This window comes from Oncorhynchus mykiss, chromosome 7 (genome assembly GCF_057628025.1).
Source record: "Oncorhynchus mykiss isolate SJ-2025 chromosome 7, ASM5762802v1, whole genome shotgun sequence".
NCBI classification, from domain to species: Eukaryota; Metazoa; Chordata; class Actinopteri; order Salmoniformes; family Salmonidae; genus Oncorhynchus; species Oncorhynchus mykiss.
Genome location: NC_143028.1, coordinates 33,423,426 through 34,462,767, shown reverse-complemented (window position 1 = coordinate 34,462,767; position 1,039,342 = coordinate 33,423,426). Strand labels below are relative to the sequence as shown.

The window sequence follows — 1,039,342 nt, the reverse complement described above, 5'->3', positions numbered from 1 at the left end:
ACAACACGCCCCTCAGGGAGAATCCCCTCGGGGTCAGTGGAGGCTACCGAAGAACTGAAGAGACGAGATAAAGCATCAGGCTTGGTGTTCTTAGAGCCCGGACGATAAGAAATCACGAACTCGAAACGAGCGAAAAACAGCGCCCAGCGCGCCTGACGCGCATTAAGTCGTTTGGCAGAACGGATGTACTCAAGGTTCCTATGGTCAGTCCAAACGACAAAAGGAACGGTCGCCCCCTCCAACCACTGTCGCCATTCGCCTAGGGCTAAGCGGATGGCGAGCAGTTCGCGGTTTCCCACATCATAGTTACGTTCCGACGGCGACAGGCGATGAGAAAAATACGCGCAAGGGTGGACCTTGTCGTCAGAGAAGGAGCGCTGAGAAAGAATGGCTCCCACGCCCACCTCTGACGCGTCAACCTCGACAATGAACTGTCTAGAGACGTCAGGTGTAACAAGGATAGGTGCGGATGTAAAACGATTCTTGAGGAGATCAAAAGCTCCCTGGGCGGAAACGGACCACTTAAAGCACGTCTTGACAGAAGTAAGGGCTGTGAGAGGGGCTGCCACCTGACCGAAATTACGGATGAAACGACGATAGAAGTTCGCGAAGCCGAGAAAGCGCTGCAACTCGACGCGTGACTTAGGGACGGGCCAATCAATGACAGCTTGGACCTTAGCGGGATCCATCTTAATGCCTTCAGCGGAAATAACAGAACCGAGAAATGTGACGGAGGAGGCATGAAAAGAGCACTTCTCAGCCTTCACAAAAAGACAATTCTCTAAAAGGCGCTGGAGGACACGTCGAACGTGCTGAACATGAATCTGGAGTGACGGTGAAAAAATCAGGATATCGTCAAGGTAAACGAAAACAAAGATGTTCAGCATGTCTCTCAGGACATCATTGACTAATGCCTGAAAGACAGCTGGAGCGTTAGCGAGGCCGAAAGGAAGAACCCGGTATTCAAAGTGCCCTAACGGAGTGTTAAACGCCGTCTTCCACTCGTCCCCCTCCCTGATGCGCACGAGATGGTAAGCGTTACGAAGGTCCAACTTAGTGAAAAACCTGGCTCCCTGCAGGATCTCGAAGGCTGAAGACATAAGAGGAAGCGGATAACGATTCTTCACTGTTATGTCATTCAGCCCTCGATAATCTATGCAGGGGCGCAGGGACCCGTCCTTCTTCTTAACAAAAAAAACCCCCGCTCCGGCGGGAGATGAGGAGGGGACTATGGTACCGGCGGCAAGAGCTACAGACAAATAATCTTCGAGAGCCTTACGTTCGGGAGCCGACAGAGAGTATAGTCTACCCCGGGGGGGAGTGGTTCCCGGAAGGAGATCAATACTACAATCATACGACCGGTGTGGAGGAAGAGAGGTGGCCCTGGACCGACTGAACACCGTGCGCAGATCGTGATATTCCTCCGGCACCCCTGTCAAATCACCAGGCTCCTCCTGTGAAGAAGAGACAGAGGAAACAGGAGGGATAGCAGACATTAAACATTTCACATGACAAGAGACGTTCCAGGAGAGGATAGAATTACTAGACCAATTAATGGAAGGATTATGACAAACTAGCCAGGGATGGCCCAAAACAACAGGTGTAAAAGGTGAACGAAAAATTAAAAAAGAAATGGTTTCGCTATGATTACCAGAAACAGTGAGGGTTAAAGGTAGCGTCTCACGCTGAATCCTGGGGAGAGGACTACCATCCAGGGCGAACAAGGCCGTGGACTCCCTTAACTGTCTGAGAGGAATGTCATGTTCCCGAGCCCAGGTCTCGTCCATAAAACAGCCCTCCGCCCCAGAGTCTATTAAGGCACTGCAGGAAGATGACGAACCGGTCCAGCGTAGATGGACCGACAAGGTAGTGCAGGATCTTGAAGGAGAGACAGGAGTAGTAGCGCTCACCAGTAGCCCTCCGCTTACTGATGAGCTCTGGCTTTTACTGGACATGAAGTGACAAAATGACCAGCAGAACCGCAATAGAGACAGAGGCGGTTGGTGATTCTCCGTTCCCTCTCCTTAGTCGAGATGCGGATACCTCCCAGCTGCATAGGCTCAGCACCCGAGCCGGCAGAGGAAGATGGTAGTGATGCGGAGAGGGGGGCAACGGAGAACGCGAGCTCCTTTCCACGAGCTCGGTGACGAAGATCAACCCGTCGCTCAATGCGAATAGCGAGTTCAATCAAGGAATCCACGCTGGAAGGAACCTCCCGGGAGAGAATCTCATCCTTTACCTCTGCGCGGAGACCCTCCAGAAAACGAGCGAGCAAAGCCGGCTCGTTCCAGCCACTGGAGGCAGCAAGAGTGCGAAACTCAATAGAGTAGTCTGTTATGGATCGATTACCCTGACATAGGGAAGACAGGGCCCTGGAAGCCTCCTCCCCAAAAACAGATCGATCAAAAACCCGTATCATCTCCTCCTTAAAGTCCTGATACTGGTTAGTACACTCAGCCCTTGCCTCCCAGATTGCCGTGCCCCACTCACGAGCCCGTCCAGTAAGGAGAGATATGACGTAGGCGACACGAGCAGTGCTCCTGGAGTAAGTGTTGGGCTGGAGAGAAAACACAATATCACACTGGGTGAGGAACGAGCGGCATTCAGTGGGCTCCCCAGAGTAACACGGCGGGTTATTGATTCTGGGCTCCGGAGATTCGAAAGCCCTGGAAGTGGCCGGTGGATCGAGGCGGAGATGGTGAACCTGTTCTGTGAGGTTGGAGACTTGGGTGGCCAGGGTCTCAACGGCATGTCGAGCAGCAGACAATTCCTGCTTGTGTCTGCCTAGCATCGCTCCCTGGATCTCGACGGCTGAGTGGAGAGGATCCGAAGTCGCTGGGTCCATTCTTGGTCGGATTCTTCTGTTACGGTGCGTGAATGAGGACCCAAAAGCGAATTAACGTAAACAGAGCTTCTTTAATAACAAAACAAAACGTAGGCTCAGATGGACCGGCAGGTTCCGACAGGACAAGGTTGCAGCAAACATGACGATAGTCTGGTTCAGGCATGAACAACACAAACAAGAATCCGACAAAGACAGGAGCAGAAACAGAGAGAGATATAGAGGACTAATCAGAGGGAAAAAGGGAACAGGTGGGAAAAGGGGTGACGAGGTAGTTAGGAGGAGACAAGGCACAGCTGGGGGAAAGAGGGGGAGAAAAGGTAACCTAACAACGACCAGCAGAGGGAGACAGGGTGAAGGGAAAGGACAGAAACAAGACACAACATGACAGTACATGACAGTATATTTTTCATGAGTTATCTTGTTTTTAGTATTTTTTTCCCACCCTTCAGCTCCACACCAACCACTCCCATTCATCTCTGAACACCATCCAGTTTCGATTCCTATTTCCCATATATCTTGCAACTGTGATGTTTCACAAAAGTTCTGAACCTTTCTATTCTCATAGTTTCTAAAGATTGTAAATTACAGATAAACATTTATCATATTATTGATCGATTGACAATTCATTTTCTAATCAAGCCTGCAGTGCTCTTTGCAGAGTTAGCTTGAGGTAAATGTTGCATTTCTTCAGCCATTCCTGAACCTGCCACCAAAAACAAACTACATATGCGCAGTACCAAAACATGATTAATTCTGTCTCTTTGCAGCAAAATCTGTAGAGCTGGGATGGTTGTATCCCCAATATACAGTACCAGTCAAAGTTTGGACACTCCTAGTCAAGGGCTTTTCTTTATTTTTACTATTTCTACATTGTAGAATAATAGTGAAGACATCAAAACTATGAATCAAAACTATGAATATGGAATCATGTAGTAAAAAAAATATATACATACAGTATATATTTTAGATTCTTCAAAGTAGCCACCCATTGCCTTGATGACAGCTTTGCCCACTCTTGGCATTCTCTCAACCAGCTTCATGGGGAATGCTTTTCCAACAGTCTTGAGAGTTCCCACATATGCTGAGCACTTGTTGGCTGCTTCTCCTCTGTGGTCCAACTCATCCCAAACCATCTCAATTGGGTTGAGGTCGGGTGATTGTGGAGGCCAGGCCATCTGATGCAGCACTCCATAACTCTCCTTCTTGGTCAAATAGCCCTTACACAGCCTGGAGGTGTGTTGAGTCATTGTCCTGTTGAAAAACAAATGATAGTTGCACTAAGCGCAAACCAGATGGGATGGCGTGTCGCTGCAGAACATTGTGGTAGCCATGCTGGTTAAGTGTGCCTTGAATTCTAAATAAATCACTGACAGTGACTCCAGCAAAGCACCCCCACACCATCACACCTCCTCCTCCATGCTTCATGGTGGGAACCACAGATGCGGAGATCATCCATCTACCTACTGAGCGTCTCACAAAGACATGACTGTTGAAACCAAAAATCTCAAATTTGGACTCATCAGACCAAAGGACAGATTTCCACCGGTCCAATGTCCAATCCCCTTTTTTTTGGCCCAAGCAATTCTCTTCTTATTGGTGTCCTTTTGTAATGATTTCTTTGTAGCAATTCGACCATTAAGTCCTGATTCACACAGTCTCCTCTGAACAGTTGATGTTGAGATGTGTCTGTTACTTGAACTCTGTGAAGCATTTATTTGGGCTGCAATCTGAGGTGCAGTTAACTCTAATGAACTTATCCTCTGCAGCAGAGGTAACTCTGGGTGTTCCTTTCCTGTGGCGGTCCTCATGAGAACCAGTTTCATCATAGTGCTTGATGCTTTTTGCAACCGCACTTGAAGAAACTTTCAAAGTTCTTGACATTTTCCGCATTGATTGACTTCATGTTTTAAAGTAAAGGACTGCCATTTCTCTTTTCTTATTTGAGTTGTTCTTGCCATAATATGGAGTTGTGTTATTTCATAGTTTTGATGTCTTCAATATTATTCTACAGTGATAGTAAAAATAAAGAAAAATCCTGGAATTTGAAAGGGGGGGAGAGAGAGTCTTAGCTGTTGACTTTAGGCTTACAGTGGCACTGTCTGTCCTTCTGATACACCTGTTGGTTTGTTTGTCAAAGCTTTGCAACAATGTTGCTACTAATCTATGCGATCATTGACAGGAGCGGTCCCAAACGATTACAACCACAACCTAGAGAGGTATATCTGGTGATTGACATAAACACTTTACAAACTGAACACGCTGAAAATCAACAAGACTTCTGCAAAGAGTTGCACACACTGTCAGACTGCCGCGCCAAAACGAGAGCTTCCACACAGAGCCAGAAAAGCGATCTTTATTTTCTCCTCTTGACTGCTGATGCGCTCTTAAACTGGCAGCGCACGGTGAAGGCTCCGTGCAGTTTTTTGCCAAAATATTCATTCTCTTTTTAGCAATGTAAATACTGATCGTCATTTCTTATTATCTGCTAAGCCATTACAATTATAACTGGCTATGCTTATTTACCATAATGAGTTACAAGTTTCAATTCTGTTTTTCATAATATAAACTTTTCAGGACCCTGTCTTTCAAAGATAATTGGCAAAAATTCAAATAACTTCACAGATCTTCATTGTAAAGGGTTTACACACTGTTTCCCATGCTTGTTCAATGAACCATAAACAATTAATGAACATGCACCTGTGGAACGGTCGTTAAGACACTAACAGCTTACAGACGTAGGCAATTAAGGTCACAGTTATTAAAACTTAAGACACTAAAGGGGCTTAAGTTGACAGACTCTGAAAAACACCAAAGGAAAGATGTCCAGGGTCCCTGCTCATCTTCATGAACATGCCTTATGCTGCAAGGAGGCATGAGGACTGCAGATGTGGCCAGGGAAATAAATGTCAATGTCCATACTGTGAGACGCCTAAGACAGCGCTACAGGGAGACAGGATGGACAGCTTATCGTCTTCGCAGTGGCAGACCACGTGTAACAACACTTGCACAGGATCGGTACATCCAAACATTTTTTTATTTATTTTACCTTTATTTAACTAGGCAAGCCAGTTAAGAACAAATTCTCATTTTTAATGACGGCCTAGGAACAGTGGGTTAACTGCCTGTTCAGGGGCAGAACGACAGATTTGTACCTTGTCAGCTCGGGGGTTTGAATTTGCAACCTTCCGGTTACTAGTCCAACGCTCTAACCACTAGGCTACCCTGCCGCCCCATCACACCTGCAGGACAGTTACCGGATGGCAACAGCAACTTCCCGAGTTACACCAGGAATGCACAATCCCTCCATCAGTCCTCAGATTGTCTGCAATAGGCTGGACTGAGGGCTTGTAGGGCTGTTGTAAGGCAGGTCCTCACCAGACATCACCGGCAACATCGTTGACTGTGGGCGCAAACCCACCATCGCTCGACCAGACAGGCCTGTCAAAAAGTTCTCCTCACAGACGAGTCGCGGTTTTGTCTCAGTCGGGGTGATGGTCGGATTCGTGTTTATCGTCGAAGGAATGAACGTAACACTGAGACCTGTGCTCTGGAGCGGGATCCATTTGGAGGTGGAGGGTCCGTCATGGTCTGGGGCGTTGTGTTACCCCATCATCGGACTGAGCTTGTTGTCATTGCAGGCATTCTCAACACTGTGCGTTACGGCAAAGACATCCTCCTCCCTCATGTGGTACCCTTCCTGCAGGCTCATCCTGACATGACCCTGCAGCATGACAATGACACCTGCCACACTGCTCGTTCTGTGTGTGATTTCCTGCAAGACAGGAATGTCATTGTTCTGCCATTGCCAGCGAAGAGCCCGGATCTCAATCCCATTGAGCACCTCTGGGACCTGTTGGAGGGTGAGGGATCTCAGTTGTTGAATCTTGTTATGTTCATACAAATATTTACACATGTTAAGTTTGCTGAAAATAAATGCAGTTGACAGTGAGAAGACGTTTCTTTTTTTGCAGCGTTTGTTTGTAAACTTACAGTACAATTAAAAAGTACCCTTACGATTGAGTGTCCATATAGCTGTACCATGATATTTACACTGCTACTGAGTAAACCTCCAATTGTTCTCTACTACTCGCTAAAACTTCCCCCCATCCCAAGTTGGGTTGTCCTCCTAGTGACTGGCAGACCTCCCCTGCCCACCCGGATCCCAGAGCCCCACCAGAGACTGGTACCCATCCTTTGAAAAGAGCACACTAGATCACCTACAGAACAGAAGCAGATCAACAGCCAAAAGCATTTCCAACACACTCACTTCAATTAAACTTTATTTAGTTATAGAAAATATATTTATACACTGTATATAAACAATTGTTACGTATCTTATTTTATTTCCACAATTAATGAACAATATGCATAATAATTGTATATAAACAATTGTTACGTATCTTATTTTATTTCCACAATTAATGAACAATATGCATAATAATGTAGGGCCCTTCTAACTTGATTGTTACATGACATGACAAAAATTGCATTTTCACCAAACAATTATTATTTTGGCAAATAATTGCGATTCATCCATTAACATCATTGCCCTATAAGAACAGATACACACAAACACACACTCTCCCCACCCACCCCTTCCTCACAAACATACACAAGCTCAGATGTTCAACAGTTTTTCCAACCCCGAGCCCAATGGAGCTAGGACTAGACATTTCACCCCTTTCATTTTTACATTTTTTTTTTACCCCTTTTTCTCTCCAATTTCGTGGTATCCAATTGTTGTGGTAGCTACTATCTTGTCTCATCGCTACAACTCCCGTACGGGCTCGGGAGACACGAAGGTTGAAAGTCATGCGTCCTCCGATACACAACCCAACCAGCCGCACTGCTTCTTCCCCGAGCCCGGCCCGCCACAGGAGTCGCTGGTGCGGGATGAGACAAGGACATCCCTACCGGCCAAGCCCTCCCTAACCCGAACGACGCTAGGCCAAGTGTGCGTCGCCACACAGACCTCCCGGTCGCGGCCGGTAACGACAGAGCCTGGGCGCGAACCCAGGGACTCTGATGGCACAGCTGGTGCTGCAGTACAGCACCCTTAACCAATGCGCCATCCGGGAGGCCCTCCTTTCACCCCTTTCACCCGAAACACACACACACGCTTTGTCTCCCGTTGTGACCATTTTCCCAAGCACCTCTGAGCAGTCAGACCATTCTGTTTTTTTGTCCCACCAGGGCCACAATAATTTCCCCCCTCGATTGTCCCCTCCCCGTGAGTTATTGCAGCTAGTGTTGCCAGCACGGCCACTACCTGGGTGGGGGTACTCCACCAGAATTCCCACCAGCTAGGTAAAAGGTTGTCAAGGTTCTTATTAGCAGCTTTGAGAGATTCCTTGTATATTATGCTCACCCATCAAGGTGCTTTGGCTTTGTTGGACCAACCCTGGCAGACAGGCTTAGGCTCTTGAGGGGGCGGTGCTGCTTTAGTGTGTCTCTGACCATGTTTGTCTTTCTGTCTTGGCTACATATAGGCTACTTGCAGTAGGCCCAGAAAACAGATAAGGACTCCTCCTTAGTGTGTGGGTCACTCGGGTGGGTGTCTAGGATATAGGGTTGGAGACTGTTCCATCATGATAAGACAATACATAAATAAATAAACTGTATTTGTAATTTATTTTAAAATGTATATCCCATATCTGCACAAAGTTGAAAACTCTCTGTCACAACTCCTGCTCACAGACACACATGGGCTCTGGCTTTTGCAATGATTTTCACAACCACGCTCTCCCCACATATTTACACACATACATACCCACATGCTGTGCCTTCTATGTCCTCTGTTTGCTGTGTTGTTGTTTTTTATCTCTACCATGTTAATTCCTGCCTTATTTCAGGCTTTTGAGTACTTTTGTCTTCCATTTCCAGTTTATTTCTTTATCGATTGTTGTATTTTATTATTTCCTGTTTGTCACGCCCTGACATTAGAGCTTTTTATGTCTCTATTTTGGTTTGGTCAGGGTGTGATTTGGGTGGGCATTCTATGTTCATTTTCTATGTTTTGTATTTCTTTGTGTTTGACCGGGTGTCGTTCTCAATCAGAGACAGCTGTCTATCATTGTCTCTGATTGAGAATCATACTTAAGGCAGCTTTTTTACACCTGTGTTTTGTGGGTAGTTGTTTTCTGTTTCGTGTCTGCACCAGACAGAACTGTTTCGTTTTGTGTCATTTTGTTACTTTGTCTCAGTGTTCAGTTGAAATAAATTATCATGAACACATACCACGCTGCGCTTTGGTTCAACTCCTTCTTCATACAACGACGAGCGTTACACTGTTATTCATTGCAACCAGTATTTGCCAAGTGCATACTACTCACATCCCCTCTCCTCGCCTCCTTCTCAAAACCCATTGGATGAGAAAGCCAGAGATCCTGACCTTCTCCAATGGGTTTTGAGAATGGAGGCAAGGAGAGAGGACACAAGGAATATGCAATTGAGACTCCCCCTTTCTCTCTCTCGCTCTCTCACTATCCTATGTGAACAGAAACCATAAACGAAAGGTTTGGTACACAAATGGTTTTATCTATCAAACTTCAGTGACAATCTTAATGCTGATCGATTGCAGTCCATCCAGTATCTTAAAGGCAGGGCTACATGATTAATTAGTCATTAGTGAAGCACTCACTAAATTGGTGTGCACTAGTGCTCCTTCTTCACTAAACTATGAGATCACCTCACTGTACCTTAAAAAACAAGCTAGTTCAAGACTCACAGTGCAGTGAATGAGGTAGGCCTATGACCATAGTTGTGGAATGGGAACTTAATTTTGGTTTAGCTGTAGCTCTGTAATACTGGGTTGCATTGTTTTAATCACTGGTAATGCAGTGGGCCAGGGCTGATGGCTCCTGCGTCAAGGGTATCGCTAAAGGAAATTAAATGGCCTGTTACATCCTGGACATGGAAGGCTGCCTGCCTGTCTGTCTGGCTGCTATTCATTTAAGGTTCTGGCACTGTGCCCAGATGGTGCAATAAGTCTAATGGTGAAACTGGCGGTCACACCAATGTCTCTATATTCATCTTCCATAAAAGCACACCACAGCTGGGGCACTGGCTACTATATCAAGTGCAGAAGAACATGTAGGGCCTCTCAACCAATTATTATATGGAGGCAATATATTTTAGTTATTATCCATGTGCTATTATCAATACATTGACAAAGATCAATATGCAGTCTGTGAGTTCCTTTATGATGATTTGGTAGATGACATGACACCCCCTATTTTTGTCCATAACCCTAACCCTAACACAAATAAAACTTCATTTAAATTGGTTAAGTCTGAGCCAAATTACAAAAAACTGTCTTTAAATTGAATCAAATTCATACATCAAAACTATGAAATAACACATATGGAATCATGTAGTAACCAAAAAAGTGTAAAACAAATCAAAAAATATGTTATATTTGACATTCTTCAAAGTAGCCACCCTTTGCCATGATGGCAGCTTTGCACACGGTCGGCATTCCCTCAACCAGCTTCATGAGGTAGTCAGCTGGAATGCATTTCAATGAATAGATGTGCCTTGTTAAAAGTGAATTTATGGAATCTATTTCCTTCTTAATGCGTTTGAGCCAATCAGTGGTGTTGTGACAAGGTAGGGGTGGTATACAGAAGATAGCCCTATTTGGTAAAACACCAAGTCCATATTATCTCAAGAAAAGCTCAAATAAGCTAAGAGAAACGACAGTCCGTCATTACTTTAAACAGCATGGCTACCATAGCATTCTGCAGAGATACACCATTGCATCTGGTTTGCGCTTGTTGGGACTATCATTTGTTTTTCAACACGACAATGACCCTACACACCTCCAAGCTATGTAAGGGCTATTTGACCAAGAAGGAGAGTAATGGAGTGCTGCATTGGCTGACCTGGCCTCCACAATCACCCGACGTCAACCCAATTGGGATGGTTTTGGATGAGTTGGACCGCAGAGTGAAGGAAAAGCAGCCAACAAGTGCTCTGCATATGGGAGAACTCCTTCAGGACTGTTGGAAAAGCATTCCAGGTGAAGCTGGTTCAGAGAATATCAAAAGTGTGCAAAGCTGTCATCCATGTAGCTTACCCCACCCTCCCTCTGGCATCTTAAATAATTCACTAGGTGCATATTACCTGCATGAAAGAAAGAAAGAGAGAGACAGTATAGCTTTTTTTCCTCTAGCAGAGTTTGCTGTAGCGTCATGGCCGCTGCCTGGACAAACTTCCTGACTGCTCTGCTGCAACAGAGCCAACCCTGGGAGATTGGCACCCCCTTTTCCCGCTTCACACACCTCACTGCACTCTGGTCCTGTATAGAGGCAGCGTTGTCGGGAGGAGAGAGCAGCACATACGGCCAGATTCTCTGAGCCCCTGCATTGTACCAGGCTCAGCGTCTGCACGGCACGTCGCTCCTCCCTGCCTATCGATTCTCCCAGCTTTTACGCCTCCCTCGCTCCCTTACTCTCTCTCCCTCTCCATTCCAACCCTCCAACCTCCATTTCACCCTTCATATAATTTTCAAAGCTCAGCATTCCCCTCTGTATGTACTGGAGAGAGAAAAAAATGACAGAGAGGAGGAGGAGGAGCAGAGTACAGAGTGCGCCATAAAAAAGCCCCACCACCCAATTGATGACGAGTAGGATTTTTATTGAGTAGCTCTTCAGCCAATGAGGCTGCAGTGCCGGGAAATACAGCAGGGAAACAGCACATAGCTCTGATGCTGGTGCTGATTTGCAGTGTGAGAGAATGTTAATGTGCGTGTGTGTTTCTTTTCATTTCCCCCACTGATTAACTCAGCAGCACAGGCCCTACCACAACTCTTTTGTGTGTGTGTGTGTGTGTGTGTGTGTATGTGTGAGAGAGTGTGTGTGAAGAGGGCTTTTGGGAAGAGATCCCCAGGGGTGACTGCAGGGACTGAGCAGTTACAATAGGCTTATCTTTTTCATAGGGGGTAAACCAAAAGCGATTCATCTTCAAGATAATACTTTTTCCCCCTTCTTCCAAGACCATATCTCAAGTGTCCTGCAGGTGCAACAGAGAGAAGTCCCTCTGTCTCTCGTTTTCAGGAGACGGCAGCTCTCTCCGATACAGGTAATGTGCACTTTCTTACTGTATGTGCATGTTTGATGATCAGTGATGAATGCAGTGGTCTTGTATAATTTAGTCACGGCCATACCATGCCTCATTACAGTGCCTATCTAGAGGACTGCGGTGGGAGAAGGAAAGGCTCAGAGTAATTATAGCAGACGATAATATCTTCCCCAGTTGTAAATTCCTACGGTTTTAATGCACAGAGAGACACTTCAGGGAAAGGGAAGCTGCCAGAGAGGAACTTTCTCTCTCAGCATTGTGCCAAGTCCTCGTGCGTAGCTTCACACAGTGCTGCAGTATCATCTTACATAATAGTGGAAAATGTGTGTGAAAGAGTCAAACTTGGGATGGGGATATTCACGTTAGAAAACATTGAAACAACATATTTCACACCTTATGGATTCAATCCACTTCAGGTATGCTGATTAAACTGTAACCAGAGTGTTCGGTGGAGTGTCTTTTAGTCACAACTCAATGTTTTTCAAATGTCTTTTCAACATTGTTGCAATAAAACTGCTTAACCCGAGAGAAAATGACAAACAACCATTTCAGGTTCTATTAATCCATTGATATCAAGTTGATATAAGATTGACATAATGTTGATACAATTCTGTTAGATTGCTATCCTAACAGTTGGAGAACATGGAAGGTAGATAGTTGATCAAATGAGATTATGGCAGCAGTTTATTTATTCATCCTGAAAGGAACAGCCCTGTTCCAGTATACGTACAATACAATGCTTGGAGAGGCGCATGCAAGGTCAATTCTGCTGAACAAGCTATTCTGGAAGGGCTCATGCACTGAACAGCTGCTACACTGTACCATCATGGTTTAAAAGTTATCGTAACTGTCAAAGCTAGGTTTCTCATACCAAATCAACCACATTGGCCCATTCCACCATGTGTAGCTTGTACCTGTAGGCGTTGCAGCATCACTGCCTATGTTGACTGCGTATTCCACAAAAGCGTTAATTTTCTTGGGCTGATTTCAAAGTCTTCCGCATCAGCATCACTCTGAAGGGCGTTGTTTGTAAGGTGAAGTGGAACTCAGTGAAAATGCAGCAGTTTATAGATCTCATACCTGATAATAATATACAGTATAATATATGTCATTGAGCAGTCACTTTTGTCCAAAGCGACTATGTCATGCATGCATACATTTTATGTACAGGTGGTCCCGGGAATTGAACCCACTATCCTGGCATTGAAAGCGCCATGGTCTACCAACTGAGCTGAGCAATTCCATATTCCTTATAAGCATACCTTGGTCATGAGTCATAAGCATAAGGATAGAACATCTATATTACAAATCAAGACTAAGATGATTGTATTGAAAGGCATCAACATCCACAGTGAGAAGTGAATATTTCCAAGATGTTTCCAAGATGCTATGGTGCTGTTGTGTTATCAGGTGATGTTCAGGCCTGTCGGTCCTCAGGGGCACTATGTGTACAGGACTGCCTGGACAGAGACTATCCTGGTTTAGATGCAGAGGAGTCCACCTCCTCTTGGCACAGCAGAGGTGATTCAGAGGAGCCACAGCCACACGCACACATAGTGGAATAGTGCTGAGTTGGCCACGTCATGAGGGAGGATACTGAGATACGTACCAGTGCCGATGGTGATAAGACCACTCGTTTATAAATCAATGAGATGGAGTCAGGGTTATTTTGGGTTGGTGGGGTAAGAGGGAGAGAAAAGTTTGGGGTTTAACTGTATTAAAATGGATGAACTTCAAAAGTGAAGATGCAACATTATAGTAAGGCCTGTAATTCAACTATATTTTTTGCAAGTTGAGGTCAATTGTTGTTTTCTTTCCTACTCAACATAAAAATATACGTTAATAAATATTCCTGTATCTCCACAGACCTCTATATAGTAGAACCTAAAAGGGCTATTCCGCTGTCCCCATAGGATAAACCTTTGAAAAACACTTTTTGATACCAGGTAGAACCCTTATGGGTTCCATGCAGATGGAACCCAAAAAGGTTATGGAACCCAAAAGGGTTAAACCTGGAAGCAAAAAGGGTAAAATTACTTCAAATAAAATAAAATGACGTCAAATCACGTTATATCTACCATAGCTTTGATTGGACCGATCATGTCAACATCATACCGCTAGACAAGTGGTCATCGTCATTAATCACGTCGACAATCTACAGGCAAATCCTTTTCAAATGAGACATTATTGATCAAACTTATCGGTGCTCATCGGCCATTTAACATAAACATTACACAAAAAGTTGGAAATCGCAAATTCAACAATGAGTGGTTTTGAAGAAATCAGTGGCTAACTGCAAGCTTTGCAAAGCAATCCGTATTTTGCTTCCCTGCCTGCTATTCTGTGGAGATGGTGTGTGGTCCAAGCCTGGGTTTAAGGTCCTCTTTTCCAAGCTTAAAATAATAAACATTCACATGCAACACCATGAGACAGAAAAGGTTGAATACATTCTCCCGCACTCAAAACAACTGGAAACTCGGAATTTGGAAATCTCAGACTTCAGTGAGCTCCACTGGGAAAATAAGTTTTGAACGGTCATCCAGCTAGGAAGTCGGGAACTCGGGGACCTTTCTAGAGCTCCAACCTGAAGATCACTGACGTCATGATTCAACCTTGTTTTTTTCAGTTCCCAGTTGTCTTGAAAGCACCATAAATCCAGAGAATGCTAGACACTGATGACAAAGTTTGATGACAAAATATACCCACAAGAAGGACCGCCACGCCACCTTCCTGTTCAAGTGAGCGCAGCACAACTGAGAGTCCAATAATGTATTGTATGCTGTTGCATAAATTATGTAATATGCTAAGGAGACATGTATACTGTAGCTAAGAAAGTGTATGTTGTGTAGTAAGCTGTTAGTAGCCCATGTGCCCCACCCTAATAATTTGGTCCCTTTCCCCCTCATAACTTAGCCTACTGTCCTGACTTGGTGGTGAAATGTCACCTTCGAACTTTGTAAGAGCTTTCGTTGTCTGCTTATATGTCCCCTTTATTTATCCTACGGTTCTGACTTGGTGGTGTACAGGGAGAATACTGTAAGAATGGCCCATGTTCCGAATTCTGTCACTGTATATTTCAAAAGTGCTCAACAAATAGTTATACTGTATTGACTACGTCCGTCCTAGCGCTATGTCTTAATCAAAATTACTATTATCGTTCCCTTATGCCATTGTTTGTCCATCTCAATTGTCAGTAGAAACCATATTTGTTTAAGCAAGTCAGCCATGTCAGCTATGTTTTTTTAAAAGGCAGTAAATGAGGCTGAATGAACTATTTCACTGCCAGACAAGGCTCCGCTAATAGCCAGGTGTAGTGGTGGTAAGGATTCACTCCATGGTGCTGAAAAGAAAGCTCTGCTGTTGGGACAGCTTTATGTATGCCCTAACAGTTTGTTGTACACCGATTGTCACTGTCATAGTGCAATTCAGGTATTGTTAAGTACTGTGTTGTGGATTTGAGTCACATGCTAAAAGATTTACATGCTAAAATCAACACTGAAAAGCCTTGACACATGTTTCTGAGCTCCTCTCTCTCTCTCCAGGAGAGATGTTTTGTATGTTTTAGAGGAGTCTGCTTGATGGCTCATGAAATGGAATTGTGTAGTGCCCTATAATCCTTTTTGGGTGGAATTAGGATCCTCTCAAACAGTGACAGGTGCATCCATGTGTGTCTGTATGACTCTGATAGGCAATATAATGGTAAATCGGTGTTTATGTGTTGTGGTTTTGGAGGACAGTGATACAGTAGGATGTTCAGTCTCATTGGGGTGTCTCATCAGATTGCCTTGCTTAATAAGTGGGAACAAAACGAAATTCTAAAATTATATTTCCCAGAAGACGCTACATCCTTAATGAGACATCTGGTGCACAGTGGGATGAGACTGATGATGTTTTCAATTGTGAGTCTGAAAACTATATTTTAGCCTGTGAAGTCTTCATGTGCCCATGGTAGACATTTCTGAAGCACTTTCTAGAAAGTACATACGTACTGTATAATGTTTTATAATGTGCTCAAATTCTTGAAAGAACATGACCCCATGGCTCTCTTACACATGATAAACCAATTTAAGGCAACAATGTTTTTGTAAACCTGAAGCAGGTTTTGGACATATGCATTGGCCTATTCTCAGTGGTGTAAAGTACTTAAGTAGTACGTTAAATTATTTTTACTTAAGTCGTTTCTTGGGGTATCAGTACTTTACTTTACTATTTATATTTTTGACTACTTTTACTTCACTACATTCCTAAATAAAATAATGTACTTTTTACTCCATATATTTTCCCTGACACCCAAAAGTACTTGTTACATTTTGAATTATTAGCAGGACTGGAAAATGGTCCAATGCACTCACTTATTACACATCCCTGGTCATCCCTATTGCCTCCCTCTGATCTGACTCATTAAGCGCAATGCTTCATTTGTAAATTATGTCTGAGGGTTCATCCGATAACATTGAGGAGCTTACCAAATCATTAATAAGTATATATTACCTCGTACCCCGAGTATATAGCCAAGTTATTGTTACTCATTGTATATGTATTCCTTGTGTTTTCATCTTTCTAAATTTTTTAAAAAGTATTTCTGCATTGTTGAGAAGGGCCCATAAGTAAGCATTTCATTGTTAGTATACACCTGTTTTTTTATGAAGCATGTGACAAATACAGTTTGACTGATTGATTGATCACAATGAATTTTGTGGTTCAATTGACGTGGAAACAACGTTGATTCAGCTCATTTTTGCCCAATGGATGTACTTCCCTCTGAAAGTTGCTGTGTCGCTGTCTTTGTATCATGTGATACTCTCACGAACACATCTGTTGTACATGTTTGCTCTAGGACGGCCATAAGCATCACAAGACTTGTCTGAAGGTAGCCCGGTACCAGTTTTAAAAAAAATCTATGGAAGTCTACTGTATATGGAAGTGGTTTAAATACAGTACCAGTCAAAATTCTGGACACACCTACCCATTCAAGGGTTTTTCTTTATTTTTACTATTTTATATGATAATAGTGAAGACATCAAATAACACATATGGGATCATGGAGTAACCTACAAATTCTTAAAACAAATCAATATAAATATATTTTAGATTCTTCAAAGTAGCTACCCTTTGCCAGCTTTCAAACAATTGGCATTCTCTTAACCAGCTTAACCTGGAATGCTTTTCCAACAGTCTTGAAGGAGTTCCCAAACATGCTGAGCACTTGTTGGCTGCTTTTCCTTCACTCTGCAGTCCAACTGTCATGACTTCTGCCGAAGTCGGTCCCTCTCCTTGTTCGGGCGGCGTTCGACGTCACCGGCCTTATAGCCACCGCTGATCCATTTTTCATTATCCATTTGTTTTGTCTTTGTTTTACACACCTGATTTTCAATCCCACAATTACTTGTTCATTATTTAACCCTCTGTTCCCATGTTTTTTTGTGAGTGATTGTTTATTGTATTGTCGGTCTGTCATGGTGTGCGTGTATTTGTTACTTTGTATATTTGATATTTTGAGTAAAAGTACGTTGATTACTCATATCTACTGTCCTGCGCCTGACTCTCTACACCAGCTACACATAGGATCCATTACACCAACTCATCCCAAACCATCTCCATTGGGTTGAGGTCGGGTGATTGTGGAGGCCAGGTCATCCGATGCAGCACTCCATCACTCTCATTCATGGTCAAATAGCCCTTACACAGCCTGGTGGTGTGTTGTCCTGTTGAAAAAACAAATGATAGTCCCATTAAGCGCAAACCAGATAAGATGGCGTATCTCTGCAGAATGCTGTGGTAGCCATGCTGGTTAAGTGTGCCTAAAATTCTAAATAAATCACAGACAGCACCCACCACCAAAGGACCAAACAGTGTGGTAAAGGGCAGCAGCAGCGATCTCAGGACTCCTGGACATGGGAGGAGATTCTGGACGGCAAGGGACCCTGGGCACAGGCTGGAGAGCATCGCCGCCCCAAGGCAGAGCTGGAGGCAGCGAAAGCCGAGAGGCGGTGGTATGAGGAGGCAGCACGGCAGCGCGGTTGGAAGCCCGAGAGGCAGCCCCAAATATTTCTTGGGGGGAGGCACTCGGGGAGTGTGGCTAAGTCAGGTAGGAGACCTGAGCCAACTCCCCGTGCTTACTGTGGAGAGAGAGGGACCGAGCAGGCACCGTGTTATGCCGTGAGGCACACGGTGTCCCCGGTGCGCAGGCATAGCCCGGTGCGGTACATAGCAGCGCCTCGTATCGGCCGGGCTAGAGTGGGCATCGAGCCAGGTACCATGAAGCCGGCTCAGCGCATCTGGTCTCCAGTGCGTCTCCTCGGGCCGGGGTGCATGGCACCAGCCCTACGTATGGTGTCCCCGGTTCGCCAGCACAGCCCAGTGTGGGCTATTCCACCTCGCCACACTGGCCTGGCTACGGGGAGCATTCAGCCAGGTAGGGTTGGGTAGGCTCGTAGCTCAAGGCCTCCAGTGCACCTTCACGGTCCGGTCTATCCGGTGCCACCTCCACGCACCAGCCTTCTGGTGGAAGCCCCTCGCACCAGTCTGTCTCTCCATCTCCTCCCTACAGGTGCGCCCACCTGTCCAGTGCTGCCAGAGTCTTCCTCCTGCCCAGCGCTGTCAGAGTCTCCCGTCTGTCCTGAGCTGCCAGAGTCTCCCGTCTGTCCTGAGCTGCCAGAGTCTCCCGTCTGTCCTGAGCTGCCAGAGTCTCCCGTGTGTCCTGAGCTGCCAGAGTCTCCCGTCTGTCCTGAGCTGCCAGAGTCTCCCGTCTGTCCTGAGCTGCCAGAGCCGCCCGTCTGTCAGGAGCTGCCAGAGTCCAAAATGGACATGTTGTTTTTTTCAAAAAAATTAAATACAAATTAAAAGCTGAAATGTCTTGAGTCAATAGGTATTCAACTGCTTTGCTATGGCAAGCAAATAAGTTCAGGAGTAAAAATGTGCTTAACAAGTCACATAAAAAAGTTGTTTAGCATATTAATTATGACTACCTCATGTCTGTACTCAATTATCTGTAAGGTCCCTCAGTCGATGACAAAATTTACCCAAATTTACCCACTGGATTTTTGTTTTAGATTCCGTCTCTCACAGTTGAAGTGTACCTATGATAAAAAGTACAGACCTCTACATGCTTTGTAAGTAGGAAAACCTGTAAAATCGGAAGTGTATCAAATACTTTTTCTCCCCACTGTATAGTGTAATTTGGGTCAAATTAATATGTTTGATGAGAGCCTGGACAGTAACTGTGTAGGCCTGCGTCTCTTATCCTCTCTGTGTTTATTTTCCTAACTGTTAGAGTCATACACTGCATATGTTGTTGTTGCTCTGTTTTTTGCTCTGTTTTAATTCCCAATTAAAATTAAACACTGTCAATTCATAAGAATTTGTATGACCCTTATTTTATAGAAATGGACAGAGTCCGGTCTTAAAGTCAAATAGCAGCCTTTATTCATGAGAGTACTGAATACGATACAGTTTACCACAGGTTATAAACTGAAAATGACGTCATTAGTTTCAGCACCAACCCGTGCCATCTCCGTTCCAGTACAAAGGCTGTATCTCAAGCCTTCCCACATCCGTCTCCCTACCAATTTAATATAATTTACGAGCCAAGGTCTTCTAGTGTAGATAAGCATTCTAGCCAGTCTGAAGATATCGTTCATTCATTCCTACCAAGGAACAGACAGTCATTGTTCTAACTCTTGACCACATTCACACACATTATATTCAGTACTGGGATCAAGAAAGAAAACTCATACATATACAGCAACATAATAGTATTCTGATTAGTACATATACTGTAACATAATAGTATTCTGATTAGTCAGTCCTGATTGAAATGTATACATAATTAGTCATCATTGATAAACATTCCCTTAACAGTTGTATGTTATATGATAGCAGAGTTAGAAGCTAAATAGATGAGAGAGGAGGATGTATACCTGAGTATTCTCATAGCTGAGTTAAGTCCACATCAGCACGAACTCTGCTGATTTAGGTGGGCTACTATTGCAGAAAGGGTTTCCCCCTCCATGTCCTTTACTACATCTGATTTGGTGCATGAGGGGGAGGGGGGGGTAATATCTCATTAAAGTTTCATCAATGATGTGTGAAACGATGATTAAATGATTGAACAATGCATGCAGCCGTGTAAAAGGACAAAGTGCAATCGAAAACGGTATCATATAACATTGACCCTCTTCTGATACATAAAGGACAGTTCAACACTACCGTTCCCTACGGCTCAGAAACCAGACCTTCTCTTCCAGACTGGTGCATCACTACAATGTGAGTACAAAGCAGTAGCAATGCGTGTGTAAAATCACTGGGAAGCCAGACAGAAAAGCCATATTACAACCCGTGTTGTGATAATTGCGTTGTTTGCTCTATAACCTGTTAGTTCATATGCCCTGTAACCGTGATGTATAGGCAGACAGTCTGAGACAATAAAAAGACACAGTAGCAGAATAAATTCAACCACACCTTTGTTTCAGCACAAAACCGGAGAGCAGCCTCTGTCCAGTGAAGTCCACAAAACATACTGCGTATGACAAACAGTTACATGACCTAGAGCATGGCCAAGCAAGTTAATGTTTCAGACATTTTTGAACCACTGAACAACTATTGATTTAGAACCACAGAGTTACCGCAAGTCACAAAGAAAACAGGAACGGCCTCCATTTCAACGTCAACATTTCAACATCAAATCATCTCTGCTTAGTCTAATACAGTGACAACTAAATTATACCAAACACAATTTAGTCCAATCAACGTTAGCAAAATATGTGGCAGTCCATGGTTTTGATTTCTGTGTGTGTGTGTGTGTGTGTGAGTGCGTGCACGTTCGTGCAAGTAGAAAAAACTGAAATACTTCCCCTACTTTCATCCACTCTTTCATGTTGATGAAACGGTCTATCACTCTGTCACACAGTAGGGCTACTCGCTTTTATTTTTTGTTGCCCTAGAATTCCTGTCTAAAATGCTTGCTCGCTAGCCTAACTTCATTTCATGGGCAACGTTAGATAGTTAACATTAGCCTTCTACGTCTAGCTACATAATTGAACTTCCATCCTCTCAGGCCAGGAGCACAATAATGTATGAATTAATGGTTAGATCAGAATCGCCGTTATAACCATTGGCCAGTATGGAGAATTAAGTAAAACCACGAAGTCCAAATCCATATCTCCATCCATGTCTAATTTAGGGAAGGGACCATTTTTGTTAGCTAGCTAGCCACCGGAGGACAACAACACAACTAGATGCCACAATTCAAGTTGTTTGTCAATGACAAATGCGTTCATTGCGATTTGATTTGACGCCAAATCCAAAATGGCTTTCCTTTTTTTGGTGCGCCAGGACCATTCACAGTTTAGCCCAACCAGTTAAGCTCAATGCTGATTGGCTATTATTTTATACTTTTTTTATCAAAAGGAGGCCAATTGCTCACTGGCTTCCCTTGCACTGAATGCTACGGGCGGCAACAATGTCATTCTCTTTTGGACCTGACAGCATCAGATAGATGGCCTACACATACAAGGACAGAGTGGAGTTGTTTCGCTCGCTCGCATGCTTTCTCCGGTGAGATACATTCAACCTCTTGTAAATTTAAGGAAAATTATGAAACAGAGACAAAAGATACATTATTATTTTTTTGTTGGTTATTTTTTTGGGGTGGGGAAACCTGGCATAGCAGATCTCAGAATAGCACAATCATACATCATCTCTTCAAATTATTTAGTGAGATTGAGAATGTATCCATTCTATATTGAATGTTAAGAAAATTGACAATGTCCTGAACAGGGACAGCTTGAAGAGACAGTGAGAATATTCTGCTTCCGTGAGGGAATGCTGAGAATCAGCCTTCCTTAATGATGCCAATGTCTCTTCCACTCTCGTCCTACTGGTGAGCCTTGGGGATCTGTAGAAAATAAAATATGCCTTTTTTTATTGACACATCTCAGGTTCTAGAACATGATCATCACATTTCCTTTTTGGTCCTAAATTTTGTTTGGTTTATATAAGTTCCTAAGACATGATTCAGGCCCCCTGCTGATGATGTAACTGCTGATGCAGGTGCCTTGTTTTGCAACATTAGAGGATTCAGTCTAATGGTTCTCCAGTAACCTTAGAAATACCAACAAATCACATTAAAACACTTACATTTTCAAATATATTAAAATCTGCACTGAAATTGTTGAGAGGGCAGAGAAAATGGGGTGCAACAAGATCGGTTAATTTGTCAGTGAACTTGTGTCCCTTATGGATGGCCTATCCCTCAGTGCTCAGTCAAGCTGCCCCAGATCCGTTGAATGGGGCAACACGCTCTGCTCTCTGTGTAGGTTGATGAATTAAGACTGAGCTCTCTCTCTCCTCTATCTTCTCCCCTAGTCGGTCTCTAACTGCTTCAACAAACCAGCACTATTCGGTCAAGCTATTTTAGGTACCAGCAGGACGCAAAAAAAAAATATATATAGCTGTGAGCAGCAATGAACGGGGTTCACAGGATGAAAGAAAGGGACACAAGATCAGTTGGATAACTAAGCAAGCAATCTATCATGTAGGAACTATCTTTATTTATGTGCAATCAGTGAAAGCATCTTTCCATACCACAAGGATTATGCAAGTGAAGTTTAGTCGAGTGCTGTAATTGTAATTTTGTCCTATGGTTCATGAGAAGATTGTTGAAGTATTTCTCACGTATTTGAGCATATTAGCACATTTGCTCATATGAATCTACTGCAGTGTTTCCCCAACTCGGTCCTCGGACCCAAGGTTTAGTCGTTTAGCCTATCACTACACAGGTTATTCAATTAAGCAAAGCTTGATGATTAGTTGATTATTTGAATAAGCAGAATCAAATGTGCACCCTAGGACCGAGTTTGGGAAAGACTGATCTACTTGTATAATGTGGCCATCTTTGAATGCATCAACATTATTTTCTCAAACTCTTTAAAGACTTTTGTGAAGAGTCCAAATATCAGTCCATGAGAATAATATTTTTTAAGGATTATTTTAAGCATTGGCATTGCATAGTCAAAAAAGTGAATTGGTAATAGTGTCCTTATTTTTTAAGACATCAATGCCAAACTTACGTGGTTCATCATGGTAAGGTTTTGGATGACCCTAAACAGATTCAAGTTGATAGGCAATTTTGGAGTGATTTTTAAGTATTTAAAATGGACACTTACAGATTTCCTGATTTATAAATAACTCAGCCTTCTCTTAACCAATCCCTTAGCGTTTCTTAAACTTAGTTAAGAGATGTACCATGAGCCTACATACTGGATTTATGGTTCATGAGAAGGTTTTCTAGAATGTTCTTGGAGGAAAATCTATCCTGAGACCTTATGGGTCCTTGAGACAACTTTTTTCAGCATGAGGAAATACACCTACATACAAAGTTTCAACTCTTTAGGTCAAACGGGGTGAAGGATATGAGGATTTAAGTGAGACCGCTTCAAACAGTGCCCACTATAGGCCAATCGGTAGCATTCATTTTGAACCCCTAATGAGCTTCGCTGTGAACCCCTAATGAGTGTGTATGTGTGTATGTGTGTGTTTAAAAGAGAGAGAGTGAGAGAGCGGCTGTGTAAGAGAGTGTGCATGAGAGAGGGCATGTGCGCAAGAGAGAGAGACAGAGAGACAGAGAGAAAGAAAGAAAGAAAGTGGAGTGTGTTTGTGCATGTGAGAGAGAGACAGAGTATCTGTAAGAGAGAAAGGGGGGGGGGGGGGGGGTAAGAGCAGCCAAGAGGGTAAGAAATGAGAAAGACTTCAAAACGTCTGACTGGCCTAATTTGAGTAACCTTCAGCGGTGTTGGAAAGACACTGTAGAGGAGACAGAGGCTCTGCAGTGGTGATGGGACATAAGGACTGTGAGACTGTGTCCAGGGGGAAGCCATGTACTTAGGTTACAGTCATCCTCTCACAGTGACAGATCCTGTCCCGAGACATTAACAATCTATAATAATAGTCCTGAATATGAATCATGCTCATAATCATTTCCCATCTTTAATCCTTGACCCAACTGATTTATTTACTGGAGGCAACTATTTTTTTAAATCTGAAATGTGACTTCTTCCAATGGTTTTGGTTAGTTTGTTTTGATATCATTAGTGTCCAGTTTTTTGAGTAACTATTTTGACTAGCTTTATCCAACCTGGATAGTAAATGTAAGGCTGCTATATCCGGTTTGAAATACAGTAACTATAATGTTAACACTTCTAAATAACATTGGAGTGGGTGGTAAGGCACATTATACACAATCTAGATTAATATCATAAAGAGGTAGAAGATAATGGTGTATTTTGCAAGCTCAAATAACTTATTGTAAATTGTTGTGGCATCCATTATTTAAAATGTCTGGTCTGGCACAACATATTTGATTGAATCCACAGGAAAGTCCACTTTTAGATCAGTGACATTACTGTTGGCTTTGTTCCCTGTCTTTCAATGTATCTTGAAGATCGCAACTGCAGACAAGCACAGGAACATATTTTATACTCAGCCCCGGGTCCTTGTCATGTAATAAAGTGTGTCACTCACATTTTGCTGTCCTTGCCTTTGTACGTCTGGATGTCAGGCTGCTGAAATGACATTTTTGATCTAACACTTTCTGATTTTCCTCTGTGCTTGCGCTAGCATTTTTTACTACAAAAAATAAATAATTTGCATAGCTGCCAACATGCCACAGAAAGACTTGCGATTGGACATAATCTGTATAGGCATTGTAGTTGGCACAACCACAGTCTCAGCGGACAAACAAACGTTCCCACAACATAAGATAACATTCCCTTAAGAGTCTCATTAGGTCATTAACTAAATGTTTTCATATGAATATTCCTGTGATTTTCAAGGAATGCTTCCAAGAGACTGTTCCATTAATGTCTAATAGAAATTACCCAGAATGTGGTTACCATGTTCTCAGAATTTAAGATATCATGGGAACGTTGCGAGAACATTCATGTGTCCAGTTCTCTGGCGGTTAGGAGAATATTCCAATCAACTTTACACCAAACATAAACAGAACATAGTTGCCATATTCTCAGAGTACAGTATTAGTGTCCTAGACACGTTAAATGAGAACATTCCTGTGTCCAGTTTTCTGTGGGTTAGGAGAATATTCCATCAACGTCCCACCAAACATACTCAGAACAGAACATATAAAATGTTCTCGACCCATTTCATTGGAATGTTCCAAGAACATTTGTGTCATGTTTCATTACACATCACATCTAGTTACTGAATAAATGAACGCCCTGATTGATTAACCACTGATCCATGCATAGCTCTTTGTCTGTCAGCAAGGTTAGGAATACTCATAAACACTGTTAACAACTTACATATTTTACACACATGATTACATTGTGAATATTTATTTAGACAGTAACTATTACACAAAATGTCCTCAACTGGGATTAGAACTCAGAACCTCTTGGTTCACGGTATTCCGAGCTTCCTGCTACACCACCATGTCGATGTCAGGTATGAGTTAATCTGCCTGTTCTCTCATCATTGATTCTAATGACGTATTTCAGCAAATTAAGGACTTTTGGAAAGGTTGTCTAATGTTGTTGGGGCATATGAAACTTCCTGATTCACTGACCAATAAAATACAGTTGAAGTCAGAAGTTTACATAAACAAGTTTTAATGACTCCAACCTAAGTGTTTCAACCAATCCACAAATTTCTTGTTAACAAACTATAGTTTTGGCAAGTCGGTTAGGACATCTACTTCGTGCATGACACAAGTAATATTTTCCAACAATTGTTTACAGACAGATTATTTCACTGTATCACAATTCCAGTGGGTCAGAAGTTTACATAGACAAATTTGACTGTGCCTTTAAACAGCTTGGAAAATTCCAGACAATTATGTCATGGCTTTAGAAGCTTCTGAATGGCTAATTCCCATCATTTGAGTCAATTGTAGGTGTAGCTGTGGATGTATTTCAAGGCCTACCTTTAAACTCAGTGCCTCTTTGCTTGATATCATGGGAAAATCAGAAGAAATCAACCAAGACCTCAGAAAGAAAAATTGTAGACTGGTTCATCCTTGGGAGCAATTTCAAAACGCCTGAAGGTACCACGTTCATCTGTGCAACTCGCTTAACCCGGAAGCCAGCCGCACCAATGTGTCAGAGGAAACACCACCCAACTGGCGACCATGCATGCGTCCGCCCCGCTACAGGAGTCGGTAGAGAGAGATGGGACAAGGACATCCCGGCCGACCAAACCCTCTCCTAACCCGGATGACGCTGGGCCAATTGTGCACCGCCTCATGGGTCTCATGGTCACGGCCGACACTGTGTCCTGGTGTTGTTGCTCTCCCCATTGAGTAGATTGTATCACAGTGACATCTAGATGGCTACCAATATTAGTTATTTATTATGTAGACTGCTATCCTACTTGAAATATAATCCTGGGAGGGATGTTTTTTTGCAACGTTGGCGACACGGTGTTACAGCTGGGCAGTGGCAAGCACCCTATAGCCGGGAGGCACCTGATACAACACCGGACCACTGGTCATTCACAATGGCTTTAGTGGTTCGCAAGTAGTTTAATCGCCCACAACGTGGTTTATGTGTAATATGCGGCCCGTCAATCCAAGGAAAAAAAAAAATTATGCCTTTGAACTGCCAGAAAAAAGTTGTTTTCTCTGTAGTAACGGTGAAAACATAACCGCCACAAATAAGCGCTCAATTTATTTTCTATGGCAATTTGCGTTGTAGCCTACCTTAATTTAGGGATAGGCATTCCGCTAGCAACCCACTTCGACAACATCCGGTGAAATTGCAGAGCGACAAATTCAAAATACAGAAATACACATAATAAACATTCATAAAAGATACAAGTGTTATACATCGGCTTAAAGATTAACTTCTTGTTAATCCAGCCGCTGTGTCAAATTTCAAAAGGGCTTTACGGTGAAAGCATACCATGCGATTATCTGAGGACAGCGCCCCACATACAAAAGCATACAAATATTTCCAAGCCAAGTAGAGGAGTCACGAAAGTCAGAAATAGCGATAAAATGAATCACTTACCTTTGATGATCTTCATCTAGTTGCAGTCACAAGAGTCCTTGTTAGACAATAAATGTTCGCTTTGTTCGATAACGTCCCTCTTTATATCCCAAAAACTCTGTTTTGTTGGCAAGTTTTGTTCAGTAATCCAATGGCTCAAAGGGGGTCACAACATGCAAAAGAATGCATCCTAATAGTACCGGTAAAGTTTGTTGAAACATGTCAAACGATGTTTATAATTAATCCTTAGGTTTTCTATTGTCTAAATAATCTATAATATTTCAACCGGACAATAGCTGAATTCGATAGAAAGGAAAAACAACGAGGGGCGTGCAAACCAGCTTTGCTTCATTCTACAGTTCACTTACAAAATAGTCTCATTCTTCTTCATTTTTCAGAAAAAAATCCTGAAACATTGTCTAAAGACTGCTGACACCTAGTGGAAGCCATAGGAACTGCAATCTGGGTCCTAACCCATTACATACTGTATAGGCATTCAATTGAAAAGGATTTTCCTCAGGTTTTCGCCTGCCATATCAGTTCTGTTAAACTCAGACATTATTATATTATAGTGTTTTCTATACAAATCTTACTTTGGGCACCTATGTCATCCAAACTTCCGAATACTGCCCCCTATCCCAAAAAAGTTAAAACGCCTAATGTCACAATAATTATTATTAGCAAAAGTTTGCCAGCTAGCTAGCTAGGTTAGCTAAGAAAACATGCAGTAATTCAACGTTGGCTAGCAATAAAGATACTTATAAACAAGTCATGGTACCTACGCAGCAGCTGCTGAAAATACTATTCCAGTTCACAGCTGCTTCAAGAAGACCTTACAGCATGAGGTTAGCACCTGAAACTGATCATTTGAATCTACAGTAGGCTTAAGAAATACAGTATGTTAGAGTAATTTTTACAGGAGGCTTCCAATGACAGTTAATAAAAAAATAAAAAATGTAAATCAGCATTTTACCTACAATGCAGTGCTATCTACAAAACACATGTACAATATTTTACTGTGCATCCTACAGTGTTTTAGTGCTGCGATTACAGAAAAGTCTTAGTGTTTTTATATTAAAACATTAATTTATGTTACCCAAATATAGCCCTATTTATGTCACCAGGCGGTGGCTAGCATAGTATTCTGTTGATGATGTGAAAGAAATTCAGGAATGCAAGGACCCATGCTGTAGAATTCACATAAATACACCTTTTACTTTAAATGATCAGAGTATGTTCTATTTCACATAATTGTATCTTAATTTAGTCTTCCCAGTGGTTAGATGTTTCGGAGGTCAGTTTATATATAAAATATGTTTTACTGAAAGAGTAATTAAAAACGACTCCTCTTTTTTTCACAATTGATCTCACTGTTAATTATAACAGAGCTGTAAGGTCAATACATGTAACCACAGTTGGGAAATGGAGCATGTATAGAGGTAACTGCCAAAATGAGGGGTACAAAGTATATTGAATGCAGGTGCTTCCACACAGGTGTGGTTCCTGAGTTAATTAAGCAATTAACATCCTATCATGCTTAGGTTCATGTATAAAAATTCTAATCAGGCCATTACTTTGGCCCATATAGGATGACAATGCCCATCCACATGGCACGAGTGGTCCCTGAATGGTTTGATGAGCATGAAAACGATGTAAGCCATATGCCATGGCCGTCTCAGTCACCAGATCTCGACCCAATTGAACACTTTTGGGTGTTTACATTTTATAAAATGTTCATAATTATTATTATAATTATAATTACAATAATAATTATTATTATTATTATAATTATAATTATTCTTCTTCTTCTTCTTATAATTCTTCTTCTTCTTATAATTCTTCTTCTTCTTCTTCTTCTTATTATTATTATTATTATTATTATTATTATTCGCCTTCCGCTACCACCTGCAGCACCAAAACGGGGACAGCTCCCAACACCAGTTATTTCTCTCACTCAAACCCTTGTAACTACCCCACATTTTTCAGGAATACTCTTATCATGTTACTGAATGTATTTTCAGATTTTGTTACCAATAAATACAGGAAAAAGTACAGTAAATGTAAAATGCACATAAAATCAACAGTGTAATGTTTGACCCTCAACTCCAAATCCTTTCAATTGATGCCATGCTTATGCATTTCATATTTCTTCTGTAAGAATTATTTCAATTTAGGACTTTCCATATAGACCAATTCCCACACGCATATATTAATTCATATATATTCTATTAATTATGTATGCATTGGGTTGCCACTCAAAAGAAGATGAAAAAAATGAGAGAAAATAAAATACAAATGTTTATCATATTTGAAAGAACTAATACATTCAGTATAAACCAAAAAAAGAAGTGGGCCTCCACTGCCAACCCATCCCATTCCCCCAACCCAACCTCATCCAGCCAACATGTCTCCATCCAAAACCCCACACGCCCCACTCTCGGAAATCATCTTTTCCACCCCTTCCCACCCCCCCTGGCCACTACACGCTTAGAAAGAAAGGTGTTAGCTGGAACCTAAAAGGGTTCTTCAGCTTTCCCCATAGGACAACCTTTTGAAGATCCCTTTCCACAGATGGTTCTGATATGGGGCTGCTGGAACCCTTTTTTTCTAAGAGTGTAGAGTTGCTTGTCAGTCAATCCCCAGAAGAAGAAACATGGTGCACACATAAGACAGAACGCGAAGGAAGAGAGCAGATAACTTCAAACCTCTTCCTCTACGACACACCAGAAAACAAACACTGTAGGCAGTCAACAACACAGACAACACTAGGATGATGAAAAATAACACACTGATTGCCTGTTTGTAAAAAAAAAAAACATCCAACATTCAGGACCATCTTTCACCATGTGGAGACAATTAATTGATTGTTTTAATTAACTGTCACTGGTGCATGGGGCCCTCTTAATGATATCAGACCCATTCAGCCTGGAATTAAGCAGGAACACTTTTCACAATCCTACCCGTTTATTCTGCTCTGTCTGAGATGTGGCTCCTCGGGTCCACAGGCACCATATCCATTATCCTTAAGCATTGAGACCAGCTTACCCAACAGATGTCGTCTTAACTTGATCACCATGTTTACAATGCTTACGTATTTTGCATTACTCTTCTCATATGTATATACTGTATCTTAGTCTATGCCGCTCTGACATTGCTCGTCCATATTTTTATATATTCTCCATTCCTTTACTTAGATTTGCGTGTATTGTTGTGAAAGTGTTAGATATTACAGTTTTTCTCAATTGCTAAATTTCTGAAACCTTGCTCCATTTCCTGAAAACATTAAACACAAAACGTCATCTTCAAGCACAATTTACATAACCTCTGACGCCTCTTGCAAAATGAAACATTCGCCTCAAAACAGTTTTACCTGTGTTCAAACTCAAACACTGCTCTCAAATCATAAACAAAGTGATCAAAATGATATACACTCTCAAGCAGTCAGTAAACAATACACCAAAAAATAGTAAACACATTGTTCAAAACATACAATTCTCAGGGAGAAGTACATTTTTAATCTAAAAAAATATTATTTTCCCGTCATTGTCTTTTGATGAACGAAAACATGTTCTATCATAGTAGCTCAAAATTGATCAGAAATTACTACTCTGCTTTGCTCTTTGCAATTTAGTTTTTTGTTCTTCCTCCTCCTTGTACCCCTATTTTTACAGTACTGTACCCTGCATCTCACAAACTTGTCCTTTGTCTCTGTGATACTGTAATTCTTGTTCTTTGTTGATGTGAACCTGCAACCAGTCAAAATCTATTGAGCAGTCAGTACTGTTAATAAATGGAAAGCACAATGTTCAGGGCCATACAATTCATCCATGGTACAGTATACAGCCTACAATGCACTGTACTACAGTATCCATTCTCAGACTTTCTCCTTCCCACCTTAAACAACCTGTTTGCTCTCTGAACTGGCTTATATTGGTTGTGTCGCATCATTTGAAACAGGTTAAATCAATTTTGAGTGGTTGTGTTCAATCAAAGACGCATGTTCTCTATTTGTATTTGATTGTTGCCACTTGTGTTTACCAGTATGGATGACATGTGCATGAGAGTGCAGAATGTGTTTTGAGAATGAGAATGTGTTTGGAGTTTTGCTGAAAAGTCTAAGTGAGATCTGCAAATTGTGTTTTATCATGTGAAATGGTTTAAGGTATTGACAACAGACTGCATAATTAGCTAAATGAGTCCAGGCAACTGAGAACTTTGTTCAGCCAATGGGTTTTAGTGTTTTAGCAATTGAGAAAAACTGTATTGCACTGTTGGAGCTTGAAACACAAGCATTTCACTACACCCACAATAACATCTGCTAAACACGTGTATGTGACCAATACAATTTCATTTGATGTTACAGGAGAAATTGTGTTTAACTTGTAATGTATTTGAGGTTTAAAAAGGCTTCTGAAGGTTGTTTTTTCCACTTTGAAATTTCAGACTATATTTTCCTTACGAAAAATGCATTAACCCCTACAAAAAATGTCCATACATTATAATCCACATAATAATTCACATTTCCTGTTGCAGATATGTTTGAGCGGCACCGGAGAAATGTCTGCCGTTTTATAGGCTCTTAACCAACCGTGCTATTTTGTTTGCTTGTTCACATTTTTCAACTTATTTTGTACATAATGTTGCTGCTACCATCTCTTTGTAATGAGTATGATGGGAGAAAGAGTGCTTGTTTCAAGCGCAGGGCTCAGCAGGTGTTTATTAGTAAACAACCACAGGAGGAGGCAGGTAGCTGGGTCCAGGGGCAGGCAGAAGGTCACACACCGGGACTCCAAAAAGGTAACAGTACAGGCAGGGAAAAGGCTAATAACGTAGTCCGGGAGATCGGCAAGAGGTTGATGACAGGAAATCTGATAGGCAAAAGTACAGGCAGGGAATAGGCAAAAAGATGTCGTTAGTGAGGACACCCCCGGACAGGGCCAAACAGGAAGGATATAACCCCACCCACTTTGCCAAAGCACAGCCCCCACACCACTAGAGGGATATCTTCAACCACCAACTTACCATCCTGAGACAAGGCTGAGTATAGCCCACAAAGATCTCCGCCACGGCACAACCCAAGACAGGATGATCACATCAGTGACTCAACCCACTCAGGTGACGCACCCCTCCCAGGGACGGTATGAGAGAGCCCCAGTAAGCCAGTGACTCAGCCCCTGTAATAGGGTTAGAGGCAGAGAATCCCAGTGGAAAGAGGGGAACCGGCCAGGCAGAGACAGCAAGGGCGGTTCGTTGCTCCAGAGCCTTTCCGTTCACCTTCCCACTCCTGGGCCAGACTACACTCAATCATATGACCCACTGAAGAGATGAGTCTTCAGTAAAGTCTTAAAGGTTGAGACCGAGTTTGCGTCTCTAACATGGGTAAGCAGACCGTTCCATAAAAATGGAGCTCTATAGGTGAAAGCCCTGCCTCCAGCTGTTTGCTTAGAAATTCTAGGGACAATTAGGAGGCCTGCGTCTTGTGACCGTAACGTACGTGTAGGTATGTACGGCAGGACCAAATCAGAGAGATAGGTAGGCGCAAGCCCATGTAATGCTTTGTAGGTTAGCAGTAAAACCTTGAAATCAGCCCTTGCTTTGACAGGAAGCCAGTGTAGGGAGGCTAGCACTGGAGTAATATGATCACATTTTTTGGTTCTAGTCAGGATTCTAACAGCCGTATTTAGCACTAACTGAAGTTTATTTAGTGCTTTATCCGGGTAGCCGGAAAGTAGAGCATTGCAGTAGTCTAACCTAGAAGTGACAAAAGCATGGATACATTTTTCTGCATCATTTTTTGACATAAATTTTCTGAATTTTGCAATGTTACGAAGATGGAAAAAAGCTGTCCTTGAAACAGTCTTGATATGTTCTTCAAAAGAGAGATCAGGGTCCAGAGTAACGCCGAGGTCCTTCACAGTTTTATTTGAGACGACTGTACAACCATTAAGATTAATTGTCAGATTCAACAGAAGATCTCTTTGTTTCTTGGGACCTAGAACAAGTATCTCTGTTTTGTCCGAGTTTAAAAGTAGAAAGTTTGCAGCCATCCACTTCCTTATGTCTGAGACACATGCTTCTAGCGAGGGCAATTTTGGGGCTTCACCATGTTTCATTGAAATGTACAGCTGTGTGTCATCCGCATAGCAGTGAAAGTTAACATTATGTTTTTGAAATACAGGTAAAATATATAGTGAAAACAATAGTGGTCCTAAAACGGAACCTTGAGGAACACCGAAATGTACAGTTGATTTGTCAGAGGACAAACCATTCACAGAGACAAACTGATATCTTTCCGACAGATAAGATCTAAACCAGGCCAGAACTTGTCCGTGTAGACCAATTTGGGTTTCCAATCTCTCCAAAAGAATGTGGTGATCGATGGTATCAAAAGCAGCACTAAGGTCTAGGAGCACGAGGACAGATGCAGAGCCTCGGTCTGATGCCATTAAAAGGTCATTTACCACCTTCACAAGTGCAGTCTCAGTGCTATGATGGGGTCTAAAACCAGACTGAAGCATTTCGTATACATTGTTTGTCTTCAGGAAGGCAGTGAGCCTTTTCTAAAATTTGAGAGGAATGGAAGATTCGATAAAGGCCGATATAAAAAACTATTTTCTGGGTCAAGGTTTGGCTTTTTCAAGAGAGGCTTTATTACTGTCACTTTTAGTGAGTTTGGTACACATCCGGTGGATAGAGAGCCGTTTATTATGTTCAACATAGGAGGGCCAAGCACAGGAAGCAGCTCTTTCAGTAGTTTAGTTGGAATAGGGTCCAGTATGCAGCTTGAAGGTTTAGAGGCCATGATTATTTTCATCATTATGTCAAGAGATATAGTACTAAAACACTTGAGCGTCTCTCTTGATCCTAGGTCCTGGCAGAGTTGTGCAGACTCAGGACAACTGAGCTTTGAAGGAATACGCAGATTTAAAGAGGAGTCCGTAATTTGCTTTCTAATAATCATGATCTTTTCCTCAACGAAGTTCATGAATTTATCACTGCTAAAGTGAAAGCCATCCTCTCTTGCGGAATGCTGCTTTTTAGTTAGCATTGCGACAGTATCAAAAAGGAATTTCGTATTGTTCTTATTTTTCTCAATTAAGTTAGAAAAATAGGATGATCGAGCAGCAGTAAGGGCTCTTCGGTACTGCACGGTACTGTCTTTCCAAGCTAGTCGGAAGACTTCCAGTTTGGTGTGGCGCCATTTCCGTTCCAATTTTCTGCAAGCTTGCTTCAGAGCTCGGGTATTTTCTGTGTACCAGGGAGCTAGTTTCTTAGTAGAAATGTTTTTAGTTTTTAGGGATGCAACTGCATCTAGGGTATTGCGCAAGGTTAAATTGAGTTCCTCAGTTAGGTGGTTAACTGATTTTTGTCCTCTGGCGTCCATGGGTAGACAGAGGGAATCTGGAAGGACATCAAGGAATCTTTGTGTTGTCTGTGAATTTATAGCCCGACTTTTGATGTTCCTTGGTTGGGGTCTGAGCAGATTATTTGTTGCAATTGCAAACGTAATAAAATGGTGGTCCGATAGTCCAGGATTATGAGGAAAAACATTAAGATCCACAACATTTATTCCATGGGACAAGACTAGGTCCAGAGTATGACTGTGACAGTGAGTGGGTCCAGAGACATGTTGGACAAAACCCACTGAGTTGATGATGGCTCCGAAAGCCTTTTGGAGTGGGTCTGTGGACTTTTCCATGTGAATATTAAAGTCACCAAAGATTAGAATATTATCTGCTATGACTACAAGGTCCGATAGGAATTCAGGGAACTCAATGAGGAACGCTGTATATGGCCCAGGAGGCCTGTAAACAGTAGCTATAAAAAGTGATTGAGTAGGCTGCATAGATTTCATGACTAGAAGCTCAAAAGACGAAAACTGCATTTCTTTTTTGTAAATTGAAATTTGCTATCGTAAATGTTAGCAACACCTCTGCCTTTGCGGGATGCACGGGGGATATGGTCACTAGTGTAGCCAGGAGGTGAGGCCTCATTTAACACAGTAAATTCATCAGGCTTAAGCCATGTTTCAGTCAGGCCAATCACATCAAGATTATGATCAGTGATTAGTTCATTGACTATAATTGCCTTTGAAGTAAGGGATCTAACATTAAATAGCCCTATTTTGAGATGTGAAGTATCATGATCTCTTTCAATAATGACAGGAATGGAGGAGGTCTTTATCCTAGTGAGATTGCTAAGGCGAACACCGCCATGTTTAGTTTTGCCCAACCTAGGTAGAGGCACAGACACGGTCTCATTGGTGATAGCTGAGCTGACTACACTGACTGCTAGTGGCAGACTCCACTATGCTGGCAGGCTGGCTAACAGCCTGCTGCCTGGCCTGCACCCTATTTCATTGTGGAGCTAGAGGAGTTAGAGCCCTGTCTATGTTGTTAGATAAGATGAGAGCACCCCTCCAGCTAGGATGGAGTCCGTCACTCCTCAGCAGGTCAGGCTTGGTCCTGTTTGTGGGTGAGTCCCAGAAAGAAGGCCAATTATCTACAAATTCTATCTTTTGGGAGGGGCAGAAAACAGTTTTCAGCGATTGAGTTGTGAGACTCTGCTGTAGAGCTCATCACTCCCCCTAACAGCTTGTTAAATGTGCAACCAGAGGGAAAAAAACTCTAGACCATCTTTACTCCACACACAGAGAAGAGTACAAAGCTCTCCCTCGCCCTCCATTTGGCAAATCTGACCATAATTCTATCCTCCTGATTCCTGCTGACATGCAAAAAAGCACCAGTGACTGTCAATAAGAAAGTGGTCAGATGAAGCAGATGCTAAGCTACGGGACTGTTTTGCTAGCACAGACTGGAAAATGTTCCGGGATTCCTCCGGTGCATTGAGGAGTACACCACATCAGTCAATGGCTTCATCAATAAGTGCATCGATCACTTCTTACCCACAGTGACTGTACGTACATACCCCAACCAGAAGCCATGGATTACAGGCAACATCTGCACTGAGCTAAAGGGTAGAACTGCCGCTTTCAAGGAGCGGGACTATAACCCGGAAGCTTATAAGAAATCCCGTTGTGCCCTCTGACGAACCATTAAACAGGCGAGGTGTACATACAAGACTAAGATCGAATCATTCTACACCGGCTCCGATGCTCATCGGATGTGTCAGAGATTGTGACAGACTACCAAAGGAAGCACAGCCAAGAGCTGCCCAGTGATACAAGCCTACCAGACGAGCTAAATTACTTCTATGCTCGCATGGAGGCAAATAACACTGAAATATGCATGAGAACATCAGCTGTTCCGGACGACTGTGTGATCACGCTCTCCGCTGTCAATGACCTTTAAACAGGTCAACCTTTAAACAGGTCAACATTCACAAGGCGGCATACTCTGAGAATGCGCTGACCAACTGACAAGTGTCTTCACTGCCATTTTCAAACTCTTCCCGTCTGTAATACCAACATGTTTCATGCAGACCAACATGTTTCATGCAGACCAACATGTTTCATGCAGACCAACATGTTTCATGCAGACCAACATGTTTCATGCAGACCAACATGTTTCATGCAGACCAACATAGTCCCTGTGCCCAAGAACACCAAGGTAACCTGCCTAAATTACGTCTGTAGCCATGAGGTGCTTTGAAAACACTAGACCCACTCCATTTTGCATACCGCCCCAACAGATCCACAGATGATGCAATCTCTATTGAACTCCACACCGCCCTTTCACAACTATACAAAAGGAACACCTATGTGAGAATGCTATTCATTGACTACAGCTTAGCATGCAACACCATATTGCCCTCAAAGCTCATCAATAAGCTAAGGATCCTGGGACTAAACACCTCCCTCTGCAACTGGATCCTGGACATCATGAAGGGCTGCCCCCAGGTGGTAAGGTTAGGTAACAACACGTCCGTCACGCTGATCCTCAACACTGGGTCCCCTCGCGGGTGCATGCTCAGTCCCCTCCTGTACTCCCTGTTCATTCATGACTGCATGGCCAGACACGACTCCAACACCATCATTAAGTTTGTCAATGACACAACAGTGGTTGGCCTGATCACCAACAATGACGAGACAGCATATAGGTGTGGAGGTCAGAGACCTGGCCGTGTGGTGCCAGGACAACAACCTCTCCCTCAACGGGATCAAGACTAAGGAGATGATTGTGGACTACAGGAAAAGTAGGAACGAGCACACTCACATTTTCATCGACGGGGCTGTAGTGAGCAGGTTGAGAGCTTCAAGTTCCTTGGTGTCCACATCACCAACAAACTATCATGGTCTAAGCACACCAAGACAGTCGTGAAGAGGGCACGACAAAACCTATTCCCCCTCAGGAGACTGAAAAGATCTGGCATGGGTCCTCAGATCCTCAAAAGGTTCTGCAGCTGCACTATTGAGAGCATCCTGACTAGTTGCATCACTGCCTGGTAATGCAACTGCTCGGCCACCGACCGCAAGGTTACTACAGAGGGTAGTGCTTACGGCCCAGTACATCACTGGGGCCAAGCTTCCTGCCATCCAGGACCTCTATACCAGGCTTCCTTAGAGGAAGGCCCTAAACATTTTCAATACTCCAGCCACCCTAGTCATAGACTGTTCTCTCTGCTACCGCACAGAAAGCGGTAAAAGAACGCCAACTCTAGGTCCAAGAGGCTTCAAAACGTCAAATGGCTAGCCAGACTATTTGCATTGCCCCCCCCTCTTTTATGCTGCTGCTTCTCTCTGTTATTATCTATGCAGAAGTCATTTTAATAACTCTACCCCCATGTTTATATTACCTCAATTACCTTGACTAATCGGTGCCCCCGCACGACTCTGTTCCAGTACCCCCTGTATATAGCCTCGCTGTTGTTATTTTACTGCTGCTCTTTAGTTATTTGTCACTTTTATTTCTTATTTTTTAGGTATTTTTCATAAAACATCATTTTTGTTAAGGGCTTGTAAGTAAGCATTTCACTGTAAGGTGAAATACCTGTTCTATTTGGCACGTGAAAAATAAAATGTTTGATTTGCTGCAGGATTATTTTCCTGCTGTAGCAAACTAGCTCAAATTAAGATCCTACATCTGTTGCAGTCATCCTCTAATTGGAATGCCACAAATGATGGGGCTCCATTACTTTCTCTACCCATTACCCACTGCATGCCTAGTCCCTTCCCCATAACAAAGTGTATTTCAATGTATGTCACAATGAAGTGGGGTAGAATGGGGTAAATTGCACTCAACTTCTTTGGTCGACCATGGCGAGGCCTGTTCTGAGTGGAACCTGTCCAGTTAAACCGCTGTATGGTCTTCGCCACCGTGCTGCAACTCAGTTTCAGGGTCTTGGCAATCTTCTTATAGCCCAGGCCATATTTATGTAGAGCAACAATTCTTTTTTTTTTTTTAGATCCTCAGAGAGTTCTTTGCCATGAGGTGCCATGTTGATCTTCCAGTGACCAGTCAGTATGAGGGAGTGTGAGAGCGATGACACCAAATTTAACACCTGCTCCCCATTCACCCCTGAGACCTTGTAACACTAACGAGTCACATGACACCGGGGAGGGAAAATGGCTAATTGGGCCCAATTTGGACATTTTCACTTAGGGGTGTACTCACTTTTGTTGCCAGCGGTTTAGACATTAATGGCTGTGTGTTGAGTTATTTTGAGGGGACAGCAAATTTACACTGTTATACAAGCTGTACACTCACTACTTTACATTGTAGCAAAGTGTCATTTCTCCAGTGTTGTCACATGAAAAGATATGCTCAAATATTTACAAAAATGTGAGGGGTGTACTCACTTTTGTGATATACTGTATATATATATATATATATATATATATATATATATATATATATATATATATATATATTCCCAAATGTTTAAAATGGGAAACGATTGGGATTCCATAAGTAGAGATGGAGTCCTCCTTCAGGGTCTTGAGAGACAGTAGGGCTGATTTGGTTAGATACATTTGAGATTTGAGATTAAGCTGAATTTAACTATGATCTTCAATGCGTTTTGGAGCAATTGAGATACATTTTCTCGATACAGTAAAATATTTTCGGAGTATAATGAGATTAAGTGATCAGTGGAGTTTAGGGAAGTTGGTGTTATTTCCTTCGATTGACAAATTGCCTGGGCCAGGGGGTTCCATAGATAATAAAATTAGAAAGGCCTTGTCTGCTGCTTCTAGTGATTGTTAACGGAGCGGAGCAATATTGCCTGTTATAACTATGACTGAGGGATTGACAGATAGCATTTTAATCATATTATAGAAATTGGAGCCTATTCCCATATATTCCAAGACATGGTCATATCTCTGATCTATCAAAAGCTTTTTCTACATCGTGAGATAAATACGCAAAAAAATATGATTTTGGGAGGATATGGTGGAGAGCCTTGGTTGCATGTGGATGGTAGTTGGTCGTATTAGATTTGGCCCATATGTTCAAAATGGCATTCATGTCTGTCATAATAACCAGATGGAATTCAGTTAATTCTAAGAATATGCTGTTCAGAGAATCAAAAAATGTAATAGAACATTATGAATTTGGAGCGTTTGGGCAACCCAACCAAATTGGGTTATGTGTTATGTGTTATGTGTTATGGATCTGTAGTTATCATTGAAAGCAAGTCTATGAAGCAGTAGATATGTTCTATGTGCACTATTTCTATGCTTGCAGTGCTTCATTTTGCATCTTATACTTTTGATTTTGTACACCAGCTTCAAACAGCTGAAAGTACAATATCTTTGGTTATGGAAAATATATGTCACAGCGGTTTAGATGATATAATGATTCTCTGCACTTTACTGCTTGTTTTGTGACATAAACTAAAATTAGGCAAACTATTTGAATTTTAGCAACCAGGAAATGGTGGAGTGATTTCTGCTTAGTGTATCTTTAATAAAGGCAGTATTTTTTCCATTATGGATACATTTAAGGAAAGTGATTCTGCCTTCTGTGTCTTCATCTTTACTCAAGATGGTGATTTTGAGTTTCTTATGTATCATAATGGTTACACCTTTTTGGGTGGCTGATATAAAAGCAGCCAGTTTATAGAAATAGTTCTCTATTCTATGTGCGTCCTTTTGGAACAGGTGTGTTTCTTGGAGCACTGCTATATCAATATGGTTTCTTGTTCTTATCAAGACAGCCTGAACGTTTGATGGGACTATGGCTTTTCAAATTCGAAGAGAGAATAGGTAGCGTTGCCATTGTTTAAAAAAAAGAAGAAGAATGTATTACTAACAATGTTTAATAAGCCCATGAATGCGAAACAAGACCCTCCCAGGGTTAATTTGATCCAGTTTGCTACAGCAGGAAAACAATAATGCTGCAACATTAAATGCAAATTATTATTTGGATTATAATTGGTCATTTTTGTAGGGGTCTGAAATTTCAAAATGGAACTTACAAACTTCAGAAGCCTTTTTAAGCCTCAAATACACTACAAGTTTTACATTTCCTGCAAATGGAGCAAAAGTTCTGCTGCTACAGCGTGGTCAAAATAAGAGCCTACATCTGCATTTGCATAATTTTAATGTCTTTCAGGTGTCATAGACTTGAAGGGGAAAAATTCTGGTCATTAGCAGTGTTCAGCTGTTTAAGCTAGAAACGCCATTCAAACTTTAAATTGAGCAGACTGGTCTGAAAGAGTGTATTTGATAACATTTTGAACACTAACCATGTACAATTTGCATAAAAGCTCCATAGACTTCAAATGGAAAATGGGGATAAACCACTGCTCTTCATCTGTTTCAGCTGCAAACACCACCCCAATGCTGACATGTACAGACTGACTCAACTTAAGTAGCTTCAACAGCTTTAAGCTACCATTCCTACTTTATAAATGGTGTCCCTATTCATTTCAATGGTGGAATGTAGGCTTGAACATTCTAAACTAAAATCACTGCCACAAAACCTTCAGAATGTTCAAACTAAAATATTTGAGAGCTTAAAAACACATGTATATGGCTTATGATGATACTCACCTTAGCCTACTAAACTAGCCCACTATAACCCACTATAATAACTCCACACCTACAAGCCAGTCCAAAATAGGTCCCTATAACTAACACACAGCCTATGAAAATCCTATTACTACCATTGATAATGCTGCAATTACCACTTCCAGCACTACCCCTACCACAATACTATTATTTCACAGCCATAGATACTTCAAGACTAACAAGCCCACCACATTTACTTCTGTAAATGTATTTTTCTAGTTTTACTTTATTATCAGATATTGGTGTAAACCTGGTGAGGTCGGGATATCGATTTGATGTGAGCTTGCTCATTTGCCATCTATCAGAGATCTAGACTTAGTAACTGTGTTTGTGTGTTGATGTTTGCATTGGTCCAATTGATCCATGCTCTGTCTGTTTATGAATGCAACGATCATAAGCATCGTATAATCTCTCTGAGAGTAACTGTTGTTAATTAGACCTACGGCACTGCCACATGTTTGTCTGTTCAGGATAGTCTACTGTATCAGCTTTAGGCCAAACTGTAACAATGATATCATCAGTCAAACACAGTCATTCCAGAGCTAGCTACAATGCTACTGTATATTACTACGGAGACAACTGCTACGGGTTCGCTGTGGAACTATCTGTTCATTACTACCATTTGTAGACCACACCCCCCTAGTTTTGCTCTTGGCTGTCTTGCAGTTTCACTGTCAGCATTATGAGGGGCCCAGCTGGAGAGAAGTGTGTTTGCGTGCGTGCGTGCGTGTGCGCTCATCCATGTGTGTACTCCATCTTTATATATCTCAGCATTAGTTGATTTTGGAACTTTATTGTGGAGCTTTATTTGCCTAATATACAGTATATTGTATACTTTGAATAAGAATGAACCAGAGTGGTTCTTGCCAGCCAGGAATTACGTTCTGGAAATGAGCAGCATCATTTATGCTTCAGCTCTTTTTTCTCTCTCTGTTTTGCTAGCAGCCCCTGCTGACATAATGTGGCCATTTTAGGACTCGTGCACAATACAAAATGCTTGCCCTGCATGCTCTTATCACAGAGATAGAAACACTCTTGCTTGTCAAGTACATCAGCAAGGAACATAATCAGAGGGGCTGAACTTAACAATCTCATTTGTAAGTGTGTGTGTGTGTGTGTGTGTGTGTGTGTGTGTGTGTGTGTGTGTGTGTGTGTGTGTGTGTGTGTGTGTGTGTGTGTGTGTGTGTGTGTGTGCGTGCGTGCGTGCGTGCGTGCGTGCGTGCGTGCGTGATTGCATCCATTCCTGCATGTGTGTGTGTTTGTGCAATATGTGTGAGAGAAAGAGAGAGAGAGAGAGAGAGAGACAGAAGGAGACAGAGTGGAGTGGAGAGAAGCAATCGGCAGACTCCTTTTGCCCGTGTGCTCTCTAGCTTCATATTTCTATGTTAAACCCCTGCATTGCAGTGCTGCCTGCAGGTGCTGGAGAGGATGCCGTCTTTTCCCTGTCCTCTTTGCAGTCACAGCGGAGGGGAGTGAAACGTGGCCCAAATAACATTGACAACTACAAGCACCCTGTACTACGCACGCAACTCAGCACCACCACACATTGCCACTACGGACTGGGTTTATTATTTGTCCCTTTGATTTTGGTTGGTTGTTATCTTGTCTTAGCTCAGCAGTCCCCAGGGCATAACCAAACCGCTCATGCGGAGATGAAACATTGGTTTCGGGTCCAGGTTGACTGAGTTTCTCTTACAGATATATGCAGGGCATTTGGTTTGGTTTGGAGGAGCAGGAGAGAAGGGGGGCTGGGGCCAAGGGAGGGGAGGCGGGCGGCATCCCGTACTGCAGAGGGGGGAGGGGAAACCTTGGGGATAAATAATTCACGAGCTCCAGACCACTGTTATGCTTCCTGGGTTGCCGCGGCAGCTGCACTTTGACCTTGCAGAATTTAATGTCAAATGGCACCATCATACTAGAGCTGCTGAGTCGATAATGATGACTGGTTGAATCTGGTTGGTTGCCGTTATCTGTATGTACTGTAGTACAATCTTACACCGTATTCACAACATCACTCTGACTTCATCTTACAGGCATACTGTATTTGTTGTTTGATGTTGATTGGTAACATCAGGTAATCTAAATTAGGTTAATTACTATAATGGGGTTAGTGTATTCTTTGAGCAGCCCATGAACAATCTGCTCCAAAATATTGCATTCTTCAATAAAGCTTATGTGCCTTCATTAGCAACGCTGTTGTTTGCAACAATCTGAAGAACATACTAACTCACCCACTACCATGTAAACTCTTAGAAAAGAAGGTACTAGCTAGAACCTAAAAGTGTTATTCGGCTGTCCCAACAGGAGAACCCTTTAAATAACCCTTATTGGTTCCAGGCTATAACACTTTTGGGTTCCATGTAGAACCCTTTCTTCAGAGGGTTCTACATGGAACCCAAAAGGGTTCTACCTAAAACCAAATAGGGTTTTCCAAGGGGACAGCCGAAGAACCCTTGTGCAAACCTTTTTTCTAAGAGTGTACTGGATCATGGTTGACGCATGTCTGCTGTAAAATCTTCAGTCATGACTCATGATTGAACTGCCCTCTTCTTTATGAGCAAGGTCCTTTATATTGATCCAGTTTTGATTTATGTAACATACAGGCTATATACCCCCATTCTCTCTCTAGAACAGATTTGAACAGAGGATCATAATCCATCCACCACAAACTTTAGACAAGTGACATCTAAAAAGCCTCCTCTGGTCAGCCATTTCTCTGCATTTGGGTTGGTGTTGTTCTGTAGTCTGTCGGCTTCAGATTTTAAGCATGGCCCTGTTCAATAGGCACAAAATAAAAAACAACTTTTAAACAGATCATGAAAATGGCCTCTTCACATGGGGCCTGATTCAGATTTAAGAAGTGTATGCCTTTCCTGCGCACTGAGTAAATTGAATTCAACCGCTGAAAACACTCCTACTTGCTGCCAACAGGTTTCCTCATGGAGTTTTCATTCAATGGGGTTTTCAGTACATGTACAGTGCCTTGCGAAAGTATGCGGCCCCCTTGAACTTTGCGACCTTTTGCCACATTTCAGGCTTCAAACATAAAGATATAAAACTGTATTTTTTTGTGAAGAATCAACAACAAGTGGGACACAATCATGAAGTGGAACGACATTTATTGGATATTTCAAACTTTTTTAACAAATCAAAAACTGAAAAATTGGGCGTGCAAAATTATTCAGCCCCCTTAAGTTAATACTTTGTAGCGCCACCTTTTGCTGTGATTACAGCTGTAAGTCGCTTGGGGTATGTCTCTATCAGTTTTGCACATCCAGAGACTGAAATCTTTCCCCATTCCTCCTTGCAAAACAGCTCGAGCTCAGTGAGGTTGGATGGAGAGCATTTGTGAACAGCAGTTTTCAGTTCTTTCCACAGATTCTCGATTGGATTCATATCTGGACTTTGACTTGGCCATTCTAACACCTGGATATGTTTATTTTTGAACCATTCCATTGTAGATTTTGCTTTATGTTTTGGATCATTGTCTTGTTGGAAGACAAATCTCCGTCCCAGTCTCAGGTCTTTTGCAGAGTCCATCAGGTTTTCTTCCAGAATTGTCCTGTATTTGGCTCCATCCATCTTCCCATCAATTTTAACCATCTTCCCTGTCCCTGCTGAAGAAAAGCAGGCCCAAACCATGATGCTGCCACCACCATGTTTGACAGTGGGGATGGTGTGTTCAGCTGTGTTGCTTTTACGCCAAACATAACGTTTTGCATTGTTGCCAAAAAGTTCAATTTTGGTTTCATCTGACCAGAGCACCTTCTTCCACATGTTTGGTGTGTCTCCCAGGTGGCTTGTGGCAAACTTTAAACGACACTTTTTATGGATATCTTTAAGAAATGGCTTTCTTCTTGCCACTCTTCCATAAAGGCCAGATTTGTGCAATATACGACTGATTGTTGTCCTATGGACAGAGTCTCCCACCTCAGCTGTAGATCTCTGCAGTTCATCCAGAGTGATCATGGGCCTCTTGGCTGCATCTCTGATCAGTCTTCTCCTTGTATGAGCTGAAAGTTTAGAGGGACGGCCAGGTCTTGGTAGATTTGCAGTGGTCTGAAACTCCTTCCATTTCAATATTATCGCTTGCACAGTGCTCCTTGGGATGTTTAAAGCTTGGGAAATCTTTTTGTATCCAAATCCGGCTTTAAACTTCTTCACAACAGTATCTCGGACCTGCCTGGTGTGTTCCTTGTTCTTCATGATGCTCTCTGCGCTTTTAACGGACCTCTGAGACTATCACAGTGCAGGTGCATTTATACGGAGACTTGATTACACACAGGTGGATTGTATTTATCATCATTAGTCATTTAGGTCAACATTGGATCATTCAGAGATCCTCACTGAACTTCTGGAGAGAGTTTGCTGCACTGAAAGTAAAGGGGCTGAATAATTTTGCATGCCCAATTTTTCAGTTTTTGATTTGTTAAAAAAGTTTGAAATATCCAATAAATGTCGTTCCACTTCATGATTGTGTCCCACTTGTTGTTGATTCTTCACAAAAAAATACAGTTTTATATCTTTATGTTTGAAGCCTGAAATGTGGCAAAAGGTCGCAAAGTTCAAGGGGGCCGAATACTTTCGCAAGGCACTGTATCTAAAGCCATCCCTTTAAATATTGTGTACCTTTAGTTAGAATTTTCTTGACAGACTATAACATATAGAGAGAACAGGTTCAGAATTTAAAGGGTTGGGATCAATTAAGGAAAGCCATCAAAATATAGGCCTATGCACATCTCAGTTTCAGCACCAATTGGTAGATAAAAAAACGTATCTTATCTTGTAGATTATTTAGGGTTAGCAATGTATTTATTTAGCAACGTAACTTACTTCATAAAAAACAGGTTTAGAGAGTCTTTACACACAAAATATTTGGGTGAATCAAAAAATACAGTGGCATGATTCATCTTGAAAGTTGCCATGCAGTTGTTCAATTACAGTTATACGTTAATTTGAGCCTGTTTACTACAGCAGGAAATTAATCCTGCAGAAACAGGAAATGTGAATTATTATGTGGATTATAATGAATGGACATTTGTGACTGACCGGCTTGATTCGGTCTTATGTAGCTAAATTTGTAATGGTGTTTTTTACATTGGAGAAAAGTAGAGACTCAAGAGCTAGAAAATGGTATATCATACACTACTACAGTTGAGGAATAATGGGAAAGTAATTCTGCTTTGAAAGTTTTTGTAAACCTTCTGGAGAGCTCTTCTTTGTTTACACCCATTAAGCATTGTTCACACCTTCTTAAGCCTTAGCCCCACTTATCTCTTTAAGGAGTCACATGTGAGGCCATGTACTAAAGCAAAGACTTCCATACTTAAGGCTAGGTTATACTACGAGGCTGGGTTATACTACGTCTATCGACATTTGTCCCAGTGACGTCATGAACATTCTATTGCCGTCCGACATCAACCTTGTCATTGTTGTTATGAAAAAGGATAAACACAAAAACTACAGGCTGTATGACATCAGCAGCCTGGTGGTCCAAAATAGCACAACTAGTGTATTTTAACACCAATAATCCCATCTGTCAAAAATTCTGAATTTAAATCACACCAAATGTGATTTGTAACATGTGCCGAATACAACAGGTAGACCTTACTGTGAAATGCTTACTTATCAACAATGCAGTTAAGAAAAACAAGTGAAAAATAGATTTATAAAAATGTGTTAAAGAGCAGTAGTAAAATAACAGTAGCGAGGCTATATACAGGGGGTACAAGTACAGAGTCAATGTGTGAGAGCACAGGTTAGTCGAGGTAATTGAGGTAATATGTACATAGGTAGAGTTAAAGTGACCATGCATAGAAAATAAACAGAGAATAGCAGCAGTGTAAAAGGTGGGGGGAGCAATGCAAATAGTCCGGGTAGCCATTTGATTAGCTGTTCAGGAGTCTTATGACTTGGGGGTAGAAGCTGTTAAAGAAGCCTCTCTGACCTAGACTTGGCCGTGCAGTAGTAGAGAGAACAGTCTATGACTGGAGTCTGGAGTCTTTGACCATTTTTAGGGCCTTCCTCTGACACCGCCTGGTATAGAGGTCCTGGATGGCAGGAAGCTTGGCTCCAGTGATGTACTGGGCCGTACGGACTACCCTCTGTAGTGCCTTGCGGTCAGAGGCCGAGCAGTTGCCATACCAGGCAGTGATGCAACCAGTTGCTCTCAGTGGTGCAGCTGTAGAACTTTTTGAGGATCTGAGGACCCATGCCAAATCTTTCCAGTCTCCTGAGGTGGAATATGTTTTGTCGTGCCCTCTTCACCATTGTCCAGGTGTGTTTGGACCATGATAGTTTGTTGGTGGTGTGAACAAGAACCTCTCAACCTGCACCACTACAGCCCCGTCGATGAGAATGGGAGTGTGCTCGGTCCTCCTTTTCCTATAGTCCACTATCATCTCCTTTTTCTTGATCATGTTGAGGGAGAGGTTGCACCACATGGCCAGGTCTCTGACCTTCTCCCTATATGCTGTCTCATTGTTGTCGGTGATCAGGCCTACCACTGTTGTGTCATCGGCAAACTCAATTATGGTGTTGGAGTCATGCCTAGTCATGCAGTCATGGGTGAACAGGGAGAACAGGAGGGGACTGATCCCACACCCACGAGGGGTCCATTTGTGGATCTGTTGGGGTGGTATGCAAATTGTGTGGGTCTAGGGTTTCTGGGACAATGATGTTGATGTGAGCCATGACCAGCCTTTCAAAGCACTTCCTGTCTATAGACGTGAGTGCTATGTGTCGGTAGTCATTTAGGCAGGTTACCTTACTGTTCTTAGGCACTATAATGGTCTGCTTGAAACATGTTGGTGATACAGTCTCGGTCAGGGGCAGGTTGAAATGTCAGTGAAGACACCTGCCAGTTGGTCATCACATGCTCGGAGTACACGTCCTGGTAATCCGTCTGGCCTTGTGAATGTTGACCTGTTTTCAGGTCTTACTCAAATTGGCTACGGAGAGAGTGATCACACAGTTGTACGGGCAATTGATTCTCTCAAGCATGTTTCAGTGCTGCTACTAGCCTCGAAGCGAGCATAGAAGTAATTTAGCTCATCTGGTAGACTCGTGTCACTGGGCAGTTTGCGGCTATGCTTCCCTTTGTAGTTTGTAATAGTTTGCAAGCCGTTCCACATCCAACGAGCATCGGAGCCGGTGTAGTATGATTTAATCTTAGTCCTGTATTGACGCTTTGCCTGTTTGATGATTCATCTGAGGTCGTAGCGCGGATTTCTTATCAGCGTCAGGGTTAGAGTCCCACTCCTTGAAAGAGGCAGCTCTACCCTTTAGTTCAGTGCAGATGTTGCCTGTAATCCATGGCTTCTGGTTGGGGTATGTACCTATGGTCATTGTGGGGATGATGTCATTGATGCACTTATTGTATATGTAAATTGGGCAAATCAGGTAACTAAAAGCATCTTTCTAACCAATGTTTTGGTTTGTTTCTAGCTTGATAGCTAGCTACCTAACGTTAAGTTAGCTGGCTAGCCAGTTAAAATAATGATCACATCATAAAGACCATACTTCAGCTCACTTGTCTTCATTATTACAGGAAAATAAACTCACAACAAGATCATTATTTACAAGTTAATGGCGAGCCAATTACAGAAAATAGATTACGGTTGTGAGTGTGACTAAGTAAAATCAGGACATTCTACTGGATAATTTTTTTACTTGAACACTGTCTGGCTGGCCTAACGTTATATCCTAATTTGACTTTGGTTTAGGTCATGTTCTTCACATTACCATCTTTGGTAAACACAATCTATATCTGATAAAATCAAACTTTATTTGTCACATGCACAGGATACATAAGGTGTAGTGAAATGGTTACTTGCATAGTGGAGTCTTTTGTTTAGACATGCAACTAGCTAGCTAACTAAACAACGAACCATAATCCCAACTCATAACGTTAGTACCCTACATGAATCCGCAGGTTGCTAACCAACCAGGTTCAATGTTAGCTAGCTAGATAACATTAGGCTACAACTAGCAATGCAAAAGGCTCTGAGATAAAAAAAAATAATATTACCACACAGATCATACACATAACGTTAGCTAGCGAGCAAGCCATTTAACGTTAGCTAGCTAGCAAACAGTACGCTTTAACTTGAAATCAAATCAAATCAAATCAAATCAGATTTTATTGGTCACATACACATGGTTAGCAGATGTTAATGCAAGTGTAGCGAAATGCTTGTGCTTCTAGTTCTGACAGTGCAGCAATATCTAACAAGTAATATCTAACATTTCCACAACAAGTACCTAATACAAACACATCTAAGTAAAGGAATGGAATAAGAATGTATAACTATATGGATGAGCAATGTCAGAGCAGCATAGGCTAAGATGCAATAGATAGTATAGAATACATTATTTACATATGAGATGAGTAATACAAGATATGTAAACATTGTTAAAGTGGCATTATTAAAGTGACTAGTGTTCCATTTATTAAAGTGGCCAATGATTTCAAGTCTGCATATAGGCATCAGCTTCTCTGTGCTAGTGATGGCTGTTCAACAATCTGATGGCCTTGAGATAGAAGCTGTTTTTCAGTCTCTCAGTCCCAGCTTTGATGCACCTGTGCTGACCTTGCCTTTCTGGATGATTGATTGGGGTGAACAGGCAGTGGCTCGGTGATTGTGACATCGGGTGCTGTAGGTGTCCTGGAGGACAGGTAGTTTGACCCCGATGATGCATTGGCCAGACCGCACCACCCTCTGGAGAGCCCTGCCGTTGTGGGTGGTGCAATTGCCGTACCAGGCGGTGATACAGCCCGGCAGGATGTTCTCAATTGTGCATCAGTAAAAGTTTGTAAGGGTTTTAGGTGACAAGCCAAATTTCTTTAGCCTCCTGAGTCCACCATCATCTCCTTTGTTTTGTTGACGTTGAGTGAGAGGTTATTTTCCTGACACCACACTCCGAGAGCCCACACCTGAAAACAACTTTCGGACAAAATTAGAAACATATAATATCAGATTTTTTTTCTAGCTAGACTTAGATGTACGCTTCTCACTCTCTGTCACAGATGCCATGGTTGCCCTTAGTTTGAAGATGCAATCTGGAGACAGGTGTTTTATTAACAGTCTTCTGTGTGTTCTCTTTTCTACTCCCTCTGCATATTTGCAATCAAACGCCAGAATTTTCTCCATCTCCATAGCTACCATAGTCTAATTCCACCGGCCATTCCACTGATTTCAAAACTCGGTCCTCCAGAAAGTGGAGAGCAACACCTTTTCAGTTCTACTACATGTCTTTTGGGCTCCCGAGTGGCGTAGTGGTCTAAGGCACTGCATCTCAGTGAAAGAGGTGTCACTGCGGTCTCTGGTTCAAATCCAGGCTGCATCACATCAGGCGTCACACAATTGGCCCAGCATTGTCCGGGGTAGGCCGTCATTGTAAATAAGAATCTGTTCTTTACTGACTTGCCTAATTAAATAAATAAAATGCATTAGAAAGGATTGCCTACACATACTGACCAGCTCATGTTATAGACAGAAGCATGCTTCATGGCATACCAATCCAAACTCATGTCTCGGCATGTCCAGCCCATCCATTACCTCAGCCAATCATGGCTAGCGGGAAGGTTCCTGGCTTTTTCCGTGGCATAAAGGCTCAAAATTGAACAATTTTATTCGTATTTACAGATGGCATACATACATTCTATTAAGGCACATGAACATTCTAATGTTCCAGAAGGCATTTCTGCCAAACAACTGATTTATATATGTTTATTTTAAGTTTACGTTCAATTGCCTCATGTGGAGTAGTAACACATGAACATACACCTAGTTTCCTGAAACAAGTCACATTTGTGTTAGGGTTGTTAGATTTTTCACAAGGGAAAATCAAGTCTGAAATGTCTAATTGGAAATTAAGCCTCAAATACATTACAAGTTAAACATCTGATCAAATTACGATCCGACATCTCTAAATATTGGAAGGGGAGAAAACTCTAACAGTAAAATGTGATCCACTATTGCTAGTGACCCTCAGGATCAACCACACGGACATGACAGAGGAAAGGAAGGGAAACTAACGATGTAATGGAATGATGCCTAATATAGGCCTAACATTTAAGGGAACTAACACTTAAGTGACAGGTAAGAATGTGTGTGAGTATTACCGACGATAGCTACCGATAGTGCCAAATATTTAACATGATACAAATTATTTTAAAGAAGGCTGAAATTAAAAACATTCTTGAACGCACAAAAGGTACGTTTGGCCCGACTGTCACTGCACAGATATGGCTTGTCATCTCATTTGGCTCGTGTCTCCACGATTCATCCCTGCAAAATATAAGGCCATGCAATTTAAATTCTGCATAACAGCACTTCATTGTGGGAATGAGGCACACACAGCCTACCTGTCATGTTGATATGCTTCAGTTTGCTGCCATGTGACTGGGTTCACATTTGTCTCCAACCACCATGAGGTAAAATAGATCTAAAACAGTGTTACTATATATATTTACAATCCCCTTATCCAAACTGATTACTAATTGACCTACCGTAGCTCTTATCAATAGCCCTTATCAATTTGTAAATGACAGTGAATGGAGAATGGGAAAAAAAATCTATTAAATGTTTTTCCACTTGAACCGACAGGTTGCTCGACCTTATTCATCACTTCCTCAAGTGTAAAGTTGACGAAATTATGAGGAAATTAAATCAAGGTCAGAATACGCCGTGTCTGTAGATACACCTCCTTCTCACGTCCATTTATTTGATCTCCGTCCCAAATGCGTACCTTGCTGGCGCTGGCTCAGAATACGAGTACAGAAGAAGGGCACAAAAAGGTAATAAAGTTCCATTTACACTTTCCTAACTCTGGTCTGAATTCCCCCCATGGCAATTCAATGTGTGCAGGACTGGAACAAGGTGATAGAGATAAAACAGGTTCTTAGATAAAACTATCCCGAGTGGACACTATGTTCTAATTAGCTTCTAAAAAAAAATGCTTGCATTTAATATGATATTTTCCTGCTGTTATCACAAAGACAATACTTTTTGCCTTTCCCAACGGACTAGTTTATGGAACACCATTATCCCAGAAACTGTAGACCCACTCCAATTTGCATACCACCCCAACAGGTCCACATATGATGCAATCTTTTTTGCAGTCAACACTGCTCTTTCTCACCTGGAAAAAAGGAAAATCTATGTGAGAATGCTATTCATTGACTGCAGCTCAGCTTTCAACAACATAGTTCCCTCAATGCTTTTCACTAAGCTACGGACCCTGGAACTGAACACCTCCCTCTGGATCCTGAATTTCATGAGGGGCCGCCCCCAGGTGGTAAGTGTAGGGAACAACATATCTGCCACGCTGATCCTCAACACAGGGGCCCCTCAGGGATGCGTGCTCAGTCCCCTCCTGTACTCCCTGTTCACTCATGACTGCCAGGCACGACTCCAACAGAAGGCCTGCATCCCGGATTCGCCTCTTCACTGTTGATGTTGAGACTGGTGTTTTGTGGGTACTGTTTAATGAAGCTGCCTCCCAATCCTCTTTCTATTCTGGTTAGGGCCAGTTTGCACTGTTCTGTAAAAGGAGTAATACACATCGTTGTACGAGATATTCTGTTTCTTGGCAATTTCTCGCATGGAATAGCCTTCATTTCTCAGAACAAGAATAGACTGACAAGTTTCAGAAGAAAAATCTTTGTTTCTGGTCATTTTGAGCCTGTAATTGAACCCACAAATGCTGATGCTCTAGATACTCAACTAGTTTAAAGAAGGCCAGTTTTATTGCAAGGGTTTTCTAATGATCAATTAGCCTTTTAAAATGATAAACTTGGATTAGCTAACACAACGTGCCATTGGAACACAGGAGATGGTTGCTGATAACGGGCCTCTGTTCGCCTATGTACTATAGATATTCCATAAAAAAAACAGCCGTTTCCAGCTACAATAGTCATTTACAACATTAACAATGTCTATACTGTATTTCTGATTAATTTGATGTTATTTTAATGGACAAAAAAAATGTGCTTTTCTTTCAAAAACAATGACATGTCTAAGTGACCCCAAACTTTTGAACAGTAGTGTACATATTATTTCAATTACCTTGACTAACCTTTTCCACCGCACATTGACTCTGTACCGGTACCCCCTGTATATAGCCTCAATGGTTATTTTACTGCTGCTGTTTAATTATTTGTTACTTTTATTTTCTATTTTCTATTTTTTACTTATCTTTTTTTTTTAACTCATAAAGCATTGCTGGTTAAGGGATTGTAAGTAAGCATTTCACTGTAAGGTCTACAGCTGTTGTATTCGGCACATGTGACAAATATAATTTGATTTGATTTGACAGCATTCAGGTCCCTGAGGACTGGAGTTGCTCATCCCTTGTCTATACTTTCGGCTATTTGAAGGCAATACATTCTTGACAAGGGTCTAAATGAAACTGTTCATAGTAAGGAGAAAATCCTGTAATTTGCTTCACATTTCAAATGATGTGCCCCAATCGGTGTTAAATGATTCCTGCTCTAATGGATTGGGATTAAGATAGGACAGTAAACTGATCCTATATCTGTGTTAAATGTTTCCCCCTCTAATGCATTGGTATTAAGATAGGAGACTGAACTGATCCCAGATCTGTGTTAAACATTTCGCCCTCTAATGGATTGGGTTTAAGATTGGAGAGTAAACTGATCCTAGAACTGTGACTATGGCCAACTTCTACCCAGAGCCTGGCTGAGGCCTGATTTCCTCCCCTCCTCCCCAAAGTGTGCACTCCATCTCATCGATTTAAAAGGAATAGACTAGTGTTAAGGGAACTCCCTCGAAATAGGGTTTACCAAACTCGGTCCTGGGGCCCTCCCTGGGTGCATACTTCTTTTTTTTTCTTCTACCCCTACACAGCTGATTCAAATAACCAACTCATCATCAAGCTTTGATTATTTGAATCAGCTGTGCAGTGCTAGGGCAAAAACACAATCCAATGCTTCTAAATACATGAGGGGGGGAGGGGGGGGGGTGAGTAAGTGGGTAGGGAGTGAGGGTAGGGAGGTGAAGAGGAGTAAGGAAGGTTTAGTGAACCGGAACGCAGCACAACAACAACTCATTACTTCCTCCAGCCAAGGCCATAACCAACCATGCACAGTGCATATTAACATAAAGTGATGCAGTGAGTTAACTACTGCCCCCATCTGGTGAAAAGGAGTCATAACACGCTGAAACATAGCAGCGACATGGCAGTGCCCGCTAAGTGGCCTGGCTTTCACCAGCTGTTCAATTCCAAACTAACGCGGATGGAGCCAAGGTATTCTTTCAGGAGGCGCCTTGTGAGAGTTCTGGAAATGAGCAGAAATAGGATTCTTCCACCAAGAAGACCTCACTGGAATGCTGATGGAGGATTTGACTCAAACTAGAGGGGATGAGAGTGCAAGGAAATGGCAACATCTGTTAGAACATGAATATTGCTGTTATGTTGCCACTTTGTTGTACAAATGAAAGGACACAATATGTTGGAATGGTTATTTCAGCTGGAGTTAAATGGATGAGTGGATGAGGTATGCAAAACTGCCTTGTGTTACAAAACAAAACAACATGTAATTCACCATCAGTTTAAGCACAATCTTGACTCACATACTGTAGGGCAGACTTACTTACTCCTATTCTTGTCATGTACTGTGGGGACAATAACCTCAAGGCGCATTTAAATAACTTGAGAGTTCAAAGTTAAGGTGACATGTTTACAATATCATTACCTTTACAGCCACAGAAACATAAAACAAGAAAAGGGTTGCTACTTTGAAGAATCTGAAATATAAAATATACTTTGATTTGTTTAATCACTTTTTTGGTTACTACATGATTACATATGTGTTATTTCATAATGTTGATGTCTTTACTATTATTCTACAATGTAGAAAATAGTAAAAAATAAAGAAAACCCTGGAATGAGTAGGTGTACCCAAACCTTTGACTGGTACTTTAAAGGTACTGTAAAAGGGGTTTCTTGGCCTATAATGAGTGATTTTATACTCCTAGTCTGGCATATCAAACACTACATATGGAGGACTGAATATTTATTCATGGTCGTATGCTGAAGATGAAATATTGGTATACACAGTACAGTGCATGGTATTACCCTTTTAACTTCAGTGTAACTTTAAATAGTTTAGAAACAGCACCCTTTTCAAATAAACGCAGTAACCACATCCCTCATCTCCCCATTCTCTCTCTCTTTCCCTATATCCTCACCCCTATCTCCCTCCCTCTCCCCTCTCTCTTCTTTTTCCTCTTCTCCTCTCGTCTCTGTCGCTCTCCTTCCATGCCGCTCTTTTCTTCCCTCTTCGATCCCTTTCTCCTATCAGTAAATCATTGAGCCATTCCGCAACCCCTAAGAACAGAGACAAGTGGATTTGCATATTGATCCTTTACGATGGCCATTCCATCAGATGCTAGACCGATGCGTAGCATACTGTGTGAGCAGCATCACAAATGAGGAGAGAGAAAGAGAGAGCGAGAGAGGGAGAGAGAAATAGAGAGACATTTGGAGAGATTGTGTATGTTGAGAGAGAGACAGTGAGGGAGGAGAGAATTGACAGAGGGGGGTATTTGATTGAGAGTGGGAAAAGGGGGAGACGGTGTGTACAGGAGAGAGAGGGCTAGAAAGAGAGGGAGAGTACTGCCCTGCTCTGCTGCAGTGGAGAGAAGTGAGAGGAGAGACTGCAGTCTCTGCTTATGGGAGAATTCAGGGGATGTTACCACGACACTGAAACATTAGCCCTACGAGCCTGATTATTGGATGGGTCACCCAGCCAGTGCGAATATCACATTAGACTGGTAAGACTTTCTACCTCACTCTCATTTCCTCCCTGTTAAGGATAACCAGCAGATGATATAGAAATTCAGGTCATTTTGGGACAACTTTCATAATGAACATTCTTTATTATAAATGAATCAGAATGACAATGGTTCTTCTGTCATTTGAAGATTTGTCCTAGGAATCTGAAAATCGGTGTGTATCTGGGGCTTCAGGTTTGCGACTAACTAAGTGGAGCTGTCCAGTGCTGAGCTGCAGAGATGCAGAAATTGGAATGTAAGTGTACCTGCAGTACCTGCAGGCTTGAGGTAGATACTACTGACCTAGATAGAATGGATAGCTTTCTCTTCTTGTCTCTTTCTTGTCTCTTTTGCCTTACAGCCACTGAACAAGATGAGAGTGAGACAAGGACAGTAAGCTATTATACAGTTTTGGAATATAGCCTGTGGGAATTACTGTTAGGACTGTTATGATCAGTTGTGATGTATTATGTCCATTTGTTTGCAGGAATAATTTAATGTAATAATTTTTAATTTGTTATATAATTCTCCTTTTCTGTTCAGATTGTCATATATCGATAAAAGAGAGGGCATGGTGGAAGCAGCTATGTCTATATTAGCCATTTTCCTTCTATCTGTAAAGTAAAACAATTAGTCATTTGATTGGTCAGATCCCAAACTCCATTGGCTACCATGGCCTCAGGCCGGCTGTAAAGTGACTGGATATCAGACAGAGGCAATTCAGCTGGATTTGATTTGCTCAGCAACAACTATAGTTTGTCTCCTGTAATGTTTCACAAGTAGCCTTGAATGGAACACGTCTTGCGGAGTGGGGTATCGTATAGCCTCGAGCTATTTTAAGCTTTTTAGAACACTACACTGCACCCTTTGAAGATGCACAGTCTATTGATTTGTGGACTATAGGTCAATGAAGACACAGTCCTGAATTCAATCCAAGGTGCATTATAGAGCAGCACACTATACAGCCGACAATGCGGCTTTCAGAGGCATTTTCTGGGCCGTTTGCATTCGTGTAAATATGTCGGCTCAAACGTGAATTACCTATAGCCGTGTGTTATAAGGCACCTTGCATTGAATCCCAGCCACAGACTTGACACAATACTGTTTTGCTGTTGCTGCTGACCCATGTTTCGATCATTTCACTGTCTGTTGCCACTCTAGACAATGCATTTCCTACAGATACCATTGCCTTTATCCTTGGTGTCTCAGGTAAAGAACTGTACAGTTCAACACAACACAACAATTCTGAATCATATATGTTGTAATATGTCAGCTGCATTGAAGCATCTCTTTACATCCAAACAATACTACACAAAGCTGTTGGTTTGACAATGTAATATTCTTCTTGATGGTAAAATGTATACAAAATGGGGTGCACATGGTTATCTTGGGCTGTCTGGATCTAGCGTCAGTGAATAACTGTTGTAGGCCTGTGTGTGTCTGTTTGTCCCCAGTGAGGACACATGTAATCAGGGTTAAGCTCTGTGTTTGCCAGCCATGTATGCCAAATCTGCCCAATTGCCTTGCCTCTGGGAAGCTTGCTGCATTGGAGTGCCTCTCACACACAGACAACAAGATACATACAGGCACATAACGTTGTTCCCACAGTGACTGTACGTAGATATCCCAACCAGACACCATGGATAACAGGCAAAATCCGCACTGAGCTAAAGGCTAGAGCTGCCGCTTTCAAGGAGTGAGTCACTAATCCTGATGTTTATAAGAAATCCCGCTATGCCCTCCGAAGAACCATCAAATAGGCAAAGAGTCAATACAGGACTAAGATCGAAACCTACTACACTGGGTCTGATGCTCGTCGGAAGTGGCAGGGCTTGCAAACTACCACGGATTACAAAGGCAAACCCAGCAGCTGTCCAGTGACGCAAGCCTACAAAACGAGATAAATACCTTATGTACACGCTTCGAGGCTAGCAACATTGAACTATGCATGAGAGCACCAGCTGTTCCGGACAACTGTGTGATCACACTCTCCGTAGCTGATGTGAGTAAGACCTTTAAACAGGTTAACATTCAGACAGATTACTAGGAGGCGTACTTAGAGCATGCGCTGATCAGCTGGCAAGTGTCTTCATTAACATTTTCAACCACTCCCTGACCCAGTCTGTAAAATCTAGATGCATAGTCCCTGTCCCCAAAAAATGTCAAAGTAACCTGTCTAAATGCCAAACCCCCCATAGCACTCACATTTGTAGTCATGAAATGCTTTGAAAGGCTGGTCATGGCTCACATCAACATTATCTTTACTATTATTTGGGGTGGCTGGGAGGTCACCAGGTAAGTAGGATGAATATTTAATGTTTGTAGAGTTAGGGTTTCAGTTCTTTTCAGAAGATAATTCCTAGGTTCAGGGGGAAGATGGTTCCGCCATTGGGGTGCCAGGACAGAGAAGAGCTTGAACTGGGTGGAGCAGGAGCTGCCCTCCTATAGGGGTCAAGAGACCTGCGGTGGCAGAGTGCTCGGGTTGGGGTGTAGGGTTTGAGCATAGCCAGAAGGTAGGGAGGGGCAATTCCTCTTGCTTTTTTTTTTAGATAAGCACCATGTTCTTGTAGTGGATGCGAGCTTTGACTGGAAGCCAGTGAAGTGTGCAGAGGAGCGGGGTGACATGGGAGAACTTGGGAAGGTTGAAAACCAGGTGGGCTGCAGCATTCTGGATAAGTTGAAGTGGTTTGATGGCACAAGCGGGGTGCGCAGCCAACAGCGAGTTGCAGTAGTCCAGATGGGAGAGGACAAGTGCCTGAACCTGCAGGAGCGAATCACTGCTTTCATGTTTGCAGAGAAAAACAGTGTGTTTTCCAGGGTCACACCCTGGTTCTTTGCACTCCGGGAGGGCGACACTGTGGTGTAAACCGTGATGAAGAGGTCTTTGAGCGAGCAGGCCTTCCCGGTAGGAAGAGCAGCTCTGTCTTGTCAAGGTTGAGCTTGAGGTGGTTGGCTGACATCCAAGTTGAAATATCTGCCAGGCACACAGAGATGCGTATCGCCACCTGGGTGTCGGAAGGGGGTAAGGATGGCAATGATAGGAGTGACTATGTAAGGATATGACTGAGCTGACACCCTGGACGCACTCCAATTCCCAAATTGCCCCAACAGATCCACAGATTAAGCAATCTCTATTCCACTCCACACTGGCCTTTCAAGAGGAACAACTATGTGAGAATGCTGTTTGTTGACTACAGCTCAGTGTTCAACACCATTGTTCCATCCAAGCTCATCACTAAGCTAATTACATGGGATTAAACACTTCCTTCTGCAACTGGATCCTAGACTTCCTGACAGGTGGTGAGGGTAGGCAATAACACATCCGTCATGCTGACCCTCAAAACGGGGGCCCCTCAGGGGTGTGTAGTTAGTCCCCTCCTGTACTGTCTGTTCACCCACGACTGCGTGGCCGCGCACAACCCCAACACCGTCAATAAGTTTGCAGATGACACAACGGTGGTAGGCCCGATCACCGAAGATGATGAGACAGCCTACAGGAAGGAGGTCAGATACCTGGCCGTGTGGTGCCTGGACAAGAATCTCTCCCTCAATGTCAGCATGACAAAGGAGCTGATCGTGGACTACAGAAAATGAGCACACCCCCATCCACATCGACGGGGCAGTTGAGTGACTATGTCGTGAGCAGGTCGTGAGCTTCAAGTTCCTCATGTCCACATCACTAAGGAACTGTCATGGTCCACACAAATCAACACAGTCATGAAAAAGGCACAACAACGCCACTTCCCCTTCAAGAGGCTGAACAGATTTGGTATGGTCCCTCGGATCTTCAAAAAGTTCTACAGCTGCACCATTGAGAGCATCTTGACTGGCATCACCACTTGGTATGACAACTGCTTGGCATCTGACCTCAAAGGGCGACAGAGGGTAGTGCGTACAGTGGGGCAAAAAAGTATTTAGTCAGCCACCAATTGTGCAAGTTCTCCCACTTAAAAAGATGAGAGGCCTGTAATTTTCATCACTTCAACTATGACAGACAAAATGAGGAAAAAAATCCAGAAAATCACATTGTAGGATTTTTTATGAATTTATTTGCAAATTATGGTGGAAAATACGTATTTGGTCACCTACAAACAAGCAAGATTTCTGGCTCTCACAGACCTGTAACTTCTTCTTTAAGAGGCTCCTCTGTCATCCACTCGTTACCTGTATCAATGGCACCTGTTTGAACTTGTTATCAGTATAAAAGACACCTGTCCACAACCTCAAACAGTCACACTCCAAACTCCACTATGGCCAAGACCAAAGAGCTGTCAAAGGACACCAGAAACAAAATTGTAGACCTGCACCAGGCTGGGAAGACTGAATCTGCAATAGGTAAGCAGCTTGGTTTGAAGAAATCAACTGTGGGAGCAATGATTAGGAAATGGAAGACATACAAGACCACTGATAATCTCCCTCGATCTGGGGCTCCATGCAAGATCTCACCCCGTGAGGTCAAAATGATCACAAGAACGGTGAGCAAAAATCCCAGAACCACACGGGGGCCCTAGTGAATGACCTGCAGAGAGCTGGGACCAAAGTAACAAAGCCTACCATCAGTAACTCACTACGCCGCCAGGGACTCAAATCCTGCAGTGCCAGACGTGTCCCCCTGCTTAATCCAGTACATGTCCAGGCCCGTCTGAAGTTTTTACCAATCTTTTGTCAGAGATAGGCCCTAAAAATGATCAAATACCAGCCACCCAAGTCAGACTGTTCTCTCTGCTACCGCATGGCAAGCGTTAACAATGTAACAAGTCTGGAACCAACAGGACCCTGAACAGCTTCTACCCCAAGCTGTAAGACTGCTAACTAGTTAGCTAAATATTTCACCAATAGCTACACAAAATATCTGCATTGAACCTTTTTGCACTAACTTTTTAAAATGTACATACACTGCTGTTACTGTTTATTATCTATCCTTGTGCTTAGTCACTGTCACGGTCATCCTCCTCTTCATCTGAGGAGGAGGCGAGAAGGATCGGAGGACCAAAACGCGGCGTGGTATGTGTTCATGATGAATATTTAATTAAAGAAAGTACTGAACACTGAATACAAAAACAATAAACAAATAACGACCGTGAAGCTATAAATGAGACCTGTGCTGACACAAGCAACTAACATAGATAATCACCCACAAACAAACAGTGCAACCCAGGCTACCTAAGTAGGATTCTCAATCAGAGACAACTAATGACACCTGCCTCTGATTGAGAACCAAACATAGAAATCCCAAAATCATAGAAAAACAAACATAGACTGCCCACCCCAACTCACGCCCTGACCATACTAAATAATGACAAAAACAACAGAAATGAAGGTCAGAACGTGACAGTCACTTTATCCCTACCTACTGTATATGTGTATATTTACCTCAATTACCTCATACTCCTGCACATCGATTCAGTACTGGTACCCCGTGTATATAGCCACGTTATTCATTGTGCTATTATTTTATTTATTTATTCCTTGTGTTATTAAAAAAAAAGATATCTCCATTGTGGAGGACCCATATGTACTCATTTCACTGTCAGTCTACACCTGTTGTTTATGAAGTGTTGTGGGAATTGTTTTACACAGGGACACTCAAAGTCAATCTTAAACAAATCATTGTTTGTTGTCAGCGCACTGGTGAGGTTCCAAACAACTCAAAGCATCATGGTACACGTCAATCAGGAGCTCTTCCTGGGCAGACCCAGCAGTTGTCTTATATACAGCTATACACAGACAAGTTATATTTACCCAGACCCGTGTTGTTTCATTCATGTGACCGACCAATATTGTTTCAAAACATGTGACAGACCAACCTTGAAACTGAGATGTCTTTCGTTCGTTCTCGGTCATTCGTTCTCAAAACACGGTCTGGGCGTACTGCCAAATTGCAGCTACTGATAGGTGTGATTTGTACAGTCAGCCACTTACATGAACAAAGCAATTGGTTATTGGAACAGCACTTGAAAAAAACAACATTTTATTTGACACATGAAAGCACACACATACACATGCACACACGCACGCACTCACAAACACCCCCATACACACCACTACCATTACAACCCCATTGTATATATATACTATAAGCAGATAATCTTCATTTATATCCAGTTTCTATCCATTTTCAATAGTTTACAAACCAACACTCCTTCACTGTTGTATGAAAATATTGTAAACCATCATTCTCCAATGATGGTATTTTGCATCAGCTAATTCTCCAGAGAGTGTTTGTAGATGTCAGGAGAGATGGATCGGGGTAATCTATTACCAGACGAATAGGATTTAAGAGATGCCTCTGTCTTGTGAGTTGCAAATCTACTCTCTTCTCGTCATCTGCCATTGTTGATTTTGTGAGTAATGGATCTACAACCAATTCCATATGTGCAGAATAGAGGATTATGCCTGTGTCATTTTTCACCTTAGATATCCTTTCCTGGGAGAACAACAGAATAGGGACAATAGGGAGGCAGAGCCGAACAATGCCCATGTGGGAACAAATAGCTCTTTATTCTACACATTGTTGAGTGGCCGGCTCTAGGTTAGAGGCACCCTTTTCATACTATTGTGCCATTGCTCAGCCCTACCCAATCAAAGATGAGCATGACTCACAAAGAGTATCAACGCGATCTGTAAATGTTAATCATATGCTGGTATCACCCCTGAGAGTGACCAGGGTGTAGCTCTGAATTCTGGGACATAATTTGTCAGACTCTAATGTACATTCCCTATTCTTCCCTCCTGTCGCTGCCCATGAGAGCAACACAGAACTGGCACAGAATTATATGAAGCTTGCTAAGGCCTGAGAGGAGAATTGATTTTGTCAGTATGTTTGTAGTGTATAGAAATCCCTAAAGAAGACAGATGCTGTACGTGTAAGTGAAAGTCACCCAGTTAAATACTACTTGATTAAAAGTCTAAAAGTATTTGGTTTTAAATATACTTAATTATCAAAAGTTAAAGTAAACGCTATAATTCATTTCAAATTCCTTATAGTATGCAAACCAGATGGCACAATTGTAAACAAATGTTAACAAAGCCAGGGGCATATTCCAACATTCAGACATCATTTACAAATGAAACATTTGTGTTTAGCGAGTCTGGGATGACCATGTGTTCTTGTAACGGCTTTCATCGGAAGAGGAAACATCAGAGCAAAATGCAGCAGGGTACGTGTTCATCTTTAATAATTGCACTGAACACTGAATGAACAAAACAACAAAAAAAGGAAAACCGAAACAGTCCTGCAAGGTGAATAACACTGAACAGAAATTAACTACCCACAACCTAAGGTGGCAAAACAGGCGACCTAAGTATGATTCCCAATCAGAGACAACGAAAGGCAGACATACAAACATAGAATGCCCACCCAAATCACACCCTGACCAAACAAAAATAGAAACATACAGAGCAATCTACAGTTCTCGTGAATTGGACAGTATTTTTGGGTGTCAAGGATAATGAATGGGAGTAAGAAGAACATGTAATGGAGTAAATGTAAAAGTTATAAATAGTATATAATAATTAAAATACATATACCCCAAAAAACTACTTAAGTCATACTTAAAAGTTTCTTTACTTAGTTACTTTACACCACTGTATATCTTTGTATTTGCACAGTGATCTCATCCGTCACATTTTTGATACTTGTACTGAGAATGTCCCTTACTAGACTTGAGAAGTTACTGTTATACATTTTGTAAATATGAATCATTACACGATAATGGCAACTACTGAGAACTTTTGGGAGAGCATTTGGCAATAACCGGAGGCTATAACCGTTGGTCTAATGCGCATTCAAAGGTGATAATTCCCAATCAGCCTCTCCATCTCACCTACTCACAGTGTAAATTGTTTCAGTACAGTATCCATGCTAATCCTATTAGGATTTGCGAGAAAGAAGGAGGTTTCAGTCACAAGTGCCTCATTTCAATTTTGTGGAGATCATTGTTTCAGAAGACACTTATAATCACCTAAGTCTTCACCATTCCTTCAGAGGTAACAGATCATTCATTATAACTGGAAGATAGCCCTCTTTGGAACTAATTTTGGATAGGGAGCCATATTCATCTAGCGCATTTTCCACTTCAAGTAGAATTTGTATTAACTCCCACCATTCATTTTGGTTTAATCCCTAACTGACTGTGATGTAATGCTGTAATGTTTGATATTGACTTTCACAAGGGACTGAGCGTCTTCTTGATAGAATTTGATTCCATTGACCTTCATGTAATCTATTTTCCATTTATTTATATATTTTTTATTTCACCTTTATTTAGCCAGGTAGGCCAGTTGAAGTTTTCATTTACAACTGCCACCTTGGCCAAAATAAAGCAAAGCAGTGCAACAAAAACAACAACACAGAGTTACATATGGGATAAACAAACGTACAGTCAATAACACAATAGAAAAATCTATGTACCGTGTGTGCAAATGTAGTAAGATTATGGAGGTAAGGCAATAAATAGTCCATGGAGGCGAAATAATTACAATTTGGCATCAACACTGGAGTGATAGATGTACAGATGAAGATGGGCAAGTAGAGATACTGGGGTGCAAAAGAGAAAAAAATAAAATAAAAATAACTATGGGGATGAGGGATTTGGGTGGGCTATTTACAGATGGACTGTGTACAGGTACAGTGATCTGTAAGCTGCTCTGACAGCTGATGCTTAAAGTTAGAGTGGGAGATATCTCCAGTCTCCAGCTTCAGTGATTTTTGCAATTCGTTCCAGTCATTGGCAGCAGAGAATTGGAAGGAAAGGCGGCCAAAGTAAGTGTTGGCTTTGGGGATGACCAGTGAAGGTAGGATAGTCAGTTTTACGAGGGTATGTTTGGCAGCATGAGTGAAGGAGGCTTTGTTGCGAAATAGGAAGCTGATTCTAGACTTAATTTTGGATTGGATATGTTTATGTGAGTCTGGAAGGAGAGTTTACAGTCTAACCAGAAACCTAGGTATTTGTAGTTGTCCACATATTCTAAGTCAGAACTGTCCAGAGTAGTGATGCTAGTCGGGCGGGTGTGGGCAGTATTTGGTTGAAGAGCATGCATGGAGTTTTACTAGCATTTAAAAGCAGTTGGAGGCCACGGAAGGAGTGTTGTATGGCATTGAAGCTTGTTTGGATGTTTGTTAACACAGTGTCCAAAGAAGGGCTAGATGTATACAGAATGGTGTCGTCTGCGTAGAGGTGGATCAGAGAATCACCAGCAGCAGGAGCGACATCATAGATACAGTGAGGGAAAGAGTATTTGATCCCCTGCTGATTTTGTACGTTTGCCCAATGAGAAAGAAATTATCAGTCTATAATTTTAATGGTAGGTTTATTTGAACAGTGAGAGACAGAATAACAACAAAAAAATCCAGAAAAACGCATGTCAAAAATGTTATAAATTGACTTGCATTTTAATGAGGGAAATAAGTATTTCACCCCCTCTCAATCAGAAAGATTTCTGGCTCCCATGTGTCTTTTATACAGGTAACGAGCTGAGATTAGGAGCACACTCTTAAAGGGAAAGGAATCCCTCCTGAGATGTGTGCAAACCTGGTGGCCAACTACAAGAAACGTCTGACCTCTGTGATTTCCAACAAGCGTTTTGCCACCAAGTCATGTTTTGCAGAGGGGTCAAATACTTATTTCCCTCATTAAAATGCAAATCAATTTATAACATTTTTTACATGCATTTTTCTGGATTTTTGTTGTTGTTATTCTGTCTCTCACTGTATATACAGAGAAAAGAGTCGGCCCAAGAATTGAACGCTGTGGCATTCCCATAGAGATTGCCAGAGGCCCAGACAACAGGCCATCCGATTTGACACACTGAACTCTATCTGAGAAGTAGTTGGTGAACCAGGCGAGGCAGTCATTTGAGAAACCAAGGCTATTAAGTCTGCCGATAAGAATGCAGTGATTGACAGAGTCGAAAGCCTTGGCCAGGTCGATGAAGACGGCTGCACAGTACTGTATTTTATCAATGGCGGTTATGATATCGTTTAGGACCCTGAGCGTGGCTGAGGTGTACCCATGAACAGCTCTGAAACCAGATTGCATAGTGGAGAAGGTAAGGTGGGATTTGAAATGGTCAGTGATCTGTTTGTTAATTTGACTTTTGAAGATTTTAGAAAGGCAGGGCAGGATGGATATAGGTCTATAACAGTTTGAGTCTAGAGTGTCTCCCCCTTTGAATTGTGGGATGACCGCGGCAGCTTTCCAATATTTGGGGATCTCAGACGATACGAAAGAGAGGTTATTAAAGGCCTATTGCCATGAAAAACATGATTTCCTGTTTTTTATATATTTCTGAGGTTGGAATAATACTGTGAAATTCAAAAAAATCTTATAATGCCATTTTAGTGTAAAAGCTGTTTGAAAATACCATCTGAAATGTCAGCCTGTTTGGGTGGGATGGAGTTTTGGCCTACCTGGTAACATCACCATGCAGTCAATTAGTTAATAGACCAATAAGAAAGAGAGTTCCAAACCTCTCTGCCAATAAAAGCTATTTTTCTTCTTCAGTTTTCCCCTCCCCCTCAAACCACTCACAGACAGTCCCAGAAAAAGTATTGCTTGAGAAATTTCTATTTGCAAAAAAAAAACTATTTTTGTTTATTTGTGACCAATCACAGTCAGATACTTAACTGTTACCCAGAAATGATTTTTATCTTTAAGATACTGTGTCTCATTTCTAAAAAAAAATGAGATTTTTCGTCCCTGAGTTAATTTTATTCAGGAGTTCATAGCACATTAAGGATGCAGGCCTACTGGCTGGCATATTATACACAATTATTTTTATCCTCAGAGTCTGAGATGGGAACTAAGTCCTTTTCCCTATGGACCTCTTCAGCCTTGTCATTTTATGTGCTGTTCTAATCTCTGACACAGCGATAAGGCATTGCATTTGGTCACAATGAGTCACCTGGGATATCATCCATTTTGTTACTTTTATGCATGTGTGTGTGTGTGTGTGTGTATGTTATATTAAAGGTTACGCACTTCATTGCCTGGGCTGCTGGTGATGACAACTGACTGTCCCTCTCTGTGTGTCTGTGCCTTGCCCCAGGGACTGTGTGCGTGGCCTAGTCATTGACGATGAAGTGGAACTTGTTCAAGAATAAGCCTGAGGCCATGGTGGGTCCAGAGCCCACGGGCACCGGTGCCACCATGACCGCGGCCCCAGCCGTAGCAATCGCCACCACAGTGGCTGAACCCCCAGGCAACGGTACAGAGTCCAAGAATGACATGTTCGAAGAGATCAAGAGCAAATTCTTGAACGAGATTGATAAGATCCCACGTAAGTCCTCCCTGTTTTTTCCCCCACCTCTGACTCATATTCATATACCATGCATGGTATAATGCTGGAACAGAAAAGCCCAAGGTGAAAAGGAGCTCAAAGGAGCTTAATCTAACCCATACTGTGTGTTTGTGTTGCAGTCCCTTCCTGGGCTATCATAGCCATTGCTGTGGTGGCCGCCCTCCTCATCCTCACCTGCTGCTTTTGCATTATAAAGAAGTGCTGCTGCAAGAAGAAGAAGAACAAGAAGGGCAAGAAGGGAAAGGATGGCTTCAACATGAAGAACATGAAAGGGGATGAGGTATGGTGCTTCAGGCTCCGCTTATAAACTCAGCTGAGTTCACTAAGAACAGGCAACTCCCAAAGACATAACTTATATCACACTCAGGGTTCTTATTTCATCTGAATACAAAAGTCTAGTAAAAAGCAACAAGTTACTTATTTTTTGATGATGAGAGTAGACAAACATGACCAGAAATGACTTTGGTATAGCTGACAGACAAACGCTATATGTAAAAAAAAGTATGTGGACACCACTTCAAATTTGTGGATTTGGCTATTGCAGCCACACCCGTTGCTGACAGGTGTATAAAATCGAGCCCTCAACCATGCAATCTCCATAGACAAACATAGGATGCCATCTTTACAACAACTCAGTTCGTCAAATTTCTGCCCTGCTAGAGCTGACCCGGTCAACTGTGACTGCTGTTATTGTGAAGTGGGAACGTCTAGAAGAAACAACTGCTCAGCTGCGAAGTGGCTCACAAGCTCACAGAACAAGTCGCCGAGTGCTGAAGCGCGTAGCGCCTCTGTCCTCGGTTGCAACACTCACTGCCAAGTTCCAAACTGCCTCTGGAAGCAATGTCAGCACAATAACTGTTTGTCGGGATCTTCATAAAATGTGTTTCCATAGCAGCCGCACACAAGCCTAAGATCACCATGCGCAATGCCAAGTGTCGGTTGGAGTGGTGTAAAGCTCGCCGCCTTCGGACTCTGGAGCAGTGGAAACGCGTTCTCTGGAGTGATGAAGCATGCTTCACCATCTGGCAGTCCGACGGAAGAATCTGGGTTTGGTGGATGCCAGGAGAACACTACCTGCCCCAATGCATAGTGCTGGCTGTAAAGTTTGGTGGATGAGGAATAGTGTTCTGGGGCTGTTGTTCATGGTACGGGCTAGGTTCGGACTCCTTAGTTCCAGTGCAGGGAAATCTTAACGCTATAGCATACAATGACGTTCTAGACGATTCTGTGCTTTCAACTTTGTGGCAACCGTTTGGGGAAGGCCCTTTCCTGTTTCAGAATGATAATGCCCCCATGTACAAAGCGAGGTCCATACAGAAATATTTTGTCTTGATCGGTGTGGAAGAACTTGACTGTCTGGCCCGCACAGAGCCCTGACCTCAACCCCTTCGAACACCTTTGGGATGAATTGGAACGCCGGCTGCGAGTCAGGCCTAATTGCCCAACATCAGTGCCCGACCTCACTAATGCTCTTGTGTCTGAATGGAAGCAAGTCCCCGCAGCAATGTTCCAACATCTAGTGGAAAGCCTTCCCAGAAGAGTGGAGAATGTTGTAGCAGCAAAGGAGGGACCAACTCCATATTAATGAGATGTTCGACGAGCAAGTGTCCACATACTCTTGATCAGGTAGTGTATCTCCAAAGAGTTATTAGCCTACTAAACTACACACTACATACCAGTAAAGTTTTCTGTTTTATTTACTATGTAACTGTTTCTTTTGTTGGAGGGACTCAGGAACGTTTCTGTCAATATCTATGTCGATTGGACCAACAACAAATGGTCATTAAGCATTCCTTGGTGTATCAGTAAAAACCTTTGACCTTTCATCAACAGCACTTTACAAAAATTTTCAGGAGACATGTCGATAATCCCCTATCCTACCTGTACTCTTGATATTGTCGTTGCCATCATTTTAAAATGTGTGCTGTAGGGGAGAGTGGGGTATGTTGAGCCATGTTTTACACTCAGCATTACTAGGGAAATGTAGTATTATTTCTATCAAATATATAGATATATTTCAGGATGTTGTGTATCCCTGGAAATAATCAGAATTCATGTAAACATAACAGTTTTGAAAGCATTCCTGGTCCCGAAAAAAATGTGGTCTCTTGGTAAGTTGAGCTGCCTTAGGGTGAGTGGGGTGATGGTGTTTTCCGTGTCAATGGGTGATGGTGCTGGTATGTCGAAGTTTAATTAATGGAATGTCAGTGTGGTATATTGTAAATTCTAAATGTACATATAATCTCTCTGTTCAATGTCACTTATCCTTCCATTTCTTGACCAGTTGTCGAGGACATGGATGTTTTTCAATGTGCCAATTCATAGGCAAGTTCTCTGCATTTGAGGATTCTAACCCCAATGAAACTGATCCGCGAGATTCTTGATATGTTTAGCAAGCTCAGACTCTGATACTATATCATTGCCTCTCTTTTGCACAGGTACTGTACATGTTAGTTCTCTTTTGTGTTAATGTACCTCTTCGATGTACCTCTTCGAACACACAAATGTGTGTTCTCTTGCTACTGCTCGAATGGGTTTCTCAATAACCTTTAAGGGGGCTAATACCTCTGCTTGTTTTACATTTGCATACATGGGACATGATGATGTCTGCTCTGACTGTAACCACAAAAATTCACTATCTTGAGTTCATATGCATGACACATTGCAAAAATACTATGCATACAACTGGCAAAATGCAATCATAATTTGTATGGGGTATGGTGGTCATTGGCTCAACTTAGGCCTACCCCATGGCCATTGGCTAAACTTACCACAAGGCAAACATTTTGACTATTGCCCACACAGCTACCAGGATGCAATTTCATGCTAGAATTAGGACCTCATATTGTAGCTTATAGAGACCCCAACCGATGTGCAAACCAATCTTAATAACATCTACTTTGGTTTAGATACAAGAATCAAGAAAACAACAAAGTAATTTGACTTTTTTTTTTAACCTAAATTGATAACAATCTTTTCCATGTGGTTTCTTCCTTCACAGACTCCATGGAATTATGATCTCTTCCTAAAAATGTGGTCATGTGATTCATTTTGTGTGTGGTTTCCTAGAAACAAGGGGTGGCTCAACTAACCCTTTGGCTCAACTTACCCCACTCTTCCCCACTTCATTGTGACATACATTGAAAAATTACACACTTTGTTATGGGGAAGGGACTAGGTAATCAGTGGGTAATGGGTAGAGAAAGTAATGGAGCCGTGCCATAGGTGGCATTCCAATAAGCGGATGACTGCTACAGAATCAAATTAAGACCCTATTTCTGTAGGGTAAGCTGGCCTCAATGCTTAAGGATAATGGATATGGTGCCTATGGACCCGAGGAGCCACATCTCAGACAGAGAAGAATAAACAGGGGGAGGAAAAGGGCTCCTGCTTAATTCCAGGCTGAATGTGTCTGATATCGTTGAGGTGGCCCTAATGCACCAGTTAATTAAAACAATCACTTAATTGTCTCCACATGGTGAAAGATGGTCCTGGAAGTAGGACTTTTTCTTTACAAACAGACAATCAGTGTGTCATTTTGTCCATCATCCTAGTGTCGTCTGTGTTGTTGACTGCCTACAGTGTTTGTTTTCTGGTGTGTCGTAACTTCAAACCTCTTCCTCTCTCTGCTCTCCTCCTTCTCGCTCGGTGTCTTATGTGTGCACCGTGTTTCTTGACTGTGATGGACCCCTGATTTACGGTAGGTGGAAGGATCGCGGTGATGCTCTCTGGCCCATGGGCAGATGATGATGGTGATGATGATGATGAGGGGGGGGGGGGTTCATGGAATGAAAGTCGTAGCTTCTTTGCTTTTCTAACATGTTTTGTAATGGTGGCTTGAGAATGTAACTGAGAAAGCTATGGTCTGCTAAATAGACCCCGGAGAGAGAGAACTGAAAGGACTGAAATAACGCATCGCTTATGATGACAAACTCAACCACACTATGGAAAGTTTTGAACATAGTTTAAACGCAACCCACGATTAACACTAATAATATACTGTATGCATGTGACAAAGGGCATGGTAGGCTGTTTGTGGACATGAGGACGACAGTAATAAATGAATGACCAATCAATCTTCAATCTTAGTATGTTTCATCTGCACCCCAATTACTTTGTCACTCAATGAAGAGTGAGAACAACAAATAAAAAAAACACAGTTTTGCAGATGAAACAGTCATGCAAACTTGAACATGTCAGAAACAGGGTTACCATAACTGAAATCTAACTGAAATACTGTTTCTACATTATCCACATAGCCAGCCATGCCCTTACCTAATCCTGTAGCTACCATTTGCCTGGAATAATGGTGACCTGACTTGAGAGGAACATTCCTTGGTGACACATAAATGGAATAACAAGGAAGCAATTAAGATTATGCAGGCTCTGCTTTTGGGATTCTCTGTTAGCTATTTCCTTGGGATATTTTGGGAAAGACGTCAAGGTCAGGGTAAGCGTCTTTTTGAGAAGTAAAATACAGGGTAAACCAATTGTGTCACCAAAGGACATTTTGAATTCAAGCTAGCAAATATAATTCCTGAGTCCCCGAGGCATTAGAGACAGGATGGTATATTCCACTTTGCCACCAGGTGAGGAGCAGGTAAGAGGGAGCAAAAAAACAAGCAGGTCCCGGTGCTACGCAATGCAAGTCAATGCAACAAACCCTGGTGCTATGCAGCGCAAAGCAACGCAACACAAGGCCTCCTGGAGGTCCACTTGTCTGTCTGTGGCATGCTGTCTGTGGTGGGTGGGCTGGGGGTGCCCTCCTTCTGGCTGCTACAACTTAACCCTGGCCCCTCATCTCTTGATCCCTGTGTCCTGTGTTCCACCACTGCAGAAACAGGACGACGACGATGACGAAGGTGAGACAGGGCTGACGGAGGAAGAGAAAGAGGAAGAAGAGAAAGAGGAGGAGAAGCTCGGCAAACTGCAGTACTCACTTGACTATGATTTCCAAGACAATAAGGTCAGTCAGTGGCCGACATGTTCCCCTTTTAATCGTCGCTGGCACTGCTCAGATTAACCTGCATTAGACTGTTTTATCACATTACAATATTTGTAGCATTGTCAGTCTATCAGTAAGACTCCATCAATTCTAGAGGTTGAAGGCGTAGTTCGTCTAAATTACAGATTTATGGCTATCCATAGAATAGACTGGTAGTCTTGGTGGTGAATGAGTTAAAGCAAGTCACACTAGATGACTCAGCTTAGTACAAGTCACACTTGTATTTTCTCTGTTGATCTTGGAGAGTGACTTTGATACAGTGTCCATTCTGAGAACTAAAGTGTCTATAGAGTTGCCAATTAATTCAGGGCTGATTCTTATATAAGCTTAGCAAAAAAACTGCTGCTATGTAAAAACATCAGCAGAATTGCACAGCGACACTTTTGAGGAGTGACAGCTGGCAATTGTTGGAATTATGGTTGATTAAACTAAATATTCAAGAGAGTAGTGTAAAACGGGATCAGGGTTCTGGGAATGAGAGGGTATCTAGTATATTCAGCATTTTTGGGAATTAATGGCTAGAGTCAGTATGACAGTGAGTATGTCTGCTATGCAGGACGTTGGCACTGTGACATACGTCCAAGAGGAAAGAAAATGCTGAGTCATTCTGAAACAAGGAAGTCCCTTATGAGTCACTGACACAGGATCAGGGCTTGAGATGAGAATGTACATTAAAGCAAGTCCTTTCTTTCTAACTGAATCAATCAACTGAAACATAATCAATGACACTTATCACCGGCACCCCTTTTTTCAAACATGCAAAACTACTGTAACATTATATTCTGTGACTTTCTTATGACATTGCAGCAAATACATTTGGCAGCTCTCGTGTGGGTAGCTTGTATCTAGTCTTGGTCATCTTAGAGAGCTGTGGTGATTATTGCTGGAGTTTTAGGTTGTCAGCTTGCAGACCACAAGCTTATGTAACAAGACTGCAGCATTTCTCTGCAGCAGTGACAGGAAGCGTGCATTGCCACAAATTAATAGATGAACGCATTTAGGTTTTTCACCTGACTTGACATTGTTGGCTTGTCTCAGCACATCGGCACACATAAATACATGAATACATGTTGAAATTGCCACCGAATACTGTTGGTTTGTCTCAGTGCTGTCTCTGACACCTGATCACTGTGCCCCTCCCCTCAAAGCTCACAGTGGGAATACTCCAAGCTGCAGATCTTATATCCATGGACAGCGGAGGCACCTCTGACCCGTACGTTAAGGTCTATGTCCTCCCAGACAAGAAGAAGAAGTTTGACACCAAGGTTCAAAAGAAAAACCTGAACCCTGTCTTCAATGAATCATTTGTTTTCAAGGTAAGTCCATAGCACAGTTTCTGTACCAGAACTGTACAGTAGTTAGTTGGAATGGAAAAGGCATCAATCATCCTGCCAAACTATAATGCTGATAAGATATTGTCAGGCTAGGACAGCGGAGTCTCAAACTAAATGTAATGTAACAGTTTTAGTGTTGTAAACATACATGGTATCCATTTTCCAAAATGAAGACTGTGGTTGAAGCCTACATTTATTTTTCATTGTGAAGTCTTGCTGTGTTCACATGATATTGTAGAGCAGTGCTGGTCTGCCATGTCTGCCTGCCTGCTATGTACCCTCGAGCCTGTGTACAAACTTCAGCTTTCTGTACTACTTAATGAGGTCCACGGAGACTCCACATGACTCTCAGGGTCAGTGCGAAAGCACTGTTTGCAATCTTACCACCACTGTCTATTCTTTTAGCATAACCGTCATGTAGAGACCTAGATACAAAAGATACAAATTGGTAATATTGGACCTAGGTTGACTAGAGACCATGAAGAGTTAAGAGAATTTACAATATATGACGTCCTATGCATGCATATAGAATCAGGGTTGGGGTTTATTTGGAATTTCGGGAATATAATTCAATTCAAACAATGAATATAAATTGAATTTATATTGACCACACCCCACAGGAAGGAGAATTTGAGTTACATTTGATTTAAAGGAAGTACACTGAGTGTACAAAACACTAGAAATCAAATCAAATTGTATTTGCCACATGCGCCAAATACAACAGACCTTACAGTGAAATGCTTACAAGCCCTTAACCAACAATGCAGTTAAGACAATTAGGTGTGAAGTATTTACTAAAATGAATTGAAGTAATAAATAAAAAATAAAAAATAATTAAATAGCAACAATAAAATAACAGTAACAAGGCTATATACAGGGGGTACCGGTACAGAGTCAATGTGCGGGGGCACAGGTTAGTATAGGTAATTGAGGTAATATGTACATGTAGATAGAGGTTAAGTGACTATGCATAGATAATAAACAGAGAGTAGCAGTAGCGTAAAAATGGGGGGAGTGTCAATGCAAATAGTCTGGGTAGCCATTTGATTAGCTGTTCAGGAGTCTTATGGCTTGGGGGTGGAAGCTGTTAAGAAGCCTTTTGGACATGGACTTGGTACTCCGGTACTGCTTTTCATGAGTTAGCAGTGAGAATAGTCTATGACTTGGCTGGCTGGAGTTTTTAGGGCCTTCCATTGACACCGCCTGGTACAGAGGTCCTGGATGGCAGTGATGTACTGGGCTGTATGCACTTCCCTCTGTAGTGGGTTGCGGTCAGAAGCCAAGCAGTTGCCATACCAGGCGGTAATGCAACCATGCGCTCGATGGTGCAGCTGTAGAGATTTTTGAGGGTCTGAAGACCCATGCCAAATCTTTTCAGTCTCCAGAGATGGGAGCATGCTCGTCCCTCCTTTTCCTGTAGTCCATGTACATCTCCTTTGTCGTGATGACGTTGAGGGAGAGGTTGTTATCCTGGCACCACACTGCCAGGTCTCTGACCTCCTCCCTAGGCTGTCTCATGGTTGTCGGTGATCAGGCCTACCACGGTTGTGTTGTCGGCAAACTTAATGATGGTGTTGGAGTCGTGCTTGGCCATGCAGTCATGGGTGAAAAGGGAGTACAGGAGGAGATTGAGCATGAAACCCTGAGGTGCCCCCATGTTGAGGATCAGCATGGCAGATGTGTTGTTACCTACCCTTACCACCTGGGGGCGACCCGTCAGGATCCAGTTGCAGAGGGAGGTGTTTAGTCCCAGGGTCCTTGGCTTAGTGATGAGCCATTGAGGGCACTATGGTGAATACCTTTATAGTCCGTAATAGTTTGCAAGCCCTGCCACATCCGACGAGCGTCGGAGCCGGTGTAGTATGATTCAATCTTAGTTAGTCTGTATTGACCCTTTGCCTGTTTGATGGTTCGTCGGAGGGCATATCGGGATTTCTTATAAGCTTCTGGGTTAGGATCCCACTCCTTGAAAGCGGCAGCTCTACCCTTTAGCTCATTGCGGATGTTGCCTGTAATCTATGGCTTCTGGTTGGGTATGTACGTACGGTCATTGTGGGGACGACGTCGTCAATGCACTTATTGATGAAGCCAGTGGCTGATGTGGTATACTCCTGAATGTCATCAGAAGAATCCCAGAACATATTCCAGTCTGTGCTATCAAAACAGTCCTGTAGCTTAGCATCTGCGTCATCTGACCACTTCTGTATTGAGCGAGTCACTGGTACTTCCTGCTTTTGTTTTTACTTGTAAGCAGGAATCAGGAGGATAGAGTTAGATTTGACAAATGGAGGGCGAGGGAGAGCTTTGTTCACGTCTCTGTGTGTGGAGTAAAGGTGTTCTAGAGTTATTTTTTTCCTCTGGTTGCACCGATTTAAGTTTCCCTGCGTTAAAGTCCCCAGCCACTCGGAGCGCCGCATCTGGATGAGAATTAAATTTTTTGCTTATGGCCTTATACAGCTGTTTGAGTGCGGTCTTAGTGCCAGCATCGGTTTGTGGTGGTAAATAGACAGCTACGAAAAAAATAGATGAAAACTCTCTTGGTATATAGTGTGGTCTACAGCTTATCTTGAGATATTCCACCTCAGACGAGCAAAACGTCGAGACTTCCTTAATATTAGATTTCGTGCACCAGTTGTTATTTACATATCGACACGGACCGCCACCCATTGTCTTACCGGAGGTAGCTGTTCTATCATGCCGATGCATGGAAAACCCAGCCATGTCGTGTTATCCATGTCGTCTTATAGCCACAACTTGTTGAAATATAAGATACTACGGTCTCGTTGGTATGTCAGTCTTGATCGGAGCTCATCCATTTTATTATCCAATGATTGCACATTGGCTAATAGGACTGATGGTAGAGGCGGATTACCCATTCGCTGTCGGATCCTTACAAGGCACCCGAACCTACGTCCCCGATATCTCCGTCTCTTTCTCCTGCGAATGACGGGGATTTGGGCCTTGTCCGGTGTCTGAAGTAAATCCTGTGCATCCGACTCGTTAAAAAAATATTTGTTCACTACGAGGTGAGTAATCACTGTCCTGATATCCAGAAGCTCTTTTTTGGTCGTAAGAGACGGTGGCAGTAACATTATGTACAAAATAAGTTACAAATAATGCGAAAAAAACACGCACAATACACAATATGATAGGAGCCTGTAAAACGGCAGCCATCTCCTCTGGTGCCATTAGTGATAGACATGACAGACTGACCAGGTCAATCGAGGTGAAAGCTATGATCCCTTATTCCTTTCACCTGTTAACCCCACTTCAATCAGTGTCGATGAAGGTGAGCAGACAGGTTAAAGAAGGATTTTTAAGCCTTGAGCCAATGGAGACAGATTGTGTATGTGTGCCATTCAGAGGGTGAATGGGCGAGGCAAAATATTGAAGTGTCTTTGAACAGGGCATGGTAGTAGGTGCAAGGCACACCAGCTTCAGTGTGTCAAGAACTGCAACGCTGCTGGGTTTTCACGCTCATCAGTTTCCATTGTGTATTAAGAATAGTCCAACACCCAAAGGCCAGCCAGCCAAATTGATACAACTGTGGGAAGCATTGGTGTCAACATGGGCAAGCATCCCTGTGGAATGCTTTCAACACCTTGTAGTCCATGCCCAGAGGAATTGAGGCTGTTTTAAGGGCAAAATGGGGTGCAACTCAATATTAGGAAGGAGTTTGTAATGTTTTGTACACTGAGTGTATAATTTCCTCATTCTCAGGATTTCACTGGCAGTATTTCATGTGATTCATTTATGTCTGTCTCTCATTTTAGAGCCACGATAGGTGAAAAAGTGCCACTGACCGTCCTAGGCGCAACTGTTATTCTTTTGTTTTGAGGAAATGATCATCCAGCATCGTGGTAGAAAAAATCCTAGTAGATACTCCGCATGGGCAATGATTCCAGCTTCAAAGAGCGAATGATTCCGCATGTGTTTTAGTCTGTTGCTCATTAAACACTGTTTTGGATGAGGCTGACTTTATGAACAAAACGATCCTATTTACACTTTGTAGTCAATTTGGACACTCAAATAAATGTTTCTTACTTATATTGATGACACACAGGCCGTTTTCTATCAGAGAAGTTGTTCATTGCCTTCAGTTGCGCTTTACGGTCAACCCTGTAACGAGAACTGAATTCTCGTTTTAACATGGTAGTAGTTTTTTTTCTACAGAAACACTGAACGTCTAATAGTAAAATCATAGTGTAAAAGCAGGTGAGCTGGTTCTACTCTTTTTAGTCCTTTTCTAATGTTTTGTGCTGGAAAAATGAGCGGGTCGAGCATAACACGTCAAACCTGTTACCCATAGATAGACAGGCTAGAAATGTTTTAACAATAAATAAATACAAATATAAGCTTGCATCAAATTGCCCCTCCCCGTTGCACACAACAAGCTCCCATTCCCCGTCACAAGGGGATTTATGGCCTATTTAAGATGAAATCGTCAACACTGTTACAGTCAACCCTGTCACAGTCAACCCTGTTACTTTATTTGTCACTTACTATTCTCTTACTGTAGCATATTTGTATTAAGTTGAATCTGTGCTCTTTATGCTCTTTATGATAGAATGTTAAATAAAATAAAATGTTTTTGGGGACCAAATTACACTTCTCAAAAGGCGCCAAATTGGTGGAATGACCAAATGACCCAGATGTTAGATTGTTCTCTTCTATACTGCAGTGTTTGATGCATTAGCATTCTGGGAAATGCATATCTTTTTTCTGCTATTTAAAGACATTAGGGAAATTATGAATCATTATAGACAACCCACAACATGATCTTAGAATATTTCCAGACCACTGTTTATTTTAAATTGTTTTAGGAGATTTGAAACCTTATGCTATATGGTATTGGTAACCAGACATGATGTCAAAATAAACATTTCTATGGCTATGTGTAAAATAAATATGCCACATGAGTTTCATTGAATAAAGCTCTACTTCCTTTACTTCGATTGCAATTCAAATGCTGTGTGGTGTGGCCAATTGTAATTGAATTCAAATTGAATAATTTAATTGGAATGAAAGAGCAATTCGCAACTCAAATAAGACTTGACCCCAAAAACCTCTTTAGAATGTATTTTTATTTATATTTGTCAGTGAGCCAATTTACCACAGGAAAGGGAATGTCTAAACATGCTATAATGTATTATACTCCAGGTCTGCAAGGGCTGGATAGAATCGACAGATACCATATGGTATACTATAATTATGCTTTAATGCTTTAGAGCTGAATAAATGATCTCTCCTCAGATGTTTTCCAAGTAAAAACAAAGCTACACATTATAATCCAGCCTAACCCATTTTCTGCCTGTCCTATTCTGTGTTGTACAACTCTGTGTATGTTGGCTGTTCTGTATTACTAATGTATCGGCAATCAATGTCTTGCCAGCAGCCCATGGCACCAAATAATATATGTTTATGTTTACTTAAAAATTAAATCATAATAATAATGTTTTATTGACAGCACATACTGTGAGTGTGGACATAGTGAGACATAAAGTGTGGACATTTACAAAGAGGGACATGTGGTGTTACATTCAGACTTAATAATTAAGCTGTGTTGTTGTTGTGTTGTGGTGTTGTTGTCGTTGATGTGTTCCTTCATCAGTTACCGTATGATGAGCTCGGTGGGAAAACCCTGGTGATGTCAGTCTTTGACTACGACCGATTCTCCAAGCATGACATCATTGGAGAGGTGAAGATCCCGATGAACACCATTGACCTGGGACAGCCCATCGAAGAATGGAAGGATTTGGAGAGTGCAGACAAAGAGGAGGTATGAGCTGAAAAGAAACAATCTATTTACGCTATTTATAATTTATGAGTTGATTTATCTTTTAATTGATTGAACTAAGGTAATCGTTGGACGGGAGTGTTGCCCCATCAGAAGTAACAACAGCCAAACTCGGACAATTGTTTCATATATTTTTGTCTGTCTTTCCCTCTCTGTGTCGTTGTTCTCTCTGTGCTTGCCCTCTCTCTGTCCTTAATCTCCATGCAGCCTGAGAAGCTGGGAGACATCTGTATCTCTCTCCGTTACGTGCCCACCGCTGGCAAACTCACTGTCTGTATCCTGGAGGCAAAGAACCTCAAGAAGATGGACGTGGGTGGACTGTCTGGTACGTTAAGACTTCCACTGGACGTACAGTTTACTCTTGAGATTCTTAAAGGGTTCTTGAGAGGTTCTTTGCAGTGAGTGATGGTTCTCTGTAGAACCATGTCTTCTCAAAGAACCTTTCTCTGTGTCGAACCCTTCCCTTCCAAATTGACCTTTACAATGTTGAAGCTGTCCTTCGCTAGATGGTTCTGGGTAATTATGAATTCCTGTTCTTTATGTTGCATTATTTCACTTACTGTGTGGTACCTATTATTTTGTTGTTTTATTCTACCTGTATTGTGTCTGTGTGTTTATGTTCATGGGTTCTGTTGAGGTGGCTAGTCCGATACCGTCAGTGAGAAGGGTCTGCAAGTATATTCGAGTTTATATTTTTGGACTAACTTCATCATTTGACATGGTTGAGTCAGGTTGATACAACTCCCAGGTGAGAGTAACTCAGCATGATCAACCCCATACTACAACACGGTAGCATAACAATGTTTAAAACAGATCATCATCATGCATATCATATACTAATTACCTGTAGATAACTGTTACAGAGGTGAAATGTTTATTATGCTATTCGAAACCGTCTCATGATAGAACTGATTCTTCATAGAACCTTTAATAGGCGGTTCTACATAGCACCTTCAAGAAAATAGTCTACAAAGCCCCAAAAAGGGTCACCATTCAAATAACCCTATTTTGGTACTATTTGGGGAACAAAAAATGTCTAGTGTGTCTGCTGTTAAAAACAAGCTTGTGGGTGGACTGTCTGGTAGGGCAAACCACTGGACATAACAATAGATCATTTCCAATCGAGCAGGCATGCCAATCTGCCATTAATTAAACATCTCAGTGATGCAGGGCCTCTGATTTATTTGCAGACATTGCATTACTGTGTGTTACATTAATGAGCTCTCTGAGTTATTTTTCTAATCAGCAAGCAACTCATATCACCTCACAATTTTGCTCTACCGAAGCAATGCAATGAAACATGAAATGAGTGATTAAATATCTGTTGGTCTTTCTTTGCAGATCCCTACGTGAAGATCGCGTTGCTGCAGGGCGGCAAGAAACTGAAGAAGAAGAAGACCACGGTGAAGAAGAACACTCTGAATCCGTACTACAACGAGTCCTTCAGCTTTGAGATCCCAATGGACATGATGCAGGTATAGAACGCTTTACATATTTGACGGGCAAAGGATTTATATTTTTTCATACAGTTTGTTGAAGTGGTGTTATTTTTTTTACTGTAGGCCTACAACCACATTTACAGCAACTCAATTTTGAAAGAAAATCTTAAGCCCTATTTTAAGACCTAGTGGTTTAATACCTACTGTATGAAGCTTGCATATGAATGGTTACTTGATTATGTGAGTGCACAATCTACTATAAACATTTTTTTTCTCTCTTTCCTCTCTCTTTCCTCAGAAAATCTTGGTGGTGGTGACAGTGTTTGATTATGACAAGATTGGCAAGAATGACGCCATTGGGAAGATATTTGTGGGAAGCAAGGCGACGGGCCCTGGTCTGAAGCATTGGTCTGACATGCTCTCTAACCCCAGGCGTCCCATTGCCCAGTGGCATCCACTACAACAGGAGGAGGATATAGATGCGGCGCTGGCAGGTTTAAATGCAAAAAAGTAACTTAATTTGGCCGATTTGATTACCAACTAACCAACTCAGAAACCCTCCCTCCCCAACCCTCCTGCACTGCATGAAACTCATGACTTGCACATGATTCTGTCATGTCTACTTGAAACACTGAACAAAAAAAGAAACATCTAGAATATCAGCTTATTCATAGTTAAATTGAAGAACATAAACAACACTTTTTCAACATCATAGCATTTCACATATTTAGTGTATTGTGAGAAGAGGGAGATTGAACGATTGATTGATTGATTGGTAAATGGATCTGTGTTTCATTTCAGCATGCTTTTTAGCACCAGATGCTTAGATGCTGATAATGAACGCTTAGAGAATGGCTCAATGAAAGGGATGGTTATAGCTTCTTCATTTAGTTGCTAGAACATTATGCATGCTTTACTTATGCACTCACTGCTCTGCATAAACCATGCCAAACCGATTCCTAATAGCATATATCTTGTTCTCAAACCATAAGTGTGCCATATCTTGCAGTAGAATAAGTAAATGTCTCATACTGAACCGTTTGAAATCTTCTTATGTAAAGGGTTTAGGTGAGATGGTATAACGTTAATACAATGGCAGCAATTCATTCCAGAATGTCTTTTTAACAGAACATCACAATGCAATGTTTTTTTTGTTATTCCAATTTTATTATTATTATTATTATTATTATTTTTATTATTATTATTATTATTATTATTATTATTATTATATGTATTCCCATACATATGAGAGAGCCATATTGTGGCAAAAATTTTGACTTTGCAGTTAATGATTATTAATCAAACATCATTTCTATGCAGTTATGGCTTTCAGAGTGATACACAGTCTGGGAGGAGTTCGTGGGTGCCTTTTTTTTTATTAAACAGTTTGGTGAAGTACACTAGGCTCTCAACTTAATGTGCACTGAGGTAAACTGTATACCTGGCAAAAGTCATGATGACACAGTCCAAGGAAACTGCCAATGTGTTGCAGACCTTTTTTTTGACCACTTGGATGTAAATGTGTTTACTTATCCATGGCCAAGGTAAAAATGAAGAAATCATTTATCTCTGTCGTTGAAAACACATTTGACCCTTTACTAATTTAAGTCCAAGATACAGATTGTTGAGGATTTATGTTCAAGAAAATAAAGAAAAAAACGATGAATCATATTCTACTAAAACAACATTACACCCTGTACACTGTTGTGAATTCATTTTTGGCATTAGTGCTATCAAGATGAAAGGGGCATATGTTATAAAATGGGACCATCTGCTTGTTACAGCCGCTGCCTGTGAATTGTAAATCACGGTGCATCTCTGAAATGACTGATACAAACATACTGGAGGGGATGTTTTCTCAGTTGAAATGTGTGTTTGCATGAAGGCCCGGCGTCCATTTCTCTCAGCGGAGGATGACTCTAGCGGCGTGGGTATTCATTACATTTTTTGGATGCTCAATTTGTAATGATGAAAAGGTACTCGTCAAGCAACCGGTACACACAAATGCAGCTTTTGCATGAAACAAACGAGAGTAAAGTAAGCATGATTTATGCCTTGTGCAAATCTTCATGTCAATTGGCCTTTGGCTTTTGCACCACACACTCATCAGCAACCTGCTTAGTATGTAACCCTTACTGTTTGATGCCAAACTACTGAAACATTGTGCATTGTCTGCTGTTTATTCAAACCTGTTTTTCCCAAGGGCGTTGTTCGTTCAGACATCCTATGATTTTGATGTCCAAGAGGCCACTGTATATAAGCTGATCAAACTGAAAGGAGGGTGAACGTTAGGATGCTAATTAGTCCATTGTAGTTTTGCCTCCCCCCCCTCCCTCTCTCTCTTCCTTCTGTAAACATTATGCATTGAGCAAATGTGTTAATACAGCGTGCATCTTATACAATGTTGTAAATATCAGCATGTTTTAAAGAGGAATCATAACTATATTGTGTTTGTGTGTTTGTGTCCAATGTCATTTTGATAATAAAACGGAGAGAAAATATGCATTGACTGCACATTTGATGTATTTTCCCGAAAGGCTATGGGACTCAACGTATGTCTGCATAGTATATGGGTTTTAGAGGCTATTTTCTTGCCTGGAATTCAAGTGTTGATTTTTACTGTGTGGGTATTCATTTAGCAGAGCAAAAAATATAGCATGCTTGTTTTTAGTATGTGTTAATTGTATAATCCTTTCAATCTGTCGACTGTGGTCAACCCTAAATATTTGACTATATACTACAAGTACAAATGCAATATTACTAACATGTCCTGCATTCACTTGTATGTATGCATGGTCTTTGATGGCCATGATTCATTGTGTATTTATTGCAAAAGGACAACATTCACTAGCTCTCTTGCTTTGTAATTATATGTACCATAAGTGTTTCCTTCATTTATCCTGCCAGAGGTTGTAGTAACTGCCTTATCAAACATAATTTGTATCTGTTGTGTTGGGTTGGCCAGTATTGGCCCATTACTAAGTCAGATGACAGTACTACACAAATGTAAGTCCAAGTACTAGACCTTCCTTAGACTGTTTAGTGACAGGTTCATAACTCACCGCATAGAAGTCAAAGCATGGACTTGTAGCCCTCTTTCAATACCTCTTATATATTTGTACCCTGAGTAGACCTCTGCTTGCTGTCATTCAATGCTTAATATAACAGTTAAATGTGTCTTTTTTTTAGTATGTTGATCAAAATAAGAAGAAAAGCCATACAACTTGAGCACTGAAACATTAGAGCTCATCTGTGAGGTTAGTAACCAAGCCTAAAACACCTCTTAGGTATCTATACTCTGAGCAAAGGTATATTGCTACTCATATAAAAAAACCTTATAGAGATATCAACAGAGTGGCTGGTTCAGACATTATCACTTTCCTATGACAGAATAGCTTAAAAATGATCTACCGAATAAGTATATTTATATGTGAATTATATTATATGTGTTCCCATCACCTGTGCCAGCTCTGTTGGATTTTCACCTCACATTATATAATATGTGTTTTGCTTATATATAGGTACTTAACATGATAATAGTGGTTATGTTTACCGACATTATTGGCATGACTTTGAGTTAATATTGTAAGATATACATGCCTCTGCATGTATTAAATCCAATGACTGCTTGGCTTTTTGGGATGATCAAATACATACCTATGTTCGGAAAAAGTTGAAATGAACCTTCAGTCAGTCGTATAATTTGCACATGGAATGCAAAACAATGTTTTATGTTAGCATAAAGAGCCAATAGCAGAAAAATAGTGAAATGTTACTCGATTGCAAAATTACGTACATTTCTCCATGCTCTTAATACACCGATTGCAAGTATACATCTGATTTATTTAACCCATATAACCCATACAGTATAACCTTCATTCCAGTTATGCAGTTATTACTCAAATTATGAGTTTAATTGTGGTGATGAATGAATACTGTTACTTCCTCACATGTTTTCCGGATCCCTCCTATTGAGTATGCTTGGGTTGATTATGATTGTTTTATAGACCATTATTCTGTCCATTTTTAAAAGTTGTATTTGCAATAGGACCAATAGCGCCTGTGTTCTTCTAACATTTTCTCAGTGAACAACAGAAACTGAGTGGGTTTTTTCAAATTACTGCAATGCAGGCAACAAAATCCCTGTCTTCCTGGGTCTATGGAACTCTTTTGAGTATGAGGCGGACCCAAACAGTGCAGAGCTACATTCGCAATGCAATACTGCCAACCTTGCTGCTTAAAAAAAAAAGAAATAGGGTTCCTCTTTATGCATAGCGTTTTGATCCTCCATGGCCACCATACTTCACGACTTCCAAAGAACTGTTCCCCTTTGCCTCTCCTCACTCCCTCCTCTCCTTCTATACTATTCAACAACATGGACAAGGGAAATGCTTGAACGTGATTGGTTTTTTTTGTCTCGTTGTAGAGGTGTGCGTATGTGTGTGTGTGTGTCAGTAGTTGTGCCTTTTGTGGATTGCATGATTTATTTCCCTACCAACAAACATGTTGTTGTCCAGCAAAAAGACTACATATCCTCCAGCACTTGTATCAATATATCAGTCAATGTGATATTATTAAGAACCTCAAGGGAACCAAAACATGGAATGTCTCCACAGACGTATCTATATGTTATCATAGGAAATAAAGGTCTTTTAAGTATGCTCGTCTTGCGTCGTTTGTAAACAACATAGTCTTTGTATTACATTTTCAAATTCACCTCTCCATATAATCTTTACCTGCTTTATTAGTGCTTACAAATGTGTACCAACCCTGGTTGTCGATCATGTCATACATACTGTAGGCCTCTGCGGTAAGATGCATTACCACACATGACCATTTGGTGACAGTGCATACAAGAGATTGCATTGGATTGCAGCGTCGAAAAGGATTATAAATCATTTATACAAGGCTCAGGAGACTTTTCAGCTGGTGCAGTTTAAAAATAAACATGAAATGTAATTTAGTTACTTGGAACATCATAATATACCAACTGTTACACCAGTTCATAGATTAAACCTTCGTAGACATTCGTACAGTATAATGTGCTGTGACGATATGAGTATGCATCATAACAATCCATAAATACATTTAAAAAAAAAATGCTAATATGCTAACTGTGTGTGAACTATCTGTGTACAATACAACCATCAACAGAGGAGAAAGGTGAAAGGGGCATCAAAAAAGGATTTAAAGTTGGCGCCCATCTGTCATTCCTGTCATGATTTGAATGTAGCGGTGGTTGGTGGTTGGTGATGGTGTAGTTGGGGTAAAAATTGGAAATAATTATTGGATCATCCTCTTCCTCTCACTTGGACAGTTTACTGATGACCCGGATTAAGGCTCCGTTCTCGTCCTTCAGTCTCTGGTTCTCATTCTGCAGCTCTGTCTGGATCTGTGGAGGACAGCAGACAACAAGCAAACAGAGCAAACAGAGGAGGGTTAGGGCAGGGGTTACTGAAACATAACATCTAGGTGCTGTACTGTTTGTTAAAGGGAAAGCTAAAAGTTTAAAGTATACCAAATCAAGCTGATTTACAAAAAAAAAAAAACTCTAGTCCAAGTGTGATATACAGAACAAATGACAATGACTGACACATTCATCACCCCTCTCTCCTCCGAGTGAACTGGGGCCATACTTGAAAACATAAGCAACCATTTAGTTAAATGGGTTCTCCAGCTCAAAATGTGTATTAGCCAATTAAAATCGTTGACTTTGACCACTACCTACATGTACAAATTTCCTCAACTAACCTGTACCCCTGCACACTGACTCGGTACTGCTACTCCCTGTATGTTGGCCAGGTCGCAATTGTAAATGAGAACTTGTTCTCAACTTGCCTACCTGGTTAAATAAAGGTGAAATAAATATAGCCTCGTTATTATGTTACTTTTTATTATTTTTTGCTTTAGTTTATTTGGTAAATCATTTCTTAACTCTTTTTGAACTGCACTGTTGTTTAAGGGCTTTTAAAGTAAGCATTTCACAGTAAGGTCTACACTTGTTGTATTCGGCGCATGTGACAAATAAAGTTTGATTTGATTTATTGTGACAAATTCTCAATTGTAGCTTGTCCCACACATAAGCCCTATGCTAACTTCAACAGGTGGCACTGATTTATATCCTGGCACAAGTGCATCAGCCAATTAAAATAATTGAAGTAGTTGGACATGTTCCTTAACATACCTACGTCCAAAATAATGTTCTGATAATCAAAGCAACTATCATGTATTTGACCCACTGGTCAAATTACTCTCTGTGTAAAGTGCCTAGTCCACGTAATTGTCGCAGATGGTGGAAGGGTTCGAATCTCGGATGAGTCCACTCGCCCCTCTGAAATGTTTATTTCCATTTATTATGTTAGTGTGGAGTTCTTGACTCGGACTAAAATAAGTGCCGGTATTTATTTTGTGTGCCGGTATTTATTTTGTGTGCCGGTACTCTTTATATTTAGGTGCAGGAACTGCACAAATTTGTGGTGCCGGTACTCAGTTCCGGTGTCTAATAATCACATTGAATAGGCTATATTACATGGATGTGTACACCTAAATTAAGGCATTTTTAATCATCTACTTCAGCATATATGCGATATTTTACGCAAAAAAAACATGAGCATTACAAAGTGTACATCAGGTAATGTGCACTCTCGTTATCATCCTACAGATGGCAGTATTGTAGTTATTTTAAAGAAGTTTGCAGGACTCAAAATCAACAGTCAATGTTGGAAGACAGTTGGCTGTCATTATGACATTGTTTTGTAGGGTACACTTACATGCAGGCTAAACGCTATGCATTGTTATAATCATCCACTTCGTCACATGCGTTTTGAATTGAGCATAAGGACTGGCAGTGAACAGTGTTTTCCTCAACCAAAAAGCGAGGGGGAATCAAACCCACGGTTAAAGTGCACTATCGATTCCAAGTCAACCGCTTTAGCAGTATGTACCACAGAGAAGCGATGATTTAATGATGTACAATAAACTTACACATTGTAAGGACCTCATTTATGTGTGAAATTGATCAACAAAAATTTGGGAATTTGTCGTGTGTGAAAATGTTGTCTATCACTTGTAGCCTAGTCAAGGATGCATCAGTTCAATATTGACACATGACATTTTGTTACAGACCAATGTAACAAGTACACCTTGAATTTGTAGGTTTAAATTCTCTCTAGTGGCCAGGGTTGACCTATTTTAAGAAATGCCATTGGTTGGTGGATATAAAGTTTAAGATCTTTCATAGGCTAATGAAAAAGTTAGCATAGAGCTAACGTGTGCCATGTTATGTGCTAACGTGTGCCATGTTATCTGATAGGACCAGCTACAATTATGCGTTCTATCACATGCAAGTAAATCAATGCCTTTCATTGGCTGATACGCATTTTGAGCTGGAGAACACATTTAAATGTAAATGGTTGCTTATGTTCGCAAGTATGGCCCCACAGTGTTTGCCCACAGAGATATTATATATTCAGTTCAGTGTTCCATCTTTATTGAGAGCTCTCATTCAGAGATAATAAGAGGTTGTTGTCTGTACCCTCGTGTATGGAACACTGCAGATACTTGTGTTTGTAGTGAATGCAGGCAAATACTAATGGCTTGCTCACTCGATGAATATCAAATCAAAGCACTCTTACAAGCCACAGCCAACAGGGCATAATGGTTGACAAACGATGTCATCTTAGAATATCACAAAGGAGTGCATTATAGGGAATTGGGTGCCATTTGATAGACAGTAACACTATAGTACCAAGTCACATCCCAGAGCATCTCCTGATAGTTCTTGTTCTCCATTTGTCTGCAGGGCAGCTTTGTGATAACTGGACCTCTGTGGAGAGTGTGTTTTGGGAATATGTTCTGTCTCTGCTGTGGCTCAGTTTAGTCTATTGGAAATATTCTCAAGAGAGACAAGAGCTGGCAATAAGCTGCAAGAAAAGGGCCCTGAATTGGTCAAACAATGAACAACTCTCGGTATCAATTCGGTAAATTCAAGCAGGTTGGTATTTACCAAGTTTAATCACATTTTATTGGTCACATACATTTGGTTAGCAGACGTTAATTCTTGATGCACCCATCCCGTTACCGGGATCATTTTTGTCAATATCCGCTGAATTGTAAAACGGCAAATTCAAATTAAATTACAAAAAATATTTAATTTTCATGAAATCACAAGTGCAATATATCAAAACGCAGATTAGCTTGTTGTTAATCCACCTGGCATGTCAGATTTCAAAAAAGCTTTTCGGCGAAAGCATACCAAGCGTTTATGTAAGGACATCTCTCTCAGCAGACAAAACGTTAAACAGCTTGCAGCCAAGTAGATTGGTCACGAAAGTCAGAAAAGCAATAAAATGAATCGCTTACCTTTGATAATCTTCAGGTGTTTGCACTCACGAGACTTCCAGTTACACAATAAATGTTCCTTTTGTTCCATAAAGATTATTTTTATATCCAAAATACCTCCATTTGGTTGGCACGTTATGTTCAGAAATCCACAGGCTCGAGCGGTCACGACCGAGCAGACGAAAATTCCAAATAGAATCCGTAAAGTTCGTAGAGACAGGTCAAACGTTTTTTTATAATCAATCCTCAGGTTGTTTTTACAGTATATAATCAATAATGTTTCAACCGGGACTGTAGCTTCTTCAATAGGAGAGAGAGAGAAAATGCCTGCTCCACGCTGTTGCGCATGCAAAACGCTGCTGGCACCCAGCCATCCAATGACGCGATGTGATCTTTCTCGCTCATTTTTCAAAATAAAAGCCTGAAACTATGTCTAAAGACTGTTCACACCATGGGGAAGCCATAGGAAAAGGAATCTGGTTGATATCCCTTTAAACGGAGCGAAGGCAGGCAATGGAACAGAGAGCTTTAAGGAAAAACAGCACTTCCGGGTTGGATTTTCCTCAGGTTCTCGCCTGCAATATCAGTTATGTTATACTCATAGACAATATTTTGACAGTTTTGGAAACTGTAGAGTGTTTTCTATACTAATCTGACAATTATATGCGTATTCTAGATTCTGACCTGAGAAATAGGCAGTTTCATTTGGGTACGTATTTCTTCCAAACATCAAAATACTGCCCCCTACATTCAACAGGTTAATGCGAGTGTAGTGAAATGCTTGTGCTTCAAGATCCGACAGTGCAGTAATATTAAACAAGTAATCTAACAATTCCACAACTACCTAATACACACAAATCTAAGTAAAGGGATGGAATAAGAATATGTACATATAAATATATGGATGAGAGATGACAGAGCGGCATTGACAAGATGCAATAGATGGTATAAAATACACTATCTAGATATGAGTAATGCAAGATATGTACACATTATTAAAGTGACTAGTGATCCAGTTATTAAAGTGGCCAATGATTTTGAGGCTGTATGTAGGCTGCAGCGTCTCTGTGTCAGCTGTTGAACAGTTTGATGGCCTTAAGATAGAATCTGTTTTTCAGTCTCTCTGTCCCAGCTTTGATGCACTTGTACTGACCTTGCCTTCTGGATGGTAGCGGGGTAAATAGGCAGTGGCTCAGGTGGTTGCTGTCCTTGATGATCTTTTAGGCCTTCCTGTGACATCAGGTGCTGTATGTATCCTGGGGTGCAGGTAGTTTACCCCTGGTGATGCGTTGTGCAGACCACACCACCCTCTGGAGATCCTTGCGGTTGCCATACCAGGAAGTGATACAGCCCGATAAGATGCTCTCAATTGTGCATCTGTAAAAGTTTGTGAGGGTTTTAGGTGACAAGCTACATTTCTTCAGCCTCCTTCACCCAAAATGTCTGTGTGGGTGGACCATTTCAGTTTGTCCGTGATGTGTACGATAAGGAACTTAAAATTGCCACCTTCGCCACTGCTGTCCCGTTAATGTGGATGGGGGGTGTGCTCCCTCTGCTGTTTATTGAAGTCCACGATCAACTCCTTTGTTTTGTTTTGTTGACGTTGAGTGAGATTGATTTCCTTACACCACACTCCCTGTAGGCTGTTTCTTCATTGTTGGAAATCAAGCCTACTACTGTTGTGTCATCTGCAAACTTAATGACTGAGTTGGAATTGTACATGGTCACGCAGTCATGGGTGAACAGGGAGTACAGGAGGGGGATGAGCATGCACCCTTGTGGGGCCCCAGTGTTGAGGATCACAGAAGTGGAGATGATGTTTCCTACAATTGCACAGGGCGGGGTTGAGACCCATGCTCTCAAGCTTAATGACAAGCTTGGAGGGTACTATGGTGTTGAAAGCTGAGCTGCAGCCAATGAACAGCATTACATAGGTATTCCTCTTGTCCAGATGGGATAGGGCAGTGTGCAGTGTGAAGGCGATTGCATCGTCTGTGGACCTATTGGGGCGGTGTGCAAATTGAAGTGGGTCTAGGGTGGCAGGTAAGGTTGAAGTGATATGATCCTTGACTAGTCTCCCAAAGCACTTCATAATGACAGAAGTGAGTGCTACTGGGTGATAATCATTTAGTTCAGTTATGTTTGCCTTCTTGGGTACAGGAACAATGGTAGCCATCTTGAAGCATGTGGGGACAGCAGACTGGGATAGGGAGAGATTGAATATGTATTTAAACACACCAGCCAGCTGGTCTGTGCATGCTCTGAGGACGCGGCTAGGGATTCTGTCTGGGCCGGCAGCCTTGTGAGGGTTAACACGTTTAAATGTCATACTCACATCGGCCACAGAGAAGGGGGGAGGCCACAGTCCTTGATAGCGGGTTGCTTCGGTGACACTGTATTATCCTCAAATAGAGCAAAGAAGGTGTTTACTTTGTCTGGAAGCAAGACGTCGGTGTCCGTGACATGGCTGGCTCTCTTTTTTTAGTCCATAATTTCCTGTAGACCCTGCCACATATGTCTCGTGCCTGAGCCTTTGAATTGCGACTCCACTTTGTCCCTATACCAATATGTTGCTTGTTTGATTGCCTTGGAGGGTATAACTACACGGTTTATATTCTGCCATATTCCCAGTCATCTTTCCATGGTTAAAATGCGGTAGTTCGCGTTTTCAGTTTTGCGCGAATGCCACCATCTATCCACAGTTTCTGGTTAGGATAGGTTTTAATAGTCACAATGGGTACAACATTATCTAATGCACTTCCTTATAAACTCACTCACTGAATCAGAGTATAAATCAATGTTATTCTCTGAGGCTGCCCGGAACAATTCCCAGTCTGTGTGATCAAAACAATCTTGAGGGGTGGATTTCGATTGGTCAGACCAGCATTGCATAGTCACGAGTACATCCTGTTTGAGTTTCTGCCTATAGGATGGTAGGAGCAAAATGGAGTCATGGTCATATTTGCAGAAGGGTGGGGGAGGGCCTTGTATGCATCGCGGAAGTTAGAATAGCAGTGATCCAGTGTATTGCCCGCACGAGTGTTACAATCAATATGTTGATTGGATTTAGGTAGTCTTGTTCTCAAATTTGCTTTGTTAAAATTCCCAGCTACAATAAATGCAACCTCAGGACATATGGTTTCCAGTCCAGTGAAGTTCCTTGAGGGCGGTTGTGGTATCAGCTTGTGGGGGGATATACACAGCTGTGACAATAACCAACAAGAATTCTCTTGGGAGATAATATGGTCGGCATTTGATAAAGGAATTCTAGGTCAGGTGAAAAAAAAGGACTTGAGTTCCTGTATGTTGTTATAATTACACCATGAGTCGTTAATTATGAAGCATACACCCCCGCCCTTTTTCCCAGAAAGATTCCGTCGACGCAACGCATAAAGAATCCCGGTGGCTGTACCGACTCCGACAACATATTCCGAGAGAGCCATGTTTCTGTGAAACAGAGAATGTTACAATCCCAGATGTCTCTTTGGAAAGCAACCCTTGCCCTAATCTCGTCTATCTTGTTATCTAGAGACTGGACATTGGCAAGAAATATACTCGTAATCGGTGAGTGGTGTGCTCGCCTTCAAAGTCTGACCAGGAGGCAGCTCCGTCTACATCTTCTGCGGCGTCGTTGTTTTGGGTCGGCCTCTGGAATCAGATCCAATGTCCTGTGTGGTGGTGCGAACAAAGGATCCACTTTGGGAAAGTTGTATTCCTGGTCATAATGTTGGTAAGTTGACGTCGCTTTGATATCCAATAGTTCTTCCCGGCTGTATGTAACAACACTTAAGATTTTCTGCTCTAACAACGTAAGAAATAATAAATTTTAACAATTTAAAATACTGCATGATTTCCTAAGGACTAGAAGTGAGACGACCATCTCTGTCGGCCCCATATTGCGCCATCTTGGGATGACTCGTACTGGAGGCAGCTCTGTAGGGTAGTCACTAGCTGGCACAGCCACAAAGTTATGAAATTTTACACCTAACCCTCTCAACCGTATGCCTAACCCTTACCTTCAATTAAGACCAAAAAGCACATTTTTGTTTTCATGAATTTGTACAATATATAACAAATTGGGATTTTGCAGCTGGTCCATATCTAGAGGAAATTGATGAATTCTGGACAGATACCTTCACTTCATCTTCCATGTCTGATATCTTCTTCTGAAGGACACGTGTTTCCTACAGAGAAGAGATGACACAAGCCACAATGAGACTAAACATGACAGGGCTATCAGCCTGACCATGACATGAACTAATAAAACAAAATATAATCAAATAGACATGTTGTACCAGAACAAGAGAGAAATAAACAGAAACTGCATAGGCAAACATCTTGTGAAATGAGGATCTCACCCGTTTTTCTTTCTCAAGCATGGACCTCTCATTGGACCTCTCAGTCATTGTGATCTTTCTCTGCAATACAAAAGTCCAAGGTTAAAATAGTGACAATGAGAACAATCCCTGAAACAGCAAACATTTCTCATATGAAGAGTTTAAATCCAAAACGCTATATATCCATTTTCAGATGGAGTTTATTGACTCACCTGTGAGTCAATCTAAGTAACATAAGAAAACCCCCATCAAAATCTGTCAGTTTAAGCTAGAGATATCAAACACAGCTGTAGCTTGGCCACCTTCCACCGCATCTGCCTATGGCGGCCTTCCGAATCTGAAGTGGAAGGTGGCCGAGCTACAGTGGTGTTTGTTAGTTAATGAGAACCTGAAAATCGGTCTTCTCACAGAAAAATGAAATGTCTGTAGTGTCCGAATGGTTTGGCCTGGTTCAACTTTGTTTAATTTGGAAATTAGAGCTCTACCTAGCGGTTGAGAAGCCTAGAGATGATCGTATTAGCAATGGCACATTAGAAGGGCAATTTGCCTAACAGAAATTACTTTAGTTCTGCTTTCATGGGTAGGTAGGCAATGTTAAATGAGGGCTGATGTCAAATTTGGACACATTATGGTAATTTTGTGTGACCAAAAGTGTACAGTTAATTACATTTAACATTTTCACGTGGTTTGTAGTGCAATATCACCCAAAGTGTTTTTCTTGAATTTCAAATTAGCTACTGTACACGTTTCCATCATGGTTCCCAAATAACGGAACAAAGAGTAGTTTTCTATTATAGCATTTTTTGTATTACTATTTACCATATTCTTATTCCTAACAGGAATTATGCAATATTCATTCCTCAACAACTGAATTCCTACCTTTTATCCCATGTCTTTGGTGACTGATTGAGTTTTCTTACAGTCCTCTTATTGGCCAAAGTTAGAGTGCCACAACACTGAACTGCAGCAACCCAAAAGGTTACAAATTATGTTAATTGGTGCAGGAGGGCTGGGGAGACGAACATCCAAGTTCAAATGAAGATTTTTTTCATATCTAGTTCTATATCCATTGTCAAAAAACATGCTCAACCAACCGGTTGAGAATAGGGTTAAAGAACTTATTAAAGTGATTTGTGTTTGTTCATGACAGAAATGTATTTGCTTGAAATCTACAGTATCACTTGAAAGTTTCATTTCAGGGAGACAAATAATCATGTTTTGTTGCAAAACACTAAATATCCACCTGAGCCTCACTCAGACAAATAAGTATTACTTGTAGGTTTTACACAGTCAAATGTGACAAGTAATTTTAAGGAGAAATTTACAAATTATACATTTCTGACATTAATATAAAATATATATATATATATTTTTAAATGTATCAATAAAGTAATATGAGGTATGTATATAAAATATTTACATTTGCCATTTTTAGCAGATGCTCTTATCCAGAGTGATTCATTCATCTTAAGATTGCTTGGTGAGAGACAACCACATATCACAGGATACGAACATTCCATTCCAGCTAAACAATGGATAATTAGAGTTTTGCAACAAAAGCCATTTTAATACACAATTAAAATCTATGAATAAAAAAAAATCTGAGAACAGTAATATTTTACCCACACATGACGGTAAGTCATAAGCAATCATTTATTTTTTTTAAAAAACACAATTGTGAAAGATTTGTGGACATAACGTTTTTTGGAACAAAACTCTTCAATATTTACCTTTGAAAAAAAACATGGTACTGTACTTCAAAAATACCAATTCCCAAGCATTTCTCTGGGAATAATCCAATGCCTTTTACTTGCATAATCTGTCATGGTTCTCACTCCTGCATCTTTCCTGATTTTATTGTGCAGTGGTCCATGTAATAGGATTTGGAAGAGTTACTCCACATTGTATTTGACAAGAACTGTAAGTTGGGAATCACAATGATAAGTCATGATATGGCACAACCGCCCAGGGTAGCCTAGTGGTTAGAGCGTTGGACTAGTAACCGGAAGGTTGCAAGTTCAAACCCCCGAGCTGACAAGGTACAAATCTGTCGTTCTGCCCCTGAACAGGCAGTTAACCCACTGTTCCTAGGCCGTCATTGAAAATAAGAATTTGTTCTTAACTGACTTGCCTAGTTAAATAAAGGTCAAATAAAAATAAATAAATAAATACACTACAAGTATGTGGGCACCCCTTCAAATTAGTGGATTAAGCTATTTCAGTCACACCTGTTGCTGACAGATATAAAATTGAGCACACAGTCATGCAGTCTCGAAAGACAAACATTGACAGTAGAATGGCCCCTACTGAAGACCTCCGTGACTTTCAACGTGGCACCGTCATAGGATGCCACCTTTCCAACAAGTCAGTTGGTCAAATTTCTGCCCTGCTGGAGTTGCCCCGGTCAACTGTAAGTACTGTTCGTGTGGAAACGTCTAGGAGCAACAACGGCTCTGCCTTGAAGAGGTAGGCCACACAAGCTCACAGAACGGGATCGCCGAGTGCTGAAGCGTGTAACTCGTAACATTCGTCTGTCCTCGTTTGCAACACTCACCACCGAGTACCAAACGTCAGCACAGAAACTATTTGTCGGGAGCTTCATGAAATTAGTTTCCGTGGCCGAGCAGCCGCATATAAGCCTAAGATCACCATGTGCAATGCAAAGCTTTGGCTGAAGTTGTGTAAACCTCGCCGCCATTGGCGGAAACGGGTTCTCTGGAGTGATGAATCACGCTTCACCATCTGGCAGTATGGCGGACGAATCTGGGTTTGGCGGATGCCAGGAGAACTCTACCTGCCCCAATGCATAGTGCTAAATGTAAAGTTTGATGGAAGAAGAATAATGTAATGTTCTGGGGCTGTTTTTCATGGTTCGTGCTACAGTGGGCGCATTTGTTCCAGTGAAGGTATATCTTAATGCAACAGCATACAATGACATTCTAGACAATTCTGCGCTTCCAACTTTGTGGCAACAGTTTGGGGAAGGCGCTTTCCTGTTTCATCATGATAATAGAAATGGTTTGTCGAGATCGGTGTGGAAGAAATTGACTGGCCCGCACAGAGCCCTGACCTCAACCCCGTCAAACACCTTTGGAACGCTGACTGTGAGCCAGGCCTAATCACCCAACATTAGTGCCAGACGTCACTAATGTTCGTTGCTGAATGGAAGCAAGTCCCCGCAGCAATGTTCCAACGTCGAGTGGAAACCTTTCCCAGAAGAGTGGAGGCTGTTATAGCAGCAAAGGGGGACCAATTCCATATTAATGCCCATGATTTCGGAATGAGATGTTCGACGAGCAGGTGTCCACATACCATGTAGTGTACGTATTCATTGGACTCTTCTGCAATCTGGTCATTTTCATCCGTGTTATTTGATTTTGAGATGGTTTGAACTACTTTGTGTGGCGGATGAATACCAGTTAGGGATAATCACCTGTGTGACTTTCTCCAGCTGAGTCTGCACCAACACCAGCTCCTGTTTGCTGCCCTGAAGCCGGGACTTGAGTCTCTCATTTGTAGACATGGCCTCCTCGTACATCTGCAATATAAAAGATGCAACAGCAAACAGACACAGAATATCATAACATGCCACAGTATTTTACTACTACACTTTACTTGAACCCTCTGTCATAAAGGCTACATAATACTTTCATTATCATGACATAACAGATGTCACAACAGATCATTAGCTACCTACGCCAGTTTGCTAGCTTTAACTGTTAGAGAATTTTACATTACAGGTTACCTTCTTATAGTCAGTGCATCCTGCCTCTTCCTCAGCCTTTTTCCGAGCTGCCATTCTGTTTTCCCTGCGAGCGTCATACGCTTCTCGGTCGTAAGCACCAGACGAGTCCAGTCTGAGGTAAAGATAACAAATGACTGAAACTACTTCACTGTGCCAGAGCTTGATCAACAATATACTTTATATTTCACCTCTATTTAACCAGGTAGGCTAGTTGAGAACAAGTTCTCATTTACAACTGCGACCTTTTGAGCCGAATTGTAATAAAAAGGTCAGTTGCAAAGGAGGCCTGAGTAATAAAGTTGACCAATGGCTGTTAGGATATGCATGAACGCCTGGTAGTGAAAATCTTTGAGAAAGTGAGCTGAGATGAAAGCAGCTTACCTGGACACTCTTTCATGCTGAAAACAAACAAAAAAGATATGTCACTTACAAAATGCATAAAACATGAGTAGTTTGAATGATCTTCAACACTGAGGTGTAATGGCTTCTTCCTGGTTAATATTGCACACTCAGACCGTAACTTTTGCCTGGGACTGTATTTTAAATCAACCTATGCTTATTATTGGGCTTTAATGAACAGGAATAAAATAGGCACTTGTTAGGACAGATGACACTTGTAAATGACCCCTATGTTCAGAACCTTTGATTGTGCATTCTTTGGGGTTTCACACATATTTCACCCCAGCGCCATTCATTTAAAATCAAAGTTTTCAGTGAAATACCATGAGAACATTTAGTTTTGATAGCAATATATCAAATAATGATAAAATGACAAAATGGACAGTCTAAGTAAATTCCATACAGTATTTGACATGCAATTTATAAAAAATATATACAGTGGGGAGAACAAGTATTTGATACACTGCCGATATTGCAGGTTTTCCTACTTACAAAGCATGTAGAGGTCTGTAATTGTTATCATAGGTACATTCCAACTGTGAGAGACGGAATCTATCACAAAAATCCAGAAAATCACATTGTATGATTTTAAGTAATTAATTTGCATTTTATTGCATGACATAAGTATTTGATACATCAGAAAAGCAGAACTTAATATTTGGTACAGAAACCTTTGTTTGCAATTAGAGATCATACGTTTCCTGTAGTTCTTGACCAGGTTTGCACACACTGCAGCAAGGATTTTGGCCCACTCCTCCATACAGACCTTCTCCAGATCCTTCAGGTTTCGGGGCTGTCGCTGGGCAATACCGACTTTCAGCTCCCTCCAAAGATTTTCTATTGGGTTCAGGTCTGGAGACTGGCTAGGCCACTCCAGGAACTTGAGATGCTTCTTACGGAGCCACTCCTTAGTTGCCCTGGCTGTGTGTTTCGGGTCGTTGTCATGCTGGAAGACACAACCAGCCACAACCCATCTTCAATGCTCTTACTGAGGGAAGGAGGTTGTTGGCCAAGATCTTGTGATACATGGCCCCATCCATCCTCCCCTCAACACGGTGCAGTCGTCCTGTCCCCTTTGCAGAAAAGCATCCCCAAAGAATGATGTTTCCACCACCATGCTTCACGGTTGGGATGGTGTTCTTGGGGTTGTACTCATCCTTCTTCCTCCAAACACGGCGAGTGGAGTTTAATCCAAAAAGCTACATTTTTGTCTCATCAGACCACATGACCTTCTCCCAATCCTCCTCTGGATCATCCAGATGGTCATTGGCAAACTTCAGACGGGCCTGGACATGCGCTGGCTTGAGCAGGATGACCTTGCGTGCGCTGCAGGATTTTAATCCATGACGGCATAGTGTGTTACTAATGGTTTTCTTTGAGACTGTGGTTCCAGCTCTCTTCAGGTCATTGACCAGGTCCTGCCATGTAGTTCTGGGCTGATCCCTCACCTTCCTCATGATCATTGATGCCCCACGAGGTGAGATCTTGCATGGAGCCCCTACCGAGCGGGATTGATCGTCATCTTGAACTTCTTCCATTTTCTAATAATTGCACCAACAGTAGTTGCCTTCTTACCAAGCTGCTTGCCTATTGTCCTGTAGCCCATCCCAGCCTTGTATAGGTCTACAATTTTTTTCCCTGATGTCCTTACACAGCTCTCTGGTCTTGGCCATTGTGGAGAGGTTGGTGTCTGTTTGATTGAGTGTGTGGACAGGTGCCTTTTATACAGGTAACAATTTCAAACTGGTGCAGTTAATACAGGTAATGAGTGGAGAACAGGAGGGCTTCTTAAAGAAAAACTAACAGGTCTGTGAGAGCCGGAATTCTTACTGGTTGGTAGGTGATCAAATACTTATGTCATGCAATAAAATGCAAATTAATTACTTAAAAATCATACAATGTGATTTTCTGGATTTTTGTTTTAGATTCGGTCTCTCACAGTTGAAGTGTACCTATGATAAAAATGGCAGACCTCTACATGCTTTGTAAGTAGGAAAACCTGCAGTGTATCAAATACTTGTTCTCTCCACTGTATTTGTATCCAAAAGCAGGTTGTGCGCATGTAGAGTAATATGTCAGTCTTAGAGATTAATTTTCCTTTTATAGTACCACTCTAAAGTTGACACACCTACTCATTCATGGGTTCTTTTTTTACATTTTTTGTTTTTACTATTTTCAGCATTGTAGAATAAGAGTGAAGACATCAAAACTATGAAATAACACATGAAATCATGTAGTAACCAAAAAACGTGTTAAACAAATAGCAGTCACCATTTGCCTTGATGACAGTTTTGCGCACTCTTGGCATTCTCTCAACCAGCTTCACCTGGAATGCTTTTCCAACAGTCTTGAAGGAGTTCCCACATATGCTGAGCACTTGTTGGCCTCTTTTCCTTCACTCTGCGTTCCAAGTCTTCCCAAACAATCTCAATTAGGTTCAGGTCGGGTGATTGTGGAGGCCAGGTCATCTGATGCAGCATGCCATCGTCATCTTTGGTCAAATAACCCTTACACAGCCTGGAGGAGTGTTGGGTCGTTGTCCTGTTGAAAAACAAATGATAGTGGGACTAAGCGCAAACCAGATGGGATGGCATATTGCTGCAGAATGCTGTGGTAGCCATGCTGGTTAAGTGTTCCTTGAATGCTAAATAAATCACCAGTAAAGCACAACCACACCATAACACCTCCTCCTCCATGCTTCACGGTGGGAACCACACATGCGTAGATCATCCGTTCACTACTCTTCGTCTCACAAATGCACGGCGGTTGGAACCAAAAATCTCAAATTTGGACTCATCAGACCAAAGGACAGAATTCCACCTGTCTAATGTCCATTGGTCGTGTTTCTTGGCTCAAGTAAGTCTCTTCTTATTATTGGTGTCCTTTAGTAGTGGTTTCTTTGCAGCAATTCAACCATGAAGCCCTGATTCACGCAGTCTCCACTGAATAGATCATGTTGAGATGTGTCTTTTACTTGAAGCATTTATTTGGGCTGTAATCAGAGGTGCAGTTAACTCTAATGAAATTATCCTCTGCAGCAGATGTAACTCTGGATCTTCTTTTCCTGTGGCGGTCCTCATGAGAGACAGTTTCATTATAGCTCTTGATGGTTTTTACGACTGCACTTGAAGAAACTTTCAAAGTAGTTTACATTTTCCAGATTGACTGACTATCATGTCTTAAAGTAACCGTGGACTGTCAATTCTCTTTGCTTATTTGAGAATTTTTTGCCATAATATGGACTTGGTCTTTTACAAAATAGGTCCGTCTTCTGTGTATCATCCCTACCTTGCCACAACACAACACATTGGCAGAAACACATTAATTAAAAAGGAAAGAAATGCCACAAATGAACTTTTAACAATGCACACCTGTTAATTGAAATGCATTCCAGGTAGGAAGCTGGTTGAGAGAATGCCAAGAGTGTACAAAGCTGTCATCAAGGCAAAGGGTGGTTACTTTGAAGAATCTCAAATATAAAATATATTTTGATTTGTTTAACACTGTTTTGGGTACTACATGATTCCATATGTGTTATTTCATAGTTTTGATGTCTTCACAATTATTCTACAAAGTAGAAAATAGTACAAATAAGGAAAAACCCTGGAATGAGTAGGTGTGTCCAAACCAATTAGGGGTATTGTAAAGTAGTTGGCTACTGTGAAAACGTACTGTGGTGTTATATGGCATTTCTGCCCCACACAACATTGTGCATTTCTATGTTACTTGTCAACTGGTACAGTATAGCTTGTGTCTCTGCTTGAAGTTCATCAGTTTACAGTTTATCAATGAAATTCAGATAATGAGTGGAATATATTGTTATATACAACCCAGGTATTTCGTCAGTGTCTTGTACAATACATTATAATTCCAATTGGTAGCACAGAGTGTATCTTTCCACTTTGTCCAATTACTGGCTGATGGAGAATGTTTATGTAGTATTTACAGCCACATTCATGTATGTTTTGGTTTTACCTGCCAATAGGAATTGATGTAAAATTGATACATGTATGAGGAAAAATGTAGAATTTTACATTGTTCAGCACTTTATAAAACTATATATACACACTATATAGCCAAAAGTATGTGGACACCTGCTCGTCAAACATCTCATTCCAAAGTCACGGGCATTAATATGGAGTTGGTCCCTCCTTTGCTGTTGTAACAGCCTCAACTCTTTTGGGAAGGCTTTCTGCTAGATGTTGGAACACTGTTGTGGGGAATTACTTCCATTCAGTCACTGATGTTGCGCTATTAGTCTGGCTCACAGTTGGCATTCTAATTCATCCCAAAGGTGTTCGATGGGGTTGAGGTCAAGGCTCTGTGTGGGCCAGTCAATTTCTTCCACACCGAACTCGACAAACCGTTTCTGTATGGACCTTGCTTTGCGCACTGGGCATTGTCATGCTGAAACAGGAAAGGGCTTCCCCAAACTGTTGCCACAAAGTTGGATGCACAGAATCATTATATGCTGTTGCGTTAAGATGTCCCTTCACTGGAACTAAGGGGCCGAGCCAGAACGGTGAAAAACAGCCCCAGACCATTATTCCTACTCCATCAAACTTTACAGTTGGCACTATGCATTTGGGGCAGGTAGCATTCTCCTGGCATCTGCCAAACCCAAATTCGTCAGTCGGACTGCCAGAGACATTGTTTGCTGATTATAATAATAATAAATTAAATTGCTATTGCGCTTTTCATAGAATCTCAAAGCGCTTCAAGAGCAAAAAACAAACAAGCAATATGAAAGTTGCATCCTCCGAAGATGGAGAGGCTCAGTCATGGCTTGAGCGGAGAGAGCTGGTCAGAGGATGGTAAATTATTGTGATGGAGTCTGCTGATGATCTTGTAGAGGGCAAGTCTGGGAACCAGACTCAATTGTATAACAACTTCTCTTCCAGTCTGTGTAGCACCCACTTGGGTGATGCCTCAGCAGCTCTGGGTGCCAGAAAGCTCTTCAACACAAAATTCAGAATAGTACCCAGTTGTCCTCGCTACGAGCCCTCTGTCTCAGCACTGCTGTATTCCTCCATCTGCCATTCTTCTCCCGTTTCAGGCAACTCCTCAAATGATGTTCTCAGAATAGCTGGTACTGTGTCCAGATGTTTTTGCAAACAAAAACATTAGCCATTTAGCTAGCTAGCTAGCCAAGCCTAAAACCTGTTAGTCAATCTGCAAATCCAACCTAGACCCACTACAATTCGCATACCGCCCGAGTGGCGCAGAGGTCTAAGGCACTGCATCTCAGTGCTAGAGGCGTCACTACAGACACCCTGGTTTGATTCCAGGCTGTATCACAAACAGACGGATTGGGAATCCAATAGGGCGGAGCACAATTGGCCCAGCGTCATCCGGGTTTGGCTGGTGTAGGGAGTCATTGTAAATAAGAACTTGTTCATAACTGACTTGGCTAGTTACATAAAGGATTTAAAAAATAAACAGATCTGCAGACGACTCAATCGCCATTGCACTGCACACTGCCCTATCCCACCTGGACAAGGGAAACCCCTATCCAAGAACCCTGTTAATCGACTGTAGCTCAGCCTTCAACACTATAGTGGCTTCCAAGCTCATCACTAAAGTCAGGGCCCTGGATCTGGGTCCTGGACTTCCTGACGGGCTGACCCCAAGTGGTGAAGGTAGGCAACAACACCTGCACCACACTAATCCTCTGTCACACCCTGATCTGTTCCACCTGTCTTTGTGTTCGTCTCCAACCCCCACCAGGTGTCTCCCATTTCCCCTAATTATCCCTTGTGTATTTATACCTGCATTTTTTTATTTATCTGTTTCCAATCGTCTTGTCAAGTCCTACCAACATTTTCCAGTGTTTCCTGTGCTCTAGTTTTTGTTTTTCCTAGTTCTGACCTCTTTGCCTGTCCTGACCCTGATCCAGCTCCCTCATTTTCGAGCTGCAGCCTTTGTTCCTCTCGGACCGCTTGAAGACAGTATACCTCATAACGCTGATGTCCAGGAGGGCACTCGCCTGGGCTACGGCGGTGTGGGACCAACAGTCCACCGTTTGCCTCAGTCTGGAGGAGTTTATGGTGGAGGTACGAAAAGTGTTCGATTTTCCATTGTCTGGGAGAGAGCCTGCTCGTAAGCTGCTCCGACTACTTCAAGACTCCTTTAGTGTGGCAGCCTGGAACCTGGAGGCCCTTTTTGACACGTTCCTTAATGGATTACCGGAAGAGATTACAGACGAGCTTGCAGCCCGGGAGCCCGTTCTGATATGCGCAGTGTCTTAAGTCAGCACAGCCTGCCCCAGGACGATTTTCTGCAAGCTTGGGAGAAGTCTTTGATCTCTCCGCCATTCCCGCGTAGTACCTTGACCTCTTGGAGGTCTTCAACCAGGCCCGAGCTACGTCTCTCCCTCTGCATCGACCCTATGACTGCACCATTGATCTTCTCCCGGGCACTACACCCACTCTGGGGTGGTTTATTCCCTGCCAGGTCCGGAAACCAAGGCTATGGAGGAGTACATTGAGGACTCTCTCGCTGCAGGGATTGTTTGTCCATCTGCCTTTCCCGCCGGTGCAGGGTTCTTCTTTGTGGAGAAGGACAATACCCTGCGCCCGTAGATTGACTACCGAGGCCTTAATGACATCACGGTCAAAAAACGTTACCGTCTACTACTCATCTCATCGGCTTCAGGGAGCGACAATCTTCTCAAAGTTGGACCTTCGGAACACTTACCATTTGGTTCGGATACAGGAAGGAGACGAGTAGAAGACAGCCTTTAACACGGCTATTGGGCACTATGAGTACTTGGTTAAGCCATTCGGACTGACCAACGCTCCCGCTGTCTTCCAAGTCCTGGTCAACGATATGCTCTGGGACATGCTGAACCAGTTCGTGTTTGTCTATGTCGACGACATCCTTGTCTTTTCCCATTCAGCTCAAGAGCAGGTCCTCCAAGTCCGACAGGTCCTTCAGCTCCTCCTGGAAACCAATTTTTCGTTGAAGCGGAGAAGTGTGAATTTCATCACACCACCATCTCCTTCCTAGGATATGTTGTCACTGCCGAACATATACTGTACAGATGGATCCAGACAAGGTGAAAGCGGTGGTGGAGTGGCCTCAACCCACATCCAGAATGAAGCTGCAACGTTTCCTGGGATTTGATAACTTATACCACCACTTCATCCAGGGTTACAGCACCCTTTCTCCCCCCCCTCTCAGCACTCACCTCTCCCAATGTTCATTCACGTGGTCTCCAGCAGCTTACCGGGAGTTCTCTAAACTTAAACATCGATTCACTATAGTCCCCATCTGAATCCATCCGGATCCGTCCTGTCAGTTTGTGGTGGAGGTCGATGCCTCGGATGTCGGCGTGTGGGCCGTCCTGTCCCAGCGTTCTGCCCAGGACCAATAGCCGCGCCCGGGCGCTTTTCTCTCCCATCGTCTTACCCCTACCGATAGGAACTATGATGTGGGAAATAGAGAACTCCTTGCCGTCAATATTGTATTGGAGGAGTGGAGGCACTGGTTAGAGGGAGGGGGGGCAGAACACCCTTTCTTAGTGTGGACTGACCTTTCTGCCTGTCCTGACCCTGATCCTGCCTGCCGTCCTGTACCTGCCTGACTCTGGTTTGGGTTACAACTATTTTCCTGCCTTGAATTACCTTTCACCTGCCCCTTGTACGATAATAAACTGAGACTCGTACTCTCCGCCTTCTGTGTCTGCATTTGGGTCTTAGCCTGAGCCATGATATCCTCAGAATGGGGGCCTCACTGGGGTGCATGCTCAGCCCCCTCCTGTACTCCCGGTTCACCCATATCGGTGTGGCCAAGCATTTCTACCAACTCAATCATCAAGTTTGCTGACAACACAACAGTGGTAGGCCTGATTACCAACAATGATGAGACAGCCTACAGGGAGGTGAGAACGGTGGTGGAGTGGTGCCAAGAAAATAACCTCTCCCTCAACGTCAACAAAAAGAAAGAGCTGGGGCCTCCCGAGTGGCACAGCTGTCTAAGGTACTGCATTGCAGTGCTAAAGGCGTTACTACAGACCCGGGTTCATTCCCGGCTGTGCCACAACTGGCCGAGGCTGGGAGTCCCATAGGACGACGCACAATTGGCCCAGCATCGTCCAGGTTAGGTGAGGGTTTGGCCAGTGGGGCTTTACTTGGCTCATCGCACTCTAGCAACTCCGCCACAAGTGACCCCTGTCACCAGTTGAAAGGTGTTTCCTCTGACACATTGGTGCGGCTGTCTTCCTCCGGGTTAAGCTGGCGGGTGTTAAGGAACGCAGTTAGCAGGGCCATGTTTCGGATTACGCATGACTCCACCATCACCTCTCCTGAGGCCGTTAAGGAGTTGCAGCAATGAGACAAGATTTAAAAAAATAGGGGAGAAAAAGGGGGATATAAAAAAAAGGAGCTGATGGTGGACTACAGAAGACGACAAAGAGAGCACGCCCCTATCCACACCGAGACCTGAAATTATCCCTTTACAGACAGTGTGGTGAAGGCACAACAACGCCTCTAACTTCAGGAGGCTGAATAAATTTGGCTTGGCCCCTAATACCCTCACGAATGCACCATTGAGAGCATCCTGTCAGGCTGTATCACTGCCTGGTATGGCAATTGCACCGTCCGTAACCGCAGAGCTCTCCAGAGGGTGGTGCGGTAAGCCCAATGCATCATCGAGGGCACACTTCCCTCCAGGACATCGACAGCACCCGGTGTCACAGGAAGGCCAAGAAAATCATCAAGGACCTCAGCCTCCCGAGCCACAACCTGTTCACCCGCCTACCATCTAGAAGGAGGAGACAGTACAGGTGCATCAAAGCTGACTGATTTAAACAGTAACCACTAATGCTACTGGCCTCCGCCTAGTAGCCTGCCCTAAATCTGGTAGCCGGCTACCACCCGGTGAGCTACCATGCACCTCAGACTGCTTTTCCACTGAACACTGGTCACTTTACTAATGTTTACATACTGACTTGCCCACTTTCATTTACATACTGTATTCTAGCCATGGCTCATCCTAAATAGCTACTGCTGTACTCTTTGTACTGTTCTAATTCTCAGAGCAAAGAAATGCAAGGAACTCTATGAAAGCTCAAACCAAGTTTATTCTTCCCAGAGGATCAATACAGCTGCATTAGACAATGACATTTCACACAAGCACTGATATTTAACCCTTTCTCCTAGGAGGAGCCTCCTCCTACTCATCTGAACAAACATTTTATCTTTATTACTAGGCAGGAAACAAAGTGATATGGGCCATAAACCTTTGTTTCTCCCTTAACGTGACCTGACCTCGATCCCTTTCATCACTAATCCACGACTATCTCTCCTTATCAATGCCTGCCATATGTGATCACTTTCCCTACACTCAGTACATTCCAAGCTTAATTGCCCCCACTATATTCTTCCCCCCTACAGATAACCATTAACTTCTGGTGTAGACCCTCTACACCTAAACACTCAATATTTCAATAGGATACCTGAAAATTAGCCCTATACCAAGTTTAGGAGTTAGTACCCGGAATCCATTAGTACATTCTGTCTACACACACACCCCTTCAAATGAATTAGATTTGGCTATTTCAACCACACCCGTTGCTGACAGGTGTATAAAATCGAGCACACAGCCATGCAATCTCCATAGACAAACATTGGAGGTAGAATGGTTCGTACTGAAGAGCTCATTGACTATCAACGTGGCACCATCATAGGATGTCACCTTTCCAACAAGTCAGTCAGTCAAATTTCTGCCCTGCTAGAGCTGCCCTGGTCAACTGTAAGTGCTGTTTTTGTGAAGTTGAAACTTCTAGGAGCAACAACGAAGTGTTAGGCCACACAAGAACGGCAACGGGACAAGAACTGGACCGCCAAGTGCTGAAGCGCATATCGTGTAAAAATTGTATGTCCTCGGTTGCAACACTCACTACCGAGTTCCAAAATGCCTCTGGAAGCAATCAGCACAATAACGGTTCGTTGGGAGATTCATGAAATGGGTTTCCATTGCCGAGTAGCCGGACACAAGCCTAAGATCACCATGCACAATACCAAGTGTCAGCTGAGGGGCATAAAGCTCGTCACCATTGGACTCTGGAGCAGTGGAAAAGGGTTCTCTGGAGTAATAAATAACGCTTCACCATCTGGCAGTCCGACGGACTAATCTGGGTTTTGCTGATGCCAGGAGAACACAACCTGCCTAATGCATAGTGTCAACTGTAATGTTTGATGGAGGAGGAATGTTTGGGCCTGTGTGTCATGGATCAAGCTAGGCCCCTTAGTTTCAGTGAATGGAAATGTTAACGCTACAGCATACAATGAGATTCTAGATGAATCTGTGCTTCCAAATTTGTGGCAACAATTTGGGGAAGGCCCTTTCCTGTTTCAGCATGACAATGCCCCTGTGCACAAAGCAAGGTCCATACAGAAATGGTTTGTTGAGATCGGTGTGGAATAACTTGACTGGCCTGCACAGAGCCCTGACCTCAACCCATCGAACACCTTTGGAATGAATTGGAATGCTGACCAGGCCTCATTGGCCAACATCAGTGCCCGACGTCACGAATGCTCTTGTGGCTGACCGGAAGCAAGTCCCTGCAGCAATGTTCCAACATCTGGTGAAGAGCCTTCCCAGAGGAGTAGAGGCTGTTATAGCAGCAAGGGGGGGGGGGGGGGGAGAAGTACCTCATTTACATACGTTTTCACACCCCTGAGGCAATACTTTGTAGAAGCAGAGATTACATTTAGTATTTTTGGATAACTAAGAGCTTTGCACATCTGGATTGTACAATATTTGCCCATTTTAATTGATTTTATGTTATTTCAAGCTCTGTCAAATTGGTAGACAATCATTTGGTAGACAACCAGCATTGCTAGACAACCACTTCCAGATCTTGCCATAGATTTTCAAGTAGATGTAAGTCAAAACTGTATCTCGGACCCTCAGGAACATTCACTGTTTTCTTGGTAAACAACTCCAGTGTAGATTTGGCATTGTGTTTTAGGTTATTGTCCTGCTGAAAGGTGAATTCATCTCCCAGTGTCTGGTGGAAAGCAGATTGACCCAGGTTTTCCTCTCGGATTTTGCCCGTGCTTAGCTCCATTCTGTTCATTTATTTTCCTGAAAACTGCCCAGTCCTTTAACAATTGCAAGCATACCCATAGCAGATGCGTCCACCATTATGCTTGAAAATATGGAGAGTTGTACTCAGTAACGTGTTGTGTTGGATTTCCCCCAAACATAGCACTTTGTATTCAGGGGGAAAAGTGAACTGCTTTGCCACATTTTTAGCAGCATTAATTTAGCCATTGTTGCAAACAGGATGCATGTTTTGTAATATTTAAATTCTGTACATGATTCTTTCTTTTCACTCAATCGTTTTAGATTAGTATTGTGTAACTACAATGTTGTTGATTCATTCTCAGTTCTCTCATATCACAGCCATTAAAAGGTGCACTATGCAGAAATCGCTCTGCCATTTCCTGGTCGCTAAAATTCTTATAGTTAGCCTAATTTCAGATTATGTGACAAAACAAGCATAGTATAGAGTATCTCAATCTATTTTCCATAATCAAAAATATTGTATTTTCAGCTGTTTGAAGCTGGTGTCTAAAACCGAAAGTGTGAGACACAAAAACAAAACTTATGAATGGGAAGCATAGAAATAGCACACATAGAACAGATTTACCACTTCTTAGACATGCTTTCAATGAAAATGACAAATCTATAACTAACTTTCTATGTGAATTTGATCAGGTCGCCCAAAAAGTTGCATATTTCAGTTTTAAACTCTGTTTTAAAGTCATCATTGGCCACATGGTGAAATCCCAGAGCATTTTTCTTCCTCTCCAGCAACTGAGTGAGGAAGGATGCCTGCATCTTTGTAGTGACTGTGTGTATTGATACACCCTCCAAAGTGTACTTATTAACTTCACCATGCTGAAAGGGATAATCAATGCCTTCTTTTTCAGTTTTTTACCAATAGGTTTTCAATGTAATCCTTTGGAAAACCTGCCTGGTCCATGTGGTTGAATCTGTTTTAAATATACTGCTCAACTTCAGTACCTTACAGATAATTACATGTGTTGGGTACATAGATTAGGTAGTCATTCAACAGTCCTGTTAAACAGTATTTTATCACACAGTGTCCATGCAACTTATTATGTGACTTGTTAAGCAAATGTTTACTCCTGAACATGTTTAGGCTTGCCATAACAAAGGGCAATACTTATTGACTCAAGACAGTTTTAATTAAATTGTAAACACTTTGGAAAACATAATTCCACTTTGATATTATTGGGTATTGTGTGTAGGCCAGTGACAAAAAAATCTAAATTTAATACATTTAAATTCAGGCTGTCACAACTAGGGCTGTTGCGGTCATGAAGGCAGTCAAATTCCATGTGTCCGTTTAATGTGTCCGCTCGAACAAGGAGACGACGTCGTCGGAAATCTTGAGAGTACCCCCCCACTTGAGGCGCGGCTCCAGCAGTGCGCCAACACCGGCCTCGAGGAGGACCCGGAGGACGAGGCGCAGGGCGATCCGGCCAGTGACGGTGAAACTCTCGCAGCAGTTCAATATCCAAAACATCTGTAACCGGAACCCAGCAGCTCTCCTCCGGCCCGTACCCCTCCCACTCCACGAGGTACTGAAGGCCCCCCATCTGATGCCTGGAATGAACAATGTACGCCGGGGCCCCCTCAATGCCCAAAGGGGGCGGCGGGACCTCCTGCACCTCAGATTCCTGGAGCGGACCAGCCACCACCGGCCTGAGGAGAGACACATGGAACGAGGGGTTAATGCGATAATAAGAGGGAAGTTGTAATCTTTAACATACCTCGTTCACCCTCCTCAGGACTTTAAATAGCCCCACAAACCACGGACCCGGCTGCCGGGAGGGCAGGCGGAGGGGCAGGTTACGGGTGTGAACACCGGGGTCTCACTGCGGTGACGGTCCACGCTGGTTTTCTGGCGACGCGCGGCTCGCTGGAGATGGACACATCCTGGTTGACTCTCTCTACCTGCCCGTTAATCTCGGGGTGAAAAAACCTGAGCTAAGGCTGATCGAGACCCCCAGACGTTCCATGAACGCCTTCCGAACTCTTGTCGTGAACTGGGGACCCCGATCCGACACTAAATCCACCGGAAGACGTGCCGGAAGACGTGTGTAAACAGGGCCTCCGCAGTCTATAGGGTCGTAGGGAGACCAGGCAGAGGGAGGAGATGACAGGACTTAGAAAAACGATCCACAACGACCAGGATTGTGGTATTTCCCTGTGAGGGAAGAAGATCTGTTAAGAAATTCACTGACAGATGTGACCAAGGTTGTTGTGGAACGGGTAAGGGATGTAACTTACCTCTGGTCAGGTGACTCGGAGCCTTACATTGGGCACACACCGAGCAGGAGGAAACAAACCCTCACGTCCTTAGCCAAAGTGGGCCACCAGTACTTCCCAGTCAGACAGCGCACCGTCCTACCGATCCCTGGATGACCAGAGGGAGACGTTGCCTCAGAGGTTGCGGTGGTCAGTCCAGATGAGGAATGGGTGTTTAGCCCCCTCAAGCCAATGTCTCCACGCTTTCAACGCTTCAACCACAGCCAACAACAGCCACAGCCCGGTACCCCACATCATAGTTACGCTCCGCTGGGCTGAGCTTTTTCGAGAAGAAAGCACAGGGGAGCGCTGTGAGAGCACGGCTCCTATCCCAGCCTCGGACGTGTCCACCTCCACTATGAATGCCAAAGAGGGATCGGGATTGATCAGCCGACCACTGCAACCTTACAGGACCCCCCATTCAGCAATGAGGTAATGGGTGCAGCAACCTGGCCAAAACCCCGGATAAATATACAGTAGTAATTGGCAAACCCTAAAAATCGCTGCACCTCCTTTACCATGGTGGGAGTCGGCCAATTAAGCACGGCTGCAATGCGGTCACTCTCCATCTCCACCCTTGATGTGGAAATGCGATAACCTAGGAAGGAGACGGCCTGCTGAAAGAACAGGCAATTCTCAGCCTTGACACAGGTCATGCTCCAACAGTCGTGCAAGTACCTTGCGCCCAAGGACACATTCTTGGCGCGTGTAGCGGAGTAAGTCAGAATGTCATAAATATACACCACTAAACCCTGCCTGTGCATTGGAAAACTGATGGAGCATTTATCAACCCGTACGGCATGACAAGGTACTCATAATGCCCTTTGGTGGTACTGAATGCTGTCTTCCCCTCGACTCCCTCCTGGATACGCACCAGGTTATACGCACTCCTGAGATCCAGTTTCGTGAAGAGGCGCGCCCCATGCAATGACTCAATCACCGTGGCGATAAGAGGTAGCAGGTAACTGTACCTCACCGTGATTTGATACCTCTATAGTCAATGCACGAGCATAAACCTCCATCCTTCTTCTTCACAAAAAAGAAAAACTTGAGGAGGCGGGTGAAATAGAGTGCCGAATGTACCCGACAAAGGGATTCAGAGACATTTGTATCCATAACCACCATCTCTGCCTGCGACAGGGGATACAGGTGACTCCTAGGAAGCACAGCGTCTGCCAAATCGGCATATTCTGGGGGGGATGTGCATGGTGGAGACCTGGTCTGGACTTTCCACTGTGGTAGCACCAACGGAAACCCCTACACACCTCCCTGAGCACTCTCGCGACCACCCCGTGAGAGCCCTCTGTTGCCAGGAAATAGTGGGGTTATGCAGAGCCAACCAGGGAAGGCCTAGTACCACAGGAAACGCAGGAGAGTCAATGAGAAAGAAACTGATTCTCTCCTCATGATCCCCCTGCATAACCATGGCCAAGGAGATGGTGGCCTCCCTGATTAGCCCAGACAAATCCACCAGTTGGGCGAAGGAAATGTTGGCATCCCTGCAGGCCAGCTCATGTCGGATGTCCTCTCGTAGGCTGCATCGATAGTGGTCAATGAGGGCCCTGTCGTTCCAGCCTGCTCCAGCGACCAAGGTCCGGAATTCCAGGGCGAAGTCCTGGGCGCTCCTCGTCCCCTGCCTCAAATGGAAGAGCCTTCCCCCACCGCTCTGCCCTCAGGTGGATGGTTGAAGATGGCCCTGAAGGTGAAATCCTCCAAGTGGTCTGGCACCATGTCTCCTTCTCTCCACATGGCATTTTCCCACTCCAGCGCTTTTCCTGTGAGGCAGGAGACGAGGGCAGCCACTCTCTCCCCTCCCGAGGAAGCTGTGTGCACAGTGGCCAGGTAGAGGTCCAGTTGCAACAAGAATCCCTGGCACTGTGCTGCCGTTCCATCATACTCCATGGGAAGGGAGAGACGCATCCCCCCGGAATTCTCTCCGGATGGAACGGGTGGAGACAACCCCGGTTGTGCTGGTCGAGGCACTGGAGGGACTTCCTGTCTCTCCCAGCAGTCCATGGTCTGGACAACGCGATCCATCATGGCACCACCATTTCTGACCCAAGCAACATTGCATAAGATCAACTTCTATGTGACGTGCACTGTAACCGCTACTGTATCATTGGCTAAAATCATAGGCTTTCAGCAGTGGATTGTTACTACACCACATTTTTAAAATTGTAGCACTAGCATTTAGCATTTAGAGATAATTTCCATGTTGCCCTACAGTATTGAAGCACACTGGCTGACAAAGGATGATGATGTAGTTACAGCCACATATGATGTGGTTTTACCAGATAACCTAAAATGAGTTCAACAGGAAAGTGGGCCTGTCAGGTAGCCAGAAGCTTTTTTTGCACAGATTCCACCTGACATCCATTGATTTATTTAGTCACCCTCATTCTGGCCATCCTACAGGGTTAAAAACTCTGATAACTGTTGAATCGATTATGATAGAAAGCCAATATTCCAACCCCCATGGCTCTAAGAGGACCACACACACACAGGTTTCTCAAACGACTGCCTTGCCTGGTTCACCAACTACTTCTCAGACAGAGTTCAGCGTGTCAAATCGGAGGGCCTGTTGTCCGGACCTCTTGCAATCTCTATGGGGGTGCCACAGGGTTCAATCCTCGGGTCGACTCTTTTCTCTATATACATCAATGATGTCGCTCTTGCTGAAGGTGACTCTCTGATCAACCTCTATGCAGACGACACCATTCTGTATAATTCTGGCCCTTCTTTGGACACTGTGTTAACTAACCTCCAAACGAGCTTCAATGCCATACAACACTCTTTCCGTGGCCTCCAACTGCTCTTAAACACTAGTAAAACTCAATGCATGCTTTTCAACCGTTCGCTGCTGGCACCCGCCCGCCCGACTAGCATCACTCACATCAAGCTGTTTTTTCCAAGCACAGTCTTGATAAACAATAGTTTTGGAAAGTTTGTTAGGACATTTACTTTGTGCATGACAAGCAATTTTTCTTTACCTTGTAAAGAAACTGGAGAAAACAGATACACAAGTATCTATATCCACAGTAAACGAGTCCTATATCAAAATAACATGAAAGGCTGCTCAACAAGGAAGAAGCCACTGCTCCAAAACCGCCATAAAAAAGTCAGACTACGTTTTGCAACTGCACATGGGGATAAAGATTGTACTTTTTGGAGAAATGTCCTCTGGCCTGATGAAACAAAAATAGAACTGTTTGGCCATAATGTCCATCGTTGTGTGGCGGAAAAAGGGGGAGGCTTGTAAGCCGAAGAACACCATCCCAAACGTGAAGCACGAGGGTGGCAGGATCATGTTGTGAGGGTGCTTTGCTGCAGGAGGTACTGGAGCACTTCACAAAATACATGGCTTCATGAAAAGGAAAATGTGGATATATTGAAGCAACATCACAAATGGGTCTTCCAAATGGACAATGACACAAAGCATACTTCCAAAGTTGTGGCAAAATGGCTTAATGGACAACAAAGTCAAAGTATTGGAGTGGCCATCACCAAGCTCTAACCTCAAACCTATAGAAAATGGGAGGGCAGAACTGAAAAAGCGTCTGCGAGCAAGGAGGCCTACAAACCTGACTCCGTTACACCAGCTCTGTCAGGAGGAATGGGGCAAAATTCACCCAACTTATTGTGGGAAGCTTGTGGAAGGCTTCCCGAAATATTTGAGCCAAGTTAACCTTTCTGATCTCCCCATCCCGGATCCGGGTTCGTGAATACAGACTCAAGCTCATTACCATAACGCAACGTTAACTATTCATGAAAATCGCAAATCAAATGAAATAAATATGCTAGCTCTCAAGCTTAGCCTTTTGTTAACAACACTGTCATCTCAGATTTTCAAAATATGCTTCTCAACCATTGCAAAACAATCATTTGTGTAACAGTATTGATGGCTAACGTAGCATTTAGCATTAGCATTCAGCTGGCAACATTTACACAAAAAAACAGAAAAGCATTCAAAAAAATCATTTACCTTTGAAGAACTTCAGATGTTTTCATTGAGGAGACTCTCAGATAGCAAATGTTCAGTTTTTCCTGAAAGATTATTTGTTTAGGACAAATCGCTCCGTTTTCTGCGTCACGTTTAGCTATGAAAAAACCCTTGTATCCAGGATTGTGTAAATCTATCAGCAAGCTCATTAGCATAACACAACGTTAACTATTTATGAAAATCGCAAATGAAATGAAATAAATATGCCATCTCTCAAGCTTAGCCTTTTGTAAACAACACTGTCATCTCAGATTTTCAAAATATGCTTCTCAACCATAGGAAAACAATCATTTGTGTAAAAGTAGCTAGCTAGAGTTAGCATTTCGCGTTAGCATTTAGCGTTAGCATTAGCGTTAGCATCCAGCACGCAACATTAACAAAAACATAAAAGCCTTCAAATAAAATCATTTACCTTTGAAGAACTTCTGATGTTTTCAATGAGGATACTCTCAGTTAGATAGCAGATGCTCAGTTTTTCCAAAAAGATTCCTTGTGTATTAGAAATAGCTCCGTTTTATACATCACATTTGGCTACCAAAAAAAATCCATAAATTCAGTCCTCAAAACGCAAACTTTTTTCCAAATTAACTCCATAATATCGACTGAAAACATGGCAGACGTTGTTTAGAATCAATCCTCAAGGTGTTTTTCACATATCTCTTCATTGATACATCGTTCTTGGAAACATGGTTTCTCTCCTGAATCCCAGGAGAAAATGCCTGCACCTGAAGATTACGCACAAATTTAGACAAAGGACACCGGGCGGACCTCTGGAAAATGTAGTCTCTTATGGCCAATCTTCCAATGATATGCCTACAAATACGTCACAATGCTGCTAAGACCTTGGGCGAACGACAGAAAGTGTAGGCTCATTCGTTGCGCAATCACAGCCATATAAGGAGAGAATGGAAAACAGAGCTTCAGAAATTCTGCTAATTCCTGGGTGATGCATCATCTTGGTTTCGCCTGTAGAATGAGTTCTGGGGCACTTACAGACAAAATCTTTGCAGATTCTGAAACTTCAGAGTGTTTTCTTTCCAAAACTGTCAAGAATATGCATAGTCGAGCATCTTTTCGTGACAAAATATCGCGCTTAAAACGGGAACGTTTTTTATCCAAAAATGAAATAGCGCCCCTAGAGCTCTAACTGGTTAAACAATTTAAAGGCATTGCTACCAAATACTAATTCAGTGTATGCAATCTTCTGACCCAGTGGGAATGTGATAAAAGAAATAAAAGCTGAAATATTTCGCTCTCATTTCACATTCTTAAAATAAAGTGGTGATCCTAACTCTTCTAAGACAGGGAATATTTACTAGGAGTGAATGTCAGGAATTGTGAAAAACTGAGTTTAAATGTATTTGGCCGAGGTGTATGCAATCTTCTGACTTCAACTATAGCGGGGCAACATTTTTTTTAGTCAGCCACCAATTGTGCAAGTTCTCCCACTTAAAAAGATGAGAGAGGGCCCTTAATTTTCATCATAGGTACACTTCAACTATGACTGACAAAATGAGAAAAAGAAATCCAGAAAATCACATTGTAGGATTTTTTATGAATTTATTTGCAAATTATGGTGGAAAATAAGTATTTGGTCAATAACAAAAGTTTCTCAATACTTTATATACCCTTTGTTGGCAATGACAGAGGTCAAACGTTTTCTGTAAGTCTTCACAAGGTTTTCACACACTGTTGCTGGTATTTTGCTCCATTCCTACATGCAGATCTCCTCTAGAGCAGTGATGTTTTGGGGCTGTTGCTGGGCAACACGGACTTTCAACTCCCTCCAAAAATGTTCTATGGGGTTGAGATCTGGCTAGGCCACTCCAGGACCTTGAAATGCTTCTTACGAAGCCACTCCTTCGTTGCCAGGGCGGTATGTTTAGGATCATTGTCATGCTGAAAGACCCAGCAACGTTTCATCGTCAATGCCCTTGCTGATGGAAGGAGGTTTTCACTCAAAATCTCACGATACATGGCCCCATTCATTCTTTCCTTTACACGGATCAGTCGTCCTGGTCCCGTTGCAGAAAAACAGCCCCAAAGCATGATGTTTCCTCCACCATGCTTCACAGTAAGTATGGTGTTCTTTGGATGCAACTCAGCATTCTTTGTCCTCCAAACACGACCAGTTGAGTTTTTACCAAAAAGATTGGTAAAAACTTCAGACGGCCCTGGACAGGTACTGGATTAAGCAGGGGGACACGTCTGGTTACAGGCATTACAGGCCTCTCATCTTTTTAAGTGGGAGAACTTGCACAATTGGTGGCTGACTAAATGCTTTTTTGCCCCACTGTATATGTATATCACACACGCACACACATTTTTTTTTTTGATTGGACACGCTACCCATTGAAGCACAGTGGCTGATGGAGAATGATGATGTAGTTAGTTACAGCCCCATCCATATATTATTTAGTTTCACCATTCAACGTGAATTGATATCAATTGATACATTTATGATGTAAAAAATAGAATGTTGCCAGTGATCAGCAATTAATGAGTATGTATGCAACTTGCAAGAGTGATTTGGTGCAGTGAACAAATGACTGAATTTGTTTGTGGTATTCAGTCAATTGAGAATGTGCTTAGGGTTTTAAAACAGGAGGCATTTTGATTATCTCTTTTTTTTGTGTGTGTTTAGAGTTGTGATGTACCACATACTTGTGCATATTGTACCAAAGTGATTGGTACAAAGTAACTTCAAAGTGAATGTGTTTGAGTTTCCACTTTCCATTATTTGCAGTCCAAGTCATGACCCAAAGACAACATTCTGAACACTCACAGAACTGCCTGGGTCATACTTATTGTATTGTAACGAACCTTGCCAAGGTTGTTACAATTCCTCCTTAAAAAGTTAACCCATATTGGAGCTTTGGTTAGCAGTCCTGCCTATGGGCTTGGAGACCTGGGTATGAGACCCATAACAGGCATTTCTCTATTACCGTTTGCAATAAACTCCACTATACGTCTGCATTTGTTTGAATGTTGCCAGTGGAATCTCCCTCAGTCCTGCTCTGGACCTTACTTGAGTGACCTCAATAAGTATTACCAGCCTCTAAAATGACAGAGTGGAGCTGTCAAGATGAGACTTTGTTAAGGACTTTGTGACCCGTTTGCGTAAGGATTCTGGTGTTTTTAATTTTCATTTCAAGTGGTCAGGAAAAATCCCCTGGCCCTAGTTATGATCTCGCATGGAAGACTTAGACCTTCACACTGCCCTGCAGCCAAGCATGAGCTTATCAGCAGAGGGCATCTTGGGATGAAACTTGAAGCTCACACCAAGTTAAAGAAGGACTGAGGAAACAGCCACATGCATTTAACTGAGAGCCAGAGATAAAAACTAAACATATCCAAAAAAGGTCATAACTTTGGCAGTGGCTTAGCTTGGGAATCTTGACGGATATTGCCTGCTGAAGGGTTGGAGGCAGGGTGTACGAGTGTGTTCTTAAAGAGACACTCCTGCAAAAATGGCATTGTTTGAGCTTCTTTTAATAGTGTCCGATGGGGTTCAGGTCACTGACCATGTGGATTGTTTTCAGCAGAGCTGAGAAGTGTACTACTGATAGAATAGGAGATGTGTTCCACTGCAGACCGAATCATTCATTCTGTGATATATCCTCAGTCACTCTCCTACAGTCTCTGGACCAGGCCCTGACCTCTGTGTTCTCAGGCTGCAGTGGACAGCCTACTTCCATTTTGAAGCCCATGCTGCTTTTCGATGTGACTAGGGAACCATGACGGACCAGCACTTTGTCAGGCAATTACAAGAGGTCAACCGACAAAGCCAAATATGTATGCTTTTACGCCATGCCATGCAAGAGTGAAGGCATTCAACATCGATTACTATTGTGCCATCTAGAAATCACGTCAATGGATAAAGTCAACAAAGTAAGATCATATGTATTTTCTCTTGTTTTTGTGCACTTGCCTATTATTGCTCTCAAGAATAAGAGAGACTTAAATGGACGAGAGCCCAAAGGTCATGCACAGATGTAAGGGCTCACTGCATGGGTTTAGACAGCTTTATTTTTTACTACAGACCAGGCTACCTGTCAGCATTTCTTCCAGCTGGGGACAAACCATTACACATCAAGTAAAGCCTATCACATGCTTCCCAGTCAAAACAGTTTGCGCATATATTATGATTACATTTTTGTTTGTTTTGTACTTCGGCAGGTTACATTAGTTCTGCTGTTTGCGCACATTTTTTTCTTGAGGCACGCTAAAGTTTGGTAGTCAAAGTCTACGTACCGTCGTAGATGACCCCTTCGTAGGTGACCCCTTCGTAGGTGATTGATCAACAGCCTACTACTCCTAGTAGGAGTGAGAACTATGGACGGGATTCTTAAATTCTTCAATTTTGCCATTCAATGGGAGACGACTAGTTTTCCTGCATTTTGTTCCCCCACTTGGAAAATACTGCAACTAACGTCTTAGTTAGATTAAAAATGTGTCACTAAGACCTCGTCGGCAAAAACATCCAAATAAATTTACAGATTTATTGATTTCATTCTATTTTGAGGAACTGTATACCGGCTATGTTTTAGCTAGAGGCCAAAACAGTAACTTTGCCGCTTTTCTAATTTTTCAGGTGAAAGTCTTTTAAGGGTCAACACGAGTCACAGACATTCGCTTCACCTAGCCGAGTTCTGCTAGGAGCAAACCAAACCTAGTATGCGGGCGCCTTTAGGCTCTATAGAGTGTCAGCCAGTCTCTCCACAGATATATATTAAACTGAATTGTTCAAGGTGGTCTATGAGGAGGGGATCAGTCCATTGCTTTAGTCTTGGGCCTCATGTAAAAACACAAAGGAATGGTTCCCATCAGACATCAACAAGCTCTCAGTCTGTGTCAACACTGTCAGCTCCCTTTTATTAAAGAGTCTGTGTGTGTTTGGAGCCATGGTAAGCTCTCATTAAAATAAGGCTTGCTGTTGACCCCCTGAAGCTCTGCTTTGGATCATGGATCCAGCACTGGGAGATGCTGGTGTGATGGAGAGGGCCTGCTCGGAGTCTATCAAGCCTTCCAACACTGACCAACCCAGTCAAGAATAACCCCTATAATATCTAACTCATAGACACTTCATGTAGATTTGGGTATAAACAATATGCTTGTAGCTCCACCTGGTTCTCTAGTAGGCTAGGTGAAAGTACTGCCATATTGATTACACCAATCAAATCCTTCCCTCTGCACACCTGCGCCCAGAGTGTAAGGGCTAGTGGTTGTTTGTGGACCAGGCCAGTCTTCTTCTGTGCTCCCCTCCTGCTCTGTTAGATGCCATGGGGGACTGTCTGCTGACCAGCTCTTCCCAATAGGAAAATGTGAGCTTCTCCCACTGGACCAGCGGAGGGATAGACACTGTGTCTGCGTTCCAATACATCTCTCTCTCTCTCTCTCTCTCTCTCTCTCTCTCTCTCTCTCTCTCTCTCTCTCTCTCTCTCTCTCTCTCTCTCTCTCTCTCTCTCTCTCTCTCTCTCTCTCTCTCTCTCTCTCTCTCTCTCTCTCTCTCTCTCTCTCTCTCTCTCTCTCTCTCTCTCTCTCTCTCTCTCGTTTGCTGTCTCGCTCTTTTGCTCTCGCTGTCTTGGTCTATTTTGCTCTCTCGCTCTCTCAAAGTACCAGTGTCACTGCTTGAGTAAACATTTGAGATGAACTTCTTATTACAATTTCTTCTTTATTTTACTGTTTATTTTTCGCTGCCTGGCTCATTGTGCAAAAAGGTGCTGCCAGAGTCTTGTCCAGAGTGATATCAGGAGGACCCACTTGAAAGTATGCTTCTCAAAGGGTTTGATATTATTGACCTTGTCAGATATCTATCTTCAATGCCAATCTGAGTTTTATATGTAATTTGCCTCTTGTTATTTCGAGTTACACAGGACCCCTCTCAGGAAAAATTCCGAGGCAACTTTCTGCCTGATGAAAAAAATAGCATAGAGCTGATGATGTCATGGAAACTCCAAACTTATCCAGGACTTATATGACCCATCGTGGGAAGTAAATGTTGAGGCTGTATTGGACATCTCTCTCACAAAGAGAGAGAGCATCTTCACAAAGAGAGAGAGCATATTTGTGAATGCAGCCAATGCTGAAAATTATTTTTCCTTTAGTCAAATTTACTCCCACATAAGCCACCTGGCCCAAGAGGGCTCATCACCATCTGCCATTACAATCTGATGATGTCTGCACATCAAACATTTACATTGGTTTCAATGTGGAGTGAAACATTTATGGTTAAACAAAGAAAGATATTCAAAATAACTCGTTTTTCCTGGATATCTTAAAAGCATAACACCTGTGGCAGTGGTTTACAGCCTTTTTTTGATTACTGTACCAAATGAGTTTGCTGTTCCTGGAGTACCCATGAAGTATCCCCTCCCGCATTTTACCAGTAAGCCTATGGTCTCATGAGTCTTCACAAGTACCCCCTGTGGATAGGCCAAGGTTGTAGTACCTCTGGTTGGGAACCACTAACCTATAGTATTAGACCTACACACAGTGCACTGTGCTCCAAACAAATGATGGTAGTCAAAAGTCAAGCACTGCATTTTATCTGAGCTTCTGCACATAGCAATGTTTACAAACAGCAGCCTAACAGCATCCTAGGCATTTCCTTGTTATTGCCCATTGAAAAGATAAGTAATCTGCTCTTACTTTGATGCCTCTGGAAGACAGCGAGGGTGTAGTGGGAGACGAGTCAGAGAGTGACTTGGTCGTGCGTGGCTGATCCTTTGCGTTGCGGGGGGAGAGAAGAGATGACATCGCCCCAGGCTACTATACACTGCATGGGGTTCAAGTCTGGTCCAGCAGTCTTGTCCACCAGTCCTGTCCAGCGGTCCAGTCCAGCAGTCCAACCAATGGGATTCCAAAAGACTACTGCATAAACAGTCCAGTGACACACAGTTAAAATCTCTGTGATGTGAATGGTGGTGAAGGGACAGAACCAGAGTTGTGATCCAAATTGAAGAGTTCTAATGATAGAAAAACAGCGCTGTGATCTCTCTTCAAGTGATGTTGTGTTATGGTGCGATGAGTTGAGGGTGAGTGAGTGAGTAGCAGAAGTGTGATCCACAGATGAGGGCGCTGTGGAGGAAGTAGAGGGTGGGCGGTGCTCTAGAGTGGGTTTCCTCGGGCTCCCCCAGACGTTTCACATTTTTGTTTTAACCCTAAACTGGCACACCTGCTTGATGATTCGTTGACTAATTGATTCAGGTCTGCCAGTTTAGGGTGGAAACAAAAATATGAAACGTCTGGCGGGTCCCGAGGAGAGGGTTGGGGAAACCCTGCTGTAGAATATATGTGGAGGGACACTGCCTGGAACTTGACAGCAGTGCCGCTCATGAGAGCACTCTCTCACTGGACTGGGGTCATTCAACAAAAATGAAAACATCAAAGCAAAGAACTCTGCTCTCATTCTGCCTGACACTCTCTCTCTCTTTCTTTCTGTCTCACAGTTTCTCCTTCTGTCTCTCCCTCTTTCCTTCTCTAATCACCATTTTGCCTGAGCTGTGGACTAATATGGATTTGTTTGACTTTAGAATTTGTTATGACGATTATCTTTTTTAAAAAATTTTAATGACAGCCTCACGCAAATTTGATACTAGTTTCCCTTTAGTGTGAAAGTACAACCACATATTTAATGTGTATATTTATAAAACATGATATCACACAGTGGCCAGCAGAGGTCCTCTCAGTACCGTACAGTAAACTGCAAATGAGGAGGATCCTTTAGCCTCACAGGGATTATTTGGCTGCTGGAGAGAAGGGGGCAGGAGGGAATGATGACAACAACAGGAAGTATTTTGGCTGGGGCTCATGATCCCTACATCCTTTGCTTACTGCTCCCCTAATGGGTCAGTAGCCAGTGCCTGACTAAGAACAACTTCTGCCTTCAGCATATACAAATACAGTACACAGACTATACACATACCTTATGGAAAAATAATCATTATCTTCACTTTACAGAGATGGGATATGAGCATAACATTAAATGTGACAGTACCATCAATTATATTTCTGCCCTGAAAAAATGATAGCTTGTCATATCTCTCTACCTCATTTCTTTGCTCAGACCAATTGAAAAGTGATATATCGGTAACAGCAATACCACTCCACATGATTAATCAGAAAAACTGTGTTCATCAACATGTGGATATATATGTTAAATGCTGTACCTCCACACAGTTTAAACAAATAATTTTATTTCACCTCCTTCCTATAAGCCAAATTTCACTGTTATACAAGGACACTGTCCATATTAGATTTTGCACATTGTTTATGAGTTGTCCCCACATATTTATCAACGGCTGTGCCTGATGTCCTTTGTGTTGGGGAGTCTCATGAATTGATATGAGGTGAGCGGACACCTGGGGCGGATGATTTGTGAGTTGCCCTTCGTGCCAGCTCCCATACCCTATAATTCTGTATTTCTTTGTGACTCATTTGTATACAGGCATACCAGAAAAGCCACATCCCTGATTGGTAGATGAGTGGCAACCCTGATTAGTAGCACCTGCTGCTCATCGGTTGTTATTTACAAATGCTGTATTAAAAGGAAACTGTACCGACACGCTGAAGAAGGGTGTTAAGCCGAATCGTCTGTGTACGCGATCCCCGTTGCAGTGAAAATAATTAAAATAAGAGACTAATGAGGAAAGGTTTATGCAACACCTTTTAGTTTGTATTGAATTTGCAGGTTTTACGCACCAGCCAAGCTTCTGGGAGAGCGCAATGGTTCTATTTTGATTGGTTTATTTATATTTTCTAAATAGTATATGAAAATCAATGACCGTGTTGTAACCATTTCCTGGTAAGACCAAACAAACTACAATGCTTGGGAATTGACCTGTATGAACTTTTCTGGGCAGAGATCATGACAGTATGTTCACTACTTTGTGTCGATTTTATACTACCAGACCTGCTAACCCAATACTCACAAGATCACATTATCTTCACAACACTCACAAGATCATACATCAGTGCTATATGAACAATTCTCTTTTACATTTTGACACACGTTGACAATGAGACACTGATCTGTGGATACTGGCACCGCCTGGTGGCATAAAACATTTCCAAAAGGCTTAGAAAAGTTTGGCGGTACAATAACAGCAAATGGATGGCATCAAACCACGTAGTTGATGTATTTGATACAATTCAACTTATTCTATTCCAACCATTACCACAAGCCTGTCCTCCCCAACCTCCTGTGATGTGAATGTTTTCTCCGAATAAATCAAACAGGATTGTAAAAGTAGGGAGCTAGAAACTGCTAGATACAGTGGGGCAAAAAAGTATTTAGTCAGCCACCAATTGTGCAAGTTATCCCACTTAAAAAGATGAGAGGCCTGTAATTTTCATCATAGGTACACTTCAACTATGACAAACAAAATGAGAAAAAAAATCCAGAAAATCACATTGTAGGATTTTTTATGAATTTATTTGCAAATTATGGTGGAAAATAAATATTTGGTCACCTAAAAACAAGCAAGATTGCTGTCTCTCACAGACCCGTAACTTCTTCGTTAAGAGGCTCCTCTGTCCTCCACTCATTACCTGTATTAATGGCACCTGTTTGAACTTGTTATCAGTATAAAAGACACCTGTCCATAACCTCAAACAGTCACACTCCAAACTCCGCTATGGCCAAGCCTGGTGCAGGATAGACCTGCACCAGGCTGGGAAGACTGAATCTGCAATAGGTAAGCAGCTTGGTTTGAAGAAATCAACTGTGGGAGCAAATATTAGGAAATGGAAGACATACAAGACCACTGATAATCTCCCTCGATTTGGGGCTCCACGCAAGATCTCACCTCGTGGGGTCAAAATGATCACAAGAACGGTGAGCAAAAATCCCAGAACCACACGGGGGGACCTAGTGAATGACCTGCAGAGAGCTGGGACCAAAGTAACAAAGCCTACCATCAGTAACACACTACGCCGCCAGGGACTCAAATCCTGCAGTGCCAGACGTGTCCCCCTGCTTAAGCCAGTACATGTCCAGGCCCGTCTGAAGTTTGCTAGAGAGCATTTGGATGATCCAGAAGAAGATTGGTTGAATGTCATATGGTCAGATGAAACCAAAATATAACTTTTTGGTAAAAACTCAACTCGTCGTGTTTGGAGGACAAAGAATGCTGAGTTGCATCCAAAGAACACCATACCTACTGTGAAGCATGGGAGTGGAAACATCATGCTTTGGGGCTGTTTTTCTGCAAAGAGACCAGGACGACTGATCCTTGTAAAGGAAAGAATGAATGGGGCCATGTATCATGAGATTTTGAGTGAATGCCATGCCTCAGCTGGCTCGATGGGCTCCCATTCCTCAGCTGGCTCGACGGGCTCCCATGCCTCAGCTGGCTCGACGGGCTCCCATGCCTCAGCTGGCTCGACGGGCTCCCATACCTCAGCTGGCTCGACGGGCTCCCATGACTCAGCTGGCTCGACGTCCCTTGCCTCAGCTGGCTCGACGGGCTCCCATGCCTCAGCTGGCTCCCATGCCTCAGCTGGCTCGACAGGCTCCCGTGCCTCGACCGAGGAAACCGGGGAGGTCTCAGCCGGCTCAGCACCTCAGCGGAGGCGACTGGTCCGCTCCGGATCCCCGGGATCATCCCTTTGTTTGGTGTCCTGCAGCTGGAGCCGAACACACCGGGGAGGGGGTACTGTCACGTATGCTCTCTCTCCGGTGCTCTAGGTCGTCATGCTCCCGGGCCTCAGCCGGATCGACAGGTTCTGGCGCCTTAGCAGAGGTGACAGGTCTGGTCCTGATCCCCGGGATAGTCTCTTTTTTATATATATATTTTTTTATTTTACCCCTTTTTCTCCCCAATTTCATGGTATCCAATTGTTTTTAGTAGCTACTATCTTGTCTCATCGCTACAATTCCCGTACAGGCTCAGGAGAGACGAAGGTTGAAAGTCATGCGTCCTCCGATACACAACCCAACCAAGCCGCACTGCTTCTTAACACAGCGCTATCCAACCCAGAAGCCAGCCGCACCAATGTGTCGGAGGAAACACCGTGCACCTGGCAACCTTGGTTAGCGCGCACTGCGCCCGGCTTGACACAGGAGTCGCTGGTGCATGATGAGACAAGGATTTCCCTACCGGCCAAACCCTCCCTAACCCTGACGACGCTAGGCCAATTGTGCGTCGCCCCACGGACCTCCCGGTCTCGGCCGGTTATGACAGAGCCTGGGCGCGAACCCAGAGTCTCCGGTGGCAGAGCTGGCGCTGCAGTACAGCGCCCTTAACCACTGTGCCACCCAGGAGGCCGATCCCCGGGATAGTCATCTTGGTCGGCGTCCTGCGGCTGGAGCCGGTACTGTCACATGTGCTCCCTCTCCGGCCTCTAGGTCACCTGGCTGCTCGTTATGGCGCACACCTGTCACCAGCGTTACACGCATAATGACACTCACCTGGACTCCATCACCTCCTTGATTATCTGCCCTATAAATGTCACTCCCTTTTGTTTCTTCCCCAGTCGTCATTGTTCCTGTTTCATGTCGGTGCGCTGGTTCGTGTTTCTTGTTTTGTTAATAGGAATAACACACATTTTGTCTTCCATTGTGTAAAGACACTCACTATCAAAAAAAAACTTAAAAAACTAAAGTACAATATATTATACGTATCAATATTATTTACATATAAATATTGCAAAAATTATCCAAAATGTGACCAGAGGACAACATTCAGAAAGTATTTCAAGACAAACACAAAGTAGGCTATTTGATTGACAACCATTATTACTGTAACAATGTAAAAATAGCAAACAACTTTTCAGAGACCATCTCAAAATCTAGATAACCTCTCTCGATTTAGTACAGATCAGGCCTGACAAAAAATGTAGAAATAGTAGCCTTCTTTGGCAACAATTCAGTGGATGGCACAAGTATTAGATAGAGAAACTCAAAATATTCCAAGTAATAGACAGAGAGAAGGTACAAAACACAACTGTTCAGAGACCATTAAAAAGTACACAAATTCATATTTCACACTGTCACTTTAGTGTTTACATTTAGCTGACAACATGTCATGGAACTTCTGGAAGCACAGCCCATCCTGCAAAGTGGCAGAGAACACATCTCCCACTCCACTTCAGATGCACACCACAAACCCTCTCTTGCGCCCTTCAAACTTCACCAGGGAGTGGTCTGCTTTCAAAGTATGAGTAACAACTCAGTTCACACCCCCTGATGCCACACTTTTGGCTCCTCGCTTCCTGCCACTGTAGCCATTACAAAGTGAATGCACAAACTGCATTTTGAATGCCTTCAGGGACAGCATCTGCTGTTTCTGGGAAGGGGACCTTTGCACCGTCCCACACACACACACAACTCATAATTCCATAATTTTCTGCCTGTGTGTCCAATCTTGCAATAGCGCCTAGATTGGTCAAGATGGTTAACCCCGCCCTTTTTCTTGTTGTAATCCATTACAAGCTCTTGAAGAAGTTTGACGATGTCCTTCCTGAGCTGTTTGTGGACAGAAAATACACATCTCTTTTGACATGCCATTACATTATCTGCAGACCATTTCATACTCTGACTTCTCTGGAGCTTGGGGGAGTTCTTATGATTGGGCCTTACTGCGCCACAATAATAGGTGTCGGTGTCAATCAAGTCTCTTACCAGAGGAATGGATGGAAAAAAAAGTTGTCTGCGTAACGGCGGTGTGACAATAGGTAGGCTTCTCTTTACCCTACACGATTGCATGGTTGGCATGGCGGTGCATCTGTGGTTCATTACAGAAAATGGAGAGCAGGCATCACTGAGGGCCACGAAGGAAGACTGCTGCACATGTCATCAGTATGAGCTAGGCATGTGGTATGGCAGGCGGCACAGGACAGCTATTAGTAACAGTAAGGACCGTCTGTCTCCCACACAACTCATTTCCCCACAGATAGTTCCACCAAGTCAGCACCGGTTGTCAGTTACCCATTGCTCTAACCGCTGGATTTAGGCAATATGTCTGTCCTAAGAATCTGATGCTGACTCATTTTGAGTAAGCGTTGCTCTTTTTGAGGTCTCTATTAAAAAGGGCAATGGGAGGGAGATTGATTGTAGGATGTCGAATTGATGTCGCTGTTTTTAACATTTTATCAAACAGGACACTGGAAAAGCAATCCTGGGAAAGTCTTGGCAGCCCATTATTTTATTGGGGTTGAACGCAGTCATACTGGCATCCTCGGTTCTCTACTTGAATTCCTAGTGCAAATGTTTACATTTCAATATCCAATAAAACTCTTAACTAAAACACAAACCCACATTGTTTATGCTATATTTGATCAAAATAAAGAGAAAAGCATTTGTTTCAATCATTTTTGTGTGTATTCAGCAACTTGCATAGTTTTTAAATATTGCACAGAAATCTTAATGATCTGAATTTCTTATTTGAAAGACACTGCAGCCACTTGACAGTGCAGTCAGAGTACTTTTCTATTTTATATCTCAACTTTTACTGTAGCATTTACTAGAGCTGGTGATTGGATCATGATATGCTGCAAGAGGTGGTAACTGAAGATGGACAGTAATGGAAATAATACCTGTAATCACAGAGTACTTAGCATGACCTAAGTAGGCTGTGGTAAGTGACCTGCCTCATTTTGCATGCAATAGGTCACATAGCTCATAGACCAAGATGTGACGCACATCACTCGCTGAAAATGGAACAGGCTACTTGTAGACTACATCCCTCATTTCATTTTAGTAAAATATATTCAATTTTCAATCAATAGCAGCAAAAGGTCATTCTCAGAAAGATCAGGTCATGAGCCGATATATGTCTTGGGTTTGTCCACTTTGACAGAATGCATTGGAGCTTGAAATGATGCTCAATTAATGCAAATGTTTACGTGAAATTAATATAAATATTTATACCATGGCATTGTTGAAAACTAATTTCTGATTTGCTTGAAGGATATTCTAAAGCATGCATTATTTCCCTATAATGCATGGCATAATTCAATGGCTATGAAGTTTATTGTTACATGTATTATTTTAAAGTTGAATTGAAAACATTATTGGCATTGTTGATAATATTGGGATTTTCATAATAGCAACCTTGGATGATAGTTTGGTTAGCCAAGCTAGCAAGTCTGTTTGTTTGGTTACCAAGACAACTACAGTAGCTTTCTAGCCAGCTAGTAAACTTGTTAGCTACTTCAGTGGATGTTGTCACACTTCTACAGTCAAATTAACACATTTCTAGTGGAAAATAAATTAAATTATAGCCATGTGGAACTTACCTTCCATGTCATGATTATTTTCCCCAGAGAATGCATAGCCCCTCGTGGATTATCCCTTACGTGTTCAATATTTGTAAATGATTGTTAGTAGCTACAAGACATGGCCCATTCTCCTGGCTATGTTACATTGATAAAGGCTAAACCCAGGGGGTGCAATTAACTAAGTAAGAACCTTCTCTCACTGCTCACCATGTTGATACGAACTTGTTCACCTCTTCCTTACTCTGGTCCCATCAAATTCTGAATTGTGTTTTTTTTCTCATTTCTACGAGGTTAGCAGAGGAATTACATTTTTTTCACATAAGCTGTACTTCACTTTTTCATGATTGCTAAGAGACCTGATAAGAGACATATCATTTACTCTTCTTTCTCTAGCTGAACGGTTTTACAGTTTTAAAAGTTCAAATGCACCTATTTTAGGAATTATTTCAATAACTTTTTCTTGCTTTTGGATTGCTATGGAGACAACCAAAGTAATGTAATCCAGAAGGTGGATTTTTGTTAGCATGTTGTGCAAGTATAAAGTATTTCTTCTACTCTGTGCTGTACTTAACTAAACTAATAACTAAATACAACTGAGATTTCACACATAGAGATACATCCTATATTTTTTTTAAATAGCTAAATAATTGAACAGTGCACCAAGGAGTACTTGCTACTGTGATTCCTGAAACGCAGAGCCTGTTGGTAGACTATTTAAAAAATTCAAAATTATACAAAATCATGGTTAGCTATCTCTCAGTCTCTTGGTTTATCACAACCACAAAGTCCAAATTGGCTATCGTCAAAATTCATGAGAAAAAAAAAGGAATATTTTGGTCTTAATTTAGGGTATGGCATAAGGTTAGCAGTGTGGTTAAGGTTAGGGTTAAAGTTTGGCTTTGGTTTGGTTTTAAATCACATTTTAAGAAGATACATTTTAGAAATAGGCGGGGTTTATGACTTTGACTGTGGTAACATGTGATGACCCAGTCTCGTTGACCACCAAACGTTGCTAACGCTAGATAGTTAGCCAATTAATATGCAGCTGAAGTCAGAAAGTTACATACAGTTAGGTTGGAGACATTAAAACTCGTTTTTCAACCACTCCACAAATTTCTTGTTAACAAAATATAGTTTTGGCAAGTTGGTTAGGACATCTACTTTGTGCATGACAAAAAAAATATATATATATAATGGCTTTATAAGCTTCTGATAGGCTAATTGACATCATTTGAGACAATTGGAGGTGTACCTGTGGATGTATTTCAAGACCTACCTTCAAACTCAGTGCCAGTACCACAGAAAAAATATTGTAGACCGCTATAAGTCTGGTTCATCCTTGGGAGAAATTTCCAAACACCTGAAGGTACCACGTTCATCTGTACAAACAATAGTACGCAAGTATAAACACCATGGGACCACGCAGCCGTCTTAATGCTCAGGCAGGAGACGCATTCTGTCTCCTAGAGATTAACATACCTTGGTTACGAAAAGTCCAAATCAATCCCAGAACAACGTTGTGAAGATGCTGGAGGAAACCGGTACAAAAGTATCTATATCCATATTAAAACAAGTCCTATATCTACATAACCTGAAAGGCCGCTCAGCAAGGAAGAAGATACTGCTCCAAAACCGCCATAAAAAAGCCAGACTACGGTTTGCAACTGCACATGGGGACAGAGATTGTACGTTTTGGAGAAATGTCCTCTGGTCTGATTAAACAAATATAGAACGGTTTGGCCATAATGACCATCGTTATGTTTGGAGGAAAAAGGGTGAGGCTTGTAAGCCGAAGAACACCATCCCAACCGTGAAGTGTCATGTTGTGGGGGTGCTTTGCTGCAGGAGGGACTGGTGCACTTCACAAAATAGATGGCGTCATGAGGAGGAGCATTATGTGGATATATTGAAGCAACATCTCAAGACATCAGTCAGGAAGTTAAAGCCTGGTCACAAATGGGTCTTCCAAATGGACAATGACCCCAAGCATACTTCCAAAATTGTGGCAAAATGGCTGAAGGACAACAAAGTCAAGGTATTGGAGTGGCCATCATAAAGCCCTGACTTTAATCCTATAGAACATTTGTGGGCAGAACTGAAAAAGTGTGTGCGAGCAAGGAGGCCTACAAACTTGATTCAGTTACACCAGCTCTGTCAGGAGGAATGGGCCAAAATTCAACTTATTGTGGGATGCTTGTGGAAGGCTACCTGAAACGATTGACCCAAGTTAAACAATTTAAAGGCAATGCTACCAAAAACAAATTGAGTGTATGTAAACTTCTGACCAAATGGGAATGTGATGAAAGAAATAAAAGCTGAAATAAATCATTCTCTCTACTGTTATTCTGACATTTCACATTAAAATAAAGTGGTGATCCTAACTGACCTAAGACAGGGAATTTTTACTAGGATTAAATGTCAGGAAATGAGAAACTAAGTTTAACTGTGTTTGGCTAAGGTGTATGTTAACTTCCGACTTCAACTGTAACTTGTTTTCTCAAAATATATGTTAGCTAGTTATTGTTTTTGATTAGCAAGGCATAGTCTGTGTTTCATTTAATTGTGTATTAGAAACACAGTTTGAGATGAGGGGAGTTCGCCAGTGGTTGAATGGAGAAATGGGCTTCCCGTGAAAATGTTGTCTGAGGTTGCAATGGTGAATTTGTTCCAGATAATATAAGGCGCACAAATCCCTTTAGCGGGATCATTTTCGTCAACATCCAGTGAATTGCAGAGCGCCAAATTAAATTACTACAAATATTTAATTTTCATGAAATCACAAGTGCAATATACCAAAACACAGCTTAGTTTGTTGTTAGTCCATCTGGCGTGTCAGATTTCAAAAAGGCTTTACATTGAAAGCAAACCATGCGAATATGTGAGGACAGCTCTCAGCAGACAAAACATTGCAAACAGCTAGCAGCAAAGTAGATTGGTCACGAAAGTCAGAAAAGCAACAAAATTAAGGGCTTATCTTTGATCTTCTTATGTTTGCACTCACGAGACTCCCAGTTACACAATAAATGTTTGTTTTGTTCAATAAAGATTCTCTTTATATCCAAAAACCTACATTTGGTTGGCGTGTTTTGTTCAGAAATCCACGGGCCCGTGCGGTCATGACGGGCAGACGAAAATTCCAAATAGTATGCATAATGTTCGTAGAAACATGTCAAACATTTTTTGTAATCAATCATCAGGTTGTTTTTACAATAAATAATTTATAATATTTCAACCGGACGGTAGCCTTTTTAATAGAAGAGAGAAAGAAAAGATCTCACTCCAGGCACGCGCGCATGCACAAATCTGAGGACATCTGGCTATCCACTGATGCGATGTGATCATTCTCGCTCATTTTTCAGAATAAAAGCCTGAAACTATGTCTAGAACTCCCCTCATCTCAAACTGTGTTTCTAATACACAATTAAATGTTCACACCTTGTGGGAGCCATAGGGAAAGGAATCTGGTTGATATCCCTTTAAATGGAGGATAGGCTTGCAATGGAAAAGAGTTGTTTCAGATAAACAGCACTTCCTGGATGGATTTTCCTCAGGTTTTCGCCTGCAATATCAGTTTTGTTATACTCACAGACAATATATTTACAGTTTTTGGAAACTTTAAGAGTGTTTTCTATCCTAGTCTGCCAATTATATGCATATTCTATCTTCTGGGCCTGAGAAATAGGCAGTTTACTTTGGGCACGTTTTTCATCCAAACATCAAAATACTGCCCCCTAGCCTCAAGAGGATAAACACCATGTAAGCATATCATTTTCTAATTTATGCATGCATGCAATTTTCCTACATAATCACTGTTGAACTATTAGTTAACCTTTCTGATCTCCCCATCCCGGATCCGGGTTCGTGAATACAGACTCAAGCTCATTACCATAACGCAACGTTAACTATTCATGAAAATCGCAAATGAAATGAAATAAATATGCTAGCTCTCAAGCCTAGCCTTTTGTTAACAACACTGTCATCTCAGATTTTCAAAATATGCTTCTCAACCATTGCAAAACAAGCATTTGTGTAACAGTATTGATGGCTAACGTAGCATTTAGCATTAGCATTCAGCTGGCAACATTTACACAAAAAAACAGAAAAGCATTCAAAAAAATCATTTACCTTTGAAGAACTTCAGATGTTTTCAATGAGGAGACTCTCAGATAGCAAATGTTCAGTTTTTCCTGAAAGATTATTTGTTTAGGACAAATCGCTCCATTTTCTGCGTCACGTTTAGCTATGAAAAAACCCTTGTATCCAGGATTGTGTAAATCTATCAGCAAGCTCTTTAGCATAACACAACGTTAACTATTTATGAAAATCGCAAATGAAATGAAATAAATATGCCATCTCTCAAGCTTAGCCTTTTGTAAACAACACTGTCATCTCAGATTTTCAAAATATGCTTCTCAACCATAGGAAAACAATAATTTGTGTAAAAGTAGCTAGCTAGAGTTAGCATTTCGCGTTAGCATTTAGCGTTAGCATTAGCGTTAGCATCCAGCACGCAACATTAACAAAAACATAAAAGCCTTCAAATAAAATCATTTACCTTTGAAGAACTTCTGATGTTTTCAATGAGGATACTCTCAGTTAGATAGCAGATGCTCAGTTTTTCCAAAAAGATTCCTTGTGTATTAGAAATAGCTCCGTTTTATACATCACATTTGGCTACCAAAAAAAATCCATAAATTCAGTCCTCAAAACGCAAACTTTTTTCCAAATTAACTCCATAATATCGACTGAAAACATGGCAAACGTTGTTTAGAATCAATCATCAAGGTGTTTTTCACATATCTCTTCATTGATACATCGTTCTTGGACACATGCTTTCTCCCCTGAATCAAATGGTAAAGTACAAGCAGCTGGCAATTGCGCACCGAATTCGACGCAGGACACCAGGCGGACACTTGGAAAATGTAGTCTCTTATGGTCAATCTTCCAATGATATGCCTACAAATACGTCACAATGCTGCTAAGACCTTGGGCGAACGACAGAAAGTGTAGGCTCATTCGTTGCGCAATCACAGCCATATAAGGAGAGAATGGAAAACAGAGCTTCAGAAATTCTGCTAATTCCTGGGTGATGCATCATCTTGGTTTCGCCTGTAGAATGAGTTCTGGGGCACTTACAGACAAAATCTTTGCAGATTCTGAAACTTCAGAGTGTTTTCTTTCCAAAACTGTCAAGAATATGCATAGTCTAGCATCTTTTCGTGACAAAATATCGCGCTTAAAACGGGAACGTTTTTTATCCAAAAATGAAATAGCGCCCCTAGAGCTCTAACAGGTTAAGCAAAACATAGATCTTGAAATGTACTTAATTTCGATATTCAATAGACATCTTGATCAGGGTTTTTCATTGCTAGGTAATGGATGTTTAATTTGGGAATTGGATGTTGTTTCTCCCCTACCATCAACATTCACATACATGTATGTACTTATGCCCTCCCTTGCATCCTCTAATGACTTTGCATCATCTTAACATCCTTAAATTAAATGATTTACTGGGCACATGACATACCATTAGCTTGTATAACAGTTTAGGATAATTTTACAATTGGCTTATGATCAAGTAGGGATGTGCAGAGTCACCTAACAGTACATGTACTGTATGTGACTATATGTACACATGGCATGGGCAGATGACATCAATAATGATGTCAATATGTAATGCATTATCATACCCAGATGTTGCCTTTTAGCCCCTCGCCCTGTGACCAGGGAATGGACTTACTTGATCTCTCTCAGAGTCCTCCTCTCTTTCCTTCAAGTGTGGTTCTTCTTTTTGAAAAGCAATACACCCTTTACTGGCCTGCCCCTACTTCTCCACCGTGACTGCTGGGGATAGGCTTACTGACATACACAGTACTTATTTGGCACAAGTGCTGCAGGTCTTGAAAAGGAGGTACCAAAGTCAACCAAGAGTTGATGGATAGCTAACTCCTCCCTCGAAACAAAGGTACCTGCTTGACATGGGACCGGGCTCATTCTTACAGAGTACACTTTTAAAAAGAAGTTATAGATGTGACAAACATGAGATTAACTTTCTCAGCAGCAAACATTGAACACTGTCCGGGCATCTCCACATCCTGCATTTTAAAGGTAAGATTCCACTTCTGTTGATGGACCTAGACTGGTTAGTATGCTACTTAAGATAACGTTGGATGTTAAACGGCATGCCAAGGAAAGAGTAAGCATGTAATGATGACCAATTATCATTAATCTGATTTCCCTTGTTTGAGGATGTAGTATCACTCTATTGGAGTTTGTCACTATATGACTAATGAAAAGCTACTTGAAAGACTCTCTTCTTTGAGCAGGATATTTAAATATACAATTTACTAAGTACCTTTGAAGTTAATGAACCACAGCCACACATTTGCAGTTCTCATATGAATGTTTATGCCAGTAAACCATGCAAAGGATTAAACTGTGATCTCTCACTCTGCTTGTTTATACAGTTTTTTTCTAGTTCAAATGTACTCAAAAGCCACTGTAAACAAGAACAGCCTTGCACATGCATAATTTAAATTACCAATCATAACGCTTTCCAATACCAGTATTGCACTTTGATGTGAAAAAAACTACAAACACAACACTGTTCTTGACATGCTTTCAGGCTGCTTTTGATTACTGAAGACCATGGTGTTACATTCCTTAATTGTCTCTCCTTAATCCATAGAGTGATGCATTGTGTTTTACTGAGTTTCGAACATGTGCAGCACCCAGAATGTAGAATATTATCAAATTAAATGTGAAACAGGGAACACTTAACTTGAAAATATACGAATATGTAATTTCTGCACAGAACTACAAAACTGAACAGAAAACAACAGGATTTGTGTTGAGCTATTGAAAAAAAACAAAGGCATGGTTGTCATCTTTTTCATGCTGATCTACTCTGAAAATCAAGAACACAGTAAGGGACTGTTAATAATTCACATTGTGTTAAATGTTTTGGTTTCCATTTCAAATGCATTATTGGCTCTTAAAACACTAGAAGAAATGAGTTGTCTCTCAGATTAGCATTTCAATGTAGTAGAGCAAAACCATTTTCTTTTTATATACCATTGACATTTCGCTTAGTGGAGCACTCTGCCCTGCCAAGGAGGTTCTCTGCAATGATGTTTTACACTCCAGAGTCCTTGGCTCCAACCCTCAGTATGAGCATGGAGCAAACACCATAGGTGTTGGAGATGAGGTCGTTGGTGTTGGTGTTGAGGCTGATATTATTGCGGAACCATGTGACATGGGGTGCTGGGTCCCCTCTCACGGCACAGCTCATAACCTTGTGGAGTAGTGTGCATTTTCAAAGGGACAAGAAACTTGGGAGGTCTAGGTTGCAGGTCTTAGACTGGCATTTCCAGCACAAACTTCTCTGAAAACACAAACACAGAGACGACGTGTACTTTATTAAAGATTAGAAATTTCACACATCTGAATTTGGCACACAGGCTGGACAGAAATTATAGCAGTAGAAAATGTAAATGTCTGCTCACCGTTTGCTGGTCCCAAAAAAGTATCTTTTGATAAAGCTTTAACACGATACAATAATTGTATATTGTTAAAAGTATTTTAAAAGATCACTTTTGTGAGCAGCAAACTGTAGAGAGAATAAAATAGACGGCGAACGTCAAACGTCTGATTTTATGACCCTATGTCCGGATGACGCGTACATGCCCAAATATGGGCATCCGGCCAGGACATCCTTGTGGGAAGGTGTCACGTGGTTATGGCCATATAAGTGCTTTCCCTCCCCACGTGTTAGAGGGTGTGTTATTTTATATCTATATTACATCTATTCCTTTTAAGTTGTCATGATGATTGATGTGTAGGGACCTGGTTGAACTGGGGGGGGGGGGGGGGGGGTGTTTGAACATTTCAAAAAGGATTGCCCCACACCACACCTAGTTTTTTGCCCTTAGGGCTGTTGTCTATGAAGCAGGAATGTCCGGGGATTGTGTTGGCGGCAGATGCATTATAAATAATACCCAGAACAACACATGCGGCCCCAGAACACTAAATAAGATTTTTAAAATAAACACAGATTTTGTGGTCAGCAGTGACCACAAAGCACTGATGACCCTAACAACGGAAGCAGGACTGCGGCTGAAACATTGAGAAAGGGCCAAGTATAAAACAACAATATACGATGCGCCAAAAAAGTGGTTTCTAAGTGTGTATAGAACCCAAATACTGCCCGCAACTGCGCTGAAAGATCAAGTGATGATGTCTAATGGACAGCAATGGGGGTATCAGATTGATTACCTAGCCTGTAGAGTGAAACTCTATACTGTAGCCAAAGGAGAAGAATATACAGACCAGACTTTAGGAGTGGACTACCGGCTTGAAGACTGGCCGTTTTTTCGCAAGGTTGTGTGTCCCGAACAGAGAGTTATCACAAAGGGGTATAACATGTTCACGGGCTACGAGACCCATTGGGAAGGTACCCCTGACTCCTCAGGAAGAGTATTTCACAGGGTGAAAATACAAAGAAAGAATGGACTTCCATGTGGATGCATGGAGTTCTATATCAGCAACGAGGAAACCCGCAACCAAAACATTCGTGATGGTGGCCTGACTGGGGATTTTAGGTTGCGCATGCTTATTCTTTTTAAAAGTTGGGATATAATGGAATTTAAAATGTTAGAGTTGTTGGATGCTCTTTTTGTACAGAGCCAACAGCGGCAGAGCATTGTTCGGCTAAGGAAGTGCATAATATATACGATTCCTGAGGATTATGATTCAAAGGAACCCCAAGAAGGTACATCCTCAGATGTGAGGAGGAGCAAAGGGAAAAGACTGTGGTCCTGCAGGTTTATACCTTCGCTGGTCAGAGCACTGGAGTCTATGGGTCTTGTGCCGTCTATTCCCAGAGTTTACGGGGTAACCGAGGCTTTCCTACATGAACTGAAGGAGGCGATCTACATCCACAAGGAACTCAAAGAAATCCGACACACCCTGGTGGACGACAACAAATACAGGGAAGCTGTGGTGGCTGATGTGATGACTTTCTGACTCAATAAACCACAAGAGACCGAGTGACAATACATATTTGTTATTTAGATGTAAAGCAATGGGTATGTATATGTATACGATGCTAGAGAATAAATACATTTTTTATTTTGAGAGAACTTACAAATGTTATGCATCAAATTATTGAAAATAAAGTGAACAATGTATTGTTCTACGCAACACACAATACCTGGGCTAATGTGGAGCAAATCATGAATTATGTACGACATACGGGCGAGAGTCTACAATGGACACAACTGGTATCCCATCTTGTGGATGATTCTGAAGAACTAGAAACAACTTTGTCTAAGATTTTACTTTATTTGTTTGAAACACCGTTTAATTGTAACATGTATCATATTTGTTGTTTATATACTTACATAGCGGATGTGTGTGTTTTAAAAATTCAGCGAAACAAGCCTATAAATTTAAACCAAATATACAAGGTGTTGCATGCTTGGATCCTTGAGAAAATGGGGACAAGTATCCTGCAACGAATCCTGAATTGTCTGTATACGTAATACTTGAGGTTTGCAAAAAAAAAAATCTAAATTCTAAATGAAATGTTGTCATTATTTGAAAGTGGCTCATTAACGTTATTGTACCTCAGAGGCAAGAAGGATGGCGGAGCAGATGTTGAAAAACATGTATTATACCCCCTCTAACCCTGGGTCTTATGGGGGTAAGGAGCGTTTACAGAGAGCTATAGCCCGAAGAAACAGGTAGCCGGTTAAGCGCTGCTCAAGTGAATGAGTGGTTAGCAGAGCAGGATGCTTATACTCTACATAAACCTGTACGAAAACAATTTCCAAGAAATATAGTTTTTTCTACTCATCCCTTGTCCCAATTTCAGGCGGATCTATGTGACATGCAGGCTCTTGCAGATAAAAATGATGGAAATCGCTACATGCTAACGGTTATAGATATTTTCTCTAAAATAGCATTTGTAAGGGTCTTACAAAATAAGAGCGGGGCAGAGGTGGCCCAGGCCTTTGACTCTATCTTGAAAGAAGAATGAGCTCTCAAGAAAGTGCAGACTGATGGAGGAAAATATTTTTTTAATAATACTTTTCAGAAACTCTTGAAGAAGCACAATATAGTACATTTTGCTACAGGCTCGGATTTGAAAGCTTCAGTTGTTGAACACTTTAACAGAACTCTGAAGGAGCGGGTGTAGCGATATTTTACAGCTCACAACACGCATAGATATATTGATATAGTTCAAGATTTAGTAAAGGGGTACAACAACAAGAGTATACGGATGAAGCCCTCCAAGGTCTCTTCTGAAAACTCTTTTCAAGTCTTTAAAAATCTGTATAATTTATTCCCCCTTCGCCGTAAAGAAAAAAATAGATTTTAAATTCATAGTGGGGGACTTGGTACGTATATCCAAGTTGAGGGGTGTTTTCGACAAAAAATATGAGCAAGGTTACAGCGATGAGGTGTTCACCATTACCAAATGTCTACCGCGCATACCCCCTGTCTACAAGTTAAAAGATTATGACGGGGAGCTTATAGAGGGATCTTTTTATGAGAAGGAATTACAGAAGGTACAGTTGGGTAAAGATAAAGTCTTTCACGTGGGGGAGATTCTAGATCAAAAGAGAGAGAAGGGTAAAAAATGGGTGCTGGTTCGCTGGAGAAACTGTCCCCAAAAGTTAAACAGTTGGGTATTAGAGCACAATGTGTTGGGGGTTAACTTAAACCCTCATGCATGATAAAAATAACATAATTCGCGTGTACACAGGAGTGCATCATGGAACACAACCGCTTCTACCTGACTCTCCTAAGTAATGCGTCTGCACATATACAGTATATTGTAATAATCAGAGTTCGAATTATACAACCAATTTTCCAAAGCCTACACAGTTATCAGAGGCCTGGGAAGTAGGTCTCAGCGAGATTACATACCCCCATAGTTGGTATAATATCAAGGATAAGGACTGTGATTTTTATTGCAAAAGGATATCGGAACCTGCGAAACTTATGAAGCTTAAAAAAGGGTTCTATAGAACCGTCGACAGGATCGTCTCAGAGTTGAATGAACTCCTAACCCTGAACAATATGGAAATACACTTGATCTACAACCCTATACATAAACGTGTACAAATCTCAGGGGATGCTGATGGGGGTATAAATACCCGCGGTAATTTAGTCTACATGTTGGGGATGGATCCCAATAAATGGACGTTTGTGAAAAATAAATTATTCCCATTCCCTGCGGATATACATGCATGATTTTACAAAATATTTGTGTATACCGACATCATATCCTATCAAAGGGTAGGAGACAGTTGTGTGCCCCTCCTGAGAACAGTTCACATAGATGGAAAGGATGGCAAAATGGTCACTGTTAACTACGACAAGCCACACTACGTACCTGTAAGCAAGAAATATATTGAAAACCATTCTGGTTGAGCTTAAAACGGATCAGAACGAAAACATTGAATTTACTTATGGTAAAACGATTGTAAAACTCCACTTTAGACCCACCAAAACCTCTCTACATATATATATTATAAGTATTATATATTTTTATAAACATAATACAAATAAATTAAAAGGGTTATGGACCACAACCAACATCTCGACCCTAACTGCTATTGTCTCACACTATGTTGCTCAAGTGGTAATGGGTTACCCGGCTATTATGGATCCACGACCATGTACGGTTCGGGGATAGGCTGTATATTTCGTAACCTCTTTAGGATGGTTTTACTGTTTATGAAGAGAGGCCTGGCGTGTCAGATTTCAAAAAAAGCTTTACAGTAAAAGCTATCCAAGCGTTTATGTTAGGACATCTCTCTCAGCAGACAAAACATTACAAACAGCTAGCAGCAAAGTAGATTGGTCACGAAAATCAGAAAAGCAATACAATGAATCGCTTATCTTTGATGATCTTCAGATGTTTGCACTCACGAGACTCCCAGTTACACAATAAATGTTCCTTTTGTTCGATAAAGATTATTTTTATATCCAAAAACCTCCATTTGGTTTGTGCGTTTTGTTCAGAAATCCACAGATTCATGCAGGTCATGACGGGCAGACGAAAATTCCAAATAGTATCCGTAAAGTTCGTGGAAACATGTAAAACGTTTTTTATAATCAATCCTCGGGTTGTTTTTACAATAAATAATCGATAATATTTCACCAGACCGTTTTCAATAGTAGAGAGAGAGAAAATGCTTGCTCCAAGCTGTTGTGCATGCAAAACACTGCTGGCACCCAGCCATCGACTGACGCGATGTGATCGTTCTCGCTCATTTTTCAGAATAAAAGCCTGAAACTATGTCTAAAGACTGTTCACACATGTGGAAGCCATAGGGAAAGGAATCTGGTTGATATCCCTTTAAATGGAAGGAAGGCATGCAATGGAACAGGGAGATTTGTTTTTCTTTGGCACTTCCTTGTTGGCTTTCCCTCAGGTTTTCAACTGCAATATCTGTTCTGTTATAGTCACAGACAATATTTTGACATTTTTGGAAACTGTAGAGTGTTTTCTATTCTAATCTTACAATTACAGTGCCTTGCGAAAGTATTCGGCCCCCTTGAACTTTGCGACCTTTTGCCACATTTCAGGCTTCAAACATAAAGATATAAAACTGTATTTTTTTGTAAAGAATCAACAACAAGTGGGACACAATCATGAAGTGGAACGACATTTATTGGATATTTCAAACTTTTTTAACAAATCAAAAACTGAAAAATTGGGCGTGCAAAATTATTCAGCCCCTTTACTTTCAGTGCAGCAAACTCTCCAGAAGTTCAGTGTGGATCTCTGAATGATCCAATGTTGACCTAAATGACTAATGATGATAAATACAATCCACCTGTGTGTAATCAAGTGTCCGTATAAATGCACCTGCACTGTGATAGTCTCAGAGGTCCGTTAAACGCGCAGAGAGCATCATGAAGAACAAGGAACACACCAGGCAGGCAGATACTGTTGTGAAGAAGTTTAAAGCCGGATTTGGATACAAAAAGATTTCCCAAGCTTTAAACATCCCAAGGAGCACTGTGCAAGCGATAATATTGAAATGGAAGGAGTATCAGACCACTGCAAATCTACCAAGACCTGGCCGTCCCTCTAAACTTTCAGCTCATACAAGGAGAAGACTGATCAGAGATGCAGCAAAGAGGCCCATGATCACTCTGGATGAACTGCAGAGATCTACAGCTGAGGTGGGAGACTCTGTCCATAGGACAACAATCAGTCGTATATTGCACAAATCTGGCCTTTATGGAAGAGTGGCAAGAAGAAAGCAATTTCTTAAAGATATCCATAAAAACTGTCGTTTAAAGTTTGCCACAAGCCACCTGGGAGACACACCAAACATGTGGAAGAAGGTGCTCTTGTCAGATGAAACCAAAATTGAACTTTTGGCAACAATGCAAAACATTATGTTTGGCGTAAAAGCAACACAGCTGAACACACCATCCCCACTGTCAAACAGGGTGGTGGCAGCATCATGGTTTGGGCCTGCTTTTCTTCAGCAGGGACAGGGAAGATGGTTAAAATTGATGGGAAGATGGATGGAGCCAAATACAGGACAATTCTGGAAGAAAACCTGATGGAGTCTGCAAAAGACCTGAGACTGGGACGGAGATTTGTCTTCCAACAAGACAATGATCCAAAACATAAAGCAAAATCTACAATGGAATGGTTCAAAAATAAACATATCCAGGTGTTAGAATGGCCAAGTCAAAGTCCAGACCTGAATCCAATTGAGAATCTGTGGAAAGAACTGAAAACTGCTGTTAACAAATGCTCTCCATCCAACCTCACTGAGCTCGAGCTGTTTTGCAAGGAGGAATGGGAAAAAATTTCAGTCTCTCGATGTGCAAAACTGATAGAGACATACCCCAAGCGACTTACAGCTGTAATCGCAGCAAAGGTGGCGCTACAAAGTATTAACTTAAGGGGGCTGAAAAACTTTGCACGCCCAATTTTTCAGTTTTTGATTTGTTAAAAAAGTTTGAAATATCCAATAAATGTCATTCCACTTCATGATTGTGTCCCACTTGTTGTTGATTCTTCACAAAATAAGTTTTATATCTTTATGTTTGAAGCCTGAAATGTGGCAAAAGGTCACAAAGTTCAAGGGGGCCGAATACTTTCGCAAGGCACTGTATATGCATATTCTAGATTCTGGGCCTGAGAAATAGGCAGTTTCATTTGGGTATGTTTTTCATCCTAACATCAAAATACTACCCCCTACACTCAGCAGGTTAATATAGGGTGCACACTTTTTGTTTTTAATGTATAAATATTCTTATGGATTTCATTATTGGACTTACGTCGACAATAGTGTGATGGGGACTGGCTGCATGCATTTTGCTCCGCGGAATCCCCATCTAACGAAGGCTGTTCTAAATAATTTATTCCCTGAAGCAACTGCGTAAAGGACGGATACCCTACAAACATTAGATGATGTAAACATATATTTATCCGATATATATATATATACATTTTAAATTATAAGAATACGTGAATTTGACATATTACCTAAAAAAATTGTTGTCCCCGGTTTAAAAAAACATATAACTCCTGTTTAATATTACAATGATATCCATACAATACCTAACGCCGTCAAATCTAATACATTATTTTCAATAACTCACCGTCAGAAAGCTCCATTAGGACGGATTCACACATGTTCTTTTAGCTGTTCTGGGCTGCTGGCCTTGTCTGGACTTGTGCTTTTACCGTTCTCCGTTCATACAGAGGGGATAGTATCTGTTGTCACTCGCTCCGCGGTCGTGGCTCAAGGGAGAGATATTCTGTAATGATCTTACAGAGCGGGGGTGCCTTTTTTCGGGCGGCATCCCGTATGCAAAAAATGGCCATAGAGTACCTCTGAATGTTTAGAGACCCCAAAACCACAGGTGGTTGTCTCGACATATTCTGTCTGCCGGTATTTCCTTTTGATTTGCTACACCCTCATGGGTAGCAGTTTGGGGGGTGTCCGATATAAATTTATAGACCTGGGTGGGGGGCCGTTTTGTATATGCGCTGATTATAAATACACATATGTTTTAAACCGTAGGAGGTTGTCTCGACAAGATATATTCTGCCGGGGTTGTTTGACTTTTTAGCCTCCCACGTCCGTGGGGGTGAGATAAATACGCATTTGAAAGGCATGTGTGTTAATCAATCGAAAGTGCCAAGCCCTTTTGAAGAAACGCACACACAATCCTAAACAGCCTCACACAGCTTTTTGGTTTCAAATGCCCCATGCAGAGACAAACACCCCCACCCCCTTTTTGTTTTGAAACACACACACATACGCACACACACACACCCCCGTGCACACACAAAATCCTTTTTCTCCAGGACTTGCATGATGATAGAGCTAAAAGACAGAGCCCCTTCGTTAAAGGTGAGATACCTCTTTAAAATAATGTATTTAATTCATAATATTTAGTACAGACCTTTTTAAACATGCTATAATTATTTAAACATTTTTACTATTCCTTTATTAGAGATAAAGGGGCAGTCTACAGGTTTATACACCCGTCAGTTTCCAATTCACCATCGTCAAGACTGACTCTCTTGCTCGCAGGATATCCCACACACGCTCCGTCAAGGCTCCGTAAGTTTTCACTCCAGGGATAGATCAAACGTCAGGCATGTAAACCTTAGGTTTGTCTTAAAGATAGAAGTGGCCAGCGCTGTAATTGTTCACGATTTTAGAAAAGACTGTCCAGCTTATTTATCAGGGTTATGAATACAGGGTAATCAATCCATTTAAAGCTAAACACTGGCATTAAAAAGTGTACATCCTTGCAGGCTTTGGAAAATACATATGAACTGACAGACTTCGTCGCATTGGTACTATCATATTGTTCACATGCTAAAATTGTCACTTTGGAGTTGGGGCTATACACCATTGAAGAGATCCTTATGGCTTTCAAATCACTGTGCCCGCACACAAGCTCTTCCAATGCATAGCCAGGCAGGTTTGAACCACTCAGGGCCTGTTCAATTTGACAGAGCGCTAGCCGTATCTTAAGCCATTCTCTCATACGCAGGAGAAAAACTTTCGGGTTTTGCATGATAAAGGGGTTTGAGACCACTGTCTGTGAAAATCTTCACAGTTGAATCCTCAGGTTGGAACATGTAAGTCCATCACTCGTATCCAAAACTCCCTTAAAACATCCAGTGGCCCCATAAAACTTCCTCAGTGCCTTTTATCATTGGGTTCGTGACAAGAGACGCGTAGCACCCTGATAATTGGCCTTTGAGACATCATTTTCTGTTTAATGTTCTGGGTTTTATTTTTAAAATCTTGTTTAGTGTTCTGGGGCCACATGTGTTGTTCTGGGTCTTGTTTATAATGCATCTGCCGCCAACACAATCCCAACCCCGGACATTCCTTTTTCATAGACAACAACCCCAAGGGCAATAAAATAGGTGGGGTGTGGGGCCATCCTCTTTGAAATGTTCAAACACATCCCCCCCAGTTCAACCAGGTCCCTACACATCAATCATCATGACAACTTCAAAGGAATAGATGCAATATAGATATCAAATAACACACCCTCTAATACGTGACAACAGGATGCACTTATATGGCCATAACTACGTGACACCTTCCCACAAGGATGTCGTGGCCGGATGCCCATATTTGGGCATATACGTGTCATCCGGACATAGGGTCATAAAATCAGACTTTATTCTCTCTAACTGTGAACTGAGCAGAAAACTGTGAATTTACACCAGTCTCATGCCTTTCATAGCACATGGACACTGCAAGGACTGGCTCAGAATTCACAATGAAGAGTGACACAAACAGACCTCTTTTGCCTGTGATTTCCCATTTTAGTGATTCAGAGGGTTTAGAAGAGCCCATGTCAATTTTAGCACACAGAACTGGTACTCTCTGCCAGGCATGATGTTACAGGCTGTGAACTTGTTGTTAAATATGCGGTCTGCCACTGTGTGCCATGTTCTCTTGCTTGAGTCTCGTTTAGACACCAGGTAATGCAGCCTGTCGTCCCTCTTCTCATCAGGAGATGGCGTCCAGGAGACGGTCACTGTGCCCTGTATGTTCTCATCTACCTCCACAGGACCGCTAGGCTTGGGCTCATCTAGATCGTACCACAAATACTTGTGTGATTAATGATCAACACTGGATCGCAACTGCTTTAAACTTGGTTGTTTACAGAACCACTGTCAGCCGTTTTATCAGCATCTCACCTGTGACTCTGGTCTCAATGCAGAATGTCTCTTGGCCAACGATATTATTGATGAGAATGGTGTCGATTCCTGTATCTGATCGCTCTGAAGATCGAAAGTTGGGATCCCCCTTCAGCATTGCTGATGGTAACCCATTTGGACACAGGTACAGTGGTTCCTCCTTTAAAAGTTGTGAGCTTGCACCGTGGAACTTAGAGGTACCCAGCGCCATGGCTTCATTGCTCCAGACAACCACAAGGGGGAGATAGAGCACTCATTAAGCATTTGGGTCTCAAGGTTTTTATATGACCAATCATATTGAGTGGTTCCAATGACGAATTAGCTAGCTAACTATTTATTTGCTTATTGTGTAGTGGAGGATAAAAATAACTGTATGCCTATAGATGTGTAACTACCTACAGTATGTAGCCGATCTGTGTATGGACCCTAAAACATTAGGTTCTGAACTAATATTCATACCAATCTATGAACCTCAGCTATCATATTTGTTGTAACAACTGTATGTCTGAATGGCATTAATGAAGACTATGGATAGAGTAGAGTATAATAACTTTATTGTGCCAAGGATGCAAGTCCTATATTCATGTACTGCAGTTATTACCACGCATGAGATTCCCACATTGTAAACTGTACATTGAATATATTCACTGATCATGTATTCTTCCTTGGCAAATAAAGGTGTGGTTCAGGTATGAATATCTGAGACATTCTTTTTCAGTCATTTCAAACTCCATTGATTGAATGAGGCTGTGTATGCATGTATGTATTACAATTATACACTTCAACAGTGTTTACCACTCCTGCTCCTGGGACATCAATGATTACACATAGTAACTATGCAATAGACAAAAAACATGTTTAAGTAAAGGCTGATTTGTATTTTATATATACAGAAAACAAAACTATGCATATCTAACTCCCTACATCTGCATTAATCTGAGGACACAGTTTAGTATTTCAATGAGATACTTAATTTCAACCAGTGGAGAATGTGAAACACTTTATTGAAAGAAGCTCATTATCCAGGTGTTATAAATACATAATACATGCATTATAATTATGATAATTATATTATTATATTATAAATACAATCTGTACTTCAATGCACATATGGTGTGCATTAGAAATCGAGGAAGAAAGACGAGGTGGGGAGAGAGGTGTAGAACACAGAAAGGGAAAGCGGTAAGAACAGCGGAAGAAAGCATATGATTAATGAATTACAGTGCTACCCTAATATTCTCTCAGTTTATCACAATTGCGGTGTCTCCTAACCAGCCTTGGGCCCCCAGTTGGCCCGAAGGTTACCTTAAGAGCGGGTGAGGTGGCGATGACGGGATGGCTTCCTCTCTCACATCAAAACATACCTGCAGATGAGACGCAAATGGGTAGAGAGAGAGCATGATTAAGCCTTGTTTTTTTTATTCTAACACATTGTCATCATAATCATCAGGAGGGGAAATGCAAAACTGACCTTGGATTATTAACTCTGGGACTACTACATCTCTGTCTGTATTTCAATGTAAAGCATCTCTTTAATAATGCTTCCTGTTGACCCGAACAAGTGACATCACACCTATGATCATGCTGTGCCCTCTGTGTCAGCCAGTTCAGATGCGGGAGGGGTTCACCAAAACAGCTGATATAACCTAGAGGATTTAGGGAGAAGGGGGAGAGGGAAGAAGTGAAGAAGAGAGACTATTGTGTGTGTGTGTGTGTGTGTGTGGTCTCACTGTGGCTCCAAAGTAATTTATGCTGAAAAACAGACACGAGGACAAACAATAGAAGATAATGTCAATAGAAGATACTGTATGTGACGCAGACACCTATCGGAGTGTACCTGAAACATTAAAATATAGAGGGTTATGTGTCTCACCACTTGGTTATTGCAAGGCTATGACTTGGCAGCAACAGAGAGCAACAGATGGTCCAGTGAAAATGGCTGTGTTTATGTGGTGTAAATCTGAAAATTAGCAGCTGACATCTTAAGTTCTTTTTTATTAATCCATGTGAGACAGGTTCTATGTACAACAAGACAGGCAGAGATGAAGAGAGAAAAATAACACATAACAGTTTAATTACCTCTGGTTATGGACACCTTTGCCAGCAATAAAGCTTGCACGGCCTGTTCCTTAGACAGTGAACATCTGGCAATAACTACATTTTTGACCCCTTGATCAGCTCGCTCTCTGAAAGTAAAAAAATAGCTTATGTTTGTAGATATGAAAACAATAACTGAGATGTGACCATTCAATCTAAAGCAGCAGATGTCATTTTCAGGATACGTCAACAGAGCATGTCCGTTGGATGGAAGAACGCCCAGTGTGTCACGCACTGACCTTAGAGAGCTTTTTATGTCTCTATTTTTGTTTGGTCAGGGTGTGATTTGGGTGGGCATTCTATGTTCAGTTTTCTATGATTTGGTATTTCTTTGTTTTGGCCGAGTATGGTTCTCAATCAGGGACAGCTGTCTATCGTTGTCTCTGATTGGGAACCATACTTAAGTAGCCTTTTCCCACCTGTGTTTTGTGGGTAGTTTTCTGTTTAGTGTTCAGCACCTGACAGGACTGTTTCGTTTCTCACTTTGTTACTTTGTTCTAGTGTTCAGTGTTAATAAAAATCATGAACGCTTACCACGCTGTGCTTTGGTCCGATCCTTCTTCATCAGACATCCGTTACAGAACTACCCACCACAAGCGGACCAAGTAGCATGGTATGGAGGAGCAGATAGTTCAGGACTCCTGGACATGGGAGGAGATAGTGGACGGAAAGGGACCCTGGAGCCAGGCTGGGGAATATCGCCGTCCAAAAGAGGAACTGGAGGCAGCTAAAGCTGAGAAGCGGCGATATGAGGCAAGTCAGCGAAGCATGCACGAGAGCCAGCCCCCCAAAAACATTTTTTGGGGGGACACACGGGGAGATTGGCGGAGTCAGGCTATAGACCTGAGCCAACTCCCCGTGATTACCAGAAACAGCGTGGTACTGGTCATGCACCGTGTTATACGGTGAAGCGCAGTGTCTCAAGTGCGCACTCATAACCCGGTGCGCTATATGCCAGCCCTCAGTGCCATATGAGAGTGGGCATCCAGCCAGGGCAGATTGTGGCAGCTCAGCGCGCCGGTGCGCTGTTTCGGCCCAGGGTATCCTGCGCCGGCTCTGCGCACTGTGTCACCAGTGCGCTGGGACTGTTCCGTGCGTCCTATGCCTGCGCTCCACCCGTGCTGGGCTAAAGTGGGTATTCAGCCAAGTGGAGAGGTGCAATTGTCAAGCATTAGATCTCCAGTGCTCCCCCACAGCCCGGTTCATCCTGTGCCTCTAAGGACCAGGCTTCGTGTAGGTCTCCCCAGCCTTGTGGCAGCCCCATGCACCAGGCTGTCTCTGAGTCTCCTCCCTCCAGTGACGGTGTCCAGTCTGGAGCCTCCAGCGACGCCCTCCAGTCCGGAGCCTCCAGAGTCGTCCTACAGTCCGGAGCCTCCAGAGTCGCCCTCCAGTCCAGAGCCTCCAGCGACGCCCTCCAGGCCCTCCAACAAGGGTGCCCAGTCCGGGGCCCGCAGCGAGGGTGCCCAGTCCGGGGCCCGCAGCGAGGGTGCCCAGTCCGGAGTCCGCAGCGAGGGTGCCCAGTCCGGGGCCCGCAGCGAGGGTGCCCAGTCCGGGGCCCGCAGCGAGGGTGCCCAGTCCATGGTCCGCAGCGAGGGTGCCCAGTCCGGGGACCGCAGCGAGGGTCCCCAGTCCAGGGCCCGCAGCGAGGGTCCCCGCACTCAATGTAATAAAATAATGACTTTTCAAATAAGTTACCTTACACGTTATGTTGACTGACAATTTGTTAACTATGCTGTCCTTACGAACCCCATAGCATATCATTACAGCAGTATGTACTGTGTTAGCTAGCTACCTAACGTTAGTAGTTATACATCAAAATTGCCAGTATATTAACCATAGGCTATGTAACTACCCAACATTTATTGACTTGATTAGTCCCGTCATTCTTAGCTTAGCTAAATGGTATAATCATTGTGTGTTCTCAATGGACATTCGGGTGCTTTCGTAAATCTACACCGATTTCAGAGCACTCTCGTCTGAGTGTACCAGAGTGCAGAATAATGAATTTACGAGCGCTCAACACCGGTTGAATAAGGCCTGTGTCAGTAAACGTCGCAAAAAAAATAGTATTTAAATTGTTTCCAGCAGCACAGTCACCAACGCTCTGGTTAACACAACAACTCCCTAACCAGCTCTGCTTGGGCGAGTAAAATGGTCAGAGTGGTCTCATTTGTGTCTGAAAGTTGCTAGAAAGCTGGCCAACAATAGCTTGGGTGCTTGACTGCCTTTGTAAGGCCAGAACGCTCAAATCAACTTTACTCCTCGGCCCGAACGTCCAGTGTGCACTCCGAGAGCGAAACGGTCTGAATTTAATAACTGACAATCTGACAACGCTCTGAATTTATGACTTGTACAGCATTTGGTAGCATTGCCCTACAATTGTTTAACTTGCGTCAAACATTTCGCGTAGCCTTCCACAAGCTTGCCACAGTAAATTTGGCGAATTTTGGCCCATTCCTCCTGACAGAGCTGGTGTAGCTGAGTCAGGTTTAAAGGCATCCTTGCTCGCACACGCTTTTTCAGTTCTGCCCACAAATGTTCTTCAGGATTGAGGTCAGGGATTTGTGATGGCCACTCCAATACCTTGACTTTGTTGTCTTTAAGGCATTTTGCCACAACTTTGGAAGTTTTCTTGGGGTCATTGTCCATTTGGAAGACCCATTTGCGACCAAGCTTTGACTTCCTGACTGATGTCTTGAGATGTTGCTTCAATATATCCACATAATGTTCCGCCATCTATTTTGAGATCTTGGCTGATTTTTTAAAATGTTCCCATGAAGTCAAGCAAACAGGCACTAAGTTTGAAGGTAGGCCTTGAAATACATCCACAGTTACACCTCCAATTGACTCAAATGATGTCAATTAGCCTATCAGAAACTTCTAAAGCAATGCCACCATTTTCTGGAATTCTCAAAGCTGTTTAAAGGCACAGTCAACTTAATGTATGTAAACTTCTGACCCAGTGATACAGTGAATTATAAGTGAAATATTTTGTCTGTAAACAATTGTTGGAAAAAGTATTTGTGTCATGCACAAAGTAGATGTCCAAACCGACTTGCCAAAACTATAATTTATTAACAAGACATTTGTGGAGTAGTTGACAAATGAGTTTTAATGATTCCAACCTAAGTGTATGTAAACTTCTGACTTAAACTTAAACTTCCGACAACTGTTGCTCAATATTTGAATTATTTATTTTAAACAGTCAGTGTAGCTCATCTTCATCAAGGGTGTCAATAACTGTGGACCCCACTGTACCTGGATAAAGTTTCTTACTGTAAGTGGATGCTGTTGTCTTCGCTGATTTTTTTTATAATGTTTTATAAGAAGCATAAAAGTAACCACAATTCTGGTAACAAAAATAGCCATAACATGATTATGAAAATAACAATGAACAATTAATCTAACAATTAAATTATGGCAGCCAGCGGCAGAAAATAAAGCCCTCGAGGCTTAAGAATAACAAAAATTACGTAATGAACACACAAAAACAGGTATCTCAGTTTGTGTATCTCCTTCTAATTGCATTCACTGTACTCATAATATGCAGGAGAACGATCGCCTTATGGTGGGGATAGCTGTGCTGCAAGCCCAACTTCAGACGCAATCATTAGGCAAGGGTAATTTAAGTGTAGGAAAGGATGAAACAGCATCTGTGCCACCAATAAGTACAGAGATAGTATAAATCCCCTCGAAGTACCCTCAGCCGGACAATTTTCTCATGGCTTCTGGAAGGAAATGCTGTAGGAATGTTGAACCGGTATCGCTCATTCAGCAGACAGAAACTTTCAAACAGTTTCCCCCATTAAGTAATGAGTCTGAGTCAGAGGCCGAGTCTTCTCTGGTTTCTCCTCCACCCGTTACGGGGTCTGAGACGCCGAAGCCTCCCACCATTAGCTCTGACAATTTGAAAACCCTGGTCATTGGCGACTCCATTACCCTCAGTATTAGACTTAAAAAGTATCATCCAGCTATCATACACATGCTGGCTAAGGCTAAAGCTGGAGAGTGTAGAGAGTATAGGGATATTGTTATCTATGTCGGCACCAACGATGTTAGGATGAAACAGTCAGAGGTCACCAAACGCAACATAGCTTCAGTGTGTAAATTAGCTAGAAAGATGCGCCAGCATCGAGTGTAATTGTCTCTGGCCCCCTCCCAATTAGTGGGAGTGATGAGCTCTACAGCAGTCTCACAACTCAATCGCTGGTTGAAAACTGTTTTCTGCCACTCCCAAAAGAAAGAATTTGTAGATAATTGGCCCTTTTTCTGGGACCCACAAACAGGACCAAGCCTGGCCTGCTGAGGAGTGACGGACTCCATCCTAGCTGGAGGGGTGCTCGCATCTTATCTATGAACATAGACAAGGCTCTAACTCCTCTAGCTCCACAATGCGATAGGGTACAGGCCAGGCAGCAGGCTGTTAGCCAGCCTGACAGCTTAGTGGAGTCTGCCACTGGCACAGTCAGTGTTGTCAGCTCAGTTATCCCCATTGAGACCGTGTCTGAGCCTCGATCTAGGTTGGGCAAAACTCAACATGACGGTGTTTGCTTTAACAATCTCACTGGAATAAAGATCTCCCTCATTCCTGTCATTATTGAAAGAGATTGCGATATCTCACATCTCAAAATAGGGCTACTTAATGTTAGATCTCTCACTTCCAAGGCAGTTATAGTCAATGAACTAATCACTGATTGTAATCTTGATGTGATTGGCCTGACTGAAACATGGCTTAAGCCTGAAGAATTTACTGTGTTAATAATTGAGGCCTCTCCTCCTGGTTACACTAGTGACCATATCCCTCACACATCCTGCAAAGGCAGAGGTGTTGCTAACATTTACAATAGCAAATTGCAATCTTTTTTTAAGGTCCAGGAGCGCGAGGACAGATGCAGTGCCTTGGTCTGATGCCATTAAAAGGTCATTTACAACTTTCCCGAGTGCAGTCTCAGTGTTATGATGGGGTCTAAAACCAGACTTAGTAATTTTGTATACATTGTTTGTCTTCAGGAAGGCAGTGAGTTGCTGTGCAACAGCTTTTTCCTTTTTTGGGGTCAAGGTATGGCTTTTTCAAGAGAGGCTTTATTACTGTCACTTTTATTATGTTCAATTTAGGAGGGCCAAGCACAGGAAGTAGCTCTTTCAGTAGTTTAGTTGGAATAGGGTCCAGTATGCAGCTTGAAGGTTTAGAGGCCATGACTAGAAATACAGTATATTTAAAAAAAACTTGAGTATCTCCCTTGATCATAGGTCCTGCAATTGTTGTGCAGACTCAGGACAACTGAGCTTTGGAGAAATCGCAGATTTAAAGAGGAGTCCGTAATTTGCTTTCTAATGATCATGATCTTTTCCTCAAAGAAGTTCATGAATTTATCACTGCTGAAGTGAAAGCCATCCTCCCTTGGGGAATGCTGCTTTTTAGTTAGCTTTGCGACAGTATCAAACTACATTTTGGGTTGTTCTTAGTCTCCTCAATTAAGTTGGAAAAATAGGATGATCGAGCAGCAGTGAGGGCTCTTCAATACTGCACGGTGCTGTCTTTCGGTGCTAATCAGAAGACTTTTCCGTTCCAATTTTCTGGAAACTTGCTTCAGGGCTCAGGTATTTTCTGTATACCAGGGAGCTAGTGTCTTATGATATACAGTGGGGCAAAAAAGTATTTAGTCAGCCACCAATTGTGCAAGTTCTCCCACTTAAAAAGATGAGAGGCCTGTAATTTTCATCATAGGTACACTTCAACTATGACAGACAAAATGAGAAGAAAAAAAATCCAGAAAATCACATTGTAGGAATTTTAATGAATTCATTTGCAAATTATGGTGGAAAATAAGTATTTGGTCAATAACAAAAGTTTATCTCAATACTTTGTTATATACCCTTTGTTGGCAATGACAGGTCAAACGTTTTCTGTAAGTCTTCACAAGGTTTTCACACACTGTTGCTGGTATTTTGGCCCATTCCTCCATGCAGATCTCCTCTAGAGCAGTGATGTTTTGGGGCTGTTGCTGGGCAACACGGACTTTCAACTCCCTCCAAATATTTCCTATGGAGTTGAGATCTGGAGACTGGCTAGGCCACTCCAGGACCTTGAAATGCTTCTTACGAAGCCACTCCTTCGTTGCCCGGGCGGTGTGTTTGGGGTCATTGTCATGTTGAAAGACCCAGCCACGTTTCATCTTCAATGCTCTTGCTGATGGAAGGAGGTTTTCACTCAAAATCTCACGATACATGGCCCCATTCATTCTTTCCTTTACACGGATCAGTCGTCCTGGTCCCTTTGCAGAAAAACAGCCCCACAGCATGTATCCACCCCCATGCTTCACAGTAGGTATGGTGTTCTTTGGATGCAACTCAGCATTCTTTGTCCTCCAAACACGACGAGTTGAGTTTTTACCAAAAAGTTATATTTTGGTTTCATCTGACCATATGCCATTCTCCCAATCTTCTTCTGGATCATCCAAATGCTCTCTAGCAAACTTCAGATGGCCCTGGACATGTACTGGCTTAACTTCTTCGATATAGGGGGGCTCTTTTAATTTTTGGATGAAAAACGTTCCCGTTTTAAACAAGATATTTCACGAAAAGATGCTCGACTATGCATATAATTGACAGCTTTGGAAAGAAAACACTCTGACGTTTCCAAAACTGCAAAGATATTGTCTGTGAGTGCCACAGAACTGATGTTACAGGCGAAACCCAGATAAAAATCTAACCAGGAAGTGCCCCATTTTTTGAAAGCCCTGCATGCCAATGACTCCTTATATGGCTGTGGATGAGCTAGGAGTCAGCTTACATTTTCCACGTTTTCCCCAAGGTGTCTGCAGCATTGTGACGTATTTGTATGCATATCATTGGAAGATTGACCATAAGAGACTACATCTACCATGTGGTCGCTTGGTGTCCTCCATCGCAATTATTGCGTAATCTCCAGCTGCCGTATTTTTCCGTTTGCCTTTGATGAGAAACCGACTGCCAGGAATGATTTTTCATCGAGTAGAATTGTGAAAAACACCTTGAGGATTGATTCTAAACAACGTTTGCCATGTTTCTGTCGATATTATGGAGCTAATTTTGAAAAAAGTTTGGCGTTGTGTTGACTGCATTTTCGTTTTTTTTTCTTAGCCAAACGTGATGAACAAAACTGAGCTATTTCTCTTACACAAATAATATTTTTGGAAAAAATGAACATTTGCTATCTAACTGAGAGTCTCGTCATTGAAAACATCCGAAGTTCTTCAAAGGTAAATTATTTTATTTGAATGCTTTTCTTGTTTTTGTGAAAATGTTGCCTGCTGAATGCTAGGCTTAATGTTATGCTAGGCTATCAATACTCTTACACAAATGCTTGTGTAGCTTTGGTTAAAGCATATTTTGAAAATCTGAGATGACAGTGTTAACAAAAGGCTAAGCTTGTGTTTCAATATATTTATTTCATTTAATTTGCGATTTTCATGAATAGGAAACGTTGCATTATGGTAATGAGCTTGAGGCTATGATTACGCTCCCGGATACGGGATTGCTCGACGCTAGAGGTTAAGCAGGGGGACACGTCTAGCACGCAGGATTTGAGTCCCTGGCGGCGTAGTGTGTTACTGATGGTAGGCTTTGTTACTTTGGTCCCAGCTCTCTGCAGGTCATTCACTAGGTCCCCCCGTGTGGTTCTGGGATTTTTGCTCACCGTTCTTGTGATCATTTTGACCCCACGGGGTGAGATCTTGCGTGGAGCCCCAGATCGAGGGAGATTATCAGTGGTCTTGTATGTCTTCCATTTCCTAATAATTGCTACCACAGTTGATTTCTTCAAACTAAGCTGCTTACCTATTGCAGATTCAGTCTTCCCAGCCTGGTGCAGGTCTACAATTTTGTTTCTGGTGTCCTTTGACAGCTCTTTGGTCTTGGCCATAGTGGAGTTTGGAGTGTGGGCTGTGACAATAACCGACTAGAATTCTCTTGGAGATAATATGGTCGGCATTTGATTGTAAGGAATTCTAGGACAGGTGAACAAAAATACTTGAGTTCCTGTATGTTGTTACGAATACAACATGAGTCATTAATCATGAAGCATACACCCCGCCGTTCTTTTTCCCAGAGAGTTGTTTATTTCGGTCGTGGCTACGCATGAAGAATTCCAGTGGTTGTACTGACTCTGACAACATATCCCGAGAGAGCCATGTTTCCTTGAAATAGAGAACGTTACAATCTCTGATGTCTCGCTGGAAGGTAACCCTTGCTCTAATATGATAAACTCAATGCAGTGACCGGGCCGCCTTCATGACACTTGCTGGCTGAGCCGTCCCCCACTATAAGTAGGGAGACTGACTAATAGACTCACAGGATCAGATCTTGGTGAGGTGTGGCCACAGCCTGAGAGATTCATAATTCATTCCAACTCTAACTGTTACCATCTGACTCCAAGAGAAACAATCATCCGAGAAAAACTTTGCTGACTGTTGATATAAGTATTAATGGTATAACGGTTAATGATAATGACAGTAGAGTTCATGAAAGGTATCGCTATAGCTGTCAAATCAGATTGTATTGGCGATGTTATTGCGGGTGTAGCGAAATGCTTGTGTTTCCAGCTTTGACAGTGTAGTAATATTTAACTAGTAATATCTAATAGTTATACAACATACTTAATACATACAAATTTAATTAAAGGTATGGAATTAAGAATATACAAATATATGGACGAGCAATGTCAGAGCGGCAGAGACTAAGATAGAATAGAATACAGTATATACATGTGAGATGACTAATGCAAAATATGTAAACATGATTAAAGTGACTAGTGTTCCTTTTAGTGGCCAGTGATTTCAAGTCTATGTATTAAGGCAGCAGCCTCTAACGTGCTAGTGATGGCTATTTAACAGTCTGATGGCCTTGAGATAGAAGCTCTTTTTTGGTCTCTCGGGTCCCAGCTTTGATGTGACCCGTTCCAAGAAGCTAGGCGTATGTCGCATGTCACTCACTCAGGCATTTGAAATTAAAAAACATATATATATTATCTAAATATGCATTCTGGAACATGTGAGCATTCAAATTCTTCAGTTGCGCAAACCCACAGCTGTCCACGTGGCTGGTCTCATAAATTCCTGCAGGTGAAGAAACCTGATGTGGAGGTCGTGGTCTGCAGTTGTGAGGCCAATTAGACGTACTGCCAAGTTCTCTAAAACGATGTTGGTAGAGAAATTAACATCAAATACTGCAGTCAGCATGCCAATTGCACACTCGCTCAAAACTTGAGACATCTGTGGCATTGTGTTGTGTGACAAAATTGCACATTTTAGAGTGGCCTTTTATTATCCCCTGCACAAGGTGCACCTGTGCAATGATCATGCTGTTTAATCAGCTTCTTGATATGCCACAGGTGTAAGGTGGATGGAATATCTTGGCAAAGGATAAATGCTCACTAACAGGGATGTGAACAAAATTCGTGAGAAATAAGCTTTTTGTGCATGTATAACATTTCTGGGATATTATATTCAGCTCATGAAACATGGGAGCAACACTTTACATGTTGTGTTTATACACTACCGGTCAAAAGTTTATATATTGTAAAAACAACCGGAGGATGGATTATAAAAAACGTTTGACATGTTTCTACGAACTGTACGGATACTATTTGGAATTTTTGTCTGCCTAGTCTTGACCGCTCGAGCCTGTGGATTTCTGAACATGACGCGCCAACCAGGTATTTTGGATATAAAATAATCTTTATGGAACAAAAGGAACATTTATTGTGTAACTGGGAGTCTCGTGAGTGCAAACATCCAAAGATCATCAAAGGTAAGCGATTCATTTTCTTGCTTTTCTGTTTTGTCTACTGAGAGAGATGTCCTTACATAAACGCTTGGTATGCTTTCGCCGAAAAGCTTTTTTTGAAATCTGACACGCGAGGTGGCTTAACAAGCTAAGCTGTGTTTTGCTATATTGCACTTTATATTTATATTTTTAGTAATTTAATTTGAATTGGGCGCTTTGCAATTCAGTGGATGTTGTTGAAAATTATCCAAGTAACGGGATGGGTGCATCAAGAAGTTAAACAAATCAAAATATATTTTATATTTGAGATTCTTCAAATAGCCACCCTTTACCTTGATGACAGCTTTGTACACTCCTGGCATTACGATATCTCGACACATCCCATCAGCAAACTTGACTGACCATTATTTTCATGATTTTGAGCCAGCAGTCTCTTTGATTGAGCAACTTCCCACTACCTTGAAGTCGTGCAATACTGTAGTTGAGATGAACTTCTCTTGCCCTTCGGACACTTACGCAAGCGCTGCGGCTGTCTCAGATATAAAATCGTCGAAGCGCAGAGTGCACTCTGTTTCCAATGACACATTTTCCACTCTGTGGAGGACTGTGACCCCTTACAATGACACTAATGTTGTCAGTCCCGCAACTGGCCACATGACTCCCACTGGTGAAACACTTTGCGATATCACAGACAGATGTCCTTGTCTCAGTTCGCAGGTACTGAAGAGGTTGCCACATGCGGACGCTGTGGTGACTGACAAGCCTCGACAGCCACTGAGCATTTTGAAGTACAAACACCAGGAGGTTTGGTTGAAAGTTTACAGCCATTCTCATAACAACGCGACCTCTGACAACTCGTACATAGGGTACAACCTTTTCGTTTGTGCCTCAGATACCAACACCAACCACTGGTGGGGAGTCCCAAGATTCAGGGGGGGATACTAGCCCAGACCCATGATGAGCCTCATCGAGGCTGGTGGGGGAGCTCGAGACTACGTGCAACACCATACGAGGCCTCCAGAGCATTAAACAAAACTAGTTGTAAACTCCCCTATGAGAACAGTGAGGAGCAGACAGGCCCCTAGACAGGGGTAATCTTAGAACACATCTAAGATATTACTGAGGTGTACCACACTGGTCGTAAAAGAAGTCCAGTGGACTTCCACCCCCAAAACAAATGGCGAAAATATTAATTCTTTGCCATGTGTAGGTTCAACTACAATACAACTAGTAAAATGTTCTAATCATGTTTCGCGGTAGGATAATATTTCCGAATGAATCGGTAGGATAACTGGTCCCCTTGAGTACCAGCACCAATGCCAGCACAGTCAGTACAGCAACAATCAGTAAGAAGGTTAGAGACCTCACAAGTCAAAATGCTATTGGTAACAGCGACAGAGGAGTTAGTAGTCACTCAGATTGCAACACGTGTAAGAGAATCTACAAAACACTCTTCTAATGGTCAACACACATAAAACCCTCCATTCAGGAGGAAAGTTATTAGAAGTCATATGATCCATGATCCACCATGATCACACTGCGTACGACTGGTTCAGTGCTTAGAGAGTACTTCCATAGTAAGGTTAGCTCCTCCGTGGATAAAATAGCTATGAAATAGACTCCTTCACCACTACAATGGTGTAAGACACATTGATGTTTAGTAAAACTACTACAAGTCCCCTTAACATAGGTCATGAGGTTGGCATCAATTCTTACTGACCTCCAGGCATTGACCTGGAAATCATATGATGACATCAGACTCATTTGGAACAGGTTGCAGCCTACCCGGATACTTGGTTTCTTTCCCTTGGTATGTATGTGCGCTTGTGAAAGCACAAACACACACGCACAACGGAACATTTAATGAGCATTTATGCTCGGATCACTTAATGGGCCGAACAAAATACCAGCCTTAGTAAAGTTGAGAAGTTACTCTTAGGCCTTTTGACTCTACAGCTACAGTACTCACCAGTTTCTCCCAGAGGTCCGTAGGTCATCCCTGTAGACTGCCCGAAGCTGGTGCCTTACAGCTGTAGACTTATCATGTAGTTATCAATTTAGGATAGTGCCCTAAGCAACACACCGCAAATTAGGAACGCCCTAGATATGACATGAGACAATGCCATGATAGGGTCATTTTGCCAAGACCTTGAACGGAGTGGTTGCTCCTTTAAAAGTTGCATAATACTGCATCACACCTTGCGGGCTGCTGCAGCATTCTGTGGCACATTATCTAATTGTCAGCCATTTTTTCTGTTAATGCAAGTTATTGCTGGTTTGACCACCAGAGGGCATCTTTGAGAAGCATTCCATGTTGGCATTACCAGAGAATTTAAAACCTTTTTTGTAATAACATAGTATATGGGATTGATTTTAAGAAATTTGCCTTAATTACTTTGATTAATATTATGTTTCTATTCTGAGAAAAATAAAAAACGAAACCATGTGTGTTATTTCATAGTTATTCTACAATGTAGAAAATAGTAAAAATAAAGAAAAATCCTGGAATGAGTAGGTCTGTCCAACTTTTGACTGGTACATGCTTGATTAATATTATGGTGTTTCTATTCCATGAAAAACAAAAACCAATCTGGGTTTCTGTTAGGATGGAACGGAAAATATGACGCTGTACAACGTGATGGTCGGCAGTATGAACTGAGAGAATATTAGTGTAGGACTAATTCATTAATCATATGCTGTCTTCCCTGCTTCTTTGTTTGACCTCTTTCCTTTTCTGTCTTCTACACCCCACTCCCCACCTCTTTCTTCCTATTTTTTTATAATGCACACGATCTGTGCATTGAAGTACAGATTGAACTTGTATTTATAATATAATATTACAGTTATAAAATGTATAATGCATGTATTATTTGTTTATAACACCTGGATAATGAACTTTCAATTAAGCGTTTCACATTAAGCGTTTCACTGGTTGAAATTAGGTATCTCATTGGAATACTACACCTATCCTGTGTCCTCAGATTAATGCAGATGAAGGGAGTTAGATATGCATAGGTGTACAGTAGTGTACTGTGTTTTCTGTATATATGAATTACAAATCAGCCTTTACTTAAATCATGTTTCTAGCCTATTGCATAGTTACAATGTGTAATCATTGATGTCCCAGGTGCAGGAGTGGTAAACACTGTTGAAGTGTATAATTGTAATAAATACATACATGCAGACACTGCCTCATTTAAAAAAAAAATATATTTTACCTTTTATTTAACTAGGCATGTCAGTTAAGAACAAATTCGTATTTTCAATGATAGCCTAGGAACAGTGGGTTAACTCTTGTTCAGGGGCAGAACAACAGATTTGTACCTTGTCAGCTCGGGGATTCAATCTTGCAACCTTTCGGTTACTAGTCCAACTCTCTAACAACTAGGCTATGCTGCCGCCCCAAATTCAATGAATGGAGTTTGAAATGACTGAAAAAGAACGTCTCAGCGATTCATACGTGAACCACACCTTTATTTGCCAAGGAAGAGTACATGATCAGTGAATATATTCAATGTACAGGCTACAATGTGTGGATCTCATGCGTGGTAATAACAACAGTATATGTATATAGGACTTGCATCCTTTGCACAAAAAGTTATTACATTCTACTCAATCCATAGTCTTCATTATTGCCATTCAGACCTGCAGTCGATTCAACAACTGTGATAGTTGAGTTTCGTAGATAGTTCAGAACCTAATGTTCATACCAAAAGTTTTAGGGTCCATACACAGATCGGCTACACATCCATAGGCATACAGTTGTTGTCGACCTCCACTACACAATAAGCAAATAAATAGTTAGCTATGTTACTTCAGCTGCATTGCATGGCAAATATAAGCACAGTACATTCAATTTGCAGTAAATGCTTAAGCTAGCTGGATTCTTTACATCCACTGTTTCACAAGATGACAGCCTGGTTTGCTGGTTTTCTCAGGAGTCCCAAAAACATTGAACAACAAACGCATACTCATGTCATAAAACTAGCTAGCTGGATAATGTTAGCTAGTCAGCTAGTCAGGTAACTTGTTAACTTTGTGAAGGGGCAGTATTTTCATGTCCGGATGAAATGTATGCCCAAATTCAACTGCCTGCTACTCATCCCCAAAATATAAGATATGCATGTTAGTAGTAAATTTGGATAGAAAACACTCTGAAGTTTCTAAAACTGTTTTAATCACATCTGTGAGTATAACAGAACTTATTTAGCAGGCGAAACCCCTTCGTTTCCCAATAATGGGCTTTCATTGGGAATCCAGATTTCTAAGGGACATTCTTGCAGTTCCCACCGCTTCCACTGGATGTCACCAGTCTTTAGAAATTTGTTGAGGTTTTTCCTTTGTGTAATGAAGAAGTACGGCCATCTTGAACGAGGGTAACTTGAAGTGTACTGTTAGATAGAGGCGCGTGACCAGAAAGCATGCTACAGTTTGTTTTCCTCCTGTATTGAACAGAGATCATCACGTCTTCAATTTTATCGAATATTTATGTTAAAAAATACCTAAAGTTGTATTACAAAAGTAGTTTGAAATGTTTTGGCAAAGTTTACAGGTAACTTTTGAGATATTTTGTAGTCACGTTGCGCAAGTTGGAACCGGTGTTTTTCTGGATCAAACGCGCCAAATAAATGGACATTTTGGATATATATCGACGGAATTAATCGAACAAAAGGACAATTTGTGATGTTTATGGGACATATTGGAGTGCCAACAAAAGAAGCTCGTCAAAGGTAAGGCATGAATTACATTTTTATTTCTGCGTTTTGCGTCGCGCCTGCAGGGTTGAAATATGCTTTTCTCTCTTTGTTTACTATGGTGCAATCCTCAGATAATAGCATCATTTGCTTTCGCCGAAAAGCCTTTTTGAAATCTGACATGTTGGCTGGATTCACAACAAGTGTAGCTTTAATTTGCCATCTTGCATGTGTGATTTAATGAAAGTTGGATTTTTATAGTAATTTATTTGAATTTGGCGCTCTGCATTTCCCCTGGCTTTTGGCCAGGTGGGACGCTATCATCCCACATATCCCAGAGAGGTTAAAACCTCTTAAGGCTATTTTTGGAAAAATAACGTTCCCAAAGTAAACATGCTATTTCTCAGGACCAGATGCTAGAATATGCATATAATTGACAGCTTAGGATAGAAAATTCTCTAAAGTTTCCAAAACTGTCAAAATATTGTCTGAGTATAACATAACTGATATTGCAGGCGAAAGCCTGAGAAAAATCCAATCAGGAAGTGAGTCTTATTTTGAAACCCCTGTGTTCCAATGCATCCCTATTGCCCATTGAAAGGGATATCAACCAGATTCCTTTTTCTATGGCTTCCATAATGTGTCTAAAGCCACTAGACATAGTTTCAGGCTTTCTTTTGAAAAATGAGTGTGAATGACAACATTGCGTCAGTGGTCAGGTGGTGGCTCTCAGAGTGATTTGTGCGTAATAGACAAAGGCGGCCATTGTTCCTCTCGCTCCTACTGAAAAGCCAATTGTCCCGGTTGATATATTATCGAATAGATATTTGAAAAACAACCTTGAGGATTGATTATAAAAAACGTTTGCCATGTTTCTGTCAATATTATGGATCTAATTTGGAGTTTTTTTCAGGGTTGTCGTGACCGCAATTTCCGGTGGATTTCTCAACAAAACGTGGACAAGAAACGGAGGTATTTTGGCTATAAAAATAATCTTTATGGAACGAAAGGAACATTTGCTGTCTAACTGGGAGTCTCGTGAGTGAAAACATCCGAAGCTCATCAAAGGTAAACAATTTAATTTGATTGCTTTTCTGATTTTCGTGACCAAGCTTCCTGCTGCTAGCTGGACATAATGCTATGCTAGGCTATCGATAAACTTACAGAATTGCTTGTCTTGCTTTGGCTAAACTGTGTTTCACTATATTTCACTTGTGATTTCATAAATATTGTCTAGTAAGATGTTTTGTCCGTTGCGTTATGCTAATTAGTGTAGTTGATGACAATTCTCCCGGATCCGGGAGGGGTAGTTTCAAGAGGTTTAATATAGAGAAAAACGATTGTGCATATTTGTTTGTCAGTAGGTTCATTTACAAAAATCGCTATTTAACTAACATATTCCTCTCAATTGTATATTTTTAGCTTGACTCGTTTTGACGTTATAAGTACTTACTTTTGCTTCCACCGTATTGGTTTGTCAACTATCTTTGCTGAAGAAAACCACCAGGGATGGGTGGCTTGCGTCAAATTTGTCATTGGAACCACTCGATATGATTGGTCATATAAAAACCTTGGGACCTAAATGCATAATGAGTGCTCTAACTCCCCCTTGCGGTGGTCTGGAGCAATGAAGCAGTGATGCTGGGTACTTCTAAGTCCCACGGTGTAAGCTCGCAACTTTTAAAGGAAGAACCACTGTAGAGTATAATCCATTTAGATGATTATGGTGTGATAACTATACTTTTTATATCTTTTGTTTATGCTTTTATTGATAAACATTTCATTTTCATTTGACACTTAGGAGGTGATAGAGCCATAATCAAGTTCCCCATACAACCATCATTTAGTGCCACAACGCCGCGCATTTGGGAAGAAATGTAATTGTATATTTCGTAAGTATGTATGTGCGTTGTTAACATCTGCCTAAGTTACTGCCCAGATCTTCCAGTCTGGACGACCAGACGACGTGGGGGCTGAAGGGGGGGGTTCGCCAAGGGAGCCATACAAGCTACAACCGCCGCTGGCAAACAGGATACATGCTTTGTAATATTTGTATTCTGTACAGGCTTCCTTCTGTTCACTCTGTCAATTAGGTTACTATTGTGGAGTAACTACAATGTTGTTTATCCATCCTCATATTTCTTTTATCACAGACATTAAACTAACTGTTTTTAAATGACCATTGACCTTATGATGAAATCACTGAGTGGGATCTTTCCTCTCCAGCAACTGAGTTAGGAAGGACACCTGTATATTTGTAGTAACTGGGTGTATTGATACACCATCCAAAGTGTAATTAATAACTTCACCATGCTCAAAGGGATATTCAATGATATTCTACTGATAGGTGCCCTTCTTTGCGAGGCATTAGAAAACCTCCCTGAGTACAAACCTCCCTCACTGCTCAAAACACTTGAGATGTACATTAATGGATGACCAAGTGTAGCATACTTATAATCAGATACAATTATTATTACATCCATCAATATCATTCAATATTGTACATTTCCAATGTAAGTGATTGAAGGCCATATTCAGACTCAATATTAGTGTAGAAGTAGTTGTAGTAGAACTTCACTAATCCCAGGAAGGTCTTGTTAAAGCAATGGCTGATACACCAGTATGTCTATCAGGTCGGAATACAGCCCTAAATCACATGCCAGATCTACCAAGAGATCGCACCTATAGTATATGCAAAGCTTACATGTGTTATTTTCAGAGCAACTTTAAGCAAACAACATGACATTATCATTATTATCACTTTAAACCAATGTATCATCAATCTCTGAACATTTATGTTACTGTAAGTTCTTCCATTTTTTGAGCTGAAATCTGTAGTTGGTGAAACTAACAAGTCCGTTTGAGATATGATATCAACAAACAATGAACATAGTTTTTTTGTCCCTCAGACATCATTGCACACGTGATATAACAGCAGAATATGTACTGCAACTTTTTTTTACCACACTGCTGGACGCTCCTCTCCTCCATTTCAGCAACAAAACAAAAACAATACCAAAGGTGCTCGGGCAAACAGTGGCACTGTTTCCCCCTTAGCGGATTTCAGCTTTATTGGTTATCTCTTCTTCATTATAACCACTGCAAACTTAGTACCCCTGCAGATGCTTAGTCAATCTGACACCAGCTTTTTTTAAATTGTATATTGTATCAATCCATATTTCTACATATAACTTGACAACTGTAACTGAATATAAATGATTCAAAACACTGAGTAATCATCAGCAAAAAGTTTATAAGGAACATTTTTGGAAGCCCATAATCGAAAACCCTGGTCATGAAGGGCCCAATCTGTCCTCCCACCAGTGGCAATTTTAGCATGTAAATGTTGGTGGGGAAAACTTCCCCCATTTTTTTTAGATGCATGCCAGCAAAGCCACTACACAAAACAAAACAACACAACACTAAACAATACATTAATTACACTATAACGGTGAAAAACTGTTAGGGCCTACATAAAGATGTCCCAACTGCAGAGCTTTCTTTTCCTTACTGCCGGTTCATCAATGCTAGGCCTCATGGTGAAATCCCTGAGTGGTTTCCTTCCTCTGTGGCAACAGAGTTAAAAAGGAAGACTGTATCTTTGCAGTGACTTGATTTACCATCCAAACTATAATTAATAACTTCACCATGCTAAAAGAGATTTTCAATGTCTGCTTTTTTATTTTTACTCATCGACCAATAGGTGCTCTTCTTTGTGAGGCATTGGAAAACATACCTGTTCTTTGTGGTTGAATCTGTTTGAAATTCACTTCTCGACTGAGGGTTCTTACAGATAGTTGTATGTGTGGGGTACAGAGATAAAAATATGTTAAACACTGTTATTGCACACAGACTGAGTCCACGTAACTTATTATATGACTTGTTAAGCACCTTTTTCTCTTGAACCTATTTAGGCTTACCATAACAAAGGGGTTGAATAAGATGTGCTGTCATGTTGTGTCTTGTCTCTGTCCTTTCCCTTCACCCTGTCTCCCTCTGCTGGTTGTTGTTAGGTTACCTTTTCTCCCCCGCTTTCTCCCAGCTGTTCCTTGTCTCCTCTAACTACCCATTCACCCCGTTTCCCACCTGTTCCCTTTTTCCCTCTGATTAGGTCCCTATATCTCTCTCTGTTTCTGTTCCTGTCCTTGTCGGATTCTTGTTTGTGTTTCATGCCTGAGCCAGACTATCGTCATGTTTGCTGTAACCTTGTCCTGTCCTGTCGGAATCTGCCGGTCTATCTGAGCCTACCTATGTTTGGTCATTAAAGAAGCTCTGTTTAAGTTAGTTCGCTTTTGGGTCCTCATTCACTCACCATAACAGAAGAATCCGACCAAGAATGGACCCAGCGACTTCGGATCCTCTCCACTCAGCCGTCGGGATCCAGGGAGCGATGCTAGGCAGACACGAGCAGGAAGTGTCTGCTGCTCGACATGCCGTTGAGACCCTGGCCACCCAAGTCTCCAACCTCACAGAACAGGTTCACCATCTCCGCCTCGATCCACCGGCCACTTCCAGGGCTTTCGAATCTCCGGAGCCCAGAATCAATAACCCGCCGTGTTACTCTGGGGAGCCCACTGAATGCCGCTCGTTCCTCACCCAGTGTGATATTGTGTTTTCTCTCCAGCCCAACACTTACTCCAGGAGCACTGCTCGTGTCGCCTACGTCATATCTCTCCTTATTGGACGGGCTCGTGAGTGGGGCACGGCAGTCTGGGAGGCAAGGGCTGAGTGTACTAACCAGTATCAGGACTTTAAGGAGGAGATGATACGGGTTTTTGATCGATCTGTTTTTGGGGAGGAGGCTTCCAGGGCCCTGTCTTCCCTATGTCAAGGTAATCGATCCATAACAGACTACTCTATTGAGTTTCGCACTCTTGCTGCCTCCAGTGGCTGGAACGAGCCGGCTTTGCTCGCTCGTTTTCTGGAGGGTCTCCGCGCAGAGGTAAAGGATGAGATTCTCTCCCGGGAGGTCCCTTCCAGCGTGGATTCCCTGATTGAACTCGCTATTCGCATTGAGCGACGGGTTGATCTGCGTCACCGAGCTCGTGGAAAGGAGCTCGCGTTCTCCGTTGCCCCCCTCTCCGCATCACTACCATCTTCCTCTGCCGGCTCGGGAGCTGAGCCTATGCAGCTGGGAGGTATCCGCATCTCGACTAAGGAGAGGGAACGGAGAATCACCAACCGCCTCTGTCTCTATTGCGGTTCTGCTGGTCATTTTGTCACTTCATGTCCAGTAAAAGCCAGAGCTCATCAGTAAGCGGAGGGCTACTGGTGAGCGCTACTACTCCTGTCTCTCCTTCAAGATCCTGCACTACCTTGTCGGTCCATCTACGCTGGACCGGTTCGTCAGCTTCCTGCAGTGCCTTAATAGACTCTGGGGCGGAGGGCTGTTTTATGGACGAGACCTGGGCTCGGGAACATGACATTCCTCTCAGACAGTTAAGGGAGTCCACGGCCTTGTTCGCCCTGGATGGTAGTCCTCTCCCCAGGATTCAGCGTGAGACGCTACCTTTAACCCTCACTGTTTCTGGTAATCATAGCGAAACCATTTCTTTTTTGATTTTTCGTTCACCTTTTACACCTGTTGTTTTGGGCCATCCCTGGCTAGTTTGTCATAATCCTTCCATTAATTGGTCTAGTAATTCTATCCTCTCCTGGAACGTCTCTTGTCATGTGAAATGTTTAATGTCTGCTATCCCTCCTGTTTCCTCTGTCTCTTCTTCACAGGAGGAGCCTGGTGATTTGACAGGGGTGCCGGAGGAATATCACGATCTGCGCACGGTGTTCAGTCGGTCCAGGGCCACCTCTCTTCCTCCACACCGGTCGTATGATTGTAGTATTGATCTCCTTCCGGGAACCACTCCCCCCCGGGGTAGACTATACTCTCTGTCGGCTCCCGAACGTAAGGCTCTCGAGGATTATTTGTCTGTAGCTCTTGACGCCGGTACCATAGTCCCCTCCTCCTCTCCCGCCGGAGCGGGGTTTTTTTTTGTCAAGAAGAAGGACGGGTCTCTGCGCCCCTGCATAGATTATCGAGGGCTGAATGACATAACAGTTAAGAATCGTTATCCGCTTCCTCTTATGTCTTCAGCCTTCGAGATCCTGCAGGGAGCCAGGTTTTTCACTAAGTTGGACCTTCGTAACGCTTACCATCTCGTGCGCATCAGGGAGGGGGACGAGTGGAAGACGGCGTTTAACACTCCGTTAGGGCACTTTGAATACCGGGTTCTTCCTTTCGGCCTCGCTAACGCTCCAGCTGTCTTTCAGGCATTAGTCAATGATGTCCTGAGAGACATGCTGAACATCTTTGTTTTCGTTTACCTTGACGATATCCTGATTTTTTCACCGTCACTCCAGATTCATGTTCAGCACGTTCGACGTGTCCTCCAGCGCCTTTTAGAGAATTGTCTTTTTGTGAAGGCTGAGAAGTGCACTTTTCATGCCTCCTCCGTCACATTTCTCGGTTCTGTTATTTCCGCTGAAGGCATTAAGATGGATCCCGCTAAAGTCCAAGCTGTCATTGATTGGCCCGTCCCTAAGTCACGCGTCGAGCTGCAGCGCTTTCTCGGCTTCGCGAACTTCTATCGTCGTTTCATCCGTAATTTCGGTCAGGTGGCCGCTCCTCTCACAGCCCTTACTTCTGTCAAGACGTGCTTTAAGTGGTCCGTTTCCGCCCAGGGAGCTTTTGATCTCCTCAAGAATCGTTTTACATCCGCTCCTATCCTTGTTACACCTGACGTCTCTAGACAGTTCGTTGTCGAGGTTGACGCGTCAGAGGTGGGCGTGGGAGCCATTCTTTCTCAGCGCTCCCTCTCTGACGACAAGGTCCACCCATGCGCGTATTTTTCTCATCGCCTGTCGCCGTCGGAACGTAACTATGATGTGGGTAACCGCGAACTGCTCGCCATCCGGTTAGCCCTAGGCGAATGGCGACAGTGGTTGGAGGGGGCGACCGTTCCTTTTGTCGTTTGGACTGACCATAGGAACCTTGAGTACATCCGTTCTGCCAAACGACTTAATGCGCGTCAGGCGCGTTGGGCGCTGTTTTTCGCTCGTTTCGAGTTCGTGATTTCTTATCGTCCGGGCTCTAAGAACACCAAGCCTGATGCTTTGTCTCGTCTCTTCAGTTCTTCAGTAGCCTCCACTGACCCCGAGGGGATTCTCCCTGAGGGGCGTGTTGTCGGGTTGACTGTCTGGGGAATTGAGAGGCAGGTAAAACAAGCGCTCACTCACACTCCGTCGCCGCGCGCTTGTCCTAGGAACCTTCTTTTCGTTCCCGTTCCTACTCGTCTGGCCGTTCTTCAGTGGGCTCACTCTGCCAAGTTAGCCGGCCACCCTGGTGTTCGGGGTACGCTTGCTTCCATTCGCCAGCGTTTTTGGTGGCCCACCCGGGAGCATGACACGCGTCGTTTCGTGGCTGCTTGTTCGGTCTGCGCGCAGACTAAGTCCGGTAACTCTCCTCCTGCCGGCCGTCTCAGGCCGCTTCCTATTCCCTCTCGACCGTGGTCTCACATCGCCTTAGATTTTGTCACCGGACTGCCTTCGTCAGCGGGGAAGACTGTTATTCTTACGGTTGTCGATAGGTTCTCTAAGGCGGCTCATTTCATTCCCCTTGCTAAGCTTCCTTCTGCTAAAGAGACGGCACAAATCATCATCGAGAATGTTTTCAGAATTCATGGCCTTCCGTCAGACGTCGTTTCGGACAGAGGTCCGCAATTCACGTCTCAATTTTGGAGGGAGTTTTGCCGTTTGATTGGGGCTTCCGTCAGTCTCTCTTCCGGCTTTCACCCCCAGTCTAACGGTCAAGCAGAACGGGCCAATCAGACTATTGGTCGCATCTTACGCAGTCTTTCTTTTCGCAACCCTGCGTCTTGGTCAGAACAGCTCCCCTGGGCAGAATACGCCCACAACTCGCTTCCTTCGTCTGCGACCGGGCTATCTCCTTTTCAGAGTAGCCTCGGGTACCAGCCTCCGCTGTTCTCATCTCAGTTCGCCGAGTCCAGCGTCCCCTCCGCTCAGGCTTTTGTCCAACGTTGCGAGCGCACCTGGAAGAGGGTCAGGTCTGCACTTTGCCGTTATAGGGCGCAGACTGTGAGGGCTGCTAATAAGCGTAGAACTAAGAGTCCTAGATATTGTCGCGGTCAGAGAGTTTGGCTCTCCACTCAGAACCTTCCCCTTAAGACGGCTTCTCGCAAGTTGACCCCGCGGTTCATTGGTCCGTTCCGTATTTCTCGGGTCATCAATCCTGTCGCAGTTCGACTTCTTCTTCCGCGATACCTTCGTCGCGTCCACCCGGTCTTCCATGTCTCCTGTATTAAGCCCGTTCTTCGCGCCCCCGCTCGTCTTCCCCCCCCCCCCCCCCATCCTTGTCGAGGGCGCACCCATCTACAGGGTCCGCAGGATTTTGGACATGCGTCCTCGGGGCCGTGGTCACCAGTACCTTGTCGATTGGGAGGGGTACGGTCCTGAGGAGAGGAGTTGGGTTCCCTCTCGGGACGTGCTGGACCGTGCGCTGATCGAGGATTTCCTCCGTTGCCGCCAGGTTTCCTCCTCGAGTGCGCCAGGAGGCGCTCGGTGAGTGGGGGGGTACTGTCATGTTGTGTCTTGTCTCTGTCCTTTCCCTTCACCCTGTCTCCCTCTGCTGGTTGTTGTTAGGTTACCTTTTCTCCCCCGCTTTCTCCCAGCTGTTCCTTGTCTCCTCTAACTACCCATTCACCCCGTTTCCCACCTGTTCCCTTTTTCCCTCTGATTAGGTCCCTATATCTCTCTCTGTTTCTGTTCCTGTCCTTGTCGGATTCTTGTTTGTGTTTCATGCCTGAGCCAGACTATCGTCATGTTTGCTGTAACCTTGTCCTGTCCTGTCGGAATCTGCCGGTCTATCTGAGCCTACCTATGTTTGGTCATTAAAGAAGCTCTGTTTAAGTTAGTTCGCTTTTGGGTCCTCATTCACTCACCATAACATGTGCTTGAACATTAGGCATAATGGTGAGAGGTTAGCATGTCTTGAATTTGTTGGCATCTGTAACTTTCTCAATCATCATTATTCACGATTAATTCAGTTTTATCCATAATCGTGGTAGCATCCACATTAATGTAAAATTATTTAGAAACATATTCTATTCTTATTTACAATAAAAGTGACTCCAAAATGACACAATATTGTAACATTATTTACCATTCATTTATATTGGGCATAAAATAATCTGAAACACAACCAAAACAAACAGCAAATGCATCCAACAAATTTGGCACATAAGCTAGCATTTCAAGGTAAAGTTAAATAAAAATGTTGTATTTTAACAATGAAAATGTGATTTGACATTCTCTCCTCTTCAGCAAATGTCCAGCAGGTGACACTGGAAACCTGGGTTTAGTGTTAGTTTGCACTATTTCTAATCTCATATAAAAATAGTAAAAAATGTAAGGTTGTCTAAGATTTCATCATCAGGTACATTCCTGCCCCTATCAGATAAGACAGTACCAAGCAGTGGCTAACAACGGGAGGAGAAACCTTCATTCCATGGTGCCGTTATTCTACCCAGTCAGTAAGAGGCAGCATGCAACACGTGTCTGTTGGCCTGGATGGATGTCTATCCCAGGAATATGATGCTGACATGTTTTGATTGAGCCCTCTACTGAACCAAACCGTGGGAGGATATTGTGAGGGGGTGGGTAGCAACAGAGGCACAGAGGACACTATACTGTAGATATGAAGGTATTTGTAGATGGTTTATTGGGCACATACCTAAATAAGATCAGGCTCTCTGCTGATTATATTTATAACTTGTCAACAAGAGTCTACAGGATTAAAGGGAGAGTTCAACCCAGGGTCGCGGTTGATAATGGCAGACCCTGGCTGTGACCCCACTCTGGGGCGGGACTAGAGGTTAGAGCGTTGGACTAGTAATCAAAAGGTTGCAAGATTGAATTCCTGAGCTGACAAGGTACAAAATATGTCGTTCTGCCCCTGAACAAGGCAGTTAACCCACTGTTCCAAGGTCATCATTGAAAATAAGAATTTGTTCTTAACTGACTTGCCTGGTTAAATAAAGATACAAAATAAAATAAAACAACTCTCCTAGGGTGTTTAAGGGAGAGTTGGGGAATACAAAAAACACATTTCCAATTTACACATGTAAAACAGTATAGCTTCCATCCCTCTCCTTGCCCCTACCTGGGCTCAAACCAGGGACCCTCAGCACACATTGACAACAGCCACCCTTGAAGCATCATTACCCATCGCTCCACAAAAGCCGGAACAACTACTTCAAGGTCTCAGACCAAGTGATGTCACCGATTGAAACGCTATTAGCGCGCACCCCACTAGCTAGTCGTTTCACATTGGTTACACATGCGTATTAATATTAGTATATGCAACCTTCTGCAGAGCAAAGTAATTGTCAATAGATCCAGGCTATGCCATGCTGTGTGCTCTCCCACTGATCTTCACCTGTTTCTCTGATAAGGCTGCATATATTTATAAAAGGAACAATTTCTGTCTCAGTGAGAAATAGGAACCATGCTTTATAACAAAATTATAGCCCACCAGTATGTGGGCCAACTGCCACCACTGGAAGCATAAGTAGTTTACCACCATTGCACAATGGAGGCAGGCTGTCTTGAAATGTGCTGCTACTGTTGATGGAAAAAAAGACTCCTCTTTGTCATTATACCAATTTCTTGATAATTTATTCTATTTTAGTCTATTTTTTTAGTCTATTTTTCTGTGTATACTTACAGTATTATTCATGTGGCATTTGTTTTGTACTATGTTATATAATTGTCACACCAGTGCTTGGACCAGCCACTCGTTCATAGAACATCAGATAGCAAATAACTGTTTCATTTTTCTTCGACAACAACTGTAAAGTTTAGTCATGGTGTGGTGTTCAGTACCTGGATGTGCGAACTACAAGCAGGCACAGGCTGCTGAGGTAACGTTTCATCGGTTACCTGCCAGAGATATTCCTCAAGGCCAACAGTGGCTGGCAGCAATAAAGAACGCTGCCAAAGATGAGAATACTGCCTAAGATGAGAAATATCCAAATGTCCGTGTTTGTAGCGAGCACTTTCATCCAGACGATTTCTAAACGGATCTGAAGTGTCAAGTGATGAGGTTGCCTGGTCGTTGAATGTTGACAAGTGAAGCAAGGCGTGTTAACTTATCACCACTACAATAACAAGGGAGGTTAGGAATTTTTTTTATGGGGGGGGGGGGGGGGGGTATAATATTTATGCCTCTGTAACTTTCATGCACATCTGTGACACACACAGCTGGAAAGAGGAGGGGGAGGAAGTCCACTGTCAACACCCTGACCTATCCGATGATGACCTTGTCAAGAAGAAGTGGCTTTCCATGGACTCAGTTGTGTTTCTAGACCCCTGGGCAAATGTGTTGGACAAATGCTTGACAACGGATCTCTCACGAATGGGGAGAGGGGCTGTTAATATGCTCTTCTAGCCTATTCACTCTGTTGTTGGCAGTGCTTGTCTACTCAACAGCGCTGTCGGTGCTCATACAAAACAATACAGGACTAGACTGTCCACAAGTCAAGCGCCCCTTAACCTTTTCACACATTTGCTAACAGCCCATCTTAATGCCACATTATTGACTAAGAGCGTAGCAAAACACATACCAGTTTACAGTACCTTTTTTTTGTTTACAGATTTATATAGTTTCTTGTATGGTTCATGTCTTCATGTCTTTCCTGGAGACTTGCCGTACAAACAAATCTTCTGCATGAGGTCAAAGCAGTGGGTGGTGAAGAAAGTGTACCAGCCCAGAACCGACCGCTTTAGGGAGAGGCTTGTCCATCTGGCTGTGGAGCACAGCTTCCCAAACCCAACATCCCTGCCAACATCGCCACAGTGCCAATGCCTGCTAAACCAGCTGCCATTGCCCAACACAAGATGAGATTCACCACCTGAAGAATATCCAGGACCCTGCCAACACAACATCCATATTCAGTTAAACGGATGTTGTAGTGGAATATAGAATGACTAGTGTATTCACAACCAATGTTCCCTCTAAGCTGTGCATCTAAGCTGTGCACGGTGCAGGTCCCCCAGGACTGCCACACAGAAGAAATATCACGAGATTGAACTTCACTCAACTTTTTAGTTTTCCCCTTTAGTTAACACTGTCGGCCTTTCTCTCTATTGTGGCAATTGCCAACCAATATTAGCCACTTTCAATGCAACATACCGAAACAAAATGAACTATGCAAGACTTAGAATGCTAAACCAGCTATGCAAGATATTTTCTTGTAGGCAGAACGCAATGGAGTAGGATTCTATTGCATTGACAGGCATGACTCAGTCCCTACTCTACAGACCATAACCAATCAGACTGTGTTTACAGCATGAGTGGTAGTGAGTAGATGCGCTTGTTTTGAGATCAAAGCGAGAGCTGCATGTAGACACGTGCACATTTGTTCATATTCTTTGCTAGTAAGTGGGTTATTAGCCCAGTTATAGCTCATTTCTAGTCAGCAGTGGGGGAGTGGTTGCATCCTAAAAGAGCACAAAACGTTTGCATTTCATCTTTGAAAGGCGAGTCAGGTAAAGAGCATTTTTTTCTACCTTACAGGGGCAGTGTTGTTTTTTGTGTTGTAGCCAATAGGCAGAGGGTAGCATAATTTGTCTGATTCTCTGTAATAATGGTATGGGAATAATGGAAAGTGGTTTCATATTTTCAGCCACCTCCTTGTCTGAAGGACAAGTGGATAAACAGGTTCATGTGAAGCCCTTGTCACAGATTCCCCCGTACTCCTGCCAGTTCCAGAGGTCTACGTCACCGGCCACTAGGCGTCACTGAAGTGTCTTATTACGCACACCTGATTCCAATTCCCCTGATTAGTAATTGTATATATGTGCCCTCTGTTCACCATTGTCATGTCCGTTGGTCTTGTGAATACCTGTGCTTTGTTGTTTCGGCATTCATGCTGCGTGTATTGTGTACTGGTTATTATGGGTCTCGTCCTGTGCATTGCTGTGCACTTGTTATTACGGGTCTTCTCCCGTGTAGTGTACTGCGGGTCTCGTACCGTGTATTTATTACAGGTTTTACCTCGCTCTTTTGTTTGGGTTACATCCCTGTGTTTTTGTATAGGTGTTTGTTTTGGGAGTATTTGGGTGGAGTATTAACCCCCCCCCCCCCCCCCCCCCCCCCCATTACAAATTCCTGCGTCTGTCTCCAATCATTTACGCAACGTGACAGAATAACCAACCCTAAATGGAGAAAGCGGGAATGGCCTGACCCTAAATGGAGAAAGCGGGAATGGCCTGACCCTAAATGGAGACAGCGGGAATGGCCTGACCCTAAATGGAGACAGCGGGAATGGCCTGACCCTAAATGGAGACAGCGGGAATGGCCTGTCCAACGCCGCCGCAATTTCGGCAGCTGCAACTGGCCAGTCTAATGCCTCCGCAACTTCGGCAGCTACAACTGGACCGTCTGACGCCGCTGCAACTGGCCTTGCCCGACCCACACCGCATTCCTGTGGTCGTCCTCGAGGCTGCTGGTGAAGTGTGTCAGGGGATGGGTACGGCCCAGAGGAGCAGTGCTGTGTTCCTGCGGTGGACATCCTGGATGCTTCGCTGACCGGGGATTTTCACCATCGGTGCCCTGACTGACATGATAGAGCAGCTATATCCATGTTAAAATGTTATGGGATGCATTTTCTCCATTGTTTTTGATGGTAGGCCACTCTGGTAGGCCTACATTATGATCAAATAGCCACAGTAGCCTACTTGGCCACTTTTATAACTAACTTAAAACGGGTACAGCCCCAGTGTTCACAGTAAATGTGGCAGAAGTTACACAGAATTTTCACAACATTCAAGTTTGCACCTGACATTTTTTCAGGGCTGAATTTTTGGGGGAGGGAACATTGCTCACAACTGCATTGTGGTATAGATATTGGTAGTGGTGTTTTATATTATATTTTTATAAGGGTACTGACAAGTGACTAAATGATTCCAGCTGCATCAGAAACCAATAGTGTTGACCTTAACTTCTGGATCAATTCATTGTGATATTCATGTTATGTATTTGGAAGTATCTAGCTACAAGGTTACTGCTTAAACAAATTATTTAGGGTGTTGGTGTATCATTTTAACTTTAATTTGTTGACAAGTAAACATGTTTCAATTAAACAGTAGATTAGTCTGTCAATATAGCAAATAAGTACACATGGCTTGTATTCAAGACAATGTTTATTTGCTCTTGTCACGTTCTGACATAAGTTATTTTATGTCTTTGTTTTAGTATGGTCAGGGCGTGAGTTGGGTGGGTTGTCGATGTTCTTTTTTTCTATGATTTGGGATTTCTGTGTTTGGCCTGGTATGGTTCTCAATTAGAGGCAGCTGTCAATCGTTGTCCCTGATTGAGAACCATACTTAGGTAGCCTGGTTTCACTTTTGAGTTGTGGGTGCTTATTTTCCGTGTCAGTGTTTGTGCCACACGGGACTGTTTCGTTTGTGTCGTTCTTTCACTTTGTTATTTTGTAGTGTTCAGTTTTACATATTAAAATGGACCGAGATGCGTTTGTACAGCACAACAGGAACAGTTATGGCAATATCTGACATATATACAGCATTAGAAAAATATACTACTAAAGCCTATAATAAATACTACAGTTCTGCAAAATTAGTACTTGCATATGGTGAATTTGGGGGGTGCAGCAAAGTGTTCGGTGTCACTTTGATACGGGACCTGGTTTAGTATTATGGGACCTTTCACATATCTTGAGAGTTTTTTTTTTTAACTAGGCAAGTCAGTTAAGAACAAATTCTTATTTTACAATGACGGCCTACTCAGACCAAACCCTCCCGACGCTGGGCCAATTGTGCGCCGCCCTATGGGACTCCCGATCACGGCCGGTTGGGATACAACCCAGGATTGAACCAGGGTCTGTAGTGACACCTCTAGCACTGAGATGCAGTGCCTTAGACCGCTGTGCCACTCGAGAGTCATCAATTTTCTTTGTATCCAACACATTGTTGATCGTGTGAGAGAGAAATTGCTCTAACGTGCCCTACACACCCAGGCAAGGGGGATTCTGCATCCTCTGCCTAGCTTCTCCCCATGTAGAAGAAACTCCAAAAATAATATGCATGCCAGCAAGCGGTATTGTCTGTGAGAGAATGACAAAACGGTATTAGTGGTGGTAGTACAAGTTTCTTGTTATGATGACCAAATTATACTGTACTGAACAACACTGCCTCATGTAAAAAGAGAGCTTATAGTGATAGCTACCGACAGCAAAATAACTTTTTGTAATTTGCTCTCCTGGTCCAGCTGATCTCCAGGCTGCCTCCACCAGTTGATCTTGGAGGTTCTGAAGAACATCCCCAGCACCCTTGTATCCATAGGTGCATCGGAACTTTGGTCTGTCACGCACACACAATACATGGACCCTCAGTGACCTTCTCCAGTAAGAACTGTCCGCAATCAAATCTGTTGCAGCACAGACATTCCTCTTCTGTCGGCATGGCTGGACAGCACCTGCATAGTCACCACCAGTCAGAGTCTGACCGTGGCTCCCCAGGATTAGGAGGGCGGCTTCAGTGGCCACTGCTTGCTTGTCTCACAATTGTTGTTCTCGCAATTGTTGTTCTCGCAATTGTTGTTCTCGCTGTCTCAACTCTTCTTCAGTGTATTCTAGCTCATATTAATAGGGTTGTATGTCCCTATGTAAAAGTAAAAGTCATCCAGCTCTTCTTGGAAAGAGGAATCATTAGAATATCCTTGTCTCATCCCGCACCAGCGACTCCTGTGGTGGGCCGGGCGCAGTGTGCGCTAACCAATGTTGCCAGGTGCACGGTGTTTCCTCCGACACATTGGTGTGGCTGGCTTCCGGGTTGGATGCGCGCTGTGTTAAGAAGCAGTGCGGCTTGGTTGGGTTGTGTTTCGGAGGACGCATGGCTTTCGACCTTCGTCTCTCCCGAGCATGTACGGGAGTTGTAGCGATGAGACAAGATAGTAATTACTAACAATTGGATACCACGAAATTGGGGGGATAAAGGGGGTAAAATAAAAAAATAAAAAAATAACGTTATTTTGATAATTGAATCATACTATTTCATCCTTTCGCAAGATATAGTCCCGACACAAATCTGGAGTTGCTACCCAAGCCGACTGGTCGTTCGTTCTATCGGTTCGGTTGCCAGAGACCCTGTTATTAAGTATTTTTGTTCATTGTCTATGGATGCGATCCAGTTGTTTGTTCTAAATGTTCTATTGCCATACTTGCTAGCAACGTTTTTATCACTTGCTTGCTAGCTAGCCAACTACGGCTAATTTACAGTCACGTCAAACAGTGCATCCAGAATTCAACTATTTTCTAGTGAGGGGTTGGAATATCCATTGCAGTGTGTAATGCAGCCTAGATTAATTTACACCATCTCAGCAGCTATCTTAGAAATGTAGCTTTGTTCTGTTCTTCTCCGAGCATGCACTTTATAGGCTATGGATCATTTGATTGAGACTACACTAAATAGCCTATAGGCGCATTTGATATTGCGCGCCCAGCGGAGAATCAGAGATGAGGGGCTGCATCAGGCACACATCGATATATATAGCCTAATAAGCAACTAATTCTAAAACACTGAGAAATATTGACATTTCATCAATTAAAAATGACATGATCCTCCCCTGGACTAGATTTTAAAAAGCACTAAACCCTCCCCCTTAATTAAGGGCCAACTAAACATACTTTTTGGGATATAAAGAAGAATTTTATAAAATTTTATAACTATAATATTTTATACGGAAAGAAGTATGTTCAATAGGAAATCAATATTAGCAGGTGTGCATTGTCTTCATGTCGCGCACACACATGAATTTACAAGCAGATGTCTTTGCACTAAAACTCATAATTCTTACTCATTTTGGAAGAAACAAGCCTGAAACCTTGAACAAATACTACTGACATCCAGTGGGAGCCATAGGAATTGCATACTGGGAGCTAGATTTAATTATTTCCCTACACGTTCCATGGTAAGAGCAAGGGCTCTCAAAAAAATAATAATTCCAGTTGGTTTTTCTTTGGATTTTCTCCTACCATATCTATTGTGTAATAGTATCCCACTTTACTTTAACATCTAAATTATATGCATACCCTGGCTTCAGGGCCTGAGCAACAGACAGTTTGCTTTGGGCACGTCAGTCAGGCGGAAATTGAGAAAAAAGGACCCTAGCCTGAAGTTTTAAATGAAATTGAAAAAGCATGACCCTCCCCCATTTTCCTCCAGGTACCCATTATGTAAATGTTGATCTATCTCTAAGTATAGTATTTGAACTGCCAAGTGGAGGGCTGCCAAGTTCATACATAAATTACACAACAGAGGTACATTTGGCAAAGCTTCACCAATATAAGAAATATGGCATTTTGACAGTGTATTATGTTCCTTTTGTTACACTGCATTGTATCCAAACAGCAGTACAATCATTTATCTTGCCTTTTGTTTCTGTTTCTATTAAATAACATAAACAACACAAGTCATTGTTATTTTCTTAACAGTTTGCCCTCCATAGAAAGAGTTTAATTTCGGAACACACACACACATTTTATATACATACAAATATACAGTGGCATGTGAAAGTATTCACCCCCCTTGGCATTTTTTATTGCCTTACAACCTGGAATTAAAATTGATTTTTTGGGAGGTTTGTATTATTTGATTTACACAACATGCCTACCACTTTGAAGATGCAAAATCTTTTTTATTGTGAAACAAACAAGAAATAAGACAAAAAAAATAACTTGAGCGTGCCTAACTATTCATCACAGCAATTACAGCTGCAAGTCTCTTGGAGTATGTCTCTACAATCTTGGCACATCTAGCCACTGGGACTTTTGCCCATTCTTCAAGCAATACTTCTCAAGTTCCCCAAAGTTGGATGGGTTCTGCTGGTGTACAGCATTCTTTGTCATACCACAGATTCTCAATTGGTCTGAGCTTTGACTAGGCCTTTCCAAGACATTTAAATGTTTCCCATTAAACCACTCGAGTGCTGCTTTAACAGTATGCTAAGGGTCATTGTCCTGCTGGAAGGTGAACCTCCATCCAGTCTCAAATCTCTGGAAGACTGAAACAGGTTTCCCTCAAGGATTTCCCTGTATTTAGCGCCATCCATCATTCCTTCAATTCTGACCAGTTTCCCAGTACCTGCTGATGAGAAACATCCCCACACCTTGATGCTGCCACCACCATGCTTAACTGTGGGGATAGGGTTCTCGGGGTGATGAGAGGTGTTGGGTTTGCGCCAGACATAGTGTTTTCCTTGATGGCCAAAAAGCGCAATTTTAGTCTCATCTGACCAGAGTACCTTCATCCATATGTTTGGGGAGCCTCCCACATACCTTTTGGTGAACACCAAACGTGCTTTCTTATTTTCTTCTTTAAGCAATGGATTTTTTGGACACTCTTTCGTAAAGCTCTTTCGTAAAGCCCAGCTCTGTGGAGTGTACAGCTTAAAGTGGTCTTATGGACAGATACTCCAATCTCCACTGTGGAGCTTTGCAACTCCTTCAGGGTTGTCTTTGGTCTCTTTGTTGTCTCTCTGATTAATGACCTCCTTGAATGGTCTGTGAGTTTTGGTTGGTGACTATTTCTTGGCAGGTTTGTTGTGGTGCAATTTTCTTTACATTTTTGAATTATGGATTTAATGGTGCTCCGTGGGATGTTCAGGGTTGGGTTATAAAAAAATATCAAAAACTTTGATCTGTACTTCTCCACAACTTTGTCCCTGACCTGTTTGGTGAGCTCCTTTTGTCTTCATGGTGCCGATAGCTTGGTTTTGCCCGTTGCTTAGTGGTGTTGCAGAATCTGGGTCCTTTCAGAACAGGTGTATGTATATATACTGAGATCATGTGACAGATCATGTGACACTTAGATTGCACACAGATGGACTTTATTTAACTAATTATGTGACTTATGAAGGTAGCTGGTTGCACCAGATCTTATTTAGGGGCTTTTTATTTATTTTTAATTTTTATTTCACCTTTATTTAACCAGGTAGACTAGTTGAGAACAAGTTCTCATTTGCAACTGCGACCTGGCCAAGATTAAGCTTACCAATTCGACACATACAACAACACAGAGTTACACATGGAATTAACAAAACATACAGTAGAACAAAATAAAACAAAAAGTCTATATACAGTGAGTGCAAATGAGGTAGGTTAAGGTGGCGAAGTAATTACATTATAGCAATTAAACACTGGAATGGTAGATCGGCAGAAGATGAATGTGCAGGTAGAGATACTGGGGTGCAAAGGAGCAAAAGGTAGGCAGATAGATGGGCTGTTTACAGATAGGCTAAGTACAGGTGCAGGGATCTGCAAAATGCTCTGACAGCTGGTGCTTAAAGCTAGTGAGGGAGATGTGAGTCTCTAGCTTCAGAGATTTTTGCAATTCGTTCCAGTCATGGGCAGCAGAGAACTGGAAGGAAAGACGACCAATGGAGGAATTGGCTTTGGGGGTGACCAGTGAGATATACCTGCTGGAGCGCGTGCTACGAGTGGGTGCTGCTATGGTGACCAGTGAGCTGAGATAAGACGAGGCTTTACCTAGCAGAGACTTGTAGATAACCTGTAGCCAGTGGGTTTGGCGACGAGTATGAAGCGAGGGCCAACCAATGAGAGCGTACAGGTCGCAATGGTGGGTAGTGTATGGGGCTTTGGGGACAAAACGGATGGCACTGTGATAGACTGCATCCAGTTTGTTGAGTAGAGTGTTGGAGGCTATTTTATAGATGACATCACCGAAGTCGAGGATCGGTAGGATGGTCAATTTTACGAGGGTATGTTTGGCAGCATGAGTGAAGGATGCTTTGTTGCGATATAGGAAGCCAATTATAGATTTCATTTTGGATTGGAGATGCTTAATGTGAGTCTGGAAGGAGAGTTTACAGTCTAACCAGACACCCAGGTATTTGTAGTTCTCCACGTATTCTAAGTCAGAGCCGTCCAGAGTAGTGATGCTGGACGGGCAAGCAGGTGTGGGCAGCGATCGATTGAAAAGCATGCATTTAGTTTAAGAGCAGTTGGAGGCCACGGAAGGAGAGTTGTATGGCATTGAAGCTCGTCTGGAGGTTAGTTAACACAGTGTCCAAGGAGGGGCCAGAAGTATACAGAATGGTGTCGTCTGCGTAGAGGTGGATCAGAGAATCACCAGCAGCAAGAGCAACATCATTGATGTGTACAGAAAAGAGAGTCGGCCTGAACCCTGTGGCACACCCATAGAGACTGTCAGAGGTTCAGACAACAGGCCCTCCGATTTGACACACTGAACTCTATCAGAGAAGTAGTTGGTAAACCAGGCGAGGCAATCATTTGAGAAACCAAGGCTGTCGAGTCTGCCAATAAGAATGCTGTGATTGACAGAGTCGAAAGCCTTGGCCAGGTCGATGAATACGGCTGCACAGTAATGTCTCTCATCGATGGCGGTTATGATGTCGTTTAGAGCCTTGAGCGTGGCTGAGGTGCACCCATGACCAGCTCTGAAACCAGATTGCATAGCGGAGAAGGTATGGTGGGATTCGACATGGTCAGTAATCTGTTTGTTAACTAGGCTTTCAAAGTCCTTAGAAAGACAGGGTAGGATAGATATACAGTGGGGCAAAAAAAGTATTTAGTCAGCCACCAATTGTGCAAGTTCTCCCACTTAAAAAGATGAGAGAGGCCTGTACTTTTCATGTAGGAGAATATAACACAATATATCTGGTAAAAGTTAATACAAAGAAAAGAACAACCATTCTTTTGTATTTTTTTTGGTACCATCATCTTTGAAATACAAGAGAAAGGCCATAATGTATTATTCCAGCAGAGGTGCAATTTAGATTTTGGCTACTAGATGGCAGCGTATGTGAAACATTTTAGACTGATCTAATGCACCATTGCATTTCTGTTCAAAATGTTGAACCAATACTGCCCAAATATGTCTAATGTGTTTATTAATAACTTTTCATGTTCAACATTGTGCACCCTCCTCAAACAATAGCAGGGCATTCATTCACTGTAATAACTGATCCCGAATAAGTTTTAAACACTAAAACTTCTACTTTAGTAGTAATATTCTGCCAGAGAGGAGGTAATAACGACCTAACTGCTCAAAGTCCTCAGTGCTCTCAGCTATGCTCCTTTCAAGCAGCAATGTGACTACTCTGATATTTGAGTGCCTACTCCAAGTTGTTCTAGGTAGACGTTTGGTTGGGTGGACAGTGAAGAGGGGTACCCATGAGGCACTGGCTTACCACACACTACCACAGCCCCGAGAGGTGTGGGGGACCACAGGCTCTAGAGCAACAAAAAAAAAAATGAATTACAGGAAATTAGCTGTAAAACGGCAACATTTTCTCTCAACCTCATGGCAAAATGTATAGAAAAGCATGAGATTAGCTATAAAACTGCACATGTTTTATCTTTGCCCAATGCCAAAATGTGTAGAATTGTAGGCAGATAGCTGTTTTCACAAAAAATTATCGCATAGCAAAATGTGTAGAATTGTAGGACGTTAGCTTGCTCAGATCTTGCGGGAGGCCCTGCGAAAACTATGGTACTCCACTGCACTGAGGATGCGTCAGTAGAAAGAGGGTTTAACTAACATTTCCTTGTGATACCCTCATAATGCTTAATAACTCATTCCCACAACCACACCTTCACTTAGAATCATTAAAGATAGATTACAAATAATATGGTGATATGCGCTAATGATGTATATACAGTGACCATAACACTGTAGGTCTGTCTGGATCTATAGTATAGTTGTTATTTTTTACTAGAAGTAAGAATATCTGTGTGTATTTCAATGGATTTGGCTAATAAATGTAATGTTTTGTGTGTGAATAAATTGTAGTAAGATGTAAATTGTTGATTTCAATAAAGCAGTCAACACAATTATAATTGTAATATATAATTACAATCCGGTGTTTGATGTTTCATCATTTTAAAGATGAAGCAATGTGTTGCAATATTTCACATTAACATGTCACAAATAGCGATACAATAGAATGCCTAAACTTTATTTACATTCTTAGTTACAGCTCACAATCCTGGGATTAAGACACAAAAATATTGAAGGTACTAACATGGATTATGGTATAATTTTGACCATCACTCATTACACATATACAGTGCCTTGCGAAAGTATTCGGCCGCCTTGAACTTTGCGACCTTTTGCCACGTTTCAGGCTTCAAACATAAAGATATAAAACTGTATTTTTTTGTGAAGAATCAACAACAAGTGGGACACAATCATGAAGTGGAACGACATTTATTGGATATTTCAAACTTTTTTTTAAAATCAAAAACTGAAAAATTGGGCGTGCAAAATTATTCAGCCCCTTTACTTTCAGTGCAGCAAACTCTCTCCAGAAGTTCAGTGAGGATCTCTGAATGATCCAATGTTGACCTAAATGACTAATGATGATAAATACAATCCACCTGTGTGTAATCAAGTCTCCGTATAAATGCACCTGCACTGTGATAGTCTCAGAGGTCCGTTAAAAGCGCAGAGACCATCATGAAGAACAAGGAACACACCAGGCAGGTCCGAGATACTGTTGTGAAGAAGTTTAAAGCCGGATTTGGATACAAAAATATTTCCCAAGCTTTAAACGTCCCAAGGAGCACTATGCAAGCGATAATATTGAAATGGAAGGAGTATCAGACCACTGCAAATCTACTAAGACCTGGCAGTCCCTCTAAACTTTCAGCTCATACAAGGAGAAGACTGATCAGAGATGCAGCCAAAAGGCCCATGATCACTCTGGATGAACTGCAGAGATCTACAGCTGAGGTGGGAGACTCTGTCCATAGGACAACAATCAGTCGTATATTGCACAAATCTGGCCTTTATGGAAGAGTGGCAAGAAGAAAGCCATTTCTTAAAGATATCCATAAAAAGTGTCGTTTAAAGTTTGCCACAAGCCACCTGGGAGACACACCAAACATGTGGAAGAAGGTGCTCTGGTCAGATGAAACCAAAATTGAACTTTTTTTTTTGCAACAATGCAAAACGTTATGTTTGGCGTAAAAGCAACACAGCTGAACACACCATCCCCACTGTCAAACATGGTGGTGGCAGCATCATGGTTTGGGCCTGCTTTTCTTCAGCAGGGACAGGGAAGATGGTTAAAATTGATGGGAAGATGGATGGAGCCAAATACAGGACAATTCTGGAAGAAAACCTGATGGAGTCTGCAAAAGACCTGAGACTGGGACGGAGATTTGTCTTCCAACAAGACAATGATCCAAAACATAAAGCAAAATCTACAATGGAATGGTTCAAAAATAAACATATCCAGGTGTTAGAATGGCCAAGTCAAAGTCCAGACCTGAATCCAATCGAGAATCTGTGGAAAGAACTGAAAACTGCTGTTCACAAATGCTCTCCATCCAACCTCAGAGCTTCCATATCACCTGTTTTGCAAGGAGGAATGGGAAAAAATGTCAGTCTCTTGATGTGCAAAACTGATAGAGACATACCCCAAGCGACTTACAGCTGTAATCGCAGCAAAAGGTGGCGCTACAAAGTATTAACTTAAGGGGGCTGAATAATTTTGCACGCCCAATTTTTCAGTTTTTGATTTGTTAAAAATGTTTGAAATATCCAATAAATGTCGTTCCACTTCATGATTGTGTCCCACTTGTTGATTCTTCACAAAAAAATACAGTTTTATGTCTTTATGTTTGAAGCCTGAAATGTGGCAAAAGGTCGCAAAGTTCAAGGGGGTCGAATACTTTCGCAAGGCACTGTATATATATATATATATATATATATATATATATATATATATATGTCAAGAGTTGGCTAATTTGCAAAAAATATGTAGCTTGAGAAGGGTATTCTAACAGTTTCTTAGTAAAATATGTTCATTCACTCTACATGCTCATGGTGCAATTTTAGATTTACATTACTGTAAGCCTCAGTAAACTTTCCTTCCATTTTATGTCACAGTGATATATCATTCCGAGGTAGAATGTTAAATGCAGTTGTTACAATTATTTACAGCAATATTATCTTATGATTAAAGTTAAATGTAGGTATGTGCGTACTGTATAACGGGTATACGGTATAAGGAACATATTGGTGTCAAAAGTGTTTAGTTTTACAGTACAATTTATTTTGGTGCTGGTGGACATTTGGCATAGTACTGATAGCCGTGCCAACTGTGAGTAGTTTATGTTAATAGGGTAGATATTTGTTGTTACCTGAAGTGCTTTGAGAGTCAAGGACCATATCACCTCTACCTTACCCGACACCCTAGACCCTTGCAATTTGCCTACCATTCCAACATTGCACTACACACTGCCCTATCCCACCTGGACAAGAGGAATACCTATGTGAGAATGCTGTTCATCGAAAAAAGCTCAGCTTTGGTATTTGGTCTTTTATTAGCTATTGCGAAAGCAGCAGATACTCTCCCTGGGGTCAACACAGAACATGACAAAATTCAGAACATTTATAAACAAGAACAGCTCAAGGACAGAACTACATAAGTTTAAAATAATGCACACGTAGCCTACATATCTATACATACACACAAACTATCTAGGTCGAATAGGGTCGAGGTACTGTGCCGTGAGGTGTTGCTTTATCTGTTTTTTGAAACCAGGTTTGCTGTTAATTTGAGCAATATGAGATGGAATGGAGTTCCATGCAATAATGGCTCTATATAATACTGTATGCTTTCTTGAACTTGTTCTGGATTTGGGGACTGTGAAAAGACTCCTGGTGGCGTGCCTGGTGGGATACGTGTGTGTGTCAGATTGGTGTGTAAGTTGACTATGCAAACAATGTGGAATTTAACAAGTTAATGTTTCTTATAAAAAGAAGAAGGGATGCCGTCAGTCTCTCCTCAACTCTTAGGCAAGAGAGACTGGCATGCATAGTATGTATTTTAGCCCTCTGATTACAACGAAGAGCAAGACACACTGCTCTGATCTGGGCCAGCTGCAGCTTAACTACAGTGGGTCTTTCTTTTCAGCACTCAACCACATGACTGGACAATAATCAAGATTAGACAAAACTAGAGCCTGCAGGACTTGCTTTTTGGAGTGTGGTGTCAAAAAAGCAGACCATCTCTTTATTACAGACAGACCTCTCCACATTTTTTACAACCATTGAATCTATATGTTTTTACCATGACAGTTTACAATCTAAGGTAACACCAAGTAATTGAGTGTCCTTAACTTGTTCGACGGCCACACCATTCATTACCAGTCAAAAACTTAGGGAATGATTTGTACCAAATACAAAGCTCTTCGTTTTAAAGTTGCTCAGGACCAGTTTATTACTGGCCACCCATTCCAAAACAGACGACAACACTTTAGCTGTGGATGCTGATGCATATATGGTTGAATCATCAGCATACATGGACACACATGCTTTGTTGAATGCCAGTGGCAGGTCATTGGTAAAAATATAACATAGTAGATGTGGTACACCACACTTTACATTTTTGACATTAGAGAAGCTTCCATTAAAGAAAACTTTCTGAGTTCTATTCGATAGATATCTCTGAATCCACAATATGGCAGAGGTCGAAAAGCCATAACACATACTTTTTCTCAACAACAGGTTATTGTCAATAATGTCAAAGGCTGCATTGAGATCTGACACTACAGCTCCCACAATCTCCTTATTATCAATTTCGTTCAACCAATCATCAGTCATTTGTGTCAGTGCAGTACACGTTGAGTGCCCTTCTCTATAAGAATTACTGAAAGTCTGTTAGTTTGTTTACAGAGAAATAGCATTGTATTTGGTCAAACTTCTTCCCCCCAACAGTTTGCTAAGAGCTGGCAGCAAGCTGATAGGTTTACTGTTAGAACCAGTAAAGGCCGCTTTTCCACTCTTGGGTAGTGGAATGACTTTGGCTTCCCTCCAGGCCTGAGGACAAAGACTTTCCTCTAGGCTCAGATTAAATATTTGACAGATAGGAGTGGCTATTGAGCCAGCTACCATCCTCAGTAGTTTTCCATTTAGATTGCCAATGCCATGAGGTTTGTCCATTATTGATCAATGACAATTATTTTTCCACCTGTCCTGGACTAACTTAACAAAATTCAAACTTGCAATGGTTTTCTTTCATTATCAGATTTTTTATGCATGAATACGATGGCTCACTGTTGTTGGCATTTCCTACCTAAGTTTGCCCACTTTGCCAACGAAGTAATCATTAAAAGAATTGGCAACATCAAATGGTTTTGTGAAGAATAACTAATCTGATTTGATGAAAGATGGAGTTGAATTAGTCTTTCTGCACATAATTTCTGGAAGGGAGCGAATGGAATGTCATCAAATATGCCATTCCCCCCGCGAGACAGTTGAGCTAACATAGGCTAATGTGATTAGTATGAGGTTGTAAGCAACAAAAACAAATCCCAGGACATAGCCTTATCTTACATGGGCAGAAGGCTTAAATTCTTGTTAGTCTAACTGCATTGTCTAATTTACAGTAGCTATTACCTTGAAAGAATACCATGTTACTGTTTGAGGAGAGTGCACAATTATGAACTTGAAAATGTATCAATAAAATATTGGGGATTGCCAAAAGGCACCTAAACTCTCAGACCATGAGAAACAAGATTCTCTGATCTGATGAAACCAAGATTGAACTCTTTGGCCTGAATGCCAAGCCTCACATCTGGAGGAAACCTGGCACCATCCCTACGGTGAAGCATGGTGGTGGCAGCATCCGTCAGCATCGAGGGAAAGATGAACTGAGAAAAGTACAGAGAGATCGGGACCTCAGACTAGGGGGAAGGTTCACCTTCCAACAAAACAATGACCCTAAGCACCAAGACAACGCAGGAGAGACCTGAAAATATCTATGCAGCGATGCTCCCCATTCAACCTAACAGAGCTTAAGAGGATCTGCAGAGAAGAATGGGAGAAACTCCCCAAATACAGGTGTGCCAAGCTTGCATACCCAAGAAGACTCAAGACTGTAAACGCTACCAAAGGTGCTTTAACAAAGTACTGAGTAAGGGTTTCGAATACTTGTGTAAATGTGATTGTTCAGTCGTTGCTTTTTTTTTTACATACACAAACATTTCTTACATTGTTTTGCTTTGTCATTATGGAGTATTGTGTGTAACTTGAAGATTTTTATTTCATCAATTTTAGAAAAAAGGCTGTAACGTAACATGTGGACAAGGGGAAGGGGTCTGAATACTTTCCGAATGTACTGTAAATGACTGTATGGTCAAATTCAAAGTCTTGCCCCATAATGGTTGGTAGCACTGTCCAATGTCCTGGACTTGTGAGTTTGGATTGATAACTGTCTCCTTGCAGAGAAAAGCACCTAGCACATTGGCTGTAAATATTAAATAACCCCATACACTGTTAAAACAAAGCACTTTTAACACCTAAACTAGTGGCAACTGAGCTGCCATCAAGTTGAAGAACACAACCTCAACTTCACTATAGTTTTGTTTTATGTATTTAATAATTTGCACTGTCAAACAGTGTTCAAACCACCAGCAGTAACGGGATAGTGAACAGCTAGAACTGAAGTTTCAGCACTTGTTTCTTCCATTGACAGTTTTAGAGTCGGGAATGTGTAACGGTTTTCTTCTGGGGAAAGAGGCGGACCAAAATGCAGCGTGGTTAGTTTTGTACATCTTTAATAAAGATGAAAGTACAACAATCTACAAAACAAGAAACGTGAAAAAAAAAAAAAACAGTCCTATCTTGTGCCACAAACACAAAGACAGGAACAATCACCCACAAGAGACCTAAAGAATATGGCTGCCTAAATATGGTTCCCAATCAGAGGCAACGATCAACTCCTGCCTCTGATTGAGAACCACTCTAGGCAACCATAGACTTACCTAGAGTACCACAATCCCATACCTACAAACAACCCCAGACAAAACAAACCACATAAATCCCCAAGTCACACCCTGGCCTAACCAAAATAATAACGAAACACAGAATACTAAGGCCAGGGCGTGACAGAATGGGTGCTGTCCTCATTGAACGTAAATTTGACTGACAGTTTTCATATCCATTCATCTTGATCCATGGCACAGCAAGCTTAATACTAATTTCAAAAATATACTTTGCTTTCTTCAAACATGTATACAACATTGTGTGAAAGAATCATGAAGTCCAAATATGTTGAGTTACCCACAATCCTGGCTCTAAAAACAAATATGTTGACTTACCTACAATCCTGGATCTAAAAACAAAGTTACTCTATTGTCTCTCTAATTAGTTACTGTCGTGAAAGATACTTAGAATTTAATGTAGCTCAAAAATGTACTTATTATTTTGATTAAATTAAATTAATAAATCTTTGAAACGACTTGAAGAAATGTTTTATATATATATTTTGGATATTTTGACACTTTGAGACATTTATGAAATCACAAAGGGGATACAGATAGGTGGGAAAAACAGATTGAAGGGTTGGAGTTGGGAAACTAACTCAGGTCTTCAGTGGCGATATTGGTGACCTGTCTAAATCAGGTGCGTTACCGCTAGACCATTGGCTCTGCACGACTTGGATTCATTTTGATTAAGTATGTGTTATTTTTCTTATTTCTATTCACCCCAGAATAATTTATTGCAGTGTGGCTGTGTGGTTGAGTGGGTAATGTTTCCATCTTACTGCCCCTTCCTGTTTATAATCTGTCAAAATAAAGCCTTAAAAAATAAAGGTGAAATTCCACACAAAATATCCCCCATAAGCCCTTATCATCAATCAATATGTAGGCTATAAACCATTTGCATTTGTAAACCATTGATTGTACGAAAAACACAGTTTTTGTGTTTACAATGCACTGAAACCCCAACAAGTGTTTTCACAACTCACTGTTAAAAACACCAATATTCAGGTTGACGTACTACATTTTTGTTTTTAAAACACCCTCCCAAGGCCAGATCTCAGCTAAGGTACACTACCTATCATGGTTTCATTACACAATCATGGTGTTTTGAGATTTTATAGTGTACTTCTATTTTATAGTGTATTTTCTGACCATTGCTGAAACCTACCAACACACTTAGCAATAGAGTCGGATCAGATCATGCCATTGCAGAGCAAAATGATACCCCGAGGAGCAGACCTTGAAAATGCCCAAGCTCGTTTCCCCGACTGAGATGTTCGTTTCAAGTGATCTGTTACATTGACACAAAAAAATGTTTTCCCCTGGGAAACTTTGTTTTGTCTCCTGAAAATATACGGCTGAATATATTTCAGGTAATTAGGTAAGTGTGTGGTAACAATAATTACTCTTTGGTTATTCAATTGGTTACTACCTGCAGGTTTGGGTAGGTTACTTTCCAAATGTAATCTGTACTGGTACCCCCAATAAATAGCCCAGCTATTGTTATTTACTGCTGCTATTTAATTATTTGTTATTCTTGTCTCTTTGTTGGTTAAGGACTTGTAAGTAAGCATTTCACTGTAAGGTCTACACCCGTTGTATTCGCTGTAAATGACAAATAAAATGTGATTTGATTTGATAGAAGAAAAATACAAAAAGGATCCTTTCAACACATTTAGCGTGTCTTTATAGCAGACTCTGGCATGTGGTCAGACTCAATCGGGTGGAGCAAACAAACATTTTTAAACGCTGAATTGAATGTCATTGAGAAAATGGAAAGGTGTCTTAATGTAGTTTTTTTCCGCAAACATCCTTCCAGAATTTAAAAGTAATCCGACAGGTAATAATTACATTTTTCTAAAGTGTCAGTAATCCGATTTCAATATTGTTGCTGGTAATATAATTGATTACAGTTGCAGTTTTTTTGTAATAAGATGTAATTAAAGACATGTAATCAGGTACTCCCCAACCCTGACTACATGCTCCAAATTGTTTTAATGAATGCCAAGCAATCTGGAAGGAACCAAAAAGCAATTATTATGACATTTCTTTGTAAAAAAAAATCTACTTTATTAATAAAGTGGAATCAAAAAGTAATTCCACAGAATTCCCTAACTGGCTCAAAGGTTGATTGTGATTGCAATGCAGAGGTGAAAAATGTATAGTATACTCAATGTGAGAAACAGCTCTCTTACCTCTTGAGACATTTGTTTTGCTAATGTACTCCAAAACAATTGATCATTAGGCATAAGCAAATACTCTGGAAGTTCAATTTAATCTCCTTTGATGGGTGCTCTCAACATATTCTCACCGTAGAATCAGATGTCAGCTCTTATGTTTGATTCTGGATTCAGGGCCAAAATACAGCATGTCTTTATCAAGATGTTCATGAGAGTATCCCCATCATCATCATCTCCATCGAGTCCATCGACCTTTACCTTGACCTGTAAGATGCTCTTGAAGTTTCTGTTTTGCGTTTGGTTCCCTGACGACTTTCACGTAGTGGAAAGACACTTCTGTTTTCTTAACCGTTTTGTTTCCACAGTCTTATTAAATCTCTCAGGCACAGACAATGATGTCTCAGTTTTCCTCAAATTCCATAACCACATTTCCCACAACTGGCTTCTTATAACTGCCTCTGTTTCAAATGCTCTGCCTCATAATGCACACTCCTCCTCTTCTGTGTAGTATCTGTGATCAACATCTGTTTCTATAAGTTACTATGCTGTTACCAAGTTGTAATGCATTACGGCAGTGTTACGTTAATGACACCTACTAGACAGTGCACATGCGCACTGTGGTACTAAGTTGTTATGGCACAAGATGTTTTACAAACGGACACACTAATCTGTAATCCTGTCTCCTGCCTTGTGATATTCTGGATCCATGTCTGCACCCTGTCACTTTGTTTGCCCTCTGTGTCTGTCATTTTTTTTTATACCCCACCCTTCCTCTTTTATTGCAACAGTATCCGAGGTTGTATATATTCTGAAGGTAAGACTCATCATTAAAAAATCTTCTGGGGGGGGGATCTAGCTCAGGCTTCCAACCTTACAGTGCCAATTTCCACCTGTGTGACGTAGGATGTGAAATCTAACAAGCTGGGATGTCCCTCCTACCATTTTTAATTTGCTCTTCCAACTGTCCATCAACTCCTGGCTGAAGCCTACGTTCCAGCCACTGACAAAGCACATGCCTGAAATCCCTACATCGTTGCGCTGCAGAAGACAGTGGTTTCGCTGCTGTAGCACATATGGAGATCGATTTAAAGCCAACTTTATCAAAGTAATCTAAAATAATGAATAGAATTTAAACACAATAACACTTTCTGTCTGTCATATTCAAATGAGACGAAAGGCGAGTTCCTAACGAGTTCAGGAAGCCAAGCTAGAGCTGTGTGTGACATTCACAGTGGTTTTGATCAAGAGAGAATTTTACAAAACATGCACATTTTCTCTAACACCAAACATACAAATACAGTACCAGTCAAAAGTTTGAACACACCTACTCATTCAAGGGTTTTTCTTTATTTTTACTCTTTTATACATTGTAGAATAATAGTGAAGACATCAAAACTATGAAATAACACATATTGAATCATGTAGTAACCAAAAAAGGTGTTAAACAAATCAAAATATATTTCATATTTGAAATTCTTCAAGGTAGCCTTAGTGTTACTGTAGTTGTTAGACCATTCGGTAAGACCAACCATCCACTGAGAGGTGATTGTGGTGTTTTGAGTTGTTTGCACCAAATACTGTTCAAGTCACAAACTGTACAGATGCAGTATATTCAATTCCAAATAAGAAGATGTGGATTTTAAGGTGTCGCTCATGTCTATAAATACGCATGCAGTATCTCGCTCTGGCATGTAGCAGCAGAGGGAGTGGGATAATACCAACTACAAACATATTAATTAAGAATTTAGCGCAAAATGTTCCACTGTTTGGCAGTCTGCCATCATCTGTGGGAGTTGATGTCAAGCACTTATTATTGCACAAGATGCTGAAAGAGGTTGAACACAGCTTTTGACCTAGTTTTCAAATCCAGTACTAGAGAGAGAAAATCCATAATTCGATACTTGGGATAATTATATGTTTCAAATTGTGATCAAAGGTGAATGTATAATTGTTTCTAATAAAGATCCCTACACTGAACAATGGGCCAAAATTACAATATATAAAAAACTATGTGCCTCAAAGTGCAAGCAGAAATATTTCCTCTAGATCATTCTGTGATGTTTACACTACATCGTTAATGAGTGTTATTCTATCATTTATCAAACTGTTTTCAAAACGTACTAGAGTAACTTTTTCTGCCCTGTACATGGTGTTTTCATGTTGAATGATCCTTGTGTTTCTGTGTATTAATGAGATGGAAACATGAGGCACTGCTAAGCACAGCACGGAGCATTAAGGCTGTAGCTCGTTCGGAGTGTTTTGTGGAAGAGTCAGAGGCTATATTTGCCACGCCCTGATCTGTTTCACCTGTCTTTGTGCTTTCTCCACCCCCCTCCAGGTATTGCCCATCTTCCCCATTATTCTTTGAGTATTTATACCTGTGTTCTTTGTTTGTCTGTTGGCAGTTCGTTTTGTTTCGTCAAGCCTACCAGCGGTTTTCCCTCTGTTCCTGCCTCTTGATTGTTCCTGTTTTCTAGTTTCCCAGTCTGACCGTTCTGCCTACCCTGACCCTGAGCCTGCCTGTCATCCTGTACCTTGGCCCCAATACTCTGGATCACCGACCTCTGCCTGACCTGACCCTAAGCCCACCTGCTATTACGGTGCCTTACACCCTCTCTGGATTATTGACCGCTGTCTGCCTTGACCTGTCGTTTGCCTGCCCCTGTTATAATAAACATTGTTACTTCAACAGTCTGCCTCTGGGTCTTACCTGAAACGTGATAATATTACTGATTTAGTTACAGATCCGTTTATAGCAAGCCTCATGCTCTTGAACCATGATTGAGTCTAGAACCTTAGGGGTCCTCTCCCCAGCTGGAATCATGAGCAGAACAGAAACCTTTGGTTTAGTCAGGGGAGGTGGTCTCCCTAGTATTTTCTCTGCATCGTGTGGTCAGGGTGTGGATGGAGTGCAGGGGATAACTGAGATCTCTCATTTCCAGTCGTCAGAGAAGGCAATACCTAATAGTCCCACTCCCCATCTGGGTGCGATTGTGTTTTTTTCCCCTCAAAGCTCTTCGCTTCTCACTATTACCTACACCTATAGGTTAACCTTTCTAGCGAACCCCTAGACAACATTCCGCTGAAAAGGCAGCGCGCGAAATTCCAAAAATATGTTTTAGAAATATGTAACTTTCACACATTAACAAGTCCAATACAGCTAATGAAAGATAAACATCTTGTTAATCTACCCATTGTGTCCAATTTCAAAAATGCTTTACAGCTAAAGCACAACATATGATTATGTTAGATCACCGTCAAGTAAAAAAAACACAGCCATTTTTCCAGCCAAAGATAGGAGTCACAAAAAGCAGAAATATAGATAAAATGAATCACTAACAGTTAAAGGAATTTGATTCATATATGTTTCTCAACCAATTCAATTTAAACACTGCCCATTTCTAAGGATTGGTAAGATACTTATTTGCATAAAACAGAGACCAGTCTCAAAATCAATCAATAGCGTTTATTCTCGAGAGTACTGATCATGGTACAATTTACAACAGGTTATAAACTAAAAATGACGTCATAGGTTTTAAACTGTCCCTCCACTCCGATACAATGACAGTATAGTTCACAAGCCTTCTCACATCATCCACCACCTGTTAAATAATTTACTACTAGCACAAGGTCTCTCCTCTCCCTGTGTAGAGATAAGATGTCCCGTAAGGAACATAGCATTCCAGCCAGTCTGACGATAGAAACGAATGAATTTAACAAGGAACAGACAGTCTTTGTTCTAATCCTTGATTATAATTACACACATTATATTCAGTACTACGATTATAATAAGATTCATACAGTAACATAGTAGTATTCTGTTTAGTTGTAGTTTTAAGTTAAATAATGTATACCTAATTTAGTCATTATTCATCAAAATCTCATAACACTAACCTTTGATGATCTTCATCAGATGACACTCATAGGACATCATGTTACACAATACATGTATGTTTTGTTCGATAATGTGCATATTTATATCCAAAAATCGCAGTTTACATTGGCGCCTTACGTGCAGTAATGTGCAGTAACGTGCAATAATTATGTACACATAATAAACATTGATAAAAGATACTAGTGTTATTCACAGAATTAAAGATAGACTTCTCCTTAATGCAACTGCTGTGTCAGATTTTTTTTTTTTTTAACTTGATGGAAAAAGCATAATCTGAGAACGGCGCTCAGAGCCCAAAACAGCCAGAGGAATATCCGCCATTTTGGAATCAACAAAGTTAGGAATAATACCATAAATATTCACTTACCTTTGATGATCTTCATCAGAAGGCACTCCCAGGAATCGCAGTTCGACAATACATGACTGATTTGTTCCATAAAGTTCCATCATTTATGTCCAAATAGCCACTTGTTGTTAACAACATCTCCACCCCGCTGATCCTCAACACTGGTGCCCCACAAGGGTGCATTCTTAGCCCTCTCCTATACTCCCTGTTCACTCATGACTGCGTGGCCATGCACGCCTCCAACTCAATCATCAAGTTTGCAGACGACACTACTGTGGTAAGCTTGATTACCAACAATGACGACACGGCCTACAGGGAGGAGGTGAGGGCCCTCGGAGTGTGGTGTCAGGAAAATAACCTCACACTCAACGTCAACAAAACAAAGGACATGATCGTGGACTTCAGGAAACGGCAGAGGGAGAGGAAAGGTGGAAAGTTCCTCGGCGTATACATCACGGAAAAACTGAAATGGCGCTTCTTCAACCTCAGGTGGCTGAAGAAATGTGGCTTGTCACCAAAAACACTCAAACTTTTACAGATGCACAATCGAGAGCATCCTGTCGGGCTGTATCACCGCCTGGTACGGAAACTGCTCCCCCACAACCGTAAAAGGCTCTCCAGAGGGTAGTGAGGTCTGCACACCACATGACCGGGGGCAAACTACCTGCCCTCCAGGACACCTACACCACCCGATGTCACAGGAAGACCAAAAAGATAATCAAGGACAACAACCACCCCAGCCACTGCCTGTTCATCCTGCTATCATCCAGAGGGCGAGGTCAGTACAGGTGCATCAAAGCTGGGACCGAGAGACTGAAAAACAGCTTCTATCTCAAGGCCATCAGACTATTAAACAGCCATCACTAACATTGAGTGGCTGCTGCCAACATACTGACTCAATCTCTAGCCACATAATAATACAAAATTGGAATAAATGTATCACTACTCTCTTTAAACAATGCCACTTTATATAATGTTTACATACCCTACATTACTCGTCTCATCTTGCCTATGCCATTTGGCCATCGCTCACCCATATATTTATATGTACATATTCTTATTCATTCCTTTACACTGGTGTGTATAAGGTAGTTGTTGTGAAATTGTTCGATGACTTGTTAGATATTACTGCATGGTTGGAACTAGAAGCACAAGCATTTCACTTCACTCATATTAACATCTGCTAACCATGTGTATGTGACCAAAACATTTGATTTGATTTGAAAAGGATCATAAAAAGACATTCCCTTGTTCTTGCATCAACTCTCTAAAAAGGATACATGCGCACGCATTCATCTGTCAGTGAGCAGTGTTACGGGGGCCCAGAGATGGGGATAGCCATTGTCGGTAAGCTCAATGGGTGGGTTGTTTCACTATGACGATCTGGGTCATGCTGAGGGCTTTTGTGATTGTTGACAAGAGAGAACGTAATAACGACAGTATGAAATCTGACATTCTCAAAGAAAAACACACAATATGGCTTTCCACCTTCCACGGCCAACACATTTTTCCATCCCATCCCACATTCTGTTGCTACAATCATGTCTATGTTCCATTTAATTGTTTGTTAAAATAAGTTGCATATGAACTTAGCATTGTCACGGCTGGCTGAAGGACTGGACCAAAGTGCAGCATGGTAAGTGTACATTTTCTCTTTATTAAAAAATGACACAGACAAAACGAAGAACAAAAACCAAACCGCAAAGCTTTGGGCTATGTGCCCTGAACAAAGACAAAGTTAACTTCCCACAAAACAGGTGGGGGAAAAAGGGTACCTAAGTATGGTTCTCAATCAGAGACAACGATAGACGCCTGCCTCTGATTGAAAACCACATCTGGCCAAACACATAGAAATAGAAAATCATAGAACATAGAACATAGACTGCCCACCCAAATCACACCCTTACCAAACCAAAATAGAGACATAAAACGCTCTTTACGGGCAGGGCGTGACAAGCATAGACAACTTTTTTCAAAAGTTCAGCGGGGGAGTGGACCTGATTGGACCTAGAATGTTATGGTTAAAGAACGACTGCCCCTAAATAAAAAGCCTTTTGAAAAAAGCCTATGTGGCATTGATATAAGAAGGAAACATGTATTATAATTTGACTGCAAGGTATAAATATGATCATTTTGGTCATAAAGTCAGTCTCGTCAAAACTCTGAGTTTGGAACCTCAGTTTGATAATAATTAACACTATCATCGATTGTGTCACGGCTGCGCCTCCTCTCCCTCTCTGGTGCCCTTCATTACACACACCTGTCACCATCATTACGTGCATCAGCACTCACTAGAGTCACCTGGACTCCTTCACTTGTTGATTGCCCCATCTATATCTGTCTGTTCCTCTGTTGGTTCCCTGTGTCAGCATTAATAATGTCATTATGTTTTCATGTCCAGACACTGTTCCATGTCCGTTAATTAAATGTTCACCCCATGTACTTGCTTCTCGTCTACCAGCGTCGATCCTTACAGAATGCTGACAAAACTAAAGGATGCATCAAGGAGTTTTTGTTTTTTGTTTTGGTTGGTGACGTTGGGTCCGGGTGCCGTCGCCGATGGAACCGGAGGTTCCTCAGCTAGCTCTTTGGGCTTCCACGCCTTCTCTGAATTGAGAGGTCTTTTTGCCTCGGATGGCTCGGCAGGCACCCCACGTCATGCTTCAGCTGGTTCGTCAGGCTCCCACACCTAAGCCGGCTCGTGGGGCATCTACGTCTGAGCCAGCTTGACCAGCGCCCATGCCTCGCCCGGCTCGTCAGTCTCGCCCAGGTGGGACGCTGGGTGGCGCCCCTAGAGGTGGGGTACTGTCATGCCTGCACCTGCTCTCCCTCTCTGGCGATCATGGGCGCCATGCTGCCCTTCATTACGCACACCTGTCACCATCATTACGCATAAATTCAAATCAATCTATTTATATAGCCCTTCGTACATCAGCTGATATCTCAAAGTGCTGTACAGAAACTCAGCCTAAAACCCCAACTAGCAAACAATGCAGGTGTAGAAGCATGGTGGCTACGAAAAACTCCCTAGAAAGGCCAAAACCTAGGAAGAAACCTAGAGAGGAACCAGGCTATGAGGGGTGGCCAGTCCTCTTCTGGCTGTGCCGTTGGAGATTATAACAGAATATGGCCAAGATGTTCAAATGTTCATAAATGACCAGCATGGTCAAATGATAAGAATCACAGTAGTTGTCGAGGGTGCAGCAAGTCAGCACCTCAGGAGTAAATGTCAGTTGGCTTTTCATAGCCGATCATTAAGAGTATCTCTACCACTCCTGCTGTCTCTAGAGAGTTGAAAACAGCAGGTCTGGGACAGGTAGCACGTCCGGTGAACAGGTCAGGATTCCATAGCCGCAGGCAGAACAGTTGAAACTGGAGCAGCAGCACGGCCAGGTGGACTGGGGACAGCAAGGAGTCATCATTCCAGGTAGTCCTCAGCACTCAATGGACTCACTTGGACTCCTTCACTTTGTTGATTGCCCCATCTATATCTGTCTGTTCCTCCGTTGGTTCCCCGTGTCAGAATTAATGTTGTTGTGTTTTCATGTACAGAATCTGTCCTTTCCTGTTCCATGTCCTTTGGTAATTGAATTAATTCTTAGCTATTTAAATACTTGTTCTGTGTGTTTTTTTAATTATTAGGCCAAATCCATTACTTCTAATGGAAGCACTTGAAAGTATTTTCAAATAACTTCCTAAAAATAACCACAGCTATTTTCAAATACTTATTTCAAATACATTATCTCAAATACGCTTGGACCAAACAGACCTGGGTTCAAATGTATGATACTATTTTAATATTTGTATTTGAAAATACACTTGTCAGTGTATATGATTATTTTCAAATACATGCCAATACATTAAGTGCATTTCCAAAAACATTTCCATATTAAACAAGAAAATATCCAAATACTTACTTTGAAATCTCTTTGAAAGTAATTGAAATACCCTAAATAGTATATGAACCCAGGTATATTTGGGTGATCTCTCTCTTTACGGTTAAGGTTGCTTTCCTTATTGAAGATCTCAGTGACTTTCAACGTGGTACTGTCATAGGATGCTACCTTTCCAACTAGTCAGTTTGCAAAATTCCTGCCCTGCTAGAGCTACCAACTGTAAGTGCTGTTATTGTGAAGTTCTCTGGAGAAACAAATTACACTTCCTCATCTATCAGTCAGACAGACAAATCTGGGTTTCGCAGATGCCAGGAGAATGCTACCTGCCCGAATGCATAGTGCCAACTTTAAAGTTTGGTGGAAGAGAAATAATGGTCTGGGGCTGTTTTTCATGGTTCGGGCTAGGCCCCTTAGTTCCAGCGAAGGGAAATCTTAACGCTATAGCATACAATGATATTCTAGACAATTCTGTGCTTCCAACTTTGTGGCAATAGTTTTGTGGAAGACACTTTCCTGTTTCAACACGACAATGCCCCCGTGCACAAAGCGATGTCCATACATAAATAATATGTTGAGATCGGTGTGAAAGAACTTGACATTTCTGCATAGAGCCCTGACCTCAAACCCATCAAACACCTTTGGAATGAATTTTTTGTTCCTTGCTTAGACCGTCATACAGTTACAGCTACATGCTATCATCTACTGTAAAGACCTTGAAACAAGGCTTAATTGTGGGTTAAGTTGCTGGATATGTTGATAAATGTATTGATTTACACACTGGGAATCTGCACTCACTCGCACCCAGCTGTGTATTAATTAACCTCTACTGGATCGGTGGGTCCCCGGAAGGATGGTTGAGCTAACGTAGGCTAATGTTATTAGCATGAGGTTGTAAGTAACAATAACCTTTCCCAGGATATAGACATATCTGATATGGGAAAGCTTAAATTCTCATTAATCTAACTGCACTGTCCAATTTACAGTAGCTATTACAGTGAAATAATACCATGCTATTTGTTTGAGAGTGCACAGTTATGAACTTGAAAATGTATTATTAAACTAATTAGGCACATTTGGACTGTTTTGAACAGAAATGTAATGGTTCATTGAATCAGTCTAAAACTTTGCACATACACTGCTGCCATCTACTGGCCAAAATCTAAATTGCACCTAGATTCCTAAGCATGGTGCTTATACTTGCATACTATTGGTTGTACAGATGAACGTGGTACCTTCGGGCATTTTGAAATTGCTCCCAAGGATGAACCAGACTTGTGGAGGACTCCAATTTTCTTTCTGATGTCTTGGCTGATTTCTTTTGATTTTCCCATGATGTCAAGCAAAGAGGCACTGAGTTTGAAGGTAGGCCTTGAAATACATCCACATTTACACCTCCAATTGACTAAAATTATGTCAATTAGCCTATCAGTATCTTCTAAAGCCATGACATTCTTTTTCTGGAATTTTCCAAGCTGTTTAAAGGAACAGTCAAATCCATGTATGTAAACTTCTGATCCACTGGAATTGTGATGCAGTGATTTATAACTGAAATAATCTGTCTGTAAACAATTGTTGGAAAAATTACTTGTGTCATGCACAAAGTAGATGTCCGAACCGACTTGCCAAAACTATAGTTTGTTAACAAGAAATTTGTGGAGTGGTTGAAAAATTTGTTTTAATGACTCCAACCTAAATGTATGTAAACTTCCAACTTCAACTGTACGTCTGAACATTGCATCTGAAAATGAACTGCTCACATTGAGGACATAAAGACAATGTTTGTGGAAAATGTTTCTGTGAAAAAACAGTGTCCAGCTCAAACACTGACGTTCCAATTACAGTGCCTTGCGAAAGTATTCGGCCCCCTTGAACTTTGCGACCTTTTGCCACATTTCAGGCTTCAAACATAAAGATATAAAACTGTATTTTTTTGTGATGAATCAACAACAAGTGGGACACAATCATGAAGTGGAACGACATTTATTGGATATTTTAAACTTTTTTAACAAATCAAAAACAGAAAAATTGGGCGTGCAAAATTATTCAGCCCCCTTAAGTTAATACTTTGTAGCGCCACCTTTTGCTGCGATTACATCTGTAAGTCGCTTGGGGTATGTCTCTATCAGTTTTGCACATCGAGAGACTGAAATGTTTTCCCATTCTTCCTTGCAAAACAGCTCGAGCTCAGTGAGGTTGGATGGAGAGCATTTGTGAACAGCAGTTTTCAGTTCTTTCCACAGATTCTCGATTGGATTCAGGTCTGGACTTTGACTTGGCCATTCTAACACCTGGATATGTTTATTTTTGAACCATTCCATTGTAGATTTTACTTTATGTTTTGGATCATTGTCTTGTTGGAAGACAAATCTCCGTCCCAGTCTCAGGTCTTTTGCAGACTCCATCAGGTTTTCTTCCAGAATGGTCCTGTATTTGGCTCCATCCATCTTCCCATCAATTTTAACCATCTTCCCTGTCCCTGCTGAAGAAAAGCAGGCCCAAACCATGATGCTGCCACCACCATGTTTGACAGTGGGGATGGTGTGTTCAGCTGTGTTGCTTTTACGCCAAACATAACGTTTTGCATTGTTGCCAAAAAGTTCAATTTTGGTTTCATCTGACCAGAGCACCTTCTTCCACATGTTTGATGTGTCTCCCAGGTGGCTTGTGGCAAACTTTAAACGGCACTTTTTATGGATATCTTTAAGAAATGGCTTTCTTCTTGCCACTCTTCCATAAAGGCCAGATTTGTGCAATATGCGACTGATTGTTGTCCTATGGACAGAGTCTCCCACCTCAGCTGTAGCTCTGCAGTTCATCCAGAGTGATCATGGGCCTCTTGGCTGCATCTCTGATCAGTCTTCTCCTTGTATGAGCTGAAAGTTTAGAGGGACGGCCAGGTCTTGGTAGATTTGCAGTGGTCTGATACTCCTTCCATTTCAATATTATCGTTTGCACAGTGCTCCTTGGGATGTTTAAAGCTTGGGAAATCTTTTTGTATCCAAATCCAGCTTTAAACTTCTTCACAACAGTATCTTTGACCTGCCTGGTGTGTTCCTTGTTCTTCATGATGCTCTCTGCGCTTTTAACGGACCTCTGAGACTATCACAGTGCAGGTGCATTTATACGGAGACTTGATTACACACAGGTGGATTGTATTTATCATCATTAGTCATTCAGGTCAACATTGGATCATTCAGAGATCCTCACTGAACTTCTGGAGAGAGTTTGCTGCACTGAAAGTAAAGGGGTTGAATAATTTTGCACACCCAATTTTTCAGTTTTTGATTTGTTAAAAAAGTTTGAAATATCCAATAAATGTCGTTCCACTTCATGATTGTGTCCCACTTGTTGTTGATTCTTCACAAAAAAATACATTTTTATATCTTTATGTTTGAAGCCTGAAATGTGGCAAAAGTTCGCAAAGTTCAAAGGGGCCGAATACTTTCGCAAGGCACTGTAAGTGTTATAATCACACCGGTTTGAGCATACGCTGCAGGGACACTCGTGTTCTCATACATCTCAAAGGGTTAACCCTACACATAATTCTAACCCTAATCCAATTAACAATTCATTAATTCACCTTTCCCCCACTAGATAGCAGAAAGTAGGCCCACTCAAATCCTGACCTAGCGGTATTGTGCTTTTGAGTGACATTGGCAAAACGGTTGAGGCTAGAAACCCAATACACTCCCAATAAATGCAAACCTACACCTGACCATGTGAAAATAACTATTCACAGTAAAAATGTTGTTCTACAGTGAATAAGGTCTTTCTTCCTTAGAAAAGCTTTACCTATAATACTTACATAACCGATTGGGATAGCTAACTGTCCTTCCACGTAACTCGTCATGGACTTATAGAGATGCCTTGTGTTGATTTTCAGTTTCCTGTGGCATCAACATGGTCCTTCATTCTCTCCCTGAAGTTACACAAAAACAATGTCTTCCATCCTCTTCCATCCTCTGTAGTCAATTCAATTTGAAGACTTGAAACTCAGGGCAGTGTTAAAGAGTGTCTCCGGGAGGCTTTAAGTTCCTGCAATTGCAGGAAGTTATTTAATTTGGGGTCATAGGGGCAGTTTTGAATGTTTAAAAACGTTGTTCTATGAAATTTGACATCAAATCGGCCCAAAATAATTTTTGAACTCCATTGAATACAATGGTCTTGCAGTTCAAGAATCTAAGAGCCTTATTAGAATGAATTCTGAAGAGGATATATTTTACATGTTTTTTTAGATTGACTTGAAACTGCCTGTTTGTCTGAGTCTTTCACCAATGTACCCCATTGCAGCTTATCACCACCTTTTTGGTAATGTATTGACCTATGTGTCAATCTCCTGTTTGCAGAGGTGGGAGACAGGAGAGGGAGATGGAGGAGGGAGAGAGATGAGAAGAGGGGGAGAGAGGGAGGGAAAGAAGGAGAGGAGAGAATGGAGGGGTGAAGGGGAACGTAAGGGAGTGGTAGAGAGAGAGGGGAGAGAGAGGGTTAAGAAGGGAGGGGGAGAGAGAGGAGGGGGAAAGGGGGACCAAGAGCGAGGGGGGAGAGGGGGGAGGTGTTGAAAGAAGGGAATTGGAAGAGGTAGAGATACAGAGGGAGGTAGAGAGGGAGAGAGAGCGAGAAGATAGATTGGGAGAGGGCGGATTAGAGATTGGGAGAGGGCGGATTAGAGAATAGAGAGAGAGAACAGCTATAAAAATCTACAGACATGTATACATGTCTGTCTGTTTGTTAATTTACATGTCTGTATTTCTGTCTGTCTGCCTTTCTCTAGGCATCCATAGTGTGAAGCTTACAGTATATCCCCCCCATTAAATGCAATGTATTCATAAAAGCCTCATGTCCGTGATGTCTTTCTCTAGGTGTCCATAGCTCGATGCTTATCTCCCCCCTATTGAATGCAAAGAATTCACTTAGGAATCATATCTGTGATGCCTTTCTCTAGGCGTCCATACCGTGACAGTAATCTGCCCCCAATGAATACTTGTATTTAACTACACAAGAGGTATTTGGCTGTCCCCATAGGAGAACCCTTTGAAGAACTCAATATCCCAGGACAAATTAGCTAGCAACAGCAAGCTAGCTAAATAGGATAAATTAGCTAGCCAGTGCAAGCTAGCTAGCTAAATTGCCATACATTTTTTATGTTTTTCGACCTGTCCCCAAAATAATATAATTAGTTGAGAGTTTGTTTTGATATTTTAACCTGCGTGTCATGATCATGTTTGGTTTGGGGGGACAAAATACATTTATGCACGATGGCGCACGCGTGCAGCCGGTTTGGGTTCCGTGTAAGCATCTTGAGACGTATATTTTAGCAAATTCGTACCAGATGGAAACATATTGATAATGCACATTCCTCGTGTTTGCTGTTTAACGTATGGGCTCACTCTTTGCAATTGTGACCTTTCTCTCTCAAGCAATGGGCGTAAATCTTGGGATGTATTTATATGTTAACTTTCCCTTGTGTAACGAATCTCTTCGTCGTCTGACGACGAGTATGAAATAGCGGACCAATGCGCAGCGTGGTAAGTGTCCATGTTAATTTATTAACTGAACACACAAAACAAAATAACGAAGTGAATGGAAGAAACGAAACAGTTCTGCAAGGTGACATACACTAAACAGAAAACCACCACCCACAAACAAGAGTGGGAAAACAGGCTACCTAAGTATGGTTCTTAATCAGAGACAACGATTGACATCTGCCTCTGATTGGGAACCATACCAGGCCAAACACATAGAAATACCAAACATAGAACAAAAACATTGAATACCCACCCCAACTCGCATCTTGACCAACCCAAAATAGAAACACACAAAAGGAACTAAGGTCAGGACGTGACACATTGTTCTCTCACTTGTTGTTTTTCAGCAAACATTCCGTCTTTGTTGTTCATTCAGTTAAGCCTGTACTTTTTGAAACAAAAACCACTGAATCCTGTTCCTTGACGAGTCTCTGCTTTTATGTAGTTCTGCGTGAAGATCTTGTCTCTCAATAAGAAGGTGATAATCCAGTGATGTCAATAGAGCCAGAGGTCAATGTCTCTGATTGCAAGTCTTATTGACCCAGACTTTATCTTACACATTGTCAGTCATAACTTCAAGTTCAAAACCATTTGTCCTGTTCAGTTATACCAACATTTCAAACCGCCCATTTTAGTATTGGATATACTGTACGCAGTACTAAAACATGTATGCAGAAGATGTAATAGGCACAAGAACAAGGACCATCTCTTCCCCCCAAAAAATGAGGATAGAAGATTATGCAGCATTTAAAATAGAGAATTAATCATTGATTAGGGAAAATCCATTGATCATTTCAATGTCCTCTAGGTTCCTGTAGTCATGGAAACAGCCTCAAAAATGTTAATTATATAGTAGAGGAGGACAAGACTTAGCGTATGGCATTCAAATCTCAAAATATGGGTTACATCAGGATAACTGTAATTTAAGGATTGGTATATGCATGTATTGGAAAAGGACAACGTGGTACATTCTGTAGAATGATATTATGCAGTAGATCCACTTAATCTTTTATTATCGTAATTGCATTTCCTCACATTCCTTACCATTGAAAAGTACCGTATGACCTAGCTCTAGACAAACACCACCTGACCCCTGATTTTCTCAGAGTGGCATCCATCCGCTCCCACAAACTGAGAATCAAAGAATCCTGGAGCAGATCATCACTCTGAGAAAGAGATCACCATGGGAAGTGGAGAAAACAACATTTTATTTACAGTAACTTAACTTTAACTTGGTAGTGAAGGACTGCAAGTCACTTCGAGAGGTCTCAAAACAAAGAAATGGAGGAGGGTAGCTGTGCGTGTGACAAGGCGCTGGCATATCCAATGTCAAAAGAAACCTCTGTTTACGCTTACGGGGGGGTTTGGGTTGTCGAGGCGTCAAACGTTTCACTCCAGGATGCCATCCATCTTGCTGGCAGCTCATGAGAGGGAGTGTCTGGTGACAAGGGGCCTATTCCCATTTATAAGAAAAACATTTTAATCAGGGGGCATTCCATTTTAATCAATGTGTAATTTAATATAGAACACTGAGGGTACAGTACCACCAATATGTTCTTATAGCAATACAGTTGAAGTCGGAAGTTTACATACATTTAGGTTGGAGTCATTAAAACTTGTTTTCAACCACTCCACAAATATCTTGTTAACAAACTATAGTTTTGGCAAGTCGGTTAGGACATCTACTTTGTGCATGACACAAGTAATTTGTCCAACAATTGTTTACAGACAGATTATTTCAGTTATAATTCACTGTATCACAATTCCAGTGGGTCAGAAGTTTACATACACTAAGTTGACTGTGCCTTTAAACAGCTTGGAAAATTACAGAAAAGTATGTCATGGCTTTAAAAGCTTCTGATAAATGATGTCAATTAGCCTGAGTCAATTGGAGGTGTACCTGTGGATGTATTTCAAGGCCTACCTTCAAACTCAGTGCCTCTTTGCTTGACATCATGGGAAAATCTAAATAAATCAGCCAAGACCTCAGAAATAAAATGGAGTCCTCCACAAGTCTGGTTCATCTTGAGAGCAATTTCCAAATGCCCGAAGGTACCAATATTACGCAAGTATAAACACCATGAGACCACGCAGCAGTCATACCGCTCAGGAAGGAGATGCGTTCTGTCTCCTAGAGATGAACGTGCTTTGGTGCAAAAAGGGCAAATAAATCCCAGAACAACAGCAAAGGACTTTGTGAAGATGCTGGAGGAAACAGGTACAAAAGTATCTATATCCACAGTAAATCAATTCCTTTATTGACATAACCTGAAAGGCCACTCAGCAAGGAAGAAGCCACTGCTCCAACACCGCCATAAAAAAGCCAGACTACGGTTTGCAACTGCACATGGAGAAATGTTCTGTGTTCTGATGAAACAAAAATAGAAAATGGCTTAAGGACAACAAAGTTAAAGTACTGGAGTCACAAAGCCCTGACCTTAATCTTATGGAACATTTGTAGCAGAACTGAAAAAGTGTGAGCGAGCAAGGAGGCCTACAAACCTGACTCAGTTACACCAGCTCTGTCAGGAGGAATGGGCCAAAATTCACCTAACTTATTGTGAAAGGCTTATGGAAGGCTATTTAAAGGCAATGCTACCAAATACTTATTGTGTGTACAGTATGTAAACATCTGACCCACTGAGAATGTAATGAAATAAACAAAAGCTGAAATAAATAATTCTCTCTACTCTTATTCTGACATTTCACATTCTAAAAATAAAGTGGTGATCCTAACTGAACTAAAACAGGGAATTTTTACTGGGATTAAATGTCAGGAATTGTGGAGAAACTGAGTATAAACGTTTTTGGCTGTGGTGTATGTAAACATCTGACTTCAACTGTATATTAATTTGAACAACTTTTTCCCCTGCAGGCAACAATTTTATATACTGAACAAAAATATAAACACGACACGCAACAATTAACAATTTCACTGAGTTACATTCATATGAGGAAGTCAAACAATCAAAATACATTAATTAGTCCCTAATACATGGATTTCACATAACAGGGAACGCAATATGCATCTGTCGGTTACAGATACCTTAAGACAATGTTTTTCCTCACAATAGGCCTCAAATTGCCAATGGATAAAATTACATTGTGTTCGTTGTTCATAGTTTATGCCTGCCCATACCATAACCACACCGCCGTCATGGGGCACTCTGATCACAATCAGCAAACCGCTCTCCCAGACGATGCTGTACACATGGTCTGCTGTGTTAGGGCCGGTTGGATGTACTAACAAATTCTCTAAAACTACATTGGAGGCGGCTTATGGTAGATAAATTAACATTTGGTTTTCTAGCAACAGCTCTGGTGGACATTCCTGCAGTCAGCATGCCAATTGCACTCTCCTTCAAACTTAAGACATTTGTGGCATTGTTTTGTGTGACAAAACTGCACATTTTAGTGGTCTTTTATTGTCCCCAGCACAAGTTGCACCTGTGTAATGATCAAGCTCTTGAATCAGTTTCTTGATATGCCACACTTGTCAAGTGGATGGATTATGTTGGCAAATGAGAAATGCTCACTAACAGGGATGTAAACAAATATGTGCACAACATTTTAGAGAAATAACCTTTTTGTCCATATGGAACATTTCTATGATCTTTTATTTCACCGAACGTTCTATTCCCAGTTTATTGTTCAACGTCACACTGCCTGCTTCCCTATTGTTGGCAATGAGACCTGCTCATGTTGTTTCATAGTTAAAATGTTAACAACAAAATGTAAACAACAAAAATAATATAGTAACTCTGCGGTCTTCCCATTGTTTCCTATGGGGGAAATATAGGCATGTCTGTCTATTTCGCCAAATATCTCGCAATATGTACACTTAGATTTAGATTTTTTGAAGTCAGGTGTAACCAGTGTGAAATGGCTAGCTTTGTTAGCAGGGTGCACGCTAATAGCGTTTTTATCGATGATGTCACTCGCTCTGAGACATTGAAGTAGTTGTTCCCCTTGCTCTGCAAGGACCGTGGATTTTGTGGATCCATGGGTAATCATGCTTTGAGGGCAGAGGGTCCCTGGTTCAAGCCCAGGTAGGGGCAAGGAGAGGGAAAGAAGAAAAACTGTTACATGGGTACCATTTTAATCAGGAGATTCTCCTCTTGGTAATTATGCAAGTCTGAGCAGCGAGCTCGTTTGTCATCGATCTCTAGACCAGAAATAGTCAGAAGTTTTAATTTTTTCCCTACTTTTTCATTACGCAGACATAAGGACAGTTGACACCATCGAGGTGCGAATGCTTACTTATTTTTTCAGTTCTGGCCGACAAATAGATTTTAGTGGTAAAATAAAAATATACATTTTTAATGGAATTCTAAGCATCAGTCCTGTCAAAACAGGCTCTGCGAATGTTCGATTCCATTAATTTGTGTTCCAGTTTAGCTAACGTTCTTAAGCTGTTTTTCAGCCTTGGGTGAATTTTAAATTGTTCTATTGTCCAGAGCGATAGCCAGAGCGGATTTCCGAAAGTACCCGAATGTACGAACGTACCCGAATGTCCATTGAGAAAGCACAACGACTATACCATTTAGCTAAGCTAAGAATGATGAGAATAATCAAGTCAATAAACTAGACAGCCTATAGTTAATATACTTGGAAGTTTGATGTATAACTACTAACGTTAGGTAGCTAGCTAACTGCAGTACATACCGCTGTAATGATGTGCTATGTGGTTCGTAAGGACAGCATAGCTAACAAATTGTCAGCCAACATAACCTGTAAGGTAACTTATTTGAAAAGTCATTACTTTATTACACTGAGTAGCAAGCTAACCCTTGGTCGTTAGGGCAAATCTGGTCTGTGATAGGAGGGTGTTTTTTCACACCTAGCTCGGCTATTAGACTATTTTTTAGTAAAGGTTGAATAGTCTATTGTTCAGCTATTAGCCCTCCTCCCCAACTTGAAACAAATTGCTGTTCCCAACACTTTCCTTTCCTTCATCATTCTGCTCCTGAGTGGCTTGCTTGTGGGTGTGCTGGCAGGATATGGCAGCATCTTCGGTCGTGCGGCAAGAATTTTGCATGCATTAGCAGGTTTGTGTGAAGGTGTGATTATTCACAGGCACATTTTTATATGCTAAGGAGGTACATTTGTGTCGTTTTGTCAAGTATAAAACCTTTTTTAATTTCAATCAAAAAGAATTGTTCTGAAAACAACTTTTTTCCGACAAAGGAAGTCAATCAAAGCGGACACCTACGAAGATGGCATCTCAGGGAAGCAGCACTGGGCTGTATTGACGTATCCTAAAAATGACATCTGCTGCTACAGTCATATCTCAGTTATTGTTTTCCTATCTATAAAAAATAAGCTGTTTTCTTTACTTTCAGAGAGCGAGCTGACCAAGGGGTCGAAAACGGTAGACATTGCCAGATGTTCAATGTCCGAGGAACAGGCCGTGGAAGCTTTATTGCTGGCAAAAGTGTCCACAACCAGAGGTATTTAAACTGTTCTGTGTGATTTTTCTCCATCTCTGCCTGTCTTGTTGTACATGGAACCTGTCTCACATGCATTAATTAAAAAACCCTTAAGATGTCAAATGCTAATTTTCAGATTTACACCACATAAACACAGCCATTTTCACTGGACAATCTGTTGCTGCCAAGTCATGATTTCCCTTGGGGTTAGCCTTGCAATAACCAAGTGGTGAGACACATAGCCCTCTATATTTTAATGTTTTAGGTACACTCCGATAGGTGTCTGCGTCACATACAGTATTTTCCATTGATATTATCTTCTATTGTTTGTCCTCATGTGTCTGTTTTTCAGCATAAAGTACTCTGTAGCCACTTAACCACCAGGTGAGACCACACACACACAACAGTCTCTCTTCTTCACTTCATCCCTCTCCCCCTTCTCCCTAAATCCTCTAGGTTATATCAGCTGTTTTGGTGAACCCCTCCCGCATCTGAACTGGCTGACACAGAGGGCACAGCATGATCATAGGTGAGATGTCACTTGGTCTGGTCAACAGGAAGTATTATTAAAGACATGCTTCACATTGAAATACAGACAGAGATGTAATAGTCCCAGAGTTAATAATCCATGGTCGGTTTTGCATTTCACCTCCTGATTTAAGATGACTGACCGTGTTAGAATAAAAAAAAACAAGGCTTAATCATGCTCTCTCTCTATCCATTTGCCACTCATCTGCAGGTATGTTTTGATGTGAGAGAGGAAGCCAGTCCCGTCATCACCACCTCACCCGCTCCTAAGATAACCTTCAGGCCAACTGGGGGCCCAAGACTGGTTAGGAGACACCGCATTTGTGATGAACTGAGAGAATGTTAGGGTAGCAATGTAATTCATGAATCATATGCTATCTGCTGCTGTTCTTACCTCTTTCCCGTTTTGTGTTCTACACCTCTCTCCCCACCTCGTCTTTCTTCCTCGTTTTATAATGCACACCATATGTGCATTGAAGTACATCTTATCTTATTTATAATGTATGTATTTATAACACCTGGATAATGAGCTTCTTTCAATAAAGCGTTTCACATTCTCCACTGGTTGAAATTAAGTATCTCATTGAAATACTATCCTGTGTCCTCAGATTAAATGCAGATGAAGGGAGTTTGATATGCATTGTTTTTTCTTCTTCTGTATATATAAATTACAAATCAATCATGTTTCTGGTCTATTGCATAGTTACTATGTGTAATCATTGATGTCCCAGGAGCAGGAGTGCTAAACATTGTTGAAGTGTATTATTGTAATACATACATGCAGACACAGCATCATTCAAATAATGGGAGTTGATATGACTGAAAAATAATGTCTCAGTGATTCATAGCTGAACCTCACATTTACAGTGGGGCAAAAAAGTATTTAGTCAGCCACCAATTGTGCAAGTTCTCCCACTTAAAAAGAAGAGAGAGGCCTGTAATTTTCATCATAGGTACACTTCAACTATGACAGACAAAATTAGAAGAAAAAAATCCAGAAAATCACATTGTAAGGATTTTTTATGAATTTATTTGCAAATTATGGTGGAAAATTAGTATTTGGTCACCTACAAACAAGCAAGATTTCTGGCTCTCACAGACCTGGAACTTCTTCTTTTATTTTCAAATATTTTTTATTAAACACACACAAGAATGGTGTATACATGTAGGTATACAAGACAGGTATACAATTCTTATCTAAACATAAAAGAGCATACAGGAACAACAAGACCCAAGAGTTCTGGGTGCAGAACAAATAATACAAAACACGACATAGAAAACAAGGACACGTAGAAAGAAAGAGGGAAGATGTCCCCCCTATCCCCACCCCCTTATTCCCCCAACCCCCCAACTGCTCGGGTGGCAGGGCCAGCACATGCTGCCCAAAGGTAGATTCAAATATTACAATTGAGAGTGAGTTAATAAGTATAAATTCACAGCGCCGACTCGTCCAGGTAGGAGAGGAAAGGCTGCCAGATTTGATCAAATGTTGATAATTTATTGTTCAGAATATATCTAATTCTTTCTAAGTGTACAGTGTTTGCCAATTCACTGAGCCATAATTTGGTAGAGGGCGCTTCCCTCCTTTTCCAAAACAACAAGATTAGTTTTTTTGCCGAGATGAGACCGTACGAGATTAGTTGTTTTGGGGGGTTGGTTAATCCGTTTAGGGACTCAGATACTCCCAGGATTATCAGAAGCGGGTCTGGATCGATTGAAGTCTCCAAAACTTCAGAGAGGATCCCAAAAATTCCACACCAATAACCATGCAAGCTAGAGCATAGGGCAAAGCAGTGGAGTAGTGTACCCTGCGTAGCCTGACATTTATCACATGTGGGGGATGTGTCAGGAAATATCCTATGCAGTTTAGTTTTGGAATAGTGTAATCTGTGTAATACCTTGAATTGTATGAGACGATGTCTGGAATTAATGGAGCATGTGTGGATATACTACAAGCTCTCTTCCCAGTCTGCCACCGAGATGTAAGTCCCTAGTTCTTCCTCCCATTTTGCCTTGATGGCATCAGTAGAAGGTGTGCTAACAGATTGAAAAGCATCATATAGACGCGATATCAGTTTATCTGAGGTGGGGCATATTTTTATGCATCCGTCAAACATGGAAGGTTTAGCATTCCCAAATGTTGGGAGGTGTTTTCTAACGTAGTCTCTAATTTGTAGGTATCTGAAAAAATTACTTCTGGGAAGATTATAAATTTCCCTCAGCAACTCAAAGGAAGCAAAGGTCCCTTCTATGTATAAATCCCCTATGGTACTTATCCCCAACTCTCCCCATCGCTCAAAGGTGTTATCAAGGTTAGAAGGGGCAAAGGAGGGATTCCTGGCGACAGGGAGCATGAATGACATTGGTCTAAGCTCAAAGTGGACTTTAATTTGCATCCAGATTCGGACTGTGCTATGTATAATAGGATTGTTACAATAAAGTGACATCTCCAGATTGACAGGCGACAAAATCACAGAGCCAATAGAGAAGGGGTGACACTCCTCACGCTCCATACTAAGCCAGCTGGATGCCGGAAGTACGTCATCCAACAGAAACGTAACAACGCGGAGGTTATATAAAAAATATAAAATTTGGGAGAGACAATCCTCCTTCCATCTTGGATTTACAAAGGTGTTTTTTACCTATCCTGTGTGTTTTATAATACCAGATGAAAGGATTGATAATTGAGTCCAGTTGTTTATGAAAGGATTTAGGTATGAATACTGGGATGTTCTGATATAGGTAGAGCAGTTGTGGGAGGAAGACCATTTTAATGGCATTAATTCTTCCGAGCAGAGAAATTGGGAGAGTTCTCCAAAATAGTATGTTTGCTTTGAGTTTTTGTATCAGAGAGGGGAAATTCTCTTTAAATAGTAAGGATTATTGTTTGGTAACTACAATTCCTAGGTAGGTACATTTTTCTGAAGTTAAAACCTGTTATGGATGATGCGAATTTTCGCAGCTTTTTGTTAAAAATCGCGCAACATTTCAAAGTCCTGCTACTCATGCCAGGAATATAGTATATGCATATGATAAGTATGTGTGGATAGAAAACACTCTGAAGTTTCTAAAACTGGTTCAATCGGGTCTGTGGCTATAACAGAACGTGTTTAGGAGTAAAAATCCCTGGTAAAACTGTTTACCAAAAAAAATATATATATATTCGTCCGCCATTCAATGTATTGTTTAAGACGAGAGAAAATATATGCGAATCCGCTGTAAACGCCTACAGCTTCCACACGATGTCGCCATTGCTATCAATATCTGAATAATTTATCCTTGGTTACAACACGAATAGACCCCTCCTTTCTTGAGGCGCACCACAGTATGTTGTGAAACTGAAAAAAAAGGGACGATGATTTCCAGACTTGCTGCTATCGAATACAGATCGCCCCGTGATCAATTTGATACATCATTAACGTTTATTAATACCTAAAGTTGGTTTAGAAAAGTCGTTTGAAGTGATTTGTAAAAGTTTATAGGCGACTTTTGTAATTTTAAAAAGTGACGTTGCGTCTTGTAAATTGACTTTTTGCAGTATCAGACTGGCCTTCAGCAAATGACATTTTGGGTATACAATGACGGATTTAATCGGATTTAACCCAATTGTGATGTTTATGGGACATATAGGAGTGCCAACAAAGAAGCTCGTCCAAGGTAATGAATGTTTTATATTTTATTTCTGCGTTTTGGGTAGCGCCGGCTACCGCAAAATCTGTTGTTTACGTGTCGTGCTGGTATTTTGGGGGGTGCATGCTATCAGATAATAGCTTCTCATGCTTTCGCCGAAAAGCATTTTACAAATCTGACTTGGTGGCTAGATTCACAACGAGTGTAGCTTTAATTCAGTACCTTGCATGTGTATTTTTATGAAAGTTTGAGATTTATCGAGTACTAAGTAAAGTACTATAGGTGGCGCTCTGAAATTTCCGCTGAGCGGTCCCTGTACAGGGACCACCTCCATAAGAAGATAACTTAAATGGGAGATGTTCTAGCCAGGAGGTATTTTGCGACCGTATGGGCATTAATTCACTCTTGTTCCAATTTATTCTGTATCCCGAAGGTACCAAACAAATTGATCACATCAAGAATAGCTGGGATACTAGCCTGGGGTTCTGTTACATAGAGGAGGATGTCATCTGCGTATAGGGAGATCTTATTTAGAGTATCTTTAGTATTATAGCCGTGTATTGCTGCATGAGATCTAATCGTCTGAGCGAGCGGTTCGATAATTAGGGCGAAGAGCATAGGCGACAGCGCACAACCCTGCCTTGTCCCCCTGTTGAGGTTAAATCGGGACGACAATGATTGGTTAGTGAGTATTCTGGCACAGGGGTTCCTATATAAAAGCTGGATCCAATTTATGAACCTATCTCCAATATTACATTTCTGTAGGACCTTGAATAGATAGGGCCACTCAACTTGGTCAAAGGCCTTTTCGGCGTCAAGAGATATGACGGCAAGGTCCACGTTGGGTAACCTCTGAGAATACATAATATTGAAGAGGCGCCTGAGATTGAAGAATGAGTTTCTGTTAGGGATAAAGCCGGCCTGATCCGAATGGACCAATTTGCCAATTAAAGTGCTGAGCCTGTTAGCCAGAGTTTTTGCTAAAATCTTTTGGTCTGTATTAAGGAGAGATATTGGTCTGTATGACCCTACCTCTTCTGGATCTTTACCCTTCTTATGTATAACTGTAATGAACGCTTCGTCCAAAGTAGAAGGGAGAGCTCCATCCTCATTGGCCTGAACCAACATTTTGTGCAGATAGGGAGAGAGCATGTTGCTGAATGTTTTATAGAATTCACCAGGGTATCCATCTGGGCCCGGGGTCTTGCCAGTCTTTAGAGATTTAACTTGTTAAAGATGGCAAACGTTGTTTAGAATCAATCATCAAGGTGTTTTTCACATATCTCTTCATTGATACATTGTTCTTGGACACATGCTTTCTCCCCTGAATCAAATGGTAAAGTAGAAGCAGCTGGCAATTGCGCACCGAATTCGACGCAGGACACCAGGCGGACACTTGGAAAATGTAGTCTCTTATGGTCAATCTTCCAATGATATGCCTACAAATACGTCACAATGCTGCTAAGACCTTGGGCGAACGACAGAAAGTGTAGGCTCATTCGTTGCGCAATCACAGCCATATAAGGAGAGAATGGAAAACAGAGCTTCAGAAATTCTGCTAATTCCTGGGTGATGCATCATCTTGGTTTCGCCTGTAGAATGAGTTCTAGGCACTTACAGACAAAATCTTTGCAGATTCTGAAACTTCAGAGTGTTTTCTTTCCAAAACTGTCAAGAAAGTGCACCAAACCATCACGATCAGCATATGTAGCACCTACACCCGAGCAGTATCCAACCCACCCCTCCTCCCCTGCAAGCACCTTTACTTCCCACCCTGTTCCCTTAATTTCCCCAACACTTACCCCCACCATCAACCCACATTTAACAGGCATGTACAAACAGGAAAAAAAGGAAAAAAAATAATGCAAAAAAAAAGCACGGCGCGACCTCGAACAAGAGGTAAAACAAAAATAAAATCCCAACTATACGTTCACCTCTCACTATCCTAGAACTTCTACTAACATATGAACTGAGGAGGCTCCCGCGAGTTAAGTGTTCAGTTAGCATCTAATAAACCTAAACCGAATAAGTTGCAACTTAAACATATTGCGCATTCAAGCGTCATCCTGGGTCAATCCAAGAGATAAGCAAGATATAGCCTCAAGATTATATTGCTAAGCACTGCCGGTCAAAAAATAAACCATCCGCAACCGACATAGTCAGCCGTACCTTTACATACTGTGGGTCAGGAGATCGGAACAACGATTTGTTAAATTAAACGTTCCCCTCATAAAAAAAACATGTTTAATAAAAAATAAATAAAAACATATACATATATATATATATATATATATATACACACATACATATACATACATACATACATACATACATACATATATACACACATACATACACACACACATATACATACATACATACATACATATATATACACACATACATACACACACACATATACATACATACACACACACATACATACATACATATATACACACATACATACACACACACACACACACATATATACATACCTATATATACATACACACATACACACATATACATACATATACATGTATGTATACATACCCACACAAAAAAATCATATATAAAAATATATATTTAAAGAATATGTATATACATCCATATGCACATATACACATACAAACATTCATACCCCAGAATAACAATCTACACTGATTTAAAATATACACATACATAATACTAAAATGCTAAGAGTAATAGTAGTAATAGTAATAGTAATAGTACTAATAGTAATAAAGTACAAATAGTATAGTATTATATGTACGCACACCTACACAGACATAAGCACTACAGAGGGCTGGTGGGACTCTAGTCGGGAGAGAGGCCCACGGCCAGACAAAGGCAGAACGGCACAAAACATCAACTTGCTAACCAGGTGTCTGCCCCCTCCCAACCATCACCCCCAGTCCCCTGCAAGCAATAAATAAATGGTATGGTAGTAAGAATAATGTAAGGATTGTAAAATAAATAACGAAACAAAACAAAAGTGGGGGAATATAAGTATATCCGTCCGAAGGTGTCAGTGATCAAACCTGGAAGTAAAAAATATTCATCGCTGAGCACAGCCGGGATGAAAGTGAATTTAACGTTAAATGAGAGCTCTGACCGCCATCCATTGGTCTGCTCAGCGTCTTACATGTTCGGTAGCCCTTGTTGAGCCTGTTTAATATGGTTTCACCCAATATGGTATAGTATGGATTCGAGTCCATGAGCAGACCCTAACACGCAATAACAAGGCACTCTAACCTGTACGGGGGATTGGTGTATATCCCCGGATAAACTTCTCTGCGTCCAGAACCGAGGAGAGCCAAATCTTCTCACCGAAAGGCGGGGTAATTCTTAGTCTTGCAGGGAAGAGCAAGGCTGGGCGAAGATGGAGTTTGTAGAGTTTGGTCATGACATCTCTGTAGTCGGCGCGATGCTTTGCCACATCGGGCGCATAATCCTCATAGACATGGAATGGATGCCCTTTATGTGACAGGTTGCCCCTCATTCGAGCTTCACGCAGGATAAGATCCTTGGTCTTGAAACTGTGACAACAGATGATTACTCGGCGAGGACGTTGGCCCGGTCCAGGCACTGGGACAAGGGAGCGATGTGCGCGGTCCAGCTGGGGATCCGAATCCAAAACATCCGATCCCATTGCATCCTTCAATAGCTTGGCGAAGAAGTCGGTGGGGCGAGAGCCCGCCTCTACCCCCTCTGCCAGACCAACAACGCGAAGGTTATTACGTGTGGATCGGCCCTCCAGGTCCACCACTTTCACAGAAAGCCTCTGCACACTATCCTGCAATGACGTGCATAGCTTCTCTAACTCGTCGATCCTACCAGCGTTGAATTCAGAAGCTTTCTCAAGGTCCACAATACTCTGGCCATGCGAAGCGACCGTTCGAATGATGCCAGTTCAGCAATAGTGGTCTTAAGATCCTCAGCTATAGCAACACGTAGCTCCCCCAAAGCCCGGGTAAGTTCTGTAAGTGTCACGTTGTTGCATGTGCCTCCCGCCATGTCTGTCTCGTTGTTTAGTGGGGAGTAGGCCTCCGCTATGGATTTATTGTCCTTTGGTTGCTTATTACTCGGCATTTTCATATAAAAAGTTACAATCTTGTATTAGAAAGAAACGTTTCTTGTAAAAAGTGCCATAGAGTAGGTTAAATTAGATTATTTCGCAAAAAAGTTGCAGGAGCCTCTCACGCACAGCCGTTCACTCCAACATGCTAGCTCCGCCCATGTAACTTCTTCTTTAAGAGGCTCCTCTGTCCTCCACTCGTTACCTGTATTAATGGCACCTGTTTGAACTTGTTATCAGTATAAAAGACACCTGTCCACAACCTCAAACAGTCACACTCCAAACTCCACCATGGCCAAGACCAAAGAGCTGTCAAAGGACACCAGAAACAAAATTGTAGACCTACACCAGGCTGGGAAGACTGAATCTGCAGTAGGTAAGCAGCTTGGTTTGAAGAAATCAACTGTGGGAGCAATTATTAGGAAATGGAAGACATACAAGACCATTGATAATCTCCCTCGATCTGGGGCTCCACACAAGATCTCACCCCGTGGGGTCAAAATGATCACAAGAACGGTGAGCAAAAATCCCAGAACCACAAGGGGGGATCTAGTGAATGACCTGCAGAGAGCTGGGACCAAAGTAACAAATCCTACCATTAGTAACACACTACTCCGCCAGGGACTCAAATCCTGCAGTGCCAGACGTGTCCCCCTGCGTAAGCCAGTACATGTCCAGGCCCGTCTGAAGTTTGCTAGAGAGCATTTGGGTGATCCAGAAGAAGATTGGGAGAATGTCATATGGTCAGATGAAACCAAAATAGAAGTTTTTGGTAAAAACTCAACTCGTCGTGTTTGGAGGACAAAGAATGCTGAGTTGCATCCAAAGAACACCATACCTACTGTGAAGCATGGGGGTGGAAACATCATGCTTTGGGGCTGTTTTTCTGCAAAAGGACCAGGACGACTGATCCGTGTAAAGGAAAGAATGAATGGGGCCATGTATCGTGAGATTTTGAGTGAAAACCTCCTGCCGTCAGCAATCGCATTGAAGATGAAACGTGGCTGGGTCTTTCAGCGTGACAATGATCCCAAACACACCGCCCGGGCAACGAAGGAGTGGTCCTGGAGTGGCCTAGCCAGTCTCCAGATCTGAACCCCATAGAAAATCTTTGGAGGGGGTTGAAAGTCCGTGTTGCCCAGCAACAGCCCCAAAACATCACTGCTCTAGAGGAGATCTGCATGGAGGAATGGGCCAAAATACCAGAAACAGTGTGTGAAAACCTTGTGGAAAACCTTACTTTGGAAAACCTTGTAAAGACTTACAGAAAACGTTTGACCTCTGTCATTGCCAACAAAGGGTATATAACAAAGTATTGAGATTTTTTTTATTGAGAAACTTTTGTTATTGACCAAATACTTATTTTCCACCATAATTTGCAATTAAATTCATTAAAATCCTACAATGTGATTTTCTGGATTTTTTCTTCTTCTAATTTTGTCTGTCATAGTTGAAGTGTACCTATGATGAAAATTACAGGCCTCTCATCTTTTTAAGTGGGAAAACTTGCACAATTGGTGGCTGACTAAATACTTTTTTGCCCCACTGTATTTGCCAAGGACGAGTACATGATCAGTGAGTATATTCAATGTACAGGCTACAATGTGGGAATCTGATGAGTGGTAATAACTACAGTACATGTGTATATAACTTGCATCCTTGGCACAATAAAGTTATTATATTCTACTCTATCCATAAGCTTCATTAATGCCATTCAGAATTGAAATTGATACAACAACTATGTTAGTTGAGGTTCCTAGATTGGTATGAATATTAGTTCAGAACCTAACGTTTTAGGATCCAAACACAGATCGGCTACATTCTGTAGCTAGCTACACATCCATAGGCATATATTATTTTTATCCTCCACAAGCAAGTAAATAGTTAGCTCGCTATGTTACTTCAGCTGCATTGCAAGGCAAGCTTACACAATTTAGCTAGCAAGATTCCTTACATCCAATTTTTCACAAGACAGCCTGGTTTGCTGGTTTTCTCATGAGTCCCTAAAACATTAAACAACACGAATTACAAATTCATTCTCCTAACACTAGCTAGCTGGCTAAAGTTATCTAGTCAGATAACTTGCTAAATGGCGATTTTTGTAAATGATCTTTATGACAAAAAAAATGCATGTTTGTCTCTGCGTTATAACGACACATATTCTTCTTAATTTTGAATTATTTGCTTGACTCATTATTGAATTATTTGCTTGACTCATTATGACATAATGTTTTGTCAGCCATGTTTGTTGAAGAACGACACAAGGCAAGTCTGGCTCGCTTGAAAATGTGTCATTGGATCCACTCATTATGATTGGTCATGTAAAATCCTTGGGACACAAATGCATAATGATTGCTCTAACTCCACCTAGTGGTGGTCTGGTGCAATGAAGACATGACGCTGGGTACCTCTAAGTCCTGTGGTGCAAACTCGCAACTTTTAAATGAGGAAGCACTGTACTTGAAAAGGCTACACAATTGTAAAAAGGATTGTCTCAACTAAATTGACATGGCATGATAAAGATCATCTTACTGTAATGTCCAAGCTTTGAATCAGTATTTAAGGTGTGTCCTTATTAACATCCACTAATGCGCCAATTTCAAGTAGTACTACTTGTGATATTTAAGACTCAGTAAAGCATGTGGTTGTGGCATCGATTTTACTAGCAGAGGCGCACAGTAGCTTAAAAGGCTCTTCATGGTCAATCTGACATCTGAAGTGGAAATACAGCGTTTACTGCCATGCATCCTCCGCATACGTCAGGGCTTTCATTCTTCTTGCACTTAGCAGAGGAGAGCTGTTGAGAAGGAGGTTGTCAAGAAAGTGAGTGTGGTTATAAAGGAGGTACCTCCCCCACCTACCTTCAACCAGCCCTTCGCATTTTTACAAAATTTGGGAGGCGCAAGCTAATGCGGAACGGAGCTTAATTTGGCCAATGCATGCCTCAGGAGGCTCCGCAATTGAGTCACACCCTCCATACGAAGCCGCCGACCAGGGACGTCACAAGACATTCAGAACATCTCGGGCTCAGCCCTGAAGACCTGGGGCTGACTCCCGGGGGAGATTTGATCCCTGCGCAACCAAAATGAAGAGCTCAGCCTCACACGCTTGCAGTGAACATTTTGCAGTAACATAATGCTATGTTGCATGTCTCACTGCTTTCTTCCATGCTCTGTGCTCTCCTGACACCAAATAATTAACACTTCTTAATATTAATTCATTGGATTTTGGTCAGTACCCCAACGGAGTATGGTGTCAATGATGTAAAAAATATATACATAAGCAAGTAAAAGTTACAAGTGCATAACTATATCGTAATTTTCCATTAAGAAAAATTGTTGGAAAAAGTATTTATCATTTTGTTACAATGTTTTTCTAATTTTGTCTGTCATAGTTGAAGTGTACCTATGATGAAAATTACAGGCCTCTCATCTTTTTAAGTGGGAAAACTTGCACAATTGGTGGCTGACTAAATACTTTTTTGCCCCACTGTATTTGCCAAGGACGAGTACATGATCAGTGAGTATATTCAATGTACAGGCTACAATGTGGGAATCTGATGAGTGGTAATAACTACAGTACATGTGTATATAACTTGCATCCTTGGCACAATAAAGTTATTATATTCTACTCTATCCATAAGCTTCATTAATGCCATTCAGAATTGAAATTGATACAACAACTATGTTAGTTGAGGTTCCTAGATTGGTATGAATATTAGTTCAGAACCTAACGTTTTAGGATCCAAACACAGATCGGCTACATTCTGTAGCTAGCTACACATCCATAGGCATATATTATTTTTATCCTCCACAAGCAAGTAAATAGTTAGCTCGCTATGTTACTTCAGCTGCATTGCAAGGCAAGCTTACACAATTTAGCTAGCAAGATTCCTTACATCCAATTTTTCACAAGACAGCCTGGTTTGCTGGTTTTCTCATGAGTCCCTAAAACATTAAACAACACGAATTACAAATTCATTCTCCTAACACTAGCTAGCTGGCTAAAGTTATCTAGTCAGATAACTTGCTAAATGGCGATTTTTGTAAATGATCTTTATGACAAAAAAAATGCATGTTTGTCTCTGCGTTATAACGACACATATTCTTCTTAATTTTGAATTATTTGCTTGACTCATTATTGAATTATTTGCTTGACTCATTATGACATAATGTTTTGTCAGCCATGTTTGTTGAAGAACGACACAAGGCAAGTCTGGCTCGCTTGAAAATGTGTCATTGGATCCACTCATTATGATTGGTCATGTAAAATCCTTGGGACACAAATGCATAATGATTGCTCTAACTCCACCTAGTGGTGGTCTGGTGCAATGAAGACATGACGCTGGGTACCTCTAAGTCCTGTGGTGCAAACTCGCAACTTTTAAATGAGGAAGCACTGTACTTGAAAAGGCTACACAATTGTAAAAAGGATTGTCTCAACTAAATTGACATGGCATGATAAAGATCATCTTACTGTAATGTCCAAGCTTTGAATCAGTATTTAAGGTGTGTCCTTATTAACATCCACTAATGCGCCAATTTCAAGTAGTACTACTTGTGATATTTAAGACTCAGTAAAGCATTTGGTTGTGGCATCGATTTTACTAGCAGAGGCGCACAGTAGCTTAAAAGGCTCTTCATGGTCAATCTGACATCTGAAGTGGAAATACAGCGTTTACTGCCATGCATCCTCCGCATACGTCAGGGCTTTCATTCTTCTTGCACTTAGCAGAGGAGAGCTGTTGAGAAGGAGGTTGTCAAGAAAGTGAGTGTGGTTATAAAGGAGGTACCTCCCCCACCTACCTTCAACCAGCCCTTCGCATTTTTACAAAATTTGGGAGGCGCAAGCTAATGCGGAACGGAGCTTAATTTGGCCAATGCATGCCTCAGGAGGCTCCGCAATTGAGTCACACCCTCCATACGAAGCCGCCGACCAGGGACGTCACAAGACATTCAGAACATCTCGGGCTCAGCCCTGAAGACCTGGGGCTGACTCCCGGGGGAGATTTGATCCCTGCGCAACCAAAATGAAGAGCTCAGCCTCACACGCTTGCAGTGAACATTTTGCAGTAACATAATGCTATGTTGCATGTCTCACTGCTTTCTTCCATGCTCTGTGCTCTCCTGACACCAAATAATTAACACTTCTTAATATTAATTCATTGGATTTTGGTCAGTACCCCAACGGAGTATGGTGTCAATGATGTAAAAAATATATACATAAGCAAGTAAAAGTTACAAGTGCATAACTATATCGTAATTTTCCATTAAGAAAAATTGTTGGAAAAAGTATTTATCATTTTGTTACAATGTTTTCATAAACCATGTCCAATATTTGATTGTCAATAAAAAAAAGCATCATGTTGATGTTGGTCACATTACTGCTAACTAACGTGAACTAGTCATGCTGCGCGCACTGTACAGTTCCAAAATAATCCTAATGGTGGCAGTCTAAACCAAAAATTAATGTTTTGCATGGAAGAAAACTAGTTACGTGCAATATTACAGCAGGATTGGGATTTTAGGCTGCCATCCTTTGGATTATTTTGGAACAGCATAAACTCACATTAGCAGTAGGCATGTATTATAACTGTGTGGGACACACACACACACACACACACACACACACACACACACAACCTTTGCAGATAATATGTACAAATGCAGGCACCAAACACGCTTGAAAATCATGATTTTATCATATTTGTGGTAATAAATCACAGATTCCAAGGTCAGTTAGCTACAGGACAATATTTTTACCTACTGAATTACACAAAACACCCCTGTAGTAACAACACTTCCCAATTTTACACACATGTACGTACATACAAGCATACAATCTTTTCTCCAACTAAATAGTCACAATGTTTGAGAGTTATATTACACAGTACTAAGATGTTAGTCCAACAATAAGGATTGTAAATTAAACTAAATTAAACTGTAGGTGCAAATCTGTCTGACTTCACACTTTCCCAAGCGTGTTAGTATGTATATCTTTGTCAATTGTCATGATGAATTCTATCTTGGGTCACTGGGCTCTTAAACCAGGTATATAGACGTCTTAATGCACTGAAATATCTCTCACAGCTGCTAACTGGGATGGTTAGCGCGGCCTGTATGATTGCCTTCAGTGATGGGAACATATTAGGGTCTAACAATTTACACACAGGTCATGTCAGAAGTGGCATCTTTCTTTTTTTGAGAGATAATGTTTAGCAAGGAGTACTTCCTCTGGCTTGAGAGGAATATGCCATGTTTGTCTTGTGTGGGCCTCCCCTCTCTCTACGTTCTCCTGTGTTCTCGCTCTGTCCTGTCTGCTCCCCTCTCTTCCTTTCTGTCTGAAGTTCTGCTTTCTTGGACCTCCTATATTATTACAGAGACGGCATAGTAACAGTGCCGTAGAAATATATGCTCATCCACAAGCGGCACTCCTAGTGGCCGGGGACTTTAATGCAGGCAAACTTAAATTCGTTTTACATAATTTCCCCCAGCATGTCACATGAGTAACCAGAGGGGAAAAAACTCTAGACCACCTTTACTCCACACACAGAGATGCATACAAAGCTCTCCCCGTCCTCCATTTGGAAAATCTGAACATAATTCTATCCTCCTGATTCCTGCTGACTAACAAAAACCAAAGCAGGAAGTACCAGTGACTCGCTCAATACGGAAGTGGTCCGATGACGCGGATACTACGCTACTGGACTGTTTTGCTAGCACAGACTGGAATTCATCCAATGGCATTGAGGAGTATACCACCTCAGTCATCGGCTTCATCAATAAGTGCAAAAACAATGTCGTCTCACGGTGACCGTACGTACATATCCCAACCAGAAGCCATGGATTACAGGCATCCACATCGAGCTAAAGGCTAGAGTGCCGCTTTCAAGGAGCGGGAAACTAATCCGGATGCTTATAAGAAATCCTGCTATGCCCTCAGACGAACCATCAAACAAGCAAAGCGTCAATACAGGATTAAGATTGAATCCTACTACACTGGCTCTGACACTCGACGGATGAGGCAGGGCTTGAAATCTATTACGGACTACAAAGGAAAACCCGGACGCGAGCTGTCCAGAGACGCATGCGGTCCAGTGACGCATGCCTACCAGATGTGCTAAATTCCTTTTATGCTCGCTTTGAGGCAAGCAACACTGAAGCATGCACTAGAGCACCAGCTGTTCTGGACAACTTTGTTGTTAACAAACTATTGGCAAGTCGGTTATGACATCTACTTTGTGCATGACACAAGTAATTTTTACAACAATTGTTTACAGACAGATTATTTCACTTATAATTCACTATATCACAATTCCAGTGGGTCAGAAGTTTACATACCCTAAGTTGACTGTGCCTTTAAACAGCTTGGCTTTAGAAGCTTCTGATAGGCTAATTGGCAGCAGGTAGCGTAGTGGTTTGAACGTTGGACTAGTAACTTCACAAAATAGATAGCATCATGAGGACGGAACATTATGTGGATATATTGAAGCAACATCTCAAGACATCAGTCAGAAAGTTAAAGCTTGGTCGCAAATGGGTCTTCCAAATGGACAATGACCCCAAGCATACTTCCAAAGTTGTGGCAAAATGTCTTAAGGACAACAAAGTCAAGGTATTGGAGTGGCCATCACAAAGCCCTGACCTCAATCCTATAGAACATTTGTGGGCAGAACTGAAAAAGTGTGTGCGAGCAAGGAGGCCAACGACCCTGACTCAGTTACACAAGCTCTGTCAGGAGGAATGGGTCAAAATTCACCCAACTTACTGTGGGAAGCTTGTGGAAGGCTAGCCGAAACATTTGACCCAAGTTAACAACTTAAAGGCAATGCTACCAAATACTAATTGAGTGTATGTAAACTTCTCACCCACTGGGAATGTGATGAAATAAATAAAAGCTCAAATAAATTATTATTCTGACATTTCACATTCTTAAAATAAAGTGGTGATCCTAAATTGACCTAAGACAGGGAGTTTTTACTAGAATTGAATGTCAGGAATTGTGAAAAACTGAGTTTAAATGTATTTGGCTAAGGTGTATGTAAACTTCCGACTTCAACTGTATATATACAATACAATTATATTGGTGGCAATAATTATGTATAATAATTTAAATAGCACAATTGTAAATGTTGAATCCGGTGTCATTTTGAGTATCAGTTTAAAAACCATGTGTCATGGAATTGGTACATCTTCCCAACTATTTTGCAACCTGTATGGCACAGCTGTCAATTTTTTGGTCCTGATATTTAACTGGTATACATTTTTATTTATCATATTTTGGGAATTTAGTTTTTGTTCTTCAATCACCACATGAATTTTGAAATATGGGTTATGCATATTTATAATGAAATGACAGTTGTCAGTCTTTTCTTGCAGTTTTTGTCCTGTGCAAATGCAAATTAAGTACTTAAAAATCATACAATGTGATTTTCTGGATTTTTGTTTTAGATTCCGTCTCTCACAGTTGAAGTGTACCTATGATAAAAATGACAGACCTCTACATGCTTTGTAAGTATGAAAACCTGCACAATCGGCAGTGTATCAAATACTTGTTCTCCCCACTGTATATATAGGGAGAAAGACAGGATCCTTCCTGGCTAGCCATGATTGGCTGAGATAATGGAGGGGTTGGACATGTATTAACATGTGAATTCTTTAACAGTTTGGTGGGTCTATGGCTTAAGGGGGTGTGAACAATGCTGAATGGGCATAAACAAAAGTTCACATTGGGCCATCACATATTAGCTTCATTATAATTACAAGATGTCAAACAGCATTTTGATCTAATGCATTCTGAGAAATGTATTTCTTCCCTACTATTTAATAACACGTAAGTGATTTATTAATTATTACTGACAAACTATAACATTTTCTTACAGTATTTCCAGACCACTGTAATTATTTCCAACTGTTTTAGGAGGAATTTTCAAGAATATGTTAAACATAGTATTGGTAATCATATGTTATTTAAAAAATAAACATGAGCACAACGATCTATGGAATAAATTAACAATTTGAATTTCGATACATTTCATTTAATTAAATGTTGCTTCCTGTGGAGTGTTGGTAATTCAAATTCTATTTATATTGAATAATTGAATTTAAATTTAAAACACATTTTCAACTCAGAATTGACCCAACCCCTTTGGTCAGTAGCAGTTTAATGTAATGTATTGACTTAGATGCATATCCCCCCCCCCCCCCCCCCCCCCCCCCATTCAATGCAATGCACTTAAGCATCATGTCAGTGATGACTTTCTCCAGGCATCCCTAGTGTGAGGCTAATCCCCCCCCCCCCCCCCCCCCCCATATTTAATTCAATGTATTCACATAAGCAACATCTTTGTTGATCCATGTAGATACCAGGCTGGCATTATTGTGCTGTGCTTATAGGCTATAAGGTAAATAGGTGAATGACATTCTGAACATGGCTTAAAGTAAAGAGGAGAAGAAACACGATGCTATGCTTATGATGATACATTTGTATTCATTCCCACTGCGCCTGTAGAATAGGAAACAATGTGAATTATGTTATGCTTACTGGATGAAGTTAAACAAGCATTCAGACCAGCCTTACTGATTGAGTCTCCAGGCGTGGACCAGGCATTTCCTTGTGTGTGTCTGCTTTCAGTTCAAAATAGGCACAGTGAAACTGATCATCAGTGCTGAGCATAATTGAAAATCACCTGGATCAGGTTTCTGCAGAGGGCTGATATTGGACCACAACATCAATAATCTCTGTGTGCGTCGTATGAAATCATTCAGTGTTTGAAATGCTGTCCTAGTTTGGTTGAATACAGCCAGTCTTTGCATCTGCAGTTGAAAATGCGGGAGGTGAACGTTCCAGTTTAGCTATTATTGTATTCTTTCCTAATTTATCAAATCTAAATGAATTCCACTAGGTGGCATTGTTATGCTTTAGGTTTTCTGTATATGAGGTACTGTATAAGTTCAACACAGGCTGTCCATCTCATTCATCTTGGTTTGAGAATAATATTTACTGTGAAGTATTAAGCAATAGAGAATGCACAATCATAATGTTAGTATAATAATACATTTGATGTATTTATCCAGGACTGACTTGAGCTGGAATAGGCTTTTATATGGCAATCCTTTTTTTACAGAACAATTTAGCTCAGAAAACTAAATTAGGTTGGCCTTAAAACTATATTTCCACATTGTGAAGTCACATAACACAGTGCATTGTGGAGATGATTCTTCCTCCTCTAACCCAAGATCAATCAGATTAAATGAAAATAACTTTGACATTTCCTTGAGTACAAAATGTGTGGGGCCTCACACACTGAAGATACATACACTGAGTGTACAAAACATTATGAATATCTGCTCTTTCCATGACATGGACTATCCAGGTGAAAACTATGATCCCTTGTTGATGTCACTTCTTAAATCCACTTCAATCAATGTAGATGGGGAGAAGAAAGGTTAAAGAAGGATTTCTAAGCCTTGAGACATTTGTGATGTGAATTGTGTATGTGCATTTCAGAGGGTGGATGGGCAATACAAAAGATTTAAGTGCCTTTGATCGGGGTATGGTAATAGATGCCAGGCACACCGGTTTGTGTCAAGAACTGCAACGCTGCTGGGTTTCTCACGAGCAACATTTTTCCATGTGTATCAAGAATGGTCGACCACCCAAACGACACCCAGCCAACTTGACAAAACTGTGGAAAGCATTGGAGTGAACATGGGCCAGCATCCCTTGTAGAGTCCATCTGCTGATGAATTGAGGATGTTCTGAGGGAAGGGGGGGGGGGGGTGTTCCTAAAGTTTGGTATACTCAGTGTATGTGTTTATGATAAATATATATCCACTGATCTAATGCATCAATCTTTTATACCTATAAATTGAAGGATTGTTGGAATCTGTTTTTATCATGAAGAGGAGAACAATAAAGTAATGTCATGCTTCTGGAAGAGGACAAGGGATACACTGTACCAAAGCACCCAACTAGCTTTGAAAAGAGTACACCATCTATTCTCAACTGGTGGACTGTGGTCTGGACATGGACCCAGAATGGGGTCAATACAGACCGCAGGTCCGAACTAAAAAATGATATACACCGTATATATGCAGGTAACTGCCAAAATTAAAGAAATACCAACATAAAGAAAGTATAGGTACCTTTTGACGTGCACAATCAAACAAATGTGATAATTCTACAGTGGTTCGTGACGTGTATGCTCAAACTGGTGTGATCAGAGCACCTCATTAGAAAGTCTAGTTACGATTGACGCAACAGTCAGCATTCGAGCTGGCCTCACTGCTCTTTCACAGAAACATTGTGCACAAGCACAGTCTTTACAACTGTATGTGCTCAATGTGAGCAGTTTATTTCAGATGCAGATGTTCAGTCATTCACAGAAATGCTGTAGCAACAACATAACACAGTTCTCTGACAAACAGAGAGTCCTAACGATGACTGGGGAAAGAGTGAGCTAACACAAGCGGTCATACTTAGCTAACTCTTGGATAACAGAAACCATCATATGAATAAGCTAATAGCAATTACTATTTACAATTCATCACATCACTGGTGAGCTCAACAGTGATTGAAATAATTGAGTAAGACACTTTCTAAAAGACTAAAGTAACCCGACGGTGGCTAGAGTTTGTGTGCGCCGCCATGTTTGTTTTTCCATGTCAACCAAAGGTAAGTCAAGGTGACAAGAAAAGTTGGGTCTGTTTACAATATAGATGTTGAAGGGGGTCTGTCATGTGGGGAGTTGCATAGGACAAGATAGGTCACTCCCATCATTCACTTCCCATCATTCACATCTGGAGGTTTACCCAAAAGACAAGTGAACCATTCCTTTCACCTCGTTTTGTTATAACATAATTGGTCTGACAAATGTTTACGTGACACCCAGAATGCATCGAATGACGGCAATAACAACAAACATGGCGTCACACATAGACGTCAATTAGCTTAGCATTAGTTCATCATAATATGTACAACCTTCAAAAAAGTGTTGTACACAAGTCATATGAGTCCATTACAATGTATGCAAGAATCGGAATGCATGATATGTCACCAGTACTTGAAAATGTGAATAAAACAGTAAATAAAAAAATGTATAACCACACAAACCATTTTTCTGATAGTGATTTATTAATACAAGTGTGGTGCCGGCAGCCAATCACGTCACCCCTGACACTCACTATGTGTTGTTGTTTATGTATGTAGCTAGTGGGCTAAGCTGTAGCATTAGACATTTATTTCAAAAGGAGACAACTCACCAATTAGATTTTTATAAATTCGGACAATGAGTCTGAAAATGAAAGTGAGCAATCAGATTTTGACAGTGACATTGAGGAGCTGCCCCCCAATCTTTTGGCTATTGAGAACATTGAATTTGAGGACCCCTTTCCCACCGACGAAGTCCCAAGTCCCTCTGAAGATGCTGAATGGAGCCAGACCAACAGTGGGTGAAGTACATGGAGTCTGCGGTAGCTGGAAGGCCGCCAGCTATTTCACCTCTCCTGACCCTGCTGTTTGCTTTGATGAGCCCCACACTGGAGTGAAAAGCCCCTTGCCATCTCCCTATGAGGCAGAGTGCTTCAAGCAGTTTCTGACAGAGGAGCTGGTGGGAGACATAGTGGAGGAGACCAATCGCTGTGCCTTGGAGCTACAGGAGAAGAGAGAGCCACAGGGAAGGCTGACTACCTGACGGGAGAGAGAAAGATCAAACCAGACTTTGTGCTTGACAACAATAGCAAAAAGAGGGCAGTGGATAAGGCAGATATAATACACAGCTTTGTGACATGCGCTCAGAAAACAATCACATGGTATAAGAAGATATTTTTCTAATTTGATCGGCACTGCTGTCAATGGCCACATAGTTCACCGCCAGCTTACAAGTGAGATGATTACATAACAAAGTTTTCTGTAATTGGACATACAATTGGACACACACATCACATACAGTTCCATGATGCTATTATGTTGACAAAATCTCATCAACCTACCCACTCCCTCATCATCCTTCTAACTCCCTCTCCTTCACCCCATAGGTGAGGTGATTACCTACCAAAAGTACAGAGAGAACCTCATGAGAGAGCTGCTGAAGGAGAACCACAACCTTCTGTGTCCATCTCCTGGGTGCCGTCCTGCTTCAGACAATCCTCTGCAAAGCATTTTCTCTCTGAAGTCCCTCAAAGTGCTTCCCATGGCAGTTGCACACGGAGGCACTGGAAATTCTGCCTGTCCAGCACCAGGGGCCTAATTTATAACCGTTGTGTATATTTCACACTACATTTCTGAGTACACATTTTCTGAAAGGTACACGCCATATATACGCATGTTTTCAGACACATTGTAGAAACTGTGAACTAGCATTAAAAAGGTGAACTAGCATTAAAACTCAATTCACTTATTATAGTGACAATAACGCCCTTTATTTGCTTTATGGAATTAGGCCACGACGGTTTCTAAAAGAACGAGCAATTTAATCAAACCAACATTGGTTCAGTGAAAGTTCCCAGAACATTCACTCTCAGAACACAAAAATGGTCCAGTCATTCCGATGATTATGGAATGTTTGAATAAAACATTCCGCTGATGTGTCACGCTTTTTATGTCTATTTTGGTTTGGTCAGGGTGTGATTTGGGTGGGCATTCTATGCTCATTTGTCTATGTTTTGTATTTCTTTGTTTTGGCCGGGTATGGTTCTCAATCAGGGACAGCTGTCCCTAGCTGTCTATCGTTGTCTCTGATTGGGAACCATACTTAGGTAGCCTTTTCCCACCTGTGTTTTGTGGTTAGTTGTTTTCTGTTTAGTGTTCTGCACCTTGTTTTTTGGGTAGTTGTTTTCTGTTTAGTGTTCTGCACCTAACAGGACTGTTTCGGTTTCGTTTCTCACTTTGTTATTTTGTTCTAGTGTTCAGTGTTAATAAACCATGAACACTTACCACGCTGCGCTTTGGTCCGATCCTTCTTCATCAGATGACCTTTACAGAACTACCCACCACCAGCGGACCAAGCAGCGTGGTATGGAGGAGCAGAGGGTTCAGGATTGGACTTGTGAGGAGATACTGGACGGAAAGGGACCCTGGAGACAGGCTGGGGAATATCGCCGTCCAAGAGAGGAACTGGAGGCAGCGAAAGCTGAGAGGTGGCGATATGAGGCAAGTCAGCGAAGCAGGCACGAGTCAGCAAGGCAGGCACAATTTTTTGAGAGGGGGCACACGGGGAGATTGGCGGAGTCAGGCTATAGACCTGAGCCAACTCCCCGTGCTTACCGGAAGCAGTGTGGTACTGGTCAGGCACCGTGTTATGCGGTAAAGCGCACGGTGTCTCCAGCCCGCGCTCATAGCCCGGTGCGCTATATGCCAGCCCTCCGCAACTGCCATGCGAGAGTGGGCATTCAGCCAGGGCAGAATGTGGCAGCTCAGCGCACTTGGTCTCAGGTGTGCCATTTCAGCCCAGGGTATCCTGCGCCGGCTCTGCGCACTGTGTCTCCAGTGCGCTGGGACTGTTCAGTGCGTCCTATGCCTGCGCTCCGCCCGTGCCGGGCTAAAGTGGGCATACAGCCAAGTGGAGAGGTGCAAGTGGTAAGCACTATATCTCCAGTGCTCCCCCACTGCCCGATTCGACCTGTGCCTGCACTCTGGAGGGGCCTGGCTAAAGTGGGCATTCAGCCTGGAGGAGTGGTGCCAAGGCTGCGCACCAGAGCTCCAGTGCTCCTCCACAGCCTGGTTCATCCTGTGCCTCTAAGGACCTCCCTCCAGCGACGGTCTCCAGTCCGGAGCCTCCAGCGGCACCCTCCAGTCCGGAGCCCCCAACGAGGGTGCCCAGTCCGGGGCCCGCAACGAGGGTGCCCAGCCAGGGACCCGCAACGAGGGTGCCCAGTCTGGGTCCCGAAACGAGGGTGCCCAGTCCGGGGCCCACTACGAGGGTGCACAGTCCAGGGCCCGCTGCGAAGGTCCCCAGTCCGGGGTCGGCGGCGAGGGTCCCCAGTCCGGGGTCGGCGGCGAGGGTCCCCAGTCCGGGTCCCCGCAGTAAAGGCGCCACCAAAGTGGGCCAAGCCAGAGGTGGAGCGGGGTCTATGTCCCGCACCAGAGCCGCCACCGTGGAAAAATGCCCACCCAGACCCTCCCCTATAGGTTCAGGTTTTGTGGCCAGAGTCCACACCTTTGGGGGGGGGGGGGGGGGGGGGGGTGCTGTCACAACCTGACCTTAGAGAGCTTATATGTCTTTGTTCTGGTTTGGTCAGGGTGTGATTTGGGTGGGCATTCTATGTTCATTTGTCTAAGTTTTGTATTTCTTTGTTTTGGCTGGGTATGGTTCTCAATCAGGGACAGCTCTGATTGGGAACCATACTTAGGTAGCCTTTTCCCACATGTGTTTTGTGGGTAGTTGTTTTCTGTTTAGTGTTCTGCACCTGACAGGACTGTTTCGGTTTCGTTTCTCACTTTGTTATTTTGTTCTAGTGTTCAGTGTTAGTAAATCACGAAGACTTACCACGCTGTGCTTTGGTCTGATCCTTCTTCATCAGACGACCGTTACATGATGTTTCAAGAATGTTCCCAGAACACATTTAGTTGGTTCTTTAAAGGTTCCCAGAATGTTTCATTCGGTTGAGGGAACATTGTGGGGATATGACAAGAGATTCACCAAAACACTAAAGCTGTCCATTTGTGCTGACATTCAGATAATGTTTGTCTCAGGGTGCACAACACATTATTTTGACGTTGCAAGAATGTTGACAGAACACCCTTTCTGAGTTCTTTAAAGGTTTCCAGAACATTTACTTAGGTTGTGAGAAGAGTGTGGGTACAGTATAAGAGATAGGTTCCCAAAACATTAAATATGCTCAGTTGTGATGACATTCATGCAATGTTTAAGTTACGTTGCACAGAAAATGTCAATAATGTTGTAAGATTATTTGTTTTAGGTTTAACATAATACTCCATTGATATTCAACCAATATACATTTACCTTGTCTTGGAGGTCCTCAGAACATTTCAAGAACATTTGGAAAATGTTATATATAAGTTTTACCTAATATTACCTCAACATTAGAAATTGTAGCTCCTGAAAATATATTGGAATACATCCCCATATGTTTCCTCTCCAGATTTAACAGCAATTTTTATTTGAAGGTGATATAGAGACACATGGCATTTTCATTTCGTTCATTGGACATTTAAATTCATCTTACGGACAACCACATATTTTCCACTTCATACATTGACAAGCTGTACATTATTTAAATCATGGGAGACTTAAACATTTTTTACACTTAACATGTTGATATTCTTCACATGTGATTTGAACCAGCAGTATTTTGACCCAAAGCCAGGTCTTTTATCCTCTGCTCCAGCAGGGAAGCTCACTTTCACCTTATTTATTCAGTACATAGCCATGGCAGTATGGTCAATCAGGGATTCCATGCCTCCTTTTTAGCCTTCATAGGAATAACTAACCCAAGGAAATACTTCTGGGCATCCAAGAAAATGAGTGCTGATCTAAGATTACTTTTCCTTTTCAGATCATAAAAAATAAGACAGGAGGGACTATATCAAGTGTCTTCTTATACATGTACCACCTAATAGGATTTTGTTTTATTTTGTGTATGTGTGAGTTAAGTTTTGTTTTGTCCTCTAAATTGGCTGTCCCATTCAACAGTACAATGAATGTCATTGTTAGTGTTGCTGTCTTTTTTATTCGATTTTTTATTGTAAAAGAGTCTCGAAGTAGGGATTTTATCGGGTGCGTTTTTTAAGTTTAATTTTTTACAGGTTGTCTAAATTATGCATTTCTGGCTTGATTTATAAATAAAGACATCCTTCCTTTTAGTAGATTATATCTGACTCTCAATTTCACTTTTTTTTTTTTTTATGTTTAAAGAAAAAAAATCAACCTCGCTGTCAATACTTTGTAGTAGCACCTTTGGCAGCAAATACAGCTTTATATCTTTCTCGGTAAGTCTCTAAGAGTTTTCCACACCTGGATTTTTACTCATTATTATTTTCAAAATTCTTCAAGCTCTGTAAAATTGGTTGTTTAACATTACTGGACAACCATTTTAAAACGTATTAAATATATTTAAAATGTTATGGATAAAATAGTAGCAAGAGTAAAAGCACTTTTAAAGTGGATCAAATCAAAGTCTATTGGTCACAAACACATATTTAGCAAATGTGATTGGAGGTGTAGTGAAATGCTTGTGTTCCTAGCTCTAACAGTGCAGTTGTATCTAACAGTTCATTAGTATCTAAAAACGATTTTACAACAATACACACAAATCTAAAAGTAAAAGTATCCCTAAAATGTTAAGGTCTTGCCATAGATTTAAATAGATTTAAGTCAAAACTGTTACTCGGACACTCAGGAACATTCACTGTCTTCTTGGTAAGCAACTCCAGCGTAGATTTGGCCTTGTGTTTTAGGTGATTTTTATGCTTAAAGGTGAATTTATCTTTAAGTGTCTGGTGGAAAGCAGACTGAACCAAGTTTTCTTCCAGGATTTTGCCTGTGTTTAGCTCCATTCCATTTCTTTTTTTATCTTCAAAAACTCCCCAGTCCTTAACAATAAAAGCATACCAATAACATGATAAAGCCACCACTATTCTTGAAAATATGGAGCGTGATACTCAGTAATGTGTTGCATTGGATTTGCCCCAAACATAACACTTTGTATTCAGGACAAAATGTTAATTTCTTTGCTACATCTTTTGCAAAATTAATTTAATGCCTTGTTGGAAACAGGATGCATGTTTATATGCAATTTTATCAGCATATCGAATGAGCTCCCCGAGCGGAAAAAATCCTGGACCATTGTTACTCGAACTTCCGCGGCGCATACAAAGCCCTGCCCCGCCCTCCTTTCGGAAAATCTGACCACGACTCCATTTTGTTGCTCCCAGCCTATAGACAGAAGCTAAAACTGGAAATGCACATGCTCAGGTCTGTTCAACGCTGGTCTGACCAATCTGATTCCAGGCTTCAAGATTGCTTCGATCACGTGGACTGGGATATGTTCCGCATAGCATTGGACAATAACATTGATGAATACGCTGATTATGTGAGCGAGTTTATTCGCAAGTGCATCGGTGATGTTGTACCCACAGCAACTATTAAAACCTTCCCCAACCAGAAACCGTTGATTGATGGCAGCATTCGTGCAAAACTTAAAGCGCAAACCATTGCTTTTAATCAGGGCAAGGCGACCGGAAACATGACTGAATACAAACAGTGTAGCTATTCCCTCCGCAGTGCAATCAAACAAGCTAAGCGTCAGTATAGAGACAAAGTAGAGTCGCAATTCAACGGCTCAGACACGAGAGGTATGAAGAAAACCAGCCCCGTCGCGGACTTCGACGTCTTGCTCCCAGACAAATTAAAACAACTTATTTGCTCGCTTTGAGGACAATACAGTGCCAACGACATGGCCCGCTACCAAAACATGTGGTCTCTCCTTAACCGTAGCCAACGTGAGTAAAGCATTTAAACATGTTAAACCTCGCAAGGCTGCCGGCCCAGATGGCATCCCTAGCCATGTCCTCAGAGCATGCGCAGACTTGCTGGCTGGTGTGTTTACGGACATATTCAATCAATCCTTATCCCAGTCTGCTGTTCCCACATGCTTCAAGAGGGCCACCATTGTTCCAGTTCCCAAGAAAGCTAAGGTAACTGAGCTAAATTACTATCGCCCCATGACACTCACCTCCGTCATCATGAAGTTCTTTGAGAGACTAGTCAAGGATAATATCAACTCCACCTTACCTGATACCCTAGACCCACTCCAATTTGCTTACCGCCCCAATAGATCCACAGACGACACAATTGCAATCAAACTGCACACTGCCCTAACCTATCTGGACAAGAGGAATACCTATGCAAGAATGCTGTTCATCGACTACAGCTCAGCATTTAAACACCATAGTAACCTCCAAACTCATCATTAAGCTTGAGACCTTGGGTCTCGACCCCGCCCTGTGCAACTGGGTGCTGGACTTCCTGACGGGCCGCCCCCAGGTGGTGAGGGAAACAAAATCTCCACCCCGCTGATCCTCAACACTGAGGCCCCACAAGGGTGCATTCTTAGCCCTCTCCTGTACTCCCTGTTCACCCATGACTGTGTGGCCATGCACGCCTCCAACTCAATCATCAAGTTTGCAGATGACATTACCAACAATGACGAGACGGCCTACAGGGAGGAGCTGAGGGCCCTCGGAGTGTAGTGTCAGGAAGATAACCTCACACTCAATGTCGACAAAACAAAGGAGATGATCGTGAACTTCAGGAAACAGCAGAGGGAGCACCCCCCCTATCCACATTGATGGGACAGTAGTGGAGAAGGTGGAAAGTTTTAAGTTCCTCGGCGTACACATCATGGACAAACTGAAATGGTCCACCCACACAGACAGCGTGGTGAAGAAGGCGCAACAGCGCCTCTTCAACCTCAGGAGGCTGAAGAAATTTGGGTTGTCACCAAAAACACTCACAAACTTCTACAGATGCACAATCGAGAGTATCCTGTCGGCTGTATCACCGCCTGGTACGTCAACTGCTCCGCCCACAACCGTAAGGCTCTCCAGAGGGTAGTGAGGCCTGCACAACGCATCACCGGGGACAAACTACCTGCCCTCCAGGACACCTACACCACCCGATGTCACAGGAAGGCCAAAAAGATCATCAAGGACAACAACCACCCTAGCCACTGCCTGTTCACCACACTATCATCCAGAAGGCGAGGTCAGTACAGGTGCATCAAAGCTGGGACCGAGAGACTGAAAAACAGCTTCTATCTCAAAGCCATCAGACTGTTAAACAGCCATCACTAACATTGAGTGGCTGCTGCCAACCTACTGACTCAATCTATAGCCATTATCATAATAAAAAATTGGATGTAATAAATGTATCACTAGTCACTTTAAACCATGCCACTTGATATAATGTTTACATACCCTACATTACTCATCTCATATGTATATACTGTACTCTATACCATCTACTGCATCCTGCCTATGCCATTCGGCCATCGCTCATCCATAATATTTGTATGTACATATTATTATTCATTCCTTTACACTTGTGTGTATAAGGTAGTTGTTGTGAAATTGTTAGATTACTTGTTAGATATTACTGCATGGTTGGATCTAGAAGCACAAGCATTTCACTACACTCGCATTAACATCTGCTAACCATGTGTATGTGACAAATAATATTTGACTTGATTTGTAATCTGTACAGACTTTTCACTTTGTCAATTAGGTTAGTACTGTGGAGTAACTACAATGTTGTTGATCCATCCTCAGTTTTCTCCTATCACAACCATTTTAAACTCTGTAACTGTTTTAACGTCACCATTGTCCTCATGATGAAATCCCTGAGCGGTTTCCTTGCTTTCCGGCAACTGAGTTAGGAAGGATGCTTGTATCTTTGTAGTGACTGTATATATTGATACACCGTCCAAAGTATAATTCATGTCTTCTCCATGCTCAAAGGGATATCAAATGTCGGCTTACATTTTTTTACCCATCTACTAATAGATGTCCTTCTTTGCGAAGCATTGGAAAGCCTCCCGGTTCTTTCTGGAAGAATCTGTGTTTGAAATACACTGCTTGACTGACCTTACAGAGAATTGTTTGTTTGGGGTACAGAGATGATGTCACGATTTCTGCCGAAGTTGGCTCCCCTGCCTGTTCGGGCGGTGCTCGGCGGTCGTCGTCACCGTCCTACTAGCCGCCACCGATCCCTTTTTCGTTTGTCTGTTTGTTTTGTCTTATTAGTTTCACCTGTGTTTCTGTTGTTTGGTTTAATTAGCTCCCCTATATTTAGTAGGTAGACCCGCCCTTGTTTTGTGAGGGATTGTCTTTATGTTACGTGTGTGCATTTTAGGTAGTGGTGGATTTTCTTTTCTTTAACTTGGCACCCTGGGGTTTTTGGGTTGTCTCGTTGTGTGTCCCGCGCCCTGTATTTTGTTGGGCTTATTATTTTGTTGTGCCTGAGTAAAGCACTTAACCTCAGTGGAGCTCTCTCTGCGTCTGATTCCTGCACCCACCTAGTCCCGCGTTACAGATGGGGTAGTCATTCAAAATGAATACTTAACACTATTATTGCACAACGAGTGAGTCCATGCAACTTTTTTAAGAAAAGTTTTACTCCAGAACTTATTTAGGGTTGCCATACCAAAGGAGTTGAAATCAAACTCACTCAAGACATTTCAACTTTTAATTTTCTATTCATTTTCAAACATTAGAAAAACATAATTCCACTTTGACATTATGGGGTATTGTGTTTAAGCCAGTGACAAAACAGCTCAATTTAATGCACTATCTACCATAAGTGTTCAACTCGGTTCAGACACACACACAAGACACAAAACGCACACACACACAAAACAGACACATGCGCACACAAACACTCTTTAAACCCCCTACGCTCCTTTGAGACCCCTCTTTCAAAGTCACTGAGAGTTCATTGTTTAGCCATTGTAGCCAAATGAATGGGCAACTGGGCATTTTTTACATGACCCTAAGCTTGATGGGATGTTAATTGCTTAATTAATTAACTTAAACCTGTTTGGGATAGGGGGCAGCATTTTCAAGTTCGGATGAAAAGGCCAGCATCCCGGAGTCGCCTCTTCACTGTTGACGTTGAGACTGGTGTTTTGCAGATATAATTTAATGAAGCTGCCAGTTGAGGACTTGTGAGGAGTCTGTTTCTCAAACTAGACACTCTAATATACTTGTTCTCTTGCTCAGTTGTGCACCGGGGCCTCCCACTCCTCTATTCTGGTTAGAGCTAGTTTGCACTGTTCTGTGAAGGGAGTAGTACATAGCGCTGTACGAGATCTTCAGTTTCTTGGCAACTTCTCACATGGAATAGCCTTCATTTCTCTGAACAAGAATAGACTGACGAGTTTCAGAAGAAAGTGCTTTGTTTCTGGCCATTTTGAGCTTGTAATCGAACCCACAAATGCTGACGCTCCAGTTACTCAACTAGTCTAAAGAAGGCCAGTTTTATCGCTTCTATAATCAGCACAACAGTTTTCAGCTGTGCTAAAATAATTTTAAAGGGTTTTCTAATGATCAATTAGCCTTCTAAAATTAGAAGCGTGTATAAGCTAAAATATATATTTTTTAATTTAACTAGGCAAGTCAGTTATGAACAAATTCTTATTTATAATGATGGCCTAGGAACAGTGGATTAATTGCCTTGGTCAGGGGAAGAGCGACAGATTATTAATTTGGCAGCTCAGGGATTTGATCTAGCAACCTTTTGATTACTGGTCCAATGCACAAAGCACTAGGCTACCTGCCACCCCTAACACAATGTGTCATTGGAAAACGAGTGATGGTTGCTGATAATGGGGGGCTGTACACCTATGTAGATATTCCAATAAAAAATCTGCCGTTTAAAGCTACAATAGTCATTTACAACATTAACAATATCTAAACTGTATTTTTTATGTTATTTTAATAGGCACAATCTTTTGCTTTTCTGATTGTTATTATTTGACCCTGCTGGTCATCCATGAGCATTTGAACATCTTGGCCATGTTCTGTTATAATCTCCACCCGGCACAGCCAGAAGAGGACTGGCCACCCCTCAGCGCCTGGTTCCTCTCCAGGTTTCTTCATAGGTTCTGGCTGTGATTTGATTTGAATCACAAGGACAGGTGAAACAGATCAGGGCGTGACAAGTACAGTGCCTTGCGAAAGTATTCGTCCCCCTTGAACTTTGTGGACAACATTTATTGGATATTTCAAACTTTTTAACAAATCAAAAACTGAAGAAAAAAAAAATTGGGCGTGCAAAATTATTCAGCCCCTTTACTTTCAGTGCAGCAAACTCTCTCCAGAAGTTCAGTGAGGATCTCTGAATGATCCAATGTTGACCTAAATGACTAATGATGATAAATACAATCCACCTGTGTGTAATCAAGTCTCCGTATAAATGCACCTGCACTGTGATAGTCTCAGAGGTCCGTTAAAAGCGCAGAGAGCATCATGAAGAACAAGGAACACACCATGCAGGTCCGAGATACTGTTGTGAAGAAGTTTAAAGCCGGATTTGGATACAAAAAGATTTCCCAAGCTTTAAACATCCCAAGGAGCACTGTGCAAGCGATAATATTGAAATGGAAGGAGTATCAGACCACTGCAAATCTACCAAGACCTGGCCGTCCCTCTAAACTTTCAGCTCATACAAGGAGAAGACTGATGAGAGATGCAGCCAAGAGGCCCATGATCACTCTGGATGAACTGCAGAGATCTACAGCTGAGGTTGGAGACTCTGTCCATAGGACAACAATCAGTCGTATATTGCACAAATCTGGCCTTTATGGAAGAGTGGCAAGAAGAAAGCCATTTCTTAAAGATATCCATAAAAAGTGTTGTTTAAAGTTTGCCACAAGCCACCTGGGAGACACACCAAACATGTGGAAGAAGGTGCTCCGGTCATATGAAACCAAAATTGAACTTTTTGGCAACAATGCAAAACGTTATGTTTGGCGTAAAAGCAACACAGCTCATCACCCTGAACACAACATCCCCACTGTCAAACATGGTGGTGGCAGCATCATGGTTTGGGCCTGCTTTTCTTCAGCAGGGACAGGGAAGATGGTTATTGATGAGAAGATGGATGGAGCCAAATACTTCCATTCTGGAAGAAAACCTGATGGAGTCTGCAAAAGACCTGAGACTGGGAAGGAGATTTGTCTTCCAACAAGACAATGATCCAAAACATAAAGCAAAATCTACAATGGAATGGTTCAAAAATAAACATATCCAGGTGTTAGAATGGCCAAGTCAAAGTCCAGACCTGAATCCAATCGAGAATCTGTGGAAAGAACTGAAAACTGCTGTTCACAAATGCTCTCCATCCAACCTCACTGAGCTCGAGCTGTTTTGCAAGGAGGAATGGGAAAACATTTCAGTCTCTCGATGTGCAAAACTGATAGAGACATACCCCAAGCGACTTACAGCTGTAATCGCAGCAAAAGGTGGCGCTACAAAGTATTAACTTAAGGGGGCTGAATAATTTTGCACGCCCAATTTTTCAGTTTTTGATTTGTTAAAAAAGTTTGAAATATCCAATAAATGTCGTTCCACTTCATGATCGTGTCCCACTTGTTGTTGATTCTTCACAAAAAAATACAGTTTTATCTCTTTATGTTTGAAGTCTGAAATGTGGCAAAAGGTCGCAAAGTTCAAGGGGGACGAATACTTTCGCAAGGCACTGTATATTGTTTTACCTTTATTTAACCAGGCAAGTCAGTTAAGAACAAATTCTTATTTTCAATGACAGCCTAAGAACAGTGGGTTAACTGCTTTGTTCAGGGGCAGAACGACAGTTTTGTACCTTGTCAGCTTGGGGGTTTGAACTTGCAACCTTCCGGTTACTAGTCCAACGCTCTAACCACTAGGCTACCCTGCCGCCCCATATGTATGTATACAGTTGAAGTCGGAAGTTTACATACATCTTAGCCAAATACATTTATACTCGGTTTTTCACAATTCCTGACATTTAACCCTAGTAAAAAATCCATGTCTCAGGTCAGTCACCACTTTATTTTAAGAATGTGAATTGTCAGAATAATAGTAGAGAGAAGGATTTATTTCAGCTTTTATTTCTTTTATCACCTTCCCAGTGGGTCAGAAGTTTGCATACACTCAATTAGTATTGCCTTCAATTTGTTTAACTTGGGTCAAATGTTTCGGGTAGCCTTCCACAAGCTTCCCACAATAAGTTGGGTGAATTTTGGCCCATTCCTACTGACAGAGCTGGTGTAACTGAATCAGGTTTGTAGGCCTCCTTGCTCGAAAACACTTTTTCAGTTCTGCCCACAAATGTTCTATAGGATTGAGGTCAGGGCTTTGTGATGGCCACTCCAATACTTTGACTTTGCTGTCCTTAAACCATTTTGCCACAACGTTGGAAGTGTGCTTGGGGTCATTGTCCCTTTGGAAGACCCATTTGCGACCAAGCTTTAACTTTCTGACTGATGTCTTGAGATGTTGCTTCAATATATCCACATAATGTTCCTTCCACATGCAGCCATCTATTTTGTGAAGTGCACCAATCCCTCCTACAGCAAACCACCCCCAGAACATGATGCTACCACCCTCGTGCTTCATGGTTGGGATGTTGTTCTTCGACTTGCAAGCCTCCCCCTTTTTCCTCCAAACAGAACGATGGTCATTATGGCCAAACAGTTCTATTTTTATTTCATCAGACCAGAGGACATTTCTCCAAAAAGTACGATCTTTGTCCCCATGTGCAGTTGCAAACCGTAGTCTGGCTTTTTTATGGCGGTTTTGGAGAAGTGGCTTCTTCCTTGCTGAGCGGCCTTTCAGGTTATGTTGATATAGGACTCGTTTTACTGTGGATATAGATACTTTTGTAACTGTTTCCTCCATCATCTTCACAAGGTTGATTTGCACTTTCCGCACCAAAGTACGATCATCTCTAGGAGACAGAACGCGTCTCCTTCCTGACCAGTATGACTGCTGCGTGGTCCCATGGTGTTTATAGTTGCGTGCTATTGTTTGTACAGATGAACGTTGTACTTTCAAGCATTTGGAAATTGCTCCCAAGGATGAAACAGACTTGTGGAGGTCTACAATTTTTGGGCTGATTTCTTTTGATTTTCCCATGAAGTCAAGCAAAGAGGCACTGAGTTTGAAGGTGGGCCTTGAAATACATCCACAGGTACACCTCCAGTTGACTCAAATTATGTCAATTTTCCTTTCAGAAGCTTCAAAAGCCATGACATAATTTTCTAGAATTTCCCAAGCTGTTTCAAGGCACAGTCAACTTAGTGTATGTAAACTTCTGACGCTGTATGGAGCTTCCTTTTCTGATAAATGGCCAGTGTCTGAGCATTTGCAATAATGTAGTGATTAAAGTAGCATCCAGATGTTTCCGTTTAGCTCATTGTGCTGTCATTTGCAAATATAACAACACAGCATCATGTCACTGTATATACTGCATATATAACTGTATATACACAGTGCCTATAATAAGTATTCATTCCCCTTGTTTCTTTTTCAACATTTGGCTGCGTTGCAAACTGGGATTGAAATGAATCTAATTGTGATTTTTCTGTTCACTGATCTAAATGAAATTCTACATAATGTCTAAGTGAAAAAAACATCTTTAAACGTTAACAAAACTTGTAAAAAAAATATTCACCACCTTAGTTATGGCAAGCCTAAGTAAGGAGTAAACATTTTTTCAACAAATCACAAAACAAGTTGCATTGTGCAACAATAGCAGTTATTTTTGAATGACGACCCTCTATACCCAACACCCAATTATCTGTAAGGTCCCTCAGTCGAGCAGTGGATTTCAAGCACAGATTCAACCAATCAATCAAATGTATTTATAAAGTCCTTTTTACATCAGCCGATGTCACAAAGTGCTATACCGAAACCCAGCCTAAAACCCCAAACAGCAAGCAATGCAGATGAAGAACCAAAAGGACAAGGGGGCTTTTCCAATGCTTCCAAATAAGAGCACTGATTAGTAGATGGGTACACATATAAAAAGCAGACACTGAATATCCCTTTGATCATTGTAAAGTTATCGACTTATTCGACTTTGGATGGTGTATCAATACACTCAGGCGAGTACCACAGTATGTGTCATAAAAACCCGGAAAGTGATCCGATCATTTTTCCACCATTCATTTTTCCCGAATGGGATTTTAAAACTACTTCATATAAGGTCTATGTTTCATGTAGGCTTACCCTGGAGTGACATTTTGATATATGTGCAAATCTCTCTCGGACAAGGTAACTTTTATCAATATATCGCCTGTAATGACCCCCCACAAATGTAATGATAATTAGCCATTAATGTGGCTATCATATAGGTCTACACATCCTGTCGCAAGCTTTGACGTAATCAAGCCCCATGGTGGGAAAAACCTCCACATTTCTTCAAGCAAAGTCTCATCGACAAGTAGCAAGTAACCTAGCCTTCTTATTTTGTGTAAATAAGTGATATTGTGTTTTTTTCATGTGTATTCTTGTTTATCATTTTTCAAATGACATAGCTAGCTACCTTGCCATTTTTTAAATTACCCTGGCCTTTGTAGCCAACTAGCTAATCTTAGATCACTAGATGCTTTTGAATGCTTTTGCTTTTGAAAATTTGATGGATAGCCACGGACTGTAGTTACGTGTACAATGAACATTACCTTCCTTACAAGTAAAAAAAAACAGTATAGGCTAGCATAATAACTGTTGCGACCTTTTCATTTTGACAAGTCCTTTGTGAGCTAGCCAGCTAGTTAACATTAGCTCATGGTTTGTGTAGTCATCCTATTTTACGTGGTGACATGCTAGTTAATGTTATCCCACCAGGGTTGGGATTTTGCTCGCTAAAAATGTACTGGTGGGTTAGCTAGGTTGGCACCTTGGTTGGCTAGTTGGCTACATTAGCTAATGTTAGCTAGCTAACATTGCACGATAATCTCACGTGTTGTTGTTGGACTTTACCGACATGCTAGCGAATATGCCTAACAATAGCAATTAGTGCTAACTAGCTAACATTGAATATCCCTGCCCTGGTGGACTAGGGGCAGGGATGTTACCACCCGTGGGGTCAGGGGGAAAGTCTGACTACACAAATAATGAGCTAACGTAACTACCTAGATAAACGTTAGCTAAATATCCTTGCCCTGGTAGGCTTACATTAGCTAGCATGTCACCGCATGGAAAGGTATGACTGTACGGACGGTGAGCTAACATTAACTAGTTGGCTAGCTAGGTTAGAAAGGACTTGTGTGTTTTCCCATTAGAAAACACAAATTGTGTCAGAAGTACAGTAGTATAGTTCATCGCAATACCTTACCTCTTCAGGCAAATAGTACCCTAGACTGTCCTGATCTTCTAATTGAGCATTCCAGATAATTCCTCCGTCCCAGCAGAAATGTTCCATCCACATGGGAGGATTTTAGGATGTGCAGATAGACCAAAGCCCAGTCTATTTTATCGTTACTATAGTCAAATCTGGGTTATGGTATTTTAATACTTATTAAAAATTTCGTAATCAACTTAGCAAGCTAGTAAAAGTCACTTTTTAAAAATCTTTCAGATGGGCAGACCAGAAACCCAGTGACAGCACTTGGGTCTGCAGCTGCCATTTTCCGGTGGGAAAGTGAAATGGCCCTGTATTTACCATAAAAGGTAACTCATCCACAATGGTAAAAGCGAAAGAGCCAGACTGTGGATTGGGATAGAAGAACAAACAATGAAGCAGGATTGGGTGTTGAGGGACCACTTGTCACATTGTCAAAGGTGGGTTTGTGTTAAGATAAACAATGGATTTTCTGTCCAGATAAAGATATTCATACAGCATTGAAAAAGACCCACCACTGACCAAATGTCTCTTTGTTTTTCAGTCCAACATGAGTGCATCCCTCAGACCATCTGATGCATGGACATCCTGTGCCAGTGTGATCCGGTTGAGCACATCGAGTCTGTGGGCGAATAGGTCAGTAACTCATCAAATATGATACAGTATTGTGTACAACATTGAATTTCTAGATGCATCAACATGTAGACTTTATGTCTCCTTTCCCCCATGTTTTAGACATGAGGCGTGACATGCAGAACATGTCTCACCCCACGAGAAGCAGTGATCAATGCTACCTTTAGCAAGGAGATCTGCTGGAAGTGATGTCTCTCCCATCCTTAGAATTAGATGTGCTCTCCGATCTCTCTCTCTCTCTCTCTCAATTGCAACATTGAAGTTGCAGACACGAGGGATGATGCCAGATGTCGAGATAGCAGGTAGCCCTTTGTTTTGATGTTGCTTTGACGTTGGCAGTTCATTTGAAATAATGTCAGTTAAATTTAAATATTATCAGTTAATCATTCCATTTAAATTGTCTGGCTAGTTAGTTGACAAACAAACACTGTGCAGATATCTCTGCAAATGCACCTGTCTAATTGATCGTTTGAGGAGGAGTGACATGATGCTGTGCTGTTATATTTGTAAATGGCAGCAAAATGAGCTAAACGGAAAACATCTGCGTGCTACTTTAATCATTGCATTATTGCAAATGCTCAGACACCTGCCATTTACCAGCAAAGGAAGCTCCACACAACGAAGGGGGTAGGAAATCATTTAAACATCACAGATATAAATTCCCACTGTGCCCATGATAAAATGTAATGTGAATTGTGTTATACTACTGAATGAAACTGCGAGGAGATGCACAAACCAGCCTTTTTGATTGAACTTACATTAACCACATTACTTTAGCTCACTGTTTTGAACAAAACTTGTATGTAATATAATCAATTCTGGTAACCTAGTGTGTGTGTATGAACTACAGTTGAAGTCGGAAGTTTACATAAACTTAGGTTGGAGTCATTAAAACTCGTTTTTCAACCAGTCCACACATTTCTTCGGTCGGTTAGGACATCTACTTTGTGCATGACACAAGTCATTTTTCCAACAATTGTTTACAGACAGATTATTTCACTTATAATTCACTGTATCACAATTCCAGAAGTTCAGATGTTTACATACACTAAATTGACTGTGCCTTGATGTCATGGCTTTTGAAGCTTCTGATAGGCTAATTGACATAATTTGAGTCAATTGGAGGTGTACCTGTGGATGCATTTCAAGGCCTACCTTCAAACTCAGTGCCTCTTTGCTTGACATCATGGGAAAATCAAAAGAAATCAGCCAAGACCTCAGAAAAATTTTTGTAGAGCTCCACAAGTCTGGTTCATCCCTGGGAGCAATTTCCAAACGCCTGAAGGTACCATGATCATCTGCACAAACAATAGTACGCAATAATAAACACAGTGGGACAACGCAGCCGTCATACTGCTCAGGAAGGAGACACGTTCTGTCTTCTAGAGATGATCGAACTTTGATGCAAAAAGTGCAAATCAACCTTGTGAAGATGCTGGAGGGAAACAGGTACAAAAGTATCTATATCCACAGTAAAACGAGTCCTTTATTGACATAACCTGGTAGGCCGCTCAGCAAGGAAGAAGACACTGCTCCAAAACCGCCATTAAAAAGCCAGCCTACGGTTTGCAACTGCACATGGGGACAAAGATTGTACCTGTGGTCTGATGAAACAAAAATAGAACTGTTTGGCCATAATGACCATCGTTATGTTTGGAGAAAGCCGAAGAACACCATCCCAACCGTGAAGCACGGGGGTGGCAGCATCATGTTGTGGGGGTGTTTTAATGCAGGAGGGACTGGTGCACTTCACAAAATAGAAGGCATCATGAGAAGGAAAATTACGTGGATATATTTAAGCAACATCTCAAGACATCAGTCAGGAAGTTAAAGCATGGTCGCAAATGGGTCTTCCAAAGGGACAATGACCCCAAGCATACTTCCAAAGTTGAGGCAAAATGGATTAAGGACAACAAAGTCAAGGTATTGGAGTGGCCATCACAAAGCCCTGACCTCAATCTTAAAGAACATTTGTGGGCAGAACTGAAAAAGCATGTGCGAGCAATGAGGCCTACAAATCTGACTCCATTACACCAGCTCTGTCAGGAGGAATGGGCCAAAATTCACCCAACTTATTGTGGGAAGCTTGTGGAAGGCTACATTTGACTAAAGTTAAGCAATTGAAAGGCAATGCTACCAAATACTATTTGAGTGTATGTAAACTTCTGTCCCACTGGGAAGGTGATGAAAGAAATAAAAGCTGAAATAATTCCTTCTCTCTACTATTAATCTGACAATTCACATTCTTAAAATAAAGTGGTGATCCTAACTGACCTAAAACAGGGAATTTTTACTGGGATTAAATGTCAGGAATTGTGAAAAACTGTTTTTGGCTAAGGTGTATGTGAACTTCAATCTTCAACTGTATGTGGAATATTTCAGTAACTGAAAACAGGTACTGACAGGAGGCATGACAAGAACGCTGATTTGTGTGCAGAAACGATTTACAAGAACTTTATACAGGTTCGCTGTTGCAGTGCCATCTTTGGGAGCATGTGGTCCTTGAAAAACTTCTCTAGTCCAGCAATATGAATCTGCCAGAGGTTGTCACACTGGATGGGGATGGTGATGGAGGCTTTGGTGGTCCAAACAATGAAGATACAAGTGTCTCTTCAAGTGATGTGGAGCTTCCCTTGGACCTAGTGACAGTTAGGAGGATCTTCATGGAGGAGGTAAGACCCTCCATCTTCCTAGATATCAAAATCCTTCTTCAATACAGATACTTGACCTCCACCACTGCTTTGGTGCCCACCAGACCATCCAGTGAGGCACCCAAGATCCAGACCACACTATTTTGAATGCCTTGATGCCCTCCTCTTTGTTTTCTGTGCCCAACATTACAGAGAACACCCCATACAATGACTGTGATCTGAGGACCCTTTTTTAGCAGTGACAAAGTAACGCACTTGGCCCTAACCACTGCTCCAAAATTGCTGTCCATCAACCACCCTCTCCTCATGGTGTGCCAGTTGGGGTTGGTGCGCTGTCCAACTGTTGCCTGCCATATACTGTAGCCTCCTGCTGCTCCCCCGGATGAATCCTGGAACATTTTCCAGTCTGTGCTAGCAAATCAGTCCTGTACCGTAGCATCTACATTATCTGACCACTTTCGTATTGAGGCAGTCACTGGTACTTTGTGGTTTATCTTTTGCTTGTAAGCAGGAATCAGGAGGATAGTATTATGGTCAGATTTGCCAATTGGAGGGCGAGGGAGAGCTTTGTATGCGTCTCTGTGTGTGGAGGAAAGGTGGTTTAGAGTTTTTTCCCCTCTGGTTGCACATGTGACATGCTGGTAGAAATGAGGTAAAACAGATTTCATTTTGCCTAGGAGCGCCACTTCTGGATGAGAATTTTCTTGTTTGCTTATGGCCTTTTACAGCTCGTTGAGTGCGATCTTAGTGCCAGCATTGGTTTGTGGTGGTAAAGAGACAGCTACAAGTAATGTAGACGAAAACTCTCTTTGTAGATAGTATTGTCTACAGCTTATTATGATGTACTCTACCTCAGGCGAGCCATACTTCGAGACTTCTTTAAAATCAGACATTGCGTCCCAGATGTTGTTGACAAATGGACACACACCCCCACCCCTCATCTTAACAGACATATCTGTCTGTCCTGCTGATGCATGGAAACCCAGCCACCTCTATATATCTGTGTCGTCGTTCAGCCACAACTCGATGAAACATAAGATATTACAGTTTTTAATGTCTCGTTTGTAGGATATTTTCCAATGATTGCACATTAGCCAATAGAACAGATGGTAGAGGCTGGTTAACCACTCGCCGACAAATTCTCACAAGACACCCCGATAGCCACCCCCTGTATTTCCGTCTTTTCTTCACACGAATGACGGGGATTTGGGCCTGGTCCCGGGAAAGCAGTATAACCTTTGTGTTGGACTCATTAAGGAAAAAACAAACGATGTGGGAAAAAAATGGGAGAGTTGATTAGGAGCCCATAAAACGGCAGCTATCCCCTCCGGCGCCATTATGTTACACGGGATTTACAATGATTAAGAAAAATTATGTGTTACCTGGATTTCTGCACAATTGGTCATCAAATTTGATCTGATCTTCATCTAAGTCACAACAATAGACAAACAGTGTGTTCAAACTAATAACACACAAATTGTTGTATTTTTCTTATCTATATTGAATACATCATTTAAACATTCACAGTGTAGGTTAGAAAAAGTATTTGAACCCCTAGGCGAATGACTTCTACAAAAGCTCATTTGAGTCAGGACTCAGCTAACCTGGAGTCCAATCAATGAGACGAGATTGGAGATGTTGGTTAGAGCTGCCTTGCCCTATAAAAAATGCTATTCACAAGATGTCTTGCCCGATGTGAACCATGCCTTGAACAAAAGAGATCACAGAAGACCTAAGATTAACGATTGTTGACTTGCATAAAGCTGGAAAAGGTTATAAAAGTATCTCTAAAAGCCTTGATGTTCATCAGTCCACAGTAAGACAAATTGCCTATAAATGGCGAAAGTACAGCACTGTTGCTACTCTCCATAGCAGTGGCCGTTCTGCAAAGATGACTGCAAGAGCACAGCACAGAATGCTCAGTGAGGTTAAGAAGAATCCTGGAGTCTCAGCTAAAGACTTACAGAAATCTCTGAAACATGCTAACATCTCTGTTGATGAGTCTACGATATGTAAAACACTAAACAAGAATGGTGTTAATGGTAGAACACCACGGAAGAAGCCACTGCTGTCCAAAAAAAACATTGCTGCATGTCTGAAGTTTGCAAAAGTGCACCTGGATGTTACACAGCGCTACTGGCAAAATATTCTGTGGACAAATGAAACTACAGTTGAGTTGTTTGGAAGGAACACACAACACTATGTGTTGACAAAAATAGGCACAGCACACCGACATCAAAACCTCATCCCAGCTGTAAAGTATGGTGGAGGGAGCATCATGGTTTGGGGCTGCTTTGCTGCCTCAGGGCCTGGACTGCTTGTTATCATCAACAGAAAAATAAATTCCCATGTTGATCAAGACATTTTGCAGGATAATGTTAGGCTATCTGCCCGCCAATTGAAGCTCAACAGAAGTTGGGTGATATAACTGGACAACAACCCAGAACACAGAAGTAAATCCATAACAGAATGGCTTCAACAGAAGAAAATACTCCTTCTGGAGTGGCCCAGTCGGAATCCTGACCTCAACCCGATTGAGATGCTGTGGCATGACCTCAAGAGAGTAGTTCACACCAGACATCCCAAGAATATTGCTGAACTGAAACAGTTTTGTAAAGAGGAATGTTCCAAATTTCCTCCTGACCGTTGTGAAGGTCTGATCCGCAGCAACAGAAAATGTTTGGTTGAGGTTATTGCTGCCAAGAAGGGTCAACCAGTTATTAAATCCAAGGGTTCACATACTTTTTCCACCATGCACTGTGAATGTTTACACGGTGTGTTCAATAAAGACATGAAAATGTTTAATGGTTTGTGTTTAATAGTTTAAGCAGCCTGTGTTTGTCTATTGTTGTGATCTAGATGAAGTCAGATCAAAATTGTATGACCAATTTATGCAGAAATCCTGGTATTTCCAAAGGGTTCACATACTTTTTCTTGCCACTGTAATTAAAGTTTCATTTGACTGATGGCATTACAGCTGTAGAAAATTAAATTAACTGTAATTTACATTTTTTGATAACTAGGGATTTTATCACTTGACATATCAATCATACAGTGGGAAGGATTCTATAAATACAGACCTTTGAATCCATGTACCACTATGAAAAAATAAATACTGTGCCTTTGAAGATTTGTCTCTGGTCATGCAACTACAATACAGACTGGATGTCTAAACAAAGACAATTCTGAATGTCAATATATTTTTTGATTCATTCTCATCAATTAGAACTAGAGTTATAGCACTCATCTAAGTCTGGTATCCAGGATCATCTGGTTAATGGTTATAACATTGATTAAGTGGCTCTTTCCTCGTAGAATGTTGACAGTTGTATAGAACACATCGTATTGCTAAGACGCTCAAACTTAACTTAATAGCTACACTCACCACCACAGGATAATCTTTATTCCTCATGCTTGCTCTGACCAAGCCGGTAAATTGCCCCTCACTATAGCTGCACTTCTCCACATGGCCAGACTTAGTGGTCTTCTCCCCTTTTAATAAACTTATGCACATCCTTAAAAAAATGCAATAACATCTGAAACAGTAAAAGTATGTCGACATAAAAAGTCGACATACTGTACAAACAATTATCTAGGCTAAATAATACAAACATATTTGTTTAGCTACTGCTCTGCTAACCAGCTAGCTAAAATGTAGTCAGTGGCTAGCTAAGACAGAGAAAGGGGACAGCTCCAACACAGTTATATCACTGACGTTGTCTAAATAATAGAAATATGCTATGAAGTTGTCGTTTATCTTGGATTAACGCTGGAACTGAATGAATCTCGGCCTAAATCTTGTAGTTATTATGGCCATATTACGTGCACATGGGCCTCGACCCCAAGGGCCTCGACACCCAGCGGGCCCAAATTTGATATAGTTAGATGACTTTGGTATCATAATATGATACCAAGCTGTAGCAAGCTCTGCCAAAAAGAGAGGTGTGAACAGATTGAACAGTTTGGGGTTGCTTGAGTCATGAGGTGGGGGCGTTTGTTACTACCCTGATAAATTACCATATACATCCAGACCTTCTCAAATAGTAGTTGAGTACCCTAGAGTGCACTTTGAAAAGAGTAGGCTATTGCACTTATAAAACTACATGGAGGAAGAGCAGCCATCACTTTACAACCCAAATGTAATTCCGTATAAAACAAAAATCATGAGAGCAAATGATGGAAAAACCAACAGATAAATTGTTTGTTTGAAATGGCAGTGGAAACGCCTTTATGCGCGTTTAACCATGCAGTTTATTAGGCTACAAATAAAATAAGTTAGGATGAACTTCACAGGGTGGTGAAAGTGTATGGTGATGAGCTTGATACACCTTTCCAATAAATATCGAGGGTCTTATTCTGGTGACATGATGATAGATGCTTGACTGCCGTTTGACAAATCAAAATATTCTCACTCACCCGTAATAATGTTGGGTAAAGCACACATACCAAGACCAGATTTTGAACATTAGCTATATAATGCTTTTTTGTGTGACAAAACCATCAGTAGAGTTGAAATTAAGATGGAAACACATTTCATTAAGTATTTGGGAATTTAACCATAACAGTAATTTTTATGTGCACTACATCACGCACATCCTTTTATCTGCAACAAGTCAATTTGATGGAAACACATCTCTGAAGGGGAAATGCCATATTGTTTTTATGCAGATTTTATAATATTTGCATGAAAATCTGTCAACAATTGAATGGAAACGCCAGGATTTACTTCAAGATGTTACTGTACAATTGTTGGAAAGAGATATGAACACATTCTGAGGGGGTGTGTAGAATTTGAAGACCCATTGTTACCACGGGCTTTATACAGTATTCTAATATTAACACCTAAAGAAAGAGGCCCATGCTGTATAGTTGGTTCTGGATGTCACGGCTGTTAAAAGAAGAGGACCAAGGTGCAGCATGGTGAGCGTACATTTTCACTTTGTTTGGAAAATGCGCCGAACAAAACAACAAACACTACAAAACAAACCGTGAAGCGACAGGCTGTGTGCCATCAACAATAGTCAACTTCCCACCAAAAAGGGCTACCTAAGTATGGTTCTCAATCAGAGACAACGATAGACAGCTGTCCCTGATTGAGAACCCTACCCGGCCAAAACATAGATATACAAATAATAGAGTATAGAATACTCACCCCAACTCACACCCTGACCAAACCAAAATAGAGACATAAACAGGTTCTCTAAGGTCAGGGCGTGACACTGAAGAGCTGGACTTGGGGGCTTGGGTACTGCACATTTGTACTGATAAAAGGGAAAAATTATGTTGATCTATTGATTTGAAAAAAATCTATGTTTTTATTGTCCCATACACTGGATTGTGTTCCCTAATAATGAAAACAGCCTTGAAGTTATCTTTGCTGCTATCTTTATTTGCCAATTGGATATGCAGACAAATAGTCAGGTCGGCCAATTCTCTCTTCAGGAAAATCTGAGCCGGATACCCTGGTGAAATATTAACTGAAAACATTCCATTTCTGCTGAAGCGGGTTATTTTGGAGTTCCTCATTTCTTTTGTATACTTCAGTAATGTAAAACTAGAACTGACCTTGAGAAGCTTGAAATTATTTTGTGCAGATGAAAAGACATTAGTACTCCCTAGCTGTTTAAAGTTTTTCTAACTGAAAACATTATTGTAGGGTTTCTTTGTCCCCGAAAGAAACTTCTTCATAATCACTGACTTTCTGGATTCTCCTTGCTGTGTTTTTTCTGCACCATGCTTTTTAAACCAGCTCAACCACTCAGACTCTTGTTAGGACATTAAATATGAAGGATAGTGTCACATTTTAATTGCTCTGAAATGAGACTTGAGAAAAGACTATAATGGCAAGTCAGTTAAGAACAAATTATTATTTTCAATGACAGCCTAGGAACAGTGGGTTAACTGCCTATTCAAGGACAGAACAACAGATTTGTACCTTTACAGGTCCGGGGTTTGAACTTGCAACCTTCCGGTTACAAGTCCAACACTCTAACCACTAGGCTACCCTGCCGCCCCATATGTGACGCAGGGTGACTGCCTGTGGATACAATTACTGTTATGCTAATACTATTATGTGCCATATTTAAATCATGTCTGGTGAGGAGAGAACTGCAATCGTTTTGGACAATGGCAGAAAAAGTAACTTCATCAAAGGCCACCTTCTGGGATTGTCTTTCACACCACCCTCCTCTCTCGCTGTCTACCTAGGACAGACTGTCTGATAGCCTGCTCTCTTGACAGACTGACTCAAGTGACCTCCCAATCAAACTGCGGCTATTTGGTGTATATCACTGGCAACCCTAAGTACCAGCGAATAAACTCAGCCAAAGCAGTAATTCATCATGAGCTGTCTGGGCTGTTATATATCTTCCTGTCTTTGGCCCAATAGCTCTGCCAGTCTGAGTGGTGCACTGTTACCACAGACGCGAACGGAAACTTTACTCTAATAATAACGGTACCATAGAAGTCATGATGGATTAGACCCTCTTGTAGAAATACATTCTTAATAAAACACATCTTTAATAACAAGTATTTAATAACAACCCTGGCCAAACAAATGTCATTTCAATTGAATGCACGTTATTAACACTCACTTTGCATTATACTCATGGTGATACACATAATATATAAATGACGACGCATCACATAGCTTGTGATAATTATATCCCATGCATAACACTATTGCTGTCAGGGCCTGACCTTAGTTCCTTTTTTATGTCTCTATTTTAGTTTGGTCAGGGCGTGAGTTGGGGTGGGCATTCTATGTTTTTGTTCTATGTTTTGTATTTCTGGTTTTGGCCTGGTATGGTTCCCAATCAGAGGCAGCTGTCAATCATTGTCTCTGATTGAGAACCATACTTAGGCAGCCTGTTTTCCCACTATGGGTTGTGGGTAGTTGTTTTCTGTTTTGTGTTGCTGCACCTTACAGGACTGTTTCGTTTTCGGTTCAATCTCATTGTTTAGTGTTTCTGTTCCAATAAATAACATGAACACTTACCACGCTGCGCATTGGTCCGATTCTTCATACTCCTCCTCAGAAGAGGAAGAAAACCGTTACAATTGCAGCAATTCATGATTACAAATCATGTCAAATTTGTTTCTTTATGTTGAGTGCACGCTTTTGGTGACAGTCACGAGTATAATTTAATTCTATCATCCAACTTTATTATTATTTAACCATTATTATTCTCAAATACACAATCAATGTTCAAGCTATATAATGTCTTCTGTTGTAACGGCTCTCGTTGGTGACCAAAGACCAATACTTAAAATGTTCTCTGGGATGAGTTTCTTAATGGTAAGTAATGGCTTTTTTTCTTGAAAATAATTTAACTAAAACTTACCCCACTTATAGATTACAACCGTATAAATGTTTTCTTTCTTTCCTGCCCTATATTCTTTCAGCGTGGAAAGTGTTCATGATTATTTTATTCAAAAAACACTCAAACAAAATAACGAAAACGAAAGTGCACAGTTCTGTCAGGCTAAGACACTAAACAGAAAACAAGATCCCACAACCTAATGGTGGGAAAAAGGGCTGCCTAAGTATGATCCCCAATCAGAGACAACGATAGACAGCTGCCTCTGATTGGCAACCACACTCGGCCAAAAACAAAGAAACAGAAGACATAGAATTTCCCACCCGAGTCACACCCTGACCTAACCAAACATAGAGAATAGTAAGGATCTCTAAGGTCAGGGCGTGACATCTGTTTACCTCCTTGTCTCAGCAGTTACCGGCACCATGTCTGCAGCAGGTAAGCCAGCTGTGTTCTGGTAAAGGAGGTCCATGGGAAATGCCACCTCTCTGGTCAACGCAGGCGAACTCTGTTTCCAGGGACGATATTAAAATGGCAAAGTACCGTTCTCTATTGATGTTATGTACTGCTAATGCTAAAATAAAGGTTGTATTTAAAATCTGATCATTATGTTAAAACTTTATCATTATAGTCTGTAATTGCAGACGGATGTTTTGCAGAATTGCCTTCATGTTGAGAATGGAACTGGCCACTCCCTATATATTCTCTGTGTCATCCCCTTTCTTGTGAGTTGAGTTATGATTTTTGTACGTTCTGTTCCTGCACCGTAGCTCTCAGTTCTTTTTTAAGTTGCTACTTTATAGGACAGTCAGTTTTTTTTCTCCATCTCAATTAAGTTTGAAAACACTTTTCGGTTTATTTTCTCTAGTAAAAATTTATATTTTTGAAAATGTGGGGGAAAAAAACCCTACTTGGTGGCCACCCTATCTCAGTGTTTCTCGTTGCCTCCTTCGTCATTGCTAACACTCCGTGGAGTCCACTCTGACAGAGGAGAGACCCCAAATCATGAGCAACCTCACCTGTGCCTAAGAAAGTTGAGGTTCATAGAATCTAATATCAGCTGTGAATGAGTTGGCATCCAGAAGCACTCCATCCCCACAATGCAATTCATTCACTAGAGGAACGCATACAGTACTTCACTATGGCATGGCCTGGAAGTAACTTTTGGTCCTCTCTCCAAAGAGGCCTAAAACAATGTGTGACCACTTTTCAAAAACCTTCCCATATAACCACAACCTTTCAAAACAGTGAAACTATCCCAGCTCCTGCAGTGGCAGTGCCACTACTATTGTCTGCTGTTCCTGAAGAGATAGCTAGTCCCAGTTCCTTGGAAGGTCTTGACTGCTTATCACGCCCTGCCCACCTGCCCATGGAACATATTTCTTCCTCTTATCTTCAGAAACAATTTGATAAAGATGTAAATGAAATTTGGGATCCCAGGCCTCAGTAAATCATGTTCCTTTTATAATGACTTTATGACCATACTTTTGGCTTTATGACCGTCACTTAGCTCCAGCCATATTGAGAGACCTTACCCTTTGACTGAAGGAAATTATTGTCATTCTTTAGGCTAACATGCTTAAGTGCCCATCTTAGGCTTTGCTTGAGCTTCCCAGAATGCCATCCATCCAGTGCAGGCTGATGAGCTGTCTGATATACCACACGGTAATGGCCTCTTGAGATCCTCCTGTTCTCTGGCAGTGGCTTGGATCAGCATGAATAAAAGGGCAATAGGAAGGTGGATGGGGAAGGATCTTTTGATGTTTGTCAAGTCCATAAGTCAAACGTGTAAGCAGTGATGGAGGAGCCATGGATCTCATGGTGCAGATAAGAGTACTGCTGGAAATAAAAGGCTCTCATTTTCAGCCCGAACAAAGCAATAGTCTTCTTGAGTGGTGTCCAAAGGCCTTTGGAAATACAGTAGGAGGGTTTCCTGCATTGTCCCTGCCTTTTCTGTGGTCTGTTGCCATTATCACAAAATAAATGCTTCAGGATTCAATGCATACTGCCCTATTGTATAATGCAGGAGTGTGTATGATATGATGCACAGCCCATTAAGACATAATGTACTGTAGAGTGAAACACTTGAAAATATATTTTGATATTGAATGAAAGTATCGATGATTTGTCTGAGTGTTTTTCCTTGTGAATGTTCTCAGAGTTGTCCTTAAGAGTCCATTGCGTCAATCTAAGTAATATAAAAATACATCTCTATCAACATCCGTCAGTTTAAGCTGGAGATATGTCGATACATCGCATTCGCGTATGTCGGCCTTCCGCATCTGCGGTGGAAGGTGGCCGAGCTAATGCAATGTTTGTCAGACCATTAGACATCCCGAAAATCTGTCTTCTAATGAAAACGCCTGTAGCATCTGAATAAACTAATATGACCACTCTATGGAAAGATGAGACTCTCACGAAGTGTCACAGGACTTGTCTGAAGGTAACCCATACAAACAAATGGATTTATGGAGGTAATTTGTAGCAACAAAATATAAAGTGCTAAATATGTGTAAAAAAAAAATATATATATATAAATGCACAAAATAAAGTTCAAATGTTTGGGGTCACTTAGACATTCCTTATTTTTGAAAGAAAAGCACATTTTCTGTCCATTAAAATAACATAAAATTGATCAGAAATACACTGTAGACATTGTTGATGTTGAAAGTGACTATTGTAGCTGGAAACGGCAGATATTTTATGGAATAGCTACATAGGCATACGTAGGCCCATTATCAGCAACCATCACTTCTGTGTTCAAATGGCACGTTGTGTTAGCTTATCCAAGTTTATCATTTTTAAAGGCTAATTGATCATTAGAAAAGCCTTTTGCAATTATGTTAGCACAGCTGAAAACAGTTGTTCTGATTAAATAAGCAATAAAACGGGCCTTCTAAAGACTAGTTGAGTATCTGAAGCGTCAGCATTTGTGGGTTCGATTACAGGCTCAAAATGGCCAGAAACAATGTACTTTCTTCTGAAACTTGTCAGTTTAGACTTGTTCTGAAAAATGAAGGCTATTCCATGCGAGAAATTGCCAAGAAACTGAAGATCTCGTACAATGCTGTGTACTGCTCCCTTTACAGAACAGAGCAAACTAGCTCTAACCAGAATAGAAAGAGGAGTGGGAGGCCCTGGTGCACAACTGCGCAAGAGGACAAGTACATAAGTGTCTCTAGTTTGAGAAACAGACAAGTCCTCAACTGGCAGCTTCATTAAATAGTACCTGCAAAACACCAATCTCAACGTCAACAGTGAAGATGTGACTCCAGGATTCTTGCCTTCAGGCCTAAGGGAAGCATCAGGGAGTGTTATTTTTTTTTAAAATGGAGTCAGGTGGAATGACGTCGGGTCCGGGAGCCGCTACATGCTCCTGCGTCTCAACCGGATTGACAGGTTCCCCTGCCTCTGCAGAGATGTCCGGTCCGCACACCTGTCACCATCGTTACACGCACCTGCACATCATCAGCCTCAGCTGGACTCCGTCACTTCCCTGATTACCTTCCCTATATCTGTCACTCCCTTTGGTTCCTTCCCCAGGCATTATTGTTTCAGTTTCATGTCTGTGCGTTGTTCGTGTTTCTTGTTTTGTATTTTGTTGCGTTTATTTATTAAAACACTCACTCCCTGAACTTGCTTCCCGACTCTCAGCACACATCGTTACCCATAAAGGCTTAATGATGTAAATGTATTAACACTTAGGGAATTATTACTAACAGCTAAAACAAATAAACATGAAAGACATATTTAAACCATACATTTCCTTTTATTTGTTAAAAAAAAATGTAAACAATAAAAATACATTAAGTTAAAAGTCAGCAATGCAATTACATTGACCATTACACTGTGAATAGTGTAGCTGAGCTGGTGGATGAAGGGTTATTGCCTCTCTTCCTGCTGGAGGTACTGTATGTTTGTTCCAACCTTAAAAGTAACAACAAAGAAAGTTTGCAGGTCTGATCGCAAATGCCTTTGTCACATCATCTGGATAAGAGCATTTACGTTCTGTGCCAGAAACTCTAAATGGGAAGATGGGAAACTGTCATGCCTGCTCTCGCTCTCCCTCCCTGGCACTCGAGGGCGCCAGACTGCCCTGCATTACGCACTCCCGCCACCATCATTACGCACACCTGCTTCCCTCGTCACGCACATCAGCGATTCATTGCACTCACCTGAACTCAATCACCTGTGTTATTTTCTCCCCTATATCTGTCTGTTCCCCAGTTCTGTTCCCCGCTTCAGCATTGATTGTCATATGTTGTTCTGCTACCCTGTTCTGACGCAGTTCCTGTCCTGTTCCATGTCTGTGGTATTTTAAATGTTCGCTCTCCGTACCTGCTTCTCATCTCCAGCGTCGGTTCTTACAGGAAACTCGATTCAATTCATATAATTATATTCTTCTTTAATTTACAAACCTGATAACTTGACTATGAGAAGTGCCTGTATCTAGGGGGATTTGTATTTTGCTGTGTAGAATGAATATATGTGACTGACCTGCTCGATTCGTTCTTATGTAGCAAAATATGAAATTATGTGAAAATATTGAAAGTATTGAAAGTTGATAAACTTGTAACCTCACTTTTGAGAAAATGGCCTTTGAATGTTTTGGTACACATACTGGAAAGCTCTTCTTTGTCTATACAAATTCAGCATTGTTCACACCCTCTTAAGCTTTATCCCCACTCATATCTTTAAAGATTCACATGTGATGCCATGTACTAAACAAACAAAGAATTCAAGACTAAAGACTGGTTTATACTACGGATGTGTTCATAAATTTAATCTGGAGTGCCAGAGTGTGCTCTGGGTGTTCGTAAACTCAAGAGTGTTGTTAGAATGTCCGTTCGTAAATTTAGAGTGTTTCGCTCTCAGAGCGCACACTGGATGCTCTGGCCGAAGAATAGGGTTGATCGAAGCGTTCTGCCCTAACAACAATTGTATTTTATTTTACCTTTATTTAACTAGGCAAGTCAGTTAAGAACAAATTCTTATTTTCAATGACGGCCTAGGAACAGTGGGTTAACTGCCTGTTCAGGGGCAGAACGACAGATTTATACCTTGTCAGCCCGGGGATACAGTATGAACTTGCAACGGTTGAACTTGCAACCGTTACTAGTCCAACGCTCTAACCACTAGGCTGCTGTCACGTTCTGACCTTTATTTCCGTTGTTTTGTATTTATTTAGTATGGTCAGGGCGTGAGTTGGGTGGGCAGTCTATGTTTGTTTTTCTATGTTTTGGGGCATTTCTATGTTTTCGGCCTAGTATGGTTCTCAATCAGAGGCAGGTGTCATTAGTTGTCTCTGATTGAGAATCATACTTAGGTAGCCTGGGTTGCACTGTTTGTTTGTGGGTGATTGTCTATGTTGATGGCTTGTTTCAGCACAGTCCATATGATTAGCTTCACGGTTGTTATTTTGTTTACTGGTTTTGTATAGTTTTCAGTGTTCACTACTTTCTTTATTAAATATTGACCATGGACACCACGCCGCGTATTGGTCCTCAGATCCATCTCGCCTCTCCTCTTCAGATGAAGAGGAGGACGGTCGTGACAGAATCACCCACCAACCAAGGACCAAGCGGCGTGGTAGAAAACAGCGACGGCAGCAGCAGCAGCAGCAACAACAGCGGCTTGTATCACAGGACTCCTGGACATGGGAGGAGATACTGAACGGAGAGGGACCCTGGGCACAGGCTGGGGAATATCGCCGCCCCAAAGCAGAGCTGGAGGCAGCGAAAGCTGAGCGGCGGCGATATGAGGAGGCAGCACGGCAGTGCGACAGGAACGAGAGACAGCCCCAAAAATGTTTTGGGGGGGTGGCACACGAGGGGTGGAGCTAAGCCAGGTAGCAGACCTGCGCTCACTCCTCGTGCTTATTATAAGCAGCGCGATACTGGGCAGGCACCGTGTTATGCGGTTAAGCGCACGGTGTCGCCAGTACGTGGCCATAGCCCGGTGCGCTATAGGACAGCCCCCCGAGAGTGTCATGCGAGTGCGGGCATCGAGCCAGGGCGTATGGTGCCTGCTCAGCGGGTCTGGTCGCCGGTACGCAGTTTTGGTCCAGGGTATCCTGCGCCGGCTCTGCGTGCTGTGTCTCCGGGGCGCTGGGAGGGTGCAGTGCGTCCTCTGCCTGCGCTCCGCTCGTGCCGGGCGAATGTGGGAGTGGAGCCTAAGGGAGAGGTGCGTGTAGTAAGCACTAGATCTCCCGTGCTTACCCACAGCCCGGTTCAACCTGTGCCTGCACTCTGGAGGGTCCGGGCTAGAGTGGTTATCCAGCCTGGGGAGGTGGTGCCAAGGTTGCGCACCAGAGCTCCAGTGCTCCCCCACAGCCCGGTCCTTCAGGTGCCTCCTCCTAACCCCAAGCCTCCTGAAGGGCTCCCCAGCCTGGTGGTTCCTGTGGCAGCCCCACGCACCAGGCTGTCTCTCTGTCTCCTCCCTGCAGGTGGTCCTGTCTGTCCGGCGCCGCTGCCGGAGTCTCCCGCCTGTCCGGCGCCGCTGCCGGAGTCTCCCGCCTGTCCGGCGCCGCTGCCGGAGTCTCCCGCCTGTCCGGCGCCGCTGCCGGAGTCTCCCGCCTGTCCGGCGCCGCTGCCGGAGTCTCCCGCCTGTCCGGCGCCTCTGCCGGAGTCTCCCGCCTGTCCGGCGCCTCTGCCGGACTCTCCCGCCTGTCCGGCGCCGCTGCCGGAGCCTCCCGCCTGTCCGGCGCCGCTGCCGGAGCCTCCCGCCTGTCCGGCGCCGCTGCCGGAGCCTCCCGCCTGTCCGGCGCCGCTGCCGGAGCCTCCCGCCTGTCCGGCGCCGCTGCCGGAGCCCCTCTGCCCCGAGCAGCTGCCCCTCTGTCCCAAACAGCCCCTCTGTCCAGTGGGGTCATTGAGAAGGGTGGCCATGGTGAGAAAGCCACGGAGGCGGACAATAAGGCGGACTAAGACAATGGTGAAGTGGGGTCCGCGTCCCGCGCCAGAGCCGCCACCGCGGACAGACGCCCACCCAGACCCTCCCCTATAGGTCAAGGTTTTGCGGCCGGATTCCGCACCTTTGGGGGGGGGTACTGTCACGTTCTGACCTTTATTTCCGTTGTTTTGTATTTATTTAGTATGGTCAGGGCGTGAGTTGGGTGGGCAGTCTATGTTTGTTTTTCTATGTTTTGGGGCATTTCTATGTTTTCGGCCTAGTATGGTTCTCAATAAGAGGCAGGTGTCATTAGTTGTCTCTGATTGAGAATCATACTTAGGTAGCCTGGGTTGCACTGTTTGTTTGTGGGTGATTGTCTATGTTGATGGCTTGTTCCAGCACAGTCCATATGATTAGCTTCACGGTTGTTATTTTGTTTACTGGTTTTGTATAGTTTTCAGTGTTCACTACTTTCTTTATTAAAGATTGACCGTGGACACTTACCACGCCGCGTATTGGTCCTCAGATCCATCTCGCCTCTCCTCTTCAGATGAAGAGGAGGACGGCCGTGACAGCTGCCCTCTAACCACTAGGCTACCCTAATAGTCGAGCACCCAAGCTAACTGGCTAACGTTGGCTAGCTTGCTAGTTACTTCCAGACACAAATGAGAGAACAGCTTACTCTGACCATTATACTCGCCCTAGCAGAGCTGATTATTAGGCTGTTTTTATATTACCCAGAATGTTGGGTACTGCAATTGTGCTGCTGGCAACTATTTAATTACTCTTTTTGACCAACGTTTACTCACACCGGCCATATTCAACGGGTGTTGAGCATTCATAAATTTGTCAGTTATTCTGCACTCTGGCATGCTCAGATAAGAGTGATCTGAAATCGGAGTAGGTAGCCAGTGCAAAATTTACCAGCTACTGTACTTCTATCGACAGGTGTCGCAGTGACATCATGAACATTCTATTGAAATGGTTACTTAGTGGAGTATTTTGTTTAGACATGTAGCTGGCTAGCTAAATAATGAACAAAAATCCCAACTCATAACGTTACTACCCTGCATGAATCTACAGTTGGATGTCACGTTCGTCATAAGGAGTAGACCAAGATGCAGCGTGGTATGTTTCCATCCTTTATTTTGGAAATGTAAACAACAAAACAAACAACGGAAACATGAAGCTAATAATAATGCTCACTGACAAATATATCTAGACAAGATCCCACAAAGCACAATGGGAAAATGGCTACCTAAATATAATCCCCAATTAGAGACCACGATAAACAGCTGCCATATTGGGAACCATATCAGGCCACCATAGAAATACAATTCCCCTAGAAAACCAACCATAAATCACACCCCGACCCAACTAACATAGAGAATAAACAGCTCTATATGGTCAGGGCGTGACAGTAGCTAACCAACCAGGTTCAACGTTAGCTAGCCAACATCAGGCTATAACTAGCAATGCAAATGGCTCTGAGATATGAGTAATATTACTACACAGATCATACATGTAACATTAGCTAGCGAGCCAGCCAGCTAACGTTACCTAGTTAGCTAACAGTACCATTTAACTTTAAATGAAAGTGACTTTCTGACTAAATAATATCTGAAAATATCTGAAAATGTAGCTAGCTAGACTATCTTACATGGATGGACACTTCATCCTCTCTGTCATGGATGACATATTTGCCCTTAGTTTGAAGATGTAATCCGGAGACAGGTATTTTATACAGCAGTGTGTTCACTTTTCGACTGCATCTGCATATTTGCAATCAAACAACAGAATTTTCTTCACCTCCTAGGTATCATACTCTCCTTCCACTGATTTTAAAACTCGATCCTCCATAAAGTGGAGGGCAACACTTATGCAGTTCAACTACATCATATCTTTCAAAAAAGCAGTGTTAGAAAGGATTACCTACACATACTGACCAACTCATGTTATAGACAGAAGTGTACTACATTGTAGACCAATCTGAACTCATCTCTCTGCGTGTCCAGCCCACTCAAAATCTCAGCCAATCATGGCTAGGGGGAAGGTTGCTGACTTTCTCCGTGGCTAAACCAACTAGGCTTGTAATGTAACAATGTTATTAATATTTACAGATGGCATACAAGTTTGTTATTAAGGCACATGAAAGTTCACATGTTCCAGAAGGCATTTCTGACAAAAAACACATTTTGATTAAAAAAAGTTTTACATTCAAATGGCTCAGAGGCAGCTGTCAATAGTTTTCCCTGATTGAGAACCATACTTAGGTAGTCTGGGTTCACCTTTGAGTTGTGGGTGATTATTTCCTGTTTAGTGTTTTTGTCTTTCACCTTACGGGACTGTTTGTTTGTTATTTATTGTTTTGTTCAGTGTTCTAGTACGTCATTAAAAGCTATGAACACTTACCACGCTGCGCATTGGTCCTCCTCGCTTTCTCCCAACAATGAACGTTACAGGGGCTCTGAATAATATGGAGTGCTACTGGCTTTTTACACCAACCATTTCATTGGAGGCCGAATTGCACTACAGAAAACGCGGTAAACTAAAAACAGTACCAGGTATGCTCAATGATTAAAAGGGCAACTACAATCAAAAAATGAACTTAAAAAAAAAATCCCTGACCTCAAAAATCATACTCTGATGTTGTTCAAATGAACAGAGAAAATCCAATGTGTGAAAAAAATGGGGTATAGCCGAAAAAATGGGGGAAATCTGAAACCTAGAAAAACCAAAGCAAGAACATTTTATTTGGGGAAAAAAACAGAAGTAGGCAAAGAAATAAAATAATGCAAAGGCACTAACAAAGTATTTTGCTGTGCATGACTGCACTTTAGAGTTTGTGTCATCCTGCAACACAACATTTTGGGGGAAGTTGAGATCAGAATCAATAAATGCCCCCAAGAGGGAAAGACGTTGTGCGATCCAAGAAATGCTTAAGTGAAATATAATTTATACAATTTTGCAGATGATTTTATCCAAAGTGACTTACAGTCATGTGTGGACATATTTTTACGGAATCAAACCCAATATCCTGGCATTGCAATGCTCTACCAAGATGCATAACAGGGTTATAAATACGTTTAGTTGAATATGCTTTATAAGGCCTTTTTAAGTGGCACTTATTCCACCCTTTATAAAGAACAGGTTTATTTCATATTTGACCTGGTGGGTTATGTCACAATTTACATTTGTGGTTACGTTATACAGTTATGGCACATTTATGAACCCTTTATAAATTATGAAATATGGTTATAGATGGTTTGTAATACATTTATGTAGTGTTTATGAAGGCTTTATGAAGCCTTTTCTAAGCTGCACATTTTTATATATGCCTAACGGGTTCCTAAAATTTAAATCAAATAGATAAATGATCCATGGTATGACCATTTTCAAACAATTCCACATGCCCCCCCCCCCCTTTTACAGCCCCCCCCCCCTTTTTTATTAGACTTGAAGTTCCCATTTATAAGTTGTATGTTTCTCTCAAAGTCTACAGTAGGAAACAAATTGAAAGTCTGTTTGAAATCTTCTGTCCAAATCCTCTCAAAACATTACTACACATTTTGTGGAAAGTAATCCCTAAAACTTTGAAGGTTTGTTCCAGTGTCTGTATTGCCTTTGTCTGGATCGTGGGTGGGCTGTTTATTTATTTATTTTATTTTACCCTTATTTTTACCAGGTAAGTTGGTGTTTCACAGGCACTTGCCAGCTCCTAAAAGATGACGGATTGCCAGTTTTAGAGATGAATTGTAGTTTTGGAAGCAATGTGTGGGAAAAAAATGCTTGTTCATATTAAGGCTTGTTTGGAATGGGATTGTGTACTCATATAATGTTTTTGCTGCTGCCTGGGCAGTTTCCGAACTTGGACAAGGCAATATGGAGTGAAAACTAAATGTGTGTGTGCAATCCATCACATCCCATCATAACAATCATTCATCCTGTTGCTGCTATGCTGGACTTCTCTCAGTATATTACAGCACAAAGTCAAACCGCAATACAACGAAAAAGGTATTTAGCACATTGCAATGACGTGGTTTATAGATTGCGCTCTCCGGAATTTTTTAAAATCATTTAAAGGCCCACTGCAGTCAAAAACGTGATTTCCCCATGTTTAATATACACTGAGTGTACAAAACATTAGAAACATCTATTTCCATGACCGTCTGACCGGGTGAATTAATCTGAAAACTATAATCTCTTACTGATGTCACTTAAATCCACTTCAATCAGTGTATATAAAGGAGACTGGTTAAAGAAGGATTTTTTAAGCCTTGAGACAATTGAGACATGGATTGTGTATGTGTGCTATTCTAAGGGTGAATGGGCAAGACACAAGATTTAAGTGGCTTTGAACGGATGATTGTTGACATATCAACCAGGATTAAGGGGCAAGGCAATTTGTGACTTGTTTTGGTAATCAGTGCTGTATTGGAGGGGGAGTGGTTTCTCCTCTCCTAGGCAATCAGCAATTAGTACAGGGAGGTGTTTCTCGGCAACAACTGTAAGTGGTGGTTGTGTCAGTTGAGGGCTCATCGATCTCATTTTGCTCTTTTGTAGCTTTTGCAACTGTGTTTTCTATACCTGTTCACTCCTCTCCCTGTAGGCTTTACAGACGCTCCCCACCCCTTGGCTGCAACACTAATCATTTTGTGTACCCTGCGTTCCCACCCATGTGGAATTCCAGATCTCTGGCAGCATTTGGAACTTCCAATCTGCGATCAACAATGCAGAGTTCATCTCAGTTTATGCAGCCCTTCAGTCCCTTGGCTTTTTGGCCCTGAACACCCCATATTAATTTCTCCTAACTGGAGCTTTTCTCTTTTCCATCTCACACGTGTCTTTCTCCTCATCTGAATTCCATGCTGACACTGTCACTTGTCCACTCAAGCTTAACATTGTTGTCGTCTTATCGCCCACGAGGTGCCCTTGTAGAGTTTCTCATGAGTTTGACACCTTGATAAGCTCATTTCCTGATGATCGCTGACCACTTCGTTCCTACTCTCCCCCTGCCTCTTTTGACCTCACCCTTTCCCAATCCTTTCCAACTCTCAAAGCAGGCGATACGCATCTTTACTAGAAGTCCATGCTCTCTCCTTTCTGCTAAATCCTTCTCCCTCCTGATTCTGCCGCTTCAACCCTACTCCTCCCTTCCCACATCCTATGACTCGCACTGTCCCCTTTCCTGCTGGCCGGCTCGGCCCTCCCCTCTTGCTGAGTGTCTCATTACAAGCTTACAGAACAGGGGTGTCTTCCTTTCACTCCCTCCTCTCTACCTTTTCTTCCTCTGTATCTGCTGCTAAAGCCACTTTCCTTAGTTGCTCCCCTCAAGAAACCAACAACTCATCTGATGTCAAACTATGGACCTGTTTCCCTTTCTTTACCTTCCAAAACAACTGAGTGTGCTGGTTCTGATCAACTCTCTCAGAACGATCTTCTTGACCCACTACCAAAGCTGACTATCTCCTCTGTTCTCATTCTCCTTGATCTATCCACTGCCTTCACCACTGAACAATCAAATATCCTCCTCTCCAACCTAAAGGCTGAGCGTCTCAGGCTCTGCACACTCTTGGATTGCATCCTACCTGTCAGGTAGCTCCTACCAAGTGACTTATTTAATTTTTTATTTAACTAAGCAAGCCAGTTGAGAACAAATGTGTATTTACAATGAGGGCATACCCTGGCCAAACCCTAACGACACTGTGCCAATTGTGCGCCGCCCTATGGGACGTGGAGACGATCTGTCTGCACTACTTACTCTCATTACTGGTGTCCCCCAGGGCTTGGATCTAGGCCCTCTCCACTTCACTCTATACACCAAGTCACTCAGCTCTGTCATATCTTCACATGGTCTCCTTTCATTGCTATGCGGATGACACTCAACTACTTTTCCCCCCCTGAGACACAGGTGGCAACATGCATCTCTGCGTACCTGGCAGATATCTGAGATTGTATGTTGGTCCACAACCTCAAGCTCAACAAGATTGAGCTGCTCTACTCCCAAAAGACCTCTCATCGCGGTTGACAACTCCAGTGTCGCCATTCCGAGTGCAAAGCATTTCAGCGTGACCCTGGACAACACCCTGTTCTCTGCAAACATCAAAGCAGTGACTTGTTCCCGCTCTACAACATCCGTAGAATACAATCCTACCTCACACAGGAAACGACACAGGTCCTAATCCAGGCCCTTGTTATCTCCTGTCTAGACTACGGCAACTCACTGTTGGCTGTGCTGCCCGCTTGTCATAAGAACACTGCAGCTCTCTTGGTTTTCAACCTTCATACAGTAAATTCTCTCATGTTACCCGGCTCCTACTCACACTAAACTGGCTTCCAGTCGAAGCTTGCATCAACTAAAAGACCAAGGTGCTTGCCAATTGAGCAGCAAGTGGAACTGCCCTTCTCTACCTTCAGGCTATGCTCAAACACTACACCCCAATCGGAGCACTTTGTTCTGCCACCTCTGGTCTCTTGTCCCTCCCACCTCTACAGGAAGTCAGCTCCTGCTCAGCCCAGTCCAAGTTCTTATCTGTCCTGGCACCCCAATGGTTGCACCCCTTGAAGCTAAGGCTGCAGAGTCCGTCCCAATCTTCCAAAAGCACCTGGAATCCTACCTCTTCAAAAAGTATGTTTGTTCTATCTTTGACTTTATGTTGAAGAAAAGTGAATTTACTATGCTTGTGATATGTGGTTGTCCCACCTAGCTATCTTAAGATGATCAGTTATGGCAAGCTAGCAAGAGCCAGGGTCTGGAATCTGTTTCATTAAAAACATGTTCGAAAATGCATTGCTACGACAGTAGACTGCAACTTAGTTTCAACTTTTCATCACGTTACTGTGAAATCAACTACTGCTAGTTGAATGCCTGTCTTCAGTCAGCTCAGCTGTCCTACAACATTCTATAAATAGCTTGTTTTATCTATCCTTATGTCTGCTGTTAGATCTTTGCCGGGAGACAAATCCCAGAACTAATATCCCTACAGGGGTAGTCTACAGTTGAAGTCAGAAGTTTACATACACTAAGGTTGGAGTCATTAAAACTCATATTTCAACCACCCCACAAATGTATTGTTAACAAACTATAGTTTTGACTATTTGGTTAGGACATCTACTTTGTGCATGACACAATAAATTTTTCCAACAATTGTTTACAAACAGATTATTTCACTTATAATTCACTGTATCGCAATTCCAGTGGGTCAGAAGTTTACATGCACTAAATTGACTGTGGCTTTAAACAGCATTGAAAATTCCAGAAAATTATGTCAAGGCTTTAGTACCTTCTGATAGGCTAATTGATGTCAATTTGAGTCAATTGGAGGTGTACCTGTGGATGTATTTCAAGGCCTACCTATAAACTCAGTGCTTCTTTGCTTGACATCATGGGAAAATCAAAAGAAATCAGACAGGGTTCAGAAAATAAATTGTAGACCTCCACAAGTCTGGTTCATCCGTGGGAGCAATTTCCAAACACTTGAAGGTACCACATTCACGTGTACAAACAATAGTACGCAATAATAAACACCATGGGACCACACAGCCATCATACCACTCAGGAAGGAGACACGTTCTGTCTGCCAGAGATGAACAATCCCAGAACAACAGCAAAGGACTTTGGGAAGATGCTGGAGGAAACAGGTACAAATTATCTGTATCCACAGTAAAACGAGTCCTATATCAACACAACCTGAAAGGCCGCTCAGCAAGAAAGAAGCCACTGCTCCAAAACCGCCATAAAACAGCAAGACTACGTTTTGCAACTGCACATGTGGAGAAAGATCACACTTTTTGGAGAAATTTAATCAGGTCTGATGGAACAAAAATAGCACTGTTTGGCCATAATGACCATCGTTATGTTTGGAGGAAAAAGGGGGACCTTGCAAGCCGAAGAACACCATCCCAACCGTGAAGCACGGGGGTGGAAGCATCATGTTGTGGGGGTGCTTTGCTGCAGGAGGGATGATCTTTGTCCCCATGTGCAGTTGCAGAATGTAGTCTGGCTTTTTTATGGACTGGTGCACTTCACAAAATAGATGGCATCATGAGAAGGAAAATTATGTGGATATATTGAAGCAACATCTCAAGACACCAGTCAGGAAGTTTAAAAGCTTGGTCGCAAATGGGTCTTCCAAATGGACAATGACCCCAAGCATACTTCCAAAGTTGTGGTAAAATGGCTTTAAGACAACAAGGTCAAGGTATTGGAGTGGCCATCACAAATCCCTGACCCCGAACCTATAGAAAGTTTGTGGGTGGAACTGAAAAAGTGTGTGCGAGCCGGGAGGCCTTACAAACCTGACTACAGCACTGTCAGGAGGAATGGGCCAAAATTCACCCAACTTATTGTGGGAAGCTTGTGGAAGGCTACCTGAAACATTTGACTATGTCACGTACGTGAGGAGAGACGGACCAAGGCGCAGCGGATGTTGAGTTCGTGGTGCACATGCACAAAAAAATGCTACCTAAATATGATCCCCAATTAGACACAACGATTACCAGCTGCCTCTAATTGGGAATCATACAAATCACCAAATTAGAAAAATAAACTAGAACACCACATAGAAATAATAAACTAGAATACCCCCAGTCACGCCCTGACCTACTACACCATAGAGAAACAAGGGCTCTCTATGGTCAGGGCATGACAGACCAGAGTCTGCTACTAAATACTAATTGAGTGTATGTAAACTTATGACCCACAGGGAATGTGATGAAAGAAATTAAAGCAGAAATAATTCATTCTCTCTTCTATTATTCTGACATTTCACATTCTTAAAATAAAGTGGTGATCCTAACTGACCTAAGATAGGGAATGTTTTACTGGGATTAAATGTCAGGAATTGTGAAAACTGAGTTAAAATGTATTTGGCTAAGGTGTATGTAAACTTCAGACTTCAACTGTACATGTGGACATTACACAAACATCTCCAGCTTGAGTATAGATGCATCAACAAAAAAATTGATGGATGTGTTAAAGACCAACCATTTTCTGCTGTAAATATCATATTGAGATGCTTATAAAGACAGTATGCCTACACTAACAAATCAAACTGTGTGTGTGTGTGTGTGTGTGTGTGTGTGTGTGTGTGTGTATGTGTGTGTGTGTGTGTGTGTGTGTGTGTATGACATTTCTATGGTCTATTTTCCCAAATCTAAGGATTTGGTTGTCTAATAATGAAAGGCAAAGCTCTCTGACTGAGGTTCTGTCTTCATGTCTCCAGTGGGTGATGAAGTCACTTTCATCTATGTAATGTGTTACAGGTTACGGACATGTTCAGTCAGGTAGCAGGGTGCTGGGACTCCCTTACCAAACACGTCAGTCGTCATACCTTCCCTTATAAAAAGTAATAGATGTGTATTGTATAATTTTATTGCTGAGTGCAAGGTTTCTCTCCTTTCAGAGACATCAGCATCAAGCCAGTCTGGGCTCCATCACATCATCTTGCAAGTCTCCCAAGTGCTGGTATCTGTGAACAAATAGTCACTGTTCTATTGCCAATGGCAGTTAGGATTCTGTTCTCCCCATCGACCGTTGGTGAGCAAGCAAGAGGTGAGGCTGGAGTTGCAGGTCTTTGCCAGAGCCCCATTGATTGGCATTGCAGTGTAAATCAGCTACTGGCCCCTCATCAAAGATACTGGTCGGTCACCCACACCGAGCACTGACTACATTGTCAATGGTGGTTATGATTAGTCTGGTGGAACCATCCTGTTCGCTGCGTTCAGTTTTCTACTTCACTTCAGACGTGAAATAGAATATTGAACACTTGTTCCACCAGGCCAGGTTATGCCCTGGACATTTTTTGCATCTAAGTAGAAAATAAGCAACAAATTGTCAGTTGACATAAATTGCTTCACAATTGGGTTAAAGCAATGAAGTGGGTTACTGTCTGTATATGTGCAAATGATGAGCATGTGAAAGCTGTTGCCGATGACAGGTGAAGGTTGCTTGCCAGATACTTGACGACATGTGGCTGACTGTTCCATTCATAGGAATGCTCACAGCAAGGGTATGTCTGCACAATGCTGATCAGAGCTCCCTTGCTGGTCTTCTCTATGATGCATGTACGGCTGCAAACTGGACATCTCTCGAACAACCGCAGCTGGCGATCTTATAAAATAGTGTTGACCGGGAAGGCCGTTGACAGGGTGATATAATAGACAGCCAAGTGTTAAATTGCATTTTGTTCAGAAGAGGACAAATCTTTTTGCTAATGCACTTCACAAACAAAATTACTTGAATAGTTGTATCTGCTGCTTGGCTTGGGAATTAGCCTACAGGTTTATCAAGCCAGGTATTTATTTACACAACTTTTCACATAACACTCATTTCCTGAGATTGAAGCAATCTGTCATCAGGGCAGTAACTCGAGTCTGTTACGTCCGTTGTTGGAATGAGACCAAGGCGCAGCGTGGTAAGCGTACATCTTTCTTCATTTTGAAAAAAAGATAAACGAACGTAACATTCTGCAGACTACACAGTAACTGTACTGTAGACTACACAGTAAACAGATCCCATGACTGAAGGTGGGAAAAAGGGCTGCCTAAGTATGAACCCCAATCAGAGACAACAATAAACAGCTGCCTCTGATTGGGAACCATACTAGGCCAACAAAGAAATAGAAACATACATTTGCCCACCCAAGTCACACCCTGACCTAACCAAATAGAGAATAAAAAAAGGCTCTCTAAGGTTAGGGCATGACAGGGTCACTATCAGAGGCCTCTTGGGTGTGTCCTTTTCATAGGAGTCGAGTGAGACTTTGGCAACAACAGAAGTGGTGTCACAAGCTGTGAAAAAAGCAAGTGAACAGTCAATGAAATTGTTTTTGGAGGTTGCTAAAACATTACAATCACATTGTTGGACATGTTATAATACCCACCTGCTCCTTCTTGTAGGTGCCGGTTCATGACCGGGAGATCAGTCTGGCACCCAATGGTGCACTATGAATAAAAGAAAAACAGGGTCAATGCTTGTAATCATCCCTCAATTATAAACATACTGTAGCTTGAGAAATAATCGAATCTCGTTTGAAAGGTTATGGGTACTGTCTGGTGTAGCACTGTCAATTTTCTACAAACCTTGGCGCCACTGTCTTCATCATCAATTCGTGAAAACAGGAAACTTAATGACTGTGTCCTGTTGCAGGGGGTCAGTTTTGAATTTGGAAAATGCTCAGGTATTTAAAAAACGATTTTTCTCTGGAGTAATCCAACGGTGTATCCTGCAAACTTATCTATTTTAAGTCTTATCTCATTCAAACGGACCCCTGCAACTGGACACAGACATGTTACGAGACTCCTGTTTCCACAAATCTAGGACGAAGTTGATGGTGGTAGAAAATTCTGTGCTACACCATATAGTAGCCATCCTGTAACTCCCAGAAATCTTTGGTTAAATCACATATGGTGTAACAAACCATTTACCTCCTCTTGAGCCATCTTCTGCTTGAAATCCAGCATAATGTCCAATCCATCGAGAGGGATACAGTTTACGGAATACAGTTCTGCTACAAAGACACATGTAGGCAGAGGAATTCTGTTTCTCTCCAAGAATCCACCCCAAGAAGAAGTTCAGGCATCACACGATATTGTCCGTAAGGAAAAAATTATCATACATTATACTCCATTGCACAGTTTGAACGACAGTTGAACTGTGCCAGAATAACAACATTAGGGTAGACTATGTGAACATGCATGCATGTGTACAGACACAGAGATTATCTTTGGAACAATATCTAGCCTAATAGAAAGGAAGCTAGCTAGCATTTCCCCATCATTCACAAATGTACAGTTGAAGTCTGAAGTTTACATACACCTTAGCCAAATACATTTTAACTCAGTTTTCACAATTCCTGACATTTAATCCTATTAACAATTCCCTATCTTAGGTCAGTTAGGATCACCACTTTATTTAAAGAATGTGAAATGTCAGAATAATAGAAGAGAGAATGATTTATTTCAGCTTTTATATATTTCATCACATTTCCAGTGGGTCATAAGTTTACATACACTCAATGAGTATTTGGTAGCATTGCCTTTCAATTGTTTAACTTGGGTCAAACGTTTCGAGTAGCCTTCCACAAGCTTCCCACAATAAGTTGGGTGAATTTTGGCCCATTCCTCCTGACAGAGCTGGTGTAACTCAGTCAGGTTTGAAGGCCTCCTTGCTCGCACACGCTTTTTCAGTTCTGCCCACAAATCTTCTATAGGATTGAGGTCAGGGCTTTGTGGTGGCCACTCCAATACTTTGACTTTGTTGTCCTAAAGCCATTTTGCCAACTTTGGAAGTATGCTTGGGGTCATTGTCCACTTGGAAAACCTATTTGCGACCAAGCTTTAACTTCCTGACTGATGTCTTGAGAAATTGTTTCAATATATCCACATAATTTTCTTTCCTCATGATGTCATCTAGTTTGTGAAGTGCACCAGTCCCTCCTGCAGCAAAGCACCCCCACAACATGATGCTGCCACCCCCGTGCTTCACGGTTGGGATGGTGTTCTTCGGCTTGCAAGCCTCCCCCTTTTTCCTCCAAACATAACGATGGTCATTATGGCCAAACAGTTCTGTTTTTGTTTCATCAGACCAGAGGACATTTCTCCAAAAAGTACGATCTTTGTCCCCATGTGCAGTTGCAAACCGTAGTCTGGCTTTTTTATGGCGGTTTTGGAGCAGTGGCTTCTTCCTTGCTGCACGGCCTTTCAGGTTGTGTCGATTTAGAACTTGCTTTACTGTGGATATAGATACTTTTGTACCTGCTTCCTCCAGCATCTTCACAACGTCCTTTGCTGTTGTTTTGGGATTGATTTGCACTTTTCGCACCAAAGTACGTTAATCTCTAGCAGACGGAACGTGTCTCCTTACTGAGCGGTATGACGGCTGTGTGGTTCCATGGTGTTTAAACTTGCATATGATTGTTTGTACAGATGAACGTGGTACCGTCAGGCATTTGGAAATTGCTCCCAAGGATGAACAAGACTTGTGGAGGTCTACAATGTTTTTTCTGAGGTCTTGGCTTATTTCTTTTGATTTTTCCATGATGTCAAGCAAAGAGACACTGAGTTTAAAGGTAGGCCATGAAATACATCCACAGGTACACCTCCAAATGACTCAAATTATGTCAGTCAGCCTATCAGATGCTTCTAAAGCCTTGACATAATTTTCTGGAATTTTCCAATCTGTTTAAAGGCACAGTCAACCTAGTGTATGTAAACTTCTGACCTACTGGAATTGTGATACAGTGAATTATAAGTTAAATAATATGTATGTAAACAATTGTTGGAAATATTACTTATGTCATGCACAAAGCAGATGTCCTAACCGACTTGCCAAAACTATAGTTTGTTAACAGTAAATTTGTGTAGTGTATGTAAACTTCCGACTTCAACTGTAGACAGCACTGTCACAATGTCAACTTTTTTTCCAACTCTGTCAATAAACGTTACAAAATTGTCAATGTATGAAATCTTTAGTTAACCCTTTGATGCGTACAATCACATATTTGTGATCATTGGTTTGTGCTGATGGGATATAAAGGTCTTCACAACTTTATTCCCCAATTTCACCTTTTATTGTAAAAGATAAATGCGAACTTCAGCATCCAAGCATCCAAGCATCACACAACACACATCCATAGCCAAATTCATTCAATAAACCAGTCTAAGTAACGAGTTGCGCTGACAAACTATATATAAGTTAGCGACCTAACAGCTAGACTTGTTTACGATGTACCACATCTCTGGTAAGCAAAAGGGAGAAATGTAATATTGCTTAGAAAAGAGATGTGTGTCAGCTAAGCTAGCAGCAGCTAAATTCTTTATGATGGAAGCCATGTTTGTTTGTTTTACTACTGAAAAGTCCTAATCCCAGAATTCTATTCACTATAAATGCAAATAAACAAAGTCAAAGATGGCTGCGCCCATTACCAGAAAAATATTTACTTAGTTTGGCCACTCTTCAAATCTTTGATGTTCTTGTTACAGTGTATACAAGAACCAGAACACATGAGTAACAAGTCGATTACAGTTTGACAAATCACAAATCAAATAAAATGTTATCACCTCACAGACCAAATACAAGCCTACTGCCTAGACTAACTTTAGCACAAAGGCTAAACAGGGATACAAAAAAAAAACATTTTCAAGTCCATGGGGGGTAGAAATGGGGGAAGGAAGGTATCGTCGGGGGATATGTTGCAGGAAATATTACTCTGATCAGGGATTTATCAATAGATGTGTGGCAAACACAGGGGAAGTTTAAGATACATTAAAAAATGTAATCACTGGAAAGGGGGGTCTGAGCTGAAAACCCTGATGTATCATAGTTACAGTCTGATGCCGTGTTCAAAATAACTGGGAACACAGACATCTTTGACTTCATGAGTTCAAAACAACTGTGAAAAAAGAGCTCAGACTGTGAACTGTCATCCAACTCGAAATTCCAACTTGGGAACTCTGGCCTCTTTCTGGAGCTCCGACTTCCCGACTTGAAGATCAGATGTCATGATTTGATCTCAAGTTTCCAGTTGTCTTGAAATCACCATAAGTCAGTAAAGTGAACTATCCCTTCACCTCGTTTTGTTATAACATCTTTGGTCTGGCAAGACGCTTACGTGACATCCAGAATGCATTGTATGATGTCAACAAACATGGCGCCACACATAGCTGGCAAAAATCTTAGCATTAGCACATCATAATCAACTTTGAAAAAGGTATTTTACACATGATATATAACGGAATGATTTGTCACCAGTACTTGGAAACCTGAATAAAACAGTAAATACATTATGCGCCATACATACAACTCTGGAAAAAATTAAGAGACCACTGCAAAATTATTGGTTTCTCTGGTAATACTATTTATAGGTATGTGTTTGGGTAAAATGAACATTTTTGTTTTATTCTATAAACTACTGACAACATTTCTCCCAAATTCCAAATAAAAATATTGTCATTTAGAGCATTTATTTGCAGAAAATGACAACTTGTCAAAATAACAAAAAAAATGCATTGTTGTCAAAACTCGAATAATGCATCCATCTTCCTCTTGATCACATTCCATAGGTTTTCAATGGGGTTCAGGTCTGGAGATTGGGCTGGCCATAACAGGGTCTTGATCGGCTGGTCCTCCATCAACACCTTAATTGACCTGGCTGTGTGACGTGTAGCATTGTGTTTGAAAAAACAATCCTCAGAGTTGGGGAACATTGTCAGAGCAGAAGGAACCAAGTTTTCTTCCAGAACAACCTTGTACGTGGCTTGATTCATGCATCCTTCACAAATACAAATCTGCCTGATTCCAGCCTTGCTGAAGCACCCCCAGTTCATCACCGATCCTCCACCAAATTTCACCTGGAGAGGCCTACAAGAGGCCTACAAGCCACAGTGTCTCGCACCCACTGTGAAATTTGGTGGAGGATCGGTGATGATCTTTTGGGGTTGCATCCTAATATTACACTTTATTTACATGACAGAAGACTAAAATCTAACAAACCGTTTGACAAAGAAACGCTGGATTTTTGGCGGGTTTAAAAAAAAAATGCTATTACATTTGAACTTGTGAAAAATATTAATATTATTCTTCCCACTAGAGGGCAATTTGGTATTTTGACTGCAGGAAAAGGCTACAGGATTGGAATATGCATAAGTGCAAAGATAAGTCTCAAAGATTGTGAATTAACATTGTAAGCTAAATGTTTCATGAGTTTTATGACGATTTATTAACGTTTATTAACCGAGTTGGAAAACATGTTGACATGTGCCTAGCTAGCCATTTAGCTAGCTAACTACATTAGTGAATGCTAGGAAAATGCAAGGGAGCAAGCTTTTAGAACCATGTTTTTACTAACTAAAATTGTAAAATAATTAAAATGTCACTTCACTACATTAAGTTGCTTGTTACTTTTATTTCTTATTCTTACTCGTATTTTGTAAACTGCATTGTTGGTTAGGGGCTTGTAAGTAAGCATTTCACTGTAAGGTTGTATTTGGTGCATGTGACAAATAACATTTGATTTGATTTGTTCCTGGGGGAGTACATTGTAAAAACATGTATATCCTATAACACCATTGTAATAACAGAGTTGTTAAATATAATTACATTGTAAGTACAATAATCTAATGTTCTGCAACCTCCTAATTTCTCCTGGTTAGCCTATTGTCAGCAAAGGCTGAGTTGATGCTCTCCCCATATCGTAACGACATCCAGCCTGAGGTGTAGAGGAAAAGGTAGATGGACATGGTTTCCCCAGCAAATTGTGCAACACAGATTTGCTTGCTTAGGGTAGACAGCTAGGTCCTATAGTCCTCCGCAACTAGGCAGCTGTTATATCAAAAATCCAGAAAAGAGCATAGTGAACACAACTCCTACATAGCAGGAAGCGTTCGCCTCTTCCCATAAATCGGAAGGCCTCAATGAGAAGAGACATTCCAAGATAGCGAAAATCCTCTCAGCTATCTTCAATAGCTTGATGGCTAGCAGTTTAGATAGCTACGGTTAGCGGCTATGTCAAGCAGGCTTGAAACTGTCTTCTAAGCCCTGTCTAAGCTTGGGGTTTCTACACTTTATATACAAATGTATGTGGACACCCCTTCGAATTAGTGGATTTATCTATTTCAGCCACACCCATTGCTGACAGGTGTATAAATCGAGCACACAGCCATGCAATCTCCATAGCCACATTTTGGCAGTAGAATGGCCTTACTGAATAGCTCAGTGACTATCAACGTGGCACCGACATAGGATGCCACCTTTCCAATAAGTCAGTTTGTCAAATTTCTTCCCTGCTAGAGCTGTCCCGGTCAACTGTAAGCGCAATGCCATGCTTTGGATGCAGTGGTGTAAAGTTCGCCGCCATTGGACTCTGGAGCAGTGGAAACACGTTCTCTGTAGTGAGGAATCAGTCAGAGGGACAAATGTGGGTGCTACCTGCCCGAATGCATAGTGCCCACTGTAATGCATAGTGCCAACTGTCTAGATAAAGTGTATTTTTACTACTATTTTCACTACTTTTACTCTTGAAATCTTTGCAGTGGCTTCCAGTAAGTGTAACAAAATATTCAAGGGCCATTTTCTCAAAAGTGGGGTCACAAGTTTATGAACTTTCAAAGCAGAATTACTATTCCATTGTTCCTCAACTGCAGTGAGTGATATATAATTTTGTAGCTCTGAGTCTCTACTTTTATCCATTGTAAAAAAACACAATTTAAAATGTTGCTACATAAGACCAAATTGAGGTGCTGGGTCACAAATGTTCTCCTGATTGTACATTATTACTGTGGAAGCATGCACTGCCTGGAAAACAGTGAAAATTAACCCTGTGTGAGCAATAGTTTATAGTCACACATGCTCAGAATAAAATGAACAGTCTGTGTTGTATTCTTCTTTTGATTCTTGCTGCATTTGACTTCCCTCTGTTTATTAACTTATTAATACTGTCGAAACATGAAATACTTATTTTCGAAATACTTATTTTCCACCATAATTTGCAAGTAAATTCATAAAAAATCCTACAATGTGATTTTCTGGATTTTTTTTCTCATTTTGTCTGTCATAGTTGAAGTGTACCTATGATGAAAAAGACAGGCCTCTCTCATCTTTTTAAGTGGGAGAACTTGCACAATTGGTGGCTGACTAAATACTTTTTTGCCCCACTGTAAGTATTATAGAGCTAATAAATATCTGGTCGCTATGCAGATATCATGGGAACATTATAAAAGGTTCTAGATATAATGATATTTTGGAAATATCCTAGGAACATTTCATTACGTTAGATTTAGAGCTATGGTTTGTCTTCATATAATGTTACAATCGTAATGATATAAATACATTTTGGAACGTTGTCTGTAAGTCAAGTGGTGGTACACTTGTAGCGTTGTCTTTCTAAGTGTGTAGGAACATTTGTTATGTTCTAAACAAGTTCTTCAGACGTTCTGAATGTCAGGACACTTCGGTGACATTGTAGTAGTACAGTATTTGTAACGTTCACAGAAGGTTTCTGAAATGTACTGAATGTCTGGTCACTTTGGCAATATGTTACATAACGTTCCAATGAGTCTAGTAGATGTTGTGAATGTCTTATCCCTAAATGTCAGGTCAATTTCGGGATATTGTAGTAACCCAGCTACAAAAATTATATTTGAGTGACCACAAAGTTATTTTAGTAGGTAATGATAAGTAATGATAATGTTATTGTGACACGTGCCTTGTACGTAGCTGTGGTGTTAGCTGACAAAAGTTACGTCACAAGACTTTTCATGATGTTGAAATGTCATGGATCTTAAGTAGCTAAATTACGTTACTTAGTAAGGTCATAAGAGATGTCCGTGAATCTTCCCTGAACGTGCAAACTGTTACGTACCTTATTGCTACTGCAGGTACCCACTGACGAAAGTTACGTTCCCAGTGGTTACCAGAAACTGCATTTTGTGGGGCTCTCAATGTACTTTTTGACTTTTAGCAACATTTGGAGGTTGACCTAAAAATAATGTTTTTTTAATAAATGTTGAATTTCAGAATGTTTGCTAAAGAGCCGTTAACTAACGTTGCAATGACAATTATAAATAGACATTATGGATTATTGTCAGTAAGTCAAGTGGTGGTGTACTTATAACTTTGTATTTCTGACTACAGTACGTATGAGTGTCAGTTGAATTTTCAGTAAGCACTTTGGTGACATTTTAGTAGTATCTTGTAATGTTCACAGAAGGTTCATAAAATGTACTGATTGTCAGGTCACTTTGTCAATATTCTACATAACATTCCCAATGAGTCCAATGAATGTCAGATCACTTTTGGGATATCCAAAGAACATTTAGGAATATTCCTTTGAGAGCCCTGGTGTGTCTACAAACAACAGTTGTGTTACTCAAAAATATGTATTGTACAGTATGTCCCTTAGTGATCTATATGTCACATGTTCTATCTGAGCATAAGGGGATATTAGAAACGTTATTTCTAAAGTCTAGGCAAGTTCTAAAACTACTTCACAATATGGTGATTTTGGTGACAGGTGACAGGTGACAGGTGACAGGTGACATGTGTCAGGTAAATGTTGGGATAGAAGAATTCAGAACGTTTGGTATAGAGCCATGCATTGTTACACCTAAAGTTGCAATGAGAATTATACATAGACATCATGGAACATTGTCAGTATGTCAAGTGGTGGTATATCTGACGACATATGGATATTAGTTACGTTTTCAGTAAGTACTTTGGAGGTTCTGAATGTCAGGGCACTTTGGTGACATTGTAGTAGTATTTGTAATGTTCAAATGTACAGAATCCTCAAGTGTACATGTCAGAATGCCAGACTACTTTGTGAATATCAAAATAACATTTTGGAATGTTTATTTGAGAGTTGTGATGTGTCTACAATCAACGTTGCAGTTGCGTTACTAAAGAAACATTTAGTGTAATAAATAGACATTCTGGAATATATACACTTGAAGTAAATACAGTGTATATCATAATCCATATATTAAAACATTGCTAAAATCAAAGAAGCATACAAAGTCAAATGTTGCAAGGGCTGTCCTTCCTCTATTCTCTAAAGAAGACATGGTGGAAAAGTCAGGAACTTAAGTCTCAACATTAACTTGAATGTGGCACAATGCAGCTATGCTTTCATGTCAGGGACCAGATTGCTAATGGCCATGGACGACAGCCTGCATGGAGCCCTGGATAGCGCTGCTTGTGGTTGTGGATCCATGTGAAGTTGTTCCTTGTGTAACGGAGTAATCCCGTGTGTGAAAAAACTTGCGGCCAAGCGAGGATAAATAACTGACTGCTCCACAGTAGTCTTGTGGCAGCAGTGACTCTGGGGGAGAGCTGGTCTTGGAACCTATCCCCAAATATGACTGCCAATGGAAAGAGGGCCTTTAGTGTAGGATAAAGTAAGAGCAGCAGGGGAGGGAGATAAGATATGTCAAATAGTGGGTATGAGGAAGCAAGGAGCCTGGTAGAAGCAGACAGTTGAGAGGAAAGTCTCATGGGAGTGGGGCCACAGTGCATCAGGTCCCATATCCAGGAAATGTGTGAGGTTCAACAGCCTATCCAACCTGTTCAGTTGGAGTCTCTAGCATGCCTGCTATGCTCCAGATTACGTTTGCTGAAGCACATCTTGAGATGCAACCCAAAGCCTGTGGGAGTGGGTTGGCGGCATGTCCAAGAATCGGCATCGACCAGCAAGTATATTGTGAAGGAATGCCTTTTGTGCCTTTGAAGCAGAATACCAGAACTGTTTAATCAATTGGTAACCAAGCCTGTTTCCCTGTGTGTAACCAATTTGGTCTGTTTTGATCACCCTGTATGCTGTGTTGTTGAATGATGTGCCCTCGATGTCATTTTCCTTGCACACAGGACCTAGCTTTCTTGACACAAAACGCTCTCGGCTCCATGATGTAACCCATGCTGAAATCATCATTCTGATCCAAGTGCCCTCATCAGCCATGTTCCATCAATGTCTATACTGATCAGAGATACTTGGACTCACCACCGTGGACTGTGTACCCATCATCTCCATTCATTAATGTTTGTATGCTTACATAATTTGCGTTTGTGATTTTGTGATGCCTGTGCAGGTTTGAAAAAATATGTTGTTGTGGGGCGCTGTCGTCAGAGAGTGGAATGCTATGCTTTCGCCGTAAAGCCTATTGTAAATCGGACAACGCAGTTCGATTACCAAGATTCTAAGCTAAAGAATGATGCAAGACACTTGTATTTTCATGAATGTTTAATATTACAATTTTTGTATTTTGAATTTGGCGCTCTGCAATTTCACCGGATGTTTTCGTGGTGGACCGCTAACGGTCTGTGAACCCCTTAAACTGTACAGGTAAGTTAGTGTACTCCCAGCTCTCGTAGCTGTTTGACTATGTCGCTGGTGGATGTTTAAGTATCAGCAATTACTTGGTCTAGGGCAGTGGTGCCCAGCCTACTGATCAGATCTACTTTTACATTCTGAAGTCTTTGAAGGTCTACCTGTCCAGTGTAGCCCTACATTGACACAGACAAAGCCGAACCTCAGCTAGTGGACTATTGTTATCCAGTTGAGTCAGCATACTCCTGCATTAATTTTAACATTGGTGAATTTATTTAAACAGTAACAAATAAATATGCATTATTTTTTGACGGTATGGTCCTGCAACACAAAAGCTCTTAGCTCAGATTGTCTATACTTTAAATGGTAAAAGCAATGACAAAGAGCTGCCTGTTTTTTTATTTTACCTTTATTTAACTAGGCAAGTCAGTTAAGAAAAAATTCTTATTTTCAATGACAGCCTAGGAAGAGTGGATTAACTGCCTGTTCAGGGGCAGAACAACAGATTTGTACCTTGTCAGCTCAGGGGTTTGAACTTGAAACCTTCCAGTTACTAGTCCAATGCTCTAACCACAAGGCTACCCTGCCACCCCATCTATGCATCAATCCCCCAGACAGTATAAGAACCAAAAGGTGGAGGCTGGGGTGGTGGAGGCAGCAGCAAAGCTACAGCAGCAAAGTTACCTATAGTGTGGCACATTGTCGCAGCATTGTTGTGTGTGTGAGTTCCCAGTGTTTCAATAGACCACCCTATTAAGAGCTGGTGAATATGGTTAGACCATGATATGACGTTGATATGTGAGTTTGTGTAATGTGTTGTCAGAGGTGACGTTACCTGTTGTGGTACAATTTGTTTAGAGGAAATACGTTTGTCTTTTTTAGAAAGCGAAAGCGATTTCCTGATCTATTTAATTACTCACCTTTATTTATTCATAACTCTGCCTCTGCCTTTGGGTAAGCTGTCTTGATTAAGAACAACTGGTTTATGATAAGAAGGAAACGGACGCAAACGGGAACAGGCTTGAGCACAAATTGACAAGGCATCAGAAAATCTGACTCCCCCGGACAGTAACCGGGCATATCACTGAATTACACCAATCCACTGTCATGTAAACAGTCTGTCCGATCACTTTGTTCCCTATGTAAATATGCTGTTCCATCTGTTCCTTTGATTTGTGAACTATAAGACTGGCACCCTTTTCTCTGGTGAATCATATATACTTCTGTTCCATTCCAGAATGCTCTGCATACTGTACTTGTTATAAAAACCTGTCTTCAACCTGATGGTTGTTGATGTCTGCGCAACTTATTCACTCACGAGGGCTTTGAATAGATATGATGTAGTCATTTAACTTGGTGCACTTTTTTGTTGTTGCTGTGGTTACTTCGTGTGCTAGCCATGATCAAATAGATATTGGAAATCAATTTGCTGATTTTTACTCAGTCCGTGTGGGCTTTGTTGGCTTGTGTTTTGGGAAGGTGACTGATGGTGTAAAATAAGAAAAGCTATTGTGAGTAAGATGGGTCTTGCACAGCTTTGTTAAACTGCATAATCACAGCCTGTGTTACAGGGTTCAGTAATTGGGTACTTAGGTTCTAATGAAGACCACATTGACAGGTGTTCTTGGTCTATTACTAGCATCAGCACGTAAACAAGTACAATGCAGGCCTGATACATTCATTTTTACTGATGGGCTGTCTAAATTTGCACAATCCAGATTATGAAAAGCGCAATTTTGTCACACCTTGATCAGTTTCACCTGTCCCAGTTATCCCGTCCTCCTGCTTTTTGCGGTCTCCTTTTTCTAGTCCTCCCAGTTTTGACCCTTGCCTGTTTCTGGACTTTGTGCCTGACCATTCTGCCTGCCTTGAACACGTGACCGACCGTCTGCCACTCTGTACCTCCTGGACTCTGATCTGGTTTTGACCTTTTTGCCTGTCTTTGACCATTCTCTTGCCTACCCCTTTGGATGAATAAACATTGTAAGACTCCAACCATCTGCCGCCTGTGTCTGCATCTGGGTCTTGCCTTGTGCCTTGATAAATGCATCCGTTCTATAACACCAACATTGTTCAAATGCTTTGCAGTATCATGATATCCTGAGAAGCTCTACTCCCCTCTTTCCTCATTTAAGTTCTGTTTCAAGACTCATATTATGGATAATGTCTTGGGTAGTAGATATTAATGTTCTTTCCATTTCTTTACTTAGTGTTCTGAAGATTGAAAATGTCTTCAAAAATGGTAAACCAATGTGTTGTCTAACTGGTTATTCAATTTCATAGTGTACTGTATGTGTAGAGCCATTGTCATATCATTGTTTAATCGTTTTCAGACCGTTAACTCAAGATGTCAAGTACTTCAAGAAAGAGAGAATACAATAGAATCTGGATGAAATTGTCAAGAGGAAACCACCCTTAAGGAAAAAAGGGTAGAGAAGGAAGACAATGACAATGAAAGTGGATCTATTCTCATCAACCCGGTCTGACACGAAGAGTGAAGATACCAGTCCTGCTGAATCTCAGAGTAAAATTTAGTCAGATATGGAAGTTGAGGCAGTAGGTGGTACTCCTCCAAGACTTCCAACACACGCTGAGGAAGAGTCAGATGGTGAACTTGCGGCAGTAGGTGGTACTCCTCCAAGACTGCCACCACACGCTGAGGATTAGTCAGATGGTGAACTTGCGGCAGTAGGTGGTACTCCTCCAAGACTGCCAACACACGCTGAGGAAGAGACAGATGGTGAACTTGAGGCAGTAGGTGGTACTCCTCCAAGACTGCCATCACACAGTGACATAAATTCAGAGACTGAAGCTAATACTGGTTGTGCAATTCAGGAGACAACTGACTCTGACAATGTTGAAATATATTCTACCTTCAGATAGGACCTGACAACCTGGATAAGGGATTTCCAAGTAAAACACAATGCTGTTGATGCACTTCTGAAGATGCTGCAGTCTAATGGTCACCCAGATTTGCCTTCCACTGCTACAACTCTCCTAGAAAAGACCAATGTTTGTGTTGAAGTCAAGCCTGATGTGGAGTTTGTCAGATTTAAGAGGTTTAAAGTGAAGGTGGAGTTCGTAAAACCTCTAAGCATCTATCCTCATTTTGTAGTTGGAGATTTGTATGTCTTAGAAATGTCCCTTATTCTGGAGGGTCTCCCTTTGTTCAAAAGTACCAATATGTCGTTAAGGCTACTTTTGTGACAGTGTCATCTGTCACTTGCATTGGCATCATTGAAACTCCCTGGAATTCCTCAATGACACTTTGCTGGAGCTGAAAGAGTTGATGTAGACCGGCTTGAAGTGAGGAGACAAAACACTGCTAGTGAAAGTTTGTTCTATTACACGTGATGCACCTGCAAAAGCCATGGTAAAATGCATAAAGATGTATTCTAGCTACTATGGCTGTGACTGGTACACAACAAAAAGGCAGGGATGGTGGGAGGATGACGTACCCACAGGTAAAAAAAACCTGTGCATCAGAACTGACAAATCCTTTAGGGAATTGGTACAACCAGAACATCACCATGAAGGGAAAACCTCTCCTTTTTGCATCCTACCCATTGATATGGTGAAGTGTATTTTGGTATCTCCTCAATTTTCTTCAATCCACAGTGCCTATGCTCATGCTTTACTGAACTTCTTTGTGGAGCAGGGACGGGTTTGTATGGAGACATATTTCTTGTGTTCTCCCTCCTACGCCTCACTGCTGATGCTGAAGAACACGGCTGCCTTGACAACTGTAGTGCTTTCAAGTTTGAGAACTACTTGCAACAACTATGATGGTCCGTTCAGGGAGGCGGCCACTTGTGCAAATTGTACAAACTTGCACAAAATTGCACAAACAAGTGCACAAATCTGTGCACTCTAAAAGAGTGCAAGAACGCACTGTTATAGCTTCTCTCCGCCAACAGGTCGTCAAAATGAGACAGCCAAACAATGCCTACATACTAAATGATAGGTCATGCTGTGAGGTAGTGAGCCAAGAATATGCCTCTGATACTGACCTCTGCAAGGTGTTTCAGCATCTGGAATCTTACACGCTGAGTCCTTGTGACTTAAGACTGTATTGGACTTTCCGCACCACTACGAGGAGCGCGTGAATACGTCTCATTGCAAAGAGCAGTCTTGTTAAGCTATTATACCTGAGGAGGACCATGGCACTCGTGTTGTATGCTTACCATCTTGCACAGCCTGTAGCAAGCCCCATTTAGCTACAGCCAAGTTCACAAGCTGGATTAGTTTTGCAAACTATCTTGGCTGGAAAATCAGTAGACTGAACAGTGTGGAATTGGTGTTTTATTATTCTGCAGAGCATTATTATGTTGTACATTTTGTAAAAGAGAACACTGTTGAAGTTGTACCAGAGCAGCGGGTGGAGAAGAGAGATGGGGTGAGTTGATCAGGTAAATGGTTTACCCTTTTCAGGCAAAGAGACAATAAATAATTAACTTTAAATCGTGTCTCATATCTTGCAGGTCCTGTGTTGCTACTGGCCAATAAATGCCAGCGCAACAATGATTAAGACAACGGCCTGACAAAATATTATGGGAGAAGTACAGAATTTCCATATTTTTATCCACTAGTAAAATAATATTTGACTGTATCCATCCACTCCTGTTTATATTGCCATGTATGCTTGCTTGTGTGGCTCTGGAGCAGGTTGCATTAGTTGAACGTACTCCTATACGTAAGGCTAGTTCCAACGTAGAATATGTTCTAAGCCAGGCATAAACCTGTGTCACCACCTGGTTGTAAACTATCAAAATAAAGAAAGTTGCACACTCCATGTGTAATCTCCCAGCAATTTAATGGGTAATTGCCAACGTTTCGGCATCACTGTGCCTTCCTCAGGGTAATGTCATGAATACTTGAACCAGGTTATGTAGACAAACAGTGCAATTAGTGCAACCATTGACAATTAGTGCAACCAATAAAAATCACCTGGTTGTAAGTAATAGTTTTTACACTCTGCCATAGCAAAAGCTAAGTCTACATGTAATGTGGGGTAGACATATAGTAAATATCTATAACTAGTTTCCAAGGTAAGTATTTCATGACTAGTCATGTCGCATCTTGTTCAATATTCTAAATCATTATGTCGGGTGTAGGTATGGCCCAACTTAACTTACACCTTATTAGCGTCTAACTGGTGCAACCCACTCCTGGTCAGTAGAGTCAGTAACTTCCCCCTCTTAAGTAGTATGTGTATTTGCTGAAAGTGTTACTATATGAATTAATACTAAATTTACCCTGTTTTGCCAATGGTAATAGGAAAGTATTTATGACAATATTTATTGCACATACAAACAATTACTCTGTGGCACACCTCCAATGTTGAATTTGACGAGGAACCAGCGAAGAGGGCGGTGACTGAACCAATCAGATTCCGTGTAGAGCTACCTGGTGAGGATTTCTTAACTACTCTTAGTCCATTACATGCATTACATGCATCAGGAAGTTAATTAAAAGAATGACAATTATTTTGTATTGTGGAAAGTGATGATGGAAGTGAAGCACTCCAGAAAAAGACAAATGAACCCAGACAAGTCCAGCTTCCAGTGCCACGCTTCCAATCGGACCCTAGTGGTAAGATCCAGCATTAGGCTACTAGGTCATTAAATGTATAATCAGCAAGTTGATGGTACGTTTGTGGGTGATTTAAGTATGTGGGTGAAGAAAAGCTTACAGTTAATGCAAGTACTAGTCTTGAATTGTAGAGGCGGCATGAAGTTATAACCTGATGACAGTTGATATAGCAAGAAATTACCACACCCATCTGATCTTGACATACTTGATTATTAGTCACATTGCCAAAGTGTAACAGTTATTTTTCTTCTATTAGCATCTTCAAGAGCCCGTGTCTTTGAAAAGACCCTACAAAGCACATTGTGTTTTAAATGTTTCAAGTCTGATGAACGAGTCTACATTCTCAAAGTTCTGTTCCCACCAACTGTATGGGATGGACAGGAAAATCTGTTAAGCGTGTACTGTAAATGTGCTAACGTTGTGACATCTGTGATATTCTCTGAAGTTGCAGATGCAGAGGACTTGAGGCCATGTGTCATCTCAAGCCAGAGCAACAGAAAGTGTCTGGTTGTAATTTGTTAGGGTAAACAATTGAATTGTATGTATTAGTATTAGAACTTTACAAACCTTTAAAATTACCATCACATTTTTGCATATTAGGTTATTTAAAGTCGTATTACTATTTGTGCAATAATGAACTTTCCAAATACTTGAGGTGCTGTGTATAGGTGAAACTGGTACTGACAACAGTAGTGAAATCAACACACTCTTCTGGGGTAAAACACAAGTGCGATGCCATGTTTGTAAATATCTGGATGTATTTGCCATCAAACTAAAAGTATTATTTAAAACACAAAATGATGCTTAGGATTTATTTTTGTTGAGATTTATTAACCTTCCCACTGAGCTGTCAGCAGCTACAGTGGGGCAAAAAAGTATTCAGTCAGCCACCAATTGTGCAAGTTCTCCCACTTAAAAAGATTAGAGAGGCCTGTAATTTTCATCATAAGTACACTTCAACTATGACAGACAAAATGAGGGAAAAAAATCCAGAAAATCACATTGTAGGATTTTTAATGAATTTATTTGCAAATTATGGTGGAAAATAAGTATTTGGTCAATAACAAAAGTTTAAATACTAAATACTAAATACTTTTTTGCCCCACTGTGTATGGTTATCAATACTACTGATGCATATGAAGAGTCAATATTTTGATCGAGGTATTTCACATGGCCTTCATACATGTTCTGCCTGGTACTTATGACTTGAATTGTCACGCTGCTTACAGCTAAACTGTTGAGTCTTTATTATTTTTCAAATCTTCAAGCAGTGGAGATGAGGACAATGGTGAAACTGGAGATGATCCGAAAAAGAGTTCAGGACTGCTCTGAACCAAGTTATGGAGGTCGTAGAGGCCCGGCAGCCAAAGGAATCAGAATCCTTGGGGCAACTTGAAATGCTGCAAAACCCTGCAGTAACAAATGAGGTATAACTGTGAAACACTTAAAGCCTCTCTGGGATATGTGGGACGGTAGCATCCCACCTTGCCAACAGCCAGTGAAAGTGCAGGCGCCAAATTCAAAACAACAAAAATCTCATAATTAAAATTCCTCAAGCATACAAGTATTTTACATCATTTTAAAGATAAAATTCTCATTAATCCAGCCACAGTGTCTGATTTCAAAAATGTTTTACAGCGAAAGCACCACAAACGATTATGTTAGGACACCACCAACTCACGGAAAAACACTGCCATTTTTTCCAGCCAAAGAGAGGAGTCACAAAAAGCACAAATAGAGATACAATTATTCACTAACCTTTGATGACCTTCATCAGTTGACACTCATAGGACTTCATGTTACACAATACATGTATGTTTTGTTCGATAAAGTGCGTATTTATATAAAAAAATCAAATTTTACATTGTTCAGTAGTTCTAAAACATGGGGTGATTGTGCAGAGAGCCACATGAATTCACAGAAATACTCATTATAAATGTTGATGAAAATTCAAGTGTTATGCATGGAACTGTAGATACACTTCTCCTTAATGCAACCACTGTGTCAGATTTTTTTTTTAATTTACGGAAAAAGCATAATCTGAGTACCGCGCTCAGAGCCCAAACTAGCCAAAATAAATATCCGCCATGTTGCGCAGTCAACATTAGTCAAAAATAACATTATAAATATTCACTTACCTTTGATGATCTTCATCAGGATGCACTTCCAGGAATCGCAGTTCCACAATAAATGTTTGTTTTGTTCGATAATGTCCATCATTTATGTCCAAATAGCTTCTTTTTTAGGGCGTTTGATAAACAAATCCAAAAGCGTGTTCAGGTCCACCGGAACGTCGGATGAAAAGTTAAAAAAGTTCCTTTACAGCCTGTCGAAACTTGTCAAACTAAGTATAGAATCAATCTTTAGGATGTTTTTATCATAAATCTTCAATAATGTTCCAACTGGAGAATTCCTATGTCTGTAGAAAAGCAATGGAACGAGAGCTAACTCTCTCGTGACCGCGCCTCAGAGCCTGTGGCAATCTGCCAGACACCTGACTCATTCCTCTCTCATTCGGTCCCACTTCACAGTAGAAGCCTGAAACAACGTTCTAAAGACTGTTGACATATAGTGGAAGCCTTAGGAAGTGCCACATAACCAATATGCCACTGTATCTACAATAGGGGCTGAGTTTAAAAAAAACTAAAAGCCTCAGATTTCCCACTTCCTGGTTGGATTTTTCTCAGGTTTTCACCTGCCATATGAGTTATGTTATACTTACAGACATCATTCAAACAGTTTTATAAACTTCAAAGTGTTTTATATCCAATACTACTATTAATATGCATATATTAGCATCTCGGACAGAGTAGCAGTGAGTTTACTCTGGGCATCTTATTCATCCAAGCTACTCTAAGCTATGCTGGCCAGCAGCATACAACCCTGCATACCACTGCTGGCTTGCTTCTGAAGCTAAGCAGGGTTGGTCCTTGGTCCTGGATGGGAGACCAGATGCTGCTGGAAGTGGTGTTGGAGGGCCAGTAAGAGGCACTCTTTCCTCTGGTCTAAAAAAAAATATCCCAATGCCCTGTGTAGGGTGCCGTCTTTCGGATGGGACGTTAAATGGGTGTCCTGACTCCGTGAGGTCATTAAAGATCCCATGGCACTTATCGTAAGAGTAGGAGTGTTAACCCTGGTGTCCTGGCTAAATTCCCAATCTGGCCCTCAAATCATCACAGTCACCTAATAATCCCCAGTTTACAATTGGCTCATTCATCCCCCTCCTCTCCCCTGTAACTATTCCCCAGGTCATTGCTGCAAATGAGAACTTGTTCTCAGTCAACTTACCTGGTAAAATAACGGATAAAAAAAATCAATACTGCCCCCCTGTCACCAAAAAGTTAAAGACTCCCACTATCGAAAGAAAATTGCCATTTAAAATGTATCTGTTTGTAATTAAACATTTTTTTAAAAATCACGTATTTGAACAGCAATTGACAAACAAAAGTTAGCTGTTTATCAAATGCCACTTGAATGTGACCAGATTAGAGAGAAGATTTCAACCTGCAATATTATTGAATCCAAATATCTTAATGTCAATGAAAGGCTGGTGTCATATATGCCTATTTAGTGTTTGGATTGATTTCCCAATTAACACTTAACTTATCTTAAGAAGAAACAATCAGCCCTCTGCCTATTTACAAACATGAGTTTTAGCCCATGATTACGTGATACACTCCAAAAATTATTTCTCATTATTATCATTAAGAACTGTATGGCCAGTTGAGGAACACACAAATGAGTGTTATCCGATACCTGACCCTCTGCTGTGGCCAGGACCTGGGCTCAGGAATCAGATGAATGATGAGAAAAACTGGAACAGAGGAGCTGTGGATAGGCTGCTCCTTGAAGGGCAGGAAGGGGAAGAGGGCCTTTAATGAGCGATCAATCTATGATGTCACAAGGAAGTAAATGCACACGTTTAGATCGTTATTTACTATTATTAAGTAGATAGCATTATTGGTCAATTGATGGTAAGTCAAATGTGTATTTATTAACATTTCAAATGAATTAAAATCAGTAACAAGGCAGTTACAAACTAAATGTAAAATCCTACCACCTGTTAAGTTCGTAGAGAGAGGACAAAGGAAAGGTGAAGGAGAGAGGTCTCATGGCCAAAACTGCCTATGAGGGAAGAGAGGGACAATACCCAACTTCTGTCTCAGCCAGCATAGGTGGAAAAGTAGTGATATGACAAGGAACGTACCATTTAAAAAAAAATCTGAACATGAGGTTTGCTTTCAGGGACGCTCCTAAGGCTGCCTAGTAAGAGGTAAATGACCAAATAGCAGATGCCCTCAAACATGCACCAGCTTGGCTCAAGTGTAAGCGAAAGGTATGATTAACACTTTATTTTTTTATATATATATTTTTTTACTTCACTTCAATCCAGTCGGTCAGTATAGCTAAATAATTGTGCTAGTACAAAAGGAATGTAGTAGGGAGTCGACGTTAAAACCGGCGTTTTGATAATTTGTTTACTGAAAATAATGACCAATTTGTGTTATTGTGACATCCAGGAGCGGGTTGAGCAGGCGACAGTGGATGAGGATGGAACAGCAGCACCTGAATAAACATAACATAGATCTTAACTTTTAGCTTGAAGCAGTTTTACAGTCCTTGATTGGAGTGCAGTGTTCATGTTTTTACTGACTTGTTATTTTGTGAGCTTATAGCTGTGATTTTTTTCCCCCCCGAAACTATTGTTTAGGTATCTATTCTATTGTTTAAGTTAAAAAATATATATATTTTCTGGAATTTTGCATATTTCGTCAGTGGACACCTACCGACAAGATACTGTGTTGATGTTCAGGGTAGATTAAATGACGTATATCTTATAATGTAATTAGATATTCAGGGGCCCCCTCATTTCCACGTCCAGAAGTGACTTGGGAAGTAACTTTTGTCAACTGACACCACAGTTGAAAACATCTGGGAGATGTTTCATGAAAGCATTATTTTTATGTCGACTTCATAACGTTGCTATTACGTCAGAAAGTACAATGAGAACCCCACAAAATGCCGTTTCTGGTAGTCACTGCGAACTTAACTTGGTCAGTGTTTACCTACAGCACCAACAAGACATGTAAGTGTGCGCGTTCAGGAAAGATTCAAGGACATCTCTTATAACGTCACTAAATAACGTGAGTCAGCTGTTTAAAAAGATCCCCCCACATTTCAACGTCCTAAAAAGACTTGCGACATGACTTTGGTCAGCTGACGCCACAGGGACATGTACTGTAGGAGACGTTTCATGAAAACATAATTTTTAGGTCAACCTCATAATGTTGCTAAAGGTCAGAAAGTACATTGACAGCCCCACAAAATGCAGTTTCTGGTAACCACTGTGAACGTAACTTTCGTCAGTGGTTACCTGCAGTACCAGTACGGCACATAACAGTGTGCACGTTCAGGGAACATTCAAGGACATCTCTTATAACCTTCCCGAATAATGTTATTTAGCTGTTTAAAATCCTCCACATTTCTACGTCCTGAAAAGTCTTGGGACGTGAGTTTTGTTAGCGGACACCACAGCTACATAGAAGGCACGTTTCACAATAACGTTATCATGAATTACGTGGGGGCTAAAATAACTTTGTGGTCACATCCTGGAATGTAATTTTGTTACCTGGGTACACACGATGGAACGGAAACAAGTACAATAGAGTTGAATGAATTAGCATAAATTCAAATAAACCAGAATTGCAATTTGATTTATCATCATCAACAGATCATGCATGCCTATACATCCGTTTCCTTTTCCCTAATTGTGGCATGATGATATGCCATTTTGTAAAGATTGAGTGGGATGTGTTTTCTGCGTTTTAACAGCTTGCATATGTGAAGTAATTAGTATGCATTCAACATCTTTATAGCTGGTTATGTTTCTCTGTATGTACGACATTGGCCTCAAAACAGGGCTTTTAACCAATCAGTGAACTGTGAAGACAGTACAGCTTTGATTTCTGCGATCACGGTGTCAAATTCTGGGTATTCATGATGGAGCCCTGTGTTTCTTAGCAACATAAAGTTTGAAAGATGTATCCCATTTCCTCCCTCCCTCCCTCAAACCCAGAGCAATGCAGTCAGTACAGTTGTTCATAATTTGTCTAGAACTATTATATCTTTTGGGGAAATATAGATGGAGTGAGTCGCTGAATTTGAGGTATTTTATTTGAGGTTTCTGCAAGCCTCCTTTGTAAAGAGCGTGGCCATGGAAGGATTATGTGAAGTCTCATCATTGTTAGCTGTATGTTGTTCAGCTCATGAAAGAGCATGTGTGGCTCTCCTCTTGAAAAGCAAGGCCTGTTTTTTTTGTTTTACAGCGGAGCGGAGCAGAACAGAGCCATTGATTTGAGGCTATGGAGACAGTACAGTGCACCACAGCAGAGGGAGTTCAGGAGAGTCCTAAGGGACCTCAGGATTGAGCTCAGTGGGCTCAAGAGGAGTCATGAGAGGAGACAAACAATGCTGCAATGCCAGGTCTCTGTACCTTCTTGCTAAATGCAAGTAAAATATGTTTCCTATAGCTATGTCTTTTGGGTGGACTCATTCTGTCATGTGAGGCGGCTGTATTGTGTGCTGGCAGACAGTGAACTGAAGAAAAAGTACAGTGTAAATAAGAAATTCCCTATTTACACCACCTACTGTATTGTCAGTTCCAAGGCATGGGAGTCTCTGTTGGAAATGTTCAAGTATCCCACATATTGGCCATCATGTTCAAGTTAGCTATGGAATGGATTATGCCCAATGTTAATTTTTACTGATGGATGTATATGTGATGCATGGATGATTATTGGAAATGTATACGTGATCTGGGAATAATATGGCAAAAAACTATCTTAAGTGAATGTTCACTGAGTTCACCCCTCTACTGTGGAGTGACATTGACACGGTTGGGAATCCTGCCACATGTTTTGTATTTTCTATCTGTGGATCTGACAGATTGTCTGTCAACTGCTGTTTGGAACAGTGTGTCCCCTGGTACTTTCACTTACCGGTCTTAAGATAAACTATATGGCTGTCCATTACAGACGCATCAGTGCTTATAGGATTCACTGGCTTGGGCAGATAAATGACTCAACTTCAATCAAAGCAAGTGTATCGCTCAAGCTGAAATTACACCGTTCAGAGGATTGCATTGAACTCCTCGATACTTTTCTCAGTTGAATGGTCGGACTGTCATTTTTGTTGACAGCTTATACATTCCATTATCTGTGTGCATCACTATTAGTTTGCATAACAGCGGATGAACTTGTCCTAAATACACTTGATTTATTGAAAATGTTTGGCTTTCAGATTGAGACTTATTGAAGCAAATAACAGGCCAGATGCTCAAGTAAAAATGCTGTCAGATATTCATCTATTTTTACACAATTGTTCCCTACGGCAAGGAGGGAAGTCCTTCTTTTAGTGATCTTGAGTAGTTTGTCAGTATAGTTTTGCTCTGACCTTGATGCACTCATCTTGACAATCTGTGTTTCCGTGTGTTTATGTTGAAAAACATGTGTGTTTGTATGAAAACATGTAGCCTTTAACATTCTGTTAGTCGTCTATTTATATGTTAATTAAAACTTGAACACTTTCAGTCTATTGAATAAATGAAAATTTATTAAATGAGCAATGTGTTTCATTGAGTTTATTCGAAAGTGTTTTTATTATGTTCTAAATACTAAGAGGTAGAAGAGACAGGCCTTCTACTCCCACACCTGAAGTAAAGCATTTGAGAAGGATGGCATTTAGATTGCACCTTATGCTTTTGCAAAACTTTTCAGCTATATTGCAGTGCACAAATAACATGTATTTAGCAGTATGAGACTGTTATTTTTCTGCATTTTGTTGGCCTATTGAGGGGCAATCATTCTGTAGGCTTGAGATGAACAGAGACGCTCATGACTGGACATTACCACTGCAGGGACCATGGATTGAAGTATAAAAATATGGCCTACTAACCATTCATGTGAAATAATTGCTTGTTTTCCATCAGAAATGATGTTACCACTTCTAAAGTTGACGATCCTATTTCTTACTGCTATGTTATTAATATGGTGTTCATCCACTTTTCTTTCCTCTGTTTGCTCATCCTTTGTCGTAGCCATACACACACACACACGCACACATATACATACACACACACACACACACACACGCACACACATACAGACACACACACACACACACACACACACACACACACACACACACACACACACACACACACACAAATACATGTTTAAACACACACAAACAAACATGTATCATGCATCATTACACATCATAGCATTATTGGATTGCTTCAACTTCACACAGCATGTCTACTTCCCCACCCATGACAGATGCCATGTGCTTGGCCTTGTGTGCTATAACACGGCTCCCTTCAACCTCTCAGGTCTGGACACACCCATCTCTGACCACAAGGCCATTCTGTTCAGTGAGCCTGCCCTCATGCCCAAGCCCACCAACAAGCTCATCACTACCTACAGAAATCTAAAAAGGATTAACACTGCTGACCTAATGGATATCCTGCAATCACATGACACCCCTGGCCCTCATGTATCCTCAGTGATGAAGCTGGTGCTTCATTACAATAGTGAGCTCTCCTCCTACCTGGATGTTCTGGCTCCCGTTTTAACAAGGGTGGTCCCTTTCAACATCCACTGGTACACTTCTGAGCAGCGTGCCATGAAAGCCACAGGACAGGATTGGAACTGCTCTACAAATGGACAGGGCTCATTATTAACCCTTGTGTTTAACAGCAGAGAAAACCCCCTAAATTATATTTTTTCAACTTGAAATTTGATTACTTTTCCTAGAGTAACCCCAACATTAGAAAAAGTGAGAAAAAAAATCATATTTCTATGAAAGCTGTACACGACCAGGGTACAAAGATTGTCTTCGGTTATTTTTGACCCGGCAGTTACAAAATAATTTACACACCACAGAAACCACAAAGACACACACAATGAAAAATGCAGATTATGTGTGCTACTGACTGAACTCAGCCATCAGCTCCCGAATAGGAAAATCACCATGGTTAGCACAGTTAGAAAGAACAAGCCTGAGCTCCCCCCTGCACTCCTCGCAACAATGGGGAGAGACGCCTTCTCAACAAAGCTTGCCTTCACCCCCACCACACCTCTAGTTTCTTACCTCTCAAAGAGGAACAAGAATGTGGTCCTCCTGAGCACACTGCACAAAACGGTTGAGATCAGTGATCTTGAGGACAGGAAGCCAGCCATCATCCTGGACTACAACCACAACAAAGGAGGTGTGGACAACCTGGACAAGGTGATTGGAACTTACAGCTGCAAGAGGATGACTGCCCGCTGGCTCCTGGTCACCTTCCATAACATCATTGTTCCTGGTGCAGCTGGGAAAGGCACTTGTAAGCCCACACATTCCTTCTTTGAATGTGTGGGGTAACAAGTTCTGCTCAGGGGCTGAATCTTGTCCTGATCCACCTGAGGCTGCAGCTGGGGCAGGAAAGAGGTGGAGATGCCAATTCTGCCCCCAAAGAAGAAGTGTAAAACAAATACTATGTGCTGCACATGTGAGAAATACATCTGCAAAGTCCATGCACACACACTTGCATTCTGTTCTACATGTGCTAATTAGAGTTGATAGATTTTTAAAAAAATCTTATTTTAGTCTTATTTATTGTTGTTGTTTATACACCTTGTCGGTGGGGGCAAAGGTTCAAAAAATGGGAGAAGACTAGTATTTTGTGGTTGATTTCCTCATTGTACAGTATATAAGAAAATATCACTATGTTGCCAAAAAAGATCAAGACTTATTGTTTCCCTTCAATAAAATGCATGCAAAACTACATTCTGCACATTTCTGCTACCTTCTTAGGCTATACAAGGGCATATCTTGTTAAAATAATTCATGTTAACACATATGCAGTCCCTTTAGCAATAATAATAATAATAAACCTCTACTTTAGTAAAGAAAACAATTATGACAGGTGTGTTGATAAAAAACAAGTGGTGTCCACTGATTAAATGCAGTCTTTCGACATTGTGACGAGGGAAAACCCAGATATTCACAAAGTGTGTGATGAATGACAGATTGCTTCTTCAAGCAAAAAATATTTGGGGTTTAAAATGTAAAAAACAGTTAAGATCCTTTTTTTAGGGGTTTATTGATGGTGGGTACATTTTTACCCTTAAAACAAGGGAGTAAACAGAACGTTAAGACTACACAAGGGTTTATAAGCACCTTTACAACTACAAGGACACACTTGCCACACCCTAGACCCACTCCAATTTGCATACCACCCCAACAGATCCATAGACGACACAATCTCAATTGCAAACCCCACTGCCCTCACCCACCTAGATAAGAGGAAAACATATGTGAGAATGCTGTTTATTGACTACAGCTAAGCATCGTCCCCTCCAAGCTTGTCACCAAGCTTAGGACACTAGGATTGAACACTTCCCTCGGGAACTCGATCATAGACCTATGTCATGCTGACCCTCAACACGGGGGCCCCACAGAGTTATGTGCTTAGTTTCCTTCTGTACACCCTGTTCACTCATGACTGCGTGGCCACGCACGACTCCAAAACCATCATCAATTTTTCTGACGACATGACGGCGGTAGGCCTGATCAACGGTGACGATGGGACAGGCGATAGGGAGGAGGTCAAAGACCTGGCAATGTGGTGCCACGACAACAACCTCTCCCTCAATGTCAGCAAGACCAAGGAGCTGATCGTGGACTACAGGAAACAAGGGGGAGAGCACACAAACTTCCTCGGAGTCCAAATCACCAAGTACCTAAAATGGTCCACACACACGTGCACAGTCATGAAGAAGGTACGATAGCGTGTCTTCCCGCTCAGGAGGTTGAAAAAGTTTGGCATTGGCCCCTCAAATCCTCAAAAGGTTATACAGCTACACCATTGAGAGCATCTTGACTCGCTGAATTACTGCTTGGTATGGCAACAGCACCGCCCTCGATCGAATGGCTCTTTTGAGAGTGGTGCTGACAGCCAAGTAAATCACTAGGGCAAGCTCCCTGCCGTCCAGGACCTTTATATCAGGTGGTGTGAAAGGAAAGCCCATCAAATATGCCACCAACAGGTTTCTGAGCAGCTTCCATCCCCAAGCCATGAAACTGCTAAATAGCTAACAAAATGGCTACACGGACTATCTGAGTTGACCCTTGTATTTACACTGAACAAACATATAAATTAAACATGTAAAGTGTTGGTCCCATGTTTCATGAGCTGAAAAAAAAGATCCCAGAAATGTTCCATATTCACAAAAATCTAAGGTCCATCAAAGCCACCTCCTCTCGTCCATGGTACGTCTTTAACAGGTTTATGTGATAGAGTTGGACCTTCTTCCTCCTGTCAGGTTGCTTGATGAGGTAATTGACCGGTGAGACCCTTTTCATTACATCGTAGGGCCCCCTCCACTGCGCCAGCAAGCGATGTTCGGCCGTGGGCACGAGCACCATCACTTTCTCTCCCACGGTGAACTCACGGGGGGTCGCGGACTTATCATAGGCCCGGCCTTGGGTCCTTTGTGCCTTCTCCATATGCTCCTTGACTATGGGCCACACTGCTGACAGGCGGTCTCTCATCAGGTTAACGTGTTCTATTGTGGATCGAAAGGGGCATGGTTGGGTCTCCCAGGTCCCCTTGGCTAAGTTGAGGATCCCTCGACAGGGTCTGCCATAGAGCAATTCAAACGGAGAGAATCCAGTGGATGCCTGGGGTACTTCTCGCAGGGCAAACATTAAGTGTGGAAGAAGCATGTCCCAGTTTGACCTGTCTCGGGACACCACTCTTCTCAACATGCTTTTAATCGTTTTGTTCAAGCGTTCACACAACCCGTCTGTTTGAGGGTGGAATATGCTTGTACGTATCTGTTGAACCTGATATAACCGACACAAGTCCTTCATCAACTGGGGCATGAACGGGGTTCCCTGATCGGTTAAGATCGTCTTGAGGATACCCACACGAGAGAACATCATGAATAACTCCTTGGCAATTCCCTTTGACGACATGTTACGCAGGGGTATGGCCTCCGGGAACTTGGTAGCGTAATCTCTAACCACTAGGATGTACTCATGTCCTCTGGTGGATTTTGGGAGGGGTCCTACGAGGTCCATAGCTATGCGTTCAAAGGGAGTCTCTATGATGGGGAGAGGAATCAAAGGGTTACGTAGGCGTGGCCGTGGAGCTGTACTTTGACATTGATCACACGTCCTACAATACCTGGCCACATCCCGGGTGACCCGGGGCCAATAGAATCTCTGCATGATTCTGTCAATAGTCTTGTCTCGTGCCAGGTGTCCTCCTAGGACGTGGGAATGGGCTAACTCTAGAACTGTATCCCTGTATGGTCTAGGCACCATTAGAAATTCCTGGTTTTCCCCCCTTCGTTGTACGACCCAGTATAAGAGACCCTGCCTGATTGCATAGTAAAGAAGAGGGGGCTCACCTGATCCGTCGACGTTCCTCCCGTCGATCACCTTCACCTTCCTCATGGCCTCCCTTAGGTCTGGGTCTCTATGCTGCAAGGTGCCAAACTGTCCCTTTAATTCCCGGGGCAGGTCGACCTCGGTAGAGGGATGTGGAGGTTGTTCCCCATCCCCATCAGGGGTGACCGAGGAGAATCCCTTCCAGGTTCCCTCCTCAGATGGAGCTTCAAATATATCCCTTAGCGCCTTGTTGCTCCTTCCTTCCTGCGTTGTGTATAACCCTTCACAGGTGTCTTCATCGGTGGTTTCCTGGAATATCTGCCGTAAATGTTGGGTCGCTATTTCTTCCTCTGCTGCAGAGGACGAGGACGCGGCTACGTCTCCTTGTAGGACTACTACCTCGGGCTTGGATTTTCTCTTCTTTCCTGTCCCCCTTCTTCCCGTGCATAACGTCATCTGCCGAAGCTCCTTATATAGGGGACAGTCTCTCCCGATCCATAATGGCACCTTCAGCTGGGGCACTTTCCCTGCCCTGACTGTACACCTTCCTTTTGGAGTGAGAATAGGCAGATTCAGAGTGGGGTAATAGTGGGTGTCTCCATGGATACAGGTTACGGCTACTTTGTCTGGTAGCAGTGTTGCGGAGGTCACCATCTGCTCCTCTACTAACGTAACCATACTTTCCGAGTCGAGAATGGCCACATCTTGTCCTTCGACTCGAACCGGAATCTCTGGGGCTGGGGCTATCTCTGCTAACCAACAATGTTGACCCTGCCCCCTCAAAACAGGATGTGTGGGGGTAGGCAGTGATGACTCCATGACCATGGGCTCGTCGTTGCTAGGACATTGTGGGGCATAATGATCGGGAGACTGACATTTATAACACAGACACTGCTGTGTGGTGGCTGACTTCTCCCACTTCCGGAGGGGGTTTGGATGTTTCCATGGCGGACGCGCCGGGGTGAGTCGTGGTACAGGATTTGAAGAATCCTTCCGTTCCTCCTTGTCACTTTTTAACAACTCCCCTGTAGACCGATATGTTTCCACCGCCTGGGCTATGTCGTCGGCTGACAACGGGTTGGCTTGCCCCACAACCCTTTTTAAGTCACTGGGTAATTCCCTCAATATATTGTCCACTACGAGGGTCTCTATCACATGTCCTACTCCCTTTCCAGGTTCTATCCACTGTTTTGTCAGTCATATTAATGCGAAGATCTGGGCAAGGACGGGTTGATCAGCTGTATAGGTCCATTGATTGAACTTTACGGCCCTATCTCTGGCAGTTAGCTGGTACCGGGACAGGATCTCGGTTTTTAGTTGCCCATAGTCCGTAGCTTCGCCACTCTTCCAAGGTGGCCGTCCTTTCGAAGGTCATGAGGAAGGCCTCAATATCATCCTCCTTGGAGAGACGAGGTAAGATGGGGTGAGCAGCCGCTCTTGGCTTAACTCTAGGTTCTTCTCACCGGCTCAGCTGTTGTTGCAGGAGTTCTATGGTTGTCTGCTGTGCCGTGATCAATTGATGTAGTAGGGCGTTATCCATCGTTCTTGAATGGTTCCTCCGGGTCTACTGGAAGAATCTTGATTTACTCACTTATCCTTGTGTCACTCGTCCACCTAATTCTCCACCAATGTGAGCGGACCAACTAATTGGGCGTCACCCTAAAGTGGGAAGGTGGAATAAACCAGTAGGTTTTCTTGATTGAACGCAGTTCTCTATTGAGGGCATTTGGTCAACACAAACACTCCAACATTATCAATAAAAATCTCCCAAGGAAAAACATACATCTTCTTCTCCAGATGAAACAGAAACACAATAGGATTATCTTTAAACTACAACAAAAGTCACGGGATTGTCACCGTCTTAGTGGTTCTTCATGGATAGCTCCTCTGTCTCGGTGGCCATCTTCTAGAGATAGTTTTCCCCCTCTCTCTGCTGGTTCCATACTCTCTCTTATAGGGGAAGGATAATATGCCATTAGTACCGTCAGCTGTTCTCAACCTCTAGCGTCGAGCAATCCCGTATCCGGGAGCGTAATCATAGCCTCAAGCTCATTACCATAACGCAACGTTAACTATTCATGAAAATCGCAAATGAAATGAAAGAAATATATTCACTCACAAGCTTAGCCTTTTGTTAACAACACTGTCATCTCAGATTTTCAAAATATGCTTTTCAACCATAGCTACACAAGCATTTGTGTAAGAGTATTGATAGCTAGCATAGCATTAAGCCTAGCAGGCAACATTTTCACAAAAACAAGAAAAGCATTCAAATAAAATCATTTACCTTTGAAGAACTTCGGATGTTTTCAATGAGGAGACTCTCAGTTAGATAGCAAATGTTCATTTTTTCCAAAAATATTATTTGTGTAGGAGAAATCACTCCGTTTTGTTAATCATGTTTGGCTAAGAAAAAAACCTGAAAATTCAGTCATTACAACGCCAAACTTTTTTCCAAATTAACTCCATAATATCGACAGAAACATGGCAAACGTTGTTTAGAATCAATCCTCAAGGTGTTTTTCCACATATCTATTCGATGATAAATCATTCGTGGCAGTTGGGTTTCTCCTCAGTAGCAAATGGAAAAGTACTGCAGCTGGAGATTACGCAATAATTGCAACGGAGGACACCAAGCGACCACCTGGTAAATGTAGTGTCTTATGGTCAATCTTCCAATGATATGCCTACAAATAATACAATGCTGCAGACACCTTGGGGAAACGACAGAAAGTGTACGCTCATACGTGGCCCATTCACAGCCATATAAGGAGACATTAGAACACAGCGCCTTTAAAATCTGGGGCACTTCCTGTTTGAAATTTCATCTTGGTTTTGTCTGTAGCATCAGTTCTGTGGTACTCAAAGACAATATCTTTGCAGTTTTTGAAACGTCAGAGTGTTTTCCTTCCAAAGCTGTCAATTATATGCATAGTCGAGCATCTTTTCGTGACAAAATATCTTGTTTAAAACGGGAACGTTTTTAATTCCAAAAATTTAAATAGCGCCCCCTATATCCAAGAAGTTAATTGCCTCTGGTTACCTTGTCTCCCATGCCTTGTTGGGCTACTATCCGTGAGTCCAGCCTGCCCTCTGGTGGTCCTTCCACACATGCTAACTGCAGGAATGTCCACCAGAGTTGTTGCTAGGCAATTGAATGTTCATTTATCTATGTTAATTTAGCAGTACATCCAACCGGCCTCACAACCGTAGAACACGTGTAACCACACCAGCCCAGGACCTCCACATCCGGCTTCTTCACTGCAGGATCATCTGAGACCAGCCACCTGGACAGCTGATGAAACTGTGGGTTTGCACAACGAAAGAATAGCTGAACAAACTGTCAAAAATCAACTCAGGGAAGCTCATCTGCGTGCTCATCTTCCTCACCAGGGTCTTGATCAGACTGTAGTTCGACGTCCTAACCAAATTCAGTGGGAAAATGCTTACCTTCGATAACCACTGGCATGATGGAGAAATGTGCTCTTCATGTAGGAATCCAGTTTCAACTGTATCGAGCAAATGGCAGACAGCTTTTATGGCGTTGTGTGGGTGAGCTGTTTGCTGATGTCAATTCTGAACAGATTGCCCCATGGTGGCAGTGGGGTTATGGTATGGGCAGGTATAAGCTAAGGACAAGGAACACAATTGCATTTTATAAATGGCAATTTGAATGCACAGAGATACCGTGACGCCCATCGTCGTGCCATTCAACACCATCACCTCATGTTTCAGCATGATAATGCATGGCCCCATGTTACAAGGATCTGCACACAATTCCTGGAAGCTGAAAATGGCCTAGTTTTTCCATGGCCTGCAAACTCACCAGACATGTCACCCATTGAGCATGTTTGGGATACTCTATCCAGCAACATCACACAGCCATTGAAGAGGAGAGGGATAACATTCCACAGGCCACAGTCAACAGCCTGATCAACTCTATGCGAAGGAGATGTGTTGCGCTGCATGAGGCAAATGGTAGTCACACAGATACTGACTGGTTTTCTGGTCCACGCCCACTTTTTATAGGTATTTGTGACCAACAGATGCATATCTGTATTCCAGTCATGTGAAATCCATAGATTAGGGCCTAATTAATGTATTTTAATTATTGACTGATTACCTTACCTGATTACCTTATATCAATCAATCAATCAAATGTTTTTAGAAAGCCCTTTTTACATCATCAGCTGTCACAAAGTGCTATACAGAAACCCAGCCTAAAACCCCAAACAGCAAGCAATGCAGATGTGGAAGCACGGTGGCTAGGCAAAAAAACTCTCTAGAAAGTCAGGAACCTAAGAAGAAACCTAGAGAGGAACTAGGCTCTGAGGGGTGACCAGTCATCTTCTGGCTGTGCCGGGTGGAGATTATAACAATAAATGGCCAAGATGTTCAAACGTTCATAGATGACCAGCAGGATCAAATAATAATAATCACAGTGATTGTCGAGGGTGCAACAGGTCAGCACCTCAGGAATAAATATCAATTGGCTTTTCATAGCCGATCATTCAGAGTTAGAGACAGCAGGTGCGGTAGAGAGAGTTGAAAACAGCAGGTCCGGGACATGGTAGCACATCCGGTGAACAGGTCAGGGTTCCATAGCTGCAGACAGAACAGTTGAAACTGGAGCAGCAGCACGACTAGATGGACTGGGGACAGCAAGGAGTCATCAGGCCAGGTAGTCCTGAGGCATGGTCCCAGGTCTCAAGTCCTACGGGAGGGAAAGGGAGAGGGAAAGAGAGAGAATTAGAGGGAGCATACTTAAATTCACACAGGCCACTGGATAAGACAGGAGAAATACTCCAGATGTAACAGACTGACCCTAGCCCCCAAGACACATAAACCATTGCAGCATAAATACTGGAGGCTGAGAAAGGAGGTGGCGAACTGTACTGTCTCTATGCTTCTTACTTGCTTGTGTTATTCTTTTTTTTTCTTGTGTGTTATTGTTCTACCGTATATACATTTTTTGATACATTGATATTGATCACTGCATTGTTGGCTTTAGCGCTTGCAAGACTGGCATTTCACTGTCCTTGTGCACGTGACATTAAACATTTAAACTTGAAATCTACCTATTTCTCCAACATTATAAGGAATGATCAAGGAAACCCAAGAGTGCTCTTCTCAACCATCAACAAATTTCTCCGCCCATTGGAAAACCCCTGTCTCACAATCACCTCAAAGTGGAAGCTCTATACCAACAACTACAACAATCCCAATCAAGCTCCACTGGCTCCCAATCCAATACAGGATAATCTTCAAATTACTCATCCTCACCTACAAAGCACTGGTGCCCACATACCTTACTGACACCTACACTCACACCTTTTCACTGTGCTCCTCTGACACTGGCCTCCTCATCATCCCTACCACCAGGCTCTGCTACATGGGAGACCGGGCTTTTAGCAGTGCAGCTCATCAACTCTGGATCTCCCTCCCTCTCCATGTCAGAACCTCACAATCCTCACAACTGGGTGGCAGGTAGCCTAGTTGTTAGAGTGTTGGACCAGTAACCGAAAGGTTGCTAGATCAAATCCCTGAGTTGACAAGGTAAACATATGTTGTTCTGCCCCTGAACAAAGTGGTTAACCCACTGTTCCTAGGCCATCAGTGTAAATAAGAAACTGACTTGCCTAGTTAAATAAAGGTTTAAAAAAATCCATACACATATTCAAGTCCACACTAAAGACACACCTCTTTACAAGGGCTCACACAGATTTAAATAAAAAGTACCATTACATTTAACTAGGCAAGTTAGTTATGAACAAATTCTTATTTACAGTGACGGCCTACCCCGGCCAAAACCTAATGACATTGGGCCAATGGTGCGCCGCCCTATTGGACTCCCAATGAGGGCCGGTTGTGATACAGCCTGGAATCTAACCAGGGCCTGTAGTGACACCTCTAACACTGAGATGCAGTGCCTTAGACTGCTGCTCCACCTGGGAGCCCAAAGACATTGTTGTGTTAGCTTTTATCCTCTGTCTAGTTCCCTTTCTTGGTTAGCCTGTCATTATGTTGTGTTCTCCATGGTTAGTCTGTCCTCATGTTTTGTGTACTTTTATGTCCATACATATTTTAATATGTGATTTTATTGCTTTTTATTGTGCTGATTTGTGTATGTAAAGTGACTTAGGGTGTCATGAAAAGCACTTAAAATAAAATGTACTATTTTATTATTATTTTTACTGAGATGGAAGCGGTTGCGCGTGAAAGTGGTTTTACTTTAGATCACTTCTGGCTAGGAAACGTTATTTTGTATTTATCTATGCAACAACCTCTCTCACAAGTAATGACAGGAATTTGAACAAACTAACTGGCAGGATTTGTTGTCCCTCTGTAACTAAACTTTATTGTTATATATAATATTGTCAACAGATCCTTTTTCGGTAACATGAAGGTAACATGGAGGCATATCTAAAATGACTTCTAAAGGAGTTTACAGGTTTATTAACTGTATTTAGTTTATAGATTCTTTATAAAAATGATAATGAACTGTTATAATTTGTGAAAGCACTTCATAATAACTCCAAGTAATAAATCATTACTCTATTCCTAATATGTATAATATAGGTCCGTTTTATACAATGGGTGGTTCTAATCTGAGTGCTGATTGGTTAAAACCGCATTCCAGCCGATGTCCATTCAACAAGTTACTACCGGCTAAATCTATGACTTCAAAATGCCCATTTACTCTGCTACATCTGACTGCACAAACCACTGTCTTGTCAGCCAGCCAGGCAATTTAAAAAACTTGATTTCCACTATAAAAATAAAGATGGCGTCGAAGAACACGACTGACGTTTAACATTCTCCCAACCAATTTTGTGATTATTTTGTGTGTTTTGTGTAACTCATTTTTTTACTTATTGTGTACATAATGTTGCTGCTTCTGTCTCTTATGACAAAAAATAACTTCTGGACATCAGAAAAGCGATTAGTCACTGCAGACTGGAAGAAACGTTATCCTTTAATGAGTCCAACGAGAAGGATATCCTGCTTTCACTGGAACAGGCCCAGATCCACGCCTTTTGCGTGAAGAAAAGACGCCGGAAATCTGGGATCCTTGCTAACGTGCAATCGTTAGAAAATAAAATTGATGACCTACTATTAAGATTATCCTACCAACGGGACATTAAAACTGTTATATCTTATGTTTCACCGAGACGTGGCTGAACGAAGAAACGGACAATATAGAGCGGGTGGGATTTTCCATGCACCGGCAGAACAGAGACGCTACCTCTAGTAATACGAGGGGTGGGGGTGTGTGTCTTTTTGTCAATAACAGCTGGTGCGCGATGTCTAATATTAAAGAAGTCTCGAGGTATTGCTCGCCTGAGGTAGAGTACAGCTAGCACAGACTGGAATATGTTCCGGGATTCACACAATGGCATTGAGGAATACACCACCTCAGTCATCGGCTTCATCAATAAGTGCATCAATGAAGTCGTCACCACAGTGACTGTACGTTTCACCTGTTCCTTGTTTGGTTGTTAGGGTGGGGTTATTTAAGTTAGTTCAGCCCGCTTCTGTTTGTGCGGGCTTGTTCATCTGTATGTGTTCGAGTGGTTAGTGTTTTCATTTGGGTTTCTCGCTGTCCTTTAATTTTTCACGATAGGGTACTTTTGTTCTGTAGTTATACCTGGTTTGGTATACTATTTTTGTTCCTGTGATTATTTCTGGACATTAAAGCGTGTTTTTCCCGCATCCTTTGCTCTCTGCGCCTGACTCCACACCTATTCACTCATTGAGCGTTACAGAAGCCCGCACCTATGATGGAGTCAGCAGGAGCAGCGACCACCCCTCTTCCCACGATGGAGGAGAGAGTCCTTCATCACACGTCCATCCTCCATCGCATCGGATCAGTGATGGATCTAATGATGGAGAGGATGGATCGTTGGGAGAGGAGTGGTCTCCCTACTACCCCACCTACCCTCCCACCAGCAACTCTACCATCTCCCCCAGCGGGATCTGGTTCCAGCGCTCTGCGCATTACGCCTCCGAGGGAGTACGATGGAGCAGCGGCGGGGTTCCAGGGATTCCTGCTTCAACTAGACCTCTACCTGGCCACCGTTCGGCCAGCTCCCTCGGACGAGGAGAGTGTGAGTGTCCTCGTCACTTGCCTTACGGGTAGAGCCCTGGAGTGGGCCAATGCTGTCTGGAACGGGCCCGACTCAGCGAGGGGCAACTACCCGGAGTTCATCCGCCGTTTCCGGGCCATGTTCGATCACCCTCCGGAGGGCCGAGCGGCGGGTGAGAGGTTGTTCCATCTCAGGCAGGGGACGAGGAGCGCGCAGGACTTCGCGCTGGATTTCCGGACCTTGGCCGCTGGAGCAGGGTGGAACGACAGGGCCCTGATAGACCATTACAGGTGTAGCCTGAGAGAGGACGTCCGCAGGGAGCTGGCTTGTCGGGACACTACGCTTAGCCTGGATGAACTGATAGACCTGTCGATCCAGTTAGACCATCTGCTAGCTGCTCGCGGACGTTCTGAAAGGGTCCTGTTAGTTCCACCTCCTGACCCTCCCGCTCCTATCCCGATGGAGCTAGGAGGGGCCACGTCTAGGGAGATCGGAGGAGGAGGCTCCTCCTGTACCAGTTGTGGCCGGAGAGGGCACACTTCAGGTCGGTGCTGGAGGAGTTCATCTGGGAGTCGAGAGGGCAGGCAGAACACTACTCAGTCACCCCAGGTGAGTCAGCACCACACTCTCCCAGAGTTTCCTGTTGGTCACATGTTTTTATTAATTTGTTTCCTTACATTTTTTCCCTCTCTCCAGCATAAGGCGCTAGTCGATTCAGGCGCAGCTGGGAACTTTATAGATCACGGACTCGCTCAGAGGTTGAGGATTCCGTTAGTAAAAGTAGACCCCCCTTTTCCCGTGCACTCTTTAGATAGTTATGAGTACCTCGTCATGCCGTACGGGTTAAAGAATGCTCCAGCTATCTTTCAATCCTTTGTGGATGAGATTCTCAGAGACCTGCACGGACAGGGTGTGGTAGTGTATATTGACGATATTTTGATCTACTCCGCTACACGCACCGCGCATGTGTCTCTGGTGCGCAAGGTTCTTGGGCGACTGCTGGAGCATGACCTGTACGTGAAGGCGGAGAAATATTAGTTTTCCAAACGAGCCGTTTCCTTCCTGGGTTATCGCATTTCCAGCTCGGGGGTGGTAATGGAGGGTGACCGCGTCAAGGCCATGCGTAATTGGCCGATTCCGACCACGGTAAAGGAGGTGCAGCGGTTCTTAGGGTTTGCCAATTACTACCGGAGGTTTATCCGGGGTTTTGGTCAGGTAGCAGCTCCTATTACCTCACTGCTGAAGGGGGGGCCGGTGCGTTTGCAGTGGTCAGCAGAGGCGGACGGAGCTTTCCGTAGGTTGAAGGCGCTGTTCACTGAGGCGCTGGTGTTGGCGCATCCGGACCCTTCTTTGGCGTTCATAGTAGAGGTGGACGCATCCGAGGCTGGGGTTGGAGCGGTGCTCTCACAGCGCTCGGGTACGCCACCGAAGCTCCGCCCCTGTGCCTTTTTTTCGAAGAAGCTCCGGCCAGCGGAGCGGAATTATGATGTGCGGGACAGGGAGTTGTTGGCTGTGGTTAAGGCCCTGAAGGTGTGGAGACACTGGCTTGAGGGGGCTAAGCACCCTTCCCTTATCTGGACTGACCACAGTAACCTGGAGTATATCCGATCAGCTAGGAGACTGAATCCTCGTCAGGCAAGGTGGGCCATGTATTTCACCAGATTTCGTTTTACTATCTCGTATCGACCAGGTTCCCTCAACACTAAGGCTGACGCGCCGCCTCTATGACACTGAGGACCGGTCCATCGATCCTACTCCCATCATTCCGGCGGCTAAGCTGGTGGCACCAGTAGTATGGGAGGTGGACGCGGACATCGAGCGGGCGCTAAGGGAGGAACCTGCGCCTCCACAGTGTCCGGAGGGTCGTAGGTACGTGCCGCTCGCTGTTCGTGATCAATCGATTCGATGGGCTCATAGTCTACCCTCGTCGGGTCACCTAGGTATTTCTAGGACAGTGCGAGGTCTTAGGAGGAAGTACTGGTGGCCCACCTTGGTGAGGGATGTGCGATTCTATGTCTCCTCCTGTTCGGTGTGCGCCCAGAGTAAGGGTCTTAGGCACCTGCCACGAGGGAAATTACAACCCCTCCCCGTTCCACAGCAGCCGTGGACCCATCTATCGGTGGATTTTCTTACTGACCTTCCCCCCTCTCAGGGGAACACAACGATCCTGGTCGTTGTGGATCGGTTCTCTAAGTCCTGCCGTCTTATCCCGTTGCCCGGTATCCCTACGGCCCTGCAGACTGCGGAGGCCCTTTTCACCCATGTCTTCCGGCACTACGGGGTACCCGAGGATATAGTTTCTGATCGGGGTCCCCAGTTTACCTCCCGTGTGTGGAGGGCATTTATGGAACGTCTGGGGGTCTCGGTCAGCCTGACCTCAGTGTATCACCCGGAGAGTAATGGGCAGGTGGAGTGAACCAGGAGGTGGGTAGGTTTCTGCGGTCGTATTGCCAGGACCAGCCAGGGGAGTGGGCGAGATACATCCCCTGGGCAGAAATGGCCCAGAACTCACTAAGCCACTCCTCTACCAACATGTCACCATTTGAGTGTGTGTTGGGGTACCAGCCGGTCCTGGCACCATGGCATCAGAGCCAGACTGAGGCTCCTGCGGTGGAGGAGTGGGTGCAGCGCTCTAAGGAGACCTGGAGGGCCGTCCAGGAGTCATTACGCCAAGCGAGTGGACGGCAGAAGAAGAGCACTGACCGTCACTGCAGTGAGGCCCCCGTGTTTGCACCAGAACCGCAGTGTGTAGGGCCATTTAAAGTCCTGAGGAGAATAAACAAGGTTTGTTATCGATTAATACTTCCTTCGTATTATCGCATTAACCCCTCGTTTCACGTGTCTCTCCTCAGGCCGGTGGTAGCTGGTCCCATGCAGCAAGGTGAGGTTCCGGAGGTCCCTCCGCCCCCTCTGGACATCGAGGTGTCCCCGGCATACACGATACGAGCTATTCTGGACTCAAGACGCCGGGTGAGGGGCCTGCAGTACCTCGTTGACTGGGAGGGGTACGGAGGTGCTGGGTCCCGGTGGGGGATATTCTGGATCCATCTATGTTGAGAGAGTTCCATCGCCTCCATCCGGATCGCCCTGCGCCTCGGCCCCCGGGACGTCCCCGAGGCCGGCGTCGGCGCACTGCGGGAGCTGCGCGTCAGGGGGGGGGGGGGGGTACTGTCACGAATATTACCAAAGGTGACTCCCCTTCTTGTTCGGGTGGCACTCGGCGGTCGTCGTCGCCGGTCTACTAGCTGCCACCGATCCTTTGTTCTGTGTTCGTTTGGTTTTGTCTAATTGTTTTCAACCTGTTCCTTGTTTGGTTGTTTGGGGTTGGGGTGGGGTTATTTAAGTTCGTTCAGCCCGCTTCTGTTTGTGCGGGCTTGTTCATCTGTATGTGTTAGAGTGGTTAGTGTTTTGATTTGGGTTTCTCGCTGTCCTTTAATTTTTCACGATAGGGTACTTTTGTTCTGTAGTTATACCTGGTTTGGTATACTATTTTTGTTCCTGTGATTATTTCTGGACATTAAAGCGTGTTTTTCCCGCATCCTTTGCTCTCTGCGCCTGACTCCACACCTATTCACTCATTGATCGTTACAACCTACCCCAACAGATCCACAGATTATGCAATCTCAATCACACTCCACACTGCCCTTTCTCACCTGGACAAAGAAACACCTATGTGAGAATGTTGTCAATCGACTATAGCTCAGCGTTCAACACCATAGTTCCCACGAAGCTCTTCACTAAGCTAAGGACCCTGGGACTAAACACCTCCCTCTGCAACTGGATCCTGGACTTCCTGACGGGCCGCCCCCAGGAGGTAAGAGTAGACAACAACACGTCTGCCACGCTGATCCTTAAAACTGGGGCCCCTCAGCGGTGTGTACTTAGTCCCCTCCAGTATTCCCTGTTTATGCACAACTGCGTGGCGAAACACGACTCCAACACCATCATTACATTTGCTGATGACACAACAGTGGTAGGCCTGATCACTGACAACAATGAGTACCTCTGTGGAGATGGGAGAACCTTCCAGAAGGACAACCATCTCTGCAGCACTCCACCAATCAGGCCTTTATTGTAGAGTAGCCAGACGGAAGCCTCTCCTCAGTAAAAGGCACATGACAGCCCAATTGGAGTTTGCCAAAAGGACTCTGAGACCATGAGAAACAAGATTCTCTATTCTATTCTGAAGAAAAAAAGATTAAACCCTTTGGCCTGAATGACAAGCGTCACGTCTAGAGGAAACCTGGCACCATCCCTAAGGTGATGCATGGTGGTGGTAGCATCATGCTGTGGGGATGTTTTTCAGCGGCAGGGACTGGGACACCAGTCAGCATTGAGGGAAAGATGAATGGAGCTAAGTACAGATTGATCCTTGATGAAAACCTGCTCCAGACCTCTGGCTGGGGTGAAAGTTCACCTTCCAACAGGACAACGGCCCTAAGCACACAGCCAAGACAACAGGAGTCTCGGAATGTCCTTGAGTGGCACTGCCAGACCCCGGACTTGATTTTGATCGAACATCTCTGGAGAGAACTGAAAATAGCTGTGCAGCGATGCTCCCCATCCAATTGTGACAGAGCTTGAGAGGATCTTCAGAGAAGAATGGGAGAAATTCCCCAAATACAGGTGTGCCTAGCATGTGGTGCCATACCCAAGAAGACTCGAGGCTGTAATTGCTGCCAAAGGTGCTTCAACAAGGTACTGAGTAAATGGTGTGAATACTTATGTAAATGTTTTTTTAATTTTAATACATTTTGTAGAAATTTCTAAAAAAACGTTTTTTACTTTGTCATTATGGGGTATTGTGTGTAGATTAAAGAGGGGGGGAACTATTGAATCAATTTTAGAATTAGGCTGTAACATAACAAAATGTGGAAAAAGTCAAAGGGTATGAATACATTCCGAATGAGCTGTAGATGTAGAACAAAAAGACTGGGACGTGCTTCTGGCAACCAAACTAATAAAATGAACGACCAGCTGGCTTGGGTAGCAACTCTAGATTTGTGTCAGGACTATACCTTGTGTAAGGATGAAATAGTATGAATAAATGTATTTTAAAAAATGACAATATGTAAATCATTATTTGAATATGTTGGTGACCCATTGAATAAAAGTGACAATGCCTGAGAGGCCGGTGTTTGGAGGATATATTGGCAGGGTTCGCCGGCCCTCGGCTTCATCTCGGTCATAACAACACCCGTGCCAATATATCCCCCAAACACCGGCTTCTCTGGCAATTATTATTATTATTATTATTTACCAAACATTTGTTAGGTCTTGTTGCATGGCATCATCTAAAGTGTGGGCTTTTATTTTTAAAAATATGGACATTGGTAGTCATTCCAGTAACTACCTGATGCTCCTTAAGATCTCAAAATAGAACATATCAATGGTAAAGTAATAAGCATACAACACAGGAAAGGAAATATATTGAACATTGTATTCTCAAAAACTGTAGTGGACTTGAGGAAGAGTTGTAATGTGAATGTTTTGCTAATGTTGTCAACCACGCAAACACGATCTAATCATAAAACAGGAAGATGTAGCCGACAGACAACAGCTGGCCGGACTGGACCATATTTCTCTTTAGATGTTTATTCCCTCATTAGTGCTGGTATATATTTTTAAATTTAACCAGGTAAGTCAGTTAATTAAAAACAAATTATTATTTACAATGACAGTCTAGGAACAGTTAATTGCCTTGTTCAGGGACATAACAGCATATTTTACCTTGTCAGCTCGGGGATTCAATCTCACAACCTTTCAGTTAGTGGCCCAACACTCTAACCACTAGGTTACCTGCCTGGGATTGAGGTAGAAATGTTACATGTATGATTTGCAGGTAGACATTTTACATGTATAACATTTAAACGCTTCCAGTGCTTCAGCCTTTTAACTGCAGACTATTTTCACACATGGCTTTGTTTGGCTGCGCCTTTACTGGGCACTTATACTGTAGGTAGTAACTCTTTAAATGTACTGGGATAGTTCAGCAAAATAATGTATTCAGGTATTTGTTTCCTTACCTCATAAATATTTATAACTTCTTAGGGCTAGGGTCTAGTTTCCTGAATTTACACCTGTAAGACGTGCCCAAAGTAAACTGCCTGAAACTCAGGCCCAGAATCCAGGATATGCACATGATGGGTTGCATTGGATAGAAATCATTTTGAAGTTTCGAAAACTGTTAAAATAATGTCTGAGACTATAACAGAATTGATTTGGCAGACAAAAATCAGAAGAAAATCAGACCAGAATTTTTTGTTGTTGAGCTCCCTGGCTCTTATTATGGAAACCTATTGTTTCTATGTAACTCCGTCACCCAGATTGCAATTCCTATGGCTTCCACTAGATGTCAACAGTCTTTATTTAAGGTTTCAGGCTTGTTTTTTGAAAAACTAACAAGTATTTGGAGAATTTGTTAGTGGACCACCTGGAGCAAATTGGTCTTTCGGCGCGAGAGGGAGAGGGTGCGCACAATTTTAATTTCCTATTGAACATACTACTTTCCGTGTGAAATACTATAGTTTATTTACATTCTAGAGTACCTGAGCATTAAATAGAAATGTTGTTTGACTTGTTTGGACAAAGTTTACTGGTAGTCTTTAGGACTCCTTTGTCTGCATGTTGAACGAGTGGATTACTGAAATCAATGGTGCCAACTAAACAGACTTCTTGGGATATAAAGAAGGATTTTATCGAACAAAATGACCAGTCATGTTGGAGCTGGGACCCTTGGAATTGCAAACAGAGGACGATCTTCAAAGGTAAGTGATTTATTTAATCGCTATTTGTAATTTTGTGAAGCTGGTTGAAAAATATGTTGATGTGGGGCACTGTCAACTGACAATTGCATGGTATGCTTTTGCCGTAAAGCCCTTTTGAAATCTGACAACGCAGTTAGATTAACAAGAAGTTAAGCTTTTAAATAATATAAGACACTTGTTTTGTCATGAATGTTTAATTTTACGAATATTATTTTGAATTGCCGCCTTCCAATTTCACCGGATGTTGTCGGCAGGTGTCCCGCTGACGGAACACCTAGCCCTAAGATAAAATATTTATTAACCATTGATATGTTCTAGGGGCCACTTTGAGACCATAAGGAGAATCTGTCACGTTTTGACCTTTATTTCCTTTTGTTTTGTCATTATTTAGTATGGCCAGGGCGTGATTTGGGGTGGGCAGTCTATGTTTGTTTTTCTATGATTTGGGTATTTCTATGTTTCGGCCTAGTATGGTTCTCAATCAGAGGCAGGTGTCATTAGTTGTCTCTGATTGAGAATCATACTTAGGTAGCCTGGGTTTCACTGTGTGTTTGTGGGTGATTGTTCCTGTCTCTGTGTTTGCACCAGATAGGACTGTTTTGAGTTTTCACATTTCTTGTTTTTGTTAGTTTGTTCATGTGAAGTGATTGATTAAAACATGAATCAAAACAACCACGCTGCGCTTTGGTCCGCCTCTCGTTCAGATGAAGAAAACCATTACAGAATCATGCACTGCTGATAGAAATTACATTTGTCACTCAGAGGATTAATATAATTTAGTAGCCCACACCACACAAAAATACTTCATTAACAAAAGGCTAAGCTGTGTTCCAATATATTTCACTTGTGATTTTCATGAATAGGAATATTTTCTAGGAAGATTTATGTCCGTTGCGTTATGCTAATTAGTGTCAGATGATGATGGGATGGGGTGTCACTAGAGGCTAATGATCTCATGAATCATTATTAAATACTTTAAAAGTTGCTTATAAATGTGTGAACAACTAGGTTACTAACATTTGCAAATGTGGGAGTGATGATTAAGAAATGATGAATAAACTATTTACTATTCCAATATAAATGCTTTATTACGTGGAGTAATTATAAAGTGATACCAAGTTTGTGTGATTGTTGGTTTGGTTTTTAGCCAAATAGTGATATTATTTCACCAGTTAAGTTAATGTAATAGCACAGACTTTCTAAACCCAGAGGTGCAACATCGTGAGACTTCCAGGAACGCTTGCGAAGCAGACCAACCCGGGGTTTGTTTCACTTCTTTCATTGACTTCCCATTCTTCCTTAGTTGTTTCTCGAAATCTAAAGGCACAACCTAGATTTGAGTCTTAAGTAGTTGAACATCTTATTACTCCAACCTTGTGAAATTGTCAACGGTGTGTACAGGAGGCGAAGTCAGGTGCAGGAGAGCAGAGTGTCGTGAACAGGCGCACTTGAATTCCGTTCCACAAAATACAGCACATAAAAACAATAATGTGCCAAAAACAAGGAACATGGCAAAAGTAAAGCGACCGACAATAATCCACATCACAAACAAACAATTACACACAAAGACATGGAGGGGAAACAGAGGACTAAATACATGCAGTAATTATGGAATGAAAACCATGTGTGTAATGGGACGAGACAAAACCAATGGAAAATGAGAAATGGAGCGGCGATGGCTAGAAAGCCGGTGACGTCGATCGCTGAACGCCGCCCGAACAAGGAGAGGAGCCGACTTCGTTGGAAGTCGTGACAGAAAGTGACAAACTGACACATTTTCAAATGTCCTATTTTCTCAAAAACAACTTTATATCAAAGGAGTGCCTTTGATTTGATGGCCTGCACATTCATAGTTTGGCGTGAGAAGACGGTTAGACCTGATGACATGTTTCTGCCCATGACATTGCCTAGAAGCGTGATCGTGGGATTTCTATTGGAGAAGCAGTTTCTACCTATCTCCATACTGTACTGTCTTTACTTTGCCTTGTCAATGGAAAATACAGAACATTCTGCAGTTATACCCTGCATTTATTAATTTTTCAAATAATTGTTACTTATTTTTAAAAATACATCTTTCCTTGGCTTATCTACATAACATGATCTGGTCATAGCCTGAATCTTCCCGGACTTCCTGCATCTAAATGAATAACATCACTTTATCACTCTCTCTCTCTCTCCCTCTCTATCTGACATGTCTGACTACTTCTCCAGACCAGGGGAGCGAGGCCTCCTCTCATAGGGAACAGGCAAATGTTGCACTTTTACAGTCAATTATTACTTTACTGTTTCTCGTTCTGAACAACAGACTCTTTCGGTCATAAAAATGCAATAAAAATGCAATACTGAGAGAAAACAAAGAGAGGCTTGGAATTTTAAAAACATTTTAATTAGAAATGTGATTTTGTATATAAAAATAACTGGACATGCTCCACACACTTCATTAGTTTTCAATAGGTTTTACAAATACATAGTCAGATAGTCAGGCACTGTTTATTTTTTGTTCACATTTTTCCCTTTTCAGTTTTGTCGGGACATAAAAGCAGACATCATCAATCTATTTAATAACATACATTAACTAATTTAGTCAGCACTCAAATTATTTTTATTTCTGCAACACAACTGGTGTTCAAAGTAATACAGAGGGATAGATGGAAAAGAAGCATTGAATTCACATCACAAGTGACCTCACAATTTTTCCCTAGAAAAACGAAAGGGCTGCTCAGATTTACAGAACCCACCTCTGATATAAACTATATATACAAAAGAATGTGGACAACCCTTGAAATGAGTGGATTTGGCTATTTCAGCCCCACCCGTTGGTGACAGGTGTATACAATTGCGCGCACAGCCATGCAATCACCATAGACAAACATTAGCAGTAGAATGAACATACTGAAGAACCCAGTGACTTTCAATGTGGCACCGTCATAGGATGCCACCTTTCCAAAAAGGCATTTGTCAAATTTCTGCCCTGCTAGAGCGGCCCCAGTCTACTGTAAGTGCTGTTATTGTGAAGTGGAAACGTCTAGGAGTAACAACGGCTCAGCCTCGAAGTGGTAGGCCACACAAGCTCACAGAACGTGACCGCTGAGTGCTGAAACACTACCAAGTTCCAAACTGCCTCTGGAAGCAACGTCAGCACAAGTACTGTTCATGAAATGGGTTTCCATGGCCAAGCAGTGACACACAAGCCTAAGATCACCATTCGCAATGCCAAGTGTCGGCTGGAGTGGTGTAAAGCTTGCTGCCATAGGACTGGAGCAGTGGAAAAGAGTTCTCTGGAGTGATGAATCTTGCTTCACCATCTGGCAGTCCAATGGACAAATCTGGGTTTGGCGGTTGCCAGGAGAACGCTACCTGCCTGGATGCATAGTGCCAAATTCAAAGATTGGTGGAGGAGGAATAACGGTCTGGGGCTATTTTTCATGGTTCGGGCTAGGCCCCTTAGTTCCAGTGATGATGGGAAATCTTAACGCTACAGCACACAATGACTTACTAGATTATTCTGTGCTTCCAATTTTGTGGCAACAGTTTGGGGAAGGCCCTTTCCTGTTTCAGCCTGACAAATGGTTTGTTGAAACCAGTATGGAAGACCTTGACTAGCCTGCACAGAGCCCTGACCTTAACCCGCCAGGCCTAATCGCCCAACATCAGTGCCCTACCTCACTCATGCTCTTGTGGCTGAATTGAAGCAAGTCCTCGAAGCAATGTTCCAACATCTAGTGGAAAGCCATCCCAGAAGAGCATAGGCTGTTACAGCAGCAAAGGGGGGACCAACCCCATATTAATGACCATGATTTTGGAACGAGATGTTCGACGATCAGGTGTCCATATACTTTTGGTCATATATTGTATTTATTCAGAGAGCTGTAGGCGACTGAAATGAGTACTGGATCCTTTTGCATTTTGTCTTGAGTAGGTTATTTTCTGCAGCTTGAGGCATCAGTCATAAAGTATACGAACATATCCCTGAAGCATTTTACAGAACATGACAGTCCTCAGAGATGACATTTTTTTTGTGTGATGAATTAGTCTCGTGATGGATATCATCTTGGGTGAATGAATACTGTGTGGCAACTCGCCAGTGCATACTTTACCTCCATTTTAATGGATTTAGATCTGTACAACTTAGCTGTACCTTGAGTAAAAGGACAATTGTATTTAGTAGTGTTGTGTTATCCCATGTGGACTGGGCACTGGTAGGTGTATGGTGCTTAAATAAATCATATCAATCAATGAAAACCTCTATGTGTGACCAGGAGTATAGCTGGTGGAAATGGATTGGGGTCAGCTATGGTATTTCACTGTAGGGCCTCACTTTAGGGGCCTCACTTTAGCACAAATAAACAAAGATCAATCACTAGACCAGTTTGGAGAATACGTACAATAGGCTCAGGCCCAAACAATGGGAACGACACTGCAACATAGTTTGAACGCATTCTAAATATTATTTTTTTAACAACACAACACAGGATGTTCAAACTGGCATGCTTAAAATCAATAATGACCATATTCTTTGTTGTCAACATCATTATATTTTTTTTATGATGGAGTACAAGTATCCTGCATTGTTGGAATAATTTTTTCCATCCAGTATTTAAAAAAAAAACTGGAATACTTTTAGAAGTATACATTTTAACAATTACATGATTTAAAGTCTTCCTAGACATTTAAGGACGGACCACTCTTAAACTGGTGTTTCTGCAACTTCCCGAAGCACTGAGAGCAATGTCACTTACTGATGACAACACTGGCAGACTACAACATTGCGAATTGCACACACCTAAACAGATTCTTTCAATTATCAGCTTGAGATGGGAAGTCATAGTGAAAGAGAAGGTAACGCAGCAATGTAAACAACAAGAAGGGATTAGAAGCCCCATCCTGCATGAATCCTCTCTGTACTCTGGACTCTGGCCAGGAGGGAAGTGTTTGTCTTGTCTGCCATGGCCAACACAAGATGGAACATCACAATTATACTGTATTTGTTCTGTTGGGGTCCCCTGAGGGTCCCTTCCTGCATCTCTGTTTGTCTTTTCTCCGTCCTTAACAATGGCTACTCCCTATGAAATTCTTTAGTGATCCTCACATGTCCCATGTCCATTTTCTTGCTCTATTTTTCCCCCAATTTCCACTGCATAAGAAAATGTTCCACGAGGTGACCATCCTGAGCAATGACGATGGCCTTCCTCTCCTAGATTGCATGGTTGCTGTAGCTGATGTATGTTTGTTTTGTGGTGAAAGCTGAAAGAGAAGAGAAAGAAGGAGATGAGATCAACGTAGAGACAAGGTCAGCGCAACGTCAAAGTTATTGCTGTACTGTATACACTGTGGTTTGTAAGTAGTGGTACAGCATTTCTACTTTGTGCTTAGTACATTGACAGGTGGATATCAATGATGACATATCCAGAAACATAAATTATGTTGTATCCACCTAAGAGTAAATACCATGTCGTTTCAGCTACAGGTTGGACCAAGTTTCATATATAGATGTATCTGTAGGTACACTGAGTATACAAAACATTATGAACACCTGCTCTTTCCATGACATAGACTGACCAGGTGAATCCAGGTGAAAGCAATGATCCCTTACTGATGTCACTTGTTAAATCCACTTCTATCAGTGTAGATGAAGGGGAGGAGATGGGTTAAAGAAGGATTTTTAAGCCTTGAGACAATTGAGACATGGATTATGTACTTATGTGTGCAATTCAGAGGGTGAATGAGCAAGACAAAAAATTGAAGTGCCTTTGAACGGGGTATGGCAGTTGGTGCCTGGTGCACGAGTTTGTGTCAAGAACTGAAACGCTGCTGGGTTCTTCACAATCAACAGTTTCCCGTTTGTATCAATAAATGTCCACCACCCAAAGGATACCCAGCCAACTTGACACAACTGTGTGAAGCATTTGAGTCAACATGAGCCAGCATCCACTTGGAACACTTTTGACAGCTTGTAGAGTCCATGCACTGAAAAATTGAGGATGTTCTGAAGGAGGGAGGAATCAATATTAGGAAGGTGTTCTTAATGTATGGAATACTCAGTGTATGTGTTTGAACAGTAGTGTGTGTGTACATTAAAATAACATCAAATTGGTCAAAAATACAGTGGTCAATAAAGTCCATTGTTCATATTGTAAATGACTTTTGTAGCTGGAAATGGCAGATTTTTTTATGGAATATCTACATAGGTGGACAGAGGCCCATTATCAGCAACCACCAGTCCTGTGTTCCAATAGAAAGTTGTTTTGGCTAATCCAAGTTTATCATTTTAAAAGGCTGATTGATGATTAGAAAACCCTTTTGCAATTATGTTAGCACAGCTGAATAAAAAATCTGCCATTTCCAGCTACAATAGTCATTTACAACATCAACAATGTCTACACTGTATACAGTGCCTTGCGAAAGTATTCGGCCCCCTTGAACTTTGCAACCTTTTGCCACATTTCAGGCTTCAAACATAAAGATATAAAACTGTATTTTTTTGTGAAGAATCAACAACAAGTGGGACACAATCATGAAGTGGAACGACATTTATTGGATATTTCAAACTTTTTTAACAAAATTGGGCGTGCAAAATTATTCAGCCCCCTTAAGTTAATACTTTGTAGCGCCACCTTTTGCTGCGATTACAGCTGTAAGTCGCTTGGGGTATGTCTCTATCAGTTTTGCACATCGAGAGACTGAATTTTTTTCCCACTCCTCCTTGCAAAACAGCTCGAGCTCAGTGAGGTTGGATGGAGAGCATTTGTGAACAGCAGTTTTCAGTTCTTCCACAGATTCTCGATTGGATTCAGGTCTGGACTTTGACTTGGCCATTCTAACACCTGGATATGTTTATTTTTGAACCATTCCATTGTAGATTTTGCTTTATGCTTTGGATCATTGTCTTGTTGGAAGACAAATCTCCGTCCCAGTCTCAGGTCTTTTGCAGACTCCATCAGGTTTTCTTCCAGAATGGTCCTGTATTTGGCTCCATCCATCTTCCCATCAATTTTAACCATCTTCCCTGTCCCTGCTGAAGAAAAGCAGGCCCAAACCATGATGCTGCCACCACTGTTATGATGCGTGAATGAGGACCCAAAAGCGAATTAACAAACAGAGTACTTTAATGACGAACATACGTGGGCTCAGATGGACAGGTAGATTCCGACAGGACAGGACAAGGTTGCAGCACACACGATGATAGTCTGGTTCAGGCATGAGACACATAAACAAACAAACAAGAATCCGACAAGGACAGGAGCAGAAACAGAGACAGATATAGGGACCTAATCAGAGGGAAAAAGGGAACAGGTGGGGAACGGGGTGAATGGGTAATTAGGAGGAGACAAGGCACAGCTGGGGAAAAGAGGGGGAGAAAAGGTAACATAACAACGACCAGCAGAGGGAGACAGGGTGAAGGGAAAGGACAGAGACAAGACAACATGACAGTACCCCCCCACTCACCGAGCGCCTCCTGGCGCACTCGAGGAGGAAGCCTGGCGGCAACGGAGGAAATCATCGATCAGCGCACGGTCCAGCACGTCCCGAGAGGGAACCCAACTCCTCTCCTCAGGACCGTACCCCTCCCAATCTACTAGGTACTGATGACCACGGCCCCGAGGACGCATGTCCAAAATCCTACGGACCCTGTAGATGGGTGCGCCCTCGACAAGGATGGGGGGGGGGGGGGGAAGACGAGCGGGGGCGCGAAGAACGGGCTTGACACAGGAGACATGGAAGACCGGGTGGACGCGACGAAGATATCGCGGCAGAAGAAGTCGCACTGCGACAGGGTTAATGATTTGAGAGATACGGAATGGACCAATGAACCGCGGGGTCAACTTGCGAGAAGCCGTCTTAAGGGGAAGGTTCTGAGTGGAGAGCCAAACTCTCTGACCGCGACAATATCTAGGGCTCTTCGTTCTACGCTTATTAGCAGCTCTCACAGTCTGCGCCCTATAACGGCAAAGTGCAGACCTGACCCTCTTCCAGGTGCGCTCGCAACGTTGGACAAAAGCCTGAGCGGAGGGGACGCTGGACTCGGCGAACTGAGATGAGAACAACGGAGGCTGGTACCCGAGGCTACTCTGAAAAGGAGATAGCCCGGTCGCAGACGAAGGAAGCGAGTTGTGGGCGTATTCTGCCCAGGGGAGCTGTTCTGACCAAGACGCAGGGTTGCGAAAAGAAAGACTGCGTAAGATGCGACCAATAGTCTGATTGGCCCGTTCTGCTTGACCGTTAGACTGGGGGTGAAAGCCGGAAGAGAGACTGACGGAAGCCCCAATCAAACGGCAAAACTCCCTCCAAAATTGAGACGTGAATTGCGGACCTCTGTCCGAAACGACGTCTGACGGAAGGCCATGAATTCTGAAAACATTCTCGATGATGATTTGTGCCGTCTCTTTAGCAGAAGGAAGCTTAGCAAGGGGAATGAAATGAGCCGCCTTAGAGAACCTATCGACAACCGTAAGAATAACAGTCTTCCCCGCTGACGAAGGCAGTCCGGTGACAAAATCTAAGGCGATGTGAGACCACGGTCGAGAGGGAATAGGAAGCGGCCTGAGACGGCCGGCAGGAGGAGAGTTACCGGACTTAGTCTGCGCGCAGACCGAACAAGCAGCCACGAAACGACGCGTGTCATGCTCCCGGGTGGGCCACCAGAAACGCTGGCGAATGGAAGCAAGCGTACCCCGAACGCCAGGGTGACCGGCTAACTTGGCAGAGTGAGCCCACTGAAGAACGGCCAGACGAGTAGGAACGGGAACGAAAAGAAGGTTCCTAGGACAAGCGCGCGGCGACGGAGTTTGAGTGAGTGCTTGCTTTACCTGCCTCTCAATTCCCCAGACAGTCAACCCGACAACACGCCCCTCAGGGAGAATCCCCTCGGGGTCAGTGGAGGCTACTGAAGAACTGAAGAGACGAGACAAAGCATCAGGCTTGGTGTTCTTAGAGCCCGGACGATAAGAAATCACGAACTCGAAACGAGCGAAAAACAGCGCCCAACGCGCCTGACGCGCATTAAGTCGTTTGGCAGAACGGATGTACTCAAGGTTCCTATGGTCAGTCCAAACGACAAAAGGAACGGTCGCCCCCTCCAACCACTGTCGCCATTCGCCTAGGGCTAACCGGATGGCGAGCAGTTCGCGGTTACCCACATCATAGTTACGTTCCGACGGCGACAGGCGATGAGAAAAATACGCGCATGGGTGGACCTTGTCGTCAGAGAGGGAGCGCTGAGAAAGGATGGCTCCCACTCCCACCTCTGACGCGTCAACCTCGACAACGAACTGTCTAGAGACGTCAGGTGTAACAAGGATAGGAGCGGATGTAAAACGATTCTTGAGGAGATCAAAAGCTCCCTGGGCGGAAACGGACCACTTAAAGCACGTCTTGACAGAAGTAAGGGCTGTGAGAGGAGCTGCCACCTGACCGAAATTACGGATGAAACGACGATAGAAGTTCGCGAAGCCGAGAAAGCGCTGCAGCTCGACGCGTGACTTAGGGACGGGCCAATCAATGACAGCTTGGACCTTAGCGGGATCCATCTTAATGCCTTCAGCGGAAATAACAGAACCGAGAAATGTGACGGAGGAGGCATGAAAAGTGCACTTCTCAGCCTTCACGAAAAGACAATTCTCTAAAAGGCGCTGGAGGACACGTCGAACGTGCTGAACATGAATCTGGAGTGACGGTGAAAAAATCAGGATATCGTCAAGGTAAACGAAAACAAAGATGTTCAGCATGTCTCTCAGGACATCATTGACTAATGCCTGAAAGACAGCTGGAGCGTTAGCGAGGCCGAAAGGAAGAACCCGGTATTCAAAGTGCCCTAACGGAGTGTTAAACGCCGTCTTCCACTCGTCCCCCTCCCTGATGCGCACGAGATGGTAAGCGTTACGAAGGTCCAACTTAGTGAAAAACCTGGCTCCCTGCAGGATCTCGAAGGCTGAAGACATAAGAGGAAGCGGATAACGATTCTTCACTGTTATGTCATTCAGCCCTCGATAATCTATGCAGGGGCGCAGAGACCCGTCCTTCTTCTTGACAAAAAAAAACCCCGCTCCGGCGGGAGAGGAGGAGGGGACTATGGTACCGGCGTCAAGAGCTACAGACAAATAATCTTCGAGAGCCTTACGTTCGGGAGCCGACAGAGAGTATAGTCTACCCCGGGGGGGGGTGGTTCCCGGAAGGAGATCAATACTACAATCATACGACCGGTGTGGAGGAAGAGAGGTGGCCCTGGACCGACTGAACACCGTGCGCAGATCGTGATATTCCTCCGGCACCCCTGTCAAATCACCAGGCTCCTCCTGTGAAGAAGAGACAGAGGAAACAGGAGGGATAGCAGACATTAAACATTTCACATGACAAGAGACGTTCCAGGAGAGGATAGAATTACTAGACCAATTAATGGAAGGATTATGACAAACTAGCCAGGGATGGCCCAAAACAACAGGTGTAAAAGGTGAACGAAAAATTAAAAAAGAAATGGTTTCACTATGATTACCAGAAACAGTGAGGGTTAAAGGTAGCGTCTCACGCTGAATCCTGGGGAGAGGACTACCATCCAGGGCGAACAAGGCCGTGGGCTCCTTTAACTGTCTGAGAGGAATGTCATGTTCCCGAGCCCAGGTCTCGTCCATAAAACAGCCCTCCGCCCCAGAGTCTATTAAGGCACTGCAGGAAGCTGACGAACCGGTCCAGCGTAGATGGACCGACAAGGTAGTGCAGGATCTTGAAGGAGAGACAGGAGTAGTAGCGCTCACCAGTAGCCCTCCGCTTACTGACGAGCTCTGGCCTTTTACTGGACATGAAGTGGCAAAATGACCAGCGGAACCGCAATAGAGACAGAGGCGGTTGGTGATTCTCCGTTCCCTCTCCTTAGTCGAGATGCGGATACCTCCCAGCTGCATGGGCTCAGCACCCGAGCCGGCAGAGGAAGATGGTAGTGATGCGGAGAGGGAGGCGACGGAGAGCGCGAGCTCCTTTCCACGAGCTCGGTGACGAAGATCAACCCGTCGCTCAATGCGAATAGCGAGTTCAATCAAGGAATCCACGCTGGAAGGAACCTCCCGGGAGAGAATCTCATCCTTTACCTCTGCGCGGAAACCCTCCAGAAGACGAGCGAGCAAGGCCGGCTCGTTCCAGCCACTGGAGACAGCAAGAGTGCGAAACTCAATAGAGTAGTCTGTTATGGATCGATTGCCTTGACATAGGGAAGACAGGGCCCTGGAAGCCTCCTCCCCAAAAACAGATCGATCAAAAACCCGTATCATCTCCTCCTTAAAGTCTTGATACTGGTTAATACACTCAGCCCTTGCCTCCCAGATTGCCGTGCCCCACTCACGAGCCCGTCCAATAAGGAGAGATATGACGTAGGCGACACGAGCAGTGCTCCTGGAGTAAGTGTTGGGCTGGAGAGAAAACACAATATCACACTGGGTGAGGAACGAGCGGCATTCAGTGGGCTCCCCAGAGTAACACGGCGGGTTATTGATTCTGGGCTCCGGAGATTCGAAAGCCCTGGAAGTGGCCGGTGGATCGAGGCGGAGATGGTGAACCTGTTCTGTGAGGTTGGAGACTTGGGTGGCCAGGGTCTCAACGGCATGTCGAGCAGCAGACAATTCCTGCTTGTGTCTGCCTAGCATCGCTCCCTGGATCTCGACGGCTGAGTGGAGAGGATCCGAAGTCGCTGGGTCCATTCTTGGTCGGATTCTTCTGTTATGATGCGTGAATGAGGACCCAAAAGCGAATTAACAAACAGAGTACTTTAATGACGAACATACGTGGGCTCAGATGGACAGGTAGATTCCGACAGGACAGGACAAGGTTGCAGCACACACGATGATAGTCTGGTTCAGGCATGAGACACATAAACAAACAAACAAGAATCCGACAAGGACAGGAGCAGAAACAGAGACAGATATAGGGACCTAATCAGAGGGAAAAAGGGAACAGGTGGGGAACGGGGTGAATGGGTAATTAGGAGGAGACAAGGCACAGCTGGGGAAAAGAGGGGGAGAAAAGGTAACATAACAACGACCAGCAGAGGGAGACAGGGTGAAGGGAAAGGACAGAGACAAGACAACATGACAACCACCATGTTTGACAGTGGGGATGGTGTGTTCAGCTGTGTTGCTTTTACGCCAAACATAACGTTTTGCATTGTTGCCAAAAAGTTCCATTTTTGTTTCATCTGACCAGAGCACCTTCTTCCACATGTTTGGTGTGTCTCCCAGGTGGCTTGTGGCAAACTTTAAACGACACTTTTTATGGATATCTTTAAGAAATGGCTTTCTTCTTGCCACTCTTCCATAAAGGCCAGATTTGTGCAATATACGACTGATTGTTGTCCTATGGACAGAGTCTCCCACCTCCCACCAGCTGTAGATCTCTGCAGTTCATCCAGAGTGATCATGGGCCCCTTGGCTGCATCTCTGATCAGTCTTCTCCTTGTATGAGCTGAAAGTTTAGAGGGACGGCCAGGTCTTGGTAGATTTGCAGTGGTCTGATACTCCTTCCATTTCAATATTATTGCTTGCACAGTGCTCCTTGGGATGTTTAAAGCTTGGGAAATCTTTTTGTATCCAAATCCGGCTTTAAACTTCTTCACAACAGTATCTCGGACCTGCCTGGTGTGTTCCTTATTCTTCATGATGCTCTCTGCGCTTTCAACGGACCTCTGAGACTATCACAGTGCAGGTGCATTTATACGGAGACTTGATTACACACAGGTGGATTGTATTTATCATCATTAGTCATTTAGGTCAACATTGGATCATTCAGAGATCCTCACTGAACTTCTGATGAGAGTTTGCTGCACTGAAAGTAAAGGGGCTGAATAATTTTGCACGCCCAATCTCCCTCTCCTCACTGATTGTTAGATTGTCACTGTTGTCGTTAAACTAAATAAATGTTTTTAAGATAAAGGCCTATGTGTAGATGTTATGTAACGCCACACCATGCTCAGCATCCTCGTCCTTTTGCCATCAAATATTTGCAATGTTGCATTCAATATAAACAACTACAGTAAATTGTCTACAATGTATTTTTGGGGAACATCTCTGTACTTTTGTTATCAGTGGAATAAAAATTGCAGGGGCTAAATAATCCCCAAAATACTGTAGGCTAGCTCTCAGTGAATCATCACGATATGCATCCGTCATGAAGATTTACCTACAAACAGGGAGTCTATCTCTATTGACAGACATTACCGACTTAGTCCCCTCTTTTCTTTTCTGAGGGAAGCGAGCCAGCTGTGTGGGTGAGTGTTTTGGCCATCACCTGAGACATTTTCTGCTGAGTCAATGGTTGAAATCACTATTTACCACAGTTGTATAAAGCCAGAGTCTGTCCCAGAAACCACTAAGCATTTTTATTGCTATTGAAATTAGAGGGAGATGGACTCAAGCAGAGAGAGGTTCAGCTGGTTCAGAAAGGAAACTCATTTACCTCTCAATTAATTACACCGGGCTTTGAGCACAAAGCCACAAATCTGAGCCAAACTGCTGAAAATATACCTGTTCAGCATATTGAACAGTGTCTTTCTGTGATAGCCAACTGAATGCGTTGAAATTCTAAAATAAAACATGGTTGTTATTATATATGGTGTATAACAAGCTTTGAAATGGATCTCATACATTCAATACAATACAATAGGTTAATTGTGTATGGCGTTGAGGTATCTGGTGAAGTAGGACTATACAGTACACCACTCCTGGTATTAATGCCCTCCTTAATGATATCCACACACAGTGGAGATTTTGAGCTTATCATGGAATGTTTTAATGCCTCCCTCAACTCACAAACGGACTTAAAATAAAAAATGGCAGCTCATTTCCTACATCAATCGAAGTGTAAAATAACAACGACGCAAGGTGGCCAGTAAATAATGATTTGGAGACTTTGCTTTCCACCTCTTAAACCAATTTATTCACGTAATTTACAGTGCCTGAAGGGTAAAATACATTTAACATTTAAAGACACACAAGGGTGCTCTCAGCCAAGGCTGACATGTACACTGAACAACAATATAAACACAACATGTAAAGTGTTGGTCCCATATTTCATAACCTGAAATAAGGTGAAGCATATCAAGAAGCTGATTAAACAGCATGCTCATTACACAGGTGCACCTTATGCTGGGGACAATAAAAGGCCACTCTAAAATGTTTAGTTTTGTCACACAACAATGCCACAGATGTCTCAAGTTTTGAGGGAGTGTGCAAGTGGCATGCTGACTGCAGGAATGTTGCCAGAGAATAAGAAATTCATTTCTCTACCATAAGCCGCCTCCAGCGTTGTTTTAGATAATTGTGGGTGAGCAGTGTGCTGATGTCAACGTTGTGAAAAGAGTGCCCAATGGTGGCATTGGGGTTATGGTATGGGCAGGCACAAGCTACGGACAACGAACACAATTCCATTTTATCTATGGCAATTTGAATGTACAGAAATATCGTGACGAGATCATGAGGCCCATTGAGAGGCCCATTTCTTTTAATAAGGTATCTGTGACCAACAGAGGCATATCTGTATTCCCAGTCATGTGAAATCCATAGAATAGTGCCGAATTAATGTATTTCAATTGACTGATTTCCTCATATGAACTGTAACTCAGTAAAATCTTTGAAATTATTGCACGTTGCATTTATATTTTTGTTCAGTATATATAGCATATATTAGTCTTCACCTTATGACTCACCTTGTGTTTCAAGGCTCTCACACAACTCAGACTTGGCTTCTCCGTTGGGACGTAGGCTCGCCTTGGGGTTGAACTTGTTGGACATGGTGGCAGCTGTGACCACAGCCTTGAGGCTGCGTGTGCGTTTGGGAACGTTCTGCTCCGGGTGCCTGAGGATCACGTAGACCTTGGGCATGTACAGCATCCCCAGAGAGACAGATGCACTCAGGCTCACAGAGATGGTCAGCGTGGTTGTCTGGATGTACATCTGTAAAGTAATGTCATGGAGACTCTGTTAGACCTACGGATCGAAATTGGTTAAGTTTAGGGTTAAGATTAGGGTTAATGTAACCGGTGTCGGGAACCATACACAATCTGCCGGGCTATATTCCCTGCCTAAAGTTAATAAAGAGCACTAAGAATCGACAGTTACTGCTCCACCACATCCCTGGTGGTTTACTCTAGATGTTAATGCTCATGTCAAACCCTCTTTCCTTATCTGCGGTTAAACACTTCTGTCCATTTGTCCTTGCTGTATGTCCTTCATGAAGAGACGGAAATTATTTGTGAAGGACACAACATACACCGTACAATCCATGACAAAGCTTTACTCTTCATCAAAGTTCTTGTGCCTGTGTAACGAGTACGTGTAATAGAGTATACACTGTAAGCCTAAAGCATATGAGACATGTTTCTTGGTCACTATTATTCATTACATTTCACATGACAGAAGTCAATTATTAATAAAGGTATCTGTTGGTAGGATGGCTTGATCCTCTCTTCATAACCCCCCATTACACACGCACGCACGCACGCACACACACACACACACACACACACACACACACACACACACACACACACACACACACACACACACACACACACACACAACCACCACCACCACCGCGGTGCACGCATCCAAGACTCTCTTGTTTGTTGATTTTCGGCAGTGCTTGTTTTAACATGGCCATCACGTCAACCTTTAAAACGGAATGTCATAACACCAGCCTATCTGCCCTATTCTGATTCACTACAAGCTGCCCCATAAAAAACAAAATAACCTCATGAATTTTTTATCCATGGCTGAACATTGTGAATCACAGGGGAGGGCCTTGCTGATCAGCAGTCTCCCTCACTCAATTTTAAGTGTTTGCAAAGCAGAACTGTGTTAATTAGGCCATCTTATTGAGAACATTAAATGGGAGGGACAGGCTCGTATGAATTGTAATGTATACAGTTCATTGTTACAAATACTGATCACCTAACTTGATGAGGGAAAAGCAATTAAAGGTTGGGCTAATAGAAGATGGTATAGACCCAAATTATTTTATAACATGACACTGTATGACCCAACCTAAAACAAACATAATCCACACTGACACATCTCGTTTAACATGTAATGAAATCAATAAATATCAATAATGTGTTAACCTGTAAGGTATTTGACTGAGAGACCATTATAATTCTAATCTGTTCAGTTTGACTAGACCTTCGTAGCTAGCTATCTTAACGCAGCAAGAGATTCCCTCCTGCTGTTTCATCAACATAGTGTAGCATCCCCAGACTTCTGCTAGTGTGTCTTTGTTTGTTTTTGTTACATCTAACCCTCTAAGACGCTCCGCTTTCTCTCCAGATTGCTTTGCTTAACATCTAGGTGAAGTACAGCACCATCGAGAATAGTGGATGGGACGTTACCCGGCACAGCCAGAAGAGGACTGGCCACCCCACATAGCCTGGTTCCTCTCTAGGTTTCTTCCTAGGTTTTGGCCTTTCTAGGCAGTTTTTCCCAGCCACCGGGCTTCTACACCTGCATTGCTTGCTGTTTGGGGTTTTAGGCTGGGTTTCTGTACAGCACTTTGAGATATCAGCTGATGTACGAAGGGCTATATAAATACATTTGATTTGATTTGTTAAAGGAGCAGATGCCAGCGGTGGTAGAGCCTCTCACAGCTGTGGAGACACAGACCACTAGTGCTCTGCTCTGGGCTGTGTTTGGCTCTGCTGTCTTATGGGGGGATTCAGGACCCAACTTGTTATCCATGGATTAATTTAAGAACAAGTAAATAAACGGGGACAATCAGGACAAGTTGTAGTGGGAAATTATTTGATCGATTACTTGGTTTATGTTATCTGCTGCTGTATTGTACTAATGGTTCAACTTTACTTGACACCCACCGTCATATTACGTTATGACACAGTCATAACCATGTCATAACAGTTGACATGACATGTCATAACCTGTCATAATGTGGTCATAACACTGCCACGACCCATATATTTACACCTGTTGTGACATATATTGCGTTATATTTTGGCAGAGAATCAAAAAGTTTCCCTGCCAAGAAGTTTCCTTTAGTTTGAAAGTTTGTTTCATAAGACCTTTGTTGTGTAATGAATTTTTTGCAATCATGTTTTTTTTCATCATATTTTAAATAACTTAAAAATACACTTTATGACACTGTCAAGAAGCATTATGACCATCCTGTGTCACAGGTAACCACATTAAGTGTTTTAATAGGGCTTAGGGCCACCACGAGCTGCCAAAACAGCTTAATTTGCGCCTTGGCATGGATTCTACAAGTGTCTGGATGGATGCGACACCATTCTTTCACGAGAAATTCCATAATTTGGTGTTTTGTTGATGGAAAACGCTGTCTCGGGCGCCACTCCAGAATCTCCTGTAAGTGTTCAATTGGATGGGATCTGGTGAAACACACACACACACACACACACACACACACACACACACACACACACACACACACACTTTAAACCCCCTATGCTACTTTGAGACCCATCTTTCAAAGTCACTTTTCTTCTAGCCAAAATAATGGACAACTGGGCAATTAAGCATGATGGGATGTTAACTTCTAAACCCTCATACCATCGACTGATGTTATTTTGACCATATCATAGTCTAAAGGCGGTTCATTCAATTCTTCACATTTTTCACGACTTTGTCAGTGAACTTGTTCTTAATAAATCTAAATAATTGTTTAGTGTTTCTGTATCAATATGGACTTTTTATAAATTCAATTCCTTTATGGTCATTTTGACTCCAGTGTCAGTATGTCAGACTGTCAGAGACATTGAAGGTAGGAATACTTCTATATGCATCTATTGTACAGTCGTGGACAAAGGTTTTGAGAATGACAAAAATAGTAATTTTCACAAAGTCTGCTGCCTCAGTTTGTATGATAGAAATTTGCATATACTCCAGAATGTTATGAAGGGTGATCAGATGAATTGCAATTAATTGTAAAGTCCCTCTTTGCCATGCAAATGAACTGAATCCCCACTACATTTCCACTGCATTTCAGCCCTGTCACAAAAGGACCAGCTGACATCATGTCAGTGATTCTCTCATTAACACAGGTGTGAGCGTTGACGAGGACAAGGCTGGAGATCACTCTGTCATGCTGATTGAGTTTGAATAACAGACTGGAAGCTTCAAAAGGAGGGTGGTGCTTGGAATCATTGTTCTTCCTCTGTCAATCGTGGTTACCTGCAAGGAACCGCATCATTGCTTTGCACAAAAAGGGGTTCAAGTCCAGCAAGCGCCAAGACCATCTCCTAAAGTTGATTCAGCTGGTGGATTGGGGCACCACCAGTACAGAGCTTGCTCAGGAATGGCAGCAGGCAGGTGTGAGTGCATCTGGACTGCTGAGAACTGGGGTAATGTCATTTTCTCTGATGAATCCCCTTTCCGATTGTTTGGGGCATCCGGAAAAAAGCTTGTCTGGAGAAGACAAGGTGAGCGCTACCATCAGTCCTGTGTCATGCCAACAGTGAAGCATCCTGAGACCATTAATGTGTGTGGTTGCTTCTCAGCCAAGGGAGTGGGCTCACAATTTTGCCTAAGAACACAGCCATGAATAAAGAATGGTACCAACACATCCTCCGAGAGCAACTTCTCCCAACCATCCAGGAACAGTTTCGTGACTAACAATGCCTTTTCCAGCATGATGGAGCACCTTGCCATAAGGCAAAAGTGATAACTAAGTGGCTCGGGGAACAAAACATCGATATTTTGGGTCCATGGCCAGGAAACTCCCCAGACCTTAATCCTATTGAGAACTTGTGGTCAATCCTCAAGAGGCGCGTGGACAAACAAAAACCCACAAATTCTGACAAACTCCAAGCATTGATTATGAAGAATGGGCTGCCATCAGTCAGGATGTGGCCCAGAAGTTAATTGACAGCATGCCATTGTGGATTGCAGAGGTCTTGAAAAAGAAGGGTCAACACTGCAAATATTGACTCTTTGCATCAACTTCATGTAATTGTCAATAAAAGCCTTTGACACTTATGAAATGCTTGTAATTATACTTCAGTATTCCATAGTACCATCTGACAAAAATATCTAAAGACACTGAAGAAGCAAACTTTGTGAAAATTAATATTTGTGTCATTCTCAAAACTTTTGGCCACGACTGTATATAGCTGCCTTCGTGTTGCAGGACCCCAGGAAGAGTAGCTGCTGCCTTGACAACAGCTAATGGGGATACATAATAAATACAAATACAAAGCATGTCATCCTTTAATGCAGAGTTGACCATTAGAATTCATTCACTGTACAATCTGAACATTTTAATTACTATTTCTGTTGAATAAGCCTAAAATTAACTGTCCACCATGGGGCTGTGAGTGTATATCAGAGCAAACCCATTTTCAGACTGTGACTAAGACAGTAGACTGGCTGGATCATTCGCCTGTACTTCTCCCCTAATTTGCCTCTTCCTCAGCACATTCAGAGCAGTGCATATTGGAGGAGTGCTATTGGCAGACCTGCACATATAGAACATATGTTTTTCTACGGACCTGCATTTCTTTAGCGAGCGTAAGATTGTACTTTTCTATACCATGTATGACTGTAATAAGGTAGTGGTTAGAGCGTTGGAATAGTAACCGGAAGGTTGCAAGTTCAAATCCCCGAGCTGACAAGCTACTAATCTGACGTTCTGACCCTGAACAGGCAGTTAAGTTAACCCACTGTTCCTAGGCTGTCATTGAAAATAAGAATTTGTTCTTAACTGACTTGCCTTGTTAAATAAAGGTTAAAAATAATAATAATAATCTGTGCATATAATAATCTGCCAATGGGATGCAAATTCTTCAAATGGTAAAATACTTGATATATGCAATACAAGAACCCGGATAAGCTCTGAATTTACACAGAGAGCTGTATTCTCAGAGAAGTAGCTACTGTACGGCAAATCTAAAAAAAGTTTTTCTTTGAATCTGGAGACATAATTTTAAATTATACATATCCTCAGAGGGCGGAGGGGAACAGTTGGGGTGATCTTGACCTGATATAGATGGAGCACCTTGTGTACTCGCCTATGGTTATAACTGGTAATAACTAAGTATGATTGTGTACAAAATCAAACCTACCTTAGATATATGCTTAGTTGCAGTCAAAACAGCTCATAAAAGTCTGTCAGTGGTATAAATACTTGGTAGAATTGTAGTACAGAAACCAGCTACCCTCTGAATGTACAGATAGTGCAATATTGGTGTGTATTCTCCAAAAAATAGAAGTCACAGTGCATTCAGAAAGTATTCAGACCCCTTGACTTTTTCCACACTTTCTTATGTTACAGCCTTGTTCTAAAAAAATATATATATTTTTTAATGCCCTTCATTAATCTACCCGCAATACCCCATAACGACAAAGCAAAAACAGGTAGTTGTACATTTTATCAAATGTATTAAACAAATGGAATATTACATTTACATAAGTATTCAGACACTTTACTAAGTACTCTCTTAAAACACCTTTGGGAGCGATTACAGCCTTGATTCTTCTTGGGTATGATGCTACAAGCTTGGCACACCTGTATTTGGGGAGTTTTCCCCATTCTTCTCTGCAGGTCCTCTCAAGCTCTGTCAGGTTGGAATGGGAGCGTCGCTGCACTGCTATTTTCAGGTCTCTCCAGATATTTTTGATCGGGTTCAAGTCCGGACCCTGGCTGGGCCATTCAAGGACATTCAGAGTCTTGTCCCGAAGCCACTCCTGCCTTGTCTTGGCAGTGTGCTTGGGTCGTTGTGCTGTTGGAAGGTGAACCGTCGCCCCAGTCTGAGGTTCTGAGCAGTCTAGAGCAGGTTTTCATCAAGGATCTCACTGTACTTTGTTACGTTCATCTTTCTCTCGATCCTGACTAGTCTCCCAGTCTCTGCCGCTGAAAAGCTTCCCCACAGCATGATGCTGCCACCACCATTCGTCACCGTAGTGATAGTGCCAGGGTTCCTCCAGACGTGACGCTTGGCATTCAGTCCAAACAGTTCAATCTTGGTTTTGTCAGACCAGAGAATCTTGTTTCTCATGGTCTGAGAGTCCTTTAGGTGCCTTTTGGCAAACTTCAAGCAGGCTGTCATGTGCCTTTTACTGAGGAGTAGCTTCCATCTGTTCACTCTACCATGAAGGCCTGATTGGTGGAGTGCTGCAGAAATGGTTGTCCTTCTGGAAGGTTCTCCCATCTCCACAGAGGGACTCTGGAGCTCTGTCAGTGACCATCGGGTTCTTGTTCACCTCCCTGACCAAAGCCTTTCTCGCCCGATTGCTCAGTTTGGCTGGATGGCCAGCTCAAGGAAGAATATTGGTGGTTACAAACTTATTCCATTGAAGAATCATGGAAGCCACTGTGTTCTTGGGGACCTTCAATTCTGCAGAAATGCTTTGGTAACCTTCCCCAGATCTGTGCCTCGACACAGTCCTGTCTCAGAACTTTACGGACAATTCCTTCAACCGCATGGCTTGGTTTTCGCTCTGACATGCACTGTCATCTGTGGGACCTTATATAGACAGGTGTGTGCCTTTCCAAATCATGTCCAATCAATTCAATTTACAACTTGTCCACCTGTGTTAGAAACATCAAGGATGATCAATGGAAACAGGATGCGCCTGAGCTAAAAAGTCTTTATGGCAAAGAGTCTGAATACTTATGTAAATAAGGTATTTCTGTTTTTTATTTTTAATACATTTGCAAAAAAAACAACGTTTTCTCGCTTTGTCATTATGGGTTATTAAGCGGTACCGATGCACCAAGTCTGGAACCAACAGGACCCTGAACAACTTCTACCCCTAAGCCATAAGACTGCTAAATAGTTAACCAAATAGCTACCTGCACTATCTCTATTGACCCCCTTTGCACTAACTCTTTTGACTCATCACATATTCTGCTGCTACTGCTTATTATCTATGTTGTTGCCTAGTTCCTCTACCTACATATACATATCTACCTCAATTACCACCTACGCCTGCACATCGACTCGGTACTGTAGCCAAGTTATTGTCACTCATTGTGTATTTCTCCTTGTGTTATTATCATTCCAATATTTTGTACATTTTTTTTTGTCTCTGCATTTTTGGGAAGAGCCCGTAAGTAAGCATTTCACTGTTAGTCTACTAAACACCTGCTGTTTACATAATGTGTGACAAATAACATTTCATTTGATATTTTAACACCATGTTTACATCATGTTGGTACTATGTTTGTTGAGAGCTTTACACTTATTAGTTACTGTATCTGTTGTGATGACTACTGTGTGAAGTAACTGAGTACTGATCCTGAGTACTGAGTACTGATGATCCTTTGACTTCTGTGATTACTTTACTGTTTTTTTTCGCTGTCTGTTTTTGCTCTGGTTTATAACTCCGATGTGCATTGGAGTCAACTGTAAGAGACTTTGAAGGTAGGAATACTTCTATATGCATCCATTGTATACACAGTGGGGAGAACAAGTATTTGATGCACTGCCGATTTTGCAGGTTTTCCTACTTACAAAGCATGTAGAGGTCTGTAATTTTTTATCATAGGTACACTTAAACTGTGAGAGACGGAATCTAAAACAAAAATCCAGAAAATCACATTGTATTATTTTTAAGTAATTAATTTGCATTTTATTGCATGACACAGACCGAATCTAAAACAAAAATCCAGAAAATCACATTGTATAATTTTTAAGTTATTAATTTGCATTTTATTGCATGACACATAAGTATTTGATCACCTACCAAGAATTCCGTCTCTCACAGACCTGTTAGTTTTTATTTGAAGTCATTACCTGTATTAACTGCACCTGTTTGAACTTGTTACCTGTATAAAAGACACACACTCAATCAAACAGACTCCAACCTCGCCACCCGGGTGGCGCAGTGGTTAAGGGCGCTGTACTGCAGAGCCAGCTGTGCCATCAGAGACTCTTGTCGACTCCTGTGGCGGGCCGGGCGCAGTGCGCGCTAACCAAGGTTGCCAGGTGCACGGTGTTTCCTTCCTCCGACATATTGGTGCGATGAGAGAAGATAACAACAATTGGACACTACAAAATTGGGGAGAAAAAGGGGTAAAATTCACACAAAAAAACAGACTCCAACCTCTCCACAATGGCCAAGACCAGAGAGCTGGTAAGGACATCAGGGATAAAATTGTAGACCTGCACAAGGCTGGGATGGGCTATAGGACAATAGGCAAGCAGCTTGGTGAGAAGGCAACAACTGTTGGCGCAATTATTAGAAAATGTAAGAAGTTCAAGATGATGGTCAATCACCCTCAGTCTGGGGCTCCATGCAAGATCTCACCTCATCAATGATGAGGAAGGTGAGGGATCAGCCAAGAACTACACGGCAGGACCTGGTCAATGACCTGAAGAGAGCTGGGACCACAGTCTCAAAGAAAACCATTAGTAACACACTACGCCGTCATGGATTAAAATCCTGCAGCGCACGCAAGATCCCCCTGCTCAAGTCAGCGCATGTCCAGGCCCGTCTGCAGTTTGCCAATGACCATCTGGATGATCCAGAGGAGGAATGGGAGGAGGTCATGTGGTCTGATGAGACAAAAATAGAGCTTTTTGGTCTAAACTCCACTCGCCGTGTTTGGAGGAAGAAGAAGGATGAGTACAACCCCAAGAACACCATCCCAACCGTGAAGCATAGAGGTGGAAACATCATTCTTTGGGGATGCTTTTCTGCAAAGGGGACAGGACGACTGCACCGTATTGAGGGGAGGATGGATGGGGCCATGTATCGCGAGATCTTGGCCAACAACCTCCTTCCCTCAGTAAGAGAATTGAAGATGGGTCGTGGCTGGGTCTTCCAGCATGACAACGACCCGAAACACACAGCCAGGGAAACTAAGGAGTGGCTCCGTAAGAAGCATCTCAAGGTCCTGGAGTGGCCTTGCCAGTCTCCAGACCTGAACCCAATAGAAAATCTTTGGAAAGAGCTGAAAGTCCGTATTGCCAGGCGACAGCCCAGAAACCTGAAGGATCTGGAGAAGGTCTGTATGGAGAGGGCCAAAATCGCTGCTGCAGTGTGTGCAAACCTGATCAACAATTACAGGAAACGTATGATCTCTGTAATTGCAAACAAAGGTTTCTGTACCAAATATTAAGTTCTGCTTTTCTGATGTATCAAATACTTATGTCATGCAATAAAATGCAAATTAATTACTTAAAAATCATACAATGTGATTTTCTGGATTTTTGTTTTAGATTCCGTCTCTCATAGTTGAAGTGTACCTAGGATAAAAAGTACAGACATGCTTTGTAAGTAGGAAAACTTGCAAAATCAGCAGTGTATCAAATACCTGTTCTCCCTACTGTAGCTGCCTTCATTTTGCAGGACCCCAGGAAGAGTAGCTGCTGCCTTGACAACAGCCAAATGGGGATACATAATAAATATAAATACAAATACAAAGCATATCGTCCGTTAATGCAGTGTTGACCATTAGAATTCATTCACTGTACAATCTGAACATTTTAATTACTGTTTGGCATTGCAGTTCTGTTGAATAAGCCTAAAATTAACCGTCCACCATGGGGCTGTGAGTGTATATCAGAGCAAACCCATTTTCAGACTGTGACTAAGACAGTAGACTGGTTGGATCATTCGCCTGTACTTCTCCCCTAATCTGCCTCTTCCTCAGCACATTCAGAGCAGTACATATTGGAGGAGTGCTATTGGCAGACCTGCACATATAGAACATATGATTTCTATGAACCTGCATTTCTTTTGCGAGCTGGATGTAGATGGGCATTTATTGGGATGACTCAGGCGTCAGTCATGACCACTGAAAAACAAGGTCAAATCAGGAAGTTCAGCTCCCCTTTAACACCAACCTTCCCACCACTGCTGACCTTAAGACAAAAAAAAGCAATTTTTTTTGTTTTCATACATTTTTACGGTATAGCCAATTTTGACTTTGCGGCTGGCCCATCTAGTGAAAAACGCTTAGCTCTGCCTCCAGGATAAGATTCATCCTAATAAAACGGCAATGTGCGAGCTGCATAACATGTTAGGTTAGATTACTCGTTGGTTATTACTGCATTGTCGGAACTAGAAGCACAAGCATTTAGCTACACTCGCATTAACATCTGCTAACCATGTGTATTTGAGAAATAAAATTGGATTTGATTTGATTTGATATGCTCCATCTTAAGACTGATGAATAAAAAGCACTTTCAATATCCGTTATTGACTAACATTCTTCCTGGGAAACAGTGCCGCTTCTAGGTTTTAGTCATAGTTCAGTATGGCATATTCAAACAACAGGCTATGAATCATTTCAATATTCATTTCAATTTCACAGCCTCACAATGGTTTCAGTGGTAATAGTCTAATTAAACCAATAAAGATTTTTTTCCCCCCGGGGACTCTAATGTGGTGTATCTGGAGAACGTGATTTACAAAGTGACTACAATGTTTTGGCCTTGATTAGCTTCTTGTCCAATCCCCTCCTCTCCCTCTAGGAAAGCACAGGGCAACAGCTTCATGCTTGTGTCATGTAGCCGATGCAACCAGTATGAAATCCTAGATCTTATCCAGGCCTCTGTGCTCTGTCCCATTGATCCTCATTGTGTTCTATTAGGCCTCTGAGACAGCTGTACAATAATGAATAATGTTGTTTACATATGAAAAAACATAAAAATAAAGAAAGTTGCACACTCCATATATACAGTGCCTTGCGAAAGTATTCGGCCCCCTTGAACTTTGCGACCTTTTGCCACATTTCAGGCTTCAAACAAAGATATAAAACTGTATTTTTTTGTGAAGAATCAACAACAAGTGGGACACAATCATGAAGTAGAACGACATTTATTGGATATTTCAAACTTTTTTAACAAATCAAAAACTGAAAAATTGGGCGTGCAAAATTATTCAGCCCCTTTAAGTTAATACTTTGTAGCTCCACCTTTTGCTGCGATTACAGCTGTAAGTCACTTGGGGTATGTCTCTATCAGTTTTGCACATCGAGAGACTGACATTTTTTCCCATTCCTCCTTGCAAAACAGCTCGAGCTCAGTGAGGTTGGATGGAGAGCATTTGTGATCAGCAGTTTTCAGTTCTTTCCACAGATTCTCGATTGGATTCAGGTCTGGACTTTGACTTGGCCATTCTAACACCAGGGTGATGAGCTGTGTTGCTTTTACGCCAAACATAACGTTTTGCATTGTTGCCAAAAAGTTCAATTTTGGTTTCATCTGACCAGAGCACCTTCTTCCACATGTTTGGTGTGTCTCCCAGGTGGCTTGTGGCAAACTTTAAACAACACTTTTTATGGATATCTTTAAGAAATGGCTTTCTTCTTGCCACTCTTCCATAAAGACCAGATTTGTGCAATATACGACTGATTGTTGTCCTATGGACAGAGTCTCCCACCTCAGCTGTAGATCTCTGCAGTTCATCCAGAGTGATCATGGGCCTCTTGGCTGCATCTCTGATCAGTCTTCTCCTTGTATGAGCTGAAAGTTTAGAGGGACGGCCAGGTCTTGGTAGATTTGCAGTGGTCTGATACTCCTTCCATTTCAATATTATCGCTTGCACAGTGCTCCTTGGGATGTTTAAAGCTTGGGAAATCTTTTTGTATCCAAATCCGGCTTTAAACTTCTTCACAACAGTATCTCGGACCTGCCTGGTGTGTTCCTTGTTCTTCATGATGCTCTCTGCGCTTTTAACAGACCTCTGAGACTATCACAGTGCAGGTGCATTTATACGGAGACTTGATTACACACAGGTGGATTGTATTTATCATCATTAGTCATTTAGGTCAACATTGGATCATTCAGAGATCCTCACTGAACTTCTGGAGAGAGTTTGCTGCACTGAATGTAAAGGGGCTGAATAATTTTGCACGCCCAATTTTTCAGTTTTTGATTTGTTAAAAAAGTTTGAAATATCCAATAAATGTCGTTCCACTTCATGATTGTGTCCCACTTGTTGTTGAGTCTTCACAAAAAAATACAGTTTTTTTATCTTTATGTTTGAAGCCTGAAATGTGGCAAAAGGTCGCAAAGTTCAAGGGGGCCGAATACTTTCGCAAGGCACTGTAAACTCCCAGTAATTTATTCGGTATTCACCAACGTTTTGGCATCACTGTGCCTTCCTCAGGTTAATGTCATGAATACTTGAACCAGGTTATGAAGACAAACAGTGCAATTAGTGCAACCAATGACAATCTGTGAAACTGTTAAAAAAAATTAAATAATTTATGGCATATTAAATATATTAGGCTATTGTTATCATATAGAAACATAATTGAATATTGTACATCATATTAGCATCAACATGCATTATTGTTAAATTCCATTTCACATATTTAATTGTTTCGTATTTCATTTCTTATTTGTTACATGTAATCTTTTGGTTCAACCTTAATGCATAATGAGCATCATCAGCAGGGGGAACATATTCTGTGTACACTAATAAGCTGTAGAAAGAAAAATATCCATTTCTAAGACTTCATAAAATAAATAATTGTTCATAAGAAGGGCCTGTGATCAAAGTCAATATTCAGACCACTAAGCCTCAATTTGTAGTAGTATGATCTCAATGTGACCTCCTCTCCATGGTAGAGCAACATGCTCAATGCCTGTGTATTGGATGGTTAGCTTCAACAAAGTGAGCTGCTACTGGATAGTCAATATTCTTACACCTGATTGAGCTGCGGTGTTCAGCTAGTTCAGCTTTGCGTTGTTTTAATTGTCTTTTCGTTTCCACATGAACAGGTGATGATTACTCTAGCATGAGATGATACCCCTAACAGGGATTTTTCGACCTGTATGTGGCTGTCTGAAGGATGTTTTTATAGTGCCATTGCACTGTGCGCATGAGCCACATTTGTAGTTCCCATTTGGGATAGGTGTCAAGATTGCAGAATAGAGTTTTTAGTAATTCCTCTCTTGGTTTTTGAGATAATTTCATCATTGCAGCATCAAGAGTCCTTGTAGCCTCTCATTTTGAATGCATCTGTCCTTTTTTTTTTTGTTGCATTGTTGTCAAAATCTGTCGAAGGGCCACATTCGTTTAACCCTGCATAACTGGCTATATGGTAGACCATTCTTGGGGGGAAGGGGATGCATACTATTCGCACGTAGCAGGGTATTGCGATCTGTGGGCTTTGTGTATAAGTCTGTGTGTAATGCATCATTCTCTTTGACGATCCATAAGTCCAGGTAGTTTATTTATCTCTCATCAGTCTGCATGATGAATTTGAGATATTCAGAGCTCTCGTTTGGTAGAGTTTGTAATTAATTTAGTTTCTGCTGACTTCCTTCCCAGAGCACAAAGACATCATCTATGTATCTCTTCCACAGTAGGATTTTAGAAAGTAAGGGGTGTGTCTCTGTTTCATTAAGGAGTGCTTCCTCAAATTGTCCCACATACAGGTTTGCGTAGTTTGGGGAAAAGGAGGAGCCCATGGCTACACCCCGAATTTGAAGGAAAAAGTCTGACTCAAAGACTAAGTAGTTATTGGATAACACCAGTTCAGTAAGTTGTAAGATGCAGTCATTGGATGGAGCAAGGGTCGAGTCTCTCTGCTGAAGGAAGTGTTGCAGCGCCTGCAAGCCTCCAGTGTGTGGGATGTTAGTGGTCAGCAGGGTGCCCTCTGGTATACTTCCTAAGCCCTCTATCAATGAGATCCTGTGACTAGTGTCTTTGACAAAAGATGGGAGATTCTCAAACATCGGTTTAATGTGGTAATCCACAAATGTAGAAATGTTGGATGTCACAGAGTCGATTGCTGCTACAATGGGTCTACCTGGAGGAGGAGACACTTGTTTGTGTAATTTAGCGACGGTATAGAAAGTTGAAAAACGAACAACTACCAAAGCAGAGTGGGGTCATTGGTCTGTCTGTCTCTCTGTTTAGGCAGCTAATGGCGTGAAGACTGTTTCTGACCTAGCATTACAGCAAATGGACACATCACAGCATGTAATCTAAGGCTGTTGAACTAACCTACTTTTTTAACAGCCGAGAGGCAACGACAAGAACACTGTAAACAGCATAATGAAAACTTGATATCATAAAAGAGATGGACAAAACCACTGACTAGCCGTCAGGTATTCGAGCACCATAATGGCAGGCGGCCGATTGTGTTGGAATTGTGTCCATTGTGAGGAGAGAAACCTTGTCCTTGGACTCCATTGTGAAGCGTTCCTACCACTCCTCCCACTCACCCCTACCTGACAGACATCCTCTGATTTACTGCACCTCTCCAGGTGAGGCAGTGCCACATCGATTTCCAGCATCATGCTCTGTGATCACACACTATAGATAGACCAGATTTGACTGATAGAGAAGGCCTCCTATATGGCATTTGTTACATTTCTTCTGACACAGGATGACAAATAAATTAGTGTAATTGGAGTGCCAGGCGAGGGAGGCATGCAGTAAACTGGTGATGAGCACATAGGCGGACAGATAAGCTAAATCAAGACCCAGAGCCACTCAAGCATTTAATTTGCTCTAAAAGACATGTCATTTCCAGCTGCAAGGCTTTGTTGGGCTTGTCACTTTGGATGATTACGAGGTGCTTTTGTTTTTGCATGTTAATTTCTTATAAAGGAACATTGTTTACATAACAGCACAGATGATCTATCACAGAATTATTCTAATTGATTGGAAAATCAAGAAGTTTGCGTGTACTGCAGCCCAGTATTGTTGATTGTGGACGGCATTAACCTGAATATTTTAGCTCGAAAAAGAGAATCTTTAAGAACAAATAGCACAGTAATTCAACACTAAATCTCATGTCTTCTCATCATACCGCCGAGGCATATTTACGTTACATTCAAAGTTCCCTAAGTGTGCATGTGTGTAATATGACAAGCTACTGTCGTGCACGTTAAGACGAAAGAGAAAGCAGAGGGAGCAGTATAAGGGAAGTCTTAGCTCAGTCACGCCACTGTATTCTCTCTCTCACCTACAGTAACAGAGCTCTAGCCTCCTGGCAGTGGTGGCCCTCCTCCTCCCGAAGAATTAAAAGTTCTCGCCACAATTGTGTCTGCCCCTTTCCAAGGCGGAAAAAAACGAATGAATGAATGTTTAATGTGAATTGGGAGAAGAAAAGCCACCTCTTATCTTAAGCCTCTATAAGAGAACTTGTTCCAGGATTTCAAATTGAATTAGAAGAGCTGGGTTTCTGCAGGATTGTGAGGAGAAACAAAAAGTAGGGCACCTCCTGTTTCGTGATTCAAAGCCACACTAGCTAATGGATTACCTCATCTAGGAAAAGCGTACGCTAAGTCTACTTCACAATTCTCTTTTATCTTTCAAGGCAGAAGATGGACAGCTGGAAGACAGTAGTTATTGATATCCATTGCGGTTTGCTACTGATTACAGGAGATAAGCAATGTTCAGGTCAATACCTGTTATTCAGTACATATGGAGCGTTTTGCAGTTTGCGTTAGTTTACCTTGTTCTTGTTAATTTAGTGATGAACGATCCTTTGAAGGCTGATCCATATGCCAGTATTTATGCACCATTATTAACACAATGTGACGGTAGCTGACAGGATTTAGAAGCGTTTAAGCAAAAACGGCCTAATCTTCTTGTAAAAAGTGGTTTTCCCTTTTGATCCCTGCAGGTATCGTTCTGTTCTTCAGGTGAGTACGCATTGTGTTAACAACACAACAGGTCATACTGATAAAGGAAGTTGACTGATACACAGTCAATCTAGCTCAGTAAGGGCTTCATTACGTTAGCGCACAATGGACATTGAGCACAGTGACTGAGTGCATCTAACTCGCAATTGTCCTATGCAATGCCCGGTAATGCACTGCAGAAGAATACACACATGTTGAATGGAGTTCATAAGTGATTGTCAGTCTTACAAGATATACATTTTAGCCATGTACAAAGCTGAGTAGAGATCCCAGCAGAATGTACTCTGTTTTTTTCTGCCTCTGCAGCCTAGTGTGAAGACGGTGATGATGATGACATTATAGTATATCTCTTTAGACCCCCCCCCCCCCCCCCTTTCTGTTGTTTTACTCCAGCACCACCGATGGTGTCATCCCTGCCAGTGCAAGGCATTCACTAGCCTCTCGCTCCTGAGTAAATAACCAGTGCTCATGACAGCTACTGAGGCCCCATGCTTTGTCTATCTGCCAAAAAGATCTGCTTCCACCTACTCATTTTAACCGTTGTTTTTATCCCAAGGCTGTGGAGCCCAATAGTACACTGTACTGTACAGCTATGGTTATGTGCTAAAAACGCAACATCCACACTGTAAACCCCAAGGCATTTTTAACTCAAATACCTCTGGTAAGTTGAACTCAAAGTCAATGAAAAGTGATTAGGCCTATTACTTAAAATGTTAATGTGGTACTGAATCAAAACTAAATGAGAAGTCACATCAACTACATTTTTTTTTAAAAGTACAAATGTACTTTTTTTTTTTTAAATGATTGTTTTTAATATCTGTGTTTTTGCGTTTACACTGAGTGATTGATTGATTAATCTTATGCGACACAAAGATAAATAACATGCATTTTTGTAAACTAATCCAATTTTTTTGCACCCGTTACGAAAATGGTTGTTCCAGTTTAAATGGCTTAGGTAGTCTCCTCGCACTGTTCCTAATCCTGGCAGTCATTTTGAATGCAGGTTGCGGGTGAATAAAACACTTCGGCTGTTAGATAGCTTAACTCTGGCGGGATTGTAATAGGATTTCCACATCACTCTGTAAACCAGCATAATGTGACTTGCAATGTAAGGTTGCAACCTTCTGGTAAATTTCCAAGGTTTCCCAGGAATCCCGGGTGGAATATTCCTGGAAATTCTTCTACCAGGATTTTTAGAAAATCTGGGAATTTTGGGAAAGTTAACGGAATTTTGCAAGCCTATTTGCAGGCCTGTAAACCATGAGCTTCAGGCCACTGTATTACATTCAACACACCTGGTCTTCCAGGTCGGTTAAATCAAAAACATGAAGTGCCTTCGGTACTCAAGGACCAGGGTTGCCTACCCCTGCTCTACAGGGTCACAGTGACTCCATCAGTTTGAGTAATGACTACAAAATCACAATAACTATACTCAGATATATTAACTGCAACAGGTTTCCTCAAAAGTTTTAATTAATGACAGCACATTGGGGTTTACAGTGCATCCATTTCTCCCAGTGTTCCCATCTGACCTCTACATCCCAGCAGACCTGGGGTTCAAATAGTATTTGGTTTCTTTCTAATTCTTATGCTGCACTTGATTCAGCATGGATGTCACAACAGAACCAATGGAATAGTCCAGAAAAGTGCAAACCCCGCCCATCTGACACTCAATTCCAGGCAGGCTTAATCGAATGCTTGAAAGTTTTTTAATGAAAACCAATGCAATTTCCCCTAGGTGTGAATCCCAGTGTTCAGTGGATATGCCGTTCACCAGGCCAGAATCATTGATTTGACACAATGACACGAGTGTGAGCTCTGTGGTTGTGTAAACAGCTCAACGGTCACTAATACACTGTGGCACGTGGCTGTCACATACGCATGAGTCACGGAATAACAAGCAGGCTACTGTATGCAAAGGGCCTGCAGAGTTTATAGGAATTATCTTCAAATCCTCTGCATGAAGAATAGGACATTTCTTCAGATCAAAACTTCTAATATTTAAGTAATTAATGGCTTAGCAGTTTTATATTGATACTAACCTCCCCAATGTAATTATATCTCAGATATACTGTAATCACAGAATTATACAATCCTCTGCTTGTAATTCTAGTCTTCATAAAACCAAGACTGCAGGGGAGATTAAAACTTAATGATTACAAAATGAAAATCGGTGCTTTGACACAGAGTATAACAGAAAAATTCACCATCCCTTAGCCTACAGTTTCCGCACCCCCGCAGAAATCAAATTAACATAATGGAAATGATCTGTCAATCTGTCTGTTTAAGCCAAATATATCTGTTTTGCATGGGCTGCATCTCAATCCACTGCATCAAGCGATATCACCCTTCTGCATCTGCGGTGAAAGGCAGTGGTGGGAAAAGTACCCAATTGTCATACTTGAGTAAAAGTAAAGATACCTTAACAGATAATGACTCAAGTAAAAGTGAAAGTCACCCAGTAAAATACTACTTGAGTAAAAGTCTAAAAGTATTTGGTTATAAATATACTTAAGTATCAAAAGTAAATGTAATTGCTAAAATATACTTAAGTATCAAAAGTTAAAATAATTTATAATTCCTTACACTACCGGTCCAAATTTTAGAACTACTACTCATTCAAGGGTTTTTTCTTTATTTTTACTATTTTGAAATTTTTTGAATAATAGTGACAACATCAAAACTATGAAATAAAATATATATGGAATCATGTAGTAACCAAAAAAGTGTTAAAAATAGCCACCATTTGCCTTGATGACAGCTTTGCACGCTCTTGGCATTGTCTCAACCAGCTTCACCTGAAATGCTTTTCCAACAGTCTTGAAGGAGTTCCCACATATGCTAAGCACTTGTTGGCTGCTTTTCCTTCACTCTGCGGTCCAACTCATCCCAAACAAATAATAGTCTCACTAAGCCCAAACCACATGGGATGGTGTATTGCTGCAGAATGACAGTCTGATTCACACAGTCTCCTCTGAACAGTTGATGTTGAGATATGTTTGTTACTTGAACCCTGTGGTGCATTTATTTGGGCAGCAATTTCTGAGGCTGTTAACTCTAATGAACTTCTGCAGCAGAGGGAACTCTGGGTCTTCCATTCCTGTGGCGGTCCTCATAAGAGCCAGTTTCATCACAGCGCTTGATGGTTTTTACGACTGCACTTTAAGAAAATATCAAGGTTCTTATTGACTGACCTTCATGTCTTAAAGTATGTAATTTCTCTTTGCTTATTTGAGCTGTTCTTGCCATTACACGGACTTGGTCTTTTACCAAATAGGGCTATCTTCTGTATACCACCCCTGCCTTGTCACAACACAACTGAATGTCTCAAACTCATTAAGAAGGAAAGAAATTCTACAAGTTAACTTTTAACAAGGCACACCTGTTAATTGAAATGCATTCCAGGTGACTACCTAATGAAGCTGGTTGAGAGAATGCTACTTTGAAGAATCTCAAATATAAAATATATTTTGATTTGTTTAAAACACTTTTTGGGTAACTACATGATTTCTATATGTGCTATTTCATAGTTTTGTTGCCTTCACTATTATTCTACAGTGTAGAAAATAGTACAAATAAAGTAGGTGTGTTCATACTTTTGACTGGTGCTGTAAATGGAATTAGTTTAAGACCAAAAATAAGGAGATCAATACATGTAAAAATGCATATTTAGTTTCCTGAAATAATCTGCCTGTAAACAATTGTTGGATAAATGACTTGTGCCATGCACAAAGTAGATGTCCTAAATGACATGACAAAACTATAGTTTACTAACAATACATATGTGGACTGGTTGAAAAACGAGTTTTAATGACTCCAACCTAAGTGTATGTAAACTTCCGACTTCAACCGTATGTGTAAATGTATTTTGCAACGCTCGTGTACACAATGCATGCTCGAGTGGCGCAGTGGTCTAAAGCCTGTTAAGGATATGGCAGACATACGCCCCCTTTGGAGAGATTGGGTACCCCTAGTAAACTGGAAAAAAAATCTGTCAAAAATTGCTAATATATGCAAATTATTATTGGATAGAAAACACTCTAAAGATTCTAAAACCGTTGGAATTATGTCTGTAAGTATAGCAGAACTCACAGGGCAGGCATTCTTCCAAACTAGTTTTTGTGGCCATGAAAGTTGGAGCAACTTTGACGTCATGGCCCCCACCCTTCCCAACCAGTTATGATTCTGGTGACACTTTCTATCTCTTCCGCTATATGTCCTCTTTCAGTAGAGCTTTGAATCGTTCAAATCGCGCGAGAATTGACCCTATGGGAGTGAAATTAGTGCGTGCCACGAGAGAATAGGCTGTGCGTATGGGCGCGAATTGGTCCCAGCCATTCCTTTGTTCCAGCACTCAGGAGAAGGGCAGACGATGGCCGATTGAATTGAAGTTTGTTTTGCGTGTCTAAAACATCATAAAGCTTGCTTTTGCACTTAGTTTGACCTGTTTAGTCGACATATAATATGTAATTTTGAAGTTTTGATGCGCAACTTTTCCGGACCAGAGGACGTTTTGGGTGCATTTCAGCTGATGTTATTAGCAGTAGCTAATACAAAGACGCAAGACTTGAAACCAAACGATGTATTGGGTAAGTATGAAGCCTTCCAGAACATTCTGAACGAAGACCATCGAAGGTAAGGGAATATTTATGCTTAAATCTGTGTTTCTGTTGACTCCAACATTACGTAGAAATGTAGCTTGGAACTGAGCGCTGTCTCAGCATATGGAATAGTGTGCGATTTCTGTAACGTTAAAAATAAATCTAACACAGCGGTTGCATAAAGAAGCAGTGTATCTTTCTAACTATATGTAGAACATGTATATTTAGTCAAAGTTTATGATGTCTATTTACGTTATCTTGCCGCGCTACATAGATTTCCTGCGGGCATTTTTGAGTAATTTCTGAACGTGAACTCACTGTAAATGGACATTTATGGATATAAATGGCATATTATTGAAAAAAATATATATGTACTGTGTAACATGTCATATTACTGTCATCTGATGAAGATTTTCAAAAGGTTAGTGAGCGATTTATTTTTTAATCCTGCGTTTGTTGATTGCATGTTTTGGCTATTCAAATGAGCTGTGTCTGGTGGTGGTTTTACATATATATGTGCTATGTTTTCGCCGTAAAACATTTTAGAAATCTGACTTGCTGGCTAGATGAACAAGGTGTTTATCTTTCATTTGAGCTATTGGACTTGTTAATGTGTGGAGGTTAAATATTTTTAAGAATATTTTTGCGTTCCATGCGCCACCGTTTCAGCTGAACGTGGGAGGGTTGATCCCCAATTGGGAACCAGTATCGTAGACAGGCTAAGGCACTGCATCTCAGTGCTAGAGGCGTCACCACAGACACCTTGGTTTGATTCCAGGCTGTATCACAACCGTCCGTGATTGTCCGATAGGGCAGCGCACAACTGGCCCAGCTTCGTCCGGGATTGGCGGGTGTAGGCCGTCATTGTAAATAAGAATTTTTCCTTAACTGACTTGCCTAGTTAAATAAAGGTTTTTAAAAAATGCAGGAAAGGGAAAAGAGAGATACCTAGTCAGTGTGGTCAGCATGTTCGACTCTAGAGAGAAGCTCTGCCAGAAAAGGCTCATGCATACCATAGCATAATGCTTTTTTCAACCAGTCATGTCCACCTGCCTACACTGACTCCCCAGCACACTCCTTCCATAAACAAACAATGGTGTAAAGGCCTCTCTATAAACAAAACATTATAAAAAAGCATTTTATTTCAACCAAGACAAAAGACAGAGAGAGTGTGTGAGAGAGAGAGAGAGAGAGAGAGAGAGAGAGAGAGAGAGAGAGAGAGAGAGAGAGAGAGAGAGAGAGAGAGAGAGAGAGAGAGAGAGAGAGAGAGAGAGACACAGAGAGAGAGAGGGACCCAGTCTGTATAATCCTCTTTGTGCTTATGCCATCCTTTTGGATATCAACAAGTGCAAAAACAAACAGACCAGAAAAAAACACACCTCTGAGCTTACCTTCTCTGTGGACTGGGAGGTACCAAAGAAGATGGGGATGAAGGCCAGCCAGATGATACAGGTGGTGTACATGGTGAAGCCGATGGGCTTGGCCTCGTTGAAGGCCTCCGGCACGCCTCGAGTCTTGATGGCGTACACTGTGCAGGTGACCATTAGCAGCATGCTGTAGCCGAGCAGGCAAATCAGAGAAAGGTCAGAGATGTCACATTTGAGCACGCCACGGGCCATGTCCGGATTGGCCATGCGCTGGTCCTCGTAGTCGATGATGGCCTGAGACGGGTCCACGCCAAACCAGATACACACCCCCAGTAGCTGCACCGAAGTCAGGCTGAAGGTGATGACCAGCTGGGAGGCTGGGGATATGAACCTGGGGGCGCTCACCGACATGGATCCCTGCTCGAAGATGCGGTAGATGCGGTTAGTCTTGGTGAGCAGGGCTGCGTAGCTGATACTCATCCCCAGACCCAGGAAGATCCGTCTGAGGGAGCAGATGCCCACGTCAGGGGCAGATATCATGAGAAAAGTGGTGGCGTAGCACATGAAGATACCCGTCAGTAGAACGTAGCTGAGCTCACGGCCTGACGCCTTGACGATGGGCGTGTCATTGTAGCGGATAAAGGTGACCACCACAAACAGAGTGGCCATGATGCCCACCACGGAGATGAGGACAGGTATGACGGCCCAGGGGGAACTCCATTCCAGCTTGACAATGGGGATGGGACGGCAGGCCGTGTGGTTCTCGTTGGGACGCAGGTCAAAGCGGCACATCTTGCAGCTGTAGGTGTCTGCCTGGTACTGGTAGCCGTCGCAGCGCTCGCAGTGCCAGCAGCAAGGGATGCCCTTCACTATTTTCTTGCGCTCTCCGGCCTGGCAGGGGTGGCTGCAGATGGAGTAAGGGATCTGACGACCTCCACCTGGCCAGTGCATTGCTCGGATCTGATTGAGATGGAGAGGAGAGGAGGGGTACAGTCAAACACTTCTCAAATAACTAACACTATAACCCATACACAGTCTCTTCTTGTTTAATGAAAATTGCCACTGGTATGCGGTTCGTTTTGGGGATTCTCCTCTCCCAAACTCTATTTGCCTTTTTAAAACAGTATATTTAGCGTCATGTTATTCACTTTTTTGCCATCGATGTTAGTTGTTAAATTCATAGGCGGCAAACTCATCCCCAAGTGTGTATTTCATTAACAGATATAAGAATCCTAATTTACTAAAATATCCTTAGGAAAGAGAATTGGTGCACACTACAGTAGGTGCCAAGGACTAGAAAATACAACACCATTCCATTCATTCTGTGTTCACAGCATTGAAAGAGGTACAGACCCAGATCAACTCCATAGAAACCATGTCAACTCCATAGAAACTAGGTCAACTCCTTAGAAACTAGGTCAACTCCTTAGAAACCAGGTCAACTCCTTAGAAACCAGGTCAACTCCATAGAAACCTGCTTATTTTTTTCTTTCTATCTTTCTTAGCCCAAGGCCATCTCTTCTTATTCCATTTAAGCATTATTTGCCGGGCCGGCTTCATGTAATTCATTGTTATAGCTTTGTTACCCCCATGTGTCCACAATTGCACACTATTGTTTCCCTAAGACAGTGGATGGTGTCTAAAGTCACTATAGCAATGTATCGGTTTTTAAGCTCTTATTGCTTTCTTTTCATTTCAGTCTTTGTTGTTAATCACTAAAGCACCCTCTGGATGTTTTCAACTTTTAAGATGTGTGCACAAAGCCAGTAGCAAATGGATCAAGAGGAATTACTGAGCCAAGGAAGCGCTGCAGTAGAACCAACAGACGACAACAGCCAATCATAGCTGTGTCAGGAGGAGAGCCACTGACACACATGGTGAAACCCATGAAGGTAATGTGGAGGGGACGAGTCTGATAATATATCTAAAGTACAGCATCTGCAGCTGCTGTATGAACTATAAAAAAAATAAGTGCTTACATTCAGATAGAGCTGGTCGGTCCAGTGCCCGATGATTTTGTACTCAGCTGTTTGGTTTCTGATCTGGTACTGGTAAATCTCATAGCGACCAGGGGCGTCTCCATTCCCATTGAAAAGCACTGGGTTGCCAGCAATACCTGAGGGACAAAGGAGAGAGTAAATTAATTATTCAACAAAAAAAACATGTGTTTTCTTGCTTAATTTGTATTGTAATTGTCACAGGATCAGTGTGTGGAATGTGCAAATGTTTGCGGCTGACCAAAAGTTTGTGTTGAAATGCAATTTCTCAATTCAAGAAAGTGTGAAATTTAGCTTGTGGGGTGAGGAGAGAATAAGTGGCTGATTTTAAATTCTCTCTCTGCTCTGTTCTGTCTAGAGGCATCTGCCTTAGTCAAATCACATTTGCAGTCACTCCATTGATTTCAACTTGTTCTTCCATACTCTATTCTAAGTGAGAACTTTGTGTGTGGGGATTATGTTTCGACTAACGTTAACTGCACTGTGTTACTGTCTGGTGTTATCGCACCCTGCAATTTTTTGGTGGTGTTGAGTTTGAGTTTATTTTATTTTAACAGGGACAGTGCATATTAATCAACGTTTCAGTAAAATTGACGGTTTTAGCCAGCCAGCTCATTTTCAACTGCAGTCCCTGGGCAGGTTATTAGAAACAATTACAATATAGACAATCATTGAGCAGTGAGCAAATGCAGAGCAACATAGGACAAGCAAGATGTAGCATACAGACAGATCAACATAGTACAAAAAGCAACAAGACAAGATATTGTTCCAATATGTTTTGGCATGAGAGATATAATAATCATATGTCATGTGAGTTAGCAGCCAAAAGGAGCCCCCCTACAAAACAAACTATCAAATCAAACCCAGCTTCATTTGTACAGCACACTTCAGACATGGAATGCAACACAATGTTCTTCACAGGCAAAAAAAATACAAATAAAAACATATATATATATTTACTACACACCAAATATAAGAGGATAAAAAAACAAAAGAAACTGAACGACTAAAAAGCACCCTAAGGAAAGCAAAGCTAAAAAGGCGTGTTTTAAAAAAAAAAAAATCACAGTTTAGGCCCCCCTCATGTTCTCTGGCAGGCTATTCCAAAGGCTGGGGGCATGGTAACTGAAGGCTGCCTCTCCATGCCTCTTGGTCCTAGGCTTTGGGACAGTTAAAAGGCCAGTGCCAGAGGACCTGGGTACATAACTTAAAAGCAGTCGGACATGTATTGGGTTGCACAATCGTGGATAGATTTAAAAACCAATAGAAGAATCTTAAAATGAATTCTAAAACTCACAGGCAGCTAGTGCAGCGACGTTAAAACCAGTGTAATGTGTGCTCTCCGTTTGGTCTTGGTCAGTAACTGGGCTGCAGCATTCTGTATGTTTTGCAGTTGACCAATGGCTTTCTTGGGTAGACCAAACAGGAGAGCATTACAGTAGTAAAGCCTGATTGTAATAAAATAATTGATGAGACTCTCTGTGTCAGCCTGAGAGAGAAATGGACGCACCTTGGAAATGTTCCAAGTGGTAAAAGGCTATTTTGGTCACATTCCTAATGTGTGAATAAAAATTGAGTTCAGAGTCTAAAATAACACCTCGGTTTTTTACCTGGTGTTTTATCTTTATTGCAATTAAATTAAAATGTGCTTTTGCTGCAACAATAAGAACCTCAGTCTTGTCTTGATTTAGCTGGAGGAAGTTGTGAGCCATCCAAGTTCTTAAATCACTAATAGAATCTAATAATTTATCCATGGAGCTAAAATCCTCTGGTGACACAGATATGTAAACTTTCGTGTCATCTGCGTAGCAGTGAAAATCAATGATGTGCTTTCTGATAAAGCTGCCAAAGGGTAATATATATACAGTGCCTTGCGAAAGTATTCGGCCCCCTTGAACTTTGCGACCTTTTGCCACATTTCAGGCTTCAAACATAAAGATATAAAACTGTATTTTTTTGTGAAGAATCAACAACAAGTGGGACACAATCATGAAGTGGAACGACATTTATTGGATATTTCAAACTTTTTTAAGAAATCAAAAACTGAAAAATTGGGCGTGCAAAATTATTCAGCCCCCTTAAGTTTATACTTTGTAGCGCCACCTTTTGCTGCGATTACAGCTGTAAGTCGCTTGGGGTATGTCTCTATCAGTTTTGCACATCGAGAGACTGAAATTTTTTCCCATTCCTCCTTGCAAAACAGCTCGAGCTCAGTGAGGTTGGATGGAGAGCATTTGTGAACAGCAGTTTTCAGTTCTTTCCACAGATTCTCGATTGGATTCAGGTCTGGACTTTGACTTGGCCATTCTAACACCTGGATATGTTTATTTTTGAACCATTCCATTGTAGATTTTGCTTTATGTTTTGGATCATTGTCTTGTTGGAAGACAAATCTCCGTCCCAGTCTCAGGTCTTTTGCAGACTCCATCAGGTTCTCTTCCAGAATGGTCCTGTATTTGGCTCCATCCATCTTCCCATCAATTTTAACCATCTTCCCTGTCCCTGCTGAAGAAAAGCAGGCCCAAACCATGATGCTGCCACCACCATGTTTGACAGTGGGGATGGTGTGTTCAGCTGTGTTGCTTTTACGCCAAACATAACGTTTTTCATTGTTGCCAAAAAGTTCAATTTTGGTCTCATCTGACCAGAGCACCTTCTTCCACATGTTTGGTGTGTCTCCCAGGTGGCTTGTGGCAAACTTTAAACAACACTTTTTATGGATATCTTTAAGAAATGGCTTTCTTCTTGCCACTCTTCCATAAAGGCCAGATTTGTGCAATATACGACTGATTGTTGTCCTATGGACAGAGTCTCCCATCTCAGCTGTAGATCTCTGCAGTTCATCCAGAGTGATCATGGGCCTCATGGCTGCATCTCTGATCAGTCTTCTCCTTGTACGAGCTGAAAGTTTAGAGGGACAGCCAGGTCTTGGTAGATTTGCAGTGGTCTGATATTCCTTCCATTTCAATATTATCGCTTGCACAGTGCTCCTTGGGATGTTTAAAGCTTGGGAAATCTTTTTGTATCCAAATCCGGCTTTAAACTTCTTCACAACAGTATCTCGGACCTGCCTGGTGTGTTCCTTGTTCTTCATGATGCTCTCTGCGCTTTTAACGGACCTCTGAGACTATCACAGTGCAGGTGCATTGATACGGAGACTTGATTACACACAGGTGGATTGTATTTATCATCATTAGTCAAATCATTAGTTTTTTTGTTAAAAAAGTTTGAAATATCCAATAAATGTCATTCCACTTCATGATTGTGTCCCACTTGTTGTTGATTCTTCACAAAAAAATACAGTTTTATATCTTTATGTTTGAAGCCTGAAATGTGGCAAAAGGTCGCAAAGTTCAAGGGGGCCGAATACTTTCGTAAGGCACTGTATATATATATATATATATATATATATATATATATATATATATATATACAGTGGGGCAAAAAAAGTATTTAGTCAGCCACCAATTGTGCAAGATGAGAGAGGCCGGTAATTTTCATCACAGGTACACTTCAACTATGACAGACAAAATGAAAAAAAAATCCAGAAAATCACATTGTAGGATTTTTTATGAATTTATTTGCAAATTATGGTGGAAAATAAGTATTTGGTCACCTAGAAGCAAGCAAGATTTCTGTCTCTCACAGACCTGTAACTTCTTATTTAAGAGGCTCCTCTGTCCTCCACTCTTTACCTGTATTAATGGCACCTGTTTGAACTAGTTATCAGTATAAAAGACACGTGTCCACAACCTCAAACAGTCACACTCCAAACTCCACTATGGCCAAGACCAAAGAGCTGTCAAAGGACACCAGAAACAAAATTGTAGACCTGCACCAGGCTGGGAAGACTGCAATATGTAAGCAGCTTGGTTTGAAGAAATCAACTGTGGGAGCAATTATTAGGAAATGGAAGACATACAAGACCACTGATAATCTCCCTCGATCTGGGGCTCCACGCAAGATCTCACCACGTGGGATCAAAATGATCACAAGAACAGTGAGCAAAAATCCCAGAACCACACGGGGTGACCTAGTGAATGACCTGCAGAGAGCTGGGACCAAAGTAACAAAGCCTACCATCAGTAACACACTACGCCGCCAGGGACTCAAATCCTGCAGTGCCAGACGTGTCCCCCTGCTTAAGTCAGTACATGTCCAGGCCCGTCTGAAGTTTGCTAGAGAGCATTTGGATGATCCAGAAGAAGATTGGGAGAATGTCATATGGTCAGATGAAACCAAAATATAACTTTTTGGTAAAAACTCAACTCGTCGTGTTTGGAGGACAAAGAATGCTGAGTTGCATCAAAAGAACACCATACCTACTGTGAAGCATGGGATTGGAAACATCATGCTCTGGGGCTGTTTTTCTGCAAAGGAACCAGGACGACTGATCCGTGTAAAGGAAAGAATGAATGGGGCCATGTATCGTGAGATTTTTAGTGAAAACCTCCTTCCATCAGCAAGGGCATTGAAGATGAAACGTGGCTGGGTCTTTCAGCATGACAATGATCCCAAACACACCGCCCGGGCAACGAAGGAGTGGCTTCGTAAGAAGCATTTCAAGGTCCTGGAGTGGCCTAGCCAGTCTCCAGATCTCAACCCCATATAAAATCTTTGGAGGGAGTTGAAAGTCCGTGTTGCCCAGCAACAGCCCCAAAACATCACTGCTCTAGAGTAGATCTGCATGGAGGAATTGGCCAAAATACCAGCAACAGTGTGTGAAAACCTTGTGAAGACTTACAGAAAACGTTTGACCTCTGTCATTGCCAACAAAGGGTATATAACAAATTATTGAGATAAACTTTTGTTATTGACCAAATACTTATTTTCCACCATAATTTGCAAATAAATTCATTAAAAATCCTACAAAGTGATTTTCTGGATTTTTTTTCTGATTTTGTCTGCCATAGTTGAAGTGTACCTGCCATGAAAATGACAGGCCTCTCTCATCTTTTTAAGTGGGAGAACTTGCACAATTGGTGGCTGACTAAATACTTTTTTGCCCCACTGTATATACCCTTTGGTATATGTTAGGGATAGCCCCCTTTTTTTCAATTTTAGCCTAAAAGTAAATATCGAAATGTAACTGCCTGTAGCTCAGGTGTTGAAGCAAGGATATGCATATTCTTGGTACCATTTGAAAGGGAACAATTTGACGTTTGTGGAAATGTGAATTGAATGTAGGAGAATATAACACAAGATATCTGGCACCATCTTTGAAATGCAACAGAAAGGTCACACTTCCAGCCATCAATCTGTTTGTAATTCCAATTGTGTACACAAGATGGCAGCAGTATATGTGCAAATGTACAAAGACGGAAAAGTTGAAGTATGAGCAATCTACATGACATTTAGTGTGAAGTCACCCAGGCACATTTGGACAAATTGTGGAGACATTTGCATTCATATTACATTTTTCTGCAAGAATATCGTCAAATCTGTATACTTGGACTTTGATTTAGCTTTTCCACTATTAGTAGCCATATTATAAGTTAAACATTTGCAAAATAACAAGTTTTCATAACTTCATAACTGAATATTCTTATAAGTTTTGTCCAAAAGGAAAAGGCATGCTGTCGCAAAAGGTTAGCAGCTACATTCTGCGACAGATACAGGGTTTCCAGATACTCCCATAAAGCCCAGCTCATTGGCTATCTAGCTAACTTTGTTTGACCCCGATTGGTGCTTATTTTGACAAAGTTAGAGTCGATCAAGTGAAGACCGCCCGAGTCATCGGCGTGCCATGAAGGCGTCGCTCTCTGACCAAATTTGGTGTCCCATAGGATATGCTACACCCTTAATGATATAGTGAAGTCTGGTTACGTTCTAGGATTTCTGAGGAATACATACAAATGTGATTTGACTGGTTGAAACAATGTTTAGGGTTAGATTTTCACCTTTCTTAACAAATTGAACGAGTGGAAATACAAAATCGATCGTGCATGCTATATGGACCTTTTTAGGATATGAAAATAGATTTTATCTAACAAAACTTCATGTTACTTCATGTTATCTCTGCGACCCTTTGTTTGATAAGTCACATCAAGATTTCAGAATGTAAGTACACATTTCACCTTCAGAGGTAAATTTATCAAACCTATCATGGTGAAAAAAATATTTTGTTGTTTGGAGCTCTCCTCAAACAATAGCATGGCATTTTTACGCAGTAATAGCTACTGTAAATTGAACAGTGCAGTTATATGAACAAGAATTTAAGCTTTCAGCCGATGTAGGACACTAGGATAGGATCCCCATTTGTTGATGAAAAGCAGCAGCTACTCTTCCTGTGTTCCACACAAAACATGAAACATAATACAGAATGACATAACACAGAACATCCTTAGACAAAATATGACATTTTAAATATTAAACATTGAAAGCACACAACCACATTTCTGTTCCTGAGATACTCCTTTATGATAATAAAACTACACAACATTTATTTCCCTAAGATGCCCCTTGAATATATTAAGTATAGCATCACTGCTCTCTGCTGAGGATACAGAGGAGTAACTTCCCCTCCAAAACTCAAGTATGAACACACAGCAGCAAACCGCCATCTACTGATAAAAGGCATAAGGCGCTGGCATTTCTCTTGTCATGCCCAAGCTTATCATTACGTCTCCCCAAGCACAATCGGCGTTCCATTTTACGAACAAGGGGAAAAGCGTGGATGATCGCGGCGGTTTGGGTTTCTGCTGATGACTGTTTTTTTTTTTTGTTTAGCGTAGGGCGGAAAACGTATACAGCAGCCTAATCCACATCTCGATGAGTCAGCCGCTCTGGATTAAGGCACTATTGTGTGCTCAGCCGTGCCTCAGTGACAATGCAGCCCACATCTCACAGTTATAGGAACAGATGAGAGGGATTAGAACAGATTTTATGTTTGAACGAGATATGTTTATACAAGCACTCTCCACAACTGAAGTGTTGATCTGCATTTGTATCCAGTAGTTCAATCATAGTATTTTTCCGTTAAAAAAAAGAAAACTAAGGCATATAGCCCTAGATGGAACTGTGTATTAAGGGGCTTGTTAAGGCTTTGAGGCCGTAGCCCATGCCATGCCACTGGGTCCCATGCTGTCACTGTGAGAGGAAAATGGATCTTGACCTCCCCATTGGTCCTTTCAGACACTAATGCAGCACCACAGTCTGCCACTGCAGATGTAATTACATTTAACAGTTTATAGTCTTTTAGTGCTCCATTCTGAGGTTGGCCCAAAGCTTATTGTCATCTCTTAGCCAAGCTGTTCTCAAAACGGACTGTATGTTCATTGTATGCCTTCTAGTATGCATGGCCTCATATCTGTATGAGCTTTAGCCAACTCCTCTGACTAGCGTTGTCATGCAGGCATGTTGTTGTCATGCAATCTTGTCATACATGGTATGACAACAATAGTCAGAGAAGCTGGCTAAAGCTCATGCCGATTTAGGGGACAGGTCAGTGGCGACCCGTCATTCAGGTTCAGGTGGGGCAGAGGGTTTTTTGAGCACCACATGTTTTGCATTTCATTTTGGCATTCATTCGTGTCACATATCAGTTTGCAAACAATGTAAAAAAAAAGAGTTATCCTTGAGTTAATGAAGCAGCATACTCTGTTGAGTAAGGTTGCTTCAAAATGAAGGTGCTTCAGCCTAGCTCAGCTCTTTCTTTGGTGGAGGGGCAGCCAGCTAAAGTACAGAGTGGTTTTATAGGAATCAGTGGCTAAACACTATTTTTGCTTCCCCTGCCTGCTATTCGGTGGAAAGGTATGTGTTCCAAGTCTGGGATTAAGGATTTAAAAAATCTGTCTGAAAGGGTCTCTTTTCCAACCTTGAAAGGATAAACATTCATACACAACGTCATGGACCAGAAAAAGTTGACTACATCGGCCATGCTGTCAATCCAGCATGATTTCTGCCGTGTTCAAAGCAACTGGGAACTGGATTGACAGAAAACTGAAATCTTTGACTTCTGACTCCAGTGCGTTGAAGACAACTGTGAACGCTGAAAAAATTAGCTCCGACTGGGAAAATACGTTTTGAACGTTCATCCAACTCGGAATTCCAAGTCGGGAACTCAGGCCTCTTTCTAGAGCATCAACGTTTCAACCTGAAGATCACTGACGTCATTATTCAACCTAATTTTCCCCCAAATTTCCAGTTGTCTTGAAAGCACCATGAATCCAGAGAATGCCAGACTTTGATGACAGTTGATGAAGTTTTCCCACAAGCAGGACTGCCGCGCCACCTTCCTGTTCAAGTGAGCACAGCACAACAAAAATATGTCTTGTATGCTGCTGCACAAATTATGCAACATGCCAGGATATGTATACTGTGGCTAAGAAAGTAATACTGAGTGTACGTTTTGTTGTAAGCTATTAAACTCAGAAAAAAAGAAATGTCCTCTCACTGTCAATTGAGTTTACTTTCAGCGCCGCTTTACGGTCTCCTAACCAATTGTGCTATTATGTGTTTTTCGCGATATTTGTAAATTATTTTGTACATAATGTTTCTGCAACCGTATCTTACGGCAGAAAATAGCTTCTAGATATCAGGACAGTAATCATTCACCTCAGATTAGACTAAGATTTTTTTAACAACAACAACAAGCAGGACTCACACGATATTCTCCAAACACCCCACAGGGCAGAGATCCCAATTATTAGCAAAAGGAAGCGACGCAGAGGAAGAAGAGCCAGATGCCTGGTCCGGACCCGCAGAAGGCAACTAGGAAAGCTGCCATTACCGTCAATATTACTCGCCAAAGTGCAATCATTGGACAATAAACTAGACGAGGTACGATCCCGAAGATCCTACCAACGGGACATCAAAAACTGTAAAAACCTATGTTTCACGGAATCGTGGCTGAATGACGACATGGATATTCAGCTAGCGGGATACACGCTGCACCGGTAGGATAGAACAGCAAACTCCGGTAAGACCAGGGAGGGGGGGGGGGGGGGGGGGGTTATGCATATTTGTAAACAACAGCTGGTGCACGAAATCTAAGGAAGTCTCTAGATTTTACTCGCCTGAAGTAGAGTATATTATGATAAATTGCAGGCCACACTACTTGCCTAGAGGTTTCTCAGCTATACTTTTCGTGGCTGTTTCTTTACCACCACAGACAGATGCCGGCACTAAGACCACACTCAGCCAGCTGTATAAGCAAACAGGAAATCACTCACCCGGAGACAGCGCTCCTAGTGGCCGGAGACTTTAATGCAGGGAAACTTAAATCAGTTCTACCAAATCTCTATCAACATGTTAAATGTGCAACCAGAGGGAAAACAATTCTACAGTGCCTTGCGAAAGTATTCGGCCCCCTTGAACTTTGCAACCTTTTGCCACATTTCAGGCTTCAAACATAAAGCTATAAAACTGTATTTTTTTGTGAAGAATCAACAACAAGTGGGACACAATCATGAAGTGGAACGACATTTATTGGATATTTCAAACTTTTTTAACAAATCAAAAACTGAAAAATTGGGCGTGCAAAATTATTCAGCCCCCTTAAGTTTATACTTTGTAGCGCCACCTTTTGCTGCGATTACAGCTGTAAGTCGCTTGGGGTATGTCTCTATCAGTTTTGCACATCGAGAGACTGAAATTTTTTCCCATTCCTCCTTGCAAAACAGCTCGAGCTCAGTGAGGTTGGATGGAGAGCATTTGTGAACAGCAGTTTTCAGTTCTTTCCACAGATTCTCGATTGGATTCAGGTCTGGACTTTGACTTGGCCATTCTAACACCTGGATATGTTTATTTTTGAACCATTCCATTGTAGATTTTGCTTTATGTTTTGGATCATTGTCTTGTTGGAAGACAAATCTCCGTCCCAGTCTCAGGTCTTTTGCAGACTCCATCAGGTTCTCTTCCAGAATGGTCCTGTATTTGGCTCCATCCATCTTCCCATCAATTTTAACCATCTTCCCTGTCCCTGCTGAAGAAAAGCAGGCCCAAACCATGATGCTGCCACCACCATGTTTGACAGTGGGGATGGTGTGTTCAGCTGTGTTGCTTTTACTCCAAACATAACGTTTTTCATTGGCTTTAAACTTCTTCACAACAGTATCTCGGACCTGCCTGGTGTGTTCCTTGTTCTTCATGATGCTCTCTGCGCTTTAATGGACCTCTGAGACTATCACAGTGCAGGTGCATTTATACGGAGACTTGATTACACACAGGTGGATTGTATTTATCATCATCAGTCATTTAGGTCAACATTGGATCATTCAGAGATCCTCACTGAACTTCTGGAGAGAGTTTGCTGCACTGAAAGTAAAGGGGCTGAATAATTTTGCACGCCCAATTTTTCAGTTTTAAATTTGTTAAAATATCCAATAATATTTGAAATATCCAATAAATGTCGTTCCACTTCATGATTGTGTCCCACTTGTTGTTGATTCTTCACAAAAAAATACTTTTTTATATCTTTATGTTTGAAGCCTGAAATGTGGCAAAAGTGGCAAAGTTCAAGGGGGCCGAATACTTTCGCAAGGCACTGTAAATCACCTGTACTCCACACACAGATGTGTACAGAGCTCTCCCTCGCCCTCCATTTGGTAAATCCGACCACAACTCTATCCTCCTGATTCCTGCTTACAAGCAAAAATTAAAGCAGGAAGCACCAGTGACTCGGTCTATAAAAAAATGGTCAGATGAAGCAGATGCTAAACTACAGGACTGCTTTGCTATCACAGACTGGAACATGTTCCGAGATTCTTCCGATGACATTGAGGAACACACCTCATCAGTCACTGGCTATATCAATAAGTGCATTGAGGACGTCGTCCCCACAGTGACTGTACGTACATACCCCAACCAGAAGCCATGGATTACAGGCAACATACGCACTGAGCAAAAGGGTAGAGCTGCCGCTTTCAAGTTGCAGGACTCTAACCCGGAAGCTTACAAGAAATCCCGCTATGCCCTGCGACGAACCATCAAACAGGCAAAGCGTCAATACAGGGCTAAGATTGAATCATACTACACTGGCTCCGACGCTCGTCGGGATGTGGCAGGACTTGCAAACTATTACAGACTACAAAGGGAAGCCCAGCCGCGAGCTGCCCAGTGACACGAGCCTACCAGACGAGCTGAATCACTTCTATGCTCGCTTCAAGGCAAGCAACACTGAGGCATGCATGAGAGCATCAGCTGTTCCGGACCACTGTGTGATCACACTCTCCGTAGCCGACGTGAGTAAGACCTTGAAACAGGTCAACATTCACAAGGATGCTGGGCCAGATGGATTACCAGGACGTATGCTCCGGGCATGTGCTTACCAACTGGCAGGTGTCTTCACTGACATTTTCAACATGTCCCTGATTGAGTCTGTAATACAAACATGCTTCAAGCAGACCACCATAGTCCCTGTACCCAAGAACACAAAGGCAACCTGCCGAAATGACTACAGACCCGTGACACTCACGTCCGTAGCCATGAAGTGCTTTGAAAGGCTGGTAATGGCTCACATCAACACCATTGTCCCAGAAACCCTAAACCCACTTCCATTTGCATACCACCCGAACAGATCCACAGATGATGCCATCTCTATTGCACTCCACACTGCCCTTTCCCACCTGGACCAAATGAACACCTATGTGAGAATGCCATTCATTGACTACAGCTCAGCGTTCAACACCATAGTACCCTCAAAGCTCATCACTAAGCTAAGGAACCTGGGACTAAACACCTTCCTCTGCAACTGGATCCTGGACTTCCTGACGGGCCGCCCCCAGGTGGAGAGGGTAGGTAGCAACACATCCGCCATGCTGATCCTCAACACTGGAGCTCCCCAAGGGTGTGTGCTCAGTCCCCTCCTGTATTCCCTGTTCACCCACGACTGCTGACGACACAACAGTGGTAGGCCTGATCACCGACAACGACGAGACAGCCTATAGGGAGGAGGTCAGAGACCTAGCCGGGTGGTGCCAGAATAACAACCTATCCCTCAACATAACCAAGACTAAGGAGATTATTGTGGGCTACAGGAAAAGGAGCACCAAGCACGTCCCCATTCTCATCGATGGGGCTGTAGTGGAGCAGGTTGAGAGCTTGAAATTCCTTGGTGTCCACATCAACAACAAACTAGAATGGTCCAAACACATCAAGACAGTCATGAAGAGGGCACGACAAAGCCTATTCCCCCTCAGGTAACTAAAAAGATGTGGCATGGGTCCTGAGATCCTCAAAAGGTTCTACAGCTGTAACATCGAGAGCATCCTGACCGGTTGCATAACTGCCTGGTATGGCAATTGCTCTGCCTCCGACCGCAAGGCACTTCAGAGGGTAGTGTGTACGGCCCAGTACATCACTGGGGCAAAGCTGCCTGCCATCCAGGACCTCTACACCAGGCGGTGTCGGAGGAAGGCCCTGAACATTTTTAAAGACCCCAGCCACCCCAGTCATAGACTGTTCTCTCTACTACCGCATGGCAAGCGGTACCGGAGTGCCAAGTCTAGGACAAAAAGGCTTCTCAACAGTTTTTACCCCGAACGCCATAAGACTCCTGAACAGGTAACCAAATGGTTACCCGGACTATTTGCATTGTGGGCCCCCCCCAACCCCTCTTTTACAATGCTGCTACTCTCTGTTTATCTTATATGCATAGTCACTTTAACTATACATTCATGTACATACTACCTCAAGTGGCCCAACCAACCAGTGCTCCCGCACATTGGCTAACCGGGCTATCTGCATTGTGTCCCACCACCCGCCAACCCCTCTTTTTACGCTACTGCTACTCTCTGTTCATCATATATACATAGTCACTTTAACCATACCCACATGTCCATACTACCTCAATAAGCCTGACTAACCGGTGTCTGTATATAGCCTTGCTACTCCTATTTTCAAATGTATTTTTACTGTTGTTTTAATTCTTTACTTACCTACACACACACACACTTTTTTTCTCGCCACACTATTGGTTAGAGCCTGTAAGTAAGCATTTCACTGTAAGGTGAAATAAACTTTGATTTGATGTGTAAATAATTGTATGAACATAACAAGATTGAACAACTGAGACATAAACTGAACAATTTCCACAGACGTGCCTAACAGAAATGGAATAATGTGTGCCTGAACAAAGGGAGGGAGGGGTCAAAATCAAAAGTAACAGTCAGTATCTGGTGTGGCCACCAGCTGCATTAAGTACTGCAGTGCATCTCCTCCTCATGGACTGCAACAGATTTGCCAGTTCTTGCTGTGAGACGTTACCCCACTCTTCCACCAAAGCACCTGCAAGTTCCCAGACATTTCCGGGGGGAATGGCCCTAGCCCTCACCCTCCGATCCACCAGGTCCCAGACGTGCTCAGTGTGATTGAGATCCGGGCTCTTCGCTGGCCATGGCAGAACAATGACATTCCTGTCTTGCAGGAAACCACACACAGAACAAGCAGTATGGCTGGTGGCATTGACATGCTGGAGGATGAGCCTGCAGGAAGGGTACCACAAGAGGGAGGAGGATGTCTTCCCTGTAAAGCACAGCGTTGATTGCCTGCATACAATGACATCAAGCTCAGTCCAATGATGCTGTGACACACCGCCCAAGACCATGACGGACGCTCCACCTCCAAATCGGTGTAACGCTCATTCTTTCGACGATAAACGCGAATCCGACCGTCACCCCTGGTGAGACAAAACCGCGACTCGTCAGTGAAGAGCACTTTTAGCCAATCCTGTCGGATCCAGTGACGGTGGGTTTGTGCCCATAGGCGACGTTGTTGCCGGTGATGTCTGGAGGGCCTGCCTTACAACAGGTCTACAAGCCCTGAGTCCAGCCTCAGTCTGAGCACTGATGGAGGGACTGTGCGTTCCTGGTGTAACTCGGGCAGTTGTTGTTGCCATCTTGTACCTGTCCCACAGGTGTGATGTTCGGATGTACCGATCATGTGCAAGTGTTGTTTCACGTTGTCTGCCACGATCAGCTGTCCGTCCTCTCTCCCTGTAGCGCTGTCATAGGCGCCTCACAGTACAGACATTGCAATTTAATGCATCTGCAGTCCTCATGCCTCCTTGCAGCATACTTCCACATGCTTAGCCTGTGGACTCACTCACATTCCATTTGTGATATTAGCTGCAGAGAATTTCAGCAATCATTAATCAGGGTATTTTTCCTGCTATTTTATAGTTGCTTTGACCCTCGTGATTCAACCTTTCATTAATCTGTACATGAATAGTATGTCACTGGACTGAATACTATAGTTGAGTCTCTCTGGAGAGCAGAAACAATATACAGTAGGCTATATACCAACAATCATGAGTTAAATGTCAGGTTCGACAGACACGATAAGCTGATTCAACTTGATAGAGGTATGTGAGTCTTGTGTGATTGTAATGTTCACAATGCACCAATGGTATTCCGTGCAAAAGTTAAGAAAATATTTCAATGGGGGATTCTGTTTGTTACAAACTAAACATTGGAATTCAAAGAACAAAACATTGTGTCCTATCCCTGTCTCTCTTTCCTTAATGTTTCACATCAGCACTGCCATGTGCTCGTGTGCTCCGTGTTAAATTACAGTACTTTTCCATTCACTCTCTATTTTCCACATTTTCAAACTCATTATTAATTCTCTGATTAAGTAATTCTATGAATCATGAAATCTGTGACCATGGCACCTAACGAGGCCCTTAGCGACCTCCGCTGGTGCACGTACAGACAAGCACACAGAAGGCTACACTAGAGAGATGGAGTGATCATGCAGTAAGCTGTAACTTGGGTCTATTCGGTCCACTGACTACTGTTTCTAGTTTAAAAGGTGATGATTATGGTTAGAGTTATGATCATTAATCCAACATGTGCTTGTTTTGCATGACCTTGCAGGTGCGACACCTTGGTGGATAGAAGGCAGCGCAGCTCGCCACAATACACTAGTCATTAATACCTAATGAAATGTACATCATGAGGCCCATGTGCAGAAAGAAATACACACATATCTTCCACTACACTGTGCTCTCCTGCTCTCTCGCAAGCTCTCTCCCATACGCTCTCTCTCACTCTCACTCTCCTTCTCTCTCTCTCTCGCTCTCACCTTCATTCTGTCTGCATGATTACTCCATTTCAGTAAATTAAACTTGTCTATGTACAAGTGCTCTCCAGCTGGGTTGTAATACGCAGCGACCAGACTCATGAGAAGAGGACCTTGGTTAATGGCCTCAGAGTACACCTTTTACCATCTAAATGTTTTGTACTAATGAATTTATGATACACTGTTTACTGTAATTTGCTATCCTGTATGTGTACATGTAATTGAGAAACAATGTGAAGTAGGAACTACTTGAGATTACATTTAAAAAATATACCATTTACAGTGCTTTCAGAAAATATTCACACCCCTTGATTTTTTTCACTTTTTGTTGTGTTACAGTCTGAAATTAAAATGGATTACATTTAGAGTTTTTTGGCCAATGGCCAATACACACAATACCATATAATGTGAAAAACTGAAATGTCTTGAGTCAATAAGTATTCAACCCCTTTTTTATGGCATGCCTAAATAAATTCAGAAGTAAACATTTGGTTAACAAGTCACATAATAAGTTGGATGGACTCACTCTGTGCAATAATAGTGTTTAACATGATTATTGCTTTTTTCATGATTATAGCTATAATAGTTTGTCTTCTCATCAGGACACTCAACAACACTGACTGAGGAGATCGCATTGCATATCAAACACTAGGTTAAAAGCTAACTAAATAGTTTTTTACTAGCAAACCTGCCAATATGACAAGCAAATTCTAAAATATCAGTTGCTGAAAACATCTGGTTAAACTGGAAATATGTGGGAGGATTTGACAGCTTTAGCGGCTGAGGGGACAAGATAAATGCATGTTCATCACTCACCGCTTTAGGTCATCAGATGCTCCAAAAAAATGTCTCTGCAAAAATCTATGCAAGCTAGCTAGCTAGCTATATATCTTCCTCATTGGACCTGTGTTAATAATGTATCCTATTTCAGTTTGTGTAGTTGTTGATTTAGCTTTCTGTAAATTTGTAGCAAGTACGGTCTGCGCATATTGCATCATGATTGCAACGTGTCCCAATATATTTTCCAACTGTCTGTTTTTAATGTCCAGTCTAGAATGCCCTTCTAGCCAATCAGAAACGAGTATTTCAACAATGCTGTGGTATAAAGTATCATAACAAGTATTAGAGCAATCAATTTGAGTTGCTCCTAAAGTCTAGCAACCTTGCCAGCAGGCATGCCAGCTATGATAGTTAGACAAGGTACTCTAACTTGATTGATAGCCTTAAATGGTTTTGTAGCTAGTTATGAGGTTGAGAGATGGTTAGCTAAAGCCAACTTCATAAATTGCTAGGTGGCAATTATTACAGAGAAACAAAAAGGACTCAAAAAGGACTCATAGGCTACAAAGCTTGATCAAATGAATTCACAAACATACCTCATGTGAGTCCTGCCCATCACTGGAAGCTCAAATCAAATCAAATGCTGTGTGCGTCACTCGACACTCTCGTTCTCCACTGGCGATACTAGTTGCAGGTCCTGCCTTGCATATCTTTGCTCTGTGGTGCACCTTTGAAGGAACAACTTACTAGGGACATAGGAGCCTGGTCCAGTCAGTTTGCTTACTCCGCAAAATACCGCTGACAGATCTTTTTATAATTAATAATGATAAAACATGGGCTTAAAAATAAGTTTAGTAATTAATTTAACATAAAATCTAAAGAGTAAAGTGCCCCATATTGGCATTGGTTCTAAGTTTGTCAAACTCATTCCATTCCAAGTGGCAGTGGGTTTTCACTCCTCCTTTGTACTTGATTGTTGAATTAAGATCACTAATTAGTAATGAACTCCCCACACCTCTTGTCTTAAGTCAAAGGAAAAAACCGCGCCCCTACTAAACTATGCCTCCAGTCTTCTGATCTCAATAACCCAGCACCAATAACCCAGCAGTTTTTAAAGAAACAACCCAACTAAGTGACCCAGCAATTGGGTAAAACAAACAACCTAATATGTTTTTGTGCACTTCACTGAGAAGATGGAAAAAGAAGCTTTGTCACAGTGCTTTGTCATTGTTCCATAGTCATTACTGCAGTGTCTGTGGAGACTGACAGTCGAAAAGGCCACTGCATTCTGTCTGCAGGTACAAATAAATAAATATAGGTACAAATAAAAAATAAAAAACATACAACAAATGTTTCTCAGATGCAGAACAATGATATAAAGCTTCATTCAATCGCAGCCCATTGAAATGTCAAGCTAGTCTTTAGAGCATGAAAAGGGAGAGGTAGGCACAAGATGGGAGGAGGTGCTAGGAGGGGTTGGGACCAGGGGCTAGAGTGAGGTTGGAAAGTATGATTCCTCTGCCTATGCTGCTGAGTGAGCCAAAATGAGACATTTGATAAGTGGAGTTTCTAGAAAGATAATAACAGCAAGACATCAAAGAACCTACTTATTGAAATGACAGAAGGATAAGCATCCTCACACTTGAGAAAAAGAGGAGTTCTCTCTCCTACTGTGTGTGTTGAGATACAGTTGAAGTCGGAAGTTTACATACACATAGGTTGGAGTCATTAAAACTTGTTTTTCAACCACTCCGCAAATTTCTTGTTAAACAAACTATAGTTTTGGTAAGTCGGTCAGGACATCTACTTTGTGCATGACACAAGTAATTTTCCCAACAATGGTTTACAGGCAGATTATTTCACAGAAATTTGCATTCACTAAATTGAATGTGCCTTTAAACAGCTTGGAAAATTCCAGAAAAGTATGTCATGGCTTTAGAAGCTTCTGATAGGCTAATTGACAGGCGACAGGTGGCAGTTAGCCTAGTAGTTAGAATGTTGGACTAGTAACTTCACAAAATAGTTGGCAGCATGAGGGAGGAAAATTATGTGGATATATTGGTTCAACATCTCAAGACATCAGTCAGGAAGTTAAAGGTTGGTCGCAAATGGGTCTTCCAAATAGACAATGACCCCAAGCATACTTCCAAAGTTGTGGCAAAATGGCTTAAGGACAACAAAGTCAAGGTATTGAAGTGGCCATCACAAAGCCCTGACCAAAATCCCATAGAAAAAGCGTGTGTGAGCAAAGAGGCCTACAAACCTGACTCAGCTCTGTCAGGAGGAATGGGCCAAAATTCACCCAACTTAATGTGGGAAGCTTGTGGAAGGCTACCTGAAACGTTTGACCCAAGTTAAACAGTTGAAAGGCAATGCTACCAAATACTAATTGAGTGCATGCAAACTTCTGACCCACTGGGAATGTGATGAAAGAAATAAAATCTGAAATAAATCATTGTCTCTGCTATTATTCTGACATTTCACATTCTTAAAATAAAGTGGCAATCCTAACTGACCTAAGACAGGGAGTATTTATTAGGATTAAAAGTCAGGAATTGTGAAAAACTGAGTTTAAATGTATTTGTCTAAGGTGTATGTAAACTTCCGACTTGAACTGTATATAGATAGACCAGAGTGAAAGTCCACCGATATTCCAAGATAAGATTGTTGATGATTGTCAGCCCGCCAGAGATATGGCCGCCACACTATGAGTTATTACATTACCACAATGCTTTGCTTGGGAGGGTGTTGTCGTTTGACCTTTTTGTCATTTGTACTTGATCCTGGATGCTTAAAACATGACATTGTTTAAAAGGAGTGACACATTAGACCCTGTATGAAAGCTCTACGGTTAAAACTCAGACTGGGTAATAATTACATTTCAACGGAGACCCTCCGAAAACCGAACACAAAGTCAACAAACAGACAAAATGTTTTTTTTGTGTGTGTGCTTTGGTTGTAAATACTTTTCTGATGAGAAGAAGATAAATATTGGTTTTAGAAATTGCCCCCCAGTGTGCTTTCCCCATCGCTCAGGTTGTTGGTTGTACGAGGCCATGTTAAACATACTGATGTGTGCTGCTGATGATGCAACAGGATGACGTTGCGTGTAACCCAGAAACAACCCACAGCATCTACATCCAGATTGGTCTAGTTGTTAGTGTAGTTAGTGTCGTTTCCCTAGATGGTGTCTTCAAATAAGTCGAGCAAACACATGCAGTTGCTGTTTTGATTTATCTCCCCTTAGGTGATACATGTTTCTCACGTATACAGTACAATGGGGTCTTTTGTAATAAATGTAATCAACAGGGGGATAAATGTTTTTTTGCCAAACATTTATTAAATATGTTTCACTAGGATTATGTATTTCAAGGGGCTGCCCCCCTTCAAGGGCTTTTCTGTGCTCTCCAGAGAGCAGCATTTTTTTTCTCTCCATTTAATCGATTTGAAACTAATCTCTGTAATACTTAGAAAGATATTTCCTCTATTTGTTCAAGAGGCCCTCTCTTGACATTTTGTTACTTGGAAGGAATCAGAAAACAGCGTTTTTATGTTAGGTTTTTAGTCTCTTCCTCGCCTCCTCATTTCACACCATGTAAATAATCTCACTTTATGAAATAATCATAGAAAAACACCACAATCTGATGAAATAGTGAGGAAATTATTGCTTTACATAGTGTATGCTTGTGTTTGTGCATACATGTCCAATTGTTCTTGGGTCGTTATAACTATATCTATTTTGCCAATTGGATTGATCCCCTCTACCACACGGAAACCCACTAATCTACCGATGGAAACGCACGAGGTGGCTAAAAAAAGACCTCCATCCTATGCTAGCTTGCTACCGATGGCCCGGCTAGCTGTCTGAATTGCCGTAACCCCAACCAACCTCACTACTCACTGGACCCTTATGTTCACTCGACTAAGCATGTCTCTCCTTAATGTCAATATGCCTTGTCCATTGCTGTTCTGGTTAGTGTTTATTGGCTTATTTCACTGTAGAGCCTCTAGCCCTGCTCACTATACCTTATCCAACCTTTCAGTTCCACCACCCACAAATGCGATGACATCACCTGGTTTCAATTATGTTTCTAGAGACAATATATCTCTCACCATCACTCAATACCTAGGTTTACCTCCACTGTATTCACATCCTACCATACCTTTGTCTGTACATCATACCTTGAAGCTATTTTAATCGCCCCCAGAAACCTCCTTTTACTCTCTGTTCCAGACGTTCTAGACGACCAATTCTCATAGCTTTTATCCGTACTCTTATCCCACTCCTCCTCTGTTCCTCTGGTGATGTAGAGGTGAATCCACTCCTATTCCCCAGGCGCTCTCTTTGGATGACTTCTGTAACCGTAATAGCCTTGGTTTCATGCATGTTAACATTAGAAGCATCCTCCCTAAGTTTGTTTTATTCACTGCTTTAGCACACACTGCCAACCCGGATGTTCTAGCCGTGTCTGAATCCTGGCTCAGGAAGACCACCAAAACTTCTGAAATTTTCATCCCTAACTACAACATTTTCAGACAAGATAGAACGGCCAAAGGGGGCGGTGTTGCAATCTACTGCAAAGATAGCCTGCAGAGGTCTGTCCTACTATCCAGGTCTGTACCCAAACAATTTGAACTTCTACTTTTAAAAATCCACCTCTCTAATAACAAGTGTGTCACCGTTTCCGCCTGCTATAGACCACCTTCCGCCCCCAGCTGTGCTCTGGACACCATATGTGAACTGATTGCCCCCCATCTATCTTCAGAGCTTGTGCTGCTAGGCAACCTAAACTGGAACATGCTTAACACCCCAGCCACCCTACAATCTAAGCTTGATGCCCTCAATCTCACACAAATTATCAATGAACCTACCAGGTACCACCCCAAAGCTATAAACACGGGCACCCTTATAGATATCATCCTAACCAACTTGCCCTCTAAATACACCTCTGCTGTTTTCAACCAAGATCTCAGCAATCACTGCCTCATTGCCTGCATCCATAATGAGTCAGCGGTCAAACAACCTCCACTCATCACTGTCAAACGCTCCCTGTAACACTTCAGCTAGCAGGCCTCTCTAATTGACCTGGCCGGGGTATCCTGGAAGGATATTGATCTCATCCCGTCAGTAGAGGATGCCTGATTATTTTTTTTAAATGCCTTCCTCACCATCTTAAATAAGCATGCCCCATTCAAGAAATGTAGAACCAGGAACAGATATAGCCCTTGGTTCTCTCCAGACCTGACTGCCCTTAACTTGTTGGGGAAGAGGGGGCAGTATTTTCACTTTGGATGAATTGCGTGCCCATAGTGAACTGCATCCTACTCTGTCCTAGATTGCTAATATATGCCTATTAGTATTACTATTGGATAGAAAACACTCTGAAGTTTCTAAAACTGTTTGAATTATGTCTGTGAGTATAACATAACTCATAGGGCAGGCAATCTTCCAAACAGGAAGTACAATTCTGAATGCGGGTCTAATTTTAAGTCATCGCCTCTTCACTTCCAAATAAGATATGGATCTGTTAGCAATTCCTACGCCTTCCACTAGATGTCCTCATTCAGTAGAATGTGGAATGGAGCCTCTGGTGTGAACTTTGACTGAATGGGAGGGGAATGAGTCACTGTCCTGGCAGAATGCAATTTCCCTGTTGCGCATTTGTCTGTTGATATCACCATCATTCCATTTGGCTGCAGATGAAAACGTATGCTCCGGTTGGAACGTTATTGGATATATATGAAAATAACATCCTGAAGATTGATTCTCTACTTAGTTTGACCAGTTTATTCAACCTGGAATATATATTTTTGAAGTTTTCGTCCGAGTTCTCCTGGACCAGCGTCAGCTTTTGGGCACGTGAGCTGAAAGTGCAAGCAAATGCAGCTAATTGGACACTAGTATTGGACATTATGGAACAAAACAACGATTTTTTGTGGAAGTTTTTTTTGTGGAATTTGCAAATAAATTTGCAAATGTGATTTTCTGGATTTTTTTTCTCATTTTGTCTGTCATAGTTGAAGTGTACCTATGATGAAAATTACAGACCTCATCTTTTTAAGTGGGAGAACTTGCACAATTCGTGGCTGACTAAATACTTTTTTGCTCCACTGTATTCCAGGACACCACCGATGAAGACACCTGCGAAGAGTTATACACAATGCAGGAAGGAAGGAGCAACCAGGTGCTAAGGGATATATTTGAAGCTCCATCCGAGGAGGGAACCTGGAAGGGATTCTCCTTGGTCACCCCTGATGGGGATGGGGAACAACCTCCACATCCCTCTACCGAGGTCGACCTGCCCCGGGAATTAAAGGGACAGTTCGGCACCTCGCAGCATAGAGACCCAGACCTAAGGGAGGCCATGAGGAAGGTGAAGGTGATCGATGGGAGGAATGTGCAATCAGGCGGGGACTCTTATCCTGGGTTGTACGGCGAAGGGGGGAAAAACAGGAATTTCTAATGGTGCCTAGACCATACAGGGATACAGTTCTACAGTTAGCCCATGCCCACGTCCTAGGAAGACACTTGGCACGAGACAAGACTATTGACAGAATCATGCAGAGATTCTATTGGCCCCGGGTCACCCGGGATGTGGCCAGGTATTGTAGGACGTGTGATCAATGTCAACATACAGTTCCTTGGCCACACCTTCGTAACCCTTTGATTCCTCTTTCCATCATAGAGACTCCGTTTGAACGCATAGCTATGGACCTCGTAGGACCCCTCCCAAAATCCGCCAGAGGACACGAGTACATCCTAGTGGTTATAGATTACGCTTTTAAATTCCCGGAAGCCATACCCCTGCGTAACATGTCGTCAAAGGGATTTGCCAAGGAGTTATTCATGATGTCCTCTCGTGTCCTCGATTTAGCCAAGGAGACCTGGGAGACCCAACCATGCCCCTTTCGATCCACAATAGAACACGTTACCCTGATGAGAGACCGCCTGTCAGCAGTGTGGCCCATAGTCAAGGAGCATATGGAGAAGGCACAAAGGAGCCAAGGCCGGGCCTATGATAAGTCCGCGACCCCCCGTGAGTTCACTGTGGGAGAGAAAGTGATGGTGCTCGTGCCCACGGCCGAACATCGCTTGCTGGCGCAGTGGAGGGGGCCCTACGAGGTAATGAAAAGGGTCTCACCGGTCACTTACCTCATCAAGCAACCTGACAGGAGGAAGAAGGTCCAACTCTATCACATAAACCTGTTGAAGACATACCATGGGCGAGAGGAGGAGGTGGCTTTGATGGCCCTGGAGGGCAAAGGAAAAGAGGAGGCTCTACCACAGGTGCGCCGTGGCCAAACTCTCCTGCCGGAGCAGTCAAGCCAGCTAGACAAGCTGATTATGAACTTCGGTCGAATATTCTCTCCATTCCCAGGACAAACAGATGTCCTGTTCCACCATATCCACACTGAACCCTGCAAGAAGGTGCATATCCGCCCTTACAGGAATCCTGAGGCTCGCCGAGTCAACGCTAAGAATGAGGTAAGGGAGATGTTGAGGATGGGTGTGATCGAGCCATCGACGAGTGAGTGGTCCAGTCCCATAGTCCTGGTCCCCACATCCGATGGTAGTATGAGACTCTGCAACGACTTTAGGGGCGTGAATGCCATCTCCACATTCGATGAGTATCCCATGCCCCACGTGGATGAACTCTTGGAGGGCTTAGGAAAGGCCAAGTTCATCACCACCCTGGATTTGACGAAGGGATATTGGCAAGTGCCGGTGGCTCCGGAGGATCGTCCAAAGACTGCCTTCGCCACACCAGAGGGACTTTTCCAGTATGTGAGGATGCCCTTCGGACTGTATGGTGCCGCTGCAACTTTCCAACGCCTCATGGATGCCATTCTACGGCCCCATCAAGAGTATGCAGCAGCGTACATAGACGATGTGGTCATCCACAGCGAGGACTGGGATAGTCACCTCCTGCGATTACGCGCGGTGCTCGTGAGTTTGGAAGCCACAGGGTTGACATCCAATCCAAATAAATGCTGCCTGGGCCTGTCCGAAGCGGAATACCTGGGGTACACCGTGGGGAATGGGAAAATACGCCCACAGGCAGAGAAGACCAGGGCAATTCGGGACTGGCCTCGACCCCGCACCAAGCGGGACGTTCGGGCCTTCTTTGGGATAACGGGATATTATCGCCGTTTTATCCCGGGATATGCAACCATTGCCAACCCCCTTACAAACCTCATCAAGAAAAACCTGCCAAACCAGGTAGAGTGGAAAGACGAGACGGAAGAGGTCTTTCAATTGCCAAAAGATGGCCTGTGTTCTGATCCCGTCCTACAGGCTCCGGACTTCTCACAATAATTAATTGTGCAGGTTGACGCCTCGGATACGGGGCTCGGGCCGTACTAGCTCAGGGTCGTACTAGCTCAGGGTAAAGGCGAAGCAGAGAAGCCGATTCTCTTCATAGGAAGAGTAGTAGGAAGCTCAGCGATCGGGAACAGAGATATGCTACCATAGAGAAAGAGGCCTTAACCATTAAGTGGGCCCTCGACTATCTCCTGTACTACCTACTGGGTCGGAGGTTTGCAATAGTTACTGACCATGCGCCCCTCATGTGGATGGCTGGTAAGAGAAACAATAACAACAGAATAGCCAGATGGTTTTTGTCTTTACAACCGTTCTCTTTCCATGTCATCCACAGGGCCGGATCGAGGAACGGGAATGCAGACGCGCTGTCTCGACGAGACCAAGACGGTGCGTCTGGGGCCCGACCCTCCGGTTCGGTCCTGAGGGGGAAGGTATGTGGAAGGACCACCAGAGGGCAGGCTGGGCTCACGGATAGTAGCCCAACAAGGCATGGGAGACAAGGTAACCAGAGGCAATTAAGCACAGCTGACGGTACTAATTACATATTCTCCTTCCCCTATAAGAGAGAGTATGGAACCAGCAGAGAAGGGAGGAAAAACTATCTCTGAAAGATGGCCACCGAGACAGAGGAGCTATCCATGAAGAACCACTAAGATGGTGACAATCTTGTGACTTTTGTTATAGTTTAAAGATAATCGTATTGTGTTCCTGTTTTATCTGGAGAAGAAGATGTATGTTTTTCCTTGGGAGATTTTCATTGATAATGTTGGAGTGTTTGTGTTGACCAAATGCCCTCAATAGAGAACTGTGTTCAATTAAGAAAACCTACTCCTGACTCGTTTATTCCACCCTTCCGCTTTAGAGTGACGCCCAATTACTTGGTCCGCTCACAAGACCTGTATCTATCCTACCCTGTCTTTCTAAGGTCTTCGAAAGCCAAGTCAACAAACAGATTGCCAACCATTTCGAATCCCACCATACCTTCTCCACTATGCAATTTGGTTTCAGAGCTTTTCATAGGTGCACCTCAGCCAAGCTCAAGGTCCTAAACGATATTGTAACCGCCATCGATAAGAAGCAGCCGTATTCATTAACCTGGCCAAGACTTTTGAGTCTGTCAATCACCACATCCTCACCGGCAGACTCGACAGCCTTGGTTTCTAAAATCATTGCCTCGCCTGGTTCTCCAACTACTTCTCAGACAGAGTTCAGTGTGTCAAATCGGAGGGTCTGTCGTCCGGGCCTCTGGCAGTCTCTATGGGGGTACCACAGGGTTCAATTCTTGGACCGACTCTCTTCTCTGTATACATCAATGATGTCTCTCTTGCTGCTGGTGAGTCTCTGATCCACCTCTACACAGACGACACCATTCTGTATACTTCTGGCCCTTCTTTAGGCACTGTGTTAACAACCCTCCAGGCGAGCTTCAATGCCATACAACTCTCCTTCCGTGGCCTCCAATTGCTCTTAAATACAAGTAAAGCTAAATGCATGCTCTTTAACCGATCGCTGCCTGCACCTGCCCGACCATCCAACATCACTACTCTGGACAGCTCTGACGTAGAATATGTGGACAACTACAAATACCTAGGTGTCTGGTTAGACTGTAAACTCTCCTTCCAGACTCATTTCAAACATCTCCAATCCAAAGTTAAATCTAGAATTGGCTTCCTATTTCGCAACAAAGCATCCTTCACTCATGCTGTCTAACATACCCTTGTAAAACTGACCATCATACCAATCCTCGACTTTGGCGATGTCATTTACAAAATAGCCTCCAATACCTTACTCAATAAATTGGATGCAGTCTATCACAGTGCCATCCGTTTCATCACCAAAGCCCCATATACTACCCACCACTGCGACCTGTCCGCTGTCGTTGGCTGGCCCTCGCTTCATACTCGTCGCCAAACCCACTGGCTCCAGGTCATCTACAAGACCCTGCTGGTCACCATAGCAGCACCCACCTGTAGCACGTGCTCCAGCAGGTATATCTCTCTGGTCACCCCCAAAACCAATTCTTCCTTTGGCCGCCTCTCCTTCCAGTTCTCTGCTGCCAATGACTGGAACGAACTACAAAAATCTCTGAAACTGGAAACACTTATCTCCCCACTAGCTTTAAGCACCAGCTGTCAGAGCAGCTCACAGATTACTGCACCTGTACATAACCCATCTATAATTTAGACCAAACAACCACCCCTTTCCCTACTGTATTTATTTAGCTCCTTTGCACCCCATTATATCCATGTCACATTTTTCCACTGCAAATCAACCATTCCAGTGTTTTATTGCTATATTGTATTTACTTCGCCACCATGGCCTTTTTTTGCCTTTACCTCCCTTATCTCACCTTTCGGTTACTAGTCCAACGCTCTAACCACTAGGCTACCCTGCCGCCCCATTGAGTGTATGTTTGTTTTACTCCATGTGTAACTCTGTGTTGTTGTATGTGTCGAACTGCTTTGCTTTATCTTGGCCAGGTCGCAATTGTAAATGAGAACTTGTTCTCAACTTGCCTACCTGGTTAAATAAAGGTGAAATAAAATAAATAAAAATGTCTGGATGTCCTATTTGCGTGTGTGTACATACAGTACATACGAGCCTGTGGGTGTGTGCACCAAGAAAGTGACTGACCTGCAAAGTTAAGCATCCGGATGTGTTTGAGCAGCAGAGTGCCGTTGATGGGATCCATCCTAGAGCAAAGGCCCACCTTCCCTGGACAGAGCTCCCTGTGCATGTTGTGCAGCGCGTGGGCCATGGAATAGACTGCATCGATCACAAACTGCACCTTCCCCTCTTGTTCGTAGTTGGAGTCCTTCCCTATCCGCTCCTGATCTGTAGAGCAGAGAGAGAGAACCAAGTTAGGTATCTGAGAAATGCAATACGTTATAGCATTGGTTACCAACCCCAGTATCATCTTTTGCTTCATAGAAAAGTGGATCCGAATCATATGAAGAGTATTACATGTGATGGTTCACATTATGTTCAAAAAATAAAATGAGAAATAATACAGCAATGCAGTATCAGGTAGACAGACCTACATGTCTTTGAATATTATGTCAAATTACATTGTATGTGTGTATCGAATTTCTATTGTGTTGATCCTAACAGTGGGTGATTATTACACGCAGGTAGCGATTAGCCTCCATGCTGTGATGGTTTTTGGAGTTACAAATCAAGAAAGGAAATAACAACCTTTTGCTGGTACTCAATTTCTCCATTGATAGCCTTGTCAAGCAAGTGTTAATTCAAGGCCACACTAGTGTGACTGCTACGAGGCAATCATTGCACCCATATTGAATTTGATCTTTAAAATGTGTATTTGCAATGCTCATCAATCTGGCACTAAATAATTGCAGATTGTTACTCCATCAGCTGCGGTGCCATATCAAACATAAGAGTCCACTTTAAAAACTTCTTCAGGATCGGTGTCCCGTCCTCGGGACGGTTGAGCTAACGTAGGCTAATGTGATTAGCATGAGGTTGTAAGAAACAAAAAAAATACCAGGACAGACATATCTGACATGGGCAGAAAGCTTACGTTCTTGTTAATCTAACTGCACTGTCCAATTTACGACTCTAGTCGTGAATGAGAGTGCGCTCCTCGTTGTTTTTCTCCAGTATTGGAAACAGTTTATTCCATCTTAAATTTGATAGATTATTTACATTTTAGGGTACCTGAGGTTGGATTAGAAACGTTGTTTGAAATGTTTGCACCAAGTTTACAGGTAACTTATTAGATCCTTTGTAGGCATGTTGGGTGAGTTGGAACCGGTGTATTTCTGAATCAAACGCGCCAAATAAACAGACATTTTTGGGATATGAAGAAGGACGTTATCGAACAGAACGACCATTCATTGTGTAACTGAGACCTTTGGGATTGAAAAAAGATGAAGATCTTCAAAGGTAAGCAATTTATTTTATCGCTATTTCTGACTTTCGTGAGGCTTCTGTTTGGTTGGAAAATGTTTTACATGCTTTTGTATGCAGGGCGCTGTCCTCAGATAATCGCATGGTATGCTTTCGCCGTAAAGCCTTTTTGAAACCTGACAAAGCGGCTGGATTAACAAGAAGTTTATCTTTTAAATGATGTAAGACACTTGTATCGTCATGAATGTTTAATATTACGAATGTAGTATTTTTGAATTTCGCGCTCTGCAATTTACCGGATGTTTTCAAATCGATCCCGTTAACGGGATTCTAGCAGTAGGGGATCCATAAGAGGTTTTTATGAACATATTCTAAGGGACTGATATGCATTGCCTTAGACCGCTGAGCCACTCGGGAGCCCGATACTTAAGACTGTCATTGGTTTTGTGAGCTGTATGACCTATGGTTACTCCGATATGAAGAGGGCTGATGAGAAGAATAGACAGAAATACAGGTGGTAATGTTTGGAAGTTACTCTATGCCTATGGCTGTTTCCCAAATGGCACCCTATTCCCTATATAGTGCATTACATTTTACCAGAGCCCTATGGGCCCTGGTTAAATGTAAAGCACTACATAGGGATTAGGGTGCTATTTGGGACTCAAACTATGTCTATTTAATCACCACCAACTGGACACTGTATACTCTCACAATGCCAGGTCCACAGTCACACTACCAGTTCCTTGTCAATCTGAAATGTTATGAACTTAGTGTGTAAAGTAAGTCAGCAAAGTACAGTACGCAGCTAAGCCAGTTCTGTTTGACCCACTTAAAAAGAGTAAGACCTTTTAATGGAAGTCGTGGCAGAGGGCCAGAAGGCATCGAGCAAAATGCATTACTCTCCATTAGTTTAGCGTCTAGGCCTTCATGCACTGACTGCCTCTCACAATTAGCTAGAAGATAAATGTTTAGTTAGACCACTGCAGAGGAGCCAATCAATTCCAATATGAGCAGTGTAAGGTCTTCTATATTGGTTGATGTCATACAGTATATGTGAATCATAAATAAGTTGTCAAATATACAACATATAAGTCTTATTTCTCATAAGCGAAGTATAAGTAATATGCTGTATAAGAAACAAGTAATGCTTTGCATAAGCAGCATATAATGTACGTAAATGCTGCATAAGGGACATTTGTTCTACAGTGTCTTGCAAAAGTATTCACCCCCGTTGGCGTTTTTCCTATTTTTTAGCATTACAACATGTAATTTAAATATATTTATATTTGGATATCATGTAATGGACATACACAAAATAGTCCAAATTGGTGAAGTCAAATTTAAAAAAATAACTTGTTTAAAAAATATAATATATATATATTTTTTAAACGGAAAAGTGGAAGGTGCATATGTATCCACCCCCTTTGCTATGAAGCACCTAAATAAGATCTGGTGCAACCAATTACCTTCAGAAGTCGCATAATTAGTTAAATAAAGTCCACCTGTGTGCAATCTAAGTGTCATATGATCTCAGTATATATATACACCAGTTTTGAAAGGCCCCATAGTCTGCAACACCACTAAGCAAGGGGCACCCCCAAGCATGCAACACAATGAAGACCAATGAGCTCTCCAAACAGAATAGGGACAAAGTTGTGGAGAAGTACATATCAAGGTTGGGTTATAAAAAAAATCAGAAACTTTGAACATCCCACAGAGCACCATTAAATCCATTATTTAAAAAAATGGAAAGAATATGGCACCACAACAAACCTGCCAAGAGAGGGCCGCACACCCAAAGATAAGCCTGAAGGAGTTGCAAAGCTCCGCTGCAGAGATTAGAGTATCTGTCCATAGGACCACTTAAAGCTGTACACTCCACAGAGCTGGGCTTTATAGAAGAGTGGCCAGAAAAATATGTTGTTTAAAGAAAAAAATAAGTAAACACGTTTGGTGTTCGCCAAAAGGCATGTGGGTCTCTGGTCAGATTAGACTAAAATTGAGCTTTTTGGCCATCAAGGAAAATGCTATGTCTGGCACAAACCCAACACCTCCCATCACCCCAAGAATACCATCCCAACAGTGAAGCATGGTGGGGGAAGCATCATCCTGCTGGGATGTTTTTCATTGGCAGGGATGGTCAGAATTGAAGGAATGACGGATGGCAATAAATACAGGGAAATTCTTGAGGGAAACCTGTTTCAGTCTTCCAGAGATTTGAGACTGGGACGGAGGTTCACCTTCCAGCAGGACAATGACACTAAGCATAATGTTAAAGCAACCATCGAGTGGATTAAGGGGAAACATTTAAATGTCTTAGAATGGCCAATTCAATGCCCAGACCTCAAACCAATTGAGAACCTGTAGTATGACATAAAGATTGCTATACACCAGCGGAACCCATCCAACTTGAAGGAGCTGGAGCAGATTTGCCTTGAAGAATGGGCAAAACCCCCAGTGGATAGATGTGCCAAGCTTATAGAGACACACCCCAAGAGACTTGCAGCTTTAGTTGCTGAAAAAGGTGGTTCTGCAAAGTTTTGACTTTGTGGGGGGAATAGTTACAGTGAGGGGAAAAAAGTATTTGATCCCCTGCTGATTTTGTACGTTTGCCCACTGACAAAGAAATTATCAATCTATAATTTTAATGGTAGGTTTTTTTGAACAGTGAGACAGAATAACAACAAAACAATCCAGAAAAATGCATGTCAAAAATTTTATAAATTGATTTGCATTTTAATGCCCCCTATTGCTCAAACTACACACTAATGTACTTGTCCTCTTGCTCAGTTGTGCTCCGGGGCTTCCCACTCCTCTTTCTATTCTGGTTAGAGCCAGTTTGCGCTGTTCAGTGAAGGGAGTAGTATACAGCGTTGTACGAGATCTTCAGTTTCTTGGCAATTTCTCACATGGAATAGCCTTCATTGCTCAGAACAAGAACAGACTGACGCGTTTCATAAGAACGTTTTTGTTTCTCACCATTTTGAGCCTGTAATCGAACCCAGAAATGCTGAAACTCCAGATGCTTAACTAGTCTAAAGAAGGCCAGTTGTATTGCTTATTTAATCAGAACAACAGTTTTCAGCTGTGCTAACATAATTGCAAAAGGGTTTTTTAATGATCAATTACCCTTTTAAAAAGCTAAACTTGTATTAGCTGACACATCATGCCATTGGAACACAGGAGTGATGGCTGCTGATAATGGGCCTCCGTACAACTATGTAGATATTCCATCTTAAAAGACTGCTGTTTCCAGCTACAATAGTCATTTACGACATTAACAATGTCGACACTGTATTTCTGATCAATTTTAAGTTATTTTAATGGCCAGAAAATGTGCTTTTCTTTCAAAAACAAGGACATTTCTAAGTGACCCCAAACTTTGAACAGTAGTGTATCTCTGCTACAGCCAAAACTAAAGGCAATTTAACATCTATGATTAGCCCATGCAACTTTGAAATGCATGAATTAAAAAGACAGGTTACGACTGTGGTAATTGAGCGCCACAGGCACCCATATTGGACAGACAAAATTTGTCACGGTTTGGCTGACACGGTTGGACTGTAGGGCAGCCCGGGAGCGAGAGAGGGAGTGATATATCTCTCTGAGGCTGAGGCATGGCGGCCCACACACACAAACTTGGTAATGCCTCTCTCTTTCCCAGCAAGGCCTCTCTCATCTCATTGGGAGTCAGAGCACGCCCACGCACACCCGAGGCTGGATCTCTGGCTTCAGAGAAATCCATTCAGATTAGGAGTAGCAGCACAGCGAGGGTGTCTCCCTTGACCAGGGTGCCACAGAAGGGAGTTTGTAACAGAGTGGGTTGGCTCTAACCCCGTTAAACTCTGCATGTTTGGGTTTGGCCACAGACCATGTTTCCCTTCATCATCCAGAGAACTTGGACTTCATCCATAGCCTGTCTTCATCCATTCCTTCATATGAGAACATCTCCTTATGTGTGCCTTAGGGAATATGTAGCAAGTTTCGGTTGACGCCCCATCATGGAACATTCCCAATTTATATGTCCCGACTTTTCCAACTCAAAATCGCCAAGCTGAAACAAATGCATGAAACAGGATGATCAAAACATTTTACAAACTGTTCACTAGACACACATGAGATCATTCTTGCTCTCCTATGATATCATCAGTTTGGTACATTGAATCCATAACTATTTTCATTATGGTAATATGACATGATCATGGAGAAAAGATTCAGCCATTGTGTCGGTGTTGCTCTGCTGCATGCTGTTCTCCCCTGTATAAATTAGCTGGAAGCACCAAACCCCAGGAGAAGGAGCTGGGCCCCCATTCTACCTTCCTGCTCATCTCCACCTTAATCAATATCAGCTGTGTGTCTCAGTCATTCACAGATACAAGACTAGTCTCGCTCTGTCTCCAACTCACTCGCACACTCGCTCTCTCTTTGATCACTGTGAACACACAGAGCCCTCTCAGGACATTGATTATTCCTCACCCATACCTCATGTGGTCTGCTTGAAGGGAGGTACAAAGCCTTCACCAGCACCACTAGGGGACTCTGGAGAATTGCATGTGGCCCTGAAACGTGCTTCCTGAGTGGCATCCTTCCCTTATACAAAAGGGAGAGTGGATTGCAAAGCCAAAATAACTTTCTGCCACGTCAACAAACTTCCACACAGCCATAGAAAAACAACACTGCACCATATTTTCAGCAAACAGAGCTGTGACCTTGTATTCAACTCACACTGTCACTCAAATAAATACTCCACAGCCTCTTCACATGTCAAAGCCCTTCATCTGAGCTTCATCTTTGTCTGAACAGCATTCTCCTTTGCACATTTTGCAATTTTAGCATTCCACTCCCCAAGCAATAGGTACAAAGATCATACTATCGTTTACATTTTAGTCATTTAACAGACGCTTTTAACTAGGTGAGACAACCCCAATAAAGAAGTTATCAGAAAAGTTAGTGGTAGTAGGAAAACACAAGTGCAATTTATTTATTAAATTTTCTTTTTGTGTGTGTGTGTGTGGGGGGGGGGGGTGTAAGGTTTAAGAAGTTTTCGGGAAGATGGGCAGGGGGAATCTGGTTCCATCACTGGGGTGCCAGGACAGAGAAGAGCTTTTTGACTAGGCTGAGCAGGAACTGACCTACAGTAGGGGTGGGAAGTGTCCGTATGCGCTCCAAACTTCTTATTTACGATGACGGCCAAGGAACAGTGGGTTAACTGCCTTGTTCAGGGCCAGAACGACCTTTTCAGCTTGGGGATTCAACCTAGCAACCTTTCAGTTACTGGCCCAACGCTCTAACCACTAGGCTAACTGTCGCCAAAAGCATAGCCTAAACATAAGGAGTGGCAGTTCCCCTTGCTGGCTCGTAGGCAAGCACCATGTGTGCACCATGTGCGCGGAGGATCAGGATGACATGGGAGAACTTGGGAAGGTTGAACACCAGGTGGGATGCAGTATTCTGGATAAGTTGCAGGGGTTTGACAGCACAAGCGGGGAACCCAGCCAACAGAGAGTTGAAGTACCATAGTCCAGATGGGAGATGACAAATGCCTGGATTAGGGCCTGCACCGATTCCTGTGTGAGGAGAGGTTGTACTCTACAGATGTTGTAGAGCATGAACTTGCAGGAGCGAGTCACTGCTTTGATGTTTGCAGAAAATGACAGGATGTTGTCCAGGGTCACGCAAAGTTTATTTGCACTCTGGGAGGAGGACACAGTTGAGTTGTTGACCGGAATGGAGAGGTCTTGGAGCGGGCAGCCCTTCCATGAGAGGAAGAGCAGTTAGGTCTTGTCAAAGTGGAGCTTGAGGTGGTGGGCCCGACAACCGAGCTGAGATGTCTGCCAGGCACGCAGAGATGTGTGTTGCCACCTGGGTGTCAGAAGGGGAAAATGTAAAAAGTAGCTCAATGTAATCCGCATAGCAATGATAAGAGAGACCATGTGAGGATTTGAAGGAGCAGAGTGACTTGGTGTAGAGAAGTAAGAGGAGACGGCCTAGAACCGAGCCCTTGGGGCAGTGGCGACCCGTCATTCAAGGCAGGTGGGACTCTTGAGACCCACATTTCTAGCAAAAAAATAATAATAATGATATATATAAATTAACAAATGTGGGCTTGCCTGTTTTGAATGTCATGTTTTGGCATTAATACGTGTCACATATTAGTTTGCAAACAATGTAAAAATATATACACAGGTGAAGTCGGAAGTTTACATACACTTAGGTTGGAGTTGTTAAAACTCGTTTTTTAACCACTCTTCATCCTAGCTCTTGTTAACAAACTACAGTTTTGGCAAGTCAGTTAGGATATCTACTTTGTGCATGACACAAGTAATTTTTCCAACAATTGTTTACGGACAGAGTATTTCACTTATAATTCACTATATCACAATTCCAGTGGGTCAGAAGTTTACATACACTAAATTGACTGAGCCTTTAAACAGCTTGGAAAATTCCAGAAAATTATGTCATGGATTTAGAAGCTTCTGATAGGCTAATTGACATAATTTGAGTCAATTGGAGGTGTACCTGTGGATGTATTTCAAGGCCTACCTTCAAACTCAATGCCTATTTGCTTGACATCATGGGAAAATGAAAATAAATCAGCCAAGACCTCAGAAAAAAAAGGGTAGACGTCCACAAGTCTGGTTCATCCTTGGGAGCAATTTCCAAATGCCTGAAGGTACCACGTTCATCTGTACAAACAATAGTACGCAAGTGTAAAGAACATAGGACCACGCAGCTGTAATACCGCTCAGGATACGCGTTCTGTCTCCTAGAGATGAACGTACTTTGGTGCAAAAAATGCAAATCAATCCCAGAACAACAGCAAAGGACCTTGTGAAGATGCTGGAGGAAACAGGTACCAAGGTATCTATATCCAGAGTAAAACGAGTCCTATATCAACATAACCTGAAAGGTCGCTCAGCAAGGAAGAAGCCACTGCTCCAAAACCACCATAAAAAGCCAGACTACGGTTTGCAACTGCACATAGGGACAAAGTTCGTACTTTTTGGAGAAATGTCCTCTGGTCTGATGAAACAAAAATACAAAAAAATCATTATGGATAACAAAAACGGTTTATCCATAATGATCATTGTTATGTTTGGTGGGAAAAGAGGAAGGCTTGCAAGCCGAAGAACACCATCCCAACCATGAGCATGGGGGTTGCAGCATCATGTTGTGGGGATGCTTTGCTGCAGGAGGGACTGGTGCACTTCACAAAATAGATGGCCTCATGAGGGAGGAAAATTGTGTGGACATATTGAAGCAACATCTCAAGACATCAGTCAAGAAGTTAATGCTTGGTTGCAAATGGGATTTCCAAATGGACAATGACCCCAAACATACTTTCAAAGTTGTGGCAAAATGGCTCTTTTCACAACAAAGTCAAAGAATTGGAGTGCTGCCCATTTGTGGCGTGTGCGAGCAAAAAGGCCAACAAACCTGACTCAGCTCTGTCAGGAGGAATGGGCCAAAATTCACCCAACCTTTTGTGGGAAGCTTGTAGAAGGCTACCTGAAACGTTTGACCCAAGTTAAACAATTGAAAGGCAATGCTACCAAATACTAATTGAGTGAATGTAAACTTCTGACCCAATGGGAATGTGATGAAATAAATAATATCTGAAATAAATCATTCTCTCTACTATTATTCTGACATTTCACATTCTTAAAATAAAGTGGTGATCCTAATTGACCTAAAACAGGGAATTTTGACTTGGATTAAATGTCAGGAACTTCGAAAAACTGGGTTTAAATGTATTTGGCTAAGGTGTAAGGAAACTTCCGACTTCAACTGTATATCATTCAGTTAATAAAGCTGCATACACACACGTTCTCTTTCTGTTGTCTTGAGTAGGGCAGCTCCAAAATGCAGGTGTTTCATCCTAGCTCAATGCTTTCTTCAGTGGTGGGGCGAGCCAGCAGACAATAGGAGCATTGCGCTGTGATTGGCTCAGTGTTCTGTCACTCATGGGGACAGTACGTCATTGCCAAGTTTAAGTCCTTAGTAAGGGTAGACATCCAAAATTGTATCCTTTTGTTCCAGCCATAAATGTCATTGTCCACAGATAAAATGACGTCAAATAACGTTATATGTACAGTAGCTTTGATTGGACTGATCAACATCTTACTTTCAAATTCTTAGCTAGCATCATCATGAATCAAGTCGACAATCTACTGGCAAATCCTTTTTAATCCTTGTCATATGAAGATAAATAATGAAGATAAATTATAGATAAAATGTATCGGTGCTCATCGCAAATTCAACAATGAGTTGTTTGGAAGGAATCAGAAGCTAACTGCAAGCATTGCAAAACAACCACTAACGTTAGCCTGCTGTTCAATGGAGTGGCTGTGTGTTTTTTTCTGAGTTCCCACCATAAATCCAGAGAAGGCCCACAGAGGACCACCACGCCACCTTCACAAGGTGAGTCCAAAAATGTCTTGCACACATGCTGCTGCATAAATTATGTAATATGCAAGGGAGGTATGTATGCTGTAGCTAAGAAAGTAATACTAAGTGTATGTTGTGTAGTAAGATGTTAGTAGCTCATGTGCCTCACCCTAATAATTAGGTCTATTTTCACCAACGTGGTATTGTAAACACATTATTCGAGGCTGGTGTGTGCTTGTTTGCCAACTTATTTTGTACAGCTTTGACAGTGCTACTGATATTGGGTCATTCTCATGAAACCATTAAAATACCATGGCAGTAATGATTTTAAATATAAAACATGTAATATATCATAATAAAGATGTGTTCTCTACCTTGCACAAAGAGTCATTTCAACATAGGAATTAATTATTTTTGTATTTTATTGCATTATCTGCTGAAATTCTCATTACCGCAACACGTCCAGCTCTGTTTTTATACTAGATGTTTTCAAATGACAGAAAAAATATGAACTGAATATTCATGTAAAATAATAAGGAAAAAATATTGGAAAAATGAAGTGTCCATGACTGATGTTCTCATCCTCCGCAACATTTTTGAAGGACTGTTTACACTCACACAGAGAATTTTAAATAAAGTTTGATTTTGAATGAAGCCACACATCTGCCAGTACCTTCAAGATGGCTACCAGGTGAGCAGATCTATTTATATTTCTCCAGTTAAAAGTTAAACATTCTCTTGTCAGACTGCATATACAACGGTATTGATTATCATTACAGATACAGGTAGTTTTCCACATATAAAAAAACATTAGATTTAAAAAAAATGATATGAAAATATACTTCATTAATGTCTAATTATGTATATTGAGTAAAAATTAGCTTAGTCATCATGTCTTCTCCATTGTTAGCGAAACATGCTCATCCTTCGCAACACCATTCTCACTTACCGCTGCAATTTAAGGCCAGTTGCGGTAGAGAGAACTTCTGTTTCGGTAATGAGAATTTAATCATACAGACTATATTTTTTAAATATAATGAACTATTAATTAACATATAATTTACTAACTGTTGATATTTTGCTTTATGTCCTGTTTAATTAGACAGTAAGCAACTGACAAAAAGAAAGCTTTAGCGAAGGCTGACATAATTCGGAGAAAAAGTTTACACCAACCCAGAACTGCTGGAAGAGTACAGAAGGAAGGACGGAGAGAGGTTAGGGGTTGGAGAGGTTACAGCAAGCGTAATTAGCATATAAATAGTCTATAGGAAGCCTATGCCCTCACACAGTTTCTATATAGGAAGTCAATACCTTACAGTGTTAGGAAGTCTACACATTTACGCTAACACATCCACCACACACACTCAGTAAACCATTTAGTTTATACTATAGGATGTTCACACACAGTCTAAGTGTAAGTCATTCAGTCCCTACTATAGGATGTGTACAGACAGACAGACAGACAGACAGACAGACAGACAGACAGACAGACAGACAGACAGACAGACAGACAGACAGACAGACAGACAGACATAGTCTATAGGAAGCATATGCCCTCACACAGTTTCTATAGGAAGTCAATACCCTACAGTGTTAGCAAGCCCATGCACGCTAACACATCCACCACACACACTCAGTGAGCCATTTAGTTTATACTATAGGATGTGTAAGCCATTCAGTCCCTACTATAGGATGTGTAGACAGACAGACAGACAGACAGACAGACAGACAGACAGACAGACAGACAGACAGACACACACAGTATGTAAGCCATTCAGTCCCTTCTATAGGATACACACACACACGGTCAGTATGTCTGTGTTATTCTATGTTTTTGTATTTCTGTGTTTGGCCTGGTATGGTTCCCAATCAGAGGCAGCTGTTTATCGTTGTCTCTGATTGAGAACCATACTTAGGCAGCCTGTTCTCCCACTATGATTTGTGGGTAGTTGTTTTCTGTCTCTGTGTCTGCACCAGACAGAACTGTTTAGTTTTCGTTCGTTCTCTTGTTATTTTGTTTTGTGTTCAGTTTAAGTAAATGTTAACATGGACACGTACCATGCTGCATATTGGTCCGATCCTTCCTACTCTTCCTCAAATGACGAGGGATACCGTTACACACCGTACATTCTCCACTATGCAATCTGGTTTCCGAGCTGGTCATGGGTGCACCTCGGCCACGCTCAAGGTCCTAAATGATATTATAACCGCCATCGAAAAAAGACAGTACTATGCAGCCATCTTCATCGACCTGGCCAAGGCTTTCGACTCGGTCAATCACAGCATTCTTATTGGCAGACTCAATAGCCGTGGCTTCTCAAATGACTGCCTCGCCTGGTTCACCAACTACTTCTCAGACAGAGTTCAGTGTGTCAAATAGGAGGGCCTGTTGTCCGGACCTCTGGCAGTCTCTATGGGGGTGCCACAGGATTCAATTCTCGGGCAGACTCTTATCTGTATGAATGAATGATGTCATTCTTGTTGCTGGCGATTATAGCTGATCCACCTTTACGCAGACGACACCATTCTGTATACATCTGGCCCCTCTTTAAGCACGGTGCTAACAAACCTCCAAATGAGCTTCAATGCCTTACAACACTCCTTCCTTGGCCTCCAAGTGCTTTTAAATGCTAGTAAAACTAAGTGCATGCTCCTCAACCGATTGCTGCCAGCACCCTCCCGCCCGACTAGCACCACTACTCTGGACGGTTCTGACTTAAAATATGTGGATTACTACAAATACCTAGGTGTCTGGTTAGACTGTAAACTCTCGTTCCAGACTCACATTAAGCATCACCAATCCAAAAATACATCTAGAATCAGCTTCCTATTTCGCAACAAAGCATCATTTACTCATACGGCCAAACATACCCTCGTAAAACTGACTATCCTTGACTTTGGCGATGTCATTTACAAAATAGCCTCCAACACTCAGCAAACTGGATATAGTGTACCACAGTGCCATCCGTTTTGTCACCAAAGCCTCATATACTACCCATCATTGCGACCTATATGCTCTCATTGGCTGGCCCTCACTACATATTTGTCGCCAAACCCACTGGCTCCAGGTCATCTACAAGCCTTTGCTAGGTAAAGCCCCGCCTTATCTCAGCTCACTGGTCACCATAGCAACACCCACCACATAGCATGCGCTCCACCAGGTATACTTCACTGGTCATCCCCAAAGCCAACACTTACTTTGGCCGCCTTTCCTTACAGTTCTCTGCTGCCAATGACTGGAACGAATTGCAGAAATCACTGAAGCTGGAGTCTTATATCTCCCTCTCTAACTTTAAACATCAGCTGTCAGAGCAGTTTACCGATCACTGTACCTGTACACAGCCAATCTGTAAATAGCCCACCCAACTACCTGATCCCCATATTGTTACTTATCCTCTTGCTCTTTTGCACCCCAGTATCTCTACTTGCACATCATCATCTGCACATCTATCACTCCAGTGTTAATGCTAAATTTGAATTATTTTGCCTCTATGGTCTTTGTATTGCCTTACCTCCCTACTCTTCTACATTTGCACACACTGTACATTGATTTTTCTATTGTGTTATTGACTGTATGGTTGTTTGTGTAACTCTGTGTTGTTGTTTTTGTCACACTGCTTTGCTTTATCTTGGCCAGGTCGCAGTTGTAAATGAGAACTTGTTCTCAATTGGCCAACCTGGTTAAATAAAGGTGAAATAAAAAAATAAAACAAATGTATATAAAAAAAGGTGTGACCACAAGTCAGAGACCACTATGATGACACACCAAACATGTTATATGGTTCGCGGGAAAAGAGCAGGAAAAGGCTTTTGTAGGATAGAGTCAAAGCTATGTCTTCCAAAAAATTATCCAACTTGAGTAAACGCTTGGGAGGTAAGGATGACAACAGTGGTGTAGTCTACGGCGATACAGATATCACTTATTATTGATATCTACACTGCTGCTCTCTCATTTAGCTATTTGCGCCTTTGTGGTTGTTGTGGATGGCTGTTCACCATTGAACCCAATAATGGTTGAATTCAAGAACTTTAAGCTGCCTATCAATAATTGTTTTTGAAACCAATTGACAGCCAGTGAAAAATGCGCTCTTGCAGCAGCTGCATATTGCGGATCCCAGTTTATGGAATAAAAGTGGGGCTTTTATTGCTCAATCTAATTCATGCTGATAAAAAAAAATTAAAACCACATTGTCCTAATGGACACATGCTCAAACTCGCACATTTTTAATAGACTTAAAGGGGCAATCTGTAGTTGCTATATCCATTTCTGGACTTATAAATTATATATACAGTGCATTCGGAAAGTATTCAGACCCCTTGAACTTTTTCACATTTTTACAGCCTTATTCAAAAATGGATAAAAAAAAATTACCTCATCAAACTACACACAATATCCCATAATTAATAACTATTTTTTTGTACATTTTTGCAAATGTATAAAAATCCCACCGGAAATCACATTTACATAAGTATTCAGACCCTTTACTCTGTGCTTTGTTGATGTACCTTTGGCAGCGATTACAGCATCAATTCTTCTTGGGTGTGACACTATAAGCGTGGCAGATCCTCTCAAGCTCTGTCAGGTTGAATGGGGAGCGTCGCTGCACAGCTATTTTCAGGTCTCTCCAGAGATGTTCGATCTGGTTCAAGTCTGGGCTCTGGCTTGGCCACTCAAGGACATTCAGTGACTTGTCCCGAAGCCACTCCTGCGTTGTATTAGCTGTGTGATTAGGGACATCATCCTGTTGGAAGGTGAACCTTTGCCCCAGCCAGGGGTCCTGAGCCCTCTGGAGCAGGTTTTTATCAAGGATATTGTGGCAAACTTGTGGCAAACTTTAACCGACACTTTTTATGGATATCTTTAAGAAATGGCTTTCTTCTTGCCACTCTTCCATAAAGGCCAGATTTGTGCAATATACGACTGATTGTTGTCCTATGGACAGAGTCTCCCACCTCAGCTGTAGATCTCTGCAGTTCATCCAGAGTGATCATGGGCCTCTTGGCTGCATCTCTGATCAGTCTTCTCCTTGTATGAGCTGAAAGTTTAGAGGGACGGCCAGGTCTTGGTAGATTTGCAGTGGTCTGATACTCCTTCCATTTCAATATTATCGCTTGCACAGTGCTCCTTGGGATGTTTAAAGCTTGGGAAATCTTTTTGTATCCAAATCCGGCTTTAAACTTCTTCACAACAGTATCTCGGACCTGCCTGGTGTGTTCCTTGTTCTTCATGATGCTCTCTGCGCTTTTAACGGACCTCTGAGACTATCACAGTGCAGGTGCATTTATACGGAGACTTGATTACACACAGGTGGATTGTATTTATCATCATTAGTCATTTAGGTCAACATTGGATCATTCAGAGATCCTCACTGAACTTCTGGAGAGAGTTTGCGGCACTGAAAGTAAAGGGGCTGAATAATTTTGCACGCCCAATTCTTCAGTTTTTGATTTGTTAAAAAAGTTTGAAATATCCAATAAATGTCGTTCCACTTCATGATTGTGTCCCACTTGTTGTTGATTCTTCACAAAAAAATACAGTTTTATATCTTTATGTTTGAAGCCTGAAATGTGGCAAAAGGTCGCAAAGTTCAAGGGGGCCGAATACTTTCGCAAGGCACTGTATATTTATATATATATATATATATATATATATATGTGTACAGTATATACATACAGTATATACATTAATTCTTGAAGAATATTACTTATAAATGCCTCATGAGCTTAGTTAAACTCTCACACTCCAAGAGAACCCAAAATATAAGCTTGTTTTTCTCCAATGTTTGTAAACATTCTAAATGTAAACAAATGCGGTATACCCTCACAACATGGTTAAAACAATAATTTTGATATCATGTGTGTCAGTCCTTGCATCCATAACTCTGTCTATTAATCTGAGAGTGGTTACTTTTCTCCAGGCTCATCCCTCGGAGTGACCGATTTGTTATTTCTTAATCTGTGGATTTTCCCTTTAAACAGCTGCATATTATCAAGATGTTACTGTCACCAACAAAAAGGTAAACAATTGGCCTACAGTGCTGTCGTGACGTTGTATTGGTTAATGTGACGACTGTTGCTCATCGAATGATAACAAGTTTTAACTATGTGATTAACTGAATCAAGCAATTATTAACTCATTAACCTGGGGCACCATGGGAAAACTAGTTTTTATTGAGTTTCTATTTCCCAAATTAACTCAAAGAATATCAGAACATTGATTTTACAACAGCCGCTAATAAACCAGTTGCATCTATCAGTCTCATAATCTGATCGTCGTATATAGCCCTTGAATCTGCACCACACCAATCTTAATTGAATATTTATTTACTAAAAAGCTAAAATGATGATAAAAGATACACATAGGCAAAACACATTATAGGCTATTGATTAGAACTTAGTATAACAGGCCAACACACTATGGCGTGTGTTACCCAAAATGGGAATTTCAGAAGAGAGAGAAAAAGCACACGAGAAATATACATTTGGGTGAATTTGTCAGCTATGCTATTCAAACCCTAGCCTTGCCTCAAACTGCCGCCCTTATGAGTCAGAATATATAATGATGTAATTACGTGGGAGGTGATCTCCGGGGATTCTCTGGGTGGACCGTTCCGTTGTTCGATGACGCACTCCTCCTTCTCCTCGTTGCTCGTCCTCCCTGTGTCCGTGTCCTTTGTGGCTTAGGAGTCTGTTACCTCACCCCTTTCTCTGGAAGGGGTCTTCTGAGGACAGACAACTCTGTAGCTCAGAGCTCACAGCATAGGAATGAAACCCTTTAGATACCACTATTCGATGGGAGATGGAGGCTAGGTGGTTTGACTTGAATTCACCCGCTTAGACACAGCTACTCATCCGTAGCTTGGGTAGAAAAGGATTTCTTTGTCTTCAAACTTGCGTTGCGTTCTGGGTTGTTTGACTTGTCAGACCCTGCTGCAGCTGGGGTCACGTAGTCTTATCGTAAATTCTATACTCACAGGTTTTATACCCTTGGGTCAGAAGTGGGCGTGACCGCCTTTAGGGCAATTCTCTGGGCATACCAAGTTAATGAGGCAAGGCTAGATTTTCTCAAATCCCATTTTAGACAACTAACTTAACATTTCATCTTTGATTTGGATATTTTCCATACAACGTACGATGTGTAAACATCAAACATATATTAGGAAAACCCTTCACATTACAATGTTTTCGTAATAATGTCATCTATTGACCTTTAATAACAGGACAATAATGACATACATTTTCATAGTCCACCTATCATCATGACCACCATTGTGGCTGACGGAAACCATTGTTCCAAAGTCCCTTTATTTCATGTTTAATGTTCTGATGTTGGTTCTCCATAGTGACAGGACAAAGGAATTTGTCTGTGGCCTGAGATTTACAAGGGGCGTGGGGCCATAAAACCCACGCCCCCCCCCCCCACGTCTTCAGACCCAGCACAGATCAGGGTTGGGTTATTAAAAAATATCCGAAACTTTAAATCCCATTAAATCCATTATTAAAAAATGGAATGAATATGGCACCACAACAAACCTGCCAAGAGAGGGCCGCCAAAAGGCATATGGAAGAAGGTACTCTGGTCAGATGACACTAAAATTGAGCTTTTTGGCCATCAAGGAAATCGCTATGTCTGGCACAAACCCAACACCTCTCATCACCCCGAGAATACCATCCCTACAGTGAAGCATGGTGGTGGCAGCATGCTGTGGGGATGTTTTTGATTGGCAGGTACTGGTGGATGGTGCTAAATACAGGGAAATTCTTGAGGGAAACCTGTTTCAGTCTTCCAGAGATTTGAGTCTGGGACGAGGGTTCACCTTCCAGCAGTACAATGACCCTAAGCAAACTGCTAAAGCAACTCTCGAGTGGTTTAAGGGGAAACATTTAAATGTCTTGGAAAGGCCTAGTAAAAGCCCAGACCTCAATACAATTGAGAATCTGTAGTATGACTTGAAGATTGATGTACACAAGCAGAACCCATCCAACTTGAAGGAGCTGGAGCAGTTTTGCCTTGAAGAATGGGCATAAATCCCAGTAGCGTGATGTGTCAAGCTAATAGAGACACACCCCAAGAGACTTGCAGCTGTAATTGCTGCAAAAGGTGGCTCTACAAAGTATTGACTTTGGGGGAGGTGAATAGTTTGTCGTATTTCTTGTTTGTTTCACATCTTCAAAGTGGTAGGCATGTTGTGTAAATCAAATGATACAACCCCCCCAGCCCCACAAAAAAAATATATATTTTAATTCCAGGTTGTAAGGCAACAAAATAAGAAAAATGCCAAGGGGGGTGAATACTTTCGCAAGGCCTTTGCCCTCCCAGTCATGTGAAATCCATAGATTAGAGCGTAATGCATTTATTTTAATTGACTGATTTCCTTTTATGAACTGTTACTCAGTAAAATTATTGCATGAATATTTTTGTTCAGTATACATTTTTTTTATTTAGCAGATGCTCTTTTCCATGCAACATTCAGTAATGACTGCATACATTTTTGCATACTGGTCCCCTGTGAGAATTGAACCCACAACACTGGCATTGCAAGGATCAATACCAATTATCTACTAACTGAGCAACACAGGACATTATTACAAGGTAGTGCTACTGTATCTAGCAGAGTAGTGTAGCAGACAAGCGATCGCTAACTAACTGTAAGCAATTTTAGCTAGCTGGATAATCATGTTGCACTAACTGTGAGGCAAAATAATTTATTTATTTAATGTTCAATTCAGAAAATCTGTTTGCTAGCAAACACGACAGTGTCTCCAACAATGATTACTTTTTCACATTGCATGTCATCTCCCATTTTCAAGCGTATTGTTCCATTTTAAAGAAAAGACCGGGCAGGCTTCCAAATGTCTTGTTTTGTACCCCATGTGAGTTCAAGCTTTTAGATTGGCGAAGGCTTCAGCCACAAAGAGCAATTTGGATGTCAAGAAGTGCCAAAAAAATTACATTCAGGCACATATGATTCACCTCCTCACACAAACATATATTTTGAGTTGTTGCTTAGTCCAGAGCAGCTGTGTCAGAATGCATTGAAACCAATCTATCTCAGTGTGTAACGATCATGCATGGTTGAGTTGATGAGTCAATGAGCTGATGATGTCTCAGTCCCCCAACACTTCCTCCTCCAGGTCCCATTTCTCCAACCTCTACTCAGATCATTCAGCTCATTGCTAACTTGTCATCATATGAGTCAATTATTTTGTGGGTAGCTATAGACATATAGCTATATCCTGACAGTGTTTTTTCTTCTCCCAGATTGGTCATTCACACAGAGCTAGTTAATCCATGAAAGAGTGGTGCAGTAGACAGCTGCACTGAAAGGATGTGACTGGCATTAGTCTTCTGTATAGACGGACAACATTAATCTGTTTAAATCTTGACATGTCCATTTTTAATTGTGGATTTTTTTATTACTGGTGTGGGTGAAGAGAGATGGCCTCTAATCAACGTATAGTTTTCAGTTGAATGCCTTGCTGCACTCCCATTAAGACAGCAGTACTAGCCTAAAATACCTAAAACCCACACAACAGAGAACAAAGGGAGGAAATTCTGCTATTAGTGCAGCGTTCGCCAGTTTTGTAGTATATTATGAGAACTTAGTTGCAATTCTATGGAGCAGTGTGGTTAAACAAACACACTTACAAAGTGTTACCATTATTGGCTTTTATTGAAAGCCAATTACAACATGACTAGGAATTATGCTTGCTTCATGAATTCTGAGGATTTCCATTTGCTACATGCATTTTGAATGCAAGTGAATGCCTATTATGTGATTTTTTGGTGTTCCGTATTTTCTAATTGTTTGACACAGTGATAGCTATTATTGCACCACCATGACGGCAAGTTTCCCACGTAAGAAAATCAAACAATTTGACAACTGCAACAGGCTTCATTTCATTTTAAACCAATAGGTAATTAACGAGACAATATTTTCATTGTGAAATTAACTGTTTCAAACCATCAATATACTACTGGCCTCCTCTTCTCTCATGTACAGATAGATTCTTAGAACAGCTAGAGAGGTCTTCAGCTCCAAGTCCAGATTGAAAGGCTTGAGTGAATGTGTGATGATCAAACAATCTCCAGCACACGAAGACAGAACACTCCGGGACACAGCTGGATAGCATATGGCAGTGAGCCTGGAGGTGGAGATGTTTAACCATGCAGACCTGCTATTACATCGTTCTGTTGCCATCTGGGAGGACAGTCGAACAGTCTACTCGGCAGAAACACATGGCTCTCGTAATACCTCATATGGAGATACATTTTGAATCCAGCTAATGTTGTACCTCTCTAGCTTTAGCTGGTGTACACACTTTAGCCATGTGCCAAAGCTGTTATGTTCTAAGATAAGGACAGGCTTTCACTGTCCTTACCTGTGAAACATACTACTTTTCCAATGGTAATTAAGATCAGTAAAGCTGCAATGGTGTGAAAGGAAAGGAGAATTGTCTTACTTGTGCATTTCTTCAGCCCGGAACCTTTCTTCAAAGCGTGTCGGCTCAGCTTGCAGGCGAAGTTGTTCTCCCAGAACTCAGCAAACCAGATATTTCTCCTGTTGTTCTCCAGTGTGCGGCTGATGAAGTAACGATCAAACCCTGGAAGAGATTGATCAGATTGTCATTGAAGTGCACTGGCTCTGGCAACAGTGTCAGTGCTAACATGGGTATTGACGTGGGAGAATGTAGTGACATGCTCTGTAATGATGCTTTTGGGTAACTCTTAAACGACATTTTCTGACAGGGTGAGCATTGCTTTAACAGTGAATGTATTGATAATGGCTGATTCTGTTATAGACCAGAGTTTTGTCTTGGCTGGCAGACTGAGTGGGTAATGACACACACTCTTAGGAAAAAAAAGTGCTATCTAGAATCTTAAAGAGTTATTCGGCCCTCCCCATAGGAGAACCCTTATTGGTTCCAGGTAAAACTCGTTTGGGTTCCATGTAGAACCATTTCTACAGAGGGTTCTACCTGGAACCAAAAAGGGTTCTACCTGGAACCAAAAAGGGTTATCCTATGGGGACACCCGAATAACCCTTTTTTCTAAGAGTGCGGGACAGTAAATGCCTCATCTTTTACAATAGCTTATCAGGACTTAGAAGTGTTCTGTGTTAACAAGAACAGGATCTCTTGATATTTAAAGCATGAGTACTTAGTTGCTACAGTACACTACCAATTTCTTGACTTATAAATGTATATATACCCATTGATTCTTAAAAAATATAACTTAGTAATGCCTTATGAGCTCAGTTCAACTGTTGTACCCCATCAGAACCCAAAATGTAAGCCTGTTTTAATCCAATGTTTCTAAACAATCCCTCTATAGCCTCAAACATGGTTCAACTATACATGTGATATCATGGATGGTCATTCCTTGCATCCATAGCTCTGTCTATGAATTTGAAAGTGGTTACATTTCTCCAGCCCCATCCCTCAGCTTTTTAGCGAAACAGGGGCAGGGAGTTGCTTTGCTATTGTTTCAGTTAAGGATTCTAGCTCTACCAGAGATATCTCTATGTGAAGTGGAATAGCTGCTGACACAATAACGCACTACTGATCCATGTCTAAGTTTGTAAACAAAATGTAATGTTTTCCAATATTCTGTAATATAATCTACAATGGCATGACTAATCTCAATCACTTTATCCTTGTACATTGAGCGAAAGCTACATGAGATCTACCAATGAATCAATCGGACAATCTTAATTTGGTCCCGCCTATCTCCCCACAAATCAATGAATTAATCAAGCAATCAATCAATCAATTAGCCAATTACAAAGTTGATCACAGCAACCTAGAACATTTCTCTGTTCACCCTCACCTCTGATGGACTGGCGTTTGGGCAGGATGGTGACAGCTCCCTCTGCCATCTCCTCTTGGTGTAACACTGGAGATATCTTTGAGCCCCAGCTGTCTGAGCCCACCCAGATGAAATGGCCAGTCTGGTTGGCCTTCTTGGCTGCTTGGAGTAGCCGCCTGGAACAAGTGGATAAAAACATTTAGCTATGAATAATGTATTTGATATTTTGGTAACACTTTCTATGAGCAAACTGTATGAGCAGTACTGCAAAATAACTACACAATAGTCACTGATATACTGTAGTACAGAGCGTTCATGATTCAACTTGAAGGTACAAACTCATTTGGATTCCATTGTATTGGTCTGGCTGGCCTGCACTATAAACAAAGTGATGTGTATGGTCTGGTGTGTTGTATTCCCAGAGAAATCATCCACATTTTTTACGAACTAATGTTAACAATAGATCAATAGAAAATATTTCTCCAGGTATTTAGTTTGTTTGCTAAAGCAAAATGATTGCACAGCGGCAGGTAACATTCACTAATGTCAGGACAACAGAGGGTTAAATTAATAAGATTATTTCCAAATGTATCCAGTGTCACTAAGATAAAGTAAGGAAGCATATGTGACCCGATTCGGGAAACTAGGCATATGTCGCAAGTCACATACAAATATTTTTTCATCAAAATACGTTTTTTGGCAGAAATGCCTTCTCGAACATGTGAACTTTCATGTGCATTAATATCAAATTTGTATGTCATCTGTAAATACGAATAAAATTCTTAAATTACGAGCCTAGTTTGTTTAGACAAAGGCTGAGATAATGGCTGAGATAATGACGGTGCTGGACATGCCGAGAGATGAGTTTGGATTGGTCGGTGTTGCATCTTGTTTCTATAAAATGAGCTGCTCGTACTGCAGCATAGATAACTGAAAATATGTTGCTACTGCTCTCAATAACATTGTTTCCCTGAATTTATCAGGTGCTATCGACAAAGGTCAGTGGGAAAAAGTTGTACATTTTCCTTGACACCCAAAAGTACTCCTTACAATTGGAATGCTTAACAGGACTGGAAAATGGTCCAGTTCACACACTTATCAAGAGAACATCCCTGGTCATCCATACTGCCTCTGATCTGGCCTACTCACTAAACACACATGCTTCATTTGTAAATTATGTTGGAGTGTGCCCCTGGCTATCCATCAACAATAAAAAATAAAGTGTTGTCTGGTTTGCTTAATATAAGGAAGTTGAAATGGTTTATACTTAAGTACATTGTACCCCTGGCTATTTCAACAATATATATATAATTGTGCCGTCTGGTTTAATAAGGAATTTGAAATGTATACTTTTACTCAAGTATGACAATTTAGTACTTTTTCCATCACTGGATGTGTCTGGGGGTTATAGCATTTCTTTCACATGACCCATCAATTAAGACAAGTGTATCTGGGTAAGCGTTATCTATTTATAAAATATTTTTATCTGGTCCACTTTTTGTTTACCTGGAATACTTCCTTATTGTAGGCTACTACCACTTGTAGTCTTTAGCACATCACCTCAGGTGAATCATTAAAGAGATGGGTGGGGCTGGCTTAATTAAGAGGGTGTGAACAATGCTGAATGGGTGTAGACAAAGGAGAGCTCTAGTCGATACCAGAACATTCAAAGGCCCTTTTTTCAAAAGTGAGTCGACAAGTGTATCAACATTTAAAGCATAATTGTTTTCCCATTGTTCCTCAAAAATGTGGTTTATGGTATACCATTTTGTAGCTCAGAGTCTCTACTTTTATCCAATGCAAAAAAACTAATTCTGATTTTAATACATAAGACCGAATCCAGGTGGTAAGTCACATATTAACATGAGTTACCGATAGAGTCTAAAAGGGATAATTATGATAGCGCTTGACCAATAACATTTTAAAGTAATTCTACAGTGCATAATTTAAATGTCAAGCTTTTTCTTTCTGCCGATTGACTCTTCTCCCTTTAATTAATAATATTCCATGCATGTTTCTTAAGATTATTATTTTAGTATATTTCATATTCAGCATGTCAATGCTATGATAAATACCCTTACCTAATATCATCCTCATTGGCGAAAATGATGACCACCCTTGCGTTTGGGTTTTCTCTTAGTCGGCGGATGACCTTTCCAAACTCTCCAGGCTTTGGCTCCCGAGGAATCTTGACCGACTGAGAGATACACACACCTCCTACAACAGAGACAGAGGAAACACACAGTAGTTGAGTGGCAGTTTAAGTCAAGGTTTTCACATTTTACAGATGCTCAACTTGAGCTATCAGTAGATCACCAATAAGAGCAGAGCTCTCAACAACATTCTGCTCTGAGGTTTGTGACTGAGCATGAATCCTTTGGCTTCACTCTTAAGGGGGCAATCTGCATTTGCAACAACCATGGACTTTTAAATTAATGACATATAGCCATTACTTCTTAAAGAATAACTTTTAAATGCCTCATGAGCTTAGTTCAAATATCTAAAACCTATCAGAAGCAACAAAATCCAAACACTGTATAGCCTTTAAGTTTATTTTGACAAGGACAGTGCACATTAATAAACATTTCAGTAAAAGTGCAGGATTTAGCCAGGCAACAAATCTTCGACTGCAGTCCCCTGGGCAGGTTATTAAAAACTCAGAAAATGACAATGCAGACAATAAGCAAACACAGAACAACATGGGGGTGGCATGTAGCCTAGTGGTTAAAGCATTGGACCAGTAACCAAAAGGTTGCTGGATCGAATCCCTGAGCTGACAAAGTAGAAATCTGTTGTTCCAGACATGGGAAGCTCTTTTGCTGCCTCTGTAGTCAAACAATTCTGTACATGGGAAGCAGTTTTGTTGCCCCTGTAGTCAAACAATTCTGTGTCAGAAATGAGCTAGTTTGAATTTTTTTATTTGAGTTACCTTTTCCACCTGATTTTTGAAAGAGATTGGAATCAAAAGATGGTTAAAACTATAATTTTGATCTCATGAATGGTCAGTCCTTCCATACATTGCTCTGTCTATACATTTGAGAGTGGTTATATTTCACCAGCCCCATCCCTCAGTTGTTTACAAAAACAGTGGTGGGGTGCTCTTTGGGGTTCTTTGAACTGCAGTTTACCTCTTTAATAATTACCTTTAAATCCACCTGCTGCGACTCTTATGTAACTTCCCAGTTGGGGGTAGACACAAAACCTAATGCAGCGGACATCACTTGAACCACGTTCATTTTGAACATGTCCTTACCAAGGATAACTTTCATCCAGACACTTAAACTGCGAGGAGAACAGAGACTGTTTGAAATCAGAGACTGCTGAGGGGAGGACGGCTCATTATAATGGCTAGAACGGAGCAAATGAAATGGCATCAAACACATGTTTGATGTACAGTATTTGATACCATTCCACTCATTCTGCTCCAGCCATTGACACGAGCCCATCCTCCCCAATTAAGGTGCCACCAACCTTGGTGGGTAAGAATATCTTTTTCACTAGCCATGTTAGTGGGTGGTCAATTTACAGAGCTCTACAGTGCGAGCATTACATTCGCAAATAAAAATAGTCAAAAGTCAAGTATAAGCACATTAGAGTTAGAAAAATGCTGTAGTTGCTGTTTTCAAAGTATTTCTCCTGTTTTGTTTCAAAGCTGTTAATTGCACAAATAAATACTAATCCTATATCCCGCAACACTGCCTGGCAGAGCAGCTGAGCTCATTGAGTGATGTGCTGATAGATACATTTTTGGAGGCGCTGCGCACAGACATAAAGTTGGTCAAATTTACTTTAAAGTCTACAAAGTGAGACTTTGTCCTCATGTTTCTTGGCTATTTACATTGTTCAGTTCACAAGCTTGGTTGTTTTTCAACGTTAGTTTGAGTCTGCTGCTTCAACTGATAGCAAAGAGACACCCTAGTCAGATCTCAAATCTCACACACAAGTGACAGGACTCGAGTGGCCCCATTGGTAAACCATGGTAAACTCCTGCCCTTAAAGGGGCAGCTGAACATTTTCTCTGATATTTTTATCTGCCCCTTTTTTTCAATTTTCACCTAAAATGACATACTCAAATCTAACTTCCTGTAGCTCACGACCTGAAGCAAGGATGTGCATATTATTGATACCATTTGAAGGGAAACTTTGTGGAAATGTGAAATGAATGTAGGAGAATATAACACATTAGACCTGGTAAAAGATAATGCAAAGAAAAAAACATGCGTTTTTGGTAAAAAAGCATTGTACCATCATATTTGAAATGCAAGAGAAAGGCCATAATGTATTATTCCAGCCCAGGCGCAACTTAGATTTTGCCCACTAGATGGAATCAGTGTATGTGCAATGTTTTAGACTGATCCAATGAACCATTGCATTTCAGTTCAAGCTGTTGTACTGCCCAAATGTGCCTAATTGGTTTATTAAAACATTTTCAAGTTCAGAACTGTGCACTCTCCTCAAACAATAGCATGGTATTCCTTCACCGTAATAGCTACTGTAAATTGGACAGTGCAGTTAGATTAACAAGAATTTAAGCTTTCTGCCAATATCAGATATGTCTATGTCCTGGGAAATGTTCTTGTTACTGACAACCTCATGCTGATTGCATTAGCTTACGTTAGCTCAATCGTCCCGCGGGGGACCAATGATCCTGTAGAGGATATAACTAGAGTCGATTTCCGTGGCCCCCATAAAAATCTGTCAGTTTAAGCTACAGATATTTTTTGCTTTGGATGCATCTCAATCCACCGCAACCGCCGATGTTGCACTTCCATATCTGCGATGAAAGGTGACAGAGCTAGATCGGTGATTGTCAGACCATGAGACATCCCGAAAATCAGTCTTCTCAGAAAATGTTCTATAGCATCAGAACGGTTTGGCCTAAAAAACTATTATGACCCCTCTATGGAAAGATAAGACTCCCACAAACACGATGGTGTTCTTCAATTTGAGACTTGTCTGAAGTCGGTACAGTCGATCCGCCATCTTCTGTCTGTTGTGCCCAGACAGTTTGGGATACACACTGTGAAAAGGTAAGTCAGTTGTTTTCCTCAAAAGGCTCGTCTGAACGTCCCCCTGTACCAGCTGAATCTTTTTTATTGAAGTAATGTGTATAGGGAGATTGTTTAGTGCCCAAAATTAGGGGTTAAATACATGTCACATTTGTTTTATGTTTCAGATATAGAACAGACCAGTCAGAACAAACTGCTTTCTATATATATTTTTTTTTACCTTTATTTAACTAGGCAAGTCAGTTAAGAACAAATTCTTATTTTCAATGACAGCCTAGGAACATAGAGGTTTTTACTTTGTCAGCTCAGGGATTTGATCTTCCAACCTTTCGGTTACAAGTCCAACACTCTAACCACTAGACTATCTTGGGGGGGCGACTATCTTGGGGGGGGGGGGGGGGGGGGGGGCAACTATCTGTTGTTCCATGTAGTGAATATTTTATTCAATGCATTTATATGGGCTACATTTTTCATCAAATAATTTAGAATATTTATTACAATTTAAAATCAAATAGCTGAATTATGTATGACCTTCTTTAAAACAATTCCATATAGCTCAATATAACCCCCATTTAGCCTGTGCAGCTTCACAGAGGGATTAAACATTCTAAATTCTCACCTTTTGGGTGGGTGGACTGGTACATTTGATCAAGTATTTTCTCATGGTTGTTGCCTTTTTGGTTGTGTGGTCATTCATAGCATTTTGTCTACTTGATCCTCTTGAGTCACTTTAGAACCGGACCATGCATCATGCCATTGTGTTCTCCCCTCAAGCAATGTTTAGCTCACTCCACAAGTCACCATTAAGTCAGTGTGTTGATAGCACACACTCCAGTAACTCAACCTCAACGCTCTGACTGAATAAATGTTTCTCCTGTACTATACAGTATTTAACAATATTGTTTTGACACAGTAGTAAATGAATGTGCTTAATTTCACAAAAAATTATTAGCAAAATATATGTCTGTTCATTTCATTTAAACAATTAGCCCCCCCCCCCCGGCAAAAAAAACCAAATGACCAGTTAACTATATTTTTTGGACATAGCGGCAGATGCCCTTGAATCTCTTCCTTCAATTTGACATAGTCATTAGCATAATATCATAGCAATAGATATATGCTGCGTGTCATGGTGGTTTAAAAATGCTTGGGATCTGCATTGGATTAGGTGCACCACTAATTGCCAATTGAACCACTTGCACTCCTATATTGATGTTTGTGATTAAGAGCATATTATTTATATTTGTATTTATTATGGATCCTCGTTAGCAGCAGCTAGTCTTCCTGGGTACCAGCAAAATTAAGGCAGTTAATACAATTTTACAATTTCAATGCGACATTACAATATATTCACAGATTAGTGTGGCCTCGAGTAAAATTATGATGTTACTTTACACACTAGGGTAGCGTACTGTATTTCACATAGACAACTGTACCTGAAAGGTTACTCTGAACCATAAATTAAACTGAGCAGAGCCTTTGAACTCTGTGCACACCACTAGAGGAGTGGCCCAAACCTGACAGACTGAGAAAATCTCCTGCATAAGGGGACCAAGCTGAGTTGGGTGGCAGAGGTTTCAAGCAAAACAGTTGACTTCCTCCTGACCTCAATCAAACTTCAACAAGGCAGAGCTGCCTTGGCAGACTGCCTGTCCCCTGTGCAGTATTATGCAATCTATGTGCACAACAAGCCTTTAGAATGGGAGAGCTGGGAATTCTTCAAATCTTTTGTTGTATGATTATATTTATTGCCGTATTAGTACACTTTCAGAAAATAGGGTTCCAAAAGGATTCTTCGGCTGTACCCATACGACAACCCTTTTTGGTTTATAGGTTTATAGGTTTATACCAGGTTTATACCTGGAACCCAAAAGGGTTATCCTATGGGGACTGCGAAAGTACCCTTTTAGGTTCCAGATAGCACCCTTTTTTTTAACAGTGTAAAGTACATAGACAATGTCTGCCATATTTTGAATAATTTACAGACAAGCCGATTTGTAAATCTGCCATTTTCTTCAGTCTCACATCAGGCTTGATATAAAACTAAGGTAGTAGAAAACTAGCTGCATGTTTAGAGCAAAACACAACTCACATATAACTGACTATGTATCAAGCACAGCTCTCTTTGACTACCTTCACGGACCATGTGGAAACCGAGGTCATTGATGCATCGCAATACAATGTTTGCTTGTTGAGCTCAAGTCAAGGTGTTTTCTTCGTGCGTAAACATGTCTCAGGAACTGCCAGGTATGCTTGTTTGTTCTGTAGATTGAGAGCCAAGCATTTAGGGGATTGAGTCATTTAAAAACTGTATTATGTGTCACGCCCTGATCTGAATCCCCTGTCCTTGTGCTTGTCTCCACCCCCTCCAGATGTCGCCCATCTTCCCCACTTATCCTCTCTGTATTTATACTTGGGTTTTCTGTCTGTCTGTGTCAGCTCGTCTTGTTTGTCAAGCTTACCAGCGTTTGTTTTGTCAACGCCTATCTTTTCCCAGCCTCTCTTTTTCTCATCCTCCTGGTTTATGACCCTTGCCTGTCCTGACCCTGCACTGGCCCGCCTGACCACTGCCTGTCCCTGAACCTTTGCGCCTACTCTGGATTATCAAACACTGCCTGCCTTGACTTGTCATTTGCTTGCCCGTTACAATAAAGATTTACAGTTGAAGTCAGAAGTTTACATACACCTTAGCCAAATACATTTAAACTCAGTTTTTCACAATTCCTGACATTTAGTCCTAGTAAAAATTCCTTGTCTTAAGTCAGTCGGGATCACCACTTCATTTTAAGAATGTGAAATGTCAGAATAGTAGTAGAGAGAATCATTTGTCCTGCATTTCTTTCTTTCATCACATTCCCAGTGGGTCAGAAGTTTGCATACTTAATTAGTATTTGTAAGCATTGCCTTTAAATTGTTTAACTCAAGTCAAACGTTTCGGGTGGCCTTCCACAAGTTTCCCACAATAAGTTGGGTGAATTTTGACCTATTCCTCCTGACAGAGCTGGTGTAACTGAGTCAGGTCTGTAGGCCTCCTTGCTCGCACACGTTTTTTTTCAGTTCTGCCCACACATTTTCTATAGGATTGAGGTCAGGGCTTTGTGATGGCCACTCCAATACCTTGAGTTTGTTGTCCTTAAGCCATTTTGCCACAACTTTGTAAGTATACTTGGGGTCATTGCACATTTGGAAGACCCAATTAGACCAAGCTCCTTACTGATGTCTTGAGATGTTGCTTCGATATATCAACATTTTTCCTCCCTCATGATGCCATCTATTTTGTAAAGTGCACCAGTCCCTCCTACAGCAAAGTACCCAAAGCACCCCCACAACACGATGCTGCCACCCCTGTGCTTCACGGTTGGGATGGTGTTCTTCGGCTTGCAAGTTTCCCCTTTTCCCTCCGAACATAATAATGGTCATTATGGCCAAACAGTTCTATTTTTCTTTCATCAGACCAGAGGACATTTCCCCAAAAAGAACGATCTTTGTCCCCATGTGCAGTTGCAAACCGTAGTCTGGCTTTTTTTATGGTGGTTTTGGAGCAATGGTTTCTTCCTTGCTGAGCGGCCTTTCAGGTCGATATAATACTCTTTTTACTGTGAATATAGATACTTTTGTACCTGTTTCCTCCAGCATCTTCACAAGGTTCTTTGCTGTTTTTCTGGGATTGATTTGCACTTTTCGCACCAAAGTACGTTCATCTCTAGGAGACAGAACGCTTCTCCTTCCTGAGCGGTATGACGGCTGTGTGGTCCCACGGTGTTTATACTTCCGTACTATTGTTTATACAGATGAACATGGTACCTTCAGGCGTTTGGAAATTGCTCCCAAGGATGAACCAGACTTGTGGAGGTCTACACATTTTTTTCTGAGGTCTTGGCTGTTGTCTTTTGATTTTCCCATGATGTCAAGGAAAGACGCACTGAGTTTGAAAGTAGGCCTTGAAATACATTCACAGGTACACCTCCAATTGACTCAAATTATGTCAATTAGCCTATTAGAAGCTTCTGAAGCCATTACATCATTTGCTGGAATTTTCTAAGCTGTTTAAAGGCACAGTTAATTTAGTTTATGACCCACTGGAATTGTGATACAGCGAATTATAAGTGAAATAATCTGTCTGTAAACAATTGCTGGAAAAATTACTTGTAGATGTCCTAACTGACTTGCCAAAACTATAGTTTGTAAACAAGAAATTTGTGGAGAGGTTGAAAAATAAGTTTTAATGACTCCAACCTAAGTGTATGTAAACTTCCAACATCAACTGTACTTTACACAGTCTGCACTTGGGTCTTACTTGATACCTGATAATTATGTGTGTGAATAGGACAACCCATGCCAGTTAAATCTGGACAGCCTATGTTTGACCTGTCATTTCTTTCTACTGGTGTTATTTAAAAGGCAGAGGAGACTGACTGCCTGACAGCGGGATCCTAGAAATCTGGTAAGTCACTCCTCTGCCTCCGTATATGTCACTGTGGATACGGGGTCATCCAGAATGATAAGGTGTCTGCAAGTAGTCAGGAAGTACTGGGCCTTGCTGTGCCAATGAAACGTATGGTCAGAACCAAAATAATACAATAAACATGTTCTTCTTCTACCTTTGGACGGCGTGTGCTTTTAGTTTTCCTATGGTATAATATTGTATTAACATTTCAAAGGAAGTCGTTTTTGATTAATTCAGCTGTTTGTTCTCTATTTACTGTTTTCTCTCTAGACATACAGTATCTAGAAAAAAAATCTGTAAAGTAAAATTTATTATGATTCAGGTTTGGAATAAGGTTGATAGCAGACAGCTTGTTTGATGCAGGGAAAGGCATTACTCATTATTCAAATGATCCGAGGTCAATTAGGTCATGTATTCTCCGGCGCTCGAGTTCGCCAGTCTGCTTATTATTACGCATACCTGTCACCATCGTTACGCGCACCAGCGCCTCATCAGAGTCACCTTCCTGATTAGCTTCCCTACATCTCTCACTCCCTTTGGTTCTTTCCCTAGGCGTTATTGACTCTGTTTCGGTTTCATGTCTGTACTTTTCCTGTTTCTTGTTTTGGATCATGTTCCATTTCTTTATTCAGTTATTCACTCCCTGTACTTGCTTCCCAACTCCCAGCGTACATGTTACACAACCTAACTGTCCCTCATGTTTGTTTAACAATTCACAATTATTACTGTTTATGGACTTCTAATGAGAAGGCTTTCAGTTGAGCAGGAAGGAAAATGCAGTTGCAACGGAGAACCTCTTAACCGAAGAAAATGCCGTACCCCCAGCTACTGTATGAATCGCACATTTATTCCAGACTCTTTAACCCTTATAACTGACATGCCACAAGCAGAATTTCTCAATATTAGGGAGACCCGTTGCTCGGGAAGCAGAGTGGCTTCAGAGGGGGAAAATACAAGCCCTTACGTTGCCAGGCCCCCAAGCAAACTGAATTCACCAATGCACAGAAATGGGCTGAATAGGCCCACAACAAATAGGCCCACAACAGTCTACCCATTTATTACGTAGAAAGGTACAAGTTCTAATCAAACAGAAGAGATTTGCATAAAAAGACTGCATAAAAACACTGTGAGAAGAGCTGGAATGGAACAATTGGGGCACCTGACGACTGAAGTCATACATAAATAGTTTTATGCTGGAATATAATAGAGCAATGTTTTCTTTATGGATGTGTTGGTCTTAGTTTTGAATTTTTTGGGGGGGATGCATTTACTGGTATGTGGTTAGAAGAAAACATTACTCTGGCTGGGTCCTCTAAATGCTTATTTCATTTGAATGTCTTGAAATTAAGTGCTGGGTACAAATCTTGGAGCCTCTGTGCGCATTTTACAAAAAGCTATGTGTATTTCACACAGCTATACTTGTCATAAGTGTACTGCAATGAGAAAGTGCAATTCCATTGTTTATCTATCTAACATGCTGACCAGACCGGACACGTCGCATGCGTCTCAAAATAAATTTAGAAATCCATGTTATTCAATTATTGCACCCACACTGCTCGTGCGCGCCAACAGGCGTCTGCGATGCCAAGGGCTAAAATAGAACTCCTTTCTATTTCTGACACAGATCGCGCTGCAAGTCCTGCCTCTCCCATCTCCTCATTGTTTTTTTTATAAAAGCAGGTACCCACCTGCCATCTCCTCATTGGTTATACCCACGTGGGTGAAAGACAAAATGTTTTGCCGGTTGTCGTGGTAAAAGTGTAGATGCCAATCACCATATAAGTTCAAAGATAAAAAAAAAAGCCTGGAAGGAGGAGAGATGACTAGAAACGATTCGTTTGGCCGTTTTATGTGTGGATTAATTGAGTAGAGGACCTTGTGCATTTTAGGTCAAATAAGAACTCAATATTTATATTCCAGGACAAATTAGCTAGCAACAGCAAGCTAGTTAAATAGGACAAATTAGCTAGCAAGTGCACGCTAACTAGCTAAATTGCCATTCATGTTTAATGCTTTTCGACCTGTCCCCAAATGAATGTCATTGGTTCAGAGTTTGTTTTGATATTTTAACCTGCGTGTCATGATCGTGTTTGGTGTAGGGGGACAAAATACATTTATGCACGATGGCGCACTCGCGCAGCCGGTTTGGGTTCCGTGCCATGCTAATGATGGCTGACTGATGATGCCATGTATACAAAAATCAATTATGACTTTACTGTGTACTGGAAGCCATAGTTTATATGCCCTTTTGCATTAGTTGTTAAACAAAGACATTTACATTTCTCCAGTGATTTGTTTTTGTTTAAATCAAATCAAATTGTATTTATCACATACACATGGTTAGCAGATGTTATTGAGAGTGTAGCAAAATGCTTGTGTGTCAAATGTGCTCCCTCTCTGAACTCTAGGTCACCAGGCTGCTCGTTATTGCGCACACCCGTCACCAGCGTTACGCGCATCTTTGTATGACACTAACCTGGACTCCATCACCTGCTCGATTACCTCCCCTATATGCCACTACCTTTAGTTTCTTCCCCAGTCGTCATTGTTCCTGTTCCATGTCGATGCACTGTTCGTGTTTCTTGTTTTGTTCATTTATTTATTATAGATTTTCACTCCCTGAACTTGCTTCCCGACTCTCAGCGTACATTGTTACATTGTGTTTCTAGTTCCGACAGTGCAGAAATATCGAACAAGTCATCTAACAATTCCACACAAATCTAAGTAAAGGGATGGAATAAGAATATATAAATATATGGATGAGATATGACCGAGCGGCATAGGCAAGATGCAATAGATGGTATAAAAATACAGTATATACATATGGGATGACTAATGCAAGATATGTAAACATTATTTAAGTGACTAGTGATACATTTATTATTAAAGTGGCCAATGATTTCAAGTCTGTATGTAGGCAGCAGCCTCTCTGTGTTAGTGATGGCTGTTTAACAGTCTGATGGCCTTGAGACAGAGAAATAGCTTCTGTCTCTCGGTCCCAGCTTTGATGCACCTGTACTGACCTTGCCTTCTGGATGGTAGTGGGGTGAACAGGCCGAGGCTCGGGTAGTTGTTGTCCTTGATGATCTTTTGGTCTTCCTGTGACAACGGGTGCTGTAGGTGTCCTGGAGGGCAGGTAGTTTGCCCCTAGTGATGTACTGTGCAGACAGCACCACCCTCTGAAGAGCCCTGTGGTTGTGGGCGGTGCAGGTGCCGTACCAGGCGGCAATATAGCCCGACAGGATTCTCTCCATTGTGCATCTGTAAAAGTTTGTGGGTTTTAAGAGATAAGCCAAATTTCTTCAGACTCCTGAGGTTGAAGAGGCGCTGTTGCGCCTTCACCACACTGTCTGTGTGGGTGGACCATTTCAGATTGTCCGTGATGTGTTCGCCAAGGAACTTAAAACTTTGCCCCTTCTCCACTGCTGTCCCGTCGATGTGATAGGGGTGTGCTCTCTCTTTGCTATTTCCTGAAGTCCACAATCATCTCCTTTGTTTTGTTTGGTTGACTTTGAGTTAGAGGTTGTTTTCCTGACACCACACTCCAAGTGCCCTCACCTCCTCCCGATAGACTGTCTCGTCATTGTTGGTGATCAAGCCTACTACCTATTGGGGAAGTATGCACATTGAAGTGGGTCTAGGGAGGCAGGTAAGGTGGAGGTGATATGATCCTTGATTTGTCTCTTAAAGCACTTCATGATGACATAAGTGAGTGCAATGGGGCGATAGTCATTTAGTTCAGTTACCTTTGCCTTCTTGCGGGCAAATCATAAAAGCTGGCTAAGAAGGTGTTTAGTTTGTCTGGAAGCAAGACGTTGGTGTCCGTGACGTGGCTGGTTTTCTTTTTGTAGTCCGTGATTGCCTGTAGACCTTGCTACGTACGTCTCATATCTGAGCTGTTGAATTGCGACTCCACTTTGTCCCTATACCGACATTTCGCTTGTTTGATTGCCTTGCGGAGGGAATAACTACGCTGTTTTTATTCAGCCATATTCCCAGTCGTCTTTCCGTGGTTAAATGCGGTGGTTTGCACATTCAGTTTTGCCCAAATGCTGCCATCTATCCACGGTTTCTGGTTAGTGTAGGTTTTAATAGTCACAGTGGGTACAAGATCTCCAATGCACTTCCATATAAACACACCGAATCAGTGTATAAATCAATATTCTCTGAGGCTGCCCGAAACATTTCCCAGTCTGCGTGATCAAAACATAGGCTCAGACACATGCATACAAACACATGATAACATACACACTATACACACACATACACATTGATTTTGTGTTGTATGTGGTAGGGCCTGAGGGCACACACTTAATGTGTTATGAATGTATTATGTTTTTCAAATTGTATAACTGCCTTAATTTTGTTGGACGCCAGGAAGAGTGCCTTGGTAGCAGATACATCATAAATGCAAATACAAAAGCCAAAATATATATTTTATCAAATAATTGTTTATATCTAAAAAGGGGTCCTTCTAAATTAAATGATCCATAGTATGACCATGTTTAAACAAGTTCATATGTCAGCTTAGCTGCATACCCGGAGACTACTCGCAAAGGGAAATTACTATATTTTCATAATTTGGGTGCCTTAAGTCAACAAATAGGATACATAAGATTCCCATGTAATATTTTCCATAATGTAGGAGGGGAATGTTATTTTACAGTTATAAAAGAAACTTGGAAAATGGCTGTAACTGTTAAGGTTTTCTTCCTCCTCTTCCTCTGAAGAGGAGGTGTAGCAGGGATCGGACCAAAATGCAGCATGGTTATCTTGATACATCTTTAATGAAGATAATACCGAACAATACAAAAACACTAAACATAACGTGAAAAAAACGAAACAGCCCTATCTGGTGCAAACAAACACAGAGACAGGAACAATCACCCACAAAACACTCAAACAATATGGCTGCCTAAATATGGTTCCCAATCAGAGACAATGATAAACACCTGCCTCTGATTGAGAACCACTCTAGGCAACCATAGACTTACCTAGACAACTATACTACACCACAATCCCATAACCTACAAAAACGTCAAGACAAAACACACCACATAAATAACCCATGTCACACCCTGGCCTGACCAAAATGATAAAGAAAACACAAAATACTAAGACCAGGGCGTGACAGTAACGATGTGCGCTGAGAGTCGGGAAGCAAGTTCAGGGAGTGAGTATTTTAATAAATAAACACAACATAATACAAAGTAAGGAACAACGCACAGACATGGCACAGTAACAATAACGCCCGGGGAAGGAACCAAAGGGAGTGACATATATAGGGAAGGTAATCAGGGAAGTGATGGACTCCAAGTGAGTCTGATGACATGCAGTAATGATGGTGACAGGTGTGCCATAACGAGCAGCCTGGTGACCTAGAGGCCAGAGAGGGAGCACACGTGACAATGGCACTGTTCAGTGCCAGCTTTATCTAAAGTTCTATATAAATTAGGCCCCAGAAGAGATTTCATAGAAGAGTGTGCACATTGTTCAGCTCACACTTCCAAAATAAAAGAGCACTTGACAGGGGAGTCAAGGCCAACCATACAATGGATAACAAAGGACTGTATGTTTGGCTTGGGCTAAATGACTTTTTAGAGGCTGTGCTCTATGGCATAGAGAAATTAGCTATGTTACTTTGGGTGCTGCGTCAGACTTATACTCTTCAAAAATATATGCAATGAGTAAAAGAGGCAATGCAGAGACACCAATTGATACCGTACCAGCAGAAGGAATAACAAAAACACTTTACAAATTATACCAAACATGTCCAAACTGAAAGTCTTGTCAGGTAGTGCCAAACCAAGGCCTCTTTGTGTATACTATATAGTGCTCTGAAAGTAAAGGAAACAGAGAGAGAAGTTATAGGGAAGGGATCAGTCAGAGCTCTTTGTTATACCAGTCATGTCCTGACTCCTCACTCCTCGACACAGCCAACCCAAACACAGTAATCTACGCTCAAGCTCCAGACCCTGTAGAACAGGACGTGTCAAGCAGGTTTGCCCCTTCTACATGTCTGTTGGTCGGGAGTGGAGTAGGTGGCGGAGCCCTAGTAAAGTAGGGATAATCCCTGAACCAGATACTGTATCATCGGGCCAAGCCAAGGTCCTTCAACTCTAATTGGTTAGTGAAAAGCACTGAAAAGCCAATGAGGAGGAGATAAACTAAGCAGAGCTTCCTCCAACAACAGAAAAACATTTAGCCTTGCCTTTTTTTATTCTGCAGACAGTGAAACAGTATAGACCTGTTACACAACCCTGTCCAGCATAATGCAGTCTGCCATCTCTGGATGGTGGTGGTGGATGATGACCACAAAATATGATAAATTTAGGCTTGAAGTAGGAAATTCGAAGTGGAAACTTCAGAATTTTATTTTTCAATGCTGTGTGTTTCCCCGACTATGTTTCTTTTCGGGCTGGGTTTTGGTAATGTGGAACCACCTGAAAAATGTCCCATGTGGACTTCCTGTTGCTACTGGCTTACTGCTGTCTCCAATGCACTTCAACCAGGGGCTGTTGGGCTCATGATAAAATGAAGAGCTATTCAAGCTTTGTGATGAGCTAATGATGTTCACTTATCCAAATAGCCATGGTAGCCAATGTGTGAAGTAATCAGCTTGGCACAGCTGGTGACGTTCGCCTGCAGAGATGGTTGTCCTTCAAGGAATGTTCTCCCATCTTCACAGAGAAACTCTGCAGCTCGGTCAGAGTGACCGCGGGTTCTTGGTCACCTACCTGACCAAGGCCCTTCTCCCACGTTTTCTTAGTTTGGCCAGGCGGACAGTTTTTGGAAGCCTTGGTGGTTACAAACTTCTTCCATTTTGCTCTGACATGCACTGTCAACTGTGGGACCTTATATAGACAGGTACACACCACGCCTTTCCAAATCATTTCCAATCAATTGAATTTACCACTGTTGGACTCCAATCAAGTAATGGAAACAGGATGAACCTGAGCTCAATTTCGAGTCTCATAACAAAGGGTCTGAATACTTACGTAAATAAGGTATCTGTTTTTTATTTTTATTACATTTGAAAACATTTTTTAAAACAGTTTTATGCATTGTCATTATGGGTATCGTGTGTAGATTGATGAGGAATTTATTTATTTATTTAATTTTAGAATAAGGCTGTAACGTAACAAAATGTGGAAAAAGTCATCTGAATACATTCTGAATGCACTGTAAATAATGTTGTTTGTGTTATCTGCGTGTTGATTCTAGTGATATTTAAAGCAATGGGATTGAAATTGACAATGGTAAATAAATGAAGTGTTGCTTGAATCACAGTGCTTTCAACATTGCGTGGTATAGTTGCTACTCGAATGCACAAGATATGACATCACCAGTTCAAGAAATGTCAGTCTTGAGACGACTCCATATTTTTTTTCTATGCACAGCGCAATAATAAAAACAGATGACGTCGCCAGTTTCAGAAAATATCAGTGTTGAGACGATGCCATCTTTTTTTCCCCCTGAGAAAGTTTGATGTGCAAGGTGAAGCTTCGATTCAAACGTGGAATGTCTTTGCATTTTTACATAAGCATATTTGTATAATGCGATGCCTTGCTAGGTTATTGTGCTTTACTCGTTTATGTTTGGTTGAGCAGGCTAGGCTGAAGACACCAACTAGCAGTTGTAGCTAGTGATCGGGCATGTGTTAGTTAAAAAATATGCTAGCCAACGTTAGCTAGCTCACTAATGATGTTAGCCAGACATTTTTTGGTAGCTAGACAACATTTATGATGGCGGAACATGTTTGTCACACCCGTTCTTAGACAGCCAGACAGCTCAATTTGAAACCAGTCAAATTGTGTTCTAGTTTCAGCTCGGGCCACGTAAGTTTCTCCCATCAATTACTTGGCTAGCAAACTAGCTCTGGCAGTGAGTCAGCTAGTTGGCTAGCTAGCTACTTGATATCTGGCTAAACATTTCCAAGTATTGATGGCAGGGGATACATAGTTTTAGCGATGTTAGCTAGCATAAATTCAAATGATGAAAACAGTGAAATTAATCGTGGAGGCAGTGCTAGTTAGCTATGTCATGTTTTATGTTTGAGCTTGAATGTGCTAGGTGAGCTGTATTTGTTGAGGATGGTAGTCATTGTTATACTGAGTCAATTACTTTTCAGATACCAGATAGGAATTCACCGCCAAACAGTCCACAAAGAATTTGGTAAGATTTTTTAAAAGTATTTAGCTAGCTAGTCAAAGTTGATTTGATAAGTAGGTTGTCATATGCTAACTTTTTTTGTTAGGTAAAAATGTTTTAAACATTGATCTAGACAGTTTCTATGATTTTAGCTTGTTGTCCAACTAACTATCTAGCTAGTTACTTTGGCTAGAATCGCACATGGCCATGGCCCGTGGGTCCAGGCAAACATTTTCTTTATTAGTTCCATGCTTGACAGAAAAGGTAATAATAATAATAGTTGAGAAACATTTTATTGTAATTGTTTGTTTTATAATTGCAGTGATAATGTTAAAGGAATTACATGTTTACATACAACACAGCTTGCCAAAAACAGGTTAGGTAATTTAGCAGTAATAAACTCTTTGGGCAATGCAATCTAGCTAATTGTTTCTGTACCCTGACATTGCCATTTTTCTTCTATGTTTTCTTCTATGTTTTTTGTTTACTGATTTACATTAATTGGTAGACTACTAAAGAGGGCTGCCCTGTCTCATTTACACTATCTCAAACTAGCTAGAATACTGGTAGTTTTATCAATTTCCTTCAACAGGTAAAGTACCAGTCAAAAGTTTAGACACACCTACTCATTCAAAGATGTTTCTTCCTTTTTATTATTTTCTACATTGTAGAATAATAGTGAATACATCAACTATGAAATAACACACATCATGTAGTAACCAAAAAGTGTTAACAAATATATTTGATATGAGATTCTTCAAAGTAGCCACCTTGACAGCTTTGCACACTTTTGTTATCCAGCTTCACCTGGAATGCTTCTCCAATAATCTTGAAGGAGTGCCCACATATGTAGACGCTGGGAGCCGAGAAGCAGGTTTAATATAACAAAGAACGATACAACATAGGAGTATAGTCTTGCCTTGAAACAATACTGCCTGGGGAATGAACCTAAGGAGTGCCCGATAAAGGGGAGGTAATGAAGTCCAGGTGTGCCTCATGACTTTACCTTTATTTACCTAGGCAGGTCAATTATTAAGAACAAATTCTTATTTTCAATGATGGCCTAGGAACAGTGGGAGCCTTGTTCAGGGGCAGAACAACAGATTTGTACCTTGTCAGCTCAGGGAGTCGAACTAGCAACCTTTAGATTACTAGTCCAACACTCTAACCACTAGGCTACCCTGCTGCCCAATGATGAAGTGCAGGTGTGCGTAATGATTGATGCCAGGTGTGCTTAATGATGGTTGCCAGGACCGGTGGTCAGTAAACGGGCAACGTCAAATGCTGGAGGGAAGAAGCGGGAGAAGATGTGATATTATATATTTGTATCTATTTAAATGCTATTCAAATGGTTATAGCGGTGACTGTGGTCATTTGGCTGACAAATAACTCTATGACCGTCACAGCCCTACTTGCAATGACTCTCTCTTTCTCTCTAACTTCCCACCCATCTCCCTCTCCTTTTTAGCAGGTTCTGTTTGGCGCATTGTCAATTGGAATGGATATGACACGCCCTGAGTGAAAGTGACATTATGTCAAAATTGTATCCTGTGATTCCTGTCAGACTCAATCACTTTTGCTGTGTACCTCATTCAAAATCAAATTGGAACTCTTGCAAAGCCTCCATAACTCTAGAAGACTCCAGCATAATGTCTCCAATAACACTTAAATAGACCCCAAGCCAGACATTCAGATGAGTTTTGCAGAAACCTCTTTAGCTGCTTGCTATTGCTTTGACTGAGTTTCAATTCGGTCAAAGAGAACAGGAGGATTATGCTAAACTTTTAAACAGCAACAAACAAATGAAAGGTTGCCACTGAAATAGCTGTGCCTCACTATACTGGCTCAGCCTCCCGCTGCTTGTCTAGGAAGCTGATAGATAGCAAAACATTCTCATGAAACAGTGAGAGGTCCACTGTTTGTGTATCTGTTGTAGCTGAATAAATGAAACTGTGATGTGTAAAGCCAAAGAGGAACTATCAGAAATGCGTGGGTGTCAAGTTGGCTGCAACTCCAAACAGCTAGTCTAACATAAGGACGATGATTGCTACTGTAGAAAAGGAACGGAAAAGAATTCCATCAACAAGATGCTCAACACTGTTGATTTAAGTATCTTGTTTGTTTACTTTTTCATCAAAAGAGGAACGATCTACCTTGACTGCTTTTGTTGTGATGCTGAAATCCATCAACTCCTAACCCATCAACCGTGAATAGAATATTGCTTAAGCAAGAATAATTTGTATTTTCTTTCAGATTCATAATTTTCATAAAATCAAAAGAATTGTTTGGAATTTTAGTGCAGGGTATTTTGTATTTATTAGGATCCCCATTAGCCGATGCATAAGCATCAGCTACTCTTCCTGGGTCCACATGAAACATGATAAAATACATAGTACAGAACATTATTAGTCACAGCCTACATATCAGTACATGCACACAATATCTAGGTCTAATACATAGTACAGTGCAAATCACAATAGAAGATATATACAGTGGGGAGAACAAGTATTTGATACACTGACAATTTTGAAGGTTTTCCTACTTAAAGCATGTAGAGAGAGGTCTGTAATATTTATCATAGGTACACTTCAACTGTGAGAGACGGAATCTAAAACAAAAATACAGAAACTCACATTGTATGATTTTTAAGTAATTCATTTGCATTTTATTGCATGACATAGGCATTTGGTACATCAGAAAATCAGAACTTAATATTTGGTACAGAAACCTTTGTTTGCAATTACAGAGACCATACGTTTCCTGTAGTTCTTGACCAGGTTTGCACACACAGACCTTCTCCAGATCCTTCAGGTTTCGGGGCTGTCGCCTGGGCAATACGGACTTTCAGCTCCCACTACAGATTTTCTATTGGGTTCAGGTCTGGAGACTGGCTAGGCCACTCCAGGACCTTGAGATGCTTCTTACTGAGCCACTCCTTAGTTGCCCTGGCTGTGTGTTTCGGGTCGTTGTCATGCTGGAAGACCCAGCCACGACCCATCTTCAATGCTCTTACTGAGGGAATGAGGTTGTTGGCCAAGATCTCGTGATACATGGCCCCATCCATCCTCCCCTCAATACGGTGCAGTCGTCCTGTCCCCTTTGCAGACAAGCCTCCCCGAAGAATGATGTTTCCACCTCCATGCTTCACGGTTGGGATGGTGTTCTTGGGGTTGTACTCATCCTGCTTCTTCCTCCAAACACGGCGAGTGGAGTTTAGACCAAAAAGCTCTATTTTTGTCTCATCAGACCACATGACCTTCTCCCATTCCTCCTCTGGATCATCCAGATGGTCATTGGCAAACTTCAGACGGGCCTGGACATGCGCTGGCTTGAGCAGGGAAACCGTAGTGTGTTACTAATGGTTTTCTTTGAGACTGTGGTCCCAGCTCTCTTCAGGTCATTGACCAGGTCATGCCGTGTAGTTCTGGGCTGATCCCTCACCTTCCTCATGATCATTGATGCCCCAAGAGGTGAGATCTTGCATGGAGCCCCAGACCGAGAGTGATTGACCGTCATCTTGAACTTCTTCCATTTTCTAATAATTGCACCAAAAGTTGTTGCCTTCTCACCAAGCTGCTTGCCTATTGTCCCATCCCAGCCTTGTGCAGGTCTACAATTTTATCCCTGATGTCCTTACACAGCTCTCTGGTCTTGGCCATTGTGGAGAGTTTGGAGTCTGTTTGATTGAGTGTGTGGACAGGTGTATTTTATACAGGTAACGAGTTCAGTTAATACAGGTAATGAGTGGAGAACAGGAGGGTTCTTAAAGAAAAGCTAACAGATCTGTGAGAGCCGGAATTCTTACTGGTTGGTAGGTGTTCAAATACTTATGTCATGCAATAAAATTTAAATTAATTACTTAAAAATCAATGTAATTTTCTGGATTTTTGTTTTACAGACCTCTACATGCTTTGTAAGTAGGAAACACTGCCGATTTTGCAGGTTATCAAATACTTGTTCTCCCCACTGTATGCAGTAAGGTGATCTTTTATCTGTTTTTTTTTAACTGGTTTCATTGCTAGCTTGAGTTACCTGGGGTGGCAGAGAGTTCCATGTAGTCAGGGTTCTTCCAATGAAGGTGAAAGTGGGAATCCTCACAGACGGTGCTAAACAAAAGTTGTTTATTTTTCTACACCCCATTCAATTAATCCTCACAGTTGAGCCATCAGTCCAAATTTCAGACCAATGTCATCCGCACTAAAAGGCCTATTACAATCCCATTTGTATCTCAGTGTTCAACCTCATGGAAATCGTATTCATTTTTCTGCATTTAATGTGAACGTGTTTTTCCCTTTTGAATCCCTTTTGAGTGATTTCCGATGGCTGTACTGGAAGATTGCTCATTCCCCAAGTCATGGTTGGTGATGTTTTTTCGTGGCATCAGGCTAAAATCTGTCCCGTGTGTCACATGTGACAGCAGCCTGTCTCCCCCTGCCTCTAATAGGGGAACAGCCCATCTCCCATGCCATTTTACTCTTCAAGGTCATCGTGCCGAAACAGAATTCAATATTCACCCACTACAAGAAGCATGGTGGGGGGGCTTAAAATAGTTTAAACTGTCTGACAGTGTTGAACACTGCAGAATAATGTAATGATTTTGTAAATTAGCCGAAAGGTCGGGTTTCCATTGACGCAAAGGGCCAAGTACCTGCAACAAGGTCTCTTAGTGGAGGCGTGAGCAATTCCCTCCAGATAGACTACTGGGAACACTGATTCATGTGCTCAACCACAGTGGGCTTCAGGTGCTCACATTCATTCCATTTTGTGTTGCTGCACAACGAGGTCCTGATCTTTTCACTTATTCTTCTCCACTTAACGTCCACCCATACTTGATAAAAGGAGATTGGGAACGTATGGTTACGGGCATGGCAGAAGCACTTAGGATCCCATTCTAGACATTTGTGTGACATGCACCCCTCTCAGACCTTCAAAGCCCATTCACAACATAGTGGAGTTTTTTTCACACAATGTGTGTGGAAGTAGAAAATGCAGAATGTACTTTCGCCATGTAGGGATTTATGTAGCAGGGTTAGGGTCAATCACATTTCAGTTCATTCCATTCAGGAGATGCATTGACATTAATTTCATGAATGGGAAAGTGCCATTTGTCTTCAATAAGACCTTGCTGTGTCGACTAAGAATCTTTGTTCCAGGGTAATGTATGGCAATTCTGTGGGAGGTTAGATCCCTTGTCATGCTCTTAGCCCCTACCCGAAGGGAAAACAACAGAGAATGTGTATATCCTTAGGCTCCTCTTCAACCTCAGCATAGAGAACATGTAGCTACTGAACACGTGCCAGCAGGGTTCCAGACTAACATTTCCCCCTGGTGGCACTGGTACCACTAACTCTAGCACAAGCCCATGATTTGGTGGCACCCCAAAAAAAGTAATCAAAGTTATTCAGAATACTTTATTTAAGCAATATGGCCCTAGGAGGTGTGATGTATGTCCAATATACCATGGCTAAGGGCTGTTCTTATGCCCGAGGTGCCTTATTGTTATAATAAACTGGTTACCAACGTTATTAGAGCAGTATAAATAAGTGTTTTTTCATACACTTGGTATACTGTACGGTCTGATATACCACAACTTTCAGACCATCAGCATTTAATGCTCTAACCTCCCCGTTTCCAATAATAATTATACAACGGATGGGTCGAAACCGCGTTACCACTGACTAAGGCTATTATGTTGAAATGCCTATTCACTATTACATCTCACTGCGCAAATCACTGTCTCATCAGCCCAGCCAGGCAATTTCTAAACTTGATGTCCACTGTAAAAAAGCATTTCGACATTATCTCCATTTGCTTCTAGACTAGCAACAGCGGAGGTTTATAAACCTTGCTGTCTGTCTCTCCAAACTTTGCATATTGTTTCAAAATTGAATTGCGATCTCCACTGACCCATAGAAAGTGAATGATGTGTCCGAGCGAGACAGACAGAAAGTTGACCTGGTTGTCATTGCAACATACAAAAACTTTCAGTTGACTGGCTACATCGATACTTTGTTGCGAAAACGAGAAATGGATGAGTGGAACATTTCTCTTGATCTTTGTTGGCAGAATGACTGGAGAAATATCTATCGAAATGCCCAGAGAATGCCCCTGCGTTTCATCTCCATCCAAGGAGAGGAGAGTGTATCGGGCCTCAAATCACAACATCAGGAACACTACAATCCAGAAACTGGCCAATGCTGGTTTATAAGCGAGGGAGATTGTCAGTGAGTGGGCATCAGTGGAAAAGTTGGCTCCAGACTTACTGGCGTCCTTCACTGGCAGACAAAAAACGCAGGAGCAACATCCTCGCCAAAAATAAAGAGAGCACCACAGCACCATCAACACCCAAAAGGCTGAAGCAAAGCAGCAGTACTGGTAGTAGCACAGACCCCCACATATATTTAATCCAATGCACCACTCAGGGGAATATGCAAATAAATGTAACATACAAAAAGTAGCTAGCTAACTCAGCTGTGGTAGACAACAAAGAGAATGGATGGTTTCATTTATTAAAATCAGTTTAAATGAATGTTATGGATTGTCTTTCTTTTGTCTGAACAGTGTTCTGACGAGAGAGCACATGTTCTATGCCAGGCGAAATAGCGCATCAATAGCTCGTTGTTATTGGATTTATCCAAATAAATGTCACTAAAAAACAGCTACTTTACTGTTTGATGTGACTGTGTTAGCCGTAGTTGGCTAGCTAGCAAGCAAGGGATAAGAACGTTGCTAGCTAAGGTGGCAATGGAACATTTAGAACAAACGACAGATACAGAAGTTTATGCCGCACTGACATTTCTCGACCAATATTTATATATTGCTAATTCCAATCCTTTACTTTAGATTTGTGTGTATTGTTGTGAAATTGTTAAATATTACTTTTAGATATTACTGTTAGAGCTAGAAACACAAGCATCTGCTAAACACGTGGATTTGAAAGAAAATACTTCACGATTGGGTTGCGTCTCTGGCAATGTAACCAATAGACTATATCTCGTGAAATAATGAAATATTATGAATAAATTAATAAAAATAAAACGTTTCATGAAAATATGTTGATAACAAAGAAATGTTTGCTAAAGTATTGAAAATGAAATATGTAATTGACATACAGTTGAAGTCGGAAGTTTATATACACGTAGGTTGGAGTCCTTTAAACTTGTTTTTCAACCACTCACAAATGTCTTGTTAACAAACTATAGTTTTGGCAAGTCGGTTACGACATCTACTTTGTGCATGACACAAGTAATTTTTCCAACAATTGTTTAAAGACAGATTATTACACTTATAATTCACTATCACAATTCCAGTTGGTTTACATACACTAAGTTGACTGTGCCTTTAAACAGCTTGGAAAATTCCAGAAAAGTATGTCAATGGCTTTAGAAGCTTCTGGTAGGCTAATTGACATAATTTGAGTCAATTGGAGGTTTGCCTAAGGATGTATTTCAAGGCCTACCTTCAAACTTTGCTTGACATCATAGGAAAATCAAAAGAAATCAGCCTCTGAAAAAAAATTGATCTCTAGAAGTTCATCCTTGTGAGCAATTTCCAAATGCCTGAAGGTAACACGTTCATCAGCAAGTATAAACTTCATGGGGCCAAGCAGCCGTCATACCGCTCTGGAAGGAGATGAAGAGATGAACGTACTTCGGAACGTACATCAGTCAGGAAGTTAAAGCTTGGTTGCAAATGGATCTTCCAAATGGACAATGACCCCAAACATACTTCTAAAGTTGTGGAAAAATGGCTTAAGGACAACAAAGTCAAGGTATTTAAGTGGCCATCACAAAGCCCTGACCTCAAACAAAATTAGTTGGCAGAACTGAAAAAGCGTGTGCGAGCAAGGAAGCCTACAAACCTGAGTCAGTTACACCAGCTCTGTCAGGACGAATGGGCAAATTTCACCCAACTTATTGTGGGAAGCTTGTGGAAGGCTACCCGAAACGTTTGACCCAAATTAAACAATTTAAAGGCAATGCTAATTGAGTGTATGTAAACTTCAGACAAACTGGGAATGTGATGAAATAAATAATAGCTGAAATAAATAATTATCTTGTCACGACTCCTACTGAAGGTGGCTCCCCTCTCTGTTCGGGTGGTGCTCGGCGGTCGTCGTCAATGGCCTAGTAGCTGCCACTGATCCTTTTTTTCCCCCTTGTTAGGTTAATTGGTTGGGCTTTACTTACCAACCGACCCGCCTGCTGGTTGTGCAGGATTATTTTCAGTGTACAGTTGTACACGACTGTAAGTCACGGTTATCCGTGTGTGTGTGTTTAGTTTGTTTTGTTGCCCGTGTTTGGGGCATTTGTTTGGGTTGGCGTTTGGCTCTGCTTCCTGCGCCTGACTTCTTCCAGCCTCGAGGCTGATGGCACCAGTGGTATGGGAGGTGGACTCAGACATTGAGCGGGCGATACGGGCAGAGCCTGCGCCTCCTCAGTGTCCGGATGGGCGTAAGTACGTGCCGCTTGGTGTTCGGGACCAACTGATTCGGTGGGCTCACACCCTACCCTCCTCGGGACATCCTGGGGAGGGTAGGGTGTGGCCCACCTTGGCTAGGGACGTTAGGGTTTATGTCTCTTCCTGTTCAGTGTGCGCCCAGAGTAAGGCTCCTAGGCACCTTCCTAGAGGGAAGTTACAACCCCTCCCCTTTCCACAACGGCCAGGGTCTCACTTATCAGTGGATTTCCTGACGGATCTCCCCCCGTCTCAGGGAAACACTACGGTTTTGGTGGTTGTGGATCGGTTTTCTAAGTCCTGCCGTCTCCCTATAGCCCTACAGACTGCGGAGGCGTTATTCACCCACGTCTTCCGGCACTACGGGGTGCCGGAGGACATCGTATCTGATCAGGGTCCCCAGTTCACATCCCGGTATGGAGGGCATTCATGGAGCGTCTGGGGGTCTCGGTCAGCCTGACCTCCTGTTATCACCCCAAGAGTAATGGGCAGGTGGAGAGAGTGATCCAGGAGGTGGGTAGGTTTCTGCGGTCGTATTGCCAGGACCGGCCCAGGGAGTGGTCTACGTACGTCCCATTGGCGGAGTTGGCCCAAACTCACTCCTTCACTTCTAGACAAACCTATCTCCGTTCCAGTTTGTGTTGGGCTACCAGCCGGTCCTGGCACCTTGGCATCCGAGTCAGACCGAGGCTCCTGCGGTGGAGGAGTGGGTGCAGCGCTCCAAGGTGACCTGGAGGGCCGTCCAGGAATCCCTCAAACAAGCCAGTGGACGGCAGAAGAGGAGTGCTGACCGCCACCGCAGTGAGGCCCCTGTATTTGTACCGAGGGACAGGGTCTGGCTCTCGACCCAAAACCGACCCCTCTGCCTGCCCTGCCGGAAGATGGGGCCACAGTGTGTGGGGCCCTTCAAAGTCCTGAGGAGGATAAACGAGGTGTGTTATCGATTACAACTCCCTTCCTATTAACGTATTAACCCCTCGTTTCATGTGTCTCTCCTCAGGCCGGTGGTAGCTGGTCCCCTGCAGGACGGTGAGGTGCCGGAGGTCCCTCCTCCCCATCTGGACATCGAGGGGTCCCCGGTGTACACGATACGGGCCATTCTGGACTCGAGACTCCGGGTGAGGGGTCTGCAGTACCTCGAGGACTGGGAGTGGTACGGTCCGGAGGAGAGGTGCTGGGTACCGGTGGGGGACATCTTGGATCCGTCAATGTTGAGGGATTTCCATCGCCTCCATCCGGATCGCCCTGGGCCTCGCCCTCCGGGTCGCCCTCAACGCACGTCGGGGGGGGGGGGGGGTACTGTCACGACTCCTACCGAAGGTGGCTCCCCTTCCTGTTCGGGTGGCGCTCGGCTGTAGTCGTCACCGGCCTACTAGCTGCCACTGATCCTTTTTCCCCCCTTGTCTGTTTATTAGTTGCACCTGTGGTTAGTTAGGTTAATTGGTTGGGCTTTATTTACCAGCCGGCCCGCCTGCTGGTTGTGCGAGATTATTTTCAGCGTACGGTTGTACACGGCTGTAAGTCACGGTTATCCGTGTTTGTGTGTTTTGCTGAACTCTTTAGTTCCCCGTGTTTGGGGCATTTGTTTGGGTTGGCGTCGTTTTCACCAGTGTGGTGTATTAAAAGTATCGCTACCCTGAACTCTCTGCTTCCTGCTCCTGACTTCTTCCTCCACTACACCCCGGGCATTACATCTCTCTGTTATTATTCTGACATTTCACATTCTTAAAATAAGGGGGTGATCCTAACTGACCTATGACAGGGAATTTATACTAAGATTAAATGTCAGGAATTGTGAAAAGTTTAAATGTATTTGGCTAAGGTGCATGTAAACTTCCGACTTCAACTGTAAGTGTTCACACCACTGAGTCACATGCATATAATACAATTATATATGTAAGTCTCTTAAGAGCTTTGCACTTCTGGATTGTACAATATTTGCCCATTAGTCTTTTCAAAATTCTTCAAGCTCTGTCAAATTGGTTGTTGATCATTGCTAGACAATCATTTTCCATAGATTTTAGAGCAGAATTAAGTCAAAATTGTAACTAGGCCCTCAAAAACATTCACTGTCTTCTTGGTAAGCAGCTCCAGTGTAGATTTGGCTTTGAGTTTTAGGTTATTGTCCTGCTGAAAAGTGAATTCATCTCCCCAGTGTCTGGTGGAAAGCAGACCAAACCAAGTTTTTCTCTAGGATTTTGCCTGTGCTTAGCTCCATTACATTTTTTTTTAATTCTGAAAAACTCCCCAATCCTTATTGATTACAAGCATAGCCATAACATGATGCAGCCACCACTACAATTGAAAACATGGAGAGTGGTACTCAGTAACGTGTTGTATTGGAATTGCCCCAAACATAACAATTTTGCCACATGTTTTGCAGTATTACTTTATTGCCTTGTTGCAAACAGGATGCATGTTTTTGAATATTTGTATTCTGTACAGGCTTCTATCTTTTCACTCTGTCAATTAAGTTAGTATTGTGGAGTAACTACAATGTTTTTGATCCATCCTCAGTTTTCTTCTATCGCAGCCATTAAATTCTGTAACTGTTTTAAAGTCACCAATGGCCTGATGTTGATATCCCTGAGCGGGTTCCTTCCTCACCAGCAACTGAGTTAGGAACAATGCCTGTATCTTTATAGTGACAGCATGTATTGATATGCCATCCAAAGTGTAATTAACAACTTTACCATGCTCAAAGGGATTTTCAATGTCTGCTGTTTTTGTTTTTACCCGTCTACCAACAGGTGCCCTTCTTTGTGAAGCATTGGAAAACCTCCCTGTTCTGTGTGGTTGAATCTGCAATGCCCTGATCTGTTTCACCTGTCTTTTTGCTTGTCTCCACCCCCTCTAGGTGTCTCTTATTATCCCGAGTGTATTTATCCCTGTTTCCTGTCTCTCTGTGCCATTTCGTCTTGTTGGTCAAGTCAACCGGCATTTTTCTCTCAGCGCCTGCTTTTCCCAGTATCTCTTTTCCCGCCCTCCTGGTTTTGACCCTTACCTGTCCTGACTCTGAACGCGCCTGCCTGACCTCGTGCCTGCCTATCGTCTTGTACCATTTGGACTCTGACCTGGTTACCGAACCCCTGCCTGTCCTGACGCCGCACGAGCCTGCCTATCGCATGGTACTGTTTGGACTCTGACCTGGTTTATGTACTCTCGCCTGTACCTGACCTGCCTTTTGTTATAATAAATATCGGAGCTCAACCATCTGCCTCCTGTGTCTGCATTTGGGTCTCGCCTGGTGCCATTATATAACTTGTGTTTGAAATTCACTGATCGACTGAAGAACCTTACAGAACATTTTATGTGTAGAGCACAGGGATGCGCAAGTCATTCAAAAAAGTATGTTAAACACTATTATTGCACAGATTGAGACCATGCAACTTATTATGTGACTTGTTAAGCACATAGTTTACTCCTGAATTTATTTAGGCTTGCCATAACAAAGAGGTCGAATACTTATTGACTCAAGACATTTCAGATTTGATTCATTTGAGAAAAAAAATAAATAATGTTTTGTTTACATTTAGGCTATTTTTGTTCTATTTTAATGTCAAAATAGGCCTCCAGATTCTATATACTTTTCAATATATGAATTTGCCTTTGTTTCTTTATGTGCACTAATATAGTATGTATAGTATGTAGGCCTAATTCAATTGGTGTTAGTTCACCAGCTGAGGAAATGGAAACTCAAACATACGCTAACTCTAAATTTAACACATACTGCTAGTAGCCATGTATTAATCAAACAGTAAATGTAATGTGCAAAAAAAAATCGCTGCAATGACGATGGCCGATGCACATTTTTTTTTTTTTTTGAATTTGACCCCTTTTTCTCCCCAATTTCGTGGTATCCAATTGTTGTAGTAGCTACTATCTTGTCTCATTGCTACAACTCCTGTACGGGCTCGGGAGAGACGAAGGCTGAATGTCATGCGTCCTCCGATACACAACCCAACCAGCCGTACTGCTTCTTAACACAGCGCGCATCCAACCCGGAAGCCAGCCGCACCAATGTGTCAGAGGCTACACCGTGCACCTGGCAACCTTGGCTAGCGCACACTGCGCCCGGCCCGCCACAGGAATCGCTGGTGCGCGATGAGACAAGAAGATCCCTACCGACCAATCCCTCCCTAACCCGGACGACGCTAGGCCAATTGTGCGTCGCCCCACGGACCTCCCGGTCGCGGCCGGTTACGACAGAGCCTGGGCGCGAACCCCGATGCACATTTTCATACGCTCCTAATTTCAAAGCCATCCCACTGGGGACAAACGTCAATTCAATCTCTATTCCATATTGGTTCAACGTAATTTCATTCAAATTATTTGGAAACAACATTGATTCAAACCGTTTGTGCCCAGTGAGACACCAGATATATTGATAGTAAAACAGAGTTTTTTTTCTTCCCGCAACTGCATTTTGAAATGTTATACAATCACAAGGGGCAAAAGATGGGGGAGAGAGAGTGTGAGAGGCCTGCTTATTACAGTAGCCGGCGCCACCGAAAAAGGCAGGTATAGCGGCAGGGCAGGCACATATTACAGGAATCCTAGGACAATGCACTTTACTGTTTAACAAATGCATTGTTTTATTTTCCCCAAAAATAGGACGTTTTGATTGAGGTGACCAGGTAGAATGTGCAGTTCGCACCAGTGTGACCAATTAAAATGTAACTTGCACAGCCAAGTAAAATGGTCGCAAAATGCAACTAAATGGTCACAGTCTGGAGTTGACAGACCTACAGGGATATATTATAGGACTTATACTTATGGACAGCTGGATGCTACCAGTAACCTGACCACTAGGATCCCAGCCATGAGGAAACTGGTCAAGTAGTTTTTGTACTGATTTGAAAATGTTGAATGACCATTTTAAACAACCCAACTGAAACAGAGTTATTCTAATGAACTATTAACTTTAAGGGTTCTATTTTAACAAACTCAACGGTAAATCTATGCACTGGCAGTGTGTCAACTCTCGTGGGTTGAAGGAGACCAAGGTGCAGCGTGGTAGGCGTTCATGATATTTATTAAACTGAACACCGCAACAAAATAACAAATTAGAAAAACGAAAGCGCACAGTTCTGTCAGGCAACTAAACAGCTAAACAGAAAATAACTACCCACAAAACACAGGTGGGAAAAAGGCTGCCTAAGTATGATTTCCAATCAGAGACAATGATAGACAGCTGTCCCCTGATTGAGAACCATACCCGGCCAAAACATAGAAATAAAGAAACTAGAATGCCCACCCTAGTCACACCCTGGCCTAACCAAAATAGAGAATAAAAGCCTCTTTATGGCCAGGGCGTGACACAGTGCCGCTATAGGTCCGGGGATATGTCAGAAATACTTTTGCTATTTTCGCAGACATTATGATGAGCGCAATAGCTGACTGTGGTGCGAAATATATGTTGTAGGTGTGAGGAGGGCTTGGCCACTCACTGGCCAATCAAGGGGTTCCATGGCTTAATACGGCATGCGTTTGTCCTAAGTTCGGAAAGTTATTGATGGTCTTTGCGTTGTCATCAACTCAATTAATCTGGGGGCACAGAATATTCTCGTCCTAGTCTATTTTGGATTTATACTACAGTTTATTTAATAGCATAGGCTACATACAGTAAGCAGTGAAATTGTGGAGCGTGAAAAACCCAGCAGTGTTGCAGTTCTTGACACACTCAAAACGGTGCGCCTGGAATATACAGTGCTAGTCAAAAGTGTGAACACAGCTAATCATTTGAGGGTTTTTCTTAAATTTTAATAGTGAAGACATCAAAACTATGAAATAACACATGGAATCAGGTAGTAAACAAATCAAAGTATTTTATATTTGAGATTCTTCAAAGTAGCCACCCTTTGCCTCCTTGACAGCTTTGCACACTCTTGGCATTCTCTCAACCAGCATCATGAGCATTTCAATTAAAAGGTATGCCTATTTAAAAAGATACAATTTCTTTCCTTCTTAATGCGTTTGAGCCAATCAGTTGTGTGTGACAAGGTAGGGCTGGTATACAGAAGATAGCCCTATTTGGTAAAAGACCAAGTCCATATTATGGCAAGAACAGCTCAAATAAGCAAAGAGAAATGAAAATCCATCATTACTTTAAGACATGAATGTCAGTCAATACGGACAATTTCAAGAACTTTGAACGTTTTTTCAAGTGCAGTCACAAAAACCATCAAGAGCTATGATGAAACTGTCTCTCATTAGGACTGCCACAGGAAAGGAAGACCCAGAGTTACCTCTTCTGCAGAGGATGCGTTCATTAGAGGTAACTACACCTCAGATTGCAGCCCAAAGAAATGCTTCACAGAGTTCAAGTAACAGACACATCTCAAAATCAACTGTTTAGAGGAGAAAAGGTGAATCAGGCCTTCATGGTCAAATTTCTGCAAAGAAACCACTACTAAAGGACACCAATAAAAGAAACAGACTTGCTTCGACCAAGAAACACGAACAATGGACATTAGCCCGGTGGAAATCTGTCCTTTGGTCTGATGGGTCCAAATGTGCGATTTTTGGTTCCAACCACCGTGTCTTTGTGAGACCCCGAGCAGGTGAACGGATGATCTCTGCATGTGTAGTTCCACCGTGAAGCATGGTTCCACCGTGAAGTTCCACCGTGATGGTGTGTTGCTGGTGACACTGTCAGTGATTTATTTAGGCACACTTAACCAGCATGGCTACCATAGCATTCTGCAGCGATATGCCATCCAATCTGGTTTGCGCTTAGTACAGCTCAATTGTCAGTAGAAACCACATTTGTTTTAGCAAGTCAGCCATTTCAGCTATGTGTTTTACAAAGGCAGTAAATAAGGCTGAATGAACTGTTTCGCTGCCAGACAAGTCTCCGCTGATAGCCAGGTGTAGCGGTGGTAAGGATTCACTCAATGGTGGATTCACTCAGAAAGCTCTGCTGTTGGGACAACTTGTGTGAAAAAAACTGTTGTCTATCAAAAATGACAAGCCACCGGGGTCTGACAACTTGAATAGAAAATTACTGAGGATAATAGCAGATGATATTGCCACTCCTATTTGCCATATCTTCAATCTAAGCCTACTGGAGAGTGTGTGCCCTCAGGCCGGGAGGGAAGCAAAAGTAATTCCGCTACCCAAAAATAGTAAAGCCGTCTTTACTGGCTCAAATAGCCGACCAATCAGCCTGTTACCAACCTCGAGTAAACTTTTTGAAAAAATTGTGAATGACTAGATACAATGCTATTTTACCGTAAACAAATTGTCAACAGACTTTCAGCATGCTCATATGGAAGGCCATTCAACAAGCACATCACTTACACAAATGACTGACGATTGGCTGAGAGAAATTGATGATAAAAATATTGTGGTAGCTGTTTTGTTTGACTTCAGTGTGGATTTTGACATTATTGATCATAGTCTGCTGATGGAAACACTTGTAATGGCTTTACAACCCCTGCTATATTGTGGATAAAGAGATACCTGTCTAACAGACAGTTTCTACTGCAAGTGAAATCACTGCAACTCTTAACAAAGAGCTGCAGTTTGTTTCAGAATGGGTGGCAAGGAATAAGTTAGTAAACTAAAAGCATTGTATTTGGGACAAATCCTTCACTAAACCATACACCTCAACTAAATTTGTAATAAATAATGTGGAAATTGAGCAAGTTGAGGTGACTAAAGTGCTTGGAGTAACCCTGTATTGTAAACAGTCATGGTCAAAACATGTTGATACAACAGCAGCTAAGATGGGGAGAAGTCTGTCTATAATAAAGTGGTGCTCTGCCTTCTTAACAGCACTATCAACAAGGCAGGTCCTACAGGCCTTAGTTTTGTCGCACCTGGACTACTGTTCAGTCATGTGGTCAGGTGCTACAAAGAAGGACCTCGTAAAATTACAATTGGCGCAGAACAGGGCAGCACGGCTGGCCCTAAAATGTAGATGGAGAGCTAACATTAATAATATGCATGTACATCTCTCATTAATATGCATGACTTCATCACTACTTGTTTTTGTAAGAAGTGTTGACAGGCTGAATGCACCGATGTGTCTGTTGAGAACTACTAGCACACAGCTGTTTGTCTGTTTCCAGTTCGTTTTGATCGTCAAGCGATCAAAGCGATTTTCTAGTTTTCCCGGTTTTGACCATTCTGCCTGCCCTAAGCCTGCCGGCCGTTCTGTACCTTGTCACGCCACACTGGATTATTGACCTCGGCCTGCCCTGACTTGAGACTGCTTGCCGTTCTGTTCTGTCATGACTGGCCTGTTCGGGTCAGGTTACCGTGGATCATAGTCCCGCAGAGACATCTGTTACTCCTACCAGAGGGGGAGAGGAATAGAGGATTGATGGAGGGGTTTATGACACCTCACGCCCATTGTAAATCTTAAGGCAGCAGACAAAATCCTTTGTCCTCTCAGTGTGGAGGATTGGAATGTTTGTATGGGCCCTATGGAGAATACCTCAGAACAGTAACATGCAACAAATGGACTTTGGGACAATATATTTCATCACCCAAAATGGTGGTAACAACGATGGAATATTAAAATGAATGTTGTTTTTGTTATTTTATTCATAGTTACATTTTTATTTTTTAAATTTTATTTCACCTTTATTTAACCAGGTAGGCTAGTTGAGAACAAGTTCTCATTTACAACTGCGACCTGGCCAAGATAAAGCATAGCAGTGTGAACAGAAAACAACACAAAGTTACACATGGAGTAAACAATAAACAATTAACAAATGACGACGTTATAACGATAACTTGAGGAGTTTTCATAATTTGTACATGATGTTTGCGTACTGTGCGTTGAGTGGAAAATGTCCAGATCAAATTTTTTTTTTTGTAAAGATGAACTATGAATTTAGTTGTCTAAACTGGATCAAAGTAAAATTCCTGATGCCTCATAACTAGATACGCCCCAGAGAACTTGTCATAAAGACTGACACGCCCATTCTACTCTGGGGTATAAAACATGTGAGTTAAGAATTTACATACAGACTAAGTTGACCGCGAGCTGCGGTTGAGGTCCACGACTAGTCGTGACCCAAAAATGCAACACGAGGTTGAAGATGACAGATTAACCTCTTAACAATCAATACTATGGTTGAGTAGCTGTATCTGTAATCTAAGACGGTCAATTCAAGCATGACCACCTGGTTATTCTCTCCAAGTGGCCGTCTGTCTACACTGCTTTCATTCCCACGCTGGAACCATCTAACCAGCTCCGCAATGCCATCTCCTCCCAAGGAGCCACCATCGGAAGGTCCGAGGAGTTGCTTTGTGGTGTCGTGGAAGGGTTCCCGACCTTGACCGAACAACATGACTGAGCGTAGAACACATTGCTGGAGCAATTCCGTGTGTTGTCTGTTAGGCAGCCTACGACGGTAACCTCCCAGCCTCTCAGTAACCTGGCTGTTAGCAGCGCCACTTCCCCGGGAATCCCCCTTCGATGGAGAGTCGGTCACCTATTGGGTGTTTTTTGCCCAGTGTTCCCTCATCAACGAGCTGCAACCCTCCTCCTTCTCCTCGGACCACTCTAAGATAGCATACCTCATTAAGTGGATGTCCGGGAAGGCTCTCATCTGGGCTATGGCAGTATGGGAACAACAGTCGGCCGTATGCATCAGTCTGGAGGAGTTCGTGGCGGAGGTAAAGAAAGTTTTCGATGCTCCATTGTCCAGGAGAGAGGCTGCCCGGAAGTTACTCCAGCTTCGGCAAGACTCCCTCAGTGTGGCAGACTATGCAGTGGATTTCCGCACGTTGGCAGCTGAGAGTGCCTGGAACCCGGAAGCACTGTTCGACATGTTCCTGCACGGAGTATCGGAGGAAGTAAAGGATGAGCTTGCAGCCCGGGAACTACCGACGGATCTGGACTCTCCTTGACCATTCGGATCGATGGGCGACTATGGGAACAAAGAGATTTGATTTCAAACACCTGCCCAAGGATACCACCTCGCCTCCGATGTTGCTGGACCCCAGGAAGAGTAGCTGCTGCCTTGGCAGCAGGGTATCCCTAACAAATACAACTACATATGTAGGCCATAACAGTTTGTGTGTGCAGTTTGCCACCGTTATAGTGCAATTAATGTATTGTTTAGTGTTGTGTTGTGTAGTGGCTTTGCTGGCATGCATCATGTAATCTTTTTTGGTGTTTTCCCTACCAAGATGTACATGCTAAAATCGCCATTGTTGCCAACTGTAAAGTTTGGTGGATGGGGAATAATGATCTGGGGCTGTTTTTCATGGTTCGGACTAAGCCCCTTCGTTCCAGTGAAGGGAAATCTTAACGCTATAGCATACAATGACATTCTGCTTCCAACTTTATGGAAAGAGTTTGGGGAAGGTCCTTTCCTGTTTCAGCATGACAATGCCACTGTGCACAAAGTGAGGTCCATACAGAAATGGTTTGTCGAGATCTGTATGGAAGAACTTGACTGGCCTGTACAGAGCCCTGACCTCAACTCCTTCAAACACATTTGGGACAAATTGGAACGCTGTTTGTGAGCCAGGGCTAAACACCCAACATCAGTGCCCAACCTCACTAATGCTCTTGTGGCTAAATGGAAGCGAATCCCCACAGCAATGTTCCAACATCTAGTGGAAATCCTTCCCAGAAGAGTGTATGTTGTTATAGAGTGTTGCTCCCATGTTTCATAGCTGAAATAAAACATCCCAGAAATGTACCATACGTACACAAATTGTATTTCTCTCAAATTCTGTGCACAAATTTGTTTACATTCATTTCTCTACCATAAGCCGCCTTCAACGTCATTTTACAGAATTTGGCAGTATGTCCAACCGGCCTCAGAACCGCAGACCACGTGTAACCACACCAGCCTAGGACCTCCACATCTGGCTATTTCAACTGTGGGATAGTCAGAGTCCAGCCACTCGGACAGCTGATGAAACTGTGGGTTTGCACAACTGAATCATTTTTGCATAAACTGTCAGAAACCCTCTCAGGGTAGCTCATCTGCGTGCTCATCGCCCTCACCAGGGTCTTCACCTGACTGCAATTTGGTTTCGCAACTGACTTCAGATGGGCAAATGCTTACCTTTTGATGGCCACTGGCACACTGGAAAAGTGTGCTCTTTTATGGATGAATCCCGGTTTCAACTGTACCGGGCAGATGGCAGACCGTGTATGATGTGGTGTGGGTGAGCGGTTTGCTGATGTCAGCGTTGTTAACTAAGGCATAAGCTACGGACAACAAACACAATTGCATCTTATCAACGGCAATTTGAATGCACAGTGATACCGTGATGAGATCCTTAGGGCCATTCTGGTGCCATTTATCCGCCGCCATCACCTTGTGCTTCAGCATGATAATGCACAGCCCCATGTTGCAAAGATCTGTACATAATTCCTGGAAGCTGGAAATGTCCCAGTTCTTCCATGGCCTGTATAATCACCAGACATGTTACCCATTGAGCATGCTTGGTATGCTCTGGATTGCCGTGTACCACAGTGTGTTCCAGTTCCTGCCAATAACCAGCAACTTTGCAAAGCCATTGAAGAGGAGTGGGACAACATTCCATAGGCCACAATCAACAGCCCGATCTACTCTATGCGAAGGAGATGTCGCACTGCATGAGGTATCTGTGATGCATATCTGTATTCCCAGTGAAATCCATAGATCAGGGCCTAATGAATTTATTTAAATGTAATGATTTCTTTTAAAAATTTTGTTCAGTATAATAATATCAGAACTGTCCTGCTTAATTAACAATATGAAGACATTCAAACATGATTAGTGTAAACTCTATATCAGATCCCCTTTACAAAAGCACTATCAATGTGTTCTAATGATGAGTTGGTAACAGTGGAATTGTAATCCAGACTAGTTGCATGAGCTGGTCAATTTCCATAATCTTCTGATTCTGTTTCACAAAAACCCTTTCCTTTCCTTAATACATTTTTATTGCAATGGAGAGATTAAAAAAAAAAAAACTTCTGCCTACAAGCCACCCACACAAGTGTGCCTGGATTTTTTAAATATAAAACCAGCACACACACACGCGTATCCATGCATGCATATTGTACAAATGCACACACGCTACTCCAAGTCTTGTTTACATTATCATTGTCCCAGTGGTCGGGACGTTCAGAGTCGTATCACCATTCCATGTTTGGATTGTCCAATTGTCGCTGAATTTTCAACACTAATATGTTTCATTTTCTGCTCTTTGGCTTTTTCTTCCCCTCCAAATTGATTGTCTCTCCTGTTGGTAATTGCAATTTAAAACCCACAAGTCGAATTGAAACTGCATTCCTGGGCACATGACGAAGCAGCCGAGTGATTGGGGGCCCACTTACTGTGGATCTCTTCCACAGCCAGCCAACAATTCTAGTCGTATATTAGGTTAACTGACGCCAGGCCTGTGCACAAATTGGAGGCAAACTGTGCCAAGCGCATGTCCTTTTGCCCTCCTAATCGCCAAACACCCTTTTGGGTGTTGGTATTATACATTTTGGGTTTAAAGTTTTGTTTTGTTGTTCTGAACCCATTGCCCGCAAATTGTCATGACGTCGTCAATTTACGCCTTTTGGTCTGCCCTGTACAGAGCTCACACACCCAGGTTTTTTTTTCTAAACGGTTCACCCAATATGGATGAAAATACACTCAAATTAAAGCTGACAGTCTGCACTTTAACCTCCTAGTCATTGTATCATTTAAAATCCAAAGTGTTGGAGTACAGAGCTAATATATGTCACTGTCCCGATACTTTTGGAGCTTTCTGTACTTGGCTTGTCTCTACTTGCATATAATCTGTCAAGACACAGGCATTCACTGTGCCTTAGAGAAGCCTGACCTCTATCATATAATGACCTCCATCATAGCTTCAGTTGCTTATTTCTGTTCCCATTTAGAGTCTGAACATGTTCTGAAACAGCCCTGTGTGCAACATGAGTGATTCTGCAAACACGTAGACAGTGACTACGTTAGGAGAGTTTCTCATGTTGATGTCAGACAGCCTATTGGCTAGCTCAAATCTCGTTAGGGCCTTTATTGACATTGTGTTTCATTAACTTGATCGATTATATCTCTTAAGGCATGGTTCAACAGTAATCAAGAGCTCTGCACCAAAGAGGGGTGTCATGTCTGCAGTCAAAGATGACTCTCCAGAGGTTTGGCCCTAATAGCCTACACTTTACTACCACTGCTGTGCCCTGCCTGTGTTCCAACTTGCCAGTATTTTATACATTTATTTAAGAACCCTCTCTCAAAAGCAACGCTCACTGCCCCCCAGGCACATGCAGGTGCAAACACACACATTTTTGCAGGTCCCACAATGGAGGGCTCATGAGGTTGTGTACCAGTATCTATACTACACTTTCTATTGCTATTTGCTGTTACTTCCAGACTTACGTTATTACCCAACCATGTCTTTCAGTTTCCCAGAAACCATTTCACATAGATTCAGCTCAGACGGTGAAAACGGAATTACATTAGCTCATGTCATAAATTCTCAAATATCATCTAAATTGCAATGTGAGGTTTATCAAAGGAATCCAAACTGGGTATGAATCCTTAGATCCTGAACTGATAATATTTATTGATATCTGAATGTTTGATGTCCCTCAATCTCTTTTCTCCTACGCCCACCCCCTTTCCCAGTATGTGAAGTCAAGTCCAGGGTCAATGTGTGTGGGTGACGAGCAGCTGCTCGCCCAGACTGGCCTTTGCCAAAGAAGGGGAGGCTGAGGGACACTAAAAATCCTTCACCAGACTGTTTACTGGGGGTACACCCAGGCCACATCGACAACAATCCCCTACCTGCCATGCGTACTTACTTCTCATCTGCTATCTTTAGAATGTATTCAGCTCCAAAGTCATTTTCTGTCTTCCTTCAGGGGTAAAAGTAGTTTTGGTAAAAGCAGGTGGCTGCTGTGGTAGCTGACTCAGATGATTAGCTTGTTCTGCTCACTCTCTGGGAAGTGTATTAGAATAACCTCTGGCTAACCTTTGTAAAGGTTAATGTTTAATTGAAAAGAACGAGACGTTGTTCAGAGTGAGAGGTATCTAAAATATGAGATCATTATGTTATAATGTACTGTATCTGAACAGAGATGTCTGCTTAAAGTCCCAACTACACATGAATCAGCAACTAAAGTAACAGATTGTCATCCATATCCCTGCACCAAACCACAGCGATAACTCTTAGCATTGCTCCTGCCTACTACAACTTTTACTCCATCAGCATATGATGGCTATTACACATGTACTCAGTTAAGCGGATGTTAATGCGGGTGCAGCAAAATGCTTGTGTTACATCTGTAGCACCTAACAGTGCAGTAAAATGTCAAACAAGTACAGAAATAATCGCTAACAAGAAATCAAGAAATGTCAGAATGAATCCAATTAACTACCCAATTAACACTACATCAGAGTGAGCTATGTCAAGAATCCAGTATATAAATATGCATTGTGTATAAACAGTGTAATAAAAACACAATATACAGTAGTAGATACACTGCATTAGGAAAGTATTCAGACCCCTTGACTTTGTTACGTTACAGCCTTATTCTAAAATAGATCAAATAAAATAAAATCATCATCAATCTACACACAAAACCCCATAATGACAAAGAACCAAAAGGTTCTCAAACATTTTTGCACATTTATTACAAATAAAAAAAAACAGAAATACCAAAATTGAGCTCAGGTGCATCCGGTTTCCATTGATCATCAAATCAAATCACATTTTATTGGTCACATACACATGGTTAGCAGATGTTAATGCGAGTGTAGTGAAATGCTTGTGCTTCTAGTTCCGACTGTGCAGTAATATCTAACAAGTAATCTAACAATTTCACAACAACTACCTTAAACACAAGTATATACGGTAGTTGTGATGTTTCTGCAACTTGATTAGAGTCCACCTGTGGTAAATTTAATTGATTGAACATGGTTTGGAAAGGCACACACCCATCTAAGGTCCCGCAGTTGACAGTGCATGTCAGATTTAAAAAAAAAACAAGGCATGCGGTTGAAGGAATTGTCCGTAGAGCTCCGAGACAGAAATGTGTCGAGGCACAAATCTGGTGAAGGGTACCAAAACATTTCTGCAGCATTGAAGGTCCCCAAGAAAATTGTGTCCTCCATCATTCTTAGATGTAAGAAGTTTGGAACCACCAAGACTCTACCTAGAGCTGGCTGCCCGATCAAACTGAGCAATCGGGGGAGAAGGGCATTAGTCACGGAGGTGACCGAAAACCCATTGGTCACTCTGACAGAGCTCCAGAGTTCCTATGTGGAGATGGGAGAACTTTCCAGAAGGACAACCATCTTTGCAGAACTCCACCAATCAGGCCTTTATGGTAGAGTGGCCAGACAGAAGCCACTCCTCAGTAAAAGGCACATGACAGCCCGCTTGGAGTTTTCCATTTGGCACCTAAAGGACTCAGACCATAAGAAACAAGATTCTTTGGTCTCATGAAACCAAGATTGAACTCTTTGGCCTGAATGCCAAGCGTCATATCTGGAGGAAACCTGGCACAATCCCTACAGTGAAGCATGGTGGTGGCAGCATCATGCTGTGTTTTTGTTTTTCTTCAGCGGCAGGGACTGGGAGATGCGTGGGCATAGGACCACCCACTGGGGAGCCAGGCCCAGCCAATCAGAATTACTTTTTCCCCACAAAAGGGCTATATTAAAGACAGAAATACTACTTGGTTTCATCAGCTGTCCGGGTGACTGGTCTCAGATGATCCCGCAGGTGAAGATGCTGGATGTGGATGTCCTGGGCTGGCGTGGTTACACATGATCTGCGGACGTACTGCCAAATTCTCTAAAATGAGGTTAGAGGCGGCTTATGGTAGAGAAATGAACATGATATTCTCTGACAAACGCTCTGGTGGACATTCCTGCAGTCATCATGTCGAATTGCATGCTCCATCAAAAATTGAAACATCTGTGGCCAAAACATGGGACCAAAACCTTACATGTTGTGTTTATATTTTTGTTCAAGAAATAGAAAGTGTCCGTTGTTAAATGTCTTTATAAACATGGGATAGCAGCATTGGCTGTGTGAGTGTTTGCATATGTGCGTGTGTTTGTGTGGTTACACATGGTGTGCGTGTAAATGTGAGTGCAGGAATTTGCGTGTGTATGAGGTGTGTGTGTGCGTGTGAGCATGTGTGTGTGTTTTATGTGAGTGTGTGGGAGTATGTGTGCAAAAAGTCTCTAGGTTGCAGGACAGAGCACAGGGCAGGGAGACGACTAGTGATGGCTGTTCAACAGTCTGATGGCCTGTTTCCAAACCACTTGGTTACAGATCTAATGCACTTGTACCGTCAGTAGCAGAATGAAAAGTCAGTGGCCCAGGAGGCTGAGGTCCTTAATGATCTTCCCTCTGAAGAGCCATGCGGTTGAGGATGGTGCAGTTGCCGTACAAGGTGACGATGCAGCCCGCCCGAATGCTCTCAGTGGTGCATCTGTGGAAGTTTGTGACGGTTTTAGGGGTGGATAAAACAATTTATAAATATGTGTGTGGGGGGGGGGGGGGATTTCTATACACTTTAAAAACTCTAAAATGCTATTTGGAGAACTGGAAAAACAAGCCATCATCACATTGGTTGCTGTAGCTTCATTCACCTTAGTCAATCTACAAACTCAAAGCCAATTAGCTACACAATTAGCCACTAAACATTAACTCAGAACTGTGATTTAAAAATTATTTTAAAAATTATGTAATACGTACAAAGGGATCTGCTAGCAGGAAAAGTATTTTATCATTAAAAGGTAAACAAATGAGTTTGCTTCACATAATGTTTTGTTACAGTTTTACACCACATTTCCTGCAATTCTACACATTTTGCCATGACTTATGCCATGTGAATATGATATCAAAATCAATGGGGACCCCCTAGTGTCCGGTCGGTAATTGTATCATGACGACTACAAGTTTAGATAGCTGGCTAGACTAGACTAGACTAATTTATCAATCAAAAACATTTTAACTGACATGGGTTAATTGAGAGACTTTCAGTGAGTGACATAACAAGAGGAAAACTGCTGATGCACAACCACGTTTTGAAATGGCACTTTGTGTATTCTACTATTCTAACTCTCAACACTGTTCAAGCAACATCCTCTATGCACTTCCTGATGAACCCAGTGACAGAGTCAGTGTACTCAATGTTATTCTCAGAGATGACCCAGGATGGAAGAGTGATCTGAAAGAGGAGCGGGGGAGGGCTTTGTATCCATTCCAGAAGGGAGTGTAGCAGTGATCCAAGGTCTGGTCTGAGTAGGGCTGTGGCGGTCACAAAATGTTGTCAGCTGGTGATTGTCAAGCAAATAACTGTCAGTCTCACGGTGATTGACCGTTAATTAACAAACACATTTAGCATCTCCCGGCTTCCACACACAGCCTACAAGCCATTTAACAGTCTAATAAATCCATGTAATATAACCTATACCGTCACAATAAATCCATTATCTAAAGAAACATGATATGATGAAAATGCAGTCTATTTCTGAAGAACAGAATAGCATACTCTGAGTTGTCCTTATGTTAGGTCCTGGCAATTGTATGAAGAATACAATTCAACAAAGCTGAATAAAATATAAATATTGTCTCCAAATGATTTGAGGGAGTGCACACATGCGGCTATTCTGTGTTGAGCGGTTGACAAAGAAATAGGTACTCCTATACGCTTCATTTAGAGTTCTTAATGTAACTTTAGTTGTTCTACAAACAATGGGCTATATGTGTTGATTTTTAATACATTGTATGGCTGCATGATGCGACTCTAATGATGGTTTGAAAACAGTTGGATGAAAGGCATGAGCTCTGCTTTGTTTTTTTTGTTGCAATAGCTGTACAGTACACACTCCAATAGTCTCATTCACAATTTGACAAGCTCTTGATAATGCCTCGAATTTCACCGCGGCATCCCCTTTGTGGCCGTAATGCACCCTAAACGAATCCATGCCTTTTGCGGCTGGCAGTGCTGCGTTGTGCCCTTCTCCCTGTGTGAGCTGCACAATCAGAAGCCCTTTCACTCACATGGCTCTCTGGTCACTTGATAGGGGTCTTTCTCACAGGCTACAAATGAAAACAGACACTTCAGGGACGCAACTGCACGCGTCCTTATCCAATTACGAGGTGCATATTGGAAGAACTGTCCACATGTACTTTTCGTCAACCAACAAGATGAGTAGGCCTAACAAACAGTAAAGCACTAGTCTATATCACTCTACTGTCTCCCATAGCACAAAAGTCGACCTATTCTGTGCGAGAAATAAATATTCCAAACATAGTGTGGAACTCATTTTTTTTTTTGCAATGTGGCTGTCATGCAGCGGCACACCCTGCATGCTGCTGCAGCATTCTGTGGCACATCATTTCCCTACACCCGCAATAACATCTGCTAAACACGTGTATGTGACAAATAAAATTGGATTTGATTTGAAAATGGTACCATTCTAGTGTGACAGCTAGTCATAGTGAAATGTATTGTTACTGTAAAATCATCTGGAATTGTCACGGATACCTCCGGAACTTTCATTACGCACACCTGTCCCCTATTCCCACTGATTAGTACTTGTATAAGTGTGCCAGTTGGTTTCCATTGCTGTCCATTATTGTCCGTTGGTGCGTGTGAGTACCTGTGCTGTGTGTTGTGGCTTTTGTGCCATTGTGGATTGCGCAGATGATTATGGGTCTCGTCCCGTGTGTTAATCATTGTGCGCTTGTGTTATTTATTCGAGGTACTCCTCGCTCTTTTGTTTTCTACCCTGTGTTTTGTTACGTGTTTGTTTGGTCTTCGTCCCCGTGCCTTTACATGGCACTGCGCTAAATATTTGCCTTTATTACGCATTCCTGCGCCTGTCTCCCAAATCATTTATGCCAGCATCACAGGAACATGATGAACCTACAGTACATAAAACCCATTACCTTATTGCTGCAATATTGTAAATCCTCTACTTTGGGTTCTAGAAAAGCACGTTGTACATGCATATGTAATGTATTTATTATTACCTAAATATGATAATATAATAACATAATATACCTTTTGGCATAATTTACCTTACTCTTATAATCACATCTGCTGTTGGTTAAGCACCTGGTTGTGGTGTACTGAAATGCCTAATGTGTTAGGACACACCAATTGATATTTTACTGATTTCCTGCTCCCTTGTTCCCTCTCCACAAATTAAACCTAGTTTATGGATTCTAACTCCCGCAGTTTCTAATTCACTGATATCTCATACAGAGATATCCAGATGTTACAATGGATGGTCAGGAAACAATGCAGCTTGTAGAATTTACAGAGCTTGTAGCAGTTGAAAGGTCAATATAAAATGTTGTACCTCGATAGGTGTTGTCGCTATGCACTAGTGACATATTGCTAAATTAACGTTAGAGAGACTGACAGGTAGCATTTGTAAACAGGCAGCCGTGTGCAATGTTGCCAGTTTGTTGCCAGACACGTTCATTACTATGGGACAGCTTGAGATCGAATTTCAATATTGAAACAATGTTACAAATGTTGGAGAGACAGACAGCAAGGTTTATACAAATCTCCTCTGTTGAAAAACAAATGTTAGTCTAAAAGAAATGTGAGATAATGTCTAGCTGCTTTTTATAGTGGTGATCAAGTTTATAAATTGTCTGGTTGGGCTGATGAGACAGTGGATTGCACAGTGAGATGGAACAGATAAATAGGCATTTCAACGTCATAGCTTTAGCTGGTGGTAACTTGTGGAATAGACACCGGCTGGAATGCGGTTTTAAGCAAATCAGCATCCAGGATTAAACCCACCCATTGTATAATGACAGATTGTGTAATGCATTACAATGTTTGTCAATAAGCACACCACTAAATCTGAATTCCTTGACGACTGTGAGGGAAGAACTATGACCAAATGTAAAGTGGGTGTAGGTGCAAATTTAGATCAAGCCTCACCCCCCCCCCCCCCCCTAACAATAATTTGTATTATTTTTTCATAGAGCAGAGAATAACCTTTCAGTATTATAGCTAATCTCATGCTATTTTACCATAACAGGCATTTGATTTTCATAATTATTGTGTTTAATGGCATTGAGTGTTAAATTCTAAGATTAGATTATATATTTGAATAATCTCCAAACTTCTTTTTGTATTGTTTTATAGCACTAGTAAATGCTCCAGGGCTAATTTTGTTAGGAAGTTGGCATGTTTTTCTATATTTAAAACATAATCGAACATTTATAAAGCAAACATTATCCCTATCCCAAATACCTCAATTGTTTAAGCATCCATACAGAATAGTATATTAAAATATATTTTTGGAATATTGACAAAAAAATTTACTCCAACAGTAACCAGGTTTCCAGCCAACCTTTTTATGTGAGCAAAGTACATGTTTTATAAAGAAAAATGAAATGACAGGCCTGGTAAACTTTCCAAATATCAACAAAACGAAACACGTTACACAAGGTGGGATCTTTTTGTGTTCGGTAAAATGAATTATGTGAGAAATGTCAGCAGACACACTTTTATATGCAAATATTAATATCATAACCATCATATCGAAGTAAACTTGGAGTCACACGATGGCATATTGTGTGGTCCTAACACTATGACTCTTCGGGAAAGCATAACGTTTTTTTAGGCTACAGATGAAATAAACTATGATGAACTTCACAAGGTGGTGAATGTGCAAGGTGATGAGCTATATGCTCCATTCCAATAGAAATTGAGGGTCTTATTCTGATGACATGATAATCGATGCTTGACTACCGTTTGACAAATAAAAACAATCTCATGTACGCTACATGTACTCTTTAGCCAACAGCGCATAGATACATTATCTTCTCGCTGTTGGCTAGAGTGCACATGCGAATACTGGAGTGGGCACACTCTCTACCGTATATAACACACCATTTTTTGGTGAGAATACCATCAGTAAAGTTGAAAATGCGATCGAAACCCATTTAACTTGTATTTTTTATTCGGTACTTGGGAATTTAACCACAAAATGTATTTTTATGTGTACTATGTCATCGTGCACAGACTTGTATCTGCACCAAGTCAAATAGATGGAAACACATCTCTGGTGGGGAAAATGCGCATAATAGTTTTTATGTTGATTTTTTTTATATTCACATGAAAATCTGTCCTAATTGGATGGAAACCTAGCTACTGACCGGAGTTGTCAAGCCACTGACTGACTTGACAACAGATACTCAAACCAGACATATTTTTGCTCTCTAAAAATACGTTTGAAACAAACATTTGTAAAATATGGAAAATGGTTCATTTGAAAATCCCCAATGAGACAGGACCATTCTCAGATCTTTCAGCACTCTGACTGACGGTGTTGACGGTAGACAAAGATCTGATGGGAGTTGCACTGTTTTTAGTACCAATGGAATTACAGGTGTGGAGTAGTTCATCATACACTGAGGCTGATGTGATTGACTTTAACACCAAAACAACATCTTTGTGCTTTTTCAGTCACATATTGATAAAAAGAAGAGGAGAAAACAGGAAGCTGCTGTTAGGCAGTTGTGTAAGATGGAGGAGACAGGGCACTTGACACACTAAGCTCCTCTAACAAAAAAAATATGGAGTTATAAAGAGTAGTGAAACAGACAGCGTCGTGCTCTTGCTCAGAATTTCTGAGTACAAGGAAGGGATTCTCAAAATACCCTTTAGCCTCGTTCAACTAATAAACATGACAAACCAACTTTAGAGCTCATTGTGGTCACAAATGATTCAAAACCCACTTGAGGCCATAAATGGACCATCAATTACTACCGACTTATAGTATTAATTTCTATATTGAGGCCACATTCCTACGATGCAACTGATTTATCTCTCTGGACAGTTTTATTGTGCACTTGATATTCAGCAAATCCCCTGGTAGCCGAAGATATACATTGCCTTCAGAAAGTATTCACACCCCTTGATTTTTTTCCCACGTGTTGTGTTACAGCCTGAATGTAAAATGGATGAAATTGAGATTTTGTATCACTGGCCTACACACAATACACCTTAATGTCAAAGTGGAATCATGTCTATAGAAATTTGTACAACTTAATTAAAAATGAAAAGCTGAAATGTCTTGAGTCAATAAGTATTCAACCCATTTGTTATGGCAAGCCTAAATACGTTCAGGAATAAGAATTTGCTTAACAAGTCACATGGTAAGTTGTATGGACTCAGTCTGTGTGCAATAATTGTGTTTAATATGATTTTTTAATGACTATGTCATCTCTGTACCCCACATATACAATTTTCTGTAAGATCCCTCAGTCGAGCAGTAAATTTCAAACACAGATTCAACCAAAAAGACAAGGGACCAATGTCTCGCAAAGAAGGGCACCTATTAGAAGATGGGAACATTTTAAAAAGCAGACATTGAATATCCCTTTGAGCATGGTGAAGTTATTAATTACACTTTGGATGGTGTATCAATATACCCACTCACTAGACAGATACGGTCCTACCTAACTCAGTTGCCAGAGACGAAGGAAAACACTCAGGGATTTCACCATGAGGCAAATGGTGAAATTCAATGTCTGTGATAGGAGATGACAGAGTGAAAACAAGGAAGCCTGTGCAGAATAAAAAATATTCTAAAAACATGCTTCATGTTTGCAATAAGGCACTAAAGTGAAACTGCTAAAAATGTGGCAAAGAAATTAACTTTATGTCCTGAATACAAAACGTTATGTTTGGGGCAAATCCAACATAACACATCACTAAGCACCATTCTTCATATTTTTTAACATGGTGGTGGTTGCATCATGGTATGCTTTTCATCGGCAAGGAGTACAGATTCCTTTTGAATTAAAAAAACGGAATAGAGCTAAGCACAGGCAAAATCCTAGAGGAAAACCTGGTTCAGTCTGCTTTCCAACATAAACTGGGAGACAAATTCACGTTTTAGCAGGACAATAACCTAAAACACAAGGCCAAATATACACTGGAGTTGTTTACTAAGACGATGAATGTTCCTGAGTGGCCTAGTTACAGTTTTGACTTATAAAATATATGGCAAGACTTGAAAATGGTGGTCTAGCAACGATCAACAGAACTTTAATATTTCTTTAAAAAGAATAATGTGCAATCTATGTGTATAAAGTTCGTAACGGCTTAATCATTGTACGCTTGTGTTATTTATTCGAGGTACTCTTCGCTCTTCTGTTTTGGGTTTCTACCCTGTGTTTTATTACGTGTTTGTTTGGTCTTCGTCCCCGTGTCTTTACAAAACACTCTGTCATTTGGACTTAATAAAAAACCCTATTAAGCATTCCTGCGCTTGTCTCCCGAATCACTTATACCAGCGTGATAGAATAATGGGCCACCCCTCATAGCCTGGTTCCTCTCTAGGTTTCTTCCTAGGTTTTGGCCTTTCTAGGGAGTTTTTCCTAGCCACCGTGCTTCTACACCTGCATTGCTTGCTGTTTGGGGTTTTAGGCTGGGGTTTTAGGCCATTATTGTTACTATGTCCGTTGGTGCTTGTGAGTACCTGTGCTGTGTGTTTTGGCTTTCGTGCCATTGTGGATTGCGCAGAATGCCGGTCTAGCAATGACCAGCAACCAACTTGACATAACTTGAATCATTTTTTAAAGAATAATCTGCAAATATTGTACAATCCAGGTGTATAAAGCTCTTAAAGACTTACCCAGAAATTCTGCCAAAAGCGATTCTAACATTGACTCATGGGTGTGAATACTTATGTAATAAGATATTTCTGTATTTCATTCTCAATAGATTTGCAACAATTTCTAAAAACATGTTTCCACTTCATCATTATGGCATATTGTGTGTAGATTGGTTGATCTTTTATTTATTTATTTATTATTAATCCTATTTGAATTTCGGCTGTAACAAAAAATGTGGAATAAGTCAAGGGGTTATGAATACTTTCTGAAGGCCCAGTACGTACCATGTCAAACATCAAGAGTTGAATTCAGTGAAACACTCCTATTTCCATCACCTAAGGGGAATTTAAATGCAGAAGGGAATTGAAATGTAAAATGAGCCATAATGCATATCTCAAGTTAGGATTAATGTTATGATATACTACATGACCAAAAGTATGGGGACACCTGATCGTCGAACATCTCATTCCAAAATCAAGGGCATTAATATGGAGTTGGTACCCTCTTTGCTGCTATAACAGCCCCCACTCTTTTGGGAAGGCTTTCTACTAGATGTTGGAACATTTATGTGGGGACTTGCTTCCATTCACCCACAAGAGCATTACTGAGGTCGGGCACTTATGTTGGGCAATTAGGCCTGGCTCGTTCCAATTCAACACAAAGGTATGTGATGGGTAAAGGTCAGGGCTCTGTGCAGGCCAGTCAAGTTCTTCCATTTCTGTATGGACCTTGCTTTGTGCATGGGGGCCTTGTCATGCTGAAATAGTAAAGGGCCTTCCCCAAACTGTTTCCACAAAGTTGGAAGCACAGAATCATCTAGAACACATATGTCAGAGTCAAGGCCCGCGGGCCACATCCGGCCCGCAAGAAGGTTTTTTACGGCCCCTGGGATGATCTTGATTTATTATTAGAACCGGCCCGCAGCAAGCCGGCAGCCCGCAGATCTTTTACACGCACCAATACTACATTTCCCACAATGCAAAGGTGACGCACCAAGCAGTAGGCTGCTTCATTTCAATATTTATTGGCACAGCAGTCGTCAGCATCACAGTAAAATTAACTTTCAGATACCCATCAAAAATGGCAAAACGGAAGGTGGATACTGAGAACCGGGGGTTTCAAACAAGGTGGGAGTCGGAGTATATGTTCACGAAGGTAGCTGGAAAACCTGTGTGTCTTCTGTGTGGAGAAAGTGTGGCGGTACTGAAAGAGTATAATCTGAGACGACATTATGAAACGAAACACGCGGACAAAAACAAGAATATGGACATGGAACAAAGGCTACAAAAGGCAGAGGAATTAAAACGAGGCCTCAAATCTCGACAGGCTCTGTTCAAAAAAGCCAAATCACAAGGCCAGGCTGCTGTCAAGGCCAGTTTTATTTTGGCAGAAGAGATCGCTAAATCAGCCCGGCCATTTACGGAGGGGGATTTCATCAAAAACTGCATGATTAAAGTTTGTGACGAAGTTTGCCCAGAAAAAAGGCAACTCTTTTTAAATGTGAGTCTGAGCAGAAACACCATTGCCGAGAGAGTAGACCAGTTGTCCATCAATCTAAAAGAGCAGCTTGTGAAAAAGGGAAAAGATTTTATTGCATATTCCTTGGCTGTGGATGAGAGCACCGACATTTCTGACATTGCCCAGTTGTCAATTTTCATCCGCGGAGTGGACTCCAACCTAAGCGTGACAGAGGAGTTTTTGGCTTTACGTCCTATGCATGGCACAACTACGGGGCATGATTTGTATGAAGAGGTGTCAAGATGTGTAAATGAGATGGAGCTGCCTTGGGAAAAACTCGTGGGTTTGACAACCGACGGAGCACCTGCGATGTGTGGACACAGGAGCGGACTGGTGGCGAAGATACGGGAAAAGATGCAAGAGGAAAACGCGACAGGTGAGCTGACAGCTTATCATTGTATCATACACCAGGAAGCGTTGTGCGGTAAAGCCTTGAAAATGGAGCATGTAATGAGCATCATCACGCGCACAGTTAACTTTATCAGAGCCAAAGGTTTGAATCACCGCCAGTTCAAGGCATTTCTGACGGAGTTAGAAACGGAGCATGGTGATTTGCCTTATCACACAGAGGTGCGATGGCTAAGCCAGGGAAAGGTGCTTCAAAGATGTTTCGAGCTTCGTGAGGAGATTTGTCTGTTCTTGGACAGCAAAGGGAAAGACACAACACAACTCCGAGACGAAATGTTTCTGTGTGAAATGGCTTTTCTGTGTGACATTACGAGTCATCTGAATGCAATAAACTTGCAGCTGCAGGGTCGGGATCGTGTCATCTCTGATATGTACAGTACAGTGAAGGCATTTAAAACCAAACTGACTCTGTGGGAGACGCAGATGCGGAAAGAAAATTTGAGCCACTTTCCCAGCTGCCAGACCATGAAAGAGAAGCTCTCTACCAGTGCGTTCCCGAGCACACAGTTGGCTGATAAAATAGGTATGCTTGCCGCTGACTTTCGACGCCGATTTGCTGACTTTGAAGCACAAAAAAGCAGGTTGGAACTGCTCGGTAACCCATTTGCTGTTGACGTGGAAAGCTCACCACCAAACCTCCAAATGGAGTTGATTGACCTCCAATGCAATGATGCACTGAGGGCAAAATATGCGGCAGTGGGTGCTGCGGAGTTCGCCCGTTTCCTCCCCGGCACAATGCCCCAGCTGCGCATCCAGGCTGCTCAAACGTTGTCTATGTTTGGCAGCACATACCTGTGTGAACAACTGTTTTCTTTGATGAACCTGAACAAAACATCACACAGAAGTCGACTTACTGCTGAACACCTCCACTCAATTCTGAGGATTTCTTCAGCTCAGAGCCTTACCCCGAACATTGATGAACTTGTGGAAAAGATGGGACACCACCAAGTATCACCCTCAACCTCAAACAAGTGAACATTACTGTGCAATCACATATTTAGAGTTTTTACTCAGTTCAAGTTTAAAAGTTAAAATTTAATATTTGTTTTCACTGCATGTTACTTCTCCTTAAACAAAGTGTTGTTTTTGATTAATAGATTTTTGCACTTTATTTTTTTGTATTTCAATCCAATTATATTTTAAAAATATTTCAGTTGAGTGGATGATAGAAAATTGCTATTATTGTTTTTTCTTTGAAGTAAATTTAGCCCACTTTTGCTAAAATAGAAAATATAGTCTACTGATGGTGCCTTGAATACCGGTTTCTTTCATTTAATGTTCATGTTATGGGGATATTTATATAAAGGAAATTTGTCTTTTGTGTCTGTTGAAAATTAAAGATTACTGACAGAGCCATAAGAAAATATTGCTTTATTTATCTGATCATATTGTAATATATTTGTTAGGTTTTCAGTAGGTTCAATTAGGTTCACTAGACTATATGCGTCATTTAAAAAATTTTCAATGAACATTCGAACAGTCCGGCCCTCGTCTTGTAGCTGATTTTTTTATTTGGCCCTCCGTCCATTTGACTTTGACACCCCTGATCTAGAATGTCATTGTATGCTGTAGCATTAATATTTCCCTTAATTGGAACAAAGGGGCCTAGCCCCAGACCATTATTCCTCCTCCACCAAACTTTATTGTTGGTACTATGCATTGCAGGTAGCATTCTCCTGGCATCCGCCAAACCCAGATTAGTTCGTCAGACTAACAGATGGTAACTCCAGAGAATGCATTTCCACTGCTCCAGAGTCCAATGGCGGCGAGCTTTGCACCACTCCAGCTGATGCTTGGCATTGCGCATGGTGATCTTAGGCTTGTGTGTGGCTGCCTGGCCTTGAAACACTTTTCATGATTTTCTTGACAAACAGTTACTGTGCTGCGTTGCTTCCAGATGCAATCTGAAACTCGGTAGTGAGTGTTCCAACCGAGGACAGGCGATTTTTAGGGACTATGCATTTCAGAACTTGCCGGTCCCATTCTGTGAGCTTGTGTGGCCTACCACTTCGCGGCTGAGCTGTTGTTGATCCTAGACGTTTTCACCTCACAATAGCAGCACTTACAGTTGACCAGGGCAGCTCTATCTGGGCAGAAATTTGATGAGCTGACTTGTTGGAAAGGTGGCATCCTATGCCGGTGTCACGTTGAAAGTCACTGAGCTCTTCATTAAGACCATTCTACTGCCAATGTTTTGTCCATGGAGATTGTATGGCTGTGTGCATGATTTTATACATCTGTCCGCAACAGGTGTGGCTGACAATAGCTGAATCCACAAATTGGAAGTGGTGTCCACATTCTGTTGTGTATACAAATCGGAAGTTGGAAGTTTAAGTCGGAAGTTTACATACACCTTAGCCAAATACATTTAAACTCAGTTTCACAATTCCTGACATTTAATCCTAGTAAAAATTCCCTGTCTTAGGCCAGTTAGGATAAACACTTTATTTTAAGAATGTGAAATGTCAGAATAATATTAGAGAGAATGATTTATTCAGCGTTAATTTCTTTCAACACACTCCCAGTGGGTCAGAAGTTTACATACACTCAATTAGTATTTGGTAGCATTGCCTTTAAATTGTTTAAGTTGGGTCAAACATTTCAAGTAGCCTTCCACAAGCTTCCCACAATAAGTTTGATGAATTTTGGCCCATTCCTCCTGACAGAGCTGGTCAAACTGAGTCAGGTTTGAAGGCTTCCTTGCTCACACACGCTATTTCAGTTCTGCCAACAAATCTTCTATAGGATTGAAGTTGGGGCTTTGTGATGGCCACTCCAATACCTTGACTTTGTTGTCCTTAAGCCATTTTGCCACAACTTTTGAAGTATGCTTGGGGTCATTGTCCATGTGGAAGACCCATTTGCGACCAAGCTTTAACTTCCTGACTGATGTCTTGAGATGTTGTTTCAATATATCCACATAATTTTCCTCCCTCATGATGCCATCTATTCTGTGAAGTGCACCTGTCCCTCCTGCAACAAAGCACCCTCACAACATGATGCTGCCACCCCCAAGCTTCACAGTTGGGATGGTGTTCTTTGGCTTGCAAGCCTCCTCCTTTTACCTCCAAACATAACGATGGTCATTATGGCCAAACAGTTCTATTTTTGATTCATCAGACCAGAATACATTTCTCCAAAAAGTACGATCTTTGTCCCCACGTGCAGTTGCAAACCGTAGTCTGGCTTTTTTTATGGCGGTTCTGGCGCAGTGGCTTCTTGCTGGACGCCCTTTCAGGTTATGTCAATATAGGACTTACTGTGGATATAGATACTTTTGTACCTGTTTCCTCCAGCATCTTCACAAGGTCCTTTGCTATTGTTCTGGGATTGATTTGCACTTTTCGCACCAAAGTACGTTCATCTCTAAGAGACAGAACACGTCTACTTCCTGACCGGTATGACGGCTGCGTGGTCCCATGGTGTTTATACTTGTGTACTATTGTTTATACAGATGAACGTGGTACCTTCAGGCAGTTGGAAATTGCTCTTGGCACTGAGTTTGAAGGTAGGCCTTGAAATACATCCACAGGTACACCTCCAATTGACTCAAATGTTGTCATCTATCAGAAGCTTCTAAAGCCATAACATAATTTTCTGAAATTTTCCAAGCTGTTTAAAGGCACAGTCAACTTAGTATATGTGAACTTCTGACCCACTGGAATTGTGATACAGTGAATTATAAGTTAAATAATCTGTCTGTAAACAATTGTTGGAAAAATGACTTGTGTCATGCACAAAGTAGATGTCCTAACCGACTTGCCAAAACTATAGTTTGTTAACAAGAAATTTGTGGAGTGGTTGGAAAACGAGTTACCTAAGTGTATGTTAACTTCCGACTTCAACTGTATATAGCGTATATTCCATATCTGAAGTTAGATTCACACGCATTCAAATGTTTTTGAGAAACACTACTGTATTATCCTTGATCTGTTAATGTATTTGTGCAAGTTGTTGTTTTGGGTTTTGAATTTATACATACAGAAGACAAACCCAGGGAAATAGGTCAGTTGTACCACTCGGGGCCATCTTCTATTGAGTCACCTTCAGATCATATGGCAAGAGGAATGATGAATGAACAGAACGAAACCACAGAGAACCCACTCACCGTCCTCTCGAGACTTATGTATGAAGGCATCCACACCGCTCTCTCCATAGTTCCCCTCGGACGCCACGGTGGAGACAAAGTTCCAGCGCATGGCCTTGACGATATCCACCATGGCCTGTGCCTGGTAGGTGTCCGGGGGCACCACTCGCGAGAAAAAGTCGTAACGTGTGTTGTCGCTCAGCTCCGGTGCCGTGGAGGCATAACTCACCTGGGGGATCTGAGGAGAGAGGGAAGAAGGGATGAGTTAAGATGGAGAAGAGGCAAAGAAGTCATAGCAGGAAGGGGGTGGGGACAGAGGGAGAGCGGATCAGCAATCAGTCTCTAAGTCTCAGGGGAAATGAAAAATGATTTCATCCTGCCAGCTATGGCTGGCTCTTACCGTGCACCGCAGGGGTCTCCTTTAGACCACAGGGGGTCTCCTTCAGACAACTGTGGGGGGGGGGGGGGGGGGTTACTCAGCGAGAAGATGAGCGTGTCAGGCTTCTGCATGGGGATCGGCAACCAACACACAAGCAGGGGGATGAAGCCAAGGGCAATAACACTGTATGAGAGGCTTTTCATATACATGCTCATTCATTCTGTGCAGATTTTCGGGTCCTGAGTAGTCATATCCATTCATTTATTCATTCATCTATCATTTTGTAGTACTTTGTTTACACGGTTTATTTACAGCTGACTGTAAGATATCCTATGAGTTTCGGATAAATCTAAAATGTGCTCATGAAAATATCTCAATGTGTCCTATATTGATATAGCACACAGTGCAACTGGCAGAGCTGTTTTCCTGGGTGTGATAAAGTGTGTGCAGTGATTGATGACTTATCGTCCTATTTTTGTGGTTGTGACACTACGGGAAGGGAACCCTGATACTAAAAACAGCTCTGATTTCCCGCTGGATCCAGCTTTCCATCTCATCCACAGCTAGGTGGTTCATTATCATGGGCAGCAAGCTCAGAGGCACACTCAATCTGACCCATTGCCATCCTTCTGCCAAGTTAACACCCACCACAGACCCATACCAAACCTATCTGGGCAGCCATTGGACTGAGTCACCGACTCAGTATTGTGTCTCCCTATCTGTTGGCACCACGTCCTTTCTGGATCCATCATGTTTTACCAATGTTGAGTGGAAGATGAATTCTAAAATGACTAGCATTGTTAGTGCAGTGGCCTTGTCGTTAGTGTCCGTCCTGAGATTAGAACGTTTGGGGTTTCGATCCCCAGTCGAGTCATACCAAAGACTCTAAATACTCCTGGGTACATTCCTCACGCGCTACAGAAACAGGAGATGGGCTCCTGACCTACGGACCATTCTGGAAACACAATTACCGGTGATTGTCATCAAATCACTGTTATTAGAGTTCTATAAATAACAACTTTTCATTTCAATCATGAATTTTTTTTGACACACATTTTCCTACCGCACTTTATAAAAAAAAACAATGAGACAATTTGTTATGACACCAGTTCAGCACTAATTTCACCCTTTGAAAGCCTGACACGTGCAATCTGTGCACCAGACAACACTTAGCTGTAATTCAGCGATGGTCCTGGTCAGTGGATGTTACTGTTCTTGATCTGTATGCAGCAGCACATGAACACGCACAAATACATTTCAGCATTTGGATAACCCTTTAAATCTATGCTCAGATAAAGTAAGATGTCATACGGGTGGGCAAAAAGCTACTGCACAGTGCAGTGAAGAAAACGTACTCCTCTTTTTTCCCCTCTCTCTCTTTATTTGCCCGTTTGCTAGCCTGTAGTGTAGTAGCTACAGTAGGTCGATGGTGTTGGCCATCACACACCACAACCAGTCCTGTTTGAAAAGTATCCAAAGAGACCGATTTAGAGGGCAGAGTCCCTGAAGTGCTCCAGCACGAACCAAAAGATGCTTTGGCCCTATTTCTCTGTTGTAGTAGTGGCCTTGAAATGAAGTACACAATAATAAACCTGTGTTGCCCACAGTACTGTACTGGATGTGGGTAGAGTCAGGAAGTAGAGTTGATAGTTGAAACACTTCACTGCTACTGTAGTAGTTCAATAAAGGGTTCACCAAAAAAACAAGGGAAAGGGAAACGTTTCACACTAGATAGTTGAATTATGCCTTTACCCAGTACATACTAATTGTATGAGCAAATACAGAATTGCTACTTAGGGTGCCAGCAGTATTCTCAGCTGAATTCCATGGCGTCTGTAGGGTGCCGAGTAGAGTTAGTTCCAGGCCCAAGAACAGGGATCCATTTTAAATGCCTCTAATGCTTTGTTGGTTGCTATTAACCTCGCGCTAGGGGGTTGACTGCCTGTGATGTTGTTGTAATTAAAGGAGGACAGCTAATTAGTGAATGAAACAGCTTTTTTTCCCCAGACCGGAGGAAGCCAACGTCCTGATCGGCAGCACAAGCCTACTGTTTTGTTACTTTCTATCATGTCTTACCAACATACAGTACAGTAAAGCAAGAAAGCTAATGGTCACAAATGATTAAACCAGCGAAATTAAGATGAGAGTAATTCATGCTCCAAGAAATCTCTCTCTTAAGCAATGCATTTGTATCCATAGAATCCACATGTAATTGTTATAGAGTGCACCTACAAAAAGGCACAGCAGGTTTAATACACTTAACATGTCTGTTAATGGCAGTGAGATCGCCTTGCAGGGACTGTGATTGGGAACTATACATTCTAAAACCATTTAACAGGACTAGGTCAACGAAAGAGGACATAGACATAACATTGACCATTTAAATGGAACCATTAAAAGCACTTAGCTACTTCAAATTCTCTAGTCAGGAATATCTCATTTGAGATGCTCAAAACATTTGAAAGTGTTGTAATCCCTCCCAAATAAGCCAAGATGTGTCTGTATAGGCCATGTAGGTATTGAGTTGATGGGGTCTTCGGTGTTAAAACTGGAAACAGATTTGAAAGGGTGATTATTGTGTATTACAATTGTTAACCATATTTTCCTTTGGGTGCCATTCCTGCTAAATTCTCACACTCTGAAGCATTAGACCGGGGTTCGTCAACTACAGTAGGTTTGGCCTTGGGTCAATTGTTTTCTGAGCTAATAGTTGGTGAGCCAGAACATAATTAGTATATAATATTAGCACAATTAATTGGCCTACACAACAAATTAAACAAAACGTTTAACACATCTGATTAGTACTCAGTGATAATAACAATCATTTCGATCTGATTATGCTCATAAAATCAACGTGTCTCTATTCCGTTATTATTTTTGTCCATTTCTCTGTGCATTGATTGGTGGGGAAAAACAGTTCTATGTAGCCTACTGTAGGCTACACTATTGTTTTTAGCATCAACATTCATTCAGAATAATTAGCTTGATAGCGAGACAAAATGTCGCTCTCAGAAAATATAAAAACAAAGGTGGATAAATGAAAATCGAAGTTTCGGGGAAGAATGTACAGAGAGATATGTGTTCATATTACCTTATTTTCCCAATGCCAAGCCAGTGGGTCTTATTTGCAATGAAAATGTCGCATTTTGCAAATAATTCAATCTCAGACTTTATTGTGAACCTAAGCATGGAACTTTCAAAATGACTTTCCCGCCACAGACAGATGCCCGACGCAGAAACAGTGAAGTGTTACACACACACAGTTTTTCGGGCTGACAAATTCTGTCACTTAAACGAGTTAAATATGCAGTTACAAGGAAGAAGAAAAACTGTTTTGGACATGGTGGAGAAACTTGAGGCCCTTACTAGGAAGCTTGAGTTGTACAATTTGGACTTGTCATCTGGAAGGCTACTGCAATTCAGTACACTGAAGAACGACAGGCAGAGGGACCAGACAACTTCTGCACAAGATTTGAAGACTACAGCATGCCCAAGGATATTGTTGCGTTAGTACGTGACCCTCTCACAGTCCGCCCAGATGGAAGATTCTCATCCCTTGCTAAGAAAACAATACCCTCGCTGGACGAGGCCGCAATTCGAACTGAGTTGATTGAATTCCAGACATCGAGCCTTCTCAGGGATGCACTCAGGAGTGCCAAGTCCTTATGTGAGGAATAAAGCACAATGAACAAACTTGTATTTTAGGTGCTAACAATGAACGGATCGAGTCCTCGTTTTCCTCTATGAACGCAGTATAGCTTCACGACAGGAACTGGTTTTCACATAAGTCAATCGAGGACTACCTGTGCATCAAAATCACATCCATCTCACCAGACATCATCAAGATTGTGTCCGAGGGGAAATGCAACTTTTCCCATTGAGTAAGTAACTTAGTGGCCTATATGACTAATTATTAAATACTAATAGTATTGTGAGTGCTTATCCAGGGATATTTAGGTCTTAAGCTGACAGTATTTTCTGTTTGTTCTGTCGTTACAGGAGCAGGCTATCCCGATACAGACATTCAGATACAGACATTGCCATTTTTTCTTTAAATGATGTAGGATGTTAGTTTTGGCCAGTTGCAATTGTAAACAGGCCTAAAAAAAAAAAAACACTCATATTAGGACATATTTTTTTATTGTGAAAGATGCTGTTAAGCCTCGTAGCCTACCTCAGCCAGTTATTTTATTTTATATGGGCTTAGGCTCGGAAGAAAGACTCATTTAAGCTCTCTCGTTATTTGTAAAGTCAAATTAAAATGAATAACTGTTGAATGAATTACTCAACTGGGGGTAGGTTTTCTCCAAATGTTGCTGTGCAACACTTGCATAACAGGTTAGATATATTTTCAGCACCAGGCGCTGTTCACCTCCTATTGATTGCGCTGCGGTTGCAGCTTTACGTCTCAGCACCACAAAATGGTCCACTGCCTGCTTTATTAGTTGACTGTCTACTGCATTCTCTCTACTCATGAATGAAGTTCAAATGTAACTTTTGCATTATTTAGGTAAGGGTAACTTCCTTCTTGGGAAATTGCATTTTGGAGTTTTTGCATCTCGGGTCTGCGATTTTTTATTATTAGATATATTTTGATATAATTAACTTGGGGGGGGGCAAATAATATTGCTGGCTCGCGGCCGCCAGTTGGAGAACCCTGCATTAGACTGTCTCTTATGTTGGTTGAATCCAAATTGCAATTGAGTACTTGAGATAAGGAGTTAAGAACATTAAGCACAATTAGCATGTCAAGAACTTGAAATTCACAGGTCTGCATTTTATCAAGCACTTTTTGAAATATTAATGAGGTTGGGGAAAAAGTGATCAAACTTAGTTAAAGCTGAAAGACAGTTATTGAGTGACTAAACCATCATGTGTTTTTTTTACTCTGTTTTTATCAACCTGGCTAAGCGCTATGACGTCACTTCACACACAAAGTGTGAAAGCAAACATATGCACGGCTGATACGTATTTACTTCCAAGCGTTATTATTACTGTGACTGTACAGCTACTAAATAACACCTCCAGAAATAGCAGGATCTCTGTAAGAAGAAGAATCTCAGCCCTGTTAATCTGTTACCGAAAACATTACCATTTATGGGACACAAATAGCCATGCATCAAATACCAGTGTGAATTAGGTTCTTTAAATAAACAGTATTCATCACATGCTGTTATTGGAGAATCTGTCCAATGTGTTTGCTGAGTGATTATTTCCTATCCCTCATGTTGCACTACATATGTTAGACAACTGCTCATCAGCTGAGATGAAACTCACATTGTCAATTAATGACTAGTAAATCACTCTCCCAATAATGATCCCAAATAACTTGTTTAACACTAATGTTTATTAGCTAACACAAAGAGCAATTACCTTGCAAAGCCTCTCCCCTGTGCTTTGGTTTTGCTGAATTACACTGAAATTACAAGGCAATCTTGACACTTAATTAGAATTAATTGTCTCACCAATTATTTTAGCTACACTAATATAGATTAGACTACAGACAAAAGCACATATTTGGGGAGAGGGCTTTAGCTATTCCATCGGGACCTTCTCTGGTTATCAAACTGAATCTCAAATGTCTAATTTACAATTCAAATATTGCCCTATGAAATGAAGACATTTAATTATAAAATGTGTAAATGTCCTTATATTAAATCCAGAGTCATCCAAACCTTAAGCAAGGCATGCGCTTCTTGTGCAGCATCATTCTACTTGTGATGCTTTCACATTTACCCATTAGTCTGAAAATACCCTTTCATCTGGCATCCGGTGGAGGTGAGGGGCAGCTAATAAAAATAGACTGAGATGGCCAATTAACCATTTCTTTGTGGATGTTGATGTTTGCTTGGGGTTATTGTCTTGATGGAAGATCCACTTGCAACCAAGTTTCAGACTCCTGTCAGAAGCAACCAGGTTTATGGCTAAAAATGGAGCATGGTGAACACTTTGGTTCTACCTGAAACCAAAAAGTGTTTTCCTTGGTGGACAATGATGTTGAGTCCTTTTTTCTAAGAGTGTAGGAGAGTGACACATAATCTCAATTAAACCAATTTAAATTCAGGCTGTTACACAAAATGTGGAAAAAGTCAAGGAGTGCAAATACTTTCTGAAGGCACAGTAGACACTCAAGCACACTGACACGCCATCACAAACACTTCATTTCCTCACATACATAATGTGCACATACATTTCTATTGACTCTACACAAACGCACACCACTCGCATACAATTATCATATATGATGCAGCTACTCTGTTTATCGTATATCTTTATGCTTAGTCACCTTACATAGCTACCTCTATCACTCCATTATCCCTGCACATTGTAAATATGGTGCTGGAACTGACTGACCCTGTATATAGTATACTTACTTACCTTCTCGTGTTATTTCGTATTTTTATTTGTGTGTTTTTGTTCTACCTTATGTTATTTGTTGATGTGTATTGTTATTGATTACTGCATTGCTGGGTTTAGAGCTTGCAAGAAAGGCATTCACTGTACTTGTGCACGTGACATTACATCTTGGAACTTAAAATGTCCTGGTACTGGGTAAAGTTAATAATGCCGTTGACCTTAATTAACAAGGGCCCCAGGACCAGTGGGAGCAAAATAGCTCCAAACCATCAAAGATCCACAACATTTTACAGTAGGTATTAGAGCAGGGAATTGCCAGGGACCTCACAATACAATATTATCTTTTGATAATTATAATTATTAATTATTATTATCTTTTTATCTATTGAGTACTTTGGATGATTAAGGTGCCCAGAGTAAACTGCCTGCTACTCAGGCCCAAAAGCAAGAATATGCATATAATTAGTAGAATTGGATAGAAAACACTCTGAAACTCTAAAACTGTTTGAATGATGCCTGTGTGTATAACAGAACTTATATGGCAGGCAAAAACATGAGAAAAAATCCAACCAGGAAGTGGGAAATCTGAGGTTTGTAGGTTTTCAAGTTTTTGCCTATCCAATATACAGTGTCTATGGGGACATATTGCACTTCCTAAGGCTTTCACTAGATGTCAACAGTCTTTAGAACCTTGTTTCAGGCTTCTACTATGAAGGGGGAGAGAATAAGAGCTGTTTGACTAAGAGGTCTGGCAGAATGTCATGAGCTAAGTCAGGCGAGTGGCCATGAAAGCAAGCTGCATTCCTTTTCATTTCTAAAGACAAAGGAATTGTCAAGTTGAAACATTATTGAAGATTTATGATAAAAACATCCTAAAGATTGATTCTATACCTCGTTTGACATGTTTCTACAAACTGTAATATAACCTTTTTTACTTTTCATCTGAACTAATTGCTCGCACATTGTGCATTTGGATTACTGGGCTAAACGTGCGAACAAAAAGGAGGTTTATCGAACAAAACAAACATTTATTGTGAAACTGGGATTCCTGGGAGTGCATTCCGATGAAGATCATCTTAGGTAAGTGAATATTTATAACGCTATTTCTGAGTTTTGTGACACCTCTCCTTCTTTGGAAAATGACTGTATGTTTTTCTGTGACTTGGCTCTGACCTAACAAAATCGCAAAGTGAGCTTTCACCATAAAGCCTTTTTGAAATCTGACACAGCGGAAATCTGACACAAATTCCTCAAACATACAAGTATTATCCACCATTTTAAAGATACACTTCTTGTAAATCCAACCACAGTGTCCGATTTCAAAAAGGCTTTATTGCGAAAGCACACCATGCGATTATGTTAGGTCAGCACCTAGTCACAGAAAACCAAACAGCCATTTATCCAGCCAAAGAGAGGAGTCACAAAAAGCAGAAATAGAGATCAAATGAATCACTAACCTTTGATGATCTTCACCGGATGGCACTCATAGGACTTCATGTTACACAAAACATGTATATATTTTTTTCGATAAAGTTCATATTTATATCCAAAAATCTCAGTTTACATTGGCGCGTTATGGTCAGAAATGCATTGTCTCAAACAAACATCCAGTGAAAGTGCAGAGAGCCCCATCAAATTACAGAAATACTCATCATAAACATTGATAAACAATACAAGTGTTAAACATACGAATAAAAATCAACTACTCCTTAAAGCATATTTTGAAAATCTGAGATGACAGTGTTGTTAACAAAAGGCTAAGCTTGTGTTTCAATATATTTATTTCATTTCATTTGCAATTTTCATGAATAGGAAACGTTGCGTTATGGTAATGAGCTTGAGGCTATGATTACGCTCCCGGATACGGGATTGCTCGACGCTAGAGGTTAAGCAACCGCTGGGTCAAAAAGGCTTTATGGAGAAAGCACACTTTGCGATTATGTTAGGTCTGCACCTAGCCACAGAAACCCATACAGCCATTTTCCAGCCAAGGAGAGTGTCACAAAAGTCAGAAATAGGATTAAAATGAATCACTTACCTTTGATGATCTTCATCTGGTGGCACTCCCAGGTCTCCATGTTAGACAATAAATGTTCATTTTGTTCGATAATGTCCCTCTTTATGACCAAATACCTGCATTTTGTCCAGTAATCCGAATGCTTAACTTCTTGACGCTACCCATCCCTTAAGCGGGTTAATTGTTTTCAGCAACCGCTAAATAGCATAGCACCACAGTCAAATAATATTACAAAAAATATTCATATTCATGAAATCACAAGTGCAATATTGCAAAACACAGCTTAGCCTTTTGTTAATTCACTTGTTGTCTCAGATTTTGAAATGATGTTTTACAGCGAAAGCAATCCAAGCGTTTGTGTAAATTTATCGATCGCATGACAAAACATTAAGTACACATAGCATCAGGTAGCTTGGTCACAAATCAGAGAAGCAATCAAATTAATCGTTTACCTATGATGATCTTCGGATGTTTTCACTCACGAGACTCCCAGTTACACAACAAATGTTCCTTTTGTTCATAAAGATTATTTTTATATCCAAAATACCTCCGTTTGTTTGGCACATTATGTTCAGAAATCTACAGGAAAGAGCGGTCACGACAACGCAGACAAATTCCAAATAATATCCGTAATGTCCACAGAAACATGTCAACGTTTTTTATAATCAATACTCAGGTTGTTTTTTAAAATCTAGAATCGATAATATATCAACCGCAAATGTCTTTATCAGTAGGAGGGAAAAACAATAGCTGTCCAAATTATGTTGCGCGAGCAAAACTCATGTGACCACCTGACGTAATGTTATCTTTCTGGCTAATTTTTCAAAATAAAAGCCTGAAACTATGTCTGAAAAGTGACGCCAAAACTCCAACGCCCAAAATGGGAAATGGTCGGTGGGGATTTAAAGAACAATTCTGTCAAGTGATTATTATTTTGTGATATCATTAAGGATGGCTTAACTAAATAACTGTATTTCTGAGGGTGTACACATTCCAGTTAGTAACCATGCCCACATGAGCACAGACATTGTGTCGGCGTGTTGGAACGCCCCTAATACCAGAGTGCTCAAAAGGACTTGCCGGGTTGCTGCTGGTGTGTAAAGTGGTCCTAGCTGTACCCTGAATAATCAACCAATGAGACCAGAGAACGTGAAGCCGTGGATCCGCACGTTGAAATGGTGAGAAACTTTGTAAACCAGACCAAAACATGCACCATCTGCAGCTGTGCGTGTAAAGTAGTCTAGAACGTTTGACCAAAGATGAGAGGGAAGACAGATCCCTCTGAACACAGTGTGGTACACCAGATGTATCTATGCTAGCGGACACTCCAGAACAAAAGAAGCCTACAACTAAGAAGGACATTGTGACCTCTGGTGGACAACCAGAGACTTACATCAAACCACTTCCCATAGACGTATCGAGTGGTTTCACCAGAAAGACGACAGAGACAGACATCTACATGTAAATATATATTGCATTTATTTTCTGAATGAGCGGTTGTTCATGTGCAAAGTATTCATATTCCCGTGAGCGTAGCTCCCAAATGTATGTTGAAGATTTCAAGTTTATCACTGTGGGTCCGGCGCCGACAGAGATGGCCGCCTCGCTTCGCGTTCCTAGGAAACTATGCAGTTTTTTGTTTTTTTACGTGTTATTTCTTACATTAGTACCCCAGCTCATCTTAGGTTTCATTACATACAGTCGAGAAGAACTACTGAATATAAGATCAGCATCAACTCACCATCAGTACTACCAAGAATATGTTTTTCGCGACGCGGATCCTGTGTTCTGCCTTACAAACAGGACAACTGAGTGGATTCCATGCAGCGACCCAAAAAAAAAACAACTTCGAAAAAGAGGGAAACGAGGCGGTCTTCTGGTCAGACTCCGGAGACGGGCACGATCCACGGCTTCACGTTCTCTGGTCTCATTGGTTGATTATTCAGGGTACAGCTAGGACCACTTTACACACCAGCAGCAACCCGGCAAGTCCTTTTGAGCACTCTGGTATTAGGGGCGTTCCAACACGCCGACACAATGTCTGCATATCGATTGCGCAACCAGGGGTGGAAAGACCTTGGATCATTGTTACTCTAACTTCCGCGACGCATATAAGGCCCTGCCCCGCCCCCCTTTCGGAAAAGCTGACCACGACTCCATTTTGTTGATCCCTGCCTACAGACAGAAACTAAAACAAGAGGCTCCCACGCTGAGGTCTGTCCAACGCTGGTCCGACCAAGCTGACTCCACACTCCAAGACTGCTTCCACCACGTGGACTGGGACATGTTTCGTATTGCGTCAGACAACAACATTGACGAATACGCTGATTCGGTGTGTGAGTTCATTAGAACGTGCGTTGAAGATGTCGTTCCCATAGCAACGATTAAAACATTCCCTAACCAGAAACCGTGGATTGATGGCAGCATTCGCGTGAAACTGAAAGCGCGAACCACTGCTTTTAATCAGGGGAAGGTGTCTGGTAACATGACCGAATACAAACAGTGCAGCTATTCCCTCCGCAAGGCTATCAAACAAGCTAAGCGTCAGTACAGAGACAAAGTAGAATCTCAATTCAACGGCTCAGACACAAGAGGCATGTGGCAGGGTCTACAGTCAATCACGGACTACAGGAAGAAATCCAGCCCAGTCACGGACCAGGATGTCCTGCTCCCAGGCAGACTAAACAACTTTTTTGCCCGCTTTGAGGACAATACAGTGCCACTGACACGGCCGGCAACGAAAACATGCGGTCTCTCCTTCACTGCAGCCGAGGTGAGTAAGACATTTAAACGTGTTAACCCTCGCAAGGCTGCAGGCCCAGACGGCATCCCCAGCCGCGCCCTCAGAGCATGCGCAGACCAGCTGGCCGGTGTGTTTACGGACATATTCAATCAATCCCTATACCAGTCTGCTGTTCCCACATGCTTCAAGAGGGCCACCATTGTTCCTGTTCCCAAGAAAGCTAAGGTAACTGAGCTAAACGACTACCGCCCCGTAGCACTCACTTCCGTCATCATGAAGTGCTTTGAGAGACTAGTCAAGGACCATATCACCTCCACCCTACCTGACACCCTAGACCCACTCCAATTTGCTTACCGCCCAAATAGGTCCACAGACGATGCAATCTCAACCACACTGCACACCGCCCTAACCCATCTGGACAAGAGGAATACCTATGTGAGAATGCTGTTCATTGACTACAGCTCGGCATTCAACACCATAGTACCCTCCAAGCTCGTCATCAAGCTCGAGACCCTGGGTCTCGACCCCGCCCTGTGCAACTGGGTACTGGACTTCCTGACGGGCCGCCCCCAGGTGGTGAGGGTAGGCAACAACATCTCCTCCCCGCTGATCCTCAACACTGGGGCCCCACAAGGGTGCGTTCTGAGCCCTCTCCTGTACTCCCTGTTCACCCATGACTGCGTGGCCACGCACGCCTCCAACTCAATCATCAAGTTTGCGGACGACACAACAGTGGTAGGCTTGATTACCAACAACGACGAGACGGCCTACAGGGAGGAGGTGAGGGCCCTCGGAGTGTGGTGTCAGGAAAATAACCTCACACTCAACGTCAACAAAACTAAGGAGATGATTGTGGACTTCAGGAAACAGCAGAGGGAACACCCCCCTATCCACATCGATGGAACAGTAGTGGAGAGGGTAGCAAGTTTTAAGTTCCTCGGCATACACATCACAGACAAACTGAATTGGTCCACTCACACAGACAGCATTGTGAAGAAGGCGCAGCAGCGCCTCTTCAACCTCAGGAGGCTGAAGAAATTTGGCTTGTCACCAAAAGCACTCACAAACTTCTACAGATGCACAATCGAGAGCATCCTGGCGGGCTGTATCACCGCCTGGTACGGCAACTGCTCCGCCCTCAACCGTAAGGCTCTCCAGAGGGTGGTGAGGTCTGCACAACGCATCACCGGGGGCAAACTACCTGCCCTCCAGGACACCTACACCACCCGATGTCACAGGAAGGCCATAAAGATCATCAAGGACATCAACCACCCGAGCCACTGCCTGTTCACCCCGCTATCATCCAGAAGGCGAGGTCAGTACAGGTGCATCAAAGCTGGGACCGAGAGACTGAAAAACAGCTTCTATCTCAAGGCCATCAGACTGTTAAACAGCCACCACTAACATTGAGTGGCTGCTGCCAACACACTGACACTGACTCAACTCCAGCCACTTTAATAATGGGAATTGATGGGAAATGATGTAAATATATCACTAGCCACTTTAAACAATGCTACCTTATATAATGTTACTTACCCTACATTATTCATCTCATATGCATACGTATATACTGTACTCTATATCATCGACTGTATCCTTATGTAATACATGTATCACTAGCCACTTTAAACTATGCCACTTTGTTTACATACTCATCTCATTTGTACATACTGTACTCGATACCATCTACTGTATCTTGCCTATGCTGCTCTGTACCATCACTCATTCATATATCCTTATGTACATATTCTTTATCCCCTTACACTGTGTACAAGACAGTAGTTTTGGAATTGTTAGTTAGATTACTTGTTGGTTATTACTGCATTGTCGGAACTAGAAGCACAAGCATTTCGCTACACTCGCATTAACATCTGCTAACCATGTGTATGTGACAAATAAAATTTGATTTGATTTGATTTGATATGTACGAGAAGTTGACTCTTTGTCTCTCCTTCTCCTTACATACCCCTCCCCTTTCCATTGCTTAACCACTAGGGACCGGTTTTCAATGTATTTTGTATGTAATCAATAACCTATGCTGTGTGTGTTTACGTATTCTGTGTGATGATTTAGTTAGTTAGTAAATGATTAATTAAGCCAATTTGTGTATCGTCGATTCATCACTTAGGTTAAGGTTCTTGCAGATATCCAAGGATTATGCGGCGTTCAGAAAGAGACCGATGAGTTAATTAATAATTGACTGTCATTCATGAAAGTGATATTTAGATCATCTTTAGAGTTTAAGTCGGGAGATAGTAACTCGGTTAACAACTGTTACCGTGGTGCCCCAAATTGCTAATGAGATAAATGTTATATGATTAATTCTAATAATAGAGTAATAATTAAACATAGTAAGTCACATCACAGTAATTGCCTCATTTGTATGAGCATACAATACAGTTCAGAATTTAGAATTAGGCTGGGGAAATGTCAGAGTGTTGCTCATGATTATCTTGCCTAGTTGGCTCACTTATTTGAACATTATGCCATATTATGTAGTTTAACAAGTGGATTATTTTGCTCTTCACTCGCAGTCAGTAGTTTAGGCCTACTCCCGACCAAAAGCCTGTGACTTCACTGACTCTGATAATCAATCAATGTGATTTTATTTCACTGAATCTATGTCTGTAGGCTATAAGCTATTTGTTTGATTGGTTTGTAGTTGTACAAATAACTGGAGGTGGCAGAGCTAATCTATGCGTTTGGTCATCTATCACTGAAACATCTAGCATGCAATAATGTAGCCTAAATCAAAAGTAGACTTAGTGTTTTGGCGTTCGCGTATCGGCAACTCCAAAAGCCTGCGGAGGTTGTGACATATTGACACGAGACTCACATGCTTTTGAAGATAGGATTGCTATTATTTTCTATTGGTATCATGTTGCAGATAAGACCCTATGCCTGCTCCCTAACAAAGTGGAGTGAGGGTAGGAAAGAGATGAAACGTGGATAAAAAAAAACATGGGCTTGGGCTCTGTTTCGAAATAATATTTTTTTATGATATTGGTTCCACACGTTCCTGTGACAAGTTGTGTAGGAGAAATATGATTTATTTTATATTCCATTATATTCTTACATTAAAATATATGTCTGTTGACTGTGATCGGGTAGGTGTGTCTTGTCTGTTTAATGAACAAAATGACAAACTATTGATTTAATTTGGATGGCGCAGCCATGGCTGCACAGAGCAGTATCTTGAGGCCTAATTAAACTCAAAATATGCTATTCCATTATTTAGAAAATACATTTTATGAGTCTTATAATGTTTCTTAGTACCTGCCTAAACAAATTAATAGTGGATTACTTTTTTATGGTGTATATTTATAAAAAAATAGACACCAACCCACATCTGCATACCGGTATAAAAAGCGTATGCAGGAAATAATGTAGTAAAAATGGGTCTGTTTGTAAGAATGTCATATAAACATTGTCCAACTACTTTTACAGACAAAATACTGTAAATCCACAACTGTAAACCCTTCCACAACTGCTACCCCGCTGACTGTTGTCAAGCAAAGCCTGCATTCCACTACCATTCTAGTATAGCAATGTAAAGTCTGTAGTTTTTCGCTCCAGTTTCATGTTGATTTAATTTAGGATGCATAGCGTTTTGGCTGTAGAGATTAAACTCTAGCTAGCCTATATACTACGTACACTTCTGAGAGACAACAGAGGGGAAATATACAGTAACACCACCTTGACAAAAAAAACACTTATATTCTATTGTTACTTTTTTATTTCCATCATAGAATAGAGAAATATTAGATTAGTACTTTATTAACAGAATCATTGGGTTGTGGCGCAACATGGCTAAAAGTATGTGGACTGTAAGTGCTGTTATTGTAAAGTGGAAACATCTAGGAGCAACAACAGCTCAGACTCGAAGTGGTAGGCCACACAAGCTCACAGAACGGGACCGCCGAGTGCTGAAGCACATAAAAATCATCTGTCCTCGGTTGCAACACTCACTACCGAGTTCCAAACTGCCTCTGGAAGCAACGTCAGCACATTAACTGTTCGTCAGGAGCTTTGTGAAATGGGTTTCCATGGCCAAGCAGCCACACATAACCCTGAGATCACCATGCTCAATGCCAAGCATCGGTTGGAGTAGTGTAAAGTTCGCCACCACTGGACTTTGGAGCATTGGAAACACGTTGTCTGGAGTAATGAATCACGCCTCACAATCTGGAAGTCCGACAGAAGAATCTGGATTTGGTGGATGCCAGGAGAATGCTACCTGCCCCAATGCATAGTGCCAACTTAAAGCTACAGCATACATATTAGATGATTCTGTGCTTCCAACTTTGTGGCAACAGTTGGGAGAAGGCCCTTTCCGGCTTCTGCATGACAATACACCTCCAAATGTATCCAGCTCCAGAGTATGGGTCTCGGTGTAACGCTCATTCCTTTGATGATAAACGCGAATCCAACCATCACCCCTGGTGAGACAAAACCACGACTCGTCAGTGAAGAGCACTTTTTTCCGGTCCTGTCTGGTCCAGCGATGGTGGGTTTGTGCACATAGGCAAAGTTGTTGCCGGTGATGACTGGTGAGGACCTGCCTTACAACAGGCCTACAAGCCCTCAGTCCAGCCTCTCTCAGCCTATTGCGGACAGTCTGAGCACAGATGGAGGGATTATGTGTTCCTGGTGTAAGTCAGGCAGTTGTTGTTGCCATCCTGTACCTGTCCCGCAGGTGTGATGTTCGGATGTACCGATCCTGTGCAGGTGTTACCCGTGGTCTGCCACTGCGAGGACGATCAGCTGTTTGTCCTGTCTCCCTGTAACGCCGTCTTAGGCGTCTCACAGTATGGACATTGCAATTTATTGCCCTGGCCACATCTGCAGTCCTCATGCCTCCTTGCAGCATGACTAAGGCACATTCATGCAGATGAGCAGGGACCCTGGGAATCTTTCTTTTGGTGTTTTTCAGAGTCAGTAGAAAGGCCTCGTTAGTGTCCTAAGTTTTCATAACAGTGACATTAATTGCCAACCGTCTGTAAGCTGTTAGTGTCTTAACGACCGTTCCACAGGTGCATGTTCATTAATTGTTGATGGTTCATTGAACAGGCATGGGAAACAGTGTTTAAACTCCTTACAATAAAGATCTGTGAAGTTATGTGGATTTTTATGAATTGTCTTTGAAAGGCAGGGTCCTGAAAAATGTACGCTTCTTTTTTTGCTGAGTTTATATTCAGGTTTTTTACTTTATTATTTGTATTTTCCACATTGTAGAATAATAGTGAAGACATCAAAACAATGAAATAACACATGAAAAATAAGTGTTAAATAAAAAATAAATTCAAAGTAGCCAACCAATCAGCATATGTGGGAACTCCTTCAAGGCCGTTAGAACAGCATTCCAGGCGAAGCTGGTTGAGAAAATGCCAAAATTGTGCAAAGCTGTTATCGAGTCAAAGGGTGGCTACTTTGAAGAATATTAAATATATTTTGATTTGTTTAACACTTTTTTGGTTACTACATGATTCCATATATGTTATTTCATAGGTTTGATGCCTTCACTATTATTCTACAATGTAGAAAATAGTAAAAATAAAGAAACACCCTTGAATGAGTCGGTGTGTCCAAACTTTTGACTGGTACTGCATATATGTATAAATAATTATAATACATATAATATACACTGCTCAAAAAAAATAAGGGAACACTTAAAGAACACAATGTAACTAATGTGTCAATCACACTTCTGTGAAATCAAACTGTCCACTTAGGAAGCAACACTGATTGACAATACATTTCACATGCTGTTGTGCAAATGGAATAGACAACAGGTGGAAATTATAGGCAATTAGCAAGACACCCCCAATAAAGGAGTGGTTCTGCAGGTGATAACCACAGACCACTTCTCAGTTCCTATGCTTCCTGGCTGATGTTTTGGTCACTTTTGAATGCTGGCGGTGCTTTCACTCTAGTGGTAGCATGAGACGGAGTCTACAACCCACACAAGTGGCTCAGGTAGTGCAGCTCATCCAGGATGGCACATCAATGCGAGCTGTGGCAAGAAGGTTTGCTGTGTCTGTCAGCGTAGTGTCCAGAGCATGGAGGCACTACCAGGAGAAAGGCCAGTACATCAGGAGACGTGGAGGGACCGCTACCTCCGCCTTTGTGCAAGGAGGATCAGGAGGAGCACTGCCAGAGCCCTGCCACAAATGTGCATGTGTCTGCTAAAACAGTGAGAAACAGACTCCATGAGGGTGATATGAGGGCCCGACGTCCACAGGTGGGGGTTGTGCTTACAGCCCAACACTGTGTAGGACGTTTGGCATTTGCCAGAGAACACCAAGATTGGCAAATTCGCCACTGGCGCCCTGTGCTCTTCACAGATGAAAGCAGGTTCACACTGAGCACATGTGACAGACGTGACAGAGTCTGGAGACGCCGTGGAGAACGTTCTGCTGCCTGCAACATCCTCCAGCATGACCGGTTTGGAGGTGGGTCAGTCATGGTGTGGGTTGGCATTTCTTTGGGGGGCCTCCATGTGCTCGCCAGAGGTAGCCTGACTGCCATTAGGTACCGAGATGAGATCCTCAGACCCCTTGTGAGACCATATGCTGGTGTGGTTGGACCTGGGTTCCTCCAAATGCAAGACAATGCTAGACCTCATGTGGCTGGAGTGTGTCAGCAGTTCCTGCAAGAGGGAGGCATTGATGCTATGGACTGGCCCGCCCGTTCCCCAGACCCTTATCCAATTGAGCACATCTGGGACATCATGTCTCGCTCCATCCACCAACGCCACGTTGCACCACAGACTGTCCAGGAGTTGGCGGATGCTTTAGTCCAGGTCTGGGAGGAGATCCCTCAGGAGACCATCCGCCACCTCATCAGGAGCATGCCCAGGCGTTGTTGGGAGGTCATACAGGCATGTGGAGGCCACACACACTACTGAGCCTCATTTTGACTTGTTTTAAGGACATTACATCAAAGTTGGATCAGCCTGTAGTGTGGTTTTCCACTTTAATTTTGAGTGTGACTCCAAATCCAGACCTCCATGGGTTGATAAATTTGATTTCCATTGATACTTTTTGTGTGATTTTGTTGTCAGCACATTCAACTATGTAAAGAAAAAAGTATTTAATAAGAATATTTCATTCATTCAGATCTAGGATGTGTTATTTTAGTGTTCCCTTTATTTTTTTGAGCAGTGTATATTATTCTTTATTGTGTCCCTTTTGGGAATTGTGTCTTGCATCTCAAACTCAACAGCACAACATGACCACATAGAGTGCATAAATACATACAACAATGTAAGTCACAAGCAATATTACATTGTTATATGTTTTTATGCATCTATATCACGTGTCCAGAATTCTAAATGTTAATTTTATAATATAGATCCACAGTATTCATCCCAATGCAGTAGACTCATTGGTAACTTTGACTACATATCCATAGCACAATTACTACACATCTTTAAGCATTTCATGAACGTGTTATAACAGGTCCTTACCCCATTACGTTAATGAAACATATCCACAGCATATCTAGTACGCATTCATGTAATGCTATGCAAGACCTCATATTTAGGCATGTTTAGTAGTTGCATTATTACAATGACAGTGTAGTGGCTTCATTATGGCTGTTCTCAAAAGTATGCTTCTGCCATACCAGTGTTAGTGAAGAAAGCCAAAAGGCCAAACCACATTTTGAAAATTATGCTGATACATAGCCTGTACCAGCTCCATTTCCCCCACTGGCAGTTATAGACCCATGACCTACTTTCTTTTTCTTCTCACCTTGTTAATGATACATGAAGATTCCCACAGGGTTGAATCCTCATGGTACATTTGACCTTTTTTATTTTATTTAACCTTTATTTAACTAGGCAAGTCAGTTAGATCCAATTCTTATTTACAATGACGGCCTTCGCCAAACCCTGACGACGCTGGGCTAATTGTGTGCAGCCCTTTGGGACTCTCAATCACATCCGGATGTGATACTGCTTGGATTCGAACCATGGACTGTAGTGATGCCTCTTGCACTGAGATGCAGTGCCTTAGACCGCCACTCGGGAGCCCATTAACTCATTAACTAAGTTCAATGTCCGTGCCCCCGCTGAAATGTAATTAGCATAATACAAAATCCTGACATTTTAGCTAGAGATATATATATATTTTTTGCATTGGATACTTCTCAATCCACCGCATCCATCTCTGTCGCACTTCTGCATCTGCAGTGAAAGGTGACAGAGCTGTAGTGCTGTTTGTCAGACCATGAGACATCTCGAAAATCGGTCTTCTCACAAAATCATCCGTAGCGTCCGAACAGTTTGGTCTAGAAACTATTATGACCCCTCTATGGAAAGATGAGACTCTCGCGCACACGATGGTGTTCATTCTACCAATGGGTGCTCTTCTTTGCATGGATTGGAAAACCTTCCTGGTCTTTGTGGTTGAATCTGTGTTTGAAATTCCCTGCTTGACTAAGGGACATTATATATAATGCATTGTATGTGTGGGGTACAGAGATGAGGTAGGCATTAAAAAATCAGGGTAAACACTATATTTGTTTACAATAAGTCCATGCAACTTATTATGTGATTTCTTAAGCATATTTTCACTCCTGAACTCATTTAGGCTTGCTATAACGAAGGGGTTGAATCCTTACTGACTCAAGACATTTCAGCTTTTCACTTTTAATTAGTAAAAAAAATAAAAATAATTCTATTTTGACATTATGGGGTATTGTGTGTAGGCCAGTAACCAATTTTTGAAAACATGTAATCAATTTTAAATTCAGGCTATATCGGCAAGGAAGAATGTTTTAGGCCTACCAGAGTTACAGTACTCTTTTAATCGAACAATATAATGCTTATCTTTATAAAAATATTCTGATTGAGAATTCACGACTTAGCCTCCTTCTGTATGCCTTCAGAAATAATTGAAAAAAGTTAGAAAGTTGTATCAAACCTGAATAGCGAGTTGCACAGAGTACATTTGTCCGTGCCAACCTTCTCATCTTTGTCCACCAGGATATTAAAACACGGACATTCCCCTTGCCGGCTTCTTTTCACTATGCTCTTTCTACTCTAGCTTTCATTCGACTTAAATGAAAAATATCATCTTCGCATTCAACAGTAGCCTAGGCCAAGGCTCCTTTCACTCGCTCACTCTCTCTCTCCTCAGCAGCAGGCGCGTGAGGTGAGCAGTCGGAACCAGTTTCAGCTGGACATAAGCTATACATTTAATTGAGTCGCAATTGCCTTACACAGATAAGTTTGCGCTGTTCTCATCACCTCACACATTAAAAATCAACAGAGGATTGGTCCGATCGGGTTCAGTCGGTTCATTTTAAATTGCACATACCCGAGACCCGTGGCAATTATATCAGACCCAGATCCGAGACAAATGTCAGAATTGAGGACCCGCTCGGGTCCCAGGTCGGATCTCGGAATTGAATAACTCTAATGTACATATCTAACTCAAATACCTTGAACGTCTGCACATCGACTCTATACTGGTACCCCATGTATATAGCCAAGTTATTGTGTATTTATTATTACTTCATTATTTTGTGTTGTACTTTTCTATTATTTCTCTACTTTCTTTCTCTCTGCATTGTTGAGAAGGGCCCGTAAGTAAGCATTTCACCTTTAGTCTACACCTGTTGTTTACGAAGCATGTGACTAATAAAATTGTATTTAAATTCTGGCCATCCTACAAGGGTAAAAACTACAATAGCTTTTGACCGGATTATGATGGAGACATGAGGTTTGGACCATTGGTTTTCTTAGAAGATTCCAATTAAATTCCCCATTTTAGACTCACAGCTAGCAATAATTATTGTAATGAGTAAAACGTACTAACACAGGCTGGTAAAGCTAGCTAGCATTTTCCCTTATTCACTAATGTAACTTTAGTTAGCTAAGTTAGCTAAACCCATGGCGCAGGGTCAATATGTTTTACCACTCAGTCAATAAACGTTACGAAAAAGTTGTGATAAAACTCATTAAACATTTAGTTAACAAAGGTAGCTATTTTATTATTTGCATTGTACTTTTGCACATCGCAAACCTTTTTAATAAAGGACAAATTAAGAGACCGACAGAAACCAGTTGAGTTCATTTTGACTGCAGACAAAGATCTATTATATTGACAAAATGACTGCATTAACAATGGAAATACATCTCCTCAATGAATGAAGGCAAGTGAGTTCAGGTGGGACCATTGTAGCCAATGAGAAGGCAGATATTTATTTTTTACAAAAGGCACAAATAAGTAGTTTTTCCTCAAAGTTGCCATAATGCAATGTGCATCCACTTATATCAGTACTTTTGTAACAGTCTAAACATTATGAAACTTCTATACAACCAAATAAGCCTAATTTAATTTGAAACTATTTCATAGACTTCCATACAAAAAAGGGCTTATCACACGCGGACAGATTTTGGGCGAGGAAATCCTCTCACCACGCCTCTCCCTCTCTTCCTGTCACACCAGCCGTCGCTTTGCCCCCCCCCCCCCCCCCCCCCGTCGCTTTGGGTTTTGTCCCGCGTTTATATATATATATATATAGTGCTTTAATAAATTCACGTGTTCTAAACCTGCAACTGCCTCCTGCCTACTCCTCTCTACATTTGTGACAGAATGACCGACCCAAGAGAACAGGAAGCAGCAGGACATCCCAACATTTCCTCTATAGGAGCGAAGCTGACAGGTCGGGCTCAGAGTGGGCGCACGCCCCCATCCCGGGGGTTCGGGTCTCTCCCATGAAACTCCAACGAGACTGAGCCCATGGAGGTGGGCACGATGCACCTTCCCATAGAGGAACATCAATGCCGCTGTCAACAGGGTCTCTGATTGTGACTGATATGCCAGACCACAATTCTCACGTCCATCACTGTTGCTCACATCCACCATGAGCGCATCACTTTCCTCATCTTAGACTCTGCTGCACACCCCATCATTTTAGGTTTCCCTGATTACAGTTGCATAACCCCAGGATATCGTGAATAGAGACTAGTTTGTTGGGTTGGTCTCAAGGAGTGTCAGGGGAGATGTCTCTCTGTGTCTCTCTGTGCCACCTCCGTGGAAAGTCCGGACCACGCCACCCACATTCCTAACCCGGAGGAATACTGGGACCTACAGGTGGGTTTTTCGAAGACTCGTGCCACGTCCCTGTCCCCTCATCGCCCATGGGACTGCACTATCAACCAACTGCCTGGTTCTACCCTCCCGCGGGGCACATCTGCCCTCTCTCGCATGCAGAGACCAAACTATGGAGGTCTACGTCCAGGAGGCGCTGGCCCAAGGATTCCTCCACCCGTCCACCTCCTTCAAAAATTTTTTCATGAAGAAGGACTGATGTCTCCACCCCTGTATTGACTACCAGACACTGAATAAGGCAACTGTTAAATGCAGTTATCCCTGCCTCTCATACCCACTGTGATCGAACAGATGCACGTTGCTCAGTACTTTACCAAATTGGATTTACGCAATGCCTACAACCTGATGCGCATCAGAGAGGGGGATTAATGGAATACTGCCTTCAGCACCAGCACTGCGAATACAGGGTAATGCCCTACGGCTTTACAAATGCACCCTTCGTTTTTCAATCCTTCATTAACGAGATGTTTAGAGACATGTTGAGTCACTGTGTAGTGGTGTACATAGACAACATCTTGGTGTACTGCACTACAGGCGAGCAACATGTCTCATGTCAGGTTCGTTTTGGAGAGGCTGATAGGGCATCACCTCTACACCAAGGCGGAGAAGTGCCTTTTCTTCCAGCAGACGGTCTCCATCGGCTATCCACTGTGGGAGTGGAGATGGAAGAGCAGAGGGTCAGTGCAGTACAGTCGTGGCCGGTTCCATCCAAAATAAAGTCGGTGCAGCGCTTCCTAGGTTTTGCCAACTATTTCAGGTGCTTCATTAGGGGTTTCAGTACAAGGGTGGGCCCTCTCACCTACCTCCTGAAGGGAGGTCCTAGACAGCTGTGTTTGACTGAGGCCAACAAAGCCTTCCGTGCGCTCAAGGAATGTTTTACAAATGCACCTGTTCTGCCTCATCCTGACCCGTCTATGCCCTTCATCGTGGCGGTGGTCACCTCCTAGGTTGGAGTAGGGGCTGTTTTGACAGACCACCGGAACCTAGAGTAAATTTGAGCAGCGAAGAGGCTGAACCCGCGTCAGGTCAGGTGGGCCCTATTCTTCACCAAGTTTGACTTTACCCTCTCCTATCTAAGAACGTCAAGGCCAATGAGTTGTCCCGGGTGCATGACACAGTGGATCGGAGGGAGAAAGTGATACCAATTATTCTCATGTCCCGTATTGTGGCTCCTGTCGTGTAGAATGTGAACGCTGACCTCCATTGAGCCCTGCCATGGGAGCCCTCACCGGCCCACAGTCCCGAGGGGCGTACCTACGTGCCCTCTGACATGGGGGACCGTCTCCTCACCTGGGCACACACAACACCTGTGTCAGGGCCCCCAGGTATAGCCCTTGACTATTGACTCTCTCCGCCAAATACTGGTGGCCCACCTTGGCCCAGAATGCCCGGGTTTACGTTTCTTCCTGCTATACCTGAGCACAGAGCAAGACACTGAGACTCCTCCCCTATGGCAAACTCCACCCGCTCCCAGTTACACAACATCCCTGGTCCCATTTCTCTGTGGACTTTGTCACAGACCTTTGCCCCTTGGAGGGGCACACCACCATCCTGGTCGTTGTGGACCGGTTTTCCAAAGCTGGTCGTTTGATTCCTCTGCCTGACCTCCCTACGGACATGCAGACCATGGAGGCTCTCTTCTCTCACGTCTTCCGGCACAACGGGATCCCGGAGGACATCGTGTCTGACCGTGGTCCTCAGTTCACCTCCCGTGTCTGGAAGGCCTTCATGGAACGACTGGGGATCATGGTCAGCCTCACCTCCAGGTACCGTCCCCAATTTAATGGGCAGGTGGAAAGGGTCAATCTAGAACTGGGTATGTACCTCCGTAGTTACTGTCAGGACCGGCCGTGGGAGTGGGCTGAATTTCTGCCTTGGGCAGAATACGCACAAAACTCCCTCCGTCACTCCTCCACTAACCTCACACCCTTTCAGTGTGTTCTAGGCTATCAGCCGGCCCTGGCACCCTGACACCGGAGTCAGATCGAGGCTCCTGCGGTGGACGATTGGTTCAAGCACTGCCGAGGAGGTATGGAATGCAGTGCACACCCGTCTCCAGAAGCCTCAGGTCTTTCACCCCGGTGACAGGGTCTGGCTTTCTACGAAGGACCTGCCCCAGCCCTGCCGGAAGCTGAGCCCGCGGTTTGTGGGGCCATTCAAAGTCCTAAGGAGACTACTGTATCTCACCCTCATTTTATGCATCTCTCCCCACAACGCACCCCCCCCCCCCCCTCCCTTGGACATCGAGGGGGCCCCGGCGTACTCTGTCCGCAGCCTGTTGGAGCCGCATCGTGGGGGGTCTCGAGTACCTGGTCGACTGGGAGGGGTACGTCCCGAAGAGCAGTGCTCCCCACGTGTTCATTACAAGCCCAGCGTACTTCTGGCTTCTTATTGGCTATTTATGTTCATTTAAATGCACAAACATGTACTTTCAGTCATTAAATAGTTTACAAAAAGGTTAACTAAATGTTTCATTTGTTAGTTTTTTGAATGTTTTTTGTAGGTAAGCAAATGAGTCATCCGTTTGGAGATAGGGATTGTAAATACTGTACACATAACAATTGTTTGTGATAATTTTTCTAGATGATCCCTGGGGACGAATTTGAAACCAGCCACATGGAGGCAAAGTGAAAATGATATCTACATGGCATGTATTGCGGCCCCTTTTCCACAGTGAAGTAGGATATAAATAGCTGTTGCCGTTATTCAGAATTCTAATTGTGTGCCCTCATAATTTGTGTGGGTGAAATTTAGAAAACCCAAGCTATAGGCTTCTGTAGGGCTGAACCTGACGAGTTGATGGGATGCGCTGCGCTTTAGAATGTATTGATTATATGCCTGGGATTTTCTCAGTTTTATTTTACAATTTGTATCATGTTAAATATTATCCACTATCAGGAGCCACCATCAGTAATACTAACATACTTGCATTTTTTTGCGTCATTCCATTCCGTTGACCTTTCTTTTCTCTGTCACGTATTTGTAAATTGTTCCGGACGGTCGCTAGCATTACTGGATCATATTAGGCTAACGTTGCGCAATAATTTGAGACGTGTAGCCATATTTAAATCATTGTGGAACTCAGACCAAATCAGGAGCTTGGCACACGGTTCCCGACGACTGGACTGTTGTCAAACAGTTCAATGATTAGTGAGAACTAGAGTAGATTTATAGGATTATTGTTTAATTAACCCCAATTAGACTTTTTCTTCTACCTTCCAATATTTCACGGATTGAACTTGAATATGACAGCTTTCAATATACAGTGCGTAAAGGCTCTCCAAACAGTAGCTTGCTTTACCACCCTGTGTTAGTATGTTTTACTCACTAAAATAGTTATTCCTAGCTATGAGTCTACAATGTAGAGATCTTCATGCGCCATTGACCTCAGTGAGAAGAAGAAGATAAGTACCTGGCCTATACCGGCCGGTGGGGGAAATGGGGCTGGTACAAACTATATGTCAGCATAATTTTCTAAACCTGGTTTGGCCTTTTGGCATATTCACCAATACTGGTATGGCAGAAGCACACTTTCGAGAACAGCCATAATTATGACACTATGCTGTAGTTTAATGATACATCTATTAAGATACCTAAATATGAGCACTTGCATAGCATGACATGAATGCACTACAGATATGCTATGGATTTATTTCATTAACCCTTAATAATGCGGTTGGGGCCTTAAATGCTGGTAGATGTGTAATGAATGCGTTATGAATATGTAGTCAAAGTAAATATTTACCGAATAATTGAATTTGTCTCACCTTTGAGATCTGAAACAGATTGTTTTCTATCTAGTAACTAGAAGTTCTCAAAGTTTTCAGCCAGTAAACTCATTTGCGTGAACTGCCCCAGTTCTGTATCCAATGCATCCCGTCAATTGGCATCAGCTGGTGTTGACACTAAGACAGGATGAAAGTTTCACTTTGTTACTCACAGCCTAAGTGGAGCAGCAAATGGCTGAGCCTGAGGAATAGGAAAACAATGGGTCTGCATAATGACAGAGCAAAACAAATTGCCACCGCTCACGGAAGGAGCATATACTAACCGAGTGGATCTGTGACAGAGACGGAGAGGTGTATCCCCACTTCGCATCATTTGATGACATATGATGGATTGAGGTGACATCTTGTTTAATTATTTAAAAAAATGACAAACTCTCGTCACTTTGATGCATCATTCAGATGTCACGGCACCGACGAAGTGCCGCTATAAAAGTATCATAGTCAAATTGAAATAAAACAGAGAAGATTAAGTGTTTTTTATATATATATATATATATATATATATATATATATTTTTTTTTTTTTTTGCTGCAGTTGCCATAGCTCTGGTGGAGTACAGCTATCAGCATCAATGTCAAATTAGAGATAGAATAGAGATTTCGAGTTTGAGAGTAAAGGTTTTACTACTGTAATTTATTTTACAATTCAGATTGAGACATTCATTGCACCACTGTCTGGCAAGTTTGAAACCCTTGCTCTCAGAGACTGATAATACATTCTCAAACCGCGCATTAGACCTTTTCATAATATTTCCATCTCTCAAATTTGACCTTCAAAGTTTTGGCACTCCATTGCATTGAGACAAATGGCAGTGCCAATAACGTCTAGCCCATCCCCTCAGCTCCCAAAGAGACTGACATCACACTATGGTCCAATAATGCAGATCATTTCAAGTAACAACTAGCATGGGCTCCCTCAGCTGCAGTAAATAACTGTAGTAAAACTGTCTCAATCTTTGTGAACTTTACTGAATCTGTATAATGACACTTCTCTCCAGAGATCTGTCATGGTGAAGGATAGGGGCCCAGAGTCAGGAAAAACTCATGATCTTAAACGGGAATATTACAATGGGAGAAACATTAATTATTATAATAATAACTAGGTGGTTCCTATTTCACACATGTACAAGTGTGTATTAGCCGCATGTGTTTTTTGCATATCCCAACTCCCCCTGAGACACCCTCACGACCGGAGTTGATGGCTCATCAGGGTCTACCGTGTTTGTGACCCTTGTCCGGGCCAGAATGGCCCATAGTGGCATCCTGTTTCTGTAGCGTGAGGCAGCTTGATGTACAAGTACACCCCCTGGACAGGACCCATGTTGAAGGCCAATAGAATGTCTGGTAGGGAGCACTGTATCCCACATCAACACATAGCTAATGTGTCCATTAGCTATGTGTTGCTGTGGGATGTGGGATACAGGCATAAATCATCTCAGCTATTAGTCACGCTGAGCTCTTCCTGTAGTGGCTGTGTTATCCTGCTTGTTTCCAACCAATGGAATCTGTTCCAGGTATTAATTTTTGGGTTTTTTCTCATACCTGCTGTTTGCAAGCTCACAGTCTGACACTGGTCTAGTGAACGTGATCGCTTGATGTGGTCGTCTGGAATGGATGAGAAGAGACACTCCCACCCTCCCTGTGCGCTTTACGTCATTGTTGCAGTGTTTCACTCAGTACCTTTCTCTAGGCGGATGGGGGGTCCAATTGGATTTGCACATCATTCAGGGAACGGGGAAGACTATATTTGAACGTAGTAAAGCCGCAATAAACCTGAAATAAGGCTCCTCATGTAGGTCTGAAGTTGTAATTGGGCGTTAAGGTAAAGGCATTAGGTATAAGCTTTTTCAGGCCACTTTTCTCTCTGTAATTGATTATGGTGACTTGTTGTATATGCATGCAACCTCCTCCATCTTACAGAGACTGGACTCTGTTTATCATGCATCCTTGCACTTTATTACAAATACCAAGTCGCTCACCCACCTTTGCACATTGTGCCAAATGGTAGGTTGGACCTCACTTTATATGTGCAGAAGGATACATTTGTATGTGTTCATCTACAAAGCCCTTTTGGGTAAACACCCTCTTTACCTCTGTAGTCTGGTCTCCTTCACCACCAGCCAGCAGTTACCATACCCAGTCTGCTAGGGGGTTGCTACTTAAAGTCCCCAGGACATTCACAGTATTAGGCAAGACTGCCTTCTCTTCTTGTGCACCAGACGCATAGAATAATCTACAATCCATGCTACATCTAGATGTGTTAGTGCCACTGAAATTAATTTCAAATATTGATGGGAGACTCTGTTACAGAGGAGTGTAAATGCTTTTTTTTTTTTTTTTAAGGCTGGATCATGTTGTTGTATTGTTGTATGTTTTAATGATGTAATGTATTGATTGTTGCTGCCTTCTTGGGCAGGTCTCCCTTGAAAAAAAAAGGCTTTTCCTGGTTAAATAAAGGTTAAATAAAAAGAAAACAAGTTACACCCTCTCCGTTTAAAGGCCATAGCTGTTTATAAATTATTTTTTTAATTGATCCCAACCTTGGCCTCAGAGCCTTTTACAATAACCCAGAGTGCTGATGGCAGCAGATTCCTCTTTGTTTAACAACATCCCCATGGAGATGGCTAGGCCTAAGAATATGCTCCGAAAGACATACTAAACACACTAATGGGCTGTCCGTAACAAAGGCTTTGGTGTATCTTGGGGGGTTGTCTCTGATTTGATAACTTCACTATCCATGACTAGAGTATGGGACTTTGTGCATTTTGTGGCCCCTTTGCCTTGGTTATGAGGTGTTATCTTTAAAACCTCAAGTGACTCAATAATTCCCAATACCTGCATGGTAATAGGCAATGGTTTGGCACTATGCAGGATTATAGTATTGTTTGGAAAGAACAGGGGACACCAAAATGTCACTTTTTCCAACTTGAAATATTAAGCATCTTCTATAACAAAGGTTCATTTGATCGTGAACATGTGCTAACAATGTTCCTTTATTGAAATGAACTAATAAGGATGACAAGCTCTTGTATTTTAATGTCAAGTGACGTTTGGGTTTAATCTGCTGCCTAATTTGGAGCTAATAGCATCTTCATTCCTTATATGATAACTCACCTACTGCTAATGAAGAATCCAATTTGAATTGTTGATTGAGCATATTTAATTTCTGACATCCATCTTAATGTAGATTATTCATCGAAATGTAATGGCGGGGAGGGGTCGTCCTAAATAGGGGAGAGTTGTCAAACTTATTTGTTTCGCTTTACAGAGGGTTGTGTGTTTTTTTTATTGGGCACAGGTGAGGGTAGTGCATTTCTTCCCTGGTTTACATTCTCTCTTCTGCTTGTATTGTCCCTATAAACAAAGGCTGGACTTATTTTTGATATTACCCTAATAAAGTTTAGAAACTATTGTGAAGGTTTGGTATGGTGTGGCTATTATTAAGCTCCTGCAGGCTTATGATATGAAGGCAGTGCGCCATAGTGCTGCAACTGACTCTGACAGTTGAACTTGAGGTGAGGAAGAATGTTTTAGGCCTACCAGAGTTCAAATCAAATAACATTTTATTTGTTACCTGAGCCGAATAGACCTTACCGTGAAATGCTTACTTACAAGCCCTTAACTAACAATGCAATTTTAAGAAAAAATTTAGTAAATAAACTAAAAGTTAAAAAAATAAGAAGAATAAAAAAATTAAAAAATGTAATCAAAAAAGTAACAATAAAAAATGACAATATATGGAGAAGAAAATAAAATAGAAAATAGAAACAGAATAAAATAACAATGAGTAACGGATCTCTTCGTCGTCTGACGACGAGTGTGAATTATCGGACCAATGCGCAGCGTAGTAAGTGTCCATGTTAATTTATTAACTGAACACACAAAAACAAAATAACGAAGTGAATGGAAGAAACGAAACAGTTCTGCAAGGTGACATACACTAAACAGAAAACAACCACCCACAAACAAGAGTGGATAAACAGGCTACCTAAGTATGGTTCTCAATCAGAGACAACGATTGACAGCTGCCTCTGATTGGGAACCATACCAGGCCAAACACATAGAAATACCAATCATAGAACAAAAACATTGAATGCCTACCCCAACTCACGCCCTGACCAACCTAAAACAGAAACATACAAAAGGAACTAAGGTCAGGACGTGACAGTACCCCCCCCCCCCCCCAAAGGTGGAGACTCCGGCCGCAAAACCTAACCCCACAGGGGAGGGTCTGGGTGGGCATCTGTCCGCGGTGGCGTGGACCCCACTCCACCATAGTTTTGGCCCACTTAAGTAGCGCCTTTGGAGCGGCGACACTCGCCACCGACCTCGGACTGGGGACCCTTGCAATGGGACCAGATTAGACGGGAGATTCCGGCAGCGCCAGACAGGCGGGAGACTCCGGCAGCGCCGGCATGAAGGGCGATTCCGGCAGCGCCGCCGTGAAGGGTGGCTCTGGCAGTTCCTGACTGACGGGCGGCTCTGGCAGCTCCTGACTGACGGGCGGCTCTGGCAGCGCTGGACAGGAGGGAGACTCTGGAAGCACTGGACAGGAGGGAGACTCCAGGTGCTCCCGCCTGTCCAGCGCTTCCAGAGTCTCCCTCCTGTCCAGTGCTTCCGGAGGGAGGAGACGGAGAGACAGCCTGGTGCGTGGAGGAGGCACCGGATGGACCAGACCATGGAGGCGCACTGTTGTGCCGTCAGCAAACTTAATGATGGTGTTGGAGTCGTGCTTGGCCATGCAGTCGTGGGTGAACAGGGAGTACAGGAGGGGACTGAGCACGCACCCCTGAGGGTTGAGGATCAGCGTGGCAGATGTGTGGTTGCCTACCATTAACACCTGGGGGTGGCCGTCAGAAAGTCCAGGATCCAGTTGCAGAGGGAGGTGTTTAGTCCCAGGGTCCTTAGCTTAGTGATGAGCTTTGTGGGTACTATGGTGTTGAATGCTGAGCTGTAGTCAATGAATAGCATTCTCACATAGATGTTCCTTTTGTGCAGGTAGCAAAGGGCAGTGTGGAGTGTAATTGAGATTGCATCATCTGTGGATCTGTTGGGGCAGTACGTGAATTGGAGTGGGTCTCGGGTATCCGTGAGGATGCTGTTGATGTGAGCCATGACCAGCCTTTCAAAGCACTTCATGGCTACCGACGTGAGTGCTATGGGGCAGTAGTCATTTAGGCAGGTTACCTTCAATTTCTTGGGCACAGGAATTTTGGTGGTCTGCTTGAAACACATAGGTATTGGTCAGGTGGAGGTTGAAAATGTCAGTGAAGACACTTGCCATTTGGTCTGGAAATGCTTTGAGTACATGTCCTGGTAATCCGTCTGGCCCAGTGGCCTTGTGAATGTTGACCTGTGTAAAGATCTTGCTCACATCAGCTACGGAGAGCATGATCACACAGTCGTCCGGAACAGCTGGTGCTTTCATGCATGCTTCAGTGCTGCTTGCCTCGAAGCGACCATAAAAGACATTTAGCCTGTCTGGTAGGCTCGCTTCACTGGGCAGCTTGCGGCTTTCCCTTTGTATACTGTGATAGTTTGCAAGCCCTGTCACACCCAACGAGCGTCAGAGCTGGTGTATTAGGATTCAATCTTTGCATGTTTGATGGTTCGTCTGAGGGCAAAGTGGTATTTCTTATAAGTGTCCGGATTAGTGTCCCGCTCCTTGAAAGTGGCAGCTCTAGCCTTTAGCTCAGTGTGGATGTTGCCTGTAATCCATGGCTTCTGGTTGGGATATGTACATATGGTTAATGTGGGGACAAGGTCATCGATGCACTTATTGATGAAGCCGGTGACAGAGGTGGTATACTCCTCAATGCCATTGGATTTAATTATACATTTGCAAACATTTCTAAACAGCTGCTTTTGCTTTGTCATTATAGGGTATTGTGTGCAGATTTATGAGGGGGGGAAACAATTTCATCCATTTTAGAATAAGGCGTAACAAAATGGGGAAAAAGTCAAGGGGTCTGAATACTTTCCTGAATGCACTGTATATACACTATAAATATATATATAAATCTTTATTAAAATATGAATAACATACAGTGGACACCTAAGCCTATAGGCCTATGCATGCAATGCCCTGATACTGTACATTTAGTGCTCAAATCTCTGACAGTTGAACCGTGAGGTGGACAACTATGGTTTTAGGAAAGTTGTGTGGTGCATTGGGAAAGAAACCTGTTGATGGAAAATGTACTGCATGGATTTTTATATAATTATAAATATTGCATCAAAATGTTGAAAATCTGATTTCCCCTTGCTGATCATTGTCTGCAGCCGGCTCTGATCGTACTGTAATGAACCAGACTGGGAGAGTAGTGAGCTCGTCTGTGGTGGTCGGCTAACCCTCAACCTTCTGGACCATAGCCCTGCATGCTGAAATGGCAAAGTCAATATCCACGTTGATAAACAAAGGGTCTCTACAGTTACCTCTATGTGTGTTCGTAAATATTATTTTGAGTTCATTCTATGAGAGGACGGTGTTCAATGTATTTTACAGTACAAGGGGAAGGTATGGGAAAACATTTGTAACATTGGAGAGGGGGGGGGGGCGCATTTTTTAAAATAACACCTTGAGTTGGACCAGCCCCTCCACCCCAATACATTTTGATCTGTCCCTAAGGAAACTGTAAGTAGCGCACAGTAAGTTACACATTGACATCAATATGAACGGTCCCTTTCTCCTTGGTAAATCCATTCACAAAGACCATCCTGTTTTCCCATTATTCCTTGGAACAAACTTGGAAAGAGGCTTCTTCAATGACATTTCCCCTGTTGCTCGCCCTCTGTTGTTCAATTAATAAACAACTAAATTATTGATGATCCCCAGGACCATTAATTATTCAAATGTGCCTGTGGTTGAAAGCTGTGCTTTAGATAATGTGGGTGATGTATCGTCAGAAAAGAAGACCTCCTCCTTAATTGTGGTGATTATAATTGGGCTGTCATGGTTCCTCTTGGCACCAGTGGGCGAGAGAGACCGCCCTAGAGACTTTAATTGGACTCAGGTGTGTCTTATTACTTCATAACTGTATCCTTGTTAAAATAGGTGTGTTTTCTGTGGTCCTTTGCAGAAGCTTGAATTGTGTTTAGTGTTTGTTGGTTTTTCAAGTGTATTGTAATCCCGCGGCTACCGTATCTCAGTAAAGTATCATGTTTTTCCTTAACCACTGATTCCTCATCTGGTCTCGTCTCTGCACCTGGGTCCAACCTTACCACGTCACATGGGCACCTACTGATTTACCTCCACTCCCAGTTTGTGATGTCAGAGGACCTGATGTCCTTAATGGGAGAGAATAAATAGCTGCAGATCTGTTTTGAGCCAGAGAAAAGGTGTGAGAGGAGAAAACGCATCTCACCACACAGAATCATGGCTATGCAGTGACTTGAATATATATATATATATATATATATATATATATATATATATATATATATATATATATATATATATATATATATATATATATATATATATATATATATATGAATGACGGTTTAATTCTAGAACAGTTAATGTCCCAGAACTGTCTGGTAGAAACATATGTGAAATTTGACTTAGATTTACATTCCAGCCATTTAGCTGAAACATGTTTAAAACATGTTTTTCCTCATCAATCTACACACAATACCACATAATGGCAACGTGATGAAAACAGGTTTATAGACATTTTTGTACGTTTATTAAAAAACAGAAATACCTTATTTATATAATAATTCAGGACCCTATGCGATGAGACTTGAAATTGAGCTTAGGTGCATCCTGTTTCCATTGATCATCCTTGAGATGTTTATACAACTTGATTGGAGTCCACCTGTGGTAAATTCAATTGATTGGACATGATTTGGTAATACATACATCTGTCTATATAAGGTCCCAAGGTTGACAGTGCATGTCAGAGCAAAAATCAAGCAATGAAGTAATTGTCCGTAGAGCTCCGAGACAGGATTGTGTCAAGGCACAGATCTGGGGAAGGGTACCAAATAAATTCTGCAGCATTGAAGGTCCCCAAGAACACAGTGGCCTCCATCTTCTTAAACGGAAGAAGTTTGCAGCCACGAAGACTCTTCCAATAGCTAGCTGCCCGGCAAAGCTGAGCAATCGAGGTAGAAGGGCCTTGGTCAGGGAGGTGACCAAGAACCCGATCGTCACTCTGACAGAGCTCCAGAGTTCCTCGGAGGAGATGGGAAAACCTTCCAGAAGGACAACCATCTCTGCAGCACTCCACCAATCAGGCCTTTATTGTAGAGTGGCCAGACAAGGTTAAAGATGAACAGAGCAAAGAACAGAGAGATCCTTGATAAAAACCTGCTCCAGAGCGCTCAGGACCTCAGACTGGGTCGATGGTTCACCTTCCAACAGGAAAATGACCCTAAGCACACAGCCAAGACAACACAGGAATGTCCTTGAGTGGCCTAGCCAGAGCTCGGACTTGAACCCGATTCAACATCTCTGTAGAGACCTGAAAATAGCTGTGCGGCCTTGACAGTATCTGCAGAGAAGAATGGGAGAAACTCCCCAAATAAAGGTTGTAGCGTCATACCCAAGAAGACTACAGGCTGTAATTTCTGCCAAAGGTGTTTCAACAAAGTACTGGGTAAATGGTACTTACAGTGCCTTGCGAAAGTATTCGGCCCCCTTGAACTTTGCGACCTTTTGCCACATTTCAGGCTTCAAACATAAAGATATAAAACTGTATTTGTTTGTGAAGAATCAACAAGAAGTGGAACACAATCATGAAGTGGAACGACATTTATTGGATATTTCAAACTTTTTTAACAAATCAAAAACTGAAAAATTGGGCATGCAAAATTATTCAGCCCCCTTAAGTTAATACTTTGTAGCGCCACCTTTTGCTGCGATTACAGCTGTAAGTCGCTTGGGGTATGTCTCTATCAGTTTTGCACATCGAGAGACTGAAATTCCCATTCCTCCTTGCAAAACAGCTCGAGCTCAGTGAGGTTGGATGGAGAACATTTGTGAACAGCAGTTTTCAGTTCTTTCCACAGATTCTCGATTGGATTCAGGTCTGGACTTTGACTTGGCCATTCTAACACCTGGATATGTTTATTTTTGAACCATTCCATTGTAGATGTTGCTTTATGTTTTGGATCATTGTCTTGTTGGAAGACAAATCTCCGTCCCAGTCTCAGGTCTTTTGCAGACTCCATCAGGTTTTCTTCCAGAATGGTCCTGTATTTGGCTCCATCTATCTTCCCATCAATTTTAACCATCTTCCCTGTCCCTGCTGAAGAAAAGCAGGCCCAAACCATGATGCTGCCACCACCATGTTTGACAGTGGGGATGGTGTGTTCAGGGTGTTGCTTTTACGCCAAACATAACGTTTTGCATTGTTGCCAAAAAGTTCAATTTTGGTTTCATCTGACCAGAGCACCTTCTTCCACATGTTTGGTGTGTCTCCCAGGTGGCTTGTGGCAAACTTTAAACAACACTTTTTATGGATATCTTTAAGAAATGGCTTTCTTCTTGCCACTCTTCCATAAAGGCCAGATTTGTGCAATATACGACTGATTGTTGTCCTATGGACAGAGTCTCCCACCTCAGCTGTAGATCTCTGCAGTTCATCCAGAGTTATCATGGGCCTCTTGGCTGCATCTCTGATCAGTCTTCTCCTTGTATGAGCTGAAAGTTTAGAGGGACGGCCAGGTCTTGGTAGATTTGCAGTGGTCTGATACTCCTTCCATTTCAATATTATCGCTTGCACAGTGCTCCTTGGGATGTTTAAAGCTTGGGAAATATTTTTGTATCCAAATCCGGCTTTAAACTTCTTCACAACAGTATCTCGGACCTGCCTGGTGTGTTCCTTGTTCTTCATGATGCTCTCTGCGCTTTTAACGGACCTCTGAGACTATCACAGTGCAGGTGCATTTATACGGAGACTTGATTACACACAGGTGGATTGTATTTATCATCATTAGTCATTTAGGTCAACATTGGATCATTCAGAGATCCTCACTGAACTTCTGGAGAGAGTTTGCTGCACTGAAAGTAAAGGGGCTGAATAATTTTGCACGCCCAATTTTTCAGTTTTTGATTTGTTAAAAAAGTTTGAAATATCCAATAAATGTCGTTCCACTTCATGATTGTGTCCCACTTGTTGTTGATTCTTCACTGAAAAAATACAGTTTTATATCTTTATGTTTGAAGCCTGAAATGTGACAAAAAGGTCGCAAAGTTCAAGGGGGCCGAATACTTTCGCAAGGCACTGTATGTAAAAGTTTGCAACAATTTCTAAAAACCCGTTTTTGCTTTGTCATTATGGCATATTGTGTGTAGTTTGATGAGGGAAAAAACAATTTTAACAAATTTTAGAATAAGTTTGTAACGTAACAACAAAGGGGTCTGAATACTATCCGAATGCACCGTATATATTTCTCAGTTCAGCCCACACAATCGCTCTTCTTCCTGGATTCTAAGTAAACAAGTAAACAAATATTGATATGTGATATTTTGTTGCCCCTCAGAACTTTTAAACATTTTCTATTCATATTTTTGGACATCTCCTTTTTATGACACTGTGACCACATTTCATCCCAAATGTAAACCGAGTCAGAATAAATGCCTTAAATACTTTTAGTCCCACAGTTTGTTGGCCGGAAGCTAGGGTCTGTATTTTCAGGTTATTCGATTTTTGTCACCAAACTGCATTACAGTATGCATCAGGCTGCATCAGGCTCTAGCAGATTTGACAGGTAATTAGATTGGGGTGCCACCAAGGCAACAATGCATGTTTACTCTCTTATGACACATCGGGCACCACTGCCCAAGCAGAAAAAAACTCAATCTTTCATTCGCAGAGGCTGAAAGATCAACCCAGGACACACAAAAACAACACTTAAACACCTTGGAAGGAGCCAAGGAGGGATTTGAGGGTCTTGGATTTATCAGGCTGTGTACAGTGCAATTTGGCATGACCCTCTTTGAGTTGAAACACAGTCCTTTGATTGCTTTAGCCTCTGTAACATGAGCTTTAAATTGGTCTCTTTCAGACCAATTCTCCAAGTGGGGTTCAGTCATCTATATTTTTTAAATTGTTTGTGGAGGTGCAACGCAAGATTGCGACAAGCTCAGAAAATGATCTGAATTACACATTTCTACCCTCATCTCTGCCTTGGGAGAGATGTGGCATCTTTGGACCTTCTCTATCAAACAAGTAAACACACCGTTGGTGTGCTTTCATGTCATGTCATAGCATATTTTGGAATTCATCAAGATCTTGAACAAGGTTAGAGTCCAATCTGAAACTGTACAAGGTATGTTTTCATCCTCAAACAAATAGATGGTGGATGAATAAACCGAATCTTATCATAGATAACTGCCGTGAAATGTATTTTCTACATTTCTATTCAAGAAGGTAGGATATATTAGGTTTTACTGTTACAAGATTACCTCCCCTTCTGGTGTGATTTTGTTAAAAACTCTTGACCGTGCATTTTCACTAATTCATGTCTACATTTTAATGACAGAAGAGAAGCCGTCTTAAACTGCAATGAAAGAATAAAGGAAGAGCCATGAAGTCAGGCTAGGCTTGTTTAGGGTAGATCAAGTGAAACCAATTGACGGCAGCAGACATTTCATCGGCAAGTGAGTAAATAGTCTTCCCAGTCCCAATGAATGAGCCCAAGCACAGCAACAGCTGGAGAAAATGTGCTTGGTCACAGCAAGTCATGCGCACAGTATTCCAGATAATAGCTTATGTCCCACTTAAGGTCTTATTCGAGATGCACCTTTGATATCCCGCTCATGAGTTTCCCTATACACATTAATAAACAGAATATTCCAAATGTAAGTAAATGGGTTAAATTAAATAGTAACTGAAATAGTGACACTGACTGTAGACCTATAACCTCTCACGTGTCGAGTAATATAATATTAACTCCTGATGAATTATGCATTTCTTGCAGTGAAATTATACAACAAATGTTAATTTTGTGTCGGGAACAGGGGAGGAGAAATTTGATTTGTTTCCTTCAGCACCTCTTGAGAAAAAGTGAATGCGTGTGTAATGTGTTATCTTTGACACTGTTATGCAAGCAGACAGTATTTCAACCACATAAAATATGAGGCCAAGATGAACTGAACTCTTATCAGAAATGTGTTATGTCGTTTTCTCAGCCTTTCATTTCATTAAAACCGGAAAAACTGATGACATTTGGACATTTTGCACAGGACCAATCTTTCCACTGTTTTTGGAGTTATTGCGTTTTGTACCCCGTCCCCAAACAAAACAGATAACTTTACTGGTGATAACTAGATTCCTAATGCATTCATTCTATCGATGTAAGACATTCTGGTGAGCGCTACTTTATTTAGTCTTCTGGGGCAACAAGTTATGACAAAGAAGCTGCATGAATCAAACTATAGTTGACAAATGACCTACTAAATATTGGAAATTATAAACAGAAACCTGTCTATATTAGTGTTGAAAGTCGCCAAAAGTAAATTATAGTAAATTCATTAGAGGCTAAATTATTATGGAAATATTATGATAGCTCGAACTGAGCAGGTAGCCTACTTTTCTAAGTCATTTGTTTGACAATCAGATTAAAATATAACATATGATAACGTAAGATGGCGTCGGAGCAGAAGGCAGCCGTTTTACGTGCTCCCAACTGATTCTGTATTTTTGTTCAATTACAGTGCCTTGCGAAAGTATTCGGCCCCCTTGAACTTTGCGACCTTTTGCCACATTTCAGGCTTCAAACATAAAGATATAAAACTGTATTTTTTTGTGAAGAATCAACAACAAGTGGGACACAATCATGAAGTGGAACGACATTTATTGGATATTTCAAACTTTTTTAACAAATCAAAAACGGAAAAATTGGGCGTGCAAAATTATTCAGGCCCCGAGCCCCGTGATCTGTGTGGAGAGGAGGCGGCGAAAGAGAGGCCGGAGAGCGGGTTGCCTGCTAAGAAGTCGTAGGCGATCGAATAAACCCCCACTTCCCTCAATTCTGCTAGCAAACATGCAATCTTTGGACAATAAAATGGACGAGTTATTGGAAAGATTAAACTACCAACAGGACATTAAAAACTGTAACATCTTATGCTTCATGGAGTTGTGGCTGAATGACAACAAGATCAACATACAGCTGGCTGGTAATACGATGTACTGGCAGGATAGAACAGTGGTGTCTGGTAAGACAAGGGGCGGCGGTCTATGTATGTAACACCTATGTAACAGCTGGTGCACGATATCTAAGGAAGACTCGAGCTATTGCTCGCCTGAGGTAGAGTTTTTCATGATAAGCTGCAGACCACATTACCTACCAAGAGAGTTTTCATCTACAGTGGGGCAAAAAAGTATTTAGTCAGCCACCAATTGTGCAAGTTCTCCCACTTAACAGGATGAGAGAGGCCTGTCATTTTCATCATAGGTACACTTCAACTATGACAGACAAACTGAGAAAAGAAATCCAGAAAATCACATTGAAGGATTTTCTAGGAATTTATTTGCAAATTATGGTGGAAAATAAGTATTTGGTCAATAACAAAAGTTTATCTCAATACTTTGTTATATACCCTTTGTTGACAATGACAGAGGTCAAATATTTTCTGTAAGTCTTCGCAAAGTTTCCACACACTGTTGCTGGTATTTTGGCCCATACCTACATGCAGATCTCCTCTAGAACAGTGATGTTTTGGGGCTGTTGCTGGGCAACACAGACTTTCAACTCCCTCCAAAGATTTCCAATGGGGTTGAGATATGGAGACTGGCTAGGCCACTCCAGGACCTTGAAATGCTTCTTACGAAGCCACTCCTTCGTTGCCCGGTCGGTGTGTTTGGGATCATTGTCATGCTGAAAGACCCAGCCACGTTTCATCTTCAATGCCCTTGCTGATTGATGGAAGGAGGTTTTCACTCAAAATCTCACCATACATGGCCCCATTCATTCTTTCCTTTACACGGATCAGTCGTCCTGGTCCCTTTGCAGAAAAATAGCCCCAGAGCATGATGTTTCCACCCCCATGCTTCACAGTAGGTATGGTGTTCTTTTGATGCAACTCAGCATTCTTTGTCCTCCAAACACGACGAGTTGAGTCTTTACCAAAAAGTTATATTTTGGTTTCATCTGACCATATGACATTCTCCCAATATTCTTCTGGATCATCCAAATGCTCTCTAGCAAACTTCAGACGGGTCTGGACATGTACTGGCTTAAGCAGGGGGACACGTCTGGCACTGCAGGATTTGAGTCCCTGGCGGCGTAGTGTGTTACTGATGGTAGGCTTTGTTACTTTGGTCCCAGCTCTCTGCAGGTCATTCACTAGGTCCCCTCGTGTGGTTTTGGGATTTTTGCTCACCGTTCTTGTGATCATTTTGACCCCAAGGGGTGAGATCTTGCGTGGAGCCCCAGATCGAGGGAGATTATCAGTGGTCTTGTATGTCTTCCATTTCCTAATAATTGCTCCCACAGTTGATTTCTTCAAACCAAGCTGCTTACCTATTGCAGATTCAGTCTTCCCAGCCTGGTGCAGGTCTACAATTTTGTTTCTGGTGTCCTTTGACAGCTCTTTGGTCTTGGACATAGTGGAGTTTGGAGTGTGACTGTTTGAGGTTGTGGACACGTGTCTTTTATACTGATAACTAGTTCAAACAGGTGTCGTTAATACAGGTAACAAGTGGAGGATAGAGGAGCCTCTTAAAGAAGAAGTTACAGGTCTGTGACAGGCTTGTTTGTAGGTGACCAAATACTTATTTTCCACCATAATTTGCTAATAAATTCATTAAAAATCCTACAATGTGATTTTCTGGATTTTTTTTCTCATTTTGTATGTCATAGTTGAAGTGTACCTATGATGAAAATTACAGGCCTCTCTCATCTTTTTAAGTGGGAGAACTTGCACAATTGGTGGCTGACTAAATACTTTTTTGCCCCACTGTATATTCTTTGTAGCCGTTTACATACCACCACAGTCAGAGGCTGGCACTAGGATAGCATTGAATGAGCTGTATTCCGCCATAAGCAAACAAGAAAACGCTCACCCAGAGGTGGCGCTCCTAGTAGCCAGGGACTTTAATGCAGGGAAACGTTCCACCAGAGGGAAAATAACTCTGGACCACCTTTACTTAACACACAGAGATGCATACAAAGCTCTCCCTCGCCCTCCATTTGGCAAATCTGACCATGATTCCATCCTTCTGAATCCTGCTTACAAGCAAAAAGTTAAAGCAGGAAGCTTCAGATCAATAAAAAAGTGGTCAGATGAAGCAGGAAGCACCAGATCACTAAAAAAGTTGTCAGATGAAGCAGATGCTAAGCTACAGGACTGTTTTGCTAGCACAGACTGGAATATATTCCGGGATTCCTCCAATGGAATTGAGGAGTACACAATAAGTACACCGATGATGTCTTCCCCACAGTGACCGTACGTACATACCTGAACAAGAAGCCATGGATTACAGGCAGCATCCGCACTGAGCTAAAGGCTAGATCTGCCACTTTCAAGGAGCGTGACTTTAACCCGGAAGTTTATAAAAAATCCCGCTATGCCCTCCGATGAACCATCAAACATGCAAAGCGTTAATACGAGTTGTACTAAACCGGCTCTGATGCTCGTTGGATGTGGCAGGGCCTGCAAACCATTACAGACTACAAAGGGAAGCACAGCCGAGAGCTGCCCAGTGCCAAAAGCCTACCGGACAAGCTAAACTACTTCTATGCTCGCTTTGAGGCAAAAAACACTGAAACATGCATGAGAGCACCAGCTCTACCGGAATACTGTGTGATCACCCTCTCCGCAGCCGATGTGAGTAAGACCTTTAGACAGGTCAACATTCACAAGGCCGCAGGGCCAGACGGATTACCAGGATGAGTACTGCGAGCATGTGCTGACCAACTAGCAAGTGTCTTCACTGACATGTTCAACCCCTCCCTGCCCGAGTCTGTAATACCTACATGTTTTAAGCAGACCACAATAGTGCCTGTGCCAAATAACATTAAGGTAACCTGCCTAAATGACTACCGACCCGTAGCACTCATGTCTGTAGCCATGAAGTGCTTTGAAAGGCTGGTCATGGCTCACATCAACACCATCATCCCAGAAACTCTAGACCCACTCCAATTTGCATACCACCTCAACAGATTCACAGATGCACTCCACACTGCCCTTTCCCAATTGGACAAAAGGAACACCTATGTGAGAATGCTATTCATTGATTACAGCCCAGCGTTCAACACCATAGTGCCCTCAAAGCTAATCAATAAGCTAAGGACCCATGACTGCACAGTCAGGCACGACTGCAAAACCATCATTAAATTTGCAGATGACACAACAGAGGTAGGCCTGATCACCGACAACAACGAGACAGACTATAGGGAGGAGGTTAGAGACCTGGCTGTGTGGTGCCACGACAACAACCTCTCCCTCAACATGATCAAGACAAAGGAGACAATTGTGGACTACAGGAAAAAGAGGACTGAGCATGCCCCCATTCTCACTGACGGAGCTGCATTGAAGCAGGTTGAGAGCTTCAAGTTCCTTGGTGTCCACATCACCAAACTAACAAACATGGTCCAAGCACACCATGATGGTCGTGAAGCTGGCATGACAAAGCCTATTCCCCCTCAGGAGACTGAAAAGATTTGGCATGGGTCCTCAGATCCTCAAAAGGTTCTACAGCTGCACCATCGAGAGAATCACTGCCTGGTATGGCAACTGCTCGGTCTCCGACCACAAGGCACTACAGAGCGTAGTGCGAATGGCCCAGTACATCACTGGGGCCAAGCTTCCTGCCATCCAGGACCTCTATACCAGGCGGTGTCAGGGGAAGGCCCTAAAAATTGTCAAAGACTCCAGCCATCCTAGTCATTTACTGTTCTCTCTGCTACCACATGGCAAGCAGTACCAGAGCACCAAGTCTAGGTCCAAGAGGCTTCTAAACAGCTTGAACATCAAATGGTTACCCAGACTATTTGCATTGCCCCCCCCCCCCCCCTCCCCACCACTGCCACTCTCTGTTGTCATCTATGCATAGTCATTTAACTCTACCTACATGTACATACTACTTCAACTAACCGGTGCACCACCGCAAATTGACTCTGTAATGGCACCCCCCTTATATATTGTTATTTTGTACTGCTGCTCTTTCATTTCTTGTTACTTTTATCTCTTATTCTAATCCTTAGTTTTTGAAACTGCACTGTTGGTTAGGGCCTCGTAAGTAAGCATTTCACTGTAAGGTCGAATACCTGTTGTATTCGGCGCATGTGACTAATAACATTTGATTTGATTTGATACCGCAAAAACAACAGTAAACGGGATACGATGTTTACATGCCACAGTGTCTCATCTTAGATCAGCCTATCCCAGGCATCTTATCCTCGTAACTGAGATACAAGCTTTTCCGTGGTAATTGTAAGCGGGTTAAGATGTCCATATGTGTCAAATCATAAACAGAATTATTGAGTATCCTTAATAATATTGGGATATTGGTGTGTATGTAAATGTGGTCCTTGGAAATGGAGGTTCTTTCAGCAGTGAGCTTCCTGCATGAAACTTTCCTTTCCCTGTCAAGGAGATGCGGTACCTCCCTCCCTAATGAAGGCGTTTCATCACTATCAAAAGTCTGTCAGGATTCACAATGTAATTATTATCACAGGTCTCTGACGTTGGCATATGATGTCCTGGCATTTTTTCAAATTTCCTAAATATACAGTGGGGTTCGAAATTGTTGACAGCCTTCATAAAGATGAGCAAAAATGAAAATATATTTTTTTAAATACTGTCTTGTATGCTAAAGAAAATTAATACAATTACACAGATAAAAATACTACGTTTAACAAGTAATAAAACAAGTCTTATTCATACCGGTTTTCAATACCTTCCCTTGCGAGTGTAATGCCACTGATCTTTTTCTAAAAATGTTTTTGAGAACACAGGGGGATCTTAGTCCATTGAGAGGGATCATAGACCATTCCTCCATACAGAATCCTTACAGATCCTTGATATCCCTCGCCTGTGCTTATACAGTACACTGCCCTCTTCAATTCAAACCACATGTGGGTTTGAAGTCAGGAGAATGAGATGGCCATTGAAAAAATTTTGATTTTGTGGCCAATTAACTATTTCTTTGTGGATTTTGACGTGTGCTTAGGGTTATTGTCTTTCTGGAAGATCCACTTGCGCCCAAGATTCAAACTCCTGGCAGAAGCAACCGGGTTTCTTGGCTAAAAATGTACTGGTTAAAGTTCATGATGACGCTGACCTTAAGAACGGCCCCAGGACCAGTGAAAGCAAGATACTGTAGCCCCAACGATACACCACCACATTTCACAGTAGGTGTGGTGTTATTTTCTGCCCATGCATTCTCATTTCACCACTGGTGTGCGTGGCCAAAGAGCTCTATTTTCACGTAATCCTTTAAATGTAAATGCCTGGAATTTGCTAAATGGCATTGGCACTTTGATTTGAAACCGGTGCTTTGGTCAAATTACATGAAAATAGAGCTATTTTGCCACGCACACACCAGTGGTGTTGAAATGAGAATGCATGGGCAGAAAATATCACCATACGTACTGTGAAATGTGGTGGTGTATCTTTTATACAGGGCATCTTGCCGAATAAGGGGGAGTAACAGTCCATAACTTGCCTTGGGGGGGTTGAGTGCCTCAGCTTAAACAGGCCGACAGGGCAGCTTTAAACACTTTGTCACCAACTGCTGCGGGGCTGCTCTGCTCCTGAAAACCACCAGATCAAATCAAAAGAGATACACTGGGGATAATCAGTTATGACAGGCAGTCGAAAGGGAGTTAGAATGTAATCTATTCATGATCACTACAGTGGAATGAATATTGAATCTGACGTGTTGCAGTGGAATCAGTCAAATCCAGAAATCGCTATAATTCACATGGCCTATTCTAGTCCATTAACTACGATGACAAAATAGTTGCTAAAGGGCAAAGCAACTGTAGATTGCATTGGGAAACCATGGAAATGACTTCCTCAGCAGACAAAACCAGTAGGTTATGGCAAAAGTATATATTTCCCAGAGAATAAATGTATCCTAATCTTTCAAACGTAGCGGTCATACCTTCCCCATGATTGCTTTGGGAAAGCAATAATGCAGCGTTTCCCATGTGGGGTCCCCTGATTTGAAAATGGGGTCGCGAGAGAAACTCTGAAATAGAACATCAGTAACCTCCGGTAGCCGATAGATGCAATAAACAGAGCGGTTTCTGTTTTATGACTACAACTGTGCCTATCTTTTGAATGGTTGAAGATACAAAATATTGTACACATATCCCACTAGTCACAAAGATTTCAACTTAATTTGTCAACATATTGTGATGTGGAATCTATGTGGAAAATATATTGGTTTTGAAAAAAGTAGACAACGTAAACTGTTGTTTTGAGAGTGAAATTTCAACCACAGGATTATGTGCTTTATGGACTATGTCATCATTGTAACCCATTTTCAACGTAGAAAATGTATGAAAATAAATATATGTTGACCTATTTGTACCTTTGAAACAACGTCAGATCTTCAACGTTATATCCACTATCAGAAAAAGAAACAATAGGCAGGGCAGCACCTTCTTCTGGAGAGTTCTCTGTCTAGAGCTATTCATTTGGTCTCCTATCCAGGGTTTTAACCAAGCCCAGCTTTGATATTTGTCACTGACTCCTACCACTGTGCTATCGTAAGAATTATTGACAGATCTCTTAATAACTAAATATATTCACTGTTGCTAGCGAAGTCATTCCAAAGAGTAGGTTTAACAGATGCAATGTAATCATACTTTATAAGTCATTTATCATCAACACCTATTGTTTTAATTCAACCCAGCGTTCAACTAACAATAGATAATACAGATAGGCTTCAAATCTAATCTTCAAGCTAATCACATTTCCATCTCAACCCGAAAATCTAAGTGAAAGAATTGGACAAAATCCAATCAAAGTTTATGCAAAGTGCATTTAAATGTGCATTACATTCGATTTACTCCTATTATTTCAAGTAAATGTTTTATTGAGATGGATACCTGAATCCAACATATAAATTATTAAGTCATAGTCAAACTCAAATCAAATTGTATTAATCACATGAGCCAAACACAACAGTGAAAGGCTTAGTTATGAGCACCAAACCAACAATGCAGTTTAAAAAAATAGCAAGTAATTAAAGAGCAATGCAAATACACTGCTCAAAAAAATAAAGGGAACACTAAAATAACACATTCTAGATCTGAATGAATTAAATATTCTTATTAAATACTTTTTTCTTTACATAGTTGAATGTGCTGACAACAAAATCACACAAAAACGATCAATGGAAATCAAATGTATCAACCCATGGAGGTCTGGATTTGGAGTCACAATGATTGAAAAAATATTGCGATACCGTTTTCCCGGCCCTATTAATTTGTTGACAAACTGGAATTAAAGCCAGACTAAGTCAGTGGCACAGATGGAACAATCCAAGCAGAATATACATATCTTTCAAATGCATGTATTTAGTTGCGTTGACAACCAAACACAATTCAACATCCACTCATTCCAGTGTAGACTCCTGAACATCTAATCAAATGGCCACCCAAACTACACTGCTCAAAAAAATAAAGGGAACACTTAAACAACACAATGTAACTCCAAATCAATCACACTTCTGTGAAATCAAACTGTCCACTTAGGAAGCAACACTGATTGACAATAAATTTCACATGCTGTTGTGCAAATGGAATAGACAACAGGTTGAAATTATAGGCAATTAACAAGACACCCCCAATAAAGGAGTGGTTCTGCAGGTGGTACCACAGACCACTTCTCAGTTCCTATGCTTCCTGGCTGATGTTTTGGTCACTTTTGAATGCTGGCGGTGCTTTCATTCTAGTGGTAGTATGAGACGGAGTCTACAACCCACACAAGTGGCTCAGGTAGTGCAGCTCATCCAGGATGGAACATCAATGCGAGCTGTGGCAAGAAGGTTTGCTGTGTCTGTCAGCGTAGTGTCCAGAGCATGGAGGCGCTACCAGGAGACAGGTCAGTACATCAGGAGACGTGGAGGAGGCCGTAGGAGGGCAACAACCCAGCAGCAGGACCGCTACCTCCGCCAATGTGCAAGGAAGAGCACTGTCAGAGCCCTGCAAAATGACCTCCAGCAGGCCACAAATGTGTATGTGTCTGCTCAAACGGTCAGAAACAGACTCCATGAGGGTGGTATGAGGGCACAACATCCAACACCGTGCAGGATGTTTGGTATTTGCCAGAGAACCCCAAGATTGGCAAATTCGCCACTGGCGCCCTGTGCTCTTCAAAAGCAGGTTCACACTGAGCACGTGACAGACGTGACAGAGTCTGGAGACGCCGTGGAGAACGTTCTGCTGCCTGCAACATCTTCCAGCATGGCCGGTTTGGCGGTGGGTCAGTCATGGTGTGGGGTGGAATTTCTTTGGGGGGCCGCACAGCCCTCCATGTGCTCGTCAGAGGTAGCCTGACTGCCATTAGGTACCGAGATGAGATCCTCAGACCCCTTGTGAGACCATATGCTGGTGCGGTTGGCCCTGGGTTCCTCCTAATGCAAGACAATGCTAGACCTCATGTGGCTGGAGTGTGTCAGCAGTTCCTGCAAGAGGAAACTATTGATGCTATGGACTGGCCCGCCCGTTCCCCAGACCTTAATCCAATTGAGCACATCTGGGACATCATGTCTCGCTCCATCCACCAACGCCACGTTGCACCACAGACTGTCCAGGAGTTGGCGGATGCTTTAGTCCAGGTCTGGGAGGAGATCCCTCAGGAGACCATCCGCCACCTCATCAGGAGCATGCCCAGGCATTGTAGGGAGGTCATACAGGCACGTGGAGGCCACACACACTACTGAGCCTCATTTTGACTTGTTTTAATCAAAACAACAGTTTTCAGCTGTGCTAACATACTTGCAAAAAGGTTTTCTAATGATCAATTATCCTTTTAAAATGATAAACTTGGATTAGCTAACACAACGTTCCATTGGAACACAGGAGTGATGGTTGCTGATAATGGGCCTCCATGCTTTTGTAGATATTCCCCAAAAAAATCTGCCGTTTCCAGCTACAATAGTCATTTACAACATTAACAATGTCTACACTGTATTTCTGATCAATTTGATGTTATTTTAATGGACAAAAAGTGTGCTTTTCTTTCAAAAATAAGGATATTTCTAAGTGACTCCAAACTTTTGAACGGTAGTGCACATGTGCCACAAAAGTGATCATTTTATAATTTTTTATTTTAAACAAGCACCTTTAAAGCTGAATATGCACAACAAAAACTGGCTGTTTTGACAATTGGCAATTAATCACTCAAATCAGGTTGTGCTCTTGAAAATAACACAACTCAAACTGGAAATATTCACTTGTTAGAAGACAACCTGATGAAGACAACCAGCTACATTTTGGAATTATGCATTTTGATTTGGGGGTCGCCAAAACAGGAAAGAGAAAACCAACACTTATTTGTCAATCACTCATATTCCCTATCATGCTGAAATCAATAGAACGAGATGGGGGAGTCGGGTTGCATGTCCTGTTCAAACTAACCTTACTAAGAAAACAGATGGAATCTGGGAATAATAATGTACAGTGCCTTCGGAAAGTATTCAGACCCCCTAGCTTTTCCCACATTTTGTTAGGTTACAAGGTTATTCTAAAATGTTGTCAATTGTTGTTGTTTTTTTTCATCAATCTACACGCAATACCGCATAATATGACAAGGCCAAAACTGTTTTTTAGAAAGAGCTCTGTCAGAGTGACATTCGGGTTCTTGGTCACCTCCCTGAGCAAGGCCCTTCTATCCCGATTTCTCTCTTTGGCCGGGTGGCCAGCTCTAAGAAGAGTCTTGGTGGTTCCAAACTTCTTCCATTTAAGAATGATGGAGGTCACTGTGTTCTTGGATACCTTCAATGCTGCAGACATTTTCTGGTACCCTTCCAAAAGATCTGTGCCTCGACACAATCCTATCTTGGAGCTCTACGAACAACTCCTTCGACCTCATGGCTTGGTTTTTGCGCCTTTCCAAATCATGTCCTATCAATTTAATTTACCACAGGTGCACCCTAATCAAGTTCTAGAAACATCTGAAGAATGGTCATTGGAAACAGGATGCACCTGATCTCAATTTTGAGTTTCATAGCAAAGGGTCTGAATATTTATGTAAATAAGGTGCAAAGATAAGGTGCAAAGATTTCTAAAACCTGCTTTGGGCTTCGTCATTATCCTGTTTTGGCTGCATCCCTTTGGTCTCAATTTCTGCCTGAAGGCATACCCAAATCTAACTGCCTGTAGCTCAGCCCCAGAGGCAAGGATATGCATATTCTTGGTATCATTTGAATGGAAACATTCTGAAGTTTGTGGAAATGTTAATTGAATGTAGGAGAATATAACACAGTAGATCTGGTGGAAGAAAAGAGAAAGAAAGAGCATACGTTTTCTGTTTTTTATTGTTGTAGCATCATCTTTCACATGTACTAGAATAGCCACACAGTCAGATAGGATGCTGGAGATCATTTTTGATGGATAACACAAGAGGGCAACTGTAGGTGTGCAAAGTTTCAGACTGATAACTTCAGGAATGGGTGAGCTACATGACATTTAGCATGACATTTAGCACTTGTCCCATACAAGTTGCCCAAATGTACCCAAGTGGCTGAATTGGTGAAATGACCTATAACTATATACAGCAGTGCAAATAACTATATACAACATATCAAAAAGCAATTCTAACACACACACACACAAAAAAATGTTTAAAAAAATATTAGAAAATAAATATTTAAAAAAACAGTACACCCCCTTGGAAGTCCTCGTCATAATATTTTGCTGCCTGTGCCATGTCCCATAGCAGTCTCTTTCTGATATAAAGCAGAGGCAAACTGAACAAGTGGTGCATTTCATGCGACACAGAACACAACGACGCCTCCATGCTGTGACCTTTTGGCCCTGAGGCACAGTCATGCCTGCAGTAATGAACTGTGGCATATGAACACCACTGGGGGCAGAGGTAGAGCGGGCAGCTTGGCACCGGGGGCTCCCAGTCGGAGTCGCTATCACTGTGAAAGAAAACATTAAAAAAATATTTGTATTGTATGAGCCTTTTTGTATAGAGCAGAGGGAACAGTCACTAAGGTGAAGTGCTGTTCCATTCAACTCCGGCCATTGTTGTGTATATATATATATATATATATATACACACACACACCCCCAAACAAACCAACCAACACACACACACACACACACAAACAAACCACACATTTCATTACAAAAACAATTTTTTCATATATATATTTTTATATTTCATAAAACGGCATTAGCACTTACCCGTCCAGAAGTACGTCCTGTCCTTGCAGAAACAGCTCCTCAGTTCGTTTGAATCATAACACTCCAAGATTCCTCAAACAAAAAATCTGTCTCACTTTCACTTTTTCACTTTCACTTTAGAGTTTGACTTCGCTTTACCTGATTTATTCGCCATGATATCTTCAATGAAATCGTTGGAACTACAACTTTCCGAAATACAGCTGTGCGTAAAAAGCCTTACAGCAACTCCTCTGATCGTCAAGGCGAGAATGGAGTTCCCTGCGCATGCGATTACAAACAAGGAATTGTGGTCCAACCCCAAACCATTACATACTGGCGTTTACCTCAGCTCATTGGCTATCTACCCAGCTAGATTTCAAGAAGAGCAGTGGTCATTGGGCAGAAATATAGTCAATCAATGAAGCTTCGCTAAAATTATTGGTGCGTAAGGTAGTCATTTATAGTTGTCTTCAAATCAGCTCACTTCGCAAAAAAAACAATGACGTTTGGCTGTGTTGCAAACATCCAGAGGAATGCACTGAAACCCACCATGACTAGATAAACGATTGTTTACAGGGGGAAATCATGTCGAATGCTCCGTAAAAAAATGAAAGAGATGGAATTCACGGCACAAACGGTTTTACAAAATGTTTCGATTTAGGCTATAAAAATGGGTTTTATCAAAGAAAATAGCACTTCTTTTGATCACTGGGAGCCTCAGGAAGAGAAATAAGAGCAAGATATCAGAATGTTAGTCATAATTTTACCTTCAGATGTGAATGTGTAAAAACTGTCATGGCGGAAAATGTTTCTGTTGTTGATTGCTCTTCTCAAACAAAAGCACGGGATTTGTTCTCTGTAATAGCTTTTTTAAATTGGAAAACGTAGTTTGATTACCAAGATTCTAATCTTTTGAAGGGTGTAAGACACTTGCATTTTCAAGAATGTTTAATGTTACGAAGTTGTATTTTTAGTTGTCACTCTGAAATTTCCCTGATGTTGGTCCCTGTACGGGGATCGCAGCCATAACAGGTTTTAAGGGGTATTATGTGTAGATTGCTGAGGATTTTATTTTTAGCATCCATTTAAGAAAATAGCTGTAATGTGACAATGTGGAAAAAGTCTGAATACTTTCCGATAACACTGGTTAGAGAACAAGTTGTAGAAGACAGCCATTTTGGATTGTTGCATTTTGTTAATCACTCATATTGACATAAATTTGAAATCAATAGAGTGGGTGCAAACATTTGGGGTGTGTGCACTGTTTAAATATCACTATTCAAAGGCCAAACTGAATCTGAGACTAATTTTCTTATCACTGGTTAGATCATTTGCTGCAGACAGTCATCTAAAAATAATGTTTTGAGGCTGCCGAAGTGGGGAAGGAAACAAATCAGTTGCTTTGTTATTTAACTTCAACGAATCACGACCCGCTATAGCATATCAACAGTGACAAGGGTTGGCTGTTGTTTGAGTGATAGTTGACTCTCAAATCCATTTATAGGCAGTGGTGTAAAAATACTTTAAAGTACTGCTTAAGTCGTTTTTTTTCTGGGGAATCTGCACTTGACTTTACTATTTATATTTTTGACTACTTTTACTCCACTACATTCCTAAGGAAAATAATCTAATTTTTACTCCATACATTTCCCCTGACACCCAAAAGTACTTGTCACATTTTGAATGCTTGGCAGGACAGGAAAATGGTCCAATTCACACACTTATCAAGAGAACATCCCTAGTCATCCCTACTACCTCTGATCTGGCAGACTCCCTAAACACAAATGCTTAGTTTGTAAATTATTTTTGAGTGTTGGTGTGTGCCCCTGGCTATCCATAAATGAAAATACAATAAAACCGTGCCGTCTGTTTTGCTTAATATGAGGAATGTGAAATGATTTATACTTTCACTTTTGATGTTTAAGTATATTTTGGCAATTCCATTTACTTTTGATACCTAAGTATATTTAAAACCAAATACGTTTAGACTTTTACTTAAGTGGTATTTTACTGGATGACTTTCTCTTTTACTTGAGTCATTTTCTATTAAGGTATCTTTACTTTTACTCAAGTATGACAACTGGGTACTTTCTCCAACACTGTGTATTGGTATAAAGACCAGCAGCTTTTATACAGAGAGTGCCCCAATTTTCCCTGCCATTTGAGTTTGAAAATGATAGTAGAAGTCCTAAGACCGCCAGCATGTATGACAAAATCAAAGGTAAAACCAATGATATTGATCTCTTTTAAGCACTAGATTGTATTACTAACTGTTATACTAAAATCACTAATCTGAGGTAAAAAGGATGTGTAATTACCCTCAATTCGATGTGGTCAAAACGTAAGGTAATGACTAGGGTTAGCTGACAGCTTTCAACCATCTAAAAGCACAACCAAATTCCAATGTAAAAACAATAGTGATAACACAATGGAAATTGAACAAACTTCTGGCTGTCTTTTTGAGTGAGTGAATAAAGGTTGAAGTCTTATTGATCAACGTCTCAACCAAATATTAACCACATTTTAATGTTGAAATTACGTGGTGTACCCAGTAGGGTTGTATATTTTCACGGAATTTGAAGAATATTCCATCCCGAGAATAAATCAATTTTCTCCCCGGTATCCCAGCATTTCCAACCAAAACCGTAAATGTCTTTCAAAAGCATTATAAAGCATATCAACAGGCCTACGTCTGGATTTGAATAGAGCTTTGATCGAACATTAAAGCCTGATGCTATCTGAACCCGATGAGCCATACATTCAATACATTTTATGAGCCCTAAATTAAAGACATTTAATAAGCCAAACCCCCCCAAAAAAGAAATGATTGTGCCGTTATCCAACACATATATCATATAGGCTTCTGCACATTATGAATGACAGAAACACATAAAAACCCATAGATCTAGCTAGCTATATGCTCTCTTGGGTAAATAAATGAAACTAGCTCAAGTAGGCACATCATTTTAAATGTGAACTGTATTACTGTACAGTATTGTATTTTACGGGTTTATATGGACTGGAATTACGTCCATATTGTTACTTCATTCCTTCCTTGCTTTCAACAGTTAAATTAAAAAGGTTTCGTTGTCCTTATCTTCATCATTCTAATGACATCTTTGAATAACATAGGACTAGAATTAGATGCAGAAGGCTTTCAGTTCTCTTCACGAATATTGAATGGTTATGGGTCTGAATAAATAACTACTATAGCCTACCGCCATCACGCGTTCGCTCTTCTTTCAAAATACCTGTGAGTTCTATTGGCCGGTGTGTTTAACATTCAGGCAACAAAAAAAATAAAATAATGTCCAGCAAGCTATTCTATTCTACCTTTTCCTGCATGGGACTCCAAGAGCTAAGGAGCGTTTTTTAAGGAGAGAGGCCAGCGGAGCACAGGTGCATGTGTAAGACTGCAATAGTATGGTCTCTATCAATCAATACACGCGGAGTCCAGAAAAACGTGATTGATTATCAGATAGCCTGAAAGTTGATTATTATAAAGTTGATTATTATTAACTTGATTATCAGATAACCTGAAAGTAAGTCACAAGTCACAAAGTCAATAAAATAAAATAATAAAGTTGATTTTGTTTCAACTAAGTCCCGTTTAACTAAATAAACCAGCAACTCAAGAGCTAAACTGTCTTCAATGGTAATGTCAATTCAGCTCCCTTCATGGAACTCATTTCTACCATGATAGAATAATGTTATTTTTCTTACAGTCACTGTGAAATCAGAAGTCTGCTTCTCTCATATCAGTTACCAAATGAATGATCTGAACCTAGAACGAGTTAGTAATCTGCTTCTATAGTCAGAGCTAGTGATATGCTCCAGCTCATGAGTTTCCAGAATAGCTGTATTTGCGTTAGCTGAACTGTCTGCTACTGTGGCTAATCATTATTCTTGCCAATTTCACACCATCACTGTTCGTTCACACTGCTACTATCCCATTCTATGAATGACGTTGAGCCTAAATTCAATAGTAAAAGTTTTTACTTCCCTTTGCTGATGTTCAACGTCCGCTTTCCTCGAGCTGTAACTTCTCGCGCTATTCAGTGTCCCGATCCTCGACTTTGCTGATTCTGATCCCATGCTGCTAATAACTCGCCTCTCTGTAGTTGAAGTCTCTCCAGCCCCAGTGCCATTAGCAAGCTAGCCAATCTCTGTTGCCCGATCAAAACTTTGATGGTCTCTCGCTCCACTTAAAGCATCGACCGAAGAATGAGAATAGAATTACACAAAGTCTCTCTTCCGTTCTCCAGTAAACTCCGCGGATTTTGGGTAAGTCACATTATTTCAAGTACATCAGGCCGTTTCCGTCTACCAGAATTCAGCTGACTTTGCCGGCATCTTACCAGAATCCCCCCAGAATCCTCCCAATGCAAATTTAAATAAATGTATACAAAATTATCAGATATCGTACTTTTAAATATTACTATTATACATTTTAAACAACCAAATTATACCCATCCACAAAAGAAAATTGCGTCGGAGGAAACACCGTACACCTGGTGACTGTATCAGTGTGCATGCGCCTGGCCCGCCACCGGACTCGCTACAGCGCGTTGGGACAAGGACATCCCTGCCGGCCAAACCCTCCCCTAACTCGGACGACGCTGGGCCAATTGTGCGTCGCCTCATGGGTCTCCCGGCCGCGGCCGGCATGGGTATCGAGCCAACATCTGTAACAGCGCAATTTTCTTAGACCACTAAGACCAAGTGTCTTAGACCACTGCACCACACGGGAGGCTCCATCCACAAAGTATTTTATGCTTATCAATTGCCTTAAACAAAGTATCGCAATACTAAAATACTACGTAAACAGGAATCTTAAAGAATTTAATTTAAATGTTAATTGTATTTTTTGATCATAGAAACAATGAGAAAATATGGAAAAATAAAACATTTAATTATATAAAGCAGGCTGTGTAATCATCTGCCAGAGAGTAGCCGCCATCGGCCCGAGCCCCAAGTAATACATTTGGGCCAGATAATTCACACCGGAATCGGCCATTGCTTAATCCCCGCATCCTAGCCATAAGTAATACTGCCGAAGGCGGCCCAGATTCAGGCCACATGACGTCAGCCGAATCTGACTCTCAACCAAGTGCCCCAACTCTCAGCCGGAATCGGCCCAGATCCACTGTGCTAGCTGTGTCCCACCTCCTCTGAATGACAAGGAGGTGGGAGCTGCCTTAGAATGTCTTGGTTATGTTTACTGATTGACTGGGTCAGCGAAGAGGCAATGATCTTAACAAATCAACTATACTATGCTGCAGCAAATGCAGGCCTAGCTGTCACATTTTTTAAAAAATACCATGATGAGATGATAGGTCTACTTTAGTTTTGAACTGCGCTCCATACTGTCCTCACTGTGAGCTTGATGATTCATCGTGCAAAGGCCGTAGCGAAGACAGATTTAGGATTTAGACATTGCATATAATTTAACAGTTACATTTCACACTATGCTGTTCATATAAATAATTTATTATTATTGACCTGTTCCTCACAGTTATTTATCCTGGGAAAGGGAAGTGGTTTCGGGTAAATCTCAGTAACCGGGTTCCCGCCATTCAACCCTAGTGCCCAGGGATGTGTCTTCTGTTTCTCTCTACAATGCCCACAAGCTGCACATGACTCATTAGATCAGAGGGGACAAGATAAGACATTCAATCAGACTGGAGGAAAAATAATTATCAATGATAATGCTCTTTTCTTTATAGAAGATCATACAACAGTATTGCCTGATGATCTTCCGAACTTCCCAAAGACTTTCTGGTGCATTTTGGTTGACATACTTGACTGAATTACTGTCAAAAGTACTGTCAGACTGATTTGTAATAGACTATCATAGCCCCAATTAAAAAACAAGTTGTATTTAGACGATTACCCTGCCAGAAAGAGCGAGAGAGAAAGAGAGTGAGAGTGAAAAGAGAGAGAGCGTGACAGAGAGAGAGGGACAGAGAGGGAGACAGCGAGAGGAGAGAGATTGAATAGCCTCGCTATGGCAGTTATCTTAGCCATTAGAATTTTTTTTTTTTTACAGAAAACGTGAAGTGGGTATGTATCTGCACATTTCATTTCAAATCATAACACCGCTCTGGTTACGATAAATAAGTATTGAAAGCAATTCCTGTCTGGGAACTTTGGATTTCCATCAGGTCATTAGTGATCATATAGGTCCACTATTGCAACAACACATCATCAGTAGGGTAAAACTAACCTGTCTCACGACGGTCTAACACCAGCTCACGTTCCCTATTAGTGGGTGAACAATCCAACGCTTGGTGAATTCTGCTTTACAATGATAGGAAGAGCCGACATCGAAGGATGTCAGCTTCAACAATAAATATGTTAATCAATAATGCTTGTTTAGTTCCACCCTCCAAACACTGACGTATGGCTATTGTGACTATTGATAAATTGTGTGACTATTGATAAATTGGGCGTGCACATCTCCTCCTTCCTTCATGTGCACAGCCCAAACAGTCTCTGACACAGCCCACACTCAACTAGTTGTAAACAAACTATGAGCACCGGACCTGAGCACTTCGGCAACAGTCAGTCAGGGTAGCTTTGCTAATTGTTACGGAGCATAGCACAGCCAGTTATGACAAGGCAGAGGATCATCCACTCTCCTCCTCCCTCTTCCGCAATATAATTGAATGATCAAGTCTTAATACAGAGTCTAGCGGTAATACTTGAGTTTTACCAGGCAAAGCTAGAGCCTATCTAACTACAGTTATACTCCAGTGTGCTACCGTTATGCTATACTCTGACTGCAATTCTTCTCTTAAGGGAGCTCTAATGACCTAGCTGTTTTGTTTACAAGTATCCCCCTGGACCAATAAAGGTAGCTAGCCAGGTAGCTACCATAACTGTTAGCAACTGTGGATAATAACTGTTAGCAACTGCAGTTATACTGCAATCTAACTAACTACTACAGTGTACTTCCGTTATGTTGTACTCTGACTGCAATTTTTTTCATACGGGAGCTCTAACGACCTAGCTGTTTTGTTAACAAGTATCCCCACTAGCTGACTACTAGACAACGAATATAACAGTTGGCCCGAAAGCTTTTTTTTGGGAGCCAAGGAAAGCAACTCTTGCCTGTGTCAGTGATGGACACTAGCTAGAATGTGGAACAATACATTTAGCAATAGGCCAATACAATAGGCCAACTTCTTGCACATTGTTGTGATGAGCAAGTGCCCTTAGAATAAGGCTGTCACTTAGTAAATTCATAATTCATATTCTCTATCAAATACATCTATAAACATCTTACAATGTAACTGTAGTTGTCTGTGTAAACATCATCAGAACAGGCATTGAATGATAAATAGAACAAAACATGGATCCATTTTGCGATTGTTATATTTTTACAATGACATCCACATCTCACTTTATGTCAATATAACAATGTTGAAGCTGGCTCAGCCTGTCCATGGTCTGGCTCACTCAGGGAATCATCAGTCCTGTAAGACACATGAAACACATAGGTAGGTTGTTAAATTTGTTGTTATATCTATCAGTATTCAGTCCACCACATTACCATTTTGCTGTTCTCAGTTGTCGGGTCGTTACCCAGTCTGTGTACATCAACTACAATATTACTTCTCACATTTGGTGGCTGTTGGATTAGACAGAATGTTACTCTGCTAAACACAGAAATGCAACTTCTTACAACTTTAACTGTAGTTTGCACGTTTCTATATTACTTTGCAGCATTTTGCATCACACTGGTCACCAAGCACATTCCCTTTGGCAGCGAGGTTTATTAAAGACAGCTTTGCAATTGGTAACAAAAGGTGGTGTGGTAGCATTAGTTCTGGTAACACAGTGATTTACTCACTGAGCTATATATTAACTTACTTCCAATGGATTTACTTCACCACACAATTTGCTATGCTAGCCAAACTTCTATAGTAAGCGAGCAACTGCTACCACACTATTGCTGCTACTGAAGTGCCGCTGTGTTGATATTTCACCTATCCACTTCGTCCACTTGTCAGAAAGATAATTTTTTTACTCACCGTTTCACCGTCAGCCCATCCAACAGGTCAAAGTGCATTGCAGACAGCAGTAAGCCACAGTAGCAACAGGTGGTAAATAGGATGTAAGGAGCCCACACGTGTAGCATTTTTGTAGGAGGTTCCAAGTTAACTAAAGCCATCCCTAGTAACTGGCACTTTGTCAAGATTTAACTTACACATCATTTTATCGGGAAAACACACGGCATGATACGGAGATTTCACAAAATTCCCACTTACGATTTTCCCACTTCAAACACAAATATATCATACTTTGACTAAAATGATGACTTGTTGACTTAAATCGTTGTCAACATCATGGAATTTTCGCTTGTGTGCTACTTCAATTAAATAAAATATAATGGGAGGGGACAGTGGGGGTTCCACTAAGCTAACATATAGAATTGTTTTAAGATGGTCATACAACGGATCACTTAGCTATTTTATTTAGAATTTTGGGACCCCTGTAGGTACGTAAAAACATTTTTATAAATCATTGAATTTGACTATTAGCCCATATAAACGCATTTAATAACAAGCACATTCATATACTGTATGATAAAACAGATAGTAAAAAAAATGTATCAAAAGGAAATATGTTTTGAAGTGTCTGCCCTATATCTGACAGATATAAGAACGCTCAGGATTTCTTTTTTTTTAGAATTGCGTGATCCGTTGTATGACCATCTTAAAACAATTCTATATGTTAGCTTAGTGGAACCCCCACTGTCCCCTCCCATTTTTTTTACCTTTGACGTGGAAATGCCCTATTCACTTCCATACATTTTTAGTCTATTGAGGCTTGTGGGTGCCATACAACCGGCATGTACTTGTTTATGAGAGTTTTCGCTTTCAATGGTGGGATTATATTAGTTTGTAGCCCAAACTGTTCGGACGCTACAGATAGAAGTTGGCACATCGGTGGTACCAACTTTAGGCAAGTCTCGTGATGCTTGTGGGAGTCGCAGAGACTAAACCATTCGGATTATGCAGAGGTTTTCATGAGAAGATTTTTAGGATGTCTCCTGGTCTGACAAACACCACTGTAGCTCTGCCACCTTCCACCGCAGATATGGAAAGCGAACTTTGGCGGATGAGGTGGATAGAGACTCACCCCATGCTAAGTGTCTAAGCTATGTCCTAATGAAGTTATTTTGCTAGATACCCAGAGGAGATGGCTGCTATTTTATATGTTTTTAACTTAATTGTACATAATGTTTCTGCAACCGTCTCTTATGACAGAAAAGAGGTTCTGGATATCAGAACAGGGATTACTCACCCCAAACTGGATGAAGATTGTTTCTTAAACGAGTCAGGCGCAAAGGATTTACTCCGGATAGCCGACCAGGCCCAAATCCCCATCAATCGCATGAAGAGAAGATGCCGATACAGGTAACACAGATCCGGGTGCAAGAATTTGTCGGCGAGTGGGTAACCCGCCTCTACCATCCGTCTTATAGGACAAGTAGAAATCATTGGAGAATAAACTGGATGAGCTCTGTTCAGGACTATCCTACCAACAGGACATTAAAAACTGTAATATCTTATGTTTCGTGGCTGAACGATGACATGGATAATATACAGTTGGCTGGTTTTTCTGTGCATCGGCATGACAGAACTGCTGCCTCCAGTAAGACAAGGGGTGGCAGTCTGTGTCTGTTTGTAAATAACAGCTAGTGCACAAAATCAAATATTAATGAAGTCTTGAGGTTTTGCTCGCCTGAGGTAGAGTATCTCATGATAAGCTGTAGACTATACTATTTACTAAGAGAGTTTTCATCTATATTTTTCATAGATGTTATTTACCACCACAAACCGATGCTGGCACTAAGACCGCACTCAGCGAGCTGTATAAAGCCATAAGCAAACAAGAAAATGCTCATCCAGAGACAGCGCTCCTAGTGGCCGGGGACTTTAATGCAGGGAACCTTACATCCATTTTACCTCATGTTACATGTGCAACAAGAGGGAATAAAACTCCAGAACACCTTTACTACACACACAGAGATGGATATGACTGTATAATCACGCTCGCCATAGCCGATGTGAGTAAGACCTTTAAACAGGCCAACATTACCTGTCTGTGTATTCCAAGCATGCGCTGACCAACTGGAAAGTGACTTCACTGACATTTTCAACCCCTCCCTGTCTGAATCTGTAATACCTACACGTTTCAAGCAGACCACCAAAGTCCCTGTGACCAAGAACACCAAGGTAACCTGCCTAAATGACTACAGATCCGTAGTACTCACATGAAGTGCTTTGAAAGGCTGGTCATGGACCACATCAACACCATCATCCCAGAAACCCCAGACCCACTCAAATTTGAAGGCCCCCCCAACAGATCCACAGATAATGTCATCTCTATTGCACTCAACAATGCCCTTTTCTATCTGGGCAATAGGAATTCTTGAGAATGCTGTTCATTGACTACAGCTCAGCGTTCAACACCATAGTGCCCTCAAAGCTCATCACTAAGCTAAGGACCCTGGGACTAAACACCTCCCTCTGCAACTGGATCCTGGACTTCCTGACGGGCTGCCCCCACGTGGACAGGGTAGGCAGCAACACATCCGCCACGCTGATTCTCAACACGGGTCCACTCAGGGGTGCGTGCTTAGTCCCCTCCTGTTCCTACAGCCCCTTCCTTCACAGGAAGGACAAAAAGATCATCAAGGACATCAACCACCCGAACCACGGCCTATTCACCCTGTTATCAGATGGCGATTTCAGTACAGGTGCATCAAAGCTGCGGCCAAGAGACTGAAAAACAGCTTCTATCTCAAGGCCATCAGACTGTTAAATAGCCATCCCTAGCTGGCTACCACACGGTTACTCAACCATGTACCTTAGATTCCATTATTTTACTTTAGATTCGTGTGTATTGTTGTGAGTTGTTAGAGACAACTGCACTGTTGGAGCTAGGAACACAATATTTTCTCTAGACCCTCCATAACACCTGCTAAATATGTGTATGTAACCAATACCATTTGATTTGATTGGATTTGATTTGAAAGGGGCTAAATTATGATTTTTCACTTTCCTTGTTTCTATAATGTTGTTGCCTTGATTTTTTGGAGTCTCATTACTGAGTAGCACCCCAGCTTTTGGTTCATAGCTACATCCACTTTGCCCTGTTTATTCACTTCTCTAGCTCCACTTTACATTCCCCTTCCTACACAACAATACTGCAGAGTAGGTTGGATCATATGACTACTATACCACAATCCTTCTGGGCCATTTTGACACAATTAAAGGTGAAATCAATACAGTTGATTCCATGTCTTTTAAAACCAAAGAAGAACAGCACTCACAACCATTGGCGTAAACAGACATTTTGTGTCGCTCAAAGTCTTGCAGTAAGTGTTTTAGTCATGTTAGCTAATTCAGTACATTACAAGACTGTGCATGTGTTGATGGAAGGGGAATGTCAGTGGCTGTGACCTCCCTCCCCAGTTTCCACAGCGATGTGTGGGAGGCAGAGCTATTGATCCAAGCCTGAACATTTGAAATGGATAAGATGAATCAGGGTTATCAGATTATATGAAATTGAATAATAGGAACCTTGCGAGGCATGCAGGGCTCTCAGCACCAGTGTAAGTCATTGATTGCTTTCTCAGGTTCCTGTTTCAATTAGACGCTTTCACCTGTCCCACATAACAGTTTTAGGTGCAACACTTACCAAGCACAATCAGTCGTTTCGCCCCACTGGATGAAAACCGGTTGAATCAACGTGGTTTCCACGTAATTTCAACCAAAAAATGTAATGTGATGACGTTGAGTCAACTTGGAAAAAAGTTATAAACGTAAGGGAATTTTGTATTTTAACCTAAATCGAATTAAATGTTTTGTTGATTTCATGTTGAATTCACATTAGTTGACAACTGAACCAAATATAAATCAAATCTAGAAGATGAACTGACGTCTGTGCCCAATGGGCCGTCACTGCATTCTCTATCATGAGGTCTATATTGAATTTGCGAGAGGGCTCTAGCAGGTGTGTACCATTCTGAAATTCTACGTAAGAGATAACTAGAAGGGTGGAAAGCCATATTGTGAATAGCAGCAGGGTAGATGGCCTGAAATTCCCATCTAATGTGACCTTCTAATGCTTTCATGGCAAAGGCATGAGTCACAAGTGGGACATCTCAAATTTCATTATCTGGGCCGCTTTGGACATGAGCTAAATGGAAAAGGGTAGCAGCACCAGACAAATAGGTTCCAAGAGTGATTAGTTTGATTTGAATTACAAAGGATAAAATTGAGAACTGTAGGGGAAGAATATATTTCCGCACCCTGAGCATCAGTCTCTACCAGGGTTTTACACATAAACCTTATGGATCTACCACATCATGCCATAATGTGGCATTGAGGTCTGGGTTGAAGTCAAGACTGGATTGGAGGGATTGATAGCTGACTATGAGGTGACTATTCCCCATGTTTTTTTCCTGGTCAACTCAGAAGCATCAACATTTCCTAACTGAAATCATAAAAATGCTGAGGAAATAAATGTACATGCTTTGATAAAACCAGACTGGGAGAATATCTCTCCAGCCCTAAATCTCCTCCCTTTGCCCATTTCCTCTGGTGTCATTCTGGGGCCAAACATGTTATCAGTTTGGTAGGGCTTGGCTGGTTAAAACAGACCATGACTATCAGTGTTGGATAGAAACGGATGACTTACACAGAGCCGTTAGTTACCTGTCGTTCTGTCTTTCATGTATGCAACCGCTCTGCCCTATCCTTATCAGTCCAACATGCAGTGTCGTCACAGTAATAACACACACACACACACACACTGACAACAGGAACGTCATGGGAATCAATTTATCACTCGTCAGACACACATGGTCAACTTTCATTACAGACGCTCGTCTTGAATAGCCAATGTCAGGGGTCAAGCGCTAAAGGTCAAGCTTAACGACGCGAGCGACTGCATGGTAATTATAGGTTAATAAAGGAGGTTGAATGAGATAAATGAAAGCACTCCTCTGGATGATTGAATTACCACACTAGCCACAGCTCACCAGTCTGTCACACCAGGTACACATGTACTGGTACACTGAATGTATCTAAACGTGGATCATTTGCTGATTCTTGCACAGTGTTACAAAAAAAAAACGAATCTAAGAGATGGAGAGAAGCCAACCTCCGCTACATAGAATATATCTCCCATGTTACATAATCAAAGTCTGAAAAGAATGTATGCATTATACAACTATTTGATTTGACAGAAGCCCTTGATTATTAGCAGAGAAATCTATGTGTATTATTGAATCTGTTCAAGGGGAGATTTTTACGTTTGAAGACGTGAGAGGACATAGCAAGTCTAAATGATTACCACCAGGGGCTATAAAGTGTGACCGTTTTGGTTGAATATGCTCATAGATACAGTATTTTGCTGTGCAAACTGACATTTTATTTTGGAAACACCAGTGTAACCAGGAGAAGAAAAAAAAAATCGCACAGATAATAATTGTTGTACACAGGTAATAATTGTTGTACACAGATAATAATTGTTGTACACAGGTAATAATTGTAATAATAGGCCGTAAAAAAAAAGCCTACGTGTAAAGAATATTAAAGAACGGCATCAGTGATTTTCATTTCTTGCAACGTTCTGAAGGGGCAACGCCATGGGAATGCCTGTGTCTACCACTTTGTGTAGCCAGTTAGCGATGCAGAAACGGTCATTTGTAAAGGCTTTCTCATAAAACTTTCCAAATTATATCTTAACTGCAAAGTAGGCTTACCTGGCAAAATAACAGTACCAGTCAAAGGTTTGGACACACCTACTCATTCAAGGGTTTTTCTTTATTTTGACTATTTTCTACATTGTAGAATGATAGTGAAGACATCCAAGCATTGAAATAACACATATGGAATCATGTAGAAACTAAAAAAAAAGTGTTAAATTAAACAAAATATCCTACTGTTCAAAGTTTGGGGTCACTTAGAAATGTCCTTGTTTTTTGAAGAAAAACAAAAAAAATTGTCCAATAAAATAACACCAAATTGATCAGAAATCCAGTGTAGACATTGTCAATGTAGTAAATGACTATTGTAGCTGAAAACAGTAGAATTTGTATGGAATGTCTACATAGACGTACAGAGGCCCATTATCAGCAACCATCACTCCTGTGTCCCAATGGCACGTTGTGTTAGCAAATCCAGGTTTATCATTTTAAAAGACTAATTGATCAAATAGTACCCGCAAAACACCGGTCTCAACATCAACAGTAAAGAGGCGACTCCGGGATGCTGGCCTTCTAGGCAGAGTTCCTCTGTCCAGTGTCTGTGTTCTTTCGCCCATCTTAATCTTTTATTTTTATTGGCCAGTCTGAAATATGGCTTTTTCTTTGCAACTCTGCCTGGAGTCACCTCTTCCCTGTTGACGACTGGTGTATTGCGGGTACTATTTAATGAAGCTGCCAGTTGAGGACTTGTGAGGCATCTGTTTCTCAAACAAGACACTCTAATGTGCTTGTCCACCTGCTCAGTTGTGCACTGGGGCCTCCCACTCCTCTTTCTATTCTGGTGAGAAACAGTTTGCACTGTTCTGTGAAGGGAGTAGTACACAGCATTGTACGAGATCTTTCGTGGCAATTTCTCACATGGAATAGCCTTCATTTCTCAGAACAAGAATAGACTGATGAGTTTCAGAAGAAAGGTCTTTGTTTCTGGCCATTTTGAGCCTGTAATTCGAACCCACAAATGCTGATGCTCCAGATACTCAACTAGTCTAAAGAAGGACAGTTTTATTGCTTCTTTAATCAGAACAAGAGTTTTCAGTTGTGCTAAGATACTTGCAAAAGTGTTTTCTAATGATCAATTAGCCTTTTAAAAAACTAAACTTGGATTAGCTAACACAACTTGCCATTGAAACACAGGAGTGATGGTTCCTGATAATGGGCCTCTGTACGCCTATGTAGATATTCCATTAAACACCAGCCGTTTCCAGCTACAATAGTAATTTACAACATTAACAATGTCTACACTGTATTTCTGAACAATTTGATGTTATTTTAATAGACAAAAAAACACTTATTTTCTTCCAAACTTTTGAACGGTGGTGTATATTTTAGATTTTAGATTCTTCAAAGTAGTCACCCTTTGCCTTGATGACAGCTTTGCACACTCTTGGCATTCTCTCAACCAGCTTCATGAGGCAGTCACCTGGAATGCATTTCAATTAACAGGTGTGCCTCGTGAAAAGTTAATTTTTGGAAATTATTTCCTTCTTCAGTTGTGTTGTGACATGGTAGTGGTGGTATACAGAAGATAGCCATATTTGGTAAAAAATATATATATATTATGGCAAGAACAGCACAAATAAGCAATATGGAAGGACCACCAGAGGGCAGGCTGGGCTCACGGATAGTAGCCCAGCCAGGAATGTGAGTCAAGGTGATCAGAGGCAATTAAGCACAGCTGACGGTACTAATGACCTAGGAGGGAAACGGCAGTGATAGGGGGAAAAGAAAGAATAGTGTTTTCTCCTCCAAAGGAGAAGACATACCTTTCGGAAGGCAAAAAGAAGAAGAAGAAGAAGACGAACTACCTCTTGGGGATGGCCACAAAGAGAGGGGAGCTATCCACGAACGAACCATTAAGACGGTGACAAATCCGTAATTTATGTTATAGTTTAAAGATACTCGTCTTGTGTTACTTTTTCGTGTAAAGAAGAAGATTTATGTTTTCCTTGGGAGATCATCATTGATTGTGTTGGAGTGTTTGAGTTGAAAGAAATCACTCAATAGAGAACTTTGTTCAATTAAGAAAACCTACTCCTGACTTGTTTATTCAACCTTTCTGCTTTAGAGTAACACCAAATGACTTGGTATGCTCACAGCAAAGAGAAATGACAGTCCATCATTACTTTAAGAAATGAAGGTCAGTCAATATGAAACATTTCAAGAAATGTCTTCAAATGCAGTAGCAAAAACCATCAAGCGCTATGATGAAACTGGCTCTCATGAGGCCCGCCACGGGAATGGAAGACCCAGAGATTCCTCTGCTGTAGAGGGTAAGTTCATTAGAGTTACTAGCCTCAGAAATTGCAGCCTAAATAAATGCTTCACAGAGTTCAAGTAACAGACATCTCAATATCAACTGTTCAGAGGAGACTGCATGAATCAGGCCTTCATGGACGAATTACTGTGAAGAAACCACTACTAAAGGACACCAATAAGAAGAAGAAACTTGCTTGGGCCAAGAAACACGAGCAATGGACATTAGACCGGTGTCATTTGGTCTAATGGGTCCAAATTCTAGATTTTTTTGTTTCCAACCGCCGTGTCATTGTGAGACGCAGAGTAGGTGAGCAGATTATCTCCGCATGTGTGGTTGCCACCGTGAAGCATGGAGGAGGAAGTGTGATGGTGTGGGGGTGCTTTGCTGGTGACACTGTTGGTTGTTTATTTAGAATGCAATGCACACTTAACCAGCATGGCTACCACAGCATTCTGCAGCGATACGCCATCCCATCTGTTTTAAGAGACTATAAAACAAAAAAAAATTACAGGACAATGACCCAAAACACACCTAGGCAATGTAAGGGCTATATGACCAAGGAGAGTGATGGAGTGCTGCATCAGATGACCTGGCCTCCACAATCACCCGGCCTCAACCCAATTGAGATGGTTTGGGATGAGTTGGAATGCAGAGTGAAGGAAAAGCAGCCAACAAGTGCTGAGCATACATGGGAACTCCTTCAAGACTGTTAGAAAAGTGTTCCTCATGAAGCGTGTTGAGAGAATGCCAAGAGTGTGTAAAGCTGTCATCAAGGCAAAGGGAGGAATCAAATCTAAAATGCATTTTGATTTGTTTAACACTTTTTGGTTACTACATGTTATTTCATAGTTTTGATGTCTTCACTATTATTCTACATTGCAGAAAATAGTAAAAAAAATTAAGTAAAACCCTTGAATGAGCTGTGTCTAAGCTTTTGACTGGTACTGTATATATCATCATAATGATTTCTATAAATCAGGTGGTCTTTTGTATTGCAAATACTGCTATTGTGCATGCAGTTCAGTCCATTTGAAAATTGTTCAGACCCCTGGACTTTTTCCACATTTTGTTACGTTACAGACTTCTTCTAACATTGATTACATCCTTTTTTCCCTTATTAATCTACACACAATAGCCCATAATGACCATGCAAAAACTGTTTTTTTTAGGCATTTTTGCAAATTCATTAATAATAAAAAAAAACTAAAATATCACATTTATATAAGTATTCAGACCCATTATTCAGTACTTTGTTGAAGCATATTTGGCAGCTTTTACAGCCTCAAGTCTTCTTGGGTATGACTCTACATGCTTGGCACATCGTTATTTGGGGAGTTTCTCTTCTCTGCAGATCCTCTCAAGCTCATTCAGGTTGGATGGTATCTCCAGAGATATTAGATCGGGTTGAAGTCCGGGCTCTGGCTGGGCCACTCAAGGACATTCAGAGATTTGTCCCGAAGCCACTCCTGTGTTGTCTTGGCTGTGTGCTTAGGGTTGTTGTCCTGTTTATAGGTGAACCTTCACCCCATTCTGAGATCCTCCGCGCTCTGGAGCAGGTTTTCATCAAGGATCTCTCTGTACTTTGCTCCGTTCATCTTTCCCTTGATCTTGACTGGTCTCCCAGTACCTGCTGCTGAAAAATAGCCCCACAGCATGATTGCTGCCCCCACCATGCTTCACCATAGGGATAGTGCCAGATTTCCTCCAGACGGGATGCTTGGCATTCAGGCCAAATAGTTAAATCTTGGTTTGATCAGACCAGAGAATCAAAGTTTCTCATGGTGTGAAATTCTATAGGTGCCTTTTGGCAAACTCCAAGCAGGCTGTCATGTGCCTTTTACTGAGGACTGGCTTCCGTCCGGCCGCTCTACCATATTTAATACATTTTAGAATAAGGCTGAAATGTAACAATTGTGGAAAAAGTCAAAGGGTCTGAATACTTTCTGAATGCACTGTATATGTCTTGCCCATTCACCCTCTGAAGGGCACACATACTCAATCCATATCTCAATTGTCCCAAGGCTTAAATATCCTTCTTTAACCCCCTAGAGTCGATTGACACACCAGTGTGTCAATCTAAGTTACATAATAAAAAAATCCCCATCCAAATCTGTCAGTTTAAGCTAGATATCTGTTTATTTGCATAGGTTGCATTTCAATACAGTACAAAACAACCGCCAGTGTCACACTTCTGCGGTGAAAGGTTGAGCTAGAGCGATGTTTGTAAGACCATGAGACATACAGAAAATCTGTCTTCTCACAAAAACAAAAACGTCTGTAGCAGTTGGTTGTTGTCTGCAGATGTGTGGTTGTGGTCAGGAGTTGTGTTTTCCAGTTGTGGTCAGTAGTTATGGTCTGTAGTTGTGTTGTGGTCAGTAGTTGTGTGGTCAGTAGTTGTGGTCAGTAGTTGTCTGGTTGTGGTTAGTGTTTAAACTACAGTAGTTGCTTGTGATAACTGAAAAGGTGTGAGGAGAAGCGATCAGGTGGGTGTCTTCAGGTAATATGACGCGAGTGAACAGAGACACTACATGACCAAAAGTACAGTATATGTGGACATCTGCTTGTCGAACATCTCATTCCGAAATCATGGGAATTAATTTGGAGTTCGTCCCCCATTTGCTGCTTTAGAAAACAGTGCATGTGGTGGGCTATGCAAAGAGATGGGTGAAGTGACATGCCTTGCAGAGTTTAGGGACTTTAAATGTATTCATGTATGTTTGCAAGAGTCTATTGTCCTGCTGATAGCCCATCAAGGGTGGATGGCTTCATTTGTATTCCAATTCATTGGAAAGGCTGCTAAACTATTTACACCTGGCCCACAGCATTGTTGCGTACTTACAGTACAGTGCTCTTTCACTCCATTCTCCGCCTGACTCTCTACCAATGCCATCAGATTATTATGTCTATTGTTGTCATCTATTTGGTAACATTCCACAAGTAAATGTAATAAGTAAAACACCTACATTAAATAGCCCAGTTCTTTAAAATATGTGGAACCTTTTTTTGTGCTTATTAGCTAGCGGAGGTATTTAAGGCTTCGCCGTCAATTTGATCATTTAGCAGACATCACTTGCGTATATTGTCAACACATATATTTTAAGAATATAATGGAATATAAACATACCATTTTTGTTTTCTTAGAATAAAAACCTTAGTGTAAGAACAGTTTTAGTAAGTAATAAGGTCCAGTTATAGCATCTTCTGACAAAGTAGAAACAATTTTGTTTGTGTGTGTGAGTACGGGAAAGAGGAAGAGCAATTCTTACACTTGTTCTAAATTCAGTCACTCTCTTCTTCTTCCTCATCATTCAGTTCATTCAAATTCAATTGTAATACATTTTGTCACTCCCGTTCAACAACTCCAAATCGCTTTGCATGTGCTCTAAAGGGACAACTTGATATAACATGATATTGGTAAATTAACTAATCAAAAGGAAAATGTGATTATGTATTAGCCTAGTGGATATACACTACAGGTCAAAAGTTTAAGAACACTTACTCATTCAACGGTTTTTCTTTATTTTTACTATTTTCTAGATTGTAGAATAATAGTGAAGACATCAAAACTATGAAATAACACATATGGAATCATATAGTAACCAAAAAAGTGTTTAAAAAAAATCAAAATATTTTATATTCTAAATTGCTTTTCCAACATTTTGCGATTGCATGAGGCTTGGTGATAGTAGGATATTAAACAAACACTCAAATAGGCAACAGAAGCAGAAACAGCATAGGGCTGAGTGACTCACTCATTCTTTGGTTTCGTTCAAAATAACTTATATATAATGCAGGGTTAAAGACACATTCTTTCTGATTGTCTTTAGCATGCAATCTCACTACAGCAGATATCATTTTAATTATTATGTGGATTATAATAAATGTATGTATTTGTAGGGGTCGATTCATTCTTTGTTAGGGTAAATCTGGTCTGTGACATTGAGCTAGAAATGTAAAAACTTGAGTACTCAAGCATCAAATATATCGCAGGTTTGCCCTTTTTTAGCCATTAGGCTACACTTTACAATAAGACTCAACTCTGACTGACCACAGCATCTGTCGGTAGTCTGAACTGTGGCACAAATTGGGAGATTTTTCACACCTAGGTGAGCTATTAGACTATCCTTTTCTAAAATAATGGAAGTGTGAATGTTCGCCAATGTCTCTCTCCTATCGCACTAGAGTCCTGCATCAAGCAACAACAAAACAATTGAGAGAACTTGGGTAAATAAAATGGCACAATTACACTTGACATGTGGACTGACAATTTTTGAAAAATAGGATACTTGTGCCTTACAGCCCATTACATAAACGGAGAGTGGATGCTATCCACCATGGAGTGGGACAGTGGAGCTCAAAACTGCAGATAACATAAGGCCAGATTTTGTGAAAGAATACTTGTGGATTTAGTTGATTTCCTATTTTCCTTCAAAAGGCCCATTGTCCACCTGGTAATTGTGTGTTACCAAAGGATAAAGCGTCACCTTCAGATGGGATGCGTGGTTTCAGAAAGAAGCTAGCTGCACATTCTTTTCTTGCACAGCAATTTGAAGAAAGCCAGTTAGGAATGGACTGTTTTTGAAGTTATTGTTTTAGTATATTTATTTGTTGGCTCTTTAAAACGATTGGAGTTGTCAATGTGCCACATTGCATTGTGGAAAAATAAATATCTGTTCTTAACTCATGGCATGGTTTCTTTTTAGCCAAATGTTGAATAGACATGCAGACAAATTAATTATTGCAGGGAAATAACAATAATTGTAACACTCGTCGAAATGAACGGACCAAGGTGCAGCGTGGTAGGCGTACATTTAGCTTTTATTTAAAATGACACCGAAAAACCAACAAAATACAAAAAATTACATAAAAGCTACATGCCGTGCAGAAAGCAACTACACACTAACAAGATTCCACAATCTAAGGTGGGAAAAAAAGGAAAAAAAAAATTGAGAAATAGAACAACAAAGAAATAGAAACATAGATTTGCCCATCCAAGTCACAACCTGACCTAACCAAATAGAGAATAGACAAGGCTCTCTAAGGTCAGGGTGTGACAATAATAACCTACTCTCTGTAGTCATAAAAACAATTAGGCTAAATACAGTGCCTTGCGAAAGTATTCGGCCCCCTTGAACTTTGCGACCTTTTGCCACATTTCAGGCTTCAAACATAAAGATATAAAACTGTATTTTTTTGTGAAGAATCAACAACAAGTGGGACACAATCATGAAGTGGAACGACATTTATTGGTTATTTCAAACTTTAACAAATCAAAAACTGAAAAATTGGGTGTGCAAAATTATTCAGCCCCCTTAAGTTAATACTTTGTAGCGCCACCTTTTGCTGCGATTACAGCTGTAAGTCGCTTGGGGTATGTCTCTATCAGTTTTGCACATCGAGAGACTGACATGTTTTCCCATTCCTCCTTGCAAAACAGCTCGAGCTCAGTGAGGTTGGACGGAGAGCATTTGTGAACAGCAGTTTTCAGTTCTTTCCACAGATTCGATTGGATTCAGGTCTGGACTTTGACTTGGCCATTCTAACACCTGGATATGTTTATTTTTGAACCATTCCATTGTAGATTTTGCTTTATGTTTTGGATCATTGTCTTGTTGGAAGACAAATCTCCGTCCCAGTCTCATGTCTTTTGCAGACTCCATCAGGTTTTCTTCCAGAATGGTCCTGTATTTGGCTCCATCCATCTTCCCATCAATTTTAACCATCTTCCCTGTCCCTGCTGAAGAAAAGCAGGCCCAAACCATGATGCTGCCACCACCATGTTTGACAGTGGGGATGGTGTGTTCAGCTGTGTTGCTTTTACGCCAAACATAACGTCTTGCATTGTTGCCAAAAAGTTCAATTTTGGTTTCATCTGACCAGAGCACCTTCTTCCACATGTTTGGTGTGTCTCCCAGGTGGCTTGTGGCAAACTTTAAACAACACTTTTTATGGATATCTTTAAGAAATGGCTTTCTTCTTGCCACTCTTCCATAAAGGCCAGATTTGTGAAATATACGACTGATTGTTGTCCTATGGACAGAGTCTCCCACCTCAGCTGTAGATCTCTGCAGTTCATCCAGAGTGATCATGGGCCTCTTGGCTGCATCTCTGATCAGTCTTCTCCTTGTATGAGCTGAAAGTTTAGAGGGACGGCCAGGTCTTGGTAGATTTGCAGTGGTCTGATACTCCTTCCATTTCAATATTATCGCTTGCACAGTGCTCCTTGGGATGTTTAAAGCTTGGGAAATCTTTTTGTATCCAAATCCGGCTTTAAACTTCTTCACAACAGTATCTCGGACCTGCCTGGTGTGTTCCTTGTTCTTCATGATGCTCTCTGCGCTTTTAACGGACCTCTGAGACTATCACAGTGCAGGTGCATTTATACAGAGACTTGATTACACACAGGTGGATTGTATTTATCATCATTAGTCATTTAGGTCAACATTGGATCTTTCAGAGATCCTCACTGAACTTCTGGAGAGAGTTTGCTGCACTGAAAGTAAAGGGGCTGAATAATTTTGCACGCCCAATTTTTCAGTTTTTGATTTGTTAAAAAAGTTTGAAATATCCAATAAATGTCGTTCCACTTCATGATTGTGTCCCACTTGTTGTTGATTCTTCACAAAAAAATACAGTTTTATATCTTTATGTTTGAAGCCTGAAATGTGACAAAAAGGTCGCAAAGTTCAAGGGGGCCGAATACTTTCGCAAGGCACTGTAAATGGACATTATTTTGTTGGGTAACGGATCGGCTCTCGGAACTCATTAAGAGGTGGATTCTATCTTCAGAAAGTTAAACCCATAGGTCTTAGGCCTGCAGGAAATTAAATTAGGTTACCAGGTTCATTTTTCACTAGGTTGTAATAATCCAAGCCATGTCATAAAGTCCGTAAAACATATATTTTTTTTAAACGAGCTGGCGCACACCCAGAATAATAGTTTGTGTGGAGGTGTTGACTAATGGCGAATAAACTATCAAAAAGAAAAGAAAGTCGCACACTCCATGTATAATCTCCCAGCAATTTCATGGGTATTTACCAATGTTTCGGCATCACTGTGCCTTCCTCGGGGTGTTATAAAGTCCAAAAGTTATTGGTGGAGTTAGATATTTGGCTTTCAGAAGTATTACATTGGAAATGTACTTGTCTGCACATTTCAAGACATGGCATATAAGGGTGCAGGGAGATAAATTGTACGATACTTTTCTCGTCAATCATCTTGAAAAAAAACGTAGAAACTGAAAAATCAACCTTTAAATGCTTTATTATCCAAATGTTGAAAGTGCATGTGGGCGATGGATAGAGACAAAATGGTGAAGTTTGAGGCCATGTGGAGGAGAGTGATGCGGGCACTGGAGATGGGGGTGTGAGCAGGTGGGTCTGGGCAGGTCTTCTGTAGTTGTCATTTGTATGTATATGTTTTGTATTGTCTAAAAATATAAAATAAAATCTTACCAAAAAAATCTGAGGAAAAATGATAAGCTTGTAACACGCATCTGATTAGTCATTATGAATAGGATTTATTTGATTTATTTTGTTTACATTCTTCATTGTAACCACCATGTCACAAATAATTGAACACACATATGAGCAGATTAACTTGGTCAAAACATTTCTTTATTAAAGACTATCAGAAAGAATGTTGGTACTTCTTTATTTTGATCCAAAGCCACAAATGAGTGAGTTGCTGAGCTTTATGGTGACAAATATAGCTTTATGCAAGGACATAGAATACTAAACAGGCCAAGCCTAAACAAATGTATTAAATTGCCGAAATAAACTAGTACCTTTCATAAATAAATGAAGTAGCTCAGGTCTTGAAAATATGGGCAACCTTTTTCCCCTCCCTATCCTCGCTGGACTCTCTTTCATTCAGTTTCTTCTACACATCAGCAAATAAAAACTCACTTTATATAGAGTGGCTATCACTCTTTCACACTGTGGTAAATAAAGCCAGTTTGTTATTTTGAATGATTTCTGTCTGTTTTTAGAAGGAGAGAAACTAAAAGCCCATCATGCCTATTTTTCAAAAAATCGTCAGTCCACATGTCTAGTATAATTAAGCCAGTGTATTTACCTAAGTTCTCAATCAATTCCGGACCTACCTGCCAGCAATTTTTTTTGTTGTTGCTTGATGCAGGACTCTAGTGCCAGAGAAGAGAGACCCCTGGGGAAAACATTTCTGACACCTCTGTTGTCTCAATGACATTCAACGACTTTCCCATGATGTCAAGCATGATGTCATGATGTCAAGCAAAGAGGCACTGAGTTTGAAGGTAGGCCTTGAAATACAATTGGAGTCGTACCTGTGGATGTATCAAATGATGTCAATTAGCCTATCAGAAGCTTCTAAGCCATGATATAATTTTCTGGAATTTTCCAAGCTGTTTAAAGGCACAGTCAACTTAGTGTATGTAAACTTCTGAGCCACTGGAATTGTGATACAGTGAATTATAAGATAAATAATCTGTAAACAATTGTTGGAAAAAATGTATTGTGTCATGCAAAAAGTAGATGTCCTAACCGACATGCCAAAACTATAGTTTGTTAACAAGAAATTTGTGGAATGGTTGAAAAACGAGTTTTAATGACTCCAACCTAAGTGTACGTAAACTTACGACTTCAACTGTGTGCACGCACCACTTTGTTTTTTTATTTTTATTTTTAATTTCACTTCAACACTTTGGACTATTTTGTGTATATTCATTACATGAAATCCAAATAAAAATCCATCTAAATAACAGGTTGTAATGCAACAAAATAGGGGAAATGATACTTTTGCAAAGCACTGTCCCAGCGTGCTCTCCCATCTTCCTTTATCTCAAGTTCTGTTTCCTAGTTTTCCCAGTTCTGACTTCTGCCTGCCCTGACCCCGAACCTGCCTGCCGTCCTGTACCTGCCTGACTCTGACCAAATTACAAACCTCTGCCTGCCCTGACCCCGAACCTGCCTGCCGTCCTGTACCTGCCTGGCTCTGACCAAATTACAAACCTCTACCTGCACTGACCACAAGCCTGCCTGCCGTCCTGTACCTGCATGACTCTGACCTGATCACGAACTCCTGCCTGTCCTCGACCTTCCCTTTGCCTGCCCTGTGTTTACAATAAATCATCAGAGAACTGTACTATCCGCCTCCTGTGTCTGCATCTGGGTCATATCCTGAGTCGTGATAGTACAGGCTTCCTGATTTTCACTCTGCCATTAACGATAGTGTTGCGGAGTAACTACAATATTGTTGATCCAGCCTCAGTTTTCTCCTATCACAATCATTAACCTCTTGAACCTCTGGAGGCAGTATTTCATTTTTGGATGAAAAACGTTCCCGTTTTAAACAAGATATTTTGTCACGAAAAGATGCTCGACTATGCATATAATTGACAGCTTTGGAAAGAAAACACTGACGTTTCCAAAACTGCAAAGATATTGTCTGTGAGTGCCACAGAACTAATGCTAAAGGCAAAACCAAGATGAAATTTCATACAGGAAGTGAGCCAGATTTTGAATGCGCTGTGTTCCAATGTCTCCTTATACGGCTGTGAATGCGCAAGGAATGAGCCTACACTTTCTGTCGTTTCCCCAAGGTGTCTGCAGCATTGTGACGTATTTGTCGGCATATCATTGGAAAATTGACCATAACACACTACATTTACCAGGTGTCCGCTCGGTGTCCTCCGTCAAAACTATTGCGTAATCTCCAGGTGCGTGCATTTTTCCATTTTGTTCAGAGGAGAAACCAAACTGCCACGAGTGATTTATCATCGAATAGATATGTGAAAAACACCTTGAGGATTGATTCTAAACAACATTTGCCATGTTTCTGTCGATATTATGGAGTTAATTTGGAAAAAAGTTTGCCGTTGTAATGACTGAATTTTCGGGGTTTTTTCTTAGCCAAACGTGATGAACAAAATGGAGCGATTTCTCCTACACAAATAATATTTTTGGAAAAACTGAACATTTGCTATCTAACTGAGAGTCTCCTCATTGAAAACATCCGAAGTTCTTCAAAGGTCAATTATTTTATTTGAATGCTTTTCTTGTTTTTGTGAAAATGTTGCCTGCTGAATGCTAGGCTTAATGCTATGCTAGCTATCAATACTCTTACACAAATGCTTGTGTAGCTATGGTTGAAAAGCATTTTTTGAAAATCTGAGATGACAGTGTTGTTAACAAAAGGCTAAGCTTGTGAGCCAATATATTTATTTCATTTCTATTTGCGATTTTCATGAATAGTTAACGTTGCGTTATGGTAATGAGCTTGAGGCTATAATTACGCTCCCGGGTACGGGATTGCTCGTCGCAACAGGTTAAACTCTGTCACCATTGGCCTCTGAATCCCTGAGTGGTTTTCTTCCTCTCCGGCAACTCAGTTAGGAAGGACGCCTGAATCTTTGTAGTGACTGGGTGTATTGATACATCATCCAAAGTGTAATTAATAACTTCACCATGCTCAAATGGATATTCGGTAACATTTTACTTGACACCCAGTGTCATAACCATGTCATAATTATGTAATAACAGCTGACATGACAGATATATTTAGATCTGTTGTGACTTATATTGCATTATTTTATGGTTGGTTATGACACCTACATAAGTGGCAAAACTCGCAAAACCTACCACACAAGGCAAAACATTCAATTGCACCATAGCCTACGTGTTAACAGTATGCTTATGTTATAGAAAAAAATGTAAACAATTTACTATATTAAATTATCATTGTAATTGCGCACACATTGATGTCAGACATGCACCTACCCCAATGCTCTGTTGCTGATAACTGGGATGAATGCAGGAGCAGATTTCCGGAGAAGGACAAGAAGACTCTTTTTGACTGATGACTTAATATAAGGGCATGTATGTGATAGGCCTATCTGGCTTACATGATTATGACGGTCATAATGTTTCTTGACAGTGTCATAAAGTGTACTTTCTTAGTCCAAGTGAAGTGACACAGGATGAGCCATAACACTCCATGTCACTGTCAAAAGTTATTTCAAATATGATGAAAAAAACATTACTGTCAAGCTGTGGTCACCTACCTCTTCTGAGTCGAAATCACTTTCACAGGCAAAAAGCAAGCCACTAAGAATTTAAAAAAAATATGTTTTATTTTACTGGACTGACTGCACCTGCATTGGTGTTCAGTGTCACCGGAGGAAAGGAGAGAGCAGCGGAGGGTCTGCCTCTCAAGGTCCCTGCTTTCTCCTTTCCTCCGGTGACACGGACCAGAGAGAGGGTCCACCTTCTCCCACTGATGGTGAAACTTGCGTCGCACTGCATTATTTCTGCCTCATGCACAAATTCATGTTGTAGCTATGACCAGAGAAAATGAAATATTACTTGATATTAAAATAGACAGGAGGAACTGCTAACAACAAAAATGTATGCCCATCTATACACTACTAACTTATTGCAGCAGCAGCAGCATGAGAAGTAGGGAGAAGCGCGTTTTAGGTTTTGTAAAAAAAGAACTTAAACATGAACTCACTCATAAAAACAGCAGCTCTTTGCCGCGTTCTTTGAGCGTTTCTCTCTGGTAATGGTTTTAAAAGTTATAAAATCTCACGTGGCTAATATCAAACTTGGCTGTGGTGTCGTGGAACCTGTACTCGTGCACGGTGAATCAAGGTATCTGATCGAAGAGTGCAGTAGGCACACTTGAACAAGCCACAGCTCCCCTGCTCCACCTGGTAGGCGGAGTTTGTCCCTTCAGACAAATGCAATGGTTAAAAATGAGAATACTTTGCCTACCCGGCACACAAAGTGTTCCCATTTTGAACCATTAAAAAATTATAAAGGAGCGCAAGCCTTTATCGTTGGCTTTTCTACAGAAATATTTGGTGATCAACTAGGAAGGCCTAGAAGATCGACCAGTCGATCCAAAGGTTGGTGACCGCTGCTGTAAATAACAACAAAAGGGATTAAAGAAACAAACTTTAAAACGATAGGAAACTTCTTGGCAGAAAATAAAATGATTGTAATAAATTAGGGTTTTGTCACTCTTATGTAGGTTTCATAACCAGTCATAAAATAACGCAATAAATGTCAGATGTAAATATATGGGTGTTATGGCTATGTTAATGCAGGTTATGACATATTATACCGTGTTATGACACTGGTTGTCAACCAGATATTCAATGTCTGCTTTAAAAAAAAACACACCTATCAATAGGTGCCCTTCTTTGCGAGTCATTGGAAAACCTTCTTGGTTTGTGTGGTTGAATCTGTGTTAGAAATTCACTGCACAAATGAGGGACCTTACAGATATTGTATGTGTGGGGTACAGAGATGAGGTAGTCATTCAAAAATCATGTTAAACCCCATTATTGCACACAGAGTGAGTCCGTGCAACTAATCATGTGACTATTTAAGCACATTTTCACTCCTGAAGGCTTGCCATAACAATGGTGTTGAATACTTATTGACTCAATACTTCTTTTCATTTTTTATTCGTTTGTAAAAAATTCCACTTTGACATTATGGGGTATGGTGTGTAGGCCAGTGACACAACATCTCAATTTAATCAATTTTAAATTCAGGCTGTAATACAACAACATGTGGAACATGTCAAAGGGCGTGAACACTTTCTGAAGGCACTGTATATGCCATTCAGCAGATGCTTTTATACAAGTTGACTTACAGTCATGCATGCATACATTTTACATATGGATGGTCCCGGGAATCTAACCCACTATCCTGGCGTTGCAAGCACCATGCTCTACTAACTGAGCTACAGAGGATCAAATAGAAAATGGCACTGCCCCCTGAAAAAGGTGATGTGAGAAGAATAGGCATGACAGAAGAGGAAAAACATTTAAAAGAAGGCCATATGAATTAAAAGAACAACATACATTCACACCTCCCCAGTCCAGCACGTATTGAACATTTAAATGCATAAATATCTTAAAGTAAACTACAGTTCAAAAGTTTTAGAACACATGTAGTAACCAAAACACTGTTCCACAAATCAAAATATGTTTTATATTTGATATTCTTCAAATAGCCACATTTTGCCTTGGTGACAACTTTGCACACTCTTGGCATTCTATCAACCAGCTACACCTGGAATGCTTTCCCAACAGTCTTGAAGGAGTTCCCACATATGCTGAGCACTTGTTGGCTTCTTTTCCCTCACTCTGCAGATCCGACTCATCACAAACCATCTCAATTTGGTTGAGGTTGGGTGATTGTGGAGGTCAGGTCATCTGATACAGCACTCCATCACTCTCCTTACACAGCCTGGAGGTGTTTGGGTCATTGTCTTGTTGAAAAACAAATGGTAGAACCCACTAAACCCAAACCAGATGGGATGGCGTATCGCTGCAGAATGCTGTGGTAGCCATGCTGGTTAAGTGTGCCTTGAATCGAAATAAATCACAGACAGTGTCACCAGCAAAGCACCCCTACACCATAACACCTCCTCCTCCATGCTTTACGGTGTGAAATACACATGCAGAGTTCATCCGTTCACCTACTCTGCGTCTCACAAAGACACGGCGGTTGGAACCAAATATCTACAATTTGGACTCCAGACCAAAGGACACATTTCCACCTGTCTAGTGTCCATTGCTCGTGTTTCTTGGCCCAAGCAAATCTCTTCTTCTTATCGGTCTCCTTTAGTAGTGGTTTCTATGCAGCAATTCGACCATGAAGGCCTGATTCACACAGTCTCCTCAGATCAGTTGATGTTGAGATGGGTCTGTTACTTGAACTCTGAGGCATTTATTTGGGCTGCAATTTCTGAGACTGGTAACTCTGATGAACTTATCTTCTGCAGCAGAGGTAACTCTGGGTCTTCCATTCCTGTGGCTGTCCTCATGAGAGCCAGTTTCATAATAGCACTTGATGGTTTTTGCGAATGCACTTGAAGAAACTTTCAAAGTTTTTGAAATGTTCCATATTGACTGACCTTCATGTCAAAAAGTAATGATGGACTGTCATTTCTCTTTGCTTATTTCAGCTGTTCTTGCCATAATTGTCACACCATGAACTGTTTCACCTGTGTTTCTGCAACACCTCCAGGTGTCTCGCATTCTCCCTATTATCCCCTGTGTATTTGTACCTGTGTTCTCTGTTTGTCTGTTGCCAATTCGTCTTGTTTGTCAAGTCAACCAGAGTTTTTTGTATCAGCTCCTGCTTTTCCCCAGTCTCTCTTTTCTCGTTCTCCTGGTTTTGACCCTTGCCTGTCCTGGCCTTGAGCCCGCCCGCCTGACCACTCTGCCTGCACCTGACCCTGATCCTGCCTGCACCTTTGCCCCACCTCTGGATTACTGACATCTGCCTGACCTGGCCCTGAGCCTGCCTGCCGTCCTCTACATTTGCCCCTGTTGCTGTAATAAACATTGTTACTTCGACACTGTCTGCATCTTTATTTGGATAATAATATGGACTTGGTATTTTACCAAATAGGGCTATCTTCTGTATACCCCACCTACCTTGTCACAACACATTAACTTTTAAGAATGCACATCTGTTAAATGAAATGCATTCCAGGTGACTACATCATGAAGCTGGTTAAGAGAATGCCAAAAGTGTGCAAAGCTATCTACAATGCAAAGGGTGGCTATTTGAAAAATCTCAAGTATAAAATATATTTTGATTTGGTTAATAACTGATATCATGTGTTATTTCATAGTTGTGATGCCTTCATTATTATTCTACAATGTAGAAAATTGTAAAAATAAAGAAAAAAGAAAAACCCTTGAATTAGTAGGTGTTCCAAAACTTTTGATCGTAGTGTATGTGGACACCGCTTCAAATTTGTGGATTCGGCAATTTCAGCCAAACCCATTGCTGACAGGTGTTTAAAATCGAGCACACAGCCATGCAGTCTCCATAGACAAACAATGGCAGTAGAATGGCCTTAATGAAGAGCTCAGTGACTTTCAACGTGGCACTGTCATAGGATGCCACCTTTCCATCAAATCAGTACGCCAGATGGCTGCCCTACTTTAGCAGCCCCAGTTAACTGTTGCTGTGAAGTGGACATTTCTAGGGGCAACAACAGCTCAGCCGCGAAGTGTTAGGCCATACAAGATCAATGAATGGGACTGCCGAGTGCTGAAGCTGGTAGCGCGCAAAAATCGTTGGTCCTCGGTTGGAACAGTCACTACAGAGTTCCAAACTGCCTCTGGAAGCAACGTCAACACACAAGCCTAAGATCACCATGCGCAATGCCAAGCGTCAGCTGGAGTAATGTAAAGCTCGCCGCCATTGGACTCTGGAGTAGTGTAAATTCGTTCTCTGGAGTGGTGATTCACGCTTCACCATCTGGCAGTCCGAATTACAAATCTTGGTTTGGAGGATGCCAGAACGCTACCTGCCCGATGCATAGTGCAAACTGTAAAGTTTGGTGGTGGAGGAATAGTGTTCTGGGGCCGTTATTCATGGTTCGGGCCAGGCCCTTTGTTTACAGTTCATGGAAATCTTAACGCTACAGCATACAATGACATTGTAGATGATTTTGTGCTTCCAACTTTGTGGCAACTGTTTGGGGAAGGCCCTTTCCTGTTTCAGCATGACAATGTCCCCGGGTACAAAGTGAGGTCCATACAGAAATAATTTGTTGAGATCGGTGTGGAAGAACTTGACCCCATCAAACACATTTGGGATGAATTTATATGCCGACTGCGAGCCAGGTCTAATTGACCAACATCATTGCGCGACAACACTAATGTTCTTGTGGCTGAATGAAAGAAAGTCCCTGCAGCAATGTTCCAACATCTAGTGGAAAACCTTCCCAGAAGAGTGGAGGCTGTTATAGCAGCAAAGGGGGGACCAACTCCATAAATATGAAGGGCTTATGAAGGCTTAATTAAGCCTCCATTGGTTATACACTACATGACTAAAAATATATGGACACCTGCTCATCGAACATCTCAGGCATTATGCCCATGATTTTGGACTGAGATGTTCGATGAGCAGGTGTCCATATATTTTTTGTCATGTAGTGTATAACCAATGGAGGCTTAATTAAGCCTTCATAAGCCCTTCATAATACCACCACGAATGCTTCACAAATCATTTCTAAGCAACTGCCTCACCTTCTAAGTTGTAGTTCGTTTAAAGACTATGTGGGTGACTTTTTATTCCAAAGGCTATCCATCTGCGACATGTGGTGGTCTCCTGCAGCCTTCTGCCCCCATTGAAACAAGTGTTGTAAGGGACACAGTCAGAGGACAGAAAGGGGATAAGGAGACTGGCAGAGAGACAGCTAGTGGGAGATCTCATTAAGACACTGCAGGGTATCCACAATAGGGCGGGAAAATAGCAGTAAACAGAGAGAAAGAGCTCTGGGAATAGCATTTCAATTAAACTATTTCCAACAAGGAGTGATGATGCAAAAACATCGGCTGAAACAGAACAAAGAGAGCTGAAGACAAAGATAATCATTTCAGTAATAAAATATATTTTTCCTGCTCTATAGCCTACCTGAAATCGAATCCTTAGCTACAGTTTTCTTACTTGAACAAATACATAAAAGTTTAGACGGAACATTAATCTCATCTTTTACTCCCCTCTGAGCTCAATTTTTTTTATTTACAAAAGACGTGTCAAAAACACTTATTACATTTCTTCCCTGACATATTCATTATCATCAGACACATGAAGTCATAATCACTTACTTTAAACAACGTAATATATCCAATGGCCAGAGAACGTAAACATTAAGAGGTCAGATATAATTTATTATAGAAAATTATTACTTAAAGGAGCTTAACCATCAGAAATCTGGGAGAGAGAGTTAATTTTGACTTAAACCAGTAGTAAAACTGACTGAGTACTTTATGGTCTATACAGGCCTTGAGAGGTGGTAGGGAAAGATATCATTCCCACACCGGATCATTGACACTGATGGTGAAAAGTTGCCAGTCCAAGAAGGGACTAGAATAAATATTCTTCCTCACCACAACATCTCACTCAGGTGTAATTTAGTGGAGCATGTATCTGCACGGAGCCGATCAAGATGGGGGGATCCATGTCCCCTTCCTCAATAAAGAAGTAATCAGCAAAGTCAGTGGTTGTAGGAAAATGTTTTTTTTGTTATGTCTTATATAAGATACTCTTTGAAGAGATAGGGTTACATACATTTTCGGAAGATGGGAAGGGACTCTGTTGTACTAGCATCAGTGGGAAGCTCGTTTCACCATTGCAGTGCCAGGACAGAGAAGAGCTTTGACTGGGCTGAGCAGGAGCATGTCACTGCTTTGAGGTTTGGAGTCGACAACAGGCTGTTGTCCCCGGTCATGCCAAGGTTTTTTTCACTCTGGAAGGTGGACACTGTGGAGTTGTCAACAGTGATGGAAAGGTCTTGGAGTGGGCAGGCCTTTTCCAAGGGGAAGAGCTGCTCCGAGGTGGGCCAACATCCAAGCTGAGATGTCTGTCTGCCAGGCACGCAAAGATGCATGTCACCACCTGGGTCTCAGAAGGGGGAAGGAAAAAAGTAGTTGATTGTGAGGATATGACGGAGCTAAGTGACTTGGTGTATAGAGAAAATAGGAGAGGGCCTAGAACCAAGCCCTGGGGGACACCAGAAGTGAGAGCACATTGTGCAGACACAGATCCTCTCCATGTCACCTGGTAGGAGCAACCTGCCAGGTAGGATGCAATCCAGGAGTATGCAGAGCCTGAGATGCCCAGCCTTGAGATGGTGGAGAGGATAAGAACAGAGGAGAGAGAGTCAGCTTTGGAGAGTGGAAAGCCTCTGTGACACAGTGTGGTCTCAGTTGAGTGAGCTGTCTTGAAGCCTGACTGGTTAGGTTCAAGAAGATATGAACGTGAACAATATGGTGAGAAAATTGGCAAGAAAAGGGGATATCTCAGGACTTGCAGCTTTGGCACACACTGATACTCCAAAGATCGACACTTTCAAGTTGTTGCATCTAATTTCCACGTGTCAGTATCAGGCTCTGATTATCATGTTTTGTTTACATGGTTGGGTTAGGCTGAAGACAAAGGGGTAAAATGAGTTCCCCAGTGCATTATCTAATCCTTCCTGACTAGTGATCTTAATTATTAGGAGTAGAAGAGGAACTGTCAACATATGAACAGGTTGGTAGATCAAAATTGGTAGATCAAACAGGGACATCTAGTGCAATGATTATGAAATCTGCAAAGTTGACGAGTTTTGGAAGCCCCTCGGACCTAACTGAGGGTGTAATCCAAACTTCAAAGTCTCCCAATCAATACTGATGAGACAGAGTGTTTGTTATGTCTACAGAACATGGCAGGGCTGGGTTTTGGACTGTATCAACTAGACATTTTATTTTAGCCAGGGGCTGTGAGGATGAAAGGATGGGCTGAGAGGAGATGCACCATCTGAGATCTCGTTATCATTCAGGCACAGAGTGCCAAGCATGTATGTAATGGTCCCTGCCATGCCTCAGTGCCCAGGCTCCAGCCCAGGGAGAACTACACACAGAATTGCACACACAGCGCCTTAATAGGGATGACAAACAAACAGAGTACAGAGTTTCCCAGTAGGATTGGTGGCCTTTTACCCCACACGCAATCACACTGGCACAGACACAGACACACACACTAGGTTGACTCATAACCTGCAGTCTCCACGGCAATATCCGCAGGGCGGGCGGGTTTAGGGTCATGTAATATTGTGTGGATAAAGGGCGGGTGGTTGGTAGTCAGGTTTAATAAATCAAAAACATTATGTTTAAAAAATCCATAAATGTATCATTCTTGTGCAATTTATATTTACAGTGCCTTCAGAAAGCATTCACACCCCTTGACTATTTCCCCCAAAAATGTTGTTACACGGTTGGACTAAAATGTATTTAATAATCATTTTTGGTCAATGATCTACACAAAATACTCTGCAATATCGAAAGTGGAAGAACATTTCTAACATTTGTAAAAAATAATAATAATAATAATTAAACATACAAAAAATAAAACACAAATATATCTTGATTACAGAAGTATTCAACCCCATGAGTCAATCAATCCATGTTAGAATCACCTTTGGCAGCTATTACAGCTGAGAGTCATTTTGGGTAAGTCTCTAAGAGCTTTGTACACCTGGATTGCGCAATATTTCCCCATTATTTAATTCTTCAAGCTCTGTCAAGTTGGTTGTTGATGATTGCCAGACAGTCATTTTCAAGTCTTGCCATAGACTGACGTCTGTTTTGACTGTAACAAGGCCACCCAGGAACATTCGATGTTGTCTTGTTAAGAAACTCCAGTTCATATTTGTCCTTGTGTTTTAGATGATTGTCCGGCTGAAAGTTGAATTTGTCTCCCAGTGTCTGTTGGAAAGCAACCTGAACCAGGTTTTTGAAACCATGTTTTCCTATAGGATTTTGCCTGTGCTTAGCTCTATTCAATTTATTTGTATCCTAAAAAAACGGACTTGCCGATGACAAGCATCCCCACAACATGATTCAGCCACCACCGTGCTTGAAAATATGAAGAGTGGTACTCAGTGATGTGTTGTATTGGATTTGCCGCAAACATATTACTTTGTATTCAGGATATAGTTCATTTCTTTGCCATTTTTTGGGGGAGTTTTACTTTAGTGCCGTATTGCAAATATGATGTATGTTTTGGAATATTGTTATTCTGTACAGGCTTCCTTTTCATTCTGTCATTTAGTTTAGTATTCCCTAATAACTGCAATGTTGTTGATCCATCCTCAGTTTTCTCCTAACATGGCCATTAAACTCTGTAACTGTTTTAAAGTCACCATTGGCCTCATGGTGAAATCCCTGAGTGGTTTCCTTCCTCTCCGAAAACTGAGTTAGGAAGGATGCCTGTACCTTTGTAGTGACTGGGTGTATTGATACACCATCCAACGTGTAATTAATAACTTCACCATGCTCAAATGGATATTCAAAGTCTGCTATTTTATATTTTACCTAATCTACCAACAGGTGCACTTCTTTGCGAGGCATTGGAAAACCTTCTGTGGTCATTGTGGTTGAATCTGTGTTTGAAATGCACTGCTCAACTGAGAGATCTTACAGGTAATTGTATGTGTGGGTACAGAGATGAAGTAGTCATTAAAAAATCATGTTACACAGTATTATCGCACACAGTGTGAGTCCATGCAACTTATTATGTGCCTTGAGTAAGCAAATGTTTACTCATTTTGAACTCATTTTGGCCTAACAGAGGGGTTGAATACTTATTGACTCAAGACATTTTAGCTTTCCATAATTCCACTTTGAAATTTTGGGGTATTGTGTGTAGGCCAGCCACACAAAATCTACATTTAATCCATTTTAAATTCAGGCTGTATCACAACAAAATGTGAAAAAAATAATGGGGTGTTAATACATTCTGTACTCGCTGTATAGGCTACATTGAAGTTTTTCTTCCATTATTTTTAGGCCATCTGGCATTAGTGCAACAACCGAAGCTTTAGGGCCTAACTTTACGCATGGCCAATCGTCAAACTTTGATTCACTGAGTCAAAAAGGACAATGCCTGAGTTTAGTTCAATAAGAGAAAAGCTGTGAAATGGAGAGTTGAATACAAACCGAATGGCGGGAAAGAAAAGTAATGTTTGGGAAACATTTGGTGAAGTGGTAAAAGAGGATGACAGTGCTTATGTTATGTGTGATTATTGTGAGTCGCTATACAAATTTCAGTCACAAGACAGGGACTTCAAATAGGCCTTTGGCACGTGAAGGGAACTGTTGCCTAGTGTTCAGATAGATTAAATGGAAACTGAAACCTGGACAATGACTGTAGGTCTATAACCTCTCACATAGGCGTAATATTAACTCCTGCAGAGTTAACCAATTCTTGCAGTAAAATTATACACCAAATGTACATTTTGACATGGGAACAGGAGTGGAGAAATGTGATTTCTTTCTTTTAGCATCTGTAGAAGTGCTATCTTTATCAGCATCATAGAAGCTGATAGTATTTCAACCACATAAAATATGCATCCAAGTCGAACTGAAATCTTATCAGGAACATGTTGGGACATTTTCACATATTTCTATTTTCTTACAACCTGTCAAACTGATTTTCTTAGGAAATGTAGCACAGAAAATTTTTCCAATTTTTGGGGGGGGTTGAGTTACAGCATTTTCTCCCAGGTCCCAAAAGAAGCCGAGATGACAGAGACATTTTTACAGATTGAAGCATTCATTATATCGATTTATGACATTATTCTGATGAGCAAGGGTTTATTTAGTCTTATAGGGGCAACAAATAATGACAGAACAGAAGCTGCATCTATCTAATTATAGACAAGTTGACTAACAAATAACCCACCAAAATGTCGGAAATGATAAGCAGAAATATATTTAAATTAGGCCCCCCCAACAAATCCTGCACCCCCTGACAAAAAATTGTTACACTGTCTCTGACTGCAGCCTGTGCGGGCCTCAGAATTTCACTTAATCACATCTAGTTGGGCAGTTGCAGATTGGTTATTAGCAGTTGTAGGTGCAGGTGAACAAAAAGCTGACCTGCGCCCCACTCACACAAACACACACGCACACACACAGTTCCAAACTGTATTTTGTATTTGACATTTGTCTCTGTCTGGCTTGGAAAGGTTATACTGTTCCACAGTCCAGTGATAGAGTTCTTGTCCCACTCAGAGTAGTTGGCCATGTCCAAAGGCGTCTAAATCTGTCCAAAGTAGCTGTAAAATACACCTGGTTAATGATTAATCATTCACCACTGCTCATCTCTCATCATATGGGAAAGTATACTATCCGGGTGTACGTTTCATCTTTAGAATGGTTACAATGGGTCTAGTTTCACAGGAAGGCAGATGCCACCACTAGTCAATGTACTGTAATATGCTCTAACCTATATTCCACTCTTGCCACTTTAACATAACTGCATCCATCTGGACAATCGATCTGTGTTCCTCCACTACGCTGGCTAAGAAGTTTTCAGACTCCTTTAAGACAGATGATTACATTGTTCAAGCCAGTCTGAGGTCTATTCTTTCCTCTACAGACTATAGCACAGTGACCATAGCAGATATAGTAGTAATCACCCGTACACTGAGCAGCATTCCTAACCCACCATAGATAACCTTGTCCATCAGGGATCAATATACCATCTTGTTCAATAATAATAGCACAATGACCTCGTATCTGTCAGCTGATAGTGGGAAATAGAGTAGAGAGCCATCCCTTCAACAGAAAATGTCTAACAATCTCAACCTTTGAATCCAATTTAGAAATTACATTGAGGTTTTGTACACACACAAAGGAGACCAAATACATTTGATCCATCTAACGTCTTCCAGGATATATCTATATACAGCACAGAAACGTAAATGTTTGTCTTCATGTTAGGCAGCCATCATCACCATACAATTAAACAGCTCACTGGTCCAAACACCTAAGCATTACAACAGTTAATCAGCCATGACTGACTCGATATGGAATCTATGTTCACCCGTGTAATGCATTCTCACAGGGACATTAGCACAAGCCAGACTAGAGAACATTTTACTAGCTACAGGCAGGATGTTGACATATTCTAAATATGTCCATTTGCAGCATTCATTTATCAATGTGGTATCATATAGGGTTGTTTACTTGCTCAAGTAACTACAGCTGAGAGATTTTCCTTTACCTCGGGATCGAATTGTCTCTAAAAGACTCTGGCCATTCTTAACGGTTCATTGCCCCGTCTCTCCTATAACGTCACTTGAGGGATCGGCACTTTTCTAAATGTCAGTATCCTCACCACAGCAATGAACCTATTACTAACAGTAGAGAGAAGCCCTGAACTAAAGTGACCAGTGTTTGTGTAGATCAGTGTTTTTTTGCGTGTGTTTTTTTAGGGGGTAGATCTGCTTTAACTTCATAAGGCTAGGGGGCAGTATTTTGACGTCCGGATGAAAAGCGTGCCCATAGTAAACTGCCTGTTACTCAGGCCCAGAAGCTAAGATAGAATGCAGATGTTAGAATGGTGCCAGAGGGGATGGCTGACGTTTTACATGCTAACCAACTCCTAAACAACTGTGCTATTTTATTAGTTTTTTCACGTTGCTTGTAACTTTTTTTTTTATTATTATTTTGTGCATAATGTTGCTGCTACTGTTTCTTACGATGAAAATAACTTCCGGACATCAGAACAGCGATTACCCACCTCGAACTGGAGGAATATTATTTCTTTAAATGAGTCCGACGTGATGGATATACTGATTTCTCGGAACGGGACCAAATCCCTGTCATTTGCTTGAAGAAAATACGGAAAAAAAGGGGCGGGGGTTGGGCTGCCTTCTGAGAATTTGTAGGCGAGTGAGTAAACTCCCACTGCCATACATTCTATTGGCCAATGTGCAATCATTGGAAAATAAAATGGATGACCTACGACCAAGATTATGCTACCAACAGGACATTAAAAACGGGAATATCTTATGTGTAACAGAGTCGTGGCTGGACGACGACATGGATAATATAGAGCTGGAGGGATTTTCCATGCACCAGCAGGACAGAGAAACTACATCTGGTAAGACGATGGGCGGGGGAGTGTGTCTATTTGTCGATAACAGCTGGTGTGCAATGTCTAATATTAAAGAAGTCTCGAGGTATTGATGGTCCGAGTACCTGTAGAACACGCTATCTATATTATTCGTAGCTGTCGATTTACAACCACAAATCGATGCTGGCACTAAGACCACAATCAACCAGCTGTATAAGACCATAAGCAAACAAGAAAATACTCATCCAGAAGCTGCGCCTCTATTGCCCGGAGACTTTAATGCAGGCAAACTCAAATCCGTTTTACCTCATTTCTATGAGCATGTCACATCTGCAACCAGAGGGGGGAAAAACACGAAGAAACAAAGTTCTCCCCCGCCCTCCAATTGGCAAATCTGACCATAATTCTTTCCTCCTGATTCCTGCTCAATACGGACGTGGTCAGATGATGTGAATGCTAAGCTACAGGACTGTTTTGCTAGCACAGACTGGAATATGTTCCGGGATTCATAAAATGGCATTGAGGAGTATATGACCTAAGTCATCGTCTTCATCAATAAGTGCATCAACGACATCATCCCCACAGTGACCGTACGTATATATCCCAACCAGAAGCCATGTATTACAGGCAACATTCGCATCGAGCCACATTCTAGAGCTGCCGCTTTCAAGGAGCGGGACACTAATCTGGACGCTTATAAGAAATCGCGCTATGCTCGCAGATGAACCATCATACAAGCAGTGTCAATGCAGGATTAAGATTGAATCCTACTACACCGGCTCTGAAGCTCGTAGGATGTGGCAGGGCATGAAAACTATTACGTACTACAATGGGAAACCCAGCCGTGAGCTGCCCAGTGACGCAAGCCTACCAGACAAGCTAAATGCCTTTAATGCTCACTTTGAGGCAAGCACACTGAAGCATGTATGAGAGCACCAGCTGTTCTGGACGACTGTGTGATAATGCTCTCGGTAGCCGATGTGAGCAAGACCTTTAAACAGGTCAACATTCACAAAGCCGCGGGGTCAGACGGATTACCAGGATGTGTACTCAAAGGCTGCTCAAAGCCTGCCCGGACCAACTGGCAAGTGTCTTCACTGAAATTTTCAACCTCCCCTGACCGAGTCTGTAATACCTACATGTTTCAAGCAGACCACCATAGTCCCTGTGCCCAAGGAAGCGAAGGTAACCTGCCTAAATGATTACCACCACGTAGCACTCATGTCGGTAGCCATGAAGTGCTTTGAAAGGCTGGTCATGGCTCACATCAACAGATACCCTAGACCCACTCCAATTTGCATACCTTCCAAACAGATCCAAAGATGACACAATCTCAATCGCACACCACACTGCCCTTTCCCACCTGGACAAAAGGAACACCTATGTGAGAATGCTATTCTTTGACTACAGCTCAGCGTTCAACACCATAGTTCATCACTAAGCTAAGGACCCTGGGACTAAACACCTCCCTCTGCAATTGGATCCTGGACTTCCTGATGGGTTTCCCCAGGTGGTAAGGGTAGGCAACAACACGTCTGCTATGCTGATCCTCAACACTGGTGCCCCTCAGGGGTGTGTGCTTAGCCCCCTCCTGTACTTGCTGTACTGCAGCGCCAGCTGTGCCACCAGAGATTCTGGGTTCGCGCCCAGGCTCTGTCGTAACCGGCCGCGACCGGGAGGTCCGTTGGGCGACGCACAATTGGCCTTGCGTTGTCCGGGTTAGGGAGGGTTTGGCCGGTAGGGATATCATCCTCTCATCGCGCACCAGCGACTTCTGTGGCGGGCCGGGCGCAGTGCACGCTAACCAAGGTTGCCAGGTGCACAGTGTTTCCTCCAACACATTGGTGCGGCTGGCTTCCGGGTTGGATGCGCGCTGTGTTAAGAAGCAGTGCGGCTTGGTTGGGTTGTGTATCGGAGGACGCATGACTTTCAACCTTCGTCTCTCCCGAGCCCGTACGGGAGTTGTAGCGATGAGACAAGATAGTAGCTACTAACAATTGGATACCACGAAATTGGGGAGAAAAAGGGGTAAAAAAAATTCATAAATAAAACATTTGTTTTTAAAGAATAGCTTTACAATGGTATGAGATGCATGATTGTTTGAGGATTTTTAATTATGAGAATTTTGATGTTTTGAAAATGGCGCCCTACACTTTGACTGGCTGTTGTCATTTCGCTCCCATTAACGGGATTGCAGCCATAAAACTGTTGTCGGCCTTCTCTCCAACTCCAACTTCGCTCTGGTACTGCTCAGTCACAAGCTTTGGGCATGCTCTGCCTAGAATATTTTGTTTCCATTATAACTATAACTTTTAATTATGCCCGTTCAGTTGTCATTATTTAGCCTACCCTACCCACAGTAGCCTATATCTAGTTTACATTCTAATTTATAACATTAGGATTTGTAGTTTCTATTTTGAAAAACTTAAAATGTAGTAAAGGGATGTTTTAGATAGGCATACACTTGTTTTTCTTGAAATAATAACGCAATATAAATCGATTTAATTAAGCCAAAATATCTTAAATAAATCTGAAATAATAAAGGCCAGTATCAACTTATATTCATACATAGAAGGGAATAAATAAGCTCAAACTTCGCTATGAAATTATTTGCGCACATACAGTGCCTTGCGAAAGTATTTGGCCCCCTTGAACTTTGTGACCTTTTGCCACATTTCAGGCTTCAAACATAAAGATATAAAACTGTATTTTTTTGTGAAGAATCAACAACAAGTGGGACACAATCATGAAGTGGAACGACATTTATTGGATATTTCAAACTTTTTTAACAAATCAAAAACTGAAAAATTGGGCGTGCAAAATTATTCAGCCCCCTTAAGTTAATACTTTGTAGCGCCACCTTTTGCTGCGATTACAGCTGTAAGTCGCTTGGGGTATGTCTCTATCAGTTTTGCACATCGAGAGACTGAAATTCTTTCCCATTCCTCCTTGCAAAACAGCTCAAGCTCAGTGAGGTTGGATGGAGAGCATTTGTGAACAGCAGTTTTCAGTTCTTTCCACAGATTCTCGATTGGATTCAGGTCTGGACTTTGACTTGGCCATTCTAACACCTGGATATGTTTATTTTTGAACCATTCCATTGTAGATTTTGCTTTATGTTTTGGATCATTGTCTTGTTGGAAGACAAATCTCTGTCCCAGTCTCAGGTCTTTTGCAGACTCCATCAGGTTTTCTTCCAGAATGGTCCTGTATTTGGCTCCATCCATCTTCCCATCAATTTTAACCATCTTCCCTGTCCCTGCTGAAGAAAAGCAGGCCCAAACCATGATGCTGCCACCACCATGTTTGACAGTGGGGATGGTGTGTTCAGCTGTGTTGCTTTTACGCCAAACATAACGTTTTGCATTGTTGCCAAAAAGTTCCATTTTGGTTTCATCTGACCAGAGCACCTTCTTCCACATGTTTTGTGTGTCTCCCAGGTGGCTTGTGGCAAACTTTAACCGACACTTTTTATGGATATCTTTAAGAAATGGCTTTCTTCTTGCCACTCTTCCATAAAGGCCAGATTTGTGCAATATACGACTGATTGTTGTCCTATGGACAGAGTCTCCCACCTCAGCTGTAGATCTCTGCAGTTCATCCAGAGTGATCATGGGCCTCTTGGCTGCATCTCTTATCAGTCTTCTCCTTGTATGAGCTGAAAGTTTAGAGGGACGGCCAGGTCTTGGTAGATTTCCAGTGGTCTGATACTCCTTCCATTTCAATATTATCGCTTGCACAGTGCTCCTTGGGATGTTTAAAGCTTGGGAAATATTTTTGTATCCAAATCCGGCTTTAAACTTCTTCACAACAGTATCTCGGACCTGCCTGGTGTGTTCCTTGTTCTTCATGATGCTCTCTGCGCTTTTAACGGACCTCTGAGACTATCACAGTGCAGGTGCATTCATACGGAGACTTGATTACACACAGGTGGATTGTATTTATCATCATTAGTCATTTAGGTCAACATTGGATCATTCAGAGATCCTCACTGAACTTCTGGAGAGAGTTTCCTGCACTGAAAGTAAAGGGGCTGAATAATTTTGCATGCCCAATTTTTCAGTTTTTGATTTGTTAAAAAAGTTTGAAATATCCAATAAATGTCGTTCCACTTCATGATTGTGTCCCACTTGTTGTTGATTCTTCACAAAAAAATACAGTTTTATATCTTTATGTTTGAAGCCTGAAATGTGGCAAAAGGTCGCAAAGTTCAAGGGGGCCGAATACTTTCGCAAGTCACTGTAAGTAAGCCCCAACAAGTTAAACAAATTAAATATTATTATTATTATTATAAAGACCGAAAAATTCACATGTAAAAGCTTAATTACATTGAGATGAAGCCGCCCACATGGGTGGATGCTATTTCTAAAAGATCTAATACATGTAAGTAGGGACCGGCACAGAGTCCAGTAGGACAGTGTCACAAGGCTAACATATACTGTACATAGGCCTACACTTCACAACTGCCGGAGGGAATACACAGCCATCCTTGATTGTGAATGAAATGTGGAATGAAATGTAAACAGGATAAATTATAGGGTAGCTTATGCTGCACACACTGACAAACAGATCAATGAAAACAAATTTGTCCAATAGAATATGACATGCAAATAAACTTGAGGAAATTATTGTCCAAAAACAAACTTTTAAGTGGCACTGACCCAACAATGACAAAGTGTGAATATGCTCAGTGAGAACTCACCGGGGGTATGGCTGATGCTCTCCACTGGTGACAATAAGATAGGCTATATGCCTACAGTTGTTCGCTCAATTAAGTTGACAATTCTGAAAACTAAAAGACAGATTCAAGTATTTTCATTGTGTTCTCTTTACAGCAATAGCCATTTGCTTTCCACACTCTGTTTTTTCTCATGAAAGTATTTTGAAATATTGTGATATGCCTGGCTGGGCCTCTCTACATTTTACTGACATTTGCAACTCAACAGTCATATATACAGAAGAAAAATATAAACGCAACATGTAAAGTGTTGGTCCCATGTTTCATAAGCTGAAACAAAAGATCCCAGAAAATGTCCAAACAAACAAAAAGCTTATTTCTCTCAAATTTTGTGCACAAATTTGTTTACATCCCTGTTAGTGAGCATTTTTCTTTTACCAAGACAATCCATCCACCTGACAGTTGTGGCATATCAAGAAGCTGATTTAACACCATGATCATTACACAGGTGCATCTTGTGCTGGGGACAATAAAAGGCCACTCTAAAATGTGCAGTTTTGTCACACGTCTCAGGTTTGAGGGAGCATGCAATTGGCATGCTGTCATCAGGAATGTCCACCAGAGCTGTTGCCAGATAATTTAATGTTAATTTCTCTGCCACAAGACGCCTCCAACATCATTTTAGAGAATTTGGCACTACTTCCAACTGGCCTCACAACTGCAGACCATGTGTAACCATGCTAGCGGGAACGTCCGAGACCAGCCACCCGGACAGCTGATGAAACTGTGGGTTTGCACAACCCAAGAGTTTCTGCATAAACTGTCAGAAACCGTCTCAGGGAAGCTCATCTGCATGCTGAAGGGGCTGAATAATTTTGCACGCCCAATTTTTCAGTTTTTGATTTGTTAAAAAAGTTTGAAATATCCAATAAATGTCATTCCACTTCATGATTGTGTCCCACTTGTTGTTGATTCTTCACAAAAAAATACAGTTTTTTTCTTTATGTTTGAAGCCTGAAATGTGTCAAAAGGTCGCAAAGTTCAAGGGGGCCGAATACTTTCGCAAGGCACTGTATTTATCCCTGTGTTTCCTGTCTCTCTGTGCCAGTTTGTCTTGTAAGCTTCCAAGTCAACCAGCAGTTTTCCTGTTTCTCCTACTTTTTGCATTCTCCTTTTTCTAGTCCTCTCGGTTTTGACCCTTGCCTGTTTCTGGACTTTGTACCCGCCTGATTGACCTTTCTGCCTGCCTTGACCATGAGCCTGTCTGCCACTCTACCTCCTGGACTCTGATCTGTTTTTTGACCTTTTTGTCTGTCCACAACCATTCTCTTGCCTACCCCTTTGGATGAATAAACATTGTAAGACTCCAACCATCTGCCTCCTCTTTGTCTGCATTTGGGTCTCGCCTTGTGCCTTGATACTTTTACTCAAGTAGTATTTTACTGGGTGACTTTTACTTGAGTCATTTTCAATTAAGGTATCTTTACTTTCACTCAAGTATGACACTTGGGTACATTTTCCAGCACTACCTTTAAATTATGAAAATTAGCTGACACTGGCCTTTATTTATGATATGGTGTTTCTATTCCAAGAAAAACAAAAAATGCAATGTACATTTGCCTAATACATTTGTAGTCCTTCAAAATAGAAAGTACATATCCTGATGTTAGAAAGTAGAATATACACTAGATGTAGGTGGGATAGGCAAAATAATTACAACTGAATAGGCCTAATTAAAATAATAGTGATCATGGAAACAAAATATTCCAGTTAGAGCATGGCCAAAGCTTGTGGCTGAGCAGTACCAGAGCGAAATAGGAGCTGGAGAGAAGGCCAACTTTTATTTTTAATCTGCTCAATTACACTCTGCTCCTGTGCTTGCCCTGGCATTAGCAGCCATTGACTGTGGCTCAATTTGGGGGGAAAATACCCGCCAATACGTAATGTGCACTCAATTCATTCTTCTCTGCTCGATCTCATGTCAGTGAAATCATCCGTTTCGCCTATGACAACCATAAAGAATTGCACGTACAAATATTGCACCGAGACGGCTGGGACCACTTCGAACTTTTCCCGTCATGTGGAGAGAAAACACATGGAGGTAAGTTTAGAAGCTAGTTAGGTAACTACTAGTAGCTAGCTACCAGCTAGCATAAAATAGTCTAAACTAGTGTGCCGGTTAGCTTATGTTAGCAGTGGCTGGTGCTATCTATAATGTATTCTGCAGTAGACAGTACACGCAAAGATGTACGTAGTTAGTTGGCCATCGTAATTTGTGGTAATGTTACCTAGCTAACTACTGTTAGAGAAAATATGTCTAGCTAGCTAATAGATGGCACCTGCCAAAACACCTGCCAAAACACCTGCCAAAACACCTGCCAAAAGCGAATACATTTTGGCAGAAAGCCAACAAGCATTTGGGAACAATCGAGGTAAAAGAGAACTTTGCCTATGTCAACTAGATTGAAGCACTAATTCTATCGATTTATGACATTCCGGTGAGCAAGGGTTTATTTAGTCTTCTGGGGCAAAAAGTAATGACAAGAGAAGCTGCATGTATCAAATCATAGAAAAGTTGACTAACAAATAGCTTACCAAAAAGTTGGAAATAAGTATAAACATCTAAGTCAATCAACAAAATAAACATTATTCTGCCATCTCTGCCTCAGGCCCAGAGATGTGAATTTTTTAAAATAAAACGTATCATGACGTTGCTTCTCGTGGAATGTGTTAAAAGGGTCAGGTAGGTTACTTTTTAAATGTAATCCGTTAGTTACTAGTTAACTGTCTAAAATTGTAATCAGTAACGTAACTTTTCGATTACCTAAACTTCAGTAACGCAATCGGATTACTGTCAGTTACTTTTGGATTACTTCACCCTTAAAAGATTACCAATTTAACAACATTTATTGCAGGACGTTTGAGCCACTAAGCAGAGCCACATTAGAACACATCACAAAATATTGTGACAATGTATTTAAATCCTGTAAACCTGCATCTGACATGCGTTCTTCATCCTGATCTTGTCCATTTACACCTATAAGATCTGATCAGTCATCAGTGAACACAATGCGTCTTTTCATCGTGTACACCTGTCTACAAATGTGGGCACAAACACAATGTGCAGGACAAAGAAACACTGTAACATGGATGGTGCTAAACACTTATCCAGTATATAAAAGTATGAACATGTATGCACTCACTCAGTGGCGGATTTAGGTATGGGCGGCATGGGCAGCCACCCAGAGCGGCATCTTGCCGGGGCGGCATAAGGTGCTTCCAACTCACACTCTCAAACGTGTAGATCCCCTGAACGCAGCTCACTCTCTAGATCCCAATCACCTGTTCACACACATGTATGTCATTTACAAACACTATTTACTTAAGTTCTTTGCACCCCATCATTGTGAGGTATTTGTGATATTTGTTTTGATACACACTTCTATTCTGAGCTCTGGGGTTTCCTGTATTAGTCCACCTGTGTACCGTAGTTTTGGCATCCTCACTACGATGCCTTTTTGCCTATTCCCTGCCTGTACTTTTGCCTATCGGTTTTCCTGTCATCAACCTCTTGCCTGATCTCCCGGATTACATTATTAGCCTCCTCCCCGTCTGTACTTTTGCCTTTTTGGACCCCCTGTGTATGACCTTCTGCCCCTGGACCCAGCTACCTGCCTCCTCCTGTGGTCCTTTACAAATAAACACCTGCTGCGCCATGCGCTTGAAACCAGCTCTCTGCACTTTTTTGGTTAATGACTGACGTTAATATGAAAGGTATTTTAAAAAACAATTTAAAAAACATGTGATTGTTTCATGGACATTTCTTTAGTTCTGCAAACATCCCTTCTAAATTTGAAAGTAAACCTAGAAGCAATGGTCTCCATTTTCTAAAGTATCGGTAATGTGATTACAATATTTTTTGCTGGGAACATAACGGATTACAGTTTCCCCAACCCTGTGTGTTAATCATAATGTGATTTTAACAGTTTATTGCAACATATGCAGCACAGTTGCAATATTTGTTGGATTAAATTGGTGCTGCCACTTTGATTAGTTTAAGTTCATAGATTTTATGTTAATATTACCAGGGATCTTATAGAAGATTGATTTTCTTTCTGATTCAGGGAGTACAAGGCAGAACAGCAGGCACCAGATACTGAACAGACAAGTGTGGCAGCTGTTACAATCCAAATTCTCCAAGACAACAAGAAATTCACCTGACCATCATTAACGATTTAATAACTGGCTGCACTCTGCCATTATCGATCGTGGAAAATGACCACTTCAAGCACCGTCTGAAAATGTTGGACAACAAATACACCCCCATTGGAAGAGGTACCATAAACGAGAAACACATCCCAGTGTTGGTTGGGAAGGTAAAGGACACTATCACAGAAAAGCTTCAGAGCCGACCATCAGTGTCCATTACAGGCGACATATGGTCTGACCGCATCTCCTTTTTAGGAGTTACAACTCAGAGTTGTAACCCAAATAGCGCTAGGAAATAGTGCTCCCAAATAGGAGTTCCTCCTCCTAGACTGCAATCTGAAACCAGATTTCATAGCGGAGAAGGTATGGTGGGATTCGAAATGGTCGGTAATCTGTTGGTTGACTTGGCTTTCGAAGACCTTAGAAAGGCAGGGTAGGATAGATATAGGTCTGTAGCAGTTCAGAATGAAGTCATGCAATTGTATGAAGTCATGCCATCCATTGACATTCCTCAAGCAATTACAATTAGGGGCACAAGATAATGTGTGAAATGCATTCAATATAGGTTTAAAATGGCTTCATTAAAACTGGTAATGTGATTTGAAATGCCAGTAGTATGTATGCACAATATACACTAGCCTGTAAAAATTACATGTTGGCTTTATGATATGAATAGATAAGAATGACAAGATATAATATACATTTTATATTTGGAGTTGGTGTTGAAATTACTTGAAGTGTTTTTCCACTTGTGTTTTATTGATCATGAATGATACACTACATGAATAAAAGTATGTGGACATCTGCTCGTCAAACATCTCATTCCAAAATCATGGGCATTAATATGGAGTTGGTCCCCCCTTTTTGCTGCAATAACAACCTCCACTCTTCTGGGAAGGCTTTCCACTAGATGTTGGAACATTGCTGCAGGGACTTGCTTCCATTCAGCCACGAGCATTAGTGAGGTCGAGCACTAATGTTGGGCGATTAGGACTGGCTCGTAGTTGGCGTTCCAATTCATCCCAAAAGTGTTTGATGGGGTTGAGATCAGGGCTCTGTGTAGACCAATCAAGTTCTTTCACACCAATCTCGACAAACCATTCTGTATGGACCATGCTTTGTGCATGGGGGCATTGTTATGTTGAAACAGGAAAGGGCCTTCTCCAAACTGTTGCCAGAATCGTCTGGAATGTTATTGTATGCTGTAGCATGAAAAACAGCCCCAGACCATTATTCCTCCTCCACCAAACACATTGGGGCAGGTAGCGTTCTCCTGGCTTCCATCAAACCCAGATTTGTCTGTCGGACTGCCAGATTGGGAAGCGTGATTCATCACTCCAGAGAACGCTTCCCAGCTTTCCACCACTCTGGCTTGTGGGCGACTGCTCGACCATGGAAATCCATTTCATGAAGCTGCCGACGAAAAGTTATTGTACTGACCTTGCTTTGAGGTAGTTTGGAACTTGGTAGTGAGTGTTGCGACAGACATTTTTTATGCGCTTCAGCACTTGTAGCCCATTCTGTGAGCTTGTGTGGCCTACCACATCGCGGCTGAGACGTTGTTGTTCCTAGACGTTTCCACTTCACAATAATAGCGCTTACAATTGACCGGGGCAGCTCCAGCAGGGCAGAAATTTCAAAAATGAACTGACTTGTAGGAATGGTGGCTTCCTGTGACGGTGCCACGTTGAAAGTCACTGAGCTCTTCAGTATGGGACATGGATCCTGGGACCCATCCTTTTAAAGGAGCACACAGTGCTAACTAGATTAGCAGCCAACAGCATTTCTAATGCTTTCGCCTCGGTTGTACTGTTTATAGTTATTCAAATATACATACACTACCGGTCAAACGTTCAAGGGTTTTTCTTTATTTGTACTATTTTCTTAAATTGTAGAATAATAGTGAAGACCTCAAAACTATGAAATAACACATATGGAATCATGTAGTAACCAAAAACGTGTTAAACAAATCAAAATATGTTTTATATTTGAGATTCTTCAAATGGCCACCCTTTGCCTTGATGACAGCTTTGCACACTCTTGGCATTCTCTCAACCAGCTTCATGAAGTAGTCACTTGGAATGCATTTCAATGAAGTTAATTTGTGGAATTTCTTTCCTTAATGCGTTTCAGGCAATCAGATATGTTGTGACAAGGTGGGGAGGGGGGTATACAGAAGATAGCCCTGTTTGGTAAAAGACCAAGTTCATAAACAACAGTCCATTATTACTTTAAGACATGAAGGTTAGTCAATACGGAACATTTTAAGAACTTTGAAAGTTCCAAGTGCAGTCACAAAAACCATCAAGAGCTATGATGATTACTAACAATTGGATACCACGAAATTGGGGAGAAAAGGGGGTAAAAAAAAAGAAAGAAAAGATAAAGAGCTAGGATGAAACTGGCTCTCATGAGGACCGCCACAGGAATGGAAGACCCAGAGTTACCTCTGCTGCTGAGGATAAGTTTTTAAAAAAATGCTTCACAGAGTTCAAGTAACAGACACATCTCAAGATCAACTGTTCAGAGGAGGCTGTGTGAATGAGGCCTTCATGGTTGAATTTCTGCAAAGCAACCACTACTAAAGGACACCAATAATAAGAAGAGACGTGCTTGGGCCAAGAAACACGAGCAATGGACATTAGACAGGTGGAAATTTGTCCTTTGATCTGGAGTCCAAATTGGACATTTTTGGTTTTGTGAGATGTGGTGTGGGTGAACGGATGATCTCCGCATGTGTATTTCCCACCGTAAAGCATAGATGAGGTGTTATGGTGTGGGGGTGCTTTGCTGGTGACACTGTCTGTGATTTTATTTAGAATTCAAGGCACACTTAGCCAGCATGGCTACCACAGCATTCTGTAGCGACACACCATCCCATCTGGTTTGCACTTAGTCCCACTATCATTTGTTTTTCAACAGGACAATGACCCCGACACATCTCCAGGCTGTGTAAGGGCAATTTGACCAAGAACGAGAGTGAGGAAGTGCTGCATCAGATGACCTGGCCTCCACAATCCCCCGACCTCAAACAAATTGAGATAGTTTGGGATGAGTCGGACCGCAGAGTGAAGGAAAAGCAACCAACAAGCGCTCAGCATATGTGGGAACTCCTCAAGACTGTTGGAAAAGCATTCCAGGTGAAGCTGGTGAAACTTTAGACCGTGTGTGTGTGTGTGTGTGTAAAAATTGTAATTCATTACCACAATTGACAAATAATATGCTTAATAATGCAGGCCCTTCCTTTGAAGGGTTGTTACCTACTGTATAACAAGGACTGACAGGAGAATCTAAATTTGTCGCAAGTGGTGTTATATTACAGCTTGTGTTTCATCCAATACTATCCCTAACTTCATTACCCCATAGCAACAGATGTGCAATGCATGCATGCGCACAGACACACCCCGCCCCTTCCACACAAACATCTCAACTGCCCAAACCAAAACAATTAAAAGTGGATTTTTGTTCATAGTATGTTGAGACATATGAAGGGGGGATACAGAACGTTTTATTTCAGGTTTGTTTTGATCATTTTAATGAAAACATATGGTTTTTGACATATTGTACTATGATTACCTGTAAGGAACAGATGGTACAATGATTCTGGGATGCAGACTCCTAAAAACTGGTAGATATCTCGTCTCTGATTTGCATCATCAAAGATGTGGCCGTTACAAAATGTTAGAGGCTCTGCATGAACCGTGTGAGAGAATGTCACTCAACAGAAAAACAGCCATTGAAGTTGACAGCAGTTGAATAGGCACAAAGGAAATGCAAATTGATTGAAAGGGGAAAGTCCTTGGTAAATAATGAAAACCACAAGGGGCGAAGGATTTTTTATTTATTTTTAAATGACAAGAAATTAAAATAATGACAAAGTATTTTCTTCCATCACTTCCATTGCAGAATGAGTTTTACAATAATTAATGCAAATTCAACGTTTGTTTTAGCTACGTCTGGCAAGCTATTTCATAGAAACAATGCAAACTCTTTAAAAAACAAAAATAGTAATTTTACAGTGACTGTGATTATAAAGTACACTATATGTAAAAAAGTATGTGGACACCCCCTCAAATGAGTGGATTCGGCTATTTCAGCCACACCCGTTGCTAACCGGTGTATAAAATCAAGCCCACAGTCATGTAATCTCCATAAACAAACATTGGCAGTAGAATGAGCTAAGTGAATTTCAATATGGCACCGTGATAGGATGCCACCTTTCCAACAAGTCCGTTCATAAAATTTCTGCCCCGGTCAACTGGAAGTGCTATTATTGTGAAGTGGAAACATCTAGGAACTACAAACGGCTCAGCCACGACGTGGTAGGCCACACAAGATCACAGAACAGGACTGCCGAGTACTGTAAGCGAGTAAAAATTGTCTGTCCTCGGTTGGAACTCTCACAACCGAGTTCCAAACTGCTTCTGGAAGCAACGTCAGCACAAGAACTGCTCGACATGAGCTTCATAAAATGGATATCAATGGCCGAGCAGCCCCACACAAGCCTAAGATCACCATGCTCCATGCCAAGCGTCAGCTGGAGTGGTGTAAAGCTTGCCGCCAAGCTTTACTACATTCATACTACATACATTTAAAAACAGCACACACAGCCTCCCGGGGAAGCCCTAGCAAGGAATAAATTTGACAAATTGACTTGTTGGAAACTTGGCATCCTAGTCACTGAGCTCTTCGGTAAGGCCATTCTACTGCCCCAATGTTTGTCTATGGAGATTGTAAGGCTACGTGCTCAATTTTATACACCTGCCAGCAATGGGAATGGCTGAAATAGCAGAATCCACTAATTTGAAGGAGTCTCCAAATACTTTTGTGTATCTATATAGTGTAGCTAATCAAATGGCTACCCGGACTACCTGCATTGATCATTTTTTGCGCTGACCCTACCCACATACTTACACCCCAACACATACAAACATTACATACGCCCACACATAAGCTAGCTTGCGCACACATGCATACACACACACACACACACACACACACAGCTGCTACTGTCTATGATCTATCCTGTTGCCTAGGCAATTAACATTTACCTATAAAGTGGGATTCAATTCTACTGTAATTTTTGTGTCAATGATCTGAGCTAAATTCTCTAATGTCAAAGTGGAACAAAAGTTCTAACATTTGTAAAATAAAATACATAAATCTGACATATTGATTACATAAGTATTGAACCCCCTGAGTCAATACATTAGAATCACTTTTGGCAGTGATTAGAGCTGTGTGTCTTTCTGGGTAAGGCTCTTAAGAGTTTTCCACACTTGTATTGTGCAATACTTGCACATTATTATTTTCAAAATTCTTCAAGTTCTGTACAATTGGTTGTCGATCATTGCTAGATAACCATTGTCAAGCCTATTGAAGCCAAAACTATGACTGTCACTCACAAACATTCACTGTTTTCTTGGTAAGCAACTCCAGTGTAGATTTTCCTTGTTTTTAGGTTATTGTCCAGCTGAAATGTGGAATGCTGAACCAGGTTTTCCTCTAGGATTTTGCCTGTGCTTAACTCCATTCTGTTTATTTTTTTTTTATCCAGAAAAACTCCACTGTCCTTACCGATTGCAAGCATAGCTATGCTTGAAAATATGGAGAGTGGTTCTCAGTAATGTGTTGTATTGGATTGGCCCCAAAAATAACACTTTGTATTCAGGACAAAGTTAATTGCTTTGCCACATTTGTTTGTAGTATTACTTTAGTGCCTCGTTGCAAATAGGATGCATGTTTTGGAATATTTTTTATTCTGTACAGACTTTTCACTTTGTCAATTAGGTTAGTACTGTTGACTAACTACAATGTTGATCCATCCTCAATTCTCTCCTATCCAACCATTAAACTCTAACTGTTAGAATGTCCCCATTGGCCTCATGGTGAAATCCCTGAGTGGGATCTACTAAGCTAACATATGGAATTGTTTTAAGATTGTCATACAATGGATCATTTAGCAATTTGAATTTGAGGACCTCTGTCGGTATATTTAAAAAAAAAAAATTTACAAAACTAATTTGATCAAGAATTACATTTTTAATAGCCAATAGAAGCCCTTTGAATAACACTCAAATGGCAAAACAGACAGTCAAAAAATAAATCACACGGTTTTGAAGTCTGTCCCGATATCTAGGAGATCTAAGAAAGCTCAGGATATATATATTTTTTTTACACATATTTAACCCATTTTCTTGGCACAAAACTACCTCCATACCTATTTTTTTACCGATACCAGGTTACCTTCAGACGAGGCTCTTGGGGCATCTGCGGGTCGTAGGAAAATAACACAGTGTTTGTAAGAGTCATATCTTTTCATAGAGGGGTCATATTAGTTAGTAGGCCAAACCGTTTGGACGGTAAAGAAATGTTTAGCAATCATCAATTTCATTGCTCAGTCTTACCAAAAATATGTTAATGAGTGAGAAAAAAAAACTTGCCATGAAGGGAATGTATTTAGGTGTAAAGAGCTACACAGGCCTGTTTGGTCTATCACCCTGGAATGAATGCATTGGGTAGGAGCCGTGACAGGCTGATATTGAGCAGCGCTGTTCATCTTTATTCAGCCGTCATCTCATAAATGAAGTGTTAAATCAATTCAGACATGGGTCCTCATCCCATGGTGTCACTCGCAGGTTTACAGGGGAATAGAAAGGAGCATAAAACGCAAGGAACCGGAAGGGAAGGTGTGGATGCTGACATTTCCTGAGACCACTTCAGATGTCAGTGTTTCACCCTGCAGTGTGTTGACAGGGTTACAAACAGACTACTTAGAAGCCCCATATCTTGAAAACTTGATTGCTGACTAGCAAAACATTTTGGGATTATGTCAACAATGGACTAATGAAAGAAATACCAAAATACTTTTTGGGAAGTGCAAGTCCATTAAGAAATTTCCTTCTGTTTAAAAAAAGTTTTAGAATAAATCTCATTGCTCCTGGTCACAAAGGAACTTTTCCATCGTGTTTTGCACAATGTTTTCTTCAATGTTTACTTACTTCCTACTTGAATTGTAATTTCACAGATAACGGTGGAAATTCATTTTTTGTGGATCAAGACATGCCAGGAGGAAAGTAAATGAGTGTAGCAATATCAAGTCTCTGTCGTAACAGCTAAAGATAAGGAATTGGGTGTTTGAAGTTTTGGCAGTTTATTTACAATAGAAGAAACAGAATTTAACCAACCAACCTGTTGTCTTTCAAGTCCTGCCATCAGAGATACTTTCCCGAGGAAATATTACATATTTTCACTGCAGCCCTCCGGCCCTCGTTGAAGACTGAATGCAGCCCTCCGGACCTCGTTGAAGACTGAATGCAGCCCCCCAGGGCAAGAATTGGTTTGACACCAATTAGATTGGAACAGAGGCTTGAGAGGTGAGCAGCCGAGCCGTCCCCTTTAGGGCTGTCAAACACCTATCGGACAGCATACTTGTGTCCCTGTTCCCTTTTTTCCTCCGTCTCTCTATTGATTGACCTGTAAATGGGAGACAGCCACTGGCAGGAAGCAGACTGAAGCGGACCATCACAAACACCTCTCCTTTAACCCCAATATATCTGTACTCCTGTCACAACACGCCTCTCCAGCCAAACCACAATGGGTCAACAAATCTTGTAAAAAGGTTAAGAAGCTTAGCCGCAAATACATTCAACACATGCCAGTCAGTCAGCAACTCAGGCGCTTGAGTTCATTTAAATGAATCCCCAAAAAATGTACATAGCAGCAGGAGTTGAACAATCCTGTAGTTTATTCCTAAATGCTAATTTTCTTTGAACTTTTTATTATCCCTAACAGCGTTGCATTATTCATACTAATGCCAGAATGTAAATAGTAGGATTTATTATGGCCTCATGCATAAAATTACTCCTGAGAGCATGCCAGAAAAGATCCCTTTTACTATCTGTTTGGAAAAAACTCGGAGAAAGAAGAACAAGCAATGAACACTATGCATGGTGATGGCACGCCACAGCGGGGGTATCAATATTACATAAAGCATGTTGAGAAAGTTTACGGCTTGTATATAACATCATGCCAGAGATCGTAACTTCTCACACAACCAAATGTGATGACGATTCTCTACTTAGCCTATCTCGGCTTTGTTGACCAAGGCATGTTCGGTTGGTACTATACCTAATCTCCCATGATGCCTTTACTGCTGTGTACTCTGATAAATATGCCACCGCGGCGACCGCCTGGTTGTGAAATGTGTAGGTGACGCGTGTCGCCTGGGTGAGTGCATCTGCTTTGCGAATAAATTATGAAATCACACAGCATGACTGGTCTCTCAACATGAATTCTCCTTTGCTCAGCTGCCGATCACTCGTAAACACAGTTCACTTTCATAGCAGCCACGTTGTATTCCTTCTCGCATCTATTTGCTCTCGTCCCCCTCACCTTTTCCCGTCGCTTGTGGACTTCAATGCACAATACATCAGCTGTATGTGAACAGGCGAAAAAACTCTCCAAGACTAACCATATCATAACTGCTAGACACAGCCTAAATCGTTGTCACCATTAGCTAAAGTAACTGTTACGACTTCCTCCGAAGTCGGTCACTCTCCTTGTTCAGGCGACGTTCGGCGGTCGACGTCACCGGTCTTCTAGCCATCGCCGATTTCATTTTCCATTTGTTTTGTCTATTCTTCCTACACACCTGGTTTCAATTCCAACAATTACATGGTGTTTACTTAACCCTCGGTTCCCCACATGTCCTTGTCTGGTATTGTAAGTGCTTGTGCACATTATGTCTGTTTGTTTTTGTCCCATTGTATTTATTGTTTTTGTTCAATGTGATTTTTATCATTAAAACTGAGCCGTTGTAACTGTCTTTGCTCTCCTGCGCCTGACTTCTCCACCGCCAGTACGCACGCCTTACAGTAACATCATAGTTCTTTTAGCTATGTTGACTAACGCATTAGTAAACACACTATAAGCATGCGGGACCTTTACAGTGTACAGTCAGTAAGCATTTCAATAAGCAGTTTAGCAGTTACACTGGCGGGCCCATGTGTCAATGTCAAACCAAAAGCTTACCTTGACTTGGAAGAGTTCCAGTGTTGTGTTGGGTAGTCATAGCCAGATAGCTGACATAGAATCCCTCTGTTTGAGTACGCTAAACTAGCTAGCTAGCTGCATTTGCTAGTAAGTGAAAGTGAAATTATGAATTCTCTCTTCTCCTTCATCTTTGAGTAAATGTGTTCAAAACTGTTCAACTATTGTCTCTCTCTCTCTCTTTGAGTCTACTCACCACATTGCTAGCTCGCTGTAGCTTATGCTTTTCAGTACTAGATTCATCCTTTGATTAGGTGGAAAACATGTCAGTTCATGCTGCAAGAGCTCTGATAGGTTGGAGGATGTCCTCCGGAAGTTGTCATAATTACTGTGTAAGTCTATGGAAAGGGGAGAGAACCATCAGCCTCCAAGGTTTTGTATTGAAGTCAATGTATCCAGAGGAGGATGGAAGCTAGTTGTCCTCTGGCTACAACATGGTGCTACCCTACAGAGGAGACCTTCATTGCAACACAGTGTGTTTAATCAATTATTTGGCGATGTGAATATATTTAGTATAGTTTTATCTAAAAATGATAACCTTTTAAATGTTATACATTTTATGAAGTTCACTGAGGAGGATGGTCCTCCCATTCCTCCTCAGAGGAGCCTCCACTGCTGTGAATACCTCTGATGTTCAGCAGTGAAGCAGTGAAGCATTGAAGCATGTTCAGCAGTGTTCAGCAGTGAAGCATGTCAGCATGCTTTAGTTCAGCTGGCCCCTAGCCGAACTGGGCTAGCGTGCTTGCATTCTCCCTTAAGACCTTCGCTTGAAAAAAGCAGCAATAGTCCCGTTTGTCCATTTTGAGATGCCATAGCCAGTATACACTTCCTCAAAATAGCCAGGATTAATCAAATATTTCTGTCATTAATTTTTGAAGAATAAATCTTAAAATCGCACAATTGTATTTGTTTTGTGCAGTATTTCTCAATGACAAAATGTGCATGAAAACGAGTCGTCTCTCATTGAATGACAACAAAGACTTTATTAAAGAATCCCTACTGTTGACCAATCACCGACTAAGCAACGGACTTTGGCTCTGAACTTCGGCTTGCCTCCAGAAAATAATTGTGTGCCTGAACAGCCCAAAAACGTCCAAAACGAACAGAAATGTCACAAAACGTCATCATAATATATGCACGAACTCTACCGAATTGTTTCGGCTGGTAAGCATGCGGACACCCTAAGATAGCAAGCACTGTACTGTAGTCATCCCTATGAATGAGGAGAGTGTTGACTCAACATGTGGCCAACTTCAGGTCCCTCAACACTGTACCTACATCACTGTACCTACATCACACGACTGTTTGATTATGCGGTTAGGTTGATGGGGGTCATGTAGGAGAGTAAAGGGGGTAGAGGGAGAAGAGATCAGAGTGAGACAAATTAAATATGTAGGGCTACCTCCTATAAAGGGGGGTAAGGGGAGAAGAGATCAGAGTGAGACAAATTAAATATGTAGAGCTACCTCCTATATACGGTAATGAACAGTGGAAGAGTGTTAATGATGCAGAACTTCCAAAAGGCTTCCCTGTGCGAATGGGATCAGAGACTGCTGTTGGAGATGTTCATTGCTGCACATTACGTGTAAGAAGTGTGTGTGTGTGTGTGTGTGTGTGTGTGTGTGTGTGTGTGTGTGTGTGTGTGTGTGAGCATCCCATCATGCTTGGCTCACTCAGGTCTATGCTTGCAGCCAGGCTGAGGAGGATGGAGAATGGAGTATACACCCCTCCTGGTTGGTACTGTATAGCCTTATGTGCTGCCTATGCCTCCCTGCCACATCCACAGGAGCTTGCTTTGATCACAGCCCTCTGCCACTTTGTTTGTGTAAATACCCATTCATAACTCAGCCACCAGTCTTCATGGTGATACATGCAACTACAGTTTAGGGAGGGATCTGAGATATTGTTGGAAGTGGCTGTCTTATCTTATTTTTCATGAATTATTATTTGCCATATGCACCAAATACAACAGGTGTAGTAAACCTTACTAAATGTAAACCTTACTAAATAAATGTTTAACAGCCCTTAAGTTTATTTTTTGCTAACCTAAAGGGAAAGGGAAAAATAGTAACAATAAAATAGCAATAACAAGGCTATATACAAGGGGTACCGGTACTGAGTCAACATGCAGGGGTACAGGGTAGTTGAGGTAATTGAGGTAACATGTAGGTAGGGGTAAAGTGATTAGGCATAGATAATAACAAAGAGTAGCATCCAACATATATGAAGAGTGGGAGGGAATGTTAATGTTTGTGTGTGTGTGTGTGTGTGTGTGTGTGTGTGTGTTGGACTGTCAGTGTAGTACGTGTGAATCTGTGGTTAGAATCCAGTTAGCCTGGTTAACAGAGTTGGTGCAATATATATATATATATATATATATATACACACAAATCAAATAAGGGGGTCAATGCAAATAGTCCAGGTAGCCATTTGATCAAATGTTCAGCAGTCTTATTGCTTGAGCGTAGAAGCTGTTAAGGAGACCTTTGGTCCCAGACTTGTACTGGGTCATAAGCACTACCCTCTGTAGTGCCTTGAGGTCGGATGTTGAGCAGTTGCCATAGCAAGCGGTGATGCAGCCAGTCAGGATGCTCTCAATGGTGCAGCTGTACAATGTTTTGAGGATATGCGCTCCCATGCCAAATCCTTTCAGCCTCCTGAGGGGGAATAGGCATTTTTGGACCATTAAAGGTCCTTAGTGATGTGGACACCAAGGAACTTGAAGGTCTCGACCCGCTCCACTACAGCCCCGTCGATGTAAATGGAGGCGTGCTCTCCCCTCCTTTTCCTGTAGTCCACGATCAGCTCCCTTGTCTTGCTCGCGTTGAGGGAGAGGTCGTTGTCCTGGCACCACACTGCCAGGTCTCTGACATCCTCCCTATAGGCTGTCTCATAGTCATTGGTGATCAGGCATACCACCTTCATGTTGTCGGCAAACCTAATAATGGTGTTGGAGTCCTACGTGGCCACGCAGTCGTGGGTGAACGGAGTACAGGTGTGAAAGGGTAGTGTTGAGTGCAATAGATATTGCATCATCTGTGGATCTGTTTGAGCAGTATGCAAATTGGTGTGGGTCCAGGGTTTCTGGGATGATGGTTTTGATGTGAGCCATGACCTGCCATTCAAAGCATTTCATGGATAAACATTTGGATGCTATGGGGCAGTAGTCATTTAGGCAGGTTACATTGGTGTTCTTGGGCACAGGGACTATGGTGGTCTTCTTGAAACATGTAGGTATTGCAGACTGGGCTAGGGAGAAGTTGAAAATCTGAAGACACTTGCCAGCTGATCAGCGCATGCTCTGAGGACAAGTCCTGGTAATCCGTCTGGCCCTGCGGCCTTGTGAATGTTAACCTGTTTAAAGGTCTTACAATGGCTACGGAGAGCGTAATCACACAGTCGTCTGGAAAAGCTGGTGCTCTCAAGCATGTTTCAGTGTTGCTTGCCTCGAAAGTGAGAACAGAAGGCATTTAGCTCATCTGGTAAACTCACGTTACTGGGCAGCTCATTTGCCAAAGGGAGAGCGAGGGAGAGTTTATGTAATACAATGATCACAATTGTGACCGACCGCCTTGATTCGGTCTTATGTTGCAAAATTTGAAATTGTGTTTTTTACATTGGATCAAATCAGAGACAGACAGCTACAAAATGGTATATCATACACTGCATTTGAGGTGGTAAGATGGAAAACTATTTCTGCTTTGAAAGTTGACAAACTTGTAACCTCACTTTTGAGAAAAGGGCCTTTGAATGTTTTGGTACCTATTGGAGAACTCTCCTTTCTCTACACCCATTCAGCATTGTTCACACCCATCTCTTAAAGGGTCAAGCACCCAAACTAACTGGCTAAAGTTGGCTAGCTTGCTAGCTACTTCTAGACACAAAGTAGAGAACAGCTTACTGACCATTTTACTCGCCCTAGCAGAGCTGGTTAGGCTGTTTTTTATGTTATCCAGAGTGTTGGTGACTGCAACTGTGCTGCTGGCAACAATTTACTCTTTTTGCCAACGTTTACTGACGCTAGCCATAGCAAACGGGTGTTGAGCGTTCGTAAATTTGTCAGTTATTCAGCGCTCTCGCACATTCATAGGTAGCTAGGTAAACAATGAACCATAGTCCCAACTCATGATGTTACGACCTTGTATGAATCTGCAGGAAGCTAACCAACCAGGTTCAATGTTAGCAAAGCAAATGGCTCTGAGATATGAAATAAGACCATACACATAACGTTAGCTAGCATTTACATTTTAACTTGACATGAAAACGACTTTCTGTCAATTAGAAACGTGTAATATCTGAAAATGTAACTAGCTACACTCTAAAAATGAGGGGTTTAGCAAAGGTTCTAAGATTCTTCTAAGAACCAACTAAGGAGGATCCTAGAAGAACCTTAGGCTTCTTGGTACTAAAAATGGCCCCCAAAAGGTTCTTCCAAGAAGCTCATAGGAGGTGGGGTTCATCGAGGAACCTCCTTAGTTGGTGAGGGTTCATGCACAAACCAAGCTGCCCAACTGAAACACTTGTAAAGAATGTGAGGATCTCCTCAATTAAGTTAAGGTTTGTCCCTTGTATGATATAAATTGATATTATTCTATGATTATACCATCTCTTTTCATATTTGTGCAAATGTTTCTAAAACAGAAAATGGACAATTCAACGGATATCAATCAACAATAAGGTAAGAATATGTAGGCTTTAAGAATATGTTGAAGGCTAGCTGTCTTGGGTGCAGATGACTGAACTGCTCACTTTTTGTGTCTATGTCTGCAGGTATACAGACAAGGAGGCATATCAAATGCACTGCAAAATCATTCTGGCTATGGATAAGGAGAACATCAACACATTAACATCAACAAGGGACAGGATATACCCATTGGACTTGAGGCTGGGATGGGAGTTTACCTTATATTTATATTTTTAATTCTGCTTTGCCATTAAGATCATAATAAACACTGAGGACTAAAATATTGTGTTATTATTAACAATAATAGGGGAGGTGGGTTAGTTAAAAAATTAACCACAAAAGGTACTTTAAGGATCCATTAAAAGAGGTTATTCGAAGAACTTATAGGGGTTCCCCCACAGTTTAAATTTGAAAAACACCTAATGGATACTCCAGGAACCTTTACTTTTTAGGGTGTAGACTATCTTACCGTATACATCATGGATGGATGCTTCTCCCTGTCACGGTTGCCCTTAGTTTGAAGATGTAATCTGGAGACAGGTGTTTTTCCCATCTCATTAGCTATCATACTCTAATTCCACTGATTTCAAAACTCGGTCCTCCAGAAAGTGGAGAGCAATACTTAAGCAGTTCTACTAGGAGATATAGTTTTTTTTTAAAGATGCGTTAGACAGGATTACCAACACATACTAACCAGCTAAAATAGACAGAAGTGTGCTATATGGCAGACCAATCCGAACTCATCTCTAGGCATGTCCAGCACACTCATTATCTAAGCCAATCATGACTGGCGGCCTTTTTCTGTGACTAAACCAACTAGGCACGTAATTTAACAATTTGAATCGTATTTACAGATGCATACAAGTTTGTTATTAAGGCACATGAAAGTTTGCAAGTTCCAGGAAAACGCAATTTCCGAAAAAACGCATTTTGATTTCATTTAAACAGTCTGCATTCAGATGGCTCTCCTGTGAAGTAGTGACCCCGCAACATATGCCTAGTTTCCTGAAACGAGTTAGTGAGATGTTTAGTAATAGATAAGCAAAATATACAATTGGTCTTAAAACACAGCCTGAATGCATGCCTTCCAAGAGAGTAAAGGCAACACATTTCTTATCAAAAGGAAGAAATGACTCAATGTGCCAACACCACCTATCAAACCAGAGCAACAGAAGACGCAGCATAAACAGATCAGAGAAAGCAATTAAGAAGTTATTTCTAGGGCTGGGTGGACGGGGCTTATAAATCAGTGAAACCACGGGATTGGTATGTGCTATGAACAAGGACAGCATGTGGATGAAAATGACTTTTCCTATCACAGGGTCGATCAAAGTAAGGAATCCAGGTCGAAAGAGAAATTTATGAGCAGACAATGAAATCAACTAATGTTGCATCCTATTATTTAGTATGTTGAGAGCATAGAGATATACCAGAGTGCATCGCCTATCTTTGCATGTGTGCCATCTATCCAACTCTTTGGGTTAGAGGCAATAATTGTGAAAATTTAGCAGTCCTCAGATTGAGATGGCCAATGGCAGTACTTTAGGATTATGGGAACTATGGCGTACAAGCACCATAATCTGCAAACTGAGCTACATGTCTCTGTCATTATTTATTCATGCTCTTCTTTCCAAATATCAGGGAACCAAATTGTGCTTGAACATACATTTTTTCCCAGGAATGAGGATAACATTCCCAACTAGAGCTAACACGGAACAAACACCACAGTGTACATACATCAGATACTCACTAACACTGCAAACAAACCACAACCACACACAAGTAGTAAATCACCACCAAGGTGTGGTCCTTACCTTGAAGAGCCGCAGTATGTTGGCCACCATGATTGACACAGAGCTGGACGAGGCTCCGATGACTCCCACCACCCTCTCAGGCTTGGTGATGATGGGTGCCCCCCCGCCGAGACACTTGACGTCCGTCCCATCCTTCTCGATGAGAGCCTGGACGAAGGTGAGTGACTGCTCCAGGGCGTGGGTATCCCGGGAACACGTGTCTAGGATGCGCGCCCCCAGCGTGATATTGGGAAGCAGGGAATGGTCGTTGTTGATACGGTCCAGGGCGAACAGCATGGCCTCCAGACGATGGATCCCCTTCTCCTTCTTCAGCTCCCCGCAGGCCTTGCCTTCGTTGCCCCTGGAGTGCACGGGGAACAGGCCTCCCAGGGAGATATCCCCGTCGATGCGGATGGAGTTGAGGTGTGTGCCGCTCGGGACTTTGGGTTTAGCGGCTTGGGCGGCCGTGAGAGAGCAGTAAAGAAGGAGTAAGAGCCTGATCAGGCTGCCTCTGTGACAGATCCTGCCAGTCCGATGCAGAGCACACCCCTGGGGCTGAGACACCATGACCACAGCCCAGACACAAATCAAGACACACTCTAGAAACCAGCGGAATCAGGATCACAAAGAACACTAGTCTACTCTATATCCAGAGGGTTAATCTTAATAATACCTCTTGAAGCAGTGGGCACAGAACAGGCGTCCTCTCATGTTGCTTTGCTCTCAGAAGCACTCAATTATAATAGGAGCATTAATTTAGATGGCTCTTCAAAGGATATCTCCTCTTCCTTTCTTACATATGCATCTCCTTCTTTCCTCCTCACTCCATGGTCTGACCAACGTGGTGGGCACTCCTCTGCCCACTGTGCTCCTCGGCCCACTAACTCACCACCCTGCCTATGGAGATCCCTCACAGGGGGGGGGGGGGTTCAGGCCGCTCAGGTCTCCGGGCTGCTGAGTGAATTCCTGCAAGATAAAGCAAAGTAGAAGCGATGAGACACACCACACAGTGACAGAGGGGCTAGATATGAGAGAAGGGATTCATGTTGGTTTGAGATTTTCACTGCTTTCTTTTTCTGTCTCAACTCCTTTTGCTGCAATCATGTGTGGAATGATGAGACAATTTTTTTTCTCTCAATCTCACACGCTCTCTCTCTCCCTCCTCCCTCTTCTCCCTCCCTACTCACCTCTCCATATTGAATTTAAAAGGGTTGCCATGGACTCCCAAGGTCGAAAGGCATGAAAGCCAGCTCCCAAACTCCTCTTTTCAACATACTCGGTAAGATACGCTGCCTACTGTACTAATGTGCCTACCATTGTTAGGTTGCTACACATCATACACAAAATGTTATCTCATGTCTTGATTACATGTCCAAGATCTCTCTAGGAACTTACAGTAGGACCCTAAAGTGGCACTCCAGTCTCCTTTCACCTCAATGATTAGCTCTTTTTCCATCTATTGCTCCTCTATTGTTCCCGCAATAATGAGGGGAGGCCGATTACATCACAACAGACCAACTCTTGGAATGGCCTACTTTTTTTGTCAACAAAAAAAACACTATTTTGCTCAATACGTTTGTTTTTTTTTTACCCTAAAGTGTACATTCGTGTATTTACACTTGGGATATTGTTTTTCAACAGTAAATGCTCAAAAATAGCTGGAGGGCTTATTTGAATAAAATATTTTTGTTGGTGACTCTCTCATCCATACAATTCTATTGATTATAACATTTCCCTGTATTCAAAGATGACACTAAAAGGCAAAAACAGACCAACATGTTAAGTTGGGGTGTCTTTTATACAAATTCACCATGCTATTGACACAATATCCCTTCTGTTGGATGACATATCACAGAGGAGGCAGATATTGGATGAATCATCACACATTCTCCTCCTTTTCTATTCTTCCATCAGCCCATTTCCCACTCCATTCTTCCCTACACCCACAACGCTGGCATATCTGAGACTGCGCCTTGGACAGCATAAAACCGTAGGGATGGTTTCTCTGAAGAGACTGTGAAATTGTAATGATGACATTACTACAGAAGGAAAGCTGCTTTGATACAGGAGTAGGTAAGAGGGGAAATGTCCTCAGGAGAACTAGCGTTTCATAGTTAAACCCATAGTGTGACATGGTTCTTTAACTCTACACGCCCACAGTCACTTGTGTGAAGAAAGAGTCCCAAGCTAGCCCAGATGGGATTCAATTCCAAAAATCCTACTTAAGGACTGTGTAGAATAAGAGTGTCATTGGACAAGTAGAATAACCTCTATTCATTGATCTGGAGCAGCGTTTCCCAAACTCAGTTCTGGGGACCCCAACGGGTGCACATTTAGTTTTTTGGCATAGTCCTACACAGCTGGTTCAAATCATCAAAGCTTGATGATGATTTCATTGTTATGTTCTGGAGAACTGCTTGTGAAACAACTTCTGATGGGAAAACAAGGCTTTCTGAAGAATCTGGGTCTTTCACCAAATTGTGTCGAAAAACGGTTCATTACTTAGAGCTTTAAGCACAATGCATATTAAGGGCATCTGCTGGTCAGTAATAAATAGCAGCGTCTGGTGTTTATATAGCACAGGGATGTAGTCGGCTCAATTGGATCAATTTCCCAATATTGAACTTAGTCGGGGCCTCAACTTACTGTTGGGAGTTAAAATAGTAGAATACACAAGGTACAATTAAAACATTTCACTTAGGGCCGTCTCTGACTGGATTTAGTCAAAGGTTTTGAAATCTAACACTCATTTAAAATATGAGGTTTGCATCTTACATTATGCATCCCTTTTTTGCCTCCAAGTTCACTATTTTGGCCCCAAAAAACGATGAATCCATGGCATGGAATATAGGCGATATTTGCGATATGACTGGTTGGGCCTCTCTACATTTCACTGACATTCACAACTCAGCAATCATCCACACTGAACAAAAATATAAAAACGCAACATGTAACGTGTTTCATGAGCTGAAATAAAAGAACGCAGAAATTTTCCATGCCCACAAATAGCTTATTTCTCTCAAATTGTGAGCACACATTTGTTTACATCCCTGTTAGTGAGCATTTATCCTTTGCCAAGATAATCCATCCACCTGACAAGAAGCTAATTAGACAGCATGATCATTACACAGGTGCATCTTGTGCTGGGGACAATAAAAGGCCACTAAAATGTGCAGTTTTGTAACATAGCGCCACAGATGTCTGAAGTTGAGGGAGCTTGCAATTGGCATGCTGACTGCAGGAATGTCCTCTAGAGCTATTGCCAGAAAAGTTTACGTTAATTTCTCTACCATAAACCACCTCCAACGTAACTTTAGAGAATTTGGCAGTATGTCCAACCGGCCTCACAAGCGCAGACCACGTATATGGCTGATGTCAACGTTGTGAACAGAGTGCCCCATGGTGGCGGTGGGGTTATTGTATGGACAAGAATAAGCTACGGACAATGAACCCAATTTGCATTTAATAGAGATACTGTGACGAGGCCCTGAGGCCAATTGTTGAGCCAATCATCTGCCTCCATCACCTTATGTTTCAGCATGATAATGCACGGCACAAGGATCTGTACATTCCACAGGCCACAATCAACAGCCTGATCATCTCTATTAGAAGGAGATGTGTCGCACTGCATGAGGTAACGGGTGGTCAAAACAGATACTGACTGGTTTTCTGATCCATGCCTCTATCTTTTTTTAAGGTATCTGTTACCAACAGTTAGAGTGTTGGACTAGTAACCGGAAGGTTGCAAGTTCAAACCCCCGAGCTGACAAGGTACAAATCTGTCGTTCTGCCCCTGAACAGGCAGTTAACCCACTGTTCCTAGGCCGTCATTGAAAATAAGAATTTGTTCTTAACTGACTTGCCTAGTTAAATAAAGGTAAAAATAAAATAAAATAAGATGCATTCAGAAAGTATTCAGACCCCGTTCCTTTTTCCACATTTCGTTACACTACCGTTATTCTAAAATATCTTAAATTATTTTACTTCCTCATCAATCAACACAAAATATCCCATAATGACAAAGCAAAAACTGGTTTGTAACATTTTTGCAAATTTATTAAAAACAAACTGAAATATCACATTTACATAAGTATTCAGACCATTCACTCTGTACCTTGCTGAAGCACTTTAGGCAGCGATTACAGCATCGAGTCTTCTTTGGTATGACGCTACAAGCTTGGCACACCTGTATTTCTTCTCTGCAGATCCTCTCAAGCTCTGTTAGGTTGGATGGGGAGCATCGCTGCACAGCTATTGTCAGGTCTCTCCAGAGAGTTTCGATTGGGTTCAAGTCAGGGCTCTGGCTGGGCCACTCAAGGACATTCAGAGACTTGTCCCGAAGCCACTCCTGCGTTGTCTTGGCTGCGTGCTTAGGGTCATTGTCCTGTTGGAAGGTGAACCTTCACCCCAGTCTGAGGTCCTGAGCGCTCTGGAGCATGTTTTCATCATGGAGCTCTCTGTACTTGCTCCGTTCATCTTTGCCTCGATCCTGACTAGTCTCCCAGTCCCTGCCGCTGAAAAACATCCCCGCATTATGATGCTGCCACCACCTTGCTTCAACGTAGGCAGTGGTGTAAAGTAAAAATACTTAAAATTACTACTTAAGTCATTTTGGGGGTATCTGTACTCTACTATTTATATTTGACAACTTTTACTTCACTACATTCCTAAAGAAAATAATGTACTTTTTACGCCATAGATTTATTTCCCTGACACCCTAAAGTACTTGTTGCATGATGAATGCTTAGAAGGACAGGAATATTGTCCAATTCACCCACTTATCAAGAGAACACGTGGTCATCCCTACCGCCTCTGATCTGGCAGATTCACTAAATATAAATGCATCATATGTAAATTATGTCTGAGTCTTGGATTGTACCCCTGACTATCCATTAAAAAAAAAATAATGGAAAATGGTGCCTTCTGCTTTGCTTAATAAATTATTTATACTTTCACTTTTGATACTGAAGAATATTTTAGCAATTACATTTACTTTTGATACTTACATCCAAATCATTTTAGGCTTTTACTCAAGTAGTATTTTACTGTGTGACTTTCACTTTTTCTTGAGTAACTTTCTAATAAGGTATCTATACTTTTACTCAAAGATTGGGTACTTTTTCCACCACTGACCATAGGGATGGTGCCAGGTTTCCTCCAGACGTGACGATGGCATTCAGGCCAAAGAGTTCAATCTTGGTTTCATCAGATCAGAGAATCTTGTTTCTCATGGTCTGAGAGTCTTTAGGTGCCTTTTGGCAATCTCCAAGTGTGCTGTCATGTGCCTTTTTACTGGAGAGTGACCTCCGCCTGGCCACTACCATAAGGGCCTGATAGGTAGAGTGCTGCAGAGATGGTTGTCCTTCTGGTAGGTTATTCTGGTAGGTTCTCCCGATGGTCACTCTCTGTCAGAGTGACCATCGGTTTCTTGGTCACCTCCCTTCTCCCCCGATTGCTCAGTTTGGCTGAGACATCATGTCTTGGTTTTTGCTCTGACATGCACTGTCAACTGTGGGACCTTATTTTGATTTGAATTTTCAATTGAAAATACCACTGGTGGACTCCAATCAAGTTGCAGAAACATCAAGGATGATCAATGGAAACAGTATGCACCTGAGTTCAATTTCGAGTCTTATTTATATTTACAAAAAAAAAAAAAAAAATCTGCTTCGTCATTATGGGATATTGTGTGTAGATTGATGAGGATTTTTATTTATTTAATCCATTTTAGAATAAGGCTGTAACGTAACAAAATGTGGAAAAAGTCAAGGGGTCTGAATACTTTCCGAAGGCACTGTAGATAATTACCACAACTGTACGCTCTGCTGAACAATGCAACACTGTGCTGTTTCAGATAGATAGTTCTTGTATTGAGAGAAACAAACTAAATTATAAAACGCATCTGCAAATTGACATCAGGTTTGATAGGATTAGACATTTTTTATTTCACCAGCTTTTACCCTATGCTACCAACTAACCTTGCGGTTAGAGTGTCTGCCTTGAGTTTGGAAGGTTGGGAGTTTGATCCCTGGCTGAGTCATACCAAAGACTATAAAACTGTGCCGCAATGCATCTCTGTTTGGCACTTAGCATTAAGGAGATAGATTGGGGGCAAGGCTCTGCGATAGACTTGTGTCCTGTCCAGGAGGTATACTTGAAGCCTTGTTCAAGGCTACTTACTTACTTGCAAATGGTTGCTGTCCTGTATGTTCCTGACACTGTTCAGTCTTGGCAGCAGGAGCAGTAATGGGATCTGAAGGAACAATCTCCCAGCATACAATAGAGGTGAATGTGCTGGTTTTGCCAAAGGAGTGTGTTAGTCAGACGATGGACTGCTGCACCAAGGGCCAAGGTTCACTGTGAGCATATTGGAAAGGTCCTATGAATACACTGAACTATCTGCTACCGAGTGAAGTAATTTCGCAGAGTTCATTCACCGCAGATTCCCTTTAAATGCAGCAGAAAGAGAAGGGAGGGAGAGCCCAGGAAGCCTGACCACCAACTGACTGTAACCTCCCCCCCAAAGGCCAACCACACATCCACAGCACAGGACACCTAACTAAAACTAAATAAAGATAATAACGGAATAGAATTCTAAAAATTCAAATAGCTTTTTACCTATAATATAGATAAATTATATACTATTTGGAGAGCAATAAGAGAAGGTCCTGAGGAAGATTCATGTTATTGTGGTAAGCAATGCTTCTGGTATCAAACTATTGTTTTAAAGGGCAGGTCTCTAAAGAGGTACAAATATAACAGATATACTCCATTTGTAATTTGCAAAATTAAGAGGTGGTCATATTTATATGGTCATATTTCCCTGCAAAAGACAAAGCAATATGGCAACAATTTCAATCACTCAATAACAACTTCATCTGGAAAACATTTAGATCATTTGATGTTAACTTGTTTAGTCACTCAACAAAATCACAGCATTGGGTTTAAAATTAGCTCTGGGAACACGAGAGTGCATCAATCAATATTGTCGACATCAGGATTGCCCTTCGTCTCCCAGGCTAAGATGCATATCAAGTAATAATCCCAATGTGATTGTGGTGAGAGTGTTCCACACTCACAGTCTGCAGTTTTGACAGTCAGGTCTGTTTTACTTGGCCTGGCCTTGAATGTCTTTATCTCTGAACCCTCTTAATATCAACCCACCGTCACAGGTCGCCAGAGACCAGGAAAAATCCCATGTCAATCATCAGGGTTGATTGGGATAATCACAGGCCAGTGGGATTATGGAACGAAAAATTTGAATCAAACCGTATAAACAATGGTAAACATACTTAATACGATTACCATATTCTTAATGGTATGAGCTGTGTACAATAGCTGTTATTATGATATTCTGATATTAACATTAAGTTAACATTAAGATAAGATGCTTTGAATGTTATTACCATGTGTTTACAGTACATCTCCGGTATGGTTTTGGTTTACTAATGAGGTGGTATTATGCTCAGACGAATCAGTCTCCCACACTGAGAAGGCTGAGACGAAGACTGTGTTTGAGGTGAACAAAATGTGTCAATATTTACAGACAGTCCCGAAGTTAGAGCAGTAAATATGCTCTACTAAATAGTATATTGAGTAAAACAACAGATGTATCATAGCCACAAAATGTCACAGACCGCTGTGGGAATTATGTGGGATTCATATCAAAAGAATAACCTTTACTCAAGTTTAGAGGCAATGTTTGTAATATAGACTGGATTCATTTGAAAAGGGCACAAAATAACCTTTAGGCAAGAGTAGCAAGTCTGCTATTGCATACGGCCACATAACTAATAACGGTGATTGAGCATTCAACACCTCATGCCTGGTTGAGCTGACAAGAATGGCCTGTTGGATAGTGTTTGTTTATTTCGATTCACATTAGCTACTCTTCCTATGATGCTGATCACCATTATCTAGGCATAATGGTGTGTTTTTGAATTCCATATTTGATATTTGCACTTTAGATATTGACATGCAATGCCACAGCTGTATTATGGGAGGGGGGGGGTTGCTCCATGGGAGGGCCTTTCCCCCTTGACTACATTTTTCAGTAGGCAATATCCAATCCCAAAAACATTTCCCTCTTATAGAATTGGTTAGAGACGTATAGACCATGGAAAGGAAAAAAACAACATTCCTCAACACTTTTCTCAATCTGTCTGCTTTAGAAAATGCACTAAACTTCAAAGTACCCGCATGTATTTTCTTTGAAGTAGCTGTATTTCTCACAAACAGAACGTGTACTTCAGACCGTCCCCTCAAAAAAACAAGAAAAAAAAACCATTCATACCAACTTACACTTCAAAAGGAAGATGTTTCAGCAGGCCAGTCCAAACGGTTTGGCATGCGGTATAGAAAATCCATAAATGGCGACAGGGAGCCACTTGAAGAAAATCTATATTTTTGTTGTATTATTTCCCTCTCCCTTCTCTAAAAGCTGTGTAGCTTTTATAGAAGGGAAATGGGGGAAATGGGGAAAGCAAGCAGCCAGTGAGAGCCTCTTTAGGATGTGCTGTAGTTCCTCTGGACAGAGACAGAGACAGACGGCAGGCGGAGCTGTCTAATTGACACTCACTCCAGAATGTTGATGCTCCAACAGCCGATCAATAGGAAGGTATGAGACTGCCCTCAAGGAAGAAGTGAAAGGATGGAGAGGGAAAGAGCATGGCTGCACATGAAGGGTTGGAGAGATTGTAACATGCTACTATGATATTTTCATTCTGGATATGATCGGTTTAAGAGCCTGCAGGGCTGGTTTCGACTTGGTTTTTCTTGGTGGACAGTTGGAAATGTGTAGTGAGGGTCAGAGATTGCATATAGGTGAATGGTTTATAACTTGATATGGTCTTGAACAGAATATGATGGATGTTTGGTGAACAAGGTCACTGCTTGGCAACTGCTTGTATCAGACAATGTCGACACATCCTTTAACACATCTTTAACATTTGGGTTGATTGTTATTGCACAGTAGTTTCTCAACCATCATTATATTGTTGGCCAATGACAGTGAAGCAATATGCACGGTCTAGATTCAGGCATTGGCGTACGCAGTTATTTTTTCATCATGACTGATACACTGTACAACCAAACAACCACAAATTCTATGTAAAGTGGGCATCAGCTTTCGTAAAAGGGCCAATATGTATGTTGGCATGTTGGTGATCCTAAACAGAGTATAAATAAAGGTTTTCAGAGATACTGATCTAAGATCAGTTTCTGCATTTCCCCTCTAATGGTAAAGGTCATGATTTGGTGAGGGTAAGCTGATCCTAGATATGTGCCTGAGGGCAACTTCTACCCGGAGACGAGCATCAAACAGCGAAATGGATGACAGCCTTTTCAGTAGAGCTTCTGTCCATTCCCAGAAAAGCCCTGTTCTTAGTTGCACACACATACACAGCAAGCGGAGCAGTAGATCCAGTGACAGTTATGATTTATTTAGAGCCTGGAAAATGTGTTAAACGTCAGGAAGATATGACATTATGCATCAGCTGACTCTTGTGGTCGTTTGATGAGAAACCCTTAGGAAACACTGGCACGATTTGTCTCAGAAAACAACAACTTTATGACAGCCACACCAGAGAGGAGTTCCAGTTATGTGCTGTACATGGAAGATATTGTTTTCTCCAAATGCATGAAAGGAAAGCCTATTAAAAACGACTGAATTTGAAACAAGTATTTATGGCGCACAATGTAATGGGGTTGTTTTTAGTGCAGACTTATCCTACAAAGAGGACATTGAGGGTGGGAAAAGGAAATGACTGACTGAAAGAGGGCCCTTTCTAAATGTTCTGTTTACTCTCAGAATGCTTTCCCCTGTAATGGAGGGATAGATTCATTTAACGGCGTCTGGTGGAAGATAAAATGGTCTGAAATGTGAGAACTAACCCAGACTTCACTCACCCTAAGAGTGCTGTAGAATGGATGCATCACATTGCATTAAGAGAGGGATGGAATAAAAGCACAGAGAGAGGGATGGAGAAAGGAATGATAGGAGGATAGATAGCCCAAAAGAGTGGTAATGTGGAAGCTTGCTAAGTACCCATTACTGGCTCCATCTGTCATGACTATCCCACTTCAAACCTCCTTTATATCCTTTTTTTTTCCAGTTCATTTTTTCTTGCGCAGTCTTTCCTTTCAGAAATAAGAAACATTTTCTCCATTCTAAGCCTATATCAGGACCGGTGTTATGGGCTGCCCCGTTCCTACTTGCCCGTCCAAATAAAATATTGAAATATTGATCATTTATTTTACCGAGACGCGCGCCGACAGAAAGACTCAGATAAAGCATCCGTGCGAGCGAAACAGTGCCCCCTCCGTATGTGTAGACCATATATCGGATGCTGTCTGGACCAAAGGAGTATGGCATGTCATTATTTCTTTCTGGCCAGACAGCATCAGGTACATGGCCTACATATGGTAAGACAGAGGGGCACTGTTTCACTTGCTAGTGTAAGCAGAAGAGACGAGAGGGCTCACTCTCACAAAAACCTGTTCTGAATAAGCCCAATGCGTTTCTATGGGCGTAATATGCAGATCTAAGCTTGTCGCCTGCAATCCCGCTTTTGGGACAAAGACTCGGAGACATGAGCATCTTGTTACTATATATAGATCTCTGGTTCCAGTCACTTGCGAATTGGAAAGGAAAGTTGGCGGGTGCATAGTGCACGGTTCAGATGCTGGATTCCCCGAAAGTAATATGCAAAAATTATATAAATTAGACCTGTCTAAATAAGATAATTCAAAATACTTCACCAGAGAGCATGATTTAGCCACTGAGGATCATAAGCTTCTTAAAAAAATAGCTGTGGATTGTTTCAAATCACAAGTGCATAGGCTTATGCTGATTTGGGAAGCCACGATTTGGGCCACGTGTGTGGCAATAGACCTAACATTCTGATTAGACCTGGCGCACATGTTGATTTTGTCCATCCACATCGGATGCGTTCAGGACAAGCAGGTTGAAATATCAAAACGAACTCTGAACCAACTACTCCTGGGATATAAACAGTGGGTTGTTATTTTACCTGAAATGCATAAGGTCCTCGACTCCACAATTAATCCACAGATTAAAAAAAGTCAACCACGTTAGTTTCTAGTAATCTCTCCTCGTTCAATTTCCGTCTTCTTCTTCTTTGGACTTTATATGGAGGTTGGCAAACAACTAAGGTGCGTTACCAACACCAACTGGACTGAAGTGTGGACCTCAGTTCATCTTTCAAATCACCCACATGGGTATATGCTCCAAATAACCAAGGAGGAGATGGGACTTGCAGTGTGTCATGCGTCAAAAATAGAACCAAGTTCTATTTTAGCTCCTGGCTATGTAGACGCTTGCAAGCAGTTTGGATGAAATTATTGAATAACATGTACAGTACCAGTCAAAAGTTTGGAAACACCTACTCATTCAACGGTTTTTCTTTATTTTTACTATTTTCTACATTGTAGAATAATATTGAAGACATCAGAACTATTAAAAAACACATATGGAATCATGTAGTAAACAAAAAAGTGTTAAAACAAATAAAAATATATTTTAGACTTTAGATTCTTCAAAGCAGCGACCCTTTATTTTATTGACTGCTTTGCACACTCTTGGCAGTCTCTCAACCAGCTTCACCTGGAATGCTTTTCCAACAGTCTTGAAGGAGTTCCCTCATATGCTGAGCACTTGTCGGCTGCTTTTCCTTCACTCTGCTGTCCAACTCAGCCCAAACCATCTCAATTGGGTTGAGGTTGGGAGATCGTGGAGGCCAGGTCATCTGATGCAGCACTTAATCACTCTCCTTCTTGGTCAAATAGCCCTTACACAGTCTGGAGGTGTGGGGTCAATTTTTTGTTGAAAAAACAAATGCTAGTGGGACTAAGTGCAAACCAGATGAGATGGTGTATTGCTGCAGAATGCTACAATAGCCATGCTGGCTAAGTGTGCCTTGAATTCTAAATAAATCACAGACAATGTCACCAGCAAAGCATCCCCACACCATCACACTTCCTCCTCCATGCTTCACGGTGGGAACCACACATGTGGAGATCATCTGCTCACCTACTCTGTATCTCACAAAGACACAGTGGTTGTCTCTTGGCCCAAGCAAGTCTTTTCTTATTATTGGTGTCCTTCAGTAGTGTTTTCTTTGCAGCAATTCGACCATGAAGGCCTGAATCTAACAGTCTCCTCTGAATAGTTGATGTTGAGATGTGTCTGTTACTTGAACTCTGTGAAGCTGTTATTTGGGCTGCAATTTCTGAGGCTGGTAACTCTAATGAACTTATCCTCTGCAGCAGAGGTAACTGGGTCTTCCTTTCCTGTGGTGGTCCTCACGAGATCCAGTTTCATCATAGTGCTTGATGGTTTTTGCGACACTACTTGAAGAAACTTTCAAAGTTCTTCAAATGTTCCGGATTGACTGACCTTCATGTCTTAAAGTGATGATGGACTGTCGTTTTCTCTTTGCTTATTTGTGCTGTTCTTGTCATAATATGGACTTGGTCTGTAACCAAATAGGGCTATCTTCTGTATACCACCCCTACCTTGTCACAACACAACTGACTGTCTCAAACGCATTAAGAAGGAAAGATATTCTGCAAAATAACTTTTAACAAGGCACACCTGTTAATTGAATTGCATTCCAGGTGACTACATCATGAAGCTGGTTGAGAGAATGCCAAGTGTGCAAAGCTGTCATCAAGGCACAGGTCTCAAATATATACACTGCTCAAAAAAATAAAGGGAACACTTAAACAACACAATGTAACTCCAAGTCAATCACACTTCTGTGAAATCAAACTGTCCACTTAGGAAGCAACACTGATTGACAATAAATTTCACATTCTGTTGTGCAAATGGAATAGACAACAGGTGGAAATTATAGGCAATTAGCAAGACACCCCCAATAAAGGAGTGGTTCTGCAGGTGGCGACCACAGACCACTTCTCAGTTCCTATGCTTCCTGGCTGATGTTTTGGTCACTTTTGAATGCTGTGGCGGTGCTTTCACTCTAGTGGTAGCATGAGACGGAGTCTACAACCCACACAAGTGGCTCAGGTAGTGCAGCTCATCATGGATGGCACATCAATGCGAGCTGTGGCAAGGTGGTTTGCTGTGTCTGTCAGCGTAGTGTCCAGAGCATGGAGGCGCTACCAGGAGACAGGCCAGTAAATCAGGAGACGTGGAGGAGGCCGGAGGAGGGCAACAACCCAGCAGCAGGACCGCTACCTCCGCCTTTGTGCCAGAGAACACCAAGATTGGCAAATTCGCCACTAGCGCCCTGTGCTCTTCACAGATGAAAGCAGGTTCACACTGAGCACGTGTAACAGACGTGACAGAGTCTGGAGACGCCGTGGAGAACGTTCTGCTGCCTGCAACATCCTCCAGCATGACCGGTTTGGCGGTGGGTCAGTCATGGTGTGGGGTGGCATTTCTTTGGGGGGCCGCACAGCCCTCCATGTGCTCACCAGAGCAGTAGCCTGACTGCCATTAGGTACCGAGATGAGATCCTCAGACCCCTTGTGAGACCATATGCTGGTGCGGTTGGCCCTGGGTTCCTCCTAATGCAACACAATGCTAGACCTCATGTGGCTGGAGTGTGTCAGCAGTTCCTGCAAGAGGAAGGCATTGATGCTATGGAACTGGCCCGCCCGTTCCCCAGACCTGAATCCAATTGAGCACATCTGGGACATCATGTCTCGCTCCATCCACCAACGCCACGTTGCACCACAGACTGTCCAGGAGTTGGAGGGTGCTTTAGTCCAGGCCTGGGAGGAGATCCCTCACGAGACCATCCGCCACCTCATCAGGAGCATGCCCAGGCGTTGTAGGGAGGTTATACAGGCACGTGGAGGCCACACACACTACTGAGACTCATTTTGACTTGTTTTAAGGACATTACATCAAAGTTGGATCAGCCTGTAGTGTGGATTTCCACTTTAATTTTGAGCGTGACTCCAAATCCAGATTTCCATGGGTTGATAAATCTGATTTCCATTGATAATTTTTGTGTGATTTTACTGTCAGCACATTCAACTATGTAAAGAAAAATGTATTTAATAAGAATATTTCATTCATTCAGATCTGGGATGTGTTATTTTAGTGTTCCCTTAATTTTTTTGAGCAGTGTACATTTTGATTTGCTTAACACTTTTTTGGTTACTACATGATTCCATATGTGTTATTTCATAGTTTTGATGTCTTCACTGTTTTTCTACAATGTAGAACAATGGTCAAAATAAAGAAAAACCCTTGAATGAGTAGGTGTGTCCAAACTTTTGAATGGTACTGAATGCAACCAGTAGGCCTAGTAAATGTACCGTTAACCCTCGTCAAATGGTTACGTTAAACATTGTTGGTAGAGTTCACAACCTGCTACACTTGTGAGAAACAAGTTTTGGTTTATTTCATAACCATCATTTAGGAGTTTTGTAAATGTTTTCATTGTCTTTTATTTGGAGTCCTCCATGTGAGCAATGACCATGTGTCTTCTTTCTCTGTCCTGATCACGTTGATGGCAGTGGAGGCTGCTGAGAGGAGGACGGCTTATAGTAAGGGCTGGAACGGCGCGAATGGAATGGCATCAAACTGTGATGTATTTGATACCATTTAACTGATTCCACCCCAGCCATTACCACAAGCCCTCCTCCCCAATGAAGGTGCCACCAGGCTCCTGTGGTTGAGGGAGCATGCAACCTGCGGAGTTGATACAATGTTGCACTTCACAAGTGACAACTCAAGTCAAGACACATCGAAAGGGAGGCAGAAAGGCGTAGAGAGATGTGATTTAAAGAACCTGATTTTTCATCAGGATATTTTCTACTGTGTTTAAATGTATTTTACTTAGTTGACAATGGAATCCCAGTCTGCTGTCCGCATTTGCTTCAAGATGTCCACCATTGATCATGTACCCAAGAAATCAAAGGTAACTGAACAAAATTACTATCACCTCGTAGCACTCACTTCAGTCATCATAAAGTGCTTTGAAAGGCTAGTTAAGGATCATATCCCCTCTACCTTGCCTGACACCCTAGACCCACTTCAATTTGCTTACCACCTGAATAGATCCAAGGATGATGCAATCACCATTGCACTGCACAGTGCCATATCCCATCTGGACAAGATGAATACTTATGTAAGAATGCTGTTCATTGACTATAGGTTAGCATTCAACACCATAGTACCCTCAAAGCTCATCATTAAGCTCGGGGCCTTGGGTCTGAACCCCGCCCTGTGAAACTGGGTCATGGACTTCATGATGGGCCACCCCTGTTGGTGAAGTTAGGAAACAACACCACCAGTTCGCTGATCCTAAACACAGGGGCCCCACAAGGGTGCGTGCTCAGCCCTCTCCTGTACTCCCTGTTCACCCATGACTGTGTGGCCACGCATGCCTCCAACTTAAATCATCAAGTTTGAAGGCGACACAACAGTAGTAGGCCTGACTACCAACAATGACCAGACAGCCTACAGGGAGGAGGTGAGGGCCGTAGGAGAGTGGTGCAGGGAAAATAACCTCTCACTCAACATTAACAAAACAAAAGGAGCTGATCGTGGATTTCAGGAAACAGCAGAGGGAGCATGCCCCTATCCACATCGAAGGGACCGCAGTGGAGGTGGAAAGCTTCAAGTTCCTCGGCGTACACATCACCAACAATCTGAAATGGTCCACCCACACAAAATGTGGTAAAGAATGTGCAATAGCAGATAGAACTGGACTCTGAAGATTCAATATGCCATATCCATTTACAAAATGTCCAGATCCCTGCGAATCATGGGCAGTTAAGGTTGCTCTCTCAGCAGGTTTGGGTAATGGTCCAGAGAGGATGGCATGGGGTGAGGCATCTCTTCTCACCTGTTGACTCTGAGTTGTGGGAGGTGCTAATGATCCCTTACATACTCAACATAGTGGGTCAGAAGGAGCTTTTTCACACTTCTTCATCATGCAAACCACAAGTGCCTTTAGTAGGCCTGCAGTCTACTGCCTACGGCCATATTGGAGCTAGTATAATGAATACAAGATCGACCACAGGAGCCTTCACTCTGTGGTATTTGACGGAAGGAGGTAGCTACATAGTCAATAGTGAGGACTGCTACCTGTCAGGCGGCATTGATTTATCCACAGACTAGACCTGACTTCCAATCATAGCCCTTCTTTACTTGTATCATTGCACATACTGCAAAACAACAGCAGAGGGCAACCATTTTGACTCACTCTGATGGTAATGCTCAAAAATTGGATTAGAACTTTAAAAAGGTAGCAGATATCCCACTCTGGAATTTTGAAATGCTCGTAGAGTATATTATGTTCAAAAATATATTGAAATATTAGCCAAATCAAAAATACTTTCAATATTCATGTTTGTATTTTTCAATATTCATAAATGTATGTAAGAATGTTATTATTGAAATACAAATACTACTCATTTTACAGAGCGGTGGTAAAGCTTCATATGACTTTTGCTTTGTAGCAACTAGAGATTATGACGTCAATATTCAATTGATTATTTCTTAATTATGTTTTACAATACAAATGTCAAATATATGTAAACAATTCTTCCTCCAAAAGGACCCTTTTACAGATTACATTTTGTGAAAATCCAAAAAGTAATGGTCATTTTGGGTTCTAGTTTCGTGAGAAATCACTCAAACATTGAGTTGATTTGATACGTACTGTGAGCTGCTCGGCCCTCACACTTTAACAAGCCTTCGGAGGCCAGAAAGAAGTAATGCATTGACAATTTCACACAGAGAACCATGCTTGACTCCTAATGAGGACCTCCAATCATCTCCTCAAAGAAATGGCATGACAAAGCACCTCATTAAGACTTACTTACTCTTCTTAGTGCGTACAAATCAACCCAATAACGCTGATTATTTCACACCATCAAGTTGAATTTCTCACAGCTAAGAGGAAAGTCCAGACAATAGGAATGGGTCAAAAGAGGTGCAATAGGGTGATTTAATCTTCTCACTACCACCAAACTGATTTAAGATTTGTAAACACGCTTTGACTAAACCCATCCCATTAGTCAAGAGGGCCTCGTCCAGAAACAATTCCTAGCCCCTAGCTACTAGCCCCCTAGCCTCTAGCACTACTAGCCCCTAGCTGAACTAACTCCTAGCTATTAGCTACTAGCCCATTTCTCCTAGCTACTAGCCCCTAGCCTAGCTGAATTAACCTATAGACCACTAGTCACTTTAAGAAGATCTCAATTAGCTTCACACAATTTGGTAGTAGGCCTACTGTAGCTACACCTTGCCCTTATAAACTAGGTGAATAATTGTCTATATTGCTCATACCTGCCCAGTTGTTTTCAGATCTACATGATAGGTCTAAGCAGAGTGGGCCAGGATCTAGGGCCTGTAAGAACCGACGCTGGAGTAGAGAAGCAGGTACAGAGAGTGAACATTTAATATAGCACAGACATGGAACAGGAACAGCGTCAGAACCGGGTACCATAACAACAAAAAACAATTAATGCTGAAGCAGAGAACAGAGCTGGGGAACAGAGAGATATATGGGAGGAAATAACACAGGTGATTGAGTCCAGGTGAGTGCAATTAAATCGCTGATGCGCGTAATGATTGTGGCAGGAGTGTGTAGTTTTGGGCAGCCTGGCGCCCTTGAGCACCAGTGAGGGAGAGCGGGAGCAGGCGTGACAGGGCCAGTGTTTGGGGTAGGGACTAGGGGTTAGTTCATGGACAGAGAGCCTCCTCACTTCACTTCATCTGACTTAGTGTTGACATCCTCATTAACCTCCACCTTCATCCATGTCTTCTTGTTACCAACGTCTCCCACTTAATCAGCGTCTTATTAAAACACCACGGATGCCATTTAAGGCCTGCTTTCCTTCCCCGTACTCAGGGGAATCTGTGTATTATTACTAACGAATCATGCACAATCAGGAAACCTAATTGCAAGATAAAAACCAATTTGGTCCAAATTTGGCTTGTTGCTAGTCATGTGCAGTGGGAAGGATGGAAAGGGTTGCTGCTGAATATGAATATATTGTTCCTGCACCACCAGTTGTATGTGGACACAAATGGAAAAAGCTTCACCATGCCATCTCACCTCAAGGTTATGCGTTTCAAGGAATGGAAGAAGGGAAGAACAGCTGAACAAATAGAAGAACATGAACAGTGAGCTGCTCATGATGAATGTATAACATATGCTGGGCTGATTATGTTCATCATATGTTCATCAAGTAAGCTTTCTGTCTGTAAATATTCATGATCTCATGGCAACACCTCAAATTGTATTCAAATGGTAATTCCAATATAACGAACGGGTGGTTCTGCCAAACAATTGTTTCATTGCTTCAATTATTTGTTCATTTCTTGCTTCCTTTCGATGGTCAGTGGAAGGATGTGGGATGTACCGCTCAGTTACCTGAGAACCTAGTGTAGCCAAGGTAGATCCATGCAGGAGAAGCCTACATACACCATAAAGTGTCATACTGTATAATAATTTAATGTAAACCTGCCCCCACTCCCAATCTTTTCAGACAAGCAATGTATAAAAATCCAATCCAATGTCTCCAACTTAAGAACAGTCTGACACAAAATGGCTGGAGAATTGCGTGTATGGTTATAGGGGACTGCTGAAGTTTTAAATCTACCATGGCATACAGTATTTCAACTTCTGAAGTGTTATATGTGTATCGACCAAAAAGGAGAGCATAGATTGCAGCTGTCATGGGGATACTAGAAAGTGGTTGACATGTCAGATGGTGGCCATCTGCCCAGTGACCTATAATGATTGGTGCATGGATGGATGTGTGTATGAGAGCTGTGTCTCTCCTCTGTGAACAATGCTATGTAAATTAATCTGGGTTTCACTAAATGTCTCTCTTTTGGGTAGTGTAACTCTGTCATGATGAGCACATTCCCATCTCAAGAGGTTAACTTAAAAAAAAAAAAAAAGAATAGTAAGTGCCTATTAAATGCAAAATAAAGTAACAGTGTTGACCGTAACAGTGTTGACCGTAACAGGGTTGACGATTTCATCTTAAATCAGCTATAATTCACCTCGTGGCAGGGTGAATGGAAGCTGGTTGTGTTTAACATGGAGGGGCAATTAATACAAATGCAAGCTTCACCAAAATAAATAATTTGTTAAAACATTTCTAGTGTCTATGAGTAAGAGGGGGTTATGTCTAACTTTTTTTTTTGCTTTAGGGAGGGTTTTGTGTTTTTTTTATTGGGCACAGGGGAGGGTAGTGAGTTCTTTCCCTGGTTTTACATTCCATCTTTTGCAGGTTTTACTGTATTTCTTCTAGAGGTCGACCGATTAATCGGAATGGCTGATTTCAAGCATTCATAACAAATCGGAAATCGGTATTTTTGAACGCCGATATCCGATTATTTAAAAATATATATATTTATTATTTAACTAGGCAAGTCAGTTAAGTCAGTTAAGAACACATTCTTATTTTCAATGACTGCCTAGGAACTGTGGGTTAACTGCCTTGTTCAAAGGCAGAAGGACAGATTTTCACCTTGTCAGCTCAGGGGATCCATTCTTGCAACCTCACAGTTAACTAGTTCAACGCTCAAACCATTGCACTCCACGAGTAGCCTGCCTGTTACGCAAATTGCGAGCTAGCATTAAACTTATCTTTAAAAAAAACAATCAATCATAATCACTAGTTATAACTACTGATCCAGTTTAGCAGGCAATATTAACCAGGTGAAATTGTGTCATTTCTCTTGTGTTCATTGCACGCAGTCAGGGTATATGCAACAGTTTGGGCTGCCTGGCTCATTGCGAACTAATTTGCCAGAATTTTACGTATTATGACATACATTGAAGGTTGTGCAATGAAACAAGAATATTTAGACTTAGGGATGCCACCCGTTAGATAAAATACCAAACGGTTCCGTATTTCACTGAAATAATAAACGTTTTGTTTTCGAAATGATAGTTTCCAGATTTGATCATATTAATGACCAAAGGCTCGTATTTCTGTGTGTTATTATGTTATAATTAAGTCTGATTTGGTAGAGCAGTCTGACTGAGCAGCAGCAGGCCCGCAATCATTCATTCAAACAGCACTTTCGTGCGTTTTGCCAGCAGCTCTTCGCAAGCACAGGCCTGTTAATGACTTCAAGCCTATCAGCCTAATGGCTGGTGTAACCGATGTGAAATGGCGAGCTAGTTAGCTGGGTGTGCGCTAATACTGTTTCAAACGTCACTCGCTTTGAGATTTGGAGTAGTTATTCCCTTTGCGCTGCAAGTGCCGCGGCTTTTGTGGAGCGATGGGTAACGATGTTTCGAGTGTGTCTGTTGTCGATGTGTTCCTGATTCGAGCCCAGGTAGGGGCGAGGGGTGGACGGAAGCTATACTGTTACACTGGCAATACTATAGTGCCTATAAGAACATCCAATAGTCAAAGGTATATGAAATACAAAATGGTATAGAGAGCAATAGTCCTATAAATCCTATATTAACTACAACCTAAAACCTCTTACCTTGGAATATTGAAGTTTCATGTTAAAAGGAACCACCAACTTTCATTTGTTCTCATGTTCTGAGCAAGGAACTTAAACGTTAGCTTTTTTACATGGCACATATTTTACATGGCACATATTTTACATGGCACACATATCACTTTGTTTTTGCATTATTTAAACCAAATTGAACATGTTGCATTATTTATTTGAGGCTAAATTGATTTTATTGATGTTTTATATTCAGTTAAAATAAGTGTTAATTCAGTATTGTTGTAATTGCCATTATTACAAATAAAACATTTTTTGGGATTTTTTTTCCCATGCACTAACTTTTACTATACAAAACATTAAGATCACCTCTCTTTCCATGACATAAACTGACCAGGTGAATCCAGATAAAAGCTTTGATCCCTTATTGATGTTACCTGTTGAATCCACTTCAGTGTAGATGAAGGAGGAGAAAGCTTAAAGAAGGAGTTTTAAGCCTCGAGACGATTGAGACATGTATTGTCTACTGTATGTGCGCCATTCAGAGGGTGAATAGGCAAGACAAAATATTTAAGTGCTGTTGAACAGGGTATGGTAGTAGGTGCCAGGTACTAAGGTTTGTGTCAAGAACTCTAAAGCTGCTTGGTTTTTCAAGCGCAACAGGTTGGTCCATCATCAAAAGGTAATCCAGACAACTTGACACAACTTTGAGAAGCATTGGAGTAAACATGGGCCAGCATCCCTGTGGAACGCTGTCGACACTATCAATATTAGGAAAGTGTTCCTAATGTTTGGCATACTCAGTGTAGTCTACCAGTCTGTCTATCCTGCCCTCTATCCACCATTCATAATGACAATAGTGGTAGGTGGATTGTTTGTCCATAAACTCAACATATAGCAATTTTAAAGATTTTACTGAGTTACAGTTCATGTAAGGAAATTAATTAGGCCCTAATCTATGGATTTCACATGAATGGGAATATAGATATGAAAAGCACACTTATCCAGCGTGCCTGTGGCCATCGAAGGTGAGCATTTGCCAACTGAAGTCAGTTATGATGCCAAACTGCAGTAAGGTCAAACCCTAGTGAGGATGACAAGCATGCAGATGAGCTTCCCTGAGACGGTTTCTGACAGTTTGTACAGAAATTCTTCGGTTGTGCAAACCCATAGTTTCATCAGCTGTCCGGGTGTCTGGTCTCAGACGATCCCGCAGGTGAAGAAGCCGGATGTGGAGGTCCTGAGCTGGTGTGGTTACACGTGGTCTGTGGTTGTAAGACCGGTTGAACGTACTGCCAAATTTTCTAAAATGATGTGAGAGGCGGCTTATGGTAGAGAAATTAACATTCAAATCTCTGGCAACAGCTCTGGTGGATATTCCTGCTGTCAGTATGCCAATTGCACGCTCACTCAAAACTTGAGACATCTGTGACATTGTGTTGTGTGACAAAACTGCACATTTTAGAGGGGCCGTTTACTGTGTAATGATGATGCTGTTTAAACAGCTTCTTGATATGCCACACCTGTCAGGTGGATAGATTGCCAAGACAAAGGAGAAATGCTCACTAACAGGGATGTAAACACATTTGTGACCAACATTTTATAGAAATAAGCTTTTGGTGCATAAGGAAAATGTATGACATCATTTATGTCAGCTCATGATACATGGGACCAACACTTTACATGTTGTGTTTATTTTTTTTAGTGTAGAAATCATGCCACAAGTAAAAGCATTCAAAGCTGCATACATTTTTAATATGAAGAAATATGAATTGGTGATAGGCAGCAGAGAGGCCAGGTGCATAGTTGCACATGAAAGAACAGTGAAGACATGAGACAGACGCAGCTCAAAAAGCTCCCCTATTGATCTTGGTTGGGGACAGTACAATTATCCTAACTAGACTAGCCTACAACACAACAATGCCATGAAGAATAGCATTATTGTTGTCAAGTGAGTACAAAATTCTACTCTAGACTGCAGTGAAAATGTCATTTGAATAACAATGCGAAAGCCCTGCGATTTGAATGTTTCATTACATTTGGATCAGTTGTGGGTCTACTCTCAACCGTTTTAAGGTCTAAAAAGTTAACAGCAGCAGGCCAGTCTGGCTGTATTTTTTTACTTGGATACTGAGATGCGCTGTCTGTTGTGGCTCATCATTCTCCCGCGTCATCCTACTGTCTAATAATGTGACCATATAAAGTGCATTCGGAAAATATTCAGAGCGGTTGACATTTTCCACATTTTGTTACATTATTATTCCAATAAATGCCCATCACTCTACACACAATACCACATAATGACAAAGCAAAAAAAAAAACGTTTTTTAGAAATAACACATTTACATAAGTATTCAGACCCTTTAATCAGCACTTTGTTGAAGCAAATTTGGAAGCAATTACAGCCTCAAGTCTTCATGGGTATGAAGCTACAAGCTTAGCACACCTGTATTTGGGGAGTTTCTTCCATTCTTCTCTGCAGATCCTCTCAAGTTCTTTCAGGTTGGACAGGGAGCGTAGCGGCACAGCTACTTTCAGGTCTCTCCAGAGATGTTTGATCGGGTTCAAGTCCGAGCTCTGGCTGGGCCACTCAAGGACATTCAGAGACACTCCGGCGTTGTCTTGGCTGTGTGCCCCCAGTCTGAGGTCCTGAGTGCTCTGGAGCAGGTTCACATCAAGGATCTCTATGTACTTTGCTCCATTAATCTTTCCCACAATCCTGACTAGTCTCCTAGTCCCTGGCACTGAAAAACATTCCCACAGCATGATGCTGCCACCACCATGCTTCACCGTAGGGATGGTGCCAGGTTTGCTCCAGACGTGACGCTTGGCATTCAGGCCAAATAGTTCAATCTTGGTTTCATCAGATCAGAGAATCTTGTTTCTCATGGTCTGAGAGTCCTTTAGGTGCATTTTGGCAAAGTCCATGCGGGCTGTCATGTGCCTTTTACTGAGGAGTGGCTTCCATCTGGCCACTCTACCATAAAGGCCTGATTGGTGGAATGCTGCAGAGATGGTTGTCCTATTGGAAGGTTTTCCCATCTCCACAGAGGAACTCTGGAGCTCTGTCAGAGTGCCACCGGGTTCTTGGTCACCAAGGCCCTTCTCCTCTGATTGCTCTGTTTGACCAAGCTAGGGCTCTAGAATGAGTCTTGGAAGATCCAAACGTCTTCCATTTAAGAATGATGGAGGCCACTGTGTTCTTGGAAACCTTCAATGCTGCAGAAATGTTATTGTACCCTTCCCCAGATCTGTGCCTTGACACAATCATGTATCGGACTTCTACGGACTCTATGGACAAATCATGTCCAATCAATTTAAATTGTCAAAGGTGGATAGAAACATCTCAAGGATGATCAATGACAACAGGATGCACCTGAGCTCAATTTCGAGTCTCAAAGCAAAGGTTCTGAATACTTATGTATATAAAAGGTATCTGTTTTTATTTTTAACCTGTTAGAGCTCTAGGGGCGCTATTTCATTTTTGGATAAAAAACGTTCCCGTTTTGAGCGCGATATTTTGTCACGAAAAGATGCTCGACTATGCATATTCTAGTTTTGGAAAGAAAACACTCTGAAGTTTCAGAATCTGCAAAGATTTTGTCTGTAAGTGCCCCAGAACTCATTCTACAGGCGAAACCAAGATGATGCATCAACCAGGAATTAGCAGAATTTCTGAAGCTCTGTTTTCCATTGTCTCCTTATATGGCTGTGATTGCGCAAGGAATGAGCCTACACTTTCTGTCGTTCGCCCAAGGCCTTAGCAGCATTGTGACGTATTTGTAGGCATATCATTGGAAGATTGACCATAAGAGACTACATTTTCCAAGTGTCCGCCTGGTGTCCTGCGTCGAATTCGGTGCGCAATTGCCAGCTGCTTCTACTTTACCATTTGATTCAGGGGAGAAAGCATGTGTCCAAGAACGATGTATCAATGAAGAGATATGTGAAAAACACCTTGATGATTGATTCTAAACAACGTTTGCCATGTTTTCAGTCGATATTATGGAGTTAATTTGGAAAAAAGTTCGCGTTTTGAGGACTGAATTTTCTGATTTTTTTTGGTAGCCAAATGTGATGTATAAAACGGAGCTATTTCTAATACACAAGGAATCTTTTTGGAAAAACTGAGCATCTGCTATCTAACTGAGAGTATCCTCATTGAAAACATCAGAAGTTCTTCAAAGGTAAATGATTTTATTTGAAGGCTTTTATGTTTTTGTTAATGTTGCGTGCTGGATGCTAACGCTAATGCTAACGCTAAATGCTAACGCTAAATGCTAACGCTAGCTAGCTACTTTTACACAAATTATTGTTTTCCTATGGTTGAGAAGCATATTTTGAAAATCTGAGATGACAGTGTTGTTTACAAAAGGCTAAGCTTGAGAGATGGCATATTTATTTCATTTCATTTGCGATTTTCATAAATAGTTAACGTTGTGTTATGCTAATGAGCTTGCTGATAGATTTACACAATCCTGGATACAGGGGTTTTTTCATAGCTAAACGTGACGCAGAAAACGGAGCGATTTGTCCTAAACAAATAATCTTTCAGGAAAAACTGAACATTTGCTATCTGAGAGTCTCCTCATTGAAAACATCTGAAGTTCTTCAAAGGTAAATGATTTTATTTGAATGCTTTTCTGTTTTTTTGTGTAAATGTTGCCAGCTGAATGCTAATGCTAAATGCTACGTTAGCCATCAATACTGTTACACAAATGCTTGTTTTGCAATGGTTGAGAAGCATATTTTGAAAATCTGAGATGACAGTGTTGTTAACAAAAGGCTAAGCTTGAGAGCTAGCATATTTATTTCATTTCATTTGCGATTTTCATGAATAGTTAACGTTGCGTTATGGTTGTCATGTACTGTCATGTTGTGTCTTGTCTCTGTCCTTTCCCTTCACCCTGTCTCCCTCTGCTGGTCGTTGTTAGGTTACCTTTTCTCCCCCTCTTTCCCCCAGCTGTGCCTTGTCTCCTCCTAACCACCTCGTCACCCCTTTTCCCACCTGTTCCCTTTTTCCCTCTGATTAGGTCCCTATATCTCTCTCTGTTTCTGCTCCTGTCTTTGTCGGATTCTTGTTTGTTGTGTTTCATGCCTGAACCAGACTGTCGTCATGTTTGCTGTAACCTTGTCTTGTCCTGTCGGAATCTGCCGGTCCGTCTGAGCCTACCTATGTTTGGTAATTAAAGAAGCTCTGTTTAAGTTAATTCGCTTTTGGGTCCTCATTCACGCACCGTAACAGAAGAATCCGACCAAGAATGGACCCAGCGACTTCGGATCCTCTCCACTCAGCCGTCGGGATCCAGGGAGCGATGCTAGGCAGACACGAGCAGGAAGTGTCTGCTGCTCGACATGCCGTTGAGACCCTGGCCACCCAAGTCTCCAACCTCACAGAACAGGTTCACCATCTCCGCCTCGATCCACCGGCCACTTCCAGGGCTTTCGAATCTCCGGAGCCCAGAATCAATAACCCGCCGTGTTACTCTGGGGAGCCCACTGAGCCCGCTCGTTCCTCACCCAGTGTGATATTGTGTTTTCTCTCCAGCCCAACACTTACTCCAGGAGCACTGCTCGTGTCGCCTACGTCATATCTCTCCTTATTGGACGGGCTCGTGAGTGGGGCACGGCAATCTGGGAGGCAAGGGCTAAGTGTACTAACCAGTATCAGGACTTTAAGGAGGAGATGATACGGGTTTTTGATCGATCTGTTTTTGGGGAGGAGGCTTCCAGGGCCCTGTCTTCCCTATGTCAAGGTAATCGATCCATAACAGACTACTCTATTGAGTTTCGCACTCTTGCTGCCTCCAGTGGCTGGAACGAGCCGGCTTTGCTCGCTCGTTTTCTGGAGGGTCTCCGCGCAGAGGTAAAGGATGAGATTCTCTCCCGGGAGGTTCCTTCCAGCGTGGATTCCTTGATTGAACTCGCTATTCGCATTGAGCGACGGGTTGATCTTCGTCACCGAGCTCGTGGAAAGGAGCTCGCGTTCTCCGTTGCCCCCCTCTCCGCATCACTACCATCTTCCTCTGCCGGCTCGGATGCTGAACCCATGCACCTGGGAGGTATCCGCATCTCGACTAAGGAGAGGGAACGGAGAATCACCAACCGCCTCTGTCTCTATTGCGGTTCCGCTGGTCATTTTGTCACTTCATGTCCAGTAAAAGGCCAGAGCTCGTCAGTAAGCGGAGGGCTACTGGTGAGCGCTACTACTCCTGTCTCTCCTTCAAGATCCTGCACTACCTTGTCGGTCCATCTACGCTGGACCGGTTCGTCAGCTTCCTGCAGTGCCTTAATAGACTCTGGGGCGGAGGGCTGTTTTATGGACGAGACCTGGGCTCGGGAACATGACATTCCTCTCAGACAGTTAAAGGAGCCCACGGCCTTGTTCGCCCTGGATGGTAGTCCTCTCCCCAGGATTCAGCGTGAGACGCTACCTTTAACCCTCACTGTTTCTGGTAATCATAGTGAAACCATTTCTTTTTTAATTTTTCGTTCACCTTTTACACCTGTTGTTTTGGGCCATCCCTGGCTAGTTTGTCATAATCCTTCCATTAATTGGTCTAGTAATTCTATCCTCTCCTGGAACGTCTCTTGTCATGTGAAATGTTTAATGTCTGCTATCCCTCCTGTTTCCTCTGTCTCTTCTTCACAGGAGGAGCCTGGTGATTTGACAGGGGTGCCGGAGGAATATCACGATCTGCGCACGGTGTTCAGTCGGTCCAGGGCCACCTCTCTTCCTCCACACCGGTCGTATGATTGTAGTATTGATCTCCTTCCGGGAACCACCCCCCCCCCCCCCCCGGGGTAGACTATACTCTCTGTCGGCTCCCGAACGTAAGGCTCTCGAAGATTATTTGTCTGTAGCTCTTGACGCCGGTACCATAGTCCCCTCCTCCTCTCCCGCCGGAGCGGGGTTTTTTTTTGTCAAGAAGAAGGACGGGTCTCTGCGCCCCTGCATAGATTATCGAGGGCTGAATGACATAACAGTGAAGAATCGTTATCCGCTTCCTCTTATGTCTTCAGCCTTCGAGATCCTGCAGGGAGCCAGGTTTTTCACTAAGTTGGACCTTCGTAACGCTTACCATCTCGTGCGCATCATGGAGGGGGACGAGTGGAAGACGGCGTTTAACACTCCGTTAGGGCACTTTGAATACCGGGTTCTTCCTTTCGGCCTCGCTAACGCTCCAGCTGTCTTTCAGGCATTAGTCAATGATGTCCTGAGAGACATGCTGAACATCTTTGTTTTCATTTACCTTGACGATATCCTGATTTTTTCACCGTCACTCCAGATTCATGTTCAGCACGTTCGACGTGTCCTCCAGCGCCTTTTAGAGAATTGTCTTTTTGTGAAGGCTGAGAAGTGCACTTTTCATGCCTCCTCCGTCACATTTCTCGGTTCTGTTATTTCCGCTGAAGGCATTAAGATGGATCCCGCTAAGGTCCAAGCTGTCATTGATTGGCCCGTCCCTAAGTCACACGTCGAGCTGCAGCGCTTTCTCGGCTTCGCGAACTTCTATCGTCGTTTCATCCGTAATTTCGGTCAGGTGGCAGCTCCTCTCACAGCCCTTACTTCTGTCAAGACGTGCTTTAAGTGGTCCGTTTCCGCCCAGGGAGCTTTTGATCTCCTCAAGAATCGTTTTACATCCGCTCCTATCCTTGTTACACCTGACGTCTCTAGACAGTTCGTTGTCGAGGTTGACGCGTCAGAGGTGGGCGTGGGAGCCATTCTTTCTCAGCGCTCCCTCTCTGACGACAAGGTCCACCCATGCGCGTATTTTTCTCATCGCCTGTCGCCGTCGGAACGTAACTATGATGTGGGTAACCGCGAACTGCTCGCCATCCGGTTAGCCCTAGGCGAATGGCGACAGTGGTTGGAGGGGGCGACCGTTCCTTTTGTCGTTTGGACTGACCATAGGAACCTTGAGTACATCCGTTCTGCCAAACGACTTAATGCGCGTCAGGCGCGTTGGGCGCTGTTTTTCGCTCGTTTCGAGTTCGTGATTTCTTATCGTCCGGGCTCTAAGAACACCAAGCCTGATGCTTTGTCTCGTCTCTTCAGTTCTTCAGTAGCCTCCACTGACCCCGAGGGGATTCTCCCTGAGGGGCGTGTTGTCGGGTTGACTGTCTGGGGAATTGAGAGGCAGGTAAAGCAAGCGCTCACTCACACTCCGTCGCCGCGCGCTTGTCCTAGGAACCTTCTTTTCGTTCCCGTTCCTACTCGTCTGGCCGTTCTTCAGTGGGCTCACTCTGCCAAGTTAGCCGGCCACCCTGGCGTTAGGGGTACGCTTGCTTCCATTCGCCAGCGTTTTTGGTGGCCCACCCGGGAGCATGACACGCGTCGTTTCGTGGCTGCTTGTTCGGTCTGCGCGCAGACTAAGTCCGGTAACTCTCCTCCTGCCGGCCGTCTCAGGCCGCTTCCTATTCCCTCTCGACCGTGGTCTCACATCGCCTTAGATTTTGTCACCGGACTGCCTTCGTCAGCGGGGAAGACTGTTATTCTTACGGTTGTCGATAGGTTCTCTAAGGCGGCTCATTTCATTCCCCTTGCTAAGCTTCCTTCTGCTAAAGAGACGGCACAAATCATCATCGAGAATGTTTTCAGAATTCATGGCCTTCCGTCAGACGTCGTTTCGGACAGAGGTCCGCAATTCACGTCTCAATTTTGGAGGGAGTTTTGCCGTTTGATTGGGGCTTCCGTCAGTCTCTCTTCCGGCTTTCACCCCCAGTCTAACGGTCAAGCAGAACGGGCCAATCAGACTATTGGTCGCATCTTACGCAGTCTTTCTTTTCGCAACCCTGCGTCTTGGTCAGAACAGCTCCCCTGGGCAGAATACGCCCACAACTCGCTTCCTTCGTCTGCGACCGGGCTATCTCCTTTTCAGAGTAGCCTCGGGTACCAGCCTCCGCTGTTCTCATCTCAGTTCGCCGAGTCCAGCGTCCCCTCCGCTCAGGCTTTTGTCCAACGTTGCGAGCGCACCTGGAAGAGGGTCAGGTCTGCACTTTGCCGTTATAGGACGCAGACTGTGAGGGCTGCTAATAAGCGTAGAACTAAGAGTCCTAGATATTGTTGCGGTCAGAGAGTTTGGCTCTCCACTCAGAACCTTCCCCTTAAGACGGCTTCTCGCAAGTTGACCCCGCGGTTCATTGGTCCGTTCCGTATTTCTCGGGTCATTAATCCTGTCGCAGTTCGACTTCTTCTTCCGCGATACCTTCGTCGCGTCCACCCGGTCTTCCATGTCTCCTGCATCAAGCCCGTCCTTCGCGCCCCCGCTCGTCTCCCCCCCCCCCCCCCATCCTTGTCGAGGGCGCACCCATCTACAGGGTCCGTAGAATTTTGGACATGCGTCCTCGGGGCCGTGGTCACAAGTACCTCGTAGATTGGGAGGGGTACGGTCCTGAGGAGAGGAGTTGGGTTCCCTCTCGGGACGTGCTGGACCGTGCGCTGATCGAGGATTTCCTCCGTTGCCGCCAGGTTTCCTCCTCGAGTGCGCCAGGAGGCGCTCGGTGAGTGGGGGGGTACTGTCATGTACTGTCATGTTGTGTCTTGTCTCTGTCCTTTCCCTTCACCCTGTCTCCCTCTGCTGGTCGTTGTTAGGTTACCTTTTCTCCCCCTCTTTCCCCCAGCTGTGCCTTGTCTCCTCCTAACCACCTCGTCACCCCTTTTCCCACCTGTTCCCTTTTTCCCTCTGATTAGGTCCCTATATCTCTCTCTGTTTCTGCTCCTGTCTTTGTCGGATTCTTGTTTGTTGTGTTTCATGCCTGAACCAGACTGTCGTCATGTTTGCTGTAACCTTGTCTTGTCCTGTCGGAATCTGCCGGTCCGTCTGAGCCTACCTATGTTTGGTAATTAAAGAAGCTCTGTTTAAGTTAATTCGCTTTTGGGTCCTCATTCACGCACCGTAACAATGGTAATGAGCTTGAGTCTGTATTCACGATCCCGGATCCGGGATAGGGAGATCAGAAAGGTTAATACATTTCCAAAAATTCCTAAAAAACTGTTTTCACTTTGACATTATGGGGTATTTTGTGCAGATTGATGTCGGGGAAAAATGTAATCAATTTTATAATAAGGCTGTAACGTAACAAAATGTGGAAAAGGGAAAGGGGTCTGAATACTTTCTGAATGCAATATACCGTTGAAGTCGGAAGTTTACATACACTTAGGTTGGAGTCATTAAAACTCGTTTTTCAACCACTCCACAAATTTCTTGTTAACAAACTATAGTTTTGGCAAGTTGGTTAGGACATCTACTTTGCGCATGACACAAGTAATTTTTCCAACAATTGTTTACAGACAGATCATTTCACTTATAATTCACTGTATCACAATTCCAGTGGGTCAGAAGTTTACATACACTAAGTACACTAAGTTGACTGTGCCTTTAACCTCTTAACCTCTTAACCTCGTTTTTGGAAAAATAACATTCCCAAAGTAAAGGGGCTATTTTTCAGGACCAGATAATAGAAAATGCATATAATTGACAGCTTAGGATAGAGAACTCTAAAGTTCCAAAACTGTAAAAAATATTGTCTGTGAGAATAACAGAACTGATATTGCAGGCGAAAGCCTGAGAAAAATCCAATCAGGAAGTGACTCTTATTTAGAAACCTCTGCGTTCCTATGCATCCCTACTGAGCAGTGAAAGGGATATCAACCAGATTCCTTTTTCTATGGCTTCCCTAATGTGTCTACTGTCACAAGATATAGTTTCAGGCTTTTATTTTTAAAAATTAGCGTGAGCGACAACATTGCGTCAGTGGTCAGCTGGTGGCTCTCAGAGTGATATGTGCGTAACAGACAAACGCGGCCATTGTTTCTCTCGCTCCTACTAAGAATATATTATCGAATAGATATTTGAAAAACACCTTGAGGATTGATTATAAAAAAACGTTTGCCATGTTTCTGTCGATATTATGGATCTAATTTGGAATATTTTTCGGCGTTGTCGTGACCGCAGATTCCGGTGGATTTCTCAAACAAACGTGAAGAACAAACGGAGGTATTTCGGCTATAAAAATAATCTTTATGGAACAAAATGAACATTTGCTGTCTAACTGGGAGTCTCGTCAGTGAAAACATCCGAAGATCAAAGGTAAACGGTTAATTTGATTGCTTTTGATAATTTCAAAATCTGAGATGACAGGGTGATTAACAAAAGGCTAAGCTGTGTTTCACTATATTTCACTTATGATTTCATGAATATTAATATTTTCTAGTAATATTTTTTGTCCGTTGCGTTATGCTAATTAGTGTCAGTTGATGACAATTCTTCCGGATCCGGGATGGGTAGTTCCAAGATTAAACAGCTTGGAAAATTCCTGAAAATTATGTCATGGCTTTAGAAGCTTCTGATAATTGACATAATTTGAGTCAATTGGAGGTGTACCTGTGAATGTATTTCAAGGCCTACCTTCAACCTCAGTGTCTCCTTGCTTGACATCATGGGAAAATCAAAATAAATCAGCCAATACCTCAGAAAAAAAATTGTAGACCTCCACAAGTCTGGTTCATCCTTGGGAGTAATTTACAAATGCCTGAAGGTACCATGTTCATCTGTACAAACAATAGTATGCAAGTATAAACACCATGGAACCACGCAGCCGTCATACCACTCAGGAAGAAGATGCGTTCTGTCTCCTAGAGATGAACGCACTTTGGCGCAAAAAGTGCTAATCAATCTCATAACAACAGCAAAGGACCTTGTGAAGATGTGGGAGGAAACGGGTACAAAAGTATCTATATCCACAGTAAAACGAGTCCTATATCGACATAACCTGAAAGGCCACTCAGCAAGGAAGAAGCCACTGCTCCAAAACCGCCATAAAAAAGCCAGACGGTTTTCAACTGCACATTGGGACAAAGATCGTACTTTTTGTAGAAATGTCTTCTGGTCTGAGGAAACAAAAACAGAACTGTTTGGCCATAATGACCATCGTTATGTTTGGAGGAAAAAGGGGGATGCTTGCAAGCCGAAGAACACCATCCGAACTGTGAAGTACGGAGTTGGCAAGCATCATGTTATGCTTTGATGCAGGAGAGACTGATGCACTTCAAACTAGATGATATGAGGATGGAAAATTATGTGGATATATTGAAGCAACATCTCAAGACATCAGTCAGGAAGTTAAAACATGGTCACAAATGGGTCTTCCAAATGGACAATGACTCCAAGCATACTTCCAAAGTTGTGGCAAAATGGCTTAAGGACAACAAAGTCAAGGAATTGGAGTAGCCATCACAAAGCCCTGACTTCAATCCCATAGAAATTTGTGGGCAGAACTGAAAAAACATGTGCGAGCAAGGAGGCCTACAGACCTGACTCAGTTACATCAGCTCTGTCAGGAGGAATGGGCCAAAATTAACCCAACTTATTGTGAGAAGCTTTTGGAAGGCTACCCAAAATGTTTGACCCAAGTTAAACAATTTAAAGGCAATGCTACCAAATACTAATTGAGTGTATGTAAAACTTCTGACCCACTGGGAGTGTGATGAAAGAAATAAAAGCTGAAATAAATAATTCTCTCTACTATTATTCAGACATTTCACATTCTTAAAATAAGACGGGGAATAACTGACCTAAGACAGGGAATTTTTATTAGGATTAAATGTCAGGAATTGTGAAAATCTGAGTTTAACTGTACAGTATTTGGCTGAGGTGTATGTAAACTTCTGCCTTCAACTGTACGTGCTTCTTCTCCATTATCCACAAAATGTATTTTGCCTCTTGCCAAGCCCTAAGCGACCACACGCTTTTGCCTAGAGAATGTCCCTTCTCGACCCACTCAGTTTCCACACAACACCAGAAAATGGCCAAAACGAGCTCACCTGCATATACTATGGTTTGACTTTTAGATGTTCAATGTCTCTTTTGAAAATATTATTGGAAAAAAAATCATTTCAAAATATTAAAATGAGAGCTCAGTACTCGTAACAGGGTTGACCTTAAAATGCCAGGGACATTGTTTTTTTTTTTTTTACCTTAAAATGAATCAAAATAACTGGGGCTTTACAATGATAATGAAAACTGAGCGTTGATCAAAGCTCAGAGTGCTTATATTCTTGATCTGACTGAGTTTTAATCAAGCCTGCCTCTTTGCGAATGAGTGGAATCATGAACAGTGGTTTATTCTGTATGTTAGTTGCGTCCCCCGGTTTTGACTCCTGGATTTGCCTTTTTAGCAGCTTACAAGAAATCCTGCTATGCGCTACGACGAACCATCAAACAGGCAAAGCGTCAATACAGGGCTAAGATTGAATCATACTACACTGGCTCCGACACTCGTCTTATGTGGCAGGGCTTGCAAACTATTACAGACTACAAAGGGAAGCATAGCCGCGAGCTGCCCAGTGACACGAGCCTACCAGACGAGCTAAATCACTTCTATGCTGGCTTCGAGGCAAGCAACACTGAGGCATGCATGAGAGCATCAGCTGTTCCGGACGACTGTGATCACGCCCTCCCTGTTTCCGATTTGAGTAAGACCATTAAACAGGTCAACATACACAAGGCTGTGGGGCCAGATGGATTACCAGGATGTGTGATCCAGGCATGTGCTGACGAACTGGCAGGTGTCTTCACTGACATTTTCAACATGTCCCTGATTGAGTCTGTAATACCAACATGTTTCAAGCAGACCACCATAGTCTCTGTGCCCAAGAACACAAAGGCAACCTGCCTAAATGACTACAGACCCATAGCACTCATGTCTGTAGCCATGAAGTGCTTTGAAAGGTTGGTAATGGCTCACATCAACACAATTATCCCAGAAACCCTAGACCCACTCCAATTTGCATACCGCCCATACAGATCCACAGATGATGCAATCTCTATTGGATTCCACACTGCCCTTTCACACCTGGACAAAAGGAACACTTATGTGAGAATGCTACTCATTGACTACAGCTCAGCGTTCAACACCATAGTACCCTCAAAGCTCATCACTAAGCTAAGGATCCTGCGACTAAACACCCCCCTCTGCAACTGGATCCTGGACTTCCTGACGGGCCGCCCCAGGTGGTGAGAGTAGGTAGCAACACATCTACCACGCTGACCCTCAACACTGGAGCTCCACAGGGTGCGTGCTCAGTCCCCTCCTGTACTCCCTGTTCACCCACGACTGCATGGCCAGGCACGACTCCAACACCATCATTAAGGTTGCAGACAACAACAGTGGTAGGCCTGATCACCGACAACGACGAGACAGCCTATAGGGAGGAGGTCAGAGACCTGGCTGGGTGGTGCCAGAATAACAAGCTATTCCTTTATCGTAACCAAGTCTGAGGAGATGATTGTGGACTACAGGAAAAGGAGGACCGAGCACGCCCCTATTCTCATCAATGGGGCTGTAACAGAGCAGGTTGAGAGCTTCAAGTTCCTTGGTGTCCACATCAACAACAAACTAGAATGGTCCAAACACACCAAGACAGTCGTAAAGAGGGCAAGACAAAGCTTATTCCCACTCAGGAAACAAAAAATATTTGGCATGGGTCATGAGATCCTCAAAAGTTTCTACAGCTGAAACATCGAGAGCATGGTTGTATCACTGCCTGGTACGGCAATTACCCAGCCTCTGCCCGCAAGGCACTACAGAGGGTAGTGCGTACAGCCCAGTACATCACTGGGGCTAAGCTGCCTGCCATCAAGGACCTCTACACCAGGCGGTGTCAGAGGAAGCCCTAAAAATTGTCAAAGACCCTAGCTACCCCAGTCATTGTCTGTTCTCTATACTACCACATGGCAAGCGGTACCGAAGTGCCAAGTCTAGGACAAAAAGGCTTCTCAACAGTTTTTACCCCCAAGCCATAAGACTCCTGAACAGCTAATCAAATATTTGCATTGTATACTCCCCCCTAACCCCTCTTTTTACACTGTTGCTACTCTCTGTTTATCATATATGCATAGTCACTTTAACTATACATTCATGTACATACTACCTCAATTGGGCCGACCAACCAGTGCTCCCACACATTGGCTAACCAGGCTATCTGCATTGTGTCCCGCCACCCATCAACATCCTCTTTTACGCTACTGCTACTCTCTGTTCATCATATATGCAGTCACTTTATCCATATCTACATGTACATACTGCCTCAATCAGCCTGATTAACCGGTGTCTGTATGTAGCCTCGCTACTTTTATAGCCTCGCTACTGTACATAGCCTGTCTTTTTACTGTTGTTTTGTTTCTTTACTTACCTATTGCTCACCTAACACGTTTTACACTTGGTTAGAGCCTGTAAGTAAGCATTTCACTGTAAGGTAACCTGTTGTAACCTGTTGTATTCGGTGCATGTGACAAATAAACTTTGATTTGACATTCACTACTCTCTCAAAAGGCTAACTAAACCCTCTTGCTAGGCGGTTGAGGGCCTGAGATGTGAAAAAACGACCCCAGCTTGGAGTCGGCTCAAGTACCTTGCGGTTTATACAATGACGCGGCTAATTTATGGATTTTTCCCGCTTTCACAAGATTCATGCCGCCAAAAAACTGAGCACCGTTACATAATGTGACGTAAATCGAGCGCGCTCAAACTTCCCATCATTCTGATTACGGTAGTCATTTTGTCACCCTCATTATGGCAAAGAAACAGAGAAATGCATATGATGCAGCTTTCAAGTTGATCGGCGATCGATCTGGCTGTTGGAAAAGGAAATAGAGCTGCTGACAGCGTGGAGCATTGTCAAAAAAGCCACTATCATCAACGGGTTTCGAAAGGCTGGACTGCTGCATGTTGAAGAGGGCAGCGATCCAACATCGGATGAAGCAATTCTGAGGCTATTCAACTCCGACACAGAAGGAGATGACTTCAGTGGTTTCAGTGCACAGGAGGAAGATAGTGACCAATTACTTTCTTGGTAGGCTACTGTTTACTGATATTTTTAAAAATTTTGTTACAAGCCGTGTTTCGTTTAAAAGCCTATTTATTTTTCTTACAAGCCGTGTTTCGTTTAAAGGCTGTGTAATGTTAATTTGTTTCAATGTACCGGTAGGCACCTGCGGCTTATAGACATGTGCGGCTTATTTATGTACAAAATACATATTTTTTAAAAATTCAGTGGGTGCGGTTTATATTCAGGTGCATTTAATAGTCCAGAAATTACGGTACATATAGAATGTTATGAAGAGTGATCAGATGAATTGCAATTAATTGCAAAGTCCATATTTGCCATGCAATTTAACTGAATCTCAAAAAACATTTCCACTGCATTTCAGCCCTGCCACAAAAGGACCAGCTGAAATCATGTCAGTAATTCTCTTGTTAACACAGGTGTGAGTGTTGACGAGGACAAGGCTGGAGATCACTCTCTCATGCTGATTGAGTTTGAATAACAGACTGGAAGCTTCAAAAGGAGGGTGGTGCTTGGAATCATTGTTCTTCCTCTGTCAACCATGGTTACCTGCAAGGAAACACATGCCGTCCTAATTGCTTTACACAAAAAGGGCTTCACAGGAAAGGATATTGCTGCCAGTAAGATTGCACCTAAATCAAGCACTTATGGGATCAGCAAGAACATCAAGGAGAGTGGTTCAATTGTTGTGAAGAAGGCTTCAGGGCGCCCAAGAAAGTCCAGCAAGCACCAGGACCGTCTCCTAAAGTTGATTCAGCTGCGGGATCAGTGCACCAACAGTACAGAGCTTGATCAGGAATGGCAGCAGACAGGTGTGAGTGCATCTGCACGCACAGTGAGGCAAAGACTTTTGGAGGATGGCCTGGTGTCAAGAAGAGCAGCAAAGAAGCCACTTCTCTCCAGGAAAAACATCAGGGACAGACTGATATTCTGCAAATGGTACAGGGATTGGACTGCTGAGGACTGGGGTAAAGTCATTTTCTCTGATGAATCCCCTTTCCGAATGTTTGGGGCATCCGGAAAAAAAGCTTGTCCGGAGAAGACAAGGTGAGCGCTACCATCAGTCCTGTGTCATGCCAACAGTAAAGCATCATGAGACCATTCATGTGTGGGGTTGCTTCCCAGCCAAGGGAGTGGGCTCACTCACAATTTTGCCTAAGAACACAGCCAAGAATGGTACCAACACATCCTCCGAGAGCAACTTCTCCCAACCATCCAGGAACAGTTTGGTGACGAACAATGCCTTTTCCAGCATGATGGAGCACCTTGCCATAAGGCAAAAGTGATAACTAAGTGGCTCGGGGAACAAAACATCGATATGTTGGGTCCATGGCCAGGAAACTCCCCAGACGTTAATCCCATTGAGAACTTGTGGTCCTCAAGAGGCGGGTGGACAAACAAAAAATTCTGACAAACTCCAAGCATTGAGTATACAAGAATGGGCTGCCATCAGTCAGGATGTTGCCCAGAAGTTAATTGACAGCATGCCAAGGTGGATGGCAGAGGTCTTGAAAGATAGGATGGGTCAACACTGCAAATATTGTCTCTTTGCGTCAACTTCATGTAATTGTCAATAAAAGCCTTTGACACTTATGAAATGCTTGTAATTGTACTTCAGTATTCCATAGTAACATCTGACAAAGATACTGAAGCAGCAAACCTTGTGGAAATTAATATGTGTCATTCTCAAAACAATTTGTCCACGACTGTACATTAAAATGCAATTAAAATGCACAAAATACTGTTTGTCTTATCGCGATCGCCCACTGGAGTTTATAGTTTACCCATTATCCACCTTTTTCTTACCACTACATTATTTATATTAGAAAATCCTAAGACATATTCTAATAATTCATGTGAATGTGATAATACGATCCCCAGTGTGCTCCATTGATATGTTTGTGATGCCTTGGAATACAAATGTGAAAGCTATGTAATTTGAGAAAAGAGATATCTATGTAAAGAGTTGAGGATTTGATGCAATTCATCATTAAAACGGATGTGTCCGTGTGAATAATTTATCATATTTACCCTCTTTCAGGTGTATAACGTTATGATTGTATAGCTAATAGGCTATGTGTTTGTGGATGGACTGCAGTGAATGAACCTACAGCAGCCAAGGTGTTAATGGCTAGGGTAATTTGATTGTTTTTGCTGTTCTCCAAATAGCATTTTAAAGGTTTGTCATGTCAAAATGCTTAATTCTGGCACTTTAGCAAGTACTTTTTCAATGTGGTTTCTATTAAAGTGCACTTCATTTAATATAACAGGTTTTTAAAATCCAATGTTGATGCACAAAAGGAACTAATTTAGTGAAACGACCCATCTACGTTTGAGATACTAACGAGATTTCCATCCAACCTTCTTTTGCAAGTAAAGTACATGTTGGATAAAACATGTCATGGCAGCCCTGATGGAAACAGAACATTTTTCAGGTGAAGTTTCCAAATGTAGACAAAACAAAATGCGTTAGACAAGATGGGATCTTTCTGTGTTGGTAAAATTAATTATGCAAGAAATGTCTGTGGAAATGCTTTTATGTGCAAATATTGATATAATAACCATAATATCGAAGTAAACTTGAAGTCAAGCAATTACATGTTGTTTGGTCCTCCCACTATGACTCGTCTGGAAAACATGCAGTTTGGGGCTATCCGGCTAAAAATTAAATAAATGATGCTGAAAATGCAAGGTGATGAGGATAAGGCTCCTTTCCAATAAATATTGCTGGTGTTATTCTGGTGATATGATGATCAATGCTTTGCTGCCCTTTGACAAATAAAAACGATCTCACTTCTTTGGCCATAATAATAAATCTCATCATGCAAGGCAGGGTTCTCCAACTGGCAAGCCCGCAGGTGGTATTATTTGCCCCCCCCCCCCCCCATGTTTTCTGGACATAAAATACTCTAAAAACACCAGGAAATCAGCTCCAAGGGATTGTTATTTTGGACAATTTCAAGTATTCACATGCATATGTCGTGTCTTTGGCTATGCCGGATTAAGTGATATGACATGCTATTCTATAAAATCCTTTCTCCGTAATTAATATTACCTGATTGAGCTAATCATGTAATTGTAATTAACTAGAGAGTCGGAGCACCACAAAATAATATTTATAGAGCTGTTATCTTTCCCGAATAAACTCTTAAAGACCTAGTAATATTTTACATCAATAGCAGTCAATATTAATCGTCACCTTAATTCAGTCCCATCTGAAAGTTGTAAATTCTTGGTTATCTTCACGAACCCTGGCAAACAAGTTGAATCAGCAATACAAAATTGGGTTTAATGATTTTTTTACTAAATACCTAACTAATCACACAGAATTACATATACACAGAATTAATTATACCTTGATTACAAATTACGTCATAAAGGAAAAGTCCCGAGCGACCGGAACAGATATGACAGCTGTTTACACAAAAGAAAAGGGGCTGGGTTTGAGTGAAAGAGCGGGAAGACTGAGGAACAAAGGGAGAAGCTGTGCTATCGTAAATACAGTATCTTATGCATTCTAAATTACCGCCCATTTGGAAAAGTTAAATTACCGCATATGTTAAATTGGTCAGATTACCAGAATATAGTTCATTTCCCCCCACCTTCTGATGTTCCCAGAATCTCTATGTTAACCAAAGTATTTCCAAATGTCACATCAGTAGGGTCGAGAGAGGAAAAAAGGGGGGGAGAGGTATTTACGACTGTCATAAACCTACCCCCGGGCCAATGTCATGACACATAAGACACGTGATCGTATACAAATGTAAGCAAGGTTTGAAATGATTATGTTTTAGTCAAATATTATATCTGTTTGGGCTTCTTGCAGTCTACAAATTATTATGTTCCGGCCCCTGACCATCCGCTCAATAAAAGAAATTGGCCCACGGCTGAATCTAGTTCATGATCCCTGATGCAAGGTATACGTGCCCACAGCCTTTAATCTGCAACAAATCAACCTCTGGTGGGAAAATGCAAACATTTGTTTTATGCAGATTTTTGAATATTCGAATGACATTCCCTCACCAATTGGATGGAAACCTAGCTAGTGAGGTGTTCAGTGTCCCATTGTTCTGTCACATCCTCCTGTGGGAGACTAATGATGTCTGTGGCATCGTGATTAAGCCAAGCCCAATTATTATGAGCAGGTGTTAACGGTGGAGGTATGGTTAACACTGCCTATCACTGAGAAAGGCGATTTGATTCATCACATTGATTTCAAGTGACGTCTGACTCAAAGCACTACAGCCACCTCTCTTGTTGTGCTCTGTGCGTCATTAGGTTGGCCGAAATATACGCAAATCAGCTTTTTCCAGCAAACTGAGTCCATTCTGTGACATTTGATTACAGTAGATACAAATTACTATGGAGCGCGACTGTCTTTTTACCAAATATGAGTGATGTGACATCCCCAATGAATATTGAAAGCCTGTCATGTGTACAGAGTAACTGCCACAACATTGAATATTTCCTCAGAGGTTGAGAGTGTGTTAAACTTACATTAATATGAAACATGGCCTCTGCCGCATTTGTACTGAAAGACTTAGAAATTCAGGACATGATGATTGTCTCATTACACACACCATCTGGTGAAGGCTGTTAATGAAAGGTGTACATCATCACCCGGTCAGCAACAGTGAGAGTGTGACAGGTCGAGGCCCTTAGTTCGCCTTAGGGGACCTCTGCTCAGCTGCCACCTGGAATTTGCAGCTCTGCCCTTTTTTTTTTAATGAACGTTGTTCCAGACCTTGAAAAAGAACAGGAAAAGGATGGACAAGCGCACAGACGTGAAAGCCACAGACAGTAGCACCAATGGGTGTTCCAGCCATTCTTCCTTTAAACATTTTTTGAGTGACGTGTGTCTGTATCCTGAATAACGTTCTGTTCCGTGGTCGCAAGTCCTCATGCTACGTTTTCTGCCCAGACATGAATCAGGGCATTACTTTCTTGCCTGTTTTGCATGTTATTTTGGCATTAATACGTGTCACGAATCAGTTTGCAAACAATGTAAACAAAATATATATCATCGAGTTAATAAAGCCACGTACAAACATCGTCTTATTTTTGTTTTCTTGAGTAAAGGAGCTACAAAATGCAGGTGTTTCAGCCTAGCTTAGTGCTTTCTGTGATGGTGGGGCAAGCCAGCTAAAAATACGGAGCGTTTCGCTGTGATTGGCTCAGTGTTCTGTCACTCATAGGGACACTACGTCACCGCCAAGTCTAAGGGTTGAGACCGAAAATTCTAGCCCCTTAGGGGCTACCATAGAGTCACATTAGAAGTGCCCATCCAAGAAGGCTCAAGGTCATTGGCCACAGATAAAATGACGTCAAATCACGTTATATCTACTGTAGCTTTAATTGGACTGATCATGTCAACATCATACTTTCAAAATCTTAGCTAGCAGTCATCATCATGAATCAAGTCGACAATCTACTGGCAAATCCTTTTTAATCCATTATGAAGATAAATAATGAAGAGAAATTATAGATGAAATGTATCGGTGCTCATCGGCCATAAATATTACACAAGTTGGAAATCGCAAATTCAATAATGAGTAGTTTGGAAGGAATCAGTGGCAAACTGAGTTCAAGACAACTGGGAACTCGGGGAAAAACGAGCTAACGAAACTGGGAAAATACGTTTTGAACTTTCATCCAACTCAGAATTGTAAATCGGAAACTAGGCCTCTTTCCAGAGCTACGAACTATGAAGATCACTGACGTCATCATGATTCAAACTTGTTTTTCTTCTCTCGAGTTCCCAGTTGTTTTGAAAGCACCATAAATCCAGAAAATGCCAGACTTTGATGACAAAATTTGAAGACAAAATTTGCCGATGAAGGACCACCGCGCCACCTTCCTGTTCAAGTGAGCATAGCACAACAAGGTGAGTCCAAAAAATGTCTTGTATGCTGCTGCATGAATTATGTAATATGCCAGGGAGATATGTATACTGTAGCTAAGAAAGTAATACTAAGTGTATGTTGTGTAGTAAGCTGTTAGTAGCCCATGTGCCTCACCCTAATAATTTGGTATTTTCACCACTCTGACTTGATGGTAGCCTATATCCTATTTTTGATAAATGTAATCATTGAATATTGTAAGAGCTTTCATTGTCTGCTTACGCCCCCTTTATTTATCCTACGGATCTGACTTGGTGTACAGGAAGAACACTAAGAACGGCCCATGTTCTGAATTCTATTGCTGTACATTTCAAAAGTGATTAACAAAGTTATATTGACTACGTCCGTCCTAGCTCGCTCTTTAATGTCTTAATCTAAACTACGCATTGCCTCTAATCTGTTAGTCGTTCCCTCATGCCATAGTTTGTACATCTCAATTGTCAGTAGAAACCACATTTGTTTAAGCAAGTCAGCCATATCTGCTATGTTTTTTTTTAAAGGCAGTAAATGAGGCTGAATGAACTGTTTCGCTGCCAGACAAGGCTCCGCTGATAGCCAGGTGTAGAAGTGGTAAGGTGTTGGGACTGCTGTTGGGACAGTTTTATGTAGGCCCTGAAAGTTTGTAGGCATCGTTTGTCACTGTTATAGGGCAATTCATGTATTGTTTAGTGTTGTGTTGTGTAGTGGCTTTGCTGGCATGCATCCCACTTTTTTTTTTGCCTCACCAAGATTTACATGCTAAAATCGCCACTGACTTTCACAGTCACTCAGCATATTTGCCCATCCATTGCCTGCTCAGTTCTGTTCCTCCAGTCCTCAAAAGGCCCTCAAAGGTCAACGTGGCAGAGATGACTGCCCTTCCTCTCCTCTCCCATCTCTATGCACCGCTGTGAATGAGTGTCTCCACTCTGGACCCATTTGCCTGCCAGCATGGCTGGGCCCTGATCGCAAGCGTAAGGGGGTTACGGTAATGCTAGCTGACATCCTGAGAAGCCATAGATTTATTCAAGGGCTTTGTGTGTGATTGGGGGTGGCAGAGAGGTGGGGTTTGTTTGGGGGCTGATTTCCTAGATTTCCATGGATGATGTTCATCATCATGGGGCCTTTGCTGCCATGCGATCCCCCGACATGATGCACTAAACCGAGCCACGGCCTGTTCTCCCTACTTCCATCACTCATATGCGGGCAGTACAGGAGCATCATGGCTAAAAGTAACAGAATGGCCAATAGCTTCTACCCCCAGACCATCAGAGTGCTGAAGAGACACCACTAGTCAGTTACAGTGGTTCTTCCTTTAAAAGTTGCGTCATACAGCAGCACAGCTTGTGGGGTGCCGCAGAATTCTATGGCATGTTATTTAAGTGTCAGCCATTGTTGCCATTAATGCTAGTTAATGCTAGTCTGACCAACAGAGGGCATCTTTGAGAAGTTACGTTTTTGAAATGTCATGGAGCTGTAGAGTCCTGTTTACTGTGGCTGTTTCAGCGTAACTTACTTATTGGCATACAGGCCTAATTCAATATACAGTGTATCAATAATTAATTCATTTGTGCAGGTCATCAAACAGCATACAAGTCATACATTTCTTTAAATACATTCAAGCATTTTAGTTATAAAATGAAATAAAGTGAGCCTTGAATATCAAAACAATGAATAAACCTCAACATGTCGGCTAAAGCGATTGAATTCAGGAATGTATGACTTGTTTTTAATATTAGGAAAATATGGCGCTGTACAACGTGACCGGTCGGGAGTAGGTCTAGCCTACTTAGTGACTGTGAGTGAAGAGCAAAATAATCCTTACATTTCCACGTAAAAATCTGATTGATTTATAAAGACCAGTCCCCATGCTCTGTCATTCAGTGATACTTATTCCCATAGTATTTTGTTATGGATCCATCCAGATCAAAAGGTTTGAAAACAGTGCATTTGGTGGGCTATGCAAAAGATATGGGAGAATTGACATGCCTTGCAAACATCCATTCATAGTATACATGTAAAGTCCCAAAACTCGGCAAGAGTCTATTGTCCTGCTGATAGCCTATCAAGGGTGGATGGCTTCTGGCCCATCAAGGACATATTGTTCGCAGAGTTCAAACAGGCGGTGGAGTTCCAGAGCTCACAGGTGTGCCTGGCATGGATTGTGATTCCATCTTGTTCTTCACCCTCTTCAACGCATCATTCTCCTCCTGACTCCCGCTAATGCCGACTGACTCTCAGCCAATGACGAGTGATTCTCCGCCAATACCACCTGGCTCTGGACCAATGCATCAGCTTTCGCCCTCAGAGAATGTATCTCTTTTTGTAGCTTAATTGCATTTCTTACTCTAGCCGATGTAGACCTAAGTGTTTCCATTAGGAAAATATGTCGCTGCACAACGGGACGTGTCGGAAGTCGGCCTAAGCTACTAAGTGACTGCGAGTGAAGAGCAAAAAATCTGATTGATTTATCAAGATCAGTCCCCATGCTCTGTCATTCACTGATATTTATTCCCTATTGTCCTGCGGATAGTTGAAATAAAAATCTGCATTTTAAAAAGGTATTTTATTATGAAAGCATAAAGATGTTGATGAACAAATACTGTACAGTATATGCTTGATCCAACATTTTGTGGGTGCATGAGGTTTGGAATTAGAAATGTAAAACTTTTTCCCAGTGTTTAAGGGTGCTGTACTGCAGCGCCAGCTGTGCCACCAGAGACTCTGGGTTCGCGCCCAGACTATGTCGTAACCGGCCGCGACCGGTTAGCACCGTCCGGGTTAGGGAGGGTTTGGCCGGTAGGGATATCCTTGTCTCATCGCGCACCAGCGTCTCCTGTGGCGGGCCGGGCGCAGTGCACGCTAACTAAGGTTGCCAGGTGCACAGTGTTTCCTCCGACACATTGGTGTGGCTGGCTTCCGGGTTGGATGCGCGCTGTGTTAAGAAGCAGTGCGGCTTGGTTGGGTTGTGTATCGGAGGACGCATGACTTTCAACCTTCGTCTCCCCCGAGCCCGTACGGGAGTTGTAGCGATAAGACAAGATAGTAGCTACAAACAATTGGATACCACAAAATTGGGGAGAAAAAGGGGTAAAATTCAACAGAAAAAAATAACTTTATACATTGAGTACTTTATACATTGCAGGTTTGGGGGATTGTTTTTCACACCTACAGTAGCAAAACTATTAGACTATCCTTTTGTAAAGGTTGAAAAGTATATTGTCCTGCTGATAGGCCATCATGGAAACGTTTGCAGAATTCACAGCCTGCTACGCTTTGGAAAAACAAATTGCCCCCAGCTGTCCGTCACTACTGTAAATAAAAACACAGCATGTACAGTGGTACAAATATATTACTGAATTCGGTAAAAAATGTATAATGCACATATTTTCCAATGTTATACTAACCCGTGGTTGCCATGGTGAATAATCCAATAATAATTGGTATGACATGGCTCTCGGAACTCATTAAGAGGCGGCTTCTAATTGAAAATACTTGCAGATCAGTAAAATGTCCCTGTAGATCGAATTAAATTTAGAAGATTGGAGGATTCTAAATTAATATCAAAGGGGCATTTTTCGTTAGGGCTAATCTGGTCTGTGATATTGATTTAGAAATGTTAAACCTTAGATGTTCCTTGTAAGGGCCTTTTATATAATTACAGTGCAGGGTTAATAATAATAATAATAATAATAATAATCATCCTTGGATAACAGATCGGCTCAAGGAACTCATTAAGGAGGTGGCTTCTATCTTCAATATAATCATTAATTCATAAGGTTTTACCCATAGGTTTTAGGCCTGCAGTAGGTTATAATAAAAAAAAACTTGCGTGTCAATTCATAGACCATGTGCCATGGAATCGGTACATCGAAAATCTCTTCAACTATTTTGCAATCTATATTGCACAGCTGTCACAGCTGTTTTTTGGTCCTTAAATGAAACTGGTATATATTTTTATTTAACCAATTTTGGTCTTTAATGCAGGGCCGACAGACAAGTTCCTTACTTTTTCCCCCTTCCACTAAATTTAAGGTACCAATTGATAGTTTTTTTAATCACTTAGTATATTTGAGTTTAACCACATTATTTGTTCTGTCTTTTCTGGGGGATTAAATACATTTCTACGGCTTGTTTAAAAAATTATGATATTTGAGATTATTTAGTTTTCAAATAACCGAAAGTGAGTGGTTGAAATCTGAATAAAGGGAAAAATGCCATTCTTGAACATGGGGTGAGACATTCTTACTAATTTGTAAATAAAGACAGTTTGTTATTTAGAACTATATTAAAAATAACTTGTTTTTAGAGGGAGAGAAACAAAAAGGCCACTGTGCCTATTTTTCGAAAATCGTCAGCTCACATGTCAAGTGTAATTCCCCCATTGTATTTGCCCATGTTCTCTCTTAACTCCAGGAACACTGACAGTTTTTTGTTGTTATTGCCTGATGCAGGACTTTACTGCCAGAGAAGAGAGACTCTCAGACTGAAAACACATCCATTAATTTACGAAAAGATTATCAATTTGTGCCACAGTTTAGACTACCGATAGATCGTCGGTCTAACTGCCCCTTGTGATAGTCTGGTCCAATGATATTGTCACCATCTACCACTAACGGTTGCGGCATAAGCTCAAAACCTTTAAAGGAAGAACCACTGTACCTGCCCCCCCCCCCCCTCCCCCTCCCCCCCGTTCTCAATAGGCATCTACTCTGCCCCCACCCCAATAGACATTTATAATATTTAATAGCCCCCTCTACTTCCTACTTGGATTGTGATGATACCGATGAATGAATCCTGAACACGATGTGCTTATTTAAAATATATGTATATATAAGGAAAAATATTGTATTTGAAGTGTATGAAATTGTTTGAGGAAATATTCAGAAAAGTAGAATAATAATTGGCCATAATACTGCACCTTTGTATAGTTGTCCTTCCAATTTTGATCGTCATCATTTAGTGACAGATGTACTGAACTACTGGGATTTTTAAAAGACAAAATAACTCTCTTTCAAATACTCTTTTCAATGTATCATGTGGGGGTTCACTAGGACCGCCTACTCTCTCGGAAGTACCTATCAAAAGTGTCTGTTGGAGACAGACATGTAGATTGGCGAATGAGGGGAGACCCTCACTTCCATAAAAGGAGAAACTCTCCTGCCATCTGGTTATTCTTGCTTCTCTGCCTCATGAAGAGTGTCACTAATCTAGCTCTCCTCAGATCGGCTGTATTCCTGTTTGCCTGCTTAAACGACTTAATCCCCTCCAAGTTCATCATCAAGCTGGGGACCATGGCTGGGGACCTCTGTAACTGAATCCTGGACTTCCTGATGGGCCGGCCCAGGTGGTGAGGCAACAACACCTCCACCATGCTGACCCTCAACATGGGATGACCCTCAGGGGTGTGTGCTTAATCCCCTCTTGTACTCCTTGTTCAGCCACGACTGCGTGGCCATGACTCCAACACCATCATTAAATTTGCTGATGACACGACTCTGACCTCCTGAGGTGGAGGTCAGAGACTTAACAGTGTAGTGACAGGACAACAACCTCTCCCTCAACATCAGTAAGACCAAGGAGCTGATTTTGGACTACAGGCGAAAACAGAGCTGTAGTGGAGTGGTTGTGAGCTTCAAGTTCCTTGGTGTCCACATCACTAAGGCCTTTTTTTACCTTTATTTAACTAGGCAAGTCAGTTAAGAACAAATTCTTATTTTCAATGACGGCCTAGGAACAGTGGGTTAACTGCCTGTTCAGGGGCAGAACGACAGATTTGTACATTGTCAGCTCGGGGTTTGAACTTGCAACCTTCCGGTTACTAGTCCAACGCTCTAACCACTAGGCTACCCTGCTGCCCCAGACTTAATAACATGGTCCACACACACAGCAGAAAGGGTTACGATAGCACCTCTTCTCCCTCAGGAGGCTGAAAATATTTGGCATGGGCACTCAGATCATCAAACACTTCTACAGCTGCACCATCAAGAGCATCTCGACTGGCTGCATCACCACTTGGTATGTCAAATGCACTGCCTTCTGTCGTGGAATATTCTAATTAAATGAGAGAGACTGTCATTTCTTCAAACAATCATCTTCATTCAATATCGATTAATTATTGCAATAATGAGACTGGTCGACCCCACACCCTTGAGTGTTGGACAGAGTGACCTAACCTTTACAAAAATGCAGAGTACTATATATAGCTGACACTCAGAATGCGTAGTCATTGTTGGTTCAACCCCTCCCATGTAGATTGGGGCATCATAAACTACTCTGTGTTCATCCGGTCATTATCTGAACGGGGTTGTTGTCTTAACCCCAACATGGCTTAGTTTCCCAGATGCAAGGATGATTTTGAGACAATGAGGGATAGTTCTAAACTCTTCCAGGCTCTGTACCTCAGTTACACCCACCACATCTTGTCTATGTAATGTAATCTTTAACTCATTGTTAGCTCAAACCATCTCTTGTGACCATACGCCCAGATTAGCTGCAGGAAACTAGAGTGGAGACCATAAAAACAGACACTATTAGGACATAAATGTCTTCCCATTTGATAAGTATTAATTGCTAACTACTAATATCAAACAAATCAGGTAAGTAAATTATTTCTCTCTTACACCTCAACCGCAAAGGGTGGTGCAGACATCCAAGTACATCATTGGGGCCAAGCTCTCTTCCATCCAGGCCCTCTATATCAGGTGGAGAAAGGCCAGAAAAATTGCTAAAGACTCCAGCCACCCAAGCCATAGACTGTTCACTCTGCTACCGTCCGACAAGTGGTACCGGAGCATCGGCTCTCTGACCAACAGGCTCAGAGGCAGCTTCTACCCCCAAGCCATAAGACTGCTAAAAAAGTTAATTAAATGGTTACCTGGACTATCTGCACTGACCCTATCTTGCACTGACTATATGCACACTCACAAGACAATATAAGGTATGGAGGAATCCGTCACTGGCTCACCTCAGCCCCTTGTGCTGTATTACTAAAGACATCAGCACCTCACTCCCAGGGACGCCATCTTGCTCCTACGGTCTTATAGGCAGAAAACTCAAACATGATGTACCAGTGACGAGAACCATTCAACGCTGGTCCGACCAATCGGAAGCCACGCTTCAAGATTGTTTTGATCACGCGGACTGGAATATGTTCGTGTCAGCGTCAGTGAACAACATCGACCTATACGCTGACTCAGTGAGTGCGTTTATGGAGATGTTGTATCCACTGTGACTATTAAAATCTACCCTAACCCGAAACTGTGGATGGATGGCGGCATTCACGCAAAATTGAAAGCATGATCCACTGCATTTAACCATGGAGAGAGGTCTGGGAATATGACTATATACAGTGTAGTTATTCCCTCCGCAAGGCAATCAAACAAGCGAAATGCCGGTACAGGGACAAGGTGGAGTCGCAATTCAATGGCCCAGAAACGAGACTTGTGGCAGGGTCTACAGGAAATCACAGACTACAAAAAGAAAACCAGCCACGCCACAGACACCGACAGCACGCTTCCAGACAAACTAAACACCTTTGCCCGCTTTGAGGATAATACAGTGCCACCGTCGCAGCCCGCTAACAAGGTCTGCGCCCCTCTCCTTCTCTGTGCCCCTCTCCTTCTCATGAGTAAAACATTTAAACGTGTTAACGTTCACAAGGCTGCTGGCCCAGATGGCATCCCTAGCCGTGTACTCAGAGCATGCACAGACGAGCTGGCTGGTGTGTTTGTGGACATATTCATTCGCTCCCTATCCCAGTCTGTTGTCCTCACATGCTTCAAGATGGCTACCATTGTTCCTATAACTAAATGACTACCACCCCGTAGCACTCACTTCTGTCATCATGAAGTGGTTTGAGAGTCTAGTCAAAGATCATATCACCTCCACCTTACCGGCCACCCTAGACCCAGTTCAGTTTGCATACTGCCTAAACAGGTCCACAGACGACACAATCACTCTCACACTGCACACTGCCCTATCCCATCTGGACAAAAGGAATACCTATGTAAGAATGCTGTTCTTTGACTACAGCTCAGCATTCAACACCATAATACCCTCCAAGCTCATTATCAAGCTGAAGGCCCTGGGTCTCAACACCGCCCTGTGCAATTGGGTCCTGAACTTTGACTGGCCGCCCCCAGGTGGTGAAGGTTGGAAACACTTTGCTGACCCTTAACACTGGGGCCCCATAAGGGTGCGTGCTCAGCCCTCTCCTGTACTCCCTGTTCACCCACGACTGAGCGGCCATGCATGCCTCCAACTCAATCATCAAGTCTGCAGATGACAACAGTAGTGGGCTTGATTACCAACAACGACGAGACAGTCTACAGGGAGGAGGTGAGGTCACTCGGAGTGTGGTGTCAGGAAAGCAACCTCTCACTCAACATCAACAAAACAAAGGAGATGATCGTGGACTTTGCTGTTTCCTAGAGGGAGCACCCCCCTATCCACATCGAAGGGACAGCAGTGGAGAAGGTGGAAAGTTAAGTTCCTCGGCGTACACATCCCAGACAAACTGAAATGGTCCACCCACACAGAACGTGTGGTGAAGGCACAACAGCGCCTCTTCAACATCAGGAGGCTGAAGAAATGGGGCTTGTCACCCAAAACCCTGGCATACTTTTTACAAATCGAGAGCATCCTGTTGGGCTGCATCACAGCCTGGTACAGAAACTGCGCCGCCCTCAACCACAAGGCTCTCCACAGGGTGGTGCGGTCTGCACAACGCATCACTGTGGGCACACTACCTGCCCTCCATGACACCTACAGCACCTGGCCAAAAAGAACATCAACCACCCGAGCCACTGCCTGTTCGCAATGCTACCATCCAGGAGGTAAGGTCAGTACAGGTGCATCAAAGCTGGGACAGAGAGACTGAAAAACAGCTTCTATCTGAAGGCCAATTGACTGCTAAACAGCCATCACTAACTCAGAGAGGCTGCTGCCTACATTAAGACCTAATCACTGGCCACTCTTCTTGTGACTCTCAAACCAGGATCCAGGAGCGTAATCGTCGCCTGACACTAATTAGCATAATGCAACGGACATAAATCTTCCTAGAAAATATTCCTATTCATGAAAATCACAAGTGAAATATATTGGAACACAGCTTAGCCTTTTGTTAAACACCCTGTCATCTCAGATTTTCAAAATATGCTTTACAGCCAACGCTAGACAAGCATTTGTGTAAGTTTATCATAGACTAGCATAACATTATGCCTTGCTAGCAGCAGGCAACCTTGTCACGAAAATCAGAAAAGCAATCAAATTAAATTGTTTACCTTTGATGAACTTCGGATGTTTTCACTCACGAGACTCCCAGGTAGATAGCCAGTTCATTTTTTCCCAAAGATTATTTTTGTAGGCGAAATAGCTCCGTTTGTTCTTCACGTTTGGCTGAGAAATCGCCCGGAAATTGCGGTCACCACAACGCCGAAAAATATTCCAAATTAGCTCCATAATAATCGACAGAAACATGGAAAGCGTTGTTTATAATCAATCCTCAAGGTGTTTTTCTAATATCTATTCGATAATACAATGCTCAAAAAAATAAAGGGAACACTAAAATAACACATCCTAGATCTGAATGAATGAAATATTCTTATTAAATACTTTTTTCTTTACATAGTTGAATGTGCTGACCACAAAAATCACACAAAAATTATCAATGGAAATCAAATGTATCAACCCATGGAGGTCACACTGAAAATTAAAGTGGAAAACCACACTACAGGCTGATCCAACTTTGATGTAATGTCCTTAAAACAAGTCAAAATGAGGCTCAGTAGTGTGTGTGTCCTCCACGTGCCTGTATGACCTCCCTACAACGCCTGGGCATGCTCCTGATGAGGTGGAGGATGGTCTCCTGAGGGATCTCCTCCCAGACCTGGACTAAAGCATCCGCCAACTCCTGGACAGTCTGTGGTGCAATGTGGCGTTGGTGGATGGAGCGAGACATGATGTCCCAGATGTGCTCATTTGGATTCAGGTCTGGGGAACGGGCGGGCCAGTCCATAGCATCAATGCCTTCCTCTTGCAGGAACTGCTGACACACTCCAGCCACATGAGGTCTAGCATTGTCTTGCATTAGGAGGAACCCAGGGCCAACCGCACCAACATATGGTCTCACAAGGGGTCTGAGGATCTCATCTCGGTACCTAATGGCAGTCAGGCTACCTCTGGCGAGCACATGGAGGCCTGTGCGGCCCCCCAAAGAAATGCCACCCCACACCATGACTGACCCACCGCCAAACCGGTCATACTGGAGGATGTTGCAGGCAGCAGAATGTTCTCCACGGCGTCTCCAGACTCTGTCACGTCTGTCACGTGCTCAGTGTGAACCTGCTTTCATCTGTGAAGAGCACAGGGCGCCAGTGGCGAATTTGCCAATCTTGGTATTCTCTGGCAAATGCCAAACATCCTGCATGGTGTTGGGCTGTGAGCACAACCCCCACCTGTGTACGTCGTGCCCTCATACCACCCTCATGGAGTCCGTTTCTGACCATTTGAGCAGACACATGCACATTTGTGGCCTGCTGGAGGTAATTTTGCAGAGCACTGGCAGTGCTTCTCCTGCTCCTCCTTGCACAAAGGCGGAGGTAGCGGTCCTGCTGCTGGGTTGTTGACCTCCTATGGCCTCCTCCACGTCTCCTGATGTACTGGCCTGTCTCCTGGTAGCGCCTCCATGCTCTGGACACTACGCTGACAGACACAGCAAACCTTCTTGCCACAGCTCGCATTGATGTGCCATCCTGGATGAGCTGCACTACCTGAGCCACTTGTGTTGGTTGTAGACTCCGTCTCATGCTACCACTAGAGTGAAAGCACCGCCAGCATTCAAAAGTGACCAAAACATCAGCCAGGAAGCATAGGAACTGAGAAGTGGTCTGTGGTCGCCACCTGCAGAACCACTCCTTTATTGGGGGTGTCTTGCTAATTGCCTATAATTTCCACCTGTTGTCTATTCCATTTGCACAACAGCATGTGAAATGTATTGTCAATCAGTGTTGCTTCCTAAGTGGACAGTTTGATTTCACAGAAGTGTGATTGACTTGGAGTTACATTGTGTTGTTTAAGTGTTCCCTTTATTTTTTTGAGCAGTGTATATCCGTCGGGACAATTAGTTTTTCAGTAGGACCGATTAGAGTAATGGCTACCTCTGTATTTTACGCGAGAATCTCTCTCGGAGCAACCATGTGACCACTTACGCAATGTGGCCGCCTACGGCTATTTTTCAACAGAAATGCGTAAAACTACATCACAATGCTGTAGACACCTTGGGGAATACGTAGAAAACGTAAGCTCGTTGATGGCACATTCACAGCTGAATAGGGACTCATTGGAACGCAGCGCTTTCAAAACCTGGGGCACTTCCGGATTGGATTTTTCTCAGGCTTTCGCCTGCAACATCAGTTCTGTTATACTCACATACAATATCTTTACAGTTTTGGAAACGTTAGAGTGGTTTCTATCCAAAGCTGTCAATTATATGCATATTCTAGCATCTTGTCCTGACAAAATATCACGTTTAAAACGGGAACGTTTTCTTCCCAAAAATGAAAATACTGCCCCCTAGTACCAACAGGTTAATAAGTTGATCACTAGTCACTTTGTACAATGCCACTCTAAATAATGCCACTTTAATCATGTTTACATATCTTACATTACTCATATCACATGTATATACTCTATTTTATACCATCTATTGCAACTTGCCTATGCCGCTCAGCCTTCGCTCATCCATATACTTACATGTACATATTCTCATTCACCCCTTTGATTTGTGTGTATTAGGTAGTTGTTGGGGAATTGTTAGATTACTTGTTATATATTACTGCATTGTCAGAACTAGAAGCACAAGCATTTCGCTACACTCACATTAACATCTGCAAACCATGTGTATGTAACCAATAAAATTGGATTTGATTTGTTTTTGGGAAGGTGGATTACAGTACTGCCTCCAATTTTCAGAAAACATACAATGCCTCAGGCTAAGCGAATAGAACTCTAAACGTGACTACTTTATTGTTGGCATATCAGGCTGAGTTGCTGGAGGAGGTGGGAAAAAAACTTGACTAAGAGACCCTAGACCCAGATGCTTTGGAGGGCATCTGTATGATTACAGAACTGAGCCTCCGTGCCTCCCTTAGTGCCATTCAAGGCTGTGGTCAAACCATAAGCCTAGCAGTGGTGGGAGAAAAGGCACTTTAGCTGAGCTCAACCAGCTTACCAGACAAATAAGACGTGATATGTGCAAAAGGGAAGGTGAAGCCTTCAACACCTGCCTGTCCTGCAGACCCAGGCCTTATGACAGCCCGTTGATTCCTGTATCTCGCCCCAGCCTCACAGCTGGCCTTGGGGGACTGAGGTCCCTGGTGATGCAGCAGTCTGCCAAGACTCAGGCTAGGCCCCTGAACCTGGCCAAACTTGTAGGAAAGCACCTCCTAGAGGAGGTAAGAAAGTCGGCCAACGTAGGTCGGCCAACGTAGGGCGCAGCACTGGCGACTGATTAGGATAGTACGCAAGGCCTCCGGCTCTCTGCCCTAACTTCTCTCTTTGGGTTTAACGGTTGCTACTCTTACCCCTCCCAGACTTTCGTAGCAGTGGAAAGGCAGGGCTGTGTTAAGACAAAACCCTATTCTCTGTGTAGCAGCTCACTTTCGTGACCGTGCTCACATGAGAAATGGAGGAGACACAAAAACTCCCCCCTCCCCCCCCCCCCCCCCCCCCCCGAGTGCCTCCCTCAGGCTCTCCCTCTAGGGCTCCCTCCCGCACAGGCGTCAGAGCCCCAGACCGCTATCTTGTACTCCTGAGTCCACAAAGCTTCTGCTTTTCCTCATCCTGTTTTTACTGCTATTGGATCTCGCAACCAGGCCACTGCCTGCTCTGCATCTCACAGAGCAAGTAGCTGAGGAACTATCTTTGCTCTTGACAACCCTCCTACATTGAGCAGGGCCAAGACATACCAGTTATGTAGCTGTCCTACTGCCCTGGATTAGGAATACGGCGCTGCAGTTGTTTCCTTCTTCCTTCAGCTATATTGCCTGACGTCTAACGTCATTGCACTGGCTGTTCTGCCCCAAGAGAGCCCGCTTAGACTAATTTACTGCAGCCTAGTAGAAGCGACAATCCTATAGGGCCCAGGGAGACCCCATCGCATAACACGCTGCCATGTCCACACCGTTTGGGGTGGAAGTGCTGACACACCCAGGAGAAGTGGGTGATGCCGTATGCTTTCCCACATCATCAAAGAGTCCCTCGATGACCAGTGATTTTTCCGGACAGCAGTTACACGTCCTGGCTTATACCATATCAAATGCTGCAATTATAGATCCTCACCAGATGCTTTAGCCTTGAGGACTAATGCCGCATTCACTTACTAGTCTGAAGTATTTTTTATTTATTTCTATCCGTTATTTTACCAGGTAAGTTGACTGAGAACATGTTCTCATTTACAACAACAACCTGGGGAATAGTTACAGGGGAGAGGGGGATGAATAAGCCAATTGTAAACTGGGTATTATTAGGTGACTGTGATGGTTTGAGAGCCAGATTGGGAATTTAGCCAGGACACTAGGGTTAACACCCCTACTCTTACGATAAGTGCCATCGGATCTTTAATGACAGAGAGTCAGGACACCCGTTTAACGTCCCATCGAAAAGACAGCACCCTACACAGGGCAGTGTCAATCACTGCCCTGGGGCATTGGGATACTTTTTTTTTTTAGACCAGAGGAAAAAGTGCCTCCTACTGGCCCTTCAACACCACTTCCAGCAGCATCTGGTCTCCCATCCAGGGACTGACCAGGACCAACCCTGCTTAGATTCAAAAACAAGCCAGCAGTGGTATGCTGCTGACTCCAGTAGCAGCTCAGCACGTGTACAACCTTTGTACATGGGGTGGAGAGAAAGTTTTGCAATAACACATTGAATGCAATTCTACTCATTTTACCATGGGACAGAGATTTTTGTTGCAGTTTTCAAGCAAATTTCCTGCAATTCTATCCATTTCGCCATTACTTTTCACCATGTTAATAATATCTGACTGAGAGTAACTAACACAATCAATTTCTGCCCCGTGGAGGTCAGGACCCTTGGGCACATGCCCTGCATGCCCGGTCGGTATTCGACCATGATTAGTATAAGTTTAGATAACTGGCTAGACTAAATTCACCAATCTAAAAGTTATTAGCTGACATGGCTAATTGAGTGACTGTCAGTGACTGACATAAGAGAAAAACTGCTAATGCAAATGTCAAAACTTGCATCTTGTGTACTCTACTATTCTAACCCTAGTTCCGACTAGCACATGAATGCAGCAATGATAGAAAAAAAAGGTTCCAAGGGAAAGAGACAGGCCTCTTGGAAAAGAGTGCCAGCCTCTTATGCACACTATCTGTTCTTACAGTTTCTGTCGAGGAGAAGTGGTGCGACTATACAGATTGTTCCTCCCTACACTCTGTTTTCCACGGTCCTATGTTCCTTGTAGGATGTTTTGGACAGAGAGAAGGTTAATCTTGTTAAGGTCCTTTTGTTGCTTTCTCGGCCTGCCAAGGTCCCGACATGGATACAGTTTATCCCTAACAGTGGAGTAGTCTCTAAGGGGGCCATGTCCCTTATGCACAGACTACGTTTTTAGCTTACCCTGGGATGTGACTATTGTACTTTTAAGACAGATGAAACACGTGTAAACGTCATATTCCTCCATCTTTTGCTTTACTACTGCCCTTATCATCCCTAAGCGTACTCTAACAGCCACTGTTCACGCCCACAGTCTGCCCAGGGGTTTTCAGGTTAATGTACCTACAGTAACCCCATATTTGGGTCGACTTTTTCCCATTGTCGCACCTTGGAGCCTATGGCTTTTTGCCTGTGGCCTTCCCTAGAAAGGCAACCCCATTGTTGTCCAGTACGTGTGGTTCGCACCTACTTTACTTGCAGGTTGGTTCGGGCAAGGGTGTCATGCTCTTTGTCTTTTGGGCAACCAGCCCCTCTCTTTTCAACTATATCCTGACGGGTTATGGGGACCATTATATTGATTTATAATGGCATGGGTGATAGCCTTCCGAGGGGCCTGGAAGGGCCCTCTCCTACAAAGGAGTTGACCTGTTGGGTACTGTTTTGGGGATCTCACTCATTATCAGGAGAACCGGGGTTACGCAAGTAACCTTAAGTTTTGTTTGCCTGGACTCAAGAGATAAGGCTGCTTTCATCTTTTTGTAGGCAGTCATGTACTTTTGATGAATCTATTTGCAATGTTTACCGTATAATATCGTTTTGGAAAACGCATTTACTGTTTTGAAAAAGGCCACAGAGTTCTGCGTCTTCTGAACTCTGCTTTAAAAAACAACACGTTTCCAAAAAATACTTGTACGCGATTTAGAAAAAAGCGAATAAACACCCCAGAATCAATTTGAAACCTAATGATGAAAAAGCTTTCCCGCCACTCTTTTCTGACTTCCCATTGTGTTCTGTTCTCTCATCTCACCGCTAAAGATGGAGAATGGCTTTAAATTGAGAATGAGAGAAACGCCAGACACAGGGCTGTGGGGGGGGTATAGATCCGACCAGAGGAGATCACATCAGTAGCACTGAATGCATCAGAAAACACTGCTGTAGGCAAGCATAAATCAACAGTGCCTATAATGTGAGTTGTTGGTATGCATGATGTTAAATAGATCATGAAAATGCTATTTTTATTACTAAGATTTAGCTTTCATTAATCCTGGAGCTGAACCTGCCTCCGCAAAAACAAGAGCATCCCTCAGGGAAAAGACAGAGAGAACACCCACGGTGGGATAGAAGGATCCAAGCTTTCAAACATTACTCTCTCTCTCGCAGTCCCATCCCCCCTAAGTGTGTGCATTTGTGCGCGTGTGTGTGTGAGCAAGAGAGAGAGAGTGCGAGTGTGGGTGGCTGTGTTTGAGACAGATATTCACATAACTTTATCATTGGCCTTGCTTTAATGTGCATGTTCTATGGTTATACAGGCCTTCTCTGAAGATCTACATGATCAATTTAAAGGCTTTGAATCAATTTCCCCTTATGATGACACCCACGTATTAGGCTACGGCTTAAAGGATACAACACATGCTGTTCCTGAATAGTATTTCATAGGAATCCTCAAATTATTATTTCTAAACCATTTCTGTGACAATGATTTAACAGACTAATTTATCATCAAAAATAAGGTCCTGATCAATATTAACCATTAAACTCCAGAACTCTGTCCTCTATAAAAGTAATGTATTGACATCCAACACAACTATATCAATTGAATAGACAGATGGCAAAGGCTGTGTGGTTGGTTCAGTCATGCAGTTTAAAGAACATATGTGTCGATATCGCACTGTAGATCACTGTAAAGTAGACCACTGGTTGTGGAGTGTTGTGCAACACAGTGACTGAGTGAATCACAGCAGAGGAGAACCGTGATCACGACCGTGTATTTGCGACTGAGTTGAGTGTTTATGTCTGTCTACATTGTGTGGAATGGACAGGCCAGTGTAGCTGGGGGACGGGGACGTGTGCGTGTATGCGTGTGTGAGAAAGGGAAATACCTAGTCAGTTGTACAACTGAATCCTGCACCAACAGGAAATGTGAAACATTATGTGGATTATAATTAATGGCCATTTTTGTAGGGGTTGATGCATTTTTTTGTAAAATCAAGTCTGAAATTTCAAAGTAGAAATTACAAACTTTAGAAGCCTTTTTGAACCTCAAATACACCACAAGTGTTCCTGCAACAGGGTGATCAAATTAAGATCCTACATCTGTATGTGTGCTGAGAAAGCCCAGTTCAAATCTGAATACGGCCTCATTCCGAAGCTGTCATCCTGTCATCCACGGTAAAAGGGAAGGAGCAATACAATCTAATCAGTTGCTGCTCACATAATTCAATGAATCATCAGAGGGCATCGGACAAATCTAAACCTCACCCTGGCCTCAATTATGCTGTGCGACTCCTCTCAGACATGGTGGTTATAAAGTCTCCAACCACCATCATATAACCCGCCCATGCGTGAGCATCTTTCCCCTCCCCAGGTAATGTAATCCTGACGTCTGAGATAATAATTATTGTTAGAGAGGGAGAGAGAGAGAGCGAGAGTGTCAAGTTATTCTGGGTGACAGACACTGTTGCTAAACGACAACCTAAACTGATTGATTCTTGAAGAATATTACTTATATATTGCCTTCAGAAAGTATTCAAACCCCTTGACTTTTTACACATACAGTCTGAATTTAAAATTGATTAAATTGAGATTTTGTGTCACTGGCCTACACACAATAGCCCATAATGTCAAAAGAAGAATGATGTTTTTAGAAATTTGTACAAACCAGTAAAAAATTAAAAGCCGAAATATCTTGAGTCAATAAGTACTCAACCCCTTTCTTATGGCAAACCTAAATAAAGTTCAGGAGTAAAGATTTGCATTAAAAAGTCTCATAATGCCTCTCGGGTGGCGCAGTGGTTAAGGGCGCTGTACTGCAGCGCCAGCTGTGCCATCAGAGACTCTGGGTTCGCACCCAGGCTCTGTTGTAACCGGCTGCGACTGGGAGGTCCATGGGGCGATGCACAATTGGCCTAGCGTCATCCGGGTTAGGGAGAGCTTGGTCAGTAGGGATGTCCTTGTCTCATCGTGCACCAGCGACTCCTGTGGCGGACCGGGCGCAGTGCGCGCTAGCCAAGGTTGCCAGGTACACGGTGTTTCCTCCGGCACATTGGTGCGGCTGGCTTCCGGGTTGGATGTATCGGAGGACGCATGACTTTCAACCTTCGTCTCTCCTGAGCCCGTATGGGAGTTGTAGCGATGAGACAAGATAGTAGCTACTACAACAATTGGATACCATGAAATTGGGGAGAAAAAGGGGTAAAAAAATAAAAATAAGTCTCATAATAAATTACATGGACTCACTTTGTGCGCAACAATAGTGTTGAACCTTTTACTGCAGTGGGCTAAATCAGTGTTCTTGGTAGTTTTAAACAAATCTACAGAACTCTGGATCCAAAGCTTACACCTCACACACATGGCATGTTGTTGTTTTTAGATATAAAGTTGAAAGGTATTCAATTTTGAGATAGTATCCCAATATTACACTTCATATACATCACAGAAAACTGAAATATAACAACCATTTGACAAAGGTAACCGGATTTTCAGCTGTTCAAAAACTGAGGATGGATCAACAAGTAGTTACTCCACAATAGTAAGCTAAATGACAGAGACTTTTATCTTCCTCACCAATTTCAAACATCTGCTATTTGAGCAGCTAACCGATCGCTGCAGCTGTACATAGTCTATCGGTAAATAGCCCACCCAATTTTACCTACCTCATCCCCATACTGTTTTTATTTATTTACTTTTCTGCTCTTTTGCACACCAATACCACACCTGTACATGACCATCTGATCATGTATCACTCCAGTGTTAATCTGCAAAATTGTAATTATTCGCCTACCTCCCTCATGCCTTTTGCACACAATGTATATAGACTTTTTTTTCCCTCTGTGTTATTGACTTGTTAATTGTTTACACCATGTGTTGTCTGTTCACACTGCTATGCTTTATCTTGGCCAGGTCACAGTTGCAAATGAGAACTTGTTCTGAACTAGCCTACCTGGTTAAATAAAGGTGAAATAAAAAACATTTTTAAAAAAAGAGTGAAAAGGAGGAAGCCTGTACAGAATTTTTAAAAATTCAAAACACGCATCCTATTTGCAACAAGACACTAAAGTAAAACTGCAAATAATGTGGCAAACGTTAGTCCAACAACACTTCATATTTTCAAGCATGGTGGTGGCTGCGATCATGTTATGGGTATGTTTGTCATCGGCAAGTACTAACGAGTTTTTATAGGATAAAAATAAACGGAAAATAGCTAAGCATAGGCAATATCATAGAGGAAACCGTGGTTCAGGTTGCTTTCCAACAGACACTGGGAGACAAATTCACCTTTCAGCAGGACAATAACCTAAAATACAAGGCCAAATATACGCTGGAGTTGCTTACCAACATGACACTGAATCTTCCTAAGTGGCCTATGGCAAGACTTGAAAATGGCTGTCAAGCAAGGATCAACAACCAACTTGACAGAGCTTCAAATATTTTAAAAGGAATAATGTGCAAATATTGTACAATCCAGGTGTGCAAAGCTTAGAGTCTTACACAGAAAGACAGCTGTAATTGCTGCCAAAGGGGATTCTGACATGTATTGACTCTGTATTAACTAGTACTGTCAGTGTGAACACTGACAGTACTAGTCAAAAGTTTGGAAACAACGACTCATTCAAGGGTTTTTCTTTATTTTTTGTATTTTCTACATTGTAGAATAATAGTGAATACATCAAAACTATTAAATAACACGTGGAACAATGTAGTAACCAAAAAAAAAAATGTTAAGCAAATCAAAATATACAGTTAAAGTCAGACATTTACATATACCTTAGCCAAATACATTTAAACTCAGTTTCACAATTCCTGACATTTTTCACAATTCCTGACATTTAATCCTTTTAAAAATTCCCTGTCTTAGGTCAGTTAGGATCACCACTTTATTTTAAGAATGTGAAATGTCAGAATAATAGTAGAGGGAATTATTTACTTCAGCTTTAATTTACTTCATCGCATTCCCAGTGGGTCAGAAGTTTACATACACTCAATTAGTATTTGGTAGCATTTCCTTTCAATTGTTTAACTTGGGTCAAATGTTACGGGTAGCCTTCCACAAGCTTCCCACAATAAGTTGGGTGAATTTTGGCCCATTCCTCCTGACAGAGCTGGTGTAAGTGAGTCAGGTTTGTAGCCCTCCTTGCTCGCACATGCTTTGTCAGTTCTGCCCACACATTTTCAATGGGATTGAGGTCAGGGCTTTGTGATGGCCACTCCAATACCTTGACTTTGTTGTCCTTAAGGCATTTTGCAACAACTTTGGAAGTATGCTTTGGGTGATTGTCCATTTGGAAGACCCATTTGCGACCAAGCTTTAACTTCCTGACTGATGTTTTGAGATGTTGTTTCAATAGATCCACATAATTGTCCTACCTCATGATGCCATCTATTTTGTGAAGTGCCTCCTGCAGCAAAGCAGCCCCACAACATGATGCTGCCACCCCCATGCTTCACGGTTGGGATGGTGTTCTTCGGCTTACAAGCCTCCCCCTTTTCCTCCAAACATAACGATGGTCATAATGGCCAAGCAGTTCTATTTTTGTTTCATCAGACCAGAGGACATTTCTCCAAAAAGTACAATATTTGTCCCCATGTGCAGTTAAAAAAGCCAGACTACAGTTTTCATGGCAGTTTTGGAGCAGTGGCTTCTTCCTTGCTGAGCGGATTTTCAGGTTGTTGACATAGGACTCATTTTAATGTGGAAATAGACACTTTTGTACCCGTTTCTTCCAGCATCTCTACAATGTCCTTTGCTGTTGTTCTGGGATTTATTTTCACATTTCGCACCAAAGTACGTTCATCTCTAGGAGACAGAACGCGTTGCGTGGTCCCATGGTGTTTATACTTGCGTACTATTGTTTGTACAGATGAGCGTGGTACCTTCAGGCATTTGGAAATTGCTCCCAAGAATTTACCAGACTTGTGGAGGTCTACAATGATGCCAAGCAAAGAGGCACTGGGTTTGAAGGTAGGCCTTGAAATACATCCACAGGTACACCTCCAATTGACTTAATTTATGTCAATTAGACTATCAGAAGCTTCTAAGTCATAACATAATTTTCTGGAATTTTCCAAGCTGTTTAAAGGCACAGTCAACTTAGTGAATGTAAACTTCTGATGCACTGGAATTATGATACAGTGAATTATAAGTGAAATAATCTGTTTATAAACAATTGTTGGAAAAATTAATTGTCATGCACAAAGTAGATGTCCTAACCGACTTGCCAAAACTATAGTTTGTTTACAATAAATTTGTGGAGTGGTTGAAAATTTTGTTTTAATAACTGCAACCTAAGTGTATGTAAACTTTTGACTTAAACTGTATATTATATTTGAGATTCTTTAAAGTAGCCACCCTTTGCCTTAATGACAGCTTTGCACATTTGGCATTCTCTCAACCAGCTTTATGAGGTAGTCACCTGGAATGCATTTCAATTAACATATGTGCCTTGTTAAAAGTTCATTTGTGGAATTTCTTTCCTTCTTAATGCGTTTGAGCCAATCAGTTGTGTTGTAGGATTGATATACAGGTAGAGGTAGGATTGATATAAAGAAGATAGCCCTATTTGGTAAAAGAGCAACTTCGTATTAAGTAGAAAAGCTCAAACAATCAAAGAAAAACAAGTTTATCATTACTTTAAGATATGAAGGTCAGTCAACACGGAAAATTTCAATAACTTTGAAAGTTTCTTCAAGTGCAGTCACAAAAACCATAAAGCGATGTGATGAAACTGGCTCTCATGAGGACGACCACAGGAAAGAAAAACCCAGAGTTACCTCTGCTGCAGAAGATAAGTTCATTAGAGTTACCAGCTTCAGAAATTGCAGCCAAAATAAATGCTTCACGGAGTTCAAGTAACAGACACATCAACATAAACTGTTCAGAGGAGCCTGTGTAAATCAGGCCTTCATGGTCAAATTGCAGCAAAGAAACTACTACTAAAGGACACCAATAAGAAGAGACTTGCTTGGGCCAAGAAACACGAGCAATGGACATTAGACCAGTGGAAATCTGTCATTTGGTCTGATGAGTCCAAATGTTTTTTTAAATTGGTTCCAACCGCCGTGTCTTTGTGAGACGCAGAGTAGGTGAGCGGTTGATCTCTGCATATGTGGTTACCAGCATGAAGCATGGAGGAGGTGTGATGGCATGGGGGTGCTTTACTGGTGACACTGTCAGTGATTTATTTAGAATTCAAGGCACTCTTAACCAGCATGGCCCCCACAATATTCTGCAACGATACATCATCCCATTTGTTTTTCAACAGGACAATGACCCAAAACACACCAGGCTGTGTAAGGGCTATTTGACCATGGAGAGAAATGGAGTGCTGCATCAGATGACCTGGCTTCCACAATCACCTGACCTCAACCCAGTTGAGATGGTTTGGGATGAGTTGGACTGCAGAGTGAAGGAAATACAGCCAGCAAGTGCTCAGCATACGTGGGAACTCCTTCAAGACTGTTGGAAAAACATTCCAGGTGAAGCTGGTTGAGAGAATGCCAAGGGTGTGCAAAGCTGTCATCAAAGCAAATGGTGGCTACTTTGAAGAATCTAAAACATATTTTTGGTTACTACATTATTCAATGTGCTATTTCATAGTTTTGAAGTCGTCTTTATTATTCCGCAATGTACAATATTTTATTTTCAATTCTTTGCACAAACTGCAAAGAGTCAGTTTAAGAATGTATCAGTGCAGATCTGGTAACCATAAATTAATTATTTAGCAGTAATTTGGCTAAATAGCCTGTTGCTCAGAGAGCTGGACTGAAGTCTTTGGCAATTTTCGTGCCATCCTCTAACACCGCCTAATATAGAAGTCCTGGATGGCAGGGAGCTCGGCCCACTGAGGTACTGGGCCGTCTGCACCACCCTCTGTAACGCTTTGTGGTCGAGGGTGGTGCATATGCCATACCAAGCGATGATGCAGCCAGTCAAGATGCTCTTTATAGTGCAGCTGTAGAACTTTGAGGATCCGAGGGCCCATGCCATTTCTTTTCAGCCTCGAGGGGGAAGATGCGCTGTCACACCTTTTTCACTACTGTGCGAGTTTGTGTGAACGATGTTAAGTCCCTGGTAATGTGGACGCCAAGGAACTTGACACTCTGCCCACACCAATCCAGCCCTGTCAATGTGGATGGGGGCATGATCTCTCCCCTTTCTCCTGTAGTCCACAATCAGCTCCTTGGTCTTACTGACGTTGAGCGAGAGGCTGCTGGTCAAGTCTCTGACCTCCTCCCTGTAGGCTGTCTCACCGCCGTCAGTGATCAGTGTTTCTGGATCCTTCAGCAAAAATTATATGATGGCCCATGACACTTGCATCTGTCATGGCCCATGACACTTGCAACTGAATTTTACCTGTTTAATTAAAAAAAGGAACAAAACAGATGGGATAAGAAAAAAAGGAAAAAGAAAAAAGGACTGTCGTGTTGTTGCCTACCCTCACATCCTGGGGCCGAACCGTCAGAAAATCCAGGATCCAGTTGCAGAGGGAGGTGTTCAGTCCAGGGTCCCAAGCTTTATGATGCGCTTGGATGGGACTATGGTAACGAAATCTGAGCTGTAGTCTATGAACAGCATTCTCACAGTTATTTCCTCTCTTATCCAGGTGGGAGAGGGCAGTGTGGAGTGCAATAGAGATGGCGCCATCTGTGGATCTGTTGGGGCGGTATGCGAATTGGAGTGGGTCCAGATTGTCTGGGATGATGGTGTCTATGTGTCGTGACCAGCCTTTCAAAGCACATCATAACTACAGATGTGAGTGCTACAGGGTGATAGTCATTTAGGCAGGTTACCTTGGAATTATTGGGAAGAGGGACAATGGTGATCAGCTTGAAACATGTTGGGATTAGAAACTGGTCCAAGAAGAGATTGAAAATAACAGAATTTGCTAGCTGGTCTGCGCATGCTCAGAACGCGTCCAGGTAATCCGTCTGCGGCCTTGAGATTGTTAACCTGTTTAAAAGTGTACTAACATTGTCCTCAGAAAGCGAGATCACACAGTCATTCGGAACAACCGGGGCGTTCATGCAAGACCCTGTTATTTTCCTCAAAGCGAGAATAAAAAGGCATTTAGCTCATTTGGGAGTTCTGCATCCCTGGGCTTCTCACAGAAAATATTTTTTGTGCTTGATGTCTAGTCGGAGGATGTAGCAGGCCTTCTTGTATGTGTCCATGTCTGTGTCCCGTTCCTTGTAAGCGGTAGCTCTAGCTTTTAGCCCAGCGCGGATACTGGCTGTAATCCATGGTTTTTGGTTTGGATATGTTCGTATAGTCACTATTTGAACGACGTTGTCTATGCACTTATTGATGAAGCCTGTGACTGATGTGGTAAACTCCTCAATGCCATTTTGATGAATCGCTGAACATATCCCAGTCTGTGCTAGCAAAACAGTATTGTAGCCTCCAGTCTAATTCATCTGACAATTTCCATATTGAGAGCATCACTGGTACTATCTGTTTAAGCTTTTGTTTGTAAACAGGAAGCCGGAGGATTCGTGGTCTGATTTATCAAAGAATAGGCGAGGGAGGGTCTTGGATGCGTTTCAGCGAGTAGAATAAAAGTGGTCTAGAGGTTTAGTGGTGCAGGAAACGAGTTGGTAGAAGTGAAGTAGAACCGTTTTAAGTCTCCCCTCGTTAAAGTCTTCCCACCAAAAAAAGTCTCCACACTAGAAATGCTTCCTCTGGGTTTCTTGTTTGTTTATGGCCCCATACATTTTGTTGGGTGCCAAAGTGGTGTTGGCTTGTGGAGGGATGTAAGACAGCCGTGATAATTACTGATGAGAACTCCCTGGGTAGATAAAATACCTCATGATAAGCTGCAAACCTTTTTATCTATGAGTCACTAATTGGTTAAAACAATTATTTTGATATCATGGATGGTCAGTCTGGTCATTCATAACTCTGTCTATTAATTTGAGATGGTTCAATTTTACCAGCCCCATCCCTCAGTTGTTTACTGAAACAGTGGCAGGGTGTCCTCTTTGCTATTGTTTTAACTGCGGATTGCCATTTAACTCGGGTTGGAATTTCATGAATTACTCTTTAGACAGCAGAAATCAAATAAAATAATCAGAAAATATTAGATTGAGTTATTATTCTTAGTGTCCATGAATAAGACTCCTCTGTGGGTTATTTATTGAGTTATTGCATGTTTTTTCAGTACTGCAAGGACAGAATAATAACAAGGTTTTCAATAGTATGAACTTCATGCATTGCAGAAGAAACAAGCCAATTTGAATCCATGTCACAGACAGTGTGTTACAATGAAGAGATAGAGAAATCATAAAGGACAGTGTGACACGCAGGGAATATCCAGAACTGGTCTGATACGATCAGTGCCTTTAGCCAAGGCTCTCATTTTAGCTCCTATTCTTTGGCATAATCATTTTTCCTGTGATAAAGCTACTCCATTTCAGGACGTCTGTTCCTTTGAGATTGAGAAGACACCCTTTGTTGTTATCGGGAAAGTCGTATTTTTCAATTTGCCCGAGCAACTTATGAATACATATTATCTTGCTGTTGCTTTTTTACATCCAACCAGTGTCAGTGTGTGTGTTAATGTGTTGTGACCTGATGTTATGGTTATAGTTAATTCAACAAACAAACAAAAACAAGTCTCCATTCATCATTTAGATGTTTGAGCTGGGTTATCAAAGGAAATGTCTTTTGCTTGGCGCCGACGTGCTCTGAATGTTTATTTGATGGTATTAAAAGGTGAATGGGATTTGGGGAAGTGTTGAGAGTCATGCCAGGTGATGACTTATTCTTGTGCAATGTGTATAATCCAGCGAGTTAGGGGACGTTAAGTGCACTCATTTCACAGTCCATTTCACACCTGTCAGTCCTAGGAGAATGCTTCATGTACAATGCCTCAGGAAATACTCTTAACATTCCTTCCTGCGGATGTTTAGGACCTGTTTCTTTAGCCAACGTTAGTATGAATGAATCCTCTCTCAGGAGTCAGGACATTCTGCCTAGTTTATATTGAAGGGGCAAGTCACTCTACGTCACAGATGGTGTAGACAGAGAGCAAGACTACACTTAGGCGGATTGCATTCTACAAACCTCACTTGGGTGGCAATATGGAATGGTCAAAGTGTTTTTAGTAGTAGATGCCCACAGAAAACCCAACTCCAACTCACTTTGAAATGAATGGCATGGTCACGGAACTTACAAGGGACACATACAGACTAGTGGTGTGCAGGTCAGTTGTTCGTTCACCTGCACCAGCCTGCAATAACACATCCGCAACAACCCGACTATATGTGATAAAGTAAAAATCTGAGGCCTGCCCCCAACCCTAACCTGCTAATATAGAATATGAGCTAAAGGCTACAGTCAAACAAGGCAGAATAGTTTTTTGATAGAGTATGTTTTTGTTTAAAATCATCATTTTGGTAGCCTATTTGTTAGTCAGCTTGTCTATAATGAGTTTCTCTTTTGTCATTATATGTTGCCTTTGAAGACTAAATAAACCCTTGCTCAACAGAATAATGTAATAGATTGATAGAATGAATGCTTCTAGTTGACATCAGTAAAGTTCTCTCTGTCATCTTTCGTGGACCAAAGACGTTTAGGGAATGGGGAGAAAATACAATATACAATAACGGCAAAAAAAATTGCAAAATGTCCAAATAACGTCAGTTGTAAGGAAAACGTGAAATGACCCAACATGTTTCTGATAAGATTTCAGTTCGGCTTCGATGCATATTTTGTGGTTGAAATACTAACAGATTTTATGATGAAGACATCCCCTCTACAGATGGTATCTGAGCATTGCATTCTCTCAAGATGCAGAAAGAAAGAGATCATATTTCTCCACCCCTGTTCCCGAGTCAAAATGTTCCCTACTTTTACTGCAATAAATGCTTAATTCTGCAGGAGTTATTATTAAGGCTATGTGAGAGGTTATAGACCTACAGTCAGTGTGTAGATTTCAGTTTCCATTTAACCCATCTAAACAGTAGACCTTGACATGCCATAGGCCTATTTGAAGTCCCGTGTTGTGACTGTCGAATTTGTATAGTGCCTCACAATCATCACACATAACATAGCCGTCACTGCTATCATTATCTTTTACCACGTCACCAAATATTTTCCAAACATTACTTTTCTGGCCATCCCTTCTCTTTGTTTTCAACTCTCCTTTCCTTTGTCTTATTGAATTAATCTTCAACAATGTCCTTTTTGTCTCCGTGGATTGACGTTAACTTTTTCTGCTAGTTCTCAAAAGCATTATTTGGCATTTGGCTGTGTAGGGCATTTGGCGCGCGTACAGTTAAGAGGAAGTTTAGGCTTCTGCAACAATAACAAATAGCCTTACAATAATGAAATAAAAACATCAATGTAGCCCACATAAACCTATAAATGTATCATTCTTGTGCAATTTAAGGTTTTGTTTCTATTTTTCAACCCCTCAGCCCTTTTGCCACACAATATTAAACGACCCTAAACCAGTCCACCCCGGAGATATGACCACAATGTTTATGAGTCAGTCTAGTGCAGTGTTGCGTGCATCGCTCTCTCTCCCCCCCCCCCCCCCCCTTCCCCATAGAGCTGCTTGGACTGGGCCTCCAAGGAGCAGATGGTATCTGCCGGGAGGAGAGTGAAGGTGGAAACTGGGCTCGTGATAGGCAATGGAAATCCCCTTCCTTCGCAGCCCAACTCTTTATGGACGGAACAACGTCGCTCCAGGGGAAGTCCTGGGCCTGTTTTTTTTTTAGAAATCCACAAATGTGTTTATAGTATTCTTTTCTTCTTTGAGATACTCACAAGCTAGCTTAGGCAGAATCTATGAGCCCCACGAAAACACAAGGACAACTTTGTTGTATCTTTTATTAAAATCCAAAGCGTAGGCAACTAGAAAACCTGGAGTATCCGTTGAGAAATGTGCTACCATTGTTTTTGCTTGCCATTTTATTAATATGGTAAATGTTGATTAATGCAATTTATTCACTTCAAATAAATGGATGTCTTCGACATATGACCACTCCGAACCAGATTGAAATGTCAAACAGAAATAACACCCTCTATTAAGAGCCAGTATACTATGTTATGCATTTAGCAATTATTAACTGGGTAAAAAGTACTCCATAGCTGCTTATACTCTGCCGCATGGTATATTAATGTAACTTAAGAACAGCGGGTTTACCAGAGGGCTCTTGCTGAGTGTGCAACTAATTATTATTATTATTATTATTATTATTATTATTATTATTATTATTATTATTATTATTATTATTATTCCAATGCAGCCATTTTAATCTCAATATCAGATCATTTTTGGGTAACAATTAAGCACCTTACTGTGATTTTTTTCAATGAAAAAGGTAAAAAGGAAACAATAGCTTCTTAGAGAAGATATATTTCTCAATCAAAACAAACAGTTGCTAAGACTGTCTGGGAGTGATCTGAGTGGAAAGGAGGAAACTGAAAACTAGCTGTTATTGGCAGAGAGTTTTGGAACTTTCTTTCTTATTGGTCTATCAACGATTTTACTGCGTGGTGATGTCACCACATAGGCCAAAACTCCATCCCGCCAAAACAGGCTGAAATTTCAGGTGGTGTTTTCAAACAGCTCTTACAATAAACGGGCATTATCATCATTTTCACAATATTATTCTAACCTTAGGTGGAAGTATACACTGATAAACGCAACATGCAACAATTTAAAAGATTGACTGAGTTACAGGCCACATAAGGAAATCAGTCAATTGAAATAAATGAATTAGGTGCTAATTTATAGATTTCACTTGACTGGGAATACGGATTTGCATCTGTTGGTCACAGTCAGATCTTTAAAAAAAAGTAGGGGCATGCATGGATAAGAAAACCAGTCAGTATCTGGTGTGACCACCATTTGCCTCATGAAGAGCGACGCATCTCCTTTGCATACAGTTGATCAGGCTGCTGATTGTGGCCTGTTGAATGGTGTCCCACTCCACTTCAATGGCTGTGCGAGTTGCCGGATATTGGCGGGAACTGGAACACGCTATCGTACACATCGATCCAGAGCAACCCAAACATGCTCAACGGGTGACATGTCTGGTGAGTATTCAGGCCTTGGAAGAACTGAGACATATTTAGCTTTCAGAAATTGTGTACAGATCCTTGTGACATGGGGCCGTGCATTATCATGCTGAAACATGAGGTGATGGCGGGGGATGAATGACGCAGCAATGGGGCTCAGGATCTCATCACAGCATCTCTGTGCATTCAAATTGCCATCGGTAAAATGCAATTGTGTTTGTTGTACGTAGCTTATGCCAGCCCATACCATAACCCCATCACCACCATGAGGCACTCTGTTCCCAACGTTGACATCAGCAAACCACTCGGCAGACATGCCGTCGTGTGGACATCTGCCCGGTACAGTTGAAACCTGGATTCATCCATGAAGAGCACACTTCTCCAGCATGCAAGTGACCATCGAAGGTGAGCATATACCCATTGAAGTCTGTTACGATGCCGAACAGCAATCGGGTCAAGACCCTGGTGAGGACGACAAGCACACAGATGAGATTACCTGAGATGATTTCTGACAGTTTGTGCAGAAAATCTTTGGTTGTGCAAACCCACAGTTTCATCAGCTGTCCAGGTGGCTAGTCTAAGATGATCCCGCAGTCGAACAAACCAGATGTGGAGATCCTGGGCTGGCGTAGTTATACATGTTCTGCAGCTGTGAGACAGGTTGGACATACTGCCAAAAACATGTTGACATTGGAGGCGGCTTATGGTAGAAAAATGAACATTCAATTCTCATGCTACAGTTCTGGTGAACATTCCTGCAATCAGCATGCCAATTGCATGCTCCCTCAAAACTTGAGACATCTGTGGCATTGTGTTGTGAGAACAAACTGGATATTTTAGAATGGCCTTTTATTGTCCCCAGCAAAAGATGTACCTGTGTAATGATCATGCTGTTAAATCAGCTTCTTGTTATGCCACACCTGTCAGGTGGATGGATTATCTTGGCAAAGGAGAAATGCTCACTAACAAGGATGTAAACAAATGTGTGCTCAACATTTTAGAGAAATAAGCTTTTTGTGCATATGGAGCATTTCTGGGATCTTTTATTTCAGCATGAAACATGGGAACACTATTTTTGTTTAGTATATATAAAACACAGGGAAATCAAGTTGACTTCACTGGGCCTTTACGTAACTGGTTCTGCAGCCTTTTTTTTTTTGTTTACCCAACTTTTCAGTCCAAGTGTTACATGAACAAAAAAAATTGTTGTCCCAAACTGAGCTCCAACTTGAAAAAACTTAGGCAACAGTTTTGTCAATTTCAAATGATGTGTTTGCTCAACTATATATTACTATTTTGGCATCTTAACTAAAAAAGGCTGTGCAACTGATTAAACAAACAGTGGTTTTAACATAATGTTTTCAACTTACGTATTTGACACAAGTTGACATACATGATTACATTGGGCATGTTCATTTATACAGAAATATTATTCAACATGTCCTCCCCTGGGATTTGAATTCACAACTGCTTGGTTCATGGGATTCCAATCTTCCTGCTACGCCACCATGTCTGTGTCAATTATCAGTTAATCTGAGTATTCTCTCATCCTTGATTTTATTTATTTATTTCAGAAAATGTTGGTTCTGTTTTAATGTTCTCTTAATAAAATAGTTTCTCGAGATGCAAATTCCAGGTGAGGACATGTTGAATAGTAATTACTGTATAATTAAACTTGCACACTGTAAACATGTATGTAATACTTGGACCCAAAAGTTGAGTAAAGAAAGAAAAAAAGGCTGTGAAACTAGTTACTTAATAATAATTATTTGAAACAACTTTTTTTTTTTACAGTGTTAAAACAACAGAGAGGGAGGGAGAGATAAAGTACATCTAAGGATATTTGATTGAGCCTTGCACCTCTTTTTCATTCAGCGTGTTGCTTGATACAGTAGCCTACACAAGCTGTCTCCTACTGGGACCTGCTCACACCACGTGCCCTGTATCTATCGAGCACCATACCAGTGGCCGTGTTCGTTAATTCTTCTTATGGCTTCAGGGGCAGTATTGAGTAGCTTGGATGAAAGGTGCCCAGAGTAAACGGCCTGCTCCTCAGTCCTAGTTATTAATATATGCATATTATTATTAGTATTTGATAGAAAACACTCTGAAGTTTCTAAAACTGTTTGAATGATGTCTGAGTATAACAGAACTCATATGGCAGGCAAAAACCTGAGGAGAAATCCAAACAGGAAGTGAGAAATCTGAGGTTGGTATGTTTTCAACACAGTTCCCATTGAAATCCCCTTGAGCTTTGAATGTAGTTGTACTTCCTAGGGCTTCCACTAGATGTCAACCGTCTATAGAAATTTGAATGAGGCTTCTACTGTGTTGTGGGACTGAATAAGAACAGAATGAACAGGTGTCTGGCTGTCAGCCATTTTCTGGTCACGCGCATTCCACATGATTTCCGTTTCTCCTGAAGACACAAAGGAATTCTCCGGTTGGAACTTTATTGAAGATATATGATTTAAAAAATCCTAATGATTGATTCTGTACTTAGTTTGAAATGCTTCTTCGACCGGTAATATAACTTTTTTAAGTTTTTATCCGAAGTAACGCTCGACCAGAACGAGCGTTTGGATATATATATACCAAACGCGCTAACAAAAGGAGGTATTTGGTCATAAATAATGGACATTATCGAACAAAACAAACATTTATTGTGGACCTGCGATTCCTGGGAGTGCATTCTGATGAAGATCATCAAAGGGAACATTTATCATGTAATTTATGGTTTATGTTGACTCCAACATGACTATTGTTCTGAGCGCAGTCTCAGAGAATTGCATGGTTTGCTTTTTCCGTGAAGTTTTTTTGAAATCTTACACAGCAGTTGCATTAAGGAGAGGTATATCTATAATTCCATGTGTATAACTTGTTTTATCATCTACATTTATGATGAGTATTTCTGTTGAATCGATATGGCTCTGCAAAATCACTGGATGTTTTTGGAACTGGTGAATGTAACGCGCCAATGTAAACTGATTTTTTTTTTAATAAATATGAACTTTATCAAACAAAACATACATGTACTGTGTAACATGAAGTCCTATGAGTGTCATCTGATGAAGATCATCAAAGGGTAGTGATTCATTTTCTCTAGTTGTGCTTTTTGTGACTGCTCTCTTTGGCTGGAAAAATGGCTGTGTTTTTCTGTGATTTGGCTCTGACCTAACAAAATCATTGGTGGTGCTTTCGCCGTAAAGCCTATTTGAAATCGGACACTGTGGTGGGATTAACAACAAGACTACATTGAGGAATTTTAATTATGAGATTTCTGTTTTGAATTTGGCACTTTCACTGGCTGTCATATCATCCCGTTAACAGGATTGCATCCAAAAGAAGAACATGCCATTAGAAATAACCCAATAATGGCAGACATAAAATCTATCCATGGGAACCTCAAAGACTGGACTAAATTGAAACTAAATATTTTTTTTGTGTTTAGTAAGTCTCTTTAGATAATTAACCCAGTGATATGCAGAGTACTTTTCCTTCTCGGCTGTACATTTGTCAAAAAGGGGAAAAAAATCCCATCGTGTCAGCTCTTCAGTTTGAAGGCAAGTTGAGACGAGGATACAACAGAGCTTATCTTATGCCCTTAGACAGAGGGAGGCCTGGGGTATAGATATCCTGCAAATGGAAGCAGCATTATTAATATCATGGTGTGTGTACGTCATTACTGTACTCTGACTTTTAAGGCAGGGTTCATTTCTCCAGAGATCATACTGCAGTGACACCTCTGCAAAAACCAGTGTGTTGTGACGTTTACCATATCTTCCTTAAGACATGGCCATTCATTTTCAAGTGTATGCCTGTCACTATCTTATTTAGAAAAAATTGATTAAAGGGGCAGTGCAACCAAAAACACAATTTCCCAATTTATTTAGGTACTGAGTCAGACCCCCTTTGCCTATAGATCACCTTGAATTATTTGGGGCATGGAAATGTTGCTCAATTGGTATAAAGGGACCTAACGCATGCTAGAAAAACATTCCCTACACCATTACAACACGCCACCAGCCTGTACCGTTGACACCGGGAAGGATGGGGCCATGGATTCATGCTGCTTTGGCCAAATCCTGACTCTGCCATCAGCATGAAGCAACAGGAACAAGGATTTGTCGGACCAGGCAATGTTTTTCCACTCCTCAATTGTCCAGTGTTGGTGATTGCGTGCCCACTGGAGCTGCTCTTTCTTGTTTTTTGCTAGTAGGAGTGAAACTTGTGTGGTCGTCTGCTGCAATAGCCCATCCGTGGCAGGGACCGAAGAGTTGTGAGTTCCCAGACGCTGCTCTGCACACCACTGTTGTACTGCGCCGTTATTTTCTTTTTTGTGGGCCGTCTGTTAGCTTGCACCATTCTTGCCATTCTCTTTCCAGCGCTCATCAACGAGCTGTTTTCGCCCACAGGACGGCCGCTGACTGGATGCTTTTTGCACCATTCGCAACATTCTCGGGATAACCCTAGACACTGTTGTGCGTGAAAACCCCAGGAGGCTGGCCGTTTCTGAGATTTTGGAACAGTCATGCCTGGCACAGACCGTTTTGCCCATTTTGACGTTCAATCAAACAGTAACCGAATGCCTCAATGCCTGTCTGCCCGCTTTATATAGTAGGCCACGTGACTCACCGTCTGTAGGAGCAAACTTGTTTCGTGAACGTATCTAATAAACTGGTTAGAATAATACTCTGAAAATTCTGATAATATCCTTTGTGTAAGAGCTGTTTGAAAAGACCACCTGATATTTCAGCTAATTTAGCATGGTATGGGTTTGATGCAGCGTGGTAAGTGTTCATCATTATTTTAATAAACTGAACACTAAATACAACAAGGACCACAAGAAACAACCGAAACAGCTCCATCAGGTGCAAAACACACTAAACAGAAAATAACTATCCACAACCCATAGTGGGAAAACAGGCTGCCTAAATATGGTTCTCAATCAGAGATCACGATTGACAGCTGCCTCTGATTGGGAACCATACCAGGCCAAAACCAGAAATACAAAACATAGAATGCCCACCCCAACTTACGCCCTGACCAAACTGAAATAGAGACATAAAAAAGGAACTAAGGTCAGGACGTGACAAAAACTGTGCACTCTCCTCAAACAATAGCATTATATTATTTCACTGTAACAACTACTGTAAGTTGGACAGTGCAGTTAGATTAACAAGAATTTAAGCTTTGTATCAAGATCAGATATGTCTATGTCCTGGGAAATGTTCTTGTTAATTACAACCTCACGCTAATCGCATTAGCCTACGTTAGCTCAACCGTCCCGTGGAAGGGACACCGATCCTGAAGAAATTTTAACCGACTTGCCTAGTTAAATAAAGATGAAATAAACTCCATTTAGAGTAACCAGAGACAGGGTGTTTCTCAATATGCACAATATGCATACTAATATGCTCCACACTCATGCTCCAAGTGCATTCTCAGAGGACGTTCTCTTGAGTTCTTGTGAGGATGAGAGTGTGGAGAATGCATAAAACATTACATTTGAGAAGCACTCATACTCCCCCTACTGTATTACCTCACGCTGCTCCTCACCCTACTGTATTGCTGCATCTCCCCATTCACTGAACCTTCTTCCAGTCAGGACAACTTCACCAATAGAGACGAAACAAGAGACACCAAGCAAACGTTTTACTTCATAATTATCAGTTAGATACAGTATATGTGATTCGTTGTAATCGTTAAACAGGCAAAAAATTACCTAAAACTAATGTTATGCAAGGTACAATAGATTTCAATTCAGCTAACATTTTTTTGTGGCTAGTTAGCTAGCCAGTTAGCCCTATTGACAATGGACTTACCCAGTCACTGAACCTTCCTTCTTCTTGCCAGGACAATGTCAATAGAGACCAAATACAAAGCAAACATTTAACTTCATAACTATCAGCTAGCTATGTGTGAATCGGAATAATGTAGCCAACCAGATAGTATAAAAGGCAAAAATGACCTAAAACCAATGTTATCCAAGGTAGATGTCAATTCTTTGTGGCTATCTATAGTATTAGCTAGCCAGTAAGCTCTATAGACTTACTATGGGCTTGCGACCTACACACACTAGAGTGGGTATTGTAGGCAGGTAACCATGGCAAAATTAACATAGCATGTATTTATTACCCAGTTAAAATATTGTAGTCATGCAACATGAGATGGGAATAGGCAACATTTCATTTCGAAGTAGGAGTGCATTTTCTCTCGCTTTAGCTAAGATAATAGCCGCTGTATGTGGTTGAGTCATAATTCTTTGCGTACTGTCCACTGAAGCTTGCATCGATGCATGCTTCAAAATATGAACAAAAGGAGTACGCATTTGAGAAGTGCCCTCTGTGCTCCTTTGATTTGGACTCATTCTACAACCCTCCCGTGCTCCAATTTGCATGCTCGGAGCACAGTAGTATGCATTTTGAGAAACACCCAGGGAGTTAAATGTATGGAGTGATCCACAAATGTGGGAGAGGCCTCTGTCATATTTTCCTGAATGTTCTGTTTGTTTCAATATCTGTGTTTTCGCATCTGCAATGATTGTTTTTTTATTTTATGCTACAAAAGATAAACATACATTTTTCTAAACAAATCTAATATGTGTTTTAATTTATATCAACCCGTTAGTGAGATAGTTGATCAAGTTTACAGTGCATTCTGAAAATATTCAGACCCCTTCACTTTTTCCACTTTTTTTTAACGTTACAGCCTTATTCTAAAATGCATTTAAAAAAAAAAATTTCCTCTCATCAGTCTACATACAATAGACATTTTAGCAACACAACATTTTTTTCCATAACTATTTAGACCCTTTACTCAATACTTGTTGAAGCACCTTTGGCAGCAATTACAGCCTCAAGTAATTGCTTGTAGCATCATTCTTGGGTATGACACTACAAGCTTGGCCCTCCTGTATTAGGGGAGTTTCTCCCATTCTTCTCCGTTGATCCTCACAAGGTCTGTCAGGTTGGATGGGGAGCGTCGCTGCACAGCTATTATAAAGTATCTCCAGAGATGTTTGATCGGGTTCAAGTCCGGGCTCTGGCTGGGACACTCAAGGACATTCAGAGACTTGTCCCGAAGCCACTCCTGCGTGGTCTTGGCTGTGTGCTTAAGGTCGTTGTGCTCTTGGGAAGTGAACCGTCGCACCAGTCTGAGGTCCTGAGCGCTCTGCAGCAGGTTTTCATCAAGGATCCCTCTTTACTTTGCTCCGTTCATCTTTCTGAAAAACATCCTCACAGCATGATGCTGCCACCACGCTTCACCGTAGGGATGGTATTGGCCAGACGTGACGCTTGGCATTCAGGCCAAAGAGTTCAATCTTGGTTTCATCAAACCAGATAATCTTGTTTCTCATGGTCTGTGAGTCCTTTAGGTGCCTTTTGGCAAACTCCAAACGGGCTGTCATCTGTTTTTTACTGAGGAGTCTCTTCTGTCTGGCCACTCTACAATAAAGGCCTGATTGGTGGAGTGCTGCAGAGATGGTTGTCCTTCTGGAATGTTCTCCAATCTCCTCATAGGAACTCTAGAGCTCTGTCAAAGTGACCATTGGGTTCTTGGTCACCTCCCTGACCAAGGCCTTTCTCCCCCAATTGCTCAGTTTGTCCGGGCAGCCAGCTCTAGGAAGAGCCTTAGTGGTTCCAAAGTTCTTCCATTTATGACTGATGGAGGCCACTGTGTTCTTGGGGGCCTTAAATGTTGCAGAAATGTTTTGGTACCCTTCCCCAAATCTGTGCCTTGACACAATCCTGTCTCAGAGCTCTACGGACAATTCCTTTGACCTCATGGCTTGGTTTTTACTTTGACATCCACTGTCAACTGTGGGACCTTATATAGACAGGTGTCTGCCTTTCCAAATCATGTCCAATCAATTGAATTTACCACAGGTGGACTCCAATCAAGTTGTTGAAACATTTCAAGGATGATCAATGGAAACATGATGCACCTGAGCTCAATTTCGTGTCTCATAGCAAAGGGTCTAAATACTTACGTAAATAAGGTTGTGTTTTTAATAACTATGCAAAAAATTTACAAAAACCTGTTTTTGCTTTGTCACTATGGGGTATTGTGTGTGTATTGCTGAGGATTTTTATTTATCCATTTTAGATTAAGGCTGTAATGTAACAAAATGTGGAAAAAGTCAAGGGGTCTGAATACTTTTCGAAGGCACTGTTTATAGTGTAAGTAGTCTTCATCTACAGTATTTTCTTCCCTACTCTGACAGGCAATGTAAATGTAAAATATGAGTGATGTAAAAGTGCTGGATATCATCCTGCAAATGAGCTTCCAACAGAAGTTTGATATCACATTGCAAACCACCATAATGTGACACACTAAGAAATATTCAAATGTCTTTGAACCCTTTTAACTCAAAGGAAGTACACTGAAAGAGAAATGTCCTCTGCTGTAGTTGATTGTTAATTCAAAAACATAGAAAAGTGCAAAATGACAACGGTGTTGATTAAAAACGACAAACAAATACATTGTCAATTGGAGTTAAATGTAAGCAACTCTGAGAGTTTAATATTTAATAAAATTAGTGTTGTTTTAACTCCCAAAATAATATTTTCATAACCATGAAAAACAGCCCCAGACCATTATTCCTCCTCCCCCAAACTTTACAGCTGGCACCATGCATTGGGACAGGTAGAGTACTACTGGCATCTGCCAAACCAGGATTCGTCCTTCAGACTGCCTATTGGTGAAGCACAATTTATCACTCCAGAGAACATATTTGCACTGCTCCAGAGTCCAATGGGGGCTGGCTTTACACCACTCCAGTTGACGCTTGGAATTTGCGCATGGTGATCTTAGGCTTGTGTGCAGCTGCTCGGCTATAGAAACAAACAGTTTTTGTGCCGACGTTGCATCCAGAGGAGGTTTGGAACTCAGTAGTGAGTGTTGCAACCGAGGACAGGCTTCAGTACTTGGCTGTCCAGTTCTGTGAGCTTGTGTGACCTACCACTTTGCAGCCGACTCGTTGTTGCTCCTAGACATTTCCACTTCACAATAACAGCATTTACAGTTGACCGGGGCAGCTCTAGCAGGGCATAAATTTGATGAACTGACTTGTTGGAAAGGTGGCATCCTATGGCGGTGCCACGTTCAAAGTCACTGAGCTATTCAGTAAGGCCATTCTACTTCCAATGTTTGTGTATGGAGATTGCATGGCTGTATGCTGGATTTTGTACACTTGTCAGAAACCGGTGTGGGTGAAATTGCAGAATCCACAAATTTGAAAGGGTGTCCACATACATTTCGTATTGCCAAGAGGATGCCGTACAGCACAGCTGTAGAACATCTACACTGAAAAATAATTCAAACACTGTTTGCGTCCCCGCGGGATCCTGGATGCATATGATCGGGATATAGTGCTCTTTAGAAGGCACCTCACATAGCCTACTGTGCTATTCAAACTCGACTGAATAGAAGAGTCAGCTGCTCATACAATTTCATAGTGGGTCAAAAGTATACACTGATTTGTTATTATTTATCCCACAAAGGGATGCATAAAGCAATGTAATTTATTTTTTTCACATCGTCAACGTTTTTTTTTTTTATCGTTGGCTCTGCAGTCTAGATCATTTCCATGTGGTAGGCTACGGGTGAGGACACAGACCTGCACACACATGCTGCGCCTTTATGTGCATAAAACAATCAATGTTTGCCTACAATGTTCAAGGCGTTGCACTTCTATGGATACATATACACCACATAATAATATTTCGACGTTTATGTGCATTTGTGCCTATATTTAGCAATTTTGTCATTATAGTACAAATCATTACAGAAACTCGCTACAACACTTCCGTTTGTCGAAATTATTGTGTTCAGTTAATTTAATCCAACCACATAGTGTGGGTGTACAATAAATAAGTACATTCACATCAATTCGTATGAATTCCTTTGTCTATCATCTACGTTATCTTTGCATTTCAAAGTTGACCCATTTTAATGGCTACTCACCCCTTTATCCTTCTCTGGTAGAATCTTCTATGTGTGAACTGACCCATATCCAATTCACTAACATGTTGATGTGAGAATAAACAAAAAATGTTGTTCCTGTTGGTAATAGGGTGTAGATTAGGCCACTTGAAGAATGTCCTCCACCTCACTTCCAAAAAACTCCTTCCATCGTTTGAAATATCCCAAAGAAATCCATGCGTTTGCTGTCTCGATTCCAAAGCTGCTCGAGCGCTGTCCAGTGGAAAGTGGAGCTGAAAGTCTGGACTCGCCTAACTTTCGTTGCCTGCTGCTAATTGCCGATAAATCGAATTGACCAGCGGATTTAGTAGCGGTTATGCTACAGTCACTTATTAACTTTAAAGAACATATACTGACATGTCCTAATAATAAAGATGACTGAGAAGCAAACATTGCACGCCCGCGGAATGGAGACAGCACCCTCGAATCGATGGAGTGCACTCAGCGCCCACTGAATTAATTTGATCATAATGCTAAACAGCAAAATGCACATATTATTGTGGTAAAACCATTGTTATCAATTCTGTTTCAATGCCGCTGCTGAGAACGGGATAAAAATCACAAATATTTAACAATCGCACACCAGTTACACCACATGCCAAGAAAGAGTGCGCCATGCACTTAATGGTGCTGATATTCTTTTTGATTTAGGCTACGTAGATTCGACCACCTGCTACATTAGCCTTCACTTCATTTCAGACTTGACGTTCACTGAGTTTAATTGTTTTGGAGTTATGCCCAAATCCTGCAAACGTTGAATATGTATAAGGATATTACTCAAAAGCGGTGTGGCAGACGCAGCGCATCGTCACGCGCAGGAAGCTTTACAATAAACACGTGAGACACAATTGCTTCGCCTGCCTCAATACATATGTTAGATGATCATTTTGGAAAACCTAAATAGACAATTAATCGCTATGTTTTCGACATGCACATTATATTTAGGCTTAAGTCCTAATGTATCAACCGTGCATAAATGTCTTACTAAATTCTGTCGGAAATTGAGATTCTAGGATTTGCGTGCGCCACAAATTATTGGGATTGATCAAACTGTCGCATGCAACATATATACATGTTGCCAATGATACATCAGACCATAATACACCTGCTCTTTCCATGACATAGACTGACCAGGTGAATCCGGTTGAAAGCTATGATCCCGTGTTGATGTCACTTGTTAAATCCACTTCAATCAGTGGATATGAAGGGGATAAAACCGGTTAAAGAAGGATTCTCAAGCCTTGAGACGTTTGGGACATCAAATAAAATAACACAATTGTATTAGTCACATGCGCCGAATACAACAGGTGTAGATTTACAGTGAAATGCTTACGTACGAGCCCATAACCAACAGTACAGTTTCAAAAAATAAGAATATGGGTTAAAAGTAACACGTAATTAAAGAGGAGCATTAAAAAATATATATATATATACAGCGGGGTGCCGGTACAGAGTCATTGTGCCGGGGCACCGGTTAGTTGAGGTAGTATGTGCATGTAGGTAGAGTTGATTAAAGTGACTATACATAGATGACAACAGAGAGTGGCAGTGGTATGGAGACGGGAGGGGGGGCAATGTGAATAGTCTGGGTAGCCATTTGACTAGACATGGATTGTGTATGTGTCACATTCAGAGGGTGAATGGGCAAGACAAACATTTTAAGTGCCTTTAAATGTGGTATGGTAGTAGGTGCCAGGCGCACCGGTTTGAGTGTGTCAAGAACTGCAATGCTGCTGGGTTTATCCCGCTCAATAGTATCAAGAATGGTCCACCACCCAAAGGACATCCAGCCAACTTGACACAACTGAGGGAAGCATTGGAGTCTACATTGGCCAGCATCCCTGTGGAACGCTTTTGACACCTTGTAGAGTCCATGCCTGTCACGTTCGTTATAAGGATCGGACCAAGGCGCAGCGTGGGATGCGTACATACTTATTTATTAAAAGAATGAACACTGAACAAAATAACAAAACGAAACGCTATACAAACGAGTGCTGACAGGCAACTACACATAGACAAGATCCCACAACAGAAAGTGGGAAACAGGGCTGCCTAAATATGATCCCCAATCAGCGACAACGATAAACAGCTGTCTCTGATTGGGAACCATATCAGGCCAACATAGACAAAACCCCTAGACCTACAACAACCCTAGACATACAAAACTCTAGACATACAAAACCCTAGACATACAACACTAGAATACCCACCCTCGTCACTCCCTGACCTAACCAAAATACAGTGGGGCAAAAAAGTATTTTGTCAGCCACCAATTGTAATTTTCATCATAGGTACACTTCAACTATGACAGACAAAACTAGAAAAAAAATCCAGAAAATCACATTGTAGGATTTTTAATGAATTTATTTGCAAATTATGGTGGAAAATAAGCAAGATTTCTGGCTCTCACAGACCTGTAACTTCTTCTTTAAGAGGCTCCTCTGTCCTCCACTCGTTCGTTACCTGTATTAATGGCATCTGTTTGAACTTGTTATCAGTATAAAAGACACCTGTCCACAACCTCAAACAGTCACACTCCAAACTCCACTATGGCCAAGACCAAAGAGCTGTCAAAGGACACCAGAAACAAAATTGTAGACTTGCACTAGGCTGGGAAGACTGAATCTGCAATAGGTAAGCAGCTTGGTTTGAAGAACTCAACTGTGGGAGCAATTATTAGGAAAGGGAAGACATACAAGACCACTGATAATCTCCCTCGATCTGGGGCTCCACGCAAGATCTCACCCCGTGGGGTCAAAATGATCACAAGAACGGTGAGCAAAAATCCCAAAACCACACGAGGGGACCTAGTGAATGACCTGCAGAGAGCTGGGACCAAAGTAACAAAGCCTACCATCAGTAACACACTACGCCGCCAGGGACTCAAATCCTGCAGTGCCAGACGTGTCCCCCTGCTTAAGCCAGTACATGTCCAGGCCCGTCTGAAGTTTGCTAGAGAGCATTTGGATGATCCAGAAGAAGATTGGGAGAATGTCATATGGTCAGATGAAAATATAACTTTTTGGTAAAAACTCGTCGTGTTTGGAGGACAAAGAATGCTGAGTTGCATCCAAAGAACACCATACCTACTGTGAAGCATGGGGGTGGAAACATCGCGCTTTGGGGCTGTTTTTCTGCAAAAGGACCAGGACGACTGATCCGTGTAAAGGAAAGAATGAATGGGGCCATGTATTGTGAGATTTTGAGTGAAAACCTCCTTTCACCAGCAAGGGCATTGAAGATGAAACGTGGCTGGGTCTTTCAGCATGACAATGATCCCAAACACACCGCCCGGGCAACGAAGGAGTGGCTTCGTAAGAAGCATTTCAAGGTCCTGGAGTGGCCTAGCCAGTCTCCAGATCTCAACCCCATAGAAAATCTTTGGAGGGAGTTGAAAGTCTGTGTTGCCCAGCAACAGCCCCAAAACATCACTGCTCTAGAGGAGATCTGCATGGAGGAATGGGCCAAAATACCAGCAACAGTGTGTGAAAACCTTGTGAAGACTTACAGAAAACGTTTGACCTCTGTCATTGCCAACAAAGGGTATATAACAAAGTATTGAGATAAACTTTTGTTATTGACCCAATACTTATTTTCCACCATAATTTGCAAATAAATTCATTAAAAATCCTACAATGTGATTTTCTGGATTTTTTTTCTAATTTTGTCTGTCATAGTTGAAGTGTACCTATGATAAATTACAGGCCTCTCATCTTTTTAAGTGGGAGAACTTGCACAATTGGTGGCTGACTAAATACTTTTTTGCCCCCCTGTATATAGAAAACAGAGATATCTAAGGTCAGGGTGTGACAATGCCCTGACGAACTGAGGCTGTTCTGACGGAAAGGGGGGTGTTTTGTACACTCAGTGTATATTTGTGCTTCGTGAATGAGCGCTACAACCCTGCCTGAGCAGACCTCTTCATGCTTGTGTGACACTTTTGAATGTGGGTTAAAAGAAAAATAAAACTATCTGAGTTTTCGCCCCTGTCTACTAGAGTAATCCTTGCTAGCTAGAGGGAGCGGCACCAGTAGACAGTCCTTCGCTCCCGCCTTCCCTCACCATTTTTAACAAAACTGTGGGAAAACAGTGCTCAACAGGCAGGGCGAAGGACACTGTTTACGGGTCGCACCACCTCCCACGTGTTAGCTAACTAGCTGCTAATTAGTGACACTGTGTGCTAGCTTGCTAGTTAGTTACCCCCCGCACCCCACCTAATGTGTCTGGAGACAACCATGCCCGACAGAACGGGGCAAAGGACCCTGTCTACCGGTCGTCCCGTACACGAGACGGGAGGCTTCGGCGACACTGTGAACTAGCTAGCTTGAAAGTTAGTGACACCATGTGTTAGCTAACTTGATAGTTAGCTAGCTAGCACATGGTGTCGCTCCCGCCTACTGTGTAGCAGAGTTCTCCTTGCTAGCATTGCATGTGTTATCATCGATTTGGCGTACTGGCATAGAGCAGTGGTGTGGAGCTGTTTGCAGAAGTTGCACATTGAGATATTGTTTTGTAGCCTGGAGTCCAGGAAAAATGTGGCCTTTTTATAAATGGATTTCATGCAATTCTACATAATTTTAGATGACTGTAGACTTCCGCAGAATCTCTTTTAATACCTCATAAATTATCAAAATGTCAGGCTGCTTTGACTTTGACAAACTGAGAACCTGAGATGTCTTTAGGCTAGGCCTAGGTGTGCGGAGAAAACATATTGTTCAATATGAGGAGGAAATTATAGTGAAAAAGTTTTCCAGTTTCACTGTCTCACCCAATGATGCGCAGCTCACTCACCTGCCAAAAGCTTATCTCTTTCTTGCTTTACTTTGTAAAACAATGCTGTTCACTCAATAGGCCTATTTGGAAGTTGATAACTTGGCAACATACAGACAGATTAAAATATTATTTTCAGCAGGGTCCATTTGCTTTCCAGACTGTGTTTTCCCACGATTGCATGCGAAATATTGAGTAAGGCCTGTTTTGGCTGCATGTTGTTTACTGACAGATTTGCTGCACGTTCCGGAGGCATGCCTTGTGATTTGGCTACACACAATCCACAGCTAGGCTATTTTTTTAAAATTAGCTATTGATCCTCTGTGGCTAAACTATTGGCTTACTCCTGGTTCAGTATTCTGAATTATTTCTTTCTGAACAGGCAGCAGAGAGCAGCAGCCCCTCCAGCACACTTCCAGCAGCTATTGTTCTATAAGGAAATAAATGATGAAGTGCAATGCTGGAGAGATGAGAGTTGCAGGCGTATGTCTATAACAACAGAGAGGTAGAGAGATCATAGAAAGTGAAACTCATTTTAGTTCTGAGAGATACAGGCGTGCTTCTCTCTCTCGCAACACAGCAATGGCTAAAGCGTTGGTCTATATTTTAAGAATTGATTCATGTTGGGTTGGCAGGGTTTGTGCAACATTGTAGCCTATAGGCTGTTGCACAACATTGTAGCCTGTTGCACAAACCCTGCCGGCCCAACAAGAAAATATTAAATATTAAAATATCAGGCACGTTTTCACATTAGCTAGCTTCCTGCAGGATACCGCTAAAATTAAGCACTGGACACCGGTAGACAGTGTGTTTCGCTCCCGCCTACAGTGCCAGTAGCACAGCTGGGGCGACACCTTGTACTAGCTAGCTTGGTAGTTAGCGACACCACGTGCTTGCTAGTTATCTAGCTAGCACATGGTGTCGTCACTCCCGCCTGCTGAGTACTGGTCCTCCTTAGGACTATCTGACTAAGCTAGCAGACTACGCTCCCGCATGCCGAACACCTGCCCTCGCTGTCTTCAACAGAACTGCGGGAAAACAGTGCCCAACAGGCACTAATCTTATGCCTAACCCTAACCTTAAAATAAGACCAAAAAGTAAATTGTTGTTTTCATGAATTTTCACGATATCCAATTTTGAATGGAAACCATTGTGCCAGTTGTTCACACGCGTATCTACCCTCTCATTGGCTAGAATGGTTCCAACTGAATTTGCTCCCTCCCAACTGCCCAATCGGGTCCAGCTGTGCCGTCATCCCTCAGGGTCTCTATGCTGCTACCTACTAATATGTCATCTCACAGTGCGTCTCTCAGGAAAAGTGAGGGAGTCGAAAGGAGTGGGCTTTTAGAAAGGAACCATATAAAGAGAAGCGGGGGTTTAGAAAGGAACCATTTAAGGAGAAGTGAGGGTTTAGAAAGGAACCATATAAGGAGACGTGGGGGTTTAGAAAGGAACCATATAAGGAGAAGTGAAGGTTTAGAAAGGAACCATATAAGGAGAAATAGGGATTTTGAAAGGAGCCTTTTAACGTCAACGTTAGCTGGCATTTACATTTACGAAAAACGTAACGTTACATACATGGCTACCGGTAGGTAATGTTCAAAGACACAGCTCACAGTGTGTGAATAGACTCTTTTTTTTTCATAACTGAAATTCCTTACAGTCATCTCTACAGACCATGACTAACGTCCAATAACCCAAACGATGTCTTGAGTGGCACCATTTAAAAAAAAACACCTCCTTATATGGTTCCTTTCAAAACGTCCACTCCTTTTGAAACCCCCACTTTTCCTGAGGGTTGACTGGTGTGAGAGATGAGGTCGGGGCTGGACCCTTCTTCAAATGCCTTCCATTTTTTAAGATATTTATTGTCATGGTTAGAGCGGCCACTAGAGTATCTGGACAATATAATTGATAGTCTGTGATCTATCTAACCACAAGGCATTTGATCGTTTTTTTCTAGGGCGGGAACAAAAGGCGGTATTTCCATGTTTTTAAATGTGACGCTTCTCAGCTGACTCAAGCAGGAGCTGCATTGCCAATGCAGTGCTTGCTATATATTGTGTGTGCTGCATTATCCTATTGCTGAAGATGCTGTTCTTTGATCGTGACAAAATGATCAAGCCAAATTAAGGGTTGAAAAAATGTATTTTGACATGGAGATGTTATGATTTTTTTATGCACCACATTTGCCTTCTTTAGAATAAACTATTTTAAGTTTGACCGGATCTAACTTCGCAGGAATTTTCTCTGAATTAATTTTTGCTGATTGTTTGGGGAATTGTTGGTGTGCTCACCTCAGGGCTTGTAAGATGGTCATGTAGATGGGATACAGCTTTGGTCAAATTGAGGTCAAAAGTATACATTTTTTATTTAGCATTTTAGCTAACTCTTTCCTAACCTTAACCTAATTTCCCTAACCTGCTAAGTTAATTATCCTAACCTGCTGCATAAGTTCTCCTGAACCTGCTACAAAAAGTCAATTTTGACAAAAGCTTTATTCCTTCTAGACAAAACCTTGTAAGATGGACCTGATTAAGCCTGTGGCATGCTTCCCAGTCCAAACAGTTTCCGCATATATTATGTCAACATTTGTGACATTTTTGTTAATTTTGCACTTCAGACATTTTTTATCAGTTGTTTGTGATCCGTTTGAGCGGATCACTTTTGTCAAGTCACTGCCTTGCATTCTGGGGGAATAAAATATCAGACTTCCGCCTATATGAACTTTACAAAAATCATGTGATCAAAGGTCATGTTGTTTTGACTGCAGTTGACTGCATTGTGCTAGGTTCTATTGTCAACCAATTATTCGTTATTTTTGTTTAACCCAAGCAAACGTGACCAAAGACACCAATTTGCTTCGATTCATGTGTACCGCAAATATATACAAATAATTGTGATATTTGAAGCTCTCTCTCACTAATTGATTGTAAAATGTACATATAATTTCAGTTTGTGAGTGTGTGATATGGGTGTTGGAGACATGTTTATTTCGACATTATAAAGAATCTTCTATAAACAATGCAACACTGTCATGTTGATCTGTTGTAAAACCACATTAGTGTCCGACTTTTGGCTGTTGCTGATACACTTCCCCTAACTTCACTTCTTAACTTCTTCTCTTTTTCTTGAGGCAAGTCAAAGTTTGGTAGCCGAAGTCTAGGCCCATTTGTTTGTGACTGGACAACAGTACTACTCCTAGGAGGAGTGGGAACTCTGGACGGGATTCTTCAATAAAGTGTTTCTTGTCAAACAACGAAAGATGACAAGTTTTCATGCACATTATTTCACTTAAGAAATACTGCACCAAACATCTTAGATGTAACATTGCACATCTAAGACCTCCTCTTTGATTAATTCTGACCATTTTGAGGAATATAATGTTGCTATGGTGTCACAAGAGGGACAAACAGTAATATTGCAGATTTTTTCTTATTTTTCAATCAAAGTTCTTTTAAGGGTGTATGGGAGGCAAAGGCATTTTCTTTACTTTGCCGAGTTCTGCTAGGAGCTAACTGAACCTTGTATGCGGGTAGCTTTCAGAAGGCAGGCGCTCTGCCGCCCTCACACTTGCCTGGTTTTATGCTGCATTCACAACCAAGTGGGAAGGTAGAAACTACCAGTTGTGAAGTTATGGGTGCATTCACATGCTTTAAACTCGTTGAGAAATGCTGATTGGCAAATGGCAAACAAGCTGCATCAACCACAAATAAAAGTACAGTAAACAAAAAACAATATAAATAGATTGCTTTTTATGTTATTAAATAATGTTTTGCTGTTGCATTTAACTGCTGAAAATGCTGCAATCGAGGTCATTATGTGACGTCAAAGTTCAGCATGTGGAAAGAGTCGGAGCTCAGGGATGATGGAGGATTGGGTTTTTCCCAGTCGTATGTGGTAAATCCCACTTGGTTATGAACACAGCATCATAATCCACCAAAGAGATGGCTAAAGGGCATTGCACACCTGCCACGGATGACCTCGCTCCTCCAGAGACCACAAAGATAGATAGAGAGCAAACCTGCCACACGTGTACACATACACGTGGATTTAGGATTTTCCATCTTGCCATTCCTGAAGTCCCTGCAGGCTCTTAGTCTAAATAAGGAGATACCCTCAAGATACAGTACTTGAAACCATCTGTCCCTCAAATTGAAGCACAAGAGATCAAATAAAAAAATGTGGCCATCTGCATTATAACTGAATATATCGTTGTCTTTCTGTATGTTTGTGCCACTGCTGTCTTAGAGAAAGACAGCGAACAGACAACTCACCACACTCAAATAGCAAAATACGTTAGCTCTGCGTTTTTTCATGAAAGAGCTTCGTACATTGGGCCTATATTTTAACCCTGTGTGTTCATTAACTGGTAACGTGGCAGACTTGTTGCCTCGCACAATGTATCAGTGCTATTGCATACGAGTCTGCACATTAGGAAGAGGAGGAGAGTTGGACTTGGATACTGTGGGTTACCGTGTGTAAATAAAGCAGGAAAAAGTCTGATTTGATGTGTTTTCATTTCAGGCTGTAAGGCAACAAAAGGTGAACATTTTGAAAGGGGGTGGTGACTTTCTATACCCACTATACCTACATCCCCTTTTTGCCGTTTGCTCCTTAGGTAAACATTGCTGATGGAGATCACTGAGGCTGTTTAATGAGTGCATTTCACAAGTGGCTACTTTGCTTCAACTACCTTAACTAAAACCACTGCAAAGGTGAGGAGTATGCAATTGAGTTTCTCCCAGAGAATGTCCGTATAGCTACACCCCAATGGGGGGAAAATGGTTGAATTAACATTGTTTCCATGTCATTTCAACCCAAAAAGCCAATGCAATGACGTTGCATCAACATGGAGAACTGATTGGATTTGAAAAATATCATCAACGTAAGGGAATTTCCTCTTATTTTCACCCAACTTTTAACCTAAATCGAATGACATGTTTTGTTGATTTCACATTGAATTCACGTTAGTCAACCAAATGTAAATTCAAAACTAGATGTTGAACTGACATCTGTGCTCAGTGGGTTTGGTTTTGAATAACAACGTTCTGGCATGTCTGCCTACAGGCTTCAGTAAAAGTCAAATTTTTCAGGCTTGGCCGGCGTTATGTTCAATGCTTGGCAAATATAACGAGAGATGTCCGGATGACTGCATCGCTTTGGTCATTTGCCCACTTGTGTTCATAATAGAGGAGCAAATGAGACTCCTCAACGATAATGCCATCAGCGCCACCCTTTGCCGGCCAAAATGAGGAGACGAATGTAAGATTTACAAACGGGGAGTATTCTATTGTCTATGGGTCGACAGAGACCTTTGTCTTGAATGAAAAGTGGAGGACAGCACTCCAGGAACCCTTGTTCAGGAGCCTTCTGGTTGGGGTGGCTGTGGACTAATAGGGCCAAGGACGATACCAGCATGGCGATATTATTTCCATGTATGTAAACACGAAGCAGCCCAAACTCTTCGGTCCTTTAAAAACCTGCCGTATGTAAAATGTTGTGTGCTTTAGCTTGGAAAATAAATAAATGATGACAACATAATGATGTTTGTTTCTAAAGAAGTTAAATCCGCTTCGTGTTTTGTTTCCTTGCCACGATAGTAACGAGTATCGAGATACTGGTATCGTCCCGGCCCTATGGACAAAGTTCACACAGTTGTTCAGTGGTAAGTTAGCAGTCTCATGGGGTTTGTATATAATATAGAGGAATTACAAACGTCCCGCACACTAACCAATGCATACAGTAGCATTATTACCTGTAGTTGCCATAAAAAGATCATTTGTGATGGTAAACAATTGCAAAGAGCTGTTGATAGTTAGCTAGCTGGCTTGGTAATTATCTGTAAATCATACGGCTGGTTTTTATGACCCACTGGATAGTACAACAACTCTCTTGAAAAATTGTACAAGCAGAAGACAGTGGGCTGCTTTACCTGATTCAGGCACTGTTCAAATGAGGGAAACTGCAGGAGTGCATTCAGACTTTGCTGAAGGTGATGCTGGTGTAAAATGAAGCATTTTTTGTATTCCTTTCAGTCACCTTATGGCTGGCTTTTGGCTGAGCTCGTTAAACTGAAGGGAGTGTGACCCTTACATGACTGTATTGTTACTCACTGTACTGTGACTGTTTCCCCAGGCTCATCACGTGGCCCCAGTGACACAGTGCCGATTATCAATGTGGCCCTGGTGGTGCAGAGGCCACTCTGGTACTGAAGGATGAGAAGAGCAATCTGAAGGCGGTGAGAAGAGTCATCACAAAGCTAGACCTGGCACGCAGGCACAGCCTGAACTCACTTTTCAAATCTCCTTACCCAATTATTTGACTTTTGTCAGCCTAACCTTCTATTTTCTTTTTCTCTTCTCCCTCTGGTATTTCAGCTACCTTAGCAAACAATCATTAATGACAAACGTGTGTTTTTTCTATTTCTGAAGTAATATGTAGATCGTAAACAAACTATTTCTTGATGATGAGCCTACCTGTATAACTTTTTGTTAAACGTAGTCCCCTCAGTTCCTTGTCGGATTCTACAGCTGTACCATAGACAGCATTCTGTCTGGCTAGGCAGTAGAAGGCCCATACAATCACCAAGGACTCCAGTTAAAGACTATTTTCTCTGTTATCACACCTTCCCCATTCAGACTGCACTGACTCATCATGCACACCATTTCACAAACTATTCACACATATTAGTCATTTAGCAGAAGCTCTTAACCCTAATTGCTCCTGTAAGTTGCTCTGGATAAGTGCCTTGCTCAAGGGCACATCAAACAGATTTTTCACCTAGTCGGCTCGGGGATTCAAACCAGCAACCTTTCGGTTATTGGCCCAACAGTCTTAACCACTAGGCTACCTGCTGCCCTACCCCTTTACTTATTCCACATTTTGTTGTGTTACAGCCTGAATTCAAAATGGATTCAATTGATTTTTTCTCTCACCCATCCAAACACAATACTCACCCCATGGTGAATAAGTGAACAAAAAAAACGTTGATTTTTTTTTGCACATTTATTGAAAATTAAATATGACATAATATTCACACCCCTGAGTCAATACATGTTAGAATCATATTTGGCAGCGATTACAGCTGAGAGTCTTTCTGGATAAGTCTAAGAGCTTTACACATCTGGATTGTGCAACATTTACGCCATTTAATATTTTCAAAATTGTTCAAGCTCTGTCAAATTGGTTCTTGATCATTGCTAGACAACCATTTTCAGGTCTTGCCCTAGATTTTCAAGTAGATTTAAGGCAAAACTGTCTAGGCCATTCAGGAACATTCACTGTCTTCTTGGTAAGCATCTCCAGTGTCGATTTGGCCTTGTGTTTTAGATAATTGTCCTGCAGAAAGGTGAATTCATCTCCTAGTGTCTATTGGAAAGCAGACGGTACCAGATTTTCCTCTAGGATTTTGCCCGTGTTTACCTACATTCTGTTTCTTTGTTATTCTGAAGAACTCCCCAGTCCTTAACAATTACAGTCGTATGAAAAAGATTTCTATTTGTAAATAATTGCGTGTTTGGATCAGCAATTTCATTTTGATCTATCAAATAACTGATGGACACATTAATATTTCAGTAGTGAAATGAGGTTTATTGGATTAACAGAAAATGTGCAATATGCATCAAAACAAAATTAGACAGGTACATACATTTGGGCACCCCAATAGAAAAATCACATCAATATTTAGTAGAGCCTCCTTTTGCTAAAATAACAGCCTCTAGACGCTTCCCATAGCCTCTAATGAGTGTCTGGATTCTGGATGAAGGTATTTTGGACCATTCCTCCTTACAAAACATCTCCAGTTCAGTTAGGTTTGATGGTTGCCGAGCATGGACAGCCCGCTTCAAATCATCCCACAGATTCTCAATGATATTTAGGTCTGGGGACTAGGATGGCCATTCCAGAACACTGTACTTGTTCCTCTGCATAAATGCCCGGGTAGATTTTGAGCAGTGTTTTGGGTCGTTGTCTTTAAAATATCCAGCCCCGGCGTAACTTCAATTTGTGACTGATTCTTCAAAATTTTTCCCAAGAATCTGCTGATATTGAGTGGAATCCATGCGACCCTCAACTTTAACAAGATTCCCAGTACCGGCACTGGCCACACAGCCCCACAGCATGATGGAACCCACAGCATGATGGAACCCCCACCAAATTTTACTGTGGGTAGCAAGTGTTTTTCTTGGAACGCTGTGTTCTTTTGCCGCCATGCATAACGTCCCTTGTTATGACCAAATAACTCAATCTTTGTTTCATCAGTCCACAGCACCTTATTCCAAAATGACGCTGGCTTGTCCAAATGTGCGTTTGCATACCTCAAGCGACTCTGTTTGTGGCGTGTGTGCAGAAAAGGCTTCTTCCGCATCACTCTCCCATACAGCTTCTCCTTGTGCAAAGTGCGCTGAATTGTTGAACGATGCACAATGACACCATCTGCAGCAAGATGATGTTGTAGGTCTTTGGAGGTGGGTTTGTGGGTTGTTTTTGACCGTTCTCACCATCCTTCGCCTTTGCCTCTCCTATATTTTACTTAGCCTGCCACTTCTGGACTTAACAAGAACTGTGCCTGTGGTCTTCCATTTCCTCACTATGTTCCTCACAGTGGACACTGACAGCTTAAATCTCAGCGATAGCTTTTTGTAGCCTTCCTCTAAACCATAATGTTGAACAATCATTGTTTTCAGGTCATTTGAGAGTTGTTTTGAGACCCCCATGTTGCCACTCTTCAGAGGAGACTCAAAGAGAACAACAACTTGCAATTGTCCACCTTAAATACCTTTTCCAATGATTGGATGCACTTGTCTATGAAGTTCAAGGCTTAATGAGCTCACCAAACCAATTGTGTGTTCCAATTTGTTCCAATCAGTGCTAAGTAGTTACAGGTATTCAAATCAACAGAATGGCAAGGGTGCCCACATTTTTGCATAGCCTATTTTTCACATCTGATTTAATTTCATACAACTTAATATTGCTACACTAAAAATCTTTGTCTGTACAATACCCCAGTACTCAGCTTTAATTAGAAAATGAATGGCATGCCACTGTGATCATTTTCTGTGACAACAGAGTAAATTATTATGCAGCCTCAGAGGGGTGCCCAAACTTTTTCATATGACTGTACAAGCATACCCATAACATGATGCAGCCACCACTATGCTTGAAAATATGTGTTGAATTGGATTTGCCCCAAACAAAACCCATTGTATTCAGGACAACAAAGTGAATTGTTTGCCACATTTTTTGCAGAATTACTTTAGTGCCTTGTTGCAAACAGGATGCATGGAATATTGGAATATTTTTATTCTATACAAGCATCCTTTTTCTCACTCTGTCAATTACATTAGTATTGTGAAGTAATTACAATGTTGTTGATCCATCCTCCGTTTTCTCCTATCACAGCCATTGAACTCTGTAACTGTTTTAAAGTGCAATTAATAACTTCACCATGCTCAAGGGGATATGCATCTAATATATGGCTCTGGCCTGAAGCCATGAAACATCAATCAACCATGAGAGAGTGATTAGGGTAATTAAATACATGTGGCAATAATGGACATCTTTCTTTAGAACATCTGGAGTGGCTGAAGTAAGTAGCCTATCATGCTGTTTCACTCCCATAAGAGGAAATCAGATGACTCTTTGAGTCCCACTTAAACACAGTCATTACCTACGCTCTTCGCTCATTACACTCTTTGGTCAATCAGCTCTCTAATAGTACTACTAGTACAGAATGAGGAGGGCTGGTTGGTAGCTTATCACTATCAGTCTGGGCAGCAGATGCAGATGAAGTCTTTTCCATAGGATAGTGCCATTTGTTTAATTTGTATTAAGCTACTGTCACTTGTAACACAAACCTTCCGTCTGGCAAGCATGTCACAGCATATTTTCTTGGCTACTTCTTGCCATAGGACCAATGCGTTTTCTGTACATGGGTTCACACATATTGTTCAAGTGAAATCTAAGTAATGTGGCACCAGCCATAGCCATGGAATTATTTTTTTTTCTGGATTGGTTGGATGCAGTAACTGAGCTAGCACTGTAGTCTTCAACTCATCGAATAACAGTGGTCCACCTGAATGCTTTAAGTGAGAGGGGACTGGTCTTACGCAGGACTGAGTTCAAGTGAAGAGTTGTTACGGTGGTGCATTACTTATTTACCAACTTCAGGACTTACTCTACCACCACAATACCCAGGCCAGGGATTGCCATTAGATTTCTGGGAATAGATGTGAAACGACCCTGTACTAAATTGTCTGCAACTGCCTCCCATAGTCAGGTAACTATTCTCATTCAATACAATGGCCCGACATGGAAACTGACCTACACTAAAATAAAGGGCCAAAAGAGAAATGTTATTGTAGTTGTAGATTTTCCATACAGACAGAGCATACAAAAGTGACAAAGAGAGTGGCTGTAATTTCTCATGCCATTGATTTGTGTATCACACTCACTTCCTTTCCCCGTTGAATATTAACTGATGTCTAGGAAGCTGCTCCTGCACACGCTGGTGTTGTCGTCAGTGTTGTAGTTGTTGTTGCTGCTGCTGTGACAGGAACATATTTTGGTTTGTCCCCAAGTCTGCCAACGGCTCCCTACAATGTGGACAGGAGAAAAATAGAGGTAGGGTTGTTATAACAACACAGCTGCCATATTCCATGCATGCTGCCATTATTTAGACATACAGTATCAGACCTATAACCTAACCATGTGTATGCTAAGCATATTTTTGAAGGATTGACTGCTAAATCCAGATACACAAAAATCTGCAGTCTGACCTTCATGGTCCGTATCATAACCTTAAAAATGTATTTTTCTTGTACAGATCTGCACTTGGACTGTTAAGTACTATTGTAAGGCGTAATATGTAAGTTAGCTTGCTGATGAATCACCCTGGCATGTGATATTAAGTCATGGAACTAGCTATGACACAAATAAAATACACTCAACAAAAATATAAATGCAACATTTCAAATCATTTACGGAGTTACAGTTCAAATAAGGAAGTCAGTCAATTGAAATACATTTATTAGGCCCTAATCTATGGATTTCACATGACTGGGAATGCAAATATGCATCTGTTGATCACAGATACCTTTAAAACAAAAGTAGGGGCGTGGATCAGAAAACCAGTCAGTATCTGGTGTGACTACAATTTGCCTCATGCTGCGCGACATCTCTTTCGCATAGAGTTGATCAGGCTGTTGATTGTGGGCTGTGGAATGTTGTCCCACTCATCTTCAATGGCTGTGCGAAGATATTGAATATTGACGGGAGTTGGAACACGCTGTCGTACACGTCGATCCAGAGCATCCCAAACCTGCACAATGGGAGGTGCTATGTCTAGTGAGTATGCAGGCCATGGAAGAACTGGGACATTTTCAGCTTCCAGGAATTGTGTACAGATCCTTGCGACATGCTGAAACATAAAGTGATGGCACGACAATGGGCCTCAGGATCTCGTCATGGTATCCGTAGTGTATGCCTGCCCATACCATTACCCCACCTCCACCATGGGGCACTCTGTTCACAATGTTGAGATCAGCAAACCGCTTGCCCACACGACGCCACGACGCCACGTCTGCCATCTGCCCGTTACAGTTGAAACTGGGATTCATCCATGAAGAGCATACTTCTCCAGCATACCAGTGGCCATCTAAGGTGAGCATTTTCCCACTGAAGTCGGTTATGACGCCAAACTGCAGTCAGGTCAAGACCCTGATGAGTATGAAGAGCATGTAGATGAGCTTCCCTGAGACGGTTTCTGACAGTTTGTGCAGAAATTCTTTGGTTGTGTAAACCCACGGTTTAATCAGCTGTCCCGGTGGCTCATCTCAGACCATCCCATAGGTGAAGAAGCTGGATGTGGAGGTCCTGGGCTGGCGTAGTTACAGGTGACCTGCGGTTGTGAGGCCGGTTGGACGTACTGCCAAATTCTCTAAAATGACATTGGAGGCAGCTTATGGTCGAGAAATTAACATTACATTATTTGGCAACAGCTCTGGTGGACATTCCTGCAGTCAGCATGCCAATTGCATGCTCCCTCAAAACTTGAGACATCTGTGGCATTATGTTTTGTGACAAAACTACATATTTTAGAGGGGCCTTTTATTATCCCCAGCTCAAGGTGCACCTGTGTAATGTTCATGCTGTTTAATCAGCTTCTTGATATTCCACACCTATCAAGTTGATGGATTAACTTGGCAAAGGATAAATGCTCACTAACAGGGATGTAAACAAATTTGTACATTTCTGGAAATTTTCTGGGACCAACACATATTTTTGTTCAGTATACATTAACCACGTTTCCATCCACGGTTTTGATGCAAGTAAAGTCATACCGTATATTTTAAAAAATCACGAAAGCTATGATGGAAATTGGATGTTTCAGTAAAATGTTATAAATGCTGATGTAATGAACATGATAGGAGACAGAAAGCTGGTTTCAAGAGCAGGGCGCAGCAGGTGTTTAATTGGAAGGGACCATAGGAGGAGGCAGGTATCTGGATCCAGGGGCAGGCAGAAGGTCATACACGGTAGGTCCAAAATGGCAACAGTCAGTACAGGCAGGGAATAGGCAAAAGGTGTCATGAGTGAGGCAGGCAAAAACTATCATACACGGGAGGAGTGAAGGACGGAAAAAAACAGCGCTCTGAAAGAAGTGTGTCTCAAAACAAACGATACCTCACAGTGATGGGGTACAAGGAACTTAACTAAATAGTGTGGGACGCTGACATGCAGGTGTGTGAACAGGTGATTAGAATTCCGTTGATTGAGATCTGGAGAGTGAGCTGGAAAGTGTGCTGCGTTCCGGGGATCTAAGTGTTTGGGAGTGTGAGTTGGACGCAGACGTTACAGCCGACAGATCATTCGACATGTTGGGATCTTTTTGTGTTGGTAAAATTAATTATGTGAGAAATGGTGGTGGAAATGCCTTTATGAGCAAATATTGATATAAAAACCATCATATCAAAGTAAACTTGGAGTCATGTGATGACATGGTGTGTGCTCTTCCCACTAAGACTGTGGAAACCATGCAGTTTATAGGCTACAGAGGTATTGGCTAGAAGGCATCTAGATTTTGTGAAATTAACATCAAAAATGTTGTTTTTTTGCTTTTTAGCTAACCCTAACCATTTTCCTAACCTTAATCTAATTATCTTAACGTGTTGTGTAAATTCTTATAACCTGCTATGAAACATAAAATCTGACTTTAGTTTGACAAAAGCTGGATCCCTTCTGGCCATGACCGGCTCCACATGTGATGAACTTCACAGGGTTGTGAAAGTTCACGGTATGAGCTTCATGAGAGGGTCTTATTCTGGTGACATGATGATCGATGCTTGACTGATGTTTGACAAATATTCGCGATAATCCATAATAATCTCGTCATGTAGACTAATCTATCCACACTGTAGATGCAAACTGTTGGCTAGAGCACATGTGCCAAGACCAACCTATCTACATTTACTATTTAACGCAACAGTTTTTGTGACTAAACTATTGGTAGGGTTGAAAATGCAATGGAAACACATTGAACATCAGATTTTTATTCTGTAAATGAAAACGTAAGCAAAAAAATTACATTTTGTTTGGATCTATCAGTTACACATACATTTCAGTACATACTCACAACAAGTAGATCCCATGGGGGAAAGCCGTTGTGCATTGAGGTGTTGCTTTATTTTTTATTTTTTAAACCAGGTTTGCTGTTCACTTGCGCTATATAAGATAGAAGGGAGTTCCTTGCACTTATGGCTCTGTATAATACTGTACGCTTCCTTGAATTTGTTCTGAATTTGGGGACTGTGAAAAGACCCCTGGTGGCATGTCTGGTGGGGTAAGTGTGTGTGCCAGTGCTGTGTGTAAGTTGACTATGCAAACAATTTGGGATTTTCAACACATTATTGTTCCTTATATATAAAAAAAATTGTGACACAGCCTGTCTTTCCTCAACTCTTAGCCAAGAGAGACTGGCATGCATAGTGTTAATATTAGCCCTCTTATTACAGTGAAGAGTAAGACGTGCCACTCTGTTTTGGGCCAGCAGCAGCTTATCTAGGTCTTTCTTTACAGCACTTGACCATATGACTGGATAATAATCAAGATAAGATAAAACTAGAGCCTGCAGGACTTGCTTTGTGGAGAGTGGTCTCAAAAAAGCAGAGCATCTCTTTATTATGGAAAGACCTCTCCCCAACTTTACAACCATTGAATCTACATGTTTTGACAATCAGAGTTTACAATCTAAGGTAACACCAAGTAATTTAGTCTCCTCAACTTCTTCAACAGCCACACATTCATTACCAGATTCAGCTGAGGTCTAGAACCTAGGGAATGATTTGTACCAAATACAATGCTCTTAGTTTTAGAGATGTTCAGGACCAGTTTATTACTGGCCATCCATTCCAAAACAGACTGCAACTCTTTAAGGGTTTCGGTGACTTCATTAGCTGCTGTTGCTGATGCGTATATATTGTTGAATCATCAGCATACATGGACACACATGCTTTGTTTATTAACAGTTGCAGGTCATTGGTAAAAATAGAAAACAGTAAAGGGCCTAGAGAGCTGCCCTGCAGTACACATTTGACATTAGAGAAGCTTCAATTAAAGAAAACCCTTTAAGTTATATTAGATAGATAAATGTGAATCCACGATATGGCAGAGGTTGAAAAGCAATAACACATAAGTTCTCAACAACAGATTATCATATCAAAAGCTGCACTGAAATCTAACAATACAGCTCCCACAATCGTTTTATGATCAATTTCTTTCAACCAATCTTTAGTCATTTGTGTCAGTGCAGTACATGTTGAGTGCCCTTCTCTTCTCTACAAGTATGCTGAAAGTCTGTTGTTAATTTGTTTAAAGAGAAGTAGCATTGCATTTGGTTAAACACTATTTTCTTCCCAACAGTTTGGTAAGAGCTGGCAGCAAGCTGATAGGTCCTCTGTTATAACCAGTAAATGCCGCTTTACCACTCTTGGGTAGCGGAATTACTTTGGCTTCCCTCCAGGCTTGAGGACAAAACTGGTTAAAACAGTGCACAGTAAAAGTGTATTTTCTAATTGTGACATTATTTTTGATGACATATGAATGTAGATGGATTTATGTTTGTAGAACCGTACCGCAATTGAGAATCAATTCATGTTTAGATGGAGTATTTGGCTGTTGTGGCTTCCAGAGCCAATTCACCTGTAAACAGAACATGTAAGGTCCTTGGACTATGAGGAGTAATGTTAGGCTCCTTTAGTCCATTATTGGGCTAGGTAGCCAACCATTTAGCTACCTACCTAGATAGCTAGTTATTAGCTTCATCATGACTAGCTTAAATGTATCTAGTAAAGGTATAGGCTATATAGAGTAATGACCAATTATTTACTGTATTTACACATCATTGGTAGTGGCCGATATTAGATATTAGTATTTATTTGCACGAGCACAACTCTGGTTCACATTTTAAGCCCTGCCTACACAAAATTGTGATTTGTTGGGAGAGTTGTCCGTCAAAAGAGGATCCACCCAACGTTTTTTCCCCCAATGCGAAGAAACCAAGTCAGGATGCCATATCTTCTAGACCCTAGTCACTGCTTTTGCCTAGGGTTGGGTTCACGAGACCAGACTGTGAGTACAGCTGCTGGTGTGGAGTTGGTGATGGCCCTTTGCTACCCTCTGGTAAGGGAACTGCAGTATGCGCCGGCCGCAAAGGGCAGGCAGGCTTTGCAGGTCACACCTGTGAAGTGCTGGACAGATTCCATCTCAACCCTCCAACCAGGGGAAGATGCTTTATATGAGGAAGCATCTTGCTAGGCTTTAAGAGACATCTGAGCCACTCAATATTTCTGCAGAACTCTGTTGGAGCAAATTCAACTCTGCATGCAGTGCACCTCAGCAGTGATGGGCAACTCCGATCCTCTGGGGCCTGAGTGTCTGCTGGTTTTCTACTTTGACAACTAAGCAGGCCGTTGTGTACTACATTAGAATGGTGTGCGGTCGAAGGCGACCTGAGTACAAACCGCACAGCTCACATTATCTTCATCATATCCCAGCATTTTTGCTATTCACAGTTCCTATCTGATCCCCTCAAACCAATTCTGAGGGGGAATAAGATTGTGTTGAGAGTGCATTTAAAACCACAAATCTCACCCTGTTTTTGTTTTGCAATAAGTCAAAGCTTAATTGAAAGAGCCATTTAGGATGTTTGAAGGAGCCGGAGCCTTCTTACTAGGGCTATTGTGGTGACCATATTACCGCCACACTGACAGTAGTGAGTCATGACCGCAGTAAAATTCCATGTGACCGTTGAGTCACAGTAATCTCCTTTAATGCAATCTTGAAATGCTTTGGCAGTACCCAACTTATGAACTACCATCAGGTCCATATGGCTGGTACTTAGGCCTCTATTGTCCCTCTAACCCCTCTGACATCAGTGCAAATGCAATTGAAAATCACATCAAGCACATCATCAAAACAGTAGACCTATCTTACTTTTAAAACTCACCTCGGGTGATCACTTTTACGCTCAACATAGCCACTTAACACGTGCACTTTTGCTGTAATGGGAAAAAATATACTTCATTTTTATTCAGCTAAGTTCAATTAGATTATTTTTTACTATAAAATCATATAAAATAAAATAATGGCATGGGACTTACAAGCATATCTTGTGATGGTGTACATTACAAAAAGTTGATGAGACTTTTTAAAATGCAGATGCTCCAACGGCGTGCATCAGCGGCTTGCATGTGTGGAGGCCTGGAGATGCTAAATGCGTTTATGTTAATTAACGGTCAATTACCGTGAGACCGGCATTCTTTTGCAAGACAATAACCGGCTGAGAACATTTCATGACCTCCACAGCCCTGCTTTTTACTCTTGTTTAATGCTTTGACGACATCATGTTGAGACAGTTTGTCAGAGCGGTCCTCCAAGTCCCTCTGTCGTGTGCCGACATGGGAGATTACATGTTTCAATTAGCCGAGAGGCTGGGGAAATTTAAGCCATGCTAATTCCAATCCTCAATGAAAAATCCCAGTGAAAAGGCTAACCACTGAGGCATAATCGCCTGCCCCAGACAGCGCTCATTTTATGGATAATATTACAGAATTAATTCAAATGTGTTTCTACTTAGTACAGAACTTAATTAACTCTGATCAGTGCAGTTTAGTATGTACGCTGACTGTACACAAAACATTAAGAACACCTGCTCTTTCCATGACAGACTAAGCAAGTGAATCCAGGTGAAAGCTATGATCCCTTATTGATGTCACTTAAACCCATTTCAATCAGTGTACATGAAGGGGAGGAGACAGGTTAAAGAAGGATTTTTAAGCCTTGAGACAATTGAGACATGGATTGTGGATGTATGCCCTTCAGAAGGTGAATGGGCAAGACAACAGATGTAAGTGCCTTTAAACGAGGTATGTTAGTATGTGCCAGGCGCAGCAGTTTAAGTGTGTCAAGAATTGCAACACTGCTGGGTTTTTCATGCTCAACAGTCTCCCGTGTGTATGAAGAATGGTCCACCATTCAAAGGACATCCAGCCAACTTGACACAACTGTGGGAAGCATTAGAGTCAATATGGGCCAGCATCCCTATTGAACACCTTGTAGAGTGCAGAGACAAATTGTGTAGAGACAAATTAATGCTGCTCTGAGGGCAAAAGGGGGTGAAACTCAATATTAGGAAGGTGTTCCTAATGTTTTGTACACTCAGTGTATACTGACAATGTAAATGGATGAAACCTTGAGGAATATCCTTGTGCTGTGACTATAATGCAACTGATTCTCCAATCCATTAAATGTTGTACCCAATGAGAAAGGTCACACCCTGGAGGGCTTTGGACAGAACATATTTGAGGTCAGGAACCTTGGTTTAAGATGACGGATTTTGATGGGGACTGTGCTGGCACACCGCCTACCGGGGAACAGTGGGTTAACTGCCTTGTTCAGGAGCAGAACAACAGATTTTTACCTTGTCAGCTCGGGGATTCAATCCAGCCAACTTTCAGTTACTAGCCCAACGCTCTAACCACTGGGCTACTAGACTACCTTCAGACTAAAGAGATGTCTAGCGTCTCTGTACCTCCGAGCCTGGCAAAGTCCCAAGTCAGCCCAGCACAGTTTCAAGTAGTTGCATGTGGAAAAACTGGAGTTCATCCACAGTTTGTGTTTTTAAACCAATATTGTTGTATGGAGTGATATGTCCTCAATCACCAGTTTGATAGTACCCAGTACTACAGTATACCACATTGAGAAATAGCACTAAACAAGATTAAAGGAAGTCATATCAAGGATTTCTACATGAATGAACACTGCATGTCATGGTTCTTATGGACTGGCATGTCCTTTTCCATTTTCAATTCTGAGGCAACAGCAGCCTCTGCTGGTCTCTTTCTTCTAAGTAGGGAAAAGCGTATGTGAGTAGAATGCTGCTCAGAAAGTATTGTTGTATGTTAATAGGGTAGCTTTTCTATGTCTATCAGTGGCGACAGGCTATAGAGTGCATGCTTGAGAATGACTGTATTGTGGTCCACAGCAGGTAACAATTTGAGGCAATTCCTCTATTACTTTAACATATCCTCATTTAGCAACGGGCACTTGCACTGAGAGAGGAAATTGTACATCAGAGCACAGCAAATTACAGCTAATTAAACCAGTGGACATAACGTGCAAAGCCAAGCACAATGCATAGTGAACTGAAGCATTACAGCATAGTCTTTAATTTGTTTAGTTACTAGGGAGAGACAAAAACATTTTAACAGTTGATGTTACCAACAGCTTCTGAGTGTCTGATTAAACAAGTGTTCCAGCCCAGTTTCTATTTGCAAGTTTATCTCATTTAACATTTTGTGCACTGAATTGGTCCCAGCATTAGAATAACTGTAATACTAGATGTCGGATCTTAACTTTATCACTCTTTTAGCGCAGAGAAATTTCCCTGCTGCAATCAGGAAATTTCAAATGAGCCTCGTGATTTAGATCAATTCCCTGAAAACGAGCAGTCGAGTCAATGGGATCAGGGCCTGCTATCAAAATCATCCTCACTCTCGATCGATCAAAAGATAAAACACCAGCCATAATATTAATAAATGTCCTACTGCTAGGCCTACTGTAGGCCTACGTCCTATTACTGCAACATTCAAATGTACAAAAATGTATCTGAAATGAAGCAATACACATCAACAACCGTCGTCTTATATACAGTACCAGTTGAAAGTTTGGACACACTTACTCATTCAAGGGTTTTAGTGAAGACATCAAAACAATGAAATGACACATATGGAATCATGTAGTACCTCAATCATGAAGTTTTCAGACAACACAACAGTAGTAGGCTTGATTACAAATGAGGGCTCTGGGAGTGTGGTGCCTGGAAAACAACCTCTCACTCAACAAAACAAAGGAGATGATCGTGGACTTCAGGAAACAGCAGAGGGTGCACATCTACAGTCATGGCCAAAAAAAAGTCTGCTGCTTCAGTTTGTATGACGGCAATTTGCATATACTCCAGAATGTTATGAAGAGTGATCAGATGAATTGCAATTAATTGCAAAGTCCCATGCAAATTAGCTGAATACCAAAATACATTTTCCACTGCATTTCAACCCTGCCACAAAAGGACCAGCTGACATCATGTCAGTAATTCTCACGTCTCAGGTGTGAGTATTGACGAAGACACGGCTGGAGATCACTCTGTCATGCTGATTGAGTTCAAATAACAGACTGGAAGCTTTAAAAGGAGGGTGGTGCTTGGAATCATTGTTCTTCTTCTGTCAAACATGGTTACCTGCAAGGAAACACGTGCCGTCATCATTGCTTTGCACAAAAACAGCTTCACAGGCAAGGATATTGCTGCCAGTAAGATTGCACCTAAATCAACCATTTATCGGATCATCAAGAACTTCAAGGAGAGTGGTTCAATTGTTGTGAAGAAGGCTTCAGGGCGCCCAAGAAAGTCCAGCAAGCGCCAGGATCGTCTCCTAAAGTTGATTTAGCTGCAGGATCGGGGCACCACCAGTACAGAGCTTACTCAGGAATGGCAGCAGACAGGTGTGAGTGCATCTGCATACACATTGAAGCAAAGACTTTGGAGGATGGCCTAGTGTCAAGAAGGGCAGCAAAGAAGCCACTTCTCTCCAGGAAAAACATCAGGGACAGACTGATATTCTGCAAAAGGTACAAGAATTGGACTGCTGAGGACTGCTGAGTCATTTTCTCTGATTAATCCCCTTTCCGATTGTTTGGGGCATCTGGAAAAAACCTTGTCCGGAGAAGACAAGGTGAGCGCTACCATCAGTCCTGTGTCATGCCAACAGTAAAGCATCCTGAGACCATTCATGTGTGGGGTTGTTTCTCAGCCAAGGGAGTGAGCTCATTCACAATTTTGCCTAAGAACACAGCCTTGAATAAAGAATGGTACCAACACATCCTCCGAGAGCTACTTTTCCCAACCATCCAGGAACAGTTTGGTGATGAACAATGCCTTTTCCAGCATGATGGAGCACCTTGCCATAAGGCAAAAGTGATAACTAAGTGGCTCGGGGAACAAGACATCGATATGTTGGGTCCATGGCCCGGAAACTCCCCAGACCTTAATCCCATTGAGAACTTGTGGTCAATCCTCAAGAGGCGGGTGGACAAACAAAAACCCCAAAATTGATTATGCAAACTCCAAGCATTGATTATGCAAGAATGGGCTGCCATCATGTGGCCCAGAAGTTAATTGACACAATGCCAGGGTGGATTGCAGAGGTCTTGAAAAAGAAGGGTCAACACTGCAAATATTGACTCTCTGCATCAACTTCATGTAATTGTTAATAAAAGCCTTTGACACTTATGAAATGCTTGTAATTATACTTCAGTATTCCATAGTAACATCTGATAAAACATATTTAAAGACACTGAAGCAGCAAACTTTGTGGAAATTAATATTTGTGTCATTCTCAAAACTTTTGTCCACGACTGTACATTGGCGGGACCGCAGTGGGGAAGGTGGAAAGCTTCAAGTTCCTTGGTGTACACATCATTGACAAACTGAAATGAACCACCCACACAGACAGTGTGGTGAAGAAGGCGCAATAGAACCTGTTCAACCTCAGGAGGCTAAAGAATTTTGGCTTGTCACCTAAAACCCTCACAAACTTTTACAGCTGCACAACTGAAAGCATCCTTTCGGGCTGTATCACTGCCTGGAACGGCAACTGCACCACCCTCTGGAGAGACTTGCGGTTGTGGGCGGTGCAGTCTGCAAAACACATTACCATCAGACTGTTAAACAGCCATCACTAGCACATTAGAGGCTGCTGCCTATTGGTATAGACCAGAACCACTGGCCACTTTAAGGAATGGAGGACTAGTCACTTTAATAAGGTTCACATATCTGGCATTTCTCATCTCATAGTATTCTATACTATTCTACAGTATCTTAGTCACTTAATATAGTTTACCTATCTTGCACTACTCATCTCATGTATATACTGTTTTCTATACTATTCTACGGTATCTCATTCACTTAAAAATGTTTACTTATCTCCATTGTAAAGGGTTTACACTGTTTCCCATGCTTGTTCAATGAACCGTAAACAATTAATGAACATGCACCTGTGGAATGGTTGTTAAGACACTAACAGCTTAGAGACGGTAGGCAATTAAGTTCACAGTTATGAAAACTTAGGACACTAAAGAGGCCTTTCTACAGATTCTGAAAAACACCAAAAGAAAGATGCCCAGGGTCCCTGCTCATCTGCGTGAATGTGCCTTTGGCATGCTGCAAGGAGGCATGAGGACTGCAGATGTGGCCAGGGCAATAAATTGCCATGTCTGTACTGTGAGACGCCTATGACAGCGCTACAGGGAGACAGGACGGACAGCTAATCGTCCTCGCAGTGGCAGACCACGTGTAACAACACCTGCACAGGGTCGGTACATCCGAACATCACACCTGCGGGACAGGTACAGGATGGCAACAACAACTGCCCGAGTTACACCAGAAATGCACAATCCCTCCATTAGTGCTCAGATTGTCCGCAATAGGCTGAGAGAGGCTGGACTGAGGGCTTGAAGGCCTCTTGTAAGGCAGGTCCTCACCAGACATCACCGACAATAACGTCGCCTATGGGCACAAACCCACAATCGCTGGACCAGACAGGACTGGCAAAAAGTGCTCTTCACTGACGAGTCACGGTTTTGTCTCACCAGGGGTGATGGTCAGATTCTCATTTATCAAAGGAATGAGCGTTACACTGAGGCCTGTATTCTGGAGCGAGATCGATTTGGAGGTGGAGGGTCAGTCATGGTCTGGGCTGGTGTATCACAGCATCATCGCACTGAGCTTGTTGTCATTGCAGGCAATCTCAATGCTGTGCGTTACAGGGAAGACATCCTCCTCCCTCATGTGGTACCCTTCCTGCAGGCTCATCCTGACATGACCCTCCAGCATGACAATGCCACCAGCCATACTGCTCGTTCTGTGCGTGATTTCTTGCAAGACAGGAATGTCAGTGTTCTGCCATGGCCAGCAAAGAGCCCAGATCTCAAACCCATTGAGCACGTCTGGGACCTGTTGGATCGGAGGGTGAGGGCTAGGGCCATTCGCCCCAGAAATGTCCGGGAACCTGCAGGTGCCTTGGTGGAAGAGTTGGGTAACATCTCACAGCAAGAACTGGCAAATCTGTTGCAGTCCATGAGGAGTACTTAATGCAGCTAGTGACCACACCAGATACTGACTGTTACTTTTGATTTTGACCCCCCCCCCCCCTTTGTTCAGAGACACATTATTCAATTTCTGTTAGTCACATGTCTTTAGACATTCTACTTACAACTCCACTTTAGACAAGTCTAAAGATTATTTTTCAACATTGCCTGCTCCCGAGCATTCTCACTACTTAGAAAAACTACTCATGCCCCTTTTCACTACTCATGCCCCTTTTCATGACGGTGCTAGCAGCCACATGTGAGTGCTACCGGCCGGAACATTAAGCTAGTCAAGACCAACAACACAAAAAAACGGACTATACAGCTACAAGTAGTGAGTGAAGATTCAAATGGACTATACTAAACAAGTTAAATGTCTTATCTGTGATTAAATGTTTTCCACACACCGCTTCGTCTAGCTTCTTGGACACATTTCCCACTCTCCCATCCTGAATAGCCTGAAGCCACAGGGCTCTTCTCGCAGGTTCTATTTCCCTACGTGGGAGCATTGCGCACCACCGTAGGTCCAGATTTTGGACATGGTTACATGTACATTGAACAATACAGCAGCTTTTCGGCATGTTTTGTTATTTCTGTATAAGGAGGGCCAAGAGAACTGAGGTGGCAGAACAGAGTGCTCGGGTTGGGGTTTAGGGTTTCAAACAGATTTTATTGGTCACATACACATGGTTAGCAGATGTTAATGCAAGTGTAGTGAAAAGAGCATAGTCTGAAGGTAGGGAGGGGCATTTCCTCTTTCTATTCCTCTGCAGTTCCGTAGGTATGCACCATGGTCTTGTAGTGGATACAAGCTTCGCCTGGAAGCCAGTGGTGTGTGTCCGGAGGAGCGGAGTGACATGAGAGGACTTGGGCAGGTTGAAAACCAGGCGGACTGCAGCCTTCTGGATAAGTTACAGAGGTTGGATGGCACAAGCAGGTAGCCCAGCCAACAGCGAGTTGCAGTAGTCCAGACGGGCGAGGATAAGTGCCTGAATTATTACCTGCGCCTCTTCCTGTATGAGGTAGGGTCGTACTCTACGGATGTTGTAGAGAATGAACCTGCAGGAGCGAGTCACTGCTTTGATGTTTACAGAGAATAACAGGGTGTTGTCCATGGTCATGCCAAGGTTATTTGCACTCTGGGAGGGCAACACTGTGGAGTTGTCAACCGTGATGGAGGGGTCTTTGAGCGGGCAGGCCTTCCCTGGCAGGAACAGCAGTTCCGTCTTGTCGAGATTAAGCCTGAGGTGGTGGGCCGACATCAAAGTTGAGCTATCTGCCAGGCATGTCAGAAGGGGGGGAAGGAAAAAAGTAGTTGAGTGTCATCCGCATAGCAATGATAGGAGAGACCATGTGAGGATATGACGGAGCCGAGTGACTTGGTGCATAGAGTGAAGAGGAGAGGGCCTAGAACCGAGCCCTGGGGGACACCAGTAGTGAGAGTATGTGGTGCATACACAGATCCTCTCTACATCACCTGGTAGGAGAGATCTGCCAGGTAGGATGCAATCCAATAGTGTTCAGCGCCTGAGACGCCTAACCCTGTGAGGGTGGAGAGGAGGATCTGATGGTTCACGGTGTCAAAAGCAGCGGATAGATCTAAGAGGTTGAGAACAGAGGAGAGAGTCAGCTTTGGCAGTGCGGAGAGGCTCCCTGACACAGAGAAAAGCAGTATCGGTTGAGTGACCCGTCTTGAAGCCTGACTGGTTAGGGTCAAGAATGTACTTCTTACAGAGATAACGAGATAGTTGATCAAAGACAGCACGGGTCAAGTGTTTTGGAAATAAAAGAAAGAAGGGATACAGGTCTATAGTTTTTGACGTCAGATGAGTCGAGTGTTGGTTTCTTGAGGAGGGGAACAACTCAGACCAAGTCAGAGAGGACGCAGCCAGTGGTCAGGGATGAGTTGATGAGGGAAGTGAGGAATGGGAGAAGGTCTCCAGAGATGGTCTGGAGAAGGGAGGACGGGATGGGGTCGAGCGGGCAGATTGCATGAAACCACGTTTTAAAACAAATCAAAGCATTTAGCCTACAAAGTCTAGATACACAAATGCCTCAAAGTAAAATAAAACTGAGTGAAGCAGTGGTTTAAGGCACTGCATCTCAGTGCTTGAGGTGTCATCACAGACACCCTGGTTCGAATACAGGTTGTATCAAACAGATGTGATTGGGAGTCCCATTGTTACATCTGTTCCTGCCACGCCCTCTACTTCTCATCCTGTGTCTGCCTAACCTGCCGCCACACCCCCAGTGCTCTCTCCCTCTTCCTCTGTGTGTGTGATTGTGTGGGTGGAGACAGGTGTGCTGGAGGCAAAGCAGATCCCCACCAGCTGCAATCTGTTCCATAATCAAGACCTCTACAAATACTCAGCCCTGACACTTCCATGCTACCAGATCGTAACCTCTGCTGTGTCAGTCTGCGGTTTTAGCCATTTGTTCCTGCTTAGATTTTGGTTTCCCTTGCCTGACACTGTTTTCCTCTCCGCTGCCCGCTCTGACTTTGGCCCGTCTACAGTCCCACGTCTCGTCAGTCCTGCTACTCTGTCCTGGACCCCCCCCCCACCCCACTGCACTGTGTCCTTGGATTCCTCTCCAGACCTGCTTACCTAGTCCCAACTGCCCTCACTCCAGCTTCCACACCGGGCTTCCCCTGGCCTGCACCCCATCTTCCCCCTGTGTTTCAATAGATACCTTGGTTACCTCATCCCAGTCTCCTCGTCTGAGTCTGCTCTTGGGTTCACCTGTTCTGCTACATGTGACACCCATAGGGCGACGCACAATTGGCCCAGTGTCTTCTGGGTTAGGCCAGTGTAGGCCGTCATTGTAAATAAGTTTTTGTTCTTACGTGACTTGCCTAGTACATTTTTAAAAAATGAAATAAATAAAAAGTGGCAATATGTCATGTGTAATAGACCGAGTATTGAACTTGCATCATCTGCACATCTCAAGACAACATTAGCCCACTAAGCTAACATTGGTTTTCAGGCCTCAGGCAAAGTTACTCCATGAGAGGATAGTTGGGAGAACATCCTTTGTTATTCTTCACTGCTGAATGCTTTTATGAATCAGTTAGTATTAGAACGCCTGTGCCTTGTGTAAATGCCTATCCTCAAGACACCAGTACAATACACTACATCACTCATGTCCATATACAGTAGTAAGTGCTAGATCCTCAAGTGCGCCAGGTGGCGTGCTGACTGTACCCTTATCCCTCTGGACCAAGCACTGCCAGCAGCACCTGTAGTAACAGCCGCTGAACCCCCTGCTTGCCCTGGGCTGAACGATCTGCCTCTCCCCACTGCTGCCAATAATACATGGAGTGCTACACAACACATTCTGCTTGGCCAAAGGTGTTGGCATCATAGACAATTATATAATACTGTATATTTACTATATAATGTTTGTTTATAACCTGTTTTGTTGAATTCCACCTTGAACATAAAGCTGCTTTTACTGCAGAGGGAAAGCACAGACAGCCACCCAAAAAGGAGGTAGTAACACTATTCTGGTGTCCTTTTGTTGGTTACTGTACATTATCGCGGCATTATCGCGGTTCCTCTTAAGATTGCTTATTGCATGGGTTTTAGAACACGGCCTGTATTGTTGAGGTCTGCTTGTGAAAAATGTATGTTGCTGCCATGGGTGTGGTAGATATGACACTGAAATGGACTGTGCACATCCCTGTAGCATGTAGAAAGCTGTAATATTGTCCTCTTGTTGCTTTCAAGAGAAGAAAGAGCAGGGATCCCAAGAGTCCTCTGAGGAAGAGGAGGAGGATGAGGAAGAATGTAATGTAATGTAATGGGCTTGCCTTCCAACCGCAGCCTGACTTACACCTTATGTATTTTCCATGGTGCCCGTTACGGAGGGGTGGGGAAATACTTATACGCTATTTAACATAGTCAGTAGTATGTAAATATAATAACTTTAGCAACTAGAACTCACCTTAGAATACTAATCCACAATTGAAAATTAGGCTCTAGTAATTTCTTTAATTTCATATTAAAGGGTAATATTTGGGGAATGTCCTCAATGTTTTTTTTTTTTTTTTACTTGTTTGATCTTAGGTAATAACCTACCAGGTTGCTGTCCATTGCCTGGTGTGCTGAAATATTGTCTGAAGTTTCGCGTGAACACACGTTGTATATGTTATTGTGGTTCATTTTACAAGCTCGGCGTTAACGTGCCATTTAGTCATTGGTATGAATTACAACCAAAGATAGGATATCGGTCTGTTGATAGTCAAGGCGATGAATTCTTCAAAGCATCTCCATGAAATATATCAACAGAAACTAGCGTCATTAGCGTAAATTCTCTACTTCGTTTCGTTTTTTTGACATTCAATATTGTATTCCTCAAAACAAGATACGTAATATCCTAATGCCACCATCGTTAAGATATGCCATGTTACGTTGTTTACGCAGTTATCTTCATAATGGCGACCGTGCTGGAGATGTGCTTATGCTTATGAAAATGAAGCGAAGAAGAAGTTATTTCTCATAAGAAAACGCCGGGGTTCCTCAAAGGAGGACTTTGCGTCGACGACAGCGTCTTTCCCAGTGTTTGAATTACAGTTTTGGTCCATTGGTACCCGAAATGATGAAGCTCAAGTCAAACCAAACCCGGACATACGATGGGGATGGCTACAAGAAGCGGGCCGCCTGTCTATGCTTCAGGAGTGAAAGTGAAGAGGAGGTGAGGCCAAGGATGCTGGGGTGTAGGGTGGGCCGCAGTTCAGGAAAGCACAGATAACATGGTAGATGTTTGTCGCAGTACATTTGTATTACTTTGCTAATTACGAAGATGAATTAGATAGCTAGTTAACGTTAGCTAACTATCTAACTGGCTGGTTGTTACTGGTTTTGGTTTGCTTTGTTGAATCAGCGACCACCCAGGGATAATTAACGTTGAGTTAGCTAACGGTAGCTAGCTAACTGTTTAGCTAGCTGGCAGCTATACTGAGTATGCTATTTATTCTTGCAGCTAACCAAACATTGAAGTTAGAAAGATTATAGCTAACGTCGTTCTCTTTTGTTAGATTGTTAGGTAACTGCTGGACACAGTCACCTCAGTTAGGTAGCAAGCTAGTGAACGCGTAGCTAGCAAACATTACTGCAACAACATATATTGGTAACCGGCTACTAGCTAGCTAACGCGCTAGCCAGCAGTGAGACGTTATCGTCTTGCTAGCTAGCTTGAGCGCTAACAAGCACTACATGACAAAAGTATGTGGACGTCGAATTCCAAAATCATAGGCATTAATATGGATTTAGTTCTGCCTTTGCTACTAAGGCTTTTTGTTTACCTTTATTTAACTAGGCAAGTCAGTTAAGAACAAATTCTTATTTTCAATGACGGCCTAGGAACAGTGGGTTAACTGCCTGTTCAGGGGCAGAACGACAGCTCGGGGGTTTGAACTTGCAACCTCTTGGTTACTAGTCCAACGCTCTAACCACAGGCTACCCTGCCGCCCCGACCTTAGTAATGTTCTAGTGGAAAGTCTTCCCAGAAGAGGCAGGTGGTTAGAGCGTTGGACTAGTAACCAAGAGGTTGCATATTCGAATCCCTGAGCTGACAAGGTACAAATCTGTCGTTCTGCCCTTGAACACCCCAGTTAACCCACTGTTCCTAGGCCGTCATTGAAAATAAGAACTTGTTCTTAACTGACTTGCCTAGTTAAATAAAGGTAAAATAAATAAAAGGTCGGGCAACGATGTTGGGCCTGGCTCAAGGGTGTTTTCCAATTCCTCCCAAAGGTGTTCGATGGGGTAGGCCAGTTGGCTCTGTGCAGGCCAGTTAAGTTCTTCCACATCTTGACAAACCATTTCTGTATGAACCTTGCTTTGTGCACGGGGGAATTGTCATGCTGAAACAGGAACCCCAAACTGTTGCCACAAAGTTGGAAGCACAGAATCGTCTAAAATATCATTGTATGCTGAGATTTCCCTTCACTGGAACTAAGGGGCCTAGCCCAGACCATTTTTCCTCCTCCACAAAACCTTAGTTGCGACACTCCAGCCAACTCTTGGCATTGCGCATGGTGATCTTAGGCATGTGTGCGGCTGCTCGGCCATGACAACTAATTTCATGAAGCTCCCGACAAACAGTTATTGTGCTTCCAGAGGCAGTTTGGAACTCTGTAGTGTGTGTTTTAACCGAGGACATACAATTCATTACTCGTGCTTCATTACTCGGCGGTCCCGTCCTGTGCGCTTGTGTAGCCTACCACTTCGCGGCTGAGCCTCCTAGAAGTTTCCACTTCAAAATAACAACACTTACAGTTGACCGGGGCAGCTCTAGCAAGTTAGAAATTTGATCAACTGACTTGTAAGAAAGGTGGTGTCCTATGATGATGCCACGGTGAGAGTCACTAAGCTCTTTAGTAAGGCCATCCTACTGCCAACATTTTTGATATGGAGATTGCATGGCTGTGTGCTTGATTTTATACACCTGTCAGCAGTGGGTGTGGCTGAAATAGCCAAATCCACAAATTTGAAGAGTGGTCTACATACTTGTGTGTGTGTGTATTGCTACTGCTAGTTAGTATCGTTCTGGTGATAATGGTAACATAAAACACTGACAATCAATGCTTAGCAGCATTATCAATGGCTCAAAACTCATGTCAACTCGTGACATTAGAGCTAGCGATAGTTAGTTAGCCACATTTACTAGATAGCTAGTTAGATATAGGCCTTGCTTAGATTGACTAGAAGTTGGACTAACAACGAGTTATTTTACTCGTTGTTAGTCCAACTTACTATTTTCTAGTTTGATCACAAGCAAACCTTCTTGCCACAGCTCGCATTGATGTGCCATCATGGATGAGCTGCACTACCTGAGCCACTTGTGTTGGTTGTAGACTCCGTCTCATGCTACCACTAGAGTGAAAGCACCACCAGCATTCAAAAGTGACCAAAACATCAGCCAGGAAGCATAGGAACTGAGAAGTGGTCTGTGGTCACCACCTGCAGAACCACTCCTTTATTGGGGGTGTCTTGCTAATTGCCTGTAATTTCCACCTGTTGTCGATTCCATTTGCACAACAGCATGTGAAATGTATTGTCAATCAGTGTTGCTTTCTAAGTGGACAGTTTGATTTCACAGAAGTGTGATTGACCTGGAGTTACATTGTGTTGTTTAAGTGTTCCCTTTATTTTTTTGAGCAGTGTATAACATTTCATACGGAAAGAAGTATGTTCAACAGGAAAAAGATATTAGCAGGTGCGTCTTGTCTTTATCGCGCGCGCATACACGAATTTCCAAGTCTGTGTCCCTGTAGTAAAACTCATATTTCTTACCTGTTTTGGAAGAAACCAGCCTGAAACCTTGAACAAAAACTACTGACACCCAGTGGAAGCCATAGGAATTGCATACTGGGAGCTAGATTGAATTATTTCCCTATATGTTCCATTGGAAGCGCATGGGCTCTCAAAAGAAAAATAATTCCGGTTGTTTTTTCTTTGGAATTTTCTCCTACCATATCTATTGTGTTATAGTCTCCTACATTATTTTAACATTTCTACAAATTGCAAAGTGTCTTCTTTCCAATGGTACCTATTATATGCATATCCTGGCTTCAGTGCCTGAGCAACAGGCAGTTTACTTTGGGCATGTCAGTCAGGTGGAAATTGAGAAAAAAGGACCCTAGCCCTAACAAGTTTTAAAAGGAACCACCAGCTTTCATATGTTCTCATGTTCTGATCAAGGAACTTAAACATTCACTTTTTTACATGGCACATATTGCGCTTTTACTTACTTCTCCAACACTGTGTTTTTGCATTATTTAAACCAAATTGAACATGTTTCATTTTTTACTTGAGGGTAAATTGATTTTGATGTATTATATTAAGTTAAAATAAGTATTCTTTCAGTATTGTTGTAATTATCATTATTACAAATACTTTTAAAAAAATTGGCCGATTATTCGGTATCGGCTTTTTTGGTCTTCCAATAATCGGTATCGGCGTTGAAAAATCATAATCGGTCGACCTCTAGTCTCCAGCCACCCAAGACATAGCCTGTTCTCTCTGCTACCGCACTATAAGCGATGCCAATGAACCAACAGGACCCCAAACAGCTACCCCCAAGTCATACGACTGCTAAATAGTTAGTCCGGGAACTGATTAGGATAACTATTTAACTATCTGCATGACCCTTTTTTGCACTAACTTTTGACTCATCACATCCGCTGCTTCTACTGTTTGTCTATCCTGTTGCCTAGTCAGTTTATTCCTAGTTACAGTGCCTTAAAGCATTCACACCCCTTGACTTTTCCACATTTTGTTGTAAGTCTGAATTTATAATGTATTACATTTAGATTTTGTGTCACTGATCTACACACAATACCCAATAATGTCAAAACCTCTCTCGTCACTCAATGCCCAGGTTTAACTCCACTGTATTCACATCCTACCATACCCTTGTCTGTACATTATGCCTTGAATCTATTCTTCTGCACCCAGAAACCTGCTCCTTTTACTATGTTCCGAATGCAGTAGATGACCAGTTCTTATAGCCTTTAGCCGTACCTTTATCCTACTCCTCCTCTGTTCCTCTGGTGATGTAGGGGTTAATCCAGGCCATGCAGCGCCTAGCTGCACTCCCATTCCCCAGGCGCTCTCATTTGTTGACTTCTGTAACCGTAAAAGCCTTAGTTTCATGCATGTTAACATTAGAAGCCTCCTCCCTAAGTTTGTTTTATTCACTGCTTTAGCACACTCTCCCAACCCAGATGTCCTAGCCGTGTCTGAATCCTGGCTTAGGAAGGCCACCAAAAATCCTGAAATTTCCATCCCTAACTAGAACATTTTCTGACAAGATAGAACTGGGAAAGGGGACAGAGTTGCAAAGTTCTGTCATACTATGCAGATCTGTGCCCAAACAATTAGAGCTTCTACTTCTAAAAATTCACCTTTCCAGAAACAAGTCTCTCACAGTTGCCGCTTGTTATAGACCACCTTCAGCCCCCAGCCGTGCCCTGGACACCGTATATGAATTGATTGCCCCCCATCTATCTTCAGAGCTCGTACTGTTAGGTGACCTAAACTGGGAAAGCTTAACACCCCGGCAGTCCTACAATCTAAGATGGATGCCCTCAATCTCACATAAATGATCAATGAACCTACCAGGTACAACCCCAAATCTGTGAACATGGGCACCCTCATAGATATCATCCTGACCAACCTGCCCTCTAAATACACCTCTGCTGTCTTCAACCAGGATCTCATTTTATTTTTTATTTTACCTTTATTTAACTAGGCAGGTCAGTTAAAAACAAATTCTTATTTTCAATGACGGCCTTGAGTGCCTTGTTCAGAACGACAGATTTATACCTTGTCAGCTCAGGGATTCGAACTTGCAACCTTTTGATTACTAGTCCAACTCTCTAACCACTAGGCTACCCTGCCGCCCCAGGATCTCATTGCCTGCGTCCTTAATGGATCTGCGGTCAAGCGACCACCCCTCATCACTGACAAGCATTCCCTAAGACACTTCAGCGAGCAGGCCTTTTTAATCGACCTGGCCCGGGTTTCCTGAAAGGATATTGACCTCATTCCGTCAGTAGAGGGTGCCTGGTTATTCTTTAAAAATGCTTTCCTAACCATCTTAAATAAGCATGCCCCATTCAACAAATGTAGAACCAGGAACAGATCTAGCCCATGGTTCACTCCAGACCTGACTGCCCTTGACCAGCACAAAAACATACTGTGGCATACTGCATTAGTGTCGAATAGCCCCCGCGATATGCAACTTTTCAGGGAAGTTAGGAACCAATATACACAGGCAGTTAGGAAAGCAAAGGCTAGCATTTTCAAACAGAAATTTGCATCCTGTAGCACAAACTCCAAAAACTTCTGGGACACTGTAAAGTCCATGGAGAATAAGAGCACCTCCTCCCAGCTGCCCATTGCACTGAGACTAGGAAACAATGTCACCACTGATAAATCCACAATAATTGATAATTTCTAGAAGCATTTTTCTATGGCTGGCCATGCTTTTCACCTGGCTTCCCCTACCCCGGTCAACAGCCCTGTACCCCCCACAGCAACTTGCCCAAGCCTCCCCATTTCTCCTTCACCCAAATCCAGATAGCTGATGTTCTGAAAGAGTTGCAAAATCTGGACCCCTACAAATCAGCTGGGCTAGACAATCTGGACCCTCTCTTTCTAAAATTATCCGCCATAATTGTTGCAACCCCTATTACTAGCCTTTTCAACCTCTTTCGTAACATCTGAGATCCCCAAAGATTGGAAAGCTGCCTCGGTCATCCCCCTTTTCAAAGGGGGAGACACTCTAGACCCAAACTGTTTCACACCTATATCTATCCTACCCTGCCTATCTAAGGTCAACGAAAGCCGAGTTAACAAACAGATCACCGACCATTTCGAATCCCACCGTACCTTCTCCGCTATGCAATCTGGTTTCCGAGCTAGTCATGGGCGCACCTCAGCCACGCTAAACGATATCATAACCGCCATCGATAAGAGTCAATACTGTGCAGCCGTATTCATCGACCTGGCCAAGGCTTTCGACTCTGTCAATCACCACATTCTTATCGGCGGATTCAACAGCCTTGGGTTTCTCAAATGACTGCCTCGCCTGGTTCACCAACTACTTCTCAGACAGAGTTCAGTGTGTCAAATCGGAGGGCCTGTTGTCCGGACCTCTGGCAGTCTCTAAGGGGGTGCCACAGGGTTCAATTCTCAGGCCGACACTTTTCTGTTTACATCAATGATGTCACTTATGCTGCTGGTGATTCTCTGATCCACCTCTACGCAGACGACACCATTTTGTATACTGTTGGCCCTTCTTTGGACACTGAACACAACTCTCTTTCCGTGGCCTCCAACTGCTCTTAAATGCAAGTAAAACTAAGTGCATGCTCTTCAACCGATCTCTGCCCGCACCTACCCGCCCGTCCAGCATCACTACTCTGGACTGTTCTGACTTAGAATATGTGGACAACTACAAACACCTAGGTGTCTGGTTAGACTGTAAACTCTCCTTCCAGACTTACATTAAGCATCTCCAATCCAAAATTAAATCTAGAATCAGCTTCCTATTTCGCAACAAAGCATCCTTCACTCATGCTGCCAAACATACCCTCGTAAAATTGACTATCCTACCGATCCTTGACTTCGGCGATGTCATTTACAAAATAGCCTCCGACACTCTACTAGCAAATTGGATGCAGTCCATCACAGTGTCATCCGTTTTGTCACCAAAGCCCCATATACTACCCACCACTGCGACCTGCATGCTCTCTTTGGCTGGCCCTCGCTTCATATTTCTCACCAAACCCACTGGCTCCAGGTCATATATAAGTCTTTGCTAGGTAAAGCTCTGCCTTATCTCAGCTCACTGGTCACCATAGCAACACCCACCCATGGGCACGCGCTCCAGCAGGTATACTTCACTGGTCACCCCCAAAGCCAATTCCTCATTTGGCCGCCTTTCCTTCCATTTCTCTGTTGCCAATGACTGGAACGAATTGCAAAAATCACTAAAGCTGTAGACTTGTATCTCCCTCACTAACTTTAAGCATCAGCTGTCAGAGCAGCTCAAAGATCATTGCACCTGTAAATAGCCCACCTAACTACCTCATCCCCATATTATTTTTTTTCTTTCTATTGTGTTATTGACTGTAAGTTTATTCACTTCAATGTGTTGTGTTGCTTTGCTTTAATGTCCAGGTCGCAGTTGTAAATGAGAACTTGTTCTCAACTGGCCTACCTGATTAAATAAAGGTCAAAATAAATAAAGTGGAATTATGTTTTTAGAATTTAAATGTTAATTTATTAAAGTCTTGAGTAAATAAGTATTCTACACCTTGTTTATGGCAAGCCTAAATAACTTCAGGTGTGTACATTTGTTAAAGTTGCATGGACTCTCTCTGTGTGCAATATGGTGTTTAACATGATTTTTACTACCCCATTTCTATACTCTACATATATATATATGGAGGTCCCTCAGTCAGCAGTTAATTTCAAACACAGATTCAACGACAAAGACCAGGGATGTTTTCCATTGCCTCGCAAAGGAGGGCACCTATTGGTAGAGGGAGAAAATAATCTGACAATGAATATCCCTTTGAGCATGGGGAAGTTATTAATTACACTTTTTGATGGCGTCTCAATACGCCCAGTCAATACAAAGATACAGATGTCCTTCCTAACTCAGTTGACAGAGAGGAAGGAAAACGCTCAGGGATTTCACCATGAGGCCAATGGTGAATTTATAAGAGTTATAGGAGAAAACAACTGAGGATGGATCAACAACATTGTAGTTACTCCACAATTCTAACCTAAATGATAAGAGTGAAAAGAAGGAAGACTGTACAGAATAATAAATATTCCATAACATGCATCCTGTTTGGCACTAAATAATTCTGCAAAAAATGTGGCGATGAAGTTCCATTTTTGTCCTGAATTCAAAGCATTATTTTTGGGCCAAATCTAACACATCTAGTACCACGCTTCATATTTTCAAGCATGGTTGTGGCTGCATCATGTTATAGGTATGCTTGTCGTTGGCAAGGACTAGCACGTTTTTTAGGATAAAAGGGAATAGAGCTAAGCACAGGCAAAGTCTTAGAGGAAAACCTAGTTCAGTCTTTCCAAAACACTTGGAGACAACTTTCAGCAGGACAATAACCTAAAACGCAAGGCAAAATATACATTGGAGTTACTTACCAAGACGACATTGAATATTCCTGAATGGTATAGTTAGTTTTGACTTAAATTTGTTTGAAAATCTATGGGAAGATTTGAAAATGGCTTTCTAGCAATGATCAACAACTAACTTGACTGAGCTTGAAGACTTTTTGAAAGAATAATGGGCAAATATTGTACAATCCAGGTTTGCAAAGCTCTTTGAGACCCAGAAATACTCACAGCTGCCTAAAAGTGATAAAATGTTACTTATGGGGTTGAATCTAATCAAATATGTTTTATTTTCCATGACAATATATATATATATATATATATATATATATATATATATATATATATATATATATATTAATTTATTTTTTATTTTTAACTTTGACATAGTATTTTGTGTAGATCGATGACAAAAAAAATGAAAAATCTATTTTAATCCCACTTTGAAACAATACAAAGTTGAAAAAGTCAAGGGGTGGGAATGCTTTGAAGGCACTGTATGTACATATCAAGCTCCATTACCTTGTATATATAGTTCCTTCAAAGTATTCAGACCCATTGACTTTTTTCACATTTTGTTACATTATAGTCTTATTCTAAAATGTATTTAAAAAAACATCCTCAGCAGTCTACACACAACACCCTATAATGACAAAGCAAAACGTTTTTAGACATTTTTGCAAATGTATAAACTTATTAAACAGAAGTACCTTATTTACTTAAGTATTCAGACCCTTTGCTATGAGATTGAAATTGAGCTGAATTGCATCGTGTTTCCATGGATAATTATTGATGTTTCTACAACTTGATTGGAGTCCATCTGTGGTAAATTCAATTGATTGGGCATGATTTGTAAAGGCACACATCTGTTTATATAAGGTCTCACAGTTGACAGTGCATGTCAGAGCAAAAACCAAGCCATGAGGTTGAAGGAATTGTGCATAGAGCTCTGAGACAGGCTTGTGTCGAGGCACAGATCCGGGGAAGGGTACCAAAACATTTCTGCAGCATTGAAGGTCCTCAAGAACACAGTGGCCTCCATCATTCTTAAATGGAAGAAGTTTGGAACCACCAAGACTCCTCTTAGAGCTGGCCGCCTTGCCAAACTGAGTAATCGGGAGAGAAGGGCCTTGGTCAGGGAAGTGACCAAGAAACCGATGGTCACTCTGACAGAGCTCCAGAGTTCCTCTATGTTTGATGGGAGAACCTTCCAGAAGACAACCATCACTGCATCACTCCACCAATCAGGCCTTTATGGTAGAGTGGCCAGACAAGTCACTCCTCAGTAAAAGGCACATGACAGCCCTCTTGGAGTTTGCCAAAAGGCACCTAAAAACTCTCAGACCATGAGATACAAGACTCTCTGGTCTGATGAAACCAAGATTGAACTCTTTGGCCTAAAGGCCAAGCATCATGTCTGGAGGAAACCTGGCCTCATCCCTATGGTGAAGCATGGTGGTGGCAGCATGCTGTGGGGATGTTTTTCATCGGCAGGGACTGGGAGACTAGGCAGGATCGAGGCAAAGTACAAAGAGATCCTTGATGAAAACCTGCTCCAGAGTGCTCAGGATCTCAGACTGGGGCAAAGGTTCACTTTCCAACAGGACAAAGACCCTGAGCACACAGCCAAGACAATGGAGTGGCTTCGGGACAAGTCTCTGAATGTCCTTGAGTGGCCCAGCCAGAGCCCAGACTTTAACCCGATCTAACACCTCTGGAGAGACCTGAAAATAGCTGTTCAGCAATGCTTCCCATCCAACCTGACAGAGCTTGAGATGATCTGCAGAGAAGATTGGGAGAAACTCCCCAAATGCAGGTGTGCCAAGCTTGTAGTCATCCAAGAAGACTCTGCTGTAATCGTTGCCAAAGGTTCTTCAACAAAGTACTGAGTAACGGGTCTGAATACTTATGTAAATGTGATTTCTGTTTTTTATTTGTAATAAACTTGCAAATATTTCTTAACCTCTTTTTGCTTTGTCATTATGTGGTGTTGTGTGTAGATTGTAACAACGTGGAAAAGTCAAGGGGTCTAATTTAGTGGTGCTCCGATATGACATTTTTGGCTGATACCGATATCATATATTTTCCTTACCAAAAGAAATGATACCGATATTACATTTTTTTTTTCGGCCTTTTAAACATTCTAGTACAGTTAACTATTTAACACACACACATGGACACAGCGGTCTAAGGCACTGCATCTCGGCATCACTACAGTCAATGGTTCAAATCCAGGCAGTATCACATCCGGCCGTGATTGAGAGTCCCATAGGGTGGCTCACAATTGGCCCAGGTTCGTCCGGGTTTGCCCGCTGTTGTAATTAAGAATTTGTTCTTAACAGACTTGCCTAGTTAAATAAAGGTTACACACACTGACCAAAAAGCCATTTTGCTGGCTTTTACTTATGTCGCCATCACCAGTAAAACATAATCAAAACCTATTTCTTTCACTTACTTGCTGTGCTGTTTTGTTGTTCAGTCTCAACCAGGATTTCTATGGAACGCCGTTTGGGTCTTTGTGTGTCACATATACTATTTAACACGATTTGACGTGTCAAATAAAAAAAATAGATCAATCAGGACCTGAATAGGATTGCACGTCACATAATAATTTAACGCGTTCATAAATTTTTTAAGTAGTTATTACAAATTGATTACACTCACTTGTATTTCATTTGTCAAAAACGATTATGCAATGACGCTGGTAAAGTTGTCTTGCGCACCTACAGTGGTGGTCATTTAAAAAAAAATAAAAAAATAGCTAGCTCATGGATGCAAACAATGTTCTTCCCCTAAAACATAGCAAAACAACACCTGTTTCAGTAGCTATATAGTTAACACCTAGCTATATAGTTAGCCAGCTATCTAAAATAACCCTAATTTATTAGACAGTTCTTATTTGACTAATGGTGATCGGACCCATCTGTGAAGCTAGCCACAATTAGGATTAGCCACAACAGTGGACTTTGCGGTTAGCCTTCAAAATAAAAGTACGGCATAATTATATTTATATTTATTTGCGTCACTGTCAATGACACTTTTATTTCGAAGGCAAACTGCAAATTCCACTATTGAGCCTAATCCTTATTGTGGCTAGCTTCACAACACAACCCGGTTCGGTCGAGCCTCACTAGCCAGATGAAGATAACTGGCTGCTTATAATGTTTGCTTTTGGCAACAGGGTTATGTAGCTGGCTAGCTAAGTTAAATTTCAATAGGCGAACAACAAATGGCAACCTAGCTAATACTTACTCACAAGGGTTCCTAAATCATTGCTAAGAATAATAAAAATGAGTGCAGTTTCTACTGGTCATTGTTTTCAGGCTGGTTGTATTGGTGCTAGCTCTAGGTACCCCAGAAGTTAAGATCGAACAAATTACGCTTTATTACCAACGCGATATTGAAAACACATTGTTCGGGGCTGGTGTTGGCTTGTTTGCAGACTTTTTTGCTTTGACAGTGCTACTGTATCTTTTTTGACATGCAAAGATCCAAACGGCGTTCCATAGTATGTATGTGTGGATGTTGTGCAGCTAATAGCAGTGACGCTATTACTGTGTAACTGTGGTAGGGCAACATCTAAAAAATAGTGCACTTAGTGTGTGTACTGGTGCTCGACCAGTCGCGAAAGCCAACATCACTCACGACAGAGAACGGTTGATTGTCAAGGGCAATGAAATCCATTATCTTGGCTTTAATGGATTTCGCCTTTGAGTTGTCTCACTGAAATGTTCTTACTCTTTCAAATGACTGCTCGACTTGACTGCTCGATCCACACAGCAGTCATTGTAGGCTAAGTTAGGAACGCTGTGTTGCGCTCGTAACGCAACATTTTACATGGCGTCATTACGTCATGTGCATACCTATATAACGTAGGTATGTCAGTTTTGACATCGGTTTTGCACATCGGCGTTAAACTAGACATCGGCTGATAACGATGTTGGCATTTTTAGCTAATATCGGCCGATTCTGTGATGTTCACCGATATATCATGCATCCCTAGTCTAAATACTTTCCGAAGGCACTGTAGCTAAGTTATCGTTACTCATTGTGTATTTATTTTTGACTTTTATGTGTTATTACTTTTCTATTACTCTCTGCATTGTTGGGACGGGCCCGTAAGTAAGCATTTCACTGTTACTCTACACCTATTGTTTACGAAGCATGTGAAGAACACCATTTTATTTGATGTGTTATTGAGAATATGTCACCTGTAATTTGAATAGGATTGAGGTGTTGTCTTTCAACTGAGTAGAGAAGTTGTCTCAAGCAACCTGAAACACTGGATTTGATTGATGGTGCTCAATGCTGTATCGTCTTTTTCTGCAGGTGCTGTTGGTGAGTAGTAGTCGTCATCCAGACAAGTGGATTGTCCCTGGTGGGGGGATGGAGCCAGAAGAGGAGCCCAATGTAGCAGCAGCACGAGAAGTCTGTGAAGAGGTTTGTTTCTTTCCCTCTCATTTCATTGACCTTAGCTTATTATTCAAACTACATTCTCACACTGTTCAGGGAACTTGTGGTGTTTTTCATAAGTGGTTATGGATATTAGAAATGGTCTCTTTGTTTTAAGTGTGGCTTTTTGGGTAGACAACCTCAAATGTTTTTTTCTTGCAAATCACACCACACTCAATTACAGTATGGTATTTGCTGGAATGGCAACCAGATATTAAACTGAGATTTGCCATTGTGACTACTGTCATTGTCATACTTTGAAAAATAACACATTTGGCCTGCCATTATTGGTCCCATGCTGATTACCTTGATAAAGCTTGTGGAAACATGGCTATTGAGATCAACATAGGGATGGGTGATATGGCCAAAGAATCGCTAAATAACCTTTGTTGTACAGTTAAAGGTCAAATATACTGCATTTCAAACAGTCAGCGATAATGTAGCGATTTCAGGGCTTTACGTTGTACGCCAATGACGCGCGTGACAAACTGAGCAATCATTTTCGAGACTCAATGTTCATTGATACTCCCGTTTTTAGTGTTATCTGCTATGTGCGCGATTTGACCAGTTGAGACGTACTGTAAAAAGGGTATCGTTAGGAAGGTTAACTTCTCTATTACAGGTTCTAAATAACAGAACCTGTAATAGGTTCTAAATGTTAGTTTTTACCCTGTTATTTAGAACCTGACGGACAATTATAAAAGCTCAAACCAAGTTTATTCAGACAAAGACATGTTTCCACCAGTGGTAGTATATATACCCCAATTTTGGGTGGAGCATACTCCTTCCCTCTAAACATTAAATCTTTATTGTTAGGCAGGAAATTAAGTGATGCGGGCAATGAACCCTTTCCTTCTCCCTTACTCTGACCTGACCTCAGCCCCCATTCCTCACTAAACCACATTTCTCAACCCTTATCAGTGACTGCAACCATGTGATTGCTTTTCCTTTACTCATTACATTCCACGCTTAATTGACTCCACCATATACATTCATCCTACAGATAACCATTCACTTCTCGTGTAGAAACCAGAGTCTGGCACTCCGCATTGCCTTAGAATACTTGATAATTAACAATATTTCAAGTTTATGAGTCAGAACCCATCACAGTAAAAATGTCTCAATGTGTTTCAGTGTCCATATGACCAACTATGTTGGACCAAACCTCAAATGCAAATAGCGAATTGAAACTGCTTGTCAGAAAGGAAGAAGTGATTGCTCATCTTTGTAGTGAGTGGTAGGGGGAGAGGCGTGTGTGTGAGTGTGTAAACAGAGGAAGAGGCGACATGAGAGGTTTCACTCTCGCAAAAATCATTAAGTTTCTATAGGTTTATTTTGGACCTAAGCTTAAGCTTTTGGACCTAAGCTCCTCGTCATTATATACACATATCTGGTCTAAATGGGAAGGTGCACACAGCACAGAAGGAGTGAAGGAGACAAGCCTGAGAACAAGCGGACATAAACCATCATAAAAACGGAAAATAGCAAAACCCTGATTCTTGCGATACAGGCGTTTGAAATATCACACAAAACATACATTTGAAAAACATACATTTGAATTAAAGTGATATATTGCACAGAACTAGCTCAACACATTGTTATTTTGATGTTGGTCAAAGCACATTCACTGTTAGCACTTATCCCGAGCCCTGCTGGGCAGTGCAGTTGGTCTTGATCATACTCTGTTTATGTGTACTGAGAAAGCACATCCACAGTAAGCATGCAGCCAAGACTCGTCTCCCAGAGTCATGTTACACAGGAGTGTTAAAAGTGCCAAAGGGCACATACTGAAATTAAACACTGCCCTTTACACAATGCTGTGGCTGCAGGCCAGACAACCAAGCCACAGGCCCAACTCATGCTCGGAAGGAAGGAACATGTTTCCTCTTTCTATGGAGATCATTTTTGTTTGTTTACATAATGTAGCCTATTCTGTACTAATCACTAATTTAACCATGATGATTGAATATGTTCATTTAAGATTTGTTTTTTTTTGCCCACTAGGGGGTAAAGAGGGTTTCTCTGTTGCCAAGTTGTGTCTCTTCAACTAAGGCTTAGGTTCCAGAAAATAATATGATAACTTAGCTTTCTGAGATAAGCGTTCCAGAAATCAAAGCCTACTTACAAGACTGCATGGACACTTTGAAAGCCTGTAGACTATATGCAGGGCTCTAGACTAATATTTTCCCCTGGTGACCAACTTTTTCAGTTGGTGGCACCAGCCTAGGATTTGGTCGCACCCCCCAAAAAATTGCAGCTTCACGCAATAGAAAAAACAAGTAATCATGTTCTAAAGTAATTCACAGTGCTTTATTAAAGCTAGAATCTTTCTTTGAAACAATGTCACCCCACCACATCAATTAGATTTGCTCACCACCTGCGTCCTCTCTCGCCTCCTTTTGAAAAAGGTCAAAGTTAATCAATGAGAGTTGGCGAGGAGAGTGGAAATGCTCTTGCTTGAAAGGAGACTGTCCTTCTCCACTCGGGTGTCGTTCGGCAAATGACGTTACAGGGATGGATCCCAAAATAAATGTGTAAAGTGCTCAAAACAAATTAAGCTAGTTGTGCAAGACGTTTTATAGATAAAACAATAAGTAGCATATTGATTTTAAATGTGTGCATGTTTTTCTCTGAGAAAACAAAAGCTGATTCGAAGGGGGTGTGGCAGATTTCAAAACTCTTCTGCGGTAAGATAAACATGAGTATCCTCAATGAAAGGTGGCTGTCAAGGTGGGCAGGACAGTCATCCATTTGCCTACTAACGATTTGACACACTCCTCGACCACTTATATTTTACTGTTAACATAGGGCTCCAGAATTTTATTTTAGTCAATAGAGATGGATTTGCCTACATCTTTATGTGCACTAACAGGTATCCTAGGCTAATTTTGTTGGGGCTAATTCACTACGGAGTAAGTGGAAACTCAAAACATATTGGCTAGATCGTTAACCTTAACCGCTATGGGAACGGTGTGTGTCTGTCCCCCCACGGGAAGCTCTATCTCGCCCTCCATTTGGCAAATCTGACCATAATTTTATCCTCCTGATTCCTGCTTACATTCAAAAATTAGAGCAGGAAGCACCAGTGACTAGATCAATAAATAAGTGGTCAGAGGAAGCAGATGCTAAGCTACAGGACTGTTTTGCTACCACAGACTGGAATATGTTCTGGGATTCCTCCGATGGTATTGAGGAGTACACCACATCAGTCATTGGCTTCATCAATAAGTGCATCAATTATGTTGTCCCCACAGTGACTGTACGTACAAACCCCGACCAGAAGCCATGGATCACAGCAGGCATCCGCACTGAGCTAAAGGCTAGAGTTGCCTCTTTCAAGGAGTGGGTCTCTAACCCGGAAGCTTATAGGAAATCCCGCTATGTCTTCCGACGAACCATCAAACAAGCAAAGCAGAGAGAACAGTCTATGACTTCAAGTTTCTTGGTGTCCACATCACCAACAAACTATCATGGTCCAAACACACCAAGACAGTCGTGAAGAGGGCACACCTTTTCCCCCTCAGGAGACTGAAAAGATTTGGCATGGGTCCTCAGATCCTCAAAGTTCTACAGCTGCACCATCGAGAGCATCCTGATTGGTTGAATCACCGCCAGGTATGGCAACTGCTCGGCCTCCAACCGCAAGGCACTACAGAGCATAGTGCGTACGGCCCAGTACTTCACTGGAGCCAAGCTTTCTGCCATCCAGGACCTCTCTTCCAGGCTGTGTCAGAGGAAGGCCCAAAAAATTGCCAAAGACTCCAGACACCCTAGTCATAGACTGTTCTCTCCACTACCTCACGGCAAGCGATACTGGAGTACCAAGTCTAGCTTATTGATGAGCTTTGAGGGCACTATGGTGTTGAACGCTGAGATGTAGTCAATGAATAGCATTCTCACATAGGTGTTCCTTTTGTCCAGATGGGAATGGGCAGTGTGGAGTGCAATAGAGATTGCATCATCTGTGGATCTGTTAGGGCGGTATGTAAATTGGAGTGGGTCTAGGTTTTATGGGATGATGGTGTTGATGTGAGCCATCAACACCATCATAGCACTTCATGGCTACATACGTGAGTGCTAGGGGTCGGTAGTCTTTTAGGCAGGTTACGTTAGTGTTCTTGGGCACAGGGACTATGCTGGTCTGCTTAAACCATGTTGGTATTTCAGACTCAGACAGGGTTAGTACGTGTCCTGGTAATCCGTCTGGCCCCGTGGCCTTGTGAATGTTGACCTTTTTAAAGGTCTTACTTCGGCTATGGAGAGAGTGATCACACAGTTGTCCAGAACAGCTGATGCTATCATGCATGTTTCAGTGTTGCTTGCCTCGATGCGAGCATAGACATATTTTAGCTTGTCTGGTCGGCTCGTGTCACTGGGCAGATTGTGGCTGTGCTTCCCTTTGTAGTCCGTAATAGTTTGCAAGCCCTGCCACATCCGACGAGTGTCTGAATCATACTACACCGGCTTCATCTTAGTCCCGTATTGATGCTTTGCACGTTTGATGGTTCTTCGGCGGGCATAGCGGGATTTCTTATAAGCGTCCGGGTTAGAGTCCTGCTCCTTGAAAGAGACAGCTCTACCCATTAGCTCAGTGTGGATGTTGCCTGTAATACATGGCTTCTGGTTGGGATGTGTACGTATGGTCACTGTGGGGACGACGTTATCAATGCACTTATTGATGAAGCCAGTAGCTGATGTGGTATACTCCTGAATGCCATTGGAAGAATCCCAGAACATATTCCAGTCTGTGCTAGCAAAACAATCCTGTAGCTTAGCATCTGCGTCATCTGACCACTTCCGTATTGAGCAAGTCACTGGTGCTTCCTGCTTTAGTTTTTGCTTGTAAGCAAGAATCAGAAGGATAAAATTATGGTCAGATTTGCCAAATGGAGGGCGAGGGAGAGCTTTGTACGCATCTCTGTGTGTGGAGTAAAGGTAGCCTAGAGGTTGTTGTTTTTTACATTTAACATACTGGTCGTTAGCGAGTTGGGTACTAGCAACACATCAGCCCCATTCATGTACAGAGCGCATAGGAGGAGATTACTGTGACTCAACGGTCACATGGAATTTGACTGTGGTCATAACTGCCGGTCACCACAACAGCCTGACAGGATGCTCTCTGGTGCATCTGTAGAAATTTGTGAGGTCTGAACTGAAAGACATAGGAGCAGGTTAAGGGTTATGCATAGTACCTTGTATTAGTGTCCACAGCCAGTCATCCAGTTAAACGACCTGACACGATGGAGGCAGCTCTACGGCTCATGGAATGCAGCTCTATGGCTCATGTTCTTCACTCATGTTCTCATTATGATATGGACAGGGTGGCCATTTTGAGTAGAGGTGGTTGAGGTTTACCAACGCTATCCAAACCCTGCCTATTCTCCAGTCACCCCAGTGCTGGTCTTCCCCATATGATCTGGTTGAAGGCATGAAGGGTGTGGGATTGATACTGGGGTACATACTGGTATATATTCACTATGGAGTCCAAGTTTATTAATAGGCTGAAACTAGAGGATGCCAGCAGTACGCACCAGCAGCCAAAGCCTATTACCAATGGGACCTGAACCTGCTGGCACAACCATCAGGGAAAAACATGGCCTTCCAAGGCAGTCTGCAGTTCTTTGGACCACTGCTCTGGAATATACTGGACTTATCCACACGGCAGCTAGCTAGCCAGCAGCTAGCTAGCTCAGTAAAAATGCAGCTAGCTATCACAAAAGATCTGTACACAAATTTAGTAGGATATGTGAGTAACATTTTGTATTTATGCTACTGCGTATGATGTGTGTGCTTCTGTGTATGCTGTTTTTATCTAGTCAACTTTTATGTGATGTGTATGTTTTTATTAATTAAATGGAACCCAGGACTCCCTAGAAAACAGTGGCAGTTGTTAGTGGACTATCCTGGCTAAATAAAATGACAATGTATTGAAAACTGGGGGACACAAACAAGATATGCCATTTTCACACTTTGAGTTGTACAGTACCAGTCAAAAGTTTGCACACACTTACTCATTCAAAGGTTTTTCTTTATTTTTACTATTTTTCTACATGGTTGAATATTAGTGAAGACATCAAAACTATGAAATAACACATTGAATCATGAGGTAACCAAAAAAAGTGTTAATCAAATCAAAATATATTTTAGATTCTTCAAAGTAGCCACCCTTTGCCTTGATGACAGCTTTGCACAATCTTGGCATTCTCTCAACCAGCTTCACCTGGAATGCTTTTTCAACTATCTTGAAGGCGTTCCCACATATGCTAAGCACTTGTTGGCTGCTTTTTCTTCACTCTGCAGTCCATCTCATCCCAAACCATCTGAATTGGGTTGAGGTCGGGTGATTGTGGAGGCCAGGTCATCTGATGCAACACTCCATCACGCTCTTCCTTGGTCAAATAGCCCTTACACAGCCTGGAGGTGTGTTGGGTCATTGTCCTGTTGAAAAACAAATAATCCCAAACCAGATGGGATGGTGTATCGCTGCATAATGCAGCAGCAAAGCACCATCACACTTCCTCCTCCATGCTTCACAGTGGGAACCACACATGCTAAATTAATCCGTTAACGTACTACTCTGCGTCTCACAAAGATATGGCAGTTGGAACCAAAAATCTCAAATTTGTATTCATCAGACCAAAGGACAGATTTCCACCGGTCTAATGTCCATTTCTCGTGTTTCTTGGCCCAAGCAAGTCTCTTCTTATTATTGGTGTCCTTTTAGTAGGGATTTCTTTGCCGCAATTCGACCATGAAGGCCTGATTCATGCATTCTCTTCTGAACAGTTGTTGAGATGTGTCAGTTACTTGAACCCGGAAGCATTTATTTTGGCTGCAATTTCTGAGGCTGGTAACTCTAATGAACTTATCCTCTGCAGCAGAGGTAACTCTGGGTCTTCCTTTCCTGTGGTGGTTATCATGAGAGCCAGTTTCATAACGCTTGATGGTTATTGCGACTTCACTTGAATAACTTTTAAAGTTCTTGAAATTTTCTGGATTGACTGACCATGTGTTAATGGCTTTAACCAAATAGGGCTGTCTTCTGTATACCACCCCTACCTGTCACAACACAATTGATTGGCCCCAACTCATTAAGAAAGAATGTCCACAAATGAATTTATTTGTCACAGCTGTTAATTGAAATGTATTCCAGGTGACTACCTCATGAAGCTGGTTGAGAGAATGCCAAGAGTGTGCAAAACTGTCAAGGCAAAGGGTGGCTCCTTTGAAGAATCTCAAATATAAGATATTTGTTTAACACTTTTGTTCACTACATGATTCCATATATGTAATTTAATAGTTTTGATGTCTTCACTATTATTCTACAATGTAGAACATAGTACAAATAAAGAAAACACCTCATTCCAAGGTTTAACTTTTGACCGGTACTGTATATAAAACACCATTTGCTGTGAACCATGACGGGTAGAGGTACTGGTGTGTACACTTTATTACATTTTATAGCAGGATGTTTTATCTAATGGCATCTTCAGGACATATTGTAACACACAAGCTACACACACCTAATGAATCGATTGCCACAGTGACACAGACTCTTAAGATTGAAAGAGTAATGTTTTTAATCCTTAGATAGGATTTTGTTTTGATTCGCTTTCTTGTTTTTTGTTGTTCCACAGGCAGGTGTGAAGGGGACTTTAGGTCGCCTAGTTGGAATATTTGAGGTGAGTTTATGTTATGACATGCTTAGGCATGCTAAAGCTTGTTTGGGAGTGGAGAGAAAATATGGACTTTGTTCTGAAAAAATAAATAAAGGTCAAAACTGTCTATCTTACAGAACCGAGAGAGGAAACACAGAACCTATGTCTACATTCTTATCGTAACTGAGGTCCTGGAGGATTGGGAGGACTCAGTGAACATTGGTGAGTGGCTTTCATTTCAATCTGATTATACTACATTGTTTGAATTCTGGTTATAGATGCCTCTCATGTCTGTCTTTCTAAATGTGTGCCACAATGGTGTCTGTTCTTGTCCCTTTTTAACAGGGAGAAAAAGGGATTGGTTTAAAATAGACGATGCAATACAAGTGTTGCAGTGTCACAAGCCTGTGCAGGCCACATACTTCGAGCCTCTCAAGGATGGTTGCCTGACCAGCAACGGGACACCCCTGGTGGCCACGATAGGCGGAGACCTCTCCCCAACCTACAACATCAGCCAGAGCTCCGTGTCGGGTATCAGATAACTAAAACACAACCCCAGGAGCTCTTGCCACCACTCTCCCTCTTACTACTTTTTTAATTTTTTTGTCTCAAAATAACATGGTTTGCCTTGCCAACTCATTTGTGCCAGAATTGTGGTGCAGACTTGACAAGGGTTGAGTGAAGATTCTGAAACAATTTGGAAATGTAATTTTTGACCCCTTGTTCGTTTCGTTTTAATGAAAATTTCATGAAGCATCCCTCTCCCTCATTCTCCTACCTTGAACACACCCTTAGTGTGGTGTTTATTGAATGCAAGAACTACTTTTTACTGTTGTGATGTAAAAGTGTATACTTAGTGCTTAAGCGCAATGCTTTCAGTGGTCTTTTTAATGTCTCTTCTTTTGGTTATTGTCTGTGTATGATTGTGCCCAAGAGCCTGTTTTCCCTCTGTTAAGGATAGGAAATGTTCTCTGCATCTGAATAGACAGTTGTAGGAAGTGACTTGTTTTACATGAGCGCTGGCTATGTTTTGCACATTGGGGTCACCTGATACAGATTGTGCAGCAGGTAGTCTTTGGTGGTAACTAAGTTCTTTTGAATTCTCATTTAGCTCCGCATTGTGGTTCTTGGTATTAATATCTTGCAGATTTCATCAGAAAGACGAGGCCCTTTTCCCCATTTGACCCGATTCGTCATCGTCAAGTAGCCTATACATTTTCCCTTAGTCTGGAAGCTAGCTAGCCATTTCTTTTAGGCAGAAAAAAATATATATAGAAAGAATGTCTACTCAAATATGTAGCACAGTCCCCATTTTGGTGAGTTAGCATTGAGAGTTTACCCTGGTGTTTTACCCAATAGCCTGAGACCCTTTCTTTCTCCACAGTGTCCATACCTACTTAACGGTCTAGTAGTCTGTTAGTAGTGGTTCACTACAGACACCGAAACAGTAAGCAGACCCCCCCCACCGACCAAAATGTAATAGTTTATAATTTATAATGGCATGGTGTGAACAACTGCAGTCTTCCTCCATTTATTTTGTGCCATCCATGGACTGACAATTGCCTTCACACAGCACCTTTTTATCCAGTTTTCAGATTCTCACCCCTTACTTTAACCTCTGTTTTATATCAGATGTTTACATTGCATTCATAACATTTTATTTTTCACTTAAACAAGCACTAGAAGCTGTATATCCGAATAACGTAGATTTTTTGGGGGGAGGGGGTCAGTAAATTTTTTTTTTACCCTTTTTAGTATTGAATCTGCATCCCCAAAACAAACACCTGCTTGATATTGAAAGTAATTGAATCTAAAATGCTGTCTTTGGCTAGATGCAGAACAAACAAACAAGCCTTGTACAGTTTGAGACCTTGTTTTTAACATGTAAAAATGCTTTGAATACTATTATTTTTTTCTTAAACGTCTAGCAAATCTCTAGCCAACCTGCTATACTTGCCTTAGATGTGGCATGGAGCAGCTGGCTCAATACTGTGAAACTGGAGGCCCTGTAGATAGCATGTAAGACGTTTTTATTGTAAATTGTTTATTTCTGTATAGATCAAAGGTGAGTACCCTTGACAAAACAGTTCCTCTGATGCATTTGTGAGGGCTATATTTTGCTCAGCCATGGCTATAGAGTTGACTCGATCCCTAAACAAAGGGTGGCGTTGGCTTTGTAAGGTTTGTTGACGAGTTGCTTTGATACACAGTACATGTTAAGGCTGAAGAACAAGTAAATGTTGCTAGCTTTGTCTTGGGGGAGTGAAGACCCCATTTATCATGAATGATATAAGCAGCAGAGATGCCTCAGATGTTCTACAAAGACCAGAGGCTGAGGTGTAATAAAGTGAAGTCCATCATAGTTGAATTGTTAACATACAAAATTGAGGGTTTCCACTGGGCTGAATGCTGTTTCCAGACCACTACCATAGAGCTTTTGTCATTATCCTAGTCTTCTGACAGAACCAACTCTTATATGTATTATCTCTTCTGCCCTGTCATTGTTGCAGTAGCTCATCATTCGCCCTCCAAAATGAACATTATATACACTCAGTGGTCAGTTTATTAGGTACACCACCCCATTCCCGAAAATAGTTTGCTCCTCCAGTGTCACGTGGCTTGCTATTGTTATAAAAAGGAGGCATCCAGTTACCGGATGGGCACAGATGGGCTAATGCGGCAGACGACCACACCAGGTTCCACTCCTATCAGCTAAAAACGAGCGTCTCCAGTGTGCACACAATCACCAACATCACCTGGTCAAACGAATCCCGGTTCCTGTTGAGTCATGCTGATGGCAGTCAGGATTTTACATAAGCAGCATGGGGCAATGGTGTAGGGGTTGTTTTCCTGGCACATGTGAGGTCCCTTGGTACCAATTGAGCAATGTTTCCATGCACTGAAGAATTCAGGTTCTGGAAGCAATGGGGGTCTGACCCGGTACTAGATGGGTGCACCTAATAACTGGCCACCAAGTGTATGTTATCCCCAATTCCAGACTCAAGGTCTACTCTATAATGTAAGGGTTGAACTAAATTGGTGAGTGGATTACTGATATCAATAGAAATTTTACTTTGAACCATTTATTGCTTTTTTATAAACTAGGTGGTTCAAGCCCTGAATGCGGATTAGCTGACAGCTGTGTTATACCAGATTTTATTCCACAGGTACAACAAAACATTTTGAACTGCTCTAATTACATTGGTGACCAGTTTATAATCGCAATAAGGTAACTCGCGGTTTGTGATATATGGCCAATATACTATGGCTAAGGGCTGTGTCCAGTCACTCCGCGTTGCGTCGTGTGTTTAAGAACAGCCCTTAGCCATGGTATATTGGTCATATACCACACCCCCTCTGGCCTTATTGCTTCATTAAATGAGCTGCATCGAAAGGTGTGGGGGGCTAAGTCTTGGAACTGTCTAGTGGAAACCAATTTTTCCAATACCACCTTAGCCCCACAGAGCAGAATAGATTCAGGCCTATTATTGAATTTTGTGGTCAGCCTCCCTTAAAGTCCATTTTCTTTATATGATAACGAGCTATCAATCAAATTAGAGATGGAATTGGAAAATCTCTGATAAAGTGAAGGGGTTCTATTCAAAATGGGCACAAGCGAGGGCAATGAATGTGGATATCCATATGTAACAGCCGATGAATGACCACTTGTTCTTTAACCTGTTTGTACTTTTGTCGATTTTCTTGTGTTCCTGACAAGATATATTGTACATACTAGCTAAAGCAGCACTTATAGCTAGATACACTTACTGACTAAAGAATAAGGTTTATTTTTCCCCTTTCCTTCCATCTCATATATAGTTCTGTTAATATAATGAAAGTTGGGTTTAATATTTCTCATTAGGAAAGGGGTAAGTACTGTATAAATATACCCTGCTCGAGACCTTTAAGAAATGCATTTCTCTCTTCCTTAGGATGATTTCACACAGCACGCAGTGAAAGCCGGAAGGAGTGGATGTAGGCATTTTAAAAGGCTCAAATGCAGCCTCTGCTCAGATAGGCCTCCTTGGTCCTTCACCGGAGTGATGTAAAAACCTGCCTATATCACACCACCTAGTGGTCAGGCAGTATTCTGCAACGCATGTGAAACAGTTTTGCCTCAGTCAGGGAATGTCCACTTGAGGATTCTTGCATTCTCAGCAGTATTTGGATAGTGACTACTCTTAACAGCTTGATTATTTTTCTATTGGACCATCCTGTAGGAGGGGTAATACGCCCTTGCTATATACAAATTGATAAAGCAAAATCACAATCAGATGGGATTCAGTGAAGAAAGCTATTTGGGCTACCTAAAATGTAAGAGTGTGAAAGCCCTTGACCTTCCCTACATATTTGTAGTATCTGTTTTCTCCAAAGTGTACGTCACTGGAATATTTACTATTGTCATTTGGGACTGTGAAAAACCAGTGAGAAGACTGAAGATTGTAATATAAATGTGCCAACAAATAAACACCAGTATTTCAGATCTGGATTCCATTTGCCTTTTTTTGATCATTGTAAAAGTGTCTAGCTACTTGGTATTCCACTTTTAATACCTGTATTTACTATAGGTTGTTGATAAACCCCTGACTAAAGGACTGTACTTTGAATAACCTCTGCCACACTTTAGCTAGTATAATTACTGTAGTGTGCAAAATAATAAATCTCCAGTCCACACAAACAATGCTACATTAATCCAGAATGGTCCATATTTAAAGTACTGACAAATAAAAAGGACAAAGTTGTGTTGTGTGTTTATTGTAAAGTAATTGATGGACATTTACTCCTGAGGAGGCTGCTGTCCTCGGCCACGTCCAAATCCACCCCTCTGAAAACAAAGAAAAGGATAAGCTTCCACATCACAAGATAGTTGGTCAGCAAAACATGTCCCAAATTTGTCTACCCGAATAACTTTACTCAATGCGTTAGAACAGTGCGTCTGGCTGCCCCATGTATGTTGTTTTTCACAATAGCGTATAATCAATTACAATTGCTCGTGGTAATGACATTTCGTTGAGTCTCAACTTAAATGCAAACAATTAAGGCTTTGAATTGCCTATTCTAGTACCATATAGATGTACAGTATACAACCTTTCAACAGTAGGCTATACAATAAACTTAATCATTTATGACAATTTATTATTCAGACTTGTCATGGTAACCAGCATACTGAGTCGGTCCCCAGGAACAGAGTTGAGAACACCTGCTCCAGACTACATTACCATTAGGCAATACAGTACTTACAAATTGGAACTCTGTGGCTGAACCAGCACCTGCCTCTGCTTTCTTGTCTCCACCAGCTGTAAAGAAAATACCAGCTTGTAATCAAAACATATTCCAAAACGTTTTAAAGTTTCGCCATTTTCCTTCATTCATCACCATTCATACTAGTCACAAAGGTTGAGGAAACAAGTCATTACCAAGAACAAATGTGCTCACCAACTACTGGATCTCAAGGCAGATATTTGGAGCTACAAAGCACACTAGTCAGCAGATAGTGAAATGCCCAGTTGGTTGAAAGCGATGGTTAGGATTAGAGGGATTCTGTAAAACTATACATACGCGGTGCAGCAGATCTTCTGTAGTTGTCTCTATCACCCCCATCACGGTTGAAGCGGGCAGGCCTCTCTCCTCTCTCTCCCTCCATACCTGGAAAAGAAAAGACGCTCAGCTGGGTGGGATGTCAGACTCAAAAACACAGGAAGGAACATCCGTTTTGGGTCCAATCAGCACCTATGACTACACAGTACAAAATCCGATAGTCCTCACTGTCCAGCTCTTGAGGGATGCAGTGTATACAGACTTGTGCCAGCCCGGCTCTTAATACACCTTATTCAAAAAATCAAGGTCTAAATCAAAGACCACGATTAGTTTCATCAGTTGTTAGTACAGGGCTGGTACGAAAGCCAGCACACTGCAGCCCCCCAGGACTGGAGTCACCCAGACCAAAGTATCGATATGTAAAAATAAACTGAATCTGACTAATGAATACACCCCAGATATGGATAATCTCATCGCTGTAGCCCATGACAAACACACCTCATTCAACTCATTAAGGGCTTGATGATTAGTTGAATCAGGTGTGCTTGTCTAGGGCTACAATAAATGTGTACTGTTGGTGGTACTCCAGGACCAGGGTTGGAACACAGCGCCAGGTAGCATTAGCTAACGCTAGTCAGCTGTATATGCGCAAACGCCTGTATTTTTTCATCCTATAGCTTGTTTTTAAATAGTAAACACCCCCCCCCCAATCACTTTCATTGCCATGACTGATCAAAAATGATCACGTCCTTGTCTTTCTGAAGCAGACATAGGCAGCAATATGTTTGAAACATCAAATCGCAGTATCGAAATGTAATACATATAGGAAGTGAGGATCGCAATACATATTGTATCAGCAACTAAGTATTGTGAGGTCCCTGGCAATTCCCAAGCCTAATGTGTAACCAGTCCAGGACAGTGCAGCTCATTAGTGTGAAAATGGTTAGCCTATAAGTGGACGTACCCTTGGGCCGGGGCCTCGCGGTCTCAGGACGCATCTGGCGGCGCAGGGTGGCGGGAACAATCTCAGGTGGAAGGTGCAGGAAGTCTCTCAGGTACTGGATACCTTCATTGGTGAGGTACCAGTAAAAATGGCGCCAGGCAAATTGCTCCTTGACATACCCAAGTGACTTCAAAGACTGAAAAACAAACATGAAAAAATAGTTTTGTTGTTTATATAAAGACAAAGCCCCAAAATCCAACAGTCATGATCCAACAGTCATGCTAGGGAAACATTTTCCATAACCCAACTGTGGCTGTAGTCTGAAAATCCATTAGTTCATTAGTCGGAATCCGTTGAAAAACGTTTAGCAACAGAAACTGTTTACTAAAGGAACCAAACGGGGAGGGACATAGATAAAATGTGTCCAATAGAAACTCTCGTTTTCATTGAAAAGCGTTTTCAGATTGAAGTAAACAGTTTCTGTTAATGAATACACTAGGGGTGTGCCGAGTCATCATTATATCAGAGTATTCTTTTGTAATTATCCGTGATACAAAACTTTTTATTTTTTATTTTATTTTTCGGGTGCATGCAAGTATGTTTCTCATCTCTGTCACAGAGTTTCTAAACCATATTGTACTGTCTTTGAGGGTGGGCCTTGGAGGGCATAGGCCCACCCAATCAGAATGAGTTTTACCCCACAAAATAGCTATATAAGACAGAAATATTAATCAGCACCCGCCACCCCCCTCAGACGATCCCGCAAGTGAAGAAGCCGGATGTGGAGTTCCTGGGTTGGCGTGGTTACACGTGGTCTGCGGTTGTGAGGCCGGTTGGACGTACTGCAAAATTCTCTAAAACGACTTTGGAGGCAGCTTATGGTAGAGAAATTAACATTCAATTCTCTGCCAACAGCTCTGATGGACATTCCTGCAGTCAGCATGTCAATTGCAAGCTCCCTCAACTTGAGAATTCTGTAGAATTGTGTTATCAAAAGTGAATATTTAGAGGAGTGGCCTATTTAGAGTGGCCTTTTATTGTCCCTGGCACAAGGTGCACCTGTGTAATCAGCTTCTTGATATGCCACACCTGTCTAGTGGATATATTCTCTTGGCTAAGGAGAAACGCTCACTAACAGGGATGTAAACAAATTTGTGCATTACATTTTAGAGAAATAAGCGATTTAACATTTCTGGGATTTTTTATTTCAGCTCATGAAACATGGGACCAACACTTTACATTGTTGTTTTGATATATATATATATACATACAGTGCCTTGCGAAAGTATTCGGCCCCCTTGAACTTTGCGACCTTTTGCCACATTTCAGGCTTCAAACATAAAGATATAAAACTGTATTTTTTTGTGAAGAATCAACAACAAGTGGGACACAATCATGAAGTGGAACGACATTTATTGGATATTTCAAACTTTTTTAACAAATCAAAACCTAAAAAATTGGCCGTGCAAAATTATTCAGCCCCTTTACTTTCAGTGCAGCAAACTCTCTCCAGAAGTTCAGTGAGGATCTCTGAATGATCCAATGTTGACCTAAATGACTAATGATGATAAATACAATCCACCTGTGTGTAATCAAGTCTCCGTATAAATGCACCTGCACTGTGATAGTCTCAGAGGTCCGTTAAAAGCGCAGAGAGCATCATGAAGAACAAGGAACACACCAGGCAGGTCCGAGATACTGTTGTGAAGAAGTTTAAAGCCGGATTTGGATACAAAAAGATTTCCCAAGCTTTAAACATCCCAAGGAGCACTGTGCAAGAGATAATATTGAAATGGAAGGAGTATCAGACCACTGCAAATCTACCAAGACCTGGCCGTCCCTCTAAACTTTCAGCTCATACAAGGAGAAGACTGATCAGAGATGCAGCCAAGAGGCCCATGATCACTCTGGATGAACTGCAGAGATCTACAGCTGAGGTGGGAGACTCTGTCCATAGGACAACAATCAGTCGTATATTGCACAAATCTGGCCTTTATGGAAGAGTGGCAAGAAGAAAGCCATTTCTTAAAGATATCCATAAAAAGTGTTGTTTAAAGTTTGCCACAAGCCGCCTGGGAGACACACCAAACATGTGGAAGAAGGTGCTCTGGTCAGATGAAACCAAAATTTAACTTTTTGGCAATAATGCAAAACGTTATGTTTGGCGTAAAAGCAACACCCTGAACACACCATCCCCACTGTCAAACATGGTGGTGGCAGCATCATGGTTTGGGCCTGCTTTTCTTCAGCAGGGACAGGGAAGATGGTTAAAATTGATGGGAAGATGGATGGAGCCAAATACAGGACCATTCTGGAAGAAAACCTGATGGAGTCTGCAAAAGACCTGAGACTGGGACGGAGATTTGTCTTCCAACAAGACAGTGATCCAAAACATAAAGCAAAATCTACAATGGAATGGTTCAAAAATAAACATATCCAGGTGTTAGAATGGCCAAGTCAAAGTCCAGACCTGAATCCAATTGAGAATCTGTGGAAAGAACTGAAAACTGCTGTTCACAAATGCTCTCCATCCAACCTCACTGAGCTCGAGCTGTTTTGCAAGGAGGAATGGGAAAAAATGTCAGTCTCTCGATGTGCAAAACTGATAGACATACCCCAAGCGACTTACAGCTGTAATCGCAGCAAAAGGTGGCGCTACAAAGTATCAACTTAAGGGGGCTGAATAATTTTGCACGCCCAATTTTTCAGTTTTTGATTTGTTAAAAAAGTTTGAAATATCCAATAAATGTCGTTCCACTTCATGATTGTGTCCCAGTTGTTGTTGATTCTTCACAAAAAAAATACAGTTTTATATCTTTATGTTTGAAGCCTGAAATGTGGCAAAAGGTCGCAAAGTTCAAGGGGGCCGAATACTTTCGCATGGCACTGTATATATCACAAGGTGTGGATGTTAGCTACCAAACTATCAATGAGCATAATATCCAACAAGTGGGGAAAGGGTAGGGAAAATAGATTAAACACTAATGCGCATTTTGACTAAGTGATGGCAAACTTAACCACTGCAAATTGAGGAAACAGACATGGTGAGAATGGGTAGGGAGGTATTTTCCCAACATCTAATTTAGGCATATTATTTAGGCATATTAAAAACACTTTTTTCCTATCACGAGTATAACACGATCCGACTATCAACTGTCAGTTAACATATACGATTACGAGTATGGTCATGTTGGCACCCCCCCTAGAATACCCCAGAGATATACATCATTTCATCACTGTGACCCTTTTGTCCACGCACATGAAAATTCACCTTGCTCAGGTCATCACATCAACAAGTAACAAAAATCCCAGAATTCACAGATACAATCCAGTCTTTAACTCAACAGCCACAGTTTAACTGTGGACATCATACTACTTGACAATAACTGCACCGGTCTCAAAAGGACAGAACCAACAAACTCAAACAGTAGAATCAATATCTCCTAAAGTTCAAGTGGCTCTCACCAGCATTGCTTTCATCACATGAAGGTTGGGCACGTTCTTGTCGGCCAATTCAGGGTGCTTGGGCAGATGCACATCTTTCTTTGCCACCATGACGCCCTCTTTGAAGAGGAGCTCATAGATGGCAATACGGTTCTTCTTGGGCATCAGCATCTATTCACACAACCGACAATGAGACAAGCGTTAGTGTACATGCAAAATAACAGGGATGTCCACCTACCCACATACTGGCTGGCTAACAGCCCACTACAAGATTGTAAGGTTACTAACGTCACAAGATTGGGAGTCCTAACTTATGTCAACTAACGTTACCCCAGCCGGTAGGAACGTTAAACTAGCTTCTTCGGGCAACTATGGGCTCATTTCCCATGTAAGGTAGGTAACAAACCTTTACCAGGCTTCTAGAGTCTAATGATAAAACTACATTTGGAAAGACTTGCATCCGGCAGTGGTTACTACCTATCACACTAGCTTTAAAAAATAAATAAACGATGAAGTGATACGAGGACTTAGCAGGGAAGTCCTTGTAGGTAGCTTGACTACCCTATGTATTTTAACCTACATCTCGAATAATATTAGGCTTTTGGGGGAAATGTGTGGATGTTTACAACAATGACATACACATCTATCTAAAATTGAGAGTAACAGCTTCATACAATGTAAGATGTCTTAGATTTATTCAGATTATTTTTGCTAGGCATTTGCCTACCTTGCCACTTGCTAGGGGACCGAAACCGGAAGGAACGACGGAAGGCGTTCAAGAGCGTTTATGCCCAGACGTTGGACCTAAACAGCTTTAGCGTCATCTACTGAACTGGCGGAAAAAGCGCAGTAGACTAAATTGAATTGCCGATAGACAGGGAATTATTATTCCGCATCGTCATTTTTGCAAATTAGCCTATGGGTAAAATAGCCATGCACTTTTGTTAATCAAATACATGAATTGACACATATCTGCAATAGGTATGCACTGTCTAAGCTTACACCACTTATCAAAGTGCTTTTCAAACTGAACCACCACTCGTCCTTTTTTGGAAATACGAGCTTTTTTTTTTTTTTACGTTACAGGAAGCTTCAGATACATTTTCCCGTCTTGTGTGGGGATTCAGCCAGCGGTATTTGTACTGGGGTGTTAATTTAAAGACCATAACATTATTCTTCCATTGGACCATCCAGGGCCGGCTCCAGGCATAACCGACATAAGCAGTCGCTTAAGGCCCCAGGCTGCTAGGGGGCTCACCCCCCAAAATGTTTAGGAACTGTCTGGTTCTCAACTTAGAATAGAGAGTTAGAATAGTAGAATACACAAGGTGTAAATTCAACATTTGGTTGTGCTTCAGCAGTTTCTCCTGTTTTCAAATAAAAATGTATTGGTCACAGGAGGCTGGTGCTGCCTTAATTGGGGAGGACGGGCTTGTGGCTGGAGTGGAATAGGTGGAATGGTTACCATGTGTTTGATGCCATTCAATTTGCGCCGTTCCAGCCATTATTATGAGCCGTCCTCCCCTAAGCAGCCCCCATTTACATACACACATTTAGCAGATGTTATCGAAATGCTTGTGTTCCTAGCTCCAACAGTGCAGTAGTATCAATTAGCCGTGTCAGTTAACATTTTTTAGATTGTTAAATTAGTCTAGCCAGTAATCTAAATTCATAGCAATCATGGCCGAATACCGACTGGGCACGCAGAGCACATATCCAGGGGCCCTGACCTCCAGGTGGTCATTGATTTTTGTCGTCACTCTTACTCAGATATCATTAACATGGCAAAATGCAGAAAACATGCTTTGAAACAGCAAAAATATATCTCTGCCCAGTTATAAAATAGTAGAATTGCATGAAATGTGTTAAAAAATTGCAACATTTTTTCTCCTCCACATGGCAAAATGTGTAGAATTGCAGGAAATAAACTTTTAAACATACATTTTTCTACCCGCCATCAAGAGGGGGGCCACACTTTTTTTTGATCCGCTTGGTGGGGGGGTCCCCAACCAAATCTTGCTTAGTGTCCCCAAAAAGCTAGAGCCGGCCCTGGGACCATCCCCCATATGTTGCCTCTTGTCCTGCCGCTTTTTGTGCAGCAGAAGGCAAGCCTTCACGCTGTCAATTGACGGAGCAGGGTCTACCTTTTTTTCTAGTTGCTATAACGGGAACTATTTTTATATTTAGGCCAACAGGGGAGTCGGACACATCGCATTGTGTTCTCTGGTATGTTATGCATTTACAGTATATACGCATGCACCATTTCCAATTTGTTTCAGTAGAGACGGAAAGAATAGGCTAAGAACCGCATCTTAGACTGGTAGGCTACGCAACCCATCTACCGGGGACAGCGAGACTTTTCAACCCTACAGTTTTTTTTTGTTGCATTATTCTTTAGTGGTCTACATTTTATTACAACATACACTACAAGACCAATAGTACATGGACACCTGCTCTTTGAACATCTCATTTCAAAATCATGTGCATTAATATGGAGTTGTTCCCCCCTTTGCTGTCACAACCACCTCCACTCTTCTGGGAAGGCTTTCCACTAGATGTTGTAACATTGCTGCTGGAACTTGCTTCGATTCAGCCACAAGTGCATTAGTGGGGTCGGGCACTAATGTTGGGCGATTAGGCTTGGCTCACAGTCGGCGTTCCAATTCATCCCAAAGCTATTCCATGGGGGTTGAGGTCAGGGCTCTGTGCAGGCCAGTCAAGTTCTTCCACCCAGATCTCAACAAAACATTTCTGTATGGACCTCGCTTTGTGCACGGGGGCATTGTCATGCTGAAACAGGATAGGGCTTTCCCCAGACCGTTGCCACAAAGTTAGAGGCACAGCATATTCTAGAATGTCATTGTATGCTGGAGCATTAAGATTTTTCTTCACTGGATCTAAGGGGCATAGCCGGACCCATGAAAAACAGCCCCAGACCATTATTCCTCCTCCACCAAACTTTACAGTTGGCACTATTCATTGTGGCAGGTAGCGTTCTCCTGGTATCCGCCAAACCCAGATTCATCACTCCAGAGAGCGCATTTCCACTGCTCCAGTGTCCAATAGCAGTGAGCTTTTAATATTAAAAAAAACATTTAACCTTTATTTAACTAGGCTTTACATCACTCCAGCCGATGCTTGGCATTGCACATGGTGATCTTAGGCTTGTGTGCGGCTGCTCGGCCATGGAACCACATTTCATGAAGCTCCTGGCGAACAGTTATTGTGCTGACAATTTTTACGTGCTTCAGCACTTGGTGGTCCCATTATGTGGGCTTGTGTGGCCTACCACTTCGCGGCTGAGCAATTGTTGCTCCTAGACATTTCCACGTAACAATAACAGCACTTACAGTTGACCAAATTTGACAAACTGACTTGTTGAAAACGTGGCATCCTATAAAGGTGAAGTGGTAGGTCACACAAGCTCACAGAACGGCAAGAGCTGGAGCGCATAGCACATAGCGCGTTAAAAGAAAATCGCAACACTCACTACCGAGCTCCAAACGGCCTTTGGAAGCAACGTCAACACAATAACTGTTCGTCGGGAGCTTCATGAAATGGGTTTCCATGGCCGTGCTGCCACACACAAGCCTAAGATCATCGTGCGCAATGCCAAGCGTCGGCTGTAGTTGTGTAAAGCTCGCCGCCATTGGACTCTGGAGCAGTGGAAGCACGTTCTCTGGAGTGATTAATTATTCATCACCATCTGGCAGTCCGACAGATGAATTTTGCTTTGGCGGATGCCAGGAAATTGCTACCTGCCCGAATTCATACAGAAATGGTTTGCCGAGATTGGTGTGGAAGAACTTGACTGTCCTAACCTCAACCCCATTGAACACCTTTGGGAGGAATTGGAAAGCCGACTGCAAACCAGGCCTAATCGCCCAACATCAGTGCCCGACCTCACTAACGCTCTTGTGGCTGAATGGAAGAATGTCCCTGAAACAATTTTCCATCATCTCGTGGAAGCCTTCCCAGAAGAGTGGAGGCTGTTATAGCAGCAAAGGGGGGGAACAACTCCATATTACTGCCCATGATTTTGAAATGAGATGTTCAACGAGGAGGTGTCCACATAGAGTACTTTTGGTCATTTAGTGTAGGTTGGCCTTGGTGATACTAGGCACTAGGCAGACCCAATCATGCCAAAGTTTACCTTAAAGAACAAGGAGTACTGTTTGTCTTCAAAACTTTGTAAGAGTTGGCTCTGTTTAAATGTCCACGTGTTCTTTGGTCAGCAACAAAAAAAACAACCCAGTAAACTGGCAATAGGTATGTGACAGCAAGAGGATTTTGCAGGACTGATGTGTCATTCCTCTCGCCTCTGACGTTCTCATTTTCTCAACCATGTTTGCCTTCAGAGCATAAATGAGCTGCATGAAAGCCATCTGCCGTTTTAAAGAAATGCATGTATTTATGATTTTATCCGTCTGTTATGCTGAGTTCCACAATGTGTCCACACAAGGAATGCTTATGTTGAATACTTATATAGGACAGGAGGCAACTAGAAGAGCGGAGGGCCATATAGAGTGCAGTCTGTCTCGCTCTTTGTGTATGTGTTTGATTAAGTGCATGCATGTCTCTGCATGCTTCTACGTGTTTGTGTCACGTGTCTGTGTATGTGTGTGTGTCTCTCTGCGTGTCTCTCTGTGTATGTGTGTGTGTGTGTGTGTGTGTGTGCGTGCCCTGTGTTAGTGTGTCATTTCCTTAAAAGGATGAACGGGGACCAGGGCACACATCTGATTTATACACCCCAATTCAGCCAACCCCACTGGAGGAGGAATGACAGATAGGCACCATTACTAATGTAATGAATTAGCCCAGATCATTTGGATTTCTCTCCTCTGAATGATTGCCCATCTGCCAAGGTAGGGCCAATCCCCATGGAGACATATGTGAATTGTTTGCCTCAGTCATTGTCATTCGTACCTACGAGCCCGCTTGTCCATTGTGCCCTCCACAATCTTAACCCTACGCTAATAGACACTGCATTTTACATGGCAAAAATCACTGGTTTTATCCGTTTCCAGATTGTGTAGCCTGAATATGCTTTATTTGGAATAGTGAGGTTCAGCATTGCTGTATACAGATTTTCCAGCTTTGTAGTAGGCCTAGATGGAAATAGATTACCTGGATCCATATTAAAACATGTTTGGGTGGCAAAAACGGAATATGCTACTTTTCAGTATTGTGTGTGTGTGAATTTCACATGCATGTTATTCATCTGCAAGATGCCTTTTTACATGGCTTCCTATTACTCTAGAATTAACCACATCCATCTTCGTAATATAAACAACACTATTTTCTGTGATATCCATGGATTTTTTTGGCAACAAAATGGCTTTGATGAAATTGACTAGTAGCTCTCATGTCTTACTTGCTTAAACCTTTTTGCAACATACAGCGTTATACTACCATGTCCCAACTTCCCGCACCCTCTCCTCTCTGAGTACTGAAGCTCAAGGGGATTTCCCCCCTCAACCAACTACACCGCTAAATTAAAAGGTTGCTCCTAACACGTTCTGTGTGCTTGATCTGAACCATAGAAATCGAATGACTAGACCAGACAAAGCCCCTCAGACCATGGCAATTTATTCTTTGTTATTCTAGTCTAGTTCTATGGTCTGCCTGGTGGTGGAGGCTGAGTGCAAAGTTTAGGATTGAGCTGTTTGGTAATTGGAGATAGGATACTCACATGGGACAACTGGAGTGGACAGAGAGAGAGGCTGCATGCGGTGTCCTTAAAGGCCCAGGCCCAATATTTCCCATCGACTGTGTTATTTTTTTTCTTTACATTTGACATTTAAGACATTTAGCAGACGCTCTTATTCAGAGGGAGTTACAGTGGATTCATCTGAAGGTAGTTAGGTGAGACAAGCACATACAATTTGATTTGATAGGCTATTTGTCACCTGCACCAAATACAACAGGTGTAGATCTTACCATGACACTCTTACTTACAATCCCTTAACCAACAATGCAGTTATGAAAAATAAGATTAAGAAAACATTTACTAAATAAACTAAAGTAAAAATAAATAAAAGTAACAACAAAATGACAATAACGAGGCTATATACAGGGGGTACCGGCACTGTGTCAATGTGCGGGGGTACAGGTTAGACGAGATAATTGAGGTAAAATGTACATGTAGGTAGGGGTAAAGTGACTAGTCATAGCAAGCAATTAAGCAGCTATTAGCAAAGTCAATGCTAGTTAGAAAAGACAAGTGCAAGTGTTAGTGCAAGAAAGGCAATCATTTTTTGTTGTTGTTATGCTCACGTTACATCACTGCCTAGTTCACTGTCTGCATCGCAGAATGTGACTGGGGACTCGCTTACTTCAGGTATAGTGTTTTGTGGAGGCCCCTAAAATTTGCACTTAGAAATTGTTACACAGGTTGTTCCAAGTAAAGCACATCATGTGCTTTCATGAATTTGGTTGAGTCCTTCTCCTTCTTTGTTCATTTCTCCTATACACAACAGAACGACCTTTGCAAAATGTCCAGCAAACATAGGTCAGTCTCATCTGACGTCACAGCCATAACCCTTGCCTCTTTCTCTTGGATGAGGAGAGGGCAGACTGAGAATCTCTGACTATCTTTTCTGCTGTTATCTCCTGTCTACAGACAGACAACGATGGCGAGCGACATTTGAAGAGAGGAGATCAGATGAATCTTTGTAAAGGTCCGGGTTGATATTGAGGGATTAGAGGAGATAGAACTGACGACTCCGTCTCAGAGATTCATCTATTTTGTTTGTCTGTCTGCCATTTTGTTTTATTTTGAAATCCGTCATCCTCTCTCTCGTCTCCTTAGTTGTGCCCCTTCAGGGGAAGGGATTCTATAGGGCTCAGTCCTAACCTGGGGCGGCAGGGTAGCCTGGGGCGTTGGGCTCGTAACCGAGAGGTTGCAAGTTCAAATCCCCGAGCTGACAAGGTACAAATCTGTCATTCTGCCCCTGAACAAGGCAGTTAACCCACTGTTCCTAGGCCGTCATTGAAAATAATAATTTGTTCTTAACTGACTTGCCTAGTTAAATAAAGATAAAAAACCTGGGGTTATATGGAAACCTGATTGACCCAATTGAGAAGGTAAAGGTTTTCACTGGTTTCTGTTTAGGCTAAGGTTGTGACAATGATGGAATATTGATTAATTGTCATGCAAATAACCACAGTGATTTTTGTAGATTTTCTTTTTTAGCTTGTAATCATCATAATCCATTTTTGAAAATATACCTTAAGAAATACCTAATAAACGCAGAACAGCTTTGCTGTAAACGCAGCACAGCTAATAAACGCAGCACAGCTACAGCTCTACATTTTTTAATGTTTTTTAACCGCTCGGAAGTATTGGAAATTAAGCTTCTCCTCCCAACCGTGCCGTTTTGTTATTATAATGAACTTTACCCACTTCATGTAAAAATGTAAAACTGCTAATGGGTTAACTATATTTACTTGAATATAAAGTTGAATCCACCCTTCTCCTAAAATGAATGTATTAACGCAATTATGATGATTTTTTTTTCAGTTCACGGTTATTCCATAATTGGTTACACGATTATACAATAACTGTGTCAGCCCTAGATAATGCGCTCAATGCATTCCACATAAACGTGCTACACTATGAGCATCTGTCACGCGGGACTAGGTGGGTGAAGCAATCAGGCGCAGAGAGTTCCAGTTGTGAAAAGTGCTGTTTAATATGGCACACAAAAATGATAAGCCCAACAACACCGGGTGCCAAGTTCCAAAAATATATCCACCACTACCTAAAACGCACACACGTAACATAAAGACAATCCCGCACAAAACAAGGGCGGGTACACGTACTTAAAATAGGGAAGCTCATTAAGCCATACAACAGAACACAGTTGAAACTAATAAGACAAAACAAACAGACAAACGAAAAAGGGATCGGTGGCGGCTAGTAGGACGGTGACGACGACCGCCGAGCACCGCCCGAACAGGCAGGGGAGCCAACTTCGGTGGAAGTCGTGACAGCATCACACCCTCTGTATTCTACTGGTTACACTTCCTCTATAGATGCTGGCCTTGAGCTTCTTAAACGCGTCCCTACTTTCTCAAACATATCGAACTGTGCCTGACCAGTGATAGGGAGAAAGGAAGATCTGTAGTTACTCCAAGAAAGGGAGGATGAATGGATTTCTGGACTATGCAACCACGGCCATTGTATTATTGGGATCTGGATGAGTGGCGGTGAGGGCAACAGGAAGGCCCAGATCAGGCAGGCCCGGACACCCAAACCAACCAGGCTTGTCAGTAATTGAGCAAAGGGCCTAATAAATGCTCTGATAGAGCCTAATGGGCCTGGTCAAAAGTAGTGAACTGAATAGGAAGCCATTTTGGGATTCAAACAAAGAAGAACCCCTGTGGATGTTGGTTGCAGGTTTTAACTGTTCATCTATAGTATTGATTTAGAGTGTCACCTGGAGTGGGCAGTGAGGGGCGAAGGGGGAGGGAATGGCTTTATGTTGCCACAGCAACTGGATTTATTCAAGTTTGGTGCAGCAGACAGAGCTAAGGTATTTCCTTGGTGTGTGCCTGTGTGCATGCATTTGATCGTGTGAGAGAGAGAGGGAGAGAGAGAGAGAGAGAGACAAAGAACGAAATACCCTGGTAGCAGAGAGCGCTTGTTTGATTGTAGACTGCTCCAAGGCCCTGTTTAATCCTCTGAACCCATGTTAGCATGTCAAGGGTTTGTCACTTTTACAAGGACCAGTCTCAGTATTAATGTGCTCTAATCTGCGCCTTAATTGTGCTTTGACTCCAGCATCTCTGATAATGTTGATAGGTAGGTATTTGTTTACCTGCATCCTTGAATGGTTTTCCCTCTCACTACGCAGCCGAGAGAGCTCATTCATGAAAACACCATCAGAGAATCTCTCTCTGTGTGGATAGTCACCGTGAGCAGCTGCAGTGTGTATTTGAGTGACTCATTTCGCCAAGTTGGCACTGTAATCTCTGAAACGATTGGCTGCCTCTCTACAGAGCTCTGTAGCGTTCCTGAGTATGGTTGCTCCAATGGTTGCTCTAGGCCAGGGCGAAGCACCGCCGCAACGTGTTTCAGTACGTTTCGACCAGAAGCGGTGCCTCCGCTTGACAACTCCTCGCTCCAAAAGATTGGTCGCTTTATGGGCGTAGACGTGAACCTATTCAAGTAAGTAAATACATTTTAAAAATATATATACGGACAGTACCAGTCAAAAGTTTGGACACACCTACTCATTCAAGGATTTGTCTTTATTTTTTACTATTTTCTACATTGTAGAATAATACTCGTAGCCTGGTTCCTCTCTAGGTTTCTTCCTAGGTTCCGGACTTTCTAGGGAGTTTTTCCTAGCCGCCGTGCGTCTACACATGCATTGCTTGCTGTTTGGGGTTTTACACTGTGTTTCTGTGCAGAACTTTGTGACATCAGCTGATGTAAGAAGGGCTTCATAAATACATTTTATTGATAAAAAATAAATGAACACATATGGAATCATGTAGTAACCAAAAAAAGTGTTAAACAAATCAAAATATATTTTATATTGGAGATTCTTCAAAGTAGCCACCCTTTGCCTTGATGACAGCTTTGCACATTCTCTCAACTAGCTTCATGAGGAATGCTTTTCCAACAGTCTTGAAGGAGTTCCCACATATGCTGAGCACTTGTTGGCTATGGCTTGTTGGCTGCTCTGCGGGCCAACTCATCCCTAACCATCTCAATTGGGTTGAGGTTGGGTGATTGTGGAGGCCAGGTCATCTGATGCAGCACTCCATCACTCTCCTTCTTGGTCAAATAGCCCTTACACAGCCTGGAGGTGTGTTTTGGGTCATTGTCCTGTTGAAAAACAAATGATAGTCCCACTAAGCACAAACCTGATGGGATGACGTGTCTCTGCAGAATGCTGTGATAGCCATTGTTATGCACGCCTCTTGGAGGGAACGCAACACCCTGCTACACTCAACTCCCCGTGGAGTGAAAGGTATGTGACTGCAGGTGCGGATAAGGATGACAGAGGCAGGATATATTACCATTTACAGGGAATTTATTTCCTTCACACAGTAATTTGGGGAAAAGGGGCTGGACGAAACCAAAGCAAAGAAAGTAAAAGTTAGAGCCCCCCCTCTTACCTTACCTACCCACAACTTACCTAACTAGCACCAACTGGCGCACTAACCAAAATACAGGGGATGGTCCGCCCAGGTCTTATCTAGTGTGCATAGACATAGTAAATACTACCGGTATATGTATGCCCGCAGGCCTCTTACCTCAGCACTCCCAAGGTACCTGCCCCCCTGGGAACAAATTAAACAGAATAATACAAACTTAAAGTGAGCAATTTCTCTAATCAAAAACACAGTCCTATGGCATACACAAACGTCAGCAGGACCGACTACAAAATACTATACAAATTATACAGACTAACAACGAAACACTGGATCTTTCTCTCTCTCTAACAACCAACACAGGACATACCAAGAAGCTCTCCCTTCCTAACAATGGAACTCTGGCTTTTAAAAGCCATGCTGGCTGTCACTGACAGTTCCACAAGCAAAGCACCCCCACGCCATCACACCTCCTACATACTTCATGGTGAGAACCACATATGTTGAGATCATCCGTTCACCTACTCTGCGTCTCACAAAAACATGGCGTTTGGAACCAATCATCTCAAATTTGGACTCATCAGACCAAAGTACAGATTTCCACCGGTCTAATGGCCATTGCTCGTGTTTCTTGGCCCAAACATGTCTCTTCTTCTTATTGGTGTCCTTTTAGTAGAGGTTTCTTTGCAGCAATTCTACCTTGAAGGCCTGATTCATGCAGTCTCCTCTGAACAGTTGATCTTGAGATGTGTCTGTTACTTGAACTCTGAAGCATTTATTTGGGCTACAATCTGAGGTGCAGTTAACGCTAATGAACTTATCCTCTGCAGCAGATTTTGATTTGAACTCTGAGTCTTCCTTTCTTGTGAAGGTCCTCATGAGAGCCAGTTTCATCATAGTGTTTGATGGTGTTTGAAGAAGCTTTCAAAGTTCTTGAAATCTTCCAGATTGACTGACCTTCATGTCTCAATGTAATGATGGACTACCGTTTCTCTTTTCTTAGAAGAGCTGTTCTTGCCATAATATGAATTTGGTCTTTTTACCAAATAAGGCTATCTTCTGTATAGCACCCCTACCTTGTCACAACACAACTGATTGGCTCAAACTCATTAAGGAAAGAAATTCCACAAATTAACAAGGCACACCTGTTAATTGAAATGCATTCCAGGTGACTATCTCATGAAGCTGTTTGAGAGAATGCCAAGAGTGTGCAAAGGCAAAGGGTGGCTGCTTTGAAGAATTTGTTTAACACTTTTTTTGGTTATTACATGATTCCATGTGTTATTTCATAGTTTTGATGTCTTCACTATTATTCTACAAGGTAGAAAATAGTCAAAATAAAGAAAGACCCTTGAATGAGTAGGTGTGTCCAAACTTTTGACTGGTGCTCTATATACACTGCCTTTCAAACGTTTGGGGTCACTTAGAAATGTCCTTGTTTTCCATGAAAACATACATGAAATTAGTTTCAAAATGAATAGGAAATATAGTCAAGACGTTGACAAGGTTATAAATAATGATTTTTAATTTAAATAATAATTGTGTCCTTCAGACTTAGCTTTTGTCAAAGAATCCTCCATTTGCAGCAATTACAGCCTTGCAGACCTTTTGGCATTCTAGTTGTCAATTTGTTGAGGTAATCTGAAGAGATTTCACCCCATGCTTCCTGAAGCACCTCCCACAAGTTTGATTGATGGGCACTTCTTATGTACCATACGGTCAAGATGCTCCCACAACAGCGCAATAGGGTTGAGATCCGGTGACTGTGCTGTCCACTCCATTATAGGTCAGAATACCAGCTGACTGCTTCTTCCCTAAATATTTATTGCATCGTTTGGAACTGTGCTTTGGGTCCTGTTGTAGGAGGAAATTTGCTCAGGACCTCTACACCAGGCAGTGTCAGAGGATGGCCCTAAAAGAAGACTCCAGCCACCCAACCTATAGCCTGTTCTCTCTACTACCGCATGATAAGCAGTACCGATGCACCAAGTCTGGAACCAACAGGACCCTGAACAGCTTCTACCCCTGTAGCGATATTATTAGAGGGGTAAAGATAATGATTTTTGTTTGGACGCCAGGCAGGTATTAACCCTGCTGAAAGAACAATTGTAGGATAGATAGGGTACCGCTACCAGACACACACATCAGCAGAAGAGACTGCCTAGAGTGTAACCTGTTTGCCAGATAGCCAGTGTAGAGAAAGGATAAGACACCATCTAAAACACACGTTACCACACAGGGGTAACCCAACCAATAATACCTCATACAAGAATAATGGCTGAGCAATTCAAAAGCAACTTAATTGAAAGAGGGGTTATCAATGGGTGTGTTTATTGACAAAACAAAGAAGGCCTTAAAATGTCCAAAAATCTTCTTGATGCTAACACAATTGTACACAAGCCACCACGCCTGTCTAGACTGTCGGTCTTCTGTCCTTTCAGACCTTTTTATGAATCCTGAAGCTGGCCATAGAGAGGGCAAGAACCTGGAGGATATTAGATCTTACACATTCAACACATAACTGGACTTTTGTCTTGGTTCTTGGGCTGAGGCTTTTTGGGATACCGGGATGAGGGAACAGGGTTTTGAGTTTAGAGGTAGTGCTTCCAGTCCTTATACAACGGAGTCCCATGACGCACCAGATCATCCACATTCTGCACACGTTCACGAAGTTGACTGGCAAGGTGGGGAACAATGTTCTTAAGAATGAGTTTGACCATCTCATGCTCAGTTATGTAATGTCAGCCTTCCATCTCCTACAAAGAACTCGATAGGAGAAGGCAAATTCCCGTATTGGGAGGAAGGCTGAGAGGAATAGTTTCTGAAACTCCTCCCAGGTTGACACATGTTCACGTGCTGTCTCCCATCAGTCTCTTTCTGTACGATGGAGAACACTGCAGAGGGTGGCGAAAACCTCCAAGTCAGTAAGAGGCCGGATAGAAAGGAAATCTTTACACTTAGATAGGAAAAGCAGTGGATCAACATCTTCTGGGCTGCCAAAATTAGCTTGATAGGGAGGGAGCTTCTAGAGGGCATGACGGTGGCAAGGGGTCTTGGTGAAACGGGAGTTCTGTTGTTTAACAGTATCGTCAGGTTTTTTTTCTAGTGCTACCTGATCCTATTCCTTTAATGGCAGAGGTAAACCCTGAGGGTGGTGCCAAGGATTTGTCCTGAAGGGAAAAGCACTGCATTACCTCCTTGTGCAGCTCCTCCAGTTGAAGGTCTGTGGCCTTCTGTGCTTTTTTCATCTCATTAGAGCTCTCCTTTTGAGACTGTTCAATCCAAACTCGTAGTTCCCCTGTCCTCCATAACATCTTTCAGATGAGAACACAATTGCTTCACAAACGAGGCGGACTCCTCTGCTCTGCTCCTCTGCTGAAACTTAGCATTTTCCCTTGAACAACCTGCTTCAGAGAATCTTGCAAATATTTCTGTCTCTGAACAGTTTGTTGGTTTTCCTCCACTTGACAGGGAACGTGAGCCAACCTCAGCTGCACATCTTTCTGATGAGCCTCCACACTTTGAGTGGGATTCATTTGCATTGTCAAACTATGGTTGGTGTGTGATCATTATTGTTCCATTTGTCCAGTGAGAACAGAGACACCCCTCCCAGTCTGTCTGGCAGGTTAACAGGAAGAGGTTGAGGGGATGGTAATGGTGAAAAAGTTATAGGTGAGTCAGTAACCAAACTAATAATACCTCATACAAGAACAACGTCAGAGCTTCAAAGGCAACTTCTTAGAAAAATAATTGACAAGAAAGAACCCAGTAATAAACATTAGAGAATTTGCAATATTCTGTATTACCTCCCGGTAGAAGAAAGCAGGGGGTATGAATGGGTGTGTGTGGGTGTGTTCATAGACAAAACAAAGAAGGCCTTAAAATGTCCAAATTTCAATAATCCCCCAGAAAATGAATACAGTTCAAACACAAATACATAATAAACAAACTCACAAAACCTCCCTTTTTAACTAAGATGTTAAACCATCCTACAGTGCATTATTAGTTCACCAAAGGCACTGAAGGCACTGAACATAAAAGGGAGCGCACCACAAAGAGAGACATTATTTCAGTGTAAAGCACTGAAGGAGATCGAAAGAGAGATGGGCTCAGCTGTTGCATCCAGGCTTGAACGTGCACTCGTCCGTCAAGGGGCTGAGCTGGACCCAAGGAAATAAAAAATATCCCAAAATACCCCTAAGCTAGACTAGCCTTCTTCAATACAGCTAACTAACTAACCAAAAATACAGTGGGTGGCCCGCCCAGTTCTAACTAGTGTTTTTTTAAACTAAGTTTACCTATGGGTAGTGTATGCCCATGGGCAACTTGTCTTGTCGCACCATCAAACACCATAACAAAAACAACACTCACAGGTGGGGACAAAGTGAGTTGCAAAAAACAAAACCAGAGAATTACCGAGAGATTCACAGAGAGATGGGGGTTCAGAGGAAACAACTGAATGGGTTTTTAAACCAAGGGAAGGGAGATGTGATTGGGTAATGGAAACAGGAGGAGGCGTGTCTTCTGATTAGCGACCGATTGATGACTGATTGGGGAATGATGATTGCCACCTGTGAGGAGGGGAGAAGGAGAGAAAAGAAATACACACACACACAGAATACCTGTATCTGTAAAATTAGTCTGCTGAAGGGACACTGACCTGGAGGTGTGAAGGGTGCGTGTGGGGTAGGAGGGTAGAATGAGGTCTGACAGGTACTTGGGTTCAGAGCTGTGGATGACTTGGTAGGTGTGAAACAGGATTTTGTTGTCGATGCGTGAGCATATACGGAGCCAGTGACGGTTGAACAGTACTGGAGTGATCAGGATACTTGCAGAACACTTCTGGGAATCCTGTAGCCTGTTTAGGCACTTGGCAGACGCGCCAACAAAATGGCCATTACAATAGTCCAGACGGGGATGAGATAAAGGTGTGGATGAATTGCTAAACTGCAGGTTGTGATAGCATAAGTCGTAACCTGGCAATGTTCTGTAGATGGAAAAATTTGACCTTGGTCATTCTCTTGATGTGGGCCTAAAATGAGAGCTGACTGTCAAATATCAACCCAGGTTGCAAACCTCACTGGAAGGGAGGACCTTGACACCATCAATATTGAGGCTGCTGATGTTGTTTATGATGGTGCGAGTGCTAATCAGGACGACCGTCGTCTTTTTGCAGGTTAACTGCAAGACACTCAACTGCATCCACGCTTTGATGTCCTGCAGGCAGCTGGACAGAAGTGCAGTGGCAGTGGCAATGTTTGTGGAGACATACAGCTGAGTGTCGTCAGCATGAAAGTGAAAGCCCTGTCCCTGTTTCCTCAAGGTAGTTCCAAGTGGCAGCATGTAGATACAAAACAGTAGTGGCCCCAGGACCGAGCCTTGAGGCGACCCCATGTCGGACCACAACTGTGTCTGACCTACTAGGACCGATAGCTATAAACTGGTAGCAATCTGTGAGATGGGACCTGAACCAGTTCAGTATCTGACAGGCCAAGGAGCTTCTCCATGCGGTCCAGCGGGATGGTGTGTCTGATCGTGTCGAATGCTGCATTAATGTCCAGCAATATGAGGATGCTTGCAGCCCCAGAGTCAGCATTCATCAGGAGGTCATTGGTGGCCCTTACCAGGGCAAACTCTGTGCTGTGTCTAGCTCCGAAACCCGACAAGAAGGGTTCAAGTAGGTTGTGAGTGACCAGATAGTTTTGGAGCTGGTTAGAAACAGCACATTCGAGGAGCTTACTCAGGAAGGGCAGGTTGGAAATAGGCTTGTAAACTCCTCTCACTGTCAACAGTATTCATTTTCAGCTAAATTAACATGTGTAAATATTTGTATGAACATAACAACATTCAATGACTGAGAAATAAACTGAACAAGAACCACAGACATGTGACTAACAGAAATTGAATAATGTGTACCTGAACAAAGGGGGGTCAAAATCAAAAGTAACAGTCAGTATCTGGTGTGGACACCAGCTGCATTAAGTACTGCAGTGCATCTCCTCCTCATGGACTGCACCAGATTTGCCAGTTCTGCAAGAAGGGTGCCACATGAAGGAGGAGGATGTCTTCCCTGTAATGCACAGCGTTGAGATTGCAAGCAATGACAACAAGCTCAGTCCGATGATGCTGTGACACACCGCACCAGACGATGACGGACCCTCCACCTCCAAATCGATCCCGCTCCAGAGTACAGACCTCGGTGTAACGCTCATTCCCTCGACAATAAATGCGAATCTGACCATCACCCCTAGTGAGACGATGACGGACCCTCCACCAGACGATGACGGACCCTCCACCTCCAAATCGATCCCGCTCCAGAGTACAGACCTCGGTGTAACGCTCATTCCCTCGACAATAAATGCGAATCTGACCATCACCCCTAGTGAGACAAAACCACGACTCGTCAGTGTAGAGCACTTTTTGCCAGTCCTGTCTGGTCCAACGATGGTGGGTTTGTGCCCATAGGTGACATTGTTGCCGGTGATGTCTGGTGAGGACCTGCCTTACAACAGGCCTAGAAGACCTCAGTCCAGCCTCTCTCAGCCTATTGGGGACAGTCTGAGCACTAATGGAGGGATTGTGCCTTCCTCATGTAACTTGGGCAGTTGTTGTTGCCATCCTGTACCTGTCCCGCAGGTGTGATGTTCGGATGTACCAATCCTGTGCAGGTGTTGTTACACGTGGTCTGCCACTGCGAGGACGATCAGCTGTCCGTCCTGTCTCCCTGTAGCACTGTCTTAGGCGTCTCACAATACGGACATTGCAATTTATTGCCTTTGCACATCAGCAGGCCTCATGCCTCCTTGCAGCATGCCAAAGGCACGTTCACGCAGATGAGCAGGGACCCTGGGCATCTTTCTTTTGGTGTTTTTCAGAGTCAGTAGAAAGGCCTCTTTAGTGTCATTAGTTTTCATAACTGTTACCTTAATTGCCTACCGTCTGTAAGCTGTTAGTGTCTTAACGACCATTCCACAGGTTATTGATTATTTATGGTTCATTGATCAGGCATTGGAAACAGTGTTTAAACCCTTTACAATGAAGATCTGTGAAGTTATTTGGATTTTTACGAATTATCTTTGAAAGACAAAGGGTCCTGAAAAAGGGACATTTTCTTTTTTTGCTGAGTTTAGTTCTAGAGGTTGTCAGGGTCAGATCCAGGCTTTTTAAGTACTGGTGTGACAGCGGCCAGTTTGAGCTGAATAGGGACACATCCAGTGACGAGTTGAATTGTTGTTCATTTCTGTGAAGAAAGGCTCCAGAGCAGGTAAGCAGGTGGGGATAGTGTCAAGTGTGCAAGTGGTGGGCCTCATTGTTTTAACCAGCTTGTTTACATCAGCTGCAGTTACTGTGGTGAAGGTGGAGAACCTGGACTCAGGGAGCGTAGGACTGGGTATCTCAACTACCGGGCCAGGAGAGGATAGGATGATGTTATTGATGTTTTCAATTTTGTGTTGGAAGATGCACAGGTATTGATTGCACCTTTCTGGGGAAGCTGAGGTAGCAGAATTGTTCAAAGGTTGGAGGAGCTTGCTCACAGTAAAGAACAGCACCCCGGAGTTACCACTGCTGATCAGTTGAGAATAATAGGATGTCCGAGCTGCATTTAATATATATACTAGATATATACTTATATGTACTTACCTATCTCAATTACCTCGTACCCCTGCACATCGACTCACTACTGGTACCCCGTGTTATATTATTATATTACTTTTTATTATTTCTCCATTTTCTTTCTCTCTGCATTGTTGAGAAGGGCCGGTAAGTAAGCATTTCCCTGTTAGTCTACACCTGTTTTTTTTTTTTTTACAATGTGACAAAATAAGATTTAATTAGAGCATCAGAGGGAAACAGAAAGCAATTAGCATGGAAATATTTTACAGCAGGCACCTCACCAGACCTGCCCTTGTGTCTGTTGGTGCTACTCCCACTATGTTCAGGAATTACAGTCCGGATACATGCGAGCTGATGGGGAGGTCATGGGTCGAGAATAAAAACAAAAATAAGTAAATAAAAAGCATGCAGGTGGTATAGTATATGATATGCTGCTCCCAGGTGCTTTGATTCAACTGCACCACAATACACAGACAATGTTTCAGCTCGAATGGCCTTCATCAGGTGGCTTTAAGTCTTTCGTCATAGGAGCGTCATTTACCGTGTGCAAGCTTTCTTTCTTTATTCGTCACTATTTACTCTTGGCCCAGCACCCAGTGTGGGAATTTGGGATGTGCATATCATTTCCACATCCAACAGAAAGAAAAGATTGAGGTCAGTCTTGTGTAGTAGCCAGCAGGAGAGAGAAGCCTTTTGTGTTTGAAGTGTAGGAGAATTAGTTTGATCCCCTCTCAATCTGAGTCAGTCTAGCTACACATTCTCTCAATCATTCCCCAAAGTGCTGCCAGAAAGGGAGGGAGGTGTGCGTTGAAAGCAGACTGAGTCTATGAAATGAGGCTGCTGCTGTTGCTTATATATGCTCTGCTCTAAGGCAAGCTTTTGATGGGTGGGAGTGATTCCGCACCCCGTATTTGATAAACACACACAACCCTCCTGCCAATTGTAATGTGTCCTTAGATCGCCACGTCAGCTTTGATCTGATCCGCTGCTGTTTCCTGCCAGACAACACACCTAACAGGACTCTTCTGTACCTATACGCACGTCCGGATTTTGTCATGAAAAAAGGTTTATTGCCTATTTCCTTCCTCTCTTTTCTGTTTACCTCTTTCTCTCGTGCCCTCGGTCTCTCCAACCTACCTCTCTCTCTTGCCCCCCTCTCTCTCCTGGCCCCTCTCTCCTGCCATCCTCTCTCTCTCTATGACCTTCCTTACATTCCTGCCTCCCTCTTTCTCTGCTGCCCCTTTCTCCCCTCCTGACTCTTTTTCTCCTGTCCATTTTCTCTCCTGTCCTTTTCCCTCTCCATGACAACGGTTCTCCTTGAGACTTCCTAGGAATGTGTCAGACAGACAGGGAGGGAGTGCCCTCACTGGCAGCTGGCTAATTATTGATGGCCTTGCCGGTCTTCATGAGGATGTGTCAAAGTTCAGTCGGTGTGTATGTGTGTGTTTTTGTGTGTGTGTGTGTGTTGCAGGGGTGCTTAGACAACAGGGTGTGTCGTCTCCTTCAGGTGCATAGCTGTGCTAGTTGCCTCTAGCCTCTAACACTGTCCGTCTCGAGTGACACATCTCGCAAGCTTGGACACAGATCGTTCCGAGTGTTGCTTACAAGGACATAGCCAGCTCACACAGACGAGTGACCAGGTACAGTACTGTTATGTTACTTTAGAATACACAATATAGATCAATATATACTTTCTGAAATATTTACAGTTTTAATAACCTAGTCTACGTACACGTCATGTAGAATGTTCTTTAGAGAACTCCTGTGCTTACGATTCAGTGGGGGCTGCTGAGGGGAGAACGGCTCATAATAATGACTCGAACAGCGCAAATGGGAATGGCATCAAACCATGTGTTTGGTGTATTTCATACCTTTCCACTGATTCCACTCTAGCCATTACCACGAGCCTGTCCACCCCAACTAAGGTGCCACTAACAACCTGTGTTATGATTTGTTGAGTATGTGAACAATGCTCCTCCACTGAATTATGTATTAAGATCACTGCAGACATTCAAACAGGACGCTGTGCCTTTGGATAACATGTTGATTTATCAATCCGTCTATCAAAAAAATAAAATAATAATCTAAAAAAAAAAGGATACACTTGTTTAACTTGAACTGCTTGCGCTCTTGAAATCCTCCTGAGTGTATGGGTGGTAGAGGGTGTTGTTCTCGGATACCTTAGATACACACGTGTTGCTAGGCAAATAGATGTCGTAATTTTATGTACCTATGATGTCACCACAATAGCGAAGTGTGTATGGTTGTTTTATGGATTTACTGCACTTTGTTATGCTCTTGTCCTTTTCTCTCATGGCCTTATTGAATCACTGAGCCCCTCTGCCCTTTCACAACACCAGGTGTCCTCTCTCTCTCTCTCATTATTTCCAGTGTTACTTCCAGTGCCCATCTTTAGTTTTTGGGTGTTGGCCAAGCACTAGCCTCGTACTAAACATCCTGATCTCACAATCTGTTTAGCTTACATTCTGTTTCGAAGGGAGGGGCTCAAACGGTTTGAATCCAAGGGACCAGGGATCCAGTCTAGAAGCACGGCTCCCATTGTTTTGCTTCGGTACTGCAGTTTAACTGACGCACCTGGCCCAAAACGACAATTTCCGTAGACGGCCACATAGAGAAGTCCGATTTTTTTTTTTTTAAATCCAATTGTCACTGAGGCTGATTGTTTTTCCGTCAATCACAGTCGAAGATATTAACATTACATATTCATCCAAAGTCTGCCATGTTTTTGGATGATGTCATGACGTCGTCGCTGCTCACACGGCTCCCTGTGTGCACTGAGGGCTAGTGTGCATGTGATGTTGATCCGTATACACCGGATGCAACCCGGATATAGACAGTCCATGAATCGGCGTATGCAAATGTGAGTAGATAACCTTGAAAACAACGGTCGGACATATTGGACGCAGTCTCCAGTTAATATTACATCTCAGTGATTGAATCTGGTTGTGGCCAGACTGTATCTATGGAGCAAAACAGAATGTAGGCCTGCGAGATCAGGATGGTTGGTTCGAGGCTAAAGCATTCCCATCCCGAGGAGAAGTCTGTCAGGAGCAGCTCTGTTTGCTGTTTTCTTCCCTGTTAGTCAACTGTGCAGTCACCTGGAGTGTGACTCACACTTTTACTCTTATCAATGGTGAACGTATATCAAGATGGCAAAATTCAGATATGACGTCATTGTTTTAGCACTATCCACGAGGATTGGACGATGTCTGGAATGACTCATTATCCCATCGCTGAACATACGATTGTATATGGTATACGATTACGCACGGGCATTCTTTATACGTTACTAATGTTTTCTTGTGGTTTTTTAGGGAAAGTTTTCTTAATGTTCTCAAATCAAATTTTATTGGTTACATACACATTTTTGGCAGATGTTATTGCGGGTGTAGCGACATGCTTGTGTTCCTAGCTCCAACAGTGCAGTAATATCTAACAATATACAACAATACACACTAATTAAATAATGTAATTAAGAAATATAGAAATATTAGGATGAGCAATGTCGAAGTTCAGAGTATAAATATATATATGGGATGTATAGACAACATGGACAGTATATGGATATAATATGTAGTATATTTGAAGAACAGTATATGTACAGCAATAGTTAAATAGGATAGGTCTTGACTAGAATACATTATATACATATGAAGTGGGTACAACAGTAAACATTATTAAAGTGACCAGTGTTCCATGACAATGTACATAGGGCAGCAGCCTCTAAGGTGCAGGGTAGAGTAACAGGGTGGTAGACGACTAGTGACTGAAGTTCAGGACAGGGTACTGGGTGGAGGCCAGCTAGTGGTGACTATTTAACAGTCTGATGACCTTGAGATAGAAGCTGTTTTTCAGTCTCTCCGTCCCAGCTTTGATGCACCTGTACTGACCTCACCTTCTAGATGGTAGCGGGGTGAACAGGCAGTGGCTGAGGTCCTTGATGATCTTCTTGACCTTTCTGTGACACCGGGTGCTGTAGATGTCCTGGAGGGCAGGCAGTGTGCCCCCGGTGATGCGTTGGGAAGACCGCAGCACCCTCTGGAGAGGCATGCGGTTACAGATAGTGATGTTGCCATACCAGGTGGTGATACAGCCTGACAGGATGCTCTCAATGGTGCATCTGTAAAAGTTTGTGATGATCTTAGGGGCCAAGATACATTTCTTCAGCCTCCTGAGGTTGATGAGGCGCTGTTGCACCTTCTTCACCATGCTGTCTGTGTGGGTGGACCATTTCAGTTTGTCAGTGATGTGTATGCCAAGGAACTTGAAGCTCTTCACCTTTTCCGCTGCGGCCCTGTTGATGTGAATGGGGGTGTGCTCCGTCTGCTTCCTCGTGAAGTCCACGATCAGCTCCTTTGTCTTGTTGACGTCAACGGGGAGGTTATTTCCATGGCACCACTACACCAGGGCCCTCACCTCCTTCCTGTAGGCTGTCTCGTCATCATTGGTAATCAGGCCTACCACTGTTGTGTCATCTGGGAACTTGATGATTGAGTTGGAGACGTGCATGGCCACGCAGTCATGGGTGAACATGGAGTACAGGAAAGCGCGAACAGGATGGAGGTATGATCTGATTTGCCAAAGGGAGGGCGGGAGGGAGAGGGAGAGGGAGGGCCTTGTAGCTGTCCCGGAAGGGGGAGTTGCAATGGTTGAGAGTTTTTTTTTTGCGCAGGCACTGTGTTAATAAAACTTGCAGCCTCAGGATGTGCGCTTCCAATTAGCACAAAGTCCAGTGTAGATCCCTGAGGGGCTGTCACAATGATGACCGAAGAGAATTCTCGTAGGAGATAATGCGGTCAGCATTTGATTGTGAGGTATTCTAGGTCAGTTGAACAAAAGGACTTGAGTTCCTGTACATTACCACAATCACACCATGAGTAGTTAATCATGAAACATACACCTGAGCCTTTATTTTTCTCGGAGAACCCAGCTGGAGGTGAGTTTGGACATTTACAAGGGAATGAGAATGAGAGACATTGTGCAAATGAACAAAATTATGATGCATGCCTGTCTGAAGGAAGAACAGAACTGGCTCTGAAGCAGCATGTATACATACATGCTGTGTCTGTGTGGAGTCTGGAGTGGACAAGGCAACATGCCTGCCTGCTCTGTTCGGAGAAGAGGGGGGAGGAGCAGACGATGAGAACAGAGATGAGGAAAACACAAGGAAATCAAGCTAGCAGTGGCAGCTGTACAGATAACTCCAATGGTAATAATAAATAAATAAATCCAATGGGCTTTGACTTCTCAAACATGACAGAAAGCTAACACAATAATGCCTAAGATCAACTTAGGGGTTGAATTAACACAGAATTCTGCATTTTTCACGCAGGAAAGAAAGATAAAACACATAAGAAATATCTAGTTGCATTTTGTAAACGCAGATCTAAAATGCGTCTTATTGTAATTTCTGCTTCAGTTGCATTCCAATCAGATGAGAGTTCACGATGGGCATTCTATCAACAAACAGCGCTCTGGCTGACATGTAGCTACTTTTCTCCAGTACTTTTCTTGGTGTCGCCAGCCTACTTTCCTCTGGTAAAATACAAGATTAATGTTAAGCACAACATTAGGAAATGTAGCTGTCTATGTTATTTCTATAATAAACATTACAAATAGGATGACAATGCTACGTTTTTGCAAAAAAATATATTCCTTTTTCATTTTCTTGTGTGGCTGCCGGCCAAATAGTATTGTACTTCTTTTGTCATCTGATGAAAATGAAGCAATTTTCTGCCGAATGTGTTGCACTAATGTTTTTTCTGTGACGTAAAACTACAGTTGCACGCCCCTGATCACTCTATTGAAGCAAAAACACACGGTTAACTTTCAATCTAAAATGCGACCCCTGTCAACACACAGCTGGACTCACCTACTCCCGCTTTCTTCCATTGAGCTATTTACAAACAAACACTTGACTGGCTCAACTTTTCTGTGAAACTAACGTAAGCCTCCTAATGTAAAATAATGTGACAGGTGAAATGAAGAATGTGATCTGCTTTTATTGCAGAAGTTGACTGAAATGTCGATTCAGATTCAAACAACTTTCTGAGATAGAAATCCGTCCTATAGATTCATTCGATGGTTGATCGTGAAAGAGTAGAATATAGCTAGGCCAAGAAGTCACATTCAAATGGAATGGGGATTGGGGAGAAAAAAAGGAAATTAAGATTTTAAAACAATAAGACAGACAATGGAGTGTCCTCAGCAAAAGGCCCACGATCAACCGACATTGGAAAGGGAAAAAAACACATTAGGCCTTATCTGACATTTTGTGCTACTTTGGTGCTCTCCTCTCTTTCTACAATCTACATTGTTCTCTTGCATTATGTTAATAGCCTAACTACCACATACATTACTGTTCAAAAGTTTGGGGTCACTTAGAAATGTCCTTTTTTGTTGATTTAAAATAACATAAAATTTATCAGAAATAGTGTAGACATTGTTAGTGATGTAAATGACTGTTGTAGCTGGAAATTGTGTATTTTTAATGGAATATCTACATGGGCGTACAGAGGCCCATTATCAGCAACTATCACTCCTGTGTTCCAATGGCACGTTGTGTTAGCTAATCCAAGATTATAATTTTAAAAGGCTAATTGATCATTAGTAAACCCTTTTGCAATTATGTTAGCACACTTGAAAACTGTTGTTCTGATTAAAGAAGCAATAAAACTGGCCTTTATTTATTTATTTATTTATTTATTTATTTATGTATTTATTTATTTAACCTTTTATTTAACCAGGTAGGCAAGTTGAGAACAAGTTCTCATTTACAATTGCGACCTAGCCAAGATAAAGCAAAGCAGTTCGCCACATACAACCACACAGAGTTACACATGGAGTAAAACAAACATACAGTCTATAATACAGTAGAAAAATAAGTCTATATACAATGTGAGAAAATGAGGTGAGATAAGGAAGGTAAAGGCAAAAAAAAAGGCCAAGGAAGTAAATACAATATAGCAAGTAAAACGCTGGAATGGTAGATTTGCAGTGGAAGAATGTGCAAGGTGGAGAGAAATAATGGGGTGCAAAGGAGCAAAATAAATAAATAAATACAGTAGGGGGAGAGGTAGTTGTTTGGGCTAAATTATAGATGGGCTATGTAGAGGTGCAGTAATCTGTGAGCTACTCTGACAGCTGGTGCTTAAAGCAAGTGAGGGAGATAAGTGTTTCCAGTTGCAGAGATCTTTGTAGTTCGTTCCAGTCATTGGCAGCAGAGAACTGGAAGGAGAGGCGGCCAAAGGAATAATTGGTTTTGGGGGTGACCAGAGAGATATACCTGCTGGAGCGCATGCTACAGGTGGGTGCTGAAATGGTGACCAGCAAACTGAGATAAGGGGAGACTTTACCTAGCAGGGTCTTGTAGATGACCTGGAGCCAGTGGGTTTGGCGACAAGTATGAAGCGAGGGCCAGCCAACGAGAGCGTACAGGTTGCAATGGTGAGTAGTATATGGGGCTTTGGTGACAAAAAGGATGGCACTTTGATGGACTGCATCCAATTTATTGAGTAGGGTATTGGAGGCTATTTTGTAAATGACATCGCCGAAGTCGAGGATCGGTAGGATGGTCAGTTTTTACAAGGTTATGTTTAGCAGCATGAGTGAAGGATACTTTGTTGCGAAATAGGAAGCCAATTCTAGATTTAACTTTGGATTGGAGGTGTTTGATGTGAGTCTGGAAGGAGAGTTTACAGTCTAAGCAGACACCTAGGTATTTGCAGACACCTAGGTATTTGTAGTTGTCCACATATTCTAAGTCAGAACCGTCCAGAGTAGTGATGTTGGACTGGCGGGCAGGTGCAGGCAGCGATCGTTTGAAGAGCATGCATTTAGTTTTACTTGTATTTAAGAGCAATTGGAGGCCACGGAAGGAGAGTTGAATGGCATTGAAACTCGTCTGGAGGGTTGTTAACACAGTGTCCAAAGAAGGGCCAGAAGTATACAGAATGGTGTCGTCTGCGTAGAGGTGGATCAGAGACTCACCAGCAGCAAGAGCGACATCATTGATGTATACAGAGAAGAGAGTTGGTCCAAGAATTTAACCCTGTGGCACCCCCATAGAGGCTGCCAGAGGCCCGGACAACAGGCCCTCCGATTTGACACACTGAACTCTATCAGAGAAGTAGTTGGTGAACCAGGCGAGGCCTTCATTTGAGAAACAAGGCTATCGAGTCTGCCGATGAGGATGTGGTGATTGACAGAGTCGAAAGGCTTGGCCAGGTCAATGAATACGGCTGCACAGTATTGTTTCTTATCGATGGCGGTTAAGATATCGTTTAGCACCTTGAGCGTGGCTGAGGTGCACCCATGACCAGCTCTGAAACCAGATTGCGTAGCGGAGAAGGTATGGTGGGATTCGAAATGGTCGGTAATCTGTTTGTTGACTTGGCTTTCGAAGACCTTAGAAAGGCAGGGTAGGATAGATATAGGTCTGTAACAGTTTGGGTCAAGAGTGTTCCCCCCTTTGAAGAGGGGGATGACCGCAGCTGCTTTCCAATCTTTGCCTTTTTTAGACTAGTTGAGTATCTGGAGCATCAGCATTGGTGGGTTCGATTACAGGCTCAAAATGGCCAGAAACAAAGACCTTTCTTCTGAAACTCGTTAATTCATTCTTGTTCTGAGAAATGAAGGCTTTTCCATGCGAGAAATTGCCAAGAAACTGAAGATCTCGTACAACGCTGTGTACTACTCCCTTCACAGAAAAGCCTAAACAGTCTCTAACCAGAATAGAAAGAGGAGTGGGAGGCCCCGGTGCACAACTGAGCAAGAGGACAAGTACATTAGAGTGTCAAGTTTGAGACACAGACGCCTCACAAGTCCTCAACTGGAAGCTTCATTAAATAGTACCCACAAAACACCTGTCTCAACCTGCAAAACACCAGACTCTGGGATGCTGGCCTTCAAGGCAGAGTTCCTCTGTCCAGTGTCTGTGTTCTTTTGCCCATCTTAATCTTTTATTTTTATTGGCCAGTCTGAGATATGGCTTTTTCTTTGCAACTCTGCCTAGAAGGCCAGCATCCCGGAGTCGCCGGATAATGTATACCCTGCTAATGACCATAGAAAAAAAGAGTAACAGAAGGCGAAATTAGCACAACGAAGAATTTGTGTTAAGTGCATGGGTGCCGCCATCTTCATGCACCTCAATTGGACATTGATGGTGTGGCCAGAGAGAGCTAGGCCATTACAGCTCCCTTCAGCTCTGTTCAGCTGGGGAGTGAAGTGGGGTGTGCAGAGCATCAGCATAGTATCCCAGGGAGGGACGGGTCAGGGTATCCTGTCATTGTTGGTAGAGACCCGAGCGTGCCAGGGCATTTTAATGGCCGTGTTTTGTTGTAGGAAGGTGTGGTCCGGTTAGTTAGTGTCTGATCGGTTTCTGAGGGCAGGCTGGACTTGATATTAAGTTTCAGAGAGAGAGGGAGGCGGTGTATGTCACAAGGAGGAGTCAGAAGTTAGATGAGGATTATACACTGGGTATCCAAAACACCTGTGCCTTTCCATGTCATAGACGGACCAGGTGAATCCAGGTGAAAGCTATGATCCCTTATTGATATGACTTGTTAAATCCACTTCATTCAGTGTAGATGAAGGGGAGGAGACAGGCTAAATAATAATTTTTAAGCCTTGAAACAATTGAGACAGATTGTGTGTGTGTGCCATTCAGAGGGTGAATGGGCAACTCGGTGTTAGGAAGGTGTTCCTAATGTTTGGTACACTCAGTGTAGATTAAGTTAGGTTTATAGAGGGAGTGAAATATGCTGGGTATTGTCTTCACACGCTGCATCTGGAGTTTTGTTGTCTCCTTGGATGTCTCTCTGCTACAGTATTCAGAGTGGAAGACGTTGCATAGAAAAGTGAGTGAAACAATGGAACTAAAGCTGATAAAGACTAACCCATACACTCAGCTGGCTCATTGTGATGGACTTTACCATTCTATCTGAGTTTATAATCTAGTATCATGAGTAGGGCCATCTGCGAGCAAATCTGCCGGTTTAGAATATCCTCAGAACCCCAGAAATTATTTGAATAGATAGCATCCCTCCTGACTGAGTCTGGCAGTGTGTGTAGCCTATGGGTAATGATTCAGTCTGGCAGTGTGTGTAGCCTATGGGTAATGATTCAGTCTGGCAGTGTGTGTAGCCTATGGGTAATGATTTAGTCTGGCAGTGTGTGTAGCCTATGGGTAATGATTCAGTCTGGCAGTGTGTGTAGCCTATGGGTAATGATTCAGTCTGGCAGTGTGTGTAGCCTATGGGTAATGAGTCAGTCTGTCAGTGTGTGTGTACTGTATGGTAAATTATATGGGATGAGTTGGAATTGAAGGGCCCTGGCTGAGGCCTCCAGGTACATAGGGTTGGTCATCGCTCCTATCTGTTTACACAGTATGGCTGAATAATTGATGATATCTTCTGTCTCTATATAATGAGCAGGAATCTGATGAGAGCAGCAGGACGCAGCGTCTCCTGCAAGGCCGGCTCCAGGTATAAGCGACACAAGTGGTCGCTTAGGACCCCAATTTATGATGGAGAGGTAGAATATACAAGGTGCAAGTTAGACATCTGGTTGGGCATCAGCAATTTTCCCTTGTTATGGCAGTCACAAACAGTCACTCAATTAGCCATGTCAGCTCACAATTTTTTAGCCAGTTATCTAAACTAGGAGTCATATGTAGAATATGTAGATTTTCAGAAAGTTAGCTTCAAAACTGAAAAAAATTGTCTCTCCACCCCTTGACAAAATGTGTAGAATAGCACAAAATTTGCTGTAAAACTGGAGAAAAAAAGACCTTTGCCCAATGGCAAAATTTGTAGAATTGCATGACATTTGTTATAAATTGCAACGTGTGTGTGTGCGTGCATGCATGCCTTTTCTTTGGCAATTGAGCCCACAAGACCTACACTTGCACTCCCATTGGGTGCATTGCATTGAAATAGCTTCCTTGCCTCCTCTGTCAGACTGAAAACATCTTGTGGTTGTCAGTGTAATAATATTCCATGTGTCAGACTTCTGCTTCGCTGAACACTGTTTTAGAAGCTGTCAGCAACCTTTCACACATATGCTTTGGTCTTTGAGTACTGTATCCTGTTACAGATTTGGACGAAGTCATCAGGTACTGACTGACAAAGCTATTTTTTTAGATTTTTTTTTTTGTCTTTTGATGTTGTTTACAAAGTGACATAAGTGAATGACGGCATGTGTCTCTCTCATTTCTTACCCTGAGGAGAAACGTTTTATATTATGATGCCTTTTGTTTTTTCCATTACCTTGGAATGTATTACTGTTAATGTTATGTTATAAGTTGTTATAACGCGATCTGAACTGGCTAATGCAGTCGCCATATGAACTAGCCCAATGTGTCAGGAATGGACCAAAACCTTTTCTACAGATGACGGTTTACAGCCATTCAGAGTAGCTCTTCGGGAGGTGGAATACAACGCACTAACCACTGGCCTGAAGAATATGAGTAGTGTTGATCCTGCTTTTTGTTTGGAAAAAAAGCTTTTTGAACAGAATAAGATTACATTTGGACTTTAAATGACCCAATATACCTTTTATTGATATCAATTTGCAGTTATCAGTATTGGGAAGTGTTGTTTCCTGAATATTTCCTCTACCTGACTTTCCAGTGCAGTGGTTTTATAGTGCCCTCACTCCTTCATCTATCTGTATGTCTGCTTCTCTGTTCACTCCTCACTGCGTCTCACTCTCTCCCCTAACCATGATGTCACCCTACATCTCCACTATGCATCTGAGTCTCTCTTCTTCACACTATATTTCTTTACCTCCATTTTCCCTGTCTCTCCCACCTCTTTAACCCTAACTGTCTCTGGTCCTACCAATCACTGCGACCCTGTGCCCTCATGATGCCATGGTTAGTATATCCCGGTCATAAACACCCCCCCCCCTCTCTCTTCTCCTCATCCCTCCTTCTGCCTCCCTCTCCCACTCTCTGTCTCTTTACCCTCCCTCTCTGTCTGAACCATTCAAGCACAACACCAGAGGATTATCCCCCAATTATTGAGAAACACTCACACTCACACGCTCTCACTCACTCTCTCTCTCACATACACACACACACACACACGCACACACGCACGCAAACACACACACACATCGGTTGCCTGTTTGTGGTGTGATAATGCTTGCTCAGCTCTCTGAGAAAATGGGTCTCTGAGCTGAACAAAAACAAAGGGGCGAGAGGAGAGAGAGGAGTGGAGCCCACGTGCCTCAGAGCTGTATCTGTAGCTAGCCGTCACGTCTCGCCTTGCTGATGGGGGAATGGGGGTAAGGCTTTTGTTGGTATGACGGAGTAGAGGGAGGGAGGGAGGGAGGCTGCCTGCATTCTCCATAATTTTGGGTGCATTCATTTGTCTTGGCTACAGCCTAGAGTGGTTTCTCACTCTGGTTAATGCAGTCGGTTGATGGGCTGGTGTGTTTGAGGTTGAAATGTCTGTGTGTGTATATTTGGTTGTGTGTGTGGAGATGGAGAGATGGAGGTGCATGGTGTGCTTAGTTTACGAGTATTAGTGAAATGGGTTGTGATCTTCTTCGTGGTGTTGCAGGGGGATGTAGAGGAGGAGACGAGAACTTCATGTTCCTTTCGATGGTGAATTTGATGAATCAGAATGAATGGGTTTTTACTGCTTTTCTTTTTGTGCGTAACAGTATAGGTGGACTACGTGTTATTTTGTGCAAAAGACTAGTAGGCCCTAATGTATTTCAATTTTTAGTTGATTTCAAATATTGATTTCTGTACATATTACAATGGTTTATGACAGACATAATTTAGAAATGTGCTGTCTGTTGAAAAACTCTCTCTCCTTAATCTTATTAAGTGCGTTCAGGTGTGTTGGCCGTGCACACTAATTGACCACACTGGATGTGTGTGTGTGTCCTACCATCTAGCCTTGTTCCTAGAGAAGGCTGTCCTACATTAGAACAAAATCCTCCTCTTGTGGTTTGATGGATTAAACAACTGTAGTGCACATCCAGCTCGCATACTTTCCCATGCAGTCAAAGCCCCGTTTTCAACCAAAGCCGTTCTGCTCATGTTTTGTCGGGGAGAAACAGAATTTTGGAGTATTTATCACTCTCTTTCTCTTGCTCAATTTCCCTCTTTCCTTCTTCCATTACCAAAAATATTCTTCCACCCATTGGTTTAGGACTGCTGGGTGACCCAAATACAATGTAGTGCCTCCTCCTCCTCCTGACCACCACACTAAAGTGGAGCCCTCTTATTGTTTTCAACATGTCTCTCTCTCACAGCGTTGCTGGGCCTCAGTCCTCAGGAATGGAATAGTTTCTATATATATATACAGGGCTGAAGATGTGTTATTGCCAATGCAGGGCAATAGAGAGACAATGCTGTGGCTGCTTTATTGTATGCCTGACTGTCTCTCATGGACACTCCCCTAGCCAGGATTGGTGTTAGCGCTGTGAGGCTCTTGGATAGGAGGGACCTGCCTGAGAAAGAGAACGGTCTAATCCAATGTATCAGAAATCAACAAAGATCCATTGACAGAAAGGAAGGCTTGTGAGGTCTGATGGAGGTATGTATCACGGCTAAGACCCATGATGCAGACACAGGAGGTGGATAGTACGAGTCTCAGAGTTTATTACAGTACAAGGGGCAGGCAAAAGGTAGGTCAAGGCAGGCAAGGAATACAAATCCAAATCCGAGTCAGGCAGGTACAGGACGGCAGGCAGGATCAGGACAGGCAGGATCAGGGTCAGGACAGTCAGAAAGGTCAGAACTGGGAAGACTAGGTTAACCGAAAATCCAAGCACAGGTAACGCGGAAACACGCTGGTAGGACTTGACCGGACAAGACACACTGGAAACAGACAAACAGAAAACGCAGGTATAAATACACATGAGGTAATGGGAGACACCTGGTGGGGGTTGGAGACAATCACAAGACAGGTGAAACAGATCAGGGTGTGACAGCATGAAACTATTAAGTGTTGGAAGCCATACAGAGCTACAGATCTTTGTTCCAATCCACAGTGACTCACCATCTTGTCTCCAACCCCACTCTCAACTCACTCTCAGTGTGCTCCCTTCTCCCTTGAGCGTGGGCTTGTTTCCCATCTAATGTGATGCTGTATGGCAGGCAGCTCTGTGTTCCACCAAACAGAAGTAGGCGCTCGTCACGCACTGTCTCTATAACTCAACCAAGGCTCAGCTCTCTCCGGTGGGACTGAACAGATTCTGTTGCTATTAACCTCGCCTGCAAGGGTTACACAGCGGTAGTAGTGAAGACACACAACTGGGAACGAGACTAGATGTGTGTGTGTGTGTGTGCGTGCGTGCACAAGGCCTTCCCCGGTGAGATTGCAGGGTGGATGGGGTGGGGGGGTTGCAGTATCGGTTGTGAAAGAAACATCCTGTTGCTCTTGGAGTACAATCTGTAAGTTGTAGGCTCTACTGCCATAAACATTACAGAATATGAGATTTGCCTTGATTAAGGACTTGAACCAACCAGCAACCCTGTGGCCTCTAGACCTCAACAGCAATGTCTCTCATTAGTGGAAAGCATTTTCCCTACTAGCATGTTAGCCTTTCAACTAAGCACTATGTTAATAGTAGAGGCACTGCTGTTCAATAATAACTATTATTTTGTTCTGAAGCTAATTATTACTGAGGTGTTTTTATTAAGGTTTTGAGAAACAGGAACAGTATCTAGCTGGCTCTAGAACCAGCAACCTTTTGGTTACTGGCCCAACCTCTTAAACGCTAGGCTACCTGCCTGGCAGACAGACTGAGAGTGTTGAGAATCAGACATGCAGACAGACAGACAGTGACCCCTAAAACTCCCTTGACGGGGCTCGTGGACAGATAGGCAGGCAGACAGACAGACGGATGGACACAGGCAGGCAGGCAGGCAGACAGACAGAGAGGGATACAGACAGATATACAGTAACAGACTCCTTAATCTGAAAAAAAGTGAGTGGACAGCATGCAATTATGTTATTAATTACCCAGTTAGCACATAATGTTCTGAGAACGCTAGGTTTTTTTTATAGCTTGGTGGGAGCGTGGTTGTACTATGGTTATTTTGCGTACGACCTTCCCACAACTGTCTGGGAATGGTGCAGGATAGTTACTTAGATATTCAGCAATTTATTTAGAAATCCAGGTATTTTCAAAGGGTTCACATACTTTTTCTTGCCACTGTACATTCTGTTCTCAGCATCCAATAAAACTCTCTCTCCTTAATCTTATTAAGTGCGTTCAGGTGTGTTGGCCGTGCACACTAATTGGCCACACTGGATCTTAATGAGTGATTGATTCCTTTTGAAATGGGGTCTGAATAGAATCAAATGAACAACTTTGTATTCATAAAATAAACATGGCAATCAAGCTCCATCCTGGTGACACAGTGTACTAATTCCATGGATAGAGAACAAAAGATCATAGGTACAGCCACAATAAAAAAATAAATGTGTTGGCATGATGTGGCATGGTTAATGCCTAAGCAAATTAATTCCCTTGTGTACTATCTGTGCTTGGTGTTCAAAACAGTTAACCCAAACTAAGCTAGCAGTGTTATTAAAAGTCTTATTGAAACATTAAAATTACATCAAATCAAATTGTATTAGTCACATGTGCCGAATACAACAGGTAGACCTTACAGTGAAATGCTTACTTACGAGCCCCTAACCAACAATGCAGTATTAAAAAATATATAGATTTGAATAAGAAATAAAAGTAAGAAGTAATTAAAGAGCAGCAGTAAAATAAAAGTAAGAAGTAATTAAAGAGCAGCAGTAAAATAACAATAGCGAGACTATATACAGGGGGGTACCGTTACTGAGTCAATGTGCGGGGGCACCGGTTAGATGAGGTAATATGTACATGTAGGTAGAGTTATTAAAGTGTCAATGCATAGATGATAACAACAGAGAGTAGCAGTGGTGTAAAAGAGTGTGTGTGTGTGTGGGGGGGAGGGGGGGGGGTTTGGTTAGGTGTTCAGGAGTCTTATGGCTTGGGGGTAGAAGCCTCTTGGACCTAGACTTGGTGCTCCAGTACCGCTTGCCGAGCGGTAGCAGAGAGAACAGTCTGGGGTGGCTGGAGTCCTTGACAATTTTTAGGGCCTTCCTCTGTCACCGCCTGGCATAAATCTGGATGGCAGAAATCTTGGCCCCAGTGATGTACTGGGCCGTACGCACTACCCTCTGTAGTGCCTTGCGGTCGGTGGCCGAGCAGTTGCCATACCAGGCGGTGATCCTCTCAATATTGTAGATGTAGAACCTTTTGAGGATCTGAGGACCCATTCAGTCTCCTGAGGGGGAATAGGTTTTGCTGTGCTCTTTTCACGACTGTCTTGATGTGCTTGGACCATGTTAGTTTGTTGGTGATGTGGACACCAAGGAACTTGAAGCTGTCGACCTGCTCCACTGTAGCCCCGTCGATGAGAATGGGGGCGTGCTCGGTCCTCTTTTTCCTGTAGTCCACAATCCTCTCCTTTGTTTTGATCACATTGTGGGAGAGGTTGTTGTCCTGGCACCACACGGCCAGGTCTCTGACCTCCTCCCTATAGGCTGTCTGGTCATTGTCGGTGATCAGGCCTACCACTGTTGTGTCATCTGCAAACTTAATGATGGTGTTGGAGTCGTGCTTGGCCGTGAAGTCATGAGTGAACATGGAGTACAGGAGAGGACTGAGCACGCACCCCTGAGGGGCCCCTGTGTTGAGGATCAGCGTGGCGAATGTGTTGTTACCTACCCTTACCACCTCGGGGCGGCCCGTCAGGAAGTCCAGGATCCAGTTGCGGAGTGAGGTGTTTAGTCCCAGGGTCCTTAGCTTATTGATGAGCTTTGAGGTTACTATGGTGAGTGGTAGTCAATGAATAGCATTCTCACATAGGTGTTCCTTTTGTCCAGGTGGGAAAGGGCAGTGTGGAGTGCAATAGAGATTGCATCGTCTGTGGATCAGTTGGGGCGGTATGCAAATTGGAGTGGGTCTAGGGTTTCTGGGATAATGGTGTTGATGTGAGCCATGACCAGCCTTTCAAAGCACTTCATGGCTACAGACGTGAGTGCTACGGGTCTGTAGTCATTTAGGAAGGTTATCTTAGTGTTGTTGGGCACAGGCATTATGGTGGTCTGCTTAAAACAGGTTGGTATTACAGACTCGGACAGGGAGAGGATGAAAATGTCAGTGAAGACACTTGCCAGTTGGGCAGCGCATGCTCGCAGTACACGTTCTGGTAATCCGTCTGGCCCAGCGGCCTTGTGAATGTTGATCTGTTTAAAGGTCTTACTCACATTCGCTGCAGAGAGCTTGATCACACAGTCTTCTGGAATAGTTGGTGCTCTCATACATGTTTCAGTGTTATTTGCCTCGAAGCGAGCATAGAAGTAGTTTGGCTCGTCTGGTAGGCTCGTGTCACTGTCAGCTCTCTGCTGTGCTTCCCTTTATAGTCTGTAATGGTTTGCAAGCCCTGCCACATCCGACGAGCTTCAGAGCCAGTGTAGTACAATTCGATCTTAGTCCGTATTGACGCTTGCCTGTTTGATGGTTCGTCGGAGGGCATAGCAGGATTTCTTATAAGCTTCCGGGTTAGAGTCCCACTCCTTGAAAGCAGCTGCTCTAGCCTTTAGCTCAGTGCAGATATTCCTTGTAATCCATGGCTTCTGGTTTGGGTATGTACGTACGGTCACTGTGGGGATGATGTTATCGATGCACTTATTGATGAAGCCAATGACTGATGTGATGTGCTCCTCAATGCCTTCGGAGGAATCCCGGAACATATTCCAATCTGTGCTAGCAAAACAGTCCTTTTAGCTTAGCATCTGTTTCATCTGACCACTTTTTAATTGATCGAGTCACTGGTGCTTCCTGCTTTCATTTTTGCTTGTATGCAGGAATCAGGAGGATAGAATTATGGTCAGATTTGTATGCATCTCTGTGTGTGGAGTATAGGTGGTCCAGAGTTATTTTTCCTCTGGTTGCATATTTAAAATGCTGATAGAAATTTGGTAAAACAGATTTAAGTTTCCCTGCGTTAAAGTCCTCAGCTACTACGACCACTGCCTCTGGGTGAGCGTTTTCTTGTTTGCTTATGGCGGAATACAGCTCATTCAAAGCTGTCTCAGTACCAGCCTCTTACTGTGGTGGTATGTAAACAGCTACTAAAAATACAGATGAAAACTCTCTAGGTAGATAGTGTGGTCTTTAGCTTATCATGAGATACTCTACCTCAGGCGAGCAATAGTGTGAGATTTCCTTAGATATCATGCACCAGCTGTTATTTACAAAAATACATAGTCTGCCGCCCCTTGTCTTACCAGACGCCGCTGACCTCTCCTGCCGGTGAAGCTTATAACCAGCTAACTGTATGTTGATTGTGTCGTCGTTCCTCCACGACTCTGTGAAGCATATGATATTACAGTTTTGAATGTCCCGTTGGTAGTTTAATCTTCCGCGTAGGTCATCTATTTTATTCTCCGAACATTGCAAGTTTGATAGCAGAATGGAAAGAAGTGGGGGTTTATTCGATCGCCTACAAATTCTCAGAAGGGAGAATGCCTCTTCTTCACGCAAATTCCGGGGTTCTGGGCCTGTCCCCGAGAAAGCAGTATATCGTTCGCGTCGGTCTCGTCAGACTCATTAAAGGAAAAAAACGATTCTGCCAATCCGTAGTGAGTAATCACAGTCCTTATGTCCAAAAGTTATTTTCAGTCATAAGAGACGGAAGCGGCAACATTATGTACAAAATAATTAAAACAAATGACTTACAAACAATGCAAATAAACAAACAAAAAAACACATTCGGTTGGGGGCACGTAAAACGTCTGCCTTCTTCTCCAGCGCCAAGTTTCAAGGAAGTTATTCAAAAACCTCCAAATGACCTTTACATTATGCTTAAAACAATCACAACACTTAAGGAATGTTATCTGAACCATGTTTAATACTTTCAAATAACCTATAATTTCCTTTCTCAGAACGTTAATTAAACTTCACAGGAAAACTTTCAAGGAACCTCAGTAAAATGGTCTCAGAACCTCCCTGCAACCTAAACATTTTTGTTCCCAGAACAGGCAACATTTTCACTTCCGTTTTCAGAACATTTAAAAAACGTTCAGTTCCACCTGTCAGGAAACGTATGGCTTCATTCCCTGAACCAATGGGAAACCAAAAACATACGTTCCCACAACTTCCAAGGAACCAAATGTGCTAGCTGGGTACAGTTGACTCCTCCATAATGCAAGGGGCCACATCAGGGATTCCTTTATTAACAGACAAACAGTGCTTTATTAACAGATAAATCAACTGTGTCTTGGCACAATGTCTGTGTACATTCTCAGGATGAGCAACTTGATCACTTTCATAATACTACCTCCTGTATTTGAAACTGGTAGCTTGCCTACTGTATATCTGAATTTGAAGGGACTGAGCGAGGACAGTGACTGAATAAAACTGTTGTTTTCTGTTGCTCTTCTGTCATTAGTTCTTTCACATCTTCTACATCTGAATAACATGTCATGATATTGTGAAAGAAAGGGAACATTATATTCACATGGACCACTTAAATAGTTGGTTTTCAATTCCCACAAGCAATCTCTGAAATGGCCTCTTTGCATATTTTTTGTAGTTTGGATAAAAGCAACTGATCACCATTGTATTGCTATTATTGACGATCCTCTCTCTCCTCCCCTCAGTGCATGACGACCGTGACTCTGCTGCAGCCTCCCAGAACCTCCTCAAGCCCTCTAGGATCATGTCGGGCATCTACGATGAGTCCGCCAGCCAGGAGGATGGCACAGACAGCTTCTGGGAGGTGAGAACAGACCACAACTGTTTGCCTACAGAGATACATTCATATAAAGTCAAACAGGCATCCCTTTAAGTGGAACTGGGATTTGGACCAGTAACCAAGGTGTCCACGCTCTGCATCACCCTCCTATGGCTTTGCGGCAGAGCTGGCAGCGTGACAGGCCGCTGACTAGGACTGCGGTTGTAGAGGGATTGTGTGTGTGTGTGTGTGTGTGTGTGTGTGTGATACAGTATCCTACTCTAGGGACTACTGCTGCTGTAGATTACACGTTTGACAGGTGACCGGAACGTCAGTATGACGTCGTTATATGAAGTCTTATTCTGGTAGCAAACTAGTTGAAAAAATGAAGTATTTTTACTGACCAGAATTACATATTTTTTTGACCCGCCATACAACCAGTTGGTCATAATTGTAATCTGTATCTGACTAGCTGGTCATAAATCATAAATGTGGATATTGAAAAGATTGTTCATTACATTTATATTTGTTTCCATAGGCACCAATAAAGTTTAAATCTAAAACATATTCTTACTGTTAAAATCGATCAAGCAATGGCAAAAACAAATCTACAACATTTAGTTTTTTATTTTTTACATCTGCATAAAGTCCAGGACAGATCAAAATTTACTGGCGGGGAGGGGCTGGTCCAACTCAAGGTGTCATAAAAATAAAATGCACCACCCTCTTCAAAGTTAAAAATATTTTCACATGATTGTAACACCCTCCCCCTTCATAGAATTAATTCAAAATAATGTTTATGACCACAAATAACAATAACTGTAGCGACCCTGTGTTTATAAACGTGGATATCGACTTCGCCACTTCAGCATGCTTTTGTGGCACAGTCAATTCTACGTAAGGCTACAGGCCAGAAGGTTGAGGGTTCACCACAGACCACCACAGACAAGCTCACTCTTCCTGCCTGTTTCGTTACACTATGATCAGAGCCGGATGCAGACAATGATCAGCTAGGGGTGAAATCGGATTGTCAACATTTTGATGCTATCTTTTCCGAATGTCATTAAATTTTTGGTGTTTTGTGACAGATGTCGCTTTCCATTCATCAATTGGCCGCTGCACAATTTGAATTGATTGTTTGATTTTATTTGTCAGTTAAAAAATACATACAGTGGGGCAAAAAAGTATTTAGTCAGCCACCAATTGTGCAAGTTCTCCCACTTAAAAAGATGAGAGAGGCCTGTAATTTTCATCATAGGGACACTTCAACTATGACAGACAAAATTAACAAAAAAATCCAGAAAATCACATTGTAGGATTTTTTATGAATTTATTTGCAAATTATGGTGGAAAATAAGTATTTGGTCAATAACAAAAGTTTATCTCAATACTTTGTTATATACCCTTTGTTGGCAATGACAGAGGTCATACACATACTTTGCATTCTCATCCACCATGGCGATCAGGGGCATATTTTAGGACTTTCCAGAGGGCCTGCAACACATCAACCTCCTGAGTTTTCTGACACTTTCTCTAAGCATAATTTTTTTTTACAAAAAATAAACGTTTGGCATAATGTGGGTATGCAGGACACAACAGAACAGTAACGCACAGTAAAATATTCTTACGAGAATCTACCAAAAAAATGTAATTGTCTATGTCAAATGTCTTAACAGCTCACATTTACTTACCAACTACAATGGAACACACATGAGTGGTAGCGAAGGCATGTTCGCTCCTCTGTCCCTTCATATTGAAGTGGGTCATTAATTCATTGGTCATCACTCTGAAACATTTTATAAAAGAGAATGTCAACATTAGACAGGAGTTAGATAATGACAGTATTTTACTCATCCCTAAATGGTAAAGTTATGCTTGATAAAATAACTTTTTACAAACACGCCGTCCCATAATCCTGTGGACATTGTCTCAGACAAGAGGTTCCCCCAATTGAGAACAGCTTGGCAGTCTTAAAAAAAAGAAAGGTAAATACAAAAAATGGAAGTATGCGTAAAGAGACAATCCAATACTATATATTTCAAAAGCTGTGTTTGTCATATCACTCCTGCCACAAACATAGTTAGAAATGGGTGTAATTGGCAAAGCTATTCCTCTTATCTGCATTCTGCACACTTGTTTGCGTATTGCTTTATTAATTTCATATGTATATACTGTATTCTATTAAACAGTGTCTTAGTCAAATGCCACTCCGACATCGCTCATCCTAATATTTATATATTTCTTAATTCCATTATTTTACTTTTAGATGTGTGTGTATTGTTGTGTATTGCTAGATATTACTGTACTGTTGGAGCTAGGAACACAAGCATTTCGCTACACAAGAGGTACATGCTATTCATCACCTGAATAGCATGTACCTCTTGGGGAATCCAGTCTCCGTGAGACCTGACGCAAAGGAAGGGGTGGTTCTGCTCACTCCTTTCCATGGGATGTGGCAGAATAGGTCCCTGCTAACTGAGTGGGTGGCCAAGCACTGCTGTAGAGGCCACGGGAGAATCTCAATTTCATACTCTTTGCGTCCTCTCCCCTCACTTCCTTCTCAAAACCCATTGGATGAGAAGGACAGAGGAGCGAGGTGTATGCAATTGAGATTCTCCCCTCGCATCAGGTCATTGACATGTTTCAGGAGCTATAAAAACAGACTAATCATAATTAACCATTACCTAAGGTCTTCACTAAGTTAGACTTAGAATAGCAAGTACATTGACTATGTTGCCCCTCAGCAATCTTGCAGTCAGACAGACAGACGTAGAGAGAGAGACAGCAAAACGTAGACTGTTTACATTTCTCAGTCAGCAGACTGGATAACTAATGTACTCCTTCCCTTTGTTCCCTCCTCCATCCTTTCTTCCAAGCTAGAAGATTCCTGTTTTAAAAAAATAATCAGGAAATGAAATAGGCAGTTGACAGGTGTATTGTTAGAATTAGTGGGGATAGGCAAAATGTATTTGTATTGTCAAATACAAATACAAAATTCACAAAAATATCTGATGAATGAAGAAAAACTTCACATCCACATTGGGGGTACACGTTTCAATAATTAGTTTAGCTTATGTCTCACACACAATCAATGTTTCCTATATGTGTATTCATTAACCATCTCTCTCCCACACACACACAGATAGCATGACAAAATGTTGACATGACAATATTCACACACACACACACACATACACACAATTACTGTCACTAACTAAACAGATATCAAAAAGCTAGCTAGGTACAACCAATGCCTACAACAGGTACAAATGTAAATGTACATGGACGATTAGCCAGAGAGCTAACGTTAGCTAGCTATAAAATCTGTCAGCAGTTTCCTTGATGTTCTTCTCCCCAACAAACCACTGCTTTACTTACAAAAGTAAAACAAGAATGCAGGAGAACAGGGACCACCATTTAGCAGATTAGAGATCTATTGCTGCACGCAAGGCACAGATTCCAATCCAAGTTTTATGCCTACCTCCTTATTTAGCTACTGAAATATGCCTACCTCCTTATTTAGCTACTGAAATATGCCTACCTCCTTATTTAGCTACTGAAATATGCCTACCTCCTTATTTAGCTACTGAAATATGCCTACCTCCTTATTTAGCTACTGAAATATGCCTACCTCCTTATTTAGCTACTGAAATATGCCTACCTCCTTATTTAGCTACTGAAATATGCCTACCTCCTTATTTAGCTACTGAAATATGCCTACCTCCGTATTTAGCTACTGAAATATGCCTACCTCCTTATTTAGCTACTGAAATATGCCTACCTCCTTATTTAGCTACTGAAATATGCCTACCTCCTTATTTAGCTACTGAAATATGCCTACCTCCTTATTTAGCTACTGAAAAATGCCTACCTCCCTATTTAGCTACTGAAATATGCCTACCTCCTTATTTAGCTACTGAAATATGCCTACCTCCTTATTTAGCTACTAAAATGAAAATACAACTACTGCACACATTATGTTAATTGCTTAAAAGCTTTAAGGGAAAATATAATAGTCATATTTTCAAGGTCAAATTCAGGTGCAGTAATATGACTAATTATTGATAAAAAAAAAGGGGGTTTTGTAAACCCTGGTAAATTGTAATAGGATATTGAAATAAAATGCATAGGCCTATGTGTTATTTGTTCAACCCTGAAAAGAAATGTAGTTAGTCATAATTGAACATCAAAATTGCATTCAGTTGAACAGAAGAAAATGTGTAGCACAATAAACCGTGTAATTGGCTAACACAGACAAAATATTACCGTTAGAAGCCAACACACACAGTAAGCAACCAGATGCCATTAATAAAACAACCATGATTTCATTGTACCACAGTTTTACTGCATTTTAACGGCAGTGCATTGTTGTAAGGGTAGCCTGTATTATTGTGCACTTTTATCTTACATGCTGATTGCATAAGAACAAACGTTATGGAAGTGAATGTGCACTTTTCAATTAGGTGGACAGCAACTACAAAAAACCCTACAATGGCCTGTAGTAAAAGCAAAAGCATTCATACCATCAGAGATTCTCTAAATTAGGGACCATCTCTGACAGCTTTAGGACCGCAGAGACTGTCACACAGTTTAGCTTTTAATGAGCTAGCAAATTCGATAGAGGTTAAATATTTCACATTTCTTTTTTTCTTTTTTTCAATTTGTATTTCATCCCCTGCTGAATAAAAAACTCAAATGGCCCTACTCCTGAAAAAGTGAATCGGGCTGGATGAGCTGAAATGGACTCGGCCCGAGTACCATTAGCCAGAGCCCAGAGTAATATGATTCTGCCGGACTCGGGAAGAGCTCTGCCCGCATGAAGCCCTCCGAGTCCGAGTCCATGCCAAATACTGTACAGCCAATGTAGATACCGGAATTACCATAAATTTGCTTTTAAGGTGGAATGTGTTGAATGCAATTGAAATGCCTCTCATTCTGGTGCCTATGAAAGGTGGGGAACTACAAGCGTGCTGTGAAGCGGATTGATGACGGCCACAGGCTCTGCAATGACCTGATGAACTGTATACAAGAGCGTGCCAAAATTGAGAAGGCCTACAGCCAGCAGCTGACCGACTGGTCCAAGAGATGGAGACAGCTGGTGGATAAAGGTACGAGGGGAGGGAGGGGGAAGACACAAACCCAGCAGCTCACAATGCTTTGGAGAGTTACTGCCACATGTTGGTGCCCAGTTAGCAAAAAAAAAAAGGCGTCGAAAATACGTATTTTCCAGACGTTGAAGTTATGTTCATTTTAGGTTCAGAATAAAAGGTCAAAATAAACACATTTTCTGGATGTTGAAAATACTTATTTTCCGGACGTTGAAATTTTCGGTTCTGAATGAAAGTTGAAAAAACATAATTTACAGACATTGAAAATACCTGTTTTTGGTAATTGGTTCTGTCTAATTTCAACTGCACATATTGTACATGCTCAATGAAGTAAGAATTATATCACAATAATAATCACAATTCTAATCCATTTAATCTCGTAAAGAGGAGCCGACATTTAGCAGACAAGATTTGCTTAGAATTCCATGGCATTATTTTATATAATTTTATAGTATGAAGAATACAATTAAACAAAGCTGAATAAAATACGAAGGATATTTTCTCCAAACAATTTAAGGGAGTGTGCCCATGCCGCTATTCTGTGTTGAGTGGTTAACAAAGAAATACAGTGCCTTGCGAAAGTATTCGGCCCCATTGAACTTTGCGACCTTTTGCCACATTTCAGGCTTCAAACATAAAGATATAAAACTGTATTTTTTTGTGAAGAATCAACAACAAGTGGGACACAATCATGAAGTGGAACGACATTTATTGGATATTTCAAACTTTTTTAACAAATCAAAAACTGAAAAATTGGGCGTGCAAAATTATTCAGCCCCTTTACTTTCAGTGCAGCAAACTCTCTCCAGAAGTTCAGTGAGGATCTCTGAATGATCCAATGTTGACCTAAATGACTAATGATGATAAATACAATCCACCTGTGTGTAATCAAGTCTCCGTATAAATGCACCTGCACTGTGATAGTCTCAGAGGTCTGTTAAAATTGAACTTTTTAGCAACAGTGCAAAACGTTATGTTTGGCGTAAAAGCAACACAGCTCATCACCCTGAACACACCATCCCCACTGTCAAACATGGTGGTGGCAGCATCATGGTTTCGGCCTGCTTTTCTTCAGCAGGGACAGGGAAGATGGTTAAAATTGATGGGAAGATGGATGGAGCCAAATACAGGACCATTCTAGAAGAAAACCTGATGAAGTCTGCAAAAGACCTGAGACTGGGACGGAGATTTGTCTTCCAACAAGACAATGATCCAAAACATAAAGCAAAATCTACAATGGAATGGTTCAAAAATAAACATATCCAGGTGTTAGAATGGCCAAGTCAAAGTCCAGACCTGAATCCAATCGAGAATCTGTGGAAAGAACTGAAAACTGCTGTTCACAAATGCTCTCCATCCAACTTCACTGAACTCGAGCTGTTTTGCAAGGAGGAATGGGAATCTCGATGTGCAAAACTGATAGAGACATACCCCAAGCGACTTACAGCTGTAATCGCAGCAAAAGGTGGCGCTACAAAGTATTAACTTAAGGGGGCTGAATAATTTTGCACGCCCAATTTTTCAGTTTTTGATTTGTTAAAAAAGTTTGAAATATCCAATAAATGTCGTTCCACTTCATGATTGTGTCCCACTTGTTGTTGATTCTTCACAAAAAAATACAGTTTTATATCTTTATGTTTGAAGCCTGAAATGTGGCAAAAGGTCGCAAAGTTCAAGGGGGCCGAATACTTTTGCAAGGCACTGTAAGTACTCCTATATTCTTAATTAAGAGTAATTCATGTAACTTCAGTTGTTCTACAAACGTTGGGCTATATGTTTAGATTTTTAATGCATTGTAAGGCTGCATGATGCGACACTAATGATGATTTGAAAAAAGTTGCATGAAAGGCATGAGCTCAGCTTTGTTTTTTTGCGCAGGCTGTACACACTTCATCAGTCTCTCATTTACAATTTGACAAGCACTTGATAAGGCCTCGAATTTCCCGGCGGCATCCCCTTTGTGTGGCCATAACGCCCCCTAAAAGACTCCATGCCTTTTGCGGCCAGTAGTCGTTGTGCCCTTCTCCCTGAGTGTTGCGTGCTCTGAAGCACCTCTCACTCACATGGCTCTCCATCACATGATCACTTTCTCACAGGCTTCAAGTGAAGACAGACACATCGGGGACGCAACTGTGCGAGTACTTATCCAATTCCGAGGTGCATATTGAAGATATTGGAAGAACTGTCCACATTTACTTTTTGTCAGCCAACAAGATGAGTAGACCTAATGAACATCAAAAGCACTAGCCTATGTCAATCTACTGTCCCCCACAAAAGTTGACATACTCTATTCTGTGTGAGAAATAAATATTCCAAACATAGTCTGGGGCAGTTGTGGGATATGATAGATCCCAAATTAATACAACCACTAGCATAAAAAAAAAACATTTTTACGCAATGTGGCTGACACAACAGATGAACGTTTAGCTTAAAATGTTGATAAACTATTAGGCTATTTCTTCACATTATAAGCGCTGCAATGCACACAAGGCAGTATGCTATATTAATTTTCCGTTAGCGGGAAAACAACATTATCAAACGTTACTGCAAATGCGATTATGCTTTTAACCTGTTGATCCTACTTGAGACGCAGACGTCTCAAGTAGGCACCTGGAAATGCAAATGCGCTACGCTAAATGCTAAATGTACTCGTTAAAACTCAAACGTTCATTAAAACACACATACAGGGTATTGAATTAAAGCTACACTCGTTGTGAATCTAGCCAACAAGTCAGATTTTGTAAAATGCTTTTCGGCGAAAGCATGAGAAGCTATTATCTGATAGTATGCAACACCCCAATATACCTGAAGGGGACGTAAACAAAATAATTAGCGTAGCCGGCGCTACACAAAAACGCAGAAATAAAATATAAAACATTCATTACCTTTGATGATATTCTTTGTTGGCACTCCTATATGTTCCATAAACATCACAATTGGGTCTTTTTCCCGATTAAATCCGTCCATGTATGCCCAAAATATCCATTTGTATAGCCTGTCTGGTTCAGGAAAAAAGCTCTCTTCCAACACGCAACGTCATTTTTAAAAATTATATAAGTTGCCTATATTCTTTGTTAAAACACTACTTTTGTAACCCAACTTTAGGTATTTGTAAACGTTAATAAGCGATCAAATTGATCACTGGGCGATCTGTATTCAATAGCAGCTACTCAAGAAAACAATGTCCATTTTTCTCTCTTCCAAAATCGATTGCTGTAGGCTGGATGGAATGAAGGCTCTATTTGTCATGACACAAAGGATTTTTGTCAATGAAAATGACGTTTTTGGCTACGTCGTGTGGAAGCTGTAGGAATTGCATCCTTGGCCCTATTAATTTTGGTGCCCTTTAAACAATACATGCAAGTGGCGCATGGATATATTTTTCAGTTTTCAGTGACCAGTTTTTCTTGCGCTTTTCGATGAAACACACGCTCTGTTATAGTCACAGCCGTGATTTAACCAGTTTTAGAAACTTCAGAGTGTTTTCTATCCACACATACTAATCATATGCATATACTATATTCCTGGCATGAGTAGCAGGACGCTGAAATGTTGCGTGATTTTTAACAGAATGTTTGAAAAAGGAGAGGGTAGACTTAACAGGTTTTAATATAAAGGTGCATTTATGTGAAAAAGATCTTCCCCAATCTTGAAACTCAAGCACTGCTTACATATGTCAGTTAGGCTCTACACCCCTTGTAAAGCAGATTCATGTGCTTAATTTTAAGAAGTTATTTGGCCACTTTAGTTGTGATACAAACCTTATCAAAACGTCTAGGCCTATGGGCTAGACTACTTGAGGTGTGCGATTATGACTAGAAAAAGTCAACAAAGAAAGGCATTGTTTCTTGCCTTATGCTGGGCATAATTCACAAGTGATACATTTAATTCACAAACTAATATTGTCGCCCATCAGACTATTCTTGATTTAATCTTGTCTTTACATATACTAAATAATGTATGTGTGAAATTTGTTTTGATTTAGAATGCACCATTATCATGCACCGGTCTCGAAACAGGGGCAGCGGAAAAAAATACATATATGCACTTAAATGCACCTATGCACTTAAATAGCGAAAGGAGGACACTTTTCCCGAGGTTCATTTTCATGACAGCCTGGTAGGCTATATTCCTGTTGTAAATATAAGCAATGTACTTAATATTAGAAAAGTTGAGAAATAAACATAGTAGGCCTAGCCTGTAGAAAGCTCATGGGATTATCCTCTTTTTAATAGAGGCCATCACTCTGTTTTCTTGCATAGCCTATAGAAATGTTGCACAAAATGAGCTCATGGGCTCTCATGAAGTGTTTGATTATATTTTTGATTACATTTGCATTGATGTCAGGGTGATTAGAGGGACAATAGAGTGCCAGGCAGTTAGCAAGTTTGGTAGGCTATTAACCATCAGCAGCATCATAGCTTGAAGAAGCCTAATTAGCATGACTAAAAGGTTACATGGAATTTGACTGCCTTCGTGACTTGTGACCGCCAGTTTGGCGGTAATACGGTCACCGTAACAGTCCTATTCTGGACAGGTTTTTAGTAAGTTGGAGAGGGTGAAACTTGTTCCCAGGGATGTGATCATTCTTCTGATCGTTTGCCTTTGATGTCGTTAGGTTTGACAGCAAAAGAGGACGCGGTCTGTCGTTTCTGCTGCAGGACAGTTGAGACATGAACCTGTTTTGTTTTTTCCTATCTTATGGAGACGGTGGTTGAGGCCGTTGTGACCTATTCACAATGGGTGATGATCGTTTCTGATCATCTTGAAATTAATTTGTGGTTATTGCTTATTGAAACCAGCGGGTGAATGGAGTGTAAATGTCTTCCTTTTCCCTTGCTGTCCATTCCTTTTGCCGTTAGTCGAACAATAGGTCTGGCCTACTGCGTGCGGGTGGCCTGCTGCGGGTGTGCAAGAGCATGCCCCCATCCACATCGATGGGGCTGTAGTGGAGTGGGTAGAAAGCTACATGTTCCTTGACGTCCACATCACTAAGGACTTAAATGAACATGGTCCACACAGTCCCGAAGAGGGCATGGCAGCGGCTCTTCCCCCTCAGGAGGCTGAACATTTTTGGCCCTCGGATCCTCAAAAATGTCTACAGCTGCACCATCGAGAGCATCTTGAGTGGTTGCATCACCACTTGGTATGGAAAATCTACCTCAGTTGACTGCAAAACGCTACAGAGGGGGGTGCAGAGAGCCCAGTACATCACTGGGGCCGAGCTCCCTGCCATCCAGGACCTCTATGTCAGGCGGTGTCAGAGGAAGGCCCAACTCCAGCCACCCAAGCAATAGACTGTTCACTCTGCTCCTGTCTGGAAAACAGTAGCAGAGCATCGGCTCTCGGATCAACATGCTGAGAGACAGCTTCTACCCCCAAGCCATAAGACAAAATTATTAATTAAATGGTTACCCAGACTATCTGCAGTGACTATTTGCACACTAACAAGGCTATACACTCAGGGGCCAGTTTAGTAGGTATACCACCCCGTTCACAGTGAGTCAAGGGGCCGTGGCTTGCAATATAAAGCAGGCAGACAGGCATCGAGGCATTTAGTTATGGTTTGATTCAACCTTAGAATGGGCAAAACTAGTTACCTAAGCGACTTTAAGTGAGGTATCATCGTCAGTGCCAGGCGCGCACGAAACGGCCGGCCTCCTGGGATTTTCACGCATGACAGTCTCTAGGGTTTACATAGAATGGTGAGACAAACAAAAAATAACCAGTCAGCGGCAGTCCCGTAGTTGAAAACAGCTCGTTGATGAAAGAAGAAGAAGAATGGCAAGAATCGTACACCTTGTACAATCCATTCCGCGAAGAATTCAGGCTGCTCTGCAGGCAAAGGGTGTCCGACCCAGTACTAAATGGGTATACCTAATAACCTGGCCACTGAGTGTATGTAAACATTACTCACTCACACACTACTGCCCGACTTTGCTTTTATATGGCTATTTTGCTTGGAATTCTGACTTTGTTTTCTCAGGATGTTGGTTCAATAATTTCCTACGACCGACAACATTTCTGGATCATGAATCGAAAGCTACACACTTATCTGTCAGCCTCCCTGATCTGGAATAATACATTCACTCCTTTGTTCCCTGCACAGCAGGCTTACTTGTTGCTGCTGACAAGGATGACTGAAAGCAGCTCCGGCGATGAAGAAGAGGAAGAAAAGGGGGATCTCAAAGCTCAGCAGAAAAGACGTGCTACACGGTCTCCTCCTCCTAGTATCTTGATGGCATATGTCCAATCACTGGAAAATAAAAGTTGTGAACTCAGAGCAAGGCTTCAATCGCAGAGGGACATCAGGGAATGCTGTGTTTTTGTTTTTTACAGAGGCATGGGTTATAGACGATACACTTGACTCTGCTAATCAACCAGACGCCATTTCCATTTTCCGTATTTGATCAAATGGCGACTTCAGGTAAGCCTCCCGAGTGGCGCAGCGGCCTAAGGCACTGCATCTCAGTGCTAGAGGCGTCACTACAGACACCCTGGTTCAAATCCAGGCTGTATCACATCCGGCCGTGATTAGGAGTCCCATAGGGCAGCTCACAATTGGACCAGTGTCGTCCGGGTTTGGCCGGTGTAGGCCATCATTTTAAATAAGAATTTGTTCTTAACTGACTTGCCTAGTTAAATAAAGGTTAAAAATAAATAAAAATAAAAATAATTACAAAAAAATTATATATTTATAATAAAGTAGTATGTTTCGTCATCAACAATTCCTGGTGTACTGAAGTTGAAGACATGCAGACCCCACCATATGCCAAAGGAATTCACGAGTGCTATTATCACAGCTGTGTACTGTACATACTGCCACAAGCAAACGCAGCACTCAGGAATTGTACAAGATCATTCGTCAGCAAGAATACTCTCACCTGGAAGCAGTCTTTTTTTTTGTGGGTGACTTTAACCTTTCTGATCTCCCCATCCCGGATCCGGGATCGTGAATACAGACTCAAGCTCATTACCATAACGCAACGTTAACTATTCATGAAAATCGCAAATGAAATGAAATAAATATGCTAGCTCTCAAGCTTAGCCTTTTGTTAACAACACTGTCATCTCAGATTTTCAAAATATGCTTCTCAACCATTGCAAAACAAGCATTTGTGTAACAGTATTGATGGCTAACGTAGCATTTAGCATTAGCATTCAGCTGGCAACATTTACACAAAAAAACAGAAAAGCATTCAAATAAAATCATTTACCTTTGAAGAACTTCAGATGTTTTCAATGAGGAGACTCTCAGATAGCAAATGTTCAGTTTTTCCTGAAAGATTATTTGTTTAGGACAAATCGCTCCGTTTTCTGCGTCACGTTTAGCTATGAAAAAACCCCTGTATCCAGGATTGTGTAAATCTATCAGCAAGCTCATTAGCATAACACAACGTTAACTATTTATGAAAATCGCAAATGAAATGAAATAAATATGCCATCTCTCAAGCTTAGCCTTTTGTAAACAACACTGGCATCTCAGATTTTCAAAATATGCTTCTCAACCATAGGAAAACAATCATTTGTGTAAAAGTAGCTAGCTAGCGTTAGCATTTCGCGTTAGCATTTAGCGTTAGCATTAGCGTTAGCATCCAGCACGCAACATTAACAAAAACATAAAAGCCTTCAAATAAAATCATTTACCTTTGAAGAACTTCTGATGTTTTCAATGAGGATACTCTCAGTTAGATAGCAGATGCTCAGTTTTTCCAAAAAGATTCCTTGTGTATTAGAAATAGCTCCGTTTTATACATCACATTTGGCTACCAAAAAAAATCTGAAAATTCAGTCCTCAAAACGCGAACTTTTTTCCAAATTAACTCCATAATATCGACTGAAAACATGGCAAACGTTGTTTAGAATCAATCATCAAGGTGTTTTTCACATATCTCTTCATTGATACATCGTTCTTGGACACATGCTTTCTCCCCTGAATCAAATGGTAAAGTAGAAGCAGCTGGCAATTGCGCACCGAATTCGACGCAGGACACCAGGCGGACACTTGGAAAATGTAGTCTCTTATGGTCAATCTTCCAATGATATGCCTACAAATACGTCACAATGCTGCTAAGACCTTGGGCGAACGACAGAAAGTGTAGGCTCATTCGTTGCGCAATCACAGCCATATAAGGAGAGAATGGAAAACAGAGCTTCAGAAATTCTGCTAATTCCTGGGTGATGCATCATCTTGGTTTCGCCTGTAGAATGAGTTCTGGGGCACTTACAGACAAAATCTTTGCAGATTCTGAAACTTCAGAGTGTTTTCTTTCCAAAACTGTCAAGAATATGCATAGTCAAGCATCTTTTCGTGACAAAATATCGCGCTTAAAACGGGAACGTTTTTTATCCAAAAATGAAATAGCGCCCCTAGAGCTCTAACAGGTTAACCAAGCACTGCTAAAAAAAATGTTTGCCAAAATATCAACAACATTTATTCTGCCCCACAAGAAAAAAAATGTGCTGGACCATGTACTGTATATGCAAACATCTGTGACACGTACAAAGCCATCCCCTCCCCCCACTTCGGCCAATCAGATCACGTCTCTCTGTCCCTACTCCCTGTGTACAATCAGCAACTCAAGAGGGAGCCACCGACGCAGAGAATAGTGTGGCGCTGGACAAAGGATGCAGACTCAATGTTGCAGGACTGTTTTGAGAATACTGATTGAAATATGTTCAAAGATTCCTCCACCCAGGACTCATCCATCAACATTCAGGAATATGCATTGTCAGTCACAGGCTTCATTAGGAAATGTGTTGATGATGTTGTACCCACAATAACAGTCCAGACATACCCCAACCAAAAACCCTGTATGAACGGTGATATCTGTTCCATGCTGAGAGCCCGTACTGCAGCATTCAATGTAGGCAGAATGAACCTCGATGACTCTGTGGTGCGCAATGTGTACAAGGCAAGCAGGTACGAGCTCCGCAAATCCATTAGGGATGCAAAAAGACAATACAGACTCAATACAGACTCTACTCGTGACGCATGTGGCAAGGACTACAGACTATCACGGACTACAAAGGCAAATCCAGTGTTGTGGTGCCCACCAAAGCCTCCCTCCCGAAACGAGCTTAACACATTCTATGCTCGTTTCGAGGCAGACAATACCGAGCCATCTTGGAAGACTGTCTCTTCTCCGGACTATCAAGTGCTTTCGCTCTCTGAGGCTGATGTGAGGGAAAACTCTCAAAAGAGTGAATACTCCTCACCAAACCGCCGGCCCAGGTGTCATCCCTGGCCGCGTCCAGTGTGTGCTGACCAGCTGACGGGCGTCTTCTCTGACATCTTCAACCTGTCCCAGGCTGAAATCCCCACCTGCTTCAAAGTGAACACCATCCCAGAGCCCAAGAAAAGGTGACATGCCCAAATGATTATTCCCCTGTCACACTCACCCCGGTCAACATGAAGCGCTTTGAGAGGCTGGTCATAATCCACACACTGGACTCACTCCAATTTGCCAGCTGTTCCAACAGATCTATGGAACATGCCATTTCCGACACTATTCACACTGCCGTAACACATCTGGACAAGATTAACACCTGTTTGAGAATGCTGTTCATTGAATACCTTTCAGCATTTCCTCCAAGCTCGACACCAAGCTCACAGCCCTGGGTCTGAACACCACCCTCTGCAACTGGAACCTGGACTTCCTGAACGGCAGACCACAGGCTGTGAGGATTGGCAACAGCACCTCCTCCACACTGACTCTTAACACATGGACCCCCAGTGGTGTCCTCAGCCGTCTACTGTACTCTCTCTTCACCCATGACTGCGTGGCTTTGCACGACACCAACTCCATCATCAAGTTTGCTGACGACACCATGGTTGTAGGCCAAATAACCAACAACAACAAGTCAGCCAATAGGAACGAAGTAAGTGAACTGGCAATGTGGGGTAGGACAACAACTTTTCCCTCCTTAAGCAAAGGAGTTAATTGTTGACTTCAAGAAGCAGAGGATGGAACATTCCCACCTCCGCATAAATGGGAGAGAGTAGAGAGAGTCAGCACATGACCGAGAACTTGACAAGGACCAACAACCCCACCACTCTTGTCAAAAGGGTGCAACAGCATCTCTACCTCCTAAGGCAGTTGTAGAAATTGGCCATGCCACCACGGGTCCTCCAAATACTACAGCTGCACCACCGAGAGCATCCTGGTAGGTTGCCTCACGGCCTGGTACAGGAATTGCTCCGTCCACGACTGCAATGCCCTCCAGCGGCTGGTGAAGATGGCCCACCCATCCAGGATATCTACTCGAAACGGTGCCTGAGGAAGGCCCGCAGCATCATCAAGGATCCCACACACCCCAGCCACAAGCTGTTCAATTACTTACCGTCAGGGAAATTGTATCGGAGCATGAGGTCTGATACCGGCAGACTCAGAGACAGTTTTTATCTACAAGCCATGAGACTGCTGAACACTTGAACTGGACTGACCTGCTCTGATTCTCCACACTTTAGCACACAGACAGACACACGCACACACACACGCGCGCGAACACACACACACACACACACACGCGCGTGAACACACACACACATATATACACACACACACACATCACAACCTCTGCTACCAGACTCCTCCCCCAATCCCCCCTTCCCCAAAACACGTGTAAATAACGGACTATAAATTGTATATATTATTATATTATTCTATTGAGAATTTTACATTTACTTTATGTTTGTATTCTTATCTTTTATCTTTTATTATTTCTTATTGTTGTTGCTTTGTCGAGAAGGAACCTGTAAATAATAATTTCATTGGTACCATGTGTATCCCATACATACGACTAATAAAACACTCTCACACAAAACCCACACACATTCACATACACTACATATGCACACACACACATAACACCAACACTCATACCAACACACCACAAACCCAAACCCGGACACCGACACAACACAAACAAACAGAGACAACTACACGCGCACACACTTTTTACACTCATAATATGCTGCTGCTACTCTGTTCTTTATTTTACTCTTATTAATATCTATCCTGATGCCAAGTCACTTTACCCTGCCCTCATGTACATACAGTATCTACCTCAAACACCTCATTCCCCTGCACATTGATCTGGTACTGATACTCCCTGTATATAGCTCCATTATTGTGTCTTTTATTCCTCTTGTGTTACTATTTTTCTTTGTATTATTATTTGTTATAACTGACTCACTGGGACAGGCACGTAGTCAAGCATTTCACGGTAAAGTCTACACCTGTTGTATTCGCCACGTGACAAATAAAATGTGACCTTCGTCCAGTGTTTGTAGGCCTGAGGTAGAGTCTGTACAGATGAGTGTGCTTGGTGGTCTATTCTCTTCTATCCAGGTTAGGGCTAAGATATAGGCCAACGAGTTCAGAGGTGAATTACCAAAGGTTATTTGTTCTTATTTTTTTCTTGGCGAACTGTATGGGATAGTGAAGGCTGCTGAGAATGTGTGTTAGAGGCGTGGTAATGTGGCTTTTCATACCCTGCTGTCAGCAGTCCTTCCGCCTCTTTACCCTCTCCTTCCCGAATCATCTACAGTAGGCTAAAATCGACTTTTACTAGTCCAACCTACAGAATAAACCAACAGCCCACTTCAACTGCAATAACATTCTCAGTAGCGGTTACAGACATATATTTGTCTTGCTATGACTGTTTATGTTGTTGTTCGTCTTCTGTAATTGAATGCACTGACTGTAATAACTATTGTTATTCATTAATGAGCTCCGCCCCCAAAACAAGTACAAATCTGTTCAGCCCGGACCAGACCAAATCTGAACGAAACACAGACATCTACGCTATGTTTCACAAGTTTGAACAGCACAGTACAGTATGGCACAGTTCAGTACAGTAGAGCACAGTAGAGTACAGCATGGTACGGTACATTTTATTCAGTAGAGTACGGTACGGTACAGTAGAGTTTAATTCAATAGAGTACAGTACAGTTTAATTCAGTAGTGTACAGTCGAATACAGTACTTTAAAGTACGGTACAATACTGTACATTATACTGTGCCATGCTCTTCCGTGCCGTGCCGAGCTGTACTGAACTTTACTTTACTTTTCTTTATTTACTGTACTCTGCTGTGCTGTACTGTATTGAACTATAATATACTTTTCTTTACTGTAGGGGAAAAGTGGGGTAAGTTGAGCCAAAGGGTTAATTGAGCCACCCCTTGTTTCTCGGAAACCATACACAAAATGAATAATGTGCCCAAATTTTTAGGAAGAGGTCATCACTTCAAGTTGCAAGTTAGGTCCACAAAAAGTATTTTCACAAAGTCTCATTCATTTAGTGTGTTATAGGTTCTATGATGCTTGTATCTAAACCAAAGTAGATTGTTTTAAGATTGTTTTGTGCTAGGTTTTGAACCAACAATGAAATTGCATCCTTGTATATGTGTGGGCTAATATAGTGAACATTTTAACCTTGGGGTAAGTTGAGCCAATGGCCACCATACCCCATACAAATAATAATTGCATTTTGTCAGTTTTACTCACATGCATAATGTTTTTGCAACGTGTCATGCATATGAACTCAAGATAGTGTATTTGTACTGTTCCAGAGCAGACATCATCATGTCCCGTGCATACAAACGTAAAACAAGCAGAGGTCTGGCCCCCCCACTTGAGGTTCTTGAGAGAGCAGCCAAGAAAGTGAGAGACAGAGGGCTCTACATGGAATCCAAAAGTGTTCTACGTGGAACCAAAAAGGGTTATTCAAAAGCTTCTCCTATGGGGACAGCCAAAGAACCGTTTTAGGTTCTAGGTAGCACCTTGTTGTAGCTTCTCTTTCTCAAAGGAACATGTTTGTTTTCTTTTCTTGTTGTCAATGTGCCTCTTCAGTGTCATTCAGTCTATTTGTTCATCCCTTGCTGCTGCTCCAATGGACTTATTCCCTTCTCTCACTTCCTTGGCTGCTCTCTCAAGAACCTCAAGGGGTCTTGACCGGTAACTGCCGGAGTACCGTTTTGGAACCCATGTTTTTGAGTAGCAGAGAGGCACACAAGGTCTTAGCTGATGACATGGAGTCTGAGCTTGCTAAACATATCAAGAACCTCGCAGACCAGTTTTCATGGGCTTAGTAGCTTCAAATGCAGAGAACTTGCCTACGAATTGGCAAATCGAAACAACATCCCTTTCCCCAGATAACTGGTCAAAAAATGGAAGGGTAATTAATATTGAAAAGAGGGATCCATATCTGAATGTAGGCATACATTTAAGATATACAATATACCACACCCATATTCCATGAATTAAACTTTGACCTACCAACACCATCACCCACTGTCACATGACACTATCAGCCACATACTCCTCTCTCCTCTCCTGTACTGTAGTGTGCTGTACTGTGCTTTCCAAACTTGGGAAACATGGATTTCTATGATTGGTTCAGATTTGGTACGGACCAACCAAAGCTGAACCAATCATAGACGTCTATGTTTGGGCTAAATATAGGCTAGTCCGGACTGGATGTCTGTGGATGTTGAAATCAAGGCCACTCCGGACCAGACCAAATCTGGACCAAACATAGATGTCTACGATTGGTTCAGAAATCAAGGCCGGTCCGGACCACACCAAGAACAGACCAAAAAAACATGTCGGGACAGGACCAAAAAAAGACATCGAAACAACGTCGGCATTAGTCTGTGCTTAGTGGGTGCATGCTATTTTTAAGCAATAAAGTCTAGGGAGGTGTGGTTTATGGCCAATATAACAAAGATAAGGGCTGTTCTTAGGCACATATCTCACAAACCTCCGAGGTGCCTTATTGCTATTATAAACTGGTTACCAATGTTAATTAGAGCAGTAAAAATAAATACATGTTGTGTCATACCCGGGGTATACGGTCTGATATACTGTACCCCGGCTATCAGCATTCAAAGCTTGAACCACCCATTTTAGAATTTGTAATAAACTCTTTCTAGTTTTGTCAGTACCGTAAACGCAATGTGCGGGATCTTCTTTTCTCTAGACAGTTTTGCCATGGAATAAAACTGCTATTAGTCATGAAGTAATACTGGAGTATTCTGTTTTTAAAATTGCTAATGGACCTCCCCCTTCTCCCTCTCCCTCAGGACCCCAGTACGGCAGTGTGGAGAGGGCCTGGGTGGCAGTGATGACAGAGGCTGAGAAGGTAAGTGAGCTGCACCAGGATGTGAAGAACAACCTGGTCAACAATGACTTTGAGAAGGTGAAGAACTGGCAGAAGGACTCCTTCCACAAACAGATGATGGGAGGCTTCAAGGAAACCAAAGAGGCAGAGGAAGGCTTCAAGAAGGCCCAGAAACCGTGGGCCAAGAAGCTCAAGGAGGTGAGGGGCAACCACCTGAACTACACTTAGAATGATGTAGCATTTTCCTCAAATTGAGCTGTCATTGACGTTGAGGTCCGGATCAGAACATACACCATGCTCTGCTGTAACCTTGAAGTCGTTTGCATTGAAATGATGTCCCCAAAGGGTTCATGTCCTTCTAAAATATGCAATTTCTTCTCTCCTCAGCTTGAGACTGCCAAGAAGACGTACCACCTGGCTTGTAAGGAGGAGAAGGTGGCGTCGATCAGAGAGGCCAACAGCAAGGCAGACGCCTCAGTCGCGGCCGACCAGCAAAAGAAGCTCCTGGACAAGGTGGACAGGTGCAAGCAGGATTCTCAGAAGGTGAGCAACCCAGACCCCTACTGCCCAGATCAGGGCGTAAGAGCTTACATCCACCAAGGCATAGCAGTAGCACCCACCTGGCTGAGACACGACAGCCATTTTGTGCCGGAACACTGATTACCACACATCAGCTATCATCACAGTGAAGAGTCCTTTCTGCTAATCAGTATTCACACTGAGAGCTGCAATCACGGCGAGTGGAGAGGAGAGTGTGAATCAAATCAACTCCAGCTATTTTAAGACTAATCTGGGTCACACACTGCAGAGCTTAATCCTGCAGTTGCCACCTTCCATTGCTCAATCCTCCTCTTCCTCCTCCTTCTTTTTTATAAATGTTTTAATTTTTATTTCACCTGTATTTAACCAGGTAGGCCAGTTGAGAACAAGTTCTCATTTACAACTGCGACCTGGCCAAGATAAAGCAAAGCAGCGCGGCAAACAACAACAACACAGAGCTACACATGGGATAAACAAAAAGTACAGTCAATGTTAGTGAGGCCTCTCATCTCATTGCCATTACTAGTTCCAGGAGTAGTTCTTGACCAGTTAAAGAACTACAGCCCAGAGAGGACCTATTTACTAGTATAGTGGACTTTACTCTGCTGAGGCCACTGGGATGATTTCACAGCCTTGCTGCCCCTTGACCCACTCGAGCCATGACTTATGTTCAATAACACTGTCTTAGAACTACTGAGAGGACCCCTAATTATCATTCAACCTTGGTCAACATCAATCACCACCACTTCTCAGTAACCCCAAGCCTCTAAAGGCCTTGCTATGCAGAGGCTAGAACGATCTAACTGACTAGAAAAAGGAAAGTCACTGTAGAATGTGTAGAATATTGACAGTAAAATACCCCGTATGAAAAGTCCCTGACACATTAAAATACAACAAATATTAAGCTTCTCACATATTAAGGGGTCCACCACCCCTCAGCTCTGAACTGTACAGCCAAGTGTGGTTGTTTATCCCTTAACATACTGTGTGATCTTCCCCATGCAGGCTAAGGAGAAGTATGAGAAGACTCTGGATGAGCTGAGGAACTGTACGCCCCAGTACATGGAGAACATGGAGACAGTGTTTGACACGTGTCAGCAGTTTGAGGAGAAGAGACTGCGGTTCCTCAGGGAGGTGCTGTTGGACATCAAACGACACCTCAACCTCACCGAGAACCAAAGGTAGGGCCATACTCACACGTGCACGCACACACACACACACACCTTGGCCCACCACCTGGGCACCACCATAATGGTACACTGAGTCGAGATGAATGTGTCAGAACAGAGGTGTAACTGCTGTCTATCTCCGTCTGTCTTCAGCTATGCCACAGTGTACAGGGACCTGGAGCACACCATCGCCTCTGCCAGCGCACAGGAGGACCTGAAATGGTTCAGCAACAACCACGGCCCTGGCATGCATATGAACTGGCCCCAGTTTGAGGTACACACCCACCGCTTCCCAGTTAGCCTCACAATACATGTGTTTAATTGATCGCTTTTAACTCATGGTATGAATTCATTTTAATTCACTTCCCCCATTGACTGAACAGGAACAACCAGGCTTCGACTGGTAACTATGGCTTGCTCCCTGTCTTCCCTCCGTCTGTCCGTCCTTCCTTTCTTTCCGTCCTTCCTTCCAGGAGTACAACCCAGAGATCACTCACATGATCAGCAAGCGAGAGAAGTCAAAGAAAGGAGCAGACGGTATCATGCTGACCAACGTGACAGCGGCACCGGACTATGTGGCTGCATCGGCTGGAGACAGGGGCAGGTAGGTCTCACAGACACCTCCACCACTACGGTTACCTTCTGTAGTAGAACAGATATGCCTCTCTAACGTGTAGAATAACTGTGAGTGTCATCACAGAGACCATTTTTATTTTTTTTAACGATACTAACAACAGAATTTATCTCAAAACATCTCATTTTTACATTGTGCAGTATGTCAGTGATGTAATTGGCATTTTGCAATAGTAAGCAAGTACTTTAAGTCTTGGACAAGCAAGCTTTGTCCGAGCCAGAATGGCCCATAGGTGCAATGGGGAATTGTGCAATAGGCAAAGTATGAATTCTGTGTATGAGATGTTATATCTGTTGTTTGCTCAAGACCATCTTCCCACGTATTGGATGGGGGCTATAAAATGTATCTTGTCTTGTCTTATCGGATGTCCTTGCGATAGCAACAATGATTCATGTGGATGTAAAGTCAACGGTTCATAAATTGCAAAGCACGCAATGTCATCGCAAGCTAGAGTATCATTAACTCGATGTGAAATGTCACAGTTGAGTTTGGTAATATCTCCCACAAGGGCTGTTTAGTGGCCAGAAGATGATGTCACCCCAGTTGTTTTTGCATTGTCAGTATGATCATAGCAGAACAGTGAAGTGGGGGGTGTATTCTTTTGCATGTTTTCTCGTGCTGGGTCAACATGAATGTATGAGAGATCAGCTCTTAAAGGACAATGGAAGTGAAACATCCAGTTTATGTCTCCAATTCACTCACCTTGGTTCGACTGGAACGTAGCAACAGCCCTTTCTCCTCTGTGCTGGTCACATGATGACCATGATGATGGATAGTGGTCCTAGTTACTGGAGGAAACTTGTGTGGAAACGTGTGGTCAACTGTTCTGCAACTGATGATGATGGTCCATGATGTTGAAACATCTCCTCCTCCACAGTGTGAGCAGCTCTGATAAGAACCAGGCCTACTCCTCCCAGGACCAGTCGGCAGAGTGGTCAGACGATGAGCAGGCCGCGCCAAACTCCGGCTCAGACACCAATGGGGGTGGGGCCAACCCCTTTGAGGAGGAGTCAGCGAAGGGTGTGCGGGTGAGGGCGCTGTATGACTATGACGGGCAGGAACAGGACGAACTCACCTTTAAAGCAGGTGAGAATCCCAACGAGAACTAACAACTCTATTTGGTTGTTTGGTTGTAATTCTGTGTTTTTTTGTCATGTTGCCATGTCTATCTTTTTCAAATGTAATGCCACAAATCAATTTTCCATTTGGGACAGTAAAGTTGCTACTACTACTAAGAACTGAACATTTTAGAAACAGAGCCTGTTGATTGGATGCTGTTAAGAAAGACACTAAATTGTGCCCTGAACTTTTCAAATATATTTGTTTTGTTATTTATTTTATATATGATATAAACCAAACAGTAGGATATGAGGTTTCCAGAGTTAAAAAGGAAGTTATTTTTTGTCTCATTACATTTTTCATCCCAAAAAGAAAACAAACAATAGCAACACCCACGGCACCTGGCATGCATATGAACTGGCACCAGATTGAGGTACAGTTTGCAAAAAGTCATCAACACACACATCTCAGATTTAACCCAGATTTCAACCAAAAATCAACAACAGAGTTTCAAGGTTTGGTTGATTTCAAATAGAATTGTAATTGAATTCATGTTTGTTGATAACTCAATCTAATATAAAATCCAAAATCGTACAGTATGTCAATATGATGTCTCTTTCTACCTTTACCTTCCTCTCTCTCCCTCCTTCTCTCTCGCTCTCTTTCTCTCTTTCTCTCTCTCTCTCTTTCCTGTGTACACAGGAGACGAGCTGACTAAACTAGAAGACGAGGATGAGCAGGGTTGGTGTAAAGGCCGGTTGGACAGTGGCCAGCTGGGCTTGTATCCTGCTAATTACGTGGAGCCCGTCTAGCTGCTTGTGTACGAGGAGGACACTGCCCCATTGGTTAGTCACCCAGACTGAACCGTCTGATCATACTGCACATTACCAGAGACTACAAAGCAATGCTTCCCCATCCCTCCTCTCTACCTGTGCAATCAACACACAGACTGAGCCGTCTTTATTTAAACACTCCCCTAGGACCCACATCAGACAAAGGCAGTACCAACACGACCAACACATATCAACCACAACACTAGGCTTGGGACCATGGTCGAACCACGTCAGTATACGTGTGCCAACAACAAACACCACAACCGAGAAGCGCAGGAAAATAATTCAGCATTTTTGTGTAGCTGTGTTCTATTCCAGTGTTGTGCAGTGGTTATGATGACATTCACATGGCAGAAAGTATATTCCCTCATAACATAAGACATGGTTTAGTCCAGGGTGCTTGCATAGCCAGAATGAGCTATGTAAATGAGCTAGGTGCATTGTAAATATGTGCTGAGGGGTCTGTCATTCCATGTAAGGTTCTAAAAGTCCCCCTGTGAAACAGCAGCAGCATGACATTAATGACCTTTAGCTGCAGGATCACTGACAAATCACTGTTGAGCAGAGCAGAGCACAGCAGTACTACGCTGTTGAGCCTTGTTCAGTGTAATGGCATCGAACAGTGTTTCTCTACCCTCGTTGTACCAGAGACTGGCAAGCTATGGTTCTCCTCTTTGGATGACCGTTTAGTTGAAAAGCTTCTCTCAAGATCAGACGATGTTGGTGTCAGACAGATGAGGGACCACTCAGTAACGTCTCAGGGGCCCGGTGCCAGACCAGGGACCGAGGGTTGAAGAAACACCGGTATAGGACATATTCTTTCCCTAAATCAGCATTGAGATAATGTACTTGTAGACTCATCACTTTATGTCGTTTTTCTTTTGTCTTAAAGTGCATGCTGTGTTCATTGAGAAATATGAAAAATATGCTTTATTGTTCTGATTTCTTTTGTCCTTTTTTTCTTTAGCACGTATTGGGTTTAGGTAGTGCATTCCTCAGCCTATGTGGGCCTCCACAAGGGTTCAGCGCAATGATAGCATTGACCCAACTCCACTAACGGGTTAAACGGTTTGTCATCAGAAATGAACTGTCGCCGACCAAATTAAAGTTAGACAAAGACATTTAGGAATCCTGGGAATTCACTGTATAGATGACACATTTATCGTAGCAAACTAACGAGAGTCCCACTGCCCCATGCGAGATACTAGATTCTATCCATAGATAGTAAACACGTGCATTTTTTTTATGAATGAAAAGGAGTCACCTTAACTGTATCCCTGCTCAGTCTCTGTCTCTCTCCACCTTGCTCTTCCTGATCTAACGGTCATTGCATACTAGATCACAATAAGCTGTTAAATACTACTGAAAGTGAGCCTACTGTACATGTTGACCAAATCATTCCTTCTTTTTAGTTAACATTTTATCCTGTCAGTTGAATCCTTAATCCTTAACATCATTTTAGAAACTGATGCCAATGATTTGTGTCTCTTGGCAAAATTGAGACTTATCAATTTTAAATAATATCCCCATTTTAAATAATGGGGATAACGTGAATCTATACAGCACACAATCCTTAATCCTTGTCTACTGAACTCGTGAATCAAAGAGAATCTGCAGCGGAGATAATACCTATAGAACGTGTGACTGTTATTATATACATACAGTATGTGTGTATATATGTGTGTGTGTGTGTGTATATATATATATATATATATATATATATATATGAGGAAACTGTCTTTTCTGCTGCTCATTTTGTTCATTTTGGAGATCTGGGATATAGCGGACTGCACTTCCGATAGTGGGATTAAACGTTTTAACCATCAGCTCTCCAAATGAAACCCAAGCCTAGCTAAATCAGTAAATGCTTCACCTGAGCCACACCACCCATGCCCACAACACACACACACACACACACACACACTAACAGAGAGAGAAGAGAGCCTGTGTACACAGACACTGGCTCAGTGCATCTGGAAAGACCCAGTTAAATTACCACCATGAAAAGACACAACTAGTGCACATGCTCTTTTAAACTATTGTAGACTCCTTTAGCCAGTTCAGCGCCCCAATAAAGTGCAGATAGTACACTATTGTCTGTGTACCCAGCACACACAATGCATTGTATCTAAATCAAAATGAGATTGTTTACAATACTGTTGTACACATGTCATCTAATTTGAATATGATTATGATGTAAGTACAGTCATTTACATCCTGACCATGGTGTTCACACAGAAATGCACGTGAAGCCGCGACAGGATGGTGAATATGTAAAGATGTTTTAAACTTTTATTTGACCTTGTTTTGCATACAGTATGTAGGGGAACCAGTGGTTGTGGGAAAGCCCTAGTGGTCTACAAGTCTGTCTGTTGAGAATAGTAGTTCTGTAATCTTGAAACTGTAGTGCCTGTTCATCTGCATACAACAAAATAAAAGGCTTTATCTGAGCATTGGAACGACTATTGTGATGATAGGTATATGCATTATGTGGATAGAGGGGTGATATACACACATCCATTAAAAGAAAAATGTTTTTTTTGTACACTGCGAATTGACCGTTTGATTACATTGAGGCATGATCACTTTTTGTTGTTGTTGCTAAATTCCTGGTGATTTGACTATTTGTTGACCAAAAATGTTGGTCATAAGCATGTATGAGACTCTATAATATCTTTTGGCAAGTCTTATAATAATGAATTATCCTGCAAGCTGTAAATAAAGCCTTACCTATAACACACCACTAGAGGTCATCAGTAAACACAAAGAACTTCAGCTCCTACTCTTTCTGTATCAAATGCCCCTAACAACAATCACTATTTGGGTTGACATCTAATGGGGGAGGAACATCTACAAATACAGGTGCTATGACTTTTTATGTATGAATGAAATTATGGTTGCAGATTTTTTTTTAAAGTAAATATCATATTTTATGGCACCGTTACTTTTTGTATTTATTCCCTGAGCGAGACATTCTGACCTTTCTATCAAGCCGCCATATTCACCTCGAGGTGATATATGTTGAACTTGTTATGACCTTTATAGATGAATATCATATTTCAACCAGTATTTAAATAGTGTAGATCTTACGGTGTCTTTTCTTACAGGAACTTTTTTTGGCAGCTGCATTCATAATAAAGACCAACGATGAATCGTGCAGAAAATATTTTTTTGAAATATGATGATTTTACAGTTCATGGTAATAAAATACCAATTAAAGCCAACAAATAAAATGTAACAAACAATACACCAGTTGCACGTTTAACATAAAGATAAATCTTTGAGGATAGCGTGATAAAATAGGTATGAACAGGCAGGGTAGACAGCAGTATAGAGGCTGGAGGTGGAATATTTTATGAAGAGATGACCCTTGTCCAGACTGGTGAAATCTGACATACTCATACAGTGCTTTAGGAAAGTATCGCATCCCTTGACTTTTTCCACATTTTGTTGTGTTACAGCCTGATTTTAAAATGGATTAAATTGTGTCACTGGCTTTCACACAGTTCCCCATGAGAGGAATTATGTTTTTAGATTTTTTTAAAAAATGAATTAAAAATGAAAACCTGAAATGTCTGGCGTCAATAAGTATCCAACACCTTTGTTATGACAAGCCTTCAGGAGTAAAAGTGTGCTTAACAAGTCACACAATAAGTTGCATGGACTAGAGTTTTGAATGACTACCTCATCTCTGTACCCTACACATACAATAATCTGTACGGTCCCACAGTTAAGCAGTGAATTTCAAACACAGATTCAACCACAAAGACCGGGGAGGTTTTTCAATGCCTCGCAAAGAAGGCCACCAATTGGTAGATGGATAAAAAAATAAAAAGAAGCAGACACTGAATATCCCTTTGAGCATGGTGAAGTTATTGATTACACTTTGGATGGTGTATCAATACACCCAGTCACTACAAAGACACAGGCATCCTTCATATCTCAGCTAAGCAGAGTCAAAATCCTAGAAGATAACCTGGTTCAGTCTGCTTTTCAACACACTGGGAGACAAATTCACCATTCAGCAAGACAATAACCTGAGACACAAGGCCAAATATACACTGTGGTTGCTTACCAAAATGACATTGAATGTTCCTGAGTGGCCTAGTTTCAGTTTTGACTTAAATCGGATTGAGAATCTATGGCAAGAATAGAAAATGGCTGTCTAATGATCCTCAACAACCAACTTGATAGAGCTTGAAGAATTTTTGAAAGAATAATGTGCAAATATTGTACAATCCAAGTGTGAAAAGCTCCTAGGGACTTACCCAGAAATACCCACAACACAGTGCACAGTGCATTTGGAAAATATTCAGACCCCTTTCTACATTTTGTTACGTTACAGCTTTATTCTAAAATGGATTCAATAATTTATACTTTATTTTTCTCATCAATATAAGGACAAGATTTTGCACATTTATTAAAACTTAAAAACAGATACCTTTTTTACATGTATTCAGACCCTTTGTTATGAGACTCGAAATTAAGCCGAGGTGCATCATGTTTCCATTGATCATCCTTGAGATGTTTCTACAACTTGATTGGGCTCTGGCCCAGCCAAGACAACGCAGGAGTGACTTCGGGACAAGTCTCTGAATGTCCTTGAGCGGCCCAGCCAGAGCCCGGACTTGAACCTAAATTGAACATCTCTGGAGAGACCTGAAGATTGCTGTGCAGCGACGCTCCCCATCCAACCTTACAGAGCTTGAGAGAATCTGCGGAGAATGGGAGAAACTCCCCAAATACAGGTGTGCCAAGCTTGTAGTGTCATACCCAAGAAGACTTGAGGCTGTAATCGCTGTCAAAGGTGATTAAACAAAGTACTGAGTAAAGGGTCTAAATACTTATGTGTAAATGTGTAAATGCTAAAAAAAAAATTGCTTTATCATTTTGTGGTATTGTGTGTAGGTTGATGAGGGGAAAAACTATTCAGTCCATTTTAGAATGAGGCTGTAAAGTAACAAAATGTGGAAAATGTCAAGGGGTCTGAATACTTTTCCGAAGGCACTGTATTGACTCAGAGATGTGAATACGTACGTAAATTAGATTTTTCTGTATTTCATTCTCAATAAATTTGCAAAAAAAATCTTTAAACATGTTTTCACTTTGTAAATATGGGGTATTGTCAATGTTAAATAGATTTTTGAAGTAAGTCAAGTTGTATGAATACTTTCTGAAGGCACTTCACATCATCTTACAAATATCATGTGCAAAGTGAATCTTTGGTCGCAATCAGTGTTTTAATGTTTCTCATTTAAGTCTTGTTTATACCTGGTGCTAAAATATGTCCTGTGTTCTGATCTTGTCCACCTTCTGATTGTGCCCACATGTTTAGACACGGGTAGATTACTAAAACACTGTGTTCTGATTGTGATCCAATCTTCCTGACCATCTCCGGAAGTAGTCAGGGACCCATTGTCTCTGTAAACAGACCTGGATTTAAATCATAATTATTCCGCCCTGTAAAATCATGGACAGGTAACACCATTGACTAATGGCATCAATAACTGTCTTACGTCTGCCAAATAATTTGCATACAGGGAGGGACCAGAAAATCTGATCACAGTGCAGATTAGGTTGACAGATAAGAGCAGGGGTGCAACTTTCACTGGGTACAGACGGACGGGGGATGGGGGGGCATGACCCCTCCTACATTCCCCAGTTTTATCACTGCATTGTGTTACAAAAAGCGGCATAGGTGTGCTTTAGGACCATGCGGATGCCACAGAGAGGTCGGGTAGGTGATTTCAGTGGTTTCAGCCGGCTGGATTTAGGACCGTGCAGACACCACAGAGAGTGTGAACTGGGGTAGCTGTTGTCTGTATGTACTGTGCTTTTTCTTTAAGTTGCAAAAGCAAGCACATCAGAAACTGGCTTCTCTTTATTTGACTGATATAACTGGCCAGCTAACAGCTGTTTGACTCAACAGAAGAAAAAAATATTCCCAGTGCTGAGCTAGTAGTGCAACTGACATGTTAGATAATGTTTCATCCCCTCTAGTTCTGTTTGAAATGAATTAACTAGCTAGCCAGCTAGTGTACCACAGTCAGTTCAGCTCTAGCCTCTAGCTATCTGTGAGGTAACAGTATCTAACAGCTGTTGTGTGTATGGAAATGTTTTGTAGCCTTTGTTTGGTCAACAGAAGTAAATTAACTTGGCTCGTTTATGCCAGTTAATGTACCATTGGAGCTAGTCAAAAGTTGGCTAAAGTTAGATGTCATTTTGGCCCCAATCACAGTCAGTATAGCATTGATCTGTCAGTTTCCCTAGCTAACTCCCTACTTTTCACACTGACACGGTATAAACAGCTCTGTAGGCTTCACAGTCACGATGCACAGTCAGCACACAACACTATGCTCATCATCTCTTAGCAGGATCAGATGGTGACAGCTGTTGGATCAGGGTCAGACAGCCAGGGAAGAGCAGTCTACAGAGCTCAGGTGAATTTTGCAGTGTATTATAACAATCAGTGAATGGATGACAGGGGTCTCAGCAGGAGACCTCTCGCCATTACAATAACAGGAGAGGTTAGCATTTTGACATTTGTGCATCTATAACTTTCTCACTCATCATTATTCACAATTTATTCAGGATTATTCATAATCATGGTAGCATCCACATTCATGTAGAAGTATTTAGAAACATATTCTATTCTTATTTTCAATATAAGTGACCCCAAAAGGGTCATATTCGATTTTGTGGAAATGCAGGAAATTAGTTTAAGATGTCCATAAATTCTGAGGGAGGACCTCCAGACCCCCCACCAGATTATGTCCCCCCCCACTTCTAAAACCAAAGTTGTCCCCCTGTATAAGAGATACATTTTATTACCATTTGCAGACTTAACAGACCTTAATCAGATAGTGATGGAATCATCTTGATCAGATGATGAAAGCCTCATGTTAGATAGCACAAGGTGTGAATGAGGCTTTAGTTTAGACTGGATTGTATGCTCAGACGAATATATCCAGCTAGCTGGAACTATGCAGGTTACCAAGAATGTGCTTGAGATCGTAATAATACATGGGGACAACAAGACACGAGCCGAAGTCAGCCACCTACGATTCCCCACATTGCAGCTTCTTGTCATTGTTGGTAGCTGACTGTTCAAAATCATAACACCACACGGCCATCTACCTCATCGATGCGAGCTCATTATTTCCGTGAAGTTGTCAGCCAACCCGTTTATATGTGGAACTTTTCTTCTATAAAAACCATGCTCATAAGGTTCTAAATGGAGCCTGTATGGTGCTCTAAAGAACTCGTTCCTAATGTTTTATAAAGAAGCATAAAAAAGATTCTATATAGCACCAAAAAAGGGTTCCGCTATGATTACATCCCTTTTTGGGGCAATATAGAACCCTTTTTTTTTATGGTTTCGATGTAGAACCTTCACGGAGACTGCTTCAATAAAGAACCTTTCTCAATCTCAGTGGTTCTTTGTAGAAACATACATGAGTTTTTATTCTGGATTAAAAGCCATAATATACGGTTAAAATGCAATAGTTTTTATTATTGTGTTTATTAACAAGTTCAATCAGGTGTGGTAGTTCTGGAACGGCTGGGGGTCCCTGAGGAGAGAATTGAGAACTACTGACTTAGTCAACCATTCTCAATTGACACAAGGCCATACGTGAGTCTTTCACAAGACACTGTCACTGACCATAATCATACATAACATGTAATAAATAGCGTAACACAACAGATTAGATCAAATGGAAGGACAGTCACTCACGGTTGCACAGAAAGAGCTGTGAGCAAGCCAAGTCCCAAAGTATTTGAATGAGCTGCTGCTGCTACATGTAATTTTTTTGAACCTCAAAGAACCATTGAAGGGCTCCAAGGGTTCTTTGGGTCATTATGGTTCCACATAGAACAAGCACCCTTACCAAAAACCCCTCGAGGAACCCACATTTTTTTTATTGTATACTTCATAGAATTCAACAGAATTGGTAATGATCAATTATGAGATTAGTGATGCTGCTTGTTTTCAAGAATTGAACCTGTATTGCAATGGTAAAGATGGTAGAGGATACAGTTTTTGATGTAGATATTCCTATCTATATTTTTTTGGTTACATTTCAAATAAATGCTATTACAATTAAACGCAAGCAAAAGGTACAGAGCATATGACATATATGGTAATATACAGTGGTCTGGTGCTTTCTAGATGTTTTCTACGGCAGGGTGGAAAACCAACGGCTTTTACCAGTCAGTTACAGACTTTGACTGCATGAGTTTATTATGAGGGGGTTGTTGCTGCACTCCCATTCGGGTTCAGCGAAATGCTCTATTGTAAAAGCCTTTCGGGAGAGTTCGGAAGTGTGCCATGTGAATCATGAAAAAAAAGAAAGAGTGAGCTGTTTGCCTCTCTGGGTGACAGCCAAAAGCCAGAGCTGAACCCTATAGCCGAAGCAAAACTCCTAACCACATTCCCAGAGGAATGAGTAGAACAGGCTCTGATAAACAAGCACACGCAGACTGTTCTTCGTCCTACACACAGGGACACAGCAGGTACATAATGTATAACTGTGGGCAATGGCAATTTCTCTTCCTTATGTTTGATGCCAATCAATCAATCAAATGTTGTCTTCCGGTGTTTTAAGATACGGGTTATTGATTAAATGATATAATAGGGAAAAAGACAGGCAGATCGTGCAAACGAAAAAGGCAGTTCAAAAGTTTTTTTTCTTTTTCTTTCTTTGTTGTTTTGTGGTTCTGAAGAGGAATCAGCCCGGAGAAAAAGCACTTTCATTTTAGTCTCAAGTTTCTTCTCTGCATTAAAAAAAAGCGAAATATTCATTTGCCAACTTTGACTGCTGACACTTACTGGCAAAGGCTGGCAAAGGCTATGTGTACTTACAGGGGTTGGTCAGTGCATGCTTGTTAGTTTCACCCCTTTTCAGCTTGGCGTTGGTGTAATGTACAAGTGCAAGGTGTGATCGTGTGGCCCTTTCCTTGGAGACCTCTGTCCTCCTCCGTCCCCTCATACTGGGTGGACAAACTGATAGACCAGTCTCTGGGAGACATCAGGCTTGCGGATGATGCCCTTCTTGTAGTACTGCCGTATGGAGCGGCTCAGCTTGTCGTAGTTCATCGCTGGACGGTTCTTCCTCAGTCCCCAGAGTCTCGCCACGTGAGCCGAGTCCTCGATTTTGAAAATACCTGACAGAGAGCAGAGTGAGATTAGATATGGATTACTTTGTCACTGCATTAAATTGTCATTCTCCGTCTTTAAAAAAAAAATGCTTCTGAACTAATCCCACCAGTTCTCGGCGGTCACACAGTCTGTCCTGCTCACCTTTCTCCTTGTTGAGCCAGCGGATACAGCGTCCGTAGTTGTGGGGTTTGAGGAGCAGCTCTCTGAGGAACTGCCACAAGTGGATGGGCTGGCCTGAGCATGACGAGTCTGCCTCCAACCACAGCTCCTCTCCGCCTGCACAGAGGGATGAGCTATGAACACACGCGCGCACCCCCCCCCCCCCCCCCCCCCACACACACACACATTTTCTAACAAATCTGCACTATACATGACCCTCTGGTCTTCTTCCTAGGAGCTATGAACCCACACAACTGCCACTACTCCTTCCCAAGGGCCATGAACACTGGCCCTCGAGAAATGAGATTCATGTCACTTTCTTTCCTAACAAAGCTAATAAAGTAGAGGCTAAACCTACCTGTGATTTTACTGTCTCCAACGGAACATCTCTCTTTCATCCAGGCAGCTGTAGAGAGGGAAAGAAGGGAGAGAAAGGGAGAGATGTATTGTTGTATTGTTTGAACAGAATGATAAAAGCTTCATTATCCTGAGGAGAAAACAGTAGTAAACTACAGTTTGTGCAGAATGTCTGTCTAAACCAGTCATCAGGGCCAGCCCCATGCATAAGCAACAAAAGTGGTCACTTGGGGCCCCCGCAAAAAAACATTTGTAATAATCATGGCTGAACCAGGCACGCAGAGCATGTGTTTAGGGGACCTGACCTTCAGGGGGCCCCAATTGATTTTGTTAGTCTTTCTCACTCATCTATCATATTAAAATGGCATAAGCTTAGGGCCCCCAAAAGTCTAGGGCCCTGTCAGTCATACAGCTATTATAACACACCTGACTTCCAGATGTCCAGGTGGGCGTGCAGGGTGTCTCCACACTGAGGGGACCTCTGCCTGAAGTCCTCTTCACTCATGGCACACAGGTCTTTTCCAGTGAGCTCCTGGAAGGCCTTGCCGGCCTGAGGCAGTCTATACAGGTGCTCTGTCCACAGCAACCACTTCTGGACGTTCCCCGAGCTCCACTCTATGGGGTCTGGGGATAACAGATAAGAACGGTCACAATAACACTCTATTTTGAATTGTCCCCTATACATCTATTGATGTTGAACAAATTATTAGCAAACTAGCAGTAACATTTACTGTAAATGTCAACTGCATGTCTGTTGGCCTGCAATAGGGAGGGATCTATTCAGGATAGAGGGTTACCAAAACAACCATGAACACAGTGGAGACCCTAGATGTGTGTGCTCCCCACACTGCAGAATCAGTTTATCTCTGGTCACACACACACACACACACACACACACACACACAGAGTGCAATCAAATGCTGTTAATCAGAGGCCAATTACTGTCTTCACCATAAAGTATTTATTTGCCTTGTCTTTTCTCTGCGAGCTTCGCTCTGGGTGAACTCTAATCGCAGGCGTGGCCTAGGGAGAATGGTGGTTTGCATAAGGTGGGGTACTGTTCTGTTGTGTACAATCATTTTCATCAGTTGAAACGCACCACGAGACTACATTTTGGATACAGTGGTAGCAGCAGGAGGAGAAAAAGTAGGGTCTCTGTGATGAAAGGGTGTGACTGACAGAAGACATCTTACAATACACACAGTACTGTATGCCCTTGACCTGCTGTTTGCTTTGCCAGTTGAACAGACCTCACCCATGCACTGTGTACACGGCTGTTGGCAGGCAAGCAGTACCGTCATTCCCACTAGGTCCTGTTGGGTATTTGTTAAACACATGCAAAGGTTGGGATTATACAGATCCTGGAGCAAACAAGCATGACTTGCGTCAGCGAGACATAGTTCATCATTAAGAGCTGTCATCCATCTCATTATCATCTTGCGGCAGGCAGATTCTGCAGATGTGTCTGCTCTGAATCAATATATCAATACCTTGTGTCAACACCTGATTGGACAGTATGCATGAATAGGCTAGAATGAATGGCTCTGGTGTTTTTCATGCTCATGAAAGGGAGACAGGATCATGCAGTAGAGGCAGCCATAGATGAAGAATTAGGAAAAAGTGTAAAGTCCCTCAGTCCACGGACTATGGCTCATCAAGCCTAGTGGTTGGAGCATTGGGCAAGTAACCGCTGGATCGAATCCTCAAGCTGACAAGGTAAATATCTGTCCCCGGGCGACGAAGATGTGGATGCCCCCCCCCCCCCCCGCACCTATCTGATTCAGAGGAAGACACGTTTCAAAGGCGGAAGACACGTTTCAGTTGTACAGTTGTACTGTATTCAGTTGTACATCCCCCTTTCCCTTTTCCAAAATATGGACGGCACAGAACGCTGATGTGACAAGGATCAATTAATCCTACATAGAATCGGTACCCAACACAAGACATATCTTTAAACAGGAATGTCTATTCTACTAACTCCACTAATTCTAGCACGAGAGTGGTCGTTTGCTATTGTAACAGTACCTACCTGGGATGATGTTGAGCAGCTTGCAGGCCGTCTCGATGTCCTTCAGCACCTCCCCGACCACCATGCTTTGGACCTGCTCCAGGGATCGCTCCTCCTCCTGGCCCTCCAGCCCCGGTGAGAGCCCCAGGGCCTGGCTGTCGATGACGGGGCACTGCTCTGGCTCCTCACGGTGCTCGGTCCTGGTTATGGGAAGAGGCACGGGACAAGCCTGACCCGAGGAAGCCTCGGTCACCTTCACCAGCCAGGTGGAGTCCTCGGTGAAGAGCATGTCGAAGCAGGACAGGTGGAGGCCCGGAAGGCCGCGATGCTCAAGAGCCTCCATGCAGGGCTTGGTGTCCTCCATCTCCCAGGCCATACCAGCTTCTGCACCTGTCCTGTCTCCCAAGGGGCTTTCAGGCAGACCTAGGCGGGATGGAAACAATGGGCTGCTGCCCTCTGATGATAGACTCTCCCCTGGACTCGACATGGCTGCTGCCTCCTTGTGAGGGAAGAAGAATGGATATTTAGTTTACAATAGTCATAAAGATTTGCCAATTTCAAGAATGTGATAGTACCAACAGTATTTCCTATTTGATATGTTAATATATTGTGTGTGTGGAGATCAGTGGTGTAAAGTACTTAAGTACAAATACTTAAGTACTACTTAAGTAGTGTTTTGGGGTATCTGTACTTCACTTTACTATTCATATTTTTAGCAACATTTACTTTTACTTCACTACATTCGTAAAGAAAATTACTTTTTACTTCATACATTTTCCCCTACACCCAAAAGTACTTGTTACATTTCGACAGGAAAAGGTCCAATTCACACACTTATCAAGAGAACATCCCTGGCCATATCTACTGCCTCTGATCTGGCGGACTAGGTAAACACAAATGCTTTGTTTGAAATAATGTCTGAGTGATGGCGTGTGCCCCTGACTATCCGTCAATAAAAATAATTTTAAAAGATTAATAAGGAACTTTTTAATTATTTATACTTTTACTTTTGATACTTAAGTACATTTTAGCAATTCCATTTACAGTTGATACTTAAATATATTTAAAACCAAATACGTTTTTTTACTTTTACTCAAGTGGTATCTTACTGGATGACTTTCACTTTTACTTGAGTCATTTTATATCAAGGTATCTTTACCTTTACTCAAGTACGACAATTGAGTACTTTTTCCACCACTAGTGGAGATACAGGGCATTGACCACATTCACATAGTTCATGACGGGATAATGAAAACCAGCCGTTTGCCATCAAACTTGGTATGATCCTGCAACACCTGTGTGCTATGTGGATAATTATCTGACAACTTCCCATAGCCAACTTGTTGACCCAGGGTAAACAAGTGTTTCTTCATTTGCGTGGGAATGAGCAGAATCAAGCTCTAGTTCTCTTTCATATATCCAATTCAGTTTGATGTAAGACTGGAAAACATGAATACTTATTTCACTGAAAACCTTGTAAAGAAAGTGTAACCAGTGACCTACGTGAACATCCTGATAGCCAAACTGTAATAACCTCTTGGAATTAGTCAAATTTGACTAAGAAGTATTCTTTTTTTTTTAAAACAACATTATACAGTAGATGATGTTCTTGCAGTAAATCAAAAGCACAGTACCTTCAAGAAACTATACCTTCGCGCCCAAAGCTCCGGCTGCTAAACGTGCAACAGTTTCGAAAACGTTAAGAAAGCCCATCAGAGGGACTGCGGGTGTGACTCCTCCAGAGTGATGCACAGTGAACAGAACAGAAACTGAGGTGAGAGCATGTTTGCAGAGGCTCTTTAAATGTGTCCTGAGTCAAGTGAAGACACAGGGGGAATGACCCTTTAGAGAGTGCACAGAACCAGCAGGGCAGACATGGGGCAAAATGGATTGCACTGAGTCTCTTACTTGTGGGTCAGTGGCCCAGAATGGGTGGTGACTTGGGGGTAGGTGACTTGTATTGAGGCCTAAAGCGGTACGACCGCCTGCCTTTTCCTTTCAAGGTGCCGTCTCCACAGCCCTCTGGCTCCACTGTCAGCTGGAATTTTTAATCAAATGAAAGAAAGATAGTGTGGAGGAGAAGACACCTCAAATGTAGTATGACGGTGGGCCAGTGTTGTTGTCTGCTAAGGAACAGTCCCATAAGAATATTTGGAGGAATTTGTACTTCTTGTGTCAATTCACTCTGTTTACGTACACGCTGGTTTCAAGGGTTTTGCCCTGCCTCGTGTAAAGCGGCCCAAAGTTATTCCTCACCATGTGACCTGAACAGGAAAAACGCCTTTCCTTAGAAACTTTCCACACAGCTGCAATACGACTGGCATCAGAGTGGCATCCTAAGTCAACATCAGAGGTTGTCAGCTGTACCACTGACCAGTGTAATCTCAGGATGACCTCACTTATGGTTCACAGTGGCTACCTGCTGCCACAGGTGGTAAATGGGAAGAAACGTAGCTGTCATAGAGACAGGGGTTATCAGTAGTTGTGCCGTGGTAAAAGACGCCTGCTATCGCACAGCACATGTTCAAGGAGAGACATGGTTTGTTTGCCCAGATAGACTGTAAGCCACTGTTTTCATAAAACAACTATAACACTATTGTACCACACCCAGCAACTGCAATCCAAACCATCTATATTTATGTTGATCAATTGTTCCACTTGGTATATGGTTGTTTTTCAAAGAAACTAAGAAAGTGATTGAACTGATCAGACTTTGAATATTCCTTGGGGTGAGGATAAGGCTACTTTAGCGTTGCAACAATGATCCTTGCGGGAACACAGTTGACAGACTGTACCAGTCCTATTAACCCTAAAGGAAATTAAGTTATCCTCTCCAAAAGAGCCCTCCTCTCTCTCTCTCTATCTCTCTATTCTCCACATCTCCAAACCCCTCCCCATTCCTCCTTTTATCTCCCAATTTCCCGCTAAGGGTCTGGGGATAACCCAATGTCTCTTCTCTTCATCAGGAGTCAGATTAAAAAGCGCCAGGCGGTGTACCGGCCAGCCTGCTGTGTGTCCACTCTCCTCTGTAACAGCTTGCGCTAAGCCCATTAGCCCGGCAAATTTAGCCACATTAGCTTTTTCCAAAAGGGGAGGGGACGAGAGAAAGAGGCACAAACATGCTCCCCAGGGGAAGGATTAAGGGCCTGACTGATCTCTAAATGAGTTCGGTCAAGACGGTGATATTCATTTCGGGAGAATTAGGCTTCGCTTCGACACACAGTCAGATGAACCATAGCCATGAAGGCAGCCATCCTCCCTGGTAACCATTTAACCACTTTTTATTTATCTTTCTTATATTTCTTTTGACATTCTCTGTATCAAGCCTGCTTGTAATCAAAGCATGGATGAGTCTCTCTGTATCAGACTGAGAAATGAAACAGCAGCACCATGGCAATGTTCCTCAGGTGGTAACATTTTGGTCACATTCCTAACGTGTGATTCACAATTGTGTTCAGAATCTAAAATAACACCTAGGTTTTTTACCTGGTGTTTTATCTTTATTGCCAGTGAATTCAAATGTGCGGCTAGATTCCCTCACTGTGCTTGGTGACAAAGAAATGTAAAGTTGTGTATCGTCTGTGTAGCAGTGAAAATCAATGCTGTGCTTTCTGATAACACTGCCATTTTTTCAGGAACAGGAGTTGAATACCCTGACTGCTATATATTCTGTAAAACAACTCTTGAAACAAAAGAGTGCATCAGTAATAGATATAGGGAGACACAACTGTCACCAGATTTCACTTGTTGAGTCCTCTCCCTGTGCACTTCCAAAGAAAGGGCTCCCTTGTTTGATTTTGGAGTTAAAGAAGTATATACAGTCAGGTGTGACTGTTTGCTGTGTGTGTATGGTTTAAAGAGAGATTTGGGGCTCTATTCAATCAGATCTTCTTTAGTCGACATCTGCATAGCGGATGCAACAGCTGTCAAATCCACAAGAGGCTCCTGGCATTATACCTAAAGCGGGCATTGCCATTAGCAGCACGGAGTCGCATTATGAGAAATCCAATGCAGCCTTGTTCAAAGTGTTCAAAGTTTGAACACTACACTAAACTGAGATGTAGGATTATCTACACCTCCATTAGGCTGATGGAAAAAAAATGTTTGTATAGCCTTCTTCTCCCCAATTTTGTGATATTCAATTGGGATGCAATTATGATCTTGTCTCATCGCTGCAACTCCCCAACGGGCTTGGGAGATGGAGAAGGTTGAGTAATGCATCCCCCGAAACATGACCCACCAAGCAGCGCTTCTTAACACCCGTCCGCTTAACCCGGAAACCAGCCGCACCTACATTTAAATGTGTCTACCATGTCCACAGTGTGTCTGGATTCCCTTTTCCCGCGGTACATTCAAATGCCAGTATGCATTCTACAAATGGCGGAATAGGCAAAACATGATAATAACGCAATAACAACTGATGGGAGTAGCTAAATACTGTTGCTAACTAACTTGGGGTCCCAAGTGGCACAGTGGTCTAAAGCACTGCATCAAGGTGTCACTATAGAAACGCTGCTTCGAATTCAGGCTGTATTGGGTGCCCCATAGGACGGTGCACAATTGGCCCAGCGTTGTCCGGGTTTGGCTGGTATAGGCGGTCATTATAAATAAGAATTTGTTCTTAACTGACTTGCGTAGTCAAAGGTTAAATAAAAACATTTAAAATATGTAAACTAGCCAGCTGACATCTGTAGCAAGCAATGCTAAAGGGATTGCGAATGGGTTAGCATAACTCTAGCCAAATAATTCTAGGAACGTATTTCCTCCATTCGGTCGCAAAACACCGTCTTCTGCAGACTAGTGGGAGTAGTGATGATGACATCATCCACTGTATGGGCTTTCCAATTGTGTCCAGACTGAGAAGAAAACCGAACACAATGCATACCTGACAGCCTCATGAAGTGGTCAGCCAGCTCTAAACACAATCAGACCACAAAGTGACTTTTGTGCGTCTAGACCCGTCTTTTCAATGCGTTCTTCGTATTCTGATAGTGGAAGTCGTGTGTAAGTGTCAAGTGTAGACATGACCTTAGTGAACGGTTTCTTTGTGTGCCTCGCTGTTTTGCAGTTGTTGTAACATGGGACCATTTTCACCTGTAATGCAGGTGCATTGGCATCAGGCCAGGTTCTTCAGAGAGGAACACCCTTTTGAGTGGGTGGCTACAGTTACCTATAGGGGTGTGCCAACCTGAAAATACTGGTATTCATAATCGTAGGACTATTAGTAATTGACAGTTAATAGTTGGATCGGATGATACTTGTGATCGGAAAACACACAAGTGTTTTAATATGCCTAAAATAGATGTTGGCAAAATACCAATCTCTCTGCGAAATAAACTGCAGATTATGAGCAGCGCGTGGAGGGGTTTGTGTCCTCAATTTGCAGCAAGCAGTTTGCTGTCACTCATTCAGAATGCGCATCCACGTTTAATCTTTTCTCCGTACCCTCGCCCCGCTTCCGTTAGATACAGTACACTGCACATTGATAGCTTGAGCAAACGTCCTACCCATTTGATTTATCATAGCAGCAGGAAGCAGCAAGAAATGATCAGACCGAAACATGCAAGGAGAAGTGGTTAGTTGAAAATACGAGGCGAATCCAGTGGATTTAGAAATACAGTTTAGCTCTATCCAATCAGAGCAGCTAGATCAACGTACCAGTTGAGTTATTTAGACCACGTAGCACCTTGCATTTTATTGAAAGATCTGAACCGGGTCTGGTAACCGAAACGTACTTTTTCCCCGATCACGGATAGGCTAATAACAAAAAAATATTAGCCTACCGATTGCCCATATCTGTTAAAGTACTTGTTTTGTCCGATTAGGCTACTCGGCACACCATACTTTTGGCCTTTTCCAAATGCTCACATAACACTCAATCTTGACAGAATATTATCCTTACAGAACTACACACGCACGTTTTGAGTGTTTAGTGCTATTGAGCAGCTGTACCCTTAATATTTCCTATCTCTAAAGAGGCCGTTGCTACATGCTCAAGTGCTGTGGTGTTATGGTTTGGGTAGCAGCCAAACCAAACCATTGTCACTTTTCTGATAAATGTACAGTGCCTTCAGAAAGTATTCACACCCCTTAACCTTTTTCACACATTGTTGTGTTACAGCCTGAATTTAAAATGGATTACATTTAGATGTTTTTGTCACTGGCCTACACACACAACCACATAATATCAAAATGGAATTATGCTTTTGTCTACATTTTTTACAAGTTTATAAAAATGTTTAATCTGAAATATCTTGAGTCAATAAGTATTCAACGCCTTTGTTACGGCAAGCCTGAATAAGTTGAGTAAAAATGTGCTTAAAAACTGTTAGGATCCGCCCCTTTTTTACATTTTCGCCTAAAATGACATACCCAAATCTAACTGCCTGCAACTCAGGCCCTGAAGCAAGGATATGCATATTCTAGGTACCATTTGAAAGGAAACACTTTGACGTTTGTGGAAATGTGAAAGGAATGTAGGAGAATATAACACAATAGATCTGGTAAAAGATAATACAAAAAAACAACAAAAAATGTTATTTTGTATTTTCTTTGTACCATCATCTTTGAAATGCAAGTGAAAGGCCATAATGTATTATTCCAGCCCAGATGCAATTTAGATGTTGGCCTCTAGATGACAGCAGTGTATGTGCAAACTTTTAGACTGATCCAATGAACTATTGCATTTATGTTCAAAATGTTGTCTCAAGACTGCTCAAATGTGCCTAATTTGTTTATTATTAACTTTTCAAGTTCAAAACTGTGCACTCTCCTCAAACACCAAGGAAGTGAAAAAGCAAGCCAAGTTAACAAACAGATTCCCGACCATTTCGAATCCCACCGTACCTTCTCCACTATGCAATCTGGTTTCAGAGCTGGTCATGGGTGCACCTCAGCCACGCTCAAGGTCCTAAATTATATCATAACCGTCATCGATAAGAGACATTACTGTGCAGCCGTATTCATCGACCTGGCCAAGGCTTTCGACTCTGTTGAGCACCACATTCTTATTGGCAGACTCAACAGCCTTGGTTTCTCAAATGATTGCCTCGCCTTGTTCACCAACTACTTCTCTGATAGAGTTCAGTGTGTCAAGTCTGTTGTCCGGACCTCTGGCATTCTGTATGGGGGTGCCAGAAGGTTCAATTCTCGGGCCGACTCTCTTCTCTGTATACATCAATGATATCGCTCTTGCTGCTGGTGATTCTCTGATCCACCTCTACGCAGACGACACCATTCTGTATACTTCTGGCCCTTCTTTGGACACTGTGTTAACTAACCTCCAGACGAGCTTCAATGCCATACAACTCTCCCGTGGCCTCCAACTAATCTTAAATGCAAGTAAAACTAAATGCATGCTATTCAACCGATCACTGCACACACCTGCCCACCCGTCCAGCATCACTACTCTGGAGGGCTCCGACTTAGAATATGTGGATAACTAAAAATACCTAGGTGTCTGGTTAGACTGTAAACTCTCCTTCCAGACTCACATTAAGCATCCCCTATCCAAAACTAAATCTAGAATCAGCTTCCTATTTCGCAACAAAGCATCATTCACTCATGCTGCCAAACATACCCTCGTAAAACTGACCATCCTACCGATCCTCGACTTCGCCGATGTCATTTATAAAATAGCCTCCAACACTCTACTCAACAAATTGGATGCAGTCTATCACAGTGCCATCCGTTTTGTCACCAAAGCCCCATATACTACCCACAACTGCGACCTGTACGCTCTCGTTGGCTGGCATTTGCTTCATACTCTTCACCAAACCCACTGACTCCAGGTCATCTACAACTCTCTGCTAGGTAAAGCCCCGCCTTATCTCAGCTCACTGGTCACCATAGCAGCACCCACTCATAGCATGCCCTCCAGCAGGTATATTTCACTGGTTACCCCCAAAGCCAATTCCTCCTTTGGCCGCCTTTCCTTCCAGTTCTCTGCTGCCAATGACTGGAACAAACTGCAAAAATCACTGAAGCTGGAGACTCATATCTCCCTCACTAGCTTTAAGCACCAGCTGTCTGAGCAGCTCACAGATCACTGCACCTGTACGTAGCCCATCTGTAAACAGCCCATCCAACTCCCTCATCCCCATACTGTATTTATTTATCTTGCTCCTTTGCACCCCAGTATCTCTACTTGCACATTCATCTTCTGTACATCTACCATTCCAGTGTTGAATTGATATAGTGTAATTACTTCGCCACCATAGCCTATTTCTTGCCTTATTTATTGCCTTATCTTACCTCATTTGCACTCACTGTATCTAGACTTTTTGTTTTCTTTTTATCAACTGTATTATTGACTGTATGTTTTGTTTATTCCATGTGTAACTCTGTGTTGTTGTATGTGTCGAACTGCTATGCTTTATCTTGGCCAGGTCGCAGTTGCAAATGAGAACTTGTTCTCAACTAGTCTACCTGGTTAAGGTGAAAAACAAAAACAAAACAAAAAACAATAGCATGGTAATCTTTTACTGTAATAGCTACTGTAAATTGGACAGTACAGTTAGATTAACAAGAATTTAAGCTTTCTGCCAATATCAGATAAATCTATGTCCTGGGAAATTGTATTGTTAGTTACAACCTCATGCTAATCGCATTAGCCTACATTAGCTCAACCGTCCCGTGGAAGGTACACTGATCCCGAAGAAGTTTTAAGAAGTCACATAATAAGTGGCATGGACTCACTTTGTGTGCAATAATGGCGTTTAACATGATTTTTGAATGACTACCCTATCTCTGTACCCCACACATACAATTATCTGTAAGGTCCCTCGGTCGAGCAGTGCATTTCAAACACAGATTCAACCACAAAGACCAGGGAGGTTTTTCAATACCTCGCAAAAAGATGGGTAAAAAATGGGTAAAAAAAACAAACATTGAATACCCCTTTGAGCATAGTGGTCATTAACTACACGTTGGATCGTGCATCAATACACCCAGTCACTTCAAAGATACAGGTGTCCTTGCTAACTCAGTTGCCAGAGAGGAAGGAAACCGCTCAGGTATTTCACCATGACGCAAATTGTGACTTTAAAACAGTTACAGAGTGTAATGGCTGTGATAGGATAAAACTGAGGATATAGTTACTTCACAATACTAACCTAATTGACAGAGGGAAAAGAAGGAAGTCGATACATAATAAAAATATTCCCAAACCTGTTTGCAACCATTTACTAAAGTAGTACTGCAAACAATGTGGTACAGCAATTCACTTTTTGTCCTGAAAACAAAGTGTTACATTTGGTGCCAATCCAATACAACAGATTACTGAGTACCACTCTCCATATCTTCAAGCACTGTGGTGGCTGCATCATGTTATGGAGATGCTTGAAATCGTTAAGGACTGGGGAGTTTTTCAGGATAAAAAATAAACGGAATGGAGCTAAGCACAGGCATAATCCTAGAGGAAAACCTGGTTCAGTCTGCTAGTAGATTAATTCACCTTTCAGCAGGACAATAACCTAAAACATAAGGCCAAATCTACACTGGAGACAGTGATTGCTCCTGGGTGGCCGAGTTACAGTTTGGACTTAAATCTGCTTGAAAATCTATGGCAAGATCTGAAAATAGTTGTCTAGCAATGATAAACAACCAATTTGACAGAGCTTAATGAATTTTGAAAAGAATAAAGGGAAAATATTGCGCAATCCAGGTGTGGAAAGCTCTTAGAAAGAAAGACTCACAGCTGTCATCGCTGCCAAATGTAATTCTAACATGCATTGACTCAGGGGTTTGAATACTCAAGATACATTGGTGTTTCATGTGTTTTTTATAAATGTTAGAATATTTCTTCCACTTGGACATTAAAGTATTTTGTGTAGATCGTTGACAAAAAAAATCACAATTTAATCTATTTTAATCCCACTTTGTAACACAATAAAATGTGGAAAGAGTCAAGGGGTGTGAATACATTCTGAAGGCACTGTAAATCCATCAGGCACCTGTGCCATTCTGGTCGTCCACCAGGGGAGGGTTTTGGATAATGCCATATTTCTCGTTTTTATTACCTCAGGGAATCCTTCACTATCTATAATTGGCAAGATACCTTTCATGTAATGGCAGATAAATTGGTCTGTGGTCATATTTGTGATCAGTCCCCTCCTTTATTCCTTTATTCCCTGTTCCCTCATGACTGCACGGCCAGGCACGACTCCAACACCATCATCATTTGGGGTGGCAGGGTAGCCTAGTGGTTAGAGTGTTGGACTAGTAACTGGAAGGTTGCAAGTTCAAACCCCCGAGCTGACAAGGTATAAATCTGTTGTTCTGCCCCTGAACAGGCAGTTAACCCACTAGGCCGTCATTGAAAATAAGAATTTGTTCTTAACTGACTTGCCTAGTTAAATAAAATTATGTTTGCGGATGACACAGCATTGGTAGGCCTGATCACTGACAATGACGAGATAGCCTATAGGGAGGAGGTCAGAGACATGTGGTGCCAGGACAACAATCTATATGGCAACTGCACGGCCTTCGACCGCAAGGCACTACAGAGGGTAGTGTGAACGGCCCAGTACATCCCTGCCATCCAGGACCTCTATACCAGGTGGTGACAGAGGAAGGCCCTAAAAATTGTCAAAGTCACCACCCTAGTCATAGACTGTCTGCTACCACACAGCAAGCGGTACCGGAGCACCAAGTCTAGGTCCTAGAGGCTTCTAAACAGCTTCTACCCAAGCCATAAGACTCCTGGACACCTAATCAAATGGCTACCAAGACTATTTGTATTGCCCCCCACCCTCTCCCCTTCTTTTACACCGCTGCTACTCTGTTGTTATCATCTATGCATTGTGTCACTTTAATAACTCTACCTACATGCACACCTCAACTAACCGGTGCCCCCGCACATTGACTCTGTACAGGTACCCACCCGCCTGTATATATTCTCGCTATTGTTATTTTACTGCTGCTTTTAAATTACTTCTTACTTTTATTTCTTATTCTTATCTGTATTTTCTTTTTAACTGCATTGTTGTTAGGGGCTCATAAGTAAGCTAAGCATTTCACTGTAAGGTCTTCAATCAAATTAAATTTGATTTGATTTGAAATTGATTGACAAACATCAGAAGTACTCAGACAGGTGCAATGTTGCAGAGTTGGAGCATACAGATTCTCTAGTACCTTTATGTTGAATAAAATACAATAAAATGAAATACCACATCGTGCTGTATGACAGGAAATTATGATATTTTATCAGCATTAGAGCTGCATCTTTATAAAATGTAACCCCATATACCTTTGAAGTTATCTTATGGGGTAAAGTAATTTTCTTTCAGAAATGTTAAATTAAGACCAATGCAGAGCGAACAACACCTGATAAATTACTGATAAGAACACACCTTGGAGACAATTCTGTGGCTTTTTCACCCATACACACAGACTCCACAAAAAGTACATCCTGTCTACCTGTCCGACTCCTTACCTGGGCCAAGGTGTGCTGGCCTCTGGGTGGTCTCAGGCAGGGCTGAGACTGGTGCTGAGTGTAGACAATACAGGACCCCAACAGGTGTAAGGTAGACTTGTGGTGATGATTACCTCTAGTCCAGTTAGCTCAGATTCCAGTCTCTTCTGTCAGTCTGCAGGTGTCTGGTGTTTTATGATGGGCCAGGAGATGAGCCAGGCAGCCGAGCAGGCTGACAGCAGGTAGGGAGAGCAGGCCAATAAGTAACCCAGAAGACTGATGAAGAATCCTATACCTGAGGGCCTGAGGCAGTCTACTAGTCTGTGCTGGATCTTAAAAGGCGCAGACTTATAAAGGCGCAGCCCAAAAGCACACTAAGGCTAACTTATGCTATCAGTGACAATGTACCTGCTGTGGGTGTGACAGAGGGAGAGTGAGAGTGTGTGAAGGAATTCCAGTACCATTGACTGCAGGTCATATTTATACTAGGGCAGCCTTGTTTAACTAAGCACACACAGTCTGTGTGTGTGTGTGTGTGTGTGTGTGTGTGTAACACACATAACACAAAGTAATTTCTCAACCCTGTTAGTACAACGGCATCTGATCTTAGTTCAAAGTATATGGGTGTCTGAGTGTCCATGACAGCTTCCTGTTTAATCTGGAAGATTCTGTACAGGTTAAGTGAACTTTCATGGGGAAATAGACTGTACGTCATTAGAAAATGATACTTGAAAATAGTTATTTTGATGTAAAAAAAAAAATGTAGTTGTCATCTTAACTTGAATGTAGTTTGTACTTTACTCTACTTCACATGTCCAACCATCTTGGGAAATTAATTCAACATAGATATTACACTTAACAAAAATATAAACGTAACATGTAAAGGCCCATGTTTCATTAGCCAAAATAAAATATCCCAGAAATGTTCCAAACATACAAAAAGCTTATTTCTCCCAAAAATTTGGCATATCATTTGTGCCAAAATATTTGATCCCACTTTGTAACACAACAACACTTGTGCTAAAACATTGACACACTAAAATGTGTGCAATTGTTTTGGGAGAAATAAGCTTTTTGTGAGTATGGAACATTTCTGGGATCTTTTAATGTGTGTTTTACACCTGTTTTAGTGATCATTTCTCCTGTGCCAAAATAATCCATCGACCTGACAAGTGTGGCATATCAAGAAGCTGATTAAACAGCATGATCATTACACTTGTGCACCTTGTGCGGTGACAATAAAAGTCCACTCTAAAATGGACAGTTTTGTCGCACAACACAATGCCACAGATGTCTCAAGTTTTGAAGGAGCGTGCAATTGGCATGCTGACTGCAGGAATGTCCATCAGAGCTGTTGCCAGAGAATTGAATGTTAATTTCTCTACCATAAGCCACCTCCAAAGTCGTTTTAGAGAATTTGACAGTACGCCCAATGTTGACATGGGTTATGGTATGGGGGGCAGGCATAAACTACGGACAATGAACACAATTGTATTTTATCAGTGGCAATTGAAATGCACAGAGATACCTTGATGAGATCCTGAGGCCCATTGTCGTACCATTCATCACCCTGTTTCAGCATGATAATGCATGTCGCAATGAATCTGTGTCGCTGACAAAAGGCAACACTATACCTTAAAGATGCAGACTGGGATCTTAAGCACAAACAATGTGTAACATATTCTATGAATTGGATTAGTATCATATCATACGAATTGCAACAACAAAAAAAGCAGATCATACAAAATGGATGACGTAGTACACAATTGGATGACGTAGTACACACAAAACGGGGAACCGTTTTGGCTCGTGAGCACCACTTTCAAAACTACTGTCTGAAATTATACAAAAGTTCTGGAGCATCACTTTAATGACTGTACAATCTTCAGTGGATTAAGCTGTTTGTGCTGATACTGAGGATGCATCCTGTTCCCTTTCACTTTCACAAAACCACTGAGGAATGTGTGAAAGTGTGTAATTTTCACTACATTAATTATTACTTCCCTTCACTTGCTGGCATCAATATCTTAGGTGCCACCTACTGCTGACTGTGTATATTGGAGGTGTTGGGCGGAAAAAGCAAAAGACAAATTCTTCTTCTTCTTCTCCTGGGACCTGGACCCGTATTCATAAAGTGTCTCAGAGTAGGAGTGCTGCTCTAGTATCGGTTTCACCTTTTAAATCAAAATGAATAAGATAACAAGGAGAAGGGGGGACCTGATTCTAGAACATCACTCCTACTCTGAGACGCTTTATGAATACGGTGCCTGATCAGACAAAAAAGAGGTGGCCCTAATCCCGCCAATTATAATGTAAAGAAAGTGAATGACGACAGGTGGACTAATGTAGAAATCTTCCCCTTTGGCAATACATTATGCATTCTCCCCCAAATGACAGTAGAGTATAGCTATTTCCCCCATTCATAACGTTCTATTTGCACTGTAAACCATTAATGAATAGTTATCAGGATTACCAGATGTTAAAAAAATGCCACCATGCTGCTCCCTTAGCTATGGGGCTTTTGTGTTTAAGGAACAATAGGGTAACAGGACATAATTTGGTTTCATGTGTGAAAAAACCTGTGGGAAAGGGTTTGGTATATGAAGCTTGCATCCATTCTATATACACTACACATATCGACACAGATGATAAACAGCTCAAACGAAAAAATCTAGTGAATGATCTCTAATCAACTGTGCCTTTTCATCCGTAAGAGTTTGTTTTCTTTTTTTTTAATAACGAGAGCGTGAGTTAGATATCATTACGCATGCAGTGTTTGAATGGAGTAATTGTGAGATTGGGAGAGGGAGTGCTGCTAGCTGAGTCACAGGATAGACACGGGGCCTTTAAAGAGACTGATCCTGGCGTGTGTTTACTGTTAAACAGACACACCAATACAAACCCACACTAACCCTGCTATTTTACATCTGCAATAATCACAGGAATCACGAAAGACGGCCTCCTCTCTCTGGACCTGTCATAATGGACCCAAGGCTGGTGAGTGTGTGTGTGTGTGTGTGCATGTGTGTGCGCATGTGTGGCTTATTGAATCATGAAGCAGTTAAGTGTGTGAATGAAGACTATTGGAATACTATACAGTATATCCAGACTGAACTTGCCTGCAAAAATTATGAAATATCACGCATTGGAGCTACACTTTAAATTGGCAAATAATTCTAACCACATTCATTCAACGTTACCACAATGAGTCAAATGCCATAAAAAAAAAAAGAATCTCAGTTGAGCTGAGTGGTACAGGCATCACTCTCTTCTGTTTGTTTTTGGATTTGTCGACATCTCATATGAAAAAATTTGCATGGCAGTTACTTGAACCATGGGAAGAAAAGGTGTTGCTCTTAAAGCGTTTAGAAAACTTTGCTTTAGAATAACGTTCTCATGGTTGAGGCAAGTATTTTGGAGAGTTAAGAATTCATCAAGTTGTCACAGTTCCAATTTACAAACGTGAACCTTGATGTTATTTAACACACTGTAACCTCCCTCTGTGACTTCCAGGGTTGGAGCCAGTGTTTTTGACATGAATAATACATTCAGTTACAGGTTGATGTACTGTTCTGGCTCCTTGACTTATTTTATATGCATAGGTATTGACAATCTTCTATCAGCTGATAGAGTGAAATTAATGGGATTATGTCCTCAAATCACTTTGACTAAATGGGGTGCAACAAATTAGCCAACTAAACTGTGTTGACAAGAATGAAAACTTAATTTGGGGAATGTTTATGGTAAATACATTGTTGGGGGTATTAATAACATTTCAACAATATATACTGCTATGTTATGGATAAAACCCTACCCGTTAATCCAGGTAATCCATCTTTAATTGATGTGGTTGTCAGTCAGGCACACGGCTGCCAACTTTGTGAATTTCATTGCCTCCTGGCACAACCACTAGACGGGGATTAGGGGTCCTCCTGCAGGAACATTTGACTGTTTTAAATCTAATTTCCTGCAATTTTATGTATTTTGAAATGGTTTAGGCCATTGGCCAGGGTGGAAAATAAAACAATTCAGGTATATATGCTTTAAACATTAAATTAACACTCCAAATTAGACGACTTTGTTAATTTAAAGTATGTAAAAAAAAAAAGAAAGAATGTTTTTTTTAGGTGATTTTGACACACAGGAGATAAGCAAATTTTATGAACAGGTGGAAGGAGGGATTGATCCTTGTTCTCACGTAGAAAGTTGTATGTGACACACGGGATTACATTGTAATATTAATGGTTGATGGCCGTGGGTAACAAAATCATAGATTGCAGTCTCCTTGTCCATACACTACTTTCAAGGTAAGGACGCAAACATTTTGTATTTTGGGTAAACTATCTCTTTAAAATAGGGCTAATTTTGCAAAATCAGCCAAACTTCAACAAAAATCAAATGAATATCAATATTCAAGTGGTTTATGCCTACTAGTCAAAGATCCTTGCCATCATCTTACTCTACATAGACAAAATAGGATGTGATTATGAGTTGTGAGTACCCCTACAATCTCTGCCTAGCATGTGCAGATGGTTTGATTATTGGAGCATTTAATATCCAATGTTTATTTGCCAAAACTGTCCATGAATGGCTGCAAAAAATACATAGCCTCGTATAGTTCACTTTCAAAAGGCACAATTAGGCATATCAGATTTCAAATATGTGATTACAACGGCAAAATTGGGAAGAAGTGGAATAATAAAATAACTGTGGGGAATAACAGTAGTTTTCTTGCTGCCAAGCACAGTAGCAAACCCTATATTTTAGCCCATTGTTAAGAATGAGAGTTGTTCCTCTGTTCAAAACTAAATAAAGTAAATAGATAACAAAATCTCCTGAAGGAAAGATTATATACATCTCCCCCTATACCCTAACCAAATGAATGTTTATTTTATTTATTTATTTTTATTTTACCTTTATTTAACCAGGTAGGCAAGTTGAGAACAAGTTCTCATTTACAATTGCGACCTGGCCAAGATAAAGCAAAGCAGTTCGACAGATACAACGACACAGAGTTACACATGGAGTAAAACAAACATACAGTCAATAATACAGTATAAACAACAATGTGAGCAAATGTGAGAATGTAATGTCCCCTGTCTAGAATCAAATGTACAAATGTACAATTGTGGGTTCACAACCTGAAATTATTTGACATAGTTACAAATGAGGTCACCCTACCAAACTTCCCTGCTAATACATACTGTAGGTCTGTCTGCTGCCTTTTCGTTGTCACAGCCTAAATGCCAATCACCAAACAAGGGGACTAACACAAGTGGGGATTAAATAGACTTCAGTAAATGCTGTCAAAACAATATGCTTTCTGCATCAGGAATAGGGGGTAACAGCAACCTAATTTTGTTGACAACATTGTACAGTAAACTGTGCTGCTACGGTGTTACCTTTCTACAGTTCTATTAACTCGAGAACGTCTTCTCTCTCCATTCATCTCCACTCTCATCTTGAGGTGCGTAAAAAAGGTGCACCCAATCCAGTTGATCCCTTACATAACTAGACCAATCATAGGCGTCACAGTGCAGCAGTTCACAGTGTTGTGGCAAGACATGACAAAGACAGAGGTTTAAATGCAGGTGCAAGATGCTCCGATTTCAAAATGATTTGCTGCACAGGTGAAAAGTGAATGCACTGACGATACAACGGACTAATTAAAAACGTAAAAGCAGGGCTTTTCAATGTGTGAGATGTAAGAGGTGTACAGCGAGAAGAGGGTGAAATGCGTGTGTCTCACAGCCAATGCGTGAGAGTTGGCAGCTCTGAAGGCATAAAAGTGGAAAACACTCCTAATAAATGTTTTTCTTATGAAATATTATTTTCAGGTTTCTGTACACAGAGGACGCACGATGAAATGACCACAGAGAACATGTGTTTATCTTTGTGTTAAAGTAAAAAATATTTATATTGTTTTACATTGTACAAGCATGTGTCATGTACTGTTAGTTCCTTTGTTTTGTCTTTGTTTTAGTATGGTCAGGGCGTGAGTTGGGGTGTGCAGTCTATGTTGGTTTCTGTGTTCGGCCTAGTATGGTTCTCAATCAGAGGCAGGTGTCGTTAGTTGTCTCTGATTGAGAATCATACTTAGGTAGCCTTTTTCCACCTGTGTTTCGTGGGTGTTTATTTTCTGTCTTTGTGTATGTCGCCAGACAGGACTGTTTCGGTTTTCGTTTATTGTTTTGTTCTAGTGTTCTGTTCAGTTTTGATTCATTAAATATTACATCATAAAAACTTACCACGCTGCAAATTGGTCCTCCGATCCTTCTCGCAACTCCTCCTCAGAAGAGGAGGACGAGATCCGTTACAGCATGCTTTCTTCAAGGACGAACATCATCCATGTTTAACCTCTGACTTCCATACAACACAATGCACTTTCTTCCAAATAATAAAAGCAACCACCCACTTTACTGCCGTGACCTCCTTGTTGAACCAATACCTATCTCTTTGATCTGATATTTGCTCTTGAGCCATTTCCTTAGTGTTTGGAACAACAGCTGTGAAGTGTGTCAAGCCGTCAGCCTGTAAATGGACATTGCATTACAATGGACAAGCCCTATCCTGCAAACATACGACCAAAGTGTGCACGCACTGGCGGATGGAAGGCCATCAACCAGTTGTTTAGACATGACGTAGCAATTCAGAAGCATGGAGGCCAATACATTTTCTGAAGTGTAAATACACTAAGAGTGGTTGGTGATAAGTTGAATTGAATTCTAGTGCAAGTTGTTAGCTTGTCCTTTATGAGGTCTTCAGGGGGACCCACGCCCAGAATGATGTTGTCTCTTGAGCTGTTATCACTGAGGCTTACCGAGCTCTATACCAACCATATGCCATATGGTAGTACATGCCCGCTGCCTTGTTTCGTGTCCCTGTTGTGTCAATGAGGGAGCTGTAGGCCTACATCGGCATCCAGCATGCAGAACCCAGAACACACACTGACTGACTGACACCACTTTATCAAAGGACTATAGGGCTTCATAAACAAAATCAAGGCTTTTCTGAGATTTCAATTCATGTTGCTTTTGTTTTAGGTGAACTGTGATGTAATTATTCACCTCTTTATAGACGATTTAGAAAGAATACCTTTACTTTAACACACACACACAAAGACCATGTTGCAACATGCAGGGCCAGCCCACCCTTTAGGCAGGAATAGGCAGTCGCCTAGGGCAACAGATTGACAAGGACGGAATTTCCCGAGCTAAACTGACCACAACGCTACTCCAACAACACATATACCTTACTTCATTCTGCCCAAAGAGAATTTCACTCTCACTCAGTGGCATATGGGCTATCCAGGTGAGCACTGATGTTGCCCCGTGATAAGTAGCACCCACTTTGTTAAAGGCAGGGGTGCAACATAAGGTCCATGCCCAGCGTGCCTCTCCAGGGTGCTGTCGGAGAGACGAACTGCTGCGGTGCTCCACCAATGTTCTGTCAAAAAATGACCTAACACAAATCATGTAGCCTATAGCCTACGGTAGAAAGAGTGGCATTTTCTGTAGCCTCAGAAAAGCAAGCAGTTTATTAGGCTACAGATGAAATAAACTATGATGAACTTCACAAGGTGTTGAAAGTGCACACTGATGAGCTTGATGCTCCTTTCCAATAAATATTGAGGGTCTTATTCTGATGACATGATAATCGATGCTTGGCTGCTGTTTGACAAATAAAAATGTTGTCGCTGTTTTGTCCATAATAATCTCATGTAGGCAAGCCCCACTGTGTCTGTGAGCTGTTGGCTACAGCGCCAATACCAGAATGAGCACATTCGCTATATAACAGAACGTTTATTTTTTTTTGTGAAAGAAAACATCAGTAGAGTTGGATTTAACCTCAAAAGTTATTTGTATGGGCACTACGTCATCACGCACAGCCGCAACAAGTACCTTTTGATGGAAACACATTGCTGGTGGGAAAATGTGCATATTGTTTTTATGTGGATTTTAGAATATTTGCATGAAAATCTGTGTTCAATAGGATGGAAACCCAGCTAGTGTCAGGAGACAGACACTTTTTTACACCATAAACCTTTCCCTGATCAAATTGCCTAACCTAAATGGCACCCAATCAAATAAAAAATTTGCTTCGATGTGAATATGACATGTCCAGTAAGGAATAACCGCCGACATTCCGTACATTTCCTTGGAAATAATGTACAATGCAGCGGGATGAGGACAGAGTACATTTTTCTAAGGCAATGTACAGAACAGAGTCGTTTATTCCGCTTATACCACAGATGCCAAATAAAACAATAGTAAAGCACACATTTACCAGTATAATTTTCAACAGAAAATCTTTGATATTTTCATTTATATATATATAATAGAATTCATACTTTATCATCTTTTGATTGCTAGAGACGCAACCCAGTCATTTGTTTGATTACGTCGATATTTATGTGTAACGCTCATATTTGGGTTCATCATAATTTATTTGAATGTGAACCAGCAACATAAACAATAAAGAGAAACAAACAAACGTACGTACAGCCTTGAAGGGCTCAAAAGCAACAATACAAAAACAAGATCCCACAAACAACAGGTGGGAAAAGGCTACCTAAATATGATCCCCAATCAGAGACAACGATAGACAGCTGCCTCTGATTGGGAACCATGACAGGCCAACATAGAAATACCAAAACTAGACTACACATAGAAATAATAAACTAGAACACCCCCCATTCACACCCTGACCTACTACACCATAGAAAATAAAGGCTTTCTATGGTCAGGACGTAACATTATGGATGCGACCCAGTTGTTCGTCCTATATGTTCCATAGCCTTGCTCGCTGGCAACGTACTTGTCTCTTCTTGCTAGTTAGCTACGGCTAACACATGACCTCTGCAGCCAAAATAACAGCAAAGAAGTTGCATTTGCGTTAGTTTTGCCTGGCATAGCTAGAAAGGTTTGCCTTCTCATCAAGACACTCAACACTTTTCCTTATGAGGAGATTGCATTGCATATCAAACACACTATGCTAGAAGCTAGCTAAATAGTTTGTTGTTAGCAAACCTGCCAATACGGCAACTGAATTCAAAAATAGCTTTAGCTTTCTGTAACTTCGGTCAGCATGTGTAGGTAGGCACATACTGTATGTCATAATTGCAAGGTGTCCGATATTTTTTCCAACTGCCCCATTATCTAGTTTCAATTTTCATTCTAGAATACCCTTGTAACCAATCAGAAATGAGTATTCAACAATGCTGTTGAATAACATACAATAATACTAAAAACAGGACAGGTCAAAGTAAAATGGACAATATGGAAAATCAGGCTACTCTGCTACTCGGAGTTTCACCCTGTGGGCTAAATTGTCATAATAATCAGTGATTTCAAGTTTGTATTCGTACATTTTTGATGAGCTGCATCATAGCAAAAATGAAAGACTTCTGCGTTTCCTGCTGTGAACACATATGGATTCTCATTGCAAATAGGTAGGCGTTACACATGGATGAGCGTTCATACAATTCCATTGCGAGCCAACACTGTAGGCTACACTATTGTAGTTTTGCAGGTGAGGAGGGTAGCAATTTTTTTTGTCTCTACTAGGATGGCAGAACAGCCAGGACCGTGCCTGGCAACATGGTTGCTTTATCCAGATCAATCAAGTTCATATTCAATGTTCTCATCTGTTAGACCTTTACACCAAATGAAAATGATGGACATATTAAAGTCAAACAAAATATTATAGTCCAGGCGTAGCAGCGCCTCTTCAACCTCAGGAGGCTGAAGAAATTTGGCTTATCACCAAAAACACTCACAGACTTTTACAGATGCACATTCGAGAGCATTTTGTCGGGCTGTATCACCGCCTGGTACGGCAACTGCTCCGCCCACAACCGTAAGGCTCTTCAGGACACCTACACCACCCGATGTCACAGGAAGGCCAAAAAGATCATCAAGGACAACAACTACCCGAGCCACTGCCTGTTCACCCCGTTATCATCCAGAAGGCGAGGTCAGTGCAGGTGCATCAAAGCAGGGACCGAGAGACTGAAACACAGCTTCTATCTCAAGGCCATCAGACTGTTAAACAACCATCACTAACATTGAGAGGCTGCTGCCAACATACTGACTCATCTCTAGCCACTTTAATATATAAAAAAAGGATGTAATATATGTATCACTAGCCACTTTAAACAATGCCACTTTATATCATGTTTACATACCCTACATTACTCATCTCATGTGTATATACTGTACTCTATACCATCTACTGCATCTTGCCTATACCGTTCAGTCATCGCTCATTCATATATTTTTATGTACATGTTCTTATTAATTCATTTACACTTGTGTGTATAAGGTAGTTGTGAAATTCTTAGCTTAGATTACTTGTTAGATATTACTGCATGGTCGGAACTAGAAGCACAAGCATTTCGCTACACTCACATTCACGTCTGCTAACCATGTGTATGTGACAAATACAATTTGATTTGATTTGATGTGAAAATGGAGGACATTCATTAATGGGAGCCAAGGTCTTAAGTCAAGTAAGTCAAGTAAGATAGGTCAAAAATAATGTTCACACTTTCATAAAACCATGAAACTTGGTATACCTATACAGTTTAGGGGCAAGAACATTTTTTGGAGATCACATCGCAAAATTGCCCTCTGGCGTCCATGGTGGCCATTTTTCTATTCCGCCATAACCACACAATGTATTTTCCTTCATATCTAATCATTCTGTTGACTTAAATGCACTTGCAGATCCCAGATATGATAAGCAGCAGTTTGTCTTTCTTATTTAAGTTGCTCAATGTACAGCAGAGAGTTAAAGTCAATATTTGTCCTCGTGTGTTCTGTTCACACCATGTCTGCACAGTCCCACTCAAATAATCACATATGATTTTATTCATAAACCGTTATGGTACCTGTCCATCATAAAGTCAGAGACCCTTTCTATTTTTCTGTGTACAGTCAGATCTGTGTTATTGTATATCCTATTTTATATATCATTATTAATAAATTGTACCTCTATAACTTCTTAGCTGAAACATCACCTTACTGATCTTATCATAAAAACATTTGAACTTTCTCAAAAACTATCAGAACTATTATGGAGCATAACATTGTTGTCATCTATCGCCTGCTAGGTGCCCTTGGAGAGTTCCTCAATGAGCTTGACACATTGATAAGCTCATTTCGGGATGATGTCTCACCGCTCTTCTTACTGAGCGACTTCAACCTTTTAACGTCTGCCTTCGATGAATTCCTTTCCAACGCTCTCTTTCCCCTCTTTGCCTCTTTTGCCCTCACCCTTTCCCAATCCCCTCCAACTCACAAGGCAGACAATGCGCTTGACCTCATCTTTACTAGAGGCTGTTTGCCTACTAATCTCACTGCAACCCCATCCAGGTTTCTGATTATTGCTTTGCTTCCATTTTAGTCTCCCTTTCCTCCAACCCTAGCCACCCTATCCCTACCCAGATGGTCATGCGCCATTGCAATCTTCACTCTCTCCCAATACTTTCTCATCTTCTATCCTATCTACTTTCCCTTCTTCTAAATCCTTCTCCCTCCTGTCAAATTGTCTGTGTCTGCAACAGTACTCTCATTACTGGTGTCCCCCAGGGCTCGGTTCTAGGCCCTCTACTCTTCTCTCTATACACCAAGTGACTCGACTCCGTCATATCCTCACATGGTCTCACCTATCATTGCTATGCGGATGACACTCAAATTCTTTTCTCCTTCCCCCCTTTTGACACCCAGGTCGCGACATGCATCTTTGCATGCCTGGCAGATACAGTGCCTTGCGAAAGTATTCGGCCCCCTTGAACTTTGTGACCTATTGCCACATTTCACGCTTCAAACATAAAGATATAAAACTGTATTTTTTTGTGAAGAATCAACAACAAGTGGGACACAATCATGAAGTGGAACGACATTTATTGGATATTTCAAACTTTTTTAACAAATCAAAAACTGAAAAATTGGGCGTGCAAAATTATTCAGCCCCTTTACTTTCAGTGCAGCAAACTCTCTCCAGAAGTTCAGTGAGGATCTCTGAATGATCCAATGTTGACCTAAATGACTAATGATGATAAATACAATCCACCTGTGTGTAATCAAGTCTCCGTATAAATGCACCTGCACTGTGATAGTCTCAGAGGTCCGTTAAAAGCGCAGAGAGCATCATGAAGAACAAGGAACACACCAGGCAGGTCCGAGATACTGTTGTGAGGAAGTTTAAAGCCAGATTTGGATACAAAAAGATTTCCCAAGCTTTAAACATCCCAAGGAGCACTGTGCAAGCGATGATATTGAAATGGAAGGAGTGTCAGACCACTGCAAATCTACCAAGACCTGGCCGTACCACTAAAATTTCAGCTCATACAAGGAGAAGACTGATCAGAGATGCAGCCAAGAGGCCCATGATCACTCTGGATGAACTGCAGAGATCTACAGCTGAGGTGGGAGACTCTGTCCATAGGACAACAATCAGTCGTATATTGCACAAATCTGGCCTTTATGGAAGAGTGGCAAGAAGAAAGCCATTTCTTAAAGATATCCATAAAAAGTGTCGTTTAAAGTTTGCCACAAGCCACCTGGGAGACACACCAAACATGTGGAAGAAGGTGCTCTGGTCAGATGAAACCAAAATTGAACTTTTTGGCAACAATGCAAAACGTTATGTTTGGCGTAAAAGCAACACAGCTGAACACACCATCCCCACTGTCAAACATGGTGGTGGCAGCATCATGGTTTGGGCCTGCTTTTCTTCAGCAGGGACAGGGAAGATGGTTAAAATTGATGGGAAGATGGATGGAGCCAAATACAGGACTATTCTGGAAGAAAACCTGATGGAGTCTGCAAAAGACCTAAGACTGGGACGGAGATTTGTCTTCCAACAAGACAATGATCCAAAACATAAAGCAAAATCTACAATGGAATGGTTCAAAAATAAACATATCCAGGTGTTAAAATGGCCAAGTCAAAGTCCAAACCTGAATCCAATAGAGAATCTGGGGAAAGAACTGAAAACTGCTGTTCACAAATGCTCTCCATCCAACCTCACTGAGCTTGAGCTGTTTTGCAAGGAGGAATGGGAAAACATTTCAGTCTCTCGATGTGCAAAACTGATAGAGACATACCCCAAGCGACGTACAGCTGTAATCGCAGCAAAAGGTGGCGCTACAAAGTATTAACTTAAGGGGGCTGAATAATTTTGCACGGCCAACTTTTCAGTTTTTGATTTGTTAAAAAAGTTTGAAATATCCAATAAATGTCGTTCCACTTCATGATTGTGTCCCACTTGTTGTTGATTCTTCACAAAAAAATACAGTTTTATATCTTTATGTTTGAAGCCTGAAATGTGGCAAAAGGTCGCAAAGTTCAAGGGGGCCGAATACTTTCGCAAGGCACTGTATCTCAGCTTGGATGTCGACCCACCACCTCAAGCTCAATTTCACAATTTAATATTAATGGTCGATGACAGTGAGCAACAAAATCATAGATTGCAGTCTCCTTGTCCATAGACTGCTTTCAAGGTAAGAACCCAAACATGAACTGTCAATTTAAAATAGGGCTAATTTCGTAAAATCACCCAAACTTCAAGAAAAATTTGATGAATATTAAAATGCAGGTAGTTTCTGCCTGCCTACTAGTTGGAGATCCTTGCCATCATATTACTCTACATACAGTCCAACATTTGGACACACCTAATAATTCAAGGGTTTTTCTAGATTTGTACTATTTTCTACAATGTAGAATAATAGGGAAGACATCAAAACTATGAAATAACACATACGGAATCATGTACAGTAGTAACCAAAAGTTTTAAACAAATCAAAATATATTTTATATTTGAGATTCTTGAAAGTAGCCAATCTTTGCCTTGATGACAGCTTTGCACATTCTTGGCATTCATTCAACCAGCTTCATGAGGTAGTCATCTGGAATGTTAAAAGTTATTTGTAGAATTTCTTTCCTTCTTTATGTTTTTCTTTATATATATTTTTTTAAATTCACCCCCTTTTCGTGGTATCCAATTGTTAGTAGTTGTCTCATCGCTAAAACCCACATACGGGCTCGGGAGAGACGAAGGTCGAAAGCCATGCGTCCTCCGAAACACAACCCAACCAAGCGCGCACCTAACACAGCGCGCATCCAACCCGGAAGCCAGCCGCACCAATGTGTCGGAGGAAACACCGTGCACCTGGCGACCTGGTTAGCGTGCACTGCGCCCAGCCCGCCACAGGAGTCACTAGTGCGCGATGAGACAAGGATATCCGTACCGGCCAAACCCTCCCTAACCCGGTCGACGCTAGGCCAATTGTACGTCGCCCCACGGACCTCCCCGTCGCGGACGGCTGCGACAGAGCCTGGGCACGAACCCAGAGTCTCTGGTGGTACAGCTAGCACTACGATGCAGTGCCCTAGACCACTGCGCCACCCGGGAGGCACCTTCTTTATAAGTTTGAGCCAATCAGCTGTGTTGTGACAAGGTAGGGGTGGTATACAGAAGATAGCCCTATTTTGGTAAATGACCAAGTCCATATTATGGAAAGAACAGCTCAAATAAGCAAAGAGAAACGACAGTCCATCATTACTTTAAGACATGAAGGTCAATCAATCCAGAACATTTCAAGAATTCTGAAAATTTCTTCAAGGACAGTCGCAAAAACCATCAAGCGCTATGATGAAACTGGCTCTCATGAGGACAGCCACATGAAAGGAAGACCCAGAGTTACCTCTGCTGCAGAGGATACATGTTCATTAGAGTTACCAGCCTCAGAAATTACAGCCCCAATAAATGCTTCACAGAGTTCAAGTAACAGACACAGCTCAACATCAACTGTTTAATGGAGACTGCATGAATCAGGCCTTTATGGTTGAATTGCTGCATCAACAAAAAAGCACTACTAAAGGACACCAATAACAAGATTAAACTTGCTTGGGCCAAGTAACACGAGCAATGGACATTAGACCAGTGGAAATCTATCCTTTGGTCTGATGAGTCCAAATTTGAGATTTTTGTTCCAACTGGTGTGTCTTTGTGAGAAGCAGAGTAGGTGAACGGAAAATCTCTGCATGTGTGGCTCCCACCATGAAGCATGGAGGAGGAGGTGTGATGGTGTGGGGATGCTTTGCTGGTAACACTGAGTGATGGAGAGCTGCATCAGATGACCTGGCCTCCAGAATCACCCAACCTCAACCCAATTGAGATGGGTTGTACCGCAGAGTGAAGGAAATGTTAAATTGCAGGTGCAGATACTTCGATTAAAAAAACTTTGTAGCACAGTTGAAAAGTGAACACGCGGACTACACAATGGGCTAATTAGAAAAATAAAAGCAGTACTTTTCAATGCGTGAGTTATAAGAGGTGTACTGTGAGAAGAGGGTCATATGCGTGTGTCTCACAGCCAATGCGTGATAGTTGGCAGCTCTGAAGGCATAAAGGTAGAAAACACTCCTAAGAAATGTTTTTCTTATGAAATATTATTTTCGGGTTTCTGTACTCAGAGGACGCAAGATGAAATGACCACAAAGAACATGTGTCTTTGTGTTAAAGAAAAAAAATATTGTTTTACATTGTACAAGCATGCTTTCTTCAAGGACAAACATCATCCATGTTTAACCTCTGACTTCCATACAACACAATGCACTTTCCTCCAAATAATAAAAGCAACCACCCACTTCACTGCCTTGACCTCCTTGTTGAACCAATGCCTATCTCTTTGATCTGATATTTGCTCTTGAGCCATTTCCTTAGTGTTTGGAACAACAGCTGTGAAGTGTGTCAAGCCGTCAGCCTGTAAATGGACATTGCATTACAATGGACAAGCCCTATCCTGCAAACATACGACCAAAGTGTGCACGCACTGGCGGATGGAAGGACATCAACCAGTGTTTAGACATGACGTAGCAATTCAGAAGCATGGAGGCCAATACATTTTCTGAAGTGTAAATACACTAAGAGTGGTTGGTGATAAGTTGAATGAAATTCTAGTGCAAGTTGTTAGCTTGTCCTTTATGAGGTCTTCAGGGGGACCCACGCCCAGACTGATGTTGTCTCTTGAGCTGTTATCACTGAGGCTTACCGAGCTCTCTACCAACCATATGCCATATGGTAGTACATGCCCGCCGCCTTGTTTCATCGTGTCCCTGTTGTGTCAATGAGGGAGCTGTAGGCCTACATCGGCATCCAGCATGCAGAACCCAGAACACACACTGACTTCAGGGTCATAAACAAAATCAAGGCTTTTCTGAGATTTCAATTCATATTGCTTTTGTTTTAGGTGAACTGTGATGTAATTATTCACCTCTTTATAGACAATTTAGAAAAAATACCTTTACTTTAACACACACACACACAAAGACCTTGTTGCAACATGCAGGGCCAGCCCACCCTTTAGGCAGGAATAGGCAGTCGCCTAGGGCAACAGATTGACAAGGGCGGAATTTCCCAAGCTAACCTTTTGTTTTTGGTGAACTGTGATTTAATCATTCACCTCTTATTTTTCTTTTTTTTTTCTTTTTGTATTTTACCTCCCTTTTTCTCCCCATTTTTTGATCTTGTCTCATTGCGGCAACTCTCCAACGGGCTCGGGAGAGATGAAGGTGGAGTCATCCGTCCTCTGAAACATGACCCACCTAATGTTGCACCTTAACACACGGCAGCTTAACCCGGAAGCCAGCTGCACCAATGTGTCGGAGGAAACACCATTCGACTGCCGACCAAGGTCAGCCTGCAGGCACCCAGTCCGCCACAAGGAGTTGCTAGAGAACAATGAGCCAAGTAACGCCCCCCCCCCTGGCCAAACCCTCACCTAACCAGGACGACGCTAGGTCAGTTGTGCGCAATCCTATGGGACTCCCGGACGGTTGTGGCACAGCCCAGGAATGAACCCGGGTCTGTAGTAACGCCTCAGAGCGCTGCGCCACTCGGGAGGTCCTATCATTCACACACACAAAGACCATGTTGTAACATGCAGGGCCAGCCCACCCTTTAGGCAGGTATAGTCAGCCGCCTAGGGCAACAGATTGACAAGGACGGAATTTCCCGAGCTAAACTGACCAAAAATGCTCCTCCAACAACACATACAGTTAATTATTTTGTTACGTTACAGCATTATTCTAAAATGGATTCAATAAATAAAAAATCCTCATCAATCTGCAGACAATACCCCATAACGACGAAGTGAAAACAGGTTGGTAGAAATTTTTACAAATGTATAAAAAATGTAAAACTTAAATACCTTATTTACATAAGTATTCAGACCTGTTGCTATGAGACTCGAAATTGAGCTCAGGTGCATCCTGTTTCCATTGATCATCCTGATCATGTTTCTTCGACTTGATTGGAGTCCACCTGTTGTAAATTAAATTGATTGGACATGATTTGGCAAGGCACACGTGTCTATATAAGGTCCCGCAGTTGACAGTGCATGTCAGAGCAAAAACCAAGCCATAAGGTCAAAGGAATTGTCTGTAGAGCTCCGAGACAGGATTGTGTCAAGGCACAGATCTGGGGAAGGGTACCAAAACAATTATGCAGCATTGAAGGTCCCCAAGAACACAGTGGCCTTGATCATTCTTAAATGGAACAAGTTCGGAACCACCAAGACTCTTACTAGAGCTGGCCAACCGGCCAAACTGAGCAATCGGGGTGGGAGAACCTTCCAGAAGGACAACCACCTCTGCAGCCCTCTACCAAACAGGCCTTTATGGTAGAGTGGCCAGACAGACGCCACTCCTCAGTGAAAGGCACATTACAGCTAGGGTTGCAAAGGTTCTGAAACTTACCGATAAATTTCCGTACATTTTCTGTACATTTTCCATGGGAAGTTAAGCCCGGGAATTTGGGGAATTTTGCTAAAATTCATCAAAAAATGTTGCTTATAAGAGTGAACCTTTTTTGCGGAATACCCATAAGGCAATTCTAGGTCTTGTGGCATATTTTGGTTAAACTATCCCCAATTCAATGGAATTGCAACCCTCTGCATGCACAGTACATTCTTCCATCACATGTGCAGTGTACTCTTCCATCACATGTACAGCTGATTCTCAAGATCTTGCACACTAATGAGATTCTATTGAGCCCACACTACTACACTGTCTGAGCCAAGGATTACATGCTTTCTGGAAAGTTTTGATTACAATACTTGGTGACATGAATATATTTTATATGACATGCATGATTTTTTTGTTAACTAGTAAATAGTAGCCTGCAGCAAAGTGTGTTTAAATAATTTCTAACTTGTCAACAATTTCTGCTAGTTAGTTTTTGCTACCATGTTTTAGCTTACTTGAGCCTGCTAACTGAGTGTTAATTCACCTGTTTCCATACATGTTTAATTTTAAAACATTTATCTTACAAAGGAGTTGTTTAATCTAACTGCTTAACTATTTATCTGTACATGTAATTTTTGAAATTTATTTTTTACTAATTTCTTTCTAATCTTTACAGGAAAATGCCATGGGCACTATCTGATGTGTGGAGACATTTCACTGCAGCTAATGTAGAAGGAAAAGCTGTGTACATTTGCAAATAATGTGCCAAATCATATGTGAAAAATGCTACAAAGATACAGAATCATCTGGCCAAATGCATAAAGTTCCCTCAGCGCTCACAACAAGCAACCTCTGACAAAAGTCCCTCTACTTCTATTCGAGGTGAAAATGATGAAACAGACACCTTATCGATAGCAACAGCTCATGGTCCTCCTGGATCCCACGTCGTCAGAGAAATGCTGATAAATGACTTTCTCAAGCTGTGTATGCAACTGGTTCAACTCTGATGCTTACAGGCAATGTCTATTGGAAGAGATTTCTGAATGTTCTTCACCCAGCATAGACCCCTCCAACCAGACATGCTTTATCTACTAATTTGCTGGATGCAGAGTTCAAGTGAAGGTCAAGCAAATCATAGAGAAAGCAGACTGTATTGCAATCATCTCTGATGGGTGGTCGAATGTTCGTGGGCAAGGAATAATTAACAACATCATCTCCACCCCTCAACCAGTATTCTACAAGAGCACAGACAAAAGGGACAACAGACACACCGGTCTCTACATTGCAGATGAGCTGAATACAGTCATCAATGACCTTGGACCAAAGAAGGTATTTGCACTGGTGACAGACAATGCTGCGAACATGAAGGCTGCTTGGTCTAAAGTGGAGAAGTCCTACCCTCACATCACACCCATTGGCTGTGCTGCTCATGCATTGAATCTTCTCCTCAATGATATCATGGCACTGAAAACAATGGATACACTCTACAAGAGAGCCAAGGAAATGGTTAGGTATGTGAAGGGTCATCAAGTTATAGCAGCAATCTACCTCACCAAGCAGAATGAGAAGAATAAGAGCACCACATTGAAGCTGCCCTTGCAAAACCCATTGAGGTGGTGTTGTCATCATGTTTGACAGTCTCCTGGAGGGGAAGGAGTCTCTCCAAGAAATGGCCATATCACAGTCTGCCGATATAGACAGCCCCATCAAGAGGATCCTCCTGGATTATGTATTTTGGGAGAGAGTGGTGTCGTGTCTTTACTATCATTAACTGAAGACTGATAGTTTTTTATCAAAGATTCTCTGTAATTGGTTCTTACGCGATTAGACTGATTAATCGTGTAACTGTAATTACTAGGAAGTCAGGGCACCAAGGAAAAATATTCAGATTACAAAGTTATCATTTCCTGAAATAACTTTTCAGATATTTTATCTGATCAATTAGTCTTCGAATGAATGAATTATTTACTTTACCTCACGTTAGTCTCATTCCAAACGTCGTAAATTGTTGGTTATCTGCACGAACCCAGTCTTCACTATGAGTCATCCATACATCAATTGTCTTAAATCATTTATTTATTACTAACTAAGTAATTCACAGAAATGCATAAACAAACAAACAAACAAGGTAAATGTGGTTACATGAAATGATAGGAGAATGTGCCCTAGTGGGCTAAACCGGCATGGCGACTTGTTAGACAAAAGGGGAAGTGGGGGTCGACTAAGAAGTCACTACAGAGTGATAATTATAACAATTTAAATGCTAATCCTTTGCACATGAACGCTCACTCATTCGGGAACAATTGCAATCAATATATATATTTACGCTCAGTGTGTCGTCTTGATCGCTGGTGAAAAGTTCATTTATTTTGTAGAATTGTCCGTCTCTCTCCCTCTCTCTCTCGGTTGTGGTTAGAGGGGATAGTTCAGAGTGACAATTGTTATAGAATGGATGTTTCGGCGGTTGTCGTTCTTCGCGTTCAATGATGCCGAATTCCTAGCTGCAGACTAGTAATTAATATCAAAGACTTGTTCTTATTCTGTCGGGATCGATAGTCGAAGAGTTTATGGTTAAAAGATTCGGCAAAAGTCTGCAACCTTTTTGTCCTCCCTTGATTGAGAGAATCATGGTCTGCAACCTTTAGCCATCTCGTAATTGAGGTAAGCTCGGTCTGCTGATCAAACCGCGAGTGGGGTTTTTATTTGGAATGGCAGAAAAGGCTGTCTCAGGATGTCTGACCCTAACTGGACTCAGGGGCGGTCCTCTGATTTAGTTCAAATCAAATTCCCTTTTTGAGTTTTCCTTCATTAAAAAGTCCAAAATCACATTGTAAAATTGTGTAAACAGTATCATACTCACTCATTCATCTTATACAACAATTACATGTAAACCTCATATCTGGGGCTATTATATAAACAGCGTTATGGTAATGTGGCCACACCGTCTCCCATTAGCTTTCCCAAGTTGTGACAAACGGACCAGTTCGTAGCTGGATTCTTCACCGATCTTTTATACTTTCTCCGGAACATGAAATTTGTTCGTACCTCAAGTTCTGTGAGGTGGAAGGATTTCCTTTGTTCTCCATGAAAATCTACTCTCTCTATACTGTGTGTCCATGAGGAGATCCTCAGGATTTTACGACCTCTCTGACCACAGCAACCTAGTTGAAGGAGGCAAGGGGGAGGCAGGGAGAGGGTGATGGGGCTTACTATACCCAAAGAGGCCAATGTCATGACAGTGGTAAGTAGCCTGAAACCTATGGCAGTAGCCATTGCACGGATTGATGGAGACAATGCCATCCTGTCTGATGTTTAGACTCGGCTTGTAGATGTAAGAGAAGAAATCCGTACTGCCCTGCCCACTTCACTGTTGCTCCAAGCAGAGGAAACTGCAGTTCTGAAATATATCAAAAAGCGTGAAGACTTCTGTCTGAAGCCCATACACGCAGCAGCGTACATGTTGGACTCCAAGTATGATGACAAGAGCATCCTGTCTGGTGCCGTGTCTCGCCACCTTGGCCTGGATGAGGGCAAGGTTCTTGGCAGTCTGGTGAAGTATACTTCCAAGCAAGGGCTTTGGGATGGAGTTGTAATATGGCAGTCGTGCCAACATATCTCATCAGCCACCTGATGGAAGTGACTTTGTGGATCTAAGGCTCTTTCCCCTGTTGCCTCCATCATCCTCCAAATCCCACCAACATCAACCACCTCAGAGCGCAACTGGTCCTTGTTTGGGAACTCACACACCAAAGCACGCAACAGGCTGACCAATTCAAGGGTTGAAAAATTGGTGGCCATCCAGGCAAATTTGAGGCTTTTTGAGTCTGACAACAAGCCATCCTCAACGAGGTTGGAAGGTGACAGTGAAGATGAGGCTTCAGAGTCTGATGTTCAAGATGTAGACATTGAGGATGTCCAGGGAGAAGACATGGAAGCCTGAGAGGAAGACAACCAAAGCTTTAGTTTCTAGACTAACATTTTACAGATGAATGTTGAAAACGTTTTTGGGAGATGCAATGGAACTGTCACGAATTACTAAGGTGGGTGGAATCAGGCGCAGAGAGCAGGTTTCAATTATTAGACAGTTTATTCTCCAGCGCACAAAACAACGGTCAACCCAACACACAGGGTGAATAATCCAAAGCAGGACCAAAATAGTCCGGAGAATAAAACTCATGAATACCACCAAATAACAGGAATACAAAAATATAAGGACGCTAATTAAACTAAAATACACACAGGTGAAACTAATAAGACAAAACCAACAGACAAACAAAAAAGGGATCGGTAGTGGCTAGTAGGACGGTGACAACGACCGCCGAGCACCGCCCGAACAGGCAGGGGAGCCAACTTCGGCGGAAGTCGTGACAGTATCCCCCCCCTGACGCGCGGCTCCCGTAGCGCGCCGCCACCGGCCTCGAGGACGACCCGGAGGACGAGGTGCCGGGCGATCCGGGTGGAGGCGGTGGAAATCTCTCAGGAGAGAAGGGTCCAAAATGTCCCCCACCGGAACCCAGCATCTCTCCTCCGGACCGTACCCCTCCCAGTCCACGAGGTACTGTAGGCCCCCCACCCGGCGTCTCGAATCCAGAATGCCCCGAACTGTGTACGCCGGGGACCCCTCGATGTCCAGAGGGGGCGGAGGGACCTCAGGCACCTTACCTTCTTGCAGGGGACCAGCCACCACCGGCCTGAGGAGAGACACATGAAACGAGGGGTTAATACGGTAATACCTAGGAAGTTGTAACCTGTAACACACCTCGTTTATTCTCCTCAGGACTTTGAACGGCCCCACACACTGCGGCCCCAGCTTCCGACAGGACAGGCGGAGGGGAAGGTTTCGTGTCGAGAGCCAGACCCTGTCCCCCGGTGCAAACACGGGGGCCTCACTGTGGTGCTGGTCAGTGCTCCTCTTCTGCCGTTCTCCCGCTAACCGTAGTGAGTCCTGAACGGCTTTCCAGGTGTCCTTGCAGCGCTGTACCCATTCCTCCACCGCAGGAGCCTCGGTCTGGCTCTGATGCCATGGGGCCAGGACCGGCTGGTAACCTAACACACACTCAAAAGGGGACAAGTTAGTTGAGGAGTGGCGTAGGGAGTTCTGAGCTAGTTCAGCCCAGGGAACATACCTTGCCCACTTACCAGGCCGGTCCCGGCAATAGGACCTTAGAAACCTGCCCACATCCTGGTTTACGCGCTCCACCTGCCCATTACTCTCGGGGTGAAAACCTGAGGTTAAGCTGACCGAGACCCCCAGTCTCTCCATAAACGCCCTCCACACTCTGGACGTGAATTGGGGGCCCCGATCAGAAACGATGTCCTCAGGCACCCCATAGTGCCGGAAGACATGGGTAAACAAGGCCTCCGCAGTCTGCAGGGCCGTAGGGAGACCAGGCAACGGGATGAGATGACAGGACTTAGAAAACCGATCCACAACGACCAGGATCGTAGTACTTCCCTGGGACGGGGGAAGGTCGGTAAGAAAGTCCACCGATAAGTGTGTCCACGGCCGTTGTGGAACGGGGAGGGGTTGTAATTTCCCTCTAGGCTGGTGCCGAGGAGCCTTGCTCTGAGCACACACTGAGCAGGAGGAGACATAAAATCTCACGTCGTTAGCCAGCGTGGGCCACCAGTATCTCCCTCTCAGACTCCGCACTGTCCTCTCGATGCCAGGATGACCCGAGGAGGGGAGAGTATAAGCCCACCGGATCAGCTTGTCCCGGACCCCCCTCGGCACGTACTGAGTCCCCACTGGACAGTTAGGGGGGGCCGGCTCTGACCGTGAGGCCTCCTCTATCTCTCATCCACCTCCCATACCACCGGTGCCACGAGACATGACGGTGGAATGATGGGAGTTGGCTCAACGGACCGCTCCTCGGTATCATAGAGGCGGGACAGCGCGTCGGCTTTGGTGTTTTGGGAGCCTGGCCGGTATGAGATGGTAAACCGAAACATGGTAAAAAACATGGCCTATCTAGCCTGACGTGGATTTAGTCTCATCGCTGCCCGGATATACTCGAGATTACGATGGTCAGTCCAGATGAGAAAAGGGTGTTTAGCCCCCTCAAGCCAATGTCTCCACACCTTCAGAGCCTTGACTACAGCTAACAACTCCCGGTCCCCCACGTCATAGTTTCGCTCCGCTGGGCTGAGCTTGCTCGAAAAGAAAGCACACAGGCGGAGCTTGGGTGGCACGCCCGAGCGCTGGGACAGCACGGCTCCGACCCCAGCCTCGGACGCATCCATCTCCACTATGAACGCTAAAGAGGGGTCCGGACACTACCACTCCCTGCCCGAGCAGGTCTCGGAGAATCTCATCTACGAAGGATTGGAAGACGACTGGCGCATTCTTCAACCCGTATGGCATGACGCGGTACTCATAATGACCAGATGTAGTACTAAATGCGGTTTTCCACTCATCTCCTCCCCGGATACGCACCAGATTATACGCGCTCCTCAGGTCCAGTTTTGTGAAGAAGCGCGCCCCGTGAAATGATTCCACCGCCGTAGTGCTGAGAGGTAGTGGGTAACTAAACCCCACTGTGATGGAATTTAGATCTCTATAATCAAGGCACGGACACAGACCTCCATCCTTCTTCTTCACAAAAAAGAAGCTCGAGGAGACGGGTGATGCAGAGGGCCGAATGTACCCCTGTCCCAGCGATTCAGCAACATATGTTTCCATCGCTACCGTCTCCTCCTGGGACAATGGACACACGTGACTCCTAGGAAGTGCAGCGTTCTCCAGAAGGTTTATCGCGCAGTCCTCTCGACGATGGGGTGGTAATTGGGTCGCCCTCTTTTTACTGAAGGCGATAGCCAAATCGGCATATTCAGAGGGAATGCGCACGGTGGAAACTTGGTCTGGACTCTCCACCGTAGTCGCACCAACGGCAACTCCTATACACCTACCTGAACACTCCTCTGACCACCCCTTAAGAGCCCCCTGTCGCCAGGAAATCACCGGGTTGTGTTGAGCTAACCAGGGAACCCCCAACACCACTGGAAACGCAGGTGAATCTATTAGGAACAGACTAATCTGCTCCTTATGATCCCCCTGCGTTACCATGTCCAGCGGCACCGTAGCCTCTCTAATTACTCCTGACCCTAATGGTCGGCTATCTAAGGAGTGCACAGGGAAAGGTAGGTCTAACGACACCAGGGGAATCCCTAGCCTTAACGCAAGCCCACGATCCATGAAATTCCCAGCTGCGCCTGAATCGACTAGCGCCTTATGCTGTAGAGAGGGAAAAAACCCAGGGAAAGAAGTCAACACATACACATGACCGACAGCAAGCTCTGGGTGAGTCTGGTGCTTACTCACCTGGGGTGATCGAGCAGTGCTCCGCCTGTCCTCCCGACTCCCAGACGAGTTCCTCCAGCACCAGTCGGACGTGTGCCCTCGTCGACCACAACTGGTGCAGGAGGACACTCCTCCTCCGGTCCCCCTCGAAGCCGCCCCTCCTAATTCCATAGGGATCGGGGCAGGAGGGCTGGGAAGTGGAAACGACAGGGCCTGATCCGAACGCCCGCGGGCAGCCAGCAGGTTGTCGAGACGGATAGCCAAGTCAATGAGTTCATCCAGTGTGAATGTGGTGTCCCGACATGCCAGCTCCCTGCGGACGTCCTCCCTGAGACTGCATCTGAAATGATCGATCAAGGCCCTGTCGTTCCACCCTGCTCCTGCGGCCAAGGTCCTGAACTCCAGAGCAAAGTCCTGTACGCTCCTCGTCTCCTGACGCAGGTGGAACAGCCGTTCACCCGCCGCAAGACCCTCTGGTGGATGGTCAAACACAGCTCGGAATCGGCGGGTGAACTCTGGGTAATTATCCTTCGCCGAGTCCGGACCATTCCACACTGCGTTGGCCCACTCGAGGGCTCGCCCAGTCAAGCAGGAAACGAGGGCGCTCACGCTCTCCTCTCCGGAGGGAGCAGGATGCACGGTATCCAGGTATAGTTCCAGTTGAAGAAGGAAACCCTGGCACCCAGCCGCCGTTCCGTCATACTCCCGTGGGAGCGTCAGCCGAAGAGCCCCGAAGCCAGATGTGGTCGCAGGAACAGGAGGTGCTGAAGAAGGGGGTGCTGGAGATGAGGTGGGAAGGCCCCTCCTCTCCCATCGATCCATCCTCTCCATCATTTGGTCCATGGCCGAACCAATCCGGTGAAGCACGCTGGTGTGATGGAGGACCCTCTCTTCCATCGATGGGAGAGGAGACGCGGCTGCTCCTGCTGATTCCATAGGTGGTGCGGGATTCTGTCACGAATTACTAAGGTGGGTGGAATCAGGCGCAGAGAGCAGGTTTCAATTATTAGACAGTTTATTCTCCGGCACACAAAACAACGGTCAACCCAACACACAGGGTGAATAATCCAAAGCAGGACCAAAATAGTCCGGAGAATAAAACTCATGAACATCACCAAATAACAGGAATACAAAAACAATCCCGCACAAAACAAGGGTGGGACAACCTACTAAATATAAGGACGCTAATTAAACTAAAATACACACAGGTGAAACTAATAAGACAAAACTAATAAGACAAAACCAACAGACAAACGAAAAAGGGATCGGTAGTGGCTAGTAGGACGGTGACGACGACCGCCGAGCACCGCCCGAACAGGCAGGGGAGCCAACTTCGGCGGAAGTCGTGACAGGAACATTGCGGATCATTCAATATTCCCTTTCTTTTGTTGTTCAGTGAAATCATCCCATGTGAAGAGTCAACTCATTTAATTAAAGTTAAATTCGTAACTAAATTGTTTTTTTTTATTTCTATTGGAAGGATTTAATAATTTGTAATTATGTCTACTTATGATAAGGTAAAATGTTTATGTTTCTGTCTCCATATGATATGGTAAATATATCCAATGCAAAAAACATCTACATTTAAATCGTATTCATATTAATTTGCATATATCTCTGTTAATTCCCATATATTCTCGTTAATTCCCATATATTCCTGTTAATTCCAATGGAAAGTTTCCATCTCTGAATATTCCCCAAATTGTGCAACCCTAATTACAGCCCGCTTGGAGTTTGCCAAAAGGCACCTAAAAGATTCTCAAACCATCAGAAATAAGATTCTCTGGTCTGATGAAACCAAGATTGAACTCTTTAGCTGAATGCCAAGCATCACGTCTGGAGGAAACTTGCTACCATCCCTACGTTGAAGCATGGTGGTGGCAGCATCATGCTGGGGGGATGTTTTTCAGAGGCAGGGACTGGGAGACAAGTCGAGATTGAGGGAAAGATAAACGGTGCAAAGTACAGAGAGATCCTTGATGAAAACCTGCTCCAGAGAGCTCAGGACCTCAGACTGGGGTGAAGGTTCACTTTCCAGGACAACAACCCTACGCACACAAACAAGACAACGCAGGAGTGGCTTCGGGACAAGTCTCTGAATGTCCTTGAGTGGCCCAGCCAGAGCCCGGCTTTGAACCCGATCGAACATCTCTGGAGAGACTTGAAAATAGTTGTTCAGCGACGCTCCCCATCCAACCTAATATATCTTGAGAGGATCTGAACAGAAGAATTGGAAAAAGTCCCCAAATACAGGTATGCCATGCTTGTCGCTTCATACCCAACAAGACTCAAGGTTGTAACTGCTGCCAAAGGTGATTCAACAAACCTGTTTTTGCTTTGTCATGATGGGGTATTGTGTGTAGATTTATTAGATTAGATTTATTAGATTTACCAGCAGCATACCACTCTGCTGACAGTAACCAGATAACCATCCAACTTTTATATGCAAGTAAATTACGTTTACAGGCCTTGTGTAAAACAGAAAATTTGTCGGTTAACTTTCCAAATGACGACAAAACAAAATATGCTAGACAAGGTGGGATCTTTTTGTGTCTGTAAAAGTAATTGTGTGAGAAATGGCGGTGGAAACACTTTTATGCACAAATGTTTATATAATAGCCATCACGTGTGATGATATGTTGTGTGGTCCTCCCACCATGACTCAGAAAAGTAAGCAGTTTATTAGGCTACATACAGTGCCTTGCGAAAGTATTCGGCCCCCTTGAACTTTGCGACCTTTTGCCACATTTCAGGCTTCAAACATAAAGATATAAAACTGTATTTTTTTTGTGAAGAATCAAAAACAAGTGGGACACAATCATGAAGTGGAACGACATTTATTGGATATTTCAAACTTTTTTAACAATTCAAAAACTGAAAAATTGGGCGTGCAAAATTATTCAGCCCCCTTAAGTTAATACTTTGTAGCGCCACCTTTTGCTGCGATTACAGCTGTAAGTCGCTTGGGGTATGTCTCTATCAGTTTTACACATCGAGAGACTGAAATTTTTTCCCATTCCTCCTTGCAAAACAGCTCGAGCTCAGTGAGGTTGGATGGAGAGCATTTGTGAACAGCAGTTTTCAGTTCTTTCCACAGATTCTCGATTGGATTCAGGTCTGGACTTTGACTTGGCCATTCTAACACCTGGATATGTTTATTTTGAACCATTCCATTGTAGATTTTGCTTTATGTTTTGGATCATTGTCTTGTTGGAAGACAAATCTCCGTCCCAGTCTTAGGTCTTTTGCAGACTCCATCAGGTTTTCTTCCAGAATAGTCCTGTATTTGGCTCCATCCATCTTCCCATCAATTTTAACCATCTTCCCTGTCCCTGCTGAAGAAAAGCAGGCCCAAACCATGATGCTGCCACCACCGTGTTTGACAGTGGGGATGGTGTGTTCAGCTGTGTTGCTTTTATGCCAAACATAACGTTTTGCATTGTTGCCAAAAAGTTCAATTTTGGTTTCATCTGACCAGAGCACCTTCTTCCACATGTTTGGTGTGTCTCCCAGGTGGCTTGTGGCAAACTTTAAACGACACTTTTTATGGATATCTTTAAGAAATGGCTTTCTTCTTGCCACTCTTCCATAAAGGCCAGACTTGTGCAATATGCGACTGATTGTTGTCCTATGGACAGAGTCTCCCACCTCAGCTGTAGATCTCTGCAGTTCATCCAGAGTGATCATGGGCCTCTTGGCTGCATCTCTGATCAGTCTTCTCCTTGTATGAGCTGAAAGTTTAGAGGGACGGCCAGGTCTTGGTAGATTTGCAGTGGTCTGATACTCCTTCCATTTCAATATTATCGCTTGCACAGTGCTCCTTGGGATGTTTAAAGCTTGGGAAATCTTTTTGTATCCAAATCCGGCTTTAAACTTCTTCACAACAGTATCTCGGACCTGCCTGGTGTGTTCCTTGTTCTTCATGATGCTCTCTGCGCTTTTAACGGACCTCTGAGACTATCACAGTGCAGGTGCATTTATACGGAGACTTGATTACACACAGGCGGATTGTATTTATCATCATTAGTCATTTAGGTCAACATTGGATCATTCAGAGATCCTCACTGAACTTCTGGAGAGAGTTTGCTGCACTGAAAGTAAAGGGGCTGAATAATTTTGCACGCCCAATTTTTCAGTTTTTGATTTGTTAAAAAAGTTTGAAATATCCAATAAATGTCGTTCCACTTCATGATTGTGTCCCACTTGTTGTTGATTCTTCACAAAAAAATACAGTTTTATATCTTTATGTTTGAAGCCTGAAATGTGGCAAAAGGTCGCAAAGTTCAAGGGGGCCGAATACTTTTGCAAGGCACTGTATTAAATAAATTATGATGAACTTCACAATGTGGTGAAAGTGCACGGTGATGAGTTTGATGCTCCTTTCTTATAAATATTGAGGGTCTTATTCTGGTGATATGATGATTGATGCTTGGCTGCTGTTTGACAAATAAAAATGATCTTGTCTTTTGTCCATAATAGTCTCATCATGTAGGCAAGCCCCACTGTGTCTGCGAGCTGTTGGCTAGAGCGCATTTGCTAATACATGAATGGGCACATTCTCTATATAACACATTTTTGTGACAAAATCATCAGTAGAATTGAATTTATCGCAAAAGTTAATTGTATGTGTACCACGCCATCACACACAGCCTTTTATCAATTTGATGGAAACATTGCTGGTGGGAAAATGTGCTTTTATGCAGATTTTATCATATTTGCATGAAAATCTGTCGCAAATTGGATGGAAACCCAGCTAGTGTCATGAGACAGACACTTTTTACACCATGCAAGATTCCTCCGATCAAATAGCCTAACCTAAATGGCACCCAATCAATAAAAAAATATGCTTCGATGTAAATATGACATGTTATGTAAGGGATAAACGCCAATGTTCTGTACATTATCTTGGACATAATGGACGACGCAGTGGGACAAGGCAGAGTAAATATTTCTAAGGTAATGTACAGAACGTATGCGTTTATTCCACAATTGCCAAAGAAAACAATACTAATGCACACATATACCGGTCGAAAAAATAAAATAAAATTGTTGAGATTTTAAATTTTATAAGAGAATTCATCCTTTTTCATATTTTGGTTACTAGAGACGCAACCCAGTCGTTTGTTTGATTCGTTTGATATTTATGGACGCGACCAAGTTGTTTGTTTTATATGTTCCATAGCTCGCTCGCTGGAAACGTTCTTCATACATCCATAATAATGAGCTGGTTATGCCTGATTTTGCCTGACATAGCTAGAAAAGTTTGCCTTCTCGTCAGGACACGCAACACTGTTAATTACGAGGAGACTGCATTGCATATCAAACACACTACGCTAGAAGCTAGCTAAATAGTCTGTTGCTAGCAAACCTGCCAATATGACAACTGAATTGAAAAATATCTGTTTCTGAAAACAGCTGGTCAAACTACCCAGGTAGCGCAAAACGTTCCTGGAACCTAAACCAACGTTGGACTTAGGTTGGGAAAAGTTGTATATTGGTGTTGCAAAAACAAACGTTGTAGCAACGTTCTCTTAACATTCATGAATAAATGTTTAAAAATAAATGTATTTGAAACACATTCCAATGTTACCAATAGGTTGAGATGTGGTACTGTTTGACTCGTATGAAAGGCAACTCTTGGCCAATGTTTCTAAACGTTGTCAGGAGGTTTCAAAATGAACGTTTCAAAATAAATGTATTTGAAACCTATTCCAACGTATTGACATGTACGAGAAGAAACTATTGGCCAATGTTTATAAACGTTATCAACAGATTTCAAAATAAATGTATTTGAAACATATTCCAATGTAGCCAATAGGTTGGGATTTGTTCCTGTTTGACATGTACAAAAGGGAACGCTTGGCCAACGTTTATAAACATTGTCACTAGGTTTCAAAATGAACTTCTGCTTACACTTCCATTGTCATAGAAAAGCACAGTTCAATCAACTTGTTTGCGGAATGCAAGTGTGGTCGCGACCATTTGAATGCAGACAAGACACTCTTTTCTAACTGTCACTTAAGTGAATTACTGCAGTAACGTCGTTGGGTCACTTGGTAATTTTAATATGTGGTAACATTAGCTTTTAATTATGTAATCAGTGTTGATGTTAGATTATTAAACAACTGAATGCCTGGAATTAGCAAGCTAACATTAAGTTTAGTAAGTTTTTAACGTTTTAGGATAAGGTAATGTTAGCTAATGTTAGCTTACCTAACTCAGTTCACTTAACATAACATTAACTAAGTTGACTAATGTTAGAGTAAACTAGGCTTATTAACACTATCTAACTTTACCGTTCTGCCAGTTAACCAGCCAGCTGACCAGCCGTAACGTTACGTTACCCCCTTGCCTTGAGTTCTTCGGATCATCATTCTCCTTTGGCCAAGTAAATTACTTCTGCTTCGGATTTCTCAAGCCAAGTCCGGGGTGTGTTCGCTGACACTGACACAGATGTTTCAATGTAACTTAGATCAAGTCACCTTGCATTGAAACATGGCAATCTCTGTTTTCTGTCTACAGCTGCAGCCCATGGTAACTTGCTCATATTGTAGGAGTCTTCCTCCTCCTCCAGCCACCTAACGTAAGGTGATTATCTGAATTATTGAAATGAATTAACCCACCCAATTACTCAACTAAGCACCCCACTAGCCATTGTGTATATATCTCAATGACACGATCAATACATTTATTTCAGGATATAATGGATAGAGCGAGAGAATGCTGCTATAACAGGAAATGGATTGCCTCAAGGAGAAAACTACTAAAGGACTGTAGCTTAAATAGGCCAGGGCAAGAAAGGAATATTGATCCTGCGGAGTCAGAAATTGCTATGGAATGTACATCAGGTCCTTATGACTTAGACACATCAAACAAAATCAGAGAAATTGACAATCATGGAGCCAACAATGAGGATGATGGGGAAATCAGTGAAGGGGACATTCATGGAGCCGATGATGATGATGGAGAAATCAGTCAAAGGAATATTTATGGGGACAATGACACAGTGATGAAATCCACTCTAAGAGAAGAGTTAGCCTCTTGGCTGGTTGTGAATAATATAAAGCACACCGCAGCAGATGGTTTTCTCAAGATACTGAAAAAACATGGTGTTGATGATCTGCCATGTAGTGCACGTAGTACACTGTTAAAAACTGATAAACATGTGCAGGTCGAAATGAGGTCTGGCATTGACTATGTGTTTTTGGGAGTAGAGAACATGTTGAAGAAGAACCTAGACAAGTGTCCCAGTTGCTTCACAGATGAGACTGAGTATTTGAATGTGTCTGAATGTTGATGGACTACCCCTATTCAAAAGCTCAAAAAACGTTACCTGGTCCGTGTTGTGTGGTCTCAACACCACACCGATAGTTTTCCCAGTTGCGCAGTTGTGGAAATTCTGAACCGAATGACCTCAACTTTCTTAATAATACCATACAAGAGAGGAAGAAACTTCAAGATGAGGGAATGGTGTATAGGGGCAGGCAAGTAAAAATCCTTCTGACGTGATCATGTCTGAAGGAGGGTTCAAACCATTCTCAGGATACTACGGATGTGAGAGATGCACCCAGAAGGGAGTCTGGCTTGGGCGAGTTACATATCAGGCTGTAGAAGACCTAGAGGCATGCACTGACAAGTCATTTAGACAGAACTCTCAACAGGAACATCACCAACAGGTGTCTCTATTCATAGAGTTGGACATTGACATGGTGAAGGCCTTTCCAGGCGACTATATGCAATCGGGCTTGTCTGGGTGTCACAAAGAAGTTGATTCTGACTTGGATGCATGGAAAGAGGGAAACAAGAATGTCTAGGAGTCATATTGCAAATATCAGTGCCCGCATGTTGGAGCTGAAACAGGCAGTGCCCAACATCTTTGCTCGTAAGCCTAGGAATCTAGATGAAATCGAAAGATGGAAAGCCACTGAATTCCACCAAATCATGCTGTACATGGGCAAAATAAATATTTACCCCTTTTTTCTCCCCAAATTTCGTGGTATCCAATTGGTTGTAGTTACAGTCTTGTCTCATCGCTGCAACTCCCGTATGGATTCGGGAGAGGCGAAGGTCAAGAGCCATGTGTCCTCGGAAACACAACCCAACCAAGCCACACTGCTTCTTGACACAATGCACATCGAACCCGGACGCCAGCCACACCAATGTGTTGAAGGAAACACCGTACACCTGGCGACCTGGTCAGCGTGCACTGCGCCCGGCCCGCCACAGGAGTCGCTAGTGCGCGATGAGACAAGGATATCCCTGCCGGCCAAACCCTCCCTAACCCGGACGACGCTGGGCCAATTGTGCGCCGCCCCATCCCGGTCGCGGGCAAACTTGTACTTAAGGGTATCCTACAACCTATGTATAAAAAATAGCTACTCAGTGGCAATGTGCATTCTTGTCTGTCCAGACCTCATTGAGCAGCACTATGACTATGCAAAAGAACTGCTGACCTATTTTGTCAAGAAGGCCAGGGAGCTGTACGGCCCAGATATCAAATCAAATCAAACTTTATTTGTCACATGCGCCGAATACAACAAGTTTATACTTTACCGTGAAATGCTTACTTATAAGCCCTTAACCAACAGTGCAGTTCAAGAAGAGTTAAAAAAATATTTACCAAATGACAAAAAAAAAAACAATAATAAAAAGTAACACAAAAAGAATAACAATAATGAGGTTATATACAGGGGGCATCAGTACCGAGTCAGTGTGCGGGGGTACAGGCTAGTTGAGGTAATCTGTACATGTAGGTGGGGTCGAAGTGACTATGCATAGATAACAAACAGCAAGTAGCAGCAGTGTACAGAAGGGAGGTACACGTCTTGGTAATCCATCTGGCCCAGCGGCTTTGTGAATGTTGACCTGGTTAAAGCTTTTGTTCACATCGGCTACCGAGAGCGTTATCACACAGTCATCCAGAACAGCTGGTGCTCTCGTGCATGCTTCAGTGTTACTTGCCTCGAAGCAAGCATAAAAGGCATTTAGCTCGTCTGGTAGGCTTGTGTCACTGGGCAGCTCGCGTCTGGGTTTCCCTTTGTAGTCCGTAATAGTTTTCAAGCCCAGCCACAATGACGAGCGTCAGAGCCGGTGTAGTAGGATTCATTGTATTGATCCGGTCTTAGTGCCAGGTTCGTTCTGTGGTGGTAAATAGACGACTACAAATAATATAGATGAGAACTCTCTTGGTAGATAGTGTAGTCTACAGCTTATCATAAAGTACTCTGCCTCAGGCGAGAAATACCTCGAGACTTCTTTAATATTAGACATCGTGCAACAGCTGTTATTGACAAATAGACACACACCCCCTCCCCTCGTCTTACCAGAGGTAGTGTCTCTGTTCTGCCGGTGTATGGAAAATCCCGCTAGCTCTATATTGTCCATATTGTCGTTCAGCCACGTCTCGGTAAAACATAAGAGGTTACAGTTTTTAATGTCGTAGATCATCAATTTTATTTTCCAATGATTGCACGTTGGCAAGAAGAACGGATGGCAGTGGGAGTTTACTCGCTCACCTACTGATTCTCAGAAGGCTGCCCGATCTGCGGCCCCTTTTCCAGCGTCTTTTCTTCACACAAAGACGTGGATGTGGGCCTGTTCCAGTGAAAGCAGGATATCCTTCTCGTTGGACTCGTTAAAGGAAAAAGTTTATTTCAGTCCGCGGTGACTAATCGCTTTTCTGATGTCCAGAAGTTATTTTTTGGTCATAAGAGACTGTAGCAGCAACATTATGTACACAATAAGTTTAAAAAAAATAAGTTACACAAAATGCAAAAATGTTTTACAAAATAGCACAATTGGTTGGGAGAATGTAAAACTTCAGCCATGTTCTTCAGCACCATCTTTTTCAGGACACAAATGAAGGTGTCTTATATGGAGAAATGATTTATGATTGCACAACTAACAGAATTTTGGCCCAATGCAATGCCAAATAAAACATGCTTCCTATGATTTGTAATTACCCAAAGATATCCCGCAAAAAGGAAAGGCCTCCAAAGTGTCCAATGAACCATAAACTGTGTTACTGTCCATTTATCTTTGGTGTTGACTGTAATAGCATATTGAATTCACATACCTGAGTTTCATCTGAACATCCTACAGGCCTACTAGCCAAAACAACAACTGGCGGAATAGCGCTACCTGCAGCATCCAGTAAGAATTTTGCATATCTGTTACAGTACATAGTCAACCTCCCTTAGTAGTGCCCAACAGTATCGACACATTCATCTCTATGTTTCCCCTCAATCAAAACCGTTGTGTTTTTCTGAAATGTCACAATGCACTGTTAAGAATGAATGAATTGCTTTACGCTAAACCTCCTATCCAGCCTCATAGGTCTCCAACAAAAGGAATCTGCATTCACAAGTGCTGTGCAGTCCCAGGGGATAATTGCAATGATGTCTGGTTAGTACTGTACATGTTCATCTGTGATTTAACAGTGCTTTGGTCAAAATAGCAACTCCCCTTTAATCCTTTCTGCTAAACCAGCTGGTCAAGGACTCAATTTTATGTCTCCGTTCTAATCAACGATGTTGTCTTGTTATTAAGCATTCCAGACAAAGGTACTGATGAAGCTAGACATTATAATTGAGAACCAGCAATTCAACAGATCTCAACAGAGGATAATTTTCACAAACAATTGGTATGTTCTCACTGTAAGTACTTCTTCGCCACAAAAAGATAAACACCGGCCGGTAAAGTATTATAGGGCTACTACTGTAGGTCACATCTTCTTCATTGTTTCAGTCAGACATACCAGGAATCAAATTCTCAATTACTTTGGTATTGTCCATATGTAGCTCGTTTTTGGTCGCAGGTCCAGGAATGGCTGAAGAATTGCAACATTTGCCTAGAACTAACGCTGCAGATAGCAATACTAGGTGATTTGAAAAGCCATAGACAATCAATCAATAATATAATCATTATTTTAGCAAAAATTATTATTTTTAATTTACAATCTGTAGAAGCTATGAGAATAGAAAGGTTTAGTACTTTTGTGAAGCATCACAGCACAGTTGAAAAATGTATGGCAAATATAAATCCAAAAGGGAAGTGGAATGGGAGGGGTTGAATGGATCTGAAGGGTGGGACTAATAACAAGATAACCAATGTAAAATGGAATGGGAGGGGTTGAATGGAGCTGAAGGGTGGGACTAATAACAAGATAACCAATGTAAAACATACGTAAAATGTATATGGGTTCAGAAATTTTGTGAAATAGCACTGTTACAAATAGAAATCAAACTGGATGGACATCAGAAATAGAGGAAGGGCTAAAAACAAACAAAATATAACTATTGTAAAATAGATTGTCTGTAAAATGTGTATAAGATGTATAAACTGAAGGTAGAAGCCTAAGTGTTTATTAGTTTACTCCAATTGGGGGGAAGGGTGGTAGGGTTTGCGGGTAATAATACAGGTATATTCTTTAAAAAGTATGTATATCTATATAGGTATGTGTATGTATATATGTGTGTATGTATGCATGCGTGTATGTATATGGATATATATATTAACCCAAAAAATATATAGGGGATTGGAAATGATGCAGACAATTACATTGATGGAAGCAACCATCTTTCCTCAATATTAAGCTGTCAGAGCAGCTCACAGATCACTGCAACTGTTCATAGCCCATCTGTATACAGCCCATCTATCTACCTCATCCCCATACTGTATTTATTTATTTAGCTCCTTTTGCACCACAGTATCTCTACTTGCACATCCATCTTTTGCACATCTACCATTCCAGTGTGTAATTGCCATATTGTAATTACTTCGCCACCATGGCCTATTTATTTACTTAACTCCCTTATTTGACCTAATTTGCACTCACTGTATATAGACTTTGTTTTATTTTTTTCTACTGTATTATTGACTGAATGTTTGTTCATTCCATGTGTAACTCTGTGTTGTTGTATGTGTCGAACTGCTATGCTTTATCTTGGCCAGGTCGCAGTTGCAAATGAGAACTTGTTCTCAACTAGCTTACCTGGTTAAATAAAGGTGATTTTAAAAAAATGACGTTTTTTTAATTAAGCTGATCCACCCCTTAATAAATTAAATAAATAAAAGAATTCATACAATTCTCAATTAATCCACTAGACATTCTATCTCAGTATGTATGGGTCCAACACAGTAGGGAAGACTGTGAGGAGGATGATAGGGCACATTGGGACCAATAGACTGTTGTCCCAGTTCAGTATGAAAGGGAGAAAAAAGTTGGCATTCGAAGACCTGCCTCTTTTAATAAGAGTAATGACAAGTAGGTGCACATTTATACCAGATACCCTAATATAACCTTTATTATTTATAGCTCAGAAGACAACCAGCATCTATTTACCCAGAATCCATTGGCCTCCTTGTCCAAGATCTACAATAAAATACCATATTGTGCTGCTTTACTACTAATTAAACTGAATTATGATGTGTTTCAATCTCATTCAGAGGCCTGCAGCAGATGCCACAAATAGGCCAAAATCACTGTGTGAGACCGAAATAGGTGCCTGAAGCATATGCGCCATTTAAGGAAAGGGGCAACAAATACAGATCGAATGTAGGACAGGTGGAGTTCCACATCAGATATTTTGTGTTCATTAACCATTAACAGTACACAACAGCAGCACAAGTGTTTTACTTACATGATAATGTTGTTCTTCATTGTAATGTATCTGAATAATTCAGTTGTATGATCGACTCCCTCGTAGCTCGCTAACACAACAGCTGGATGTTTAGCCTAGTCGAGCTAAATACCGTAGTAATCCATGAAGCAAAACATTAGCGAAGTAACAGCAGTAGCTACGATTTACCACATGCAAGTTATGCCTAACTGTACATTAGTAATTATACAACCTATTAAGCTGTCAACAGGTCTACTTCATGGGTACAGCCATGTTTGTTTAATTCACCACTATCCCATAAAGCTAGGTCACGTTCTTATTCTGTAACGTTACTTGTACATTAGTAATTATACAACCTATTAAGCCGTCGACAGGTCTACTTCATGGGGACAGCCATGTTTGTTTAATTCACCACTATCCCATAAAGCTAGGTCACGTTCTTATTCTGTAACGTTACTTGTCAAAATTGACACATCTGTCTCCAGAGAAGAAGAGAGTCACAGATAAACAGAAAGAGCTCTGTGAGCCCATGTAACGGATGTGAAACGGCTAGCTAGTTAGCGGTGTTGCGCGCTAAATAGCGTTTCAATCGGTGACGTCACTTGCTCTGAGACCTTGAAGTAGTGGTTCCCCTTGCTCTGCAAGGGCCGAGGCTTTTGTGGAGCGATGGGTAACGATGCTTCAAGGGTGACTGTTGTTGATGTGTGCAGAGGGTCCCTGGTTCGGGCAAGGGGACGGTCTAAAGTTATACTGTTACACCCAAATGGTGTGAGAGAGCACGAGCTGACTGTGCCCCTCAAATAAATGCAAGTCCAATGATGAGTTTTAACACTCAGTTACTTTGTTTCAGACCACAGCACCTGAAATAAATGGAGAGCATCGGAAGCACGAGCCCAAGAGACAGAAGCCCAAGAGAGAGAAGGAGCACAAGCACAGAATCGACCCTAATGCATTTTGACTGAAGAGGACATTTTGTAACTCCAGTGATTTTATTAAATATGTCCAGCGGTAAAAAAAAAAAAAAAAAAAAAAAAAACTAGGGAAATAGAAATGTAATTAGTTGCTTATCCAATTATAGTATATCAAGAGTTTGTAATTAACAGTTTTATATTGTATTTCCTTGTTGGTTAAAAAAAAATCTAAATATAAAGTTGGAATTTCCTGTCTTATATAGTTGGAATTTCCTGTCTTTATAAATTGAAGCCATCATCGCATATAACACCTATTACCAACATTTGTTAAACGTTGTTGGATGTTCATTAACGTTTAAAAAGGAACTAATGGCCAACGTTGTAAATTACACTAATACCAACGTTTACCAAACTTGACAAATGTTTACAAAATGTAATCTGTCGCCTACACTTTAACCAAAACCGAACGTTTATCTGAATGCATTCAGAATGTTTAGACAACCAATCCAACACCTAAACAAAACGTTTATAAAACGTTACCTGGGTAAAAACATGTGGGAGGATTTGACATCATAGCGCTGCATCATGACTGCAACATAGGGGCCAGAGAAATTCATGTTCATCACTCACCACATTAGGTCATCAGATGCTCCAAAGAAATATGTTTCCGCAAAAACCAATCAGATAGTTAGCTAGCTACGTTTTTCCTCATTGGACCTGCATTTCCAATGTATCCAATTTTGGTTTGTGTGGTTCTTGGTTACGCTTTCTGTAACTTCGGTCAGCATGTGTAGGCGCATATGCGTCATGATTGCAAGGTGTCCCAATATCTTTTCCAAACGACCCATCTGGTTTTAATTTCCATTCTAAAATGCTCTTCTAACCAATCAGAATTGAGTATTCAACAATGCTGTGATGAGAACAGGACAGGTCAAAATAAAATGGACAATATCTAGAAGGGGAAATCTGGCTAGTTATAACTTCTGTCTGTTAGTTTAACCCTGTGGGCTAAATTATCATAATAATCAGTGATTTCAAGTTTCTATCAGTACATTTTTCAGGAGCTGCATCATAGCGAAAAATAAAATACTTCTGCATTTCCCCGTTGTGTACACATGGATTCTCATTGCAAATAGGCTCAAGATTACTCCTGATTAAATTGGGTAGCTGAAATTTAGAGATTATAAACCCAAAATGATTAGTCATAGGAATCAGGACTAATGAAGCCAATGCAACTGGCTGTTTTACAAACGGTAGGCCTACCACAGGGATGAGCATATATAAAATGTAATTGCAATCTGACACTGTAGGCTACACTATTGTAGTTTTGCAGGGGAGGAGGGCGGCAATGTTTCTGTCTCGACTAGGGCGTCAGAACGGCCAGGACTGGCAACATGGTTGCTTTTTCCAGATCAATCAAGTTCATATTCAATGTTCTCGTTCTGGACCTTTACATCAAATTAAATTAAGTTAAAGTCAAACAAAATAATAGTCCATGCAATATGTGAAAATGTAAGACATTCATTAATGTGCTCCTTATTGGAGCCAAGGTCTTAAGTCAAGTCAAGCAAGATTTGTGAAAATAATGTTCACGTTTTCATAAAAGCATGAAACTTGGTACACTTATACAGTTTGGGGCCATAAACACATCACAAAAAACTCCCTCTGGTGGCCGTGGTGGGCATTTTTCTATTCCGCCATAACCATGCAATGTATTTTCCTTCATATCTAATCAATCATTCTGTTGACTTAAATGCACTTGCAGATCCCAGATATGATAAGCAGCAGTTTGCCGTGTCTTTCTTATTCAAGTTGCTCAATGTACAGCAGAGTGTTAAAGTCAATATTTGTCCTCATTTGTTCTGTTCACACCATATCTGCACAGTCCCACTCAAATAATCACATATTATTTATTTAATAATTATTACATTATTATTATGGCACCTGTCCATCATTTGGTCAGAGAGACCCTTTCTATTTTTTTGTCTACAGTCAGGTCTATGTTATTGTATATCATATTTTATATATCATTAATAAATTGTACCTCTAACTTTTACATGAAATATCTAATAATATGTTGTTTTATGTACAGTACCAGTCAAAGTTTGGACACACCTACTCATTCAAGGGTTTTTCTTTATTTGTACTATTTTCTATATTATAGAATAATAGTGAAGACTTCAAAACTATGAAATAGCACATATGGAATCATGTAGTAACCAAATAAGCAAAGAGAAACAACAGAAACATTCTTACTGTAAGACATAAAGGTAAGTCAATTCAGAGGAACTACTAGTATTGAAGCCAGGCTGGATAGGGTCAAGAAGATTGTTCTGAGAGATAACGACAAAGTTGATCAGAGACAGCACGCTCACATGTTTTGGAAAGAAAATAAAAAAGAGATACAGGTCTCTGATCCACTTTCTCGTTATCTCTCAGAACAATCTTCTTGACCCTAACCAGTCTGGCTTCAATACAGTACGTGTCACTCAACCGAGACTGCTTTTCCCTGTGTCACGAAGGCACTCCACACTGCCAAAGATGACTGTCTCTCTCCTCCGTTCTCATCCTCCTAGATCTTTCAACTGCCTTCGACACCGTGAACCATCAGATACTCCTCTCCTCCCTCTCAGGGCTTGGAGTCTCAGGTTCTGCACACTCTTGGATTGCATCCTACCTGGCAACCCGCTCCTATCAGGTGGTGCGGAGAGGATCTGTGTCTGCACCACATACTCTCACTACTGGTGTCCCCCAGGGCTCGGTTCTAGGCCCTCTTCTCTATATACACCAAGTCACTCGGCTCCGTCATATCCTCACATGGTCTCTCCTATCATTGCTATGTGGATTACACTCAAATACTTTTCTCCTTCCCGCCTTTTAACACCCAAGTGGCGACACGCTTCTCTGCGTGCCTGGCAAATATCTCAGCTTGGATGTCGGCTTAACCTCGACAAGATGGAGCTGCTCTTCCTCATGGTGAAGGCCTGCCCGCTCCATTACGGTCTCCATTACGGTTGACAACTCCACAGTGCCACCCTACCAGAGTGTAAAGAACCATGGTGTGAGCCTGGACAACACCCTATCGTTCTCTGCAAACATCAAAGCAGTGACTCTACAACATCCGTAGAGTACGGCCCTACCTCACACAGGAAGTGGCGCAGGTCCTAATCCAGACACTTGTCATCTCCCGTCTGGACTACTGAAACTTGCTCTTGACTCGGCTTCCCGGTTGTGCCATCAAACACCTGCAACTTTTCCAGAACGCTGCAGCATGCCTAGTTGTCGAGTTCCAAGTTCTCCCATGTCACCCCGCTCCTCCACACACTCCATGGGCTTCCAGTTGAAGCTCGCATCCACTACAAGACCATGGTACTTGCCTACGGAGAACTTACAGAAAAGGTTTGACCTCTGTCATTGCCAACAAAGGGTATATAACAAAGTATTGAGATAAACTTTTGTTATTGACCAAATACTTATTTTCCACCATAATTTGCAAAGAAATTCATTTAAAATCCTACAATGTGATTTTCTGGAATTTTTTTCTCATTTTGTCTGTCATAGTTGAAGTGTACCTATGATGAAAATTACAGGCCTCTCTCATCTTTTTAAGTGGGAGAACTTGCACAATTGGTGGCTGACTAATTACTTTTTTGCCCCACTGTATGTTGGGAGTCATTCAAACTCGTTTTTCAACAACTCCACTAATTTCTTGTTAACAAACTATAGTTTTGGCAAGTCGGTTAGGACATCTACTTTGTGCATGACATAAGTAATTTTTCCAACAATTGTTTACAGACAGATTATTTCACTTATAATTCACTGTATCACAATTCCAGTGCGAAATAAGTTTACATACAATAAATTGACTGTGCCTTTAAACAGTTTGGAAAAATCCAGAAAGTGATGTCATGACTTTAGAAGCTTCTGATATGCTAATTGACATAATTTGAGTCAATTGGAGGTGTACCTGTGGATGTATTTCAAGGCCTACCTTCAAACTCAGTGTCTCTTTGCTTGACATCATGGGGAAATCAAAAGAAAACAGCCAAGACTTCAGAAAACAATTGTAGACCTCCACAAGTCTGGTTCATCCTTGGGAGCAATTTCCACATGCCTGAAGGTACCACGTTCATCTATACAAACAATAGTATGTGAATATAAACACCATGGGACCACGCAGCCATCATACCATTCAGGGAGGAGACGCATTCTGTCTCCTAGAGATGAACGTACTTTGGTGCGAAAAGTGCAAATCAATCCCAGAACAACAGCAAAGGACCTTGTGAAGATGCTGAAGGAAACAGGTACAAAAGTATCTATATCCACAGTAAAATGATCATAAAGGCTGCTCAGCAAGGAAGAAGCCACTGCTCCAAAACCGCCATAAAGAAGCCAGACTACGGTTTGAAACTGCACATGGCGACAAAGATCGTACTTTTTTGGAGAAATGTCCTCTTGTCTGATGAGATAAAAATAGAACTGTTTGGCCATAATGACCATCGTTATGTTTGGAGGAAAAAGGGGGAGGCTTGCAAGCTGAATAACACCATCCCAACCGTGAAGCACGGGGGTGGGAGCATCATGTTGTGGGTGTACTTTTCTGATAGAGGGACCGGTGCACTGAACAAAATAGATGGCATCATGAGGGAAGAAAATTATGGGGATAATCTGAAGCAACATCTCAAGACATCAGTCAGGAAGTTAAAACTTGGTCGCAAATGGGTCTTCCAAATGGACAATGACCCCAAGCATACTTTCAAAGTTTTGTCAAAATGGCTTAAGGACAACAAAGTCAAGGTATTGTAGTGGCCATCACAAAGCCCTGACCTCAATCCTATAGAAAATGTGCAGAACTGAAGAAGTGTGTGCGAGCAAGGAGGTCTACAAACCTGATTCAGTTACACCAGCTCTCAAATCAAATCAAATTTTATTTGTCACATACACATGGTTAGCAGATGTTAGTGCGAGTGTAGCGAAATGCTTGTGCTTCTAGTTCTGACAATGCAGTAATAACCAACAAGTAATCTAGCTAACAATTCCAAAACTACTACCTTATACACACAAGTGTAAAGGGATAAAGAATATGTACATAAAGATATATGAATGAGTGATGGTACAGAGCGGCATAGGCAAGATACAGTAGATGGTATTGAGTGCAGTATATACATATGAGATGAGTATGTAAACAAAGTGGCATAGTTAAAGTGGCTAGTGATACATGTATTACATAAGGATGCAGTAGATTTTATAGAGTACAGTATATACATATACATATGAGATGAGTAATGTAGGGAACATTATATTAGGTAACATTGTTTAAAGTGGCTAGTGATATATTTTACATAATTTCCCATCAATTCCCATTATTAAAGTGGCTGGAATTGAGTCAGTGTGTTGGCAGCAGCCACTCAATGTTAGTGGTGGCTGTTTAACAGTCTGATGGCCTTGAGATAGAAGCTGTTTTTCAGTCTCTCGGTCCCAGCTTTGATTCACCTGTACTGACCTCGCCTTCTGGATGATAGCGGGGTGAACAGGCAGTGGCTCGGGTGGTTGCTGTCCTTGATGATCTTTATGGCCTTCCTGTGACATCGGGTGGTGTAGGTGTCCTGGAGGGCAGGTAGTTTGCCCCCGGTGATGCGTTGTGCAGACCTCACTACCCTCTGGAGAGCCTTACGGTTGTGGGCGGAGCAGTTGCCGTACCAGGCGGTGATACAGCCCGACAGGATGCTCTCGATTGTGCATCTGTAGAAGTTTGTGAGTGCTTTTGGTGATAAGCCGAATTTCTTCAGCCTCCTGAGGTTGAAGAGGCGCTGCTGCGCCTTCTTCACGATGCTGTCTGTGTGGGTGGACCAATTCAGTTTGTCTGTGATGTGTATGCCGAGGAACTTAAAACTTACTACCCTCTCCACTACTGTTCCATCGATGTGGATAGGGGGGTGTTCCCTCTGCTGTTTCCTGAAGTCCACAATCATCTCCTTAGTTTTGTTGACGTTGAGTGTGAGGTTATTTTCCTGACACCACACTCCGAGGGCCCTCACCTCCTCCCTGTAGGCCGTCTCGTCGTTGTTGGTAATCAAGCCTACCACTGCTGTGTCGTCCGCAAACTTGATGATTGAGTTGGAGGCGTGCGTGGCCACGCAGTCGTGGGTGAACAGGGAGTACAGGAGAGGGCTCAGAACGCACCCTTGTGGGGCCCCAGTGTTGAGGATCAGCGGGGTGGAGATGTTGTTGCCTACCCTCACCACCTGGGGGCGGCCCGTCAGGAAGTCCAGTACCCAGTTGCACAGGGCGGGGTCGAGACCCAGGGTCTCGAGCTTGATGAGGGCACTATGGTGTTAAATGCCGAGCTGTAGTCGATGAACAGCATTCTCACATAGGTATTCCTCTTGTCCAGATGGGTTAGGGCAGTGTGCAGTGTGGTTGAGATTGCATCGTCTGTGGACCTATTTGGGCGGTAAGCAAATTGGAGTGGGTCTAGGGTGTCAGGTAGGGTGGAGGTGATATGGTCCTTGACTAGTCTCTCAAAGCACTTCATGATGACGGAAGTGAGTGCTACGGGGCGGTAGTCGTTTAGCTCAGTTACCTTAGCATTCTTGGGAACAGGAACAATGGTGGCCCTCTTGAAGCATGTGGGAACAACAGACTGGGATAGGGATTGATTGAATATGTCCGTAAACACACCAGCCAGCTGGTCTGCGCATGCTCTGAGGGCGCGGCTGGGGATGCCGTCTGGGCCTGCAGCCTTGCGAGGGTTGACACGTTTAAATGTTTTCCTCACGTCTGCTGCAGTGAAGGAGAGTCAGCATGTTTTAGTTGCTGGCAGTGTCAGTGGCACTCTATTGTCCTCAAAGCGGGCAAAAAAGTTATTTAGTCTGCCTGGGAGCAAGACATCCTGGTCCGTGACGGTGCTGGTTCTCTTTTTGTAATCCGTGATTGACTGTAGACCCTGCCACATACCTCTTGTGTCTGAGCCGTTGAATTGAGATTCTACTTTGTCTCTATACTGACGCTTAGCTTGTTTGATTGCTTTGCGGAGGGAATAGTTACACTGTTTGTATTCGGTCATGTTTCCAGTCACCTTGCCCTGATTAAAAGCAGTGGTTTGCGCTTTCAGTTTCACGCGAATGCTGCCATCAATCCACGGTTTCTGGTTTGGGAATGTTTTAATCGTTGCTATGGGAACAACATATTCAACGCAGGTTCTAACGAACTCGCACACCGAATCAGCGTATTCGTCAATGTTGTCGTCTGACGCAATACGGAACATATCCCAGTCCACGTGATGGAAGCAGTCTTGGAGTGTGGAATCAGATTGGTCAGACCAGCGTTGAACAGACCTCAGCGCGGGAGCTTCTTGTTTTAGTTTCTGTCTGTAGGCAGGGATCAACAAAATGGAGTCGTGGTCAGCTTTTCCGAAAGGAGGGCGGGGCAGGGCCTTATATGCGTCGCGGAAGTTGGAATAGCAATGATCCAAGGTTTTTCCCGCCCTGGTTCCGCCCTGGTTGCTGATAAAATTTAGGGAGTCTTGTTTTCAGATTAGCCTTGTTAAAATCCCCAGCTACAATGAATGCAGCTTCCGGATATATGGATTCCAGTTTGCAAAGAGTCAAATAAAGTTTGTTCAGAGCCATCGATGTGTCTGCTTGGGGGGAATATACACGGCTGTGATTATAATCGAAGAGAATTCCCTTGGTAGATAATGCGGTCTACATATGATTGTGAGGAATTCTAAATCAGGTGAACAGAAGGACTTGAGTTCCTGTATGTTGTTTTGGCCACACCACGTCACGTTAACCATAAAGCATACGCCCCCGCCCCTCTTCTTACCAGAAAGATGTTTGTTTCTGTCGGCGCGATGCGTGGAGAAACCCGCTGGCTGCACCGCCTCCGATAGCGTCTCTCCAGTGAGCCATGTTTCCGTGAAGCAAAGAACGTTACAGTCTCTGATGTCCCTCTGGAATGCTACCCTTGCTCGGATTTCATCAACCTTGTTGTCAAGAGACTGGACATTGGCGAGGAGAATGCTAGGGAGTGGTGCACGATGTGCCCGTCTCCGGAGTCTGACCAGAAGACCGCTTCGTTTTCCCCTTTTTCGAAGTCGTTTTTTGGGGTCGCTGGCTGGGATCCATTCCGTTGTCCTGGGTGTAAGGCAGAACACAGGGTCCGCTTCGCGAAAGTCATATTCTTGGTCGTACTGATGGTGAGTTGACGCTGCTCTTATGTTCAGTAGTTCTTCTCGACTGTATGTAATGAAACCTAAGATGACCCGGGGTACCAATGTAAGAAATAACACGTAAAAAAACAAAAAACTGCATAGTTTCCTAGGAACGCGAAGCGATGCGGCCATCTCTGTCGGCGCCTCTGTCCTGTCAGGAGGAATGGGCCAAAATTCACCCAATTTATTGTGGGAAGCTTGTGGAAGGTTACCCGAAACGTTTGACCCAAGTTAAACAATTTAAAGGCAATGCTATCAAATACTAATTGAGTGTATGTTATCTTCTGACCCACTGGGATGTGATGAAAAAAATAAAAGCTGAAATAAATAATTCCCTCTCCTATTATTTTGACATTTCACATTCTTAAAATAAAGTGGTGATCCTAACTGACCTAAAATCATTTTTTACTAGGATTAAATGTCAGGAATGGTGAAAAACTGAGTTTAAATGTATTTGGCTAAGGTGTAAGTAAACTTCCAACTTCAACTGTATGTTGATATTCCATTAAAAATCAGCCAATTCCAGCTACAATAGTCATTTACATCAACAATGTCTACTCTGTATTTCTCATAAATGTAATGTTATTTTAATGGACAAAAAAGTAGCTTTTCTTTCAAAAACAAGGACATTTCTAAGTGACCCCAAACTTTTGAACGGTAGTGTATGTGAATGCATGTATCATTCCAGCAATATTGAGAATAACTACTTGGTTGTGCCTGTTGTTCACACACGTATGCCCTCTCATTGGCTAGAAAGGCCCCACCTGATCTCATCTGCCTTTGAGGACATGTATCTACATTGTTTGAGTGGTCACTCGGCTATTTTGTCAGTATAATAGATCATCTTTCTAGAAAACCCTGCTATGCTACTGGATCCATAAGCTCAAAGGAACCACCTATCCAGGTGTCAATGAGGCCAGAGTTCACCCCTTTCCTACACACTCAGGTATGGTCTTTTTAGAATAATCTTTTGTTTTTTTGTTTTTCATCATCCATACTCTTATCTCCAACACAAATTTGGATTATTTAAGAATAAATAAGTAGCGTCTCCTTTTGAGGCACTACATCTTGAATTATGAATAATGCTTGTGATGAAATGTAGATTACATTGTCAGTCTGCAAAAAGAGATGGGTTGTTTAATGAGAAAAAAACATTTACAACCATTTTCCTACTGTAAAACGTGCTGTGGGATTATACTTTTTCAGTTTCAGCATGTCTGAACTTTAATCATGATGACACCCCTTACAGTAAGTCAGTGTACAGTACGATTGCCTATAACAGAACTGTTACCCTGGACTGAAGAGCCCACTGTGAGGAAACATCATACCTTACAGCTTATACCATAAACCAACGGCCACACCATTAATGTGGGAAGCAGCCCTTCCGTCTCAAATACCACTTACCTCTCACAAATTGACTTGCAGTTTCTCTTGGACCCAATGCCTATTTTTTTGTCATTTGGGGACCACAGCCTCATCCTGGCAAAATAGGACATACAACTGTGCTGTGGTCCCTGCCAACACAGTGTATTACATGAGTCAGTGAGTCAATCAACAAAAAAAACTAAACACACATGGTGCCACATTATTTGTGTCAGTGTTAATTTAATCATACAAATCTTAATTCATACATACAGGAAATATGCTTGAATTTGACATTTTTTCTTCTCATAAATGTTATATCATAAGACTATGCAAACTCTCCACTCATCCACTCACCATGCCACACCGCTTAAAAAAAAGAAAATAATTAAAAACTCCCCATCGAACACAAAACACAAGCAAAGCAGACAGCAAGGTACTCCGATAAAAAAAAGTAGTATAAAAAAAACAAGTTTGGGAAGACTAACAGTATGACCTCGAGAAATACAGAAATATGAAAGGCTTGTGTGAAAACACCATGCCCACAAGAAAACAGACACCGTACATCAGAATAAACCATAAAAGACTATTGTACGGCCATCTACAACAGCTTTAGTTGATGAATAACAATGGTCACAAATGTCCTTTTTTATTTTTACTCAACCTGTTGGAACATAGGAAGCAGACAAATCAGGATTGCTTGAAGGGTGCGATAGAAAAAGGGTTAAAAACGACAACATTCCAAATGGTAAACAAATTGCAGAACATGATGTTAACTCAGTTTGGTTGACATTTGTAAACAATGATTAACATAACAAGACCTCATACAGCAATTTATGCAGAGTACAATGAATTCCAGGGTTGACCCGGTGTTCTTTTGAATATTATAAGTAGTACCAAATTTACTTAATTTGACAATCAAAACGGGATTCAATGTTGTGTACAAGTTTGGAAGAAAAATAAAACAAGGAGTATATATAAAAACAAAATATGCTCTAGATCCTGATAGTACATCGAATCACCACTTGCAAACATCCGAAGTGGCATCGTGCAAACTGCAGAAACTGCAGAAATAAAACAATGGTGTTGATATTGCTGATGGCTTGAGAAGTCACAAATCCAGAAGTCTATCTTTCTATGATGTTGTCTGTCGTGACGTGTCAGAGACAATTTGGTTTGGTAGCTTAATTAATAGCACCATCTGCTTGCTCTAAAGAACAAGCTTTACCACTGAAATATGCATCTCTGTGTTAGAACAGTACAGCAAAGCCTTACTTACTGGGCTACTCATTCACAGGCCTGTATCCTAAATTCTGAAACATCAGTGGAGGAATTGTTTTAGAATGAGTATTATATTTATGTAGGTCACCACTTTCTTACCGATGTAGTAACCACCATTTCATGTTTAGTAAAATCCAGAAGGAAACCATACACATATAGTAACAGTCCAACGTTTGGACACACCTACTCATTCAAGGTTCTCTCTTTATTTGACTATTTTCTACATTGTAGAATAATAGTGAAGACATCAAAACGATGAAATAACACATATGGAATCATGTAGCAACCAAGAAAAAGTGTTAAACAAATCAAAATATATTTTATATTTAGGAATCTTCAAAGTAACCAACCTTTGTTTTGATGACAGCTTTGCACACTCTTGGCATTCTCTCAACCATCTTTGCATAGAATGCTTCTCCAACAGTCTTGAAGGATTTCCCACATGTGGTAAGGGTAGGCCGCCCCCAGGTGGTAAGGGTAGGCAACATAACATCTGCCACACTGATCCTCAACACTGGGGCCCCTCAAGGATGAGTGCTTAGTCCCCTCTTGTATTTCCTGTTCACCCACGACTGTGTGGCCAGCACGACTCCAAAAGCACCATTAAGTTCTGACGACACCAACAAAGATGAGACAGCCTATAGGGAGGTGGTCAGGGACCTGGCCAGGACAACAACCTTTCAATGTGAGCAAGACAAAAGGAGCTGATCGTGGACTATAGGAAGGCCGAACAGGCCCCCATTAACATTGACGGGACTGAAGTGGAGCGGGTCGAGAGTTAAGTTCCTCGGTTTCAACATCACCAAACTTTCATGGTTCAAACACACCAAGGCAGTTGTGAAGAGGGCACAGCAACACCTTTTCCGCCGCTGGAGACTGAAAAGACTTGGCATGGGTCCACCTCCCCCTCCCTTTGTCTTTACACTGCTGCTACTCGCTGTTTATTTTCTATGCATAGTCACTTTACAAATTACCTTGATTAACCTGTACCCCCACACATTGACTCAGTGCTGGTACTCCCTGCAAATAGCCTCGTTATTGTCTTATTTTGATTGATTTGATTTTTTTTTACTTGAGTTAATGAAACATTTACTAAATTAACACTACTTCTTGAACTACATTGTTGGTTAAGGGCTTGTAAGTACGCATTTCACGGTAAGGTCTACACCTGTTGTATTCGGCACACGTGACAAATACAATTTGAAATGCTGAGCTCGTTGGCTGCTTCTCCTTCACTCCAAGGACCAACTCATCCCAAACCATCTTAATTGGGATGAGGTCAGGTGATTGTGGTGGCCAGGTCATCTGATGCAGTACTCCATAAATCTCCTTCTTGGTCAAATAGCCCTTACACAGCCTGGGGGTGTGTTTTGGGTCATTGTCCTGTTGAAAAACAAATGACAGTGGGACTAAGTGTAAACCAGATGGGATATCGCTGTAGAATACTGTGGTAGCCAAGCAGGTTAAGTGTGCCTTGAATTCAAAATAAATCACAGACAAGGTCACCAGCAAAGCACCCCCACACCATCACACCTCCATGCTTCACGGTGGGAACCACACATGCAAAGATCAACCTACTCTGTGTCTCACAAAAGAACCAAAAATCTCAAAATTTGGACTCATCAGACCAAAGGACAGATTTTCACCGGTCTAATGTCCATTGCTCGTGTTTCTTGGCCCAAGCAAGTCTCTTCTTATTGGTGTCCTTTAGTAGTGGTTTAACTAGGAACAGAACAACTGCCTTGTTCAGGGGAAGAATGATAGATTTGTACCTTGTCAGCTCGGGGATTCGATCTTGCAACCTTTCAGTTACTAGTCCAACGCTCTAACCACTAGGCTACGCTGCCGCCCCGCTGCCGTTTCTTTGGAGCAATTCGACCAAGGAGGTCTGATTCACAGTCTCCTCTGAAAAGTTGATGTTGAGATGTGTCTGTTACTTGAACTCTGAATTATTTATTTGGGCTGCAATTTCTGAGGCGGGTAACCCTAATGAACAGCAGAGGTAACTCTGGGTCTTCCTTTCTGTGGCGGTCCTCATGAGAGCCAGTTTCATCATAGCGCTTGGTTTTTGCGACTGCACTTAAACTTTCAAAGTTCTTTACATTTTCCGGATTGTCTTAAAGTAATGATGGACTGTCGTTTCTCTTTTCGTATTTGAGTTGTTCTTGCCATAATAAAGACTTGCTATTTTACCAAATAGATTTATCTTCTGTATACCAACCCTACCTTGTCAACACAACTGATTGGCTCATACGCATTGAGGACATGAATTCCACAAATGAACAAGGCACACCTGTTAATTGTATTCCAGGTGACTATCTCATTAAGCTGGTTGAGAGAATGCCAAGAGTGTGCAAAGCTGTTGTCAAGGCAAAGGGTGGCTACATTGAAGAATCTCAAATATATTTTGATTTGTTTAACACTTTTTTGGTTACTACATGATTCCTTCCATGTGTTATTTCATAGTTCTGATGTCTTTACTATTATGCTACAATGTAGAAAATAGGAAAAAGAACATTGGAACTTTTGACTGGTACTGTACATAAGCAGACATTGATTTAAAACCTAAAGTTGGAAGTTTACATACACCTTAGCCAAATGAATATAAACTAAATGTTTCACAATTCCTGACATTTAATCCTAGTAAAAATTCTGTCTTAGGTCAGTTAGAATTACCACTTTAATTTTAAGAATGTGAAATGTCAGAATAATAGTAGAGAGAATGATCTATTTTAGCTTTATTTTCTTTCATCACATTCCCAGTGGGTCAGAAGTTTACACACACTCAATTAGTATTTGGTAGCATTGCCTTTAAATTGTTTAACTTGGGTCAGGTAGCCTTCCACAAGCTTCCCACAATAAGTTGGGTGAATTTTGTCCCATTCCTCCTTACAGAGCTGGTGTAAAACTGAGTCAGGATTGTAGGCCTCCGTGCTCACACACACTTTTTCAGTTCTGCCCACAATTTTTTTTATATTTTGATTTTCCCATGATGTCAAGTAAAGAGGCACTGAGTTTGAAGGTAGGCCTTGAAATACATCCACAGATACACCTCCAATTGACTCAAATGATGTCAATTAGCAATCAGAAACTTTTAAAGCCATGACATCATTTTCTGGAATTTTCCATGCTGTTTAAACGCACAGTCAACTTTGTGTATGTAAACTTCTGACCCACTGGAATTGTGATACAGTGAATTGTAAATGAAATAATCTGTCTGTAAACAATTTTTGGAAAAATGACTTGTGTCACGCAAAGTAGATGTCCTAACTAACTTGCCAAAACGTTAGTTATTTAACAAGAAATTTGTGGAACGGTTGAAAAACGAGTTTGAATGACCCCAACCTAAGTGTAGGTAAACTTCCGACTTCAACTGTACAATTGCTCAACAGGCAAAATAGTTTTAGATGGCTTTTTTCACTCACACGTCATTTGCTCAAGCTCACACGCATCCATCCCTTTGCTAAACTCATCCAGCAGTCCTTACTCATTGAGGTGTGTTGACAGCTAAAAATACGAAAGAAAACTAAAAACAGCTGTGTAGTAGTATGCAACTTTTTTAAAGGATTTATAGCACTCATTATGTAGCATTTACACATACTGATCTCAGGAGGGTGCTGATGATGTTGGTAGGGGGTTATTCGCTGGGGTAGGTGCGTCCTTGTTCTCTCTGTAGCTTGTGTTTTGGTGGATTGGGGGCAAGGAAGAGGGTTGTCTGGAGTCTGTATGAAATGTGTCACTCCCCTCTCCGGTGCCCCTGCCTCAACATACCCAGGTTAGTTCAGCACCGCCTGGATCTCCATCTTTTTAACTCTGGCCAAACGGATAGGGGCCATGAATACTCTGGGGAGAGACACAGAACACAGTGCACAATTTTACGCTGAACGGCGCATGCCTCTTGCGGAGTCGGCGTGCTTACGCCCAGGTTTTCATTGAATTTAATAGGAGTTTCTCAAGGTTTGCAAAAGTTACTTATCCAGTGTCGCAGGCAAGTAAGGAACCAGCACCCTCCTGAACAGGGCAGGCCCTTACATAAAGCACGTGTATTCCTCAGAAAGATAAGCTCAGCAGTACTTCAGTCCATTATTGAGTCAATAAAAGCTGTGAATGAGCAACAGAGGCATGGGTTTCTGAACAGTAAGGTGTACCCAGCCAGGAGTGGCAGTACATTTACAGTCTGGAATTTAAAAAAAAGGCCAGCCATAACAGAACTATGAGGTGATTTAGAGCAGGCACGGAACACACACATATCCAATTATCTCTGAGGGCTATATGGTGGAAAACTGACAAGGGTTATTATCATATATACAGGTAAATCCATAAAAACAAAAATGACTTGCATCATTAAGGGCAATAAACTTGGCAAAGCAGGTGGTGTACAGCAGCTGTAGTGGTGATGTTGTTGCTCAGTGAGGATATTTTAACCACAAACTGACATATAGGGCTGGTTTTCCAGACACAGATTATGACTACAAGGAGAACCTCCACTGAGAATGTTTTAGTCCAAGACTTTAAAAAAATATATATATATAAAAAAAAAAAAAAGGACAATGCAGCCATGTTTATCTCAATATCAAATCATTTCTCAGTAACAATGAAGTACTATGGATGAATATTTTCCCCACAATCTACCCGCATTTCAATACCAAGAATAATTCATATTTATACCGAGAGTGTAACGAGTGTGCACTGAGAGTCAGGAAGCAAGTTCAGAGAGTGAGTGTTTTTATGAATAAAAGAAACAATGAACACGAAACAACGCACCAACATGAAAACAGAGTCAATAACACCTGAGGAAAGAACAAAAGGGGAGTGACAGATGTAGGGAAGATAATCAAGGAGGGGATGGAGTCCAGGTGAGTGTCATGAGGCGCAGGTGCGCGAGACGATGGTAACAGGGGTGCGGGATAATCAGCAGCCTGATGACCTAGAGGCCGGAGAGGGAGTATACGTTGCAGAGAGTCAACGGAAATACCACAAAAAAATCTTTAAAACAAAGATATGGTTATATTGCCAGAGTTCTCCCAAAATATACATAAAGATTTCACCGAAAGTGAAACTGCTATTTAGTAATGATACAGTAACTTTGATCGCCAGTGACATGGTTGTGAATTGCGAAAGAGGGAGTTCATAAATTATGAGCATTATTAATTAATTCAGGCATAGAGCGCACAGAGCGCACCCCGAATAGGCTATAGCGTTGTCGAATCATACAAACTTTGTAACGGCGGTCAAACAAAAGTCAAAATGATCAAAGTTGACAGAATATCTCCTATTTGGCAAAATAGATATTATTATAATAATAATACAGATCAGCTCATGAATTAATAATAATCCAATTGAGCGCTCATATGGGCAGCAATAAGAGACAGTGCAGAGAAGCAGGTTAAACGTTGCAGCTGCATTTTGACATGCATAGGCGAGACATGCTTTGATAATGCAACCTATGGATTACAGAATACATTTTGGAATTTTAATGTGAGACAGGAGTCAGGATTTTGGGTTTCAGTGGGATTGGCACAATAGGAAAATAGCCTAGGCTCGATATAAAAAGAGGCTACAACGCAAGTCAATATAGAAATATGCACTGGATTTAGGCTACATTATTGCACACTAAATGTTTCTGATCAGTGATAGCTCATTTATTTTTTTGCTCATCTACCACATGTCCTGCCAGAGATCAAATAACCAAATAGAGATTCAGTGACACAAAATCACATTGATTGATTATCAGACAAGTCACAGGCTTTTGGTTGAGAGTAGGACAGGCTACTACATGAGTGAAGAGCAAGCAGACTTGTTCAAAAATGTTATCAGCTAATATACAGTGGCAAGAAAAAGTATGTGAATTACCTGGATTTCTGCCTAAATTGGTCATCAAATTGGATCTGATCTTCCTCTAAGTCACAACAATAGACAAACATAGTGTGCATAAACTAATAACACACAAATTATAGAATGTTTCATTGTCTATATTGAATACATCATTTAAAAATTCACAGTGTAGGTTGGAAAAAGTATGTGAACCCCTTGGCTAATGACCTCTCCAAAAACTAATTGGAGTCAGGAGTCAGCTAACCTGTAGTCCAATCAATGGGACGAGATTGGAGATGTTGTTTAGAGCTGCCTTGACCTATACATACAAAACAAAATAAATAAATAATAAAAATGATTTTTTTTTTAAATTGGGTTCGCTATTCACAAGAAGCATTGCCTGATGTGAACCATGCGTCGAACAAAAGAGATCTCAGAAGACCTAAGAATTGTTGACTTGCATAAAGCTGGAAAGGATTACAAAAGTCTCTCTAAAAGCCTTGATGTTCATCATTCCACGAATTGTCTAGAAATGGAGGAAGTTCAGCACTGTTGCTACTCTCCCTATGAGTGACCATCCTGCAAAGATGACTGCAAGAGCAGAGCACAGAATGCTCAATGAGGTTAAGAAGAATCCTAGAGTGTCAGTTAAAGACATCTCTGGAACATGCTAACATCTCTGTTGATGAGTCTACGATATGGAAAACACTAAACAAGAATGGTGTTCATGGGAGGACACCATGGAAGAAGCCACTGCTGTCCAAAAAAAAACATTGCTGCACGTCTGAAGTTTGCAAAAGTGCACCTGGATGTTCCACAGCGCTACTGGCAAAATATTCTGTGGACAGATGACACTACAGTTGAGTTGTTTGGAAGGCACACACACAACACTGTGTGGAGAAAAAAAAAAAAAGCACAGCACACCAACATCAAAACCTCATCCCAACTGTAAAGTATGGTGGAGGGAACATCATGGTTTGGAGCTGTTTTGTTGCCTCAGGGCCTGGACAGCTTGCTATCGTCAGCGGAAAAATGAATTCAAGTTGATCAAGACATTTTGCTGTCTGCCTAAAAGAGAGCAGTTCACACCAGACATCCCAAGAATATTGCTGAACTGAAACAGTTTTGTAGAGGGGAATGGTACAAAATTCCTCCTGACCGTTGTGCAGGTCTGATCTGCAACTACAGAAAATATTTGGTTGCGGTTATTGCTGCCAAAGGAGGGTCAACCAGTTACCAAATCCAAGGGTTCAGATACATTATCCACCCTGCACTGTGAATGTTTACAGTGTTTTCAATAAAGACAAATGTATAATTGTTTGCGTGTTATTAGTTTAAGCAGACTGTTTGTCTATTATTGTGACCTAGATGAAGATCAGATAACGTTTTATGACCAATTTATGCCAAAATCCAGGCATTTCCAAAGGGTTCACATACTTCATCTTGCCAATGTATGAGCAAACTAGAATAAAATATGATCATTAGTACTTAGCTAATATTTCCCCAGCCTAATTGCTACCAAATATTCAAAGCTAAAATTATAATCTAGGTGACCACACACACACACAACGATTGCTTTAAATTAGTATAACGGTTGGATACAACTTTAGGAGTTTCAGTATAAGCAAGAATTTGATAGATGCCTTCAATTGCATTAGCCTACTTTATTTCAATATTTTCATCATTCAGTTGCTCATATCTAAAAAGGTGAGTTTTCCATTCTCTGCGCTTTTTCTAGGCCCAATGACTGTTTCCTCACTCCATTGCCGCCCGCCTTCACCGTGTTGTTCTCAACATCAGTTTTAAATTAATATAGCCTACTGTTTACTAGAAGTCTGGCTTTTCATTTTTTTCCCCAGGTTCAGACTCATTTAATTTCTGTGATGGTGGAACAGGCCTGGGCTCGGGCTTCTGCTCTAATTAGAACTCTAAATTGCATTTGGGTCTTGTGTGCAGCCCGGCAGTTTCAATTATGCACGTGCTTTGAATTTATGGCGACTTTGTGTGAACAAAATCCACGAGGCTAAAGGCTTCCATGTGACAACCTGTTTAGATAATGTGCCATTACATTTTTAGCCAATCTGCTGCGGCGCATGTTGAGTATTTTGTGGAATTATTTGTGCAATTATGTTAGCACAGCTGAAAACTGTTGTTCTGATTAAAGAAGCAATAAAACTTGCCTTCTTTAGACTAGTTGAGTATCTGGAGCATCAGCATTTGTGGATTCGATTACAGGCTCAAAATGGCCAGAAACAAAAAACTTTCTTCTGAAACTCATCAGTCTATTTTTGTTCTGAGAAATTAAGGCTATTCCAATTGCTAAGAAACTGAAGATCTCGTACAACGCTGTGTACTGCTCCATTTCCAGCTAGAATAGTCATTTACAACATTAACAATGTCTACACTGTATTTCTGATCAATTAGATGTTATTTCAATGGACAAAAAAAAACAAAAAAAGTGTGTGTTATTCTTTCAAGAACAAGGACATTTCTAAGTGACGCAAAACTTTTGAACGGTAGTGTATATACACACAAAAGTATGTTGAAACCGCTTCAAATTAGTGGATTCGGATATTTCAGCCACAAATCAGGACATAATAAAAAATAAATTGAGCACACAGCCATGCAATCTCCAAAGACAAACATTGGCAGTAGAATGGCCTTACTGAAGAGATCAGCGACTTTCAACGTGGCACTGTCATAAGTTGCCACCTTTCCAACAAGTCAGTATGTCATGTCTGCTCTGCTAGAGCTGTCCCGGTCAAATGTAAGTGCTGTTATTGTGAAGTGGAAACGTCTAGGAGCAACAACAGCTCAGCCACGAAGTGGTAGGCCACACAAGCTCACAGAACGGGACCGCCGAGTGCTGAACTGTGTAGCGTGTAAAAACAGCATGTCCTGAGTTACAACACTCACTACCGAGTTCCAAACTGCCTCTGGAAGCAACACCAGCACAATAACTGTTGTCAGGAGCTTCATGAAATGGGTTTCCATGGCCGAGCAGCCACACACAAGCCTAAGATCACCATGCGCAATGCCAAGCTTTGGCTGGAGTGGTGTAAAGCTCTACCCCATTGGACTCTAGAGCAATAGAAATGCGTTCTCTAGAGTGATGAATCATGCTTCACCATCTGGGAGGCGACGGACGAATCTGAGTTTGGCAGATTTGGCCCTTTCCTGTTTCAGCATGACAATGCCACCGTACACAAAGCGAGGTCCATACAGAAATAGTTTGTTGAGATCAGTGTGGAAGAATTTGACTGGCCGGAAACAGAGCCCTGCCCTCAACCCCATCGAACACCTTTGGGATGAATTGGAACACCGACTGCGAGCCAGGCCTAATCGCCAACATCAGTGCCCGATCTCACTAATACCCTTGTGCTGAATGGAAGCAAATTCCTCAGCAATGTTCCAACATCCAGTGGAAAGCCTTTCCAGAAGAGTGGAGGCTGTTATAGCAGCAAAGGGGGACCAACTCCATATTAATGCCCATGATTTGTTTTAATGAGATGTTTGCCAAGCAGGTGTCCACATACTTTTGGTAATGTAATTGTTTTTTAATAGCAGAGAAGCATAAATATGGAGCCCCCATGCACTTAGCACAAATACCTTGTTTGCGGTATTGTACATTCCTCTCAGTTACTCTTTTGATGTATACTGTGCTAATGACGTTAAATTATCTACATTTTTGCTCCAAGACGCTGGCAATTTGAAAAAAAAAACTGAATTCAATTGTGCCGATTTATTCGTGCACTGAATCGTGTCGTGCGCTGTAGTTTCAAAACTCTGTGGATACTGCTAAAAAAAATTGTCAAAAAAGAAACACAAAATTGCTTCTTAGCAAAGGGCAATTTCTCAAGCAAGAATTTTGCTAGGACTGTCTGGGAGTGGTCTGAGAGGGAAACTGAAAATGAGTTGCGCTCTAGCCAACAGCTCGCAGATACAGTGCCCGTATAGACTACATATTGAGATTATTATGGACAAAAAGAGTGAAATTATTTGTATTTGTCAAACAGCAACCAAGCATTGATCTCCATGTCACCAGGTTAAGACCCTCGATAATGATTGGAAAGGAGCATCAAGCTCATCTCCGTGCACTTTCACCACCCTGTGAAGCTCATCATAACTTACTTAATCTGTAGCTTAATAACTTCAGTTTCATACACATGCTACGTTAGGTTATGTTAAATACTGTACCCCTGAAAACCAGAAACATCCACTTTCTGACAACGGCTAGTAGCCTAATAAACTGTGTGCTTTCCCGAACAATCGGTCTGTGCTACAATTCAGAGCAGAGATCTATTGTGTTTTCCACACTACCAAACACACATTCTGTAACTGTACAGTAGTGGCAACGGCTGGAAAATTGGAGAACTTCACTAACACTCTACTTTCGTGACAACAAAAAACACTATATTGAATCGGAAGTTTCAAAGTCAGCCATGAAGAGAGATGTTCTTATCCACATCCAAACGTGGCACTGAAAAAAAGAATTACATAAAAACCTCAAGAAATATTGTAATAACTACTCACACAAGAGGCCCGATGTTTAAGCAGATAACAATGAGGAGTGGACGTCACCTTGTTTTGAGTCAAGCCAAACTTGGTTCATTAATTCATACATACCTGACTGTAAGTCACTACTGATAGATTGCTTTGGAGCCCATTCGATGCTCTATTTACAGCATTGTGAGACAGTCCGTTTTGATCTTGCTGGATGGCGTCCTGCGTGCCCTCCCAGGCTCCTCCAGGGTCTTTCAAGTTGTTGTGGTCTCCGGAGTTGTGTTTGCTCTTCTGTGGCGAGGCGAAGGGGTTGAAGTCTCCCTCCACGTTGCGGTGCGGCTGCGTGTTGAACTCTGTCTCGAAGGAGGACAGCTGCTGTGTCACGCCCAAAAGGCCCCCCACCTCTACACTGAGGATCACCCAGATCACGTCTGTGTGGACAGAGAGAGAGAGTGACACCCACCAGGAGTTAGGGGTGACGTGTTCTGTCCAGGAGACAGAGTGCTGTGAGTTAAATACCCCAATGCTCAGTAAATCGAGGATAAAAAGTCAAGTTGACCAATTTCAAGACATTGATTGACCACTTAAAAATCATGAAAAAGGACTACACAGCTAAACAGTTGCACACAAACGTATAAAATGATTAAAATAAAAACTAAAAACTGCAGAGGTTAACGTGTCTGGATAATTCCTAGAATGAATTACACCCTTATGGGGAAAAAAATGTGTCCACAAAACAGTGCATCCGCGCTGTTTGGGACCTACCTCCGTAAAACAGTCCTGTGGCTGTGCACATCCTCCATTGGCCCTGGTACATGCCAGGTGACACAGGGCTGTGCATCTGCACACTGACGTCTGAGCTCTCCTGGGGGTCTAGACAGCGCACCATCACCATGTTGATGTGGCCAAACTGGTCCCCTCCAATGTACTTCAGACATACCCCGGGTGGCCAGGACTCTGCACCTGTGAAACACACAGACAGACAAAGATATTTGATACACATTTTTAAGACACAAAGCTCCCTTGCCAAACATGCAGTCAGTTACTCATACCTTACCTGCACCACACACAGACACACATTTACAGGCCAGTTGTTTCCGGGTCTTACATTGCAGTGAAGGTTTTTCTTCTTTTGTGACTTAATCATACGTATGGTGATGTGAACTGGATGAATAAAAGGTAACCCCCACCTGTATTCTGTATCCTCCAGGTCTTTGTGAACGGTGTGTCGGGGGGAACAGACTCTCCCTCACCAATCGTCACATCCTCCAAAAAAGACATGGATGGTGTGTTGATGCTGGGACTCTCAACGTCATAATATGCACCGATGGCTGCCTGTAGATTCCTGTTTTAATGGCAAAAGACATTGAAGAGAGTGGGTGAGTCAATGCCATGTTTAAACTAGCAAGTATTCAACATGATCTAGTTCCTGAAACTACTTCACAAAAACCATTAAAAAATATATATATTTAATAAGTATCTTGCTGATAATGATTTTCCCTGGCAAAAATATGAGTCAAGGTCATTTCAGTGTTGTTTTATTTTGTTCAGTGATAAAGTCATGATCACTAGCCTACCTTAGCTCACTACCAATCAAATTATGTCATCATATCACAAACACTCACTAGCGAGGTGTTCAAAAATGTACTCCTAGAGCTTGCACATGGTTGTTTAGCTGGACCACAAAAAAATACAAGTTAAATGCGATGGAAACCCATTTTCAGCTCCACTGATGTTTTTTTAATTTTATATATTAAAAAAAAAAAATAATAGTGTGCCTACTACAGTATTGGCAAGTGTTAGCTACATGGCATGTATAGCCTGCATGATGAATTTATTATGGACCAAAGAGCAAGATAATTTTTATTTGTCAAACAGCTGCCAAGCATCGATGATCATGTCACCAGAATTAGACCCTCGATATTTGTTGGAAAGGAGCATCAACCTTATCACTTGCACCACCTTGTGAAGTTCATCTTAATTTGTTCAATCTGTAGCCTAATAAACTGCATGCTTTCCTGATGAGTGGTCCATGACTCCCAAGTTCACTTCAATATGATGGTTATTATATCAATATTTGCACATAAAAGCATTTCCACCAGCATTTCTAGCATAATTCACTAACAAAAAGATTCCACCGTGTCTATCATGTTTTGTTGACAATCAAAACATTTTTTTTTTTAAATGCTGTTTCCATCAGACATGTCATGACATTTTTTATCCAACATGTACTTTACTGGCATAAAATTGTTCTATGGAAACCTGGTTACCGCTGCCTTGTTATTTTTCATACGATATGACTTTACTCACATAAAAGCTGGATGGAAGTGTGGTTATTGAGGTGATTCGATGAATCAGGTCCAGGGAAAATGTTCACTACATTAGTTTGGAGCCAGGTGCCCCCGTTCAAATCAACTGGGAGCAGGTATATCTCCGACTTCCGATAGTGTGTTCAAGACAACTGGGTACTTGGGGGGGGGGGGGGGGGGGGGGGGGGGGGGGAGGAGCAGCTGGGAAAAATAGTTTTGAACGGTCATCCAACTCAGAATTCCAAGTCAGAACCTCTGGCATCTCTCTAGAAGTCCGACTTGAAGATCAATGACCCCATGATTTTACCTAATTATTTTCCAAATTCCCAAGGTGCTTTCAAGACAACTGGGAAATACGAGATCAAGTCATGACTTCAGTGCTCTTCAGGTCAGAAAGTCAGAGCTCTAGAAAGAGGCCCAAGTTCCTGGGTTGGAATTCCGAGTTGGATGACAGTTAACATCGATGTTTTCCCAGTTGGAGCTCGTTTTTTCACGTTCCCAGTTGTCTTAAACGCACTGACGTCAGAAGTCAGAGATTTCAGAGTTCCCAGTTGTTTTGAACACAGCATAATGAGTAGTATTCTGTGTTTACACATGCAAACGTGATTGCTTTTGACAATAACGTATCTGCCTTCCCAATGAAAGAATGTATTTTAAAACAAGTTAACACACACACAATGGACAAGATATATTGTATGCACCATGCTGCCTTGTTGACAACATGACCGAGCAGCACAGATTACTGCTTATTTGAGAAAGGCGCTCCTCCCTCACCGCTTTTGCCCGTTCACGGTCGCGGTCCATAGACCGGTGCCCCGCAGCATAATCGAATCAGCACAATTTCTGGCGTTAGCCACAGTTTCACATGACTAACGTAACTGTTGCCGCGTTCACATACTAATCGAAACTAGGTAACTCGGAAAAGTCTGACTCGTTAACTGGTTCGTTATACATGTGCAGCATTCACCAAATAAGCAAATCGGAAATGTTCGAGTTTCGACTAGCACACGAACACGGCATAATTCCCAGCAATGACATAGCCAAATGCAAAGTATCGGCACAAGTAGATATAGCTATAACTACATGAAAGAGAACGAGAGAGACACACACAACCACAATAAATAACAGCTAGCTCGCTTTGGCACTAGTCCAAATGTAGCTAGCTACTAGCCAAGTTAGGCCCCACATCCACGAACTCACCAGTTGGTCATGTCAAGGAAGAAGGCGCATCCTGCCGGGTTGAGTTGGAACCCCAGCAGTCTTTGGAACTCTGAGATGAGGACATCCTTGTCAGTGGTGCCCATACAGTTGAATTTCTGCATGAGCTCCGGGTCCAGGTCTATGTCCATGCCCTCCATCGGCAGGTCTACCGTGGCAGCGACGGCGGGGTCTCCTAATTTAAACCGAGGCCTTGTCCAGTCATAACAACCACTCCAACAACAATACATTTAATACGCATGGTGGAGGGAAACGTTTGACGTCGGTGCAATTGAACGTCACCTTGCGTCGCGGTGTGTGAGCCAAGGTGTGGACACAGAGTTTCTAAACCCAGAGACGCAAAAGCGCAAGCGTTCGAAGCAGACTAAGTAGACCAGGCCGGGGTTTGGGGTTGGAGAAGTAAATGAAAGAAGTGAAAAAATATTACTTATTTGTTAATTTTCGAAAGGCAATACCTAGATTCGAGACAATGTCTTCAATGGATTAACGTGTTATTACTCGAAATTCGTCAAAAAAACACTATATCGAAGCAGTGCCTTTTGCGTTGACGGCCCGCACATGCGCAGTTCATCGCGAGGCGACCGTTAGACCAATGACGTTTTCTGCGCATGCGTTTAGCTAGCCAACGTTGCCATGACATCGCCTTCAAGCGTGATCGGGGATTTCTATTGGAGAAGCTGTTTATGCACAGATAGAGACAGATATTTCACCAGATGTATAAAATGTGAAGAATCCGCTTGGCGTTTCCACTCACTACCAAATATGGCCGAAAGTGAGAGACGATGGAAGGAGATGGATTTTGGCTGAAATTCAGCAAATTTTCTGGGTCGTTCTAAGGAAAAACACAATTAAATAATCAAAAATCATTTATTGCATTAATTAATTAATCAACAACTCTCCACAGGGAAATCATAATTTGTGATGAGAAAAAGTATGTAAATTATTATGCGGAACTATTTATGGGCAACCTTTGAATTTTCGAACAATTGAGAGTGGGAACACAGGCAGGGTTGCCATGTCCACATTTCCTAAAATTGGTTACTAAGAAAAACGATCTCACCGGTTAAAATGTATTGGTTGCGAGGTTTGGGCTATTTCTAAATTGCATCGCGGCCGCCATGGCATTTCTCTTATGTAAAAAAAATTCTCACTGTGACCTGCAGATGCTGACTATCAGGCTGTGAGTGAGAAAGTGAATGAATAATGGGGAGGACCGGAGGGGTGTCTATGTGTGTGTTGAGAGCACTGGTTGAAAGAGCTCTGCAGCAGGCAGCTGAGTCACGGAGACAGAGCAACTTTTTGCCAGTTGTAGGTAGGCTACTTCGATTGGTCATTATGGAGCCACCTACTTCCAATCCCTTTTCCATAAAATATATTACCAACGTAATTAAAGCAGTAAAAATACATGTTTTGACATACCCGTGGTCTACGTTCTGATATGCCACGGCTGTCAGCCAATCAGCATTCAGGGCTCAACCAGCTTAATCATAGCAGCCAGAACAAGTGGAATTGAAAATGATCTGGCTAGTTTAATAAAGGAGAATTATATTTTCTCTTGCAAAGCTCTCAATAATTATTATTTTAATGAAAACCGAATTCAATTAAGTCTATATTATTTCTTCATTCCCTCGAGGTCGTTATGGGAAAGGGTTTATTGGATAAAGTGGAAACTAATATTGCTGCTGGTTTTCAGGCCTTATGACCAATTTACATTTGCGAAGGCCTGGCAACCCTCAACACAGGAAATGATCTCACTGGGCGTCTCGTGAAGAACACAAAAATATGCCTAAGTAAGTTGCGAAATTCCTAAATTCAAGTGTTATTTCCAAGTATTTTATCGCTGCGTCACCTGCAATATTTACATGTTTCAATGTTTTAAAACGTATGTTTGGGAACGATTATTTTTTAATAGAGATTGTGTATATTTTGTGTCTGCCCCCCAATTGTAAACGTTAGCATACGACCTTTAGCGTTTCCATTTTGCTCATTATTCATTCCCATCTAGCCAGTTCGCTGTTTTGATACTAAGCTATTTGTTCTCATTTAGCTATGCCATATCGTGGTAATGATCTCCTTTGCCTTAATTAAAGTTCAATTGTATATGTGAAATATGTTTTATCTAGACTAGCTAGCTAACCCATTCATAGACGCTAACTGCTTTAGCGCCTGAATATAGTATATTTTTGTAAAGATCCCCGACTCGTTCTGAAAGTTAAAACGCATCGCTTGGGGTACTGAATGCATCTTTCATATCAGCGAGGAATAACTTTCAAGAAACAAAAGGTTAAACGCCCACACCAGTAGAAATCCACTTTTTCATCCTGAAAGACGATGGCCAGAGCTTACCCATGATGTTGCACAACAATGTAGCTAAGTCATAATTTTAGTCAAAGTATGATATACTTCGGCTTGAAGTGCCAAATTCGAATGTGTCACCTCGGATGTTTCCGTGAGTCTTAACATCTTGTGGCTGAGATCCCGTGTCTTTTTCCAGTGGCAATTTTAGCATGTCAATTTTGGTGGGGCATTACATGCCAGCAAAGCCACTGCACAACATGCATTAATTTCACTATAACTGTGAGATTGCCCACAATCTGTTAGGGCCTACATAAAGCTGTCCCAACACCTTACCACTGCTACAACTGGCTATCAGCGGAGCTTTTTCTGGCTGTGAAACAGATCATTTAGTGTCTTTTAAAAACATGTTTTAAATGTTTTTATTTCACCTTTATTTAACCAGGTAGGCTAGTTGAGAACAAGTTCTCATTTGCAACTGCGACCAACTGCAACTGCAAGATAAAGCAAAGCAGTGTGACACAGACAACAACACAGAGTTACACATGGAGTAAACAAACAAGCCAATAACACAATAAACAAGCCAATAACACAATAAACAAGTCAATGACACAGTAGGAAAAAAAGTCAGTGTGTGCAAAAGGCATGAGGAGGTAGGCAATACATAGGCCATAGGAGCGAATAATTACAATTTAGCAGATTAACACTGGCGTGATAAATGAGCAGATGATGATGTGCAAGTAGAGATACTGGTGTGCAAAAGAGCCGAAAAGTAAATAAAATAAAAAACAGTATAGGGGTAGGTAGATTAGGTGGGCTATTTACAGATGGACTATATACTAGAGGTCGACCGATTTATGATTTTTCAACGCCAATACCGATTATTGGAGGACCAAAAAAGCCGATACTGATTAACTGGGCGATTTTAAAAATAAATAAAAATGTTTTAATTCATCTGTAATAATGACAATTACAGCAATACTGAATGAACACTTATTTTAACTTAATATAATACATCAATAAAATCAATTTAGCCTCAAATAAATAATGAAACATGTTCAATTTGGTTTAAATATTGCAAAAACAAAGTGTTGGAGAAGGAAGTAAAATGTGCCAATATGTAATATGTGCCATGTAAAAATGTGTGCCATGTAAAATATGTGCCGTGTAAAAAAGCTAACGTTTAAGTTCCTTGCTCAGAACATGAGAACATATGAAAGTTGGTGGTTCCTTTTAACATGAGACTTCAATATTCCAAGGTAAGAGGTTTTAGGTTGTAGTTAATATAGTATTTATAGGACTATTTCTCTCGTATACCTTTGGCTATTGGATGTTCTTATAGGCACTACAGTATTGTCATTGTAACAGCATAGCTTCCGTCCCTCTCCTCGCCCCTACCTGGTCTCGAACCAGGAACACATCGACAACAGCCACACTCGAAGCAGCGTTACCCATCGCTCCACAAAAGCCACGGCTCTTGCAGCGCAAAGGGAATAACTACTCCAAATCTCAAAGCGAGTGACGTTTGAAACAGTATTAGCGCACACCCAACTAACTATTTAGCCATTTCACATTGGTTACACCAGCCATTAGGCTGATAGGCTTGAAGTCATAAACATCGCTGTGCTTGCGAAGAGCTGCTGGCAAAATGCACGAAAGTGCTGTTTGAATGAATGATTGCGGGCCTGCTGCTGCTCAGTCGAACTGCTCTATCAAATCAGACTTAATTATAACATAATAACACACAGAAATGCGAGCCTTTGGTCATTAATATGGTCGAATCCAGAAACTATAATTTCGAAAACAAAACGTTTATTATTTCGGTGCAATACGGAACCGTTCGGTATTTTATCTAACGGGTGGCATCCCTAAGTCTAAATATTATTGTTACATTACACAACCTTCAATGTTATGTCATATTTACGTAGAATTCTGGCAAATTAGTTCGCAATGAGCCAGGCAGCCCAAACTGTTGCATATACCCTGACTCTGCGTGCAGTGAACGCAAGAGAAATGACACAATTTCACCTGGTTATTATTGCCTGCTAAACTGGTTTAGTAGTTATAACTAGTGATTATGATTGATTGTTTTTATAAGATAAGTTTAATGCTAGCTAGAAATTTACCTTGGCTTCTACTGCATTCACGTAACATGCAGGCTCCTCGTGGCGTGTAATGGTTAGAGCGTTGGGCGAGATCCCCTGAGCTGAAAAGGACGAGATCCCCTCAGCTGAAAAGGTGAAAATATGTTGTTCTGCCCCTGAACAAGGCAGTTAACCCACCGTTCCTAGGCCATCATTGAAAATAAGAATGTGTTTTTAATTGACTTGCCTAGTTAAATAAAAATACAGTTTTCCAATTGTTATGAAAACTTGAAATCGGGCCTAATTAATCGGCCATTCCAATTAATCGGTCGACCTCTACTATGTAAAGCTGCAGCGATCGGTTAGCTGCTCAGATAGTTGATGTTTAAAGTTGGTGAGGGAAATAAAAGTCTCCAACTTCAGCGATTTTTGCAATTCTTTCCAGTCACCGGCAGCGGAGAACTGGATGGAAAGGCGGCCAAATTAGGTGTTGGCTTTGGGGATGATCAGTGCGATATACCTGCTGGAAAGTGTGCTACGGGTGGATGTTGTTATCGTGACCAGTGAACTGAGATAAGGCAGAGCTTTACCTTGCATAGTCTTATAGATGACCTGGAGCCAGTGGGTCTGGCAACGAATATGTAGCGAGGGCCAGCCGACTAGAGCATACAGGTCGCAGTGGTGGGTGGTATAAGGTGATTTGGTAACAAAACGTGTGGCACTGTGATAGACTGCATCCAGTTTGCTGAGTAGAGTGTTGGAAGCTATTTTGTCGATGACATCGCCGAAGTCGAGGATCGGTAGGATAGTCTGTTTTACTAGGGTAAGTTTGGCGGCGTGAGTGAATGAGGCTTTGTTGTGAAATAGAAAGCCAATTCTAGATTTTATTTTGGATTGGATATGTTTAATATGAGTCTGGAAGGAGAGTTTACAGTCTAGCCAGACACCTAGGTATTTATAGTTGTCCACATATTCTAGGTCGGAACCGTCCAGGGTGGTGATGCTAGGGGTGCGGAAGGAGTGTTGTATGGCATTGAAGCTCGTTTGGAGGTTAGTTAGCACAGTGTCCAAGGAAGGGCCAGAAGTATACAGAATGGTGTCATCTGCGTAGAGGTGGATCAGGGAATCGCCCGCAGCAAGAGCGGCGACATTGATATATACAGAGAAAAGATTCGGCCCGAGAATTGAACCCTGTGGTACCCCCATAGAGACTGCCAGAGGTCCGGACAACATGCCCTCCGATTTGACACACTGAACTCTGTCTGCAAAGTAGTTGGTGAACCAGGCGAGGCAGTCATTAGAACAAACAAGGCTATTGAGTCTGCCAATAAGAATACGGTGATTGACAGAGTCGAAAGCCTTGGCCAGGTCGATGAAGACGGCTGCACAGTACTGTCTTTTATCGATGGCGGTTATGATATCGTTTAGTACCTTGAGCGTGGCTGAGGTGCACCCGTGACCGGCTCGGAAGCCGGATTGCACAGCGGAGAAGGTACGGTGGGATTCAAAATGGTCAGTGATCTGTTTATTAACTTGGCTTTCGAAGACTTTAGATAGGCAGGGCAGGCTGGATATAGGTCTGTAACAGTTTGGGTCTAGGGTGTCACCCCCTTTGAAGAGGGGGAGGACCGCGGCAGCTTTCCCATCTTTAGGGATCTCAGACGATACGAAAGAGAGGTTAAACAGGCTGGTAATAGGGGTTGCAACAATGGCGGCAGATAGTTTTAGAAAGAGAGGGTCCAGATTGTCTAGCCCAGCTGATTTGTACGGGTCCAGGTTTTTCAGCTCTTTCAGAACATCTGCTGTCTGGATTTGGGTGAAGGAGAAGCTGGGGAGGCATGGGCGAGTAGCTGCGGGGGAGGCAGAGCTGTTGGCCGGGGTTGGAGTAGCCAGGAGGAAGGCATGTCCAGCCGTTGAGAACTGCTTATTGAAATTTTCTTTTATAATGGATTTATCAGTGATGACCGTGTTACCTAGCCTCAGTGCAGTGGGCAGCTGGGAGGAGGTGCTCTTGTTCTCCATGGACTTTACAGTGTCCCAAACGTTTTGGAGTTAGAGCTACATGATGCGAATTTCTGCTTGAAAAAGCTAGTCTTTGCTTTCCTGACTGACTGCGTGTATTGGTTCCTGACTTCCCTGAACAGGTGCATATCGTGGGGACTATTCAATGCTATTGCAGTCCACCACAGGATGTTTTTGTGCTGGTCAAGGGCAGTCAGGTCTTGAGTGAACCAAGGGCTATATCTCTTCTTGGTTCTGCATTTTTTGAACGGAGCATGCTTGTCTAAGATGGTGAGGAAATTACTTTTAAAGAATGACCAGGCATCCTCGACTGATACCTTCCAGGATACCCGGGCCAGGTCGATTAGAAAGGCCTGCTCGCTGAAGTGTTTTAGGGAGCGTTTGACAGTGATGAGGGGTGGTCGTTTGACCGCGGGCCCATAGTGGATACAGGCAATGAGACAGTGATCGCTGAGATCCTGATTGAAAATAGCGGAGGTGTATTTGGAGGGCAAGTTGGTCAGGATAATGTCTATGAGGGTGCCCATGTTTATGGATTTAGGCTTGTACCTGGTGGGTTCCTTGATGATTTGTGTGAGATTGAGGGCATCTAGCTTAGATTGTAGGACTGCCGGGGTGTTAAGCATATCCCAGTTTAGGTCACCTAACAGAACGAACTCTGAAGCTAGATGGGGGGCGATCAATTCACAAATGGTGTCCAGGGCACAGCTGGGAGCGGAGGGGGGTCGATAGCAGGCGGCAACAATGAGAGACTTATTTCTGGAGAGGTTCATTTTTTAAAATTTGTAGTTCAAACTGTTTGGGTATAGACCTGGAAAGTATGACAGAACTTTGCAGGCTATCTCTGCGGTAGATTGCAACCCCTTCGGCAGTTCTATCTTGACTGAAAATGTTGTAGCTGGGTAGGAAATCTCAGAATTGTTGGTTGCCTTCCTAAGCCAGGATTCAGACACGGCAAGTGCATCAGGGTTGGGGGAGTGTGCTAAAGCAGTGAGTAAAACAAACTTAGGGAGGAGGCTTCTGATGTTGACATGCATGAAACCAAGGTTTTTTCGATCGCAGAAGTCAACAAATGAGGGTGCCTGGTGACACGCAGGGCCTGGGTTTACCTCCACATCACCCAAGGAACAGAGGAGGAGTAGGATGAGGGTACGGCTAAAGGCTATCAAAACTAGTCGCCTAGAGCGTTGGGGACAAAGAATAAAAGGAGCAGATTTCTGGGCGTGGTAGAATAGATTCAGGGCATAATGTGCAGACAGGGGTATGGTGGGGTGCGGGTACAGCGGAGGTAAGCCCAGGCACTGAGTGATGATAAGGTAGGTTGTATCTCTGGATAAGCTGGTTACAATGGGTGAGATCACCGCATGTGTGGGAGGTGGGACAAAGGAGGTATCAGAGGTCTAATGAGTGAAACTAGGGGCTCCATTGTAAACTAAAACAATGATAACTAACCTAAACAACAGTATTCAAGGCATATTGACATATGAGAGAGACATACAGCGAGGCATAAAGCAATCACAGGTGTTGATTTGGAGAGCTAGCTAAGACAACACTGGGTGAGACAACAACAGCTAATCAGCTAAAACAACAACAGGTAAAATGGCGATGAATGGGCAGAGAGGGTCGGTTAACTACGCACAGAGCCTGAGTTCGCGGCTGGGGCCGACAGTTAAACAACAAAAAAATGTACAAAAAACATGTACAAACTAGTGATGCACCGATATGACATTTTTGGCCGATACCAATATGCAATATTTTCCTTGCCAAAAAAATGGTACCGAAATTAAAAATTTTAGCGGCCTTTTAAGCATTCTAGGACAGTTATAGTTAACACGCACACATGGATGCAACGGTCTAAGGCACTGCATCTCAGTGCAAGAGGTGTCACTACAGTTCTTGGTTTGAATCCAGGCTGTATCACATCTGGCCGTGATTGGAAGTCCCATAGGGCGGCTTCATATTGGCCCAGCATCATCCGGGTTTGGCCAGGGTAGGCCGTCATTATAAATAAGAATTGGTTCTGAACTGACTCACCTGGTTAAATTAAGGTTACACATATACACACCACACTGACCAAAAAGTAATTTTGTTGGCATTTACGTATGCCCCCGTTACCAGTAAAACATCATCAAAACCTATTTATTTTACTCACTTGCTGTGCTGTTTCTTTGTTCATTTGTTCAGTCGTTTCATTCTCAACCATGATTTCTATGGAACGCTGTTTGGGTCTTTGCGTGTCAAAGATACATGTCAAAACATTATTTCATGTGTCAAATAACACTATTTGACGTTTCAAATAAGCTTGTTGACCAATCAGGACCTGACATGACAGCACATCAAATAATAATTTAATACGTTCATACATTTTTTATGTAGTTATTACACATTGATTATACTATCACTCGTATTTCATATTTCGCAACGATTCATCGATACGTATGCTATGATGCTGGCAAAGTTGTCTCGCGCACCTACAGTGCTGGTCCTTAAAAAAAAGCTAGCTAGCTCATGGATGCAAACAATGTTCTTCCCCAAAAACATAGCAAAACGACCCTAATCATCTAAAATAAACCTAATTTATAAGACAGTTCTTATTTGATTAATGGTGGTCGGACCCATCTATGTGAAGCTAGTCACAATAAGGATTAGCCGCAATAGTGGACTTTGCGGTTAGCTTTCAAAATAAAAGTATGTCATTGACAGTGATGCAAATTAATACAAATTGTAGAATTGATTGAATAGATCATGCTAAACGAGGTTGGAATGTTGTCTTTCTACTCAGTGACACCCAGAGAACATAAGAGCTACGACGCTAATTGCGGGACTCTGAAACAACTGTGAATTGAGCCACGTTTATTGTCAACCTATGTGTATTGAACACTATTCTTGAGGAAAAACAATACTGCATGGATGTTTTGGAGTCTGATAACTGAAGAGGACGTTGGGAAAAAATATGTTGGTATTGAGTAGACTGATACCCCATTTCATTGATCCTCAATCCTTAGGTAAAGTTGTACAGTGCAACATGAATGAATGTCAATACACACAATAGGCTGGCTGGGGAGGTGATTTCACACAGTCACAGTGTGAGAGCTACAACGCTAATATTTGCATAAATTCTTCAGAGTTGTGTTCTGTGGGTGGCACCGAGTAGACTGATACCTCATTTCATTGCTTCACATTCCAACCTTGTTTATCATTATCTATTCTAAATATGGCATAATACCACCAATTGTAACCTTCTGCATCACTTTCAAAGGTACTTTTATTTTGAAGGCTAACCGCAAATTCCACTATTGTGCCTAATCCTTATTGTGGCTAGCTTCACAACACATAACCCGGTCCGGTCGAGCCTCACTAGTCAGATGAAGCTAGCTGGCTGCTTATAACCTTCGCTTTGGGCAACAGGGTTAAGTAGCTAGCTAGCTAAGTTCAATTTCAATAGGCAAACAACAAGTGGCTGCCTAGCTAATACTTATTCTCAAGGATTCCTAAATCATTGCTAAGAATAATGAAAATGACTGCAGTTTCTATTGGTCATTGTTTTCAGGCTGGTTGTATTGATGCTAGCTAGGCACCAAGCTAAAGCTAGCTACCCCAGAAGTTGCGGTCGAACAAAAAATGCTTTACTACCAACGCCGCATTGTAAACACATCGTTCTTGGCCGGTGTTTGCTTGTTTGCAGACTTTTTGTTGAACAAACAAGGTCGACTCATGATGACGTCAGTGATCTTCAGGTCGGCGCTCTAGAAAGAGTTGGATGAACCTTCAAAACGTATTTTCCTAGTCGGAGCTCGTTTTTTCCAGAGTTCCCAGTTGTCTTGAACTCACTGAAGCCAGATTTCCCATTTCTGAGTTTCCTGTTGTTTTGAGCGCGTCAGAAGTCATGCTGGATTGACAGCATGGCCAATGTTGAATGTTTATCCTTTTAAGCTTGGAAAAAAGACCCTTAAACCCAGACTTGAGACCACACACCCACTCTACTGAATAGCAGGGTAGTGATTGCTTTGCAATGCTAGCAGGTAGCCACTGATTCCTTCCAAACCACTCATTGTTGAATTTGCGATTTTCAAGTTGTTGTGTAATGTTTATGGTTGATGAGCACCGATACGTTTTATCTATCATTTCTCTTCATTATTTCTCTTCATATGACAAGGATGAAAAAGGATTTGGCAGTAGATTGTCGACTTGATTCATGATAACTGCTAGCTGAGATTTTGAATGTATGATGTTGACCTGATCAGTCCAATCAAACTTCTGTACGTATAGCGTGAATTTACAAAATTGTATCTGTGGCCAATGACCTTGAGCCTTTTTGGATGGGCACTTCTAATATCACTCTCTGGCAGCACTCAAGGGGCTTGAATTTGTGAGCTCTACCCTTTGATTTGGTAGTGGCATAGTGTCCCCATGAGTGACAGAACACTGAGCCTATCACGGCGCAAATGGAGAACATTACCAACCCCTGTGCTCCGTTTTTTTTCCACTGGCTGCCCCACCACCACAGAATGCACTGAGCTAGGCTGAAACACTTGCATTTTGGAGCTGCCTTACTCAAGAAAGCAAAAAAGAAACCATGTTTGTATGTGGCTTTATTAACTCAATGATTTTACAACAACAAAAACCTATGTAACACATATTAATGCCAAAATAACATGCAAAACAGGCAACCCCCTCACCAAAAACAATATATATATACAGTACCAGTCAAAAGTTTGGACACACCTACTCATTCCAGGGATTTTATTTATTTTTACTATTTTCTACATTGTAGAATAATAGTGAAGACATCAAAACTATGAACTATATATAAGATGGCGCCCGGAGAACAAGGCTGACCTTTTATGTATTCCTAACTGTGGTTTATGTTAATTTCTTTGCTTTGTTTGTAAGTTATTTTGTACATAATGTTTCTGCTACCGCCTCTCATGACCAAAAATAACTTCTGAACATCAGGACTGCGATAATAAACCCCCACTTCCTTCCATTCTACTAGCAAACGTGGTGAGATGAAGCGGATGCTAAGCTACAGGACTGTTTTACAAGCGCAGACTGGATAATGTTCCGGGATTCCTCCGGTGGTATTGAGGAGTACAACACATCAGTCATTGGCTTCATCAATGAGTGCATCAATGACGTTTTCCCCACAGTTGACCGTAGGTACATACCCCAACCAGAAGGAGCTAAAGACTAGAGCTACTGCTTTCAAGGAGCGGGACTCTTACCCGGAAGCTTATAAGAAATCCCGCTATACCCTCGGACGACCCATTAAACAGGCAAAGCATCAATACAGGACTAAGATCGAATCGTACTACACCGGCTCTGACGCTCATCGGATGTGGCAGGGCTTGCAAACCATTACAGACTACAAAGGGAACCACAGCCGAGAGCTGCCCAGTGACACGAGCCTACCAGATGAGCTAAACTACTTCTATGCTCGCTTCGAGGCAAATAACACTGAAACATGCATGAGAGCACCAGCTGTTCCGGAAGACTGTGTGAGCACGCTCTCAGCAGCCGATGTGATTAAGACCTTTTAATCGGGTCAACATTCACAAGGCCAGACAGATTACCAGGACGTGTACTGCGAGCATGCGCTGACCCAGAAACCCTAGACCCACTCCAATTTGCACACCGCCACAACAGATCCACAGATGATGCAATCTCTATTGCACTCCACACTGCCCTTTCCCACCTGGACAAAGGGAACACCTATGTGAGGATACTATTCACTGACTACGGCTCAGTGTTCAACACCATATTGCCAAAGCTCATCACTAAGCTAAGGACTTTGGGACTAAACACCTCCCTCTGCAACTGGATCCTGGACTTCCTGATGGGCCGCCCCAGGTGGTCAGGGTAGGTAACAACACATCCGCCTTGCTGATCCTTAACACGGAGGCCCCTCAGGGGTACGTGCCCAGTCCCCTCCTATATTCCCTGTTCACTCATGACTGCACGGCCAGGCAAGACTCCAACACCACCATTAAGTTTTCCGATGACACAACAGTGGCCTGATCAACGACGAGACAGCCTATAGGGAGGAGGTCAAAGACTTGGCCGTGTGGTGCCAGGACAAGAACCTCTCAACGTGATCAAGACAAAGGAGATGATTGTGGATTACAGGAAAAAGAGGACCGAGCTCACCTGTGTATAGTCTTGCTATTGTTATTTTACTGCTGCTCTTTAATTACTTGTTACTTTTATTTCTTATTCTTACTAATTTTTTTGGTTATTTATAATTTTTTTAACTGCATTGTTTGTTAGGTGCTTGTTAGGTGCTTGTATGTAAGCATTTCACTGTAAGGTGAACAGGTGAAAACCTGTTGTTTTTGGCTCATGTGACTAATAAAATGTGATTTTAAATAACACCTGGAATCATGTAGTAACCAAAAAGTGTTAAACAAATCTAGATATACTTTAGATTTTTCAAAGTAACCATCCTTTGCCTTGATGACAGCTATTTATAAGTGAAATAATCTGTCTGTAAACAATTGTTGGAAAATTGACTTGTCATATACAAAAATCTAGTTTAACAAGAAATTAGTGGAGTGGTTTAAAAACGAGTTTTAATGACTCCAACCTAAGTGTATTTAAACGTCTGACTTCAACTGTATGTATGTGTTTGTGAGAGTCTCATCAATATTTGAAGCAATTGGTGATATTATCTCTCTAGGAGCTTATCCGTCATCAGTAATGTAGAATAATTCTAATGTTTGGGAGAACGCTGATCCGATACAGAGAGCAGTGTTGCCTTTTTTTTTTAATCCTGTCAGTATTGACAAATGCCTCAATGATGCACTCAGTGAATGTTCTCTCTGCGTGGTGTTATGGGAAAAGCATGTTACAATTCGAACTGTTGTATAAAAAGTTGCATCGGTAGAACATGAATAAGTCAACGTTCCATCGCTGCCCTGAGTTCCAACCGGGCCAAGATGTCTTTGGAATCCAGCTGTGTTAGTTTCTGCTGAGCTATCATGTCACCACATATGGATACTGATCATCTTCCATACTCATTTGCGTAGCTGTGCTCCACCTTAATGACATTGAATAGTTGAACGTTTCTCCTCTAATTTGTTTTACACAAGCTACTGTATGTTAAAGTAATTTCGGAGTGAGGTTGGGTTTATGTAGGCCACATTCATTGTGGTACATTGACAACATTTCTATTTTATACATTTTTTTTTAATGATTTCTCCCAGAGGGCTTAGAATAAGGCTGTAACGTAACAAAATGTGGAAAAAGTCAAGGGGTCTGAATACTTTCCGAATGCACTGTATATGCAGCAATTTCAATGTGTTTACTTAGTTACAGTTCATATAAGGAAATCAGTCAATTTAAATGAATTAATTAGGCACTAATCTACGGATTTCACATATCTGGGCAGGGACGCAGCCATGGGAGGCCATAGGCCCGCCCACTTGGGAGCCAGACCCACCCATTTTGGAGCCAGTCTCAGCCAATAAGAATTCGTTTTTCCCCACAAAAGGGCTTTATTACAGACAGAAATACTCCTGTTTCATCAGCTGTCTGGGTGGCTGGTCTCGGATGATCCCGAAGGTGAAGAAGCCAGATGTGGAGGTCCTGGGCCGGCGTAGTCAAATGTGGTCTGCGGTTGCAAGGCTAGTTGGACATACTGCCATATTCTCTAAAACAACGTTGGAGGCAGTTTATGGTAGAGAAATTAAACATTTAAATTCTGGCTACCAGCTGGTGGACATTCCTGCAGTCACCATGCCAATTGCACGCTCCATCAAAACATCTGTGGAATTGTGTTATGTGACACAACTGCACATTTTATAGTGTTCTTTTGTTGGCCCTAGCACAAGGTGCAGCTGTGTAATGATCAGCTTCTTGATATGCCACACCTGTCAGGTGGATGGATTATCTTGGCAAAGGAGAAATGCTCACTAACAGGGATGTAAACATTACTGCACAAAATTTGAGATAAATTATATTTTTTTGCGTATGGAACATTTCTAGGATATTTTTTTCTCCTCATGAAACATGGGAACAACACTTTACATGTTATATTTTTGTTCTGTATAGAAACTTCAGAAATGAGCTTTTAAGTGTTTTTTTGTTTGTTTTGGAACTATACTATTCATGTAATCTATTCAATAGTTTAGCTATAATGAATCCGGTCTAATGAATGTCATTTGACCCAATATTTTGGCCATAGATTAGAAAATTTAACTCTGATTATATGTATCAACTTACATTTTAAAACAGTTGTAATTGTACAATTATTTTTGAATGGTCCGAGTCATGGTTTTGCATAAGGAAAATGTAAGATTCTTCTGTTCATTTAAAATAGTTTTATTTTTGAAACATTTTATATAGAATAAATGATAGTTATTTTAGTCGTTCTACCATTTATCAACATATTGTTCAATGATTCGACCCAATGGTTATTCCGTGACTAGCTAATACGCTTTATTTTTTTCCCCGTGGTATCGTTTTAGTACTGAGTACCGTGATACTAAACCTGGTATCGAAGTCAAATACTGCTATCTTGACAACACTAAACAGCACAGATATTTTATAGTGTACTTCACTGTGGAAAAGAGGCCGCAATGTTGATATAATTTTGAATTTGCGTCCATATGGTTTCACATTCGTCTCCAAGGATCATAAGGAAACATCCTAAAACAATTTCTTTGTTTATTTACAATCCCGTTATCCAAACTGATTACTCATTTTACCTATCTCTTTAACAATTGATAAATTACAGTGCATGGAGAATGGTGTTATTATTTTTCCACTTGGAACCTGTAGGTTCGCTCAACCTTATTCATGGTTTCCTTCCGCGTAAAGGTGGTAATGGTCAGAATACAGTGTATCTGCCTCCCGAGTGATGCAGCGGTCTAAGGCATTACATCGCAGTGCTAGTTGCGTCACTACAGATCCTGGTTCGATCCCAGGCTGTGTCGCAGCCGGCCGCGCCCGGGAGACCCATGAGGCGGCGCACATTTGGCCCAGAGTTGTCGGGGTTAGGGGAGGGTTTGGCTGGCCGGCTGGGTTGTCCTTGTCCCGTCATGCTCTAGGGATTCCTGTGGTGGGCCAGGCGGAGTGCACGCTGACACGGTCGCCAGGTGTACGGTGTTTCCTCTGACATATTAGTGCGGCTGGCTTCCGGGTTAAACAAGCATTGTGCCAAGAAGCAGTGCGGCTTGGTGGGGTCATGTTTCGGAGGATGCACGGCTCTCGCCCTTCGCCTCTCCCGAGTCCGTACTAGAGTTGCAGTGATGGGGCAAGACTAACTTCCAATTGGATATCATGAAATTGGGGAGGAAAAAAACAAACAAAAAATACACACCCCTGCCACACCTTAATTCGCTGACATCCACCCCAAACTAACAGCTGGTGAATAGCATAAGTTCAAGGTTAGAATACAAAGAGAGAGAAGAGCATAAAAGGGAATTACAGTCCATTCGTGTGCGCTTAACTTGAGTCGGAATTTCCCCCATGGAGCCAACTGTAGGGAAATGTACCTGCTGAAAACACTACATACTAAGAAGGGTTTTCGAGAGCTACTAGCTAGCATCTTCTTCACTCTCCCAGCCAGAGCATTCTATTTGCATAGTAAAAAATATAAGGCACTGCTCCAAGCTAGTTTGTTCTGGTCCATGGCCCAGCTAAAGTTTTTTTTTTTTTTGATTTCGGTGAATTGGTTAACTTGCTTTTTTGTATCCCCCAGATTTTATTGTGACTACTGTGATACGTACCTTACACATGACTCGGTAAGCCAGACTAATTTTCAGTCTCTGCACCCTTTAACAATAGCGAGCACATCATAAATTGCACCCTGTATTAACATTAAATTGAACATGATATATTTTTACAGCCATCGGTGAGAAAGACTCACTGTAGTGGACGAAAGCATAAAGAGAATGTGAAAGACTACTACCAGAAATGGATGGAGGAGCAGGCACAGAGCCTCATCGATAAAACAAGTAAGCAGATATGAAGGGGGTAGCTAAACATTCAGCCGATTCTATGCGGTTTCGTTTATAAGCAACAGTTTGTGCAGATACAAAACATACACAAGCCCCACACACCCATACTTGCATAATAAGCATGTAGCGTTCGAATTCGGGGGTAGCACTGACCTGGATTCAAACTCGGGTCCAGTGACTGTCAACCCAACACCTTAGCTGTTACTCCAAGAGATCCGAACATCTTTTAAGGTCGCTACACTACCCTTGCGTGTCCCCATGCTTCTCTATACGAAGTCCCTCACGTGAACACGTGCATCTCCGATGGCCTCATGGGTGCCATCCCACGTCGGACACCGACGTAGTGAATTCAGGGATAGCGCCCTGGTCCAGTGACTGTCAACTCTACAATAGGTTAACATGTTGCCTTGTGTTTTCCTCCTCAGCGGCTGCCTTCCAGTCTGGTAAGATCCCTCCTACCCCATTCCCTGGAGCCCCTCCCCCAGGCGGAGCCATGCTCCCTCCTCCAAACATCGGTACGTAGACTGTGGACCAACCACAACAGTGCTAGTCTAGTATTTTGAGAATGATTTATATTTAAATGAGATACTGATAACTTGGTGTGTTGGGGACTGAGCTTTAAATTGTAATTTGTGAACCCCAGGTGGCCCTCCACGCCCAGGCATGCTACCAGTGCCCGGGCCCCCTATGGGTGGACATGGTCCTCATATGATGCAAATGATGGGGCCCCCACCACATGGAATGATGCCTGGAGGTGAGATTATTGCCCCAACACCTACATCATGTATTGTTTATGTAAACAATGTGTGTGTGTGTGTGTCTAAAAAAATATTTTCGATGGGCATTGAATTAAAGATCTGCAAGTTCTCACCCAAAATGTATCTGCTGCTGCTCACAAATCTTCACTGAACAAGAACAGTTCATGCCTGGTCAAAGTCATAGCTTTGAGATATATTTTTCACCAAGATTTGATGTGATGTATTCATAATAGTCCATAAGGGACATGTATACTGGACCATGATTAGGGTGCAATGTGAAAACCAAGTAAAATCAGATATGTTTGCTGTCCTGAATGTCCAGGTATGCGACCACCAATGGGCCACATGCAGATGATGCCTGGCCCACATATGATGCGCCACCATCGGCCAATGATGCTTATCAGACCGGGTATGATCCGGCCGGACAGATGAGACCCAAAATCAAGAGGCGCTCATGTGTTCTACACTGCCATATACATGATCTTTGGAGGACACTGCACCAAATGCATTGTTTGGGTTTTTTGAAATGGCCACCTATTGTCTCCACCTTAAAACCCATTTGGTAGAGTTCCACATCATCCCTCTTTATCTCCACAAAACCATTTTGACAGGCTATTTATTGTGGTTTCACATAACCAAAACTTCTGGGTTTTTTTTGTGTTTAGTGTATAGGTCATATTTTTGTTTTGATGCATAGTTGTATTGTTTACACAAGTAGGTTTCTGTTTCCCCCTGCTGCTCTAATAAGAATACAGCTGTGGAGGTTTAACGTGGCACCAGTTGCACAGAAGCACATGCATGTCAGAAAGAGCAGGTATTATTTTGTCACTGTTCTGATGTAAATGCCTCATCACGTGATTTGTTTTTCAAAGTAAAATATGATTATTTTTTGGGCCCAGTCTTTTTATTTTTGAAATAAATAAAATGAGTAGACTTGAAAGTGTATGTTGGTCTTCAATCATTTTTTTTGAATAATAGATTTATGAGGCTTCTACCTTCATTAAATGAACAAGGACTCCTGTTTAGAAAATGGTCTGTGTACTTTATTCAATTTACCTCTAATTTATTCAACTATATGACACTTGAGTGTTTTCTATAGAAAGAAGTCTACTTTTCAGACTGACTCTTTTTCTCCGCTCTTTTTCTTGTCAGTATGCTGCATGTAAGGGCATTTGTCCGACTGAAGTATTTGCCACAATCATTGTAGCTAAATGGTTTCTCCCCAGTGTGTAGCTGCATGTGCTCCGTCAGGGCTCCTTTCAGTTTGAAGCATCTTCCACAAACGTGTCCTTGCCCGTGTGAAGTCTCAGGTGTGTTCTTTTTAAAGTACCTACCGCAACAAAGCCTTTGCTACATAGGGCATGTAAAATTTCTCTCCTGCATGACTCATATGCAAAGGCTTTTCTCCTCCTTGAGGAATTTGCCAAATACACTACATTGCCAAAGGTACAGTGCCTTGCGAAAGTATTCGGCCCCCTTGAACTTTGCGACCTTTTGCCACATTTCAGGCTTCAAACATCAAGATATAAAACTGTATGTTTTTGTGAAGAATCAACAACAAGTGGGACACAATCATGAAGTGGAACGACATTTATTGGATATTTCAAACTTTTTTAACAAATCAAAAACTGAAAAATTGGGCGTGCAAAATTATTCAGCCCCTTTAAGTTAATACTTTGTAGCGCCACCTTTTGCTGCGATTACAGCTGTAAGTCGCTTGGGGTATGCCTCTATCAGTTTTGCACATCGAGAGACTGAATTTTTTTCCCATTCCTCCTTGCAAAACAGCTCGAGCTCAGTGAGGTTGGATGGAGAGCATTTGTGAACAGCAGTTTTCAGTTCTTTCCCCAGATTCTCGATTGGATTCATGTCTGGACTTTGACTTGGCCATTCTAACACCTGGATATGTTTATTTTTGAACCATTCCATTGTAGATTTTGCTTTATGTTTTGGATCATTGTCTTGTTGGAAGACAAATCTCCGTCCCAGTCTCAGGTCTTTTGCAAACTCCATCAGGTTTTCTTCCAGAATGGTCCTGTATTTGGCTCCATCCATCTTCCCATCAATTTTAACCGTCTTCACTGTCCCTGCTGAAGAAAAGCAGGCCCAAACCATGATGCTGCCACCACCATGTTTGACAGTGGGGATGGTGTGTTCAGGGTGATGAGCTGTGTTGCTTTTACGCCAAACATAACGTCTTGTATTGTTGCCAAAAAGTTCAATTTTGGTTTCATCTGACCAGAGCACTTTCTTCCACATGTTTGGTGTGTCTCCCAGGTGGCTTGTGGCAAACTTTAAACGACACTTTTTATGGATATCTTTAAGAAATGGCTTTCTTCTTGCCACTCTTCCATAAAGGCCAGATTTGTGCAATATACGACTGATTGTTGTCCTATGGACAGAGTCTCCCACCTCAGCTGTAGATCTCTGCAGTTCATCCAGAGTGATCATGGGCCTCTTGGCTGCATCTCTGATCAGTCTTCTCCTTGTATGAGCTGAAAGTTTAGAGGGACGGCCAGGTCTTGGTAGATTTGCAGTGGTCTGATACTCCTTCCATTTCAATATTATTGCTTGCACAGTGCTCCTTGGGATGTTTAAAGCTTGGGAAATATTTTTGTATCCAAATCCGGCTTTAAACTTCTTCACAACAGTATCTCGGACCTGCCTGGTGTGTTCCTTGTTATTCATGATGCTCTCTGCGCTTTTAACGGACCTCTGAGACTATCACAGTGCAGGTGCATTTATACGGAGACTTGATTACACACAGGTGGATTGTATTTATCATCATTAGTCATTTAGGTCAACATTGGATCATTCAGAGATCCTCACTGAACTTCTGGAGAGAGTTTGCTGCACTGAAAGTAAAGGGGCTGAATAATTTTGCACGCCCAATTTTTCAGTTTTGATTTGTTAAAAAAGTTTGAAATATCCAATAAATGTCGTTCCACTTCATGATTGTGTCCCACTTGTTGTTGATTCTTCACAAAAAAATACAGTTTTATATCTTTATGTTTGAAGCCTGAAATGTGGCAAAAGGTCTCAAAGTTCAAGGGGGCCAAATACTTTCGCAAGGCACTGTATGTGGACACCCCTTCAAATGAGTGGATTTGGCTATTTCAGCCACACTCGTTGCTAACAGGTGTATAACATTGAACACACAGCCATGCAATCTCCATAGACAAACATTGGCAGTCGAATGGCCCATACTGAAGAACTCTGACATTCATAGTGGATGCCACCTTTTCAACAAGTCAGTTTGTCAAATTTCTGCCCTGTTAAAGCTGCCCTGGTCAACTGAAAAGGGCTGTTATTGTGAAGTGGACTTCTAGGAGCAACAACGGCTCAGCAGCGAAGTGGTAGGTCACACAAGCTCACAGAATGGGACAGCCGAGTGCTGAAGCGCGTCTGTCCTCTGTTGCAACACTCGCTACTGAGTTCCAAGCTGGCTCTGTGAGCTTCATGAAATGGGTTTCTATGGCCGAACAGCCACACTCAAGCCTAAGTTCACCATGTGCAATGGCAATCATTGGCTGGAGGGGTGTAAAGCTTGTCGCCATTGGACTCTGGAGCAGTGGAAACTCGTTCTCTGGAGAGATGAATCACGCTTCACCATCTGGGAGTCAGACGGACAAATCTGGGTTTGGCGGCTGCCAGTAAAACGCTACCTGCCCAAATGTATAGTTCCAATTGTAAAGTTTGGTGGAGGAGGAATAATGGTCTGGGGCTGTTTTTCATGGTTCGTTCTTAGTCCCTTCGTACCAGTGAAGGGAAATCTTAACGCTACAGCATACATTGACATTCTAGACGATTCTGTGCTTTCAACTTTCCTGTTTCAGCATGACAATGCCTCTGTGCACAAAGTGAAGTCCATACAGAAAGAGTTTGAGATCGTTGTGGAAGAACTTGACTGACCTGCACAGAGCCCTGACCTCAAACCAATCAAACACCTTTTGGAATTAATTGGAACGCCGACTGCGAGTAAGGCCTAATCGCCCAACATCAGTGCCCAACCTCACCAATGTTGTTGTGGCTGAATGGATGCAAGTCTCCGCAGCAATGTTCCAACATCTAGTAGAAAGCCTTCCCAGAAGAGTGGAAGCTGTTATGGCAGCAAAGGGGGGGATCAACTCCATATTAATGCCAATGATTTTGGAATGAGATGTTCGATGAGCAGGTGTCCACATCATGTTGGTCATGTCGTGTATGTCATTATCCTGTCATTATCCATTAGGCTATTTAGGCCAGTATCAAAAAATTTTCAAGAATGTTTAACAAGGTATTCTCTCTGCTCTGGCAGGGATGCATAGCCACCTAATATTTACTGGTAGAATTTCAATTGCATGTCCTTCATTCCTCACCTCCCCTCTCGTCACCTTCTCAAAACCCATTGGATGAAAAGGTCTGAGGTCCATCCCCTCTATACTTTCATCCGATGGGTTTTGAGAAGGAGGCTGTGAGGAATCAATTAAATCAAAATGAGATTATCCCACTGTCACTGCGGAGGCTGGCTTTTTTGTTGGCGGTACCACATGAGACCATGGTGTAGACATAACACATCAATCATCTAGGTTTGTTTTTCATTAACTTTATTTTATACATAATGAACTTGGCTATTATAATATTCAGTGGCCTAAATAGACTACTTGTTGGAGTTTAATGACATATTAGTTTTGGTCATCAAGCTGAAATAATTATTCACTCTGAATCAGTCATACTGCACAGCAGGTTGCGATAAAAACTAGACTGCGGATATAGATCAGTTTATTTGCATTTGGGAGCAGAAATGTAATGAATATGGTTGATTCTGTGGATGAATATTTTAACGTTATTTATCTGAAAATGACCAAACAGGAGCTGGAAAGACTGCAAACCAGCTGCACTAAATTTCGTTCTACCTGTTTTCTATTGATGTTTATTTTTATATATCCATAAAAATTACACTGATTCATGATTTCGACTGGCTGAGAAAAGCTTCCTGCCTGTTAAATACGTTTCTCACTGAGCGATTAGAACAGCAACGGCTGTTAGGATATTTGGGGCAGGAAGAAATCTCCCCTTCGTCTACAGAGGCTTCTGGATATTGTCGTTAAGTCTCATCAGCTATACCTGCACTGTAGACTATCTGCAAGGGGTTGGCTATTATACAGTGCCTTCAGAAAATATTCACACACCTTGACTTTTTCCACATTTTTGTTGTCATGTTTTTTTAAATCTTTGTAAATTCATAAAAAATGAAAAGCTGAAATGTCTTGAGTCAATAAGTATTCAACCCCTTTGTTATAACAAGCCAAAATAAGTTCAAAAGTAAATAATTTGAATGGATGGCTACCTCATCTCTGTATTCCGCACATATAATTATTATCTGTAAGGTCCCTCAGTTGAGCAGTGAATTTCAAACACAGATTGACATAACATTGAATATCCCTTTGAGCATGATGAAGTTATTAATTACACTTTGGATGGTGTATCAATGCATCCAGTCACTACAACGATACAGGTGTCCTTGCTAACTCAGTTGCCGGAGAGGAAGGAAACCGGTCATGGATTTCACCATAAGACCAATGGTGACATTAAAACAGTTAAGGAGTTTAACGGCTGTGATAGGAGAAAACTGAGGATGGATCAACAACATTATATTTACTCCACAATACTAACATAATTTACAGAGTGAAATGAAGAAAGCCTGTACAGAATAAAAATATTCCAAAACATGCATTCTGTTTGCACTAAAGTAATACTACAAAAAAAATGTGTGAAAGCAATTCACTTTGTGTCCTGAATACAAAGTGTTATGTTTGGGGCCAATCCAATACAACACATTACTGAGTACCACTCTCCATATTTTCAAGCAGAGTGGTGGCTGCATCATGTTATGTGTATGCTTGGAATCATTAAGGACTGGGGAGTTTTTCAGGATAAAACAAATAAACATAATGGAGTTAAGCACAGGCAAAATCCTAGAGGAAAACCTGGTTCAGTGCGCATTCCACAAGAACCTGGGAGATGAATTAATCTTTCAGCAGGACAATAACCTTAAACAAAAGGACAAATCTAGACTGCTTACCAAGTGTTGCTTACCAAGTGACAAGTGAATGTTCCTGAGTGGCTGAGTTACAGTTTTGACTTAAATCTACTTGAGAATATATGGCAAGATCTGAAAATGGTTGATTAGCAATGATCAACAACTGATTTGACAGAGCTTGAAGAATTTTGAAATGAATCATTGGCAAATGTTGCACATTCCAGGTGTGGAAAGCGCTTAGACACTTACCAGAAACGAACAGCTGTAATCGCTGCCAAAGGTGCTACTACAAAGTATTGGGTGTGAATACGTACAGTGCCTTGCGTAAGTATTCGGCCCCCTTGAACTTTGCGACCTTTTGCCACATTTCAGGCTTCAAACATAAAGATATAAAACTTTATTTTTTTGTGAAGAATCAACAACATGTGGGACACAATCATGAAGTGGAACGACATTTATTGGATATTTCAAACTTTTTTAACAAATCAAAAACAGAAAAATTGGGCGTGCAAAATTATTCAGCCCCTTTAAGTTAATACTTTGTAGCGCCACCTTTTGCTGCGATTACAGCTGTAAGTCGCTTGGGGTATGTCTCTATCAGTTTTGCACATCGAGAGACTGACATTTTTTCCCATTCCTCCTTGCAAAACAGCTTGAGCTCAGTGAGGTTGGATGGAGAGCATTTGTGAACAGCAGTTTTCAGTTCTTTCCACAGATTCTCGATTGGATTCAGGTCTGGACTTTGACTTGGCCATTCTAACACCTGGATATGTTTATTTTTGAACCATTCCATTGTAGATTTTGATTTATGTTTTGGATCATTGTCTTGTTGGAAGACAAATCTCCGTCCCAGTCTCAGGTCTTTTGCAGACTCCATCAGGTTTTCTTCCAGAATGGTCCTGTATTTGGCTCCATCCATCTTCCCATCAATTTTAACCATCTTCCCTGTCCCTGCTGAAGAAAAGCAGGCCCAAACCATGAAGCTGCCACCACCATGTTTGACAGTGGGGATGGTGTGTTCAGCTGTGTTGCTTTTACGCCAAACATAACGTTTTGCATTGTTGCCAAAAAGTTCAATTTTGGTTTCATCTGACCAGAGCACCTTCTTCCACATGTTTGGTGTGTCTCCCAGGTGGCTTGTGGCAAACTTTAAACGACACTTTTTATGGATATCTTTAAGAAATGGCTTTCTTCTTGCCACTCTTCCATAAAGGCCAGATTTGTGCAATATACAACTGATTGTTGTCCTATGGACAGAGTCTCCCACCTCAGCTGTAGATCTCTGCAGTTCATCCAGAGTGATCATGGGCCTCTTGGCTGCATCTCTGATCAGTCTTCTCCTTGTATGAGCTGAAAGTTTAGAGGGACGGCCAGGTCTTGGTAGATTTGCAGTGGTCTGATACTCCTTCCATTTCAATATTATCGCTTGCACAGTGCTCCTTGGGATGTTTAAAACTTGGGAAATCTTTTTGTATCCAAATCCGGCTTTAAACTTCTTCACAACAGTATCTCGGACCTGCCTGGTGTGTTCCTTGTTCTTCATGATGCTCTCTGCGCTTTCAAAGGACCTCTGAGACTATCACAGTGCAGGTGCATTTATACGGAGACTTGATTGCACACAGGTGGATTGTATTTATCATCATTAGTCATTTAGGTCAACATTGGATCATTCAGAGATCCTCACTGAACTTCTGGAGAGAGTTAGCTGCACTGAAAGTAAAGGGGCTGAATAATTTTGCACGCCCAATTCTTCAGTTTTTGATTTGTTAAAAAAGTTTGAAATATCCAATAAATGTCGTTCCACTTCATGATTGTGTCCCACTTGTTGTTGATTCTTCACAAAAAAATACAGTTTTATATCTTTATGTTTGAAGCCTGAAATGTGGCAAAAGGTCGCAAAGTTCAAGGGGGCCGAATACTTTCGCAAGGCACTGTATGTAAAATAGATATTTGTGTATTTCATTTTCAATAAATTTGGAAAAATGTTTAAAAACATGTTTTCACTTTGTCATTATAAAGTGTTGCACATAGATGGGTGAGAAAAAATACATATTTAATCAATTTTGAATTTGGACTTTAACACAAAATGTGGAATAAATTTAGGGGTATGAATACTTTCTGAAGGCACTGTATTTTGAATGCCTACATTATACATTATACAGTTCTACATCATTTTACGTCAGCCAAGCAACAACATTCATCTTGCCAATGTGCAAACGCTCTCCAAACAAAATATTCCCTATGCATTTTGATACGTCGGCCAGTATACTGGGTCAGTTTTCATTTGAATCCTTCACTTTTTTGTAACAATTGCAACGACTTTGACAACTTTGTATTTAGTCAACTTCGTTATGAAGTTACCGGCGGTTACAGACAGATTGACATCTTGAGGCAAAAAACTAATCTAATGATGCACTTAGCTGTTCTTTGATTGGGCTAAGGCAGTCGGTAAGGGAGGAAACGTAATTTATAATAGTTACATGGAGAAAATTTGACCTCTCTGAAATGAAAATAGATGGCCCTCCCTTCAGCAGAACATGTTTTACCTAATACATGTTGAAAACAAAACAAGTGACCTTACCCTACACCCAGTGGTCAAAATCTGTTTGGTATGTATTTTTACTGACCAGAATATTATGTATTATTCTGACCACCATACAACCAGTTGGTCATAATTCTGAGCACTGTATTATGTGCTATATTAGTTGGCTACTGGTCATACTTAAGACCTCATCATAACCTGGTAATGAACACCTGGCTACAGCCTATTACCTACTGTATAGCAGAGGATAACGTTGAATATTGAAAACATTGTTCATTACATTTCTATTTGTTTCCATGGCCACCAATTAAAGTTTAAATCTGAAACAGATTTTTATTTAACAAAGATTATGCAATGGCAAAAACAAATCTACACCACAATTTTCTGCACATCTGCATACAGTAGTAATTGTTTCATAATTCACCCACAACAATTACATGCAGAGAAAGACTGGGGCACAGCTTATATAAAGGCAGATTGTTTTATTTTATTAATTATTAATAAAAGTGATGTGATGGTTCAGATCTGCAGTGAAGAGAATCAGCGCATTACAACTTTATCGATTTGAGATTTCAAAAGAACTAGAAAAGGACATTCCTGAAGAAACTTTGTGGACTCAGCTGGCTAAAAGTATTTCCATGGGAAAGTTGAAGAAGTTGGTGGGCGTTATATCTTAAATGTTTAAAAAAGAGAAACTTGCAAAACAGTAAATATATTATGCTCATACATACTTACGGTATACTAAAAACGACGAATAAGGCACTTACTTTTATTGGAACACAAACACGCCCAATGTTATTATTTGTAAGGAAGACAACAATGAAGGCAATACGAGTGCCAGCCAGAAAATGTGCTAGTGGAAAAATCTTGTGCTAGACTGCTCAAATGTCTGCGTACTTGATCTGGAGGAATACTGGGAAGGTGCTTGGGCTCTCATCGAAGAGAGAAGTTTTTCCTGTTCAGTAAAGCCTCAAATATCAAATAATTGTTTTTTATTTGTCACATACACATGGTTAGCAGATGTTAATGCGAAATGCTTGTGAAATATAAATTGTCCACAACAGTAAAATGGGCTGCTTCTATGTGAATTAATGAGGAGGCGGAACACAACTCAATTCAGTGTTAGAAAATAACATTTCTTAGAAAATAATTTCAAATTGACAAGTTGAAATATAGCCTATAAATAATTAGCAGGCAATGTGTGTCTTGGTTTGAGGGCAGAGCAGGTTAACTGTCCTGTCCTTTTGGTGTATTGCCGCCACCTACTGTACAGGGTATTGAAATAAAACCAAAATAATATATTCCATTGTGGGGCGGGAGGGCCCAAGATAATACAAAATACACAAATAAATCAAAACAACCATCCCACTCCTTCAGTCACATTCAAATCACATCCCTACACAGGCTCAGGTGCCTGTGAGGACAGAGCATTCATCGACAGGATTCCTTGTAATGCCTCTGCAGAAAAGTTCCTGAGTCCCAAAAGAACGCTCAGCCGCACTCACAATGATGCCTATTTTCTCCGATTTCCTCTCTGTTTGCACTGTGAAGTCGATAACCAAAGTAATAAACACTAAAAAGTCCACCTTCTTAACATGCAACATGTCAGGATCCCCCTGTTGACAAGGAACATCATCTTGTGTCTCTACTACGACCATTACTTCTTCAACTTCAAGTCATTCTTCCACTCTTCTCAATGCCTCCAGATAGGAGACATTCTGGACAGCCCTTATTCTTGCCACCTCCGCCTCCTTCACCCTAACAGGACACATAACCAAATAATTGACATTTCTCACACTGCGTGGGTTTGGGCACGAATGCCCTCACAGGGAATCTCATATAACCCAGATACACGTGAGAAGGGAGAGAGTGTTCATCAGAAAACTATAGAATGGATGGACTGGGCTTCCGCACTCTACCATGCGGGTCAGTCGTTGTGCACCAACCACTTGATCCAATTCTTCGCGTGCATCCTTTGCATTTACTTCGAGCACCACCCCAGAGATAACACCCTTGATAGGCGCCCTGTTTCGAAGATCTACACAAGGGACATTCCAATCCGACATCTTCTTGAGAAGCAAAGCATGCTCCTTCTGTTCCATAGAAACACAACAAAACGGAATCAGCCAACTTATCGTTTTTTTCCCCTTCATCGACGCCACCTCATCCAACGCATCTACAATTTTAATAGAGACTTCAAACGGATCTCCCAGGTAACAACATCAATCCAAAACCCTTGTTCCTACCGTTTTCCTACAAGATTCCACTACCACTTTACTGCTCTTATTTCCTTTTGCATTCGCCACTGTAATCCTGTTCTTCTCACTCTCATCTCCACTCGACACATGTCATCCGATTCAAACAGAACATCCGCTTCCAATATTTTCCCCGAGACTAACTGTCCTGTTGCGTAACAATCACATTTTGGAATAGCGAGGGCATTCTGACCTCACTCGCATAACAAAACAAAAAAACTTGTGTTTTTACTCACGCTGGGGTGACCGTTAGAGATATTTGGAACTCACGAGGGAAAAGGTTAATGACAAGAAAATATTATATTTCTCAAAAGTGATGTCTGTCATATCACTGCTGCAACGAACATTGTTAGAAATGGGTGTAATTGGCAAATATCTTACTCTTCTCTGAATCTACACGTGTGTGAGTTTGAGTGAGCGACAGGGAGAATGAGATTGAGAGAAATGGGAGATGTCACACCCTGACCATAGTTTACTTTGTACAGACAGATGCCCACCCAGACCCTCCCCTATAGGTTCAGGTTTTGCGGCCGGAGTCCGCACCTTGGGGGGGGGGGGTACTGTCACACCCTGACCATAGTTTACTTTGTATATTTCTATGTTGTGGTTGGTCAGGGTGTGATCTGAGTGGGCATTCTATGTTTCATGTCTAGTTTGTCTAGTTCTATGTTCGGCCTGATATGGTTCTCAATCAGAGGCAGGTGTTCGTCATTGTCTCTGATTGGGAACCATATTTAGGTAGCCTGGGTTTCACTGTGTGTTTGTGGGTGATTGTTCCTGTTTTTGTGTTTGCACCAGACAGGGCTGTTTTGAGTTCTCACGTTTCTTGTTTTTTCGTTAGTTTGTTCATGTATAGTGTCGTCAATAAATTACAATGAACAACCACCACGCTGCGCTTTGGTCCGCCTCTACTTCACAAGAAGAGAATCGTTACAGAATCACCCACCACAACAGGACCAAGCGGTGTGGTAATGGGCAAAGGAAAAAGCAGCAGCAGGAGCAGCGCGAGGAGGTATGGACATGGGAGGACGAATTAGACGGTAAAGGACCTTGGGCTCAGCCAGGAGAGTATCGCCGCCCCAAGGAAGAACGGGAGGCGGCGAAAGCGGAGAGGCGCTGGTATGAGGAGGCAGCGCGGCGTCGTGGATGGAAGCCCGGGAGTCAGCCCCAAAAATGTATTGGGGGGGGGGCTAACAGGGAGTATGGCTACGCCAGGTAGGAGACCTGAGCCAACTTCCTGTGGTTACCGGTGGGCTAGAGAGACCGGGCAGGCACCGTGTTATGCTGTGGAGCGCACGGTGTCCCCAGTGCGGGTGCACAGCCCGGTGCGGTACATTCCAGCTCCGCGTATCGGCCGGGCTAGAGTAGGCATCGAGCCAAGTGCCATGAAGCCGGCTCTACGCATCTGGTCTCCAGTGCGTCTCCTTGGGCCGGCTTACATGGCACCAGCCTTGCGCACGGTGTCCCCGGTTCGCCTGCATAGCCCAGTGCGGGCTATTCCACCTCGCCGCACTGGCAGGGCGACCGGGACCATTCAACCGGGTAAGGTTGGGCAGGCTCGGTGCTCAAGAGCTCCAGTGCGCCTGCACGGCCCGGTCTATCCGTCACCACCTCCACACCCCAGCCCTCCGGTGGCAGCTCCCCGTACCAGGCTGTCTCTCCGGCCCATCCGTCCAGAGCCTTCCTCCTCTCCAGCGCTGCCGGAGTCTCCCGCCTCTCCGGCGCTACCAGAGCCTTCCTCCTCTCCAGCGCTGCCGGAGTCTCCCGTCTGTCCGGCGCCTCTGCCGGAGTCTCCCGTCTGTCCGGCGCCTCTGCCGGAGTCTCCCGTCTGTCCGGCGCCGCTGCCGGAGCCTCCCGCCTGTCCGGCGCCTCTGCCGGAGCCTCCCGCCTGTCCGGCGCCTCTGCCGGAGCCTCCCGCCTGTCCGGCGCCTCTGCCGGCGCCTCTGCCGGAGCCTCCCGCCTGTCCGGCGCCTCTGCCGGAGCCTCCCGCCTGTCCGGCGCCTCTGCCGGAGCCTCCCGCCTGTCCGGCGCCTCTGCCGGAGCCTCCCGCCTGTCCGGCGCCTCTGCCGGAGCCTCCCGCCTGTCCGGCGCCATCGGAGCTTCCCGTCTGCCCAACGCCGCCGGAGCTTCCCGTCTGCCCGGCGCCGCCAGTGCCGCCCGTCTGCCAGGGGCCGCCAGTGCCGCCAGTCAGCCAGGGGCCGCCAGTCAGCCAGGGGCCGCCAGTGCCGCCAGTCAGCCAGGGGCCGCCAGTGCCGCCAGTCAGCCCAGCGCCAGTGCCGCCAGTCAGCCAGGGGCCGCCAGTGCCGCCAGTCAGCCAGGGGCCGCCAGTCAGCCAGGGGCCGCCAGTGCCGCCAGTCAGCCAGGGGCCGCTAGAGCCCCTCCGCCCGGAGCAGCTGTCCCTCTGTCCCGAGCAGCTGTCCCTCTGTCCCGAGCAGCTGTCCCTCTGTCCCGAGCAGCTGTCCCTCTGTCCCGAGCTGTCTCTTAGGAGGGTCACCTATCTAGGGACGCTAAGGAGGTGGACAAAGACTATTATGGAGTGGGGTCCACGTCCAGCGCCAGAGCCGCCTCCGCGGACAGATGCCCACCCAGACCCTCCCCTATAGGTTCAGGTTTTGCGGCCGGAGTCCGCACCTTGGGGGGGGGGGTACTGTCACACCCTGACCATAGTTTACTTTGTATATTTCTATGTTGTGGTTGGTCAGGGTGTGATCTGAGTGGGCATTCTATGTTTCATGTCTAGTTTGTCTAGTTCTATGTTCGGCCTGATATGATTCTCAATCAGAGGCAGGTGTTCGTCATTGTCTCTGATTGGGAACCATATTTAGGTAGCCTGGGTTTCACTGTGTTTGTGGGTGATTGTTCCTGTTTTTGTGTTTGCACCAGACAGGGCTGTTTTGAGTTCTCACGTTTCTTGTTTTTTCGTTAGTTTGTTCATGTATAGTGTCGTCAATAAATTACAATGAACAACCACCACGCTGCGCTTTGGTCCGCCTCTACTTCACAAGAAGAGAATCGTTACAGGAGAAACTTTACATAACTCACTCTGTTGAATCAGGACACAAGGGTCTTGTCAGTGAAAATAATCTAAAATATGTGTGAAGATAATGTGTTTTGAGTATAATTTACAATGTTGCAACAAGAAGGGGATAGGTGTGTGGCGAAGATATGGAGTGTCTCAGAATGCATGCACTCAGCTCTCCAGAATGTGCTCAGCTGTCTCCCGCCAATTCTTGCGCATTCATTGTTTCATTCTGTGAATTGTTTGCCCTTTAATCGTTTATTTTTTATCAATTATAAAATGTGTGTAACCAGTAGGCCTAGTAAATGTACCGTAAATCCCCCGTCATTTGGTTACATTCATTTCTGTTACTCCATGTATTTTTTGTATTTTTTAAATATTAGATCATCTTTAATATTGCAGCTAGATTGTGGCTTCCATCAATGTAATTGTCTGCATCATTTCCAATCACCCATATATATTTATTTCGTAAATATACTGTATCTATCTATATATACAGTGGGGAGAACAAGTATTTGATACACTGCCGATTTTGCAGGTTTTCCTACTTACAAAGCGTGTAGAGGTCTGTAATTTTTTTATCATAGGTACACTTCAACTGTGAGAGACGGAATCTAAAACAAAACTACAGAAAATCACATTGTATGATTTTTAAGTAATTAATTTGCATTTTATTGCATGACATAAGTATTTGATACATCAGAAAAGCAGAACTTAATATTTGGTACAGAAACCTTTGTTTGCAATTACAGAGATCATACATTTCCTGTAGTTCTTGACCAGGTTTGCACACACTGCAGCAGGGATTTTGGCCCACTCCTCCATACAGACCTTCTCCAGATCTTTCAGGTTTCAGGGCTGTCGCTGGGCAATACGGACTTTCAGCTCCCTCCAAATATGTTCTATTGGGTTCAGGTCTGGAGACTGGCTAGGCTACTCCAGGACCTTGAGATGCTTCTTACGGAGCCACTCCTAAGTTGCCCTGGCTGTGTGTTTCGGGTCGTTGTCATGCTGGAAGACCCAGCCACGACCCATCTTCAAGGAGGTTGTTGGCCAAGATCTCGCGATACATGGCCCCTGCATGTAATTCACTGTAAAAGGCCCAGTGCAGTTAAAATGTTTTTTTTTCCTATGTTTTATATCATATTGTACTAAAGCTGATGAAACTAACATGGTAAGTGTTATTTCCTTGTAGTTGCTGATTGAAATTACAATCTACACAGGACCTTTTAATCAGCAGGTTTGGTTTACATGGGCAAGAGTTTCAGCTTTCCATGGTGACATCACCATGCTGTGAATTGGTTAATAGACCAATAACAAAGAGAGTTCCAAACCTCTCTGCCAATAACAGCTAGTTTTCATTTGATTTTTACCCAGAAATGATTTGATATTGATTTAAAAATTACCGTTAAACTTCCACACTCCTCTTCCATTTTGATAGATTGCAATGGACACCTTTCAGCCAACTTGGGTTTATTTTGTCCAAACACATAGCCTACAGATAAATGAGACGTACATAACAATAGGTTCCTAGAAAATGTTTAAAATTTTGCCCATCAGAGTAACGTACTGTTGTATGCAAATGTATTTTCTAGCCACAGGCATGATGCATATCACAGTAAATTGTTGATGTGATTCTGGCAATCTGAACTGCTTTTTAAATAGTTCAATGACAATATAATGTTTTAACTGGAAAACTATTGAAGACCCACCTTGTAAGAAGAATACACATTTGAGAAATTAAAAACACCAAATAAAATTTACAAAACCAGAATTCACATACAGTATTATTTTCACAAAAGCTCGCAATAAGACAAGTTCTTGAAAACACATCCTCTGCAGGTCTGAAACATCAGAATGTAACCAATTGCGTATCCAACAAAGATGAATTAATTACATAATAGTATATACTGGATACCCTTTACGGTATGTACCGTTTAGGGTATGGATATTCAAATGAAACTTCTTTATCCAATATACCAGAATTTATAGTACTGACAAGGAACTAAAATAAATTGTTTTTTGTGCTTTTATCAGTTTGAATTTCATTCAAGAGTACATAATTATTAGTTTATTTTTCTCTTGCAATGCCAGATAAGTGGTTAATGTCTCAGGATTAGTGTCCTCCAAAGTTGTTTCCAAATCCACCAGATGATGCTGAGCCGCAAAGTATTGGATCTACCGGGGTTGGACAACCACTGCCTGAGTCCAGCAATGCCAGAGTGGACGACCATATCAAGTCCAGGCAACATGACCATGTCCTTCAGTATGGGAGGTTGCTTTATATCTAGAGTTGAGTCAGTCAATCAGTCGGCCTGCCAGGCATCAGGGGTCTCAGTTGGAGCCCCTGCACAGTCACTCTCTGACAACTACAGAAACGGTCTATACTCCTAGTGGTGGAGACTGAGGTGGATCCTGGGAAACAGAGTCCTACAAGCTGTTTTTCTCAGTGGCGGTGGAGCCGGTGGCATCGGTGCTTTCTGCAGTCTCTGAGCTGCGAGGGAAGTAGACAGTAGTCTTGTGCTCTTCGTAGGTGTCGATGTGTTTGAGATGCACCACCATGTGCAGAGCGTAGGCCAGGACCAGGAGGAGGATGAGGGAGGTGATCAGACCCATGAGGATTGCCGGAGTGAAGAACGTAGCGCAGTCGCTGGCTGAGGCAAACTTGTTGGACAGCACGTTGAACGATTGTAACTGTCGGGCAAAGAGAAATATGAGATATGAGATGTTCAATAAAGTAAACAAGGCAAAGATTACATACATAACACATAAAGGTTATTACATCGAAACTATTCTTGTGGATTTCTATATTATGTAACTCTTTAAAAATATAAACATGAATATTTCTGGGTTCATACACAAACACAATTAAATACAATACATTAACAATGTAGTGTAATGGTATAACAATGGCCGTATGGCGGTATGACGAGAAACTGTCCTGTATTATGGAGAGTTAAGTAAAGCCACACACAAGTTGGAGTCCTGTTTACCAATCATTCATTATTATTTTACAGCAAATTTCACAAATCATGGTTTAAACAAACAGTACAAGTTATCCCTTACATTTCAACAGGAGTAGCTACAGAGGTTCCGACAGAACCATTAGAACGTGCTCCTCTACCAAAACATCCCTCCCCTCCTGCCATAAAATGTTGCCTTCCCGCAAAAACAATGCATGCCAACCTGGAAGTCTGTGAAGGTGATGTGCCAGTTTGCGGAGTTGTCTGTGATGGAGCTTGGTACAAGCAGCGTGTCGTACTTCTGCAGACTGCTGACGTGTTGACAGTGGTAGGAGTAGGTACTAGGAGCGTACACGTCGCTGGCATTGAACGTAGCCTCGTGGGTCCAGTTGTAGTGGATGTGTACGCTGTCCAGAGTAAACCAGTTCTGCCCTGCCGACTCATAGAATGTGTTGGACATCTGTAGCCTGTCGGAAGAGTTCATACATTGATTATACATTTACATTTGAGTCATTTAGCAGATGCTCTTGTCAAGAGAGACACAGTTAGTGTACAGTACACAGAATATATAAATATCAAGTATCACAACCAAACTGTAACACACACGATATACTTCAGACCAACATGTGACCTGCCAGGAAAACCCTGGTCTTTCAAGCCTAAATTTGGCTGTAAAAATGAATGAAGAATTAAACCTTATGGCAAGTCCTCTCAAGTCCTCCACATCTCCAAATCGTAGAACAAGCCTGGTGGGGAGAAACAAATTCAATAGCACTGTCATTACGTCATCCTTCAAAATGTCAGGAGAGCGAGGAAGAGTCATGTACCTTGAACTGCAGCAGGAATATCTACAGCCGCTAAGCAGACTTACGTAGCTTTATCTTTGCTGCACATGGAGCCTTTGGTGTCAACCGGTGCGTCGGGACCGAATGCCTTCTCTGTGAGATCCACTAAAGTGCTGTTCCTGAACCTTATAGCAATCTTCCTGGCCCTAAACAGGATACATGTTTTTCCATTGTAAACCACGCTCAGAGGAGAGTAAGGAAGAGTGCTCGATGTCTGCAGTAGCCTCCTTTTGGTTCTGTGTGGCGAGTCCAGTTGCCACCCATAAAGCTGATGGCGGGAAAGAGAGGATGAAACAGGATGGGTTGAAAGAGGGAGAGAGGGAAAAGAAGAGAAGGAGAAGGGGAGAGAGAAATAGATAAGATGGTGGCTCATTGATTGACAACCAACAGTAATCTGAAGTACTATTACAGATTGCTTTTCATCTCATTGTGGGCGCTGCAGCAGGCGTTCATTGACCAATAAGACGTTGTGTAAGGGTGCTGTTGTTAGGAATAATCTAATCTGTTTATTAATTTCCTTGATGACAATATATCTAATGGTTTACCTCACTGAGATTATGCCTTCTGTCTGGGATGAATATCAAATGCCTGGGAATAAAACCTATTCTCAATGTACAAGGTCCTTTTCGATAACTACAAACTTCTGTCTGGTGTAGTCACGCACACAGTAGTCTACACTGAGTATACCACATTCTCAACACCTTCCAAATATTGAGTAGCAAATCTTTTGTCTTGCCCATTCACAATCTGAATGGTACATATACACAATCCATGTCTAAATTGTCTCAATGCTGAAAAAATAATTATTTAACCTGTCTCCTTCTCTTCATCTACACTGATTGAAGTGGATTTAACAAGTGACAATAAGGGATCATAGCTTCCACCTGGATTCACTTGGTCAGTCTGTGTCATGGAAAGAGCAGGTGTTCTTAATGTTTTGTACACAGTGTATTTCTCCATTCCGCTGAAGTGTGCACTCGTTCACTATGCTTTCCGTAAATATGAAAGCATTGGATTGATGGAGGCATGGGCTAGTGGGAGTTTCCACCATATTTCTTCTACCAGTCATTTCCTTTCAGGGTCAGTGAAGTGAAGTGAACAAGTGCACACTTTGAGAGTAAGGAAAGATAATTGGGACATAGTACCTGCAGCACTCTTCTGAGAGGGTGCTCCACCACAAGCAAATAACTGTCCCCATCGGAAGCAGCACTGTGGCTCTGGGAAGCCAGTCCATCTGTATACAAGGAGAGAGAGAGAAATACAATTCATTTTAAAAAGAAGATGACTGCTGTATTAGCAACACAGCGTTGCTACGGGAGTTATTGCAGTGTTACTACTACACAGGTACACGAGCAACGTGAAGTGAAGTGTTACCAGTGAATTTAGTGTATTTGTTTTTATACGCATCTCAAAATAGAATTAAAAAGTTCACATAATCAATTGACAATAAGGGAAAAAAACTCACTGTTTTGAACCCTGATATCTTGGGATGTGGGTCCCCCTAAACTGTAAATATAAGACAATAAATCATTATTTCAGATGGTAGGCTGTAAGGTACTGGCTACAGGACATCAACGTAAATCTCTCTTATATGATTACTAGGACAGGAGATATAGGGATAATGGTAGGATGAATATCAGGCATATACTATATACAATCAAATCCATTTCGAGCATACAGTTTATTACATACAGTGGCAAGAAAAGGTATGTGAACCCTTTGGAATCACCTGGATTTCTGTTTAAATTGGTGATCAAATCAAAAGTCACAACAATAGACAAAAAAAAGTGTGTTTAAACTAATAACACACAAATTATTGTATTTTTCTTGTCGGTTGTGTCGGTTGGGAAAAGTATGTGAACCCCTTGGCTAATGACTTCTCAAAAAGCTAACTGGAGTCAGGAGTCGGGCGACCTGGAGTCCAATCAATGAGACGAGATTGGAGATGTTGGTTAGAGCTGCCTTGCCCTATAAAAACTATTCACAAGAAGCATTGCCTGATGTGAACCATGCCTTGAACAAAAGAGTTCTCAGAAGACCTAAGATTAAGGATTGTTGACTTGCATAAAGCTGGAAAGGGTTACATAAGTATTTCTAAAAGCCTTGGTGTTCATCGGTCCACAGTAAGACGAATTGTCTATAAATGGAGAAAGTTCAGCACTGTTGCTACTCTCCATAGGAGTGGCCGTCCTGCAAAGATGACTGCAAGAGCACAGCGCAGAATGCTCACTGAGGTTAAGAAGAATCCTAGAGTGTCAGTTAAAGACTCACAGAAATCTCTGGAACATGCTAAAATCTCTGTTGACGAATCTACGATACGTAAAACACTAAACAAGAATGGTGTTCATGGGAGGACACCAAGGAAGAAGCCACTGCTGTCCAAAAAAAACAATGCTGCATCTTTGAAGTTTGCAAAAGTGCACCTGGATGTTCCACAGCGCTACTGGCAAAATATTCTGTGGACAGATGAAACTACAGTTGAGTTGTTTAGAAGGAACACACAACATGATGTGTGGAGAGAAAAAAGGCACAGCACACCAACGTCAAAACCTCATCCCAACTGTAAAGTATGGTGGAGGGAGCATCATGGTTTGGGGCTGCTTTGCTGCCTCAGGGCCTGGACAGCCTGCTATCATCGACGGAAAAATGAATTCCCAAGTTTATCAAGACATTTTGCAGGAGAATGTTAGGCTATCTGTCCGCCAAATGAAGCTCAACATAATTTGGGTGATTCAACAGGACAACGACCCAAAATACATACTTTTCTCACCCTGGACTGTGAATGTTTACATGGTGTGTTCAATAAAGACATGAACATGTATAATTGTTTGTGTGTTATTAGTTTAAGCAGACTGTGTTTGTCTATTGTTGTGACCTAGATGAAGATCAGATAAAATTGTATGACCAATTTATGCAGAAATCCAGATATTTCCAAAGGGTTCATATACTTTTCTTGCCACTGTGTACAGTACCAGTCAAAGGTTTGGACACGCCGTGACCGGGAGGCCCATGGGGCGGCGCACAATTGGCCTAGCGTCGTCCAGGATAGGGAGGGTTTGGCCGTCAGGGATATCCTTTTATCATCGCGCACTAGCGACTCCTGTGGCGGGGCGGGCGCAGTGCACGCTGACCAGGTTGCTAGATATACGGTGTTTCCTCCGACACATTGGTGCGGCTGGCTTCCGGGTTGGATGCACGCTGTGTTAAGAAGCAGTGTGGCTTGGTTGGGTTGTGTTTTGGAGGACGCATGTCTCTCGACCTTCACCTCTCCTGAGTCCGTACGGGAGTTGCAGCAATGAGACAAGACAGTAACTACTAACAATTTGATACCATGAATTTGGGGAGAAAAGGGGGATAAAAAAATGTTTTAAAAAGTTTGGACACACCTACTCATTCAAGGGCTTTTCTTTATTTTTACTATTTTTTTTACATTGTATAATAATAGTGAAGACATCAAAACTATGAAATAACACATATGGATCATGTAGTAACCAAAAAAAGTGTTAAACAAATCGAAACATATATTTTACATTCTTCAAAGTAGCCACCCTTTGCCTTGATGACAACTTTGCACACTCTTGACATTCTCTCAACCAGCTTCACCTGGAATGCTTTTCTAACAATCTTGAAGTAGTTCCCACATATGATGAGCACTTGTTGGCTGCTTTTCCTTCACTCTGTTGTCCAACTCATCCCAACCATCAGAATGCTGTGGTAGCTGTACTGGTTAAGTGTGCCTTGACTACTAAATAAATCACTGACAGTGTCACCAGCAAAGCACCCCCACACATCACACCTCCTCCTCCATGCTTCACGGTGAGAACCACACATGTGAAGATCATCCATTCACCTACTCTGCTTCTCACAAAGACACGGCTGTTGGAACCAAAAATCTCAAATTTGGATTCATCAGACCAAAGGACAGATATCGGTCTAATGTCCATTTCTCATGTTTCTTGGCCCAAACAAGTCTCTTCATCTTATTGGCATTCTTTAGTAGTGATTTCTTTGCAGCAATTCGACCATGAAGGCCTGATTCATGCTGTCTCCTCTGAACAGTTGATGTTGAGGTGTTTCTGTTACATGAACTCTGTGAAGCATTTATTTGGGCTGCAATTTCTGAGGCTATTAATTCTAATAAACGTATCTTCTGCAGCAGAAGCAACTCTGGGTCTTCTTTTCCTGTGAAGGTCCTCATGAGAACCAGTTTCATCATAGCGCTTGATGGTTTTTGCGACTGCACTTGAAGAAACTTTCAAAGTTCTTGAAATGTTCTGGATTGACTGACCTTCATGTCTTAAAGTAATGATGGACTGTCGTTTCTCTTTGCTTATTTGAGCTGTTCTTGCCATAATATGGACTTGGTCTTTTATCAAATAGGGCTATCTTCTGTATACCACTCTTACTTTGTCACAACACAACTTATTGGCTCAAACACATTAAGAAGGAAGGAAATTGCACAAATTAACTTTTAACAAGGCACACCTGTTAATTGAAAGGCATTCCAGGTGACTGGTTGAGAGAATGACAAGAGTGTGCAAAGCTGTCATCAAGGCAAAGGGTGGCTACTTTGAAGAATCTCAAATATAAAATATATTTTGATTTGTTTTTCTGGTTACTACATGATTCCATATGTGTTATATCATAGTTGTGATGTCTTCATTATTAATCTACAATATAGAAAATAGTAAAAAATAAAGAAAAACCTTTGAATGAATAGGTGTGTCTAAACTTTTGAGTGGTACTGTATTTAAAAAAACAACACTGGAACCATTGGTTGGCCAAGCGAACATTGTGAGATGGTACATTCTACATGGAAAACAAAATGTATAATAGTGTTTTAGAAATTTGGACGTGACTAAAAAAGAGACAACACTTTCCATAATAATGTATTTGGCCTAGTTTGCTCTTATTGTGTTTTCCTCAACAGTGCAAGAGATTATCCTGTGACTAACTGTTTAAGCATCTAATCACTGCCATAATGCCAGATTAAATGAGCTTTGGGGAAACGCTAAAACCTGATTAAGGTTCTGCTCGATTAATCCTCCCAGACCATGGTGTCCTTACTAGGACTTAGGGGGGCTAACAGCCAGACCATGGTATCCTTATTAGGGCTCAGGGGGTTTAGTGTAGCTAGCAGACTGCCCACCAGATCTGAGGCGGCTACCGACGACTGGCAGGCTGCAGGGTTGTGGTCCTCAGGCAGTAAACTGAAATTCCAATTCCATTCTTCTTCATTGCTTCTCAATTAGGTACATTGGAATTTCAGTTAGGTTCCTGAATTAAAATGGAATTGACCCTAACCATGAATTGCAGACATTTGATGTGTCTATGCACTTTAATATCAATGCAAATTTCAGTAATTTAATGTGCAAAGCACTTTTTCTACAGCTTTCGTCTTCGGGTGTCCAGTAGATTTCTCCATTGGCGCACTACTGGTCTATCTGAGCAGTGGGTGGTGAGCATCTGTAGTCATAAACTGTGCTTATATTCTGCATGAATCATAATCCCTATTCTGATATGTTTATTATTAAAAGCATGAGGGCAACATTTGGCTTGACCCTGTAATAAGGCACTATGTTACTGCGTTGTTTGTGGTGATTTGTTTAATACTATTACAGGCAGTCATATACAACTGTTAAATAATGTATTATTATCTATAACAGGAATAGATCATATTCAGTGTACCTCAGTGTAAAAGTGTAGTTCTCTGACATTTGTTATTGAAATCCCATCTGTGGGTGTATCTGTGTTGGGCTTGCTCAGTGATGTAACAAGACATTTGGGAGTTGACGAGGAGTGAGTGCTCTGTGTTCTTGTTTGCCAGCAGATGCCATTCTTACATAATAAAAAGTGACAAAACAATGAGTAATAATTTATCTGAACACAAGTGTCAAACTGAATTTGCTACACAGACCCACACTTCCTCACCAAAATCCATAACCCAAGCAAAAATTGAGCTTTAATTCAAACGACTGAACCAATTGTGATGATCTAGAGTGGATAGCAAAATCCTCCTCCCTTCTCCTCCCTCTATCCCAACCCCACCCTACCAGCAGCTTACAAATCCACTCTGTTCTCTGCCCTGCTGCCATCACTGACTGGCTGCACCTGAGAATGTTATGGACCAGCCATTATATAATCAATATGATCCGTTGGTCATCTCTCTCTTTCACTTCACAATGCCTGTCATGTCATGTATTCTGTGAGGGTAAGAGGGAATATTGCGGTGGACGCGCTGCTTTTAGACTGCCCCCTGTGCTCAGCTCAGCACGCTCATGCCTAGCTAAATCAAATCTGCTCTAAGACTAAAGCCCGTACTGCCCTACATGTTGCCACAAAGTCCCATCTGTGCAGGCGCGAATGCAGACGGGCTAAATAGCCTAATGCCCTTGAGGCAATATGTTGCCAATTACACATTCGTTTTTTTTAAATGTATTAAGTCAGATAGTCACTAACAGATGAGCCCAAAGCACATATGTGTTACAGGTGCTGGGACACAGGGCGGCGAATAATTACTTTGGTAAACAAGGAGGGGAACGAATTCTTTGTCTTTTTTAGTTAAAGATACATGTGTTAAAATGTTAAGTAGTATTGTCCACGTTTTGGCCTAAATGCACAAAAGACAGACACCGTGACAAGTGAAATGAGGCTGAAATTGTTTCGTTGATGTTTCTTCATTGTTGCAATTGGAATGATCCTCACCTCTTGGATCATCAGTTGACTTTGTTTACTGTATTCTGTGTATTCATCGCCTGATTTAATCACAATATCACACTGCTCTCCTACAGAAAGCATCAGAAGCCCCTGCTGTCTATTAAGGACAGGTTCACAGGAGGTTGTAGCCTAGGCAGCTGAATTGAAATATTACTAAGAATATGATGTGGAATTTTTGGGAGGCAGTACATTCCCACAATACTGCCGGAAATGTCAGGACATGTTGACAGGGGGCTATTGTAGCCTATGCAGTAGCTGAGGTAAGTGTCAGGGTCATGACCACATGCCACATGTCAAAACAACATGATTAAAAAGTAAGCAGGGGTCAGAAGGTAGGACATCAAGGCACCAGGCATCTACTGGAGTCATCTACCTGGCAATCTGACATCTCATCTTTCAGTCTAAATACGGCTCCCTACTGTATTCATTAAAGTTATATAAAACACAATTCATGGGGTACTATATCCATGCTACTGAAATAACATAAACTGCAATGCCATTGTCGATCAAAATAACCAAAATCAATGAATTGATGTCCAATGAAACACTACAAACAAATAAATGAAGTAACTGAAGTAACAAATCTGTAGTTAACATCATAGTTAACATATGTTATTTAATATATGTATATATATATATATTCAGTGAAACTCATGAAAATAGCTGTTTTTATATTATTTATTTGTACATTTTGATTACTAGATTGACAGCAGTGCAAGAGCTGAATAGAATAGAAATACTCAATCTAGCATATATGGATCTATACTCAAATAGTGTATTTCTCAGAGGAAGGATGGCTCTGCGATATATAGCATGTGAGCATACAGAATATGACTCCATCTCATCCCTGATGTAACAGCTTTCATTCCTGCCTATTTTTGTAGTGCATATATGGATTTGCCCTGTAAACTGATGGCTTCAGAGTAACACCAATGGATTTTCTCTTGTGTTTCACTGGCAAATTCCTAGAACATTATAATTGCAGATGTGCACACCACAGTATAGTACAGTACAGTGCAGAACACAAGGTAAGAGGGAAATCACTACCACAATTGTTACAGATAAAAATAGATAATGCTTTTGCAGATTCACAAGTGCATTTTAAAATTGTCTGTTTCTCCTCATTCCCACGATCTCAATCACACTATGAAAGAACCTCATTCTCCCCCCACCCCCCTGCACATCCATCCATCCCCCTGCCTGACTCCAGCCTAGAGTTGAAATACCTCCTTTCATGCCTACCTTTTCTCCACAACAGCAGGCACTTGATCAAAAGACAAAGAAAGCTGCAGAAAAACGACAGAAAATAAATGCAAAAACATAAAGAGGTCTTGTTTTGCCATGGAGCCGGTCAGATGAGACTACGACTGATGATGACTGCTTCCTAATCTGCTTCGAAAACAGCCGAAGCCTAAGCCTACTGGTTGACAAGGGCAGCAGCCAATAGAAATCTAGATGGACTGGTAATTATGTGTCACGGTCACACCCACTCTCAGAACACACACACACACACTCACAACACAAAGCACAGCAGCTGTCCTCAAGAAAACTGATTCATAAATACACTGTTAAACATTTTGAATGTTCAAGGTCAGTATGCTTGCCGTTTTTTTCCCACAGTGAACGTGCCCCCTTGATTAAATGACCTAGATACCAGGCTGTCTCTATTGGAATTAATTTAAAGTATAAACCAGGGTTATCTGAAGAATAAAAAAAAGCTCTGCATGAGAATAAGATCATGGGTTAATGAAGCAGTATGAAAATGAAATATGACGAAAGACACGTTCATTCAATGGAATTACATCCTCGTCATTGGCATAGAGTTGACACTGGATGGATATATTCTCTTTCCTAGACTGGCCTAATCTTCTGTCTGTACATCAGTAACCTATGAATGATGAGATTGTACTACAATTTAAAAGTGGGCTAAAAAACAACAACAATGGAATTGTTTTATATTCTAATAATCAAAATAGTGATATAAGAATAAAATAGTGCAAAAGCATCCTAATATACTGTAAACTGAACAAAAATATAAACATAACATGTGAAGGGTTGGTCCCATGTTTCATAAGCTGAAATAAAAGATCCCAGAAATGTTCCATGAGCACAAAAGGCGTATTTCTCTCAAATCTTGTTCACAAATATGTTTACATCCCTGCTAGTAAGCATTTCTCCAAGATAATCCATCCACCTGGCAGGTGTGGCATATCAAGAAGCTGATTAAACAGAATGATCATTACACCGGTGCACCTTGTGCTGGGGACAATAATAGGCCACTATAAAATATAAAGTTTTGTCACACAACACAATGCCACAAATGTCTCAAGTTTTGAGGGAGACTGACATTGGCATGCTGATTGCAGGAATGTCCACAGTATGTATGGTAATTTCTCTACCATAAGCCGCCTCCAATGTGGTTTTAGTAAATTTGATAGTACATCCAACCGGCCTCACAACCGCAGACCACGTGAGACCAGCCACCCAGACAGCTGATGAAACTGATGAGTATTTCTGTCTGTAATAAAAAAATTCATTCTGATTGGCTGGGCCTGGCTTTCCTGTGGGTGGGCCCCAGCCCAGTCATGTGAAATCCATGAATTAGGGCCTAACAAATGTATTTAAATGGACTGTTTTCCTTATATGAACTGTAACTCAGCAACATCGTTAAAATTGTTGCATGTTGTGTTTATATTTTTGTTCAATATAATAGCAAATGCTCATGATATGTGTCATTTGAAAAACATTAAGGAGTGGTGGCACCTGTCAACTTAAAATAAGTTAAGAGGTTGAATTATAGTGCATGCTGCTGCTTACCACAAATAATGTACATCCCATTGGGTTTACTGACATCAAGCCTATGACTCCTTGAATTATGTAGCTCTGTAGTTTTTTTTAATTAGACCACTAATAAAGCAAGACGGCTTTTAGAGCTTGTCTTATCAAATTAGTCTAGTGATGGGCGGTCCAGTAGACTGGGACAGGCATGAGCCACTGTCATCTAGGCTACTGCTAAGAAAACTATTTTAAAAGCATCTCATTTACTTCACCAGTGGTGAAGAACATGTTACTAGTTGCAGTAGAGGCTAATATTATGATAATCTGTGGTAGAGGTTTGGGATTTCACCCAATCATCTTCACCCAAATTTGGACTTTTCCTCTCTGTTACAATCAGTAACATCTGCATTGACCCTATCTTGCACTAACTCTATGCACACTCACAATACTACACTCACTCACATATACTACACTGACACTCTCACACAAAATCCCCACACACATATACACAACACACACGCATACCGACGCCACACACACACATACTCACTCATCATATGCTGCTGCTAATCTGTTCTTTACTTTATTCTTATTATTATCTATACTGATGTCTAGTCATTTTATCCCTGACTTTATGTACATACTTACCTCAAATACCTCGTATTCCTGCAAAATGATACGGTACTGGTACTTCTTGTGATTCTACAGAAGTGGTGAAAATTGCAGTCCCACCCCCAAAAAACTATTTAAAAAAGCAATCAAGCCTCCAAAAATGTTTTTACATCATGATATGTTTTATTTCTCTCACACCCTGATCTGTTTCACCTGTCTTTGTGCTTGTCTCCACCCCCCTCCAGGTGTCGCCCATCTTATATTATCCCCTGTGTATTTATACCTGTGTTCTCTGTTTGACTGTTGCCATTTTGTTTTGTTCATGAGACCTACCAGCGTTTGTTCCCCTGCTCCTTTCTGTTTCTTGCTCCTGCCTGCTGTTCTATACCTTTCCCCACCTCATTGAATTATTGACCCCTTCCTGCACTGACCCTGAGACTGCCTGCCGTTCTGGACCCTTCGCACCTTCTCTAGATTACTGACCCCTGCCTGCCTTTGACCTGTCGTTTGCCTGCCCCAGTATTAGAAATAAACTTTTGTTTCTTCGACACTGTCTGCCTCTGGATCATGCATGACTATTCACTCCCCCAAAGCCAATACTTTGCAGAGCCACCCTTTGCATTTACAGCTGCAAGTCTCTTGGGGTATGTCTCTATAAGTTTGGAAGATCTAGCCGCTAAGATATTTGCCCATTCTTCAACGTAAAACTGCTCCAGCTCCTTCAAGTTGGATGGGTTCCGCTGGTGTACAGCAATCTTTACATCATATCACAGATTCAATGTGATAATTTCAATACAAGTAAATAATAATAATCATAATAATAATAATCATTGTTATATTAATATATTACAAAAGTTTAGTTTTTTTATTTATTATTTTTTGTTGTTGGGGGTAACCCTTTTTCTCCCCAATTTCGTGGTATCCAATTGTTGTAGTAGCTACTATCTTGTCTCATCCCTACAACTCCCGTACGGGCTCGGGAGAGACGAAGGTTGAAAGTCATGCGTCCTCCGATACACAACCCAACCAGCTGCACTGCTTCTTAACACAGTGCGCCTCCAACCCGGAAGCCAGCCGCACCAATGTGTCGAAGGCTACACCGTGCACCTGGCAACCTTGGTTTGCGCGCACTGCGCCCGGCCCACCACAGGAGTCGCTGGTGCGCGATGAGACAAGGACATCCCTACCGACCAAGCCCTCCCTAACCCGGACGACGCTAGGCCAACTCTGCCAACCCGGATGTTCTAGCTGTGTCTGAATCCTGGCTTAGGAAGACCACCAAAAATTCAGACATTTTAATTCCAAACTACAACATTTTCAGACAAGATAGAACTGCCAAAGGGGGCGGTGTTGCAATCTACTGCAAAGATAGCCTGCAGAGTTCTGTCCTACTATCCAGGTCTGTACCCAAACAATTTGAACTTCTACTTTTAAAAATCCACCTCTCTAAAAACAAGTCTCTCACCGTTGCCGCCTGCTATAGACCACCCTCTGCCCCCAGCTGTGCTCTGGACACCATATGTGAACTGATTGCCCCCCATCTATCTTCAGAGCTCGTGCTGCTAGGCGACCTAAACTGGAACATGCTTAACACCCAAGCCATCCTACAATCTAAACTTGATGCCCTCAATCTCACACAAATTATCAATGAACCTACCAGGTACCTCCCCAAAGCCTTAAACAGGGGCACCCTCATAGATATCATCCTAACCAACTTCCCCTCTAAATACACCTCTGCTGTCTTCAACCAAGATCTCAGCGATCACTGCCTCATTGCCTGCATCCGTAATGGGTCAGCGGTCAAACGACCTCCTCTCATCACTGTAAAACGCTCCCTGAAACACTTCAGCGAGCAGGCCTTTCTAATCGACCTGGCCGGGGTATCCTGGAAGGATATTGACCTCATCCCGTCAGTAGAGGATGCCTGGATATTTTTTTTAAATGCCTTCCTAACCATCTTAAATAAACATGCCCCATTCAAGAAATTTAGAACCAGGAACAGATATAGCCCTTGGTTCTCCCCAGACCTGACTGCCCTTAACCCATACAAAAACATCCTATGGCGTTCTGCATTAGCATCGAACAGCCCCCGTGATATGCAGCTGTTCAGGGAAGCTAGAAACCATTATACACAGGCAGTTAGAAAAGCCAAGGCTAGCTTTTTCAAGCAGAAATTTGCTTCTTGCAACACTAACTCAAAAAAGTTCTGGGACACTGTAAAGTCCATGGAGAATAAGAACACCTCCTCCCAGCTGCCCACTGCACTGAAGATAGGAAACACTGTCACCACTGATAAATCCACCATAATTGAGAATTTCAATAAGCATTTTTCTACGGCTGGCCATGCTTTCCACCTGGCTACTCCTACCCCTGTCAACAGCACTGCACCCCTAACAGCAACTCACCCAAGCCTTCCCCATTTCTCCTTCTCCCAAATCCATTCAGCTGATGTTCTGAAAGAGCTGCAAAATCTGGACCCCTACAAATCAGCCGGGCTAGACAATCTGGACCCTTTCTTTCTAAAATTATCTGCCGAAATTGTTGCCACCCCTATTACTAGCCTGTTCAACCTCTCTTTCGTGTCGTCTGAGATTCCCAAAGATTGGAAAGCAGCTGCGGTCATCCCCCTCTTCAAAGGGGGGGACACTCTTGACCCAAACTGCTACAGACCTATATCTATCCTACCATGCCTTTCTAAGGTCTTCGAAAGCCAAGTCAACAAACAGATTACCGACCATTTCGAATCTCACCATACCTTCTCTGCTATGCAATCTGGTTTCAGAGCTGGTCATAGGTGCACCTCAGCCACGCTCAAGGTCCTAAACGATATCTTAACTGCCATCGATAAGAAACATTACTGTGCAGCCGTATTCATTGATCTGGCCAAGGCTTTCGACTCTGTCAATCACCACATCCTCATCGGCAGACTCAACAGCCTTGGTTTCTCAAATGATTGCCTCGCCTGGTTCACCAACTACTTCTCTGATAGAGTTCAGTGTGTCAAATCGGAGGGTCTGTTGTCCGGACCTCTGGCAGTCTCTATGGGGGTGCCACAGGGTTCAATTCTTGGACCGACTCTCTTCTCTGTATACATCAATGAGGTCGCTCTTGCTGCTGGTGAGTCTCTGATCCACCTCTACGCAGACGACACCATTCTGTATACTTCCGGCCCTTCTTTGGACACTGTGTTAACAACCCTCCAGGCAAGCTTCAATGCCATACAACTCTCCTTCCGTGGCCTCCAATTGCTCTTAAATACAAGTAAATCTAAATGCATGCTCTTCAACCGATCGCTACCTGCACCTACCCGCCTGTCCAACATCACTACTCTGGACGGCTCTGACTTAGAATACGTGGACAACTACAAATACTTAGGTGTCTGGTTAGACTGTAAACTCTCCTTCCAGACCCATATCAAACATCTCCAATCCAAAGTTAAATCTAGAATTGGCTTCCTATTTCACAACAAAGCATCCTTCACTCATGCTGCCAATCTCGACTTTGGCGATGTCATTTACAAAATAGCCTCCAATACCCTACTCAACAAATTGGATGCAGTCTATCACAGTGCAATCCGTTTTGTCACCAAAGCCCCATATACTACCCACCATTGCGACCTGTACGCTCTCGTTGGCTGGCCCTCGCTTCATACTCGTCGCCAAACCCACTGGCTCCATGTCATCTACAAGACCCTGCTAGGTAAAGTCCCCCCTTATCTCAGCTCGCAGGTCACCATAGCATCTCCCACCTGTAGCACACGCTCCAGCAGGTATATCTCTCTAGTCACCCCCAAAACCAATTATTTCTTTGGCCGCCTCTCTTTCCAGTTCTCTGCTGCCATTGACTGGAACGAACTACAAAAATCTCTGAAACTGGAAACACTTATCTCCCTCACTAGCTTTAAGCACCAACTGTCAGAGCAGCTCACAGATTACTGCACCTGTACATAGCCCACCTATAATTTAGCCCAAACAACTACCTCTTTCCCAACTGTATTTAATTAATTTAATTATTTTGCTCCTTTGCACCCCATTATTTTTATTTCTACTTTTCACATTCTTCCATTGCAAAACTACCATTCCAGTGTTTTACTTGCTATATTGTATTTACCTTGCCACCATGGCCTTTTTTGCCTTTACCTCCCTTCTCACCTCATTTGCTCACATTGTATATAGACTTGTTTATACTGTATTATTGACTGTATGTTTGTTTTACTCCATGTGTAACTCTGTGTCGTTGTATCTGTCGAACTGCTTTGCTTTATCTTGGCCAGGTCGCAATTGTACATGAGAACTTGTTCTCAACTTGCCTACCTGGTTAAATAAAGGTAAAATAAATAAATAAAATAAAATTGTGCATCGCCCCACGGACCTCCCGGTTGCGGCCGGTTACGACAGAGCCTGGGCGTGAACCCAGGGACTCTGATGGCACAGCTGGTGCTGCAGTACAGCGCCCTTAACCACTGCGCCACCCGGGAGGCCCAGTTTAGTTTTTTTTACGGAAAGGTGGTGCATATGTATTCACCCCCTTTGATATGAAGCCCCTAAATAAGAGCTGGTGCAACCAATTTCCTTCAGAAGTCACATAATTAGTTAAATAAAGTCCACCTGTGTACAATCTAAGTGTCACATGATCTGTCACATTATCTCAGTATACCTGTTCTGAAAGGCCCCAGAGTCTGCAACACCACTAAGCAAGGGGAACCACCAAGCAAGCAGCACAATGAAGACCAATGAGCTCTCCAAACAGGTCAGGGACAAAGTTGTGGAGAAGTACAGATCAGGGTTGGGTTATAAAAAAATATCTGAAACTTTGAACATCCCATTGAGCACCATTAAATCCATTATTAAAAAATGGAAAGAATATGGCACCACAACAAATCTGCCAAGAGAGGGTTGCCCACCAAAACTCACGGACCAGGCAAGGATGGCATTAATCAGAGAGGCAACAAAGAGACCAAAGATAACCCTGAAGGAGCTGCAAAGCTCCACAGCGGAGATTGGAGTATTTGTCCATAGGACCACTTTCAGCCGTACACTCCACAGAGTTGGGCTTTTTGTGTTTGTCAAAAGGCATGTGGGAGACTCCCCAAACATATGGAAGAAGGTACTCTGGTCAGAGACTCAAATTTTGCTTTTTGGCCATCAAGGAAAAAACTCTATGTCTGGCACAAACCCAACACCTCTCATCACCGCGAGATCATCATCCACACAGTGAAGCATGGTGGTGGCAGCATCATGGTGTGGGGATGTTTTTAATCGGCAGGGACTGGGAAACTGGTCAGAACTGAAGGAATGATGGAAGGCGCTACATACAGGGGAATTCTTGAGGGAAACCTGTTTCAGTCTTCCAGAGATTTGAGGCTGGCACGGGGGTTCACCTTCCAGCAGGACAATGACCCAAAGCATACTGCTAAAGCAACACTTGAGTGGTTTAAGGGGAAACATTTAAATGTATTGGAATGGCCTAGTCAAAGCCCAGACCTCAATCAAATTGAGAATCTGTGATATGATGTAAAGATTGCTGTACACCAGCGGAACCCATCCAACTTGAAGGAGCTGGAGCAGTTTTACGTTGAAGAATGGGCAAAAATCTTAGCGGCTAGATCTTCCAAACTTATAAAGACATACCCCAAGAGACTTGCAGCTGTAAATGCTGCAAAGGGTGGCTCTACAAAGTATTGACTTTGGGGGAGTGAATAGTCATGCACGCTCAAGTTTTCAGCTTTTTTGTCTTATTTCTTGTTTGTTTCACAATATATATATTTTTTTATCTTCAAAGAGGTAGGCATGTTGTGTAAATCAAATGATACAAACAAGAATACATTTTAATTTGAGGTTGTACGGCAACAAAATAGGAAAAATGCCAAGGGGGGGTGAATAGCCACTGTACTTCTCCAAATAAAATGTTAAGGTTTTGAAAATCAGGTTAAGAGTCATGTCTTTACTGTTTTGTTAATTTGGTATGCAAATAGTTTTTCTAAAATGTATCTGTAATAGAAGGTTAATCAAAATGATCATTTCTGTGCATGAAGGGTCATTTCTACCTTTATTGCAACTTTTTCACTGTTTCAATAGTGACAAATTTAGTGGTATGGTAAGGAATTCAGGTAAATAGTATTTAAAATATGCAATACAAAAAAAGTGTGTGAATAGTATATTACTACCTGACATATGTTGGAAGACGTGTGTGCTGAAATTTTGGGAAAAATAAGATACAAATGCATTCTTTTCCAACACCCAGTTTGCACAAAACATTATTCTCCATTGGGGACAAGCTAGCTACAATTTGCTAATATACTTTCTACTGAGCACTACATTACTTGATGTAAATACAAACATGAATTGTGTTATCAGCTAGTAATATTTCCCTCATGGAACTCAGTGGTTAGAGGTGTATGGAGGTTCTGAGTACTTGCTGTTTTTCTTATTGCACCCACCTGGTGTCCCATCTCTACCAGTCCCTGATGGGGAAGAATGGACATCTTTATATCTTTCATTTCATATACTACCTGGCCACCAGACTACAGAAACTAAAGCAATGGAACTGAAGTAATGGAATAGCAATAACTATAATGTTAGCAATGAGAATGTGGCATGAGAGAGAATATGGCTGCTTAGATTTCATTTATATATTTTTTTCCTTAAAAAAAATAAAAACAACAACTGGAACTCTTAAAAAGAGCGGAACCATTGCTCTCCTAATATAACGTAGAAGTCTCTCCACCCCATCATCTCCCCCTTTTCTCTTCTCTCTAGTGTCTCCTCTCCCCTCCCCTCTTTTGTCTCCTCAACCACCCACCTCCTCCCTTCCATTCCACTCCCCTCAATTTTTTTTATCTCCTTTCTCTTCTCCTGAAAAAGTAAAAAATTGTGTCTGTAGATGGATACGTTAGACCTAACCCTTATGCACTTGTAGATATGTTTGGATAGGCGTAAGTATTATGATAATGGCTGATACAACCCTAACCCTTGTTTGATTGGTTAGTCTGTAGACCTAGATTTGTTTTTATCTGCTTTGTTGTTTGTTTTTGTTTTTTCACCATTATTTTGTGTGGTGTTTTGTATGTTAGGATGTGTTATGTATTTTTAGATGTGTGTGTGTGTGTGTTAACTCCCATTGATCTTGTGCCCAGCATCTGTGTTCTCATGTTTTTCTCCTAAGCCTTCTGTTCTGTGAGAGACAAACCACACCACAATGAGTACATATTCTTTGTCAGGGGCCATATTGTAGAATGGAAATGTTAAATGTCCCGAAGATAATCATAGATTAAGAGTTACCTGTCTAACAGAACACAGAGGGTGTTTTTTAATGGAAGCCTCTCCAACATAATCAAGGTAGAATCAGGAATTCCCCAGGGCAGCTGTCTAGGCCCCTTACTTTTTTCAAACTTTACTAACGACATGCCACTGGCTTTGTGTAAAGCCAGTGTGTCTATGTATGTGGATAACTCAACACAAAACACGTCAGCTACTACAGCGACTGAAATGACTGCAACATGTTTTAAAAACAAAACAAAACAATGATTTAACAAGGCAAGTCAGTTAAGAACAAATTCTTATTTAAAATGACGGCCTACACCGGCCAAACCCGGACGACGCTGGGCCAATAGTGCGCCACCCTATGGGACTCCCAATCACGGCCGGTTGTGATACAGCCTGGATTCGAACCAGGGTGTCTGTAGTGATGCCTCAAGCACTGAGATGCGGTGCCTTAGATATATTATATTTTGCATTGTAGATATGTGGTGGTGGAGTAGTGACCTGAGTCCACACACTTAATGCGTTGTGAAATATGTTGTGAATGTTATAAATTATTTTATATTTATATTGAGCATGTTTTTTTTATGGATCCCCTTGGCAGCAGCTACTCTTCCTGGGTTCCAGCAAAATTAAGTCAGTTAAACAATGTTTTTGTTTTTTAAATTGTTTAACTGACTTAATTTTGCTGGACCCCAGGAAGAGTAGCTGCTGCCAAGGGGATCCATAATAAATACAATTACAAAACAATCTTTATTTTGATAGCATTCTGGAATAATCTCATTGTCTACAGCATGGGCTGGTTTCCCGGACTCAGATTGCACCTAGTCCTGGACATAAAAAGCATGCTCAATATAAATGTAAAATAATTTATTTGTCCAGGACTAGGCATAAGACAGGAGAGGGCATATGAGGAGAGGAAGAGGGTGAGGTGGAATGTACAGTATGGGCCAGGCACGTGGTAGAATAATACAAAAGAAGGGGGTTAGTGGGAGCATGCCGATAAAACAGATAAAACCCAGTACACCAGATGAGACAAGCTGACCATGGCCCCATGGCAAATAAACACTACTGTAGTATAAACACTGGAAACTGGGAAAGGGAGATCGAGAGACAATGTGGCTCCGTCCAAACCCACCCCTGAGTGCAACAAGCCATGCACTCAGCACCCGTAATCCAGTCAGCGGTATGAAATTCCAGTTGAGAGTGGGGAGCCGACCAAGCAGAGACAGAAAGGATGGTTTATCAATCCAGTAGTTTTGGACCTGATGACTCTCTGCTTGGCTCTCAGCATTAATGAATTAAGGAACTAACGCCCTGTCCATTTTCAGACTTGTTTGACTGCACTTTAAATCAGGCATTTAAAACACCACCTTGTTATTACACTTACTTAATCAAACATAGCTATGCATATAGTATACATGTGATATTTCTTTAAATTGTGTATTTTAAAACGGGTTGCTTAAAATTTAGCTATATTTAAATTGTATTTTGAAAAAAGACCTAGCTCAAACAGGCACTTTATTACCCACCTCTGGGGTCCTGAGAAGGGACATTGCCGCGGAGGAGTCTGGGATTCTTCCTTTCTAGCCTGGGCTCGTAATCTGCAAACATGGGTACGATCATTTTCCCTTTTTAACGGAACGATTACAATATATAGTCATATTCCTTACATTGATTTGGAATAAGGATGTCCTCTTACTAACTTCCAGTATAATCGTGGAAAAACGGGCTGTTATTTGTAGGCATATTTTCTACATTTTACGGACAAATAGCGCGAGTTTCGCAACGTGGAGAGGGCCAGTAGCATGGCATGGGGTTCGGCAAGCACTTCCCCTCTCTGCCTTACGTTTCAGTCACCAAGCATTTACGAAGCCTGCTGGCTAGTTACAAAGTGATAGAAAAACAAGTGTTTAGCAGCGAACTGCACCCATTTGACTAATTGGCGAAAATATTTAGCAATGAACTAGCTAAATTGTTAGCTGCTGGATTGTCCGCACTTAACGTTAGTCATATGCGTTAATAAGCTACTGTAACTGGTTGTCTATTATAGCCAACGTTAGTCAGATTCTCTAGACTCCATTTGTAGGTATGTATCGAACTATGTTTTGTTAGTCGACTTAGTTCACGCCATGATTATAAGTTTACCGTTCTATTTCCCCAGGAAAGTGTCGCGGTCTGCGTACAGCCAGGAAGCTGCGTAACCATCGTCGTGAACAGAGATGGCATGATAAACAGTACAAGAAGGCCCATCTCGGCACTGCCCTGAAGGCTAACCCCTTCGGAGGCGCTTCCCACGCTAAGGGAATCGTACTTGAGAAAGTGTAAGTAGTTAGCTAACGTTACATCACAACGCCCCTAATGAGTGTTCACTAATAACCATGCAAACTTTAATCCAGTGAAAGCTATGTGAATGCTGTATGATCAACTATGTACAGTGCACTGGATGCCATCTTTCATATACTGTCAGTGCGAAGTGTCAAACTCCTCTCCCCAATTCTTCTTACAGAGGTGTTGAAGCTAAGCAGCCCAACTCTGCCATTAGGAAGTGTGTCAGGGTCCAACTCATCAAGAATGGCAAGAAGATCACTGCCTTTGTCCCAAATGATGGTTGCTTGAATTTCATTGAGGTAAGAGTCAAACCCAACATTGCATCCATCTTACCAAAGAACAGTGTACCGGTAACTATTTCTAGGATGTTGTGGATTGCCTCAGAATAAGAAGAGTTCAGAGACAATAATTTTGATATTCAAAGTTGACTGGTGCCTATTGTCTGGTGTTGTCCTGTGTATTTAGTTTGTTTCCTTTGGTCTTTCAGGAAAACGACGAGGTTCTGGTGGCAGGATTCGGTCGTAAGGGACATGCCGTCGGTGATATCCCCGGTGTCCGTTTCAAGGTGGTCAAAGTGGCTAACGTCTCCCTGCTGGCCCTTTACAAAGGCAAGAAGGAGAGACCCAGATCTTAAACAGTTTTTACTGTGAAATCAATAAATTATGTTTTCACAATTTGTCGGTTTGTTGTGCTTTTTGTTTTCCCCATATACATATTTTAGTTGCAGAGATGGGTAACTGATCCTGAGGGCTGTATGTATGGTGTTTTTTGTATTTTTTCCAAAACTGTGTCTTCTTTAGACCTGGGATACATCCCACTTGTGTACTTGAAAGAACTGGCTGTGACACTGTCCCCAGAGGACTTAAGTTGCCCATCCTTGTACCAGTTTTGTTTGCGCGGCTTCTCTGATTCACTTGTACATGTCCCAAGTTGATGGGAAACTTTTTTCATTTGAAGAACAACAAGTTAATGGTTTTAGGATTTAGGTTGTTAGAAAGCGTTTCTCTTGGCTCGTATGTTTAACGTTGGATCATGCCGATTGCTTTGTGTGGGTTCAGGCATTTGCTGCTACACTTATGCTCCATTGGAAGTTTTATTTATAGCTTGTCAGGGGGGATTGTAATGGTTTGACATCGTTTGGTGTCTTGGTTGTTCATAGAACAGATGCATTTTATACTCCGTCAGTCAAATTGTCATGTACCCCCTCAGGTAATTTGATGTGCAGTCGTCGAATTCAGGCATGGCTGCCACAGACGGCTGCCAATTTACCTATTTTGCGTTTCTGTGTTTGATGAGCCAGATGCCTTTTTGATTTTGCTCAACCGTGACTTATATCCCCTTTCTGCACAAACTTGCCAGTTCCTAATTTAGCCACACCTGTCTACATTTATAATTTCTGCAATTTTTAGCTAGGATAAAAGCCTCCCGTCAACTGATTGTGATCTTAATTTTGTTGTGAAGTGCTATAGCAAATATGATTTTAAAGTTGGGAGCATATTGCGTTGGGTGGAACCTTTCACTTTGAGGTTTGTTGAGCTCATAGGACCAGACCATTGAATATGGTAAAGGGGATCTTAGGACATTTTACACAATCATACAAATCCCATCTGTTCCTGCATGTAACAACCTCTCTCCTTTCATCCAAATAATTCATAAGATTACATTTTGATGCGTGATGCCATGACTTGTCTGGACATTATACATTAAGGAGACATGCAGTGTTATCCTGAATGACAAATTAATTGGTATTGGGGTGGAAGAGGATTTGCTGCAGATTAGGGAAGTGACATGGTTGGGAAAATAGACAGGATATGTACAGTTTGAATCAAATGGATCACGCAGACTAGTGGTCTGCTGCTAGAATGACAAGTGAAGAAGTTCTTTTAGTACTTGGCCACAGACAACGAACGTGCTGTCAGATGATTTTGATCTGTCATGACAATCGGTACTGTACTTTTTAGACTGATGACTGTATTTGACATTGCCACCTAGTGGAGTTGCTGCCAGATACATGGATTCCTTTAACTCAAACCCTTGTTTTGGCATGAATCTATGCTCTCAGTGGTCAAACCAAGTAACATTGAATTACGGACAAAAACTGACACTAACACATTTCAATATGCGATTGTCATTTTGTGTAAATCATTTCAAGTGCAACTTGGCTGCTGTATACTTCTTGTAAGGTTATCAGGATCAATGAGACAGGCCATGGTTGCTGCCAAGAGTGATCTTACGGTTCTCTCCTTCACAGCCTTCCTTCAGAGGAGGCAGCGAGGATGATATTGAATTGAATCCCTTCAGAGGTGGTGAGTGTTGAGAGATGGGTGTTAGTGACAGGAAACCAGCAGCCACAGCCTGTGCAGGGCAGCAGCCCATCCATCCTCTCCACAGGCCACAGCATTGTGACCAGACAACTGGAATGTCATAGGGAAACAGTTGATGATAGTAACACTCCCTGGGTGATGCTGTGTTTGAGTAATGATGGGCAGGCATTACTCAATTTGTATTTTATGTTTAATTTGTATATTAGGATATTGCATTTAATGTTTTTGGATGTTTAATGCACAAATTGAATCATGGAATTAATAAATGGAACTTGTATTTCATGATTTGAAACTGAATTGAATGAATATGGTTTCATTATGGTAGATATTGCATTCATTGTTTGTATCAAACCATCATTTCAAAGTTTCATATATTTAAACATCTCAGATGCATTCAGATTCAGTTTTCAAATTCAGTTCTCTAAATTCAGATTCAAAACCAACATCCAGGTACTTTTCCAGACTTGAAACTTAGAGAAGAACAAATATAAACAAACGCTCTCTGTGGTAAACATAAGCTTCTGGCAGTTTGAAGCCAATGTGGCATGTTAAATGTATTTTCTTCTTATGAATGTGGCTCTAGTGTTTGAACCACTTTTGCTATAAGTTATTGACCCCATTCCTGAAAGCTAATATACTCTGGAACATGGACGTGCTTTCGGTTCTATGATTATCACAGGCTGCATTAGAAGAGTGTCACAAAATTTGACCCACATGAATATATACTGAATTAAAAAAAATATAAACTCAACATCCAACAATTTCAAAGATTTTACTGAGTTACAGTTCATATAAGGAAATCAGTCAATTGAAATAAAATAATTAGAAATAAAGAAACCGGCAAAGTTTCTGTTTACCACAGTGATTCTGTTCTCCTACTTTCCTTGCTGGCAGGCAAAGGATGTTGACTGGTTTTGAATCTGAATTTAGAGAACTGAATTAGAAAACTGAATATATCCAAAATTGATCAACTTTAATTTATGATTTATAAACTTGATACTCATACAATGAATGCAATATCTACCATATTGAAACTGAATATCTAAATATTGAACTTGAATATTCAATTAAATTGATAATTTGATAATTTGTTTAGATTCAGTTTTTTTTTTATTCAAAAATATAACATTCAAATTCAATATCCTAATACAAATGTTAAATTATGGAATTCAAATACTATTTCTGTTGGCACTGAGATAGCTAATGATTAACGCCTGCCTCAGACCACTCCTAGAACAGCTAAGTGTGCCGTTAAAAATTTTTTTTGCCCTCCCGCGTCACTTTATACACAGAAGGATTCCGCTAAACATAAAATCACATGGTTTACCTGTCTTTATGTGGCCGCTGATAACTTCAGAACAAAATTCTACAAATACAAAGTTGCCAATGTCTTTGCAAGCGATGTATAAACATGTGGTTAAACATATGTAGCCTAATGTACGCAATGAAGTGCCAAATCGGTGATTTCGTGCATTTTCATTGGGTAAGCGTTATAATAAGCTGCCTCAATACTTGCAGCCATAGGTAGTAATATCTCCAGCAGTTGTAAAATAATTCTTAAATCAAGGAAATATTGAATGGTATGGAAGTCCAGAGAGGACAAATTATATGTATATAAAAAAAAATAGATTGCTACACTAAGATATGGTACATTTCATGCTAGCATCGTGCTTGGAGTTCATTATCAGTTTATAAGTTAGAAAGTTAGCCAGCTAAATACTTTGAGCTAAGAGCTGGTGGGACATTTAAGCCCTAAACAATGCCTGACAGGCAACTTCCACCCAGGCTGTATGCCACCCCCAAGACCACAGCCAATCGGCTAGTCTTGTGAGCTAGCCGTCTGGTTGTTAGCTTGCATAACTGATATGTGTATAATTGTAAGGGACACGTCATATTTTATGGATAATATTTACAGAGTGGGTGAGCTTCATTCCTGACAAGCTGATCAGATTAAACATTTTGCCTCAGAGCTTGATCAGATTCAATAGCAGCCTAAGAGGTTGATAAATCAGGATGATGCCTTTGTAGGCTGTTTTTATAGGTAAAGCACCTTGCAGGCAGATTAGCAGTCAGTACATTATGTATATGATCAAGAGTGGGTGTGCTCTAGTCATGCCAGGCTGATCAGATTCAATAGCAGCTTCAGAGGCTGATTAGTCAGGGTGCTGTATTGTAGGCTGTCTGCAAGGAGCCTTACACATGAAAGAGCCTACAAGGCAACTTCCTGACTTATCAGCTTCTGAGACTGAAAATGAAACTGATCAGCCTGTCACCCATTGTAAATGTGAATATTATCGACAAAACATGAAGTGTCCCTTACAATTATACACATATCAGTTATGCAAGCTGACAACCATCATAGATAACAATCTAGCAAGACTAAGTAGCTAACTAGCTAGCTCATAAGACTTGATACTTACTGTGTTGTTCCTTGCATGTGATTGGCTGTGGTCTTGGGTACGGCAGGCAGCCTGGGAGACAGTGCATGTTCAGGGCTTAAATGGCCCATGAGCGCATAGCGATTAACGAATGGCTCCTTGATGAGGTAGGTGGTTATTTTAGGGCTCCTGAGTGGCGCAGCGGTCTAAGGCACTGTATCTCAGTGCTACAGACCCTGGTTTGATTCCAGGCTGTATCACAACTGGCTGTGATTGGGAGTCCCATAGGGCGGAATACGTCGTCCGGGTTTGCCCGGGGTAGGCCATCATTGTAAATAATAGACTGACTTGTCTAGTTAAATAAAGGTTAAATAAAAAATGTTTTAAAATTATTGTATAAATGAATGATGCATGGTACTTTTGTTATTCTCGTGATCTCAATAAAACTGTTATGTTGTGATCGTGATCTCAAAGTAATGAGGGAATAGTTTTTTTATTATTCATATGTCCTCTCTGGACTTCCCTAGTAAGGAGAAAGCTGATTGAAGAGCAGCACATCAGTATCGACACATGCTCAAACGATGCACTTAGCGACCGTTAATTGTCTCTGCATAATTTGGGAAAGGTATGTTACATCTTTGGAGGTTGTAGGAAAGAAGCATGTTAAAACACTGGTAAGCCTAAGTTCCATCACTATCGGGAAACCAGGCCCATGTATTTATAGCAGGGGAGGTATAAATAGAAGTGGCTACGCATTATTCATGACCGAAATCGACCTACCGGCCCGCCACAAGGAGTCAGGTAGAGCACGATGAGACAAGGATAACCTGTTGAGGCCCACCTGATAAGCTTAAAAAATATAAATTCTGTTCTGCATGTTATTTTGGCATTAATAAGTGTCACACATCAGTTTTCCTAACAATGTACACTTTTTACAACTCATTAAGTTCATAAAGCCGCATACAAACATGGTCTCTTTTTTTGCTTTCTTGAGTAAGGCAGCTCCAAAATGCAGATGTTTCAGCCTAGCTCAGTGCTTTCTGTGGTGGTGAGGCAGCCAGCGGTTAATACGGAGCGCAGGGGTTCGTAATGTTCTCTAGTTGTGCTGTGATTGGCTCAGTGTTCTCTCACTCATGGGGACACTACGTAACCGCAAAATCTACGGGTAGAGCTAAAAAATTCAAGCCCCTTGGGTGCTGCCATAGACTTACATTAGAAGTGCCCATCCAAGAAGGCTCAAGGGGGCCAGAAAAGTTTGAATACATTGGCAATGCTGTCAATCCAGGATGACTTCTGCTGCGTAAAAAAAAGAAGGAAACTCGGATATGGGAAATTTCAAACTTCAGTGAGTTCAAGACAACTGGGAACTTGGATAAAACTAGCTGCGACTGGGAAAATACGGAAAATAATTTTGAATAATAATTTAGATTTTGGGCCTCTTTCACTACAAGCTTGGCACACCTGTATTTTGGGAGTTTCTCTCATTCTTCTCTGCAGATCCTCTCAAGCTCTGTTAGGTTAGATGGGGAGCATTGCTTCACAGCTATTTTCAGGTCTCTCCAGAGATGTTCGATTAGGTTCAAGTCCAGGCTCTGGCTGGGCCGCTCAAGGACATTCAGAGACTTGTCCCGAAGCCACTCCTGCGTCGTCTTGGCTGTGTGCTTAGGGTTGTCCTGTTGGAAGGTGAACCTTCGCCCCAGTCTGAGGTCCTGAGCGCTCTGGAGTAGGTTTTCTTCAAGGATCTCCCTGTACTTTGCTCCGTTCATCTTTGCCTTGATCCTGACTAGTCGCCCAGTCCCTGCCGCTGAAAAACATCCCCACAGCATGATGCTTCCACTAGCATGCTTCACCATAGGGATATTGGCAGGTTTCCTCCAGACGTGACGCTTGGCATTCAGGCCAGAGAGTTCAATCTTGGTTTCATCAGACCAGAGAATCTTGTTTCTCATGGTCTGAGAGTCTTAAGGTCCCTTTTGGCAAACTCCAAGCGGGCTGTCATGTGCCTTTTACTGAGGAGTGGCTTCCAGAAGAGTTTAGGAAGAGTCTTGGTGTTCCAAACTTCTTCCATGTAAGGATGATGGAGGGCACTGTGTTCTTGGGGATCTTCAATGGTGCAGACATTCTTTGGTACCCTTTCTCAGATCTGTGCCTCGACACAATCCTGTCTCGGGGCTCTACACACAATTCCTTCGACCTCATGGCTTGGTTTTTGCTCTGACATGCACTGTCAACTGTGGGACCTTGTATAGACAGGTGTGAGCCTTTCCAAAATCATGTCCAAACAATTAAATGTACCACAGGTGGACTCCAATCAAGAAACATCTCAAGGATGATCAATGGAAACAGGATGCACCTGAGCTCAATTTCGAGTCTCATAGCAAAGGGTTTGAATACTTAATATTTAATCACCCTACCAACTAACCCTACACTCATTAAAACCTACAAACCTTTTCCACTACTTAATCCTATCTGAACCTACCCCAGGCCAATGACCTGAGAGGATGGGACACTACCCCTCAACACATCCTGTTACTCTTCTGAAGTCAAATCTCTTCCCCCAAGTACTTTTCTGATGCTGCCACCACAACATCTATTTTCTGTGACTCATGTTCCATCTCTGCGGTACAGTTGATAACCATTGCTATGAAAGCTAAGAAGCCAACCTTACTGAAACATATCACTCATTGGCCTAACCCTCTGTTCTGGCACAGATCTACTATTCAGAAGGATCCTCTCAGAATCCCTCACCTTTGATTCACCCTCCTCTACTTTCTTCACTGCCTCAGCATATTACATCTTCTGCACTACTCTGACCCTGGCCACCTCAACCTGCCCCTCTCACACCGGACACCTCCAATCCCCAGCAACATGGGCACCCCTACAGTTAACATACAACTTTTTCCACCAAAACGACACATTCCTCTGTTCCATGTCCTCCTGCACACTTCCCGCATCTTGAAATCTCCCTCCTACACACTGCTGCCCATAAACGTGACACCAATAACACTGCAGTGTATTCGGTACAAAAGCTCTAACAGCATAACTCATGTATCCTAACATGACTTTGCCAGGTAAAGACTGAATCAAAGCTTGAAAGAACAGACTGCCTTTAACATGTTCTTACCTCTTTGTTGATTGATATTCATTGAATTTTAAAACGGAGAATGTGTCAAACAACACAGCCATTTGCAGAAATATAAAAAGGTAGATGGTATCATAAAACAGCACCTGCTGTTGTCTCAAATTCAAATTTTACAGTTGGGCAATTAGGTTCCTGCACAATCTGAGGAGGTTCCTCAATGAATCTCACCTCATATTTTTTTATTTTACTAGGCAAGTCAGTTAAGAACAAATTCTTATTTTCAATGAAGGCCTAGGTTAACTGCCTTGTTCAGGGGCAGAATGACAGGTTTTTACCTTGTCAGCTCAGGGATTCGATCTTGCAACCTTTCAGTTACTAGTCCAACGCTCTAACCACTAGGCTACCTGCCACCCGTGGTTCTTGAAAGAAACCTTTGGGGGCATTTTTCAGTGCAGAGAACCATAAGGTTCTTCGAGGAACTTGGCGGATCTTAGAAGAACCCTTGTTGAACCCCACATTTTTTTTGTGTACTGACAACAGATCAGCTCCTAGAGAGATGTTACCACTTACGGGTAGGCACGTTAGGCTACACATCATTAAATATATTGAGACAAATTACAGACAGTAGCCTACAAGTAGCAAAATAGAACTCAATAGAGTGAACATGAACTGTATTTCAATATGATTGAAATAGGCCTGTAGCCTACTGTTTATATTTTAATGCAGTCATCTCGGTTCTCGAACTGAGTTGTAAACAGTATTACAATTGTTGACATTATACTGCAAAAACAGGACTCGGGCTGGTCTTCATACTGTACTGTATAGCAATGCTATGAACTTGTCACTGTGAATTAATTTGCTATTGTATGTACTGTTTTTGGCCCTTGAAATACATTTTAAACACGAATGACGATGTGATATTGATTGTAATTCAACATGTTTGCTCTTATCCCTCATCTCACCTCACTTGCACACATTGTATATAGACTTATTGTTCTACTGTATTATTGACTGTATGTTTGTTTATTCCATGTGTAACTCTGTGTCGTTGTATGTGTCGAACTGCTTTGCTTTATCTTGGCCAGGTCGCAGTTGTAAATGAGAACTTGTTCTCAACTTGACTACCTGGTTAAATAAAGCTTAAATAAAATAAAATAAATAAAAAAGACAGGGTCCAGCAGTTGTTTTTAGAGCTCCAACAAAGAAAGAAAATATTAAAAGAAACAACAATGTTCTAGTGTCTTTTCTGCCTTTCTTAATGCACCCTTGACAACAATGACCTGCTTTACCAATTCATTATTGTACTTTAGACGAGCATCCATAGTTTTTGGATAGTTTGACATATACTAAGCCATTCCCCACACAGGACTTCTATTTATTATTATTATTTATTTCCACAGTGCGACGGCGTAGACCGCACAGAGCCTGATTGGCTGACTATCCTTTAGTTGTTCAAAATGGCTGATGTGGCGTTTGCTATGAGGACAAAAAGGGCAGCTTTGCAGAAAAACTAGCAGTTGTTCAATCTTCCCGGGGTAACAGTTGGGATAGTGGGACAATTTGTAGTACAATGCATTTCTCATCCTGAGATTAAGGTACATTTTCCAAGCCATATCTAGTGCTGGCCCCGTGATGTCTTGAGCTACACAGTCATGCTGTCAGTGCAGTTCAGTGTTAAGCATTACAGTAGGGTAGGAATCGTCTGGCAAGCATTACCCTTATGAACCTTCAGATGCATTTTAGACCTAGACAGAAACTTTTTTTGTGTGCATAAATGACCTGATTAAATCATGTTGATGTGCTTCCTGAGATGTTATAATACAGTACTTCTCCACATGTGGTAATCTGTGCAGATTAGGATTGTGACTTTTTCTTCCACAGTCAAAGTATGTCAAGACCTTCTCTGCCATAAGAAAAGGCGAGTATTAAATAGGCCTATTAGTCCAGCAGATAAAGAACCAAATAAACCTAAAATCATGCATTTTATGATAAAATTATCAAACTTGGTACACTCATATATTTTTATGATTTGAGGCAGTCTGGGAAGCCTTTAAGTCAACCAGGGTGGCCATTTTAATAAAATGGCTGCCATTTGCATTTTCATTTATTAAGGATCCCCATTAGCTGCTGCCAAGGCAGCAGCTTCTCTTCCTGGGAGCCAAACACATTAAGGCACTTACATTACATATAAAACAAAAGTATCACATTTTAGGGAAGACCCAGATGCAGACAGTGTCAAAGTAACAAAAGTTTATTACAAGAACAGGGGGCAGGCAAAATGACAGGTCAAGGGCAGGCAGAGGTCAGTAATCCAGATTAGAGTTCAAAAGGTACTGAACAATGGGCAGTCTCAGGGTCAGGGCTGACAGAATGGACAAAACTGGAAAAACTAGAAAACAGGAACTATAGAAAAGACAGGAGCAAGGGGAAAAACACTGGTAGGCTTGATGAATAAAACGAACTGGAAACAGACAAACAGAGAACACAGGTATAAGTACACAGGGGATAATGAGAGGAGATGGGAGACACCTGGTGGGGGTAGAGACAAGCACGAAGACAGGTGAAACAGATCAGGGTGTGACAAAAAGATAAAACAGTACATCATATAGCAGTATTACACCCCTACACCCCATACAATACAACATGTATTGTGTATATATAGGCTTTACTCAAAGCCAGGGCTTGTCGATAATAAAGATTGAAAAAAGTAAGGGGCCTAAACAGCTGCTATGGGGAATTCCTGATTCTACCTGGATTATGTTGAAGAGGCTTCCGTTAACCATTTGACACGTAAATTCTAAATATTAATAATGGCATGAGTTCTTTTTGCACGCGGTACCAGAATTATATGCTGCTGTTCTAGAATTTGATTGCTGCATTTTGCTGCTATTCTCTGCACCCCTCATTGTATCAATACCGCAATGTCTGCTTCCTGAGGCTTCATAAAACATTCTTCCTATAGTAGTAGCAGTGACTATCTACAGTAGTATTGATAATTTTATAATTATTATTATCATCTATATTACATGTATTAACATCTGAAAGAGGCTTTGGTATTAACCTGTCTGAGGGGCTGCACGTGTGAGATAGGGTGGTACACTAGTGGCATACAAAAAGTGCGAGGGAAAGGCTGGCATCCTAAATACTTTTTCTTCATTTTGAAAAATATATTTCATTTATCACCACTGGACGTGTAGCCTACAGATGCCTGACTCATCACCAATCAAGGAAGATTTCTCATCAAATGCGGAGAGTATTATGGCTTGGATAGGTTTTAGCCTGGTCGAGGCAGAGGATAATGAGAACAGGGGGGTTGGACAAAGTCCTGTAAGCAACAAAGTGAGGTAGTTTGTGCGTGCAATCAGATTGAATGGTGTGCGAGTGTAATCAGCTATATTGTGTGCAGAGACTGTGGCATGAGTAAAGCGAGTTTGTAGATATAATTGGTTATCATAAACTATGGAGCTAGACAGGATTATCTAAGTTTATACTTTGGCGCCATCTACAGGCTGAATGTTACGTGGGCGGACCAGTTATCGCTCTCCTTCCAAAACGTGGTTACATATATAAACTTCAAGTATTACTAACTATACATTACATTCCTAGGAAAAGTCTATGTAAATTAACAAACAAAATCGTACTCTTCGGTCTACAGTAGTCTACAGATTAGGCTAAAGTTTGTTGTCTAGGGAAAATGTTATTTGATTGAAATAATCTAATCATCTTTTCCCTAGCCAAAAACCATTTGGCCAAATGATAAAACATAATTGCTAGAATGCATTAGAAATCAAGTAATACATACCTTTCTTTTTCATTTCAGAAATGTAGCCCAGGAGTCCATTTCCAGGGGTGTTATTTTTATTCAGCTTTTAAACTTCTCCTGTGTTTGCCTCTCATTTATTGATAAATCCCCCATCATAGTAATATTTCCTCCATCATATCCCCCCACGATACCTTCCCCCATTTCCAGCCCTCATGCACCTGAAATGACCCCCCCCCCTAGATTTGTAATATGTTGAAAAGTGGCCAAACTAAATTGATATTTTCTGGGCAATGAGCGGAGCCATCTTTGAGCGGAGCCATCTTTGACTTTGTTTATTTGCCTCTTATGTTGGTTCAAAACAACTTGGAACTCTGAAAAATACAAGGTAAATTCATGATGTAGACCTCCACAAGTCTGGTTCATCCGTCGGAGCAATTTCTAAATGCCCAAAGGTACCACGTTCATCTGTACAAGCAATAGTACGCAAGTATAAACACCATGGGACCACGCAGCCGTCATACCGCTCAGGAAGGAGACGAGTTCTGTCTCCTAGAGATGAATGTACTTTGGTGCGAAAAGTTAAACTTAATCCCAGAACAGCAAAGGACCATGTGAAGACGCTGGAGGAAACATGTACAAAAGTATCTATATTATCCTCAGTAAAACGAGTCCTATATCGACATAACCTGAAAGGCCACTCAGCAAGGAAGAAGCCACTGCTCCAAAACCACCATAAAAAAGCCAGACTACGGTTTGCAACTGCACATGGAGACAAAGATCATACTTTTTGGAGAAATGTCCTCTGGTCTGATGAAACAAAAATAGAACAGTTTGGCCATAATGACCATTGTTATGTTTGGAGGAAAAAGGGGGAGGCTTACAAGCCGAAGAACACCATCCCAACCGTGAAGCACGGGGGTGGCAGCATCATGTTGTGGGGGTGCTTTGCTGCAGGAGAGACTGGTGCACTTCACAAAATAGATGGCACCATGAAGAAAGAAAATTTTGTGGATATATTGAAGCAACATCTCAAGACATCAGTCAGGAAGTTGAAGCTTGGTCACAATGGGTCTTCCAAATGGATAATGACCCCAAGCACACTTCCAAAATTGTGGCAAAATGGCTTAAGGACAACAAAGTCAAGGTATTGGAGTGGCCATGTTCAAGCAAGGAGGCTTACTAACCTGACTCAGTTGCACCAGCTGTCAGGAGGAATGGGCCAAAATTCACCCAACTTATTGTGTGAATCTTGTGGAAGGTTACCTGAAACGTTTGATACAAGTTAAACAATTTAAAGGCAATGCTACCAAATACTAATTGAGTGTATGTAAACTTCTGACCCACTGGGAATGTGATGAAAGAAATAAAAGCTGAAATAAATCATTCTCAACTATTAATCTGACATATCACATTCTTAAAATAAAGTGGTGATCCTAACTGACCTAAGACAGGGAATTTTTACTAGGATTAAATGTCAGGAATTGTGAAAAACTGAGTTTAAATGTATTTGGTTAAGGTGTATGTAAACTTCTGACGAGGGGTAATACCAGAATAAATTATCTATTGATTCTGTCTTTTCGCAACAAAATCTACAGAGATGAGATTGTTGTATGTCCCATATATAAGCACTCTGTTGGTGGTAAGAATTGTATATGATCATTTTTTTTTCAATTTAAAGTTTTATGAAGTTTTCTTGTTTTTCAATCAACCAACAAAACACATTCCACATTCACAGATGTGACAGGCTTTAAAAAAATAAAAAAAATAAAAAATAATAATACTTTTGAAGAAATAAAAATACAATTAAAATGAATGATAAAGTCAAATAAAAGCATTTATTTTTCTTAATCTATATATTTTCCTTGGTACATATATATATATATATATATATATATATATATATATATATATATATATATATATATATATACATACATACATACGTACGTACGTACATACATACGCACATATACATACACACACACACACCTACGCACACGTACTCAAAAACGGAATTAAAATAAAAACACAAAAAAAACAAAAAAACATAACACTTGCAGCAGCACTATCAAGGTTCTTATCAGCTATTTCAAGCATTCGCTGAGACGACGGGCCAATAATTCGTTTTTAGGTTTTACAGTACCTTACACAACATGTATCTGCGCATTTCCCTAGTCACCCCGTTCACTCTGTCCAGTTTGAAATATAGTTGAATAGTGGAGACCAGAGTCTATCAAACTTGGGCTGTCTCTTGTGGAGGTCATAAGTGAGCTTTTCAAGAGGAAGAAAGTCAACAATCTGGTCAATCCACATTTTAAATGTAGGAGGGGTATTAGAGGCCCACAATAGAAGAATACATTTCTTAGCAAAGTATGTAATAGTCATAAGCAAATTTTCTCTGTCAGGATCAAGAACAAAGTCCTGCTGGGCATTAAGAAGATAGATACACGGGGTCATATCAAACTGTACCTCTAGTATTTTCTGTGCAGCAGTATGTACAGATTGCCAGAATCTGGCAATCTCCCTACAGCTCCAAAATACATGCATATAGGTTCCGCTTTCAGAGGTACATCTTTTACAGTTAGGAGACATATCTGTTTTCATTCTATGGAGTCTCAAAGGAGTATAATAACATTTGTACAAAAATGTGTAATTAGATTCTTTCATTTTTACACTGGTAGAGGAGCAGTATACCCTGTCGCAAACCTCCACCCATAACTCATCACTGATAGTCAGACCAAGGTCCTTTTCCCAGATTATTTTCAAAGGAGTAAAGGAGGAGCTTCCTTTCTCAGAAAGGAGTCTACAGATGTAAGATATTTTGCCTTTAATGGATTGTGCTGTGACAAGAAGGGTTTCAACTTCATTCAACTGAGTTCTAAACCTCCTCTTGGAGGTAAATGAGGAAATTACATGTCTAATTTGAAGATATTTAAAAAAATGGGATCTTGGCACATCGAATTCACTGCAGAGCTCTTGAAAGGATTTCAGTGTAGTGGTTTTCTGATGAAATAGGTCTGAAAAGGTCCTGATTCCTAGAGTATGCCAAAGATTAAAGTTGGCATCCCTCAGGGCTTTTGGCAAGTCTGGGTTGCCTACTATAGGCGAGTGAGAACATATTTGGGAGGAAATGCCCAGGTATTTCTTACAGTCCCTCCACGCTAGTAGGGTGCTGTAAATCGCAAAGGTTTTGGCTATGTTGCCCACTTCACTAAAGTTATTAATGAATATAATTGAACTTAAGGGCAATGAACCACAGGATTGGGCTTCTATCTGAATCCACGTTGACTCTTGTCTGTTTGTGATCCATGTTAGCATGTTGCGGATTTGGGCAGACCAGTAGTACAGTTGAAGGGAGGGAACGGCAAGACCACCTTTAGATTCCGGTTTTGATAAAGTGGAAAACTTGATCCTAGGTTTTTTATTGCCCCATATAAATTTGGTGATGCTTTGGTTAGTTGTTTTGAAGAAGGAAACTGGGAGATAGCATGGGAGCATCTGAAATAAGTAGTTTAGTCTAGGGAGGACGTTCAGTATATAATAATTTTAATTGAAAAACTCTAAGTGATGAATCAAGTGTAGTTTGTAGTTTGTACCAGTTCATAAATCATGTGCCATGGAATTGGTACATCTGGAATTGGTACATCGAAAATCTCCTCCCATTTATTTTGCAACCCATTTATTTTTGTCGGAAATGAGAAGTTGTATGAAGGCAAAAAGGCAATTTTTGAACAAAGGATGAGCCTTTCTTAATAACCTACTAGAGAACCATTTGGGGTTTAAGTATAACTTATGTATGAGTGAATCTTTTAGTGAGAGGTTTAAAGCTTTAATATTTAATAATTTTATCCCCCCAAACTCGTATTCATTGTATAAATGAACACGTTTAATTTTGTCTGGCTTAGCCTTCCAAATAAAATGAAATATTTTTTGCTCATATGATTTAAAAAACGAGTCATCCGGAGTAGGCATTGCCATTAGTAAGTAAGTAAACTGTGATAGGACCAGAGTTCATCAATCTGATTTTTCCATAAATAGACAAGTATTTACCTCTCCATGGTTGCAGAATCTTATCTATTTTTGCTAACTTTCTATTGAAATGAATTATTAAAGTTGATTTATATTTTTGAAGATGTGAATACCAAGTATGTCTACTTCACCATCCGCCCATTTTGTTGATAAATTACAAGGTAGTGTAAACACTTTTTTTTACGATACAATATGTAATATGGTACACTTGTAATAATTAGGTTTTAATCCAGAGAGTCTAGAAAAGTGATCAAGATCTTCAATGAGACTGTGCAGGGATCCAGATTGTGGATTTAAGAAAAAAATTGTGATCGGCATACATTGACACTTTTGTTTTTATCCCCCTGGATTTATTGATGGATCTAATTTTAATAGCTAGCATTTCAATTGCCATTATAAATAGATATGGAGACGATGGACAGCCTTGTTTTACTCCTCTTAAAAGCTCAATACTTTCTGAGAAGTAACCATTATTTACTATTTTACATCTGGGGTTGCTGTACATGACTTTAACCCTTTGTATAAGAGATTCACCAAAATTAAAGTAGTCCAGGCATTTATATATACACATTCTAGTTGTACTTTATCAAATGCCTTTTCAAAATCAGCTATGAAGACCTGACCTGGTAAACTTCTGACACACTGGGAATGTGATGAAAGAAATAAAAGCTGAAATAAATCACTCTACTATTATTCTGACATTTCACATTCTTAAAATAAAGCAGTGATCCTAACTGACCTAAGACAGGGAATGTTTACAAGGATTAAATGTCAGGAATTGTAAAAGACTGAGTTTAAATTGTATTTGGATAAGGTGTATGTAAACTTCTGACTTCAACTAAGTTATCCTGTACAAGATTTTGTACCGAATACATTACGTTGTTACAGGTGTCAAGCTTATGGGCACATGGCAGCAGTGTGTAGGAGGGAGGTTCCTAGGTGTGAGAAGTGTGCAGAAGGGAATTTATTGTATGCCAACCTCCGTTAAACGTCATCGAAGAACAATTCTTGCATGTACACGCTCATTCATGCTCTTTACAAACCGCTTATTGTTTGACATGGGCTGTGTTTCAAACTCATAAAAGACACCCTCGTCCACTTAACCTCGCTGATGCCCATGGCGGAATCACTGTCACCATCTTGGACGTCGGTCCAAACGATTAGCCAAACAAGGGAAGTTCGCAACATAAGCCCCTCAGCCCTCATTCTTGATTGAGTTTGCAAGTGTACAATTATGTTCAATTCGGGGCCTGAAACGCCCCATAATTCCATTTGCGATGATTGTACATCCAGTAAGAAAATTCAGCCAAAACTTAAAACCTCAACGGCAATATGGAGAAGTCAAGAGTAAGTCAAAACAAATGTAAAAAGGTTACAAATGATGCTGCTAATGCACATGATGGCACAAACACATCTCATAAAAGAAAGCTTTTGGAAATTTTTGAAATAAAAACATTTTCCTTCAGAAGTTCCAGCTAAGCAGGCTAACATTAGTTAGTTAATTTGCTAGATATCATACAGTAGGTGTATATTAATAATTATATAGTTTATATAAGTAGACATGCAATCAAAATTGACTGTAGTGCATATAAAGCAACCACAACCTACCGGTGGCTGAAAACACAATCATCCCGGGATGAACGAGTTACGAATTTCCAGGCAAGGGCGGTCCATTTAAAAAATAATTCCTTCCTTCCTTGCCCTGCAAGTGTATACTCGTCCGAAGTCCTGATACGTCATCAGAAGTGTCCACTTAATTTGAGGGCTGAGGGGATAGGGTGTATTTTTTAAGTGTTTGGAATGCAGGCATGGATTTAATGGTAGTTTCTCGCCAAATTGTTCATGTGCAGGCCATCAAATCAAGGGCACTCCTTCGATTTAAAGTTGTTTTTTGACGAAAATCTAAAAGTGTCAGTTTGTCACTTTCACGAGGTTGAAGTAATATCATGTTCAACTACATAAGACATTGGCTCGAATGTAGGTTGTGCCTTTAGATTTCAAGATTATGAACAACTACGGAATCTTTTTTCAATTCTCATATTGACTTCTCAAACCCCGGCATGGTTTGTTTCGCAAGTTCCCGGAAGTCTCGCGATGTTGCGCCTCTGGGTTTTAGAAACTCTGTGGTTTAGCCATAATTATGACTTCGTGACTGAGGTAACTAGTGACTACCGCTCCAAGTGTGTCCCATATCCGCATGTGGGAGGAGCTGTTTGGGGTGTTGTGGATCTATCTGTAAAGGGAAAAAAATTCAGTGGGAGTGATTGTCAGCTCTTTTGTTTCTTATTGACATATTACAGTTCATATTGATACGAATTGAAATAGCTAGCTATAGCCATGCCTGGAATAGATAAATTACCGATAGAGGAGACATTCGAAGACAGTCCGCAGGTAATATATTTCACGCTATGCTCTGTAGCCTGCTAGCTTTATATCTCTCGTCTTTGTGCCTTGCAAAAGCGCAGCAAAAGCTAGCCCTGCTAACTCGCTCGAGCAAGCATCAAGAGTTGTCAAATGGCTCAAAAAGTGATAACTGGCCTCGTCATATTTGCCAGCTGTCAATGGTATTATCTATTTATGCAACATTATTAATATCGGCCTTTGCACCACCTGCTAAAAGTATGCACGCTAATGGTTTTCTAGTGAAACACATCACACCCTTGTGTTGATGAACACATAAATGAGCTACTGCCAGGTTACGTGACCATCCTTACTCTATCTGGCTGGCTACTGTTAGTCTCTGGGCAGGGTGCACCACTTTCTCCTGCCTAGGGACGAGGTTGCCAAATAACAAAGCACAGAATGTTTAATGAAATTACGTTTGAACATACTCTACCGCATGTTGTTGTCTGTGTGGTTGGTCCTTCAGCTGGTCGACATGTTTTTTTTTTATATCCACAAGACACTATTATTTACCCGACTTTTTGGAGCGCATGTACTGAGGTTGACATTTCACCTGGCACATGCGCAAACATTCCTTATCCCAGGATACTTCAACTGGTGATAACCCGGGAGAATAAAAAAAAAAGGAGCACACTCTGTTGCTGCGTAAATCTGGTAGATTTATTGACGGGACAAGTAAACGATCAGATTTATGCTGCAACAGAGCGCTCCTTTTTTTTTATTATCCTGGAAAGACACCAGTTGAAGTATCCTGGGGTAAGGAATGTTTTGGGATTTTCAAGTCCCACAGTCTAGTACCTGATTTCCCCTTTTTCATTTAAGATGGGCTGAAGCGAGTTTGGGTATACCTTCGTTCCATTGATATGCAGTACCGGTCAAAAGTTTGAACATACCTACTTATTCAAGGGTTTTTCTTTATTTTTCAATTTTCTACATTGTAAAATAATAGTGAAGACAAAACTATGAAATAACACATATGGAATCATGTATCAACCAAAAAAGTGTTAAACAAATAAAAAATATATTTGAGATCCTTCAAAGTAGCCACCCTTTGCCTCTATGACAACTTTGCAAACTTTTGGCATTCTCTCAACCAGCTTCATGAGGTAACCTGGAATGCATTTCAATTAACAGGTGTGCCTTGTTCATTTGTGGAATTTCTTTCCTTCTTAATGCATTTGAGCCAATCAGTTGTGTTGTGACAAGGTAGGGGTGGTATACAGAAGATAGCCCTATTTGGTAAAATACCAAGTTCATATTATGGCAAGAACAGCTCAAAAAAGCAAAGAGAAATGACATTCCATCATTACTTTAAGACATGAAGGTCAGTCAATCTGGAAAATTTCAAGAACTTTGAAAGTTTCTTCTAGTGCAATCCCAAAAACCATAAAGCGCTATGATGAAACTGTCTCTCATGAGGACTGCCACAGGAAAGGAAGTCCCAGAGTTACCTCTGCTGCAGAGGATAAGTTCATTAGTTACCAGCCTCAGAAATTGCAGCCCAAATAAATGCTTCACAGAGTTCAAGTAACAGACACATCACAACCTCAACTTTTCAGAGGAGACTGTGAATCAGGCCTTCATGGTCAAAGTTTTTCAAAGAAACCACTACCAAAGGACACCAATAATAAGAAGAGACTTGCTTGGGCCAAGAAACACAAGCAATAGACATTAGACCGGTGGAAATCTGTCCTTTGGTCTGATGAGTCCAAATTTTAGATTTTTGGTTCCAACCTCCCTGTTTTTGTGAGACGCAGATCAGGTGAATGGATGATCTCTGCATGTGTGGTTCCCAACGTGAAGCATGGAGGAAGTGTGATGGTGTGGGGATGCTTTGCGCTTAGTGGGACTATAATTTGTTTTTCAACAGGACAATGACCCAACACACCTCCAAGCTGTGTAAGGGCTATTTGACCAAAAAGCAGGGTGATGGAGTGCTGCATCAGATTACCTGGCCTCCACACTCACCCAACCTCAACCCAATTGAGATGGTTTGAGATGAGAATCTAAAATATATTTAGATTTGTTTTACACTTTCTTGGTTACTACATGATTTCATATATTATTTCATAGTTTTGATGTCTTCACAAATGATTCTTCAATGTAGAAAATAGTAAAAATAAAGAAATACCCTTGAATGAGTAGGTGTGTCCAAACTTTTGACTGGTACTGTATATTCATGTCATAGCACACCCTGCACATGAAAATGTTATTTTGTAAGGGGTATGCAGTGGGTTGAAAGCTATGTCACCAACGTATGTTGTATCAGACATTTCAAACAACACCCCCAGCTAATGCAATAACAGTCATTGTATTTCATTTAAGAGAATGAACCAGATTTATCAAGGCAACCTTTGGCCTAATTTGACTGGGTGCCAACGGCAGATTTAGGTACTTGTTTTCATCTGTAACCCCAGTATGATCCATGTGAGCACAGCGAAAGTTCACTCCGTGAGGAACTAATGTGCAGCGCTGTATTTGGTCTCCACCGCCTAGCTCATGCAGCTCTAAGAACAAAGGAATGTTTGGGCCAAAAAGAGGGTTCGACCACTGAGAGTTGAGCTAATGATCAACATCTACATAGGTGTGAATTGCAGTATATTACCAGGTGCCATGTACTCAGGTAGAAGCCACATGAGCCTAGTCCAAACAAAGAAAATCATGTTTCAAAGCTGACACATCCAGGTATAATTGTGTGGGTGAGTCAATTTATTTTAACGACATTGTTTACCATGATTTAATACATGTTATTAACAGTGTGCTCCATTTTAAAATTAACTTTATTACATGAAACAAAATGTTTAGCCTAAGGGCATTTTCATCGAAAAGGACCCGTGAGCAGCAACATGTAAAGTTCTTAGGAGCATATCAAATTGGGGGTTAAATGAAAGCGAAGACTATGTTTTTGGTAAATGAAGTCAATTAAATCTTTTTTGACAATTTTCCATCTTAAAAATATGGCATAAGTCATGGTTTCATTTTCTCGATGAACAGATGGAAAGGGGTTCTTGGACAACATCTACCAGAAAAAGTTTTAAAGGGAATCAAATGAATCAAAACACAATCATGTTGACGTAAAGACCCCTACCAACTAATATCAACACTTATCTATAATGTAGGAGAAAGTGTTTACCTTCTGTAAGTTTAAGATATGTTGCCTTGTAATTCTGTTACCAAAAACCCACATCTTTAATATATTTTCTAATGTCTCTCCCTTACAGAAGTAACAAGTAATTGTAGACCTACCAATGGTAGACCTATAGTGATTTTACTGATATCAATTTTGTCTATGAATTGATTCAAACTCGTTACCTCTCCCAGCTCTTACAGACACCTACCCATGAGCCCCCTCTCTTTCCATTTACTGTAACCAGCATCCTCACCCACTGAGCACCAACCAACACCGGACGTTCATGGACATTGAACATTTGGTCAGTCCACCCTGGCCTTGATGTTACGTTCACAGATGGACTGGACTGGACCAAATCGGAACGTATCATAGATGTATGTTTCATAAGTTTGGATCGTACAGTACAGTGGGTAGAGTAAAGTACAAAACAGTACCGAGTACAGTACTGTGAGTAGAGTACAATAAAAAAAAAGAGTACAGTAGAGTATTGTAATGCCTTTTATAAATTGTTTTTGGCTTGACTATGAGCGCTGCACGTGCACAGAGAGAACCATCACATTCATGCATTTTCATTTTCAAAGCATTTGATATGTCATCCAATCCCTATCAGCTACTGTACTGTATGTAGCTAGCTACCTAGAGTATCCAACAAAACATGTACAATACTATTCATAGGCTATTCGTCAGTCTTTCCTGTCTGTTGCAGAACAGTCTGGCTCTGAACAGCGGTGTCAATGGAATTAGGCCATAGAAATAGAATACATTCCATTCTAGTCATTCTATTTCTATGGTTGAGGTGCTATACTATATTAGAGTTGGTCATATGGAGAAAAATCCATATTGCGATAAATTGCCTGAATTAATGCGATAACAATAAAGTGCACCACAATTAGAAATATTTATTATCCTTTAAACTACGACTCAGTGTTGTCGTACTCGAGACCGTTCTCGAGTCTGGTCTCAAGACCACATATTGAGTGTCTCGGTCTTGTCACAGTGTCAGATACATTTTTACTCGGTCCTGGACAAAGAGGACTCAGGCAAGACCAGAGGAGTAAAAAATACACTGCTCCAAAAAAATAAAGGGAACACTAAAATAACACATCCTAGATCTGAATGAATGAAATATTCTTATTAAATACTTTTTTCTTTACATAGTTGAATGTGCTGACAACAAAATCACACACAAATGATCAATGGAAATCAAATTTATCAACCCATGGAGGTCTGGATTTGGAGTCCCACTGAAAATTAAAGTGGAAAACCACACTACAGGCTGATCCAACTTTGATGTAAGGTCCTTAAAACAAGTCAAAATGAGGCTCAGTAGTATGTGTGGCCTCCACGTGCCTGTATGACCTCCCTACAACGCCTGGGCATGCTCCTGATGAGGTGGCGGATGGTCTCCTGAGGGATCTCCTCCCAGACCTGGACTAAAGCATCCGCCAACTCCTGGACAGTCTGTGGTGCAACGTGGAGTTGGTGGATTTAGCGAGACATGATGTCCCAGATGTGCTCAATTGGATTCAGGTCTGGGGAACGGGCGGGCCAGTCCATAGCATCAATGCCTTCCTCTTGCAGGAACTGCTGACACACTCCAGCCACACGAGGTCTAGCATTGTCTTGCATTAGGAGGAACCCAGGGCCAACCGCACCAGCATATGGTCTCACAAGGGGTCTGAGGATCTCATCTCGGTACCTAATGGCAGTCAGGCTACCTCTGGCGAGCACATGGAGGGCTGTGCGGCCCCCCAAGGAATGACTGACCCACCGCCAAACCGGTCATGCTGGAGGATGTTGCAGGCAGCAGAACGTTCTCCACGGCGTCTCCAGACTCTGTCACGTCTGTCACATGTGCTCAGTGTGAACCTGCTTTCATCTGTGCAGAGCACAGGGCGCCAGTGGCGAATTTGCCAATCTTGGTGTTCTCTGGAAAACGCCAAATGTCCTGCACGGTGTTGGGCTGTAAGCACAACCCCCACCTGTGGACGTCGGGCCCTCATACCACCCTCATGGAGTCTGTTTCTGACCGTTTGAGCAGACACATGCACATTTGTGGCCTGCTGGAGGTCATTTTGCTGGGCTCTGGCAGTTCTCCTCCTGCTCCTCCTTGCACAAAGGCGGAGGTAGCGGTCCTGCTGCTGGGTTGTTGCCATCCTACGGCCTCCTCCACGTCTCCTGATGTACTGGCCTGTCTCCTGGTAGCGCCTCCATGCTCTGGACACTACGCTGACAGACACAGCAAACCTTCTTGCCACAGCTCGCATTGATGTGCCATCCTGGATGAGCTGCACTACCTGAGCCACTTGTGTGGTTTGTAGACTCCGTCTCATGCTACCACTAGAGTGAAAGCACCGCCAGCATTCAAAAGTGACGAAAACATCAGCCAGGAAGCATACAGTGCATTGCGAAAGTATTCGGCCCCCTTGAACTTTGCGACCTTTTGCCACATTTAAGGCTTCAAACATAAATATATAAAACTGTATTTTTTTGTGAAGAATCAACAACAAGTGGGACACAATCATGAAGTGGAACGACATTTATTGGATATTTCAAACTTTTTTAACAAATCAAAAAATGAAAAATTGGGCGTGCAAAATTATTCAGCCCCTTTACTTTCAGTGCAGCAAACTCTCTCCAGAAGTTCAGTGAGGATCTCTGAATGATCCAATGTTGACCTAAATGACTAATGATGATAAATACAATCCACCTGTGTGTAATCAAGTCTCCGTATAAATGCACCTGCACTGTGATAGTCTCAGAGGTCCGTTAAAAGCGCAGAGAGCATCATGAAGAACAAGGAACACACCAGGCAGGTCCGAGATACTGTTGTGAAGAAGTTTAAAGCCGGATTTGGATACAAAAATATTTCCCAAGCTTTAAACATCCCAAGGAGCACTGTGCAAGCGATAATATTGAAATGTAAGGAGTATCAGACCACTGCAAATCTACCAAGACCTGGCCGTCCCTCTAAACTTTCAGCTCATAGAAGGAGAAGACTGATCAGAGATGCAGCCAAGAGGCCCATGATCACTCTGGATGAACTGCAGAGATCTACAGCTGAGGTGGGAGAGTCTGTCCATAGGACAACAATCAGTCGTATATTGCACAAATCTGGCCTTTATGGAAGAGTGGCAAGAAGAAAGCCATTTCTTAAAGATATCCTTAAAAAGTGTCGTTTAAAGTTTGCCACAAGCCACCTGGGAGACACACCAAACATGTGGAAGAAGGTGCTCTGGTCAGATGAAACCAAAATTGAACTTTTTGGCAACAATGCAAAACGTTATGTTTGGCGTAAAAGCAACACAGCTCATCACCCTGAACACACCATCCCCATTGTCAAACATGGTGGTGGCAGCATCATGGTTTGGGCCTGCTTTTCTTCAGCAGGGACAGGGAAGATGGTTAAAATTGATGGAAAGATGGATGGAGACAAATAGAGGACCATTCTGGAAGAAAACCTGATGGAGTCTGCAAAAGACCTGAGACTGGGACGGAGATTTGTCTTCCAACAAGACAATGATTCAAAACACAAAGCAAAATCTACAATGGAATGGTTCAAAAATAAACATATCCAGGTGTTAGAATGGCCAAGTCAAAGTCCAGACCTGAATCCAATCGAGAATCTGTGGAAAGAACTGAAAACTGCTGTTCTCAAATGCTCTCCATCCAACCTCACTGAGCTCGAGCTGTTTTGCAAGGAGGAATGGGAAAAAATGTCAGTCTCTCGATGTGCAAAACTGATAGAGACATACCCCAAGCGACTTACAGCTGTAATCGCAGCAAAAGGTGGCGCTACAAAGTATTAACTTAAGGGGGCTGAATAATTTTGCACGCCCAATTTTTCATTTTTTGATTTGTTAAAAAAGTTTGAAATATCCAATAAATGTCGTTCCACTTCATGATTGTGTCCCACTTGTTGTTGATTCTTCACAAAAAAATACAGTTTTATATCTTTATGTTTGAAGCCTGAAATGTGGCAAAAGGTCGCAAAGTTCAAGGGGGCTGAATACTTTCGCAATGCACTGTAGGAAATGAGAAGTGGTCTGTGGTCACCACCTGCAGAACCACTCCATTATTGGGGGTGTCTTGCTAATTGCCTATAATTTCCACCTGTTGTCTATTCCATTTGCACAACAGCATGTGCAATTTATTGTCAATCAGTGTTGCTTCCTAAGTGGACAGTTTGATTTCACAGAAGTGTGATTGACTTGGAGTTACATTGTGTTGTTTAAGTGTTCCCTTTATTTTTTTTGAGCAGTGTATATAATTACCAGCTCCCGTTCAGTCGGTATATGAAACTCCTTGGTCAGGTCAAACATCCACACTCCTTTCATGAAACATACATTTTTCTCAATCACTTACAAGCATTTTCTGATCTGTTGAAACAGCAATGAGCAAGTGCTCAAATACATTTATATAACTTATGATATTTTTTTTTTGCCTTTGTGCCTGTTGAATATCTTAGATCCCCTTTTGCTCAACCTTTAAAAACCAATATCATCTGTGAATACAAAATTCGCTGTTAACTGTTTTGTTCACAGAATCTTAAGACATTGTTTTGATCAGAAGAGAAATGTGTGCAATTGTCTTCACTGTTTCCAGCAATCAGTAAATACTAGTGCACAAAAGTCTAAACCCCCCCCCCCCCCCCCCCATCAGTGTCCCACCATGTACAATATAGGCAACGTGCTAGGCAATGGTGATTGTTTAATTTTATAGTGCAGAGACTGAAGTCGGGTTACTTCGAAGTGACTTTTGGTTAGTCCTAAGTCATCTTAACCAACATTGTGACTTTCCAATTATAATATTGCTTTGGTGTGGATTGAGGCCTGTACAGTGCATTTGGAAAGTATTCAGACCTCTTGACTTTTTCCACATTTTGTTACGTTACTGCCTTACTCTAAAATGTATAAAATATTTTTTTTTCTCTCATCAATATACACACAGTACCCCATAATGACAAAGCAAAAACAGGTTTGGAAATATCACATTTTACATAAGTATTCAGACCCTTCACTCAGTACTTTGTTGAAGAACCTTTGGCAGTGAATACAGCCTCAAGTCTTCTTGGGTATGATGCTACAAACTTGGCACACATTTATTTGGGGTGTTTCTCCCATTTTTCTGTCTGGTTGGATGGGGAGCGTTGCTGCATTGCTGCACAGCTATTTTCAGGTCTTTCCAGAGATGTTCGATTGGGTTCAAGTCTAGGCTCTGGCTGGGCCACTCAAGGACATTCAGAGACTTGTCCCGAAGACACTCCTGTGTTGTTGGCTGTCTGCTTAGGGTCATTGTCCTGTTGGAAGGTGAACCTTCGCCCCAGCCTGAGATCCTGAGTGCTCTGGAGAAGGTTTTCATCAAGTATCTCTCTGTACTTTGCTCTGTTTATCTTTCCCTCGATCCTGACTAGTCTCCCAGTCCCTGCCGCTGAAAAATATCCCCACAGCATGATGCTGCCACCACAATGCTTCACCGTAGGGATGGTGCCAGGTTTCCTCCAGACGTGTCGCTTGGCATTTAAGCCAAAGTTTTATCAGACCAGAGAGTCTTGTTTCTCATGGTGTGAGAGTCCTTTAGGTGCCTTTTGGCAAACTCCAAGCGGGTTGTCAAGTGCCTTTTACTGAGGAGTGGCTCCCGTGTGGCCACTCTACCATAAAAGCCTGATTGTTGAAGTGCTGCAGAGATGATTGTGCTTCTGGAAGGTTCTCCCATCTCCACAGTCAGAGTGACCATTCGCTTCTTGGACGCCTCCCTGACCAAGGCCCTTCTCCCCCGATTGCTCAGTTTGGTCAGGTGGCCAGCTCTAGGAATAGTCTTGGTGGTTCCACACTTCTTCCATTTAAGAATGATGGAGGCCACTTTTTTCTTGAGGACCTTCAAAGCTGCTTGTATCTTTTGGCACCCTTCCCCAGATCTGTGCCTCGACACAGTCTCGGAGCTTTACGGACAATTCCTTCGACCTAATGGCTTGGGGGACCTTATATAGCCAGGTGTGTGCCTTTTCAAATAATTTCCAATCAATTGAATTTACCAATCAAGTCGTAGAAACATCTCAAGGATGATGAATGGAAACAGGATGCACCTGAGCTCAATTTCGAGTCTCATAACAAAGTGTCTGAATAATTATGTAAATAAGGTATTTCTGTTGTCTAAAATGTCTAAAAACCTGTTTTCGCTTTGATATTACCTGGTATTGTGTGTAGATAGATAAGAAATAACAATTTAATACATTTTAGACTAAGGCTGTATTTATTTTATTTAACCTTTATTTTAACTAGGCAAGTCAGTTAAGAACAAATTCTTATTCACAACGGCGGCTTTGGAACAGTGGGTTAACTGCCTTGTTCAGGGGCAGAACGACAGATTTTTACCTTGTCGGCTCGAGGATTCGATCTAGCAGTCTTTCGGCCACTGGTCCAACGCTCTAACCACTAGGCTACCAGTCACTGCACCATATATGTGGGATACAGCGATGAGGTAGTTATTAAAAAATAATGTTAAACACTATTATTGCACACAGAGTGAGTCCATGCAACTTATTATGTGACTTGTTAAGCACATTTTTACTCCTGAACTTATTTAGGCTTGTCATAACAAAGGGGTTGAGTACTTCTTTCCAATTTGACATTAGGGGGTATTTTGTGTAGGCCAGTGACACACAATTGCAAATGAATACATTTTAAATTCAGGTTGTAACACAACACAAGTCAAGGGCTGTGAATACTTTTTGAAGTCACTGTCATTTTTAATGATTGTACAGTGCCAGTCAAAAGTTTGGACAAACCTACCCATTCAAGGGTTTTTCTACATTGTAGAATAATAGTGAAGACGTGAAAACTATGAAATAACACATATGGAGTCATGTAGTAACCAAAAAAAGTGTTAAACAAATCAACATATAGTTTAGATTTGAGTTTCTTGAAAGTAGCCAAGCTTTGCCTTGATGACAGCTTTGCACACGCTTAGCATTCTCTCAACTAGCTTCACCTGGAAAGTTCCCACATATGCTGAGCACTTGTTGGCTGTTTTCCTTCACTCTGCAGTTCAACTCATCCCAAACCATCTTAATTGGGTTGAGGTCGGGTGATTGTGGAGGCTAGGTCATCTGATGTTGTACTTCATCAAATCAATTTTTATTAGTCACATGCGCTGAATACAACCAATGTAGACCTTAGAGTGAAATGCTTACTTACGAGCCCTTAACCAACAGTGCAGTTAAAAAATAATCAGAATAAAAAATGAAAGCAAAAAGTAATTAAAGAGCAGCAATAAAATAACAATAGTGAGACCATATACAGGTTAGTTGAGGTAATACAGTTGAAGTTGGAAGTTTACATACACTTAGGCTGTAGTCTTTAAAACTAGTTTTTCAACCACTCCACACATTTCTTCTTGACAAACTATAGTTTTGGCAATTCGGTTTGGACATCTACGTTGTGCCTGACACAAGTAATTTTTTCAACAATTGTTTACAGACAGATTATTTCACTTATAATTCACTGTATCACAATTCCAGTGGGTCAGAAGTTTACATACAATAAGTTGACTGTGCCTTTAAACAGCTTGGAAAATTCCAGAAAATGATGTCATGGCTTTAGATGCTTCTGATAGGCTAATTGACATAATTTGAGTCAATTGGAGGTGTACCTGTGGATGTATTTCAAGGCCTGCCTTCAAACTCTGTGCCTCTTTGCTTGACATCATGAGAAAATTTAAATAAATCAGCCAAGAACCCATAACAAAAATTGTAGACCTCCACAAGTCTGGTTCATCCTTGGGAGCAATTTCCAAATGCCTGAAGGTACCACGTTCATCTGTACAAACAATAGTACGCAGGTATAAACACCATTGGACCACACAGCCGTCATACCACTCAAGGAAGGAAACGCGTTCTGTCTCCTAGAGATTAATGTATTTTGGTGCAAAAAGTGTAAATCAATCCCAGAACAACAGCAAAGGACCTTGTGAAGATGCTGCAGGAAACAAGTACAAAAGTATCAATATCCACCATAAAACAAGTCCTATATCGACATAACCTGAAAGGCCACTCAGCAAGAAAGAAGCCACCTCTCCAAAACCGCCATAAAAAAAGCCAGACTACGGTTTGCATCTGCACATGGGGACAAAGATTGTACTTTTTGAAGAAATGTCCTTTGGTCTGATGAAACAAAAAAGGAAGTGTTTGGTCATAATGACCATCTTTATGTTTGGAGGAAAAATAGGGAGGCTTGCAAGCCAATGAACACCATCCCAACCGTGACCCACGGGTGGTGGCAGCGTCATGTTGTGGGGTGCTTTGCTGCACGAAGGACTGGTGCACTTCACAAAATAGATTGCATCATGAGGGAGCAAAATTATGTGGATATATTGAAGCAACATCTCAAGACATCAGTCAGGAAGTTAAAGCTTGGTCGCAAATGGGTCTTCCAAATGGACAATGACCCCAAGCATAGTTCCAAAGTAGTGGCAAAATGGCTTAAGGACAACAAAGTCAAGGTATTGGAGTGGCCATCACAAAGCCCTGACCTCAATCCTATAGAAAATGTGTGGGCAGAACTGAAAAAGCATGTGTGAGCAAGGAGGCCTACAATTCTGACTCCGTTACACCAGCTCTGTCAGGAGGAATGGGCCAAAATTCACCCAACAATTGTGGGAAGCTTGTGGAAGGCTACCTGAAACGTTTGACTCAAGTTCAACAATTTAAAGGCAATGATACCAAATACCAATTGAGTGTATGTAGACTTCTGACCCACTGGGAATGTGATGAAAGAAATAAACGCTGAAATAAATCATTCTCTACTATTATTCTGACATTTCACATTCTTAAAATAAAGTGGTGATCCTAACTGCCTTAAGACAGGGCATTTTTACTAGGATTAAATGTCAGGAATTGTGAAACTGAGTTTAAATATATTTGGCTAAGGTGTATGTAAACTTCCGACTTCAACTGTATATACATGTAGGTAGAGTTATTAAAGTGACTATGCATATATGATAACAACAGAGTAGAAGCAGTGTAAAAGGGGAAGAAGGGGCAATGCAAACAGTCTGCGTAGCCATTTCATTAGATTTTCATTGGACTTATGGCTTGGAAGTAAAAAACTGTTTAAAAGCCTCTTGGACCTATACTTGGCACTCCGGTACCCCTTGTCATGCGGTAGCAGAGAGAACAGTCTATGACTAGGGTGGCTGGAGTCTGACAATTTTTAGGGCCTTGCTCTGACACCGCCTGGTATAGAGGTCCTGGATGGCAGGAAGCTTTGCACCAGTGATGTACTGGGCCATACGCACTACCCCCTGTAGTGCCTTGCGGTTGAAGGCCAAGTGGTTGCCATACCAGACAGTGATGCAAAAAGTCAGGATGCTCTCAATGGTGCAGATGTAGAACCTTTTGAGGATCTGAGGACCCATGCCAAATCTTTTCAGTCTCCTGGGGGGGAATAGGTTTTATTGTGCCCTCTTCATCACTCTCCTTCTTGGTCAAATAGCCTTTACACAGCCTGGAGGTGTGTTGGGTCATTGTCCTGTTGAAAAACAAATGATAGTCCCTATAAGCGCAAACCAGCATAGCTACCACAGCATTCCTCAGCAATTAAACCATCCCATCTGGTTTGCGCTCAGTGGGACTATCATGTGTTTGAGTAGGTGTGTCCAAACTTTTGACTGGTACTGTATGTATTTTGCAGACTTCTGTGTCTTGTGGACTCTGTTTTGAAAATCTACAACATTGTTCTGAAAAATGCTTGTACACGATTGAGAAAAACTGTAATATCTTATCTATTGAAACCTGGGCATCCTACTTTACTTGTGACATTACTGTCCTTTTACTTTCATTGAAACATATTCTCAAACTTTCCTTCAGTCGCTGGTAGGGAAGAATGGGGGAAATTGTTTGAAAGTTGCACATTTACTATTATTAGGGGAGACCGGGGGAAGTTGTAACATATTTAGTCTTCATCTATTATGGACCTGTTTGGGAATTTTTGTACTTGTTTCATTCCGTTTGCATCTTTTTAAGAAAGGTTTTGCAACAGAATCGGCAGAATGAATACATCCCCCTGATCACACGCGCACACAGTTCACTTTCATAGCAGTCACATAAAGCATCACTTTTCTTGTTATATAATTCATTCTTGCATCTACACACTCTCCTCTCTTCTTTTCCCTTCACTTGTGGACTTCACAACATAACACAACAGCTGTCTGTGACCAGGCGCAAAAGCCTCTCCAAGCCAAACCTATAACCCATAACCCATAACCGCTAACCAGCCTATATCGTTGTTACCATATTAACTTTATAGTCAACAAACTAGAACTAACGCAGTAGTAAACCCACAATCTAATCCATGTGTACAATCACGCAGTACAGTGTACAGCAAGCAGTTTAACAGTTACACTGGTGGTCCCCAGTGTCAATAAATTAATAAAACCGAAAGCTTACCTTGACTTGGAAGAGTTGCGTTGTTGGATAGCCTTAGCCACCTAGCTAACATAAATAGCCTTCCTCTCTGTTTGAGCCAGGTTGAGTAGGCTAAATGAGCTGCTTTAGCGAAGTAAGTAAAAGGTAAACTAAGAAGAAGAAAAAATACAATGAAATATATCTCTCTCTCTGCTCCTTCTCAATTTTTTAAGAAAATAATTTGTTCAAAACTGTTCAACTATTACCTTCCTCTCTTTGAGTCAACTACTCACCACATTTTATGCACTGCAGTGCTAGCTAGCTGTAGCTTATGCTTTCGGTACTACGTTCATTCTCTGATCCTTTGATTGGATGGGCGAGATGTTAGTTCATACTGTAAGAGATCTGATAGGTTGGAACACGTCGTCATATTTACTCTATAAGTCCGTGGAAGAAGGTGTGAACCATGAGCCTCCTAGGTTTTGTGTTGAAGTCAATGTACCCAGAGGAGGGTGCTGTTGAGGCTACTGTAGAACTTCAATGCGAAACAGTGTCTTTAATCAGTTATGTAGTATTTAGTATAATTGAATTTAAAAAGGATAACATTTTTTATGTTCGATATTTCAATTTTTATGAAATTCACTGAGTGGGATGGACCTCCCATTCCACTGAGGAGCCTCCATCGGTGGGGTGACTACAATAGTCAGAGGGGTTGGCTAAAGCTACAGATCTGGGACCAGATTAGCCTTGCACAAGGGTGACATAAGTGTGCCATCTAAGCTACCTACTTCAGGTAAGCCTAACCTGAATGTTTCCTGAGTTGAGTGCTTCCTTCATCCAGTGTGTTTCTCTGTTGCCAGACGCGCTCCCTGCTCGGCATGTTTGAGGAGGATGCAGCTGCCATATCGAAATACTCCCAGCAGCTCTTCCAGGCCATGCACAGAATCTATGATGCACAGGTGAGCAATGACCTCTGGGATATGCTCATGCCAGTTAGTGTCCGGGCTTTTAAAAACAAGCAAAAATGCAAGCATGCACACACTCAATACTCTCACTCACACACACACACACACCCTTTCTTTATATTGCTCCTACAGCTAGTTAGATGAAACGGACATGACTCTTTTTTTTCAGAATGAGTTGAGTGCTGCCACCCATCTCACCTCCAAACTTCTGAAGGGGTATGAGAAACAGGTAGGCCTATGTTCTCAGTGTCAACATGCTGGAATGATGTACAGTATGTATGTATTTATTTTTCATGCATCTTCCAAGAAACCCTTACGGTTTGAACATTAGTTGAATGCGCTGACTATGTCCCTCCAGATAAGAGCGTCTGATAAATGGCTGAATTCGCAAATGTAAAATGGTTTAGGGCTGACTGGGCTGTCTTTGCAGCGTTTCCCTCTTTGCTGCGATGACGAGGTCATGAGCTCCACTCTGCAGCAGTTTGCCAAAGTCATAGACGAGGTGAGAACACACGCAGCGGGTCCACTGCTCTGCCCTCATTAACTCATCCTCCTCGCTGTGGCACGCTGCTGCTCAAATAGGATTACACCGTCTTAACCTTTTTCATCTCTACATTTTCTTAATTACACCACACTATACACTCCGACTTTGCACATTCACCTCCTCTACTCTTCTTTTCTCCGTTCTCTTCATCTTAACCTTTTTCTTCTCTCCTTTCCTTTTCTTCCTTCTTTCTTTCTCTCTGTGTCTTAACCTCCATTAGTTACACCACACTGTAAACACTCACACTTTAACCGCTCCCTTCCTTTCTCTTTCTTTCTTTCTTTCTTTCTTCTATTGCTTCCTCCATTCCGTCCATCTTAACCTCTCCCTTTCTGTTCTCCTTTCCTTCTGTCTGTCTTAACCTCTCCCTTTCTGTTTTCCTTTCCTTCTGTCTGTCTCAACCTCTCCCTTTCTGTTTTCCTTTCCTCCTGTCTGTCTCAACCTCTCCCTTTCTGTTTTCCTTTCCTTCTGTCTGTCTTAACCTCTCCCTTTCTGTTCTCCTTTCCTTCTGTCTGTCTTAACCTCTCCCTTTCTGTTTTCCTTTCCTTCTGTCTGTCTTAACCTCTCCCTTTCTGCTCTCCTTTCCTCCTGTCTGTCTTAACCTCTCCCTTTTTTTTTCTCATTTCCTTTCTCTCTGTCTTAACCTCTCCCTTTCTGTTCTCCTTTCCTTCTGTCTGTCTTAACCTCTCCCTTTCTGTTTTCCTTTCCTTCTGTCTGTCTTAACCTCTCCCTTTTTTTCTCTCCTTTCCTTTCTCTCTGTCTTAACCTCTCCCTTTCTGTTCTCCTTTCCTTCTGTCTGTCTTAACCTCTCCCTTTCTGTTCTCCTTTCCTTCTGTCTGTCTTAACCTCTCCCTTTCTGTTCTCCTTTCCTTCTGTCTGTCCTAACCTCTCCCTTTCTGTTCTCCTTTCCTTCTGCCTGTCTTAACCTCTCCCTTTCTGTTCTCCTTTCCTCCTGTCTGTCTTAACCTCTCCCTTTTTTTCTCTCCTTTCCTTCTCTCTGTCTTAACCTCTCCAATCATTCACTCCACACAGGCTACTCCCTCACTCTTCACTTCAAGCCATCCCTTCCTTCACTCTGTTTTTTCCATATCCCTTCCATCTTTCTTCCTTCCTTCTCTCTCTTCCATCTCTCTAACCTCCCCCACCTCTCCTCTCCACCTGTCTGATGAGAAACACAAGACACGTTTCCCTGAGGAGATTCAGTAATGTAACTAACCTGTCTTCTCTCCCACAGCTGAGTTCCTGTCATGCAGTGCTGTCCACTCAGCTGGCTGATGCCATGATGTTTCCCATCACTCAGTTTAAGGAGAGGGACTTAAAAGGTAGGACTCTGAAAGAGTTCCATTCTCATGTTGTATTGTTTATACAGAGATCATGTACATTTACGAGAGATGGAGACAGATTAGAGGGATGAATGGTGAAGAGGTAGGACTGGGGATCGGAGCCCTGGTCCCCAAGGGCATGTCGTTCGAGGGTGGCTGCGCTTGGTAGTGGCAGAATGTGAGCCGTTTGAAATGGACGTTGACCTTCTCTCTCTCTCTCTCTCTCTCTCTCTCTCTCCCCTTCAGAGATCCTGACCCTGAAGGAAGTGTTCCAGATTGCCAGCGATGGTGAGTGAGAACTATTCAGTAAAACATGAAAACTTAATGTTGTGATGTTGGCATGATGTCTTGTTACAAAGCCCATGTTGTAAATGTAATAACACATTTTCTGTCGACAGATCACGACATGGCCATCAACAGATACAGCCGTCTCTCTAAAAGGAGGGACAATGAGAAGGTAAAGTTTCTTAATATAACGTGACGTTGTTGTAACAATAACTTCCTTGCCAAATAAAACCTGACATTTGTGTGCGCGCTTCCGTGTGTATGTCTGCGTGCGTTTGTTGTGTATGTGTGTGTGTGTGTGCGTCTTCTCTCCAGGTGAAGGGCGAGGTGATGGAGGATGTGTACACCTCCAGGAAGAAGCAGCACCAGACCATGATGCACTACTTCACAGCCCTCAACACGCTGCAGTACAAGAAGAAGATGTCCCTCCTGGAGCCACTGCTGGGATACATGCAAGCACAGGTACATCAGCCTTACTTTCTCTCTCTCCTCTCTCTCTCTCTCTCTCGCTCGCTCTGTATTACTTTCTCTCGCTCGCTCTCTGTATTTCTTTCTCTCTCTCGCTCTCTGTATTTCTTTCTCTCTCTCTCTCGCTCTCTGTATTTTTTTCTCTCTCTCGCTCTCTGTATTTCTCTCTCTCTCGCTCTGTATTTCTTTCTCGCTCTCTGTATTTCTTTCTCTCTCTCGCTCGCTCTCTGTATTTCTTTCTCTCTCGCTCGCTCTCTGTATTACTTTCTCTCTCTCGCTCGCTCTCTGTATTTCTTTCTCTCTCTCTCTCGCTCTCTGTATTTATTTCTCTCTCTCGCTCGCTCTCTGTATTTCTTTCTCTCTCTCGCTCGCTCTCTGTATTTCTTTCTCGCTTGCTCTCTGTATTTCTTTCTCTCTCTCGCTCGCTCTCTGTATTTCTTTCTCTCTCTCGCTCGCTCTCTGTATTTCTTTCTCTCTCTCGCTCGCTCTCTGTATTTCTTTCTCTCTCGCTCGCTCTCTGAATTTCTTTCTCGCTTGCTCTCTGTATTTCTTTCTCGCTTGCTCTCTGTATTTCTTTCTCTCTCTCGCCCGCTCTCTGTATTTCTTTCTCTCTCTCGCTCGCTCTCTGTATTTCTTTCTCTCTCTCGCTCGCTCTCTGTATTTCTTTCTCTCTCGCTCGCTCTCTATATTTCTTTCTCTCTCTCGCTCGCTCTCTGTATTTCTTTCTCTCGCTCGCTCTCTGTATTTCTTTCTCTCTCGCTCGCTCTCTGTATTTCTTTCTCTCTCTCGCTCGCTCTCTGTATTTCTTTCTCTCTCGCTCGCTCTCTGTATTACTTTCTCTCTCTCGCTCGCTCTCTGTATTTCTTTCTCGCTCTCTGTATTTCTTTCTCTCTCTCGCTCGCTCTCTGTATTTCTTTCTCTCTCGCTCGCTCTCTGTATTACTTTCTCTCTCTCGCTCGCTCTCTGTATTTCTTTCTCTCTCTCTCTCGCTCTCTGTATTTATTTCTCTCTCTCGCTCGCTCTCTGTATTTCTTTCTCTCTCTCGCTCGCTCTCTGTATTTCTTTCTCGCTTGCTCTCTGTATTTCTTTCTCTCTCTCGCTCGCTCTCTGTATTTCTTTCTCTCTCTCGCTCGCTCTCTGTATTTCTTTCTCTCTCTCGCTCGCTCTCTGTATTTCTTTCTCGCTTGCTCTCTGTATTTCTTTCTCTCTCTCGCTCGCTCTCTGTATTTCTTTCTCTCTCTCGCTCGCTCTCTGTATTTCTTTCTCTCTCTCGCTCGCTCTCTGTATTTCTTTCTCTCTCGCTCGCTCTCTGAATTTCTTTCTCGCTTGCTCTCTGTATTTCTTTCTCGCTTGCTCTCTGTATTTCTTTCTCTCTCTCGCCCGCTCTCTGTATTTCTTTCTCTCTCTCGCTCGCTCTCTGTATTTCTTTCTCTCTCTCGCTCGCTCTCTGTATTTCTTTCTCTCTCGCTCGCTCTCTATATTTCTTTCTCTCTCTCGCTCGCTCTCTGTATTTCTTTCTCTCGCTCGCTCTCTGTATTTCTTTCTCTCTCGCTCGCTCTCTGTATTTCTTTCTCTCTCTCGCTCGCTCTCTGTATTTCTCTCTCTCTCTCGCTCACTCTCTGTATTTCTTTCTCTCTCTCGCTCGCTCTCTGTATTTATTTCTCTCTCGCTCGCTCTCTGTATTTCTTTCTCTCTCTCGCTCGCTCTCTGTATTTCTTTCTCTCTCTCGCTCGCTCTCTGTATTTCTTTCTTTCTCTCTCGCTCGCTCTCTGTATTTCTTTCTTTCTCTCTCGCTCGCTCTCTGTATTTCTTTCTCTCTCTCGCTCGCTCTCTGTATTTCTCTCTCTCTCTCGCTCGCTCTCTGTATTTCTTTCTCTCTCTCGCTCGCTCTCTGTATTTCTTTCTCTCTCTCGCTCGCTCTCTGTATTTCTTTCTCTCTCGCTCGCTCTCTGTATTTCTTTCTCTCTCTCGCTCGCTCTCTGTATTTCTCTCTCTCTCTCGCTCGCTCTCTGTATTTCTTTCTCTCTCTCGCTCGCTCTCTGTATTTCTTTCTCTCGCTCGCTCTCTGTATTTCTTTCTCTCTCGCTCGCTCTCTGTATTTCTTTCTCTCTCTCGCTCGCTCTCTGTATTTCTCTCTCTCTCTCGCTCACTCTCTGTATTTCTTTCTCTCTCTCGCTCGCTCTCTGTATTTATTTCTCTCTCGCTCGCTCTCTGTATTTCTTTCTCTCTCTCGCTCGCTCTCTGTATTTCTTTCTCTCTCTCGCTCGCTCTCTGTATTTCTTTCTTTCTCTCTCGCTCGCTCTCTGTATTTCTTTCTCTCTCTCGCTCGCTCTCTGTATTTCTCTCTCTCTCTCGCTCGCTCTCTGTATTTCTTTCTCTCTCTCGCTCGCTCTCTGTATTTCTTTCTCTCTCTCGCTCGCTCTCTGTATTTCTTTCTCTCTCGCTCGCTCTCTGTATTTCTTTCTCTCTCTCGCTCGCTCTCTGTATTTCTCTCTCTCTCTCGCTCGCTCTCTGTATTTCTTTCTCTCGCTCGCTCTCTGTATTTCTTTCTCGCTCGCTCTCTGTATTTCTTTCTCTCTCGCTCGCTCTCTGTATTTCTTTCTCTCTCTCGCTCGCTCTCTGTATTTCTTTCTCTCTCTCTCGCTCTCTGTATTTCTTTCTCTCTCTCGCTCGCTCTCTGTATTTCTCTCTCTCTCTCGCTCGCTCTCTGTATTTCTTTCTCTCTCTCGCTCGCTCTCTGTATTTCTCTCTCTCTCTCGCTCGCTCTCTGTATTTCTTTCTCTCTCTCGCTCGCTCTCTGTATTTCTTTCTCTCGCTCGCTCTCTGTATTTCTTTCTCTCTCTCGCTCGCTCTCTGTATTTCTTTCTCTCTCTCGCTCGCTCTCTGTATTTCTCTCTCTCTCTCGCTCACTCTCTGTATTTCTTTCTCTCTCTCGCTCGCTCTCTGTATTTCTTTCTCTCTCGCTCGCTCTCTGTATTTCTTTCTCTCTCTCGCTCGCTCTCTGTATTTCTTTCTCTCTCTCTCTCTCCCTGCTGGAGCATATATTCTGACCAGCATGTCTGTCTTTCTTTATATCCCAGATCAGCTTCTTCAAGCTGGGATCAGAGAACCTGACCCAGCAGTGGGAAGACTTCCTCACCGACATAGGAACCAGTGTTCAGAAGTAAGCTTCATCTCCTATCCCCCAACCCTTTGGGATTTGTAGAGATCTGAAAAGATTGGATAGTCTTCAGCAATGGTGGTAGCTCCATCTTGCCCTCTATGAGGCCAAGTGGAATTGTCATATTTTCTTACAATGTTTCCAAGGCCGGGCGTGTAATGTGTTTGGTTGTGTCCAGTGTCCGCAGGGAGATGGCCGGGGAGGTGGATGTGATGCAACAGACCATCCAGGATATGGAGCAGGCCAATGACCTCCTCTACATGCCCGACCCTGACCCCAGCCTGGTTCCTGTCAACCGCAACCTCACACGCAAGGCCGGCTACCTCAACACTCGCAAGTAAGAAATGACTGCCTAGCCAAACAAACTGACCTTCCTCAGTCCTGCAACACTGTAGTTCAAGACCAACATATATTTTAAATAAACACCTGGGTTAGTAAATCAAGTAAAAAGTCTGCTCGTTTCTATTTGAAGCAACAGTAGGGCAGCTCCTGCTTGTTTTTAAACTGATGCTTTTATTCATTTCTAGTGAAAGTGAATATGGTCCAAAATGCCTTAATCGGAACGACAATATGTTTCTACCATGTTTTTACTCCTAAATGTGTTTCCTAAGTAAAACGGGCTTAGTGTCTTCATCCTGGGAGCGGCAGTACTTCTTCACCCAGGGAGGGAACCTGATGAGCCAGGCGCGGGGGGACGTGGCGGGGGGTCTTGTCATGGATATAGACAACTGCTCCGTCATGGCCGTGGACTGTGAGGACCGACGCTTCTGCTTCCAGATCACATCCTTCGACGGCAAGAAGTAATTGACTGCATATTAAAGCTTTTTTACATTTTTTTAACTAGCGATAACCGCTTTATGAAGTGTTGTTGTTACCTGAAAATTTCTAACTTAGTCACAAAAGAAAATGTGAATTTCCACAGACGTTACTGATGCGCTCGGTCTTTGTTTCAGAGTGGCCATCTTGCAGGCAGAGAGCAGGAAGGATTGTGAAGAGGTGCGACAGTAGTTTTAATGAAATGTATTGTGGATGTGTTTATGTATTGTATAAATGTATAATGTAGCTGTGGTATCTCTTAATAACACTGTCCTGTGCTCCTCTTTCCTCCCTCAGTGGATTGCAACGATTAACAACATCTCAAAGAGGATATATCTCAGTGAGAACCCAGAGGTGAGTATCTTGCTATGCTCTGGAAAAGCCTGTGCTTGCATCATCTTTATATTTAGATTGATATTATCATAGATAGAGCAATGCTCCAACACCCCTGTGTGTGTCCATGGTGTGACATTCACCTAGCCAGTGCTGGATGTCTGGGATGGGATGTGGTTAGTGTGAATCTCATCTGCCCTCTTTCTCTCTGTTGCCAAGCGCATTTCCTCTTTGCTGAAATGCCGTCTTTCTATTGGCAGGAGATCGCAGCCAGAGTGAACCAATCAGCTCTTGAGGCTGTGACACCGTCTCCCTCCTTCCAGCAGAGGCATGAGAGTTTGCGGCCGAGCACGTGGGTTTCTGAACCGTCTCTCCTCACACAATCATAGACTTCATTATTTGGGCCTGGAGTTTTTCCTGATCTGACTACGAAAATCTCTAGGCTTGGTTATACACATTACAGCCTATAACTAGCCTAGCCTAGCTCACCCTGTAACTTGGAGAAAAGTGTTTTTCCTGGTTTAGTCACATGGTCTGGAAAAACTCCTGACCCTACTGTAGTGAAAGGTTTCTTGAGTACACCTTTTTTCTTATGTTCAATGAGGCTAGCATCCCTCGTTTCCATCTCTCTAACCTCCCATCTCTTTTCTGTTCCCTGGGTCTCGTCCATCCGTCTCTACATCTATCCGTCCCGTGTAGACAAGGGCGGCCACCGGCAGCGCGGGCCAGCAGTGTGAGCTCGGCAGGCTCTGAGACGGCCTCCCCGGCCCTCTCCGTCCTCTCCTTGGACGCACTGGTGGCTCCAAACACGCCCATCCAGTTTGACATCATCTCTCCAGTCAGCGAGGAGGACGCAGGACGGGCGAAGGCTGCCGGACTGGGAAGGTCAGTACTACCCAGGGTTTCCTTAACGATGTATAGGGGCAGGACTAACCCATGGTATGTGTTGAATGGAAAATAGTTCTGAGTCTACTACACTGTGCCAGTCATGTTCTTAAGATGTGGGTGTGTTTCTTTGCTCCCCCTTTTTTGAAAGAAGGACCAATCCTTTTGGTGAATCCGGAGGCACACCAGCTGAGGAGAGTGAAGGTAGGTGTGTGTATGAGTGTGTGTGTATGAGTGTGTGTGTGTGTGTGTGTGTGTGTTTCTCTCTCAGGTGGTCAGGTTAAAAGCGAAAGATGAATTTCTGTGGAAAAAGAAAAGAAAATTGACAATATGTGTCCATCCAGGCTCTATCCTGCACCAGCTGTTCTTTGCACGTTTCCTGGGCTGTATGGAGGTGCAGAATGCGGACAGCTCTGACGTCATCTATGAGACCATGAGACAGATCCTAGCAGCCAGAGCCATACACAACATCTTCAGGATGACAGAGTCTCACCTGCTGGTCACCTGTGAATGCCTGAAGTGAGACACAAGCTCTTTGCCCTTATTATACAGGCATGGAAATTCATTCAATTCACAGACTTATCCTATGTGTTGTTTTTGTTTTCAGGCTAATCGATCCTCAGACACAAGTCACACGGCTGAGGGTAGGCATGTGACTGATTGATTGTACAGTTGAAGTCGGAAGTTTACAAACACTTAGGTTGGAGTCATTAAAACTTGTTTTTCAACCACTCCACAAATTTCTTCTTAACAAACTATAGTTTTGGCAACTGTTTACAAACAGATTATTTAACTTATAATTCACTGTATCCCAATTCCAGTGGGTCAGAAGTTAACATACACTAAGTTGACTGTGCCTTTAAACAGCTTGGAAAATTCAAGGAAATTATGTCATAGCTTTAGAAGCTTCTGATAGGCTAATTGACATAATTTGAGTCAATTGGTGGTGTATCTGTGGATGTATTTCAAGGCCTGCCTTCAAACTCAGTGCCTCTTTGCTTGACACCATGGGGAAATCAAAAGAAATCAGCCAAGACCTCAGAAAGAAAATTGTAGACCTCCACAAGTCTGGTTCATCCTTGGGAGCAATTTCCAAACGCCTGAAGGTACCACGTTCATCTGTACAAACAATATTACGCAAGTATAAACACCATGGGACCACACAGCCGTCATACCACTCAGGAAGGAGACGCGTTCTGTCTCCTAGAGATGAACGTACTTTGGTACGAAAAGTGCAAATCAATCCCAGAACAACAGCAAAGGACCTGCACACGGGGTCAAATATCATACTTTTTGGAGAAATGTCCTCTGGTCTGATGAAACAAAAATAAAACAGTTTGGCTATAATGTCCATTGTTATGTTTGGAGGAAAAAGAGGGAGGCTTGCAAGCCGAAGAACACCATCCCAACCGTGAAGCACGGGGGTGGCAGCATCATTTTGTGGGGGTGCTTTGTTGCAGGAGGGACTGGTGCACTTCACAAAATAGATGGCATCATGAGGAAAGAAAATGATGTGGATATATTGAAGCAACATCTCAAGACATCAGTCAGGAAGTTGAAGCTTGGTCGCAAATGGGTCTTCCAAACAGACAATGACCCCAAGCATACTTCCAAAAGCGAACAAAGTCAAGGTATTGGAGTGGCCATCACAAAGCCCTGACCTCAATCCTATAGAAAATTTGTGGGCAGAAATGAACACGCGTGTGTGAGCAAGGAGGCCTACAAACCTGACTTAGTTACACCAGCTCTGTCAGGAGGAATGGGCCAAAATTCACCCAACTTATTGTGGGAAGCTTCTGGAAGGCTACCCGAAACGTTTGACCCAAGTTAAACAATTTAAAGGCAATGCTACCAAATACTAATTGAGTGTATGTAAACTTCTGACCCACTGGGAATGTGATGAAAGAAATAAAAGCTGAAATAAATCATTCTCTCCGCTATTATTCTGACATTTCACATTCTTAAAATAAACTGGTGATCTTAACTGACCTACGACAGGGATTTGTTACTAGGATTAAATGTCAGGAATTGTGAAACTGAGTTTAAATGTATTTGGTATGTAAACTTCCAACTTTAACTGTATGTAATATCACTGTCAAGATACATGAGGTTGTCGAGACTTGATGTTTCACGTGACTTCTTGATTTCCTTCTCTCTCTGCCCCTCTCCCTGCTGCCCCCCCCCCTCCCCCTTCTCTCTCCCTCCCCCAGTTCCCTCTCTCCAGCGTGGTGTTGTGTGCTGCCCACCAGGAGAACAAGCGTCTGTTTGGATTTGTTCTGCAGACTGCAGAAGGCAGGGTGGACGGACGACCAATCATTGTCTGCTACATCTTTGAGTCCAACAATGATGGGGAAAAGGTAGATTCTGCTCTGCTGTGTAGCCTTTCTTATTCCATGATATGTAGGTAGAGCCAGTAGTTTAAGGCTGTAACAAGGGCATAGTTACACCACATTTTCCTGGTCACCACACATGCCAATGTCTTTTTATGATCAGGAATAAGTCCTGGCTAGGAATAAGCATACTGTGTCTATGTAGTAATGGCACTATCAGTTAAAACAGCTTATAGTTTCCGTGTTGTGGCAAAATGAAGACATTTGCATGTGTGTCTACTGTTACCCATGGTCATTTCTCGTTATCTCCGAGTGTATGTTGTGTTGTCCTCCTTTCAGATCTGTGACAGTGTGGGGCTGGCCAAACAGATAGCGTTCCACTCAGAGATGGTAAGAAATGTGAGAAGTCGAGCTCTCTGTTCTAGTGGAATTCATTTGTTAAGATGAACCGTCGTTGCTCACGTTTTTTTTTTTGCTGACTCAGGATCGCAAAGCCACGGAGAAGAAGAAGGAGCAGGACAGGGCCAAGGAGAAACAGCAGGAGGAGCTGAGTAAACAGAAACAGATAGAAAAGGTGTCAATCAAATCAAAATCACAAAATAGTATCCTATTCTCGTTGACTCATAAATCAACGCCTATCTTGGCCGGTTTCTTGTCTGTAATCACAGCTGTATTACATTCTGTGTTCAATGATGTTACAGTAAACTGAATGATTTGATTAATTGATTTGATTAATCAATGAATTTTCATGAACCCACAGGACCTAGAGGAACAGAGCCGTTTGATTGCCGCCTTCAGTCGCCCCACCCCCCTTGCCGCTGGCACTGACGGACAGTTCCTGGTGCTGAGCAACAGCCAGTCAGAGGACAGCGATGCAGGAGTGGAGGGGCGGGAGAAGGGTGAGTCAGAGGCCTAACAGAATGGAACCGAGAGATGTTACTGTTGGCTTTCACTGAATACTACTTTGGATGACCAAACCACTGGAAGTCAGTCATTTTCAATGGAGGGAGGCAACTTGAAGAGGTGACTTGAGGAGACCATGCAACCGTTGGGGACAATTTCACCAAGTTGAGCCAAAGTTCAACTTTTACGCAAATCATCAGCGATGTAACTGCTGGCTTTGATCCTCTGCTGGATAGGCTACCCCCCCCCCCCCCAATGTGCTGTTAAGAGGAAACACCCACGAGAGACATAGCCTTGTCCCAGATCTGTTTGTGCTTTTGCCTACTCCATTGTTATTGTCGAACCAAACAATTGCATGACAATTCCATAAGGAGTTGGCAAGAGAGCAGAAACAGACTCACACCCAGGCTACAAGGGACAGGCTTGACTATGTGTTACCACAAAGTAGTATCCCATGAAAACAGACAGTTAGAGGTGGACTTGGTTCCTCTCCAGACGCCCACCTTGGCTCCTCAACCCTGGGCCTGCACAAACACAGCCTCTCTCTGGTTTCACCTCTGGCTCCTACTGTTGGTCAATGAAGGAACAGGATTCAGAGTGCAGATAGACTTGATCAATAAAGGGCAAAAAATATATACTTCATAACATAAAAAACTAGAAAAAAAAAAGACCCCACAAGCTAAGAAAAGAAGAGTAGAAAAAGAACCATGTGACTGAACAATCAAAAGAATCCTTCCGGATCATTCTCCACCTTGTGTAAATGATCATGTATTTTATACTCGCAATTATATAGAAGTATACTGTCAGATAATATGGAAGAAGAAAAATAATGCTTTTCTGGTTTTGTTTATTTGGAAATTCAGGTGCAGTTCTGACTGAATACTATGGCTTCCTAAAAGTTAGAGATTATAGAGTGTACTAATATGGAGGGAAGACATTGCACATGTTAATACTGCAATAATAGATTTCTGTATTGTTTGCGTAAACAGTATACATATTGTCTAATTAAGCAATAAGGCCCGAAGGGGTGTGGTATATGGCCAATATACCATGGCTAAGTGCTGTTCTTATGCACGAAGAAACACCAAGTGCCTGGATACAGCCCTTAGTTGTGGTGTATTGGCCGTATACCCCCCCCCCCCCCCCAAGGTGCCTTATTGCTATTAGAAACTATTTACCGATATAATTATAGTAGTAAAACATGTTTTGTCAAACCCGCGGTATGCGGTCTGATATACCATGGCTGTCAGCCAATCAGAATTCAGAGCTCGAAGCACCCAGTTTATAATCTACAGCTGTGAAAAAGTATGATTTCTTTCTGTTTTTGCATATTTTTGATACTGAATGTTATCAGATCTTCAACCAAAACCTAATATTAGATAAAGGGAACCTGAGTTTACAAATAACAAAAAAAAGGTCATACTTATTTTATTGATTTAATTAACAAAGTTATGCAACACCCAATTCCCCTGTGTGAAAAAGTGATTTCCCCCTTACACTCAGTAACTGGTTGTGCCACCTTTTAGCTGCAATGACTGCAACCAAATGCTTCCTGTAGTTGTTGATCAGTCTCTCACATCGCTGTGGAGGAATGTTGGCCCACTTTTGCCTGCAGAACTGCTTTAACTCAGCAACATTTGTGGGTTTTCATGCATGAACTGCTCGTTTCAAGTCCTGCCACAACATCTCAATTGGGATTAGGTCTGGACTTTGACTAGGCCATTCCAAAACTTCAAATGTATTGCTTTTTAGCCATGTTCATGTAGACTTGTTTTGGATCATTGTCTTGCTGAATGACACAGCTGCGCTTCAGCTCACAGATGGATGGTTTGACATTCTCCTGCAGAATTCATGGTTCCTTCTATTGAAGCAAGTCGTCCAGGTCCTGAGGCAGCAAAGCATCCCCAAACCATCACACTGCCACCACCATGCCTGATCGTTGGTATGAGGTTCTTACTGTGGAATGCAGTGTTTGGTTTTCGCCAGGCATAATAGGACCCATCTCATCCAAAAGGTTGACTCAAGTTTGCCAAAAAAGCACCTGGAAGCACCTGGATGATCACCAAGACTCTTTGAAGGATGATTTATGGACAGATGAGTCAAAAGTATGACTTTTTGGACGGCATTGGTCCCGTTATGCCTGGCGGAAACCTAACACTGCATTCCGCAGTAAGAACCCTGGTTCTCGGCGGTGGTGTGATGGTTTGGGGATGCTTTGCTGCCTCGGGACCTTGTCTACACTCAGCCTCTCGTCGTTAGCTAACAGGTTTGCATGTGCTTTGGATCCTATCATGAAGATAAATAATTGTCACATACATCCCTGTCAGTTCTTTTTTTCCCTCCATAACATTATTACTACCATTTGAATGAACCATGTTTTGTTTCGAGTGTGTTTTGGTTTCAAGATGATGATGTTGATCTTGTACCCCTAACACCAATAGTGGTATGCTCATGAATGAATCAACTTATTGCTATACCTTCTTCCTGAAGTGTCAATGTATTCATCTGCCAGGTTGAAGCAAGAACAATACTGTATTACAAAGTGCTAAATTTAGGGCTGTGGCTTTAAGGTGTTGTTTTTTTTCACCCGTTAAGTATGTTAATCTGTAATGTATTGGAATGGTTTGTATGTTTTCTCAGATAATTTCTGTATAAAGAAGCACACTACGTATGTAAACTATGTATAGGACATATTTCCAGAGGTGTTCGCCGACCTTTACCCATTGCTCAGATGTAAATTAGTTCTGAGCTCTGACTGCAAATTTGATCAGCTCATAGAGAATACAACTACCATATCAACAAAGTGAAATTGATTCGGTTTATATAAATAGAAGTGATATCCCAGAAGGGTTGAGAATATTTATTATTTCCATTTTGGGGAAAGGTTTTGGGAGTGGTAAACTGGGTTACCTAGATGTTAATATGGGGGGCTGCACTTTAGTACTTTATGCAGTGGGGGATATGCACCTATTTAATGTACACATTTCAGTGATTACTGTTTCAGTGTCCTAAGATAGCTTTTCAACAATAAATATACACTAATTCAAGGATTAGGGTTGTGTTTTATCGCTCCTGGTTCAAAGTGGTGTGTGTGTGTGTGTGTGCGTGCGTGGCGCCTATAGGCTGCAAATAAGCCATATTCTTTCTTAGAGTAGCCTATTAAGTATTGCTCTTCTTTCAAAACAAAAAGACTGGGCGCGCCCGTGCACATTGACGTCCCTTGTGTCCAAATCCTCTCCGTTCCATTCAGAGCGAAAAGTAAACAAGTGAGTTATTTGTTTAAAGCTCCCGTTGTTCTGTTCGTTAAAGCGAGCGAGCACTAATCTGCTTTTGAATAGGTCGATTCGAGGAGGAACAAATGTTACACACGATTTTCCAGCAACACGCCAACCTGCCGCTTTGACGGCTTTTGTTTGTCCCCAACATAATTCACCGTCCTATATGCATCACAACGGCAGGATGAGAGAATATTCATCAGGATTAAACCTAATAGTATTAGAGGATTATTATTAGGATTGGAATTATGTGATACTTGACTGGTCCCGCATAATGATGCCTGCAGACAGTAGGCCTATCTAAAATAGTGCCCAGGTTTGGCGACATGTGGGAATGGGTTTGATTTTCTACCTTGGTAGTTTTGAAGAAAAGGATGGCATTGCTTTTTTGTTTCAGTTCTAATATTACGTTTGACGAATCCACTGTCCTTAAGAGATAACACCTTTATGCCTAGGTCTATTTACAACCCCCCTAATCTGAATCGGGTAACCTGCGACTCATCGCGCCCAGTGGTGGGGGGTATTCGATTCACATGCTAAACTTTTTAGAACCTCTGATTTTAATTAGTGACGTATGAAAATCCCCGATTCGTTTAAGTCGTCACCTGAGCAGCCAGCATTCAGAGGCCAGTAACTTTTCAGAAGAGAGTTGGTTGACAGTATGGCTGCACCTACCGTTAGTTGCCAGATCAGGCTGGTTGACGCAAAGCCAGTTTTCACCATAGACAGCATCCTTGGGTTGAATTTGGACAGGCCAGGCCTACAAAATGTGTCTGTGAAGCTGTATCGACCATGGACAGGTAAAACACTATTTATTTCTCTCAAGTAAATTCTGATAATAACGTATGTCATTGTCTGTGGAGTTATATTAGGTTTTGTCTGGTGTTTTTCAGAATTGGAACCAACGCAACAGAGAAGTCACACCATAGTCAATAGACCATCGGAGCCTTCCGCAGAGATAAAGGGGACAGTAGAAGAACAGAAGCTCAACTGTAAACAACACTTTACGGAGTCCTACAGGAGAACATTAAACTGGTACATTGGGCGCAGGCCGCGGACGGCATTCAGTAGCACACAGGTAAAAAAAAAAAATTGTTTCATGCACAGATATGCGCAGTGTTCACATGCCTCCATCGTGGTGCATCAGTAACAAAACATTTTAATAACATATTTATTGTAGATAGCCTATATATCGGCCGAAGGGCAGTTAAAGTGTTTTATTTTACCAACATTTTGTTTGTACGATGTCATAACTGTGGGATTTTGCTGCAGGGTTACAGTTATCAGTATTTACATTTATCAGTATATACATTTGTGTTAAATGTGTATCAATTTGTGACAGATGTTTTCATGGAAATACAATTTGATTGATATGATTTATTGATATGATTTCTTCTTGGGGGGCAGATTGAAGTCTTGGAGAGTGTGTTTCTCATCAACTCATATCCGGGTATTGACATCAGAGATGAACTGGCACAAAGGTTACATCTGGATGAGGATAGAATACAGGTAGGCCTAAAATTAACTGTTTCGAAATTACATTTAAAATGGGGATGTTTTTACCCTGAGGCCTAACAAAGTTAATTTACTGTTCAATATGAAAAATAAATCAAATACAAGTTTTTGAACAATTAATTTGATTCATGTTAATTTATATACAGTTGAAGTCGGAAGTTTACATACACTTAGGTTGAAGTCATTAAAACTCGTTTTTTAACCACTCCACAAATTTCTTGTTAACAAACTATAGTTTTGGCAAGTTGGTTAGGACATCTATTTTGTGCATGACACAAGTCATTTTTCCAACAATTGTTTACAGACAGATTATTTCACTTATAATTCACTGTATCACAATTCCAGTGGGTCAGACAGAAGTTTACATACACAAATTTGACTGTGCCTTTAAACAGCTTGGAAAATTCCAGAAAGTGATGTCATGGCTTTAGAAGCTTCTGATATGCTAATTGACATCATTTGAGTCAATTGGAGGTGTACCTGTGGATGAATTTCAAGGCCTACCTTCAACCTCAGTGCCTCTTTGCTTGGCATCATGGGAAAATCAAAATAAAGAAAAATAATTGTAGACCTCCACAAGTCTGGTTCATCCTTGGGAGCAATTTCCAAACGCCTGAAGGTACCACGTTCATCTGTACAAACAATAGTACGCAAGTATAAACACCATGGGACCACACAGCTGTCATACCGCTCAGGAAGGAGACGCGTTCTGTCTCCTAGAGATGAATGTATTTTGGTGCGAAAAGTGCAAATCAATCCCAGAACAACAGCAAACAGCACCCCTGAATAAGGTAGTTAACCCACTGTTCCCCAGTAGGCCATCATTGTAAATAAGAATTTGTTCTTAACTGACTTGCCTAGTTAAATAAAGGTTAAAACATTATTTAATTTTTTAAAAATTTAAACTGGACAGAGGAACTTTGCCTAGAAAGCCAGCATCCCGGAGTTGCCTCTTCACTGTTGCCGTTGAGACTGGTTTTGAGGGTACTATTTAAAGAAGCTGCCAGTTGAGGACTTGTGAGGCGTCTGTTTCTCAAACTAGACCCTCCTCTTGCTCAGTTGTGTACCGTGGCCTCCCACTCCTCTTTCTATTCTGGTTAGAGCCAGTTTGCGCTGTTCTGTGAAGGGAGTAGTACACAGCATTGTGCGAGAGCCTCAGTTTCTTGGCAATTTCTTACATGAAATAGCATTGATTTCTCAGAACAAGAATAGACTGACGAGTTTCAGAAGAAAGTTCTTTGTTCCTGGCCATTTTGAGCCTGTAATCGAACCCACAAATGCTGATGCTCCAGATACTCAACTTGTCTAAAGATGGCCAGTTTTATTGCTTCTTTAATGAGAATAACAGTTTTCAGCTGTGCTAACATAGTTGCAAAAGGGTTTTCTAATGATTAATTAGCCTTTTAATATCATCAACTTGGATTAGCTAACACAACGTGCCATTGGAACACAGGAGTGATGGTTGCTGATAATGGGCCTCTGTACGCCTATGTAGATATGCCATAAAAAAGCAGCCGTTTCCAGATACAATAGTCATTTACAACATTAACAATGTCTACACTGTATTTCTGATCAATTTCATGTTATTTTAATGGACAAAAGGTGTGCTTTTCTTTCAAAAACATTTCTAAGTGACACTACATTTTTTAAAGGTAGTGTGTATATATGCAATTATATTTATATAAAAAAAACTATTCGCTTCATCGCCTCACTTTACAAGATATTAATTTATATAAATTTGTTTAACAGTAAATCAACTTTGCAAGGCCTAACTTAATTGTTTTGGGATTCTACTTTGATTATTGAATTGTAATTGAATTTGAACAGCTTTCAGCAGTTCTTGTTATTACACAGAATATGGACTCTTTCTTCTTGTAACAAACATGAAATAAAAAAATCTGTTAATTACAATGTAACATGTAAAAAAAAAAATATATGCCTGAGTACTTACAGCAATAACCTACTAGACAGGCATCTTCATGCTCTAAAACTAAAGCTAATTTTTTGTTGAGAAAAATTACACCATAAAGGCTGTTCTTAAAAGCTCTGTTGACATTGTCCCGTTCTCCACAGATTTGGTTTCAGAACCGCAGGGCCAAACTGAAACGTTCTCACAGAGAGTCACAGTTCCTCATGGTGAAAAAAGCCTTCGCAGATCTCAAGGACAAAGAAGAGGAATAGTCCTAATGATAAACACAGACCTTATAGGGGCCTTAATTACCTTAATTAAGCTTATCACTCTCTCTTGCTCTCTCTCTCTCTATATATATATTTAATATATTCTGATGTAAATGTAAATTTTTCCAGGGCAGCGTTTCCCAAACTCGGTCCTCGGGTCCCCAAGGTGTGCACGTTTTGCTTTTTTCCCTAGCGCTCCTAACACTACACAGCTGCTTCGAATAATCCAAGCTTGATGATGAGTTGATTATATGAATCAGCTGTGTAGTGCTAGGGCAAAAAAGTAAACAAAATGTGCACCGAGTTTGGGAAACCCTGTTCCAGGGTATGTTCATTTTTATAAACAGATAAGACCATTGTCAAATACATTTGTGGGTACGGCGTTTATTGAGCTATATTGGCAAAAATGTTTATCTTCTCCAACAATAGAATGCATTTCTGAAAGTTTAGATTATTAAATGATTTAGTTTGCAAGCAGCTGCAGGTTGTGGGTGTTCCCAGAACATCCAGAGTTAAGCTCTCCTTATTGTTCGAGAAACACCCCGGTAGGAACCAATTTGTCTCCTTCAGTAGCGCCTCAGCAAGGCAATTAAGTTTAGGGGAGTGAGAGACAAAAGAGTAGCAGTGAGGAAGCCTGCCCTGCAGGCAACAGGAAGGAGAAGGTATAAAGGTTTAGATCGTAGAGAAAGCTTTGAGAAAAGAAAAGAAAAGAAAAGAAAAAAGTATATTTAAGATAATTTCAGATAATTGCATTTATGCTCTGGCAGGCATCCGCACCTCTCTTTTCTGACTAAAGTAGGCCCATAAACCTCTACTTGTGGTGTCATGCAGTAAAATAAAGATAAGGAACAGGGAATTTAACTTTACAACTCAAACCAATAGGCAACCTGATTAACCCACTACTCTACTAACATGGTATGGCTGCAGTTTCTATGCCTTAACACAGGAGGGTGCTAAAGAATATCAAACGATTCTCTCTCTGTCTGTCTCTCTCCTCCCCTCTCTCTCTGTCTAGTCCTTTGCCCCCTACTATGACTCTCTGGGTCTATTCTACACTAATAAATATAATTTCCCACAGAAAGAGTGAGTGATTCTGTTTTTTGCCCACATGTAGGCTACTGGACTGCTGTGTGATAATGTTTCCAATGCTCAGAGTTCATGCAGCAGTAAAGAGGATATTTTTTTCATGACTTCAAATCAAACTTTGTCACATGCGCCGAATACAACAAGTGTAGACTTTACCGTGAAATGCTTACTTACAAGCCCTTAACCCAACAGTGCAGTTCAAGAATAGTTAAGAAAATATTTACAGAGAAGACTAAAATAATAAGTAACACAATAAGAATAACAATAACGAGGCTATATACCGGTACCGAGTCAGTGTGCCGGCGTACAGGTTAGTGAAGTCATTTGTACATGTAGGTGGGGGTGAAGTGACTGCATAGATGATAAATAGCGAGTAGCAGCAGTAAACAAAATGGAGGGGAGGTCAATGTAAATGGTCCGGAGGTGATTTTATTAACTGTTCAATGGAGACACCAGATCACCTGAAATGTGTGATGGGTGTAACTGTACAGATACTGTCCCACATGCATCACTTTCCCATTAGGTTCTGAGTCTATTCCAACTTTGATCTTCTACATATTATGTCTGTAGAAATCAGAGAACCTTGGCCAGCAGGAGTGCCACCGTTTCTATGTCTCAGCATCCACTATGAAGGAAGTTGGAGGTCGTTTTGAGAGGCAACTAGCATACTACCCTAGACTTCCAGTCATTGCACTAATGATATTTAGCAACTTCCTTCAAACTACACAGAGACACAAAAATGGTATCCACAAGTTTCTGACACTGGAGAAGTAGATAAAGGGCTTCATTGTAAAAATCCCAAAGTGTCCCTTTAATTGATAATTGCTTAATCATTTACCTACTGAATTGTCTACTACAGATTATGAGTACTACACAATGAAAATGTATGTTTGCAAAGTATAAAAATATGAACTATTGTATGTACTATTATGATGCCTATTTTGATTTTATTTCACAGTAAGTAAAACATCTGATATTGACAGAGATTTACTGTATATAACAAATGCATCCCCAATACATAAAAAATGTATCCACAATGAAGTTGCTGGGGTCTTTTTGATAGGGGGGGGGGGGTTCACACTGCTTACTCAAATTGCATTAGTCAATACAGTACTGTCATACCATAATATATGCCATTATGTAGAACCCGCTTTTATCAAAAGTACAACCGTGAGTCCACACATTTTCATTTATGAACTCATTGGGAATCAAATCCACAACTCTGGTGTTGCTAGTGACATACTCTTACTTTTTTTCTCACTTGGGTGCAATTGTCACAAGGATCTGGTACATTTTCACAACTCTATGCACAGAAATCAAAACAGATCAAAATGGTTCATGTTTCAAAACTCTAAGCACATTTTTAATAGACTTTTCCCTGCACCAAATCACTCTTTAAATGGATACATATTCAATCTAAGTATAGTTTTTCAAAATGCAATATTCACTTTAATTTAGATGTTCTTGTCATGTGTTAATACAATTACAATGTAGAATTTTTAGTTTTACCTCAAATGTATCAATTTGGCATACATTTATAGTAGAAAGAGGAGGAAGGGAAGCGCTACTAAGGTACACAATAGTACATTTTGGTAGATAGGTGCTCTTTGGTAAAAGGGGTAAATTGGTCATCAAAAACCGAGAAACCGTACTCCCTGACGAAGGTCATGGAGCCGTAACGCGTCGGTTTAAAAAAAAACTTGTTTCTATTGAACATGCCATACTGATAAAGGCATTTAAATTAATTATTTGAAGAGTGCCTTGGTCCTCCTTTCTTTTTGTTGGCATACATTTATGTTCGAAGTTGAAACAAAATCATATATGGATGCGCCTGTAAATACTACATCATTCTCCATCACCCAGTGTGCTACAATAAGACAGTGGAAAGAGTCACTGTGTCAAATCAAATGTTATTGGTCACATACACATGGTTAGCAGATAATAATGTGAGTGTAGCGAAGGGCTTGTGCTTCTAGTTCCGACAGTGTAGTAATGTCTAACAATTTCCCAACAACTACCTAATACACACCAATCTAAGTAAAGGGATGGAATAAAAATATGAACATAAATATATGGATGACCGAGCGGCATAGGCATGATGCAACAGATGGTATAGAGTACAGTATATACACATGAGATGAGTAATGCAAGATATGTAAACATTATTAAAGTGACTAGTGATCCATTTGTTAAAGTGGCCAATAATTTCAAATCTGTATGTTGGCAGCAGCCACTCAATGTTAGTGATGGCTGTATAACAGTCTGATGGCCTTGAGATACAGTGCCTTGCGAAAGTATTCGGCCCCCTTGAACTTTGCGACCTTTTGCCACATTTCAGGCTTCAAACATAAAGATATAAAACTGTATTTTTTTGTGAAGAATCAACAACAAGTGGGACACAATCATGAAGTGGAACGACATTTATTGGATATTTCAAACTTTTTTAACAAATCAAAAAATGAAAAATTGGGCGTGCAAAATTATTCAGCCCCCTTAAGTTAATACTTTGTAGCGCCACCTTTTGCTGCGATTACAGCTGTAAGTCGATTGGGGTAGGTCTCTATCAGTTTTGCACATCGAGAGACTGACATTTTTTCCCATTCCTCCTTGCAAAACAGCTCGAGCTCAGTGAGTTTGGTTGGAGAGCATTTGTGAACAGCAGTTTTCAGTTCTTTCCACAGATTCTCGATTGGATTCAGGTCTGGACTTTGACTTGGCCATTCTAACACCTGGATATGTTAATTTTTGAACCATTCCATTGTAGATTTTGCTTTATGTTTTGGATCATTGTCTTGTTGGAAGACAAATCTCCATCCCAGTCTCAGGTCTTTTGCAGACACCATCAGGTTTTCTTCCAGAATGGTCCTGCATTTGGCTCCATCCATCTTCCCATCAATTTTAACCATCTTCCCTGTCCCTGCTGAAGAAAAGCAGGCCCAAACCATGATGCTGCCACCATCATGTTTGACAGTGGGGATGGTGTGTTCAGGGTGATGAGCTGTGTTGCTTTTACGCCAAACATAACGTTTTGCATTGTTGCCAAAAATTGTTGCACCTTCTTCCACATGTTTGGTGTGTCTCCCAGGTGGCTTGTGGCAAACTTTAAACGGCACTTTTTATGGATATCTTTAAGAAATGGCTTTCTTCTTGCCACTCTTCCATAAAGGCCAGATTTGTGCAATATATGACTGATTGTTGTCCTATGGACAGAGTCTCCCACCTCAGCTGTAGATCTCTGCAGTTCATCCAGAGTGATCATGGGCCTCTTGGCTGCATCTCTGATCAGTCTTCTCCTTGTATGAGCTGAAAGTTTAGAGGGACGGCCAGGTCCTGGTAGATTTGTAGTGGTCTGATACTCCTTCCATTTCAATATTATCGCTTGCACAGTGCTCCTTGGGATGTTTAAAGCTTGGGAAATATTTTTGTATCCAAATCCGGCTTTAAACTTCTTCACAACAGTATCTCGGACCTGCCTGGTGTGTTCCTTGTTCTTCATGATGCTCTCTGCGCTTTTAACGGACCTCTGAGACTATCACAGTGCAGGTGCATTTATACGGAGACTTGATTACACACAGGTGGATTGTATTTATCATCATTAGTCATTTAGGTCAACATTGGATCATTCAGAGATCCTCACTGAACTTCTAGAGAGAGTTTGCTGCACTGAAAGTAAAGGGGCTGAATAATTTTGCACGCCCAATTTTTCAGTTTTTGATTTGTTAAAAAAGTTTGAAATATCCAATAAATGTCGTTCCACTTCATGATTGTGTCCCACTTGTTGTTGATTCTTCACAAAAAAATACAGTTTTATATCTTTATGTTTGAAGCCTGAAATGTGGCAAAAGGTCGCAAAGTTCAAGGGGGCCGAATACTTTCGCAAGGCACTGTAGAAGCTGTTTTTCAGTCTCTCGGTCCCCGCTTTGATGCACCTGTACTGACCTCGCCTTCTGGATGGTAGCGGTGTGAACAGGCAGTGGCTCGGGTGGTTGTTGTCCTTGATGATGTTCTTTTTGGCCTTCCTGTCACATCAGGTGCTGTAGGTGTCCTAGAGGGTAGGTAGTTTGCCCCCAGTGATGCCGGTAGGTGAACGGATGATCTCTGCATGTGTGGTTCCCACCATGAAGCATGGAGGAGGAGGAGGTGTGATGGTGTGGGGGTGCTTTGCGGGTGACACTGTCTGTGATTTATTTGGAATTCAATGTATTCTTAACCTGCATGGCTACCACAGCATTTTGCAGAGATACGCCATCCCATCTGGTTTGCACTTCGTGGGACTATCATTTGGTTTTCAACAGGACAATGACCCAACACACCTCCAGGCTGTGTAAGGGCTATTTGACCAAGAAGGAGAGTGATAGAGTGCTGCATCAGATGACGTGGCCTCCGCAATCACCCAACCTCAAACCAATCTAGATGGCTTGGGATGACTTGAACTGCAGAGTGAAGGAAAACAGCCAACAAGATTTCAGCATATGTGGGAACTCCTTAAAGACTGTTGGAAAAGCATTCCATGTGAAGCTGGTTGAGAGAATGCCAAGAGTGTGCTAAGCTGTCATCAAGGCAAAGGGTGGTTACTTTGAAGAAACTCAAATCTAAAATATATTTTGATTTGTTTAACACTTTTTTGGTTACTACATGATTCCATATGTGTTATTTCATAGTTTTGATGTCTTCACTAATATTATACAATGTAGAAAATAGTAAAAATAGAGAAAAACCCTTGAATGAGTAGGTGTCCAAACTCTTGACTGGTACTGTATGTTTATCCTTTATAAACATTGGTGTGAGGGAAAATGTGTGAGGGAAAATGTTGTTGCCTAAAGTTTGACCGGTAGGGATATCCTTGTCTCATCGCGCACCAGCGACTCCTGTGGTGGGCCGGGCGCAGTGCGCGTTAACCAAGGTAGCCAGGTGCACAGTGTTTCCTCCGACACCTTGGTGGTCGGAGGAAGGGGGTAAAATAAAAAAAATAAAAAAGAGATTTCTAAACCTCTCTGCCATTGACAGTAATCCTGTCAATGAATGCTCTGTCCTCACAGGCACCTGAGCCTGTGTAGGGATGTGATTTGAATGTGACTGAAGGAGTGGGATGGTTGTTTTGATTTGTTTTTGTATTTTGTATTATCTTCAAACCTGTACAGTAGGTGGTAGCAATACACTGTCATGACGTTGGCCTGGGGTTAGGTTTATGACAGTCATAAATACCTCTTCCCCCCTTTTTCCTCTCTCTACCCTACTGAGGTTACATTTGCAACAACCCTTGGCTAACATAGAGATTCTGGGAACATCAGTAGGTGGGGGGAAATTAACTATATTCTGGTAATCCGAACAATTGAACATATGCGGTGGTACTTAATGAATATGATGTCAGTTCGTTTGTCATCTGAGACATTCTCATCAATGATAAGATGACATAAACTCTACAGTGGAAAGTCTACACATCAGAGTTATCAGATTCACATGGAATTGTTGTTCAATTTAAATATTTGAATATGAAATTATTCGTGATGGGACGAAATGTAATTTTAGCTTCTAAAATGTGAGATTTGGGTCTTCATAAGATATGGCTCTGCTCAATCAGTGGACCGCCCCGGTGAAGGGACATGGGCTATAAAACTTTTCAAACACGACCTCCTCTCCCTTTCCTATATGAGCCCTTGACGACAATATAACTTCCTGTTCCGAAGATGTGAGGACGACGGTCCTATGTCAGAATAATAGATGTTCAGATAATAACTACAGAACGAAGCCAACATCAGCGTGAGCTTTGATTGCGAATGGTATGAACTTTGAACTCTTATTCACTACAGAAGTGATACCTCCTAGCCGTTGAGTTAGCAACAGCAGATGCAAACAAGGGTTAGGAAGGAACAGACAGAGTATCCCGTCTATCACACAACGACGTTACTACAACGTATCCAATTGACCACCAGAGACATTCTTCAAAGGACCCGGTTGGGCAACACGGCCTTCCATCTACCACCAACCTACCGAAGCGCAGCTCAGAGTAAATATTTATTACATTTTCCTTTTCCCAAATGAGCGGTAATTTAGAATGCATAAGATACTGTATTTACGATAGCACAGCTTTGCCTTTGTACCTGTCTTCCCGCTCCTTCAATCAAACCCAGCCCCTTTTCTTTTGTGTAACAAGCTGTCATATCTCTTCCGCTCGCTAGGGACGTTTTCCTTCATGACTTCATTTGTAATCAATTTATGATTTAATTATGTGTATGTGTAATTCTGTGTGATTAGTTAGGTATTTAGTAAATAAATAATGAAACCCAATTTTGTATTGCTGATTCAAATTGTTACCCAGGGTTCGTGCAGATAACCAAGAATTTACAACTTTCAGATGAGACTGAAGTAAGATGACGATTGATATTGACTGCTATTGATGTAAAATATTACTAGGTCTTTAAGAGTTTATTCAGAAGATAACAGCACTATAAATATTATTTTTGTGGTGCCCGACTCTCTAGTTAATTACATTTACATGATTAGCTCAATCAGGTGATATTCATTACGGAGAAATTATTTTATAGAATAGCATGTCATATAACTTAATCCGGCATAGCCAAAGACACGACAACACCAATAGGTGTAGTCTGCCATAAAACTTTATAGAAGAAGAACAAACATGAGCTGTGTTCGAATAACCATACTAACATACTGTATACTGTACTACATACTTAATGGGTATGTACTACATACTATAAGTTCATTTTAGTATACTGTAAATGAACTGTATCATTTCAGTTGATCGTACTAGAGCTTTGCCTGTCTACAGGAAGTTGATGCTGTTTCTCAGTGGCGGATTTAGTTATAGGTTACATAGGCAGTCGCCCATGGCGGGGCACGGGGCACCCGAACAAATTTGTTTGGAATAACGACTATACCACTTAGCTAAGAATGATGTGAATAATCAAGTCAATAAACGTTGATTAGTTAGTTAGTTAGTTAGTTAGATAGCAGATAGTTAATATACTGCCTGGCAAGTTCGATGTATTAGTATCCAACTAATGTTAGGTAACTGCTGTAATGCTATGCGGTTCGTAAGGATAGTGTTTCTAACAAATTGTGAGCCAACGTGCAACATAACTTATTTGAAAAGTCATGCCTTTATTACATTGCTCAACATTTTCTTAACATTTGCCATTAGTTAGTTAAATTAATTTGTATTCGCTCTGGTCGAACTTCGGCTGCATATTTTCCACCATTTTCTTCAAATCTGAAAACGTTGTGAAGCAAGCCACGCCCACTTTCGGGTGAATTGCATTATCGGCCTTAAAAGTACAAAATAGTGCCCTCTGCATGTATACTTTGTATTTTGGTGAATTTAGTACAACATCCGGGAACTTATGGCATACTAACTATATCCATACTATGACCAATATGACCAATAAGTATACTATATACTCAAATCACGTCACAAATAGTATGGTTAGTGCGGTAAGTATGAGTATTCCAACACAGCTTTGGTAAAAGGAATAATAGAGCCATCTGTTGGTTGTTGTTTTGTAATATGTAAATAATATAAAATGTAGGCTACAGATACCGGTAGCCCTTATGGAAACTTGAAAATGTAAGGTTTCAACCCATAGGAGTCAATTGTCAAATGTTCTCTGTATTCGCATAAGTCAACAGCCTTGGGATGCTTCAAGACATATTACAGGTTGAAAGGGGGCGTATACCTGAGGAGCAGGTGGGGACAATTTAGGAACTTTATTGGAGATTTCCAAGACAAATCTGATGAGATTTTTTTTTTTCATTCAAAATGGTCACTTCATTTGTACAATTCCAGAGTGAAAGAACAGGCTCACATATTTGTGGGGGGCGGATAGAAAGTGACCAAATATACTAACTTTATGCCAACCAACTTCAAGAGCTGTAGGTAGGCTACTACAGGCCACAGCCCCACTTTGGGGGGGAACATTAGACCAGCATCACAGAGACATTCTGGGACGGAACGAGCTCCACAGTAGATAGTCTGCATGGACTAGAGAGGGTATGGCTGCGCGAGCAAGACTATTTCATTTAGCCACAATTGTATTCCTGTTTTCGAACTACTACTCCGCCTCCCAGGCACCAGGCACCAATAAAGGAAACTCGGACAAATGCAACAATAAGGTAACATTTTTTTAAAAACTTTTTAAATCAGGCATTTCTGAAAAAGCTGCAGATAAACGTCTTGTCATGAGCGCGCGTCAAGTTCCAAGTCTCGTACCTTGCTGAGTTCTTCTCATGCTCAGTTTTGACATTTTCTTTAAACCTAGTTGTGGAAATTATAGGAATTATAGCTATTTATCCCAAAACATTTTGGGCGGAAGTTTTTTTTTAAACAAATGAAGTGAACACTTCATGAAGTCAAAGCTTTGGTTGAAAGATATGTATATTCTACTTTACCTTTTTTTCCAGTCTAGTTTTTCAGTGATATTTTATAATAATAGTCTATCCCAATAAACCCACGAAGGATTTCCATACAACCATGTTACCAGTGGTGGGAAAAGTACCCAATTGTCTTACTTGAGTAAAAGTAAAGAACTTGTTTTTAATTTATGGATAGGCAGGAGCACACTACAACGCGCAGACAATTTCCGAACGAAGTGTTTGTGTTTAGTGAGTCCTCCAGGTCAGAGGCGCTAGGGATGACCAAGGATGTTCTCTTAATAAATGTGTGAATTGGACCATTTTCTTGTCCTGCTAAGCATTCAAAATGGAAAGAGTAATTTGGGTGTCAGGGAAAAGGATGACGTAAAAAGGACATTACTACATTTCCTAAAGAAAATAAAGTCAAGTACAGATACTACTTAAGTAGTACTTTAAAGTGTTTTCACAGACGTACTTTACACCTACAAAAACATGGAAAGGGGAAAAACGAATCTAACTAGTAGTGGACAGTTGGAAATGGCTATTAGTTATATAAGGTGAAACTGTTGCAGGTGAGAAGTGGTGTGTGTGTCTCTGATCCACTGTCTCCAAAAAGGTGTTGACCTTAGTACAGTCCCATTTCACTGCCAATTGTCATGATAATGTTGTGACAGTAGACATGACACAAGGGGTGTTGGGGACCTATATTTTAGAGGGGGCATGAAGTATAATGATTAGAGAATAATCATTATGCCTATTTCTGTGTAAAAATAAATAATAATAATTCAAAAAGTGCCAAGAAACATTCAAAGTCCTCTAAATTTTCTGGATTGACTGACCTTCATGTCTTAAAGCAATGATGCACGGTCGTTTTCTCTTTGTTTATTTGAGCTGTTCTTGCCATAATATGGACTTGGTATTTTACTAAATAGGGCTATCACAATACAACTGATTGGCTCAAATGCATTTAGAAGGAAAGAAATTCCACAAATTCAATTTAACAGAAATGTATCATGTTAGAAAATGCTTTTTAGAACTTTCTCACCGACGGCACAAACTGTCATTCTGTAATGTCAGCCAAACTATGAAGCATATTAATTTGCAAGTGATGGACAGTTGAAGAACCTAACTTTTTTTCATAATGGATATATCTGGGAATTGCATCATAGGTTTCAGCGGAAGTCTGGAGGAAAAATGCAATCAACACGTTTATATATAACAGGTCATGTGTCCCAAATGGCACCCTATTCCCTATATAGTACCCAACTTTTGACACAGAGAAAGTAGTGCACTATAAAGGGAATAAGGTTCCATTTGGGACGCAGGGCAGGTGAAATCACCCCTTTGGTTTCCTTTTGTGCTTACAACCACAAAGTCCCGCCATACTACAGGGGACAACGAGATAGTTGTTTGAAGAGGGTCCCTGTCGTACCTCTATGGGCCGGTTAAAATGTTTAAAAACATAGCAGAGAACTCGTTTCTCTGAACTAAATTAAATAAGGGAAATGCATTAGTCTATTTTGAAGAGTACACGGTCCACACATAATGTGTATTTTTGTTGGCATAAAATAAATGTTCTGATTGTAATTTGGAAGACTGCTTCCCAATTGTTTCAATTGTCTGCTGTACTTCCTATTATGTGGACAGCCATGCGATCAGAGGCAACAATAACATTGATAGCATCAATAGCACTAATCACAATACGACTCTGTTTTCGGTTCCTTGTTAGACTCCAAAAGACAAAACCATAAAACAAGATGTCAATTTGTGTCTGATGTATGAGAAAAGACCGAATTGTGAATTCCCGGAGTGTAACCCTACATTAGTGTGTTTTGCACCCATTGTCAATGTCCCTATTATTCCTAGTCATGCCTTGATTTACAGTGTCAAAGGGATGGAAAGAAAAAAGACAATGTTTTACAATGTCTCCAGACGTACACAAACAGTGGCCTGGCCAAGTCTTTTATTGTGGTGGCCTTGGGATCTCTTACCAGCCCTGGCTTGACTGCACATGTGGGACACATGTTTCCTTCACTTTGTCTTTGTTAATCACAAACTCTCAAAAGAAATAACCCCCTCTTGTTCTCTCTTTTCTTATGTCTAACATCTGGCTGCAGATGAATGATGTCGGGGAGGGAGGTGCATTTGCTTCATGGTGTTGATGGTGTGTGGAGGGAGAGAGCGTTTGTAAGAGGGAGAGTGTGTTTTCATGCTGAAATGTGTTCTGTTTATTTTTTTTATTTAACCTTTTGTTTAACCAGGTAGGCCAGTTGAGAGCAAGTTCTCATTTAAAACTGCGACCTGGCCAATATAAAGTAAAGAAGTGCTACACAGAGTTACACATGGAAACTGTGTGTGCGCCATGCTCGCACCTGTGTGTGTGCATTGTGGTAACAAGGTTTAGAGTTATTCCTCTCCACCTCCTTAAGGGAGCATTGAAAACCACCCAACCAACTCGTATCCTTGGAGGCAGTTTTGTGTCTGTTCTGTGGGAAAGTTCCTGGTTGGCTAGCTCTGAATCGGGACAGAGCCATTGCCCTGGAGCTTTTCTCAATGAGGAGGCCTGGGCCTTTCAGATGCATGGCTGCCTGCCTTTGACAGGGAGGGAGGGAGGGAATCTTGCTCCTAGGGAAGAATGGCTGCTTGGCCCTGGTAAACAGGAGGTATGTTAAAAGTGAATTAAAAGTCCAGTGTGTCTGTCCACCCTACTAGGGTGCACTGCATTGTTGATGGGCTGGTCAGAAGCTAGGTTTATGAATGAACCCGTGCAAGAAATGAATAAATAATGAAATGTTCAGAGTTAGAAATAAGTTTTGCTTTTGTGTGGAATTGTTTATCTAATTAGATTTTGTACAAACGTGCGCAGCCGCGTGCACACACACACACCCACGCACTTTCAAAGACTGGCCGTGTCCAATTACCCATATTAGCGTTTTAAATACTATGCGAAAAAATGTTTTATAGTATGTGAAATTTGGAAAATAGTACTCTGAATGTGTCATCTAATGCACGATTGCGTTGAGTCCCGCCATTCTTTCATTTTGGTACAGCGCGTAAATGTATCTGATTATCAGCTGTAGTCAAACACCCAAGTCGGGAAAGACCAGTGACTTCTACTAGATCAAATGCCGAATTAGTATGCAGTTTAAGTATGTAGGACGCTAGTATGGGTTTTCAGATACAGTGACTGTATGAGTCTGACAGACTGAAGTCATTACCACCAATTATCCAATCTTTCCTCTTTACCTCATCAGTGATCTGCTACCCGGGGCACTTCCTACTTCCTGCCAAAGGCTCAGAGCCCAGAATGAGATTATACAGTGGTCTCTTCAAAAGCTCCAGAGTCAGACATCTCTATGAAGTTACGATACAAGGTACTCGCCTGTGTTTCAATATGACCCGACTGACCAGTAATTTAATTATGACTACTGTGACACAACGGCTCAGACCCCCAAAGTGAGATTACACAGTGCTCCATTCAAATGCTAAAGAAACACAAGGTACATTCCGGTGTTCATTGTTACTCCTCAGTAGTTATTTTATGACTACCACCATACAATGTGCGCAGCCATAGAGGTTAGGGTGCTCAATATAGTACTTTGTTACCTTGTGTTGCCGTAGGAAGTGTTACTGCACTTTATGTTGTGTTGGTTTGGTTGCTCAATATCCACAATTTTAGTTGTTTTTCTTCCATGGAGTTGAACAAGTAAATATAATTTATGCATTTATTCGATTAGGGAAGAGACAAACATGTGTATGCACATTAGTTTCTATTTTGCCCTGTCTTAATCATTCTTTCACCCCCCCTCACACAGCTTAATGTGGGCTCTCACATTTTTCAACATGTTTTGTTTTACAAAAGGATAGATTTGGAGTGAGAGAAACTTGGATTTTTCAGCAGGTACATATGCAGGATGCTACACTCCACAGCATGGCCTTCGCTCCAGATCAAAACTCCAAACCTACAACCTAATTTTGACGAATTTAACCAGAGAAATTACTGCTTCCAAGTTTTTTTTTTTGCAAGCTATACGGAGGGTGCTCTAGTCAGCAAACAGCAGAGACCTGAGGACACCATTCTAACCTGGAACTGAGCCAGATACAAATTCAATTAGCACTACGGTGTGAAGTAAAAGGTATTTGGGCCCAACAAGTGTGAGTCTTTTGAAGTGTCCTCTGAAGCCCTTTCCTGCTGTTCAAAGACCATTCACTGACAATTTCAACAATAAATCTGCCTCCAGAAATAAAAGCTTCTCCCAAGTGGGTGGGACACCTACTCCCATTCCCTGCTGCACTTCCTAGGATTCTACCTGGCGATCTGTTCACCGTCTCCTGACCTATCTCCCCGTCTGGTACAGGTACCTCCACCACACTCACCCCTCTCACCCGAGCTTTCACTCACTTCCAGCACACACACACTGTTGGGGCGAGTGACTCTGAACTTACGATGCCTAGCTCCAAGTCGTGTGTGTGTGTATACACTTTTTCTTTTTTTCTTTCTTGTGCATTTTGCAATTTGCCTCATGACTCCTGCATACTTTGACTACAAACTTTCTTTACCCAACTGTGGGACAGACTGTTTGTTCCCACACTCGGGACTCCGACTCTCTCTATTGGTTACAGACTTTTGGCCTCCACATCCTATTCTAACCACCTCTCGCCGGCTTTGTATTCATGTTACCTGATGAAATTGCTGTACAATATGATCTTGTTTCCATCTGATGCACATTCAAATGTCATAAATCTGCACTGCAGAGCTCTCCTTGTCCTATGCCGTGCCTTGATTATATTACTGTTGATGATATCTGGAAATTGACCAGGGTGTACATGCACATCTACTGTTGCTAGCCCCAATTCTGACTTGTGCTCTGATATCTGTTTCACTGATTTCTGCTCTTGTAAAAGAAAAACGTGTTTTCTGCACGTTAACACTAGAAGCTTATTGCCTAAAATGTATCAATTGAAAGTGTGGGTTCACAGCTCCAATCCAGATGTGTTGGTCATTACTGAGACGTGGTTAAGAGTGTTTTGAATACTGATGTTAACCTTTCTGGTTATAACCTTTTTCGACAAGACAGATCTTCCAAAGGTGGGGGAGTGGCAATCTTTACCAAGGATCACCTTCAATGCTCGGTTGTCTCCACCAAGTCTGTCCCCAAACAATTTGATTTGCTGGTTTTAAGCTTTGAACTTTCTAATAGCACCCAGCAACAGTCAACAAAGAGCTATCGTCCTCCACCAGCGCCAGCCTGTACCCTACCTGCCCTAAGCTCTCTCCTGGCCCCTTACACTAAGTCTGAATTTGTCCTGCAAGGTGACCTAAACTGGGACATGCTTAAACCACCTGACCAAGTCCTAAAGCAATGGCTCCCTAAATCTTTCTGATTATCACCAATCCCACATGGTATGACTCCAACCACCCAGAAAAGGCTACTCTCCTCGACATTATCCTCACAAATAATCCTGATGGGTATCAGTCTGGTGTTTTCTTTATTGACCTTAGTGATCACTGTTTTACAGCCTGTGTTCGTAATGGCTGCTCAGTGAAATTACCTGTCCTGATTTGTCATCGACGCTGGCTAAAAAACTTTAAGGAGCATGCCATTCTTCATGTACTGGCCTCTGTAAAATGGTATAGAATCAGCTTGATCCCCTCTGTCAAAGACGCTTGGACCTTTAATTTTTTTTATTTTCAGTGGTATTGTTAACATGCCCCCATAAATAAAATGAGAATTAAAAACAGGTTCAGCCCCTGGTTTGACCATGATCTTGCAGTTACTCTACCTCAAGAATTGCATTTGGCGAATGGCTCGGCACACGCATACTCAGGTGACTAGCTCGCATTCAGGCAAATGAGAAATGTGCACTCAAACTATCCAGAAGGCCGAAGTTAGTTACTTTAAAGAGTAGTTCTCTCTCTGGGTCTAACCCCAAGAAGTTCTGGAAAATTGTCAAATTCCTGGAGAATAAACCCTCCTTCTCACAGCTGCCCATGTCCCTTAATATTGATGTGGTTGCTACTGATAAGAAGTACATGGCTGAGCTCTTTAATCACCACTTCATTAAGTCAGGATTCCTATTTAACTCATGCCTCCTTGCCCGTCCAACATTTCCTCATCTCCCACCCCTTTTAATGCGACTATCCCCGATGCTTCTCCCTCTTTTCCCCCTGCCCCGCTACAAAGTTTCTCCCTGCAAGCAGTCACTGAGTCAGAGGTTCTAAGGGAGCTCCTTATACCCAAAAGAACATTTGGGTCAGATGGTTTAGACCCTTTCTTCTTTAAGGTTGCTGCCTCTATCATCGCCAAGCCTATCTCCAATGTTTTTAACCTGTCTCTCCTTCCTGGGAGGTTCCCATTGCTTGGAAGGCAGCCACAGTTCGTCCTTTATTTAAAGGGGGAGAGCAAGCTGATCCTAACTGTTATAGACCTATTTCAATTTCCCCTGTTTATCAAAAGTGTTGGAAAAACTTGTCAATAATCAACTGACTAGCTTTATTGATGTCTATAGTATTCTCTCTATGCAATCTGGTTTCCACTCAGGTAATGGATGTGTCACTGCAACCTTAAATTGTCACCATTGCCATAGATTCTAAGCAATATTGTGTTGCTATTTTTGACTTGGCCAAAGCTTTTGATACGTTAGACCATTCCATTCCTGTGGTCCGGCTAAGGTGAATTGATGTCTCTGAGGGGTCTTTGGCCTGGTTTGCTAACTACCTCTCTCAAAGAATGCAGTGTATAAAGTCAGAAAATCTGCTGCCTGTCACCAAGGGAGTACCCCAAGGCTCTATCCTAGGCCCCACACTCTTCTCAATTTACATCAACAACATAGATCAGGCAGCAGGAAGCTCTCTCATCCATTTATATGCAGATCGTCTTATATTCAGCTGGCCCCTCCCTGGATTTTGTGATAAATGCTCTACAACAAAGCTTTCTTAGTGTCCAATAAGCTTTCTCTACCCTTAACTTTGTTCTGAACACCTCCAAAACAAAGGTCATGTGGTTTGGTAAGAAGAATGCCCCTCTTCCCACAGGTGTTATTACTACCTCTGAGGGTTTAGAGCTTGAGGCTAGAGGTCGACCGACTAATCGGAATGGCCGATTTAATTAGGGCCGATTTCCAAGTTTTCATAACAATCGGAAATCGGTATATATATATATTTTTACACCTTTTTATTTAATATTTATTTAACTTGGCAAGTCAGGTAAGAACACATTCTTATTTTCAATGATGGCCTAGAAACAGTGGGTTAACTGCCTCGTTCAGGGGCAGAACGACATATTTTCACCTTCTCAGCTCGGGGGATCCAGTCTTGCAACCTTACAGTTAAATAGTCCAACGCAATAACGACCTGCCTCTCTCTCGTGGCACTCCACAAGGAGACTGCCTGTTACATAAATGCAGTAAGCCAAGGTAAGTTGCTAGCTAGCATCACACTTATAAAAAACAATTAGAATCACTAGTTAACTACACGTGGTTGATATTACTAGATATTATCTAGTGTGTCAAGCATATAATCTGACTGAGCATACAAGTATATAAGTATCTGACTGAGCGGTGGTAAGCAGACGCGTAAACATTAATTCAAACAGCACTCTCGTGCGTTTTGCCAGCAGCTCTTCGTTGTGCGTCAAGCATTGTGCTGTTTATGACTTCATGCCTATCAACTCCTGAGATGAGGCTGGTGTAACCGAAGTGAAATAGCTGGCTAGTTAGCGCTCGCTAATAGCATTTCAAACCTCACTCGCTCTGAGCCTTGGGGTGGTTGTTTCCCTTGCTCTGCATGGGTAACGCTGCTTCAATGTGGTGGCTGTTGTCGTTGTGTTGCTGGTTCGAGCCCAGGGAGGAGCGAGGAGAGGGACGGAAGCTATACTATTACACTGGCAATACTAAAGTGCCTATAAGAACATCCAATAGTCAACGGTTAATTAAATACAAATGGTATAGAGGGAAATAGTCTTAATTCCTATAATAACTACAACCTAAAACTTCTTACCTGGGAATATTGAAGACTCATGTTAAAAGGAACCACCAGCTTTCATATGTTCTCATGTTCTGAGCACGGAACTGAAACGTTAGCTTTCTTACATGGCACATACTGCACTTTTTCTTTCTTCTCCGACACTTTGTTTTGCATTATTTAAACCAAATTGAACATGTTTCATTATTTCCTTGAGGCTAAATTGATTTTATTGATGTATTATATTAAGTTAAAATAAGCGTTCATTCAGTATTGTTGTAATTGTCATTATTACAAATACATACAAATACAAATCGCTGAATTAATTGGTTTTGGCTTTTTTGGTCCTCCAATAATCGGTATTGGCGTTGAAAAATCATAATCGGTCGACCTCTACTTGAGGCAGTCACCTCATACATGTATTTGGGAGTATGGCTAGACGGTGCACTGTCCTTCTCTCAGCACATATCAAAGCTGCAGGCTAAAGTTAAATGTAGACTTTGTTTCCTTGATTTAGTTGCTCCTCTTTCACCCCAACTGCCAAACTAACCCAGATTCAGATGACCACCTTACCCATGATGGATTACGGAGACATAATTTATAGCTTGGCAGGAAAGAGTGCTCTCGAGCGGCAAGACGTTCTTTACCATTCGGCCATCAGATTTGCCACCAATGCTTCTTATAGGACACATCACTGCACTCTATTATACTCTGTAATCTGGTCATCTCTGTATACCTGTCACAAGACCCACTGGTTGATGCTTATTTATAAAACCCTCTTTGGCCTCACTCCCTCCTATCTGATATCTACTGCAGCCCTCATCCTCCACATACAAAACCTGTTCTGCCAGTCACATTCTGTTGATGATCCCCAAAGCGCACACATCACTGGGTCACTCCTCTTTTTAGTTCGCTGCAGCTATGACTGGAACGAGCTGCTGAATCATAATCGTAAACACTACAATGGGCCAGTTTTATCTCCATCTCTTCAAAGACTCAATCATGAACACTCTTACTGACCGTTGTGGCTGCTTTGTGTGATGTATTGTTCTCTCCCTTTTTGACCTTTGCTGTTGTGCCCAATAATGTTTGTACCATGTTTTGTGCTGCTACCAGGCTGTGTTGTCATGTGTTGCTGCCTTGCTATGTTGTCTTAGGTATCTCTTTATGTAGTGTTGTGTGTTTTTGCCCAATATTTGTTGTATTTATTTATTTTAATCCCAGGGCCCTGTCCCCGCAGGAGGCCTTTTGGTAGGCCGTCACTGTGAATAACAATTTGTTCTTAATTAACTGACTTACCTAGTTAAATAAAAAATAATTCAAAAAAAATATGGAGTCAGAGGAGAGGAGCGAGCCGCTTTCTCGTCATTATCCAGAATCCAGCATTCTTACAGCATGAACCACAACACTCCAAATCCCACTGTCCCTCACCATGCAGACATTTACTTGTTGTGTGTTTTTGTGTTGTAACGGTGTGTTTGGTAATGTCATTTTGCAGATTATCTCGCTCTCTCAGCTAAACCTGGCTGGCCAGGACTAGAACAGACAGGAAGCCCTTCAGGTCTTTAGTCCCTGGATCCCTGGATCAGGCTTTGGATCATCACTCCGCAGTGTCCTGCTTTAGCAAAACACACATTATTGGGAACCCACGTTGTTTATTTATAAGGCTCTCTTTCAGCCCACCATAGGGCTACAGTCTTCAAAAAGCCTGAGTCCAAGACTCTATTCTTTCCACTAAGTCTTCACATATGATAAGGAAATGTTTTTTAAAACAATTAAATTGAATGTTTTATTGTTGTCTAAAGCTTCCTTTTATGGCTTTCTCCCTTTTTTAATTGAATGTAGAGGTCAACCGATTATGATTTTTCAACGCCGCTACCGATTTATTGGAGGACCAAAAAAAGCTGATTTAAAAAATAAATAAAACATTTTAGTTAATTTATTTATTTGTAATAATGACAATTTCAACAATACTGAATGAACACTTATTTTAACTTAATATAATACATCAATAAAATCATTTTAGCCTCAAATAAATAATGAAACATGTTCAATTTGGTTTAAATAATGCAAAAACAAAGTGTTGGAGAAGAAAGTAAAAGTGCAATATGTGCCATGTAAGAAAGCTAATGTTTAAGTTCCTTGCTCAGAACATGAGAACATATGAAAGCTGGTGGTTCCTTTTAACATGAGTCTTCCCAGGTAAGATGTTTTAGGTTGTAGTTATTATTGATATTATAGGACTATTTCTCTTTATACGATTTGTATTTCATATCTTTGACTATTGGATGTTCTTATAGGCACTTTAGTATTGCCAGTGTAACAGTATAGCTTCCATCCCTCTCCTCGCCACTACCTGGGCTCGAACTAGAACACATCAACAGCAGCCAACCTTTTTCGTGAATGCGCACTGCATCGATTATATGCAACGCAGGACACGCTAGATAAACTAGTAATATCATCAACCATGTGTAACTAGTGATTATGATTGTTTTTTTATACGAAGTGTAATGCTAGCTAGCAACTTACCTTGGCTTCTTACTGCATTCGTGTAACAGGCGGGCTCCTCGTGAGGCAGGTGGTTAGAGCGTTGGACTAGTTAACCGTAAGGTTGCAAGATTGAATCCCTGCGCTGACAAGGTAAAAATCTGTCGTTCTGCCCCTGAACAAGGCAGTTAACCCACCGTTCCTAGGCCGTCATTGAAAATAAGAATGTGTTCTTAACTGACTTGCCTAGTTAAATTAAGGTGTAAAAAAATCTGCAAAATCGGTGTCCAAAATGACCGATTTCCGATTGTCATGAAACCTTGAAATCGGCCCTAATTAATCGGCCATTCCGATTAATCGGTCAACCTCTAATTGAATGTCAAATCCTAATTGACTAAACACAGCTATTGTGTCACATTTGAGCAGCTGGGGGTCAGCCCTGCTCTGCCCATGTCTGCTGGGTAAGACATGGGGGTCAGCTACTCTCTCCCCCTGTCTGCTGGGTGAAGCAGAGGAGTCAGCCTTGCTCTGCCCTTGTTTGCTTCATGGACCAGGGGGTCAGCCACTCTCTGCCCCTGTCCACTGTGAATACCAAGGGATCAGCTCTGCCTCTCTGGCCCTGTCTGCTGTGAATACCAGGGGGTAAGCTCTGCCTCTCTGTCCCTGTCTGCTGGGCTATGTCCCAAATGGCACCCTATTTCCTTTTTAGCGCACTACGCTCTGGCCCCGTCTGCTGGTCAGGACATGGGGTTAGCAACCGTCCTCCACAGGCACGTGTGGTGTGACTGCTAAGGTCAACTGTGCAGAAGCTCCCTAAATCCATTTAACATGGAGAGGAGGGGAGAGAAGAGACTGTGTGTGGTTTCAAAGCTGTAAAAGCCATCAGCTTAGCAGAGAAGCCTGACAAAGAAGTCAAGCTTTCATGGAAGGATAGGACTGTGTCTGGTAAAGTCATGAGTGTTAAAACGCATGTGTTCACTTGCACTTGGCATCCCCCCCTCCTGAGGATAGTTGGGGCATTCTTCACTGCCATGGAGATTTGTCTCTTGCGGATACCAAGGAAGCCCACATTTGTGTGTGTGATCATTCCTCTGTGTTTAAGCACCTGTTTTTGCCTTTGTGAGAAACTTGGCCCCTCCGAAGGTTAAAAACAGGCCCTGTGTTTACAAAAATTATCCAGTGAGTTCTTGCTCAGTAATGTCATAGCATATGGTAATGTTTCAGAGGGTCAGGCATGCAGGCTGGAAACAAAAGGGCTTGTGTCCCAAAATGCATCCAATTCCCTATATTGAATGCACTACTTTTTATCAGGGCCTATATTCCTCTAGTCAAAAGTAGTGCACTTTGTAGGGACACTGGCATACCGGACAACGCCACAGCCAGTTATAAACCTTTTTAATTTCCGCATGTACTCGGAAGCTAAGTATTTGTTTCTTGGGCTTTAAGAATGCAACTGATCAAAGTGAATCAGGCCTTGAAAAATAAATAATTTAACTGATTGCATGTAAGGGGATATCGGTAATCAAATTCCTTGGTCAAGGCTAAGACGACGCCAGCGCAGTAAGTGGAGCTCACTCATGTTCAAAAGCGCATATCAGACCGAGAGGCTGATGCTTCTTAGGTAGACCTTTTTTTTTAGTTTAGAAAACTATCTCCTCGCAGAAGTGACAGTTACAAGGATGGTTAAAAACAGCTTGATTGCCATAGCAACATCAGAGAATCTGGGAAGAAGAGAGTGGTGTTGCAGAACTGCTGTATTTGAAGCATCTTTAATTGAGCATCACATTTGAGTGCAACTCGAGGTAAGCAACCTGTATTCGAAATAATGCTGGGATTTTTATAGTTGATCCGAAGCAAATTATAGTTGCATGTTTCAATAGCATACACAAAGTTCTTAATGATCGCTACCTGACCTGAGCCAGTTCATGTTAGTTAGCCAGGTTAGCTTCTAAGTTGGCAAGTTAACATTACCATCTGCTTTCCTCAGAACTCTGTTGCCTCCGCTTACTTCACTTCTGTGTAATAACCCACGGAACACTTATAAGCTTGGTTTCTATATTACGTAGCACAGGTAGGCAGCTGCTCAAAAACGTAAGTTGGGGGTGTGACGTTCCAATACTCTTAACAATGAATAATGGTGTTTCTCATATCAAAATGAATGACTGAGCACAGAATGCATCCCTATGCGTCCTACAAATGGAATATCAGAGTAAAGAGCGTGATGTCATATCAGAATGAGTGCTTCAACCACTGCCATAGAGAAGCACAGTGACTGTCATGCTTGCGCTTTTCAGTTATGTACAAGGAGCAAGTTTCTAACCCAAACTACTCAACAGTTATGCTCCATATTATTATCTTTGTGGCAACAGTTTGGGGAAGGCCCTTTCCTGTTTCAGCATGACAATGCCCTCGTGCCCAAAGCAAGGTCCATACAGAAATGGTTTGTCGATCAGTGTGGAAGAACTTGACTGGCCTGCACAGAGTCCTGACCTCAACCACATCGAACACCTTTGGGTTGAATTGGAATGCGGACTGAGAGCCAGGCCTAATCGCCCAACATTAGTGCCCAACCTCACTAATGAATGGAAGAACATCCCAGCAATGTTCTAACATCTAGTGGAAAACCTTTGCAGAAGAGTGGAGGCTGTTATAGCAGCAAAGGGGGGACCAACTCCATATTACTGCCCATGATTTTGGAATGGAATGAAACAACTAAATGACCATGCATTTTTCTTCTATTGGAATATTAATGCTAGGTTCCAATGGAAAACAGACACTGCCACATCCATTTGGGATAAATATAACGGAGACTTAAAAATAAAAAATTCCCCTTGGACATCAATATGTATTGCAAAAAACATTAACATAGGTGTGGGGCAAACAGTGGTGCCGTTTTCCCCAAATGCGTATTCCATCTTTAAGACGACTTAACTTATTCAACCTCCTTATCCCGAATCCAGAGAGAATTCAGTCTGGATTCCATGTGATGCATGCCTATTCATGTTTTTACCAGTCGAGGCTGCATAGGGGAGGATGGTTCATTAATATTAACGGAGCAAATGGAATGTCTTCAAACACATGGAAACCATATGTTTTGACGTATTTGATACCATTCCAGCCATTTCCACCAGCCCGTCCTCCCCAATTTAAGGTGCCACCAACCTTATGTGGTTCTTACATCGTTGTGTGGATGAAATGCCAAGTGGAGAATTTTAATTTATCATCTCTGCATATGAATGTGGCGGTTTAAGACGTCCATGACATTCTTTTTAATGCTAGTCTGTCAGTGTGAAGAACGTATTGGGTTTTGACATGGGTCTACGGAGTGGTTTCTTGAACCAGACCCCTAGAGAGATGGAACTGGGACTCCAGTGAAGCATATACCACCCCTGGAGCATACATCCATTCATGCACTTACACACACACACAGCCGTGAGAGAAGGGAAAAGGAGTGGAGTAAAGAACGAGTGATTAATTAGCGTTAATAGAGCTTGATAAAGGACACAAAGGTAATTGTCCCAGGAAAAAAGGTTGGGAATGTGAACTCTGATTAGTCCAGCCCTGCCCAGTTGGAGGATGGGACTGGAGTTAGGGGAAGAACCACGGCAAAACCATAGATCAGTAGCATTGGGATAGGGCTGAAATAAAACCGTATAGCCAGGGGAGGGTTAGAGGAAGGACTGAAACCAGCATGGGCATCTATGGTAGGGGCTGGGATAAGGATTGTATGTTTTATTTGTTTATTTAACTAGGCAAGTCAGTTAAGAACAAATGTCTTATTTCAATGATGGCCTACCAAAAGGCCTCCTGCGGGGACGGCGGCTGGGATATAAAATAGGACAAAACACACATCCCAACATTTTGTAGAGGGTCAGGGGTGGAATGATTTTTATTTGGAATTACTTTTGGTACTGAAAGCATCTCCAATTTGGATCTGTCGTCAACATTCTGATGTCAAGCCAACAGAATCACATCTGCTACAGTGAAGCTCTGATTTAACTCTCTATAAGAAGGACCCTTCAGGCCAACAATCTCTCAGGCATAATCTACTATGACTATTTATACTGTTGAACCTTCCGTTATTTAAACAATCCAAGTGTGAAAGTAAGTAGATGTGGCTGCTGCATGTGTTCTCCGTTGTTGTTTTGCTGTTCCTGGTGATTTGTTGCACAAACAGAGAAGGGGTCTAGCGTTTTGGATTTGTTTGTTTATCTTTCATCAGTTCAGTTCAGCCTTGGACTTAGTCCAATTGCAACCGTAAACAATGACTTGGACCTCAGACACTTTTTGCAAAAAATCTTCATGGTGTCTGTGGGCTGCAGGCAGAAATCCTTTCTCTGCTACAAGTGAACAGAAAATGGTGAAACGGTGGGGCACATGTAAAGGCTGGTTTACAGTTTGTCTATCAACATGTCTGTAGACAATTGTCATAGCAACTGTCATCTGACCTCACTTTATAGTTTTAAAAAAGTACACTGCTCAAAAAAATGAAGGGAACACTTAAACAACACAATGTAACTCCAAGTCAATCACACTTCTGTGAAATCAAACTGTCCACTTAGGAAGCAACACTGATTGACAATACATTTCACATGCTGTTGTGCAAATGGAATATACAACAGTTGGAAATTACAGGCAATTAGCAAGTCACCCCCAATAAAGGAGTGGTTCTGCAGGTGGGGACCACAGACCACTTCTCAGTTCCTATGCTTCCTGGCTGATGTTTTGGTTACTTTTGAATGCTGGCGGTGCTTTCACTCTAGTGGTAGCATGAGACGGAGTCTACAACCCACACAAGTGGCTCAGGTAGTGCAGCTCATCGGCGGCAGGGTAGCCTAGTGGTTAGAGTGTTGGACTAGTAACCGGAAGGTTGCGAGTTCAAACCCCCGAGCTGACAAGGTACAAATCTGTCGTTCTGCCCCTGAACAGGCAGTTAACCCACTGTTCCCAGGCCGTCATTGAAAATAAGAATTTGTTCTTAACTGACTTGCCTGGTTAAATAAAGGTTAAATAAAAAAAAAAATCCAGGATGGCACATCAATGCGAGCTGTGGCAAGAAGGTTTGCTGTGTCTGTCAGCGTAGTGTCCAGAGCATAGAGGCGCTACCAGGAGACAGGCCAATACATCAAGAGACATGGAGGAGGCCGTAGGAGGGCAACAACCCAGCAGCAGTACCGCTACCCCCGCCTTTGTGCAAGGAGGAGCACTGCCGGAGCCCTGCAAAATGACCTCCAGCAAAATGACCTCCAGCAGCCCACAAATGTGCATGTGTCTGCTCAAACGGTCAGAAACAGACTCCATGAGGGTGGTATGAGGGCCCGACGTCCACGTGGGGGTTGTGCTTACGGCCCAACACCGTGCAGGACGTTTGGCATTTGCCAGAGAACACCAAGATTGGCAAATTCGCCACTGGCGCCCTGTGCTCTTCACAGATGAAAGCAGGTTCACACTGAGCACGTGACAGTCTGGAGACGCCGTGGAGAACGTTCTGATGCCTGCAACATCCTCCAGCATGACCGGTTTGGCGGTGGGTCAGTCATGGTGTGGGGTGGCATTTCCTTGGGGGGCCGCACAGCCCTCCATGTGCTCGCCAGAAGTAGCCTGACTGCCATTAGGTACCGAGATGAGATCTTCAGACCCCTTGTGAGACCATATGCTGGTGCGGTTGGCCCTGGGTTCCTCCTAACGCAAGACAATGCTAGACCTCATGTGGCTGGAGTGTGTCAGCAGTTCCTGCAAGAGGAAGGCATTGATGCTATGGACTGGCCCGCCCGTTCCCCAGACCTGAATCCAATTGAGCACATCTGGGACATCATGTCTCGCTCCATCCACCAACGCCACATTGCACCACAGACTGTCCAGGAGTTGGCAGATGCTTTAGTCCAGGTCCATGGAGACCATCAACCACCTCATCAGGAGCATGCCCAGGCGTTGTAGGGAGGTCATACAGGCACATGGAGGCCACACACACTACTGAGCCTCATTTTGACTTGTTTTAAGGACATTACATCAAAGTTGGATCAGCCTGTAGTATGGTTTTCCACTTTAATTTTGAGTGTGACTCCAAATCCAGACCTCCATGGGTTGATAAATTTGATTTCCATTGATAATTTGTGTGATTTTTGTTGTCAGCACATTCAACTATGTCAAGAAAAAAGTATTGAATAAGAATATTTCATTCTTTCAGATCTAGGATGTGTTATTTTAGTGTTCCCTTTTTTTTTTGTTGAGCAGTGTATAAATACAAAACTTCAACCTCTGCATGACATCAGCAGCTCGGAACTCCAGATAGCATACTTTCTATTTTAATACCAGTAAACTACTCAGTTTTTTAAAAATGATTTCAGTAAATGTCAACCTAACAAGCTAGGAAACTAAAAGAACATTTCTAAATGTTTTGGTTCGTTCCTAGCTAGCTGGATAGCCAGTTCAAATAAGTACAAGAGTATTGCTGACAACATCTTCAGCTGCTTTTTAAAAATGAATTATTACAGGAAAATACACCCACAACATTATTTACAAGTTAATGGAGAGCTTACAGAAAATAGCTCCACAATGTGACTAAATAAAAGTAGAATGACCTATCTGAGAATTTTAGAACTCCTGCATCTTGTCACGAGGATTTGGTCTGGTTGCTGTGGCAGTCCGGTAACCATGACAACAGACCTTGACAGTCGCAGAGACTCAGTGGCAATATGTGACTTTTTGGGTGACCTGACCAAATTCACATAAATGTGAGTTTTTGGTCTATCATTTTACTTGAAAGTAAGTCTAAGAAGCGTTAGGTATGTTCTGTGTGCTATTTCTATTCATCCCGTTCCTAATTTTTGTGGGTTTTTTTGTAGTTAAAAAAATATAAATTTTTGTTCACCAGCTTGAAACAGCTGAAACAACATTTTTGTTTATGGAAAATATACTGAATGAAAATATAAAGGCAACAATTTCATATAAGGAAATCAGTCAATTGAAATGTATATAACAAATCAATATAAAACAGCTCTGGTGTACATTCCTGCAGTCAGGATGCCAATTGCACGCTTCCTCAACTTGAGACATCTGTGGCATTGTATTGTGTGACACAACTGCACATTTTAAAGTGTCCTTTTATTGTCCCCAGCACAAGGTGTAAATAATTGTGCTGTTTAATCAGCTTCTAGATACTCCATCCACCTGTCAGATTTGGCATATCTTGGCAAAGGAGAAGTGCTCACTAACAGGGATGTAAACACATTTCTGCAATTTATTTCAGCTCATGAAACATGGGACCAACACTTTCACATGTTGCGTTTTTATTTTTTGTTCAGTGTAGATTGCACAGAGTTAAAGATGGAGTAACCAAGCTCACTGCTAATGCAACATCAAACTTATTACAACTACAAGTCTACCAACACACCGACGCCTCTGATAATGTGATCCACATGACTCAGTTACATTTGCATCCACCAGGATCCATTTCCGACAGAGAAATATATTTAAACGGTGTAATATCAGTTACTGCAAAGTCCGCTTCAATGTGGCTACCTTATTAAGAGAGGTGATGGGCTCATGGCAGACAAGGGGTTTCTCATTGAGAAAGGTGAGGAGGAAATTGGCCTGAGATTTAACATTCCTTCCTTTGCAAAGTCCAACCTACAAATGCCAGAACCAGATGTCAAGATGACAAAGAGCAAAGCATAGGGTGCACGTGGAAAGAACAATAGCCAAAATGTAAGATTTATTTTTATATATTGTAAGATCCCTAACTACAGATTCAAAACATAAACCAGATATGGTTTGTGGTTAGTACGCTGTCCAACTTCCAGCCACACATTCTTAAGAAGTAGACTCGTCATCACACACCCATGCAGACAGACATCTGTATAGGTATTCTTCCTAACATACAGTTGACTTTAAACTCAGTTTTTCACAATTCCTGACATTTAATCCTAGAAGAAATATCTGTTTTAGGTCAGTTAGGATCACCACTTTTTATTTTAAGAATGTGAAATGTCAGAATAATAGTAGGTAGAAGGATTTATTTCAGCTTTTATTTATTTCATCACATTCCCAGTGGGTCAGGAGTTTACATACACTCAATTAGTATTTGGTAGCATTGCCTTTTTAAATTGTTTAACTTGGGTCAAACGTTTCGAGTAGCCTTCCACAAGCTTCCCACAATAAGTTGAGTGAATTTTGGCTCATTTCTCCTGACAGTAATGGTGTAACTAAGTCAGGTTTGTAGGCCTCCTTGCTTGCACACACTTTCAGTGCTGCCCACAACTTTTCTATAGGGTTGAGATCAGGGCTTTGTAATGGCCACTCCAATACCTTGACTTTGTTGTCCTTAAGCCATTTTGCCACTACTTTGGAAGTATGCTTGGGGTCATTGTCCATTTGGTAGACCCATTTGCGACAAAGCTTTAACTTCCTGAATTATGTCTTGAGATGTTGCTTCAATATATCTACATTTTCCGTCCTCATGATGTCATCTATTTTGTGAAGTGCACTAGTCCCACCTGCAGCAAAGCAACCCCACAACATGATGCTGCCACCTCTGTGCTTTACGGTTGGGATGGTGTTCTTCAGCTTGCAAGCTTCCCACTTTTTCCTCCAAACATAATGGTCATTATGGCCAAACAGTTCTATTTTTGTTTCATCAGACCAGAGGACATTTCTCCAAAAAGTATGATCTTTGTCCCCATGTGCAGTTGCAAACCGTAGTCTGGCTTTTTTATGACAGTTTTGGAGCAGTGGCTTCTTCCTTACTGAGTGGCCTTTCAGGTTATGTCGATATAGACCTCGTTTTATGAAAGTATGAAACGCATACTGTTGTACCTGTTTCCTCTTCACTAGGTCCTTTGCTGTTGTTCTGGGATTGATTTACACTTTTCGCAACATAGTATGTTCAGCTCTAGGAGGCAGAATGCATCTCCTTCCTGAGCGGTATGATGGCTGTGTGCTCCCATGGTGTTTATACTTGCGTACTATTGTTTGTACAGATGAACGTGGTATCTTCAGGCGTTTGGAAATTGCTCCCAAGGATGAACCAGACTTCTGCCCAGACAGTCTACAATTTTTTTTTTTCTGAGGTCTTGGCTGATTATCTTTTGATTTTCCCATGATGTCAAGCAAAGACGTGCTGAGTTTGAAGGTAGGCCTTGAAATACATCCACAGGTACCCCTCCAATAGGCTAATTGACATCATTTTGAGTCAATCAGAAGCTTTTAAAGCAATGACATAATTTTCTGGAATTTTCCAAGTTGTTTAAAGGCACTGTCAACTTAGTGTATGTAAACTTCTGACCCACTGAAATTGTGATATAGTGAATTATAATCAAAAATATTCTGTAAACAACTGTTGGAAAAATGACTTGTCATATACACTAACGACTTGCCAAAACTATAGTTTGTCAAGAAAAAATTTGTGGAATGGTTGAAAAAGGAGTTTTAATGACCTCCAACCTAAGTGTGTGTATAAACTTCCGACTTCAACTGTAGCATGTCCTGTCCTTGCCTCCAATCTGGCATTGAAACAGCGACCTTCTGCACAACGGAGAGGGCACTATTTCTAGGTCTCAGGAATGCTGTAGTGATGCACGAATACGTCCATGCACTCACACATACGTATTTTATTATTATGCAGCATTTGTAATCCTGCTGTAACTCTTGTTTGTAATATTATGTATTAGTATTATCGCTGAATATGCTTGATTTCCATGAATTCAATGATTTTGTTTTTGTAAATCAAATGTTTGTTTTAAGTTTCCTCAATTGCTTTACCTGGTAGCTCAAGGCACTGCCTATTGGGTACTTCTCCTTACCTACTGCTACTTCTAATGGGGGCCTGTTAGCAACGTCAGGCACGCCTACGAGCTAAATTTCTTTCAGTACGTTTGAATCTTCATCTGTTACTTTTGACACTGTCCGGAGAACATAAACATTACAAACATGGGAGGTGCGCAAACATGTTCATGCATACCCTGCCGTTTCTGCTGCGAACCATGGATTTGTGCATGTACAGTAAGAACCAGCCCACATCTAAAACACGGGTGTCTTTTTTGATATGTAACAGTTGAAGATATAATGGACTCGCCTGTGTTTTTATAATTTGTGGTTGAATTGGTTATTACATGCGTTAGACGTGAAAGGCGCATTCACGTGTAGCTCACCTGTCACAGTTGGAAACTGCAGTAGACCAGTCTTCTCCTCACACTCACTTTTGCCTTTGCTACCATCCCCTCTGTAAGAGGCTTGGCATTCATCTTCTTGCCTCATGGCTTATGCCACTGTTGTGGCAAGCTTGTAGTGGACATTTCATCTTGGGCTCTCCAGAGGTCCAGGGTGTGGATCAGCCTGGCAACATGTGTGCAGTAACCTGTGAAGTTAGCGTAGAACGGTGTGTTTGTTGGGGCGAGGCTGTTGGTGGTTTGTTAGCATAATCACTATCTACAGCTGATATTGTACACAACGTAGTATCAGTTTGAAAAATCTATTGTTGGGAGACCTACCCTGCAGTGCAGGAACAATGTTGCTCCTTTATTTAATCTGCCTTTGGCCAGCTGGTGAGTTTTCTCCCTATTACACTGGGACCGGTAGGCTTTTGCTTCGATCTTATTCCTCCTGCTTGTTGTGATGTGCTCCTGCTTCATTTATTTTTTATTTGTGTGACTATAAATCAAATCACATTTTATTTGTCACATACACATGGTTAGTAGAAGTTAATGCGAGTGTAGCGAATTGCTTGTGCTTCTGGTTCCGACAGTGCAGTAATATCTAACAATTCCCTGACAACTACCTAATACACATATCTAAAAGGGGTTATGAGAATATGTACGTGTAAATATATGGATGAGTAATGGCCGAGCGGCATTGGCAAGATTTAAAATATGGAGACGTTATTTAAAGTGGCATTGTTTTAAAGGGACTAGTGCTCCATTTGTTAAAGTGGCCAGTTATTGGGTCTCCATGTAGGCAGCAGCCTCGGAGTTAGTGATTGGCCTTAGTTAGTTGGATGGCCTTGAGATAGAAGCTGTTTTTCAATCTCTGTCCCAGCTTTGATGTATTTGTACTGACCTCACCTTCCGGATGGTAGTGGTGTGAACAGGCAGTGGCTCGGGTGGTTGTTGTCCTTGATGATGATCTTTTTGGCCTTCCTGTGACATCGGGTGTCATTGAGGACAGGTAGTTTACCCCCGGTGATGTGTTATGCAGACCGCACCACCCTCTGGAGAGCCTTGCGGTTGAGGACGGAGCAGTTGCCGTACCAGGCTGTGACACAGCCCGACAGGATGCTCTCGGTTGTGGATCAGTAAAAGTTAGTCAAGGTTTTGGGTGACAAGCCAAATTTCTTCAGCCTCCTGAGGTTGAAGAAGGCCAGCATCCCGGAGTCACCTCTTCACTGTTGACGTTTGAGACTTTTGTGGGTACTATTTAATGAAGCTGCCAGTTTAGGACTTGAGGCGTCTTTCTCAAACTAAACACACTAATGTACTTGTCCTCTTGCTCAGTTGTGCACCGGGGCCTCCCACTCTTTCTATTCTGGTTAGAGCCAGTTTGTGCTGTTCTGTGAAGGGAATAGTACACAGCATTGTACAAGATCTTCAGTTTATTGGCAAATTCCCGCATGGAATAGCCTTAATTTCTCAGAACAAGAATAGACTGACGAGTTTCAGAAGAAAGGGGTTTGTTTCTGGCCATTTTGAGCCAGCAATCGAACCCACAAATGCAGATGCTCCAGATACTCAACTTGTCTAAAGAAGGACAGTTTAATTGCTTGTTTATCAGCTCAACAGTTTTCAGCTGTGCTAACATAATTGCAAAATGGTTTTCTAATGATCGATTACCTTTTGGATTAGCTAACACAATGTGCCATTGGAACACAGGGGTGATGGTTGCTGATAATGGGCCTCTGTATGCATATGTAGATATTCCATAAAAAATCAGCTGTTTCCGGCTACAGTCATTAACAATGTCTACATTATATTTCTGATCAATTTGATGTTATTTTAATGGAAAAGGGGTGCTTTTCTTTCAAAAACAAGGACATTTCTAAGTGACCCCAAACTTTTGAACTGTAGCATACACACACACAGTTGAAGTCAGAAGTTTACATACATACACCTTTGCCAAATACATTTAAAGTCTGTTTTTCACAATTCCTGACATTTAACCCTAGTAAAAATTCCAGTCTGAAGTCAGTTAGGATCACCACTTTATTTTAAGAATGTAAAATGCTAGAATAATATTAGTGATTTATTTCATCTTTTAATTCTTTCATCACATTCCCAGTGGGTAAGAAGTCTACATACTATACTCAATTGGTATTTGGTAGCCTTGCCTCTAAATTGTTTAACTTGGGACAAATGTTTCAGGTAAACTTCCACAAGCTCCCCAAAATAGGTTGGGTGAATTTTGGCCCAATCCTCCTGACAGAGCTGGTGTAACTGAGTCAGGTTTGTAGGCCTCCTTGCTCGCACACGCCTTTACAGTTCTGCCCACAAATTTTCTATGAGATGGAGGTCAGGGCTTTGTGATGGCCACTCCAATACCTTGACTTTGTTGTCCTTAAGCTATTTTCCACAACTTTGAAAGTATGCTTGGGGTTATTGTCCATTTGGAAGCTTTAACTTCCTGACTGATGTCTTGCGATGTTGCTTCAATATATCCACATTTTCTTTCCTCAAGATGCCATCTATTTTGTGAAGTGCACCAGTCCCTCCTGCAGCAAAGCACCCTTACAACATGATGCTGCCAACCCTGTGCTTCACGTTTGGGATGGTGTTCTTCGGCTTGCAAGCCTCCTCCTTTATCTTCCAAAGATAGTGATTGTCATTATGGCCAAACAGTTCTATTTTTGTTTCATCAGACCAGAGGACATTTCTCCAAAAAGTACAAATCTTTGTCCCCATGTGCAGTTGCAAACCGTAGTCTGGCTTTTTTATGGCGGTTTTGGAGCAGTGGCTTCTTCCTTGCTGAGCGGCCTTTCAGGTTGTCGATATAGGACTCGTTTTACTGTGGATATAGATACTTTTATTCCTGTTTCCACCAGCATCTTCACAAGGTCCTTTGGTGTTATTCTGGGATTGATTTGCACTTTTCACACCAAAGTACCATTGTCCCATGGTGTTTATATTTGCGTACTATTGTTTGTACAGATGAACGTGGTGCCTTCAGGCGTTTGCTCCCAAGGATGAACCAGACTTGTGGAGGTCTACATTTTTTTTATGATGTGATGTCTTGGCTGATTGCTTGACATCATGGGAAAATCAAAAGTAAAGAGGCACTGAGTTTGAAGGTAGGCCTTGAAATACATCCACAGGTACATCTCCAATTGACTCAAATGATGTAAGTTAGCCTATCAGAAGCTTCTAAAGCCATTACATTTTCTGAAAATAATTTTGGAAATAATCTGTCTATAAACCATTGTTGGAATAATTACTTGTCATGCACAAAGTAGATGTCCTAACTGACTAGCCAAAACTATAGTTTGTTAACTTCATCCTACCCCCTCCTTTTTCTAACATTCTGTTAAAAATCGCGAAACATTTCAGCGTCCTGCTACTCATGCCAGGAATATAGTATATGCATATGATTAGTATGTGTGGATAGAAAACACTCTGAAGTTTCTAAAACTGGTTAAATCACGGCTGTGACTATAACAGAGCATGTGTTTCATCGAAAAGCGCAAGAAAAACTGGTCGCTGAAAAAAGTATCCATGCGCCCCTTTCATGGATTGTTTAAAGGAAACCAAATTTAATATGCACACGGATGCAATTCCTACAGCTTCCACACGATGTCGCCAAAAACGTTTTGTAATTTTCATTGACAAAAATCCTTTGAGACATTACCAATAGATCCGTCATTCCATCCAGCCTACCTCAATCGATTTTGGAAGATTGAAAAATGGACATTGTTTTCTTGAGTAGCTGCTATTGAATACAGATCGCCCAGTGATCAATTTGATCGCTTATTAACGTTTACAAATACCTAAAGTTGGGTTACAAAAGTAGGTTGAAGTGTTTTGTCAAAGAATATAGGCAACTTATATCATTTTTAAAAATGACGTTGCGTGTTGGAAGAGAGCTTTTTTCCTGAAGCAGACAGGCTATACAAATGGATATTTTGGGCATTCATGGACGGATTTAATCGGGAAAAAGACCAATTTGTGATGTTTATGGGACATATAGGAGTGCCAACAAAGAATATCATCAAAGGTAATGAATGTTTTATATTTTATTTCTGCGTTTTTGTGTAGCACCGGCTACGCTAATTATTTTGTTTACGTCGCCTTCAGGCATTTTGGGGTGTTGCATGCTATCAGATAATAGCTTCTCATGCTTTCGCCGAAAAGCATTTTAAAAATCTGACTTGTTGGCTAGATTCACAACGAGTGTAGCTTTAATTCAATACCCTGCATGTGTATTTTAATGAACGTTTGAGTTTTAACGAGTACATTTAGCATTTAGCGTAGTGCATTTGCATTTCCAGGTGCCTACTTGAGACGTCTGCGACTCAAGTAGGATCAAGAAGTTAATAAGAAGAAATTTGTGGAATGTTTGAAAAACTAGTTTTAATGACTCCAACCTAAGTGCATGTAAACTTCTGAGTTCAACCTTACATACATACAGGAGGGGACTGAGTATGCACCCTTGTGGGGCGCCATGTTGATAATCTGTGTCAGGTAATGTTGCCTATCTTCACCATGTGGTCCAGGACCTAGCTTCATAGGAAGGAGTTCAGACCCAGGGCCATGAGTTTATAGAGCACTATGGTATTGAAGGCTGAGCTGTAGCCTGAACAGCATCCTCACATATGCAGTCTTTTTGTCCGGGTGGGTAAGAGCATTGTGCAGTGTAATGGCGGTTGTGTCGTCCATAGAGCTTTCAGGGCGATAGGTGAATTGGAGAGGGTTGAGTGTGTCGGAGCGAGGAGGTGATATGGTCTTTTGACTAGCCACTCAAAGCACTTCTTGATGACGGAAGGTAGTACTACTGGTTGGTAGTCATCCAGTTCAGTTACTTTCCCTTTCTTGGCACAGGGATGATCGTGGACATCTTGGAGCAGGTGGGTATAGAGGCCTGACCTACAGAGATTTGAATAATGTCTGAACACCAGCCAGCTGGTCTGCACATGCTCTGAGGGCACGGCTAGGGATGCAGTTTGGGCCGGCAGCCTTGCGAGGGTTAACACTTTTTAATGACTTGCATACATCCTCAGTGTGTACCTGAACTGTAGTTTGCACGTTTTGGTTATTACTTTGAAGCATTTTGTATCACATTGGCCAGCAAGCTAGGTGTAGTACTGTAGAGAAACCCTGCCTGTTTTGAAGACCACCACTATGGTGGTGATAGTACTGTAGCTCGCCAGCCAAACTTGTATAGTTAGCGAGCAGCTGCTACTTACTCGCTAGCTAGGTAAACTCTTGCTGTATCACCACCATTTCACCAGCATCAGCCCATCCAACATCTCCCAGCAGTCAAAAAGCACATGTTTGGTCATGAATTTGTACTATATAGCCAATTTGACTTTGATGCTGTGGTAACTAGTGACAATGCAGTAACTAGTGACAATGCCCACACGTGTTAGCGCTAACATGTTTGTACGTAGGTTGTTCCAAATGAACTAAAGCCAGCCCTATAACTAACACGTAAGTCAAAAAACACTTACACGTCATTGACACGTATTTCCGCAAAGTTCCTACTTCAGATTTCCGACTTCAAGCCAAAATATATCATACTTTTAGTAAAAGGTTGAAACATGGTGAAACGACCACGTCCATTTGCGGTATTGCATCAACAACGAAGGTACTGCGAACAGTTTAAAAAATAATAATAATAAATTCCACCCCTTGGATGACATTGTGCTCTTGTATCGCGTGTGCAATGTCATACTGCTCGAAGTTCCTAAACTCTGCACCAAAACCAATGGTGGTGGGGCGGCCAGTGGCGCTGTTTTCCCCCTACTTCAGATGGGTTTAATTTTCTCTTTATTTCCTATTTGTGCTGTCCATTTGATTTCTGATTAACATATTGCTCACACAAACAAGGTCTGCCTGTCCCTTTTCAAAAGTGGGGTGATTTGTAGTTTACAAGACACAACCAACAAATGTTACTGGTTTTAATTAAGAGCAAGTCTTTCTTTCCTTCCCTCCAGGCAGTAAGATTAGTTGCCCCCCTCCCTTTTTCCTCCCTACCTCTTCTTCCTGCCCTCCTATGCCCCCCTCCACCCTCTCCCTCGCCTCCTCCCTCTTTCCCCTCCCCCCCTTTCCCTACTCCCCAGTGGTGTTAAGTAATTAAGTAAAAATACCTAAGTACTAAAGTATTTTATCTGTACTTTACTGTTTATTGTCCCAACTTTTCATTTTACTCCACTACATTCCTACAGAAAATAATGTACTTTTTACTACATACATTTTCCCTGACACCCAAAAGTACTCTTTACATTATGAATGTTCAGCAGGACAGGAACATTTTATAATTTACACACTTAACAAGAGAATATCCCTGGTCATCCCTACTTCCTCTGATCTGGCGGACTCACTAAACACAAAATCTTAATTTGTGTTGGAGTGTGCCTCTGGCTATCTGTAAAAAAATAAAATAAGAATGAGTCTGTTTTGCTTAATATAAGGAATTTTAAATGATTTACTTTTGATACTTAATTGCTAAAATATACTTAACTTTTGATATTTAAAACAAAATACTTTTACACCTACTCAAGTTGTATTTTACTGGGTTTTCTAGTAAGGTATCTTTTACTTTTACTCAATGACAATTGTGTACTTTTTCCACCACTGCTCCCCCCCCTTCATCTCTCCCTCCCTCCTTCCATGGGTGAAGCTGTAATTTAAGTGTAATTAATCAGTGTTTGCACGCCTCGTTGAGAGAAATCCCAGTCTATTTATCAAATGAGAGATGATGGTGTACATGTTTCTTCAAAAAAGTTTTTTTTTTTTTTTTTAAGTCTCTGATGTTCAGGAGAAGAAATGGATGGGGGCAGAGCATAGGCAGGAGATCAAATAAATAGTTGCCTTTATATATATATATTTTTTTTTTTACAGAGTTCTCAGTTAGTTTGTGTGGAGTTGTCTCCATATGTTCAGCTGCTAATGGGTGATTTTGAAAGGGAACCATCTCCACCTGTAATAATGCTGGATCTGCTCAGTTCTGCTGTGTTCTCTTCGATTAATTACACGTGTTGTGAGGATATTATACCGGAAAGAAAAACAAGTTGTCTTTAATCCTCTTGGCTCTTCTGAACACTTTGCACAACTGTGACCAACCGATTAAAATAATGTTCTCTTTTTGCTTTTAACTACATTATAATTTTGACCAACCTAAACATCTGTCCTTGTGAGTGGATTTAGCATAGAGGCCTGTGTTTAACGATATCCTAACCGGGTGAGAGACGCACATGTTCCCTTAACCGAACAAGCATCTTGAAGGGTTTTGCTGGGCTCGGGGCAGAAGGCTGGCGTGCGTGTGTGCGTGAGAAGCGGCTGTCTCTCAGATGATATAATTATTGTTATTCTGGAGAGAGGAGCAGGAAGGAACACCTGGTTTTGATAAGTCTGGTTCCGGCAGCTAGAGAGGAGGACGCCCATAGCAGACCTGGGTTCATATTGTATTTGAAATCATTCCAAATAATTCAGCTGTGCTTGATTGAGAACTGGAGACAGGCTAATTACAAACGTGAAAGTATTTGAACCCAAGTCTGGCCCGTAGATAGCAGCCCTCACCTACTGTCTACCTGCTGTATTCAGACAAGTCCCCACTGAGATTTTGCGCACTCCTTATGATCATACCCTGTCCTGGCTACAAAGCTACTGCTGCCCACATGTTGTCTGTATAGTGGTGCAGGTTGAGTGTAGCATAAGTGCCTTTGTCTTTATTTCTATTGTGTTCAACCACAACTTCCTGGTTTCTCTTTTTGATCTTGGAACTCATTCCGTAGTAGTTAGGAGTCCTCTAAAGCACGTTGACAACCTGTTGAAAAAGCACTATATGAATCGAAATCTACATTTTAAATTTGTATTGATTTTAGTTGGAATTGTGGGCCCGCATTACCAGTTGATCCACAACTAATTAAACCCCTTTCCTCCCCTCCCAGCTCCAGAGAGTATGGTATGTTATTAGTCCGGTCCGGCCCAGCCCCCCTGTGTCCTCTACTGCCCTATAATATTCAGGGAGCAGTGTGACCGGGGCCTGACCCTCCGCTCCATCTACCTCACGCTCAGCCAACAACATGGGACCCCGCTGGTCTGCCACATGGGATACAGCCAGTTAATTGCACCACACCACCACCCCAACCCCTCTCACCCTGAGCTGTTCATTTGAAGTTTTAAGATGCCAGTTGACTCTTGAGGCCATTTGACACACAGGGGTAGAGACGGAGAGGAGAGGGAACATCAGAAGGAAGTAAGGAGTGCCTGGAGTCTCCCCTCCCTCCCTCTATCAATTCAAGGGCTTTATTGGCATGGGTTACATATGTCAACATTGCCAAAGCAAGTGAAGTGACCATTACACTCACAAAGTTCCAAAATAATAAAGACATTTCATATGTTTTTCATATTCACAGTGTTGTAATGATGTGCAAGTACAAAAGGGAAAATAAATACATCAAATCAAATTTGTCACATACACATGGTTAGCAGATGTTAATGCGAGTGTAGCGAAATGCTTGTGCTTCTAGTTCCGACAATGCAGTAATAACCAACGAGTAATCTAACTAACAATTCCAAAACCACTACCTTATACACACAAGTGTAAAGGGATAAAGAATATGTACATAAAGATATATGAATGAGTGATGGTACAGAGCGGCATAAGGCAAGATGCAGTAGATGGTATCGAGTACAGTATATACATATGAGTATGTAAACAAAGTGGCATAGTTAAAGTGGCTAGTGATACATGTATTACATAAAGATGCAGTAGATATAGAGTACAGTGTATACATATGAGATGAATAATGTAGGGTATGTAAACATTATATTAAGTAGCATTGTTTAAAGTGGCTAGTGATATATTTTACATCAATTCCCATCAATTCCCATTATTAAAGTGGCTGGAGTTGAGTCAGTGTGTTGGCAGCAGGCACTCAATGTTAGTGGTGGCTGTTTAACAGTCTGATGGCCTTGAGATAGAAGCTGTTTTTCAGTCTCTCGGTCCCAGCTTTGATGTACCTGTACTGACCTCGCCTTCTGGATGATAGCGGGGTGAACAGGCAGTGGCTCGGGTGGTTGTTGTCCTTGATGATCTTTATGGCCTTCCTGTGACATCGGGTGGTGTAGGTGTCCTGGAGGGCAGGTAGTTTGCCCCCGGTGATGCGTTGTGCAGACCTCACTACCCTCTGGAGAGCCTTACGGTTTTGGGCGGAGCAGTTGCCGTACCAGGCGGTGATACAGCCCGACAGGATGCTCTCGATTGTGCATCTGTAGAAGTTTGTGAGTGCTTTTGGTGACGAGCCGAATTTCTTCAGCCTCCTGAGGTTGAAGAGTCGCTGCTGCGCCTTCTTCACGATGCTGTCTGTGTGGGTGGACCAATTCAGTTTGTCTGTGATGTGTACACCGAGGAACTTAAAACTTACTACTGTCCCATCGATGTGGATAGGGGGGTGTTCCCTCTGCTGTTTCCTGAAGTCCACCATCATCTCCTTAGTTTTGTTGACGTTGAGTGTGAGGTTATTTTCCTGACACCACACTCCGAGGGCCCTCACCTCCTCCCTGTAGGCCGTCTCGTAGTTGTTGGTAATCAAGCCTACCACTGTTGTGTCGTCCGCAAACTTGATGATTGAGTTGGAGGCGTGGGTGAACAGGGAGTACAGGAGAGGGCTCATAACGCACCCTTGTGGGGCCCTAGTGTTGAGGATCAGCGGGGTGGAGATGTTGTTACCTACCCTCACCACCTGGGGGCGGCCCGTCAGGAAGTCCAGTAAACAGTTGCACAGGGTGGGGTCGAGACCCAGGGTCTCGAGCTTGATGACGAGTTTGGAGGGTACTATGGTGTTAAATGCTGAGCTGTAGTCGATGAACAGCATTCTCACATAGGTATTCCTCTTGTCCAGAGGGGTTAGGGCAGTGTGGTTGAGATTGCATCGTCTGTGGACCTATTTGGGCGGTAAGCAAATTGGAGTGGGTCTAGGGTGATATGGTCCTTGACTAGTCTCTCAAAGCACTTCATGATGACGGAAGTGAGTGCTACGGGGCGGTTGTCGTTTAGCTCAGTTACCTTAGCTTTCTTGGGAACAGGAACAATGGTGGCCCTCTTGAAGCATGTGGGAACAGCAGACTGGGATAAGGATTGATTGAATATGTCCGTAAACACACCAGCCAGTTGGTCTGCGCATGCTCTGAGGGCGCTGCTGGGGATGCCGCTGGGCCTGCAGCCTTGCGAGGGTTATCACGTTTAAATGTTTTGCTCACCTCGGCTGCAGTGAAGGAGAGTCCGCATGTTTTGGTTGCGGGCCGTGTCAGTGGCACTGTATTGTCCTCAAAGCGGGCAAAAAAGTTATTTAGTCTGCCTGGGAGCAAGACATCCTGGTCCGTGACTGGGCTGGTTTTCTTTTTGTAATCCATGATTGACTGTAGACCCTGCCACATACCTCTTGTGTCTGAGCCGTTGAATTGCGATTCTAGTTTGTCTCTATACTGACGCTTAGCTTGTTTGATTGCCTTGCGGAGGGAATAGCTACACTGTTTGTATTCGCTCATGTTTCCGGTCACCTTGCCCTGATTCAAAAGCAGTGGTTCGCTCTTTCAGTTTCACGCGAATGCTGCCATAAATCCACAGTTTCTGGTTTGGGAATGTTTTAATCGTTGCTATGGGAATGACATCTTCAACGCACATTCTAATGAACTCGCGCACCGAATCAGCGTCTTCGTCAATGTTGTTTGACGCAATACGAAACATATCCCAGTCCACGTGATGGAAGCAGTCTTGGAGCGTGGAATCAGATTGGTCAGACCAGCGTTGAACTGACCTCAGCGTGGGAGCTTCTTGTTTTAGCTTCTGTCTGTAGGCAGGGAGCAACAAAATGGAGTCGTGGTCAGCTTTTCCGAAAGGAGGGCGGGGGAGGGCCTTAAAAGCGTCGCTGAAGTTAGAATAGCAATAATCCAAGGTTTTACCAGCCCTGGTTGCACAATTGATATGCTGATACAATTTAGGGAGTCTTGTTTTCAGATTAGCCTTGTTAAAATCCCCAGCTGCATTGAATGCCGCCTTAAGAGATGTGGATTCCAGTTTGCAAAGAGTCAAATAAAGTTTGTTCAGAGCCATCAATGTGTCTGCTTGGGGGGGAATATATACGGCTGTGATTATAATCGAAGAGAATTCCCTTGGTAGATAATGCGGTCGACATTTGATTGAGGAATTCTAAATTGGGTGAACAGAAGGACTTGAGTTCCTGTATGTTGTTGTGACCACACCACGTCTCGTTAACCATAAAGCATACGCCCCCGCCCCTCTTCTTACCAGAAAGATGTTTGTTTCTGTCGGCGCGATGCGTGGAGAAACCAGCTGGCTGCACCGACTCCGATAGCGTCTCTCGAGTGAGCCATGTTTCCGTGAAGCAAAGAACGTTACAGTCTCTGATGTCCCTCTGGAATGCTACCCTTGCTCGGATTTCATTAACCTTGTTGTCAAGAGACTGGACATTGGTGAGAAGTATGCTAGGGAGTGGTGCGCGATGTGCCCGTCTCCGGAGTCTGACCAGAAGACCGCTTCGTTTCCCTCTTTTACGAAGTATTTTTTTTTGGTCGCCGGCTGGGATCCATTCCGTTGTCCTGGGTGAAAGGCAGAACACAGGATCCGCTCCGGGAAAGTCATATTCTTGGTCGTACTGATGGTGAGTTGAAGCTGCTCTTATATTCAGTAGTTATTCTCGACTGTATGTAATGAAACCTAAGATGACCCGGGGTACCAAATGTAAGAAATAACACGTAAAAAAAAACTGCATAGTTTCCTAGGAACGCGAAGCGAGGCGGCCATCTCTGTCGGCGCCGGAATAAATTTAAATATGGGTTGTATTTACAATGGTGTTTGTTCTTCACTGGTTGCCCTTTTTCTTGTGGTAACAGGTCACAAATCTTGCTGCTGCGATGGCACACTGGTATTTCACCCAGTAGATATGGGAGTTTATCAAAATTGGGTTTGTTTTTGAATTCTTCATCTGTGTAATCTGAGAAATATATGTCTAATATGGACATACATTTGGCAGGAGGTTGGGGAGTGCCCATCTCCCCCTATCCCCCAGGCAGGCAGGCAGGGAGGACCAAATCAACATCATCTAGCCGCAGGAACAAAGGCCTATATATGGGGGCTGTAAATGGCCAACGTGGGGAGAGGGAGGGTGTCGTAGACTCAGACACCTACCTCTTGGCCTGTGTCAGAGGTGTGATGCTGTGTTCAGGGGGCTGTTAGACTGCTGATTGGACACAGGTGAGGCGGGTGGCAAGGGTTCATTGCATGCAACTGTGTGTGTTTGTCATGTGTGTTGCTGCATCTGTTTGTGTGTGACCTCCAGCCTCCTGCTGAGAGCAGGGTGTTAAACCCCAGGACGGCAGGCCCAGGAGCCCATAAGTAAAACCCCAAGGCACCACTTCATTCCCCTGCTAAATGAGAAATTAGGGAGCTACCGCCTTCCTCTCTGTGGTAGTAAACATTTTGTTAGTTAGTAGTTAGCCTTGTAGCTACCGCCGAAAATGTGCCTTTTAAAACTCTGAAAAAGCCATGAGCAACGTTCATTTGACTCACAATAAAAATGTCAGGTCTTTGCTCTGAAGATTGAATTCAGAGGAGTGAAGCCCAAATCACACAGATATACGCTGTCAACTAAGTAAAAATTTGCAGGCGAGAGCAGAGAACATCAATTCACATACACTGTGTAGCGTATGCCAATGTAATTCTCACCAGCACCCATAATAAACAGTTGTATTTGTTATGTTCGCTATGTAGTCCTTGTGAATTATTGTGTGTTCCTTTTTGACTCCCCTTACGTCCTACAGGAGCCACCCTACCGGTCTGCTCTAAACAGTATATAAAGAATTTAGCTAGTCTCGTTCTTTCTACTAACAGTATTCTCTCTTGAAATTGGAGTTCCTTTAGTTTCCCAGCCCATAGCCTGCCTAGGCTATATGCCTGTGATCGACTCAACACCGGTAGGCATAACGTTACTGTCTTCAAATATATATTATTGGCACTGGCATTAATAATATCATCATCAACACTAAATAGACTAACTAAACATGTCATAATTCCAGATGTCACAGTGCACAAAGTCTATTTTCTGTCAATTTATCCTCATATTTTTTCCTGCGTTGCATAGCCGTGAGAATATACTTACTTTCAAATTTGACACTCATCAACACTCACGGCCTGTCTATTTTCTCATTTACTACCATGCATTCTAATTCCAGCGTGTACACGCTCGTTCGCACGCGTAAAAAAAAATAAAGAAAGAAGCTTTTTGTTTGATTTGGGCTTGTTCAATTGTTAAATTCATCACGATGGAAGGGTTATGCTTCAACAAATGCCTTGCAAGCCTGAGGGTTTTACATGGCTTATGTACTGTCGCATAATGCACTTCAGATTGGTCGGAACAGAACTACCCATACTTCAAATATGGCGTTAACAAAAATTTACAAAAATAAATGGTTCAAATTGGTCAACAACTCAAGTTTCCTCTCCAGGGGAATGTGTCTTGGTCAGCAACCTTACTGCCCAGAGTAGGCAGAGCTCGCTTCCAGAAGAATTCCTCAGCGGAGTGGCCCTTTTTTAGCACATCCTGACCACAAGTGACGGGTTAAAACGCACACGGTATCTGACACGCACAGTACTTGAGTTCTCTATAGGGATATACAGTATATTGGATTAGAATAATTAAGGATAATTTGCTTCAAATCTTAATCTTCAGCTCCTCGTAAAAGACTGAGGTCTGTCTTTAGCCGAAAGTGTTGGATGGAGAGACTGGGAGAAAGAAAAGTGTTGAAATGTGGAAAAACATGTTTAAGTGGAGCCTCTCCTGTATGACCTTTGGGAAATCTATTGATGAATAGGTTATGGTTGGGTTAAGAACACATGGAAGTGATACGGATGGTGGTGGAAGGTGGATACCACAGTTAATGGCTTCTCCTGTTCAGCCATGGTGGTCTAGTCTCTAGCTGGTCTCCCTCTTTCTGCTTCACTCCAAACACACACAAATGTTTAATTTATTTAACTAGGCAAGTCAGTTGAGAACAAATTCTTATTTACAATGACTGCCTACACCGGCCAAACCCGGACAACGCTGGGCCAATTGTGCACCACTCTATGGGACTCCCAATCACGGCCGGATGTGATACAGCCTGGATTTGAACCAGGGACTGTAGTGACGCCTCTTGCACTGAGATGCAGTGCCTTAGATCGCTGCACCACTCAGGAGCCCACATCTGTGGGTAGGGGCAGGGAGAGGTGGGAGTTTGTGTGTATGTTGATGGGACCATGTGTGTGTTGATTGGGAGCGTGTGTGTGTTGGTGGGAGAAAGGTTTGAACTAGTTGGGGGCCTCCATACACATCCTGAGAGGAGGAGAGGAACAGGCAAGTTCAAGACGTGTTTAAATCATGCATTGACGTCAATGGAACATTTTTGCAAAAACTCAAGTTCCACATGGGGATCTGAAGGTAGGACTCAGGGTTTTGTAAATTTGATAAGTAAATAAATGAATTGATGCAAATTCTGCTCCATTACATGTATTTACTTGATTCCATTTAACTACCATAGGCCTCACAGTAACAAGGCTTACTATGGTCTGAATTAGAGGTCGACCGATTTTGAATTTTCAACGCCGATACAGATTATTGGAGGACCAAAAAAGCCGATACCGATTAATCTGCCTTTTTATTATAATTTTTATATACATATATATATATTTATTTGTAATCATGACAATTACAACGATACTGAATGAACACTTATTTTAACTTAATATAATAATACATTTAGCCTCAAGGAAATAATGAAACATGTTCAATTTGGTTTAAATAATGCAAAAACAAAGTGTTGGAGAAGAAAGTAAAAGTGCAATATGTGCTAACGTTCCAGTTCCTTGCTCAGAACATGAGAACATATCAAAGCTGGTGGTTCCTTTTAACATGAGTCTTCAATATTCCCAGGTAAGAAGTTTTAGGTTGTAGTTATTATAGGACTATTTCCCTCTATATCATTTGTATTTCAGTATAGCTTCCGTCCCTCTCCTCGCTCCTCCCTGGGCTCGAACTAGCAACACAATGACAACAGTCACCTTCAAAGCAGCGTTACCCATGCAGAGCAAGGGGAACAACTACTAGAAGGCTCAGAGTGAGTGACGTTTGAAACGCTATTAGCGAGCGCTAACTAGCTAGCCATTTCACTTTGGTTACACCAGCCTCATCTCGGGAGTTGATAGGCTTGAACGAAGAGCTGCTGGCAAAACGCACGGAAGTGCTGTTTGAATGAATGTTTACGCGCCTGCTTCTGCCTACCACCGCTCAGTCAGATACTTAGATACTTGTATGCTCAGTCAGATTATATGCAATGCAGGACACGCTAGATAATATCTAGTAATAACATAAACCATGTGTAGTTAACTAGTGATTATGATTGTTTTTTATAAGAAGTTTAATGCTAGCTAGCAACTTACCTTGGCTTACTGCATTCGTCTAACAGGCAGTCTCCTTGTGGAGTGCAACGAGAGAGAGGCAGGTCGTTATTGCGTTGGACTAGTTAACTGTAAGGTTGCAAGACTGGATCCTCAGAGCTGAGAAGGTGAAAATATGTTGTTCAGCCCCTGAACAGTTATTTAACTGACTTGCCTAGTTAAATAAAGGTATATAAAAATAAAACAATTTAAAATCGTCAAATCTCCGCCCAAAAATACAGATTTCCGATTGTTGAAATCGGCCCTAATTAATCGGCCATTCCGATTAATCAGTCGACCTCTAGTCTGAATGGTCTGTTATTGTTTCTCAGGCTTTGTATAAATCTATTTCCCTAGTTGGGGTTAATTGTGTGGCACTCTGTCTCAGCGATAAGGGCATCCCTTTTCTAAAACGGCAGCATGGATAAGATCTTTGATATACTGCCAGTGCCAGCCAGCTATCCAGACTGTCAGTCAGCTAGCTATACAGTAGGGTCAGGACTCTTTAGTAGCATGGCAAGGAAACAAAACACAAAGTGAATTTAACTTATTTAGGAAAACAGACCTAATGTTTGAAACATACATCATGTTGTCATCCAGAGTCATGTATTTATTTTCACAAGCTATAATACACAATACTTTACATACAGCAGGTTTTTAAAGAACCAGAGTTTGGTCCACTTGGTTAGAATTTTTGCACTGGAAAAAATATTGCGATACTGTAATCTTCCCAGCCCTACTATACAATCAGCCAGTTATACAGCCAGGCAGCCGATCCCCATCCCCAAACTGTAGGGTCTAGTTTTCCTTATTTTGTAGAATTCTTTTGAGTTTTTACCTTTTAAATTGTAGTAACAGCAGTGGTGTAAAAATACTTTGAAGAACTAAAGTAGTTTTTGGGGGTATATGTACTTTACTATTTATTTTTAACTACTTTTACTGCACTACATTCCTTAACAAAATAATGCACTTTTTACTCCATACATTGTCATTGACACCCAAAAAGTACTCGTTACATTTAGAATGCTTTGCAGGACTTGAAAATCGTCCCCCTTGAACTTTGCGACCTTTTGCCACATTTCAGGCTTCAAACATAAAGATATAAAACTGTATTTTTTTGTGAAGAATCAACAACAGGTGGGACACAATCATGAAGTGGAATGACATTTATTGGATATTTCAAACTTTTTTAACAAATCAAAAACTGAAAAATTGGGCGTGCAAAATTATTCAGCCCCCTTAAGTTAATACTTTGTAGCGCCACCTTTTGCTGCGATTACAGCTGTAAGTTGCTTGGGGTATGTCTCTATCAGTTTTGCACATCGAGAGACTGACATTTTTTCCCATTCCTCCTTGCAAAACAGCTCAAGCTCAGTGAGGTTGGATGGAGAGCATTTGTGAACAGCAGTTTTCAGTTCTTTCCACAGATTCTCGATTGGATTCAGGTCTGGACTTTGACTTGGCCATTCTAACACCTGGATATGTTTATTTTTGAACCATTCCATTGTAGATTTTGCTTTATGTTTTGGATCATTGTCTTGTTGGAAGACAAATCTCCGTCCCAGTCTCAGGTCTTTTGCAGACTCCATCAGGTTTTCTTCCAGAATGGTCCTGTATTTGGCTCCATCCATCTTCCCATCAATTTTAACCATCTTCCCTGTCCCTGCTGAAGAAAAGCAGGCCCAAACCATGATGCTGCCACCACCATGTTTGACAGTGGGGATGGTATGTTCAGCTGTGTTGCTTTTACGCCAAACATAACGTTTTGCATTGTTGCCAAAAAGTTCAATTTTGGTTTCATCTGACCAGAGCACCTTCTTCCACATGTTTGGTGTGTCTCCCAGGTGGCTTGTGGCAAACTTTAAACGACACTTTTTATGGATATCTTTAAGAAATGGCTTTCTTCTTGCCCCTCTTCCATAAAGGCCAGATTTGTGCAATATACGACTGATAGTTGTCCTATGGACAGAGTCTCCCACCTCAGTTGTAGATCTCTGCAGTTCATCCAGAGTGATCATGGGCCTCTTGGCTGCATCTCTGATCAGTCTTCTCCTTGTATGAGCTGAAAGTTTAGAGGGACGGCCAGGTCTTGGTAGATTTGCAGTGGTCTGATACTCCTTCCATTTCAATATTATCGCTTGCACAGTGCTCCTTGGGATGTTTAAAGCTTGGGAATCCAAATCCGGCTTTAAACTTCTTCACAGCAGTATCTCGGACCTGCCTGGTGTGTTCCTTGTTCTTCATGATGCTCTCTGCGCTTTTAACGGACCTCTGAGACTATCACAGTGCAGGTGCATTTATACGGAGACTTGATTACACACAGGTGGATTGTATTTATCATCATTAGTCATTTAGGTCAACATTGGATCATTCAGAGATCCTCACTGAACTTCTGGAGAGAGTTTGCTGCACTGAAAGTAAAGGGGCTGAATAATTTTGCACGCCCAATTTTTCAGTTTTTGATTTGTTAAAAAAGTTTGAAATATCCAATAAATGTCGTTCCACTTCATGATTGTGTCCCACTTGTTGTTGATTCTTCACAAAAAAATACAGTTTTATATCTTTATGTTTGAAGCCTGAAATGTGGCAAAAGGTCGCAAAGTTCAAGGGGGCCGAATACTTTCGCAAGGCACTGTATATATAAAAAAATAATTATTTACTTTTTTTTATTATTATTTTTTAAATATATATTTTGCCCCCAGAAACACAAATGAGCATACAAGTATGTTTAAGCATACATGACTGTTGGGAGTGTGTTGCCATGCCTTTTTACCCCCAGGTGCAGCAGAGCCTGCACACTAAAGATGGAGTTGCAGCAGATGTCTTGACCACACCCTGGCTGCTGTCCAGACAGAGGAAGTGCTGGAAGGTGTGTCCCTGGCACTGTTTCATGTCCATGTCACCTCCCTCAGAACCAGTGAATATCTCCAGGTTCTTACAGCGGGGCATCATCTATAGAGTGCAGAACAATACAGGATATGGAATTAGGTTTAGTATGGAGTTGAATTCTCAATTTTAAAATCCTTAGACATGGGTAAAAAAGGTAAACAAATGTTGGGCACTGGAGTTTGAGGAAAGTTGAGCGATACAGTATGTGCTAAGTTGTGTATGCAAGGCATAAGAAGACTTGGCGATTCAATGGTCCAAACCTGGCGTCCTCTCAGGGCAATGAGGTAGAAGCCATCATTGTCAACTTGAACGATTAGTTTTGTTACAAACTGTTGCCTGTGCCTACTCTGGTGTTGGCACGTGCCCTCGAGCCAACAGCTTGCAGAAAGGCCTACAGTGCGGGGTAGGCACTGCGGGTCGGTTATGATGAGATTATAATGGATAATTATGGATAATATTATGGATAATATTTGTATTTGTCAAACGGCATCAAATCATCGATCATCATGTCACCAGAATAAGACCTTTGACATTTATTCGAAAGGAGCATCAAACTCATACTGAGCAATTTTCCAGTGAAATCATTTTTTATTTTTATATATTTTTTAATTTAAATAAATAATCTGTAGCCTAATGAACTGCATGGTTTCCAGAGTCGTAAATGGGAGGACCACACTCTTCATCACATGACTCCCAAGTTTACTTTGATATGATGGTTATTATACAAGATAAATTTTTTCAGACACAATGTCCCACCATACAGTATAGAATAATCTTTCTAACCAATAGACAGAAGCTGGTCATCCTCTCTACGTGACAAATGTCCTGTGCACAATGTCTTCATACAGCATCAAAGAAATTGGAGGAACACTCAGTATCACTAATGATTAAGTTACAGGATGATTGGTGGATGACCTGGTTACCTACAGGAAGTCCCCAGAGTGCTGTGTATAGAGGAAAGCCAAGGTACCCTACTTGGAACAGAATTGACACTTGTCTCTGTCAGCTGAGCAGAGAACAACTTCAAATTGTATGCGGTTAGCCAACATTGTAAACCGCTATCATTTGATTCCGAGCCTGACGTCTGTTGGCTCCCCCATCTCAGTCACTGACCTCTTCCCTGTCTGTTCTCAACCTACCTCTCTTCTGCCACCCAGTCATGCAAGCTAAGCTCCTCGACTTAGGTACAATGCTCTTAGTTAAACCAGAGTTGTATAGAAAACGAAACCACCTTGGCTTTGGTTAAACCACATGGCTAGATAGCTAACATTAACCTCGCTTGCCCTTATCAATAGCCTGCTTTTAATAACAGAAGAACAAATAGCTACTTCAATTTCAATATTGAAATCCATAGTTGATTATCTAGCTAGTTGGTTAGCTAGTTTCTCTACTGGAAAACTATCAAACTTATCTCTTGTCAGCCATCATTCACCAGCGTTGGGTGTTTTGCCCAACATTTGTGTATAAGGCGTCACTTTCAATCACCAGAGGGGTGACTTCCGCATGTCTTTCAACTCTTAGTCACTGGAAAAGTCCCTCGATCTTCGTTCCTGGCATTCCCTTAGGGGTAGTGGTGACGACAGATACGTCACTCACGGGCTGGGGCGCAGTTCATCAGGGAAATGCAAAAAAACAACGTATGGGCCTCATCTCCATATTGCTCACATAAATGACCTTGAATTGCTGACGGTGCTTCTTTCAATGAAAAAATCACGTCTTGATCAGAATGGACAATACGACTGTTATTGTACATCAACAGCCAGGATAGCACTCACTTCCTGTGCTTACAGACTATCCGTCAGGATTATTCTGCTGAGCAGAGCACACCTACTGTCTCTACATGCGACTCATGTTTTGGGCATACTGAACATAGGAGCAGACTTATTGTCCAGAGGGAATCCCCATCAAGCGGACTGGAGACTCCTTCCCTAAGTGGTGAAACGGATCTCTTTGCGTCTCAACAAAACATGCACTGCTCGTTGTTCTTTGCGCTAGCGGGAGACTGGGGGTGGACGCTCTAGCACACCCTTGGCCGAGCATTTTACTTCACGCTTTTCCTCAGCCTCGTACTCCCCACTGTGGCCAGAGTGGAAACCATGGCCCTTTGGGCCCGGAAACCATGGCCCTTTGGGCCTGGCCTGTGAGAGGTTAAATCTGGTTGCGAGAGGCTTGCCTCTCGGGATCATAGCACTCTGGATAGTCTAAGGCCCCTCCTACATGCTCATTGTATGGAAATAAGTGATTCATTTTGACAAGTTGTGTGACTGAAAAGGGGATCATCCCTTACCAATGCTCTGTATGCCAGGTTGCATGCTTCCTGCAGGACCTGTTGGTCAGAGGGAAGGCTTTCTTCACTGTTAAGGTCTATCTCGGCCTGTCATGTAAGCTTTGGAAAGAACATGGTGGGACACCCCTCCCCCGTTATGTTGTTGTGTCATGATTGGGGCATGTTGCTTTCGTCCAGTTCCCAAGCATTTAGTCCCGTCATGGGATTTGTCAATTGTGCTTGAGGCTATTTCACAGCTGGCTTTTTTTGAGCTGCTGGAATGCGTGGAGATGAAGCATCTCTCCATTTTAAGACGCTCTGCTGGTCATCCTTACATCCACAAAGTGAGTGAATGAGCACGGTTAGTTCACCATTCGTGCCTACAGTTTGCCCAGGGCTTTTCCAAAGTTACATATTTGCCCAACCCCGCCTTTATGCCTAAGGTTAGCAGCAAATTACAATCGTCTCGCCTTGGAGCTTGTGGCGTTCCAGCCTGCTGCCTTTTCTATGTCCAGTACGCTCATTGCGCATATACTTGGATAGGATGAGAGCTTTGCACAAGTGTGTCCAACTCTTTGTCCCGGGCACCTCCCTTTCTCGTCAACAATTGTCACATTGCATTGTGAAAGCTAATACATTGGCCCTATAATAGCAAGGGCTTACTGCCTCCGCAGGGCCTATGGGCTCACTCCACCAGGGGTATGGCACTGTTCAAGGTCATCTCCTTACAGGGTATTTGCGATCCGGCTTGTTGGGCATCCCCTGTTACTTTCGAGGTTCTACCGACTAGACGTCACTGCACCTTTTGTTGGAGCCTACGGTCCTCGGTGTCGAGCCGCTGAGGGTTGATAAGTTGAAACTACCTGGCTTCGAGCTCGTGTGTGATCTGAGAGTTGGCCATATATCCCACCGTGAGATGTTGAAAAACAAAATTGAAAGAGAACTTAAGGTTCCTTGCATAACCCCGATTCTCTGATTATTATGAGGGAGACATCTCACCACGTTCCCCTACTTGCAAGAGTGTGAGGACGTTTGGTTTGCTTGAGATGATCAGAGGGCAGGCGAATAGCTCTTTTAGTGTGAAGGTAGGGGCTTCCTCATTCGCCACTCGACCTGTCTCCGACAGACGTGTATGATTTTGGTTCTTCAAGTACTTAGGAGATTCTGGTGAATCCCGCTGTAAGATGACTCCCTCATAATTTAAGAGAACTGGGGTCACTCAAGTGACCTGAAGTTTTTCTTTGGAGTACATTTTAAAGTGAAAAATCTAGAGACCTCGCCGTAATTCCGTTACCGTGGAATTGCCCCTCTTACTTTCAGTTTGGCTGGCAATACAACAGTATTCCAACTGCTGGGTTATTGTGTACTGATCCAATATTCCATGTAAGTATGTAATTCTATGGATTATTGTTCAGGCTGATTTTCTTCGCATTCCTGTGAGGCCGCAGCCTGTCCGTCTGAGCATCGGCAACATGAGGTGGTTGTATTGATGTGTATTACTGTCTGCCAGTTGTCCTTGTGGTTTCACCATCTTTCTTTCTTGCAGGGGCTCCAGGTCCAGTCAAGTTCTGACGGGAATGGTCGGAAGCGAGGGGTCACATTCCGAACAGACAGTGAGTCCTTTCTTTTTCTCTCGCTATCGATCTCAATGTGTTCACTATTTCACATGGCCTTGCATGAAAACTGCCTGCCCTTTCCATTCCATACTAAAGTTGACCTTTTACCACCTCAAGTTGCCAATTCTGTCTCAGACCCTCCACCAACAAGAAGTTAATATCTCGAAGTCAACGTTTTCTCTCCTGTAACAAATCCTGATCCTTCCCCCCACCCCACCCCCACCACCCCAGCAGTCAGCTGCTATTATCCATGACTGTCAGAGGGAACAGCTTTTCTGAAAAGCCCCCCTCTGGTTTAGCATCACAATCGACTGCAGCTCGGAGCCAGGGGGTGTGTGTGACACAGCCCACTGCTCCTCTTCCTATACCTGAGAGGACATAGGGATCATAGTCAAAGGAGATGGCAGAGGAGGGGACAGCTCCTTACATGGCTGCACATTCTTGTCCCCAGGCTTGGCTCAGAGAGAATCTCACCCACTCACCTGTCCATTAGTCTTCATCCAGGGAGCCCTGTTCTGAGCTTCCCATCTTAACCACGCGCTGTGATCCATCCTCTTTCTTCTCTTTAAGGTGTGATTTGGGGGTGATTCTCTGTGTGGTAGAAGAGGAAGGGAGTCTAATTTTAGGACTCTAAACACTGTAAACAAATTTAATTGTGACTAAGGTTGTTTTGACTTAAAAGAAAATCAACAACCTCTCCTCTCCGTCATTGGCATACTCTAACTCTGATATCCTCTTTCTTGTCGTCTCCTCCTCTGTTCTCCTCCGCCAGACTGCTCTGTGAACTGGAGTCCATTGGGGAAGCATGCCATCCATGGAGTGAACAATATGACATTCAGCCACCTCTCCTGTGACAGCCAGGCTGCTGTGGTGGTCCACTGGATGACCAGCCCTCTAGGTATGAACCATATACCCTACGCATTTTAAATTCTTCCATATGATAAAATAGTCATTATACAGACTAGAGATCAATGGGCAAAATCAAATCCAGTGTCTGAGGTTAGAGTTGAGCAGTCACTCCTAGTGTGCGGAAATCTGTATCCAGAAGTTAGTGGTTGACCTACTTTGAAATGTTTCTACCAAGATTGTTTTGGGTAGATCATATTACATCTGGGAGACACTAACATTTTAAAACCCTCTGTATGTGTGCGGGAAGACACGTGTGCTGGTTGCACACAGGAGTCGTTTATGTTTATCTTCAGTATCTCAGACCATGGAGAGTCATTTGTAGAGGTAAGAGGTTTGAGAACAGGAGAGAATAGGAGGGTAAAGAAAAGGCTCATCTTCAAAACACCGTGCTGTGCAGTGTTTTTGCGCCTGTCCTCATCAAAGACCCAGGGCAGTTTACCTTCTCCCAGTAGGCTTACTCTGCTACCCTGACAGTCACAGATCTGCCCCTCAGAGGGAAGAGCGGAGGAAGGGATCCATATCTTACACAACAACACTGATATGTTTGAAGGTGTGTGTGTGTGTGTGTGTGTGTGTGTGTGTGTGTGCAAGCACTGTGTGTTTGTCTTAAGTGTCTCTGTTGGCATGCTATATGTGCGTGTGTGTGACAGAGAGAGCAAGACTGAAAGGGAGGCTTCCTCTTCTTCTGTCAACTGAGGCACTGCTGAAGCCATGGCTGATCCTCATGACAATGTAGCATGTTATTCTCCAGGGGTTAATCCCTAGGACAGGGGCACCACTGCTCAGGTAGAGGATTAAAGAAAGAAGCAGGAAAAATAAACTTAAAGGGCAGAAGAGCGAGAATGAGGGGGGATCTTTCCTACTTTGAATCAAGTAGTTAGAAAGCTGAAGCTATCGACGCCAGGGGGGGGGGGAACACTCCGGAAGACAGCCCAACCTGTCTGACAGCTTTTTCCTTCCAGTTTTTTCTCTCTCCTCTGTGTCTGACGTGGTGACGGTGAGGCTGATGGTATCTGTGTGGCGGTAGAAGAGGTAAAGGACGGAGTGGAGGAGGTGTAGAGTTACCACCACCACAAAGAGGAGGCTCTTTCAGCTTCTAAGCGTACACACACACAGCCTCCGCTCCCCACAGTGGTAATAGAAGCCACAGGGAATGTGTGTTTTCTGCCTCTGCTGATGCCTCGGACTGATAAGGAAGAAATGTAATTAACGTGGGAGGTGCGCTGGCACACTTTGAAGGGCACGGGAATACTTCCTTGGCACGCAGACACCCTCTCTCTTGTCCTCTGCATACCTGGGTTCAAATACTATTAAAAATACATTTCAAATGCTTAGCTGTGCTTGCTTGAGCTTGCCTGTTGATATGAATAAATGGAGAAGTCCTAAAAGTGCAAATCCTGCCCACCTGGTACTCCATAAAGGGTAAAACAAACACACAGTATTTGAAAGATTTCAAATGGTCTTTGAACCCAGGTGTGGTCCTCTGCCAGGGCACAGCCTCTCTCTCCTGCCAGCTCAAATTATGGTCTCTCATAAAAACATGTTTGATACTATGCCCTTACCTCAAGTGTGTGTGTGACTAGCTAATGTGTGTGGACTCCTACTAACTTCACAAACAACATCCGCTTCATGATTAGGATTTACATTTTCCTCACAAAATGTGTACTTTGGTCATGTTTTCGCAATGTTTTTATTCATTGTTTTGGGCCCCAGTTAATATTGTTTGTGCTTTATGGAAGTTACCCTAGAAGTTAAAGGACAGTTGCTAACGGTAACATATTGTGACCTTGGGTTTTATCTGACATTTTTGGGTTAAAAAATGTGTTATTCACATAGTTGCTCTTTAGATGGTCCTTTACATGTGAGATACAGTGAGCTCCTAGTATTGGGCCAGTGACACCATTTTTTTTTGTTGTTTTGGCTCTGTAATGATACAATGCCTGAGGCTGAAGTGCAGCCTGTCAGCTTTCATTTTAGGGTATTTTCATTCATATCGGGTGAACTGTTTAGAAATTACAGCACTTTTTGTACATAGTCCCTCCATTTTAGGGGACCAAAAGTATTGGGACAAATATATATATATATATACACACACACACACACACACACACACACACACACACACACACACACACACACACACACACACACACACAGTTGAAGTCGGAAGTTTACATACACTTATGTTGGTGTCATTAAATCTCGTTATTTTAACCACTCCACAAATTTCTTGTTAACAAACTATATTTTTGACAACTCGTTTAGGACATGTACTTTGTGCATGATACAAGTAATTTTTCCAACAATTGCTTACAGACAGATTATTTCAGTTATAACTCACTGTATTACAATTCCAGTGGGTCAGAAGTTTACATACACCAATTTGATGGTGCCTTTAAACAGCTTGAAAAATTGTCATGGCTTTAGAAGCTGAGGTATATTTGGCTAAGGTGTATGTAAACTTCCGACTTCAACTGTATGCTAAAGTAGTCATAAGTTTAGGATTTGGTCCAATATTCATAATTACATCAAGCTTGCACACAGATTATTTTGTGCCCAAACTAATTGAATGGTAAATGTTTTGTCTCATTTTGGAGCCACTTTTTTTGTATATATGAATATATGTTGCTCAACACTTCGAGATTAATGTGGATGCTACCATGATTATGGATGGTACGGAATGAATCACACATCATATCCCCTCGTAAACAAAACTTGTTACTACTTTAATACACACAAGTGAATTTTCCCCAATACTTTTGGTCCCCTACTGTTGGGGGTACTATTTACAAAAATGTCTATACGGTTCTCTCGATGTGGATGAAAATACCCTCAAAGTCAAAGTGCTGGCACACTGAGCCAAAACAACAACAAAAAATGTAATTGTCCCAATACTTTTGGCACTCAATATATGTCAGTATATGTCAATATATGGAAGTTATCTGTGAAAATACCTTTTTAACTTGGTGCTATAAGGTTAAATCCAATTACACAATGCTTGGTAGGCAGTCAAAAAGAATTGCATGTAAGATCTACTTATTGAGTTATGAAAGATGAAGACGAAACTACGTGCATTCAGAGTTTTCAGACCCCTTCCCTTTTCCCACATTATGTTACGTTACAGCCGTATTCTAAAGTGCTTAAATACATGTTTTCCATCGTCAATCTATACACAATAACCCATAATGACAAAGCTAAAACAGAGGAAAAACAACTGAAATAGCTTATTTACATTTGTATTCAGACCCTTTGCTATGAGACTCAATTGAGCTCAGGTGCATCCTGTTTCCATTGGTCATCCTTGATGTTTCTACAACTTGATTGGAGTCCACCTGTGGTAAATTCAATTGATTGGATGTGATTTGGAAAGGTACTATATAAGGTCCCACAGTTGACAGTGCATGTCAGAGCAAACACCAAGCCATGAGGTCGAAGGAATTGGCTGTAGAGCTCCGAGACAAGATTGTGTCAAGGCACAGATCTAGGAAAGGGTACCAAAATGTTTCTTCAGCGTTGAAGGTCCCAAAGAACACTGGCTTCCATCATTCTTAAATGGAAGAAGTTTGGAACCACCAAGACTTTCTAGAGCTGGCCGCCCGGCCAAACTGTGCAATCAGGGGAGAAGGGCCTTGGTCAGAGAGGAGACCAAGAACCCCATGGTCAATCTGACAGGGCTCCAGAGTTGCTCTGTGGAGATAGTTGTCCTTCTGGAAGGTTCTCCCATCTCTGCAGCACTCCACCAATCAGGCCTTTATGGTAGTGGGAAGACGAAAGCCACTCCTCAGTAAAAGGCACATGACAGCCCGCTTGGAGTTCGCCAAAAGTTACCTAAAGGACTTTCAGACCATGAGAAACAAGATTCTCTGGTCTGAAGAAAACAAAATTGAACTCTTTGGCTTAAATGCCAAGTGACACGTCTGGAGGAAACCTGGAACTATCCCTACGGTGAAGCATGGTGGTGGCATTATCATGCTGTGGGGATGTTTTTCAGTGGAGATCCTTGATGAAACTCTGCTCAGGACCTCCGACTGGGGCGAAGGTTCATCTTCCAATAGCACAACGACCCTTAGCACACAGCCAAGACAACGCAGAAGTGGCTTCGGGACTAGTCTCTGAATGTCCTTGAGTCACCCAGCCAGAGCCCGGACTTGAACCCATCGAGCATCTCTGGAGACACTTGAAAATAGCTGTATAACGACTCTCCCCATCCAACCTGACAGAGCTTGAGAGGATCTGCAGAGAAGAATGGGAGAAACTCCCCAAATACAGGTGTGCCAAGATTGTAGCGTCATACCTAAGAAGACTCGAGACTGTAATCGCTGCCAAATGTGCTTCAACAAAGTACTGAGTGAAGGGGTCTGAGTACTTATATAAATGTGATATTTCCATTTTTCTACATTTCTAAAAACCTGTTTTTACTTTCATTATGGGGTTACTGTGTGTAGATTGAGAATTTTTAATGATTTTAATCCATTTTAGAATAAGGCTGTAATGTAACCAAATGTGGGAAAAGTGAAGGGTTCTGAATACTTTTCGAATGCACTGTTACTATTGTCCCTGTTCTCGCCTAGTAAGCTATAGGCCGTCTAAAATGCATTGGTGCTTTTATTGGAATAGAAACACCATAATATGAATTAAGCTAAAATATCAGAAATACTTTTTTAAATAATAAAGGCAGAAAAACACGCGTGAAAGCTTAATTACATAACGGAATGTTAGTGGGACTATAGCCATATCGACACGAGAATGGAACGGGGAATTGAACGAGTCGCATTTAAATTGAAATGACCCGACTTTTGTCAGCCTTTGACCGTACAAATATTTTCTATAATATTCTGCCCATTTTCTATTTTTGAAGGACTTGTATGTACAGATGTTTTTAGGTACAGTGAGCTACAGGCCTACATAGGCGAGTGTAAAATACATTTTGTTATAGAAACACAAATTCATTCATGTTATGGAAACACCATAATATTCAGCTGAAATATCAGAAGTAAATCTTAAAGGCCAGGATCGGCTATCTTTTCGTCGAGGAGAAAAGGGAATACATCATCTAATTGCAGCGGTCAAATGGTGTGGTAGATGCGCTCAACCATACCCTCTGGTGGTGTGAACAAGCATTAACGGTAAACGCATAAAGTGCCACAGCATACCGTACGCTATACTGCTGTATGACTCGACTTTTCATCGAGGAACTCCTGTATGTGATACGTGGGGGGGATAGTGTCACAGGTGTGGTGGTGTTATGCTGTCATCTGACATGGGTGCATTTTTGTCACCGATTTTGAATGTGCATGTTTCTATTCAGGTATTGAACGTGTGTATTGTGTGTGTGTGTGTGTGTGTTATTATGTCCAGGTATTGAGCATGTGAAGGGTTTCAGAGTATACCTGGAGGATAAGAACCCAGAGGGCAAACGGTGTCAACACATGATCCTCAAAGACCCACGACCGCTCAACTTCTCCTACAAGACTTTGGTAAGTCACACCGCACTCTGCTAAACAGGTTTTTTTTCTTCTTCCATGCATCTGGAAGTAAGGTGTGCGAATGAGCTTAGCTCAAGTCTTACCAAGTTATGTGTTTGGGTGCCGTAGCCGTTCAAAGACTTGATGACCGAAACGCATCCATTTTGACTGCTGATAATACATCGAAGCAATACTTAATTTGTGAGTGCTGGCTGATTTTTACCCAGTTGTATGCGCTGTTATTCCCTGACAGAAGATGAGCTCACAGCCCTTCCCTGGCCTGGCCTATGAGACCGATTACATGGTCCGTGTTGTTCCCTTCCCCACCATCATGAACGACAGCTTCTTCCCCCCATCCTTCCTGCGCACAAACTGTAAGTGGAAATACAGCTCAAACTGCAGGCCCTGTTTGTAGGCTAGATCTCGAGCTCAGCGCTAAGTCACGACCACCAACTTGGAATGTCAATACAGCCAGGACAGGAGTTTTTCTTGACCTGATCGGGAGGAAAACTCTTGGCCCTATTGATAACGTTGTAGCTAACAGTAATAGTATTCTAACTGTTGTTGAAGACTCCTGTTGTCTTTTTTTTCAGCCTGTGAAGTTCTACTGGGTCCAGACAACCTGGTCTGCAAACCATGTAAGTAATCAAGTTTCCCATATCTGTTTGCTAATACTGTAATTACTCTCGTAACGGCATTGTGTTAAAATGTAATATATTGTGTAACATTATATTATATATTATATCCTAATTGTTTTGTAATTGAGTTGCGTGTCCGCTACTGTTTATTGAAATAATGTTATGAAAGAATTTTGTGAAAAAAAATTATGATTATGGATGAAACCACCAGAAATTCCTATAATGCTCATATACATGGATTAATCTCTCTCTGTCTCTGTGTCTCTGTCTGGTGGTTGTGACCAGTCTGGAAGCCCAAGACTCTCAATATCTCCCAGCTGGGCTCCAACCTCCATGTTGTCTTCGACCACGCCCCCTCCACCTTCGGCTTCACCATCTACTACCTGTACTACAAACTACGACAGGAGGGACCATTCAGGCTTAAACGCTGCAAACCGGTAAGAGCATGATTACATTATGAGTTGGCCACGTCGTTTTTACTGGTGAGGCTTCGCTAAGAGTGCCGATCTGTCCAGTGCTGATCTGCCCCAAAGTCCATATCTCATTCATTATTATCTAATAGGGTCAAGGTAAAATCCGAGATAAGCACTCCCACTCTGAGACATTTTTTTTTGTAATATGGACCCTGAGCGGCTTCTAATGTGTTTCCCAGACATTGAGGAGGGATGTTGTACGGTTATGGTATGTTGACGTGTCTTCTCCTCGGCCTCTATCTACCGGGCCCCTACCGTCTGGGCCTCTCTCTGACGTCCTATAACCTCATGGGACACACCATAGACTATCCTACTTTAAATACTATTTAAATAATTTCAATACTTGACCTGTGCTTGTTTAGGTTTACCTGTTGAAATTGAACATTTTGAAAAGTGAAGGTGCAAATTCTGACCATCTGACTGGCAAAAGCAAATCACATTTGAAAGGACGCGTTTGATCAGACCCACTGAGTTACTGAAGATATTCCCAGCAGAACTTAACTTCATTATTCAAGGGCTGGAGGAGAGAAGAGTCTCCTCTCTCACACACATGTTGCCAGAACAGACAGCACTTTGTATCCAGGATGTGTTGTTTTAGCTGTGGAGAGAAAGAGAAAAATCTTATCTCCCCTGTTCCTCCTACTGTCAGTCAAGTCTTCTAGCGGCCCTGCCCTACTTCTGTCTTTCGAACAATGATAAAAGCCAAAGCCCCCCCCCTAGCTAGCTGTAGCTCTCATTCAGGTCCCCTCTCTCTCACATACTGTGTTTTAGAAACATGACCTGATTAGGTCCTCAACCATATGGTTGGTTAAGAGGTGAAAAAAATCAACTATTATGATGTCAGTATTCCAAACCCTCAGTCAGAAATGCATGAGACTCCTCAGCTCTGTATCACTACAGAAACAGCATGACAATAATGCACTGTTCTACTCTATTTTTGCAAAGGAGTTTAATCTGCCCATGACGACATGCGTTCTTCAAGATGTGATACCAGGAACCTATGCGATTGAGGTAAAGCATGATTCTCACGGAGCTGGTTAAAAGTAGTGCACTACTATTGTGGACGCAGCACTGATGGAAACCCACTGAAGCCATCTCAGCTGACACACATATTTCCTTCCATATATGTAATTTGTGCTTCAGCTGAGAGATGACACCAACACTACCAGAAGACAGGCCCAGTACCACGTAAGCCAAGGTGAGCTGCCTGCTACTAGCTAACATCACAGTATTGCCTCTGGACTGACACCCACTTACTAAACTCACATTACATAAGCCTGGATGACTAGGGAGTTGCCAAAGTCTTCCGGGTGTTTTATGTTCACTTTGCTGAGTAAAAAGCCCATTCATAGTTCATTGGAAATGTATTTGCTTGTTATTTAAATATCTTTCTGTCTGTTGTCCGTCTCAGTCCACTCCCCGTGGGCAGGGCCTATCAGAGCCATGGCCATCACTGTCCCTCTAGTCATCATGTCTGCCTTTGCTACACTCTTCACTGTAATGTGCCGGAAGAAACAACAAGGTACTTTTCGTCATTCCTAATAATAAAACATTTCACGCTCAGGGCTCTATTTGCAGGTGGTATTAAGCCAGTGCAATTGTCAAATGCAATTTTTCACCTGTTAAAGCTGTCTTCTATTTTCAAACCCTAGCACCAGGATTGGTAATTTACCCGTCTTGTCTTAACAGTCACTTCCGCTGAGGTGGGTTAGGGTGGCAATATCTGAGGTGTGTCCTTAAAAACATGCGCCAAAGTGCCAATTTCAGTATACGCTGGTGGGGATATTTAAGACCAACTTAAGTCTGGTCTTAGCGGTAACGCGGTTGGTTATGGCGTGGATTCTGACAATACTCCGTGCCCTCAGCCGATTGACAGTATGCAAATGCATGCAGTATTAAGCCATGAAATGCCTTGATTGGCCAAGCCCTCGTCACACCTACAACTTGTTTATTCATCAAACCCAGCTCATAATAACGGCTGTTAGAATAGCAACCAAAAACCAATCTGACACACCCCCGGACCTATAATGCTACTTACCGCCAGCACTTAGATTTACCAATGACTTAGGTTTGTAAAAAAAAAAAATCCCTCAGTTTACTTTCTGTCTGTTTACTGAATCTACCTTTAAAAAAAACCAGTATCCAACATTTACAAACATTAGTAGACATTTAGTAGAATAGGCCAATGCATTTCCCTTCACCTTTCTTTGTGGTCTTCATATTGTATTAATACTGTATATGGTGTTGTAACTTGATCTGTGCAGAGAATATCTACTCCCATCTGGATGAGGAGAGTGCGGAGTCATCGTCTCACACCACAGCTCTGAATGCAGACAGACCCTGGCCCCGGACTAAGGTGTTTGTCTGCTACTCCACTAAGGACTGCCCCAAACACCTCACAGTCGTACAGAGCTTCGCCTTCTTCCTCCAGGACTTCTGTGGCTGTGAGGTAGGAACTAAACTTCCCAAATAATGTTCCTTCAAGCACACAACTTTGTAGCTAGGTTATGGCTCCAAGGGTTGGCTCCAAGGGTTGGCTCAGGCCAGAGAATTGAATGTGATGGGGTTGGAAAATGTAAATCAGGAGTGTGCTTTGTGCCACCTGCTGGTTGATCCCATGAAGTGTGTGACTTCATAGTATAATTAGTAGTAGTAGCAGCATATATTTTATAATGGTAATAGTCTCGTCCACCAGCCCGATGTGATGAGTTTAGCTCAGTAAATACTCAAAAATGGTTTACTATTCTGTAATATTAATCACTACGTCTCTCTGTGGTGGTTAGTCCTGCAGGTGATATTATAGTTTAACCTCGCCCCATTCCATTCGCCAGTTCCTATTTTTGATTTTTTTTTCAGGTGACTCTGGACCTGTGGGAGCACCTGCAGATCTGTAAGGAGGGCCAGATGTCCTGGCTGAGTCGGCAGATAGATGAGGCTCACTACATCATCACTGTCTGCTCCAAAGGCCTCAAGCACTATATAGAGAAGAGCCGCAGGGGGAAATCACCAGCCAGAGGTGATTTGATATATTTTTTTGGGGGGGGGAATGATTGTTTGATTTAATTTGTTTGACAAATGAAAACCAAAATTGTCAAACATTGTCAGACATCTACTGAATTAACAACGGCAGTTACAACAGGTGTCTTTTTGGTTATGTTCAGTCGAATAAATGCATGTACAGCCAAGTACATGCATTTTAACAAACTATCAAGGATAAACTCAAAGTCACTGATTTTCCTATATGTCCATTGTTTCTTTTGGTGTAGGTGGAGCAGCTGCAGCAAACGGAGCAGAGCTCTTCATTGTCGCAGTGGCCATGATTGCGGAGAAGCTCTGTGAGGCGCGCCAGAAAGACCAGGACCTGTCTCGCTTCATGGCCGTCTACTTCGACTACTCCCACGAGGGCGACGTCCCAACCATGCTGAGCCTGGCTCCCAAGTTCAAGCTCATGGATCAGCTCCCTCAGATGTTCGGCCGCCTCCACTCCCGCCAGCTCAGTTTACCGGAACGCGAGCCGCAGCCGCTCAACATCAGCAAGAGGAACTACTTCCGGAGCAAGTCAGGGCGGTCTCTGTACGTGGCCATCTGCAACATGCACCAGCACATCTCATTGGAGCCTGATTGGTTCGAGAGGCAGGTGAAACCCGCTCCTCTGGCACCGCGTGACGGTACGTCATTGTCATCATCGTCGCCTCGCATGGAGAAGTTTGACTCTGGGCTGGTGCTCAACGAGGTTTTATTTAAGTTGCCATCAGAAAGCGAAGGTACTCTGATGAGGAATGTGCTGCTCACGTCTCTTCCTCCCAGCCTCAGCCTGGCCCACTGTTCCCTGGACAGACCCGGGGGGCCTGGGAACAGCCTCTCCAGCTCCAGCTTTTCTCAGGGGGAATCTGGGTTCACGTCGGGGGCCTCGTCTGGTTTGGGTCCTCTGGCTCTGAGGTCTCTGAGGCCTGTCGTACCTCCCCAGGCTGGAGATGGGTCAGCCAGTCCCCCAGAAATGCCCCGGGACTCTGGGATCTATGATTTGTCAGTGCCCTCTTCTGAGCTGTCCATCCCCCTCATGGAGGGCCTGTCACCTGACCAGGCTGACTCCTCCTCCCTGGCCGACAGCGAATCATCTTCTTCCGGACTGGGTAAGAGACCAATGTTTTGTGTCTAAAAATGCCTAAAATTATCTGACATTTTCATTGCAAAATAGTAAGTGGTCAAATTGAGAATGATTCAGATTCAAAGCCCTATGCCTAAAATGATGCTGTATGACATTTTCACATTTAAGTACAATAGGACTGATAATTAACTATGAGTCAGATTTAAGAATGAGTCATCGGATTCGGAGATGGTTCAGTCAGATAAGTCAGTGACATAATTTCAGACATACAGTGCCTTGCGAAAGTATTCGGCCCCCTTGAACTTTGCGACCTTTTGCCACATTTCAGGCTTCAAACATAAAGATATAAAACTGTATTTTTTTGTGAAGAATCAACAACAAGTGGGACACAATCATGAAGTGGAACGACATTTATTGGATATTTCAAACTTTTTTAACAAATCAAAAACTGAAAAATTGGGCGTGCAAAATTATTCAGCCCCCTTAAGTTGATACTTTGTAGCGCCACCTTTTGCTGCGATTACAGCTGTAAGTCGCTTGGGGTATGTCTCTATCAGTTTTGCACATCGAGAGACTGAACTTTTTTCCCATTCCTCCTTGCAAAACAGCTCGAGCTCAGTGAGGTTGGATGGAGAGCATTTGTGAACAGCAGTTTTCAGTTCTTTCCACAGATTCTCGATTGGATTCATGTCTGGACTTTGACTTGGCCATTCTAACACCTGGATATGTTTATTTTTGAACCATTCCATTGTAGATTTTGCTTAATGTTTTGGATCATTGTCTTGTTGGAAGACAAATCTCCGTCCCAGTCTCAGGTCTTTTGCAGACTACATCAGGTTTTCTTCCAGAATGGTCCTGTATTTGGCTCCATCCATCTTCCCATCAATTTTAACCATCTTCCCTGTCCCTGCTGAAGAAAAGCAGGCCCAAACCATGATGCTGCCACCACCATGTTTGACAGTGGGCATGGTGTTCAAGGGGGCCGAATACTTTCGCAAGGCACTGTATACGGACTCATTTCCACCACTGGTTGTTTCTATTTCACCATTAGTGACGTTTAGGGTTGCAAAACTACTGTTAATTTACCAAAATTACCAGAATCTTCTGTAATTAACAGGTAATCTATGGTAACTTTGGTCATTTATACTTGAATAACTTCTAAAAAAAATTAAAAAATGTTTGTCCATGAGTTTCTAGCAGATAGACCAAATGGTTCAAGAGAAAATTGTCTAATTAAAAAGGCATCTAATCAACAATGGCATTTTCAAATAAGTTTATTTTACTAAGTGTGTAGAAACAATGTAAAGGATATTTTATGCTGAAACCCTCATATTAAACACCAACGTTATTCACTAGTGAAGTCTAGTGTGTGTTTGTGCCTCTGAAATTTGCTGAATATCTCTTCATCTCCAGGTGATGAGGAGCCCCCTGCTGTCAGCTCTCTGCACTACACCGTGCCCACCATCTGTAAAGCTGAGCTTCATCACCATCTAGAGCAGTCTGAAGGACTGGGACTCTTTCCTGTTCCTCCCTTGTAGTGAACTTAACAACATTACATTACCTGGACATGCATGGCCTGTTCATAAGGAATCATTGGATCAAGCCCAGTGACCAAGCCCATGGATTCTAGTGATGTCATCTGCTTCAGAATCTCTGTGGGCTGATAAAACACGGAGGAATGATGTCACGTTTTAGAACGCCGAGGGTGATGTCACTGTTTTGTGAACCTTCTAAGTAGCGGTTGTGTGACTGTGAAGGCAATGCATTATTTAACAATGGTTGTATGTTGTTTTGCAGTGCTGTCCTGTAATTGTTAGTGGTGTAAAGATGTTGAATTCAGACTACACTAGATCTGCTTTTTAAAACACCCCACGCCATACCAGGTTACCAGTTCATCAAATGGCCGACATCAATGTTTCTCAACCTTGGTCCTCTGGTGCATCAAAGAGGTGACACATTTTTGTTCCAGCGCAGAAACACCTGCTTCAACTCCTCTACTGATAATCAAATCCATGATTACTCGAATCTGGTGTGTTAGTGCTGGGCTTGAACACAAATGTGTGACTTCAACGATGTAGTTTGTTAAATACAGGGACAATTATGTTTTGAATGAAAGAGCATTTGTTTGTTACTTTATTTTAATTTATTGTCAATGATGAAATATGAAATAACTTTTTAAAGTATTGTACACCAACACAAGGATACAAGGTGCTGGAACTGAGTGTCAAAGCACTTTTACTTGTTTAAAAAAAAAAATGTAATTCTCGCACCAATTTGGTTTACTGATAGAAAAGGTTTTGACAACTGTTGTGTAAGAGAGCAGATAGGTTGGGAGTACTCACATTTGTATCATATTTTTCAAACCAGCAGTTATGACAATGTTATCTCACAGTAATGGACAGGGGTTTGATTTTAGGGGCATTCTCATTTTATAAACTAAATGCCTTTATTTGGAACTTGGGAAATATACTGTTATTCAACTCTTACAGAGCGAAAAGTAACCCCGTCTTTGTGGGTCTACTTCAGTGTATGTTCTAACAATGTTTTAATGTTTTCCAGTGCCAGTCATTTTGACAACACATTGTTTTTGGAAATAATCTGTTTTATTCCAGTTTTGTATAGTTTTTAGATTCTTTTTTTCTCTCTACGTTTTATATATACACTTTGTACTGTTTTATAGTACTCTAATGTAGGAAATAAGCAAAAAATGAAATTGTAATTTGTTCATTATTGAAGCCTCGGACAACCAAGTCAAGGAGACGAGATTTAGAAGGATGGCTCGGTGAGACACAACCCATTTTCCTGCTCAAAGTGTGTAACTAAACAGGCAAGAACACAATCTGAAATATCATTTACACCCTTTTAGATGGCAACATAGATGTATATTTGATATCTGCCCATTTTGAAGTGGCAACTGATTTCACCAGTAGCACTGTGCCAAGTGCACCGTAAATCCAAGGTCAAGATACAAACTGGTAGTTAAAATACAATGTAACCTATTGCATGTTTTAGTAACTGTCAAATGTGGTGTAATAATTGGTTGGGATAGAATTTATTTTTCACCCTACCCCTACATAAGTCACGTTAGTTTGCCTATTATAAACTTTATGGCTTGCATTAGGACTGACAGTCCGTCAGCACTGCTCAAGTTCAGTAGCAATATGGGAAGTTATTAACCATTATTAATCTACATTTAAAAATTTAAAAAAATAAGATGATGTAGATTACCATCCCATGGTGAATAGACTCTACTATTCAAAAGAGAAAATCACTGTAGAGAGAGGATTAGAAATCACACCAATGACTACATTTCCTATAGGCCTACTTGGTGTGTTACACTCTACACAACTCGATTCTGATACGGGGGTCCAGAACATAATTACAGATCATTTGACTGCAAACCTTGCTTACATTTGTATACGATCACGTCTATTATGTGTGGGAATGCTTGAACAGATTTCCAAAATTAAAATCTCTTGAAGCAGATGGCCAACAGTGAAAAATCTATAAAACAAGCATGTTTTTATTTATTGTGTTTTGCTCAGAAAACTTGGGTGTCCAAATAAAATCACTGGCCACAAGTTGGGGAACCCTGCTGTACTGTATCTCACTGTAAAAGACCCCTTGGTCGCTCTCTCTCTCTCTCTCACACACACACACACACACACACACACACACACACACACACACACACGGTAAAAGTAGTTTAATATTGGATATTCGGTTTTCTCTCGTCAACAGCAATTGAAACAAGCATGCCAATGACTATGAAAATGTTACATTCTGAATCGGGGTTGCATGGAGAACAAAACACAACTTAAAAAACAATATTTTAAAAAATATTTTTGGATTTCAATCTTCAATAGCTCTTAAAGAGTGCCGTGCCTATGGAAAATTATATTTTCTGAATTGGGAAGACGGCGAAAAATTAAAAACATTTGCATTTGGATTATCGGATTTCCACATTCAATAGCTCGTAGCCCTTTAAACTGGTAGACGTGATGCAAATATCCAA

The 1,039,342-nt window shown here is 42.1% G+C and overlaps 14 protein-coding genes, 3 long non-coding RNA genes and 2 pseudogenes across 32 annotated transcripts; 10 read left to right on the top strand and 9 right to left on the bottom strand.

Moving 5' to 3' along the window:
• Positions 1-11,500: 11,500 nt before the first annotated feature.
• Positions 11,501-85,233, top strand: LOC110527738 (synaptotagmin-2). Of its 4 annotated transcripts, none has more exons than XM_021609208.3 (10): positions 55,301-55,698; positions 55,849-55,954; positions 66,748-66,978; positions 67,119-67,279; positions 71,837-71,965; positions 73,153-73,320; positions 78,950-79,117; positions 79,343-79,460; positions 80,477-80,610; positions 80,873-85,233. In XM_021609208.3, the coding sequence occupies exons 3-10, from the start codon at positions 66,777-66,779 to the stop codon at positions 81,086-81,088; spliced, it is 1,296 nt and encodes a 431-aa protein (XP_021464883.1). In that variant the 5' UTR covers positions 55,301-55,698; positions 55,849-55,954; positions 66,748-66,776; the 3' UTR covers positions 81,089-85,233. The 4 variants fall into 4 exon arrangements, with proteins under 4 accessions (XP_021464889.1, XP_021464884.1, XP_021464883.1 ...); XM_021609212.3 differs by having other exon boundaries at positions 55,309-55,698; positions 71,843-71,965; XM_021609214.3 differs by lacking the exons at positions 55,301-55,698; positions 55,849-55,954 and adding an exon at positions 11,501-11,926 and having other exon boundaries at positions 71,843-71,965.
• A 67-nt stretch (positions 85,234-85,300) lies between these two features.
• On the bottom strand, positions 85,301-121,798 carry LOC110527739 (protein phosphatase 1 regulatory subunit 12B). Its single transcript, XM_021609216.3, has 7 exons — positions 121,394-121,798; positions 97,378-97,394; positions 96,997-97,108; positions 96,685-96,789; positions 93,273-93,332; positions 93,048-93,098; positions 85,301-85,966 (listed from the first exon to the last, which is right to left on the bottom strand). The coding sequence occupies exons 1-7, from the start codon at positions 121,499-121,501 to the stop codon at positions 85,880-85,882; spliced, it is 540 nt and encodes a 179-aa protein (XP_021464891.1). The 5' UTR covers positions 121,502-121,798; the 3' UTR covers positions 85,301-85,879.
• Positions 121,799-135,867: 14,069 nt separating this feature from the next.
• LOC149982521 (immunoglobulin-like and fibronectin type III domain-containing protein 1) lies at positions 135,868-146,397 on the bottom strand (annotated as a pseudogene).
• A 175,105-nt stretch (positions 146,398-321,502) lies between these two features.
• On the bottom strand, positions 321,503-657,798 carry LOC110527736 (metabotropic glutamate receptor 4). The gene is made up of 11 exons (XM_021609206.3): positions 656,953-657,798; positions 576,137-577,081; positions 461,538-461,754; positions 407,929-408,064; positions 405,869-406,023; positions 404,503-404,643; positions 384,415-384,615; positions 357,639-357,775; positions 355,684-356,619; positions 333,822-334,068; positions 321,503-324,382 (listed from the first exon to the last, which is right to left on the bottom strand). The coding sequence occupies exons 2-11, from the start codon at positions 576,680-576,682 to the stop codon at positions 324,333-324,335; spliced, it is 2,766 nt and encodes a 921-aa protein (XP_021464881.1). The 5' UTR covers positions 576,683-577,081; positions 656,953-657,798; the 3' UTR covers positions 321,503-324,332.
• On the top strand, positions 456,334-465,776 carry LOC149982520 (general transcription factor II-I repeat domain-containing protein 2-like; annotated as a pseudogene). Its single transcript, XR_016497205.1, has 2 exons — positions 456,334-457,775; positions 465,213-465,776. The product of XR_016497205.1 is annotated as a general transcription factor II-I repeat domain-containing protein 2-like (transcript).
• LOC149982519 (uncharacterized) lies at positions 511,357-512,530 on the bottom strand. The gene is made up of 2 exons (XR_016497210.1): positions 512,250-512,530; positions 511,357-511,981 (listed from the first exon to the last, which is right to left on the bottom strand). It is a non-coding gene; the product is annotated as an uncharacterized LOC149982519 (long non-coding RNA).
• On the top strand, positions 600,603-905,814 carry LOC149982517 (uncharacterized). The gene is made up of 3 exons (XR_016497209.1): positions 600,603-600,736; positions 601,105-601,166; positions 905,747-905,814. It is a non-coding gene; the product is annotated as an uncharacterized LOC149982517 (long non-coding RNA).
• LOC110527733 (diphosphoinositol polyphosphate phosphohydrolase 1) lies at positions 688,531-713,693 on the top strand. Of its 6 annotated transcripts, none has more exons than XM_090240737.1 (6): positions 688,531-689,133; positions 701,430-701,540; positions 709,190-709,234; positions 709,348-709,432; positions 709,556-712,377; positions 713,143-713,693. In XM_090240737.1, the coding sequence occupies exons 1-5, from the start codon at positions 689,035-689,037 to the stop codon at positions 709,750-709,752; spliced, it is 537 nt and encodes a 178-aa protein (XP_090096863.1). In that variant the 5' UTR covers positions 688,531-689,034; the 3' UTR covers positions 709,753-712,377; positions 713,143-713,693. The 6 variants fall into 6 exon arrangements, with proteins under 6 accessions (XP_090096863.1, XP_021464875.1, XP_090096864.1 ...); XM_021609200.3 differs by having other exon boundaries at positions 688,833-689,133; positions 709,556-709,741; XM_090240738.1 differs by having other exon boundaries at positions 688,861-689,194.
• LOC110527735 (small ribosomal subunit protein eS10) lies at positions 713,950-719,969 on the bottom strand. The gene is made up of 6 exons (XM_021609203.3): positions 719,863-719,969; positions 719,157-719,306; positions 715,713-715,887; positions 714,770-714,856; positions 714,452-714,507; positions 713,950-714,035 (listed from the first exon to the last, which is right to left on the bottom strand). The coding sequence occupies exons 2-6, from the start codon at positions 719,304-719,306 to the stop codon at positions 713,988-713,990; spliced, it is 516 nt and encodes a 171-aa protein (XP_021464878.1). The 5' UTR covers positions 719,863-719,969; the 3' UTR covers positions 713,950-713,987.
• Positions 738,368-782,544, top strand: LOC110527731 (protein kinase C and casein kinase substrate in neurons protein 1). 2 transcript variants are annotated; one of them, XM_021609198.3, is made up of 11 exons: positions 738,368-738,496; positions 756,548-756,666; positions 761,573-761,729; positions 775,819-776,054; positions 776,244-776,399; positions 777,402-777,577; positions 777,719-777,839; positions 778,039-778,169; positions 779,077-779,285; positions 779,631-779,691; positions 779,961-782,544. In XM_021609198.3, the coding sequence occupies exons 2-10, from the start codon at positions 756,607-756,609 to the stop codon at positions 779,642-779,644; spliced, it is 1,260 nt and encodes a 419-aa protein (XP_021464873.3). In that variant the 5' UTR covers positions 738,368-738,496; positions 756,548-756,606; the 3' UTR covers positions 779,645-779,691; positions 779,961-782,544. The 2 variants fall into 2 exon arrangements, with proteins under 2 accessions (XP_021464873.3, XP_021464872.3); XM_021609197.3 differs by lacking the exon at positions 779,631-779,691 and having other exon boundaries at positions 738,375-738,496.
• Positions 756,504-779,042, bottom strand: LOC149982518 (uncharacterized). Of its 2 annotated transcripts, XR_016497207.1 has the most exons (5): positions 770,121-770,245; positions 768,614-768,649; positions 767,848-767,985; positions 758,313-758,407; positions 756,504-756,659 (listed from the first exon to the last, which is right to left on the bottom strand). It is a non-coding gene; the product is annotated as an uncharacterized LOC149982518 (long non-coding RNA). The 2 variants fall into 2 exon arrangements; XR_016497208.1 differs by lacking the exons at positions 767,848-767,985; positions 768,614-768,649; positions 770,121-770,245 and adding an exon at positions 778,902-779,042.
• Positions 787,584-803,654, bottom strand: LOC110527730 (SAM pointed domain-containing Ets transcription factor). 3 transcript variants are annotated; one of them, XM_021609195.3, is made up of 6 exons: positions 803,323-803,654; positions 791,797-792,274; positions 790,194-790,391; positions 789,769-789,816; positions 789,393-789,527; positions 787,584-789,256 (listed from the first exon to the last, which is right to left on the bottom strand). In XM_021609195.3, exons 2-6 carry the CDS (start codon positions 792,260-792,262, stop codon positions 789,078-789,080), a joined length of 1,026 nt encoding a protein of 341 aa, XP_021464870.1. In that variant the 5' UTR covers positions 792,263-792,274; positions 803,323-803,654; the 3' UTR covers positions 787,584-789,077. The 3 variants fall into 3 exon arrangements, with proteins under 3 accessions (XP_021464870.1, XP_021464869.1, XP_021464871.1); XM_021609194.3 differs by having other exon boundaries at positions 803,210-803,644; XM_021609196.3 differs by lacking the exon at positions 803,323-803,654 and adding an exon at positions 793,410-793,618.
• On the bottom strand, positions 851,576-867,084 carry LOC110527729 (protein ILRUN). 2 transcript variants are annotated; one of them, XM_021609193.3, is made up of 5 exons: positions 866,457-867,084; positions 864,138-864,292; positions 863,713-863,910; positions 863,071-863,378; positions 851,576-856,473 (listed from the first exon to the last, which is right to left on the bottom strand). In XM_021609193.3, exons 1-5 carry the CDS (start codon positions 866,702-866,704, stop codon positions 856,438-856,440), a joined length of 945 nt encoding a protein of 314 aa, XP_021464868.2. In that variant the 5' UTR covers positions 866,705-867,084; the 3' UTR covers positions 851,576-856,437. The 2 variants fall into 2 exon arrangements, with proteins under 2 accessions (XP_021464868.2, XP_021464867.2); XM_021609192.3 differs by having other exon boundaries at positions 856,175-857,557.
• LOC110527728 (U1 small nuclear ribonucleoprotein C) lies at positions 867,459-884,532 on the top strand. The gene is made up of 6 exons (XM_021609190.3): positions 867,459-868,264; positions 882,576-882,618; positions 882,723-882,831; positions 883,260-883,349; positions 883,478-883,588; positions 883,915-884,532. The coding sequence occupies exons 1-6, from the start codon at positions 868,257-868,259 to the stop codon at positions 884,022-884,024; spliced, it is 471 nt and encodes a 156-aa protein (XP_021464865.2). The 5' UTR covers positions 867,459-868,256; the 3' UTR covers positions 884,025-884,532.
• On the bottom strand, positions 898,887-909,385 carry LOC110527727 (V-type proton ATPase subunit S1). Its single transcript, XM_021609189.3, has 7 exons — positions 909,198-909,385; positions 902,704-902,744; positions 902,384-902,472; positions 901,265-901,506; positions 901,089-901,139; positions 900,617-900,860; positions 898,887-900,124 (listed from the first exon to the last, which is right to left on the bottom strand). Exons 1-7 carry the CDS (start codon positions 909,296-909,298, stop codon positions 899,861-899,863), a joined length of 1,032 nt encoding a protein of 343 aa, XP_021464864.1. The 5' UTR covers positions 909,299-909,385; the 3' UTR covers positions 898,887-899,860.
• A 10,801-nt stretch (positions 909,386-920,186) lies between these two features.
• On the top strand, positions 920,187-921,609 carry LOC110527726 (small ribosomal subunit protein uS12). Its single transcript, XM_021609188.3, has 4 exons — positions 920,187-920,220; positions 920,769-920,928; positions 921,114-921,234; positions 921,423-921,609. Exons 1-4 carry the CDS (start codon positions 920,217-920,219, stop codon positions 921,567-921,569), a joined length of 432 nt encoding a protein of 143 aa, XP_021464863.1. The 5' UTR covers positions 920,187-920,216; the 3' UTR covers positions 921,570-921,609.
• Positions 921,610-938,674: 17,065 nt separating this feature from the next.
• Positions 938,675-967,504, top strand: LOC110527724 (DCC-interacting protein 13-alpha). 2 transcript variants are annotated; one of them, XM_090240733.1, is made up of 22 exons: positions 938,675-938,902; positions 953,307-953,405; positions 953,581-953,640; positions 953,842-953,913; positions 955,190-955,277; positions 955,524-955,565; positions 955,676-955,734; positions 955,878-956,024; positions 959,111-959,193; positions 959,369-959,527; positions 959,802-959,990; positions 960,144-960,186; positions 960,304-960,360; positions 960,600-960,691; positions 961,039-961,224; positions 961,379-961,428; positions 961,569-961,743; positions 961,832-961,868; positions 963,435-963,581; positions 963,894-963,944; positions 964,039-964,128; positions 964,315-967,504. In XM_090240733.1, the coding sequence occupies exons 1-22, from the start codon at positions 938,849-938,851 to the stop codon at positions 964,468-964,470; spliced, it is 2,136 nt and encodes a 711-aa protein (XP_090096859.1). In that variant the 5' UTR covers positions 938,675-938,848; the 3' UTR covers positions 964,471-967,504. The 2 variants fall into 2 exon arrangements, with proteins under 2 accessions (XP_090096859.1, XP_036839115.2); XM_036983220.2 differs by having other exon boundaries at positions 938,684-938,902; positions 961,376-961,428.
• A 787-nt stretch (positions 967,505-968,291) lies between these two features.
• Positions 968,292-972,506, top strand: hesx1 (HESX homeobox 1). Its single transcript, XM_090240741.1, has 4 exons — positions 968,292-968,532; positions 968,626-968,810; positions 969,140-969,241; positions 971,321-972,506. The coding sequence occupies exons 1-4, from the start codon at positions 968,394-968,396 to the stop codon at positions 971,426-971,428; spliced, it is 534 nt and encodes a 177-aa protein (XP_090096867.1). The 5' UTR covers positions 968,292-968,393; the 3' UTR covers positions 971,429-972,506.
• Positions 972,507-980,207: 7,701 nt separating this feature from the next.
• On the top strand, positions 980,208-1,038,917 carry LOC110527723 (interleukin-17 receptor D). The gene is made up of 14 exons (XM_021609186.3): positions 980,208-980,641; positions 1,023,665-1,023,731; positions 1,024,507-1,024,632; positions 1,030,002-1,030,120; positions 1,030,362-1,030,482; positions 1,030,702-1,030,746; positions 1,031,032-1,031,183; positions 1,032,165-1,032,230; positions 1,032,363-1,032,417; positions 1,032,631-1,032,741; positions 1,033,484-1,033,668; positions 1,034,076-1,034,235; positions 1,034,486-1,035,352; positions 1,036,741-1,038,917. The coding sequence occupies exons 1-14, from the start codon at positions 980,522-980,524 to the stop codon at positions 1,036,863-1,036,865; spliced, it is 2,319 nt and encodes a 772-aa protein (XP_021464861.1). The 5' UTR covers positions 980,208-980,521; the 3' UTR covers positions 1,036,866-1,038,917.
• The last annotated feature ends 425 nt before the right edge of the window (positions 1,038,918-1,039,342 follow it).

Bases quoted from the DNA above. Each gene is read 5' to 3' on its own strand.
- LOC110527738 (XM_021609209.3), top strand. From the start codon at position 66,777: ATGAAGTGGAACTTGTTCAAGAATAAGCCTGAGGCCATGGTGGGTCCA. The intron at 73,321-78,949 runs GTAAGTCCATAG...TTCCTTCATCAG, and splicing joins ATGAATCATTTGTTTTCAAG to TTACCGTATGATGAGCTCGG. The intron at 79,118-79,342 runs GTATGAGCTGAA...ATCTCCATGCAG, and splicing joins AGAGTGCAGACAAAGAGGAG to CCTGAGAAGCTGGGAGACAT.
- LOC110527739 (XM_021609216.3), bottom strand. From the start codon at position 121,501: ATGTCATCTCTTCTCTCCCCCCGCAACGCAAAGGATCAGCCACGCACG. The intron at 93,099-93,272 runs GTGAGATCCTCA...TCTTCTCTGTAG, and splicing joins TGCTTGAGAAAGAAAAACGG to GAAACACGTGTCCTTCAGAA. The intron at 85,967-93,047 runs GTATCTGTCCAG...TGTCCTCCACAG, and splicing joins ACATGGAAGATGAAGTGAAG to ATCCAGACAGAGCTGCAGAA.
- LOC110527736 (XM_021609206.3), bottom strand. From the start codon at position 576,682: ATGGTGTCTCAGCCCCAGGGGTGTGCTCTGCATCGGACTGGCAGGATC. The intron at 461,755-576,136 runs GTAAGGACCACA...CTCTCTCCTCAG, and splicing joins ACATACTGCGGCTCTTCAAG to ATCCCCCAGGTGAGTTATGC. The intron at 356,620-357,638 runs GTAAGCACTTAT...CATCTCAATCAG, and splicing joins CCGACCAGCTCTATCTGAAT to ATCCGAGCAATGCACTGGCC.
- LOC110527733 (XM_090240737.1), top strand. From the start codon at position 689,035: ATGATGAAGCTCAAGTCAAACCAAACCCGGACATACGATGGGGATGGC. The intron at 709,235-709,347 runs GTGAGTTTATGT...TCTATCTTACAG, and splicing joins GCCTAGTTGGAATATTTGAG to AACCGAGAGAGGAAACACAG. The intron at 709,433-709,555 runs GTGAGTGGCTTT...CCTTTTTAACAG, and splicing joins GGAGGACTCAGTGAACATTG to GGAGAAAAAGGGATTGGTTT.
- LOC110527735 (XM_021609203.3), bottom strand. From the start codon at position 719,306: ATGCTGATGCCCAAGAAGAACCGTATTGCCATCTATGAGCTCCTCTTC. The intron at 715,888-719,156 runs GTGAGAGCCACT...TTTGTTTTTCAG, and splicing joins ATGTGATGAAAGCAATGCTG to TCTTTGAAGTCACTTGGGTA. The intron at 714,508-714,769 runs GTATGTATAGTT...TTTTCTTTACAG, and splicing joins CAGAAGATCTGCTGCACCGC to CTGGTGGAGACAAGAAAGCA.
- LOC110527731 (XM_021609197.3), top strand. From the start codon at position 756,607: ATGTCGGGCATCTACGATGAGTCCGCCAGCCAGGAGGATGGCACAGAC. The intron at 777,578-777,718 runs GTAGGGCCATAC...GTCTGTCTTCAG, and splicing joins AACCTCACCGAGAACCAAAG to CTATGCCACAGTGTACAGGG. The intron at 779,286-779,960 runs GTGAGAATCCCA...CTGTGTACACAG, and splicing joins CGAACTCACCTTTAAAGCAG to GAGACGAGCTGACTAAACTA.
- LOC110527730 (XM_021609195.3), bottom strand. From the start codon at position 792,262: ATGTCGAGTCCAGGGGAGAGTCTATCATCAGAGGGCAGCAGCCCATTG. The intron at 790,392-791,796 runs GTAGGTACTGTT...TGTTATCCCCAG, and splicing joins GCTGCTCAACATCATCCCAG to ACCCCATAGAGTGGAGCTCG. The intron at 789,257-789,392 runs GTGAGCAGGACA...GCTCTCTGTCAG, and splicing joins CTGGCTCAACAAGGAGAAAG to GTATTTTCAAAATCGAGGAC.
- LOC110527729 (XM_021609192.3), bottom strand. From the start codon at position 866,704: ATGTATTGTTGTTGGAGTGGTTGTTATGACTGGACAAGGCCTCGGTTT. The intron at 864,293-866,456 runs GTGAGTTCGTGG...CCATTAAAACAG, and splicing joins TTCCTTGACATGACCAACTG to GAATCTACAGGCAGCCATCG. The intron at 857,558-863,070 runs GTATGTATGAAT...TCCGGCCTCTAG, and splicing joins CAGTAGTGACTTACAGTCAG to GTCATCAGGCTGCTGATTAT.
- LOC110527728 (XM_021609190.3), top strand. The intron at 882,619-882,722 runs GTAAGCCAGACT...ATATTTTTACAG, and splicing joins CGTACCTTACACATGACTCG to CCATCGGTGAGAAAGACTCA. The intron at 883,350-883,477 runs GTACGTAGACTG...TGTGAACCCCAG, and splicing joins GCTCCCTCCTCCAAACATCG to GTGGCCCTCCACGCCCAGGC.
- LOC110527727 (XM_021609189.3), bottom strand. From the start codon at position 909,298: ATGGCAAAACAAGACCTCTTTATGTTTTTGCATTTATTTTCTGTCGTT. The intron at 902,473-902,703 runs GTGAGTTTTTTT...CCTTGTATACAG, and splicing joins AGATATCAGGGTTCAAAACA to ATGGACTGGCTTCCCAGAGC. The intron at 901,140-901,264 runs GTAAGTCTGCTT...TCTCCCCACCAG, and splicing joins TGCAGCAAAGATAAAGCTAC to GCTTGTTCTACGATTTGGAG.
- LOC110527726 (XM_021609188.3), top strand. The intron at 920,929-921,113 runs GTAAGTAGTTAG...TTCTTCTTACAG, and splicing joins GGAATCGTACTTGAGAAAGT to AGGTGTTGAAGCTAAGCAGC. The intron at 921,235-921,422 runs GTAAGAGTCAAA...TTGGTCTTTCAG, and splicing joins GTTGCTTGAATTTCATTGAG to GAAAACGACGAGGTTCTGGT.
- LOC110527724 (XM_036983220.2), top strand. From the start codon at position 938,849: ATGCCTGGAATAGATAAATTACCGATAGAGGAGACATTCGAAGACAGT. The intron at 956,025-959,110 runs GTACATCAGCCT...TTTATATCCCAG, and splicing joins TGGGATACATGCAAGCACAG to ATCAGCTTCTTCAAGCTGGG. The intron at 959,528-959,801 runs GTAAGAAATGAC...GTGTTTCCTAAG, and splicing joins GGCTACCTCAACACTCGCAA to TAAAACGGGCTTAGTGTCTT.
- hesx1 (XM_090240741.1), top strand. From the start codon at position 968,394: ATGGCTGCACCTACCGTTAGTTGCCAGATCAGGCTGGTTGACGCAAAG. The intron at 968,811-969,139 runs GTAAAAAAAAAA...CTTGGGGGGCAG, and splicing joins CGGCATTCAGTAGCACACAG to ATTGAAGTCTTGGAGAGTGT. The intron at 969,242-971,320 runs GTAGGCCTAAAA...CGTTCTCCACAG, and splicing joins TGGATGAGGATAGAATACAG to ATTTGGTTTCAGAACCGCAG.
- LOC110527723 (XM_021609186.3), top strand. From the start codon at position 980,522: ATGGCTGCGCGAGCAAGACTATTTCATTTAGCCACAATTGTATTCCTG. The intron at 1,032,742-1,033,483 runs GTACTTTTCGTC...TGATCTGTGCAG, and splicing joins GTGCCGGAAGAAACAACAAG to AGAATATCTACTCCCATCTG. The intron at 1,034,236-1,034,485 runs GTGATTTGATAT...CTTTTGGTGTAG, and splicing joins GGGGAAATCACCAGCCAGAG to GTGGAGCAGCTGCAGCAAAC.